Source organism: Antechinus flavipes, chromosome 5, assembly GCF_016432865.1.
Source record: "Antechinus flavipes isolate AdamAnt ecotype Samford, QLD, Australia chromosome 5, AdamAnt_v2, whole genome shotgun sequence".
NCBI lineage: Eukaryota > Metazoa > Chordata > Mammalia > Dasyuromorphia > Dasyuridae > Antechinus > Antechinus flavipes.
In genome coordinates, this window is record NC_067402.1 from 48,298,203 (window position 1) to 49,451,635 (window position 1,153,433).

Here is a 1,153,433-nt window from a genome sequence, read left to right on the forward strand (position 1 = left end):
ATAAAGTTTGAATTAACTTGTATGTTTATATACATTGTTTATAATATAAACATAGTTAGGCATACATATATAGATAGTAGAATATAAGTTGCCTTAGGGAAAGGATTATTGTATTTTTATTTTTAATTTGACCAGTTAGTATAATGCTTTTCAAAAGGTATCCACTTCAAGAAATTAATTGAATTATACTGAATTTATTTTTTTGATGAGTCTTATGACTGAGTAATTAAATCAATTCTTTATAATCATTAATGACTGTTAACTTCTGATTTTAATTTTCAAAGTGTTTCTTTATGTTTTTATTTTGAGATCACAGTTTTCTCCTTTTTTTCTCTTCCTTCCATTTGGAGTACAATTCACTAGATTTTCCTTTGTCTCTTTTGTATATATACGAATTAATTTATATAATTTTTCCTTTAAATTTCTCTTTTAACTGTATCACATAAATATTGATAAGATATCTCAATGTTATTTTTCTAAATATAATTTTGTATATTGTCCTTAATTTTTACTTAGGTTATTATTATTTGACTTCAGCTTAGTTTGACATGTTCTCATTCATATTTCTGTTGTTGATTATCAATAATCAACTGTCTATAAATATTATGTTTAGTAATTCAAACTTTTTCTACATATTGAAATCCCTTAGGCTTGAACATAAGATCAATTTTTCTACAGGTCATATAACTGAAAAGCATGTATAAATTTTAAAATTTCCATTAATGATGAACTGTGATATAAATGATTGATTCAAGGAAAGAGTATGGAAGAACATTTGTAAGGAGATTATCACAATAGTCCAGGAAATAAGAATTAGGGCCTATACAAGGGTTTCTTAAATTTTTTGTACTTGTGATCCCTTTTTGCTAGAGAAAATTTTATGTGACTCTGGGTATATAAGTATATAAAATGTACCAATCAAACATTTGCTCCTAATAAATCACAATTTTGTGACCCTGTATTAAGTTATAAAACCCCTTATAGGATTGTGAACCACAGTTTAAGAAGCTTTGGTCTATACTATGTTTTTTGGTGAGGAAATATAAAGAAGGGTAGGATTGTAAGATATGTTTTGGGTATGAAATTGGAAAGATTAGGTATCAATTCTATGTGACTGGTCATAGAGTCAGAAGATAAATGCTAGTTTATCTATCTAGGGGAGTTATGATTACAGGAAAAAAAAACATTGAAATCAAAAGAAGATGAGCTTAGCATGAAAGATAATCAGCTTGGTTTCATACATGTAATTTCTAGTTAGGTTATACTATCTTATAGGCTGTTGGAAATGTGTCTCTAGATCTTAGAAGAGAATTCAAGATGAGAATTATATAAGACTACTTAAAATATTTACTGTTTTTCTAGACTAAGTTTTTATAGAGGTTATAGGGTTCTATTTGAGGAAGGAAAACAAGTCAGACTAAAATCTTCCTAGGTCAGGGATTCCTCATCTTTCTATGTATCATGAACCACTTTGGCAACCTGGTGAAGTTTAATGTTACAATTTTCTCCTGACTCACTCTCTCCTTTGTAATTTGGACATTAGCTTAAAAAAGCCCAAGTCTGAACTCCTTAAAGCAATCAATGTCAGGTATTATTATCGTGGGTAGTCAATGCTGTTTAAAAATGAAAATAATTCAAGGAAGAGAAATAAAGAGAAACATCATTGGGTTTCATGATTAAAAATATCTTAGGAAAGAAATTTCATTGTTATTGAAGGGAAAAAATGTAATAAGAAAGTATTAAGAGACTGCATAGTGAAATTAAGGCACAAGAGATTGCTACCTTTTCCCAAAAGGTTTAGCAATGAAGATATAACAGCTCAAGTTTTGCTCCGATTTTTATGAGATATTAAAAGAATCAGATGAGATATTCCAATGTGTTGGGGAGATCTTGTTTAGAGGATTTGGAAATTAATAAGTATCAGGGTGAGATGGAATGTGATCTGAACTGGTTGGGTGAGTACTCATATGGCTGAGATCACAGTTCAATTCAAGTATAAGATTACTTTGCAAGTCCTGAATTAGACTTTTCCCCATTCTTAAGCCAATTCCAGATAGCACTTTTCAGAAGGGCAGACACATTTGCACATGGAATTTAATACATATTGGTTATCCCATCTCTAAAAGACTCAGACTGTGAATATGAATAAGAAACCTACCATCTGAAGGCAGATAAAAGGTTAGTTTATGATTTCACAAAGAAGAAAATGAGAAAGAGAACCTCTCTGAGATTAAAGTATTATTAAAATTAAATAAAATGACTATTTTAAGGACTTCTAAAAATCTCCTATATCTATTAGCTCTTAAGAAATTTTTAAATGCTATAACCCCAATTCTAACACAAGGATGAGTCATCTGATTTTAGGATACATTCTCACAAATTTATCTCGGTTTTTTTTTCCTTTGAAATATTTAGATCAGAGATTTTTAATCTTGGTGTCTATGAATTTGAATGAGAAAATAAATGTTGTCTTTTTTTTTTTTAATTTAAATTTTATTTTATTTAATAATAACTTTGTATTGACAGAATCCATGCCAGGGTAATTTTTTACAACATTATCCCTTGCACTCGCTTATGTTTTGTTTTTTTCCCCTCTCTCCCTCCACCCCCCCCCCAAGATGGCAAGCAGTCCTATATATGTTAAATATGTTGCAGTATATCCTAGATACAATACATATTTGCAGAACCGAACAGTTCTCCTGTTGCACAGGGAGAATTGGATTCAGAAGGTAAAAATAACTCGGGAAGAAAATCAAAAATGCAAATAGTTCACATTCGTTTCCCAGTGTTCCTTCTTTGGGTGTAGCTGTTTCTGTCCATCATTTATCCATTGAAACTCAGTTAGGTCTCTTTGTCATAGAAATCCACTTCCATCAGAATACATCCTCATACAATATCGTTGTCAAAGTGTATAATGATCTCCTGGTTCTGCTCATCTCATTTAGTATCAGTCCATGTAGGTCTCTCCAAGCCTCTCTGTATTCATCCTGCTGGTCATTCCTTACAGAGCAATAATATTCCATAACATTCATATACTACAATTTACCCAGCCATTCTCCAATTGATGGGCATCCATTCAACTTCCAGTTTCTAGCCACTACAAACAGGGCTACTACAAACATTTTGGCACATACAGGTCCCTTTCCCTTCTTTAGTATTTCTTTGGGGTATAAGCCCAATAGAAATACTGCTGGATCAAAGGGTATGCACAGTTTGGTAACTTTTTGAGCATAGTTCCAAACTGCTCTCCAGAATGGTTGGATGTGTTCACAATTCCACCAACAATGCATCAGTGTCCCCGTTTTCCCGCATCCCCTCCAACATTCATCTAAATGTTGTCTTTTATTTTCACTGATCTCAAACTGAAATTTAGCATTTCCTTCAGTTATGAATGTAGACAAGAAACCACAGTAGTATGATACTTACCTAGGCTAACAAAGTAATCCATGATACATAAAAAGATTAAGAACTCCTTATCTAGGGAGACTTTAATTTGGGGTTTATTTTTCTTCCTCAAATCAGCCCATATATCCCCTCTATATCTACCAAGGTATTAAACATAAAAAGGTTTTATTTACATAATAAAAATGTAGAAAAGATTCATGCTGAAACGTACATAATTAAGAAAACATCTTCACTCATCCTTCCTACAAGGTGTGATTCAGAATTGCATGATCATCAATATCTGCCTTGAACCTACAATATCTATATGACTCATAGTATCACTGAGAAATAAGTTCAAAAGTTGGCTAATTTAAATCATGTTTTGTTGCCACTAATCTCTTGTTTTTTATTCTTGATCAAGCCACTTGAGATTCCCCATTTCACCCCACTTTTAGGGCTATATCACTTAGAAATAACATGATTTCATTTGCCAATATCCTGTTCTGTTTGCATGAATAGAGCAGTCATCATCAAGCTTTCTCTCCAGTTTGGACTGCTCCATTGACAAAAGTATTGGTGCAAATCAGAAGTAGAACAATATCTCCCCAAAAAGCCAACCCCCAAATTCAATGCCATAAATTTAGAAACCATTAAAAGTTTGACTTCACAGTAAGGGAGTAAAGGAGCCCCCCTTGCTACATACACTCCTTGAAGGAAAAAAAAAAGACAAAAAAGTTTCAAGTTAAGCAGGAGGTGAATTGGGTATAGGGTATATTAAAACTGGACAGGCCTGTAACTGGGGGCAACTAATAGGAAAAGCTCTTCAGGTTAGTGATCTATTTTTTATTGTTGTTTAGTCTTTTCAGTCACGTCTGACACTTCATGACCCCATTTGGGGTTTTCTTGGAAAATAATGCAGTGTTCTGCCAATTTCTTTTTCAGTTCATTTTATAGATGAGGAAACTGAGGTAAATGAGGTTAAGTGGCTTTCCCAGAATTACACAACTAATAAGTGTCTGAGACTGCATTTAAACTCGGGTCATCTGATGGAGCTTTAGCTTTCTCTGCCTCCCCTACTTTTCAGCATAGTAAACTTATTTTCTCTAGCTCTTCTCGGTAGCATAATCCAGGATACTAGTGTCTTGTTATATGACAGCAATTCCCTTTTTTGGATGAAGTGTTCTAAGAGTCATCTTGGTACAGGTCTGCTACTTATGTTTTTTTTACTTATATCATTTTTGTAAATACTGATTCCCTTTCCTAATCGCTGGATAGATTCTAATCTGATTTACAATTGTATCAATGCCTTAACATGAACCTCAGTGTTCTCCAGAAGCTCTGGGTTAAGTGGGGATGGATTATCACTTCTGTATAGATAAGATTTTGAGATGTAAATAGTCACACTTTTTTTTTCAGTTACTTACTCTTCATAGAAAGACAATGCTGGAGAGTATATAGGAAGTCAATTTTGAAATCGTGAGTATTCAGGTTCTCTTCTCACCTATGACACTGACTAGTGGGTTCAGCCTATACAACCTAACTTCTCCATGTTTGACAGCTCACTAAGATTACAAGTGTAGGGAAGGTGACAATCTGTCCTCCAAAAATGAGATTTACTCACCGGGGCTTTTCCTTTTCCAAGTAATTTGCTGGTTCAGTAACCTTATTTTACAATTATATATACACACATTTATTTTGCTCCTTTGTTGTTTCCTCTGAGTTCAGATCCTCTAACAATTTATAAGTCACTTTGGGGTTTTCTGAACACTGTATATATTGAGATTCACAATAATCTTAAGAGGCAAGTACTATTAGTATTATATCTGTTTACTGAAGTGAAATTTGAGGCTGAGTGGTTAAGTGACCGTCCCATTATTGTGTAGCCAAAAAATGTTGATAGGGTTTAAATCCACATCTCACTGGAGGCCCAACATTCTTCCCACTTTGCCATTCTCTCTCCAGCTATATTTGAAGATATATTCTAAAGACATATCATGTCTTTGTCATCATAAAGACATATCACAAAGCATGTGATAGTTTTTAGTTTATTTTATTTGAACTAAGGTACTATATTAAAGGACTTTACTTTTCTCTCTTTGTGTGTGTGTGCGCATGTGCTACAGGGCATTCTTAAAGCCAACCATTTTCTTATAGAGATTATTTCAAAATTGGATTCAATTATTTATGAAGAAATCATGTACTCTAAGGGTAGAAAAACCCATCTGATTTTCTAGCTAGCATCTTTCTGATAAAAGTATCCATTTACCCATCCCAGGAAATAGAAAATTAAAGCTTAATCTGACCTCTATTTGCAAGCAAGGACTTTCTTATTTCAGAGAATATGGTACATTTCAGTCTTCATGAAGTTGGAAAAAAATATGAATGTTCTCAAGTATAGTATTTCTCAGGAAGATTTCAAAAACCTACAAATAGAACATGGTTTTCCCCCTGCTTCAGGATGCTGTTCCTAGGCTGAGTGACTTGCAAGCGCCTACTCTCATTGTGAGTACTTTGAGTTCTTTTGGATTTTCTGATGATAATAGGGATATAAAACTGCCAAAATGTGTGATCACAGTAGCACTTATCCCACCATATTCTGAAATCGTTGTTAACCTTTTCCTCTTTTTTTCCCCTTCTTTTGAAAAGTTCCCCCATTTCTTCGAAAGGAGAAGGTGGCTCTCTCTCTCCCCATTCGATAAGGAGGTTCCGCTCAAAGCCTTGCTCGGAGAATTTCACAGCAGGAAAGAGAAACAGTTTTATTGCCCCTATTTTCAAAATCACTTTTCGAATTACAGTAATATAGCCAAGAAGCAAATACGAAATGCAATCTTTGTGGGCAATAACAGAACATTTATTCCTTAACCTGTAACACAGGTAACATATTCACTTTGCCCCTTACAAGTTTGTTTTTTAAACCCTCTGATTTCTCCCCCCCAAAAAATTTTTTTTAATTCTGTGGGGATTCTAGACTTTTCTAGAAGTAGAGAAAAATTGGAATTAAATTAGTAATAATATAAGACAAGCATTTCCAACCAGCAGTAGTTACTGCTATCCTACCAAAATATGAGGAACAAAAATTGCTGTCACCTGACATGTCCTATTCAGTAGGAAAGTCGTGTCCAGAATCTGTTGTAAAATTTGGGTAACTACCAATGTACAAGCTACATTAGTTTAATCATCATAATCCTTTGCTAACAATTAAAGATTATTATGCTTATGCTCATGCAGAAGGAAAGAAACAATAGTGAACTTGGTCCATCACCCAAGTTCCTTCTCCAAATTTCCTAATATTAGTTATAAAAATTATAGTTGTAATCACACATTAATTAAGAACTGACTAACTCTGTGAAGGATGAGAAGCAATATTTTGGCTACTCCATGGAAGATCTAATATGAAATTCATGTTTGCCTTTAGTACAAAATGGTGGAAGGTAGGTGGTGCGATGGAGTGCATGGAGCACTGGACTTGGAGTTGGGAAGACTTCTCTTTTTTCTGAGTTCAAATTTGTCCTCAGACATTTCCTCACTATGTGACTTTAGACAAGCCACTTAACCTCGTTTGCCTCAGTTTCCTTATCTGTAAAATTGTTTTTTCTTATTATAATAAGTTTATTGGTTGGGTTTTCCAAGATATTTTTTTAATAAAGCTTTTTATTTACAAAACATATGCATGGGTAATTTTTTCAACATTTACTCTTGCAAAGCTTTCTGTTCCAAATTATCCCCTACTTCCCCCCTCTCCTCCCCTAGATGGCAGGTAATCCAATTCTGTAAAATTATTTGGAGAGGGAAATGACAAACCATTCCAGTATCTCTGCCAAGAAAATCCCAAATGGGATCATGAAAAGTCAGACATGATTGAAAGGACTGAATAGCAAAATTAGTATACAATACTGAAATTTTGTCCATGGTTTTACATGACATGAACTTTTCCTTAACTATCAATTAAAATCTACTGTCATTTATAATATATCTTCCCAACAACATCTAGGATACACACACACACACACACACACACACACACACACACACGTACATATTATCCTTACAAATGTATGCACAAATGCAAAAATATAATCACCTTACCTCCTAGGACCCAAATTTCTTCTTTTGGGATTTGGAATAGATCACTTGCAAGATTCATTTTATCTTGAAATCTGGGAACCTATAATACTGCACTTTTTATTCAGAAAGCCAATAATTGATGAGCTATATAAACTATGTATGCAAAATTAGAATTTTAATATGTGGTTAGGCATAGTATGTTAGGAAGTTGAAGTCAGGATTTGGATTCTAGCTTTGGCATTTGTTCTGCATCACTTTAAGCAAATTATTTAACTTCTCTGGGTCTCAAGTTTACTCTTCTTTACAATGAACCATATGGCCTCTGAGAACATTATAAACACCAAATCTTTATTCCTATGAGTAAACTACATTCTGCTCTCTTCTTACTGGTCACAGCTATTTGAAGATCTTAGAATGCTCTTTAATAATAAGTTGGATGGCTAAGAATGCAGCTCTAATGTCCAAGGCCTTGTGAGCAATTGTGGAGCTGGTAATGGACTCCACATTTGCTTGCACAGTCAATGGTCCACTTGCACCAAACTCATTTCTGTAATGCTCTGCAGGGTACTTTGAATCTGAAAGTCACTATCTAAAACACAAGTCAATTCACTGCTGTTCTGCTAAAACTCTCTAATATTTCTCTCTTAAATAATTTCTCAACCGTGTATGGGATGAATGGGGCACAATTATTTTCTGCTTCAGTGACTACTCTTGCCATTTGGAATAATAAAAACAGTCATATTGTAATAGCAAAAAAAAAAGAGGGAGAAGAAATCATTTTCACATGCTAGAGATAGAATTAGAATAAAAAGACCTTCAGGCTTTTCGGAGAAGAAAAAAAGAAAAAAAACCAACTCTTTGAATGAGCTGTGAATATTTCTTTGCTACAAGACAGTAATAGTGTCTAAATATAGAAGGATTCCCACTTTTTCAAAGGTAGGACATCCAATAACCTCGGTTGTCTTGAGGATACCTGCTACCCATTTCATTTAAGAAGAAAACGTTTCTGAGATACTAAAACAGATGTCTATTTGCAAAAACCTGCCTTTTTTTTTAAACCACAAAAGATTCTTTAGTCAGAGCCTTACATTGTGATTCTAAGAGACTTCAAAATCCTCCTCTTATGTTTCATGGCAGCATAGAGTTGAATCTATATTCCTGAAGTAAGTAACAGCAGAATACAAACTCTGGTAGGTCTCACCATATTTAAAAGATAGTAGATTTGATAATAGACATATTTTTATTATCCAATGGCCAGACTATCTGAACTGAAGAAACTAATCATTAAATTGACCCATGGAGAGATTGATTATTTGTTTTTGGTCACAGAAACTCAGCAAGAGCCCCCAAAATTACTGAGAAGTAACAATCTACATTTCCATGGGGAGAATGACCATGTAGGTCAAATCATAGACACATTGAATTCAAAGTTATGTACAAGTTTTTGAAGCAAAAATATTTGCAAGGGACAAGGACAAGAGATAGACTGAGAGCAGGGAGAGAAATAGTCACCAGGAAAAGAAAAAAAAAGAAAATTTAAAAATAGATGAGATCAGAACAACTTGTACCAATTTATGTAGAGGCCAACAATTCTGCATACCCATGGAATGCTTGATAGTTTCCCTGTATTACACCGTATTACATTTCCTGTAGTTTTATGTTATGTTGGGGGTTTTCACATTTTTACTTGTTATGACTATTAGTCTGAACTTTGTGGGTAGATTATTTAATTTTTTAACATCAGGTTTTTCCTTATTAATAAGCAATTGAATAAAGAAGCACTACAAGTAAGATTATTTTAACATGATGTCAGAGAAACCTACCTACCTAATAATTGGAATGCTCTGAAACTGGAATGATCATAGATATCATCAACAAGTAAACATTTATCAAATGCCTACTACATGTCAGGCAACATACCAAATTATGGAGATACCAAGAGACAAAACCAAACCAAACCAAAAATGGTTTCTGATTGCAAAGATTCAGTCTGAGACAATGTGCACACAACTATGTACATACAGAATATATATATATATACACACACACATATATGTATATATATATACACATATATCTATAATTGGAGATAAACTCAGAAAAAAGCATGAAAATTAGAGAACTAAACTTGCTTTAAAAACTTTGTAGAAGTTAAGACATTAAGGAAAAAAAAGAAGGAGATGACGGAGAAATTTTCAGAAAAAGAGAACAGCAAAAATGTCAACAGTGGAAGTACTGATGCTGTGTGTTCCATTTTACTGAGAATCATCAGTTAAACCATCAGATAGCCACTTATTCAGTTTGCCCTTTTTCAATTATGGCTGTGATTTTGAAATTTCCCCTTACTCTAAGATTCAATGACGCTGAATCTTTGATCAGCTTTATATTATCTGGTTTCTTTTCCCTCTATGCTGTTCAGTTCCACTACATGGTTCCTAAAATGCCATGACCAGAATTGAATATAGTGTTGCCAATGTGAGGGATGAAGGTGTGTTTTAGTGGAATTATCTTTGCTATTCAGGACATTATATTTTTCTTAATGTTTTATTTTTTTGATTTTTTTTTTGTTTGTTTTTTAGTTATGTCCACCTCTTTGTAACCCCATTTTGAAGTTTTCTTCACAAAGATATTGGAATGGTTTCTTGTATCCTTTTCCAGCTAATTTTAGAGATTAAAAAAACTAGGCAAACAGTTAAGTGACTTTTCCAAGGTCACACAGCTAGAAAGTGTCTAAGGCCAAATTTGAACTCATGAAGATTAGCCTTCTTGAATGTAGGCAAGAGCTCTATCCACTGCACAATCTAACTGCTTTGTTTGGCTTGTTTAATGCATGCCTTGTGTCCAAAGCCAAGAAAGAATTTTAAGATAGTGATAAAAGACAAATAGGATACTTTTCTCCTAATTGACAAGTTGGGACTAATTAAATTATCAGGACCAGAGGGCATCCCACTGGTTTTAAGGAACCTTAAGGTGAAATTACTACATAAATGACAATAACCTACTACTACAAAATGACTAGATATGCCTTGCATTTTTTTCCATAGCAATTAAGTGAAAGTATGGTCATATATCAGCACAAGGACATTAGTAGGCTTCAGAAGTAATCTTCAATATTTTTTCCAGAAAAAAATCTTTTGAGTCAGTGTTATCATTAAATGTTATTGCAAAGGGATTTTTGTAAATTAAATTTACCCACGTTTATCTGTCTAGGTTGCACGAGTTCTATCTCCCTAAATGTCTGTCTCTTTAGTTATTAATGAACTAGAATAAGACTCTTTAATATCATTTTTGTTTTAGGTAATAACTTACCTGCCTTCCATTTTTTACTCTATAATGGAAAAACTTTTTTTCCTGTCATTGGAAATTAAATTTGATTTCTTTATAGAACACTGTATTGATATTAGAATGTCAACATGATATTAACTGTACTATCTCACAGTTTTAGTTTATGAAATTACTGTAATTTCTTTATCTTTTTCCACTGAACCACTTTTGCTGTTACTTTCCTTTTCATTTAAGTTTGAAAAATGCTGAGCTGTCTTCCTTTCAAGTGTTGCTCCCAATTTTTCACTATTATAATGTTTCAATATTAGAGTGACTGTTAGGTTTCAGTGTTAGGTTACCATTATAAAACATTTCTTGGTCCACAGTCCTAAGGGTCACTAATCAAAATAATGATATATTAAGTAATAAGTCAGTCTGGGCAACTTAGATTAATTGATCCAAGTAGAACAGAGGCACCTTAAAATCAGGGACCATTGGCATCTAACATGACTTTGGCATAAAATAGGCACTTAATAAAGGATTGTGGAGTTGGATACTTTAATATGTATTTGTCTCAGATTTACAAAGAGTATATCACTATTACCAGGAGTAATTATCAAATCACTGAAGTTGAAGAAATGATTCTCTGAGATCAATGACTCATGAAGTGATGGGAGTGACTTGGGTTCTTCAAGACTACATCAATAGAACACAAGCTCTGCTGAGTTCTATCTTTTAGAAATACTCAGAAGACTGAAAATCAGGTATGTGGGAAAATTTTATTAAAGAAGAATCTTAAGGAATTGTCTTAACGTTTCTGGCCAGAAATGAGCCCCATTCCTCTTCAGGAAGAGGGAGACCGAAACACAGAAGTGTAAGAATCTTTACATTTGCTAGTTTGGTACAGTTCCTCCCTTCAGAGAATGGATTGGTATGTTTCTTCCAGATTACAATCTTTCTGATACGCCCACTACATGTTTCCCCTAACTGTGTATAAACATATTCCCCTTCCCTCATCATACATCCCATCTTCAAAAATGGCGGAAAACTCCTCCTTTGAGGTGTGTTGTTTAATATTCAATTAGCTTATTAAGCAGGCTCAATAGTGATTTGGTCAAGTCAGGTCATTGACCCCCAACTAATATGGACAGGATGAGCTATTATGTTAAGTCTGTGATTTTTCTTAAAACCACAAAACTCTTTCTGATTGGCTGAATCCCCCTGTGCCTTCCTGGCCCCCCAATTTCTTGTTTACTCAAGGTTTCTATTAAGCACTGAATTGTTCCATGGAATCTTAACTTTTTTCAACCTCTCATATTCTGAAAACCTCTTGGTCAGTGGTACCCAGTATTCCATACTACCTCAAAGCTTTCAACACTGTGGAAACCCAACTTTTCAGCATTTCCCACATACCTATGATAGAAAGACTTTAGGCATGAATGTCATGATTAATAATATAGAATGTGGATTCAGAGACCTGTATTTGAGTCTTGGCTCTGTCACTCATTATACTTGGGAATTTTTTTTGGCTTAATAAATGTTTCTTTTTTATTAAAGTTTTTAATTTTTAAAATTTTTGTATGGATAATTTTTCAACATTGACCCTTTCAAAACCTTGTGTTTCAAATTTTCTGTCCCCTTCCTCCCATTCCCTCATTCAGATGACAAATAATCCAATATATGTTAAACATGTTAAAATATATATTAAATCCAATATGTGTACACATATTTATGCAATTATTATGCTGCACAAGAAAAATCAGATCAAAAAGGAAAAAAAATGAAAAAGAAAACACTTAGGAATCATTTTTGCAAGTCATTTACTCTTGGATAAACTTGGAGGTTAGACAATATGACATCCAAATTTCCTTCCAATCCTAAATTGATGATTCTAGAATGCTAGAACCAGTCTAAGTTAGAGCCTGGCCACAAGCTGCTGAGTTTTGGGCCACAGCAAAATAATAGATTGTAGGAGGGTTGTGATTTGCACTGGTAGAGGAATTGCTAATGTTGAGCAAAACAGAAAACAAACAAAAGCAACTATGCATCCTTGAAAACTTGAATTTTAGTAGCCATCATTATCCTCATAATTGTCATCATGATAATTAATATTTAGATAATTTTAAGTTTTAAAAAAACCTCTAAATATTTTTTATATCACAACAACAATGTGGAGTAGGTGCTATCATTATTCCTATTTTACAGATGAATTGGTAGCTAAGATTTCTCCACATGTATAGTTTTAATTAGCTATGGTTATTACTCAAACTCAAATCTCCTTGACTTCAATTGTAAATTATTATAAATCAATCCACTTTTCCTACTACTCAAATCCTTCCCCCAATCAAAATTCAAGTCCTATAATGTGTCATAGAAAAAATTAGAGTACCTAGAAATATAGGTATTAGAATCATATAATCATTCTATTTCTATGAATGAAAAAACAATTTCATCCAGCCCACACATCAAATTTTAAGAGATGAAGCAAGTATTAAGAAAATTGAAGTAATTTGCCCAGGGCTACACAATGAGATGGTAATAGAGCTGGAGTTAGAATCTAGGTATCCTGATATCCTATTTTATGCCACAAAAACTCATTCACTCTTCTTTGTGGAATCAAAGATTTAGGAGGTAGAAAGAATCTATAGATTATTTAATCAAGTACCCCAATTTTCAGGTTAGACACCATCTACTTTTCCCCAAATCTCACCTTATTTGGTTAAATGAAAATTTCTTATATTCATATTTTGCTTTTTTTGCCATCTATATATACATTCATTTGTCTACTATCAGTATCTGACCAAAACCAACAGTGTATATACAGCTAGAATTTTGTCTTCCAGAAATTTTCCTTGAAGTTCCCAGGAACACTTTGTGTCTGAAAGAAGGGAAAACTTTCAACATTTTCCTCATTATATAGATAAAATAATTGCAGTGAAGAGAGTTTTGAGGATTTGTCAAAGGATATTCCAGTCTGTCTGATTTCAGACCAGTATGTAGTGACCTAAAAAGTAAAACATTGCTTTTACCCAGAACATCTCCCATTTGGTTAAACATGTACCATTTGCAAAAGAAGAGCACAGTAATGAATTTATCATAAAAACCTTAGATTAGATGCTGGAGTAGATCAGAAACCTTCCTGTTTCTAAGTTTTCTCCACAGAAAAAGACAGAAAATTGCCTTAAAGGAAATGTAGAGCAGAAGAAAGTAAAAGTCAGGATAAGACAACCTAAGAAGACCCCAGGAAAGACCCTCCTCTAGGGGCAGAGGTTCAGCAGAGTGAATTGCAAACATCTCCAGGCCAACTCTGCTGAATCATCAAATAACAAATTCTGAGGGCAGTAGGGGCTCAAATAGTGTGAGGGTTCAGTGGCAAACCAGGAAAAAGATTGAAGGACTTTCCACTGTCAAGGGATGCTAACCATACTTGTACTGATAAGATGCATCCCACACTGAGCTGCTGCTGCTAGGGAAAGTGTAGTTAACAAAGGGGATTAGGTCTTGGGTGGAATTTAGGAATGGAGAAAAGAAGCCAAGTGTTGGGACAGACTTCAAAAAATAAGTGAGAAGAACCTGAGAATTAGGTCATTATTCCTTATACTTTGGAATAATGTATAGTTACTAAATACTAATAGCTACTTTAAAAAAATCAAACAAAAATGAACAAGAAAAGGAAAAGGACCCCAACCATAAATTGCTACTAGAGAGATAGAGAAGATCAAGATTCATATTCAGAGGAATAGAAAATCGAGCTAAGAAAACCACTTCTTTTCTTTTTTTTTTTTTTTTTTTTTTTTTTTTTTGTGTGTTGCATGTTTTTTTTTTTTTTTTTTTTTATAATAAATTTTATTTTATTTAATAATAACTTCGCATTGACAGAATCCATGCCAGGATAATTTCTACACGACATTATCCCTTGCAATCACTTATGTTTCGTTTTTTCCCCCTCCCTCCCTCCTCCCCCCCCCCAGGATGGCAAGCAGTCCTATATATGCTAAACATGTTGCAGTATATCCTAGATACAATACATATTTGCAGAACCAAACAGTTCTCTTGTTGCACAGGGAGAATTGGATTCAGAAGGTAAAAATAACTCGGGAAGAAAATCAAAAATGCAAATAGTTCACATTCATTTCCCAGTATTCCTTCTTTGGGTGTAGCTGTTTCTGTCCATCATTTCTCCAATGAAACTCAGTTAAGTCTCTTTGTCAGAGAAATCCACTTCCATCAGAATACATCCTCATACAATATCGTTGTCGAAGTGTATAATGATCTCCTGGTTCTGCTCATCTCACTTAGCATCAGTCCATGTAGGTCTCTCCAAGCCTCTCTGTATTCATCCTGCTGGTCATTCCTTACAGAGCAATAATATTCCATAACATTCATATACCACAATTTACCCAGCCATTCTCCAATTGATGGGCATCCATTCATTTTCCAGTTTCTAGCCACTACAAACAGGGCTGCTACAAACATTTTGGCACATACAGGTCCCCTTCCCTTTTTTAGTATCTCTTTGGGGTATAAGCCCAATAGAAACACTGTTGGATCAAAGGGTATGCACAGTTTGATAACTTTTTGGGCATAATTCCAGATCGCTCTCCAGAATGGCTGGATTCGTTCACAACTCCACCAACAATGCATCAATGTCCCCGTTTTCCCGCATCCCTCCAACATTCATCATTAAAACCACTTCTTTTCAATGAAATACATCAAGTGGTCCTAATTTCAAAAAAAAAAAAATTTCTTAAAAGAACTTAAAGGATTTTAAAAATAAGTAAGAGAGGAAAAATTAGGGAAAAAAGGGGAATCTAAAGAAAATCATGAAAAGAAAGTTAACCAACTTGAAATAGAAAACCAAAAAATTAAGGAAGAAAATAATTCTTTGAAAACTCGAATTGGCCAAAGGAAAATTAATGGTATTTTTAAATTATTATAGCTTTTTATTTACACTAAATATGCATAGGTAATTTTTCAACATTGACAGTTGCAAATCCTTTTATTCTAACTTTTTCTCTCCTTCCCCCTACCCCTTTCCCCAGATAGCAGGTTGACTAATACATGTTAAATATGTTAAAGTATAAATTAAATATAATATATGTATAGGTGTCCATACAGTTATTTTGCTATATAAAAAGAGTCAGACTTTGAAGTAGTGTACAATTAGCCTGTGAAGGAAATAAAAAATGCAGGTGGACAAAAACAGAGGGATCGGGAATTCTATGTAGTGATTCATAGTCACCTCCCAGAGTTCTTTCACTGGGTGTAGCTGGTTCAATTCATTTCTGCTCTATTGGAACTGGTTTGGTTCATCTCATTGTTGTACGTCCATCAGAATTGATCATCACACAGTATTGTTGTTGAAATATATAATGATTTCCTGGTCCTGCTCATTTCACTTGGCATCAGTTCATGTAAGTCACTCCAGGCTTTTCTGAAATCATCCTGCTGGTCATTCCTTACAGAACAATAATATTCCATAACATTCATATACCACAATTTATTCAGCCATTCTCCAATTGATGGGCATCCACTCAGTTTCCAGTTTCTGGCCACTACAAGCAGGGCTGCCACAAACATTTTGGCACATACAGGTCCCCTTCCCTTTTTTAGTATCTCTTTGGGGTATAAGCCCAATAGAAACACTGTTGGATCAAAGGGTATGCACAGTTTGATAACTTTTTGGGCATAATTCCAGATCGCTCTCCAGAATGGCTGGATTCGTTCACAACTCCACCAACAATGCATCAATGTCCCCGTTTTCCCGCATCCCTCCAACATTCATCATTAAAACCACTTCTTTTCAATGAAATACATCAAGTGGTCCTAATTTCAAAAAAAAAAAAATTTCTTAAAAGAACTTAAAGGATTTTAAAAATAAGTAAGAGAGGAAAAATTAGGGAAAAAAGGGGAATCTAAAGAAAATCATGAAAAGAAAGTTAACCAACTTGAAATAGAAAACCAAAAAATTAAGGAAGAAAATAATTCTTTGAAAACTCGAATTGGCCAAAGGAAAATTAATGGTATTTTTAAATTATTATAGCTTTTTATTTACACTAAATATGCATAGGTAATTTTTCAACATTGACAGTTGCAAATCCTTTTATTCTAACTTTTTCTCTCCTTCCCCCTACCCCTTTCCCCAGATAGCAGGTTGACTAATACATGTTAAATATGTTAAAGTATAAATTAAATATAATATATGTATAGGTGTCCATACAGTTATTTTGCTATATAAAAAGAGTCAGACTTTGAAGTAGTGTACAATTAGCCTGTGAAGGAAATAAAAAATGCAGGTGGACAAAAACAGAGGGATCGGGAATTCTATGTAGTGATTCATAGTCACCTCCCAGAGTTCTTTCACTGGGTGTAGCTGGTTCAATTCATTTCTGCTCTATTGGAACTGGTTTGGTTCATCTCATTGTTGAAAATAGCTACGTCCATCAGAATTGATCATCACACAGTATTGTTGTTGAAATATATAATGATTTCCTGGTCCTGCTCATTTCACTTGGCATCAGTTCATGTAAGTCACTCCAGGCTTTTCTGAAATCATCCTGCTGGTCATTCCTTACAGAACAATAATATTCCATAACATTCATATACCACAATTTATTCAGCCATTCTCCAATTGATGGGCATCCACTCAGTTTCCAGTTTCTGGCCACTACAAGCAGGGCTGCCACAAACATTTTGGCACATACAAGTCCCTTTCCCTTCTCTAGTATCTCTTTGGGGTATAAGCCCAATAGAAACACTGTTGGATCAAAGGGTATGCACAGTTTGATAACTTTTTGGGCATAATTCCAGATCGCTCTCCAGAATGGCTGGATTCGTTCACAACTCCACCAACAATGCATCAATGTCCCCGTTTTCCCGCATCCCTCCAACATTCATCATTAAAACCACTTCTTTTCAATGAAATACATCAAGTGGTCCTAATTTCAAAAAAAAATTTCTTAAAAGAACTTAAAGGATTTTAAAAATAAGTAAGAGAGGAAAAATTAGGGAAAAAAGGGGAATCTAAAGAAAATCATGAAAAGAAAGTTAACCAACTTGAAATAGAGAACCAAAAAATTAAGGAAGAAAATAATTCTTTGAAAACTCGAATTGGCCAAAGGAAAATTAATGGTATTTTTAAATTATTATAGCTTTTTATTTACACTAAATATGCATAGGTAATTTTTCAACATTGACAGTTGCAAATCCTTTTATTCTAACTTTTTCTCTCCTTCCCCCTACCCCTTTCCCCAGATAGCAGGTTGACTAATACATGTTAAATATGTTAAAGTATAAATTAAATATAATATATGTATAGGTGTCCATACAGTTATTTTGCTATATAAAAAGAGTCAGACTTTGAAGTAGTGTACAATTAGCCTGTGAAGGAAATAAAAAATGCAGGTGGACAAAAACAGAGGGATCGGGAATTCTATGTAGTGATTCATAGTCACCTCCCAGAGTTCTTTCACTGGGTGTAGCTGGTTCAATTCATTTCTGCTCTATTGGAACTGGTTTGGTTCATCTCATTGTTGTACGTCCATCAGAATTGATCATCACACAGTATTGTTGTTGAAATATATAATGATTTCCTGGTCCTGCTCATTTCACTTGGCATCAGTTCATGTAAGTCACTCCAGGCTTTTCTGAAATCATCCTGCTGGTCATTCCTTACAGAACAATAATATTCCATAACATTCATATACCACAATTTATTCAGCCATTCTCCAATTGATGGGCATCCACTCAGTTTCCAGTTTCTGGCCACTACAAGCAGGGCTGCCACAAACATTTTGGCACATACAAGTCCCTTTCCCTTCTCTAGTATCTCTTTGAATATAAGCCCAGTAGAACCACTGCTTTATCACAGGGTATGCACAGTTTGATAACTTTTTGAGCATAGTTCCAAATTGCTCTCCAGAATGGTTGGATGTATTCACAATTCCACCAACAATGTATCAGTGTCCCTGTTTTCCCACATTCCCTCCAATATTCCTCATCTTTCCCTGTCATTCTAGCCAATCTGACAGGTGTGTAGTGATGTCTCAGAGTTGTCTTAATTTGCATTTCTCTGATTAATAATGACTTGGAGCATTTTTTCATATAGCTAGAAATAAACTAATGGTATTGTAAGACACAAAAAATAATAAAATAAAATAAAAGGAATAAAAAATAGAAGAGAATGTGAAACATTTCTTCAGGAAAAAAAAAACCACACTGATCTGGTATCATAAGAATAGTTGAACTGCTTGAAAATTATGATTAAAAAAAGAATCCCAATACAACAAATTATCAAGAAAAATTTCCCTGAATTTCTAGAAGAAAAAGATAAAACAACAATAGAAAAAAATCTACTACTGATCATCACTTGAAAGATATTCCAAGAGAAAAACTTATAGAAATATCATAGCCAAGTTTCAAGATTTCCAGGTTAAGGAGAAAATATTGGTACCAACAACGCCAAAAAAGCAATTTAAATATGGAACTATAATAAGGATTACACAAGACCTGGTAGCTATACTATTGAAGAATCATTAAGTGTCAGAATAGTATACTTCATAGAGCAAAAGAGCTGGGGTTACAACTGAGGATAGCTTACTCTGCAAAGTTGAGTAAAATTCTGAAAGAAAATAAAAAAGATCTTTAATGAACTGAAAGAATTTCAGGAGAAATATAAAGGACCAGCTATAAGGGACTTGATATGGTTAAATCATTTACTTCTTATTTATGAAAATAATAATTTTTTATGCCTGTCATTTATTTACACAGTTGAAAAAGTCTTGGGCTGAGCTTAAAAAGATAACTTAGTAGGGAGAAATATAAATGAGTAACTATTTCTTTTTTTTTTTTATTTTTTTATTTTTTTAATTTTTTTTCTATTTTTTTTATTTAATGATTACTTTATAATGACAACATTATTCCTTGCACTCGTTTCTTTTCCGATTTTTTTCCCCTCCCTCCCTCCACCCCCCCCCCTAGATGGCAAGCAGTCCTTTATATGTTGGATATGTTGCAGTATATCCTAGATACAATATATGTTTGCAGAACCGAACAGTTCTCTTGTTGCATAGGGAGAATTGGATTCAGAAGGTATAAATAACCCGGGAAGAAAAACTAAAATGCAGATAGTTCACATTTGTTTCCCAGTGTTCGTTCTTTGGGTGTAGCTGCTTATGTCCGTCATTTATCAATTGAAACTTAGGTCTCTTTGTCAAAGAAATCCACTTCCATCAAAATATGTCCTCATACAATATCGTTGTCGAAGTGTATAATGATCTCCTGGTTCTGCTCATCTCACTTAGCATCAGTCCATGTAGGTCTCTCCAAGCCTCTCTGTATTCATCCTGCTGGTCATTCCTTACAGAGCAATAATATTCCATAACATTCATATACCACAATTTACCCAGCCATTCTCCAATTGATGGGCATCCATTCATTTTCCAGTTTCTAGCCACTACAAACAGGGCTGCTACAAACATTTTGGCACATACAGGTCCCCTTCCCTTTTTTAGTATCTCTTTGGGGTATAAGCCCAATAGAAACACTGTTGGATCAAAGGGTATGCACAGTTTGATAACTTTTTGGGCATAATTCCAGATCGCTCTCCAGAATGGCTGGATTCGTTCACAACTCCACCAACAATGCATCAATGTCCCCGTTTTCCCGCATCCCCTCCAACATTCATCATTAAAACCACTTCTTTTCAATGAAATACATCAAGTGGTCCTAATTTCAAAAAAAAAAAAATTTCTTAAAAGAACTTAAAGGATTTTAAAAATAAGTAAGAGAGGAAAAATTAGGGAAAAAAGGGGAATCTAAAGAAAATCATGAAAAGAAAGTTAACCAACTTGAAATAGAAAACCAAAAAATTAAGGAAGAAAATAATTCTTTGAAAACTCGAATTGGCCAAAGGAAAATTAATGGTATTTTTAAATTATTATAGCTTTTTATTTACACTAAATATGCATAGGTAATTTTTCAACATTGACAGTTGCAAATCCTTTTATTCTAACTTTTTCTCTCCTTCCCCCTACCCCTTTCCCCAGATAGCAGGTTGACTAATACATGTTAAATATGTTAAAGTATAAATTAAATATAATATATGTATAGGTGTCCATACAGTTATTTTGCTATATAAAAAGAGTCAGACTTTGAAGTAGTGTACAATTAGCCTGTGAAGGAAATAAAAAATGCAGGTGGACAAAAACAGAGGGATCGGGAATTCTATGTAGTGATTCATAGTCACCTCCCAGAGTTCTTTCACTGGGTGTAGCTGGTTCAATTCATTTCTGCTCTATTGGAACTGGTTTGGTTCATCTCATTGTTGTACGTCCATCAGAATTGATCATCACACAGTATTGTTGTTGAAATATATAATGATTTCCTGGTCCTGCTCATTTCACTTGGCATCAGTTCATGTAAGTCACTCCAGGCTTTTCTGAAATCATCCTGCTGGTCATTCCTTACAGAACAATAATATTCCATAACATTCATATACCACAATTTATTCAGCCATTCTCCAATTGATGGGCATCCACTCAGTTTCCAGTTTCTGGCCACTACAAGCAGGGCTGCCACAAACATTTTGGCACATACAAGTCCCTTTCCCTTCTCTAGTATCTCTTTGGAATATAAGCCCAGTAGAACCACTGCTTTATCACAGGGTATGCACAGTTTGATAACTTTTTGAGCATAGTTCCAAATTGCTCTCCAGAATGGTTGGATGTATTCACAATTCCACCAACAATGTATCAGTGTCCCTGTTTTCCCACATTCCCTCCAATATTCCTCATCTTTCCCTGTCATTCTAGCCAATCTGACAGGTGTGTAGTGATGTCTCAGAGTTGTCTTAATTTGCATTTCTCTGATTAATAATGACTTGGAGCATTTTTTCATATAGCTAGAAATAAACTAATGGTATTGTAAGACACAAAAAATAATAAAATAAAATAAAAGGAATAAAAAATAGAAGAGAATGTGAAACATTTCTTCAGGAAAAAAAAAACCACACTGATCTGGTATCATAAGAATAGTTGAACTGCTTGAAAATTATGATTAAAAAAAGAATCCCAATACAACAAATTATCAAGAAAAATTTCCCTGAATTTCTAGAAGAAAAAGATAAAACAACAATAGAAAAAAATCTACTACTGATCATCACTTGAAAGATATTCCAAGAGAAAAACTTATAGAAATATCATAGCCAAGTTTCAAGATTTCCAGGTTAAGGAGAAAATATTGGTACCAACAACGCCAAAAAAGCAATTTATATATGGAACTATAATAAGGATTACACAAGACCTGGTAGCTATACTATTGAAGAATCATTAAGTGTCAGAATAGTATACTTCATAGAGCAAAAGAGCTGGGGTTACAACTGAGGATAGCTTACTCTGCAAAGTTGAGTAAAATTCTGAAAGAAAATAAAAAAGATCTTTAACGAACTGAAAGAATTTCAGGAGAAATATAAAGGACCAGCTATAAGGGACTTGATATGGTTAAATCATTTACTTCTTATTTATGAAAATAATAATTTTTTATGCCTGTCATTTATTTACACAGTTGAAAAAGTCTTGGGCTGAGCTTAAAAAGATAACTTAGTAGGGAGAAATATAAATGAGTAACTATTTCATACAAATGAGGCAAAGAAGGAAAATTGATACCAAAAAAGTTAGTAGGGGCAGTGTGGGTAGTATGGAAATCTTACTCTCATCAGGAATGGGTTAAAGAGGAAAATATATACATATATGTATACTTATATGTTATATATTTTTCTTCTAAATTGATAAATAATAGAGCATGGGGAGAGAAAAGGGTAGTGGAGGGCATTTTGGAAGGATGGATAGGTTAAAGGATAGGAGGGCAAGTTAGGTAGAAGTAAAGCAGAGGAGTGAGAAAGGTTGGGCATAAAGTGATGAAAATATATAATGAGTAATTATAGCTTAGAATGTGAGTGGGATGAAATTATCCACAAAATGCAAATATTTTATTTTATTTTTGTTTTGCTAAATATTTATCAATTATTTTTAAAATTGGTTTAGACAACATTTGAGAATATTGTGTACTGCATGTAGCTCATAGCCCCCTATTGACACCTTTCATCTATAACGGTTGAAAGAATAAACACTGATAAGATCAAAGATATCATAATATCTCAAAAGTAATATTGGGAATTCTTCAAAATAACAGTTCTCATTTTGGCTCTGCTGCTTACTTATGCTCACTTTCATCTACAGACTTGTTTCCTGGTCCTGAAAAGTAGGCTTTGAATTCCTGATTCATATTATGCTATCCTAATTTTTGAATTATTGTCTGGCTTGAACATTTGGTATTAGCCTATAATTATTGCTTCTAAACCCGCTCAATCTTGTGCCTCTATTACTACTGTTACAGTCTGCTCACCACTATCCTGGTCTGAACTACAAACTTTCTGATCTGAGTTTGAGTCTAAGCAATATATCTTTGGGCTTATTTTAATTTGTAATTCTAGGATACTAGAGTTATACTCAATTACTCTCAGCCAAGTGCAAAGTTCTCCTGGTTCAGAGTAACAGAACTGATAATTCCCCTTTGGTCTGATCATCTTGACTTGCTTATTTTTTCTGCAGGCTTCAGTGTAAGATGGAAAATGATGAATGTGAAGAGAATTTGCTCCATTACTGGGGATGGGAGCTAAATAGCTATTTGCTTCTGAATTTTTACCTTGATCCATGTCTTCATGTTATTCTATTATTTTGGTATCCCTTCCACTAATTTAATTCACAAAGAAAGATAGCTTTTATCTATCAAGAGAAGGCAGTTTAAAAAAATTAAAATTTATTTTTAATACACATTGATTTTACTCCCAACATGATTCATAAAGCAGAGCAAAAGGGAAAAACCATGGGAGCGGTTTTTAAAAAAAAAAAAAAAACAGAAAAAAGAAGTGAACATAGCATGTGTTGATTTACCTTCAGTCTTCTTAGTTCTTTTTCTGGATGCAGATTTCATTTTCTATCTATTGGGATTGATTTGTATAACTGAACCACTGAGAAGAACCAAGTCTTTCATATTGATAAGCTCATAGTCTTGCTATTATTATGTACAATGTATTCCTGGTTCTGCTTGTTTCATTCAGCATCAGTTCATGTAAATCTTTCCAGGCTTTTCTAAAATAACTTGTTCATCACTTTTTATAGGACAATAATATTCTATTACCCTCATAGAGCACAATTCATTCAGCCATTTCTCAATTGATGATCATCTACTCATTTTCCAATTTTTTATTGCCATAGAAAGGACTGCTACAAACATTTTTGTGCATGTGTCTTTGTTTGGGATACTGACCCAGTAACAGCACTGCTGAATCAAAGGGTATGCACAATTTTATAGCCCTTTAGGTATAATTCCAAACTGCTCTCCAGAATGATTGGATCAATTTACAACTCCACCAAAAATGAATTAGTGATTGTTTTCCCACATCCCCTCCAATGTTTAACATTATCTTTTCTTGTCATCTTCGCCAATCTGAGAGCTATAAGATAGTGCCTCAGAGTTGTTTTAATTTGCATTTCTCTGAACAATAATGGTTTAGAACATTTTTTTCATATAATTATCGATGGCTTTAATTTGTCATCTGAGAATTGTCTGTTCATATCCCTTGCCCATTTTTCAGTTGAGGAATAACTTGTGTTCTTATAAATTTAACACAACTCTTTAAGTTTTAGAAATGAGACTTTTGTAAAGATTTTCCCCCAGTTTTATACTTCCCTTTTGATCTTTTTTCTGTTAGTTTTGTTTGTGCAAAAATTTGTTTATTTAATGTAATCAAAGTTGTCCATTTTACCTTTCATAATGTTCTCTACTTCTTCTTTAGTTATAAATTCTTTTCTTATCCAAAAATCTGATAAACGGATTAGGAGAACAAGGGATAATTTGCTTATGGTGTCATCTTTTATGCTCAAATCATGTAATCATTTTGACCTTATTTTGGTATGGGGTATGAGATGTAGGTCTATGCCGAGTTTCTGACATTATTTTCCCATTTTTCCAACAATTTTTGTCAAATAGTGAGTTCTAATTCCAGAAGCTGGAGTTTGGATTCTATTTGGAACCTATACTATTTATAAAATGGTAGATTACTATTAGACTTGATTATTGTGTCATGTGTATCTAATCTGTTCCATTGATTCACCATTCTATTTCTTAGCCAGTACTAAGTGGTTTTAATGACTTCTGCTTTATAATATAATTTTAGGTTTGGTACTGCTAAGCCATCCTCCTTTGTATTTTTTTCCATTAATTCCTTGATATTCTTGATCTTTAGTTCTCCCATAAGAATTTTGTTATTATTTTTTCTAGTTCTATAAAATGTTTTGGCAGTTTATTTAGTGTGGCACTGAACAAGTAGACCAATTTAGGCAGAATTATCATTTTTATTACATTGGTTTGGGCCTAGCCACGAATAATTTATATTTTCCCAATTGTTTAGCTCTGAGTTTATTTGTGTGAGAAGGGTTTTGTAATTGTGTTAAGATAGTTCTTGAGTCTGTCTTGGCAGGTAGAACCCGAAGTAGCTTATTTTGTCTACATTAATGTTAAATGGAATTTCTCTCTTTGAAATGCTGATGATTTGTGTGGGTTTATTTTATATCTGACAACTTTGCTAAAGCTGTTAATTGTTTTGAGAAGGTCTTTGGATGATTTCCTAGGATTCTCTAAGTGTATCATGATATAATTTGCAAAGAGTGACTTCATTGCCTATTCTAATTAATTTATTTCTTTTTTTCTTTTCTTATTGCTAAAGCCAACATTTCTAATACAATCTTCCATAATAGTGGTGATAATGGCCATCTTTGTTTCACCCCGATCTTACTGGGAATGCATCTAGCTCCTCTCCATTACAAATAATGCTTGCTGTTGGTTTTAGATAGATACTACTTATTATTTTAAGTAAAACTCCTGTTATCCCTATGTTCTGTACTGTTTTTTTGCAGGAATGGGTGCTATATTTGGTGAAAAGCTTTTTCTGCCACTATTGAGATTCATATGATTTCTGTTGGATTTGTTATTGATATGGTTGATTATGGTAATAGTTTTCCTGATATGAAACCAGCATTGCATTCCTGGTATAAATCCCACTTGGTCATAATTTATCTTGTTGATAAATTTCTGTAATCTCTTTGCTAATAATTTATTTAAATTAAATTAACTTTAAATTAATGTATTTAAAACTTTTGCATCAATTCTTATTAGGGAGATTGGCCTGTTATTTTCTTTCTCTGTTTTGCCTCCTCCTGGTTTAGGTATTCCATAGGTCCTCCCATATTTGTGTTATGAAAGGAATGTGGCAATATTCTTTCTTTACCTATTTTAGAAATAGTTTACATAGGATTGGAATTAGTTGTTCTTTACATGTTTGGTAGAATTCACTTGTGAATTCTGGAGGTCTTTTCTTAGGGAGTTCATTAATTACTTGTTCAATTTCTAATCCCAAAAAAGAAGGTGATCACGTCTTCCCTGACTGCTAAAAAAAAGGGGGGGGGGGTGAAAACACCATAAAAGGATCATGCCCTTCCTGACTTCTCAGGAAGAGAGATGAAAACACCACTGGAAATGGGAAATCAAATCAGATTAGTGGGTTTCTGAAGGGGCTTACTCTTAAAACAGGTATACACAAATCCATCAATATGGGAGGTATTACACATAATTATATAAATTACATAAGCACATAGTAACATAGGCTAGTAGTGATGTAACAAATAACATGAATCAACATGAGGAATTATACATTCCATAAGTCCTAGAAATAGTCCAAGACCAATATATTGTCCATTAGTCCATGTGCCAGGAATCCAATAATTCCTGCAATCTTTGAAGTCCTTCAATTGTCTCATCTTGTGTTAAGGAATCCAATGGTTCTTAGGTCTTCTCCTTTGTTTACAGATTTTTCTCTTTTTCTGTCTCTCTTCAGCTGCTCACTGGCACCCATCTGATTTCTTCTCCATCTGTAGAAATATAAGCAAACCCTCTCTCCCAGGCAGTTAACCTATCTAGTCCCTTCCATTTACCACTTTTGGGATTTCTCCTTATCTGTCAATTATCTGTCAATTATATTGAAGCTATTTGCCCTATTGGTTTAAAAAACCTGTATTCTGACCAATTGTAATCCCTTTTCTGCTATCTGATTGCTTTTCTGCTGATTGATCATGTAATCCCTTTCTGCCATCATGCCCCACCTGTCTTTTGTATGATATCTTGGAGCTGGGCCCCACCTCTCATTTCCCTGGGTCAATCTACATGCTGAGGCCCAGTGGAAGCCCTTGTGGCATTGTAGACATGGAGTTTTGGGTTTTATTCTCTCAGCCTGTCTTCTCACTCTATCTCTATATCTACACTGGGCTCTCAGATGTCCTATTTTCCCACACTGAAGACATTGACGATTTTCACTACAAGTTCCTTGCCAAGAGGGACCCTGTCTTCCCAAGTTCATCATAGTCTGGATATAATAAGCATTTGTGCCCATTGTGGCACAGCATCTTATGATCTCCCCTAAGGAGCATCTTTGTGTATTCCCCATATAATTCTTCTGCAAATTTCATTAGCATTTTCTTTAACTACATGTCTGATCATTATTTCTGTAGCTACATTTTCTCCAATAGTTCTTGTTACAGCTGTTTGCAGACATCCCACAAAATCCACAAAGGGTTCATTGGGACCTTGCCCTATTTTTGTGAAGGCTTTACCTTCATCTTTCCCTGGGAGGGAACCCCAAGCTTTTATAGCAGCAGTAACAATTTGTTCATAAGCTGTTATGGGGTAATTAATCTGTGCTTAATTCTTTGCACACTGACTTTCACCTGCTAGTTGGTCCAAAGTGATTTGTATGTTAACTCCAGTTTGCCTATTGTGGTGGGCTTGAATCCTATGTAATTCATGATACTCTGAAAGCCACAACGAATTTTGTCCAGGTTCTAAATATGTCCTAGATATGGATTTCCAATCACTAGATGTTAAGATTTCATAAGACAAATTATCTAGTAACATCTTAACATAAGATGATGTAGCCCCATAAAGAGTATAATCCTTTTTCAAATGCTTATTTTTTTCATATCAAAAGGAATGTATCTTCTCCTTTTTTGACCTAAAGAGTCAAGCTCTTCAATCACAGAGTATGCATTTATTTTTAAATCAGATATATCCTGTCCTTTTCTATTAGCCTTAACCAATGCCTTTTGTAATCTTGTCAAAGGCTGCTTCACAGGAGGTCCTGATTGTGTCACTGCTCTCTCTCTCTCTTCCTTCTCCCTCCACCCATGAAGGGTTAATTGAGAGAAGTAGGTCAGGAAATGGGAAATGCTCCTCCTGTGAAGTGCCATACTCAGAATTGTACTTAACTCCATTCTTATCTGATTCTTCATCCTTTTTACCTTGTTTACTTGGCTCCTCCCCCTCCTGCTCTTTCTTCTTATAACTTATACTAACACTTATATAATTTCTTAAAGCCAGTTGTATTAAATTATATGTATTAAGTGTATTTTTGGAAATTGAGTTTGGATTGGAATTGTAGTATTCACCTACTTGCTCTCCTACTAATTTCCACTTGTCTGGATCCAATTCTTTTTCCTTAGAGGACCAAGGAGATATGTACTGTACAGTTTCTAAAAGTTCAGTGATCTGCTCCCAGGTTACAATTAAACTTTGATTTTTTATCAGTCTAACCAAGCTTTCAACATATTTTCCTTGAAGAGGAAAAGCAGGCTGTTTCCTAAACATCTATCCCATTTTAGATGAAATACTATTTTAGCCCTTTAACAAAGTTTCCTTGTTGTACTCACCCTAATTTCTGGGTCACAAATGAAGGTTCTTGGTCCCACATTCTGGCGCCAAAATGTAATGGTCTTCTCTAAAATATAGTGTTCTCTGGGAGCAGATTTCCTGGGGGACTTCTGGAGCAGCCTTTGTTTCAGTTCAGTGTAATCACCCCAAATGCAGCCAGGAGTTAAAGTCCAAATCCTTTATTGTCTCTTTCAAATTCTTATCTCTTTCACTTGGGGCTCGGCTAGTTTTTCTGGAGGCCTTCTGTAGTCTTGGTTCCCAGAGCTCCTGCTGCTCGTCCTTTGCCTCTGCCAGCTTCTGCTTCTAGCTCCCTCCAAATGTCTCCAGCCAGCACAAAGGTGGAAGATGGACTGAATCTGTCTCCTTCAAGAGCTTCTAATAGGCTTCTCTTCTAGTGGGCTTAGTGGGCTTGTCCTCTTTGGCCCTGAGAGCTCCTCCTTATATATGCTCTCACTTATATATGTGAATCTTGTGGAATTATACTAAGTACCAAGTACATGTAAATTAGAGCATCATTATCTCATCAGTTCCACTGACTTGACACCTTGTAAGAATCCTAAAAGTTTTTAGTCAACATTTCCCAACCCCTGTATTGAATATAATGTTTATTGCATTGTAGTCTGAAAAGGAAGCATTTACTATTTTTGTGGGTTTTTTTGCATTTGATTGTGAAGTTTTTATGTCCTAATACATGATCAGTTGAAGGTGCCATGTACTGCTGAGAAAAAGGTATATTCCCTTCTTTCCCTATTTAATTTTCTCCAGAGATCTATCATGTCCAGGTTTTCTAGAATCCTATTAACCTCCCTAGTTTCTTTCTCGTTTATTTTGTGGTTAGATTTGTCTGATTCTGATGGGGCAGATTGAAGTACTCCACTAGAATAGTCTTGTAATCTACTTCTTACTGTAACTGGCCTAAAATCATCTCTAGGAATTTGGCTGCTCTACCATTTGTGCACTCATATTTAGTATCATTAACATTTCATTTTTAGGGTACCCTTTATCAAGATGTACTTTGTTTCCTTATCTCTTAATGATAAGATCTAATTTTACTTTTGCTTTATCTGAGATCAGAATTGCTACCCCTGTTTTTTTTTTTTTTTTTTAATTTTAGGTGAAGCATAATAAATTCTGTTCCAGCCTTTTACTTTTACTCTGTCTGTGTCTCTGTCAAATGTGTTTCTTGTAAACAGCGTATTGTAATATTCTGTTTTTCAATCTACTTTGGTATTCATTTCAGTTTTATAGGATTCATCTCATTCATAGTCACAGTTATGATTACCAGCTCTGTATTTCCCAGCATCCTATTTTCTTTTCTGTTACATTTTCTACCCTGTCCTTAGTCTTGTGTTATTTTTACCCAACCCACCCACTAGGTGATCTCCTACTAACCCTTCCCCTTCTCTTAGTAGTGTTTTTTTAACCCACTCTAACCATTACTTTATTTTCTACCAATCCTTTCCCACTTCTCTTATCTTTTCCCCTACTATTTTGACTTTCCTTTCTATCCTGTCCCACCCCTTTCTTTCCTCTTTCTACTCCAACTTCTTTATAGGGTTAGATAAATTTCTATACCTACCTGAGTGCTTGTTATTCCCTCTTAGAGCCAAAACTGATGAGATCTAACTTCAGACAATGCTCATCCCCCTCCATTTTTTCCAAGTTGTAATAGGTTTTTTACACCTCTTCATGTGAACTAAATTTCCCATTATATCTCCACTTTTCTCTTTCAGGACAGACTTTTTCACCCCTTAATGTCCTTTTTTTTTTTTGATTTCATCACATCAGAGTTCATTCACAACCACAACCTTAGTCCATGACATGTCCTCTTCCGTCCTCCCCAGTAATAAGTACAGTAATCTAGAGTTACAGAATTGTTTTCTCATCTAGGGATGTAAATAGTTTAACCTTTAATCAATATATTTCCCCCTGTTTACCTTATTATGCTTTCTTGAGTTTTGTGTTTATAGATTACATTTTCTGTTTAGTTTTTTTTTTCAATAGAAATATTTGAAAGTCATTTACTTCATTGAAGCTTCATCACTTCTCCTGAAAGATGGTGTTGAATCTCACTGTTAAGGTAATTCTGGTTGTAAACTCTAGTCCTTTGCCTTCTGGAATTTGGTATTCCCAGCCCTCTGATCCTTTATTGTGGAAGCTGCCAGATCTTAGATAATCCTGACTGTTGTTCCTTGATATTTGAATTTTTTTGTCTGACAACTTGCAGTATTTTTCCTTGATATTGTAGTTCTGGAGTTTCACAAGAATGTTTCTTGGGGGTTTCTTTGTGGGATGTCTTTCTAAAGATCATCAATGATTTCTTTCAATCACTATTTCCCCCTGTTTCTAGAATATTGGGGCAGTTTTCTTCATTGACCTCTTGAAGAATGCTATCCAGATTCTTTTTTTGGTCATGGCCTTCAGGTAGGCCAATGATTTTTAAATTGTTGTTAAAATTTAAATTGTCTCTTAAATCTACTTTCCAGGTCGACTGTTTTTCTAATGAGGTATTTCACTTCTACTTCTTCTTCTTCCTCCTCCTCCTCCTCCTCCTCCTCCTCTTCCTCTTCCTCTTCTTCTTCTCCTTCCCCTCCTCCCCCTCCTCCTCCTCCTCTTCTTCCCCTTCTTCCCCTTTCCCTCCTCCTCCCTTCCTTCCTCCTCCTCCCTTCCTTCCTCCTCCTCCCTCTTCTTCTCATAGAGTTATTAGGTTCCATTTGCCCTGTTCCACTTTTAATGTGTGATTTTCTTCGATTAGCTTTTGTATCTCTTTTTCCTTTTAGTTAATTCTACTGTTTAAGGTATTTTCTTCAGACATTTTTTCTTTTCTTTTCCAAGCTATTGAGTCTCTCATACATTCCTCTCATTTCCTTTCTCATTTTTCTTCTACCTTTCTCATTTGTCTTTTAAAGTCTTTTAAAGGAGCATTTCCAAGAAGTCTATTCAGGCTGGAGACCAATTTATCGCATTCTTTGAGATTTCTTCTGTAGACATTCTGCCTTCATCTGACTTTGTGTTTTGGTCTACTCTATCACTAGAGTAGCTTTCTATTGTCAAGGTTCTTTTCTGTTTCCTCTTTTTTTATTTTGATGATTGAGCTCTGCTTCTAGGGTAAAGGGGCATTGTCCAAAGCTGCTGTGTAGCTCTGGGTCTTTGAGACAGGGGTCCCTTGTGTTTGCAGGGGTATAGCTTTGCCTGCTCTTTTCAGGAAACAGTCTGGTTTCCCAGAGTTTGCCTTCTGAGCTGAGACTGGAAGGTACCCTACTGATTTGCTCCTCTACTGAGCCACGACTCTGAGAGTCTTAGTTGTTGATTTGCTGTGATTAAGACCCTCTCCTTGGCTTTCTCAGACTTATTTTGAGACTGGCTGAACACCTTTTTCACCCCAGTGAGACTGACATTTCCTGAAGTTTTTTCATTCTACCTTGAGCTGGAGAGTGATTTCATTCCATCAAACTCTGTTCAGAGGCTCAGTTTCATGTGGTTTTTGAGGGAAATTGGGAGAACTCGAGCAGCTTCCTGACTTTACTCCGCCATTTTGGCTCTACCCCTGAAGTCCTCCCAGAGAATGCAATTGTGTTTGAAAAAATTTGCCAATTTTCATAAAATATTGAAAACATGACATTGAATCTGAATATAATTTAGGAATAAGCATTTCTATTCATAATCTAGTTTTCCCTTAAAAAAGCATTTTGGAAAGTTTTTATTTAGTGTAAATGGACCTAAAATGGAAATAATCTATTAGCCTTTTTTTTGGCCTTTGCATGAACTAAGATCATTTTTTGTCAGTGGAAAAGCTGATCTGACCACTTTTAAAAATGTCTGGATGTGCTTTTCAGCCTCAAGGCTTAAAGAGAGTGTAAATATAAACTTCAGAGGTTATGTGGAGGTTGCAAGTGAGTGTAGATGGTACAAAAACATATTTTAATCACTGTCTTTGAAATAAGCTTTGATCCAAATGAAGGAATCTAGGTCTCTCATGATGCCTGTAACTATGACCTTAAAGCAGAAATGCTCCTTCTGAAGAAAAGCTTTTGCTTTTCTTATGACATGCTGTATGATCAATGAATGACACTGAACAAAAAAAAATTCTCAGATCAAAGAAGACTGTATCAGTCTGAATTGGGAATATGAGAAATAATCATGTTCTGGAATCCTCAAAATGGTAAACTTATAAGAGTGGTACCTCAACACTCTACCCATGACTGCTCAGCTTGCTGACTGCTATTGTAAGCAGGAAATCTCTCTTCCTTTCTTCCTCTCTCCCCACAAATATACAAATAAATACACAATACATGTATATATATATGTATATATGTATATGTGTATGCATATATATACACAATATATATATATGTATATACATACAAGTATATAACATACATACAAATATATAATATATATACATATATACTATATAAATATATAAATATTTAATTTATGTTGTTTATATATTTATTTTATATATTTATATATAATATACCTTTATATATAAATATATGATATATTTATATATTATAAATAAATGATATAAATATAAATAAATTTAAATTTATAAAGATGTAAATATTAATATATATAAATATAAATATATATGTATATATTAGTAATTATTCAATAATAAGAAGTATTTGATTTTGGTCATTTTTTTTTAAGTATGTATGTATGTATGTTGGCTTCCTTGGCAATCTGTTTAGACTCTTAACAACCATATTTTAAATGCATACAATAAAATATATAATATTACCAAGGCAATTAATTATATTGAATGTAGTTATCAATTTTTTTAAAAGCTCATGGACTCCATCTGAAGAGTTTGTGATTCAGGTGGTAAATGCTGTAATCTTGCTGCATTGAATAGCATTGTGATATCTGATAAAACTATTGGTAGAAGATCCATGGCCAATTGGACATAGAGATTTAGTATTGTCAGAAGTCACCTTCCATTTGGAGGAAACAATGCAAAATAAATCAAGAGAATAAATTATATATTGTCTTAATATAAAGGAATGTAATGTCACTGAAAAATATAAGAACTCCAGTCAATGCTATGACTAGCTTCAATGGGCTTAGGAGGAATCATACCTTCCTCTATTTGGCAGAAAGATGGCACATCAGAGGAACAGAAATAGCATACTTTGTTGGATGTGGTTAATATATCAAGTTGTTTTCCTTAACTTGTATGTATAAACACACGTGTGTATATATGTATATATAGTATATATACACAATATAGACATATATAGCATATATGTATATGCATATGTGTATACACACACAAACACACACACACTGAGATGGAGACAGAGACAAGGGAGGATTTTGTGCTAGTGTGTAGTGAGATTATTTTTATATGCAATGATGATGTAAAATTAATACACTTAAATTTTAGTAATATATATCCCTTTAAGACCTTTAATACTAGGTCATTCAATAACTGGTGGTGAAATATTTGCTGAAGTCAGATTGTATCATGATTATTTTCATTCTTTACCTAGGTAGCACAAAATTCTCAAGAAATATGTGGTCATTGAAAAATTTGAAAGATTCTGGCTTATTGGGCTGTTTTGTAGACAAAGTTTTTTTCTTAAAAACATCAGATTGGATAGAAAATTGTTGGCCATGATTGTGATGATGTCTAACTCAAAAACCAGATGGTAATAGTAGCAGATTCAGAGGTCGCAGACAGAGAAGCAAGCTTGAATTTGATGGATCCCGCTATGAATGACTGCTCATTCTCTCTCACTATTGTTTCAGCTTTGTCCAGATTGCTGATATGTCAAGGGTTATAACAACACACTTACCCTGCAGAGTCAATTGTCCAGAGGGAATGGAAGAGGCCAGAGCGATTATGGGTAGCAATTCAAGTCATTAAAACAGTTGACCCCTAATGTTTCCATCAACCAATGAGTTAAAATGTCATCTCTAAACTATTTGGTTATATTGTGCTAAGGGCAAAAGGGAAATGAGGATTCAGATCCTATGTTTTAATTATAGGATGTCTTCATAGCCTTCACAAATGGTCCACAAGTGGAAAGATGCTTTTTCAGCAATCTCCTCCAAATTGTGTGCTCTCCCAAGGAAGACAAATGAAAGACATGTTTTCTTAACCAGCACATGCTGCTCTAAGCACCACCATTTGTGAATTTTTAAATGAAAATGGAAATTGTTTTTATTTCTCTGACTTTTATTTGCCAGTTGTGCACAGAAAACCTGTGTGCCTCCTGATCAAAAGTGACAGCTCGAAGTAGCAACCCGTTTAAGAGTGACATATTGTATTATACTCAGCCCATCACCAGTGCAGAGAATTACAGAACAAAAATATGCAAATAGAGAATGGCAGGCACCCACTTAGCTTGTCTTTTTTTCCCAAAGCTATGTTAAATAAAAATTAAAAACCAAAAGAGCTGCTTCCTATAGCTCAAAAGTGCTTCCTTGACATAGCAAATAAATGACTCGATAGTGTAACTTTCTACCCTTTCCCCACCACAAAAACAAAAACAAAAAAATAAACTTTAAAAGACAACCAAAAAAATCAGGATATTGGAAGTAGAAGTCATATGAAAATGAACATGTCTGATTAAATTTTCATCTATAAAATAAAATTGCCTTTTTGGATCAATTTCCTTCCCACAGTTACAGTGGCCTCATTTAATCAATTCACAATGGACCAAATCCTGCTGACCAGCTCAGTTTGCAGCCTAGTTTGATTACAATTGACTGCTGAAATCTATATTCAAGTATAGCTTTCCCTAACCTCTTCTTTATATGAGTAAAAAAGAAGTTTTGTCTTTTCATTTATTGAAAGAAGTTGTTGTTGTTTTTGGCTTAGTGGTGGGAGAATTCTGTTTCTCAGAAATTAATCCATGTATGGATAAAGGGGGGAAAACTTTATTTTTCTTGATTGGAAAAATGCAATTTAGCATCATGATTTTGAAGAAAGTATTAAATGGGTACACTGGTTCATTGGTACATGAGTCTCAGAATTGAAAGGAAAATCTTGGGTCATTCAGTACAGTTCATAACTGAATAAAAATCCTTTTATAACCTGACAAATGATACGTTAGTTTTTTCTTGAAGTTCTCTCATGAGAGGGGATACAAGCTAGCCCATCACACATTTGAGACAGTTCTAATTTTTACTGATTTCTTTCTTATATCAAGCCTAAATAATCTGCTTTCTAAAAGTCCTCCTTACTCTTAATTCTGACCTGTAGAACAAATACATACAACAAAATAAATGTCATCTCCCTTTTTATTATATGAAAGACCTTTATGTTCTTGAAACTGTTTTCCTTTATACTGTTCCCCCTACTTTGTCACTATCCACTGCCAATGTTTTACTCTCCAGACCAAATACCTTCAATTTCCTCAACACATCATCAAGGTCTTTCATTATTTTGGTTGCTTTCTAGCAATCAGGGTGGTAACCCTTAATAATGAGTTTGTCTTTCTGTAGCAAATATGATGCCTCCATAGATGATTATTGGATTATTTATAAATCAAAAGATGTCTTAATTTTGATTGTATGTGATAATCAACTGCATAATTATTTTCATATTCTTTGTTTTTTGTTTTTACCTTGGATGACTTTTTCCCATTTTTTTCCCAAGGAAAATATCATTCTTTATATTTATACTTTTCTCCTATATGATAGAGATGATCTAACATCTGGTACTTATGTAGTTACTACTTGGTATCAGCAGAGACACAAATAGTATATATATCCAGAAATAAAATACTCCTTTTTTATGGTAGCTTGATATGAGATCCACAATCCTTTGCCATATCTTGTTATCTCTGTTGGCTTACCCTTATATTTGGGATAAAATGACTATCATCTTTAAAAACTTTTTATTCCTACCTTTCATTAGTCCTCCAGAGAGTATAAAACCTGACCATGGAAGGCTTGTCTTTGATCATTTCAATACCTCTGGATATCAATATACTACCTATACTATGTAAATTTTTACTCCTATTTTCACTTCATGATCATAGCATATGTAATTCCTATCATCTAACGTGGATGAAATATTATATATCCCTTTTGTGTGTTGATCTAAAAGACTTTTTTATCTTTAATATTTAATTTAATATTTACATGGAAATTACATATTACAATTATATGTAAAAACAATTTTCAACATTCATTTTATTTTAAATTGAGTTTCCAATTCTCTCTCCCTACCTATCCCCTTCATTGAGAAAGCAAGCAATTTGAAGAAAACATAGACCAAAATTTAAAAAAAAAGAAAAAGAAAAATTTTAAAGTATGCTTTAATCTGTATTGACATTCCATCAGTTTCTTTCCTGGAGATAAAAGGCATTTTTTCAAGAAAATTCCTTCAGAATCATTTGGATCATTGTGTGGCTTAAACTAGCTATTGATATTGTAATACTATAGAATAGTATCAATATTGTAAGATGATCAATTGTAAATGACTTTGAATAGCTATGTCATTCACAATTGATCATCTTACAATATTGATACTACTGTGCACTCTCCTGGCTCTATTCACCTAATTCTGCATCAGTTCATATAAATCTCTCTGGGTTCTTTCCAAGATCATCTTGCTCATTATTTCTCACATTACAGTAGTAGTCTGTCACAATATGACACAATTTGTTCAATCATTACTCAGTTGAAGAGCACCCCCCCTAAATTTCTGCTTTTTTGTTACCACAAAAGAGCTGCTATAAATGATTGGGCATTGTTCCAAATGTTTCTACATAAAAATGTACATCAGTTGACAATGTCACCAATGATGAATTAATGTCTCAATTTTCCCATATTCCTTCCAACATTTACTGTTTTCCTTTTCTATTCTATTAGCCAATCTAATAGATGTGTAATGTTACCTCAGAATTGTTTTAATTTGTATTTCTTCAATCAGTAGTGATTTAGAGCATTTTTCATACAAGTATAGATAATTTTGATTACTTCTGAAAACTTACTGTTCTTAATTTTTGATCATTTGTCAATTGGGGAATGACTTTTATTTTTATAAATGAGAGATGAGGCCCTTGTCAGAGAAACTTGCTTTAAAACTTTTTGCACATTTATAATTACAAACTATATTTCCCTCCATTATATTCACTCCATTTTTATGCTGTTCTTTCTCTTTTTAACCCTGTCTCTATTCAAAAGTCTTTTTCTTCTGATTATTGTTTCTTCCAACTTATCCTCCCTTCTGGGAGCCCATCCTCTTATTCTCTTCCTCTTTTACTCTCGTTAAGGGTAAGATAGTTTTCTTCACCCAAGTGAGTGTGTATGTTATTCCTTTTTTGAGCCAATTTCTGTAAGAGTGAGATTCAGGTGTTCCCTGACTCTTCCCCCATCTTATCCTCCATTGTGATAGTTTTCTTGGCTTTTTTATGTCACCTCTTAATTTTATTTTTAAAGATATCATCCCATCATAGTCAACTCACATCTGTGTGTCCCTCTCCCTCTCTCTCCCTCCCTCTTTCCTTCTCCTCCTCCTCCTTCTTCTTCTCCCTCTTCTTCTTCTTCCTCTCTCCCTCCCCCTTCCCCTTCTCTCCCTTTCCCCCCATCTCTCTCTCTCTCTCTCTCTCTCTCTCTCTCTCTCTCTCTCTCTCTCTCTCTCTCTCTCTCTCTCTCTCTCTATATATATATATATATATATGTATGTATATATATATATATAAACATGTGTATTCCTCCTGACTGTTTTAATAGTAAAACGGTCCTTATGAAGTTACATGTATCATCTTCTGATACATGAATATCAATTGTTTAACCTGAAGTTATTTATGATTTTCCTTTCTTGTTTACCTTTTATGTTTCTCTTAAGTCTTGTATTTTTTAAAAAAATCTAATTTTCTATTCCTCCCTGGTCTTTAAGAATGTTTGAAATCCCTTTATTTCATTAAAAATATATTTTTTTTCTCCCCGAAGGATTATATTTAGTTTGCTGAATAAGTGTTATAACCCTAGCTCCTTTGTCCCCTGAATATTGTATTCCAAATCCTGTGATCCTTTAATATAGAAACTGTTAAATCTTGCGTTATTCTGACTGGCTCCATATACTTGTACTATTTCTTTCTGGCTGCTTGCAATATTTTCTCCTTAACCTGGAAGCTCTGGCATTTGGCTATATTTCTGGGAGTTTTCATTTTTGGATCTCTTTCAAGAAGTGATTGGAGGATTCTTTCAATTTCTATTTTACCCTCTAGTTCTAGAATATCAGGACAGTTTCCCATGTTGGTGTCTAAAAAATGCTGTCTATGCTTTTTTAATTAAAATAATTCCTAATAAATTTATGTATTTTTAATACACATTGCCTTATGACTGATGTTGGTAGAGAAAAATCAGAGCAAAAATGACAAACTATGGGCAAGATGGAAGAAAAAAAAAACAGAAAAAAGAAGTGAACATAGCATGTGTTGATTTACATTCAGTCTCCTTAGTTCTTTCTTTATCTGGATTTAGATGACATTTCCTATTCAAAGTCTATTGGAATTGTTTTAGATCACTGAATCACTGAGAAGAACCAGGTCTTTCATAGTTGATTATTATATGTTCTTGCTATTGAGTATAAGGTATTCCTGGTTCTGCTTGTTTGTTCAGCATCAGTTTATATAAATCCTTCCAGGCCTTTCTATAATAAGTTTGTTCATCATTTTAATAGAATAATAATAAATACATAATTTTTATATACCACAATATGCTCAGCCATTCCCCAATTGATGGACATCTACTAGTTTTCCAGTTCTTTTCTACCACAAGAGGACCTGCTACATATGTTTTTGCACACATAGGTTCTTTACCCTCCTTCAAAATTTCCTTGGGACTCAGTCTCAATAATGGAACTGCTGAGTCAAAGAGTATGCATAGTTTTGTAGCCCTTTGAGCATAATTTCAAATTGCTATTCAGAATTGTTGGAACATTGCATTAGTGTCCCAGTTTTCCCACATTATCCCACATTATCTTTTCCTGTCATTTTAGCCAATCTGAGAGATGTGAGGTGTGGTATCTTAGAGTCGTTTTAATTTTCATTTCTCTAGTCAATAGTGATTTAGAGTATTCTTTTCATATAACTATAGATGACTTTAATTTTATCATCTGAAAATTGTCTGTTCATATCATTTGACCATTTATCAGTTGGGAAATGACTGGTATTTTTACAAATTTGACACTTTTTTATATATTTTAGAAATGAGAACTTTATCAGAAATAGTGGCTGTGAGGATTTTTCCCCAGCTTTTTAAATCTTGTTCTATTGGATTTGTTTGTGCAAAAACATTTAATTTAATGTAATCAAAGTTGTCCATTTTGCCTTTCATGCTGTTCTGTAGTTTTTCTTTGTTCATAAATTCTTCCCTTTTACAAAGAAATGATAGGTAAATTATTCCTTGCTCTCTTAATTTGTTTATGGTATCATCATCCTTATGCTAAAATTATGTACCAATTTTGACCTTGTTTTGGTATGAGGTATGAAATGTTGGTATATGCCATTTCCAGTTTTCTCAGCAACTTTTGTCAAATAATGAGTTTTTATTTTAGAAGCTGGCATTTGAACTTTTATTAAATATGGGATTATTATAGGTCTTGATTGTTATCTTGTGTACACCTAATTTATTCCCTTGATCACCACTTTATTTCCTAGCTAGTACCAAATGGTTTTGATGACTGCTGCTTTATAATATAGTTTTAGTTTAGGTACTGCTAAGTACCTTTGTATTTTTTTCATTAATTCCCTTGATAGTCTTCATCTTTTGTTCTTCCAGATGAATTTTGTTTTTATTTTTTCTAATTGTAGAAAATATTATTTGGCAGTTTGAATATTATGGCATTGAACAAATAGACCAATTTAGGCAGAATTTTCATTTTTATTAGATTTTAGGTTTTAGGTAGATAATGGAATTTAGATAGATACTGCTTATTATTTTAAGAAAAGCTCATGTTAGTTCTTTTTGTTTTTGGCCAATTGAATTTTCTGATGAGTTGTTTTGTTCTGTGATTTTTTTTTTCCATTTCACAAATTCTGTTTTTCAGGGAGTTGTTTTCTTTTTCCATTTCCATTTTCCAATAGTCAAATCTGTTTTGTAAATGTTATATGCTTTTTGTTCAAAAAATCAAACTGTGCCTACTTTTTGACCCAGCAATATTTCTCCTGGGCTTACATCCTAAAGAGAGCTTAAAGGTGGGAAAGGGATCCACATGTGGTAGTCTTCTTTGTAGTGGCAAGAAACTGGAAATTGAGTGGATGCCCATCAATTGGAGAATGGCTGAATAGCTTATGGTATATGAATGCTGTGGAATAAGCAGGATATTTTCAGAGAGGCCTGGAGAGACTTGCATGAACTGATGCTGAGTGAAATGAGCAGAATTATAAGATTATTATACATGGCAACATCAATATTATACGATGATCAATTCTGATGAATGTGGCTCTTTCCAACAATGAGATGATCCAGGCCAATTCCAATGATTTTGTGATGGAGAGAGCCGTCTGCACCCAGAGAGAGGATGTGGGGACTGAGTGTGGATCACAACATAATATTTTCACTCTTTTTGTTGTTGTTTGCTTGGATTTTGTTTTCTTACTCATTTACTTTCTCTTTTTGATCTGATTTTCCTTAAATAAGAGAATTGTATAAATGTTTATACATATTGGATTTAACATATATTTTAACATGTTTAACATATATTGAATTGCTTGTCATCTAAGGGGGAGAGTGGGGAGAAGGAGGAGAAAATCTGAAACACAAAGCTATGCAAGGTTCAATGTTGTCAAATTCTCCATGCATGTGTTTTGAAAATATAAAGCTTTTTTAAGAAAACAAATACACAAAAAAAAATTATTGCTAATTTATTATACTCCCAATATTTGTGGATTCTGTCAGGCCAGAGACAAGTCTGAGTCTGGATTTGCTATTTAGTCTGAGGGTCATGGGAAGAGCTCAGAAAAAAGACGTATCTTCTCCACCATTTTTACCCCTTCCTTGTAGTTTCTTGCTATCTGTTTCTTCTTGTAACTGGCTTAAAATCTTCTCTTGGAATTTGACTTCTCCATCACTTGATGCACACACATTTAGTATCATTACTACTTCATTGATACTCTATCAGTAAGTACTTTCCTTCCTTATCTCTTTTAATAAAATCTATTTTTTTGCTTCTGTTCTGAGATCAGAATTGCTATTCCTACATTTTAAAAATTCAAATAAATTTTGTTACACCCTTTTATCTTTCCTCTGTGTGTCTCTGTGTCAAATATGTTTCCTACAAACAACATATTGTAGGATTGTTTTTTTTTTTAATTTCACTCTGCTATTCCTTTCCATTTTATTGAAGAATTAATCCCAATCAATTATGATTACTAGCTCTGTATTTCCCATCATCCTATTTTCTCCCTGTTTATACTTTTGTTCTCTTTCCATTATGTCCTTGCTTTGTCTTTTACTCACCCCAACCACTACCTTATCTCCTATCACCCTTTTCCCTTTCTCTTAGTAGTGTTTTTTTTTTTAAACCCACTCCACCAACTACTTTGTTTTCTGTCACTCATTCCCCCCTTCTCTTATCTTTTTCCCCTAGTGTTTTTGCCCTTCCTTCTATTTTGCCCCTCTCTTTTTTTCTCTTTCTCCTCCTCCTACTTTATAGGGTTAGATAAATTTCTCTACCCAGCTGAGTGATTGCCATTTTCTCTTGCAATCAAAACTGATGAGATCAAGCTTCAGGCAATGCTCACTGCCTTTTCTTTCCTCCTTCAATTGTGATAGGTTTTTTTGTGCCTCTTAAGGAAAACAAATTGTCCTGTTATAACTCTCCTTCCTGCTTTTTTAAGTATGAACCTTTATTTTCACTTCTTAATATATTTTTCTTTGATGTCATCACATCTGAGTCCTCAAAACCACATCCTCAGTCCATGTGATGCCCCCTCTTCCCCTGTGACAGATACAATACTCAATATTTACAGATAGCATTTTCCCATCTAGGGTTATTAACAATTTCTCCTTTAAATAATATATATTTCCCCTTGTTTACCTTTCCCCGTTTCTCTTTTGAATTCTTTGTTTGTAGATTACATTCTCTGTTTAGTTCTGGTTTTTTAAATAGAAATGATTGAAAGTCTCTTACTTCATTGAAGCTCCATCAACTCCTCTGAAAGATGGTGCTGAATCTCACTTCTGTAGTTAATTCTTGGTTATAACCTCAGGTCCTTTGCCTTCTGGAATTTGGTGTTCGCAGCCATCTAATGCTGGGTAATCCTGACTGTTGCTCCTTGATATTTGAATTGTTTTTTGTCTTACAGTTTGCAGTACTTTTGTGAAGTTGTAGTTCTGCAGTTTCACAACAATGTTTCTTGGCATTTTCCTTGTGGATATTTCTCCAAAGGTGAAAGAATCAGTGCATTCTTTCAATAAGTACTTCCCCCTTTGTTTCTAGAATATTGAGGCAGTTTTCCTTAATTATCTCTTGAAGAATGCTATCCAGGCTCTTTTTTTTTTTATTCATGACTTTCAGGTAGGCCAATAATTTTTAAATTGTCTCTTTTGGATCTATTTTCCAGGTTGACTGTTTTTTCCAATGGCACTTCACATTTTCTTCCAGTTTTTCATTGTTTTAGTTCATTTGACTGATTCTTGCTGTCTCACAGAATCATTAGCTTCCATTTACCCCATTCTACTTTTTAATGTGTGATTTTCTTTAGTTAGCTAATATATCTCTTTTTCCTTTGGTTAATTCTACTTTTTAAGGAGTTGTTTTCTTCACACAATTTTTTTCCTTCCTTTTCTAAACCGTTGACTCTCTCATAGATATTGCTCATTTCCTTTTTCATTTTTTTCTTCTACTTCTCTTATTTTTCTTTTAAAGAAGCATTTCCAAGAAGCCTCATTGGGCTTGAGACCAATTTATGTCATTCTTTGAGATTTCTTCTGTGGACATTCTGTCCTCATATGTGTTAGAATTCTTACAAGGTGCTAAGTCAGTGGAATTGATAGAGACAATGGTTGTTTAGCAGGGTGCTTAACAGTTCTCTAGATGTACTTAGTGCTTACTACAGTTCCACAAGATTCACACCTTTAAGAGAGCATATATAAGCTAGGAGCCCCGTCCAGGAGATTCACAAGACAGAAGCCCACAAGACCACTCTCAGAGGCGGAGTCAGATTTATTCCATTTTCCACCTTTGTGCTGGCTGGAGATTTGGAGGAAGAGAGGCTGAAGCTGAAAGAGACAAAGGACTAGTGGCAAGAACTCTGGGAACCAAGGAGAAAGATAGGCCTCCAAGAAAGCTAACCAGGCCCAAGGAAGGAGACTAGACTTGGAAAGAGACATTAAAGGATTTGGATTTTAACTCCCGGCTGCATTTGAGGTGATTATTACACTGAACTGAAACAAAGGCTGCCTCCAGAAGCCCCCCAAGAAATCTGCTCCCACAGAACAATATATCTTAGAGAAGAACTTTATATATCTGAGTTTTTTTTTTTTTTTTTTTTGGTCTGCTCTGTCACTCTAGTAGCTTTTTCTTGTCAAGGTTCTTTTCTGTTTCCTCTTTTTTATTTTTATGGTTGAGCTCTGCTCCCAAGGTAAAGGACATTGTCCAAAGCTGCCTGTGTAGCTCTGGGTCTTTGAGCACAGGGGTCCCTTGTGTTTGCAGGGGCAGCTTTGCCTGATCTTTTCAGGAAACAGCCTGGTTTCCCAGACTTTGCCTTCTGAGCTGGGACTGGAATATAACCCACTGGTCTGCTCTTCTACTGAACCAGGACTGAGGCTCTTATTGGCTGATTTGCTGTGATTAAGACCTTCTCCTTGGCTTTCCCAGACTTATTCTGAGACTGGCTAAACAACCTTTTCACCCCAGTGAGACTGACCTTTCCTGAGGTTTTTTTTCAGTCTACCTTGAGCTGGAGAGTGATTTCATTCCATCAGACCCTGTTTAGAGGCTCAGTATCATGTAGTTTTTGAGGGAAATTGGGAGAGCTCAAGCAGCTTCCTGACTTTATTCCATCATCTATGCTCCACTTCTGATATGAAGATAATTCAGTTGATAAGAGTTGATAAAGTCACCAAAGGAAAGTGTAGGCAGAGGAGAGAACATATTACAGAATATTACATAATACAGAATATTAAGAATATTAAGCATCCATATTTAGTGATTGTGCTGTGCTCTATTATCAGTATGGTTTTGTGAAAAGAATGTTGACTTTGGAGTCATGGGATTCGAGTATGAATTATGCTTCTCTCATTAGATTCTGAGATCCTTGTTAAAATAACTGTCTTTTGCCTATTTTTTATCTTCACAACTTTAGCACAATCATTGACATTTAGTAATTGTTTATTGTAATGAAATCTTTATTGACAGTCTTATTTATTTCCTGCAATCGCTTTGGTAAATTATAACTTCTCTAGTCCTTGGTTTCTAAAATAGTAAAAGAAAAATGAACTAGGATTCATTTGTTCTCAGCTAAAGGAAACTGAGGTGGTCTTGCTAAAAAGATAGAAGGTACACTAAGAAGAACATTGGCACAAGAACCCAAAGCATAGTTTCCAGGAGTTTCCAATGTCAAAGAGATCATGAAACATAAAGGCTAAGAAAAAGCCTTTTGTTTGGACAATTAGGAGATCATTGATAACTTTAGGGGAAAAAAAGTCAATTCATTAAAGAAGTCAGATGTCAGATAGCAAGAGACTGAGAAGTATGAGAAAACAGGTGATGAATATAATGTATATAAACAGGTTTCAAGCTGAGAAGGGAGGAGAGATTTAGTATGAATGTGAAAGAATGACAGAATCACATGAAGTTTTGTTTTCCCTCAGGACATTGTAGACAGCAAGAAAGTAAATCAAGATTTGATATTTGAGTGTGAGAGGAAGTGATGGAAGGGATGAGATGAAACTAAGAGAATGAGTAAAAGGTATGACTTTATCCATGAAAATTTTTATAAGCAACAAGGATAAAGGAGAGAATGAGGATGATGATGTCAAAATGTTTTAGGTTGAGTGGGAGAGAAGTGAAATTTCAGGGGGTTTGGCCTTTAATTTCTCAATAAATATGAGGTTTTATCCTCTGTTAAGCAAAAGAGGGGAGAGCATCATTTGACATGCTCAAAAAGAAGTTTATGAAAAAGTTTTGCTATGCATACTTCTGTGTTTGATGATCATGAAAATATATACTTCCTCATCTGTTATTTGTCTTTCCAGTTTATATTAACTCTACTAATATAATAATAAAATATCTTAGATTTCATTAAATACCTTGAACTTTACTGATGATGTATGTGATTAACATAATGTTTTCTTTCAATTGGAATTTTGGAGAGCCTTGTCACTCATAAGAAATCCTTCTTTTCTTTGTGGGGTGGGTAAGAAGGAAGCTTCCAGATCACTGATAAAGATTGTGAGCACGTATTTTTCATTTATATTTCTCATCAATGCTAAGAAAATAATAGAGCAAAATATTTCTCTGGTTCCACCTCTCAGAATTGTGTACAATTTCAAAGTCTATATTAAAGATACCTTGTCTGAGGAGAGCTTTGAAGATTGTATCTTGTTTTACTAGTTCAGATGCGGCTTTAGTTAATCAATAAAGAATAACTACAGAAGAATCTTATGTTCCCCATATATGGACATGTGAGTGAATACAAATACTTGTTCAACTATATAAAATTGTCTACAAATGGATGCCTTTTGTCTTTATTGTTTTTTCTAAAAAGATAATTTTGTTCTATTATATAGACCATGCTGATAAAGTATTTATAAAGTTGCTGATGCCATCTCCAATACTGTTCTTCTACCTCATCATTCCTAATGACTATACTAAAGCATTTCTTTGGAATCCTTTCCTCTTTCAGATAGCTTAAAACCAATTTCAGAGTAGCTTTAAAATATTGTCATCCTGAATATGGAGTCATTTGTATGTATTTGGTCAGGCTCAAATACTTTTTCTGAACTTATTTTCTTAATTGTTATATTATATTCTTAATTGCTTCCTTAAATTATACATTAAGTTTCTATATTATATAATTCAAATGTACATGTTTCAATTTCATTGCTACTAATAATGGATCATGATAAAAATGGCATGAGATCTGTTTGTATCCTTATGGTTTTCTTGCTATATACTATAATTCACATCAAATTCAGTAGACTTATCTTTCATGTCCACATCAGACACTTAAATATGTATGTGGTGATAAGAAAGACACATGACTGCTCTGGGAGGCAACTTCCTTGTCTGTAAAATGGAAGAATCAAACTATATGATTTTTAAATATTTTTTACCCTCAAGTAATGATCCAAAATTTCTATATTTTACTTCCTTTACATTTTTATTTTAAGACATCTTTGGTATCTATGTTTTCTATCTTCTTGATATTCATAATAAATATCACTGCACACAGTTGCCTCTGTTATTATTTATTTCAATGAGTCTATTATTATTTTGACACATACATGAATAACTTATTAAAAGTATGCTTTATCTGCATTAATTGGCTTTGTTGACTCAGTTATTCTTTAATAAGATGTGGTAACAACATAGCATTCTCACTCTCTGTTGTTGTTTGCTTGCATTTTGCTTTATTAGTTTTTTTCTTCCTTCTTGATTTGATTTTTCTTGTGCAGCATGAAAGATAACTGCATAAATATGTATGCATATATTGGATTTAACATATATTTTAACATATTTAACATGTATTGGACTACCTGCTAGCTAGGGAGAGGGTGGGAGAAGGAGGGGAAAATTTGGAAGAGGAGGTTTTGCAAGGGTCAATGTTGAAAAATTATATATAAAAAGCTCTAACATAAATATTTATATATTAAAAGTATATAAAAAGCTTTAATAAAAAAAGAAAATAAAAAAATGGTAATCCTAGTGGGATTTCATATTTTCTGTACCTTTCAGTTTAATTATTTGATTATGAAGACATCATATATAGGGTATCATTTAAAAAACCTTATCCTCCCTTCTCCCACACTCATCAAGGATATGTGTAAGATGATTTTCACATGCTTTTGAAGAGAAGCAACAGCCATGTTGGCTAGGTGTTACTATTCTTTCAGTTGCTTTCTTTAGTTAATAATAATAGCACTGATACTAGTTGGTATTTACATAATGTATAAAGTTTGGTAAAGAATGTTTCAAATATTGCCTATCTCTAACTTAACCATACTGAAATAGGTGCTTTTAATATGTCCATTTTGCAAATGAGGAAACTGAGGCAAATGAGGTTGAATGATTTGCCCCAAGGTTATATACTTAGTAAATGTTTGAATTAAACTATTCCTGATTCCAGGTCCAGAGTTCAATCCACTGTGCTACTTCGCTATTAATGAGATGCAATTCTTTTCCTCAGACATTTAATATTCTCCTGCATTTTAATCTATCTTGAGAACTGATTGCACAATATCCTTGACATTATGAAATTCAGAATGAATCTGATTGGTCTAGCCTATCTATTGTTCCCATCTTTCTTTCTTTTTTGTAAATTCTATTTTCTCATACAGCTCTTTCAAGACTGAGATATTAAAGTCCCCATATATAAGCTTATTATTTATGGAGGAAAGTTTTCTGGTAGAAATATTCACAGATCTTTTCCATTTTTCAAATTTGTTGCCTTCCTTTCAGTTTCATCTTTAAACTCAGCATGATTCCTTAATTGAGTCTTTCACTAGGTATTTGCTAAACTTGTTTTTCTGTCTTTTGGTATTTGTTGCTTTTTGAGATGATATAATCATAATCCTCTTCAATTATACTTTTAAAGATTTTACAGATAAGTTTATTTTCTACACTGATGTTGCAGTTAAAAACCTGCATTTTCATGTACACAAGGAACACAAGTGTTTTCCTCATAACACTTGTAAAAAAACAAGTATTTTGGATCTCCTTGTATCGCAAATCATTGAATTAGCATATTACAAAATTGTAATAATCTGTTTGAATGTACTATTTCTCATTTTTTATAAATTAACTATTTAAGTCAAACTGGAGGATGGCTCAGTTGTATTTCATTATTCTTATTTTTAATCCTTCTAGTTTGGTACTTATTTTTATCATTTCTTTAATAAGTTGATGGATTGACTATGCAAAGATCTAATTGGAAAATGATCTCCACTGGTATAGACTTGTTATTTCTTAGTTTATAATCAGCTTGATGTTTTGTGCCATTAATTGGTTTACCCACAACTTGATATTCTTTTTATAAAAAAAGTATTAATAAGTATGAGATTTCTGTATAGCCTATAAATTTTTGCCTTTTTCTCATTTCTTTTTTCTGAACATGTCACCAATATATTTTGTCACATTTTCAGATATATATTTGCATTGAAATCACCAAATATTAAAGCATATTTTGACTTAATCTGAAGGTCCTAATTATAAATTTCTTTACTTCCTCATCTACTACACTAAACATAAGTATGACTACAATATTTTTTGTGATAATATTTTTTGCAAATGCTTCTCATGAGCCCTGGGATATAAGCGGACCACATATTCCATGAAATTACTCAGTGCTTTCTTAGGATGGTAGAATGTGTCAGAATTTGTAGTCTATTAGTATAGTCTTTATTAATTACCCTGGATACTACTATGCTTTCACACAGTGATACCCTTAGTCTTTACCAAGACTAACCCTCTTCTTGTTCCATTGACAAAATATAGAAACCTCTGTTTAACATTAAAAGTCTTTTGTAATCTCCCCTATTCCTACCTTTCCAGCTTTCTTAAACCTTACTGCTGAACAAGTATTCTTTGATCCAGTGACATTGATCTCCTCGCTATTCTGTAAAAAGACATTTCATTTCTTGATTCCAAGCACTTTCTCTGGCTGTCCCTCAACCCTGTAAAGCCTTCTCTCTTCCACCATGTCCACTGACCTGACTTCCTTAGAGTCCCTTAAATCTTAGCTAAAAATCCATTTTTTTAAACTGGAAGCATTCCCCTAATACATCTTAATTTTAATGCTTTTCTTCTGTTAATTATTTTCTATTCATTCTGTATATAACTTGCTTTGAATATTTGTTTGCATGTTGTCTTTGCATTAAATTATAAGCCCCTTCAGAACTGGAACTATCTCTTGATACTTTGAATAATATTGATCACTTACTCTGTACCAGGTATTTGCTAAGTGTTCAAAATATACAATCTGTGACTTCATTGCTTCATTGGTCTAGGGAACTTTCAGTGTAAATATTTCTTCTGCCAATCCTTATCAGTACCTTCTCTGCAACTTTTAGTCTTAGCATTAATAGAATTTGGAAATGTGAATTACTTATTCAAGGTAACACGATTATTTAAAACTTAATTATCATTCTAAAATCTGTGAATTTCTGTAAGCCCTATTGAAAATGAACAAAAGTTAAACTATGCAAATATGCATATATACAGAATATATTTCTCCTCCAATCTTAAATGTCCTATTCTGGCTTCAAAAAATGTCCCCCAAGCCCTGATGTCCTGGGGGAATTGAGGAAGATTACATTAATTTTAGTTATATAACTAATTTACCTTACATCTCTCCTAAAGTCCTAACTTTCAATGGAAAGTACTTGCTCCTCTTTATTATTTTGGTTGCCTCCTATGGGCCTATTTTAAGTAAGTTTGAAGGGACAAACGTTGTTAGTCACAAACCCATCATTTTTGACAATCCTGTTTGTGTTAGATAATGGTAATTGAATGTTTATAAGAGATAGAAACTGAGAGGTAGCTTTTTGACATAGTTTAGTCTTATTGGATAAAATAATTTCCCTTCTTCACAGCTATTGATCATTAATAACCCTTCATCTAGATGTGCTCAGAACTAAATTCATGGTGAATAGAGGTAATTGGACATACCAAAATAACTCTCTATGGGTCTTTAAATTGGTTGAAGAGTAAATAATGATATAAAGACAAATGAATTCTTTCATATAAACTCTTCCTCAATATCTTTTCTATAAATTTTTAAGAATCTAAAGTGTAAACATGTATTGATTTTTCTCCATCCAAGATGGATTTCCATATAGATGTGTGTAGAGTATAACTGTGTTTCAAAAGAATAACATGAGCCACTAAATGCTAAGCCTAAATTCTATAACTTTCAAGACAGATATTTCATTTGGGGACAAAGAGGAAGACTTTTTGGAGAGGCTTTTAACAAGGAGGACATTCCTGATAGTACTCCTTTGGAGCAAAACAAGTCTGACCATATTGTCACCCAATTTAATAGTGTGTGACACTGAACACCACTTAACCTTTCTCAGCCTTAATTTGCTCATCTATAAAATAAATAGTTCTTAGCACAAAAAGTTTTTTATGAGAGTTAAAAGAGATGGCACATGTAAAGTGGTTTGCAAACCTTAAAGTACTATATAAATGATAGTTATTATGGAAGCAATATGGGCTACAATAAATAGTTTAATTAATCCTTTTAGGCACTAAAGATGTTAATTCTCTAACATTTTCCTCTCTCCACACACAAATTTTCATTTTTAGGTTCTCTTGTTCAGTCACTTTTAGTAGTGTCTGACTCTTCTTAATGCCATTTGGGGTTTTCTTGGCAAAGACACTGGAGTGGTTTACCATTTTCTTCCCTAGAACATTTTATAGATGAGGAAACTGAAGCAAACAGGATTAAGTGAAGAAATGTCTGAGGCCATATTTGAATTCCTGATATGTAAATGGGGTGGGGTGGGTGAGCAATTGAATGCAAGAAGACTTTTAGTTGAGGAGACCTCAGGTCCATGGGATAAACAGTATAAAAATCCCAATAACTCATTGGGATATGAATTCAGGTTCTCCTTTAAAGATATTTTGAAAAGTATAATTCAAATACAATTGTTCTTCAATATATCCTTATAAAAATTAAATAACCAATTTTAGTCAAAGAATGTATGTGACAATCATTTTGGGGATAATTTAAAAAAACTGAATTAATATAGGTAATCTTAAAGGCAATAGAAAATATGCAGAGTTCATAAATCAATTTCATCATCTTAGTAACAACTTCAATTCACCAAATGGCATAGAAGACATCATAAATACAGCAAAAGTGGACCAGGCATATAATGAGAATTGCAGACAGTAGAGAGACAAGCTGATTGGTAAATTGCCATTACTGTTTTAGCCATAAATGGCTTTGTTGGTGTCAGGAATCTTTGGTAGAGCAAATGCCTTTCCCCATGCAGATCTTTAAATCTTGCAATCTAGATTAAAAAGTTGTTTGCTGGACTTGAAAGATTCCCAGTCAATCAAAATGTATCTGAAGTAAGATTTGAAAATAATTATTTCCATATTCAGGATTACTGCAGAAAACTTCTGCAGACATATTGGGTGGGTCTCCTATGATGATCTGTCAACAGACAAAGACAGTAATTTCATAGGAGAAGAACATGTGGAATTTTTCTGATCTATATTATTATTAGAAGTACTTCACCAATGAAATATGGATCCATCAAAGTATTGTTACACAGGAAGAAGCCTAGCACAGATTTTGCAGCTAATGATGAAGATGACAAGCAAGTTCTTTTTTCCTTGAATGTAGCCCACTTGTGGAAAGCGGATTCTCCTGATTGATGATTCATTATCTTCCACATATTTCTATCTTGAAAAGCTGTCAAACCATGTTAGATAAATACACAATGGTATATCTGATTTCCATATGCCATTTCTACTGGGATGTGTGGCCCACATTTCTACATGTGGGAAAAGAACTATGATTTTAGTTACAAAAACTTTTGATATTCCAGACCATTACATGCAAATGTATTTTTTAGATGCCCACAAAAAAAGGATGCTGACTAGTAAACACACCTCCCAGGCATGTTATCCAAAAAAAATGACCTGAAATAATCTTTTATGTAACTGAGTTTAAGGGTCAGATTATGCAGTAATATGAACATTTCTTCAATGGTGTAATAAAATTCCTGATTATCCTGAAGTCAATTACGTTGTACTTGATCATTCTGGCATTAATATTTCAAGGAAGTATTTGTAGAGCACATCTAAGGATATATACTATTGCTTACTTTTTATAAGAAACATGTAAAAATAGACGTGAAATTATAAATATTTAACAATAAAATTCTGGTACAAAGCTTCAAAACAGATAAAGAAAACTTTAGCACCAGACTATTGGAGTTCCTTTCTTTTCGATATGTTTTTCTAGTCTTTATGTTTAAGTAAATGTTAGCTACCTATGCTATTACAAATGAATAAAATGAAGAGGCTTAGAAAGAAACCTCTTTTATATAAGACGTGCTTTTTCTTCCCATTTGCTTCTACTTTTTACATAATGTGTGAGGGAGGGGAAGCAGAGGAAGATGTAGGGAAAGGACCTAGCCATTGAAGCTTGAGGTAAATTCAAGTGGGAAACTTTTATGTTATCATTAGTCCATTGGATGAATGGTTAGTATTGTATTTATTAGAGTTGTTAAGTCTTTCAAAATTGTTTTTTTATAATGTTATATAAATTGTTCTTGTTCTACTCCTTTGTATCAACTCATGTAAGCCCTTCCATTTCTCTCCAAAACCATTCTCATCATCATTTCCTATAGTCTCATAATATTCCATTATATTCGTGTACCATGACTTGTTCAATCATCTCACAGTAGATGCTATTCTTTTATTTCTACTCCTTTGATATCATAAAAGGAGCTGCTATAAATATTTTTATACATGTAGATCCTTTTCCTCTTTTTTGATCTCTTTGGAGATAAAGACTGAATAGCTGTTGTATTCTTCTTACAATCAATTAATATTACCAATATTTCCGATTCTTTAGTGTCTTAGGGTGGATATATAGAAATAAAAGTTAATACTCAATATAATTTCCAGAAAGATAGCCCTGAACAATAACAATATTTCCTTTAAGCATTTCAACCCTTTATATTCTTCTGGCATCATGATTTCTCTTAAGTCCCTATTTATGATCTTAAAAGTTTCATTTTTCCCTCTTAGCCTTCAAAATAATTTAGTCCTATGTAAATTACTACAGTGTCTGGATGATGTATTGTATTTATAATTTATGATAAGTTTTTTCCAAATGAGTTAAGAAGCTTTGAAGACACAAAATCTTTAATTCTCAAAGTCTTTTAATATAATTATAAAATTGTACATTGCTGTTAGGTTAAAAAAAAAAAACTAAGGATAGTCATATTTTAAACAAATACTTTCCCCAATATATTCCATTTGTAGTTCTTATAACTGTCAAAGGAGAAAAATTAAATCAACTCATCAGCAAGTTAATAGAGCAATAGCAAACCTGAGAAATATTAAAATCTTAAGTTAGTAAATTTCTTGATATAAAGAATCATACTCATAGTCTAGATTAAATTGCTGTCATTTCCCTACCATTGCTCTTCCTCTATTCCATTCTACCATTATCTGTTTCTTAACTCTCCACTGACTTATAGAAAACACACCCACTTGTATACACTTATGCAGAGCTATAAAGGACTTTAGAGATCATCCCTATTTTATAATTTTAGATAAGGGGATTTTATTTCATCAAACTTCATCTCACCTATATTATTTCCTCCCATCTTATCCTACCAAATGGTGTTTTCTGTAGTCAGTGTGGAACAGTAGAAAAAAAACATCTTACCTCTGAAGTCAAAGGAACTATGTTCAAATCTTGCTCTGATATAATCTTGAACAAGTCATTTACTTTTCCTAGGCCTTAGTTTCCTAATCTCTAAAATGAGAAATTAGATTAGACGGATACTCTGTCACTAGGAATAAAAAGAGAAATATGATTTTGTGAGGCTGCATGTGTGCAGATGAACATGTGTGTGTAACCCAGAGACATTCCAAATTGAATATTGGCTTTTTATCATTCTTACCTTTGGTTATTCTGTACCATTTGACACTGTTGATTACTCTGTATTAATCTTTTTTTTTCCCCTTGACTTCCACTGCATTCTTGCCCTATCTCTTTTACTGTATTTTCTATATGATTAGCTCTTCTTTATTCTCCTACCCTTAAAGATGAATATCTACCAATGTTTTAGACTTGACTCTCTTCTTTTTGTCCCCACTCCTCTTTTTCCCCTCCTTTCCTTTTTGTTTTCCTCTCCCTTTTCCTGTTTCCCCTTCCCTCTATCTCTCCCTCACTATATAATTCACAACGATGGGTTTAATGATAAGTTTCTTCACTTTTACCTGAAATTATATAAATATACATATATTCATACATATGTAAATGTGTATACATATATATGTACACAACTGTATATACATACACACACACACACACACATATATATATATATATACACACACATATATACATACACACGTGTACAGAAATATGTGTGTATATCAACATATTTTAACCTGTCTGTAGAGCTTATAGCCTATGTTTTAAACTTTTTGGCTTTATTCATGTGATATCATTAGAACCTTAAACTTTTTATGTCCAAAATTGAAGTCATCTCATCAAAAAACAAACAAAAATATTCCTTTAAAACTTGTCCACTGATTGACTTTGCTATTCATATAGAAATCATTAGTCTGCCAATTACCCTAGCTTGACATCTCAAAGTTTGTGTCTTCTTTCTTTTTCTTCATTCTATCTCTGCAATATTCTTATGTTATAATATTGTGTATTATAGGCCAGTGTGTTCATGCCTTTCCACCCAGCTAAATTGTAAGCACTATGAGGGCAGAAATCAGGCCTTTATTTAAACTTTAAATTTCCTTTACCAGTCAGCATAGTCAATTTTGCATGGAGAATTGGTGCTTAATAATATCTGAATGAATACATCTATCAATCTAGTCAATTGTCAATTTCTCCTGATGTTAATTTTTGCATATATTTGCTCATCTTTTTCTTTCAACTTCAGAAGCAACCCCATCCAGTTTGGGTCCTCATTGTTTCTTTCCTGGACTTCTGAAAAACCTTCTAAGGGGTCTATTTCTCTCAAACTTCACCCTAATTTATTATTTCTTTACAATGCTTCCTGGATAATTTTCTAAAGCAGTACTATGATTATTTAGAAAAGTTCTATACTGTTCTCCATGAGTTACTAAAGCAAATTAAAAGTCCTTATTCTGAAATTCAATACCAGTAAAAAAAAATCTGACTTCCCCATCCCTTTTTAGTTTTATTTCATACTACTCGGGCCTATTAGACTACTTAATCTTCCCACATTTGGTCAGACCCTCTTCTATCTCTATGCCTTTGGTTATAACATCAGCTGTTCAATTAGATACTTTTAGAATGAAATAACTTATTTCTGCCTATTAAAATCGATTTCTTTGTATGCCTGCTCAGATATCCCCTATACCCTACATCGAACTTTCACTTAAAAATATTTGTTGAATTGAATTAAATTGAATCCTTCTTGAAGATGATGTCACTAGCTTTAATATCCTCATAGCACTTTTCTTGGATCACTCTATTTATTGTGTTTACCTCACACTGACTTGAATTAGAATTTCAGCGTACATCTTATTTCCTATTCCAGGCCATTAGGGGAGACTGTATCTGTATCTTGTTTTATCTTTATGTCCACGATATCTAAACAGTGCCTTGGACACAGTAGGGCTAAATAAATCTTTTCTGAATCAAATAAAATGGAATCCATCAACTAATGTAGTTAGCAAAGATTTATCAAATGTCTTTTATGTGTTGTATTTTGCAGAAACGAGTCCATTATTTATATGCTGAATACTGATTTCCTCCATGTTGGATGTTAAAGTATCGTCGTTGCATTTGAATTGAAGCAACTTATCCAAGAACCATTTTTTTTTTTTTTTGGTCTGAAACTGACAAGATAATGCAACCCATAAATTAGCTATGATTATACATTTTTACTACTGTAGTCAATTTGTACATGTCATATTTCTGCAGTTAAAAGTTTCTGAGCTGGGTTTTGCTGTCAGCTTCACATCTAAGAGGACTCTCTTTAACCATGCAAGCATATATTCCTTTGATGTGTGATGATGGGAATGTGTATCAAGGGGAAAATGGACTCATCAATTTTAGTTCAATTACAAGTAGGTTTTTTTAAAGTGAGTAACAAATGAGTAGAGACAAATATTGCTTTGACTAACATAAAAACCATATGACTACAATTATTTCCATTAAAGCACTTAGACTCTTTGTGCATTCTCTCTATCCCTTCATTAATCAGAACATGTCAGTACCTCTCATATATAATCCATGGCTATAAAATTCCTATTCTCTAAATTACCCCCCCCTTTTTATTCTTATATGATCCAAATGATTTTATAATATCATTATATATAATTTAATTTGGTAGTAAATCAGAAATATAGAGATATGAGAATATTTTATGTTAATGTCACATGCACAAATATGGAATAATATTCTAACTTTCCTTTTTTGAACAAAGATTAGTAAAATTTATTAAACCCACATGGGGCAAGTATTACCAGTCATATTATCAATTTATTTCTTTTGCTGTAAATTACTTTGCTCATGGTAGATTGTGGAGCAATACATATTAGTATATGTCCAAAATGTCATGCTATTTCTAATAAATTTTCTGGGTTATAAATCCAGCAGTTCCTTTCAGCTTCTGGGGACAGGACTTTTAATGAAGGTGGGAAGTATCTTGTATTGGAAACTGCATTCTGTATATAATCAGCTGATCATTATCCAAGTGATCTTGAATTAGCCCTTTTATTCCCTATGTCTCAGTCTTTTCATTGGTAAAATAAAGGGATGAAGTAGATCAGGAGTATAGATCTGGGATCCACAAATCCCCAGGAGGTCCAGGGATAGATATCATTGGTTCTATATATTTGTTTTATTAAATTTTGATAACTGTATATTTTGAAATATTTTTAAAAATCTTGTAAATTTTCTCTTAAAATCTTTAAAAAATCTTTTCAAAATTCTATAGATTATATTTTCTGCATTTAGAAACTTTTTTCTTTTTTAAAAATATTTTTAGTTTAAAGGATAATACAAGCTTTTCCATATCTTAGTGCAATAAAAAAGATGTTTATATGTGAAATGGAACTCTACTATAACAACTTGCTATTCATTTCAAAATTCTTATGTAAATTTCTTTTTTTTCCCCTTTTCTCCCTCCCACTTTAGAGATGGGTACCATGAAATACAAATAGGTGTGTTTGTGTGTGTGTGTGTGTATGTAATTATTCTATTCTATACATATTTCTGTGTATCAGCTCTTTCTCTAGATACATACAACATCTCTCTTCATATTTCTTTATTAGTTAATTTAGGTATTTATAATACTCAAAATAACTTATCTGCTCAAAGCCACTCTTAAAACAATTTTGCTGTCATGGTATACAGCGTTCTCTTTGTTCTGCTAATTTCAATCTTCATTTTTTTTTCATGCAAGTCCTTCTGTTTTTTTTTCTAAAATTAATCATTATTTCTTATAGTATAGTAGTATCACATCACAATCATATTTATATAACTTGATTAGCCATTCCCCATCTGATGGGCATCTCTGTAATTTCCAGTTCTTTATCACCACCAAGGGAGCTGCTTTAAACATTTTAGACATAAAGATTGTTTTTCTGTTCCCTTAATCAACTTTGGAAATAGACCTAATACTGATATTCCATGGCCAAAGGTAGTTTAAAAGTCTTTAGGCATAATTCCAGTGTGTTCTCCACAATTCTGCTAACAATTAATTAGTATCCCAATTTTTCCACGTCCCCTCCAACATTTGTTACTTCTTTCTATCATTTTAACCAACTTGGTAGGTGTAAAGTGATATCTCAAAGTTGTTTTAATGTTCATTTATCTAATTAATAATAATTTAGGGAATTTTTTTCAAAAAACTATAATTTTTTTTATTTCTTCTTTGGAAAATTGTTCATATCCATTAACCATATATCAATGGGGAATGATCATATTTTTATAGATTTGACAAAATTCTTTATATATTTTAGATATGACTTTCATCTGATAAACTGTTTATAAAAAATCCCCCAATTTTGTACTTTCCTTCTAATCTTAACTACATTTATTTGTACAAAAAGTTTTAATGTCATTGAATGTATCCATTTTGAACCTAACTTTGCTATCTCTTATTTATTCATAAATTGTTTCCCTATTCATACAACTGATATGTAGTGTCTTCTTTTTGAAATAATGGGGCTGTGACTTGCCCTGGATCACATAGCCATGTTTCATGGGGAGTTTAATATAAGGAAAGATGGGAAAAAAATCAAAATTTATCTTGTCACTGTAAGAAAAACTGCTTTTAAGATATTCTAATTGAGGTAAAGTTTAAAAAAAACAAATAAACAAACAAAAAAACACAAAACCCTTAATGATGATGCTTCCCAAAGAAGGGAAATGCTAAATGCCTGAGATTGAATTTGAACTCAGGTCCTTCTGACTCTAGGGCCAGTGCTATTATTCACTGTCCCATCTAGCTGCCCTGTGCCTTCCCTCTGCTAATTAATTCCAATTTGTGCTGCATGTAGTTTGTCTATGTATTTATTTGCAAGTTGTGTTCTCCTGTTAGCCTATGGCCTCATGGAGCTCAAAATTTACCTTTTGCCATTTTTTATAACCCCAGCACTTAGTATAGTGCCTGGCACATAGTAGGCATTTAATAAATGCTATTGATTGATTGTGGAATAGAGTGGGGAAAAAAGGAAATAAGGAATAAATGAGCCATATTTCATGGAGACCTTAATATAAGGAAAGATGGAAGGAAAAATCTAGATTTATCTCATTACTATAAGAAACACTGAATTTAAGTGATTTTAATAGAGATGAACTTAAAAAAATAACCCCAACTAGAATGGTGCTGCTTCCAACCAAAATCTTGCAGCCATGATCTGAGGAATCACCCTCTGTGATGCTATGAATTAGCATCATTTTCCCTATTGAATTATGAGCTCCTTCAGAGTAGTATTATCTTTTATTCTTCCTTATATATACAGCACTAAGTGCAGTGTAGGACAAGGTGCTTAATAAATATTTATTGATTGACTGGATGCAGTTCCTACTTTTTTAGTATTACTATTTACAGAAGATCAAAAAAGAAAGTTCTTATCCTTGAAGTAATTTATTAAATGGGTTGGTATCAGAAATGGTCATGCTTTTAGCCTTTAGAGATACATTGCCACCTACTTTACTTCTTCACTCTAAAGATCATATGGTCTTTTCATCTGCCTTGTAGCTGAAATCCCCTATATCTTTCTTTTTAGAAAGTGACCTCCTTGAAAATATTCTTTTTGAGTCTATCTATTTAGTATAGCTTCTTGATAGTGTTTAATTAATGCTCGAACTCCTTGAAAACACTTTTTAGAGTATTTTCAGTACTTAGTATAGTTATTGGAACATATTATTTAATTAATGCTTTTTGGTAGACTGAATGTTTTTTTTTTTTTTCAGAAAGGATGTAGATGTATAAATTTGTAGAACACATACTATATATCTGATATATAGCTCCATCTGGAACTTTTGAAAGATTTCCTTCAAATCCAGGTGTAAAAAAAAAAAAATAGATCCAAATACAAACACTAAATGGAGTTTGAACAGACTAATGTGAGTGCTGCAAATTTGTTTCATATATTTCTGAGTGCACATCAGGCATTTAAAATAAAATTATTTAGCTTGGCCATGTTTCTGTGTAAATTACATGGTGTTTTTATTATTTTTGATATTGCCTCAAATGAGCATTTTATTGTTAATTTTGCTAGAGGTCTATGATAAAATGAATTTGATAATTTTTGATGTGTCTTACTGAAAATGTTATTGCTTGGAAGTCTGAAGAAGCATTATAAAGAAGCTATAATTTGAATTGAATTCTGAGAAAAACAAGAATTGATTGATATAGTAACTTTAAATAAAAATTTAGGGGAATGATTCAGTTGATTGAGAGGAAAAAAGAACAGAATCAAACATATTAACTCTTAATTATCTTTGACTAATGATATACAATGGGGAATATATTTTAAAAATTGGTAAAAATATTTTTATTTCATTAAATGTTTCTTAATTGTATATAAACTTTTTAAAACAAGCTTTTAAAAGTGAATTCCAAATTATTTCCCTTACTCTAATATGAATTATACATGTGAAATCATGTAAAACTATATTTTATTTAGCCACATTGTAAAAGAATACATGTACATGAAAATAAGGAAAAATATGCTTCAATTTGCACTCAGGGTTCATCAGTTTTCTTCTTGAAGGTGAATTTCCTTTTCCTCCTCCCCTTCCTCCCCTCCCTTTCCTTCCCTCTTTCTTCCTCTCTTCCTCCCTTCCTCTTTCCCTTTCTTCCTTCTTTCTTGTTTTTTTTTTTTTTTTTTTTTTAAATCTCTTTTGGTATTCATGCCTAATAGTGGTGTTGTTAAGTCAAATGATATGCATGAAGTTACTGCCCTTTGGGCACAGATGATATGTTTTAATCATTTATCAACTAGGCCATGGATCTTTTTTTGTAAATTTGACTCAGTTCTCCTTTTTTGAGAAATAAGGGCTTATCAGAGAAATTTACTTTAATTTTTTTTTAATAATTACTATCATTAACTATTTCCTTCCATTTATTGTCTTTACTTTCATCCTGTCCCTCCTCAAAAGTGGTCCCTGACTACTCCCTCCCCCAATATGCCTTCTCTTTTATCATCTTCCTCCCCTTCTCATATTCCATTCCCCTCCTCGTAAGACAGACTTCTATACTCCTATTCTGTATGTATGCTATTTCCTATTTCGGACAATTCTGATGAGAGTAATGTTCACTCTGTCCCCCTCTCTTTCCCTCCATTGTAAAAGTTTTTTCTTGTCTCTCTGTCTCTCTCTCTCTTTTTTTTATGACAGACAGCTCAAACCATTCCGCTTCTCCTTTTCCCTTTCTCCCAGTACAATGAATGGCATTTTTCTTCATGTGTCTTTTGGTATTATCTTGGGTCATTGTCTTGATCAGAGCAGCTAAGCTTTTCACAATTGTTCATTGTTACATTATTTCATTTACTGTGTACAATGTTCTCCTGGTTCTATTCACTTCATTTTGCATGAAATCATTTTAAGTCTTTCCAGGTTTTTATGGAACCATCCTGCTCATTTATAACAAAGTAATATTTAATCACAATCTTGTGCTACAACTTGTTCAGTCATTCGCCAATTGAGTCTTGATGTCCATTTTTTTGTCACCACAAAAAGAGCAGTTACCAATACTTTTATAGGAATAAATCTCCCCCCACCCTTTCTTGATATCTATGACATATAGACAAAATGCTGGGGAAATCAGAAAGCAATTTTTCTACAATGATTGTTTTTAAAAGTTAGTAAGTTAAATTAACAAATATTAAAAAGTAACAGTAAATAAATATTTAACAGTCATCAAACTACTTCTACATTATAGCAAAATGAATCAGGAAAAGGTAGAAATATAAATTCCATATAAAATTATATCAAAATACATAAAGAAATGGGAGAAAGCTAATCTATCAAGATCCACACATGGGACTTGTCTAAATAAAATAATGAAACATTTTTTATAGAAATAAAAGAGGAAAGAAATTCATTTTTTATGACGGGCTTATAGTATTACATAAAAAAGCACACTATTTACATAAACCATGACAGGGCAATATAAATAAATAGAATGGATCTCATCGTGAGAAAGGTTACAGAGTTATGGATGCAGAGGGAAGGGCATGTATGTGGCATTGGTAAGGATCCATCATTCTCACTCCTTGTCTAGGCCTAATGTCTCTGCTACACACACACACACACACACACACACACACACATACATATATGGGCCAACAAATAGAGGGAAAGATAACTACAGATGAGGTATATGTGAGAAATTTAATTTTTGACTGAGTAGAAACCTTCTAGAATGAAAGGAATTTGTGTTGCCTAGGCATAGTGGAAGGGAGAGAAGGATGGTCTCTTGGCAAGATTGTGCTGAACTACATGAATAGGAGAGTAGAGTAAAAAGCAGGAGAAGGAAAATTTTGTTTCAACAAATGGTGCCTCAGCTTTTCATGGATTTGAGGACATGAGAGTTTGCTATTTATATTTTTTTAAAGTGTCTGTTGAAAGGATATCCAGGATACCAAAGCTTCAATGATGATTGTTGTGATCCATAGATAGCAGCTGAAGAGGGGGAAGGATGATCAGTGCTACGAAGATCCCTTATGTTTACTCTTTCAAAATGCTGGGAAGGTAAGTCATGGAAATGACACTTATTGAATTTGCTACCCTTAGGCACTGCAGCCAAAATGCAGATCTAATGGGGAGCATATTGATCACCACTCACATTACTCAGTGTGAGTAGCTACTTGATTTTTCAGCTCAATTATAATCACTTTCCAATATATCTTCTTTCCACTATAACCATTTTCTTAGCTACTATCATCCTCCAAAACACACATTCTTTGTCATTGCTAAGCTTTAGGAGAATAGTTTTCCATGGCCTGAGAATTATTTAGGGCTTGTGTCCATTTTGTCCTGCTTAGTTTATTTTTCTTTTTCTCTTTTGTATTTCTTTTATTACAGATTGATTTATTTAGATTCAGTTTATAAAAGTTAATTTATTTTTCAAAAATTGTCTTGAGTGTTGCCTATTTCAGCTTTTCCTGAAAAAAATAATTAAAATTATGTATTTATTTTTCTTTATTAAACTTTTTATTTTTCAAAACATATGAATGGGCAATTCTTTAACATTAGCCCTTGCAAAACCTTGTGTTCCAATTCCCCTGACTTCCCCTTTCCTAGATAGTAAGTAGTCCAATATATGTTAAATATGGTAGAAATATATGTTAAATATAATATACGCATACATATTTATACAATTATCACACCACAGAAGAAAAATCAAATCAAACCAGTAAAAAAAGAGAAGCAAAATAAAATGCAAGCAAACAACAAAAAAGTGAAAATGCTATGTTGTGAACAACTCTCAGTTCCTACAGTCCTCTCTCTGGGTGTAGATGATTCTCTTTATCACTGAACAATTGGAACTGGTTTGGATCCTCTCATTGTTGAAGAGAGCCACATCCATCAGAATTAATCATCACATGATCTTGTTGTTGCCATGTATAATGATCTCCTGGTTCTGCTCATTTCACTTAGCATTGGTTCCTGTAAGTCTCTTCAAGCTTCTCTGAAATCATGCTGCTGGTCGCTTCTTACGAAACAATAATATTCCATAACATTCATATGCCATAACTTATTCATCCATTCTCCAATTGGATATACATTCAGTTAGGAGTTTCTTGCCACTACAAAAAAAAAAGGGCTGCTACAAACATTTTTGCACATGTGGGTCCCTTTCCCTCCTTTAAGATCTCTGGGATATAAGCCCAGTAAAAACACTGCTGACTCAAAGGGTATGCACAGTTTGATAACTTTTTGAGCATAGTTCCAAATTGCTGTCCCGAATGGTTGGATCCATTTACAATTCCACCAACAATATATCAGTATCCCAGTTTTCCCACATCCCCTCCAACATTCATCATTATCTTTTCCTATCATCTTAGCCAATCTGACAGGTGCATAGTGGTATCTCAGAGTTGTCTTAATTTGCATTTCTCTAATCAATAGTGATTTGGAGCACCTTTTCATATGACTACAAATAATTTCAATTTCTTCAACTGAAAATTGACTGTTTATATCCGTTGACCATTTATCAGGTGGAGAATGGCTTGAATTCTTATAAATTTGAGTTAATTCTCTATGTATTTCTGAAAGGTAAACTATGCTATGTTTTTCTGATTTATTTATAATGTCTTTATGTCTAGATCATGAAGCTATTTTGACCTTTAAGTGGTATATGGTGTTAGGTGTGGGTCGATGCCTAGTAACTGCCATCCTAGTTTCCAGTTTTCTCAGCAGTTTTTGTCAAATAGTGAATTCTTATCCCAAAAGCTGAGGCCTTTGGGTTTGTCAAACACTACGTTGCTATGATCATTGATCATTTTGTCCAAACCTATTCCACTGATCAATTATTCTATTTCTTAGCCGGTACCAAATGGTTTTGATGATCTCTGCTTTATAATATAGTTTTAGATCTGGTATAGCTAAGCCACCTTCATTTACATTTTTTCATTAATTCCCTTGAAATTCTTGACCTTTTGTTCTTCCAAATTAATTTTGTTGTTATTTTTTCTAGATCAGTAAAATAGTCTCTTGGGAGTTTGATTGGTATAGAACTAAATAAATAGATCAGTTTAGGTAATATTGTCATTTTTATTATATTCCCTAATAGACCTATCCAAAAGCACTTTATATTTTTCTAATTGTTTGGATCTGACTTTATTTCTGTGGAAAGTGTTCTGTAGTTTTGCTCATATAGTTTCTGATTTTCCCTTGACAGATAGATTCCTAAATATTTTATCCTATTGACAGGTATTTTAAATGGAATTTCTCTTTGAATCTCTTGCTGTTGGATTTTATTAGTGATGTATAAAGATGCTGATGATTTATGTGGGTTTATTTGTATCCTGCAACTTTGCTAAAGTTGTGGATTATTTCTAATAGTTTTTTAGTTGATTCTCTAGGGTTCTCTAAATATACTATCATATCATCTGCAAAAATGTGATTATTTGCTTTCCTCATTACCTACTCAAATTCTTTAATCTCTTTTATTTCTCTTATTGCTAAAGTTAGCATTTCTATCACAATATTCCATAGTAATGGTGATAGTGGACAACATTGTTTCACTCCTGAACATATTGGGAATAATTCTAGTTTATCCCCATTACTATGATGCTTGCTGATGTTTTAAAATAGATGCTACTGACAATTTTAAGGAAAAGTCCATTTATTCCTATGCTCTGCAGTGTTTTAATAGGAATGGATCATGTACTTATCAAATCTATTGAGACAATCATATGGTTTTTGTTAGTTTGGTTATTGATACAATCAATTATGCTAATGATTTTCTTAATATTGAACCAACCCTGCATTCCTGGTATAAATCCTACTTGGTCATAGTGTACTATCCTGGGGATGACTTTCTTTAATCTCTTTGCTAATATTTTATCTAAGTTTTTGCATCAATATTCATTAGGAAAATTGATCTATATTTTCTTTCTCCATTTTTAATCTTATCTGGTTTAGGTATCAGTATCATGTCTGTATCATAAAAGGAATTATTTAGAAGTTCTTCATTCCCTATTTTTCCAAATAGTTTATATAGTATTGGAGCTAATTATTCTTTAAATGTTTGGTAGAATTCACATGTAAATCCATCTGGCCATGGAGATTTTTTCTTAAGGAGTTGATTAATAGCTTGTTCTATTTCTTTTTCTAAAATGGGACTATTTAAGTAATTTACTTCCTCCTCTGTTAATCTGGACAATCTGTATTTTTTGTAGGTATTAGGGTAAGGAAGATTGTCCAAGCTTCCTCCACAAGCACAGAGCCTCAGCTGGGCAGTGCTGACTGACTTCAGGTGCAGGCTGGGTGTGGCCAGGTCCCATGAGATTCTGGCTTTTCAGGGTTCACTATTTATCTTTGTGTTTGTGTTGGATGTTTTCTAACTTCTCTATGATCTGCTGGCTTGCAGCCAGGAAGAGTGGCCACCCCTGTTCTGTAGATTTCTCCTGGTAGATTCTCTTGTGCCTAGAGCCCATACTGCCCTGTGGCTCTGTACTGCTTGGCTCTCCTCCCTCTAGGCCTGATTGAAACAGACCTTTTCTGGAGATCTTCAAATTTATCTTCTGCTGGTAATTTGTTACTCTCCCAATATTTGTGGGTTCTGCCGGTCCAGAGCTAATTCAGAGGCTGGATTTGCTAATTTGTTTGAAGGTTGTGGGACAAAGTCAGAAAGGAAGGTGTGTTCTTCCCGCCATCTTGGCTTCATCCTCCCTAAAAATTGTCCTGCTTAGTTTATGACCCCCCTCAACTAGGGGAGTATTTCTGGGAAAATTTACCCTGTCACTGAGGAACATCATTTTCTAACCTGCCTTCTATCTGTGCCATTGGACTAGGTCGGGCCTCTTCATTGGAAACATCAATCCTGAGATTGCTGGTATTGTGGAAATTTGGGAGAGAGGTTTTTATCCAGTCTCTTTTTGACTAGTCTTAGAAATGTTCATATAATTTGCCTACACTGAAAGCCCAACATATGGCAATTCCAATACTTTTATTCCTTCAATAATTGTAGCCTGTGCTTGACCCCTCCCTTCATGGACAGTTTCCTAATGCCCTTTGATCCCATCAATTTGATTAATTTTCTTTTGCTTTTGCTCACCTCTTCTTCCTAATGTAGACCTCGGCATTTTTACATGCATACACTGGTTCAACTGAAAACTCTTTTCCTGTGCAATGCTCATTACTTTGTCATTCAGAATACTTGATCGGCTAGAGCTCTCTCTTTATTATTCTTCTCCAAATGTGGTTATTTCTTGGGGACCTGAACTGCCATGTGGCAATCATAAACTGTAGAGAAGGTGAAAATTGGGAATTCCTTGCCCTTCTCTGGTCTTAGTAACCATTTCCCCTTTCCCTAATTTGGAATTTGCTTCAAGGACCAGCACTTAATGCTTTTCCTTCTTTATTTTATTTCTCAGTATTCTACTTCCACTCAGTACAAACTAATCCATACTACACTTTATTCATTTCTCTCACATCCCACTTGAGCTCATTTATTCAGTAATAATTTCGTGCTCCATTACAATCATGTTTACAGGCCAGATCTGTCAACCAAACAACAACCAACCATCATGAATCACCTTAAGATCTGCAAGACATTTTGTATGTTTTACATCTTTTTGTAATGGGCTGAGGCTTGAGTTGATGCACTGAGGTCCCAAGCACATGAGGCTAAATAGTAATTGGACCATACTCTATTAATATATAAGCTTGGAGAAAGAATGGCCCCCGCCCACTCTTTGTGCAAGTCCTGATGTGTTGTATAGGAAATGATGATTTTGGTGGGTGGAGGTAGGGGAGTGGAAAAACCAAAATCATCATTTCCTATACAACACATCAGGACTTGCACAAAGAGTGGTCGGGGGCCATTCTTTCTCCAAGCTTATATATTAATAGAGTATGGTCCAATTACTATTTAGCCTCATGTGCTTGGGACCTCAGTGCATCAACTCAAGCCTCAGCCCATTACACTTTTGATACTTAAACGATCCTGGGAAGTGGGTGTTCTTCATATTGCAATATGACAAATGTAGAAATTGAGTTTTAGAGAAGTTAAAGGACTAGACATGAGTTATATAAATAGTTGTGTCTGAAATGGGTGTTAGCTTTTCCTGACTCTTAATTCAACACTAAAGACTAAACTAAGCTGGTTACCATGTTGTGAATGAGAGGCAGAAAAAAATAAACAAGTTCTTGATTAATACATTATTGCCTAGGCACTTAACATGTCAATACTCTTATATAAGTCTCTAAGTATAAGATGCCGAGGAGAAGAAATTTACTGAATGGGAGCTGCCCCATCCATAAAATTACAGGTTTGGTTTCCCTTCTGTCTCAAAAGATTAAAAAATATTTTTAAATCATTATTTTATAACAAAAAGAACTTATTATTTTATATAATTTATGAGATAATCTTTTATTAAGTATATATGTTGATATAAAAGGCACTCTGCTTTTTATGAGAAATAGGAAAAACTTGTCTTTAGATTTGAATTATTTTATTTTTCACCAGTGAAAATTCATAAAGAAGCTTACATGTCTAACAATGCTAGCTTTCTAGATAATGCCACAGTGTGGGACATGGTTGTGGGATTATGCTAAGTCCATCAAACATTTCAATACACAATTAAAAACTAAGATGGTATGATAGTAGATATACAGAATTCTAAGCATTCTATTGCTCTAGTTAGAACTAGAGCTAGCATTTCCTTCTGTGTTCTGCAGGAGTCACTTAGAAGCAGTAGGAAGTAGAAGTCTGATCATCCCATGAGATATGACATAAAGGAGAAGTTAGCATTTAATGCTACTTTGTTCACTGGAGATTATGTAAGCTATAGCCCATGTAGTAAAACCATTTGATTTGGGCATTTCCATGAAGACGCTGCTGGAGCCAGGGAGATAATCTCTTTAATCTATCTATTGAGACTCCTTTGGACCACAGCTTTAAAGCCTTGTATTCTTTGGACTTGGGATAAATCACTTAGAAGATTAGAAAATCTGGCAAAAAAAACTTGTGGAGGCAAAATAGATTGTGGACTGTTTAATTTGAAATAATAAAAATAATACTTGCCATCAGGCAGATATGATGAAAATCAATATTTTTCTTATAATTCTTTTATCTTGCATCAGGTGAAGTTACCTATGAGATTTCTTCTGTTTCTCTGAAGTTCATTCAGTATATAGTATATAGTATATACTGTGTATATATATATATGTAATATAATATAATATATTAATTGTAAATAAATTTTCAAACACATTCCATACCTAGTGATATTTATAATATTCTTATGACTTTGTCTCTCATACACAGGTCCTGGGCCATCACATAACTTTGTTCTGACTACATGGTGGTGTTGATGGGTAAGTCATTATTATTTGGCACTTTTTGTTTTATCTCAGAGAAAGAAAACAGAAGGCAGATCATATTATTTCTGAGTTGAGGGAAGTAAACTAATAATATAATGGATGGGTTACCAAATTCAGAAATCAGAGAATTGGATAGTAGTTCTGGTATTTACACTAAGAAACTTTGTGTTGCCAGGTAAGTCATTTAATTTCTCTGGGTCTCAATTTATCCACCTAAAAAAAAAACTCCAAGGTGATTAACTCTAATTATTTCTTAGCACCCATCTAGCTCTAATGATCTAGGGTCATATCCCTTGTGATATATGTGATTACAACCAGGATTCCAGGTAGCGAGATAAATTTATTCTAATTTATCTTGTTCAAGTTTTATGGCTTATAGTATAACAAAAAAGTTGAAATGCTCATCTGAGCTTAAGTATATAGAAGCTTCAGTCTAGCCTTTTGCTGCATTGATTACATTGACCTTAGTAAAAGAAACAATGATGATGAATAATACAAAATTTGCCCATTCATAACTAGAGGTAGCATTTCAGAATAAATTAACTAGTGTCTTTTAAAGTCTGGGATATGTTCTGTCATTCAGGATTCTGAATTTTATTTCTGAATCTATTTTAATGTAATGCAATAAGAAGGATTGATTTGGGATAAAACATATACAACATCTAACATGGTATTTATTCATGAAAAAAATTTTTGGTTGAAACAGTTTGAAGATAGGAGTCTGACATTTACAAATGGTTTACAAATTTAATATTATTAGATACACAGGCAGCATCATCTATGCAGAGGGAACCATCTGGGGCATCACATATAGGTTAATTTACAGCTGAAAGGTTTCCTAGAGGTAGTCAAAACCAGTTCTTTACTTTTTAATAGATAAAGGAAATTGAGCTACAGAATGGCTCAGAGATTTCCTGAAGGTTAAATATGTAGTACACATTTAGGATTTGGACTGTAGACTTTGACTCTTAACTTCAATCATCTTTTTATACCATTCAAACATTCAACTCTCAGTATATGAATAAAATCTGAATTTAACTACATCTCCCCATGATCTTCTTTCTTAGACTGTTATCCATAGGCCAGTTTTCATTATAACTTATTTTAATTGTCCATGAAATTGCTTTATATAGTCCCTAGATACAGATCCTGGCTTATATGTGGCTTTTGTGCATTTGTTGATGGTTCAGTAAGATGTACATTTCAATTAAATTTTGTGCATATTTTGTAGTATTTCATTTTTTCAAATACAGGTAAAGATAGTTTTCAACATTCAATTTTATAAGAATTTGTATTCCAAATTTTTCTGTCTCTCTCCCTAAACCACTGCCCCCCGCCCAAAGACAGCATGCGATCTGATAGAAGTTAAAAATGTGCAAATCTTTCAAATGTATTCTGTATCTGTCATGGTGTGCAAGAAAAGTCATACCAAAAAGGAACAACATGAGAAAGAAAGAAATAGAGGCAAAAATACTGTACTTTGATCCATATCTAGTCTCTATAGTTTTTTGTCGTGATGTGAATGGCATTTCATTCATATACCACAACTTATTCAGTCATATCCTAGCTAATGAGCAGCAACTCATTTTCTATTTCTTTGACATTACAAAAAGAACTGCTACAAATATTTTTGCAACTCAAACCAGATTAAAATGTAACTAAAAATTAACAAAATGCATCTAAACTAAAAAAGGTAATATTAATACGTGACTTTTAAAAAAATAAACATAAACTCACAGGGATACTTATGTGTGATGGGAACTACCTGCTAGTGGTTGTTGGGGATCTAATTCTGATCAGCAGAATAGATCCCTTGTTGTGAGAGGATGATAACCATACAAGGAGATTGAGAGGCAATTGCATTCTCTGACCTTTCTCCTCTTCCCTCTTCCCTTTGATTGATTTCATTCCCAATTCAAAAGTAACTTCTGCCTCAGTAAAAGCTGATTTGCGATTCCTTCAAGTATGTTATGATTCACAGCTGTGGAGGTTTTTTGGAGAACCAACCTGCTCCTTAATGGTATAGTCCCCTTTAAGCCTATTCAGGCTTTCTGGGTTTCACACTTAGGTGTGGTCCTTAACACTTATATATGATTTAGTATTTCTGTTTGAGTTTGATATCATTGAGTAGAGGTTTGAGATATATCTAATAAGATGAAATTTAGTGGGAACAAATGTAATATCATATATATATATGTATGCATACATATATATATATATATGGTTCAAAAAATCAATATCATGATTAATTATGAAAGCATGAATATGCTAGATTTTTCTTTGAAAAAAAACCTGGCGGTTAAGATGGCGGAGAGGAGGCTCACAGTTGCATAAGCTCCGCGCTTTTTCTCACTATCCACTTCATTACAAGCCTCTGAATCAATGCTTGACTGAAAAAAACCCACAAATAGTTACCAAGAGAAGCCATCCTTGAGATCCGCCAAGAAAGGTCTGTCTTTACTGGAGGGCTGGGGCGGTTTTAGATCGGGCGCAGGCTGAGGGCAGCGGCAGTGAGAGCACGGGAGCAGACTGGAGAGGGGGTGGGGAGTGATCGCAGCTGTCTCCGCGGGGAGAGCTTCGCTACAGGTTTGGAACCTGCAGCAAGTCAACAGCCCAGCAGAGAAGCTAAAAACACTGGGGCTGAAGAATACAACCGCAAACAGCTGGAGTCTCTCAGGACCTGGCCGCCCCCCCCTTCCCCCCCCTCAGTGACTCAGCACGCTCTGGGATCTCAGAGCGCAGGCGCAGCACAGTCCTGCTAGTGCCTCACTGCTGCCCCCTGCAGTCTGTAGAGGAAGCTCGATAACACACCCAGCCCCCCCCCCCCAAAGAAAGACTCCAGTTTTTTCTGTTTTTCTTTGGTAGTTTATCTCTGATTAATAGACAGAATGAGCAAGAAGCTGAAGAGGACTTTAACCCTTGACAGCTTCTATACAGATAGAGAGCAGACTCTAAATCCTGAGGAGACTAAAAACAGGCAGTCCCCAGGTGATTCCCCAAAGGAGGAGATTGTCTGTTCCTCAGCACAGATGAACCTCATAGAAGTGATTAAAAAGGCTCTCACAAGGAGCTAGAAGAAAAATGGGAAAGCAGAGTGAGGCTTGGGAAAAGGAGAGGGAGGCTTGGCAAAAGAGCCTGGAGAAAGTTAAAGAGAGAGTGGATAAAGAAGTAAAATCCTTGAAAAATAGGATTAGTGAACTGGAAACAGAAAACAGCTCTCTAAAAAACAAAATTGGCGAAATGGAAAAAAATTCCACAGAACAAAAGAACTCAATTGGACAATTAGAGAAAGATTTTAAAAAAGTGAGTGAAGAGAATACTTCACTGAAAATCAGAATTGAACAAGTGGAATTGAATGACTCGAGGAGACAAGAAGAATCAGTCAAGCAAATCCAAAAAAATCAAACAATGGAGAAAAATGTGAAATACCTTCTGGGGAAGACAACAGACCTGGAAAACAGATCCAGGAGAGACAATCTGAGAATCATTGGACTCCCAGAAAAACATGATGAAAAAAAGAGCCTGGACACTGTCTTCCAGGAAATTATCAAAGAGAACTGCCCAGAAGTCATAGGAACAGAGGAAAAAATAAACATTGAAAGGATTCATCGATCACCCACTGAAAGGGATCCTAAAATCAAAACACCAAGGAATATAGTGGCCAAATGCCAGAACCCTCAGGTGAAAGAAAAAATATTGCAAGCGGCTAGAAAAACCCAATTCAAGTATCAAGGAGCCACAATAAGGATCACCCAGGATCTGGCAGCATCCACATTAAAAGATCGAAGGGCCTGGAATATGATATTCCGAAAGGCTAAGGAACTTGGTATGCAACCAAAAATAACTTACCCAGCGAGAATGAGCATCTTTTTCCAGGGAAGAAGATGGACATTCAACGAAGTAAGCGAATTTCATCTATTTCTGATGAAAAAACCAGAACTTAACAAAAAGTTTGATCTACAAATATAGAACTCAAGAGAAATCTAAAAAGGTAAAGATTAATCTTGGGAACTATATTTTGACTATATAGATGTATAAAGAATACATGTATACCTTGTTCTAGAAATTGATGTGGAAAGGACATTGTACCAGAAAAAGGGTAAAGTGGGGGTAGTACATCTCATGAAGAGGCATAGGAAACCTATTATATCTGAGAGAAAGAATGGAGGGGGATGAATATAGTGGGTATCTTACTGCCTTCAGAATTGGCTTTAAGTGAAAAATCTTAAGACATATTCAATCTATGGTGAAACTTCTCCCATCTCATTGAAAAGTGAGAAGGGAAAAGTGGAAAGGGAAGGAATAAGCTAAGCGGAAGGGAATACGGGAACTGGGAGGGAAAGGGGTAAGATAGGGGGAGGAACTCTAAGGCGGGGGAGGGACACTAAAAAGGGAGGGCTGTGAGAAGCAAGGGTGCTCACAAGCTTAATACTTGGAAGGGGGGGAAAGGGGAAAGAAGGGAGGAAAGCATAAACCGGGGTTAACAAGATGGCAAGTAATACAGAATTGGTCATTCTAACCATAAACGTGAACGGGGTAAACTCCCCCATAAAGAGGAAGCGGTTAGCAGAATGGATTAAAAGCCAGAATCCTACAATATGTTGTTTACAGGAAACACACCTGAAGCGGGGAGATACATGCAGGTTAAAGGTAAAAGGTTGGAGCAAAATCTACTATGCTTCAGGTGAAGTCAAAAAAGCAGGGGTAGCCATCCTGATCTCAGATCAAGCTAAAGCAAAAATTGACCTAATTAAAAGAGATAAGGAAGGACACTATATCTTGCTAAAGGGTAGCATGGATAATGAAGCACTATCTATATTAAACATATATGCACCAAGTGGGGTAGCATCTAAATTCTTAAAAGAGAAACTAAGAGAGCTGCAAGAAGAAATAGACAGTAAAACTATAATAGTGGGAGATCTTAACCTTGCACTCTCAGAATTAGATAAATCAAACCAGAAAATAAATAAGAAAGAAGTCAAAGAGGTAAACAGAATACTAGAAAAGCTAGATATGATAGATCTCTGGAGAAAATGTAATGGAGACAGAAAGGAATACACTTTCTTTTCAGCAGTTCATGGAACCTATACAAAAATTGACCATATATTAGGACATAAAAACCTCAAACTCAAATGTAGTAAGGCAGAAATAGTAAATGCATCCTTTTCAGACCACGATGCAATGAAAATTACATTCAACAAAAAAGCAGGGGGAAGTAGACCAAAAAATAATTGGAAACTAAATAATCTCATACTAAAGAATGATTGGGTAAAACAGCAAATCATAGACATAATTAATAACTTCACCCAAGAAAACGATAATAATGAGACATCATACCAAAATGTATGGGATGCAGCCAAAGCGGTAATAAGGGGAAATTTCATATCTCTAGAGGCCTATTTGTATAAAATAGAGAAAGAGAAGGTCAATGAATTGGGTTTGCAATTAAAAAGGCTAGAAAAGGAACAAATTAAAAACCCCCAGTCAAACACTAAACTTGAAATTCTAAAAGTAAAAGGTGAGATCAATAAAATTGAAAGTAAAAAAACTATTGAATTGATTAATAAAACTAAGAGTTGGTTCTATGAAAAAACCAACAAAATAGACAAACCCTTAGTAAATCTGATTAAAAAAAGGAAAGAGGAAAATCAAATTGTTAGTCTTAAAAATGAAAAGGGAGAATTCACCACTAACGAAGAGGAAATTAGAGCAATAATTAGGAGTTACTTTGCCCAACTTTATGCCAATAAATTCGACAACTTAAATGAAATAGAAAAATACCTCCAAAAATACAGCTTGCCCAAACTAACAGAGGAAGAAGTAAATATCCTAAACAGTCCCATCTCAGAAAAAGAAATAGAACAAACTATCAATCAACTCCCTAAGAAAAAATCCCCAGGACCAGATGGATTTACATGTGAATTCTACCAAACATTTAAAGAACAATTAACTCCAATGTTATATAAACTATTTGAAAAAATAGGGATTGAAGGAGTCCTACCAAACTCCTTTTATGACACAGATATGGTACTGATACCTAAACCAGGTAGGCTGAAAACAGAGAAAGAAAATTATAGACCAATCTCCCTAATGAACATTGATGCTAAAATCTTAAATAAAATATTAGCAAAAAGATTACAGAAAATTGTCACCAGGATAATACACTATGACCAAGTAGGATTTATACCAGGAATGCAGGGCTGGTTCAATATTAGGAAAACTATTAGCATAATTGACTATATCAATAACCAAACAAACAAAAACCACATGATCATCTCAATAGATGCAGAAAAAGCATTTGATAAAATCCAACATCCATTCCTAATAAAAACACTTGAGAGCATAGGAATAAATGGACTTTTCCTTAAAATAGTCAGGAGCATATATTTAAAACCATCAGTAAGCATCATATGCAATGGGGAAAAACTGGAACCTTTCCCAGTAAGATCTGGAGTGAAGCAAGGTTGCCCACTATCACCATTATTATTTAATATCGTATTAGAAACACTAGCCTCGGCAATAAGAGTCGAGAAAGATATAAAAGGAATTAGAGTAGGCAATGAGGAAACCAAACTATCACTCTTTGCAGATGATATGATGGTATACCTAGAGAACCCCAGAGATTCTACCAAAAAGCTATTGGAAATAATTCATAATTTTAGCAAAGTAGCTGGCTACAAAATAAATCCCCATAAATCCTCAGCATTTTTATACATCACCAACAAAACCCAACAGCAAGAGATACAAAGAGAAATTCCATTCAGAATAACTGTTGATACCATAAAATATTTGGGAATCTATCTACCAAAGGAAAGTCAGGAATTATATGAGCAAAATTATAAAAAAGTCTCCACACAAATAAAGTCAGACTTAAATAATTGGAAAAATATTAAGTGCTCTTGGATTGGCCGAGCGAACATAATAAAGATGACAATACTCCCTAAACTAATCTATTTATTTAGTGCTATACCAATCAGACTTCCAAGAAAATATTTTATTGATCTAGAAAAAATAACAACAAAATTCATATGGAACAATAAAAAGTCGAGAATCTCAAGGGAACTAATGAAAAAAAAATCAAATGAAGGTGGCCTAGCTGTACCTGATCTAAAATTATATTATAAAGCAGCAGTCACCAAAACCATTTGGTATTGGCTAAGAAATAGATTAGTGGATCAGTGGAAAAGGCTAGGCTCACAAGACAGAATAGTCAATTATAGCAATCTAGTGTTTGACAAACCCAAAGCCCCTAACTTCTGGGAAAAGAATTCAATATTTGATAAAAACTGCTGGGATAATTGGAAATTAGTATGGCAGAAATTAGGCATGGACCCACACTTAACACCATATACCAAGATAAGATCAAAATGGGTCTATGACCTAGGCATAAAGAACGAGACTATAAATAAATTAGAGGAACATAGAATAGTTTACCTCTCAGACTTGTGGAGGAGAAAGAAATTTGTGACCAAAGATGAACTAGAGACCATTACTGATCACAGAATAGAAAATTTCGATTACATCAAATTAAAAAGCCTTTGTACAAATAAAACTAATGCAAACAAGATTAGAAGGGAAGCAACAAACTGGGAAAACATTTTCACAGTTAAAGGTTCTGATAAAGGCCTCATTTCCAAAATATATAGAGAACTGACTCAAATTTATAAGAAATCAAGCCATTCTCCAATTGATAAATGGTCAAAGGATATGAACAGACAATTTTCAGAGGATGAGATTGAAACTATTACCACTCATATGAAAGAGTGTTCCAAATCATTATTGATCAGAGAAATGCAAATTAAGACAACTCTGAGATACCACTACACACCTGTCAGATTGGCTAAGATGACAGGAAAAAATAATGATGAATGTTGGAGGGGATGCGGGAAAACTGGACACTAATGCATTGTTGGTGGAGTTGTGAACGAATCCAACCATTCTGGAGAGCAATCTGGAATTATGCCCAAAAAATTATCAAAATGTGCATATCCTTTGATCCAGCAGTGTTTCTATTGGGCTTATATCCCAAAGAAATACTAAAGAAGGGAAAGGGACCTGTATGTGCCAAAATGTTTGTAGCAGCCCTGTTTGTAGTGGCTAGAAACTGGAAAATGAATGGATGCCCATCAATTGGAGAATGGCTGGGTAAATTGTGGTATATGAATGTTATGGAATATTATTGTTCTGTAAGAAATGACCAGCAGGATGAATACAGAGAGGCTTGGAGAGACCTACATGAACTGATGCTAAGTGAAATGAGCAGAACCAGGAGATCATTATACACTTCGACAACGATATTGTATGAGGACATATTTTGATGGAAGTGGATTTCTTTGACAAAGAGACCTGAGTTTCAATTGATAAATGACGGACAAAAGCAGCTACACCCAAAGAAAGAACACTGGGAAACGAATGTGAACTATCTGCATTTTTGTTTCTCTTCCCGGATTATTTATACCTTCTGAATCCAATTCTCCCTACGCAACAAGAGAACTGTTCGGTTCTGCAAACATATATTGTATCTAGGATATACTGCAACATATCCAACATATAAAGGACTGCTTGCCATCTAGGGGAGGGGGTGGAGGGAGGGAGGGGGAAAAAAAATCGGAACAGAAATGAGTGTAAATATAATGTAATTATTAAATAAAAAAATTTAAAAAAAAAAAAAGAAGGAAGACAAAAAAAAAAAAAAAAGAAAAAAAACCTGGCATTTTTAGTGAATTTATTGCTAAAGATAAGTTAAATAAGTAATATGGCAACTAAGAAAACTTATGCAATATTAATCTATTTTAAACAAGAATTAGAAGTGACACAATGGAAGATTAGAGATAGCAACTCAGCCCAGTTGGATTTAATCCAGGTAAAGAATGACACGAGTGATTAGTGAACATATGGTAAAGGAAATGAGTGATGCAAAAAAAAAAAAAAAAGAGAGAGAGAGAAAATAATTAGCAACTTGGTAAAAGAGAAACAAAAAATATTGAAGAAATAATTTCTTGATTTTGTTATCCTTTAGTCATTTTGGTAGTGTCCAACTCTTTATGACCCCTTTTTGGTGTTTTCTTGGCAGAAATACTGAGTGGTTTGCCATTTCCTTCTCCAATTCATTTTACAGATGAGGAAACTGATGCAAGTAGGATTAAATGTTTTCCTCAGGATTACACAGCTAATAAGTATCTGAGGCCAGATTTGAATTCACTTTTTCATGACTCCAGGTCCAGTGTTCTAAACATCACATCACTTAGAATTGGCCAAATGGTAAAAGCAAAACAAAAATACATGAAGACAATCCCTTTAAAACAGAATTGGCCAAATGAAAAAAGAAATACAAAAGGTCACTAAAAAAAGATTTCTTGAAATTTATAAACTAATGACTCCCTGAGACCTCAAGAAACAATAAAACAAGGTTAAAAGAATGGAAAAAATGGGAAAAAATGTTAAATATTTCATCAGAAAAATAACTGATCTGGAAAATCAAGAAGAGATAACTTAAACATTTTTAGACTATATGGAAGCCATGATCAATAAAAGAATCCAGACATCATATTTCTTTTGTTTTGTATTTGATAATATTTTTCTCATGTATAGATATTTTCCACTATTCATTTTTGTAAAATTTTGAATTTCAAATTTTTCTCCCTTCTTCCTTTCCAAGAAAGCAAACAATCTGCTATGGGTTATATGTAGACATCTTATTTCATGAAATTGTAACATAAAATTGCCTTGATACCTTAAATCCAAAGAGTGAAATAAAAATCAAAAGAAGCTATTGAGCATATACAGAAAGAAATCTCAAAATGAAAACTCCCAGGAACATTATAGCAAAATTCTAGAGCTCTTAGGTCAAAAAGTAAATATTGTAAACATCCAGGAAAAAAACTCCAATAAAAAATATCATAAAAAAAATATCATAAAATATCATAGAGTCAAAGTCAGGATCTAAAAGCTTCCATAGCATTCCATAGTGATTGTAATATATTTCAGAAGGCAAAAGAATTAGGATTATAACCAGCAAAGCTGAATAAATTTATTTAAGAGAAGAATGTATATTTATGAAATAGTGGACTTTCTAGCTTTCTTGTTGAAAAAATCATAACTAATTAGAAAATTTGACATTCAAACATAAGATTAAAAAAAAAGGTGATCATTTGAGTGGGATTTCACCAATTCCCAGTGTATTCTGCTAACCTTTTCAGCTTCAAATAAGTTCTCCCCTTCCCAGATGAAGTAATGTTTATTTATTAGAAAAGTTATATCATCTTACAATCTTTTTACCCCTCCCCCCAATTTAGGAGCCAAGGAGAGTGAAAGGAAGAGAGTGCTAGTGATAGAATTCTTCCCCCCCTCCAAAAAAAAGAAAGTGAAAAAGAAAACAAAGGAGCATTATTAAAGCATTTTTTTGGAAAATAAAAAGGCTAAAAGGAAACATAGATAATTAGGTAAGCTTTGAAAGTCATAGGTTGAATTCATTATGTATTTAAAAGGAAAAAGCAAACTATACAATAGGCTGTTTATGGAAAATCATTTTTTCTACTTTGTATATGAAAATGCTTATTTTGCTTGGTATTAAGTTCAGAAAAATATTTTAAAATAAAAATTAAAAATAAAGAATAAACAATGTTTAGCTCTGAAATATAACACTTGTACTTTTCTTCAGTTAAAAAGCTATCACCTGGGAAAAGGGTGGACAACTGGCAGAATCTGCAAAGAAACAGACGTAAACTTAGTGTAGAGGAGAAAAACAACTTTCTAAAAATTAGGTTTATACAAAAAATGTATTTTCTCACTTTTCTGACATAGTAGGTTCATGCAAAACTGCTTATTAAAGAGGGCATTTATTTCTTGGTGCAATTGTTGAAAGCATCCTGGACTCAGAGGCAAGAAGACTTGAATTCAAACCCTGTCTCTGCCATTTACTAGCTACAACTCTGGGCATGTCATGGAACCCGCCTTTTAAATTTAATTTAAGCTTGCCTTTTAAATATCTTTTTAACCACATTTAAAATGCAAATAAGATAAGGTAGTGCCTACCTTACAAGGCTGTTGTGACAATTAAATGAAACAATATAAATAAGTTGTATAGCATCCTATATAAAGATTAATTCTCACTCCTACTAGTATTACCAAATAGTACTACTACTAAATACTAGTGCTACTATTATAATGATGATACCTACTACTACTACTAGTAAATACTATTGCTATTATACCGACACCTCCTGCTTTTCCTCTTCTTCCTCCTCCTCCTATTATCACTGCCACCATTACCACCATCCATTCTGAGAGAACCAGATTTTTAATGCTTTCAAGTTATCTTTTTCTCATTTGTACAAACTGTGTGAACTAATTATAGCCTATCTGGATTACTTAGATTTTTTTTACTAGTTTCTATACATGTTCTGCTCTGATGTCTCATCATAGTATGAAAATGGCCAAGAATTATTTTTCCCCCCACAATGATAAATTTATATTTTTTAATCTTTAAAAGTTCTTATTTTAGACAAATTTTTGAACTGATAGTTTATAGCCATCACACTTTTTTTTTTTTTGTATCTCATTCATCTCCTGAAAGTTTTCCAGAGCAACCACCTTCACCATGCAGTGCTACTAGTTTTCCCCAATTCAAATCTGAGCTTCTGGATAATTTTAACTTTTCAAATAAATACAGCATCAAGAATGTAAAGGGATTGCAAAGCCTTTTCTATGTCTTCTCCAATGCAGTCTGGAATTAGTTTATTGACAACTTTTTTAGTAGTTCTTTCAAGTTATTAATCTGTTACAATTTCCATCATTTTCTTATTAATTTGATGAACCTGTTGGTGCTGGGCATAAGAGGTCTCATAAATTTGCTTGTTGTGCATTTTGGTAAAACCAAACACAAAAGAGTTGGAGCAAGTAGCCACGGGTGTTTTTTATATCCACATGAGCTTCAATGATGATCTTCCACTTTTTGCCCATGGAGCATATCTTGTTCTGAATAAGATCTATTCCATGGAAAACAATCAAACAATTTTTACTCTGAACAACTTCAGTAATTAACTTGAACTTAATATTATCATTCTGCAAATCAATAAGCCTCACTTCTAAGATTTGATCTTCAGACCATCAAAGGCAATCCTTGTAAGGAATGTCTTTCCATTATTGTAAATATTGAACACAGCTGGTAGTTTTACATCATTCCAGTCCTTCAATAATAGATCAATCACTTTCTTTTTGGCTCCTTTTTTTTGCCATCTTTAATGAGGCATTTATTCTAGCCCATCCCCATGATCCCCTCTGAAAGCCAAAAGGGATTCTTATTTTTTAATTAACAAACACAGAAGAGTTTCCCATATTCCTTCTTGATGTGGAAGACTTAGGGCTGAACTTAGTTCAACAAGTTTGAAAGTACTATATTGTGCTAAAAAACTAGTTTGGCAATGGGAAAGACAGGTTTCTGTTTTCAGTTGTGATCTGCTAGATCTGTGTTAGCCCAAATCCTTACCACTATATCTTGGGTCCTTGCATAAGAAACTGTCATGAACTTCTAATACTCCCTTTTGCCGTCGGCTTGCACTTCACCCAGAACTCTACTCAGATTCTGTTAAACTCTTAGTTGATAACTCAGTAGAAAGAAGGGCTAGAAGAAGCCCTCTTCTAAAAAATAATCACTGTCTGGGATTCCATGATTCAGAATAGCACAAGGTGCTTTTTCTCTGGCTTTCTAGTCACAGACTGCTCAAAGATATAGTTAAAACCTTAGCAAGTAGAATCCAATTCCATAATCACATTTTGTCATTTGAGTGAATTGAGAATGGATATAAAGCAGTTTGATATACTGCTAAGGGTACTGAATTTGCAATCAAAGGATCTGGATTCAAATCTCATTTTGCAACTTATATCCTATGTGGTCTTGGACAAGTTTTAGAGCCTCCAATTCCTCTACTATTGGATAAGGAATTGAACAGTGAAATTTCCTTGGATTAAGTCCTAAAAGCCTGCCAGAAGAGGAGTCTGCCATCAACATCTCATCTTGTAGCCAAACTCCTATTTAATATTGTTGTACTTGCCTAGAACAAGTGAAAGAATGACACAGGCTAAATTTTTAGTGTTTATACTCAATTTCTTCCAGCTACATAGAACCTAGAAGAATCAGTTATACACTAGCATGGCTTAGCTTCCAATCTAACACTCTATCTACCATATCAGCTAAGTGCCTTTTAAAAAAAATTAGATATATAAACACAAAGGAAACTATCAAAGTAATTGATGTTGAATTTAAAGTTGAAAGGCTTATGTCATTTTCTCAATTGGACTAATAAAGAATTCACATATTTCTTAGCACTAAGTACTACCTTTTCAAACACTGACCATTTGCTAACATACAGAGAATTTTAAACTAAAACTATTCGATATTATTATGCTGAAATAAAAAATAAAAGACTACATAATATCTTGAACATGAATATGAAGTGGGAGCAGTCTGGGATGCAGGGATCTGAATCAGTCATGGTGTTTAAAGATAATTCCTGGATTCTGTGTATATGTGTGTGTATAAAGTTTTAAAAAAAGGGTGATGGAAAAAACACTATAAGTTGATACTTAAATGGAGCTTTAAAGGAAAGCCGGGTTCTCAGAGATGAAAGTGTGGATAAATTGTATTCCAGGCAAAAGGGGACAGACTATTCAGAAGTATGAAGCCAAGAAATAAGACATGATGTGTATATCAAGACTACTTTGGCCGGATTGTAGAGCACAAAAAGAGGAATTATATTTATAACAAATTGGACTCTGGTTGTAGAAGGCTTTTGATGATAAAGAGGGAAGTTTATATTTAATCCTAGATATATTAGGAAGCTATTGCAATGACTGCATTTAGCAGGTGAGTGATGGGGTCAGAACTATATCTTAGGAAAATCAGCTTGGCAGCTGTACAGTGAATGGATTGGAGAGAAGATAGAGACCATATGACCAATTTGAAGTTTATTACAACAATCTAGCTAATAAGGAATGAGATCCTGAAATAAGATTGTGGCTGTATAAACAGTGAGGAAGTGAGAATGTCAAGATCTATTTTGGTGAAATTTGGCAACTTCTTTATTGGATTTTTGAGGTGAGAATAAATAATTGAAAATCATTTATTGAACACTTTGTGCTAAACAGTGTGGTAAAACAATTAGGAGTATACATTAAAATAATCTCTTCTCTCAAGAAGTTAATGGTCTAATGGAGAAGATACAAATGGAGGGTCACTTAGATCAGAAAATGTACAAGGATAACGAATGGAATATAAAGGAAGAAATTATTCCCCATCTAGGAATTGTAGCAACATTGTTCTGATTATAGTTCATGATTCTAGGATTCTGAAGAGGGAAGGAAGGTTATTCTTAATATTAGACAAGGTAGTTGCCTGGTAAGGTTATAGAGGGAAAAAACGGAACAATTGGGCATGAAGTGAATTAGTAGCTTGGAAAAGTCAGTCACCAACCAGAAGAGGCCCCAGGGCAGAATATTCTCCAGGGTGGGAACTCTAGCAAAGGATGAAAAGCTTTCTCATCAACTCTAGGCTTTAGATAGTAGAATTAAAGTTTAAAAAATGGATAAACAGTACAGACATCAGTTGACAGAATCTACTATTCCTGGGTAAACTGGATTAGCAAGGCCATTATTCTTGAGCTTCCTGAAGGTTTAATAAGTTTCTCATTAAAAGCTATTTCCAAAGGACAAGAGGATGACAAACAAAATCCTCCCTAGTAGAATGTGTCTTGAAAATATTTCCTTTGGCCTTTTTATCACAAGCACTTAAATAGTCATGGCACTGAACTAGTTGCTTAATGGATGCTCATTAAATTGAATGGCATACTTCTGGAAAATGTTTGGAAAAAAAAAGTTTTATGGTCTTGTAGGCATTTTGATCTGTTTGCCTTTGCCTGCAAATATTCCAGAAGGGAGGAGATTGAACCTTAAGGAAATGTAAAGGTAGAAAATTACATGAGATCTGGCTATGAAATGTGATCCTATTCAATAAATTATTTACTCTCCTTTTATGTCAGTTTTGATTTTTCCATTTTTGGCTTCTCAGCACTCAGCACTTAGCCCCTTACTTTTGGGCTTTATTTACCTGAAGAAAAATAACTGGACAAGTTACAACGTTTCCAAAGGCTGTAACCTTTAGGATTATCCACATAGCATCAGAAAATCGATCAAAAGGGTATAAATGAAGTTTTTTTCCAAAGTGGTAAAGTAGGAAAACCTTGGTTTGAAATCAGTGTACCTGAGTTTGAATCCTGGCTCTGCCACTTATTATCTGTATGACTGAAAGAAATCATTTAATCTCTCTTCCCTGAGATTCCTTATATATAAAATAGGAAGATTGGATTCTATAACCATGAAAGTCCCTTCCAGGGTTAAGTCAATGCTCTTATAAGTCTGAATTTTCATTACTTAAAAAACCCCCAAATCCCTGGATCCTTATGCATCCATTTGTGTATTTAGCTTTAACTTTGTAAAATACTTAATAATAATAATAATAATAATTTTTTTTTTCAGTTCAAACTACCAACATTCTAATAAAAATTTACATTTCATTCCCTCAAATGCAAATACTATTCATAGGCATTAGGGGATTCATCTACCACCAACTATTTTTTCCCTTCTAATTAAAAGGGATGTTTTTGCCCCTTTAAATATATCTATTTGGGTAAAAATAAGAGATTCAGTGAGATACATATCTTATTCCAATTTTATTTGCATGGGATTAATATTTAAATATATGTCTAGTTAGAGCAGTAAGATAGGAAAACTGGATTTTCCTCTGAGATTTCTTTCTTTCTTCTTTTTTTTTTTTAACTTGAACAGTTTATGGGCCTTTAGGGCAATGCTTAAATAATACACAAATGCTGGACTTCATCCAAAATAAAATGCCAAATTATGATGTGTTTTACATTTCCCTCAAATGCTCAAAGAGATGAAATCATAAATTTGTTAGCCCAGAATTCTACTGGCATGACCAATCAAGAATGATTGATTGCTGATGTCAGAATGAGTGGCAGCTGACAATCCTTCAATTGACCAATGGGTTTTGAAAAACAGATTATATCACAAAAGACATTAGTACATTCAGTAGGGTTTTTTCTTTTAATCTATATACCTTGCATCATCCATTTCTGGGTTTGATTTTATTGATCCATTGAATTGTTAGTGAAATTGAGCAACCAAAGTCTACATAAATGACTACTTGTATTCTATTCTTATTCCAAAGGTAACAGTCAATTTTAATCTCTAAAAAAGAACAATTTAATAAATAAACAGATAAAGAGTAGACTTTAATTCAATAATAGAAAAAACAACAATCTTGCAGCAATCCCAGCCAAATCCCTTAAATTAATGGTCATCAATAATCAGTATTTGAGCTGCATGAATAGTTATTACCTTCATCAGTATGCAAGACATATTTATCAAGAATTTCTTTCAATACTTAATCTGAATGAGGGATGCAAGTAGGCAATACTGTAAACAGAAGCCCAGTAATGAGACAGGACATAAAGGGAGTAATACGTCTTTATTAAAATAATGAAGCTGCTTGACAGTTCAAATTAAATGAAACCATTTCATATCCCTGCAATTTTTAATTCATTCATAGCCTCACATTTCATGACAAACATTAATTTCTGAAATGTTTGGAGGTGGGCATGTGCAGGCAACATCCCGTGATCAAACATGTGCCAGTGTGCTGTTCTGGCGTGTGCGTTTTATTTTCAGCAAATTGAAATCACTCAGTAACCTTGCATCCAATTAGGCTTTATTGGAGAAATTTACAAGGACAATTTGGATTTTCTTGCTTGAAGAAAAAGGAGTGAGCTGTCACTTGATGGATTGATGATCTAAGGCTTAACTGACTAACCCTGGATTGTAAAAGGGTTTTAAATCTTCCAAGATTTCAATGTTTGCCCTAATGTTTGCCATTGCACCTTAATCTCTCTCCTTATTTTGGGGCAGCTTAAGTCTTATAGTAGTTGCCTTAATTATTATCTACTTCTCCGGCTTCCTGTAGTGCTGTTTTGTACACAGGATAGTCACTCATTAGATCAGTGTTGATTGATGGATATTTTATATTTAGAAACTACTTTCACTCCTATTTGATCCCTAAGCATCTTTTTTCAAAAGGATGCTGAAGTGCATTTATGGTGGATACAACAAGTGAGTCTGTTAACAACTTCATTGAGCATAAATTGTGGGGACAGTTGAAAACAACGGTAGAGAGGACCATACAAGTAGTCTGACAATACTTACCAGGCAAGCAGTACACAGAGGAAAGCTGGGAGTTGACCTGTAAAAAGAAATAGCTGCTACTGCTGCATGTTGTGTGAATAGCAAAAAAAAAAAAAAAAAAGATTTTTTAACATTGCACTATTTATTGTATATTGAGTGTGCAAGAAAGAACATAGGGAAAGTGTCAGAAGAGAACATTTAACATTGAGCTGGAAAACCTGCATTTGAATCCAGACTACCTGTATGAATTTAGGATTATATTTTTGTTTCTCTGAGCATCAATTTCCCTATGTGAAGATGGAGACAAAGCTTGTATTCATTATTTCTCAGTATTGTTGTGAAGCTAGTGCTTTTATATGTAAAGCTTGAAATAAGTGAAAGGAGTGAATTGGACTCACCATATAAGGAAATGGGGAAACATGGAGCAACAAACATTTATTAAAACCTCATCAGGCGTTTAGTGCTAAGAATACAAATGAAAAAATAAAAATTGTAATTTTCCTCTAATTCTAATGGAGGTTGATAATACAGAAAAGGGGGCTGAAAAATAAGGTGATGGTGGAAGGAAAGGTGAGGTTGTAGTTCTTGATATGTAGTTTGCAGCTTGGAAGTTCTAGCTAGAACTCACCAATGGGAGAAGGGATGGGAGAAACTTGCTGTTCTAGTGTGAGGAGGAGATAAAGGTGGATGGATGTTTCAGGCTAAGGAAGTTCTAGAACTAGGAGATTCCAGGATGAAAAATCAGCTGAGACATGGTTTTCAAATCTGGGAAATCAGAGGCAGGCTGATGACAAAAATGGTGATGGTGAAGGTATTGAAATTGTTTCCAGGTAGTCATTTCTGACAATTATTTTTAAATAGAGAAATGTCTCATTTTCTTAAGCATTTCTTCATCTTCACAGCTGATCTGGACCCAAAGTTCAAGGTTTATATAATTCCTCTAATGTGTATAGAGACAAGTAAAATCAACAAAAAAAGTGTTGAATACATGCCTGCCATTTAGTCATTTTTTTAAAGTAACAGAAAGAGGTGGTAATTCAAGACGAGGCCATTGGTTCAAGGTTTTATAGAAAGGTTATACTTAATTAACTGGAGATATTGATTGTTTGCAGATAATATAATGAAATTCATAGAAAGGGTGTAACATCACCACAGATTGCAAAAATTTAACATGAACATTTAACATTAACTAGTGAAGTTTGATATAATTAAGTGACCAAAATTAATTAGAAGCTTTTCTTTCTTCATTGACTAACAGATTCCAAATTTTCATAATATAAATATAGATCCCAGCTTGAAAATCCAATAACTATATTTTACTGGAATGGTAACCTTATTGTGAACAAATTTATTCCCCACACTCATGTGGATATAATAATGATTTATTTTAAAAAGTCAAGTATGCTACTTTTGATATTGTCTCCATACCAAATTCCCAAAGTGGAGTAAAATGTTTTCACCCTGTAGAAATAAAGGAGAAGTCATAACCATGTGAAAAAAGGATGAAGTACATTTCATCTCCATCATTCTATCTGCTACCAGATTGTCCCAAATGTGCTTTTAGTGAAGCTATTGCTTTATATAATTACAAAAATATACAGCCACATACATAATAATCCACAGAACATTGAATGTAAAAGAATAATAATGAGAGAGTAACTTATCCTCCTATATTTCCATCCAAACCTTTGAGTTATCTCTAGTTTGATTCTCACGAGATGATGGTGTTTAGTGATTATTATATTTGTACTCTCCATATAGTGGGAAACTCATTGTAGCTTCCAAAGTCCTTTCACCTTTTTCAACAAATAGATTGCTGTCATTATGAGTATGCAGTTTCATAGGTTTAATATAGATGTATCTTTTCCTCTTTTTTTTTTAACTCTAGACCAAATTCATTTTGCAGCCCTAGTGCTCATTAAAATGACAGGTAATTATGAACTTAACAATAACTGCCTGTAGAGTTGTATGTTTAATACATTTTAAGCATAATATGTCCTCCATCTACCTTGTTTCCTCTTTATTTGAAGTCATTATCTTGTAGCACCCTTAGAAATCATCTAGTTCATTTGTGCATGATGGGTTTTGAACAACAATGGACTTAAAACATGAATGTTCTAATTGATTACTGTGATGAACATTACAACCTGTCCAATGTCATTCATGGTGTCATGTGAACAATTAATGAAACTGTCTTTGTGGAAGAGCCAGCTATCAGCATAATTGATATAGCATGATTTCTACATAAAACCTCTCCCTTTTGGTGAAAGGAAATAGAAAGATTAATGATGAATATGGGTACACTGTAACACTTTACCAAGGAAGAATTGCAATGAATCTCCATAATGGATATGGCAGGAGATTTTAAGAACAGAAAAGGAAACAGGTTGCTTATAACGCACAGGAGACAGATAATCAATAGAAAACTTACTTCCACTTCTCCTTTATGCAATAACAAAAGTTCTAACCTTGCCCTCTACACACACACACACACACACACACACACACAGAGAGAGAGAGAGAGAGAGAGAGAGAGAGAGAGAGAGAGAGAGAAAGAGAGAGAGAGAATGAGAACTTTCTTGGAAACTTAAATAGAAAGAGATTAAAAACTTGTGCAGAAATCATAGAGAATGAGAAGGAATGAATATATTAATAGATTGTCCTTAGTATCACTGGTACTGTTGTGTAATGGATGAGATCACATATGTCCATAAAAATTCTGAAGTAGCATCATAAATATATATAATTGTTCCATTCCTATTTATGAGTTTACAGATTGCTTGGATGTCTAAGAACTCTGTATTCTACTCTCTGCTCTACCTCCAAGATTATATCTGTGCTGGAGAACATGGCAGGTACTCTAAAATACTTGTTCATTAACTCATATGCTCTCTACTAGAGAGACTAGCTAGAGAAACATGGTATTCACTCATTAGATTCTCTTACTGGATACTCTTTTGCCATAATTTTCTGGAAAACATTATCAAGGTTTAGTAGCAGACAGGATAACAGAAGAGAGAGAGAGAGTAGGATAGAAAATAGGATGGGAATACAGCAATCCTTGCTGTAAAAATTTTACTGAATTTCTCTAATAAGGGTTTCATTTCTTAAACATATAGAAAATATAGTCAAATTTATAGAAATAAGAACCATTTATCAAATGATAGTGAAAAGATATGAATAGGCAGTTTTCAGACAAAGTAATCAAAGGTATCTATAGTCATATTAAAATGTTCTAAGTCATCATTGCTGAGATAAATGCTTCTGCCTTGAACTTGTAAAATTGACAAGCATTACAAAAAGAAGTTGGAATTGATGTGGGAAAATTAAAAATGCTAATTTACCATTGGTGAATGTGTGATTCATTCATTCTGAAGAGCAATTTGGAACTATGCCCAAAAGACTCTGAATACCCTTTATCAAACAATACCACTTCTAGACCTATATGCCAAAGAATTAAAAAAAATAAAAAATAAAAGAAACTATGTGTACAAAAATATTGATAACAGCTCTTTTTATGATGGCAGAAAATTGGAAACTCTGGGGATGACCATCAATTGGGGAGCAGTTGAACAAGTTGTTCTTTATAGTTGTGATGGAATACTATAGTGCTTTAAGAAATGATTAGCTCTGTTTGTAGTGGCTGGAAGCTGGAAAATGAATGGATGCCCATCAATTGGAGAATGGTTGAGTAAATTGTGGTATTTAAACGTTATGGAATATTATTGTTCTGTAAGGAATGACCAGCAGGATGAATACAGAGAGGACTGGTGAGACTTACATGAACTGATGCTAAGTGAAATGAGCAGAACCAGGAGATCATTATATACCTCAACAACGATACTGTTTGAGGATGTATTCTGATGGAAGTGGATCTCTTCGAAAAAGAGAGCTAATTCAGTTTCAATTGATCAAGGATGGACAGAAGCAGCTACACCCAAAGAAAGAACACTAGGGAATGAATATAAACTGCTTGCATTTTTGTTTTTCTTCCCGGGTTATTTATACCTTCTGAATTCAATTCTCCCTGTGCATCAAGAAAACTGTTCAGTTCTGCACACATATATTGTATCTAGGATATACTGTAACCTATTCAACATGTAAAGGACTGCTTGCTATCTGGAGGAGGGGGTAGAGAGAGGGAAGGGAAAAATCGGAACAGAAGAGAGTACAAGGGATAATGTTGTAAAAAATTACCCTGGCATGGGTTCTATCAATAAAAAGTTATTTTAAAAAAATGATGAGTAGGATGCTCTCAGAAAAGCATGAAAAAATGTGTGTGAACTGATTCAAATTTTAATGAGAACCAGGAGAACACTGTACATTATAACAGCAATATTGTATGATGTTCTTCCATGAAGAACTTATTCTCAGCAGTGCAATAACACATTTATGTAAGACTTATAATGAAAGAATTGGTGGAATCTGAAAGCAGATCAAAGCTACTTTCTGTTTATTTTTATTTGTTTTTTGGTCTGTGTTTTCTTTCACTTAATGCCGATGTGGAAATGTATTTTTCAAGACTACACATAGATAATCTATGTTAAATTGTTTGCCTTCTCAATGAAGGAGAGAAGAGAATTTGAAATTCAAAATTTGAAGAAAGAGAATATAAAAATTGTTCTTACATGTAATAGGGAAAAGTAAAATGTTAAATAGATTAAAACTATCACATATCCAAGGAACATAGCTATACAATCTCTGTTAAAACCAGCTCACAGTGTTTTGAAAGGTTGGCATGAAACCATACCTATCTAAGGAGCAGCTGCTGCTTCCCTCATCACTGTCTGACTTTTATTCTGGTAAACCGAAGAATAACCATTATTGCTGACATTCATCACAGAGCTCTCTTGGTCAAGTCTTATATTGAGGCAGTCAGTGAAATCTGTCTCCTTAGGGCAAAGCAACATCTGTCATCTTGAAAGCAGTACTTGTGAGTTGTAGTGCTCTGAAGGGGTTTCTTTTGCATGAAATATTTATGTGAAAAAGGGGATTGAATGTGACTTTGGGGGATGAGCAGCAAGTTTCATACTATTTTTAACCAAGAGCCAGAGTGGTCTAGAAGGAGATGGAGTGGTCTAGAATTACTACTCTCTTCCAGACCTCTTTCTTTTTAACCTCATAATTGTCACCTTTACCTTTTTGTGTCTCCTTTTTCTTTGTTACCCTTCTCTACTTCTGATTAACACTTAAAAATACAGTCTTCAATTATGCAAGTGAAAATCGTATTCTTTTACCAGGGCCTTGATTGTTATTCTTTGTTCTTGAAAGGAACAAAAATGACATCACTATGTTGTATGATAAAACAAAATGGAGTCAGAAGGCTCTACCATGGGTCAGCACAAAAATATATGGAATGGAGAAGGATTTAAATGTTCACATCTCACATTTTTCTGAGCTACTGCGATTCTGTTTTGTTCATAGAGTACGGCATTTTCTTGCATGTGGGCATCGGATTCTTGATAGGTCCTGTGATGGTGTCTCCCTTGTCCCACAACTGATTCTAGTTGTGATTCTAAGCAGCTGATTCGCATCCATGTAAGCACTTGTCTTGTGTGAGTTCTCAGTAAAATGATCTTTCAGGCAAATGTGCTTCCTCGGACTATGTGGCCAGCCCGTTGGAGTTGCATTCTTTGCAGTGGAATGTGAATCCCTGAGTGTCCGGTGCCTTATTTTGCTAGGAGGTCTTCAGAATTTTTGTAAGACTATTCAGATACAAGCACTTCAGTGTCCTGGTTTGGCACTGATATACTCTCCAGGAATATAGCAATGAGGTCACTGTAATGGCTCTTGACCTCCAGTTTGGTAGACAATCTAATACCTATTCTCTCCCACATTTTCCTTTGGATCCTCCTAAACACTGAGCTAGCTCTGGCAATAAACCTCTTTATATGGACATCCATGAAAAACATTCTGCTAACATGAATCAACATATCCACAGCATTCAGAAGTTCTCCATTTGCTGTAAGGGATGGTTCCACATGAGGATGGTGTGGTAATGGTTGGTGGAGAATCTCTGTTTCCTTGGCATTAGCACAAGTGGCAGATAATCAATCAATACTTTGTTGCATCTGGGCTTCAGAGGCTGTAGTGGGGGCACAACCATCTGCGGACAAAAAGCCTTGCACCAGCTCTCCTTCTGCTTTAGTTCTGGTTTGTAGCCTTTTCAGGTTAGATAATTTACATTCAATGTGGTGGCTGACGTGGGTACTTTTTTGTTCTCGTTGAAGGCGTCTGAAAACATTGCTGAAGATTTCATGTTAAAAAGCTTGGGAATGAGCACACAACCCTGCTTCACTCCATTGGAGATTGGGAAAGTGTGAGAGCATTGGGCATTACTGAGAATTTGTGCCAACATGCTGTCATGGACTAACACACAGTACTGATAAACTTCTCAGGAAACCAGTGTTTTCCATTATTTCCCACAAGCCCTAAGGACCCTGTATACCTTGACCCCAATTCCAACTCTTTCCCTCATTCCACATGTAGGAGGGGAAATTTCCCAGATTGGGGAAAGTCAATCTTAGTATTCAAGGAAAGGCAAGATTTTCTCAGCAAAGAAAAAGCTTTGAGAGTGACGGGAATGGATTGAGCAATGACTGATCCTAGAACTGGAAAGGGGCAAGGCAATCTGGTGGAATGATGTGAGTACCCTATTTTGACTGTGGGATCAAATAGCAGAAAAGTAGTAAACAAAGACTGGAGAAGTATCTTGGAGTCAAATTGTAAATGACATTAAATGTCAGACTAAGGAAGTGGGACTTCTTTTGTTAGACATTTAGCATATATGGAAAATTTTGGTTCTGATGCTTGATATGAGCATGGCTATGTTACCCTTACATGAAATGTAAGACAGAATGGAAGGAGAATGATGAGAGGAATGAGGCAAGTTAGGAGGATGTTGTAGTACACCAGGGAAAAACAGCATGATGGCAGATGAGGGATTCCAACTAATCTTTGATTGCTAAGTACGATTTGGTAGCAAGGTAATTACATCATGTTAACAAGCTTGAAGGGACATGTTGCCCACATGACTATTAAAATAACATTAGGAAAAAGATTAAGGGAGCAAATAAATGGCCATAGACTCCTTACAAATTATCTGTCATCAAGAAAAATGGATTGAGGATTGCTAGGTAAGTATCCTTGCATCTGAATGTCTTTTTGCTTTTCTGACTGTTATATAAAGTTTACTACTCAAACAGATTTGTGTTTCTTTTCCCCTAAATGTTATTGTTGACTAGCAGGCTAAGGTCATCAATTAGAAGCCAGGAATCAACATGGAGAAGTTTAAAACATCCTTGAATCATAAGACATGAGTTTCTATCCTAAATCTTCTTTGTACTGGTTCTAAATCCTGAGAAGATAATTAAAGCATACTGCCCCCCCCCCAGTCTTCCCATAACCTAAGCAAGAAAAATAATAGGATGTATTATTGGGGAAATATCAGTTATGCTACCTAGAGTCAAATAGGATAAAGAGATAATGACCAATAAGGTTAAAAAGACTGCATTGGCTATTAAAATTGACAATATCTAGTCTGTAGCATAAAATTAAAGGAGGACGTGATCTTCCAGTATTTGAAGGGCTGTTATGTGAAAGAGGAAATGGATTTATTTTGCTTGGCCCTGGGGAACAGAACATGAAGAAATAAATGGAAATTAAAAAAAAAAAATCAGATTTTTTACAACATGAGGAAGTCCTTTCCAATAATTAGAAATGGTGTAGAGCACCTTATTGAAATGGATGCTGTCTCTCCCTGGAGGTTAGGAACCAGAGAAACATTCATAGAGGATATTGTAGAAGTAACTTCTTTCTATCTAGGTAAAGATTGGATTAGATGAGGTCTAGTTCAAGGTGTTCAATAAGTAATTAGAAATACAAGGTTGAAGTTTAAGAGAGAGGTTAGGGCTAGATAAATAGTTCTTATAATCATTTGTGTGATGTGATAATTAAATCCATGGGAGTTGATGAAATCAGAAGAACTAGGAGAATAGTGTCTTAAAAACCAAGAAAGAAAGGAACGATTAACAGAGACAGAAGCTACTTAAGTATTACATAACTAGTGTTTTTTGATATCTAAAAAAATAACTCACATAAAATGGGAAAAAATCCTATTAGATGAAGAGAATTCTTAAAGTACAGGCTTTTGTGGAGAAGGCTGAATTAATGGACACTTCTTCAACCTAAATGGATCTGCCATTAGGTTTAAATCAGAGAGATCACTTATTCTCAGTGGCAGACTGTTAACTAGAAAATTAGCTTATTTTCCTAGCTTTCTTGTGACGAGAAGTTTGAAGTGATATTGGTATAGAGATAAAATACCAGTCTATGAATGGTATTTAAACTCTATATTTAGAACTATTAAAATATGTTTATTCTGAGACCTCAATTGTTCTCAGAACCAATGCTGGCTTCTCTAGAGCTATATATTTAACTGAGAAAGTAGGGGTTGAGAATTTGAACAGAGTATAATGTTATTAAGCAAGAGCCTAGTTAATAAATAGGGTTAGTAAATAGGGAAAAGGAGCAACTTCTATTCTTGGAAGAATTTCCAAGCACATGCCTAGGTTGCCCATGTCTATTGTTATAGTAAGTGCATGTATGTGAAATAACTAGAAGAGAGAAATACATAAAAAGTCATTTTTCTTTTCTTTTTCAATTATTATTTTTATTATAAATTTATTTATTTTTAATGTGCATTGCTTTATGAATCATGTTGGGAGAGAGAAATAAGAGCAAAAGGGAAAAACCATGGGAGAGATTTAAAAAATTAGAAAAAAGAAGTGAACTTAGCATGTGTTGATTTACATTCCATCTTCTTAGTCCTTTTTCTGGATGCAGATGGTATTTTCTGTCCAAAGTCTATTTGGATTGCTTTGGATCACTTAACTACTGAGTAGAACCAAGCCTTTGTAGTTGATCTTGATGTTACTGTGTACAATGTGTTCCTGGTTCTGCTTTTTTCTTGCAGCATCAGTTCATATAAATCTTTCCAGGCCTTTATATAATTAGCTTGTTCATCATTTTTATAGAACAATAATATCTCATTACTTCAGGTACCACAGCTTGTTTAGCCATTCTCCAATTGATGGGCATCCACTGCTTTTCCAGTTCTTGGCTATCACAAAAAGAGCTGCTACAAAGATATTTGCACATGTGGGACCCAGTAATGGTACTGCTAGGTCAAAGGATAAAATGTTTTAATTTTCTTTAAAAACAATGACTTTTTGTATATTCACTTATACCAGAGCATTATGAGTTGTGAATAAATGAATGCATTCTTAATCCCACAAATGATGACCTGTGAAACTTTGGATATTTTCTAGTCATATTAATTTCCTGTAATAGGATTTAAAGTTCTTAGCCTCCCAGTGTTGTCTTTCATATATAAATATATTGATTTTGGCCTACATTCAGTAGAATCTGCTTTGAGTTGTTTTTCTAGGAATGGGAATGCATTTTCTATGATCTATGCTAAAGGGAGGCTGCAGTTGAACTATAGTAAATGTGTTGTTTGCAAAATATGTTTTAATGTTTAAAATTGTTCAAAAGAGAAATGTTTCTTAAGAAATAAGCTTAGTTGAGCATTTTTTTAGTAAAAAGCCAAACCAGTGAAATCCATAAACTGCATGGTTTCCAAATAAACAAACAGACTTATCAGAGTACTAAGCAGCTCTAAGAGAGCTAGGGAAAATTGGCAGAAGTAGAATCCTAGGAATACTGGGAAAGACCCGATATTGTAGAAAGGACAGTGTCTAGAGAAGGGCACATTCAATTTAGTGTCTTTTTTTCTGATTGGAAACTGAAACAGAGATAAAAGGGTGAGGCTGTTTTTCAACCACATTTTTGCCTTTGAAACTTTAGTTTGGGTTTAAAACAAATGAAGCAATTTCTTTTTTAGCTGTTCATGTTTTAGAATGAATAGTCAATGTTTGAAAAATCAAAGTGAATCAAAAATAATTCAAAGACTTAAACATCTACTTACATCCTTATAGGCTAACGCACTGTCAAAGTGGTAGAAATGGGACGAAGGAAGGAGAGGAGCATGTGCTCAAAGAAGATTTTTGATCAAAAGAAGCTAATTTATATGTCTTGGTGATAGGAAAAGAGATGTTTAGTTCAGAGACAGTAGAGTGACAGAAAGCTCTCAAGGTTAAAATTATTTTGAAAAATTTTTCTTTGAATTGGAATGACACCATGTAGTTTTTTTTTTTTAATTTAAAGCAAAGATACAAATTAAGCCATAGGTTTTGTTTTTAATAAATACTCTGAATCAGACATCTCTATCAGGGAATTTATGAGATACTTTCTTGAATTAAACTGTCAAGCATTCAAACTCTACTGCAGAGAGCGCAACTCCATTTGGTACCATCAGACAAATTGCACTACTTATTGGGGGCTTAACCTGGACAATGGATATAAATATATTCTGTATTTCAGCCTCCAGAGAGTGTGAGTGAAGACACAATATTTAGTTTCAATTATATGCATACCTATATGTTGATACATATGTGTACATATACATCTTTGTAAAATGTCCAGGTGTGTGTGTATGCATATTTCTAATATTTAAGTACATGCATGTGTGTGCACTTGTAAATATTTCTAATATCATTCTAATATCATTTTTACATAATTTCTAGAGCATATCTAATATATACACATACACCAACATATATTCCTATGTTTTTGTTTGTGATTAATAGTATGTATTTGTAGAACTAACTGGAATTAGCAACATAATTGAATCTGATTTTAAAAGATCTAGTAATTTTAGATAATATAATTGTATAAAAGTTAATTTTATTGTAGAAAATTATAGAACTATTTGGGAAGTTGTTAATTATTAAAATAATTTATTATCAAATATAACTTGAAATTCAGTAACTAACATAGGGAGTGGTAGTCATATGTAAAGCACAAATGATTTATTAATGAAAACAGCACAAGAGGTATCTCTAACTAGACTGAAATGTAAGAACAGGGTATCACAATTGAATTCATACATGCATGAAAGTTTTCCCCCAAAGGGAAATGAAATGAATTCTTGTCTTTAGCAGTAGAGGAAAATTATATTTATATTGGTTAAAAATATGAATTGACTATTTTAAAAGAATACTGGTTTCATATTGAAACTGAGAATAGAAAGAACATAGTCTTTTTTCCTTTTTGGAAAAAATTCTTCCTATAAATTCTGTAAACTAATTTATGGGCTAGTAGGTATATATCTAATTTTTCACAGAGAAATAAAGCACTACTTTTCATGTTTTCCTATGAAGGAAAAATCCATCAATACTCATTTTTAATGTCTACCATGTGTAGGAAACTGTATTAAGCACTGGGAAGAAAGTTTGGTTATGACATAGTTCTTATCTATATGCAGCTTAGGGCATCTAGATGGATGTGGATAGAGTACTGAGTCAGGAGTCTGGAAGACTCATTTTCTTTAGTTTAAATCTAGTCTCAAAAATTAAGTGTGATCCTGGGTAAGTCACATAGCTTTCTTTTCCCAGTTCCTCATTTGGAGAAAGAAATGGAAAACTACTCCAGGATCTTTGCCAAAAGAAACAAGCAAACAAACAAAGCTAATGGGAAACAAAGTCAGATGTGACAGAAAAAGGAGTGGACAATAAAAGAAGTGTCAACTTAATGTAGGACTCGGATAATACATTGGACAGAGATACAATGTGTGAGGTTGGAGGGGAAGTTAGTTACCAACTGGGGAAATCTAAAAAGGCTTTCTAAAGGAGAAGGTATTAATAATGGGTTTTAAAAGATGGGCAAGAATTAAAAAAGAGAACAAGGATATTCTAAGAACTGCCTGAAAAAAGGCAGAGGTGTGAGTGTACAATGCAGATTTTGAGGCAAAGGAGTTGTACTATTCAGTTGAATCTGAACATGTGATCATTGAGTTAAGGCTGGAAAGAATGGGTAATATCAGGTAGTAGATGATCTGGATTACCTGGAAATTCAAGTCTCTAAATTTACTCTTATGTTCAAAAATCTTCAGTGACACCATATTGTCTTTTAGGTGAAATGATCAAATCTGCATGAGAAAGTTTTTTTTTTTTTTTTCCTGGTAGCAGACTGAAGAATGGATTGGAGAAGGGAGACAGGATAAGTACAAAGATCTCTAAAGATGTTGCTATAGTAGTCTATCTTTCTGGTAATTAGGTTTTAAACTAGTGTGATGAGAGAGGATAGATTTAAGAGACATTGCCAAAGAGACTAAGACTTAACAATTTATTGGATTTGAGAGTTGAGGGAATAGCAAAAGTCCTAACCCTGAGATAATAAACATGGCCAATGAGGTGATTGATGATGACATAGAAAGAGTGAAGTCAAAAAGAGAAAAGCAGGTTTAGTGGGAAAGCAAATGAGTTCAGTTTGAGTGGGTATTTCATGTTAAAGTTGTCCTGAACATAGGTGAAGGTATGGCTTTGGAACTCAAGAATGGTTGGAATAGCAGAAATTTAGGAATCCTCTGCTTAGAGGTGCTGATAATGTATGAAGAAAAAAATTGTCACAGGAAGATGTTAGAAATTGTTGAAAAGAAAGACAGATCCAGGTCACTGGGGAGCAACTCCATTAGGGGTCTGTCAATGAAGGAAAAAAAAGAAAGAATGGTCAAAGAGACTAGAGCTGAGGGAAGAGTATGAAAGAACCACTCCCAGATTTTCAGGAGACCCACTGCCTGTTTAGTTATTTTCTGGGTTAATATGAGTTTGGCACCTATATTTTATCAGTGTCCTAGGCAGATTTTCCACATGACACTTTTATCACCCACCATGTTTCTATCCTTTCCTGTATTACCTGCAAATAAGAGCAAAAATCAGTTTATATTCCACTCAGGCTGACTAAGCTGAGAAATCTTGTAGGGGATGGGCTGATGAGCAAGATTGATGGTTACTGCCTTCCCTTACTGAAGATTAAGTGTATTGTGCCTGCAATTGTCTCAATTCCCCAGCGACCCGGGCAAGGGGCTTCAGGTTGAACAAACCTCCTTTTAATTTCTGGCAGTAAAAGCAACCCTTATTCTAAACTGTCAGAATCTGTTTGCTATTGGAGGAAATGGAGCTATACATGTCAAAAAACTGAACTAAAAGGAATTCTTCTTCTACCTTCGGAGCCCCTATATCTTTTCAACTTTCAATTTAGATCTCATTTATTTTAATGGAACCACAATTTAGAGCTCAAGGGACTCTTAGTGTCCATGGTATCCAACCCCCTCATTTTGCCAATGGGAAAGTAAATACTCAGGGGTTTAAGTGACTTATTAAAAGTCACACAATTAATAAATATATGAAGAAGAATCTGACCTGAGGTAAGTCCAGTGCTTTAGCCATCAAAACTGCTGCTCTTGTATCCTTGAAGAGGTTTATCTTAATCACTCTGCTTGTTAGCTGTGCCCTTTCTCATTGAATAGTTCTTGGATTTACTTATCTGAGAACATGTAAGTTCCTTGAGTGTAGGGACTTTTTTTTTTTTTTTTTTTTACTTTGTAACTCATATACTAGGCAGATGAAAAAGTATTGTCATTTTTGTGAAAATTTGTTTTAGAAATCAAATTTGTAAATGCTTTAATGTTTAGAATTCCAGAATTTTAAAGTTAGTAGGAACCCCAGATTTATTTCATTTAGTTCAATTCTTACATTTTTTTTTAACAAGCTTTATTAAATACTTACTATGTGCAGGCATTGTGCTAAGCACTGGGAACACAAATATAAATATAAAGAAAATAATCTCTCTCCTGAAGGAGATCAAGTTCTAATCGAGGAAGATCACAAATAAAAGAAAGCTAGAAACGGGAGGATGAGATCAATATTGTTAAAGGTACCAGATATGAGGGGATATGAAACCTGGACAAGCATTAGTATAACTCGCTTGGGTGATGTCCTTAAATGGAGATTATGGGATGTGTATCTAGTCAGAGGAGGAAGCCTCAGGGCTGGAGGATGCTTGAAATAGGTGAATTACAGGATTTAAGTGGGCATTCAAGCTGAACTGGGGCATGGTCAAGAAAGTCTAGAGTAAAGTTTAGAGAGGAATGAGACTGATTATAGCTCCAATAAGTATTCATTTAGTCTCTCCTTGACTATGGCCAGTAAAGTGGAACTTATAGCCTCCTGATGTAGCACTACGAGATTAGTGCTATGAGATCCTACATAGTGGATTCCAGCCTCCAAGGAAGACCTTAGTTTAAGACCCACTTCTGACATGTATAAGCCTTTTGAGCTTTTGCCAACTTTTTGGTGTGCTGGGAAACTTTTTAAGGTTTAAACTGTAGAAGCATTATTTAGTAGCATTATCATAGAAGGAGTTCTCTGGTGCAAAATTCCTTACACTGATGAAAAAACAAAAACCAGTCTGGACTTCTACTTTAAGAAAATCTAAAATCTGTTAGGAAAACACTTGATGTTGAGTTAATATCTACTGTGTAACTTTCATGAACTAACCCATTTCTCCAGAACTAAAAGCAGAAGGAATTCTATCAAATAATTGAAAATAATCACTAAATACCCTGGTCTTCTCTTTTTCAGATTTCATCATCATCAGATTGATAATCACGAAATGGTGTAAAGTCTCTTTACTCTTTTGCGCTCTACTTGACAAACCCATAATGGTTAAGGTTCATCTACATGTGGGATGTGAAGTTGAAAACACTACTATATGTATGATCTGATCATGAAACATCAGCCTACTATAATACTATAGTAGCTACTATAATAGCTCACTAGACTAGATGAGGTTCAAATTCTTCTTCAGTTCTTATAGCTTATAGAGAAGCAGTGACCTGAAGAAGAATTAAATCTTGTAGGAATTGAAGAAGCAGTGACTCTCCTCAAAGTTCCAGAACAGAATAATCCTATTATTGTATAGACCAGAGCAGACCAGGATAGTATTAAACATACTTTTCTTTAAATCATACTACTTTGGAAGAACTGAAATTTTACAGGTCCTGGAAAACAGCTGCACAAAACCCCTAAAGCTTGGGACAGTGTGCACCCTTTACTCTATAAGCAGAGCTCTATTTTAACAGAGGTTAAAAAAAAGAAGAAGAAATAAGCTGGGAAAATGAGCAAAAAATAAAAGGAAAAAACCTTTTATCAATAGAAAGTTAGTATGGTTAAAAGGAAGATTAAAATACACATTTATAAGAAGATAAAAATCTTAAAATTCCTACATGGAATGTGAGAAAAATGAGACATTAACTCACTGTTGGTAGAGCTGTGAATTAATTCAACCATTTGGTAGAGCAATTTGGAACTATGCCCCAAAGGCTATCCAAACATGCATATTCTTTGATACTACTACTAGTTCTGTATCCCAAAGGAGATAAAAACAAAATAAAACAAAAAGGAAAAGGACCTATGTGTACAAAGATATTTATAGCAGCTCTTTTCTGTTGGCAAAGAATTGGAAATTGCTGGGATGCTCATCAATTGGGGAATGAAGAAACAAATTATGATATGGTATTGTGATGAAATATTCTTTTTTATTTAGTATTTTATTTTTCCCATGTTATCCATAAAATATTTTTCACAATAATTTTTTTAAACTTTGAGTTCTACATTCTCTCTCTTTCTACCTCCCCCCTTCTCTTATTAAGAAGACAAGTGATTTGATATATGTAAGAAATGTGCAGTTATACAAAACATTTCCATGATAGTCATGTTGTGAAAGAAAATATAGACAAACAAAAATCTTTCAAAAAAAAAGTTAAATTATGCTTTACTTTGTATTCAGATACCACCAGTTCTTTCTCTTGAATAACATTTTTCATCATTAGCTCTTCAAAGTTGTGCTGAGAATACGCAAGTCAATAATAATCAATCATCTTACAATATTGCTATTATTTTGAACATAGGGTATTTCACTTTGCATCAGCTAATACAAGTCTTCCTGTGTCTTTCTGAGAGAATTCTGCTCATTATTTCTTATAGCACAACAGTATTCCATCACAATCACATACCATAAAATTTTCAGCTATTTTCTACCTGATGGGTATCTCCTCATACTAAACATACCTCTATTTATTATCACTTCTTTGGATGCAGATAGTGTCTTCCTCATATTTCCTTTGTAGGCAATTTGAATACTTATAGTATTAGCGTCCTGAAATTTTAATTCTTTTAAGACTATTGAATTCTATTACTCACAACACAACTGTAGTATTAAAAATATTGATGGTGAAAAGACAGGCTTTTATGTCTGTGAGAAACAAGGTCATTTAAAGCACTGTACAACCTCACAAGAGAAATCCTGCCCAACTTCTTTTTCTCGTCATTTCTAGGACTTCTTCAGTGATCATGTAAATCTATCTAAGGTTTTTGGAGTGATGGGCCAATTCTATGGACTGGCTATCAAATTGCCTATTATATTCTGAATGATGGACATCTTTTATATACTTCATTTTCTTTGTGTAAAAAAAAAGACCAGAATATTTTGAATGACTGTGATTCTCATTTAGAAATCTCTGCAGTGTTCCATCCTAGAAAGAAATCAGTTACAAATAAGAGTATCTGGAGGGTCCCCAAAATCTATAGGGAATCCTTCCATTTGTACTCTTATTTAGACATTCTTTATAACAGTAGTGAAAGACTCAGTGACAATATATCTCCCTGTTCTATGTCTTATTTATTATTAATTCTCACAGTGCTTTCTAACAAAGTTATCCATGTTGTTTTATCTTTCAAGAAACCTTTTGCGATATTAATGCAAACTATTAAAATTTAAAGCTGCACTAAAATTTAGCAGACATTCTTTATGTATGAGAGATAGAATCTAAAGAAAAGTTAAAGTGCTTTTTAAAAACATTCGATTATATTCTATATAAAATCTTGTATTCTCTATACATTTCAGGCAATTGTGTAAGAGTAGAGATGTTAGATACTGTCAAATATCATTAGAATGTCCTCAATACAAATGTAGGTTATTCCCTAAAATATTTTTAATGGAAAGGCAGGCATATGGTTAAATATTACTGTTATTTTACAATTTACTTCCATCTATTGGAAATAATAAGACCATCATTTCAGCTGTTTGGCAACCCCCTCTTTAATGCCCCTTTTATGTTTGATTTTTATGTCATTTCTACTTTTTCATATAATATACTGAGTACAGAGATCTTACTAGTTTATTCTGTACATTTTGACAGATTGTTTCCATTTTTCATATTTGCTGTCCTAGTTTCAATTTTCAGTGTTCTTGATATAATAGTTCAATTGAGTACCTTGCCAAGTTTTTTGTAAACAAACTTTCCTTATACTGTATTTTCCTGTTTGTGAAGTGATTGTTTATGCAAATTTCTATCCTTATCTTCTATAAGATTTTCCAGAAAAAATTCCATTCTAAACTGGTGGTGTCCTAGGCTGCCATATTTTTTCACATGGCTATGATAGGAAATATATATTCAATGTGGTTGTTACTAGTCTACTTCAGTCTCTCTTATAATGAATGACATTAGTAAAACATTCTTAGGAAATTATAATTGTTGGTGTCAAGTTCTGTTCTTGTATTCATTTCCTACTTTATATGTAATGAGTTAAATAGCATGCTTAATTTTCTTATTTTTTAATTCTAATTTATTATCAGTTTTGATCTTTGTATCTAGCAAATTGATGGTCTCATAGTGCAGATTCAGAAATTATTTCTCCATCATTAAACAATCATTTCTTGTTCATTAAAATATCTTAGTTATAGTTTTATGATTTTATTAATTGATCATCATTTCTTGAAGATGTTGACTCTTCTAGAAAAATGAGTTCAGTATATCTTGGAGCGTTATGCAATGGGAAGAGATCTTTCCAAGAATTCTTTTTACTTCTTTTTTCCAATATGAATCCAAGTTTTAAGAATGTCTAATAATGAGAATGTAAGTGTATTGAAGTCAGGGATTATTTACTTTTTTCCCTTTGTATCATCAACCCTTAGCACCATGCGTGACATAGTAACCACCTGATTGATTCATTGATGTTTCTCAATCAGTGAATATAAAGTCCCTAATGCTGGTTACCATGCTTTTCCTATAGATATTAAATAGCTGATGAGATCCAGTCACAGTTTTCAGTGCAGCAATATCACTACCAATGAGTATATAGATAACCCACACAATAATTGATTTCTCAAGCAACACACATTTATTAAGTGCCTACTATATGCAAAGTACTGTAGATATAAATACAAAAACTTCCTGAATCCAATTTCCCTTTATTGTTTTTTTTCTTATCTTTTAATTATTAAATTTTATTAACTTTAGTCACTAACAGCATAAGTACCAATTGATTGGGTTTAGGCTATTCAAAAACAAAACATTTTTAAATATCCATGAGGAAGGCACAATACCCATGTCAACTAATATTTATGGGTTATGTCAATACATATTTCAGTAGCGACTTTGGAAAATCACAAGCATTTAAAATAATAACTTTAGTTGTTAAAGTATACAAGAGGGAAAATGAGCTTTAATTAAATATGCATCGTTCTGGTGATGATGGCAAAGGTAAAGATTATATCCAATGTTAGCTTTGAACCCCAAGAACATTCATTTTGAGGGGTTTGAGGGAGTGAACTCATTTCCTGCAGTCTGACAAAATCTGGGGAGGTATGGGGATGATCATCAGAGCTCCTTCGGATCAGGGCTGGAGGAAGGGAAAAAAAGCTACTAATTCTTCTGAATAAACCCATCTTTCTGGATCACCCAGGGTTTATATTCTGTCTATGTAATCTGGTGATTTAGTTCTATACAAGCCTGTGGTTTAAGGTGCTTTGTGACAGGCGGGGAGAATAAAACAGTTGCATATGTTGGAAAGGAGGCAGCCCAGATTATAAATGGGAACTGTGCATTTACCTGCCTTTGCAAGAAACAACATTGTCCTGGGACTGGCACGGAGAGAGATAAGCTTGGCCACCCCAGAAGTCTAATCACATAACTGACTCAGAAGCAACTTCAAAGCTGCCAAAGGAGCCGTTTGAAAAGCCTGCCAGGGCAGCAGATCCTGCTGCTAGGGAAATGTCTTTCAAAGACTGGCATCTGGGTCCTGTAATTGGGATTCAAGGAGGGTTGTGGCGACTTTGTAGTTTATCTCTGGTGATCAGGAGCTTGGGCCATTACTGGGCTATTTGGACGATGAGGTCTTTATTGTCTTCATTCACTATAAAAAGATATCTTATGGTTTCATTTCTGAATGAGCTTCTGGAGAATTGCTTTCCCCACTACCCACAGACTGCACTGGCTTCTCTGTGTCTGTACGAATATGTGTGCATGTGTGTGGACACGTGCTGTAGCCAGCAGTCTCCCTCTTTTCAGAGGGCACACATTATAGAGCTTGTACGCAGCTATGTGCATATATATATATACATTATATATATGTGTGTGTGTATATGTACATACATATATAAAGCATATAAATGATATAAAATAAATTTATTTTAATATATAAAACATATATTTATGTATAAACATCACAAACACACACATATATAAATACATATATATGCATATTCACATTTTGTTGTTCAGTCATTTCACTCTGTGGATTCAGCTCGGTGATCCCATTTGGAGTTTTCTTGGCAAAGATATGGAAGTGATTTGCCATTTTCTTTCTAGCTCATTTTACAGATGAGGAAACTGAGGCAACAGGATTAAGTGATTTACCTACAGCTAATAATTATCTGAAGCTGAGTTAGAACTCAGGTCTTCCTGACTACTGAATAACACTCTATCCACGGTGCCATTTAGAATATATATATATATATATATGACTACTGAATAACACTCTATCCACAGTGCCATTTAGAATATATATATATATATGTGTATATATATATGTATATATATACACACACATATAGATAAACTTCCAAATCTTGTTAATTTGTTCCCTTATAGCTAATTAATTAATAATATACCTTTCTCTTTACACACACAGAGAGTATAGAAAAGGGGCTGTTGCCTTTGACAGGGAAGGCAATAGCTTTTTAATACAGCAAGTCAAACACATAAAAGAGGGAGTCTTGGAACAGTTAGAGAATGGAAAGAAAGTCCTTTCCCTGAGCACAACAAAATTATGCTTCCAGCTTACTGAATAATGCCATCCACACGTGCCCAAATAGTTCTCATTTTTTCTGGCTCTGGCTGGGTCTCTACCCTGGATACCATGGATAATTATTGCAATAGATTTGAGGGCCATTAAAATTCTCTGAGAAGATTTCTGCTGCCTTGTCTTATTCCACATACATTTCTTCAAGTTGAAGTCACTTTTTAAAGTTTGATCTGTAGATCATGGAGCCGGCTAAAGTTTTCTGGCACTCCGAAGATGCTGGAAATAGAGGGATGGAAGTTGGAGAATAAGTGCAGATTTAAACAGGTTTTCATTTTTGTACAAACACTTCCTCAAAACAAAGGCAAAATCTACCCTAACCTATGACCTGAAAATGTAAAATAGGCAGCTAAATTTGAACTGATTTATATTTTTACCTTCTCCTCTAAGAGGAAAGAGGAAGAGCTGAATCATGTCAATAAGTCTTGTGTTCTCTTTTTTCTATATTGGAAAACCATGTTTAGTATTTATTTTAAGGAACTGAATTGAGAAACACATAATCTCTCTGCTGCCACTCTCTTTTTATCCATAGAATGTAAACTCTTTGAGGGCAAAGACTGTATTTGTTTTCTTTTTTTGCTGAGGCAATTGGGTTAAAGTGACTTGCCCAGGGCCACACAGCTAGGAAATGTTAAGTGTCTGAGGTTAGATTTGAACTCGGGTCCTCTTGACTTCAGGGCTGGTGTGTATCCACTATACTATCTAGCTGCCTTGAGACTATTTTTTTTTATCTATTTTTTAATCCCCACCTGGTACAGGAACTTGTACATGTACGCATTTAACAAATACTTAGTTGAATTTGATTGGAAGACAGTGATATAGCTAAAGTTGATTGTTTTAGGATGTAATGTTCTTCCCAGTTTGGAAGCTGGAAACATTCTGATTCTTGCTATTTTATACTGAGATATAAAAAAATCATAAATATTTTGATCATCTACCAATATCTCTTAATATATGCTACTTTCTAGTTGCTCAAAGTTATTTTTGCTATTGCATATCAAAGCTACTATACTATTTCATATAAGTATTTTTCCAGCAACGATTCCTCTCCCATCCCCAGATTTTCTTGTTGAGATTCATTTGATTAAGGGAAACAGTTCTTGTGTTACTCAACACACCTCCTTCTCCCTCCCTGCATTCTGACTCCTAGCAGGTGAACGTTTCAAATAAAATCTTTTTGATTAGGAAAGTTTCAGAGATATATTATTTTCCCATCTGTACACAATCTTCCCATTAGAGTTTTAGTGAGTGGGAACAAGTAATTCTCTTTTGGATAATCATTGTGTGTCTACAGTGTGGATTCCAGAAGGAAACTGATTGGAATTCACAAATGAACTGCTCTGATTGAGAAAACTAACAGAAAAGGGAGCAGCTGTTCTTTGCTCCCTACATCTGGAAATATGTTCCCATATGCCTGATTGTCTATGGCAGGCTGCAGTTACTTAGCATTTCCCACTTTCTCTTGTGTATGTTCATTTTGCATTATTCAGTTTTTTATAGTATAAGAAGGGATAAAACAAAGGATTGTAAAAGAAATGAAGAATGATTTAAAACGGGAGCATTTAATCAAGACTTGAAATCAGGAAAACTAGAGTTCCAATCCTGTTTCAGGCTCTTCCTAGCTAGGTGGTCTTGAATATATCACTTAGTTACTCTATGACTTAGTTTCCTCATCTGTGAAATGGGAATAATGATAGCATCTACTTCCCAGGATTGTTATGAGCATCAGTGAGTTAGATAAGAAAGAGGCTTTACAAATGTTAAAGAGCTATACATATTAGTTTTAATAATTATTCTAGCCAGATCAGAGTATGTATCATTCTCTCTGATCTTGCCATGTGATCTTTCCGCATCCCTCCACTGCTAGTATTGTATATATCATGTGATGTGTGTATACACTTAGGTTGTAATTATATGCTATATATTGACTTTTTATTTTTGCTTTTACATATTTTATACACTTACCTCCATAATTAAAATATAAATTCCTTAATAGTAGGCATTGTTTTATCCTGTGAACTTATATCCCCAGTGCCTGGCTTAATAAGTACTTACTCCTTGACTGATTGCCTCCCCATAAAAACTCAGATGCATTCTAATCTGTTGCTCTCTCTCTCTCAGCTAAGCCAGTACAGATCAGAATCTTAACCTCCTCTCCATTCTGTATTCTACCACTATGGAGTCTCTTTGCAAGTATATAGCAGAGAAGGCCATATATTTATCTTACTTTCCTTTTCCCTTTCTTCTCTTTCATCTTAAAAATTGCTTTTTCATTCTAGCATAAATTTCCCAAATAAAGAATTGTTTTAGCATATGTTTACCAAGACAATATTTTACAATCTTCTCAAATTGCTAAGTCCCTAAGGAATGGGAAGTCTCATTTTTTTGGTGTATGAAGGTTTTTTTTTTTTACTCTGAAGAAATCATGGGTCATTAAAAGATGAATCACAATACTGCAACAGTTCCAGAAAACCTAAAATTTTATTAATGGAAGCATCATTGAATTAATCAACAGCCAATCAAAAAGTATTTACCAATCCCTTACAATGTACCAAAAATCCTTATTTTTCATGTTAATAATTGGAGCTCAGAAAAACTTAGTGAGTTATTCAGTTTAGTCAGTAGCTAAGATTGAAACTAAAATGGGTTGTCCAATTTTGAATTCAGTTGTCTTCATATTTCATCTGCCAATAGCTGACAGATCAGACAAAGAAAATCACATTTCATTTATTCCTTTCAGTCATGTATCTTGGTCTCTTTGCTCCCACATCTACATTTCTATCTGATGTTACCTTTTCTAGAGATAGATATAGACTAGTTGAGGCATGAAACCAAATACTTTATAAGTAAATTTGGATATTTATAAGTCAGAATGACTTATTCACTCAAAGTTGTTCTTAAAACAATATTGTTGTCACTTTTTATTTTGCTCTTCAATATTTCGTACAGCTCTTTCCATGTTTTCTAAGCAAAGTGAACTCATGATTTCTTATATAACCACAGTATTTCATCAGTTATGGATCACAATTGGATTTCAATCTGGTTCAAGCCTTCCTGGGCAGTGAGTATTGCTAGAGATATGCAACTTTTCTGCACTTATTAGACTTGTAACCTCTTATGTCTCTGAACCTTAGCTTTCATCATAAAGTAGGCACATTTGTCCCACCTATTTCCAAGGATTAGTGAAAAACTGTGCTTTGTGCAGTTCTGTAGAAGGAGGTACAGATCTGCTTTGGAAAAATATATCATCCAGAAGTTTTCCATACCATTGAAATTACAAATCTAGTCCCTATTTCTATCCTTTGTTTTATTAGTTATTTCCCTCTGACCCCTGTAGGCTTGGTACCTTGAGATAACTGATCCCACTGCCTTGAATGACCCACTGATTGCTGCCGTGTGTTCGTTTCTAAAAGTATTATCTCTGCTGACATCCTAGATAACTCCCTCAGTATTAGGCTCTAATATGAATTGTTCTGTTATCCATCCTCACTTCTACCCCCAGGCTTGACCAGAGGGAACACTATAGTTCTAGCAATTTAAGAAGTCATAGAATCATAGAATTTGAGAATTGAGAGGGATTTCAACAAACATCTATTGAAACTAATACACAAAAATAATTTCTAGTATAACACATTAAACAAGTAGTTTTCCAGCTACTCTCTTTAGATCTCTTTAGAATATCTATTTTACTTTTGGACAAGTCATTTCAAATCTGGCCTTAGTTTATCCAAATGAATAGAATACAGTTCGTTGCACAAAAATAGTTGGTTACTTTTATATAGCTTTACAAATGTTTTCAAGCTTATAAATGTTTTACATGAAATATCTCATTTGATCCTTTGAATGGTGCTGTGAGGGAGGTGCCATTATTACTACCATTTTATAAATGAAACAAATGAGATTTAAGAAAGATTAAAACTTCCCCATGGTTATACAGCTAATAAATGTCTGAGGTGAGACCTTGGTCTTATCAATTAAATTCTGATACTACATTCCCTGTACCATAATTCATCTTTACATAACTTAAGAAAATAATTTTGGATGATAAGTAAATCTTGGGGAAAAAACTAGGTATTTATTAGTTTTGATTTCTGTTCTCAAGACTCTAAAAACAACCAAAACTAACTCTAGAGGAAGCTAAGAAGCAGAGGATATAAAACACTGGACTGGAATCAATAAAAGCTGAGTTCAAAAATAGTCTCAGACATGAGGCTTGTGAGTCTTGGTAAGTCATTTAACATTTATCTGCCTCAGTTTCCTCAAATGTAAAATAGGGGCAATAATAATGCCTACCTAACCACAGTTCTTATGATAATAAAATGAGAAAAAAATATTTAAAGCACCTGCCACAGTCCTTGGCAGATAGTAGATACATAGTAGATGAGACATATATAGATTTTTAGCTTAATATCTGAATACATGATGTAAAACCTAACTTTTAAAGTCATTGTATTCAAGTGGTAGGAGAAAATGTCCTTTTTAAATCCAGTTTTATTCTCCTGGATGGGCATTTTAAAAACCATTAGTTCTGCTAAAGGTTTTCTTTTCTCTAACTAAATGTTCAATGAAATGACAAATGTGATTTGTGTCCTTAGTCTTTCTACAACCACCCTGTCTCTTCACCCATCACAGTAAATGGACCTTGCACATCTGGTTTTGCTGTAATCTCTTTTAATTCTGAGTTCTAAGGCACATCTACCACTATAGACTTTTAATTTAATCTAATCCATACTTTGAAAAATTTCACTTGTTTTGATTTTTTTGGGAAAGAAATACTGCTCTAAGCTCATATCTTCTATGAAATGCAGCTTAATCAGAACTTTGAAACTTCAATCAGAAGAGCTGGGTTCAGATTTTGTTTCTGCACTTATTAGACTTGTAACTTCTTATGTCTCTGAACCTTAGCTTTCATCATAAAGTAGGCACATTTGTCCCACCTATTTCCAACGATTAGTATAAAAGTAAAAAGTGATCCTGTAAGCTTCTTTATAAATCTTAAGTACTGTATTGTTATTGAGACCTAATTTCAATGGACCAGGTACTTGGAATAGTTCATAGCTACTCCATAAGCATTTATTAAGCACTTAGCATCTACTAGGTTCTGAGATATTATGATGGAAATATGAATCAAAGAATTAGAAGGATATGATATCATTAAAAAACATACATAATTGAAACTGGGTGAAATGGAAATTTGTAGAGGGCTAGAACTCTGGAAAAGTACACTTGAAACAAGGATGCTTAAAAGTATCTTTGCAAAGAAATTCACAGCTTATCTCTAGACCTAATACATTCTCAATCCCATATTCAGAATACCCCATCACTTTTTCTCTTTTCAACATATTTATCATTTTCTAGGATGTTTTGTAATGGAGTTTTCTTGAGGGATTTGGGGATTATCCATTTCCAGTGCCTTCATAATCCTCTAGAAATATATTTTGCTTCTCCTGTTTATGTTTCAGGAAAGTTCATCACTCTTACACTGCTTAATCTGATCTTATTACCTCCTCCTCAATTTGGATTTTCAGCATCTAGAACCTGATTGTTTTTAAATAATGTCATGTCCATAAATTGTTATCTGTACTTCTGTCCTAAACATCCTTTTAGGCCCTAGGGATTTGAACCCTTGGAACGGAGACAACATATGATGTTTTATATTCATACATAATTAAATACAAAACAGACACAAAATAAACTCAAAATAATTTACAGGGTCAGGATATCTTATACTGATGAGAAGTAGTATAACCTAGTAACACACAACTAGTATGTAGCACAACCAAGATTAAAATCTGGGTTTTCTTCCCTTGACCACTGATATTCTTTCCATTTTACGTCATAAAGTAGGAGCTTAAATTGTTTGTTGAATTATTCAATTCAATTCTTATTATTTAATACTTTATAAAAACACCCAGATAACATGAATTTCAAGTAATAACCTGAAAAAAGTAAGTTCTTGGGATGATCTAGTTAACTAATTTTCAGCAGGCATGGGCTGAAAATGTACAAGAAACACATAGATGTTAAACATATATATGTACACTTTTTTTGTCAGGGAATATGTCATCCTCAGATGGCGAAAAGTAGAGAGTGTCTAGCAGTTAAACTTCCTACTACAGATATTTTGTAGTTTCTTAGAATGCCTGTTGAAGAAATGTATCTTTTCTCTAAAAAACCATTTTATTTCTGAAGAAAAGTAAAACTTTGCCTCTGTAGCCTGTTGCACTTTGGGAGAATATATCCTATCAGAAGATTGGATGAATTTCTGTAATGTCCAAGATAGCTTTCTCTGGAATCTGGAGTATAAGTGGAGTCTTTCTCCAGTTTACTTATTTCAAGTTCTCTCCTACCTTATATACCTTAGTACAATTACATCACTACAGCACAGAACCATTAGATCATATTAAGTATATGTGAATTAGAGAACCATTATCTCATTAATCACACTAAGTAAACACCCTGTTGTAAGTATTCTTGTTTCAAATATACTTTTCCAGAGTTCCAGCCCTCTACAAATTTCTATTTCATCCAGTTTCAATTGTGTGTTTTTTAATGATATCATATCCTTCTAATTCTTTGAATCATATTTCCATCATAATATCTCAGAACTTAGTAGATGCTAAGTGCTTAATAAATGCTTATGGAGTAGCTATGAACTATTCTAAGTACCTGGTCCATTGAACTTAGGTCTTAATACTTAAGTACTTAGGATTTATAATGAAGCTTTCAGGATCACTTTTGACTTTTACATTAATCCTTGGAAGTAGGTGGGACAAATGTGCCTACTTTATGATGAAAACTAAGGTTCAGGAAATTAAGATGACTACCTTGTTAAGGTTACAAATCTATTAAGTGCGGAAACAAAATCTGAACCCAGCTCTTCTGATTGAAGTTTCAAAGTTCTGATTAAGCTGCACTTCATAGAAGATACAAGCTTAGAGCTTTGATTTAATGAGGTTTAAATTTAATAAATTATGCTTGTTTACCTGGATTGAACTATGAAATTATAATCTCTTTGAAGTAGCTAAAGAAAATAAACCTTTAGTACATTTCAGAGTTGGCCAGAAACCTGAAACAGAATGAAAGAATAACCTTAATGGCAATCAATAGAATAACCAAAGAAAATATTTTGCCCATGTGTGCAGCCAAACAGAATATACAATTGTGCTCTATAGTGTATCAAAAAAAAAGTCTTGATAGAAATTCTTGTTCTGATGGTATTTCAACTGCAGAAATTGCTTCTGAGTGGAATTGGTGAAGTGATGAATTTGCAAAAACAATATGGACTTTAATGTCTTTGTAACAGTTCTTGGTAAAGTTCTTTTTCTTCTAAATCACCGCCATATTCTATGTTATTAACAGTTTCTGATTTTAGCCGATTTGCAAGTGTTTACAATGTATGCACCATGATGATATGTGTATACAAAAGAAGCGTAAGAAGGAAGAGCAGAGAGTACAGGAAGAGAAATATCCCTCCATGCAAGGACACAAAATATGGGAAACTTTGAATTGCAGTCAGTTGAACAGTATATTGTTAATTCCTATTCCTCTACATCAAGAAGTTCAAAGATAGAGGAAAAAGTTTCATTTACTGAAATATTCATAATAACATTTTTATAGTAGCAAAAACTGGAAATAATATGGTTTTTCATGGAACAGAAGCAACAATAAATAAGGTGAGGTATTCTCTCACCCAAGGAAATAATGAATATGAGGAGATCAGATATACTTGGGAAGATTTCTTTGAATTGAATCTGAATGAAGATAATAGACTCAGGACAACAACAGATAAATAACTAAGTTTTAAGGAAAACAATGTTAAATATTGAAATTCTAAAATGACATCAGTATTCCTACTAAGGTAATACCAATTCTTGACTTTCTATAGTTGTTGACGAAACAACCTGCCTTCATTTTAATAGAGAGACCTGATTCTGAATGTATCCAACATAATGTGCCTGTTTGATTTTCTTAATATATATCTTGGTTACATTGATGGTGAAGATATTAAGAAATCTAAGTAATATATAAAACAAAAACAAAGCACTAGCTACATATTTTAAATACACGCATTACAGATAAATTTAAGGCACTGTGAAACCAATTTGGAATATTACTCTTTGATAATTCAGGGAAGGCTATACTGTTAGTTTTCATGGAATTAAGGAAGTTTAAAGTTGGATATAATGGCCTTCCCTACATCCTCCAATTATCTCTCTCATCTGATCTTATAGAACTTTATGCATCCTTTATACTTGTATAGGAAAGTCTGGTTCATAATTCTGAGTATACATATGTGTATAGTATTCCCCTGCTAGCCTACATGCTCTAGGAGGTCAAATACTAAGTTGTAATTATATTTATATCTCCCAATCTTCTGCATAGAGGTTGGCGCATTGCTATTACTGTATATTGTTATTCAGTGATTTCAGTTGTATATGACTCTTCTTAACACTATTTGGGATTTTCTTGGAAAAGTTACTAGAGTGGTTCGCTATTCCCTTCTCTAGCTCATTTTTACAGATAAGGAGGTTGAGGTAAATTGGATTAAGTGACTTGCTCAGGGTTACATAGCTAGTAAGTGTCAGAGGTCTGAACTCAGAAAAAATGAGTCTCGTTGACTCCAGGCCCAGGGGCACTGTGCTACCTGGTTACTCTTGGATGGCAGTTACTACTTCAATATTGCCATGGTGTATTGGAACAAATAGTAATTTTAGAGTCAGAGATTGCAGTTTCCAATCCTACCTCTATAATTACCTGTACCACTCAAGGATATCAAAACTCCCTCCCCTCTCCCAGGTCTTAGTTTCCTCATTTAAAAATTGAAAGAATTGGACAAGATGGTCTCTGAGACACCTTCTAGTTCTAGCTCTGTGGGTCAGTTATTTTCAGTTTGATTTTTTTTTCCTGAGGCAATTGGGGCTAAGTGACTTGCCCAGAGTCACACAGCTAGAAAGTGTTAAGTGTCTGAGACCAGATTTGAACTCGGGTCCTCCTGATGTCAAGGCTGGTACTCTATCCACTGCATCACCTAGCTACCCTGTATGTCTGACTCTTTATGACTTCATCTGAAGTTATCTTGGCAAAGATACTAAAATAATTTGCTATTTCATTCTCCTTTTGCTATTTTCTTCTCTATCTATGAATCTATAAATGCATCATTTCAATATTTCAAGGACTTCTGAGATTTAACAGTATGGATATCCCCTCAATGGAAGCTTCATTTGGTGAGAGGGTATCCTTGCCAAGAGCACAATTTCACTTTAACTTGTTAGAAATACTTTCTTCCCTTGGTCTTCAACGCAATGATTCTAATTTTACCACTCTATCACTTCTTGTCATTGCTTCCAGTTTTTCTCTTTGGGGACAAGTAGAACATTTCAATCCCTTTTTTTGACTTCCATTCAAATAATGAAGATAGCTTTGGTGTCCAATATAAGGTGAACTGACTCCTTGAATTCTGAAAGAACAGAGGTTAATCTTGACCTTTATTTCTTTTTTATGTTAAACATGTGCAATTCTTCTATACTTATTTCCATATTTATCATGCTGTACAATAAAAATTAGATCAAAAAGGGAAAAACGAGAAAGGAAAAAAAAAGCAAATAAACAACAAAAAAAGTGAAAACACTAAGTTGTGATCCACACTCAGTCTTAGTCTTCTATATGGATGCAGGTGGCTCTCTCCATAACAAGTCTGTCGTAATTGGTCTGAATCATATCTTTGTTGAAAAACACCACATCCCTCAGAGTTGATTATTACATAATCTTTTTGTTGCTGTATACAATAATCTCCTGGTTCTGCTCATTTCACTCAGCTTCAGTTCACGTAAGACTCTCCAGGCTTCTCTGCAATCATCCTGCTGGTCATTTCTTACAGAACAATAATATCTATAACATTCATTTACCATAGCTTATTCAGCCATTCCCTAACTGATGGTCATCCATTCAGTTTCCAATCCTTGCCACTACAAAGTAGGCTGCTACAATCATTTTTGAACATGTGTTGACTTCTACTTCTGGAAAAAATCTGGCATATAGTGTTAAAGAAGGGATTGGTAAAGTAGCATTAGCAATGTTTTAGAGAAAAAAGGAGGAAACTCCAAGCTCCAGGATGGTTTCATTAAGAAGAATTCATGCCAGATTAGTTGTATTCCTTTTATGACAACTTATTAAAATAGTTCCTAGGATCTTAGAGAGCTATGAACCAGTGGGATGAATATGAGAATTTATTAAATTCAACATATCAATTTGCTGATCAGAAAACTGAGACTCAGATTAAGTAGCTTATTTTGGGTCACACATTAAGTGTCTGACACAGGATTTGAATCAAAATCTCTGACTCAGGGAAATGCTGTAAATATAATTATTTAGATTCTAGCAACATAGTTGAAAAAGTCTTTTGTGTTATTTAAGTTGAAGAATTGATACCACAATTAGCTAGATTTACAATTGTTTCAATGGCTGAATAAAGAGAGTATTTATAAATTGGTTCATGTGATCATGAAAACAGGGATCTGGTGGAGTGACTTTGAGATTTATACTTAGTTTTTGGATGCTTAATATTTTAACCAATCACTTAGATGAAAGGTTATATGGCATGGAGAACAAATCTGTAGAAGACAAAAGCTGATATTGCATGACATTCTGGACCACATAAATATTTACATGTTAGAATATTTGACTAAATGTACAAAACCAAAATTTCTCATGGATCAATGCAAAGTTTTTATTTGAATTCAAGATGTCAACTTCTCAAGTAGAGTATGGAGTTCATGGCAAGGCAGTTGTTTGAGGTACACTTTTAGAGAAGACCAGCTCATTATGAGTCAAAAGTACAGTATGATGGTCAGGAATGCTAATGTAATCTTAGGCCACAGTAAGAGAGATATAAATCCTGGGAATGTGGATGTGAGTGCCACTGAATTCTTCTTTAAGAAGTCCCTTATGTGAAATATTGAGTTCAATTCTGAATGCCACAATTAAGGAAAGACAATTACAAAGTGTAGAGCAATCACTCCAAAAGAATGAAGGATCTTAAGCTCTTGCCATGTGAAAATTATGTGAAGGATGTGAGATATTCAGCATAGAAATGAAAAGATTTACAAGGGATGGAAGAATGGATGGATGATACATCTCTCTAAATATCTGAAAAACATTTATTTAGAGTTTAATTTGTTCCATATGGTAGAAATTGTAAAGGGGCAAATTTAGACTTCATGCAAGTAAAACCTTAAAATGTGGAGCTGTCCAAAAGTGAAATGGCCTTCCATTAGAAGCAGTATGTTCCCCAACACAAAAGATTTTCTTGAAAAAACTGGATATAGTCAATATTTAGATTATAGTGGTAATTCATTTTCAAGAATGAGTCAAATTTGATTAATAATGATGTCCCTTCCAGTGCTGAAATTCTGTGACAATTTAAAGACTTTCAAATAAGAAGGAATATAGAAATTTCAAAACAGAGAACAAAAATGCACATTGGTTTATAAATTTAATGATTCTTGTGACTGTAAACTTTCTCAGTTGTGTTTGCCATCTTAGATTTTATATTTCTTTGGCATTTTTAGTACCATGAGTTTCTGTTTGGGAGAATTCAGAGCTGTGCTCCAGTGTGAGGAAGACACATCAGTAAACTCTAAGAATAAGTAACACAGCTACAGGGATGATTTAACCAAAGAAAGCCCATGTATCAGGGAGGATTAAGCTGGCATTTGTTTATCAAAAGAAACATTATTGAACAAGAGTGTGAAATACAAAGATGTTTCTGACCAAAGAAAATGGTATATGGAGGGAAAGACTTGGGCAAGAGTAATTGCTGTCTCTAAACCATTTAGTACATTTGTCACAGGACTGTAGCTGTAGAAGATTACTCTTATGGAGTTATTTTCCACTCTGTAAGCACCCAAATTTTCCACATGAGAAATGTTTGTTTGGTATGTCCTGCTTTTAATCTGGTTTGTTGTCCTATGGACTCTTAGTTCTAGGAAAGATTTCTTCTTTGGGTGTAGACCAAGTTTTGGAGTAAAGGTGATGCAAGTTGCCAGAGGGATCAAGGAAAAAAATATTTCTGGAATGTCCTTTGTTATTTTCCCTGGTCCTATAATTCTTTATGACAGGAAAATATAAAAATTTCTGGACCTGTTAGGGGAGCAAAACAATGTTTATGAGTCTTCAGTGGAAGGGGGCACAATGTTAAAAAAAAGGAATGTAATAACTCAGCAGAAATTACATGAAAAAATATTGGTTTGGCAAAAAGAGGAATTATTGACTTGAATCAAGAGAATGAATTAAACTGTTGGCACTCCCACTGACTCACATCACTTAAGGCAATTGCTGAAATTCCCTATTTCAATTCTTCTGTCTTAAGGGAAGTTTAAGTAATAAGATGTTGGTCCAATCATTTAAGTTTATAAGGAGACTTATAGACTCAATATATCAACAATATTTATTGAAATACTATTACCAGATAAAGTAAATACAAGGTAATATTACAGAATTCTGTCACTGACACCATTGACTTTTCTTTTTTCTATTGACATAATGGCAAATATACTTGGTGGGTTATGTGCTTTTATTGCATTTCATCTTTATTTTTAATATTCTTGTTTTTACTATATCTTGTACTATTGTTAGAAATAAGAATAAAAATAGAAATTATTATCAATATTAATGCAGGTAATTAAGATGAATTTTAATTTATTAAATTAAATTTTAATTTAGGCAATGCTTGAAGACTTGATTCATTTAATTCAGTGTCATATGTAATCAAAGTCTGGTCCCTTTTCACCATCAGTCTCTCTTTGAATAGGCCTATATGCAGAACATTTTTCCAAAAAGGCGATAAATATCTTAAGGAACCTACCACATCTCTGTTTCTAGTTTGCCAACTATTAATAGCCAAAGGGTTGTAGAAAATAGCAGTGAAGTACTTATTGAAGCACCCAAATATCAATATTGGAGCTTTCTTGATTTGCTTCCTCAATTTTCTTCCATGAGACTTTAACTTCTATACTTTTCTTCTTACCTTTGAAAATATATTTGTCCTATGGAAGGGAGAAGGAGAGTCAAGATGGCAGAGCAGTGCCAAGGATTCACCTGAGCTCTCTTCCACTCTTCCAGATGCTTATAAATAATGATTTTAAACAAATTATAAGGGGGTAGAACCCATGAAAAAATGGGGTGAAATAATTTTCTAGTCTAAGACAACTTAGAAGGTTGGCAGGAAAGTTCTGTTACAACAGATTGGGAATGGAGAGCATTTCATATAGACCAGGACCCAGAAAACCAGAAGCAGACCTCTAGGTGACTGAATTGATGGTGGAAATGGCATCTTTCTGACTTCTCAGCCCACCAAAGCCAAACTTGGTGAGAGTGGAGCACAAGCCAAGCCATCACAGACCAGACCACCAGTCATCATTATCACCACCATCATCATCATTAGCAGCAGCAGCAAAATAGGTTGAACACGGGTAATCCTTTTAAATATATTTCCATATTTGTCATGTTGTACAAGAAAAATCAAACTAAAAGGAAAAAAATGAGAAAGAAAAACAAGGAAATGAAGGTGAAAATATCCTTCAATCCACATTCTGTCTCTGTAATTCTTTCTCTAGTCATGGATGGCCTTTTTTATCCCATCTATTGGAATTGTCTTGAATGATCGCATTGCTGAGAGGAACCAAGTTCTTCACTGTTGATCATCACATAATTTTGCTGTTACTATGTATGATTTTTACTGGTTCTGTTAGCTTCATTCATTATCAGTTCATGTAAGTCTTTCCAGGCTTTCCTGAAATTAGCCTGTTCATCATTTTTTAGAGAACAGTAACATTCCATTATGTTCATATACCACAACTCATTCAGCCCAACTGATGGGCATCCATTCAATTTCCAATTCTTTGCCACTACAAAAAGGGCTGCTATAAACATTTTGCAGATGTGGGTCCTTTCCCCTCTTTTGTGATCTCTTTGGAATAGAAACGCTGTAGTGACACTTCTGGAAATGTTCAAACATCTGATGAAAAGACCAGAGTTGAATAAAAAGATGACTTTTAAATACAAGACTCAAAAGAAGTATAAACAGGTAAACAGGAAAGGAAAGTCATAAGGGACTTAATAAGATTAAATTGTTGACATTCCTATATGGGGATATGATACTTTCACTGTTATGAAAGTATGTGAATATGTATGTGTGTGGGGGGAGAGAGGAAGGGAAGAAGGAAAGAGGAAAAGAGAGAGAAGAAATGGAGAGGGAGAAAGAACAAGTATGAGTTTAATATGAAGGAATAATGTCTAAATGGTTGAAAGAGAAATGTACTTAAAGAAAGGAAAAAGGAGGGGTAGAATAGTAAATTATCTCACATAAAAAGAGACAAAAACAAGTTTTTACAATAGAGAGAAAGAAGGGGGAAACAAGAAAGAGTAAGTGAGCTTTTAATATACACTCTCAGTTGGGTATAGAATTCTTTCTTACTAGGAGGAGAAGGGAGGGCAGATTGAGGAAGGGGATAGTAAGAAGCAAAACACTTTAGAGGAAGGTGAAGAGAGAGAACAAATAGTCTGAGGGGGAGAATAGTCTGGGGAGGAAATACAATTAGCAATAACAATACAATAACCATGAAAAAAATTGAAGCAAGTTTCTCTGACAAAGGCTTCTTTTCTAAAATATAAAGTGAAATGAATTAGATTTATAAGGATAAGAGTCATTTCCCAATTGATAAAGGATAAAAAAGATATGAAGTGTTCAGATGAAGTAATTAAAGCTAGCTATAGTCACATGAAAAAATGCTCTAACTATTGATTAGAGAAATGCAAATTAAAACAATTCTAATACTACCTCATACCTATTAGATACACTAATAGGACAGAAAAGAAAAAAAAAGGACGAATGTTGGAGGGGATGTAGTAAAATGAGACATTAATGCAATGTACTATTGTGGAGTTGTGAACTAATTCAACCATTCTTTAGAGCAATTTGGAACTATGCATAAAGGAGCTATCAATCATGTATACACTTTGACCTAGTAATACCACTAATGGATCTATATCCCCAAAGAGATAAAAAAGCAAACAAAAAAGGAGAAGGACTTAAAATTTTCAATGATATTTATAGCATCAATTTCCTGGGCCAAAGAATTAGAATGAAGGGGAAATTGGGGAATGGCTGAATAAATCTTATGTGATTGTGATGGAATATTATTATGAGAGTGACATAAATGATGAGCAGAATGCTCTCAAATCTAGAAAGACTTACATGAGCTGATGCAGCAATATTTTGGAATGATCAGCTGTTAATGACTTAGTTGTTCTCAGTAATACACTGATCCAAGACAGCTCTGGAGGATTTAGGATGAAAAAGGCTATCCAACCACAGAGAAAGAACTGATGCTGTATGAATATAGACGGAAGTCTCTTTTTACTTTCTTTATCTTCAAGTTATTCTTTTGGACTATGTTTTCTTTTACAACTATAATGGACATGTTTTGCATGACTGTGAAATTGTTTGCCTTCTCATTGAGGAGGGGAGAATGAGGAAGAGAATTTGAAACTCATTTAAAAAGAAAGGTTAAAGATAGTTTTTTTTTTTTACTTATACCTGGAGAAACATTTTTTAACTAAATTTAAAACAGAATAAATAAAAAAGAAAAATGGTTGTTTTATTTGTTACTTCTTTTTGTTTACCCTTTTTTATCATTAGAAGTCTCTAGGTTACTTTCACCTTCTGATCTTCTCTCTCTCCATTCTCTCTCTCAGTTAATGCATTCATGCTCATAATTTTAATTTTCCACTTCTGATGATGATTTATAAGTCTGTATCTTATTTTGCCACTGAATTGTAACCCTGTATTTTAACTTTATGTGGGATATCTTCATGTGAATGTCTTTCCATAACTTCAAGATAAATATATATAAATTTGAATTTACTATCCCTTGCGCCCCATAACCAAATGAATTCTCCTTTCCATTTCATTCCTATTGACTTTTTATTATTTTTATCTTTCAATATAGACATATGAGCATAGTTTTAATTCTTCCCCAAATTGCATTATCCATATCCAATCTACCATGAAGTCATATCATATCACATCTTTTGAAATATATCCAAGTGTTGCCTTCTGTTCCCTGTCCCTAGTGCCACAATAGTAGTCTTACCCTTCTCTCCCAGATTATTTCAACAGCTGGCCTTTTGCTTTCTGTTTCTTTCTTCTAAGCTATTCTAAATTCAACATAATGAGGCCGGAATAATATGCTGGATTTAGATTAGAAAACTTAAAAAACTAAACAGAAGAATTTATATTTAACTCGAGAGGCAATAGGAAGCAATTTGGGTTCATTGAATAGGGGAATGACACATATGTAGATGCTTCTATGATAGCTAAATAAAACTGTTATGCAAAAGTGATTTTTGAAAAATAAGGGAATCACTGGTTTGGGTATTTTGTTTGTTTCTTTAAGTTTGGTAGAGATGAGGTGTCATTCCTGAGACACTGTAAGAGGATCATGCACTCAGTAAGTTTGAAAAAATCCAATAGAAAGAAAGAATCTTTGATGAATTATTTAATTGAGTTTAAAAATTCTAGAGTAACATCAGCAAAGAGCTAGATTTTTTGTTTCTTTACTTTTTAATATTGATGTGATAATGTACTTAATCCCAAAGAACCAGCTAAAATTAATCAAAAGGATTAATAACTTTATCAAGGGTGCATGATATAATACAAATTTACAGTAAACCTTTTACTGATAGGTAAAGTAATGGGAAAGATGAGAATGAAGAATCAAGAGTTGAAGACCTGATTTCTACTGGAAACTGTCAAAAATTAGATGTTATGACTGGACAAATCATTTAACCAATATGTAGTTTTGATATTACATTAAGATACTTGAATATATTACCATATTCCATTTCAGATTTGCAAGTTCTATGATACTATGACAGTTCTATGATACTATGACAGTTCTTTTGTGCTTCAGTTCTTGTGAGATTTCATTGTGATTTTCTTGGCAGAGGTAGCTTCCACGTGAGAAAATTCCTTCTACTAATGCAGATTAGCACCTTCTCTGTAAATTAAAGGTTTAGTGACCTAGAATACTGACAAGTTATATGACTCAAAGACTATGTGTTGGAGGCAGAATTCAAAACTAGATTCTCCTGACTTCAAAATTAGCTCTTTATACACTATATCATACTGTCTAACTTTCTTTTTTCTGTAAAATAATATCCATATTGAGAAAAAAATTATTCTCAGTATTATTAATTAAATTTTTGTGACTGAGGACTTCAGAGTTATGCATTTTGTACAATGCTGTGTAGTGACAGGTTTAGTATACATAAAAAGAGAATGCAAAGTTTGACTTGATAGTAATTTCAAATGTAAATAAACCTATTTTTGGAGATTGGTAAATGGTCATTTATAAACAATCTTTCTTAAGTCCTGCATCTAGAATAGGAAGAGATTTTATAGACCTTTTAGTCTAATCTACTCATTTAGCTAAGAAAACTGTGGAGCTAAAGACATTGTTACTTGACCAAGGTCATATAGCATCAGATATGGAATTTAAGCCCAACTTCCTTGACTCTAGAGGCATAATTCTTGCCATTGTAGCATGCTTAGTGTGCTTTGTAGTCCACAGTCTTCAAAGTGCTGCAGACTATAATATTGTTCAAATGAGATAAAAAATTCTTAATAGTTATAATCATTTTCTTTATTGTATACTGTCTTTATACTCCTAAACAATTCTGTCATCAGCACTGGTCTCTTTAATTCTACTTCTTAACCTCAAGAAGATTCCAGAGACTAGCTTTGGCTAAGAGAATAATTTCCTTGAAATGACCAATATATTATAGCAATAATACTTCAGTGCAAAGATATATCCACCAAAAAAGACTTTAAAATTTGTAAGTAACAGTGTGTCAGAGAATTCTGGGTAGGAGTGAGTTGTGATTGATTTTTCTCAAATCATCAGAAAGCACAGTTCTGTAGTTAGGATTGATGTCTACAAGATCAATCCCATAATTCTTTAGTAAAGGCTGGCAAACCCATTTGCAAGTCCATTGTACTTCAGACAAATTCAAGGAAAAAATTTTTTGCTATGTGAGCAAGAATTATAAAAGCATTACAATTCCTTTTTCCTATGTATCACTATAGAAATGGAATCATTAACAAATAGAGGATTACCCCTTTGTTAGAAAGCAAATTATAATTGTGTTTCATAAAGATGGCTTAACATAAAATTGTTCTTTTGTTTCAATTTTCCTTTGAGACTTAGAGATGTTATTTCATGTGGGTATTCAGAGACAGAATATTCCTGTCCTTAGGCAACTTGAATACCAAATTTATTGTGAGGAATTAATTTTGCAAAAGAATGGGGTTTTTTATAATGGAAAACTGAGGCACATCACAACTTCTTGATGACTACAGATGAGAGTAATGCAGGAAAAAAAAATGTAAATTCCATTGCAGTTGGTACTTTTCCCCTTTCTTACATTTATTTGTATGGCAGAAGTCCAACTAATCTTAAGAAGAAACACCAAAATTTGCCATTATCATCTTGGGAGTGAGTAAAATTTAAAACTAAGCAGCTGGATCATCTCTGAAATTTGATGATTCTATAATTTGAGCCCAGTTTTGTCAATGAATGCTTCTACCTATCCAAAAAATATATTCCTCATGTTCCAGTTGAGGTGCTTTAAATTCCCACCCTTAGAATCATGTTGTTTTCCCATCATTTTTTAGTCATGTCCAGTTCTTGTGATCTAATTTGGGGTTTTCTTGGCAAAGATTCTGGAATGGTTTGCAATTTCCTTTTTTAAACTTTTTTGAGTTTGGTAAAAATGGTCATTTATAAAATATTTTTCACAGATCTTAAATCTAGGGAGTGACCTCTGGAATTATAAAATAATAGCAGAGTTAGAAGTGAGAAGATAACCTTAGTAGATTATCTCATCTACGTTTCATTTTTCAGGTTATTACATCATAGTTTTAGAGTTCATCATAGTTTTAGAGTTGAATGAGACCTCAGGGATCTTCTATTCCAGGACCCTCATTTTATAGATGTACGTGTAAATATAGGGGTTTGTGTGTATATGCATGTGTATGTGTGTCTGAGTATGTACTGCCATTGTATTTTTTATTAGTGGATGTGGAACTATTTAGATATGGTTTCCCTACAGAGGTTTCATAACTTGTTTAGGGTCATACAGGTAGTAGATGGAAAAGCCAGGATTTGATCCCAAGGCCAAAAACTCTAAATCTATTGATTTCTCATTTCTATTGCTATTGTGTTCCCAAAAGACTTCTAAAGTATATGAAACCATGCATGCTCATTCACACAAATTAATCAATTGTCACTTAGCAATGAGCTGAGGCATCTAAGGGGACAAGAAAAGGTAGCTCTTAAGTATGGAACATTGAGTCTCAGAGAGGCAATCAGAGGTAAACAGGTAATCTCTGTGGAGGTACTATAGCGGAGGAATGGAAACAATTGGAGGGATGTAGGACGTACAAAGGATTGGAAAAAGCATGAAAAAAATTGTGAAAGGCAAATTCTTCATTTGGGCTTTCATCCTAAAAGAGGCAAAATTCAGCATAGAGAATGAAAAGATTTTTATTCTAAGTATGTCAAGACACCTTGATTAGCCCCTCAGTGAAGATCAGCAATGGCTTCAAGGTGGGGAAAACTCTCTTAGGTAATATTAAGAAAGGGTGACCTCAGCAGAAGAAGTGGGGTCCTTGAATCTCAGTCCATCCCCAAAGTAGCAAGAATTTGACAATTTGAAGGGAAGAATCTATGACAAAGGGCAGGTGATTCAAAAACTGTAGGCTTGGTGTCTGCTTCCCCACTAGAATATCTTCTAACAATGATTGAAAAGTAGAGGATGGAAAACCCAATCAACAAGACTTTCAACAGGAGCGCAGGGTTGGTGCTCTCCATAAATGTCACCTCCTCAGAAAATGTTAGATGACTGATTATAAGCAACATGGAACATCAGTGCATTCAATTAAACTTGCTTTGCTGTTATTTGCCTTTATATACTTGAAATTCAACTGATTAACTGTCATAACAACTTTTTATCCTCTCCCTCTCATTTACCTTCAGGATTCTTTGTCCATTCTTTGAGATATCTGACTGTATAATTTTAGGAGAAACAACACAATTTTCTTACTGTTTGCTATTTGATTGCTTGCAAATACCCCAGATCTTATAAAGTTTAGCAATAGGCTCATTACACACACAATGCTTAAAAATGGGGGTGGTGGAGAAGAGCCAAAAAGCTCATCAAAATACATGCAGTTTGGGACTTTACTGAAAGAAAAAATCTGGCATCAAATGTTTCTAAAGAGAGATTAAACTGAAGTCTTTTACATTTGAACAATCACAAATTTTATTAACTTAAATAGACTCATTAAAGAAATTCAACTTGAAGTAAGACTTCTGGCAAATTTAAGTTGCAATCTAAAGCACTTCAAGCTTTCTCCAGTGAAATCATAAAATTTAAAAATATGTATTTTTGAAATTCATGAAAATACAGAGAACTTGTAATTTCATCAACATGGAGAAGTCCCTTTCACTAATGTGGATTACAGCCAATTTATGACTCAGATAGATGTTAGGTATCTGTTTGAGAAATATACAATCTAACTTCTAGTTGAGGAACCTGAATCCAAGAGAGGTAAAGGAAAGATCCCTGAAATAATGGCAGAAGCAAGATTTGACCTGACTACTTTGATACCAAATCTAGTACTTTTTCCACTGTGGCATGCAAGAATTGTGATTTTTTTTTTAAATGGTTCGCTAAATTTCCTTCCAGAAGGCACCTTAGACCTCAACAAGTCAAATGTCCTGCTTTAACAGTGTGTGTGTGAGGTTTGAAGGGAAACAACAAAGAAGTTAAATGATTTGCCTAAAATCACACAAGCAGGAGGTCACAAAATTGGAAATTGAATGAAGATCTTCTAATGCTTAGTCTCATACTCTTTCTATTAGTCCTTGAAACAGCCATTTTAAACTTTTATTTAAAAGAATGTTTGTGACAGACAACTGACAAAAATGAAGGGTAGACATTAAATGACTGAGAGTACTAGATAAAGGGGAATAAACCCTACCATTTCAAGACAATCACAACCTGCCCCCAGCCTAACTTTTGAACTTCATTATACTTATTTACTTTTTTCACATTACAATCCAGCCAAAACAGATTTCTTATTGTTTTCCATATGAGATACACCATTTAGTATCTTTTTTTCAAGAGCTGTTCCTCATATTTCAGTTTAGAAGTGTTGAGTGAATGTATCTCCAAAAAGAAAAATAGTATCTGTGGCCGCAATTTTAAGTTTATTTAATCTGCATTGCTAACATATCCTCCTTTACTTTCTTAATTAAGATATTTAAAAAATCATGAAAACAACAGACAATTAAGAAAACAATTAAACAAATTGGTTGTAGTGTTTGCAAATTTCTAAGGTATAAATGCTCATATTGAAATTTTAACCACTAGCTGTCTCCAACAAACCAAGCCACTTTTACAGGGAATGTACTTCTTATTACTCTCTGCCTTTTAGGGTTTCCTAGGTTCCTTTCTTACTCAATCTAAGCAACACTTAGATAAAAGGTTCTATTTTTTTTTAATGTATCTTACTCACTTTCTTATCCATACTCATTGCATTGCTGTATACATTTGAATTAATGACTATCGTTTCTTTCTTTTTTTTCTCTCACTGTGACCAGATAAAAACCTGCTGAAACTCTTGTTTTGTTGTTTTGTTATTGTTTTATAATATAAAAAAAACTTTGATACTTTCAATCATATTTTTCTACATTTAATGTTTCTGGATATAGGTTATCAGTGAAGAAATGAAACATTCCTTCTAAATCATGAAAAACAAACTGGTCACTGGTTTATCAAAATTATTTCTCGATAATTGTGTACTTTTGATTAAAGTCTTTAAGACTTCAATAGCATTTATGACTTTCAACATGTTACATACTAAAATTACCTCCTTTATGTAGTACATACACATACATCTAAATACATGCATATATTTATATACATGCACACATATGTGTATTTGTATGCTCTTTATTCTTTGTTTTTGTTTTTTCCTAGTAAATTTGTTTTTAATCTGCATTGCTTTGTGAATCATGTTAGGAGAGAAAAATCAGAGCAAATGGGGAAAATCATAGGAGACAGAGGGGAGTACCACAAGGGTGTGGTTGTGAATGGACTCTGATGAGATGACATCAAAGAAAAAGACATTAAGGAGTAGAAAAAAGTCTGTACTGAAAAAAAGAGGAAAGGGGAGGTATGATTGAATATTTAATTCACATGAAAAGGTACAAAAGACCTATTATAATCCATAAAAGAAGGAAAGGAGATGAACATTGTCTGAAGTTTGATCACATCAGTTTTGGAGCTAAGAGGAAATAATTTAATCATTTGGTTGGATATGGAAATTTATCTAACCTTATAAAGAAGTAGGAGGAAAAAGAGGAAAGAAAAGGGAGGGACAGGCTAGGAGGAGGAAGGGATGATAGAAAATAAGAGTGATTTGGTGGATTTGATGGGTTAAAAAGGCACTAGGAAGAGAAGGGGAAGGAGTGATAGGAGATATTGTATTGGGTGGGGTGGGTAAAAACACATGACTAAGGATGGGAAAAAGAGAGAATAAAAGTATATACAGGGGAGAAGATAGAATGGAGGGAAAAACTGAGCTAGTAATCATCATCGTGAAAGTAAATGGGATAAACTCTCCCATAAAATGGAAATGAATATCAGAGTGGATTAGAAAACATAATCCTATAATATGTTGTTTACCAAAAACACATTTGACACAGAGACACATGCAAAGTAAAGATAAAAAAGTGGAACAGAATTTATTTTACTTCAGCTGAAGTTAAAAAAAAAAAAAAGCTGAGGTAGTAGTTCTGATCTCAAAGCAAAAATTAAAAAAAGATCTTATTTAAAGAGATAAGGAAGGAAAGTACAATTTGATAAAATGGTATCCTAAACAATAAAGTAGTAACAATTTTAAGTGTGTGTACCAAGTGGTAGAGCATACAAATTCCTACAGAAGATTTTAAGCCAGTTACAGAAAGTAATAGACAACAAAACTATTCTAGTGGGGGACCTCTACCTTCCTCTCACAGAATAAGACAAATCTAACCATAGAAGAAACAGGAAAGAAACTAGGAAGCTTAATAGAATATTAGAAAACCTAGCTATACTAGACCAGATAGACTAGAAAATTGAATAAGAACAGAAAGTAATGCACCCTTTTCTCACAGTACATGGCACCTTTAGAAAAATTGACCATGTATTAAGATATAAAATCCTCATGATCAAATAGAAAAAGGCAGGAATAGTAAATGCTAACTTTTTAGACTACAATGAAATACAAATTATATTCAATAAAGAGCCAAGGAAAGATAAACAAAAAACCAATGAGAATCTAATTCTGAAGAAAGAGTAGGTCAAATAATAAATCATAGAAACGATCCATAATCTCATCCAAGAGAATGACAACAATGAGACAACATACCAAAACTATGGGATGTGGCCAAAGTTTGTAGGAGAAATTTTATATTTCTAAATAGTTACATAAATAAAATAGAGAAAAAAGAGATCAATGAATTAGGCATGTAACTAAAAAGCTAGAAAAATAACAAATTTAAAGCTCCCAACTAAATACTAAATTAAAAATTCTGAAACTCAAAGGATAGATTAGTAAAATTTAAACTAAGAAAGCTCTTGAATTAATAAATAAAACTAAGACTTGATATGAAAAAATTAATAAAATAGATGAACCTTTGGTTAATTAATCAGAAACGGGAAAGAAAAAAAAAACAAATCACCAGCATCAAAAATAAAAAGGGCAATCTTACCACCAATGAAAAATAAAATTAAAGCAATAATTAGGAGCTACTTTGCCAACTGTATAGCAGGAAGTCTGATAATCTAACTGAAATGGATGAATATTTATTAAAAAATAAACTGCCTATATTAATGAAAATGGAAATAACTTGTTTAACAACAAATCATTAATGAACTCCTAAGAAAAAATGTCCAGGAGCAGATGGATTCATAAGTGAATACTATCAAACATTTAAAGAACAATTAATTCTAATACTATGAAAACTATTTGGAAAATAGTTGAAAGAGTAATGCCAAATTCCTTCTTTGACACAAATATTGCACTGAAGCAGCCAAAGCAGAGAAAAGAAATAACAGACCTACCTCCTTAAGGAATATTGATGCAGAGATTTTAAATAAAATTTAGCAAAGAGATTATAGCAACTTACCAGCAGGATACACTATGACCAAATGGGGTTTATACCAGGAATCCAGGGCTGGTTCAATATCAGGAAAACAATTACCAAAATTGACCAAATTAGTAACAAAACTAACAGAAATCAGATGATAATTTCAATATGTGCAGAAAAAGCTTTTGAGAAAATATAATATTTATTGCTATTAAAAAATACTAGAGATCATAAGGATAAAGGATGCTTTCCTTAAAATAATAAGCAGTATCTATCTAAAACCTACAACAAGCATTATTTGTAAGAGAGAAGCTGGCCACATTCCCAATAAGATCAGGGGGTGAAACAGGAATGTCCTTTTCACCATTATAATTTAACATTGTCCTAGAAATGTTGACTTTATCAATAAGAAAATAAAAAAAAATAAAGTAGAATAGGCAACAAAGGAAAAAAACATAACTCTTTGCAGATGATATCATCTTATACTTAGAGAACCCTAGAAAACCATGCAAAAACCTAGTCAAAACCATTCATAGCTTTCACAAAATTACAAGATATAAAATAAACACACACAAATCATCAGCATTTCTATTTATTACCGACAAAGTCCATCAGGAAGGGACTTCCGGCCAAGATGGCGGAGAGGAGGCACACAACTGTGTAAGCTCTGCGTTTTTCTCTCAGAATCCATTTCATTATAAGCCTCTGAATTAATGCTTGACTGAAAAACAACCCCACATATAGTTACCAAGAGAAGGCATCCTTGAAATTCGCCAGGAAAGTTTGTCTTTGATTCTTCTCTGACAAAATGAGCAAAAAATTGAAAAGGACCTTAACCCTTGACAGCTTCTATACAGATAGAGAGCAGACTCTAAACCATGAGGAGACTAAAAACAGACTGTCTCCAGGTGAATCCCCAAAGGAGGAGATCATCTGTTCCTCAGCACAGATGAACCTCATAGAAGAAATTAAAAAGGCTCTCACAAGGAAGCTAGAAGAAAAATGGGAAAAGGAGAGGGAGGCTTGGCAAGAGAGTCTGGAGAAGTCATCCCACTCATTTAAAGACAGAGTGGATAAAGAAATAAAATCCTTGAAAAATAGGATTAGTGAACTGGAAATCAAAAATAGCTCTCTAAAAAACAAAATTGGTGAAATGGAAAAAAAATTCCATAGAACAAAAGAACTCAATGGGACAATTAGAAAAAGATTTTAAAAGAGTGAGTGAAGAAAATACTTCATTGAAAATCAGGATTGAACAAATGGAATTGAATGACTCGAGGAGACAAGAAGAATCAGTCAAGCAAATCCAAAAAAATCAAACAATGGAAAAGAATGTGAAATACCTTCTGGGGAAAACAACAGACCTGGAAAACAGATCCAGGAGAGACAATCTGAGAATCATTGGACTCCCAGAAAAGCATGATGAAAAAAAAGAGCCTGGACACTATTTTCCAGGAAATTATCAAAGAGAACTGCCCAGAAGTCATAGAAACAGAGGGTAAAATAGACGTTGAAAGAATTCATCGATCACCTACTGAAAGGGATCCTAAAATCAAAACACCAAGAAATATAGTGGCCAAATGCCAGAACCCTCAGACGGAGGAAAAAATACTGCAAGCGGCTAGAAAAACCCAATTCAAGTATCGAGGAGCCACAATAAGAATCACCCAGGATCTAGCAGCATCCACATTAAAGGATCGAAGGGTCTGGAATATGATATTCTGAAATGCTAAGGAACTTGGTATGCAACCAAAAATAACTTATCCAGCTAGAATGAGCATATTTTTCCAGGGAAGAAGATGGACATTAAACGAAGTAAGCGAATTTCACCAATTTTTGATGAAAAAGCCAGAACTTAACAAAAAGTTTGATCTACAAATATAGAACTCAAGAGAAATCTAAAAAGATAAAGATTAATCTTGGGAACTATATTTCTGCTATAAAGATGTATAAAGAATACATGTATACCTTGTTCTAGAAACTAGATGTGGAAAAGACATTGTACCAGAAAAAGGGTAAAGTGGGGATACTACATCTCATGAAGAGGCAAAGGAAACCTATTATATCTGAGAGAAAGAATGGAGGGGGATGAATATAGTGGGTATCTTACTGCCTTCAGAATTGGCTTTAAGTGAAAAATCTTAAGACATATTCAATCTATGGTGAAACTTCTCCCACCTCATTGAAAAGTGAGAAGGGAAAAGTGAAAAGGGAAGGAATAAGTTAAACGGAAGGGAATACAGAAACTGGGAGGGAGAGGGGTAAGATAAGGGGAGGAACTCTAAGGTGGAGGGAGAGATACTAAAAAGGGAGGGCTGTGAGAAGCAAGTGGTGCTCACAAGCTTAATACTGGGAAGGGGGGTAAGGGGAAAAGAAGGGAGAAAAGCATAAACAGGGATTAACAAGATGGCAAGTAATACAGAATTGGTCATTTTAACCATAAATGTGAAAGGGGTAAACTCCCCCATAAAGAGGAAGCGGTTAGCAGAATGGATTAAAAGCCAGAATCCTACAATATGTTGTTTACAGGAAACACACCTCAAGCAGGGAGATATATGCAGGTTAAAGGTAAAAGGTTGGAACAAAATCTACTATGCTTCAGGTGAAGTGAAAAAAGCAGGGGTAGCTATCCTGATCTCAGATCAAGCTAAAGCAAAAATTGATCTAATTAAAAGAGATAAGGAAGGGCACTATATCTTACTAAAGGGTAGCATGGATAATGAAGCAATATCAATATTAAACATATATGCACCAAGTGGGGTAGCATCTAAATTCTTAAAAGAGAAATTAAGAGAGCTGCAAGAAGAAATAGACAGCAAAACTATAATAGTGGGAGATTTCAACCTTGCACTCTCAGAATTAGATAAATCAAACCACAAAATAAATAAGAAAGAAGTCAAAGAGGTAAATAGAATACTAGAAAAGTTAGATATGATAGATCTCTGGAGAAAATGTAATGGAGACAGAAAGGAATACACTTTCTTTTCAGTAGTTCATGGAACCTATACAAAAATTGACCATATATTAGGACATAAAAACCTCAAACTCAAATGCAGTAAGGCAGAAATAGTAAATGCATCCTTTTCAGACCACGATGCAGTGAAAATTATATTCAACAAAAGCCAGGGGAAAGTAAACCAAAAATAATTGGAAACTAAATAATTTCGTACTAAAGAATGATTGGGTGAAACAGCAAATCATAGACATAATTAATAACTTCACCCAAGAAAACGATAATAATGAGACATCATACCAAAATGTATGGGATGCAGCCAAAGTGGTAATAAGGAGAAATTTCATATCTCTAGAGGCCTATTTGTATAAAATAGAGAAAGAGAAGGTCACTGAATTGGGCTTGCAACTAAAAATGCTAGAAAAGGAACAAATTAAAAACCCCCAGTCAAACACTAAACTTGAAGTTCTAAAAATAAAAGGAGAGATCAATAAAATTGAAAGTAAAAAAAAAACTATTGAATTAATTAACAAAACTAAGAGTTGGTTCTATGAAAAAACCAACAAAATAGACAAACCCTTAGTAAATCTGATTAAAAAAAGGAAAGAGGAAAATCAAATTGTTAGTCTTAAAAATGAAAAGGGAGAACTCACCACTAACGAAGAGGAAATTAGAGCAATAATTAGGAGTTACTTTGCCCAACTTTATGCCAATAAATTTGACAACTTAAATGAAATAGAAGAATACCTCCAAAAATATAGCTTGCCCAAACTAACAGAGGAAGAAGTAAATATCCTAAACAATCCCATCTCAGAAAAAGAAATAGAACAAACTATCAATCAATTCCCTAAGAAAAAATCCCCAGGACCAGATGGATTTACATGTGAATTCTATCAAACATTTAAAGAACAATTAACTCTAATGCTAAATAAACTATTTGAAAAAATAGGGATTGAAGGAGTCCTACCAAACTCCTTTTATGACACAGACATGGTACTGATACCTAAACCAGGTAGGTTGAAAACAGAGAAAGAAAATTATAGACCAATCTCCCTAATGAATATTGATGCTAAAATCTTAACTAAAATTTTAGCAAAAAGATTACAGAAAATCATCCCCACGATAATACACTATGAGGCAAATAGGATTTATACAGGAATATAGGGTTGGTTCAATATTAGGAAAACTATTAGCATAATTGACTATATCAATAACCAAACAAAAACTATATGATCATCTCAATAGATACAGAAAAAGCATTTGATAAAATCCAACAGCCATTCCTAATAAAAACACTTGAGAGTATAGGAATAAATGGACTTTTCCTTAAAATAGTCAGGAGCATATATTTAAAACCATTAGTAAGCATCATATGCAATGGGGAAAAACTGGAACCTTTCCCAGTAAGATCTGGAGTGAAGCAAGGTTGCCCACTATCACCATTATTATTCAATATTGTATTAGAAACACTAGCCTCTGCAGAGTCAAGAAAGAGATTAAAGGAATTAGAGTAGGCAATGAGGAAACCAAACTATCACTCTTTGCAGATGGTATGATGGTATACCTAGAGAACCTCAGAGATTCTACTAAAAAACTATTAGAAATAATTCATAATTTTAGCAAAGTAGCAGGATACAAAATAAATCCCCATAAATCCTCAGTATTTTTATGTATCACCAACAAAATCCAACAGCAAGAGATACAAAGAGAAATTCCATTCAAAATAACTGTTGATACCATAAAATATTTGGGAATCTATTTACCAAAGGAAAGTCAGGAATTATATGAGCAAAATTACAAAAAAGTTTCCACACAAATAAAGTCAAACTTAAATAATTGGAAAAATATTAAGTGCTCTTGGATAGGCCGAGCGAATATAATAAAGATGACAATACTCCCTAAATGAATCTATTTATTTAGCGCTATACCAATCAGACTTCCAAGAAGATATTTTAATGATCTAGAAAAAACAACAACAAAATTCATATGGAACAATAAAAAGTCAAAAATCTCAAGGGAATTAATGAAAAAAAAATCAAATGAAGGTGGCCTAGCTGTACCTGATCTAAAATTATATTATAAAGCAGCAGTCACCAAAACCATTTGGTATTGGCTAAGAAATAGATTAGTGGATCAGTGGAAAAGGTTAGGTTCACAAGACAGAATAGTCAACTATAGCAATCTAGTGTTTGACAAACCCAAAGATCCCAACTTTTGGGATAAGAATTCATTATTTGATAAAACTGCTGGGATAACTGGAAATTAGTATGGCAGAAATTAGGCATGGACCCACACTTAACACCCTATACCAAGATAAGATCAAAATGGTTCCATGACCTAGGCATAAAGAACGAGATTATAAATAAATTAGAGGAACATAGGATAGTTTATCTCTCAGACTTGTGGAGGAGAAAGAAATTTGTGACCAAAGATGAACTAGAGACCATTACTGATCACAAAATAGAAAATTTTGATTACATCAAATTAAAAAGCCTTTGTACAAACAAAACTAATGCAAACAAGATTAGAAGGGAAGCAACAAACTGGGAAAACATCTTCACAGTTAAAGGTTCTGATAAAGGCCTCATTTCCAAAATATATAGAGAACTGACTCAAATTTATAAGAAATCAAGCCATTCTCCAATTGATAAATGGTCAAAGGATATGAACAGACAATTTTCAGATGATGAATTGAAACTATTATCACTCATATGAAAGAGTGTTCCAAATCACTATTGATCAGAGAAATGTAAATTAAGACAACTCTGAGATACCACTACACACCTGTCAGATTGGCTAAGATGAAAGGAAAAAATAATGATGAATGTTGGAGGGGATGCGGGAAAACTGGGACACTGATGCATTGTTGGTAGAGTTGTGAACGAATCCAACCATTCTGGAGAGCAATCTGGAATTATGCCCAAAAAGTTATAAAACTGTGCATACCCTTTGATCTAGCAGTGTTACTTCTGGGCTTATACCCCAAAGAGATACTAAAGAAGGGAAAGGGACCTGTATGTGCCAAAATGTTTGTGGCAGCCCTGTTTGTAGTGTCTAGAAGCTGGAAAATGAATGGATGCCCATCAATTGGAGAATGGCTGGGTAAATTGTGGTATATGAATGTTATGGAATGTTATTGTTCTGTAAGAAATGACCAGCAGGATGAATACAGAGAGGCTTGGAGAGACTTATGTGAACTGATACTAAGTGAAATGAGCAGAACCAGGAGATCATTATGCACTTCGACAACGATATTGTATGAGGATGTATTCTGATGGAAGTGGATTTCTTTGACAAAGAGACCTAACTGAGTTTCAATTGATAAATGATGGACAGAAGCAGCTACACCCAAAGAAAGAACACTGGGAAATGAATGTAAACGGTTTGCATTTTTGTTGTTCTTCCCGGATAATTTTTACCTGCTGAATCCAATTCTCACTGTGCAACAAGAGAACTGTTCGGTTCTGCACACATATATTGTATCAAGGATATACTGTGGCATATTTAACATGTATAGGACTGCTTGCCATCTGGGGGAAGGGGTGGAGGGAGGGAGGAAAAATTGCAACAGAAGTGAGTGCAAGGAATAAGGTTGTAAAAAATTACCCAGGCATGGGTTCTGTCAATAAAAAGTTATAATTATGAAAAAAAAGAAATGCTTGGTGATTTGAACTGCATTACTATGTAGAAGACTTTAAGGGAGAGTACCATGAAGTGGCACTGGATAGAGAGGTTAGAATCTGGTTAATAAGAGCCTTAAATGTTTTATCCATGGTACAGAATCAAAAAGTTCCAATTGGCTGAAACAGTCACTCTAGAAACAAGTAATTGTTTCTTTCAATTCCTGAATCAAAGCCACTGTTTGAGAATTCTCCTTATCTAGACTAAAGTTATGGTAACTGCAAGGACAGGACTTGAAAAGTTGAATAAGCGCAAGATATTACTAAAGTTAGTCACCCATGAACATTGAGCAAATACCCATTTGTAAGGGGCAGGAACGCTGTAAGATTGATTCAGTGCTATGGCAAAGTGTTAACTCAGTGCAATTGAGATGATTCTCTAGTTTACAGATACTTAGTATAGATCTATGAGTTGACACCTATTCTACAAGCTTCACACCTCTGAAGACGTACTTATAAGAGAGTATATAAGACCTAATAGATCTTTGAGTTGACACCTATTCTACAAGCTTCACACCTCTGATGATGTACTTATAAGAGAGTATATAAGACCTAAGAGATCTATGAGTTGACACCTATTCTACAAGCTTCACACCTCTGATGATGTACTTATAAGAGAGTATATAAGACCTAAGAGATCTGGGAGGGAGCCAGACTCAGAGAAAGACTGAGGACTGGAGGCTGGAGGCTGGAGCTCACTCAAGCTCTCGAACAGAGACTGGAGAACAGACTCGATGACAAAGACCCACCTGGTGGCTGTCCTGTTTTCTATTAATCTGAGCTAAATCCTTGTTTGGAGTGTACGTCTTTCAAGCATACTTCTCCGAAGAACCTCTACATCCACTGTCTGCGTCTGGGAGGAGCAGTCACCCGCACCTGGGACCAGCAGTCACCCGCGCCTGGGAGGAGAAGTCAGCCGCACCTGGGAGGAGAAGTCAGCAGCGCCTGGGAACAGCAGTCACCCGCTCTTGGAGAAGCAGTCACCAGCGCCTGGGACTAGCAGTCACACAAGACCGGTCTTTATTTGTTCCTGAGAGGGCCCTGGGTCTTGCTTCTCCGTGTGTGGCTCTTCTTGACATTGAAGGGACGCCTGCTCACCTCTCCCACGCTCCGTGTCCCATCCCCTCTGAGTGTGGGGGAGAGTGGGTTGCAAAACCGCCGTTGCCATGGAGGACGAGATCCTTCGTCTAGCCAAGAAGATTGATAAGATGGTGCAGAAGAAAAACGCGGCTGGGGCACTGGACTTACTCAAAGAACTTCAAAACGTTCCCATGACTCTGGAATTATTGCAGTCCACAAAAATTGGAATCTCAGTAAATACCGTTCGCAAGCAGAGCACAGATAAAGAAGTCACCGCACTAGCCGCGTCTCTCGTCAAATGCTGGAAGAAGTTGGTATGTGAGCCCCCCAAGACCCCGATGAAACAAAAAAAGGAATCCGCTCCCTCTTGCCAAAGCAGCCCTAAGCCAGGACAAGCAAGTAGCGTCAGCAGCAAAGCGAACCAACGAAAGGAAGAGACAAATGCTTCTGATTCCCTCGTTAAATCTTTCCCCCGGGCACCAAGCACTTCAGATTCCGTCCGAATCAAGTGCCGAGAGATGCTTGCTGCCGCCCTCAGAACAGGAGACGACTACTTTGCTACTGGGGCCGATGTAGAAGACCTGGGAGCTCAGATTGAGGAAGCTGTGTATCAGGAGCTACGGAACAGGCATATGAAGTATAAAAATAGGATACGAAGTAGAATAGCAAATCTCAAGGATGCAAAGAATCCCAATTTAAGGAAAAACGTACTGTGTGGGAACATACCTCCGGATGTCTTTGCCAGAATGACTGCAGAGGAAATGGCTAGTGATGAACTGAAAGAGATGCGTAGAAACGTGACCCAAGAAGCAATTAGACAGCATCAAATGGCTCGGATCGGTGGGAACCCAACTGACCTATTCAAATGTGGCAAGTGTACAAAGAAGAATTGTACCTATAGCCAGATTCCAACCCTAAGTAGTGAGGAACCTATGACAATATATGTTTTCTGCAATGATTGTGGAAATAGATGCAAGTTTGTTTAGAAGAAGAAATTGGGGACATACCTGGACACTTACAAAAGAACATTTTGGAATTAGCTTTAAAAACTAGATCAAGAATCTGCAAATTACCTGCAAATAACATTTTGTAAAGCAGCACAAATCCTTGGGGGTCAGTTTTTGTTTTTTTTTGTTCTTTCCCTTGAAACCGTTCTTATAGTTAGTCAGTGCAAGATCAGATAGTCAGTTGTATAGTGTATCTTTAAAAATAATTTTTCTTTTTATTTTGATAAGGAAGTCAACAATAAACTTTTATCAATTTCAACTTTTGGTAATTGCTTGTTTTTCTTACAAATGCAAAATGAACTTTAACTTTTTTTTAAATCGGAAACACACTCAAAAATCTTTTTTACTTCTCTGTTAATGTGAAAGTGGAATTTGCATTTGTTTCTGTAGTGACATGTTCCTACTTTATTAAGGGAGATGAACAATTAGTATAATTTTAGGATTATCAAATGTAGTGTGATAATGAAATAATATTTGGACAGCTTATCTGGTTTGTAGATATTATTTTTCAATGAGTATCTCCCTTTAATCATAATGATTGTCAATAAGCCTTAATGATTAGATATCATTTTGCATCTGTGACTAGCTGTGACCAATTGCATTTGTTGTACTCAATTCTAAATGACTTACTCTTAATAGATCTTACTTTGGGGAAATTAACTTTAAATAAATAATTTGTTAAAACTTATCAGTGGTTCTTTTTTCATTTATTTGACATCCAATTTTACAATTTTGATGATGAACAAGGTCATTTTTTAATGATTGTTTTCAACTACACTTTAGATCAATTCTTCCCCTGAAGGTCGATTGAGAGAAATAATGTTCAACTTCACCAATTACTGTAAATTTCTCTGGATCGGGTTTCTTGGGTTCTCTGGGAGCAGCCTTTATTTCAGTTCAGTAATCACCACAAGAACAGGCAGATGTTCGAGTCCAAATCCTTGATGATCTCCTTCCTGGGGCTGGGCAGCTTTCTGCAGAGGCTTTTAGACAAGCCTTGGTCTGAGTGGGGGAAGTGCAGGAGGCCAGGCCAGCCACCAGGAGCCTGACTGAAAGTGAAATGAATTTCTGTCTCTCCTTGGCTCTGAGAGCTTCTAATGCCTAATCCTCTGTAACTCTCAATCCCTGCTTATGTGCTCCACCTTGAGTATACACCGATTATTATATCTCTAGGAAACCATTATTTGTTGTAAGATTAAATCAATCATACTGAACCATGCTAAACTAGATAACCATTGTATCGTCGGTTCCACTTAGTACATTGTAAAGCATCCTTGTTTCAAGTTCAGAGTTCTGACCCATAACATCTCCCTCTGACTTGTCAAGGAGGAAAGAACCCCCAAAAGAGGTGATCACACCTATGACTCCTCCAAAAAGTGGTGAAAACATCATAAAAGGAGGTGATCATGCCCTCTCTGATTTCTCAGGAAGGGTAATGAAAACACCAAAGGGAAATGGGAAATCAAATCAGATTAGTGGGTTTCTGAATGGTCTCACTTGAAACAGGTATACATAAATCTATCAACATGGGAGGTATTACACATAATTACAAAAAATTACATAAGCACATAGTAGTGATGTAATAAATAACAGGAATCAACATGAGGAATTCTCCATGTCCATAAGTCCTAGAAATAGTCCAAAACCAATCTATTGTCCATTATTCACATGTGTATAGGGAATTCAATGATTCCTGCAAGTTTTGAAATGCTGTCATAGTCTCTTCATGTATCAAGGAATCCAATGATTCCTGCTGCTTTTGAAGTTCTGCAACAGTCTTATCAACAATTTTTTTATCTCAGGAAATCCAAGGATTCCTGCTGTTTCTGAAGTTCTGTAACAGTCTCATTATCAGCCATGCTCTTTCAGTGTCAGAGGTTTCTTAGGTCTTTTCCTTTGTTTTGAGGTTTTTCTCTTTTTTCTGTCTCTCTCCAGGTGCTATTGGCACCCATCTGATTCCTTCTCCAACTGTAGAAATATGGGCAAATCCTTTCTGCCAAGCAGTTAATCTATCTAATCCCTTCTATTGATTACTTTCTAAATCTCTCCTCATCATCTGGAAATAACATTGTAGCTGCTAGCACTGGACACTGCCCTTCTGTTGGGTTAAAAAGCATATATTCTCTCTCCAATTGTAATCTCTTTCTCCCATCTGATTGCTTTTTGGTTGATTGATCATGTAATCCCTTTCTCCCATCTGATTGCTTCTTTGCTGATCGATCGTATCAGAATCCTGAACTTCTAAAGACTCTCTGGGTATAACCTTGGCTGCCATCATGCCCCACCAGTTTTTTGTTTGAGGTTTGGAATTACACCTTGCCTCTCATTTCCCTGGGTCAATCTACATTCTGAGGCCCAGTGGAAACCTTGGTTACATTTTGGACATAGTGTTTGTGTCTTATTCTTTTACTGTGTCCTCTCATTCTACATTGAGCTTTGAGATGCCCTATTTATCTACACTCAAAGCACTGATGAGTTTCTCTGGAAGTGCCTAGCCAAGAGGGACCTTGTCTTTCCATATTTTGCATCATAGCTTGGGTATAATAAGCATTTGTGCTCACTGTGGCACAGTGTCTTATGGTCTCCTCTAAAGGAACATCCTTGTGCAGTCCCCATATAATTCTTTTACAAACCCCATTAGCATTTTCTTTAGCTAGTTGTCTTATCAAAATTTTTATAGCTGTCTTTTGTCCAATAGTTCTTGTGACAGCTGTCTGCAGACACCCCCATAAATCAGCAAAGTTTCATTGGGACCTTGCTCTATTTTTGTGAAGGCTTTCCCTCCATCTTTTCCCGGGAGGGAGCCCCATGCTTCCATTGCAGCAACAGCAGCAGCAATTTGCTCATATGCTGCTATGGGGTAATTAATATGTGCTGAAGCATCTGAATACTGACCTTTACCTTCTAGTTGGTCAAAGGTGATTTGTAGGTAAACTCCAGTTTCCCTATTTCTTTAGGCTTGTATCCTCCATAGTTTACGATACTCCGAAAGCCACAACAAATTTTGTCTAGGTTCTAAACATGGCCTTGCTATAGATTTCCAATCACTAGGGGTTAAGATTTCATAAGCCAAATTCACATCTTAATATAAGATGATGTAGCCCCATAAAGAGTGCAACCCTTTTTTAATCATTGAATTTTCCAGATCAAAAGGAGTGTATCTTCTCCTCTTGTAACCTGAAGAGTCAAATTCTTCAATCACAGGGTATGCACTTTTTATACATCACCGACAAAATCCAACAGCAAGAGATACAAAGAGAAATTCCATTCAAAATAACTGTCATTAGCATAAAATATTAGGGAATCTATCTACCAAAGGAAAGTCAAAATTTCCTGAGCAAAATTACAAAAAAAAACTTTCCACACAAATAAAGTCAGATTTAAATAATTGGAAAAATACTAAGTGCTCGTGGATAGGCCGAGCTAATAAAATAAAGATGACAATACTCCCTAAACTTATCTGTTTATTTAGTGCTATACCAATCAGATTCCCAAGAAAATATTTTAATGATTTAGAAAAAATAACAACAAAATTCATAGGGAAAAACAAAAGGTTGAGAATCTCAAGGGAATTAACAAAAAAAATTAAATGGGTGGCCTATCTGTACCTGATCTAAAACTATATTATAAAGCAGCAGTCACCAAAACCATTTGGTATTGGCTAAGAAATAGATTAGTTGATCAGTGGAATAGGTTAAGTTCACAGGACAAAATAGTCAACTCTAGCCATCTAGCATTTGACAAGCCCAAAGACCCTAACTTTTGGGATGAGAATTAATTATTTGACAAAAACTGCTGAGAAAACTGGAAATTAGTATGGCAGAAATTAGGCATGGACCCACACTTAACACTGTATACCAAGATAAGGTCGAAATGGGTCCATGATGTAGGGATAAAGAATGAGATCATAAATAAATTAGAGGAACAGAGGATAGTTGACCTCTCAGACTTGTGGAGAAGGAAGAAATTTGTGACCAAAGATGAACTAGGGATCATTATTGATCACAAAATAGAAAATGTTGATTATATCAAATTAAAAAACCTTTGTACAAACAAAACTAATGCAAACAAGATTAGAAGGGAAGCAACACACTGGGAAAACATCTTCGCAGTTAAAGGTTCTGATAAAGGCCTCATTTCCAAAACATATAGAGAATTGATGCTAATTTATAAGAAATCAAGGCATTCTCCAATTGATAAATGGTCAAAGGATAGGAACAGACAATTTTCAGATGATGCAATTGAAGCTATTTCCACTCATATGAAAGTGTTCCAAATCACTGTTGATCAGAGAAATGCAAATTAAGACAACTTTGAGATCCCACTACACACCTGTCAGATGGGCTGACAGGAAAAAATAATGATGAATGTTGGAGGGGATGCGGGAAAACTGGGACACTGATGCATTGTTGGTAGAGTTGTGAACGAATCCAACCATTCTGGAGAGCAATCTGGAATTATGCCCAAAAAGTTATAAAACTGTGCATACCCTTTGATCTAGCAGTGTTACTTCTGGGCTTATACCCCAAAGAGATACTAAAGAAGGGAAAGGGACCTGTATGTGCCAAAATGTTTGTGGCAGCCCTGTTTGTAGTGTCTAGAAGCTGGAAAATGAATGGATGCCCATCAATTGGAGAATGGCTGGGTAAATTGTGGTATATGAATGTTATGGAATGTTATTGTTCTGTAAGAAATGACCAGCAGGATGAATACAGAGAGGCTTGGAGAGACTTATGTGAACTGATACTAAGTGAAATGAGCAGAACCAGGAGATCATTATGCACTTCGACAACGATATTGTATGAGGATGTATTCTGATGGAAGTGGATTTCTTTGACAAAGAGACCTAACTGAGTTTCAATTGATAAATGATGGACAGAAGCAGCTACACCCAAAGAAAGAACACTGGGAAACGAATGTGAACTATTTCCATTTTTTTTTCTTCCTGGGTTATTTTTACCTTCTGAATCCAATTCTCCCTATGCAACAGGAGAACTGTTTGGTTCTGCAAACATATATTGTATCTATGATATACTGCAACATATCTAACATATACAGGACTGCTTGCCATCTAGGGGAAAGGGTGGAGGGAGGGAGGGGAAAAATTGGAACAGAAGCGAGTGCAAGGGATAATGTTGTAAAAAAAATTACCCTGGCATGGATTCTGTCAGTATAAAGTTATTATAAAATAAAATTAATTTTTAAAAAAAGTCCATTAGGAAGAGATAAAGAGAGCTATTCCATTTAAAATTATTGTAGACAAAATAAAATACTTGGGGTTCTATCTGCCAAAGCAAACCCCAAAGCTAAGGAACATAATTATAAAACACTTCTCACACAAATAAAATCAGATCTAAACAAGTGGAAATATATCAATTGCTTTTGGGTAGACTGAGCTAATATAATAAAAATGACAATTCTGCCTAAATTATTTTCTACTTTTTTAGTGCCTTACCCATCAAATTGCCAAAGTATTATTGTAGAGAACTAGAAAAATAATAACAAAATCCAGCTGGAAGAATAAAAATTCAAAAATATCAAGGTAATTAAAGAGAAAAATTCAAAAGATGATGACTTAGCAGCACCAACTTAAAACTATAAGCAGGAGTCATCAAAACCATTTGGTAATGGATTCGTGGAATATATTAGAAAAACACAACACAATAATCGAAGCCTATAACAATCTAGTATTTGATAAACCCCCTGAACTCTAGCTTCAGAAATTTTAATGGACTATTTGACCAAAAATGCTGGGAAAACTGGAAACTGTCAAATTCAGCAAAAACCTACATCTCACACCCATGCCAAAATAAGCTCAAAATGGGTACATGCTTTAGGCATAAAGGATGATACCATAAACAAATTAGGAGAATAAGGGATAATTTATCTATCAGATTTCTGGAGTATGGAAGGATTTATGACCAAAGAAGAATTTGAAAACATTGTGAAAGATAACTTGGATTACATTAAATTAAAAAGTTTTTTTGCACAAACAAAACCAACAAAAATATTAAAAGAAAAGTACAACACTGAGAAAGAATCTTTACAGACTATATTTCTGATAAAGGTCTCATTTCTATGTATAAAGAATTGTGTCAAATTTATAAGATTACAAGTCATTCCCCATTGCTTAATAATCAAAAGATATGAACAATTTTCAGATGAAAAAATTAAAGCTATTTATAGTTACATAAGAAAAATTATCTAAATCACTATTGATTAGAGAAATGCAAATTAAAACAATTCTGAGGTATGATCTCACATCTCTCTGGTTGACTAACATAATTGTTGGAGGGGATGTTGAAAAACTGGGACACTGATGCATTATTGGTGGAGTTGTGAAATAATCCAACTATTCTGGAAAGCAATCTGGAACTATGCTCAATGTGCTATAAAACTGTTCATACCCTTTGACTTAGCAGTGCCATTACTGGGTCTGTATCCCAATAAAATCACAAAGGAGGGAAAATGTGCAAAAATATTTGTAGCAGCTTTTTTGTGGTAACAAAGAATTGAAAAAAGAGTGGATGCCCATCAAGTGGGGAATGGCTGAATAAGTTGTGGTACATAACAGAATATTATTGTTCTATAAAAATTTACGAATGAATGAGCTGGATGCAATAACAGCAAGAGTATTTGATGATCAACTATTAAAGGTTTGGGTCTTCTCAGTGGTTCAGTGATCCAAAGCAATTCCAGTAGATTTTGTACAGAAAATGCCATCTGTATCTAGCCCCAAAAAAATTAAGGAGACTGAATGTAAATCAACAGATGATAGGTTCACTTCTTTTAACTGTTTTTTTTTTTTTCACATAAAAGATTCTTAAAGTTTGTTGTTATTATGGATCTTTTCTGTAGTCTGGTGAAATCTATAATAAAAACCCTTCTTTGAAAAATGACTTGTGAAACTAATGAAAATAAAAATGCATAGTTCTTTTCTCCTACCAAATTTCATCTGCCCCCTGAAATCTATCCATAGCATCCATATATCCCATGTTAATTACTCCTATTCAACAGAAATAATTTCCCAGTCTTCCCATATGCTGGGGGTTTCTCCCTCCCCTAATAGTACCTTTTATAATTTTTTCAAGGTAAATCAATTTTACCAATTTATCAGAATATAACTATTTAATTTTCTATACCTATTATTTATTCCTATTTCTCTTTTCTATCTGTCTTTTTCTCTTTCTCTGCCTGCCTATGTATCCTTTCTACTTACTTACATGTTATATCCCCAACCAGATCATAAGGTCTACTAGGATAAAAACAATTTCACTTTTATCTTTGTATCCACAATGCATCGCATAGTGTTAGGTGCATAGTAAGCACTTAAAAATGACTGAAATGTTGATTGGTACCACTTGCTCTGTTAGAAATACAGGCGCAATTTAACAGAACATTGTTTTTTCCAATGTTTTTAAATAACGTCATATTATAAATGAAATGCATCATAGAATTATTACATTCTCACTGTAATATCATTGCAAAGTTCATCCATTCTTAATATTTTTCCTATAATAACATATGACCCTTGTATTATTGTTTTACCTAACAACACACTTTTTGTGGAGGTAGTTGATGACTTTAGGAATAAGAGTTCAGAATTAAATTATTAGATAAATTGCTTTTTTTTTAGATTATGAAGAAAACTGGGGACTGTTATCAGTTCTCCATCTAGCTAATTCCTTTGTCTCTGTCCCCTGTTGTAATTAAAGAACATATCAGAAGTTACTGTTTTTGAACTCTCCTGATATTGTACTTAAATTTCCTTGATTTCTATTGAGTATTACTTACAATAACAACGAAAGTAAATGAGCATCTGCAGACAGAAAGATTGCCCAGCCAAAAAAGGACATGTAATCCCACGGAATTTACTTTAAAGTTCAGTTGTAATTAATATTTATCCTTTTTGCCGTGTGTCCACCTGGATACCTGACCCAGTGAGGTTAAATTCCTGCAAACCTTGCCAAGCTCCTGGCTCAGTTTCATGCACCTGGCGGGTGTTAAATGAACAGAAATGATCGTGCCTGGCGTTATCTAATGATTATGGTTCAGTGACTCCGTTTCGGAAAGAACCCAGTATGAGGGAACTCTACAAGTGTACAGAAGAAAATTGAGGGTTGCTGACATTAAACATAAGTACAGGAAAACTAAATATTTGGTACAGAGGAAGAGTTAAGATGGAGAATAGTATGGAAGGCTGTGTTTGAGAAACAGAGAAAATGCAAGTTAGTGTGGGCTTGTGCCAAAGCTAGATTGGAAGCTCAATTGCTCCAAAAAGGGAAGAGGGAGTTGTAGGTGAGACTATGGTGATCATGCTGTTTAGTATTCATCAGGCCATCTCAGGCAAGCTTTGATTCAATTAGAGTTAAAATAAAGAGATTGAAATAATCATCCCTTCAGGAGGGTTTTTTAAAATCATATCAAGGACCTAATATTGAGGGTGAGAGGGCCGTCCATCAGCACAAGTAGCAGACTTACTTACAAAACATAATCCAAAATCTCAGTGGAAAGAAAAATTGTTGGAGAGTGTTAGTACCAGGCTGACCCATCCCATAATAGACAGCAGTAGCCCTGAGAACAAACTTGAGCAATAGTAGAAGTCTGCTCGCTGTACTTGGTAACAGGAACAGAGATGATAAGTTGAAATAACTATATTTTTTGATGCAAAATCAAGTACGTGTGTCCAATTGTAGAATTTTAGAATTGGAAGATGTTGGAATCCTTACTAACTGCTAAGTAGTTAGAGTTGATCTAATCTTACAAAAAGATGTTTTGGGCAGAACCTGAAACAAGGTACTAAGTAGAACTACCCATAATCCCTCTCTCTGGAAGGAGCATAAATAGGCCAATGGGCCAGTCGGAGAGCTCTGGAGAGTGAAGACGCTACAAGTCGAGATTTCACCGGAATGACATGAAGACTGGAGCTGGCTGGAGGCAGAAGAAAGCAGAGGCAGAGGCTGAAGGACCAGACCTTTGGATTTGGTGACATTCGGAGGGAGCTCTTGGAACCAAGCAGAGAGATAGGTCTCTAAGCTAACCGGGCTATATTGGAAATAATAAAAGATCTGAACTTTTATCACCTGGCTGTGTTTTGAGAAGAAAAAGCTCACAACATTTTGGCGCCCCACGTTGGGCGCCAAATGTTAAGAGTTCAAATGTTGGAGTTTGTTCTCAGAGGACAGCCGGTTTAGAGGCTTAGAGCCCTTCGGATGTCTCCAAATCCAAAGGTTCTGTCCTTCAGCCTCTGCCTCTGCTTTCTTCTGCCTCCAACAGAGATGGAAGATCTCTCTTATCTCCTAGGCACCTGTACAGGTCCTTATGCAGATGTCACAGCACAAATTAGTTATTCTGTAGCAGCATATCAGCAAATTGCTGATAATGCTATCAAAGCGTGGGCTTCTCTTCACAATAAAGACGACAAGGGGGGGGCCTTCACAAAAATAACACAAGAGCCAAATGAACCCTTCGCTGACTTTGTGGGACGCTTGCAGACAGCTATCATAAGAACAAATGGAGAAAATGCAATAACAGACATCTTGATAAGGCAACTTGCTAAGGAAAATGCTAATGAGGTTTGCAGAAGAATTATACTAGGACTGCGCAAGGATGCTCCTTTAGAGGAACTCATAAGACGCTGTGCCACAGTGGACACAGGTGCCTTTTATAGCCAGGCTATGATGCAGACTTCCCAAAATCCAAACATGAGAAGACAGAATCCCTCTTGGCAAGGGACTTCCAGAGAGACTCGTAGATGCTTTTAGTGTGGAAAAGTAGGACATCTGAAAGCTCAATGTTGGTATAGAGATAGAATGGGAAGACAAGGTGGGAGAACAAGACCCCAAACCCCATGTCCAAAATGCAACAGAGGCTTCCATTGGGCCTCAGAATGCAGACAGATTCAGGGAAACGGGATGAGGGGCCCAGCCCCAGGGCCCAAGGCAAAAAACACTTGGGGCATGATGGCAGCCAATGGTGCACCCAGAGAGTGCCTAGAAGTCCAGTACCCAGACATGACCAATCAACCAGAAAGCCATATGATAGGAGGTAAGAGAGATCTTCCATCTCTGTTGGAGGCAGAAGAAAGCAGAGGCAGAGGCTGAAGGACAGAACCTTTGGATTTGGAGACATCCGAAGGGCTCTAAGCCTCTAAACCGGCTGTCCTCTGAGAACAAACTCCAACATTTGAACTCTTAACATTTGGCGCCCCACGTTGGGCGCCAAAATGTTGTGAGCTTTTTCTTCTCAAAACACAGCCAGGTGATAAAAGTTCAGATCTTTTATTATTTCCAATATAGCCCGGTTAGCTTAGAGACCTATCTCTCTGCTTGGTTCCAAGAGCTCCCTCCGAATGTCACCAAATCCAAAGGTCTGGTCCTTCAGCCTCTGCCTCTGCTTTTTTCTGCCTCCAGCCAGCTCCAGTCTTCATGTCATTCCGGTGAAATCTCGACTTGTAGCGTCTTCACTCTCCAGAGCTCTCCGACTGGCCCATTGGCCTATTTATGCTCCTTCCAGAGAGAGGGATTATGGGTAGTTCTACTTAGTACCTTGTTTCAGGTTCTGCCCAAAACATCTTTTTGTAAGATTAGATCAACTCTAACTACTTAGCAGTTAGTAAGGATTCCAACAGGAAGAGATATCAACAGTGCAGTCATTTAGGCCAACCCACTCCTGAAAAAGAATCTCCCTTTTAACCTAAAAAACAAGAAGGTATTTAGCTTTTCCTTCAAGACCCCTAATAAAAGAGGGAAAAAACTTCCTTCTGCTAAAGATCATTTTATTTTAGGAGTCATCTAATTGAGGAAGAGAACAAGAATTAAAGTGTCTATTATACGGTAGAGTGCGACAGCTAGGGGGGGTTTAATGGACAGAGCTCTGGACCTGGAGTCAAAAAGCCCTTGCCTTAAATCTGGTCTGGACAGCTCGGACAGAATCCAGCTGTGTAACTCTGGATAAGTCACTTATCCCTGTGTCCTTCGATCTACAGAAGGAAATCCAAACCACTCCAGTATGTTTGTAAGGAAAACTTAATAGATTATATAGAGTTAGATATGGTTGACAATAGCAGCAACATCCTCAACATTACCACCAATAATAACATGTTCTAAGTGTTTTGCATATATTATTATAGATACTTATTACTTCTAGTTTTTCTGTGATCCGACAGTGTTATATAATCCTTGTTTTTTTTTTTATCAGCAGCACATTTTATTTTTTAAAGCTTTTTAATTTCAAAATATATGCATAGTTTTCAACATTCACCTTTGTAAATTCTTGTGTTCAAAATGTTTTTCTCTCTCCCTTTCCCCCACTCCCTCCCTTAGATGGCAAGTAATCCAATATATATTAAACATGTGTGATTGTTCTAAACATATTTCCATAATTATGTTGTACAAGAAAAATCAGCTGAAAAAGAAAAAAAAATGAATATTATCTTTATTTCACAAAACAGCTTTCAGATACTTGGAGACAATTTAACCAATAAGAAGGAAAGTTAAATATTTTATCTGATTCTCTGAAACTTGCAAAACTGCCCAAAATAAGCCTTACATACAACATGGAAGGTAATTTTACGGCCTAGGCAGCCCAAGACATAAGAACCTCAATAATGTACTACTGTGATGAATTAACATCACAGAAGGCTAATCCCTAATCTCTAATGCTCACTCAGCACCCACTTTCATGTCAATTCCTATGTTTTGGAGGGACAGCAAAACCCAATTCATGGGTTTATACCCTAAAATCTAGATACTCAACAATTTCCTTGTTATTATAACCTCTTCCAGTTGTTCCTCTCCCCACAATTCCTTTTTTTAATTGAAGCTTTTTATTTTCAAAACATATGCAAGTATAATTTTTTACCATTGACCCTTGCAAAACCTTGTGTTCCAGTTTCCCCTTTCTTCCCCTACCTCCTCCCCAGATGGGAAGTAATCCAACATATTTAACATGGTAAAATATACGTAAATACAATATAGGTATACATTATTATACAGTTACTTTGCTACACAAGAAAAATCAGATCAAAAAGAAAAAAAAATGAGAGAAAATAAATTCAAGCAAACAACAACAAAAGAAGTAAAAATGCTATGTTGTGATCCACATTCAGTTCCCATAGTCCTCTCTCTGAGTATAAATGACTATCATTATCATAAGATTATTGGAACTGGTCTCAGTCATCCCATTGTTGAGAAGAGCCACATCCATCAGAATTGATCTTTGTATAATCTTGTTATTGCCATGTACAATGATGTCCTGGTTCTGCTCACTTCATTTTGTATAAATTCATGTAAATCTCTCCAGATCTTCCTGAAATCATCCTACTGATCATTTCTTACAGATCAATAATATTCCATAATATTCATATGCCATAATTTATTCAACCATTCCCCAACTGATGGGCATCCACTATGTTCCAGTTTCTTGTCACTATAAAAAGGGCTGCCACAGACATTTTTGCACATCACCATTCCTGTCTTTACCCCATCATTCTGAAGCTTGCTGTTCTTGATACTGTAGGTACTTTATGAGAACAATATTCAGCTGGCCTGACAAAAAAGGGGACAGTCATTCAAGTATAGCCAGTTCTGTGTCTATAGAAGCCATCTGGGGAGAGGTCTGAGGCTCCTAAAAACTTCCAAAAGGAAGGAAATTGAAACAGTTTTCAAAATTGAACCTCAAAAGAACTATTATCAGCAAAGAAACCAGATAATGAGAGAGAGAGGAGGAAAAAAGATGGAAAATATCAAGTACTTGAAGATATCTATCATGTTCCCCTTCAGTATTCTCCTTGAAACTAAAAACCTCTAGTTCCTTCAACTAGCCATCACATGCCATAAGCACTCATCATTCTTAATGCTTTCTGTGGATATTCTCAACCTTATCAATATTCTTTCTAAACTGTGGCATTCAGAACTGAATACATTATTCCAATTTTGATCATGCTAGAACAGAGACAGCAGGGCTTTTATCTCACTATCCCCCGGAACCTATCCTTCTTTTAATGGCTTTTCAGCCTAGTTCCAAATTACTTTATACATTTATAAACAAATTCACATCTCCCCAACAGTACTTTAAAGTTATTTTTTTTCCTAACAGGTCCTCTGATAGTTGTAATTTTTCATTTCTTGTCAACTTTGCTAGCCTGATTTATGTGAAGTAATGTTTTAATTTTCATTTCTCTAATTAATCATTTGGAGAAATTTTCATATGGCTGTTGATATTTTGGATTTCTTCCTTTGAAAACCAACAATTCATATTTTTTTATCTTTTATCTCTTGAGGAATTGTTTATTCTTATAGATGTGAATCTGTTACTTAATTATCTTGGATATGGGATGTTTGTCACAGAAATATACGGCAAACATTTTTCTACTTTCCTTATTTCTTTATTATTTTAACTGCTTTGGTTTTGTTCAAAACCATAATTCTTCAAATGATCAAAAAATGTCCATTTCCTCTTCTATAATCTCCATCCTTTATTTGGTCATTCAAGAATACTTCCTTAATCTATGGTTGTGATATAAATTTTCATCTTTGCTCCTCTAATTAATTTATGATGTAAAGTTTTAGATCCAAGTCATGCATCCTTTTGGAGCTTAATTGGTATATATTTTAAAATGCTTTATACCAAAATTCTGTGAAACTGATTTCTAGTTCTTCCAACAATTTTGCTACATAATAAGTTCTTACTTCAAGAGTAAGAGCCTTTGTACATATCAAACCCCAGACTGCTAGATTTATTTATTTCCATATGCTGCATAGTTAATCTGTTATGTTGATTGACCTCTCTCAAAACTAAGTTTTAAGGATAACTACTTCATAGTGTAGTTTGAAAACTGTTGCTGTTATGCTTCCTTTCTTTCTAATTTTAAAATAATTTCCCCTGATGTTCTTGATCTTTTTGTTGCTTTTGTTACTGTGTATAGAATGTGTAATTATTTTTCCTTTCACTTTAATCTTTGGCATTTTGATTTTTAAAACACTGAATAAGTAATTTTGCCATTATTATATTATTTTGTTATATTGTCATGACTTACTAATGAGCAATTAATATACTGTCAATTATTTAACTCAATTTAGCTATTTGTATTTTTAAATAAATATTTATTAGGAATATTAGTAAATAGCTTTCTTTCTATGAATTGTGTCTCCCTGGATAACGACTCAACATCATATTTATATGTTAATAATTTGGAAGAATCTTTTTTCCTGTTTTTTCTAAATAATTTTTTTGTGAAATTAGACATTTTCCTATTTTAATAAAATAATATGTTCTTCTTTTCTTTTCTTTATGAATATGTGCAGACATGAATATACTTTCACTTAGAGATGCTTTATACGTATCCCAAAAGTGTTGGTATCTTGTCTCATTATTTTCATTTTCTTTGATGTCATGTCCTATGTTTTCTATGATTTATTCCTTAAATCAGCAATGCATTAGTTTTCAATTAATTTTAATTTTTCTTCAAAGACCCTTAATTAAATATAAATTTGGTCAGTAAAGATGTAGTTAATATTTCTGCTTTTATATATCTTGTGAGGTTTATATCTCTAAAATAATAGTAAAGTTTTGCAAAAAAAAAAAAAATCTTTTGTGTCCAGCTGAGAAGTAGCTAAGCTGCTTTCTGTTCCTATTTCATAGTCACAAAAATTTCATCTTATCTGAATTTCCAAAAATATTATTAAAGTCCTTGACTTCTTTCTTGTTTATATTTTTGCTAAATTTTTCCATACCTGAAAGATACATACATACATACATACATATATATATATGTATTACAAACTATTAGTTTTATTTCATTTATTATTATTATTAGTTTATTGTATATTTTTTCTTCTAATCACAGAAACTTTGTCTTTAAGTATTTCAACACTAGGCCATTCAGTGAATATTTCTTTGTTGCTTTCAAACAACTTTATTTCCTTGCTGTCTCTTTTTATCTAGTCTATTTGACTGCTGGCTTATTTGAAATAATGATTGATATCTCTGGGGTTTTTTTGTAATTCACAGATAGCATGATATATTTACTCTAGCTTCTTATTTTAACTCTGTATGAATCTATGTTTCAAGTATATTTCTTGTAAAAAAAACCAAACTTATTGTATTTTATGTTCTCTTTTATTCTACTAAATTTCCATTTTATTGATGTTTGTAACATTCAAGTTCATAGTTATAGATGTTAATTATGTAATCTATTCTCTCCTCTTATAATTTTAATCTAGTTCTTGGCCCTCTCTTAAAAAAAAAAAGGTGAAAAAGGAGTTTGCTTTAGAATAGTCATTTAGAATCAGTGATCTTTTCTACTTAATTGCTACTTTTTTCTTCTCCTTGACTTTTTTCCACTTTCTTTACTTTGACATCTCACTCTTCATTTTGTTATGATAGAATTTGTTTTGTTTGACTATTCCTTCAAGTATTGTACCCTTCCTCTAAACCCCACTCTTCCATTTCTTTGTTGAGTACAATGTATCTCTATACCAAATTCTCTTCCTCCCTCTCTCTTTTTCTCCTTCCCTTCTGCCCTGTCTTTCTCCCCTCTTCCTCTTTCCCCTTCTGAAAATTTGTATAAGCATATTCAGCCTTACATTGTGTCTGGTTCAAAACAAAATGAAATTCCTTAAATGCCCATGCCTTCCTGCTTTAGTCCATGGTTTTTATATTTTTCATCTCATACCTCTATTCATAACATAGTGATTTTTCACTTCATTTTACTTCTACCCTTCATTAAATTTACATTTCCTTTTAATTTTTTTCTTTACCTAACGCTATTAAAAAGAGCATAGTGATTCTGTGAGTCTCTGTTTATCTTTTAAAACTTAAGAAAAAAAAAGATGTTCTTCCCCTCTTATAACACAGAGTTCATTGTTGTATCAAACCCTCCAATGATCACTTGCCTTTATTTTTCTACATTTCTTTTGACTCCTTAATTTGTACTTCAAAATTTCTACTCATTTCTGACCTTATCAGGCAGCCAACTATTTCTTTAAAAATACATTTTTCCCATGTATGATTACATTTAATTTTAGCAAATAAATTATTCTTAGTTGTCAGTTATTTATTTATTTATTTTTGGCCTTTGTAATAAACCATCTAAATTTTATCTTTTTAAAAATAAGTATCAAGTCTTTCATTATGTAGTAGCTTTGCACTTGAATTCTTTGTTTTCATTTGGAGGCTTTTTATTAAATCTAAAAGCTTTAAGTTTTTGCTATGTGATTCCTTAGAATTTTTGTTTTGTTATTTACCTCAGGAGGTGACCAGAGGACTATTTCTGTTTTAACTTGAAGGTTCTTGTTTTAATATTCAAATTTTGTTAATGATGTTTTGAAATATGATATTTAAGCTTTATTTTTCTGGTCATGACTATAACCTAGTCTGATGATTCTTTTTTTTTCCTTAACCTGTAAACCACAACACTGTTTTTTGATAGAATATATTTTACATTTTTCTTTGTTTAAAAAAAAAGATAACACTTGATTTTCTTTTAATTGTCTCAATCATTGCTTTTTTTTTTTTTTGACTTATTCTTAATTTCAGATATCTCGTTTTTTGAATAAGTTATGACAATAAATATTCTTAGTTATTAGTTCTTCTTGTCAGTCTTTCCTCCTAGTTAGTATTTCTTTTAAAGATAATTTTTTAAATTTCTTAATTCATGTCCTTCTGGATGACCTTGTCATTCTTGTTACAAGGACATTCTCTTTAAACTTTTACTTGGGCTTGTTATAGAGTTGCTCTTTTTCTTCTCAATTGGCATCTTGGCATTTTCTCAGTCCTAGTTATTTTTATTTGTTCACTGTGTTTGGCATTTTCTTCTACTTGCTCATATCAACAACCTTCATTTATGGTTTGTGGATTTATATTTCAGTCAGATTCTGCTCCCTCTCATAAACTTTGATGGTATGTATAGACCTTGCTTGACCAAGAATATGATAGCTAACAGTGTTTTTCACCTTTTATAGCAATTTATGGCTTGAGGACATTCTCCCAGCAACTCAACTTTTATATGTTGTTGTCTTGATTCCTTTTTTGTCTTCTTTGTATATTTCTAAACCTAGAATTAGTGGCAACTATTACCTAAGAGGTCATAAGTAAATGTAGGTTGAATTATTAGCAAAACTCCTACAAGATCCCAAATGATTTACTTCCCAGGAATTATTAAAGACCTTTCTATCCCTGTGTCTCTGCTATATCTTAGGCACGTGATACAGAGCATTATTCTGCCTAGTCACTGGTCTTACTTTGTTTCCTACTATAATTCATGACTATCTACCTAGGCTTTCTATAAGGCATAAAATAACTGAATGTTAGGCTGGACACAGTGCCTATTGATATGATTCCCAGGCTAGTGACTATGGCCTTTTCAGCTGAAGAACCTGAAGATATAATTTTTTCCTGGATATTGTTCTATGCTTACCTCTTGCTGTGAGTCCAAGTTGCTGTCTACCCTAACTTGTCTCCCTTAAAAATTTTTGCAGAATTCCAATTATTTTTTCTTATGTAATTTTGAAGTAGATGGAGGAGTTTATAGGAGCTTATCTTTGGTTCTCACTATTATTTGTTATTGTGCATTTTTTAGAGCTTTACTGGCATATTGGTGGTAATCATGTGCTTCTCAAATTCCTAAAATACCACTATTTTTCAAGAGCTGAAGATTTAGTAAGTTTAGTAAAAATATCATCTGTGCTTTAACCTAAATGACTGTATCAGGGACAATGGTTTTATCTATGCTCAGGATTGCCTGATTCTCCTTTAGCTCTAATTTTAACTTCATTTTGTTGTGCTTAGTTTTCCTTGCCAGCTTGACTTATTATGAGCTTTAGGACTCCTGACACTATTCTTACCATCACAGTTTTATCTTAATCTTCTTTAAGCTCCTCTTATTTCTGTCTTCTGTACAATTTTGTTAAAAATTTAAGTCTTTGGTGATTTCTTTGTGCATATATATATATCAGTTTCTTTGGACAATTTGGATTTTTCTTCCTTGTTGCAATTCTTTCGCTTTGTGTCCAAAATTTCCTTCTTGAATGCTTCCCATTTCTTTTGAGCTGAGTCCCCCCATAGAATCTTAAGTCAAGGGAGTCCACTTACTCCTCCTCACAATGCAGTTTAATCCAATTCTCTATGTATATATGAAATTCCTCCTATGTGCAAGGCACTGTAACATGGCAAAGATACAAAATAAAGTCAACCCTAAATCACTATCTGTAGATATCATCTCTTCTCTGCTCTATTCCATTCCTTCATTTTTTTAACCCTCTCCCACTACACATACACTAATTTTAATGATAAATATTAGTTTACCCTCACATTTAAACATGAAAAGCAAAGAAATTCTATTTTCTACATAGCTCCTGGTTATTTATTAAAAAAGTAAAAACACATCATTATCTAATGCTTTATAAACAACCTCTGCAATAGAATACATATTTTTTTCTTTAAAGAGAAAGAAGGTCAAAATATTTTTCAAGAAAAGTTAAAGCCAGTCTTTCAGTGTTGATTTTTCAAATAATTCAAACAATAAAATATGCAATGAATCAGTATTAATTCAAAGAAAAGAGGATAACATTAATCAGATTTGATAGTCCTAAATGATGGTAAAGTTAAAGAAATATCTTATTTCTCTGCATCTGTGACCATGGCAGAATTTTTTTCAGGAAGACTTGTCATTTATAAATCTCCCTCCTTGGCAGTTTGTTTGGTCAGTTACCATTGTCTAATAAGGTTGAACCAATTACAGCATACAAACCATGTATTTGAAATTCTTTTTCCTGCCCCAAAGGTCAAATGTCTCAGCAATCTTGTGTTGAAACACATTGATTTTCCTCCTTTATCCTAATGAGCCTGCATGTCTGTTTTCCTTTGGAAGGCCTAATTTCCCAGGGATGGCTATTGTAGTTGAAGACATTAATCCCCCCTCCCCCATTTGACTGTTGTTCTAGAAGCAGGAGCATTGGATTGGTTGCAAAGATATTTCCTTTCCTAACCATGTTTTCCCCATTAAAGCGTACAGCAACAGGTAACCCTCTAAGTCACCTGATGCAAGCAAAAAGCATTTTCTAGCAAGAGGTGTTAGTCTTGCTTCAACTTGCAAATATAATTTAGGAGAAGCAGCATCTACTTAATATAGATCTCTTATCTTATTACAGAGCTGACACATTAATTTATATTAAGTTTCCTGCAATTTCATATTGAAGTATGTGACATGCTGTTTCATTTGACATCTCCTTGGCTCTAGTCATTCTGGCCCATCAAACATCCCAGCATTACTCTTATTGCTAAATTCATATGGTGACTTTGTGCATTTCAATTGAACCCTAAGGTTTATCCATTTGCAGTTTGAAAAGTTTCACTCAGAGATGACCAATGTCTCATAAGGGTCACATTTTAAAAACATCTCTCTGAGGAGAGACAAATGAAATTGGTTTGAAGAAATGGTTCAGCAGATTGGATGGGAAATTATTATTTCCTATTGTGACCCAGATCTCCAGAGGTTGGAAAGTGTCAAATAAAAAATTCAGAAAGGCTGTATATTCATTTGTTGCTATTGTTGCTTGCTGTTTACAGAAATGTTCTATTTTCTTTCTCATTTGTGTGCATATAGATTAATTGCTTTCGCCAGTAATGGATGGTTAGATGAGTAATTATTCAATACTGTAGCAAATTTGTGTGCAAACTGATATGGCTGCCAATTTCTCATGTTGCTTTATAGTGGTTCTTGGGAAATATGATTAAAATTATTCTCTCTTCTCAAAGAAAAGATATGATGAACATCTCTATTCTCTGCTAACAGTGGAGAGATGGCAAGAACCACTTGAATTAGTAGGAATAATCCCAAAGCCTTTAGAATCACTGAATGATGGAATATGAGGTTTTTGAGAGACCTCATAGAGTTTCTCTTTCAAAATCTTTGTTTTATAGATAGAGAAACTGAGACATAAAGAGAAGCTCCTGCCTGACATCCCATAGGCTGGTGAAAAATAATCCATCAGAAAAAAATTCACAATAGCTCATTCCCTATAAACATTTTTATTTTCTGCATTAGATTTAATAACTTAGTTATGTTTAACTTATGCTTATATTAAAATAAGGGAGGGTGCATAATTATATAGGGAACATAGTAAGGGTGTTTGAATAAAAAAATACAGGTTTCAGGTACTGACTTTCATAGATACCAACTAGTCTGATAGCCATGGATATATCGATTTGTGCCTCAGCCAGATCTCTCAAAGATCATAACTTGCAAATAAGTTATTTTGTAATTTCCATTAAAATCATAATTCTTTAGATGTGAATATATCATATAAATCAATACATGTGTTTGCATACATACATATAAACACACCTATCTCTACAGCCATTATCTATTATTGATATCTATGTGGCAAGCAGTGATATCTAAATAGAGGACAGAGTTAGCTTTCAGTAGAAAGCCCTACTTCGAAGTTATTAGATTTTTGCATTGATAGGTAATTGGTTTTTTTGAGATAGATAGCACCAGGGATACAATGCTGTATTTGGAGTCAGGAATTCCTGAATTCAAACCTCGTCTTATATCCTTACCATATATGATCCCAGAGAAGTCCTTTGAACTTCACCTCACTTTTCTCATCTGTAACATGAGAACAATAATAATAACACCTATGTTCAAGGATTGTTGTAGATAATATTTATAAAGCTCTTTGTAAATCTGAAATCACTACATAAATACTAACAACAATGGTAATGATATTAGCACAATAATATTTGAAAGGAGAAATATTTAAAATTAATAATGTAATTTATTGTATTAATTTAATTGTATTGAAATAATTGTTAACTGATCCAACCATTCCAGAGAGCAATTTGGAAAAATGCTCAAAGAACTACAAAACTGCCTATCCCCTTTTTTAATATGATATTTTACTTTTCTCAGTTACTGTTTTTTAACATTTGTTTTTAAAACTTTGAGTTCCAGCTTCTCTCTCTCCCTGCCTTTTTGCATTCTCTCCCTTTGAGAAGGCACATATGAAGTTTAAACTACATACCCTTTAATCCAGTAATACCACTGTTAGATTTATATCAAACGGACATTCAAAAAGAGGAAAGGGATCTATTTGTACAAAACTATTTGTAGCAGCCTTTTTTGTGGTGTCTAAGATTTGGAAGCCTAAGGGATATCAATTGGGGAATGGCTAAACAAGCTGTGGTATATGATTGTAATCTAATATTATTATGCTGTAAGAAATGACAAGCAGGATGATTTCAGAAAAATCTGGAAAGACTTTAATGAACTGATGCATAGTAAAATGAGTGTTGTACACAGTAATAGCAATATTGTTTAAAAAAAATTGTGAATGACTAATCTATTCTCATCAGTCCAATGATCCAATATAATCCCGAATGATTAATGATGGAGTATACTTTCTCTTTACAGAGAAAGAGCTGATATTGTTTGAGTACAGACATGTTATTTTTCTTTTCTCCCTTTATTCATTGCTTTGTATAAAATGACTAACATGGGGGTGTTTTACATCAAAAAATGTTGCTCTTGTGATTCTTGAGCACAAAATGCATCTTGGTGAAAGGAAAAAAGAATCATCCTACCTAGAAGTGAGGAGCTATCCACTATGTATTTCATTTTGAAGATGACAACATGATGACTGCATCAAGCCCAGAATACTACATTTAAGGGGTTGAGATCTAAATGAGATCTATAAGCATTTACAAGATTTTGGTCTACCATTCCACATTAAAAATAGCAATGAAAACAACAAGGTTAATGAAGAACTTCCTGTCTAGACTATAGGATGTATTAAAAGCAAGCAAGCCCATGAGTATGTAAGAGTAGAATTCCAATGCTACCTCTGATATACATTATGATGTTAGTCAAATCTATTAACCTCTCAGTTTCCCAGGGAATTTTCTCAGAATAAACATTATAGAGAAGGTGCTAGTCTGTTTTGTTGGAGAACATGTCTTTACTGAAAGTCCTTATACGGGTGAAATTTTAGAAGTAAAATATAATAGAGTAGAAGATGGGAATGTTCATGGGTACCAATATAAACACTGCAGACAGATAATGAACTGGACCAAGAAATGAACACTGGGGAAAATAGAAGACTTTATTACATGTGAGACAACATGCAATATTTTTATCTTTCTCAAGCTCTCTGAAGCAAAAGATCATCTATTAAAATACAATATTTCTCTAGTTAATTCATCTGATTACAAATGATGAAAAACCACAAATTCTGAGGAATGAAAATTGTGAGTGCCTCAAAAGATAAAGACACATATTGAGTTTGATGATGATGATTTGTGCACAAGAAGATACAAACCATCATTCTCAATGGGCAAATGAGTTGAACTTGGCATTTATCAAGAGGGAGGAATGGCAGATGATCAACATAAGTATTATATTGCTATCACACAATATGAAAAGGTCTAGAGCAGGTCTCAGTGGTTTTTTTCATATCATGAATTCCTCATCAGACTAATATTTTTAAATAAATGAAATAAAATACCCTGCAAAGTCAAACTATTTGGAAAATTATCAAAGTAGTCTAAATAAAACATTTAGAATATTTTTCATAACTTAAATATTTCAACTATTTGAATATTTAAATAGCTGATATTGTAGTTTTAATTAAATATTCAATAATTTAATATTTAAATAAAATTTTACGGCCCTAAAATATCAAATTCCCTGAGATTAATCCCTCCCAATTTATAGATATACATTAATAGCAATTATGGCAGGAGATGGACAAGATTTGTACAATGTAATATCAATAAGAGGAAAAAAGAATCAGTTTGCTTTGGGTTTCTAGTTTTATCAATAATACACATTTTGCACAGTTGTCTAAGGCATTTAAGGGATAATTGATTCATCAAAGAATATATAGTACTGGTATAAAACGTGGGACTTGAACTCATATCTTCTAATCTCTGTAAATAGTTCTCTATGCACACACATTATTCATACTCAGGTATACTTTAAAATTTTCAAATCCATTATTTCATAACATCACTATGATAGAGATGGTAAAAAAAATTATTACACTGATTTTATAGATGAAGAACCTAAGGCTCTGTGAGATTTAATATCATACAGCAAATAAGTATTTGAGGTCCTATTTGAATCCAGGATGGCTAACTCCATTTTCAGCATTCTTTCTTTTATGATACAATGGGGCTCATATTATTATATCAGTATACATACCACCATTAGGGTTAAAATACTGGTGCAAGCTCATATTCATATAGAATACTTGTATTAGTTAATTACTTTGAGCCTCATCACCATGTTGTAAATTTTAAAAAAATAGCAGAAGCCTTTCTTAGCAGAGGTATATGAAAATACAATTTTCTGAGCATTTTATGTCATTTTCAAGGACGTGTTCTTCCCAAATTCATAAATGAACATTCTTCTTACTAAAGATGAATCAAATTGTCTTTGCATTTTGATAAGCATCTTTAAAATAGAGACTATCTTTATCCTCACTTAACAAAAACAGCTTTGAAATGCTTTGAATATCTGAAATTTGAACAATAAAAAGACAAGACAAGTTTTTAGTCTAGCTTGTTAATTTTAAAAGACATTATAAAAATCCTTATGTGCTAGCATTCATGGTCTTGCCCAAATCCTCAAATATTCCACATTATTAAACTCGTTCTATGGAAACTTCTTCATTCACAGCATTAAAAATTATCAGGAATTATTGAGTTATTTTTAATTCCTATTTACTCTAGAGCATAGTTAGACCAGATTTTAATGCTATTGATGATTTGAAATCATATTTTTTCTTGAAATGTTTTCCTTTATATAAAAATAGTTTATAAAGTTATAAAATGTGTTTCATATTTGTTACAAGAAATTAAAGTTTCATTTAATCATGCATTTTTGTTTATTATGCATTTTTTAAAACAAGGAATAATTTACATGTTGTAAAGTTGATGGTATATTATTTCCACTTTCAAAATGATATAATAAGACTAAAAGACTTTAAGTCTAAGATCATTATGTTACAGAGCCTCCTAATTTCAGTGTCTCCTAATTCCTAAAGTTCTGTTCTTTTCTTGGCTTTAGTGTTTGTTTGATCTCATGATGTCCACATCCTCTCAATAGTCAATAAATTCCAGTGACTCTCTATTAGGTCCTAGATGAAATATAATGTCTTCTTCTCTGATATTTGAAGCTTTTCACATCCAGGTCCATCCTCCAAATTCAGTCTCCCTATTCTGATTATTCTCCACCCACATTACAGCCTACCACATTGACCCATGTGCCATTCTTCATACATGATACTCTCATTTCACATCTACATGCTTTAGCATTGACTGCCATCTATCCCTGAAATCTTTCCCCCAATTCACCTCCACTCTTTAATATCCTTGGTTTGCTTCAAGTCTTAATTAAAATGGCACATTCGTCATGATCTCAGCACTTCCAGTCCCACCACAGCTGCTAGGATCCTCCTCTCCAAGTAGATATCTTGTATATAACTATCTGTTCACATATTGCTCTTATTAAAATATGAATTCTTTGAAGACAGAGACCATTTTTGCCTTTCTTTGTATCTACATACAAGGTGCACAATAAATGCTTAATAAATAATTTAAAATCATCTATAAATAGTGTTGTTCTTGAAAACTCTATCCAGCAAGTTACATAAAGACTTTTGTTACAGTTGTTCATTACTCAAGAAATATTTGTTGCTGTTATTCAATTATTTTCAGTCAGACCAAGAATCAGTCCTGATTCTTTCTGATCCATTTGAGGTTTTCTTGGAAAAGACACTGGAGTGGTTTGTCATTTCCTTCTCCAGATTATTTCACAAATGAGGAAATTAAGGCAAATAAAGTTAAGTGAATTGTTCAGTCACACAGGTAGCAAGTGTTTAAGGCCAGATTTGACTTCAGGAAGAATCTTCCTAATAACTGTACTTATGTAGCTATCTTAGTCCAAACTAATAGTCTTTCCTAATGGAAAAATTCAAGAGCTTTATTCTTTTGCCTCTGTCCCCATTTTTCTTTTTCTACATAATGTTGTATTTTAATCTATACTTTTATGTTCTTTTTTCTTAACAAGTAAAAATAATGAAAATATTGGCAAAAAGAAGAGAAGCAAGAAGTAGAATCTTTTTTCCGCGATTTCTTGTAAGATATAGTGTAATTTCTACTTTATAGTGTAATTTCTACTTTCAGCTCATAAACTGGCATTTCCCTTTGAAATCATTTGTTCATTTTAAAAGTATGAATTACAAGATAAGGCATTTCTTCCATAAAGATAACATTCTTATATGAAGAATTTAAACAACAGTCTGGCAAATCCAGTTCTCTCTTGACTTCCAATTCTGTCTTCAATAAAAGTATACAGATAATTCAGGCAATTAAAAAAGACCAAATAGTAGTTGATAAAAAGAAATTGAGGTCATTTCAGGAGTCTTTCCAATGCCCTTTTAACAAAACATATTCATTTCAAATTCTTCCTTTTAACCTATTGAGCCAGAAGTACTTTGCAAAGAGATTATTTCAAATTTTTTTTCTAAAATATTGCATCACCTGCCATGGGAGAATAAGAAGAAATCTTTTCAAGCTATATTTCACTTAGTATTTGCCTAATACTTTCATTATACAGTCTTTGTTTAATGTGATTTTGGATAATAGGGTCCCCAAACAACACAAATCCAACATTATTAGTTTAAGGTAAGGTTTGGATTGATCTCCGTAGCTCCTGAGGAACCTTTAATATCTGAGATCCTGAGATTTAGTTTTTTGTTCATCTGCATACTGTTGCAATTAAATTTATTTTTTTTAAATTTGCTTAAATAGGAAAAGTCGGCATTTGTCCCCTGGAGAATGGATTGTTGCTTCTGAGGAGAATTTTTGGTACTTCAATGAATTGGTCATTTATCACTATCTGTACTCTCTCTTTGGTATAGATTGTGACTTATTCATGTGTTTTCAACCTCTGTTATTTGGATTCATGTTCTTTCTCAAATCCTTTTAGAATGTATCCTGCTATCATTTTGAGAATCAATAGATCTCTCTTTACCATTGTGTTATTTCTTTTCCCCAGTTATATCCTTATATCATTTCTTGAATGCTAGTCATGTTAAGAAATATTTATAGCCTTTTTGAATCCACCAAGAATTTCTCCATTGCTCTTTTGATTATCTAAGCTTTGATTCCTCAAAGTTTTATGGTTATATTGTCCTCATATCCACAGCCACATACAGAAGGAAAGGAAACATGCAGATTGGAAAAATAAATCTTTTCCCCAGGAAAATACACTATGACCAAATAGATTTATACTAGGAATACTGGCTAAATGTTAGGAAAATTATTAGCATAATAATTATATCAATAATCAAACTAATAAAAATCATGTGATTATCTCAACTGTTACAGAAAAAACATTTGACAAAATCCAGCAACCATATTCTAATCAACATCCATAACTCTATCAATTCAAAACTTTAGTAAAGTTGCAGGATACAAAATAAAACTATATAAATCATCAGCATTTTTATATATTACCAATAAATCCTAGCAGCAAGAGATACAAAGAAAACTTCCATTTAAAATAACAGTAGATAATATAAAATATTTGGATGTCTTCCTGACAAAGTCAGGAACTATACGAACACAATTACAAAACCCTTTCCACACAAATAAAGTCATATCTAATCAATTGGAAAAATAGCAAGTGCTCATGGGTAAGCCGAGCTAATATAATAAAAATGATAGTACTATTTAAATTAATCTACTTATTCAGTGCCATACCAAACTCCCAAAATACAGACCTAAAAAAAATAGTAACAAAGGTCATCTGGAAGAAAAAAAGGTCAAGAATTTCAAGGGAATTAATGAAAAAAATGCAAATGAAAGTGGCCTAGTGGTACCAGACCTAAAACTATATTATAAAGCATATAAAACAATAGAGAACTACATTATAATATAATATAAAATTATATTATAAATAGTTCAGAACCATTTGGTTCTGAATAAGAAATAAAGTTGTCAATGAGTGAAATAGGTTAGGTTGGCCAGAAATAATAGTCAATGACTATAGTGATTTAGTGTTTGATAAACTCAAAGACCCCAGTTTCTGGGATAAGAACTCACTATTAGACAAAAGTTGCTGGGAAAATTGGAAATTAATATGGCAGAAACTAGGCATTCACCCACACTTAACACCAATACTAAGATAAGGTTGAAAGGGGTTCATGATTTAGACATAAAAAGGGTGGTACTTTAAGCAAATTAGAAGAACAAAGGATAAGCTACCTCTCAGATCTGTGGAAAAGGAAGGAATTTGTGGTCAAAGAAAAAGTGAACTACATTATGGAATGCAAAATGGATGATTTTGATTATATTAAGTTATAAAGACTTTGTACAAACAAAACCAATGCAGACCAAATTTGCATTCAAGGGTTCTGATAAAGGCTACGTTTCTAAAATATATAGAGAATTGACCCAAATTTATAAGAATTAAGCCATCGTTAAATTGATAGTTAAAGGATATGAGTAATTTTCATATGAAGTAATTGAAACAATTTCTAGTTATGTGAAAAAATGCTCTAAATCATTATTGATTAGAGAAATGCAAATTAACACAACTCTGAGATACCACCACACACATCTCAGATTGACTAAGATAACAGGAAAAGATAATGATGAATGTAGGGGATGTGAAAAAACTGGGACACTAATACATTGTTGGTGGAGTTGTGAACAGATTCACCCATTCAACCAAGAGATGTACCCTTTGATCCAGCAGTGTCACTACTTGGCTTGTATCCCAAAGAAATGTAAAAGGAGGAAAGGAAACCTACATGTACAAAATGTTTGTGGCAGCCCTTTGTGTAGTGGCAAGAACTTGGAAACTAAGTGGATGCCCATCAATTGGAGAATGGCTGAATAAGTTATGATATATGATTGTTATGGAATATTATTGTTCTGTAAGAAATGATCAGGATGATTTCCGAGACTTACATGAACTGATAAGTGAAATGAGCAGAACCAGAAGATCATTGTGCAAGGCAAGTACAAAATTATACAATGATCAATTCTGATGGATGGGACTCTCTTCAACAATGAGATGATTCAGGCCAGTTTCAATAGTTTTGCAATGATGAGAACCATCTGCATCCAGAGAGAGGACTGTGGGAACTGAGAGTGGATTACAACAAAGTATTTTCACTCATTTTGTTGCTGTTTGCTTGCATTTTATTTTGTTTCTCATTATTTTTTCTTTTTGATCTGATTGTTCTTGTGCAGCATGATTATTGTGGAAATGTGTATAGAACAATCATACATGTTTAACATGTATTGGGTTACTTACTTTCTAGGGAAGGGGGTGGAGGAAAAAATTGGGACCTGAGGTTTTACAAGGGTGAATATTAAAAATTATCTATGCATATATTTTGAGAATAATTTTTAATAATAAAACATAAGCTAAAAAAGAAAACTAGATCTTTTGTCTGAAATATATTTTATTTCATTAAATATCTCTCGATTATATATAAATAATTTAAACATTCATTTAAAAATGTGTTCTAAATTCTCTCCCTCCTTCCCCAACCAATTGAGGAGGCAAGAAATATATAAATTACATATGTGAAGTCATGTGAAACATTTCTATATTAGCCATGTTGCAAAAGAAAACAGCCAAAACAAAAAGAAAAAATGTAAAAAAAAGCTTTAATATATATCAAAAGTTAAATTTTTTTTTTTAACGTGTATAGCATTTTGCATCATGGATCCCTTGGAATTATCTTGGATTATTGTTTTGATCAGAGAAAGTTTTTCCACAGTTGATCATCATTAAAATATTGCTGTTATTGTGTAGAATGTTTTCCTGGTTTTACTTGTTTCATTTTACATCAACTCACATAATCCTTCTGAAATCTTATCATCATTTCTTACAGCATAATAGTAATGCATCAAAACCATGTATTACAAATTGCTCAAACACTCCCCAGATTATGAGCATCCTCTCAATTTCCAATTCTTTGACACTAACATACATATGTTAGTGCTATTATAATATTATAGAGCTACTATAAATATTGTTGTACAAGTAGATCTTTCCTTCTTTTCTTTGATTTCTTTAGGATGCAGATTTAGTCATGCTATTTCTGGGTCAAATGATATGCATACTTTTATAGTTGTTTGGGCATAATTGGGCATAATTGTTCTCCAGAATGGTTTTATTACTTCATAATTCCATCATTATAGTTCCAATTTTATCACATCCCTCCTTGCATTTGTCATTTTCTTTTAGTTTGTTTGACCATTAATCTGAAGTCCTTTAATCAGGAGTGATTTAGAGCATATTTTCAAGTGAATATAAGTACTTTTGATTTTTTCTTCTGAAAAATGCCTATTTATATTCTTTCACTCTTTCTTCAGTTGAGAAATGTTATTTTTTAAAATAAATTTGGCTCATTTCCTTAATTGAGAAATGAAGCCTTTATCAGTGAAACTTATGTAATATTTCCTCCTTCCTAGTTTCCTGTCTTCCTTCTAATTTTGGTTACATTAGTTTCATTTGTGCAAAAGCTTTTTAATTTCATGAAATAAAAAAATCATCTTTTTTTTGTCTTTGGTCATAAACTTGTCCTTTATCCATAGATTTGACATATATATTCTATACTCAACTGATTAACTTATAGTATTAACCTTTACCTAAATCATTTATCCATTTTCATCTTTTCTTGTCATATAGTGCAGGATGCTGGTTTAGTTGTCAAATTACCATTCCAATGTTTGCAGAAGTTTTTGTCAAATTTTGAGTGCTTGACCCCAAAACTGGGATCAAGATTATTGGGGCCATTTACTATGGTTCACTGTGTAGTTATTCTATTCCACTGAATCACCACTCTATTTCTTCGATAGCAATGAATTGTTTTGATAAGATTACTATTTTGTAATATACTTTGAAATCATATACTACTAGTTCACTCATTTACATTTTTTTATTAATTCTCTTGATCTTTTTGATCTAAGGTCTTATGGGTGAATTTCATTTTATTTTTCCACATTTATAAAATAATTCTTTGGCGATTTGGTATGGCAGTGAATGAAGTTATAAGTAAATTAGCTAGAACTGTCATATTTATGATATTCACTCAGCCTACCTATGAACAGTTAATATTTTCTCAAAAGTTTATATCTTTCTTTGTTTGAAAATCATTTTGTAGCTTTATCTTATCTATTGAATTTTGATGGCATTATACAAAAATGCAAATAATTTGTGTGGGTTTATTTCATATCCTGCAACTTTTTCTAAACTTTGTTAATTGTTTCAATTTGTTGTTAATTATTTAATGTATAATATAATTGTTTAATTTATAATATAACAATATAAATTATTTAATGTCTAATATAATTATTTGTAATGTTTAATAATATTGAATAAGAATAGTAATGAGCAATCTGGCTTCACCATTGATCTTATTAGGAAGGCATCAAGTTTATTCTCATTATTTATAGTTTGTTCTTGGTTTTAGATAGATACTACTCTTCACTTTAAAAAAGGGTTCCAGTGATTCTTATGATTTCTAGTTTTTAAGTAGAAATATGTTTTGCATTTCATCAAATGTTTTTTCTGTATTTACTGATATAATCATATGATTTTTTGTTGTTTTTGGTCTTCCTGTGGATAGTCATGCTGATAGTTTTCTTAATATTGAACTGGTCCTGCATTTCTGGTTTAAATATCACCTGTCCATAATATATGATCTTTGTGAAATATTGCTATAATTTCCTTGCTAATATTTTACTTAAAAATTTTCATTGATTTTCAAGACTAATCTGTAGTTTTCTTTCTCTGTTTTTGCTCTCCTTATTTGTGTCATAAAAGGAATTAGCTAGGACTCCTTTACCTATTTTTTCAAATAGTTTATAAAGTACTGTTATTAATTTTGAAAGAAGTCATTCTCTGCCTCATTTCTTACCTAACCTTAATCACTTATTGGACATTGCTTTAGTCATATTGAGACCTGGGAAGACCTTAGCCAAATTGTTCATATCCTTTAATTCATAGGTTGCCCTATGACATAATCACCAAGAGATCGAATACAGAGAAGTCCCATGTGAGCTAAAAAAAAAAAAAAATTACAACCATAGAAAAAACTGAGGAGCAAAGCAACTGTCCATCAATTGGAATTTCCTCCATTGGCTAAACAAATTGGACTTTTTTAATTGGAAGGAATTTGTTTTTCTATAAGAAATTATAAAATTATAATTTGTAATTTGTAAGAAATTTGTAAGAAATTATAGGAAAGACTTGTTAATTAATGCAAAGAGAAGTAGATAAAAACCAGGAAAATCATTTACATAGTAGTATAAATGAAAAAAATACAATGAAGCTAGTAATCACTGATCTTGACTATTGAGATAAAGTAAGGAAATGTGCCCTTCATCTTCCATTAAACAGTTGCAGAATTCAAAGTATGGAATGATATCTAAGGTCCACTCCTCTTCACTTGTTTACTTGTTACAAGAGAAAACTGAAAAGGAATCTAGAAATGTCTATGATATATAAAACAAAGGGTGTGAATAACACTTAAAAAAGACTGCCTGTTCTCATTTTTTCCTACTGAAGACAGCTTATAGGCATGTAGAAAATTCTCATAAAAATTTTATAAAGATGAGAAGTTAGACATATGACTTGGTAGTCAGTGAGATTCTCTTAATTGTCTTTTGGGGAACATTAATATCATCTCTGATTTTCTCCCATTCTTTTCCTATCTTCTCCTCTCTGAAGGAAAAAAAAAAAACTTTAAAACTTTATGAAAAGCCTATAGAATATTAAAACAAATCGACCTCTGCGGGCTGCTGGAACCACCATTCGGAACAAAGACTGCTGTCTCAGCTTCCTTCAGTTACTAGACAACACATGAACAGTGGTTGCCTCTCATTTGTCACCAAGAGGGTAGGCGCAAAGAAGTCGCTTGGGTATGCAGCATTTACCATGCAATTAGGCGACAACTTCTCCCAAGTTAATGAAGTTTATCATGTCACCTGTCAAAACAAGAAAGAGGAAGCTAACTAGCAAAGAAGTCAGATGCACCTTGAATTCCAAGAATCACAGTTATTAGGATATCTCCAAGTGGGCAGTAATCTCAGAAGCTATCAAGTTAACCATTATCTGAACAAGAATCCCTATTAGAAGGTACTTCCCCAGTACTCGGTCTCTACTCAGTGTAAAAAGAATCACCAGCATCTTGTGCAACTCATTCCACTTGGGAAGTAAGAGTAATTTTTTCTCTTTCCCAATATTAAGTATAAATGAATAGTTATTGTATCAAGTTGATACACTTTGAGATGATGCAAAGGAAGTAGATTTCCTCTTCCACAGATACTTAAAGATTACTGTTTGTCTCTCTAGTCTCATAGTTTTATGGTACAAGAGATTATCTATAAGGTCATCTAATCCATCCCTCTCGTTTTACATATGAAAAAGCTAAGTTCTGTAGATGATTTGTTCAATGTCACACAATGTCCAATATGTAATAGAGTTGAAATTCCTATTTCTTTCAAATAATCCTCAAATTCCCTCATAATTATAATCATATTCTTTTTTTGAAATGCTTCAGCCTGTCAATATTCTTCCTAAAAATACCAAGAATTCTACATATTATTCTAGGTATGCTTTCAATACTAAAGTGGATCTATTACCTTCCTCTTTCTGGATATTCTCTCCCTTATTGTAGCCTAGCCTGCAATCATGTCTACTACTAGAGCTTCCAAGCTGTATCATTAACTCACATTGAGCTTGCATTCCATTCACCTCATCCCTTCTCTGTCATTTTATCAAGAAGAGCATTGAAATCCAATGAAGATAAAGTATGTTTTCTTAAGAAGTGACTCGCTGGTGTCTAGAAGGTGGTAATTGCCTGGCAGGAAGGACAAGAATAACTACTGAGGCAATTTGATATAGTATATCACAGACCTGGAGGCAAGAAAGCCCTGGTTTACATCCTACCTTTGACATGTGTTAGTTTTGTGATCATAACACATCATTTAACCTCTTTTCTCAAAGGCAAACTGTCGATAATAATACTTCAGGACTTCTTTCACAGTATTGCTGCAAATCTCCAATGAGAGAATGTATACAAAACACATTTAAATTACTATATAAGTGTCAGGTGCTGTGACTAAATGGAGATAGTGTTGACAAAAATAGGTCTTAAAAAAAAAAAGAGCTCAGCTTCTTTTTCAGTGGGTGCCCCAGAAAAAACTGAATATAGCCTCAGGGTCTGTCAAACCCAAAGTAACACATATGTAGTTGCTTTATCAGCAGAGTGAAGACAACATAAGTATTATAGATATGGGCTATTAGCAGAGCTCAGGAAAGAAACAGGTGTTTTACTTTTGGTCAGAGATCACAGAAAAGACAGAAGATCTTAAGTAGAAAAGATAGTTAAATATGGCCCATCATTGGGCTGAAGCTGAAATGGAACTAAGCAGTTATACATTCTCCTTAAGTGGACATTTTTTTGCTGTCCAGATGGCTAAATGGTAGCTTTCTAAGACAAAAAAAAATCTGTGGCACCAATGAAATACTTGTATAAAATATCTATGTTTTCTAAGTCAATTGAAATACTTATAAAATGACCTGTGTACAAGACATTTTCCTAGACACTGAGAAAGTTAGATCTCTACCTCAAGGATCTCATAATCTATCTGGAAAGATAAGAAATCACTTCATTTAAAATAAAATAATCGAAAAAAGGAATGTCACATGCTAACATATAATCAATTAGTAAAAGATTATTGTAAAAAGCATGATTATTATAAAAAGAACATAGGAAGAAAAGGCCATTTAGAGCATGTATATGCTTTTTTGAAGAAACTAGGTCTTGAGTTAAGACTTGGAAATGGATATAGTTTAGATAGTTGGGGAAATGGAAGTAAGAAACAACATGAGAGGAAGAGCTTGGACAAAACCATGAAAGTAAGAAGTAAGAATAGATATTCAGAAAAAATTGAATAGACTAACTTGTCTGGTAAAGAGGATTTATATAGAGAAATCATTTTCCTCAGGCTCTTTCTTTGTCCATTTTTATGCTCCTCAGTCTCACTTTGGCATAGACCCATTTATATTCCTCAAACTCACATCTTCAAATCCCATTTTATTTGTGCTTATGCTATTTGAGCTCTTTTCCCTTGCAGAGACTTCAGGATTGAGAACTGATATCTCAATGATGTCATGACAAATCTTATTGCCAGTATGCACAACATAGGAACTCCTGACTATATTTACTTAATTCTCATTCATTTTGGACTCTTTAAAAAAACTATAACCTTCAGATCACTTAGGGATACCCAGGCCAATGTCTCCACTCATCTGCAGAAAGTTGTATTCTTTGACACACTCTGACATCTCTCAAAAACAGGTTAAACCCTGAAACCAAACACTAACTCTTCACCCACACTGTATTCTCCATACTCTGTTCTCCATAGCTCTTGGTACTCAGTCATGAACACCTAGATTCTGGCTTCTACCCACATTTACTCTATCCGTTGCCAACATTGGGAAATCATTCTTATATTCCTTTAAAGACTAGGGAGCAATTAATTACTAGGACTGCTATGAGGCTTCTTCTAAAGTCCATACTTGCTATCTTTTCAGTATTTATTATGCTTGGCAAGCCCATCCATTTCCATAGCTCTGGTGATCATTTCTATGCAGATGATGGTCAACTCTAAATCACTTGTCTAGTTTTTCCCCAGTGCTCTACTTCCATATTTGAGATAATTCTGATACAGTTCCAAAGAATATTACACCAATACCTTCAACCAACCATTTTCAAATTGCACTCATCATCTTCCTTCATAAATTCATCTTATTTTTTTTCTTTCTTTAAGAGATAAACCACTATTCTCATAGTAACTCATGTTCAAAATTTGCAAGTTATCTTTCATCCTTAAATCTTTGATCTCCTATAAATTAATGGTCAAATCCTATAGATTAGGCCTTTTTAGTAGCACTCTTAACATGTTCTTTCATTTCTGCAGAACTTCTATTGCCTCTACTCTAATCTAATTTCTCATGAACTTTTCCATGGACTTTTGTAAAAGCTTCTTAACTGGTCAGCCTGCCTCTTGCCTTTCTCCTCTCCGATGTACTCTAATATATCCTTCATATTATTGCCAAAGTAATTTTCCTAATGGACTAGTCTCTCTTACTCAAAATCCTTCATCAGCTTCCTATTGCCAGGAATAGAAATGCCTTAGCTTAGCATTCAAAGAACTGTATAATCTGGATCCAATTTTCCATTTCAGATTTAACTTATCAAATTTGCTTTCACAATCGCTAAACTTCAATTACTTGCCATTCTGTGTTCTCTAACGCTCCTATATTTCTGGACATCCCTGTAGTTGACCATTGCTGAAATAGATTTCCCTTGCATCTTTACCTGATAAAATCTTTCATTATTTTTCAATTCTCATATTAGGTGCCACATCCTCCATGCAACTTTTCCTCCCCTCTACTGACAGAAGAAATTTCACTCTCTTTATGTTTTGTTATCTTCTTTTTCACCCTTTCTATAAATGAATGAGTGAAAATCATTTATTCCTATGTATTTTACCAGAATTATATTCCATTATAGATGTTTGACAATATATCTCCTTGTGCTGCTAGATTATAAGACTTTTGAGGATAGGAACTTTGCCATTTTAGATATATAAATAGATATTTGTGTACATCTAGCACGCAACACTGAAAGACGATGTTTGTTATATTAATTTAAAATAGTGAATGAAAGTGCTAGGGTAAAGCAATTGAATTTTTTGAGCATCCAGAGATTGTTAATATTAATTCTAGAAGAACTTAGATACCCACACCTTTGCAAATTATTTTTGCCTAAAACCTAGTAACTAGGAGAAGATCCAGCTGGAAGACTCAAAGAAGCAGTCTTTGAAAAATAAGAGGCCAGCCAGAGAGAAGGAAAAGAGGAAACATGGAAAATCTAGATCTGATTAGCTATGAATGTGCATGGGAGACAAGTATTAACTATGAAGATTTGTCATTTCTTTTTCTTTCAATAGTATTTTCTTTTCCAAATACATTTAAATATGGTTTTCAACATTCATTTGTGTAAAACTTTGTGTTCCAAACTTTTCTCTTTCCCTCTCTTACTTCCTCCCTAAGAAATCTGATATAGATTAAACTTGTGCAATTCTTTTAACCATATATTTCCATATTTGTCATATCGTGTAAGAAAAAAAGCTGTCATTTCAATATCTTTAGCCTGTGATGATCTTATAAATCCCAGTATGATTGCATCTAGTAATTGATAGAACCAATAAATTCTTTAATATGTCTATAATAATAAGACTAACAAGAAACAAACAAAAAAGTTATTGTTTTTGAATAGCAAGAACATTGAAGGTCCTGAATTTTCTATTGAAAGTTAAATTAAATGTAGGAGTCTAGCTGAAGAATGAATAGTATCTGGAAACCAGCTAAGGAGGTGTTATGAGGAATCCATGTTAGGAGTGTGCAAGGATATCCTTCTAGTTGATTAGATTTGACTTTTTTGTGTGGAAAGTGTTTTATAATTGCATTCAAATAGTTCCTAAATTTGTCTCGTCAGGTAGATTCTCAAGTACTTTATATTATCAACAATTATTTATAATGGAATTTCTCTTTGTATCTCTTAATGCATAAAAATACTGATAATTCCTGTGGATTTATTTTGTATCCTTCAACTTTGCTAAAGTTGTGAATTGTTTCTAGTAGTTTTTAAATTGATTCTCTAGGATTCTCTCAGTATGCCATTGTATTTTCTGCAAAGGGTAATAATTTGGTTTTCTCATTACCTACCCCAATTCCTTTTTTTTTTTTTTTTTGGTTTGTTTTCTTGTTACTAAATATAATATTAGAAATGTTTTATATTAGAAATGTTTCTGATAGAATATTGAATAGTAATGGTGGTGAGGGCAACCTTGTTTCACCCCTGATATTATTGGAAATTATTATCCCCTTTATAACTGATGTTTGCTGATGGTTTTAGGTAGCTACTACTGACCATTTTAAGGAAAGTTCATTTATTCCTATACTATCAAGTGTTTTTGATAGAAATGAGTCTTGGATTTTGTCAATTTTTTTTTCTGCATCTACTGAAATAATCATATGATTTCTATTAGTTTGGTTACTGATATAATAAACTATAATAATAGTTTTCCTAATATTGAACCAGTCATTTCTGTTATAAATCCTACATGGTCATGGTGTATTATCCTCATGATAACTTGCTGTCATCTCTTTGTTAATATTTTACAGAAGACATTTTTGCATCAATATTCATTAGGGAAATTGATCTATACTTTTATTTTTCTGTTTTGACCTTACCTGAGTTAGATATCAGAGCCATATCTGTGTCATAAAAGGAATTGGTAGGACTCATTCTTTCCCTATTTTTCCAGTTTGCATAATACTGGAAATAATTGTTTTTTGATAGCACACAAATTCAAATCCATCTGGTCCTGGAGATTTTTTCTTAGGAAGTTGATTAATAGCTTGTTCCATTTTTTCCAAAAAATGAGATTATTTAAGTAATTTATTTCCTCCTCTGTTAATCAATATATATTTTTATAAATATTTATCCTTTTCACTTAGATTATCAGGTTTATTGGCATATAGTTGGGCAAAACAGGTCCTAATTATTACCCTTCATTGGTGGAAAATTTATCCTTTTCATTTTTGATACTAACAATTTCATTTTCTTTTTCTAATCAAATTAACTAAATTTTATCTATTTTGTTGTTTTTTTTTCCCACAAAAACAGTTTTTACTTTTGTTTATTAGTTCAATCGTTTTCTTATTTTCAGTTTTATTAATTTCCCCTTTTATTGTCAGAATTTCAAATTTGGTATGTAATCGGGGGATTTTAATATGTTGTTTTCCTGGCTTTTTTAGTTGTATACTCAGTTCGTTAATTTAATCTTTTTCTATTGTATGCAGCTAAGCATCTAGAGCTATAAATCTTCCCCTAAGAACTACTTTGGCTGCATCTCATAAATTTTGGTATGTTTTCTCATTACTATCATTCTGTTGGATGAAATTATCAATTGTGTCTATGATTTGTTGTTTCACTCATTCTTAAGGATTTATCTAATCTAAGGATTAGATTATCTAGTTTCCAATTATTTTTTGTCTTTTTTCCCTGGCCTTTTATTACATGTAATTTTTATTGCATCATGATCTGAAAAAGATGCTACTATATTTGCCTTTCTGCATTTGATTTTGAGGTTTTTAATGCCCTATTATATGGTCAATTTTGTGAATATGCCATGTACTACCAAGAAAAAAGTATATTCTTTTGTCTCCATTCAATTTTTTCCAAAGGTCTATCATAATTAACTTGTCTAAAGTTCTATTTACCTCTTTAACTTCTTGTTGATTTTGTGATTTAATTTTTCTAGTTCTGAGCTGTTTGTTTCTTTTTGCAGCTCTCTTAAATTCACCTTTAGGAATGTGGATGCCACTTGGTGCATATATGTTTAGTATTGCTATTATTTCATTATCTTTGGTACCCTTTAGCAAGATGTAGTTTCCTTCTTTATCTCTTTTAATTAGATCAATTTTTGCTTTTGCTTCATTTGAGATCAGGATTATTATCCTCCTTTTTTTTTTTTACTTCAGCTTAAGCATAATAGATTCTGCTCTGGTCTTTTCCCTTTACCCTGTATGTATCTCTCTGCTTTAAATGCGTTTCTTGTAAACCACATATTGTAGGATTCCAGCTTTTAATCCAGTCTACTATCTGCTTCTGTTTTATGGGAGAGTTTATCCCATTCACATTCACAGATAAAATTACTAACTCGGTATTTCCCACCATCTTATTTTTCCCCAAGTTATACTTTTCTCTTTTCTTTCCCCTCTCCCCCATCCCCATTGTTTTGTTTCTGACCACTACCTCTCTCAAATAGCTTTCCCTTTTTATAGCTCCTGCCACTTTTCTTATCCCTTTCCCCTTCCACTTTTGCTCTCCCTTCTATTAGTCTCTTCCTTTGCTTTCCCCATTCCCCTCCTAATTCCCTATAAGGTGAAACAAACTAAATATACTCGTTATTCTCTCTTAGAACCAAATCCAGTGAGATTAAGGTTATTACAATGCTCATCTCCCTCCCTTCTTTACTTCAACTGTAATAAGTCTTTTTGCTTCTTCATAAGATGAAATTTCCCCCCATTTTACCTTGCCTTTTTTCTTCTTCCAGTAAAATCCATTTTCCACCCATAGCTTCTTTTATATTTCACCACAATTAATTCAAATTATACTTACACTCTCTAAGTACACCTCTAACAGAGATACATTTCTCAAGAGTTACACATATAATTTTTCTCATATAGCGATGTAAACTTTTTTTATTTTTTAACTTTTAAAAAGGTTTTTTTTTCTTTCCTTTTTACCTTTTTATGTTTCTTTTGAGTTCTGTATTTGAAGATCAAAATTTTCTGATCAGCTCTGGTCTTTTCATCAAAAATAAATGAAATTCACCTATTTCATTAAATTTCCATTTTTCCCTGAAAGATAATGCTTACTTTTGCTGGATGGTTGATTCTTGGTTGCAGTCCAAACTTCTTTGCCCTCTATAATATCATATTCTAGGCACTTCGATCCTTTAACATGCTAGGTCCTGGGAAATCCTAATTGTAGCTCCTTGATATTTGACATGTTTCCTTCTGGCTACTTGTAATATTTTCTTCTTTATCTGATAATTCTGAAATTCAACTTCTATATTCCTTGGAGTTTTAATTTTGGGGACTCTTTCAGGAGGTAATTGTTAATTCTTTTAATGGCTAGTTTTACCCTCTGGTTCTAGGACATCAGGGCAGTTTTCTTTAATGTTTTCTTGAAAGATGTTATCTAGGCTCTTTTTTTGTCATCATGGTTTTCAGGTAGTTCAGTAATTCTTAGATTGTCTCTCCTGAATCTGTTTTCTAGTGAAGTATTTTACATTTTATTCTATTTTTTCATATTTTTATGGTTTTGTTTGACTGATTCTTGATGTCTCATTGAGTTATTCACTTTCATTTGTTCAATTCTAATTTTTAGTGAATTATTTTCTTCAGTTACCTTTTAAGATCTCCTTTTGCATTTGGCCAATTGAACTTTTATTCATTGGATTTTTTTTTTCCATTTCACAAATTCTGTTTTTCAAGGAATTGTCTTTTTTTTTTTTCCATTTCACCAAATCTATTTTTAAGGATTTTTTTTTTCAGATAAGTTCTGTATTTCCAGACTCTTCTGCAAAGTTCTCAATTCCTTTCCCTATTTTTCTTCTAATAATCTTTTAAGATCCTTTTTGAATTCTTCCAAGAGAGCCTTGTGTGATGGAGACCAGCTCATATCATTCTTTGGGGCATTATCTAAAGATGTCTTTCCTTTAGCATCCTCAGCATTTGAGATCTCTACTTTCCTGTCTCCATAAAAATTATCTATTGTCAGAGATTTTTTTTCTTTTTTATTCATTTTCAAAGATTGAGATCTGTTTTTAGGGCAAAAAGGAGATTGTCCCAAGCTTCTTCTATAGGTAACAGTGGCTTCATGCTGCCCTGAGCTAGTGCTGCTGGTGGCTAAGTATTGTGTTTTTCTGGGATTTTAAGGCTCACTTTCTGCCTTTTGTAGTTGTATTGGATGTCTCACAGCTATTCTGCTGGTCCACTAGCTTTTGCACCAGGGCATAGTAGCAAAAACTGCTTTATTTTGGCTGAGTCCCCCAATAGATTCTCCTGGCATGGGCATAGGCCACTCTATCCTGGGTCCCTGTACTTTCTCTTGTGTTGGCCTACCTTTCCTGAAGTTCTCAATATTTTCTGCTGGAATTTTGTTATACTTCAAATATTTGTGGGTTCTGTCCTTTCAAAAACAGTTCGAAGACTTGATCTAGTGTTGACCTGAGGGAAGCCACAAAGTGCTCAAAGACCTGTCTACTCTTCACCTTCTTGATTCCATGCCCAGTATTTTGATTTTTTTAAAAGATGAATTTAAATTTCTTTCATCTGAAGCAAAAATCAAAAACAAAGCTAAAAAGCCCTTAAAAATTATAGATTTTTAAATTTCCTAAAAGTCATTTTGTACAATGCTGTAGTAATTAATTAAACCATTTCAGGGGGTAGTGAGTGGTTTTTTTGTTTTGTTTTGTTTTTCCCAGTTGAGGTGTCATATTTTAAATAAATTTTGTCTTTTGTACTATTGTCTTAAGGATGTTTTTTTGAGGGCAGTCAAGAAGTGGGAAGGGTGTGTTTACTCTCGTGTTCCCAGGAATAGACTTCTCAGTGACTCTGTTTTCTCCAACATTATCCTCTCCAGTGTGTGCTCTCATACCTGTAGTGAAAAATATTGTAAAACTCTCAAAGCTTGGGCATTCCTAGCATAGACCACAGAAAAGCAAATATTCTGCTAGCAATTTCCAATCTGCTTTTGCCATGTCAGTATTGAAAAGCTTGACATGTGAGAATAGCTTTGAAACTCAGAATTTGAATGTTCTTGCAATAGTAAAACCACAGTGTAACCATGTCCTGATATTCTTAAGATGCATTTATTTGAGGCTTCTTTTTTTTTTCTCTCCACACTGACAAATGACTTGGATTGGTTTGAAACCACTGTGTATGCTTTTAGGCTTTCCTGGAATAGTGATTTGTGGTTAAATAAGTTATCCTTTCTTTCTTCCTTTGATTTAACATTTCATTAGTCAGGTCATCCACTGTAGTACCCGCTAAACCTTTCATTTAAATTTACCAAAGGGCCAGGTTGTTATGAAAATATGAGATGCAATAAAGCATCCTCAGTGAGTGGGTAGCACTGTTTAATTGTGCAGAGCCTAGATCCAATCTCCTTGAATGTACTTCTGCACTGGCTGGGATAGCTTGCTATTATTGCCAAGTAAATTATGTCTGTGTCTCAAGCACATGAGAATGTAAGAATATAGCATATCTATTTTTTTACATTTAGTTTCTCATTGCTCATGACCTTGATTTGAGGACAAACTGATGGGCATAGAAAATAAATGTACTGTGCCTAAACCTAGTCATCCAAGCCTAACAGAAGAATCTAAGGGCTTCTTGGCTACCAACGATAACCTTAGATTTTCCCCTGCTGGCTTTTAGTTCTTTGCTGATTGATGACAAGATAACTAACCAGATTGTCTTGATGCATGAATAATGTGCTGGTAAACATTATATATATATATATACATATATATATATATATATATATATATATATATATACATATATATATATATATGTATATGTTGTGATCTAGTTCAGATGGATCTGAATCTGTTCTTGTTCTTCTCTAAACACAGCCGGTTTAGCTTAGAGCCCTCCGTATGTCTCCAAATCCAAAGGTTCTGGTCCTTCAGCCTCTGCCTCTGCTTTCTTCAGCCTCCAACCAACACAGAGATGGAATGAATCTCTTGTCTCCTTCACTTGGGGTTCGGCTAGCTTTCTGGTGAGTCTTTCAGACCAGCTTGGTCTCAGTGGGGGGCATACAGGAGCCCAGCCACCAACTCCTCTCCAATGCAGCTGAACTCTCTTCTGCGACCAGCCAGCCAAGTTATATATATATATATATATATATATATATATATATATATATATATATATATATATATATATATGGTTTAGACTACCAAAAAGTCATTTTGTATAATGCTATAGTAATTGATTAAACCTTTTCAGGAGGTGGTTAGTGATTTTTTTAGTTTAGTTTTGTTTTTACCAGTTGATGTGTCATATTTTAAATAAACTTTATCTTTTGTACTATTGTCTCAAAGATGTTTTTTTGAGGGCAATCCAAGGATTGCTTCAGGACACTTTAATGGGAAAGAAGCTTGATAGAGCAGGCCTCCATAAATGATGAACATGGGAAGGAAAGGTATAAATGAATTCATTTTTCTCTAGGGAATGATTTCACTTCTGTGTATGCAGTTGAATGTTTTGCCTTATGGTGATGGGAAATATTTTGAGGTATAAGGCAATTGATTTATGATAAAATAAAATAGTAAACACCAAGATAATTGTATCTCCTTGGTATTATGTTGTTATCATTCGATCATTTCAATTGGCTCTGACTCTTTATGACCCTGTTTGCTGTTTTCTCAGCAAAGGTAGTACTTCTCCATTTTCTTTATAGATGGGGAAACTGAGGCAAAGATTAACTGAATTGCCCTAGGTAACACAATTAATAAATGCCTGAGGCAAGATTTAAGCTCAGGAAGATGAATCTTCTTGATTTCAGGCTTGCTTCTCTAACCATTGCATTACTTAGCTGTCCCTGGTGTTATGTACATGCATTTAACTAAAATATGTATAAGTTTATTAATTGTAAAAATAGCTAATATTCATATAGAATTTTAAAATTTCTAAAGTTGTAAACTAAATATTCTCATTTGACCCTCACGACAAGCCTATGAGGCAGATGTCATTACTATGCCCACTTTACAGGTGAGATAAGCAAAGATTAAGTGAATTAGGGGCTTGATATGCCTAATATTTGAGATTGGATTTGAACTCAGGCCTCCCTAACTACAAGTCCATTGTGCTATTCACTGTCCCACATAACTTCCATCATTACCATGGAAAAATAAAAACAACTATAATACTAATTCACAAACTAAATAGGCCTACAGTTTACATATTGATAATCAATTATCACCTTCCCTTTCTGGAAGTATGACTTTTTTCATTGTTATACAGAAAAAGTATTACATTTTGGCGGTTAATTTCATATACAAAGCCAGATTCTTTCTATGGGGAATCTTTCCAAACAAAGAAGGGAAAAAACACATTTCAAACTGATTTGAGTATAACTTCTTTCTTGATTGACTATTAATAAACCAATGTAAAATAGCTTTCTCTAATCTTACCAAAAAAATCTATCAGGAGAAGAAAAATGACCTTCTTACTAGAAGTTTTGAAAAAAAATTTTTTCCTCTGTCAACATGGCATATAAAATATTTGCTGTAGGGTGGTCCTCAAATGCAGGCTTAATTTTCATTTTCATTTTTTAACCAGCATAATTTGAATCATTTTATTCACAGGTGGGGTTTAGTTTAGTTATCATTAAGCAAAATAATCTTTCTGGAGTCAAAATAATTGGAATCTAGAAAGCAAAACATAGCTTTGCCTCCCCTTGGACTAACTTCCTCATTTTGTTTTCAGGGAGATAAATCTCAAAGAGTTTGACAGTGACAACAGAGAAAAGAATTCTTCTCATGTTCTGGAGTTCTGTGTCAGAGTCCTCATCTAACCTATTGGAATAATTGATTAGAACAAGAAGTAATTTCTGACCCTGCTAGAGCAAAAATCATGTTTTAGGAAGAAGGGATCTCATGGTGGTTATTTCTTGCATTCAAAAAATTCTCTAAAGCATTAATCTGCCTCTGGTCTATCAATAAAAAAAAAAATCAGAGCCAGTACTAACAAGGTAAACATAAAATGCAGATGGGAGGAGATCTAAATACCAAGATAAATGCAATTTCTGATATTCTTTGAGTGGGATGCATTCAATATCTTGAAGTAGGGAATTACTTAGAATATATTAACAATGCCTTCCTACAAGGCACTTAATTAGTCCAAGCTTTTATCCTGAAAAAATTAAAGAGAAGTTACTAGTAAGCTTTTCTTGCATGTGATTTCAGCTGCATTTTGATAGAACTATTAGCTTTGTTCAGACTATTTATTTTGTTTTTGCAATATATTCACTCTTGTGGCCACATCTTCTCTTAGGAATACCACCTTCTGTATCCTTTCCTTTTATTTCATTTGGATTTAGAAAATCCAAATTTTCAATGTAGTTAGCAAAGTAATTGATCTTGATTCCAAATGCTTTCCTCATTTTGGTGAAAACATATAGGCATCAGAATGTGTGTCAGATGTAATGATTGCTTTAGTAGCTCAATCAGTTTTGAGGCAATTGCTAGTTATTTTGATTTCTTACCTTGCTCCTGGACTCACATAACTCATAGAAGAGAGTGATCACTTTGTGTAGCTTTACCTCACTTAAATTGAATTCATGTGAGAGTCAAAACATCATCCTTATGATGTCATTGGTGCTCTTTGAAAATGAAGAACAAATAACAATAACTTTATATATTTGAATTCAAAAAACATTTAAAAGCCTCTCATATCTCTACTAGAGATACAAATGCAAAAATAGTCCCTGTCCTCCACAAAGGAGAGGAAGAAGATATACAACTGATCAAATGGAAACCATCATAGGAACACAAACCAATTTCAAAAATATGAAAGAATGCTAGTGTTTTTAGCAACCAAATCTTGTATCTTCACTTTATTTAACTTCTCTCCAGATTTTGATATTGTCAATCCATCCCACCTTCCCCTAGAATAATCTCTCCTTTCTTGACTTTCCTCAGAATGTCTTTATTGGGTACCCCCCTTACACGAGTATCGGACCACGTGACATTTGGTCAAATGCCTTCTGTATCTATGAGATAAAATAAAAAGTTGTCATAAATAGGTGCTTCAGAAGGGTTTATTGAATTGGATGGAAAATGGTATTACCCTAACTTTCCACTCTTAATTCAGATGACTCTTCATTTATGCTGGCTCTAGCCAAATTAGATTGCAGTTATTCCGTAGATTCTACATTCTGTCTTCCTCCTTTGAGCATTTGCAAAAGTCATTCTCTTCCCTAGAGTGTTCTTCCTTCTTCTAGTCTCCTTTCAAAGGGAGCTATGAAAGTCTCCATAATTTAGCTCAGCTTCAATTTTGGCCATACAGCTAGAGAAAAGAACATTGGCTCAAAGTTAGAGGTTGAGTTCAAACCCCATCTCTGATATTTTTTGTGTGATTTTGCTCAAATCACTTAACTGTTCAGGTTTGAATTAAGTTTCTAGGAGTGTAAAATGATAGGATTGGATTAAATGGCTTGTGAATTCCATTCTAGCTTTTGATGTATAACTACAACTTTTAGGTCTCTCTCCCTTCTCAAGTTACTTTGTATTTACATAATCACAACCTTATGAGAACTCCCTTTAAGGGTTTTATTTTTATTTTGCACCAACAATAGCTGCTACAGAATCCCCCCCCCCCAAAAGTGAATGCTAAGTTAAGTAAAAATCGCACATAAATTTTTGTAGATCTCTATAATAAAGCTATCCATATCTTTTTCATAAAAGTGGCAGATTTATGCAGACACTGGCGATATCTTTATGATTTAAAAGAAATGATACCATCAAGGTGAAATTAAAACAAGGAGGTTCATTTGTACCCTTGCTGTTTCCTATGGCTCTAGAATCAAGTTAATAAAGAGAAAAAATGGAAAAAGTTGGCAAGCTGTGCATGATGGATGAACAGAGATCATCACTACTGACTTAGATTGATGGCACAGTGTTAATGAGTGATAAATGGGACAACATGAATGATAACATCAGTAAATTAGAAGTATTCTGTTGTCTGAGTAGAAGGAAATATAGACTTAAACTGGCAAATCCTTTATGATTCTCATAGAGTCAGGGATATAGAGGTGGAGGAGGAGGACCTTGGAGCCCATCTAGTCCAACTACCTTATTGTACAGATGATGGACTAAAATCTAGAAAGATTAACACGTAGGGTCATACAGCTAGTAAGTGATTGAAAAAGGATTTGAATCCATGCCTTCCTGACTTTAGGTCCTGAGCTCTATCCACTCCATCATATTCTGACATGCCACATATAAATGTCCTTCTGCCAAGTTATTGCAAGGAGGCCCAAAATGCAAAATTTCCTGGGGATTTTATTCCTTCTTGCCTTAGGAAGAAAGTAAGGTGGGCTACATAGCTAAGGCCTTGAAGAAACTCTTAGTAACCTACTCTTTGGAACAGAAGCTAGTCTTTGAAAGACATGCCTGTGATCCTAAATTCCAAGTAAAAAAAAAAACTAAACACTTGGTCACATGATGCTGGGATTTCGATTAGGGGAGATGCTAAGGCTGAGTATCTCAGATGGCACTCTGATAAGATTTTGTTAAAAACCATCAGAAGAACAAAATTAACTAAACTCTATAGTGTTATTTGGCTAAATATTAGTAGCATTTTTTCCTAAATTAGTAATATTTTAAAATATTTTTTCTAATATTTGGACTGGGGAGAAGTAATTTAGTATAATTCTTGGTTCTACTGAACATTCTCATTAACATGCTTTGCATTTCATTTTTATCAATATTCTGGAATAATAATGTTATATTTGCTAATGAAAGCAATTTCTTAACGAGGCTTAAGTGCATATGTGTCTGATAAATGCACAGTGAAGATATTCCCGATGCTGCCTGCTGCATACCGTGTGCTGGAGAAAAAAATGTACTTTAAAAAATTTTATTCCTAAGTATCTGGAGGTCTATAACTTACCTCAGAGCTATTTAGTTGGTGTTATCTTAAATGCATGATTAAACAAGTTCCTATTGTTTCATAAGGAAAATCTGGAAGATAAAGGCTTTTTCTTGTTGCTGGATGAGAAGTTTGACACAGAATAGCCAGTTTCAAGGGGAAAGAATTGCCCAGGGAAACTGGTATAAGAGAACAGCTCAGCTCCAACACCAAACCTTAAAGTTTTAGCAAAGCAAACTTTCATAGGTAGTTGGTCCCAGAGGACACTAAAGAAAGGTATGTGTGCTGGTTGTTTGTTCTTCACATAAAATCCAGTGTATACCTACGTGGAAGAGAGGGGGAAGAATTTAATTTGTTTCCACAGGGTCAAAGTCATATTCCCCTAGGTACTGAGCACAAGGCATTGCGTTTGTGTAGGCACTCAAAAAATATTTGTTGCCTTTATTTGTTTAGAATCTAGATTCTGGAACAAAAATTCCTTTAGAATCTCCTGATCATTTTAAGTGAAAAAGCTTGAGTGGGGAAGGAGAATCAAAAAGGTGTTATTGGGACCCTCTCCTAAGATGTCTTAATTGTCACATGAGGGTTAATCTTGTTCTCATGATAAAAGCTGTCAGATCCTATCAAACTTCAAAGGCTTCAGGTTTGAACTTTAAGTGTCTGTCCTGGGAGGATCTTGATGTTCTGCATTATGGTAGCAGAGGGAAGAAGAAAGAATATAATGAGGGAAGGACAGGAAGAAATGAAGAGAGAAAGAAAGGGAAGGGAAAAGAAAGTCAAGAAGGCAGAAAAGCAGGAAGTGAACATCCTCTGCCCTCAAGATAGTTACATATAAATGGGGGAGAAAATGGATAATAAAGATCTGATTATAGGAAAAGTCTGGGGGTTCAACCATAGGACATATGATCCAAACTATAATGGATTTAATTGCCTCCCATTTTCACATAGTAATGCTAGTATTGATTTGATTATTAATCATAGAATTAGAGATAGAAAAGAGCAGGGAAAGGAATAAGAAGGCGACACAAAGGGATTCTGGGTAAGTACACATGAGATGGCAGAACACCCAAGTCTTAGTTTCTTGGTGGATTGTTGCTGTATGGAAGGATCTTAGATCCATGAAGAAATGAAGCATGTTACTTTGCTAAAGAGCCCTAATCATTTCCCAGCTGTTCTGACTTCAATCTTGTTAGCATATTTACTGTGCCCTTTCTTTCACAAGCTCCCAACTTTACTGAGCCAGGTGTTAGGCCACCTGGTCTAGGTTTGATAGGGGAATTCAGAAACCAACATTATCTCTCTACTCTAATATTGAATGGTTTACGTTTTTCTGGTTTGTTGTTTTGCTTTTTTTTAAGTGACAATTATCCTAAATGTAAAGTACAAACTATAATGTACTAGGAAATCACTGTCTGATTAATTATAGAGCATCTATTGTTTGGGGCCCCATCTAACACAGAAATTATCACATGCTAACCCCTTAAGAAATCCTTGTTGACTGATTAATTAAAACCCATTTTGTTTATTTAATATTTGTTTTTATTTTTCCCTAGTAACAGATTACATTTGTTTTTAAAACTTTGAGTTCAAAATTCCCTCCCTGCCTCCCTACTTCAACCCCCATATTGAGAAGACTTGCAATTTGATATGTTATGTGTGTAGTAATGCAAAACATTTCCCTAATAGTTATCTTGTGAAAGAAAACAGACAAAAATAAAACAAGACCCTAAAAAGAAAAAACAAAGTAAAAAAAAAAATCCTCAATCTATATTCAGACATCATCAGTTTTTTCTCTGGGGATCTAAGGATGAATAGCATTTTTCATCCAAAGTCCTTTGGAGTTGTCTTTTCCTTGAAAGTTATATTTACTTTAAAAATTATTATTTAGTATTTTATTTTTCCCAGTTACATATATAATTTTAATATATATTTTTCAAATTGTGAGTTCTAAATTCTTTTCCTCCATTTCCCCACTAGGAAGGCAAGCAAGTTGACATGGTTTATACAAGAATAGTCATGAAAATCACATTTCATTATGTATAAGAAAATAGACAGCCCCCCCCCCACAAATGAAGAAAACAAAGTAAAGGAAAAATATCATTGATGTACATTCAGGCTTTACCAGTTCATTTCCTGGAAATGGACAGCACTTTCATCATAAGTCTTGCAGAATTATATTGAATCATTTTATTACTGAGGAAGACTAGGTTATTCATAGTCAATTATCATTACAATAGTCTTGCTATTGTCACAATGTTTTCCTGCTTTTATTCATTTCACTTTGTATACTTCTCTTAGTATTAGTTCAAGGAAGTTTTCCCTTGCTTTTCTGAAAGCATCCTGCTTATATTGTCTTGAAGCACAGTAATATTCCATCACAGTCACATACAAGCCATTCCACTCAAATTAAGTAGACATCCACTTAATTTCCAACTTTTTGACACCATTAAAAGAGCTACTAAGAACTTTTAAATCAAAGAAGTAGCCACAAGAAGTCCACGAAAGCTTGAGAAAATAGTCCAAAAGATGGAATTCTTGAAAGGCCTGTGAACTTGACAGAATAATACTCAGTTGAACCCTAGTGCTATAAACAAGGACAGAAAAAAAAAGCAGATTTTTTCCCCAAAGGTATGCTTAATTTCCAAAGTGATAAAAGTGTGATTTCACAATACTTTAAGAAATATGAGTAAGAGTTGTCTTGATCATTGTATTGCTGAGAATAGCTAACTTTTTCATAGCTGATCATTTTACAATATTGCTGTTACTTTGTACTACATTTCACTTTGGATCAGCCCATGCAAGTTTTTCCAGGTTTTTCTAGCAGCATCTGGCTCATCATTTTTTATACCATAATGATATTCTATCACAATCACTTAGTGAAACTCGTTTAGCCTTACCCCAATTGATGAGCTTCCCCTCAGTTTTCAATTCTTTGCTCCCAGAAAAGAGATATAGATATATTTGTACATAAAAGAGATACAAATATATTTGTACATATAGATTCTTTTCCTTTTTATTATTAATCTCTTTTATCATGCAAATCTAGTAGTGATACTGCTAGATCAAAGGGTCTGCGTGGTTAAATAGCCTTTTGGTCCTAGTTCCAAATTGTTCTACAGAATGGACAACAACAATGTTTTATTTTCCCCACATCCCTTCCACCATTTGTCATTTTTCCTTCTTACTTTCCTATATGATAAGAGATTTCTACACCCAAATGAATGTATACATTATTCCCGCTTTGAACAAACTCTGAGAATAATATTTATGTGTTTCTGTACCTGCTTCTTTCATTTTCCCCTATTCTCTAAAAACTTTTTCTTGCCTCTTTTATGTGAAATGATTTATCCCATTCTATCTCTCCCTTTACTTTTCTCCCAGTACATTCTTCTCTTACCCCTAATTATTTTAAGGGTAATTTATCATTAATTTTTTTTTTTTTAGCTATCATCCCTTAATATTCTCTCACAATCGTTACATTTTTTTTTACTGTTATAGTACATTAATTTATTTTTAATACACATTACTTTATTAACCATTTTGGAAGAGAAAAATCAGAGCAAAAGGGGAAAAACATGGAAGAGAGAAAAAACAAATAAAAAAGAAGTAAACATAGCATGTGTCAATTTATATTCAGTCTCCTTAGTTCTTTTTCTAGATGCATATGGCATTTCCTGTCTAAAGTCTATTGGGATTACTTTGGATCACTGAACCAATGAAAAGAACTAAACCTTTCATAGTTGATCATCACACATTCTTGTGGTAGTTGTGTGCAATGTATGCCTGATTCTGCTTGTTTCACTAGGCATCAGTTCATGTAATCTTTCCAGGCCTTTCTAATATCAGCTTGTTCATCATTTTTATAGAACAATAATATTCCATTACCTTCATGTACCACAACTTGTTCTGCTAGAACCCATCTGATAGACATCTACTCCTTTTCCAATTCTTTGCCACTACAAAAAGAGCTTCTACAAACATTTTTGCACATGTGGGTCCTTTTCCTTTATGATTTCCTTGGAATAAAGACTCAATAATAGCATTGCTGAGTCAAAGGGTTTTCACACTTTTATAGCCCTTTATGCATACTCCAGAATGCTCTCCAGAATGGTTGGATCCATACACAATTCTACCAACAATGTATTAATGTTCCAGTTTTCCAACATCCCTCCAACATTCCTCATTACCTTTTCCTGCCATCTTAGCCAAGCTGAGAGGTATGGTACCTCAGAATTTGCATTTCTCTAATCAGAGTTATTTAGAGCATTTTTTCATGTAACTTTAAATGGCTTTAATTTCATCATCTGAAAATTTTGATTCATTTATCCATTGGGGAGTGACTTGTATTCTTCTAAATTTGTCACAGTTCTTTATATATATATTAGGAATTAGATTTTTATCAGAAACACTGGCTGTAAAGATTTTCCCCTGCTTTGTACTTTCCTTTTAATGTTGTTTCTGTTGGTTTTATTTGTGCAAAACATTTTAGTTTAATGTAATCCAAATTGTCCATTTTGCCTTTCATAATGTTCTCCAGTTCTTTTTTGGTCATAAATTCCTCCCTTCTCCAAAGATCTGATAAGTAAATTATTCCTTGTTCTCCTAATTTGTTTATAATATTATCCTTTATGCCCAAATCATGTGCCCATTTTGATCTTATTTTGTATGGGATGTGAGGTATAGTTCTATGCTGAATTTCTGACATATTTTCCAGTTTTCCCAGCAATTTTTGTAAAATAGTGAATTCTTATTCCAGAAGGAGTTTGGGGGCTTATCAAATACTATATTGGTATAGGCCTTGATTATTGTGTCATGTGCATCTAATCTATTCCACTGATCCACTACCCTTTTTTTAGACAGTACCAAATGGTTTTGATGATTGCTACTTTAGAATATAGTTTTAAGTTTGATATTACTAAGCTTCCATCCTTTGGATTTTTTTCCCAATGATTCCTTTGATATTTTTGACCTTTTGATCTTCTAGATGAATTTAGTTATTATTTTTTTCTAATTCTATAAAATCATGTTTTGACGATTTGATTGGTAGCACATTGAACAAGTAGACTAATTTAGGCAGAATTGCCATTTTTATTATATTAGCTCAGCCTATGCATGAACAATTGATATTTTCCCATTCATTTAGATCTGATTTTATTTGTGTGAGCAGTGTTTTGTAATTGTGTTTATATAGTTCTTGGGTTTGTCTTGGCAGTTAGAACCCCAAGTATTTTATTTTGTCTCCAATAATTTTAAATGGAATTTCTTTTTCTATCTCTTGCTGATGGGCTTTTGTTAGTAATCTATAGAAATGCTGACGATTTGTGTGGGTTTATTTTATATCTTTCAACTTTGTGAAAGCTGTGAATGGTTTTGACACTAGGTTTTTGGATGATTTTCTAAGTATCTGCAAATAGTGATCGTTTTATTTCCTCATTACCTATTCTAATTCCATTAATTTCTTTTTTTCATTTTTATTGCTAAAGCCAACATTTCTAGTACAAAGTTGAATGATAGTGGTGAATAGTGGTATCCTTATTTCACCTCTGATCTTATTGGGAATGCATTCAGATTCAAGAATAATATAAAATATACATCAAAGACTAATTTCAAGGACAAACTGTTGGTTTTATATATGGGGATATAAACATATATCTAAAATTGTCATTAGTAATTGAGTAGTTCAAAATAATTTTGAGAAGTCAAGTGGCTAACCCAGGGTCACAGTTAGTACTTGAACCTAAGTTTTCTGGCTTCAAGGCTATCTCTTTCTCCATAATGCTTTTCTAAGATGATAAAATTTTTCCTAATTGTATTGTGCTTTCACTTTTAAAAAATCTGCTAATATTAGAAGTTCCAATGCTTCTATAGTAAGTTTCTCATTCTTTGTTAAAGTGTTTTTATTCCACCTGACATTGCATCCTTACATGCCATCTCCAATGGATTTAGTGCCACAATAAATATGTATAAATATATTTTTTACAATCCCTGCAGTCATATTCAACAATGGATATTTGTCAGTAGTAAAAAGCCATCTAATAACGCCTTCAGTGATTATTTTCCCTTATAATTGCAATATGCCTGTTGTGATCTGGCTGTATAATCAATTAATTATCCATTAAAATAGTGTTCGGAACTCCTTGATCTTGTTCTGAAGCTTTGCCATGTAGGTTTTCAAACAAGTCTCATCTCTGCCATAAAGCTCCAAGGATTGAACAATTTAGCCATAGGACAGACTTCTTTTAAAAAAGTGAAAATACCTTTTTGGTCCATCCCTGTGAACTAACATCAATAAAGAGAAGTGGATCTGGGTAGATATTCCTTAAGAATCACACAAAGCAAATCTGTAGGAGATTTTCTATCTACAGAAAGATGTTTAGAATGAGATTTTCTTAGCACACATTTCAGATAGCATTCATTTTCTGCCACTGCATCCAGTATTTAGAGATTTAGATGCATTACCAAATCAGATGACAGAAAGTCTTAGTTCTTCACACTCTTCGTACCTGGGAGAAAGATTAATCTAGAATTGCTTTCTCTTGAATGAAATTAATCCTAAGCATAAAACTTAATTGACTGCATTTATATTTTTACAAAAGTGTGTTCAGAAAGTTGTTTCACTTTTTTGCTCTCTTTCTCCAAGGCATTGAGGTTTAGAGCGGCTCATCCTCTCTCCTTTCTTCTTTCAAAATATCACTTCACTTAAAAATATCCAGATTTTTGGATTCCAGTGAGTTATTTAATTTTTTATTCTTCTGTGATTGTCTTGCCTAATATATAGCTTTTCCCTTTGTGTTTGTAGAATTTCGGAGATAAAAGTAACCTCAGAAATCATCTAGACAAATTATATTATTCTAAGCTTAAGGGAAATGACATTCAGTTAAATCACCAAAGTCACAAATCTATATTATAGCCTATATGAAATCAAGGAGGAGCTATCATAAGACCATTTGGAAGGAGCACAGACTCTGGGAATAAAAATGGGCTCAAATCTAGCCTCTGTTGCTAATTACCTTCATTACCATGGATAAGATATGTGACCTCCCTGACCTTTAGTTTCTTCTCCTGTAAAGTGAGGATATCAGACCAGTAGCCTTTGAAAACTCTTCCAATTCTATATCTATGACTGTATGCTATGTGATTCCAGATTTAATAGAGCAAACATTTATTAAATATACAAAGTATATTCAATAAACATATAACTGGCATGTGTGGTTCAAAGTGCTTTCCATATCACTAACTTTTCTGCCATTCCCTTTTCACTTATTTCTCATATTCTTCATTTTTGATTCCTCCCCAATAATACGCTTCTTTCTCCTAAATCACATCCAGTGAGAAGATGTTCACTAAATACAGAAGTTACATCCATTTTACTTTTGGACAGGTCTGCTTAATGAAAAGTTGTTTTTTTTCTTCTTTACATGATCTTATTCTCTCTCTGAATCTTCCTTTTGTTATTTGTTTCTGGTTTGGAGGTGGAGGACAGTAGTAAAAGTTATGCAAAATAACCAAAAAAAAAAAAAAAAGGAGAAAATACTCAAAACATTTTTAGAGTATACAGAGAACAGAATGAAATTCAGACTAGGACACAGACATGTTATTTTTAACATTCTTAAAAAACAATTTGTGTGCAATATATCTATAGTTTTATGCATAATTTCCACTTCCTGGTCTTTTTTTTTTTTTTTATATACAAATGTTCATGTTTATTGATGATTTTCTAGTGAAAAATAAAATAAATAAAATCACTTTCTGGAATGTTTTTAAATTTGAAATGAGGGCTTGAAACACATTAAGAATGTAATGTCATTCTTTTATAAAAGGGAAGAAAATATATTCTTCAAATTTTTATCTAATGATTTTTTCCTGTTAAGATTATAGAATGTTGCTAAAAAGAATCATTTGGTAGCATTTATAAAAAATGAGATGTAACTAAAAGGCAACATAGATCATATGACAATTAAATTGAAGGAAGTGAAGATTTTTAGCTTGATGAAGAGAAGACGGGGGAGATAGGAATAATGACTGTATTTAAGTCTTTGAAGGAGAGGTTAAATTTCTCATGGTTAATACTTTAGAGCAGGACAAAGCAATGGATGAACATTGCAAAAGAATTAGTTTCTTAGGCTTCAAATCAGGAAAATAAATAAACAAAAACAAAACAAATCAAAATAAAAAATAAACCAACAAAAAATCCCAACTTTCTAACAATTTGAGTAAAGGCCTGTCTCAGGAAGGAGAAGGTTTTGACTCCTTCCTTTCTTTAACAAAGACTGACTGACTGCTCACCAAGAATGTTATTGAAGGAATTCTTCTTGCATTTGAGATGGCCAATGAGGTCCTTTCTGACTCTTGAAATCTATGATTCTGTAACATGAGTTTATTAAGAACAAATCATTTCTATTAAACTAATTAGAGATTTTCTGAATCTACAAGTAGATCCAGAAAGATAGTTTATTTGCACATAAATCTGACTGAGTACCTCATGACATTGTTATGGACAAGAAGCCAATTGTACAATGAGAATACATTTGAGTATATTGAGAACTGGTTAAATGGCTAGACTAAGATAGTAGTGGTTAAAGTATTAATATTGGCTTGCTGTAAATGTCCAGAGGGCGGCTCCAGTGATCAGTTCCATCAATAAATATTTGTTAAGTGCCTACTGATGTACCAGAGTGCTGGGGATACAAAAAGAGGCGAAAGACAGTCTGTGTTCACTAGAAGTTTCCAATTTAATGGAGGATCTCTCCTTCCATCTTTATTGTTTCTTATTTTTAATAATAACTTTGATGTCATATTCATCAAGATTGTATATAATACAAAATTAGAAGAAACCAAAATGTTTGTCAACAAAATCAAGATATCAAAAGCTGTCAAATGACTAGATGAATAGATTGACTATAAAAAGATGAAATTTAACAGAGTTATGGCTAAAGCCCAAAATAGGCACAGAAATTAATTACCATACAATGGAAAGATGTGAGCACACAACTTAGTTATTTTTGTTTTTTTTTTATTTCTAAAGTTTTTTTTATTTTCAAAACATATGCACAAATGATTTTTCAACATTGACCTAGCCTTGTGCTTCAGATTTTTCCCTCCTTCACCCGACCTCCTCCCCAGATGGCAAGCAATCCAATATATGTTATACATGTTAAAAATATATGTTGTCCAATATGTGTAAACATATTTATACAATTATTGTGCTGCACAAAAAAATCAGATCAAAAAGGAAAGAAAACGAGTAAGAAAACAAAATGCAAGTGAACAACATCAAATAGAGTGAGAATGCTATGTTGTGATCCACATTCAGTTCCCACAGTCCTCTCTCTGGGTGTAAATAGTTCTCTTCATCACAAGATCATTGGAACTGGCATAAATCATCTCATTGTTGGAAAGAGTCATGTCCATCAGAATTGATCTTTGTATAATATTGATGTTTCCATGTACAGTGATCTCCTAATTCTGTTCATTTCACTTAGCATCAGGTCATGTAAGTCTCTCCAGGGCTCTCTGAAATCATCCTGTTGATCGTTTCTTATAGAACAATAATATTCCAAAACATTCACATGCCATAACTTATTCTGTCATTCTCCAACTCATGGGCATCCACTCAGTTTCCAATTTCTTGTCACTACAAAAAAGGCTGCCACAAACATTTTTGAACATGTGGGTCTCTTTCCTTGCTTTAAGATCTCTTATACAATTTGTATGAAAAAACTTGTGGGATCTGTGGTGGACTTTGAGGTCAGCATAAATCATTAGTTTACAATGGAAGCCTAAAAAGAGAACAAAAACAATTTAATCAAATTATATGCTCAAAATAATGTCCAGAATTAAGAAAATGATATTCTCTGTTCCTTATTCTCTGTCCTTATGAGATAACATTTGGATTTTTTTTTTCTGGATGTCACAGTTTTTTAAAAATTCTTTTAAGTTATACATGTATATTATTTTTACATATTTCCATATGAGTCATGTTGGGATAGATTAATTACAACAAAAGAGAAAAACCACAAAGAAAAAAAAATTTTTAAAAACTAAAAATATTACATATGACCCACATTCAGTCTCCATGCTTCTCTCTCTGAATGCGGATGGAATTTTCCATCCAAAGTTTATTGAAATTGCCTTGGATCATGAACTCTGCTAAGAAGAACTAAGCCTTTCATAGTTGGTCAATAATCCTGTTGTTGCTGTATACTATGTTTTCCTGATTCTTCTTGCTTCATTCAGCATCAGTTCATACAAACCTTTTCAGGCTTTTCTAAAGTCAAACCTGTTTATCATTTTTATACAAAAAGAATGTTCCATTACTTTTATATACCATAACTTATTCAACCATTCCCTGATTAATAGGCATTCATTCATTTTCCAATTCTTTCACCAAAAAAAAAGCTGCTATAAATATTTTTGCACATGTGGGCCCTTTTCTGTCTTTTATAATTCTTTGGGGGCCAAAGTATTACAAATTTATAAGAGAATGAATTGTATTCAGAGGAGGATTGACAGCGTGAGAGGACAGATCTCTAAGGCAGATCCTTACTAGGACCGATTCAAAAGACTGGGTATGTCAGCTTAGAAAAGAGAGTGCTTGGGAAGAAGGGAAATTATTAATCTTAATGTTTTTGCAGCTAACATGTAAAAGGGGCTTAAACTTTGTTTATTTGCTTGCCAAATTAAGAGAAATATATGAAGTAGACGCAAGACAGATGTAAGATTCTTGAAATGAAAATCTTTCTTAGTCATCCAAAATTGAAATGGGTTGCCCAGAAATAGAGAATTCCCTCTTGTTAGAAATCTTCTGGGGGGCTGGGGGGAGGGAGAGTAAATGATACCTTGTTAGAGATGCTTGTGTATACATGCAAGTACAAGTAGTTTCCCTTATTGCAAAAGCACTTATCTGTAAACCAGCATCAGGATGAGGAAAACCGAACCCTTTTCCCTTCCAGAGCGCAATATATGCATGAGACACTAGGTGGCTCTCTGACCTCCCAGCCCAGGATCCTTAGTACACGTGAAGAGAGGTGGATGGATGGCTGCACAGGACCAGTAAAGTGCTCCTTCTGGATCTGAGCAGCATAGAGTGGGATTCATTCTTTTGTCACTGGTCCAGAAGGAACAAAGTGGGCTCCGCTCTCCATGATCCCAACCTCCTAGAGCCTGCCTCTTTTCTACCTCATTTATTCTAGGGTTTAAAATTTAAAATAGATTATTATACAGTACTTGAAAGATTTATCTCTCTTCCAGTTTCAGGTAATGGAAAAGAATCAATTAGCCTTTCTGAGCCTCATCTATTAAATGAGAAATTTGAACCAAGTGATCTCAAGGTCTCATCAGTGTCTAAATCTATGATTATATGAAGATTATATATGTTTATAGATTAAAGCTCATATAAATAAAAATAAAACACATTTTAACCTAACTCACATGGGCAGATGGAAGGGCAGCATTGTATTGTTAACTAAATATACAAAGTGAGACATGACTCAAGATTGGTAGAGAGAATGATTAGCTCTATTCCATATATCTGCTGTAAGAGACTAAATTTAATATATATCTATATATCTATCTAGATAGATATATAGATATCTATCAAATATATTCTGCAGTAGATAAGTGAGGAGAAAGAAGCTCCAGGGAGGATTTTGTGAGAGTTCACATGTAGACCTCTAAACTATTGACTATAGGACATTTATTTCCTCTAAGATCTAAAAGTCTAGTTTTACTGAAAAGGGACTATTATTTTCCTTATCCTTACTATAGGTAAGATCATTTATTTTTTCCCTAAAAATTTAATTTATCTGACATTTTCTGTATTTTATAATCTACATAATTTTACTTAGTTAAATGATTTTAGTCACTGTACATAATTTGTAATTTTGTGTGTGTGTGTGTGTGTGTGTGTGTCTTTGTAATTAGAGTGTAGCTGGAAAGGGTTAAGCCAGACAGTATAACTTAAAGGCTTTCTTTCCTCTTAAGAGAAATCTAGAAAGTAGATTTTCTTCTGAAGGCATACTCCTACCTCTAGATTAGAGATATCAATTCTCCTGTTGAAATAGAAACAATCCTCTATTTCTCTTTCTGTTGAGAACATTCCTTTTTTTTTAGTAAAACAGGTTCTAAAATTCAGTATCATCCCCAACTCTTCCTTCTTCATTCTACATATCTAGTCAGTTTTCAATTCTGGTCATTTTCAACATAATCCCTTTTATATTTGTCTCTCCTTCATGTATCCTACCATCATGCTAGTTCAGGCCCTAATTAGCTCTCCCTTGGATTATTGAAAAAGCCTTATAAATAGTTTCCATGTTTTCCCACTCCAATCTACCTTCCACATAGCTGTCAAAGCAGTTTTCCTAAGTACCCTGTCATTGCCTTATTCAATAAACTCCAGAGGCCCCCTATTGCCTCTAGGAACAAATATAAACTTCTATGGCATTTAAAGCCCTTCACAAACTGGCCATAGCCTACATTTTACATCCTTATTATAGGTTACTTCTATGTACACTATGGTTTAGTTAAATTGGCCTTTCTGCCATTTCTCAAACAAGACGTTCCATTTCTTCTCTTCATTACTTTTCATTACTTTTCCCTCACTTCTGTCTTTTGGAATTCCTAGTTTCCTTCAATGCTCAGTCTTTCTTTTCTATATTTCTGTTATTGTCATCTCTCCAAAAACATCTTGTAAATTATTTCTATCTATTTTGTATACACATATATATATGTGTATGTGTATGCCTATTATATCTCCCTGTGGAGAGTATAGGCAGTGAGATGGCTAGCTGGATAAAGTGTTGGGTCTGGAGTCAGAAGAATTCATCTTCCTCAGTTTAAATCCAGCCTCAGGCATTTCCTAGCTGTGTGATTCTGGGTAAATCATTTAATTCTGTTTGCCTCAGCTGTAAAATTAGCTGGAAAAGGAAATGGCAAACCATTCTTCTATCTTTGCCAAGAAAACCTTACAAACTTAGAATGTGATATCCTTCATAGGCAATTTTAACTTTTCTAAAAAAAAAAAAAAGTTGGTATCTAAATACCTCACCCAATATCAGGCAAGATAGACCCCTAATAAATGTTTGTTGATTGATTGATGAGTCCTAAACAATTGGCAGCAATTATTATTGACCTTTAACAGTACCCTAATTCTTTTTTCTCTTTCTTTGTGCTCATTACCTTTCTCTCACTTCACCTCTGGAACTTCCTTATCTCACTCAGTATGGTGCCATACTTTACTTTACAAAATGTTTGATTCCCATTTGTAAAATTTACTTGAGGGTATCCAAAGGGTCCTCTTTCTAGGACTTGGTGGGATTTCTACTGTAAGAGTATTAGAATGGATTGCAACTTTAATGTAGACCCCTGCAGAGAAGGACTAGCCAAGTATCTCAGTACAATCTAATATTAATACAGAATATTGGTGAGAGCAGGAGTCCTACAGCTCACATCAAAAGTCTCCTGCGTACAATCCCGAATGGAGACTTTCAGCAGGTTGCCATTGCCAGCTAAGCCACAGAAAATGGAAATAAACCCAGTCTTGAGAATGCACTTCCTCTTTTAATAACCTCCCTATTTCTACCATCAGACATTTTTATTTTTTTTATTTTTCAGACGGCTTTTGTTGCCTGAACAATTCTTCATGTCTCCATACAATTGCCCTAAATCTTTCTTGGCCAATTGTTAAAAGTAAATTATCATTCCAGCGTTGTCAGATCCTGCCTTCCCTCCTTCAAAAAAATTCAAACAAACAACAACAACAAAAACCCAGCTGTATTTAGCTGGAGACAGTTCATTAAAAGGTATCTTTTTCTAAATGGTATTTTCTAGAAAAATAGTATTTTTCTAAATTTAACCTTGCACTTATCTGGGAAATTTCTCTCATTTGAATTCAAACTATTACAGTTTCTGATTAATTTGAGATATTATTCATCTACCTATCTACATATATCTCTATCTGACTGCCTGTCTGTCCATCCCATCCATTCATCCACCCTCTCCATCCATCCAGTCGTCTGTCCATTCATCCATTCATTTATAAACAAGCAGATTTTGAGCTGAAGGGACCACTGGACTCTTTGTTTTATAAATGAGGAAATAGTCCCTGAGAAGTTAAGTCACTTGTCTCAAGTCACACAGGTACTGTGACAGAAATGGAAGTTAAATGCAGGTCTTAGTGTCCTAATCCAGAACTCTTTCCACTGTACACTTCTTATTCCAAATGGGAGTAAACATTCACTCCAACTAAATTCATCCCAAGGTCAGAAGGTATTAATGGAGATTTAAGTGGCTAGCCATTGAGATAAAAAAAAAAAAAAGAAACATTGTCAAGCCTGCTATTAAGAGAACTAGACAAGGAGCAAAATAAGGAGCAATATTCATCTTTCTTTTCCTCATCATGACAACTAGCATGTATATAGCATTTTAATGTTTACAAAATATTTGATAAATATCTTATAGTCCCCTCATACTGCCTGTGGAGATAGGTTTTATCCTCATTTTACAGCTAAGGAAACGGAGGCAAAAAGAGATTTAAGTGATTTTTCTGGAGTCACAACTAGTAAGCATCTGAATTGAATCTGAATTTGTCTTCCTGGCTCTATTTCTAAGGTTTCATTCATTTAGTTGACTCGTACTCACTTCACTGAGCTTCCCCTCAAGTTCTTGCTTCCACAATTAAAAAAAAAGTCTCAATTTGAACAATAAAAAGATCTACCATCATTTGATTATTGTCAACAATTTATTTAATCATATACTCTCTTAAATCCTCATGACGTAACATGGCTTCTATAACTTTTGTAACAATCTTCTTCAAAATTAGTATTGTACCCATACCAAAGTCCTCTTCAGATATCAGATATCTGATTGATTATAGCTATTATTTATCTACCTACCTATCTCTCTATCCATCTATCTGTCTATCCCTTCCATTTAATCACCTACCCATCCACCCACTTAACCATCCATCCATCCATCCATCTACATACAAGCACGTGACATACATAGTAGTAGTTATTGTTATTGTTGACTCATTTCAGTCATGTTTGATTTTTTGGGACGCCTTTTTGGGTTTTCTTGGCAAAGACACTGGAATGATTTACCATGTCCTTTTCTAGTTTTTTTTTTTTTTTACAAATGAAGAAACTTGAAACAGACAGGAACAAGTTACTTACCCAGGATCACACAGCTAGTCTGATATCAGATTTGAACTTGGGAAGATGAGTCTTCCTGACTCCACGCCTGGAACTACCCAGTTTTGTGCCACCCAGATGCTTCCTCACTGTGTCATAGTTTTTCCCATATCCTGCATCTGTAGTCCAACTTTTCACTGAGAAATAAGAGGCATTTTCCTTGTCACCTGATGCTTTGATTGCTTGTTTTGCATTGTAATATAATGTAAACAAACAATATCTATGATATACTGATTTGCAAAAATTATCTTATTTTACCTTTATATAAACTTAGGCAAGGAATTAACCTTTGTGTGCCTCAGTTTCCTCATCTATAAAATGGTAATAATAATAGCACCTATCCTTTCTTTTTGCTTGTTTTTATATCCTTAGTGCTTGGAACATAGTAAATATTCGTTGCCTAACTCAATTAGGAATCACAGAATTCCACTGTTCACCTCTTCTTTCTATTTTCTTTTCAAGTTGATGCTTATGGATTCTCATCTTGATTTCCTAGATCCTGAAAAGTTTTTTTTTTTTTTAAATGTCACAGCTTTCAGCTCTGTCCCAATATGTGCGTAAGTTCTTCCATATTTCCTCTTTTTCTTTATCACGTCCTTCTACCTTTTAACTCCTTATTACAGATTTGGAGTGTCTTTTGCTTCTTAAGATTCTTTAGTTTCTTCCCTGCTCCCTCATTCACTTACTTCAATTCTCCGCTTAAAGCATCTCTGGTCTAATTTCATGATATCTTTCATTTGTTTTGATAATCTAGAAATTTGAAAGATAGTATGGCACAGAACAGAAGAAATACTAATGAATTTAGAATCAGAGGAAATGGATTTAAATACCACCTCTGCCAATTATTCCCTGTGTAATCCTCAGGAAAATACTTCCTTTGCCTGGGCCTCAGATTCCTGTTCTTTAAAATTAAGATATTAGTCTTGACAGATTTCTAAGGCTTTTTCTAACACTAAACTTTTAATCTTATAATTCACAGGTCCTGTTCTCTCTTCTCATGAAGAGAATAACCAATTGAAATGAATTTCTAGTCTGAGGATTGTGTTTGAATACTGATTCTGCCATTAACTACCTGTGTAATGTTGGGTAACTTATGTAATTGCTCTAGCCTCAACTACCTGATCTATAAAACAAGAAAGTTTAGAGTAGGGAAAGTGTGAGGTCTTTTCCAGCTTTAAATAGAGTTAAAGATACAATATGTTGTAATGGATAGACCTGACCTGTTTAGAACTTACTAGCTGTGTGAACTATGGGCAGTCATTTGGATGTTCTGACCCTTAGTTTTCTGGGAGGAAAAAAGAGAGAGATTGGATGAAATAATGTCCAAGCTCTAAATCTATATTCTTATGTTAAATTATGACCCTTCAAAACCTACGTTGTCTACACAGTCATTATATGGAGCAAAGAGAAACAAGGTATATTCTCTGTAGATCACTAAAAAGAAATTGCTGTTGTCAATCATGCTTATAAGAATGAGAATAATAAATAATATAATAATAGTTAACCCTGTACCTTTATTACTACATTCCAGAGACTAGGTGAAGTACAATATTTACAACTATCTCATTTGCTCTTTAAAACAATCCAGGGAGGGAGGCACTCCTATTATCCCTATTTTGCAGGTGAGGAAACTGAGGCAAACAGAGGTTGAATGATGTGTCCAGGATCACATGATACATGTCTGCAGCTGGATTTGGATTCAGTTCTTCTTGACTCCAGGCTTGACACTTTAGGCACCTAACATTTCGAACTTAGAGCTGAGAACTTGTTCTCTATCATTTTTGTTGCTAGCCCTTGTCTTGTAGGAACTGTCTGTTGTAGCCTGCTGGGGAATCCCAAGCAAAGATTTATTAGTAGACTCCATTCCTGATCCAACATTACTCCATCACTTCCTCAGCCATTTTTGACTCATTGTTAACAAATGCTGGTCAACCCTATTGTCCAGGGCAACTGCCTTTGAGATCTTATATAGAAATCAAACTTTGAGCTGCTTCTTAACTTCTCATTCCTCTTTACCAAACTCTTTGTCATCAAAGAGAGATGATAAAATAAGTTTGGTCAAATACTGGAGTAGATATAAAGCATTTTCTTCTGTCTCTCCCCACACACACTTCTCTCCTACCAATGTATCAAATAGGGGAAGTCCTCCCTGGACAGAGGCTGTCTGAAAACCACCTTTCCCTCTCTCCCACCCTTCTATCCAGCACAACAAAGGCTAATCTCACAGGGTGGGAAGAGGACAGAAAGGAGGGATGCTATCCTCATTTCCCAATCTTACATGTTGAAAACAGCCAATCCAGCACTCTATGTCGACTTCTGTTTATGTGAGTGATAGTTTCCTGGGGAGGATTAACAAGATGAGTGTTGCTGAACATTTTTACATTTACTAAGTCCACATTTACATTTTAAAAGGTGAGGAAGAGGAGAAAGATGAAAATTTCTGGGGAGAGAATTTATAGGTGAGTCAATCAATAATCTATTTGTATGAGGCTGATAGGAAAACTAAAGAGGTCTGCACTAAAGTCTGAATATAGAGAAAATAATTAAAAAGACATGATAGTAGTCACCTAGCATTCTCAGACTTCATAAATATCAGCTATATAGAGGATTTTTTTATATCAGTTATAAAGCCTGATTATAATAATAATTATTATGGTTAGGGATAAATACTGTATTTATAAATTCATTGGATTATAGGGGTCTGAGTAATAAGTGTCCTTTATCATTAGTTTCCCTACAATTTATAGAAAGGAAATTGCCCACAAAACAGGTGATTTGCCCAAGATCATACAGTTTTTATTTGGCAGATTTCCTGGCTTCAAGGTCACCTCTTTCTCCAATATGGCATGCTATCTCTATTTAAAAAATCATTTTGAATATTATTATTAGTTAGAAAATTGCTTTAATTAAAGAATACTTTAGGAAGAAAGTCCTATATATTTTATATGGCAACAAATCTGCAACTCAAAGTGGTATGCCATTCATTCCTTATATGATTTAGCTTCCACATCAATGAAATTGAATTTATAAGAGGTCCAATTCATTTATGTTCTTTTGCATTGATTGTAAAGGCATTTTGTTAAGTTATTTCACTTGTGTCTGATCCTTGTTTGTGTTGTCTTGACAAAGATACTGAAATGGTGTGCCATTCCCCTGTCTAACTCATTTTATAGCTAAGCAAACTGAGGCAAACGGTTAAATGGCTTGCTTAGGATCATACATCTAGTACATGTCTTGGACTAGTTTTGAACTCAGACAAGATTTGAACTTGGATGTTTCTTACTTCAGTTTTGGTATTCTATCCACTGTCTTACCTAGCTGACCAACATTGCATGAGATCATACCATTAATAGATAATAGACAAATTATTATCTCACCCTTCCCACTGTTGTATTCACACTTTCTCATTTTCAATGTCTCCTAATGTAATTACAGTGATTTTTGTTCATTATTTTCTAAACTGACTCCTTTTCCCATTGTACTTTTATTAGAATACTTGGAAAAGTAACTTCACCTCAGTTTTCTCATCTGTAAAATAAGTTCAATTTTCAGTTAAACTTAAACTAACCTCTTGTTTCTGCTCCTGAATTTTATCTGTAATGTACCTCATCTACAACATAAGCCTTGAACTTCCATCAGTCCCTGAGACCTCCTCATCCTGGAACATTCTTCTCCCTCAAGAATTTCATATTCTCATTTCTTTTCCTTCTCCCATTGATGGTTCCTTCCAGGACCACCATTTTGTGAAAGTGTACAGGTCTGCCAATCTTCACTCACCTGTTATCATTAATTCTGACTCTTCTGACTTCGCTGACACCATTTCCTTGGTTTGTCATCATAGCTAAAGTTCTTTTAGCATTTCCATTATGAAAGTTTCAGGATTCATGAATTTAGAATCTATCCAGGTAGAGAGCTAGAATCTTCAAGGAGACAACAGTGATGTTCCTTGGTTGTTTGCAGCTGGTTCTGCACTGTTCAGTGCTAAACACAGTAAATATTCTATAATCATGTGTTATGCACAACTCATTATACATTCTCCTTTTGAATCATTAAAGTAACAAAGCAATGAACTTTCTCAAAGGAAATCGCCAGCTGTATTTTGTACCTTGAAATGAAGAAATTTGAATGTGAAAGGCAATAGAAAAGATAATGAAAATCAGTAATGGAATAGACCTGATAAATTCCCCCCAATTTACCCCTCTGCTAAAATTGCATTAATGCCTACTTGTAGCACTTTAAAATGGGTGCTGTGATTAAAAGCAGAGGAGAAACTCTAAATGAGGAGGGAGATTGGGCTTACAGAAATCAACTTTCTTCAGCCCTTTGCCTGATCATCTTACTTCTCCCTCTTCCTGTTTGCCCCCTTTCCCATTTCTCTTTCTCCTGATTCTTCCTTTGTTTTTCTTTTTTGATTTACCATTAAAAAAAATGGATGGACATCCCTATACTTGTATTAAAAATTGTAGCAGGCCAATGAATCCAAGTTACAATGTGTCAAATTTATGTTTAAGGAACCTAAGAAAACATTTCTCACTGATGAGTTCTCCAAAAGCAAGGGAGATTCCTTCAGGAATGGAAACTCCTTCAGGAATGGTTCCTATCCCCTTCTTGAATCTCTGGGGATAAATATAGAAAGTCGGTTTAATAGGAAAGCAAGTTCTCCTCTATTTCACTGGTCAAACCAAGTTTCCAATTCCTCCTTCATTGAATCACAAAACATTTGTTATTCCCCTAACCTGGAAGCCCTAAAGGCATCTTTCAGTCTTTCCTGTATTATGTGTCCTCTATATAACTTAGTTAACTTTGTTCTGGAAAAAAAAATTAAGATGAGTATTCCCTTCTAATCCTTGTACCACTACCCTCCTCTATGTCTCCCCCATCTCTCTCTCTCTCTTTTCTCTCTCTCTCTTTCTTTCCCTTTTTCTTTCTCTCTCTCTCTTTTCTCTCTCTCTCCTCTCTCTCTCTCTCTCTCTCTCTCTCTCTCTCTCTCTCTCTCTCTCTCTCTCTCTTTCCCCCTCTCTCTCTCTCTTTCCCTCTCTCTCTCTCTCTCTCTCTCTCTCTCTTCTCTCTCTCTCTCTCTCTCTCTCTCTCTCTCTCTCTCTCTCTCTCTCACACACACACACACACAGAGCCACCATAGCTTTTTCCAGTTCCATATTTTTATTCGCATTGTTCTTTCAACATGGGATTCTTACTTGTGTTTTTATATCCTTTCCATGATTCAAAGCTTAATTCTTATTTTACTTTCACTATTAAGTCTTCTCTGGGTTCTCCAAGAACTAATGGTTCCTTTTTTAAAGTTTCCATTGCTCTGAAAGTCAGTTCCTCACAGGCCAGAGTTGATATTCTTCCTCTAATTTCCATGTGTTTAGGCTTCAATTACATTGCATGTTCTTCTTTTAAAACCCATGGTTAGACTCAGTCCTCAGAACCTCTCAAACATCTTTTTAGATCATTTTGTCTTCACCAAGGATTTCTTTTGAGAGCATCCAATTTTGATTGATTTTTTTTTTCCTAAGGATCCTCAGTGCCCATATAAGCATCAAAGTGAACAAAATATTAATATGGCATATAATGATAATGATAACAAAGTTAGCATTAACATAGCATTTGAAGGCTTTCAAAGTCCTTTTCACAAGTTATATCATTTGATTTTTACAATTTTTTTTACAAAATTTTTACAATAATCCTGTGAAATAGATATTGTTATTATCTATATTTTACGGATCAGGAAACCAACTGAGGCTGAGAGAGACTTGCTCGGCATCCCATAGTTTCAAGTGACTGATTTAACCCAATGGAAAATGCAATGTCCAGGTACCTTTAAAAAGTCAATAAAACTTACACTCCTCTGATTGGCTGACCTTCCCCAGGGGATATCCCCACAGAGTGCACTAACTTGGGGATGCTACAGGGTCAAGCAAGTGGGTCCAGCCTTCTATTGCTATTTGTACAGTCATAATGGTAACAATAAGAACAGCAACAATTCAGTGCTATCTTCTAGGCACTATGATAAGTGCTTTATTATTATCTCATTTGATTCTCACTATGGCTCTGGGAAGATGTACTATTATTATGCCCATTTTTGCAGATGATCAAACTAAAGTAAATAGAGACCCTGGGTTACATAACTAGAAAGTGTAAAAGGCCATCTTTGAGCTCAGGACTTCCCGAGATCTGGTACTATGATGGGACTGGTGCAGTTGATTCCCCGGCTGTCATTCCTGTTGACATTTCTATCGGGTGAGAATACCACCTTTCCTTTATTATTTCCACAGGGCTTTTGATCTGTGTCTCGTCATTGGCTTATATTTCCATTTGGTTTCAGTCCCTATACTCCTGGGATTGCTAAGTGTGGAACCCAAATATGAGGTCCAGTTTTGAGGCAGGAACCTCCCAAGAGGGTCAGTGAGGCAGCAGGGCACTTGGCTTAAGTAATTCACACCTTGTCAATGTGCTAGAAAAGGGAGGAAGGCCTACATGGTCACTACAGGACATAAGTGACTTGCCCTCCACAGCTTCTTTCCTATTTCTCACAGTCACTAACACAGTGTGAAGGAACTTAATTAGGTGCCAAAAAAAAGAAAAAAAATATATTGCAGGTGAAATGATAGCTCAAAATTTGCTACAAATAATCAACATGAAGACAGATGAGATTATTATAATTGTTTATTCTTAAATGTCAAAGGAGGAATGAAAACTTTCAGGTTTTGAGATTACTGTGTATATATGATTTAAAGACAAGAATATATCCCCTTTGGTGACAATTCTCTTTAAAGTTACAGCTCATCAAGTTTCTCTGATGGAATATTATTGTTCTCTGGTAAATGATGGGCAGGGCATTTTCAGGAGAAAAAAAAAAAACAGAAACAAAAACCTAAAAAATCCTCCATAAGTAAACTGAAATATACTGTATACAAATTAATAACAATGTTTTGGGATGACCAGCTGTAAATGACTTTGTTATTCTCAGTAGTATAATTATCCGTCCTACTCTGAAGGACTTATGATGAAAAATCCTATCCATACCCCAGAGAAAGAACTGATTGATTCTGAATATAGATCAGAACATTCTCTATTATTTTGTCTATCTTTTTCTTTATTTTTAACCTAATTTTTCTTGAGGGTATTTATTTTCTTTAGGTTGGGAGGATCTATGTTTTCTTTCACAATTTGACTGTTATGGAAATGTTTGATATAACTTCACATGTGGTTTCTTAATTGGGTGGGTGGGAATGAGGGAGAGAACCTAGAACTCAAAAATTAAAAAAAAAAAAAAACCAAATGTGAAAAAAATGTTTTGAATGTAACTGGGGAAAATATTAAACTAATTAAAGTTACAACTAATTGATGTTTCTACTTGCTGCTAAGAGTTTTTCATGCTAGACATGGCTTCCTTTCCACAAGACATCAAAAGAATATACATTTGTCAGATGGGGTAGAGAAGTTTATTTATATGATTTCAGTGTGAAGTGTCAAGTTCATTTAGTTGCAAGTCTACCATTAGAATTATTAGAACTCCATGCATCAGATACATATACACACATGTATAATGTGTATATAAATATACATGTATTTCTACATATATGCATGTGTGTATATACATATATATATATATATTTATATGTATGTGTATACACACACACATACCATGATGATGTGCCAGATATGGCCTTTGGGGGAGGGTTTTCTTATTTGTAATAACTAATTCCCTGTTAAACTTTACCAGAAAAGAATCCTACTAAGAGGAATTGAGACCATTAAGATAAATTTGTGAAAGATCCATAGAGGCTTTGTGCCACAGTGGATAGAAAGCTGGTTTTAAAATCAGGAAGACTTGGATTGAAATCTTACTTTTAATATGTACTTGCAATGTAACCCTGGGTCATCCATTTAACTTCTTAGAGCCTTAAGTGATATCTACAATTATAAAATGAAAAGAAGGTGCCAATTTTCTTTCATAGATGGAATTCCTCACCAGGAGTTCTACTTGGACTATTACAATCACCTCATAATTAGTTTTTCTGCCTCAAATCTCTGTCCACAACAGTCTATTCTTTATACAGCTGCCAAAGTTCGTTTCATAATGAGCAGTCTAACAATGTACCTTTTTCTCTTTCATTTCTCAGTAACCTTCAGTGTTGTTATATTACCTTCAGAATCAAATATTTATTAATTGTGCTATTTGGATTTCAGTGTTCTTCACAAACTAGTCCCATTTCACCTAGCTAGTCTTTGTATATTTTTCTCCCCTCCAAATAGATTTTTTTCCAGCCAAACTGGCCTCCTTTTCTCACACATATAACATCCCATCTCCTTTCTTCATACCTTTGAACTGGCTGCTTGGGATATACTTTCTCCTAACTTCTGACTTAGAATATTCAAGTTCTTTTAAGATTCAGCTTAAGACTGACCTTTACAAGGAAACATTTTGTTGTTTTTGTTATTTTCAGCTGTTATTGTCATTGTTTTCATTTGCATTTCAATAAATTCCAGAGGCTTTCTATTATGCCTATGGTCAAATGTAAAATCTTCTGGCTTTTAAAGTTCTTCATTAGTTGGCCCCTTCCTACCAAGTCAGCAAGGCTTTGACCATGCTTTTGATAGTTCACAAGTCTGCAAAAGAGCCTAGCTAAATTTAGAGTCAAATTTTCCTTATACATTATTCCCTACTGCAAATACTTGCAATTCAGTGACAAATGCTTCCTTGTTGTTCCTTATATAAGATACTCCATACTCCAATTATATGTATTTTCTTTTTTAAATTAATTTTCTTTCCAAAAGATCTATCTTTTCTCTCTCTCCCATCCACCCAGTTGAGAAAGCAAGAAAGACAATATCCCTGTTACAAAGAAAAATAATCCTGAATTGAAGGATATCCCCTCATTTTCCTATTCTTTGGCATCACAAATAGAGCTTTAAATGGATGGATCTTTTTCTTTTTTGTTGATCTTTGTGATGTAGTCTTAGAAGTAGTATCAATAGATCAAGGGATATAAATAGTATAATAACTGTACTTGCTTTTCCACAGCCCCTCCATCATTTCTCAATTTTTTTTGGTCACCTTTGCCAATCTGAAGGGTGTGAAGAAAAACCTCAGTGTTGTTATGATTTTCATTTTCTCAGTATTAATTAGAACATTTTCTTATATTTCTTTTGATAACTTGAATTCTTTCCAATGAAAATTGCCTGTTCACTTCCTTTGACACTTTTAGAATTGTCATTCTTAATGGTGACTCATACCCATTAATGAATCTAAAGGTATTTAAATGAAGTCAGTTTAATAACCTGGTATCTCACAGTGTGTAAATTCATATTTGCTTGAGATCTCTCTCACTCTCAATTTTCACTTGTTGATACTTGTGTATCAACCTGTGTATTAACCTCCCGACTCTAAGTAATGCTCAAGATCCTTTCTGCTTCCTTCAAGTCCTCCTATAACTGAATGTACTAACCATTATGCCTAACTATCACAAATTTACTTATTCTCCTGGGATACTGTTTGGCTTCTGATTCCTGAAGTGTATTAAGAAACATAATTCATTTTCTCTATCCTATGTTATAGGAATGGTAGTGTGATGGGCATCTAATTCTGGAGGATGATTTTTAGAAAATCTGAGTTCTTCCCTCTCCCTCCTAATCCATTTCTAATTTAAATAATGCCATATTTCCAAAGATTAATAATGACACATCAACATTTTATTAATAGTTATATATTTCTGGGTGACAAATAAACAATTATTTGTTTTTAACAGTCTCAAATCATTTTTATGGCATTCTCTACTAAAAAACATAAATTCTACATAGTGACTCTCCTAATGAATAGGTTGAAAAAGTTATGTACATATCATATCTCTTTTAGAGTATCTAAAGTCCAGCAATCTTAATGATGTGATGTAAGCTGAAGTGAATTATAAATCTAAATTAAATATGCCTTTGATAAGTTCTACATGTTACAATTTAATTTTTTAAATTACCTGTAGAAAAGTAGTTCATTATATATCTGAAAATGACTTAAGGCCCAAGTAATTTTGCTTTTCAGTGACCCAAAGAGAGGCAACCTAGAATAATAGATAGAGAACTGGGCCTGGAATTGAGGAGGAGAGAGTTCTAATTTTATCTATGTTTCTTCTTAACCGTGTGACCCTGGAAAAGAAACACAAGTTTTTTGATTCTTAAGAATGTCACTGGGATCAAATGCTAGAGATAAATTAGAGTTTATACCAAAGGAAAGAACTGCCATACAATGGAGAAATCATAGGATGTAGGTGTATTGACCTAAAAATTCTCATGAAAGCATATGTAATCAGATATTTTTTCACTTGGCGAAAATCTGACATTAAAAAAAAAAAAAAAACTATACACTTATCAAATAGATCAATTTTGGTGAGTAATTATATCATAAGATATTTTTTACTTTATGTAATATTTAATCAAAAGGTAAACAGGAAAGAATTTAGGATATGCATTTATTAATGGATAATTTATTGGAATAAAGTTCTACTGTGATAGCTAAGCGGTAGTGGAGCTCAACAGCTATGACAGAGGAATATAAACACTGGCAAGTCTGAGCAAGTCAGCAAGGCTTTGACCATTCTTGTGATGGTTCACAGGTCTGCAGAAGAGTCTAGCTAAGTTGAAAGAGACAAATCGCCCAGTTGGAGAGCAAGTTATGAATTTTTCATCTATTGTAACTCTAAAACCACGTATGCAGTTTCAGAGGGATTATGTGTCAGTGGATTAAGTCTCAGAGTGGACCCAAAATCACAGTCCCGGGTAGTGTGTAAATAGCTATTTCACAAAGAAGCTGCAAAACAGCAGAGTTTAAGTTGTAGTAGCACCTGCAAATAACAACTCGCATTTCTTTAAGGCTCTAAGGGCTGGGCTATGAAGTGCTTTCTTCAGGACAATCCCATGAGATAGCTAGTAGAGGGACCATGATTCCCATTTCACAGATGAGGAACACGCTTAGAACTTTTATCATGTCTCCATCACTCCCTTTCTTGTAACTACTTTTACCTGTGTGCATACACACACCTGTGTCTATTATTAAGTAATTATTATCATATTGTTAAGCTATTAAGTAAAAGAGGCCATTGGTTGCCTAATTTCTGACCTAGCATTAAGCACTGAGTGGACATTGCCTCAGCCTAACTGAGATCCATTAAAGATCTTAGCTTAAAAGGGCCCAGGTCCCCACTGCACCCAGCTCACCTCCAGTGGCCCTGACCTGGCCCCTGGCCCAGAAAGTTCTAGAGGGGAAGATGAGGGCAGGTGACCTGGCCCAGCCTCCCTCACTGACATCCTATCCATGGCATCCCCTCCTGAGTCACGGTCCTCTCTGAGAATGAAGGACAAATAGCAGCGCAGGAAGCGGGGGAGGTCAGTTCGGGAGTGGAGGAGGGAGAAGGCTCCGGGGGTGGAGGCAGCCAGAGAAAGAGCTCAGAGGTGGAGGGCCTGGCTCACTGAGCACGATGTCAATAAGGATGTTGGAATAGAAGGTGCAAGCAGAGTATAATTGGAGGAGGGGGTTTGCATGCCCGGCGGAGTGGGCTGGATTTGCTCCTGGAGTTTTGAGTCAGTGGGTGTAGTGGCCAGATCTGGAATTGGAAAGATCACTTTAGTAGCTGAGTGGAGGAGGAGGAATTGGAGTGGGGGAAATTTGAGGCAGTCAGACGCACCACAGGTTATCACAGCAAGTAAAGGGGAAGTGGTGAGGGCTTGGACTGGGGGCAGTCAGAGGAGAGAAGGGGCGATATTCAGGAGAGGCTGCAGGGCAGGCGACAGCTTGGATACGGCCGGGGAGAGGTAGCGGAGGAGTCCGGGGGCTCCTGAGCCAGGGGGGACTGAGAGGAGCCTCTGTATATATACATATCATATATTTGTATAATACGACATGCAGAAAACAATGATACACCACAGTGCATGATTCCGTGTAATATGCATCAAGTTAATACCCAATCATTAAATTTTTTAAAATAACTTTTTATTGATAGAACCCATGCCAGGGTAATTTTTTACAACATTATCCCTTGCATTCACTTCTGTTCCGATTTTTCCCCTCCCTCCCTCCACCCCCTCCCCCAGATGGCAAGCAGTCCTATACATGTTAAATAGGTTACAGTATATCCTAGATACAATATATGTGTGTAGAACCAAACAGTTCTCTTGTTGCACAGAGAGAATTGGATTCAGAAGGTAGAAATAACCTGGGAAGAAAAACAAAAATGCAAGCAGTTTATATTCATTTCCCAGTGCTCTTTCTTTGGGTGTAGCTGCTTCTGTCCATCTTTGATCAACTGAAACTGAATTAGCTCTCTTTATTGAAGAGATCCACTTCCATCAGAATACATCCTCATACAGTATCGTTGTTGAGGTATATAATGATCTCCTGGTTCTTCTCATTTCACTTAGCATCAGTTCATGTAAGTCTCCCAGTCCTCACTGTATTCATCCTGCTGGTCATTCCTTACAGTACAATAATATTCCATAACATTCATATACCACAATTTACCCAGCCATTCTCCAATTGATGGGCATCCATTCATTTTCCAGCTTCTAGCCACTACAAACAGAGCTGCCACAAACATTTTGGCACATACAGGTCCCTTTCCTTTCTTTAGTATCTCTTTGGGGTATAAGCCCAGTAGAAACACTGCTGGATCAAAGGGTACGCACAGTTTGATCACTTTTTGAGCATAGTTCCAAATTGCTCTCCAGAATGGCTGGATGTGTTCACAATTCCACCAACAATGTATCAGTGTCCCAGTTTTCCCACATTCCCTCCAACATTCCGCATTATCTTTCCCTGTCACTCTAGCCAATCTGACAGGTGTGTAGTGGTATCTCAGAGTTGTCTTAATTTGCATTTCTCTGATTAATAATGATTGGGAGCATATTTTCATTTGTCTATAAATAATTTCAATTTCTTTGTCTGAGAATTGTCTGTTTATATCCTTTGACCATTTATCAATTGGAGAATGGTTTGATTTCCTATAAATTAGAGTCAATTCTCTATATATTTTGGAAATGAGGCCTTTATCAGAACCTTTGATTGTAAAAATGTTTTCCCACTTTGTTGCTTCCCTTCTAATCTTCTCTGCATTTGTTTTGTTTGTACAAAAACTTTTCAATTTGATGTAATTAAAATTTTCTATTTTATGGTCAATAGTGATCTCTAGTTCTTCTTTGGTCATAAATTCCTTCCTCTTCCACAGGTCTGAGAGGTAAACTATCCTATGCTCTTCCAATTTATTTATAATCTCATTCTTTATGCCTAGGTCATAAACCCATTTTGGCTTTATCTTGGTGTACGGTGTTAAGTGTGGGTCAATGCCTAGTTTCTGCCACACTAATTTCCAATTTTCCCAGCAATTTTTGTCAAATAATGTGTTCTTATCCCAAAAACTGGGATCTTTGCATTTGTCAAACACTATATTATTAAAGTTATTGGCTGTTTTGTCCTTTGAACCTAACCTATTCCATTGAACAACTAGTCTATTTCTTAGCCAATACCAAATGGTTTTGGTAACTGCTGCTTTATAATATAATTTTAGATCTGATACAGCTAGGCCACCTTCATTTGATTTTTTTTTCATTAATTCCCTTGAAATTCTTGACTTTTTGTTTTTCCATATGAACTTTGTTGTTATTTTTTCTAGTTCATCAAAGTAGTTTTTTGGGAATCTGATTGGTATAGCGCTAAATAAATAGATTAATTTAGGGAGTACACCCAATCATTAAATAAAACAAATAATTTGTACAATATCTACAGCTATGTGTATTTGTACGTGTGTGTGTGTGTATATATATGTGTGTGTGTGTGTGTGTGTGTACATATATATATGTATATACTCATATAGTACACACATATATAACAGATGGATAGATGCATATAAATATATGGGAAGAGAGACACAGAGATGCACACACATATATACACATACATATGCAAACATAAATGCATATATATACACATATATATCAGATGCATATAAATATAAAGGAAAAGAGAGGCAGATACACATATATACATATATACACATACACATAATTACATGTACATGTGTATGCATAAATATAAATATATATATATATCAGATAGATGCATATGCATATAGAGGAAGAGAGAGACAGACACAGAGATGCACAATACATGCAGACACACATATATGCACATGTATACATAAATATATATTATATATATATACATATACATATATAAACATAAATACATACACACACACACATACACACACATATATATATATGGTGCCTATAAATATAGAGGAAGAGAGACAGAGGAGACAGATACACAAACATACACAGACACATATACATATATATCAGATGTATATAAATACAGAGGAAGAGACAGACACAGATATATACATAAATGTACAAACTCACATATATGTTTACACACATATATAAGTACATACACATGTGTAGACATATGTCACATATACACATGTATATCAGATAGATGCATATAGATATAGAGGAAAAGAGACAGATATAGAAATAGAGATGCACACATATATACTTATACACAAATACATATATACATACATATACACACAAATGCATATATATATATATCAGATAGATGCATATAAATATAGAGGAAGAGAGATGGATATAGACATAGAGATACATGTACATACATATAAATACCTATATACACACATATATCAGATAGATATAACAGATACATCAGATATAAATATAGAGGAAGAGAGAGACAAACAGATATATACATAAAGATGCACACTCATGCGTATATACTCATATATACATACATACACATAAATACATATATATCAAATAAATGCATATAAACAGAGGAAGAGAGATATAAACGTAGAGATGCACACACATAAATATACATATATACACATTATATATATTATATATGTGTGTGTACACATACACATGTAAACACACACATATATAAAATATTTATAATCATTCAATCCTCACCGGTCAAATGTAAGGATTTTGAGGGAAAGGGCTATTTAAATTCAATACACTTTCCAGAGAACCCTTAAGTGCCTACATTGTATGAAACAGTATATATATAGAATGAAATAGGGGCTCCAAGAGATGACGATATATCTAAAGCCCCAAAGCTATTAAGTAAGAGAGCCAGAACAGAGGCCCAGGTTTCTGGCCTAATTGTATCTCTCTGAGAAGGAGAAAATGCCATCAGAAGTGAATTTGATTTAGAGAAAAGTAAGATATTTTCTATGTGATTTTTATAGATACATTTATTGTGCTTCATAGAAACATTTAGAGAGAGCAAAGTGGCCATTTTTCGGTATTGGGGCTGAGTATTTGGTCCCCAGGACGTCAGGATGGCCTCCTGCAGATGTTCAGCCAGAGCCTGGGGCTGGTATGTACTCAGAGAAATGTAAGTGAATTCTAATATTAGCTTAAAGAAAATGAAAACAACCCCAAATAGAATCCTACTGCAGAACATCAGAGGATAACTTCCAGAGTTGGAACAGATGTCTTGGGGGCCTGTCCTCTTCTATTTCACTGATAACCAAAATTGATGGAACTAAGTTTTTCAGTAGATTTCTTGCTATGCACCATTCTTTCCAATTGGAACGTTTACATCCTCTCTTCCTATGAAGTCCGGGGAAAGAAGGCCTTATTTTCTCTGAATGTTTCTGAACAGTCTGGTTTTGAATCTCTCAATTTCAATTTAAGGGAATTTGATCCCTGTCACTTCCCACTGAGATGCTCTGTTGCTGTTCAAAAACACTTATTCCTGCCCCCACTTGTACCCATCAGGTCCAATGTTACAATTGCTAAAGAAAGAAAAGGACTGTCTTTTTTATTTTAAACTCCTGATGGGGTTATCTGAGAAGATCAGGCAATTTGGAGAGTCTTATTTTTAGAATCCAGAGACCTAGTAGAGAGACCTGTATTTGTGGCACGGAATGTATGAAAGCAGTGGTTTCCGAAAGTTTTAATCTTTCACCTCTATTACTGATTTTTTAAAATTAAAGATACGTTGGGTAAGGGAGGGAGGATGATTTTCCCAGTGGCATTAACTATAGCCTCTGTTATGGATGCCAGTGTTGGGATTGGGTTAATTCTACCCAGAGAACTTGACAAACCTTTGCAAAAGGAAAGTTAAGTGCTGGCAAATATGGGGAGTTGGGGAGTGTTGAACTGTAATGGGTGTAATGGAAGTGATTGTGTTTAATATTAGTCCCTTGGCTGTCTATTTTGAAAAGGGTAGAATGCCACCCATTTTCTCACCCTTCAATAGGTTGATTATATGGCATTTGGGGTCAAGTCAGGGCTCATTTCATGTAACTGTGTTTCAATTTTCACTCAATTTAGAGTTAGAAGGGATTTTCAACATATAGACCACATTATTTAATGTACTAATGAGGAAATTAAAGCAGAGAGTAATCTGCCAAGTGACAAAGGAGTAGCAAGTATTTAAAATAAAATCTGACCCTGGACTTTCCTGATCCCATACTGAACATTCTTCTTCATTACATTTAAAAACCTTTCTCTCACACCATTCACACTCCCCAGAGAGTTTTGATCTCAACTTTTGGAGACTGCTGTCTTATAGGGATTTGAAAACACATTTCAGTGCTAGATTTCAGGTTTGTTACCATTTTCCCATTCTCCTCTGCAGTTATTTTAAATTGCTTTGCACTTGATTCTTGGATTAAATAATAATTTTTCCCTTATCTTAGTAGTTGATTGCCTTGTTCAGAGCCCAGTTGTGGAATCTTCTTTCCATTTTTCCTCATCTAAAGGTCTGTTAAGTGTTTATATTACTCTTTAGATTTTTATCTGTTCTTTTGGGAATGTAAATCAAAGTTTTCAAAGTTGGGTCTTGAAACTTACATGGACATTCTTATTCAGTTTTTATAGGATTTTGTGTGTGTGTGTGTTTTGTGTGTCCAGTATTTGTACCTTTGTTTGTATGGATATACATATAAACGGTTGTAGCCTGATATGTTTATGATTTTTCCTGCTGGCTGTTTGATATTTATTAGAATAACAAATTCATTTTAAGCTTTTTAAACAATCAAAAAATTGTTGTCCACTTATGAAGTAAACAAACTGGGGGGAAGAAGCCTTTCTGATCTTCTCCCATGGAGCTCTCTAAATCTAGCTGTGAATTCTTGGGTTTATGAGAAAGAAGGCTGAGACAAACAGGACACCCTCCTGTGTTACCAAATGTATGGCCACCCAAGTTACCTTTATTTCTGTACCCCCTGTTGAGTTCTAGTTGTTTCCAAATGGAGCACCATGGGAGGTAGAAAGCTGGAGGAGAACTAAGTAATGTTTATGAGTAGGGCAAATGAAATTAGAGCAGAATGATCTAGTAGGGGTTTTTCATCGGGAGGCTCTGTAACATCCAGCTTCTACCCACTCAGAAGTTGGGGAATAAAAGACAAGGTTGTGCTTATGGGATACCAGAGCACTGGGGCATCAATAAGACCAACTTCAAGTATTTTGTAGTATTGGTCAGAAGTCTTGTCACCCTTCCCATAGGTTCAAGTTTTATCTCTAATGATTATTATATGTGTGACTTTAGATAATTAACATAACCTCTTAGAGTTCCAGTTTCTTCAACTATGGCTAGATGGCTTCTGAGGTAACTCCCAAGTTAAATACATTATTCTAAGTCAGTAAATCAACAAGAATTTATTAAGCATCTACTATTTAACAAAGTTCTGGGTATGTGAAAACAGAAGAAAAGGGGAAAAAACAATCTCACATAGAATATATAGGCAAACTTGCTCATATATAGATCTTGCATAAAACAGATACATAGAAATTTTGCATAGGGAAAGGAACTAGTAGTTGAGAATAATCAGGAAAAAATCTCATTCAGGATTTTGCATAATCTAAGTCTTGAAAGAATTTAAAGGATTCTAAGTGTTTGAAATAAGAAGAAAGAGAGAATATTCCAGGAGATCCTTCAGAAAGATCAGCTAGTTTGTTGATACTAGGTGGTGCCATAGTGCATAGAACATTGAGCTTGGAATTAAGAAGACTCCTCTTCATGTGTTCAAATCCAGCCTCAGATGCTTACTAGCAGTATGATCTTGGACAAGTCACTGAAACCTGTTGGTCTCAGTTTCCTTATCTGTAAAATAAGCTGGAAATGAACATGGTAAATTGTTCTACTATCTTTGCTAAGAAAACCTCAAATGGGGTTGCACCTGAACATGGCCCAAATAAGCATTAATTTTTTTTATTGTTGTTCAATCATTTTTCATTTATGTCTGACTGTGTTACTATGTGAAATTTTCTTGGCAAAAATACTGCAGTGGTTCGCCATTTCCTTCTCCAGCTCATTTTTCAGATGAGGAAAGTGAGGCAAACAGGATGAAGTGGTTTGCTTAGGAAGTAAGAAGTATCCAGAGCCATATTTTAATCCATAAGGATGATGGGTTTTTATTAAAAACTTTTTTATTTACAAAACATATGCATGGGTAATTTTTCCTTGCAAAACCTTTTGTTCTAAAATTTTCCACTCCTTTCCCCTACCCCCTACCATAGGTGGCAGGTAGTTCAATATATGTTAAATATGTTGAAATACATGTTAAATCCAATATATGTATACATATTTATACAATTATCTTGACACATAAGAAAAATCAGATCAAGAAGGAAGGAAAAGAAAACCTGAGAAAGAAAACAAAATGCAAACAAATAATAACAGAGAGAGTGAGAATGCTATGTCCACACTCTGTTCCCACAGTTCTTTCTGTGGGTGTAGATGATTCTCTTCATCATTGAACAATTGGAATTGGTTTGAATCATCTCATTGTTGAAGAGAACCATCAGAATTGATCGTCATATAGTCTTGTTGTTGCCTTGTACAATGATCTCCTGGTTCTGTTAATTTCACTTAGCATCAGTTCATGTAGGTTCCTCCAGTCCTCTCTGAAATCATCCTGTTGGTCATATCTTACAGAACAATAGTATTCCATTGCATTCATATACCATAACTTATTCAGTCATTCTCCAACTGATGGGCATCCATTCAGTTTCCAGTTTCTAGCCAGTACAAAAAGGGCTGCCACAAATATTTTTGCACATGGGATCCCTTTCCCTCCTTTAAGAACTTGTTGGCATATAAGCCCAGTTGAAATACTGCTGGATCTGAGGGTGTGCACAGTTTGATAACTTTTGGAGCATAGTTCCAAATTGCGCTCCAGAATGGTTGGATCCATTCACAGTTCCACCAACAATGCATCAGTGTCCCACTGATTTTTTTTTCCCCACATCCCCTCCAAAATTCATCATTATTGTTTCCTATCATCATAACTAATCTGACAGGTATGTAGTGGTATCTGAGAGTTGTCTTAATTCATATTTCTCTGATCAATAGTAATTTGGAGCATCTTTTCATATGATTACAAATAGTTTCAATTTCTTCATCTGAAAATTGTTCATATCCTTTGACCATTTATGAATTGAAGAATGGCTTGAATTATTATAAATTTGAGTCAATTCTCTATATATTTTAGAAATGAGGCTTTTATCAGATCTTTTGGATAGAAAAATGTTTTCTTACTTTATTGCTTCCCTTCTAATCTTGAGTGCATTAGTTTTGTTTATACAAAAACATTTTAACTTAATATAATAAAATTATCAATTTTGTGATCAATAATGATCTTCAGTTCTTCTTTGATCACAAATTCTTTCCTCCTCCACATATCTGAGAGGTAAATTATCCTATGTTCTTTTAATTAGTTTACAATATCATTCTTTATGTCTAGATCATGAACCCATTTCGATCTTATCTTGGTATACAATGTTAGGTGTGAGTCTATGCCTACTTTCTGCCAGACCAGTTTTCTCCCAGCAGTTTTTGTCAAATAGTGAAACTTTATCCCCAAAGCTGGGGCCTTTAGGTTTGTCAAATACTAGATTGTTATAGTTATTGATTATTTTATTCTGTGAACTTAACCTATTCTACTGATCAACTTCTGTTTCTTAGCCAGTACCAAATGGTTATGATGACCACTGCTTTATAATATATTTTTAGATGTGGTACAGCTAGGCCACCTTCATTTGCTTTTCTCTTCATTAATTCCTTTGAAATTCTTTATCTTTTCTTCTTCCAGATGAATTTTGTTGTTATTTTTTCTAGTTCATAAAATAGTTTCTTGGGAGTCTGATTGGTATAGCACTAAATAAATAGAGTAGTTTAGGGACTATTGTCATCTTTATTATATTCACTTGACCTTTCTAAGAGCATGATATTTTTCCAATTACTTAGATCTGACTTTATTTGTGTGGAAAGTATTTTGTAGTTTTGTTCATATAATTTATGATTTTCCCTTGGCAGATAGATTCCCAAATTATTGACAGTTATTTTAAATGGAATTTCTCTTTGTATCTCTTGCTGTTGGATTTTGTTAGTGATATATGAGAATGCTTATGATTTGTATGGATTTAGTTTGTATCCTGCAACCTTACTAAAGTTGTGGATTATTTCTAATAGTTTTTTTTTTAGTTCATTCTCTAGGGTTCTCTAACAATACCATCATATCACCTACAAAGAGTGATATTTTGGTTTCTTCCTTACCTACTCTAATCCCTTTAATCCCTTTTTCTTCTCTTATTGCCAAAGCTAGTATTTCTAATACAATATTGAATAATAATGGTGATAGTGGGCAACCTTGTTTCACCACTGATCTTATTGGGAATGGTTCCATTTAACCCTATTACATATGATGCTTTGATACTTTTAAATAAATGCTATTGACTAATTTAAGGAAAAGTCTATTTATTCCTATATTCTCTAGTGTTTTTAATAGGAATGGGTATTGGATTTTATCAAATGCTTTTTCTGTATCTATTGAAATAATCATATGGTTTTTGTTAATTTGGTTATGGATATAGTCAATTATGCTAATACTTTTCCTAATATTGAATTAGCCCTGCATTCCTGATATAAATCCTACTTGGTTGAAGTGTATTATCCTGGGGATGATTTTCTGTCATCTCTTTGCTAATATATTGTTTTTTTCAATGTCTAATTTTATTTTATTTAATAATAACTTTATATTGACAGAATCCATGCCAGGGTAATTTTTTTTTACATTATCCCTTGCACTTGCTTCTGTTCCGATTTTTCCCCTCCCTCCCTCCACCCCCTGCCCCAGATGGCAAGCAGTCCTATATGTGTTAGATATGTTGCAGTATATCCTAGATACAATATATGTTTGCAGAACCAAACAGTTCTCTTGTTGCACAGGGAGAATTGGATTCAAAAAGTAAAAGTAACCCGGGAAGAAAAACAAAAATGCAAATAGTTCACATTCGTTTCCCAGTGTCCTTTCTTTGGGTGTAGCTGCTTCCGTCCATCATTTATCAATAGAAACTCAGGTCTCTTTGTCAAAGAAATCCACTTCCATAGAATACATCCTCATACAATATCTTTGTCGAAGTGTATAATGATCTCCTGGTTCTGCTCATTTCACTTAGCATCAGTTCATGTAAGTCTCTCCAAGCCTCTCTGTATTCAACCTGCTGGTCATTTCTTACAGAACAATAATATTCCATAACATTCATATACCACAATTTACCCAGCCATTCTCCAATTGATGGGCATCCATTCATTTTCCAGCTTCTAGCCACTACACACAGGGCTGCCACAAACATTTTGGCACATACAAGTCCCTTTCCCTTCTTTAGTATCTCTTTGGGGTATAAGCCCAGTAGTAGCACTGCTGGATCAAAGGGTATGCACAGTTTGATAACTTTTGGGGCATAATTCCAGATTGCTCTCCAGAATGATTGGATTCGTTCACAACTCCAACAATACATCAGTATCCCAGTTTTCCCGCATCCCCTCCAACATTCATCATTATTTTTTCCTGTCATCTTAGCCAATCTGACAGGTGTGTAGTGGTATCTCAGAGTTGTCTTAATTTGCATTTCTCTGATCAATAGTGATTTGGAACACTCTTTCATATGAGTGGTAATAGTTTCAATTTCATCATCTGAAAATTGTCTGTTCATATCCTTTGACCATTTATCAATTGGAGAATGGCTTGATTTCTTATAAATTTGAGTCAGTTCTCTATATATTTTGGAAATGAGGCCTTTATCAGAACCTTTAACTGTGAAGATGTTTTCCCAGTTTGTTGCTTCCCTTCTAATCTTGTTTGCATTAGTTTTGTTTGTACAAAGGATTTTTAATTTGATATAATCAAAATTTTCTATTTTGTGTTCAGTAATGGTCTCTAGTTCATCTTTGGTCACAAATTTCTTTCTCCTCCACAAGTCTGAGAGATAAACTATCCTATGTTCTAATTTATTTATAATCTCGTTCTTTATGCCTAGGTCATGGACCCATTTTGAGCTTATCTTGGTATATGGTGTTAAGTGTGGGTCCATGCTTAATTTCTGCCATACTAATTTCCAGTTATCCCAGCAGTTTTTATCAAATAATGAATTCTTATCCCAAAAGTTAGGATCTTTGGGTTTGTCAAACACTAGATTGCTATAGTTAACTATTCTGTCTTGTGAACCTAACCTTTTCCACTGATCCACTAATCTATTTCTTAGCCAATACCAAATGGTTTTGGTGACTGCTGCTTTATAATATAATTTTAGATCAGGTACAGCTAGGCCACCATCATTTGATTTTTTTTCATTAATTCCCTTGAGATTCTCGACTTTTTATTGTTCCATATGAATTTTGTTGTTATTTTTTCTAGATCATTAAAATATTTTCTTGGAAGTCTGATTGGTATAGCACTAAATAAATAGATTAGTTTAGGGAGTATTGTCATCTTTATTATATTCGCTCGGCCTATCCAAGAGCACTTAATATTTTTCCAATTATTTAAGTCTGACTTTATTTGTGTGGAAACTTTTTTGTAATTTTGCTCATATAATTCCTGACTTTCCTTTGGTAGATAGATTCCCAAATATTTTTTGCTATCAACAGTTATTTTGAGTGGAATTTCTCTTTGTATCTCTTGCTATTGGATTTTGTTGGTGATGTATAGAAATGCTGAGGATTTATGGGGATTTATTTTGTATCCTGCTACTTTGCTAAGATTATGAATTATTTCTAATAGCTTTTTAGTAGAATCTCTGGGGTTCTCTAGGTATACCATCATATCATCTACAAAGAGTGATAGTTTGGTTTCCTCATTGCCTACTCTAATTCCTTTAATCTCTTTCTCAACTCTTATTGCAGAGGCTAGTGTTTCTAATACAATATTGAATAATAATGGTGATAGTGGGCAACCTTGCTTCACTCCAGATCTTACTGGGAAAGGTTCCAGTTTTTCCCCATTGCATATGATGCTTACTAATGGTTTTAAATATATGCTTCTGACTACTTTAAGGAAAAGTCCATTTATTCCTATGCTCTCACGTGTTTTTATTAGGAATGGATGTTGGATTTTATCAAATGCTTTTTCTGCATCTATTGAGATGATCATATGGTTTCTGTTTGGTTGGTTATTGATATAGTCAATTATGCTAATAGTTTTCCTAATATTGAACCAGCCCTGCATTCCTGGTATAAATCCTACTTGGTCATAGTGTATTATCCTGGGGATGATTTTCTGTAATCTTTTTGCTAATATTTTATTTAAGATTTTAGCATCAATATTCATTAGGGAGATTGGTCTATAATTTTCTTTCTCTGTTTTCAGCCTACCTGGTTTAGGTATCAGTACCATGTTTGTGTCATAAAAGGAGTTTGGTAGGACTCCTTCAATCCCTATTTTTTCAAATAGTTTATTTAGCATTGGAGTTAATTGTTCTTTAAATGTTTGATAGAATTCACATGTAAATCCATCTGGTCCTGGGGATTTTTTCTTAGGGAGTTGATTGATAGTTTGTTCTATTTCTTTTTCTGAGATGGGACTGTTTAGGATATTTACTTCTTCCTCTGTTAGTTTGGGCAAGCTATATTTTGGGAGGTATTCTTCTATTTCATTTAAGTTTCTGATTGAAATAGACCTTTTCTGGTGATTTTCAAATTTATCTTCTACTGGTAATTTGTTGCACCCCCAATATTTGTGGGTTCTGCTGGTCCAGAGCTAATTTAGAGGCTGGATTTTGTAATTAGTGTGAAGGTAATAGGAGAGGGTTCGAGAAAAAAGTCTGTTATCTCCACCATCTTGGCTTTGCCCCCTAGAAGTCCATAAAGGTGACTTTTTTTTCTGATTTCAGACCTGGCACTCTACTGTACCACCTAACTAATAGTTTTAATTCCTTGTATATTTAAAATTGCACAATAGGAAGAATGATGGACATAAAGGATAGACCTTTTTCTAGGAGTGTAATGACTGCATTAGCACCCTGGATACTTTAGAATAGGCAGGAGTCAGGATCAACAAAAATCCTTGATCTTTATTCTTTGTGGACGTGAACGGAATGGTGATACAAAGTGAGAGAGATGGTGACATGAAGCAACCCAGGAGTCACTCTGGCTTTCTCACCCCACTCTTTTTTCCTTCCTCCAAATCTCTCTATAGGCCAACTGATTGAGCCACCCAATGGTAGGGTGGGCCATTTTCCAAGCAAATGCTAATAGAGTATTATCCAATTGGTAATTAGCCTTACATGCTTGAACCTCAGTGCCTTTGCTTAGTTTCAGCCCATTACATTGCAGTCAGGAAGACCTGTATTCAAGTCTTGTTCGACATATAATGGCTTTGTGACCATGGAGGAAGCCCTTTGAGTGGTCAGCTCTAAATTTTCAATTAAAAATCAGTCTGCCACAGTGGAGAGTTTTACTATACGGACCAAATCACAGATGTAGATAAAAATAGACAAACAAATAAAAAAAATGGGAGTATACAATGATTACCATTGGGAGGAAAGACAATTTGAGGAAGGAGAAAAAACTAAACTCCTTTTATAAAGTTTCATAAAGTTCTAAATTGTAAATGTATTTTCAGTCCACATTTTGGTTGAAATTTTGCTCTATCACTATGTTGAGCTTAATGTGGCCAAATGGATACACCTGAAAAATCTCTATCCATTGGCTTTATTGTATTTTAATGTTCATGATCAAATTTTAGCCTTTAGTGTTATTAGAAATGGTATATCAAATGACATATGTGATATGGATCGAAGAAACTGAGCCTACCAGCACATTATGGAATACTTAAATTGGATTGTAGAAGCAATGAGAAAATATTTAACTTAAGAGGGTTTTCTAGTTAGACCAGGTGGTGTGTGAAACTTGCTAAAGAGATGAATAATGAGCTCTTTCTCCATCTGTCTATATTTAAACTAACTCACTTTTCTGAGTCTAACATTTTCCCTTTCATCTGGCCAGCTTTAGCTTTCTAAAATACAAATGATTGATCTCATAACCATTTACACTGCTTCCAGTTTTCTCACTCATTACCAGAAGGGATTCAGAAAGTCTCACAGCATTTTAGTTGAATCCAAAAGAAAGAAAAAGAAAATATATTTCATTCATTAAAGTTTTAGTTTCTTTTTGGGTCTCTGGACTCTTGGGAAGGCTCTAGGCATATTCTTTTGCTAATTCGTTTTAGAGCTTGTTGACACCCAGGGAAAATCTTATTGCCCTATTCTACCCTAGGTATTAGGAAATTCACATGGTCAGCACTGAAAAACAAGAGTAAGTTTTGTTTTTAAAGCCAGAATTATGTTCAATTTCAATTTTTCCTTGGAGTAGGTTTTGAGCAGAATCATTATTAATTGGCCATTGCTCTATTTCCAAAATTATTGAAAAGAAGAACTTCAGATACAAACATATTTTGATTAATTAGTCACTTACCATTGTCTAGATAGCCACAAGTATAGTTCAAATACCCATTTCTCCCTAAAAATCTATGAAATTCAATTCCAACTGCTGCAGAGAAGCTGCCAGAAGGAAATTTTGACTGGAATAAAAAAATGGTCATATATCTTATTTCAAGCTGTCTTTATGAAGATGCTATATGTAAAGAATAAAAAACTAGTCAAATGCAAAGTGTTATTATTGTGCAATATTAAAATATATCTGTCAGGGTGACGATAGAATAAAGGCTAATGTCCTTGGGGAAATCAAATGAATAAATAGGGCACTGTTTGGACCTCTTTCAGCAAAATTATGATCAATAAATCAAAGTTTTACATAGGCATTTTTGACTTAACTTCACGTAACTTTTCTAACAAATAACATGATCCTATAGTAGAATGCATGTTCTTATGTATATCAATTAAAAATATAATTCATTTACATTATACTTTGCTCACAGCAACCTCATTAGATATTATTATTATTCCTGTTTGGCAAAGGAGGAAACAAAGTCAAGAACAGCAAGTTCCCAGAGTTACAGAATTTAAAAGTGCTATGGCTAGAGTGTAAGACAAAGTTTTTTCAGATTTCAAGTCAAAAGTCTTTCTCTAGTACCATGCTGCTCCCGACAGATAAAAATCCAAATATTAAAAGACATACAAATGTCCTATGTTTCTTAGTTGTACTTTTTGCAAGAAACTAAGACATGTGTTTATAAATAGGCATTTATACCTATACTACATATTATCCTTATGGTGTGTATGATACACAAATATGGCACATGTAGATAAGATTATGCATCAAATTATATATAGATACATGCATACATATCTATAAATGTACATACATATGTGTGTATACATGGCACATATGAATATATACATATATACATGTAGGTAAATATGCATATATATTATCCCTGACATAGAATACAATAATATTTGCCATGCTGAGCTAAGCACATTCATTTCTTCTTTGCCATTGTATAGCTAGCCAAAGAAGTAATTATTTAGATAAAAAATAATTGAACTGTATGCTAATAGTTTGCTTTCTGCTGAGATACTATGAAACAAAATGATATTTTAAACCAGCTTTTTAAAAAATTTTATGTTCTACCTAAAATTATCCTTTATTGGAAGACCATGTGAGAAAAGATCAAAAATTATAGTTGTATTTTTAAAAATTAGACCCATGATTTCCTCATTGGTGGTGAAGAGCTCTGAGTAGAGAACTTCCTATGTAAATGCAGATTAGATCATTTTTGCAATTCATTGTCTGAGGGAGTCCTAGAACATTGAAATATTAAATGACTTTCCCAGGAAATCATTACTGTTATGTTTCAGAGTCATTATTGTCATCATCATCATCATTATTATTATCATCGTTATCATTTATTAAGCACTTACTAGTCAGGCATTGTGTTTTTAAGTGCTCTTACAAATATTATTGCAATTGATCCTTATAATAACTCTGAGGAGAAGGCATCATTACTATACCCGTTGAGCAGTGGTGAAAACAGAGGCAAACAAATATTAAATTATCATAAAGATCATAAAACTCAGTAAGTATCTGAGGCTTTGAACTTAAGTCTTCCTGAAACCTATCCAAGAATGTTACCTATTGCTCCAACTTGACCATAGGATATCTTGGGTTCCAAAGCTAGCTATCCATCCACTATGCTAAGTCACCTTTCAATGAATCATTCAGTGAATCATTCTAGCACTGATAGTTTCAGATGATGATAATATGATTCCTGTCCCCTTGTCCTAAATTTTGTCCATCATTGTTTTCTGCCACTTTTTGGTTAGCAGAATATGAAGATAAGCTTATCAACCTCATCATCTATTTTCAGAAAAAAGATCAGTTCTTCAACTTAATTCTACTTGATAAACTTTTTTAAAGCACTATGCACAAGTTTGAATCTGGGGATCAAATTTTAGCCTTTAATTTTATTATCATATCAAATGATATATGTGATAGGGATCAAGAAATCAAAACCTACTAGATCATCATGACATGGAAGCACAAATTGAGGGGAGGAAAGCATATTTTAAAATTTTAACAATTTTAACATTTTATAAATTCTCAGATGTTATAAATGGAAGGTGCTTCAGAGGTCACCTAGTACAATAACCCTATTTCGCAAGTAAAGTGAGGAATAGTGAATTTTAAAATTATCTGCTCAACTTCTGGCAGCTAGAAAAGCAACATTAACAAAATCACATATGGTAAGTATATGTCATATCACAAACTTGCTGATCTCATTCTCCCTGATTTTCTGATTCATTTATGTATACCCCACCATGTTTACTTGATCTCATTATAGAAGATAGTAATTGGCAAATCAAAAAGTTTTTGTTTTTGTTTTAAGTTTTTTGTAGGACTTTCCAAGGGTGTAAAGCACAGGCCTGTAGTGCATTGTATGTTTATTGTCTGAGTGCAATAATGGTAGTACATCTTTAATGAATTTTTTATTGACTTGAATAGAAGATTTAGTCATATCTCAGAAAGCAGAGTAGTGAAAATCAGTGGCTCATTCCACAAAAGATGGTAAGTGCATGTTGTAATATTTTTCTCCCTAGCCACACTAAATTATAAAGATGGCTTCTTACAGTGTAGAAATATTGAGGAAGGAAATATCCACAGTACAAAACCATGAGATTCTTTAAGTTTTGTAGCCTTCTGTTCATGTAGCATGTCCCTTTTACTCAAAATTCTATAAGTGTAGGAGACAACATCTGACCTAAATATTGCATCTTCCCCAGCACTAACCCAGTGATATCTTGTCCATAGTGACTGTTCAAGGATTATGTGTTTTATTTAATGGATAGAAGGTAGTGTCTTCCTTTAAAATATTTAGGTTGCTCAGTGGAAAGAGTATCGGGCATGGAGTCAGAAACCATTCTCTTCCTAAGTTCAAATCTTGCCTCATATGATAGCTGTGTGATCTGGGCAAATCACTTAAGCCTTTTTGCCTTAATTTCCTCATATAGAAAAGGAGTTGGAGAAGGAAATGGCAAATCATTTTTAAAAACCCCAAATGGTGTCATGAAGAATTGGACAAAATTAAAAAACAAATGACCAACAGAATATCTTCCTTCAACTCTTTTTACGCCATAAAGCTAAAACATGCCAGTCCCCACTCACTAGAAAAATCCAATTTTGCTCCAAGGACAACCATCAAAACTGCCTACATGCATGTGCATATACACAGAGAGCACATGTGAATATAATATATAATATACACATATATACATGTTCATATATATGTACATATACACACACACACACACTCAAATACACATACATACACATAGGAATAGGACTTGAAAGAAGGAAGATGTGTGTACATGTTATTTTCAAAACACTCTTTATACTTACTACATCTCATCACATCAGAAGCCCAGAGAAAATTGTATGAGACCTGTTATGTCTCCATTTCCCACATACTCTGGAAATGAATTCATTTCAGTAATTATGCTGCCATAACATTGTGGCTGTCTTGTAGTGTGGCCTCTGTATGTTAATTTTTTACCCCCAGTTCTTCTGTGTTGTTAAGAAACAGCATCAATTGTTGAGAGTAGCTGATAAAAACTATAATTCTCGTAGAAAGAATCTTAGGTGCAACTAAAAGCTTCATTTCTTGAATAGTGTAACACTAGGCTGATGAGTTGTAGCAATGTCATTTTTAGCAGCAAGATCTCCCTATATAGGAAGATGTTTCCCACTCTATAGAAACATAGTAAGGGAAGAAAGAAGTATGAAAGTATGTGGGAATAGATTAAAGTCATTTAGGTGACTGTAAGGATTACAATTACCCTGTAAGGATCAAGTATTGGAATAATAAAAAAAAGGGTCATGGATTTAGACCCACAAATCTTTCTCTCAGATGAATTATTTATGTTGATCACTTCCTACAATCTAACTTTCAAAATCTATGTAAAAATAAAAAAAAAAAAACACACACACACACACACACATGGGAACAGTTTGGACATTTAGGAATGATGGAGTTTTTCCTGCTGAGTAAATGAAGACATAAACAGTAAATAATGCACTCTGTTTTTGTTTTTCATATTCATCAGCATTACTGTAGTTAACTCTCATTTGATATTATCTCTTCATCACATGGTTATTTCCTGAGTATTTGATTTGTAAATAGCTTAATTGCTGGGATATTTATGACAAACCTTGTCAACATTCCTGTGTGTATATGTGCATGTAGTTTTAAATTAAATTATTACTGGGAATATATACTTCTATCTTTTATATAGAAAGAGAAATGATAGTGTTACACATTACCTTTCATTATGATTTTTCTTTCCTCCTCCCACAAGAAAATGAGTATTTTAAGTAAAACAGATGTATTGGTTAGTTACTCTATATGTCATCTCCCATCCTTATCCCCTTGCATAACCTCCTAAAATCCTGAAATAACTTGTCTCACATGTCACCTCCTGCAACTTATCTCCAGCTGTTTGTTCTCTTAAAATCTTCTTGTAGTTATTATATATTTGACATTGTAGTGTCCCTTAGCATAAAATAAGTTCCTTGAGGGCTGGAGCTTTTATTCAATTTCCATCTTTGTCCCTTTAGAACCAAACATAAGATGGGTTTAAAATGTTAAATTTGGTAAATTGACTTGCCTGAAATTATAGGGAATAAAGAAGGTTCCTATTTATTATTTTGGCACTACGAAGTCTATATAATTTATTATTAATTTACTCTCACGGAAATGCTTCATAATTGTCTCCTGCATACATTGCATCATTTTTGGATCTAGATATTGACATGATGAAAGGTCAAATAATTGGACTTATTCCACACCAAAACTTAAGGAATAGTATGGGGATGTTTTGTTTTTCATTTATATAAAAGACTATTAATGATTGTCTCTCAGGACAGTTTGAGGACATTTTGAATAATTAACTTGAAAATTGAAAGAAAGCAAATTTGAATCCAGACGTTTTTGGAAACTTAAAAATTTTGAGATAGGTACATATTCCTAATGGAATGGAGTTATGCTATACATAATAACAAAGAGCCAAATGTCATCTAGGATTCTCAGGGAGAGAAATAGAGACAGAGGCAGAAATAGACAGAGAGAAAGGGGAAGAAGGGAAAGAAGGAGAGGAACAGAGGGGGAGAAAGAAGAGTGGAGGAAAATTCACAGAGAGACAGAGACAGAGAGAGTCACAGACAGAAATAGAGAGAATCTTAAAATTGGAAACTGAAATATGAAAATCATTTTTAAAAAATCATAGTATGTTAGAGCAGGGACCTTAAAAGTCATCTTTTTTTACCTATTCACTCTAAAGTTAAATAAAGCAAGACTACATGATAAATTAATAGATAAATAGCCAGAATGCTTGCTGGTATCCCTATGTAATCAGGTCAATTCAAGGCAGACCACCACCATATTGGGCAAATTATTCATAGAGAATCTATGGGAGTATATGGTTAATTAAATAAGTAAACATGTTTGGATCTGTGCCACAGGCGAAAATGCTTACATTAATAAAATCTTAGATACATCTGTGTAAACTGAGTCCCAAATTTATTCAAGATCATAGAAGCAGTGAGCCTTTGTAGTTTTTGTAGTCAGTGGCTAATTGGGATGAGCTCTATAGCTGATCTTGGAAATCCCAATAACCAGTTTCATAGTCTGTTGAAGAATGATGCATTTGGAGACAAAGTGTGTTGTGGCTGTTTTCTAACAAGCTCTTTCTTTATTTTTGTATTTGGTTCTAACCTTTAAGGAAGAATGGAAGTGATATAATGAATTAACAAAGCTATAATCCTCTAATCCTTATTACTAGGAGAAACAATGCAATATGGTAGTATCTGTGATATTGTTTACTCAGGGGTTGCTGTCTGATTATTTTGAATGGGATGTGTGGGAGATTTTTAGATTCTTAGCATAACTTCTTTAGTTTAATTACTCAAGCTGTACCCATTGCTGCCTTAAAATTTGCAATTTCAGTCTCTCTTGGCCATGAAGCTTAAATAACTGCCAACTTTTCTTCCTGATTTAGACTCCATGTAGGGTACACTGTGAAGAGAGCTCATGTCTGCAGTTCTTAAAATTTGAAGGTCAAGAGAAATTTAATTTTATAGAGTTGACCTTTAGAGAGTAGTGTGAAGTTTACAAAAAGCTGTCCATAAATTGTCCCTGACAGATAAGGAGCATTAATATTATTAGTATACCCATTTTGCAGGCAAAGAAACTCATAGGAGTTAAATAATTTGCCCTAGATGAGCGTGGTCAAGAAACTGAGATTTGAAGTTGTCATCTGACATGAAGTCCATTTATATTATCTATTTTAGGCTCAAAAACAAATGATGAATTTGAAAAAAAAAGTATTTACAAGATAAAACACTTCTGTTACATTAATCTGGTATTTTGGTTTAAGTTTGCAGCAAAAGTCATAATTTCTTATTTTTTAAAGAATAGGAGGAATTGAGACAATTGTTCATTTTTTTCATTCAAAACTTTAAAAATTCCTCTCAAACTGATCAGCTTTTCCACAAACACTACTTATGTATTATTGACACTAAACATGGAGACTTTGAAGCTTTATAACTGTTGTTACCAGATCAATTCTCTTTCTAGCTGAGTCTCCAAGATCCAGTTGTGGGTCTTGAGTGAACGGAGGTAATCCTTTTAGAACTAATACTAAAAATAATAATACTAACACTAATAATAATGGCAAATATTTATATAGCACCATAAGACATGTAGAATTCTTTATGATCTCATTATATTCTCACAACAATCCTCTGATGTACATATTATTAATTTCTCCAATTTACAGATTGACAAAGAACTAGTGGTTTTCCCAGAGTCATATAACAACTAAGATCCTGAGGAAGAATTCAAACTCATTTCTCTCTGAATTCAAGTCTAACATTATTAGCCACAAAACATAGTTTCTCCCTCACCCCAATGTCCTTCATTTAATTCTAAAACTGCCTGCCATCTATTTATTGTAGGTGGTTACAAATTGAATATGCTGATTTTTCATTTCCCAGCAAACAGACAATGATTTCAATGAGTGACTTTGGTTTGGGAAGTAAAGAGTATCAGGTTATTATTATTTTTAATTAGAGAATTCAGTTCAAAATCAGGGATCATGAATGAAGTTCTCTCTAAAGTGGTCCAAGGATGATGATGCTGAAAAATGCAGTTTCTTATAAGACAATTTGCCTCTGAACTTTTCATTTCCTTCCTAGATATAGGAAGCAACACATTTTGTTTTGTTTTGTTCTGTTTATTATCTCCAATCCTGAATACTCCTTAATTAGTATTGTTAGTCTTGTTTGGGATCCCTCAAACACCCTATGATTTATTGGGCAGTCCAATTGATGAGAATAGGAAGTCTTTGTTGGTTGTGATGGAACATTTTAAGCATCTGTGGTTTCTGAATATTTGCTCCTGGACTAGCTGAGGCTTTACCTCAGGAGAAGGAAAGAGGATATTCGGTGACAACCACTGGCATCTCCTATTGATAGTGGAAATTCAGAGGAGCACTATACAGCCATTGATCAGGATGGGTACCTAACCTGACATTCCTGAACTTGTTTGTTTTAATATTTTGATAATTAAATTTCCATATAATTGGCTGCCTTGACAGTTATGTGTACTTTATTTTATGTATTTAAAAACAGTACTCTGAGAAGGGGTCTTTCTATAGACTTAACCAGACTGTCAAACAGGTCAATGACACATAAAGGGTTAATAGCCCCCAATTAAGGTACAGTTGTGTTCTACTCAAGCAACCAACATTTCCAAACATATTCCATGTTTGTAATCTGCCTCTGTTATTTCTCAGTAACTAGGTAAGAAGGAATAATGCTTCAGCAAAAGCTGTGTGATCCTGGACAAATCACTTACTGCTATTTGCTTCAGTTTTATCATCTGTAAAAAGGGAATAATATTACTTACTTTACAAGGTTATTGGAAGAATCAGATGAAATAATCTGTATACATGGTTTACAAATCTCGAAACACTATATAAATGCTAGCTGTCAGAGGAAAAAATGTAGCAAGGAATGGAAAGAATAGGCAATCTAGACTTGTGATTTCATTATTTTAAGACATTCTTAGTATGAAAACTCTTTATACTAGTGAAGAATAGTAACTGCTCAACTTTTAATTTTAGAGAGTTGTCTGTGGTCCTGAGAAGTTAAAATTCAGACAGCAATTATAGGTCATGTCAGAAGCAAGACTTCAGGTTACTTGTTCCTGACACTAGGGCTGGTTACCTCAGTTTTGTTTTAACCTAACCATCTGAAATAAAATGGGCACAGGTCATTGAATGTCAAAAAATACACATTCCTTTCACTTTTAGAAGAGATCTGCTTTTGTAGTTGGTATAGTTTAGTATAAGAAGGAAGCTTGATTGTGTACCTCATTGGAATAACTCTATCCTACATAAAGTAAGCTATAAGAAGCAATGCTTTCATGTATTTATCAGGAGAGAACCTATATTGGGGGTTCACAAGGTATAAATATAGGCTAGATCTCTCCCTTGGGGTGACAGGAAGTTGGTTTGAATTGTCTGAGGAGTTCCCATTCTCTGGGGTTTGTATGAAACCTTCAAGTTAGTTGGAATTGGGATTTCCATGCAAAGAAGCACAAATGTTCCAGTAAGCTCCTAAGAGAGGATGGATTTCTCAGAGTTCAGTTTCTCAAGGTTCTCAGATATTCTCAGAATGTCAGCCTCTTCTTCCACCCCTCCTGCACTTTGAAAGATCTAGAGGATTTGGGCTTTTTCCTCTAAGATTATCCCCAGAATGGTTGTTGGCAGTGTCTACATTGGGAGCCAGTGACAGATTGGACAACATGAAGAAAGAAGATTTGAGGATCCTCCCATAAGGAACTTAGCAGGAATGCTGTCTACAATGCATCTGGGGGAAATGTCTTAAGGACTCCAGCAAAAGAACTTCGGGGAGCTGTGAATTATTATCTTAGCACATTTGCTTTCCAAATGTGAGCCTGCTTTCCCCTGGGCTCTGTAATATGCATGTGTGAGAGTGTCACAGCCTTGTGGGGGAATCTTTTGTACAGATGATACTGATATGCTAAAATACCTCTTTCTAAAAACTAATTAAAGTCTGTCTTGCTGGTGGATATCAGCTGATAATCATAGTGGGAACTAAAGAGGTGGGACCTTGTGAGCTACAGCATAGGCGCACACACAAAAAAACTCTATTCAACTTCTCAAGGTACTTCTTTCTCTGAGGGGACAAATAGCACCCATGTCCTGAGGACAGAGCCTGCCAGGAGGAGTGGGAGTTGGAAGAGGATGTTCAGAACTTGTTCTACATTAAGCTAGCTATTTTCAGGGTGCTGTTGCTTCTATATTGAAATTGGGAATGAAAAATAAACTGTCAATCAGAAAAAATTGGGTGTTTTGAGCATTTTTGTTCCATGTTCTCTTTTATAAAATGAAAAGTAGCAAAATATAAAATACTGAACTGGAAAACAATGAGATCCAACATGGTGATTCCATCAAACATGATAAAAGTTATGAAATGAAGTGAATCATGTAACATTGCTCCTTCAAAAGATAATATAGAAAAAAAGCAGATTTTAGTAATTAGTTAAAAGCAATTAGTTTCTGTTTAATATGTTAAATTTGAGATGTTCAAAAGACACCTAGAAATATATCTACTTTTGCTCAGATATTCCCCAATTGTTGGGCATATAAAATCTAGTGATAAATACACATTTTAGTGAGTATGTTTATGTTTGTATAAGTGTTTATATATGTTTATATGCAGCTATAAAACTTTTGAACAAAAATAACTTTATTAGATAATGTTTTAGTTTGTATTCTACTATCAATATATTAAATCAGCTATTAAAATTTTTAAATATTTAATTTTGAAAATAATAAAAATGATTCCTATAGTTCAATATGATTCCACTCTAAAAGTATTCCTCTAATTTGTAATGCATGAGCAAACTCATATAACTTCAGCTGCATTTGGAGGTTTAGCATTAAAAGTCACTTTATTTTCCAGTTTGAGTGTCAGATAAGACTTAAGAATTTTCTTTAATGTCTGTTTTATTAATTATCAGAAAAATGGGGCACTTCTCCAAATCACCACTTTTAAATTTATATGAATTATTTAATAAATTTCTTGTTCATACTTTGGCCATTTACTTAAAAAAGAAATATATATATATATATATATATATATATACACATACACACACATACATATATATGCTTTGAATGTTTTATCAATTCTTTAGGTATGTTCAATATAATATTTTTATTTGTCTCAGGTATTTTGCTAATCCCTTTTTTTATATATATTTTATCCTTTTTTATTCATAGTTTATTGTAGTACAGAATTTTAAAAAGGTTTTATGCAATCCAATCCATTTACCATTTGCCCTAAAATTTCTTACTTTTATTCAATAGGTGATGATACCTTACTCCTCCACACTTGAGATAAATACTATTGCCTTTTTCTGAGAAAATAACCTTTTTAAATGTGATTTAGATAAAATTGAAACTGCTGCATGTTCAATCCAATTAAATAACAAGTAAAAATTTCATTAATTCACTTAAATAATATAGCATGTTAAGAATAGATCTAGATTTGTTTTTGCCAGTGTAGGTACAATACTTTCTAGACAATATTTATTGAAAGAAAAATTCTTTCAACAGGTCTAAAAATATTCACTTTTAAATATAGATTTGCATCTAATTCTGATATTCTGTTTTATGCATTATATTCTACTTACAATAATTGATGCTCTGATAATAATAGCCATTTCAAAATCCTTGGGGTCAAGAATACATCCATTTCTTCTTCACATCCTTTTAAAATGCCTTCCTTCCCAAATTTTTCTTTTTCTTCATAGACCTTTTGTTATGTTTTGAACTAGTTCTACTTAAAAGCATAAACACATGTTTTGAGTAGATTGTTTTAAATCTGTAAATTTCATTTATTTATTTATTATTTAAATCTGTAAATATTATCTTTTAACTATGCTGTTCTATTTGATCCATTAACATTTAAAAATAAATTTTATTGATTTTTATTATCATAATTTCTCATATTGCCACTCCCCAAATCCTAGTCAGTCATCCCAGATTACAAATGATGTTTTAAGACAAAAAAGAAGAAAAAATCTAATATTACTAGCTAATAAAGAAATTTTTTTCTCAAAACATATGTAATATATAACATATGGTCCTCTCACCCTTGCAGAAAGGTGAAATCAAGGCAAAGAAAGGATTGTTATATTTTCAGTTTAATGATATTCACTATGGCAATGGATAAACTATACATATCAGGGTTTGATTTATTGTTTTGTTGATTTCTAGACTTAAGAAAGCAATGGAGAGGGAATGCTAATAAATCATATTAAATGTAAAAGTGTGCTGTGCATTTGTGTGTGTGTGTGTGTGTATACAGAGAAATATATATATATATATATACACACACACACACACACACACACACACACACACCTATATATGTAATTTGTAATTTTGCAACATCAAATTTGAGTAATTTTTTTTGAAAAGTAGTTCTTTCAACTTATATTTCATCTTATCTTTGTTGAATAGATTTTTTTCTTGGTTCTTCTGACTTCATGCCTACATCATTTCATGTAAATCTTTTCATGATTATACTGACCACATTCATCATTTCTTATAGCACAGTAATCATCTATTTCATTTATCTATCACAATTTGTTTAGACATCCAAATTCTTTGGATTTCTTAGGTAAATTATCATGCCAGCTTCAAATAATAGAAGCTTGGCCTGTTTATTTCCAATGTTAACTTCCTTCCATCTCATTTATTGCATTTATTACAAATTGAAATAGAGAACACACTTGTTTTTCACTTGATTTTTGTATCAAGTGTATGCAATTTTGTTTAAATTTTCATTTCATTATTTCCAATTATATTGACATTTAAAAATCACTGTGTTACTTTCTTTTCAATTTCTATATTTTACCTTCTGGTTCTAGAATATCAGGGTAGTTTTCCTTGAAAATTTCTTGAAAGATGATGTCCAGACTCTTTTTTTTGATTATGGCTTTCAGTAGACCAATAATTTTTTGTCATTTTTTAAATTATTATAGCTTTTTATTTACAAGATATATACATGGATAATTTTTCAGTATTAACAATTGCAAAACCTTTTGTTCCAATTTTTCTCCTCCTTCCTCCTGCTTCCTCCCCCAGATGATAGGTAGACCAATATCTGTTAAATATGTTAAAATATATGCTAAATATAACCTATGTATACATATCCATACAGCTATTTTGCTGCACAAGAAGAATCGGACTTTGAAATAACATACAATTAACCTGTGAAGGAAATCAAAAGTGTAGGTGGACAAAAATAAAAGGATTGGGAATGCTATGTAGTACTTCCCACTCATTTCCCAAAGTTCTTTCGCTGAGTGTAGCTGATTCTATTCATTACTGAACAATTGGAACTGATTTCGTTCATCTCATTGTTGAAGAGAGTCACGTCCATCAGAATTGATCATCATATAGTATTGCTGTTGAAGTATATAATGATCTCCTGTGGACGACTAATTTTAAAATGATCTCTCCTGGATCTATTTTCCAATGAGATATTTCATATATTTTTTCTATTTTTTCATTTTTTGCTTTTGTTTTATTATATCTTGATTTCTCAATTATCATTTTTATGAAATTATTTTCCTCAGTGGGCTTTTGAACTTCCTTTCCCAAATGGCCACTTTTGCTTTGTAAGGCATTCTTTTCCTCATTAGCTTTTTATATTTCCTGTTATACTACTCTAAATTCTTTTTCTATTTTTCCCCTCTCTCTCACTTAATTTTTAAAATCCTTTTTGAACTCTTCTATGGTTTGATTCCAATTCTTATTTTCCTTGTAGGATTTGAATGTAGGAGCTTTGATTTTATCTAGTTCTGAGTGTGTTTTGATTTTTCTTGTCACTACAGTAACTTTCTATGGTCAGAATCTTTTTCCGTTGTTTGTTCATTTTCCTAGCCTATAACTTTGTTTAAATGGGACAATGTTTCCAGGGTTCACTGTCCCTAGCTCCAGGAATTTTATGCAGGTATTTTCAAAGATTCTTCTAAGGACATGACCACAAGCCTTCCTTTCTGCCCAGGAACTATTAGGAGTGCCTTTGCCCCATTTTAGCTTTAAGATCTAGTGTGCTAAAGCAATGGAGTCCTGCTTTGCTCACACTAGGGCCAAGGTTAGGGCTGGGGTTGTGTTGTTGTTCCTGTGCTGGGACTGCAGTCCAGACTCCCACTCTATTGCTAGAGACCCTCTCTGATGACCTTCTAAGTCCTTGCTGGGGTCCCAAGGAAGAGGTCCAGAAGTCATGAGCAGCACTGCAGATTCAAATTCAGAGGTCCCACCTTGCTGACCCTAGGTCTGGGTCTGGGTCTGGGGCCAAAGCTAGGGCTGTACTCTCATGGCCTGCACCAGAACTCCCATTTTGCACACTGGAGTCCCCCGTAGTATCAGAGGCCTTCTAAGTTGACTTTAGCTGGAAAATGTTCTAGTCCATCCTTTTGGGTACTATGATGCTCTAAAATTTGTTTAGTCATTAATGATTTAAAGGAATTTGGAGCACTTTGGAAGAGAGGTTGGGAGAGTTCCTGACTTTGCGCCACCATCTTGGTTCTACCTTCTCACTGTATTATTTTTCTAAAAATAAATTAGCAACAAATTGTTATGGAATTTTATTAAATATATTTTTCTGTAACTAATATATTATGTTGACATTTAAAATATTAAACTAGTCTTACCCACTTGGTTTAAATTCAGAAGGAATTGTGGCATATGGTTGTAATGGAATGCTATGCTGCTGTGAGAAGTAACAAGCAAGTTGATTTTTTTTTTTCATTATAGCTTTAAATTTACATGATATATGCATGGGTAATTTTTCAGCATAAAACCTTCTGTTCAACCTTTCCCCTCCTTCCCCCCACCCCACCTCGATGGCAGGTAATCCAATACATGTTAAATATGGTAAAGTATATGTTACATCCAATATATGTATGCATATTTATGTAGTTATTTTTCTATACAAGAAAAATTGGATCTAGAAGGAAAAAAAATCTGAGAAGGAAAACAAGAATGTAAGTAAACATAGTAGAAAGAGTGGAAAGCTATATTGTGCTTCATATTCATTTTCCACAGTTCTCTCTCTGGGTGTAGCTAATTCTCTTCATTACTGAAGAATTGGAACTGGTCTGAATCATCTCATTGTTGAACAGATCCACATCCATCAGAATTGATCATTATATAATCTTGTTGTTGCCGTGTATAATAATCTCCTGGTTTTGCTCATTTCACTTAGTATCAGTTCATATAAGTTTCTACAGGCCTCTCTGAAATCATCCTGCTGGTCATTTCTTACAGAACAATAATATTCTATAACATTCATATACCACATTTTACCCAACCATTCTCCAATTGATGGGCATTCATTCATTTTCCAGTTTCTAGCCACTACAAACAGGGCTGCCACAAACATTTTGGCACATACAGGTCCCTTTCCCTTCTTTAGTATCTCTTTGGGATATAAACCTGATAGAAGCATTGTTGGATCAAAGGGTGTGCACAGTTTGATAACTTTTTGAGCATAGTTCAAATTGCTCTCCAGAATGGTTTGATTTGTTCACAGTTGCACCAACAATGTATCAGTGTCCCAGTTTTCCCACATCCCCTCCAACATTCATCATTGTCTTTTTCTGTCATCTTAGCCAACCTGATAGGTGTGTAGTGGTATCTCAGAGTTGTCTTAATTGAGCAAGTTGATTTTAGAAAAATATAGGATACTTTCATGAAATAATGAAGAATTAAACATGTAGAAAAAAGCAAACACTATATATATATATAGTAACCACAATATTGTCTGAAGATTAACTGTACCACACTATTGTCAGCATTATGAATATTTAAATAGACTAGAAAGTACCTATGAATATTATTGTTCTGTAAGAAATGACCAGCAGGAGGAATACAGAGAGGGTTGGAGAGACTTACATGAACTGATGCTGAGTGAAATGAGCAGAACCAGGAGGTCATTATATACCTCAACAATGATACCGTTTGAGGATGTATTCTGATGGAAGTGGATCTCTTCGACAAAGAGAAGATCTAACTCAGTTTCAATTGATCAATGATGGACAGAAGCAGCTACACCCAAAGAAAGAACACTGGGAAATGAATATAAACTGCTTGCATTTTTGTTTTTCTTCCCAGGTTATTTATACCTTCTGAATCCAGTTCTCCCTGTGCAATAAGAAAACTGTTTGGTTCTGCACACATAAATTGTATCTAGGATATACTATAATCTATTTAACATGTAAAGGACTGCTTGCCATCTGGGGGAGGGAGTGAGGGGAGGGAGGGGAAAAGTCGGAATAGAAGAGAGTGCAAGGGATATGCTGTAAAAAATTACCCTGGCATGGATTCTGTCAATATGAAGTTATAATAATTTAAAAAAAAAAGAAAGTATCTATGAAGAGAGATGCTTTCCACCTCTAGAGAAATAATAATGTATATGTGTACATATATATTTATTATATGGGTTTTGCAAACATATAAATACACATGTGCACACACATTTTGTGTATATATATATATATATATATATATTTACATACATATGTACAGACACATATCTGGGTTAAATGGTGGTCTTTTATATTGTGGCGTGATGAGGCAAAAAGTTTGAAACTTAAAATGTTACAAAAAAAGGAATTAAATTAAAATTTAAAACCTTCTACTTGGACATGATGAATAGATTTTATTAGGTTGCCATATTCTGTTACTTCATTTTTCATTTAATACATTTACATCTATGTTCATTAAGAGGATTGATTTATAGTTTTCTTTCTCCAGAATTGTCTTTCAACCAGTCAATTGTGAAGACTTTATTAAGTGCCTATTTTTTTCCAGGCATTGTACTAAGTGCCAGAGATAAAAAGACAAAGATGAAACAATTTCTATGTATAAGAAGTTTTTATTCTATTGTAGGGAAAAAGAATATAGACATGTAAGAATATCAAGTACCTGTATATATAAGTACAAGATTATTTCAGGGGCAAGATTTGGAAGAGAAGTTTTATCAGGGCCCTTTTCATATTTAATAAACTCACTGTTTCTATCTTTATGTGTAGGAATTTTCCCTATTAAAAGTAAAATAAGCCTAATAGCCTTGTTTTTCTTTGTTTTCTTGTTTTTGTTATCTAGATTAATGGGTCTTATTATTGGTGTTTTAAGGTGACAAAAGACAGTTGCACTCTGTTGTGGCCCTTCATTCAGTAAGGATTAGAAAAGACCTGGAGAATTGGAATTTATCCTTGAAAGATACTAAGAATTAGAAGGTGCTTTAATAAATTGTGGGGTTCAGGGGAATATAGGATTATTTCATCTGTATGTTGAGCTCTCTCTATGGAAACCATCTCCACCAATACAAATCAGAAAATCTCATTAGTTTTAAATTGAGCTACAACTAGTTTGAAGTCACAAGGATATTTCCCCAGGGTGCAAACCTGAGGTAGGGAGTTCCTTTCCCATCTCCATGTTTTCAGTTTCTCTGTTGTTATTAGTACAGGAATTCTGTCCTCCTTCCATGTTGATGTCATGCTTATACTTGCAGCTGAAGGGTTTGGCCCCTCTCCTGGAATTCCATCTTCTTCTATCCCCTTAGTCTCTTATTTTCTGGCAGGATCTTTTTTTTCCCACTTTCTCTCAATGGGTTGCTCCATTCCAGTGCATCATGATGGTCTTTTTAAAAAGATGTTTAGGGGTAGCTAGGTGTACCTATTCAACATGTAAAGGATTGCTTGCCATCTGGGGGAGGGGGTGGAGGGAGGGAGGGGAAAAATTGGAACAGAAGTGAATGCAAGGGATAATGCTGTAAAAAATTACCTTGGCATGGGTTCTATCAATAAAAAGTTATTTTAAAAAAGGGAGGGTAGCTAGATGGATAGAGTACCAGCCCTTAAGTCAGAAGGATCTGAGTTCAAATCTGACCTCAGACACTTAACACTTTCTAGCTGTATAACGCTGGACTAGTCACTTAAACTCAAATGCCTCAGCAAAAAATAAAAAAATAAAAAATAAATAAAAAATAAATAAAAAAAAAAAAAAAAGATGTTTAATTTATTGGCTATAACTAGCATTTCCATAATACAGTATAATTAAAAAGATTGCACATGAAACTCCAAATCTACTATATGTAACTTGCTATTTAAAAAAAAAAAACATACAACAAAGTTGTCATTTACATTTTTCTTTTCTTTCTTTTTTTTTTTTTGTTTCCTCCTTCCTGCTGTAGAGAAAGCTACAATTAGAAACAAATAAGTATAAATGTAAAATTATCCTATACACACTTCTAGTTACCATTTCATTTTCTGGTTACAGTCTTCACATGTCTTTGTAACTAATTTGGGTATTTAAAACAGTTGCTCAAGTCCTTAAAACAATATTGCTGTCACTGGATATAATGTTCACTTGGTTCTATTCACTTTACTCTTCATTATTTCAAGTAAATCTTTTTCATATTTTTCTAAGATAACTGACCTTTTCATCATTTCTTATAGGACAGTTGGTCTTATCTGTATTTTTTGTTCAGCTTTCCACAAAGAAGGACCCTTTTGCTTCTCACGGCCTTCATTCTACTCTACACAATATTTTTCAAGAATATTTCCCCAACAGGAGCAGACTATAGTCTGTTTTCTAGGCTCTATAATGATAATTTCTTCAAAAGGTGATCTGATTTGGCTGTAGCCATTTGGCTATGTTCCCTCTCTGAGCCACAACCATTTTCTTCCTCCCTCTTTTTCTTTTCCCAGAGACTGTCTGTAGATATTTCCCCAGAAGCAGGCCATCTTTGAGCCCTTATTCCTTTCCCACACTCCAGTATTGTTTGGTTCGCCTACCCCTGCAGGTCCCATCGTTTTTATGGGGCTCACCTTCTCCAAAAGTGTTTTTACCTCCCACCCCAACAATGATTCTTACCTGCAGTCCTTCCTCTTCTCCCTTAATGTTCTTTACAGTGTTGCCCATCAGGACTGGGATGAGCGAACTGTTTTTTATGCTTTTCACGCTTTCCTCTGACTTCTTCCTAGGGACTGCAGCATGTGGGAAAGGTTATTTTCTGTGCTCCCTTTTCCCCTTTGACTTTTAGGGTAGAGTCCTAGTGTGGCCAAGCTGCAACTATATAGAATTACTCTTTTACATCAATTCCCTTCTGCCGATCCATGACACAGTCCTAGACTAGAGAAGGCTTGTTATTCTTTGTTCTTCATTCTCAGAAAAGATCGTGACATCAGGGAAGCAATGCCATGACATGCAAGTAAATAGGACTTAAGTGAGAGAGGGCTGTGCAAAATTACCTGCCTCACTTTCCCCTCCAAAATTATCTGGGTCCAGTGGCCAGAAATAGATAGATCAGGACGACTGGAGATGGTCCTGGATGCAGTGGGAAACCTTGGACTTCTTAAGATAAGGTCTTTGATGGGTCTCAGTCTGGGGCAACCATTCAGTGATTAAGGCTAAGTAAGAAATTACTATCCTTTGCATCAATTCCCTTCTCCCAACCCATGACACCGTCCTAGACTAGAGAAGGCTTAGTTTTAGAGCAATGTCTGGGGAACTGAGAAGTTACATGGATTGTCCTTGATAGAATGCTTGTTGATTGATTACTCTAGTTATTGATTGTTACACAGCTAGAACATACCAGAAATAGCAATCGGAACCAAGTTCTTATGACTCCAAAGCTGTGCTTCTATCCATTACTCTCAAGTACCTCCTATGAGTGTACATACATCCATTAAAAATTATTGAGTACATTTTACACAGTATTACTAATGTTATATAATATTTAATGGCAAACCTTAGTTTGCTTCTTTCTTAATTTCTCTTTAAAAACACATTTTACTTTGTAATTTCCACTTTGGTTAATGATAGGCTGCCAAAAGCTTTTTTATTGCTTTTATTTTTGTTGGGTACTTAATTTTATTGATTTGAAATTCCCCAATTTCTTTTTTTTTTCCTTCTTTTTTTTCTTAAAAGACTTGTTCTTTCTCTCTTAGCTAAATTATTTACAGCCCAGTCTAAAGCCCTGATAAGTCTAAGAGTTCAATTTCTATCTGACCTAGATCATTTTACAGTCTAGTAGCCTCATTCCTGGAGCCATAGGAGGAAATCCAAAGAATATTCCAGCATCAGGTTCTCTATCAGATGGATTACAAATGAATACCACCACACCTGCCCCTCTGAGTTTGTAAGGTCTTTTTATGTTATTAATTTGAACTTTATCTAAAAAAATTTAAGTCTTTTAAAAAATATTTGAATGACATTATTCTGCCTTGAAGCAAAGTGCGCATCACTAGGTATTCCACTCTTATTTCTGAACTATGATTATTACATTCTTTTTTCACAGATTTTTAAAATCAGTTCTATAGTCCTTATCATACTTTTGCTAAAAAATTCATAGTAGTTTTTGAGAAATAATTTCTTTGTTTTTATCTTAACGCTTGAAAAAATTTCTGTCCTTGAAGTTTTATTTTTAATAATTAGGTGTCTTAGAGATTTTGCTTTTGCCTTCCTGTGAACTTTTTCCAATTGTGAATTATTACCTGTTGACCACTCACAGAAATTGCATGTGATTATTTTTTCATATATGACACCTAATTTTATTTTTCTTTTCCTGTACTTTCTAAGAACTTTAATAATCTAAAATTTTAGTATCTTAATTTTCTTTTTGCAAATCTCTCACTTTATCCTGCATTGACATTTATTTTTTTTAAGTCTGGTGATATTCAAAATTTTATCTATTTCATTCTCATTAACTATTGAGTTTTTTAAATACTTTTATGTTTTTTCTGCTCTCATTAATATTATAATTCTCTGGTATTTTTCATTTCATAAATTGCTTCTTTGTCTCTAGCTTGGATTCCATTGTTGAATTAAAATATTCCTCTAATTCAATGTACTCAGTTTTAAATTCTTTTATAAAAGCTTTTGACATTTATTACATCTTTTAGAATAATTTAGTCTTTTAAAAGACATTTCTTTTCCTAATATCAATAACAGTGTTAAAAAGGATGGTAGTGTGATAGAGCTTGAAGGGGCTCAGAGATGATGGCAATGATGACAATGAAGTTAATATAAATTAGAATGTAAATAACACCTTAGTTCTACAAAGCAATTTACATGTTATCTCATTTATCCTCACCAAACCCTGGGGAAAATGGTCCCTCCTTCATATGACATAATGAGCCAAAAGCAAAAGCTGGAAATTAAGCTCAATGGTTCTGTTTTGTGATCAATAATTCTTTATGCTATCTGTTATTCTGTCCAACTTTATGACCCCATTTGGAGTTTTCTTGGCAAAGATACTGCAATATCTTTCATTTCATTCTCCAGTGAATGCAATTTATGGGAAAAGTGAGGCAATTAGGGTTAATTGACTTGACCAGGGTCACATATCTAGTATGTGTGTCAGACTAGATTTGAACTTGAGGCTTCCTGACTGCATGTTGGGTACTCTGTCCATTGGACCACTTCATTCTACTATTAGCATGCTATTTCAGAATTTCTCCATAATTTTCATTTATTTAGTTTAGTTTATATTTTTCATCACTTTTATTTTACTATTAAATATGAAATTCACAATTTAAAGGTCAAATTAAACTTTGTACATGATTGTATTAAGGAATAGATGGTTTAGTAGGCAGCCAGTTGAACCTGGTATCAGGAAGACCTGAGTTCAAAGTTAGATTCAAATACTTAGTAACCTAAGACTTTAGCTGAATCACGTAACTTTTTCTGCCTCAATTTTCTCATCTGTAAAATGCAGGTAAATAGCACCTACCTTCTGGGGTGATTATGAGCATAAGATTAGATATTATTTGTAAAATACTTTGCAGACCTTACAATGTTATTTAGATGCTATAACCTCTTATTAGCTAAATGTTACTTATTAAAAGAGGGACATATGATAGAAGGATATATTCAGACATCAACTATGAAAAAAGTAATAATTGTAAAATATTATCTAGACTTGTATGCTATTGTAAATTATCTGATAACATTCAAGAGTGGGACTCATTATGTGACTAGTCATGAGGACAGGAGTTTAAGGACAGTTACATTGAAGGCTAAGACTTCTCTGAAATAATGAGAGCATTAGCTATATTTTCCTGGGAAATGAACTCTACACTCATACTTAGACATCTGTGTTTTTCTATTGATCCTGGAGTTCTGATTCCATAATATTCTAGGCCGGGATTTGGGGAAGACAAAAAGAGAATATGGTATGGTGCAGTATAGAAGGAGTTTATGATCTTAAAGCTGGGAGACAGCTTGAAAGTCATTTATTTCAAGTTATTCCTTAAGTAGGAGAATAGCAACCTCCCTCCCCTTGAAGATATACAAGATTGTGTCCTTTACTACTTTACAAAGAGGTCGGAGAGAGAGAAACATTTACATAGTGAGTGTAATGTGCTGGGCACTATGCTGAGTGCTGCATGAATATTATTTTGTTATTCATTATATTAATCAATATACATTAATTAATATTAAATAAATATATTAATTATATTACTATATTTGAAGTAGGTACTCTTATTCTCATTTTACAGTTGAGGGAACTGAGGCAAGCAGTGGTTAAATGACTTGCCAAAGATCATTCAGAAAATATATGTCTGAGGTCATATTTGAATATATGTCTTCTTGATTCCAGGCTCAATTCTCTAATCACTGAGCTGCCAAGTTGTGAGAAAGTCTACTTTGGAATGTCTCTAACTTTAAATTATCTCTTTAACCTCAGTCTGCAAAAAGAAATCCACTCAGAAACTCCCAGCTTCTGAGGTTTTTTCCTACTCCATCAGTAGGACTTTTATATGTACTCACACATCATCATCTGCCCTCTCCCATTTTTCGGTTCTATTTATATTTTGTCTTCTCTCATTAGATTAGATTAGAATTCCTTGATGGTAAATATAATCTTTTATTTTAAAATCTTTTTAAATTTTTTTGTTGATGGAATAAAATAAGCATTTCTAAAATTAATAATTATAATTATGATGAAACTGCAAGTCCAATCTTAAACCTTTCTTTATACCTCCAGAGTTTAGCACAATGGTTGACACATAGTAGGTACTTCATCAACGTGTAACTCTGGCTGTGAAATGAAAGGTTGAATTATATAGTCTCTAATGTCTCTTCCAGATCTAAATCTATGATCCTATAATAAGTGCAAATTGAATGCCACATTTTAATTTACATAATAAAGTTAAACGTAATAAACACATGTAATGTAACCCCCCCATACAAGTTTGTATCTAGTTCTTCAAACTTTAGCATTTTCAGCTAAAAACAAATGAGTGGGAAAGAGGCAACTCAGATGTTCAATGTCTTTTAATAAACCTTCCATCCCCCAATAAATCAGAAATGAGATGCAAGCTATTAATTCACTAGTGGTTTTTTTTTTTCCAGCAAATTGTGGGACAGACTGTAGAAACATCAATGATTGTTATGTTTATAGCTGTATAGACAAAAAGAATAGAAATTACTCTATTGCAGAGTATCTGACATAATACATTCAAATATCTATTTGTTTTTTAAAGCCCACACTTTTTCTCTTCAATGGAAAAGGCCTTTTTTTGAAGCTTAAGGCCACAGCCACTCAGAGCTCACTGGCAGGGGACCAGTATGGCTGTATCATTATCTTAACCTTCTTTTCCTCTATGCCTTTATCTTTAAAAATCTCAAAGTCAGTCCTGTATTCAAAAAAAATGTCCTGTATCCCTCTCTTCACAGAGTCAGTGTCCACAAAAAATTGTACATCTCAGGATGCAAAAAAGGAAATGATTCTCTGCTAAGCTATCACTATGCTGACTCATGTTTTTCTTTTAAAATACTTTTGCCTTGTCATATACTGAGCTTTTAAGGATAACGCTACTTGGAAATTTTGGTTTATGATTGTATTAGTCTTATTTGATAAATTGGATATTCTTTCTTGCCTCTCATCACTAAGACATTTTTTCTTGTTGAAACATTTAGGATATTCAGCTTGACAACAATAATAATTACTTACATTTCCACAGTGTCTAATGATTAAAAGCCCCATTTCATCTACATTTGCTTATTTGACATTTATATTTTTATTCTCATTCCTTTTAACAGACAGGAAACAGGCTCAGTGATCTTAAGCAGGTCTCTAGTGTCAGAGGCTCGCTCAGAACCTATCACCTCTTTCTTTCCTGCTCTACACCATGCTGCACTTAACATTTTAAACAAGACTTCCCATGGAGCTTCTTTTTAAAGTCATTTAGTCTTTTCAGCTTCTGCATCTGAGTTCAACCAAGGATAGGCTCAGGACAAAGGGAAAGTAGCCCGTCGTTTCTGATGAAGCCCACATTCAAGTACTTTTTTTTCCCTCTTCATAAACATTGTGATGCTTAGAATCGTCTGTTTCTTCTCCATGGAAATAGCACATCAACTAACTAAAAACCATTTCTTTGATGATACATCTTTTTATCTCCAGTTTTTTTCCAGATTATAATAATTTAGAACTGAGATGATCTTTTGTTTCCTGTCACTCATTTTAAAGGTACTCATGAAACAAGGGGGCTTTTTATTTGGACTGGAATCTGGGAACCCTAAAAAGGAATGAACACTCTATTTAGAGCATTGGCAAAGCTAGCTTCCCATCAGGTTGATTATCCCTTTACAATGCTGCCTAACAGTTTCTTTTTTCCCTTCCTCTTTTCTGTGTGAGTAAATGTTTCATTTCTCTTCTAGTAAAAAGGAAGAAATAATGCTCCAGGGATGCATTTACTTCTTAACATTTATGAAATAAAAATGTATTTTCTAATTCCATTGGCCTGGCTCTGAAAACTTCCCAACTCAAAAGCATTTTTTCAGTGGAGAGCTCACCAGTCAATAGTCTCCAGCTGGAATCAATTTGTTTTTCCTTTCATTTTTTTTCATTTTTCATTTGTTTTTCTTTCTCTATATAAGGCTATTACTTTTTTTCATAAATATCTACCTTTCTGCTTCTAGTAAAACTCAGTGATGTGAAAATGATAGCTTTTCTGAATTTATTTGAAAATCCAAAGGCACTTAATATGATTTGCCATTACAGAGGAACCCATGTACAACTCACTCTGAGGAGCTGCATGCTTCTGAAGAGGCCATTGTTATGAATATATGAAAGGAAGAGAACGAGAATTGGATTCATGCTCCTACCCTTTTTTAAAGTTAAATTTTATTTTTTTCAATTTTTTCTCCTTCTCCCTGGAGGACAAAGAAACAAAAATACCAAGTCAAGCAAACTCTATTCCCATATTAGCCATGTATGCCTTATTCACCATGTTCATTCCTTCTCCAGTCTCTCAAATGGGTGGTTAGACAGCTCATGGTTCTCAGAGAACTGGGCCTGGAGTTAAGAAGACCTGAATTCAAATGTGGCCGCAAATATTTATCAGATGTTTGTGCCTGGGCAGGTCACTGAACTCTGTTTGTCTCAGTTTCCTCATTTGTAAAATGAGCAGCAGAAGAAAATGACAAATCCTCCAATATCTTTGTTAAGAAAAGCCCAAATGGGGTCACGAAAAGTTGGACATGACCGAGCAACAATGAAAGCCTTTGAAGAGATAACTATCCTTTATCATCAGTCTTCTAAAATCAGCTTAGTCATTTAATTGATCAAAATTCTCAAATCTTAAAATAGTTTTTTAGAAATATTGTTATTATAGTATCACTTGCTCTCAGATTCTGCTCCCTTTACTTTGCATCAGTTCATATAAGTCTTCCCAGGTTTCTCTATTTCTTTCACCATAATTATATGTCTTTACATTCATATATAACAATTTATTCTGACATAAGCAGAAATCTGATTCTGATTATCTCTATTTAGTTTCTCATCTGAGACCCAAGAAGCTCACACCAAGTACCTTTTATTCTAAGTCTGACACACTAAAATAATCCTCCAGATATCAAACCTAGTGTAATAAAATGGAGTAAATAATAACTGAATGCTAAACTGAGGAATCCACGGAATACTCTACATATGGAAAGAACTTGCAATAGAAAGAGACATTTGATAATATTGGCAATGAATCATCATAATCAGGCTTTCCAGGTATTTAAAAATGAGAATATAGATTTCAAGGAAGGAAAAAGATAGATGATAGAATTGACTTGTATTTTTTATAATTCAGGAAACTGAGGTAAAGTTACACAAGCAGTAAATGTTAGAACTAGAACTTGAGCTCAGGCCTTTTGACTCCACATAAGTGTGTTTTTCCTGTGACACAAAATAAAAGTATTTTCTCACTCCTTAAAAATCTCCCCTTGAAATATCAACGAAGTGAAGAGAAAAGTGAAGAGAGAAGGTAACAAGAGGCATAAGGTAGTTTCTCTGTATACCATTCAAAACAGGCAATGGATTTATATTTGTGATAGTTTCCCTTATTTTGGCCTTAACTCCACAAAGTAGGTGACATCCCGACAGCAAGTAATCATTGAAGAACATCCACAGTCAAGAAGAGCTGACCAACTGCTGAGCAATAATAAGGCTTTCACAGGAGTCAATCTCTGACTGCTGCTCTCAGCTGTTGTGCCAATTATGTAGGTATATGTAGCCATGAGCTTTTCTATTGCTGTTCCTCAAGGGACTCTGTCATCTCTGTTACCACTGAAAGGAGCTGTATGAAATCAATAGATATAGGAGACTAACAGGGATGGGAAATCATATTAAAAAGTCTGCCTTTCTTTTTTTTTCTTTGTTGGAGGTAACCATGCTGACCCCCTAGTCCAAGCCTTAGTGGAAGATAAATTTACTCTATAATACAACAAATAAGCAGTTACCAGCCATTCTTTGAAGACTCTTCAAAGAGGAGAAATGATTGCCTCCTAAAGCAGCCCATTTCTCTTTTGATTGCTTTAATTCTTAAGAAATTTGTTTGCTTAAAATAAGACTAAATTTGCCTTTTTGGGATCTTGACCTATTGCTTTGATGTTAACTGGAACACATCTAAGCTACTCATATATGGAACTCCATGCCCTTCAAATCCTTGAAATGTAGTTATCATGTACCCTCCCAATATCAGTTTTCTCTTCAGCAGACTCTCTCTACTGCCTTAACAGATTTTCATGTGACATGAATTTGTGTCCTTTCAATATTCTGGTCACCTTCAACTTGATGATCTTCACTTAAACAAATCAATAACTAAAACTAACACTTTGGTTATGACCTGCCCTGGGAAGAATACAGTCAGGCAAGAACCTCCTTTTTTCCAAAAAGTTATGAGTCTCTTAACATAACCTGACATCACATTATCTTCTGGGATTCCTGTATCATGCTGTGGACTTCTTTTGGGTATAGATCTCTAATCTCCAATTGCTTTGAAATATTTTTTGTCCAATTGTATATTCCTCATTTAATTTTTAATGGTACCGTAAGATTAATTATATATATATATATATTTGCAATTTTATCTTTTCATTTGGCCCAGTGTTCTAACTTGTCAAGATCTTTTTGAATAGTTACTATAATCTACTACACTGGCTATCCCTACCAACTTTGTGTGTTCTACAAATGCCATAAGCTTGACATGGATTGATGACATTCATATATCCATCCAAGTCACTGATAGAACTATTGGCATAGGGCTAAATCCCTATCACTAGAAACTTTCTTCCAAGTTGAAATCCAAGTTGGCTGGTGAACTGGTCAAGTATACTTTGAGTACTTAAGACAACAAAACATAGATCTCCAATAATCAGACAAACAAGGAAAAAATTCCTAGAGGTCGAAAGGATCATGGGATATTGTCTAGCCTACTTTAGGATGATGTCCTTGCTAGTGGCATCACATTTCACTTCTCTGAAACTCAATTTCCTCATCTTTAAGATGCTCCCGGATTCACATGGTTATTGTGAAGTTAGAACTGTTAAACTCTTATTGACATACAATATAAAAGTAAGCTCTAGATGAGAATGGGGTGAAGTAAACTATCTTGCCAAAAGCATGGCAACAACTAAGAGAATAGTGAATTTGTCTCTGCATTAAAAAAATATTTTTACATAATTTTTGACAAGATGTTTTTCCAGAAAAATAAAGCCACAGAGAGTAATATCCCTCTGCGAATAATAATGTTTGCATATATGTGTCTTATTTCAACACAGAAATCTTTTAAAAGAAGGAAAACCAATAGCCAAATTATTTTGAAGGACATGCAAAAATATCTTTTTTGCTATTTACCTTAATGACATTTTTTATTTGTTTTTAGAAAATGCTTGATTCTTCCAGCAAGTCCAGCAAGTACTTTTCTTGATCCTGGGAAATAGTATAAAATCTCTGACCTCATGTCTGATAGGCCATTTGAGTTAGAGATGCTAATGTCCAATGAGCTGAAGACCATATTACACAAATATTTACACAATTGAATTGATTTAAACATTGGAGTTGAAATCAAGCTATAATCAACTTTCTTTACTATCATTAGCAATTATGTCAAGGGACTGAATAATCTGCCTTTCTGGGACATTGTCTCCAGAGGTTTCTGTTCTAGGAAAATAGTTACATATCATATCAACCTTTAGCCTTTGGCAAAACCTCCAGAGAAATTTAATTTCATTGAGAAAAAGACTCTCTCAGGTATTGTTCCATTGAATTTAACTTGTTGCTGTTTTGATTAAAGGAGAGGATATTGCTTATGCCTTTGATACTAGGGGAGTCTCATGCCCTTTTGCCAGCTACCCTACTCATAGTTTGTTGTCTGTTTGCCCAACTATTTTATTATTTCTTTCCAGTTTACAGCCTAGATGGTTGTCTCATGTTTCAAAGCCACAGAGCAATATAGAACATCCTATGAATACCCAGCCTATCTGGAAAAGGTCACCATTGGTTATTGCTGGGTTGTCCTTTGCTGGGACAGAGTGACTCATTCTCAGCTAGGATCTGGCTAATCAATATGTAACTCTGCATCCCTGTCATGCTGATTGTATGGAAAGTCTTGTCTAAGGTTAATGCAGAACTTATTCTGATTTGCAGTGCTGAGCCTTCTTTTGGCCTTGGTTCCTTAACTTTTAGTGTCTTATGGATCCCTTCGGCAGTTTGGTAAAACCTATGGACCCATTCTTGAAATTTTATATTGAAATGCACAAAATAAAATACATAGGATTACAGATAAAGCCAATTTTTTCTTTGAAGTACAGTTATCTATATGTATGTATACACATACATACATATATATGTATGTATACATATATGTTATATTATATTATATATATATATATGTTTTATATATATATATATATATACATATATTTAAAATTTCGTGAACCCCAAATAAGTAATCACATAAAAATGAAGTTAAGAATCATCCAATGGATAGTGGAGAAGAATAGATTTTAATGTTTATAGAGATTTCCACAGGGACTAAAGATGAAGTACGTAGTCAGAACCAGGGGATAAAAAGATGGACTTTTAAAACCTGGCCAGAATGAAGGATAGCCAATGGACAGCCTGTGGGTTACATTGGTATGTCAAAAAACCATGACTAAATCCCTTTGCATAATCTGTAGTATAGGCTTAGCAAGGCACGCTGGAGTTGCAATCTACATTTTAAGAAGGGTTCCACATTGATGAGAACATAGATCTATTAGAGTATTAGGAGTATATTGATAATAGTGTTCAGTCTTTTAAAGACTTGGTCTTAGATATTTCACTACCTTTCTAAAACATTCATTGAAAATATGAGTGGCAAATATCCTCAGAATTTGGAATTTAGGGAATTAGTCATTTTTTAAATCCTGGGAAACTATGTAACCTTACCTCCAGCCCCTCTATAACATCCTTGACAAGTGATTATACATGGTCAAGCAAAAATATTGATGCTTAATTACCACTTCTCTTTTGTTCATAGGTAAGACTGAATAACAGAAAAATGCTAAGATAATTGATGGTCAAAAAAAAAAAAAAAAGGAGACTTTGGAAAAATGCCAGAATCACATTTGATTCGCATATACATCATGTTATGAGTATTGCATTAACAATATCCCTAACAGTCCCTTATAACCCCAGGCATGTTTAAAAATTAGAAATGAGATCTTTTACTCTATCAATATCGATGGAGTATTTTAATATTACACCAAATAAAATGGGCACAGATTATTTATGGAAAATGTAATAATGTATTATTAAAATACATCCAAATTTTTTTTAAGTAGATGAAAAGCCTATTACTTATCTTGTGTATATATATGTGTATGTGTTCATTTGTGAGTCTCTGTATATACATGTGTCCATGTTTTAACACTCATTCCAAAGATGGAGATGCAGGCCTTCATTCATGTGTATATGAGGATGGCATTGTATTTTGCTTCATCAGCCTTTCAAGGCCAGGTACCTAACCTGGAAGCTGCTAGTCATGTTATGATAAGTTTCTCTGCACACAAAAACAAGAATTGAAGAGTCTGAAGCCAGAGGTTGGGCTGGGTAGCTGTTATAATTTCTATATTACTTGCCCTGCACAGATAGCAAGAGCAAATGAAGCTAAATCTGAAATCACAAACCAAGGAACAGTAAAAGCAATTGTGGGAAAAGGAGGATAGGAAAAAGGAGAAAGGAAAGGGAAAAAGGAAGGATGTGGGAGAGGGGAAGAAAAAGAGAATTCCAAGGCTCCAGGATTATTAGTCTGTGGAGAACAACGTTTTGCTTAGTCCATCTGGAGAGGAGAAAGATCCTTGTGAGCTTATCTTTGAGTCTTGGAAATTCCATGAAAAGTTTATGCATACTTTCAGATCCATATTTTCTCTCCATGAGACACTGACAGTACAGCCAGCTCTTATGCCCGCTTTTTTGAATGAATTTGACTAACAAAGTACTCTTTCCTTTTGGAAACTTTTCTATAGCATCCTGTCTTTGACCTCCTCTTGGTGGCCATGATGAGAAACTGCCTCTTGCATATCCCAAATTCCATGCTATATCAAATTGCTTCATTTAGAGAATGTCCTTTCTGCAACATGGCTAATTGGTGTCTAATGGTTCCTCTTTATCATCAGTAGAAAGCCGAACTTTTATTGACCCTTTTATATGGAGTACCAAAGCTGCCCTTTTGATTTTGGTCCAGATGACTGTTTAGTGAGATCTCCATTATCAGTAAAGAAACAAGAACCGATCAGCATGTTCAAAGGCACTGACCTCTTTTTAAATCTGAAACAGCAGTTTCCTACCAACCCTGAGAGACACACAAAGATAGTTGTGTCTATTCTATAAAGAAAGAATTTGAGTCGTAGGCAAAGGTAGAGTGATTTGCAAACTGTATGTGGCTGTAAGCATTATGAGCCAGGGCTTCTAACTCCAGGACTAATGTTCCCTTCTGTCCTTCCACTCTGCCTATGGGAATGAGAAGAGAATTTTGATAAAATAGGTCAATAAGAAAAGTGGGGTAGGACATGGCGATATCACTTGTTAGATATAAAGTTGGGGGTCAGAGAGGTGGCAAATGGATAGAGCATCAGCCCTGAAGTCAGGAAGACCCAAGTTCAAATCTGGATTCAGACACTTAACACTTCCTAATGTGTGACTCTGAGCAAGTCACTTAACCCCAATTGCCTCAGCAAAAATAAAGGAAGAAAGAAATGAAATAAAGAAATAAAATTGTATGATGAGGTGATTCAGGCTAATTCCAACAAGCTTGCGATGGAGAGAACCATCTGCACCCAGAGAGAGGACCATGAGATGTGAATGTGGATCACAACATACTATTTTCACTTTTTGGTATTGTTGGCTTGCTTTTTGTTTTCTTTCCCATTTTTTCCCTCTTTTTTGACGTGATTTTTTTTTTTTTGTGCAGCAAAATAATTGTGGAAAATACATAGAAGGATTGCACATTTAACATATATTGGATTCCTTGTTATTTAGAGGAGGAGGTGGGTGAAAAGGAAGGAAAAAATTCAGAATGCAAGGTTTTGCAAGGGTAAATATTGAAAGCTATCTTTGCACATATTTTGAAAATAAAAACTATTATTTAAAAAATAAATAAAGTTGTACAAATTCATAGTACTTTTAATTAGTACCAAAAGAATGTTGGTAAAGAGAAGAACACATGCTAGGAAACTCTCTAAGGCTATTTTGCAGAATTTTTTAAAACTTTTTTTAATAGCTTTTTATTTACAAGTTATATGCATGGGTAATTTTACAGCATTGACAATTGCCAAACCTTTTGTTCCAATTTTTCCTTTCCTTCCCTCCATCCCTCTCCTAGATGGCAGGATGACAAGTACATGTTAAATATGTTAAAGTATAAATTAAATACAAAATACGTATACATGTCCAAACTGTTATTTTGCTGTACAAAAAGAATCAGACTCTAAAATAGTATACAATTAGCCTGTGAAGGAAATCAAAAATGCAGGTGGACAAAAATAGAGGGATTGGGAATTCTATATAATGGTTCTTAGTCATCTCCCAGAGTTCTTTCACTGGGTGTAGCTGGTTCAGTTCATTACTGCTCCATTGGAACTGATTTGGTTCATCTCATTGCTGGAGAGGGCCAGGTCCATCAGAATTGATCATCATATACTATGGTTATTGAAATATATAATGATGTCCTGGTCCTGCTCATTTCACTCAACATCAGTTCATATAATTCTCGCCAAGCCTGTTGGTCATTTCTTACCAAACGATAATATTCCATAATATTCATATACCACAATTTATTCAGCCATTCTCCAATTGATGGGCACCTACTCAGTTTCTAGTTTCTGGCCACTACAAAGAGGGTTGCCACAAACATTCTTATTTTGCAGAATTTTTTTTAAATGGCATCTCTCACAGTCATATTTTTGTCAGTGAGTGGTACAAAATAAACTATTTAGGACTAGGAACTTTAAATTTTGGTAGAATTCACATGTAAATCCATCTAATTCCAGAGATTTTTTCTTATAAAGTTGATTAATAGCTTGTTCAATTTCCTTTCTATAAATGCAACTGTTTAAGTAATTTATTTCCTCTTCTGTTAATATGGGCAATCTATATTTTTGTAAGTATTCATCAATTTCACTTAGATTATCAGATTTATTGACATACACTTGGACAAAATAGCTCTTAATTGTTTCTTTAATTTCCTCTTCATTGGTAGAAAGTTTTCCCTTTTTATTTTTGATACTAACAATTTTATTTTCTTCTTTCCTTTTTCTATTCAAATTCACTTAAAGTTTATGTAGTTTTTTCATAAAACCAATTTTTATTTTTATTTATTAATTCAAAAATTTTCTTACTTTCAATTTTATTAATCTCCCCTTTTATTTTCAGAATTTCAAATTTGCTATTTAATTGGGTTTTTAATTTGTTCTTTTTATAGCTTTTTTAGTTCCATGTGCAATTCATTGATTTTCTTTTTCTCTATTTTATGCAAGTGAGCATCTAGAGAGATAAAACTTCCCTTAACAACTGCTTTGACTGCATCCCATAAATTTTGGTATGTTGTCTTTGCATCCCTTAAATTTTGGTATGTTGTCTCTTCTCTCGTCATTTTCTTGGATGAAATTATTGATTGTGTCTATGATTTGTTGTTTCACCTACTCTTTCTTTAGGATTAGATTATTTGGTATCCAATTAATTTTTGGTCTATTTTTTCCTATCCCTTTATTACATGTAATTTTTATTGCATCATGATTTGAAACAACTTAGTTTACCATTTCTGCCTTTCTGAATTTGATTTTGAGGTTTTTATGTCCTAATACACAGTCAATTTTTGTGAATATTCCATATATCATCAAGAAAAAACAATATTCCTTTCTGTGTCCATTTAATTTTCTCCAAAGGTCTATCATACATAATGTTTCTAAAATTATATTTACCTTCTTAACTTCTTATTTATTTTGTGGTTCGATTTAGCTAGTTCTGAGAAAGCAAGTTTGAGATCCTCCACTAGTATTGTTTTTGCTCTCTAATTCTTCTTGCAGCTCTATCTTTTATGAATTTGGATCCTATACTATTTGTTCCATATATGTTTATTGATTGAAGTATTGATATTACTTCATTATCTATGGTATCCTTTAGCAAGATGTAGTTTCTTTCCTTCTCTCTTTTAATTAGACCTATTTTTGCTTTTGCTTGAATTGAGATCAGGATTGCTACCCCTGCTCTTTTTTTTTTTTTTTTTTTAAACTTCAGCTGAAGCTGGATAGTTAATTCTTGTTTGTAGTCCAAGCTCCTTTTCCTATGGAATATCATGTTCTAATTCCTCTGATCCTTTAATGTAAAAGCTGTTAAATTCTGTGTAATCCTGATTGTGATTCCACAATATTTGAATTATTTCTTTCTGGCTGTTTGCAGTATTTTCTCCTTGACCTAATAATTCTGGAATCTGGATACAATATTCCATTGAGTTTTCATTTTGGGATCTTTTAGGAGGTGACTGCTGAAATGACTATTTTCCCTCAGTTCTTTCAAGCAATTTGATGTCCAGGCTCTTTTTTTTTATCATGGCTTTAAGTAGTCTAATAATTCAAGAATTATCTTTCTTGCATCTGTTTTCCTAGTTGTTTATTTTTCCAATGAGGTATTTTACATTTTCTTTTAGTTTTTTTTTTCATTCTTTTGATTATGTTTGCCTGATTCTTCAATGAGCTTTCATATCTTCTTTTCCATTTGGCCATTTCTACTTTTATAAGGAGTTGTTTGTTTCTGTGAATGTTTTTTTTTATTATTTTGACTAATTGTGTTTTTAAAGGAATATTTTTCTTCAGTCAGTTTTTGTTTTTCTTTTTCTGAGTTGCTGACATTCTCTTGTATATTTTTCATATCTCTTGCAAAAATTTTACCTTTTATTTGACTCTTAAAATCCCTTTGGAGCTCTTCTAAGAAGGCTTTTGAAATTTTAAATCAAATCTCATTCCCTGATGAGGTTTTGCATGTAGATGTTTTGACAACATTATCTTCTGAATTTATGTTTTTATCTTCCCTGTCACCATACTAGTTTTTATGGTTAAGGTTCTTTTTTTGTATATTGCTAAGTTTTTGGCTTATTTCCTGACTTTTAAAGTCTAGTCCTACCTCTGGGCCATATGGGGCACTGTCCCAAACATCTTGTGCTGGGGACCAGGAGTCTGGTCACTAACTTTATTCACTGGAACTCCAGATGCTAGTGACTCTCCCACTGAGATGGGGTGGCCCACTCTAGTCCTGCCCATTGTTGACTAGTTTCTTGGGCTGACAATTGCCTTCCAGTCTGTGCCTGGGGGACTCATACTTGACCTACTCTACCAGTCTCCTGCTGTGCTAGGATGAAAGGGTCTTGGCTGCTGATCTGTGCTGTGAGTAAGAGCCACCTGTTGTTCAGAAAGCATTTGTGCTGTGCTGTGCTGCGCTTTTTTTTTTTTTAATCCAAGTGAGCCAGACCTTAACTGAAGTTCTAAGTTATCTTAAACTGGAAAATTGGTTCACTCTGTTTTTTTGTAGATTATATTGCTCCAGAATACATTTAAAGACTTTATTTAACATTGTTTCTGAGGGAAACTGGGGTGAGCTCAGGAAACTTCCTGGCTTTTCTCCAACATCTCCAGTAATGCTTTAAAAACATTTTTTTTATTGATGACTCCTGTTCCCACACCCCCTACTGCAGTACTTTCCCCACATATTCCATTCCTTATGGGATAGAATCTTCCCTTTTGAAAAAGAAAAACTAGTAAGAAAGTTAACTTAAATAGCAAGGGTATCCATCAACATGGACATCTTCCAGAACCCCCTAATCTTTCTTACCTCATAGCAGATGTGAATTTTATCATCTCTCCTCTGGAACCAACATTGACCATTGTATTTAACTAGGGAGTTATAAAGGCCTTTATTAATACATATTTGAAGGAATGTTGTACAATTTTAGTATGCGCATGGGAGATACTTTGTTGGAAGAGAGACTTTAAGAAAGCATTTTTCTGTAAAACAGACACACATATTCTTCTATTGCCAATAAAAATATTTACAATAGGGTTTTGTATTTTTTGCCTGTTTAAGTCAACTAGGTCACTGTAAAAATGTGAAATGTAACCTGCTGTAGATTATCATTTGTGAAGACCAGATTGCTTCTTATCAGAATTTCATCAATGATATCATCAAAGTATATATATATATATATATATATATATATATATATATATGTGTGTGTGTGTGTGTGTGTGTGTGTGTGTGTGTGTGTGTGTGTGTTTATATACACACACAAGCACAGTGGGTATGTGAATATATGTATATGTGTATATATACAAACATACACATAATACATACACACATATATATGTGTTTCTATGTATGGACATGTAAATATATAGATAGATATATATGATTTTTCGCCCCTGAAATTTTTCTTAAAATAGAAAAGTGGGTATATGGCATATAATTTCCCAATTATCTTTAAATAAATTAATATTTCACTTAATTTGGAAAAATATTTTTACCATCAACCATCGGTGCAAATAGGGCATTAGACCTACCAAATTTGCCCACAAATGGGAAATGAATGAAATAACAAACATCAGCATAGAGTAACATCATTTCCTAATGAAGCATAAGAGATTTAAATCAGTTGCTGCTTCATCCAGCAAATATTTGATTTTCCTGCCAAATGAAGAGATGTAGCAGTCAAGAGTAACCCTAGTTTTAAATATAACCTCATTTAAAAGATCTTGTGGAAGATGATAGAAAATTGTGATCAGTGATTTTTTTTTGTAATAAACAATAGGAAGCACTAAGGGGAAGAGGTAAGCTTGTAGAAATCTGCATATTTATTGACAAAATTGTAAGAAACACAATTAAGCAATAAATGAGAAATACATTGAAAGATTACATCACAAACTCTTCTCAGTGACAGTGGAACCATCATATTTGAAATCTAGTAACTTAGTTCTTTAGGCGTTTTACAAGAAAAAGTATGTATGTATGTGTATATGTGTGTATGTATGTGTGTATATATATATAATATATATATATATATTGTATATATATACATATACATATTACGTACACATATGCATATATATGCATATGCATATATATATCTGTCGGAGAGAGCGATTTTTCCTGAATCAGTTTTCCCTCTCTGAAATATGTTGAGAATTTTTCCAAATGTATTCTTGGAACTTTTCAGCTGACAGCAAGAATGCCCTCTGTGTATTTTTGACCCAGATTATGTGTTGTTTTCATATTTATCTCTAATGCTTTTTCTACTTTCTTACAGAGCATATAAAATTTTGAGATGTTCCATTCCAAATGTGATGGCATAATTAAGATTCTTTAGAAGATGCAGAAGCAGAAATAATTCCAAAAAACTCTGATAATAAACTTCTAGTAACCCATAAACAAAAATACATTGAGTATGACAATTGTATTCACCATCCTGATTGAAATACAGATTGTAAAGTCCTTCAGATGCTCTTACTTTCAGATGATATTGTCCTGATTGCAATAACCCTTAATTACTGAAGAGCAAATAGCTTTTCACTAAATTTCAACATATATTTGATTGTACATATTATAGAATTCTTCCAGTAGTATGCATATCTGGAATAGACAGGACAAATTTATAATCAGGAAGGCATGAAGTTGAGTAAGAGAAGAAGAATGAGCTGTATTGCTCTTGGGATGTTATAAAACTCTTTTATTGATTAGTTTTTTTTTTTGATTCCTAGTTTTCTATGAAAGCAAAAGCCTATATTAATATTTCTGGATAGAAGCGAGATATAGAATATCACTTTAGTTTCAAAGAACTAAAAAAGAGGTTTCATATGGAAGGCAATGCAGAAGCATAGGTTAGATATCTAAAGTCTGAAATATATGATGAATAAAGAATTCTGAAGAAGATAAGGTTGTCCTGAACATCATCAAGGAATTGTATGGTGGGAAGTGACAAAGGACTGGTAGGGTGAAAAGAGTGAGAGATGATCTGTGGGATCACCAGACTGCTTCACTCATATCCATGAAATACCTGGAGAAAGTAAGGGTGACCTCTGGAATAGTAGGATGATCCCAATTCTGAATTTTTTGGAGAATATGGACAAGAGTAGCATGAAATGGGCAGGCATGGATGAGGTACAGTTTATTTTGTGGAAAAGAACTGAAAAAATAGAGATAACAAGGATCCTTTTGAGTGTTTAGTGTGTGTATGTATGTATGTGTCTGTATGCATGTATGTGTGGTATGATATTTATGTTGATTCCAATTTTTTTTATTTTCTTCTTTCCTTTTTCTATTCAAATTAAATAAAGGCATCTATTCAATTATTTTTTCATAAAACCAACTTTTTAGTTTTTATTAGTTCAATAGTTTTCTTATTTTCAATTTTGTTAATCTCTCTTTTTATTTTCAAAATTTCAAATTTGCTATTTAATTGGGGGTTTTAATTTATTCTTTTTCTAGCTTTTTTAATTGCATGCCCAATTTATTGATCTTCTTTTTCTCTCTTTTTTGCAAGTAAGTATCTAGAGATATAAAACTTCCCTTAAAAACTGCTTTAGCTGCATCCCATAAACTTTGGTATGTTGTCTCATTATTGTCATTCTCTCAGATGAAATTATTGATTGTGTCTAAAATTTGCTATTTCACCTACCCTTTCTTTAGGATTAGATTATTTAGTTTCCAATTAATTTTTGATCCATTTTCCCTGTCTCTTTAATAATTGTAATTTTTATTGCATCATGATCTAAAGATGCATTTACTGTTTCTGCTTTTCTTCATTTTATTTTGACATTTTTATACCATAATACATGATCAATTTTTTGTAGGTTCCATGTACCACAGAGAAAAAAGTATATTCCTTTCTATATTCATTCAATTTACCTAACTTTTTCTAAAATTCTATTTACCTCCTTAACTTCTTTCTTATTTTATTTTGTGGTTTGATTTATCTAGTTCTGAGAGAGCAAGGTTGAGATCCCCTACATGTAGAGCTGTCTATTTCTTTTTGTAGCTCTCTTAACTTCTCCTCTAAGAACTTGGATACTATATCACTTGGTACATATTGATATTACTTTATTATTTATGGTCCCCTTTAGCAAGATGTAGTTTCCTTCTTTATCTCTTTTCATTAGATCTATTTTTGCTTTGGCTTGATCTGAGATAAGGATTGCTACCTCTACTTTTTAAAATTCTTATTTATTTATTTGCTTACTTACTTACTTACTTACCTCAGCCTCTCCACCCTGGGTCTCCTAGAACCGCACTGCACTTGTGCTGGCCTAGAAACCCTCCTCACTGTCTAACTGAGACAAAGCTTTCTAAAGTTCTTCCAAAATGTCATCTGCTCGAAATTTGTTACACTCCAAATATTTGTGTATTCTGTCACACCAAAACCTGTTTAGAGGCTTGATCTGCTGTTTATTTGAGGGAAACCAGGAAGAGGTTAAAGACCAAGATGTTTCTCCACCATCTTGGATCCATCTTAATTCACTTTTTAAAAGTACTTTCCACTGCTTTTGTTTAAGAAAGTATTTTTCGAATATACATCTGAGGCTTCCATAGAATGTATGAGCCTTTGATTTTTTTCTTATTCTCCTTCCAAGTTTCCCAGAATAATTTTCATTCCCTTTTCATGTGATTATCTTTGCATTTAAGTGATCAAGTTTTAATATATATGAGGATTTACTTTAAAAGATCCTATTAAGTTTGTCATAAGGTATCTTTTCTTCCTCATCCTGGGATAGCATATGTTGACACATAAGTAATAGTCATCTTCAAAGTGATCTCTTTGAAAATATTTACCATGAACACTGTGGCATAAAATGATCAAAAGTACCAAAAATATATATTTTTTCTTTTGTTTTAATATATTTTTGTTTATATCTTTTACATTCCCTTTATTTTTTCTTCTCCTTTCTTCTTCAGAGATTTCTTAACAAAACATTTTTTAAGAGAGGGAAAAACATGTTAAAAAGCCAATTAATATGTTAAAAAATATGATGACATTATTTACAATATTCTTCATCCATAGAGCCTCATTTCCTCCTACTTCTGTAGATAAATGGGGAAGGAGGCTTCTTACATTTTTGTTGGGGGCGGGGCTCATACATAGTTATTATAGTTTCGTAGCATACATTTTAAAATTTTTGTTATTATTCTTCCCATGTGTGTATATGTGTATATATGCACACACATATGTGTATGCATACATATATACATATATTTATACACAAATACACATTTTGTATATTGCATTTCCATTCAATTTTCCTATGGTTCTTTGTACTCACTATTTCAGGAAAACCACATCTTGTTTCTCTTTGTTCCCTTCTCCACAACCATCTCATTCTTATGACTAATCATATTCTCATAGCCATCTTCAGTTCTGCACTATAAACTGTGATCAAAGAATCTATGCCATTGTGCCTTTTTTTTTTCATTTTCTGTTAAGTTAAAAAAAAACAGAATAGGAAAAAAGAATAGACAGAAAAGAAAAACAAAAACAAAAAAGAAAAAACAGAACAGAACAGAACATTGTTATGTACCCAACTTAACTTCAGGGAGGACTCAAAATCTGTAACAATAAATTTCTAGTTCAATAAAAGATATATAATAGTAGAAAAATTATATTCATGAGTATCCATCTTTTCTTTGCTTCCTTGTAGGTGGTTCTTTTGTTTTCTGCAGTGAGCTTTTAAAACTTTATTCTTTTTTTTATTTTACTCTTTCTTCCCCTCTCCCACATCCTCTAAGCAAATTATAGTTAAGCAAAGTTATAATTTATACATCTGGAAAGCAATTTGAAACTATAAAAAATAAATAACTAAATTTTCCTCACTCTTTGACCCAAAGATTCCTTTATTAGGCATATATACTCCAAGAAATCCAATGATTAAAATAAAAGTCTTAATTATACCTAACTGTTTATAGCAGTACCTCCTTTTTGTAATGACAGAGAAGTGGAAATAAGTAAATGCTCATAAAATAGAGAATGATTAAACAAATTGTCATACATGAATATAATGCAATATCACTTTAATATAATAATCAATGTGTATGAATGACTGAAAAAGGAAAATACAATAATTTCTTAAACAACTACTGTACTAAGCACCAGAAAAACAAATATAGAAGCAAAGGCAGTCCTCCTCTTTCAAATAAGTTACATTAAAATGAAGGGTAGATATGAAGGAACACTTGTTCCTTCAATAAAATTACAGCAGTGATGGTGAATAGCACTATAGAGTTATAAATGTATGCTGTTAAGGAACAGTGGCAGAGGTAGGACTCTGGGAAGATGTCAAAGTAAGTCAGTAAATTTCAAAGATCTTCGGATTTCCCCACAAATAGAATAAATTTGCACCTCAGGGTGAACATAGACTGGTAAAAAAATCAAGAGAGTTTGAGGTAGAACAAGGATCCTCCTGGTACTACTTGAGAAGATCCTAAAAAAGCCCCCAGGCCAGGGATTAACCTGTGTGAAGTGCAAACACCTCCCTCCAGCTATGCAGAAACACCAGTGGGACAGTTGAGGTAGGTTGGGTATGACTGGAGCCTCAGGAGGAACCACAGAAGCTTTCATTTCCTAAACTGTTTGTGGAGTTGGGTTTTGAGTCCAAGAAGACTAAGGGAACCTCCAGTGATTAGGAATGCCAGACCCAGCTGTGCTGCCCACACAGTGGGAATGCAGAAGGAGTGGGACAGGAATGCAGCTAACTACAGGCACTTGAGGAAGTGGGAGTTTTACTTTGGTGTTCCACATCAGAGGGGAGAACTAAAGTGAAGCTAGAGGCATTCCCCTACCTCTCCTAGGATTAGAATGGTTACTCTAACACTGTATATATATGTATAAATTATAACTGTGCTTAACTATAATTTGCTTAGGGGATGTGGCAGAGGGGAAGAAATAATAAAAAAAGAATAAAGTTTCAAAAGCTCACTGCAGAGAACAAAAGAACAACCTACAAGGAAGCAAAGAAAAGATGGATATTCATGAATATAATTTTTCTACTATTATATATCTTTTCTTGAACAAGAAATTTATTGTTACAGATTTTGAGTCTTTCCTGAAGTTCAGTTGGGTATGTAACAATGTTCTGTTCTGTTTTGTTTTTCTTTTTTGTTTTTGTTTTTCTTTTCTATCTATTCTTTTTTCTATTTTTTTTTTAATTAACAGAAAATGAAAAAAAATTAAAAGGCACAATGGCATAGATTCTTTGACAACAATTTATAGTACAGAACTGAAGATGGCTATAGGAATATGATTGGTCATAAGAATGAGATGGTTGTGGAATAGGGAACAAAGAGAATAATAGTATTAATTCAGATCTTCATTAGCAATCCATTAATAAACTCATCTTTTAAAAGCTTCTCCAACAATGACTATTTCTATTTTGTCATCTTTTCTAATTTGCTAAGAATGTTTGCTTTAGAATATTCTTTCATTTGGTTATAATATTTTCATTTCTTTTTTTGAACACTTCTGTAAATAATTGGGGAACGGGCTTTTTACATTTATTACTTGGAACCAAATGTTCTCAGTATAATTTCATGGAATCCATTTAAAAACTGTTTTGTTCATATCTGGGATTTTACTCCTTTTTGACATGCAGTAATATGAATTATCTATCTCTCAGAAAGAATCTGTGAGCTGTCCTTCCTTTTAGTTACAACTTCCTTCTGTATTTTGATTTCATTTACGGCAGAATGAAAAATTAATTATATGTCAGAAAGAAGAGGTCAATGGAAGAGTGTTGGGGGAGGAGTGCTTTATTTAAGAAAAGCTTCATAATTTGCTACCCTCGAGAATGGGATCTAACCTGTCTATCCATACTCTGATTGATTGATCACTGACTCTATGGAGTCATGTCAAACCCCTTTTAGAATTGTGCCCCTGCTCCCTACTTTAGAGCTTTCTACACTGATAAAATCACAGATCCAGACCAAACAAACATATTCTCAGAACCTATACTTTGTAGCAGCTTAATGAATATCTATGGAATTGAAATATGATAGTATATAAAAATTATAAACCATGAAATTTCACTTAATGTCATCTGTTATTCTTAATTTCTTGGTCTCCCCCCACCAAAACACACACACACACACACACACACACACACACACACACACACAAACACACAAACATTTAGTTCTGTCTACTATAGGATAATAGCCAGTGCTAAAATGATCTTTTTATTTTCCTGCTTCCTTCTTTGGGGCTTCTACATGCAATGTACAAAATGTACAAATAAAAAAGTCACAAGATAGAATGCAATGCAGCATATAATTACCTAACAATGTTCCCTGATGATTTTCACAAACTACTTTGTACAAATGACCTTTGTGGGGCCCAGTCAAGCCATCAAAGTTGATGATTTGTAGATTATAGCATTTTTAAACTGAATTATGTTGTCTTGAAACAGTAAATTCGTAGAAAAAGAAATGAGGCACAATGATTGAATGACATATATGACTTGAAGGAGCAGTAATGCTCTATGCAAAACTCAGCTGCATCCATTTGGTACACTCACATTTAATTCTAAGTTTCCAAAGCCACCGGGCCAATAGCTAGATTTGGGCATTTACTTTATAGAATTTGGATGATGATTGTGATTGCCTTCTTTTTAACAGCATCAAGATTTCATCTGGAATGGTTTGTAGGGGTAACTTAAGATTTTTTGGTACTCCTTTTTCTTTATTATTCCAATTTTTTTGCCTTTAAACTTATGAAAAAACCATCTGATTAATCAAATGACCAAGAAATGAAATTGAAAAGGCTGACATCTGTAGTTTTCATCTTACACTTTTTTGCCAAATAATGTTCCACATCATTCCAAGCCTAGGGGGAGGGGAGGAGGGATAAAACAAACAAAAAACCCACTACCCCCCCAAACAAAAAAAGCAAACAAATGTATGCTATATATGTTGTTTGTATAGTTGAGAATCAAAGGGAAGGGGCTATTTTAGTTTTGTCTTTTTATGTCTAGCATCTCGCACAGAGCCTGCCATATTGCAATTGCTTAATTCATGTTTTTAGAATTAATTCCAACACTCCTACTTATTGTATGACCTTGGAGAAAGTCACAACCTAATTGGGGCTCAGATTCTTCATTTGTTTTTATTTTTAAAAAGATATTGAACTGAATGATTTTTGACATTTCTTCTAGCACTAATCCTTTGGTGTACTATATTTCTTTCTTTGGTAACTTTAATCATTTTCCCTGATTGCAATGGAGAATTTTCCTGGAAAATCCTTCATTTTTTCTCACATTTTCTCCTTTCCTTGTCTTCCATCCCTACTTCTCTCTCCTACATGTTTTTCTTTTTTCTCTACTCCTCTTGTTTTTTTTTTTTTTTTTTTTTTTTACTTATCTCCAACTTTCCCCCTCCCTTTTCTTTCTTTCACAGTTCCAAAGTAAAGAAAGGGAAGAGATGTACAAGTTTGGAGACAACGGTACATTTTTTCATAAAACTGTAATAATAATTCTCACCACTAGAAGAAAACCTGAAAGATCATCAAGGTGAGGAAATTTCTTTTTTTGTTTTTCAGGAACCTATCAAAATTCTTTATAACTCCTGCTTTATTTTCTAACTGCTTTAACGTGGTTTTCAAACTTTTGTTCTCATCTTTATACCATGCAAAATTATTGTTTCTTTCTAAACAGTTGTAGATATTTACCATATTAGAAATAAAAATTCATTTGGAATATGTAGCTCCTTTGAAGGGTTTTCAGAAATTCCCAGGATTCTCTTGATGTCACTGATCTAGAAGCCAAAGCTTTAAAGACACTTCAAGTGGCAAGATTGGAGAACAGATCTCCTTGAGTCTGGATTTCACAGTGCCTACTGAATATCAGGTACTAAATGCTGTATAAATAGTATTTCATTTGTTCTTCACAATCATCCCAGGAGGTAAATGTTGTTATTCCTATTTTATTTTTGGAGAAACTGAAGTGATCAGGGTCAAATGACTTGCCCAAGAATACACAGCTAGTATTAATAAGGGCTAATTTGTATAGTGTTTACTCTTTACCAGGCACTATTCAAAGTGCTTTACAAATATCTTGTTTGATTCTCAAAACAACCCTGGGAAGTATCATTATTATCTCGAGTTTACAGCTAAGGTAACAAAGCAAATAGATTTTAGTGACTTGCCTAGTCTCTGGTGAACTTGGGTCTTCCTGATTCAGGCCCCTGTGTTCTGTCTCTGCAAAGCTACAAGCTTCATATTCCTAGAGACAACACAGTTGACTCTAGAAGAGTTCAAGCATATGAATAAAGTCCCTGGGCCTCAGTTTCCCTTTTATAAAATGGGGGACTTTGAAGAGATCTCTAAGGTCTCTTCTAGATGGAAGTCTATAACTGATAATGTGTTTAGTCCTTCTTATGTGGGAAGTTTAGGCATTTCTATGATCTTACCAGAACCAGCTTTAAACAGTTCCAGGGATTCACTTAGAAGACAGTTGCAAGAAAAAAACAAAGAAAGACAAAAAAACAGATGGTGAAAACTTGATGGTAGAAACATTTTATTCCAGTGATTCACATATGGAGCATTTCCCATTTAAGTTTCTATATCCATCACAGTCTTTTCTGGGCTAGTCTCAAAATGATTCCTTCCATTCTTTTTGTGTTTCTCTTGCTCTCTGACTTCAAAATGTTATCATCTTTATGATTCATAAAGATAGACTGGAGAGTTTCTATTTCTTTTGCAAGAGAAACCCATTTTTAAAATATAGGAATAGAGAGAGAGAGGACCAAAAGCAGAAAGATTTTTGTTAAGAACTTCAACTTATCAGGAATCTGAAAACATTCTGATTTTCTGGTTTTGTTTTAGTTTAGTATTTAGTTTAAGAAGAAACTCTTTTTTTATTTCATCCAGACTTTGGAGTAAGGAGTATATGGATGAGGAAACTTCCTATACAGATAGTCCTATTGTTCTGCAAACCTTAGTCTTAAACCCATGGGTTAAGATCAAATATCTGCATATTGATTTCATTGTAAAATGTAATATTATCTATGTTTTGTTGTATTTTTATTTATTTTGTTAAATATTTTTCAATTACATTTTAATCTGATTCACCTACAGTTAAAAGTATTGCAGAGGGACAAGATATCTTTACCTTAGAACATTTTCCAAAGCATTAAGAGGCTAAATGATATGTCCAGAGTCCCACAGGCAAAATGTCTAATGAGCCAGAGGCTTGACTAGAACCCAGTTCTGATTGTGGAATTAGTCCTCTGCCCCTACCACATTTCATCTCTCTTGAGAAAATGAGCTGGTTTGATTTTAGCTGGTGGTGAGTTACTGCTTGCATGCTTTGCTGTTTGTTTGTCTTAATTATAGTTCATGGTTGAAGAAAATAAATGAAACACTTGGGTTCCATTGAGGATTCCAAAATTTATTTAATTAATTACTAGTTTCTATTCCTGTCAAGTTTCTTCCTGTTGCAGAAAGCAATGCTCTTCATAGTGAGAATGGTGGAAGGGACAGGGAATTGATGACTCCATCAGTGTTGTTCAGTCTCGAATTTTTGATTCAGCTACTTTGATAGCCACATAAGTAGTGTTAGATTATAAAATAAAGGAAATTGGGGAAAGAGAATGGCTTATTCTTTGGGAGTCATGATTCAGTATAAATAACAGGGCTTGGGAGGGAAAGAGGTTGGGTGAATATTTAGGTCCTTCCTCCTGCTTGGTTAAATGATGATGTGGTGGATGTCTTAACTCCAGTTCATGGCATCTTGCCTAAACCAATGGTCAATATTCTAGGCAGGAGTTTTCACCCTCTGTCAGAGAAAAAAAGCAGGGGAAGGAGAATGGGAGCAAAGAGAATAAGTTCTGTGTTTAAGAACAGGGAGCTGTCGTATACATCTGGTGATCTCAGTGGGGGACAATTGTTGCACCCCATGATGGAATGGTACTTCTTTTGCTTCCAGTTGTTTGCTACCATAAAAATGTAGCTATAACCCATACTTAACACTGCATACCAAGATAAGAGCAAAATTAGTCCATGATTTAGGCATAAAGAATGAGATTGTAAATAAATTAGAGGAACATAGGATAGTTGATCTCTCAGACTTGTGGAGGAGGAAGAAATTTGTGACCAAAGATGAACTAGAAACCATTATTAATTACAAAATAGAACATTTTGATTATATCAAATTAAAAAGCCTTTGTACAAACAAAACTAATGCAAACAAGATTAGAAGGGAAGCAACAAACTGGGAAAACATCTTCACAATTAAAGGTTCTGATAAAGGCCTCATTTCTAAAATATATAAAGAATTGACTTTAATTTATGAGAAATCAAGCCATTCTCCAATTGATAAATGGTCAAAGGATATGAACAGACAATTCTCAGATGATGAAATTGAAACTATTTCCACTTATATGAAAGAGTGTTCCAAATCACTATTGATCAGAGAAAGGCAAATTAAGGCAACTCTGAGATACCATTACATACCTGTCAGATTGACTAGAATGACAGGGAAAGATAATGCGGAATGTTGAAGGGGATGTGGGAAAATAGGGACACTGATACATTGTTGGTGGAATTGTGAACATATCCAGCCATTCTGGAGAGCAATTTGGAACTATGCTCAAAAAGTTATCAAACTGTTCATACCCTTTGATCCAGCAGTATTTCTACTGGGCTTATACCCCAAAGAGATACTAAAGAAGGAAAAGGGACCTGTATGTGCCAAAATGTTTGTGGCAGCCCTGTTTGTAGTGGCCAGAAGCTGGATAATGAATGGATGCCCATCAATCAGAGAGTGGCTGGGTAAACTGTGGTATATGAACGTTATGGAATATTATTGTTCTGTAAGAAATGACCAGCAGGATGAATACAGAGAGGAGTGGCGAGACTTACATGAACTGATGCTGAATGAAATGTGCAGAACCAGGAGATCATTATACCTCAACAACGATACTGTATGAGGATGTATTCTGATGGAAGTGGATTTCTTTGACAAAGAGAAGATCTAACTCAGTTTCAAGTGATCAAGGATGGACAGAAGCAGCTACACCCAAAGAAAGAACACTGGGAAATGAATGTAAACTATTTGCATTTTTGTTTTTCTTCCCAGGTTATTTCTATCTTCTGAATCTGAATTGTAGGGTTATTAATTGACCTCATTTTAATGTTGTGTCTCAGGAAATAGAGAGAACAGAAGAGAGGGAAGAGCCAGGGAATAGTAGGTCTATAGAGTAATATGAATACTCAATTTATCACTTAAGTTTGCTGCTTTTTTCTTTGGGTTTGTGACTCTACAAAATAATTACAACAGTAACATCAAAGATCACTGATCATCTATCACAATTACAAATGTAATAATAATGATAAAGTTTGGAATATTGCTAGAATTAGCAAAAGGTAACACAGAAGTATGATGTGAGGTCATGCTATTACAAAAAAAAGGCACCAATAGATTTGCTTGATGCAGAGTTGTCAAAAGCTTTCAATTTGTAAACAAAAAGAAAACAAAAAATGCTGTATATGTGAAGTATAATAAAACACACCACAATAAAAAAGATGTGCTTGAATTTGAAGTAAAAAAGACTTGAGTTTGTCTTGCCTAAAAATACCTATGTATTTTTAACTAAATCACCATTTCTTCATCTGTAAAATGGGGGTAGTAATAGGATATCCTAATAGATAATTTGTAATAAATGGATTTTGATTAACATATTATATAGAAAGAGCTTGGCACATTATCATATCCTATAACATTAATGTAAGGATCAAATGAGATAATGGATGTAAAACACTATTCATACTTTAAAAACCATAGATATTAATTATTTTTTTTAGGAATGAAGATATGGACTAGACCTTTGATTTTACTAGTATTAAAAACTCCTGAATGAATAAACTATTCCTACTCAAGTAGGTTAGCACATTCCTCATAACTTATACTCTTAGTTGTCAAGAGAACTAAGAAGTTAAGCAAATTGACCAATATCTATGTCTCAAGTGAAAGATTTAAAATTGTCTTTCTAGCACTCTATTTATATAATGCTATCTCTCACTTTTCTTATTAATTATACTTTTGTTTTTCTGTTAACCTACCTTGTCATAATGAATTGTTTTCTGGATATATTTCTACAGTCTTTGAAAATTTTCTCTTTAAAATATTTTCATAAATATTCTTTAGTGAAACAAGTCTATAGTTTTCAGTCTCTACTTGTTTTCTCCATAGTCTAGATATCAGAAGTATATTTCCCATGAAAAAAAGAACTTGATTGAGTGCCTTCTATGCTTGTGAATAATTTTTATATCATGGGTTTTAATTTTACTTTAAATATGTTTATAGAATTCACTTGTCTATTCATATGTCCTGGAGGGTTTTCTTCTCTTTGACAATTTATTTATAGCTTCCACAATGTCTTTGTCTGATATTCTGTTGTTTGAGATCCTGCCTTGCACGATGTTGTCATATAATCAGTAGACATTCTTTTCATTTATCTATTCATTATATTTCTTGTTTTGTTGTTTTCCCAATTTGGGATTTTTAGATACTCTTCCACTTCCTTTCATTTCTCAGAGTTGTGGCAAGTAATTATGTATAGTCATTTCTGATAATTATTTTTATTTCCCTTGTTGTGAACCCATATGGTTCTTTTTTTTTTTTTTTTTTTTTTTGGTAATTTGACTTCTCTCTCCTTTTGCTTAATCAGGCTAGCCAATCATTTACATTTACTTCCTAATTTTTTAGTCTTTTATTTTTCAAAACACAGGCAAACATAATTTTCAACATTCACCCTTGCAAAACCTTGTGTTCCTTATTTTTCTTCCTCCCTCCACATCTACCCCCTCCCCTAGACAGAAAGCAATCCAACATTATATATATATATATATATATATATATATATATATATATATATATATATATATATATACACACACACACACATACACACACACACACACACATCGGTAATTTAAATCAAAAAGGAAAAAAATGAGGGCGGGAAAAAAGCAAACAACAGCAAAAAGAAGAAAATACCACATTCAGTCCCCATAGTCCTCTCACTAGATGTGGCATTCTCCATCACAAGTCTATTAGAATTGCTCTGAATCACCTCATTTATATTTCTTATTTTTAATAAATAAATTATGTAGTTTTATATGTTTGTATTTCTCATCAAATTTCTTTATTTCTTCTTTCTGTATTTAATCAAATACTCAATGTTTCTTCTTTTGCACTTGTTTTAGTGTTGTTGAATTACTTTCTCAACTCATCTAATTATGTTTGATCAGCTCACCGATAACTATTATTTTGCAAACTTTGTTGACTCACAATATATTATTTCACTGTTATCATCATCTTTTATATGAGATAGCTCATACTACAGTTAATAGAACTGAGTTCAAATTTGGCTTCAGACATTTTGTTAGCTATGTGACCTTAGACAAGTCACTGAGCCTTATTTTTCTGTTTCCTTCTACAAAATGAGCTGTAGGAAAAAAGACAATCTATTACAGTATCTTTGCCAAGAAAACCTCAAATAGTCTCATGAAGAGTAAGGCAAGACTAAAGCATTGGTTTATTTATTATCTCATGATATGTCTATCTGTCTATCTGTCTGTCCCTGTATCTCTCCCCCTCTCCACTCCCTCCTCTTCTTTTTTTCATCTCCTTTTGCCCCTCCTTCTCCTGTCTCCCTCTTCTTCTCTCTCTGTTTCTGCTGTCTCTCTCTATCAGTTGTTGTTCCGTTGCTTTAGTCTTGTCTAGGCTACGGAGAGAAAGTATATATAGAGAGGAGTGGAAGACTTAAGAAAGACTAATGCTATGAGATGTGATTAGAAACTTGAGAACGAGTGATCTGGTATATAACAAGAGAATCAGGATAGAAACATCACAAAACCCAAGAGAGGAAAAAGTATTCAGTAGATAAAGGGATTGAAAAAGATCATCAGATATGATATTAACAACTAGATAAATAAAGCACAAAGCCATTTCTATGATGAGATTTTTAAAAAATCTTACATGTATGAATGAGATATGTCTTGTTAGAAGAGAGTATTTAAGGTTACATTTTGCTCTACCAAATTATGTGCTATTCTATGTGTTATCTTAATTTAATATTTAACCTTGACCAAGATTACTAAGTTAAGGAAGAGATTGGCTGACAAGAAACTGCTGATTGAGAAATATTAGTCTTAGCAGGAGCAGGCTGTGAGCAATACACTCTCTTATGAATTGGCTAGATTCAGTGAGGCTGCTTTGTGCTGGTGAAATTCTATCAGCATTCAAATGCCCTTGATTGCCATTGAAAACCCAAAGAGAACTATTTTCCTTGAATTTTGTTTTCTCTTTTCATTTGGTGTTTACTAATTTAAAGTTACATGACCTGTCTGACAGAATGGGGTGATGAAAATGAAATTAGTGACAGTCCTCCATGTGCACAACTCCCAAATGTACATAGCTTAGGACTTTCTCATTAACTTTTCAAAGCCTACCAACTTTTGTGGAATCATTGCAGTGAGTTGTAAATGATGTATGAAATGAAAGCTCCCACACAGTCAAAGGCTGGAGAAAAAGAGAATAAGAGTCAGAGAGATGGGAGTGAAAACAAAGACATAGCACATGAAAACAATGCTTATGGGAACTTCTTACAATTTCCATTTGCTCTCAATATATTAGGAACTTTAAAGGTTTTGTTTGCTTGCTTTGCTTATTTACATATCACTTTCAGCATCAAGAAGAAACTTTCCATTATTTTAGTTAAATATTTTACTGACATTAAGTGACAATTCAATTAAACTTAACAAATATTAAGTGCTTACCTACTATGTGCAAGATATTTGAGATACAAATAAAAATTAAATTGTTTCTGACCACATAGACTTCACATTATATTGTAAAGAGATGAGGGAGATGATCAAGATGTCCCCAACAAAATGTACTAGAAAGCATAGAATGATGGGGGTAAAAGAGAGATCTAGACAAAACAGTCTAGGCCATTTTGAAGGAGAAAACATTTCCCAGGTATTAGGAAGAGGATAACCAGGGAAACCTACTCCATAGTAGACTGATAGCCTAGAGATTGACAGCTGAGATCTCAAAGGATATTTAAGCAGGAAAAATCATCACCAGCTGCTCTCTATTTTGCCAGTGCAGAATTTAGTCCTCAGGTTGGGATTAGACTGGAATTAGGGATAGGGGCAGCTACATGGCATAGTAGAGAGAGCACTGGACCTTAAGTAAAGAAGACTTAACTTCCTAAGTTCAATTATGATCTCAGACACATACTAGCTGTGTGAACCTGAGAAAATCACTTAACGCTGTCATATGTAAAATGAGCTGGGAAAGGAAATGGCAAACCACTCAAGCATCTTTGCCAAGAAAAACCCAATAGGGTCATAAAGAGTTAGACACAACTAAACAAGAGTTGTTGGGAACTACTTGGTGATACAATTCTTTCTGCTAATTCAGTTAGGAAGCAACCTTCTCTGTAACCTTGTAGTCTTAGCAAATCAGTTGCCTAGCAGTAGTGTTAAACTCAGAAAAAGAAATATAACCCAATAAATCATATGTTGCTGGATATTGACTTAGGAAGCCACATATTACCATCATCTGTGTTCTATTTTATTTTTATTTCTTTTGTTAAATACTTCCCAGTTATAATTTCATCTGATTCCATTCCCACCAGCCCCATGTTTGATATGCCTGCCTTGGTACAGCAGAAGTTAACTTGATCACTCAGTTATCTTGTATAACACATGGGACTTTCACCCAAGAAGTTTTGATCCTGAAGCAGGGTTTCTATCCATTATATCATACTACTTTTCATAATACCTTCTGTAAGCAATAAGATCATCAATTCTATAATTATGGTGACAATTATGGGAATAACAGTAGTGATTATTATGCCACATTTTAAAAATTTACACAATATTTTCCTCTTGATAATTTAGAATCCTGGATTGGGATGTAAAGGATCTTAATTTGGATTTCAGTTCTTTTCCTTTCTGCCTGGGTGGCCATGGGAAAGTCCTGCAATCAACCTCATTTGTCTCATATACAAAATGAAGGAGAAACAGACTAGAAATCCTCTGAAGTCTGTTCTACCTATTGATCTATAATTCTACACAAGAGCAGGTTTCCCCACTGCACAAAACAATTTTAGGGATGGTTGGTTCTTTATGTCTCCATTACTTGAGCCCTTCTTACAGTGTTCTCATGCAGAATAATGGAATCACCTAAAGTATGGTCAGAAAGAGACCGGGTGGATTATTCAATCCAACACTCCTGATTTTAAGGGTGAGAAAACTGACATGCTAAGAGGTGAAATCATTGGTCTGATGTTTCACAGTCAATTAATGTCAAATCTAAGACTAGACTACTGATCCCTTTATTTCTAGACACAGGATTAGGTCTGAAAGGGACTAATATTTCAACCGTCCCATTTTACAGAAAACAGATCCAGATGGCTTCAGTGTTTTGCCCAAGGTCACTCAAGTCATTTACCTCTTCTGTTTTTAATCTACTTTTATTTCCCTAAAAGAAAAATAGCAAACTGTTATGTGGGTGTGGCTCTATTAACAAAAGTCTGTATGACTTTGTAGATATGTGGTACTTATAGTCAGAAACAAAGCCAAGATGGCAGAGACAAAGCAGGCTGTTTCCTGAATTCTCCCCAGTTTCCCTAAAAAACAACATTAAATCAAGCATCTAAATAGATTCTGGAGTGACAAAACTCAAAAAAAAATATATGGATTGAAACAGTTTTACAGCTGGAAGAAAAGTCTGACTCATTCGGGTAAAAAGGTCAGTCCCAGGTATCCAAAATCCAGCCAGTAGCAGGCTCTTAGCCTTAGCATACATCAACAACCAAAGCCCCTCAGTCTTGCCTCAGCAGACTAGTGACACAGCAAGCCAGTTGTAAAGCCTTTCCTCCCATCACAGAAGGCAAATTGCCAGCCCCAGAACCCTGGCACAACAGCACAACTAAACTAGGCCACTCTAGTTCAGTTGGCAGGCCCTACCCAAGGTCCTGGTGCAGAAAGCCAGTGACTAGGCTCCTAGTACCCAGCCAAGGATTTTGAGGCAGGGCACCCTGTGCTCCAGAAACTGAGTTTGGCTTTAAAACAAAGAGGAAACATAAAAGTGCCTTGACCACAGAAAGTTGTTATGGTGACAGACAAGATCTAAATACAAATTCAGAAGAGGGGAACACTGCAAAAATGTATATATGTGAAGCCTCAGAAAAGAATATGAAGTGGTCTCACACTCAAAAAATTCTCTTGGACAAACTAAAAAAGAATTTTAAAAATTAAGTAAGAAAATATGAGAAGAGAAATGAAAGTTATGTAGGAAAAAGTATTTTTTTTAATAAAAAGAGTCAACAGCTTGGAAAAGGAAAAAAAAAATGATTGAATAAACCATCACAAAAAATATAATTGTCCAAATGGAAAAAATCCACTAAAGAAAACAACTCTTAAAGGTTGAATTGATGAGATAGAAAAGGAAATACAAAAGCTAACTGAAGAAAATAATTCTTTCAAAATTAGAATTGGGCAAGTAGAAGCTAATGATTCAATGGGACAGCAAGAATCAGTACAACAAAATCAAAAGAATGAAAAAATAAGAGAAAATGTAAAATAGCTCATTGGAAAAACAACTGACCTGGAAAATAGATCCAGGAGAGAGAGTTTAAGAATTATACCCAAAAGCATGATTAAAATAGAAAGCTTAAACAGCATGTTTCAAGAACTTACTAAGGAAAACAGCCCTGATATTCTAGAACCAGGGAATAAAGTAGTCATTGGAAGAATCTACCAACCATCTCCTGAAAAAGATCTCAAAATTAATACTGCAATATGTTTTTTCAAATATTTTTCAAATTATTATTTTTATTTTATTCAATTTTTTCAACATTTTCTTTAGATAGCTAAAATTATCAGATCAAACAAAAAATACTGCAAGCAGCCAGAAAAGAAACAATTTAAATATTGTGAGACCACAGTCAAGATTATACAGGATTTAGCAGCTCTACATGAAAGGCTCACAGGGCTTGGAATATGATAATCCAGAAGGTAAATCGACTACCTAGGAAAATTGAGTATAATATTTCAGGAAAGAAGATAAGCATTCATTGCAATAGGGAACTTTCAAACTTTCTTGATGAAAGACCAAGCCAAACAGATCTTCAAATACAAGACTCAAGAAAAGCATAAATGGTCAATGGGGAAAAAAATTATTCAGTAAGATGATTCTATTTGCATCCATTATTCTGGACCATACCAATCAAACTATCAAAAATTATCGAGCTAAAAGAATAATAAAATTTCCCTGGAAGAACAAAAGTTCAAGTATATCAAAGAAATTAATTAAAAAATGTAATGAAAATTGGCCTACTTGTATCAGACTTAAAACTATACCAAAAAAGTAGCAATTATCAAAATTAGTTGTTACTGGCTACGAAATAGAGTGGTGGTAGATCAGTGGAAATTGTTGGATACACAAGACATAGTTAATGACTCTAATAATATACTGGTTGATAAAATGCAAAACACCAGTATCTGGGATAAGAACTCACTATTTGACCAAAACTGAGAGGAAAACTGAAAAATAGTGTGGCAGAGACTAGGAAAAGACCAACATCTCACACATTGCACCTAACTTAGCTTGAAATGGATACATGGTTTAGACATGAAAAGTGGTATGGCATAAGCAAATTAGGAGAGCAAGGACTAGTTTAACTTTCATATCTATGGATGAGGGAAGAATTTGTGGACAAACAAGAGCTAGAGAACAATAAAATGCAAAATAGATCATCTAGATTACATTAAATTAAAAAGGTTTTGCACAAAGCCAATGCAAAAAAAAAAAAAATGGAAGGAAAGTAGAAAGCTGAAAAATAATTTGTACAGTTAATAATTCTGATTTTTCTCAATTTCTCAAAAAAAAAGAGGAACTAAGTCAAATTTACATGAATTCAAGCCATTACCCAGCTGAAAAATAGTTAAAGGATATGAAAAGACAGATTTCAGATGAAAAAATTACAGTTCTCTCTAGTTATTTAGGAAAAAAAACTCTTATATAAGACCTAAAAAGTCACATCCTGGGTAGTCAGGTCCTGAAATTGCCACTACTTCTCCTTTGAGAGATTCCCCATAGAAGTATCATGGTACAAGGGAAAAAAGCACTAGTTCAAGTTGTGAAGTGATGAGTAAGGGATTGGTCTAGATAAACTTTGACATTTCTACTAGCTCCAGAATAGTGTTTGTTACCTGATAATTCTGTAAAACATATAATGGTGGGGGAAGGAAAATGCATTTAGGCTTATTGAATTAAATTCTATAATCAATATGCATACCTTCTAGTATGGGGAAATTTCCTTTCATTAGTTTATGTGTCAGTATATCAATAAGTGAATCTCAAGGCAAATAATCCAGTGGGACGGAAACAACATTTAGTCCATCTGATTTCAACCGCAAATGCTAACAGCTTAAAAATTTTTTAAAGTAAAAAAACCTCTCTAATGGCATTCATGCCTCTCTGGAATAACATCACTGTTCACTATAGCAATGAATTGCCAGCTGGCCTGACTCACACTACTATAATAGCAAAAGCCTTCCAAAATGATGAGAAACAATAGAAATGGCCACAGTGCCAGCTGATAAAATCCCTCTATTCACAGAGTTAGGTCAGAAACAGGTGGTCAAAGGAAGCCATCTGTGTTGTGGACCTTAAAAGAGAAGATGTACTTACATAAAAATAAGTCTCAGGAAAAATAAAAAGCCCAGGTAACTAGAAGTTCTGGAGAGCTGGCTATGTTAATCTCTGGAACAAGTCTCAATCCTGGAGTCTATTTCCCCAACATATTCTATCTCCATTGGAAATTGACAAGAAAGAGAATCGTCTTTGTGTTTTCTGGGATCAACAAAACAAAACAATTCCTAAAACCTTTTTGCTAAATTGGAGGTCCTCAAGTACCTATTTCTTACAACAAAGTCATCCATTGAATTTAATGTTTGTAATTAATAGAATATATTACTAAAACTAATGAAAGTAGACATAAAAATTATAATATTTGAAATCCTGTGGGGAATAATTTGATTGTATATCTAGCATGTGACACAATAGAATATTCTTCTCAATGATTTGTGGAGGAGGAAGGAATTTGTGACCAAAGAATTAGAGAACATTTTTGATCACAAAATAGATAATTTTGATTATATTAAGTTAAAAATTTTTGTATGAATAAAATGAATGCAGACAAGATTAGAAGAGAAGCAATAAACTGGGGAAAAAAATTTACATCCAAAGGATCTGATAAAGGCCTCATTTCTAAAATATTTGTAAATTTCTAAAATTTTCTAATATATTTCTAAAATATATTAAAATAATTGACTCAAATTTATAATAGTTCAAGTCATTCTCCAATTGATAAATGGTCAAAGGATATGAACAATTTTCAGATGAAGAAATTGAAACTATATGTAGTAACATGTAAAGGTGCTCTAAATCACTATTGATCAGAGAAATGCAAATTAAGACAATTCTGAGATACCACTACATATCTCTCAGATTGGCTAAGATGACAGGAAAAGTTAATGGCAAATGTTGGAGGGAATGTGGGATAACTGGGACACTGATACATTGTTGGTGGAACTGTGAATGGATCCAACCATTCTGGTGAAGTTTGGAACTATGCTAAAAAAACTGTCAAACTATGCATACTCTTTGATAAAGCAATGTTTCTATTGGGCCTGTATCCCAAAGAGATCTTAAAGGAAGCAAAGGGACCCACATGTGCAAGAATGTTTGTGGCAGCCCTTTTTATAGTGGCAAGAAACTAGAAACTGAGTGGATACCCATCAGTTAGAGAATGGCTGGATAAGTTACGGTATATGACTGTTATGGAATATTATTGTTCTGTAAGAAACGATGAGCAGGACGATTTCAGAGAGGCCTGGAGAGACTTACATGAACTGATGCTGAGTGAAATGAGCAAAACCAGGAGATCATTATACATGGCAACAACAAGACTATATGATGATAAATTCTTATGGACGTGACTCTTTTTAATAAAATGATTCAAACCAGTTCCAAATGTTCAGTAATGAAGAGAGCCATCCACACCCAGAGAGAAAACCATGGGAACAGAGTGTGGAACACAACATAGCATTATCACTCCTTCTGTTGCTGTTTGGTTGCATTTTATTTTCTTTCTCAGTTTTTCTTTTTCTTCGACCTTGATCTGATTTTTTCTTGTGCAGTAAGATAGCTGTATAAATGTATATACATATATTGTATTTAACATGTATTTCAACATATGTAACATGTATTAGACTACCTGCCAGCTAGGGGAGGGGGTGGGGGGAAGGAGGGGAAAATTTGGAACTAAAGGTTTTGCAAGGGTCAATGCTGGAAAAATGACCCATGCATATGCTTTGTAAATAAAAAATAAATTTAAAAAAGACTATCCTAGTGAGGGTCTCAACCTTGCTCTCTCAGAACTCGATAAATTGAATCACAAAATAAATAAGAAAGAAGTTAAGGAGATAAATAGAATTCTAGAAAAGTTAGTTATGATAGACCTTTAGAGAAAATTGAATGGAGACAGAAAGGAATTTACTTTTTCTAAATAGTGCATGGAACCTATACAAAAACTGAACGTGTATTAGGGCATGAAAACCTCAAAATGAAATGCAGAAAGGCAGAAATAATAAATGTATTTTTTTTCAGATCATGATGCAATAAAAATTACATGTAATAAAAGGGGAAAATAGACCAAAAATTACTTGGAAACTATATCATCTAATCCTAAAGAATGAATGAGTGAAACAACAAATCATGTGCTTTCTACCTATGTTCTGCTTCCAAATACAGAAAAGACAGAAGATTTAGATGATCAAGCTACTTGAGGAGGAAAAAGAAGATCAAAAAGGAAATAAGACTTTTGGTTGGGCTGGATGGGACCATGACTAGAGAGGACAGAGAGAAGGCAGAGCAATTGAATCCAATTTTGTTTGTTTTCTTTGCAAAAAAAAAAAAAAAAAAACGACTGCCCTTTATATTGCAAATTGCAGAACAAAAATAACTAAAACAGTTGATACCCAAGACAAATAAAGAAATAGTAAGGCAATAAAAGAGCACTTGATGAATGCAAAATGCCTGGTTGAAGATCTGAAGGACCTGGAAGACCAGCAGGAAGATATGATCAAGGAATCATTGTCAGGGATGTTAACAAGATCACAGAAAATGAGAGAGGTAGAAGATTAGAAAAGGGATCCTGACAGTAGAGAAAATAAGTAACTATGGATTCAAAGCAGAATTGATTCTGTTAATTGAGAGTTTAGCTTTCCCTCAGCTCAAGATTTAATTATTGGTAAGGAGAGTAAAGGAAAGGGAATAAGTATTTATATAGCACATATTGTGTATCCTAGGCACAATTACTTTACAAATACCATATTGTTTGATCTTCATAATAATTCATAGAGATAATTGATGATATCTCACACTTACAGTTGGGAAAACTAACACAGAAATTAAATAACTTGAATTATTCAGCTAGTAAAAGATAAAGGATATATTAAAGATATTACATAAGAAGTCTTTAATTGTAAAGAGGAATAGAATGATAGAAAGTAAAAGAGAATGTACAGGAATAGGGAATGGTATTAATAATGTATTTAAAAAGGTATTCTTTTTACTCTATATTTAGCTTTATAAAATTTTCTTGGAAGGAGTTTTTGGAGCAGATTACTATTGATTGATGGATTGGCCACACTCTTAGATACTTTTACAAAGCAAGCTTTCTAAAATCTGTACCCAGTCCAGGAAAGTGACAAAACTGAAGAATAACAAAGGCCCTGAAAGAAAATTCCTCTTCACATCTTTGGGGAAGTTGATTTCTCTTTTCTCCTTCACCCTTATTGGCTGTGACATCTTTAAACAGTGCTTCAAAAGGAGGTTACAGTTGAAGCACAAATAAGGTGCTAAGAAACAATATCAATGTTGTTGATCAGACAGAGAGGAAGCAACTTCAGAGGATGAGATCTCTGGCAGTAGAAAGGATAGCTAACCATGGAATCGAGAAACCATCAGCTCTTGAGAGTTGAATTGTGAAGAAGAGAGAAATGGACCTTACATGGTCAGCAGAAATACAGACATTGGGCAACAGCATGTGGACCTCATAGGGAGAGAAAGAACATCAAGATCCTGTAGTAGCAGGCTTTGGTCATAAAAGTACCTTTAACAGTATCCTTTCCAAATCATGGTGATTAGGGGCATAGGCTCCCATGATACTGAAAAATCTATATAAAAATTTTTGGCTCTATAGTGCCAGAAAAGAAGTCTGAATTTTTTCTTTTTCTTTCATAGAGAGTTTGCAGTAAAGGATAATACATGTTGATATTATACAACACTATACACATATCCCATGCATCTCTGAGTTTCTAAACTTTTTCTTTATCATCTGATAGCCTTCATATGTTGAATTCAGTTTTTTGGAATCTCCCCCGAAATTCCCATTTAATTTCTTATGCCAACCCACAATATATCAAAACCATAATTGGGAAAATCACAATATGGAAGGAATACTTTATAGATAATGTGTATTACTCTGAGTTTACTCTAAATTTGCAGCCATTCTTACCACAGGTGCTCTCTTTATTAATGCCCTAATACTCTACCCTAAGTTTATAGAAGAGAATATTTGTAATCACTGTACTTAGCAAATGTTTAGAAATCTTAGTTTTAAATGACCCACTGGATGACTTAGAACCTGGGAATTGCAACCATCACATAAGTATCAATGCAAATTGTAGGAGTAGCCCTATTCAGGAATAATTCATGAATAATCATAATAGTAAAATATTAGTCCTTAATGAAATTTTTAAAAATAGTAACATTTATGGTATCAGGTGCTTTAAAGTAAGAAGTGTGAAACACATGATCCACTGTCATATTGGTTGTTGTCCTTTATTCTCGAAGAGGACCAAAATAACATCACTATGTTAGAGTAATAGTTTATCCAACTGAGATTAATCAGACCAACACAGGCTTGGAATGCTCTACTACAGGTCAGACAAAAATAGTCCCTAAGAGTAATCCTAAGATTGTTGTGTAATTTTGTACATCTCATGTTTCTTCTGGGCCAAGTCAATTCTGCTTTGCTCAAAATGCACAGCACCTTCTCTGATGAGGGTACACTATTCAGGGTAGTCTTGTGCCAGGGTCTTCCATGTTATACAATTGAGAGTGTCCTTGTATCACTTTCTGACCACCTAATGAGCAGTTACCCTATGTGAGTTCTCCATAAAATCATTTTTGGGGCAAATGTATATTTGGCATTTGAACAATGTGGCCGGCTCAGCAGATTTGCATTTTCTGCAGTTTGAATGCTTGATCGTTTAGTGCAAGAAAGGATCTCAGTGTTTGGTATATTATCCTGTCATGTGATCTTCAGAGTCTTCCTCAGACAATTCAAATGAAAGTTATTGAGTTTTCTGGCATGGTACTGGTATACTGTCCAGGTTTCATAAGCATACAACAATGAGGTGAGCATAATGGCTCTGTAGCCTTTAGTTTGGTAGTCCAAAGTTCCACACTTTTTAATACTACCAATTAATTTAGGACTTTGAGAGACTAGCAATAGCCATATTATCCAACCAATATTCCAAGAGAGACTCTAAGATAAACCACATAACTTAGAAATAGTTGTCTAATTATTTGTTGGGATGTCTCCATTTTCTTTCTCATTTTCCATTTTATATTACACTAATATGTGTACATGTTTCAGTTGATATAATAGATTGTAGACTTCTGAGAGCAAAGACTGTCATAATCCATATCTTTATGTAGCATCTAAGACAAATATGTATAATAGCATAAGAAATCTCTGTTCAGTGGAATTGGTTGGCTCTAGAAGGGATGTTGGACAAAAGATGAGATGCTACAAAGAGACAGATTTCAGCTAATTATAAAAATATCTTGTAATAATTAAATTTCTCTTCAAATAGATTAGATTGTCTTAGGAGTCAGTGAATTTTGTAGCCCGAGAGTTCCTGGAACAGAAATTGGATGTCTATTTGTCAGGAATATTTTAAAGTGGTTTCATGCCTCAAGTTGGGCTGGCTAACCTATGATATCCTTTTTAACTGTACAATTTCTCTGCATCTCACCTAAAAGGAGCTCCAGATGCTATTAGGGAAAATTATTTGCTCAGGAAAAAAATGAGAAAAAGAAAAATTGCCCCCTTCATTGGTTTGAGACATCTTTCAGTAATACTTTGCAGGCATAATTAAGTGCCTCTTTTTGATCCTCTCTGAATGGATGCATCTTTTATAAGCATTCTCTAAATAATATGCATCTCTTGAATTACCAACAGTGAGCCAAAGGCCAGAAAACCTAGAATTATTTTAGATGATGTGATATTTTCTTAAAAGAACAGCCTACTAATATAAAATATATAAAAGTTTAGTTTACATTTATATATATATTTGTAATATTGTAGTTAAATGTTTAAAATAATCAATCATTTTAGTGCCATGTTATATGATCTAAAATGTTGCTTTGGTTTAGTTCATGTTCTTTTTCTCTCTCAATCTCTCTGACTCATCTCAGAGTATTTTTTCCAGCTGCATTATTCCACTCTGCATATTAGCTTTAAAAAACAAATAAAGTATAAGGGTCACCAAAATGGATAGTGATAAAAAATGGCTATAATGATCATGGATAAACTCAGAAGATTTGGGGGAAATGAGAAATTCAATTAAGATCAATGACTTCTAAGTGCTTCTTGATGTATAATACAAGGCAGTGGGCTAGCTGTTGAAGGTACAAACAAAAAAAGGAAAAAAAACCTAATGATACAGGGCAGCTAGGTGGTACAGTGGATAGAGCAACAGCTCTGAAGTTAGGAGGACCTGAGTTCAAATATGACCTCAAAAACTTCCTACCTCTGTGACCCTGAACAATCACTTAACTCCAATTACTTCAGCAAAAACAAAACAAAACAAAACAAAACATAATAACAACAAAATAAACAAACAAAACTAATGATAAACAATAACTGCCTTCAAAGAACTTTTGCAATCTACTGGAAGAAATCTTTACCAAGGACATATTATAGTTATATCTAGCGTAAGTAATTAGTTGAAGAGATAAAAGCTAATTTTGGTTCCAATGAATGAATGAGTCCAGATAAAATAATTTTTAAGAGGGGATTTTTCAATAAGAAATACTCAGGAAAATTTTAGTAATGTTAATTTTGATGGGAAATACTTGTCATCCAATAAATTGAGCCTGTGATTTCCTGTAGCAATGCCTGTGATCACTGGATTCCCTAAGGGTATGTTTCCTTCCTTCACTCCAGCTATTGAAACCATCTTTCCAGAAACAGCTCAATTGCAACCCCCTCAATAAATCTTTTAGAACTGTCCTTGTTGAAAAGTATTTCTCCTTCTTTTTACATCGTCATCACATATTTAAATTGTGCTTATTGGAATTCACGTTGTATCTTCTGCTAGACTACAAGTTTCTTGAGGGCAAGAAATTTATCTTTTTTTCTCATTTAGTACCTAGAATATTGTTTCGAACAAAGCAAAAATTGGATAAATGTTGGTATAATCACTCAGGAGAATGAATGTTGATTTTTCAGGGATAACTTCGGAGTCACTTTTAACCTTTATGTAAACTCTTTTTAGTTGAGATTCAATTTCTCACTGAGAACTGCTTCTAAATTTTTAAAGCATAAATTTTTAAAAATACATTTTACTTTTGAATAAGAACATCATGAATTCAAAGGAAATTCATAAAATGCTCAATAAGACACTACTAAATTCAAGATTGCTTTTATTGTTCTATTTCTCCTTGATTAGCTCTCTGCAATCTACATTCAGTTCTTTAGCCAGAATTCAAAGAGAAAGGGATAAAATGAACTTTTAATTACCCCTCAAACATGATCATTAAGAGGGACTGGCAAGTTAAATTTGTACTTTTGCAATGTGCTTTGCATAAGCTAGCAAGAATTTTGTTTGGGAACAAATCTGAACCTTACAATTTTGTATGCATGTGTGTGTGTATCATATCACTAGCACATCACCTTATTTCTTCATCCTTTATCAATGTGTAAAGAGAACAATAACAATTGAGTGAATAGAAAAGATAGTTTATAAGAGTACATTGACTGGGACTTTTGTTGAAAGAAGAAACCTATGTCTTTCTGTCAATGACTTCTTTTTTTGAGTGCTAATAATGTCAAGGTTTATTATTAACTATTTTTATTATAGATTTTTATTTACAAGATTTATGCATGGGTGATTTTTCAGCATTGACAATTGCCAAACCTTTTGTTCCAACTTTTCCACTTCTTTCCCCCACCCCTTCTCTCAAATAGCAGGTTGACCAATACATGTTAAATATGTTGAAGTATAAGTTAAATATAATATATGTACACATTTCCAAACAGTTATTTTGCTGTTTAAAAAGAATTGCACTTTGAAATAGTATGCAATTAGCCTGTGAAGGAAATCAAAAATGCAGGCGGACAAAAATAAAGGGATTGGGAATTCTATGTAGTAGTTCATAGTCATCTCCTAAAGTTGTTTCGCTGGGTGTAGCTGGTTCAGTTCATTAGTGCTTTATTGGAGCTGATTTGGTTCATCTCATTGTTGAAGAGGGCCACGTCCATCAGAATTGACCATCATATAATATTGTTGTTGAAGTATATAATGATCTCCTGGTCCTGCTCATTTCACTCAGCATCAGTTCATGTAAGTCTCTCCAAGCCTTTCTGAAATCATTGTCAATCATTTCTTGATGGGGGAGGGACAGAATGGATAGGGAAGCAGGAATTTTTTGAGAAATTAATAGATTACATGTTACACAACTTAAAAAATCCATCACTAAAAAGTGATCTATGGATTTCAATGAACATTAAGTATTTTTTTTTCATTTTTTTCCCTGTAAATTAAAACAGAAACAGTAATCCTACAGCTAGGAAAACTGTCAGGATGTTTACTTATACACCTCCTACTTCTTCAGTTGTAGGGAACCAACGTAGTATATTGAAAAAATTTCAAAAATCAAAAAAACCTGAGTGATAATATCCACTGCCCATTTCCACTTCTAGATTCTGCCTCTATTACCCCAATTCAACAATGTTTTGGGTTTTGTTCAATCCAAATTAATCTCCCAGTCAGGTTTCTGGTAACTGATATCTACCAATTTACTTAGATCCTAACTCTAAGGATATTATCCTTCCTTTCTGAAATGAATTAATTGCCTGTCTCACTGCCTTTCTTATCACTTCAATTTAAATATTCATATTCCTTCAAATATTTTGACATCTTAACTTTCTTAATCTACTCAATTCCATGAACTCTTCTTCCTTAGATCTTGCCATCACCCTCAAGTATTATACCTCTAAGTTTGGGAACTCTAATATTCCTTTACCTGTTCATACTATTTCTTCATTCCATCTTTCTCTCTGCCTTGGGACCCTAAATCCTATTCATTCTCAATTTGATATACAATTCTTATACCTTTCATTTCTTTGATAATCATCACTCCAACATTAGTACACTGTCCACCAATTACTACCTCAACCTTTTGGTAAATCAATTAAGTCCTGCACTATCCACTGAAGTCTAAATCTTGATCTATTTGCAACATTTGACACCAGTGTTCACCTTCATCTACTTTATACTCTAGTTCCTCTAGATTTTTATGCACTATCCTTTTCTGGTTCCCATGTGACTACTTCTCAATATTCTTCCTTAGATATTCTTCTAGGGTGTGACTTCTAACTGTGAGTGTCCCCCAAAGATCTGTCCTGGGGCCTTCCTCTCTTTTCCATTTATCTGTTTTATTTCATCATCTTTATGTGTTCAATCACATACATATATGTATGTATATATATGTGTGTATATGTACATAAAAGTATATGTCTATATGTATATATGGGTATATATATGTATCTCCCTCTAACCTCTCTGTTGAATTCCAGTTCCACACTATCAGTTATTTCTCAACATTTTGAACCATCTTAATTCAACATGCCCAAATAGAATGTATTAGTTTCCCCTCATATCCCCCTTCTTTCTAACTCCTGTATTATTGTCAAAGACATTACCACGCGTCTAATCATTGATATTTGCAATCTCAATATCATTTTCAACTCCTCACCTTCACTCATCCTACATTATCCAATCTGTTGTGGAGTTTTGCCATTTCTACCTTCACAACATATTTCATATGTGTTCCCTTAATTTCATTTATATAATTGCCACCCTGATGCACGTCCTTATCACTTTACATCTAGATTGTTTCAATGTTTTGACAGATAATATTCCTACCTCAGGTCTTTCCCCATTACAATCTATCTTCCTCTCATTTGCCAAAATAATTTTCACCTAGAACCATATTATGCGATTAGTAAACACCAGTGGTTCTTTACTACCTCCAAGTTCAAACTAAAGATCTTTTAGAGATTTAAAGTCCTATACAACCTGGCTCCTTCCTGTCTTTGAGTATATTCTGTGTATTTTAGGCTCCAATGGTAGTCAGCATTCCACCTACTAATTCTTTTCCTTTTCCTAAGCTTGACGTGTTCTCCCTCCTTGCCTCAGTTCTCTAGCTTTTTATCTTGTTATTACTGCATTGATCTTGTAAGTCCATACAATCTTTTCTTTTTTGCATTCTATCTCTGCCATTAGAATGTGACTTTATATACTTAGGATTTAATTTCTGCCACATTGCAGGCACTTAATGCCTACTGAGTCTTTGAATTTTATTTTAAAAGAAATCATATCTTAATCCAAATATAGGAATGAAGATTTAATCATGGAATTTCAGGAATTCTGAGTCTCAGTTTTTTTTATCTGTTCAATGAGAGATTTGGACCAAATGATTTTTAAGATCCCCAATACTTGTACTTCTATAGTATGTACAGTAAGAAAATATATTGTTCTGAAAACAGGGAGAGACTGAGTTTCTACTGCATTCAGCAATTATGAACTGTGTAACTAGAAGCAAGTCAGGTTCTCTGATTCTCAGATTCCTCATCTGTAAACTGTGGATGATAATATTTACTTCAAAACCTTATTACAGCAAATTAAGTCAACTCATATACCACTGCACACCTCTCAGATTGGTTAAGATAATAGAAAAAGTTAATGATGACTGTTGGAAGAGATGTGGGAAAACTGAGACACTAATATTTTGTTGGTGGAGTTGTGAACTGATCCATTCTGGAAAGCAATTTGGAACTATTCCCAAAGGGCTATCAAACTGTGCATACCCTTTGATCCAGAAGTATTTTTACTCTATTTGTATCCCAAAGAGATCATAAATGAGGGAAAGGGACCTACATGTGAAAAATGGCTGTGGCAGTCCTTCCTTCTTCCTTCCTTCTTTTCTTCCTTCCTTCCTGCCTTCCTTCCCTCCTGCCATATCTCCCTCCCTTTTTTCTTCCTATTTCCCTCTTTCCCTTCTCCCTTCCTTCCTCCTCTTTCTTCCTTCTCTTCTCCATCCTTCTTCCTTCCTTCTTTCCTCCCCTTCATTTCTTCCTTCCAGTTGTAATTCTTCTTTTACTATTTTTATCAGATTAGAAAGACACTTAGAGAATTCTTCCTAGTGCCCATAAATTCATTACATAGATGAACACTTATTCTGCCTACTCATGTCTATCTTTGACCTTATTCCATATTGTGTTCTCATAGCTGCTATGTTCTTAGTCATGAACTCATACTGGAAAGGAAAGTGATCTTAGATATAATTTAGTTTGGTTTCTTTATTTTGCAGTAAAAAAAAAAAAAGTGACCCACGAAGGGACTTCCTGAAGATAATACTAACCAGTAGAACATATGATTCAGCTCTCCTATTTGGCTTTCTTCCTGTTTGCCCCCATAGTCCTGAATCTTGAGAAATAATCTCGACCTCTTCTAGATCTTCTAATATGCATAAAGTTGCATTGAACAGAACATTACTAGGGGCTTGAGCTGGATATTTTAGAAGAAAATGTGACGTTAGAATAAGCCTAGAGGCCACTCAGTTATTTCATAGATTATGATGCTTTAGAAATTTTTATTTGAAACAAGTGATAAAGGGGTATCTGTTGTTTATATACAGACCACACTGACTTTGTAGTGGTTTTCATCATAAAGTTGATATTTATCTTGTGGCAATATTTACCTTATTGTAGCAAGTGGCTGTTTTTGTCTTATTCCTGCAGTGAGATATTACAGCAAGATAAAGTAGCTAAGACAATTAGATGCCAGATTTTAAATGGAACTCACCAGTATATAACATGCACACCTCATGTGTACTAACACTCACCCCCACAGAAAATTTAGAAGGTAGTACAAATATTTATGATTATAAAATAAGCTATAATTTTAAGGCACAGGTGAAGTTCAAAGGAACCTTGCTGAAAAAAAAAAGTCCATTCTTATTTAATGATTTCATAAGTGTTAGAACTATCCCTGCACTTGGTGGCAAAACACCATGTTTGAATTGGATTCTTATTTTGTGGCCTGAATTTCTAGGTTTCTGTTTCTTCATTGTAAAATTAGAGATGGTGAAGTAGAGTTGAGAAGAAACTCAGAGATTATCTAATTCAACAATAATATTTTATAGATGAGCAAAATGAGACCTAAATAGGCTAAATGAATTGACCAAACTCATAAAGCCAAAAGTCATGGTTTAAACCCCAGTTCTCTAATTGCCCATCTAGTAGGGTTCTCGTTGTACCAAACAGGCTCTCAGAGGCCCTTAAAGAGTTTTTCCTCAAAGCTAACTTCTTGCAACCCAACTTTTACAAGTAATGTTTATCTGTCAATGTTGTGCAATGAAAACAGGGTGTGAGATTCCATGATCATTTAATTAAAAATATCTAGAAGTTCTTGCTCAGTGCCTGATTTTGTTACTAGGTGCTTGGTAATTAAATCCAAAATGCATTAGTCCAGGATTTCAATTTATATTGAATTAGTGAAGTAGTTTCTAAAAGGTGAGGATTTTAGAGCAGATTATATAATTTTTGTATAATATAGAGTAGAATTAGACCTTTAGCCAGTGAGATTATGAGATAATCAAGTGTGAGGGACCTGGTTCTTTTCAACAATGAAGTGATTCAGGCCAATGCTAATAGACTTGTGAGGAGAGAGAGAGGATTATGGTAATTTAATGTATATTACCACATAGTATTCTCACCTTTGTTGTTGCTGTTGTTATTTAGTTGCTGTTGTTTCTTGTTTCTTTCTTGTTTCTTTTTCATTTTTTTCCTTCTTGTCTGATTTTTCTTAATAATAATAATATAAATAATAAATATGAAAATATGATTAGAAGAATTGCACATTTTACCTATATTGGATTGCTTGCTGTCTAGGGTAGGGGGAAAGTGGGAAGGGGGGCAGAAAAAAAGGGGAGGAACAAAGTTTTGCAGGGGTGAATATTGAAAACTACTTTTGCATCTATTTTGAATAGTGCTACATTATTTTTCCATCTTTTTTCCAAAGCAGCTCTGACCAACTATGTTCAATTAAGGAATAATTTTTCATTTTTCACAAGTTTACTAGTCTTTTATTTCTTTTCATTAAAACAATAACCTTTTATTGATTTCTAATATGACCCTTATTGAGTCTTTCTCCAAATCTTCTTTAGACAGATTTCCTAGTAATTTTTTTTAGAATTAGAATACGATAATATCATCCTTGGTGGCTCCTTATTGCCTATTGCATAACTATAAACTCCTGATTTTGAGATTTAAGACCTTCTTAAGCTAATTCTAACCTACTTCTCCAGTGTAATATATTTTTCCTAACTTGGAGGTCTATGAACTTGTTTTAAAAAAATATTTTGATGACAACGAGATGATTCAAACCAGTTCCAATTGCTCAGTAATGAAGAGAATCAGCTACGCCCTGAAAGAGAACTATGAGAAATGAATTCCCACAACATAGCATTTCCACTCTTTCTGTTATTGTTTGCTTGCATTTTTGTTTTCCTTCTCAGGTTTTTTTTCTTTCTTTCTAGATTTGATTGTTCTTGTGCAACAAGATAACTGTATAAATATGCATACATATGTTGGGTTTACTTTAACATAGTTAACATGTATTGGACTACTTGCCATCTAAAGGAGGGAATAGAGGGAAAGAGGGAAAAGTTGGGACACAAAGTTTTTCAAGGGTCAATGCTGAAAAATTACCCACACAGATGTTTTATAAATTAAAAGCTATAATAAAAAAATTGATGACTATTTCAATAGAATTGTTTTCCTTAGTGATCTGTGTATTTTATGTTATATATTTGAAATAAACTGAGAAGCGGTCTATTGGCTCTACCACCTAAGAGATTTAAGAAATGCCAATAGACAATAATATTCTTCCCCTTTACATTCTAGCTAAAATGTGAAAACAGCTATTTCCTCTTCTCCCCCTGCCTTATTATCTCTCACCTTAGCTTATGATATACTCCATGACTACAATGCAATTGCTTCAATCTTGCACTTCAACTTCCATCTCCATAAATGAAACCCAAGTGTTCCTTCTGTGAATTCTTCCTTGTCACTTCCAACTGGAAATATATAGGCAATTTGCCAAGACCTGGCCTTTGGATTTAATTCGTCATTCCTCATTTAATAATTGTTTTCATATGTTATTTGTTCATTAGATTGCAAGCTCCATGAAAACAGAGCATATGCTTTGTCTATCTTTTAATTTTCATTGCCTAGCATAGTGCCCTGCCTAAAGCATATGCTTAATAAAATGGATGAAAATCTGGGTATGAATGCCAGCTTTCTTAGTCTATTACTGTGGGACCTTGGGTAAATTTCTTTTCTTTTCTGAGATGTGGATTCCTAAACAATGAAACAATAGATAGGTCTATCTACAAGATCTGTTCTTGCTCATAAAAATATGATCCTATGATATTTTTAAAATTAATGTAATTATATGAAGTATTTAAAAGATGGAATAAGAATAATTTTAAACAGATGTATTAATCATATTCCATAAACAAAATTCTTGTCATTAGTCATTCTCAAAATTGGAAAATAGAGTAGTTTTAAATTTTTTAACAATTATATTAATCATAATGTGCACTGTTGGAGGGGATGTGGGAAAACAGGGACACTGATACATTGTTGGTGGAATTGTGAACACATCCAGCCATTCTGGAGAGCAATTTGGAACTATGCTCAAAAAGTTATGAAACTGTGCATACCCTTTGACCCAGCAGTGTCACTACTGGGCTTATATCCCAAAGAGATCTTGAAGAAGGGAAAGAGACCTGTATATGCAAGAATGTTTGTAGCAGCCCTTTTTGTAGTGGCCAGAAACTGGAAACTGAGTGGATGTCCATCAATTGGAGAATGACTTAATAAATTGTGGTATGAATATTATGGAATATTATTGTTCTGTAAGAAATGACCAGCAGGATGATTTCAGAAAGACCTGAAGAGACTTATATAAACTGATGCTGAGTGAAATGAACAGGACCAGGAGATCATTATATACTATATGATGATCAGTTCTGATGGATGTGGCCCTCTTAAACAGTGAGATGAACCAAATCAGCTCCAATAGAGCAGTAATGAATTGAACCAGCTATACCCAGCGAAAGAACTCTAGGAGATGACTATGAACCACTACATAGAATTCCCAATCCCTCTACCTTTGTCCACCTGCATTTTTGATTTCCTTCACAGGCTAATGGTACACTATTTCAAAGTCTGATTCTCTTTGAACAGCAAAATAACTGTTTGGACATGTATACTAATATTGTATTTAATTTATACTTTAACATATTTAACATGTATTGGTCAACCTGCCATCTGGGGGAGGAGGTGGGAGGAAGGAGGGGAAAAATTGGAACAAAAGATTTGGCAGTTGTCAATGCTGTAAAATTATTCATGCAGATAATTTGTAAATAAAAAGCTATAATAAATTAAAAAAAGAAAAAAATCAATTACATTAATCATATTTCTACATTAGTCATGTTTTAAAAGAAGAATCAGAACAACACAAAAACATGAGAAAGGGGGAAAAAAATGAAAATAGCATGCTTCAATGTGCATTAAAGCTCCCTAGTTATTTCTCTGGACATGGATAGCATTTTCCACCACAAATCTTTTTGATTGTCTTACAATGTTCTCCTGGTTCACTTACTTCACTCAGCATCTTTCCTGGTTTTTCTGAAATTCACATGCTTATCATTTCCCATAGCTCAGTGGTATTCCATTATATTCACACACCACAACTTGTTCAACTATTTCCCAATTGATGGACATACCCTCAATTTCCAATTTTTTGCCATCACCAAAAAAACTGCTATAAATATTTTTGTACATGTGTATCCTTTTTCCCTTTTTATGTACCCTTTGGGATACTGACATAGTAGTGATATTGATGGATCAAAGGGTCTGCAGTTTTATAGCTCTTTGGGCATACTTCCAAATTACTCTCTAGAATGGTTGGATTCATTTACAACTCGGCCAATACATTAGTGTTCCAGTTTTCCCACATCTCCAATATTTATCATTTTCTGGGGTTTTTTGGTCATATTAGACAATCTGATAGGTATGAGGTGATACCTCAGAGCTATTTTAAGTTGCATTTCTTTAATCAATACTGATATAAAGCATTTTTTCCCATATGGCTATGGACAGCTTTAATTTGATTATCTGCAACCTACCTATTCATATCCTTTGATCATTGTCAATTAGGAAATGCCATATTCTAATAAATTTGAATAAGTTCTGTAGAGTAGTTTTTAATGTTTCCATTTATAGGGGAAGAAATAGGAGCCTAAAAATTTTAGACAACTTGCCCTAAAATATTATCACTAAAGTATTGGAGTATTTTTTCTGCTCCATTTCCTGGTGGTTTGCAAAAGAAAGATAACTTAATACCAAAGTTTTTTCTCAACAAGCATGTTTTCCTGGAGACAACAATATAATTTAAAAGTTAAACAAGAGGGAAAAAATCCAAAGCTTTATTTTTCAATGAGAAATAGAAATAGGATCAGTAAACATTCTTGGTATTTCAGCTCTAAATGATGCCAATGAAGACAGCTGAATTGCCAGAATCTTCCTAGAAGTGACAGATAAATTAACTGGGCTGGATGAGCTAAACTCCCACAATTGCCTCTGATCTTCATTTCAGGCAGGTTATTGCATTTCTCAAAACTATGAACTTAAGTCATATCTTTTGAAAGTTAGAAAAATATTACACACATATCCCTGTTTACCATGGGCTAAGATAAATATTCCTTCTCATCCTCATCCTTCATCTCAACTTCAAGTTTTTCCACAGTCTGGAAATTGCCTAGGCAATGTCCTTTTTCCTTACCTTTAGGGGAGGATCAATCTCCCTGAGCTACATATATGTTTGCATATATGTAATCAACACTGATTTTGGAACTGTCAAAACTTCATGGTCATAGGTTGCAGGAGTTTAGTATATTTTTGTTAATTGTTTGATTGATGGGCAATATGTTGAGCAGGTCATATTTGAAACATAACTCTTTTAAGTTCTACTATAGACACAGTTTCTAAAATTTCAGCTTGACTTTATTTTCCCTTCTTTAGCTACAGTATGTAATTAAAATTACTTGTTAAAATATTCTGCTGACATTAAAACTAACCCTTTAGAATTTTTGCAGCCATAATTCCTAATAGCATCAGGAAATGCAATAGAAGCAGGGCAGGAAAGCAAAAATAAGGTTGGCTTTTTCCCCCACTCCTCTCTTCCCTTTCCATTTATTCTTTCTTCCCTTTCCCTCTCTTTCCCCTCCTCTCCCTTACTTTCTTTATCCTTTATCCTCTTTTCTCTCCTCTTCTTCCCTTTCTTCTCTCCCTTCTTTCCTTTTTTTCAATACTTTCCTTATAGCCCTTTTCTTGTTCTCTCATTCTTTCCCTATTCTTTTCCCTCCTCATTCTCTTCTTTCTCTCCTTCCCCTCTCCTCAGTCCTCTCTCTATCCCTCCTCTACCTTTCTTTCCACTCTTCCTCTTTTCTTCCTTCTTTTCCCTCTCTCCATCTCTACATATATCGTACCAGAAGGACATCAAAAGATTGGGTAGAATGATATTAAAGGAATTTAGGCAGCAAACAAGGAGCTTTAAGGAATACCGTAACCAGCAGCCTGTGAAACTTGGTTTCCTACTACAAGAAGACCTGAGTAGTAAAGTAGATTTTCAGACATAAGGGGCACAACGAGCACTAATCAGAGATGAGTGATTGCTCAAAATCATATTTCCAAAATATGGATGCACTTCTATTTCTCCTCCAGCTGAGCCAAGAGAGCAAATCTCATCCCAAATATTTATTCTACATTGCAAAATTTTAAAATTCAAAGGGTCTTTTAAATAATAAGACAAGGAGGATTCTGGGAACATGCTGGAATAGGTTGGTAAATTTCAAGCTTTCCTGATTTCTCTCACAAAGAAATTTGTGCTTCAGGGCAAACATAGAGTGGTGAAAAACTAAGAGGACTTGGAGCAAGGGTTCTCTTGATACAAGCTGGCAAGATCTGAAGAAAGACCCCAGGCCAGGATCATCCTGTCTGAAACACAAACACCTTCTGGCTAGCTCCCCAGAGGCATCAAGTGGGGATCCCTTGGGCTAACTAATAGGAGCTGAAGCTTAAGCAGGAGTCAGAAAGACTTTCACCTCCCTGGCTGTTTGTCATGTGCAGATGGGTTGGAGGGAAGGTTGAATTTGGGAAGACAATGAACTTTGCCTGGTTGGGAAAGCCAGATCAAATTGTGCAGTTGAGATGGGGTCCTGGGTGAGGAAGAACCAGCACCTGGTGAATGCAGAATCAGGGGACAGGGGCATTGCTGGCTGTGGGCACTTGCAGGAAGGTGGAGCTCTTGGTTTGGGGTTCCCTGTCAGAGTGGAAAGCTGAGATACAATCCCCACACATCATGATTAAATGTGCTTTCACTAATACCTCCTGTTAAAAAAAAATGAATCAGTAAAGAAGAAAGAACCCCACCACTGAAACCTATCACAGGAACATGGAAGACCAGGATTCATCTTAAGAGGAGAACACTTCAGTAAAAAAAAAAAAAAAAAAAAAAAAAAAAAAAACTTCTCCCCCAAAGAGTAACATAAAATGGCTCCTTGGGCAGAAAGAACTTATAGAAGAATTCAAAAGTCAAAATCAAATGAGAAACACTGAGGGAAAACTAAAGAAAAAAATAAAAACCATCCAAGAAAAATAAGAAGATTATTAAAAAGGTTATCCAATTACAAAAAGAGATACAGAGCCTCAAAGATGAAAATAACTCTTTGAAAATTAGAATTGAGCAAGAGGAAGCCAGTAAAGCTATAAGAGACCAAGAAATAATAGAACAGATTATAAAAGATGAGAAAAGACAAAAAAATGTGAAGCATCTCATAAGAAAAACAACAGATCTGGAGAATAGATCAGGAAGAGAAAATATAAGAATATTTTCCAGAAAACTGACACAATGATGCAGGAAATAATTGTCTTGGAGTGATAGAACATGAAGGGAAAATAGAAATAGAAAAAAATCCACAATCACTACCTCAAAGAGATCCTTTGTGGAAAACACATAGGAATCATGTCGCCAAATTTCCAGATCCCCAGATCAAAGAGAAAATTTTGCAAGAAACAAGAAAAAAACAATTCAAAGACACTGGGGTTACAATCAGAATCGTATAAGATTTGGCAATAATTACAATAAAAGACTTCATGTCTTAGAATCATGTCTACAGATAAGCAAAAGAACTAGGCCTATGGCCAAAAATATCACATCCAGCAAAATAATTTATAATTTTCATTGAAAAAAAAATGGACATGCAATGAACTTGAAGATTTTCAAGACTTTCTATCTATCAACCTGAACTTAACAAAAATTTTAACATATAAGAAGCAATATCAAAGAGCAATTTTAAGGAATTCAACATGGACAAACTATTTAAATATGGACAAATTGTGGGTTTTTTTCTTAACATGGGAAATATATACTCTATGTTTAATATTTACATCAACAATAGGGTAAGCTCAAAAGAAAGATTGGCAGAGTCAAGGTAAAAATAGTAAGCATTGTTATACAAACGAGGTGCAGAGGAAGAATAGACACAGAGGCATTAGAGGGGAGAGGAGGGCTAGCAATATTGGAAAACTACTCACACCAGGAATGGTTTCAATAGGCAACACTACATACACACACACACACACACACACACACACACACACACACACACACACACATATACCCTGCAGATATAACACCCTCCAAAATCTATAAAGAAATAACAGGGAAGGATGAGTGGATGGGTAAGCAAAGGGTAAGGGAAGAAAACAAGGGAGAGATCTCTGGGTGGGAAGAGGTAAAGTAATAGTAAGCCAAGTTATGGAGCAGAATTTAATGAAAGAGTCTGCAGATATAGGAAAGATATGCATGTATCTGGTGTGTATGTGTGTGTGTGTGTGTGTGTGTGTGTGTGTGTGTGTATCCTTTCTTAACTATAGCCTGATTAGGGATCAGGGAGAGAACAAAAGGGGGTGCAAAGAATAAAGTAAATAAGGTGCACAACTGAGAGCAAAAGAACAATTTATATATATATCTATGTGTATATACATATATATTGTTCTTAAATTGCTATATTTTTGAATCCTCCCTCATATTCTGCTGGGCACATGGCAACGTTCTCTTTTGTTTCATTTTATTTTATATTGTTTTTCTATTTGTCTTTTTGTCTATTATGGTCTTCAAACAAAATAAAAATTTTTTGATGTAATATGTTTATTTTTTATTTTTTGTTATTATAGCTTTTTATTTACAAGACATATGCATGGGTAATTTTTCAACATTGACCCTTGCAAACACTTCTGTTCCAACTTTTCCCCTCTATCTCCTACCTAAATGGCAGGCAGTCCCATACATTTTAAACATGTTAAAGTATATGTTAAATACAATATATGTATATATATTTATACAATCATCTTGTTGCACATGAAAAATTTGATTTAGGAAGAAGAAACAAAATAAATTTTGAAAAATAAATAAATAACAAGAAGACTATTAATACTGGAAAAGTCCATAATTATGCAGTTTACCATAAGAACCATCTATATGATGAAATGAAAAGAACATTGGAAATAGAAAAGACCTGAGTTTTCAATCCTAACTCTGACAATATATTGTATACAGTATTTTACCAAATATAAAAATTCTAGATAATGCTAACTGTTGTATTATTATTTTTAATTATTGCTACAACTATTGCTACTACAGTGCCTGGCCATGTGACTTTGCTCAAGTTATTTGATTTCTCTGAATGTCAGTAAAATAGTAATAAAAAAAAATTCTCCCATTCACCTCATAAGGGTTTTTATGAAGATAGACAAAGTTTTTGAATTCTGAAGGGCTAGAGAATTCTTGGTTGCTAGTACAATAGTTTTAAAAACCTGATATAATACACTTAGACTACTTTACAAGTGTCTACTATATTTAATTTTATAGATGAAACCAGATTTTATACATAGCCCAAGATCATTGTTGCTATTTTTGTAGAACAAAAGGAAAATAAAATGTCATTAAGCATAAAGACTTACATTCTTTCTAAACAAAGGGTGATGATTTGTGCCTTAAACTGGAATAAATAAGAAAACTTCCAGAAGTGGAACTGCAGTGATCCAGGGATAGCTTCAATAATGATTTATTTCAAGGTTTGCCCCCATAATTATCTGCTCATACCACAAACTTCTGGAACCCCTATGGCAGGAAGAAGGAAAGTAGTCATTTACTAAAGACTCTTTATAGAACAAGCATGTTCTAAGCACTAGAGATATTTCTAAAAATATCTACGATTGGAAATAGTAATAAACATTGAGAGTCAGTGATGCAACATCAGAAGATATTTCATCAAATATCAGAATTATCTTGGCTCAATCTCTTAAAATCTGTGTCCAAGATAATTTGCATCACTAAAGGAAGTTGTCACACTGGGAATAATCCCTTGAAATTGCAGATTTGGGGGCTTGACAGAAAAAATAAACAATCAAAGTATAAAAAATATAATTGGTAGTTATGAGTTTAGTCAAAAGAGTGATTTTTCATTGTTTTTAAATTTATTTTATTTGAAAAAAGCAGTCAGAACAAAAGAAAAACAGAAAAGAAAAAAAAAAGCAAAATAAAAGACAACACTGTCATGTGTCCAGCGGAATATCAGGGAGGATTCAAAATATATAGCAACAAATTACCAGATCAAGAAAGTGTGTGTATGTGTATATATATATATATATGTATATATCTAACAGAAGAAATTTTTTTATGAATGTCCATTTTTCTTCTTTAAAATTGTTCCTTAGTTCTCTGCTACAAACCTTATTTACTTTATTCTTTTCCCCCCTTTCAGTTCCCCATCACCAAGTAAGTAACAGTTAAGATTCATTTGTATATACTTATGTAGATATATGTAGAGATATGAAGATATATACATTCGCAACCACACATACCCCACATACACACATACATGTATTTCCTTTTCCTGCTGCCTCTTTAAATTCTGCTTCATAACTTGCCTTGCTATTATTTAATCGCTCCCCACTTAAGGATCTCTCTCTTGTCTTCTTCCATCACCCTTTGCTTATCCATCCATCTCTCCCCTCTTATTTCTTTATAGATTTTGGATGGCACTGTATCCTTCATGGTACATAAATATGTACTGTTGCCTATTGAACTCATTCCCAAGGTGAGTAGATTTACAGAACTATGAGCCTTCCTCCCTCCTTTAATGCTTCTGCATCTATTTTTACACACCTAATTTGTATAACATTATTACTATTTTTTACCTCAACTCTACCAACCATTCTTTTGATCTACCCTATTGTTGAAGTGAATCTTAAACATATAGTATACATTTTCCCATGGAAAAAAATAAACTGTTTTTAAACAGTTTGTCCATGTTAAGTTTCTTAAAATTGACCTTTCATATTGATGCTTATATGTTAAATTTTCTGCAAGTTCAGGTTTGGTTTATAGAAAGTCCTGAAAATCTGCAAGTTCATTGAATGTTTATTGTTTCTCATTCAAAATTACAGATAATTTTGCTGGATATGATATTTTTGACCACAGGCCTAGTTCTTTTGCTTGTTTGTAGATATGATTCAAGGATGTGTGAAATATTTTATTGTAGCTACTGATAAGTCTTATACAATTCTAATTGTAGCTCCAGCATATTTGAATTTTTTCCTTGTTTCTTGAAAAATTTTCTCTTTGATCTGGGGGCAATAATGTCCCTGTGTGTTTTCCTCAAAGAATCTCTTTGAAATGGTGCTTGGTGGATTTTTTCTATTTCTATTTTCCCCTCATATTTTATCACTCCAAGACAATTTTCTAGGATTATTTCTTGAATTATTGTATCAAGGTTCTCTTTTTAGTCATACTTTTCTGGAAGTCCAATTATTGTTATGTTTTTTTTTTTCTGATCTGTTCTCTAGATCTGTTGTGTTTCTTATGAGATGTTTCACATTCTTTATGATTTGTTTTGTTCTTTCTTGGTGCTTCACAGCTTCACTGGCTTCTCCTTGCTCAATTCTAATTTTCAAAGAATTATTTTCATCTTTGAGGCTCTGTACCTCCTTTTCTAATTGTTAACTTTTTTTTCATAAGCTTCTTGTTTTTCTTGGATAGTTTTTATTTATTTTGGTTTTTTGTTTGTTTTTGTTTTTTTAGTTTTTCTTCAGTGTCTTTCATTTGATTTTTGAATTCTTTTTTGACTTCTATAAATTTTCTCTGTGCAGGGAGTCATTTCATGTTACTCTTTGGGGTAGAAGTTTTTTTTTTTTCCAAAATGTACTTTTAAAACGAACCCTGGTCTTCTGTATTCCCATAATATGTTTCAATGGTGGGGTTCTTTCTTCTTTGCTGATTCATTTAAAAAAAAACAGGAGATATTAGTGAAAGCATATTTCATCATGGTGGGGGGGGGTTGTGCCTCAGGTCTTTCCTCTCACCAGGAACCCCAAATGAAGAGTTCTACCCTCCTGCAAGTGCCCACAGTCAGCAGTGTCCTTGCCCACTGCCTCTGCATGCAGCAGGTACTGGTTCCTTCTTGGACAGAGTGTGCCTTCCCCCATGTCACCTGCACAGCTGGGTGTGACATACCCAATCAGTCGATATTCAATCAATCTTTCCAGACTTGAACCCTCACTCAACAATCTGAGAAGTAAAAGTCTCTATGATTCTGCTGAGGCTCATCCACAACTAGCCTGAGAGGTCACCACTTAATGTTTCTTTGGAGCTAGCCTGAAGGTATTTGCGCTTCAAACAGGTTAATCCCCCACCTCCAGTCTTTCTTCCCATCTTCTTGGGTTGTATCAGGAAGACTCCTGTTCTGCCCCAAATCTTCTTGATTTTTCACCAGTCTATGCTGGCTCTTAGATGCAAATTTGTTCTATTTGGATGTTGCGGGGCAAATCAGGAAAACTTAAAAGTTATCATCTTATCCTATCATCTTCCCAGAATCCTCCCCAAAAGAGTGGTTTTTGATAATGGCATCAACCTAAAGAGTTGGAAAAGAATAGGAAGTCATACAACGACAAAGTTTTATTTTGTGTATTGTGGAGGGGAAGAGCAATATGTGCTTTTGTCAGTCTGGAGAATTCCTGGTGTTGAAACTCCATCCACCATTCAATAGGACTTGGCAACAGATTGGGTGGTTCCCTTGACAATCATAAAAACATTAGGACTAGAGGAAGATTTGAGGAAGAAAGATACTGAGTTGAGTTTTAGATATGTTATGTTTAAGATGACCAGAAGACAGGTAGGTTGAAATAGCCAATAAGCAGTTGGAGATAGATATATTTAAAATCTATCACCATAAAAAAAATTAGTAGCAGATTTGAGGATTATCATCATATAAATGATAAGTGAATCATAAGATTACCAAATGAGAAAATTTGAAGGAGAAAGAGGTCCCAGGACAGGACTACCAGGACACTCACCATTACTGGATGTGATTTGGAAAAAGATTCTATTTTTGCCACATCTCCGGTACATTTCTTCTTCCCTCCTGAGGCATTACCATCACTCTGATGTAGGCTTTTATCACTTCACATCTAAACTAATAAAATGTTTTCAATAAATTCCAGTAGTTCCTTTTCACTTCAGGATCAAATATGAAATATTCCGACCTTTGAAGCTCTTTATAACCTGGTCTTTTCTTACCTTTTCAGTCTTCTTAAACTTGATGCTTCTTTCTTACATATTCCATGACATTGGAATTGGTGGTTTCTTGGGGAAAATATTCCTAATTTTTTTACAATGCACATTTTCACTGATCATTCCCCATGCCTGTAATTTTTTTCTTTCCTTGTGTCCCAGATTCCTTTTAGTTCCAGGTGAAATCTTAACTTCTAAAATGTCTTTCTGATCCTCTTTAATTATGGTTTCTTCTATCTATTAAATAATCTCAACTTTTTCCTATCTCTACCTTGTTTGTATATGGTTGTTTATATGTTGTCTTCCAAATTGTACAGTAAGTTTCTAGAATGAGAGTTGCAACTTCCTTTGGCCTTTCTTTGTACTGTAGGTGCTTAACACAGTGCCTAGCATATAGAGTGAACTTAACAAATGGATAATTGAATGACTGACTGGCCAGAGTCCAAAAGTTCCTCAACAGATTGTTAAATAATGACAGAATCTTAAAAATATAAGGAAAATAGTCAAGGTATCAATCTTACAATTTAAATTCATTCTGTGGCATTTTATGTAGAGAATAGCAATGTGGTACCCTGGAAAACAGGGAATTTGGCTTTAAAGAGCTTGATATTGATTGTTGGCTTTGCTACTTATTTATCTGTATGAATTTGAACAAGTCATTTACCTTCTCTGGGTCTCAGTTTCTTCACCTGTAAAATGAAGGATTTGGCCTAGATGATTTCTAAGTACTCTCCCAGATCTAAATCTACAATCAATGATCTAGGGGCTTATGTCATCAGAGAAGCCATATATCACCAAGAATATGCTTGATTATAAGAATTAGATGACATTTTTGATTTCTTTTAGTTGTAGATATATGCTTCTATGGTTTTAACCTTCAAAATTATTGTCTAATCTTGACATGTATACTTTACATGAGTGGAACTCCTATCTTGTGACTTTGGGGTAATATATTTTTATCTAAAGCTTCAAGTTTCCTCTCTGAAGTTTCCATCTAATCCATCTTCCAATTTTATCCCTTCAAGTATTTAAGGAAAGCTATCATATACTCATAAAATATTCTCTTCTCCCAGATAAATCATCACAATTATTTCAACTGATCTTTATATGCTATAATCTTGTCACCATTCACCTTCCTGGTTGCTTTCCAGAAGCCTGGCAACTTGCCAATGGTCTTTACTAAAATGTACTACAAAACACCACAATCCAGATGTGGGTCAAACTTGGAAAACAGCAAGGTAATCCTCTGCTTTAATCTGGGAACTCTGTTATCAATGTAGCTACTTGGGTGGCAATATTAAGTTTGGGGCTCAAATTGAGGTGACAATACACAAAACCTCCAGATCTCTTTCATGTGTATTGTTGGCTAGCCAGGTCTTGCTGCCTTCTAGATATGCATTTATCTTTTAACCCAAATATAAAAATCACAAAGATATTCTAGAAAAAAAGACTATCTTATGTACATCATTGCAATGAGAAAATAAGAATGTCAATAATACTAAGGGTTTTAAAGTTTGAATGCATAAGTATCTGTATGTGTACATACACACATAAATATACATATAGAATATGTATGTATATGTATATAATGTATATTTTATGTTTATATACATACACATACATATCCACCTTTTCCCCACCCCCCAAATAACCCAGAGAATAAAGGCAAGATTTTTGTTTGAGAAGGATGCTTTATAGCATTATGTCTTGGGGATGTGCTCAGAAAAAAGATCAATGGAACTTACATTCTCTGAAAATGTTTGGCTTGCTTGCTCACTGTTTCTGAGAATTGGAAGATTTAGCAATTCTCTTATTCTTCAGCATAGCAAAGAATTTCAATATATACCAGTGAGAAAAATCCAACAAGAGTTTAGGGAAGGTGATTTTATTGTTCTGCTCTGCCTCCTAAGAAATTTGTTTGGTGAAAGTTGAAACATGCACATCTGTCACCAATGCTCTTTCTCTGTGTATGAACCTCTTTTACCTCTTATCTTTAGTCCTGTTTATTTCTGTCCTACTCAATCCACTCTGCCTTACTCTAGTATTTTCAAGTCACTATTAAATTATTAAAGTTAAATTTCTCTCAGAAAGTAGCTGTCCAATTGAGCCAAATATCTAGTGGAGAGCTGACAATGAATGATTCTAAATCTATCACTCTGCTTTATCAGTGTTTGAATTTCTTACTCTATCCTCCAAGACAATTATGCAAACAATGGCTGATTTTTAAGCAAAAAATATATTTCATTTTTCTCCACACAAAGTATGTATAAATATTTGACTTTTATCACTTTGATTTCTAAGAAAATACTGAGAGAACTGACAGAGTAGAACAGATGGGGAAAAGAATAATGAATGGAATTCCTAAAATTTCTCTGTAGTGAGTAAAGAAGATAATTAATTAATGAGATGGTAGAATTTTTTTTCTCAATTCTGAAGCTTCAGTACTACAACCAAGGGTAAAGAACTTAACCTTGCACTCTTTAAATCTTCCTTTCAGAAAAATGGAGGCTATGAGACAATGCTTAATTTGTTTGTGAGATGCGCCCATGAGGATCCTATAAAAAGCCCAGCCTTATTATTAATGTGCCAGTTCTGCTGAGTGGCTCTGGTTTATTTATTGCTATGTAACTGCAATAAGTGCTGCTGTCTTTCTTCTCAATGAATCAAAGCATAAACAAGTCACATTTGTGAATTCAATTAATCCTTCCATGAATAAAAGGGTTTCACTGCAATAGTATGGGACTACCATTTATTTTTCCAGTCTGTTCAGAAGTCATTCTGTCTTTCTATCCTATCATTCTTAATTTCAGATGGTAACTCGGTGAGTTGATTACTTCCAGGAGCAGTAGTTCCTGGGTGTATGGTTCACTCGAGTATTTAAAAAGTTGTATTTAGTTTAAAAACAAATAAATGAAAGAAAGAAAGAAAAAACTGTGAGGATATTGAAATCTTCCATGTCTACTACATTAGAGTTGGAAAAAAAATTATTCTGAATGATTTAGAGGACACAGTTAGGAGTGATTTTAAAGCAATTGATCATGTGTTATGGAAAAATCAGCAAGTCTATACACATGTGCACAAAATGTCTCATTAAGGAAAACATCCATAGAATTTTTAAGTAAATTTTTTTTATTTTTGATCCCATGAAACAACCCAATTTTAACACTAAAATTTTAAGAAATAGTCTAAGAAAATTCAATTTTAATATTATATATATAATATAAATATATACAGTAATAAATTAAATGAATTTTCAATTCTGCAGATTAAAATACAGAATACTTCCACACCATTTTGCATTTGACTTTGTGTTTATATTTTGGTATGCTTTACATTAAAAATACGTGACTGACACTCATACCATTAAGCTTTTTATTGAAAAAAATATTATTGCATTTAACTACATTCCCAAGATTTTCTTGAATAACCTAAAAAAAGCTGCATTGCATATACAATAGTGCAATTTACTTAGCTACTATAGAATATAAAACACTTTGTACAGAATACAAAACAGAATTACTAGTTTATATATTATACTATCCAGAGTATTATCCAGTTCATATACAAAATAAACATTTTAAAATCAATTGAGTCATATGGAAATTAATGGGGGGGGGAGGCACAAAACAAATTTACATATTAAGTATTTTACAGCAATCCCTTCTCCCAGTGAAAAAATGGGCACTTCAGCACCATGGACAGGGACCCCTCGTATTAAAAATGAGGTGAATTGTACCACTATGTGGCTATGGTTTGAAGAACATTTCAAAATTAATGTCAAAGTATATAAGTAAAACTGAAAGTAAGAGTCATGGAGGTAAGGGAAGGGAAGAAGAAGAGGGTGAGGCATAAGGGAAGAAAGAATTAGGTATCTCTCAAGTTAGGTACAGAGCATTATTTTAGCTACTCCAATACAGAAATGGATAGGGAAGGGAGAAAAGCCCTTTGGCTTAACCCTTAATATTTGTGCACTCTGAACTCAAACCAATTTAGTCACAGAATCCATTTTTAACATAGCTACTTCAATACAGTATACAAAATATCCTTCAAGTTTTTCACCAATAAAAGTAGTTGTTATCAATTCTGTTAGACAACAATTATAACCTTTTGAAATTCTCTAGATACAAATGATGGAGGCAAAATTCATATTCTACTCTGGGGGGGGATCCATATTGTGAAGAAGTTGCAACGAGAGCATCAAATTCCAATTAACCATTTCTACTTGCATTGGGATTGCTTTTTAAATTATATTCATGTTTTCTAATGAAGGCAAATTTCACTTTGAATGGCTCATCCAATTCGAAGAGTCGGTATTAAAACTCATCAAGAAGACTGCAAGACTATCCATAAATTCTGAACTTCATCAGGTCAATTTCACACATAGCTACTTCAGCTGCATATACTGATGTTGAAGATTTGGTCCCTTATATTGGACTTTCAAAAAATTAAAATCAATGCTATGTTTTCCTTCTGAATATCAATTAGAACTTGTGTTAGGAAGCCAAGAGCATTATAGAGATTTAAAATCATTTTGAATCTAATTTCACCCATTAGTAAGATGTCAATTATAGTATTAGGAGGGGGTAGGTGTAGTGTTAAGGATCACGCCTAAAGTGAAGGGACAGGTCAATTCTCTGAAAGCTCTCACAACTGTGACTCATAACACCCTTGAAGGAATTGCAAATCAGTCTTTACTTACTTAGATGTTACTTGTGGATTGGGAATGAAATAAATTGGAGGCAGAGAGGAGAGAGCTCAGAAAATACAACTGCCTCTCAATCACCTTATACCATCCTCCTCTCATATGAAGGGATCTATTCTGCTGGTCAGAATTGGATCCCCAGAAGCCATTAGTAGGTGGCTCCCGTAATACTCAGCAGCCATTAGCACATTGTGCCCATAACAGTGTAGTATACAGTTTTATTTTGAAAGAGGTTATACTTAAGTGATACTTTAAATGATACAAGTAACACCCAGGAGATATCCCATGAACAGATGATATGATAGATCATTTTTGTTTAATGTTTTATTATTGAGGGTGTTTTACAATATTAATCTCTTTAGAAAAGTTTTACTGTGAGATTATAAAACAGACCCTATTCAGTCCTGGAAAAGACTGAGGGGATGGAGAGACTTCTTAAATCTTTAGATGATAGTGAGATTATAGGTGCATAAAATGTCTGCTTTGCAACCAAACCCAGTAAAGGGAAATCTTGTGTGTGTGTGTGTGTGTGTATACACACATACATAGACACATATGCATAATATACAAATATATATGTAATATATATATTTTTACACATACAAGTATCTATGTATTCACATACATTACTGTGTGTATGTATATACACATACCTGTGTTTTGTTTTAAAATACTTTATTTTTACCGTTTCCACATATGCATAGGAATTACTTCAACAAATAATCTAGTCTATCCCTGTGAATCCAAACAAATCTATAACTGAAGAAATGCTGTTGATCCTATACATTATCACAAAGAAAAAAAAAAAATCTCACTTTTCCTCAGTAACTATTTCAGTTTTGTACTCTCTGCAGATATTGATTGTTGGTAGAAGATAGAGAAGGATGGCTTAAAAATATTCTATGTGAGTTGTCAAATCCTATTTGTGATTAAACATTTTTGGTCTAAAATTTGTAAATAAAATTACATCAATTCAAATTATAGCTCATTCTCAACTTGACGATAAAACTATTCATATGAATATACGTAACATTTACATTTGTTCTTAATATATTTTTATCTTTTGTACTATTTAAAAGCTGAGCATTTTTATGTGCACTTAAATACCTTGTCCCTTTTATCTCTTTGCTGGGTTCTTTTATGATTCTGAGATCACTACTGCTGTTTAGAATTTTCAATCAATTACAAGCTATCTTCTGCTTTTAGAGACATTGTCCAATGAATCATGATTATATTTTCTCTGAACTTTTTGGAATTTAATTTCCTAATTCCCTAAGTTTTGATTTGGATATTTGATTATGTCTGTTCTTCCCTTCTTGTACTCTCATGACCTCTGAGATGACATAGCCATTTTCCCTTAAAGTTCTCATGACTTTCATTTCATTAAATTGTTCTTCCACATTAGTCATGATGTCTTCAGAAGAAGTTCCACTAATTAATCCTTGAAAGAGATGAGTTACAGAGAGGAAAATATTTAACTTGTAAAAGTACTATTTGAGAACATGTAAAATTTTTAATTCATGTCCAAATAATTAAAATCCCACCCATCATGTCTATTACAACTCTTTTATCTGTGCTAGGTTTATGACATTGCAAGTTATTTTATATAACCTAAGCATGTCTACTTTGTTTTGTTGTTGAGGCAATTGGGGTTAAGTGACTTGCCCAGAGTCACACAGCTAGGAAGTGTGAAGTATCTAAGGCCATATTTGAGCTCAAGTCCTCCTGACTTCAGGGCTGGTGCTCTATCCACTGTGCCACCTAGCTGCCCCTGCTTCTACTTTCTTAACCCTCCATTTATTATCCTACCATTATTCTACCAAATTTTATAGTGAACTGAAATGTATCTCAGAATTCCAGTATCTTAAAGTATCAGTGACCTCATTTTCCAAATTAATTATTTTCCCTTAATGTTCTTTCTCCTTGACCCTTCTTCAATACTTCCTTACTGATAGTCTTTTTTCTTAACTTTTTTGATGCTATATTTTCCTTATATTCATCCTAACTTTGAGTTTCTCCTTTTTCTTCTTAATGTAATTATTTCACAATATTCCATCTTTAACTAACTTCTGTTCTCTACTTTCTTTTTATTTAGTATATCATCTATTTTCACAGTTTACCTGTTATCTCTATGCAAAAGATAGCAAGTATATATTTCTAACCTAAATCTCTTTCTTCTGCACTTTAAACTCAAATTATCAAATAGCTAGTAAGTATTTCTATTTGAAATCAGTTCTTTAAAGTTAACCTTTCCAAAATGAATTCACCATCTTTCTCCTCCAAACCTATTAATTCACCTGATTTTTCTATTTAACTACATTCTCACAAGCGATAAAGCTAATACAATCAGTCTTTTTTGAGCTGTCCCTTCTTCTGGTTCTATAAACATTACCTGTCATTCTATACTGCCTCCTGTATACCTCTAAAATATTTGAAACATTTATTATATATGCCTCCTCCTTTTGAATTTCACTACTACCATTTTATTGTAAATTCTCATTATTTCTTGTATGAAATATTGTAATTATCTCCTAATTAGTTTCCCTAGACTTTTGTTCCTTTGTCCGTATAACATACCAATGACCAATTAAACACCATAATTCCCAGGACTGATAATTAAACATAATATTTATTAAGTGATTGTAATGTTCATAAGCATTGAAAATATAAAAGTAAAACAATAAATACTCTTCTTTTAGGAGGTTTAATTCCTAATGGGGGTATAAGATAAACAAAAAGATACCATAAAATATGTTTTTTTAAAAGCATAGGAAAAGTCAGAATGGTCTGAAAGATTCCAGAAAGGAAAGATTACTCATGATATTGGGATAAAGAAAGGCATCTATGGAGAATGTAGCACCTGAGCTGGGACATGAAGGAAGAAAAGGATTTCATAAGGCAGAGAAAAGGACACCATTCCAGGCATGGAAGATAGCTTGTGCAAAGGCACAGAGGCAAATGTGAGATATATAGCAGAGGTAGCATTGACAGGATGTCTACTGAGTGGATATGAAAGGAAAGAGGAGTCTAAAATGACTCTGAGGTTTTGAGGCTGGGTGAGTGGGAAAAAGATGGTTTGATGAATAAAAATAGAGAAGAACTAGGTTTGGAAGGATAGAGGATATCAAAGTAAAGTTTGGATTTCTTATTTTTATTTTAAATTTAATCAAGTCCTATCCCACTTAGCCCTCTAGAATTTACTTCTAATCTCCCATTTCAGACTTAACTCAGAGTACATTAAGTGGATAAACTAGAAGTCCTTTCTCCCCTTGCAAACTATATAGTCTCCTCTGTTTTACTCATGTCTCCAGTGACTAGAGTGTTTGCTCTCATTATTGTGAATTAAAATCTTATCTATGCTTTGAGTTCAAAACACAAAGATGATTTCTTCAACCCAACCTTTCTTATTCACCCTAGACCAGGGATGGGAAACCTTTTATTCTGCCAAGGGCCATTTGAATATTTATAACATCATTTGTAGGCCATTCAAAATTATCAACTTAACTCAAGCAGTAGGAAATCGTTGTCAACTGTGGTTGCCTTAGCAAGGTCATTCCATATTATTTTGTAGGCTTTATATAGACCACAGGTCATATGTTCCCTACCCCTGACCCAGGAAAAAGTGATGCCTTTCCATTGTAAAGTATCATGTAAATAAATATCACTCGTGTGTTTCTGTGATTCTTCATATATTATTAGTGTATGTTTTCCTCTCTTATAGATTACTCTGCACATAGCAGGTGCTCAGTGTTTGTGTATGTAGGTGTACGTGTGTGTGTATGTGTGTTGAACTGAACTGAACCCAAAGAATTGTATCACTTATAATTTTCACTCAAGTTATACATGTTCATAGAGGAATACACCCTTTTAACAATGCTTTCCTCCCATTTCTTAGATTTTTCTGGACATTTCTTTTTGTTCCAATCATAAATTTCATCTTAAAAAGTCTTTGTGAGCAGCTAGATAGTTCAGTGGAAAGAGCGATGGCCATAGAACAGGAGAACATGAGTTCAAATCCAGCCTGAAACACTAGATACTTACTAGCTATGTGATTTTGAGCAAATCACTTAATTCCAATTGTCTAAAGAAAAAACAAAACAAAACAAAAACACACAAAAAAAGACCTTGTGATATATATGGAATTCTACTGACTGAATTTTCTTTTAAGAAAGTCAATTCAGAGGGAAGAGGGATTTTAAGAATAACATTTTTAAGATTAAAAAAAGGAAATAATCATTTTGGAGAAGAAATCATGGAAGTTGTTGCATGAAGATTTTAAAACAACTGAAATTTTTAAAAGTTATACACAAAAGAACCCAGAAAAAGAGAATTACATGGCATAGTCTGATAAAAATAACACCAGGGTTAGTAATGTTCAGACTAGTGAGGAAAGTAAAAGTTCAGAAAGGTGGGGTCAATCATATTGTGGAAAATACAAAAAGTAAAGGAGGCATGTGATCACTGGTTGGTGTGAATGTGATGATAATACTGCTAAATTACCATTTTGTTTCTTTTCCTCAGACCAAGAGAATGAATGTGGGATGGCAAAGGACAAAACAAAATGACTACTACAAAGCTGATAACCAAGAGAACACGGAAATAGTAATGATGTTCCTGACCAGATCAATTATACTCTCAAGGAACTAAAAGAAATGGTAAATGTGATTACCTGAGTCACTGTCCCTCATGATTGAAAGAGTGAGGAATTACCTCGTTACCACAGAAGTGGGGGAGAATATAGGTTTTTAGAAGGGGGAGGAAAGAATCTGCAGACTATAGACTAGTGATCTTAACTTTGATCCTGGGGAAAAGGGCTAGAATTCATTATTAGAGATGCAGTCTAGAAAAAGAAGTAGAGGTTATAAAAAAGTCATATAAAAGTGACACTAAACTAAACTAATTTTGTTTTATGTCAGTGTTTTATGGATATGTGATATAAAAATTGTAAAATATATAAGATATATACACACTATATATACCCCAAAACATGTATATATACTCATTTATACATATGTACATTCATATACACATATTTAAGCAAATTTGATAAAGTATCTCAAATTATTCTTATAAAAAAAGAAAATAGACTGGATGGTAATACTATTGGATTTGAAAATGGATGAATATCTGTACTCAAACATTACTCATTAATGGCTTAAACATTAACTAGGCAGGAGGTATCCAGTGAACATCCCTTAACATCTGTGCATATCCCTGTGTTGAAACTATTTTAGTTAATGACTTGGATGACAGTGTACATCCCTTTGATTATCATATTTGCAGATGAATCAAAGTTGAGAACGATAATTAATATACTCTGTCACACAGTCTGGAGGCCAAAAATTGATGGGCTGAATATTAAAAAATCTGATAGAGAACAATAAAAAAGTTTTATACTAGAGTTCAAAAAATCAATTTCACATGTATTAAATGAAGTAAATATGATTGTTGGGGTTTTTTTTGTTTAGCTATTTGTCAAGCTTGTCTGACCATCCATGTATTCATTTGGAGTTATCTTGGCAAAGATATTGGGATAGTTTGCTATTTTCATCTTCAATTCATTTTACAGATAAAGAAACTGAGACAAAGAGGTTAAATGGCTTGTCCCAAATCACAGAGGTGGTGTCTGAGGCCAGATTTGAACTCAGGGCTTCCTGACTCCAAGCCCAGCACTCAATATATTGACTTGTTCTCCTAACTGCCCTTTATGGAATGTTTAAAGATATTTTTTTCTGGGAAAAATCTGGGGGCTTTAATGGATTGCAAGCTCAATACAAATTAGTGACGGGGCAGCCAAAATTATTAATTCATTTTTAACTACATTAAGGAAAATATATTTTTATGAAGGTTATAATTCCCTTTTTCTCTGCCTTGGTCAGACTACATCTAGAATACAGTTAGTTCTGGGTGCCACAGTTTAGAAAGCACATTGATTAACAAGTACAGTGGCCAGTAAAGACTTGGCAGAATGGTAAAGAGCCTTCAATTTATATCATTTGAATATCAGTCAAAGAACTTAAGAATATTTAGCCTGGAAAAGAAAAGACTTGAGTGGGAGTGGAGACACAGATATGATTACTGGGTCTGAGTATTTAAAGAAGAACCATGTAGAAGAAGAAAAAAGAAAATTTTCTCCTTTGATCCTAGAGAGTAGAATCTAGAACAATAGGTAGAAGTACAACTTTAGACTTGACAGCAGAAAAATTTCCCTAATAAATGGAGCTGTTGGTGAGTAGAATAGACTCTCTTGAAATTGGGTGGATTACTCATCTTTCTTATTGCTAATTTTCAAGGAGAAAATTGACAATTAGTGATTGAATACAATATAGTGGTTCTTTTCTGAGTATAATAGGGATTAGATAGGTTTGAAAGTTTCTCCTGTGTTTTAAATTCTGGGATTTATGATCATTTTAGTGAATTTCTACCCAAAAACATTCTTCCTGAAGTGAGTCATCCATTTTACAGATGTCTTAAGATATGGGTACCAAAATATACCATATTCTTTAAAATATTCTATGTAGGCAACTGTTGACATTCTAATACAGCCATTCTTCCAGATTTACCAGCAACCATTCATCCCCCCACAAAAAAAAGTGGTCTAGCAGCTTTAACTGGGGACAGATTCTAATTAAAGGTTTCGATGCTTCCAAAAGGAACAATACAATCTCCTAGTGCTGGGAGGAGTGAAACTTCACATCCTTTTAGACTGCAGAAAAACTAGTCATTTTTGGTAGTAAAATGAATTCTTAAGCTTCTTTCAAAGATTTCTGGTTTCAGTTTTTATATCTGCTGACATATACAGGGACACAGGTGGTAAATGTTCCCTAAAGAGACTTAATTTTGAATCCTACATAAAAGCACAACTTTATAATAATGTGCTTTGTCAATTATATAATCTACTTTTGTCAAACCTGTCAAATTGGAAACAATAAAATATATATGGGGGAAAATCCTCATTCAACTCAAACTTATAAATTCTTCTAACTGAACCTTAGATGACATACTTTCTTCAAGGTAAGAAAACTGAAGAGGAAAAAGTCCTAGATTTGGAGGAAGAAAATCTGGGATTCAAATCCCAATTTTTACGCTTACTCTTTGTATGACCTTGGATGACTGATTTAACTCTTCTCAGAATAAATTTCCTCAACTGTTTAATATAATTGATAGAGTATATGACCTCTAATAATTTTCCTATCTTTTAATCTAGCATCTAGAAAGTGAAATGTAGGTTAATTGAAATCTAACTATTAGGAAAATTTGCCTAACAGTTTTCAGGAGATATGCTTTAGGATTTTTCTAGTTGTGCTCATATCTGTGGTTTCAAAACAATGTAAAACTGTATTTTCAAGGTGAACAGTTGACTCCATATACAATGTTGAGGAACACAATGTGTTTTTTTATGGTTGATGGCTTATGAAAATAGAAATATATTAGAGAACAAGTTGCTTTATCTTTCTAAACTTCAATTTTCTTGTCTATAAAATGAAAAAAGAGAATATTGGACCAAGTGATCACTAAAGTCTTTTCTACTTCACAAGTTCTAAAATTCTTTAAGTGTCCCAGAGACATAGCTTTGAAAGGAAGAAGAGACACTTTACATAAGTATAAGCCCTTTAAAATCACTGGCAGTTCATCTGAGACTTCTTTTGACTATGTTATCTATTTCTACATGAATCAATATAAGTGGGTGGTGGTGGTGTGTTGCTAGAATAAATTGAGGATCTCCATCCAATTGCAGATGATTATATATGTTCCCACAGTAAGTCAAGTTTACACATGAAACCACTTCTGTATCTCTCATTATGAAATGAACAAGGACCATTACATGTCTCTTTTAATTAATATCAATAATATCATAATGCACTAGAATTGATGAATTTTTCCCCCTCTCTGGAACATGGGATGCAACTGCTTTTTCCAGTTTCACTTTCTACTGGAAGAGTGTCCTGTTGTAAAACTAATGATATATACTGCCCTTTTTTTCTTCGTCTATGTCACCTTCATGTATTCTTCCCAATTCCCAATTCCTATATGGAGAAAACTTAGATTTTGTGGACTAAAAACAATTATTTTTGAAAACCATATGTAAAGTCTGCTTTATACTTACGCCATTCTGAGACACATGTCCAGATTCTGAGAAATTTTCTGTTTACTGTGAAACAGTGAAATAGAATTTTAATGGTTTACCTCCACAAATGCTTTATTTTGACACTATATTAAGTTTTTGTTTCTTTAAACTATTTTTTCTTTGTGTTTGAAAACACTTGATGGTAATTTTATAAGTGCTGCTGGCATTCTAGATAGAAGAAAGATTTTTATCCCAATTTTAATTTATTTTGTATAACTCATTTGTGAGTACTTGGTTTCTTAAGAAAATGGTAAATAGTAGGGCATCTAAAATTACCTTGACTGAACTTTTTGCAGTTGCATATGGTCTTTTTCTACCTAGGCATAAGATGGTAACAGTCAATGCAGACAATCAATTGTTCAAAAGATGCATGCCTTGATCTGAATTAATTGCCTTTAAATTTTACCACTTCCCTTTGCCTTTATAGACAGATCTTCAGTCTATTTGAATTTGAGACCTATCAACTCTTAGCATTTTAGTCAAAGAATCATTTAGTCAAAGAACTGATTTGACTGATTATTCTATTCAATTAAAACAATCAAATTGCTTGTGCATGTCAAATATGTCGTTTGTTATTTGCCAGCTGCCGTATTTTCCCTTAAATGTTAATACCATGTCTATCCAAAATGTAACATTGCCTCCTCATTTGTACCTCCTCTTTTGAAGAAATTATTTTAAAGTTAATGATATTGTTTTTTCAAGTGAAAAAACTAATTTTTAAAAAATTGTGTGGATCAAATGCTTAGTAATTTTACATGAAGCCCGATCTTGCTAGAATGCAAGTTCCAACAACTTTGGATTCTGATCACAATCACATACCTCATTTTCAAAACACCTTTTAGTAGGGAGACACAATCTCTTCTTAAGACACACCCTCTTCCCCCCGCAAAAGAGAGGTAACTGTTAGTTCAAGTGTGCAGAAACATTCAACACTTCTTTTACTCTATTGAACTGCTGTATTTGACCAGAGCAAGAATGATGACAAAAGTCTTGCCCTTGAAACACAGGTTGAATTAAAGGATTCAGATGAATGATTGAAGCTGTCACTGGATTCAAGTGGGGCCTGAACAAAGTTGGAATAAAGGCAGCGTGAGGCAATGGCTGGAGGGCTAAGTGGGACGGGTGAATGTGGGTAGCAGGGACTAGATGGAGGGGGTGCCCAGTCAAGAACGTGGGGTGTGTAGGGATGACGGCGGGAGTCAGAGGTGAAAATGAGAGAGGGGTAAAGTGTGCTTGAGAGAGGGGATGCAGGTGAGCTATAGGGAGGTGACCTCCATGAGGACTCATGGAAGCAGAGACAGCAAAGTGTTGCAAAAGAGTATGATGGATGGTTGTAATGGACGTGTGCTGATGGACTGGCACTGATGGCATCGCAGTGGCAGAGGAGAAGGCAGGGGGGCCTGTGGCTTTAAGATGTTTGGACAGGTACTGCTTTTGCATATGCTGCTGGGCTTGCAGCTGAAGTAGCCTGTATTTGTCTATTTCATCAGGTGTAAAGGTGATGGGCTGCTGTGTTAAAGGTGGGGAGATGGATTTGTGGTAGGCTTCCCGTTCTGGTTCACCATACTTCTGCATAGTACTGTCAAAGTAAGAGCTGATGTTCCCTTCTACTTCATTCATGTCCATGCTTACATCATGTCGCTCTAAATTTTTTTGTTCCTCTTTGGTCTCTGTTGAATTAACAACACTAGAATACCTAATAGATGGTGGAGCACCAGGGAAATTATTTGGTACTGGGTCAGAGCTTTGTATAAAAGATTGAGTTCCACTAATTAAGCAGCTCAATTGTTCTTTTGGAGCAGTGTTCGTTTTGATGTTTGGGGACCGATAATCTGTTCCTATTTGAATTATACCTTTTAAAACATTATTCTCATCACCAATGTCTGACAAAGCAACATCGTTCTTTGTCTGTGATCCTTCATCCTTGTCTCTCTCAGCACTTCTTTGAATCAAACTGCCTTTATTCTTGGCAACTTTATTTATGTTCTGCGTTTCTTCAAACAAAGGGAACACTGGTGGGCTATGTACGGGAGCTGGGAACTTAATTGCAAAGTGACTTTGTGAGGGATCCTCCACTTCCATCTGGCAGCCATCCGAAAAGACCTCACCCTTGTTAGTTTGTTCCTGATATTTCTCTGGGCGCTCTCCATCTGAACGTCTTAGGGCTGTCGATGATGTTTTCTCTCCTTCTGAAATGTGCGGCTCTGGGATCATTGAAGTTCCACTGTCGCCATCTCGCTGTGGCCAGTTGATCAGGTCAGAGGTATATGGTACAAGATTTACTTTTCCCAGGTTGGAACCATAATGGTTTACTATGTCCCCATGAATCTCACTGTCTTTGTTTGGATAATCAGTCTTCTCCCTTAAGAAAGAGCCTGAATTTCTATCCCAGATTCCTGAATTTTCAGGGGATCTGTCACTATGCCTAGAATGTCTTGTGAAACAACTGTGGGTGCTGGGGTCCTCCATAAGTTTGCTGGCTTTTGGGCCTAGACATAAGTGTCTAGTCTTGCCCTGCCTTGACTTATCCCTGTTGTGAGTATACCTATATTTTGATTGTTTTTCATTTCTAAATCCACTCCAGAGTTTGCAGTTTTCCCCTCTCTGACTTTTTGATGGGGAATGGCTACTCCTTTCATCCTCATTGGAACAAGACAGAAAGTTGTGCTTACTTGACCATTCTTTGTGCCATTCCTTGGGATGGCATTCCTTTCTACACACATAAGACAAACCGTCTCTGCCACTTTCACTGGATCTTTGACTTGAGCAAGTGCTCCTGTGGCTGCTTGTGCTATAAAGAGAGATGTCAGAAGAGCTAGACTGTCTGTCCAGTGATGACTTTGGAGAGGAGGATTTCCAACATCTATCAGAACTTCCATTCCTTTTGCATTCTGACGACTCTCGGACTACTTGAAGGTGATTTTCATTCATATTTCCATGGAAGTCCTTCCCACCATCACTTGCAGCAGTAGTGATGCATTCTGCTAGACTGGAACTGAATGTCCAAGAGTCTTGGTTTTGACATTTGTACCTCAAACGAGTATCCCATGTAGCAGATTTATGTTTTTTAGTCCTAGAGACATAGGCTGAAAAGCACTTGACCTCACTGGTATCACTCAGAGTTACCCTTTGGCAACCATGCAAATGGTCCTTCAAAGGTCCCATGGATTCTGTTTCACATGGATGCCTCTCGACTACACAATCCTTTTTAGAGGCATCAAGATGAGCAGGCACTTTAGGATTTTTTCCACTATCTCCCTGTTCATTCACATTTGGCTCAGAGTTATTGAGGCCTGATTGATACTTTTTCAGGGAACATTTCTCATCAAGATTACATTTCATTTTCTTTGGTTTCAGTGACTGATTATCTTCTTGTATCACTATCCGTTTGTCTTTGATTAATCCCGAGGCTTGACTCTCCTGTTCTGTATTAGTCCCAGAAGCCTCCATACAACATTCTGTGTTCTCTTCATTCTGTTTATTAGCTCCTTTTGTGTTTTGAGAATGTTTGAAGTCAAAATACAATGGGTTGCAGCCATAAGAGAGGCAAGGTTTTGTCTTTGTAAATAACAGAAGCTCTGTGGGCCACTGGAGGTTGGTGCTGCCATCTTTACTGAGCACATGGAGGAAAGGCAATGCTTTGGAATCTTCTCCATGCATTAATGTATCTTTTACCAGTGTTTCCACATTTCTTTTAGCTGTCCCTGCTTCTTCGATAGATTTTATTCTGTTGTCCATTTTGGAGCTAGGATTTAGCTTAATTGAATGTTCTTTTCCCGTTGATGGTGAGAACTCATTCAGACACTCAAATAACCTATATTCACTGTGCTTATATGTGTTCGGTGGTGTGCAAAAGGTATTTGTTTGATACAGATGATAGCTATGGCCTTTTGGAGAGTCTTCAACCTCATTCATTTCTTCTCCATGATCTTTTTCTTTAAATGAAGAATTAAAATCTATACCTGAAAGATGAATATGGGATTTGGACATGGAAGAATGGACGTTGATGGAGTCCTGTAGTATCCTATCATGAGTGTCATTTTTGTCCTTTAAAACTTTAGTTCTTAGAGGAACAGTGTTGGAGATTATTTTTTCAATATGATTTCGGGGATTATTTATTACTTTCCCTCCAGTGTGTGGCTTCTCTCCATCTGAAAAAGTATAACCCTTCCAGCTCACCGTTGTTTGTTTTATTTTGTGGGTGGGTGATTTGGTGCACTCGCATGTTTCTTCTGTGTTTTCATTGAAAACTGATGCAGAGGACTCCAATTTTAGATGAGTTTTTTTGGAGAAGGAGAAAGAGACCCCAGTCCTGTGACAGGGATTGCTGCCATCAGAAAGTGGTTGTAGGACCCGACTTCCAAACAAAAAATGTCTTTCAGTTTGACGTGAGCGCTGATTTTGTGTAAGTTGACGTTTGCTAGAAATGCTTCTGGGGACGTTTTTACCTTTAAGGAGAACAGAGCTCTTCATATATCCTGCATTTCTGCCTTCCTTAAATGGGATAACTTCTTGTTGGAACTGCTTCTCTGGAGCCACTCTTGGTGCCTTAAATACTGGTCCACTTCCAGAAACACTGAAAATGTAACAAATATGGTTTCAATGACTTGGGAATTGAGTTCAACACCACCCAAATTTGAACAGTGCCAGAGTCATCTTGGGGAAATTTTGTACTGCTCATATTTCAGTTAACCAAACTGTTCTAACAGATCCCTTGCTCAGTTTAACAGAAGGCATGACTTTCCTGCTTTGTAATGGCAACTTCTAAGCTAACATCAGGCCATTACTCTTATCTTTAAAAGCTTTTTTTAAATGATAACCAACTACACAAAAGATAACCATATCTCTACCCTATATTTTCTTAATGTTCCAAGGAAAAACTAAAATATTTCCATTTTTTTCATAGAATATCTCCTTCAAAATTACAAGAAGGTCTTTGAAAAGAGCTCTTAATTAAGTCATGTCCTGGGAACTGGAAAAAGTTATCTTTGGAGGAACTTTAAAAAAAAATTGCATCTAAAGGATGTAAGGGTTATTGATTTTTCTTTTCTACTTATTTCATTAACTTGAAGTTTGGGGGCATCTCAGTTCTATTCTCCCCCCTTTTTTTGATTCATTTTTGATGATGTTTTTCTTTTCTTTTTACATGCCAGGGAATCAAATTATAGAAATTATATTGTCCATCTAGTAGTGGTAAAATCCAATAAGGACCTGAGAATACAAAGATCACAAATATAACCTTCAATATATACAAATATACAATACAAATATAACAAAGCCTTGCCTTCAAGAAGTTTATATTTTACTGGAGGGAATCTCAGTATCTGAAATATCTCTTTCTGGAATATTTCTTCTTGTTAGATGTTCATTCCAGTGTTCTTTTTCTTGAAATGTTGCACTGTTTAAATGTACCTTGGCCTTTACATCTCCAGACATTAGCATAGTGCCTGGAGTATATTATGTACTCCAGTGTATGTCTTACCTTCCTAATCATTTCTTTAGTTCACTTGATTCAAAATTATTTAATTCATGATTTCCTTTCTAGGTGTACTGAACATAATCCTTCACATACTTCTCCATACTCTCCAAGGCAGTTAAGTGGCTCAGTGGATAGAGTATTGAACCTGGAATCAGGAAAAACTGAGTTCAAATTACCCCTGAGACACTTAGAAATTATTTGTGCAATTCTGAGTAAGCCATTTAATGTCAGAATGCTCTCTTTCTCCTAGAGTTGTTGTAAAAATGGAATGAGATGACATTTGTAAAGTATGTTGCAGATCTTAAATTGATATAAATGCTGCTACTACTATTACTACTACTACTACAACTATTACTACTACTATTGTCATTGTTATTGCTATTGTCTTTTGTCTCTTTTTGTATCCCTAGCTCTTAGCACAGTGTCCATCCCACAGTTGGTACTTAAATATTTATTGACTATAACTATTATTATAATCTTTCCAAATTTGCAGGCTTGCTATTCCCTTCAAAACTTTCAATTTTCTTTTTATAAGTTTTTGTATATGCTGTCCTCCTAGGTAGCCCTATAAAGTACTCCCTCCTAAACTTTGCTGTTTAGAATTTCTATCACTCAAATCTCAGTTCAAATTTTACTTCTTCTAGAAACATTGGACTTGAGGAATTTATAATCTAATGGGAGAAAACAATGTAAACAAAAGTTAAATATGAACATAAATATAAATAAATAAAATATATGCAGAATAGTTATAAAATAATTTCTAGAGGGATGGTATTAGCACTAAAATACTATCTTGTGTTTTGTTTTGTTTTTAGCTTTGTACCTGGAGCCTAGAATGGTTCCTGGAACACAATTGGTAGTTAATAAATGCTTATTGAAAGAAAAATGAATTTAAAAACATGAACCACAATAAATGAAATATTAGCTTGAAAAAACTAAGTGATCTGGTCATATAACTGTTACATATATAATCATCATAGAAGCAATCATAGTTTTTGGTTTTTGTTTTATAATTGTTTCAATTGATTCAATCTCTGTAATTCTATTTTTTGGTCTGAGGGGGAAATGTTTCTCAAGAAAGATACCAGCAGGATTTGCAAATATCTTCTCCAGTTCATTTGGCAAATAAGAAAATTGAGGCAAGCACAATTAAGTGACTTGCTCAGAAGTCACAAGCTAATAAGTGTCTGAGACTATATTTGAACTCATAAAGATGAGCACTCCTGATTCCAAGCTCAAGGCTCTCTATCCACCATCATTCTTCTTAGATACCCAGAAACAACCATATTACTGCTTTTATACATTCTTACAAATGGACATTTCTCTCAAACCCCCAGTTGTTTTTATTGGGTGTTTGGTCTCGTTTAAGCTTTTATCATGTTGAAAAGAAATGTATCTGTTTAAGGACAATGAAACAAGGCATGGGTAATAAAAATTTGAACAAAATCCATTAATGATATTGGTTGAAAATTGGTATGCAGGCTAGACCCATTTAAATATGTGGCAATAGAAATGAACACCTGTGTATAAAAAGTTGACTAAAAATTCCAGATTGTGTTGACACATTGCAATAAGCTAACTACAATTTCACATAGAATGAGTGCTTCAAAACAGAGATATTTTTCCTATGAAAGAAATCTGACTACTCATTAGTGGTGATGTAATTAAGTCACTTACTACAAAGATTGCCTACCATTCATTTAAGCAACTAATGCTTTTTACTGGGAAAGCGCCATACATTTTATAATTTATCAGGTTGATAGCAGTAAATTAATTAGCTGCATTAGTGTTCTGCATAATGATTTATAGGTACACACATATCAGCTTGTAAATTAAAATGGGTTTGGAGAAACAACTTCCTCTTCTGAAATATTCAGTATGTGTCATAAAATCTCTATTTCTTAGTAGCAACGTTTTATTAGTATAACTCTTGTTTCCTTATAATTATTAATTTAGCCAGCACTAAGAAGAAAATGTAAATGAAGTAATTACATATCTGTTTGTCATCCAGCTATTGATAATGACATTTACTCAAGGGTTTGAATGAATACAAAGTGATGTTAAAGAATTTACAGAGTAATCAAAGAGATATTACCATTCAATTTTCTTCTGATGACATAAAATAAACCAAGTAAATTATAGTATTCAATTTATAATAAGAAAATATAAATTTAGGTCAGATTAATAAGCTAAATGCTGTTATTTCACAATCATTCTTTGGTTCCTTCTTAAAGGATGGATCAAATGAATAATTTTAGAAGAGAAAAACCTAAATTGACAAGCAATTAATTTAGGGACTTTAAATATTAGAAGTATTTATTATTCTTCCCTATCTTCTTTGCAAGGCTAGTGGTCTGTGAGCATAAGACACTTCACATACTGTTGAGATCTCTAAAGAAGGGAATAGGAACGATCTAATTGGAAATGAAGGTGAGGTGACCTCAGACACTTCTTAGCTGTGTGACCCTGGGCAAGACACTTAACCCCATTGCCTTAACAAAAAAAAAAAAATGAAGGTGACACACACAGATGTTTACATGTATGTGTGTATGTGTGTATGGATAGATGTATATGTATGACTGAATTGAGATGGCTAAAAGATATAGTGAATATAACCCCTGGAATCAGGAAAATCTGAATTAAATCTAGCCTCAGATACTTACCCGCTATTTTATCCTGAGAAAGTCACCTCTCCACTATCTACCTCAGTTTACCCATCTATAAATGGGGATAATACATCTCTCAGGGTTGTTTTGAAGGGGAAATTATATTTGAAAAGCACTGTAAACCTGTAAGCATAGCAATAATACATAAATATTGACTATTACACATACACATACATACACACGAAGCATTCATTATTTGGTATTATTTCATATGGGTTTGATGTACATGGCTTTGAGCTGGTTGAATAATGTTGTCATTAAGGAAAACCAAAGCTCTAAAGTATCATCTGAGCTTCTCATTCTCACCATTCAGACTGCTGTCTTAATTCAGCCAGCTGGTGTAGCCGCTTGAGGGCTTTTTCTTGTTTCTTCTCATCTTTCCATGACTTAGAAGCTACATTTCGAGCAAATTCCCGTTGTTTCAATTCTTTCAGTCTCTGGGAAGAAAAGTTAAAATGAAAGGAGTAAATATTTAGGACCATAATGTGTGTTCTTCAACCTGAAAGTCTTGTTCTCCTTCATTTTGACCCGAATGTGTTGTAGCCTTCTTGGAATGAAGAGGATGAAAGTCTTTCTTTTGTCCTTTCTTCTCACTGTTTTTCTTCCTATTTCCAGTAGAAAGTATCTCTCTCACAAGTACAGACAGAGGTTAATGGACCAATCTCCCTAGCTCTAGTGAGTCCTTCCTCACTTAAATCCAATTCACTTGCATATCATGTTATCATCTTCCTGATGTCATGGTCCTCTTGGAGAACAAAAGACAAACAACCACTTGTGTGGGCCTGGAACTAGTCAGTTGGAAGACTCTTCCCTCCCTCCCTTCTTCCTTCCCTTCTTCCTTTCTTGCCTCTTTCCCTCCTTCTGTCCAGATAGGGTATCATACCCTGACCTACAGATGCTCTTAAGAGCATGTATTACTTTTTTGCATGTCTGAACCCTCTTAATTTATCTTGGACTTTACTGGCTAGATTTCTTTTATAAGGGGGGCACTAGGTGGCACAGTGGATAGAGCACCAGTCCTGAAATCAGGAGGACCTGAGTTCAAATCTACCCCCAGACACTTAACACTTCCTACTGTATGACCCAGGGCAAGTCACTTACCCCCAATTGCCTCAGCCAAAAAAAAAAAAGAAAGAAAGAAAGAAAAGAAAAATAAAAGATTTCTTTCATAAGGACCAGGCCTTAAATCAAAACCAATCTGATTCTAATTGATCACCTATAGGTCCTAGGTCAAGCTAGAGTCAGATTGAATGTAAATAGCAGTCATTTCTGCTTTGGCCAGAAACCCAGAAGATCTTTCCCTATAAAGAGCTCAGGGATCTGTCTTCCTCCTTCTCCTTCCTTCATTTTGGCCTTCTTTCACATGAATCCTCTCATGTGAAAGGATTAAAGATAGCAACCATCATTTTCTAATAAAATATGCAATTTCATACAAGCCCTCATTCCTCAGTAGGTAGCAATCCAAAAAAGCATATATATATATATATATATATATATATATAGTGCCTTTGGTGTTCAAGGTACTATATGAGGGTTGGTGTGTGGAACAATGGATAGAAAGCTGATCAGCTCCAGGGCCAGGAAGGCCCAGGCTCACATTGCACTTCTGACAGTTAGCTGTATTATCCTGAACAAGTCATTTAACTTCTCAAGGCCTCAGGAAACTAAGAGTAGAGTCTGGACTAATTTCCATTTTTAGAAGAAATTTGTTCACAGTTATTTCCCTGAGTAATAAAATCACAAGTCCAGATGAAGCACAAATATATACACATACATGTAAAAGCATAGATTTTGTATGTAGATAGAGTTATGTCTACGTCTATATCTATTATATAAGCTACATAATCTATATACACACATGTATTTTCACATGCATATATGTATAATTATATATATAGTGTATTGTTCTATATGAACTCTCAGTAAATGCTAAGGATATTAACAGTAAAAACAAAAATAATTCTTGCCTTCAATGAACTCATATTTTCCTACTTCCTTCTACTCCTTTTTGCCAAAGGAAGAAACATAAATTGCTAGATTTAAGAAAGGAAAAAATGTAGAGCTGAGTGGCAGAACCCAGGTAGCAAGCCTTTGTACAGTGCTCAAGTTAAAACAGCCCCCAAAGTATTTAAGTGATTTGTTTACTCTGTAATGCTAAGATGGCTTGGTATTTACATTCCAGGGCACTCCTTGCCTGCTCAGCTCTCCACCTTTTGGTCCTCTACTAAGCAAAGATAATCATGTTTAACCCCAAATGTCACCAGGTTTCCATCAAAGATCAAATGAACATCCCCTGAGCTCTGAGCTCAGGCCTAGATTTGTAGCTCATTTGAAGGTCAGTCGATCTTAACCCAAACAGAGAGGTTTCAAACTCTCACTGCAATCTGTAAGCATTTACTCTGTCTTCATTTCCAAGGGCAAATTTAAAGAAAATAGACAGCATCCAGATATAGCAGAATCCCCTGGCTGTCAAGTGAAATAATCATGCTATACCTTTTTCCCTACCTGGAGGACAAAGGTCAAAACCTTTAAAGAACATTAGCTTCTTCCTTGAGAGAGAGTTAACTCATAGAGAATTGTTGTCAAATGATTATGCCCCGAATCCCAGACTGCTACTAAAGCAGCGGAAAGAATAAGGTATAAATATGAACCTTTTAAAGTGAGAAGGGTAGTAGGAATTCATGACAAGAGGGTTTACAGAGAACAGAAAGTAGCCACAGGGGAAATAGTGGTGTCAACCTAATGGTATAATATAAACACAAAATATACTAGCACCTCCTTCAGGAAAAAGAGAACTTGTAGAAATAAAAAGTTTGCCTGCGCATATGATCTAAAGCTTAAAAAGCATATTTCATTATTCTATTATCTGTAGGTGGACCTAGAGCTATGTAGTGGACCACTAAGAGGACCCCCCTGCTCTCCATTGCTACCAACATGAAGAGCTGGTGTTCTTCTGGGATAGGCCCAGAGGAATTATTCCCTTGCTGAGTGTCAGTTCTGCCTCAGGGTAACATCCCTCACCCAATCATTGATGATAATTAAAGATTATCATCTTTATTAATAATTAAAGATTATTGATTATTGATGATGACCACTTAATCTAAGGCAACTGTACTCATAATCTGATATTCTCTGCTTCCTATCCCTTAGTCCCAAATTCTGAATCTGGAATTGAAAAACCTATATTCAAAACTATATAACTAAGCAAGCCACTTAACTTTTCTGCTTTTCATTTTTGTCATCTATAAAACGAAGATATTAGAACAGATGGCCTGTAAGGTCCCTTTCAACTCTAAGCCTAAATTTAAAAACCTTTTTAATTGAATTTTTCAAGGTCACATAAATAGGAAGTAGGAGAACTCGGACCTGAGCCCAGAAACAGGACTCTTTCTGTAAAACTCCATTGCTTAATAATATTATGATGATAGCAACCACTTTCCCATTAGAAGAAGATTTAATTTTTTTGCAAAAACATTCAACTTAAAAAAATACATAGACTTAAAAAATGTAATTTATTAACACTTATAATAGATCAGTAATCACCAGAAAGTACTATGGGGTATACATTCATTAGGGAAAACCATTTCTACTTATTGTGGAGAGCAGGGTAGAAAGTAAGCAGGGTATTGGGGGAAGCAGGGCATGAAGAAGTATGCCATTTCTTCTTTTGGCAGTTTGAATGGTAATCAACAAAGCAAAGGGAACTGTTTTAATAATAGAAAGAAGAAAAAAAAAGCCTAGCTGATAAAGGAGTAAATGGAACCAAAAAGCACATAATTATCATACTCCGAAGTTCACAAACAGATACTGGTGGACTTGAAACTGAAAAGAACATGACCACTAAACAGTTGTGTGACTTAGGGCAAGACTGTAAATTTACTGGGTCTTAATTTTCTTATCTGTTAAATAAGACTAGATATCCTCTAGAATCCTTCAATCTATGACCTTGTAAAACATGTAAGAAACAAAGAAAAGCATGCTTCTGTCTTCCAGGCTTGACTTGATCTGTAAGAGTGTCAGAAAACAGTTGGTGTCTTCACACAGGTTGATAGATATAGTTATGGAAGAGACCCTCAGATCATACAGCCAATGGTGTCAAATTCATATAGAAACAAAATCCTTTAGGGAGATCACTAATGTAGAAAATCACAAATCCACATTAGCTATATCATATTGTATAGATATTTTTTAATTTTGTTAAGCATTTTCCAATTATGTTTTAATCTGGTTCAGGCTGCTCTCTTGAGTTTTGCCAGTGATAACAACAAGGAGTTTGATAACTGACAGTCCCATTTTATCATTTTAGGGTTGAGAAAAATAGAATACCCAGAAAAATGGGATGATTTGCTGAGGATCACCCAGGTTGACCGTGTATTGTTCCTCTTGTTCTCTGCCAGCTGCCCCTCCCAGAGTCCAAACAGTGGGATGGGACTGACCCAAATATATAGAGATCTAGATCTATGTAGATATAGATACAGAATTTGAACCTAACTCCAATGGCTTTATATCCAGCATTCTTTCATTGAATCCTCTTTTCTTGGCCCCAAGACTACTTCTGTGTGACCTTAATACTTTCTTGAAATAGACAAACTGTCAAAGGACTCCTCACCAGTTTGGTTCTAATTATCTAATGGGGGAGAAAAGGAGGAAGCAGGCTCTTCTTTAACAATTGGCAGCTATGAGCAGGCCAAGAAACTAAATGCTTTCTTCAAAAATAGCTTTCCAGAGGGCAGACCTTACCTAGGATCTTTCTGAAGCATTTTTCATTTTGACACCTCATGCATTTTTTTCTAAGAGGAATGGAAACATCAATTATATCTTTGGAAACTTTGTTTAGGTTTCCTTCTAAGAACAAAGGCTAATCTATATAAAGATCTTCTCCTCTACCTCAGTCCCCTCCTTTTCCAGTATAATGCCGTGCACAATAATTACTATTAATAAAAGTAATGAAAAAAAAAAAACCTATGAGAAGTTAAATGCTAACTAAATGTGTTTTTTTATTTTAATTCTCTTATTTTAGAAAAATAAAAATACATCTGACACACTACTGAATGAAGAGTCAAAAATTTAAATTAATAAAAGGACTAGGCAAGGCATTTTCTCTCTCCCATCTTAACTGTTTTTCATCTATAAAATTAGTGGGTTTGGAATAGTAATATTAATAAATAATAACACTTACATGTCATTTTAAGATTTTTCAGTACATTTTTACATACATGACCTCATTTTATGATAATACTCTGTGAATAGGTGCTAATATTATCTCTATTTTACTGATAAGGAAACTGAATATGAAAGAGATTTGCTTGAGGTCAGATAGCTAAGTAAATATCTGAGATTAGACTCCATTCTAGTACTGTACCAGTGAGCTGTTTTATGAAGTCTCAAGGGCTTGAGGGATTGCTTTCAGCCCTAAATGCATGATACTATGATCTGATATTATGAGATCTATGATGCTATCACAGCATCATTTGATTTGACCGCACAAGGCAGAACTATAAGCAAACAAAATGAAAGTTTAAAAGATGGTAGGAGAGTAAACACCAAACTTCTTCACAATTGTTCAGAATTAAAAGGTGCCATGTTAGAGAGGGGTGGGAAGGGTAGTGAGTATTAGAGGTCTTTGAGTAAAAGTGAGATGAGACTTAGCAGGCATTTTGTGGAGAGAGTTTTTTGACTAAATGGTCATGGCAATTCCCTCCAGTTCAGAAATTGTGATCCCAGTTGTGACTACATTAGGCCCAAATCCCAGCCTTTGGTCAGCTTTGTCTCTATTCTGGTCTATGTCTGCCTTTTCCTCCTACAGGGCAATTGACTACTTCTTCTACTTCATGGTCCTCTATGCCTTTCTCTCTCTTTGAACAGTTACTAAAACTTTTGGTGATTTTGATATCATCTATCCTTGTTTTGTTGAGAAGCTTCAGTTCCTCTTCAACTATCCCCCATGAAAAATAAATAAATTTCCTGCCAGCTCCAATTTCTCCTTCTAAAACATCCCATTGGCAGCTCTGCTTTCTCCACATTTCCTCACAAGCTAAAAATACCTAACTAATAAATAATAAGTCTGTTGGCAAGCCCAATTTCTCCCCATGTCTTTACAAATTAACACCAATTTCACATCTTACTTTCATGGAAATACACCAATCAACTAGAAAAAAACAATGAACACAATGTACCAGGAAAAAATGGAAAAGTCAAATTCATTCTTTCTATGAGTTTAAAAACAGATCTACATGCTTATCCTCATCATTCATTCTAGGAATATGGTTTTTGAATTGGAAAAAGCAATAGGCACAATGTACCAGGAAAAGATGAAAAAGTCAAATTCATTCTGTGAGGCTAGAAACAGATCTATGTGTTTAAGCTCATCATCCATTCTGTGAATTTTTATATTGCTTCAGAATCCAGGATCTCAGAAATGGAAGGTTTACCACAAGCCAGAATCATAGCCTCTCAGAATCATAAGAGCTTTTAGTGTTCATTTAGTCAACCCCTTTTATATTCCAAGTGAGAAAATGCTAGATCTAGTAGTGATAGAGTTAAAATTAGAATCCAGACTTTGAATCAATTACTTAACTTTGATGAGTCTCAGTTTTCTCACATGACTATAAAATTAAATTAGAGTAGATGGTCTTGAATATTCCTTTTACCTCTAAATCTATAATCCATTGTAGTACTGACTCAAGGCCAGATCCTGGACTCCAAAGTCTGGGCTTTTTTCACTCTATCATGATAACCATTGAAAATAATATTGTCTAGTCTGAGTTAAAAACTTAGTAACCAAGGACCAACTATACCTGAAATAGCTAAATGTTTCTTTATGCTATCGCCATGGTTATGGGAAGCCACAAATAATCTATGTGTATACTTTTGTTTTGTTATATATTTTGTTTGTTTGTATGAGAACTCCCCCAAGTCATTCCCAACTCTAACCAAAAGTAATTCTTGAAAGTGTCTAGTTTCTAGTATATATATATTCCCTCTTGTGGATTTTCAATAGCTGACAGAATAACTTTATGTAAAATTTACCATTCCTTACTTTCCCAATCAAAGCCTGTCTAAATGTCAATCAAATATTTAATTAAATGTCTACTATGTGCCACTTGGATACAAAGTAAAAAGCAAAATAATCCTTGCTCTCAAGAAACATTCTATTCAAGGAAGAAACACGAACGCATATAAGTACAAAGATAATACAAAGTAAAATAGATATATTTTGGGAGAGACACAAATAATAGAGAAGGTTAAGAAAGACCTCATGTAGGAGGTGACATTGAACTGATCTTTAAAGGGAACCAAGGATTTTACGTGATAAAGATAAGAAGGGAGTATATTTCAGGCAGAAAAAAAAAAGGTAGAGAGGTGGATCAAGTAATATGAAGATGCAAAGGCATGGAGATTGGAAATTATAAGCCAAGTGATATAAAATTGTATCCTTTTCTTTTAAATATAAAGATGATGTATTCTAACCTCCTGGAATAAGGTTAGTAGAACAAACATTGAGAGATGATTCTATTAAAATTGTATTAGTGTTGAAATATGCTGTTATGGAATACAGCTTTTACATTTTAATAGCTGTCTCCAGCCATGAATCTTACAGTGCCCTCTCCATAACCACCTTGGTCACACTGGGACCATCTATCGTCAGTGACTCAAAAGGTAAATGATGACAAACAACAGAGATTAATTTTATAGGACTGATTTATAGGTTCACATCATACTTAGTTTTGTTTGGCAGGCACACAAATGTGTGGGAGTTTTAAAAAAGCTGTTTTAAAAGAAATAAACAAAAACCTTTAGGCTAAATCCCTTCTCCATCTTTGTTTATACACAGTCTCAAATACCAAAGGTCTAAATGCTAAATATAATTTAGCCAGCTCTCTCAGGAATCTTATTGCTTGCCCCAAGCACAAAGAAACTGTGGAGAGAGGTAATGAGTTGATAAAGTTTTTCTTATACAGGGCCTATTATTGGCAATAAAGGTTGGGCCAGGGACGATTGCCCCATCTGACACAACTCCACTAATGTCCAGCTTACAGGAAAGTTCCTTGGCTTTTATTGACTTAACACTGGACCTTATGGTAGTGTTTCATTAGTGGATGCAACAACTGAATTTTGACATCTTACCAAATTCATTTAGAAATTACCACCCTTTTTAGGAGAGTTGTTATTTTCATCAGCATAAAGAAAATTACAATTATTTTATTGTAATGTAGAAAGTTAGAGGAAGCTTTTAGAAGCTATAGGATTTCTCCTTAAGATGAATGAGAGATAGATACTGAACAATGGAGAGAAGGCCCAACTTTTTTACTTTTATTTCCCTTCTGTTATCCAGATTTCAAACTCAAAACCATCTTCAATTGCCTCAACCTACATATCACATCCAATATGTTGATAACATGTTGTCAAGATTTGTCAGTTCAAATTCCATTCTATTTCTCATATTCCATCCTTCATTACTTCTCTCCTAGAATATTGCAATTGCCTCCTAATTAATCTGCCTACCCACCTCATGTTTCTCCATGTCCAATTTATTCCCCCAAAAGACAATTTCTAAATATTTTGTCCAATCACATTACTTCCCCTAAGTTCCACTTCTTCTAGATTAGCTATAAATTCTGCAGTTTAAAATATAAAATCCACATAAGGTGTCCCCAGCATGCCCCAGGCTTAAAATGCCTTCTCACTTTTTTATCTCAATATCTTTCTTTTCTCAAAGCTCAATTCATCTGCCATTTCTTATATAGGGCAAGTATAAATCTCTATGTAATAAAAAGAAATGTAATATTTTATGCATGGGTTAAAAAAAATCTCTCCAATACAAATATGAGGGAGGAATAATTAGATAGTATTCCTTACATAAAACACACACACACACACACACACACACACACATGCACACACACACATACACACACACACACAATAACACACACATTAAAAAAAAAAAAACCTCATGATTTTAGTAGATTGCAATCAGTCAAAGTCATCACATGGGAATCACAAAAAGTTTCTATAATCTTACAAGGGATATTGTGCATGAAAAAGAAAATAATTGCCTGGTTGTCCTGTTCCCTGGTCAGAACCCATATGAGACATGGTTTTGAAATTGGAGGGCCATGTTTTAGGGAGAACATTGAAATAACATGTTCACAGCAAAATTATCAGGTTGCTAAGGGGCCTTGGTACCATGACAAATTTAAGGATATTTAACATACAAAAGAGAGGAAGGTCAATGGCATCTGCCTTTAGGATTCAGAAGAGCTATTATATAGAAACAAGATTAACCATTCTTCCTTGTCCAAGAAGATAAGCCTAGGAGCAAGGAGAAATTGCATAGCAGTGAAGAAACATCTGTTCAAATGCAGATTGATTAGTAGACTTGGTTAAATGAATGACCCCAGTGGGTTCTTATAAGAGCCATCCTTCAAGCCTATGAAATGGGGGAGTTAAATTACAGACTGGCTCCCTTAAGATATGATACATAACTAACTTGTATGGCATAATATGAGTTGGGAGAGGGAACTTGGAAATCTAGTCCTACTTGGTGACCAATATTTTTACATGAGTCAGCTAAGTTGCATAGTGGTAGAGTAACAAGTTTGGAGTCAGGAAGACTTATTTTCCTGGGTTCAAATGTGGCCTCAGACACTTACTGGCTGTTTGACCTTGGGCAAATTTCCTCAGTTTCCTCATCTATAATATGAACTGGAGAAGGAAATGACAAACTACTTTACTATCTTTGTCAAGAAAACCTTAAATGGTGTCACAAAGAGTTGGATACAACTAAAAATAACAATAATTTCTTGCTCCTTTTTCATGGCATCTTTTAAAAGCAATACTTGGAAACTTTTGCCTTGAAGTTTCCACTACAAGCATATTGATCAGGATCCAGAGGGCATGATGGAATGTGAAACAGTGTGGTCCAATGATCACTAGCCTTGAACTCTAAAGTTGATATTGATACTATTTGTTGGGCATGAATTGGATGGGATTAATTTCTTCATCAATAAAATGTGATAACCTAAATAATTTCTTAGGTCCTTCCAACTTTAGATTCTAAAATCCTGTGACATGTAGGGATTCTTTGCAGATGGAAACTTGGAATATAGTGTGATATAATTACATTGGGGGAAAGACTATCAAGAGTATGGGCAAAAACAAAAACAGGGATCTGGAAAGTTTTTTCTGACTTCAGGTTTTGAATTTGTCAAATGCAGCTCAAATTTCACATTATAATCAATAAAACTCTAGATTACGCACTAGAAACATAAGATCTGGATTTGTATGGTCATATTTGTGTCCTCAACTATTTTTATTGCAATATAGTAGAAGAGAAATCTTTAACATTTCTTTATTGGTAGGGTAGTTGAAATAGGGTAGATTTGAAGTCAGGAAGACTTGAGTTGAAATCTCAAACACTTGAAATCTCAAACACTTTATTAGCTGCATGACCCTGGGAAAGTCACTTTACATATGCCTGACTCAGTTTCCTCACCTTTAAAATGAGGAAAATAAAAACATCTATCTCCCAGGATTGTTATGAGGGCATAATGAACAATTTGTAAAGTACTGTGTAAATGTAAGATATAATTATTAATAAATAATTCCAATATTTTCTTTAATAGCTTTGTGAAAACTTTTCCATATATTTCCTGTGATAATGACAAGAACCAATTTCAAGCATGGACATTATGTAGATCATAAGTAATCCCAAGAAAAAATAGTTATACCTGATTGAAATGGAATACCAGAATAGGATACCAGAAAATGGAATAGAATACCAGAAAAACAAAGACTTTACGTTGGGGAGTAATAGGAGAAGTTTGTAAGACTAAGGTAAAGTTATGTTATAAAGGCCTTTTTTGTCAGAAAGACAATTGATTTTTATACAATTGATATCATAGGGTCTTTTTTTTTCCCCAGGGGTTTAAGACTGGAGTAGTCAGTATCAGAGATGTTTTGTGGAAACTGAGATCATATGATAATAAAGAGCTAAAAGAGACCTTATATACCATTGAATCCAGACCCTTCCTCTAACACATACAGTAATTGAAGGCTAGGAAGGTTAAGTGACTCTTTAATTCAGAGAGTCGGCATCAGAGCTGGTTTTGGAACCCAGAACCTTTGATTCAAAAGTCAATGATATTTTTATTGAGAATAAAGCAGTAAGGAAAGGCATAAAAGGTTCATTCTTTTCCTGAAGGTAATACAGGGGCTGAAGGTTCCAAGATTGCATTGTGAAGACTAATCCAGGATAGCTGGAGATCAGGTAGAAATTCAATAAAAAGAGACTATAAATGAAGAAAGAGTTTCTATACCCAGCAAATTTACTATGCTCCACTTTTGCTATTTTCCAATAGCAGAAGCTATTTCTTGAGGGGCAGAATATAAGTTTTGCTGCCTATGAATCATAATAATAACTATTAGAAGAAGATTATTGATTATGATTGTGATCATGCTTTTTACTAGTTTTTTGTTTGATGATCTTATTATCAGAAGGCATGCTGGATAGTACTTATTTTGTGATAGATGAAAACAGTTATTGATAGAGAGTTGAATAATGGATGAATAAATAATAATTATTTATACAGAGCTTTATAATTACTATCTTGGTTTATGCTCATAATGGTCCTAGGAGACTCTGGTAAACAGAGATTGAGGGTTTTGCCTAGGTCATACAACTTCTAAGTGTCAGAGGCTGAATTTCAACTTATGGCTTCCAAGTTCAGAATTCTATCTATGGATTGATCATTTATTAAGTGCTTACTATTTACTAAGCACTAGGAATGCATACATAAACAAGAGAGGCCTTACACATGTTTTAAATGGTTCCATAGCCAAGAAATAAAGCAGTATGCAATGAGATACTAGGAATATAGGTTCAAAGCTTTATACTCTTTTTCTGTTGGGATATAAATCATATGAAGACATGGCCAGTTCTGGCATGTTAATTCAAGTAATTAAGTAGCTATTTCCCATTGTTTTTTCAAGTAAACTCAAAGAAAGCAGCAAGATAGATGAATGGAATATAAGTCTTTTAAGGGTAGAGGCCATTAAATTTTGTTTCTTTGTAGACCCCAAACCAAGCACTATGGCAGACATAATAGGTGTTTAACAAACAGTTGAACACTAAAAGATGGATAAAATTGGCAAAGACAAGAGGCAAAACATTTGTTCTATATGTGGAAAAGTCAATACAGCGAAAGATCAATGTAGTGATAAGGTAAGAAATGAGAAGATATTCCTTAACTGTTTCTAATATATAATTTCTTCACTATCCACTTTTCCTCTTACAATGTGTTAAAATTTAGCATTATTAAGGAATAGAGGGAAGGATTTAGAGTTAGTGTTGTGAGCTTTTTCTTCTCAAAAAGCAGCCAGGTGATAAAAGTTCAGATCTTTTATTATTTCCAATATAGCCCGGTTAGCTTAGAGGCCTATCTCTCTGCTTGGTTCCAAGAGCTCTCTCCAAATGTCTTTAAATCCAAAGGTCTGGTCCTTCAGCCTTTGCCTCTGCTTTCTTCAGCCTCCAGCCAGCTCCAGTCTTCATGTCATTCCGGTGAAAATCCCGACTTGTAGTGTCTTCCTCTCTAGAACTTCGACTGGCCCATTGGCCTATTTATGCTCCTTCCAGAGAGAGGGATTATGGGTTTTCTCCCATAGTGCTCTCTGGCCCAATGACTTCAAGGGAGGTGTGAACTCATTGAACTCCAATGAGTAAAGGTGTGAACACAAGCCTTGTATTGATTAGTTCTACTTAGTACCTTGTTTCAGGTTCTGCCCAAAACATCTTCTTGTAAGATTAGATCAACTCTAATTAGTTAGCAGTTAGTAAGGATTCCAACATCTCCCCCTTTCTTTTGTTTTAAAACATAGGGGGTTTCTGAGGGGGTACACATAAATCCATCAATATGGGCCAGAACTTTGTAACAGATATACATGGTATACATAAATCCATCAATATGGGAGGCATTATACATAATTTACAAAAGCACACAGCAATATAACACAGGCTAGTGGTAATGTAACAAATAACATGAATCAACATGAAAATTTAACTACTGCAAAAAGTCTCATCAACAATCTTTCATCTCAAGAAATCCAATGATTCTTGCAATTGCTTAAAATACATAAGCACATAGCAATATAACACAGGCTAGTAGTAATGTAACAACATAAATCGACCTGAAAATTTACAAATGTCCATAAGTCCTAGAAATAGTACATAAGGAATCCATTGTCCATTAGTTCATGCGCCAGGAATCTAATAATTCCTGTAAGCTCTGAAGTACTGCAAAAAGTCTCATCAACAATTTTTCATCTCAGGGAACCCAATGATTCTTGCTGGTTTTTCAAGAAGTAAAACAGTTTCATCTTGTGTTAGGAAATCCAATGATTCCTGAAGCTTTTAAAAGTCTTTTTAACAGTTTCATAGTCAGCCATCTGATTCTTTCTCCATCTGTGGAAATATAAGCAGATCCTCTTCCCCAAGCAGTTAATCTAATTCCCTTCTATTTACCAAATTTGGGATTTCTCCTCATCATCTGGTAATTACATTGGAGTTGTTTGCATTGGATATTGTCTTGTTGTCTTAAAAGGCCTGTATTCTTCCCAACTGTAATCCTGATTGCTTTTCTGTTGGTTGATGACATCAGAGTTCTGAATTTCTAAAGTCTCTCTGGGTATAACCTCAGCTGCTATCATGCCCCACCTGTCCTTTGATTGATACTTTAGAGCTGGGCCCTGCCTCTCATTCCTCTGGGTCAATATACATTTAGAGGCCCAGTGAAAGCCTCGGTTACATTTTGGACATGGGGTTTTGGGTTTTCTCTCACCCTGTCTTCTCACTCTATCTCCATATCTACAATGAGCTCTCAAATGTCCAATTTTTCCGCACTGAAAACATCGACGAGTTTCTCTAGAATTCCTCTGCCAAGAAGGACCTTGTCTTTCCATGTTCATCATAGTCTGGGCATAATAAGCATTTGTGCCCACTGTGGCACAGCGTCTTATGATTTCTTCTAAAGGAGCATTTTTGTCTAGCCCCCATATAATTCTCTTGCAAATCTCATTGGCATTTTCCTTAGCCAAATGTCTAGTCATTATTTCTGTTGCTGCATTATCTCCAATGGTTCTTATTACAGCTGTTTGCAGACGTCCCACAAAATCTGCAAAAGGTTCATTGGGACCTTGCTCTATTTTTGTGAAAGCATTATTTCCATCTTTCTGTCCAGGGAGAGAATTCCAAGCTTTTATTGCAGCCTTAAAAATTTGCTCATACACTGTTATGGGATAATAAATCTGTTCTGAACTCTCTGCATACTGACCTTCACCAGCTAGTTGGTCAAAAGCAACTTGTACAATAGCTCCTGTTATAAAATCAGATATATCTTCTCCTTCATTTTTTGCTTTAATTAATGCTTTTTCTAATCTTGTCAAATTCTGCTTTACAGGAGAAGCTGACTGTGTTTCTGTCTCTCTCCCTCCCCCTTGTTCCACCCATGAAGGGTTAATTGCGGGGGGAGGGTCATGAGATGTGGAATCACCTAATTCCTCCTGCTGTGAAGTATCATACTCAGAATTGTAATTAACTCCATTCTCATCTGATTTGTCCTCCTTTTCACCTAGTAAAGTTGGCACTTCCTCCTGTACTTTCCTTTTCATCATTCTATCACTTAAATAACTTCTTATAGCCAATTGTATTACATTATATGTATTAATTATTGAGTTAGGCCCATTTTTATCATAGAATTGACAAAGATCCTCTCCAACCAATTTCCATTCATTTAAATCTAATTCCTTATCAAGAGAGAAACAAGGACATATGTCCTTTACAGTTTGTAAAAATTCAGTGATTTGCTGTAAACTTATAATTAAACCTTGGCTTTCCATAACTTTGACAATGCTCTCTAAACATTTTCCTTGAACAGAAACAGGCTGTTTTCTAAATATCTGTCCCATCTTAGATGAAATTCTACTTTAACTCTTCTAACAAAATTTCTTTGTTGTACTCGCCTTAATTTCTGGGTTGAAGAGTCTTTTCCACTGGATCAGGATCAGAGGCTTTTCCACTTGAATCAGGATCGTAGCTTTTCCACTGAAATCCACTGAGGGGGTCTGTTAGCCCCACGTTCAGGGCGCCAAAATGTTGTGAGCTTTTTCTTCTCAAAAAGCAGCCAGGTGATAAAAGTTCAGATCTTTTATTATTTCCAATATAGCCCGGTTAGCTTAGAGGCCTATCTCTCTGCTTGGTTCCAAGAGCTCTCTCCAAATGTCTTTAAATCCAAAGGTCTGGTCCTTCAGCCTTTGCCTCTGCTTTCTTCAGCCTCCAGCCAGCTCCAGTCTTCATGTCATTCCGGTGAAAATCCCGACTTGTAGTGTCTTCCTCTCTAGAACTTCGACTGGCCCATTGGCCTATTTATGCTCCTTCCAGAGAGAGGGATTATGGGTTTTCTCCCATAGTGCTCTCTGGCCCAATGACTTCAAGGGAGGTGTGAACTCATTGAACTCCAATGAGTAAAGGTGTGAACACAAGCCTTGTATTGATTAGTTCTACTTAGTACCTTGTTTCAGGTTCTGGCCAAAACATCTTCTTGTAAGATTAGATCAACTCTAATTAGTTAGCAGTTAGTAAGGATTCCAACAAGTTAGCAAGAGTTTGAATATTGCTCTAGTGTTAGCTATGTGACTTTTAGAGGGATTTAGTTATCTCACTGTAATATAAGGTTGGACTCCTTGATCTCCAAGATTCCTTCTAGTTCCAAATCTATGATCTTCTGATCCTATTAATTCCTCTTAGTTCAGGATAGTGTTAGTCTTTGTTATGATGAGATTCCTGACCTAGGACAGACCTTGGCGAAGATCTTCTCTGACTTTTCCTGGACTGGTCCCTCTGACATCAGATATGGAATCTACCACAAAGCCCCAAATCTGACTCATTAGCAAGATCAACAATTGTGTCTTGCTGATATTTCCCTTTGAGAAAGCAGAATCATACCTCTACGTCACAAAGCCAAAAAACCTCACCAAATCAATTTTTTTAAATTAAATTTTAAAAGCAAAACTATTTGATCTCAGACATTTGTAAAATATGTCTAAACAGTCTGGGTAGTCTTAAGTTACATGATAAATTGCTGATTTTTTTTCAGAATTGTTCATGCAGAATTATTACCTTGCCCATGTTTCTGATCAGAAAGGTAAAGCTACACTAAAATTTTATTTTAAAGAAAAAATATATTACCTTCAAGTAAGAAAGTATGACATGTATTTTGCAAGTCTGATCCAACTCAGAATAAATAAAAAAGGAAACTGAGCAGATCACTCAGTCTCTATGTGTTTAGAATAGCAGCATTCCTGATATTTTTATTACTAGGAACAAGGAAGTGCTTGAACTGCTTTCCAGCCCACATACTGTCTTCTCTGCTTGGTATCACTGAAGCTGAAAGCACACATGGAAAAGGTTTCCTCCACCTGATCCATTTCTTACCTTTTAAAATTAATCACTGTTCCCATCTCTATCTTTTCTTCAAAGGTCTCAAGTTGCTTTGCAGGCATTAATTGATTCTCATACCAAAAAAGGGCACTGATGGGGAGGTGGGCCAGTATTATTAACCCTATTTTATAGATGAGGAAATAAACATGTAAAAGTTAAATGATTTGTCCACTGTCACATGGCAGATCTCCAAAGGAGCTGATAGGAAATCAGGAACCTAATCCTGAAACAGGGGAAAGAAAGAGTTGGAGGGCACAAACATTGAAAAGACTTTTATTTGCTGAATCAAAAATGTCTTGCCTAATATATATACCTCGAAATGACTTCTAAAAATTATATTTATAAATCAATAAGTCATCATTCTCAAATTTTACAAATTATGCTTTAACAAGTACAGTTTGTCATCCAACTCTTAGAAATGTTTGAGTATATATAAATACATCATTATTTTTAAGGCCTCAGGGGGAAAAAAAAACATTCACTTCCTGTTGTCATTGAATTCTTGTCTTTAGGAAAACTAGATTCTAAGAATCATAGTGCTGCAGATTTAGGAGGAATCTGAGCAATCCCCTAAACTTAAATCTATATAAGGATGAATCCTGTCATTAGCACCCTTTGCATATGATCATTTACTAACCTATGCTTGAAGATTTCCATTGACAGGGATGTTATTCCTTTCACAAGTAGACCATTCCTTTTTGGAGAAGCTTTTTAGACACTCTCTACATGACAGTTTCTTCCCAAAGGCTTTCTTACTTTTATTCTTTCTAGAGATTCTTTTCTGAGAACCTGAATTTACATGTGTCTTCTCTTGAACACAAAACTCTGACGTGGCAGTTAGGTGGTGCAGTGGATAGAGCACTAGCCCTGAAGTCAGTAGGACCATTCTAGCTGTATGACCCTGGACAAGTCACTTAACCCTATTTGCCTCGGGGGGGGGGGTGGGAAACTAGAAGAAAAAGACTCTCCTCTTTCAAGCTTTTACTAGATTCACCATAAAGCACTGAATAATCATTCTCTTTATTAAAGAGGAGAGTTTTATGCAAATGTCTTGGCTGGAACTTTTGGTTACACTCTTATTGTTTGGAAGTTCATCTTTATATTGAATCTAAATTTATCTCCATTCACTAAGATTTCTTCTCCTGAGTTCTAAGTCTCTCTAAGCAGACCTCATTTGTTTTACATTAAAAAGACAACTCTCAGAACCCCAAAAAAGTCTAGAACTAACAGGTTTTTTTCTAGGATTCTCTAAGTCACTGTTGTTGTCTCATTTAAATCCAATTCATTTGCAAGTCAAGACATCACTATCACACAAATGGTTATGTGTACAAAAGATATATAGAGTATAAATGAGAATAATCTCCCCAAATCTTTTATGAAAAAAGTCATAGGAAAAATGTGATCACTAAGAACAAAAATTTAAGAGAAAGAAAGAACAAAAAAAATCTAGAAAAAAATCTCTCTTGCTCCCAGGAGATTTTGTAGCTCTTGTCATGATGCTATCTATATTTAGAAGGTTATTATCTGCTCTGCAACTTTTCTTGCTAGGCTAAGGGATCTTGATAGACACACCCTCCACATTCAGTCCATAAAACAGAACTCGACCTCCTACACCCTTGACCCAGCTATCCAACTGTTTCTTTAAGAGCAATTTCTTGTATTTCAGTTTCTCACACAGTCTAATATTATATTGATTTTTAAAAGCTCTTTCAATTTCTACTTCATCCTCCCAGTCTTTCATGCCCTAGTTTAGGGTCAGTATTACCTGCTGAGAATATCACAGGCAAAGGTATTTAATCTGAACCATGCCTACTAATGAAGACTCAATGCCGAAGCGAAAGCGTTCTTGGCATTTCATCAATTTCTCCCTGGATGGGAAACCCAATTTAAAAAAAAAAATCACATTCTCTGAGAGATAAGTATTACGATCCTAGCATAGCAATGGGACTTGGAATTAATGAAATGGTTATAATAAGAAAAAAAAAATCTGATACAGTTAAGAGATAAAATTTAAAAACAAACATAAAACTTGCTTAGTCTTGCCAGTAGTGAAAGGCAGGCATTGCTACTCCCCCCAAATTCATGGTTTTCTCCAGAGATGAAAACTCCTCTCCACAATCACTGAATCATTGAGTTGTAAAATAGAAAGCAACTATTTGGCCCAACATAGGGGAGGTTCCAGATGGTTTCTAGCTGTACCTTCATGGATGGTTTAATTAAAATCCTTTCTCTCAGACAATCAATGAAGACAGACAATTTGCTGAAAAACAAAGTGTCAGAGAACAGTTCCTGTCCTCCCTGGGGTGGGCACTTCATTTGGTGTTTGTTCACCTAATGGCTCCTTTCCCTTGAAGAGTCAAAAAAAAATCATCAGAGATAACAGATTGGGGAGGAGCAGTGAGTGGAAAAAAGTATGCCTTTGTGTGTGTGTGTGTGTGTGTGTGTGTGTGTGTGTGTGTGTGTGTGTGTGTGTGTAGAGGAGACATGAAGATAAAATAAACCTTTTATCTACTTACTAGAAACCACTTTTCTGACACTTGTTTTTCTTCTTAGATTATTAATGCTTGAAGGACAACAATAATGGGAAAAATTATAATAATATTAGAATGTTCAGTTAAGTTACAGGATTGTCATTGAGTCAGATTTTTTTTCATTGAATGAAACAGAACACTAAATATCCATAAAAACAAGAAGTTACAAAAATTTATTGAATGCAGAATTAGATCTAGCTGATACACAAAACTGAATGATAGAGACAGGAAGAACTGGCTTCAAATTCTGCTCTGTCATTAATAGCCTGCATGATCAGGAGCAAATCACAAGCTCTGACTTGCAACTCCTTAGTACAATCAATTACAATCAAGTTGAGTTGCTGACACATGTCAGTGGATGGATTTTCTATACTAGGAATACAATACCAATAAAATGTAAATCCAGACCAAAATAAGTAAATAAATACGATGCAAGACTAAATTTGTAAATCATAATTGGAACAGAATGAGATAGATTTTTACTTTTATGGCATCTTCTTTCCATGTCCAAAATGTCTGCTGAACAAAGAACCAAAAGATGGAGATAAGACAAAGGGCTTGGGAAGTCTGAGAACTTATTAAGAGTAGCTGAATGATCTTATCATCCCATAAAGCTAACTGTAAAATTTATCTGTTGAATGTAATGCCAGAGAAACTGAAGAAGATAGAGATTAGAGAACAATTTAATACTTTATTTGAAAGGGAGCAATTCACTGGGACCAAATGGATCCATGGTTTGGTCCTAAGACTGAATGAGACTATCTTCTCAAAGAATCCAGTAATGAATGTTGGATGCAAGATTGTTTTATAGGGTAACAAGAACAATGGCATAATGGAGGAGATACCTGAATAAGAATGACCTAATGGCGGGGAGGCACCTAGGATGACATAATGGAGGGAGGTACGGGAGGGGCTCCTGATATTCTAATAATGTCTAAAATGGATAAAGACCTTTATCCCATCGAACATTAAGAGGGAATGATTATAGCCTAAGGCCTAAGATATAAGACCTTTATCCTATCAAACATTAAGAGGGAATGGTTATAACCTGAGGCAGGATAACTAAATAGGACAATTAGGGAAACTAGGTCAGGACATCAAAAGGGAACTGTGGCACAACATTCCACACTCTCTCTTTTCCAACTATTCAAATCATTGAATTATTCTTATGACTTTATTGGTTTTGGTTTTCAGAAACAATGTTTTAAATATCCCCTTTCTCAATGATATAAAGGTGTCATGGTTCTCTCTTGCAATAGAAGGAAGAACACACAAGGAAATCAGAAAGGGGAGAAAACATGTCTTCCTTTCATCTTCATGGCCCTCTCCTCAAGGGGGGCTTCTTGGTTTAAGTGGAAAATTTTTCTGCATGAAGCAATAGTCTTTGGTACTCTGAGTTCTGGTTGAATTTTTAAAAAATGTTTTATTGATTTGTGTGTGTGTGTGTGTGTGTGTGTTTAACATTACAAACATTCATAGAACACTTGAACTTCAGTCATCAGTTTCTTGTAATAAGATAAAAGTAATAATTCAGTGACTTTGATAAGGTCTAGATTTAGGGAACCAAAATGAAATTAGGGTTTCTGGTGGTCAAGGAGTAAGTGATAAGGTCTATTGGCAGATTCGGGGTTCAGGCAACCAAATGGAGAGGTTTGGCTCCCCTGCAACCCCTTGGGATTCGGCATAAGGGTAGCAAGTTTTGGGAACTCCCTTCTGGCGGCACAGAGGTTCTCTGTAAAGGAATTTACAGACCCGAAAACCTAGATTGATAAAAGAGATTTATTATGGGGATTGGGAAGTAAGTTAGAAATCCTGACAGAGAGGCATAAAGTCTCATTAGGGAAATAGGTGAGGATACAAAGAAGATAACAGTAGAAAAGAATATTCCAGTGGGCAGAGGCCCTTGGCATAGCAAGCATGTCATAGCTGGCATGTTTGGAACCTCTGCCAAGAAAGGACGTTAGTTTGGCTCTTTTATAAGCCTTGCCTACAAGCTGGGGGTTATTCTTGATGGGGCTGGGTACAGCTTTGGTTGAATTGAATAGAAGATCTTCATTTGAATAGGGTTGGAATTCATTAGCTCAGGACTGAACCACCCCCACCTAGATGAAGCACTTTATCTGATTTCCTGGAGCAGTTTCTCCCTGAGGCAGGGTTGAAGGAGATTTTCTCCTTTAGGGATTTTCAGAGTTTCAGGGCCCCCTCTTCAACTTCATTTGATAGTGTATTCAACATGTAAGAATAAAGTGGAAAAAATGTGCATTGATCTGTATTCAGTCTTTATTTGATCATGGATGGAATTTTCCTTTTTAAGTCCTTTGTACTTGTCTTGGATCATTTCATTTTGCATCAGTTCACACAATTCTTTCCAGGTTTTTGTTTTTGTTTTTCTGGTCTGACTGTTCATCATTTTTTATTGCATAATAGTATTCCATTAAATTCACACACAGCTTATTCAACCACTCCCCAGTTGACAGCATTTCCTCAATTTCCAATATTTTGCTACCAAGAAAAATACTACTATAAATGTTTTTTTTTTCAAATGTAGGTCTTTTTCTATTTTTTAGGATCTCTCTTTAAGATACAGACCTACTAGTGGTATTGTTGTGCCACAGTTCTCTTTTAATGTCCTAACCCAGTTTCTTTAATTGTCCTATTCAGGTACTCTGCCTCAGGTTATAACCATTCTCTGTTAATGTTTGATGGGATAAAGATCTTTATCCATTTTAGACATCATTAGGATATCAAGAGCTTCTCCAGTACCTCTCATTATGTCATCCTAGGTGCCTCCCCCCATTAGGTTATCCCCATCCAGGTACCTTCCCCATTATGTCATTGTTCTTGTTACCCTATAAAAGAATCTTGTATTTGAAATTCACAGCTGGATTCTTTGAGACAATAGTCTCATTCAGCCCTGGGACCAAGATTTACTTGGTATTAAATCTCTCCCATTTAATAAATTCTCTAATTCTCTATCTTGCTCAGTTTCTCTGGCATTACAGTATTACTAGGTTAAAGGACATGCACAGTTTAGTCACTCTTTGGGTATGGCTTTAACTGCTTTCTATAAGGGTTGGTTCCATTCACAATTCCACCAACAATGCATTAGTGCCCCCATTTTTCTACATTCTCTCCAACATTTATCACTTTCCTTTTCTGTCATATTGTGAGGTGACATCTCAGAGTTATTTTAGTTTGAATTTCTCTAACCAAAAGTGATTTGGATAACTTCTTCATATGTCTATAGATAGCTTTCATTTCTTCATCTGAAAACTGCATGTTCATATCCTTTGACTTTTAACTATTGAGAATGACTAATATTCTTATAAATTTACAAGTTCTCTATATTTGAGAAATGAGATACTTGCTATAAAGATTGTTTTCCAGCTTTCTGCTTTCCTTCAAATTTTGGTTGCATTGATTTTCATTTATACAAAAGTTTTTTTTTTTTTTAATTATTATTTAATATAACCAAAATTATTTATTTTGAATTTCATAATGTTTTCTATTTTTTGTTTGATCAAGAATTTTTCCCATTTTCATAGGTCAGATATATAATATTATTTCTTGCTCTTCTAATTTTCTTATGGTGTCCTCCTTTACATTTAAATTATGCATTCATTTACTGTCTGATAAGAGATGTTGATCTATACCTAGTTTGTATCCTATTGTTTTCCTGGTTCCCCAGTTTTTTTTTTTTTTATAACTAAATAATGAATTTTTATCCAAAAGCTGTAATTTTTGGATTTATCAAACACTAGATTATTTTTGTCATTGCCTACTCTGCCTTGTATACCTGATTTATTCCATTGATCCAGCCTTACTATTTCTTAGCCAGTACCAGATAGTTTTGATGGTTACTGCTTTATTAAATAGTTTGAAATCTGGTATTGCTAATTCATCTTCCTTTGTATTTTTTTCCCATTAGTTCCTTTGGTATTTTTGATCTTTTGCTCTTCCAGATGGGTTTTTTTTTTGTTATTATTTTAGCTCAAATAGTTTTTTTTAAATTATTATTATTATTATTATTATTTTTTTTTTTTTTTTTTTTTGCAATTTCATTGGTATGTCACTGAATAAGTAAATTAGTTTAGGTAGAATCAGCAGTTTTATTGGTTCAATCTACCCATGAACAATTGAATTTACAATTGTCTAGTTCTGATTTTATTTATGTTAAAAGTGTCTATTCATATAGTTTCATATAGTTTCTGAATTTGTCTTGACAGGTAGACTTAAATATTTTATATTGCTTGAAGTTGTTTTAAAAGGAATTTATCTTTCCATTTCTTCCTCCTGACCTTTGTTGGTCAAATAAAAAAATGCTGATTATTTATGTGGGCTTATTTTATATCCTGCAACTTTGCTAAAATTGTTTACTTTTAAAAATACTTTTTAGTTGATGTTTTGGAGTTCTCTAAGTATACCATTATATCATCTGCAAATTTTTATAGTTTTGTTTCTTCTTATCCATTCTTATTTGAACAATTTCATTTTCTTCTCTTAATGTTAAAGCTAATATTTTTAATACAATATTGAATAATAGTAGTAATGATAATTATCACCCTTATTTCACTCCTGATCTTATAGAGGTTTCTATCATTATAGATAATGCTTGTTAGTGGTATTAGATAGATAATATCTTATCTTTTTTATCATTTTAAGTAATATTTCCTTTATTCCCAAGCTTTCCAGTGTTGTTGTTGTTGTTGTTAATAAAAATGGGTGTTGCAGCAATAACAGTAGTTTCTTTTTTTTTTTTTTTAGCAATTATAGTACAGATAATCATATGATTTCTATTTTTTATTTATATGGTCAATTGTGTTGATGGTTTTCCTAATATTGAACCAACCCTGCATTCCTGGTATAAATCTCACCTGGTCATGGTATATAATCTTTGTGACATATTGCTGTAATCACCTTGCTGATATTTTGTTTGAAATTTTTGCGTTAATATTCACTGATGGAATAAAAGTATAATTTTCTCTGTGTTTTAGCTGCTACCATTTTGGATAATATCACCATATTATAAAAGGACTTTGGTAGGACTTATTCACCTATTTTTTCAAATAATCATATAGTGTTGGAATAAATTGATCTATAAATGTTTGATAAAATTCACTCATGAACCTATCTGGCTCTGGGGGATTCATTAATGGCTTGTTCAATTTCATTTTCCAAGATGGGGTTATTTAGGCTATTTCTTGATCTGCTAAATTATTAATTTATAGTTTTGTAAATATTCATTGATTTTGCTCAGATTGTCAGATTTATTAGCATGTAATTGGACAAAATATTTCCTAATGATTGCTTCAATTTTTTCTTCATTGGTAGAGATTTCAACCTTTTTATTTTTGATACTGGATATTTTTTTTTCTTTTAAATGAAATTAGTCAATGATTTATGTATCTTATTTGCTTTTTCATAAAATTAAGTCCTAGATTCATTTATTAGCTCAATAGATTTTTGTTGTTTTTTTAAACTTTCAATCTTATTAATCTCATCTTTCATTTTCAGAATTTCTAATTTGGTTCTCAGTTGGGGATTATGTATGCTTAATTTATTGATCTGTTCTTTTCCCATTTTGTTATATAAGGATTCAGAGTAATAAACTTTTTTCTAAATATTGCTTTGCCTACGTCCCATACATTTTCGGTTATTGTTTCATGTTGTCATTATCAGCTGTTATTTCATGTCATTATCTTTAATTACATTATTGATTATTTCTATGATTTGTTCAATTTTAATCCATTTATTCTTTATGTTTTTTATGATAGTTTCAGATTAGTTTTAAATCTATCCTTTCACTTCCTTTTGATAAATATAAATTTTGTTGCATTATGATCCGAAAGGAATATGTTTAATATTTCTGCCTTTTTACATCTGATTTTGAAGTTTCTGTGTGCTATTAGATGGTCAGTTTTTGTGTAGGTACTATCTGCTGTTGACAAAAAGATATATTTCTTTTGGTTTCCATTCAATTTCTTCCAAAAGTCTATCATATCTATCTTTTCTAAAATTTTATTTACCTCTTTAGTTTTTTTCCTGTTTATTTTTTGGTTTGATTTATTGAGTTTTGAGAACGCACAGTTGAGGTATCCCACTAGTATTGTTTAGCTATCAATTTCTTCCTATAATTCACTTAATTTCTCTTTTAGGAATTTGGATGTTGTACTACTTGGCGCATATATGTTTAGTATTGATATCACTTCAGTGTCTATGGTACATTTTAATAAGATGTAGTTTCCTTCTTTATCTGTTTGGTCAGGTCTATTTTTGCTTTTTCTTTGTTTGAGATCAAGATTCCTATTCTTGCTTTAAAAAAAAAAAAACTTCAGTTGAATCATAAGATATTCTGCTCTGGCTCTTTATTTTTATTCAGTGTTTCAGCTTCAAGAGTATTTCTTATAAACCTAATATGTTGTAGGATTCTGTTTTTTGATCCACTATGCTGTCCACTTCCATTTTATGTTTGTCTCCTTCACTTTCACTTGTTATAAATGCTACCTGTGTATTTCCCTCTGCCCTATTCTTCTTCCTGTTTCTCCTTTTACCCTTTCCATCTTCATCAGCATTATTTTTTTTCCCTATCTGCCACCTCCCTTCTTACTTCTCTCTTGAGTAAGGTAGATTTTTACATTCAACTAATTTACATTCAACTGATTACACCCTCTGTGAACCAATGCAGATGAAAATAAAGTTCAACTGATACCCATTGTCCATTGTCCCATCTTTCCTTCCACTATAAAAAGTTTTTTTTACAAATCTACATGTGAAATATTTTGTATCATTCTACCTCTCCCTTCCTTCTGCAACCAGTGTACTCCTCTTTCTCATCACTTAACTTTTATGTCATTCCCTCATATTCACATTTTACTCTCAGTGTGTATTTCTTCTAGTTGTACTAATAGTGATACAATTATTAAGGATTAAAAGGGTCATTTTCTTCTGTAGGGATATAAACAGTTGAGCTCTGTTGATTCTCTTACTTATTCCTTTCCCTTTTTACCTGTTTATGCTTCTTTTGGTTCAAATTTTTAGAGGTCAGGTTTTTTTAAATCTATTTACTTCTAGTTTTCTTATGAAACTTAGAAATCCTTCTATTTCATTGAATGATCATTTTCCCCCTTAATATATTATGCTTATTTTCACTAGGTGGGTGATGGTTGATTGTAGTTCTATTCCTCCTTTGCCTTCTGAAATACCATGTTCCATGGTTTCCTGTCCTTTAATATTATGACTGTCAGATGATCTTATGTAATTCCTGACTATAATTCTACAATACGTGAATTCTTTCTAACCACTTGTATTTTTTTCCTTTGACCTAATAGTTCTGAAATTTGGCCATTATGTTCTTTGGAGTCGTCCTTTTGGGATTTCTTTCCTGAGGTGATAGATGGATTCTTTTATTGCCTATTTTCCCTTCCAGTTCCAGGAAATCAAGGCAGTTTCTCTGATAATTTCTTGGAAGATATTGCTAATGCCCTCCTATGATTATGGTTTTCAGACTGTTCAATTATTCTGATATTGTTTCTCCAAGATCTCTTTTCCAGGCTGATTGTTTTTCTTGTGAGGTACATTGTATTTGCTTCTATTTTTCAATCTTCTGAATTTGTTTGATTAATTCTTGATGTCTCATAGAGTCATTAACTTCCACTTGACCGATTCTAGCTTTTCAGTTGTTTTCTTCAATTAGCTTTTTTTTTTTTTTTTTTTTTTTTTAAATTTTTTATTTAATAATTACATTATATTGACACTCATTTCTGTTCCGATTTTTTTTTCCCCTCCCTCCCTCCACCCCCTCCCCTAGATGGCAAGCAGTCCTTTATATGTTGGATATGTTGCAGTATATCCTAGATACAATATATGTTTGCAGAACCGAACAGTTCTCTTGTTGCGTAGGGAGAATTGGATTCAGATGGTATAAATAATCCGGGAAGAAAAACAAAAATGCAGATAGTTCACATTCGTTTCCCAGTGTTCTTTCTTTGGGTGTAGCTGCTTTTGTCCATCATTTATCAGTTGAAACTCAGGTCTCTTTGTCAAAGAAATCCACTTCCATCAAAATATGTCCTCATACAATATCGTTGTCGAAGTGTATAATGATCTCCTGGTTCTGCTCATTTCACTTAGCATCAGTTCATGTAGGTCTCTCCAAGCCTCTCTGTATTCATCCTGCTGGTCATTTCTTACAGAACAATAATATTCCATAACATTCATATACCACAATTTACCCAGCCATTCTCCAATTGATGGGCATCCATTCATTTTCCAGTTTCTAGCCACTACAAACAGGGCTGCTACAAACATTTTGGCACATACAGGTCCCTTTCCCTTCTTTAGTATTTCTTTGGGATATAAGCCCAATAGAAACACTGCTGGATCAAAGGATATGCACATTTTGATAATTTTTTGGGCATAATTCCAGATTGCTCTCCAGAATGGTTGGATTCGTTCACAACTCCACCAACAATGCATTAGTGTCCCAGTTTTCCCGCATCCCCTCCAACATTCATCATTATTTTTTCCTGTCATCTTAGCCAATCTGACAGGTGTGTAGTGATATCTCAGAGTTGTCTTAATTTGCATTTCTCTGATCAATAATGATTTGGAACACTCTTTCATATGAGTGGTAATAGTTTCAATCTCATCCTCTGAAAATTGTCTGTTCATATCCTTTGACCATTTATCAATTGGAGAATGGCTTGATTTCTTATAAATTTGAGTCAGTTCTCTATATATTTTGGAAATGAGGCCTTTATCAGAACCTTTAACTGTGAAAATGTTTTCCCAGTTTGTTGCTTCCCTTCTAATCTTGTTTGCATTAGTTTTATTTGTACAAAGGCTTTTTAATTTGATGTAATCGAAATTTTCTATTCTGTGATCAGTAATGGTCTCTAGTTCATCTTTGGTCACAAATTTCTTTCTCCTCCACAAGTCTGAGAGATAAACTATTCTATGTTCCTCTAATTTATTTATAATCTCGTTCTTTATGCCTAGGTCATAGACCCATTTTGATCTTATCTTGGTATATGGTGTTAAGTGTGGGTCCATGCCTAATTTCTGCCATACTAATTTCCAATTATCCCAGCAGTTTTTATCAAATAATGAATTCTTTTCCCAGAAGTTAGGGGCTTTGGGTTTGTCAAACACTAGATTGCTATAATTGACTATTCTGTCTTGTGAGCCTAGCCTTTTCCACTGATCCACTAATCTATTTCTTAGCCAATACCAAATGGTTTTGGTGACTGCTGCTTTATAATATAATTTTAGATCAGGTACAGCTAGGCCACCTTCATTTGATTTTTTTTTCATTAGTTCCCTTGAGATTCTCGACTTTTTATTGTTCCATATGAATTTTGTTGTTATTTTTTCTAGATCAATAAAATATTTTCTTGGAAGTCTGATTGGTATAGCACTAAATAAATAGATTAGTTTAGGGAGTATTGTCATCTTTATTATGTTCGCTCGGCCAATCCAAGAGCACTTAATATTTTTCCAATTATTTAAGTCTGACTTTATTTGTGTGGAGACTTTTTTATAATTTTGCTCATATAATTCCTGACTTTCCTTTGGTAGATAGATTCCCAAATATTTTATGGTATCAACAGTTATTCTGAATGGAATTTCTCTTTGTATCTCTTGCTGTTGGGTTTTGTTGGTGATGTATAAAAATGCTGAGGATTTATGGGGATTTATTTTGTAGCCAGCTACTTTGCTAAAATTATGAATTATTTCCAATAGCTTTTTGGTAGAATCTCTGGGGTTCTCTAGGTATACCATCATATCATCTGCAAAGAGTGATAGTTTGGTTTCCTCATTGCCTACTCTAATTCCTTTTATATCTTTCTCGACTCTTATTGCTGAGGCTAGTGTTTCTAATACGATATTAAATAATAATGGTGATAGTGGGCAACCTTGCTTCACTCCAGATCTTACTGGGAAAGGTTCCAGTTTTTCCCCATTGCATATGATGCTTACTGATGGTTTTAAATATATGCTCCTGACTATTTTAAGGAAAAGTCCATTTATTCCTATGCTCTCAAGTGTTTTTATTAGGAATGGATGTTGGATTTTATCAAATGCTTTTTCTGCATCTATTGAGATGATCATGTGGTTTTTGTTTGTTTGGTTATTGATATAGTCAATTATGCTAATAGTTTTCCTAATATTGAACCAGCCCTGCATTCCTGGTATAAATCCTACTTGGTCATAGTGTATTATCCTGGTGACAATTTTCTGTAATCTTTTTGCTAATATTTTATTTAAGATTTTAGCATCAATATTCATTAGGGAGATTGGTCTATAATTTTCTTTCTCTGTTTTCAGCCTACCTGGTTTAGGTATCAGTACCATATCTGTGTCATAAAAGGAGTTTGGTAGGACTCCTTCAATCCCTATTTTTTCAAATAGTTTATATAACATTGGAGTTAATTGTTCTTTAAATGTTTGGTAGAATTCACATGTAAATCCATCTGGTCCTGGGGATTTTTTCTTAGGGAGTTGATTGATAGTTTGTTCTATTTCTTTTTCTGAGATGGGACTGTTTAGGATATTTACTTCTTCCTCTGTTAGTTTGGGCAAGCTGTATTTTTGGAGGTATTTTTCTATTTCATTTAAGTTGTCGAATTTATTGGCATAAAGTTGGGCAAAGTAACTCCTAATTATTGCTCTAATTTCCTCTTCGTTAGTGGTGAGTTCTCCCTTTTCATTTTTAAGACTAACAATTTGATTTTCCTCTTTCCTTTTTTTAATCAGATTTACTAAGGGTTTGTCTATTTTGTTGGTTTTTTCATAGAACCAACTCTTAGTTTTATTAATCAATTCAATAGTTTTTTTACTTTCAATTTTATTGATCTCACCTTTTACTTTTAGAATTTCAAGTTTAGTGTTTGACTGGGGGTTTTTAATTTGTTCCTTTTCTAGCCTTTTTAATTGCAAACCCAATTCATTGACCTTCTCTTTCTCTATTTTATACAAATAGGCCTCTAGAGATATGAAATTTCCCCTTATTACTGCTTTGGCTGCATCCCATACATTTTGGTATGATGTCTCATTATTATCGTTTTCTTGGGTGAAGTTATTAATTATGTCTATGATTTGCTGTTTTACCCAATCATTCTTTAGTATGAGATTATTTAGTTTCCAATTATTTTTTGGTCTACTTCCCCCTGGTTTTTTGTTGAATGTAATTTTCATTGCATCGTGGTCTGAAAAGGATGCATTTACTATTTCTGCCTTACTGCATTTGAGTTTGAGGTTTTTATGCCCTAATATATGGTCAATTTTTGTATAGGTTCCATGAACTGCTGAAAAGAAAGTGTATTCCTTTCTGTCTCCATTACATTTTCTCCAGAGATCTATCATATCTAGCTTTTCTAGTATTCTGTTTACCTCTTTGACTTCTTTCTTATTTATTTTCTGGTTTGATTTATCTAATTCTGAGAGTGCAAGGTTAAGATCTCCCACTATTATAGTTTTACTGTCTATTTCTTCTTGCAGCTCTCTTAGTTTCTCTTTTAAGAATTTAGATGCTACCCCACTTGGTGCATATATGTTTAATATAGATAGTGCTTCATTATCCATGCTACCCTTTAGCAAGATGTAGTGTCCTTCCTTATCTCTTTTAATTAGGTCAATTTTTGCTTTAGCTTGATCTGAGATCAGGATGGCTACCCCTGCTTTTTTGACTTCACCTGAAGCATAGTAAATTTTGCTCCAACCTTTTACCTTTAACCTGCATGTATCTCCCCGTTTCAGGTGTGTTTCCTGTAAACAACATATTGTAGGATTCTGGCTTTTAATCCATTCTGCTAACCGCTTCCTCTTTATGGGGGAGTTTACCCCGTTCACATTTATGGTTAGAATGACCAATTCTGTATTACTTGCCATCTTGTTAACCCCGATTTATGCTTTCCTCCCTTCTTTCCCCTTTCCCCCCTTCCAAGTATTAAGCTTGTGAGCACCCCTTGCTTCTCACAGCCCTCCCTTTTTAGTGTCCCTCCCCCCGCCTTAGAGTTCCTCCCCCTATCTTACCCCTTTCCCTCCCAGTTCCCGTATTCCCTTCCGCTTAGTTTATTCCTTCCCTTTCCACTTTTCCCTTCTCACTTTTCAATGAGATGGGAGAAGTTTCACCATAGATTGAATATGTCTTAAGATTTTTCACTTAAAGCCAATTCTGAAGGCAGTAAGATACCCACTATATTCATCCCCCTCCATTCTTTCTCTCAGATATAATAGGTTTCCTATGCCTCTTCATGTGATGTACTACCCCCACTTTACCCTTTTTCTGGTACAGTGTCCTTTCCACATCAATTTCTAGAACAAGGTATACATGTATTCTTTATACATCTATATAGTCAAAACATAGTTCCCAAGATTAATCTTTACCTTTTTAGATTTCTCTTGAGTTCTATATTTGTAGATCAAACTTTTTGTTAAGTTCTGGTTTTTTCATCAGAAATAGATGAAATTCGCTTACTTCGTTGAATGTCCATCTTCTTCCCTGGAAAAAGATGCTCATTCTCGCTGGGTAAGTTATTTTTGGTTGCATACCAAGTTCCTTAGCCTTTCGGAATATCATATTCCAGGCCCTTCGATCTTTTAATGTGGATGCTGCCAGATCCTGGGTGATCCTTATTGTGGCTCCTTGATACTTGAATTGGGTTTTTCTAGCCGCTTGCAATATTTTTTCTTTCATCTGAGGGTTCTGGCATTTGGCCACTATATTCCTTGGTGTTTTGATTTTAGGATCCCTTTCAGTGGGTGATCGATGAATCCTTTCAATGTTTATTTTTTCCTCTGTTCCTATGACTTCTGGGCAGTTCTCTTTGATAATTTCCTGGAAGACAATGTCCAGGCTCTTTTTTTCATCATGTTTTTCTGGGAGTCCAATGATTCTCAGATTGTCTCTCCTGGATCTGTTTTCCAGGTCTGTTGTCTTCCCCAGAAGGTATTTCACATTTTTCTCCATTGTTTGATTTTTTTGGATTTGCTTGACTGATTCTTCTTGTCTCCTCGAGTCATTCAATTCCACCTGTTCAATTCTGATTTTCAGTGAAGTATTCTCTTCACTCACTTTTTTAAAATCTTTCTCTAATTGTCCAATTGAGTTCTTTTGTTCTGTGGAATTTTTTTCCATTTCGCCAATTTTGTTTTTTAGAGAGCTGTTTTCTGTTTCCAGTTCACTAATCCTATTTTTCAAGGATTTTACTTCTTTATCCACTCTCTCTTTAACTGACTTCTCCAGGCTCTTTTCCCACTTTTCTTCTAGCTCCCTTGTGAGAGCCTTTTTAATCACTTCTATGAGGTTCATCTGTGCTGAGGAACAGACGCTCTCCTCCTTTGGGGAATCACCTGGGGACTGCCTGTTTTTAGTCTCCTCAGGATTTAGAGTCTGCTCTCTATCTGTGTAGAAGCTGTCAAGGGTTAAAGTCCTCTTCAGCTTCTTGCTCATTCTGTCTATTAATCAGAGACAAACTAGCAAAGAAAAACAGAAAAAACTGGAGTCTTTCTTTGGGGGGGGCTGGGTGTGTTATCGAGCTTCCTCTACAGACTGCAGGTGGCAGCAGTGAGGCACTAGCAGGACTGTGCTGCGCCTGCGCTCTGAGATCCCAGAGCGTGCTGAGTCACTGAGGGGGGGGAAGGGGGGGGCGGCCAGGTCCTGAGAGACTCCAGCTGTTTGCGGTTGTGTTCTTCAGCCCCGGTGTTTTTAGCTTCTCTGCTGGGCTGTTGACTTGCTGCAGGTTCCAAACCTGTAGCGAAGCTCTCCCCGCAGAGACGGCTACGATCACTCCCCACCCCCTCTCCAGTCTGCTCCCGTGCTCTCACTGCCGCTGCCCGCCGCCTGCGCCCGATCTAAAACCGCCCCAGCCCTCCAGTAAAGACAGACCTTTCGTGGCGGATCTCAAGGATGGCTTCTCTTGGTAACTATTTGTGGGTTTTTTTCAGTCAAGCATTGATTCAGAGGCTTGTAATGAAGTGGATAGTGAGAGAAAGCGCGGAGCTTATGCAACTGTGAGCCTCCTCTCCGCCATCTTCTTCAATTAGCTTTTGCACTTTCTTTTTCATTTGGCCAATTACATCTTTTTTAAGAAGTTGTTTTCTTCAGTGTATTTTTGTAACTCTTTTCCATCTGACCAATCTTTTGTTTGTGATTCTTTTTGCGATGTTCTCATTTCTCTTCCCAATATTTCTTCTACATCTCTTCCATGACTTTTTAGCTCTATTTTGAATTCTTCCATGAGTTCTTTCTGGGTTTGAGATCCCTTTCCATTTATTTTTAGGTTTTTGCCCATAGGTGTTTTGACATTATTGTCTTCTTCTGAGTTTGTGTCTTGGTCCTCTTTGTCACCATAATAATTTTCTATGGTCAAACTTTTTATGTTGTGGTTTTTGTTTGTTTTTCTTTCCCCTCTCTGTCCGCTAAGCGCCTCATGCTTTTCTTTTAAATTTGGCTCTGTTCCCCAGCTAGAAGGTAAACTCTCACAGGCTTCTTACTCCAATGCCTGGAGGTCCTGACTATTGGGTACTACACTGATGTTGCCTGAGACCCATAAGGGACCCTCGGGTTTGGTGCTGCCTAAGGGAGTAGGGTGGGATGTGGCTGACACTGCTGGAGTCTGTAGGCCTTTGGCAGCCAGCCTCATGTTGAGCTAGGGTACTAATGGTGCTATCTGGCATGTGCTGAAGCTAAGTGGGGTGTTTCTGAGTTTCTTCAGTGCTATATTGAAGCACATGCTATTATGGCCACTGGAGGATACCTACTTGCCCATGACTGCTGAGTCTCCTGTAGGTCTGGCTGCTGGAGGATGCCTTATTGCCTCAGGCTAGTGATTTCAGGGCACATGGTGATTCTGGGATCTGGATTCTGCTGGCTTTTCTTGTTTTTTCAAGGCAAGTGGCAGGTCCTAGTGTTGGTGTTCATCAGCTCCACCACCCTGGGATTCAGGATCTCCTCCTGATTTGTTGCAATTGTGCTTCCCGGTGGCTCACTGGGGAGCTTCCTGTCTTGGAACTAAATCCCACCCTTCACCCCTTACCAGGGTGAAAGAGACTCCTCTTACTGATCCACCAAATTTCTGGGTTTGCTGGTTCCATTACGTCAGGACTTGTCTTAGAGGACTGTTTTACGGTTGTCCAGAGGTGAACATGCTTACTCTGCCATCTTGGTTCCCAGAAATCTCTTTCCACTCTATTTTTTTTAGTTAATAGAATTATTTGTTCTCTTTATCCATTTTCATAAAAAAAAAAAACCCACAGAAAAATTGTAATAAACGTGCATTGTAATTAAGGGGAAAAAAATCCCTCAATGGAAGACTATGTATATGTGTATATATGTGTGTGTGTGTGTGTGTGTGTGTGTGTGTGTATATATATATATATATGTTTGTATATGTACATGCTCATATAAATACACACATGTATGTATAGGTTTTATGCATTGTGTAGTTTTGTTTACACATTTGTATGTGTGATTATCTATGTCTATTTTCTTTGCATTGTAAGTTCATCATTAGTCCTCTGGAATCACAAATGATCATTATATTGATTATATTTCATACTTCTTTCACAGACCATTTTTATTTCGTTTTTATGATATAGTTGTTATTGTATAAGTAATTCAATTTCTGTTCCCTTCTCTCTACTAAGCTCATATACATTTTTCCACCTCTTTGACACTGTCTTTTTTCTTAAAGCATAATAGTATTACATAATCTCTTCCATATACCACAATTTATTTAGCTATTCCTCAGTTGATTGGTATCTTTTATTTTCTAGTTTTCACCAGCACAAAAACAGCTACTATAAATGTTTGTACAGATAGAACCTTTTTTCTCTTTCTTTGATCTCTTTTGAGAAGAAGCCTGACAGTGGTTATATGATGAAATCATTTTAGAGATTGTTAGTGAACAATTAGATATCTACCTGCAGAAATGTATCATATAATGATTCTAGAGGGCCGATGATGAAGAGAGACAGGGAGGCGATGGACTCAAAATGAAATTAATTTTTTGACCTTTGACCTGACCAAAATAGGAATTTCTTTTATTTGACTATGTATGTCTGACAGAAAGATTTGGTTTTTCTCCCTCTTCTCACACTGCTTTGCACTGCAGCAGAGGAATGGGAGTTGTGAACAAGTTCTTTTCAGTGCTTATTAACTGAAAACAAGGATATCCAGGTTTATATTGTGAAAAGCTATACTATTGAGCTCTTCCTACACTAAAAGAAATCTATCAGAGTCACTACAGAAACTTCTCCTACAGCCTAGAATACAATAAAGGCTTAATAAGTGCTTGTTGATTGACTATACTACATTTTACACATAAGCAAAATGAATTTCAAGGAGCTCAAATGATAATGCTACTTAGTAAATGTCAGAAGGAAGATTCCATCTCAAGACTCTTCACTAGTCCCAATAAGCACTTAGATTTCTATGTAGCTTGGATCTGTTGTAGTCCCTTATTTCCTGTGGCCCAAAGAAGATGATCCATATATTGTGTTATTTAATTTAAAATTTTAATTATCAAGCAGTCCATCTACTTTTATAAGTTGTCTTTTTTTTTTCCCTTTTCATCATCATTATTCCCTTTACCTCAATTCTTCCCTCTTCCTAAAATGAACCTTGTCTTAAATCAGAAGTAGAATAATCTTGGAAACTTGTTTCTACACCCTTATTTCCTTTCCTTTCCTCTCTCTCTCTCCTTCTCTTTTTCAACCAAGCATATTTCAATACATTGCACAACAGATTTCCTTTGAACTCAAAATCAGCAATGCCATTATTTCTTTTTTCTCAGGGCCAGATTTGCTTAATATTGCTGCTGTGGACCTAATAAAACAGGAAAAAAAAGTTAGGAAATATGTAAATCAGTGAAATATTATACCTGATCTGGGACTTTTTAAGGACTTGTTAAAAAATCCATCTCTCACTTAGAGTGAATGATGTTCCTGCAATGCCACTGAGTCACAAAAATGTTCCTTTGCCCTAGTCTACAGATCAGAGCCAAATAAATGCCAAAGTATCAGCTCCATCTTGAGAAAGGGCATAGAAACTGAAGGTTAGAAAACTAAACAGGAATCAATCCATTGTCAAATACAAATCCATCAGTATTAGGGGAATGTTTCAGATGCACATGGAATATGCAGACACACACACACACACACACACACACACACACACACACACACACATAGGCACAGATATATACACATGCATTTTTTTTTTAATTTTTCATCATCCAAATGAGCTTGGAGCTGTCAGAGCAAGTGGGGACTGAAGAAGCCTTATCAGTATAATCTCTTCATCCCAATACTCTCTGAATACTACAGTTTGACTTTTTGCATTAATAATGTACATATCCTACTATAATTTCAAGGGAAAGCAAACGGATGCCTCAATTTAGCCAGAAAAAAAAAAAAAACATAAGAGATTTCTTCTCAAGTCCATGTTTACCAGCTTGTTACCACTCTGTTCACCAGAGTCAAACATTAATCTCCCTTTCATCCTCTGATTTAATCATAAGACTGTTCTGTAGAAAAGATACAGAATTTTTCTTCTAATTGGAGACTTTGCCCCCTTTTTTCTATGTCTCTGAAATGCTGTTTTTAAAATATTTGTCAAAAAATGATTTTTCCTTCATTTTGCAAACTGGAAAATGAGACCCAAGGAAGAGCATGCCTTTTGTCAAATGTCACACTAAGAGTCAATAGTTGATGAGAATTGGGATCTGGACTCTGTGGGCTGTGCTTCAAATATTAGATCTCTCTGTAGCACTATCAAACCCAAAGCCATCAGCTGGAAAGTCTTCCAGGACCAATATTCCAATACATTCTTATTGTTGAGTGTCTGAGAGTGACAGGCACTGCTGAAATATGATCATCTTAAACCATTAAGAAAAAAGATATAAATGTAAAGCCTTTAAAAGAACTGAATCTTAACTCCCCTTTAGCCCATTTTCACTTACAGTATCCTACTTTTCATCATAGCTAAATATCTTGAAAAAGTTGTTTATACCCATTGCCTCTACTTTCTCATTGCCTACTTTTTCTTCATTATCTTTAGTCCCCTCATTTGGGGAAAAAACAACATTCAATGAACATTGATATCTATCTATCCATCTATCTATCCTGTTTATTATCTGTCTGTCTATCCTATCATTCATCCATCCATCTATCTATCCTGTCTATCATCTATCTATTTATCAATTATCTATCTATACCTATAATGTGCAGGGCACTGTGTTAAATGCTGAATATGCATAGATAAAAGAAAATGAGCCATGGCTTCCATGGACTTACATTTTAAAGATGAGAAGGGTAAGGGGAAAAAAATGTGTATAAAATGTGAGAAAGAGGAAGGATTAATAATTAAAAAGATCACGAAAAACTTCCTGGATCAGATGTTATATGGGCTAATCCTTGAAGGAAGCTAGAGCCACATACTTCTATAAGAATAGAGATAAAAAAAATTATTTTTGGCATCAAGAACAATGGAAAGCTTGTAGATGGGAGATGGCATACTGGAATTAGGCCAGTATAGCTAGAGTTCATAGTGCATATAGACATAAATAGTTTGAAATGTTTTTTGGTTTGTTTTTTTCAGTCCTCATCCTCCTAGACCACTATTTGATGCTGTTGACTTTTTCTTTTCTTTCTTTCTTTCTTTTTCTTTTTTGTTTTTTTTTAATGAAATACTTTATCTCTGGACTTCAGAAAGAGCATACTCTTGTGGTTCTCTCCCTACCAAATTCCTCCTCCTTTTTCAAAGAATAGCTGAATCAGAGAAATTCAGATGTGAAAGAGATGGCAGTGACTATTTAGACTAAATATTCTTCAAATAATCACTCAGTAGTATATCCAACGCCAATAATCTAGCCTTCAAAAAGGAGGTATCCACCTTCCTCTAGGAAAGTGCGTCCCAATTATTGACAAATTTAATGGTTAAGAAATATTTCTTAACATCAAGTCTAATTTTTTTATGAATTCTGCCTTTAGGTTCACAAGTTTAATCCCTCTTCCAAATGCCAAATGGCTGGCTTCTTGTCTCTTCCCTTACTCTTTTGATTGCTTAATATCTACTCCTGACTTGAGTTTTTCTTCACTTCCTAGGAAATATCATTGTCTTATAGCTTCAACTCCTACTTCACAGTAGATGACTTCCAAATCTCTCCTATCTAGCCTTCACTTCTGTTCTATCTTCTACTTATTTCTTGAACTTCTACTTTCTTCTTCACAACACATGGCTACTTAGCTGAGGCAGCCATGACTTTTCTGGACCACAAGTTCTGGGATCACCTGAACCTACAATTCTCACATAAGTATTTCCTCACTGCTAGCCAATCCATCCTTTCTTGAGTTTACACAACTTCCACCTTGAGTTTACAAATATGTAGATATGTCCTTGCTATTCCTGGTCAATAACAATAAGGAATCACATGATCAATGGCTTAGAGATGAAAGGGACTTTAAAGGTCATTTAGTCTAAATCCTTTATTTTAAAAATAAGGAAGCTAATCCAGATATTTGAAATTACTTATTGAAGGCCATGTAGCTGGTAAGTGTTAAAGCCACTCATATCTTCTCAATCTATTTAATTTTTTTGACATGGTCTCAAACAAATTTTGCATATGGGCAGCCTCTAAATATATTAATGCCTATACAGACAGTTTCTCCATCATCTATCTTTCTGATTGCGTGACTGGCCCCTTTCCTTTTTCAAGAAGTAGTATAGTGGATGCAGGAAAACTGGGACACTTACATTGTTGGTGGAGTTGTGAAAGAATCCAGCCATTCTGGAGAGCAATTTGGAACTATGTTCAAAAAGTTATCAAACTGTGCATACCCTTTGATCCAGCAGTGTTTCTATTGGGGTTATATCCCAAAGAGATACTAAAGAAGGGAAAGGGACCTGTATGTGCCAAAATGTTTGTGGCAGCTCTGTTTGTAGTGGCTAAAAACTGGAAAATGAATGGATGCCCATCAATTGGAGAATGGTTGGGTAAATTGTGGTATATGAATGTTATGGAATATTATTGTTCTGTAAGAAATGGCCAGCAGGATGAATACAGAGAGGCTTGGAGAGACTTACATGAACTGATGCTGAGTGAAATGAGCAGAACCAGGAGATCATTATACACTTCAACAACGATACTGTATGAAGATGTATTCTGATGGAAGTAGATTTCTTTGACAAAGAGACCTAACTCAGTTTCAATTGATAAATGATGGACAGAAGTAGCTACACTCAAAGAAAGAACACTGGGAAATGAATGCAAACTGTTTGCATTTTTGTTTTTCTTCCCGGGTTATTTATACCTTCTGAATCCAATTCCTCCTGTGCAACAAGAGAACTGTTCGGTTCTGCAAACATATATTGTATTTAGGATATACTGTAACATATCTAACATATATAGGGCTGCTTGCCATCTAGGGTGGAGAGAGTGAGGGGAAAAATCGGAACAGAAGCGAGCGCAAGGGATAATGTTGTAAAAAAATTACCTGGCATGGATTCTGTCAATATAAAGTTATTATAAAATAAAATAAAATACATAATAATAAAAAAAAGAAGTAGTACAGTAGGCAGAGTAGCAGCGAGTTCAAATTCAGTCACAGAAACTTATTAACTATGTAATTATGGGCAAGTCATTTAATGGCTGTATGCCTCAATTTCCTCAACTGTGAACTGGAGATATTAATAGCATCTACTTCTCAGAGTTGTCATGAGAATCAAATGATATAATATTTGTAAACCTGTTTAGCAGCACAGTGCCTGACACAGGGTAAACGCTTAATTATCACTTGTTTTCATCCTTTTTTGTACATTCATAATTCACAATATACTGTAACATATTTGGATCCACAATACTACTTTTTACTGCTTTGGAAGTGAATCACATTTTTATTTTTTTATGTTTTGAAGTTGTGATGTTCTACGGTCCACATCCATAGAATTTTGTTATAAAAATATCTGTGCTATTGTTTTTGTGATAACAGGCTCTATGTTAAGATCACTGAAAGTGCTAGAAAAAATGCCCCAAACCATCTATCATATTCACTTTCTCCTATTAAATTTTAGTTCCAATTCATTTTCTATCCAAGACATATGTAATAATGGTCCAATTTTAAGTGCTATCCATCTAGCTGCAATAAAAAAATATTTTTATCTACTTATTTCTATTTTTTTCCCCTCTGTGGATAGTTAACTCTTGAGTGATTGTGAATCTCATTTAGGAGACTCCCAGGCATAATGCAATCAGTACAATAGTATCCTCAGGCACATATCATATTGCCTGGTATATATGCTTAATAAATCCTTGACTGATTACTTGTGAATGTCATTATTTACAAATGATTGGAGGTACCATGAAAATGTCAGGAGTCTAGAAACAATAATTTTTTTTTTTAAATGTCACATACATATTTGACCCAATCAATAGCAAAAGGCAAAATTAGAACTTGGAATTCCTGACTGGTTGCTAAGCAAAACGTTGGTTCTTTCTGTTTCTACTGCTTCTCCATATATAGAAAATGCATCTTCTCTCCCATTGGGCCCCATGTTGGAGGAATCATGTCAGACAAAGATATGCTGATTAACTTAACCTGTGTCAAAGCAGTTTGAAGAAGAAATAGAGTGGAAAAGAACATTAGTCTGGGGAAGAGTTTCACTTAACTAAGAAGCTCTAGTGCAAGCCATGATGGATTCAAAAAGGAAATTATGCTCCTATCTCTCCACGTGGAACAACTAGATAACATAGCAGGTACAATTCTGGGCCTGGAATTAGGAGGACCTGAGTTCAAATTTGACATTTAATAGCTGTGTAACTCTTAGCAAGCCATTTCCTCATCTGTAAAATGAGCTGGAGAAGGAAATGACAAAATACTTCAGTATCTTTGCCAAGAAAACCCCAAATGGGATCATGAAGACTCATACAGGACTGAAATGAAGAAAATTTATTTCTAGCCCATTTTCAGGCTTCAAGGAGAGAGTCAATGCCTGTGACAAGTATTAGAAACACACATTTTATTACTAATAGTACAAAGACACATGGAAATGTCCTTTTCTTGGCTTCAGCAATAGTGGAAGGTGCAGAAAGAAAGCAAGGGGATAGGAATTAACTTGAAATTTCTCATATATCTTCCTTGCAGCCCTCTAATTGTAGTATTCATCCCAAATAAAATCCCTGTAATATCACAAAAAGGGTAAAATAGTCATGACCAGAGCAGAATACCATACAATGTCTTAATATCTTTACAGTAACTCAATTAGTACAGCTGTATTTCTCACCATGGTATAAAATTTTTGATGGTCTGCTAAAAGGGGAGGGGAGGGGAAGAGGCACATTAACAAGTGAAGTCTCTTCATTACATATTCATCTTCTATCCACCAAAACAGTCTTGGCTGTAATGAAATCATTGGGTATTGCTATAGATGGTGCCTAGATTTCCTTAGGTGTTCCTACTGTTGTTTGGGATTAGTTTGGGAACAACATAATGAGTTATCAGCTGATTTGAAATAAGAATTGTTGAGATTCTATTCTTCAGAAATTGCTAGTGTGGTAAAATAAAAATTAATCCTACGTTGTCTTGCTATTCCTGGGAGGCAAATAAATGATTATTAACATTTGCAAACAACTTTTAAAACTCTAACCAAGCCAATAGTTAATAGTCACCTTGATAAGACAGATGGAGGGGTGGGGCAATGATGAGGGACCCTTCTTACAAGAAATATTGCAGGGAGAGCATTTTTCCAAGAACTGGATTTATGATCAGCATTACTTGAAAGCTCCATAGGACTCAATTATGCAGCTTTTCAACATTAATCACTAGATGAAAGATGCATCTGGACATGGTTTATTTCAAGTTAATAACAAAACACCAATAGTTGCAGGGGGCAAATTAGCTATATCACATATAGTCAAAGGTAGCCTGTGACTCTAAAGTTGGCCCTATTAGAAGTCTAGGACAGAAAATGCTGATGCAAACAAATAGTAATGACTGGAATTTGATGTACTTAGATTCATTCATAAATTGTCCCTAAGAAATACAAAACCAAAGTCACCAATGACTTTAACAAATGAACTTGGGTACTTGTGTTTGCAATCATGTACTTATGTAAACTTTGAACAAGGAAAAAAATAAACACTTCAGTTCAGCATAGAATCAGTCCATTTCCCTAAAAATAACCATGATGAACTGATGTAGCTCCAGAAAGGGAAAAGCAGGAACTTATGTCTGAACCTAAAGAGTTGAAGAACAAAATACTGAAATCAAAACTTTGTCCTTAGGATAATATCTGCCTTTGCATACCAAAACTATTTTGGGATCTGAAATCCTAAAGCATTTAAATAATGATCAGATGACCAGTGGAATATTACTTATGATTATTTTTGCAAGGTTAATGTTCTAGAAATTTATTTATTTATTTAAAATTAGGGTGCTGTGATTTCATTTGCAAAACCATTTGCGGGTCTTTTTAATGTCTATTCTTTTTCTTCTTTCCAATTTCTCTCCCTTCTTCCCTCTTTCCCTCCTTCCTTCCTTCCTTCTTTCCTTACTCTCTCCCTTTTTCTTTCTCTTTCTTTGTCAAGCTTTTCTTTCCTTTCTCCTTTCTTTTCTCTATTCTTTTTCATTATTTCATTTATTTCATGAGTAAGATGAAACAATGCTTGAAAAAAGAGAAATACTTTAAATAACTCACAAAGAAAGCACATACTTTCATAACAACTGAAGACAATTAACTATATATGCACTATACATGATTTTATAAAAGCTTATAGGAATCCAAAATTTAAGGTGTTTGTGTTGTGCTCTTTCTCTATGAAACATGAACACAATACAATTCCTGTTCTCTGGGAACTAGCATTTGAAAACAGTTTTATACACACACACAGAGGACTATAGGATGGTCTTACTTGTCTACTTATACTCGGCTCTCACTTTCTCCCTCCCAAAATGTTATTTTTCTATAAAATCAACTCAGACAACAAAGACTGTCTAGGTTCCAGGCATTGGACAAAGTGCGCCAAGGTTATAAAGACAAAAACGAGGCACTTCTTGCTCTTAAGGACCTTATATTCCATGAGAGGAAATAACATGTACATATAGAAATAAATGCAAAGTGCGGTCAAGTAATTTGGAAGATAGCAGCAGCATTGGGAGTGATGAGAGAAGGCCTCATGCTGGACATGGTGTTTGAGCTGAGCTTTGGAGGGAAAAGACATGTTTACCAGATAAAGTTGGAGTGTGTTTTAGGACTGCAGTATGGCCTGCATGAATAGACGAAAACCAGCATTTATGTAAAACAGCAAGAGAACCATTTTGATCGCAATTGCAAGAGTTTATGAAGTAGGGTGAGATAAGGAATTTAAGTGCTAAACATTAGTGTATGTATTTGATCCTAGAGACAAAAGTGAATTTGCAACTTTTAGTGACATGAATAGTGATTAGGATTTGGAGAGGGGAACTATTTGAAACAGGAAAACCAGTTAGAGAACTACTACAGTTCTATAGATGAGGAGAGTTGAGGGCCTAAACTAAGGTTGTCTAGGTGAGTAAAGAGAATGGGACCAATGTGAGAGATTTATGGAGGTAATATCTATAAGGCTTGAAATTGATTGGATATGAAATAAAGCTCAATCAGAACAGGTAGAAACTTGAAGATGACACTGAGGTTGCAAAGTAGGTAATTGAAAGGATGGCGATTGTCTTAATAGAAAAATCAAAGATAGGTAAAAGGGTGAGTTTTAGTGGAATAATTTATACAATTTTGAACATCCTGAGTTTGAGATATATATGTGATATTCAGTTGCAAATGACCAACTGGCAGTTGGTGATAAATTGAGTAAATAATAGGGTCAAGTGAAAGTTTCTTAGGAATGGAAAATAACTGGACATGAAGATAGGCAGCATGGATACAGCCAGCAGTTAGAGGGAAAGTTGAAAATAACAGAGAAAGAAATGATTATATGGGCAATTTCTCATTGGAATGGGAAAAGAGGAAATCATGAGATTGACCTTGATGAGGAAAAAAGTCATTTTTTCATTTTTGACATAGAGTAGGGAATTAGAGATGTTGATTATGTATTTTGAAATGTTAAGTTAGAGAGAAAAGGGAATTCAAGGCAAATGGCCTCTATTTTCTCAGTTAAGTATGGAATGAAGTCCTTGGCAGAGAAAAGCAGAGATGAGGTCTTGTACAAACTTTGAGAAGGAAAGTTTTTTAAAAGCTTATATATTCAGCAGAAAATAAGATAAAGAAAGTCAAATAGGGACCAGTAAAAAGACTGTCTCAAAGTAAGTGAAATTGAAATTGTATAATCAATAACTAAATTAAGAAATGAACCTAATCAACACTATTGTTTGATTTTCTCCAGGGTTTGAATTTTATCAAATCATGATCAGAATTAGGACAACAGAGCAAAGGATTGGAGAATTTAAGGCAGTGTAAAGTTGAAGTGGTTAGAATATAGTTAAGATAGATAAGATAAGAAATTAAAGGCAAAGTAAGGGTGATTGAAGTCTTGGAGGCCATGGTGGGACTGAGGAATTAGAATTAAGATGATTGGGCCATGGGGAGAGGGGGAATGAGGGGAGATTTGTGTTGGCAGAGGAATATCAAAATTCATGATCAAGGAAGTAGAACACTTGCAAGTAATGGTGAGACCAAGAATGTAACTATCCTTCTTGGTGGCTGAAGTGAAATGAAAGAGGAAGTCAGAGGAGTCATTGAAATTCATGACCTGGGTGTCCAGAATACTGAAGAGAAGTTCAGTATGTATACCGAACACCAATAACATAAGGGGTGGGCTTGAACTGTTTAATAAAAAAAACAAAAAACTACATACTAGGTATCAGACTATCTAGCAAAGGAGGAAGAATAACTTAGGCTCCACAGATAACTACCCGGCTCTTGATAGATGATATATTTGTTAACTAAGTAACAGCTTAGCAAAGTAGAGAGATAATCATCATGGAAGACTAGTACCTAGAATGAAGTTTCAGGATTCAGAAACTTGTGATGACTACTTACTAAAGCATAGAAGACACTTGTATTGGTAGAGAAAGTGCCCAGAAATAGATAGAAAAATAGATAGGTGGTAGTTTGAGAGAATTAAGAGATATAAACATACCTGATGGCAATACATTTCTCTATCCTCATATATATCATATTGTAAATTTTATACATGAGTATGTACATGTATAGAGGGATTTTTTTTTTAAATTGATGACAACATCGAGCTATCATTACCTGGTCATCAGAGTGGTAATATATGCATGCAATGAGTCATCCATGATCTCCTGACAAGTCTTAGTGATGCTCAGTCTGTGACATCTGGAAAATACCTCTCCATTATAAGGGTAATAGAATCTTTGTTCAAAATACAGAATAACTCACCTACCTACACATTGACAGAATCCATGACTTACTAAGGGTAGGACTCTAGCCAGGACTGAATTAAGTAGTTATAGATAAGTCATGCATTGAGTTTCATTCTGGCAATAGAGCACACTGGGTAGAGGAATGGACTTGGATTCAAAAAGATCTAATTTAAAATACCAACATCTATATAGTTGAATGATCCTAAAGAAGTCACTAAAACTCTGCCTCTCAAGCAACTTTGTAGGACAAAACTACTTAGTCTTAGATGGATTGAGGGAATGTGTATGAGTTGAGGGAGTTTCTACTCTGAGGGTTTCCTATAGGGATGAACTCATCACATGCACAGGGATTTTCATGGTACATACTTGAAATATCTTGACAAACTATAATTGATATAAATTGTACTTAATGCAACTTTATCATTCTCTGTATACACAATGGTATTTTCAAATGGGACTTATTTTATGATATGAATATCCAACAATCAAGAATTGACAATATAAAAGCTTTCAAATTATCTTACTGCTCTGACAGGTAGAACCAATTAGTATTTTTCTTCCCTCTTTTTGTAAATGAACAACATTGTCTTTAATGTTACTGATATTTAAAAAAGAAAAAAGAAAAAAAAAGTTCCCATATTGAATAAAGAGAAAATGTACCTTCTTACTTCATAGAATTATGATCACCACCAACAATCATTGTCCCCAAAGCTAGCAATTGTATAGTACTTTATGATTTGCAAAGCACCTTCTTTCTTATCTGATTTGATCCTCACAACTCTGAAAAGTGTTATTACTGTCCTTATTTTATAATGATTGGAAATATCAAGGGACTTATTCAAGGTCATCAAATGGTCTTCAAACTATTAAATGTCTGAGGCAAAATTTTGATTCTGATATTCCTCTGTCCTCAGAATCATGGAAGGTGAGAGCTGAAAGGAACCCTAAACATACGTAGTTCAAAAGCCTTAATTTCCAGAGGAGTAAATTGAGATTTAACCAAGATCACACTGTTAATTAAGAGCAAAGTCCTAACTGAAACCCTTTACAGTGGTTCCAACTCTAACACACTGTGTAGTCAACATTATTATTCAGTCACCTTAAATAATTTTAAGCTAGCTTGAAAACTCCTTGCTGTTCGAATGGAGATCTTTGGTTATAGCAAAGAAAAGCCTTTAACCACTCACTCCACCTAGCTGATTATATTTGGCTTTCATCTGTAACCCAGGAGATGTCATTAAAAATCCAGATGAAAGCATTCTTTGACCAAGAGAGAAGAGACTTCGTACTTTCCTTTCATTAGTCATGGCATGATTTGCTCTGTGATGGCTTGCTTGTGAAACAGCACTGATTTGTAATTGTGTAGCTCAGGGTCACTGCTTTAGTGTGTGCCCTTTGAAGCTGACATTTTCTTTTTAAACTCTATTTTCAATCAAAACTTCTCCCTAAACTGAACTAGGAATAGAAAAGCTTGTGTTTACTCTTGGCTTCAGGATTGTAATGAAATGTGATGAACATCTTTGCCATTATCTACATGGAAGAGGTCTATTTAACCATTAAACCATTTTCCAAACTCACATGAGATTAGCAGAGAGTTGAAAAGCTGCAGAATGTATAAACCTTTGGGAATCAACTAAAAGCATTCGTTTCCTTTATTAATGTTATCAGAATTTCATTTAAAACATGATCAGAAAATATGCCAGAGAAATTTGTCAAAAAAAGAAAAAAAAAAAAGAGGCAGCATATTTCAGAATATCAAAATTAGTCCTAATATTAGAGAGGCTTAAGTAGAGTCTAAGTTGATTATATCATAGGTTCTACTTATTAGTTCTTTCTGATGATAGTTTGGGCTATTTGCCTTCAACTCTCCTACATACAAACAATTCTTTTTCTTATATAAAAAAAAAAATGCAGAGGTTATAGAAAGAGTAAGTAGGCTTCTTTTCCCTTTCCCTTAACTATTGAATGGTGAAAATAATTCAGTTAAAGAATCATTTCCAAAATTAATGAGTATATTGAATACTAACTTAAAAATTCAACCAGATTATTTGTACTTTGGGCAAAAGCCAGACTGTTGGAATAATTAGTTTGGTGCTTCAAAGACCTGAGATTTAATAAAAAAATGTAAGTATCCTATTACTGTTATGTATTATAAGCCCTCTACATTGGCTATCCCAAACAGAGATTCTTGTCCTTACTTTTCCATAATTTTTTCACTTGACATATTGCACTAGAAACCATCTACTACTTTCAATTTGGGGATACCAATGAGATGTTGGGGCTTTCCTGCTAGTCCCCCTTGTTCTTAGCAGGTGATCAGCCCATTCTCTATTTTATGTATCAATATCCTAAAAAGTGTCTTATCATTATCCTTAAGTAAGCCATCATTGGTACTATGCTTAAAATTATGTGTTGGAATTGCATTGACCATTAGGATGTCAGAACTTTTGATTCTTCTAAGATAAATATTGTTGCCTGACTGTAACCATATAAAATTATCCGGGGATTACCAATATTAAAAAGATGGGATTTTATAGTAGAGAGCACCTTTAAAAAAATCATTGAAAGTATTGCAAAAATTCCCAAACAATAATCTATCCTGAATGTTTTCTTTTATCCAGTCCTCTTTTTTACATACTCGTGAATTTCTTTTTAAATATTAAATTCTATTAATATTTTTTCATAATTTTCATTTCCAAATATGTGCTTCATCCTCCTACCTGAGAGCTATACCTTGCAACAAAAAGGAGAGGGAGTAAAGGAGAAAGGAAGAGAGAGAAAAAGATACATAGACATACACACATACAGAAACTTGAATAAAAGCAGTTCAGCACAACTTAGCCAACACATCAACCAACTCTTGAGAGAATATACAGGTTAAAAGCACTGTCCAATTTCTACAAAGAATAGACTTTTTCTAAACTCTTCTCTAGTGCCAAACTTGTTCATTATACTTATACATTATTTTGGGGGAGATGGCTTCCATTTATGTTATTATAGTCAACATTTATGTTGTTTTCCTGGTTCTTTAGTTTTCATCACTTTGTGAAAATTACCTATATTTTACTGTATTCTTCAATTCATCATTCTTCTAGAACAGTAATCCATTACATAATGAACCCCAACTTCTTTAGTCATTCTCCCAATTGATGGACATATTCTTTGTTTTCAATTCTTTGCTATAACCAATGTATCTTCATCAGTATTTTGGTGTAAATGGAGTACAAACGAACTTTTTGTCATTGACCTCCTTTGGGAATATATCTAATATGGATATCTTTGGGTCAAAGTCATGGATATCTTAGTTACTTTCTTTACAAAATCACAATTGGAGTTCAGAATAGTGGAACCAACTCTCAAGTCCACTCTTAGGTCCTATTTCCTAATTTGATACATATGTTATCTAAACCTTAGCATTGTTTTGTCTATCTTACCTTTATTATTAATGACAAGGAGCATTTTCCATTTGATTGTTGATATATATCATTTTTTAAATATAAATCTTCTTCTGAAAACTTTATTTATTTGCATTCAGAATCCCTCTCTACTTTCAAGGCATAACCCAATCAACATCTTCTATACAAAACTTTTCCTGATCCTTATTAGTGCTAGTACCTGCTCTTCCAAACTATTTTGAATTTATCTGTATTTATTCTCTTTATAGTTGATCTTTATACACTCACCTATGCTTTGTTGTCTTCCCTTTTACAATGTAATCTATTGTATAGAGATTTTCTTTCATTCATTATATTTGTATCTCTGGCCCTTGACTACAATGTCTATATAAGTGTTTGAAATATACACACACACACACGTATATATGTGTGTCTGTGTGTGTGTGTGTGTATGTAATTGATTGATATCTATTAAGAGCTGACACTTGGACTTATATGTTTCTGTAAATTCACTATAGATCTTAGATATCAGGACCTTATTAGAAGTAATTTGTACAAAGATGCCTCCACTACTTAACAATAGCTTCTCTTCTCATCAATTTTGTATATTAATTTTGCTCATGCAAAAATTTTTGATTTCATTAATCCAAAATGATTACTTCTATGCCTTCTTTGATTAAGAACTGCCTTCCCAGTTCAAGCTGCAAAAAGTACCTGATCAAATTCTCTACTATGAATTTAAGATATGACCTTTTTATATTCTTGTTACTTACACACATAAATTGATGGTTTAAACCAGGGATCAGTAAACTATTATCCATGGAAAAAATCAGGCCACCTTCCACATTTATATTTATCAGCACACACACACACACACACACACACACACACACACACACACACTCACAAACTTTCTTAGTTTCCAAGCAATGCAAAAACAGTGGGCCATTTTTTGCCAAATCTCAGTTTAAACTAATTTTCGCCAAACTGCTTTTCCTCCAAATTCATTCCTTAATCAATACAGTATATATATATATTTTTTGATCTTATATCTGGCCTCTTTTTCCTTTTTCATAGTCAACAACACTGAGGTTGGGTTCCTCATCACCACTTGCCTACACAACTGCAAAGCCTTTTAATTGGACTTTCTTCCTTCTTGAATCTATCTTACACACATTTCCAAATAATCTTCTTATTCACATATTCCACTATGCCCCTTTTGCCTCTGAGATAAAATAGTCAGGTTCAATGACTTTAATTTTGCCATTTGCCATTTTCTTGAAGTCAGTAACTTTTGTAACAGATCAGTTTGGGGCTGCAATAATTGCATAAAATGTTTTTCCTCATCTTTATCTTTTCTTCAAGTTTTATATTAGTTTTGACCTTTGCTCTAAATAGTCAATGATCTGATTGTCAATAGATTCTAAGATATTTCTCACATCAGTAACCAGCCATTTTCTAAGAGATTGTTTATATTATTTTTATAATGTTGTTTTGTCCTTTTTATATCTAACACATTCTGAATCTCTCCCTGAAGCAAGAATGCATGAAATAAAAGTGTGAAATTTTTATTCAAACAATCAACAAGTATCTATTAGGTGCTTACTATGAATTCATTATATTAGGCATTAGGTATGTAAGTACTAAAATCAAATACCTGCCCTTATAATCTAGCCAGATGAGCCAATGTATATATAAGTTACATATTATCAGTTAGAGAGGAGACACCAGAAAAGACTTCATAAAGAGGATGGTGATTGCTTGCACTGATTCTTGAAGGAAGCTAGAGATTCTAAAACAAAGAGGTGAGGAGAAAATACATTCTAGAATGGAGCATAAACAATTAAAAGGTATGGCTATGGGATGAAAAATAGCATGAAGATCAATTTAACTGGATCATATCATACATGGATGGTAATCAGCCTGGCTAAGTAGATTATGTAATAGCATATAACAAGATTTAATTTTTAAATTTTTAATAATGGCTTTTAATTTTGAAAATATATGCAAAGATAGCTTTCAACATTCACCCTTGCAAAACCTTGAGTTCCAAATTTTTCTACCTCCTCCCCCCCACCTTATAAAGCACATAATACAATATAGGTTAAACACGTGAAATTCTCCTAAACATAATTCTTCATGTATCAGGCTGCACAAGAAAAAACATCTTAAAATGTAATGACCGCGTATTTAGAATCAGCCGGAGTCAGGAATTCAGGTTAAGGGAAAAATCTTCAATATTTATTGAAGTGAAGAGGTGAATAAAGATTGCAATAGCAAATAGGCAAGAAAGATTGCGATAGCAAATATAGGCAGCTGCGACAGGAAGCCAGCTAAGAGAGAGAGACGCGAGCCGAGCCAACCGTGGCAATGGCAATCCCAAAAGCCTCTCCTCCCCTTCCTTTTCCACTCCCCTGCCTCCACCCACCAAAATCGTCATTTCCTATACAACACATCAGGACTTGCACAAAGAGTGGGTGGGGGCCATTCTTTCTCCAAGCTTATCTATTAATAGAGTATGGTCCAATTACTATTTAGCTTGGGACCTCAGTGCATCAACTCAAGCCTCAGCCCATTACATTAAAAGGAGAAAAATGAGGGAAAAAAAAGAATCAAGCAAACAATAATGAAAAGGGTGAAAAGACTATGTTGTGATCCACATTCAGTCCCCATCGGTTTCCCTCTGGATGCAGATAGCTTTCTTCATCATAAGTCTATTGGAATTGGCCTAAATCACCCCATTGTTGCAAAGAGCCAAGTTCATCAGAATTGATTATTGCATAATCTTGCTGTTGCTATACAATACTTTCTTGGCTTTATTTGTTTCACTCAGCATCAGTTCATGTAAGTCTCCCCAGGCCTATCTAAAATCATCTTACTGATTGTTTCTTATAGAACAATAATATTCCATTACATTCCTATGAGGAATCCAGTTTGAAATGTCAAATAGGCAGTGAGTGATCTGGAATTATGGCTCAGCAGAAAGGCGAGGATTGGCTATATTGTCCGCATAAAGATGATAAGGAAACCCATGGTGGCTGATGACTCAGTGAGAATATATATACAGAGGAAAAAATCTGTAAGTCAATCAAAGGACTCTTTGATTCCTTAATACATGTGTACATGTACACACACACACACACACACATACATATATGTGTGTGTGTGTGTGAATATATATATGAGAAAGATCCATGTTCTCAAATAGTTTACCAACTCATTGGCTATTGGTCAAATATTCTACACTAAAATGCTTACAATAAAATGAATGTTACAAATTCTAAGAATTTGATGATCTTACATCACAAAACCCCACTTTAACAATCACTTCCTCTATCACTTAAAAGACAGGAAAGGGGCCAAAAAATTGGGCCAAACAAAGTTGATCAATAAATGATCAACTGAAGGCTATTTATATTTTTTATTATTCCATGCACACAATTCTGGTGACCTACTATTGGATAATGTTTGAGTGATGAGCCCCTCCATACTGAATAGATTGGCTCTCATCAACAGATTTCTTCTGTCATAGGATCCCTACTGTAAGCTTTTTGAGTTCAGTAGAATTTATCAGGGCTACAAGTCCACAAGCGTATCTTTCAAGGATGCATGTCACAGTGAGACATTGGTGGAGTCATATTTTGTAAAGATAATAGCAACAATAAAAGCTTAAATATACATGTGGCTTTATGGTTACAAAGTAGTTTGCAAATGCCAATTCACTGGAGAACATGAGTGGGAAATGGGAGCATAATTTCCAGTTGAAGAAGCTGAGATTCATAAGAATTAAGTAACTTTCTTGTGGACAGATAGCTAACAAGCACCAGAATTAGAACTCATATTGAGGTTTTATCTAACAAATCTGTGTTGTTTTTTTTTTTTTTTACCACACTGTGTTCCCAGAGAATATATAGATTTTTATATATTCTATAAACAGCTTTTAGTACCTGGATTCATAAATATTAAATCAAATTTACTTCTACCAATAGGCTATGATTGCTTATTGCTAATGTGTGCATAGATGTGGGGAGGTTTCATATTTGCAGTTAATGCCAATTCTTTTTAACCAATACCTTTGGAATCAGTACAGTGAATTTTATTAATAAACTAAATAATACCAACAGCCAGCAGTGATTAAAAAAAGCCATTGAAATAAAATTACAAAGTATAGCGGCTTGGAAAATTATTTTTCATGAAAAAAAATTGTCAACAAATCTTGACAGAGTCCCGAGTAAGACAGTGAGGGAATTAGATGGCACAGTGGTGAGAGCATGGGGCCCAGAGGCAAAAAGCATGGATCTTAAATCTAGTTTCAAATACTTACTAGCTGTTTGACCCTTGGCAAGTCACTTTACTTTTGTCTGCCTCAGTTTCCTTATCTGTACAATGGAAGTACAAACATTACCTATCTCCCAGGGTTGTCAGGATCAAACGAAATAATTGCAAAGTGTTTAGCATAATACAAGGCACTTATTATAAGTGCCATAGCTATGTTAGTTATTAATATAATTCTATTTAGGATTATAGAAGTGTAGGAGGGCTAGCTATATGGCCAAGTGGATAGAGTACCAACCCTCAAGTCAGGAGGACCTGAGATCAAATCTGGCCTCAGACACTTAATGCTTCCTAGCTGTGTGACCCTAGGCAAATCACTTAACCCCAATTGCCTCAGCAAAAAGCAAAAAAAAAAAAAAAAAAAAAGTTAGCTATAAAAAAAAAAAAAAGTGAAGGAACTGGTGTGGTAGATCACATTTATCATTTTCCCTCAATAGATTTCTCTGCACTCCCAATACATAAAAATACATATACACAGACTGATTTATTTTAATTCCTATCACCTATCTTTGGAGTCTTTGACCAATAGTTCTATGGCAACTTACAAAATAAGTATTTTGCAACTATTTTTGATACTTGACATCCCTGTGCTTTTTCAAAAGTGAATATATGACCATGTTAGTATGTAGCTCACATAACTGCTGGTTCAATCCTGTCATGTAAGAACCAAGGGAACTTCTACATTTTAGTGTATCCTGGTACTGTAGTTTCTCCCATAAGGCTTGTATAATGCTGATGCAAATGAGCAAAGAATTTACTTGATTTGCTCACATCACACAGAGAGTCACTCTTATGACAGGCAAAATAGGAATAATGCAAATTGAACTCTTTGGGGGGAAAAAAAAAGCTTAAATACAAATTTGAATTCAGATAGAAGATGCCATTTTTTAAAATTTTTTTCCCAGGACTACCACAGGATAAGGTGTAGTGATTACATCAAGTCTGGGGCTAGCAGGAAGCACAAAAGTCACTGACAGCTTGTTAGATTGACACTCCTGAAGGATAATTTTCAGGGAATAGCTGAAGGTATCATGGAAGCTGGAAAAGGTTGAAAGGAATTTTCTTATTCTATCTTTACTGAATTCAAGGATTAGAAACCAGACTCTATGAAAACCAGCTCTGATTCTCAAAGGGCTTTTCTGACTGGATTACTTTTGGGGGGGCTGAATGACAAAAGTGCTGAGATAGTCTCTGGAGCTATTTTTTTTTAAAAAAAGAACCTTTTTTTAGAGTCTATAAGACAGATAGACAAGAGTCCTAAGCTTGGAGTCAGGAAAACCTGAGCTCAATCTGACCTCAAGCGCTTTATTGTTGTGTGACTTTGGGCAAATCACTTAACATTATTTCCTCAACTGTAAAATGGGATATTAAAAGCACCTGTCTCAAAGGATTGTTGAGAGAACAAAATGAAGTAATATTTTTATAAACTGATACATAGAAGGTGTTATTAGCATGCTAATTATTACTGCTATCTATTCAGGGGAGGACTAGAAGAAGGCAGAAGAGAAACATACAAAAGGACAGGTTATTCCCAGTGCCAGCAGATGGAAATGCAGAGTAGAGGATAGACTAGCAGAGAATCTGCATTGTGCAACAATGGAAAAAGCAACTTGCATCCCAGAAGAGCAGATGACATCAGCGTCAGCTTTAAAAGCACTGAAGTGTTCCAGGGGTGATACTTCCCTTGGAATATGTGTTGCTCTTGCCATACAGTTTTTATTCTTAAAAAATGTTCCTTTCCTACCAGTAGTGTGATTATCTCTAGAGATAGTAGATCCACTAGTTCAATGAAAGGAATGTTCCTTTTCATTTATTTTATTATGATAACTTCTAAGCTATTATATGTCTTTTGCTTTGAACAGCTGAATCCTCTGGTTGGTTTGGTAAAAGAAATAGTGATAGGGGTTCTGAGTTAAAAAAAAAAAATCATTGGTGACAAATGTTTTAATATAAAGTTTCCCATCCCCCAACTACATTAGCTTCAACTATAAGTCCTCCTTTGGAAAAAAGAAAAAAAGAAAAAAAAGAAAAACAGATAAACCAACCATCAATAGTTGTGGCCATAATTACTATAGTTTTTAACCTATCTATAGAAAGGGGAGATTTACTGAATAATTTTAGTAGGGAGAAAGTCTGAAAGTTGCAGTGGGGAGCAAAGAGTATTCCAATTTCTCCCACTATGACAACATAGAGATATGAGTAGAATTACAGTTGACATTAGAAAGGCGTTCCAGAGGTTTTTGTTCTCTTGTGGGTTTTTTCCTTTTCTTTACTACAATCACTTTGATTATGGAATTCTGTGGTCCTATAGATCCATTTTCGTTATTATTCAGCTTTGTTTCTTTACAAAGGTGGCAGTCAAAATCATTCATACTGATGAGGTTCTTTATGATGGAAGGAGATCATAGACTTCTGGTTTCCAGAGCCTTCTAAAAAGTGCCAATTCACATGGCCATAGAATTCCCCACACTGTATTTTTCCTACATATCATGAGAGATTGTAAATAAAGTGTCTCACAAACCTTTAAATTCCATGTAAAAATGAGCCACAATTACATGACTGGCTGCAACAGAAGGAACAACATCTTCTGACTTGGTCTGTATTTACCAATGTTTCTGACCTTAGCCTACTCTTGGGTTCATGATTCTACTTGTTCTTTCTTATTTTTTTTTTCTTTTCCACCTGGGAATTCTATTTCCTTATTGCAACATCTGCTGACATTAGGCAGTCAATAAATGTTCCTAGACTTATAAATAACCTTATCAGAGAGAATAATCATAACTGTGTTTGTTATTGAAAGATGAGCAATGGTAAGAAACAGGAAGTGTTGATTTCTGAACTAGGTATAATTCAATCAAAATTTTAATTTTTAAAATATAACTAACTAATTGATTAAATTGAAATCTAATAAAAAATTGATTAAACACCTATCAAGTATAAAGTACTGTGAATCATATGGCAGACCAAAAGATGAAAAATTATGCAGCCAATGCCCTCAAATCATTTTCAATTCATTGGGTAGAACTATAACATAGGTACAAGTAAGTTTGGTAGAAGGTAGAATGAGATTCAATTTCAAAATCTTTCTATGAAAAATTAAGGAAAGACAGAACTTTTTGCCAGAAGAATAGAAAGCCTCATTGAGGATGGATATTGTACTGAATATTGATGGATAAAATAAATTGCAACAGACACGGATGTGAATGGGACATATCCTAGCCTAAGTGACTATCTGTAAACATGTCCTGTGGTGAGAGAGTATAGAATCACTTCCACAAGGAGTGTGAGATAATATTAGCAATGTAAGTTGGCGCCAAACTGCAGAGAACTCCAAGTGCTAGGCTGAAGATTTTGTATTTTTTTTTCTACAAGAGTCAATGAATGTTTTTGAGCAGAAGAATATGTTCACACCTGTGCACCAGGTAAATTTATTGAGGGGTTCTGTGAAGAATGGAATAGAAAGCCTGGGGACAAGGAGACTTGGTGGGGATACAGGTAAGAGGTGATGAGGGCTTGAGGTCAGCTGGAAACCTTGTGAGTAAAGGATAGAAGAGATGTGAAGTAAGTATTAACATAAGATTAATAGGACTGGGCATAGATGGCAGGAAGGAGAAGGAAGAATTAAAGATGACTCCTTTGAAAACCAAGGAGATTGATAAGAGGATATTAAGTACTATAGATGTTCATCTATCTAACAGTAAAAGTTGGGAAGTCAGGAGTAGAAGGTTTGTTTCTGGATGGGGAAAGAGGGAATGGGGAAGTTAGTTTTTGTGTTTGAAGTTCAATAAGACATTTAATACTAATACATGAGTGATGAATTTGAAGGCAGAGAACCTAACCTTTTCATGAATCCTGACTCTCTTGCTTTCTATCTATATGACATTGGACAAGTAATTTTACTTTTCTAAGCTACAACTTTCTCATCTGTTAAATGAGAACTTTAAAGTGCTGAAGTCTCCTATATCTCTAAGCATTTGCTCCTATGTCCAGCAGGTAATAGGAGACATAAAATTGGGACTCAGGAGCAAGCTTGGAGCTGAATATTTAGATTTGGAAGAAATGTACATAGAAGTAATCATTAAAAGCACAGGCATAAAAAAGATAGCCAAAGCAAAGATTATACTAAGAAGAAATGAAGGAAATCTTTAAAAAGTACTTAACATGTATCAGGAACTTTACAAATATCTCATAAGATCCAAACAACTTCTTTTTTTAAAATCTAATGAAAATTTCCTTTTATTATGATTAACAAATGTACAGAGTCAGCAATATTACCTCATTTTTCATCAAACAACTCTTGAAGGTAAGCACTGTTACTATCTTCATTTTACAATTGAAGAAACTGAGGCAGAAATTAAGCAATTTGTCTAGGGTTACATAGCTAGTAAGTGTTTGGAGTGGAATTTGAACTCGGATCTTCCTATTAGCATCTGTGACACTTAGCTGAAGAATGGGAAAGAGAAGAGGGCAAGATAAAGGTTTGGAGAACAACTAGTGCCAGAAGATGTTAGATTACTAACATTAAATATATATATATATATATGCATATATATATATATATATATATATATATATATATATGTATGTATATCAGTGAGTGCAAGGGATAATGTTGTAAGAAATTACCCTGGCATGGGTTCTATCAATAAAAAGTTATTTAAAAAATAAATTAATTAATTAATAAACTAATCACAATGAAAAAAATATATCAAGAATCAAATGATAATTCAAAAATCCAACTGGACTCAAGCTCAGAGACAGCCCAAATAAGTCGATTGTGTTACTTTTGAACTGTGGGACTTTGAGGAGGACATTTAACTGTTCTGCATCTTAACTTTCCTCCTCTTCAGAAGAAAAGTGAATGCAAAGGTCCCAATTTAGGTGTGGAAAATCCTTTTCTTCCCTGCTATTTCCTTTCCCTACCTTATGGAAAAATGTCAATAGCAGCTCCCCGGAATAACAACAACTACAAAAGCAGCAGCAAGTCCCCAGAATCTCAGTCCTCTTCAAGACATTTGGAGACTGACAGATATGGTGCATAATTCATACTGGTCCAGAAATCAATTGATGCTATGGTGGACACTACCAAGAAGCTATTTTAAAAATTCAAATCTCTAATAAATAGCTAGATGAGTAAAACAAACCAATGGTGAAAATGTCTAAATTATCTCCTGTTAGGAATGATTTTTGGTGGCTTCCCTTCCTCGATTCACAATCTCCTGTGCAGGATGTGACCAGAAACAAAGCCAGTGTTCGCCTAAAAGCATCTTAAGGGAAGAACTTGGTTTTCGGCACTACTGAGAATTCACTGCGTCTGTTCCCACTTCGGGGCTGACTTCTCAGTTTTTGCCAGTAGCCATTGCCAGAGGTCAACGTACAAACAGATGGTGGATGGCACTGCAGACAGAAGATGCATCGCTGCTTCTACGACAATTTCATAATTAAGGCTGAGGGATGCTAGACCAACCGCAGTTTCCAAAAGCAGCATTTTTCCCCCAGCAGCAGCAGCGATTATGGGAATGAGTTATAGGGAGATACTGCAGAGAGCAATCAGATCTGAGATGCTGCCATTTCCCCCCACTCCATCACTGCCATTTCTTTTTCCTTAGCAGTGATGAAATGGAAGAGATTATGCCATTGTGATGGAAGGCAGTTTTCAGGAACTCTTGTTCTTGGAGTGGTAACAAGTGTATTGGACTAAGCCTTCCAGTGTGTATTCTATTCCCCGTGGTGCCGCCTACAAGTTGTATGGCAAGTAACCACCTGAACCAACTCCAACTTGCTTATCCTTAGTAGGAATAGGAACATGTTCCCTGGGTACTTCACTAGTTTGTAATTTTTAAGTATTTCTTTGAATATCATTTCTTCACCATAAGCTTTATTTTTCTTATTTATTTATTTTATAATGGCTCTTATATTTATACTGTATAAATAGACAATCTCTCTTCCCTCCCTTTTCTCACAATACATACAAACACACAATTCTCTCTTTTAACAAAGAAAATAGTTAAAACCACTAGAAACAGAAAGGGCATTCAACAGCATCACACACTTTCCTTCCCCACCCCCACCCCCAAAGACTGGATGTATATTTATGAAGCAGATTGACTTTCCCCAATAACTTTATTATAGAAAATATAATATCCTTCAATTAAATTATCAATTCTTAACTTGTGGTCCATAGGACTCCCCAGGGCTCTTTGGATAGATTTGGGAGAGCCCATGAATTAAAACTAGAAGAAATAATTACATCTTTATACCAGTATAATTGATTTCCTTTGTAATCTGATATATTATATTTTTGCATATAATAACATTATTCCAAGGAGTAAGTGAAGTAAGTGAAGTCAGTCAGTTGAGGAGATTGAAGAGCCAGAAGACCCAGGACTGACCAGATCACCAAAGGGGTAGATACATTTCTCTTTTTTATCACACATACATAAAGATTCAGAAAATTCATTTAGATGTTACATTTCACAGGACTGAAATTTCAAATTGCTTTTTAAAAGTTTGGTGAAGTATGAAAGAGACTAGTCCCTATAAAGGACTAGAGAGAAGTATTTAGAACCCTTTTTATTTTATAAGCTCAAGTTTTCATAAAATCTTTTTATACATACAGCTATTATCACTTAGTATTTAATGCATTTTAATCCTCCCTTTTACTCTATAAGAATCATTGTGAAAAGCTGACAGTAATTTATGCAAAAGAAGTTTAGAAGTTCGAACCTGACTTTCCAGTTTGACCTAGAGAGAAAAACAAAACAACAACAACAACAACAAAAAAAAAAAAATCAGAAAATAAAAAGTATATAAATCTGCATGGGAATTCCAAGAAAAAAAAAAAAAGACAAAGATTAGGAATCAGAGGAGTTGTATTTGAATCTCATCTACTCTGCTTACTACTTATGTGATCTTCAAGGACTTAATCTTTCTGGGTCTCAGTTTTTCCAGCTGTAAAATGATCTTTAATATTGCTTCAAACCCTAACTCCATTGTCTTAGCCCAAAATTCAGCATTCTATTAATTTTTAAAAAGCTGAATTTCTCTTCCTTTCCCTCTTACTACTTAGCAATGAAAAATGGGAAAACATTTAGGAAATGTGCTGTGTCATATACCAAGAAGGGGGCTAATTCCTAGGAATGACACAAAGAAAAGTAATCCCATTCTTTCTCTCAAAGAGCTTGCATTCTAATTAGGAGGAGCAATACAAAAAATCCACGCCATTTATCCCCATGGTATTTATCTGACTGATGAGATTTGACTGAATAGGACATAAACCTTTCCCCACCCCAACTTTCTATTAATTTCCTAGTCCAGGTAATGATGAAAAGGAAGAAGGGACACCATATGCTAATGGTTTAAATTTTATTTTAACTTGATTTAATACTTTCATTGCAGTTGTATTTTAAAATGCTCAATAGTTAGTAATTAAGTCCTACACCTATTTTTAAGGCAACTTTGTAGAAGCTCCTTGTGAGCAGGAAATTGTCATGCTTGGTTTTTGTATCCCCAGGACCTAGCACAAAGCCAAACAGCAAACATTTGCCAAATGAATCTATAGGCCTGGGAATAAGGGCAAGAACATTTGTAAAGAAACAGAGAATAGAGTTCAGAGAAAATCATCAATTAACCAACAAGCATTAAATGCCAACTATGTGCCAGCTACTGGAAACACAAATACAAAGAATGAAATTATCTCTATTCTCAAAATGCTTATGTTTTAATTGGGGAGGGAGGGAATAAGTCTATATCTAAGTACATAGAGAATAAATTTAAAGAAATACAATAACTAGAGAGTAAGACAGTAGCAGTTGTAAAAGTCAGGAACAGCTTCATGGAGGAGATGGTGTCTAAAATGAATCTTGAAGGAAGAGAAGTGTTCTATGGGATAGAGGTGAAAAAGTACATTTCAGGAATGATGGACATCCAGTGAAAAGTTCTAAAGACCAGAGAAAAAACACATTTAGCTTGATCATAGTATACATGAATGAGATCAATATATAATAAGATTGGGAAAAAAATTGGGGATGAGCTGTGAAAATCTATAAAAGGAACACAGAGACGTTTATATTTTATCTCCGAGGCAATTTGCTACTGAGATCTATCAGTAGCAGGTAAATAGAGAGGTGCTGTGTATGAAAATGTAATAGAAATCACAAGAGAGGGAATTTCTGACTATTCATGAGGCAAATTTTTTCCAAAGATACCAAGTGATTTGTCACTTCCTTCTTCAGCTTATTTTACAGAAAAGGAACTAAGATAAACAGGTTTAAGTGACTTGTCCAAGTCACCCAGTAAGTGTCAGAGGCCAGATTTGGATTCCTGAAGCTGAGTCTTCCTAATTCCAGCCTTGGCACTCTATCCCCTGTGTCATCTAGCTTCTTTAGAGGCAAGAGGGACCACAAGAATGTATTAACTACAGGAATGGCAGGGTCAGATCTGTGCATAAGGAAAATCTCACTGGAAGCTATGTGAAGGATGGGCTGGAATAGAGAGAGGTTAAAGCAAAGAGACCATTTTGGAGGTTATTATAAGAGATAAAAGGGCCAGGAGTCTGAACTGAGGTGGTAGCTAAGTATCTGAAAATTACCATTCACAGTAAGTTTGAAAGAATTCAAGGAGATTCTATTGTAGTCACAAAAGACATTATTAACATAAAAATCAATGGACTAGATTTCAAGAGAGTCTAGTAAGATATAGGAAAATTGGGAGAGCTTAAAGAGTGGAATCTGGGGTTTTTGTTGGAAAAATAATAGCATCTGTGGAAGCACAAGATTGTCAAGTACAGAAGAGAGATAGATACATCAGGGTGTAGTCTTCCAGATAGGATGTCATCAGGTAAAAGGTTCAGGATGTGGCCTTTACTGTAATGCCGGAGAAACTGAGGCAAGATAGAGATTAGAGAGTTTTTAATATTTTATTTGAGAGGGAGAAATTGTGCTGGGGGCAAAACCAGCCCCAGGACTGGATTGGACTCATGTCTCAAAGCAAACAGCAGCAAGTAATGGGTTCCAGGGAGTCTTAGAGAGCTCCAGCGATCAGGTAAACAAAGTATGGTGGGGTTAGAGCTCTGGTAAATGGGAACTTCCAGGAACAGACCATAATTCAGTCCTGCCAAGTTGGGGATAAGAAAGGATTATAAGTCCTGATAAGTTGGGAGGATAAGAGAAGCCACTCAGTCTGAGATTAACCATCTGCAATTTTATAACTCATGGAATGCTAATGGTCAGGCCTCCTAGCCATAATTTATATCAGTCTTAATAGTTAGGAAGGGGGGGTTGCAACCAGAGGGACTGAGGCAGAACAATTCAGGGAAACTGTGGCATAATATTACCAAGACCAATTAAGGAGTCAGGATGTTAACCAGGTAAAGAGACAGAATGAAGATTTTTTCAAGGTCCTGTATTTTAGTAACGTCCTGTCAACAAATTTTATTGCTCTACATTACTTAGCTAGATATGCAGTTTTGAGTAAATCCAGGGACCTATCATTGTCCTGCATCTGTCTTTTGGGGAGAGGAAATTTCAGGGAAAAGGATTGGAGACCTATGAGTAGCAGGGTAACTAGAAAGGTGCTGGATATGAGAATCTGGTAGAAGTCAAGAGAGGGAATCTAGTTGTTTTTCTGTTGCATTTTTATGCTCAATTATTGGACTTTACTTGAATTTTCTTTATCTCGGTGTTGGATATAAGGATTTAAATATAATCATAGATAATGCTTTTTTAAAAAAGTGACTCAAATATTTATATTTTATGACACAGAGAGCCCACTGTAACTTATAGGTTCTAAGGAGGTCAAATGCGGAAAACAAGGTACTACATATAACAAAATATTCATAGCAGGTCTTTTGGTAGTAACAACAACAAAAAAAAGAAAACAATATAGTTATGAATTAATCAAGAGATGGCTAAGTAAACTGTGACTTTTTAATATAACACAATAGCTTAGGAAGATCAATATAAACTAATACAGAATGAATTAAATGGAGACAGGAAAATAAAGCATGCAATGAATACAATAATGTAAATGGAAAGAATAACCACAAAAAAGAAAAAAAAACTGAAGGCTAGATAATTAAAAAGGCAAAGAACAGTTGAGAAAATAGGCTCTCTCCTATCACTATACAAGTATAGAACTATGGTTCCTTATGGTTGTGGAATACCAAATATTCTCTTAGATGCTGTTGATATGGTGACTAATCTTTGCTATGAGACAGCTCACTTGGGAGGAGACAGGGCAGAAATATATTCAAAAACAAAATACATCAATGAAAATAAGATAAAAATGTTTTTTTCCCCTCAAATCTAAGCTGAATATAATTATTGGACTCAAAAGAATCTCTAGAGATATTTTCCTTATCTTTTGCCATTCCTCCAGGGCTAGCCTACATGTTGTTACTGAAAAGAAACAAAAATTGTCTTTTTAGTACAGAAATCTATATGCCTACCCTCCTGTCTGAAATTTCCAGTATTAACTCCTAGAGGAAATTTGTAGGGAAAATATATTATATAGGGTTAGCATTCATTTGCATTTTAGCTTGAATTAGCATATCAGAATAGACACACTCTCCTCCCTTTTCCCTTCCCCACTCATTGAGATTTTCACATATTCATACAAAGAACTGTTTAATTGATAAGAGGAAAAGCTTGGAACTTGGTATTATCCAAAGTAGATAAACTTTGTTAGAATACTATAGCATAAAGATACCAGGTCCCTGGAATAGTTAACACAGAATAGAAAGAGAGAATAGGTACCACAAAGGGGCAGTGGTAAGAGACCACTTTCACTATGTTAGCCTTTCTTAAACTTTGTTAAATATTTTGTAAACTATGACTAATAGAACCATCAGGCTATTTCAATGTTCTTTTTCTCCCTAAAATGATATGGAATTATATATTAAAATAGTTATTACAAAATGCAGAATAAGCATCAAAAACTTGTATTTTGTGTAGCAAATTTCTGGCACAAAATAGTCATATTTTCTTCTATTTTATGCCAAAATTTTCTCAACTACCTATAATCCTAGGAGCATCTCCTAGCCTCAATTATCTAGAACTCTATTGTTTCTTGCACTGCATTGAAAGTCCAAAATTAATATTTTTAAATGGTACTTTGTTTTTTTAAACATCTTATCAACTTTGTAAGCTTCTATTATGGTAGGATTTGGGGGGCAAAAGACTTGGATTAGAATCTTGGTTCAGATACTTACTACATATGTGATTATAGGAAAGCTACTTTATGTCTACAGACTCATAGGCCTCTAAGTATTCCCTCAGTAGGAAAACAGGGTCAGAAGAAGCCAGAATTTGAATATTGCCTCTTGATAGTCACTAATCATAATAATATTTATATAGTATTTTTTAAGGTGCTTTGAATAGGTTATCTCATTAGATTCTGGTTCTGTGCTATCATTAGCAAATTGTTTAATTAAACTCTGTGGGCCTATTTTTCTCATTTGTTAAATGGGGACAGTAAATATTGGTAGTGCTTCTCTGAGAAGCTCATTGTGAGAATCTATGCAAATAACTTTGGAAACTTTAAAGTGTTATGCAAATGTTAACAATTACTTCAAATGTAATGGAAGTATTCTTTGACATTTACAAAGCATATTAAAGCCAGTGAAGATGGTGTGGGTCTCTACATGTCTCTGTGTGTAGATAACAGTTGGATCAAACTCAAGTACTCTAAAAAGAGATCCAGGATCACTCAAGAGAATTTGGCTAAACAGAGGAAAAATTCATTGGGTAAAGGCTCTTTATTATACAGACTATGACAGACCAGTCATTATTATTTGTAAATAGAGGCAGTTGGACTGGATCAGTGCTGGCAAACAGAAACTGTGCCATTATTCCATATGGAAGGATCCCTGAAGGCTGCATATTGACTTAGTTTTAACACACACTATTCATTTTATTGTATTTTTATTTGTTTTAGTCAATATTTCCCCATTACATCTGAATCCAGTTTGGGCCCAGGCAAGAACACAGGATGTGGAGCAATGTCTTTGATACCTTAGAACTATATGCTCTCTAAGGTTCCTCTGAAAGTAGCATTCTAACCATTGAAATCAATAGTCTATTGTTTGCTAGTAAGAAGAATAAAAACCTTTTAGAAGGAGGGTTTTGTTGACAAAGTGCTGGGAAATTTGTCAAAAGGAATATAGGAAGCTTCATACCCTTCTTTTCTGTCATGTGGGGAAACTTCTTAAGCAAAGGACAGAGTAAATTACAAAAGTTAAAATAGATCATTTCAATCACAAGAAGTTGAAAAGGATATTTTTTCACAAATAAAAGTGAAATATCTATGATAAGAAAATTGTCAAGTGCTGAAAAATCTTTGCATATATCCCAGATACAAATGGAATTTGAATGCCTATATGCATACATAGATACAATATGCATATATACATGTGTATATGTATGAACAAGAACCCTTCTCTATTACTTATCATAGAACTGTAATAGGCCCATTACAGTAGACAAAGGATTTGAATAAAGTACTCAGGAACAGTGGAGCATTACTAATCCTACCAAATCTCTATTAATAGGAAGAATGCTAATCAAAACAACAAATTGGCAAAGATGATGAGAGGGAAAGAGTCGATATAAAAGACATCAATTGAAAAACAATCTTATTTTAGGTGGATGGAATTTATAAATATATATGTATGTGTGTGTGTGTATATACATCCATCAGAACCGAGGTATTTAACTTGAGATCAGATACTCTCAAGAGTTTGGTGATGGATTTCAGGGGGTATATGAGGTCTGGAATCAGGAAGAATGGAGTTAAAATCCAGCCTCAGATACTTATTAGCTATGGTAAGTCCTTTAACCTTTTTGCCTCAGTTTCCTCATCTGTAAAATGAGCTAGAGATAGAAATGGAAAATCACTCCAGTACCATTACCAAGAAAATCCTATTATTTTAGATATTAGATAGTTTGCCATTTTCTTCTCCAGCTCATTTTACAGTTGAGAAAACTGAGCAAACAAGAGTAAGGGATTTGTCCAGGTCACACAGCTAGCAAGTATTTAAGGTCAGATTTAAACTCAGGGAGATGTCTTCCTGACTCTAGACTTGGAACTCTATCCACCCTACCCCCTAGCTGCCCAAATGTTGTTAAGCTATGCATAGCAATGACTTCTTAAACAGATTTACCTGGCCATCAGTGACATTTTTGGTTGATATCAACGTGACTTTTTATTAAAAAAAAAAAAAAATTATTTCATGGAATAAAAGAAGTATCTCTATAGCAGTATAATAAAAATAAATAAATAATCAAATAAATAAATAAATTTAAATTAAAAACAAAATCACGTGTGCAAAATAAACTGTGTAATGATCCAAGGCATGATGTTGTACATTATGGGATATGGCTGTGTATTGGGGCTCCAACCTTCCCAAATATGGTAGGTTATTTAGTTATCTGGGAGTGTTATGTTACAGATTTCCAATCAGATTTAAATGATTTGATTAGACATCATTGTCAATACATTTTTTTCCTTTTCTGATTTCAAATACATTTTAAAAAATGCACTGAGGCAATTAAAAAAAAGTACAAGAGATGTTGCCACATAAAGAAATTACATACTAGGATCTGATTAAAATGAAAAATTTTCTAAATTATTTCTCCTAAACTCAATGGTATGAAAAGCCATAACACTTTACACTGAATAAACTTGACCTTGAACTCTTAAAACTTAGTTTACAAACACAGAAGGGAAGGGTTGCTCTATGAATTTAGGGTACTCAAGTCAAGTACATTATATTTTTAATTTTGAAGGCATTAAGTACTGATTTGCTTAACCCATTGACCAGTACTGAGCCCAGACCCCAGGCAAGCATTATCAGAAAGACTTCTCCTCCCTCCACTTCAGCCCCTTGTCTTTGACTGTAGGAAAATGGGAGATCAACAGAAAGAGTCCCTATATTTTCATTTCACATTGCCTCCCCATTAATAATTCTTCCCTCCCTCCCACCCCCCACTTTTTTTTTTCCTATAGGGAGGAGAGAGATTAGATTTGTGCTTTAATCAATATGAGGAACTCCAGCTATGGAGACTCCATCAATGCATATTCTAGTATCCTAGATCCACCATGGAAAAGACCCAAGAGTTTACCTCATCTAACTCCTCATTTTATGAAAAAGGAAATGAAGGACTGGTAACTGATTTCCCAAGGTCAGACAGATAGGTAGCATCAAAGGCAGGTTTTGAATACCCTTTCCCTTGTGTTCCATTTCCTCCTACTAAGTCATCACACATAATCTTAAAAAGTTGCCTGGGGATATTGAGGGACAACTAGATAGCTCAATGATAAGAGCACAATTGTGTGATCCTGGCTAAGTCCCTGATCCTGTTTGCCTCAGTTGCCATCTGTAAAATAAGCTGGAGAAAGAAAGGATGAGCCGCTCCAGTGCTTTTGCCAAGAAAACCCCAAGTGGGCATCATGAAGCGTCAGACACGACTGAAAAAATGACTAACAACAAGGGGCATTGAGAAACTATTTGTGACTTGCTTGTACCCAGTCTGCACCACAACCAGGATTTGAACTCAGACTTTCCTCCTGGTTCTCTTTCTCCAAAATTGACCCTCTGTCCTGTACCACTCTGCTTCTCACCATTCTGTATTCACTTACAAATTTTAATTTTTGTTGTTGTTTCTTAATTGCCTGATAAACCTAGATATTTAAAGCACCCAACATATTCTAGAAAAATCTACAAAGCAGTCACTAGTAAATTTTAGTGTTTCCTAACTTAAATTTATCTTGTAGCAATCAATTAAGTTTCATAGTGAATATTTTTATTCTTGTGTTACCAATCTCTACTTTATTATAAGTAATGAGATAAAATGCCCTAATTAGTTAACACAGGATTTTGTGAAAGAGCAGGTGTTTACATAAGGGGATTAATGATGAGGGGAATAATTACTAGACTTCCCTCTGCCATGCCAGATGAAAATACAATTCTCACACTTTTTTCTGTTCATTCACAAGAAGGGTAGGGAGGAAATGGTCCCAGATCTGAGATGCCATGGGACTCTGGCCAATTTAATTTCTCTCTATATTAATGTAAAGGGATTCTGTCAATATATTAGAGGGCTTCCTCCAAGGACAGTTCTAAGTGAGGGGTACATTATCTCCTCATCACCCAAAGTGCATGCTGGTCTGTGGGACTGTGTCTATACAGAACCACACAAATGTTATGTGTATCCTCTCCCAGGAGCTATGCACTTGCCAAATATCTGTTCCCTCCTGACCTTGAACTTCAGAAACATTTTTTTCCTTCAAAGATTAATTCAAGTTTCAACTCCTAATGTCCCATCCCCCAATCATTAGTGTTCTTTCCCAATCACCATTTTCCACGTATTATGGTTTTTTTGGTGAAAATAGCCAGGTTGTGCAGTGGAAAGAGCATCAGGCCGAGGAATAAGGAAGTTTAAATTCAGCCTCAGATACTTACTTGTTATATGACTGTTCAAGCCACTTGACCCTATTTCTCCATTCTTATCTATAAAATAAATAAATAAAACTGAGCCGGAGAAGGAAACCATTCTAGTATCTCTGCTAAAAAAAGCACCAATGGGGTCAGGAAGAATCTAACATTACTGAATAGCAACAATAACAAATGCTTTTTTGTGTATATGTCATATTCTCTGGGTAGAATATAACATCCTTAAAGCAGGCAATTATTATATCTTCAACACTTTAAACCTAGGGCCTCATGTAATACAGTATTATACTGTTTTTTTACATCTGTCAATATTGCTAATATAGAAATATATTTTGCATGATTGCACATGTATAACCTATATCAAAATTGTTACTGTTTCAGAAAACTTAAGGTTTTTTTTTTTAATGGATGGTAAAACAAAAAAATTGTCTTTTCGTGTAATGTTATGCCATAGCTTCCAAAATGTAATGCCAGAGAAACTGAGACAGGATAGGGATTAGAGAACAACTTAATTATTAATTTATTGGAGAGTAAATCAATCGACTGGATTGAACTCTTGACTCAAAGTATCCAGCATCGAATGTCTGATACAAGACTTTTTTATAGGGTAACAAGAATAATGACATAATGGGGAAGGTACTTCTAAATCGAGGATGACCTAATGGGGGAGGCACTTAGGATGACATAATAGAGGGAGGTACAGGAGAGGCTCCTGTTATTTTAATGATGTCTAAAATAGATAGACCTTTATCCCGTCAAACATTAAGAAGGAATGATTATAGCCTGGGGGTTTTGAGGCAGAGTAACTGAGGTAGGACGATTTCAAGGAGGCTATAGCATACAGTAATTGAGAAAAATAAAATATTATTATAAAAAACTGTGATTTCAGTGGAATAGGGAATTCCCAGTGAGGAAATTCTCTCTACCCTTCCAATTCAGTACTTTTTCTAAAACATGTAATATTATAGCATCATCTGGGTGTACTGAGGATTCAACCAACTTATCAGTCACAAAATAATTGTCTCAGAGACTTCCTTTATCCTGATTCTGAGGTCAACTGTCTTTCTTCTACGTCAGAATATCTTACATAGATATAATCAACATAATGTAATATCAAAAATTCTAATTAGTTGTAATTATTATATATTATTATAATTATCTATACATTATATAATTAATATAATGTATAGATACTTAATATAATATATAGATAATTATTATAACTATGTAAATTACATATTCATAGATGATCTGTATAGATTATATATTCACCTACAAAATGTAATCATATATTTTAATAATATAATTTTGGTTAAATGATTGTTGGTTTGAATTGAATCAAGGGCCCTTCCAGGTTTAAATCCTAGGACTTATAATCACTGGAACAGGGCCAAGGCAAGAGGGAAACGGGATCTGAAACAGGAATTAACTGGTCCAGTATATAGAACACCAGACAGGATCTTTATCTGCCTTTCCACCTAACAAAGAGATCAAAATTATAATCTGTGACCAGGCCCAACCTGCCAGCAGGATCTTATGATATATCCATGATGTAGAAATTCACCAGCTTAACCTAGCCCTTAGTGGGCTCTGAGCAGAACAGAAAGTTGTTGCAGAAAAAAACTAACAGAAAATATTCTTTCTTCTGACAGAACTGTCTGATTGAGGCTCTATTTTAAATGCTCCAATCTGATCCTACATTTCTGTAATTTCTTGCATAATGAAATGGTAAGAATTGTCTTACAATCATTTGGCCATCATTAACAACTATGAAATTAAGTGTCCCCTGGGTTTTTCCAATTTAAAGGGGGTTAAATTGCTCATTTGCATGTTAATTATCATTCACTTTAAAGAATAGCAAGTGTAAGTCTTTTGCGACTAACATTTAATGACAAATTTAGCTTATCTCACCATTAAATTTAAAGGAATCTCCACATTATTTCCTAGAGATTTCTTAAGTACTAATGATTAAAGGAATCTCATTATTCTAAACAACATGCAATTTCTAAAGATGAATACTGCTAATTTATCTTCTTTGCTTAGATCAGAAAGTAAGAATGCAGTGGGGCACCTGGTCTATCAGTTTTTAATGAAGCCCACTGGACTTCATAGACTTATGGCATTAAAATAAAGAATTGTTTGGGTTGACATTTAAAATTGGAATTTGTTGCCTTAAGACATAAGCCTATGTTCAATGGCATTTGATAATTCAGTTTCTCCTACTGAAACATGGCTATATTACATACAATTATTTCATGGGAAAGCAAAGAAAATCATCAAGTAACCATGTCAAACTAATAAGCTCCAGTTCAAAGATTTAGAAAATTAGTACCTTATATTAGAAAACTATCAAACATTTTATAATTTGGGAAGAGAAAAAGAATGACAAAATTTCTATCATTGGTGCTATGGCAAGAACATATATAGTGATTTTTCCTCTAATATGGTGATTTGGGGCCTTTTCCTTCAACAGAGATACAATCTAATTTCAAGACTGAATTATTTTAAAATTGAATTTGTTATAATTTCATGGATAGTACTACCATTGACGATCACCCAAAGGGTGAAGACAAAGGCATATAAATAAGCATAAGTAGACTATATCACAAAGAAAAGAATTACTCCAGAAAAGTATTATAAAAAGATGTCATCAAAGAAATTTATGATTGAAAAAGATGATGATCCAGTCACGTTGAGAGAGGAAGAGAATGTATAGCATTCGTATTTTATTGCTATCTTTTTGATGGAGGAGAATTCAAGGAAGCTCTACAGCACATTGGACAGAGCCCTGTGGAGAAGACATGGGTGATTACAGAGAGTTCATAGGGAAAAAATGGTTGGATTAAAATTGGTATCACTCAAAGGAATACTCACACTGATGAAACCACATATGCATCGGATTATTGGGCTAGGAAAAGGAAGGGGAATAAGTTTTTGTACCTTGTCTCATATGTGCTAGAACTCTTACTATCTCATTTAATCCTCATAACAATCTTGTGAGGTAAGAGTTATTATCTCTATTTTATAGATAAGGAGACTGAAGCAAAAGGAGGTCAATGACCTGTCACACAATTAGTAAGTGTCTGAGGCTAGATTTTCACTCAGATGTTCCTGATTCTAGGTCCAGTGTTCTAAATATTGCACCATCTAATTACCTCAAAATATTGGAACATTTGCACTACAGTGTGTTTATGTTTGGGTAATTTAAGATAAGTGAAAGACTCTACCCACAATTCTGGTCAAAAGAAGTCAGAAATTGTCTTGCATTGGAAATACTTTCTCTTTGCAACCAGGGTAAGTGTAATATTAGCAATGTGTAGCTGCAGGTTAAATATTATCATCCTATCTCACATTTGCATGTCACTTAAATGGTGATGATGATAATAATGGAAACTTTGAGATTATCCTGATTTTCATAAGGGGAAACAGAGACAGAATTTAAGTGAATTGCCCATAGCTATGCTACTAGTAAATGTCAAAGCCAAAATTCAGGCCAGGCCTCCTGACTCTGGAGTCTGTGCTTTATTCATTAAGGCAATGATTTTGTCAGTGTTTTATATAGTCCCTTTCTACACTGTGCTTATATGAATATTATTTGGTTTTACTTGCAAACCATATAGGGCTATGAGAAGACCAGTCATTCATACTGATGCTTCAACTATAGGAAAAACTGAACTTGGTAACAGAAAAAACTTCCTAATAATTAAATGTTGTCCCAGAGTAGGATTTGGGCAGCCAGACTGCACAGGGCATGAGGTGCCAGGTCTGAAGACCTAAATCCAAATCTGGTTTCAGAAATTTAATTGCCAGGCAAGTCATTTATCTCTGCTTGCCTCAGTTTCTTAGGTGAAAAATGAGCAGGAGAAGGAAATGGCAAACCACTGCAATATTGTTGCCAAGAAAACCCCAAAGGGGGATCAACAGGGTGTGCAGTCTGGAAGGGAGCAGTCAACTCACTATGGGACAGGTGGTGACTTTGTTCTCATGGGAAGTCTTCAGGCAAAGACTGGTCAAATAGATCATGAACAAGACTCTTGTTCATGTAGAGATTGAACAACACAGATCTAGAGGGTGGCGAGGTGGCTAGAAAACCAGGGCTGGAGTCAGCAATACATGAGTTCAAACCTGCCTTCAACGCTCACTTGCTGAATGGCCCAGACAAGTCACTTAATCTATGCTTTAATTTTCTCAATCATAAAATGGATATCATAATGGCATCTACATCCCAAGGTTATTGTGAGGATCAAAAGAAACAATATTGGTAAAGTACTTGGCAGAATGACCGGCATATACTAGGTGCCATATACATACTAATTATGACATTATTATTAAGTCGTTTTCAATTTTTAAGAGGTTGTCTGATCAACTACATATGATAATATAATAATATATGTATATTAATAATGCTTCAGTTTCCTTTTCTGTAAATCGGAGTAATACCTCAAAGTTTCTATCATTATATTTCATCTCACAAGGAAACCACTTAAGTGACATACAAATGTGAGATAGGATGATAATAGTTAATCTGCAGTTGATGTCTTCTGGTTTCCTATGTATTGATAATTGCAAAGAGAAAATGTTTCCAAAGTTGGACAATTTCTGATGTCCTTTGACCAGAATTGTCTTTCATTATCTAAAATATCCCTAATATAAACATATTGTGGTGTAATTGTTCCAATAATCTGAGGTGGTTAGATGGTAGAGTATTTTAAACTTAATATATGTACATTAATAGAATTAATCAATAGGTATTAATTTATGTGTATTATATATGTATATATGTAAATGTAGCATGTATTTGTTAATATATAATTTATAATATTGCAAAAATTATCAGCATTACACTTTTTAAAAGCTTTGTATGGGAAAAGACATCTAAACTCCAACTGATCACCCCCTTAAGTGAATATTATATGTCTAGAGTAAATGTTCATTCTATTACAGAAGCTGGAAAATGCCTTGGAATTCATTGCAATAGGACTATATTACACACAAAGAGATATATGACTCTGGGCATTTGCATATGTGTCTGAGAATTATTTTACAATGGGCTAATGTCTAATTATCACTCAAACATTAAGTGTCAAGAACACAGGAAAATTTCCTTTGAAATGCAAACAGTTTAAAAATTGATCAAAGCCATGGTTCTAGAGACAATAAAAAAATCAATTAAGATATTTGGAGGTGGATGTTTTCTCACATGTTTCTTCTCATTGAACATTACAATTTTTGGGGAGGAATGGTTAATTCTGATCATTAGTCAATGAATTGACATTAATTGGAGCATAGGCTCCTATTCTTCATTTTCAGAGATAAAACTACCAAAGCTTTTGTGCACAGGCTACTAAAACTAGAGCATCATCAACAGTGTTTTTTTTTTTTTTTTTTTCCCCTTCCTTGTCCATATACGAACATAGTTATTGGATTTATATCAGCGAGCAACATAGGGCTATGAAAAGATAAAAAATTTATATGGTTCCCCTCAGCTATCACAAAAGTTGTATAGATGACAATATTTTTTACAGTGGCTATCACTGTGTCATTCAACAATGACAATCGTTGTATGAAGGCTCAGAAGGGGTTGTTGCTGAGGAAACTGCACACTCTATTTCCCAACCATATACTGCACACTTACTTCTCTTTATAATAGAAAGCATCAGTCATTAAGGATATGGGTGGGAAAAAGACTGATGCAGCATAATTCATCCTCACTATTAAAAAATTAACTAAAGTTTGTCTTTCTAACAGTAGAATATCCTAATCTATACTTATATTCTCTAACTGTAATAAACCTTATTTGCCTTCTTTATTTGGGTGAATGGAGTAAAGTTGATAACATATTCTGAGGATAAAAAGTTATAGAAAGTTATTTCTAGCTGAGGCTCAAGTTTCACTGATAGTACTGAGAATCTTCCCCATAGGAAAATGGAATAAAGCTAAGAGTAAATGGGGATAAAAGGGAAAACAATGGCCTTGGAAGTAATCCTAATTTACATGAACACAAAATATATATTTTTAAATATAACATGGAAATATCCCTTCTTCTCTTTGTCTTTTTTGGAATATGACCTCTTGATTCTGTCTGATCCCTTGAAGATGACTCATCAATTACAGCTGCCATTTTATTTCAGTCTACAAAGATGCACTGAATCAGGGTCTGGAAATATTTGACTGTCCCAGTGTAATGGAGTCAGGAAGAGGATGAATTATAAAAGGTGACACTAAAAGAGGGAGTTCAAATAACAGGAGGAAAATCAGGAGAATGTGATGTCTCAGAAGCCAGTAGAGGAAGGAATGGGAACAGGGCTATTTAAAAGAACTTTGTAGAAAGGTTGACCACCAAAAAATGGATCTTTGATTGTGGAATTTCAGGAATCAGTGAATAAGATATATTTTGGGTGTGCAAGAATCCCTAAAGGAACTTAGAATCTTAGGATCAGATAATCAGAACTAAAAGTAGCATTAAAGGTCAGTGAATTCAGATCCCTCATATTACATATGAGGAAATGATGCAAGGAGAAGTTAAATTACTTTCTTGAACTCACATAGTTATCAAACATCTGAGGTGAGACTAAAACCCATACCTTCTTGCCTCCAGATCCAACACTTTTTCCTCTATGCTGTCAAAAAATGCTTAATTTTTTAGTGCTAAAAGATGAAAATCCTCCCTAGAGAAAACTACTTACCCTTAAAAGATAATTTCTCCTTTCCCTCACCTGGCACTGAATGATTAGCTTGGTAAAGTTAATTTATCTCAGAAATGAATCCTTAGCAGAAGGGAATGCACAGCACTTTATTTCCTTTTTCTCATCAAAGAATCAAATATAAACTAAGGAATGTTTTTTAATTTAGTATTGTCTTCTCAGATAAGGGCAATTGATGAAAAGGAAAAAAAAAAGATGACATTCTGGATCAGGAATGGCAATTTAAGTAAATTTGTCATCAAGATAAAGCTACTAATCTAAATGGACAAAACAAAGGAAAACCCATTATTTGCTATAAAGCAATTCTGTCAAGTACGTTTCAGAAGACTGAAAGCTTATCCTCCTGAAATCCAGTGGGATAAAACTATCCACAGTGAGGGACAAAGTACAGAAATTTAAAGATTCAAGCAAGAAATCACTTTTTTTTTTTTTTTTGGCCACTGCCCTCTATCTCCCAAGAGTATCATATAGAAAGAAATTAGAGGGAGGACAAAGCAGGTGAATCTATACTAAAGTTGAAAGAAAATGAATCTGAGTTCAGAAAAACTAGTAGAAATGTACCTACTATAAAAGCAAGTCAAAATCAGAACCTAAAGTGTATTCATTTACAGCGGAAGCAACAGGAGAACAAAGTGAGTATGACTACAAAATTAGGAATAGATGATCAAATGTAAAATACTATTAATAGTCCACTGATGATTTATTTCTTTATCCTTAGAGATATGCTTATAATATTGAAGCTAGAAGCATGTTCATTTTGCTTTCTGTCTGGAATTCTTTCCCAAATCTTCAACAATACACATCATGCTCATCCTTTAAAGTTGAGTTCAACTTCTAGCTTTTCCGTGAAGTTATCCAATGCTACTTCAGCCAACAATGATCTTTTATTTCTCTCAACTAAGGTCACTCATTAATTTTCTTACTAACTTGGAAATAACATATAAATGGCCTCAGTGTATTGCTATCTTACTATTCAGTGAAATTCTACTATTTTTCAACCTAAATTAGAAGATAGCTTGTTGAAGATATTGGAGAAAGGATTCTATGTCAGTCATAGGCTAAATGGTCTCTCTGAATCTGAGATTCTGTGATTCAGTGTTAATATATTAACTGTTACCTCATCCACTTTTATCACCAAAGCATATCATTGAAGAGCTTATGCAAAGTCCATGGCTTTTAATATATGGGCTCTGTTCATTCCATTGTTATAAAATTATTACCCTAATTAACTTTGTCATGGGCCTTTTCCAGATCCTTACACCTAGAGGTACTCAAAAAATTTAAATGTTAAAAACCAAGATCTTAGAAGTATAATACAAAAGTAACTAATCTTAAATAATGGTAGGAGAAATACTATTGTTATATGGCAAAGGATTGGTATAATATTCAATTCAGGCGTTGTGGAACTATAACAAAACACAAATCATTATGGTATGAGAACTGGGCATGGGTTAAAAACAATGGTGAATGGAATAGAGAAAGAAAAAAAAACATAGGCAAAGATCTTTTTTTAACATCTTCAGAATACAAGAAAAGAGAAGAATGTATTCAAAATGTTGTATAAATAAGTCAATAGGGTCACTAACTGATATTATACAATATTTTCAGGGAAAAATTAAAATAAGTGTTTAATTATATAACAGATATTAATGATGGAATTGGGCTACTAAAAGAAGAAATCTTATAAAATACATAGATAGTTCTATGGCAATATTGACCCTTCATCTTTTATACTTAGAAAAATATAAGGAATTTTTTTTTAAAGAAACTGAACTTATGTGAAACTGTCTATGTACAAGAATAAATAGTTCAGGGCATAAGCAAATATAACAGATCTAATTAGAATTTTTATAACTAGATTGGGCAATTTCTCAGGGATCATAAAGAAGAAACTAAAATGAACAAATCCAAATTGTTAGGAAATAGAACCATGTTCATAGACTCTGGGCCAAATTTCAGTAGCAGATTCTTATTTCCACTGCTTTTAAATCATAGTATTTAGTATGGCTAAATCTAGTCTAAGGCTAAGTAGACATGTTGATAACTAATATTGTGATTCATTCATTTATTCATCAATAACTTTGTATAAGTTTTTTGCAAGACAGTAAGCTAAGTAAATTAAAAACTTCACAACTTCTTTAAGCTTTCCAGACTATTTTATCTATGTTGCTGTTCAGTTGTGTTTCAGTTATGTTTGACTCTTTTTGACCCTCATTGTGGAGAAGATACTAGAGTAGTTTGTCATTTCCTTCTCTAGCTCATTTTACAGATGAGGAAACTGAGGTAAACAGGGTGAAGTGACTTTCTCAGTAAGCTAGTAAGTATCTGAGATTGGTTTTGAATGGAGGAAGAAGAGTCTTCCTAACTCCAGACCTAACACTTTATCCACTCAACCACCTAAATCCCTTTATTTGCAGTCAGGACACCTGCTTTAGAATCTAAGCTCTGACACTTAGAAACCCTGTAACCCTGAAAAAATCATTTCATCTCTTGAAATCTCCATTGTCATAACTACAAAATGGTGCCACTAATATTTGCACCATCTATCTCCATCCTACTGTCATATATCTTTTATAAATCTTAAAACACAGTACAAAATAAGTTATTACTTTTGTTATCTGTCATTTCATTGCTGTTCCAGGTTGCTGTCTGAGAGAACATTTTGGTTGGGTTGATCTGCTATTTAACAACTGGCTTTAAAAATCAGCAAATGAAGTTCAACTGGTTACCTATTTAAAGTAATAAAAATAAAGAACTTTATATCTTTCTCCCTTCTCGCTTTCCTCATTCCTTCCTTCCCTTTTTCTTCCTCATTCCTTCTGTTTGTATTTCTTGTAGTTACAAATTATTCCCTATATTGCTTAGAGCATTCCAGTAATGAGATGGAGTAGGCTTTCAAATGATAAGGTGCCCATTGCTAGAAGTTATTCAAGCAGAATTAAATGATGTACAGGAAATCCCTGTATCAGGTGAGAGTTTATCTCCTACAACCAGAAGGATCATCTTTAATGTCAAAATCCCATTGATTGGTTTTCACCCAATTAGTACAAATAATAATTCAACTCATGTTATCAGCTTGAACTACATAAAAGTCAATACAACTCAACAAATGTGAAAGTACAGGAGAAGCCAAATGTAAGAAGATATTTTTACCTTGCTTATTATAGTGCCTTGATCTCAGTAGCCAATCAATAAATATTTGTTGAATGAATAAAAACAAGAATCACAGTACCAGGTAGAGATACTTCCTTTATGAAATTCCATTCTAAACTTAGACAGAAGATCATTTGTGTTCTTATTCCTTCTAGGATGAAGCTTTCTATCCTTTCACTCTGAGAGGCCATAGAGACACAGGACCAGAAAAATTCCACAAATTGAGGCATCCCAGAGTAGAGTTAAGGAATATGGCTCCATCACTTCTGATTTGTTAGAGTCCTGTGTTTCTCATGCCATTGAACGTGAGTTTCTGATGTGGAGCCAGGAAGCAGGTTAGAAGCAGAACCATTATCTGGCACCTGGGTATTAGTGGGCATTGTTCATCTAATGTTTTAAATGGAAATTCAAAGACAAGAGAGTCCAGCCTGTTCATATCATTTTTTTTTCATATTTCTCTCTGATTCAAACACTCAATCAGACACCAACCCATGGCCATATGTGGCCATGACTGGAACAGGAGAAATTATAATAAATAATAACAGAAAGCATGATCTGAAACAAGCCCACCCAAGCTTATCCCTATTAGTGGAACTGAATTCCTTCTATATATCACAGGTCACTGCCCCCTAGATTCAGTACATTGAAACAAGACCCAATCGTCCCAAGCAGACCAGCATGGGGAGTACACAATCACATATTTTTAAGAATGGACCTGTTTGAATTCTGAGAGAGTCCTGACACAGAAATGAACTACTTGAGGGGAAAAACAAATCCTTTTGTGAGACAAATGGAGATTATAGGGATTAGCCTCATATGTGGAGAAGCTGAAAGCAAATGGCTTTTGTATTATGACAGACAGTTTTATATACTAATTGAATGGGGAGCTGAGACAGTTGTTTTTCTAATTTGAGATGAACCAGGCTTTGTACAGGCAATGAAGGACTTCTGCCCCTCTTGAGTATAGTAGTATAAGTGCTATCCTTAAAATTGTGTGAGGTAGGTAGCATAATATTATTTTCTCAAATATGCTCCTTCCTTTTCTCCTCTGACACTTCCACACCTTTAATACAGACCCTCATCATCTCATGTATCAATTACCACAAGAATCTGATAATGGGTTTGCCTGCCTCAAATCTCTCCCCATTCTAATTCTTCCTCTATTCACTGGATAAAGTGATTTCCCTAAAACACAGACCTGATCATATCATCCCCTACTCAATAAACTCAATAAAATAAATATTGCCTCCAGGAGCAAATAAATGCTCCTGGAATGTCTGCTTGAACTTCAAAGGCTTTTATAACCTAGTCCCCTCCTACCTTTCTAGACCTCTGATCCCACTCCCTCACATCCCAGACAAATACATACTCTTTAATCCAGTGACAAAAACTACTCCATGAACAAGACTCTCCATCTCTCAGCTCTGGGCATTCTCTCTGGCTGTTTCCCATGCTTTGAATGTTTTCTCTCCTCCATTCCACTCCTTCCTAGCTTCCTTAAAATCTCAACTAAAATCCCACCTTCAATAGGAAACTTTCCCTAAATACTCTTAATTCTAGTGCTTTCCCTGTTTATCCCACTTATAGCTTGCTTTGTATACATTTGTTTGTTGTAAGCCCCTTGAGGTCAGAGACTAATTTTCATTATTTTTTTTCTTCAGTTCAGGCACAGTGTCTGGCATATAGTAGGTACTTAATAAATATTTATTGAATTGAAGTGGCAGAACTGGGATATAAACTCATATTAAACACAAGGGTTCCAAGGATTTTCCTTCAAATATGCTGTTTTATACATATATTTATATTTATAATAATTTTATATTATATATTTTGCATTATATTATATAGGATTATATATATTACATATCACATATGTATTTATTATACATAATATATATTTATAATAATTATGGAGAGGTTACAAAGAAACCATTTTTATTTTTGGAAGGTCTAGCTTTTGCTTTAAGCAATTAGCATATTGAATAATTTGATAATAACATTTGATTTAGTTTTATATTTTATATTTCATTTTTTCTTATATTTATTTCTTATATTTTATAGATATGATGTGGCTATGAACCCAGGTTATAAAGCTTCCCAAGATTTAAAGAAGAGTTCTAAAATATAATCCTACTTCCCTTAAACTTTTAAACTTCTTTAGTAGAGTCTGTTGAGTTATTATGCACATCATACCTTATCTCAAAAGCACCTATTTGAAAACATTTGACATGCGATTTGAAAAATCAAACCCAAAGACAGTATTTTCTTCACAGATTTTCAAGTAATTAAAAAGTTAGGCGGCTTTTTTGGTGGCCTGACCTGGTCAGTAAAACATGGCAGTTATACTCCATTTCAATTTACCTGCTTGTGGGCGTGGTCGTAAGAATTAATGTGATTATCAAACTCCTGGTGCTTGTGGTATTGCTTGTCACACAGCTCACAGTAGAAGTTGGCTTTGACATCTTCCAGAGCTTTGGCTGTGGTCTTCTCCTTTTCTGCATCATCCTGCAAAGACAGAGGTTCTGCTTAGAGTTCTCGATAGAGTTTTACACAAGCCCCATCTCAGATGAATTAGCTGAATGGGTAACTCAGCTGTAATAAGGATTTGTACAGTGGTGAGAAACAACGGATCCTGAGAATCACCTTCTCGAGTTCACTTTTCTGGAAACCCAGGACGATGGGGAAATGGGTCAGATCGCATCACCACCTTAATCAGCTACCTCACATCACTTGGTCCCACTGTTTCTGTGAGCCCCTTTCTCTTCTCTGGCATGGCTCTACCTTCAGGCAGGGTCTCATCCCCTCACAGGTGGAATAACCTAAAGTCTCCATCCACTCCACTCCGTCTTCCACTTAGCAATCAAATCGATAATCCTAAAGCACAAATCTAAACACATTACCTTCCTATTGAACAAAATCCTTCTCCCAACCATCTCCAGGATCAAATATAAAGTTCTTTATAAATTTTTCCTTAATTTGGTTCTCTCTATCTTTTCAATCTCCTTACACTTTACTTGCCTATGATCCAGTCAGTAACACTGATCCACTTGCTCTTCCTCTCCCAGGATATTTTTTCTTCTGTCACTGTGTATATTTATTGGTTATCCATCATTCCTGGAACTTTCTCCCTTCTCATGTCTGCCTCCTGGCTTTCTTAAGTCTCAGATAAGTTCCACCTTCTGCAAGATGTCTTTTTACTTTTTTTTTTAATCTAAGTATCTTTTCTCTGAGATTATCAAAAACATAATTTGTTGTTGAGTTGTTTTTCAGTTGTGCCCAATTAATCATGATCCCATTTGAGGTTTTCCTTGCACAGATCCTGGCCATTTCCTTCTCCAGCTCATTTTACAGATGAGGAAACTGAGACACAGAGGACTAGACTTGCCCAGGATCACAAAGCTAGTTAGTGTCTGAGGCCAGATATGAACATAGGAAGGTGGGTCCCCAGATCTGGCCACTCTATGCACTATGTCACTACCTGGCTGCCCACTTTATTCTGCGTCAGTCTTATTTGCACATGATTATTTAAAGGGAGTCTTCTTTGTTAGATTGTGAGCTTCTTGGGAGCAGGGATTGGGTGTTTGCCTTTGTATTCCCAACGACAGTATTTCACAGGTAAAAACACTTAATGATGCTTCTTTACTTGACTTGTACTTTCCAGGATATATATGCTTTCATCAGTCTTTACCTGATTTACCACCCTCACCCCTATATTTTCCTTCTTACATGCATTTTTAACAAGTCAATTCAATATAGAAAACTGTAATATAAAGAACCTCTCTCTACCAATACAGATCAGAGGTACTAGAACAAATAGAAAATATTGACCAGGCTCACATAGTCAGTATTTAATAAGGGTGATTCTTGAATCCAGGCTTAGGTTCAAGGCTAATTTTTAAATTAAATTAAATTTAATTAAATTTAATTTTTTTTTGCTGCGGCAATTGGGATTAAGTGACTTGCCCAGAGTCACACAGCTAGATCAAGCCTAATTTTTGATGTTTTATACCATACTGCCTTTTTGGAATACAGATTCTAATAGACTATCTATATTTATTAAGTACCTACTTTCTTCCAGACAGTGTGTTAGGGACTGGAAATTAAAAAGGGGGGAGGGTGGGTCGGGGAACTGTTCCTGCCCCCAATGAGCACATATTCTATTGGGAGACAAACATTTTCATGTAGCAGAATATTAGAAATATATACAAGATACAAGGATTTGATGTTATATGATAAAGATTTTAAGAAAAACAAAGGAAAAAAGTATATTCTGGCCTTACAAGATAACCAGGGCAAGGAAACATCCATTAATCTGTCCAGGTCCATATCTGTTTAACTTTCTATCTACCCATCTATTTAATGTTTCTATCTAATCTGTCTATCTATCCATTTATTTACCTACTTTAATTTGTATCTATGATTTTATCAACATGGAAAACTCTGTGTTGAGAATCATTTCTCCGATGAATATTGCCAATTCATCTAAAACTTAGACTTATAGAGAATGTTTTTTGGCCATTGAGAGGTCATTGTAAAGCTGACATGTGATCACCTTGTTCTGCCTCAGTTCCCTGAATTGTTCTGCCTCAATCTTCCTTATGGCAACCCCCCTTCCTGGCCATTAGAACTGATATAATTAGGGCTGGGAATCCTGATCATTAACATTCCATAGAGCCATAAAATGCAGATGGTTAATGTCAGATTTGGGGGCATATTTTCTATCTCAGACTCAGTGGTTCCTAGCCTCCCAACTTATCAGAACTTATGATCCTTCCTTTCCCCCAACCTGTCAGAACTGAATTTATGGTCTGTTCTTGGAAGTTCCCGCTCACCAGTGCTCAACCTGTCTGTGTCTTTATTCTCCTGATCGTTGGAGCCCTATAAGAATCCCTGGAATTCTTCGCTCCCTGCTGAATACTTTGAGACACGAGTTCAATTTAGCCACTGGTGGTAACATGGATCCTGTTTTGCCCCCAGTCCAATCTCTCCCTCTAAATAAAATATTACAAACTCTCTAATCTCTATCTTGATTCAGTTTCTCTGGCATTGTAACATGACCAGTATATATTTGATGAATCAAGTTTTTCTCATTCCTAGGGTACCCATCTTAGAAAAATTAAAAGAATATTTCTTCTGTGGACAAATTCCTACTCTGATATTCAATCTTTAATAGACTATCCAAGGTGATAAAAATAGAGAGAATTTCATATTCCCAAATAAAATGTAAGTCTTTGACTTTTTCTTTACCAGCAGAATGAAGGCAAGGGTGACCACTATGGGTTGGACAAAATGTTCCCTTTAATTCTCTCATAAATATATGATTTTATCATTTTATTTTTGCCTCTATATGTCTAATATCTAGTACTGTGCCTTGACCATGATGTGGGTATGATAATTTTTTGGCTGTATCATTCATTTGAAAAATATAAAAGAAAGTGATAAAATAATGCTTTCCAAATATGAGATTTTTACATGTATTCCTCTGATATTTTAATAACCTATGGGTTGTTTTCAATCTAGTCTTTTCAGATAATTCTTCTCACTAATTACTAAAAAAGAGCAATTTTAGTAGCTAATATTAATATAAGTAAATCATTTAAAATTAAAATTTCTTGTTAACCATTCTCAATGACTCATAAAATGATTGAAAAAATGGATTATTCAATTTTCTTAATAAAATTAATTTTAAATGATTTGGTAATAGTGATTCTTTTTCATTATTGCAATTTTGTGTCAATTCTCTAGTCATTATATTTTACAATTAATGTTTGGGAGAGTAGGGTTAGAGAAAAAGTATGTTTTTCTATGCAGGGGTTTTGATATTTATACAGTCATACATTTGGAAAGAGGAAGAATCTTAGAAGACATCTAGTATAATCCTATCAATTAATGGATAAAGAAATTGAGACAAATATCACACACAGCGGAGTTAGGATTTAGTCTTTTGTCCCACAGTCTTACAGAAGCAAAAGACTGTTGCCAGAAATTCATGTTGATTGAGTAAACAGAACTATAGGATCTTTGACTGAATTATTCACTTTTTCTTCAAAATATCAAGTCACATAGACAAAGAAAAAATTTCTGACAGTCTTGATACTGCTCTGAGTATCAGATTTTAGTCTGGGATTGTTCCATCTACTCATTGAATGACCTCCGGAAGCCCCTTTGCAATGCTGTTTTTCAGCCTCTTCAGTACATAACAGGATAAATACTATTCAACCCTTCTCTTTACTCAGAGAAAAAGTAAGAGGAGTAATCACATTGTTCTAAAACAATTATGAAATCTATAAAACTCCTGAGTCCCTTGGAGCCTTCAGAGATAGAAGGTGGAGTTATCATTTCCAGTGATACTGAATATGTGCTTAGATTATGAAACTGAAGTAACTGGAAATCAATTTCTGTACTTCATATTTCTTTGATAATAATACCAGCTCAGAGCTTTGAGAATTGAATTCATATTTCTTACATAAAAGCCCAAATTTGACCTTTTACTCTTATATTCAAGGGACTGCTTCAAGAATTCGAGCATAATCTAACTTGGTCTATTATCTTGGCTCTCCAATAAAACTGCTTGATCTTATACACACAGAGTAGGGGGGAAAGAAGGGGAGGAGAGAGAGAGAGAGAGAGAGAGAGAGAGAGAGAGAGAGAGAGAGAGAGAGAGAGAGAGAGAGAGAGAGAGAGAGAGAGATTTAAAACTAGAACCAATTTCTCTTCTGCAACATTTTACTCTGGGAAAGGACTAGCTCAAGAAGGCTAAGGAAGTCTAGGGAGCTCAGTGCAACAATGAACAGAGGGGAGGGGTCAAAAATTTTAAAGGAAACTTAGAGAAAAGCAATGGAAATTGGGAAAAGGTTCTAAAGATCAAGCAAAAAAAAAAAAGCAAAATGCTAGCTCATCAGAAGATAAATTGAGAAATTCATTAATCTAGAAGGAAAAAAAGGAGGAAAATGAACCCAAATATCCTGATCAAATAGATAATTCTAAGGAATCTAAGGCTTGTAGGACAGCAGCAGCAAGTAACTCCAGAAGAAAGAAGGAAAGAAGGAGAATAAGAGTAAGGAAAGGAGAAAAAAATGAGGAAGAAAGGGAAGGAGAAAAAAAGAACAAAGAAAGGAATCAAAAGAAGATACAAGAAAGCAAATAAATTGGAAATTAGAGCTCTCAATCAATGTATTATTTAAGAAAAAAATAAAGACCATAGAAGGCAGAACTTAGAATTTATGATATTTTCACCAAGTTTTTAAATTGGAAATAACATTTGGAACATAAAAATACAGACATTGAAGAAAATTTGGCATAAAAGAAGCAAAATGCAACAATGTTCAAAGAATTCAAGAAAAATTGTCATGATTTTCATGTGTTTTGAAATAAAAATATTATATTCATAGCTAAGTAATAGTGCATTTCTAAGGAGATATATCTAAGTTGGTGAGAGGGAGGATGAAAAGAACTAGGTTAAAATCTACAACTAATTACCTTTGTGACCTAAAGCAACAGGATACTGGAGCTAGGTCAGAAAACCCATTGTTAAATTTTTAGCGTAAGCATTTATACCATAGAAATTTGGCAAGCACTACAAATTGGGGCTGATTTATTGCTTTGTTGGGTTCTTAGACTTAAAAAAAAATCTTAGACTTATGAAAATGTTAATAATTCAAATTAAATTTTAAATTGTTTGTTTGAACTTTTTTTCCCCCAGAGAGTCACTTGTTAAACATTTACTGTCCCACCCCTGCTGCACAGTCTCAATATCACTGTCTCTGTCGATTGGAAGGGGTGAACTCCATGATTGCTCCTTCTACCTCTGACTCTGATGTGATGGAGCCCAAGTTACCATGACTGTAGTTGCCATCCATCATCCAAGGTAGAAGGTGAACCTCTGTTCAGATGAGGAGCTTTCCCCTCAAACCAACAGAACCATAAAACTTTAGATCCAGAAGGGGTCTTAAAAAACATCTGACCAACCCTCTTATTTTGTAGATAAGGAACATCAGAACTTGAGATTTAAAGGGTTTTGGCCATTAGAATACAGCTAGTAAATAATAAGGTCAAGGTTAGACTTCAGATGTTCTAGTTTAGCATTCTTTCTCTAACCACACATTCCTTGCTTTGCTTGTGCTTTGAGTTGAGGACGCAGAACTGGAAACTACTCATTAATTTTCTAACTTACTCCAGGTCTACCTTTTGCCCCTAGTGACTAGACTTTCTAGCCTTGAAAGGGACAAATCCTTTGCCCTGGCAATAATGATTTTCTAAATGGCAGGGAAAATCATGATACCTAAATCTGTATCTACATACATACAATTATATACACACACACACTTGCATGCTATACACATATATGTATATATATATAATATATACACACATACATACATATATGTATATATATGTTCTTATACACACATACTATATATATATACATATATATTATATATATACATGTACATACACACATAATGAATAGGTGAAGATTTCTGTGGATAGCAGGATTTGGTGGCAGTTTATTTTTCCTTCTGAGACTGAAAGTGCAATTGCTGACTTTTCGGCAAGTTTCCAGGGTTTTGCTTTTTTAACCCCCTGCCCATGAACTGACAATTAAATGCTTAACATTTGCTTATGTAACCACATAAATCAGAGGCACTCTCTAATTGGTGGAGGGTGAGCACAGGAGATTATTTTTGATAAATATACATTGCTCTGAAACCGCTGTTCATCAGCATTCTCTCCTACCAACATCATCTTCCTCGGCATAAATTAATATGCAGCTCCTGCACCAGAAAGACACTTTAGAAAAGGCGTGAGGCAGTTCCCAGGTGTACCTTAAGATAATCACAGAAGCGGCTATTGCTTTATTGCTTAATTATGCTTGTCTGCCATGGTGGATGTGGGGTGGGGAGAAAGATATAATTTCCTGCTTGCTTATCGATCAAATACAGATGCTGCATCATACAAGTTTATCAAGTCAAGGATTGCTTCCCGGAGTTGTTTAACAGGCAATGTAACAATAAATTGTAGATAGGCAAATGAACTCCCATGTCCATGGCACTAGGACCATCTCCTTTGAGCTGCAAAGAATAACTGAGATCTCTGTTAAAAGCTGTTAGACTCACTCCATTGGAGCTGCTCTTGGAAGGTTTGAAATACACACTTTGTCGTGAAAGAGCAGAAGTGCTTTGAGCTGGTTGACAATTTTACTTTTTAATCAGGAGAGAGACTTCACCTATCAGAGGACAGCTTCTATTCTCTTTCATTAGTAGCAAGGGGGTAAAGAACATCTCAGGCTTGGGAAAATATGTTCCTATTAGAGTACTCTTAGGAGCTGGAGTACAGGCAGGCTAAAGGAAAAGCCTGAACCTGTAGGCAGTGGATGGAATGAATGGAAGACTCTCGGTAACAGAGCAGTAACTAGGGTGGGACAATCAGAACTTTGATTATGCAGATAATTTCAGGTTCATTGATAGCATCCCTCTAGTAACATTTCCTATCTTACCCACTCTTTAGTTATGGCAAGAGCTTCAACAAGTGTCTCAGGACTCCTTTCCTTGCCCACCATAGCAGTTTCATCCCAGAAATACTTCCTACGTCTTCCTCTTCAACAATCCATAAATATTTATTTATTGATTACTATGTACAAGTTACTGTGTTAGGAATTATCTGCTCCTTGCCCTTGGCAAAGAAAATATTGGTTATGGAACTATTCAGCCTCTCTCCTTTTACTTTCTCTCTGGCCTCAAGAAGCAAATTGCTGTTCAAAATTGTGCACCCAGTATATTGGGCTGGTGAAGAGATGCTCTCCTCAGTGCTTTGGCCAATAAGAAATTAAAGGTAAATGTCTGTGCAAAGAAAGAGAGCTTATAGAATATGCTACTGTGTGGGAGTGAGAGATGTGAAACCAAAATGGGTTTTCTTCCGGAAACCTGCAATACTGTCTCATTTATAAAGATGGCAATTACCACCCCATCAATTCAGCCTACAGATCTGTATAATGGTAATGAATATAGACATGTTACATTCATCTAAATTGAATACATTTAAATGAATACATCCATTGTGCATTAGACAGGAAGTGCTTTCATTTAGCTGTTACTCCTGCTGTAACTGCTTATTGTGAAAATGCAATTAATAGTACCTGACATTTCATTTTCTAATATAAGGAAAATCAATGAAAAATGTCATGCAGCTAAGTTTTCAAGAAACTTACTGATGACACTTACTCAATTAGGAGCCATTTATTATATCCAACATTTGTAAGAGTTATCTAATAGAGTAGGTGGCCATTAGGGAAGCTGACCTACACATTGTTCAATTTTTGTCTGAAAAAAGTGACTGAAAATATATTCTCCACTTATGTCCGTTATGTGTATTTTCTTATTTTTTATAGAGTTATATTTCCAGTGTCAAACATGCAAAGCATGAGCTGTAGATCCCTATGGTGACGGATGAGTTAAAATAGTTAAAAGCCAATGATTTTACTTTTAGAGAAGGGCAAGACAGATAAAGGCCAAATAGGGCGGGCATTCCCTCTTTCCTCCTGAATGCTGGTTATCAGACCTGAGAATAAAGACACTATATTTGGTCTGCTTGTTCTATAACAAGGGATGTTTAAAAAGTTATTGTGCTCACAAAGGCACCCCATTATTTCTAATTGGCTGTTCCAGGCTTCTATCAATTGAAATTCTAATAGGTAATTTACTTTCAGACTTAGAGAAAACTAGCAATTGTTGAAGAAATGTGTTCTATGCAAGTGCTATGGTTCAGATCTTGAAATATTAACTTCATGCTGAGAAAATGGGTCCAAATAGGGTAAGCCTATTTAAAGTAGGAGCTTTATTTGTTCAGAAAGGCATTCCTAGGGGCAAAAATGAAAACTATCAATTCCATGATCTCCATTTCAAGGTCTTGACCCCATTTTGATGTTACCTAATGAAAACATGTATTACCTATCCTTCATCCATAAGCTATTCAATTGCTAGTAGGTCCTTTAAAAGCTTGTTACTATAATAGGAGGACCTCTCAGAAAGCATGTCGGTCTTGAAGATTTATAAGTATCTCTTATGGAGGAAAAAAGGTGGAGACTTATGTCAGACCAACTGCTTTAGTAGTGGAAAGAGAGACAAGACCAAGTCCACAAGCCTGCTGTAAAGAGAAAATATCCAAAATAATCCCCATGGATGGCTGCTTCAAATCTATAAGGGAAATATGTTTCTATAGCTATTGCAACAGTTTATATCAACACCTAAAAATCAGTTCAATCTACTCATTAAGTAAGGTATGTTTTTTTTTTTCTCTTTCTTCCCACATACTAGCTATAAGCTATATATCTTAATATCCAAGTCTAGAGCAATTAGAGAGAAGTTATTGGGACATTAGAGAATAATGCCAGGGGAAATCCTAGAGACCATATAAGTTATTCCCCTGTTCCCATTCTACAACTGAGAATACTGGAGTTAAGAGAAAATCAATTACACATCAAAATCCACTACAGTCATGTAGGCTTTGATATCAGTAATTATTAGTAAGTACATCCAACTTGAAGCTGTAGTTCATCTCTTTAAAATTTAAATTTAAAAATTCCATTCATAATTCAGCAATATAAAGATTTAGAGAAAAATAGATCATCCTTAAATTTATAAAACCCAGCTTACCATCTTGTCCAGCTTAAATAACTGAGCTCTCTTCAACTTGTTTCCAAGATGGAATTAATACCTCAACTATAGTTGATTTTTTTTTTTTTTGCTGAGGAATTTAGGTTAAGTGACTTGCCTAAAAAGTGTTGTGTCTGAGGTCAGATTTGAACTTGGATCCTCCTGACCCTGAGGTCACTGTATCCACTGTGCCATCTAGCTACCCCATAGTTTAATGCTTTTAAAAGCATTATTCTGAGAAAAGGTCCTGAAACCTCCATCAGACAACACAAGGGACTGAGGTTAAAAAACCCTACTCAGTCATATTTATGGAAACATGTACATATTCAGAGAAATATAATTAGCTAAAGGTTACATAAATACAAGACATTAATGTGCTTTTTATTTGATGACTATGAAAAACATTTGAAATATTATTTATTAATATTGCTTATTATGTTGAAGTAGAAATCTTAAGAACTGTCCTCTACCAAAATGTCTTCCATGCTTATGATAAAATCAAAAATAATTCCTCAAAAACTTAAATTTAAGCTTTTTCTTCAATTACCTCAATTACCAATATGATTCTTATTACACAAAGAGAATGATATTCAACATAGACATTTTCTGTTCTCGAATAGAATGTGCAGGACAGAAAATGTCCGAGAGAGATCCCCTATAGGTGGTGAGGTTCCCCATATGCTCCTCTTAATATTGTGCTGCTTGCATCAAGCCCAAGAACACTACAGAGTTTTTTATTACTCCAAAAGTCCAGTCTAACTTATGAGAAAAGCCAAACAAGTCCTCCTTTTCATAAATAACTTACAGAACTAGTCCATTTGTGCATGTCAACACTAGGTATGGACAATGAATTGGAATGAATAAAAAACCAAGATGGATTGCCTTTTGGAAGGAATATGCTGCTTATAATTTTAAGAAATAGCATATTGACAATGAAGGGGATTAGACCTATCATTTTATAGATATAAGCAATTCAATGTTACAGAAATTCTCTCTACCCATATGAGTTGTCAACTTCTCTATAACTTGTAGTTTCAAAGAGTTGTATGACCTGCCAAGAAAGGTAGGGGTCTTTTTCAAGATGACATATCCACCTTTTTCAGGTCTTCCTGGCTTCAAGACCAACTCATAAAAATGCCAAGTTCCCTAAAAATAAAAAGCTAATCTTAATTGCATTTACAATTTTCCAATGATCATAGAGCTACAAATCATGGAATTCCATCGTCTCTGAAAAATTGAAATTGTGGATGAGAATTTGTGAAGGTTAATAACATGATGAACATGACTAGGATGCATCATGTTTCTAATGAAAAAGTTTCTAGATGATATAGCTTAAAAGTATTTGGTCACAAATATAAATGGAATGGAAAAAGCAAAAAGAATTCATATAAAAAAATGACAGATAAAAGACAGATCTCCACTGTATTTTTCAGTATCCCAGAGAAGTGGAGGATGGTCCTCAGCATGGTTGGTGGATCCCCAGTGGAGGAGGATGTGAACAAGAGTCTTACAGGAAGAAAAGATATGGATGAGTGACTATCTGTATTGCTGGGGAGAGGACAGTTCCATTGAAGTCATTGAAATATCACCTCAATGACTTTTACTGAACTTACAATCAATCAAATCCTTCAAACTTCATTTAGACGAATAGCCATTTACTCAACTTTCTCTTCTATTCTATGCTTGTATAGAGTTTTAAGAACCAAAATCATTTTTAAAGTGTATCTTTTTATATATGACCCAACATTTCAACCAATTCTGGTTTTAGCTATAGAAATCTATTAACTATTCTTCCTTGCTTCAAACCATCCACAAATATAATGATCATTTTCCATTTAAGTCATTGTTTTATTGTTTGTTTTTGAGAGGAAGTTGATATTGAATCTTTCTAACTAATCCAGGAAGGAACGGAAGTGGCCTCTCATAAACCCAACCTAATTATTGATCATCATGGACCTAGGCTGCTTTGTATCCATAAGATCCCTTTTCCCTGGGATCACCCAAAGTGGTGCCAGATTTAGTGCAGATACCTGCCTGGCTTTAATCCAGTGCATCTTAGAATTCCTGAGCTCCAGTGATTCACCTTCATCAGCATCACTGATTATATCTGTATATCAGAATACTTGGATAAAACTTTCAAGGAGGATAGAACCATGAGAGGAATCTTATAAATTTTTATCATTACTACTACTACTATTAATAATAATGAATATTTATATCATAGGACTTTAATGGAAACAAAGCACTTTTGTGTATATCAATTAAGTTTCTCAACAACCACATAATGTAAGTTTTATAAATATCTTATGTTCATTTTATAGATGAGTAAACGGCACTTGTTATGCAGCTAATAAGTTTCAAAATCAGGATCTCAATTTACATTTCCCTGATTCTGTTTTTAACACTCTTCTCACTATCCTTCAGAAGCCCACTTCACAGTGGATGGTGGTTCATGAACCATTACTCTTTTTATAATAACTTTTCAACCATCTGTTATTTCATCTACATTTCTGAACTTTTTACATAAGGATATAATGAAAGATTTTATCTAACGCCTTGCTAAAATCCATATAGGCATTCCTCTGGTGGCAATCTAAGAATCTCATCTAAAAGAGAAAATAAGGTTAATCAATCGATTTATAAATATTTATTAAATTCCTCTTATATTACGGGGACTGTGCTAAGTGCTAGAATAGGTTTGGTCAGACTTAATTGTTGCTAAATGAATCCAGTCTCTCTCAGTGATTAAGATAACTAGACTAATACAGGCTAATTTATCTCCACTTCAGCCAGTCCTCAGGCAGTATCTTTAGTTCCTCTGGATCTGTCTCAAAGTATAACCTAAAACAGCACCACAATCGAGTACAAAGCTCCAAATATTTATGGCTAGGACTGAGTCCCATGGGACTATCACTATGCTTCTCTGAAAGCCATAACTTAAAGCCACAACCATAGCATAAGGAGTCTTGTCTTTGGAAGGAAAATTCCCTCAGGGACAGGACATTTGGGAGATATTAAGAGATAATCAGAAACCAACGTTATTCTTCTGAGTAGAATATGATGGTTCTGGATCTGTCTTGGGAGTTGAGGTAGTCCTGTGTCACTAGTAAAAAGATGGGAGTAGAAAAACCAGGAGCAGATTATGACTGAAGAAGAAGCTTGATGATCTTGTAGGGCTTCTCTGAGACAGGTAGAAGTTGGCTGGTAGGAACCTGTCAGAAGTGAAGAAGGAAGGAAGCCCAGCCCTGCTCACGGCTAACTCACCCAGTTAGCCCTACGCTATGGTACCAAAATGAGATCAAAGGCTGTCCCCCAACCTTGATTAGGAAGAGGGAACACTCCAGGGACCATGAGCAGTTGCTAACGCATCTCCCTTTCCCACATATGACTATCATGACACAGGGAGTCTGGCAAATAACCAACACTTAATAAATACTTTTTTGACTGATGAAAAGATTGTGGCCGCAAACAGCAAGCTACTCAGATGGTCACGACGATATTGGGAAAGGGAAATAGAGCCTCCATTCCTGCTGGAGAGTCATGCCCTCCTGGAGAAACAGAAGCTATCTCTACCCTTTTAAATGTTTGTAATTAATTAATTGATAAAGCTTTTTGTTTTCAAAACACACATAGTTTTCAGCATTCACTCTTGCAAAACCTTGTGTTCCAAAATTTTTTTCTCCCTCCCTTTCCCCCAGGTTCCCCCCTAGATGGCAAATAATTCAATAAATATTAAACGTATTAGCCTACCTTATTATTTGGAGATTATGTATCTTAAAAATATCTCTGGGTTCCCACTGGTTTTTGCAATCTCTGTCATGCTGATTTTTTTTAACTGTCATGAGGCACACCATACATTTTACCTGGGTTATTTACTCTTCTTTTTTGTGTGTTTATTTTAAATTTGAGCCCATTAAAAGTCCCCTGTACAAACATGGCACTATTTTCTTGACCTTGACTTTTCATAGTCATTTGCCTTTTGGCCTTTATTGTCATTCCCTGGCTTTCTTCTAGGCTTAACTCAAATGCCACTTTCTAGAGAAACTAATCATCTAAGGCTATCTTCCATCTGCTTTCTGTGTTTCTTACATATAGATATTTATTTGCATGTTCCCTTCCCCATTAAAATGTCAATTCCTTGAGTTAATTGCTAACTGATTATGCTTTTTCTTTGTACACCTGCTCTAAACACACAGTAAATGCTTAGCAAATATTTGTTAATTGATTGATTGATTCTTATTTTTCTATAACCATCTCTTGGCCTTTTTTGTTGTTTTTAGTGACATCATGTCCATCACAGTCAGAAAATCTTGCAAGATATCTTCCAACTCAGTAATTATTTATTAAATATTTACTATATACTATAAATAAGGCACTGTATTAATTCTTGGAGGTACAAAAGTAAACATGAAAAAATAACAAAAGCTATTGGGAAGCTTATATTTTATAACACAATTTAATATTACATGGCCAAATCCTTCACCCTTCTTAAAGTCACCTTTAAAATTTTTCCATTATCATAAGGAAATTCTTTTTTTTTATCTTATTCTTGCCCTCAAGATAATTTAAAATATACATTTATCAAATTATGCCATTCATCTAGGCACAAGTCAAAGAGAGATTTTTGAGAGACTGAACCCAAGCAGGAACAGCAGAGCTGTATTTCGGGACAAAGTATTACTTATGACAACTGGATATGTGAGTAGCAGCTATAGTACCATTCCTTGTGAAAATGTAAACTCCTTCATAATAAGGTAATATTATTTTTTATTTTTATTCCCAGTGCCTGGCACATAACAGACACTCTATAAATGCTTATTGTATTTTTTTTTGCCAGGCTTAAAAATCTCTCCAAACTCAATCAACAAGCATTTTGTTAATTATTGACTGTCAGAAATTTTTGCTAAACATTGAGGATACAAAAAGGTTAAAATTAACCTAGATTGGCAAAGCCATACCCACATATACATACACACATTTTATATATATATATGTATAGTGTGTGTATACATATATATGTAGTGTATGTATGTATGTATGCATATGTATACATAAACACATGTACACATGGCAGTGACTGTTACCTTCTGGGAGAACTTTAAGAATGTGGACATGCTATGATTTTTGCAGAATTCAAAAATGCTTATCCTTCAATGAATAGAAGTTCTTGAAATTCATTCCTTTTAATTTTATTTTATAAGATTTATTTCATTGTTTTGGTAAATCAGATTTCTAGATGTAAATTCTATCACTTACTTTATAGCTTCCATTTTCAGTTTCTTGCAGATCCAAAATTTGGTAACACCACAATGCCTTCATCAGAAAATGTCACGCAAAACAAGTTCATAAACCTGGGACATGGCTCCCATTTTATATTAATTCTTTAATCAAAATTATTTGAATCTAGCCAGTTGGTCAATTCATAAATCCCTTATGAATGTTCTCATTCCATCCATACCTTTCAATATCGTCAACAGAATTATCAGGAATGATATCAGCAAGTGGATACTGAAAAAAGCATGGATGAGTACGTTGTGTATTCTTGTTGTTGTTGATTGTTTTTGTTTTGTTTTAATTTTGCTTTTCTTCATATTCTGAACACTTTGTACAGTGTCTGATACACAATAGTTGCCCAATAAATGCTTGTTGACTAAAGATAGATTATGAATGTTTACTGGAATACCAAGACAATGTTCAAGATATATTTAGCAACATGAGCAAAAGTAAACTAAAAGTGTAAAGGGCATATAAAAATCGGCCAGGTTAAGACAGAAGGGCCACATGGAGAATATCTAATAATATATTTGCATTAGGAAAGAAGGGAAGGGGAAAATGAAGGAGAAGGGAACATTTGAAAAATTAAAAAAGGACCTTAAATACCAGGCATTTGAATTTAAATTTCATCTGATCATCATCAAAAAAAAACAAATTTTTCTCCATACATGCAAACATGCACTACGAGCAAAAAAAAAAAAAAAAAAAAAAAAAAAAAAAAAAAAAAAAAAAAAAAAAAAAAAAGAAAAAAAAAGAAAAGAAAAAAGAAAAAAAAGATAACTAGAAAAAGTCACATACTATTAGATTTCTCCCCACAGGGAAGAGATGTAGTTTTCTGCGTCCAACTGAGTGATACACTAGGCAGCTGACAAGATTTTATTCTTGTGGGACCAGTCTTTGTGTTGCAAACTGAATCAAAAAAAAAAAAAAAATCCAACTACAGAAACAAGTGGAAGCCTCAGCCAGGCACTTAATCACAGCGCTAGGAGGGCACCAATGCCCTTTACTGCTGACTCCTTTATTTTCCAACTCTCCATGGTGCCATACACGGTATAAGTATGCTTGTTAGAAATAATGCCCCTTATGTTACACATACATTTCCACTTTTATAAACAGGCTCTGCTTTCTAACACAGAGAATGAATCTACTACTTTCTGACATGCCTTTTCCCAGCTTAATGCCTTAAGTCACCCTACCCAAGAATTAATGTCAAAATGACACTTTCATTATCAGAAATAAACTTTTCCTCTTTTACTTTTTTCTCAAATTAACAATTAATAGCTATTGATGAAAGCATATCCTTCTCTCTTACAATTTGCAATGTCTAGCTGCTTGATGAAAATGTTTGCTCAACACACAACATGATTTCCAGCAATAAATTAAGTTGTACATTATAACCATTCTTTGAGTAATTGCTGAATGGATCTAAAAATCTCATTTCTCTGCCATGGCTCAGAGGAGAGTCATGTTCTCGAGAGTTACAAAATACAGCAAATATATAATGTTTCCATAAAACATTAAAAAAAAACTATTTTGTGTATATCATTGTTCATCTTATTGTATTAGTCCTGAAACTGATGCAATCAATCTATTCTAAAAATATCTATTTATTTATTTATTAAAGCTTTTTAATTTTTAAAACATATGCATGGATAATTTTTCAAATTAACCCCTGCAAAACCTTATGTTCCAATTCCCTTCCCCCTTCCTTTTCCCCCCTCCCCTAGATGGCAAGTAATACAATATATGTTAAACATGGTAAAAATATATGTTAAATCTAATATATGCATACATGTTTATATAATTATCTTGATACACACAAAAAATCAAATCAAAAAGGAAAAAAAATGAGAAAAAAACAAAATTCAAGCAAACAACAACAAAAAGAGTGAAACTGCTATGTTGTGATCCACCCTCAGTTCCTACAGTCATCTCTCTTTGTACAGATGGCTCTCTTCATCATAAGATCATTGGAAATGGCTGAATCACCTCATTGTTGAAGAGAGCCCTGTCCATCAGAACTGATCATTTTATAGTCTTCTTGTTGCTGTGTATAGTCATCTCCTGGTTCTGTTCATTTCACTTGGCATCAGTTCCTGTTGGTTATTTGTTGCAGAGCAATAATATTCCATACCATTCATATACTGTAATTTATTTAGCCATTCTCCAATTGATGGACATCCACTCAGTTCTTTGCCACTACACAAAGAACTGCCACAAACATTTTTGCACATGGGGGTCCCTTTCCCTCCTTTAAGATCTCTTTGGAATATAAGCCCAGTAAAGACACTGCTCAGTTTGATAGTCCTTTGGGTATAATTCTAAATTGTTCTCCAAAATGGTTGGATCACTTCACAAGTCCACCAACAATGTATTAGTGTCTTGCATTTCCCACATCCCTTCCAACATTCATTATTTTTTCTATCCTCTTAGCCAATCTGAGAGGTGTGTAGTGGTACCTCAGAGTTGTCTTATTTTGCATTTCTCTGATCAATAGTGATTTAAAGCTCCTTTTTTTTTTTTTTTTTTTTTGCCATTGTTCAACTGCCATGACTTGGCTCACATTGTTGGGATCACAGGATCGTATTTTAAAGATGAGGAAACTGAGACATAGAGAAATTAAGTAACTTGCCAGAGCAAGAGCTCTAGTAAATATTTGAAGTGGAATTTAATGCTATATCCACTGGGCCATTCTGCCTCATATGTTTATGCACAAGATACATAAACTTTCTCTCTGTGGAAATTCCCTTTTCTACTATGATCTTAAAAATCAATTAATATGAACATTTCAATTTACAAAGAATATGTGAAATGGAACTTATATATAGTTTTCAAAGTGTATATTACAATTACAACAACAATAATAAAGCTATCTTGAATGTTTGTGTCTTCTGAATTTACTTCTACTTTCTGGGTATTTGTAATGTTTCACTGATATTCTTTTTTAAATTCTTTCTTTGTGTGTCTTTGTGCATGTGCCTCTCGGTGTGTATCACCATCATTCTTTAATTATTCCCACCTTCTGCTAAAATTCCCTGTCCTTCAGCAGAAACTCTGCCTTGGAACAAATAGTGTAGTCAGTCCTAGAAATCACACATTGGCTATGTCCAAAAATGTTTATTTCATTCTATAATTCTATCCAGCCCCTATCTGTTAAGAAGAAATAGACATAGTTTACCACTGGTCTTCTTAACTTACTAATAGTACTTGATCAGTTTTTAATTTTTTCATGGCTGTTTCCCTGTCTATGTATACATTATTCTGGTTTCTTCCCTTTCTTCAGTAACTTTTTATATATTCATATATATGTGTATATATATATATTCTTTTTTTCAAGCTCCATATTTTTCTTTCCTTCCTTCTTTATCTCCTTATTTGCAAAGGTATACAATTTGATATAGATTATACACATGGCATTGTGTAAAACATTTCTATATTAGCCACATTACAAAATGAAACTCAGATTAAAAAAAAAACAATAATTGAGTTAAAAATATATATGCTTCTGTGGTCAGATTCCATCAGTACTTTTTCTAGAGGTATTTTTCTTTGTAAGTTCTTATCAATTGTTTTGAATCTTTGTATTTCTGAGAACAGTTAAGTTATTCACAGTTGATACAATATTGTTGTTACTCTGGACAAGTTTTTCTGGTTCAATTCAATTTAGTTTGTGTTAGGACTTCCCAAGTTTTTCTGGAGCCATGCCCCTCATCATTTCTTATACTAATAGTATATCATCACAACCTATTCTGGTTATTATTACTTCACTCTTCATACAAATCTTCCCAGGATTCACTAAATCTGCCTGATCATTTTCTACAGTGTAATAATATCACATTACATCTATAAGCCTTAATTTGTTCAATTATTCATGTAGGACAATTTGTTCAACAATTGCCTGATAGATGCCCACTTTATTTCCAGTTTTCTGCTAAAAAACAAAAAAAAAATGGTGGCTGCTATAAATATTTGTAGGTATGGATCTTTCCCTTTATTTGACTACTTTTGGTGCCATCACTGGCTCAAAGGATATACATTATTTAGTGACTTCTGGTATATTTTTCCAAACTGCTTTTCAAAACTTTTGGACAAATTCACAGTTGCACCAGTTCCGTCAGAGTGTCTGACACTCATCAGTTCTTCAACAATTATTTATTTCCATTTTCTTGCCAACCGTACTCAAACATGATGTTGTAATAAGGAATTATCTACCCCAAGAATGTGAAGATTTCCCCCAGCAGAATGAGTAAATGAGATCAATTTGTACTAAATATTTTCAACGTTATAAAATCAAGATTGTCCAATTATCTTTTACAACTGGATGATTTTTGTTCAAGAACTCTATACTTATGCATAATTGTGAAGTGTATCTCCTTTCTTCATTAATTAATACTTTATCTTTAAGTCATGTGGGAAATGGAAGGTAATAAACATTTATTGCCTACTGTGTGCTAGGCAATGAACTAAGTACTTTAAAATGTTTAAATTGATCTTCACAATAGGCATAGAAGGCAGGATAAAAATTATTATTTTCATTTTTCAGATTAGGAAACTGAGGCATATAGAAATCTAAGTGACTTCCCACTAAGAAGTATTTAATGTCATTTTGAACTTTTTTTTTTTTTACTCCAGGTCCAATGCTCTATCTACTCACTATAGTTCTCAGCTGTCAAGTTCTATTAGGTGTAATAGGTGTAAGTTGTTGGGATAAAGTCTAATTTCTGTCAAACTGATCTTCAGTTTTCCCAGCAATTTTTGTTGAATAGATTTTACCCCTAAACCTAATATCACTTACTTTTATTGTACCTTATGCTATTATGTTTATTTGCTTCTGGGACTTAAATCACCAACTCTTCTATTTAACCAGTATTCAACATTTTGGATGATTACAACTTTGCAGTAAAGTCTAATATGTCATATTGTTGGAGATCTTCACCTTTTGATGATGGTGATAATGATGTACCCTGGTGGCTTGATCCTCCATTTGAATTTTGTATAGTGCTAAAAAATAACACTTTGTGGTTTGATAAAAATGTTATTCAATCTATAAATTAATTTAGGTAGAATTTTCATTTTTATGACATTAGACTTAATACAACTATACACAGATATATCTTAAATCATCTTAGTATGTATAAAAAGAATTTTGCAATTGTATTTGTATACTTTCTGTTTCTGTCTTGGTAGGTGAACTTTCATATATATTCTGCAGTTGTTTTGCATATAATCTTTCCTTCCTTCCTTCCTTCCTTCCCTCCTTCCTTCCTTCCTTCCTTCCTTCCTTCCTTCCTTCCTTTTTTCTTCTTTCTTTCTTTTTTTTCCCCTGAGGCAATTGGGATTAAGTGACTTGCCCAGGGTCACACAGCCAAGAGCTGTTAAGTGATTGAGGCCAGATTTGAACTCAGATTCTCTTGACTTCAGGGGCTGATGCTCTATCCACTACACTAACTCCCCCTATAGTAAAAATTGTTTTACTGACTTATTACAGTTTTAATCATCCTTCAAAACTTAAGCAAAATATAATTTATTTCTTGAAGTGTTCTGCCATTCCCCTTCCTGGAAATTATTTTCTATTCTCTAAATTCCCATAAAACTTACATCCTTATATTCTTAATTACTTCAAGATTTCAAGAACCTGATTTTTTGTTTTTGGTGTATATGTTCTTTTTATTGGAGCGCAATGCAATTCTTCTCTGCTTTGGCCTTCTAACCTAGAATACACCCCCCCCTTCCTTTTTTTTTTTTTTTTTTACAAATTGTATTTTAACCTGCTTTATTTCTTTTAATTTTTATATGTTTTAGGCATTTACAAGTGTTATTTTATACATTTAAGAGTGATATACACGATTGCACGAGTATAACCTATATTATTGCTTGCTTTTTTGGGTAGAGAAAGAAGAGAGGGAGGAAAATTTGGAATTCAAAATCTTACAAAAATTATGTTGAAAATTATCTTTACATGTATTGAAAAAATACTATTAAAGAAAAAAAAAAAGGATTATTTGAGAAGCAGTTCACAAGCTTCCCCAAACATACAAAGAGGCCCATAATCTTCTATGGAGCTATAGTATAGGAGAGCTTCTATGGACAAAATCTTGTTCTCAACCTGGTATCAAATCTTTAATATCTTATCCAAGCTAGTTCTTAGATAGGAGACAAAAAGTCAATCAGTAGGTCCATCCTGAAAATGCTTTATTATATTCACTATCATACCCTTCAAGAACTAATGGGTACAATGATTCCATGAAAAATTAAAACTTAATGCAAACCAGAATCCAAATAAAAATGTATTTATGTATTGTACAGAAACTCATAAATAGGACAAGCTCATGAATTTTCTCTCTTTATTCCTCTGTCAGTCCTTAGCCCAGAATAGAGAGAAAGCACTAAATAATTCTTTCCTGAATTTTTTTAAATATATTTTTATTTTTTATTTAATGATTACTTTATATTGACAACATTATCCCTTGCACTCGTTTCTTTTCCGATTTTTTTTCCCCTCCCTCCCTCCACCCCCTCCCTTAGATGGCAAGCAGTCCTTTATATGTTGGATATGTTGCAGTATATCCTAGATACAATATATGTTTGCAGAACCGAACAGTTCTCTTATTGCATAGGGAGAATTGGATTCAGAAGGTATAAATAACCCGGGAAAAAAAACAAAAATGCAGATAGTTCACATTCGTTTCCCAGTGTTCGTTCTTTGGGTGTAGCTGCTTTTGTCCGTCATTTATCAATTGAAACTTAGTTAGGTCTCTTTGTCAAAGAAATCCACTTCCATCAAAATATGTCCTCATACAATATCGTTGTTGAAGTGTATAATGATCTCCTGGTTCTGCTCATTTCACTTATTTCCTGAATTTTTGAAGTGAATCAGATATGTCTGTTTTCCCATTCAGGACTGGCAAATTGCAAAAGATGGTAAATGATTAGCAAGGGTATTGACCACTTCCAATTATGATCTATAACAAGTAAATTTGCAATCCTACACCAAAAAAATGAGAAATTTCTACATAAACAAAATGATACTGAGATAAATTAAGATACTTAGCTAGAGTCACACAGCCAACAATTATAAGAGATAGGATAGAAACTCACATTTCCTTGGTAGTATTTCAAACAGCACTGTTTTCATTAACACTGTTGAATGATCTTTACTATAAGTGTAATAAAGAATTTACATATTTTCATGGAACTGAAATACTACTTTAGGTATCAGTATGGGTTATACCTCTAATTGTTAATTCTTTCTCTAAAAACTAGTTTGAAATTAAACACTTGGTACTTTTTATATTTATATATGTTTGTTGTATCAAACTTAGAATGTAAGTAGAAATTGTTTTATTCATTGCAGGCAATGCTAGGCAAGATGTCTGGCACACAGTAGGATCTTAATAAATATTGATTGATTGAACCCCTGTAAAATAAGGGTTCCTCATTATTTTTCCTCAATATTTAGTACTATTGTTAAAAACAATTCTAATTATCTCTGCTTTCATTTAGTTAAATTAAAGCCAGTTTCAATATATTCAGAAACAGGTCTATTGAACAAAATACCAAAGTTCTAAGCTAATGCCTCTTTGAATGCCTTTATGAATACAAATGAATGTGCAAGTGATCAAATACACTGGATTGAAGAAGATGACTTCAGATTTCCATTTCTTTGCAATTAAAACTCTAAATGCTTTTGGAGTATTCTTTTTAGTCTTTGTGAGAGTTATATAAAATAGAAAACTCTTGAAAATGTGGCTGTTCACAGAGAGTAAACAGAAGGTAATAGGAAAAGGGAGAGAAAAAAAGATGATTATTCAGATTTTTGTTCATGATGTGAGTAGACCTATAGAGAGGGACCAATAACTAGTTACTAATTCCTTCAAATGTAAATGACCTTGGATTTTCATCTAACAGAAAACCATACCAAGCAGCTCAAATACATGGAATAAACCCTTAAAATGCTCTATTATGGCAGCAAACCAGATGTAGAGCCAGTCTAGCCTGTCCTTTTCTATAGTCTAAATTTATTTGCATGACTTCAACAAGAGAAAGTGATACCATGGACACGCTAAAAAAAATAGCCATCTGTGTCCAGAACCATTTACAAAATTGAGAATAAATGCCATTTTTAAATGCCTTTGACTTTCTTTTAAAAATCTATTATGGAGTTTCACACAATCCTGTGGGAAACTGTCCATTTGTGAGCTGCCTTTGAGTAAATTTGAATTAAGTTTCACTGATACTAAATTAAAGCTAAACTGAGAAAGACAATGAATAGTAGCATGGTATAGAATAGCAGTTTTCAAATTTTTGGTCTCAAGACAGGATCCCCTTAAATTTTTGGAAAATTATTAACGACCCTTCTAAAACATTTTTGTGGGTTTTATCAAATTGTCATTTATATTTATCATATTATCAATATTTATCATAAATGCATCATATTAAAAACTTAAAATTTTGATATTTTTATGAAAAACATTTTGATCTTGAAGACCCTTAGTACTATCCTTGTATCACACATTGAGAACAACTTTTATATTGAAAAGAGCTCTAGGAGCCAAGATGGAATATTAGGAAAAGCCAACCAGGCTGAACTCTTTTAATATCTCTCTCCAAACAATTTTAAAATACAATTTTGGAGTGACAGAGCCAATAAAAGATCAGGGAGGGACATTTTTTCTGATTCAAGAAAAGTTAAGAGATTAACAGGTGACACCTGTTTTCCATGAAATAGCAGATATGATAATGGGTGGTATTCTCTTTTTCTTTTTCTTTCCCCTGAGGCAATGAGGTTAAGTGACTTGCCCAGAGTCACACAGCTAGGAAGTGTTATATTCCTGAGAATAGATTTGAACTCAGGTCCTCCTGACTTCAGTGCTGGTGTTCTGTTGTGCACCTAGCTGCCCCTTCCTTCCTTCTCTCTTTCTCTTTCTCTCTCTCTCTCTCTCTTCTCTCTCTCTCTCTCTCTCTCTCTCTCTCTCTCTCTTCCTTCCTTCCTTCTTCCTTCCTTCCATCCTTCCTTCCTTCCTTCCTTCCTTCCTTCCTTCCTTCCTTCCTGCCTTCCTTCCTTCCTTCCTTCCTTCCTTCCTTCCTTCCTTCCTTCCTCTCTCTCTCTCTCTCTCTCTCTCTCTCTCTCTCTCTCTCTCTCTCTCTCTCTCTCTCTTCCTTCCTTCCTTCTCTCTCTCTCTCTCTCTCTCTCTCTCTCTCTCTCTCTCTCTCTCTCTCTTCCTTCCTTCCTCTCTCTCTCTCTCTCTCTCTCTCTCTCTCTCTCTCTCTCTCTCTCTCTCCTTCCTTCCTTCCTTCTTTTTTTTTTTTTGTGTGTGTGTGTGTGATGGCTGGTATCCTACCCATATGATAAAGAACTTCACTGAGAGCTATCTTGAAGGGATACTAAGCTTAAAAGCAAGGGGCATTCCAGATCTCAGAAAGGAGGAGGCAGGCAACTATCACTTCAATGATTCCTGGTTTATAACTAAGGACTTGATTAGCTGTTACCTTGAATTTGATGGCAAGTATAATGGAACCTCTCAAGGCAAGGGGAAAAAAAAAGGAAAATGCATTCAAGAATGCATTAAAGAAGAAAGTCTATAACTATTCCCTGGCTAGCAAACTCAAATTTGCATCTCATTTCTGTCCTTTATGTTTTAATAAACCTGTTCTGTATTTAAATACTTCCTGTTAGAGTAGTACTTGAACTGGAACTGAGTACTCTTTGCAGTGAAGTAGAAGTGACCTAAGTTCACATAATACAAACATACGAATTCAGAACTGGTTGTATTCCTGCAATTAAAGGGTCACTGACAATAGTTTAGTGTTAACATGGTGAGATGTCTCCCGTGGAATACCTCAGGGATCAATCATTTTAATCAGTGACTTGGATAAAATCAAATCAGCAGATTTGAATAGGAATTAAAATGGATAGATAGTTGATGAGATCTTACAACTTTTTAGTTTTGTGATTTTTTTTTTCTTTTGAACTCTGGGTGAGGAAAGGACTACCCCTCTCTTAGAGGAGACCTATTCTTTACTGAGTCTTTACTGAGAGACTTCAGGATTAAAACGATTATGTGAATAAAGAATTGTGGTTCTGTGTCAAGAGTTACCTTCACATAGGTAGGCTCAATTCCTCACAGTATATTATAATAACTAAGGAATTTGATGTGGTTAGTAAAATTTAATCAATTGTCCTATTTCTCACAACTGGAAACATTCAAACTGCTTTTTTACATGAACAATTTGTTATTGTAAAATAATCTAATCAGACTTTAATGTTTGAGACTTTCTAATCTATATTCTCTTCTTATAATGATTGTATTTTTTGAAACAAACCTTGGGACATGTAGTTTCACAAAGGATTTGTCATAATCATTATTAACTCCTGGTGTGATCAATCACCTTTCTAATTGGAATTGTCTTTAATATTCCACCCTTTTCTTCTAATGAACACCTTAACTCTCTCATCTTTTTGGAGAGGTCTCTGGACAGGCATTAGAGTCACACATAATACCATTCCTATTTCCTTCAAGTAGATTCATTTTCCACTCCAGCTGATGAATCTCTTCTGCATAACTTTATGGAAACTCAAGATAATAATTTTGTAGATAAAGTTTCAATCACATCAGGAAAAGCTTTTCCAAGAGGGAGGTAAGATTTCATACAGAAAACATGCTGTGTTCTTTCCCCTGGTTGTTATGTGCAATCCTTAGAACACTTATTTCAGAATTTTTCTCCTGCCACCTTGTTACAATTCTTTGAATTTCTGCCATCTGCATAATGTCCTCAAGCACTTTCTTCTCTTGTACCATGCAGGGCTGTTTATGCTGCCTGTTCATTTCAATCTATCTTTCTGGAGATAGTGGAAAATGTTTAAATGGTTGATGTTAATGCCACTTAATTTTATTCATGTAACTGAGTGGAAGTTGCTGGGAGTGTGTGTGTGTGTGTGTGTGTGTGTGTGTGTGTGTGTGTGTTTCTTCTGGTAAACGTGTGTGTGTGTGTTTTTCTTCTGGTAAACAATTTCATTCATTCCCTACATCCCACTTTAGAATCTTCCCAAAGAGCCCAAAAAGCTTTGCTGTTGATGAGATAGTTAATTTATACCCTGCAGGCATTGTTCTGACACCTGATGAGGTGCTCTGCATTCAGGTGAAACTCTCCTAATTTGGAGGACAATTGCTTCTACTTTATCAGCATTGATGAGGCACTAACCATGTTCAGGTGACATTCCTGTGAGAGAAGAGGTAATTATTTGTGCCCTATACCCTCTTCAAAGTGGACCCTTTGCAACCTGGATAATCAAAAATGATTTACAAAATGGTTTAATAACAAAGCAGTCTCTTTTACTGATTGATAATGAATATATCAGGGCATTAAAAAAAAAAAAAAACCCTTTTGCTTTCCTAACAGCTTTCACTGACAAATCATTGCAATATTTTACTTTTTTTTTTTTTTTCCGTTATGGGTTTTCCTCTGTTTTTCAGTTCTTTGAGTATCCCCTGAGATTCCCTTATTCTGTTCTATGTTCTATCTTCCCTTGGTCTCTCTGTAGCCTTTGCCATTGATGGTGACTCTCTCTTCCTTCTCTTCATGTTTTTAGGACATTGTTCTCCCCTGGTTCCCTTCCTACCTGCCTGCTTCTGCTCTTCCTGGACCTTCTATTCTTCTCCTTTCTAAACTACTTCACCTCATCAGCACTCAAGGATTTAATTACCAAGATGATAACTGCCAAAAATACTTGTATCCTGCTCCAACTTCTCCACTGACCTGCAATCTCATATCTGCAATTGCCATTTAAAAATCTGGAGCTATATCTGCATCCAGAAAAAAAAAAATCTAAGGAAATACATACTATGTTCACTTCTTTTTTCTGTTGTTGTTGTTTTTTAATCTCGCCCGTATTTTTTTTTCTTCCTTTTCACTATGATTTTTCTCTCCCAACATGATTCCTAAAGCAATGTGTATTAAATAAACTTACTATAATTAAAATAAAATCTGGAGATGAAAGTCTTAAATTCAGTATACCCAACATGAAACTCGTTATCTTTATGTAACTTCCTCCCTTCTCCTCCCTTTCTTTATTGTAGAATACAGTACTATTCTCTCAGTCCCTCAGGTTCACATAGTAGGTCTCATCCTGGATTCTTCACCATCTCCAGCACCCCCATATTCAAGCTGCTACCCAGCATTTCAATTTTACTTTTGCAACATCTCTCAAATATGAGTCCCTCTCTCCTCTGAGATTACTAGCTTCCTGATGCAAGCCGATTCACACCTGGACTAGGGCAAAAATCTAGGGGTGAGGGAGGGAGCTCTGTCCGGCTCCAGTCTCTCCCCACTGCCTCTATCCCTCATTCAGCTACTCATGTGATTTTCTTTAGGCTAGATCTGATCATGAGACACATTCAATAAACTCCAGTGGATTTTTATTGCTTCTAGGTCGAAATGCAAAACCATTTGGCATTCAAAATTCTTCCTAGCCTGGACTCCTTGTACTTTCTCCTGTCTTCTGACACACTTTACCCTTCCAACCCATATTCTTTTATCCTGATTACCAGTCTCCCGCCTTTTCCACGAATAAGAACCCTCTACCTCTCAGCTTTGGGCAATTTTTCTGGTAGTCTACCTCTGGAATGCTATAGCTCCTTTACTCTGACTACTCACCTCCCAGGCTTCCCTTAAAGTTCCCTCAAAAATCCCTCTTCTCTAGAAAGTCTTTCCCAGCCTCTCTTAATTCCAGCGTTTTCCCTTTATTAATTATCTTCTATTTATCCACAGATGTTTCACTTTGTATGTATTGGTTTGCATGTCATATCCCACAGTAGATTATAAATTGAGAAAAAGGATTATCTTTTGCCTCTTTTTTTTTTTTTTTTTATCCCCAGTGCTCAGCACAGGGCCTGGTATACAGTAAGTGCATAATATAAGTTTATTTATTGATTTGTAGAAGTGAATGCCTGATGTAGAAATCAGGTGGGTGAAAAGGAGGCTCAATGGCCCACCAGTTCAAAGAAATAATAAAAAAATCATATGGTGCTCACCACCATCATTCAGGATTCTGTTTTTGTCCAAGACTCAACCAGTATCAATTACATCAATAATAAAATATTTACTAAGTGCTTCCTATGTGTGAGTTACCATTGAGATACAAAAATAAGCAAGTAAACAATCACTGCCTTCAAAGACATATATTCTAAAGGTGAAAGTCAATAAATAAGGAAGACTTGACATAGATAACCAAAAAGCCTTTTTTTTGAGAAAGATGAGGTTAAAAATATCCTACCAAAGGCCAAAGTACCAAGGGAAGAGTCCAAGCTTTCAGTGGCAGATGGAGGAAGAAGATGACCCCTATTGTATCTGCCATCTTGTTAAAATAACCTGGAAGTCTTTTATTGTCTCTCAGCAGCTTGATCCTTCCCCCACCCCATCCCTATACCCTCCTATTTGTTTTATATGTGTAACACTTATTCCCATTATGGATATATGGTCTTCTTTGATAGTATATAAGCTTGTTGAGGGTGGGGACTTTTTGTCTTTGCATCCCTGACAATTAGCTCAGTACTTAGAACAAGTGGGTGCTGAAAAAAATGCTTATGAAATGATAGGTTCGTAAACTACAGATTAGGCACTTTTATTAAGATTACAGAGATAAAGACCATCACTGAAGTTGTAGTCAAAGCCTTCCCATTGTGGCAAGCCCTGCAGTATTTTTGCTGCACTTGGCATAGACTTAAAAGGTCAAGATTCCCTTTGTGCCATAGCAAAGCATCAAACTATGGCTTTGGCGTGGAACACATTTTGAACATAACCCTTTTAGTGAATGTATTCATAACCACCAAAGAAGTAAGCATCTCTTGCAGAGTGAATGAATCAGACTACTGGATATCATTTTAAGTGTCTGAAAATGAGTCTGTCTAGTCTTCCTTGCTTCCTTCTCAGCCCAGAGCATCTCCAAAGTAAAGAAAAGCAATAACTGAGATAATGCACTGTCACACTTGCAATCTGCTGGTGAGATGCACATGATCCTTTGGAAAACTTAAGGTAGAAAATAGATTCTTTTTCTGGTTTGTGAAAACCTATGTTCCCTAAATTAGGACTTTTTTTTTTTTTTTTTGTAAAAGAATTGGAAATTGAGAAGATCAATTCTAAACACTTAGAGGTGAGGTTAATTCCCTGTCAAGCTCCCATCGAATGTGGTGATTGGAGATTCTACACCTTTGCATTTCATATGGGGATCCCAACCACACCACAACAAAGTCAAGCACAGAGTTCATGGCTATTTGGTTTTGGTTTTGGTTTTGTTTTGTTTTTTAATCAAAGGACTTTGGGATTTGTGCTTGTGCAAATAAAATGCTACAAGTGACTTTGGAATTACATTCTGAGACAGTCATCAAGGTTGACAGAATCTATCAGATCTTTACTAAAAGACCTAAATAAGAAAGGCAATGGGTTGCAGGGTTTGCTTACCTATCAAGGTTCTTAGGCTGATTGATTCCTTAGAGATCATTTTGCAAAGAGTTCTGGTTATTTTCAAAATGCAATTTTTAAAAAGGGATTTTCTGAGTTCTCAAAAGATATGTTTATTGGTGAAATAAAACAATCCAGTTACCTCACTGGTGGTTCTGGTTGCATTAGTCTACATTAAACACCTTTCTGTTTTAACTAGAGAGTACTAATTATGAGAAATGGATAAGAAAGCTGTATGTTCCAAGATAGGATAACTAGCATATGATTTACATGAATTCTTCCCAAAAGCAAATGATGCAATTTATCTTAGCAAATAACACAGAAATAAATGAACCAAGTCTTTTAAAACTCAAAAATTCAAAGGAAAAGAGAAAGTTGGTCAGTATTTGTTACAAGGTATTTGACTTTGGGCATTTTCTTTTATAATACAAAGATTTTTTTCCTGCACAAACTTTCAGTTCCTACTTTGAGATAAGTATGTTTGGAAGGAAGAGAACCAGACAGATTTTATGATATATGTTCTTAAAGATATTAGCTAAGGTAATGAAAAGCCCAATTCTTACACCAGGTGTCTTCTTCCTTAAACCCAAACAAAAACTCAGAATCCTCAAAGGAAATTCACTTTCAAAAGAAAAGTCATTTGATAGCAAAGTAAATCTGACATTTTTTTTTCCCTTTAAAAAAAGAAAGACACACAGAATCCAAAAGGCACACACACATGTATGTGTGCATACATGTACAGATAGTCAGAAAGGCACAAAGACACAGAGATAGAGAGAAGGACCAACTAAGTAATTCAGTGTCTGCCCCAATAATGTCTGCTTTCACTCGTGGAAGCGATATTTTATTCTACAAATAAAATATCTTTTATTCACACACTCACGGAGACATTTGTTTCTGTTAGTTGTTTAATTGTCCTATATATTTGTACCAAAATACTTGACACTGATTAAGAACTTGGTACAAAAGTAGCATTTATGGTCATAATGTTATCTAGATGCATTATTCGAATGAACAATTCCATGTCCCATTCTATTCCAATAGGGTTCAATTCAACATTTTCTAAGAAAATAATTGTGTATTCAATATGTTACAGGTATTGTGCTGAGTCATAAGAATAAAAGAAAGGCAAAAATAGCCCTTGTTATCATAGAAATTTATATACTCAGTACCAGATCAATCAAACTATCAGAAAATTATTTTATAGAGTAAGAAAAAAATAATGACATAATTCGTCTGGATGAAGACAAGATAAAAAATAACGAGAGAATTATTGGGAGGAAAAAAGGAGAAGAGCAGGAAGAAGGCTCAGCAGTACTAGATTCCAAATTATACTGGGTTTAAGAAACAGGGGTGTTGATCATTGCAACAGATTAGGTATAATACATTCCTGGTTTGAAAAAAAAAATCACACAATCCCCCAAACTACCAAACAACAACAAATTCTAGTGTTCAACTGTGGGAATAAAAAAGTTTTGCTTTCTTTCATCTCATTAGTATCTTAACCTTGCGAGATTTAGGACCATCTTTTCTAGCTCTAAAATTCAAAATTCTAACTCAAATGTTCAAAAAACTAAAAAAGCAAGCTTATTCAGAAATATAAAAGATCAGGGACAATTTAATCATCCCTCAGGTTTTAAACCTGGAAGTTATATCCTAATTTTTTCTATCCATCATCCTCCATGTTTAAGTACTCTCTAGGTTTTGTTGACTTTGCCTTCATGACAAACCGCATATCTGTCCCATTCTCTCCACTCTGATGGCTTCCTTCCTTGTTCATGATCCCATAACCTCTCTTGGACTACTTCAATAGCCTTCAGTTTTCCTCCTTTCCAATCTGTCCTCCACCTAGCTGCTAAATCATTTTTTTTAATTTTCAAAAAATGTATTTTGTTTTTAATCTATGGAATAAAAAAGTATTTCCACAGTATAATAAAAAGATGATTGTGCATGAAACTACAAATCAATTTTGTACAACTTGCCATCTCTCTACATGATAACTTGATTCTTTTTTCTTCCCTCCCCAACTTAGAGATGGCTACCATTAGACACAAGTGGGTAAATATATGTAAAATCATTTCATACATAATTCTATTTATCAATTCTTTCTCTGGATGCAATAGTATCTTTCTTCATATATCCTTTATACTTTGTGTGTTTATAATAGTCAAAATTAGTCACTCAAAGTAATTCTTAAAACAATATTGCTGTTATTCTATACAGTATTCTCTTGGTTTTGCTCATTTTACTCTTCACCATTTCATGCACGCCCTTCCATACCTAAGATCTTTGAGCTCATCATTTCGTACAGCACAGTAATATTCCATTACAACCATATACCACAACTTCTTCAGCCATTCCCCAGTTGATGGGCATCCCTGAAATTTCTAGTTCTTTGCCACAAAAAAGACAGTGCTATAAACATCCCATTCACATTCAAAGTTAGAATTACTCTTTTGAGTTTCCCTTCATAGTATTTTTACTCACTATTTTTTTTCTCAACCTTTTTAAAAAAAAATCAATTTCATAAAATATATGTTCACTTTATAGTGCAAAATGCTTCATGGGATCCCTCTCACCTTTACAACAACATACAAACTCTGGCATTTGAAATTTTTCAAAATCTATCTCTAATCTATCTTTTTAACTTACTTCAAATTACCCCTCTCTACGATTCTCACCATGTTTCGCTTAATTTGCCTATTTGTTGATCCTGGTACGTGAGAGTTCATCACCCACATCAGTGCCTCTGCAGAGACTATCACACTTCATGCCCACCCCAGTGCTCTCCCTCCTCAACACCACTTCTCAGAATCCTTCAATTCAAGTGCCAGCTCATTAACGAAGCCTTTCATAGTCCCCCTAGTAATAGCAACTTTGTGTGTTTATAAAAGTCAAAATTAGTCACTCAAAGTACACTCATTTTGTACTCACTCAACTACACACATTTTGTATTTTCTTTTTATTGCTCACTTTTTTACGCTTTGTATATGTTTCATCCTCCCTACCAACACAATACATGCTTCTTGATTGCAGGAACTTTTTTTTTATTCATTTTTGTATTCCTAATGCTTAACATAATGGCAGGTATGCAGTAGGGCCTTAATAAATGCTTATTAAGTTGAATTTTATTTTTCAATTACATAGTATTGAAATTAAAAAAAAAAAACAATCTCTTGCTATCCAACATTTCAGGGTGGGAAAGGTCTTCAAAGGCTTATCATATATAATTCAATAGTTGATTATTCACAAAAGTATTTAATAACCATGATTCTACTATCTGAGTTGTCCAAGACTAAGGATTTTTGTTTTCCAAGTATATATACATCCAGCCTATGATAATATTGACAATATTATTAATACTACTATTTACAACACATTCCCACAATATCCAATTTTTTATCCCCGAATGAAAATGGGAGATTGTGACCTTTTTAAGATAAGATATTCAATAGCTCCCACACCAATTCAGTGGAATTTAGATTAAATATCCCTGATATAGTCTCAATACTCTGATTTTGAAGATGAGAAAATGGAGGTCCCATTACAATGCCATTATTTGGTTGGGTGCATCTATTCAATCAATCATTTCCTTTGATGACCTTGTAAAAATTATAATTCCTTAACACTGCATTTAGAATTAGGAGAACAGGATTTGAATTCTCCATCAAACACTAAGCAGCTGAATAATCATTAGGAAGGTGCTTAAATTCTTTGAATTCATTTTTCTCATTTTTAAAATGGGGTTATTCACAATTGCTAAGTTGTTAAAGAAACTTTTTCATAAGGCTTAAAGCTTGTCTAAATAGGAGTAATTTAATTATTATTAAATGAAAGCATTTGATCAAATAGCTTATTTAGTGTTTCTTAAAAGACAGCTCTTAAGGAGCCAGTCTTCCTGAGTTTTCATCTTTTTACCCACTCAGTATTAATTCAGGCTCAGGACTGCAGGAAGAAGGATTTTTGCTGAACCCCATATTTCCTAGCTATCCAAGAGAATATATCTGAAGTAAAGTCGCAGATAGCCAAAAATGCAAAGGAAAAAAAAAAAAAACCTACATCCTCAAAATGTCTTAGCCTGAAGGCGAGTCATTTGGAGGTAGGACCCCATTGGGCACAGTTTGACTGTATGACTCCCCAAGGAAGAAGCTCTTTTCAGATTCTGTACCCCTCAAGGCAAGGGGCAGAGATATATAGTCCAAGAGCAAGCAGTTGAACTTGAAAAGTGCCAGAGTAGCAAGAGAGATAAGGAAAGGTGAAGGGCATTAAGGGATGCTTCACAAACATGAATCACATTTGCCCTGTCTTCCCAGGCTATTTCAGGTTCAAAACCAGCGTCAAAATTAATGTTCTCCTACCTTTCCAAAACTTCCTGCTCTTAGTTGTGCTTCCTTATGAGAACAGTGGTACGTAAAGTCATCAAGAGGAATTCAACTTCATCAGGAGCCCAAATTAAAAGCTGATTTATCAATTTGGAGATTTTAAGAGTAATAGTTTCAATTAACATTTGGTGGAGCCAATAAACATAGAGGAAAAATATATTCTATTCTCATTTGTTCTCAAAAGTGAATAAGCTATAAAATGTGCGAAATATTTGCAAAGGGATAATGGGAATCAGAAGAAAATTGGTAGCAAGTAATCAGGCAATATCTATAGAGTAATTAAAAGTTTAAAGGATTTTGGAGTTGGAAGAAGCCACAGAGGTCATGTAGGGTATGGGGTTCTTAAATAGTGAGTGTGTGTATGTGTGAAAGAGATAGTTTCTTCTCTGGAACTAGTGAAACCTTTGAGTCCATTCTCATAATAAAATATATATATTTTTAAATTGAATGAAACACTAAAATTTAATTAAAGGTTAATGGAATTAAAGATGTAATTTTTCCCCTATTCAGGCTCACAGATCTCAGTTGTTATTGTTTGTTCTTCCTTCTCCAAGGGGGTTATGACATCAGGAAGGTAATGCTATGACATGAAAGTAAATTGGATTTAAGTGAGGGAGGGCGGGGCAAGGTTGCCTGCCTCATTTTCCCCTCCAGAGCCATCTGGGTACAGTAGCAAAATATAGATCAGGGGTATTGGAGATAGTCACGAAGGAAATTAGAGACTGTGGGCTTTTTAAGCTAAGATATTGGACAGATCCCATACCCATTCAGTGGAATTTAGGTTAAATCCCCTGATATAGTCTCAATACTCTGATGAGGAAATGGAGGCCCCGAGAACGAGAGTCTTGGCCAAAGTGGACAGAGATCAAATGTGAAAGAGCTGAGAGTTGATGCTAAAATTTTTGCTCAGAATGCAGTATTCTATCCACTGTAAACCGAATTACCAAAAACTCAAAGAAAGAGTTCAGAAACTGACTCCTGGATGTTCCAAAGTGTCAGATCTTAGGCAAAAGATGAGATATTGCAACCATACCAACTGATCACTCATGTACTTTTTTGTATCTAAGTCATTAACCCAAAAGTTGTATTTTCCTGTCTCCAATGATCTACAGAGAAGCCAGCTGTGATTCACACTGCCTCATCCCCAACTCTAAGATGGCAATGTTCTATCCTTCCATAAATGTGCCTTGAGTTTATTATCTGCATCTATCCTTTTTCTTCATCACATTCTATCTTTGATCACACAGATTTATGTGCAGGCTACTAAACTTTTTTTGCCAGTAGGATAGGCTTTTATTTATTTATTCTTTTTGTTCTTGTATTCCCATTATTCATCACAGCACACTGTAAACAGTAGATAATGAATTTTTCATGTATGTGAACAATTTATGCCTATTTTTATTGCAGTTGTTCAGTCATTTTCAGTCACATCATGGGCTCATTTGGGGTTTTCTTGGCAAAGATATCGGAGTAGTTTGGCATTTCCTTCTCTGGGTCATTTTATAGTTGAGGAAACCAAGAATAAGTTACTTGCCTAGTCACACAACCATGTGTGTGAGGCTGGATTTGAACTCAGGAAGATGAGTTCCTTGACTTCAGGCTCTACCTACCTGCCATTTTACTTGTGATAACTGTGGTGTAGTGGATGGGTGAACATTTTTAATATTATAAAGATGGGTTCAATTTCTGTCTCTGATACATCTTAGTTGTGTAATTTGTATGGCTAAATCAAATTCAATGTCCTCTGCAAGCACATTTCTAAGAAAAAAAAAAAAAAAACTTGTGGAGGGCATACATTGGTAAAGGGAATTCACTCATCAGGAATTTCTTACATCCTTATATCATTGATGTAGAGCTAGAAGATTGCTCCAGGATCATTTCATCTGACCTCTTCATTTTACAGATGAGGAAATGATGGCCCAAAGAAGTAATGTGAAGTGCCTAAGAATTGTTCAAGTAATGTCAGAGGCTGGATCCAAATTCAGGTACTCAAACTGGAGAATCAATGTTCTATTTTCTGGTTCTATATCAATGCAATAAAATCTCAGAGGAAGAATTCTGGGAAGATGGGGGAGTAGGGTGGTAAATTTCAAGGTCTCCAGATTTTCCCCACAAATAGAACAGATTTGTGCCTCAGGGAGACAATAAACTGGTGAAAAATCAAGAAGACTTGGGGCAAAACAGGAATCCTGATACAATCCAAGAAGATCTGGGATTAATCCAGGTGAAGTGCAAACATTTCCAAGCTAGCTTCTCAGAAATACCAAGTGGGGAGCCCTGGGGTGAGCTGGGTATGGCCAGAACCTCAGTAAGAACCACAGAACCTTTTACCTCCTGGACTCTTTGTGCAGTCAGGGAGGACTAAGGGAACCTCTGCTGACTAGGAATGCCAGGCTGGGCTGGGCCCTGGGGGAGAAGGAACCAGCACACTAGAAGTGCAAAGGCAGGGGGCAGGGATGCTGCTGGCTATGGGCACTTGCTAACGGGGGGAGTTCTTATTTTGGGGGTCCTGGTCAGAGAGAAGAGCTGAGGAGAAGCTTGAGGCACCATGCCTCCACCCCAGGATTAGAGGTACTTACACTAATACCTCTTAAAAATTAACCAACTAAGAAGAATTCTACCATGGAAATATATTAAGGGAACAAGGAAGACTAGGGTTCATAGTAGTACAAAAAGCTTCTACTCCAAAGAGTAATGTGAACTGGCTCTCTGCCCAGAGAGAATTTATAGAGGAAGTCAAGAAAGAATTTTAAAATCAAACGAGAGACATTGATGAAAATCTTAAAATATAAAAATCATCCAAGAAAAACAAGATTATGAAAAAATGTTAATCAATTAGAAAAGGAGATAGAGAGTCTCAAAGATGAAAATAACTCCTTAAAAATTAGAATTGGGCAAGGGGAAGCCAGTGAAGCGATGAGAGACCAAGAAATTACAAAACATTACAAAAAAATGAAAAAAGTAGAACAGAATATGAAACATCTTATAAGAAAAACAACAGATCTGGAGAACAGATCAAGAAGAGAAAATATAAGAATAATTGGACTGCCCAAAAGTTGTGACCAAAAAAAAAAAAAAGGTCCTTGACACAATAATGTAAGAAATAATGCAAAATTGTTCTAGAATGATAGAACAGGGGGAAAGCAGAAATAGAAAAAAAAATCTACCAACCACTACCTCAATAAGATCCTTTGGGGAAAACACAAAGGAATATTATTGTTAAATTTTGAAACCCCCCAGAATAAAGAGAAAATTTTGCAAGAAACAAGAAAAAAAATTCAAATACACTGAGCTACAATTAGAATTGTACAGGACTTAGCAGCAGCCACAATAAAAGACTGCAGTTCCTGGAATCATATTGACTGTCAATGTGGCCAGTGGCCAAAAACATCATATCCAGCAAAATTATCTATAATATTGAATGAGAAAAAATGGACATTCAGGGTACTTGCAGATTTTCAGGACTTTCTATCAATCAAACCCAAACTTAATAGAAAATTTAATATATGAATCAATATCAAAGATCAATTTCAAGAAACTCAGCACAGGCAAATTGTTTATTTTTTTTAATAAATGGGAAATGAATACCCTCATCAACAAGCGGGCAGCTTAAAAGAAAGACTGGGGTAGTCCAAATGAGATGCAGAGGAAAAATAGTCACAGAAGCATTAGAGAGGGGAAAAAGGGAAGACAGCTTGTAATTCTGAAAACCTACTCACATCCAGAATAGGTTAAATAGGCAACACTACATGTAGAAGTGTATAGTATCCTCCAAAAACTATATAGAAAAAAGGGAGAAGGGATGGACTGACCTGGAAGCTAAGGGTATATGGGAAGAAGACAAGAGAGAGATCCATGGGTGGGAGGAGGTTAAGTAATAGCAAGGCAAGGTAGAAGCAGATTTAAAGAAAAAGGGTTTGGGTTAGGGTTAGGATAGGAAAGACATGTGTGGGAGTGTGTGTGTATGTGTATGCATATATCTGTCTATGTAAACATTTATTCTTTCTTAACTAGTATACCTGCTGGGGGTGGGGGGGGATAAAAGAGGGGAAAAGGAATAAAATTTAAAAGATACATAGAAGTGAATAAAATAATAATTTACAAGGAAGTAAAGAAAAGATGGATACTCATGAATATAATTTCTTCTAATATATACACACACATATACTTTCTTGAATTGATAATTTGTTGTTATATATTTTGAATCCTCCCTGAAGTTGTGCTGGGCACATGACAATATTTTTTTTTGTTCTGTTTCATTTTGTTTTGTATTCAAAAGAATACAATAATACAATATTTTCTATTTTCTTTTTTTATTCTGTTTTGTTAAAGTAAAATAAATAAAACAAATAAAATATCAGGTCATGTCAATTTAAATAAATAATCATTTAGTAAGTACTTGTTACTTTCCAAGCTCTATGCTAAGTGCTAGGGATAGAGGAAAAGCAACAGTCTGTTCTCTAGGAGCATATAACTGTGAGACAACAAACACAAACTCTGCACAAATAAGATACTTATATGTTAACTTGGACATTATCTCAGGGAAGGCACTTTCATTGAAGGGGATAAGGAAGGGCTTCTTGTAGAAGGTGTGATTTTAGTTGCAACTTGAAGGAAGCCAGAAGTGAAGAGGGAGAAGGAGAACAGGGAGAGCATTCAATATAGATAATCTCACATTCTACACCAGCTCTTACATACAGAGATGTATGGTATGAGACTAATTACAAGAGTATTGCAGTATCCCAGGTAAATAGTGATGGGGTCAGCATCAAGGTGTTGGCTAGTAAAAGTGGAGAAGAGCAGATTTAAAGGAAATTTGTTGTGAAGGCAGAAACAACAAAATCTGATAACATATTACATATGTTGGATAACAGAGAGTGAGATGTCAAGGAGGACACTGTCATTGTTTGCCAGGGTGATTATTAATAATATCATCCTGTAAACTGGCAAGGCAACAAAAGTTGTCAGAAAAATAGAGGGTGGTTCAAGGCCCACCCAAACCCCCAAATATATCAGGTACTCTGACACAAGACAAAGATAAAGATCCTCAAGGAGTTCACATTCTTTTAGGTGGGAATCTGTATTATTGATCAGTAAATGCAAAGTAAAATTTAAAACTACATACAAAGACATATGGAAGTAGCGCTCTTGTTGTTCTTTTTGTTTTGTTTCGTTTTCAAAGGGGATCAGGGACATGCCAATGTGATGGCTTGACTCATGTATGAATTGGTTTAAATAAGACAAAGTTGTGCAAAGTTGTCAGCCCCACTGTCTCTTCTAGTCACTGAAATTCAGTAGCAAAGACAAAGTCAAGAGGTTCTAAGCATTCCACAGCACCACGGCCAGCTGCCATCAGAGCAGTTAGAACAGTAGTCTTCATCCGCCCATTCCCCCAAAGGAGGAAGGAAGATCTAGAGAGAGAAGGGAAATCCTAGTGTAGAATGTAACTTGAGCTCAGTTTTGAAGAAAACTAGAGATCTTGTGAGCAAAGGGTAAAGAGGAAGCCTATTCCGGGCATGAAAGGGAAGAAGAGGCTGTACAGAATATCGAAGATGGAAGTTCAGTGTGTAAGCCAGCGTGTCTGGAAAATTGACTGTGCCAAGGAGAATAATGTATAATAAGTCTCTAGGCAGTAAATTACATAAGAGTTGATGATCTGCTTCTTAGAAGAAGCTTGAATACCAGGAAGTGGTCACTGAATTAATTAAATCATTGCCTTTATAAGAACTGCCCATTTTAAGTTAGATTTGATGTAGTGGAAAGAGATTTGGACTTGGGCAGATATACATTCCGATCACACTCAGACAGTAGCTGTGGAACATGGGCAAATCTGTCTCAGTTTCCTCATCTGTTAAATAAGAGGTTTGGGCTCAGAGGTCTTTTCCAGCTCTAATTCTGTGATCTAGTGATTCCATGGCAATGTCCAATAAATTCAAAATGATCACTGGAGCTCACCAAGAAGTATATCTCAATAGTTACTTAAAATTTAAACCATGGATATTTGTCCTCCCCTTCAATATTCTAAAATGCAACTTTAATGTCTGAATTGCCTCTGATTGGAGTACCTCAGACCAAGAGTTTAAATAAACATGTTGTTCAGCCAATAAAATATATTCCATCCCCAACTGCCCTCCAATGAATAACCTATAAAATGTAGAGCTAATTCTATTATAGCTACTTGGTGAGAATACATTACCCAGACAGTAATGAGCACTTCTACAGGAGCCGCAGAGACCCGGGGCTTCCTGAAACAACAATTCCAAGAGCTGATTACAGTTTGATGCTGCTTCATGAGCCCTCCCGGGGCGGCAATTAATCCCTTGAACTCATCCTGTTTCACATTTATTTACCAAAAGGACCTGAAATTAATGACAAAAATGTCTCCACCTCAGAAAGATGATCCCTGTCTATCAGAAATAAGTATCTGTGGCTCCACCAGCAGCTTGCATCAGTACATTAACAAGTCTTTGATTCAAGGTTAAAAGTACTTAACTTTTTTTTTTCTTTCGAAAATTCCATAGTGGCCTTTATTTCCATGAAGGTATTAATTTAAAAAGATCTGATGCTACAGAAATATCTAGGTCATTTCTAGGCTTCACCTGAGATTTTAAATACGTCATTTCAAAATGTCTAAAAAGGAATTATAAACTATTGAAGATAGCATCAGTGTTAAATATAGTTTATCTAAAGTCTTTGCACCACATGCAACCTACTGGAAGACCTGTTATACGCTAGTTTACTCCCTATTAGCTACCCAATTGATAGCATGTTTCTTTAATGATTAAATCTGTAGACTCTCTAAGTAGAGAATTAATTGAAGGAGAAGCTACAATGAATTAACTTTGAGCAGATGACATTTAATTCAAATAGAACCATATAGGAAATTAACCATTCTGGAAGATGACACTATGGTGAGCATTTTCTAATTGTGAATGGAGCTATTAATCACTAGTTTATTCATTCTTTTATTTTTTTGTTTTGATTTTCTTTTAAGAAGCACTGTTTTGTGGCTCAAATCAAGGTTACAGATAGTCAAGATCATAAAGGGAGGGCTCATATATGTTCCTCCAAGTAAAAATAAAATAGCTAGAATTGATTCTTATTGGAAATTCAGATTCAAGAAGTCCAACTTATATTCTGTTCTTGGGAATAGTAATGGGGATGTTGTTGTTTAGTTTTTTCAATCAAGTCTGACTCTTCATGACCTCACTTTGTTGTTGTTGTTGTTGTTGTTTTTTTTTTTTTTTGCAAAGATACTGGAGTCCTTGCCATTTCCTTCTTCAGCTCATTTTACAGATGAGGAAACTGAGGTAAACAGGGTTGAGTGACTTGCCCAGGATCACACAGCCAGTAAGTGTCTGTGGCTAGACTTGAACTCAGGGTGTTGAGTCTTCCTGACTCTAAGCCAGAATTCTATCTCCTGAGTTTAGCTCATCAGATGCCATGATACTGTATTCTTAGCCTGCTAGTGGAATACATACTATTAATGATAAGAATGTGTATGTATACATTTATATATACTTATTCATAAATGCATACATATAGGTATGCTACCCAAACTACCTCAAAGTAAGTCTCTTAATTCCACATTCAGTGTCCTTTCTACTACATAATATTCTTCCTGCTTTCTCATTCCCCCAAACTTACTATCTCAGTGTCATTATTGACTACCCAGTCTTACCGCCATGTATTCACCAAATGCTTTTATTTTGCTATGGTTATATCTGTGATAATTATGTCTACAGCTATATATAGCTATCAGTTTACTAACTGAATGACAGCATCTGGTGGATATGAGGAGTAAGAAGAGTGAGGAATCAATGATGACATGAAGATAGTAAGTTTGCATGACTAAGAAGCCAGGAAGATTTTTCTTTACTGGAAAGAATGCCAGATATGGAATTAAGCTCCATCCTTCTCCAATCAATCTCCATCAATAATTACTTAAAGAATTTGGGAAATTTATCTCAGTAGGACTCAGTTTCTTATTTGTAAAGAAAGTCTGGGGGAAATGGCTCCTAAAATCACTTCCATCGTTAACATTCCACTATCTAGAAAGACCATAGGTCATTTTTCTCTACTCATGTACAAAAAGCAAACATCCTCCTCACCTAATATCTCAGAAAACCGCTGAACCACCTTTCTGATAGCCATACTCTGCCTTTCTTCTGGAACCATTAAGAATGACATTATTGACAATCAGTGTCTTCCTTGACTTGTCACTCTCTCCCATTCCACATATCTAATCCGATCTCACTAACTCTGCCTTCACGACCCATCTCCTACATGTACCACCAGCCTGTCATCTATAATATGGACCATTGTGATAGTCTATCGGTGGGTTTCCTTGCCACAACAAGTCTCTCTCTCTGCTCTGACTCATTTTCCATTCAACTATCAGATTGATCTTCCTAATCTTCCTAAATAGCAGGTCAGACTATGTCAGTTCCCTCTCAATAAACTCCAATGGCTCCTTATTATCTCTAGGTTGAAATATGAAATCTTCTCTCAGCATGTGACCAGTTATCCCTCTGTCTCAGGTTTATGAGTCTCCAGACTGCAGGCCCCGCTCTTGCTACTCCCCCCACATAATAAGAAATTAGTAAAATATTTGTTGATGTCAAAGTTTTTTTATAAATACACCAAAAAACAAAAACAAAAATCCCAAAACCAAAACCAACCAATCAACAAAAACCTTCAGCAATTAAGATGATTTTTAAACATGGCTTTTTTCAAAGAGATGATTTCTACTCTTATTTGGTTTCATTCAGAAGTTTCTTTCTAATAGCTTATTTAGGGAAACATACCCAAAAGACCAAGTATAGCAAATTCCACCTATGAATCCAATTTGGAATTCTCTTAATTTTGCAATAATGTATTCTTTGATAGAATAATAGTTGTAACAAAATCAGCTAGAATTATAGTATTCATTTTATGACACAAAATAAAAAATCAATAATAACCATTTTTATTTATGTTAACATCTGTACAATCTCTAAATCATTCTGTCATTTAAGGTCAGAATCATGCATTATGTGAATTCTAATTGTCAATATTCCTCCAATGATCCAATTAAGAACTGCCATCAACAGCAAGTTGAATGAACATAGGCAAATGTAGTATTAAACATTCTCTCATTGCTTCCATGGTTTAAATTATGGAATTTTGGAAGTAAGATGAAAGTAGACTTCCATCCATTAGTTCTTATTGTCTTCCAGAATGGCAGTGTCAAACTCAAATAGAAATGGGAGACCACTAATATGTACATAAAGATCTCTATGGCTTACACATTGATTTAGTTTTAAAATATGATGGCATCTATATTTTATTGCTTTTTTATTTTGTTACATATTTTCCAATTATATTTTAATATAACTTGATAAAGAATGGTCTATTGCCTATGATGTTAGTCAACTCGTAACTTCTCAGGAAATTTTCCAAAAGTTGTAGACATAATAGCTTTCTAAATTGATAAAGTGACTTTACTCTTCAGGGCTTTACTCTATCGATGGAATCAAAGTTTCGTTACAAGGCAATTAACAATGAAACTGTGTGACTATTATTCTCCATGACCAGAGCAGTTGATTTCTAAAAGTATAATAACATGATGAATAGCATGAGGAAGATCTCAGTTCAAATATTACCTCTTATGCTAGGTATATAACCATGGTAAATGCTCTTAACTTTTCTGAATCTCAATTTCCTTTATTGTAAAATAGGACATAAAAATACATATAAACATAGCTATCTTCTTAGGCTATTTAAGGCCTCAGTGAGATAATGCATATAAAGAACTTTACAAACTTTAACATACTATACAAATACCAGTTTTTAATATATTATTAATTCTTATTACATATATATGTGTATGTATATATATACTATATGTAGGTATAGTATATTTATATATATGCATGTATCTATATAAATACATATATATGTATATATTATTGACTTAGATCTATGTTTTGTATAAGAGCAACTATTTACCTCAGTGTGCACCTTCTTATGCTTAAACTTGATCTACTTTTATAGGCATCCAAAGGTTTTACTTTTGTTTAAGTTCAGACTTGGAATCCCAGGAATCTCCCATAAGAGGCTTCTAAACAACTTGAGCCAGTTTTAGTAAGAGCCTTCACTGCTAATTTTGGTGAGAAGTAAATCAGCCTCAGTCTATAAGTTTAGACATATATTTGCACAGTAATTGTTATTAAGCATTATAATTTCTAGTTTTATACAATTTTCTATTTTGTACTTGATATAGACAGTAACATTTAAAGAATGTTCTCAACATGCCAGGAGATGGGGAAGAGGGGTAGTAAAGTTTGAGCCACAAAATAGTTAAGCCCATTAAAATGAAGGGGAATAGAATGTTTAGACCTTGCTCTTCTCTTTTCATTTTTAATGTTACAAACACCATAAGGACTATCCATATGCCAAAGAATATAGGGAAAAAATTGCCTTCAGAATTTACTTACTAATAGAGTCAATAATATTATTGCTAAGATGACTGAGCAGTATATTCTTGCATTAATTTTGCTCGCTCTTTTTACAAAAGAAATTTACACAAAGAAATTTAAGTGAGCACAATTACCCTATAATCTTAATTAAAGAGAAAAGCAGTGTAGAATCCCATGAAAAGCTGGATATATAACAGTCCAAGTCCAGTAAATCTCTCTATAATTTCAACTGTACAAATATATTACAGTATATATGTATACATACATATATATAGACATATATATATATATATACATATATTTCACATCTTAAAAATTATAGGGTAAGAGGCTCATAGAATTAAGAGCTAGTAGGAATATTAGAGGCCATCAAATTGAATTTTATTTATTATCACAGAAAAATTACTTGATTTGCCTAAGGTCACAAATTTAGGAAGTTTCTAAAATGAGATTTAAAATTTTATCTTCCTTTCTCTAGAAGCAACCAGTATCTAGAGTGCCAGGCTTCGAGTCAAATGAGTTCAAATCTGGCCTCAGATACTTACTAGTGTGTGACTCTAGGGAAGTCACCTAACCCCCATTTAACTCCGTTTCATTATCTATAAAATAAGCTGGAGAAGGAAATGGCAAAATATTCCAGGATCTCTGCCAAGAAAATCCCAAATGAGATAATAAAGGGTCAGAGAGGATTGAAATGCTGAACAATAATTTCCTGACTCTAAGCCTAGCATTCTACTATTTTGCTAGGTCCAAATCATCCTGAATTTCAAATTGAGATTTTTATCTCCATGCAAAGCTTCTAACGGAAAATAATGCAATCTCTCACATTGGCTCTTCCCCAAGTTGGATCAGTGTGGGGCTTAGAAAGGAAAAAACTTGGAGAGGAAACATGTGTGAAAAGTCACAGAGAACTACTTTCTCACTTAACTTGGGGCTCTATGAATAAGATTCAGAAAGTCGAAAACAAATAGTACATGAGACACAGCACAGAGAAATGAGCTCCAAGTTTTCCTCTACAAACCCAAAATATAACAACTTAAAATATAGGCCACAATCCTGCTAAATCCAACAGCTTCTGAAACTGCTGAGAAGTTAGAAAAAGGAACAGCCCTGAGAATCTCATTCTGGATGAGAGGCTTCAGGTGTTCAGCTACTCATTTCAGTGGGTACCACCATTTAGGTTTTCTTAGCTGGAAGAATTTCTGTGTTACTGTCAAAAATTAGTATATAATAAGTATAAAAACAAATGAAAGGAAGAAATTCATCTCGAAAGAAAGACTGATGGTGCAGTTATTTTTCTCTGTGACCCAGGCTGACTCTACTAATGAAGATGTGAATTCTTCTAATCATTTCCCTGAAAATAAGGCTTAAATCCAGACCAGTATGCTTTGGAATTAACCACCAACTTTGATATTGCTTGAATGAGTGCTATATATTATTAAATGTTAAGATTTGTACCTAACGACTTAAAAAAACCTTTTATTATTATTGCTAGAAAAGGTGTCTTTTGGTAGCTTCTTTAGTTTGTATTTAAAGATGTAATAAAAAATGAGGCTACTTAGTATAATCAGTGAGTTTATGACAAGTTGTATAATTTAATGATCAGTACTTGTGTCCCTCATTTTCTTGCTGAGATCTTAACCCAGCTTAATAATGAACATCAGCGTTTGCCATCTTACCTAAGATAGAATGTGCATAGTTCAATGAACTCTAAAACAATTTTATGGTAGGATTTTTTTATTCTTCTCATAAAAAGCATACTTTAATTCTGGCAAACCTTATCCTAACTATCCAAAATCTCTTAAGAGAGCAGAAGTTCTAAAGTCTTAAAGATTCTAAACAATGAAGTAACCAGCTTGATTCCAGAGAAAAGAAAATAAGATGCTTCATCCTTATGGTTTCATGTACCCACCTCCTGACTGAAAAGTATACTCAGAATGAGACTTATGCTTTCAAACATGCTTGGTATCAGTGGGACTTTGTTTTGCTTGACTGATGATTTACAATCAATTTGCTTTTTTGTTTTGTTTGGCTTTTTTTGGGGGGGGTAGTAGAGAAGGAAGAAGGTGCATGTAAATTAAAAATAATTAAAAAGAGGGCTGTAAGAAGGTTCTGGACTCACATACATGATGAAGTCATGCTTTCTTTAGGATTTTGCTGCTTTTTCTCAAATTGCAAATAAACTCTATGTTTGTATGATGCAGAAAAGCACATTCTGAGTCAGAAAATACATATCCACCAGAAAAAAAAAGCAATATAAAAAGGAAAACAAGAATTCAACAAGAAATAAACAAAGAAATGAAGGAAGGAAGGAAGGAAGGAAGGAAGGAAGGAAGGAAGGAAGGAAGGAAGGAAGGAAGGAAGGAAGAAGGAAGGAAGGAAGGGAAGAAGGAAGGAAGAAGGAAGGAAGGAAGGAAGAAGGAAGGAAGGAAGAAAGGGAAGAAGGAAGGAAGGAAGGAAGGAAGGAAGGAAGGAAAGAAGGAAGGAAGGAAGGAAGAAGGGAGGAAGGAAGGGAGAGAAAAAGGAGGGAAGAAATGAGGGAGGCAGTGAGGAGGGAAGAAGGAAGGAAAAAAGAAAGAGGAAAGAAAAAGAAAGGAAAAAGAAACAAAGGAAGGAAGAATAAAAAAGAAAGAGAGAAAGAAAAGGAAAGGAAAGGAAGAAAGGAAGGAAGAAAAGAGGAAAGAAAGAAAAACATGCTGCCAGTGGGTACAGTTATAGATTCCAGTAATTTGCAGGGATACCACTTAAAGATTATTTTTCTACCCATGAAAATCTTCACAAAGTTCAACAAAAAAGTGAAGTGTATAGTTACTTCAGGTCTTAATAAATGCTCATTGATTGATTAACACACTGATTTCCTTAGCTTCCAGAGGAAGAAACTGCAAAGAAGCAAATTTAAGTTTAATGCAAGGAAAGCATTTCTACAAATTAGAACTATTCAGACCTGGAATGGAATGCTTGAAGATATTCTAGATTCCTTCTACTTACATCAGGAATTCTCCAGCTTTTTTTTTTTTTTTTTGTATTATGATCCCTAGAACAAAAAAAGATTGTTTTTGTCTCTGTCTCTCACTTTCTCTCTGTATGTATGTATGTCTCTCTCTTTCTTTCTCACATATATACATATAAATATATAGATATATACATATACAAGTGTATGTAAATATCTATATATGTACATATTCACATATACATATGATATACATATATACATATGTTTTGTATACATACATACATTTGTGCATGTACACATACAGAGATAACAAATCTTGCTGAAATTCAATGATCTTTTTTTTTTTTAAATGTGGGTACTCATATGCAAAAATGTTTGTGGCAGCCCTATTTGTAGTGGCAAGAAATTGAAAACTGAGTGGCTGCCCATCAGTTGGAGAATGGCTGAATAAGTTATGGTCTATGAATGTTATAGAATATTACTGTTCTGCAAGATATGATAAGCAGAATGATTTCAGAGAGTCCTGGAGAGACTGACATGAACTGATGCTGAGTGAAATGAGTAGAACAGCAAGATTATATATCATGATCAATACTGATAGATAGACATAGTTCTTTTCAACAATGAGATAGTTCAGGCCAAGTCCAATGATTTTGTGATGAAGAGAACCATCTACACCCAGAGAGAGCACTGTGGGAACTGAGTGTGGATCACAGAATATATTTTATTTATTTATGGGGTTTATTTTAAAGACCCAATGAAAGAAACCTTACCTTGGTGCCCACATTTTTAAAAAAAAAAATGATCATAAAATTTCAGCAAGATTTATTTTCTCTGTGTGTGTGTGTATGTATATATATATATTATATATATATATATATATATATATATATATATATATATATATGCAAGAAAGAAAGAGAAAGAAAGACAAAGAGAGTTACAATAAATGGTGAAGTTTTGAATGCTGTGGATAAATTCACTTACCTTAGGAGTACACATTCATAATGAGATTGACATACACATCGCCAGAGCTAGCTCAGTGTTTGAGAGGCTCCAAAGGAAAGTATGGAAGAGAAGAGGGATTATTAGTCTGGACTGAAGGTCTACAGAACCACTGTGCTCATCTTATTGTTGAGTACCTGTATGGTATATCAGCTCCATGCTGTTGTTACTAATGACAATGTTCTCTTGGTTCTGCTTACTTCACTTAGCATCAGTTTGTGAAAGTCTTTCCAGTCAATCACTTCCATTTAAATTGTCTTAGGGAGATTCTGAAGATCACCTGGCCAAATAAGACACTAGACACTGAGATTCTTTCTCAAAATAAACTGCTAAGCTTTCCAAATCTCCTGCAGAGAGCACCACTCCTGTTGGGCCGGCTACATTGTTCGAATGCCAAATATATGCTTACCAAAAAAAAAAAAATACTTTATGGAGAACTCACACAGGGCAAGCAATCAGAAGATGCTCAGGAAAAAAAAATACAAGGACACTCTCAAGGTCTCTCTTATGAACTTGAGAATTGATCTTATGAGATGGGAGACACTGGCACAGGACCGTCCAGCATGGCGTGCCCTCAGCAGAGAAGGTGCCCTTGCTCTAGAAGCAAAGCAGAATTGAATTAGCCCAAAGAAAACATGAGATGTGCAAAATTAGAGAAGCTACCCCAAATGTTCATAGAGACTATTTGTGTCCAGCCTGTCCTGCCATGTCTATCAGTACTGATCATCATATAATCTTGCTGTTGCCATGGACAATGATCTCCTGGTTCTACTCACTTCACTTAGCATCAGTTCATGTAGTCTCTGCAGGACCCATCAGCAGGATCCTGCTGATGATATTCCATAACATTCATGTGTCCATTCTGAGCTCGTATTGGTCTGATCGGCCACGCTCAGATACCCTGTAACTCGGGTCTAACATAGTGATGTCATTTTGGTCCTCTTGGAGGTCCAACAAGTCACCAAAATAAAAGCTGAAGAGTCTTGAAGAGTCCGTACTATGCAGGTTTAGGTATGTTTTGAGCTCCTGGATCTGGGTACATTGCTCTGCTTTTAGTAGTAAAGGACACATTTCAGCAAACTTTCGAAGAATGATGAAGTTGGATTCAGAGTAAGAGTGTCCAGCTCACGGACAGTGACAAATAAGGTTTGCTAACCTGACTTGAGAAATCCTGGTTCTAAAATCTAGTTTTACTACTTTGCTAGCAATGTGACCTTTGGAAATTTGACCATGTCACACATCTAGGTGACAGTTTCTTGGAAATAATTTTAGGTACTTCTAACTCTAAATCTATGATGTAATAAGCTAAATAACAAAGAAGATGGAATTTGATGGAAAATTACCCTGGGTCAAGTAAATGTTATATTAGGATGACATAGGACTTTATTTTCCAAGCTTAGAACCATATTTGTCATTTTTTAAATCAAGAATAGAATTGATTGGAAATTTGCTCAGAGAATTATTGCTTACTGGAAAGACTTACACAAACTGATGCTGATTGAAGTAAGCAGAACCAAGAAAACATTCTTATTAGTAACAACAAAATTACATGACAGATTTGGGTCTTTTCAACAATGAGATGATTTAAAACAATTACAATAGATTTGTGATGGGAAATGCCATCCACATCCAGAGAGAGAATTATGAAGACTGAATGTGTATCAAAGCATAATATTACTTTTTGTTGTTTGACTTCTTTTCTCATGTTTTTTCCCCTTTTAATCTGATTTTTTTTTTTGCACAACATGATAAATATGCAAATATGTTTAGAAGAATTGCACATGTTTAACCTTTATCAGATTGCTTGCTGTTTTAGAGAAGAGAGAAGGGGGAGAGAAGTAGAAAAAAAATGGAATACAAAATTTTACAAAGGTGAATGTTGAAAACTATCTTTGCCTATATTAGGAAAAATGAAACACTATTAAGAGTGAAAAAAAGAATTATTGCTTAACAATATAATTGATGTCAGATTACAGAGGGAAGAAGAAAAATTTAGAACCCAAAATCTTTTTTAAAAAGAATGTTGAAAAAGCACCTTTATATGTAATTGAAAAAACAATACTATTAAACAAAAAAAAATAATTATTGCTTGATCTCAAAGTTACTGGATCTAGGAAGTTTCAGTATTAGTAGTAATAATAAGCCTAGCTAAGCAAGAAGTTACTAGCAAACATAGCACTTTAATTGCATCTCACTTAATTTTTATTACATCCTCATTATTAGGAGCTATTATAATCATTTTATAGATAAAAAACCTGAGATAAAGGGCTAAGTGATTTACCTAGTGTCACATAGCAAGTGTCTGAAACAGGATTTGAACTCTTTCTACCACCAAGTCCAGCCCTCACTCCATTATACCACTAGGAGCCACTAGTAATATTTATTTTATAACTAATGAATCAATAAGGATTTATGAAGTACCTACTATGTTCCATGCTAAATGCTCCATATCAATACAAAGGAAAGTTTCTAAATTCAAAAAATGCAAATGCTACTCCAAATAAATCTGCTCCAAAAAAATTCTATCATTGGCGCCAAAATGCTTACTAAACAACAATGGATTACTCAGGTTCATGATTTAAGCTATTCTTTGTTAACAGAACTCCAAACAAAAATGTGTTTTTTGAATTTGATTATATCCTGAATTGTATTATACCACTCATCAAATAATCTTAGCTTGCAAGCCCAATGAAGAAATGGAAAGCCCTTGTCCCACATTTGGTCTCCATCAATTAATACAGTAAGTTAAATGCAGTAGAACAAAGGTTAACATGTTTTGAAATATTATTAAAGGTGGGTTACAGACTTTTATATGTCTGTATATATATGTCAAAAACTGGGAATTGTAACTCCTTTTCAGCATTTGCACAAGTGATGTTTGTTTTGGGGAAAGAAGAAGGAGAAACAAGGAAAACAGAATAGACTGAACTTTTTACTATTTGATAAATGGATTTCCCCTTGTTATCAGGGTCCCTTACAACTCTTGTCTGCTCATATAAAATACAGACACTCTCTAGAAATCCATCTGAACACAATGGTTGGGATGAAAAGCAATTAATTTTATAGGCTGGAGATAGAAGATTTGATTTCCAGGTTTTGGCCCTGTTGAAACCACAAACGTATTGAGATTTCCATGTAGCATCATTCCTAGAAATGTTCTGCCTTTTTCTTTCTATTTTATGTACTACTTTGGTTTCTATCTAAATCTAACTGTAAACCATTCTCAAAGATTCAGGGACTAAAGCCCTAAATCTTATTTTTTCTGAATCAAAAGTTTTGTTTCACATGCTTTATGGAAGCATGGCCAAAGCAACGAAAGCATCACAAACATCCCCTAGCACTGTTTATTTTATTAACAGGAAATAATAGAAGGTGGATAAAACTGACATCACTAAACCTCAATCCTGGCATGGAATAATAAAAAAGAAAACAATAAAGAAAAAATCCAAATTATTTTCCTTAAGAGAGCAGGAATCAAAATCACATTTTTCTTGGATTAAACAAAATCCCCCTTTAAAAGACTGATTATAAAGTCAGTGTCATCATCTGTAAAGTGATGGTATTAGAATGGTACTGACATTAAGGAGACTGTGCCGGATTTAGAATCCAAAAGATCTGTCCTGCCTCAGACACAGAGCTGTATGACTTTGGGCAAGTTAATAAACTTATCTTTGCCTCAGTTTCCTCATCTGTGAAGTCAAAGGATCGGTCTCTTCCTACTTTTAAATCTATTATTGTATGATTCTTTTTTCTCCCCATGAGACAATGGGGTTATAAGTGACTTGCTCAGAGTTACATAGCCAGGAAGCTTCCTGGCCATATTTGAGCTCAGGTCCTCCTGACTTCAGGGCTGGGGCTCTATCCACTGCCCCACTTAGCTCTCTGAAGAGTAGCATATTAAAGAGAAGTAGAGTGTATTCAGGCAAAATAACGTGTTTATTTGAGAGGGTTTGTACAAATTCTTTTGTATAAAGGCTTTAATTGAGTTAATTGACAGGTCCATTGGGATTTAGTGTGAGGGTAAGTTTGTAGCAGAAGGTTGGGATTTGTTCTATGTCCTAAGTTCTCCTTTCCCTTCCCAATGCAACTATATCAACATTGGGGAACTATGTTAATTCCTCCCACTAACAATGTTTTTTCTTGTCCTACTGACCTTAGAACATAGAACTAGGAATAATAATTGAAAATTGATATATAGTATATTGCAAAAGGGATACTAGGGTCGTTAAGATTCCTCTAGGTTCTAAGATTCCATAAATCTGTATAATATTCCATATCAACACACACACACACACACACACACACACACACACACACACACACACCCCAAGGTTCAATCTGATTCATTTGTCTGTGAGAAGATAGAGTTAGTAAAAACTTGTGAGAAGAGAAACCTTCTTGCTATCGGTGTCTGTGTTTCTGTCTCTGTTCTCTCCCTCTTATCTCCCTTTCTCTGTCTCTCTCTCTGTCTCTGTCTCTCTCTGGGTGTGTCTGTCTGTCTCTGTCTCTCTGTGTGTTTGTCTGTCTCTGTCTATCTCTGTCTCTGTGTGTCTGTTTCTCTCTCTCTCTGTCTTTCTTTGTCTGTCTCTGTCTGTGTCTCTCTGTCTCTGTCTCTGTCTCTCTCTGTCTCTGTGTGTGTCTCTCTCTGTTTCTGTTTCTGTCTTTCTGTCTCTTTGCCTCTCTGTCTGTATCTCTCTCTCTCTCTCTGTCTCTGTCTCTGTGTGTCTCTCTCTGTTTCTGTCTCTCTGCCTCTCTGTCTGTATCTCTCTCTCTCTCTCTGTTTCCCTCCGTCCCCCTCATTCTGTCTCTTAAAATGTGGGTAGAGAGTTAAGGGGAAATCAGAACAAAGTCAAAAGGTACAGTCATAGGCAGTGAGCAGTCCCTCCCTTTGGCTTGAGCACAGAGAGGACTTTCGGAGGAGAGCTATATTTGGAACAGCTCTGTGGGACAATGCAGGAATATAATTATTCCACAGTGATTAATGAAACCTTTTCAAAACTATGGAAAACAACACTTGAAGTGTGGTAATTTTCTGACATCAAAGAAGACTTATCAAGTGATTTTATTCATTATTGCTAGGTTTGGGGGAAAATGGTGAGTGTCATTACATCTTCCTAAGTGACACCGTGTTCATCCCAGCCTTGTTTTAGGAGTATGTTTTGTGTTTCAAATATGAAAGATGATAGCTAAAAACAATGAAAAGGCTTCGCTGTTTTGGATGGAAAGTGATAGTGCCAGGAGAGCCAAATCACTAATTAGCTTGGCAGATCTTGACATTTCCCTTTTATTAACTAGGATGTATTAATTTGTGCTTCAGGATTCAAGTTTTTGAATTAAAGAGATTTTAAAGTTGGATAGGCAATACTTAACGTCTACTCAATTTAGCTCTTCCCCTTCTATATGAAGTCACCCCTGCTGGGTTCATCAGAAAGGAAAGTTTCTTGTTGACATCACTGGGGGATCTCTCCCCTCCTTCTCCTTCTCCCCTTCCTTGTTTAACTGTCCTTGGCAATATCATAATTATCAACTGACACTGAACTGCTTTCTAGAACAACATCACTTTTCTCCCACTGGGATCCTGACAACTGTCGTTGACCCATTGGTCTCAACAAAGCGGACTAGAATGAACTATGTGGCTAGACTGAAGTGGCAGCTTTCGATTATGACAGACCCTCCTTGAAAAGGACACTGGACATTTACATCTGACCCAGAACTTTTATAGTTTCCCATCACCTCCAGTCATTATGAATAGGCTTAGATTCTTCCAAGAAGAAACCCTCTTTCCCTCCCCCCAAAAAAAGCAACAAAAAAGGAAAAACGTAACTAGATCACATATTACATGTGGCTTATTGATGTTCTTTATTCTTGAGAGAGAGAAAGCTACAAGCCAAGATCATTTGGTGAGCAAAAGAGAACTTCTCTCTCCTCCCAACTTTTCTTCTCCTTCTGCATCCTCTCTCTTCCCTCTTCTTGCTTTGGAATTAAAACTCTAGTCTTTTATCAAGTTGATCTCACTGGTTCCAGGAAAGGCAATTTAATTTCAAGAATTTTTCAGGGATTCCAATGCTTCATATCTTTGGAATTATTATTAAGAGTTTTCCTTTTAATTTAGAGGAATGGGATTATAAATTTATACTGAACTAGACATTTCTCCCAAGCTCCATATGTTTACTAGCCTTCATTAAACAGCTCTTGTCCCATCCTGAACACTCCTCTTCCTTTGTGCAATAGAGTTCAGGTTTCCAAGTATTCTAATATCACAAAACTACATTCCCATGCCCTTAACAAATATATACACCCTAGACAAGACTCAATCAAGCAAAATCACATAAAAGAGTGGTTGAGATTAACAATACATACTGCTTTACTCATTAGTAGTTTCTTTTCTTAAAAAGAGATGGGCTATAATCTAACAGTTTACAAATAAAGGTGCTCACTATATCAGACTTCTCTGGTTGTCTTTTATAACTATCTTTTTCATTTGTGGTCAGTTTGTGTATCATTTTTGATTCTGCCTTTTCACTCTGCATTGCTTCTTACAAGATAACTCATGTTTTCTTAAATTCTTAATCCTATCCCTGAAACAAACTTGGAAACTATTTCAGAATAAAGAAAGCAAAACTAAGAGAACAACTGATAAAATATCAACATTTAAGACAAAAACTTTAAAAGATTTAAGAATGCCGATAAACACAATGACCAATCATGATTTCCAAGTACTCATGATGAAACATGCGACCCAACTCCTGAGAGAATGGTGATGGATTCAGGCTACAGATTGAGACTTATATATATTTTTTTTGACATGACTAATACAGAAATTTGTTTTGCTTGACAGTACATATTTGTTACAACAGATTTGTTTTTCTTTCTTTTTAAATGGGAAGAAGAAAAAATAGATTTTTTGCTACCTAGGGAAAAATTAACTAAAAAAATAAACGGATTTGGAATTTTTCTTGGATAATTATAAATTTTTTTGAAAATTGTTGGGCAAATTCATACCCATATTAGCCATGAATCATAGTTTGTTTCCTATAGTCCAGCCAATATCTACTTTGATTTTCATTTTTTACCATTTTTTCCCATGTTAACATTTTACTTCAATTTTGTTATACTTTGCAATTATCAGATTACTTCAATTGTGAGCACTTTTTCCATATGATTGAACATTTTGTATTTCCTCTTTTGAGAATAATTCATTTCCATTAAAATTACTTTTCTTTTGGAGAATAATTATATTGATTTAGGTAAATAAATTGTATATTTTAGAAATCATACTTTGTCAAAAAGTATTAATGAAATCAATTTCCCTTTTCCATATTTTTTTATTCTAGATGAACTGGGTTTATTTGTTCAAAATATGTTATTATGTTAACATAATTGCCTATTCTTATTTGTATTTTTATTTTTTAAAAATTCATTCCATAGTCATTATTGGCAAAGATATAACAGTTTATTTTCCTCTAACTTTTATGGCACCTCCATTTCTATTTAGTTTATAATTTATTTTGTTTTTAGTTTAGAATGCTGAACTAAGTCTTTTCCCCCTAACAAATTTATAAACCTTTTTACTAATAACTTTTGTTAAATAAGGATTTCATTCCTGTATTCTTTGGTTTACTGGAGCACAGACTTTTGCATATTTGGCCTTTATCTGTTGTACTTAATGGCTTTTTGAAAAACTACTTTTTTTTTTTTATTACAGCACATTGATGATTTTTGCTTTATAACATAATAAGACTTACTATTATCAAACCCTGCTAATTCCTACTATACGCCTAAATATTATCCTTAATATTCTATTCTACAAATTGTATCTCCAAATAATTGTGATATTTGATTTTCCAAAGAATCTATTTGAAAATTTGATTGAAATAGCACTAAATATCTAAATTAATTTGGATATTATTAAAATTTCTACTACAATGGAATAACTCATTCATGAATATTGAATATTCAATTTTTTCATTTTCCTTTATTTCTATGGAGGAAATAAAATTGTATTAGTAACAAGAATATTAACATAATAGTAGCAACAGGAACAAAGATATCATATCCATTGTGTTAAGCATCTTACAGATATCATTTTGTCCTCACAATAAACTTGTGATGAAGGTGTGATTATCCCCATTCAACAGATAAGGAAACTGAGGCAAACCAGAAGTTAAGTAATTGGCTCAGTGTCCCATAACTAGTAAGGATCTGAGCCTGCAGGTGATATTAGGTCTTTTTGACTCCAAGTCAGATACTCTAGCCACTGTATCACACACCCGTTTATATAAAATCTCTGTGTACCTTGGCAGGATTACTTTCAGACTTTTATCTATGTTGTTGTTATTTAATAGGTATTTCCCTTTATTTCTTCTTTATGGCTTTTACTAATACTATACAGAAATGCTGATGATTTTTGTTGAATTGGATTTTATGAAGCTATTTAAAACCAAGGTCCAGTATTATGGATGAAACAGAACTTTGTGTGCCTGATCTCAACTTGATTATCATTTATAATATTGTTTCTATGGGAAAATATTTTCTGAATACCAATCAAATGAATTGCAAATGAACTTCACACATTGAAACTGTCTATGGTTGGGAAGTAGGAAAATGTGTTAAGATATTGAGGTGAGAAAAGCATACATTTCTTTACCTCTTATAAGTTATTTTTTTAAAATCATGGATAAAAGAAATAACCAATTTTGCTAACATCGGACAAATTTATGAGCATAAATTAATAGTATTCATTAGATTAAATGGTGCAACTGGAAACACTCAGCAGGAATATTCCTTTTTGTTTGTGTGTTTTTTGTTTTTTTTTTTTTTTTTGGATCCTTGTGTCTCTTTTATATAAAACATCCAATTAATTTCCATGTTCTGCTAATTCAACCTCAGTAGCCTATTATATATCTAGTCTCCTTTTTCCATTTCCTTTTCTATCACTTTAGTTTCAATCCTCATTAATACCCACATGAACCATTAAAATAGTCTTCTAAAATCTGTTTCCTCCTCAATACAGTCTCTCAAAAATAAAACTTAGAATAATCACTCTTACATATAGTTATGATTGAGTCATTTTTTTCTGTTTAAAAAATCTTAATGCTTTTCTCCTATATTTTTAGGAAAGTTCAGATTCATTTGCCTGGCATGCAATGATCTGGAGTCACCCAACATCTTACCTTCCATTAACCCTTTCAACATATTTAACCCTTGAAGCAAACTTGTTCAGTCTCTGTTTCCCCAAAGTATTATGATACTTTCCACCTCTGTGGGTTTTTTTTTTCAGGTTTTTCACTGTTTTTGGAGTTCCTTTCCTTCCCCAGGTGAGTTCTTCCATATATTTTAAAGCTCAATATATCTGTCACATCTTTGGGAAAACTTTCTTTGATCCCATTCATTCCTCAAAGCACTTCAAAAATATTCAATTCAGTATACCTCAGAAACGACACCTAGAAAAATGTTATATTCCTATCATGAAATCTATATTATAGTTGGCTGAATTTTATTTTCATCACTTTATTAGATTATAAGTTCAATCAGGACAGGAATTATTTTGTCTAAATTTTGTCAAATGAGAAAATATCAGTAAAACCCTTAGCAAATTTTAAAGCATCATGGATAGTTGTTGTTTTTGTTATTATTACTTCTATTTATTTCCCTAGCACTTTAGACTTTGTTTTAAACATAGTAGATGCTGATCTCACAGATACCTCAAAATCCAAAACAGAGGCCCTTCCTCTCCCTCCCCAAATCCATCTTACTTAGGAACTTTTTTATTTTCTTCAAGAATATGTAATATCATTTACTGCACTCATACTCATAGTGTCATTCTTCACACCTCATTCTCAATTTACAATCTTTTTTTTGTCTTAAACATTTTTCTTTTATTCATTAAGTACATTGACAATCTTCAAGGTAACATGGAGCCAATGTACTTAATGAGCATAAGAGGGACATAATCAGATATAAATTTTAGGAAAATCACCTTAACAACTGTGTGGAGGGCATATTAGAATGAGAAGAGGTAGGGAGATCAATTAGCAGGTTTTTATTGGTGTCGAAGTGAGAAATGATCAAAATCTGAATTAGGCTGATGAGCATGTGAATAGAAAGAAGAAGATGGTTAAGACAAATATTTTGAACATCTTAATTCTGAGATGTCTGTGGGACCCACATCGACCATGTAAAACAAAGTTTAAGGTGGTGAGGGGAATAAATAGCATTAATAATAACAAAAATAACAACTATCTATATATGATTCTGTTAAGCAGTTGAAGCCCTTCATAATCTGATCCCAATTTATTTTTAGCTTAATTATTCATTTTTATGAATTATTCACTCCTTGGTCCAAGTAGAGTAGCTTTCTTACTGTCCCCGATGAATAGCACTTCATCTCTCATTCCTTTGTATTTACATGTGGCTATTTCATATTTCATAGTCATGCATCTCCTCTTCCTTTATGATATTTAGTATTTCTATTTTTCTTCAAGGATTAGCTCAAGTACTGCTTGAGACATGTAAACCTTCCCTGATTTTCCAGGTTCTAGAATCTTTCTAATTCTTTACATATTAATTTTACAAATATCCAGATGTATATATTCTATCTTCTAATATCTAAATTGTAAAAGCCTTGAAGGCAGGAACTATTTCATGCTTGTCTTTGTGGTATGGTATCTGACAAGAGATAGATGCCTAAAACAAACACATTAATTGATTATAAATGAACAAAACATAATGGACAAAGGTAGACAAAAGTCAACAGTTGATGAAGGTGCCAAAAGGGCATTGTCTTCATTACTCAGAAGATCAGTTATACTATTCAAAGTCCAAAATATCTGGTTCTTCTTCATTGGATCTTGACCTTTAATTTCTTCTTTAAAGAATGAACCAACTAGAAAAGATTTCATTTTATTTCAACTGCTTTCTGGGTACTTAGGCTTAATTTTCTTTCCCAAAGATATGTAGCTCAAAGTTCTCTAAGGAGGGCTAGTTCTCATATATTGATTCAGATCATATTATTCAATTACACATCTATTCTCCTCTATCTTAATAAATATTAAGTAATGAATCAGAGTTTCTTAGAGCCTTAACTATATGCTGGGTATTGAAGCAGTAAGCGATTGAATAAATGCTTAAGGGTCAAAGAAAGTTAAAACAATTTTTCAAGGTGCATACCAGACTGTCAGGAAAAAGCTTTTTTTCCCCACAATGAGCTTTAGCAGAACTCAACAGACTGGTATCTCCAAACTCATCAAAGCCATTTCATTATTTTTTCCTTCTATGCTTTCTCAATATACCTTTGTTGGAATCATTTCAATTCCCAATTCTGTCCATTGAATTTTATAGCCATCCTTGGTGGAATCATAGACTTAACCTGAAGGTGCTTTAAACTCCAGAATTTCACAGATGAAATAATAGGCCAAAAGTTAAGTGTCTTGTCTAATAGAGCTTGATCTATAACCTAAGTCTTCTTGAGCCTCTTTACAGATGTAAATATGCTTTTTCTATGTTAAGTATCTTAAACTATTTCCACTTGCAACTCCTTTCCACCTAAGAAATTTTTACATGACCATAGTCATACAATCATACATAATAGATATAAAAATCAAATACTGATAATAAATCATAATTTTGTGATTCCCCTGTTTGAATATGCTACCCCATACTGGGTCATGACTCCCAGTTTAAAATGCCATTAATAGGAAATGAAATCACAGAATGAGGTTAAAATTTGTTTTTCCTTTTCTCAGTTTTAAATAATGCTCTTTCTTTTTATATTAACTTCTTTTTCAAATGTATTTCAAATCATCTTTACCCAGAAAGTCATCTTTTGAAATGAAAATTTAAGAAAGGGGGGAAAAACAAAACAAAACAAAACATAATTCAGCAAAACTAATCAACAAATGAGAGATAAATATTTTTAAGAGGAGAAATTCCCTGGGGCTGAGTAGATATACAAGCTAGTAAGAATAAGTTATAAGAACTTTCCAACAGATCACACATACCATTTTTACTTTATGAATGCAATGGTTAAAGCTTGAGATTCTCCTTTAATTTCAGTAATAAGTAACTTACCCTACCATCTCCACAATGTATTTTCCTGTATATCTGTCCTCTTTTTAACTGCTATATCATTAGAATTAATCTTACTATCTCCAACGTTAACAATCACTTCCTAAGTTTTTGTGAATTATTGATCCAAACTCTGAAGAATCTTTTCCCCAAAACATCAATGACATTTTAACTGAAAAATCCAATGGCCTTTTCTTAGTTCTCATCCTCTTTGACTTCTCTTAATATTAGATACCAACCATTTCTGCTGGATGCTCTCTGTACTCTCGGCTGCTTTCACACTGTGCTCTCTTACTTCTCCTCCTTAACTTGTTTCATCCTTTTCTATGTCTTTTGCTTAGTTATTCAATCCCCTGACGGCTTAGAATTTTTTTTTTAACCAAGACCCAGTCTGGGTTTTCATTTCTCTTTACAGGTATTCCCTTCTCTTTTCTTTCTGTATATAATCTCCCATAGGTTGACATATAATTTATATGAAGATAGTTCTGAAATCCATATATTTATGGATTCTTTATCTTTCCCATGAAGTCTTTAAGTATGATCATCTGCTAATTGGAAACTGCCTCCTGATCTTGAACTAAATCTATCCAAAACAGATCTCATTATCTCTCAACTAAATTTTCCATTCATATAAACTTGCCTATTAATTCCCATTTGTATTATGAATTCTAACTGTACAAGTCTCATATTCCATTCCTGTGTTCACAACTTTAATTTTTCCAAGGCAGAGAGTTATGACCATATCAATGGCCTCATATTCCTATAGGATGATTGATATTGAACTCCTTGGCATGTAGATCCATATTTTCCAACTTCACCTGGGCCCTCACTACAGCCAGGTAGTCTTTATTCCTCCCTAATTGAGTCTCTTTTTCATCTTCCCTTGGAAACCGCTTCTCAATGCAAACCTTTAGGAGCTAATTCAGCTCTCTCTCTTCTTCTTTTTCCCTCTCTACTTCTGCTAATTTTCTTTTGCAACAATTCAGGGGCTTTGTCTTCTTTTAACATCTTAAAACTTTAGATGGAGGGAGGGAGGGGGCTAGATCTGATGGCATCTAAAGCCCTTTCCAGGTCTAAATGTATGATCCTGCTATCCCATCAAAAGAAATCTGAGACAGAAGATATTGGCCATTGGGTGAAATAAGGGAAGTTTTGATGAAGGTGACAATATCTGAATTATACCTTGAAGTAATAAGGTACTTTATAAATTATTGGTTGCATTGAATTGAATTACATGTAGGTATGGAAGCAGCAAAGTATAAAGGTGCTAAGTAGCCAAGCTTAGCCAGAATGTAGTATGAGACAGGAAGGAAAGGGAGGGGAAGGAAATAAACATTTATTAAGTAATCATTATGGAGTACCAGGTCTGGACTCAGTTCAATCTAGCATTAGACACTTACTAATTATGTTATCCTGGACAAATCACACATTTTGCCTCAATTTTCTCATTTGTAAAATGAGCTGGGGAAGTCAATGACAAACCACTCCAGTATCTTTGCCAAGAAAACCCTAAATAAGATCACCAAGAGTTGGACACAAAGAATTGACTATAACTGAAAAATTACAGAACAACAATAAGCACCTACTATGAGACAAGCTCTGTGCCAAAAGTTGTACAAAAATTTCATGTAATCCTCACAACCACCCTGGGATGTAGGTGTTAATAGTATCCCCATTTTACAGATGAGGAAACTGAGGCAGGCAGAAATTAAGTGACTTATGTTGGATTGAACAGCTAATGTTAGAAGAGAAAGGCAAGTCATTGCTCAGGGGTGGAAGATCTTGGATTTTAAGGTGAATGGTAGAAAGGAGAAGCCATTCAAAGGTCAAGAGCAAGATGACATGATCGGAGCTACAGTTAGATTTATCAGGCAGTGATGTGAAACATAGTTCAGATGAGGGAGGGACATGAGGTAAAGAGACTGGTTAAAAGGCTAATACAGTAAGTAGTCTGAACAGGAAGTAATGGGGGCCTGAGGTCAATGTCTCTGGCACAGGTTTTAGCTTTCTTGCTACTGAATGATAAGCCCTTCCCTGGAATAACTGGGTGCTAAGCCAAAGGCAGAAAATTAGTCTGAATCCTATTAGGGGCAGGTACTTGGTGGTTCCCCTAAAGTGTTACCAGAAAATGATCTCACAGACCAAGTATTCCCTGTGCTTATCTTTTTAATTGATGGTTTGTGGTATAAATGTTCTCTTTGCAATATAGAGGGGGAGGTAAAGAGAGGGAAAGGAAGGATGCTGGAACAGAGGCTCTGTAACTAGGAGATCCATCAGAGAAAATAGAGCAGGACACTTAAGAGATTGAGGTGAATTCACTTAAGAAACAATTCATCAATAGATGCAGTCAGTACAATATAATTTATTAGATTCTTCTAGGTATTGTCTGTCTGAAGCAATGGTCTGTGGTGTGTGATTATTCTAAATTCTATTAGCAAATCCCTAAGTGCCTGCATTTCTGTTATAAACGTTTTCCTGTGTAAGCCAGGTCCTTTCTTTGTTCTTTAAAGGGATTATGGATCTAATTTTCATTTTATCTTAGGAACTACTGATCACAGCTCTCCAGGCACATAAATTTATTACAGAATCACTCAAACAGCCTCATCTAAACTTTATTTTTGTCTGTGGTGAGCAGGGTTAGGAGTAAGATAAAAATGAAGCTCTGAATTTTCTTAGGAGTAGCATTTTGACTTTTTCTCCAGCCAGTAGCCAGATTGATTGTTGTCTCTTGTTACTGACTCACTCTCTATTTCATTTTCTGGTGATACTCCAAGAAAAAGATCATTGGCCCAATAGCAGGGCTTTAGGTACAGTCCCCAGCTCTCCTTGACTTGCTTTCAGGTATCATTCAGCTGTGGAACCTTCATGCCACGCTCCCAGATACTCCTAAAGACAAAGATATCTTTAATCTGGACTGCACATTTCTGAATCAAAAAGCTTAAGTGCAGAGAAGTCTGTTCTGTTTTGTTGGAGCACAACATTTCTATCCACTTTTCTATCTAACCTTTATTTGTAAGACCTTCCTGTATTAATACCTTATTAAGGTTATTGGGGGGGTTAAGTTTAATTTCTGGTAAATGTAGATAGGTCTTTCCTGCTGACATTAATGATGTCCTCATCGATAAGGTAAAACTCACTTTGCCTGGGTACTCTTCCCCGCTTATAATTGCATATGATAGAAAATACTCGGGAGTCTGCCTACCAAGACAAACCCAGGAACTATGTGAAAAATATTATAACATTTTTCATACAGATAAAGACAGATCTAAATAATTGGAAAAATTTCAATTGGTTATGGGCATGCTGAGCCAATATTATAAAAAAGAAAATTCTTCCTAAATTAATTTTTTTAGTGCTATGCTAATCAAATTAACAAAAACTATTTTACAGAAATATAAAAATAATAAAATTTATCTAGACAAAGAAAAGGTCAAGAATATGAAGGGAATTCAATGAAAAAATAATTGAAAGAAGGTACTCTAGCATACTAGATCTCAAACTGTATTTCAAAGTGGTAACCATCCAAACAATATGGTACTGGAGAAGAAATAAAGGAGTGGATCAAGAGAATAGATTAGGTATATAGTACATAGTTGGAATCACTATAGCAATTTACTATTTGGTACACCCAAAGATTCAAGCTTTTGGGACAAAAATTCACTATTTGACAAAAATTGGTGAGAAAACTGAGGTGTATGATCCAGCAGTGTTACTACTGGGCTTATATCCCAAAGAGATCTTAAAGAAGGGAAAGGGACCTGTATGTACAAGAATGTTTGTGGCAGCCCTCTTTGTAGTGACCAGAAACTGGAAACTGAGTGGGTGCCCATCAATTGGAGAATGGCTGAATAAATTGTGATATATGAATGTTATGGAATATTATTGTTTGGTAAGAAATGACCAGCAGGATGATTTCAGAAAGTCCTGGAGAGACTTATATGAACTGATGCTGTGTGAAATGAGCAGGACCAGGAGATCATTATATACTTCAACAACAATACTATATGATGATCGATTCTGATGGACGTGGCCATCCTCAGCAATGAGATGAACCAAATCAGTTCTAATGGAGCAGTAATGAATTGAACCAGCTATGCGCAGTGAAAGAACTTTGGGAGATGACTAAGAACCATTACATTGAATTCCCAATCCCTATATTTTTGCCTGCCTGCATTTTTGGATTTCCTTCACGGCTAATTGTACACTATTTCAGAGTCCAATTCTTTTTGTACAGTAAAATAACAGTATGGTCATGTATACTCTAATTTATACTTTAATATATTTAACATCTACTGGTCATCCTGCCATCTAGGGGAGGGGGCGGGGGGGAAGGAGGGGAAAAATTGGAACAAAAGATTTGGCAATTGTCAATGCTGTAAAATTACCCATACATATAACTTGTAAATAAAAAGCTATTAAAAATTTTTAAAAAATTTTTTCATTGCAACATTTACACCTCAGAAATTGGCAAATGCTATAAATCAAGGCTTTATTTATTGGTTTGATGATTGTCTTGACTTGGGAAAGTGATGAAGAAAATATGAATAATGCAGATTAAACTTAAAAATGGAAAAAAAAAAGCTGAAAAGTAGTTTGGCAGAAATTAGGTATAGACCAACCTCTCGATACTGTGTGAGAAGATGAGATCAAAATGAATATACAATTAAGACATAAAAGACACTATCATAAATAAGCAAATTAAGGGCATATAAAAATTTTTATCCATCGAGATATGAAAACTGGAAAAATTTATGGCTAAGGAAGAAACCAAGAGGATCACAGAAGGTAAATGGACAATTTCAAATACATTAAATTTAAAAAGTTTTGTACAAACAAAGCAACACAGGAAATGGGGGGAAACATTTTGCCTTTCTCAAATATATAGAAAACTGAACTAATTTCATAACAATATAAGTCATTCTACAATTGATAAATGTTAAAGGATATGAACGGGCAGTTTTCAGAAGAAGAAATCAAAGCTATCACTTTTTGGTGTTGTTTAGTTAATTAATTATATCCCACTGATCATAACCATATTTAGAGTTTTCTTAGCAAAGATACTATAATGGTTTGCTATTTCCTTCTTTAGACCATTTTACAATTGAAAAAAAAAAAAAAACTGAGGCAGTTATTTGCTTGGCTTATACAGCTAGTTAAGTGTCTGAGGTCACATTTGAATTCAAATGCTCTTGATTCAATGGCTCACACTCTATTCACTGTACTACCTAGTTGCCCATAAGCTATCAGTAGTCAAACCCTTTGACATAGCAATATCACCACAGGGTCCAAAAGAGATCAAAAATCAAAAAAGAAAAAGCTCCTATATGTACAAAAATATTTGCATAAGCTCTTTTAGTGGCAGCAAAGAATTGGACATTGAAAGGATTTCCTTCAATTGCAGAATGGCTGAATAAGTTGTGATATGTGTCAGATGAGAATACTATTGCTCTATTGGAAATAATAAACATGATATTTTCAGAAAAAAAATCTGCAAAGACTTCCATAGACTGATGAAAAGTGAAATGAGCAGAACCAAAAGAACACCATACATAGTATAGTAACAACAATCTTGTACAATGATCATGTGAATTCACAGCTATTTTTAGCAAAACAATGATTCAAGACAATTCTGAAGGACTTAAGATAATGAAAAATTCTATCTACCTACAGAAAAAAAGATCTGATGGAGTCTAAATGCAGATTGAAATACTTTTTTCCACTTTCTTTTTTCTGTTTTTTATATGATTTCACATGTATAATTGATATCACATTTCTTGTCTTCCCAATGGATGGGAAAGAGGTAGGAGAAAGGGAGAGAACTGGAACTCGGTTTCTTTTTAAATGATCAATGTTAAAAATAAATGATTATTTAAAAATCACATTTGAGGATGATTATTGAGTCATAGACAGTTTTCTTCCACTTAAACTATACCAGTGGAAGGGGGAGGGAGGATGGGAGAAGGAGGAAAGAGAGGGAGGGGGAAAGGGTAAAGGAGAGGAAAGAGGGAGAGGGAGATGGGAGGGAGATGAGGGAGAAAGAAGGGGAAAGGGAGGGAGAAAGAGAGACAGGGAGAGAGGGGGAAGAAGGGGAAAGGGAGAGACAGGAATAATTGAGGGCTACAAAAGCAAGGTGATGGTATAATTGCCAAGAGTGAAGCTGAAAGATCAAAATTTGGGTTTTCCAGACACACAGGGTATTTCTTGGATCAAGGCTGCTGGAGTGAAGAGAAGGAGGTACAGACCAATAGCCTGCTCTGGGGAAAGAGACAAAGTACACTCAAACCATGCCCTTCATTAAACTCAAATTTTGCAGATTTCGGATAAAGGGAGAGGATTGATTTCTAAGTGAGTCAATGTTTTCTCTTCAAGGGATATCTTCAATCCTATAATCATACCACAGCACTATAGAATTACTATATTTTGTTTCTTGGCAAACTGCCTGGTGAAAGAAGATTTGGGGGGGGTGGGACTATGGGCAGGGGTGTTGTTGATTGCTTAAGGACTCTCTGGTCTTTTGAGTTTTTTTTTTTTTTTGAAGGCTCTGTCCTGGGACCAAATGTCTTTCAGGCAAGCTCCTGGAAGTGGGTTATAATGTGGATTAGAGGAGTCTCACTTTGTATATCAGAAATCACAAATAAACTTTAATTCTAGCTCACTTACCAGATGGAGTGAAGAAATAGGCTTTTGGTTGGCTGCTGGGTGGGAATTCAAAAGGTATGAAAGAGACAAATCAAGGTCATTCTGCCCCTACTTATCCTCATCTCCCTCCACCAAAAAAGCAAAAACTAATATAAGGCTCTAAGTATCAACTTTGGGTGGAATAGGCTGGCAAGTGACACAAGTAAGTCACTGTCTCCACTAATGTGATCTTTCTCCACCCAAAAGATTATAGTAGTCTTGTAATGAGAGAACATGTAGAAAAACAGATTTCATGAATGAAATGAAAATAATAATGGCATCTTCCTCACATGGTATTGTGGGATCAAATGAGATAATAAAATAAAGCATAGTTCCTGGCATGTAGTAAGTGCCACATAAATGTTAGTAGTGGTGATGGTGGTGAATTCATTAAAACTTATTGGGCATGAAAGTCATACAGAAAAATAACATCAGAGGGGGAAGTTAGACTCAGTTTCTTCTCACCCTAAATATAGCCTTTTCTAGTAAATAAAATGTTTTCTATAATTTATGTATTGTTATGCTTGCATAGATTCTCAGCATCTCTTCCTTTTTCTCATTGTTTCTCAGATGCATGTGCCAGAAGCAGATATTCATACATAAAAACCTTACTGAGAGATGTGGGAAAAAGAAGATTTATAACTAAGACAATTCCAAGATTGAACTCTGTCCATGAAAACATAAAGCCATGGCTCTGGTCCACAGATTTTACAAGTTTATCTAAATCTGACAGACTAATCCCAGATTAGGAAAATCAGGTAAGAATTGTTAGATACTAATGGAAAATTGTTGTGATTCTAAAGTAATGAAATTGGCATTCCTGGGTATCCAGCAAAGTCATTACTTTGACTTTATAGTCACAGAGTTTACAGATGGACAGAGGAGGAAGCGGGGAGGACTGAGTTAGAGTGTCCAACATGTCATAGCTGCCCCATGTAACTTACACATAGCCTTATTGATTTCTGAGCCAAGAAATAAACTATTTTTCTTTGTTGTCATGGTTTCCATAGTATCCAAAAATTACAAGTTTGACTGATTCTTTAGAATTCCATGGCTGCCCTTTCTGTAGATTATCCAAGTCTATGATTCTCATTTTTCTTTTTTGAAGAAGTATTATCTGTTAATTATTTAATGCTCTTTTAATAACTATAATTGAAATATAAAGAATATTTTAAATGTGTGAAGCTCTTTACACATATTGTTTCAGTTTTATCTCATAACTACACCATGAGGTAGACACTATTGTTGTTTTAGTTCCATTTTGTGGAACAGGAAACTGAGTCTTAGAAAGTTAAGAGAGATGTCTGTGGTCCCACAGCCTAGCTATTGGACATAAGATCTAAATCTAAATTTTTGCTTAGTACTAACACAAGCATTCTTGCCACTACTTTATCCTGCTTCTGTTATATTCTTTTGGATATATTTTTAAAGGTTTCTTAAAGGAAGTTATGGGCAATTTATGTAACCCATAACTTACTCTTTAGGAAGGCAAACTTGATTGAATTTAATGATTAATTATCTAGTAGAGTTCAGTTCCCTCTCATGGAGATTAGACTAGTTCTTTGTACAAAACTCTAAAAATTCTTTCTTTAAAACATTTTACTGTCCCAGAGGAACAAATCTCAATGTTGTCATGGCTTCATGCTAGATTAAGACCATGTTGAACAATTCCTAGTCATTGAAGGACTTAAAAAGACAAATCCATATAGAGAAGAAGAATGTCCAATTTGTCAGATGTCTCAAGGTTTTTTTTTAGAAATTTATATATCTTACTGCAACATATCCAACATATAAAGGACTGCTTGCCATCTAGGGGAGGGGGTGGAGGGAGGGAGGGAAAAAATATTGGAACAGAAACAAGTGTCAATATAAAGTAATTATTAAATAAAAATTAAAAAAAAAAGAAATTTATATATCTTATCCTAATGGTCAAACCTCTATGTACGGAAGCTATGGTGGTATAGGGGGTGATGTAAATTGTGTCCCCTTTAATCTGTGGGGGGAAGAGTGATTCCCAGGGTCTCAAACCCTCTCTGACCTCTAGAAGGAGCACATCCTTCTGTCCATAAGGGCAACACCCAGAGAAGAAATCTCATTGAATTGGAGATCTTGGCCTGGGGTATGGTCAGCATCGTTTTGAGTGGTTCAAACTCCCAATTAAGTAATCTCATTCAATTTTGAATTAAGTTGAAGCCCCAAACCTCAGAAAGCTGATAAAAGACAACTCTGAACCCCAAATCTTTGCAGAAGTTCTAACAGGATCTTACCCACTGCCAAAGATATTTTCTTTACAGTGTTATAACCTACCTTTGCTATATTCCTAACAGGATCTTGCCCACTAAGAAGGCTGTCTTCCTAGCAAGTTGTTTTCTTGGTGTAAAAAACATCCCATTCTTTGCCACAAAGTTCCTGCCTATGTTCATTGGAGTTTGGGAATTCTTTCACAAAACCTGCCATGGGCCAAGGGGATCCCATTGCTGTTAAGGGATCTTTTACCCTGAATTCTCACACTTCATCAGGGGGACCCCAAGGTTTTTTTTTTAACTTATTGAATCACCTATGCAATATTCCATTTATTTTCAGTACCAGGATCATGGACAAACCTAATACAAGTATAGCTCATGACTTCAAGTCTCAAATAAAGTTCCACCTTGTGTGAAAATGTCTTAATACCAGAGCTTCCTCTATTTTCATTATCTACAATTTATCTAGCATATACTTTATTTATAACTAATCTTTCACATGCAGTTTCCCTCATTATATTGTAAGCTCTTTGAAAACAGAGATAGCTTCTGGCCTTTCTTTGTAGCCCTAACACTTAGCATAGTGTCTACATAGTGCATGCATAATGTGTACTTCATAAATTCTAATTAAATGACCAGCTATTAATTCACTTTAATAGAATTTTTTTTAAAAGATAAAAACTGTTTTGGGGATTTCTCTCAACCAAAAAGATCATAACCCTTCTAAAAGAACTCATGAACTCATTCTGTTCCTATTTACTTTGGGAAAAAATAAATTCTTCACTTTAAGATAGAGAAGGAAGAGAGCCAAAAGGATCTCTTTCCACTAGGCGATTCTTTTGCTGTATTGTATTCCCTATCTGAGTATAACCTCCTTCAGGTCAGTAGCTTTTTCTCCCTGCTTGTTTTTGAATTCCCATCACTTGACTTATTCTTTGGCAAATGGACGACTTTAATAAATGATTGTGCTTGACTGATTTCCTAGGTTGCAATTTGCCTAAGAGTGCAATTTAAAAGAATTAAAATGGGGTTGATATTATGCAACAACCAATAGATGAAAGGAATTGACTTTTTTTTTTTTTTTTGGTTATTCTCTGTTGTTAGTCTTTTTTTTTTTTTTTTTTTTTTTAATATTAGTCTTTTTCTCGAAGCCTTTTTGTCTTCTTTTTGTCTGTTCCCAGAACTAGCACTTCAGAAAACCTGGGTTATCTCTCACCACAAGGAGGCAGTAGAACAAGACTTTAGTCAAGACTGTCAATATCTCGTAAAGATTCCAGATTGGGTTTTAATGATTTCAATTACTGTACGTCTTTTACGCACAGTTAGATAATCTCCATATCCTGATTCTCTCAGAAGCAATTCTGTAGTTCGACAGGTACATTATCACATCCCTCCAAGAGGGATTAGGTTATAAGACCTTCTTACATTCTCATTACTGACAAACACTCATTGATTTTCTTTTCTTGATCATCTTTTCGGCATGTTGAAATTCACAAAAAGTAGTTTCCATCAACATCTCTGACCACGTACTGATGTTTACAGATGTTCTATGGTAATAATGTTCCTAGGGGATGATGGTTTAATGTCTCTCTGTTGGAAGATAATGAGTTTAAACATCATTTGGAAGCTCAATGATCTCTTTATTTGGAGACTGATTCAGAGCATGTTGAGGATCCCAATTCATTCTGGTTGCCTGCCAAAAGCTTCATGAAAGGGACCAACGCAACATAGGATGCAGGAAATAAAAGGAAAATATGTTTCACTTTTGCAAGTTTAAGTTGGAAAATAAAAAGAAACATTCAAAACATGTCCTAACCTAAATGAAACTGAATAAATATTCTTGTAGATTGGAGATTTGACCTTATAAGTATTTAAATTAATTTCCTTATTGAAATTACTTTGTATCTGAATGCTTCTGGATTAAAGCCATCTTGTTTTGAAAGTACTATTAGTGTTAAGAAAATCACTTGTTTTTCTCAATCTTATAAAACTATTGGCTATTTATTTTAAAATATACTTAATTATTTTTATGGAAAGTAGAAATACATTGATCATATGATTGATTTTCTGAACTTTCATCAATTGGGTGGTCTTAGGCTAAGTAAAAGCCAATTTTAATCATCCAGTTTGCTGATATCAGAATTAAAATAATATGGCACAACATTTTCCCTTTATGTTCCCTAATTTATTTATGAATCTTTTATTCCACGTCTAAATAAAATATCACAAATCCTTTGGCTTATAAAAGATTGGTAAAATATTAAACACAAGAGTTCTAAATATTATTTACTTCTTAAAAAGTGTTATGTTATTTTGGACGTGAAATTCTTCTTAAAAATACACATAACAAAAAATCTGAAATATTGCACTTCTTACCAATAGAAGAAATGAAAATTCCTTTATCTATCTTTTAGTTTTAATCCAATTGTTCCTTTTCAAATAAAGCTAAGATCCTGTGGCTTAATTTATTATCATATATATAAAACTACATAACTATATAACTATATATATGTGTGTGTGTGTATATATATATACATATATTATATATATATGTATATATGTATATATATATATATGGGTGTGTGTGTGTGTGTTTGTTTATAGTTGTTAATCTGGCTAGGAGGAAAAATAATAGAGCAAGGCTAAGACCTCTTCTGAGTAGAACAATGAGGCACTGGGTAATTTCCCTTGTGTATTTATGTTTGAGGATATTTCCCAAGGGAAGTCTTATGCACTGAACTGTGTTGTAAGCTGGATGAAGTCTTGGACACAGAGAACACTAAAGACTTTGGGAAATGATGACTCTATGTCTAAAGGTCAGCAACCACTGTGCTCTTGACTGGACGTGGCTGTTTTAGAGATTTTGCACCATTGGTACAGGTCATGACACAGTTGAACTGAAAGTGGAAGAACTCGCCAACTCATTTCTAAGTAACTAGAGAAAGCTTCATTGAACCATGTCCCTAGTTCTTCACTGAGGAGTCTTCAACTACAAATTCAGATACAGAGCCTTGGGATGAATATAAGGCACAATTTATCACAGACATTACTTAGGTACAATGTACCCTAGCTAGGACAGCCCACAGTATGGTCACAGATAATAAGATGTTTATAGGTTTTAGCTGCCATAGACTCACAACTATGAAATGAGGTGATCAACAGATATAAATGAAAGCAACTAGACAGTTTGATACTTATTTTCAAGAGATGTGATAATGATGTTTGTAGCCCTATTTGGGGCATTTTTTTTTTTTTTAGTCTGAATTGTCAGCCATGAGTATTAAACTACACATAGGAAAATTTACATCTAAATCAGCTCTTATCAGATGCTACACTGGATTAGGATGAATGGATAGAGAGACAGACAGAAAGACAGACTGAGAGATATGCAGAGATGCACACACACACACACACACACACACACACACACACATCCCAGTTTCTCTTTCTATTCCTGATACAAAAAGCTTTTTCTGTCATCTTTCTCATTAGTGAGTACAACTAAGTAGGAGGAGAACCAATTCATGTTTTCTGTTAGATATGAATATACTGAATGATGCTTATAGCAGATAAAATATATTTTTCATAAGCAAAATATATTAAAAATGAAGTTAGATAGTGGAAAGAAAATGACTGCAAAGATAGAAGTTTCATGTTTATATCACATATTTCTGCATCAGATACCACACCTGTTTGTTTTTGAAGAGAACAAGAGAAAAATAAAGAAATGCCTTTCATATCCTTGGGGTAATGTAATTGAGCAAATATTAATCCAAGAAGAATTCTGAAAAATGAGTTTCTTTATACGTATAATAGCTACATGGGTAGTGGGCACAGAGGAAAAGTGTATGGGCTGGTGGAGGTACAGAGAATTCCTTTACTTTTTTCCACTGTTAAGTCATTTAAAATTTGAGAATATTTAGTAAATCACAGAAAAGTTTGACATATTCTAGCCTGCTAAGAAGGAAATTAGGAAGAAATGTCTACTACCAGTGGTTATCATGGAGAGAATAAGAGAACAAGAAAAAAAAAAGAGTCTAAGTAAATGGCACATTAGTTGCAGGGATGCACAGTCTTTGCAAAGTAGACTGAGAAGCTTCAAGCCAAGCTTCCATTATTGTCTTCCACTGAGATTTTACTGAGGCACAGAGACTCTCCTGGGCACTCTAGGATCATTTCAGTGGAACATGAGTTAAATAGACATTGAGTATGGGCCTGTTAGTGAATCAAATGCCAACAAACTAAGCACTACCCTTGCTAAAGTTCTTAATAAATACTTTAATACATTGGTGTTGATGAGGTTGGGAACATATTAATGTATTAAAGTACTTATGAAGAAGAGCAAGCCTAAATCAAGGTGGCAACTTGCTCATCTATTTTTAGATTTTTTTATGTCATTTAAAAAGTCAACCTTTGAGCCGAAAAGGGGCAGGTACTTTTTTGTGTTTCACATGTTACTCAGAAGGAATTAAAGAATAAATGTAGTGCATTTATCAAGCACTTGCTAAGAGCCTTCCTCTCTAAGTACTTAACAAAAAAGTTTTGGCTCATAATTCGGCAAGCATTTATTAATTACTTAGTAGGTGTCAGGCACTTGCTATGTGGTAGAGATACAAAGTCAAAAGTGAATCAGTATCTGCCCTGAAGAAGCTTGCGTTCTCCATTAGGAAATATATAAAGAGAACAAGGAAAGGGGATTGAGACAGGGAGTTATGGACTAGGAAATCCTTTTTCAGAGGTGGAAGTAGTAGTAGTAGTAGTAGTAGTAGTGATTTGATTACTGTTCTTTGAAAAGGAGATTGGACAGAATGAAGGCAGTGCAGAACTTATTTTATATCTCCTAAATTTCCTTAGATTTATTTTTGCATAATTTACATTTACAATTTATTTTATCCCTATTTTTCTAACTAGCCATGTCTTACAAGAACAAAAAGGGGGGGGCAATTTGATAAAAGTAACTAAGACTTTTATCTAGTCTGATATTTTAAATATTAGTGTACTCTTATTTTCTTCTATCTTAGCAAAGAATCATCACTCCTAATAATTTTTCATTATCAATCACCTTAGTGATAATAATGTGAGCTCTTTTCCATGTTAGAGATACAAAGCCAAAAGTGAAAAAACATCTTCCTTCAAGGAACTTACATTCTTCATTAGGAAGTATATAAAGAGAATTAAACTCAAATACATTAATCACCAGCATTTATATAAAACTTTATAAGGTATGCAAAGTACTTTATTTAAGTTAACTCATTTGATCCACAACAGTGGAAGCAGGTAATATTATCATTCCCATTTTACACATACACAAACTGAGGCTGAAAGAAATTAAGAGATTTGTCGCAGTAGTTCTCAAACTTTTGTTTTCAGTATCTTTATACTATTAAAAATTATTGAGGATCTCTCCAAAGAGTTTTTGTTTATCTGGATTATATTTATAGACATTTACTATATTGGAAATAAAAACTATTTTTGAATTTATAGACCCTCTACATAGCTAATAAGTGTCCAAGGCAAGAATTAAACTTGAGTCTTCCTGACTTGTAAATTCATTAAACAACCTACATAAGGCTATGCAAATGATCAAATAGTTTTAAAGTGTGTGTGTGTGTGTGTGTGTGTGTGTGTGTGTGTGTGTGTGTGTGTTTTGGGGGAGGAATCAGGCGGAAGCCTCAAGTTAGTTCCTCTAATTTATAAGTTGTTTTAGAGAATCAGACATTGATTTCCTGAATAAATCATTCACACTAGAGAAAAAAGATCAAAAAAGATGTATTTCTGTACATGCTACCAGCTCTATTCTGTGAAAGGGATAAGTCTAACAATCAGTGAATCTCAAGTTTCCTTGACTGGAAAACTGGAAAAAGCAGTCCCTACTTCTTCCTTCACATGGGTATTCAAAGGAGTAATGAGATAGTGTCTGTAGAACACTTGGAGTTCCCTAAGGAAAGGCACTATATAAACTCAAATTACCACATCATTATGATTTATCTTTCCTTTATATAACCAGATTACCATTCACTGCAGTTTCCTTTCCAAGACTCTTTTATGTTGCTAAAGTGCATTACCCAGGATGCCCATGCCTCCCTTGTTCTTATAAAGGCTCTGAGGCGATATAGCATGGAAATCACAAAAACTGCATTAGGAAAAATTGTTCTCTTGAAGGACTACTTTGGTTTTCTCCTCTAAGCAATTTCTGTTGGTTGAGACCAGCCAGAAAAGGTGAGTAGAAAGACCCAAAGGGCAGGCTGAAATACAACTTGTACTAGACATTCACTAATCACTGGAAAGCACCTGAGCAAATAAACCAAATAAGCAACTATAACAGGCAGTGCTTCATTTTGAATAAGAATAGCAGTCATTTATAGCACACCCCATTTCACAAAATACCCTTTGAGTATTGTCCTAATTTGATTTCCACAAAAACTAGGAAGGATAATCCTTCTGGTATTGTTATATGCATTATATAGATGGGAAAACAAAGGCTGAGTTTAAAAGGGACAAACTGACATAGTGAGGAATTGTCTTAAGGAGGGTTGCCAATCATCCATCTATCCATCCATCCATCCACTCCTCTCTATTCATCCATAATAGTGTAGAAAGAATCAGGAGATGCCCTCAAGTCAAGAAATCCTAAATTCAATCTTCACTCTGTCATTCACCAGCCATGTTACCATGGCTTAAATTTCCTCACCTTTAAAATGGATATGATGCACATATTACCTGCTTTAGAAGCTTGTTGAAGAAAAGCACTTTATAAATTCAGAATACTATATAAATATGAGTGATTATTATTAGAACTCCCAGTCTCATTGGTGAGAGTATGATGACTGTGGAATATAAAAAAGCTAAGGTGAACTCTGTCAGTAGGATTACTATTCCTTGAGCCATCAAGGCTCCAAGCCTTGGTATTATTGTTCATGTAGTCCTCTACTTTGTTATCTATAACTAAAACCTGTTGATTTATTCTTATAATTGACCCTTTTTTTCTCACGAATGCCAGCCTACTTCAAGTTTGGTCTTTTTATAAAAAGACATTTACTCTAACAGCCTCTTACTGAGTCATTGATCCAACTAAGTATCTCCTTTCTATTTTTTTATTTTTATTTTTTCTATTTTACAAATATTTTTACTTAAAGTTCTGAGTTCCAAATTCTAATTCTCCTTCTCTCTCTGATCCTAGAAAATGAAGAAAGAAATGGAAATAGCTGATAACTTCAATAAAATTGCAAACTTCAAAATAAACCCATAAAAATCAGTAGCATTTCTACAATTATAATGGAATCTAAGATGCAACAATAAAAGGAGAAATCCTATTCAAATTGCAAAATGAATAAAGTAAGATCAATCTACCAAATCTACGAAAACTCTCAATACTTGCTTAGTATTTTACACTATTTATACAATTACACAATTATATTACATTAATTGCATGATTACAAAACACTCCTTAAAGAAATTAGAACATTTATAGCTAGAGGAATAGTTGGTGCTCATGACTAGTCTCTGCTAATATAATTAAAAATAATAATGCTATAAAAAGTATTTTAATTATAGAGAGAAAGACAGAGAGAGAGAGAGAGAAGAGAGAGAGAGAGAGAAAGGAGAAAGACAGAGAGAGAGAGAAAGACAGAGAGAGAGAGAGAGAGAGAGAGAGAGAGAGAGAGGAGAGAGAGAGAGGAGAGAGAGAGGAAAGAAAGAAAGAGAGAGAGAGAGAGAAGAGAGAGAGACAGAAGAGAGAGAAGAGAGAGAGAGACAGAAGAGAGAGAGAGAAGAGAGAGAGGAGAGAGAGAGAGAAGAGAGAGAGAGACAGAAGAGAGAGAGAGGAGAGAGAGAGGAGAGAGAGAGAAGAAGAGAGAGAGAGAGAGAGAGAGAGAGAGAGAGAGAGGAGAAAGAGAGAGGAGAGAGAGAGAGAGAGAGAGGAGAGAGAGACAGAAGAGAGAGAGAGAGGAGAGAGAGAGAGAAGAGAGAGAGAGAGAAGAGAGAGAGAGAAGAGAGGAGAGAGAGAGGAGAGAGAAAGAGAGGAGAGAGAGAGAGAGAGAAGAGAGAGAGAGAAGAGAGAGAGAGGAGAGAGAGACAGAAGAGAGAGAGAGAAGAGAGAGAGAAGAGAGAGAGAGAGAAGAGAGAGAGAGAGAGAGAGAGAGAGAGAGAGAGAGAAGAGAGAGGAGAGAGAAAGAGAGGAGAGAGAGAGAGAAGAGAGAGAGAGAGAAGAGAGAGAGAAGAAGAGAGAGAAGAAGAGAGAGAAGAGAGAGATAGAAGAGAGAGAGAGAAGAGAGGAGAGAGAGAGAGAGAGAGAGAGAAGAGAAGAGAAGAGAAGAGAAGAGAAGAGAAGAGAAGAGAAGAGAAGAGAAGAGAAGAGAGAGAAGAGAAGAGAAGAGAAGAGACAGAGACAGAGACAGACAGACAGACACAGACACAGACAGAGTGGGGGAAGAAGGGAGGTGGGGAAGGGAAGGAGATGGAGAAATGAGGGAGAAGGAAGAAGGGAAATATACAGAGACAGAGAGAGTACTTCCTGTCCAAAGAAAAATAATATGGTGATAGGGAAAATCAAAACCAAAACTCAGAAGACAACAATGTCAAAATGTCTACATACAAATCCTCAAGGAGGAAAGGAATTTAAAAATCAAATAAGGGAGGTAGAAGAAAAAACAAATGGCTCAAACAACAATTCATAGAAACAATCAATAATTTCATCAATGAGAATAACAATAATGAGACAACACACCAAAATTTTTATGAGATTCAGACAAAGCAATATGCAGGGGAAATCTTTTTATCTCTAAATCCTTATGTGAATAAAATAGAGCAAAAGCAGATAAATTAATTGGGCATGCAATTTTTTAAAAAGCTACATAAAAAATAAAGTTAGAATCCCCAATTAAACACCACTAGAAATTCTGAAAATCAAAGGAGATATTAATAAAATTGAAAAAACTGTTGAACAAATAAATGAAAATAAAAGTTTTTTTTATGGAAAAAAACAATAAAATAAAAAAAAAAAACCTTTGGCCATTTTGATTTTAAAAAAGAAAGGAAAACCAAATTATAAATATGAAAAAGGAAAAGATTACAAAAATATTTGGGAGCTATTTTGCCCAACTCTATGCAATAAACTTTTTAATAAAATTTAAATGGATGAATATTTACAAAAAATTGATCAGATTAAAGAAGAGAAAATAAAATATTTAAATAATCCCATTAAAAAAAAAGAAATTGGAGAAGCCATCAATAAACTCCCTAAGAAAAAATTTCCAGTTCCAATGGATTTACAGGAAAATTCTACCAAACCTATACAATATCATTATTTCCAATACTACATAAATTTGAAAAAAGTTAGGCAAAGGATTACTTTTTTACTAAATTACTTTTTATGCCACAAATATCTTGCTGATACTTAAATTAGGAAGAACTAAAATAGATAAAGAAACATTATAGACCAATTTCCTTAAAAATATTGATGCATTTTTCATTTATTTATTATTTTATTTTTTCCAGTTGCATGTAAAAACAACTTTACATATTCATTTTTAAATGTTGAGTTCTAGATTCCCTCCTTCCCTACCTCCTTATAGACCCTCATTGAGAAGAATTCAATAAAGATTATTCAGTCATGCAAAACCTTTCATAATAGTTATTTTGTGAAAGAAAACTGACCAAAAAACCTCCCAAATAAAATAAAGAAAATTAAAATAAAGTATGCTTACATCTGTATTCAGGCATCCTTAATTCTTTGTCTAGGGGTGGACACACAGTATATTTCACTCTAAAACCTTCAGAGTTGTCTTAGATTATTGTATTTGTCATTTTCCTTTTCTGTCCTATTAGTCAACCTAATAGGTATGAGGTAATACTGATATTTCAAATTGATTTCCTTTGAATTTTTCCAATCAATAGTGAGTTAAAACATTTTTATATGGCTATAAGTATCTTTGATTACTTTATCTGAAAACTGTTCTATAAACTTCATATATTTTGTTCTTTATAAGTTGAGGAATGGCTCCCAATTTATAAATTTGACTTACTTCTCTATATGTTTGAGAAATGAGACATTTACCAGAAAAATTTTCTTCAAATTTTTTCTCACAGTTACTTTTCCTAACTCTATTTTCTCTATATTATTAGCCCCCCCCATTTATTCTATACTTTCTCTCCTTTTAACCTGTCCCTCCCCAAAAGTTTTGTGCTTCTGACTGCCCTCTCTCCCATCTTCTCTTCCGCTATCACTCCCTCCCTTTTCTTATACTCTTCCCCTCCTACTTTTCGGTGGGGTAAAATAAATTTTTATATCGACTGAATATTGTGTTGTTCCCTTTTTGAGTTAAGGCTGATTTATGAAAAGTTCACTCACTCCCCTTTAACTCCTTGTTCTTCTCCATTGCAAAAATTTTTCTAGGCCTCTTATAAGTGAGCTAATTTTCCCAGTTCTACTGGCTCCTTTACCTTCCTTCCAGAATATTCCTATCACACCTTTTAATTTTTATATTTTTGAAATACCATCCTCAAACTCAACTACATTCAACCCTCACTTATGCCCTTTGTACGTACACACACACACACATCTACACACCCACACACACTTTCTGACTGCCCAATATTTAGAAAGTTCTTATCATTTAAATATCCCCCAATACTGGGATATAAATAATTCATTAAGTCCCTTAAGATTTCCCTTTCTGTTTTACTTTTTTTATGCTTCTCTTGGGTTTGTACTTGAAAGTCAAAATTTCAATTCAGCTTTGGCTTTTTTTTCAAGAATATTTGAAAGTATTCAGTTTCATTAAATGACCAATTTCTCCCTGAAGAACTGCATTCACTTTTGCTGGGAAGGTGATTCTTAATTGTAATCTTCCCTCCTTTGCTCTTCAAAATATCTTTCAAGCACCCTAATCATCTAGAAGCTACTAGATCTTGTGTTACCCTGACTATGACTTGGTGATACTTGAATTGTTTCATTTTAGGAGCTTGCAATATTTTCTCCTTCTATTGGGAGCTCTGGAATTTTGCTTTAATATTTCTGGAAGTTTTCATTTTTGGGATCTCTATCAATAGGTGATCAATGGATTCCTTCAATTTCTATTTTGCCCTCTGCTTCTAGAATATCATGGAAATTTTCCCTGATAATCTCTCTCTCTCTCTCTGAAAATACTCTGCTTTAATCCAATTTCAGTCTCCACAGTTCTTTCTCTGGATATAGATGGCATTTTCCATCACCAGTCTATTATTGGAAATGCTGTGAATCAAAAAGCCAAGTCCATCAAAGTTAATCATCACATAATATTGTTACTATGTGCAATATTCTTTTGGTTCTGCTCATTTCACTATTAATCATTTTGAATACTTCTTGAAAGATGATGTCTAGACATTTTTGGGGGGTCACAACTTTCAGGTAGTACACTAATTTTAAACATTATTTCTCCTCGATCTATTTTCTGGGTCAGTTATTTTTCCAAAGAGATATTTCACAATGTCTTTTATGTTTTTCTTTTTTTGTTGTGGTTTATTATTTCTTCATTTCTCATAAAGTTATAAGCTTCCATTTGCTCAATTCTAAATTATAAGGAATTATTTCCTTCTGTGAGCTTTTGTATTACCTTTGTTATTTGGCAGATTTTACTTTTTAAAGATATTTTTTCTTCAGGGAAATTTTGTGTCTATCTTTTCATTTGGCCAATTTTTTAAGGCATTCTTTTCTTATTGTTTTTTGTACTTTATCATTTGGCCTAATCTGTTTTTAAGGTGTTATTTTCTTCAGTAATTTTTTTGTATCTTCTTTACCAAGCTGTTGACTTGTTTTTCATGAGTTTTTTCTATCACTCACATGTCTCTTCTCAATTTTGTCTCTCTAACTTGATTTTCAAAATCATGAGTTCCTCCATGGTCTGAGATTAACTCATATTTTTCTTGGAAGCTTTGGATGTAGGAGCTTTGGCTTTGTTATCTTCTTCTGAGTGTATGCTTAAACTTCCTTGTAACCATAATAACTTTTTGTAGTCATTTTTTTTCCTGTTGTTTGCTCATTTTCCCTAGCTTATTACTTTTACCTTTTTGTTAAAGTATGGCTCTCTGTTTCTGGGGTCAGGGATGCATTGTCTCAAACTTCAATGATTTCGTGCAGCTGTTTTCAGAAATCCTTTGAGGGACCTGTAAGTCTGCAGTTCCTAGCATGATTTAAGGAGAAGTGTTTACTCCTCTCCCAACCTATGTTCAGACCTCTGAGCAATTAGAAGCATTATTTTCTGTCCTGAAACTGTAGAACATTTATGATCCACTGTGACCACAAGTTCTCTTCTGTGCTAGTATTCTTCCTTACCTTGGAACTGAGAACCAAAATTCTGACCTGTATCCAATATGGGCAGATCAACAGACTTCTGCCTCAGTGTTAGCAAAAGTTTAATCTCCTGACTTGTTGTTGGATTCCCTTACTATTTATGGGCTGACAACTTCAGAAACAGTTGCTGCTACTGCTGATTCAGTGACTCCCAAGGTCTGCTTTTGGTTTTCTGATACCAGGGTTATGTTGGCATGGACTGTGTAGGGCTGTGTTCTACTTTTACCTTGGTGCAATAGACTTTTCCTGCTGACTTTCTAAGTTGTCTTGGGCTAGAAAATTGTTTCATTCCATCTTTTTGTGGATTCTGCTGTTGTAGAACTTGCTTAGAGTCCTTATTTAAAGGTATTTAGGGAAAGTAGTTAATTCCTAGCCTTTACTGTACGATCTTGGCTCTGCCTTTAAAAACATATTTAAAAAAATAACAAATTGTAGCACATGAATATGGTATAAAATTTTTCTGTACTGTTGTAATTAATGGCAAATATAAAAATATAATGAAGCATGTAACAATTTATATGAAGTGATGTTAAATCAAATAAACCAGGTTAGAAAATAATTATGTACAATAACTACAATATAAAAAGAAACAGCAATCATAAAACAATTTCACATGAATATTGCAGAATTACAATAGACAAGCATGTCTTCAAAGAATGGGTATTAGAAAATATCTTCCTCATCTCTCTTCAGAGTTATGAAGTTTACAGTTATATAACATTGCATATTTTGTCAAATTTTTTCCCAAAACATTGCTAAGCTTTGATGATTTTTTCTATCCTCTCTAATTTCTTTTTATTTTTCTGGGAGAGGGGAGAGAGAAGGATATAGTGAGAAATGTAAGCTACTTTAAAAAATAAACCAACAAAAATCAATTAAAAATAAAAGAAACTATACTGAAATTTTGATTAGCCCTGTGGACTAATGCTCCATCTAAATGTGGTTTCCTAAACTCATGCATGTGGGCTACAGATTCGGTGAATGGCTTACAGCCAAGTGACATACCACAGTTTCCTCTGCTAAGCAGAGTATAATCAAACCATATCTACTAAAGATATTTGTTACATTGGTTTTTGAGTATTCTTCAAGTAAAGTTAACTATTGTATGACCAAAAATGTTTTGTTTCATTTCGCCTCAAGTACCAGAAGATCAGACTGAATCAGGCCCAGCTCATAAAAAAATTGGATTTTTCCAAACAATTTTGCACGCATGGTCATTTATGGTCGTATGACCATTGCTGCCTAGAATCCTAGCAAAATGTTTGATCCAGAAATGCTAATTGACTGATGGATTAATTTATGTGTATTAATTCTGTCTATTCATTTAGATTGTAAATTCCTTGATGGCAAAGATTATTAAACAAAATTCCTTTTTTTATTTCCAGAGAAATTAATTCAGGTCTACATTGTTTTTGTTTGTTTCATTCTTCTTTAGCATTTAGGACAGTTGGTCTCATTGATTCTTAATGTATTTTAATCCCTGAGATTTCAGAAAATTAATTATAGCCAATCTTCAGACAAGGGAAGAAGTCTTCCTTTACCCTGTTTCCTCTTTTTAACCCATTCATTTATGGAAATAGTCATCAGAATGCAAAAACAGTTAGCTTATCTCTATCTGGAGATAAAATACATTATAAATGTACACAGTAATTAAACAAACTTTAAAACAGAAGAAAATGGAGACCAGTTCACCAAGTAGCAATTAGGCAAGCAGGAGCAGGAGCTGGACTAGGTCCTAGTACTTTGAAGTAGGTACAGTTAACTAAATACCAAGTTCTATTCCAATATGTCTCAAGTAAGTGAAACACGTTTCCAATTACTCATAATAAAAGTAGCACTAGCAGTATCCTAATTTTGTGATTAACTTCATACTAGCATGCAATTCTACTCAGTATCATGTAACTTATTTCTTTCCCTACATTCCATCCCATCTCAGTTACACTCTGGGAACTCTCCTAAACTACTATTCATTTTTTAAATATGCACACACACATATAATTTATTTTAATACAAACCATGTCTTCATAATTTTTCTTTATAAAATTTTAATTTTGTTATACATGTATATTTCAGCACTATAATGATTTAAAAATGCAAATGATTCTATGTCTTTAAGCCCAAGAAATGCCTAACTAGGGTTTAAATCCTTTGTTCTTTGTGGTTAAGAGCTCCTCAACTTTCAGTTACATATATTTTCTACCATATCCAAGAGAATACTCAGCACAAAGTAGGTGCTGAATAATAGTGACTAATTTGTGTTGAACATGTAAGGTTTATCTTTGCTGGAAAAGTTCTGACCTTGGTGTTAAAAAGACTAGATGATAGATTATTTACTGAATTCCCAGAAAAAAAATACACTGGATATATTATGGAAAACTGGAGTTATTTTGGAAAAGATAAATTTCTTAAGAGAAGAAATTATTTTTTTTTAACATATCTTAGTATCCTAGTGTTTGACTCTTGGTATCATAGAACTAGAGCTAAAAGAGACCTCGTACCTCATCTAGTCAAGCCTTCTCATGTTCCAGAGGAAGAAATTAAAATCAAGAGAGACTAAGTAATCTGTTTAAAGTAAAACAGATAAAAATCTAGAGGATTTTAGATCATAGATAAATGGAAGGGATAGCCTATCCCCTCATTTTACAACAAAGGAAACTGAGACACAAAGAAATGACACAACGTCACATTCAGGCCCTTTGACACCAGATTCACTAGTACACACCATACTGATCTTTAATAATCGGCTATTGAATTGAACTAAACTTTCCTCTAGGAGAATTGAAGGATTGGTGGCAAGTAGAGACAGCCATCAGCAAAGTCATCTTTGAATACAAAGTATGACCCACAAAATACTTAGCTTTTTTCAAATTTAATGCGATCTAAGAACTTCCCATTCCCTGGGGAGACAATTTCCTCTGGGAGTCTGGCATTAGCAAAGTTCTGACCACTGAGTAATTTCCCCTGTCATTCATTTGAGTTTCACCCTATTCCCCTTTATCAGATGGCTCCCATTTGTAGCATTCCGTGCCATGCTCAGGGCTTCCTGTCCCCTCCTCTGTGATTACAGCCTTCAAGCATTTGCAGACTGTTATGAAGTCTACCCTTTAATCAACATTTGTCCAGTGTATGCATATCTGCTTCCTTTAATCTCCACAAACATATGTTAGGGACACTGAGCTGGCCACGCCGACTAAAACCATTTTATTACTTCTGACTCATCTCAAGATGTCTACCCCATTCAAGATTTCACTTGTAGAGTGGGGCTGGCCGCCTTTCCGGTTTCCAAGTAAATTGAGCTAAATCCAAAGCCATATTTATGATAGATTTCCCACTGTGTTTCAGACATTTTGATTATCTTTTAAATTAGTAAGGAGGGAGTGGTGGTGTTTAGATGTCTTGACTTGTTCATCCCTCTCTGCACAAGAGCTATAGAAAACCAATTTCAATTCTATGTTGACTCAGATCAAGAAGATCTTCACAGCTGGATGAACTTCCTTTTATCCTGTGAGGGGAAAGCAGATTTAATCCCAAATGCTTAATACCTGGATGACAATAGCCCAAAAGACAAGCAATTTATAGAAAGTGTAGGCAGTCATAACAAAGCAGAATAACCAGGACTTTGCCTCAAGGGGCTAGATTTAGAAGGGGCTGACAGTATTTGCCCATCCTTTAACAGAATCAACATTCAGAGATTAGTATATAGGAGTTGGGGTTTTTCTTTTCCTTTGATTTCATCATTATAGAAGAATTTCCTCTATTAATACTGAATGACATTTTCCCCCTGCATTTTATGATCTGTAATCTTAGAGCTAACTAGAATACTAAGAGATTAAGTAATTACTTGAGGGTCCCAAAGCCAGTATTAGTTAAAGGCAAGATTTGAACTTAGTACTAGGTCAGCATTCTATCTACCATAGCAGGCTTTATCTTTCCTGCTGGGGATATAATGTAGGAAGAAGGAGACAGAAGTATTAAAAACAAATAATTCCAATATATTGGAACAGATTTGTATAAGACTAAGACAGACCACATACTATTCAGAGCTCACATGAAGCAGCCAGCTGGCACACTATTGTGTGTCTTAACTATTCAACTACTAACTGTAATATTCTAGTGAGTTTACATTTTCTCTGTTTTGCTATTTCTCGAGATTTCCAGATGCTATGAAAACTTTTGGGAATTAGATGGAGAACACAACCTGGTCCAAAGGAATATTCTGCTCTGTACTTTTTAAAGAGTTTTTTTTTTCTCCCTCTCTCCCTTCAGAATGACAGGAAGCATTCAGAACCACAATAGAAAAACTTTTCTTACATGTTTGTTGCACTGCCTCAGAGATTTTTCACTCTAAACAACTCTAACTTGGACAACAAAACAACTGGAAAAATTGTTTTGGGAGCTGTATTTCGTGAATGTTCTAGGACAAAAAAATTAGTAAAACAACTTTTAAAAAACCCCCACTATTCACCCTACTTCATGTCTCCACTGGGGTTTACATTAGTAGCTTTCTATAAGCGCTGATGTTTGAATTTTCGGGAGACCTCCATAGACACAATCACATCCTTATTTACCATGTCCTCACTATTATGTTTTCCAAAAGGGAATAATGTTTTCCTTCAATTTTCAGCCATGACACAATTTATATTTGAGCTCTTTTATACACACACACACACACACCACACACACACACACACACACACTTTTTTTTAACAAATGTTGCACAGTTGTTTCCTTGATGGTATCAAAGATGAAATGCATGACTTAAAATAAATCAGAGATTTCAAGGTTGGTCCTCTGTGAACAGACTACTTATTATTTCTTTCTTTTTTTTTTTTTTAATAAATTTTATTTTATTTAATAATAACTTCGCATTGACAGAATCCATGCCAGGATAATTTCTACACGACATTATCCCTTGCAATCACTTATGTTTCATTTTTTCCCCTCCCTCCCTCCTCCCCCCCCCCCCCCCGCCAGGATGGCAAGCAGTCCCATACATGCTAAACATGTTGCAGTATATCCTAGATACAATACATATTTGCAGAACCGAACAGTTCTCTTGTTGCACAGGGAGAATTGGATTCAGAAGGTAAAAATAACTCGGGAAGAAAATCAAAAATGCAAATAGTTCACATTCATTTCCCAGTATTCCTTCTTTGGGTGTAGCTGTTTCTGTCCATCATTTCTCCAATGAAACTCAGTTAAGTCTCTTTGTCAGAGAAATCCACTTCCATCAGAATACATCCTCATACAATATCGTTGTCGAAGTGTATAATGATCTCCTGGTTCTGCTCATCTCACTTAGCATCAGTCCATGTAGGTCTCTCCAAGCCTCTCTGTATTCATCCTGCTGGTCATTCCTTACAGAGCAATAATATTCCATAACATTCATATACCACAATTTACCCAGCCATTCTCCAAATGATGGGCATCCATTCATTTTCCAGTTTCTGGCCACTACAAACAGGGCTGCTACAAACATTTTGGCACATACAGGTCCCCTTCCCTTTTTTAGTATCTCTTTGGGGTATAAGCCCAATAGAAACACTGCTGGATCAAAGGGTATGCACAGTTTGATAACTTTTTGGGCATAATTCCAGATCGCTCTCCAGAATGGCTGGATTCGTTCACAACTCCACCAACAATGCATCAATGTCCCCGTTTTCCCGCATCTCCTCCAACATTCATCATTGTTTTTTCCTGTCATCTTAGCCAATCTGACAGGTGTGTAGTGATATCTCAGAGTTGTCTTAATTTGCATTTCTCTGATCAATAGTGATTTGGAACACTCTTTCATGTGAGTGGTAATAGTTTCAATTTCTTCATCTGAAAATTGTCTGTTCATATCCTTTGACCATTTATCAATTGGAGAATGGCTTGATTTTTTATAAATTTGAGTCAGTTCTCTATATATTTTGGAAATGAGGCCTTTATCAGAACCTTTAATTGTAAAGATGTTTTCCCAGTTTGTTACTTCCCTACTAATCTTGTTTGCATTCGTTCTGTTTGTACAAAGGCTTTTTAATTTGATATAATCAAAATTTTCTATTTTGTGATTGGTAATGGTCTCTAGTTCATCTTTGGTCACAAATTTCTTTCTCCTCCACAAGTCTGAGAGATAAACTATCCTATGTTCCTCTAATTTATTTATAATCTCGTTCTTTATGCCTAGGTCATGGACCCATTTTGATCTTATCTTGGTATGTGGTGTTAAGTGTGGGTCCTTGCCTAATTTCTGCCATACTAATTTCCAGTTATCCCAGCAGTTTTTATCAAAAAATGAAATCTTATCCCAAAATTTAGAATCTTTGGGTTTGTCAAACACTAGATTGCTATAGTTGACTATTCTGTCTTGTGAACCTAACCTTTTCCACTGATCAACTAATCTATTTCTAAGCCAATACCAGATGGTTTTGGTGACTGCTGCTTTATAATATAATTTTAGATCAGGTACAGCTAGACCACCTTCATTTGATTTTTTTTTCATTAATTCCCTTGAGATTCTCGACTTTTTATTGTTCCATATGAATTTTGTTGATATTTTTTCTAAATCATTAAAATATTTTCTTGGAAGTCTGATTGGTATAGCACTAAATAAATAGATTAGTTTAGGGAGTACTGTCATCTTTATTATATTCGCTCGGCCTATCCAAGAGCACTTAATATTTTTCCAATTATTTAAGTCTGACTTTATTTGTGTGAAAACTTTTTTGTAATTTTGCTCATATAATTCCTGACTTTCCTTTGGTAAGTAGATTCCCAAATATTTTATGCTATCAACAGTTATTTTGAATGGAATTTCTCTTTGTATCTCTTGCTCTTGGATTTTGTTGGTGGTGTATAAGAATGCTGAGGATTTATGGGGATTTATTTTGTATCCTGCTACTTTGCTAATTATGAATTATTTCTAATAGCTTTTTAGTAGAATCTCTGGGGTTTTCTAAGTATACCATCATATCATCTGCAAAGAGTGATAGTTTGGTTTCCTCATTGCCTACTCTAATTCCTTTAATCTCTTTCTCGACTCTTATTGCAGAGGCCAGTGTTTCTAATACAATATTGAATAATAATGGTGATAGTGGGCAACCTTGCTTCACTCCAGATCTTACCGGGAAAGGTTCCAGTTTTTCCCCATTGCATATGATGCTTACTGAAGGTTTAAAATATATGCTCCTAACTATTTTAAGGAAAAGTCCTTTTATTCCTATGCTCTCAAGTGTTTTTATTAGGAATGGCTGTTGGATTTTATCAAATGCTTTTTCTGCATCTATTGAAATGATCATATGGTTTTTGTTTGGTTGGTTGTTGATATAGTCAATTATGTTAATAGTTTTCCTAATATTGAACCAGCCCTGCATTCCTGGTATAAATCCTACTTGGTCATAGTGTATTATCCTGGGGATGATTTTCTGTAATCTTTTTGCTAATATTTTATTTAAGATTTTAGCATCAATATTCATTAGGGAGATTGGTCTATAATTTTCTTTCTCTGTTTTCAGCCTACCTGGTTTAGGTATCAGTACCTTATCTGTGTCATAAAAGGAGTTTGGTAGGACTCCTTCAATCCCTACTTCTTCAAATAGTTTATTTAGCATTGGAGTTAATTGATCTTTAAATGTTTGATAGAATTCAGATGTAAATCCATCTGGTCCTGGGGTTTTTTTCTTAGGGAGTTGATTGATAGTTTGTTCTATTTCTTTTTCTGAGATAGGAGTGTTTAGGATATTTACTTCTTCCTCTGTTAGTTTAGGTAAGCTATATTTTTGGAGGTATTCTTCTATTTCATTTAAGTTGTCGAATTTATTGGCGTAAAGTTGGGCAAAGTAACTCCTAATTATTGCTCTAATTTCCTCTTCGTTAGTGGTGAGTTCTCCCTTTTCATTTTTAAGACTAACAATTTGATTTTCCTCTTTCCTTTTTTTAATCAGATTTACTAAGGGTTTGTCTATTTTGTTGGTTTTTTCATAGAACCAACTCTTAGTTTTATTAATCAATTCAATAGTTTTTTTACTTTCAATTTTATTGATCTCTCCTTTTATTTTTTGAATTTCGAGTTTAGTGTTTGATTGCGGGTTTTTAATTTGTTCCTTTTCTAGCATTTTTAGTTGCAAGCCCAATTCATTGACCTTCTCTTTCTCTATTTTATACAAATAGGCCTCTAGAGATATGAGATTTCCCCTTATTACCGCTTTGGCTGCATCCCATACATTTTGGTATGATGTCTCATTATTATCATTTTCTTGGATGAAGTTATTAATTATGTCTATAATTTGTTGTTTCACCCAATCATTCTTTAGTATGAGATTATTTAGTTTCCAATTATTTTTTGGTCTACTTTCCTGTGGCTTTTTATTGAATGTAATTTTCAATGCATCATGGTCTGAAAAGGATGCATTCACTATTTCTGCCTTACTGCATTTGAGTTTGAGGTTTTTATGTCCTAATATATGATCAATTTTTGTATAAGTTCCATGAACTGCTGAAAAGAAGGTGTACTCCTTTCTGTCCCCATTTCATTTTCTCCAGAGATCTATCATATCTAATTTTTCTAGTATTCTATTTATCTCTTTGATTTCTTTCTTATTTATTTTGTGGTTTGATTTATCTAATTCTGAGAGTGCAAGGTTAAGATCTCCCACTATTATAGTTTTACTGTCTATTTCTTCTTGCAGCTCTCTTAATTTCTCTTTTAAGAATTTAGATGCTACACTACTTGGTGCATATATATTTAATATAGATACTTCTTCATTATTCATTCTACCCTTTAGCAAGATATAGTGCCCTTCCTTATCTCTTTTGATTAGATCAATTTTTGCTTTAGCTTGATCTGAGATCAGGATGGCTACCCCTGCTTTTTTGGCTTCACCTGAAGCATAGTAGATTTTGCTCCAACCTTTTACCTTTAACCTGCATGTATCACCCCGCTTCAGGTGTGTTTCCTGTATACAACATATTGTAGGATTCTGGCTTTTAATCCATTCTGCTAACCGCTTCCTCTTTATAGAGGAGTTTACCCCATTCACATTTATGGTTAAAATGACCAATTCTGTATTACTTGCCATCTTGTTAACCCCGGTTTATGCTTTTCTTCCTTCTTACTCCCTTACCCCCCTTCCCAGTATTAAGCTTGTGAGCTCCCCTTGCTTCTCACAGCCCTCCCTTTTTCAGTATCCCTCCCCCTTCCTTAGAGTCCCCCCCCCCAACTTGCCCCTTTCCCTCCCAGTTACCGTATTCCCTTCCACTTAGCTTATTCCTTCCTTTTTCACTTTTCCCTTCTCACTTTTCACTGAGGTGGGAGAAGTTTCACCATAGATTGAATATGTCTAAAATTCTTCTCTTAATGCCAATTCTGAAAGCAGTAAAATACTCACTATTTTCATCCCTCTCCATTCTTTCTCTCAGATATACTAGGTTTTCTTTGCCTCTTCATGAAATGTAGTACCCCCACTTTCCCTTTTTTCTAGTACAATGTCCTTTCCACAACTAGTTTCTAGAACAAGGTATACATGTATTCTTTATACATCTTTACAGCCGAAATATAGTTCCCAAGATTAATCTTTACCTTTTTAGATTTCTCTTGAGTTCTGTGCTTGTAGATCAAATTTTTTGTTAAGTTCTGGCTTTTTCATCAGAAATAGATGAAATTCGCTTATTTCGTTGAATGTCCATCTTCTTCCCTGGAAAAAGATGCTCAATCTTGCTGGGTAAGTTATTTTTGGTTGCATACCAAGTTCCTTAGCCTTTCGGAATATCATATTCCAGGCCCTTCGATCCTTTAATGTGGATGCTGCCAGATCCTGGGTGATCCTTATTGTGGCTCCTTGATACTTGAATTGGGTTTTTCTAGCCGCTTGCAATATTTTTTCTTTCATCTGAGGGTTCTGGCATTTGGCCACTATATTCCTTGGTGTTTTGATTTTAGGATCCCTTTCAGTAGGGGATCGATGAATTCTTTCAATGTCTATTTTACCTTCTGTTTCTATGACTTCTGGGCAATTCTCTTTGATAATTTCCTGGAAAATAGTGTCCAGGCTTTTTTTTTCATCATACTTTTCTGGAAGTCCGATGATTCTCAGGTTGTCTCTCCTGGATCTGTTTTCCAGGTCTGTTGTCTTCCCCAGAAGGTATTTCACATCCTTTTCCATTGTTTGATTTTTTTGGATTTGCTTGACTGATTCTTCTTGTCTCCTCGAGTCATTCAATTCCAATTGTTCGACCCTGATTTTCAGTGAGGTATTTTCTTCACTCACTTTTTAAAGATCTTTTTCTAATTGTCCAATTGAGTTCTTTTGTTCTGTGGAATTTTTTTCCATTTCGCCAATTTTGTTTTCCAGTTCACCAATCCTATTTTTCAAGGATTTGGTTTCTTTATCCACTCTCTCTTTAACTGACTTCTCCAGGCTCTTTTGCCAAGCCTCCCTCTCCTTTTCCCATTTTTCTTCTAGCTCCCTTGTGAGAGCCTTTTTAATTTCCTCCATGAGATTCATCTGTGCTGAGGGACATAAGGTCTCCTCCTTCGGGGATTCACCTGGGGACTGTTTGTTTTTAGTCTCCTCAGGGTTTGGAGTCTGCTCTTTATCTATATAAAAGCTGTCCAGGGTTAAATTCTTTTTCAGTTTCTTGCTCATTCTGTCTATTTATCAAAGACAAACTATCAAAGAAACAGAAGGAAAAAAACCCCTTGAATGGAGGCTGCTTTCTTTGGGGGAGGGGCAGGGTATTCGTGAGGCACGGGTCCTACTGTGCTATGGCGCCTGCGCTCTGAGACACTGTGGGGGAGGGGTGGCCAGGTCCCGAGAGACTCCAGCTGTTTGGGGTTGTATTCTTCACCCCCGGTGTTTTTAGCTTCTCTGCTGGGCTGCTGACTTGCTCCTATAGCAAAGCTCTCCCCGCAGAGACGGCTGCGATCGTGCCCCACCCCCTCTCCGCTCTACCCGGTTCTGAGCTGCTATCTGTGCTCTGGTTGCAGCTGCTGCCCGCAGACTGCTTCCAAATACCGTCCCCGCCCTCGCGCAAAAACAGACCTTTCTTGACGAGTCTCAAGGATGGTTTCTCTTGGTAAGTAATTGTATGGTTTTTTTTCAGTCGAGCATTAATTCAGAGGCATGAAATGAAATGAATAGTGAGAGAAAAACACGGAGGTTACACAGAAGTGTATTTCCTCTCCGCCATCTTGGCCGGAAGTCTACTTATTATTTCCATAGAGCTTTATTTAATTTTTAAGAGCAAAAATGATATAATATATATGACAAGGCAAAGTATGGCAGTATCCAATGTAATAAATAAGTAGATAAATTCATATATTGAGTATAATTTTTAGTATTTCATGAAGAAATGGAAAACCCTTCCTCCTAGATACCCCTACAACATGACAAATGCCCTTTAAAATTCACTAAGTCAGACATGTACCTGAAGCTTGAAACAACAGATAAGAACAATGAATATGACTTATTCAATTGGTTGTGATAGAGTAAGATGGCTGCCGGAGTGAGAAAATAGATGTTTCTGTGTTTTTATTAATCTCAGGGCCATGACCTGGTACTCCGATTACATTTCAATTTCCTAACCATAATGTTACTAAGTAAATCATGTTTTAATGAATAACACATGTATTTCTCATTGTTTTCAAAGATTATCAATTTCCTTCTATTCCCAAAGCCCACAGCTTTAACAATGATATTTGTTTGGGGATGGTATATGACTAAAATATATCATAAATTCAAAGGAACAAGTTTACAAACAAGCCAAAAAAAACCTTATAAAAATGTCTCATGGGGTGGGTGGTAGATGTCATGGTAAGCTGAGTTATTTCCTATCACTTGTATGTAAGAAGCCAAGAAAAAAAATCATAATGGAAGTTATGAGCAAGAAAGTTGTTTGTTCATTATTGAAAGTGAGAGATGATAGGTTTCCCATTGTGCTAGATTTGTACCTCACGAGATGTACATGACAATATATCTCTTAAGAATAAGACAATGGCTATAGAATGGAATAGAATTATGACAGATAATAAATGGGAAAACATGAACAAAAATGGAATATGATCAGAAGGCATGAAGGAGTCAAGAGTTACATTATTGGAAAAAGTACCACCCTAGTGAAATCACCAATCTATTTAGGCATCAAGATACTGAAAAAAAAATTAGATCTTAATCCAGTAAACTAAAAATTAGATAAAATAAACCATAAACAGAAAAAAAGAGATTGTGATAGTCACATATTTGAGAACACTATGATAAGGTGTCCTTACTTTGGGGGAAATAATAATTTATATTCCCTAATGCAGTCAAACAATTGTACCACCAACTTAAGCCCCATCAGAAAGTATTTATTAGCAGTAGCCACTACAGATTCTTTTAATTTATACCAACTACTTCATGGATAAGCAGGCCTTTCTTCCACCAGCATGAATGTAGAATATCAAAGTGCCAGATTAACAAGAGGAAATGAATCTAGTTGAAGATTTCCCAAAGTTGCCACTCAAAAAAAAGTATAGAATTATCTGCAGCCTTTTGTACTCTTGAAACCACAGAGACACAGCTAAAGGATATTTTAACTGTTACCAAATAGGTCAAAAAAAAAGCAAAACAACACAAAATTCTTAAAAATATCAGTGCTATAAATTTACAAGGAAAAGACCTCTGGGAATTTTATCTTTCAAAGCATTTGCAAAAAGCCTCTAGTGACTGATGTTCAGGATTAGGAAGTAAACTGTAAATAAACTTAGAAATCCATTATATGCATGGGCATTATGCAGTCTAATCCCATATTGTGGGACTACTGACATCTGTAGGACATGCTCAATGACTTCAGCATTTCTTATATACTTGATTGGAATCATGTTTAAATTTGCCAGATCAGAGGAGTAAACTGAGGACCTTGAGAAATATTGTGTTCAATGAAAATTTTGTCCTAGAGAGAAACTTTATCTGCTAATGTGCATAATTAATATAGTTGTGGAAAGTTATCTGGGGGCAGAGGTTAAATGACTTGTCAAAGTTCTCTACATATTAGACAAAGGACTTGAATCCAACTCTTAATGTCTTCCTATCAACTTTGCTATGCTTCTTCTTGCTAAATAATCCTTAGTCCACAGCTTTGAAAGTTACATGTGGAACTGGTATTAGACTGAATTTTTTGAGAAAAGATAAATTGTATCTTCAGGGCTTAGTACAGTGTCAGGCACATACCAGACTTGATAAATGCTAGTTGAATGATTGACTACATATAAGCAAAAAATGCTATACATGATCCCAGTTTTGTGGGCAATTGTCTCTCTTTGTTCTGCTTCATATATGAAAATTCCCATTTGCTTTAGGATTCTTGAAGTTAAAAAATTTTGAAAAATAACCTAAAATTGTTTCTCTTACTATGTTGAGCAAAAATCAATTAAAAAAAAGCTATGTACATTGCTTTAGTATCTTACTGCCAGCTTCTTACATCTGGATATCTGGGCTCAGTACCCTTGCTTTCTAAAAGCCTAAGGAGCTTTCTCTATTGGGTGGTACTATTTTCTGTGGTAAAGTGTTTGAAAGCAGTTTATACATTTTTATTTATATGTACACAGAACAAGATTGCAAAATTGTTTTCTACATGCATGAAATGATTTTGATTTTTGTTTTAATGGAAGTGAAAGCTTTGTACATGAGCCTTCAGGCAGAACTAGATTAAGGACAGATTATTCTGTGGGAGTAGGTCTTAAAAAAAAAAAATCTTGGACTGGCTGCACCTGTAGCTGGAACTCTGCCCCCAGCAGTATAGTCACTCTGCCCCTACCTTGGCCAGCTGTGCTAATCGCCCATTACAATAAAAGCTCCACCTCCCTCCCCACCAACTGCGCTGTATCATTTCAGGAGGTGAGTGTTTTTTGTTTGGGAAATGCCTGCTCTGCTTAGAAGCAAAGTTAATTGGTTTTCCCAGGCAGCTTCTACCTTCTAGGAATGTCTGTCAGGAGGAAAGAGGGAAAGAAGACAGGACTAAAGAACAAAGCCTATTTGTGAAGAGGTAGGTAGGAGTTTTGTTTAATTTTTTTTACAATGTAATTGAGCATATGGGTGGGAAAAAGCATAAAACATACATGTGTGTGTATATGAACACACATATATCTACATATTTTTATATGCATGTATGTATAAAGGTTGATGCTTTTCTTTCTTCAAAAAGAAATTGAGAGGAGCAGCTAAGTGGAACAGTGGATCAAGTGCCAGCCCTGGAGTCCAGAAGAACCGAGTTCAAATGTGGCCTCAGACACTTGACCTTAGCTGTGTGATCCTTAGAAAGTCACTTAATCGCAACTTTGAAGAAGAAGAGATGGAGGAATTGGAAATAATTGATTTTTCAACATTAGCAAGCTCTTACCAAAAAATATCAGATCTCCTACCTTAATCTAGTTAGTCACTCAGTCAAGGCAATTAGATTCCTGATTTCATGAAAACTGGGCTTCAAGAGGTATGGGGAGTAGGTGGACATCACCGAACCTTTGCCCCAGCAAGACATGTTTTCCTCTGCCCTGAACAGAACATAAGTTCATAAGGGCAAAGATTTTATCAATTGCTTTGGGTTCTCATAGACTAACTCCTGAATCTCAATGCATATTTGTTGGGTTTATTTAATCCTTAAGGCCTCTTCCAGGTACAAAATCTATGGTTAAGGAAAAAAAAAATCACAGAATGATAGAACTGGAAGGACTTCAGATGCCATCAAGTGAAGCCTCCTTGTTTTAAAATGAGGGAACTTGAAGCCAAGATGGCAGAGTGAAGCCAGGAAGCTGCTTGAGCTCCCCCAGTTTCCCTCAAAAGCCACATGGAACCAAACCTGTGAACACAGTCTAGAGCTACAGAGTCCAAGAAAAAATGAAATGAAACAATTTTTCAGGTCAACTTAGACTGGAACGATTTCAAGAATTGTCAATCTCACTGGGATAAAAGGAGACAAACAACCCAGTTCAAATGATGTATGGGAAAGCTAGTGGGAGGATCCTAATCACAGCAGATCAGCACCCAAGAGCCTGTCCTGACTCAATAAAACAGTAGCAAGACAGATCAATGGGGCAGTCTCCAGTTCCATTTCAGAAGATAAAGGGACAGCCTGGGAAACCAGACAACAACAGGCAGGATGTCTATTCCAGTGCTATGAATTAGACACCAAATAAGAGGGGTCTCTGTCCTCAAAGTCAAGGCTAAAACCTGCACAACAAGTTTAGAACAATGCCCCCTGTTTCCTAGGACCTGAACTCAACTTTAAAAGTAATGAAATAGTTAAAAAATAAAGGAAAGTAAAAAAATGAGCAAGAAAAATAAAAGAACCTTAATCACAGAAAGGTACAATCTACAAGTAGAAGAAAAATTGGGAAAAGAGATGAAAGGTATGCAAGAGAAAGTCAACAGCTTAGAAAAGGAAATCAAGTTCTTAAAAAAAAACAATTGGTCAAATAAAAAAAAATCTACTGAAGCCAATAACACCTTTAAAAGTAGAATTAATCAAATGGAAAAGGAGATACAAAGCTAACTGAAGAAAACTAGAACTGAGCAAATAGAACTAATGATTTTATGAGACATCAAGACTCAATCAAACTAAAAAGAAAGAAAAAATAGAAGACAATGTAAAATACCTCATTGGAAAAACAGCTGACCTGGAAAATAGATCCAGGAGAGACAATTTTAAAATTATTGAACTATCTGAAGACATAATCAAAAAAATATAGCATGCTTCCAGAGATCCTCAATGAAAACAGCCCTGATATACTACAGAGCAAAATAGTCATTGAAAGAATCAAATCTATAACTTCTGGAAAGAGATTCCATGAAGAAAACTCCAAGAAACATTGTTGCAAAACTCCAGATCTATAATGACAAGGAAAAATCCTGCAGGCTGCCAGAAAAAAAGTCAAGTATTGAGGAGCCACAGTCAGAATTATCCAGAATCTGGAAGCTTCCACAATAAAGGATTGGAGAGCCTGGAACATCATGTTTCCCTTCTTCCTTCTCCCTCATTTCTCCATCTCTTTCCCTTCCCCACCTCCCTTCTTCCCCCCCACTCCCCACTCCAACTGTATTCCAACAAATCTGTCAATCTATTTAAAATGGATGAATATCTGGACAGCTAGGTGGTACAACTGATAAAGCACTAGTCCTGAAGTCAGGAGGATCTGAATTCAAATTTGGACTCAGACACTTAACATTTCCTAGCTGCCTGAACCAGGGCAAGTCATTTAAACTCAATTGCCTCAGCCAAAAAAAAAAAAAAAAGAATATAAAAAATGTAAATTTAATTACTCAAATTAACCAAAGAGGAAATAAAAAGAAATTGAACAAGCCATAAATGAACTCCCTAAGAAAAAAATCTTCAGGGCCAGTTGGATTTAAAAATGACTTCTATGAAACATTTAAAGAAACAATTAATTTCAGTACTAGATAAACTATTTGGAAAAATAGGTGAAGACAGAGTCCTGCCAAATTCCTTTTATGACACAAATACTGTACTAATAGATTAAACGGAAGAGCCAAAACAGAGAAAGAAAATTACAGGCTAATCCCTAATGAATATTGATGCAAAATTTTTAAATAAAATATTAGCAAACAGCTTTCAGCAATTTATTGGCAGGATAATGCTCTATGGCCAATGGGATTTATACCAGGAATTCAGGCTGGTTCAGTATCAGGAAAACTATTACCATAATTGACCATATCAATAAGAAAACTAACAACAATCATATGATAATCTCAATAGATATAGAAAAAGCTTTGACAAAATACAGCACCCATTCTTATTAAAATACTACAGATCAAAGGATTCAATGGAATTTTCCTTAAAATCATTAGTAGCATCTATCTAAAACCATAAACAAGCATTATATATAGAAGCTAGATGCATTCTCAATAAGATTGGAGTGAAACAAAAGGATAAAGATTTGTCCTTTATCATGATTATTATTTAACCTTGTATTAGAAATGTTGATTTTAGCAATAAGAGAATAAAAAGAAATTGAAAATATTAGAAGTCAATGAAGAGATAAAACCATCACTATTTGCAGATATGCTCATATATTCAGAGAATTCTAGAAAACAACAAAAAACTATTTGAAACAAAAAATGTTTTGCAAAGTTGCAGAATATAAAACAACCCCCCACAACTCATCACCATTTCTATACATTACTTAACAAGTCCCGCAGCAAGAGATAGAAAGAGAAATTTCTTTTAAAACAACTCTAGACAAAAGAAAATATTTGAATATCTATTGCCAAGACAAATTCACGAACTATCTGAATACAATTACAAAACACTTTTGGATACACAAGACACAGGAGTCAATGACTAGGTTTTTACTGTTTGATAACGCCAAAGATTCCAACTTCTGGGATGAGAACTCTATATAACAAATATTGCTTGGAATACTGGAAAATAGTATGAAAGAAACTTATCATAGATTTACATCGCATACTCCATACCAAAATAAGATAAAAAAGGGAACATGAGTTAGGCAGAAAGGGTGATACTATAAGCAAATTAGCAGAACAAGAGACAGTTTACTTATCAGATTTTTGGAGAAGGGAGGAATTTATGGCCAAACAAGAAATAGAGAACATTATGAAATACAAAATGGAGAATTTTTATTACATTAAGTTTAAAAGTTTTTGATCACCAGCCCTGAAGTCAGGAGGACCTGAGTTCAAATCTATCCTCAGACACTTAACACTTCCTACCTGTATGACCCTGTGTGACCAATTTCCTGCAAAAAAAAAAAAAAAAACTGCACAAACAAAACCAATGCAGCCAAGATTAGAAGGGAAGCAGAAAGCTGGGGAACAATTTTTATAGTCAGTATTTCTGATAAAGACCTCATTTTTAAAATATATAAAGCTGACTCAAATTTCTAAGAAGAGAAATCATTCCTCAATTAATAGTCAAAGGATATTAACAGACAATTTTCAGATCTTTAGTCATATGAAAAATGCTCTAAATCACTGAGGTACCATCTCATACTTATAAGAATGGCTAAGATGACAGGAAAAAATGATAAATGTTGGAAGAGATGTTGGAAAACTGGGACACTGATGCATTGTTGGTGGAGTTTTGAACTGATCCAATCATTCAGGAGAGCAATTTGGAGTTATGTCCAAAGGACTATCAAACTGGGTATATGTTTTGATCCAGCAGTACCACTACTGGGCTTATGTCCTAAAGAGATCATAAAAGAGGAAACAGGACCCACATGCACAAAAATGTTTGGAGCAGATCTTTTAGTGGTGGAAAAGAGTTGGAAAATATATAGATACCCATCAGTTTGGGAATAAGTTATGGTATATAAAAGTAATAGAATATTATTGTTCTATAAAAATGATGAATAGACTGATTTTAGGAAAGCCTGGAGAGATTTATATGAACTAATGCTGAATGAAGCAAGGAGAAGCAGGAAAACATTGTACACAGAAATAACAAGATTTTATGATGATCAGCTATGATAATCTTGGATCTTCTTATCAATTCAGTGATCCAATACAATCTCAATTAACTTTGGATGCATCTAAAGAAAGATCTGGTGAATGTGGATCCACACATACCTTTTCCCTCATTTTTACTTCTTTTTTTTTCTCATAGTTTTTCCCTTTAGTTTTTATTTTCTTTCTCCCAACATGACTCATATGGAAATATGTAAAAAAAAAAAAAAAAGTGTAAATCTATAACCTAAAAAATAAATAAAATATTCTACTTTTAAAAAATGAAATGAGGAAACTGGGTCATAAAGTTGAAATGTCTTATTTAAGATCGCTTTAGAAATCAAAGTCAAAAGTCAAGCATATATTTTGTTCATATGTTCAAAGATGGATACTCTTTCCACTATACTCTAGATCATTCATTGTGACTGCTGATCTCAGAGATACATGCATTTTGACTATATGACTTTAAAATTTAATTTTTTTTCACAATTACATATAAAAACAATTTTAACCATTTTTTAAACTTTTGAGTTCTAATTATTCTCTCTTCTCTTCCCTCATCAAGAAAGTAAGCAATTTGACATAGTTTGCATATGTATAGTCATACAAAGTGTGTTTTTTAATAATAAATTCTATTCAGTACATCATATAAAATGCTAGTATAGTCACACTAGAAACTGCAACAATATACTATCTGAAAGTTTATAATTCATATGAAACCTTGTTTTTTAGTGGTTTGTTATTTGTTTAAAGATAGAATTTTTTATTATTAATACACATTTAGTGCCAATGTTGACCAATGTCTCTGATGAATTCAATTTCTGCTTAAAGTCAGCTTTGTTTATATGGTCAGAGAAATTGAAAATACTGTTCTTTCTGGACCACTTTTTTTTTTCTCACTGCATCATTCACATAAGTCTTTTCATGTTTGAATGGTTTCCTCATAGTCATCATTCCATCAATAATGCATCACAGTCATATGTTACACTTTTACATAATTTTTCAATCATTGAGCATATTCTCCCTTAAATCCTTGCCACTCTTACAAAAGGGCTGCTTTAAAAATATACATATTTTAATATATTTATTATTGCAAATTGCTCTCCTCAACATAGATAACACTGTCGTGCAATTATTGGATTGAAGACATGAAGACATGAAGAATTTCGTAACCTAGCATGTGGATTCTGGGCTATTATTGTCATTATCAGAGAATCCCAGAACCTCATAAAAATTAGAAACTTTAATCCAGCAGTTCCTAATTAATTTTGGCTTGTTTTTAGTCATTTTTTGTCACTCTGGTGAAACTTCTGGACCATTCTCAGAAATAAATGTGCAAAATAAAGTATATGGGTTTTATGTATATGTATGTGTGTGTATGTATACATACATACATATAATACACACACACACACACATATATATATATATATACACATACATATACATATGTATATGTATGTATATATGTATTTATATATTTAAAATTCTTTAATACAAACAAGGTCATGTATTCAGATTAAGAACTCATGCTCTAGTCCAATGTCTTTGTCTTAAAAACGGGAATGTGAGGACTATGTTCATGAGGTCACTCGCCTAAATTTTCATAAATACTTAGGTACCATTACCATTACAAAAATGCATGGGCCCATGCTTTACTTACTATGGGGCTATAAAGTACTTTATAAACAAGACATATGAGGGACACATTTTGCTGTTCCCTACAGAATCTCAGAATTCTATAATCTCTGGCAAAAGGGAATTTAAACACATTGGCATTTCAGCCAACTACTACAATCATCTGGAAATAATCCATAACTTTTGAGTAGCTTTGGGATAGAACTTTCTGGTTAAAGGCCTAAGGAACTTAATTTAATAGCATATTAAAAGTGAAAGGACCAGGGGCACATTATGCGGTGGCTATTTTTCCTGTGAGAAACTCATTACATTGCCTTTGAAAGCTCAGGAGATCACGAGTTGTTTTCGTTTAATCAACTTTGTGCCCTTGTTCCACTGTGCTGAATGTGGTGACTCTTTTCCTGTTGTTTCAAAAAGAAGGGAGTTTCACTGTACACAGGGAATTGAAATCCATTTTTTCCCATCCTGCATGTAAAATAAAAATTAAATAGTTTTAGAAGCGATGGGATAATAGTACCAGTTAAATAATGCCATAATATTTTATAGATATTTAGTCATATTAGAGTTATTTCATTGTTCCACATGTATCTCATCCCTTTTGAGAACTGTAACCTTTCTGATAGCAGTCTTACTCACTTTTTATCTGTGCATACTCATCAATTAGGACAGAGATTTGTATAAAGCATGTGCATAATAAAAGCGTTTTGAAATAGTATTTCCTTAAACTTTGCTAGCAACATTCAGCCTTTTGTAATACTTAAGGAGCATCATCATCATCATAGCTATAATAAGTATAAGGGCCAGCTTTTATATAGTGCCTTGAGGTTGGCAAAATGCTTTATGAATATTATCTCATTTTTGGTTATTGTTCGGTCATTTTTCAGTCCTATTTCTTTGTGACCCCATTTGAGGTTTTCTCAGTAGAGGTATTGAAGCAGTTTGTCATTTCCTTCTCCAGCTCGTTTTACAGGTTAGGAAATTAAGGCAAACAGGATTAAGTAACTTGAACAGGGTCACACAGCTAATAGGAGTTTGATTGAACTCAGTAAGATGTCTTCCTGACTCCTGGCCCAGCACTTTGCACACTATAGCTGAACCTAATTGCCCCTTCCCTCCCATCAACCCCTGTGAAGTTTTTTGGGTTTTATTTTGTTTTTCAACTGTATGATATTGCTTTCAAGTTGATCTTGGAATCAGCTAGATCTGAGAATATGATCAGGGACAAATCTACCCTCTAAGAATCTCAATTAAGATAAAGTATTAATCCTTATTTGTGAAAGAATTTTTTCACTCTGGGAGTTCCCCTACACTGGTGGAATACCAGGTATAAACAAACAAAATGTGAGTTCAATGCTGCGGCATGGAGAAGACACAGAAATAATTAAATCACAATCTCTATCCTCAAAGAAAAAGCCCTACTTTCAGTAGCAAGGATAGAATATGCAAACAGAATGTATGTGTATGTATATGTATATATGTGTGTATATATATATATATATATATATGTATATATGTATATATGTATATATATATGTATGTGTATATATATGTATATGTATATATGTATGCATATATATGTGTGTGTGTGTATACATATATATGTATTTTTTTTCTCATTAAAGTTTTGTGATGTAAAGTATCTCCATTTGAAAGATGAAGAAACTGAGGCTAAAAAAATGACTTGTCCATGACTGTATATATGATGTCAGAAGTGGGATTAGAAACAATTTTTTTTCTGATTTTCAAATTCAGGACTCTTTCCACTATGCCTCCCTTTGACTGAGAGTATTATAAGAACAATGCAAAATCGCTTTGATAGGGCAAAGGAGGAAAGTAGTCTAAGTGCTCTAAGAAACTTTATTAAGGGAGAGACTATTTTATCTGGTGGAATCAACATGAAAAAAACAGTCTTGAAGGAAAATGAAGTTTCTGAAAGTAGAAATAAAAAGTGAATGCATTCTACTCATAGAGTATGACCCGTATATATCCATGGCAAAGGGAGATGTTATCCAGTTTGGTTTAAATATGGAATACACAGAGGGATATAGTATGAAATAATTCTGGGAGAGTAGGTTTGAGAAAAGTTGCAGAAGAGAGAGGGAAGAGGAAGGGAAAATATATTAGGAAGCTAATAATAGCCAGGTAAGAGACAATGGGGACCTAAAATATATGGGGAAAATGGGAGGGTGAATGTTTTGTTATTCTGTGAACCTTGTCCCACAAATAAGTATTTTTTTATTTGCTATCAAGCCAATAACCAAATATAAAAGCATATTAAGCTTTCAATTTTAAAAAGGGTAAAGGAAAAGGGGAAAAAACAGATGATAAATCTTGAGAATATATCAAAAGCTTAACATTTTCAAAACCTGTGTCATTTTTAAAGTCTAATGGTATGACAAGCATTATGTTCTAAATATGAATTCAAATATAAAAGGTTTTAAAATCTCATCCTTTTTACTACATAGACATATGTCTATGTTTATGCATATATATGTGCTTATTTTTAAAATTTATATGGAATAGGAAATAAAAAATACCTGCATGGACAAAAGTTTCATAATTTCATAATGCCTATACCACTATCAATATTAAACTAGGGCATCAGTAGTAAAATTCAAAGAAATTGCAATTTGAGTATTTTTAACCTTAATTCTAACAAATGACTTGGACTTGACCAACCGAGTGTCTCTTTGAGTAATGGCTCCTTTTATGTTTCTGATTGAAAAGGTCTTTCATAAGGCAAAAATTTAATTTTTTAAAAAATACCTAAGAGTTGATCAATTACTACATTCGAAGAATGACAGCAGATAATACAGTTAAATTGGTAGGAAAAACTTCAGGACCTTCTCATCTATATGGCTTTAAATTCAAAAGAAATGCATGAGAACTGTAATAATGAACAATTTACTAATAGCCTGTGCCCTGAAAGTGTGATTTTTCTCCATGGTTGTTACATGAGCCTCATCCATTTAAAAACAGATTTCTGTAACAGGAGCTAATTACTCACTGGCTTGCCAAGCAGGAATTAAGATCAGCATCAGTGGTAGAACATTCTAACTTGCTTTACAATGGAGTAATCTCAACAAAATACATGATAATTGAAAGGGAATAAAATTATAGCCTTATAACTGGGACCCCATGGGGTCTACATTTCAAAGGGATGCTTTAAGTGCACTCTTTAGACCAATGTTTATTTAAGTATGCATATACCTTGTAAAAATGATGTGTTTGTAAATTATTTCACTTTCAAGAGTTTGTATATCATGTAACTATTCTAGAGATGTTTGATTTTGTGAATCAGAAAGTCAAAATCTGTTTTTCCCTTTTGCTTGGGGAAAGGAATGGATTGGGAAACATAAAAAGATGGGATGGCAAATGGGGGAGAGGTTGTAGGAAGATGAGAACACGAATCTGTTTATGGATCTATGGATTGGCTCAATCATTCAGAAAACCTTTTTAGAATTATATTAGAAAAGTCATTAAACTGTACATATCTATTGATCCAAAGATATTACTACTGAGACATTTAAGATAAAGGAAAAATAAAAATGTCCCCAAATAATTATAGCAGTACTTTTTTATAGCAGCTAAGAATTTGGAGGGAAAGTGAGCATTGATCAATTGAACCAGTTGTGGAAGATGAATGATTCAGAAAAGATCATTATTTGAGCTGCAAAAAAATGATGAGCATGAAGAATTCAGAGAAAAGCAGCAAGACTTACACAGGTTAATATAGAACAAAATAGGAAGAAAGAACATTTTATATAATGAATATAATAACGCTGAAATAAGAGTGAAAGATCAGAATTATGGTCAATGCAATGACCAATAATGATTTCAAAAGCAGTGAGGGCGAACTATGTCTCTTTCCCTTCAAGAAAAGAAATAAATGGGGAGCTCTCTGTGCAAAATGACACACACATTCTATGTTGAGTTCTTCAGTTCTTCACTGTTAAAAGGCAGGCAGATGTCACAGATAGAGAACGTCAATCTGGAGTTAGGAAAAGTCAATTTCCTGAGTCCAAACCTGACCTCAGACATTTATACCATGACCCTGATCAAGTCACTTAATTCACTCTGTTTGTCTCAGTTTCTTCATCTGTAAAATGAGCTGGAGAAGGCATCCTTGGCAGAGCCAAGGAAATCCCAAATGGGGTCACAATGGCTCAGCTGACTGAATACCAATAATCACTTCTAAAAAGGATGCCTTCCATTCTAGTGGAGATAGAGGTGTTGAAAAAGAATTCTTAAAAGAGCCTCAAGAAAAGATTAATCATAAAAAAAAAAAAGCATTAGATCTGGAAATACTGCTGCTAAAAGTCTCCAGGCCCTGACACAGCTGCTTCTACATACTCAGTTAGCCAAAATTAAATTAGCTTGTCTTTTGCCAATCCTTTTAATTAACACAGTAACCTAAGATTCTTAATAACTATGCATGTCACAACCCTTGTACATGTTGAGCCCCAGGAAGATCAAATATTTTATTCAATAAACATGTTCTTTCTCCCTTCAACCTTTTTTTAAAATTTTGACTATGGCCTTTGTACCTCTAATAACTGTTTCTCAGTAATATTAAATACTAATGATGACAGTAATAAGCCAAGTTTGACCCTATCTTTGGTCTATGGATATATTTATAGTCAAAACCTAAAATATGCGATAGATCTTTTTAAATTTGAGTTTGAGGGCTACTATCTAGAGTTTTACATTTATTTCAGTTTCTTTTCTGTAATAATAGTGAGTTTATGTTCAGGAAAATAGTAACAAAACAAAATTAGAGATATAGATGAAAGATTGTATGTATGAGAAATTGTTCCATTTGTCTTATTGAAAAATAAAATCTACAACTAGAGCAGCTGAAAGAAAGAAAGCTTTGATAGCTTAAGCAAGTAAAAACATTTGCTTTGGGAGGTTTCATACTTTGTCCTCAAGAAAAGGAAACCACACTACAACAAATTCAAAGATTCAAAGGGAATTTATTTTATTTTATTTTGATTAATTTATTATTATTATTATTATGTTTTTTTTTTTACCAAGAGTAGTATTATTCATTGTTGGTCAAAGCATGAATAAAACAGAAGTAAGCAAGCCTTAAGGAGAAAGGAAAGAAGAGAGAAAGTAAGAAAAAATTTGAATACAAAACTTTATAAAAATGAATGTTAAAAAACTATTTTATATATATTTGGAAAAATAAAATACTACTGACAAAAAAGAAAAAATAATCAACATATTTGCTAAATATGAAAGAAGCAAAATATCATCCTGAAATGGATTTTTACCATTTTCAAGAGAGTTGTAATATTGTTCTTGTCAGGGATGCTAAGATCCCACAAAAACACATTTCTTCTACATATATTTAAATGTATTTGAACACAAACATATGTATGTACAAATAGAGTGTACATGTGTACATCTATATGTTTGTGTATATAAGAGCAGCAAGCCTATTCTTATTACCTATTGCTATGTTCTAAATTCTAGAAGAACAATAATTAGGGTGAGACAATGTCCTATGTCCTAGATTTAATGACACTGACACTGACAATATTTACTGTCCTTCAGAAGTATTTGGAATAACAGGTTAGTATCTAGTTAACAAGAATAATTACATATATACACATGCATGGATGTGAATATGCATGTGTGTATAGGTATAAATGGATACATGTATGTGTATGTTTCTTAGCCTACTTCATTCTAAATAACATAAAGTAACATCTGTTAATACTGGAAAAAAACTATGATTTTAAGAAATTGCTCTTGAGTATTATAAATATGAAAATATCAAGATGGTTAAATTTGCATCATTTGTCTATTAACATCTGGACAAGCTATTGGATGCTCTTAAAGAGGTTATAAATGCATTGTAATTCCAATTTTAAAAGACCGTATAAATTAAGGAGAGGTAAGATTTTACTGTGACATAATGATATCAGTGAAATGTTTTGAAGATATAAAGGGCAACAAGAAAGTGCATGAAACCTACCCCACCAAGCATGTGCGCGCACACACACACACACACACACACACACACACACACACAAATGTTAGTGATGTCTTTGCTTTAACAAAGCAGTTTTTTTGAAGTATCCACTTATCCCTTTCACCATCTCCAATGAACCCTGCTTATTTTTTATTTGTATTTCCTCCCCAAAGAATTCTTTCTTTTAGAATTCCATACATTGCAAAATATGTTCTAAATAACAGGGTGTTTCCGCTTGAAACATTCTTATTCTAGAGTTGTTTTTTTATCAATACTTTATCTTTAAAACATATGCTGAATAATTTAGAAACTCAAAATTGCTACCATTATGTATCTATAAAATCACTCCTTCCTTAATTTATATACTTCTCCTGGATGCAAATAATAATACATTTACAGCATCTTTCAAAGCATCTGATTTTTTTATTTCTTACTCAGATGTTGGACTGAGCTGCTGATTAATGCAAATTTAACCATTTGACATTTTTATATCCATGATGCTCAATGACAATTTATTAATTCAATGTTTTTCTCCTGCACACCATGACCTACTTCAAGTTTACCTAAACTCCTTTCAAATAAACTGATGCAGTGAGGGAACTATGTCATATGAGAGCAAGCAAATATTTATGTCATATATGCAGCAAGATAATGCAAATTTAACCCTGTCATATTTTCATACCTATAAAATATAATCATAAGCTTTGGAGAGAAGCAGTTTAGTATATTCTGACTGGCCTAAGAATCAGGAAGAAGATGCTTCAACTCCTACCTTTAATGCATTCTAGTTCTATGATAAGTCACTTAAACTTGCAAGTATTTGGGATTATAAATTGCAGAGCAGCTGCCAGTCTCATGAAGGAAGTTTTTCAAACAGATGTTCCCTAAACTAATAAAATCATGTCTGATTAAAAACAAACAAGCAAACAAAAATCTTTGTATAAACTCAATCCTTACTTTTGTGTTATATGATTATATATCTTATTCAATTTAAATTAATATTCCCCAGTCTTGTCTTCACTCAAGTCCACTCCAGGACACTGGAGCAAAACTGGTCCCAAATAGTTGATCCGATGATTGGTGGTAATCAAAGAGTAAAGCAAGCCTCTTTCTTTCATATGCTTCAAATCTAGCCTAAGAAAGAACCAAAACTGAAAAGTATTCTCAGGGGATTTTTACATTGGTAGAAAGGTCTTCTGCCTCCTCCTAGTTCTTTGTCCCTAACCCAATGGAACTCCTATTCCAGCAATCGCTAACCAGTATTTTTATACCTGCTTTAAATTCTCCAGTCTTAGTTGGAGAACCAAAGAGATGATCAACAGGGCCTTGGAACTGGAAAAGTCCAGTTTGAAGGTAAGAAAAATATTTAATTCCACTATGATAAAGGAAAAATGTTGTGTTGAATTGGAACTCTGAATTCATTTTCCTCTAGAACTATGTTTCCATCCGAAGTTTAGTATGCAGACTTCTTAACATCCTTTCTACAGGATTATGTGTTTTATTATTATTATTATTATTATTTTTACATTGGAGGTAAGACTGAATTTGTGAACAAGCCTGGGAACATAATTGCCCATTAATCACTAAACCCCAAGGGCTTCCTTCTGGTTTTCATCTTCTTTAAATGGATGCTGTATTTAATTAATTTCTTTCTACATTTATGCATATAATCATACCATTAAAAAATTCTTTTCATTAATATGGTATTTTATGTTTGTTTTTTCTAGTTGCAACAACTTTGGATTTCTGGTATAAATGTAATCTGCTCATTGTATTTGATTTTTATGACAGAGAGAGTCAGGTCTATGCCAAACTTTCCAAAGACGCCCTCATGGAATTTATAAACAATATGGGAAGACAAGACTGCCACATACAAAGCAACAAAAGCATGAGAAAATTTTGACTTGTGTGGTGCTTACTTGCTTTAATAGGTTTGAAAATTATATGTCAGAATGGTGATTTAGCCAATTTTACTCAAAGCTATAATTAGCTACAGATTAAATACACATCCAGCAATTTAGGCAATCATCATTTGAAATTTTCTGTGACCTTTTTTGGGTCAACTCAATGACCCTCTGACTAATCCAGAAGAGAGATTTTCTTTATAGACAGTAATTTTGAAGGTAGTTGACAAGATGTTGCTGTGGATAAAGAAGGACTTAAATAAAGCAGGGAGATTAGAGTTTGAATCATATGTGTGCTTTTGAGTAAGTCACTTTATGTCTGTTTGCCTGGGTTTACCCATATGTCTAGTGGAAATAATAATAGCATATGTGAAGATCAAATGAGATATTTGTAAGATACACTTCAATACCTTAAACAGATATATTGCTGTTTATTCATTTCAATCATATGTGACTCTTTGCAGTATAGAATTTTCTTGGCAAAGCTATTAGATTTGTTTGCCATTTCCTTCTCTGGCTCATTTTACATATGAAGAAACTGAGTCAAATGGGGTTAAATAACTTGCCCAGAGTCACACAGCTGGTAAATATTTGAGGCCAAATTTGGACTCAGGAAAATGAGTATTCCTGATTGTAAGTGCATCTCTCTCTCTACTGATCTACCCAGATGCCCAAAGTAACAAAAAAAAATGCTAGTTGATATTGTTGCTGCTGTTATTTTCATTATTGTTATTGTGTGGAAAGATCATTAATCTTAGGTAAATTGTATTAATGTGATATATAAGGAGATTTTCTCTATTCATATTGATATGTAAAGAAAAAATCAGTCCATCGTTTCAAAAAGATCCTTCTCTCTGTCTCAGTCCTAAGAAGGCAACATGGCAGTGGAAAGGTGGCTGCAGAACCAGAATGTCATGAGTTCTAGTCCCATTTCTGGAGGGAAAAGAAAACCTATCAGTGGGACTTAGGCAAGACCCACAGCCTCTTAGGGAGTTCTAGGTATCACTCTAAGATTCTAAGAACTTGAGAAAGTATCAATATGCATTGGTAGAAGGGATTTCCTGATCATGGCATTCTCTATCCCAATGAAATCATAGAGCTAATTTCTATATCTTACCTCAATGGTATTCCAAACAGTAACATAAAATTCAAACTCTTAATTTATTTTTAAATTTAAAATAGCTAGCTAAATTAAATATATATATACATATATATATATACCTTCATCTCCTATGTAATAGTAGGAGATTCTGCCAGCCACTGCACCCCAATGCATGAAATATTTCAAGAGCTATTAGTAGATTAAAAATACTTCTTCTTGATCGATGCTCTTTTTTTAAATTAATTATATCCAATTGATTTATTTGACTTATTAATGTATCACAACTATTAAGTGAACACCTTTCATCTTTACCAATGCTATAATTCTACTTAGGTGTCATTTTATTTTTTCTCTTAAAAAATGCTAAGATATAAGGTAATTCTTCAACCCTCTAATCTCACAGCTCCTCATTTTCAGCCTCCTCCTCTCTACATATTTATTCCCTTTTAAAATTCAAAGATAAATAGGTTTCCTCAATTTTGTGTTCACCTTCCTTTATCTGATCCTGCTCTCTCTCTCTCTAGCATATTCTCTGGATGCTCTCCAAATTTCAATCAATCAATTAACCAATAAGCATTTCCTAAGCACCTACTACATGATAGGACCATACTAAGATCTGGGGATACAAAAAAAAGTTCAAAGGCAATTCCTGCCATCAAGGAACTTACAACCTAAGGGAGGACACAACATACAAACATAGAAAATCTCTGTCTACTCTATGCCAGAAATGGAAATGGGATTAGTTCAGCATACCCTGTTGTTGATTAAGTAATAAAAATTCTTCTTGGTTGCCACTTTTCTATATTCTTTGATTATAGCTTTTTTTAAGCTATATATTTTTTAAACTTTTGCTGCCATAATTCTTTATCTAAACTTACTGCCCTAATTTTCTTAGCACTTCTTCCCTATTTAGAACTCAGTATGATAGTTATCATCACTATTGAAACTGCTTTTCTAAAGGTAGTTCCAGATACTCTTCACCAATTATTCTCCTTAACCTTCTGTGGCATTAGACACAATGAGGGATTCCCTCATTGAAAACCTCTTTCTTGGGTTCCACTTTTCCACAGTATCCTTATTCTCCTACCTCTCCAATCACTTATCTATATGCCACTGAACATACAATTTTTCCTTTTTTCATCAACTGCATATTCCCAAGACTTCACAATTAAATGTTATCTATCATTGGAGATCTTAGTAATTCTCAATGAATCATCTTTTATCTATGCTAAGCACTCTTAAGATATGAAATTTTATTTCCTAGGAAAATCCTAAAATGGATATTCAAAGAATATAGAAAAGTAGCAACCAAGAAGAATCTTTATTACTTAATCAGCAACAGGGTATGCTGAACTAATCCCATTTCCATTTCTGACATAGAGTAGACAGAGATTTTCGATGTTTGTATGTTTTCTCCTCCCTTAGGTTGTAAGCTCCTTGATGGCAGGAATTGCCTTCGAACTTTTTTGTATCCCCAGATCTTAGTATGGTCCTATCATGTAGTAGGTGCTTAGGAAATGCTTATTGGTTAATTGATTGATTGAAATTTGGAGAGCCTCCAGAGAAATTCAAACAGCTGGTGTTTGTGCCAGATGAGGGTACCTTAAATCAAAAGAATACATTTATTTTTTGGGAAAAGTAACTATCTTCAAATATGCGAATATTGCCATGTAGAGTAGATATTAGAGCCTGAATAATGTAACTTTCAGGGAGATGGGATTGGATTTTTTTTTCATTTTCATCACCTAGCACGATAGTTCAATTTAACAAACATTTATTAAGCTAAGTTGAATTGTTTTTCTTGGCCCCAGAGAATGGGAATCAAATTATAAGTCACAGAAAAACTTTAGGTTGAGATTAAAACTAAAGAAAGGCTGTCTTCACACTAAAGCTGTTCAAAAATGTAATAGATCATCTTAGAAGATGTGGTATCCATCACTACACATCTTCAGGTAAAGGATGGCTGACAACTCAAAAGGGATTTTGTAGCATAGATTCTTGTTTTTCTATGAATTGGTGAACAGAACATTTAATGTTCTTTCTTACTTAATTTCTGTAATCATCATTCTGGGAATTTTTCTTGAGCTCAAAGCTTAATCTTCTTACAAATCAATCTACTCAACCTAATTACTACCAATGCCTCCATTATAACTTTAAACCTCATATATACCAAAACAAACATTTCTTCCCTCTTCCTTCTAAACAACCTCCTTTTCCAGTTTCTTCAGTTATACAAAAATTAACTACATTTCCAGTTTCCCCAGATTGAAACTTTGAAGTCTTTAGATTCTATCTACCTTTCCTACTTATGCATGTCTTCTATGAAATATCTGATAGCCACTCTTTTCTTTTTTTCTCCTAATTCCACTGCCAGAACCCTAGACAAAACTATTACTATTGTGATGATCCTACTTTCTGCTCTATTGTCTAGTCTACGTTGTAAGATATTAAGCCAAGATTAGTCTTAAAAAAAAAGTCTGCTTTCATAATGCCAGTGCCCTGTTCCTGAGGATGCAATATTTCCTCATTGTTTGTAGGCCAAATTCCAAATTCATCAGTCTAGTTTTCAGTAGGGAAGCCAAGTGGGCACAATAAATAGAGCAGGGATTCTTAAACTTTTCTTACTTGCAACTCCTTTCTGCCAGAGAAACTTTTATGTGATCCTGGATATACAGGTATATAAATAAAAAATTTACTGGTAATAAATCTCTACAACTGCCACTTTCAGTTATGAGACTTTATTTGGGGTCAAAAACCATAATTTAAGAAGGTGAGGGTTAAAGCACGGGGACTCGACTAGAAGACCTGAGTTCCAATCTGTCCCTGGGCACTACCTAGCTATATGATTCTGGGCAAGTAAGTCACTTAACACAATTTGCCTCAGTTTCCTCATTTATAAAAATGGACAGTAGAAAGAAATGGCAAACTAGTCCAGTATTTTTGCTGTGAAGACATGAAGATATGACAACAAAGATATGAACAACAAAGTATCCAAAGACTTGCACAATGTAACTCCTGTCCTTACCCCATTTTATCATCTTTCACAACAAGTAGTAGATATTAATTCTTTTCTTCAGTCAGGCTGGCCTTAACCTTCTCCCATGTACCTGTCACACTTATCCTTTCCACCATTCAACCCTGTTATTATCCCTGCTTGGAAAAATATACCTCATCCTCTCCTTCCTTTGAAATCATGAATTAGTTATAGTTCTAGGTCATTTATGAAGCTTTCAGTGAATATTGGAGCCCTCAGCTACAACTTCTATGGTTTTTAGCATCTAAATTAGGCACTAAAGTCAAGTCACTGTGGTACAGTATAAATTGTGCAGAATGGGAAAGGTTCCCAGCACTGGAGAATGACCAAAATTGTGCCCAAAGTCAAAAATCTCTCTAAAGCCCTGCTTTTTAAACTGTGGTTCATGAGCTCATAAGGTATCTTGTAACTGGATGTGGAGATCATTAAATTATTATTTCTTACCATTAAATGTTTGATTTTTATACCTATCTTATCAACTCCTATACCTGGGAACATCTAAAATTTTCTCAGGTAAAAAAAGAGTTGTGAATGGAAAAAGTTTAATGAGCCCTGTTCTTAAGTATATGCCAGTGCACTTTCTATTTCTGACAAAGTTGTAGAACTCACTGTTAAGTGATTATGAGTGATCACTAAAACTCAGAATAAGTTCAAAGCATTCATCATAGGATGCATGATCTTCACCTACTTTTTTCATTTTTTTGGTGGGATAGAAGATGGGGGAGGGAATGGATAAGGAATATTAGATCAGAGAAATGATGTGCTTTCCTTAGACTTTCAGCAAAGCACTGGACAGCATTTTTCTTTTTACACTAAAATGAATAGGGAACAGTGAAAACTTCTACACTAGAGTTCACAATATTAACCTCAAAAATGTGATTGGAGACATCTTGGATAGAAGAGAATCCCTGTGAAAAAAATATTTGTAAATTTTAATAGCTTTTAAGTGCATTCTTTGGAAAGCACTGAAAAGAATAATGTCCAGACAAATGTCATAAAACTACATCATTATTTGAATGTTCATTGCATATTTCCATTGGACTGGAACCAATTGCTATATTTTACATATTCTGATAACTTTGAATAGTGCAAATTTGAAGAATGCAAAGACTTCACAGGATTTGTCATTCGTCATTTGCACAAATCAAAACTTAGCTCTGGGGGCACCATATGTGGAATGCCACGTTCAATTCAGTGCACTACATTTTAATAGTGAACAAGGGGACAGAATGGTAAGAAAAGCTTGCCAGACAATGATTATTTGAAGGAATTAAGGACATTAAAACAAGAAAATAAGAGAACTAAAGGAGAACATATTATCGTCTTCAACTATTTTCGGGACAATAATAGTAGTTATTATTATTATACCTGACTTTTTTGTATCATTTACTATGTGTTAGACACTGTGCTAAATGTTTTATAATTAGAAAAGAGATATTAAGTCATATCTTCTGATTCTTTATTGAAAGTTCTTTCAACCATACAATATTAGTTGTCTTCTCTCTCTCTCCAATCCCCTAATATGTTCTTTGAAGGTATATATTGTACATTATTAATTTTACATCCTCCCAAAGGACTAGATAGAATATATCATTTGTTTATTTTGCCTCAAGCTGTGACCTCAACAGTGTTTGGAACTTCCAGCACGGGAAACTTCAACTTCAAGAGTTTCCTGGGAACACCAAGATCTTTAGTATCTTTTTTCATAGTTACAAATGAACATGCACCTGGGCTTGAACTCAGGTCTTGTTATTATAAAAAATGTAATGTAAAAGAAGCATATAATATGTAATGTATATTTCTGTGTGTACAATATAAATATATGATATATAAACAGAAAACCGTGTAATGAAAAAAAAATTTGTCAAAGTTAATGATTTGAAGCAGGTCTCAATGATATGTCCAGAAGAAAGAACACTTATTGCTTCTGGCGTCAGAGTTCTGGCTTAGAGTTCAAATTTCACTATTTGTCCCTAAAATGAATATGACTGAAGAAGTAATTTCATTTCCTGACAGCATATTTTCCTCATTTGTAAATTGATAGGGTTGGACTAAGATCCCTTCTGAGCTTTCAGACAGACTAAGTATATGATTTTTGGGAAGTCACCTAATATAACTAGGTTTCAATTGCTTCCTCTATAAAATGAGGGACTGCCTCTCCATTAAAAAGAATATACAGTTAATAAATATTCCTGATTGCTTGATAAATGCATAGAGCTGTGCAGGATAGTGGAAAGAGCTCTGATTGTAAAGACAGAGAATCTAGCATTGAGTCATCAGCCTGCCATTTGTTACCTGTTTGGCTTTGTACAAATTAATTAATGCCATGGAACCTCAGTTTACCCAGCTGAAAAATATTAGGATCAGATTAGAACACATTTGCGATACTTTTTAGCCCTAATCTTCTGATCCCATCTAGCACATTATTACTAGAATTAGGATACTACACATCTAATCATTTGCTACAAATTGGAGGAAGCACAGGCATGTGTTTTTTATTTCACCTCATTATGGTAGCATCAAGGTTGTCATTTTCTGCTTTTATAAGCAAAGATTATTGCCTCAATATCTAGTCCTTCTTTGGAAAACCAGTTTCTGGAAATGGGAATTCCTACTTCTCATAGGCATACATACATTTTTATAGTTTTAAAAGTAGAGAAGGATTAAGAAATTTAAAAGGTATAAAAAGTACTGACCATATAATTTAAAGGAGAAGGTAAGTGTATATAGGGCCACCATTAAAGCTATACCAAAAGCCCAGCTAGAGCAGACAGAACTTTATGTGGCGTGGTATTTCATATTAAGAGTTTCTAAGGAAAATTAATATGGTAATAAACTAAGCATATCTGATAAAAATGCAAAATCCTCACTTCCAATGCATCTGCTTTGAATACCAACTTCACCCAACTGGTGAAGTGCACACCATTAAAAGCCGTTTCTTGAGAGCTGAGTGTGCCTACCATCAGAGGCTGCTTGATGTAATGAATACAGATTATCATGATTTTCGGTAAGTGACTGTAAGCGAACACAGCATCTTTGAACGATCTCATGTACTTTAACAAAACTGCGACATTAAAGGAGTTCTTCCTAAAATTGCACTGCATTTTCTTATTCATTAATGAATTTTTTTGTTTGGTAAGAAAAAAGAGAAAAGACTGGATTCATGTGTCCCTGAACATTGACTGATCTGAATCCCAGGGGAAATTTCCTGGCAGAGCAAAAGCAAATCATGAATCTAGTTACTATATAAACTTGATATATAGATTGTATATGACAGCAGAATCACCCTGATAATAATATACTCTTGGGCTTTTTTGCAAAGTTAAAAAAGATAAATAATTCAAGAGTAAAATGCGTTTGTCTGGAAAACTTACTTTAATAAATGCCAAGTTGTTTAAATATAGCATATTGAACATGTAGTACACAAGAGAGAAATCTTAAAATCCAGGCATTAATCTTCTACTTTCTTTTATCCCATTTTTTCATGGTGGTTTTTAATGCCCTATTTTTCTTTTTTTTTAAAATCAATTTGTGTGTGTGTGTGTGGGGGGGGGTAATTGGGGTTACACAACTAGGAAATATTAAGAGTCTGAGGCCAAATTTGAATTCAAGATACTTCTATCTCCAGGGCTGATGCTCTATCCACTGTGCCATCTGGCTGCTCCCAATGCCCTATTTTTCAAGAAATTATAAGTTTTATAATGTGACCACATACTTTATTAGTTACTGACTGCTTAAATCTTGACCCTTCTTTAGCTTCCTACCAAACTCCAGAATCCTTTAGCCATATCATTCCTCTGGAGCCTTCCCACAAAGGTCAGAGGAAAGTAGTTTCCAACTTCTCCCACTTCTGTAGAATCCCCTTCCTAAGTGCCCACCACTCAGGGAGACAACTGAGATCAATGTAGGACCAATGCAAAAAACCAACCACCACTTCTTCTCCACTACTTGCCTCGTCTTCCCCCATTTATTATCTTCCATTGGTCTCTCTTTCTGAGTACCCAATGAGAGCCTTTCTTTTTTGTGGAGTGCAGTAAAAATCATTGATCTGCTCTATGGTTGTTTCCTACTCTATTATGGTCGTAGGATCCCAGATCTCTTGTTTTCAAGGTTCTTACATCTTCTGAGATAGACTGAGAGCTAACTTACTCTTAAAATGCCACATCTCCCGGCACCTTCTCCAGTGCTGGCTCCTCCTATTTTCCTCCTATCACTTGATCCACAGGGCCTCTCCAGTTGTCATGGTTCTTATAGTCTGTAACTACTATTTCATCATCATTTTTGTCTTTTCCAGATACTTGTTGCTATCATCTATGGAGCACTTGGCCAAAGTTTCTCCTCCCTAATAAGTTTGAGGTCTCTTGCCTCGTCATCTTGTAGGTTTTCTCCAGTCTAATTCTTTCTTTTCTATCTTTGGTTTTAAAATGCTTTTAGGTTTCATGAAGTCCAGGATCTAGTGTTTCCTTCCATCAATTATATTAAATGAGACCATATTGAAGAAATGAATTACACTAAAAGCAGTAGGCAGAGACCTAAGAATGCAAAGTTATTCATTCAGCTCTGTTGTATCTTGTTGAATAAATATGATATGCATTAACTTGAAATCTATAGCTCAATTTCCTTTCCTTATATGCTCTTCCCTGAAATCACTTATATCTCTCCCAAAAGGGAAGAAGGACCTACTTCAATCACACCCCTTCAATATTTTGTGCTAGTATCCCCATATTCCAGATTAAGTATGAGTAGAATTGTTATTTGCTTATATAAAGTGGCACTAAAATTTGATCTGTATTATTTTGGTTAAGAATTTTGGTTTGGTTCAATCATTAAAATGAAACTAGGCTCTTTTTAAGTTGGTGTTTTTCTGTCTTATAGATACAACTATAAATAGCTATTCTCTACTGAGAATAAACCAAATGTTCTTCTGATTTAGATATATTCCTGCACAATTTACAAAGTAATCTTAAAATAAAGGTAGTTACAGAAACAAGTAATTCTGTAACCCCTTACAGTTTTGTGGATGCTATTGAAAACTTTAAGACAGACTATGTCAGCCAGTTAGCCAATAAACATTTATTAAGTGCCTACTATGTACCAGGTAAGATGGGGATTCAAATAATGGCAAAGGACAGTACTTGTACTCAGGAGGCTTGCATTTATAATGAGAGAGGAAATATGAAAACATATATGCAGAAATGAGTTATATACAGAATATATTAGAGATAATCATAAGAAGAAGATATTAGAATTCAGGAAAATCATGAAAAGTTTCTTATAGAAAAAGGAGCGATTTTAGATGGAACTTGAAGGAAACCAGGGACACCAGGAGGCATAGATGAAGAAGAGGATTCTAGGAATGGAGAAGAGCAAGTGAAAATGCCCAGAGTTGGAAGAAGGCATATCATTTTCAAGGAAAAGCAAGGAGGGACATTATCAATGACTAGCAAAATATATAAAATATAAGAATGGGATAAGGATGGGTAGCTAAGAGATTATATTCTGGGAAGCCACCTGGATGAATTCTTCCAGTTTTAGAGCAGCACAATTCCCAAGTTTATATGGGACTTTTTCCAGCTTAAGAAAACTTCAATCTCAAGTTAAAAACTTGCCTTAAAAAGGCAAGAGTAGCAATCATGATCTTAGACAAAACAAAAACAAAAACAGATCTAATTAAAATTTTCTTAAAGATACTTAGATAATAAAGTAATATAAAAAATTTTACAAGTTTTTCTGATAAAGACTTCATTTCTCAAATGGGTACCAAATATGAAATTGAGTTAAATTAATAAACCTAAGAGGCATTCTCCAAGTGATAAATAATCAAAAGATATAAACAAGTAATTTTCAGAAGAAGAAATCAAAATTATTAATATTCATCAAAAATGTTCTAAATCACTATTCATTAAAAATTAAAAGAATTCTGAGGTACCACCTCAAAGCTATGAAAAATGACAAATGCTAGAAGGAATGAGGACAATAGGTACTCTGGAGTTTTGTACTTGTCCAATGATCGGAAGAATAGTTTAGAACCCTGTCCAAGGAGCTATAAAGACATACTCTTTGACGCATCTCTATTGGGTTTCTATCCCAAAGAGATCCAAAAAAAGAAAATGATTTATATGTATAGAAATATATGTAGGAGCTCTTTTGTATGGCAAAAAGTTGGAAGCCCAACTTATCAATGAAAGAGCAACTAAACAAGCTGTGGCATCAGATTGTGATGGGAATACTACTATACTCCAAGAAATGACAAGAGGTTGATTTCAGAGAAAATGTGGCAAAAAATTATGTGAACTGATGCAAAGTAAAGTCAGAAGAAATGGAAGATCATTGTGCAAAGTAACAGTAATTGTAATGATGATTAACTGTGAAAGATGAGCCTATTTTACAACGATTCAACACAATTCCAAAAGATTCATTTTGAAAAATACTATCCACCTCCAAAGAGAGAAGTGAAGAACTCTAAATACAAATTAAAGTATAATCTTACTTTCTTCATTTTTCTTGCTTTTTTGGGCAGGTTAATGTGGAAATTATGTTTTGCATGATTTCAAATGTGTAATTTATATCATATTGCTTCCTTTCCCAGAGAACTTGGGAGTGGAAGTAAGAGAAAGAATGTAAAACAATTTTAAAAAGAAAAGTGTTAAAATAAATTAATATGTTAAAAATATTAATCTAAAAAAAATAAAGGGATGGGATCAGATAGTGAAGGGTATGAATGCCAAAAAGACAGCTTTATATTTTACCCTATGAGTGATAGGAAACCATTTTTTTTCCATTTGAATTTTTTGAATAGGGGAATGATATGATTACCTGCACCTTAGAAAGATTAATTTGACAGATAAGTAGAAGATGCAATGGAATGGAGAAAGACCCGAAACATGGAGAACCACCAGCAGACTGTTTCAATAGTCCAGACATGAGGATGAGTTAGGATGGTTACTGTGTCATAATATATAAGTGGGTATAAACAAAAAAATTATTCAAAGGCAAAATCAATAGTACTGGACAACAAGTTATAAATATAGGATTTGAGAAAGTGAATACAAAGAGGATGACACTTGGCTTGCAAGCCTGAGTGATTAGGGGGTTAGTGGTACCTTCAACAGTAATAGGGGAAAGTTTGGAATGTAGGAGAATTGGGGGAAGGATAATGCACATTGAAGAGTCATTACCAAAGTTTATAATTTATTGTTTTATGTCTTTTTAGATCAAAACTCTAGTAAAATGCCTCACTGATCTGTACCTGTACTTGGTTATTTATCATTTTTGGGGGGAGTCAATAACTCAGATAAAGACATAGGACTCCTATCAAATTTTTAGATACAGTGCTATGAGATATAGTTAACATGATGGGTGACAGCAAATAAAATGATCTTGACAGCATAGGTGCTGTTCCTAAATCAAATAAGATACATTTTAACAAAGATAAATATAAAGTCATAATTCCTTTGTTCCAGAAATCTGAAAGTTCTCAATTAAATTCATCTATCATTCATTAAGATTTCATTATGTACAAGCTATTTTGTGAAGTGCTAGGAATACAAAGACAATGAGTCCAATGGAAAGGTTCCACTCTTTGGATGAGTAAGAGAGTTGGATTATATAGACAAGAAAGCAAATATAAGTAAATATGAGGCCACAGAACATTTGATGACTGGGGGAGAAGAGGAAAGAGGTGAAGAATTCATAGAAAGTCATTCTTGAGTAGAAAATTAAAGGAATGGAAGGATTTTGGAAAGCATGAATTTGGAGGAAAGCATTGTAGGCATGGGGAATTGCTTCTGTTGCTGCATGTGCATGAGACAAGGAGTAATGAGATCTGGAAACAGCTAAAGTTCAGTGAAATTAGTCTACTAGAATTAGTGAGGGATAATAAGAGAAAGTACAGCTAGAAAATTAGGTAGGAATCAGATTCTTCTTGGCTACCTTTAAAGGAACCATAAAGTTATAAAAGAATTTAACTCAATCTACTATTGATCTAATAAGCCTACTGATGATCTAGGATCTTAAGATATCAAGGAAGGAATAACACTGGAAGGTATACTCAAAACCTTTCCCAGATGGTCTGTGTAAGTGCAAAGAAAAGAAGCATCATTCATTCATGACAAAGTTTTACACAATCCATTTTCAGATTACCCTCTATTCACTTTGTTGAACATCTGATCACTACAAAATCCTCAGCTAGCCACATATATTGCTAACACTGTCTGTATATATGCATATTTGTGTGTATACATATATGTATATAACTTATGTATATTTGTTTAAGTATATATTTATTGTATAAATATGTATATATGTGTAAGTATATATTTAACCATAAATATATATAATTTATACATATATGTGTGTATACATATATGTATATACACATATGTGTGTGTTAAGTATATATTTATTGTATAAATATGTGTATATATATAATTATATATTTAACCATAAGTATACACACACACATACACACATTATACATTTTATACATACACACAAATATATATGTGTGTATGTGTGTGTGTGTGTATATATAATATATATATATTATATATACACACACACACACATATATATATATAAAGAGAGAGAGAGAAAGAGAGAGAGTTGTTCTGTCAATTCAGATGCATCTAGTCTAATCTTTGTGACTTCATTTGGAGTATTTTTGGCAAAAATATCGGAGTGCTTTGCTATTTCCTTCTCTAGATTATTTTATAAATGAGTAAAGTGAGGCAAACAAGGTTGAGTGACTTGCCAAGGATCAAAAAACTGGAAAGTATCTGAGGCTAGATGTGAATTCAGGTATCCTGACTCTAGACTTGACTTTTAACCCATTGTGCTACCTAGCTGCCCTATATATCTATATCTATCTATACATACATGCACATACATATTTGGAGACAGATGCATGTATAAGTAGTATATATGTATGCTTATGTATACATATGTGTGTCTCTGCATATATAAGTACATACATACATGTACACACACACACACTTTACCCATATTATGACATACAGTTATACTGACCACTTGTTGTTAGTTAAAATATGTAGATCTCTATGAATGTTAATACATGGATGATTAGCTTGGTCCAAAAATGAATAATTTGAAAGATAAAATTGGAATCCTGAAAAACAATTGGAAGTTTCACAAATTTGATCTGATCCTAATTTGGGAAACATCACAATGGTTTCAAGGATTCCCAAAATGCCTATTACTGCTAGACACTGTCCTTTTTTTTAAACACCAAGTTTTCCCAGTGACTACTTGACTCCCAACTATGAGAATACTAGTCTTAGAAGAAATTATGCTTTACTCAATTACTAAGGAAAGAAGACATAGGGTAGATATAATGTAGATTGTGATAAACTTGCAAAAATGATTTATTTTTGAGAAATGGCATAATAGACATCAATACCATGTATACCTAGAACAAAAGACATCTTGTTCATAAAGAAAGGAGAAATGAAAGATCAATAATCTGATTTTTTGGGAAACTCATTATTGTGAATACTTTCTCTACTTATGTGGCTCATAGATTTCCCAAAGAATCAAAAGAAAACAAGTTGAATATTGAACCAGGTACACTAAAAAATCAAGACCATAATGATGAAGATTATTCAGGAATCTAGGTGGGTCGGGGTGAAGAGAAACAGAGTAATGTATTATACTGAAGAATTATTCCTTTATAAGATTTCTCTTAACATCAATTCTATTTTGCCCCGTTGAATATACTTGCCAAAGTAATAAAAATCCTTCCAAGTTTTGTAAAGAACATTTTGGGAGAACTATAATCGGTATGGCATGTCATAATGATTTTCAGCTCTTTTGATTAGTATCTTCTCTTTCTCAAGCCACAAACTTTAATCATATTTATACTCAACATCAGCTGCTCTTTTTGTTGCCAATAGCTTTGGTGATATGCCAAAATAATTCAAACCTTTTACCTTTTCAGTATGCTAAATCATTGTTCCACTTAACAAACATTCGGTAGCTTGATTCTTTGCTCCCAGACAAATTATTTTCTGTGTGGCTCCATTTAAGTTGATTTGGTGTAAGCTGGCCCTGTCACCTAAACCCTCTTCTCCTTGAATCAGGTTTCATTGTCTCTCATTATTTTCTCTGCTTCCTTTTGGAGTCTAATTTGCAGTTTAAGAGATTTTGTTTCAAGACCTCATCTGGCTCATTTATGCATATTATAAACATCCATGATGTTAGATTTGATCTTTAATCCAAGTACAGAAAAGTCAGTCATCGAGTGACAAGAGGAGATAGAAAATAAAAAGGAAATGAAAGAAAATATGGAGCCTTTTTAAAAGCAATTGCAACAAACCTGTAGGGCTCAGCTGATAAATTGGGATAGCTTCAGGGAACACTAAGACTCAAGTTCCACCTGGAGATGCACCCTCACGTTTCCCATTAATTTGACTTGAAGATTCAGCTTCAATTCCAATATAGGATTTAGCCCAAGGCCATATTGGAGGCATTTGGACAGTTTGTCCTACAACTGAGATGATTTTTGCTTTATATACAGATTAAAGATCAGAAATGTTAAAGATGAATTATAGGAAACAAATATTTCAGCAACAGTGATATGAGAATGGTTGAGGTAAGGGAATATAAAAGGCAACAATTATAATCTAGTTGTTTAGGGTATACTAAATAATGTTCTGGATTTAAAAATGAAAATATAAGAGCAGTAACTAGCTGAAATTGCAGAATGGGATAGAATATCAGATTTGCAATCAGAAAGACCTGGACTTGAATCCTGTTTTTAATGCTGGTAAGATCACCTTCATTTGTCTCAGCCTCCATTTTCTCATTTTGTTGCTGGGACTTTGGGAAGACAGATAGTCTACCCCCTGTAACAGAGCTGGCAATTGCAATCATGATGAAAAAAATAATTTGAAGTCATTAGAAAATAGTGGCTGAACTGTTGATACCCTTTGGACCAGAGATCCCACTGCAGGGTTTCTGCCTAAAAGAGATCAAAGGTACAATATCTATCACTATATCACATTTTGTGCCAACAATGTTTATTATTTATCACTTATTACTATTACTACTATTGCTCTCAGGGATTGACTAAACAAAGCATTTTATATGAATGTAACATTGTGCTTTATGAAGTGGTTTCTATGCAGAATTCATACCAACATGGAAAACTGTACATGAAATGGCACAGAGTTAAATAAGCAGAAGAAAGAATAGGTACTTAAATAACATATGTTATAAAATAAGACTGGATGTCTTATGATAACAATGACAAAGTGTGATTATGGAGAAGATGTTTAAAATACCTTTATCCTTTAGATGGGTGTTTATGGGCATTTAGAGTTAATTAATTTTGCTTAATCTTTCCCTTTTTAAGTATCAAAATGAAGGAGAGAGGTATATCTGAGAATAGATAATATAAAAACAACCAAAAAAATCAGTAATACTTCTAAAATCCTGAAGATAAAACAAAAAGCTAGTATAGACTGAAAGCTCTCCTCCCCTTCCTACTCAAGATATGCTTTCAACCACTTGTCCCAAATACAAACATTCTTTGTTGCATTTCATTCCCAACACATTCTTTTCTACTTCTTTTCCCTCCTCATCTCTCTTAGGTACCCTGTGTTCTTTCTATATCTTCTGTCTGATACCCATTGCACCAGTTCATTCAAAACCACCCTCCAATATTTGCCATTGTCTCCTTTCTTTTAGATCATTAATGGAGGTATTTCTATCTGTCATTCCAAGATATCCTTATTGGCGGCAGATTCCATAGCCCTTTGTCCAAATTATTTTCTTATGATAGTGTTTTTAGGACACTGTGGGGAGTTGGGAAAATATGAAAACTTTTTAAATAACAGTATTTAAATAACAGTATTAAAAATAATTTTTGTCAAAGTATCTCATAGGCAAGGATGATTTACCTCCTACAGATACTACTACTGAAGCAATTGTCTTCTAGAGCAAAGCTGCTTAAACTGTGGGTCACTATCCATGTGGGGCTGTGCAAATGAATGTGGAAGTCATGAAATTATGATTTATTACCAGCAAATTTTTGATTTGTATACATATTTCAAATAAAAATTTCTCAAATGAGAAGGAATAGCGAGTTAAATAAAGAAGCACTATTCTAGAGCAAGTGTGTATGTACATAATCATGTATATATACATATATATGTATATTTGTAAATAAATACATATACATATATACCTACACATGCACATAAAGTTGCATACACATGTGGGTGGAGAGGGAATCACATTCTAGGATGATGCTGTGATGGAAAAATATGTACTTATACATTAATTATATGACTTTTTCCATTGACTTTATTCATTCTTTTAGAATTTATGGTGGTATATGCCATAAATTGCTAGTTTTGCAATAAACAAATTTTTAATATTCCCCTAGTTCCTCCAAACTCTAAATTGGGAATCCTTTCCCAAGTAACTTATATTTGTGGATTTATCTAACATAAAAGTATTGAGTTAATTTATTTCTGATTATTGCTTATGTTTATATGTTATACTATTTATAAATTAATGTCTAATATTTTTATCTGTACAGCTTGAAAATATAATCTTGAAATTTGAAAGTGCTGTCCTTCCATAATTCCATTCATCCATTTTCCCCATATTTCTATTGAGATTCTGAATCATTTCTTTTTTTAAATAAATTCTGTTGTCTCTCCTATTTTTGGTAAAAACTAAATCCACACAAATTATCAGCACTTCTATATGTCATTGACAAAGCCCATCAGTAAGAGATAAGAAAGAGAAATTCTATTTAAAATTACTGTAGACCAAAAAAAACTATAGACAAAAAGTAATTACTATCTGCCAAGATAAACCCAAGAACTACATGTACATATTACAAAACACTTCTTACACAAATAAAGTCAGATCTAAACAAATGGAAAAATATCAATTGCTCATGTGTCGGCCAAGTTAATATAATAATAATCAAAATTCTGCCTAAATTGGTCTACTTATTCAGTGCCATACTAATCAAACTGCCAAAAATTTATTTTATGGAACTAAAAAACTAATATCAATATTCATCTGGAAGAACAAAAGGTCAAGAATATCAAGGGACTTAATGGGAAAAAAATACAAAGAATGGTAGCTTAGCAGTACCAAACCTAAAACTATATTATAAAATAGCAATCATCAAAACCATTTGGTGCAGACTAAGAAATGGAGTGGTAGATCAGTGGAATAGATTAGATACACATGAAACAAAAATCAAGACCTATAGAAATCTAATATTTGATAAAACCCAAATTCCAGCTTCTAGAATAAGAACTCATTATTTGACAAAAATTGCTGGGAAAACTGGAAAATAATATGTCAGAAACTCAGCATAGACCTACATCTCACACTCTATACCAAAATAAGATCACAATGGGTACAAAAGATGATATCATAAACAAATTAGGAGAAAAGGGAATAATTTACCATAAGATCTTTGGATAAGGGAGAAATTTATTACCAAAGAAGAGCTAGAGAACATTATAAAAGGAAAAAATGGACAATTTTGATTAAATTAAATTAAAAATTTTTTGCACAAACATAACCAACACAAACAAGATTAAAAGTTAAGTACAAAGCTGGGAAAAATCTTTACAATCAGTGTTTCTGATAAAGGTCTCATTACTAAAATATCCAAAGAACTCTGTCAAATTTCTAAGAAGATAAATCATTCCTCATTTGATAGTCAAAAGATATCAACAGACAATTTTCATATGAAGAAATTAAAGCCATCTATAGTTATATGAAAAAATATTCTAAATAGCTATTGATTAGAAAATTCAAATTAAAACGATTCTGAGATACCATCTCATACTTCTCAGATTGGCTAAGATGATATGAAAAGAAAATGATTGAAGGGATTGTAGGAGAACTGGGACACTAATACATTGTTGGTGGAGTTATGAAATGTTCCATCTATTCTGGAGACTAATTTGATATTATGCCCAAAGGGCTATAAAACTGCATACACTTTGACCCAGTAGTGCAATTACTGGGTCTGTATCCCAAGGAAAAAATAAAAGAGGGAAAAGAACCCGCATGTGCAAAAATGTAATGGCTCTTTTTGTAGGAGCAAAGAATTGGAAAATGAGTAGATGCTATCAATTGGGGAATGGTTGAACAAGTTGTAGGTAATGGAATATTATTGTTCTATAAAAATGACAAACAAGTTGATTTTAGAAAGGACTGGAAGGATTTATAGTCTAAAGTGAAACAAGAAAACCAGGAATATATTGTACATGATAACAGCAAGAATACATGATAATCAACTATGAAAGACTTGATTCTCCTCAGTGGTTCAGTGATCCAAAGCCATCTCAATAGACTTTGGACAGAAAATGCCATTTGCACCTGGAAAAAGAATGAAGGACATTGAATGTAAATCAACACTTGCTATATTTACTTCTTTTTTGTTTTGTTTTTTTAATCTTTCCTATGGTTTTTCCCTTTTGCTCTGATTTTTCTCTCCCAACATGATTCATAAAGCAATGTGTCTTAAAAATAAATTTACTGAAAAAATAAACTAGTACCTTTGTTTTATATTATTATAATATTAAACTTATAAATTAATTTATGTAGTGCTAAATTTCCATTCTATTAAAGCTGAATAAAGACTGTCTCTCTCCAGTTATTGAAATCATCCTTTATTTCTAAAATATTTTGTAATTTTACTTATAATATTTTTGTCATGTCTCAGTAAAATCAAGCATTTTGTTCAGTTTGACAATTAGAAAAGGATTTATCTCAATCCTTATTTTCTCCTTTATTTGGTATTTGCTATGTAGAAATTCTTATGATTCCTACAAATTTATTTTGTAATATTTTACCTAATAAATCCATAAATTATTTCATCTGATTATTGTACATTTATTGAGGTCTTCTCAGTAAGCCATTGGGGGTCATATTCAAATAAGAGTATTCCTATTTTTTGTTTGCAAAGTCTGTTTTTTTAACTTTTTTTTCTTATAACTTGCATTTCTGGAATCACATTCAATAACAAGGGAAAGAGATAGCATCTTGGATCTCTGTTACTAAATGTAATTTTCTTTATTGTAATTAAAAATGGGTGATATTAGATACATAATATCAATATTTAATAATATTATAAATAGTCTCTCTAAATCTATATAAAATGAATGCTGAATTTTGTCAAATGCTTTTTTCTAAGTTCATTGAAATGATAATGGCATTTTAATTGGTTTTGCATTTAATGATATTTATTATTTTTCTAACATTCAATAAATTCTGCATTTTCTTTTAAAATCAATTTGGCAGCCTTTCTGGAGAGTGATTTGGAATTATGCTCAAAAAGTGTTCAAACTGTACATATCCTTTGATCCAGTAGTGTTACTCCTGGGCTATATCCCAAAGAGCCCTTAAAGAAGGGAAAGGGACCTGCATGTGCCAAAATTGTTTGTGGCAGCCCTGTTTGTAGTGGCCAGAAACTGGAAACAGAGTGGATGCCCATCAGTTGGGGAATGGTTGAATAAATTGTGATATATGAATGTTATGGAATATTATTGTTCTGTAAGAAATGACCAGCAGGACGATTTCAGAAAGACCTGGAGAGACTTACATGAACTGATGCTGAGTGAAATGAGCAGGACCAGGAGATCATTATATACTTCAACAACAATACTATATGATGATTAATTCTGATGGACGTGGCCATCTTCAGCAATGAGATGAACCAAATCAATTCCAATAGAGCAGTAATGAATTGAACCAGCTACGCCCAGTGAAAGAACTCTGGGAGATGACTATGAACCACTACATAGAATTCCCAGTCCCTCTATTTTTGTCCACCTGCATTTTTGATTTCCTTCACAGGTTAATTGTACACTATTTCAAAGTCCGATTCTTTTTGTTTGGCAAAATAACTGTATGGACATGTATACATATATTGTATTTAACTTATACTTTAGCATATTTAACATGTATTGGTCAATCTGCCATCTAGGGGAGGGGGTGGGGGGAAGGAGGGAAAAAATTGGAACAAAATGTTTTGCAATTATCAATGCTGAAAAATTACCCATGCATATATCGTGTAAATAAAAAGCTATAATAAAAAAATAATTTAAAAAAAGGATAAAAAAATCAATTTGGTCAGAGTAATGCTTTTTGAATATTTTCTAAAATTTCATTTAAAGACTGTTACATCAATATTCATTAATTATTCTACAATTCTGCTTTTCTTTTTCATACCACCTTAATTTAGGTATTAGATCATATTTATTTCAGAAAAGGAGTTTGAAAGTACATTCTTTCTCAGTTACAGAGATTAATTTGTGCAGCATAGGTATGAATTAGTCTTTTGAAACTTAGATTAATGTGTTAATTTGTTTAAAAGTTTCTGTTCTTTAGGAGTTACCTTACATGTTTAATTTCACTAGGAAATTGAGTTCAAAAAGAAAAAAACCTTTATGCCTTGCTTGATGGTTTGTTAAATAATTATTTTTTAGGCAATCACATATACATACACACACACACACACACACGCATATGCATGTCGCATATGTAAAACGAAGAATTGAATATACACATATATATTTTAATACACCCACACCTGCTCACCCCCCCACATATATATAATTACACCCATAATTGCATATAGAACTTATAATTCTTTTCATTTATCTTCTTAAGAATTCACTTTCCTGCTTGTAATAATTCAATTTCCTGCATTTTTCCTATAAATGAAATGAGTGAAGTAATTATCAATTTTATTAGCTCCCCCCCCCCAGGCAATTGGGGTTAAGTGACTTGCCCAGGGTCACACAGCTAGGAATTGTTAAGTGTCTGAGGTCAAATTTGAACTCAGGTCCTCCTGACTTCAGGGCTGGTGCTCTATCCACTGCACCACCTAGCTGCCCCAGTCAAATAAATTCTTACTGGAAATGACACACATATGTGTATGTATATGTTCTTTTTATTTATCTTATAGTATATTTTACACACAGAAATAATAACATATACAGGAGTTAGTGAAGTGTGGTGAGATTCATTTTGTATTTCCATCATAAAACCTGTCCCTATTCTTGTCTATTACATAATTACTCCCTTTCTTAAAACCAGTGTATACCATGACTATCCCATGTATGAATGTAGTTCTAATTCAAAACTAGCTTCAGGAAATGACTAAAGTATATGATCCTGGAAAATTCACCTAATTTATGTCTCACTTTCTTCATCTATAAAATTGAAATAATTATAGTACTTCCCTCTCTGAGTTACTATAAGATTAAATGAGATAATAGTTTCACTGCATTTTACCATACTTAAAGTGCTATCATTATCATCATTATTGTTGACTTCCCCTTATATTTATACATATTATACATATAATTATGTTTATATACACACAACACATGTATATTGGACATCAGAATACATACATGTATGGCACATATGTGTATATTGTACATTTTGGTATGTGTACATTAAGTTATAAGAGATTATGAAATTCAATGTGTACTATTAATTCAATTTTTCTCTTCTATCATCTATTTCATTTAGGTACCCTTAAATCTTTATCTCTCTTGATCTCCTTTATGATGTTTATTTGTGCTGTCACTTACCCTTCAATCCAAATGAAAAACAAATCAAAGGAAAAAATTCATGCTGGAGATGTGAAGAAAATTATTTTAATGCTTAATCGTTTCTTGATAATTACTTATGTTGCTTCTTTTTCTTTTCCTTTAAGGTATTTGCAATCTGAATGTTCTGCACAACTTTTTTTTGCTATTATTATTTTTGAAAGAATTCTTCAATATTTCATGTTGCTGTTGAATATTTTTGAAGATTCATCTTTCTCATTGATCATTAGGTAAATTTTTGCAGGATATACTATGTAGGATATACTATTTTGCAGGATATGCTATTCAGAAAGAGCTATTTGTCTTTTGAAATATCCTATTTCAATTTTTCTCTTGATTTTATAAGTTTGTGAAATAAACATTAATTGATGTTGTTTCACTTTTTTAAACTAGATGTCTGCAAATTTTGTCTTTTAGACCTGAAATTTTCAAATTCAACAGCCATTGGTTCAATTGTTATTATTGTATCTTGAGCCCATCTATCTATTTGTCCAATCTACACATTACCTCTTTAAAATTTCTGACTTATTTTCTTGTATTTTTCCCCAAGCACACAAATAAGAGTTTTGAAAATTAATTATATTGGGGGATACTTCTTATCATTAAACTTTAAACATGAATCTTGTTTTCAAGATCTTTCACTTTAGCTTATAGATAGAATTAATATTTTTTCCAATATTGTTTAAATTTGTCTTTTTTCCCCAAATTTCTTTTAGTTCACCATTTTTGAGTTCCAAGTTTATCAGTCACTTTTTCAGAGGTTTTCTTTTATTGAAGTCTCCATTTTGTTTTTTAAGTTATATAGGCTATTTTACGTTTTCCTTATTTATGCTTTGAGAACTATAATTTTAGGTAAAATATCTATCCTAATATCTTATTTTAATTGTGCTGTTATTCTTTTGAAATAGTCTGAAATTTCTTATTATTTCAAAACATCTTAGAAATCTGCAAAATTATCTTTGTTATTGAAGCTTGGGGGCAGTTTTTCTTTATTGTTTAATATTTGTAAATGTTTTATACATTTTAGATTTTTATTAATTCTCCTTTATTTGTGATTCTCTTTGTTTACCTTTTTACTTGAGATAAGGTCTTATGTTCAGTCTCTTTTACATTTTTCAACTTTCATCCTTTTCCTTATATTCTAGTAGCTTAGGGTTTTCTTTCTCACTTTCTTGCCTTTCTCCTTCCATTTCCATACTATGCCCATACTTTTTGTCCTATATAAACTCCTTGAGTTGTGAGTATCACCATATCTATAAGGTCTGTGTGTTTGCTGTTCATTTTCTTTACTCTTATCCTTCTTCTCAGAGAAGAAACTGGAAACTAATGAGTGTCCCAGTACATTTTCCAGACCTGCCCATGTTTCTGAATTTTGATGGACCACAACAGGTTTCTATTGGGAATAAATTATATGAGAAGAGAACTGATTTCAATTAAACTTTTCTTTTTTTGATATCTTTTACTTTACCATTATCTAAATTTCTCAAACCTCTACCTACTAATCTTATTTCCAGAAAGCCCATCTTTATAATAAATATTTTTAAAAGAAAGAAAAAGGGAAAGTAAAGAGAAAAAATTGAGAACAATGTAGTGAATTATTTATTTATTTATCTGTCTTTGTATATTTTTATATATCTATATACCGTGTTCTATATTTGTGGGTCCCTACTCTATCTCTGCAAAGGAATGAGGGAAAGTATTTTCTTTAATCTCTGTTTTGGAACCAAACTTGTTTTTTTGTAATTTTGCAATAATTATTTTCAATTTCTCTGTTTAGTCTTTTCATAAACATGTGTGCTTGCATGTTCTTACTTCATTTTGAATCAAGTCATGTATGTTTTTCCTTGCTTCTCTGTATAAATATTTATCATTTGTTTCACAACATTTCTATCCCTTTATGTCCATCTACCACTAGTTGTTTAGACATTCACTAGTTATTGGACACCTACTTTGTTTCCAGATCTTTGCTACCACAAAAAGTACTATTTTGAATATTTGATTCATATATATGGAGCTTTTCTTTTTATTAATTACCTCCTTATGGCATGGACTTCACAATGGAATCGCTCCATCAGAGATTATCAACATTTTAGCCACTATATTTGCATAATTTCAAATTTCTTTCCTGAATAGATATATTAAGACAATAAAATATTAGTACATTTTCCTTTCCACAATTTCATCAATATTACTTAATCTGGTATTTGATAATTTCTATCAACTTTCCAGATAAGTTTCTGATATCCTTTCTTTTAGGCACAGAAAGTCTCTTTCCATTTTCTAGCTAACTCTGCAATACCATATTATCTCCTTTCCTCACTAGCCCCTTTCCTTTGTGTGGCCAAGTAGAATGAATGTTTTCTTCTTCTTAAGAGGTATGATTAGTTCAGTCTAAGTTGCTATGAGGGAGAAAATGGGCCAGGGTCAAGCTAGCCAGATACTGAAACACACATTTATGACCTTGGGTATATTCGCTACACTAGGCACATGGAACACATCAGTCCTAGATCTAGGCTACATGTCTCTGATCTCTGAATTCCAGGGTCTTCTGCAGTGCTTTAAAGGTAAACTGTAGACCCACTTTCTAGCTGCCCAAACTTTCCAGACCAGGTTCTCTGTGCTATGAAGCAAAGAAAAAAAAAGAAAGAAAGAAAAACAATGATAAATTAAAAACAAAAAACAAACCAAAAAAAAAATCTTACAACTTCCATGAGGTCTCATAGACCTAGAGGAGCACTTTTAACAATCCACTCATTTGCCTCTCTCAGTAGATCTCCACCAAAATATGACTATTCTATTTGGACTCAATCCTCAATGGTTAGTCCTCATCCCAGAGATTCTAAATAACCAACTAGGGATGTAACAAATCCAAATTGTCATCATGAATTGCCCACGCTTATACTCCCAAACCTCCCATTCTGGAGCTTCTTGCCCTTTATACTATACTTTTTAGAATACCTATTGAATAATTAACAAACTTACTTTCAACTTAAACCTCTTTCTTCTTCATTCCTTTTATCTTCTTGGACTCTTGAGATTGGTTCCCTACTGCTGTATATTTGACTACTTTAAAAATAACTGATAGTACTTTTATTCTGACTTATTGACTGATCTTGGTGATACTTAAAATATTATCTGATTTTATTGCTAATTCTAGATCTTCCTTTTGTCAGAAACTTGCTCACTTTTGGCACATGTGCTATTCAAACTGATGACTTATTCCAGATCCTGGTGATTCTAAGGACATTCTCTTTCCTTCTTTAACGAGGACTCTCTTTGGCTCATTGTATCTCTCCATCTCTATCTCTGTCCTTATACTAGAGGACTTCAAGATACATACTGAACTATTCCTATAACCATTAACTCCCAAGTTCCTAAATCTAATAAATTTCTATGACCTACCCCCTACTCCACTTCAACCACACACAGAAATGGTCAAACCCTTTTATCTTGTAATTACCCAGAAGTATTTCTCTTCTATGTCATGAACTCTAAATTTTCTATATTACATTACAGAATTTTATCACTCCATGATTCTCTCTGCCTTATGACACTTAAGCATTTTATTTATCTTCACTGGGCCCTCTAATATCTTCAATACATCAGTTTTGTCCCAGGGCATTATCCCTGCATTGGCTGTGTTCTTAACTCCCTAATGTATCAGTTCAACTATATATTATTTTCTACTCTTGAATTCCCTGGTCTTGCTACTTTTGACAATCATGCCATTCCAAAACTTACCCTTAGCTTAGTTCCACCATTCAATCACTTTGCTCCTATTCATTTGCTGCTCATTTGAACTAGAGAAGACATAGAACCACAAGGACTAACTCCAATTTTTCTGTCTCTGTCTCTAGTACCTGAGCTGAGCTGTCTCTTGAAAACGAGTTTTTTTTTTTTTTTTTTTGAGAAACAGAGAGGGAGATGGAGTTCAAGTTCATTTCAGGCATAGGGAGTAGAATCTGTGCAAATGCACACATATGAGAAATTAGGAATACTATTTGCCTTTTTTGTGCCAGATTTCATTTGATTCATCTGATCTGACTTGGTTGTCTTCCCTATCAATTATTAGCACATATCTTTTCAAGTCTATCACTGAAATATATTTTTCCTATCATAAAATATATTTCATCTGTCTCACTTAGTAGAAGATAAGCTAAGGCTCAACACAGGTCTCCTGATAATTGAAGCCAAACATTCTTTCCATATTTCCTTTATTGGTGGATGTTAAAAGGTGAAGGATAAAAATGAAAGCAGAAGCAGTTGTTAGTGGCAAAAGGGAAAATTAGGCTTAATGCTTACCAGCCAGTCTTACATAGTAAGAAGGATAATAAAAAAGGAACATATGAGCATGAATATATTCATATACTATGCCAAACCTCTCAGTATAGTTAATTTTTCTTTTAGTTATAGTGTTGTGCTTAAAAAAAGACCACACAGAATATGATAGAATAATCAAATTATGTCATAAAAAAAGCTCTCAACTGAAACTTTTGGAGAAAAATGACAAGTTGGGATTATCCAAAATAAACCAGAATATAATCAACAACTTTCTCCATCATTATTTGCACATTCAAAAAATGTCTGTTCAGAAAACATATTTTGTAGATATAAAATTACATTCGATCTATATTTCTTTTTAATGTACTTTTCCACTGCTCATAAACAGAAAAGTTATAATAAGCAACATGCATATAAGATTACCAAATCTTTCCACTGAACTTTTAAATGAGAAACAATACTTCGAATGAAGACAAAGATTGCTCACCTCATTCACTTCAATATTTTACTAACAAGAGTTTCTATAATTTAAATCCTCTTAGTTGCATTCCTGAAAATGAAATCCATTTAATCTACCAAGTATATTTCAATAGGCCGTGCTACTTCCCTGGTAAAGACTAAAAATCAATAACACACCTACTTCTTTGAAAAGTTTGCCTCCTTTTACTTCTGAGGTTCTCTGCTGCGCACAGTAAAGAAATAATTTGGCGTGAATTCTATTTCATATGAAGATAAATGCCTTTTATAACTGCATAACAGAATTACTCATATACAAGCTTCCCAGCAAAATTAACTCATTGTAACAAACATGCAATAGATCATACTTTATAGAACTTGGAGGAAAGAGCCTTATAAAAAAGGTTGCATCCTGTAATTCTACCATCTGCTGGTAACACCTCAAGCATAAAAGCATTTCCAGATACCATTGTTAAATAGTTCAGCTGAACATGCATCCTAGATATTTGTTCCCAGGATGGATTAGACTGAACCCACAAAATTGACAATTACACTTGAAAAATCCAATTCTAGATCTCTCTTTCTTTACCTTGCAGCTACATGTCTTACTCCAATTTCTATTCATGTACTCTATAAAACAATCTTATGTTTAGCCCATGAGTAATGCAAAAATGCCAATTTGATTACAGGACATTCATTTGTATCCAAGTTCTTAGTTTCCTAAAATGATAGCTTTTGGGGATCTTATACTAATTCTTTATCGAAAAACAAGTGATACCTGAAGACTTGAACCTGACATTTCTATAGGATGGGAAAATAAAACAAACACACACCAATTTGGGTCTTGAAACAAAACACACCTGTACAGTAATACAACAGACCTTAATAAATTTTACAAATCTTTTCTTTCGGTACCTGAATCATCTGTTAGCTGAGTGGCACAGAGGGAACCTCTCACTTTTAAATAAAAAGTCAAACCACAGCAGACATGTAGAACAGGAAACGATAACAGGTTTCTCTGCTAGCTGTCTCTCCAACTGTCTTATATTTAGTAGGTAGATTAAGTCATGGAAGATTAGAATAGAAGCTTGCTCAGGGCATGTATGAAAGGAGAAAATGCAAACGCATTCCCTTCACATACACATGAATCTATAACATGAAAAACAGGAAAAGCTGATTGGAAAAGCAATCATCTTTAAAATGTCCCCAAAGACTATAAATATCCCTCGATTATATTTATGCAGGATCTCAATGGTATGAAGACAACCCATTAACTCAATCAGAATAACGACAGGAGGGCCATCAGAATGATAAAGCCGGTCTAATGAAATGCAGACAAAGATTAAAAAGAATTAAAAGTGACAAGTAAAATCCATTAGAGAACAGCCTTTAGCTACTGTAATCAAAGGATTATTACTTACCTTGTCAATTAGCAGCTGTGGGCCTCTTCTATTATTTCTCTCAATGGAGAAAAACAAGGCTTCTGCTAAGTGCCATAAAGGCATCGGGAAGTTGCTTTGTCTTGGAGCCTTGTACATGACATGGTCTATACTTCCACACATGTTTAGAAGCTACAGAAACACAATCAACTGGGATCCCCTGCATTCATATATATGGATTATAACAGAAGGAGACAATTATCTATCAGTAGATCCAATCGCAGCTTTATCAATCACTACTAAAAACTACCCTTCACCATCAATAAAAGCCTAATGATGCAAAAGTTTTATGTAGTGGAAAAGAGCCAGGCAAGAACTTTAAGCATACAACCCAAAGGAAACTGCAAGTTAATTTCCACTTGCTTTATGTTTGGAAAACAAAACCCTCATTCATTCATCCTTGCAAACACCATAGTAAATGTTGAAGAGAGTGAAAAACATGTAGTCAAAATTGAATGGCTTATGATAACTACTGGCCACAATGGTGAAAGCACTGATTCTTCAAATATGCTTTGATTTTGACAGTCATGTTCTAAATGCACAGGATGAATGTTGAACAAGTAATTTGATTTGTGAAGATTAGTAGAAGAAGAACACAAGGGAAAATGAAATTGTGCATGAAATCAATTCATTCCCTTGAAATGAAAAAGCCACATTACTTTTTCCCTCCAAAGTCAATATTTGTCTTTTTTAATCATTCTAATAAAATGATGATATGAATGACTATTTACAGAAATTGTCATGTTCTAAGCTTGCAGCATGTTATTTAGTATGATTAGAAATCAATAACATATTATGTTATACAAAGAAGGATTCTAGTTTGAATACTTTTGAAATTAATAGCCAATGGAAATATTAATCAATAGCAATTTATTATGTGTCTACTATGGACCAAAATCTCTGAAGAACACTGAGGACAAAGACCTAAAAAAATCTCCAAGATTTGTACATTCTACATGGGAGGAGATAAATAGATATAAGGAGATATAACACATATGTAGATAAACAAACACAAGGGTCTTAAGGGAATACAATCTCAGCATGAAGGATGGTCTATGAATTGACATCTTCTGTCTCTAAAGACAAAAGGTGGAAAATCACGAATGAAGAAGAGCACATTTCATTAGAATGTCAAGTAAGCAAAGAGGAGTAATGTGTACCATAAAAATATGCTGTAAAAGGTTATAAGGGACCTCAAACTCTAAACAAAGAATTCTGTATTTTATTACAGTGTTAATTAAATATTGGGGTAACAAAAAAGTATTCATTTAAATTATTCAGTTGTTAATAAACCTAATAAATTTCACAATATGAATGCAGGTCCTTTATTATCTATTTAATGAATCCATGATTTTTTCAACTGAGGAATTCCTGTCAGAAATACACATGGCAACCCCCACCATCCCTGCCCATCCTCAGAGACTAAGTCCTCAATCTTTCCAAAGTTCACTAGAGATGATTTGCTCAATGTGGTTTCATCTTCACTTTTCTTATCACTACAACTACTTCTTTACCCTCTGAATTCTTTACCTCTGTTCCTTGTAGTTCTTCAGTGATTATATGTTCAATATTATACATATCCCTACTTAAATTCCCCCCCACCACTCTCCTTTGTCTCTCCAGGCTAAAGAATGAATTTAGGGTCCTTCAAAATTTGGTTGTCTTCCTCTAGGCACTCTCCAGGTCATTGTTGTACTACCTAGAGTATAATGATCAGAATAGAACCTACTAGTCTAGATTTGGTTTGACCAAAAAAGAATACAGGAGAACTACTACTGCCTCTTGATTACTAAAAGTTCTCTCTCTTTCAATCTCTGATTAATAAGCCATGTACACAATTCTATGAAAAACAAAATTCAATTCTTGATGTTTCTTTCTATTTCATCTTGGATAAGCCTTTTAAACTCATCATCTGTAAGTTGAAGTTAGAGCCCTAATTTTGGTGGGATTGAGGATTGTAGATAACTTGAGTTTTGGAAAATAAAATCATTTTTCTGTCTGTGGTAAACCTTCAGAATGGAAAAAATGAACTGAGCCATGTGTGAAATGGAGCAACTTGGGCTCCTAAAAAATCTAGTAGTTCCTATGTACCAACACTATTTTACTACACATCTACAGTGTGATAGTGTACTCATTAATTCTTAGAACTTGCACAAACAAAATTTCTAAACTTCACCCCATGTAAAATTATCCAAGAACAATCTGCACTAGACTCAGAAAGGTTATGCAATTTATCTATTTGTCATATAGGGAGCAGAATTTGAACATAAATCTTCTGAATTTTCTCTTTTCAAAAAGCCAGTTTGTATGAGAAAGAGTGAATTATATACACTACATTATAATATATTATATTACATTATAATATATTATAATTCCTTGAGAGTAGGAACTGGTTGTATCTTACAGTATAAGAGCATAATAACTACTTAATAAATGTTAATTGATAAAATTCATATTAATTAACATTTATTAAGTAGTTGATTGAGAAAAATTTTTCGTCACTTTTGTTTATACATGTAATTATAAAAATGCGTTGGGAAGAATATTGAATATGGCCCATGATCAGTACTTCTATACCATAATTTCCAAAAGCTATTGCTTTTTCAGAATTATCACTGAAATGGTCAAGGTCACTTTATCTTTTTTTAAAAAAGTTATTTATTTTTAATTTTAATAGTTTTTTATTTATAAGTTATATGTATGGGTAATTTTACAGCATTGACAATTGCCAAATCTTTTGTTCCAATTTTTTCCCTTCCTTCTCCCCAACCCCTCCCCTAGATGGCAGGGTGACCAATACATGTTAAATATGTTCAAGTATAAATTAAATACAATATATGTATACATGTCCAAATCGTTATTTTGCAGCATAAAAAGAATTGGACTCTAAAATGGTATACAATTAGCTTGTGAAGGAAATCAAAAGTGCAGGCAGACAAAAATAGAGGGATTGGGATTTCTATGTAATGGTTCTTAGTCATTTCCCAGAGTTCTTTTGCTGGGCGAAAGCAGTTTATTATTGCTTCATTGGAACTGATTTGATTCATCTCATTGCTGAAGAGGGTCAAGTCCATCAGAATTGATCATCATATAGTATTGTTGTTGGGGTATATAATGATCTCCTGGTCCAGCTCATTTCACTCAGCATCAGTTAGTGTAAGTCTCTCCAGGCCTTTCTGAAATCATCCTGTTGGTCATTTCTTACGAACAATAATATTCCATAATTTTCATATACCACAATTTATTCAGCCATTCTCCAATCAATGGGCATCCACTCAGTTTCCAGTTTCTGGCCACTACAAACAGACCTGCCACAAACATTCATGTACATACAGATCCTTTTCCCTTCTTTAAAATCTCTTTGGGATATAAGCCCAGTAGTAACACTGCTGAGTCAAAGGGTGTGTACAGTTTGATAACATTTTGAGCATAGTTCCAAATTGCTCTCCAGAATGGCTGGATATATTCACAATTCCACCAACAATGTATTAGGGCCACTTTATCTTTTAATATCTTCATGGAGACACACCACCCTGCACAGAAGTATACCAGATGGCTTTAAAAGTTTTTAAAGCACTTTGCTTGGCATGTGCTATTATTATCCCAATTTTACAGATGTAGAAATTGAGGCTAACAGAGCTTAAAAATCTTGCACTCAATCACACAGCTGCTAGTATGTGTCCGAGGAACTATTTCAACTCTGATCTTTTTCACTTCAAGTTCAACATTCTATCCTTGTTGCCTAAAGAACAATTCTTTTTGACCTCATGAAACAAAATAATACAGTAAACAGCAGACCACCTTAAATTCTATTAAGATGGACATTTGAGGGGGTCAAAAAGGAAAGGAGCAACCTGAGAGGTGACAGGAAAAGGATAGAGTTAATTCCCAGGTCTATTTAAGATCATCAGGGTGAAGTATCATTTGTTCTGTGTAATAGTAAGAGACTGACCCAAGTATGGCGAAGATAGGAGCTTGGAGAGAAGATTATTCTTTGGAGTCATAATAATAGAGTTGATGCTCATAATGTGAATAATAATATTAGAGATTGAATTCAATGTGAAAGGACTCTGACAAGTACAAAGAGCATAGAGTAATCCAGGATTCTCCTGAGGCAGGACTGAAGGCAAGCAAGGAGGCAATCAAGGTACACATTGCTCAATACAGAGATGGAGCCCCATTGATGCATCACAACCCGCAAGGTGAGAAAGGCTATCTTTCCCTGAGTCCTAGTGCTCTGAACTCCAGAGCTTGCTAACACAAAAGTGACAAAAATCTACAAAATGAGATTTTCTCTTATAAAACCCAAGTGGTAAATTTATGAACTTCTAGTTTTGTTATATGAAGAACACATCTAAAAGGTAATTGGGGCAATTAGGGCATGATGCATTTGTGATAGTTCGTGACCATAACTGCCCACTTCTAAATGTGTTCCTGAGGATCTGAAAAATAGAGAGAAAGAATTGAGGCTACTTAGAATCCCTCCTCCCAATCCTCAATTATCATATCCCTGTCCAGCCATATCATTTGAGGAAGAACTAAGAGATACTTCTCAAAGCCGATTACTAGATGGTGACAAGGGTACAAAGAGTTAAGTATTGTCAAAAAGAAAAGAAAACGCAACTTTAGCTAAATAATAATATTCCTCCAATGTATATTAGCACTGCATTTCACTCGTTAATTTAACCAAGATTTTGCTGGTATTCCAATGGGATGAAAGTGGACTTCTAACCCAGTTCTCATTACATATGTTTCCCCAGTGTCAGAAATAATGGCATATCAGAATGTGTATAAAACAAGTTTAATGTAGTCAGCTCCCCAAAATCATAAACAATTTCATTTTCTCCCTAATATATTATTTCCAGTGACTGATACATATGTCCTCAGAGCATACAGCAAGTTAGCAGCAAGATCAACACATTCCAAGACTCTTAATTGAGCATTTCCATTGAGATCACAAAAGACCGAAGGGAATCCAAATGTAGTGTGTTCTTTTCTCCTTCCACATAATGCGCTGATTAAACTTTATTCTCTTCAGCGCCCAAGTTGCTGAAGCAATAATGTACTGAAGGGGGCCTTGGGGGCTTGAAAGAGTTAATATCCCTTGCTCAGTGTGTATCTAACTTACTATAGGCACCATGGAGACTCTCACTCATTCTGACCTTAATAGGATTGTAAACATTTGATGTTACTTGCTGAAATCATGCCCTGATGGCTTTCTGTGGCTGAAGGAGTATGGAAAGACTTTTAAAAAGGGTTCTTATTGATTATATTTACATAGGGATATATATAGGTAAAAATATAATTACATGCTCTTCCCCCCAAAAAAAATCCCTGCTATATACTTTTAAATTTAATCTACATTAATTTTCTCCATCCTTTTAGGTCAAGACAATCACCAAAGCAATAAATCAAGCCTTGACTTGTGGTGTGCAACAATTTCTGTGATATAAACATTCACATTGAAAATTTAACAATCTGCTATCCAGTAGGAGGTAGTTCTAGAACCCCACTATGGACTCTAATTATAACTGAGAATGTATGCAACATGCATGTATATATACATATATGTAGGTATACATACATGTAGATATAGATCAGGTAGATGAGATACAGATAGGTAAATAAAGATATAGAGCTATTTATCTATCTGTATCTATCTACCCGGTCATAAATCATTGTGGGCTGTGAGTTTTACTGGAATCCCGCAGTAAATCTTGTTGCTGACTCTTTCATGAAATATTCTTTTGCTGTGTGTTAGTTCTAAGTCTGTATACTAAAGAGATCATAAAAGAGGGGAAAGAACCCACATGTGCAAATGTGTTTAATGCAGCTTTATTTGTGGTGGTAAAGAATGGGAAAATGAGGGGATGCCCTTCAATGGGAGTGAATGACTAAGTTGTGGTATATGAAAGTAATGGAATATTATTGTTCTATAAGAAATGATGAAGAAGCTGATTTCAGAAAAACCTGGAAAGACTTTCACGGACTGATGCTCAGTAAAGTGATCAGAACCAGAAAAACATTGTGCATTGCAACAACAAGATTGTGTGATGATCAACTATGATAGACTTAGCTCTTTTCAGCAATTCAGTGATCCAAGACAATTCCAGTAAACTTGGGATGGAGCTCTCTGCATCCTGAGAGAGAACTATGGAAATTAAATGCAGATTGAAGCAGTGTTTACACCTTTTTTCTCAATCATATTTATTTCCTTTTGTTCTGATTTTTCTCTCCCAACATGATTCACATGGAAATATATAAAAAAAAATGAATGTACTTGTATAACCTACAAAATTAAAATTAATTAAAAACAAAAAGAAAATATTGTTTTACTGTAGCCACAGCCCCCTCAGCTCTTCTCTTTTAAATCTGGGAATAGAGTCAATCATTTTTTCTTCTATATAGCCATCTGATATTATCCAGAAAAAGAAGAGTTTGCAGAGGCATCATGTAGTGGAAAGAACATTAGCCATTCAAAGGGCCTGGTTTCAAATCTACCTCTAACACTACCTCTGTGTCCTATGACAGGACTTAGTTTCCTTATATGTAAAAGGAAGGGGTTGGAAAAGAGCATATAATATCTCAATAATATCTCTTCCATTTCTAGATTAGAAATCTTCATTTTCTACCCTTAAAGTTATAAATAGAGAAACTGAGACTCAAAGAGATCAAACTTCTTCAAGCTCACACAGAAATACTATCTCCAGTATTAGGAATTAAAGGAAGGAACAAGGGAAGATGAATGGAAGGGGAAGAAAAGAAAGAAGGTAGAAAGGGATGAAGAAGGGAGATGACTATTAAGCATTTACTGTGTGCCAAACACTGTGATAAAACTTTAGAAATAGAAATATAAAAGCAAGACAATCCTTGTACTCTAGGAACAGATACATCCTTCTTTTATTTTAAAAATTAAATGGATTTACTTCATATTTTCCTAAATTAAACTTTTTTTTTTATATTTGCTTTTAAAACTTTTGAGTTCAAGACTCTCTCCCTTATCTCCACCCCAGCTTCTATAAGAAACGATGTGTAAAGTTATGTAAAATATTTCATAAAAGTCATGCTGTAAAAGAAAGCCTATGCTAACAAAAAAAAAAAAAAACCTCAAGAAAAATTAAGTTGAATGGGGAAGGAAGGAAGGGAGAGAGAGGGGGGGGGTAGGATATATGCTTCAATCTCTATTCAGATACAATCAGTTTTTTCTCTGGTATAGATAAGATTTTTCATCATAAGTCCTTCAGAGTAGTCGTGGATTACTGAGAAGAGCAAAGACATTTACAGTTTGTCATCAAAGAACTTTGCTATTACTTTGTATATGGTGCATTTCACTTTACTTGAGTTCATGGAAGACTTTTCAGATTGTTGTTGTTTTTCTGAAAGTATCCTGCTCATCATTTCCCATAGAACAATGATATTCCATGACAATCACATACCACAATTTATTCAGTCATCCCCCTAATTGGGGAATGGAATTCCTTCAGTTTCCATTTTTTTTTTTTTTTTTTTTTGCCCTGGAAATAGAAGTGTTACAAATATTTTGGTACATATAGGTCTTCTATCTTTTTTCTTTTAAATCTCTTTTGGTATTCATACCAAGTAGTGTTATTGTTATATTAAAGAATATGCATGAATTTATAGTCCTTTGGGCACAGATTATATCTTTTGGTCATTTGTCAATCAGAGCAGGGACATATCCATTCTAATGGAGGAAACAATACATAAGGGAGAATAGGGCAGTTGAAGGGTGCTTTCACTTAGAGGCACTTTTTTCCAGTAGTAATGGCCATCCTGATTTCTTTGATTATCAGTGCAGAGATCACTATGATAGAAACATCATATGATCAAATGGAAGTTCAATCTGGTTGCCAGATGTTTGATAATTTCTTTTGAAGCTGTCTTAAAGTTGTAGTAGTTTCTTTGTAGTATCAAAAACATCCTTCTAGTCTTTCTCCATCTATTTCTTTCTGTCTCTTATCCCCTGCCATTTACTTTAATTATACTTTTCAATAATTTGACTTCTTTCTTTTCTCTGAGTTCATCTCTTCCACTTTGCAATCCCTTGAATCTATGCTTAGCTGCAAATTATGAAACAAATTTTATGATTTACTACCCAAGACACCGGACACCTAAAGTTTCCGCTATTGCCTATTCTGGTCACTTTCATATTTAGGTATCTATTCTACATGCACCACCATAACAACTCATCATCTCTACTCCTGCTTTTGGATTGCTGAATGTTGCTAGAGAAATTAATGAAATCAGGCTAATTTCATGCATGAAAAAAACATGGTACATAAATAACCTTATAGACCACAGGCATATTGTGAATTCCCAAGAATACCAGATTGACCACTTTATCCATGAAGGGACTAAAGCTCAAATAATTGTAGAGACCTGGTCAGAGTTACACAGGTAGGCCATAGCAGAGGTGAAATGTGAACCCAGATCCTCAAATTCTAACTCTAGTGTTCTTTTTACTTTACTACATATTGTAAAATTAAAATGAAGAAGGAGCAAAGGATGACCTCAAGAATATTGGTGAGGAAGACTCGCCTATTCAAAAGGAAGCCAACCTTTGAGAGTAGAGGAAATAAGGGTAGATCAAATATAGACATTGAAAAAGGATAGGTGGGAGCCACAATGGTAGAGAAAAGGCAAAAGAAAGGTCGAAGAGAAGTAGAGAGATTTCACACAGAATGGCATTAATATTATTACTAGAGTAATAAGGAATGAGACGAGGACTGTGATTTCACTGGTAGAGGAAATCTTAGGAAACTCTCTTAAAGAAAGCTACCAACTTACCTTCTACAGGCAATTTTTGAGGTTAAATGACTTCCCAAGGGTCTCAATGGAGAAAGGGCAAAGGTGAGATTCACATCCAGATCGTTCTAATTTTATCTCCTATACTATATTGCTTTTCCATTGCTGGAATATTAATAGTCTGCAATTCTATGGTACTTGAAAATTTACAGAAAGACTTTTATATTATCTCATTAGATATCTTTACCATTCTGTAAATGAAGAAATGGGAGCTCAGAGTTAAAGGGAGTGAATGTTCAGATTTGAATGTAGATTTTTCCTGATCGCAAGCCACTGTCTTTTTCATTATACACATAATTGCTCCTTAGAAAATAGTTATCTCTTGAGAGTTCCAAGGCTTTCTATGGGGAGAGAAAAGAGCAGATTCAGAAATATTATTGGAAAGTGTGTGATAAAGCATTACAGGGAGGGAAAAAAGAATCACTTCATTCTATTTTGTACAATATAAAAATGTTTACAAGTGTTTTAAGAAAACAAGTGGTAAAGCAAGGAGAGAATAGATATCCTTAGAGTTTAGGGAAGGGGGCAACTCTAGCCTCAAAGGAACATTGGACTCGGGCACTGCCATACCTTAAATATGACACTTTAACAACTCAAGCCTCTTATACATGAAGACTGAAAGAAAAAGCCTTTTATGAAAGAAGTGCTTTGCTTGTTTGTTTTTTTCCTTCCCCAAGCACAGTGCTGCTCATTATAGACCTATCCCATTTTATGGATGATCCCTGAGGAATTTGAATTCTTTATCTTTTGTCTTATTGGACATGCTATAGTTTTGCTTCTTTTGCACCATTAGGAAAATGTCCAGCTTACCATTTTTGGTCCAGTTCATCCAAAACAACAACATTAAGAGTTTCCCACCAGGACAGATATTTCACTTTTCTTTATTTTAGAGGAAGCTTAGTTCTCTGTAAAATGCCTAGATTTCATCAAGACTTGATTTTTATTTTTTCCCTTAGAACTCAATTTTTACAATAGACTTCCAGAGGCCTGTTTGCAGACTTCTAAGAGTTCTTAAAATGTCTGGTTCTTCCCATTTAAAGTCTCTGTAGACTAACTAGCTACACCTCTAGCATATTTCTAAATCATATATCCTTGGGCTATCTGTAGAAATTTTTAGAAGTGATAAAGTCAAGAATTATTAGGAAATCTCACAGACAATGCTATGGCTGCCTTGTGTTTGAGATTTGGCAATGTATAGTATGTGAGACACACACACAGATGCACACACATGACACAGACCTTGATTTTTAAGAGTTTCATCATGAATATCTGTTATTGTTCCTTTGTGGAAAGGTAGTAGATAGAATTTTGCTATTGGAATTCTGAAAGAAAATCAATCTTGTTATCAGAATAGGCTATGTGAAATGTGTCTCCCATTCTACTATAAGCTGAATACACAAAACTGCCATTTTGCTCAACTGAAAACAGAAAGCTGCGCTTCATATAATACTGTTTGGTGAAACACAACCCCACAAATGTTCTGCCCAATACACAACTAGGAACATCCCAAATCAACTATTTTATAGGGATGGATTGCATCCTATTAGTCCATTCAAATTATGAGTGCTGCTTATTGGCTGTGAACTTTGAGCAGGGTTGGGAAAAAAGTATAGTGCAAAAAAAATTTGCACATTAACTAATATTCCTTCAGTTTGACATTAACTTTATTTGAATTTCTGTCTTACAGCCTCACTTCTGGATGAGATTCTCCCTGGATTTTCTAGAAATCCAATCTCAAAAATTCTCCAACAAAGTCAGAATGATCTGGGTTCAAATACTCTCTCTGATAATTACAAGCTTAGTGGCCATATGCAACATCTAACAATTCTCTGATTCAATTTATTCACCTACAAAAGGAAGACCTAGAAGTCCTGTTGATCCTGGTAACACAAAATATTTTTGATTTGTTTATGACTTAGACATGATGGTATTATAATTAGAATTTGTAAAGAAAAATAAGCACTGATTTTAATGAAATTATAGGTTGTATAGAAATATGTGGAAAGCAGTGGCTATCATTTCTTCTTCAGGAAGATGCGAACTTTTGAGAAGAAAATTGCGTTCTTTTTGTATTTGTCTTTCCAGAAAATAACCCCTGTCTCTTCCTCCTTCTCCTGCTCTTTCTCCTCCTCCTATTACTACTACTACTACTACTACTACTACCACCACCACCACTATCAATAACAACAGTTGAGTAGTTATTATTTTGCCAGGCACTTTGCTATTTGCTTCAGAGTTATCTCCTTTGGTGTTCATAACAACCCTGAGAAGTAGGTATTATTATTATTATTACCTTTATGTTATAGATGAGGAAATTGAGGCAAGCAACTATTAAATGACTTGTCCAGAATCAGACAACTAGTAAGTATCTGAGACCAAATTTGAACTCAGGTCCTCCTGATGCCAGACACAATGTTCTATCCACTGAACCACCTAGCTATCCAATTAATAAGCTGTATAAATAAGCTCTTAATATTTGGGTGCTGAACTGAAGAGAATTATATAAAACTGGAATGTAGGAAAAACTGATTATCATATTATAAAATACATCTGTCAGTGTGGGATTTCTGCAGATTCCCATTACATATTAAAACAGTTGTTCAGACTTTGGCGAATTAGAAAGAATGAAGAATAGACACTGAGAGTAAAATAACTTAAAATCTTAGAATACTTTCAGGTTTGCAAAGATCTGTCCTCACAGCAACCTTGGAAAGTATCTATGGCAAAATTATTATGCCCATTTTATGAATGGGGAACCTAAGGCACAGAAAACTTAAAAGACAACCTCAGAATTATAGTGATAGAATCAGTGCTGGGTCTCTTCTTATGCCCTATTCAGCACTCTTTCTGCTATAGCACAGCCTTCAACACCAATGAGGCTTTTATCATTCATTTATTGTTCTTTAGTCTCATTTATACCAAAACAAGCCATGAAAGGATTTATATCTTCACATCTTTAACACTACTTTGCTACTCAAAAAAAAAAAAAAAAAAGAGGAGGAGATCTACAATTTTTAAAATCCCAAATAATACATTCCTGCAAAGCATAGAGAAATATTCTTTTCTCCTCACCTTTTCATTTTTCTCTAATCAATTTTCTAAATAAATAATTCCTTGAGGACACATGCCAGATGAGCTGCAAAAGACAGACTGGGGAAGAAAAGTTGATGAAGAAAACTGATAAGATGGATAATCAATCAAAGGTCTTTCAGAGTGGGCTCTGTTGTCAGTGAATGGATACTGTCACTTTAATTTAACCTCAAGTATTTTAAAGTTCATTAAATGCAACTAATTTTTGTTACCAAATCGAAGAAAATGAAGTCTGACCATCAATCTTTTCCTTAGGAACTAGTTTGAGAACTGAACAAAGCTTCTGTAAGAAGCTATGGGATATTATAACTTATTTTAATTCAGCAAATGGTTTCTGAGCACCTACTTGTCAAATGTAAGAGGGAATATGGCTTTGGAGAGAGAGAGTCTGCCTTAAAGCCAGGAAGATGCAGGTTACAGTTCTGTCACTTATACATCTCACTGGCCCTGTCACTCTGAGCCAAATCTCATTTCTCACTGTCCTAGGCCATTCTCTAAGAATGTAAAATTACAGTAAAAATGTCACATGGCAGTGGTCAAGGAAATTTCTTCCACAGGGAGTTCTACATGCCAGTGAAATCATAGGGAATTCTTTATCCTTCTCATGTATTAGGGATAAGTCACTGGGCCAAGTTCTGGGGCTACAGACACAAAACTCGATAGTCCTTCCCATGAAAAGCATTCCTGGGGGAGCATATATAATTCAAGACTACATTGTGTTTTATCATAGCATGATATATATATGTGTATATATATATATATATATATGTATATATAATTATTATTATTACATTATACATTATTTTTACATTATACATTATTTTTACATTATACATATTTTAATCATACCATACCAAATTAGAATAACACTAGCATTTGGGAAAAACAGCAATCTACTTCAGCTAAATCTGGATGAAAAGAGAGTCTAAAAGGCAAAAAAACTGCTGAAGAAGTCTTTTTTAGGCATGAGGGATAGACAGTCTTTGTAAACACACAGATATAGTAGAACGAATATTAATTTCAGGGAATTTACTTTATACTAAAATGTAAGACATAAACAAGAAGTAATATGAAATAAGACTGAAGAAAGTAAATTGAGTCCAGAATGGCAGGTTAAAGACTTTTTTTTTTCTGTAAAAGCAATAGGAAGCCATTGAAAGGTTTTAAGCAGAGGATGTATAAAATAAGTACAAATATTCTAGGACCACCAGGAATCTACAACCTATTTGATGGAAGTAGAGAAGGCAGAGTAAGATATATATGTGTATATGTATTTTATTATTTCTATATGTATATATACACAGATATAAATATATACATACACAAAACAATTAGTAGATAAGACAGTATTTATGTGTGTATATGTATGTGTGTATATATATATATATATATATATGGATGTGTGTGTATAAAGGTGTGTGTGTATATATACACACAGACATCCACATTATAGACTGATAGAAATGGATACATTATATGCTAGGCAGCATGAAAGAATACAAAGTATTAAAGGAATTAATTATATGGTATAGGCAATAAATATAAAAAGAACAAAATTGAAAGCTACAAAAGCATTATGATAATATTTGGATCCAAAGAAAAGATATGAGAGGGCAACGTTCTCTGATTTTTGTAGGAGAGAGACTAAAGGTAAGCAACACTGGGCATAATATAAAAGGTTTTTGATTTATTGGTTAATTTACTAAACTTTCTTTTCTTCAATTATCTGTTATAAAAGGTGGTTCTTTGGGAAAAAAAGGGGATGGAGGGAAGCTATATTGGGAAATGTAAATGATATAAAATCAAAGCATATCAGTAAAATTTAATTTTAAAAAAGTACACAAATAGGGGCAGTTAAATGGCCAATACATAGAACATTGACCCTGGAATCAGCAGGACCTGAGTTCAAATCCAGTCTCAGATGCATACTAGTTGTGTGACATTGGGCAACTTACTTAACTCCCACTGCCTCTCTCCCCAAAAAAAGTAGACATTTAATCAGACTAGTAAAAAATCAGTATGTACTACAATTTTCCTAGGAAACTGGAATGATTCTTGAATTTGAGCTAATTTACAATGGATAGGAAATAAATGGGCTGGAGAACAACATAATCCAAGGAGAAGGAATAGCATGAGCAAAGAATAAGGGGTCTTCCCTGAGGAAAGATCTGTGTTTAGAGATGATGAAAAACAAATTTAAATAATGAGGAAAAACTCTATTATGAAAGGTCTTGAAAGGCAGAGAAGTGTAAATTAGACAATAAAGGGAAGGAGATCAATAAAAGTTTATGAGAATGAAGAGCATCTCATTGTCCTCATTTGTAAAACCAGAAAATAACCTTCTGAATCTAGTTTTAATCTAGTATTCCCATGAGAACAGTGCTTTCTACAACTTAATACATTTGAGTTGCTGTGATTATTGTCAGTATTAGTGAATGAAGAGAGGATTTTATGAAATTGAACTGTTGATATGTTCTATAGGTAAAGTTGAAAAGAGAAAGGGAGAAGGCAAAAAGAATTCTCTGATAAGGGAAATCTTGGTATGAATGGAATATGCTAACTGCCTTCAAGTAGCTGCTAGGCTCTCATATGGAAGAGGATCAGGTTGTTCCTGAGCACAAGTTGGAGCAGTGGCTAGAAATTGGAAGAAGCCCAAGTTCTAAGATAGGCAGCAGTGGAATGGGTGACCTCAGGAAGAAGCGAGATCCCTTCCCAACAGAAGCTGGCCAGTTATCTCTCTGACTTCCTTATTTCATCCCCAATGACATTTACAGGAACACAACATTCTAGCTCTAGACCTAGAAGTCTTTCCAACACTTCATTTTACAAGTGAGGAAACTGGGGGTTAGAAACATTGGATGAATTCTCCAAGGTCACACACTCAAGTCCTCCAGCTCCATTGTCAGTGTTTTTGAAAGGTAGTATGGCCAAATGGATAAACACCTAACCTTGCAATTAAAAGCTGGGTTCCATTTTTGAATGGTCTCTACTTTCTATGACAAGTGCTACTCTCAGCTCAAATTAAGGCTGTGAGATAAGTCATATAGATAACAATATTTGCATTTCAGGGATGAAAAAACTAAGACTCAGAAACTTGAGTTTCTTGCTCATCACCACTTAGTAAATTGAAGGAATGGATAGAATTTGAACCCAAGGCTACAATTCTAGTGCTTTGTCTCATGTATAGGATACAGGTTCCTTGGTTCTGTATGGCCATAGGCCATTCCCAGGAAGAAAAATCTCTCCACTCAAGTAAAGCATGACCTTTTCTTCAATTTAGTTTTAGAAAGTTATCTAGAACATTGAAGGGTTAACTTATTTCTCTAAAGTCACAAAACGAGTATGTATCAGAGAAAATACTCCCTGATTTAGAAAATAGGATGATTTAGGGTCATCCTAAATCTAAGATCAGCTTTCTATTCAATTATATATAATATATAAACAGGCACATATAAACATTGTCATATGTGTATCACAATGTACATATCTGCATTGACATACACATATATATGTACATGGGCATGTTTCTCATGCTTATACATGTAACTGTATGTATATATACATGCATATTATATATATATATATACATTATATATGTGTGTGTAGGTATAGATATGTATGTGTGTATGTACATGTATACTTACCATATAAGAAGGCAAAACACGTTTTCTAAAATTCACTACAAAATTTGATGTGTTATTTTGCATTCCCCTTGCCTCCCCTCCACCTACCCACATATCTAATGTATGTTGCAGAGTTCACAGAATTCTAGATTTAGAGCTAGAGGAGATTTACATGATAATTGTACTTTCATCCAGAAATATGGTGACAGTAGGCAATGGGTTATTTTATCGGATTTTAATTATCACTACAGAGCTCCCCCTGAGTTCCTCATGGCTACCTAGTGTTTAAAAACATCTAATTTGCATCTTTCTACTTGCCCCCTTCACCTTGCAAACCTATAGAGTGGCTGCTAAAGTAGCTTCATGAATATTGGTTCCTTTTCAACATAACTCAAGGGGAATGAGCATCTGGTCACCAGAGAGCAATTTGGTCATGAGAGAACAATTCTGGGAGGTTGTTAAAGTACATCATGTTGTCTTATACCAATGGAGTGTAGCCATTCTTTGTTAAACCGTACCCTATGACCAGCCTTCCCTCCTCCCTTATAGAGATAGTATCATAAAAGCCGAGGTAGTGGGAATTTTAAGAATCCTCAATATCTCTTTGGAAATCAGGGTTAAGTTTGCCCAGCAGGAGTATCAAAAGATTGACCCAATTCCCAGATATAACAACAATAAAGGATAATGATCAAATATGTGTGCAGGTTAAAAAAAAAAAAAAAGGAAATCCATTAAAATGTTTCTGCATATCATTTTTATGGTGATAGTATCAATATAAAATTATGTTATATCATAAAAGCTCCTTTTCAAGCTTGTACTAAATTTTCTGTTTTATGATCTTTTAACAATTAAAAAAACATAAAGGTAGAAACTGGATGACAGTAATTATGAAGACGTCACTGGAACCGTTAACCTTTACTCTACCTAAACCATTTTGAAAGTTCACTGTACTTTCTCATGCCTGGGGCAACAGAATGTATTATGTGCAGGCTTATTCCTTTATCAGAGCCTTTTCTAATGAAAACAAGAATTCCTTCTCACTGCCAATCAAACCCCAGTCAGCAAGGAGTGTAAAGACAGAAATCAAAACATAAGGCTACTGTACTATTGCTTTGGCTTTTTATTATCAGCCACGTTGACAAATGGAGCCCCCTGAGAGCACTATAATATCTCCTGATGTCCTTCATGATAAATGTCAAGATAAATGCCTAAATTTCCCCCTATACTCTATGTGCACAGACTCATAATCTCAATTAATTATTTCAAATAATGATCTCCTTGAATCTTTGCTCTGATAGTCCTTTATTTTTCACAGTGGTGCCCACTTAACTTTCACCTATGCTTTTATCTTGCTCTTAGGCAGAGGGTATTAATAGGAGAAGGGATAAATTATTGGCATACACTGCAGGGGATCACAGGCTCAAGGATTGAAAGTTGAAAGGATTGAAAATCCTCCATTTTAGAGATAAGAAAACTGAGATTTAGAAAAATGAAATGGTCACAAAATTGACAATGAGGTCAAGATTTGACTTCAGGTTCTATAACTCCAAATACACATCTAATTAAGCTATAGAATACTGGAGGACATTCTCACTAGCCCAAAAAGCAAAGATCAGAGTTGGAACCAATATCATAGTGGAAGTGGAGGTACTTTAAGAGGCTAGACAGGGTAAGTGCATTTAATAAAATTAGAGCCAGCTTTCCAACAACCTTTTATCCCATTTAGAACAATAACTTAGTTCTTCCAAAATAAGAATTCATCCTCCAATTGGTTCCAATCTGACAATCTCATTATGGGAAAGAGATGGATGCTTTCATCAAATTTACATGTAAATACTGCTCTCTTCCTGCCCCACTACTTAAATACTTGTCTTCCACATTATGATAGTCTTGACTATTAACCCAAGAACAATTTATCCAGACCCAACTTTTAGGCATGTAAGAAATTAATTCTGATTAGAAAGAGTATAGGCTGGAAACAAACATTTAGGAACTAATTAGTACAAATAATGAATTCCATAAAGTGGTCACCTTATTTGAATTGAACCATTTGAAAATAAATTATTAGTAAGATATTTTAATTGGTTTCAGCCCAATGGATATATGCAATCAAATTCAGAATAATATGACCAATTTAACATATTCATATTCACACTAGCTGTTTTAAAAATATTTAAATGTTGCTTAAATGTTTAAAAACTGTTTAAAAACAAAACAAATGTCTATTTTTCTTTGCATTCTGTTGCCATTAGTAAAATGGACTTAGAAATGCCTCTTTATGTAGATATTGTGGTAGGACATTTTGCCTAGAGAGTAGAGTACTGATTCTAGTCAGAAGTCCTGAATTTTGATTCAATCCTAGATATTTTTTATGATTAAATCATTTCATTGCTGAAAACCTTAGTTTCTTCATCTGCAAAAAAATGGGGATAAAATACTTATTTTGCTTCAAGGGGTTGTGATGAGGAAAACACTTTGCTAACAACTGCAAACTAAGCTCATGAAGGCATGTTTATTTCAGCCCAGTTTCTAGCACATAGTAAAAACACTTAGTAAATGTGATACTTTGCCATTGATGGTACCATGGACAGAATTCTAGCCCTCATTTGATCTTTACAACAACTCTGGGAGGTGAGTATTATTATTATCCCCATTTTACAGATGAGGAAACTGGGGCAAACAATGGCCAAGTAACTTGCCCAAGAGCACATGGTTAGTTAATATTTTAGGTGATACATACATGTGTATGTATGCATATATATAATACATATAGCATGTATACATATCCATACATGATAAATGTATAATTTCATGCACACAGTATGTTTGTATGTGTATATATGTGAGTATATACATGCCTACTTGATATGTATATACTTATATCTGCAAATAAGTTTATCAATCTATTTTAATATCTATCTTTCAAATTTAACATGGTCATTCTAAATACTGCTCTGTTTGCCTTTATCTCCAGCATGGGGAAGTAAGAGATCAGCCATACATATACTCAACAGCAGTTCTGTGTTGATGTTGCCTCTCTGTCACTTTCTAGGGCTCTATTATTAGAAACTTTACTCCTGCCTTATCCTTTCCTAAATGAAAATGTTTTCCCTTTCTAGAGCTTCCATTTGCTGACAGGGAAAACATTGCCTCTAAAGTTTTCTTTTTATAAGATTTTACATTTTATAAAATTATTCTAGATTAGAAGTACATAGTAATGTTGAAAACTATCTTTGCACGTATTTTGAAAAATAAAAAGCTATTATCATAAAAAGATCTTAAAAATAAAAGAAGTGCATAGAGCTGTACTGATATATTATTATTATTACAATTATAGACTATTAAAAGTGCCTCTTTTTGTCTCTCCTAGGACGGAAGGTTTCTCATGGAATCAATCCACTATTCACCAACATAGAAACCTTATATTCTTTTCTTTCTAGCCTAGAGCAGTTCACTCATCCTCAGGTAGCCTGGTGGGCCTTGATTCCAGGAGGGGCTCATGATATTAGAGACATATTAATGCACACATATGATGAGCTTAGCCCACCGCAGCTCAGAACTCCGTCAGCCTCAGCTTCCCAGGTAGCAGAGTCTCTAGGCATTTGCCACCAAGCCAGGCCTAAGTATTCTGATCTATGCAATTAAACAAAAATCAACTTTGTTGCAATATGGGGTGCTAGTTTGAGAAGACATTTGAAGAACAAACCCTTTAGAGTTCAAACTGAAAATTAGGAAGGCAAAGACAATACTGTAATGTCATCAGTATCTCCTGTTCCATGATCCCCCCTCTTCATCTAATTAGAAAAATTCCTGTTCTCCATTTAACTACTACTAATTATGAAGCATGGTATCCTTCAAAAATTCTTAACTGTTTTTGTGCTTATGGACTCCTTTGGCATTCTGGTGAAACCTACAAAATTCTCACAGTTATAGTTTTTAAGCACATTAAATATTTAAAAATATGAAATAAATCAATTACATTGAAATGTAAGTTATACAATATTTTATTTTAATATTTTCTTTCATAGATCCCAGACTAAGAATTACTGTCATGATGTAATGATGACTGGGTTCTAAGTACTTCCAACTACTTGTGACTTCTCTGGCCCTCAATCACCTCATCTATAAAATGAGATGGTTGGGCTAAGCATGCACACATACATGCATTTATACCTCTGTATATGTGAGTGTAACATACTTACATAAATAAATTATAAATATGTACAGATACATATATGCATAAAATTATAGGGTTGCCAGGAAGATAATGGTATTAAATATAGGCTTTGGAGACAGAAGAAAAAAAACAACCAAAAATAATTAAAAGCACTACATTCTTAACCTGTAAATAAAAAGCATGATTCAAAGAACAGATATGAGAACACAATCCTACCCATTTACAGAGGCAGAAGGTTCACAAATGTATGCTGTTTTATTTTGTCTTTCAGACTTTTGTCTTAATTACTTATGTTAATTCCCACCCCATCCTTTTCTCCCTTTCTTTGTCAATAAAATATGCTATTTTTAATAGGGCCTGGGTCTCTGGGAATGGAAGTGAAATAGGTATTGAGAAAACTTATTGAGATGTAAAGACAAAAAAACCCAAAAGACATCAATAGAAATGTGTTAAAAACAAAACAAATAAAAATGTATTATTTACTTTTACTTTATTATCTACTAGAATTTGACCTGACCTCTCATTTCTGTTGCCCAGTCTGGTATCCATTAAAAGACACCGACTATGAAACCAAACTGAGGCACATATTTGTAGTTTAGGCTAGGTGCATTTTACAACTGCTTTGTTGGTAGTGGCTGCAGTTGGGGCGACTGCGCTGTTTTCTTAGTGTGGAAAGTTAGCCCAATATGTTTCCAGTGACTCTGGATCTCACTGAAGAAAGGCCTTCTAGGGTTCTGGAGGCGATAACAGCTGTCAACAGCAGCTTCTGAACAATTACAACTCCTATAGGGAATCCTCCTTCCATCTGAACTCTTCACACGATCTTTTACCTGACAGTGGTGAATATATTAGATGAACATATGTCTTTCCCTTTCATACCTCACTTGATTTTGATACTCGGTGGATTGCTGAACAAAGTTATCTCTCTGGTTACATCTGTCATAAGCTCTCATAAGACTTTAATATATGCAGAGAATGTACATTGTTGGAGGAGAGCCTGTAATGTGCATTTTTTTCTTCCAAGTCAAATGGATTTTTTTTTTTTGTTCAGATCAACAAAAATAACATGGTTAAGGGAAAGGATTCTGTCTTTAGTATCAGATTTGGGTTTACACCCTGGATCTGCCACTTGCTAACTACGTGACACTGGGTTAGTCACACAAATATTTCTGGATCTCAGTATCTTTATCTGTAAAGTGAAAGAATGGGCCAAATGAAGGTCTATACCTTTTCCCAGTTATCAGTAGCCTTTTCCTCTTGAAATTACTTTCTTCCCACTTAATTTTTTTAACCATTCATTCTCCTGTAGAATGTAAATTACTTAAAGACAAGAATTGTTTTTTTGTTTCTCTTTGAACTCTCAGTGCTTTATGAAACATGCATTTATTTTTAAATCCAGAGACACTAAATTCTTGCTGTTCATGAATAAACTAGTTGTTCTATCTCTGAGTTCCCAGCTAACTTTCTAGCTGTCCTCTATCTCCCTCCTCAACTGTTTCCATGATTTCCTTTAAGTTCCAATTAAAATCCCATGTTCTTCAGAAAGTTTTTTTTTCCAACTGCTCTTAATACTAGTATTTTCTCTAAGGGTATTATACCAGGGGGAGAGATGCTATCACACTTGGAAAATCACTCAGGTTTACTTGCCCCCTAATACATTCATCTTTGCTTCTCCTCAGCACTTGGACTATGCATTCTACATAATAGTGATGCAGCAAACATTTCTGAACTGGAACCAATGTTAACTCTGACTGAAAGCATCATATGTTTTCATTAAGCCATTTTAAATGCATGATGGCATACCTAGTATGCTTCCTATGTCACTTCCTAGAAGAAGGAAAAATCAGTCCTTTTTTTCAGTTCTTCTTAAACTTTTTCCACCCCTGAACTCTTTTTGCCCAAGAAATGTTTATGTGACCCTGAGTATATAAGTATATAAAATAGATATACAAATCAAACATTTACTGCTAATAAATCATAATTTCATGACCCCCACATTCAGTTACATGACCTCTATATGGGGTTCACAACCTACAATTTAAGAAGCTTTGCTCTATTTAAGGAGATTATAATCTTCCTCTCTTATAAATCTGCTTTTTATATGTCTGCTTTTCTTTCCTATAATTTGAGATTTTCTTTTATCTCTGCCTCAGTTTTTTTTCCATCTATGAAATAGGAATAATAATAGTACCTACATCATGACATTTTTTGTAATGATCAAAAACTTAATTATCTCAAGTTCATAATTATATAACTTATAATATATAATTACATAAAACTATATAATTAAATATAGCTAAGAATTCAACAGATATAAAAAGTCAGGCCATATTCCATTTCAAAAAGTATATTTTATATATATATATATATGTATATATGTATATATATATGTGTGTATATATATATGTATATATATATATGCAAATATATATATGTCATTAGGCCAAATAATAATGCATGTGTACCTAAAGAACTATTTAACAGGGAAATCAGGGCAAACTCTCAGAAGTTGTAGAAGGACACTCTCAATGTCTCTCTGAAGAACTTTAATATTGAGTGTGAGACACGGTTGATGCTGGCACAGGACCACCAGCATGGCAAGTCACTGAGCTCTATGAGAAAAGCAGAGTTATAGTAGCACAAAGGAAATGTGAGATGCACAGATATAGAGACAGCTCCATCCCAAATGCTCAAATGCACTATTTGTGCTCAGCCGTGGTAGAGCCTTCCAAGCTCATAATGAACAGATCAGCCATAGTGCAACACATTGTACCCTGATGGCAACATTGTGATATCATTGGTCCCCTTTGAATATGAAAAGCAAACAACAACAAGTTGGTACTATATAGCTGTTAGATTATATTATTCAGTCTTAATAAATTTAAAATTATACTTTTGATTGTTTTTCCCCCTAGGTTTGTGATGTTTACTAAAAGAATACAATGTAACAAAGGTATTTATCTCTTTTCTACCTCATATAATTTTATCTTTATAAAAATATTTAATGTAATTTATTTAAATAAATTTAATGTCACTAAATCTTGTTTTAAATGCTTTTCTGTTCCCTTTCTCCCAACCCATATATTTCTCAAGTCTTGTTTTAAAAGTCCACTCAATTTTTAAAACTTCCACATTTCTCCTATGTTCTTTTTTGTATCATGCAATTCTTTCTAGTTACTAGCCTGTCTTCTGACCTATATTGGCATTTTCAAACCTGACAAATGACACTCACTAGATCTTAGGTACTTTCTGGTCTTAGCATTATTCATCATACATGGCTCATTTCCAGTTATTAGATCGAGAATAATCTATGCCCTTCTAGACCATATGACTTATAACATAATGAAATAATTCTCTCCTTTCTCAAAGAATAAGTATCCTTTTACTAGTAAATATCTAGACGGTTAACATCCCATATAACTGCCTCTCTGACATTTTTACAGCCTTCCTTATTTCCCAGCCCAACTTTTTTCATTCCATTGAAAAGATTTATGGCAACATCCAAGTATCCCCCTTTTATTCTTTATATTCATCTAAGTAGTCTCTGCTGTGTTACACGAGACAGCAATACCATAGCCTTCATTTAAAATTGTTAATTCTACTGCTTATTTTCCCTCAAACACTTACTGCATGTCCTCCTTCTTGGCTTATTTTGGATGAAACTTTTGCAAATGTTACCTTTAAACATAAGATCCTAGTTTTAATGCACTAATTGTAGAAAATGCACATTTTTCAACATTATTGAATAAAATTGAATAAAAATTTTGTACTTGCAACCTCTTCTCTCTGTATACATGCACACCTACATAAGCATGTGTGTGTAGATAGATGTGTACACACATATATGGATACACATACATGTATATGTACACACACATATACACATATTAAACTATATTATATAACTGCACCAATAAAGAAATATTAATTTGACACCAATTTTTCCCTAATTCTATAACAATTCTGCATTAGGAAAAAAAGTGCCTGACTTTCTAATTTAGATTTAGATATTTTGGTATACTGGCACCTGAAGAACAGAAGACTTCATGCTGAGTGATATTAATAAGATTTGAAGCCAGGAAGACGAGTTCAAATTCTACCTTAGAACCTCCCTCACTGTATGACCCTGGACAATAAATCTCTCTCTGATTCATATTCTTCAACTATAATATGGACATAATAAAAGCATTTAGAGTCAAATGACACTCTCATATAAATCATTTTGAAAATCTTAAAGTCCTACATAAAAGCTAATGATAATAATAATAATAACATTTTTTATTATCATTGTCATTCTATCTTGGAAGGCATAGGGAACCATTAGATCAGTGGAGGGACACAGTTAGACCTATGTTTTAGGAAAATCACTTTGGCAGCTTAATAAAGGATGAATTGGATGGAGATTAAATGTGATGCAGGGAGTCAATTAGAAGTCCATTATGTGGCCAGGTGATGCATGTTGAAGGCCTGCACCAGGATAGTTGAGTTTCTTTTTTAATTTTAATTTTTGCCTCTCTCTTCTTTCTCCCTCCTCCTCACAGAAGTCAAATGGATATTCCTAAGGTATTGATTGGTCTGATCCTTCCCCTACCTTGTTTAGGAAGCTTCAGTGGTTCCATATTGCCTTAAAATAATTATAAACTTCCTGTTTTGCATTTAAAGATTTTTACAATCTGGCTTCAATCAATCTTTCTAGATTTATTTTCCATTTATTCTTCTCACACACAACGTTTAACGAAACTGGACTCTGCTTTTCTCCCTATGATATTGCATTTGCCACCCACCCATCAATTGCAATGTCCTTCCTATTTACCTCTTATTTTTGGACAATTTCTATTTTTATTTTAGGATTAGCTACAGTCACACTTTTTTAGACCCAGTTGTAATATATGTGTGTTTTGTATGCACATATATATGCATGCATTATAATTTATCATGAATTACATTATCTTATATATTATCATAAATTATATCTCTCTCTCAAAAATACCAATAATTAAATGAAAACATAATTTTACTATGAAATAAATTTTTATCCCACTATTCCTATTTTTTTCCATTAAAGCTTTTTATTTACAAAACAAATGCATGGGTAATTTTTCAATATTGACCCTTGCAAAACCTTCGTCCAAATTATGCCCTTCTTCCCCCCACCTCCTCTCCTAGATGGCACATAGTCCCATACATGTTAAATATGTTAAAATATATATTAAATCCTATATGTGTGTATATATATATATATATATACACACACACATACATACACACACATATTTATACAGTTATCTTGCTGCACAAGAAAAATCAGATCAAGAAGGGGAAAAAAACGGAAAACAAAATGCAAACAAACAACAGAAAGAGTGGGCTATTCCTATTTTCTTTGCCTTATTTGAGAAAAAAATAAATGCCCTATATCAATTAACTTAGCTTTGTCCTTCCACATGTTATTTCTTCATATTTTTCCAATCATATAAAATAATTTTTAACATTTATTATAAAAAAATTGTTACAATTTTCTTTCAACTCTTCCTTCTCCCTCTCCTTAAAATTGGCAAGCAATTTGATATGGGTTATACATGTTCAGTCATGAAAAACATATTTCCACAGTAATAGGATTATGAAAAAAAACACAAACAAAAAAATCCCGAAAAATAAAGGGTTTTTTAAATTTTATTTTAAAGAGTGCTTCATTCTATATTTTTACTTCATCAGTTCTTGTCTTAGAACATTATATTGCTGCGAATAGCCAAGTCATTCACAGTTAATCATTGTACAATATTGCTATTATTGTGCACAATGTTCTGCTGCCTTCACTCTACATCAGTTCATATAAACCTTTACCAGTTTTTCTGAAACCATTCTTCTCATTTCTCACAGCATAATAGTATTTTATCACAATCATGTAGCACAACTAGTTCAGTCACTTCCCAGTTGATGAGCATACCCATGATTTCCAATTTTTCACTATCACAAAAATAGCTGATATATTTTTGTATATATAAGTTCTTTTCCATTTTCTAAAATCTCTTTGGAATATGGGCCTATTCTAAGTCAAAGGATATGTGCAGTTTTATATTGTTCCAAATTATTCTCCAGAATAGTTGAATTAGATTATAACTCTACCAATAATGCATTAGTCTCCCAATTTTCTCATATTCCCTGCAATATTTGTCATTTTTCTTTTCTGTCATTTTAGCCAATGTGATAAAAGTAACATAGTATGTCACAATTGTTTTAATCTGGATTTCTCTAATCAATGGTGATTTAATTTTTACATTACTATAGTTTCAGTTACTTCATCTGAAAACTGCTCATTCATATTTTTTTTATCTTTTATCAACTGGGGATAAAGTATTTTTAAACTTGAACATTTCCCTCTGTCAATCCCAGGACACTAAGCTTCTATCTTCTTCATAGTTAAAAAAAAAAAACCCAAACCATTCATTCAAGTAATAAATATCTTCATGACTGTTAGCTCTATTGCTTCTTTCATGCCTTTCTTAGCATGAAAAGTTAAATTACAGGCTCTGGGGTTTTGTCTAAATAAGAACAGATATTTCACACCTTTACAACCGTAGGAAATAATAGTAAATAAAACAAATAAATGAGTAGGAATGAAGGGGGAGGGGGAATTGACAAGGAATTGCCTAAAGTAATAAGATTTATATTGAGTTCCTTTGGTCCTTGGAACAAATGGGTCTGCAGCTGATTATATTACTCTTAATCTTAACTGCTGTAGAGGTTGAATATGAATATTTTATGTCTGAATTTCCTCTCACCAACTTTCTAATATAGGATAAACTATTTTATGCATGCTTTCTATGTTACTAGATTAACTATAGAGCAAAAAAGTTTTGACATAAGAAATAAAACGACCAGAGAACACCTCCAAGTTCAGCCACAAGATATCAAATGTCTATCAAATCAAAAATTATGCAGAATAGCTACAAAAAAGATGAGAGGTTAATATAGTATGGGGGCATGTTTTGGATGTATATACTAGAATTTCTTCATTTTCTTATCAGAGGGAGCTCCTGACATGTTGTTCATTGCTATTAAAAATTCAAACCCAAACATCTTGGGCAAAATTCTTGCATAAGAATCAGAATCCATTTAATTTAAAATAATATATAAGGGAAAGCCAACAGCTTTGTAACTAAAATTAATGGAAAATAGCAACAGCAAATATTTGAACCATTTTGGAAGAGATAGAGGTAGATTTAATGAAAAATAGTATTGTTATAATATCTATGTTCCATAAGAATAAAAATTCATAGTACTTAATAATGTTTTCAAAGGACTATGCTTGTTACCTCATTTGGGCTTACAATAATTTGGTGGGGTAGATGCTACAGTTATCATCCCAACTTTATACAAGAAGAATCTGAGACACAAAGAGTCTCAAAGCTAGTGACTGTGACTTAAATTTTCTGGACTCCAAGTTTAGATCTCTTTATTCACTAGGACCCCTAGCTCATCACATGTTATTTAAATAAAGAACTAGTAACTAGTATTTTCTTTCAGGACCCCTAACTATAAAGTGAGCATTACAAGTTGAATCTGCTTTATCTTCAATTAATTTACTATGGAAAGTTTGTGAATTACCATGCTATACTCTTGGCCATGGTATTAATTATGCTGATTTAGGTGGCTACATATTAGAGCAAGACACTTTAAGAGTTACTCCATTCCGAGGTATGGAAGCAATTCTCTTTCCTTCTCAACCATCACCACGAACCCATAGCAACAGAAATAAAGCCTACATATCCTAATTTTCATCTCTTGATAGAGGTTGTAGCATGAGATGGATAAGCTAGAATAAAGCCCATTGAGAGTTAAAAGAATCTGTAAGGAAAAGTAACTATGAGGGCTTTTGCTTGATTTTTCAAGTTTACCTATTTTATTTAGGTAATCTAAGTTGGCTTTAATGTTCCTATTTATGGGTCATTATTTACTGTGCTAAATAATTCATATAATTGGAAAAATAGAAGAAGCCTCTCAAATTGTACTCAACTCTGTCTCCTCTTTCATTCCCCATATAGAATAACACCCTCAGGTTATAAATGGAATCCTTGGTAAACAGAATACTTATTTTTTCTTTTTTTTCTTTAAGAAGTATCTTACTAATCAGTGTCTTGGTGGATAGAGTATTAATGTACTTTTACAAATCAGTATTCTACTCCAGAGTTACCATTAGCAACTTTAAAATACCTTAAAGGAGAATGAGGTCTTATAAATATAGGTCTTAATGGAAAAGTGAACTAATAAAGTGACTCTCTGATCATCAGTGAAATGAATCTGGGGATCAGGTTTGTGTGGAGCAAAGAATTAGTTGAAAAACTGCTAACTCCAAAGCAAGCATTGGAACCTTGCCAGCCTCTGATTTGAATTTTATTACAGACGGAAAATGGTGTGGCTTTGTTTTACAGGCAGCAATTATTTCAGACCACATGAATATTGATTAGTTTGAAGATTTTGATTCTATGCTTTCTTATGTGGCAATAAACCATAATCCCCTCCCCCTTTTTTTTTTTTATCTAGGACTGGAAAGGAAGTCTTATGGGAAGTTCATGATGCTGCATTAATGGATAAAACTTTGCTATCTAAGTCCCTTGCTAATAACACTAAAGTCTTTTTCTCTGCATTAAAACTATGGTTCTAGTTTCTAAAAGTCTAACTTCTTCCAAATATAACTCTAGATAGGCAGAAATATAGTTTCTGGGCAACACTATGGAGTAGACAGAGCAACCAAGTAAAAGAGTTGTTAATGTTCCACTGTTTTCAGTTTTGTGTAATTTTTCATGATCTTATTTTGGATTTTCTTAGCAAAGATACCCAAGTGGTTTACCATTTCCTCCTTCAGCTTATTTTACAAATGGGGAAACTGAGGCAATGAAGGTAAACTGACATACCTAGGGTCTCACAGATAGCATCTGAGACCAGATTTGTCCTGCCTTCATGTTCAGCACTCTGTGCAATAGGACACCATCTACCTGCTCCATAGTAATGCTAATTCTGTGCAATTCTGGAAATTGTTCATTCTATAAGAATGTTTCCATTTCAGTACAATTCAGTGGTTGACTTCTCAAGGATATTTAAAGAGTGTACTTGTAGAAACTTAGCGAATATGTCAACAAAGAAGTAATTGCAAAGAAATGGCTGTCATACAGATTTGTTTGTTAAAATGGAGCTGTTTATGATAGCAATTCAGGACCAGGTCATTACTTGCTAAAATCACAAACAATTGTTTCAGAGGAAATAGGACTTTGTGGTGAACACAGAATCTGCAAAGAAATGATATAAACTATGTAACACATAACCACAGGCTGCAAAAATTGACTGTGTACCAAATGCCTACATAACCTGGTAGTTAGAATTATACACAAGAAACTATTTTTGGTGAAGTGAGATCTGCTTGCTTCAAAAAATATTTGTTTTATTTATTTAGTATATGTTTACAGAGTATCTATTGATTCTCTTTTCTAATTTTTGGTGACAAAGTTTTAATCTTTCTATAATTCCCTTAGGTGATGGGCCCTGATATTGTCTGAGTTTTGATTAGAATACTTTCAAAATCTGCTGTGTTTTCATTTTGCAAAGACTTTTTTTTAAACTAATAACATTTTACAATGACTTGCCTAAAGGGGACCAAGGTATTTGTAAAGGTTGCCTTCATCTACTGGTTAAATTTGACCTCTAAGTTCAGGCCCAAAGCTTCCGTATCTATTTTTCCTTGTCTATGTTAAAAATGTTAACACTTATAGAATCCAACTGTAGTGTTAATAGCTCATTGAGGAAAATTCTATGAGGTGATGGAATTCTTTAATTTGTTTCTCAGTAGAGATACTTGATGTTATCCATATGCATGAAATGATTAATAAGATGTTTTGATTCAACTCTCTTAATTTGTAAGTCATATTTGGTTCTATTTGAAAAAGATAATGGATCTAAGACTGGGAAGAACTATAATTGGTTTAAATTATCTCTATGAAAATGCAATTTTTTTTACCAATTGTTCTCAACTTTTTTGTTGGGGACAGGTTGATAAAAAGAGATCAATTTTTCATAATGATATCATATTTTTTATCAAATATTCTAGTATTCCTACTTTTAATTATTTGAAGATCATAAACCAAGAGTTTGTGATAATCAATAACGTGAAAGTAGATGTTAAGGCTTTTAGCAAGGTGAGGAAACCAGGACTTTGTCCCAGATCCCAGCATTTCTATAGCACTTTAAGGTTTGCAAAGAAGTAACATATACTATGTTGTTTGGTACAACAATCTTGTGAGATAAATGCTTTTATTACCCCATTTTACAGATGAGAACACTGGGGCTGAAGGCAGTTAAGTGACTTGCCCAGAATCACACAGATAGTAAGTGTCTGATGAAAGATTTGAATTCAGGCCTTCTTGATTCCAAATTTAAAATTCAATTCACTGTACCATCTAGCTTCCTCAAGGCTTAATCTTTCTTTCATGTATTTTCACATGAGCTACAATTGAGATTTAGCATTCTTTTGTCCAACCACTATTAATGATAAGAATACCAGAGTTATTCACTGATAATCCAGTTTGAGTTATTAAAAAAAAAATCACTGTGTATGGTTTTCCCAGTTAGTAGAATCCTGAATTGGGCTAGCCTTGGTGTATGTTATTGATTTGTTTTGAATAATCCTGGGTACTGTTAAATCACTTTACAACTTTAATAACTATAATAGGTAAGCACCTATTATATACTATGCACTGGGGATACAAAAAGGGGGGAAAGACAGTACCTGCCTTCAAAGAACTTACAGTCTAATGGGGAGAACAAGCAAGCAAAAACATACAAACAAGTTATATGTGAGATAAAGAGGAAATATTTAAAAGAGGGGTAAGATTGATAATAGACAGATTGGCAAAGCTTCCTATAGAAAATTGTCTTATAGTTGGGACTTAACGGGAGCTAGTGGGGAGAGATGAGGAGAAAAGGGGTTTTAGGCATAGAGGACAAATAGAGAAAATGCACAGTATTAAAAAATGGGGTGTCTTGATCATGGAATTCTCAAGAGCCAGTTCCACTGGATTGAAGATTGAAGAGTTTTGAGGAGTAAGGTACAAGAAGACTGGAAAGGTAGGAAGGAATTAGGCTAGGAAGGAATCTGAACATCAAGCAAGGGAATTTGCATTCAATTCTGAGTGATAGGGAGGCATTGGAATTTTGGGAATGGGAGGAAGGGAATGTGACATGGCCAGACCTAGGAATATCACTAAAGTGACTGAATGGAAGATGAAAACCAATGGGAAGAGACTCAAATCTGTGAAATTCACCAGCACCCATTGAAACCCTCTGAAAGTGAGGTGATGAGGGCTTACAAAATGGGGACAGTGTCAGAGGAGAGAAGGGAATATGTTTGAGAGATGTTGTAAAGGTAAAATCAACAGAACTTGGAAACATCTTGGATATGGGATAGTGATGAAAGAGAGTCAGGAATCTTGGATAACAACTAAGTTGCAAGTCTTAGGAACTGGGAGGATGATGATACTTTTTACAGTAATAGAGAAAGTAGGAGAGTGGGGAGGGGGGACAAGATTGTGGCAAGTTAGTTAAATCTGGTAATCATCAGCATGGAGATATGAATTAAATCCATGAGAATTGACAAGATCTTACCAGGTGAAATAGTATAGCCAGAGAAGAGAAGATGGCATAGGACTGAACTGAGACACTTAAAGAACATGATCTGGATGAGGATTCAGCAAAAGAAACTGAGGGAAGAGAAGTCAGATAGGTAGGAGGAAAACCAGGTGACAATGGTATTCTGCAAACCTGTGGGGAAGACAGATTGTTGTAACTCAAATCATGCTGTATCTCTGTAGGGTACAGCATGATTTGAGCTTCTGCAATCTTACAATACATAATTGCCTATTTTCTGATTTAAAAAAACACATTCAATTCTGTGTTACCTGCAATGATTTTGTATAATAGTTTGCCACCGAAAGCATAACAGAAGGCACGTCAATGTCTCTGTAGTGTTCATATTGAAGAATGAACTGTACCCAGTACAGTGAGTAAAGCAGTGGATTTGTCATCAGAAGGCTTGGGTTCCAATCTCAGATATGCTGTTTTCTATGTATGTGGCTGTGGGTGACTTAATGAATCTTTAGAGTCATTTTCTGAAAATAAAGTAGAATTTAAGTAACCTCTAACTTCTCTTCCAATCCTAAATCTTGAAATATCTTGTATAACTGTTACTATCTCACCACTCACTCAGACACTATCCTAATTCATACTCATCACCTCTCCCTTAGACTATTGCTATTGCCTCCTACTCAGCCTTCCTGCCTCCAGTTATCATCTCCCTCCCATTCATCCTCCACTCAGATGCCAAAGGGATCTGTCTAAGATGCAGATCTGACAACACCATTCCCTAATCAGTAAACATCAGGGTTCCCAGTTACATAAGTAAATATAAAGTCTTCTGTAAAGAGTATTTAAACTCTTCACAACTTGAACTCTTTTCATGTTCCAGTCTTCTTCCAATTTACATTCTTTCATGAACTTTGATGAATTGACACTGGTCTTTTTATAGTTCCTTTCATATAACAATTTATCTCCTATTTCTAGACTTTTGCTCTGTCTCCCCTCTAACCCTGTCTCTTCACTTTCCTTGTACCTCTCAGTATTGTTTTTGGGGCCCACTTTTCTTAGAAAAGTCTTTCCTGGTCTCCCCAACTGCCAGTATCTTCCACCTTTGAGATTGCCTTCCTTTTAATCTGTTCATATCTTACAGATACATATATACACACTAATTCATGATTTCTCCCCTGACTGAACTCTTGGTTTGAATTGCATCTTCCTGCAAAATCATGTCAACTCTGAAATTTTCTCTTCCTGTATCTGTGGTGTTTCTTTCTCTCTCCCCATCTCCCTCTGATTGGAAAGAACAAAAAGTTGTCAACGGGCAATTTCTTCCAGCCAGATTCTTCATTTAAGGAGAATGACTGGTGCAGGTCTTTCAATATTACCCAGGAGGCTAAACTCCTTTGACTTCATCATGTCTTCCCCCACCAGGGAATCCCCTTAACTCCAAACCCTTTTTAACTTCTTTTTAATCTGTCCTCTCTCCCATTAGATCGGGTGAGTTTCTTAAAGTCAGGAATAATCTGTTCTTTTCTGTATCTCAACACTTTGCATAGTGCCTGACACATAATAGCCATTTAATAAATGTTTTATTTTGTTTTTACTATTATTGACTATTATCCTTGTCTCCTCCATTAATTTGTGAATTCCTTTAGGACAGGAACTAAAGTTCTGCCTTTCCTTGTATCCCTAGTGCTTAACACAATGGCTGGCCCATAGCATTCCTTTTAAAAAAAAAAAAGAAAGAAAGAAGGAAAGAAAGAGAGAAAGAAAGAAAATGGAAAAAAAAAACACTTATTGACTAGCTGAACAACTATCATTTTATAAGGGTAAAGAATCCCTAATTGAATGACTTTCTGTTATGATCTCATAAGGCTAAGCAGGCAAATGAGAAAGTGAGTCTGGAATCAGAGAGCTTGGCTTTAAATCCTTACTCCGGCATTTTCCATGGGACCTTTGAGAAAACATTTAATTTCTCTAGACTGTTTCCTCACTTCTAAAATGAAAGTATTGAATAATCAGATTGCTAAGGTCTTCTCTGTCTCTAAATCAACAATCTCACAATTTCTTTCTTTCTTTATTTAAAATCTTAAGATGTAGGCAAATTTAATGTCATGCTGAGGGGAAATAAGAAAGTGATTGTCCACTCAGAAAAGAGGTAATGATTGGGGAATAGCTTATTGGTTATCATAAATAAAATCCAGGAGGTAATATTGGAATTTTATCATATCAAAGAAGAATGGCTTCAAATAATTTAGATCATTGTATATCAGTGTTAAATCATTCTGTGCTGGAAGATGTTTCCCTTACTTTCCACATACTAGTGGTTGCATTTCCCACTGAAAATGCTTTCTTAAAGCATTTGTACATAAAAAACTGAGTTTGCTGCATTACAGAGATTGACCTTTATTGATAAGGCACTTACTCAGGTTTGTTGGCTGTTTCATATATTTTATGAGATATTATGAGGGATATATGAGTATAATCCACTTTATACTTTCATGGAGATCCTTGAATTCAGTTACTACCTGCCATTACTTTGTGGGGGTAAATTCATATGGTGAAGTATATTGCTCTTATTGAAATTTCTATGAATGCTGATAAGTGGCAGTATGTTCCTTTTTTTATAATCAATATTAAACAAAAGTTAAAGATTTTTAGTAGATCTATTAATTACTCCTATAAATAGAAATCTAATCTCTTTTGTTTCTTTTCAATCAACAAGGTAGATATAGTAGTTTTTTTTTTCCAGCTGAAAAGGATCTTGAAACAAAATGGAATCTTAAAAAGACACTAATTTAAATACCACATATCTTGGTCATCTTGAAATGAAAAGAATGTTAGAAAATTTTGTACTAATTCATATGAAGTCTTTAACAGAGACTGTTTTTGATGTGATTTGATGACTTCTATATGGAGTAAAATTTTTGTCTTTTTGTTCTGGTTAACAAATGATTGTTAATTACTTTATCTGAATTAAAATTTAGAGATTTTTAAAAACTTTACAAATTGAAAAAATTAATGTTACATATACCAGTGTTTGTGAACAGAATCTATGATGTATTACAATTAACTTGGAATATGTACAAACCCATCAAAATAGATGCTTTCAACAATCCTAAGGAAAGTCACTAGAATTATCATTTCAACAGAAGACATTTTTTATTTCAATTTTCCATGAATAGTTACTCTTTTTTTTTCTCTACCTTCATTTTCCAACAAATAGGAAAATACAATTACTTAACAAAGTTCTCAAAAAAGTCATCAATTGGAAATATCAACTTATTTAAAAATTAAATATTTGTCACAAGTAAGAAATGGTAACAAGAATTTGGAACAAAAACAGTATGATTATAATGATTCAATGGTCTGGCCAATAAGATTGCAACATATCTACCCTTGACCATCCTATGTGATTCTGATTCTTGTCATCTTGTAAATTTAATAATCTGCTAGAGGCTCCCTCCCTTTCTCTTAATACATCACAAGGATTGGAGAACTTGAGCTGTCTATATCTATATCTATATCTACACACACACACACACACACAACACACACACACACAGAGTTCTTGAACCTATAACTTTTTATTAGAATGTTATTATATGGATACTGATAAACTATATGGTTTTCTCAATTGAATGGTTTCTAACAAACTTTGAATATTCATATTCCTGTAGAAAAAGCAATAGAGATACTTATAATCAGCTCAGGTAAATTAAACAGTCTTCAAAAAGCAAATAGAAATGCATCTTTAATTAAGGGAAGATAATTTCATTAAAATTTTTGAAGGCCCTATTGTCTTAATATAGCAACTTAAAAATCCAAAGAAATGGAGTAGCATTTAATTTTAATCTTTATTGTTTAGAGCAGCTGAGAAGCACAATAGTGTTACTTACAATAGTGGATTTTTTAAAGAGCTAAAGCAAAATAATTTATTTAAATTATTTATGCTTTTCAAAGCACCAATCTTACTTTCTCAGAAAAAAAAATGATTAAAAACTGATTTAAATTGATCAAAAGCAATATATAATAAACTGCAATATATTGGCATCCCTGGGTAAACTGTTTCTTTAAGTTATAAGTTTGGAATAATAAAATGAAACTCTATAGAATGAAACATTTTCTAGGTCTGGGATCTAGATTCAAATCTTAATGTTGTCATATATTACTGGCAAATCAATTAAAGTTACAAGTTGTCAGTTTATACTATATAAACTAAGGGAACTAGATTAGATAGTCAAGAAAGGCCCTTTTATCTCAATATCTATAATCCTATTATCCTAAAAAGTAGAAACAACAGATTATTTAAAATATCTGATTAATAAACACTTCCTACCCTTCATCAACCTTCAATTAATTTCTTTGTACATATATACCACTATATAAATCAACTATGTATGTATGGATGTGATTGGATTGATGAATGGATGATGTCCATATTATCTGATATTTTATTTTATTTTATTTTATTTTTTTATTTTAACATTTTATTTTAATTTTTCCCTTTTTTTGAAGATCTTTTTGGGATACAGTCCTAGTAGTAGTATTGCTATATCAAAAGATATGCATAGTTTGATTACCTTCTGCGTAAAGTTCCAAATTGCTCTTCAGAATAGTTGCATCAGTTTACAACTGCCCCAATAATACATTAGTATTCTACTTTTCTTGCATCTTTTCCAACACTTATTTTCCTTTTCTATGATATTAGCCAATCTAATATGTTGAGGTGATATCTCAAAGTTGCTTATAATTTGTCACTCTCTTATCAATAGTAAATCACTATGCATTTTATGTGACTAGAGATACTTTTAATATCTTCACCTGAAAACTGAGTGTTCATATCCTTTTGACCTTTTGTTTATTCAGATGGATTTTGCTGTTATTTTTTCTAAATCTATAAAACAACTGATTTTTTTCTCCAAATGTAATTAATGTTCAAAGTATTAAGAATGACTTTATCCAGTCATTTAGAAGTTGTCTTTTTTTCTTCCCAGTTTTTGTTCAGTTTTCTCTTTTTGGTACATTTTTTAAAAAATATGTTTTATTTCTATGCTTACTTTATAAAAAATACAGGCATATGCATTAATGACCTTTAGCAACAAAACCTTGGAATGTTTTATGGTGATGGATGAATTGTTACAAGATAATGTCCTTCTACTTTGTCAGGGATGTCATCCTTGTCCAATTTACAGATGACCCAAAGCTAGGAGGAAAAGTGTATGAGGTGGATGACAGAGTCAGGTTACCAAAAACTTCTGACAGATTGAAACACTGGGGCAAAACTTTATGTATGGGTTATTAAAAATAACTGCACAAATACAATATGGAAGAAATATATCTAGATAATAATTGTTTGTGTAAGAAAATGGGAGGTTTTAGTGAACTGTAAGTTCAATATAAGTTGACAGTGAGAGAAAGTAATAAAAAAAAAGCTAACGTGATCTCAGATTGAACAGAGAGACATACTGATGAGAAGGGAAATAGAAGGGAAATAGTGGTTTTGCTTGATTCTTTCTTATTAATACAATAGTAATACAGTATTAAGTTACAGGCAACCCATTGTTTGAAAGACACCAATAAATAAGTATTCAAAACAAGATGAGCAATATGGTGTAGTTTCTAGAGGGCCATGGGGATATGTAGGCTGGAAAAGAAAAGACCTAGCAGAATATGGTAATCTTCAAATATTTGAAAATTCCTCACATGAAAAAGAAATAGATTTGTTCAGTTTGACCCCAAGGTCAAGTATAAGATGTAGATGTAATATAATGATACTAATACTCTAAGCAACCTTAAAATAAGTTTTCAAAATGTTTTACAGATATAATCTCATTTGTTGTAAGAAAAAAAAATTCCTAAGCATTAAAGCTATTTTGTATGAAATATAACAAAAAAGTAAACTGAGGCAATTCTCCAAACAAGATAACACTTTATTAAAAGGATACCACATCTATTAATAAAAAGAGCTAATGGCTTGTCTTCTACTCTTTTTTATAAGTACAGAAGAAAGAAGAGTCCATGTTAAATAGAGTTAAGAAACTATTATTGATTATGTTAAGAAATAAAGTAGAATAGCTCCTATATGGAATCAGACCACTTCTTTCTATCTCTAGGAAATGCTCTTCTAAGATTATGGTTTCCAGTTGAATCCTGGGGTCACTGATAGGAACATGGGTATATTGGATGACTAGGGGATTAGATAAGACCACCTTTTAATTGCCAATTAGTCCAGCTTTTCAGATTAATCTTGCAAGAAAAGTTTAGATAATGCTTTATTAGGGTTTTGAGAACAGACCTATTTTCTTGACCTATTACTCACTGTGGGACAGCTTAACCCTTTAGTATCTAAGGAAACTGAGCTTTTGTACACATAAGCTTCCTCACTGAGATATAGAGATTTTAAGTTTGTTTCTTAGAATAGAGAATGTGGTTACAAAATAAAAATTCTTGCAGAGTAAAATCAAAGCTAAAATACAGTATCAAGAATTAATGTTTTCAAAGCCCACCAAAAAAGGAATGGGGTATCTTTGGAGGTAGTGAATTCCAAGCTATCGGTTATTCAAGTGAAAGCTGGGTTACTCATTATTAAAAGAGTTCTCAATTGATTACAGTTTGCACTGGATAGTTAATCTCTAAGGTCTATTCCTACCTTGAGACTATTAAAAACTGAGATTATCTGAGAAATTTCCCACAGTTACTGTGGCTTAATAACAAAGGGACCATCCATGTTATTCAATTGAATGTCTTCTGATTATCATCTTGTATGAACACCTAAGGAACAGTGCACACTATGTCAAGGATTCTATTTGGTTATGAGAACAAACTGAAGAGATTCATCAAATAAAATGGTACTTGTGTTCCAATATATTAACCTCAGAAGATAAGATAATATGCATTAAATATGATCGGTTTCCCTAGCAATTCTTTCTGAAGCCAGCATATTACTTAGAGCTTCCTTTTTGACATTGCTCTAGTTGGAATCAAAAGACCCGCTTCAAGTCATAAGCCCACTACTTACTACCTATGATATGATGGGAAAATCACTACATCTCTGTAGGTCATTTTCCTCAGTTATTCCTTCTGGAAACCATTAGCTCTTTCCTGAGGTATATAAAAGAATGATAAGATTAATATACTCAATTAAAGGCAGAAAAAGGTAGCCATCAATCAAATGTTTAGAGATTATAAAAGCCAAAAAAAAAAAAAAAAAAGAGTGGGAGAAAAATAAAGGAAGAGAGAAAAAGGAGAAAAGGAGAGACACAGGGAGAGAAAGAAGGAAGCAGGAAAGTTACAGACAAAAGTCATCTTTCCAGAAGGAAAGAAATGCATAGAATAATTGAAATCTCCATCACTGAAGGGGGGGGGGTCTCCCTCCCTTTCTCCATATATCTGTTTTGATCTACTTCTGTCCTCCTGGTCACTATGACCTACTCAAATTCTTGCTATTCTCTTCAAACAACTACATATATATACACACACACCCTCCCTCATTCTATTTCCATTACAGTGACCCAGGTTGTAATGTAGAAGGTCTTTGAATAAGACAGAGGGTCACCAAGCCCTCTGAATGTGAAAATCAGCAATTATTTAACCCTCTTGAATATTCTAGTTGCTATAGTTCACTGGAGATCTTCCCATTAGCCAGATCAGCAGATGCATCGAATTGTAATTGCTTTTATAAATAAAAGCACAGCGTAATTGTTAGTGTGTGTCCCCATAAAGATCTATGAAGACAAAGTATTCATTTCCCAAGAGCTGGTAATGGGGTCCTTTGTATGGTTTCCAATGCATTTACTTTAAACTGTTACTCTTTATAGTGGGCGCTATACCACAAATAGTTTCAGGCTCTTTCTTAACTAATTTTAGTCAACAACCCACAACTGGAAATATAATTCAATTTAATTAAACATAAAAATAATTAGTTGTTTGTAATTAAATCTGGAAGTTAGTTTTATTTAGCCATATTTGAATCAATGAAGGTTGATGATGTGTGATAATATGAAAAGTGCTCTGCCTAATGATATAAAAACCACAATGAAGCAATTTGCAGGACAGGTTGTATATATTTGTGATTAAAAGGAAAAACTGCTGTCTGTGTATCATTAAAGTGGTCCTCATTTTCCTTCAAGAACTGTAGTTGTTACTTGTTTACACTGCTTTCATAGCCCCTCAGAGAATCTTGATCTTAAGCAGTAGAAACATCAGGTAAGTGCAAATCCAATGACCATTTACCATGATTTTTTTCATTTGTTAACATTATTCTGTCTCACTCTTACAACTTTTCCAATGACTTTAGCACATGATAGAGATGTGGCTCTCTACCCTATTCTCTCTCTTCATCATAAAGCAATACGGTACAGGGGAAAGAACATTGACTCTAGAGCCAGAGATCCTAGATTCTAATTCAGCTACTGATACTTGTTACCTTGAGCAAGTTGCTTAACCTCTCTCGGTCTCAATTTCTTTCATATATAAAATGAAATGATTGGACTAGATGGCTGCCATGGTTGTTCCAATTCTTGACCTATGATCCTCAGAGACTCAAGACTTATGTAATCCATACCTCTAAAAGTCTGGCCTTGTTTCAGCCTAAGTAACTTCAAGGACTTCCTCCTCTACCCCAGTTCAACCATACCAGATAAATCACTTCTTAGCATCTCACAGAATGGGTTCACCTCTGATATTATAGCCTATAGAAGAGAGCCTTCTAGCTCTCTTACTTTCTCAATCATACTAAAGTTTGTATCTTGATCTCATTTTCCAAGCACTTAAGTCCTTCCTATTCTCTCAGATATCTTCCCCATTCTGCCTTTTTTGTCACCATATTTTTAATTTTTTCCTATAATTTTAATGATTCACTAATCCTTATATTGGAATCCCTTTGTCCACTCTTGTTTCTAATTTTCATTGCTGGATCACCATGATAAAATCACTCCTGCCAATTCTGTTCTTGGGCATCCCTGGAGAAAGAAAATATTGAGCTTTCACTCACTAAAATTTTATGTAGTGTAACATCAGCAGGACCTTCCTTGCTGCTCAGCAATCCTCCCACTACTCCCTTATTGACTCCCTATCTAATTAACCATAGCAGCAGGTCCAGATCCTTTCTTCTCTCAAACCCTTCAATCACCCCATGCCCCTCATTCTTGAAGCTTAATACTATTTCACAGAAAAGATTCAAACTATCTGAACAGATTCCTCAATCTCTTTCTGTACTCATCAAAATTCCTTAGCTGCATCCCTGAGTTTTGTATCCTTGATCCCAAAACATTTGCATTTCAATCAAGAAACGTTTATTAAACATCTATTATGTACCAGACACTATATATACTAAGTATTGGGCCTCCATCCAGTGTCTTATTCCAAAAACCTTTCTTAGGCACTATTAATCTCTCCTTATCCACTGGCTCTTGATGACCACCGTATAAATGTTCATATATCATTTTAAAAATGTAAATTCTTTCTACTCAAGCCACTTAAAATTTGTCTATAACCTATTCCTCCATTTCTTCATCATCCATTTTCCCCTATCTACTCCCATCTGCTACTGAATCCTTTCCCCCCAAACACCAATGATTTCCTTATGAGAGAAATTATTGTTAATAACCAAAGATTTGAGAAGATTCAGCACCTCCCTTTTCTTTAGTCCTGATTTCAAAGTTCAGTCTCTTGAAGGACATTACCAATAATGAGATTAAATTAACTTTCTACAATCTTGATCAGACTCTACCCAAGTTCTTCTACTCAGGTTTGGGTGGAGACAAATTCCTTGAATAGATTGTTCAAGGCTAGGGGTAACTTAGAAGTAAATGAGGTGATCAAAATTCATTAATGTTGCTGTTCTGTTCTTGAAGAAGACCATGACATCAGGGAGATGATCCCATATCACGAAAGTATACTGGATTTAAGTGAGGGAGAGCTGTGCAAAGTCATCAGCCTAGATTTAGTAAAAGTTCACTCGAATTTAATATTCTTTCTCCTATTAATTACTAGCCAATCAGAATTAATTGCCACCTACAGGAACACGGTTGGACACAAGGGTATGTGAGCTGTGAGCCCACTGCCATCATTGTCTTTGGCATTCAAGACTGCTACTGACCTTTTATTAAAAAGCTAGCATTATTAACAAAATGACTAATCACCTAGAAATTATGTCTTGAACTTTTTAAACACCACACTTACCTCCAAATCTAATTCAGATTTCCGTCCCTCTCCCCTCCTCCCCCCCCATTTCTCAAACCTAATGACCCTTTTTGCAGGATTTCACACTTTTAATCTTCCCTCTTCATTTCATATTATCTTCTCTCTTATATTCAAAAACATACTCCTTTCCTCATTCTAAACCACCCTAAGCATTCTGACTGACATTATGCAATAGCTAGAATGGTAAGTTTAGAGCTAAAAAGATCTGACTTCAAATCTTCCCTAATATCAAACGGCTGAAAGTCTGCTTTTCTTCTCTTAAAGTCTTATTAGGACCATAATACCTATAGCACTAGCCTTACAGGATTATTATGAGAATCAAATATGATAATACATTTAAATTGGTTTGCACTTTAAAGTACCATAAGAATACTAGTTCTTGCTGGCCATCAGTCAACAGACATTTATTAAGCTCTTATTATACTCATAGAGGTAATGTGTGAATATCTGGTGATTCACAAAAAAGGCAAAAAACTTTCATTCCAATGGGGAAGACAATATATAAAAGGCTAATTACATTCCAGATATATTTGGTATAAGTCCCAGGCACTGTGAAGACAGAGAAAACTTTTTCTATGTAAAGTAAAGATTCAAGTGAGTCTGAAAAAGACAAAATTATTGGACAGGGTAAGAGGGAATGATAGAAATTAAGGCTGACTTCACGCTGAATGTTAGGTGTCCATGTTAAACATCATCACTTACCTCTTCTTGTAAATTAAAATTTTAGATCATCTAGGATTCTTTCTTTGTACTAGTATCTCATACCCAATGGGTGACCCAGTTTTCTCAATTCTGTCTTTGTAATATCTTTTGAATAGGTTCTGTCCTTTTAATTCCAATGCTACCAATCAAGTATAGTACAAGAGACTTAGAACAATAAAATAGCCTCATGAGAATATTTCCCTTGATTATTTCCATACCACCATCATTGCCCTTGAGTATGACCTTCATACTAGTGCCAGATAATTTTTACTAATATTCTAACCAGCATGCTATAATACATGTGATGATAAGTTTTGATTAAGAGAGATCCACATTGTTTCCCACATTCACCTAGCTACATGTCTATAAATAAGTGACTTAATCCCTCTGAAACTCATTTTTTTTCATCTATAAAATGGGGATAATAATAAGTGTAGAACTCATTTCATAGTATTGTTGTAGGGAACAAAATCAAGACAGCTTAATGGCACATTGCATGGAATATTGGGCCTAAAATCAGAAAAGAATGAATACAAAACTAATGTCAAATACTTTCTTTGTGCCCATGGACCAAAGAAAACACTTAACCTCTGTTTGCCTCAGTTTTCTAACCAGCAAAATAAAGATACTAATAGCCCCTACATTACAAGGTTATAGAGACAATAATGAGATCATTTTGCTAAGTGCTTTGAAACTCTTAAAAAGATTTTATAAATGCTACTCAATATTTATCATCATCATCACCATCATTATGAAATTTTGGATGAAAGATTATAAAATCACTTTGTTGTAGGAAGGAACCACTGATCCTAAATCCAGCAGTCTTTCCAATAAATCCTAATACTAATAATTCTTATCATCTTCCTAACTTTGGAGTTGAACAGTTTCCCAGTTCAAAATATGAAGAACCTTTTGTATCTGAAATTTTATTATCAAAGATTTTAGTTTATCTTCCCAATGCTTCTTCACATGTTATTTAGACTTTTATAAACAAGTGAAGAAAGACTATAAAATGTCCAGAACCCTAATGCTGGTTAGAGATCAAAAAAGTACTCAAAGTGAAAAAAATGAAGTGTGTCACTCTAACCTAGTTCTGTTACATATTTTTTTTGTTCTCAAATTTTGATTCCAAAGATTTATATCTTACTCAGTTTATTCTTTTCATGGCATATGAGATGACTATATATAACTCCTGAGCTATAATCATAATAAAAAGCCAGAGCAGCTAATAAAATAAAACAAAAACAATACATACTTTTGTTCTGCTAATAGTACAATGGACTCCTGTGGCAAGAAATCAGAAAATGCACCCTGGGGAGGCTTCTGAACATAATGAAATGAAATTAAACTCTTTTCATTGTTATTGACAGAATCTATCCAAAGTGTTTCTAACATAATTACCTTTGCATCCTGACTTAGAACATCCTATCTGCATAGATAATTAAAGCAGTAATTAGGGTTTGCTCCTTTTGAGCAGGTAAGAATTTTCTAAATAGATTGATTTTAAAATGTTATTTTTACTTAAGAAAATTACTAAAAATTTAAGCTCAACCCTACCAAGCTACCAATATAAAAAGCAGTTTTTCTGATGAATGTCTTCAAAAAGAAAATATACCTTAATTCCCATAAAAGAAAAATACTACAGTTACAAAACTATATCTTTTACTAACCCATCTAGAGAAAATGTAAGTTTGAGGTGGTATTAGATATGTAGCTTCCTTTAGTTTTCATATCAGATCAAGGCAAAGGAGGTGGCTAAAATCAGTCCCAAATTATAAGGGTTCCTTAACTTTTTCTTTAATGTAGTATATGAAAAGCAGCAAGTGGGAGACTTGGGTAGAAGTCCCATAATCAGACTGAAAGGTTGTGAGAACCTGTGCAAGCCATTTACCCTCTCAATACTTTAGATCAGGGGCATCAAAATAAAAGTAGAAATAGAAGTCACTAACCATTACATAAGGGTCTCTGTGGGCTGCATATTAATTTATAAAGCCACTTGTGTCCTATTGTTCCATTTTTATTTATTCTGTTAAGTATTTACAAATTACATTTTAAACTAGTTGGGCCACACTAAGTGTTGCAGACTGGCAGGCACATTTGACACTTGTGTTCTAGGGAACTCTCTAAGCTTGTTCATTTCAGAGATGCTGCTGGTCTGAATGGAAAGAAGGTATTCTTTCTACTAATAAATCACTGGTCCAGAGCTTATCTTTCCCCTTTAAAATGTGTGTGTGTGTGTGTGTGTGTGTGTGTGTGTGTGTGTATGTTTTAGGGAAAACCATGGGATTGAAGCTAAGAAGACCTGAGTTTGAAAATGGCACTTCTGCTGCTTGGTAGCTATTTAGCTATGGGACAATCACTTAAGTGTCGAGAGAGGCAAGCTTTCTAATCCATAAAAGGAGAATTAGAATACTTGAAGGATCCACTTCACATGATAGTTGTGAGACTCATAGATTTCAAGCTGGTTGGAACTTTTCCAGATTTCTTATCCAGTCCTTTTATCTTAAAGGCAAGGAAATTGAGAGAAGCAACTTGGTCAAGCCACACATGTAATAGCAGATAAGGTCAGTTATATAAGAGCATTTTGAAAATCAAAAAATACTAAATAAAGATAGGTATCTAGGTGGCACAGTGGCTAGAATACTGGCTCTGGAATCATGCAGACCTGAAGGTCAAATTCAGACACCTACTAGCTGCTTAAACTTGGACAAGTCACTGAATTGATGTCTGCCTTGGTTTCCTCATCTGTAAAAAGGCAAATAACACCTACATTTCATGACTATTGTGAGAATCAAATGAGGCAATGTGTGTGTAGCATTTCACAAATCTTGAAGTAATTTGTAAATACTAATCATTATTCTTTTTATTATCACATCTTTATCATCAATATTATAAGATATTATGTAACACGAATTAAAGGAAAATTTTGTGATAGCTATCCTTTTTTTCCATATAAGGGGACTAAAATCATGCTCATGTTCCATAACCAGAAAAATTTTCAGGTGGACAACAGGATGGTATAACTCATATTGGATGGAGTATATAAATTGGAAGGGGAAAAGTTTGTACCTGGAAACCCTGAAGTTTCTACATTGCTCAAGTATTATCAGTAAGATAACAAACATGCTATACTACCAGGGCTAAGAGTTGGGCTAGAAAGAAAGTTTGCTCTCGGGAGCACAAACTCAGGAGTTTGAGGGAGAAGGGAAATATATTGAGCTATAACAGGTGAGATTGGGTAGAGGAAAAAAATAACAAAAGTAGATGAGAGCTGTGACCGACTCCCAGATGTGCCATTGCTGAAGACAGGACTGGACATAGAAAGTAAAAGGTTACCAGACCAGGTTAATAATGAGAAAGACAAAAAAGGAAGCATTCCCAGGTGCTAACAACTTCTGTTAGCATTTTCTAAATTTACCACCTTGAGGCAAATACAAAGCTTTCCCATCCTAGTTAAGGCACTGATGATGACTTTCTTCAGCACTACTGTACCCAAAGAATACTATTCATGAAAAAGAAATGAATGGATGAAAAGAAAAAAAAAAGATTTTACCCAGAATTAAAGTCATTTTCTGCACCAAATCTCCTTTTACATGTTTAAATAAAAGGATAAGAATTTTTTCCAGTTAAAGGCTAATGTGAAAATGTCTCAACAAAGAATTTAAATGGATATAAAAATATTTCTGACATTAATTGATATTATCTGATATATTCTGATATAACCTGATAAATATTTGTAATTATATGATTAAAAAAAACTATAGCAAAACAAAGGAGAGCAAGGTAGTGACTCAACAGTGAGACACTTTCCTACTGAATGCAGAATTATGGAATATAAAACCCAATCTTGTCTTCCTCACAGCTCTTCTGTAAGCTTGGGAAAGTTAGCTAAACTCTCTGGGTCTCAGTTTTCTCATTTGTAAAATGAGATGTTTGGACTAGCTGTCCTTTGAAGTTTTCTTCTGCTCTAAATCTATGAGCCCTCAAGCTCCTCATAGAAATAGTCAAATTCCTTATCCCTCCTAAAACTTCGTTGATCCCTGGAACAGTGAGTTTTTCCTTCATTCTTTAAATGATTTTATTCCTACAGAGAAATAAAAAGGTTGTTTTTCCCTCCATTGGGCAAAAGAAAAATCTTTCAAACTCATTTTTCACAAGTCTATTAAAATTTTTATTTTAAATCAGAAATTAAATATATTACATCATTTCCTAAAGTGTTGAGAAATATATCTCATATTTCCAGATGTGTCCTGATTTCTACATCCCAGCCTTTTTTAGAAAGTCCTGCTTACATGGCATTTCATTCAGTTTGGAAACTGACTTTCACTCATGTTAAGCCTGTGAGACAATTAAGGCTTTCTCTTTAGAGAGGTATAAATTCACTTTTCTTTATACACATAACTTTGCCTTATAACTATCATATTCTGAAGAGATTCATCTGGAAGTGACTACATTTTCATTCTTTTTGACTAAAGAATTATAGAAAAGAAGATGAAAACATGTTATTTTTATTTATGTGTGTGTCTGGGTATGTTTGTGTGTAAATGGAGGAAGGGAAGGAAGGAGAGAAGGTGAGAGAGACAGACACACACATAGAAAGACAGAGACCAAGAGAGAAAGATATACAGACAGAAAGACAGAGACATGGAAAAGAGATTTTTTTTTTTTTGTAAATCACTTATGCAGCCAAGGGCACAGTATATAGAACATTGGATCTGAAGGCAGAAAGATCCAAGTTCAAATATTGCTTTACATATCTACTAGCTCTGTGACCTTTTGCACTTCACTTAACCTCCCTCATTGTTAGTTTTTCCATTTGTAAAATGAAGAAAAATTTTTTAATTGTCATAGAGGATTTTTGAAAAACCAAATGGAATAATACATGTAAAATGATTTGCAAATCTTAGAGTACTATATAAATGCAAGGTATTGCTTTTATTATTGTTGAAATTATGTACAAGTATCATCCTTATATATGTGAATGATATAATGATATCCTAACTCCATTTAATATTTTTAGACGGAATTCTCTTTTGGGGGAAAAAAAAACAACTTTGTTAAAATCCATCTAGTCTGAGACTCATCATTTTCAAAAAAAAAAAATCAGTTCCTTGAAATGTATTGTATACAAAGAAGTTTCAGGGCATCATTTCCACATAGGAAGCCACAACATTTTGACAACATTTTTGTCCTTCTTTGAAATATTCATATCACTATGAAATGAAAAGTATTTTCCTTTAAATTGAAGGGAAAAAAATGAGTTTCCTGGAAATGTTGCAAAAGATAAGCTTAGTCCTACCATATCATGCAGCTTAGGGCTTATTTCAACAAAAGATATATTTTAGGTGATCAGGACTAGAAAGTTAGCTAATATATTATTCATGCTTCACAAAGAAAAGTTAGCAAGGAAAAAAGAAATTGCCGTGTCTGCCTTGGAGCCACTGAACAGGTTGCATGAGAGAAAGCTAGTATAGAAATATATTAAACAGAAGTCAAAATGAGGGTAAAGCTAGTGATACCCAACAAATACAATGTCTTTAGGGAAGTCAGTCACGTATCCTTCATAATATCAGGCTACCTCTTCTCCTGAGGTATGAGGTAACCTATATTCCAATGATTTTAGTAACATTTCATGACAGCAGAAACTATCTTATTTAATAACTTTGTAACAATCCCAGCATCCTTGATGCAATAGGCTGTTTTTGAAAACAAAATCCTCCTTTTGTAGACGCTTAAAAAAAACAATTTAAATACATAATAGTTTTATATTTTTTTATCCAACTCTTTACTCCCCCATCACCATGACTTTTTGCCTAATAGAAAAAAAAGCTGATTTATCTCAACAGGATGTCCATTTGGACATCTCCCTACCCTTTATGCATCTCTGCCTATAGAGTTTAAATTTTCACTTTTGTTGTTGTTTGTGTACTTGGTTTTTTCTCTTATTTTTTTCTCCTTTTGATTTGGTTTTTCTTGTGCAGCATGACACATGTGAAAAAATATGTTTAGAGGAATTGCACATATTTAACCAATATTGGATTACATGCTGTCTAGGGGAGGGGGAAGGAATGAAGGGAGGGAGAAAATTTTGAAACACAAGGTTTTGCAAGGGTGAAGTTGAAAACTCTCTTTGCATGTATTTTTTTTTAAATAAAAGCTATAATTATAAAAAAAAAGTTGCAAAAAAAAAAATCCTGAAGCTTAGAACATTGCACCTTTCATCTTGGAAACAGAGCCCTACTTTAACAAAGATTTAAACATCAAGTAATAGGTTGGGAAAAAAGCAAACAATAGAAAACGATTCTGAAAATAAAAAGTTACTATGGTGACAAGAAATATCGAAACACATTCAGAAGATTACAAAATCAAAGGTCCTACATCCAAAGTCTCCAAGCCAAGTAAGACCTGACTTCATGCCATGGAAAGGCTTAGATAGTATTTTGAAAATCAAGAAAAGCAGAGGAAAAATTGGGAAAAGAAATGAGAGGGGGTACAAGAAAATAATGAAAAAGTCAATAGATTAGTAAAAGAAATATACACTCACAAGAATGTAAAGAGTCAATAAAAAGTTTTTAAGGATGATAAACAATCTAGCAATTGTCTGAGAAAAACCTACAAGTAAATAGAATAGGTAGAAGACTACCAACCAACCCATCAAGTGCTTTCCCTTTCTCCTTCCTCTCACAAAATTACTACTACATATGCCTTTTTATATCTAGGTATATAGATATTTTCCCCATAAAATATAAAATTTATCAAAGGAGAGCTCTGCATATAAAAATTTATCTTTGTATCTCCTGCTCTGACATATATTAGGTACTTAACAAATGGTTGCTGATGGAATGCATCCTTCCTTGCTTGCTTCCTTCATTCCTTTTTCCTTTATTTCTCTTTCTCCCTCTATCCTTGTCTCTTCTTCCTCTACTCCCTATTTCCCCCTTCTTCTTCCCCCCTTCTTTCTCTTCCTATCCCCCTCTTTCCTTTCCTTAATCCCTTCATCCCTTCCTTCCTTCTTTCTTTCTTACTTTTGTATATGATAAAACTCCATCAATTTAGAAATATTTCCCACACTGTCATTCTTATTCTTAGATTCATAGATTCTCTTCATTGAATGCTAATATTAGCTCTAAAAACTCCTCCCTATTAAAATGCATTTTACCAGTAAGGAGTAATGTTATTCAATTATTTTGAAGTCATGTCCATGTCCAACTCTTCATGATCTCATTTAGGATTTTCCATTTCCTTCTCTAGCTCCTTTTACAGATTGAGGAAACTGAGGCAAACAGCACTGAGTGACTTGTCTGGCATCACACAACTAGTAAAAGTGTGATCCTGTATTTGAATTAATGAATATGAGTCTTCCTAACTCAGAGCCTGGTACTTTATCCATTGTGCCACCTAGTTGCCATGAGGAGTAATATTTTAAATGATTAATTTATCTTATTGTCATTAAATAAAATATTTTATTTTAAATATGTATATACAGATACATCACATATTCTAGTTTTATATATATTTTATTAAGTATAGATTGGGGTACTATGACAATGAGACATAGGAAAGATAAATTGTAATTGTGAATGATAAGGTTGATATAGATTTCTAATCTTGCCTCATTCCATGAGTGATGCCAGGATGGGTTGTGGGATCCTGAAGAACCTTGAGAGAGTTAATTCAGTGTCTATCCTTTGGTACTGAATGTTTCCAGATCTAGAAATCACTACTTCATAAAGTCACTCATTCCTTTGACTTTAACTAGCAAGTTATTTAAATTGTATTTATTAATTGTTTACTTATTGAAGTTATCAAGTTATGTTTAATTTTTATTATTGTTATTTCTTACTTACAAAGTGGACTTTGCTTCCCTATGATGTTCACTTACTAGTTCTACCTGTCTCCTAGAATAACAAATTAAACTACTCCCTCTTCTCTATAACAGACTTTCAACTATTTAGAAATAACTATTATGGTTGTCTTATGTTTATACCTATATGAGGATATCTTATGTTTTAAAGCGTGACAACTCAAAGGATTGGAGAAGAGACACATTTGAGACACAGACTCTTAACTTTAGGTATAATGGGCTAAGACTTGAGTTGATGCACTGAGGGCGTGATTATCTCCTTTTTAGTGCTTTCACCTCCCTTGCTGAGAAGTCAGGGGGATCATGATCACCTCCTTTTCAGTGCTTTCACTTCCTTTCCTGAGAAGTCAGGGAGGGTATGATCACCTCCCCTTGGGGGCTCTGACCTCCCTGAGGAGTTAGGGATGGCTTGACCACCTGTGTTCTAAAACAAAAGGAAGAGGGAGATGTAATGGGCTGAGGCTTGAGTTGATGCACTGAGGTCCCAAGCACATGAGGCTAAATAGTAATTGGACCATGTTCTATTAATCTATATGCTTGGAGAAAGAATGGCCCCCGCCCCTCTTTATGCAAGTCCTGATGTGTTGTATAGAAAATGATGTTTTTGGTAGGTGGAGGCAGGGGAGAGGAAAGGGAAGCAGAAGGAGAGACTGCTGGCTGGTTTCTTGACATAGCTGTTTGCATTGCTATCGCGACCGCTCTTCACCTCCAATCCCCCTTTCACCTGCAATTCCCCTTCACCTCTGATAGCTGACTTCCTGTCTCAGCTGCCCATATTGCTATCGCAATCCTTCTTCACCTCTACTGAGAATAAAGATTGAAGATTTTTCCCTTAACCTGAATTCCTGACTCTGGCTGATTTTAAACATGTGGTCATCACATTTAGGTCCATGAAATTTTATGAAGATAATAGCTATGCCTTGGTATTTAGAGTTTCTCATATAATCCTGAATGTTTTATTTTGCTTTAAAATTTATTTTAGAAAAGGTAGACTTACTTCCCCAGACTTCTCAAAGGAGTCCACAACTCAAAGGATTAAGAACCCCTAAGCTTGAGGCAGAAAAAACTAATTAGGGGCCATTTTCAGGGTCTAGCTGAAATTTAATAAGAGCCTGAATTCAGATGGGTGTGTATAAGAATGGAGAGGACTTGGCCAAGAGAAATGCAAAGAAGGTAATAGCACTTGGAGAAGTGAGAGTCATCTACTTGGTGATGAATCATGAGATTAGGATAGTGAATGTTTCATGGCAAGAAATCCTAAGGAGACTCACTCTTATGGGCCAGGATGGGTAACAAGCTTCTAAAACTGGATTAATTGCAAGCATAAGGATGATTTTGATGGTAGAGCTGGTTATATAAAAGTTTAAGTGGCAAGGGTTATCTGTGGATTCTTTAGGCTGGCTGTGAGGAAAAAGCATTCTGTCCAGGTATTATCTGAGAAAGAAAAATGAAGCTCTTGACCATGTTAGAGCTCTGGTTAACAACTTATAAAGAATGTGTATATCTTGACTCCATTTGCTGGTTTTCTCAGCATATCCCGGGAAAGAAGCAGATGACTATCAGTGAGAAGAAAAGGCTAAGATTATTACAGAAGCAGGAAAAAAAGAAAGAAATCTCTACAATCATCCACTGGCAATAGCAAAGAAATGAAATATTCTGCTCTCTGCCCCCTATGTATTGGCTGGAAAAATAAACAGTTATCTGAGATTGGAAAGGAAAGTATGAGGTTGATTTTTTTTCCAAGAGAAAAAATGATGTGGATGTTGCTCTTTGGACAGATGAAAAGTTACTCATGGCTGGGTTTCATGAGATTTAGGCAGTAACCTATCCAGTCAACAGGCTATTATTAGGGGAGAACCTCACAAAACCTACAGCCACTGGCTATCGAAGAACTCACTGTTATGAATGGATCATTTGAAATGTGTAAAGATTCAGGCAATAGAGAGTGGTAAGAAGACCATATAGGGAGGGCTGAAGTCTAGCTCCAGACACTGTCGATTTGGCTGGGTGACTGGCCATTGTTTGGCAGGGCTGGGCATCTGACGTCAATGTGAGTGATGATTTCTTTACAATTTATTCTCAGACAAAACTTTCATATTCAAGGGAGAAAGTGAGAAAGATCAAGTGTAGTAGGAATGTTCTATATAAACTCTGGACCATATGCCAGGAAGGATTAGTGGAATTGATATTGAACATGAGGCTTATGAAAGGACCTAAAGAAACTTTAGTGTGTTATATGCCTTTTTACAGGATTATCATGTGAAACCAAGTATGAATCCATAGAGAAGCTCTCAATATTTTTGCAGTGGACATATTTATATGTATTTTATCTAGGGAATTAAGGACCAGTAGAGCTTAGCATGGTGATAATTGAATAGAAGATATTCATAAATAAAATAAAATAAATTAATTAACAATTCCTACAACATATCTCTTTAGTGTTCAAAGAACACAACTCTTCTTGGTGATGTATGAATTTTAAGTACCTAATACCCATATTACAGATGAAGAAACTGGGGCTCAAAGAAGTAAACAATGGTTGACATTTACACAGATTTAAGGATTTGTAAGTACTTGACACAGTATTTCAACTTCAATAAAAAAAGATACTATTATTATCTCCATTTTATAGATAAGGAAATAATTTTGGAAAAATAAAAAAAAAGTTTTGGGGAAAAATTCAGCTTATACAGAATACATTTGACACTCATGACAATTCTGTAAAACAAGTGTTATTATCATTTCCTGTTTTATAGATGAGAAACCTGACATTAATAGTTAAGTAACTTTCCTAGGTGCTCACAACTAGCTAGCTCATTTCCTAGGTAGAATTTAAATCCAAATTTTGCTAACATTAACATAGTACTCTATCCTTTATAAAACTGCCTCTCTAAATGAGTCCCAGGGCTCTACAAGAAAGATAAATTATTTTCTGACTTGATATGAAATAACTGGAAGGAGCATTAACAAATTTGGAACGGGGTGATACTCAATTTGCCAACATAGTATGATTTTTTTGTCATCTTTTATGCAACAGGATTAGTATTGAGGTTTCCACTAAGAAGCTAGAGATGACATGAAATAAGTCAGTATAACTTGGAACACAAAGATGGTGGTGATCTGATTAAAAGAGCCATTTTTCTATTGTTTGGTGACTTTAGTTGTGTTCAACTCTCCATGATCCCATTTGGGATTTTCTTGGCAGAGATGTTGTAGTTGTTTGTCATTCATTTCCTTCTCCAACTCTTTTTTACAGATAAAGAAACTGAGGCAGAATTAAGTGACTTGCACAGAGTTACAGAGCTAGTAAATATCTGGGGCCAAATTTGAACTCACAAAGATGAACTTTCTTGACTCCAAACCTTATACACACTCCACTGTACCACCCAGCTGTCCCTTTATAGCTAAGGTGCCTCATCCAATTTCAAATATGTTTAAGAGTAGGAAATATGAAAAATAGTCAATAAATAATATGAAACCTCAAGGGAAAATTATGAACATTCAACCTTGAAAGAGAAAGAGGAAAGTAAACTATCCACATTGTCACTCAAGATCAGAAGAGAAACCATTTTTTATGTAAAGCTGGTTCTTCAAATATATGTGACTACATAATTGAACCATGACATAAGGAAAATATTGGTGCTTCTGACAAAATTGATGTTTCAGTTTGAAACTTACCTATAGAGCAAAGCTGTTCATTGGTAACTAATCTTTTTCCAGGGAGCAGTAACCTTTTAATTCCCCAGACTTTTGAGTATTCAGTTGAACTCATTCATGAACATGGCTAAGTTAAAACTGTTTTTTCTGATAAAAACACAATTTCTTTTCTGAAAATTTTCAATAGTATTTTATTTTCAAAATACATGTAAAGATCGTTTTCAACATTCATTTTTGTCAGACACTGTTCCAGATTTTTCTCTCTTCTTCTCTTACCTCTTTCCCTCCAAAAACAGTAATCAATCTGATATAGGTTAAATATGTGCAATTGTATTAAACATATTTTTGTATCTGTTATATTGAAAGCTTATATTTCTTTGAATGGATGCCCATTAATTGGAGGATGATTGGGTAAATTGTGGTATATGAATGTTATGGAATATTATTGTTCTGTAAGAAATGACCAGCAGGATGAATACAGAGAGAGAGAGAGACTTACATGAACTGATGCTAAGTGAAATGAACAGAACCAGATCATTATATATTTCAACAACGATACTGTTTGAGGATGTATTCTGATGGAAGTGGATTTCTTTGACAAAGAGACCTAACTCAGTTTCAGTTGATCAATGATGGATAGAAGAAGCTACACCCAAAGAAAGAACACTGGGAAATGAATGTAAACTATTCGCATTTTTGTTTTTCTTCCTGGGTCATTTTTACCTTCTGAATCCAATTCTCCCTGTGCAACAAAAGAACTGTTCTGTTCTGCATACATATATGGTATCTAGAATATACTGCAACATATTTAACATATATAGGACTGCTTGCCATCTAGGGGAGGCCAGGAAGGGGAAAAATCGGAACAGAAGTGAGTGTAAGGGATAATGTTGTAAAAAAAATTATCCTGGCAAAGTTATTATAAAATAAAATTTAAAAAAAGAAAACATATATTTCTTGACACCATGTCCCGATGAAATTTCTTGGTTGAATTATTTTCCTTTCAACACAATAATCCAGTGAACATTCATTAATGCATGCAGAATACTATGTGAGACACAAAAGGACATAGAAAAATAAATATAATCCTGGGTCCTCATGTGAATTATACTCTAGTACAGAAGGATTAAATACTCCAACAAGTAACTTCACATAGTAACAACATTCCTGAGTATATTAAAATATAATTGAGGTAATCCTCAGAGATCCTTCTATGTGGTATAGGGACTATAGTTTTCTTTTAAATGTAAGAATAGTGGTCTATTATAAAATACTATTATGGAAGACTTCTGATCTATTATGAAATACAATGAATCAAAACTTTTTTTCACATTGCATTGCTAAAAGTATTGATTTAAGATGCTATTAACAACAAAATATAAAAGAAATGATAAACAAAAAACATTAAGATATTTTCGTTGTATGGCTCTTCTGGGGGAAATTGGTACAGCCACTGAAATCAAACATGTTTAGAAATACCACTACCCCATTTCCCCAAACTGGGTTAAGGTGAATATCAACTCTGACCTCAAAAGCACATTCCATTGCTGTTGTCTAAAGCAGGTAACAACTATAAATCCCTAAGAGTAGTAAGTATACAATCCATTAAAAACCAGTAGTTCTATAATATATCTCATCTATTCTTGCTGGATAAGTAATCATTACTTTGGAAACATAATTGTTTTCCTGAAGGTACAATGGACAGAAACAAAAGCAAGAGATTTTCCAGAAATGGAACCTTAAAGTGAAAAGGATTGATACTTAGACAACCTGTCAAGTGCAGTGAAGGTCCACCCTTGGTTTTCAAATGTGCTTTCCTTGTTTAATCTAAACATCCTTGTGTTTATTCAGCAATTCTCATGATATCCATAATCTTTAATGGTAGTTGACATTTACATAGCATTCTAGGTAGATCATACACTTGATATACATCATTCTATCTCATTTGAGAATTACAACCAATAGCAGAACTACTTAATATGTACCTCATCAAACTGGTTTTGCAGATGTGGAAACTGAGATTTGTGGATATTAGGTATTAAGCTCAGAATTTACAAATGTCATAGGCCTTCTTAATTTCAATTCTAAATCAGCCAATTGTTGTTGGATCCTTTCATTTGTGCCCAACTTTGTGTGATCTCAACTGGAATTTTCTTGGGAAAGCTATTGGAATAGTTTGACATTTTATTTTTCAAGATAAGCCTGCCTCAAAGCCAATGAAAGTAGAAAGAAAAGAAGAAGGGAAGAAGGGAGGGAGGGAGGAAGGAAGGAAAGAAGGAAGGAAGGAAAGGAGGAACGGAAGAAAAAGGAAGGGAGGGAGGGAGAGAAGGAGGAAGGAGAGAAGGAGGAAGGAAAGAAGGAAGAGAGGGAAGAAAAGAAGGAAGGAAGGGAAGGAGGGAAAGAGGGAGAGAGAAAGGAAGGAAGGGAAGAAGGGAGGAAAAAAGGGAGGGAGGGAGGGAGGAAAGAAGACAAGGAGAGAGGAAGCAATAGAAGGAGGGAGAGGGGGAAGAAGGAAAAAAGAAGAGAGAGGGAAGGAGAGAAGGAAGGATAAAAGGAGGAAAGAAGGGGTAAAGGGGGAAAGGAAGAAGGAAGGAAAGTGAGTGAAGGAAAGAGATAGGGAGGAAATGGACAGAGGATTTGGGGGAGGAAGAAGAAAAGATAGCCAGACTCCTGATCTTGCAAAAGGGAATAAATACTTAGTTATAGTCTTAACAGTCGGACATTCTAGATGAATATGTTCACTTTAAATTTGTCTCTGAAATAACCCATTCACAGCATTAACAAGAGCTTAGAGGGTGCCAAACTATGTGGACCGGTGTTATAAAAGACAGAGAACTGCAAGAGATAGACTGACCATAAAGAGCACATGATCTGGAGGCTCTGTGTCATTTTTGTGTCATGAAATCCTTTGGCAGTGTATAAAACCTGGGAACCCTTTAACAGAATAATGCCTTTATTTATTTATTTATTTATTTATTTATTCATTTATTCATTCATTCATTTATTCGTTTGTTTGTTTGTTTATTTATTTATTTATTCATTCTTTCCCCCACCACCCCTTTCCCTAGACAGCAAGTAATCCAATATGTTAAACATGTGCAACAGAATAATGCTTTTAAAGGGATGAAAAAATACATTGGATTATCAAGGAAACCAATTAGATTGAAATAGAGATTGATTTTTTAAAAAACGACTTCATGGACTCTGGGGTTATGAGCCTCAGACCCAGTCCATCCACTTTAAGTTTTACATTTGAAGAAACAAATACAGAGAGCTAAAAAGGACTTCAAAGATCATTTAATATAATCTCCTAATTCTATAAATGAAACAACAAAGGCTGAGGTAATTAAATGACCTTTTTTCTCAATCACAAATAAAAGGAAGAGCTATGATTCAAATTTGAGTCTTCTATCTCCAGACTTCTTTCTGAGTTCAAATCTGGCCTCAGACACTTATCAGCTGTGTGACCCTGGGTAAATCATTTAACCTTGTTTGCCTTAAGTTTCTTTAACTATAAAATGAGCTGGGGAAGGAAATGGCAAACCACTCTAATATCTTTGCCAAGAAAAACCCAGAAAAGATCACAAAAAGATGGACATGACTGAAAAATACTGAACCATTACTGTGTGGTAGGTACTGTGATAAGTACTAGGGCTAAAAATTAAGTGAAAACTTACACACTCTACCCTCAAAGAGAAGAGAAATATTTTTAAAGTGCTTGGAATAAAAATATCAGATTTTAAGGGTTAAGAAGGGGATTTGTGGACAGGAAGTGGTGATAGAATGCATCATATTTTAAATGGCAACATAGTGCTAGAGAAATTGTCAGATTTGGCATCAGAAGGCTAAGGTTCAAATCTGGGCTTTGCAATTTTTTACCTTTGTTATCTTGAATAAATCCCAGTTCATTAATATGTATATTGAAGATGTTGAACTACATGGTCCATAAGCTTTCTTCTAGTTATATAATCTGATGATCCTTAGAAGAACTTGTTATTGACTAGATGAAAAGAGATTAAATGTTAACAAGTTTTAGCAGGACCAAGAAAGAGATTTTGATAGTATTCTTTTCTCCCATGATAAAAAAAAGTCCTGAACATGTTTGCAATCTAAAGGTAAGGGGTCAATGGAAAGGAAAAGATAAATAGTGTTAGGAAATGGTTGATCATTGAAACAATGAAACAAAGTTCTGGAGAAGGTGGAAAAAGGAAAAATCCAGACTATAAGTAGAAATATTGCATTTAGAGAAGAAAAATTTCTTTCTCTTAGATCAGAATAAAAAGGGGGGAAATATAAGGAATGATATGTTAAAGTAAAGATGGAGGTATCCAAGGAGCTGATGTCAGGTGGTCTGCTTTGTACAGTACAAAGCAAGCCAGTAAAGATAAGGATATTTTAGTAGATAGAAAACATGGAGAGTACTAAAGACTAGCAGCAGCCTGTAGAAAAACCCCTATAAGTGTGTTACCATTAATACTGATTTTCCTCCCTTTATTCTCTCTGAATCTTGCTTCACCTGGAACTAATGTGTGATGACTAGAGTCAATGAGAGGTGAGGAAAAAAGGTGACAAGCAATTATACCCCAAGATAAAGTCACACAATATGAATTCCCAAGATCTCTTTTGTACTTTGTTTTTGGTTTTTGATTTTTTTCAATAGCACTTTTATCCATGTCATAAATTCCTGGAGGGGCAAGATTATGTTTGTTTCTTTCTGTGAATATCTGTATTCAGAGCTCAGAAATCTGACACATAATAAGATTTTATTTTATTTTATTTCTGTTCTTTGTTTTTTAATTAATAGAAATCTTACAAATGAATTCTAGTCATGAACTTTGAAGAAATCTATTTCTCTCTGAAGGCCTTTATTTCAACCTCTCTTAAATGAAAGGGGTAACTCTAGTTACCCTTAGAGTTTGAAAATTTTTAACTCTATAATTCTAAGATTTATCAATTCTTTTAACTTTCAATATATATTTTAAGAGAACATAAATTTCATGACCTTTTTCATCTCTTTCAGTCTTAAATATATGTATGTATTTTATATCAAATAATAAGAATGGACATTTTTTAAAGATTTGAATAACACTTCCCCAATATCAAACTGAGTCATTTATTTTTTAAAATATTTTTTATTTATAACATTGAATTTCAAATTTTTTCCTCCTCTCTCTCTCTTCTTTGCTCCTCCCCAAGTTATATGAACTATGCTTCAGTTCATGTAAATCTTTCTGGGTTCTTCTGAAATCATCCTACTTGTTATTTCTTGTAGCACAATAATATTACATTACAATTATATACCACAGATTATTTAGCCATTCCCAAATTGACTGGCATCCCTTTGATTTCCAATTCTTAGCCACTATCAAAAGGAGCTACTATAAATATTTTTGTACAAATAGATCATTTTTCTTCTTCTTCTTTTTTTTTTTTTTTTTTTTTTTTTTTTTGGTGGTGGTAGGGTGAACGTGTTTTTGGAATATGGACCTAGCAGTGGTATTTCTGGATCAAAAGGTGTGGGAGCAGAACCATTTTTCATTCAAATCTGGTAAAGTAATTATGCTTTGTTATGATTTGTTATTGGTTAAGAAGAAGCAGTCAACTAATGTTTTTCTAAGTGCTCACTATACATAGAACACTTTTAGATAGAAATATCATAAAAATCTTATGTTTTATGTAGGAATATTGAAAATGTATAAGTTAACAAAAATGACCTTGTTTATGAAGAGAGCAAATTAGTATATCAACAAGAGAGTACATGAATTAAGAGGCAACAAAAAAGGATTAAAGGAAATCATATTAAATGAGTCAGAGATGGCATCTAAATGGAAACACATTCCACATTGGATCTTCAAAGAATGGAGGGGCATGGATTCAGATATGGAATAGAGGGTATTTTTGGCCACGAGAGAAATACCAAAGTTAACGATGGGGAACCAGAAACTATTACACAGAATGGAAAATTCCTCTCCTGGTTCTTCTTTTAACTTTCTGAACTTGACCATCATATCTCAGCTGTCCTCTGGCCTTGAACTTTCATTATCATCTTTGGCTTATCACCCTAAAGTTCTATTTTTCCACTGGTGAGCCATGAACTCCATTTTGAAGAAGGGTCCCATGGCTGTCATCATTCTTCTCTAGGCTATGCTTCTGAGTGTCTGGATACCATGTTCATATTCAAGAAACTCCCTTCCTACCTCCATGACATTCCAGATATTTTTAAAACATTGTCATCTTCCCCATTCGAAAGTAAATTCCTTGAAGACTAGGACTGTGTTTCTATTTATTTGTATTTTCATCTCCAGTTCTTGGCTCTTTAATACTTTAAAAGTCTTTGTTGATTGTCTGATTTTGGTGGAATTGAAAATCAATAGCAGAGAGTGATGGGGATGAGATAGATAAGATGGGGGTGTCCAGTTAAGACAGCAAATTTACATTAGTTACAACAGAAGTATTTGACCTAGAGGGGAATACTATAAATGGATCACTGAAGAAAGTTTTAGACGTAAAAAAGCATAATGAATTGGTGAAAAAGGCTACTATGGTATAACAGGTTAGATTTACAGAATGAAAAAAAAAAAATCAGAGACCATCTATACCATTTTCCTTATTTTTCAGATGAAGAAACTGAATCCTATAGAGAACCTATATAGGTTCTCTGATTCTAAAGACCGTACCTCTTCCCACTATACCACTCTGACTCCTTAGTAGACTGAACAGAGCATTACCTCTGAAGACAGAGGACACGGGTTCAAATAACATCTTTATTGGTTCCTAACACTCTGACTTCAGGCTGGTTACTTTGATCTCCACAAGTTCTAATTTTCTTATTTGGAAAAATGAATAAATGGAATAGATGGCCTTTTTATCCCTTTCAGCTCTACACCTGGCAATAGCAAGATAAATTGGCAATAGCTACCGTGTCGATGATCCTGGACATTTTTGGGGAAAGAGAACTAAAGGGCAAGAAATAAGAAACACTTAAGAGGAAAACATTTGACAAAACTTGATTAATCAGAGAACATGAAGAAAAAAGAAGTTGAAGAATTCCAAAGTCCTGGAAAAATAGGAGGAAGATTAGGTCAATCACAGGCAATATTTTTCCCTGGAACAAAAAATTCAAGTTTCCTTTTTAGTATTCCAGACTCACACATTTAAAAATGGAAGCAATGCTACAAAATTATGCAAAGTTACTCCTTGAAAAAGACTTACAGTTTAGATTCTTTATTTAAAAAAAAAACAATCAAATAATAGGAACACTAAAAATATTCACAGCTGCATAAAAAAGCAAAATGGATAAAACAATAGTAGTTGTCATGGTAACCTGAATGCCATCATCACACTATGATTATACAATTCTTTCCAATGAATAACACAATTATAGACTAACATAATACACAACAATCTTGCACACATGAAAAAATAAGAAAAATCCCAGAAGCTATTTAAAACAACAAGGTTCCCAATTCCATAATATAAACTCACATTCCTTATATGAGTAATCCAAGGGTTCTGCAAGGGCTCCCTAATTTTAAGATCACATTTTATGTAATAAAGTGACTAAATTATTCATAGAGGTCCAAGGGTCATAAAATATTAAATAAAGCGAATGAAAGGATAAAGGAAGAAAAGAATGACCAAATTTAGAAGGAAATCTACAAATAAATGGAGTTGCTTGCATTAAAGATGATTAAATCTTCATTTATGGGTTTTATAGTTTGCATTGATTCATTTTTTTTTTACAATTACCTCTCAAAATCTACATCCAGAAAATACTCAAAGTGCTGCTATTTTGCTCTGACCATAGAGCTTCTAGCATTTCATTTCTAAATAAAATATAGATTTAAAAATATATTAAAAACACCTTTTGTGAAATGGTTACATGGAAAGTCAAGGGGTCTGGAACTTTCAGAGAAAGCTGAGGAGGAACGCGTTGGCCAACTATGGTGTCTGCTGCTTGATATTTACTAATGATATAATAAGTAATTCCTTAACTACTTTTCTCTATAAAATGACAGGTCTTCCTCCTATACAAAAAAAGACCTGATGACCATAGCCATGTGAAAGCAAAACAAGCCCTCTTGTCATCAACCTCTTATAAGATAATGAGTATCCAGTCCCAGGAAGTATTCCAATAGTGGTTTAGTGTCTACTTTGGGATTTTTGTTGACTTGATTTGTGTTTTTAATAGGACTGGGCAAGATAACTTTTGAGATCCTTTCTAAAGTATCTATAATTACCACTAGTCACACTAAACCAAGGTGTTAATAAAGCTTATGAATGAGGGTACAATGAAATGAGCGTTTGGTATGTATAAAGAAAACCTGGGTTCAAATCCTGGCTCCATCACTTACTGCTCATGTGACATTGGGCCATCACCCAACTCTTCTAGGTCAAAGTTTCATAAATGGTAGACTGTCACTATATCAGGTCCATATCAGGTCATGTACCTGAACCTGAGAATCATAAAATTATGATTTATTATCATTAAGTGTTTAATATATATACCTATTTTACATACCCTTATATCTGGAGTGATTTAAAAATTTCTCTGATGAATAGGGGACATGAATAGAAAAGTTTAAGAAGTCCTGCTCTAAGGCTCAGTTTCTTTATCAGTAAAATGCAGGGGTAGACTAGATCAGTGGTATTAAACTAAAATAGAAACAGACTTACTAAATCTTACATAGAGATAACTCATAGATGATATTACATTTTAAAAGGAAGTCACTAAGTAGCTCCTAGGGATCTCTATGTGACTTCATTTTAAAATGTAATATTATCTATGATTTATATTTGTTTCTGTTCAATCATTTTCAACTCTTTGTGACCCCATTTAGGGCTTTTTTGCTAAAGATATTAAAGTAGTTTTCCGTTTTCTTCTCCAGCTCATTTTACAGATGAGGAAACTGAAGCACACACAGGGTTAAGCTTAGGGCCACATAGCTAATAAGTGTCTGAAGCTTGATTTGAACTCAGATCTTCCTATCTCCAGACCTCTCTAGTCAATGCACTACCTAGTTGCTCTGTGATTTTTTATAGTTCCATTTTGCTAATTACATATTGATTTATTTGATTGTAGACTAAATACGGACTTGCAGACTGCACCTCTGAGCTAGATCACCTTTGAGATGCATTTCATTTTTAAATTTATGTTATAAATGTATGAAATAGGTAAAGTCAAAAATGAGAGGAACAGTATGATGGCACACTTAGGTGAAGAACTACTGGACTAATAGTTGGAAGACCGAGATTGCACTGTTGCTTTCAACATTAATCGAGTCTGACCTTGGGACAGTAAGATAACCTGGACAGATCTGAGTTTTCTCCTTTGCAAAAAGAACAGATTAATCTGGGAGATCATTACAGTGCCTTCTAGATCTGATATATTCTGATTAATTAAAAGGGTTCCTTACATAGGTAAAAGATACTTTTCTTCAAGGAATACAGTCTGTGAAATACTTCATAATATTTTCTGTTTATCAACTAATCTCAGCTCTTATATTACAATGGTCCATTCTGATCCTCCAAAAGTTAAGCAATATATACCAACAAATTGACAAAGTGTTCAAGAATATCAGCACTAAAAATGAATTTTGGACAATGTGTTTTAAAAACAGAGCATTCAAATAGGCTGTCATCTGCCCCCCATGTTCCCAAATGGATCAAACACAATAGAAATAGATAATGTTAATATGTAGTTTTCTAAATCAATCATTGGCTCCATAAGTATCCTTATATAGACTTTAGTGGGCTCTTTTCCTTATAAGTCTGATATCAATTCTTTGAGGGAAAAGAATAGGAGAGATAGAGCCGATCAAAATACCTAATTTTGCCGCTAAGAAGTGGGAGCCCCTGAGGACTAGAGAAGGGCTTCTTAAACTTCTCCCATTCCTGACTCCTTTTCACCAGAGACATTTTTACATGACCCCAAATATATAGATATATAAAATAGGTAATTTCTCTGAGTCTGTTTCCTGGGGGATAAAGTGGGGATGATAATGCTTTCATTATCTGTCACATTATGTGCTAAATGAAGATCAAATCAAATAACTTATTACATGTTAGGTGACAAGCCTTAAAACTGGTATTTAGAGATAGAAAGTACTTATATGCTGTGATTATTGTTACTGTTTCTGTTACTATCATTCCACATTGGAAGATCTTAGTCTGCTGGGAATGGTGTGGGGTGGCAAAGTCCCCAAGGTGTTCTGTCAAAGCCATTTTGAGGACTGGGGAATTGTATTAAATTTCCTTATAATAAAAGACACTAGTCAATGACATTCATCCCATACTTTCCTATTGAAGGAAACTTTTCTCAATAATGAAAATGTATTAGCTTTTATATGCACAGAACTAAAATGCATCTAATAATGTTTTCCCTCAACATTAATACAATGCAGCCATCACTGGATTTTATGCAGGAGGACCTGGGTCAAAGTCTTTTCTCTGCCATTTAAATTATGTGGTTGTGGGTGAGTCATTTAACTAATTTCTCTGGGTTTCAATTTTCTTTTCTATAAAATGAGGGATCTCTCAGCCATGCTGAACCTTTCATGTCTGTATGCACAGCTACAGAGAGGGCTGACCTCTTAAGCTTCTGAGTTGTAAATCAAGTCTAATTATACATTTTTGTTAAGTTAATCATTAATAGTCTGGAAGAGGAGCAAGAGGGGAAAGATACATTAGCATCTACCTCCCAGGATGGTTGCAGGGATCAAGTGAGATAATAAATTTAAGATCTCTTTTGTAAACTTAAAATTGCTACATAAATATAATATTTAAATATATGTTTATACATATATGTAATTTTAAAAGTTCTACTTTCTTCATCCATATATGTGTCTATGTCTATATATACATATGTACACACACATATAAGTCTATACACAGGTGTTTGAGTGAGCCTAAAGACCTGCTTACATACTTTTCTTAACTCTATAAATATTTTTGTCAAGATATATTTTAAATAGACATTTATTCTGCATCAATTCATAAAAGTCTTTACATGTTTCTCTGAATTTGTCCAATTCATCATTTCCTACTATGCAATAATATTATATTATATTCATGTAACATTCTCTCTTTTTTTCTTTTAGAAATGCCACAATGGGAAAAGGAACACATTTTGTTTCTGATTTATTGCATCTGCCAAAAAAGTCACTATGTATATTTTGGGATACGTGAAACGTGTATTTGTTTCTGTTTTTCACCTAAGGTTTATGCTTAGCCTGGAAAGCATTCCAGGCACAAGCCAAACTTAAGTATATTTTCATCTTTCTTTTAAATATAATTCATTTTTCCACCAACATTCTATCAAAGGACCTGCCCTCTGATTTTCCTTCTTACATTGACTTTTTACCCTTTTTGATCTTTTTCAATTTTCTGTGTATGGAGTAAACTTAAAAGTAGTTTTAATTTTCATTCTTCTTAGTATAAGTGATTTTGAAAAAAAAAATCTATCTATCTGTGTGTGTGTATGTGTGTGTGTGTGTGTGTGTATACACACACACACTCTCTCTCTATATATATATTTACATATATACACATGCATATATACACACATATACATTATATATATGTACACATGCATACATACATATTTATATATGTGTGTGTATATTTATATATATATATATATATAGTATGGTCACTAATAATTTATAATTTTTCTTTTGATTGCTCATCTATGAGTTTTATATATTTCTTATAAACACACACAAACATATACCATATATCAGAAATTTATCAGAGATGTTTGATGAAAGTTCTCCCCAAATTAATAGCTTTTATCTAAGTTTCAATGGTTTTTATTCATGTAAAAGTTTTATAACTTGCTATCATTAAAATTTTCTAAGAAAATAGGCAAAAAAAAATACAAATAAGGGACATAGGAAAAAGAGAATTCCAGGAATAGAGGACAACCAGTAAAAAACACTTGGAGTTGGGCAGTGGAGTAGCTTGTGCGAGGAAGAAATGATTTGACTAAGTGTCAAGAAGAAGAAGAGATATAGCCAATGACACAGAGGCAAAGGAGGCATTGTTACCTGAGCAAGGTGCAAGAGAAAGATTCAGACCTCTGTGAGTGGGAGTAGTTGGAAGGAAACTGATGAAAATGCATCCCCCTACCCAATTCAATACATAAGTGAATCAAATCACCATCCATTTATCAATACGGGTGCCAAGTAATTAATTTGAGAGGCTTCCCTCTTTGTCCCCTGCCTTCATGGCCATATTTTATTCATTAAAAATAAGCAACATCAAAGTTTCTTTAAAAGCAAGATGAGAAAATGATAGTTATTTTGAGTTCTTACAGGTTAATTTAGAGGAAATAAACAATGTTTAGGGGTGAGGTTGGGTGAGAAAATGAAAGCTTGGAAATGTTACATTCTGGATGTTATATTTAATAAAAGACTTATAAAAGAACATTCCATTAAAACTTAAAAAAACCTCTATGTTAACATTTTGGTTTAGCTAAATTCAGCACTGAGCTTAAACCTTAGGGTATACTCAACATAACACCCTCAGAGCCTTTCTTGTAACATTTCATTTGTAAATGCTTTGAATTTAAATACATTGTCAGATGAATCTTTGACATTTTCTGAAGCTGAATAAGTAAGTAGCAAGTTGTCGTCCATGCTCCACAGCATTGCCATGTGTTTGGGTAAATAACTCCAGCCCTTTCTTTGGACCCAAAAGAGGGAAAGTGGTCTGAAGCTTCCATTCATCTGATCCTGGGGTGAGAGGGTCTACCTTACTGTTTCACAATCACACACTAAAATTCTCTTGAATGAACTGTGATTTCTCAAAGGAAAAAACACCTAATAAGGGGGACTCACCTTGTATAGCATAGTTGCATAATTTCAATAATGTGCCATAATTTCAGATGAGACAGGGACCCTTGAGACCATCTAGTCCAGTCTCCTACTTTTACAGATGAAGAAACTAAGATTCAAGAAAATAAATAACTTAATTATAAGCACACATCAAGTGGGTGTCAGAGACAAATCTAAAGATCTATTGACCACTAGTTTGGCACTCTATGTAGTAAACAACCTACCCTTTTCAACAGTCAGGATCTTTTCCCCCTAAGTGCCAAGGTCTTGAATAATGATGTAGGTTTGTCTTCAACTTATCAACACTCTCCTCAGGGACCATGATGTGGCTTTCATTAGATGGAATGTGTTTCAAACTGCCAGGATAGACTTAATAAGTAAAAAGTGAGAAAATGTTGTTTAAATATGTGCTTAGCCACATGTTTAGTAGTAAGTCCTCAATTGCTGATAAATTTTTGCTATCATCAGCACAGCAAAACTAATAGATAAGGCTTAGTATAAACCTCCTGATCCAAGCCTTTCTCTTTAATGGAATCAAGAAAATTCCCAGTCAAGTTTCCATTAAAAGGATCTTATCATTTGGGATGTAGGAAACTGATGGTATATTTTGACTTGCTATGACTATTCTAAACTGAAATTAGAAGTAGTTGGGATAATTTAATTTCAATTTCTAGAAGGAAGAATTTTGGTAAGTTATTTACACTGAGAAGTGATGGAGATAAGCCCTTTGAAATGGTGATTACAAGGAAAAAATGTTCTTCTTTTAGAAAAATGGATTAGTAAAGGTATACAAAAGCCTAACTCTTGTCTAAAAAAGATTGTCTTTTCTAATCCAGTCAATGACCCACTCATAAGAACATCCTTTTTCTATTGAAAGGGAAGCACCCTCTCCACCTTGTATTCAGTTTTGATTTTCAGTGTAGATCACTGGAAGGAGTCTTATTGATTCCATGAAGGAAGTTATCCAAGAGAAATGGGATGGAATATTAACTCAGACCAAATTTTAAAGTACCTTTTCCTTTTTCAAGATTCCTATAAATGTTACCAGTAATCTTGGGATGAGAGAAACACGTTGGAGGGTAAGAGATTATAACAGTTTGGCCAAATCTTACTAAGCTAGAAGTGGCTGTGATACATAATAATGATTAAATGTTTATGGCAGGTGCCCAAATTACAGAATATAGTATTGGTATTAATATTTTTTTCTTTATAGAATCTCTGGTATAGGCTTTCATGATTAAGTTTTAGAAATGTCCATCTCATTTTCTATGGGTTCATGTTTTCTGATGTTCCTGACAGCTTCCAATGAGTTTTGCATAAAAACTCTATGTCATCCCAAGCCCCCATATACCTTTAAGCCTTATGCTAGAGAATATATCCCACTGTCTCTATCTATCCTATTACCAAGTATACTGCCTCATGAGCTGATGAGTAAGGGAGGCAACATTTGACTCCATCCCTGACAGCATCTGTCCCTATCCTCTACAAGAGTATCAATAAACCACAGGAACCAATGTGGCTAAACTATTCACCTGAACTGAACTCTCCTGAAGTTTTCATGGCAGTCAATTAAGTGAAATAAAGCATGAAAAGGAAAAGCTAAGCTTGGAAATCATTTCTGCAAATATATCTATAATCCTTTTCTGGCTCCCAAAGAGACATTTAGTCGTTCTAAACCACAAGCACCATGCCAATTATTGCTTAGGCAGTGGTACCTTACCTTTCATTTAACATTTCTTATTTTTGCTAACAGAAATGAGTCAAATATAGTTAAACTTATATAGAAATCTGGCATGGCTATCTTGTTGAAAGAACATTTTTTTTCTGCTGATCCATCACTAGCTCTTCACAATTTTGTCCCAACCTATCTTTTGAGTATCATTGAATATTATATTCCCCCTGAACTCTGCAATCTAGATAAACTGGCCATCTCTCCCTTCTTCATCCAAGATATTGCATCTCCTGACTCCTCATATATTGGACTCCATGTGCTAATTCTGTATCTTCACATTTGAGCTGTCCACTACTGACTCTCACCCCTTGCCTCATGCCTTGAATATTGTCCCTTTTCTTCTTCTTCTTCTTTTTTTAATAGCTTTTTATTTATAAGTTATATGCATGGGTGATTTTACAGCATTGACAATTGCCAAACCTTTTGTTCCAATTTTTCCCCTTCTTCCCCCGACCCCCTCCCCTAGATGGCAATACATGTTAAATATATTAGAGTATAAATTAAATACAAAATAAGTATACATGTCCAAACCATTATTTTGCTGTACAAAAAGTATCGGACTCCGAAATATTGTACAATTAGCAATATTGTCCCTTTTCAACCCCTCCTTTTCCCTCCAAAACAGATCATCTTCACGAATTTCCTAATTCCTAACAATTGCTAGCACTCTCCCTCTCAAACTACCTTGTACGCATAAGTCTCTAGCTAGCACCATGTATTGAATGGCTAGGGCTGGAATCAGGAAGACATCTTCCTGAGTTCAATTTGGCTTCAAACACTTAACTAGCTGTGTGACCTTGGACAAGTCACTTAACCCTATCTGCCTCAGTTTCTCCATATGGAAAAATAGCTAGAGAAGGAAAGACAAACCATTCCAGCATCTCTGCCAAGTAAACCCAAGTGGGTCATAAAGCATAGGACATGACTAAAATGAGTCAACAACAAAATTGTGCATACACTTATATTTTATATTATATTTATATTTTATTTAATTACATAAATATATTCATATTTTCTATTCTATACTTTGTTGTCTCCTTTGTTAGATTGTTAGATTTGAAGTTAGAAATTATTTCACTTTTTGTATTTATATTCTCAGTACTTAATGCATTATAAGTATTTAATAAATATCTTATTAGCAATGAAAAACACATATACTAAAATATCTTTATCTTTGGAGGCAGCTAGATGGTGAAGTGGATAGAGTACAGGCTCTGGAGTCAAGAAGAGTTGAGTTCAAATTCAGCCTCAGACACAACATCTACTAATTGTGTGACTCTGGACAAGTCACGTTACCCTAATTGCCTTGCAAAAAAAAAAAAAAAAAAAAAAAAAAAACCAGTAGCAGAGGAAAGAAAAGAAAAGACATATTTCTCACAGATTAAAGAGAATGTTAAATTATGCAGCAAAAGTTATAGAAATAATTTTTTTATTTAGTTAGTCTATATGTATACATTCATATATTTATAGACTGAGATGTATCCATACATGTAGCCAAATGTCTCTGTTAATTCTTGTCACATACTTTTCAAAAATATTTTAAACGGGCTTTTTTTTAAAGGAAAAAACTATCTTTTAATATCAATTCACAAAAATGTCATTTAAATTTCAAACACTCCTTCGTTTTTCCTTTCTGCAAGATTTTCAACTTGAGCTAGCATAAGGCAATAAAAACCCTTTGATTACAACCATCTTCTTTTTTTATTTAGAGAATTAAATGAGATACAGAATTCTCTAGCGGAGAAACAATACTCCAAGTGGCAATAATCACGGAGCAGCTGATAGGCACTCTCTCGCAAAAACTAATGTTCCCCTTTCCACCTATTCTTCTTTCTGCCACCCCATTTTTCATAATCACATTGCAAGAACTCAATCAGAGATGATGTATAACTGAACCACAAGACTCTTAGCTCATGTTTTGACAGCCACTTTGGGATATTCTATTCTATTCTAAAAGCTAAGGGAAGAACTGCAAATTTACTTAATGTTGATAAAACAAACAGAAAAGCTTACAGTAGGAAATGTACTCTTCCTTTCCTCCTGATAATCATTTGATTTGGTTCTGTTTGAATTTTTGCATCTCAGACAGCTCTCTAAGATTAGAGGTTGGAGATGCTTTCCTGAGATCAATGATGAAAGGAGTTTCTGTTTTGTGGGAAGCGCCTCACAAAAACAAAAACTAAAGTCCAGACTTAACACAAAACCGGAAAATTTTGACAGGTAAATTAAATAAGTAGTGCTCATAGTAAAGACTGAAATTTTGACTAGAATTCTTGGTCTCCTTTTATGAAACTGATCAAAGTCTTGGTCCTGTCCTGGCAGACAGGATTATATCTTACTGTACACTTGTCACTTTATCTTTGCCAAACCCTTCACAATTAGGGAATATATATATATTCCACAATACTCCTCATCTTGGAAGAAACTGTATTATTTTATTAATATTAATTTATGTTATATAATTATATACTTGCAACATGTAATTACATAATATGACAAAATATTAATTGTATAATTTATTATATTAGTATTAACAATAATAGTTAATATTTATATTACTTCAAGTTGAAAAACACACAATTTTTGCAAAAACTTCATGAAGTAGACAATTTAAGTACTATTATACAGATACAAAAACTAGGCTACCTCTCTATCATTTCTACCAACAGGATATTTCACTATACTATGCTGTACTGAAATAATTTTCCAAACAAAATGGCATGAGGAATGCAAGAAAGGATGAGATCATATATAGCTAAAGAAATCAGAGAAGTCTTCATGATTCAGTGATTTGATCAAGATCATGGAGCCATTATGTTAGAATTAAAAGTCAAAAAATCACAAATTTCAAGAGGTAGAGAGACCACCTGATCCAAACTATACCCAATGACAAACTGCTTCACAATATAAGACCCAGACTTTCCTTCAAGACTTCCTAAGGGGGCTTCCATTGCATTAATTTACATCCTAAAATGGTCCTTTCCATTTATGCACACATTTCTTTTTTAAATCAAAGTTGAATTTATAACTTCAACTATTTCATTAGGTTCTTTGCTTCTTCTTCTTTTTTTAAATTTAACTTGTGATTTCACTGGCATAAAAACACACTGGTAAAAGAACTCTGTCTACCAATGAAAATATTGAAAGGCTATGAAACTTTACAGTTAGCCTGGGCATTGAGAGTGTCACAGATTAGAGACAGAACCAAATCTTCCTGACTTGACAGAAATGTCTGACTTTCTATTGTCTCACACTGCTTCTCTTAATTAGTACTTGATAAATTAAAAGACAATCAAATAGATAGGTTACCATCCTTAAAGATCTATATAAATACTATTTTACATGTTAATTCAACAGCTCTGCTGTTGTCATTTCAATCGGATCCAACTCTTTGTAACTCCTTTTGGGGTTTTCTTGGCAAAGATCCTGGAACCGCTGACCACTTCCTTTCATTTTACATATGAAGAAACTAAGAAAATCAGGATTAAGTGACCTGCCCAGGTTCCCATGACGTGTAAGTAGCTGAGGTTAGATTTGAATACAAGATGTCTTGACTTCTGCCACAACATTCTATTCACTGTGATACCTAGCTACCTCACAACTCTTTTAAAGATGAGGAAATTGAGGCACATAAAGGTTAAGTATCTTTCCTTGAATCACTCACACAGCTAGCAAGATCATGAGGCTGGATTTGAATTCAGATCTTCTTGACTTTGCGTTCCATTCTTTGCCTACTCTGTTATTTAGAAGTTTTACTTTTTTAGAACAAATTCTAAATGCACTTCTGCAATTTATGTGTGTATATTTGTATGCACTAGAATTATGAAAAAATAGTTAATTATAATATATTTCACATATATTTTCTACCATATTCTTAACATACAAACATACATAGACACATATACACAATTCCCCACAGGCTGATATCACTGAGTTCTATCAATGGTTTCCTTCTTTCTACAATAGATCTTCAATAAGTTTTGTTCTTTCCTACACTTGTAAACAGCTTCCAGTGTACAGAAAGATTGGACTTCAAAAGTTTATTTCCTAGACAGTTGTTTGGAATGTGAAACATTTCACTATAGAAGTAATAAAGATTATGTCATATGCCAGCTGGAAATAAATGTCTGTCAACTCTAATGTTATTGAACTATTCAACATTTATAATGAAAGATGGTTGGAAAAAGCTGTTATAATATTAGCAATTAAAAATATAATTGAAAAATATTTATATTTTGTATTCTGATGCTGAGGAGAAAATAAATATGAAGAAAGAAAAGGAAATAGATGAAAAGTTTGTGGAGATTCTAAAGGAATCTCCTGAGTACATTCAAGAGCTTCAAGGGTGACTAGCATTCTTCCTTTATTATGAATCATTTAATTAAAAAAACATGGATATTCTGCTCTTTGATATAAGTATGCTATTAGCACAACACATACAAGTCTGTCATGATTCAAGTGTTTCTAGATTCAAAGAAGTAACAAAGAAAAGGACAGAAGAAAATAGGAGGGAGAAATAGACATTTTAATGAGGTTGTTTTTATTGAGGTAATTGAACAAAGGGTTGGAAAAGAGAAAAGTCTGAAATGAGTCATTAAGAATGATAACAATAATTCTTATTTATATAGGGCTTTAGGACTTCTGAAGCATTTTACACACATGAGCCCATGTAATGCTCTCAACAATCCTACGTGGTAAGTGCAATTATTATCCCTGTTTAATATATGAGGAAAATAAAGCTTGAAGATTCTAAGTGGCTTTCTCAGAGTCACATGACATGTGAATTTGAGAAAGAATTCAGATCTTGGCCTTTCTAACTGTAAATCCAGCAATCTTTCCCAGCTGTGTTGGGAATATGAGTCCAGATATAAGAGAGGTTGAATGACATGAAACTGATTGACTTATGAAAAGAGAGAACACTTGAGATGTGATTGAAAAAGAAGGGAAAATTATATGTATATAATCTACCTGAGAATAATAATAAAAAAAAGCAGGTTTTTGAGAAGAGACATTGGTTCAGAAGAGTTGGTCAATAAAAATGGCCACTCATTGCTATTAGGACAAAGCAGCTTGGTTTGCTATCTAGAGGCAACAAGAAAGAAATGAAAAGTAAAGGAGAGTAGATATGGGGAGAGTTGAGTAAGAAGAGGAAATAGACTGGTGGATAGATTGGTATATAGTAACAGATAGACAGAATAGTTAGATAGACAGATGGATAGACAGACAAACAGACAGAGAGGCATAGAAATATTACAAAAATATGCAAAATTGATAACTAAGAGAATGTCATTGTAAATCCTTTTGGAGGGACTTCATCATGTTAATTATTAAATAATATACATGGACAAATAAGTTAGTCTTCTTGGTTCCAAACAAAATGACTTTATGGGTTTTTTTCTATGTCTCATTGTATATAGGCCCACATGACTGTTCATTTCACAAATTCACAATCTACTTTTCATCTAATAAATCTAAAGCCATGATATCAATGACAAATCTCTCTTGTGATTTAAAAATAGGTGTCTACTCAATAAATACAATTATTTTAAAATTTTATTTATTTAATATTTTTCTACAGTTATATTCAAAACACTTGTTTTTACATTTGTTTTTAAAATTTTTGAGTTCTGTGCTCTTTCCCTTATCCCCACTCACAATTAAGAAACCACATGATAAGTTATGCAAAACATTTTAGAAATGTCAAGTTATGAAAGAAAACATCAATCTCCTACCCTAATGAAAATAAAAACCCTGAAGAAAATTTAAATTAAAAAGAGAGATAGAAAATGCTTCAATCTATAATTACATATAATCAATTCCTTCCCTGGGTATGGAATATAATTATTTTAATAATAAAATTATTCTCTATTATCTCCATATACTATTTCCTATTTACTTTCTATAATTTTACTTCTCACAAAACTTCTGAACTATTCAAAGTCTTCCATTGACTTTAACTTCATGTAAGCTTACTCAATCTCATTCATTTACTTTTCTTCCAATTCACTAAACCTATAATCAACTTCAATGCTATTTTGTTGGAATAGAAAATGAATCGATTAAATTATCTTGAAAGGCCCAATAATATTAACTACTATTATGTAGCATTTTAAAGTCTGTAATGTTCTTTGCATAACATTGCTTTCTCTAAATCTCAAAACAACCCTGTGGACCAGGCATATACAAAATCTCAATTTTATCTCAATTTTATATTTAAATAAGTTGAAACTTAGAGCAGGAGCGGGTCAATCAAGATAGCAGCTTTTATGCTAGGTTTACCAAAGCTTTTAGAACTTTTTAAAGTTACTTTGATTAATGCATGCTACATATTACAATTAAAATTCAAAACCAGATCTTCCTGATTGCAAATCCAAAACTCTATATACTGACTCACATGACCTCTAATGCCTATTTGAAGAAATCTCAGAAGGGGCAACCTTGTCCCTGTTACATAAAACAAATCAGCAAATACCCAGCTGGATCACTTGGATTGATCCAATTCCTAGGAGGTGATGTGATCTCAATTGATTTTCCCAATCTAGTTTCAGCTATCCACATGGGATGTCAGAATCAGAATTCGAGAAAATATTGACAAACTAGAGTAGTAGGCAAATCTTAAGATAAAACTTAATAGGGATAAATGTAGTCTCACACTTAGGTTCCAAAAAAATGAGTCTCAATACTATAATATAGGAAAGGTGTAGGAAGATAACATTTTGAGTGACAATTTTAATAATAGTTATCATTTATATAGTCCTTCAATGTGAGCAAAGCATTTTGCATCTCATTTAATTCTCACATCAATCTTCAGAAACAGGTATTATTATCTCCATTTTACAGATAAGGAAACTGAAGCTGAGAGAGGTTATATTGTCTACCCAGGGTATCATAGATTGCAAGTGTTCCTGATTGTACATTAAGTGATCTATCCCTTAACAATCCAATTGCATAGATAAAAAAGTATCTAGGGGTTCTAATGCACTGAAAAGTCAATATGAAACAAGATTATGACACCCAGGAAAGCTAAAGCCATGTTAGGATACATTAAGGAAAGTATAGACAGGATCTACCACAAGGAAGATGATAATTTCACTGAATTCTGCACTATTTGGAAAGAGTCTGGAAGAGGATATGGAGTTTGGGGAACTGATTTTGGGAAGGTGATTGAGAGAGTGTCCAGAGGAAAGTAATCAGGAGAGTGAAGGGTCTTAATATTATGCTATAAAGAGGAGCAGTGGAAGGGACTGTAGACATTTAAGAAAAAAAAATTAAGAAAAGTGTGACAGTTGTCTTTGAGTATTTGAAATACCAATGCTAGCTATAAAAAGTATGTTATTCTGCTGAGTACCAAAGGGAAGATCTGGAAGTAGGAATTACCAAGAGTCAAATGTAGGGTTTTTTGGAAGGAAAAAAAAAAACACCCTTCCTAATAATTAGTGCTTACTCAAATCTAAAAGAGGTTTCCTTGGGAGCAATAGGCGTTCCTTCATGGGATTTTTTTTTTCCTAAGTAGAAATCAGCTGCCAATTTCTCTGGTGGGAAGCCAGTGGGGATTTTGTCCAGGTATGGGGTATGCTAGACAGCATATTCTGAGATTTCATGATTCTATGATATGTGGAACTAATCTTCAGAAATTAGTGAACAGGATAAATATATATTATGAGAGATTTGTTTCTGTCCCAATTATGTTAATTAATGTGACTAAGATGAAATAATAACAAATGTGCAACATTTCCAAGGATCTCTAACTCCAAATAAGTGAATGACAAATTGATTAAAAATAAGTGTTAGAAAAATTACTGAACTATGAAGATTAAATATTAAGATGAGAATGCTGCTACAAAGGGATTAAGTGCCTAAATTACAGGATTAGGTCAGATATAATCTAGACTTAAATTACTAGTCATTTTTAAAGGCAGAGGGCTAAGTAAATGCATGGATTCTTAGTAATCATAGGCTGCATTAATAAACAATTTCAAATATCCAAATGAAAATTCAGCCTTTTAAATATTTTAAATTTTTAAATGTTGGACATTATTTATGCCATTTTTTTTTACTCTTTTCTATGCATGGCTTGGTGATATGTAACTATGGTCAAATACCCCTAGTAAAGATCATGGAAAAAAAAAAAAGATTTCTGTTTCTTGAGACTATTTCAACAATGATATCAGACTGGTGTATTTAACAACAAAGAAGCAGCTAGTAATGAGGTCCAACAAGTCACGAAGGTGGAGAGTTGTGCAGAATGATTTCAAAATTCAAACCATCTCTAGGTCAAGGAGCAAAGCTTTATAATAACTCCATGAGAAATAATAGGACAAAGTCCCTGATAAACTCACAACTAATAAGGAGAAAGGTGGGATCTTTTATAGGAAAGGGCCTAGAGAAATGTGTATAAACTAAGTTAATTGTATACATCAGCAAATCAACTGGTGGGCTTGGCCATTCGTTTATCCAAGATAGCCTCAGGAGCTGTCATATATAGTTTAATTTTCAAACTGTATAAGGTAACTGCGGGTGTCAGTACAGGATAGTTCTGTCCAAGATAACTCCACATGGTTAGCTTGTTCCACACAGATACTCAGATACTGGGTTGCTACCAGGGACATAGTATTTTGTTACCCCATCAGCTAATAAACAGTGACTTGGATGACTCTGAATACACATTAGGAGATTAAGTAAGGTCTATAGAGAGGAACAAGGTTTTAATCAGAATTAGAACAGGTAAAAAAAAGAACAGGTTATGGGAAACATCCAGTTTAGATCTTAAAAGAGCTCTGGAAAAGAATGTTATGATGTTCCAGGCATCCCTTCACCGAAGCTTTCTTGGAGACACCCTGGCTGATAGGTTGGTCACAGTGCTTTATTAGATAGAGATTATATAATCTTCCTCTATGGAGAAACCACTGGACTGTCATTAGGCTTTCTCAAGGTCCCCATCGTGGTTTGGGCACTGATTGTATTCATCTGTATAGATACTCTTATAGAAGTGTCATATGTGAAGGGCTCTATTTTGTTTTGTTTTTTTGTCTTTTTTTTTTTGAATATGTGCTGTCCCTAGGAAGGTGGAGATCTCCAAGGAATCCCTAAGGGAAATGGAACCTTGGAAAAAATACAACAGATATTTACCTCCAATTTCCTAATATTTATTTAGATGAAAGATGCTTAAAGTAGACCATAAAGACAGTTAAATATGGGAAATGTTGATGGCAGGCTTACTACTCTGCCTTAGTGACAATGGTTTCAGGCTAATTAAATGCTTACGATGTTAAGAATTTTGTTAATACTATTTAGGAAACTTTTCTTTTCTCCCTATCTGCTGCCTTCAGGAGCCAGACTAGCAATTTATGGAAAGAATAACAATACTAAGCAACTAACATTTGCAAATGACTTTATTATTATTAACTCATTGGATCCTCAGAACAACCCTAAAAGGTAGGTATTATTATTATCCATGTTTTATAGATGAGAATCTATTAAGTGAATTATGTTCAATCATAGAATTACTGTTTCTGAGGCTAATTTGAATCAGAGGAAGGAGAGGAAATTCTTAAAACTTGAAATTAGAGCATCCAATTCACCAAGCTAGGATCTAGTAGCTTAGGTCAAAATATATTGGGTTTTTTTTTTTTTAGAAGAATGGTTCTAAATACATTGTTCCTTCAGTGAACAAAACTCCCAAGGTAGAAATTTTTAGCTCATATACTACACTAACAAGTCAACAAGCATTTATTAAGTAGTTATTGCATGCCAGGCACTCTACTAAATTCTCTCCGCTTGGAGGCTTTGTAAATTGAGAATTTATGTACAATTAGATGTATAATAAATAAATATCATTATTTGTATTACTATCTCTTTAGATAGCTATATAGATATATGTATAAGTATATATATATGTATATATAATATTTTAAATATTAAAATCAAATATTTCAAAAAATATTTTGACTCTCATGCATTTATCTTGCTTGTATTTACAATATTTGCTTTTCATAGTTGTTTAAAGTCCACCAAGTGCATATATAAAACAAGTATTTCTGAAAACATGTTCATTCTCCTATTCATCTATTTAGTCATTTATGGCTTTCTTTTCTTGATTGTTCTAAATCTTCTACATCAGAATTTTAGTGAATGATCAAATAAACTGTGTGTTTGTGTGTGAATGCATATGTGTACACGCATTTGTATGTATTCTGATGGGGAAAAGCCCAGAGTCAGGAAAACCAGAATAAGTAGGAATCTTTATCAAGAGAATTTTATTAGATGGATTGTACTTATGATTTGATTTTATGAATAATTTGTACTTTCAGATTTATGGTTAGCCAAAGTGCATTGAGAAACTGTACATACAACTAAGAGCTTCACTTATCTAATGGGAATTTTATAAAGGAGCTTCTATAGAAATAAATAAATCAAAATGCTATATTTTCATTATAACATTGACATTAAATCTTTATACAAACATGGGTTCCAAACTGGGCTGGAAATAATTTCCATAATTAACTACATTAACTAGGAGGTGGCTAAAATTAAATGAATTAGGAATATAGATGTTTCATATGGTGAAAGAATTAAATCTCTCAGAAATAAAATTATTCACTCAAGCAGAGAGAACCCAAGATGAGGCAAACATGTCTTAAGGTGAAATTAAAGACAGAAAGAAAAAAATAGTCAAAAAGCACCTCTTCAAGATAAAACATATATGCCATGTACTAAATACCAGATGCTAGAAATTCCAGAGCAAAAATGAAAATCTCTACTTGCAAAAAAAGTGCTCCTTCTTTTGGAAAGGGAGGGAATAATGGCAAATATATCCAAAGTAAATACAGTGTATTTTCTTATTGATTGGAGAAGGTGCTGTTAGTTGATAGGCCTCAGAAAATAAGAGCTAATGGTTAATACATATACTCAAGTTTGCAAAGCATTTTTCATTCTCATTAGTTGATAATAAACAGGTGGCAGTAATGGTAGTGGTGGTGGCTGCCGTTGTTGCTGTCGTTTGTTGTTAATCCTGATTTTACTAACAAAAAAGGGGGCTAAATCATATAGCTAATAATTATGTGATTATTGCAACTCAGATTTTCCTTATTTGAAGTCTGTCATTCTTTCCATCATGTCACCTAGGGACAAATAGGTTCATTTACACTTTGGCTGAATAATATCCTCTGAAATCAAATATAAAGTCTTCCATTTCATGAATAAAGACCTTGATGATCTGGGTACTTCCTATCTCTCCAGTTTTCTCATGTTACTCATTCCTCCTAATTTCTCACCTGGCTACCCTACTGTGGAACAAATGACTTTTCTATCATGTCCCTGGAAGCTCATTATTGGAAAATCTCAACAACCTGAAAGATCCTTTCAGCCTTGATACTCTACTTTATCACTTTCTATGTCCTGATTGGAGGGTGAAGCCATGAACTACAAAACCTCCATTTAAGGATGAAGTTTAGCTCAGAACATGTCCTTGTTTCTCATCTGGATAATGGAATCGAAAGTTGCTTGTAAACTCTGAAATGCTACAGATATAAGAAGAGAAGATGGAAATTCAACTAACGAGGGACTTGATTTAGAATCAGGTCTCCTAAAATTATGAATCATTTGAACATGATCAAATCTCTTCATTCTTTCAGAATTTCCTTTTTCTCTAAGGAAGCGCTTACTTCATAGGCTTGTTATGAGACTCAAATAAGACAATGGCTATTGCTTTCCAGAAAGGGTTTCAAAAATGTGAGTAATGATGCTGGTGATGGTGGATTGAGAGGCAGAGTATTTAGAGAGGTGATCTCAGAGTTATAAGTCCTGGGATTAAGTGGAATGTCTAAAGCATATTGACTCTGTGACCTTGGCTGTCTGGTGGCAATGGTAGGTGGTACTTTTTGTTGGTGATGTATGAAGAAAAATAGCAAAAGTTTGCCCTGATTCAAAGTTTAAAGAATAGTTCTTTTCTTCTCCTAATGTTTGTTCACAAAAGTTACTTTATGTCATGATGATGATAATGATGATGATGATGATGATGATGATGATGAAGGTGGTGGTGGTTACTGATATGTTAATAATGATTAATGATCATAACAACAATAGCATTTTATTGTACTTTAAGGATTGTAAAGCACTTTATATGTCATATTATTTTATAAAAATAGAGACAGTTAATATCTAAGTGGATAGAATGCTAGACCTGAGGTCAAATCTAAGACTTCAGACAATTGTAAACTGTGTAATCCTGGATAAATCACTTGCTCTCTTCCTCAATTTCATCAAATGGGGGATAATAATAGCACTAGCCTTTCTGGAGTGTTGTAAAGATCAAGTTATTTATTAAATATAAAATACATGCTATATAAATACTAATTATTACTACTATTATTTTTTTGTCATCAGCATAGTCATTATTACCTTGCACAAATAGTGTCTCCCTTAACAATTTTAATAAATTCAAGAGCACCAGGGGCAGGAAATTATTCAGGCCATTTCTCAATTCTTTGCTAACTAAGGAAACAAGATGGGCCAGATTCATCAACAAAATAACCAAAAAAATTCAGTGCAAAATAAAATAGCTTTTTTCCATCATAACAATTTCTCAATGTTAATGAAAGTATTTGTAAATAAGAGTTCTAGTTGCAGAAATTTGAAAATTGACATCAGATTTCTCTACTGCAAAAACAGAACATATGTAAAGAATAGCTCAAATTAAATATTTATAAGCCACTATTTCCTCTAAAAGATCCAAGCATTTCTTCGTTTTTAGTCTCTTTTTAATCGATTAAATCATTTTCTTAAAGAAAAAAGAAATTCTGATTTTTAACAGGAAAACTTGAGAATCATAAAGCATTCCTGTAAGATAAAACTTTTCTATGTAAACAACAGTTAACAGTTATCATCTTAGAGAGTTGACTTGGACATGTTAAAGGAATTATGCACAGTCACTTAGCCAATATATGAGAAAAACAATCATGAAGTTATGCCTTCCTGATTCAAGGCTAGTTATCTTTTTGTTCTACTACGTAGCCTTTCATGGACAGGTGTAGATCATGAAAAGAACACCATTTAGAGAGTACTTTGTTTTGCACAGGGCTTTTCTATCTCCTATTTTATTTGATCTTCCCAATAATCACATAAGGCAAATACTAAAATTTGCCCCTATTACAGATGAAGATCTGAGGTTCAAAGAGGCCTTAGCTCTGAGGCAAGATAAGAATCCAACTCTTTTTTTTCTCCCAGATGCAGAAATCTACCCTCTATTCCACGTGCCATCTTCAATAACAAAACCCAGCTCTCTGCAATATACAGTTAAGTGTTTCTCAGAGATTGCCTAGATTAATCTCATAATTCTCATAGAACTCCAATGAAAATGTAGCCAGTGCATTTGAATTCAATCTGAGTATCAAAAACTCATGTGACCAGGATTCTCCAAACTTGTCTTCCATCCTGAAGCATTCATTTGAAAGAATTGGAGAAGACCAATAGTATCTTTCCAGTTATAACCATAAGAAAGACTATTATTTCCTCACTAGGACTCACTACATTCTGAAAATTCTGCTCAAGCTAGTTTTTGGTTAAGCTCTCCCCTAAGTAGAAAAAAAAAGCAAGTTACCTTAAAGCTCATTGGAATCACGGGAGTCTGATTGTGGTAAGACCGTAAAAGCAGGAGGGGAGGAGGTACATGGTTCTCCCTCTCCCACACTCTACAACTTAAGCAAATGCACAACTTTCCATCATTACAAAGGGCTTTGGAGAGAGATTTCAGAAAAAGAATCTAAACATACTTGCTGACTTCCCCATCAGCACTATTAAAAATGACCTACCATTTCTCCCTTTCCCATCAAGGAGAAATGGGATTGCTCACATTTCTAAGTTCAGAGGACGTGACTGAGCCACAGTTCTTTCTGCTGGTCCTTGGAGAAACCATCATCTGCAGGAAGACTGAATAAAGCTGGCTTTGAGACAATCCAACTAAGGAGGCCTATTGGAAATGATGTGTATCCACAATGAAAGCAAATTACATCCTTGCTGTATTATCTCCTTTGAAAAAGCTTTCTTCCTAGCTTCTAAATCTCGTTTTTACACAAAATTTTCATAGTTTCCTATAGAGGTAGCCATGCTCATTTTTTTTAATGTCCTCTATTTCCATAATTGCAAAAAATCATGCTTTTGCATAGAAAATAAAATATACAAATGGAGGCCCAAAGCCCAACAAGATTGCTTTGTGAAGGCATCAAAAGGCATCATGAAATAATATTTTGTATTATGTATAATTACCTCTTAATAAATACAAAGCACACTGTCTGCCTTTGCCTGATCCTCATCACTTTCCTGGGTTGTTTTGGTGGTTCTGTTATTGTAATTAAAGTGTTTATGCTGTGTACACAGCTCCACCATTATGTCCTCCCCCTCTTTGAGAATGGGCTATAAATTACACACACAGATGATAGCTAATGCCATTATATGCAAATGAAACAGTAAACATCTCCCTCGTTCACAAACATTAAGACCAGAGTCAGAACAGGCAGGAGTATTCACATTTCCTGAATAAGGTAAGCTTTAATCTATCCCCATGTGATTGCCATTTTTATTCCAAGTATGCTGTTTTAGACCATGCTTTTGTGTGTCATGTTCAGAAATATATACATGATGCTTTCATTCATTAAGATGCAAATATCCTGAGAGGGACAGATGTAGTATACTTTGTAATGGTGAGAATGAAGGCAAAAAAAAAAAAAAAAAAAGCCTGAAGGAATTGTTTGAATAAGGTCACATGGGCAATATGTCAAAAGTTGAATTTGAACTCAAGTATCTTGGTCAAGTCAAGTCAGCAATCATTTATTAAACACTTCTTATGTGTGCCCCTGAGAATCAGAAATGGAGAGGGAGGAAAGTGAACAGCACTGCTCTGGTCACTAATTCAAAATAAGGTTTCTGGAATAAACTCACCAATCAAGTAATATAATAATCAAAGTTATACTGCTTTTTTTTTAAAGAAGGAGGTAACAAAACAGTAAAAACAATTTATCATAGTTCTCATGTTAAAGCAAGTTATTCATTTCTAATTCTCTTTTACCAATATAACTGAATTTATGTCTGTAAGTAAATAATTATCTGTATGACCTTAGTACATCGAAGTCCTCCATTAAGGGAGTTGTATTTACTTCAAAATTAAGTACATGATTAGCAACATTTGGCATACAGGCCATATTGATATTGTTTTTCCTTTCATCAAAATACATCCTCGATATTTTAGAAAATCCTGTTAAAATATATAAGCAATGCAGGAGGATCAAGGCTGGCCAGTTTTCCTTGCGAACAATTATTGCTTCTGTGTCCCTTTATATTTAAGACATATTTCAAATTTGAGGATTCACAGTGCCTAGCTGAGGAGCTGTTTATATTTCAAGGACAAGTGAATCTGAAGAGATCCACTCTAATTCAAATCCACTCTAATTCAATGAACATTTAAAAGTGACACAATAGGAACTACTGAAGATAAGTGAATGAATAAAAAACATGAATGGAAAGCATTTGTTAAATGATTACTATATTCTAGGCACTGTGCTAAGTTCTGGGCTTAACAATACAAAAAAAAAAAAAATGACAGTCTCCGTCCTCAAGAAACTCATGTTCTAGTAAAACACATATAGGGAAAGAGTAGCCAATAAAAATAATTGTTTGAAAGATCATTGAGAGAGTGAGTGAATTGCCATATATCTATTCAGTAGCAAAAGCAGTAGCAATAATTATATTGCTACATTCAAATGAAAAATATATGGGGATATATGTGTGATGAGCAAAGGTTAGTAGGCAGGAAGATGGCTGCAATCAATGGTGATGGTTATATTTGCAAGTCAGAGTTTGGTGTAGGTGAAGAAGAAGAGAGCTTGAACTTCCCTGATGAGTGATGAATTTCCCTGTCATGCTTCTTTACATCTCAGCTATCTTCTTGCCCATCATCTCAATGTCCCCTGCATACATGGTTTTCAATTATAGGTCCTTTCCATGATCTCGGTTTATAACTAAATGAAATCTTTGAGTTCTTTAGAATCATAATTTAGAAGTACTCCCAAAGTATAATTAACAACAATAATCACAGGCTCCTTCAAATATATTCATCTCTCTGTTCTCTTTGATATTTTTCCTCTAAGAGGGAGGTTGCTTCTATTTGAATTTTCTTTGGAAGACTCTGAAGAACATCTGGTAGGATAAGGTACAGTAATGATGCTCTTTGTTGAATGTAACTGCCAAGCATCCAAATTCTACTGCAGAGAGCAAAACTCCAACTCCAAACCACATTGTTCAAATGTCAAAAGGCATATTTTGGAGAACTCATGCAAGAACAGTGGTCAGAAGAAGTGATACAAGAACACTCTCAAAGTCTCTCTGAAGAACTTTAAAACTGATTGCAGATAGGAGATGTTAACAAAGGAGTGTCCAACATAGTGTACCTGTATCAAAAAAGGCACTGTACTCTATGAGCAAAACAGCATTGCAGTAGGTTCAAAAGAAATGTGAGATCTGCAAATTTAGGGACTTCTCTCCCTCAAATATACATATGGATCATCTGTGCCTGACTTATGGCTGAGCAATCCTAGCTCCCAGTGATCTGATCACCCACAGTGGGACACCCTTTAATTTAATTTTAACATAGCTATGTCATTTTGGATGTCATTTTTGTCGTCTCTGAAAACAAAGGATAATAACCAATTAATGAATAAGGACAGAAATATGTTATCTGGGTCTAGGTTCGTTGTCAAGAGTGACAACCTTCATTCATTTTCATTGTGAATCAGAGAAATTTATTCATGGTAAATTTTATTATAATTTAGTTTTTCTAAAATGTTGTTCTTTAGCAACTCCCCATGTTCCTGAAAAGGACTGTTCAGAATAAAAGCTCCTAGCAAGACTTCTATGCAGAATATGTGTTTCTAAGATGATGACTGGGAAAAGGAAAAAAGATATCCAAGGGACAGAAAGACATTGTTAAATGCAGTCCAATTCAACTAACATTTATTATTTTCAAAGACTGGTGCAAGATCCTGTGGATACAGAGACAAATTTTCTACTAGAGCTGTAGCAGTAAGTACGGAGAAATCTAAATGTTCACAAGTGAATTAATCAAATAAGGAAGCAAAGAGATCTAATGATCCAGGGATAAAGAAAAGCTTCCCATTGATGAGTCATGAAAAAAGGTAAGTATTCTAAGAGGAAGGTGGTCAGATAAGGCTTCCCATTGCTATGACATAAAGGATGTGAAAGATCCCACAAAATCTATTCCAATAGGGGTGGGAGAAGACTGTGCAAAGTCAGTCAGTTACTATCTAACAATTAGGGTAGCTTTGATCCAATGACTCAATCAATCAATCAACAAACACTTATTAATTGCTTACTATATCAAGTATCATGTTTGTGGAGGGGATAGAGAAGTATATAAAAGAAAGTAATATGAAATAAATCTGGAAAAATAGGCTGAAGCTTGCCTTGTGAGCAGTTTTAAATACCAAAATGAGGTATATGAATTCTACTTGAGAGTCAACAGGAGCCATACAAGATCCTTGAACATTTAGAATTTCTTTTCCTCTTTAGGGTCATATTTTGAAAGGTAAAATTTTGTTAGAATAGCTTCAGGCATTGAATTGGTGTTTCATAAATAGATTAAGTGATTCTAAAGAAATGAGATTCAAGAAGCTACTGAAATTTTGCAGTCTTAAATTAACCACCAATCCCATAGCTTTCCCATTCCCATTTTTTGTTTACTTAATAGTAAGCTCCAGGGCTGTTTTTTTCTGAGGTTTCTCACTGTCACTGTTTCTTCTCTTCATGTTTGCTTTCCAAGTTTGCCTAAAGAAAAAAGGTGCAACTTTTACCAGGTATCCATTATAAATTCTGGAAGACTTTAACCGAGACAAGATATGAGTGATGGCAGGATTTTTAAAACTATAAATTAACTTTTTAAATTATCAAATTTTATTTTATTTTATTTTATTTTATTATTTTGATGAAGTAGGTAGCATTTTTTATTGTTTGCATTGTATGGGGAAAGCAAAAATATGAGTTTTCTTTTAATCAAATCATTTGTCATAATGTTCTACTCTGGTTCATTTGCAGGAAGTCATCTTGATTTCTTGAAGTTCCTGCTTACAGAATCTAATTTCTGGGAGGTTCTGCTACTCTGGAAAGGTTTTCATGTAGTGATCTGGCAACAAACTGCTTCTACTTTCTTTTTTTTAAATCAAATTTTATTTTAATAATTATATAACTATCTCATATAATTAATGCAGCATATTATAATATTTATTATGTTCACATAACTATTTAAACAATGTTCAATGTAACTGTTTTCTCTAGTAATCTTGTGTATCCTATCTTAGGCATTTATATACTAAGAAAGGGTTTCTAGACTTTCTCACATTGATTAAAGGAAATTTCTTCCAATATTTTAGGGGTTTTGGGACAGCAGGAATTTTCTTTGTTCTGCTTTTGCCTAGCCCCATCAAGAACTCAAGTATGAAGGATGATGAATTAGAGATAAAGGGAGACGGATTTCAGTTCAAAATATCCTGACAATTAGATCTGTCCAAAAAAAATGACTGCCTCAGTAGTAATGAGTTCCAAGTTACTGCAGATCTCTGGGCATGGGTTGGATAAGCACTTGTCAGGAATTCCAAGGCAGGATTTCATGATGTGGGTAAAGGTTGGACTCAGTAACATCTAAGGTCCTTTCCAATTTCAGCATTCTATGCTTCCTGTCTCTTTGGTTATGCCCTCTGAAAAGAACAAATGACCCTTTCAAGTTTTTGAAAGATTTCACTCTTAAATACTGCAGGGGTTTAAAATAATAAAGGAGAATGTTGACAAGTTCACATAACTTTAACAGATAATGTTGATGCTACATATAAAACATAGTTCCTGGTCTTACTTGGCTCACTATCATTTATTTAACCACCTGTTCTTATAAGTCTTGCCTTAGAACTTGGACGGTCAGAGTTGTCTGGATTGGATGTTATATCAAGTTTCAGATTTATAGTAAATAAATTTGATTTGGAAGAATGCTATGAGAACAATCCCTCTAGGATTTTTTTTTGTAATTTGGTAGAGAACTAGGCTTGAAATCAACACCTAAATCCAAATCCTACCTCAAACACATCCTTAACTGTGTGACTCTAGGCTAGTCAATTAATTCTGTGTCTCTTTTTCCTCATCTGTGAATGTTAAACTATAATAGCTCCAAGTTCCCTTCTACATGTAAATTTATGGTCCTGTGGTCCTATAGATGTAGAAGCCCTGGGCTTTTGGCAGATACCTGACCTTGGATCCTTAAATTAAGCTTTTCCTGGGATTTAAGTCTACAAGGAACTGACAATAGTTCCCTTCAACATTGTTAGTGCTAGTTACGTGTTTTTGTAAGCTCTTTCCCTGACTTTCCTCTTTGGTTTATAAGAAGAAAATCATTTCCTTGTTTAGCTTCCAAAGCATTCTCTATGTGAGCTTTAGGATATCCTGCATTAAATCCTGATTGCCACATACTTCATCCTCCTGAAAATCCTGTTTTTGGCTACCAAGAGCAGTTTCTTACATTTGGCCCAGCACCGCTCTCCTGATTGGTTTTCCTCAATGGTATTTGGTAGTCCAAAATAACATCAAAAGCTTCATGGGTGAAAGTTTATAGATTTACAAGACATTAAGTCTCACAAAACTCGAAATAGACAGGTACAGCAAATATCAGTGGAAGGCAGTGAATTTGGAATCAGGAGTGAGTTCAAATCTCAGTTCTCTTTTCTACTTCCTGGGTGATCATGGCCAGTCAATCGACCACTCTGGGCTTCAGTTTATCTACAAAGAATGAGGCTGCTGGCTTAGACTACCTCTGATGTCCCTTCCTGGGACTATGAAATTCTACAATCCCTGGTTAGGCTTCATAGAAAATACCAAATTGAAGAGGTACATTGAAGGATACTTAAGAACTGGCCAACAAGAATAGGACTAGGACAAAAAAAGGGAGGAAGAGCCAGGTGCAGCATATGATCTAAGCAAAGGAATAAAAATAAAGAAGGAATGTTTTTTTATTAAAAGATCAATTTTAAAGGGTTGACTGTAACAAAGAGTAAATAAAAGGAAATAATGAAAATAGTGAAATGGTGGCAGGATCCAAATTATAGAAGGTCTTTCATTGTCAATAGTTTAGATTTTATTTTATAATAAGATCCAAATTCTTCCATTATATAGATTATTGACTTTTAATTATTGCAGCTAGGTTGCATAACAAATAGAATACTGGGTCTGGAATCAGGAAGAGTCATCTTCCTGAGTTCAAAACTGGCCTCATACACTTGGCAAGCTGTGTGACTCTGGGCAAATCACTTAACCTTGTTTGCTCCAGTTTTCTCATCTATAAAATGAGCCGGAGAAAGAAATGCAAACCACGCCAATATTTTTGCCAAGAAACCTTCAAGAGGAGTCATGAAGAATTGGACATGACAGAAACAACTGAACAATATTATACAGCAGAGGCAAAATGTAGTAATGTAGAAAGTAATAATAGAGTGGAGATCTAAAAAATACAACACATCTTTTTCTTTTCTATATGCAACATCAAACATGAAGATAAAACTTTGAAGATTCACCCATTTTCTAAATTACATAAGGACCCAATGCTAACCCAATTTTGGCAATTCTAATGTCTGTGTGATTTAAAATGGAAGTTTTTCTCTTGTTTTAAAATTGGTAGAAAATAATGAATGGTCAATAAATTGTAATGAAACAATTATGTAATGAAACACAGTTCTTCAAAAATTGTCTCCCCTCTTGGCAAACATTCATGAGGATGACATGTAATTTTAACGAATGAAATGCAAAGTGTTCTGAGGCAAGGTATCATCTCTTTCAATTTATTGGTTTCCTAAACTATACAAGTAAAATGAGTTTGACTTATGCTCCACAGTGGAACATTCAGCATAATTGCCTATCCTCCTTTGCTATCTTCCTCTCATTTCCCCTATATCTGATTTAAAAGTGAAGGGGGAAGAAATGCCATATTAATGGTAGTAATTGTTGCCTAATGGCAAGCATGCTGTCAAATTAGCCGAAATGCCCATCGAACAAAAAACTTGTATATGGTTTGCCAAACTATTAAGGCCATTATGGGAAACATGAAATTGATTTATTTTGCTCATTGCATTAACCTCATCTTGCATACTCATCAGTTCTTCATACAGGGCAAAGTAAATGCACCTTGATGTTTTAAAAAATTAAATTGAACATAAAGTCATTCTCTTTTAAAAGCAAGACATTATTATAATAACAAGAGGGTGACTAAGCCTGCTGGAATCTCCATTACTCGTAACTAAATGAAGCTTTGGTAATAGAGTCCTCATGGAAAATAAATTTTGTGTCACTGTACACCAAATGTAATTAGTAGCAAGCAGGCTTTATTTTTCTATGTTACAGGCTCTTTGATCCAGAAAGCCAAGAGACAGACACTTTTTCACCTAACTACAGGCAATTTAGAGGGGAAGATCAGCTGTCTGAACAAAAACTCAATTTTAAATTGGCAATTGCAAAGTAAATGATGTGGTCTGGTAATTTTTGATGTAATATTGAGTCCATACACAAATGCCCATAAAATTAGAGACTCAAATTTAAAAAAAAAAAGTCTAAAAGATTTCTTTCTGGAAAACATATTTCATGTATCAGAACAATTCTGCTTTCTGAAGTAGTTAATCAATTCAAAGTGCATTTGTCAAGTATTCCATGGTTTAGTCCACTAATATGCTGTTACTGGACATACTCATAATATGCTGTTACTGGCCATACTCATTTATTGGACAGCTCCTCCAGATTTAATCTTCCACATGCTATCCTTTGGTTCCACAGACCAATGTAATTTTAAACATGCAAATATTAAGCAGTTTTGAATGAAAGTTTCTGGCTTGCATTTTTAAAATTATTTTATTTGTTTGATATTTTATAGGCCCCGAACACTTTAAAACTAATTTGCTTATTCAACTAAATTTATTTAGTGCCTTGACATATAATACATTGTGGGAGAATACCAAAATTTATAGAAAATACTGCCTATAATGCAAGACTTTGCAATCTCTAAAACTAAGGCATGTATAGAAATAAGCATGCTGAAAGACAGAATACGTAAAATTCCATATAAGTAGTACAATTCATAAATGATAAAGGAGATCAAAGGAAAGGGAGGTAACTTTTAGCAAATCTCATCAGGGGAGATTCACTAAAAGAGATATCATTTGCTTTAAGGATTAAAGTATATGATTTTCAAAAGATGGAAGAAGGGAAAATATAGAAATGAAGTGGAAAATTACTGACTTTGTTTATAAGATTGCAAACAGACGACTAGGATTACCTCACTGCAAGGATGTAGTAGGAGCCGTTGTGGGAAAGGGACATAGCAATGAGCCTGTGGAAGTTATAAATGCCAAGTCTAGCATTTGGACTTTGTTCATGAGGGAGTCACTGAAGACATCTGAGCAAAACACAGTTGTTGTCCAAATTGCATTTTGGAGAGATTAATTTGGCAGTAGAATGTAAACTTGATTAGAGGAAGGAGAGATAGGAGTCAAAGAGAATTTGGTCAAATCTAAAACATGATGGTAACTCAGAGGTCAGTTAGTCCAAGCAAAACCAGATGCACTACCAGGGGTCCTCAAACTATGGTCCATGGGCCAGATGCGGCAGCTGAGGACGATTATCCCCCTCATCCAGGGAGTGAAGTTTCTTTATTTAAAGGCCCACAAAACAAAGTTTTTGTTTTTACTATAGTCCGCCCCTCCAACAATCTGAGGGACAGTGAACTGGCCCCCTATTTAAAAAGTTTGAGGACCCCTGCACCCTCGGAAATATCTGATAAAGCTGTTGTGTAGTTATCCTTCGTTATCAAATTGAAACTAAAATGACATCACTATGTTAGGGTCAAGGGACAAAAGTGTCCAACTGTGGCTTATCAGACCAATAAGAACTAAGAAGGTTCTACCATACAGCTGACAAAGAGAGCCCATATAACATTTGGACTGGCGATATCTCTACATATCTCACATTCTTTTGAACCACTAGAATTCTGTTTTGCTCATAGAATACAGCACTTGCTTTAATGCAGGTATGCCATGCTGGGAGGACCTGTGCCAGTTTCTCCCACGTTGTACAACTGATAAAATTCTTCAGAAAGAATTTAAGAATGTCCTTGTATCACTTTTTCTGACCACTGTGAGTGTTCCTTGTGTAAGTTCCATGTAAAGTTTTTCAGAAAAATTTACATTTGACATTCAAACAATGTGTTTCTGAGTCATACTCTCTCTGGTTAAGACTGATAATTGGAAAATTAACTCAAAAAAGGGTCTCTGTGTCCAGTACCTTCTCTTACCAGGTAATCTTTCTAAGACAATTCAAATAAAAGCAATTCAATTTTGTGGCACGAGGCTAGAATATTGTTCAAGTTTCACAGACATATAACAATGAGGTCAGCACAGTGGCTCTGTAGACCTTCAATTTGGTAGGCAGTCTAATACTCCTGTTCTCCCACATTTGCCTTCAGAATTTTCCAAAAATTAAATTAGGTTTATCAGCGCATTCATTAACCTCATCAACTATGTGGACATCCCTGCCTGAAAAGTTCACTGTCAAAGTAAATGAACTTATTTACCATATTCAGCATCGTTGCATTTTCTGTAACTGATGGTTCCCATGTATGGAGGATGTGGTACTAGTTGGTGCAGAACCTGTGCTTTTTTGGTGTTCATCCTTAGACCAAAATTACCATAAACAACAGAGAATTGACCTATATTTTGTTTCATCTCACCCTTAGAGGTGATATAAACAATTATCCAAGAACACAAAAATCATGCATTAACTCTCCTTCCACTTTAGTTTTGGCTGTAGGTTTAACAAATTAAATAATTTACTGTCAGTGCAGTAGCTGACCTTGATACCATTTTTGTCCTCTTTGAATGTGTATGATAATATTGTTGAAAACACCACTCTAAAAAGCATGGGAGCAAGCACAGAAGCCATGTAAATATAGTTATGAAACTGATGTACAATATCTATGAACTGTGGACAACCAAATTTTGCCATAATTTCCTACAAGCTCTCATGACTGACAGTATCAAAGGCATTAGTCATGTTGATGAACAATGTGTACAGACTTTTGTTTTGCTCCTGGCATTTCTTCTGGAATTGTTGAGCGGCAAACACCATATCAACTATTCCTTGGCTCTTTCTGAAACCACATTGGCTCTAAGGTAGCTGGCCACCTTCCAGCCTATTAAGGAGGATTCTAAAAAGAATCTTGCCACCAATAATTAAAAGAGGGAAACTTGCACACACATACACACTCAACCTATGATTGTCACAGGACAATTTATTTCCTTTGCTTTTATAGAAAAGGTCAATGAAGGAACACTTGAAGTTATGGGAGAAAACCTCTGCTTGTCATGTAGCTCAAATTTCAGTCAGCTGTTTTATGAGCTGTGAGCCCTCTGCCTTGTAAATCTCAGCTGGAATAGAATCCACCCCAAGAATTTTATCACATGAGAGCAGTCTAATGACACTTAGAATCTCTTCTTCTACTGGAAATTTGGCTAGAGAGAAATTGACTTCGATTTCAATTGAAATGGTCATTGACTTCTGCATTGATTGATGATGGTTTGTTGAGAACACTATGGAAGTATTTAGTCCATTTCTCCATTATTATGTCTTTATAACCAATTAATGTGGCCCCATCAACACTATAGTTGAGATATATCATAGGTCTTTGATATATAAATAGCCTCCAGGGCATCATAAAAACATTTTGGACTATTATCATCAATGTAAAACTGAATTTCATTTACTCATTAGCCAAGAATTTTGCATCTCTCTAAGCTTCACTTGCATTTCACTTTTGATGGAGTTAAATGCTGTTCCTTGAGAAGGATGAACTATCCTATTGATAAATCCTGTAGTGTTCTCATTTTTCATTTAGCAGCTTCTGAATTTCCCCATTATTTTCTTCAGACTAATATTGATGTTTGTGAGTGTTGTGACCCAGCTTAGTAAATGTAAAATTTACTTAATACTTAGTAAAAGTAAAATACACCAAATCTCTAAAAGCTGCCCACTCCTTTTATGCTCTATTTTTTCCAATCATGTGTTGACTCAGCTTTCCCTCCAAATTTGCAATAAACTGTTCCCACATAGATGGGTGCTCTAATCTGTTGACTTTAAGTCTTCTGTTAGTCATTTTGCAGTGGAGCCACCCTATTTTTGCATGTAAATATTTGACTTAAAAAGGTTATAAGTCTGTGGTCAGCCCAGCACTCTGTATCATATATCACCTTCACATCCTGTCTGTCTCTTATAATTGTTGAATATGAACATTTGCTGCAAAGATGCATCAATGAAGTTTTATTGTGTTTGGGTAAATGGAAACCAATCTTGGTGATGAGAAGATTATAAGATGCAGAAGTCTTCAGAAGTAAATGTTTTCTTTGCTGTTTCTGACTCCATTCCTTCCAAGAACACCTTGCCACATCTGGAAGTCTGTGCCCACTCTTGCATTAAAGTCATCCAGAATAATAAACTTTTTCTTTTTTGGCACATTAATGATGAGGGTCTCCACATATTCATAATTTTTTCTTTGATCTCATCAAGGTCTATCAGGGTAATGATGGTGGTGTTATGCCTTCCTGCAAGACAGTCACACTATCATGAGCTGCCTGATCACTTTTTGGTAGAGATACAGATTTATTGAATAACCCATTAGTGATTTCCTTAATTGAAGCAACTCTGGGGTGGGAGTGGGGAGGGGAATGTGTACGCAGCTCTAACTTTGGCCTTCATTTCCCAGTTTTACTCAGGACTATTATTTGAATGTGATACCTTCTGAGTTCTCTCAAGACAAAAGCTATTCATCTTTGAGGTCTACTGGATTTTGTCTAGTCCATAAGTGTGCTCACATTCCACGTACCAAGAGTGAATAGAATCATCTTTGTAAAAGTTTTTGTATATTTTTGGTATTATCACCCCATGGTGGGATCCCTGTCAATGATAATAAACAAGCCAGGGTTGGATGAAGCAGCCAATTTTGGAGGCATCTTTTTCTAACTCCTTCACAATAGAAGGTGAGCAGTGTGGTCCTTTAAAAAAAAGCTACTCAGACACTCAAGACAAGACTAAGAAACCCCATTGCTACTTCAGTCTTCTGAGATGATGACTCTACACAGCATGAGCCATCATGCAAGGTGGTGATTATAGCTCCCAGTGTATCCATGTGATGCTTCATCTTTTCTCCATCACTGGAAGAGTTTAGGATTAAATAGTAGGACTGATGTCTTCTGATTCATGCATAAATTGGATTTAAGCAAGTAAAAGTTATGCAAAAATATCAGCCCCTGTTCTCTCTTCCAGAATCATCAAAGTCCAAAGGCAAGACAAAGTCAAGACAACTGATGATGGTTTAGGATGTACATGAACTTGGCATCTTTGAGGTCTAATCAAGGTCTAACTACTCCACAGTGCATGCTTCAGCTGCCTTTGAGGCTGTTAAAACAAATTATCCTAATTTGCTGATTTCCTTAGGGAGAGTCTTCCCATGCTTGGGGAAGACACCTCCCTAACTTACTGAAGGGTATGAGACTAATTTCTGACATATTGTAGGCATTTAATAAGTAGAAGTTGACTAATAATTGCTTGTTGTATAGGTTCTACTGAAAAATTCCAGGGATAGACAGTGTATTTCATTTTCTGATAATTATAAGGAATTTTCATCCTAAAGCAAACCAAAATGATTTAATTTCCACCATTTTTCTTTCTCCAGCTATTGAGGGCCAAAAAGGAAAAAAAAAACTAAATTTCCTCTAACGTGATAACCTTTAGAATTTTTGAGGGCACATATCATATCTGCCCTCCTCTTTCTTCCAATCTAAATGTCTCAAGTTCATGCAACCTTTCATTGGGCATATGACATGGTATCTACCTTTTCCCTGCTAATCTTTACTCAGCATACTTTAGTGTATCTGTGCCTTTTTAAAATTTGTTGCCAAGAACTAAGCATAATATAGGGCTAAAAAGGTAAAGGAATAACCCTGAGATGAAAAAAAAATTAGTAGAAGTGGTCAAAAAGGGACCTGTATGAGGAAGACTTTGAAAGAACAGAAAAACCTTGACAGCTGATTGTGTGAGTAGGATAATAGAAGGAGAGGGGGTAAAGATGACAGAATTTTTAAACCTACATGATTTGGGAAATGATTTAAACCTTAGTAAAACTAAGGAAATCAAGAGGAGGTGTTGCTTTGAAGGGTAAAAGTAAAGAAATAAAAAGTTCAAATTTATGTGTGCTGAGTTAGATGAAATACAAACATATCAAGGTCTGACTAATAGTTGGAATAAATTATTTCTAAAAATAATAACACTTAAAATTTGTAATATATTTTACACTTATAATATTATTGATTCTGTATAGAACTATGAAAATGTCAAGACTGATGTTAGTTTGAGGAATCATGGATTCAAATGAACACACTTTAGGAACTTTAGAAACTGGGATTTACTGTGCATACCGTTGATCCAGCAGTGTTTCTACTGAGCTTATATCCCAAAGAGATACTAAAGAAAGAAAAGGGACCTGTATGTGCCAAAATGTCTGTGGCAGCCCTGTTTGTAGTGGCTAGAAGCTGGAAAATGAAAGGATGCCCATCAATTGGAGAATGACTGGGTAAATTGTGGTATATGAAGGTTACGGAATATTATTGTTCTGTAAGGAATGACCTGCAGGATGAATACAGAGAGGACTGGTGAGACTTTCATGAACTGATGCTAAGTGAAACGAGCAGAACCAGGAGATCATTATATACCTCAACAACGATACTGTTTGAGGATGTATTCTGATGGAAGTGGATCTCTTCGATAAAGAGAGCTTTAATTGATCAAAGATGGACAGAAGCAGCTAGACCCAAAGAAAGAACACTGGGAAATGAATATAAACTGCTTGCATTTTTGTTTTTCTTCCCAGGTTATTTATACCTTCTGAATTAAATTCTCCCTGTGCAACAAGAAAACTGTTCAGTTCTGCACACATATATTGTATCTAGGATATACTGCAACCCATTCAACATGTAAAGGACTGCTTGCCATCTGGGGGAGGGGGGTGAAGGGAGGGAGGAGAAAAATCGGAACAGAAGTGAATGCAAGGGATAATGCTGTAAAAAATTACCCTGGCATGGGTTCTATCAATAAAAAGTTATTAAAAAAAATAAACTGGGATTCATTATTTGTTTCAGTGGATTCATGTATTTACAAGTAGAGCTGGGTTTATACTTTCATTGTCCTAATCACCCAAGCAAGTGCTCTTTCCAAAATACTACACAAGTAAGAGTTCTGGAAAGAGATGAGAAGAGTTTCAGGGGAAAGGAAATAGCAAGAAAACATATGTACAAGTTTTTTGTGAACTTTTCTTTAAATACCATATCAATGTCAAGTGTTATTTTATTCTTAAAATCCATAGTGAAAAAAATAAAGCAGACTCCCAGACAACTTTATGTAATTATGGGTATAATGAGAAGTGGACATCATTTATAACTGAAAATTATAGACATGAGCTTAAGAGGTTAAGGTAAACCCATGAATCAGTGAGGATTTTATTACTGAATGTAAGCTTCTTATAAAATATGTCTAATATTCTGGTTAGCTTTCTGGGTCTTGGGACAAGCCTTCTTTTCAGCTGAGTAATCACCAGGAAAATAGCCAGAGATAAAGTCCAAAAGTCTTTATGGTCTCCTTCAGTTTTGTCTCCTTGCCTGGGACCTGGGCTAGCTTTCTGGAGTCCCTTCAGCTGGGCCTTGGTCTCAATGGAGAAATGAAGGAGGACAGGCCAGCCACCACAGTGGTGGCAGAAGGAATGTCTTTCTCCCAGTGCTTGTTGGCTTTTATATACTCTATTGTAATTACATCATCATAGGTGTCAATCTTGTAGAACTATATTAAGTACTAAGTACATGTACTGAACTAGAAAACTATTAATCATCATGCTAAACTAGATAACCATTGTATTATCAATTCCTCTGAGTTAACACCTTGTTTCAAGTATGCTTCTCCAGAGTTCTGGCTCTCTATAAATATGAATAGAGTTTAATAAAAAAATAGAATAGAAAAGAGATAAAAAGTAAAAGAAGAGGGGAAAGAAAAGAAGAAAGGGGAGAAAGGAAAAAGGAGAAAAAGTGATAAGGGGAAAAGGGTAAGGAGAACACTGGTTGATTTCATGTGCTAGCTATGTGACCCTAGGCAAATAGTGAACTCTACCTATTCGGTTTTCTTATTTCTGAAACTGAAATAGTAATAGCACCTACTTCCCAGTTTTGAGGATAAAAAAAAATTTGTAAAGTGTTTTGCAGATCTTAAAGTATTATGGGTACATATTATTACTTTATTTTAAGGCTTGCAAGGTACTTTACATAGATTATCTCATTTAATCTTCATAATAACCCTGGGATATAGATATTCTTCTTATCTCCATTTTATATGAGGAAACTGAGGCTAAACTAGAATATGTGACTTTTTAAAAGTTATACAACTAATAATCGTCTGACACTGGAATTGAACTCAGTAGTTAACCTATCTCTAATTACAGCACTTTACTCAATATGAAGCAAAATGGGTACCATGAAATAATGTTATAGGAGTTCAAATGAAAGAGAGATTTTGTTTGTTTGCCCTTAGCTGGTTTGGATTTTGTCTAAACAAAGGGAATGGCAGAAGAAAAAGTATGGAGAACAGAGGTGGGAAATTACAAACTACAATCAGGTACTGTGAATAGGCCAGTTTCAATTTAGTGAAAAGTTTAGGTTGGAGAATATTAAGATAGCAAAGTCTGGAAAAGGTAAAATGTAGTCTGGTTAGAGAGTTTCTAGAAAGTCAGGTCAAAGAGATAGTGCTTTATCTATCAGTTCACTGGAACTAGTGATAGATTTTGATAGGTGATTTATATGTACAAAGATATTTATAGCATCTCTTTTCTGGTGGCAAAAAATTGGAAATTGAGGGATGCCCATGAATTGGGGAATGGATGAATAAACCATGGTATATAATTATGATGCTAATTTATAATAAGAAATTATGAGCAGGAGACTTTTAGAAAAAGGTGGGAGTTCCATGAGTTCACGTAAAGTAAAATGCACTATGTATAAAGTAAACACGATATTGTAAGATGGTGAACTGTGCTTGATTTAACTATTCTTAGCAGTACAATAATTCAATACTACTCTGAAGATGAGTTTTTTATGATCTTATTTACTTTAGGAATTTTTTGTGTTTCCTTTACCAAGCTGTTGACTCATTTTTCATGATTTTCTTGCATTTCTCTTCCTAATTCTTCCCCTCCCTCTCGCTTTTTGAGCTCTTTCATGGCCTCAGACCAATTCATTTTTTTTTCCCTTGGAGGCTTTGCATATAGGAGCTTTGACTTTGTTATCTTCTAAGTGTATGTTTTGATCTTCCTCATGATCATAGAAACTTTTTTTAATCAGAAATTTTTTTTTGCTTTCTACTACTTTCCCTAACTTATTATTCAGCTTTTAACTCTTTATTAAAGTAGTTTCTCCATGCTCTGAGACTGCCACCTAAGACTATGGGTTGCATCTTAGTATGGCCAAAGCAACAGAGTCCTACCTCAGACTGAGCAGAGTAACTCTTGTAACCTCCTTCTGATCAGTTTTTCTGACTCCTTTGACTCAGTATGTGGACTGAGAGCTCTAGAAGCAGCCACTGGTACTGTTTATTCAGTGACTCCCAAGGTCTGCTTCTAATTTAGTGGGGCTGGTCTACACTGGCGTGGCTTGTTCTGACTGGATTGTACTCTACTCTCACCCAGACATAACACACCTTTCCTAATGACCTTCTAAAGTGTCTTGGATGGAAAAATTGTTTCATTTCATCTTTTTGTGGCTTTTGCTGCTTTACAATTTGCTTAAAGTTATTATTGAAAAGTATTTGAAAGGATTTGGGTAAGAGCCCAGATGCCTTTATTCTGCTATCTTGATTTTGACTAATTATTGACTTTCTTTAAGGATAATTTCATTCTCACAAATGTGGCAAAAGAAAGGAGAGGGGAAAAAAAAGACTTTTGTCCTTGAATCTATAACCAGAAATAAGGAAATAATAATAATAATAAATAATGGGGGAAGAAATTCCAGATAAGGGACAGATAGTCAGATAAATTTTAGGGACAAATACTCAAATGTTTAATAAAGATTTAGGTTAGATTTCTGTGCTGAAATTCTAAAGTAGAATTCATTGTCCAAACCTTTTCTGCTAGTGTTTAATTGCCAAAACAAATGATATTGGCAAGGAAGATTCTGTCTGAACAGAATGATTGCTTTTCAGGGAATTGACTCAGAATTCTCAGGTAAATTATTTTAGACTTTTAAAGACAGTTCTAGAAGATATTTGCAAGGGCAGGTAAGTGATGAAGAATACAAGAAGCATCACCAACTTCTAAGAAATGGGTCAGTGTCAAGAGTGCTAGCTCACAGAATGAGTTCTTCATAGTGATGAATAGTAATAGTAGCAGCAACAACTTTTAAAATGATGACAAAATCAATAGTGAAAAATCTACTAGCCTATGGAAAGACTACAGAGGTAGAATAACTGCATTCGAAATCCAAATATGCAATTACTAAATATTTGATCACTGGGTAAGTCACTTAAAATCTCCAAACCTTAGTTTTCTCATCCATGTTGTGGGCAAAGTGCTTTATAAAAGCTAAAAGCCCCACATCATATATATATATGAGCTACCACCCTGCATGACAAATATGGCCGAGATTATTATATGAGTTCTGCAGATGAGATAATCTAGAGGCCAACAGGTCCCAAGACATTTCTTCAAACTCATAAAATTAGTAGCAAGTGCCATGCCAAAAACTTAAGCCTCTGGATTCCTAGTTTAGTGCCCCTTGCCTTGAAATACCTTACATATACAATCTGCTTATGTTTATTTTCGAGTCTATTGTTAACTTGTTGGTCATATACTAAGTAGTTGATTTCTGATATGAGTGCTAATACCACAAATGATGATTACTTTTTTTTTGCAATTGTCAATAAGATTTTCTTTTCCCTATTCTAAAGAATTTCCTTCTCTCCATGCCGGGGGATGCTCAATTGGTGCACATTCATTGGCTAGGATATGATGTTACCCTTAAAGTAGGGCACATATTTTAATATCGTGTATCTCCTTTATTTGAAGACAAGTAGTCTCTATGTAGTATAATAATAACTTTATCCCCTGGGAAGCATGTAGGAAGACCTTCACAAGTATCCTTGCACAACATGAAGAGTCATGAAATGACTCCCAGCCCTCCCCTTTATTCTATGTATAACTATCATCTGTATGCCATAACTAAAGTGTTAAATCTTAGGGGGATTTAGGAAAGATGAAATGATTCTTGGGGTATTGGCTATATCCAACCACTAGATCTGAGTTCCTTAAAGACAAATAGTGTCACATAGAAGGGAGCCATTAATCCTCATAATTATTAGATACTTTCAAAGCTTGGATCTAGTCCATAAAAATAATAGAGTAAAAAACAGCTAAGGTACCCAGTCACAAATGGCTCATAACCACAAAACTTATGGGATGATACAATGTTCTTGAATTTCAATTTACATGATTGACATTGCCTTCAAATGCTCAACAATTCACATAGTCAGAAACAGACGGGCCATCTGCTTTCAAGATTTGCATCTCTTTATAGCTCAGATGTACTAGCAATAGCCAAATAGAGAGGAAAATGACATCCTCTACATGTGATTTGTTACACTCTCAATTTTCTTTCTGCTAGACATTTTATGCTAATTCCATGAAGGGATATTGACTTATCCCACAGCAGAGAATTCTTTCTGCTTATGAGCATCACTAACACAAGGTGACCTCTCAGTAGACTAAATATAAAATCTTTTATCAGCAGCCAAATCAAATTCTCAAAATATCAGATCCTAAGTAGAACTTCTGATGGGGAACTTTTAGGGGATATATAATATCACTAGACCTAAATTCCTGAATGTTGTTCTTTAAGACCAAATGAATACAGAAGAATCTATACACATAATGATAAGGGAATATTAGGGAGAAAAGAATTTTCAAGAAACAAACTCAGAAGAGAATAGCTACATATTATAGACAAAAAGTCTGTAAACAATTTACAGAAGCACTATAGTATATATTAGAATTATTAGAAAAAATGATACAAGAATTTAAAAAAGTTTAAAAATGAGAGCTCTAAAGAAAAGAATGGGAAAGGAAATGAGAGTGTAGAAGCGAAACAATGCTATATAAGAAATACAACTCCTTGAAATGGATAAGATGAGAAAGATATAAATGTCTTTTTGAGACAAAAAATACTGGGGGAAAAAAAAGTTAAAAAAAAAACAGAAAAAGTATCACATCACTTATCAAAATAATTGAGTTTCAAAATAGATTAAAGAAACATAATGTAATAATCACCAAACTACCTAAAAATATATATCATTGAAAACCTAGATATCACATCTTAAGAAATCCTAAATAATAACTGCTCAGACCTATTAGGACTAAAAAGAATGATTAAAATAGAAAGAATGTGCAAGAATGCATCAGACATTCTTCTATTGAAAGAAGTCTCAAAATCAAAACTTCCTGGAATGTCATGCAAAAACCTAAAACTTTTAGATCAATGAAGGGAAAAAAAATTATTGTGAATAGCCAGGAAAAAAAAAAGAAAAAAAAAGCTTAAATATTAAAGAAACACAATCAGGATTGCAGGAAATCTAACAGCTATCACCATTAAGGAGAAAAAAAAATTTGAATATAATAATCTAGAAAGCAAAATATAAAAATTTATAACCAAGGATAAGTTATCTTTGGATAAGTTATCTTCCAAAGATAATTATAAATCTATAAGGGGGAAACAGGGCTTTAATTAAATAAAGGACTTTCAAGTATTCCCAGAGAAGACAAGAGTAGATGCATTGAAATGGATAAAGTGAAGTAAAAGAGACACAGAAAGGTAAACACATATATGCAATTAGAAGACACTATACATTGATGAATTTTTAGTGATTATATTCTAAAAAAGAAAGAAGAAATAAATGAACCTGTAGAGTTTAAAAAGTTACAATTGGAATAAATAAAGAAAAGAGCAGGAGTAATTTAGTATATTTTTATAATCTTAACAGAAAGTATCTTTTTAAATAGGAAAAAAAAGAATCAAGTAGGGAAGAAAGAGATAAGAAAGAGAGAAATATTACTCCCATAATTAGATGTGTGACAAAACAAACCAAGCATTGAGAAACTTAGGTTGGAATGAATACATTGTACATCAACTTCATTTTCATTGGAACCTGACTAAGGAGGATTAAATAGAGGAGAGGTAGAGAGAGAAAGAAAGGGAGAGAATTTAGTGTAGAAATGCAGACATATTGCACTAAACTCAGCAGGGAATTAGACAAGGACAAGAAGAAGGGGAAAAGGAAATGAAGACTGAAGTAATTTCAGGGAGAAATTATTTAAAGCAAACTAACATTGCAGAATAGAATATGAAGAGGAAATGAAAGAAAAAAATGAAAATAAAAGGTAATAATCTGTAATTGGGGCATAAGGGAAAGAAAAAAGAAATATAGTAACAGAAGCAGATCATACTACTGATTTTTAATGGTCTTTTTTAAAAAGAAAGGGTTAAGGAAACGTAAAAGAATAAGATGGAGGTAAATACGAAATTAATCATTTTAACTGAATGAATAATCATAACAGGTAAATTTACCTATAAAATAGAAGACAGTGGAAAAATAGGTTAAAAAGCAGAATTGGAAAATATGTATTTATAAAAATTATTTGAAACAGATTCACATAGAATTGAAATAAGGGGCCAAGGAAAAATCTATTATCCTTCAAGTGAACTCAAAAAAAGCAGTGGTAAATCAATTATAGATAGCATTCATAATCTCAGAATAGGCAACAATAAAAAAATAAGACAAGAGAAAGAGATAAATATAAAACTATATGATGCATAAAGACATCATAGACAATGAATTAATAACCATATTTTCATAAAAGTATATATATTGTATTTGCCAAATAAAATTGCATATAAATATTTATATTTTAATTCATTTTGTTGGAAGAAATGGACAATAAAGCTAATTATTTAAACCTTAGATGGAACAGGCCATACACATCGAGAGAGAACTGTGAAACTGAATGTGGATTACAGCAGAATATTTTTACCTTTTGTTGTTGTTGTTTGTTTATTTACTTTTTTTTCTTACTCACGGATTTTTTCCCTTTTCATATGATTCTTCTTGCATAATATGACAAATATGGAAATGTGTTTAAATGAATTATTTATTTAATTTAATTATCATATTTAACCTATATCATATTGATTGCTGTCTTGGGGAGAGGGGAGATAATTTTTATATATAATTCCTCAAATCAATATAGATTATCAATTGGTCTTAGAGGGCAGCTAGGTGGTACCATAGTGCATAGAGTGCTGGTCCTGGAGTCAGGAGGATTTGCCTAGATGTATCCAAATCTGGCCTCAGACTATTATGAGCTGTATCACTCTGAGTAACTCATTTAACTCCTTTTGCCTCAGTTTCCTTATCTATCAAAAAGATGGAGGAGGAAATAGCAAATCTTTGCATTTATCTTTGCCAAGAAAACCCCAATGGGGTCCCAAAGAATGAGACATGATTGAAAATTATTTAACAAAAACAAATGGTCTTAGAGAGTTCTTTGAAAACTGAAATGTCAGGTAACTTGTACATACTTATATAATTAGTTTGAGTTGGAAGTGAGAGATGAATACAAAATTTTCTAATATCCAAAACTAATCTTTTATCTACCGTGCCATATTGATAATTCATTAAATGAGCAGAAGAAACAACTGGGAATAAATAAGTTTATTTGATTGCATTAGATATTTTGAAATTTTTATGAGAAAAAAATCAAATTAAAAGAGACATAACAGAGAAAACTATGGTCAAAAAGACATAAAAATGTTAACATTTAAAATAAGAAACAGCTAAAGAAATTTTTCAAAAGCAATCCCAACTTCCTAATGAATAATGATCAGTGGGATGAAAACAAAATAGAAATTGTTAAAAAATATGCTTTTAAAACATGCTCAATCTCACTGGTAATGCAAAAAATACAAATTCAACAACTTTTACATATTAACTTACACCCATTACCTATAAAAATTAATTAAAAGTAAAAATATCATTGTAGCAAAACTGATGCATTCGTTCACTACTGGCAGAATTGTAGAATTTTTTCCAAAAAAATCTGGAAGTCTGCAGAAAAGTTACAAATATGTTATAAGTACTTAAATATTTCCTTTATTGGGAATATCCTGAAAAAGTTACCCCTCCCCCCAAAAAAATGAAAGTAGTATATTGAAAAGATATTTTTATTAGCAGTATCTGTAATTTAAAAAAATATTTGTGCAACCTACAAGTTAAATAATATGGTACATCACTCTCTGTTTTCCAGATATTTCCTCAATAGCCTTGTTGCCCAAAAAAATGTTCTGTCTTACATACCCTCCTTCCATAGGCTTCAGAAACTTCCCCTTCTGGACTGTTATATCAAAAATGTTACAGTAAGCATCCTTTATTTACTTAACACGATGTCCATTTTCTCCATAACTTGATTTTAAGATGCTTATATTCTATCCCACTTTAGTTCTATAATCATAAACTATAATAAAATCAACTTTCTCTTTTATTTTCACTATGTCAATTATTTCCCTATTGTCCCATTTGCCATCTTTGTAATCTTTAGTACCAAAGATTCTTCTTGACTACTACTTCCTATGTGTACTCTTTTTCCCATAAGAAAAGGTCCTTGAAACCAGGCAAAACAAGGAATTAATACATGCTTTTTATTATTCATATTCATTTAAGTAATATTAGAATGTATTCAGTTTATAAAATCATTTTATTGTTTGTATAATAAATGGGATAAACTTGAGAAATTTCTGAAAATAACTTTACAGAAGTATGCCAAATAAGAAAATCAAAACCAGAGCTAAGAACACACTAACTTTGATTATAAAAAATGAATGGGAATTAACAAGCAAGTAAGGGTAATGGAGACACAGAAGGTATGATTGACAAATTGCTTTGGACATTTTAAATGTTGAAATTCATTTCTTTAAACATGCATAGTTATAAACAAAGTTTATCCAATCATATGGACTTTTAATTGTTATAAATTATTTTTTGAACAAGGTAAAGTGATTAGATCTATTCTTTCATTTTTGCCCATAAAAAGTCAACTCGAGCAACATTTATGGAAATAATTTTGATTTTTATCTCTGTAGTTACTATTTGTGAAAATTTCACAATTCTAATTCTATTGTTTGAAATTATATTCTTTTGTACAGAAAAAGTCACATAATATTGCCCATAATATGTTTTTAATTCTATTGACACATTAACAATAAATAACCTTTGCACCATTATTTTACATCATTCTCTTTTATAAACTAAATTTAAGCAAAACTGAAGTAATGGGTATTTATTGATTTTAGGCTGTTCTAACTACCTACAATGTATTTCCTTCTTATCTTCACCACTCCAAATCCTTTTCTTCCATTGAAGCTCAATTTATATGCCATGGTTTCTAGGAGGTCTTTTTTGTATCCCTCATATGAACATCTCTCTTCCTCCTCAAATTTTCTGTTTGGGTTTCTCTCCTTTGCTTCCATCTTATTACCACCATTACCATTACTACCACCACCACCACCCCCATCACCATGTAGTACATTGTTTTTTGTAGAAGGCATATTACTTCCTTTAACTTATTGGCCATTTTAAAAATCTGTATCCCAGCAGCTCACGACTGCCTTGTACATAGTATGAGCTTAATAAATTAAGGGTTGTTAAATTGAAACTCTACTACAGCATGGCAAAATCCCTCCAAAGCATCATTTGGTTTATTTCTAAAGGGATAAATCTTTGCATAGTGACTGGGGCAGTATTAGATTCCCAGCAATATTACCTATGTCTACCTACTATTCCATATTTAATTGATCATGTTTCTATGGAGTGGCCCTCTTTAATGTCATCTCATCTCACTCTGGCTTCTCAGAAGTAAATGATTACTTAGATTAAATATGGACCATATGATCATAAGCACCTCTTTTAAAGGTAAGGATACATCACAATTCATGGGAATAATGGCCTGAAAGCCAGATGGGACCTTAGAAATTTCTCAAGTCTATCTTATTTATTATAAAAATGACAAAATTGAAGCTCCAAAGGATTAGATGATTTGTCCAAGGTTACAAAATACAAGCCCATATTCTCTGACTATATCTATTTGTGGACTGTCACGGTGGAATGCGGTTCATGAGTAAGAAAATTAACTCATTAATTACTCCTGATAATGCTTATATTGAATTAATGAGTCCAATTCTCTATATAGATAATTTGCATAGGATTGGTACACAAGGATAAGTAGCAATCTGCTTTGTTGAAGGAACTATCTGCACAGATGAGACTATAGATCCCTTTACATATTTAATACAGAAAATTAGTTGTTTGGACATATTTTGAATGCTAAAAGCACTGGCTGACATTCTTGGTACATTGCCACTGATACATTTGATTTCCTAAGTTGATCTTAAGGGATCTCATAAGTGGGCTTTCTGATCCTTCACCAGACTGATAGTGCTGTTCATTGGGTCCCCTCCTAAATCTTTTGAAACAATACCCCCATTCAACAGCTTTGGAAACTTAATGAAACTGGTGTTTCTTGAGAATTTGTTGAGAAATCTTATTGGCTAAGTAAAAAAAACAAAGGTCAAATATAGATTTTCCATGGACTAAGTTCTGTCTAATTGGACTGGGATCTGAACTATAAAGATGAAATTTCTACATGGACAAGTCTTCTAAGACTTCTGGAAGGCTTCTAAGATTCCATGCAGGATAAATTTATCAGAGTAAAACGTGAGATTTTGCCTTCCCTAATCCATCAAAGCCTTCATATCAAAGCTATCATATTGAGGAGTGGCAGAATTTTCCATCTGAAGCTCTCTGAGCAAGACTGGATTCTTCCTTCAGCTGTTTCCCAAAATAATGATAATAGGAGCAACAAGGTCATGCTCTTGCTCTTTCTCCTTCCTCATCCCCTCTTCCTTTTCATCCTTCCCCTACTTCCTCATTCTTTCTCCTTCCCTTCCACTCTTCTTTCTTTTTCTTCCCCCTTCCCTTCCTCCCTCATTCCCTCCTCACCCTCTCCAACTCCTACTCTTCCTTCTCTCTCTCTTCCTCTTCCTTTCTCTGTGTAAGAGAAACATCACCAAATAAGATCCAATATGTACTATTATTATGAACAAATGGGATCATGTACGTATCTGCCTTTTCTACTGCAAATGGAAGAACCTCACCAGGCATGTTTTATCGAAGAAGTAGCAAATGCCCACAATAATTCTAAATATGGCAGAATAAAATATTGGGAGATGCTTAACAAAACAAATTAAAGTATAATGTAGATAAGATAATTTATGGTTTTCTTAGTCAATAAGAGGTCCACCGGTGGGCATTTATATTTGAGTTTACTGCCATAAAGTACTAAGGTGACTAAGCTATTATGATTTCCATGTATAACACAAGGCTTTCCCCCTGTTCTTCTCTAGACAGAGGTAGCAGGTAGTATGGTAGATGGAGTACATGAATTCAAATCTGAATTCAGACACCTACTAGCTGGGCAGCACTGGGCAAGTTACAACCTCTGCTTATCCTCTCAGTTTCTTTACTGTAAAATAGAGACAACAATATCATGTACCTCGTAGGATAGTTTGTGTGGAAATGATATGACATTAGTAAAAAGTGCTTAGCAACTACTTGGCACTTTGTAGACATAATTTGAGCATCTTATAAAAGCTTACAAGTCAAAATGAGCTGTCATATTAGGTCTCAGAATATGATTATATATTTGTGTGTATACAAGTATATATGTACATGCACATATAATATCATCATATATCTACTATAGTATATATATATGTGCACAAACACTATCATCATTATTATTTGGAATTGAGATACAATAGCATTCATTGATCATCATAATATTGGTCTAGTTGGGTCTCAGAATATATTGAAGATGATTAATATATGTGTATAGCATTCATATGTAATCATTATATTGTATTAAATATGCACAATGTATAAACATTTATATACACAATTATTTTCATCATCATCCTGACTATATTGTATCCCAAGACTCAGTGAGATAGCCTATCTTGCCAAAAGATCAACATACTATGTTGATCAATGGATGCCATTATATTATAATTCCAAACAGTTAACATCCAAGCATTTCCACTTGAGTACTAGCTCTCAAGAAGAAAATACTATACTCAACAGATTGTTCTAACACCTTCCCATCAAGTGACTGGGACTATAAAACACAATTGTCATAAGGCACAGCAACAAGAGGGAGGATTTTCCCCTCTAAGCTTCCTGTGCTTTCCATAGATATGGCTAGCCTCTTTTGAACTGTGTAATCCATCCCCCAACTCTCATAGAAGTCCTACCCATACTAAGACGAACTTGTCAAAGTTTCATCAAAATTGAAACTTTATTTGGCAAAATGAAAAGGGAGAAAATAGATGATCATTTACAGACAATCATGATGTATGATATCAAGCCTACACTAGACAATTTCCTTATTCTAAAGGAAATGAGGTTTAAAAAAAAGACTATGAATTGAACCAGTTCTGAGAAACTATTTGATTATATATAGCATCTCAAGACATTAAGCATTACATCACGTTTCTCGGGCACAAAAATTACAGTCAGGTACTATTAACATTCCTGAATGCCCATCTGCTTGCCATTACATTCAAAATTCTATCTCTAGAATTAAATCTTGTGATTTTTTTTAAATTTCATCTAGCTTCATATATTCTCAGAATCAATAATGACTTTGATAGAATGTGTCTATATCATCAGAAACATCTGTAAAGCTTCTCTCTCATATATCACTATTTAGCTATTATTAGTTCTTTCTGCTCAACATTTAAATGGAATGCTCATATAACATATATAATGTTTCACAATCTTCGAAGAGCTATATCAATATTAGCTATTAATATTAGTTAAAATAAAGCTAATACATGAATACTGATAACACTTAGAGTTTAGTAATGATAAGTTCTCTACGAATTTTTAAATGTCAAGTTCTTAAAATATGGGGTTCTACTCTATCTGAAATATCTGCCCAAATATTTGCAGATACTCCCAGCCTATTTTAATAATATTCAAACATTTTCTTATACATGAAAGCAAACACTTCAATCACCTTTGTAAAAACACATCCACCAATGCATGAAACCAGGTTGTTTTTTTTTTTTTTTAAAGATGTTATTTCTTCTCAATTATTTCCAAACTTTCCATTACCAGGAAGAAAAGTATAAATCAACACATGGAAGAATATGCCCTTCCATAAGTGGACAATAAAACTGGGCAGCATGTACAAACGCAAGCTTTCCTAGTCAGCAGAGTATATTTTAATCAAATTTCACCTTAAGAGTTTATGCACTAGAGGGCAAAATCTGAAAGAAAATGTAAAAACAGTCCCCTTTTGAAAAATTTACTGCTTGGTATTCCCTAAGTGACTGTGAAGTCCCCCATTCACAGGAGATCTGGTTCCCGAAAGATTTATGAGATGTGGCAGGGCAGCATCAAGGCATGAGGGCCATTAATTTAAAAAGACTTTCGTCTTCTCATTCAGGCAGAAGTTGCTGAGTCATCACCACTTTTTCCCCTACCTTTAGCTTTTGGTGATATACTCTGTGTCAAGGCAGGATCACAGTTCCCTGACATTAATTATACACAACTAGAATAAACTTTTTTTTTTTAATCTTATGCCCACGAGAGAAAGTTTTTTGGGAGAGGACATTCAGGCTAAACTGACTGAGCAAGCTATTCTTGAAGAATCTCATTTATACCCTACACCTTGCACACTGCAGTTCAAGAATTCTTTCATTTTAAAGACCTTTAAAAAGGTCACTGTCATCCCAATACTACATATTGTAGAAAACCTAAAATAGTAACTGAACTGGTGTGAGAAACAGCACTGAGCCCAAATCCCTGGTGGATACCTGAGACTACAAACCTGAACATGGCTTCCCTCTTCCTCTCCTTGTCCAGTCGAATATCAAATCTTGTTCGTTTTACTTCCAAAATATCTGCAAAATGTGGTCCCTTCATTCTATCCATAAAACTACCAGCATAGTTCAGAGCACTGCCACCTTTCACCTGTTCGACCATTGTTGGTCTTCCCTTCTTTGACTCTAATCCTTTTTCCCAGAAGCAGCTTGAATCCTAAAGCCCGTGTATGACCATGTCACTGCCCATTTAACTATGTGATCTGAAGAGTCCATAGTCTTCAGCAAACCTAGTAAAAGATCCTTGACATATGAGATTATGAACCCCTGATCCAAGAACTTTCCCAAGAGTTACACACAAATAGCTTTTATATACATTAGGAAAAACATAAAAGAGAAACTTATGTATAATTGCACAAAAAGTTCCAAGAAGGGAAAAATCTCTATTTGAATTCATATTGTCTCCTTTACTAAATGAGCAACAACAAATATATGAGAAACCATGGTACAATCTAAGGGTAAAAAGAAAAAGTAAAAAGAGCACTTAGCCTTATAAAGCTTAAATTCTAATAAAGGAGGCAATATGAATTCAAATAGGTACATATAAGATATATATGCTGATGGAAAGCATTTTCAGTTGACTGGAGAAAGGAAAGTTTCCTGCAGAAATTGATATTTGAGCTGAGCCTTACCAAATGCCTTGGGAAGTGAGAAAAGAGAAATACAGACATGACTTTGAAGTGGCAGGTATAACCAGTCACAGAGATGGGAAATAGGGAGAAGGACATGGCACTGTAAAGTCCATTTGTTTGGAAAGTAGAAATAAGTTGAAAAGAACTATTGTGAAATGTGGCAGTATAAAAAAAAATTATAAATAACATCCTGGTTTCCAATTTTGAGATGCAAAGCTGCATCATGGGAGTTCTCCTCTTCTCTCTATGTATGTTTTTTTTTTTTTAGTAACATCAGCAGTTTCCTTGGGATTAATTGTCATTTCCATGAAGATGACTTCCAGATCTATAGTATATATATCCAACTTTCATCTCTTTTCTGATTTCCACTTTTATGTCACCAATTACCTGATGATGAGATGTCCCACAGACAGCTCAAATTTAACATGTCCAAAACCAGAACTAAATATTTTCCCCCATAAAACCTATTCTTTCTTCCAAACTTCTTTATTTCTACCTAGGGAATTACGATCTTTCAATTGCCACATCCTCTTGTGCTTTGGCACTTCAGTCATTCTGTAGTCATCATTAGGTCCTCAGCCTCCCTAATGCCATATACTTAGCCAATTCCCATGTCTGTTAGATTTTGTACCCAAGAATCTATCCCTTTCTTTTTCATCCTATGGTTGCCATTCCAGTTCAGACTTCTGTCTGTGCTATAAATTTGTCACTGAGCTGAGTACAATTCTGAATTCTTAGCAACACTGAAAGACTTTTAGAGTCATCAACCTAGTAACCAATCAACCTGATAGTGAATCATGCAACCTCTCTTTTGGCAGAGATGAGGGACAAGAAGTATAGAATGAAACATGCTCATACATGGATATTGTGTTCACCTAATTTGTTTGTTTCTACTTCTTTTGTGCAAGGAAAGATTTCTACATGGGGACAGTGTGCTAGGGACATCAATGCACAGACAGAAAAAAATATCCAGGGAAAAAACATACAAAATATTGTTACCTTCCTTTCAAATTTAATACCTTTCAAAAAAACTGTTCATAATAGAAATCTGTCATTTAATATGTGATCAACTTTTCTATTTTTTGAATATTGTTAGAACATATTTGGTTGCCAGTTTTTAAATTTATAATAAAAATTTTAATGCAATGGACACAATATAAAATGATTTTTCTTATTTGAATAAATTATATAGCATTGACACATCATTAAGTTAACATGGTATCAGTTCATAGAAAATGTGTAGTTTAGATATTGTTGGGTTATCTTCCTTTTTCCTCTAAAATTCTCACCTTTTCTCCTGAGATCATAGATTTGGAGATTAAAGGAATATTGATGCATTTTAAGTGAATTTTATAGATGAGGAAACTGAGGTAAAGAACAATTAAGCGACTTTCCAAGGTCAATCAGATGGCATGTTTCAGAGGCAATATTGAAAACAAGATGTTCTTAACTCCAAGCCCCGTTCTAATGCTTTATACCATGGTTAGCCAAAAACTATGCCAAAACATTTGAAATATAAAGGTCTTTAAAATATAATGCTGTATGATTACAAATTGCAGTGATCAAAGTTTATTTAAAATGTTTTCTTTTTCCTAGTTCCTTGACACTTGACTTTTTGGAAACTACTCAATGATTAAAAGTAAAAAGGAAGGAAGGCAGACATTCTCCAGGGTAATTAAAACTCAGGTCATGTAGGACTTTCCTATCAAGACTATCCCTAAGATTATGTATGTGAATGGTCTTTCTCTCCAAACACACCTCAAAGGGTAAACTTTCCATAAAACACTGTGACACGTAAAACATTTTCTTTGAGTTCACAACAAAAATCTATGAATCATACTCAGTCTGAAGGAAAATATTTCAAGGAGAATGATCTAGATATGCAAATGAGAAGTCAGGAACTAGATGAAAGCCTAGAATGATGGAAACCATATTATAGTAGGCTAAGCTGAAAATGCCCTGCATTTGAATGATTCACATTAGAAAAGAGATTGAAATCTCTTTTTTTTATTTTTCCCTCCAGTCATAGATGAAGGAAAGCAAGACTAGCCACTGCATTTCTATCTAGAAACTAAGATCCCATTTACAATGATCTCATTTGAATGCTAGTGCCCATCTCGCAAGCACCCAATCTAAAAAGGAAGAATCGCCACATCTCCACCATTTGGCAAATTAATGCAAAATACATTGGACATTCAATCAGGGAAACCACTCCTAATATCCACACTAAATAGATCTATGACTGGAGCAAGTCGCTTAAACTGACATTCAGTTCTTTTTTCTGTCTGGGACAAAGAATAATAATGGATCATAGACAAAAGAGACAGACGGGGCCATAGAGGTCATTGATCCCAATTTTCTCATTTTATATTTAAGGAAATGGAGTCAGAGGGGGATGAAATTACTTGCCAAATCAAACACTATAGTATAGGGCAGAACCCAAGGTGAAATCCAAAACTTCTGATTCCAATTCTACAATTATTTTTGCTTCTACTTTGCACAATTTTATAATAAGAATTGAGGCATGTCATGTAAAGAATGCTAGTAAATACTCCAGCACACAAAGTAGCAAATATTACCCCAAAAGTGATACAATATAAACCAGAATTTCAGTGTCAGATTTGCCACTTATAGGCTACCTTACCATGTCAAACTCCCTGGTATTTCTAGGTTTTAGTCCTCAAAGAAAAAATAAGGAGTTTAAATCTCTAATATCCTTTTAACTTCAGACATTTTTCATGACAGATCTAATACTACATTCCATACAGGAAAATTTAAGAGCATATGGCATCTATCTTTAAAAATGTGAGTTGATGGTGATAATGTGTTCACTGAGTGGTGTGTTCCATCATGTCACAACATGGCTTGCCATTTGAATACCTCCAAGTAAACACTGTGACATCCAAGAGAACAACATAAAACAGCCTAATGAACTCAAAAGTAACACCTTTGGATGGCTTTGTGACTCACACATCTGGCCAATTTCTCCCTCAAGGAGCCATTGAGTAGACCCATTGAACAACAGCCAATAATATACCATTTACTATAGAAGAGACCTTGGTCAAGTCACTTGAGCATTCAACATCAGTGCCCTTTTCTATAGGATGACCTTGTAGTAGGTTAATTTTAAGGTCTCGTCTACCCTAAATCTACTTTTTTTTTTTAACAAATCAATTGTGATGAAGATAAATCCAAAAGTAATAGACTGAACAGATAAAACATTAGCATTTAAAAAAAAAAAACATACAGTAGACAAATAGTGAATCATGAATGATTTAGTAATGATGATTATCTGTAATGAATAATTACACATTATTTAAACTTTTATTTTATGATTACATGATTAAATAGTTATATATTGAATTTTTTTAAAAATTAAAAGAATAATTTACCACTTATTGCCATGAACTAAGTGCTCAAGTCAACTATCTTCCATATATTTTATTATTTTCTATTATTTTCTGTCACAGAATTCAACGTTTCAGTCACTGAGTTGGTTAGTAGAAATACTCAGACATGCCAGAAATCAATGATCTTGTATTAGTGTCACTGCTATGAGAAGTGATCTATCTATAAAAAAAAGGTGGGTCTGCTATTCAATAATATTTGTATAACTTTCTTTTTTTCTAAAACCAAAAATCAAATCAACACTAAAGAAAATTTGACTTATTAGGGCCAAATATATAGCCTACTTTTTCTTAAAATATGGTGTTACTTAGGTTATTGTATGCTAAGATCATTATGTCATTAAAAGTCCAAGCTACAAATGGAATGATTTATTACCTATACAACTATGAGCAAATCATGTAAGCTCTTTGGGCCTCAGTTCTTACTGGTGAAATGATTAAGCTTTACTTTGTGAAGTATGAGGTCTCCTCTTTAGCTGCTAATCTATGATCCTTTCAGGATAAAGCATGAATAAGAGATATAAATTAATTAACAGTTTCATAGGATTTAAAACAAGAAGAGACCTTAACAACCATTTAGTTAAATTCTTTCATTCTCAAATGAACAGACACAGAGAATCCAGGTGACTCAACTACATTTTTAACAATTATACTATATACAGAATCAGTATTTGAACACAGATCTTTATACTTCACATCCAGTACTTTCATGATTTGGGTTTGAATGTATCACCCCTGATACTGCCAAAATTTTTATCTGAATTTCTTTTTTTTTTCCTTTTTTGGTGAAATTTTAGTTTCCTTTGGAATCACATTCTTATAATAAACCTTAGTTAAAAAATGAAAGTGATTTAATTTTCTTTCATAAATAATTCAAAAAACTCTGCAAAATGGATTTTCATCTACTGAGTTGTTCCAAAACTTGGACATTTTACCTTTTTCAAGTCTTATATCTTAGATGAAGAAAAACTTCATTTCTCTTGTACTGACAATATTTACAAGGTAATATAGTATCAGGGTATAAGTGTATTTGAGTGCAGAAGGCAAGTTATGTAGACAAAGGCATTTTAGACTCCTTATTGTGTGGAGAAATAATGTGTTCATTTATACAAAGAGACTGATTCCCATAGAAAATTTAATGTGATAGTTTTTTCTTTAAGATTTCTTAAGAACTAAAAGGGAAACGGAGCTAAATTTATGATGGCCCATTTAATACCAGGACTGAATCTCAATTTCCTTATCAGACTCCTTAAGATGAAGAGATAGTAAATAGACAGTATCTCAATTGTTATTTCCATATAGAGAAAAAATAATAATAAAGCACAAGAGATATACTTATAACCTTCCCAGTTTAAATGGACCACTTAGTTTAAACACTTAAGACTGGTATTAAAATACTAACTGAAAAAAACCCACCAAGGTAATGCATGCAAATGCTCATTAAGAAAGTTTTAGTCTTTTACAAAGCATAGTGTTTCAAGGGGAAATTGCCATTAATTTAGGGAATTACAGGAAATACTGAATACATTTGTTTCCAAGGATAATTCTTGACCTGTGACAGGAGAATGAGATGATCAGTATTGGCTATTATAAGATATATGAGACACTGAAAAAACTGTAATCATGTATTCATGTCAAAAAAAACAAACAGAGATGCAATACAGCAAACACAATGCAGTTAGAATATATAAAGTCTTTTAGGAAAATGCTGAATAACTTCATGTTTTGTAAAGGCAACTTCCAAACATAAACCTTCTTTCCCCCCTCTTATAATGAATCTCCAAGGGAAAATATAAGCTGAAGTTTGCTTACTACAAATTTCTCATTTCTACATTCTTCTGATCTACTTTCCTATTTGCACCTGTATTTAGGGAAAAATTAGAGAGAAATTCTCAAGAAAAATTATTGAGAGCTAGTTTTGCTTTTGTAGTACTTTGCCATCAAACAATCATCAAGCAAATTAGTCTACTCTCAGGGAAGATTACTATACATATAAAAGTTTATATAAACTATCCATAAAATAAATGAAAATCAATAGGGTGATATACTAATAAGTGGGGTGGAGGGGCAGTAAGAAACTGATGATGTAAGATATGGCTTTTGATTGGAGATTTGAAGCAATCTTGGAATTTTAAGAGACAGAGGATCCCTTAATGTATCTAAATGAAACAGCAGTTGCTAGACTATATAGCCAGAAACAAAATCCATAGTCCCTTCGGCAGTTAATAAACCAATTAGGATAGAGGTGTCTTGATTTGTTAGAAAGTATGTAGCATCTCCCTTTCTCCATTATATCTAACTAGCTGCAGATTAGGCTATGCTTCAACTCCCATCCATCAGTTGACTCCAGACATCCTTTCCAGTCTTTTTTTTTTTTTCTCACAGTAATTAAATATACTATTATTTGGGGAAATTGTGTGCCATTCTCTTGCAATTATGAGACCAATTCATCATCCCTGTGATCATGAAAACAAAACTCCTGTCCTTTGCCATCATATCCTTCTTATGTGTTGTCTTCCATCATTAGACTGTTAATTTCATGAAAGCAGAAATTGTCTTGCTATTAATATTGTTATCTCAGCATTTACCATGCGTTACCTCAGAACTTAACCTGGAATATATGATAAAATGATTTTCTTTCCTTTATTCATTCATTCTTTGGCTTATGTTTTTGTAAATCCTTATAAAAATCAGAGATAGGAGATCCTTATCCTTGTTGTGTTCCTGAGGAAGAAAAGAAGAATTTGGCTCATTTTAGGTTAAATGAAGCAGTCATATGTAATATTACCTAGACAGATAGCTGAGGGTAAAATATTTAAGAACATTAAATTTCAAGTTGGGTGGTTTGTGTTTGATCCTAGTGATAAGAAGGAACCCCTAGAGTTTAAGAAAATAATGGTATATTCACATCTATATTTGAGAAATATCACTTTGGAAGCTATGTAGATGAATAAGAAAAGAAAAGATCAAATTTCAATTCAATAATTCTGGACTATTATAATAATAAGTAATCATATGGCCATAAATTAGGGAAATAGCTGTGTGAGTAGAGAAAAAGACAAATGAAGGAAATCTTGAAAAGATACAAACATTACAATTTGACAACTAGTTGGTTACTAGTTGTAAGAAAGAATGAAGAATTAGGTATAATTTCAATGTTATAAACCTGGGTAACTAGAAGGATGAGGGAGGTTTTGTTTGAAATACTGAAATTTTTAAGAAGAGTGAGCAAGAGTTGAGGAATAGAGTATTCTGTTTTGGACATGTTAAGTGTAATGTGCCTACTGGATATCCAATTGGAAAGCTAATAGTAGGATATGGAATAAAATATATGGAATAAGTAACATTCATATTAAAACCTATGGGAGGTGATAAGGTTATCAAGTGAACAAACGTAGAGAAAAAGAAGGTCAGGACACAATTTTATAATATAGTCACATTTAGGGTGAAGGATATTGTTATGGCATAAAGACTGCATACTGGTTGCCCGGGTGGGTTACTCAAAGCTTTATTGGAGACAAATGGCCTAAAAATAAATAAATAAGCATCACTAAATTGTGAAATGCCCTTTAGGAAATTGTTGCAACCAACTTAATAATTTGTTGGTCAATAAATGAGGATAAAACCAACCAATCATTCAACAAGCTTTCAATAAGGGTTTATTAAGTGCCAAGGACTGTGCAAAATTTGGAGAGTCAAAAGAATAAGAAGCTCCTGAAATCATTTAAATGAAATGTATAAATAAGCAAAATGCCTGTCAAGTTCAAAATTTCCTTAATACCAGAATCTGGATATCCTGCACTTATTGGGGTATCAATGGATCATATAGATTGAACTGGCTTCTGAGGCTGGGGAAGATCTTCCTGGGCACTAAAAAGTATAAATGTTTATTTAAATGGAGAAACATTTAAATAGTCCTATGTTCTCCCTATGTATAAATTTAATGGAAGGAAATTTTAAAATGGATAAGATGGTATCTACTATGTGGATCATGCAATAAAGAAAAAGGAGACAGAGTTGTCAGAGATGATGAAAAATAGAACAGAGTGTTGTTAAAATACAGAATGGTGAGGGTGAAAAAATGAACTATGCAATTAGGAATTGTAATGGGAAAAGTCACACTTTCCCTCTACCTTCTATTCCTCACCAAAAAAAAATAAACCTTAAGAAATATAATCATGTCTTTGAATATGAAGCTATACTTTATGATTAATATAGGTTTAAGAACTGAAATGGACAAGATTCTGAATGTTCCTTTAAACAGTAAAAGAGAATTCATTGAATTCTCAAAGCATGGAACTATGGGAATAATGGATACTAATTTTCCCATTGGAATGTAAACTCCATGAGGATAAGAGATTATATGTCTTCCTATTCTTTCTGTCTTGCTCAGTGTCTAATATAACAGCTTACACAGAAGTGATACACAATTAGTTTATGTTGAATCTCAGTAGGGAGACCAATCACTGGGAAATATGTCTCAGGAAAATAGTCAATTATATGAGGTTTACTATCATTTATACATCCTTAAATAATTTAAAAGATAAAGGAAATTCTTTCAAAAGCTTTTTTTTTTATCCTCCAGGACACATGATCTAGCATCTTTCTTTTTGTTGATTTATCTTTGAAGGCAAGCGTATACAAGCCTGAGTATAAAAGGGAAAAAAATCACTTTGTTAAAAAAGGATAGCTAACAGTCGATGATTAAGTTTGATTCAGACAAATGAGTTTGCAAATCGTACTTCAAGGTTTCAGAAAGCAGAAATAGAAGTGGGAGATGGAGATAATGACTGATGGGCTCAGTCTTCTAATTGGGAAGAGTCAAGCAAGTAATGCTTGTGAAAATCGCCTTGATGAAACTGCTCTGCCTGAAAAACAAAATTAGATGAGGATCAGTCTGTCACTAGAAATTCTTGTAGGATGAGGAGAAGAAAATAACAATACCCAAATCAGCAGTTCTATCCCTGTTGTCATTACACTAAGTTTATAGTTCACATGAAATCAAAAAGTGTAAAATTGTTTTAAGGAAAAACAAAAATTTAAACTGCTATGTAAATTAGGTTAGAAATCACAGCCATCATTTGATTGAATATAGGCATTTCTAGTGAAATAAAACTCTTTCTATCTCAATTAAATAAATATTTGTTTAGTATTTATTTAGAGAAGGTAATGTTATAGGATAACATTTAGCTAAACCTCCTTGCCCTCAAGAAACTTACAGTCTAGAACAAGCAATGAGACATTGTAATACCTGAGCCTCATTTTTTCATATCTAAAATGAAAATAATAACTACCCTGGCTATCTTGATGGTTTGCTAAGAAATTCGAGGGAGATAATATCCTTGAAAATTATTTGTAAATTGTGAATTTCAAAAGGTAAAGAGCAAATAACTATTCTATCCATGCAGACATTTCAACTTAGTTTTACACAGAGTTGTCTTAGGGTTAAATCACTTGTCCAGGGTTTTCTGCCAAAATGTATCAAAGGCAGGACTTGGGAACAAAGGCGAAAGGGGGGATTAATTGAGTAGATCATGAACCCCACTTAAAGAATTGACCTTAATCAGATGGGAACACCTCCACTGAATCAAAGAAATACTTCTATTGAATCAATCAATCAAGGGCTCAAACTACAAGTGAAAGGTTTAATTAATTTGGAAGGAATTAAATCCAATCGGTGAAATTAATTGATGCTACACAAAATTTATATTAAGATTGGTTGAAGAAATTCAATCATATCTTATGGGATTTTTTGAATAAAATAATGAACCAGGTGTGAACATAATGTTTGAGGGCAGACCAGCTCAGTGGTAGAAGTATTTCCAGGGAGCCACTGAAATTGAAATGTTTGTGAGAGAGAAATCCTCCATTTCTTTCTCTTTCCTTCCCTACCTTTAATTAGAGAATGACTTGGTGAACTTCAAAAGGTGGAAGATTTGGGATTTCTCCTGAATTCCCTAAGACAGTAGAGGCAAAGACAATGTTTGCATCAGGAGTTAGGGTTAATAAACCAGGTATCTTGAGGAAAGAAAGCTACAGGACTCTAGAAGCCTAGCAGAAAATTACATCATATCTAGGGGATTTCATGAGATCCCTATAAAGAGGAAGAGTAGGAGTTTCAGCAAAAGAACTCCTTGGAGCTGTGAATTCTGCCTTCTGCCACTCTAAACAAGTCCACTTTTCCCTGGGGAGTATCTTTATGGGACAGGAGGCTCTCTGTCCGGGGGATGCTTTATACCTTAGTAAAGCCTCCTAACTAATCCTTTTCATTGTATCAGGACAGAACTTAGGCAATATGTTGAAACTTTACATACATAAAGAAAATAACTACATCCACTGAAATTGATAATATAAAATAGCCATAAATATAATGAATTATAGTTATTAAATATCTTTAAACAATAAATTCACAGGTCTCGGGCTCTAGTCTAATCTCCTACTCGACAGTAAATCTATCTACATCATTCCTGGTGAGAAACTGGAAGTCTCACAAGTCAACATGTCATTTGGAGAGATGCTACTCATTTGGAAAGTTTTATGTTGATCAGCCATAGTGCTAACTATAACTCCACCCACAAATCTCAGATTCTTACTCTTAAGCCATTCAGATGTAGTCTGAATCTTTTTTTTTTTTTTTTTGAGATGGGAGCACTTGAAATAGCTATCATGATATTCCCCATCATGGTAAACATTCCCAAAGTAAATGACGCCCAGGATTGACCGAAACATACTGTAAAATGAGTATGGTGGGACAATTCTCTTCTTTGTTCTGTATGTAAAGTTTAAAAAGCTAATCTGATGGGATATAATTCCAGCAAAGTGAACACTATTAGCAAAAAAGAAATTAGTTTAACATTGTACAAGAGTGTTTAAGGAGAGGGAGATAGAATCCAGCAATTAACCATCTTCTTCTGTCACTTTAGAGATTTGAGTGATTCAACTGATCCTTTTCCAACCCACATTCATAACTGAATAATTTTTAACTACCACATCAAAATGCTGACTTCTATAAAAGTTGCAACCAATGAAAAACTTAATTATTTTGTAATCTAAATTAAGTCTTGTTGTTGCCATATACAATGATCTAGTTCTGCTCATTTCACTCAGCATCAATTCATGTAAGTCTCTCCAGACCTCTCTATGTTCATCCTGATGATTGTTTCTTACAGAACAATAATATTCCAAAACATTCATTTACCATAACTTATTTAACCATTCCACAACTGATGGGCATCCACTCAGTTTCCAGTTTCTAGCCACCAAAAAAAGGGCTGCCACAAACATTTTGGCACATGTGGGTCTCTTTCCCTCATTTAAGATCTCTTTGGAATATAAGCCCAATAGAAACACTACTGGATCAAAGGGTATGCACAGTTTGAGAATTCTGTGGGCATAGTTCCAAATTGCTCTCCAGAATGGTTGGAACAAGTCACAATTCCATCAACAATTGATAGCCCAAAGGATTATCAAACTGTGCACACAACTTTGATCAGCAGGATCAAAGAAAAGGATCAGCAGGATGATTTCAGAGACACGTGAAGAGACTTACATGAACTGATGCTGAGTGAAATGAGCAGAACCAGGAGATCATTATACATGAAAACAAGAAGACTATAGGATGGATCAATTCTGATGAATGTGACTCTTTCCAACAAGGGGATGATTGAGGTCAGTTCCAATGATCTTGTGATGAAGAGAGTTATCTACACCTAGAGAGATGACTATAGGAACTCAGGGTAGATCACAACAGAGCAACTTTCACTCTTTAAGTTGTTATTCACTTGCATTTTGTTATTCATTTTCTTTCCTTTTTGATCTGACTTTTCCTGTGCACCAAGAGAATTGTATAAATATGTTTACACATATTGGATTTAACATGTTTTAACATGTATAACATATTTTGGATTACTTGCCATCTAGGAATGGGGTGTGGAGAAGGAGGGATAAATTTGGAACACAAGGCTATGCAAGGATCAATATTGAAAAATTATCCGTGTATACGTTTTGAAAAGAAAAAGCTTTAATAATAATAAAAAAAGAACTTTAGAATTGAATACATGATAATCAGAGACAATGGCAGAGGACTACCCAGCATGGCATGCCCTCATCAGAGAGGCTGCTGTGCTTAGGAGAAAGTAGAATTGAAGTAATTCAAAAGAAATGCAAAATGCAAGGGGAAAGGATCCATACACGCAAAAATGTTTGTTGCAGCTCTTTTTATGATGGCAAGGAATTGGAAATTGAGAGGATATCCATCAATTGGGGAATGGTTGAATAAGCTGTAGTAAATGTAAGTAATGGAATACTATTTTTCTTTAAGAAATGATGAACAGGCAGATTTCAGAAAAACCTGGAAAATTTGGAACTCAAAATCTCACAAAAATGAATATTGAAAACTCTCTTTAAGTGTAAATGGAAAAAATAAAATATCCTTAAGTGAGAAAAAGAAATAAAAACTTCAGATTTCAGATGTATTAGTGTGTGACATATATTTTAAAAAATTCTTCATAAAATCAAAGTTTTATTATTCTGGATATTAAGTGTGCTTTTGATGAACAGTCCAATCTATCTTTCAAAATATTTAACTCAGGCTAATTCTCAGATGACTGAAGTATGTTTAGTCCTTGGAAAATATTCCTTATTCTATCATGACATGTAAGAAGGTACAAAGTCATGAGAAACTAACTGGGAGATCAACCAAGATCTTAATATAGGAGCAAACTCAGCTCCTCCTGTAATTATTCCAACAATGACCTAAGATGTGAGTCAAATAGTGATCAGGGAAGAGAGATAAAAAACACAGGATATCAAATTCCCTGCATAACACCACAAATTCAACCCACAAGCAAGTGTCCAAATCAGGAACTATTGAACAATCGTAAACCAAAATCAGGCACTGAGGTCCAGGAACTCTGAATAGGGCCAACTATCAGTGATAATGGTGGATCTTGAACTCATACTTAGGCCCAGAGAAGAGACAGTTAACAGGACTTCCAGAGTGTATCACATTTTCATCAGTGAGCTTTGAAGGGGCTAAACTATCACTGTTAACTCTCTTAACCTGTTTATCCTTCACTTCATCATTTGGGGAAGATTCCAAGATCTTATTGGCTCACGTGATATTTTTCAGACAATGGCTTTAGAATAGATTGGAACTAGGAAGTAGATTGTATCAGTAAAATCCTGTGTAGTGTTTCCCCTCCCTCCCCGCCCCCCCATCTCTACCAATCTAGTCACTGTATAATCTCTCCCAGTGACAAATCATTTTCTACTTAGCAATAGTTAGTTACCTGCTGTTTTTGTGTTGTCCCTACCAATTTGTTACCAGGAACCCACTTAGTACAGTGACAATGCATATTTTGGGTTGGTTGATTACACTAGGGAAATAAGGAAATAAAATATATTACCTTTTCAGAAGGAGAACTCTGCTGATCTGCAGGTTTATTCCTTGAGCAAAATACAGACAACCACTGTTTATAGAAAACAACTATAGCTATCTTTTAAGGGGAAAAATGAATTTTTAAAATAAGCTTACAGAGCTTCTCCATGAAGGTGGGGAGGGGTAGGCAAATATAACTTCTGTCTGATGTGTTTCAAATCTAGTTTCCTATACTCCTATTAGTTTAATAGCAATGCACTAAGCAAGAGTGAAGGAGGATGATCATCTGAAACAATCCACATTCCCATTTTGCTTGAAATGGCTATTGAGACAGACAAATTACCTTTGTCTGGCCCTTCTGGAAAAAAAATCAATTCTTATTCATTTTAATAAAGCAGTTAGATTGAAATTAAAACCAGATCTTTAAACAATTAAATTCCAAAACACATTCTGGACTTTTCAAAAGAGACAGCATTTTTCTTGTTAGATTTGTACTTTAAATACTCTTGTACTCAGAATTCTAAAAATAAATTGATTCATTTCCCCATCCATTACTTTATCTCAATCATTAGCTAAAATGATTTTCTTTCAATTATTAAGCATTTTTTGTTTTGTTTCCTATGTCCTTCCAAAATCTTTATGGAAAGAGAGACAGAGGAAGAAAGGAAGGAAAGAAGATAAGGAGTGGGAGAGAGTCTTATATCATCTAAGAAGAGTCTAGTGAAATACCCATCAGATTGTCAAAAAATGACAAATGTTGGAAAGCTATAGGAAAACTGGCACTTGTAAGTGGACCTGTAAGTGGGTCCAACCATTCTGGAAAGCAATTTAGAATTATGCACAATATGCTCCTAACTAGTGAGCCAACTTTGCTACTACCCAAATGAGATCAAAGAAAGATGAAAAGATTCTATAAGTACAAAATATTTATAGTAGAACTTTCTGTTGTAGCCGAAAAAGGAAACTAAAGGGATGCCATTTAACTGAGGAATAGATGAACAAATTGTGGGATATGAATGTGATGAGATAACACCATGTTATAAGAAATGGGGAAACTGTTTCAGAAACATGGAAAGATATATGAACTGCTGCAAAATGAAGAGAGCTGAATAATTTCAAATTTTAATTATAAAATGAATAATTTTAAGAGATAATAATTATGATTTAATAATCAACCATGATTCCAGAGAACTGATACTGACAAATGTGGCCAACCTCATGACAGAGAAGTAATAATCTAATATACAATTTAAGTTCAACAATACTTATTGGACATTCTCCATCACCCACCAAATCTAAATAAGCAGAATAACAACTATGACTTTTTCTATAAAAATTATCTTCCATGACATATATTTATGTGTACTCATTTATTTATATGTTGTTTCCCTCATTAAACTGTAAGCTCTTTGACAACAGAGACTGTTTTTGCCTTTCTTTGTATTTCCTAGCATTTAGAGCAATGCCTGGAACAAAGGAAATCTTAATAAATGCTTGCTGAAAAAATATGGTTTAGTTAATCAATACTAGTCAGTTCCCTTGCATTTATTAAATGCCACTACGTGCCACGCACAAAATACTGTTGCTACATACTAAAGATACAAACTTCAGAAATATGAAAAATATATTCTGTTGCTTCTGAACTACAATCTTTTCTCTTCTGCTCTTTGCCTTCCTAACTTTACTGCAAAATTGCTATTATCCAAATATGTTTTCTCTTTAAAATTACAGCTAAGTAGTGTTTCAGCCTGGACCCTTGCCAGTAATTTGTTGTGTGAGGAGCTCTAGAAGAGAATGAATATATATCAATGATATCAATAAAAATAATTTTATTAGAAAAGACATGGCATTTTGCCAAAACCATCATGATTCCACCTGCAAAACTCATGCTAAAGTCATTGGAAATTCCAAGAACCAATCAATTTGAGAATTGGGCTTTATGCAGCCCTGCCAAGCTATGGTAATATTTCTAGCCTCTGCACTCAGTTACTTCTCCAAATGACATTTCAGAGCTGGAAACACCGTGGCTGTAGAGCTAAATGATAATTCCCCAAAGCATTGCTTTTCAGGACATGAATTTCCAGGAATGAGATTCCGCCCACAGCCAGCTGGGTACCGAAGTAAATAATGAGAAATCTACACAAAGATCAAAGATAATCAGTCTTAATGTTTAGAGATTTTGAACTTGTAATAGTGGACAGTTTGTTGAAGATTCAGTCATTTAAAAAGTTATTTTGAAATATGTTAAAGAGAGTAGGAATTGCTTACATTTGCATTAATTGGCATTTATAAAAATCTTTGAGCTAAGTGCAGCTGGTGAATACCTGATGGCCATTTTGTTTATCTACATATGCCATTCCACCATGGCCATATAAATTGTCTTTCAGAAACATTTTGCAGTACAAATTAGGCTGCATATCATTTGAATGTAAAAACCATTCCTTTCATAAGAAATGAGTACAGTAGAATAAGCCTTCAAAATATTTTCTAAAATCTATAAAAGGGATCTTAAAAGAAAGGCAAAATAAATATTCTAACATAGTAATATGAACTAAAAAAGCAAAAATTATCACATCCAAACTCATTTTCTTAGTGGAAAACATTGATCATCATTAGCTTCCATACATAGTAAACCTAGGGAATATTTGAACAAAAAGACAGAAATTGAATATATTTACCAAAATTGTAAACTTGTGCCATAAGATCAGTCTAATCTTAACTTTTTATAATTAAAAGGTTGTGTACAAAATATAAAGGGATAGACTGAAGTTAGGGTTAATGAAAGACCTGAGTAGCAACAAAGCATTGCTATTTCCAAATATCTTTATGTTATACTCTCCAAGGTCCTTTCTGACATGGTTCAAAAGGGTAGATGTGTCTTTTTGATTTTTTTTTTAATATACTCCCTCTCCCTCCCCCCCCTCTCCATACTCCCAAAGGCAGAATGCAATCTGATATAAGTTAAACATATGCAATTCTTCTAAACATGTTTTCATATTTGTCATGCTGCATAAAATAAAAGTGGATGAAAAGGGGAAAAATGAAAACCTGAAAGAAAAAAAAAAACAAGGAAACAAACATCAACAACAAAAAAGTGAAAATACTATACTTTGTAGATGACCTTTTTCTTTCATTTGGTGAAATATATACTTCATTACCAATGAAATTTGGTGTGCGTGTGTGTGTGTGTGTATGTGTGTGTATTTTCTGAATTAGGCCCAGAATCTTGGATTCTTTCTGCCATTTCCTCAGGATTACTATGGTCACATACTAATGTCTTGAAATTATAGAAAATACTGATAACTCTACTGTGACTCAATGGAGAAAAAAAATAAAGTCATGGATAGTCTATTTTTTCATTATATGGACATATGCATGGCTATTTCATGATGGATTTTTTTTGTAGTAAATTCACTTATTTTTAATACATATTGCTTTTTGAGTCATATTGGAAGAGAAAAATCAGAACAAAAAGGAAAACCATAAGTGAGATAAAAAAAAAAAAACAGAAAAGAGAAGTGAATATAACATGTATTGATTTACATTCAGTCTTCTTAGTTCTTTTTCTGGATGCAATTGTCATTTTCTGTCCAAAGTCTATTGGGATCCCTTTGGATCACTAAACTACTGAGAAGAACCAAGTCTCTCAGAGTTGATCATCACATATCCTTGCTATTACTATATAAAATGTATTCCTGATTCTGATTGTTTAGCCCAGCATCAGTTCATGAGGTATTATAGTTAAAATACTTTATGAAAGGTATCAAGGGCAGACTAAGGAAACTAGAGATGGAAAGATGATTTTTTTTAACTTCTAGAAACAGGAAATAGCTTTTAAAATGTCAATTTTGGGGTTACCTAGATAGCACAGTGAATGGAGCATAAGTCCTGAAGTCAGGAGAATCTGAGTTCAAATCTGATCTCAGACACTTAACACTTCTTAGCTGTGTGACCCTAGGCAAGTCACTTAACTCCAATTGCCTCGGCAAAAAAGAAAATGTCAATTTTTGGAAAGCTACTTGTTTTACTATCAAGGCAAAGTGTATCAGGGGATGGAACTACAGTTAAAAAAGACTTGGGCTATGAATTTTGTCTCTGACATTTAATATCTTTATGACCACTTGACCTTTTGGATCTTATTTGGAAGGAAAAAAAAAGGATCTTGAAATTTATTCATCATCCATATCCACTGTTTTCAATAAAACAAGTAGTTGATAATTTGTCATGTTTATGGTATTATATGAGACTCAAGAACAATAATGAAAAGGACCAAGTAGAGAACAGTTATTTCTTCTCCCCTGAAACCTTATAAAACAATTTTAAATAAAAACACAAAAGAAGATAACCTAGCAATACCAGATATCAAACAATATTATAAAGTTGTAATCATCAAAATTATCTGATCCTGGTTAAGAATAGAATAGTGGATCAGTAGAATAGTCTTGGTACACAAGATCATAGTAACCTAATATTTGAAAAACCCAATGATCCTGGCTTATGGGATAAAGACTCATTATTTGATTAAAAATGAAGGGGAAAACGGAAAAACAACAAGTCACAAATATGGTACAAACCAGCATCTCATATTGTATTCCAAGATAAAGTCAAAATAGATACATGATTTAGACATAAAAATTGATGGCATACCCAAATTAGAGGAGTAAGAAATACCTATCTGTTAAATCTATAGGAAGGTGGAAAATTCATAACCAAGTAAGATACAGAGGGGATTATAAAATGCAAAATAGATAATTATTATTACATTCAATTAAAAGGCTTTTGGACAAACCAAATCAATGCAGCCAAAAGTAGGAAGAAAGAAAACTGGGACACAATCTTTACAGGAAGCACTTCTGATATAGGTCTCATTTCCCAAATATATAAAGAACAGAGTCAAATTTATAAGACTACAAGCCATTTCCCAATTAAAAAATGATCACAGCATATGAACAGGTAATTTCAGAAGAAGAAATCATAACTATTTATAGATATATGAAGAAGTGCTCCAAATCATTTTGAGAGAAATGCAAAACAACTCAGATGATAACTCTCACATATCAGATTAATCAATATTAACAAAAAAGGAAAATCATAAATATTGGAATATTTGCTCTCCCCTTTTATAGTCCTTTCCCCTTCTACTTATATTCTCCCTTCTATTAGCTTCCCTCATTCCTTTTCCCTTTCTTCTCCTATTTCCCTATAAGATGAGACAAGTTTCTCTATGAAACTAAATATGTATGATATTCTCTATTTGAGCCAAATCTAATGAAATTAAGGTTCACGCAATGCTCATTTCCCTCCCTTTTTTCCCTCCATTGTAATAAATCTTTTTTGCCTCTTCATGTTATATAATTTATCCCATCTTACTTTCCCTTTCCTCTTCTTCCAGATAATTCCAAACCCTCTTTTGCTCCATTTCTTTTTTATATCATTGAAATAAAGTCACATTGTATTTACACTGTCTAAATAAATCTCTAAGAAAGATATAATTCTCAAGAGTTAAACATATCTTCCTATGTATGGAGGTAAATATTTTAACCTTTTAAAAGACATAGGTTTTTTCCTTCTCTTTTTATCTTTTTATGTTTCTCTTGAGAAGATTTTGAAGATTAAATTTTCTTGTATTTTCATCAAAAATAAATGAAAATTCCCCTATTTCATGGAATGTCCATCTTTTCCCCTAAAATACAATGCTTAATTTTGATGTAGTTGATTCTTGGCTGTAGTTCAAGTTCCTTTGATCTCCAATCAAGTTCCAGGACCTTCAATTCTTTAAAGTGGAAGCTGCTAAGTCCTGGGTAATCCTGATTGTGGCTCCTCAATATTTGAATTGTTTCTTTCTGTATGCTTTCAGTATTTTTTCCTTGATCTGATAATTCTGGAGTTCAGCTACAATATTCCTTGGAGTTTTCATCTTGTGGTCTTGTTTGGGAGGTAATCAATGGATTCTTTTAATGGCTATTTTACCTTCTGGTTCTAGGACATCAGGGCAATTTTCTTTGATTATTTCTGGAAAGATGTTGTTTAGGATCTGTTTTTCATCAGGGCTTTCAGGTAGTTCAATAATTCTTAGATTGCCTCTCCTAGATCTATTTTTCAGTTCAGTTGTTTTCTAATGAGGTATTTTACATTTTCTTTTATTTTTTTAAATTTTTTTTGTTTTGGCTGACTGATCCTTAATATCTCACTGAGTCATTCACTTCCATTTGTTCAATTCTAATTTTTAGTGAATTGTTTTCTTCAGTTCTCTCTCTCTCTCTCTCTCTCTCTCTCTCTCTCTCTTTCTCTCTCTCTCTCTCTCTTATACCTCTTTTTGTATTTAGCCAACTGAACTTTAGTATGAGTTATATATTGGATTTTTTTTTTCATTTCACCAATTGTATTTTTTAAGGAGTTGTTCTCAATTTCCATTTCACCCATTCTGTTTTTCAAAAAGTTGTTTTTTTTTCCCATTTCACCAAATCTATTTTAAGGATGATTTCTTCAGACAATTTCTGTGTTATCTTTTTCAATGCTCTCAATTCCTTTCTCTATTTTTCTTGTAACTCTCTTTTAAGATCATTGACTGTTCATATCCTTTGATCTAGCAGTGTCTCTATTGGGCCTGTATCTCAAAGAGATCATAAAAAAGGAAAAAGGACCCACATGGGGCAGCCCTTTTTGAAGTAGCAAGAAACTAGAAACTGAGTGGGTGCCCATCAGTTGGAGAATGGCTGAATAAGTTATGGCAAGTTATAGAATATTATTGTTCTCTAACAAATGATGAGAAGGATGATTTCAGAAAGACCTGGAGATATTTACATGAACTGATGTTAACTGAAGTGGGTAGAATCAAGAAAAACATTTTATAGAGCAACAACAAGATTATGTAATGATCAATTCAGATGGACGTGACTCTTTTCAACAATGAGGTGATTCACACCAATTCCAACAGACTTGTGGTGGAGCCTTCTACATCTAGAGAGAGAACTACATAAACTGATGTGAATCACAACATAGTATTTTCACTTTTTTGTTATTGTTTGCTTGCTTTTTGTTTTCTTTCTCAATTTTTTCCTTTTTGATCTAATTTTCTTATGCAGCATGATAAATGTGGAAATATGCATAGAAGAATTACACATGTTTAACATATTTAACATGCAGAGAGCAAGAGATTGCTTGCTCTCTAGGAGAGGTGGTAGGAGGAAGGGAGGGAGAAAAATTTGAAACACAAGGTTTTGTAAATGGGGAATGCTAAAAATTGTTTTTGCATATATATGATATATATATATGATATTACTGTATCTGTGTATATATATGATATTACTGTATATGTATACACACACACACACACACACACAATAATTAGAAGCTATTATTTTAAAAAGATCCTTTTTTGAATTCTTCCAAGAAAACCTTTTGCCTTGGAGAGCAATTCCTATCACCCCTTGAGGCTTCATTTTGAGATATTTTGCCTGTAGTGTCCTCAGGGTTGGAGATCAATTTTTCCATGTCTCCACAATAGCTATCTATCTATTATCTATGATCAGAGCCTTTTTTTTTTTTAACTTTTTGGGAGATTGTCCTAAGCTCCCTCTACAAGTGACAGTGGCTTCATGTTGCCCAGGACTGGTGTTATAGGTTTCCTTCTCATGCTGAGCAGGTGTGGCCAAGTCCAGTTTGTTATTTTGGGTTCAGGGGCTCACACCCTTTTGTAGTTTCATTGGAAGTCTCACAGCTAGTCTGCTGATCCTCTGGCTCCTGAAGCAGGACAGAGTAGCCAATTCTGCTGTACTTTGGCTAAGAGTCTCCCACTAGATTTCCCCAGGCTGGAGACCTCTCTGCCCTGCCCCTGTCCTGGGCATCACCCCCCTTCCACTCTGCCTGATTGAGACAGACTTTTTCTCAAGTTCTTCCAAAATATCTTCTGCTGGAAATTTGTTATATTCCGAATATTTGTGAGTTCTCTTCCTCCAAAATCTATTCAGAGGCTTGATGTGGTATTGATTCTGAGGGAAGCCAGGAAGAGCTCAGAAAAAAGCCTGTCTACTCTCTATCACCTTGATTCTGCTACTGATCCAACCATTCCTGGACAACAATTTGGAACCAAACCTAAAGGGCAACCAAACTGTGCATGCCCTTTGATTAAGCAATAACACTATTAGGTCTGTGTTTCAAAGAGATGATAAAAAGGGAAAGGATCTACATGTACAAAAATACTTATAGCAGCCCTTTTCGTGGTGGCAAAATATTGGAAATTGAGGAGTTATCAGTTAGGGAATAGCTGAAGAAACTATGGTATATGAATTTAATGGAATACAACAAATAGAACAAAAAATAATTAGCAGGCAGATTTCTGGAATAACAACTGGAAAGACTTGTATAAACTGATGCTAGCTATTCTACAATTGATGGGCATCCACTCAATTTACAATTCCTTACCACTATAAAAAGTGCTGTTACATACATTTTTGCCCACATGGATCCTCTCTTCTCTTATGATCAATGAGTTTAATATTCAAATGGAGGGAAGGTACATTGCAACAAGCAAATAATATACACACATATAATATGTTAATATATATATAACTACATATATTCAAATAAAATCTACACATGTATAATATACCCAAATATATACTAAATAAATATATATAACAGAAATATAAAATTAAAACTATATTGTTGGAATTTTTACAAACTGTTAACTCATTAGAGTTGATAGATTATTGCTCTGATCTTACAAGGAGATGTTTTGGGCCAGAACCTGAAACAAGGTACTCTTGATACAATTGCTTGTGTTCACATCTTTACTCATTGGAGTTCACATGTTTGGGAGATTTCAGGGTTTAGTATGAGATATCTAAATTCACACCTCCCTTGAAGCTCTTGGGGCCAGAGAGCTCGCTGGGAGATATCCCACAATCCCACTCTCTCATATATAAGAAACAGACAGAGGCTCTTGGAGAGAGTTCAGCTGAATTAGATTGAGAGGGGAGCGTCAAGTGAGGTCAGCCAGAAGCCCTCTCTCGAAAGAGAGTTACTTTGGAACATTGACTGGGGTCAGAGAGGAGCACTCTGGGAGGAAGCCCACAAGCCCTCTCTCAGAGGCAAGACAGATTCACCTTTGTGCTGGCTGGGCTGAAGGACAAACCTTTGGATTTGGAGACATTCAGAGGGAGCTCTTGGAACCAAGCAGAGAGATAGGCCTCTAAGCTAACCGTGCTATATTGGAGATAATAAAAGATCTGAACTTTTATCACCTGACTACATTTGGGTGATTATTTACTTTTAACTGAAAACTAAAGCTGCCCCCAGAAAACCTCCCCAAGAAACCTTCTCGCTTCCAGAAAGAACCATTCTTATTATATTTTAAAGAAAAGAAAAACACAATATATGTTATACATAGACAAAGTAGTTACAAGGTATTATGGAAAGTAGGAGCATAGTTGGAAAAACTAGAATATACTTTTTGTATTTAATCTGATTAATCACCAGTTTATCATTTTCTTAAGATTAAAACTGATAGCTCAATCATAGGCAGGCATCCTTTATATGGCCCATAATACACCCCACTGCAACAGATAGAAATCAAAATGAAATTGGGAAATGTTTATCAAAGTAGATAGAAATAAAATAAAACAAAGATAATGTAAATATGTGGTTGTCTAAGTCAGTGTGCGGTCTACAAGGATCCTGATGTACTACTGTTTATATTTGTTTTAAACTATTAGTCCAGACAATAAATAATAATAATAATTATTTTATTTATAGATTTTCTAGACGTTAATGTTCATACTAAAAATTGACCTATCAGAAGACAGTATGAATTGGCTCCAACACACATCAAGAGGGAAGAAACCAGTAGTTCCTGCAGAAAATGGATTCTGAGTTACATCTTGAAGGAAAATAGAAACTCAAAAGTGGAGGAAAGGAAGAAATGCAACCTGTATTGCAGATGATCATTAAAAAGGTATGGAGAAAACAGACAGGTTCCTGAATAAGGAAGGAGAGAAAACCAGTTTGGCTGAATTGAAGAAGACTAAAGAAGACATATTGAATAATGAGACTGGAATATACTAAGTGTTTAATAAATGCTTACTGACTGAGCCATTTAAGATATCATACATCAGAAAATTCTGAATCTCATCCAAGTCACTGATGACTAAAAATCATATTTGATAATTGCTTGGTGAACAATGAGAAATGAGACTGCAGACACCGAGTCTCATCAGAAACCTTTTCACCACTGACCCTCATTGGCAGTACTTTGGGTTCTTGCAGAAGTGACAGGTGTTAAGGCATCAACATCCTACTGAGAACAAGGTAATAGAGCATGCAGCATGCAGGTAAGGTTTCAGAGAGCTGAGAAGACAGGAAGCCAATGGGATTTTTTAAAATCAATAGTAAGGAAGCCTTGATTGAATTTTCTTAAACTATAAAAACTTAAAGGATATCATTTTTATGTATTTTTAGAGGATGTTCATCAACTTCAGGAACATTCCCTGAAACAGTGAATATAACACAAGAAACCTTTCTTTTTGTTCATCTCAAGAAGCATTTATTAAGTGCCTACAATATACAAATAGTATAGAGACAAAATCAAATAATCTCTGTCCTAAAATACTATACATTTTACTATAATATTTTTTCTGTTAAATCTCCCAGGTCCTTCCACCTCTGGCTGTGTTTTTTCAGTCAGGAAAGTATAATAGCCAGAGATTACATCAGTATTCATGGCAAATCAGACCCATGAATTTACTTATGAAACTGTCATTCTGATCCTCAGGAGAGGATGCCATTAATGAACATTATTGCCTTTTAAATGTTACATGACTCTGGATCAATGCAGGTTAATATTGTCCCTATAAATGAGCTTGGCTGGAGTCAATGTCGCAGAAGATTCCAGGGTGAATATAAAAAGGCACAAAATAATGAAGAAACTTAAAAGAGAATGAAAATAATTTTGTAAATAAAAATATAGATAATATAATAAACATCTCTGTACCTACAACTGGAACCATAGCCAACTATTATTTCCTTGGCTTACCATGAGGATAGACTGGACTATTTTAAAAGTCCATCATCTTTTCAACCAAAGGCTTTTCTTTGCCCTGAACAATACACATGTAATATATAGTTAAATGTAAAATAAAACATGTTAATGGATTCAAGGGGGACCGGATTCAAGGGGGACTTTAAATACAAAGAAGACCTAAAGGAGAAATATGATCACCAGAGAGCAAGAATGGAGCAATGATTAGTGTTGAATTGGCATGATTAAAATTAAATGTAGTAGGGAATTGATAAGGAGGTTCATGGGGAACAGAGTGATTAATTGATTGCCCCCAGTTCATCGGACTGGAGTAGGTGACAATGGCTATCAAAGATAAGGGTAATCTTTTCATTTTTGTGAGTGATCTGCTCTTGCAGTTTATAAAAGGAGGAAAAGTCTGATTGGTCCAAATGCACCTTTTACATACCCTTCAAGCTTTGATTGGGACATTCACAATTTAAATCTGGAGAAGTCTTAGGGAAACTCAACCTGCCTGGGCAAATTAGTAAAATAGCCCATGAAAAAGTAATCTAACAAAGTGTTATAAGAAAAGAAACTACGTACTATTACGTAACTTCTTATTTTTGTTGAGGCAATTGGGACTAAGTGACTTGCCCAGGGTCACACAGCTAGGAATTGTTAAGTGTGTGAGACCAGATTTGAACTCAGATCCTCCTGACTTCAGGGATTCACTGTACCACCTAGCTGTACCTTCTTAATTTATAATTTAAAAATATTCTTATGCTTATAAATTTTTCTCTCTTTCTTTCCTACCAGATAAAATGGATTCCAATAATTTAATTAAATATACATTCAAAGAGAATGAACAAAATGAAATATATATTCATTCTAAAATATAATTTTCAAATAAAAAATACTCAATCTTGATTTTTATTTATTGTATATCAAAATGGGAGGAAAGGAAAAAGAAAAAAAAGTTTCTTGATGATTTTTCCTTCTCTACCCTTCTAGGAAAACTTTTCTCAAAGGTTACTAGTAATCTCTTAATCACCAATTCTATTTCAGTTCACATCCTCTCTGATCCATCAATAGAACGTGATGTTATTAATGGCCTGATTTTTCTCAAGTCTCTCTTCTTCCTTAGCTTTCATGCAGCTATGTGTCCTCCCTCTCTGACTACTCCTCTTTGTTCTTTCTGATAGTTCTTCATTCTACTCCAGATCCTTTAAGCCCAGCTTTTTAAACTGTGGGTTACAACCCCACCTAGTCTCATATCTGAAGATGGGAAGGTTGTAAAATTATAATTTATTATCATTAAATATTTTATTTCTATACCTATTTTACATTCCTGGGGACACATAAAATTTTCTCAGATGAAAAAGGGTAACAAGTGGAAAAATTAAAGAAGTCTTTCTGTAAAGTACAAGTGTCATATATCTTTGTTTTTAGCTCTCTTCTCCTTTGTATTTACTCTCTTGTCAATCTCTATACTCTCCATAGTTTTAATTTCTGCTTCTTTTTTTTTAATGATAATGCAAATACATGCAAAGATAGTTTTCAACATTCACCTTTGCAAAACCCTGTGTTCTGGATTTTTCTCCCTCTCCTCTTCTTCAAGATAGCAGGCAATATGATATAGGTTAAGTGTTTTAATTTTTCTAAATATTTTTCCATATTTGTCATACTGAGTAAAAAAAAATCAGATCAAAAGGTTAAAAAAATGAGAAAAGAAAAAGAAGCAAGCAAATAAACATCAACAACACGAAAAAGTGAAAACACTATTTTTTGATTCACATTCAGTCTTCATAGTTTTCTCTCTGGATGTGGATGGATTAAGTGATTTCTGAAGTCCCTTCCCACTATAGATTTATTATCCAGTGATCTTCTGATTGTTATCCAGTTCAGTGATCCAGCTAGTTAGGTAGCAATTGTTTTTGTAGGGAATTACTCAAGCCAACAACAACAAAAAAAAAAAATATATATATATATATATATATTTACTAATTGACACTTTTTTCCCAAGATTCCATGAGCAGAAAATGACAAAACCAGTATTCAAGCCCAGGTATTATATTAAGTCTAATTTTTTTTCTACTTCCTAGAAAGTTGCCTAAAAATCTGCTAATAGATTAAGTGATATAGCACCTAGATATCAGAGGCAGGAGACAACTAGATGATTCAATAGGTAGAACATCACACCTAGAGTCAGAAGATCTGAGTTCCAATTTAATATGAGACATTTACTACCTATTTGAGCCTGGATAAGCCATTTAACTTGCCTCAACTCCCCATCTGAAAAATCAGGACCCACTGAAGAAGAAAGTGGCAAACAACTCCAGTTTCTTTGTCAAGAAAATCCCATGACAAAATATATGGGGTCCTATCAAGTCAGATATGACTGATTAACTGAACAACAATCATAGTCAGGGTTTAAATCCATGCCATCTTATTTTAATTCCAACACTCAATCTAGCACTCTACTACCTTCTTAATTAGCATGCACAGAGTAATATTCTCAGTCTTTATTTCTCGGTTTTTTTCATTCTGGATGAAAGGATTCTTTTTTCCAGAAAAGTAAACCCCAAAGGCAAGGAAACATCCTGCACAAGCATGATTTATACTCTACATGTATTTCTCACTATGGAGGATAATAGAACTGATTTGCTGAGGCAAAGTGTGCCAATAAAACACTCAATCCAGTGACAAAACTAACAGATGACATAGAATCTCTTAAATTAGTAATTGTTGAATTCCTAAATTAGTGATCAAAAATAAAAGAAGTGACTGGCATTGGGTAGAAGTGGTTATTGATATGTCTCCAAATCAATGTCATTGCCTTGCTGAGATTAAAAAAAACCTACAATATGTTACTAGAATGTACAATATTATGTTATTTAATCAACCGAAAGCCTTATTGTTAGGTGTGTAATATTATGCACATATGGTGAATGCAGGGACCTTTCTGTAATGCTGAGAGGTCAGGTGACAACTTTGTGCCTTTCATGTTGAATGCTCTAGTGAATATTCCATAAAAGGTCATGAAATCCAGGGCATTTACCTCTCCCTCTCCGCCTCAGCCCACCATAAAATAAAGTTACCTATCATCCATGCATACACATGCAATAATTCTCATTAGTGTTAATGGAAGTTCAATGCATGCATCATAAAGATAATTCACAAGAAATAATTTGAAGGCTGTTTCAAGTATAGTCAGGGGTATTTTCTGGGAGTCATAAGCTTAGATTTATATCTAAATGCCATTTCAGCTAGAAAGAAAGTAGTCCTGATTTTTAAAGGTATATTTCTCCCCAACTATCCATCTATCTTAGAGATGAACAAGTTCAGTCATTTTTAACACTGTCAAAGATTTAACTATCTACCTTAATGAAGTCAGACATTGGGACATACATACATTTCAAGTAGAAGACATTACAGATCATAATATAACTGTTCAATTATCTTCAGATCACTTAATTGTTTCACTGCTTCCCAAGAAGACAATCCAATCAAGCTTCTTTTCCAGGAGAACTTTTCCAAAGTAATCTAAGAACTTGTGTTCTTTGTGGTATGACAGGAGAAAAAAAATCTGAAAAATTTAAGACATTGCTCAATTTTATTACAAACTGAATTCATCCCCCAGTGGATACTGAATCTCAGACACTAGGTTTACTGAGTTGCCCAAGAAATCCTGTAAAGAATAACAAGTGAAAGAAATTCATACTTTGAAAAAAACCATTATATGTACACTCCAAGCTTCACTGAATTTAACTTAAAAACGCTATCCATGTCTAATGCATCTAATGCAAAGTCTCTTTACAAAAGCCCATAGAAATGATAGCTGGTATTATTTCCAACTGAAAAATTCCTAGTCATCAAAAAGTTATAGTCTACTTTGGAGCTATATGTTTTCCTGGTTCTGAGACCAAGAAATAATTTTTCCTGAAATAAATATGATAAATTACAAAGAATATCTCAAACACATTTCCTTACAATATAGAGTAATGCATTATTTTATAGGGAATATATATACATAAATTATATTTGAATATATTAAATATGGAATATGTTATATATAATATATATGTATGTGTATATAAATACACACACACACACATATTGAGAGAGACCTCAATTGGATAAATCACTTAATTATTCTGGATCTCAGTTTCCACTTCTTTAAAATGAGGAGGCTAGATCAGATTGCATTTAAGATAGCTTCCACCTTTGAGTACATGATCTTTATCAACCCAATCTTCTAATGTTTTGTTCTTTGTTTCAAACTATAAATTATTTCAGGAAGCATGTTTGTTGAAAAATCAATAGCATTTATGTTCTCAGAACATTGCATATATTCTTTGATATGGTTCATGTTCTGATTAGTTTTGCTGACCTTCCTCAAAATACACACATACACAGAGAGAGAGCTTTAATTCTTTGCTATAAAAGATGGCTCTCTAGATAGGGAAAAGGATATGCTGGAAAATGACAGTGATATAAAAGGAAATGATATAAAATAAAGAAATTAAAATCTCAGCAAAACTTTCTAACTCTAAGTGAACATCAAAGCGGGTCATATCAAGAAGAGATTAATAAAATCTCTTCTGAGAATTTATAATATCAGAAAAATTTCTACATCTGCAAGGGAATGCATAGCCTTCAAATTTGTTTTTTTTCCAATTATTAGTCCAAGAAAAATTATCATCAGTTGGCTCAATCTTTTTTAATCAAAATTCTTTATGTCTTACAATAAGTTACATTGATAAATAATTTCCTCTTCCTGTCCAGAAATTTTATTATTCCTCCTTTTTCTCCCTAGCCCTGAGATTCTACTCCATAAGCTGCTAAACAAGCTGAGATTGGTCCATAAGAATTTGTATGTCTAAAATAGACTGGGAGTAAAATACACTAATTTACTCAAATCCCTTGTTTCATAGGTAAAGAAACTAAGACACAGAGAACAAATTACCTGCGCAATTACATTAAAATGGAGAGAAGGAAGGGGGAGAAAACTCAAAATATTTTCAGTTCTGAAAATTAAATGTCTTTGCCCAGGAAATCAATGATTTTTAAAGCCCTTATGTCACAAGGTAAGGATGTGAGATGGAACAGTCAGCAAAAGTTTTGTGACTCAAGGCACTTGTGGAAGATGAAGGTGAGAAGCATCAATTTTTCAAATGATCACCTCCAAGTTTTCAACTGGCACTAAATGTCTATTAATTAACAGACCTCAGTTAAATGCATAGTTTAAAGGCCTTAGTCTATTAGCTTTTCTCTTAGTTTTCAGAGCTTACTAGAAACACAGGAGAAAAGCAATAATGATTTTCCTCCAAAGTTCTTAAATTTGGTTAAGAATTTTCTGTGGTGTTATTGACCTTGGGCCAGAATAAGCCTACATAGTGAAAAAATGCTGCCCCAGCTCAAATTTTATTTGGAACAAAGGTAGAAACCAGACATAATGATGCTAAAAAGAATCATTGTAATCTGAGTAATTATGATAGTTGAGCAGGAAATAGAAAGAATGCTATATAAAATTATGTAGAATGAAATGAACCAAACTTGGAAAACAAGTCCTACAATTATAACATTTTAGAGAAAAACAACACTGAAAGACTAAAGAACTTTGATGAATGCTGTATCATCTCTTGCCAGAGATGTGATTGCCTTAAAACATAAAACAAGGTATACATTGTTTGGATATGGACAGTGTGGGAATGCATTTTGCTTGATAATATATTTTGTCTCCTGAAGAAACAGAATTTCCTAGAATTTGCTTTCTGACTGGAGGTTGTCCCACTGGTCTGCTTCACTATTGAGCCAGGACCAAGGATCCCAGTTGCTGATCTGCTGTGTTTAATTAAGATCCTGTCTCTGACTTTCCCAGATTCTGTCTGAGAAGAGCTAAACACCACTTTCATCTCAGTGAGACTGCCCTTTCTTGAAGTCTAATATTAATTGCTCATAGGGAGGATGAAATAAAATTTTTAAAATGACAATTCTACCTAAATTGGTCTACTTATACCATACCAATCAAACTACCAAAAATATTTTCTAGAACTAGAAAAAATAATAACAAAATTCATCTGTAAGAACAAAAGGGAAAGAATATCAAGGGAATTAATGAAGAAAAAAATACAAAGGATCATAGCCTAGCAGTACCAGACCTAAAACTATTATTAAGCAGCAGTCATCAAAACCATTTGGTACTGGCTAAAAAAATAGAGTGGTGGATCATTGAAATAAGTTAGATACACATGATACAATAATTAATGACTATAGTAATCTAGTATTTGATAAATCCCCAAACTCCAGCTTCTGGTTAAGAACTCATTATTTCACAAAAAATGCTGGGAGAAATGGAAAATAATGAGTCAGAAATTCAGCATAGACCTACATGTCACACCCCATACGAAAATAAGGTCAAAATAGATATATGATCTAGGTATAAAAAGCGATACCATATGCAAATTAAGAGAGCAAGGGATAATTTACCTATTAGATCTTTGGAGAACAAACTTTGATATATTAAATTAAAAAGGGTTTGCACAAACAAAATCAACACAAATAAGATTAAAAGGGAAGTATAAGTCTGGGAAAAAATTTTTTTACAGACAGTATTTCTGATAAAGCCTCATTTCTAAAATATATAAAGAACTGTCTCAAACATATATAATACAAGTTATTTCCCAACTGATAAATGGTCAAGAGATATGGACAGACAATTTTTAGGTGATGAAATTAAAGCCAAATATAGTCATATGAAAAAATGCTCTAAATCATTATTGATTGGAGAAATGCAAATTAAAATAAATCTGAGGTACCACCTCAGACTGGATAAGATGACAGAAAAAAAAAAATGACCAAAATTGGAGGAGATGTAGGAAAATGAGGACACTAATACATTGTTGATATAGTTGAGAAATGATCCAACTGTTCCAGTGAGCAATATGGAACTATGCCCATAGGGCTATCAAATTTTTTATACCATTTTTTTTTCCAGAAATAATACTACTGGGACTATATCTCAAAGAAATCATAAAAGAGGGAAAAGGACTTACATGTGGAAAAATGTTTGTAGCAATTCTTTTTGTGATGGCAAAGAATTGGAATCCCCAAATGGGACTGGATTCCATCATCTAGGGAATGGCTGAATAAGTTATGGTATGTAAAAGTAATGGAAAATATTTTTTCCTATTAAAAATGATAAACAGGCCTGGAAAGATTTACATGAACTGATGTTGAGAGAAACAAGTAGAACCAAGAATACATTTTACACAGTAATAGCAAGAATGTGTGATGGTCAACTATGAAAGCTTGTTTTTTCTCAGCAGTTCAGTAAACCAAGACAATCCCATAAATTCTATGATACAAAATGCCATCTATATCCAGAAAAAGAACTGTGAAAATTGAATGTAAATCAACACACGCTATCTATTGTCACTATTTTGTCTTTTTTTCTCTCATGTTTTTTCCCTTTTGTTATTGATTTTTCTTTCCCAATATTATTCATGAAGAAATCTGTATTTAAAAGTCGAATACACTGCATAACCATAAAAATAAAGCAATTAATTAAAAATATAACATATATTTGTTATAAGGATTTATATTTAATTATTTGTTGTTGCTGTCCAATAAGCATAGGGAAGGAGCCCTTATAATTGCAAAAATAAATATATGTATGTGTGTACACACATACATAATATATTTTGTTATCGTTCAATTGTTATCAGTCACATCCAACTCTTTGTGACTCCATTTGAAGTTTTTTATGGCAAAGATTAGTATAGAGTGATTTGCCATTTCCTTCTCCAACTCATTTTATAAATGAAAAAAATGAGGCAAATAGGGTTCAGTGACTTGCTCAGGGTCATAGTTAGGTTTCTGACACCAGATTTGAACTTAGAAACATGATTCTTCCTGAGCCCAAGGCTGGCTCTCTATTCACTGAATCACCTAAATTCCCCTATACAGATATATGTATGTATAAACAAGTATACACATACTTCTTTTTAAAGAGAATTAGAAACAGAATTGATTAGCAACAAGCAGACTAAGGAGTTAATATTTGATTTTTTTTTCCTGTTTAAGTTGTTTGAGCATCTATTCAATTACTTAGTCTGGGAATAGGATGTCCCTAGTTTGAGGTATAAAATGTCCATCAGCTAGAAACTGACCACTTAGAAGCAGCCAGATCTTAACGTTTTATAAAGAAAAGCCAATAAGTAATCCTATCTTGATATCAAGGAGAAGGAGGAAGCTCCATGGGAAACCAAATGAAGGAAAAGCTGAATTCTGAAGCACATTTCCAGATTCATATGTGGACCCCCATATTTATCCTCCAGGCAAACTGAGGCTAAGCTGTGGTTCACAAATTAAACTACTTAGAAGATGCTAGTCTCCATTTGAGGGGAAAAAAGCTTTAGAGAAAGATTAGACTTTTAGAATCAACTTGTTCTAGCAAACCCTTCCTTCTCCTTTTCTGGGAAATACCTGTAGATCACCAGTGGTATCAAAGCATAACCTAAAAATAGCATCCCTTAAAATGTGGTCCAGATGTAGCCGATCTGGAGCTTTTCTCACCCTAGGGTATTTGCCAGCTCCCACTTGACACATCCCAAACATTTTTAGCTCCCCAAAGTCCTTTACTTATTGCTTGCACAGCTGGTAGCTAAAAATACCTTCACTTGGTTCAGTGTGTATCATGTTATATTATAAATCAGAGATTTTTTTTGTGTCTGTACAATTTTTACAGGATTTGCTGTCATAACCAGGGCAGAAGCTGCTTCCAAATATTCAAAGAAGGTATATTCTCAGAGCTGGACATAGGACATGTATATACACATGGGACCAAAGCCAGATCTAGGGACAGGGCTCTAGCACAGGAGCCTAAAGAGAGTTCCCAGGAAGAAGGAAAATTCCGTGAAGGCAAAAACTGTTTTTTTAAATTTTCTCTTTTGTATCTTTGCCCCTAAAGACAATACCTTACATACAACAATTACCTTGTAAATTGTGATTGGATTGGGAAGGCCAGGTGGGAAGTGGAAAATCATTCATAAAAAAAGATTCAAGCAAAATCTGAAATTCATGGTTTCGATTAAGTGAAGAGTTGAGACGAAGCTTCCATCAAATGAATGGATGAAGACTGAGGAAAAAACATCTGGTGGGTGTCATCAAAGAATTCCTGAAACATGCATAGAGGCCCAGCAACGTTCAAGAGAGTTGGAAGGAATACTAAGGATAAGAAAGTAAAGGAGCACTGAATAAAACAAGTAGCAGAAGCAGGGTGAAGTTTAAAAGTCAAAAAAAAAAAAAAAAAAGGGGGGGGGGGGCCTAGAAAGAGAAGGAACTCTTCCCTGTCTCCAAACTCATAGAAAAAATTTTACTCTTTTGAGAATTACTTTTGTAATAAAGTATTATCTAATAAAAAGAAGCAATTGCTTCTTATTTTTATTTTTTTTGTTTGTATGCTGGAATAAATCAGACCTTAGTTTGTACTTTATTATTATCTTAGAAATAAATGTATAGTAGTCTTACAGAAAGAAATAGTCATTCCATGGAAAGTACTACAAAAAGGGGCTCTCTAATATAGCTAAGGCCATTGTCATTGGTTTATTGCTATTGAAAAGAGTGGGAACCAAAGTATGTCTTACAATCTCAGAACCTGTACTTTTTAATTTGTGAGTAAGGGCTAAGAGAGAGAAAATTTTGACATTATTCTCCACCATCATGGTCCCCCTTATTTATTTAGAGCTCTGAAAAATACTACAATGGGCAAGTCATGTACTTTCACTCCATTGCCCCTGTCAAAAGTATAGGCAGAGGCTGATATAAAAAAGCATGGGCATTTTCCAAGCCACAAATGGGTTGTGTTGCAAGAGTTCATTTTAGAGTCAGTTGTTTGAAAGTAAGTACACATTTTTCCCATAGAAACTGTGTGATAAATGGTGGTTAGAGTTCCAGCCATTTATCCCATAAGGTATATTACTAATAAGATTATTTTCCCCATTACTTCTGTCAACTTTCCTCTATTGTAGATCTAGTCTCCTTTCTCCTTCTCTTCACTACCCTGCTGATGGGAAGAAATTCCTTCTGATCCAGCAACAAGTTAAAAAGTAAAGACTCCAGGGGCAGCTACAATAAGGTTTATGGTGGAAACAGAGAACAGTGGTTATGGCATAGAAATGGAAGGGATTTGGGAAATAGTCTAGGAAATAAATCTGAGGAAATTGAGGATACAAAAGAGATTAAGTGATCTGCCCAAAATTGCATGGGAAGTAAATAAAAGAGACAAAAGCTTTGAAAGCATTTTATCAACCTGCCCTTTGACTCCACCAGGTTCATACACCTAGTTAATAGCAAGAAAGTGGACTAGCCTCCAAGCCTTTTGATTTCCAATATTGTGTTCCCTTTATCTCATAAATCAGGACAAGTAAGATTCTGGTAAGAGAGGCATTGGCCAGGTAAAGCAGAAAGAGCCACCACTGAAAAGGAATCAGCTCTAAAACCTCCAAAATATGTTTTTAAACACACAATCAAGCCAGACACCCATCTCCTATATCAGAAATTATTGTATCTTGATGGCAGAAACTCACCATCTATGCAAGTGATGGACAGTTATTAAACAATATACAGCACTCTCCTTTTCCAAGAATGGATAAAGAAAAAACTTTAAAACTTCTGCACCGCCATACCAATTATAAGATTCTTCCTCCAAACCAAGAGAAATGATTATCCACATGCAGCCATTTTTTGGCAAACCAAAACATTAATTTCTTTAATGTAACAACAAATTTGGCAAGAAAAACCCTAGCATGTGGTAGTTTTTGCACATGGGGAAAAATTATTTGCATACATATGTATGTAAATAAGCATAATTTGTGTGTACACATATATATGTGTATACGTATTGTAAACACAATATATATATATATAAAACTGTATGAATATCCATATAAGCACTGTGTTTATGCATGTGTGTACAAATACATATGTGTATACATATATAATTACAAATATGCTCATTTATGTTTAATATAATGCATGTATAGTGTGTCTATATGTAGGGCTGGTACACAGCATTCCATACATATATGTATATTTATATGTGTGTTTGTGTGTATTTATATCTATATATATGCATACACACATGTGCATATATGTATGAACATGAAACTTTTAGCCTTAGTGGATAAATTCAATATATATTTCAAGGTGCACTCATTTCAGTGTTTTCCCTGCCATTCTGTGAACTCCAGAAATCATGCTGGAGAGGAGCTATTCAGCTTTGTGGCAATGAAAGCATATTTCTTCCCTTTGGGTATTTTCCTCCCTACAGTTGACCTTGGACCTATTACCACCAAATTAACCTTATTCTTATTTAAGTTCTTGGAGGGCAGAGCCTATCATTTGCCTCATTTTTTATCCCCGATGCTTAGTATAAAACCAGCACATCGAAGTCAACTGATAATGTTTATTGATTAATTCCTTGGCCTCTGGGAAGGGCATGTCAAATGACTTCCCTCTTGTTTAACTTGTGACTTCCAGTGTAAAACACTGTTCTCAGCCACAGAGGTCCCGTGGGGATTGTTTCTCTTTTTAGATTGCAAACGATTTGAGGATCAGAAGGACTTCGCTTTCTATAACCACAGTTTAGCACACTGCATGTTTAAGTGTTTAAAAAATGTGATTTTTTTCATGTGTACATCCTCCACTGAGTCCTCACTACAGCAAGGTAGCATTTTATTCTTCTCTAATTGGTTCTTCATCTCACTCCCCACAAAAACTATGTGATTTCTTATTTTTTTCCCCCACTTCTGACTTCTGCTCTTCACACCACGCCACAACATCAGGCAGTCCACTGTAACCTCTTGTCCAAATTCCTGCAACAACCTCTCACTTGGCCTCCTGCTTAAAAATCATGAATCCAGGCCATTCTATGCACTTGCTGACAAAGCAATTTTCCCTAAAACAGATTTGGCCATGTGACTCAACTACTTAATAAAATCAAATGGCTTCCTATTCCATCTAGGATAAGACATAGTCTCTGAAGCCCCTGAAGATCTGACCCTAATCTATCTATTCAGCTTCCTTTCATTATCAGACTCCATCCTGTATTTCCATCCAACCAAAAGTTCCATTTCCCATCTCTATGTCTTTGTAATTGCTGTTATCCATGTGTGGAAAGTAATCTGTCCCTACTTCCACCTCATGGAAGCTCTTTTTTAAAAGAAAGCTCAAACACCATTTTCTGCATGAAATTTTCTCTGATTCCCCCCAACTTCTTAGTGCCCTTCCTCCTAATCCACTTTGTATTTAATTATTCTGAATACTATATATGTATATATGCATGCATTCATTTAATATTTATGCTGTATATATTTTAATATGCACTGCAGTCTCTCCCATTAAAAGCTAAACTCACTGAGAATAGAGATTATGCTATTCTTTGTTCAACAGAACCTATCATAGTATTTGGCATATAATGGGTATTTAATACTTGTTAACTGATTGAGTGATTAATAAATGTTTTGTTTTGTTTTGATTCCTTCTTTCACATTGACGATGGTAAATAAAAATGGGTAAACAATGACTGAGCCAATTGGAATAATAATGCTTCAAGGAACTATAATTTTGTCCCTATGATTGGCAGGCCCTCTTTTATCAGTCTCCAAATTAATGTGAGAGAGACTGTGAATTCAACTGAAGTCAACACTGATTTGCAAAATGAGCTAGAAAGAGGAAAAATTTTAAAGGTCCCTGCCCTCTGAGAGTTTATGTTCTCTTTCAATTCAGTTCAAGAATACAATCTGCACAGAACTCAGTAAATATAAAATTATATATGAATGACAAACTACTCATAATGGAAGGGATATAGTAATGGGGATTGTTGTCCATTCTCCAAGAAGATCATCATGATATCCCTATGTTAGAATCAAGTTACAGTGTGTCTGACTATGGCTAATCAGACAAATACAAGCTTGGAATGCTCTACCACAGGAAATAATAATCTCTATGAATATTTGGGGTGGATTCTCTAAATTTGTGCATCTAGCTCACATTTGCTTTCTGAGCAAAACAGAGCTTTCCAGGTGTGTACATAGAGATAATGAAGTCTGACTCCCCACACACACTGGTAGAATTAACTCAGTGTTTGGGATGCTCTAAAGGAAAGTGTAGGAGAGGAGAGGTATTAGACTGACTACCAGACTGGAGGACTACAGAGCACTTGTGATGACTTCGTTGTTGTACACCTGTGTAACCTGTGCAATCCACCAGGACCACATCAGGAAAAGTGAATCGCTTCCATTTGAATCATTTTAGGAAAACTCTGAAGATCACTTGGCCAGATAAGATACAAGCTACTAAGGTACTTTATTGAACCAAACTGCCAAATATTCAAATTGTACTGCAGAGAGCGCAACTCTGTTGGGCTGGCCACATTGTTTGAGCGTCAAATGTACGCTTGCCAAAAAAAGACTATTTTGTGAAGAACTCACACAGGGCAAGTGCTCATAAGGTGGTCAGAAAAAGAGGTGCTAAGACATTTTCAAGGGCTCCTAAGAATTTTGACATTGGTTGTGCTACATGGGAAATACTGACACAGGAGTTCCCAGAATGGTGGACCCTCATGAGGGTTGGAGGGAGGGAACAGAAGGAAAAGGGGATCAAGGAAGGACCTCAGTGATAAAGTGATCTCCAAGTTCTCTTTGAAAAAAGCTAGGAATTCTTACAAAGCAATGATGAGGAAGTAAATTCTGCATGAATGACTTGGGAGGAATGCACTTGTACATAAGGAACTTTGTGTAATATAAAATAAAATTGTAGAGAGCTATATATTTTGAAACCCATTGCAAAATTGTTTCAGACTATTTCAAATTGGGCAGTTTGTACCAATTGGCCCACATAAAAAAAAGTTCAAAGAATAAAGAAAAAGCTATACATAGTACTGAAGTGGTATTCACATCAATAGGTAAATAAATGGGAAAGGAATTGAGATTTGTTCATCCCTTGAAACAAACATCTGCATAGTCCTCAACATTATATAATGATTCCCCCTTTCCTTTTTTGACATTAACCACTCAGGAAGAATGAAGTTAAGTAAATGGCAAAAAGAAGAAACATTATGATGAAGTCTATTTTTCTTTCATAAAAAATTGGCAGAAACTTTGGTAGAGATAATTTGTCAGACTATTTGGTAAATTACTTCCTACTTTTCTAGTGGTTGTACTTTTAAGTAAGTATCTGACCTTATTTTTTAAAACATGTGTTACTGCTGAATGAATTGAGCTCACTCAATAAAGTTTATCAAAGAACTGGATGTTAAAAAGTACCTGTCATCTGGATGGCAAGAATCATATCATTGATTAAATTTGAATTAGTTGATGATAAAGAAGCTTACATTTCCCCCTATTGATTGCTGTGCAAAACAGGGAGTTTGATTTATGCTGTTTTTCTTCTTGAAGTTAATTGAATAATAGTTTATTTTCAGTATTTTCTATTATGCACAGGTTGGTTTGGGGTAGCTGAAACTGTTTAGCCAATAGAAAAAGCAAGTTCCTTGATTATGAATCCCTGGTTTTCTCAAAATTCTGAAATGCAGTGTTTAGATCCTTCACATCTTTATCTTTTTACAAGTTATACTCTTATCTTTCTCTTTTAAAATTCAATTCACTGGTACATGAAAATAATAGAATAATACTATACCATAAGAAATAATGAATATGAAAAATGCAGAGAAGTAAAGAGAGATTTAATATTAAGTACCAGAGTATCAAATCAAAATGATCAAGATAATATAAAGAGAATAAAAGCAATAGAAATTGAAATTGATACTATGAAATTGTGTGTGTGGTATACAGTATATACCTTTTTTTTTAATTCTTTGTTATAAAGAGTGATTCTCTAGAAGGGCTAGAAGAGGAAAGATACTCAGAAATTTAAAATGAAAAATATATTTTTATTCTAATTCTCTTCAGCAAACATTTTCAATCCTACTATATAGATAGGACCCATAGGAGTACTCATGATCAGAAATCACAAAATGCTCATAGCACAAAAGGACACTTCTGGACAATCACAGAAGTAGGAACAAGCAATCGTTTTGCTGATTCTAGAATGGAAAGATTTTCCTGTATTTGAACACATTTTAACACGAGATTCCTTGAGATACTGCTCATCACAATCACAAAATCTATTCACTACACACCTTCCAGATGCAGTACCACATTAGAGGGAGAGTTACACCATCATCATTTGTGCGGGGCTATCTATTATTAATTTAGTGATACAAGATTATCCTTCAGACAAGATGGATGCTATTATCCACAGTTGCAAAGAGTCACACACAGCTGGACAATTCAGCAACAATGACAGGAGAAGGCATATTGACTTAGAAAACCATATTAATTTTATTTATGTTTATTGTATTTTTATTTATTTTGTTAAATATCTCCCAATTATGTTTTAATCCAATGGTTCTCAGTGGGACAATTATACCTCATAATTTATTTGATATCTAGTCTAGGATATAAAGTGCCAAACCACAAAGAATCAGTACTTCTCAACCTTACAAGAGTTTTCACTGATTTTTAAGTTACCATATCTAATGTATCCCAGGGACCAATAAGATTTCTCAATGGGACAAATGACAGTAAGTCTACACCAATGCTTAGATCTTGCTGAGTTTCCTTGTTATGCCATGGCTACATAAAGCTCTTTCCATGAACTATTAGATCATCTATGATTATATCATTCCATTTCAACATTAAATATGAAGCATCAGGATACTTTGAATGAAAAACCAACACACTAGATAAATATGACTTATGAAGATCATTTAATGTTTTTTTGTGATTTCCTGAGTTAGTACGAGTCACCACAGTGAAGGAGGAAAGAACACTGGAATGGATTCTGGAAATACTGGTTTCAATGTCATTTCTATTACTTATTAACCATGTGACTAGACAAGTCCCTTAATCTTTATAGACCTCGGTTGTCTTGTTTGTAAAATGTAGATAATATCACATCTACCTCATTTAGGCTTTGTGAGGAAAGCAATTTTTAACCCTTAAAGTATTAAATAAATTTGGTGAACCATATTTCCCTTATTGGTGATATACTGTCAATATATAAAGGATGCTTCATCAGGAGAATCATGGGGGATGTCTTTTATTTACTGTCATATTTGAAAAAACTATATAAAATCAAAACAATCCTGGGTAACATATCTCATAATGATATATTATCCATCAACTTACATAATATATATGGGAATAATAATTCTGAATCTAGCAATTTACAAGTTTTATACATTTGTTATCTAATTTATAAAATAGCATGCATTTTTCTTCCACATATGCATCACTGAAATTGTTTTGTAACAGATGAAACAATACAAATATGTTAACATAGGTTGATAGCTATGTGGAACAAAGGGAAAATATTTAATATCTATATTTCAATCAACAGTCAGTTCTTCATCCACACTAATAAAAGGGAAAACAAAAGATGAGACAAACCATAATTGTTTACACTCATCTACGATTTGAAATTCAGACTTCAAAAAAAATGAAACTGCTGCTTTGGATTTTTAGCCTCATTTATTTTTTCCACAAACGTTTGATGATCACTTGAAAGCTTCTTACAAAACTGCCTCCTTCATTTCCCGGGTCAATTTTTTCCTTAGCTGTCAGAACTATAACCTGCAGACCAATTTCATCTGATGCCCTTCACTTCAGCAGGGAGGACAGCTTAATTAGCAGAGGAGGACAGTTAGAAGGGGGTGGGGGGAGAGCATTCCCTTCCACTATGAAAGTAGTGGAACATAGGAACATAGGAAACATGTTTAAAGCATTCTGCATATAGACAAAGAGGTCAAACCCAGGAAGAAGAAATTTCTTTGGCAAAAATTGGCTTCTTCAGGACTTCCTTCTTGCATTTTGATGGCCTCTTCATATATATGTACAAATATATGTATTCACATATACATATATATTATATATACATATATACATATATATGACCAGAGCTAAATAAATCTCAACCTTTTTTTCTCTTCTGTTATTATGGGATCCAACAGGACAAGATTCTGGATGGTTCAAACAGAAAATAGTCTTCCAAAATATCCATGAAGTCCAAGACAAAGTTGATTTGTGTCAAAAGATGATGGTTATAATAGATACCCTACTTTTTCCTCTCTGGTCTTTCCATCCATAGTCTGCCTCCATACACTGTCACTTCTAAACCTAAATTGTTTACAAGAACTACCCTAAAGATTTTCTTTGAAAGAACATTTTTAGATTACTTTATTTGGCAAAGTGTCCTGAGGCTCTAGATAAAAGGTGCCCTTTCTTTTTTTTTAAAGCTTTTTATTTTCAAAGCATATGCATATACCCTTTGATCCAGTAGTGTTTCTACTAGGCTTGTATCTCAAAGAGATCATAAAAGAGGGAAAGGGACCCCCATGTACAAAAATATTTGTGGTGGCCCTTTTTGTACTGGCAAGGAACTGGAAACTGAGTGGAGAATGGCTGAATAAATTATGGTGTATGAATTTTATGGAATATTATTGTTCTATAAGAAACGATTAGCAGGATGATTTTAGAAAGGCCTAGAGGGACTTATATGAACTGATGCCAAGTGAAATGAGCAGAACCAGATTATTGTACATAGCAACAAGATTATATGATCGATTCTAATGGATATGGCTCTTTTCAATAACCTGATGACAAGATCCTGTTTGAGAACTAAGTACAAACAACAAGAATTGGAGGAACATACTGGGGAAATCGAAAGTTTTACTGAGCTAAATTGAATCAGGAGTCCCCAGATATTATCCATATTGAAGATCCTTCTCCTGTTATTACTAGTTTATTCTCTTTTGTTAATTGATAAATGACTTACAAATGTTTATTCTGTTTCAATATCAAACACAATATGTCAAAGAATTTTCCCAAGTCAGACCCAGCCCATAAAAATGTTGGTAAAGCAAAAACTTACTAATCATATTAAAGGATATTAGGTAAGAGATATTGACAGTTTGAGCTACTTATTAGTAATTTTCTATCTCAAAGTTCCAAATGTACTTATTTTAATTACATCAATTCTAATTGAAAATTACTCAAATCTAACTTAATTCCACTTTTTCAGAATAATAACTAATATATATTTTAATGTTTTCAAAGTACTTTATATCCATTATACTCTTGTCTACATTTTACAGTTAAGAAAACAAAAGTCAGACAAGTTGAGTCCTTTATTCACCATGGATCATTCACCATTATGTGCAAAAAGTTCTAGGATAGTTAACATTACACCACCAAAGACAATAATTTAGCAGGTGCTACCAAGTTGTATAGCTTTTGACTAAGAGCTATTTCAAGAAGTTGTCTAAGGATTCATTTATATAAGTGTGAATATATACGCCACTGGAAGGTGGTAAATATCTCTGGCCACAGAGATACATCAAAGAGCCTACTGAGACTTAGATATTTCAGTCTATTTTGGTAGAAGAAGCACATAATCTCTGAGGCCCCAGCTTTCTCTACTATTGAATTATGTTATTTTAAAACCAAAAATTGTAATAGTTTCATCTTATTGATGAAAGCCAATATTACCTCCTTACCCTGACTGAACAGACTTTTTTTTTTAATGTTCCCATTTTCTACATCAAAGACCAAATCATAACATGGAAAACTTGATGTCTTTAGATGTGTTTTTCTCTTTTGAACTTCTTTGAAGGTGATGCCTTCACTTCAAGTAGGTTACTGCACTTAACACATCAGAATACAAATAAATGCAACCATTTTTCTTCTCTAGTGATCTGGGTAATGGTTAGGCTGTAGGAGGTACAAGATTGACTTTTAGAATTACAAATAGCTTGGGAGTTGAGTTGCTAATCAGACTTATTATACCAAGGAAAAACTTTTCATTTTTGACGCTTAGAAATGTATAATTGTCACCATGTCTATGGATCATAGCATCAATGTCAAAATGACAGCTGCATCTCTGTGACCACAAGCCAAGGAGAAGAGGTGACAAAAGTGTTTTAACTCAGTCACCGTATGGGGATAAAGAGAGGTGCCAGACTTCCCCTATTTTCTGTATGGACTAAAATAATTCTTGAAAAATTAGCTCCATTCTCCTAAAACACATATGTATAGCATAAAAACCAATCAGATTTCTCTTTGTAAGTTGGAAACATTGTAAAAGTTGTTAAGCATAAGAATTTTAAGAATAAGCTCTGTCCTTCAGAAGGAAAATCATGAAGAAAGAAAGAAGGAAAGGAAAAAAGGATGGAAAGGAGGGAAGGATGGAAGAAGAGATGAAGGGAAGGAGTGAAGGAAGAGGGGAGGGAGAAAGCAAAGGAAAGAGATGAGAGAAGGTACATCCTTTGCCTAGTTACACAGCTTATAAGTTTCTTGAGATGAGATTTGAACTGGGGTCTTCTGACTTCAAATTTGTTACTGTATAGGAACATATGTCTACATAAAAACTGAACAAGATGGGAAGATATCAGAGACAGAGAATAGCACAAATTTGCTTTAGGACTTCCTTCAAATTATTTACACAGTTAAACCTCCCTAAAACAAACTGCTTTCCTCCAGGGTCTGAGAACACATATCCTGGCTTTTTCCTTTAATCGACATACCTATTTCTTACTATTGTTACTTATAATTTTTGCTAGATCTACCTCTCCTATCCCCAATACACTATAAGATGCATGAAGATAGATGTAGGTTATTTTACATTAATATCCCCAGAGTCTTGTATAAAATAAGTGCTTGATAAATATTTTCTGAATTGTATTAAATTTAATGAAACAATACACTATCAATTTTAAGGTCAGCTTCTGTCCTGATTATTTTATTTTTTGAAATAATTGCTTTTTATTTCCAAAATATATGCAAAGATACTTTTCAACATTCACCCTTACAAAAACTTGTGTTCCAAATTTTTCTCTCTTTCTTTCCATACTTCTTTCCCCAGACAGCAAGCAATCTAATATATGTTAAATATGTATAATTCTTCTAAACATATTTCCACATTTATCATGCTGCACAAGAAAAATCAAATCAAAAAGGGGGAAAATGAGAAAGAAAACAAAAGGCAAGCCACAGCAAAAAAAGATGAAAATATTATGTTAAGATCATTGCAACTGGCCTAACTCCTCTCATTTTGAAAAGAGTCATGTCCATCAGAATTGATCATCACATAATCTTCTTGGTCCTGTTGAACTGATTATTTACACACATACACACACACACACACACACACACACACACACACACACACATATACATACATACATACACCCCAGTATAATCCTTTCTATAAACACGCTTCTTCCATTCTAAGTTTATTTATGCTTTGTTACTCTCTTAAATTTACAGGCAACTCATAGACAAATCTCGCCTTACTGTACAAACCTATATATGTCAGAAATGAACTCTATAAAAAACATGAAAATCGAAGTTGACCATTTTATTATTTTTGGCCTAGCGCTGTGATTTATCATAAATCTAGGCAACTCCTACCTAATCAAAGAAATTTCATCTAGTTATGAGGTTGGGGAGAGACTGAGAGGTTCCATGTCTTGGGCACAAGATCCCCCAGGTAATCTTCGTCACAAGGAGGACTGAAATGTTCTTTCTTAGACTTAATGGTCAGCTCTCGTCTTATTCCACAACATTGTCTCTCTAACTGTTATTGATTACATTGGATTAAGTGACATAATCATAAAGTATTAAATATAGTGTCTAGCATATAGTAAGTTGCTTATAAAAGTTATTATTACTACTGTTGACATCATCTCTTGAGTATTGAGTTCATTATAAAGCTGTCACTAGTACTTGCTGACATTTTTAGTCAGATTTTTTTAAACCTGAATTTAATTTTAATTACTTAATCACTTAATTAACATTGTTCTGACATATCCATTTTAGATGCCTGCTCAAAATTCCAAGTGTAACCCTAGTGAAAAAAGATACCCTTATTTCTTAACTCAGTTTAGTACCAGACAACACAATAGAGACACTGTCAAATTTAGTACAACAGCCGTCACACGAATGAATCAGCAGAGAAACTGAATTCTGACTTCACAGCATGAGAAATCCAAAAGCACCTAATCATATTGCAACTGAACAAAAATGTCAAGACAAAAATGTTTTCTTTTTTTCCAATCTAGATCTTACCAAAAGAAAAGCAATTCTCAGAAGCTGAACTAGATGACCTCAAAGGTCCTTTCCAACTTTGAGATGCCAAGATAATTCTATTATTTTTGTATTCTATCATTTTCCTTTCTGTTCAAATTGTTAGCCGATTTTTATGTTTCTTTCTCTGAAAATATTTATAGAACAGTGAAACTCGAAAAAAGGAAGCTCCAGTTGCTTATCTGGTCCTTCCTATAGAGATATAGGAAGACTTTGGGAAGTTTATCCAGCTGAGTTTTAAAGTGTCTTAAATGAAGAAAAATTCTGTTATCTTTCCATAAGTTATTTTTCTTCTTTAGTGCTGAAGTTTCATAGAAACTTTTATCAGAAACATTTCCTACATCTTCCTCATTGTTACTTCCTACTATTATTCTGGATAAATCTCAGGCTAATAATTCCTTTCTCTAATTGGTGCTTTCTCTTTAAAATAATAAGAACAATTTCCAATCCCCTCTTAGTCATTACTTTGAATAGCTGTATATTCCCAGCTGTTCCAATCTTTATTGCCTCTGGATTTCTTCCAAGTCACTCACATTTTTCTCTTCATGGAGAAATTTTTAAAAAGTGAACTGAAGTCTATAAGCAATTTTACCAATATCACAACCAGCAAGGTTATCACTTATCTTTTTTTGGAAGCTTTTTATTTTCAAAACATATGCATGGATAATTTTTCAACATCGAATTTTGCATAGCCTGTGTTATCTACCACTTTTCAACAATGTATTTATATTAATAATATAATTATCACCTTTCTCTGATTCTGTTGATTCTTTGTGCATCATAAGAACGTATATGTGAGTTTTAATAATTCACTTAAAAGATGGTATCAAATATTACAATTGTCCTTTTATGGATAAAGCAGTTGAGAGAGTAAGATCATGGAATTGGTGCAGGAAAGACCCTCTGAAGATGACATCAGGGAGGCCACATAACTTGCCTGAGTTTATACAGATAGTAAATACTAAAAGGAGGGGGATCTTTCTAATGTACTACTGGTCAAATAAATTAGAAAGTCAGGTGGGAATTTTCTGCCAATATAAGAATAGGATTGGACTTCTGTCTGGAAAGCCACACTAAATAGGACAAATTATGCTTTGAAAGTAGAACATTCTGGTGTCAATATAATCACTTATCCTAAAAAAAAAAAATCAATCTCTGATTGTGTTAGAATATTACCAGTTAGCTCATAGCTGCAATTACCTTTGCCACCATCTTTATCAGTTTCTATGATAGTTTTACAGAAAATGAGATTTAGAGGTGGAATGGACCTCAAAAGTAATCTCAGCCAAACCCCCTCATGTTATAGTTGAGAAAATAGAGGTCTAGAAATGTTAAGTGACTTCTCCAAGGTCACACAGACAATAAGCAGAGAATTTTAACCCACTTCCTCTTAGAATTGAGGCTATTAACCTAGATTATATGAGCTTTAAGCCGTTGTAATTATCAAATTCCTTTATAGTCCTAAGTGATTTAATTTTATTTAACATTTAACACTTTTAACAATATTATTTGACAAAAGAATCCACAGACTTCATGAAATGACTAAAGGAATGTCCAGATTAAAAACTTCAGTTTCAGAGTTAGTATGCTTGGAACCACATTGACTCTTGATTTTCACTGATTTCTCCAAGCAAGGATAAATACCATCCAGATGTTTCTGAAAACAGCATCTCCAGCAAATACTCAATTAGATTTATGCTCTGGACAATAAGTCCACTATTATCCAACATTAACCCTTACAAAATCCAGTTTTCCCCTCCTTCCCCTCTCCTAGATGGTAAGTTATCCAATACATTTTAAAGATGGTAAAAATATGTGTTAAATCCAATATGAAGAGTTTTTAGAATCACATAGCACAAGTTCATCACTTTACAGCTGGGGAAAAGGAAGCCCGGGAAGGTATTGTGATTTCTCCTAGATGATATAGAAAATAATTAAACAGAACTGGTATTGATTTGTGATTTTAAACCCAGGATGTTGACCTTGATGTATATGGTTAAATTAATCAAATTTACAGAGAAAGTTAAACTGTCTCCATCCCACTTGCCATATCTTTATCCTATCTTCAGGAGAATTTAAATGATATAAGGCTGTACTGTTACATCTACTGTTGAAAGTCCAGCCATATTTCATGCCAGCTTAATGAGATGACAAGTCCAAGAAACCATTTGGAGTCTGAGTAGCTCATCTATTCCACCAATGAATAGATTCTTGGCTTTGGTTTTTACATTTGTTTTTTTAAAAAAACAGCTTTTTGGCTCATTGTACCTCATGGAATCATTTTTTGTCAACACTTTGGAAAGCCTTTAAGTTCAACACAAAATCTCAAACACATATACAAAAAAAACTTAAGCTAGTCAAACTATTTTGAGTCAGTCAGTCAACAAACATTTATTAATTGACCATGGGATACAGAAAAATATCTTAGATGTTCAGAGAAATACAAAGCTCAAATACCCTAAGACATAGACATTGCCCCTCAAGGTTTATAGTCTGGGGGAAGATAAGTCACAAACACAAATAATCTTAATAAACAGTAATAGATAAGTACACTTTTAGAGCTGGACCAGTAGATACCTTAAGAAAGTGATTATTTCTCTTATCTATATTAATTCCCACTATTGTGTTATAGGGTACATGTACCTATATTTGATGCTTTGGCCACAATACTGCTGAAAATAATAGTTATCACGTTATCACTCCTCTATAATGTATGTTTATATCTGATAAAATTTTAGGATTTGTTAAATAATTAAACAGTTCATTACTACACAGGTAAGAAGGGACAGAGATGGAATCTGAATCCAGCTCATCCCAAACCAAAGACTATATTCATTCTACTACACTGCAATACCACCCTGCTTTTACGTAAATATGTGAATACGTAAATCTCTCTCTCTCTCTCCTCTTGGCACTCTCAACCTTCTGCTCTGTTTATGAATGTTCCAATGTTTCATTACTGAGTGCTACTACTGAAAAAAATTATTTTCACCCCTTTCCTTCAGTTAATATTTAAGGATATAATTTCTTCATGTGACAAGACATGCAAAAGTAGAACTCTCCAAAAAATGAAATTTTGAAATTTAATTACTTTTCAATAAATCCATAGCACAATTTGCTGGATACATGGGACATTTCCTTCCATTAGGGTTCCTTCCATTTTGTAAAAGCACAGCTGCCTCAGCCATTAAATTCAAACATATGTAATTTGGTCTTAATGTGTGCTCATTATTTGCTGGCTGGATGTGAAGTAGAATTTCTGTCCAGAGTTTTTGTCTAAGTTCATTTAGCATATCTTTAAAGAGGCTTTTTTAAAAATAGCACTTTCTCTGTGCTTGAAATATGCATCCTGTGCACTCAGGTTTCAGGTACCAGCACTGATAGCCCAAAAAGACAAAATGATTAGCTATTCTTAATTACAGAGACACCTTCACGGGTGATATAACCCATACTGCCAAACAATGATGTGATATTATAAGAACTATCTGGGTAAAAGTTGCCAAGCTAAATCTAAGTACCTTCTTATTTTTCTAATTGTTTGAATGTCCAAATCTACAAAGTTTAAAAATAACTAATTTATAGACATACCTCCCCCAAATTGTTTTCTTGCTTCTAAAAAGGAACACTAGAATTGCTGCAAATACAGAATGTTTGAATTGTGGCGTCCTTGTGGAAGTCAGATAGAAGCTAGTAGAATCAGCATATGTACCTAGTATAAATGCCAAAATAAAATATATATGAATATGAGTTCCCTTTGGAATTCTTTTGGAACAAACAATTCAACTAATGGTTAACTAAGTATGCAGCTTCCCTGCTTGACATAGTCATTGCAAATAACATAAATGTCAACAAAAATAAAATATGGTTAGTATCCACTAATCAATAATGATATAAAGGAATTGAGCAAAAGTACCAAAGTGAGGGCCACAAGAGTATGATACTACTATGACTGAAGGTATTATTGTGTCTCTGGCTTGAATATTTCCAAGGACAGAAGGCTAATATTTTGAAGTAACCCTTCTGTGAATGAGCAGTTCTGATTGTTAGATTATTTTTCTTTAAAATGACAAAATTCTAGACATGAAGTCAAAATAATTTGAGTTTGAATTCTGCTCCTGAAACTTACCAATTGTGTGTGTCTGGTCAAATTATTTAACCTCTCTCAAAATTCTGTTTCCTCATCTGTTGAAAAGAGATAATACAATGAAGGAAATAATAATTTCCTCATATTATTGATGAGAGAATCAAATGATATAGATGACACTTAAAATACTCTCCAAATCTTGATCTGCCATGTTAATGATAGCTATTACTATTAATTTAAACCTGATCTGCCATCCTATCACATTTCTTCTGCAAGCTTGGAGCTATTTCAAAATACTGCCTCTCTTTTTCAGATTTCAGTCTTTCATGGGAAGGAGAGTGCAGTTAGGTGAATTTAGAACTGATCCAATGACCAAGTAACTACTGGGATAGCAATACAAAGAAAAGTATTTAATGGGATTCCCCAGGGTTCTTTGTCCTTGATTCTGATCCTGTCAACATGGTAAATTAATAGCCTATGAAGACATTACACATGGTTGTCAAATTTGTAAATCCACAAAGGAGAAGAGAGAAAGATTATGTGTTGAATAATCTAATGAAAATTTTAAAAACTTTCTGACAGAATGGCACAAAGAAAATAAGATATATTTAATGGTCTTTTTAAAGGATTTTTTAAAGTCCTATAAATGAGTTATAAATACATCAACTGCACAAGTACAAAATTGGTAAGATAGCTAAATAACGGTTCATTGTAAAATATCAAAAGGTTTCAGTGATTTGATTCTGGTCCTTTTGTAGCATCTGTACAGATAATAGAATTTGTTTTGTCAGGTCTGGTCTCCTGATAATATAATTGAAATAGCTAATGGCTAATATTTATAAAGCACATACTATGTGCTATAAATCTTATCTCATGAGATCCTTGTAATAAACCTAAGAGTAGACGCTAGTATTATCCTCATATTAATCCTATTTTACAGATGAAGAAACCACATCAAACAGTTTGAAAACTCAATTTTTCTTAACTCCAGGCCCAGGACTCCATCTACTGTACCACCAAGATTCCTCTCATGCATTTATAAAATCAAGAGTGACAGGTTGAATGGATAGATGTCTTGATTCTTCCTTTTAACAATAATTGACTAGTTTGCCAAGTCAACACTTTAAAAAAATCTAATTCTATACTGAAATATAGTCTGTGGCCATGTATGGTAGCATCAATATGTAATCCTTACTTCTTGGGGAGACTGAGGTCAATAGAATACTTAAGCTCAGGAATCCTGAAGTTAAGGTGAGCTAAAGATTATGATTTTTCTGTACTACCTCTAGTGGCAATATAATAAGCTTCATGGAAAGGAGCAATAGTCTCACTAAGAAGGAACAAACTAGACCAAACTAGAAAAGGAAGAGCTCAAAGTTTCCCTGCCAGTCAGCAGTAGGGAATACTGCATTTTCTAGCCTGAATCAGATAGAAAGATTTAGTCTCAAAAACAAACAAGAAAAAAGATATAATGTACTATAACCATAATCGAAATAATTTTAGTTCTTAACAAAATATATGATGGTCAGGAGTCATTCCACTTTTCATATTCTAAAATTTACAATTTTGTATGTAGTTACTGTATCTTGTATCTATCTGAATATGAATGAACTACTTTCATGGTAAGCATAACATCTATCTGATAAAAATAAATTTCATTAAATAAATATATATAATACATAAATACATAACACTATTCAGTTAAAAACATTATAAAATTATTATAAAAATATTATGTTACTAAACTGAAAGTTTGTTCTCAAAAGCATTTAATTATCCAAACACATAACCTAAGTTCTATTATGCAATTTTTTTGGTCCTGTCACTTTCATCAATAATCTATTCAGCCATCAAAGAGAAAATGACAAGCAAAATGGTAAATAACCCATATGAATATTGAAACTTGTAGCAGTCATTCCAAAATACACTTAATCTTTTTGTGTCTCTCTTTAAAAAATGTGCAACTTTTTTGTAATTAGATAATTTTTCTATAATTCCTTCTAAGGTTACTACTGCAACTTTATCAAAACAATGAAAGAGAGAGTTAATTTTTTGCACTTAAATGAAATTAATGAGAAATTTATGAAACTAATTTTTGCTTGACATTTTTATTATTAAGATTTTATAAAGGCCCATATAATTGAAAAATTAGTTACCAATATGATTCTATATATCAATATTTGCATAGCTCAAGATTTAGGAAATTAGCAACTTTTGACTTCATAGACTTTAATGATTCAAAATCATTAACAAAATGATGGATTAAGTGTAAAGGTGAAAGATGTTCAAAGATTGGTGAAGAGTGATCTCTTTTGGGGAAAAAATGGCGCCATAGTCACCTTCCTTTCTTCCTTTCCTCCTTCTTTCCTTCCTTCCTTCCTTCTTTCATTACTTCCTTCCTTCCTTCTTTCTTTTTCTGATGAGGAAATTGAGCTTGAATGACTTGCCCAGGATCACACAGCTAGGAAGTGTTAAGTATCTGAAGCCATATTTGAACTCAGGTCCTTCTAACTCCGGGGTTGGTGCTCTCTCCATTTAGTTGCCCTATCATCTTTGTGTTTGATTGTGATACATGTTGAGATCAATTCTGCACCTGACTTTGCAACTTTGTTTAGGAAAATTTATTAATTGTAGAATCAATAATTGATGCTAAGTACTGCTATTGTATTAATATGGGGTTGTATGAAGGATGTATGGCTATTTCAGTGGGAGGAAGACTGAATTGGGAATTTAACAATATTCTAAAGGTTAAGTGACTTAACAGCATATATTATAAATGTTACACCAGACAGGAGGTCCACCTAGTTCAGTCCTTTCATTTTATAGTATTCAAGTTCAGAGATTAAGTTAATTGCTTAAGATAAGACAAGTAATAGGTGTAAAACCTAAAATTAGAACTAAGATCAACTTGACTCAAAATCCAACATTCTTTCAGTGATATCCTGATGTTTCCCATATGATTAGTGTTAGATGTGGGTTCAGAACTTCAGGTCCAGTATTCAATCCACTATGAGAGACTGTGCCCATTTCAAACAAAGTGAAACATGATTTCTACTCCACTGGTCACAAATTCTCAATAATAAAAATGTTAAAAATAAAGAGGGGGACAGGAAGCCATAGTAATATTGTAGATGCTGATTATAGATGCTAACTGTAGATGCTGAAGACAACTTATAAAGTCTACAGGGAACTCTGTCACGCTGAGCTGAGAGTGGAACATAGGACACCACAGCACAGGCCTGGTCACAGTGAATCGGGAGCAGGTCTTGAGAGCCCCTGAATCATCCATGCAGCTTGTGGAGCATTCAGCCCACAGATGAAAAGGAGACTGAACAACTGGTAAGAAGGAGACCAGTCAGCAGAGACAGGGCTCTGTTGCTTTGCCCATACTCTGATCCAGGCCACAGGCCAAATGAGCAGTCCCAGAGTGAGGAGCATTAGCACAACAGAGCTTGCAACCACAGTACACTGGGGACCCTCCTCACAATTCCAGGTCATAATAAAGTGCTTGTGGTCACTCAAAGCCAAGAGAATAAGCCAGGATAATAGTAAACACCTCATCTTAGATCATACCACCTTGGAAAAATGGAAAATATACAGGGATTTAGAAATATCTATGAAACAAAGACTGCCAAAAAACCTGAAGCTTGGTACAGTGAACCCTCCACACTGGAAGCAGAATACTTTTTAACAAAGAATTAAAAGCCAAAGGCTGGGGAAATAAACAAACAATGGGAAAAAAAAAAGATTCTGGCATAAATGTTACTATGGTGACAAGGAAAATCAAAACATACATTTATAAGAAAATGACAAAGTCAAAGTTCCTACATCCATGAGTTCCCCAAAAATACGAATTGGTCTTGAGTCATAGAAGAGCAGAAGAAGGATTCTGAAAATCAAATAAGAAAGGCAGAGGAAAAATTTGCAAGAGCAATGAGAGTGAAACAAGAAAATCATAAATTCAACAGCTAGGTAAAGGACACACATATACCTAAATAAAATAATATTTAAAAATAAGACTAGACCAAATTGTAAAAGTGTCACCCAAAGTCAATGAGGAGAAGAATGTCTTTAAAAAGCGGAAGTGGCCAAATAGAGTGACACAAAAATTCACTGAAGAAAAAATAAAAACTCCTTAAAAAGTAAATTTGATCAAATAAAAGGAGGTAGAGAAGATCACTGAATAAAAGAATTCCTTAACAGTTAGAATTGAGGACATGAAAGCTAATAACTTTATGGGAAATCAAGAAACAATGAAACAAAATCAAAATAACAAAAAAGATAATTTTATTGATTAAAAAAAATTTACCTGGAGATTAGATACAAGAGAGCTGATTTAAAAATTAACAGACTACCTGAAAGCCATGATCAAAAGAAAAATCTAGACATCATCTTTTAAGAAATTATCAAAAACATTTGCTCTAGTATTTTAGAACCAGAATCAAATAGAAATCAAAAGAATCTACCAATTACTCCTGAAAAAGATTCCCAAATAAAAAGTCCCAGGAATATTATTGCCAAATTGCAGAACTTCCAGGTCAAAGAGAAAATATTGGAAGCTGCCAGAATGAACCAATTCAAGTTTCATTGAACCACAGTCAGGATAACACAATATCTAAAAGCATCAATATTAAAGGATCACAGGGCTTGGAATATAATATTCTGGGGAGCAAAGGAGATAGGATTACAACCAAGAATAACTTCCCCAGCAAAAATGAATATTGGTATTTAGTGAAACAGAGGACTTTCAGGCATTCTTGATGAAAAGGTCAATGTTGAATATAACATTCAACTTGCAAACATAAGCCTCAAGCATAAAAAGGTAAACAGAAAAGGGAAAACATAAGGGACTTAATAAGGTTAAAATTATTACATCATATTACATTCTTATATAGGTAAATTATACTTGTAACTCACAAGAACTTCTCATCAATTGGAAGGAGAATAAATAGACAGAAGGCTTGAGTATAAGTTGAATATGAAGGGATGATATCTAAAAATAAAATTAAGGCATTATGAAAGAAAAATATACTAAGAGAAAAGAAAGGGGGAGATAGAATGAGAAAAACTGTCAAAAAAGAGGTAAAGTTTTTACAGTTCAGAGGAAGAGAGTGAAGATAAGGTTTAGAAGTAGTGGATCTTACTGTCTTCAGAAGTGGCTCAAATATGGAATAACACAATTGGGTATAGTAATCTTTATCCAACAAGAAAGAAGAGCAGAAGGGCATAGGAAAAACAGAAGGGGTGATACAGGAGAGGACAGATTCAGGAAAGGGATCATCAGAAGCAAAACACTTTTGAAAGGAAACAGGATAAAACCAGAGAGAAAATAGGAAAAAAATGGAGGGAATGGAGTTTTGAGAAATATAGAAATATAGTTAACTATAGTAACTGGAAAAATGAAGCGCATTTCTCTGATAAATGCATAATTTCTTAAACACATAGATAATTGAGTTATATTTACAAAAAAATAAGAGTAATTCTATAACTGATAAATGATTAAAAGATATGAACAGTTTTCAGATAAAGCAATTAACTAACTATAACAATATGAAAAAAATGTTCTAACTCCTTAATTAGAGAAATGCAAATTAAAACAAAACTGAGGTACATCTTCATACCTATTAAGTTGGCTAGTAGGAAAGAAAATGAAAATGACAATTGTTATAGAAGATGTGGGAGGGGAATGAGACATGGTTTTGTTGGTGGAATTGTGACTTGATTCCAGCATTCTATAGAGCAATTTGAAACTGTATCTAAAGGGGTGTAAAACTATACATACTCTTTGATCTAATAATATCACTACTAGGTCTATATCAGAAAAGAGTTTTAAAACAAAAAAGGAAAAGGACATATCTGTACAGAAATATTGCAGAGATACTGAAGTGGTGTGCCATTTCCTCTTTCAGCTCATTTTTTTTTAACAAACAGGGTGAAGGGCTTGCTCAGGATCCTTTTCTGGGGCCAAAGAATTGGAAATTGAGGGGATGCCCATCAACTGGAGAATGGCTGAACAAATTGTGATATATGACTGATATAATATTACTATGCTATAAGAAATGATGAGCAGGATGCTTTCAGAAAAAGCTGGAAAGACTTACATGAGTTGACACAATGTGAAATGTATTGTACATAACAGTGATATTATAAAATAATCAGTTGTTAATGACTTTATTATCTTTAATAAAATGATCCAAGACAACTCTGAATGATTTATTATTTATCATGAAAAATAATGATAATTATTCCCAGAGAATTTCCAGAGAAAGAATTGATGGTATCTGGATACAGATTGAAGCATACTTTAAATTTTTTTTTCTTGTGGTTTTTCAGTTTGTTTGTTTTTTTTCTCTCATAACATGACTACTTTGGAAATACTGGGCATGATTACACATGTATAACCTATATCAAATCACTTGCTTTTTCAATATACTTCCTCAAGGGAAGAAGATAAATTGGCAAAGTTTTAAAAGTGAATGTAAAAATAATTTTTACATGTAACTCGGGGAAATAAAAACTAAATAAATTTAATTTTTAAAAGACAAAATAATACTTTTGTGACCAAGGGCAAAAAATCAACTTTACTATATAAAACTATGAAAATTATTATGGAGTATAATTCCATTGAAAAACCAAATGTTATTTGCTAGTGTGGGGAATAGAAAAGGTGAAGAACTTACAGGAATGTATGAATTCTTTTTCTGTATTTTATTATTTCTGTGTTTCCCCTATGACCTGTATATGTGCAGGCTCATATCTACTTGAGCCTTGGCCAGCTAGAAACATATTTACTTAACCTGAACTGATGACATTTATTGGTATTTGACATTTATCAATATTTAGTCTATTAGCTGGACCACTGTCTGCTTGATTAAGCCTGAAGGCCTGACTTTGTTTCCCAGAAATCAGGAGATTTCAGGGAAACAGAAACCTTCCATTCCAATCTCCCCAAATAGCAACAACCAATTAGATGCCTCCCCCTCCCTTTCAATGCTCTCTTACTTGTGATGTAATTTCTTGTATAAAGCTATGTATCTTTACTACTTCTTTAGCCTCCTACCGCGAGCTTATCTTGCGATGGGACGGCTCATCCTCCGGAGGTTTTTCAATAAACAACTTTTCTGCCTTCTACTGAGGGATCTCTGAGTAGTCATTTTGGGTAAGGGTCTTCTACATCCCTCACACTAGTGTGACTATTTGCTGTTGCATCTCCCTTGAATGAACTAGCTTAGTTTTCTCTGGAAAAAGAGGACTGAACTGTCATGAATAGAATTTTAGGTTTGGAATTAGGAAGACCTAAATTCATATCCTGCCTCAGACATTTACTAGGTGTATAACTCTGTTTGCCTCAGTTTCCATATCTGTAAAATGGAATAACAGCAATGTTTATTTCACCAAGAGGTTGAGAGAATCAAATTAAATAATATTTATAAAGGACTTGGCACAGTTCCCAGCCCATTGTAAATATTATGTAAATGCTTATTTCCTTCCTCCTTCCCTGGAGAGTCAAATCAAGAAAAATTAATGCCTGCTATGTTCCAGGAATTATACTAAATGCTAGAGATAGGAGGGGAAAAACAGCAAAAAAAAAAACCTCTTTATTCTCAAGGATGATAAACAGCTAAGTACAAATAAAGTACATGCATAATGAACTGTTGATAAACTCAGAAGGAAGACACTCAGGCTTAGGAGGATGAGAAAAGTTTTATGGAAGAGAAAGGATTTGAGACAGATTTTGAAAAACAGAAGAGCATTCAACTAACTCTATGAGTACAAAATGAAGCTGATGGAAAATTTAGCATGTCACTTTCTCCCACAAAAATCTTTGGTGTCTATCTGTTTATTGCCTTTAGGAGGAAATTATATTCAAGCTGGTGGTCAATCATCACATCTTTACAGGCATCTAACCTCATCTCTTGATATTTCTAAAAATAGCTTCCCTATGTTTATAAGAACCCATTCTCATTTTTCCCATTCATGTCTGGCTTATTCTCACTTATTATCCTTTTATTATGGTGGATTTTCCCCATTTCCCTTCCATCATTTTCACTGTGTTAGGGATTCCTCTCCTGTTTAGGTCTCCACACCCTGTGACCTTTAATTCAACAATCTTGTAACCCCTAAGGAAATAAAAATCTAGAGTTTCCAGTGCACATGCACTTAAGAAATAGATTTATTAATTTCAAGGAAAATGTCACAAGAATCACAAGATTCCCTGGGGTATGCAAAGTCCTGAGTTGGGAATTTCTACTCCACTCCAATCTATTTCCATTAATTCCTATTAGACATAGATTAAATTTATCCCATCTGGGAAGTTTTAAATGACAAATCCTGAGAAACAAGAGAGCATTTGAAGATAATAGAGATATAAATAAGCTCCTTGAGGGCAGATACTTTTTTTTTCTTTTCTTTGTATACTGAAGTTCTGGTATAGTACTTGACACAAAGCTAGTGCATAAAACCTCTCATTTATTGGTCAATATCACTCCCATACCAAATATTCCATTATTCCACATTCCTTCAAAATTTGTAAGTTTTGGTGTTCATTTTTGAACTTTTTTCTTTGTAATAATAGGTCAGATAGGCATTGAATTTTACAAAAGCAAAGTCTAAATAAGTCTAGCAATCCCAGGACTTGAAATGAACCTCATAGACCATTTAATCCAAGAACCTCCTTTTACAGATGGGGAAACTAGGTCTAAGGCAACTTCAGTAACATTCCCAATAACTCACAAAGAACAATAACTCAGAAGTCAGATGCTGTCTTTTCTCTTCTTCATCTAATCCCTGTAGAAACTAATGTATGCACAATAAAAATTCAAGAAAGGCTTACTGTATGAACATTTTTAATTTCACAACCACAACAGCTGAGTTCTTGATAAAATTTCCACATGGCAAGACACAGAGCTCTCAGAGTTGATGAAATGACTCTCACCATTCAATCACATCTGGATTATATCTGTCAGAGGGGAGATCTATACTGCAGGCAGGCTGTGGGGGGAACCACACTGATGGAACCAACTGCAAGGATACATGAATATATACAATGATACATAAATGAGAGTCATTATAGTTTCATACACAGCATTCTTGTCTTGCAGTCAAAAAGACCTGGATTTTAATATTACCTTTGTCATTTATAATGTGAGTGACCACAAGAAAGTCTCTTAATCTTTATGATCCTCAATCTTTTCATCTGTAAGTTATAGTCCCATTATATTATTTCTCAAATGGGACAAAACCAACTCCAGTATTTATTTTATACAATTGTGAGCTTAAATGAGCTAACAAAGTTTTTTTTTTTTTAAATTTTAAAGCACTCTATAAATGTTAATTTTTATTATTATGAGTTGAATTTTCTGTGCTGCAATGCAGGCCACAGCATGTGTTCTGAGCTATTGGAGGCTGAGACTAAAAATACCTGTTCATCTTTTTTTGTTGTTTTTTATTCAACTGCAATAATAATTTTCAGAAATATTTATTATAAATGCTGTTTTTGGAAAACTGCATTTCCATCTTTCCTGGTTATTGTCAGGAGTTGTCTCCATGCTTAAACATGTATTACAATGAAATGTGACAGTTCAATGGGATAAACATAGCATTTATCTCATCTAAGAGACAGGGAAACATTCTCTCAAATACCTCTGAGAGTTATTAAAAGTACAATGTTTTAAAGACACGCATTTTCTCTTCATCTCCAAACATTCTGAACTTAGGGGCACATGCCACAAACTCAGAAATTTGGAAGCGATTACCCAGTTTATTGCCAGTGATGGAAATTACTTTCCGAAACAGAGAATGTCTTTAGTGACCTAGTTTTAGGAAGAAAAAAAAATCCACATTGGTGAGAGATAAACTTGATGTTCAGGTTAAATCTTCTCTATGCTGAGATAGCCTTGGGCTGTATTTGTGCTTTATCTATTTCTACCAACTCAGTAGATTCTCTCCTCTACTTTTTATCTGGTTTAAGATTTTTTTTTTCTTCCTCTTACCAGTCACTGTGGTGTTCTTGCGATAAAGCAAACCTCTTGTCAATATATAAATTTCTTCTCCACCATGGGAACCTAAAGACAGCATGATTGGGGAGGTGCTATCACGTGCCGATGGATTAAGTAGGCAGTTATCCACATGAAGCCACCTAAAGACAACCCCATCAAATGTGCCAGTAGAACAAAAGCCACATATTGACACATGGCAGGTAATTAGTCCCATTAAGCAAACCTGCTCTCTCAACAGGTCAGGAAGTAAATAGCGATCAGGGCCAAATTGATTGCAGAGGAAATAAAGAGGAGAAAAATGCAAATGGAAACTCAAATGAAGGGAACTTACTAGGTCACATGACAAATATCAATCAAAGTAAATTGATTGCCAGGGAATAAGGACATTAACGAGGCAATCAAGCAGACTCTGAGTCTTTGAAACATAAAATCTTCTGAATTAAAGTAACTTGAATTCAACAGATGAATGAAAGCCCTGTGATATTTACAAAATGTGAGATAACTACAGTGTTAGAGTACTCCACAGAAAACTATGGAGCTTGATATGGAGAAATGGAAAGCACAAAACAGAGAAACATTCTCAAATAAAGATGATCATTTAACATTGAGGGACAGTCTGTATATTCTTCTGACATAGCATTTTGTATGAAGAATAAGAATTAAATACACAAACGTTATTGTTCTTACCCAGTCATGTCCAACTCTTCATAACCCCATTTGGGATTGTCAAAGATACTGTACTGGTATGTCATTTCGTTTTCTGACTTATTTTACAGATGGGGAAACTTAGGCAAACAGGGTTATGTAACTTGCCTAGAATCATCCAGTTAATACATGTCCAAGGCCCAATTTTAGTTTACAGGTCCAGCACTCTATCCATTGTATCACCTAACAGCACTCCCCAAAATTCCAATCCCATATTGATTGACTCTCCTTCTGGGAAAACAGATGTGTATCACTAATAGAAAGATAAAGGAAGCTATAGATGGATTCTTTTCCTAGAAAAGTCAGGACAGTTTCTGTTGCCAAACTCCCACCATTTCTATATTGCTATATAACAATAAACAATATTCGCAATGATGACTCCAAGTTAAAGCAATATTCTCAACTGCTATTTAGATCATCCAAAGAAGACTGCTTTTTGTTTACTAGAGTTGTGATATTAAATGTGTTTTTATTATATTATGACATAAAAACTGGTCATCTACATATATAGTATATGTGAACAAATACAAATATACATATGTATATGCAGGTTATCCCAAAAGTCTTAGTGGCTTTGCGCACTGCAATAGATCAAAACTGCACCAAGCTTTTGGGGACATCTTTTATATATCACACGCTAGAAGATTCACTTAAGATAACCAAAAAGTGATTTAATTCATCAGAAATTCACTTGGGAAGAATATCTTATTCAACATTTCTTGATAAATTGGAATTTATCTTGTATAGTTGAGATATTTATTATATTTCAATTATATCTTTTTTTACAGAGATTATATTTTCATTAAAAATGGGATGTAACAATAATTAGAAAGTGCTGATTTTAATATCCATACTAACAGAGAGATAAAAAAGCAAAAAGATATTTAGATTTCTTTTATTCTATCCTCAACAATTAGAAATGATTCCCCCTTTTCTAAGGCATTCAAATGGTCATTTTTCTTTTTAAAAGTAACTTTCTGGATGATACTATGAGCAAATCAGTACCCAAAGGAGATGGGAGAAAGCTGCTCAGATCAGTAGGAAACTTGAAAATTTCCCCTGGATTTTTCAAGATATTTAATACTTGTATATGATGGATGGAAAAATGAACAAATAGGGAAGTTTTCATAGTCTCTTGAATTTAAAACACAATTTCACCCTTATTCAATCAGACAATAAAAGATATGCTTGCCAAAATTTAAGATCATTGTTTTCAGTCATCTGCGAAATCAAAGATGCAGTATTTATTATTTTCTCCCATTTATAAAATGCACACATGAATTATGTTTTCCAGAAGAGTTATATTGCACAGCAACAAAAGTATCAGAAAAGGTAACATCCTGGAAACATAAGCCAGAAACAACCTCTACTTTTACATATTTCCAGTGTGTTTCTACCACATCAAATGGCTTTAAGAAGGAGAGATTTAGAAACAGGAGAACAGAGGCAGAGGCTGTGCATTATACCCTGAAGATCACTGAATATTATTCTTGGGTCCTTAAATTTTAAAATTTCAGGAAAAAGATAAGCTTTCTAAGCACTTTATATAGGAGGACTGAGATCACCTCTGTTGTACTCCCCCAATTTCTCAATACACCTTCAGTGGGACAGTTAGATGGTAGTGACTAGAGCATTGACTCTGGAATCAGAAGGACCTGAGTTCAAATCTTAACATTTACTTAACACTTAGATTACACTTACTAGCTTAATACTTCTTAGCTGTGTGATCCTAGGCAAGTCACTTAACTTCATTTGCCTCTCAAAAAAATCTAAAGGGTTGTGTACTAAGGAATAGAAATTGGCTTTATTCAATTTGGTCACAGAAGTTAGAAGTAATAATAATATATAAATTATAGAAAAAAATTTACTCAGATTGGCTAAGATGACAGGAAAAGATAATGATAAACGTTAGATGGGATGTGGGAAAGTTGGACACTAATACATTGTTGGTGGAACTGTGAACGGATCCAACCATTCTGGAAAGCAATTTGTAACTATACCCAAAGGACTATCAATTAGTATCAGTAAACCTTCAAAAATGTTATTAACTGACTGACTAACCAAAGAGTTTTATCAAAATTGTTTGTCACAAACTCTTAATTTACAAGGCTATCTCTGCATTTTGCTTCAGTCACTTCAGTGTAAGACTCTAATACTTTCTAAGAGGTATGATTTCGTGAGTGGATACTTCTTTCACTAATGCAGAGTCCAGTCTTTCCACATCTCATCCCTACAAACTCCATCTCAATGTTTTCCCATACTTTCCCATAAAGTATCAACCCCACCTACTAGGGGCTTTTCTCCTACTTTTTTTAGTATCTTGGAAATATCTAGATAATACTCAGAATGACCTAATGTTTTGAGGACTCATTATATGCAGGCAGACTTTTGTTTTCTGGTCCTACATATTTTAATCAGTGTTTTAATTTCACTATAAAATCTGATGCTTAAAATTGTAGATGAGACCAAACAATGGAGTAGATGAATAAAGTATTTTTAACTTGGGATCCTATCACGTTTAATATACTTTGAAAATTGTCTTTTAATATAAATTTTAATATAATTTGATTTTAATATAAATTGATTCCTTTGTAACACTAGGTATTTTCTTTGATACAATTTTTTTTAATATCTCAGTAGGTGTCCATAAACCTAACCAGATTGTTAAAGGGGTTCATGTAACCAAAAAAGCTTAGGCATCTTTTCAATAAAAAGCCAATCCTATAGTACAGAACATAAATCCTCAAGCAGCCACTGACCCATAATGGCATTGTGTTATGGGCCAGAAATTGAAACAAGGTGTTAACTCATTAGAGTTGATGGAAACAATGCTTGTATGTTTAGGATTTACACCTTTAGGATAATTCACACATTAGAGCTCACACCTTTGAGAGTTCACACATTGGCTCACACGTTGGAGTTCACAAATTCGGGAGATTCACAAGTCAGAATCCCACAATCCCACTCTCTCAGAGGAGGAGTCAACCTTTGGGTTCACACCTTTAAGAGGTCATATATAAGAAGCTCTTAGAGCTTCAGTCAGTCAGTCAGTTCAGGAGATTGACAAGCTAGAGATTGCAGTCAGGCAGAACAAAGGCTTGGGAGGAGTAGAAGCAGAGGGAGCTGGAGGCAACAAAGGACAAGCTGCAAGAACTCTTGGAACCAAGGTAGAAGCTAAACCTCTAAGAAAATTAACCGGACTATTTTGGAAGAGACAATAAAAGACTGTACTTTAATCTCTGGCTGCATTTGGGGTGATTATGGATATGAACTGAAACTAAGGCTGCCTCCAGAAAACCTCCCCAAGAAATCTGCTCCCAGAGGGAACCATCATATATTTTAGACACTACAGCATTGTAATCTTCGACAAGTCCAGACTTCCAGGCAACTCCCCAGGATCATAAATATACTGAGAGATTTCAATACTGAGAAAAAATCACATTTAGGACAAAAACAAAAATAAAGCACTACTTAATCTGCTCATGATTGTCATAAATTTTTCTATTTTCCTTTGGTTTAATGGTTATTGTAATTCTTCAGACATCATGATGTTCTATTATTCAAAGTCATATAGTATCATCAGAAGATTATGCAAAAACAGTCAAGTCAAAAATAAATTTTATATGTAGAAATCAAAACAGTGGTAAATGAATAAATTAATCTTTTATTATATTCACTGCTTAATCTAAATAGTGAAATGGTCATGTCATTGGCTAATGAGAGCTAGTTGAAAAGGTACAAATTGTGCTCTTTCTCTGTCCCTATCACTGTCTTTCTGTCTCTCTCTGTGTGTGTATATTATATATATGTATATATAATATGCATGTATATATATATAACATATATATTTTAATGTGACTAAAAGGACTACAAAGAAGAGGCTAAGACATTATCAACCAAATTTACAGATGAGAAAACTGAAGCACAGAGCACTTGAATGAATTGTCTATGATCACACAACTAGTAAATGTTATATGCAGAAGATAAATTCAAGCCCTTTTCCCACCATATCACATACACTAAACCAACAAAAATTGGATTTTAGCTTAGACTAAGCAATTAAAAAAAATAAGTAAAACACTTGGTAAAGGATGCTTTATTGAGTGATACATAAAAAGAAAAAAGAAAGAAAACAGTTTCAGATTTATTCTCAAAAGGCAAATATGTTTCTTAAAACCACAAACCCACCCCCCCATTTGCATCATGGGAGGAAATGCTGAAACGAACCAGAAAAAAAATTATATAGAATAGCCACAACAATGTATATGAAAAGAACAGCAATGAAACAAATATGCATCATGTTTTGTAATTATAATGGAGAAACCTGGCTCTGGAAAAGAATTGCAAAAATGCACCCACCCACCCATCCCATTTATGCTTTGCAGAGGTAGGCAATTATATGTATACATATAATATCAGACATTGTTGTTCTTTTGCTGGGTTTTGTGGAAATTTTTTTCTTTTCTTTTTCTTTTTCTTATTCTTTTTTTTTTTTTTGAGATGGGATTGTTCATTAGGTAGGAGGAGAAGAGATATAATCAGAAGGGAAAATAATGAATGTGAAGACAAAAAACATGAATGAAAATAAAACATTTTTTAAAAAAAGGAAAAGAGGGTTTTTCTTTCTTTTTTAAAAAAAGTAAAGTATATTGGTATAATCTGCTTGTACATCAAAGTAATTTCCAGATATTTCCCTTCTTTTGGCTTCTCTCTTTCCTAAGAACATTCTCCTTTGTAACACAGCAAACAAAACAAACAAACAACAACAGTAACAAAAAAACCTACCACCAACAAGAAGAACAAAAACCCAATTAAAAAAACCAACAGACACAATAATTTTTCTCTGATGTTATATATAACTACTTATATCCATACTCCTTCACTTGTCAAAGGAATATAAGAAGGTGAAAAGAAAGCATTTATTGCAAGATTCCCAATGCCTTTATCTTTGGTATCAATGAAAACAATATAAAACAATATCATTCTATTTCTGGTCTTAGCCCCCAAATAATAAACCTATAATGAATAATCTTTATACAAATGCAATATTTTTATAAATTTTATATAAATACGAAAAATAAAAAGAAGAAATACTTCCTCCCTCCAATTGAACATATTATTCTAAGTTTAGCTATTCAGAGGAAAAAAATAGAGAAAATAAATGAAAAATAACTACAAAAGAGAAAACAATTTGTTTTTTTTAATGATTTCTTTGCATTATCAATTGGAATGAATAGAAAAAAATAGGACCTTCAATTTTTTTTTTACTTCTTGCTCAGAGTTCATATTCTTTTTTATAAGAAACTACCATTTTAAACATGGCATTAGTTTGAGATTTTGTTGATGTATACAGATCCTCCAATAATGGAGATCACAATCCCACAACAAAGCTATCAAAATCACATTCATCTTTTCTACCATTATTAATTTCAATGCCAGGTGCTACAGATATAGATTGAAAGAGATGATACACATATACACACACACACACATACAGAGAAAACACATGTTCTGAGAACTGTATGAATTCAGAGAATATTTTCATCATTTTCTGTAGATTCAAAACCTCTAGAGACTTTGCCTTCTGTCATAAGTTGGTCTCTTCTCAAATATATCTATTTGCATGCTCTAGGAACAAGGCGATTGTTCGGCTGGTTAATAATAAAGTTTAAGAATTTTTTAGTCTAGAAAACTGCTTATGGAGAAAAGACTATCAAATTCAGCAATGAATAGATCATTCATAACTTTGGAAAGAACAGTTTTAAATATATACTGAAATTCCATCCATCTAAATACATCTATGGAAAAATCTGAATGATAGTATGTTATATGCTCAAATGGAGACAAGTTGTTACTGAGAAACTACCATTTTAAACATGGCAATAGTTTGAGATTTTGTTGATGTATATAGTTCTTCCAACAATGGAGATCACAATTCCACAATAATTTGGTAGAGTCTTCCAAGAGTTCCAGGCAGGGAGAATTGAGTTCAACTCTTGCCTGAAATACAACACTGTCCATCTGTCTCAGTTTTATTTATCAGTGAAATGGAGATATTAATATAAACCCAGAGTTGTTGTGAGGATAAAATGACCTTTCTAAAGCAGTAAACAAAACTCCAAGTGTATATAAATGTTATTATCTATTATTTTTGAGCTGCTGAACTACAATACTTTACTACTGCTCCCAATGCATCTACCCCATCAAAAACATTCCTTTGCATATTTTTGTATATGCTTATAAACATACAAAACTAGCCTTTCCCAACAAAATACAAACTGCAAAATATCTGAATTTTATGTCCTATACATTTTTATAGATGTTTTCTGTCATTTCAGTACAGTGATTTATAAGAATATCCTCCCCTTAAGATAAAGAATTCTTTTGTAAGAAATTAAAACCACTATGAAAAAACATTTGATAGAATAACAACATCTGATGGGAATTAGAATATTCTGTTTATTATCCACTCTATTAGCAAGACAGAGTGTTTTAGCTGGTTTTCAGGATTTTTTAATAGGACCTTCAATTTTTTTTTTTTACTTCTTGCTCAAGGTTCATATTCTTTTTTTATAATTATCTTAATTTTAACACAATTTTAGTCATTTTCTCTATTATTCATTTGGTTCTGTTTATCTCATTCCATATTAAATCATATATACCTTCTCGTATTTCCTGAAATCTTCATAGCCATAATTTTTATTGCCCATTGTATTCTATTATACTGATTTCCCATAGTTCTTTCTACCATTCCTCTCGTTATTCATGGTAATAAGCCAGTATAAATCATTTGGAACATATAGACCTTTCAGTTCTATATTTTGTCTCCTTGAGATCTATGTCTAGCAATGTGATAAATGGATCAAAGAGAATAAGCAGTTCAATTCTCATTTTTGCATGACTCCAAATCAATAGACAGAATGGCTGAATAAATTTATAGCCCCAAACACAGTATTAACATATCTCTCTTTTCTCTAATATTGATTGTTTTCTCTTTTTATAATCTTTCCTTATTTGCAAGATATCATTGAAACCTAAGAATTGTTTTATTTTTCATTTTTTCTTCTTAGTAGAATTAAAAATTTCCAAATATTCATGTATAATTTAAAATTCTTTTCTTTTTTTCCCTTTCAATTCTTTTTTAAAAATAACTTTTTATTGACACAACCCATGCCAGGGTAATTTTGAAATTCTTTTCTTAAGAAACCATTTGTTATGTCTATTGATGACATGTCTATGGGAGAATAGACCTTGGTGACATATGTTTACTTCACTTATTACATAGCTTGAATAGCAATCTTTCATCTCTAATATTTTATCTCTTCATAGTTTCTCTACTTGTTCTAACATTATTGATTTTATTCATACAAAAGTTTTTGAACTGTATTTAACTGAAATTATCCATTTTTCCTTCTCTGACCTCTAATGCCTATTTGGCAAATTCTCATCCCAGCTAAAATTGTGAAATGTACCTTCTCTCAATCAACAAGCTTTTATTAAATATCTAACTGTGAGTCAAGAACTACTCAAATCTCAAAAATGCAAGAATAAAATAGTCCCTATTAGGTAAGAATGAGAACTGAGCTTATATCCCAAAGAGATCATAAAAAAGGAAAAAGGACCTACATGTGCAAAAAATGTGGCAGCCTTTTTTGTAGTGGCAAGGAACTGGAAACTGAATGGATGCCCATCAATTGAAGAATGGCTGAATAAGTTATGGTACATGAATGTTATGGAATATTATTGTTCTCTAAGAAACAATCAGCAGGATGATTTCAGAAAGGCCTGGAGATGCTGAGTAAAGTGAGTAGAACCAGGAGATCATTATATACAGTAACAACAAGATTATATGATGATCAACTGTGATGTGGACTTGTGTTATGGGCCAGAACTCTTGTACTTAAAACAAGGATTCTTACAAGATGTTAAGTCAGTGGAATTGGTAAGGCAATGGTTATTTAGTTTAGCATGGTGCTTAATAGTTCTCTAGTTCAGCATGATTGATTTAATCTTACAACAAATAATGGTTTCCTAGTGATGGGATTGGTTTATACTCAATGTAGAGCATATAAACTGGGACAAACTCAGCCAGGGGCAGAGCCAGATTCATTCACTTCATCTCACACCACTGTGGTGGCTGGTCTCCTGCACTTTCCCCACTGAGACCAAGGCCAGTCTGAAAGGCTCTCCAGAAAGCTGCCCAGCCCCAAGCAAGGAGATAATAAAGAATTTGGACTTTAACACCTGGCAGTTCTTGGGATGATTACTAAACTGAAACCAAGGCTACTCCAAGACCTCCAGAAAACCAACAAGAACATTACAGAGTTTGCTCTTTACAACAGTGGGGTGATTCAGGCCAATTCCAATAGACTGGTGATGGAGAGAGTCAACTGCATGCATAGAACACTGTGGGGATTAAGTGTGGATGGACAACACAGTATTTTCACCTTTTTTGTTGTTTGCTTGCTCTTTGTTTTCTTTCACATTTTTTTCTTTTGATCTGATTTTTTTGTGCAGCACATTAATTGTGGAAATATGTATAGAAGAATTGTACATGTTTAACATATATCAGATTATTTGCTGTCTAGGGGAGGGGATGGGGCAAGAAGGAAGAAAAAGTGTGGAACACAAGTTCTTCTAAGGATGAATGTTGAAAATCATTTATGCATATATTTTGAAAATAAAAAGCTTTATAAATAAAGAAGACAAAAGACAGAGAGTCAGAGAGACAGACTGAGATAGAGGCAGACACACAAAGAGAGATTGGGGGTGGGGGAGAAGAGAAGAAGAGGGAAGAGGGGGAAAGAGTACACAAAACAGATATACTATAATTTGGAGGGGAAATCACTATCTGGAGGTTCAGAAGATCTTTTAGAAAGTATCTTTTAAATTTGTCTTCAAGGAAACTAAAGATTCTAAGAAAAGAACATAAGGAGCATTTCAAACCATGAAGGATAGTCAGTGTTTCAAAGGATGGATATGGGAGGCAAAAACCTACAGATGAAAAAGTCTTAAGATTATTTTGACTATGCCATGGATTATATGCAGAGGTATAATACGTAATAAAGTTAGACATATTTTTGGTTTATGGTGGATTATGGTGAGCTTTGTTAGCAATTACATGATTTAGTAGTTAATTGGATATGTGAGTTAAGTATGAGAAGCTGAGAATGGCACCTAAATTAATTGAAAGATAACAATGCCCTAAATGGAAATAGGGGAGTTCAGAAAAGAAATGGGTTTGGGAGAAGAGGCAAGTCAAGTTCTTAGAAAACCTCCATTTTCTCATTTTTTCTAGTATGGTGACTCTTTATGTTGAGTTTGCATAATTTTTTTTTATTTTATTGCTATATACAGCATTAGTTTCTTGACTTTATTGTGTCATAAACCAATTTTACAGTTCAATGAAGGCTTTGGACTCTTCAGAATAATGTTTTTAAAGATCTGATCTAAAATATATAGTTTTGTCAAAGGGAACCAATCACTTTAAAATACAGCATTAAAAAATTATTCACAAGCCCTCTGAAAGATATTTATTTTTCTGTGTTAACAGCCTCAGGTTTTATACCCATTTTACCAGCAGTTCTCAAAAAGTCATTCCTTTTCCTAGCTTTTTGATTGCTTAAGTTTCTCACTTCACTAGTTTGCTGTAGTAATGTTCTCATCTCTATATTTCAACAGATACCAAATAATTTTCTTTTCTATTGATTTATAAAGCTCTGGTTATGCTTGGTCTTCATTCACACTTTCTTTCTTATCATGCCTTTGAGTTCCAGATCTTTCTTCCTCCAAATGAATCATGCAATTTTAAATCTAGTTCAATAAACTATCTATATCATAATTTGATATTTATATGTCTGAATCTGAAAATAAATTTGGGTAGTATAATTATTTTTTATTACATTGCCAGTCCCAACTAGGAGTAGTTAGTAACTCCCCAATTATTTTTTTTGCTTTATTTCTGAAATGATTGGCGTACAGTCAGTCTATATGACTATTATATGAATTGCATTTTGTAACATTTGAAAAGAATTTGTTCTTATAATTTTCTCTCAGTATAGTTGAGGCTCTGGACTCACCCTCTCAACTCTCATTCAACTAAATTTTGTTTAAATTATTCAGAAATGTTGATGAATTTATGGATAGGCATTTTACATAACAATTTTTGCTAAAACTATTAATTATGTCACTTTGTTTCTTCACTAATTTTCTGGCAAGTACAACATTGTGTCAGCAGTAAATAATAATTTTATTGTCTTTTTTTCTATGATTATAGCTTTAATTTTTCCTATTATTATGGCTAGGATTTTGACTATTTTGTCAGATAATATTCAGAGAAGGGACAATGTAATAGACATGCTAGTTTTTGGTTGTAAATTTACATGATGCTTACTTTAAATGTTGACTTTCAATGACAAGTTTTATGTTTTTAAAGACAAATCATTTTATTTTTATGTTACTGAAGGATTTGTAATAGTATTGAAGGATTTTTTTACATTTATTTAAGTAATTTTGCATTGTTATTTTTATTGCTTATATGATTAAATCTACTATTTTCATAATATTAAAACATCCTTCAATTAATCTGGTCATAGTATATTATATTCAAGAAATACTTCTGTGGTCCATTTCTAGCAAATTTATTTTAAAATTGGGCATTATTCAATAGTGAAATTGGTCTTAGTTTTATTTTTCCCAACTTCGCATGTTAGAACCATATTTGTCTTTTATATGTACAGAATCCAGTTGCATTTTAGCCTTTTATTATGATGTTATAGCATTGCTATTAATTGCTCTTTAAATACTTGATATAATTAATATAAATATGTAATAACCAGAGTTATTGTTCTTGCTGTGACAATTTATTTTTCTTTAACTACCCTTTATGTGAATGCTATTATTTATTCGTGTATTTTGTACTTTTGCATATATTTATCTAATTTTTACTTTGAGTTTTAGATTTTGCCAGCATATAATTTTGATGAACAATCTCTGATAATTTCCATCTACTCTAAAACTACCTCAATCAATGCTTTTTATTTTAACATTTTATATTTATTTCTTATTTCTTGATAATTCTAACTGGTCAGTTCTATAGTTTTCTTGTTTTTGAGTTCTTCTCCAATTCCTAAAATTTTTACTTTGTATATGTTAAGATTACATGAGAGCTACTTAGATTCACTTAAATTCACCTAAATTTGACTCTATATTTTAAATGCATTTTCAGATAAAGCATTGTTTTTTGCTGTTTTAGTTTTTCCTTTAGGCTCTTTAATTTTATAGGGAAATTTAATCTATTTACATTTAGGTTTATCATGGTTAGTATTGTGCCTTTTTTCTTTAAAATCACATAAATCTGTTTGTTTTTTGTGTATCAACATCTTTTAAAATTAGTATTCCATTTCTGCTTTGTTTAAATTAAATTTGATTTTAGGCACTCCCTACTTCACCTCTCAACTGTTATCTTGAGTTTTCTTTTACTGATGGTTTATATCTATATTTTTTACTATTTATCTTGTTCATCTTGTTTTACTATTACCTTTCTTAACTCAAAAAAGATGTAATACTCAATCTCCTTTGTTCCCCTACCCCAGATATCTTTCTTTATTTTTATGTTGTATCCATTTCCCATCCAAAAATCATAAAGAAACAAAGGAAAATAGGCTGCATAAGTCCAGAGTTACCACTCTAAATGTTCTGATGGACTATGTGTGCACAATCTGTCCCTGTACCTTCCAAATTCATATTGGACTAATTTACCACAGGTGAACACATTGGACACTTATTAAAATATTCTGGTATTTTTTTCATCATCAATATTCTTCAAAAATGAAGGATGAAAAACAATAAAGTTTTAGAATTAGTTCCCACTAATGTTACTATTTAATAGAGATAGCAGACTGAAGTGGTTGGTAAGAGGTTTTTAACCTGGATGCCCTGGACTAAAGGATAAGCTAATTTTTCAACCAGATTTTTTTCTCAAGGACTCTGTCTTTTACAAACATCCTAAAATGATTTTGTCAAATACTTTGTCACTTAGATTTCACAGCCTTTGAAAAAGCGAGAGAAATGCAATCTCTATATTTCTGATTCATTTACATTTAAATATGGTTTTTAAGATATCTTGATTTGCTCATCATATGTTACTATTGCTGATTTTTTTTAACCTAGCAGAAAATAAAATGAGATTTTGGGAAAATGAATTAAATGTTTGTAAGAAAAGTTGTTAAATTACTCAAACTTCACCTTTAAATAGGTTTGAAAATAAATCGCTTTGATATGTTCTGAATTACTCCTAGCTTGAATACTAAGGTTTTTTTTTAAAAAATAACTTCTTTAAGAAACCCTTGTTTATTTTTGACATGATTTTACATTTGTCAAAATGCTAATGAAAAAAAATACATTCCCTTTATCATTGAAAATTATAAAGCAGACTTTATCAGACTTCACCATTGCTTTGGAAGAAACTGCATGATAAATAATATAGCAATAATCTTTCCAATGCATGCAAATAACATTTCCTTCAAATGATATTTTCCAAGGCTGGAACAAAGCATCTGCATACTCTTGGCAAGGTTTGAAATTGTCCCCCTCCCTTTCACCTTAAGTGACAGCAGTTAAATAATTTTACATCCTAAAAGAGTTTCCTTATTTCAATCTCCAAAATGAATTTGCTATTGGTACTTCAAGTACAGGGTCCCAGAAGATCAATGTTTGGCTTTGTGCTGCCTCTCAATGACCTGGATAAAAACATAGATGGAATGCTTATTGAATTTGCAGATGACACAACCCTGAAATAGAATGTTGATTAACAGAACTGAAATCCAAAATTCTAGAAAATGGAAACTGGAACAAACCGAATAAGATAAAATTTAATAAAGATAAATATAAAGTCTAGCACTTTGGTTCAAAAAGTCGCCTCCACAAATACAAGATGGGTCAAGTATAGGAACACAGTAGTTAGTCTGATAAAGCACTAGGGGGTTCAGTGGGGGGGGAGGTTTGGACAGCTAGCGAGCTAGATAGAATGCTGGACCTAAATGTAGGAAGAAATAAGTGCAAATTTAGCTCCAGACATTTGACAGTTGTGCAACTCTTGACAAGTCATTCAACCTTTGCCTCAGTTTGCTCATCTGTAAAACAGGTGTTATTAATAACATCTACATTTCTAACTGTGTGATCCTGAACATGTCACTTGACTGCACTTGCCTCAGCAAAAGCAAACAAACACCCAAAGTGACACAGTAGGGCATTTTCCAGTCAAAGGCAACTTAGAAGCTCAGCAGAAAAGGTCTGTGACACACAAGGTGAGAATTTCAGGGCAGAACTCATTGGTGCAGGCCCAAATCCAGCCCTACTCGGGCCTGGGCCTGACCTGTGAATCAGTACTGGTGGCTTCCAGATGTCTTATCCCAGAGACATCAAAGAAGACCTGGAAGGTCAGAAAAAAAAGATTTGTGAAAACAGATTCTAGGAGGCAATCCCAGCACAGCCCCAGCCCCAATTCTGGTCCAGACCCCAGCATCAGCTAGGCAGGACCTGTGAATTAGCAGCAATGCTGGAGACTTCTGGATTTCTCAACTAGGGGACACAGGGAGACCCCAGAAGGTCAGTGAAGAGGGTCTGTGGCAATAGGGTGGGAGTCTGGTGTGCAATCCCAGCACAGGCCCCCTCAGCAGAGCCCTGGCCATCTCACTAGATCTTACAGTTAAAGTGGGTCAGGGACACAACTAACAGCTACAGGGCAAAAAAGAATGCTTGTGGTCATATTCCCAGATGGATTTCTGACACAGCAGCACAAACCCCCTGAAAGTAGGGGCTACCCTGTTTCTTTACCCTGGAAACAGAGTCCTACTTTAACAAAGAGTTAAAACTCCTACATCCAAAGCCTCCAAGAAAAATATGAATTGGGCTCAGGCTATGGAAGAGCTAAAAAGGGACTTTGAAAATCAAGTAAAATAGATAGGAGAAAATTAGGAAAAGAATTGAAAGAGAGACAAAAGGAAATACAGAAAACTAATGAAGAGAAAAATGCTTTAAAAAGCAAAATTGGCCAATTGGGAAAGGAGACACAAAAGCTCACTTAGCAAAATAATTCCTTACAAAATAGAAGTGAGCAAATGGAAATTATTGACCTTATGAGAAATCAAGATACCATAAAGAAAAATCAAAAATGAGAAAATAGAAAAAAATGTAAAGTATCCCACTGAAAAAACACCTGACCTGGAAAATAGATCTAGGACAGATGATTTTAAAATCATTGATCCATCTGAAAGTCATGATCAAAAAAAGAGCCTGGAAGCATCTTTCAAGATATTATCAAGGAAAATTCTCTTGATATTCTAGAATCAGAGGGTAAAATAGAAACTGAAAGAATCTACCAATCACCTCCTAAAATAGATCCCAAAATGAAAACTCCTAGAAATATTGCAGCCAAATTCCAGAACACCCAGATCAAGGAAAAAAATATCACAAGCTTCCAGAAAGAAACAATTCAAGTATAGTGGAGCCACAGTCAGGATAGCACAAGATTTAGCAGCTTCTACATTAAAGGACTGGAGGTCTTGGAATATGATATTCCATAGAAGAATAGAGCTAAGATTCAGCCTAGAAAAACCTACTCAGCAAAACTGAGTATAATCTGTCACAGGAAAAGGTGTTCATTTAACGAAACAGAGGATTTTCAAGCATTTGTGACGAAAAAACCAGAATTGAATGGAAAATCTGATTTTCAAATTCAGGACTCTGGAGAAGCTTAAGGAAGTTATCAGGAAAGTGATATCATAAGGGACTTATTAATAAGATTTATCTGTTTATATTCTTTCATGGAAGAATGATACATATAACTCATTAGAATGCTTTCATTATTATGGCAGTTAGAAGAAGTATATATAGACAGAGAGGATGGGTGTGAGTTGAATATGAAGGGATATTATCTTTTTTTAAAAAAATGATGAAATTAAGGGGTGAGAGAGGAATGTTCTGGGAGAAAGGAAAAAGGAGAAGCAGAATGCGGCAAATTATCTGCCATAAAAAAGAGACAAGAAAAAGCTTTTACAGTAGAGGGAAAGAAAGAAAGGAAAAGGCAAGTGAGGAAACCTTACTCTTATCAGAATTTTCTCAAATAGGAAACAATATACATATCAATAATGGTACAGAAACCTATGTTATCCTGTAAGAAAATAGGAGGGGAATGGGATATGAGAAGGGGTGGGAGGGTGATAGAGGAGAGGGCATATTGGGGGATGGAGTGGTCAGTAGTGAAACAATTTGAGGAGGGACAATGTGAAAGGAGAGAGAGAATTAATAAGGGGAAACACAATTAGCAATAATAATTGTAAAAAAAAATTGAAGCAAGTTTACCTGATGGAATACTATTGTTCTCTGAAAAATGATGAGCAGAATGCTCTCAGAAACAAAACAAAAAAGTTCTCTATGAGCAAAGTAAATTATACTGTATACAAAGTAATAACAATGTTCCACCATGACCAGCTTTAAATGACTTTGTTGTTTTCAGTATTATAATCATCCACATCTACTCTGAAGGACTTATGATAAAAATCCTATCCATACCTAGAGAAGGAACTGATTTGAGTCTGTTAGTTATATAGATTGAAACATTCTATGTTTCTCTGTCTTTATTTTTAACTTAATTTTCCTTGAGGGTTTTTATTTTCATTAGGGTGGAAGATCTATGTTTTCTTTCACAACTTGACTTTTATGGAAATTCTTTGCATAACTTCACATGTGGTTTCTTACTTGTTGGTGGGGATAAGGGAAAGAACCTAGAACTCAAAAATCTTAAAAACAAATGTAAAAAAAAATTATTTTGAATGTAACTGGAGAAAATTATTAAATAAATGCTTAAATAAATAAAACCAAAAAGCATAAAATATTGGTTTTATTTATTCCCAATAAAAAAGAAATATTTGTTAAGCTCTTATTTGCTAGCCCCTGTAGTAATTATTGAGGGCACAAATAAAGGCAAAGACAGTTCCTGCCCTAAAGGAAACTGCATTCAAATATGAGAGACAAGATTTTAATACAGACTATATCAAAGCTAACCTTAAAAGGAAGGTTCTAGCTGTCACAAAGCCCCTTTTGATCAAGAAGCAACCAAAAGACTTAAGGATGAGTTTGAATTCCTAGGTTCCAACAATCCTTTCTGATTTCCAATGTTCCTTATTCACTACTTTCTTCATTTCAGTTGAAGTGACTAAGGCACAAAGGGGTTAAATGACTTGTTCATGGTTATACTACTGAAGGGTCTGAGGATGGCTTTGAAGTCAAATCTTTTTTCCAAGTCCAATATCTTGTTCACTGTGCCACACAGTTCCTTGAGACAGACTTTTCTCATTTGAAACATGGACTTTCTACCTTTTCCACATGTATTTTTACATGAGCTTAGAGCTTAGAGCTTAGCATACAGAGCTTAGCCTATAGTACGTGTTAGTAAATTCCATTCTACTCATTCAGGCAAATATATTCTTTTAAGTAAAACCCTTTGCCTTAGATCTTATGAAAGCATTAAAGAAGCCTTGATCTTTGATGTAAAAGGATTCATTCATTCAACAAAATGATTGGATATTCATATCTGTAGGGCATTGTAGAAGATACAAAAAAGAATAAAACAATATCTACTCATATTAAATATATTATCCAGTAAACAAGTATATAAATAACTGAAATACAAGAAAGAATATGACAATACATGAATGAAATAGCATTTAAATTAGAAAAATTAAAGGAAACCAGGTAGAAAGAATTAAAGAAGAAAGTCACTGTGGGTGAATAGAACAGTGCATGAGTCAACAACAACAAGGAAGGCAAGTGAGGGATCAACTAAAGCCACAAGTAGAATATGGGTGTATAAAAGGGAAGAAAAATAAGATTATACAAAGGCAAGTTGGGGCCAAATAGTAAAGGGATCTAGGGAGTTCAACATTTATGCATCAAATAATAGGGTGGAGACTAAGGACATAAAGCAGCATTGGAGTCAGAAAATAGGACCTTAAATCTTGCCTCTGTACATAGTAGATATGTACTTGTGGACAAGTTGCACAGCTACCCAGAGTTTCAAGTATTTCTCTAAGATTACAAGTCACGGAGTTGCCAACAAAAATTGGCAGAAGGAATTTCTATCCTGGAGACTCCTTATACCAATGAAATCATCCCTCAATATATCAAGTATTGTTAACTTGTCCAATATCACACAGAAAGTAAATGGTTGAGAATTTGAATCCAATATTCTTTGATCCCTCGGAGCAGGGAGGTATCGGAAGCAAAGGAAACACCTCAAATAGTTAACTGTGATCATCTTAAAGAATAAGAATATGGCCTAATAGGGTAGAAGTGGGAGCAAAGTGAAGTAGAAGGTGTGAATGATAAAAAGTTGTAAAATTTAAACAATTTCATTTACTCATGAGAATTGATGGCTTTAATGAAGCTTTAATGTAACTAACTAGATTCATTCAGACTAGATAATGATTAACCCTGACAATAGATGTATAAGCAGGCCCTCAATTAATTAAAAATCCTAATTGTTTTTCCCGGTTGACATTAGCCCCTTTCAATCTGTAGCTACAACAAATACACACTCCAATGCCACTGTCAACTATTGGTCAATATCATTTAATAGCTTTCATTTTATTTTATAGTTAAATTAGCATGTTACTTTTGTCAGGGATAAATCTCTTTCAGAATATTGTTTCAAAACTAATATTATTCTTGTCTGTTTATTATGTGAGTAACCCAATCTGTAACCTCACTGTACTCTCCCATCACCTGTAAAATTTTCTCTAGGGATGAACAGTGCATGAATTCAGTTGCAGATGCTTTCTGAACAAATGAACTGTTTTGCTTCTTTCCTTATTAGAGCTCATTTTATTCACCTCTGCACATCCCCTGAGCTTTGTCAGATCTTCTATAACATTACTTACTGCTTGAAACTTGGTCTCTTAAATAAACTTGAATAATCTACAACTTTATTTCTATTTAGAATGTTAGGTATTAATACTGAATAATTATAGATTATGTCAAATTTCTAGGAAGATCTGTTCAAAGCCCTTTTGCATTTAGTCAAAGGACCATATATAATTATATTCTCTGCCTGACAATCAAGCCCTTCTCCAGCTATCTCATAGGTCTAGTGAGTTTAGAAAACATCTCTATTCATTTTTTCTCCAAGAATATCAAGAGGAACTTTTATAAATGGAACATGAAAATCAGGGTGGGGGAAAATAACATTGGTGACTGGATGTGCTATTTTTCAAGTTCATTTCTTTTATAATTATAATAAATTCATGCTGCTCACAAAAAGTTCAATGGAGAAGTTCCTATATTCCCCAAACAATATAAAAGTCCAGACTCTACCTTGTTCTTGAAACCACTCCATTTCTATGTGCAATGATAAAACATTTTTCATAAAATCTATTTTTGTGGGGTTTTTAGGCAATTATACTCTAATAGGCATGGATACATAATATAAAGGTACAAACTAAAGTCACATTTTCAAAGCCTGATTAGAATATATGTATACATATCTAAATGATAGCTGTACTTCCTATTTTATTTCATTGTAATTCAACAGTCTTTATTAAGTATCAATCCAGTACAAGGGATTCTTTAGTCTCTCATTTACTTCTCATAAAATACATCAGCTAATTTTAACATAATGTTTTGGATTATTTGATCCTTTAAAATTACAACAGAGGAAAGCATGGGGAAGTGGGGGGGGGGAATAGACATAAAATCAGGAAAACATGGGTTGGGATCTTATACCTGTGTGGCCCACATTCCCTTTTTTTTTCTTCTGTAAGTTTCAGATTTTTCATCTATAAAACAAGGATAGTAGTTGTCTCTAACTTGTAGGGTTGAATAGATGAAATGAGATAATAGATATCAAGTGTTTTGCACACTCTTCAAAAGAATCATATAAACATACTATATTCATCATCAGTAAATGAAAATAAAATTATCTTAATGCCTTATGTCTTTAAGCAAGAGCTAGAGAATTATTTCCTATCCATTGCTAAATGATTGTAACTTACTCTCATCTTTTCATAGAACAGTGATTTCCACATTTGTGCTCTTAGATTGTAAAGACAGAGTATTCATCTTACTTTTCCTTGTCTCAGGTCTCCCACTTAACTAAATATCTTGCTGCCATTTCACAGTGTGCATAACACTTATCCCCTTTCAAATTTTAGCTCAGAACAGTAATCAAATCAACATCATCATTCTTGGAAAGGACATGTTAAATATTTCCTAGGACTCCAATCACTATTCCCTTTGACTTTTCTATCCAAAATATTCCTCTCTCCATTTAACTTTCTCCTATAGTTCATTTTATTACAAGAATGTAAGCTCCTTGAGGGCAGGGATTGTCTTCTTTGTAATAAAATACAGCATATGGTCATACCTTAATAATTTTTTTCATTCCTTTGTTCACTCATTCATTTGAGTGAATGTTATGTCTGTGATATCTGTCCCAGTCAATAGTTGAAATATGCTTTTAAAGTCCCATCTAATTCTAAGAATATATCATTCTAAAAATATTTTCTAATATAAAAAATATTGAAACTAATTTTAAAAGACTATCTTCATTCTTCTTACCAGTAACATCATAAACTTTAATTTCCACACATAGAGCTTTTAAGCTTTCAATTATGATAAAGAAAATCAATGTCTAGTGCAAAATCCTTTATTAATAATGTAATGTATAAATTAGCCAAAATGACAGTATTTGCAATTGCACTGTTTTTCAAAGGACAGATGAATAAGAACTTTCCACATCTTCAATCTATTCTATTGAAATCTTTAATTTTAATGGAGCTAGAAACTAAAGCTCAAAGGAGGGAGTATCTACAGTTTCATTTTTATATATGCAGGTGCTATGATAGCCACCATAATTGGTACTTAAAATAAATTTTTGTTGAGTGAAGTGATTGAAGTGACTTGCCTATACAGTAATTACAGAGGTATAGCTAGCACTTAATCAAATCTCTGGGTCAATGAAGTCAGGTAGCATAGTGGAAGGAATGAGAGATATGAAGTCAAATCTGGGTTCAAATACTATATCTGCTTTGTAGTAAATCTTATTTTGTAGCAAAAATATCAGATTACTACTCACAGTCTCAGTTTCTCCATCTATAAAATGGGATGTTATACTTGTATTAGCTACCTCAAATGGTTACAGGAAAATATTTTGCAACACTTAATTTGATGGAGCTCTTAATTTATATCAGTGTGGATATTTGCCAACCATCCATTTCTCTTTCATACACTGATTAGATATCAAATAACTCTAAGAGTCTCTAGGCAATGGACTTCAGGTTCTGAATTTGTCATATTAGAAAGGATTTGTATGTATGTAGTCTCTATCAAAAATTGACCATATTCAGATAATTAAGCCCAGATAAGTACAGAGAAGTTCATCACCAAGAGGTGTAATAATTAATTATTTAGCTATTGAAAACCAAAATAAAGACAAACAAATAATAATTATTTAAGTGTGAACTACACTTAAAACTTTTTTGTTCTGAAGATTTGTGAACATTTGCTATTTCTACCGCTCCAGAATATGTTGGACTATCTTGGTTCTTTAATTTTTTTGCCTCTAACAGCAAAAAGAACTTTCATTTTCCATTAGCAACCAACATAAGGAACTTAGGTCCAGGAAACGAAATTCACATACTACTTTTTGTTGTCTGCTGATACGTCAGATAAAACAACAACAACAACAACAATAATAATAATTGGTAATGAAAAAATATACTTGAAGCCTTTGACTAAAATGGTTTCATGAACCATTTATAAATTTTACTTCTTTATCAATAAACCACCATTTATAAAAAGTCATCACCACAAATTATGTAGACATTGTGCTAGGTGCATGATACAAAGAACAAAAATGTTCAGATGCTGGTATCAAGGAGATTACATTGTATGAAAGACAAAGCAATGATCTTCATTGATAAAGATAGAAATATTAATTTCCTTAAGTTACCACTACTTGGAATCAGAGAATCTTAGAGTTAGTAGAAAGCTCAGAGTTCATCCAATCCAAAAATGACATAATTAAATTTTGGAAGCCTTCTTTACCCTTCTTTTCACTCTCAAAGGATACTGACTGGACATTTACTAGATTTACTGTGAATGACTGTTTTAACCTAGTTATTAAAAGATATACCACTATAAAATAAGAAATTGTTTGAATCAATTATAATTTATTGGATAACATTCTTAACTGATCCTGAAATTTATGTTAATTTCTATTATAATAAAATTCACATGGGGACAGATCCAAGGTGGTAGAGAGTAGACAGGTCTTTGCCTGAGCTCTTGCTAATTTCCTTCAGATCAGCACATCAAACCACTGAAAGTTTTGGAATGACAGAAACTACAAATACTTGGAGTATAACAAATTTTCCAGCAAAAGGTATTTTGGAATAATTTCAGGAAAGGTCTGTCTCAATTGGGCAACAGGGAAGCAGCCTAGTGTAGGCCCATTGCAGGGACCCAAGGTGAAGAGACCTCCAGGGTCAGGGTAATCTGTTGAGGGACTTAGCCAAAATACAGCAGCATTGGCTATTCTGTCCTGGTTCAGAAGCCAGTGGATCAGCAGACTTGCTGTGAGATCTCCAACACAACTACAGAAGACAAATAGTGAGCCCCTTGAACCCCAGAATTACAAGTTGGAATTGGCCACAACCACCCAGCATAGGACGGAAGACTGCAACCCCAGCCTCTGGGCAGCAGGAAGCCACTGTCACCTGTAGATGAAGCTTGGGGCAATCTCTTTTCCCTAAGAGCAGATCTCAGCCTTTAAAAAATGAGCAATAAAAGGAAAAAGAGCTCTGACCACAGATAGCTTTTATGGAGACAGGGAAAAACAGACCTAAACCCTGAGGACACTAAAGGCACAAAGTCTCTAGATGAAGCCTCAAAGGCTGATATGAGTTGGTCTCCAACTCAAAAGGCTCTCTTGGCAGAATACAAAAAAAATCTTAAAAGAGAAAAGAAAAAAAAGGGGAAAGGAAATGAGAGCTTTGCAGGAGAAATTTGGAGAAGGAAAGATAGAACTTATCTGAAGAAAATTCCATAAAAATAGAAAAAGAATACAACTCTAAAAAAATAGATTTTGGCAAAATAGAAAAAAGAAAACAAATCCTTGAAAAACAGAATTTGTGAAATGGAAAAAGAGAACAACTTCCTAAAAAAATAGAATTGATGAAATGGGGAAAAAATCCAGTAACAAAACAACAAAACGAAACAATTAAAAGTTCAATTGGCCAAATGTAAGTGGAGGTAAAAAAAAAAACTAACTGAAGAAAATAATTCACTAAAAATTAGAATTTAATAAATGGAAGTGAATGACTCAGTGATACATCAAGAATCAGTTAAACAAAATTTTAAAAAATGAAACAATACAGGAGAACATAAAATACCTCATCAGAATACAACTGACCTTGAAAATAGGTCCAGGAGAAACAATCTAAGAACTATTGTACTGGTAGAAAAATTTGATGAAAAATAAAAGAACCTAGAAAAGAACTTTCAAGAAATCATCAAGCAAAACTGCCCTGATATCTTAGAAACAGAGAATAAAGAAACATTGAAAGAATTCATTGATACCAAAATGAAAACTCCAAGGAATATCATAGCTAAATTTCAGAATTTTCAGAATAAAGAGAAAATACTGCAAGCAGTCAGAAAGAAACAATTCAAATATTCAGAAGCCACAATCAGGGTTACACAGGACCTAGTAGCTTTCACTTAAAGGACTGAAGGGCCTTGAATATGATATTCCAGAGGGAAAAGGAACTTAGACTGTAGTCAAGAATCAACGAACCAGCAAAATTAAGCATTATTTTTCAAGAAAAAAAGATCAACATTCAATGATGTAGGGAAATTTCACATGTTTTTGATGAACAGAAAATCTGACCTTCAAATATGGAATTCAAGAGAAGCATATGGGAAGATGATATGTTTAATTCTTGAGAACTGTATCTTTGTTAGGGGTATTTATAGGGTGTAGCTATAATTTGACTTCATTGTGCAGTAGAAAAGGGATTATACTAGAAAAAGAGGAAAGGAGATGTAAAGTAGAGTAAATTACATCACCTAAAGAGGCAAAAAAAAAAAATCCTATTACAATTGAAGAAGAGAGGAGGATGAGCATTGTGAGAACCTTAATCTCATCAAATCTGACTCAAAGATAGAATATCAGGCATATTTTGTTTGATCGAGAAATGTGTCTCACTGTATAGGAAAGTAGAAATAGAGGAAAGGAAAGAAGAGAAAAGAAAACAGAAATAGAAGGGGAGGGTGGAGGAGCTACATAACGGGAGAGTGATTGAGGAGGTAGTTGTCAGAAGTAAAAGGAAGAGCAGAGAAAGGGAAAAGAAAATATAACTTGGGAAAAATAAGATGTAGAAAAATATAGTGTCAGTAACTATATCTCTGAATGTGAATGGGATGACCACTCCCATAAAATGGAAATAAGTAGCAGACTGGATTGAAAGCCAGAATTCTATAATATGATGTTTATAAGAACTACAGGTAGAGCAGAATGATACATCCAGAGGAAAGATAAAAGGCTGGAGTAGAATCTATTATGCTTCAGCTAAAGTAAAAAAAAAAGCAGGGGGTTGATTGCATATCAGGCAAAAGCAAAAATAAATCTAATTAAGAGAGATAAGAAGATCAACTATCTTGTTAAAGGGTACCATAGATAATGAAGTAATATTAATACTAAACACATATGTACTGAGTGGTATAGCATCCAAATACCTAGAGGAGAAGTTAAGAGCTACAAGAAGAAATAGACAGCAAAACTATACTATTGGGTGATCTCAACCTTACTCTATAAGAACTAGATAAATCAAACCAAAATATAAATACGAAGTTTAAAGAGGTAAATAGAATTTTAGATGAATTAAGTATGATAGACTTTTGAAGAAAACTGAACAGAGACAGAAAGGAATATATGTTTTCTCAGCAGTACATGGAAATTACACAAAAATTAATCATGTATTAGGGCATAAGGACCTCAAAATCAAATGAAGAAAAACAGAAAAAGTAAATGCATCTTTTTTCAGATTATGACACAATAAAAGGGTCAGAGAAAATGATACAAAAATTAAATGGAAATTAAATAATCTAATTTTAAAGAAAGAATGGGTGAAACAATAAATCACAGGTTCAAGTGATAATTTCATCCAAGAGAATGACAATAATAAAACAATATGCCAAAATTTATGGGATGTAACCAAAGCAGTTCTTAAGAGAAATGTTATATCTGTAGATGCTTACTTCAATAAAATTGAGAAAGAGAAGATCAATGAATTGTGCATACAACTAAAAAAATTTAGAAAAAGAACAAATCAAAAATTCCCAATTAAACAAAAAGGAAGATTAATAAAATTGAAAGTAAGAAAGCTATAGAACTAATAAACAAAAGAGTTGGTTTATGAAAAAATAAACAAAATAGATAAATTTTAAGTTAATTTCATTAGAAAAAAAGGAAAAAAGAAAATCAAATTGTTAGTATCAAAAATGAAAAAGGTGAACTTTCCACCAATGAAGAGGAAATCAGAGCAATAATTCAAAACTATTTTGCCCAAATGTTTGCCAATAAATCTGATAATCTAAATGAAATGGATGAATACTTACAAAAATATAGATTTCCCAGATTAACAGAGGAGGAAATAAATTATCTAAATGGTCCCATTTTGGAAGATGAAATTGAATATTAATCAGCTATTTAAGAAAACCATCAGTAAGTATCATATATAATGGGGATAAACTAAAACCATTTCCAATAAGATCAGGAGTGAAACCAAGTTGCCCATTATCACAATTACTATTCAATAGTGTATTAGAAATGCTAACTTTAGTAATAAGAGAAGAAAAATAAATGAAAGGAATTAGAATAGGAAATGAGGACACAAAATTATCACTCTATGAAGATGATATGATAGTACACTTAGAGAATCCTAGAGAATCAATGAAAAAAGTACTAGAAACAATTCACAACTTTAGCAAAGTTGTAATATACAAAATAAATCCACATAAATCATCAGTATTTTTATATGTTACTAACAAAATCCATCAGCAAGAGATACAAAAAGAAATTTCATCTAATTGTAGATAATATAAAATATTTGGAACTCTAGCTAGTCAGGAACTATAATACCAAAATTACAAAAACACTTTCCACACAAATAAAGTCAGATCTAAACAATTAGAAAAATAGCAAGTACTAATGGATAGGCCAAGCTTATATAATAAAAATGACAATTCTACTTAAATTAATGTACTTATTCAGTACCATAGCAATCAAACTGCCAAGAAATTGCTTTACAGAACTAGAAAAAAATTAAGTTCATCTGGAAGAACAAAAGTCAACAATTTCAAGGGAAAACTATACTATAAAGCAGCAGTCATCAAAACCATTTTGTACTGGCCAAGAAATAGAAAAGTTCATCAGTGGAATAGGTAAGTTCATAAAACAATAGTCAATAACTATAGTAATCTAGTGCTTGATAAACCCAAAGACTCCAGCTTCTGGGATAAGAACTCACTATTTGACAAAAATTGCTGGGAAAATTGGAAAATAGTGTTGCAGAAACTAGGCACTGACCAACACCCACCATCTTATACACCAAGATAAGATGGAAATGAGTTCCTGATTTAGACATGAAGAGTGATACTATAAGCAAATTATAAAAACCAAGGATAGTCTACCTCTCAGATCAGTGGGAGAAGAAAGGAATTTGCAGCCAAAGAAAAACTGGAGTGAATTATGAAATGCAAAATAGATCATTTTGATTATATAAAGTTTAAAAGCTTTTGTACGAGCAAAACCAATGCAGACAAGATTAGAAGGGAAACAGTGGGAAAATATTTTCCATCCAAGGATACTGTTAAAGGTCTCATTTCTAAAATATATAGAGAACTGACTCAAATTTATAAGAATCAAGCTATTTTCCTATTGAAAAATCATCAAAGGATATTAACAATTTTCAGATGAAGAAATTAAAACCATTTCTAGTCATGTGAAATTAGAGAAGAGTCATGTGATTAGAGAAATGCAAAATAAAACATCTCTAAAGTCCCACTGCATACCTCTCAGATTGGCCAAGATGACAGGAAAAGATAATAATAAATGTTGCAGGGGATGAGGGAAAACTGGGACATACACTGTTGGTAGATTTGTGACCTGATTAGGAAAGCAAAAGGAGAGCATTCTGGAGAGTAATATGGAATTATGCCCAAAGGACTATCAAACTGTGCATACCTTTTGATCCAGCAGTGTCTCTACTGGACCTGTGCAAAAATGTTTATGGCGCCCTTTTTGTAGTGGCAAGAAACTAGAAACAGAACGGATGTCCATTAGTTGGAGAATGACTGAATATGTTTTAGTATATGAATGTTATAGAATATTATTGTTCTATGAGATCATCAGGATGATTCATCCTGTATACTATTGGGGAGACCTTCATAAACTGATGCTAAGCAAAGTGAGTAGAACCAAGATAACATTGTACATAGCAACAACGAGATCATGAGATGATGAACTGTTAAGGACTTGGCTCTTTTCAACAATTTGGTGTTTCAGGCCATTTCCAACAGACTTGTGATGAAGAAAGCCATCTGCACCCAGAAAGAGGAGTGTGGAGACTGAATATAGATCACAATACAGTATTTTCACCTTTTTAATTGTTTTTTTTTTTTTTTGCTTGCCTTTTGTTTTCTTTCTCATTTTTTCCTTTTTGGCCTGATTTTTTTTTTTTTTTGCAGCATGATAAATGTGGAAATATGCTTTTAAAAATTGTACATGTTTAACCTATATTGCATTCTAGTGGAGGGGATGAAAGGGAAGGGAGGAAGAAAAAAATCTAAGCAGAAGTTTTGGCAAGGGTGTTTGCTGAAAACTATGCATATATTTTGAAAATAAAATGCTAAAAATTGGAAGAAATGCTAATAATGAAGATTAATCTTTTAAATTGGAAAAAATAATAAATTCACATGCATTAGTGCTAACCTTCATTTGGAAGCCAAGTTCAATCTTGATTTTATTTCAAATTTTGTTTTTGTTTTATTTTATTTTTTAAGAAACTGATAATGTAAACTGTGATGAACTTGGATCTTTTTAAGGCAGTTCCAAAAGATTTGTGATGGAAAGTGCCATCTGCATCCAGAGAGAGAACGATAGAGACTGAATATGCATCAAAGTACAGTATTTTTACTTCTTGTTGTTATGTTTGCTTTTTTTGTTGTTGTTTTTTTCTCTCTGTTTTTTCCTCCTTTGATCTGATTTTTCTTGTGCACCATGAATAATATGGAAATATGTTTAGAATAATTGCATACTTGCTGCCTAAATTGGGGAGGGGGGGAAGAGGGAAGAAAATACCTCACACAAAGTTTTGCAAAAGTGAATGTTGAAAGCTATCTGTGCATGTATTTGGAAAAATAAAACACTATAAAAGAAAAAAAACATCATATTGATCAAGATCCATTTTCTTTGAAGATTCTAGTTTCTGTTTCCCATAAATTCTTTTTATTAACAATTTTAATGAAGCAATAACTTCGCTGGCAGGCTCTACTCAGTTTATTCCCTAATGTGTCAAGTATAACACATCAATTGCAGCCAAACTGTATTTGTGTTTGTTCCCTCTTCAACTAACTCAGATCAACAGACCAAACAGATCAAAGATAAAGGATTCATCTCTAGACTGAAAGCAGGTTTTCAGTCTGATCTTATTGTTCTGAAATGAACTTTTAAGAATGTTTACATCTGGTTATTTATCAAAAAAAAAATATACTAGAAACCACAAAGTATTCCATTAATCTTTTCTTTTAAAATGTTTATTAGTTTTTATTTAGAGATGTTTTAAAATCTGAGATTCATCACATTCTTATTTTTTATTCTAAAAATTTGAGTGACTTATCATGTGCATGTTTCTCCCATATTTATAATGTATGATTTATTTTGTAAACCTGAAAAAGTACTATATGTACACTAGCATTTTACCTTTTTCTCTCATTTTATGAAAATTTATAGACTAGAAAAATGATTTTTACAGAAACATACACAGAATTAAGTTATCAAGTCAAATTGTAACAATAATTTTGATAATGTGATGTCTGCATTCCTTTTAAAATACATTGTCCAAAGACAAGAAACCCAGCAGAATAAAATTGTAATTGAGTTTCCTATACCAAAACCAAATCACAAAAGTGGAGAAAATCTATAACTTTCTGAATCAACTGTGTTTTGAGGTTAACAAAAATCCTTTGTTTTTTATTATAAATTTGACAAAAAGGAGCATTTCATAAAAGAAGTGAAAAAAAGAAAACTACACATGACACTATTAATCTCTATCATCTATTAAATATAATATAATAATTTTAATACTGCCCTTCTTTTTTCTCAAAAGTATTTTATTTGTTTCCTAATATATGTAAAGATAATTTTCAACATTAAATTTTGTAAGACTCTGTGTTCCAAATTTTCTCTCTCTTCTTTACCTCCTCCCCTCTCCAAGACAGCAAGCAATCTGATATAGCTTAAATATGTACAATCCTTTTAAATATATTTTCATATCTGTCATGTTGTACTAAAAAAATACTCAAAGGGAAAAAACTCAAGAAAGAAACCAAAGTAAAAATGAATATAGTATGCTTCAATTCACATTCAGTCTCCATAATTCTCTTTCTGGATATAATTGCCATTTTCCATCCCCAAAACTATTGGAATCACTGAATCATCACATTGTTGAGAAGAGACAAGTCCATCACAGTCAATCATCATATTATCTTGTAGTTACTGGTTACAATGCTTATTTGGTTTTGCTCATTTCATTCAGCATCAGTTCATATATGTCTTTCTAGAACTATTCTTTTTGTCCATATAACTGACATTTCACAATAAGTTCTTTGATCTAGGACTTATGATTTCATAGGTTCAAAGAGCAGTTGTTGTGAATACTATCTCCATGGATATAGATCAACAATTCTTCCATAGTATATAATTTCAGGGAGCTACAGGAGCTAAGAGGTGACTATGACTTGTCCACACTCACACAAATAATATGGATCAGAGTCTGGATTTGAATCCAGATCTTCCTGGCCCGATGCCCAATATTCTACCAATCATGGCATGGGAAGGGCAAGCTAAGATGACAGAGATAAGGCAGTGACTTTGATGAGTTCTGGACACCTTTCAATAATACCATAAAATACGAGCAACAGAACCTAGAAAAAGATAGGGTAAAATAACTTTGTAGCCAAAGACAATTTAGAAAATCAACTTAGGAAAAGTCTATCTTACTAAAGTGAGGATGGATCACAGTCCAGCACATGCATCCATCAGCATAGATTCAGCACCAGCAAACTAAAAGAGGCAGCTTGGCTGCTTCTGGAGCTTTTGCAGCCCACAGAAGATAAGAGATCGAGCATCTGGCCAGAAGGAGATTACAGAGGTCTCTTTGCTAGCACGGAAGCAGAACTCAGTGGCTTTGCCCATACTCAGACATGGGTTCTGGGTAGCAGTCCCGAAGAAAGGAGGAACGCTAAGACTCTAGGCCACAGTAGAGTGATTGCTTTTCTCAAAATACCAAATCAAAAAGAGTACTTGTTATTGTTCACAGACAGAACACCTTCCCTTACATCATATTGACCTGGAATTATTGAAAATATAAAGGTTGCTAGAAATATCTCTGAAAACTCTGCACAAAACTCCTGGAAGCAGAGCCCTATTTTAACAAAGAGAAAAAAGGTCAAGAAAGAGACTAGGAAAATGAGTTAACAACAGAAAAACTCTGACCATTAAAAGTTACTGTGATGACAAGGAAATCAAAACATACACACACACAGAAGAATGTGGTGAGCTTTTTCCCAAAACGCAGCCAGGTGATAAAAGTTCAGATCTTTTATTATCTCCAAAATAGCCCGGTTAGCTTAGAGGCCTATCTCTCTGCTTGGTTCCAAGAGCTCTTGCCACTTTGTCCTTTGCTTCTGCCTCTGCTTTCTTCAGCCTCCAGAGCCAGTACCAAGTTGAATCTGTCTTGCCTTGAAGAGAGGGCTTCTGGCGTAATTCTGCTGAAATCCCGACTTGTAGCTTCTTCACTCTGAAGAACTTCCTCGACTGGCCCATTGAAGCTCTATTTATGCTCAAGAGAGGGATTGTGGGTTTTCTCCCATAGTGCTCTCTGGCCCAAAAAGCTTCAAGGGAGGTGTGAACTCATTGAACTCCAATGAGTAAAGGTGTGAACACAAGCCTTGTATTAATTAGTTCTACTTAGTACCTTGTTTCAGGTTCTACCCAAAACATCTTCTTGTAAGATTAGATCAACTCTAATTAGTTAGCAGTTAGTAAGGATTCCAACAGAAGAAGGTAACAAAGTTAAAGCTCCAATTTCCAAAGATGCCAAGAAAAATATGAAATGGCCTCAAACAATGGAAGACTTCAAAAAGGATTTTGAAAATCAGGAAAGATAGCTAGAAGAAAAAGTGAGAAGAGCAATGAGAGTGATACAAGAAAATCATGAAAAATGAGTCAACAGCTTAGTAAAAAAGACACGCCAAAATATTAAAGAATCATACCTTAAAAATAGACTAGGCAAATGGTAAAGAGGCATAAAAATCCAAAGAGAAAAACAATATGTTGAACAACAGAATTGTTCAAATGGGAAAAGGTACAAACATTTGTTCAAGAAAAAAAAATCTTAAAAATAGATTTAGCCAAATGGGAGAGTTAGTATAAAAGCTCACTGAAGAAATTAATTCCTTAAAATAGACTTTCTGAGAAATATAAAAACAATAAAGCAAAGCCAAAAGAATGTAAGACAATGTGAAATACTGACCTGAAAAATACATCTAGGAGAATCATTTAAATATTATTGGACTATGTGAAAGAATGATTAAAAAGGAGCCTACACATCAACTTTCAAGAAATTATCAAACAACACTGCCCTGCTATTCCACAACCATAGGGTAAAATAGAAATTCAAATTATCTATCAAATCACTTCCCAAATGTGATCCCAAAACAAAAAGTAGGAATATTAAAGTAAAATTCCATAGTTCTAGATCAAGGAGAAAATATTGGGCATAATTCCAGATTGCCCTCCAGAATGGTTGGATTGTTTCACACCACCAACAATGCATTAGTGTTCCAGTTTTTCCACATTCCCTCCAATTTTTATCATTATCTTTTCGTGTCATTTTAGCCAATCTGAGATGTGTAAAGTGGTACCTCAGAGTTGTTTTAATTTGAATTTCTCCAATCAATAGTGAGAGAATTTTTTCATATGACTAGAGATGGCTTTAATTTTTTCATCTGAAAATTATCTGTTCATATCCTTTGACCATTTATCAATTGGAGAATGACTTATATTCATATAAATTTGACACAGTTCTTTATATACTTTAGAAATGAGACTTTTATCAGAAACATTGGCTGTAATGATTTTTCCCAACTTTGTATTTCCCTTTTAATCTTGTTTCTGTTGATTTTGTTTGTGCAAAAACTTTTTAATGTAATCTAATCAAAATTGTTCATTTTGCCTTTCATAATGTTCTCTAGTTCTTCTTTGGTTATAAATTCCTCCCTTCTCCAAAGATCTGATAGGTAAGTTATCCCTTGATCTCCTAATTTATTTAATTTATTTATGGTACCATAAATGCAGAAATCATGCACTCATTTTGACCTTATTTTGGTATAGAATATGAGATGTAAATCTATGCTGAGTTTCTAAGATATCATTTTCCAGTTTTCCCAGAAATTTTGTCAAATAATGAGGTTTTATTGCAGAAGCTGGAATTGGGGGGGGAGGTTAATCAAATACTAGCTGACTATAAGCCTTGATTATTGTATTGTGTGTCTCTCCCCCATTTCAGTGATCCACCACTCTACTTATTATCTAGTATCAAATGGTTCTGATGATGGTTGTTTTATAATATAGCTTTAGGTTTGGCACTGGTAAGCCACCATACTTTATATTTTTTAGTTGTTTCCCTTGATATTCTTGACTTTTAGTTATTCCAGATGAATTTTGTTATTATTTTTTCTAGCCCCATAAAACAATTTTTGGCAGTTTGATTGATTTGGCTGTGAGTAAGTAGACCAATTTATACAGAATTGTCATATCATATTAGGCTTGACCTAGCCATGAACAATTGATATATTTCTCACTGTTTAGATCTGATCTTATTTGTGTGAGAAGTGTTTTGTAATTGTGTTCATATAATTCTTGGGGTTTTGGCAGTTAGTCACCCAAATATTTTATTTTGTTTATAGTTATTTTAAATGGAATTTCTCTTTCTATCATTTATTACTGGCCTTTTTCAGTAATATATAGAAATGCTGATGATTTGTGTGGTTTATTTTATATCCTGCAACTTTGCTAAAGCTGTTAATTGTTTCCAGTAGGTTTTTGGATGATTTTTTAGGATTCACTAAGTATATCATCATATCATCTGCATGATAGTTTTATTCTTCCTTCCCTATTCTAGTTCCTTTCATTTCTTTCTCTTTTTTTATTGAATTCTTAATGAAAAGACCAGAATTGAAGGGCTGAATAGAATGTTTGACTTTTAAATACAAACTTCAAAGCATAAAAAAGTAAAGAGGAAAGCGAAATTGTAAGGGACTTAATAAGGTTAAACATTTTTATGTGAAGATGATACCTGTAACTCATAATGATTTTTAATTAATGACTATTAATTAATAGGGCAGTAAGAAAAAGTGTGTGTGTGTGTGTGTGTGTGTGTGTGTGTGTGTGTGTATGTGTGTGTACACAAAGGACAGAGATAGTTGAATAATAAGGAATAAAATCTAAAAATAAAATTCCTTGTATTAATTTTAATAAAGGAATATACTAGAGAAGAGGGAAAGGGAAAGATAGAATGAGGTAAATTATCTCCCATAAAAGAAGCAAATAAAAGCTTTTACAGCAAAAAGGAAGGAAAAAAGTGAGTAAACTTTATTCTCATTAGAATTGGCTCAAAGGGGGAATAATATAATACACTCAATTGTGTATAGAAATCTACTTTACCCTACAGAAAATAGGAGGGAAAAGAAATAAGAGAATGGGGTTGTGATAGAAGGAAGGGAAAATTGGAGAATGGATAATCAGAAGCAAAATATTTCTGAGGAGGGACAGCATGAAAAGAGAGAGAAAATCAAAGAGAGGAAGCAGGCAGGAAATAGGACAGAAAGAAATATAGTTAGTAATAGTAACTGGGAAAAATTTGAACCAAGTTTCTGTAATAATAAGCTTCTTTTTTCAAGAAAAATGAATCAAATTTGTAAAAATAAATATTATATGCCAATTGCTAAATGATTAAAAGATGGGGATAGTTTTCAGATGAAGTAATCAAAGCTATCTATAACAATATGAGAAGGTGTTCTAAATCACTATTAACTGAAGAAAGGTGAGTTGAAATAATTCTGAAATACTACCCCATCCCTATATGATTGGCTAATAGGACAAAAAATGAAAATGGCAACTGTTAAAACAATTGTGAGAAAAAAAACAAGATGTTACTAGAATTGTGACCTGATTCATCCATTCTGTAAAGCAATTTGCAACTATGCTCAAAGCACTATCAAATCATTTGACTTAGTAATACCGCTACTAGGTCTGTATCCAAAAAAAAAGATAAAAAAACACAGAAGAAAAGGAAATATAGATTATATTATGGAAATATTTAGAGCATCTCTTTTTTGATGGCAAAGAATTAGATATTGAGGGGATACTAGTCAATTGGGGAATAGCTGAACAAATTATGGTTCATTATTATGATAAAATACTATAGTGCTATTAGAATTGATGAGCAGAATACTCTCAGAAAAACTTGGACAAATTTCCATGAGCTCAGGCAAAATAAAATGTTCTATGTACAAAGTAATGGCAATATTTAGGATGATCAACTGTGAATAACTTAGCTATTCTCAGCAATACAATGATCCAATAAAACTTTGAAGGAATTATGATAAAAATGCTATCCATCCCCAGAGAAAGAACTGATTGATGTCTGAATATAGATTGAAGCACACTTTTATGCCTTACGTTTTTTGAGAGGTTTTTTTGGTATGTTTTATTTCACAACACAATGATTATGGAAATATTTTTGCACAAGTACACATGTATAACCTATAGCAAATTGCTTGCCTTCTCAATGGGAGAGAGTTGGGAAGAAGTCAGGAAGAGAAATTGGATTCAGATTTAAAATGAGTGTAAACTATTGAATAGAGAAATTCAAATTAAGACATCATTTCATACCTCCCATTTTGGCTAAAATTATGGGAAAAAATAATGATAGATGTTAGAAGAGATGTGAGAAAACTCTTATACTAAAACATTTTGGTGGAGTTGTGAACTAACCCAATCATTCTGAAAAGCAATTTGAAACTATTCCCAAAAGGCTAACAAACTGTATATATTCTTTGATCCAGCAGTGTCTTTACTGGGTCTATATCCTAAAAAGATCATTCATAAAAAAGGGAAAATGATCTACATGTGCTAAATAGTTGTAGCAACTCTTTTTTGTAATAGCAAGAAACTAGATACTGTGTAGAAGCCCATTATCTGGGGAATAGCTGAATAAGTTATGCTATATGAAGGTAATAGAATAATATTGTTCTATAAGAAATGATCAGTAGGATCACTTCAGAAAGGCCTGTAGAGACTTACATGAACTTCTGTTAAGTGAAGTAAGTAGAACCAAGAGAACATTTTTTTTATACACAGCAACAACAAAATTATGTGATGATCAACTATGAAAGACCCTTCAACAATGAGCTAATTCAGGCCAATTGCAATAGACTTGTGATGGAGAGAGTCATCTGCATCCAGAGAGAGGACTATGGGGATTGAATGTGGATCATAATATAGACTTTTCACCTTTTCTGTTGTTATTTGCTTTTTTCCTCTCATTTTTTTCTTTCAATCTTATTTTTCTTGTGCATCACAATAAAATGTGGAAATATGTTTAGAAAACTTGTACAAGTTTAATCTATATTGGGGAAAGGGAAGACAGAAGAAGGGAGAAAAATGTGCAACGATGTTTTGCAAAGGTGAATGTGAAAAACTATCTGTGAATTTATTACAAAAAATCAGTCACTATATAAATCAATGTCACAAAATCCCAGAAATATACCTGTATTGAAGATCATACAAAAAATAAAAATAAATTTAAAACAAAAATGTTTTTTAAAAAACAGAATAGATATGGTAAATAAGAATGGATTAAAACAAAGTATCAAAAATTAGTATTTGCTTGCCATCCGGGGGAGGGAGTGGAGTGAGGGAGGGAAAAAATCGGAATAGTAGTGAGTGCAAGGGATAATGTTGTAAAGAATTTTTTTTCAAAAATAAAAAAATGGAAAAAAAAATTAGTGTTAAAATGTTTTACATATAATTATAGAAAAATAAAATAGTAAATAAAAAGGAGAAAATGGTGAAACTCATATATTTTGATTTTTAAAATTACTATGTTCATTTTTACCTTAGCAAAACATAAAAATCAGATACAAAATAGTTCATAAACTTCCAACACATAAATAAGAGCACTGAGTTTACTAAGTATTTACTAAGTATTTACTGAGTATTTAGTGTATACTAAGCTACAAGTATCATTTTCTAGAAGTTAAGGATAGAAAGACAAAACTTAAATAATTCTGATTTAAATATATGTGCATTCCATTATTGGCAAGAGAGGCTTTGAATGCACATTAAAAACTAAAAGTATATATCAAATTAGCACAAGATCATTTGGGAAGGGAAACAGGAATACCACCAGAACCTGGAGAGCTCAGAAAACATAGAAAATTGCATCTGAAGTAAGTTTTGGAAGAAGCTAGGACAGAGACCATGTTTTTTAAAAAATCTATTAATGGAAAAAGTTATGCACTTTAAAAATATTTTTTTTTGGTCAGTGGGTTTTCCTTAATAAATTTTAATAGATGTTTGTTATATTGAATTGAAGCCTACATTCCCTCATTTGAGGTCTACTTTCAGTGTAGAGACTCTTCTTTGAAGACTATGCTTAAAGAAGAACCTGAATTAAATACCCAGGGATGCAACAGCTAATGAAAAATCTCAACAAGAAGAAAATGAAATCTACTTTTCAGTCTATTTCCACATAGGAAGTCACCACAGAATCATAAATATAGAACATATACATAGAACTAGAAGTGATACCAATTTAGATATCAACTAATCCAATTCTCATTTATCTTGCAGATGAAACTGTGGAACAGAGGATCTGTTAAGTATGTTGCCCAAATTCTAACTGGGAAAGTTCATTTTTCATAAAAAAAAAAATTTATGTTTTTGAATCAAAATCTAGTGGTTTTTCCACTGTATCCCATCAATTAATATGTAATACAATATATTCTAAGTTAAAAACAATATTGGACAACCTTGTGAAGTCAACAATGGCATAGTAAATAGGGAATTGAACTAAGACTAACAAAGAATTCACTTCAAATCTTGCCTCAGGCAATTTTTAGCTAAGCAAGTCAAGACCTCCCTGATCCTCAGTTTCCTCATATAAAATGACAATAATATTAGCACTTATCATGATTAATTTAAGAAATAGGGGTTAATTTATGCAAAGAGTTTTACAAACTTTAAAATGTCCTATAAATGGGAATATATAATGTTATAAACACTTAGAATAGCAAAGTAAAAAAACAATTGCAAAGCATTAACTCACAAGGATGTCCAGATAGTATAATATACAGATTTGTCCTCCTACCTAGAATGTAATGAAGTATCAGGAAATAAAATAAACAAACAAAAAACCTCAGTCTGTCTTTATATTACCAATTGAATCCCAGCAGGAGGACCTAAGAAAAAAGCCCATTTAAATAGCTACAGGATATACAAAATATTTGAGAGTATATCTTACAAAGACATAGAAATTATATAAATAGAAGTAGTCTTCAGAAATATAAAAAAGAAATTACATAAAGCCAAGCAGACTTCATAATTATAAAAAAGACAAATAGACAAGAATTAATTGTTTGTGGTTGGGAAACATAAATACTACATTTATTTACAGATTGTATGCTCTATGAAACTACCAAAAGAAGGCTTTGCAGAACTAGAAAAAATAATAACAATTCATGTGGAGGTACAAAAGGTCAAAAATCTCAAGGAAATAATGAAAAAAAATATGGGAAGAAAGAAGGATCTTATTCTACTATCTTTTATATAACATGCAATAAAACTGTAATTATCCAAACAATTTGGTGCTAGTTTAAATATTGAAGAGTTCATCAATGTAACACATTAGGCACACAGGATCTATAAGGCAATGAACATAATGGCCCAGTGTTCAATAAATTCAAGGACATCAACTTTTGGGGTAAGGACTTACTATTTGACTAAAACTGTCAGGAGAATTGAAAAGCAGTCTGGGATATATTAAAAACAATATACTAAAATAATCTCCAAGTGCATAACAACCTACATACAAAAAGTCACATTATATACAAATTAGTAGGGGAGGGAAGGAAATATATTTCACAATTATGGATAGAGGAAGAGTTCTTGACCAAATAAGAGATAAAAAGGACTACCAGAAAAAAAAAAAGCAATATTGGTCAGATAGAATTTCTAAACTTTAGCATAAAATAATCAATAAAGTCAGAATTAGCAGGGAAACAGTTGACTGGAAACATTTTTTGTAGAAATTATACTGATAAAAGGCTGATGTTCAGAATATACAAGGGGTTGACATGAATGTGGGGAGGAGAGGAAGACATTCTATTAAAAACAATTTGTGAAAGAATAAGAAAAAATATTTTTTCAAGAAAAGAATGACAAACTATCAGCAGTTGCATGGAAAAAATGCTCAATATCACCAGTAATGAAATAAATTCCATTTCAACAACTCTGAAGTTAAACCTCTTACTAAGCATATTGGCAAAGATGACTAAAAAATTAGAGGCACTATGTGAGAAAAGCTGGCTTATGCATATTATTGATAGACCTTTGAAATAAAATGACCATCCAAGTTGGAATTACACCCCCAAAAGTAGATGCCATTTGATCCTGTAAGACACTATTGAAATTATATATCTATTTCCCAAAGAGATTTTTTAAATAGTAGAAGGATTTATATATTCAAACATATCTATGGAGTTCTGTTTATTTTAACAAAGAACTGGAAATAAAATGTGAACCCATAAGGTTAGAAATAGTTGAATAAATTATGGCATATGAAAGTAATGAAATATCAGTTCACAGTAAGAAATTAGAAAAGGTTTCTAATAAACTTGATAATAATTGTATGAACTGATATGGAATGAAGTGAGCAGAACCTGGAGAACAGTCTATACAATGACTACATTTTAAAAGCCAATACTTTTAAAAGAGCTAATTATTTAGATCAATGCAATGACTGATCAAGATTCTGGAATATTACTAGTAATGCATGCTTTCCCCCATCAGTAGAAAGGTGATGAATGGTAGGTACAGAATGAGATATATTTTCAGATATAACCACCACATAAATTTGTTTTCTTTGACTAAAATTTGATACACTGAAAGCTTTTTATTGAAGGAAGAGGGAATGTTGTGAGGGGAGGAATGGATATGTGATGATAGTAAAAAAAGGAAAATAAAGGAAGGAAGGAGAAAAGGAAGAGTAGGAGAAAGAAAGGGAGGAAGCGAGCATGCAAGATAGGAAACCTCAGGTAATGAAAAATCAAATGGATTACTATTAAATCTAAAATACAAAATAAATTTGTTCGCAGAGTAGAGGAAGTTCATTTTATGGGCATTAACAACTTTGAGTTAATAAACAGTTGTGCCAATATACATATTTCTAAAGTCGTATTTTTTAAAATTAGACTTACAATCTCCAAATTTTATGGACTTAAAAATATCCTTGTAAATATTTCAAAAGCTTGAATTCCTATTCATTTAGTCAGCTTCTACTTTAGATGGGTTGTTATTTAAAAAAAAATCCAAATGTACTATTTTTCTATAATAATATTCATTTTAGTAGGAAAAATACTGATATAATTTGCAATCTAAAAGCATCTTCTATTATATAAAATTAGATAATGGTTGAGTAAAAATCATTTTCTTCTATAGCTATGTGAATTGCTTTTCCATACACATTTCATTTTGAAATAATATTTTTATTAAGGGAAGAAATACTTGTTAGTTGCATAAAAGAAACACCATGCTTCATTAGAGTTTTACCACATCAAGGACTACCTTCTTCAATTTATTTTGAATAAAAACTATTGCTATATGAACCAAACACAAACGTGGATGAAGTGGTCAATGTGGTTTCCTAAATTCTAGAGTCTCTATAACAATTTCTCTATATAACATCCCAAATCATAATATTTTCAAAAGTAAACAAAATATCTGAATTATATTATTGAGTCAATCTAATCTACTAATGTAGTTTCCAGAATATTTATTTTCCTAATTGGTTCCTCTCTTCCCCAAAATATAACTGAGATATAATTTTTTTCTTTTTTAAAATATCTTCATTTTTTCATTTTCAATTTTATTTATTAAATATTTCCCCAGTTATATTCAAAACAATTCTTTCATTTGTTTTTAAGGTTTTTGAGTTCTCAGTTCTCTCCCTTCTCCCCATTCACAATTAAGAAACCACATGTAAAGTTATGTAAAATATTTCCATAAGTCAAATTGTAAAAGAAAATATCAATCTCCCACCCTAATTAAAATAAAAACCCTCAAGAAAAACTAACTTGAAATCTCTAAAGAGAGAAATGGAGAGAGAAATAGAAATATTTTGATCTTTATAAGGATTCAATTAGTTTCTTCTCTAGGTATGAATAGGATTTTTCATCTTAAGTCCTTCAGAGTAGTTGGGGATGAGTGTACTATTGAGAATAACAATGTAATTTACAGCTGGTCATTCCAGAACATTGCCTTTGCTTTGTATACAGCATATTTCACTTTGTCCATGGAGAAATTTTCAGATTTTTTTTTTCTGATAGTTTCCTGCACATCATTTTCAAGAGAAGAATAATATTACATCAGAGAAATTTGCTTTGAAATTTTTTACAATTACTATTGCTAATTGTGTTTCTTCCTACTTATTCTCTCTCCTTTCACCCTATCCCTCCTCAACAGTGCTTTGCTACTGATACTTCCATCCTCCAATATGCCCTTTATGAGATATAAATTGAGAGAATTTAATAAAACGAGAGAATTTAATATCAATGACCAGTCTCAAAGAGAAAGTAAAAATTTGCTTTAAAAACATATGTAACCTTGATGTGAAAGAAAATGTCCTAATGATAAAACTATTCAAATTTATAGCAGGTTGTTTGGGGAGCTATGGGATTCTCCCACCCTTGAAGACTTCAAAGGAAGGCTAAATGACAAATTATGTGGTATTCTTGTTAGATACAGCTTGGAAAAATGCTTTTTATGTCTCTATACAACTCTATAATCCTGTGATTCAATGGAAGGTACTTAGAAAGCGAGAAGTAATCCCTGAAATGAACCTGAAAAACAGAACACTATATAGTTGTTGTCATTGCTTTTCTTAATTTTGAAATGTTCTTCATAAACATTGTTAGATTTTCCTGGAGATGGAAAGTCCACTGTCAAGGAGAGGCAGAAAAATTTTTTACTTTAGTTTGTTTGAGTATGCATATTTGTTACAATTTTTTCCCAATAGGGTGGGGGTGGGAAGGAGAAAAAAGTTTTTTTTTTCAATTTTGAAAAATAGAGATGGGGATGTTACAGATGTAGAATGTTACATACAATTTCAGATGAAGTCCCTGTATGCTAATTTTACTTAACTACAAGAAAATATTTACAAAGTGAGAGTGATCTGCAAATGTTTTTTACTGTAGAAAGAGAATACATCAGTGGAACTTTAAAAAAAATTCTCTACTTTTATCACTTCTATCACTAGTTTTTCTTGAGAGTTTTTATTTTCATTAGGGTGGGAGATTGATATTTTCTTTCACAATTTGACTTATGGAAATATTTTACATAATTTTACATGTGGTTTCTTAATTGTGACTGGGGAGAAGGGAGAGAACCAAGAACCCAAAAACCTTAAAAACAAATGAAAGAATTGTTTTGAATGTAACTGGGGAAAATATTTAATAAATAAAATTGAAAATGAAAAAATGAAGGAAGATATTTAAAGTGATAAAGTGATCACTTATTATGGACTTTTGTCCATAGACAAGATAGTTAGGAAGCAAAGTGAAGCCTAAATTTTTTTCTAATTTGCATTCCAACTCCCATCTTTCCAATCTTTCAATAACTTTTTTAAAAATAATTATATAAATTAACACACTCCCCTTGATTTCTCTGACCATAACAGAACATAAACACCTTGAGGGTAGATTGTTATTTTTTGTTTCTGTATCCGCTATGCTTAGCATACTGTTCAATACAATAGCTACTTAATAAACATTTGCTGAAGTTGCCCAGAGAAGAATTATATTATTTAAGCCAAGATATACATAAATAAGTGCCTTAGGAACAATGCAACAATTGTCTATCATCACACAATAAGGCAGATACAGATATAATTTTTGCCTTTAGAATTGCTACAGCAAAGGAAAGAATGAAAATGAAGATAATTTTGGATGTATTTAATAAACTCTTATCTCTAATAACAAGACAGTGCAATATTTGCGTGGTATGCCTTTGTAAATATGAAAACTAAGCTTTTGTGACTTCTTTCCCCTCTAACAATCACCTCTATAAAAATCAAAATTTGTGTGATGGCTTTTAAATCAATATTTTCTCATAAATTCAAGCACAATTTGTTTTGTAAACCCCTATTAAACTGAACTGAATCAACCGCCAACCAGAGCACCACACAATTGGAGAGCTGCCCACATCATATAACACATTCTATGTATAAAGGTTGGTCATATCCATCATCTGACCAATGAGCTACCAAGAGAAGTAAGCAGCTAGGTGGTGCAATGGACAGCACTGGACTTGGAATCAGAAAGAAAAATTCAAATCCAGGTGCAGATGTTTACTAGCTATATAACCCTTGGCAAGTAACAGGCCATCTCCTCAATTTCCTTATCTATAGTATGGGGATAATAATAGAATCTACTTGTTAAAATATCAAGACTACTAAATGAGATAATAAATGTAAAAACAGGACCTGAAATCTGGGAGCATGTTAAGTATTTTGCTAACTGCACTTCAATATCATTGGCTTTCTTTTTGATCCTTTTCCTTTCTTAAAAAGCAATATAAATGATAGCTCATAGTACAATTATCAGCCTATAGTCAAGAACTACATGAGATATCCTATATGGACACTGTGCTGAGTTCTAGATATTACTTTATTGGAAAGATATTGATAATCACGAGTTTTCCAGAGGGAGAAACCAGGAGGGTGAGGGCACTTCCAATCTTTCTATATAAATATCTGCTGAAGAAACTGGGGACACTGAGCTTAGAAAAGTAAAGATACATAAAATAGAAAATCATTATTTTCTGCAATTTGAAGAGCTATCATGGAGAATAGGGATCAGGTTTGTTTTGCTCACACATGAGAACAGAAGTAGATGAAGAGGGCAGAAGTTTCCAAGCTGTGAATTTTAACTTTTGACTTAAGAGAAATTGTCCTAGCCATTAGAGCCATCTAGAAAGTAATGAATAATAAGGTAATGTGTTTTTAATCACCAGACGGCTTCAAACAGAATCATCTAGACATTTTGGTTCTTTATATATAAGATCCCTATTTAGATTCTTAGGGGACAAGATGGTCTTGAGGTCCCTTCAAACCCTGTGATTTTATCATTCTTTAACAGAACTTTGGTGCATGTTTCTGAATATTTACTGTGGTATCTCCACACTGAAAATCAACTTATTTTGCAGAGTAAACCTTTGTTTATTTTTCTCTCAAAAGTGATTTTTGAAAAAAACATTCATTTTATATTCTCAAATTTCATATCCAAATCAATTAAAGTTAAAAAAATACTTCAATTAATTAATTTGCCAAATAAGTAATAAATAGGACCTTTTTGTAATTCAATTCACTCAACTCCAACTTATTATGTGACTATGATCTTCATTCTTTTTTTTCAGTATTTATCTTTTTTTTATTATTATTTAATAATAACTTTGTATTGACAGAATCCATGCCAGGGTAATTTTTTTACAACATTATCCCTTGCACTCGTTTCTGTTCCGATTTTTACCCTCCCTCCCTCCACCACCCCCCAAGATGGCAAGCAGTCCTATATATGTTAAATATGTTGCAGTATATCCTAGATACAATACATATTTGCAGAACCGAACAGTTCTCCTGTTGCACAGGGAGAATTGGATTCAGAAGGTAAAAATAACTCGGGAAGAAAATCAAAAATGCAAATAGTTCACATTCGTTTCCCAGTGTTCCTTCTTTGGGTGTAGCTGTTTCTGTCCATCATTTATCCATTGAAACTCAGTTAGGTCTCTTTGTCATAGAAATCAACTTCCATCAGAATATGTCCTCATACAATATCGTTGTCGAAGTGTATAATGATCTCCTGGTTCTGCTCATCTCACTTAGCATCAGTCCATGTAGGTCTCTCCAAGACTCTCTGTATTCATTCTGCTGGTCATTCCTTACAGAGCAATAATATTCCATAACATTCATATACCACAATTTACCCAGCCATTCTCCAATTGATGGGCATCCATTCATTTTCCAGTTTCTAGCCACTACAAACAGGGCTGCTACAAACATTTTGGCACATACAGGTCCCTTTCCCTTTTTTTAGTATCTCTTTGGGGTATAAGCCCAGTAGAAACACTGCTGGATATGATCTTCATTCTTGATGAGGACCAAAATGGCATGATTATGTCAGACTCAAGGTACAATGTGTATGATTGTGACCGATTAGACCAATATGATCATGGTACACTCTACCACAAGTCAGACACAAATAGTCTGCAAAAACTTTTAGAGTAGAGATGGCCCTAAATTAGTGTATCTCACATTTCTTTTGACCTACTGAAATTCTTCTTTGTTCTTAGCAGTACTTTCTTTAATGTAGGCATACCATTCTAAACAGTCCTGTGCTAGTGTCTCCCATGTTTCAATTGATCCCCATGTTCTTTAGAGAGACTTTGTGAGTGTGTGGGCATTTTAGTACTAAAAAAAGAGTCTATTTTCTGTTATTCAGCCAAAGCTCTTCTAGCTCATATAAACAATTATATCCATACTTATGCTGACTCTTCATACTAGCTTATAAATGACAATTAATATTTTACTTTTTAATGGGAAGAGCCAAAAAGCATAGGATTAGCTAAATATCCACCAGGGCTTAAAATCCACCAAAATGACATTAGAGAATTCACTCACTTCCATAACACAATTAGGGATATTTGATTGGACAGAATGGAAATATATTTGTAAATGTAAATTTAATTCAGTGAGAAGATATGATGCAAACATCAATTAAAAGAATTAAAGTTGTGTATTTTACAAAAAAAAGAATAGCTAGGTGGTACAATAGGGCATTGGGTTTGGAGTCAGGAAGACTAGAATTCAAATCTAGCTTCATAAATTTCCTAACTATTTATCCTAAGGCGAGACACTTAACTTCTGCTTACTACTGGAGAAGGAAATAACAAATTATTCTAGTATCTTTTCCAAGAAAATCTCATGGACCACTGTCTTAGGGAAGATGGATAGAATAGTTATCTTCAAGTACTTGAAGAGTCACTATGTAGAGGAGGTATTGGATTTACTCTTCTTGGCTACAGATAAAACAGCTGCAAAGAGAGATTTACCCTCATTTAATTAAAAAAAAAAAACCCTAATAATTAGAACTATATCAAGCTGAAATGGACTGCTAATGGGTTTTCCTTCACTACATGTTTTCAAAAGGAGCCTTGATAATGAGTTATTGGGAATGTTAGAATGGAAGTTCCTTGCCCAAAGGGATTGTTTTATTCACTAGATTGGTATTCTCAGCCCCTAGCACATGCTTGATGTATAGTAAATGACTTAAGAAGTACTTCTTGATGGATTATGTGGAAAGCATTCTTGTTCAGGTTCTGGTTAACTGCAGGTATCTGGGGTCCTTTAGAACTTTGAGATACTATTAAAATTTTCAGGTATCATTTAAATATATATAACATATGTAGATGGGCACATAAAATTAAAATCTTTTTCTATATGACATAAATATAGAAATAGTTGTTGTCTTTTTTCCCCCCTTTGGCTCACCAAGATTACCTAGCATAGAAAGATAAATTGATTGCCTTTAAAAAAATCTTTTTGAAGAATTTTAAATTTTGTGCTTGATGACTGATACTCTAACAGGGGTTCTCAAACTTTTAAAATAGGGGGCCAGTTTACTGTCCCTCAGACTGTTGGAGGGCCGGACTATAGTAAAAACAAAAACTTTGTTTTGGGGGCCTTTAAATAAAAATCTTCATAGCCCGGGGTGAGGGGGAATAATCGTTCTCAGCTGCTGCATCTGGCCCACAGGCTGTAGTTTGAGGACCCCTGCAAAGGTTAATGATTTAATGTTATATATATAATATTGAAAATATATTATAGAGTATTATATAATTTACATATATATATACACATATATATATGTATGTATAAATATATAGATATCATAATATGGCAGAATACCAAAGACTATATTGCAATTTTAGGTACGAAACTTAAATGTTAATTTCAGGTAACTTTATCTTAGAAGAGAAAGAAGAGAAAAAAGAGACTTTGAGAAGTTAAGTGAATTGCTGGTAAGAGTCATATGCAGAAATTAACCCAGGCCTTCCTGATTTTGAGATTGTTTTGGTATTGAAAATCGGAATGCCAATTTTGTGGTAATCTTTTGATTATAAGATTATTAATCAGATAATAATTTAGTTCATGTTCTCAGGAACTGGATAATTTCTACAGATACAACTAATTTGGTATAATTTTATTCTTTTTACATGCATCTCCCCACACATAGTAGGAGTTTAAATTCCTGTTGATTGATTAGTTGATCAAAACAACAATTATCTCAAATCGCTGATGAAAAAAAAATACATGCTGAATTCAGTTAATAAAAATTCAATCACCTTTTTTAATGCAAATGGAACTTTTGGATAAAGTAGCTTAAAAAAAGTTATTGCAGTCAGTATTGCCAAGAAAAAAAAAACAAAAAAAAAAACATGGCTTCACATCCTCTAAAGATTTTTCTGTAATTACTTAAAAAATCAAACAGGATTACCTAAATAGGAAACTGGCCTGATGTAAGTTTATATATATATTTTCAATTCTCAATAGGAAAGAATAACGAATAGCTTACATTTTATTTTAAGTACTAGTTGCTCTGTATACTATCTAACACATGAGTCTGGGATCAATAACAACTCCCCATGATGCTATAAATGATAATGAGAATAGCTTTGCATAGTCAGAACAAAGGATTTTAACACATTCTTCTCAATTCCAAGAAAATCTAAGCAATAATTAAATAATCATGACAAAGATTTCATTCTTCATATCTCATAGTACATAGTTGATATTATTAATTATCTAACATTATTCATTTATATTATAAAATATATTTCATGTGTATTAAATTTAAAAAATATATTATTCAGTATAGTTTTAAGAAACAATGTGCTTATAGATTGAAAATACTGTCAAGCTTCATACCTTTGACATTCAATTTGTTGAAAAAATCAGTATTGATTTCAACAATTAATAAAATGATGTGTTCAGGCTACTTTTTAAAAAGCAAGTAATGTTTTTGGCTGAAAGGCACATTATAAAACTTCCCCGAACACTGGGTCTTTAATCATCCACAAATTAAATATTTTTGACCAAACTAATATGCAGATTTCCACTTTCAATTTTACTTTAAGGTTAAAATCAAAGCCTCACTTATTTGAAAACATTGTCTAGATAAAATTATCATAAAGATAAGAAAAATAGAGATAATCTAATTAGAATTATTAGATAATTTATTATTAAATTCTTACTATCCAATATAGTACTTGTTTAATTACTATAAAACAAATATCCATTAAATAATGAAAATTTCATTCTTAAAAGTTTAGCCTTCTCTTTTTATTTAATATTTTATTTCCCTCTAATTATATAAAACACTTTAAACACTTAAAAAATCCCTCTTATTTCCAAATTCTTTCCCTCACAGTCTGTCTTCCTCTTTTCCCTCTGGATCGAGAAGATAAGCAATGTGCCATGCATGTGTCATGCAAAAATATTTCCATCACAAAACAAACAAAAAAAATAAAGAAAAATAAAGAAAGTTTAAAAAATATCTGACAATATGCATTCAAACTCTATTGGTTCCTTTTCTGGAGGTAGATAATATTTTCCATCTCAAGTCCTTTGAAAATTGTCTTGTGTCACTGTCTTGCTGATAATAATTTAATCATTCACAGTTGATCATTGCACAATATTTCTGTTATGTACTAGGTACAATGTTCTCCTGCTCCTGCTCATTTCACTTTGCATACGTTCATGTAAGTTTTTCTATGCTTTTGAGAGCATCCTGATTATTATTTCTTATAGCACAATAATAATCCATCACAATCATATACCACAATTTGTTCAGCCATTCCTCAATTGATAGACACCCTCTCAATTTCCAATTCTTTACCACCACTAAAGTAACCGCTATAAATATTTTTGTAAATATAAATACTTCTTTCATTTAAGCATTTCTCTTTTTAAAAAACTTTCTCCTGTGTTTATTTATTTCCTGGAAAATTTTGACTTGGAAATTCAATAGAGGCAGTTATCTGAGGGTCCACTACAAGCAACAGGATATCATTCTTTGCTCCTTATAATGTGTTGGGATTAAACACCCATTTCATTATGAAGTTAGAGAGGTATAAATAATAGATTGATACATCATGACTTTAAGAATTTAGCATGCAAAACTCATTAGAATTTCTCTTGAAAAATCATTCACAGAAAAAGGTATAAATTAAAATTCTAATTTTCCTTTTTAAAAAACACATAGAAGTATATACGTGTATGTGTGTAGAAAGACAGAACAGACACAGATAGAAAAAATCGCTGATTATAAAAGCCATTCCTGAGATCTTACACTATACATTCATTTTCTTTTCCTCCTTCTGCATTTGTATACATTCCAGAAAAGGGATGGGCTGCTGAATATTCAACTCTATAAAGTTTAATTATCTTATAAGAAAATATATATTGAAGGGCTGAGTTATTTTCAGAATTCTCTATTTCTACCAAACTTTGGTGGAACAAGTGAAATCCCAAAGTCAAATTGGTAATTTTTTTTAAATGGCAGCTTTAATGAAAACACGAAAAAGAATGAATGGTTAAATGTAAGTCAAATATAGTCAATGACAACATTTAAATATTCATGCTGCAAAAACTGAAGGATTTTATCCTCTCCCCCCAAAAAAAAATGTATAGGAAAACTAGATGCATATTTAGAGCTGTAACAACAGCCTTACCATCTCAATCTCTAAGCCATTATACTCTGGATTGTATCCCCAATACATCTTCTTTTGTGTCACACTCATCCCTTCCTTCATTTTACAAGGTGGAGATTGTTCATTCTTTCTGAAAAATGGGCCTTCTCTCCCTCTAAATTGGCTCTAAATTTAAATTGTCTTATATATAAGAATTCCTATATATTCAAACACAACTATTCCCTAAACAGAGTATGTGTGCTTTCATGATCTTTACTTTCATGATAAAATTCCAGTCATTCAGAAAATTCTTCCCTTAATATATAAACAAATTTCCCCAAAGAATTACCAAAGAGCAGTGAGTGGAAAGTTAATGCTGCCATCCTAGTGATAAGCATTCTTTCTGGTTCCTGTACTGAATTGATGTGTTCCTGGCATTTGTTGACAGGAAGATTTGGAGTGGCCATGCATTCTGGAGCCCAGAGTGGAAAACCATTAAGGACAAATTATTGGGAGCAGCTCCCTAGGAAGGAAAGATAAACTAGCTAAAGCTAATAAAAATAATAAAAAGTTTATGTCCACAGGATTTTCACTCAATGGATGTTTGGTGTCCACATTCTGAGGAAAATTTTTTTTCCATAATAAGATGTGAAAGGTTTATGTAATTCTGATCATTATTAAAAAATGTTCTCAAGAGACCTCATATTTTGTATGATAAAGGGGATGAAAGAAATGAAAAGAGCAGTATTTCAAATTCCTATCTGGTATTCTTGATATATCTTATTTAATTACTACACGTGCTTAGCCTCTATGGGTAACAGTTCAATGTTCAGAATATGCATCTTTTTAATCATCAAAACAGCATTCTATCACCAATTATGTGGAGAATTTTTCAAAGGTCAGTATAAAGCATTTTTCATAAAGAAACCATTTATATTTTCATCTACTATATAAGTCAAGAAACTCAGGAAAGAACTTACTGCAAAATGGGAAGAAAATAAATAACTTTCATTTCCCAGATTTAAAATTATACCCCAGACTTCTACCCAGACACATCCTTCTATCACTAATTCAGTGAGACAACCTATTATTACTTGACGTTAGCTCTAAAGACTTGTGATCTGTAATGAAGCAAATGCAATCAGAATATATATATGATTTAGATATAGATATAAATATAAAAATACATACATAGTTGTTATCTACATCTATATTCAAAGTCCATCTTTCTGTCTTTTCTGTATTGATTGGACCCTTTAAAGATAAGATTGTTTGGGTTGCTCACTGTTAAAGGTGTAACAGAGTTCAGAAAACAGAGGAAAATATGATTATATGGATGGAAATAGTGTGAGTAAAGTTATAAGAATTGAGAGTGATTAGAGATGATGTCACTGGTGGCTTAATACATCTAACCACTTAAAATCATATAGGCTGGGTTAGAGATTTTTTGAAACTGCTTCCAGCCCTTTTATTGGAGAATTTGAAAATTATATTCCCTTCGTTAATTATTGAACTCACATGATAATGTTGGGAAGAAACGTGTTTAATTATTTCAGTTGTGTTTGATTCTTTATGACCTTACTTGGGATTTTCTGAACAAAGACACTGGAATTGTTTTCCTTCTCCTTCTCTAGTTCATTTTACAGATAAGAAAACTGAGTCTAATATGGTTAAATCATTTTCTCAAGGTGATATAACTAGTAAGTACCAGATTTGAACTTATAAAGATAAACCTTCCTCACTCCAGACCCTGCTCTCTACTCACTCTACCATCTAGATGCCTAATAAATATTATTCATTTTTTTAAAAAGAAAAGCCTGAATTTAGGTACCTATGTATGCAATTCTCTAACTTAGAGTACAATGTTTTCCATTTTGTTTATCACAACTATATTTATAAATATATTGTTGTATTTATCTTGTAAAAAAAAAAAAGCTAACATCACAAAAAAATGCCTTTTTTGAAAAATGTGACCCTCTATATCTGGGAAGATAGTGACCTCTTCCAGGAAACATCCCAATAGTACTAGGGAATTCCAAAAAAAAAATTCTTCCTCCCAAAAGCTTTTTTTTTTTAAATTCCAGAATCAAAAAAAAGTATAATTCTCAATACAGAATATAATAGCAAATATTAATTATTTCAGTATACAGAACACAATTTTTTAAAACCATCAATTATCTCCTTTTAATGCGATAATCAACCTTCTCCATTTGATTTGTTCTTTCATATTTCTTGGGTTTTGCTATCGCTGCTGTTATCTTCCATGTACAACTTTATTTCTTACATCATAAAGTACTTTATATCTCTTGGCTTCCCTGAAGGATGATATTAGCCTCAATAAAGGATCAATATCTCTAACAAGTTCAGAAGGAAAAATACTACCTTTGGAAAGGAGTTACCAAGCAAACTCCTGTAAGATAATTTATCTTGTTTTAGATTACTTCAGAACTAAAAACAAATATAAAAACAACTACTTGAAAACTCTAGAAGCTTATGCCCTACCCAGCAGTATAGTGTCATAAAAAGGGCATTATTCCATAAATCATTTTAAACAACATTTCCCAAAATTCCATGAGTTTCACCTTTTGGTACACTGCCCAATGTCTTCTGGTTCAATTTCCTTTAGAAAGCAGAAGATGTTCCCTAGAGATGAAGAACAAAAACGAGAAAAATAGGCACTAGTCCTTGCACTCTCCTGCAAAGGGAAACTTATTGTTTCCAGATTTCTTCAGATGATCCCAGTATTTTACTGTTTATCCCAAAGCATTTTAACAGGAAAAGGTGATTTACAAAATAATTTCTTAACTTATAAATTTTACCCTAAAACATTAGCCATAATTTTGTTTGAATAAGTGGTTTTCATTTTGCATACTATTTTAAGCTTCCTAATAAGTTTTATAAAATATCCTCTTTTGTACTGTGATATATTTTAATTACATACCACATTTTATTTTCACAATATCTTTCTGAGTACAATTTGTATAATTGTACAATTTGAATACAATTGAGTATAATGATTGAGTACAATCATCTCCATTTTATGTGAGAAACTAAAGTACAGAAATCCTAAGTGGCTGCCTGAGGTTATTCCTCACAAGACTATGATGAATCTAAAATTCTCAGCCCAATAGCCTCATGACTCTCTGATGCTATTCCACTGTTGATCTAAGTGACTGATAGTTTTTCAATTAAAATGGTACTGGCTGACCATTCTTCTACTTTAAGAAACAAAAAGTCAACCAGTACAAAGAAATTACGTTTTTCTGTCCCTTTAAAAATGCAAAACAATAACTTCATTATTAACCATGTTGTTCCAACTTCAGTTCACAAATTTTTACCTTAAAAAATGTGTTCCCTTTGGTTTGATTGACAACTCATAAAAAGTTTCTATCTAGATTCCCTCATGTTATTCTAGCAAATTTTAATCTTCTAGCTGTAATTTCTATAATTGTAATAGTTTTCATCAGAGACATCTCCCCCGATGTAGCTTTACACAGTAAAGCACCAATAATCTGCAAATCTGGACTTCCTCATTATCAAGTTAATATTTCTAAAACATAGATCTGAGTGTATCAGTTCTCAAGTCAAAAATCATCATTAGTTCCCTATTGCTTCTAAAGTAAAACACAAACTCCTCGTAGGACAAAGCCCTATAAAGTTGACAAGTGACCTTCCATGACACGCAAGTCAAATGGTTTCAGAAGCAAGCCTCAAACACAAATCCTGTCTCTGAGGTGCTTCTATATCCACTCTACATACTTCAGGCTCTATTGTATTTGACACCTCCCTACTCTGCTAAAATAACTTTCTCCTGTGAGATCAGCTAAGAAAGTACAGCCATTAACATCTAGAAAAACCATTCAAATATGTTTTTTAATACAGAATTCAATTTTCATCTATTTCAAAGTACATTTGAAAATCTTCATTATAACAAAATGTTTATTATAAAAAATTTTTCCAAATCCACCTCTGGTCCAGATATTCCTATATTCATTTTCTGGTTCCTTTTTTTTTTTTTTTTTTTTTGGTGGAATTGGAGTAATTAGACCCGTGAATTCATTAGGATGAAAAATTCCTCTGCAGATACAGTGATAATTCATCTGTAATTTATTTTGGAGAGCTGTTCAAGATTCTCAGAGCTTAACTTGTCCATGGAGTGCTGGAACTAATACTTGTCCATGGGGTACTGGAACTAATAGGTATCAGAGAGAATTTTGATTATGGATCTTACTAATTCAAAAGTAGGCTTGTCTATGAATACCATACTTGAATCTGTGGATTATATAAAACAATAGTATGTCAATCTGTTTGCAATAAAATTCATTTAATTAGTATTTATCACATTTTGAGAAAGCTCACATTAACATATTTGGCATTCTGGAAGACATAAAATATAAAATATGGTCTCTGATCTCAATACCTTAGAATCTAGTTGGAAGGACAAGAAATAAGCACATGAAAAGTTAATAATAGATGAGTTAATTAATAATAGAATACAACAATACTAGAACTATGATAGAGTTCTCACCTAAGTCAAGGTTTGACAATATTATTTATGATCTGTTTGACCTCAACCAATAAATTTACTTGTCTCAAGCTCAGTCTCATCATTTGGAAAATGAAGAGATTTTACCAAATGACTGCAGGTTCTTCCCTGCTCTAAATCATATATTTATTAAGCTCATTTAACATCTCAGCCTTATGTTAAGTACTGATAATAGCTAACATCTAGATAGCATTTTTAAGATTTATAAATATGTGTATATCTCTATGTTATAGATGAGGAAACAGACGCATAGGGAGATTATGTGACTTTCCCACCTAATAAGATTCTGAAGTAAAATCAGATCTTTGCTGAAGGACCTAAGGATGGTATTTTAAATGCAGCCATTCAGATGAACTTTTCCAATATTTCTCTCAAAATAACTGCTTAAATAAAATTTAGGAGGGGCTGATTTAACAAAAATTCACAGTGAGATATTTTCTCCCCTAAGATAACTTAGGAAATCTAAAGGATAGATCTGTGATACAGGGATGGATGTCAACTAGTACATTCTGTGAAAGAACCAGCAATACAGCTTAGAGACAGCAGCAGCAGCAACTTCAAGAGATCACAGCCCAGAGATGATAAGAAGATCAGACAACTAGTCAGAAAAATCATAGGGAATCTTTTGCTGGCACACCTGCACACCTGGTGCTGATTGGTAACTCTATGGACCACAAGCAATTCTGGGTCCCACTTCCAAAATGGAAAGAAGCCAGTTCCAGGGCAAAGGAGAATGTCTGTGATTGGTCACAAAGAGGCAACAGCTCTGGTCACAGTCCCATGGCATAGAGAAACATCAACAATTGCAGTTGAAGGACACTGGCACCCTTCATGAGGAAAGCCCAAAATACAGATAAGGAGAGTAATGATAACACTTCTCAACAAATTATATTATTTTTAAAGCACTAAAAACTTAGAAAAGCTTAGAAGTAGCTCAGAAAACAACAGCATAAGAGTCAGAAGCTTGGGGCAGTACTTTTTCACTCCCAGGAAATCAGAGGCAAACTTTAACATAAAGTTCAAAGTAAAAAAAAAAAGATTAGGGAATGGGTAAACAACAAAAAAGAACATGACCATGAAATGCTACTATGGGGGCAGGAAAGACAAAGATATAAATGTAAAAGAAAATAGTATAAAAATAGTTACAACCAAACCTCCAAAGAAAAATCACAAGTGGACATAAGCCAAAAAAGAATTCCTGGAAGAGTTAAGAAAAAAAATCAGAATAATGAAGGAAAATTTGGGTAAAGAAATGAGAATGATGCAAGAAAATTATTTTTAAAAGACTGTTAAGAGTTGGGGGTTTTCACTACATAGCATTTCCAATCCCTCTGTTTTTGTCTGCCTGCATTTTTTATTTCCTTCACAGGTTAATTGTACATTATTTCAAAGTCCAATTCTTCTTGTGCAGCAAAATAACTATGGATATGTACACATATGTTATATTTAACACATACTTTAACATATTTAACATGTATTGTTCTACCTGCCATCTGGGGAGGGGGTGGGAAGAAGGAGGGAAAAAATTGGAACAAAAGGTTTTTCAATTGTCAATGCTGAAAAATTACCCATGCATATATCTTGTAAATAAAAAGCTATGATAATTAAAAAAAAAAGGAGTTGAGGGTCTTTAAAGTACAAAAAGCCATTGAAGAAAGGTTTTAAAAAAAAAGAACAAAAATTCACTGAAGAAAAGAACTCTTTAAAAAGCAGAATTATCCAAATGGTAAAAGGTATGAAAGTTCACTGAAAAAAATAATTCCTTAAAAATAGAATTTTTCAAGTGGAAATTAATGATTCCAGAGGACATCAGAATAATATAAAATCAAAATTATGAAAAATAGAAAAAAAAAAGGTGATATATCATAAAAACTGACCTGGAAAATATATCAAGGAGAAATTACCTAAAACTTATTGGATTATTTTTAAATCCTGATCAAACAAAAAAGCTTAAACATCATATTTCAAGAAATTATCCAAGAAAACTTCCCTGAGTCATTCAATCCAAAGGATAAAGTAGAAATGGAAAGAATCCACTAATCATCTCTGAGAGAGATCCCAAAATGAAAACTCACAGGAATATTATAATCCAATTCCTGAGTTCCCAGGGAAAAAAGAAAAAATATATTTCAAGAAGCCAGAAAGGAACAATTCAAATATCATGGAGCCAGTCAGAATCCCACAAAATTTAATAGCTTCCATGATAAAGGGGATATATAGAAAAATAAAAACAAAATATGCATATGTCAGTTACAGCACTGAAATGTGTTGTGCTTCTCTAACCTGATCAAGATTTCATTAATTTGACTAGCCTAAATGTTTGTTTTAATGAAAAACTTTCAACTAGAGTTGTCTTCTTTGTGGGAAATTTCTATATTTCCAGGCTCAATGCAAGTTGCATTCTCCCTCAGAAACCAAATCATTTCTCTCAATTAAAATCCACTCAATTAACAAGTTGAAGGTTGTAACAGTCCTAATTCATCTCTTATGACATCCCTTCAGGGCCCACAAACCTTCAAGTGTTCCATTTCCTATTAAAGGCCAGACTCTTTATGCTACGTTCAAGGTCATTTATTTTTAGAGTTCAAACTAGTTTCTCAATTCATACTTCCTAAATCAGGAACTTGATACTATTCTGTATATTCTATATGTACATATTCTGCAGGCACTATTGTGTAACAATGTCAAAAGGTGAGAGTTGCATTGGAACAATGATATAATTACAGCTGTGCTCACAATAGACACTTCAAAAATACTTTTTGCATTGAGTTAAATAAACTGACATTTCTTGAGAGTAAAATGCTTCTTGGTCTCAAGTGCTAGCTCAGATTGCAACCCATCTTCCAATTTCCTTCACAGTTGATTGTCTTAATGATATCACACAAGGTGTGAATTATAATGCATTAATGATTGTAATACAAAATAATAAGGCCAAAATATGTAGATTATCATCTTCCTCACATATTCTATGCTTTTGTTTAAATTTGACATTTAGAGCCCATCGTAATCCAGTTTCCTCCTTATTAAAACTGGTTTCATATTCATTTTGCTTCCTTTATTCTATTTTCCTGTTAAACTGACCTCTCCATACAAGTCATCTTCTGAATAAAGCTTTTCTTAAACCTTCTCCTTTTCTAAGAGTAATTCATTCACCAAAATGAACGCTTCTATATTTTGTACATGTTGATAGACATGCTGTTTTACCTTAGTAGATTACAAACACCAAGGCAGGACTATGTCCTCTATCTCATTATATTCTCAGCATCTATCACAGTGAATGGTATATAGTATAAAAAAAAAAAAGGAGGGGGGAGGAGAGGGGTAATGTGATTTCATTTTTATAGAAAACCCACTGGTAAGAATATTCCTCCTACTGATCCAGATCACTACCTCCTCTTAAATTCTGTCAGTCAGTCAATAAACATTTATGCCATTGTACTAAAATTTGGGGGACACACAAAGAGGTGAAAGGCAGATCTTGATCTCAATGAGCTTGCAATCTAACGATTTCATAGTTTTAGAAATTTGCCCCGAGGATTAAGATGAGTCTTTTGAGCAAGGACACAGAACCAGTTTGTGTTAGAAACATATTTTGAACCCAATCATCTTGGCTCCAAGGAGCCCTTTATCCACTACACCAGGGATTTCACATAGCCAACTTTCAGTCCAGAACAAATTAAAAGATAATTGGGAAATGTTTAGCAAAATAAAAAAATATAACACACCACAGATAATGTTAATTTGTGGTTTTCTAAGTCAATACCTTTATTGGATTTACTTGAATTGAAACTGAACTATTGATCATCACTGAACATGTCCCTAACTTTCTTATCTTTATATAGCTAAAATGACTAGACTGACATGCTTTCATCCATCTCTAACTCTTAATATTCTGTCAAACCTTGGAGGTCAACTCAAATCCCACCTTTCACGAAGACTTTCTTGATTCCATCATTAAGAAATGATGTCTTCCTCCTATGAAGGACCTTAATCTTAGCTCTTAGAAGCACTTCTTATATTCTACTTGGTACTATAGATATTTGGGGATGTTCCCTAAGACCTTAGAGAATTATAAAACTTCATAAGGACAGATGCTGCATCCTTGTATCTCATTGGTCACTTAAATAAAGTAAGTATACATAGTATTTAACAAAGGTCAGTTGGTTGATAATAAATCAAAGCAGAAAGGTGAAGTAAAATAAGTTAGAATATTATGAACCAAATATAATTAAGTTCATGCAAAATAGTCATGGATATTTTATAAGAATAATTATGTATTCTAAATTAAGAGCATGTTCATTTCACACATACTATCATAGGTATCATAAGACTTCTTTCATCGTACATTTTTTTCTTAAATGAAAGGAGCAGCAGATCTCTGACTTATCATTATTGGCCAAGAGCTAAAGATTCAGTTCCCATTCTCCTTTTTCAATTGATCTTTCTCCCCTTTAACAATTTTGGTGCTCTTCACTAAGTACCCCTCCAATTTTTCTAGTTTTATTAATGAGTGACCCAATATTGATCTCACGCTTCTTCTGTCAAGCTAAAACAAGAGATAGAGGGAATGTTACTTTCCACTTTATGCTCAATCAATACCTTGAGCCACTCAAAGCAGCCTTAGTCCTTTTGTTCCTGTTTAGCCATAACTATTTCCCAAATTTACCTCAAATAATCAATTGCATGCTTCAGGCAATGATTCCAAGTTACATCTCATTTTGATGCTTTCTGTCTATACTTTTTTCCTCCTATTAGCTATCTATTCTTGATGTGCTTCTCTTGTCATCTACCATTTCTCTTTTTTCAATATTTAATGATGGTAACTTTCATCTCTCCTTACAGATCAGTTTGTGCTGCTGTCAAAATTTTAACTGGGGGTGGACCCTGAGTAATTCAGTCTCTTTATATTACAGCAAAAACAAGCATTTATTCAACTGTGTGGTTGTTGTTGTTTTAGATTAGGCACTAGGTATATACAGAATAATTAGAGAATTGCAAGACATATCCTTAAAGAGTCTGCAGTTTTTTATGATGATTTATCCCCTCAAATCCTAGGCTGGCCTAGGAATAGGGCTGGTAGTCTGGGGAGACCAGATAATGAAGCATATTCTTCCAGGGAAAGCAATCTTTCTGTGATTCAGCATTGGTACTCTCACTTAATCAGAAACCACAGTAGCTTCTGCCCTCTGATTGGCGTGCTGGAACAAGTATCTCCTCCCAAAGTTTCCATATAAAGAAGGCTTAAATGGCCAGCTAACTCTTCATTTCTCATTAACTTCATTCTTTTTATCCCACTTCATCACCATCATGCCCGTAGGCTGGGCACTTTCTCTGGGACCCTTTTCAGCTTTATTATGTACTGGCTTTCCCAATTAGATTGTAAACTCCATTAGGGCAGGGACTTTCCTTTTCTTCTTTGTAAACACAGTATTTTTTGTACAGTATCATTCAGTCTTTTTTTTTTTTTTTTTTTGGCTTGGTTGTTTTGTTTTTTTCCGTATTGTCTGATTCATCATGATTCCATTTGGTATTTCCTTGGCAAAGATACTAGAATGATTTGCTATTTCCTTCTCCAACTCATTTTACAAAATTTTGTCCTGAGACAAACAGGATTAAGTTACTTGCTCAGGGTCATGCAGCTAGTAAGAATCTGAGGCCAGATTTCAACTTAGAAATAAGAGTCTTCCTGACTCCAGGTCCATCATTCTATTTATTACATCACCTAGCTACCCATATTAAGCGCAATAATAAGCACTTAAATAGGTACTGTCTTGAAAACTATCCTCCTCCAACTATCTCCTTCAGAGCAATCAGAGAGGCAAAATCCTACCAAGATGTTGTTTTTGTATTAGGTAATTTTTTACATTATTGTTTTACTTTTATCAGAATGGTTGGGTAATTACAGAATTAACTATGATTTAAAAGCAAAAGGCACCAGTACAACATTCTGGTACCAAAAAGTAACTAAGCATATCACTATATTTCACTTTTATTGTTATATTTTAAAGTTCTAAGGTATTTCCCTCCATCTCTTCCAACCTCACACTAGAGGTCAATATTTGACATAGATATATATGTGAAACCATATAGTGCACATAGTTCTTCCTCTGGAAGTGGACAGCCATGTTCCTTCACAGGTTCTTTTTATTGATTTAAATATTTGTAATATTCAGAACAACTTAGTCATTTATAATTAGTTGAACTGTATTGTAGTTATTGTATTTAACATCCTCTTGGCTCTGCTCGTTTCACTTAGTTATTTAATGCATTTTTCCTAAAATTAACCTGCTCATTTCTTCCATCACAATCTTATATGACAACTTGTTTGGCCATTGTCCAACTGATGGGCTTACCTTCAATCTCTAGTTCTTTGATATTGCAAAGAAAGCTCCTATACATATTTTAGAATGTATATGCTTTCTCCTTAATCATCATGGGAAACATATACTTGTATTGCAAGGGCAAAAGGCACACACAGTTTTATAACTCTTTAGGCAGAATTCCCAGAATATTCTCCAAAGCAGTTGGATAAATTCACAAGTTTTACTATATCTCCTAAAGACTTCCACTTATATCTCATCCTGATGCTTCATTGTGGTTTGGAGATAACCTGAGGCTTCTGACTACATGCTATTCAACAAGTACAATCTCTGGCATTTACTACCAAATGGAAAGGTTCCAAGCTCATGGCCATTGATAAATAAGATATCTGTTATACAAGAGTCAGCCTCAGTAATTTCAGAGAAGCTTAGTTTTATCCTAGGGTGAAAAAGAGAACAAACCCTTTTGACCACATATGATGTCAGAGACTATTCACTGAAAAAAGATGAGAACATTCTGAATGGAGGGAGGAGCCGCAGCCATAAAATCACAGATCCTTGAGATATTAATTGATACTACAAAATATAACACACTTTAACTCTTCCTTATCTTCTGTTTATTAAAGAGATAAATGTGTCTCTAATGCTACTAATGATAATAATGTCTAACAATTGTATAGCCCCGTGCTATGCTAAGCATTTTACAATATTTACAAATTTTACCTCATTTGATCCTCACAACAATTCTGAGAGGTGGGTATTCTTATTATCCCCATTTATAGGTGAGGAAACTGAGGCAGACAAAGTTAAAATGACTTGTCCAAAGTCATACAGCAAGTAAATATCCTAGGTCACATTTGAACTAGCTTCCAATAATTGCCTTTGATTTAAACAGAGCCTTTCATGCTAGTTTTACTCTCTATATTGTCCTTTCATAGAACCATTCTGGTTTGGTTGCAGTCTAACTGCATGGTGGATTATTATAAATTACCAAAATCCTGCTAGGACAATGGCAGCAGGGAGTATACTGAAAAATTCTGGAAGATGGGCATTCAAACTCCCAGTGGGTCCCAAAGGAGCCTTGTCAAGGTGATGTATGTGTATTTTAGAAATCCAGGTCAAGAACTCGGTAGTTGTCATGTATGATTAGGACCATCAAGCATTGAGTAAGTGCTATCCATTATCTGGTACTTTGCTAGCTGCTATGGATCCAAGGGCAAAAAAAGAAAATCCCTTCCTTTAAGTTTTCGAGAAAGCAAGGAGAGTGATAGAAAAACATAAGTAAATACACCATACACTCATACACATATACATATGTATATATTTACTTATATATACACATACATATATATTTACTTATATATACACATCCATATATATTTACTTATATGTTATTATATATGTGTGTATGCATGAAGGTATGAATGAATTGCTATGAAGGAAGGTACAATAACTGAGGAAATTAGGATAATCCAGATTGGTAAAACTTGGGCTAAACTTGGAAGAACACTAGGGATATTACAAGGCTGAGGCTAAAAGAAGTTGGTTGCATTGTAGGTGTGAGTATCAGGGAGTGCAAAGTTATAGAGATAGGGAAGAAGGGAAAGTTTTGCTGGACAATAAAGTATATAAAGGAGAGAATCATGGAAGCCTAAGTGGGATTTTGATTGTTTAAGTCTATAAAAGCCAAAGCAGATTGCTTCCCAAGAGCAAAAAGGAGCCACTAAGGCTTTTTCAATGGAGGAAAAGCATGGTTAGTCCCAAGCCTTAAAAATATCATTTTGGACTGCTTGCCATCTTGGGGGGGGGGTGGAGGGAGGGAGGGGAAAAAACGAAACATAAGCGAGTGCAAGGGATAATGTTGTAAAAAAAAATTATCCTGGCATGGATTCTGTCAATACAAAGTTATTATTAAATAAAATAAAATTTTAAAAAAATATATCATTTTGGCAACTGTGGGCAGGATTGATTGGAATCAGGAAACAGGGATGGAGGGGAAAAAAGTGGACTCAATGAAGAGTCTATTGCAACAGTCTACAATGAAGTGGATAAAGACTAGATCTTGGGTAATCAACAAGTGAGTAGAGAGAAGAAGATGAATGTAAAAGAGATGACAGTAGAATATATAGGACTTGGCAAATGATTTGGATCCTAGAAGTAAGGGAGAGAACAGATGACTCAAAGACCACGTACTGGTAGCCTGGACAAGAGCAGTTCAGGCCACATGCTGAGGTAGAAGCTAGTTTGTACTCCTTTACTCTTAGGCTACAGTCATTTCCATAAAAATTTCATTAATTCCCAATTGGTTAAATCAACTTTGTCTTTATTTTTCTGTTATGGCTATGTTTAGGAAATTAGCTCATTATCCAAGTAATTTAAATTTATCATTAATTTCATGTTCCTCTTCATTTATTAAATAGCCTATTTTCTCTCTTATATCTTCTTTTTCCCCTGTTAAATTTGTAAGAATTCCCATTTTTTGTTTTAAATCATTCTAATGGATATTTTCTTTCTGCTCTCTTCTTTGGCATTTCACTAGAGATTTCAATAAAGAAATTTTGTCAGTTTTTTTTTTCTTGTTAGTACTGTTCAGATCACGAAGATATAAGAAAACATGGTAGAAGTCCTGTTGTGGGATTGCAACCTTTCTATAACTTGAAAGATGAGTCCTAGAAAATTGTCTTAACTAAAAACTATGGACTTTTCCTATCCCCCAACTCAGAATTTAAATGGGGAAAAATGTATCTTTATTTTCACTTACCTCCAACTGAAGTATAGCATTTCCTTCCATTATGATTTGTAAAATTTATTCTAAAAGTATTCATAGAAATAATCAGACTATTTAAAGGTTCTATCACACACACACACACACACACACACACACACACACACACACTTCATGTTATAGAAGCTAAAGAACTTACCCAGAGTCAAGAGTACTTGATATTTGAATATTCCAGTCCTCCCCATTCTAAGTCCAGACGTTATAAATTGATAAATCATTCAAGACATAGTTGTACTAATTATCTAACTCTTTTGTCAGTAGGAAAACCCTATAATTATACCATCAACTTTCTGTAATGTTTCCTTTACTCTTAACTGTTTTCACATAATCACAAATATTACTTGTGTGGAGATTTTGGAGGGTTCATGTGAAATGTGAACTGGATTAACTGCCCTGAAAAAAAGTCTCATTTTAGTTTGCATTGTAATGGTGGGTAATAACTCAGACTCTCAGTTGCACAGCAGTAAGTAATCTGATTTGGTAAAGGAAGCGTTCTCACCAGGAATACTCTACAGGCCAATGCCAATGAAATAACATTTTCTGTCCAAAACAAAAACAATTAAAGTAGTGAAATTCCAAATGTTTCTGGACACAGCTCCAAAGGGCTTCCTAGTGGTACCCTCCCCCTAAACTCACTTATTCCTTCATTACTTGCTGGATGAATCAAATAATTAATTAACATTACAGTCATGCTCTCAATGCATCCCCATTGCAACCTCTGCTTGCAGTGAAATTTCCCCAAATGCCAGAGTTGAGTTCCTTCTGCCAGAAAGGCCAATCTGTCATCTTGAGGCTATTTTTAACTCTGCCTACAACCCAAGTAACCAGTTATTGCAATTAACTTTCAGAGACCATTCTGGCTGTTAAAAGGCTGATGGAAATGCTTGCTGTCCAGCTTTGCAGTGACACCATTGGAGAAGGCTCACAGCCAGCAGGTGGGAAGCATTATGGCATATCACTAGGGGAGCCACTGGAGAAGTCAGGCTTTGGACGTGGAACCCTTCAAATTTCTATCAAAAAATTAAGTATCTAATAAATATAACTTTAAATGACATCATTACCAGGGCCTGGGGTCTGATTCCCAGTTATATATGCATATAATGAACATGTCCCTCATAGTACCATCTTTGCATTATTTTTTCCTACAAATAAAAGCTTATCCTTCTTTACTGTTTTTCAGCAATTTTTCCTACTGTTGACTAAAGATACCAAATAAATGGAATGTTCAAAGTTCATTATATTCACTACAATGGCTTCAAGTTTACATTTTGATGTAGAAATTTGGTTGCCACTCTCTCACATTTACAAATGAATGAAAGAAATTGCAAAAACATGACCTAGATAATATTTCTGTGAAACTTGGTCCCTGCTTTGATGGCTCTGGGACATTGCTTTTCTCATATTTGAAGTTCTAGTATGCTGAGCAACCATCTAGCTTTTGTCATTTTTAGCATCTTTATGGTACTAAAGCTAGGGAGAAAAATCACCCATGTGCAAAATTCCCTGATTCACAAAACCAGTATTGCCAATTTGAAATTCTCTTTATGTAGCATCTGAGAGGTATTTTTTTTTTCATCTCAAGTCACCTAACAAGAGAACAAGACTGAACATTAATGGAAAGAATGAAAAAGCCAACTCACCGAGAATGCACATTTGTAACTGGTAACCTGTTCTCCTGCCACCTAGTTAGGTAGAGGATATTAAAGAAATATTAAAATTGAAGAGGTAATGTTCTCTCTCCACAGGAAAGGCTTATGACTTTTAGACATTGTAAATCATAGCTTACCCTAGGTACAGGTGAAATTGATCTTTGTAAGAAATGGAGATACAATTATTTAAAATGATTTTAGTGCTGTCAGAGTTTTACTACTATGATAAAAAGAACTTAAAGACATGCTTATGTATAAATGAAAGCTCAAAGACATTTATTAGGGGATTTTGGAAACTTTTTTTCTAACAATAGAGAAATAAATTAACAATAACCATGAAGTCAATAAGCGTTTATTAAATTCCTACTATATGTTACACATACTGGGTATACAAAGAAAAGTTCTTCCTCAAGAAAGAGTTCATAGTTTAATGACACTAAAGAAGGAGCCTTACCATTTGTTTTGCTACTGAATCCTGAAATCATGGGACTCTTCCATCTAACTGGTCGATAAAATTTTTCATTATGTACTTCCTCTAACATTAGAATGAACATGATTCAACAACAAGAACTGTCTTACTTTTTCCTTTGTATCAGCACTTTGTACAGTGTTTGTGCTTGCAAAGAGTTGGTGCTTAAAGAATGCTTTTATTCATTCAGATATTTCATTCATAGTTGAATTAATTTTAGGTTAAGAGGTTACAAAAAAGAACATTCTTGTGGGATAATTCAGAATTTAATTCAGATTTCCTTTAAACCACACAGAAATGACTAGGTAATACAGTTATGCAACTATGTGATAATCAGTAGAGAGTGTTGAGCCAGAAATTCAAATTCAGCTTAAGACAAATGTGACCCTGAGCAAGTCATTTGTTTGCCTCAGTTTCCCCATCTGTAAATTGAGCTGAAGAAGGAAATGGCAAATCACTGCAGTATCTTTGCCAATAAAACCTTAAATGGGGTCCACAAAAAATCAGACAAGACTGAAAAACAAAAACAACTTTGTGATGACACTTGTGATTCAGCCCCTATGGGAAGCTCCCAGTGCAGAAAGTCCTTCTACATATTTCAATTACAACTTTTTTTATAACTTAGTAATGAATCCTCAGTAGTTTTCTGGGGTATTCAAAGCATAAGTGACTTGTCTAGGTTCACACAACCAGGCAGGATTAGATTCCATTTCTTTTCAACTCCAAATCCATCTTTTAGTGCTGTTGGCTAGAAATGTCCTACTCAGCTAGAAATGGTGCCTACCAAGCAATGACTGTGGACCATATATTGACAGTATTAAAATGCAAGTTTATCCATGTTTTTATATTTTTCTTTATTTTATTAAATATTTCCCAATTATTAATGCTGCATTTGACACCTCTGCTCTAGAGAGTTCTCTAAATCTGTAAATTGGAAAGAAAATGCTGACCTGCATTGATGGAGATAATTTCTGCACCTAAAATTTCCTTAGACAAAAGAAATAATCAAAGGTTCAGTTCCTGTCCTTTTTATCTTTGTAACAGGAGTTTTTAATTTGTTCTAAGGACTTATTTTTTTAAAGATTTTGACAACTGTGTCAATAAAATCAGTTTCTTTAGTAATCTTAAGTATTTTATTTTATGCACTTAAAAATATAATTCTGAAAAGGGACCCATAGCCTTCACCAGATTGCCAAAGAAATCCATGGCACAAAAATGTTAGGAACTCCTCATCAGGATAATCAAGTGATATATTTTGTAATTTATATTATAGCACAGATAATCATTTATAATCCTTGGTCGTTATACTTGCATCAATACAGAGAGATAGTATAGGTTCAGAAAGGCTCTGGATTCAAGAAGCTCTAAGTTGAGTCCTGACACTTACCATCACTGTGATCATAATTAAGTTGTTTTTTTTTATTCAGTATCTATAAGCAATTCTATTTAACTTCTTTTAAAATTTTATTTTTTACTTAACAGAAATCTATTTCTCTCCTTTATATGCCCTGTTCTATTTAAAAATATATTATAAACTACAGGGAAAAATTGAAGGTACTACCAATTTGTTTTTCATGTACCTAGCTAATATAGATTCTTATCAGCATTCTACCTAGGAGAAACACATCATTTCTGTCCTTCAATTGTATGTGAAGGGATTAAATTAGGAAAAAAAAGCATCAAATATTTAGAGATAGGTAGTACCTTCAGACCACTATTCTTGTTATTTACCTTTAAAACCTTATTTTTGTATACTTGGCTTAAATATTTAAAGGAATGTGCACAAGTGCACATACACATACACACAGAAACAAGCACACTTACATTTTTATTAGCAAGAACTGACATCTGAAGAGACTTTTGTATCTTTTCAAACCAGTATTTCAAAGGTTTATTTTATTTCTCCCCTGATATCTAGATTTAGCTCATCACTTTCTACTCCTGAGTTCAAAAGTACGCCTAAATGACCCACCATATTTGCCTGCTTTTAGATATGTGGTACAGAATCAGAGATCAATAGAGAACAAGAATAAGAAGGTCTTTTAGGGTCATGTAGACATCAATAACAGTAAACCAACCAATCAAAGTTGGTGATCAAAGCCTGCCATGATTCAGATGAACAGTCAACAGACAGGATTGTGCTACTAGGTGGTGATCTTAAAAAATATATCTATATTCACAATCTCTTCCATTCTGCTCACATCATATACAGTAAAAAAGGGATAAAGTAAAAGTAAAGGAAGTATTTTACTAAGGGACCAACATTAGTGTCTATAAAATTAACAAACTATAAATAATAAGCTTCTTTATGTATTTGTGCCTGCCTAAGACTGCCAAAATCTTATCTTCTCAATAACAGGACATTCAGACTTTCCTTGGATACCTGGATTAGGAGGTAGCAAGTTTGGGGATGGAAAATGCTTAGCGATTCATTCTCATTGGGTTTAAGTACCTATAGGTTGGGGGTTAAGACATATTTAGAATAGATTGATTTATATGATGTCCCTGAACACATCCTGCTTCTTAATTCAGTGCTGGAGTACTTAACATTGTTTTGTAATATCAGGGTTGAAATAGGAAGAGAGACTGGGACCATCTAATCCAATCCTTTCATTTTAAATATATAAATATTAAGACTCAAGAGTATTAAATGACTGATCCAAGATAATCTAGGTAAGGACTGTCAGAGACAGTATTTGAACAGTAATTCTCAGATGCATGAGACAGCTCTATATGGCACAATCTATTAGTGAAAAATAAAATGTGTTGAAATACCTTCTGAATCATCAAGATTAAATTGAACTCCTTGAAAATTGGCACTTGAAACACACTTAAATTTATTCTATTTTTAAATGTCATATAATAGTATGATGTTTTGATTAATCTCTATTAACCAGAGGATTTGATTCATTATTCCCCAACCATCTTGGTAACTGAGTTTACTATATTACTATATTTACTACATTACTTACTACATTAGTATTGTTCTATATATACTCAGGAGGGGCAAGGATTCATACCTTAAACTATTAAATATTAAAGGAGCCAATGTGACCTCATAATGTGAATATCATTATGATAGCATTATATGACATAATATGCATAATTATCTATAACATATGATATTATACATGTTATATGACTAATAAATTATGAGTGTACAATTATATATGTGTAATATAGTATGCACATATATAGGCTTTATATATTGTACATGTATATATAATATTCATGTGTATATAGTATCATACAACATATACACACAAATATTTTATGTACATGTGTTTGTATAACACATGTATAAGTGCATGTGTATAGATCCATACATGTGTATAAATATAAGTATTTAATTATATAAATACTCAACTCATTCTTTGTATTCCCAATTCTCAGCATTGTGCCTAGATTATAATACATGCTTAATGCTGGTTGCTTTTTTTTCCCCCTGCGGTAATCGGAGTTAAATGACTTACCCTGGGTCACACAGCTAGGAAGTATTAAGTGTCTGAGGCCAGATTTGAACTCAGAGCACCATCCCTGAAGTCAGGAGGACCTATCTACTGCGCTACCTAGCTGCCCCTTGCTGGTTGCTTTTTGACTTCGAAAAATTGGGGATGATGTTGAAGTAGACATTTTTCTCACTAATGCTGGGGAGATGGAAAGTAAAGGGGAGCATTATTCTCACTGAAAACTTTCACAAACTGAAAGAGTTCCAGACTCAAAAATCACACCTGTGAATAAATCCTCACAATAAGTACTTTAACAATCTTTATTCCATTCGTTTCATATTTAGTATCCTTGTTGATATTCAAATTTCATTGTTTTTTTCTTTTTCTGAGAAGCAAAAAGTATACTGCATGATAATTATAATGCTATCTTAGACACAGGTATATAAATATACTACCATAAATGTTAGGCAAGAAACATCTTACATGTACTACCTGGAATTTTAATTTTGCTTCATTTCTTTTTTGTGAGCTATAGAAGAGAATTTCCCTCTAGAAATACCAAATAACCAGATTAGCAAGTGAGTAATTCCAGAAAGGATTCTTGGCACTCTAGGGTAGCATATCTCAAACTTTTTTTGGTTTTAGGTCCTCTTACTGAGTAGACACATACTCCACTCCATCTGCAAAGAACTTTGGTTCAAATTTTATATCTACTAATATGTATTATATTAGAGATTTAAACACCTCAGCATTATTCAAGTAATATTTTATTTTCCTCAATGGCATGTAAAAACAAATTTTGACATTTGTTGGTTTTGTTTTTAACTTTTGAGTTCCAAATTATAATCCTTCATCTCTCCTTTTCCCCTTTCCTGAGATGGTAAGGAATAAGATAGAGCTTATACATCTACAATCATATTAAACATTTTTATACTGGTTATTTTATTCAAGAAATCTCATAGAAAAAGAGGGAGGAAGGAAGGAGGGAAGATAATAAGGAAGGAAAGAAGGGAGAAAGGGAGGAAGAGAAGGAAGGAGGGAAGGAGGGAAGAAGAAATAATTTGCAGTAACATTTTTCATCATAAATTCTTCGAGATTGTCTTAAATCATTCATAAGTTGGTCATTTTGACTTTCCAGTCTTCTTACACCTTACTTTTCTGCCCATATAATCTGTGATCTAAAGATACTGGTCTCCTTCATATTTCTAGGATACTAAACTCCTTCTCCCTATTCTTTGTTTGTCCTCCATGTCTGTAATATCCTCCTTCCTCAACTCTGCCTCCCACTTCTTTCAACTCTCAACTAACATTCCACCTTCTGAAAAAAGATTTTTCCATCCCTCTTAATTTTAGTGTCCATCCTCTAAGATTTTATCTAATTTATCGTCTATTTCTTATTTGTATATAATTGTTTACATGTTGTCTACCCTGAGTGTGAAGTTCTTTTATTTTGCATCCCCCCCTTTATTTGTATCTGCAGAGATCATCATAGTATATATTAAGTAATAGGCACATAAGAAAAACTTTCTGACTTGATTTGATTTAAGATTCATTAATAGATAGGAAAAGGAAATGGACAAATTATAAAGTGAGAAGTTAAGAAGAAAGACAGGTAACCTAATTGATACCTTCATAACTTCGACAAATTTTTTTAAAATGAAAGAAATAAAGAAAATTGATGCATTCTTTCTGAAGGTTTTTAGTTTATGAGGGGGAAATGGACAAGACACGTGGGATGAGAAGATATAGAGGGAGTATAGTCCACATCAACAGGATTGTAGTAAAGAAGGCTCAGGAGGTAAAATCTCCAATATAATAATCAAATATACTACTGACTCTTAGTGCCATCAGTGGAGAGGAAGACGTGTTCACATTCATTATCACTGTCTTCTTAAATTATGACTGCCAAAATTCAAAAGCACTTTGACATTGCCTTTAATAATATCAGTCATTGCAGTACCAAAAACCCAAGCTTTTTATGTTTGTTTTGTTTTGTTTTAATTCTTGGTTTTAGGTAAGCATGATCTATTGGCAATTATGCCTCTTATGGCCATTTTCAAAGAAGTATCATTTGCAAATGGGCAGATTATTCCAGTCCAAATTCAATCTAGTTCCTCCTGTCTCCTTCCCATTAATGTTACTGTCTCTGCACTAAAGTGGAATTAAAAAGAGGAAATAGCCTATGCATATTTGCTTGATATGCATCTTGTGAGCAAATGGATGATTCTGGAAACTATTCTTGTTTAGGAAGGAGGAAGATTTCTGTACATTTTGTAAATTGTCATGTCTAAACTATATTATCTTCAAATCCACTGCCCAATTAGTTATTCTACCCATAAGCCGGAAGTACATGGAGCTCCAAACTCCAAGTTATCAGATATGAAATTAGTGAGGTACTAAACTTCCTTGATTTTTTTTATTCTTTTAACTGTTTTTTTTCAGTTGCCCCAAATAGAATTTCACTCTGTTGCATCTGGACACCAAAAGTCAGTTATGTCAGGTTTTCTCAAATAAAATAGGTTTTTAAAAACTACCTTTCAAAACCTGTTTAAGACTGCAAGTAAAGATAAAGATCTTTTTTAGACAAAAGCTTACAATTTATTAGTCAGATAGGCGGAGAGATGGCCAAACCTGATGTTTAGAAGCTTGTCTGGTAAAATTCTTAGCAATGGAATCATTTTGAGGGTGGGGGGTTGCTTAGATTTATTTTTATTTTTGCACCACTTTCAATACTTTTCCTAATTTATCCTCTCTTGATTTTCAAAATCCCTTTTGAGCTCTTCCATAGATTGAGCCTAATTCGTATTTTTCTTGGAGGCTTTGGATAAAGCACCTCTGACTTTGTTATCATCTTCTGAATATGTACACACACTTGTTACCACAGTAACTTTCTATGGTCAGAAACTTTTTCTGTTGTCTGCTTATTTTTCTAGCCTATTAGTTGGCCTTTAACTCTTTGTTAAATTAGGGCTCCATTTTCAGGGTGGATGTTGCATTGTCCCAAGCTTCAGAGACAGCTGTTTTCAGAGAGCCTTCTAGGGGTCTGACCACAAGCATTCATTGACAAATATTTCCTTCCAGCTCGTCTTTGGTGTCTCTGGATCGAGAAGTCTAGAAACCATTAGTGCTGCTGCTGATTCAAAGGTCCCTATGCCCTTACCTGCTTTATTAGCAATAGGTCTGTGCTGGTGTAACCTGTACCAGGACTGTCTACTGAACTTCTACCCAGATGCCATAAACCTTTTCTCCTGAACTTCTAAGTTGTCATTGGCTGGGAAATTGTTCTACTCCATTTTTTTGTGTGTTCTGACTCTCTAAAATTTGTTTAGAGGCATTATTTAAAAGGATTTGGTGCATTTGGGGAAGAAATTGGGCAAGTTCTTGCCTTTACTCTGCCATCTTGACTCCATCTCAGATTTTGTGTAATTGAATAAAATACTTTAACAAATATTTTTAGACATGTTCTCATTAAAATGCTAGTTCTTCCTTTTTATAGGAAGGAGAAGAAATGGTAGGGTAGTAGAAAGGGAATGGAATTATCCAGGTGTGCATAAGTGCATGTATACATGCTGAGATATATTTATATGCATATATTATATATGTATATATGCACACATATGTGTATTAATGCATTGTACAAATATAGATACATACATTCTTCCAATTTATGTTTCTATGAATCTGCAATTTCATTTTTGCAGATATTCCCTTTAACAATAGAGGTGTAACTCACACATTCCTTCTCATCTTCTGTGATAATTATCTATGTCCTCTAATAAATGCAACCTAAAATTTCTATTCAACATATTTGAGGGCTTCCCCTAGGACCTTTTAGCATCTCATGGTTGTCAATGTATCACTAGAGCTGAGCCTCAATGTATTTCTTTTTCTGCTCATGTATTTCCTGAATATTTTCCGTGTCACTTTTTATACACACTAATCATCATGACATATTGTCAATACCCTAATGGTAAAAATAAACAAACAAAAAAGTCATTTACCCTATATACATATGAATACATCCATGTCATAAAATGGCCAAAAAGAAACAAAGGCAATCTTTTTTTCCCCTTTGCTTTTAATTAAATTTTAACTAATGATAAGAAGCTAGAACTAGATTTCTGGAATTCATTTAATCTCTCTATGGACAGAGTCAGAATATTTGTAAATGGAGATTTCTATGTCAACAGACCATAAATCTAACAACTCCTTCTTACTCTTTCCCCAGATTACTTTCTCTTACTATTTACATGTGTGTCTTTGTCTCATTTTCCATTCTTTTTTTTTAAACTCTATATTTGAATATACTTCAGTTTTTGTACTATCAAAGAATTAGAATCAAATTCCCATTAATTGAAGAATGATTGAATATATTATATATAAGTGGAATGGAAAATGTATATGTAATATAAAATAGAAATGAAATATCATTATTCCATAAGGATGAATATGAAGAATTCAGAGCAACTTTAAAAGATGTACTAAGTGACACATAATGGATTGTGCAAAGAAAAAAAAGTAATACCAAGATCACAAAAAATTTTAAAGGAAAACATTATTAATAGAGAGACGCCAAAATGCTAATTAGTGAAATGATTAAATCTTGACTTCAAAGGAGAGATAATGAAGATTATCTCTCTCCCCTTTGCTGAGGGAAGATGAACTGTAAGGTGAAAAACAAAGAGGTTGAAAATCATAGTCCACATACTAGATTCCTTTCTTTTACCATGCTTCTTTGTTCCAAGGGACAATTTTGGAATTGGGGGTGGGGGTTAGTGATTGAAAAATGATAATGGGGGTCCATTAAATCATAAATAAAACATGTATTTAAAAAACATTATCCAAATCATATTTTAGCCAACATGACTAAACATGAGGCAAAAAATTATCAGTTTCCTCAACAAAAGGTCATCATCCTAATATACCATACAGCAAGGGCAGCCCTAATGTAAAAAATTGAAAGTAAGACCTGGCTTTAAATACTATCTCTAAAATATACACTAGGCAATTCAATATGACTAGAATTTTTTTCCTCAGCTGAAAGTTCTAGTCCCTGTGATAATTAATCATCTCCAAATTTTCCTGTGTCTTTTTGTACTTGTTTTCATATGACCTATCCCACAAAACATTGAGATCCTCGAGATACAAGATTTGGTATTTTATTTTGTAACCTCAAGCTTACTATAGTACCTAGCACATAGTAGGTATCAAATAAATATTCAACAGTGAATATATTTTTGGTACATGTTAAGAACTAAAACCTACATGTGTTCTTTCTGTTATAGTTAATTCATGCCTGCTTTAATATAATCTACTGAAAATTATAATACATTTAATCATATCACTTCCACATTCCTGCACACACTATTCACAAACCCTATAATTGTCTCTTCCCACACTTCTGCCTACTGAAATCAACTCCTTTCTTCAATAGCCAGGTCAGACGCTACTCTTCCATTAAGCCCTTTCCTGATTTCAACTCATTTATTTTACACATGACATATTTTCCACAGATTTTCCTCCATAATTTCTTGTTTGTAAAGTATTGCAGCCTATTCACACCCCCATACCCCTCTGCTTTGCCCTTTCCATCATATTCATTTTCAATATTTTGGAGACTATAATGTTCCATGACTCAGAAATACAGCAAATCTCTCCCAAGTCTTTCTGTTCCTCTCTACCTCTTCTGCTCTCAAAAGTTCAAAAAGCAGTCAGTCTTGGTACCATGTTATTAGCCCACAGTGGGAACACTGAGATAATTTAAATGATGGAATATGAGCCATCCACATCTCAAAAGCACCAATTCTGCAGACAATGAAATCTTAAACATGAGTCAGAGCATCCTGCCATCATTTTCAGACTCTGAGAACAACATTCCTAATGAAAAAACCCAGCTATTTTTTAATCAATTCTCCCTTTCTTGATAACTGACATGAAATTGCTATCAGCAAGAATTCTAGCATGGAAAGCAGAATCTAGAGCTGATCCCGAGTCCAAGAGCCCACCCATCTGCTATGCCATGTTTCCTCTTCATTTATAAACATTTTCACCTATTCCATTCTTCTCATTCCCAGAATGTAATTTTCTATTTGTTTTCTCTCATCTATAAAAGAGTTCCTAAAGTAATCTCAATTATAATTTCATATTATTCTCTTTTGAATTTATCCATTCAATTTTATGACTTCAATATCAAATTTCCCATTCTTTTCTCATCTTTAAGAGTTTTTGTTATATATCTCCCCTACATGTCTTTCCTTTCTTTACACTCACAAATAAAATCTGCACATACGCTCTCTCTACTGACCTTTCTCTACTGTCCCTTCCATTGCTCTTTTCCCAAACAACCTCCCGCCTTTATTGTAAGAGTCCTAAGCATCCTAAACATAGCTATTGATGGACAAGGAGGAGTGAACTTGACTTTGGGACTAAAACTAACATTTTATTTATGGGATCTAAGAGTGAAAGAATTATCACAATAGTGATATGCACAGTAATCACAAGAAAAATGCATTTCCATATTCTGCATAAATCATGCTAGTCTTGTTGAACGATTACTTGCTATGTTTCTGCTACCTCACTAAAACATCAGCCAGGAAATATTCATTAAGCCTGCCTGGAACTGTGCTAAGTGCTGGGAATACAAAGAAAGACAAAAGCTAGCCTCTGCTTTCAAGGAGCTCATAGGCTCATGAAGGAGGCAATTGGAAAACAAATCTCTAAAAAGCTACATACAGAATACACTAGGGATAATCAACAAAGGAGAGACACTAGAATTAAGGAGGAGCCATACCATGTCATGCTGTTCTATGGAAGCGCATTTTTTATAAGTGACAAATAACTTCCAACCAAAAAGTTTGAGAACCTATATACTGGATTTAGTTTTGATAATAAGAATTGATACAAGACTTAGTTATAGAAAAGACATTGTATAAAAGGATAAGAGATCACAGTATGATAAAAACTCAACATTCTAGCTGCAGAAGGAATCTCCAAACACATGTCTTATACTCTCCCACCCCAAGATAAATGTTTTTACTCAATTTAAAGATACGAAAATGGTAGGTGACACTATGGAAAAACCACTGGCACTGGAGCCAGGAAAATCTGTTTGAATTCAGTCTCAGATACTTTTTAATTGTGTAACTCTAAACAAGCTGCTCAATTTCTCTTTGTGTAACCTTCTTTATAATAACAGCATAATAATATATGATGTAATATTATATGATATATAACATAATATTATACATATAATAATATATAATACAACAACATAATATAATATAATAATAGGACCTATTTCCAGGGTTGCTGTGAGGATCAGATGAGATAATATTTCAAAGTGCTTAGCAAAATGCATTCCACATAGCACTTGCTACATAAATATTAGCTTTTATGATGATGATGATGAAATTTACTATGAAAGAAATTGAAAAGATAAATTTTAAAGATTAAATTATGTCCCTCTTCAAGATCTGAACAATGAATATCTTTAATTAAAGGATGTACTACTGTGGGAAAATTATGTGTGTATAGATACATACATATACACTCATGGAGACAGACATATGACATATATATGATATTCACTTACTTATGTATATGATATTTTCCTCCAATGGAATGTAAGTTTCCTGAAAGTAAGAACTACTTTATTTTTGTCTTTATACTTCCAAGGCATACCTAAGTAATTATTAATCCTTGTCTCCTAATTCTAAATAAAATGTTCTCTTTTCTATTCTGAGCTTCCTGATTTATAATCTTAGATTTTCTTTTGCCATGGTAGTATCACATCAGTTCCCAAACATCTCTAATCACACCATCTGGACTCCATTCAGGCCATCATCTCCACTCCATGAGATTGGAACTACAATCCTAGACCAACACCATAGTTGATAGTTGTTCTTTTTCTTGGTTCCAGGCTCCCACCTTCTTTCTGCACATCTCAAGTTATGTCATTACTACCTTCTCATCACTTCCCTACCTCACCTTCAATTCCCCCTTATAAGTTTTCTTTTTCTGTTAGAATGAAAGCTTCCTGCGAGCAAAAATTAAGTTGTTTTTATTTGCATCTTTAGCACGGAGCTTGACACGAGAAAAAATCCTTTAATTATCTCCTTCTCCATCTGTCTATGCAACAGAGACATCCAAGAGCAAATCAAACACTCCCAAACATAATTCCGAAGAAAATGCCTCAAATTCATTAATGATAGTCTAGTTTCTAATTCTCTCAGGAGTCAAAGATTGAAATCAAAATATTTAATGTTTAAAGGTGATTGTAAAAAAAAAAAAAAGAATGAAGCATCAAGACTACTTTACAAAATATTATCTTTTTAGTTCTTCCATGAATATGCAAACACACAAACTACTCAACTTTTTGTGGGGGGATATTTTTCAGTACTTATGTTTTGATTTTACCTCATGGATTTTTTTTCCTACTCCCTACCATTTTTCTACAAGATCAAAAGAACCTCAAAAGGATCCTGTTGAATTGACAACACCCTTCTTTTCTTCTCAGCTTTAGCCAAGCTTTTATCAGACCACTATGGTCATTTTAGGTGTCTGTGGATGAGGTGAGATAAGAAAAATCTGGACAAAGTTCAAAGAAGAATAATTCAAATGGCTGAGGATGGTCCCAAGGACGAAAGGCCAAAGAGAAAAATGTAAATGAAGTTAATACCATATTTCATGTATATGAAGAAACATTTTTAAAGTATCAGTGATTAGCTATTCTGAATGTAAATTAAGTATTGGTTCCTGGCTTATCTATCTCATAACTTATTCTCTCTTTGCCCCAATTCACATAAAACACAGCTACTAAAATAATGACCCTCAAAAGCCAGTTTCATACATTTTTCTTCTACATAAGAATCACAAAATGGCTTTCTATATCCTATAGCATCAACTCTCAACTCCCATGCCTAAGATTTAAATATCCTTATTAACTTTTTCATTAATCTTCCAGCCTCCTGGCTCATGAATTCTCAAGTTTGCCATGACATCACTTGCTGCATAAATTTATCTATTGTCTTCCACATTGGCCCATTTCTCATTATTGACCATTTTTCCCAACTGGAATGCTCTTTTTGCTAAATATTGACTATTACCTCCTTCAAAAAGTAACAGATAACACAAAAAGTTCCAAAGTTAAATTTAAGAAACTTTTCAAGGTTCTTTAAATTTATAACAATATGAGACTTGTTATTTAAAAAAAAAAAAACCCAAAAAAACAAAAAAACTTTTTCAATTATTTCTTTCTCTCCTACTTCCCCTTTTAAACAAATTTTAAAAAAACATGAAAAATCAAGCCAAAATAAAAATCTTTTATGGGAATTGACCATAAGAATGTATTTTTCTTTCCATATCTTGAATTGGTTACCTGTTGGTCATTGGATTCACCATAGTTAAGTCTTTCACTGTTATTTGTCTATAATATTGTTATAGAAATTGTTCTCCTGAGTCTGCTTATTTCAGTTTATGCAAACTATTCTGCTTCCCCTAAAACCATCCATTTTGTTATTTTTTGCACACTTATATTTCCTTTTGTTGCTGTTTGTCCTTCCTTCTCCAAGAGGACCATGACAACAGGGAGGAAATGCCTTGACATACAAGTGAGTTGGATTTAAGTGTGGGAGGACTGTACAAGATCACCAGTATCATTTTCCCCTTCCAGAGCCTTCTGGATTTAGTGGCCAGATATAGATCGGGAAGACATGACCCTGGATGTAATGGGAAACCTTGGCCTTTTAAAGCAATGGTCTACAACCATCTCAGTTTGAGGCAACATCCATTCGGTGATTAGGTACCAATTGAGGCAAAGGATCTCCTCTTTCACCAGTCCAAAAAAATCTAAATAAATAAATGTATCTGGGAGTGGGAGTCTCTCAGAGTTTCTGGCTAAAACAGAAATTATTGCTATTTACATTCAGAGTCAATCAGAACTCAAACAATGACCTAATGGGGCTTGGCCTGGGATCTGTGGGTGGGTAATTAGAATCATATTGGTTTTGGTTTAAGGCATGGTCCTTAAGAAAGAAAAGTAGCCAATAAACCCCAAGATATTTTGGGAGGGTTCAAAGGTGCAAAAGAGGAAAAATGCTTTTAAGAGCATCTGTAAGTAAGGGTATTACACCATATTGGACAGAGGTAGGAAAGGAAGAAGAAAAGGAGGGAAGGAAGAAGGAAAGGAAGGAGAGAGGGAGGGAAAGAGGGAAAAAGGAAGGAAAGAAGGAAGAGAGGAAGGGAGGGAAGTCTTCCAACTGACCAATTCCAGTTTGTGGGGCCAATTTTACTCACAGAGGTTGTTGTTTGTCCTTCATTCTTAAAGAGGACCATGACATCAGGGTGATGATACTATGACATGCAAGTAAATTGGATTTATGTGAGAGAAGGTTGTGAAAAGTTATGTGCTTTACTTTCCCCTCCAGAGCTAACTGGGTCCAGCAGAAAGATATAGATCAAGACAACTGGTGATTGCCCTAAATGAAATGGGAGACCTTGGCCTTTATTATAATTTAATAATATAAATCTTCATTTATTCTTTATCCTTATGCCATAACTCATATGCCATAATTTATATATCACGTTAGAGAATTTTAATCAAATCTACCATTCTCTTTGGAAAGAAATGGCAATGGATTGTTCTACTGTTTGCTTACCATCTTTTTTCATTTCCAAGACCACAACTGGCATCTCTGATCACCACTCTCCTACATAAATTGCCTTTCCATTTGAATTTAAGTCCCCTTGTGGGCAAGTGAATCATTTTGTATTTGTATTCCCAGTGTTTAGCACACTGGTCTACAGTAAACATAAGATAAATTCTTTATTCATTCAACTTGAGGGATTTATTAGAAAGTTATTAGAAAGAATCTTCTTTCAAAATTTCTAGAGGCTCTCGGGATTATAATTAAACACATCCTCCTTATCTGTCCTTAATTTTATCCCTACTTACTGTTGAAACTTTTCCTAATCCTGCCAAATGCTATTATTCTGCTACACTAAACTTAAACTAAACTTTAACACATTAAACTACATTTTAACATATTCATATGATATAATATAATATGTGAATTATATTTAACTTTTAAGAGACAGACTGTATTTTTATTCATACTTGCGTGCACTCATATACACCCCCCCATGAAAGTATAAATTCATTATGAATATAGATTAGTTCATTTTAAAATATTTATGTCCCTAGTATATAGCACTATATCTGGAAATAATTAGTAATTAACAAATACTTGTTCATTAATTGAATAGTGACTGTTTCCGTGGTAAAATTCCCATGCCCTATTCTTGTATCATTCTTTCTCAGAATGTGGGTCATTTATATAAGCAGTGGATTCTAGCAAGTGAGGAGTCTGTCCTTTTCTAAAGTGTTCAGCCCTGTTTTCCAGAGATGTCCCTTTTGGAATAAAACATCAGTTTCTCAAAAGTAAGGGTTCCTTTCATATAAGCACAAGCTAAAAATCATGATTAGATTACTAAGGACTTGTATGATATTTCCCCAATGGACATCATTTGAAAAAAATAACTTTAGACTTGTTCTGTTTTTGTTTTTCTATATCTGTTAGAGAAACCTTTCAACCTTATGAATGCATGATTCATTATACCCATTATTCAGGATACCCAGGAAGAGAAAACCTGATTGTTCTCTTCACCCTTAACCCAATGAAGAAAGGTTTCTCAATTTCCCAAACCCAAAGTGAAAGCTGCTCATGTGGAGCTGACCCTTTTGCCACCATTTACACAAATCTTTGTCCCTTTGTCTGAACAGCTATTCTCATTTGAAAGTCTTTTCTTGTCCGTAACCTTATCATATATAAGCCATTGACATCTGCAACCTTTCTGAAATCTCGTACCATCAATTTGCCCTCTTCCCTCTGGCAGAAAACTTTCCCCTAGGATGTCTGATATTTGAATAGTTTATCACTCAAACATCCTAAAGAATCAGAGGTACTCACTTATCCTGGGCTAAATTAAAATTTGCCTTTTTTCCAGTTGAGATCTTTAGATAGTAGTATTCACCAGTTCTATTCCTACCAACCTCAATGCTTTTAAGATCTCTTTCAGGATTTATCATGCATTCATTTTTTCCCCTCTTTTTCATTGTGGATGACATGTTTCAGGAGGATTTAAATGCATTGCTTCATAGTTTAGAGCTGCCAAGGTCACTCAGCCATGTCCCTCATTTTATAAAGGACCAATATATTCATAGAGGTGAACAAATCTGCCCTAGGTTTCATGCATTACAAGCAACAGAGATGAAATTTGAACTCAGGACCTTTGATTTCAAATTCTGTACTCTTTCCACTACATCATAATCTTTTTACTGGCTCTCTCTATCTTTTCCTGCCACCTCCATTCCAATGACCAATGTTATACACAAGGTTTTATCAGAAGTGTATGCTTTTTTCAAAAAGTTTTTATTGTTCACGCACACACATTTTTCAAATGCCTTATTTTTTTATTAAAGCTTTTTTATTTACAAAGCATATGCATGGGTAATTTTTCAACATTGACTTTTGAAAAACCTTTTGTTCCAAATTTTCCCCTCCTCCCCTCTACCCCCTCCACTAGTTGGCTGGTAGTCCAATACATGTTAAATATGTTGAAATACACATTAAATCCAATATATGTATACATATTTATACATTTATCTTGTTGCACAAGAAAAATCAGATCAAGAAGGAAAATAAAAAAAACTGAGAAAGAAAACAAAATGCAAACAAATAGAAAGAATTGAGAATATTATTGTGTAGTCCACACTTACTCCCCACAGTCTCTATCTGGGTGTAGATGATTCTCTTCATCACTGAACAAGCGGAACTGGTTTGAAGCATCTCATTATTAAAAAAGAGCCAAGTTCATCAGAACTGAGTTTCATATAGTCTTGTTGTTGCCATGTATACTGATCTCCTAGTTCTGCTCATTTCACTCAGCATCAGTTCATGTAAGTCTCTCCAGGCCTTTCTGAAATCATCCTGCTGGTCATTTCTTACAGAACAATAATATTCCATAACATGCATATACCATAATTTATTCAGCCATTCTCCAATTAATGGGCATCCACTCAGTTTCCAGTTTCTTGTCACTATAAATAGGGCCGCCACAAACATTCTTGCACATACAGGTCTCTTTTCCTTCTTTAAGATTTCTTTGGGATATAAGCCCAATAGAAACACTGCTGGATCAAAGGGTATGTACAGTTTGATAACTTTTGGGGCATAATTCCAGATTGCTCTCCAGAATGGTTGGATTCATTCACAACTCCACCAACAATGCATTAGTGTCCCAGTTTTCCCGCATCCCCTCCAACATTCATCATTATTTTTTCCTGTCATCTTAGTCAATCTGACAGGTGTGTAGTGGTATCTCAGAGTTGTCTTAATTTGCATTTCTCTGATCAATAAGTGATTTGGAACACCTTTTCATATGTAATGCCTTACTTATTGCCCCACAGCAATCTATGCAATACAACCAGCACTCCTAATTTTTCTATATCATAGATCCCTGGTAAGCCTGGCAGGCCAAAGGAACTCTTCTCAGAAGAACTTAATATAAGACACACAGGATTGCAAAGAAAACAGATTTAATTGTCATGTAGTAATAATCAAAAAGACATTTTTCAACAAATTTGATGGAACCCAAGTTAAGAACCTATGATCTAGAATCATCTGGTTCTGTTCCCTACACTGTAAGATGGAACAGCCACATTAAGAGTAGGGAAAGGTAGAAGATGAAAAAATAAGGGACAAAGGGGAAAAGGAAATATTAGTTACTGTGTCTACACCTTTATGCTGATTTGTGTTAAGATACAGAAGTCTCATTTTCCTCCTACCCTTTCCCTCCTCTTCCCAACTCATCCCCCACCCTCCATCTATTCCCACTATTGATAATTGGGCAAATCCAGTAATCTTTCACTCTGACAATATTACTATTAACAGCTGACATTTATACTCTGAAGACATCACAGTATATAGAAAGCAGTCAGGAAGATCCAAGTTCCAATTCTACCTGAATTACTAAATCCATGTGATTATGGGCAAATCACAAACTCTCCCACTACAATTTTCTCATCTGTAAAATAGAGATAATAATAGCATGTACCTCACAGAGTTGTTGTGACGATCAAAGGAGAAATATGTTTAAAACTAATTTGCCAACTTTGAAATATTATGTAAATGATATTATTATTAATAGTAAAACTTGGCAAAATGTTTTAATGCATCTTACATGTTTTATTACTGAGAAAAACAAGACATGTTTTCTTCTGTTCTTTTCTTTTGATTTCCCTTTTTGTTTTCCTCTAGATGGAGAGTGCCCTATTCAAATGGCAAAACACAAAAGAATATGGAAGGGCTAGCCAGTGCACACAATTAAATTTTCTAGCCAGATTTATGTGTTCCCTGGAGACCATCTGCTGTCTTTTTTAAAAGTATATACAAAGAGTCCTACGGCCATTGCATAAACCCACGCAAATGAAAGTGAGACTCAAAGAGGAAAAGAAAAAATTAAATGAGAAATCAAAATGAGAAAAAGAAAAGGCAGTGAAAATGGGGTAACAGGTTATTTCTGGTTGTGATGCTATCTAGCCTTAAAATATCTCAACTATATATTCTCAACTCAGGTATCTTATCTTAAAACAAAATTAAAACTCATAAAAAAAATCAACTATTTTCAACACTACACATATTCTAAGTATAGGTTTAAAGTCAGAAATTACATCCCTAGAGATTTGTTTCTTTGCCATATGCCATTGCCTTTCCAGGAATCTTTTTAATATGTGTTAGTTTGAATGAGGTTGACATAGTATTGTCTAGTTCCCTTGAACACTGGGTAAGAATAACTTGTAATAGGCATGTGAATTGAATATTTGTGACAGAATAACTCTAAAATGCTTGAAAACAGTTTGTTTCCATCTTTTTTTTCACAAATTCTCGAAAGTATAATGCTTCTGAATTTTATAAGCATGAAGTAATTGCATGATCTTGCTTCTAGTAAGGTCCAAGCCCAAGTCAACATTTTCCTGGAAAACCATCAATAATTTGACAAATGTAAATTAAAGCAATTCTGAGATTCCACCTCACATCCATTAAAAGGGGAAAGATGACAAATACTTGAAGGACTATAGGAAAACAAATATGTTAGTGCATTAATATTGATGTAGTTGTGAAGGGATACAAACATTATAAATACGCAATTTGGACATATGACCAAAAAAATCACTGAATTATGCATATCTTTTGACACAACTATAAGACTATTCGACATCTGCCCCAAAAATATCAAATAAAAAGAAAAATACCCATATGAACAAAGTTGTTTATGGTATCTCTTTTTATAGTAGCAACAAATTAGAATTTGAAAAACTGCTCATCACTTGGAGAATGGCTAAAAAAAAATTTATATGTAAATGTTAGGGGATAGATTTGTGCCATTTTTTTAATGGCAAAAAAGGATAGTTTCAGAAAAACCTAGAAAAAAATATATGAACTAATGCAGAATAAATTGTCCAGAGAGGCAAAATCAAGATGGCAGAAAATAAAGACAGCAACTCATCTGCTTTTCCCAAACCCGTCTAAACACCTTAAAATAATGACGTAAAACAATTCTTGGACAGCAGAACCAACACAAGGATGGAATGAAATAATTTTCCAGCCAAAGACAAGTTGGACGGTCAGTGTAACTGTCTGTCATGACTGGGTGAGAGTGGAGCCCAGTCCAGATCAGCACAGCCTTAGCTCCCACAAACCGAGAGCAGATCTTCCAAGTCATTGAATTTGCAGCGGCAGCTGTGGCTTCCAGAGCTCACAACCCACAAACAGTAAGGGTTTGAACAGCTGGTCAGAAGGAGATTACAGGGGTCTCTTTACTGGCACTAGGGACAAGATTCTGGTGCTTTGCCCATACATATATATGGGTCATAGATTTGGGTGGTAGTCCCAGGGCAAAGAGAAGCTCACTAGAGCAGGGACCCTCCTCACAATTCCAGGGCACAAAATAATGTTTGTGGTCATTCACAAGCCATAATACAAACTGGGTGAGTAATAAACACACCTTTCTTTAGATCATACCACCTTGGAAAAACTGAAAATTTACAAGTATCTAGAATTATCTTTGAAAACAACTACACAAAACCCCTGAAACTTGAGACAGTGTACCTTCTACCTGAAGCAGAGCTTTATTTTGTTAATAGAGTTAAAAGTAGAGAAATTGACTGGGAAAATGAGCAAATAACTGAAAAATAATTCTGTTCAGAGAAAGTTACTATGATGTCAAAAAAGATCAAAATGCACACTTGGAAAATAACACAATCAAAGCTCCTACTTCCAAAGCCTCCAAGAAAAATATAAATTGGTCTCAGGCCATGCAAGAACTCAAATAGGATTTTGAACATCCAATAAGAGAAATAGAAGAAATATTGGAAAGAGCAATGAGAGGGATAAAAAAAAAATCATGAAAAAAGAGTCAACAGTTTGGTAAAGAACACACACACACATCTACCTAAAGAAAATGAAAATGGAAAAAGAAGTACAAAAATTCACTGAAGAAAAAAATCTTAGTGCTAGTTAAGAAAAAGAGGGGTAGATCAGTTGGAAAAGTTAAGCATACAAGACAGGATAGTCAGTGACTAGACTACATTTTTTGATAAATCCAAATACTCCACTTTCTTGGATAAGAGCTCATTATTTGACAAAAACTGTTAGAAAAACTATAAAATAGCAGGATAGAAACTAGGCATTGGCCAATGTCTATACCAAGATAAGGGCAAAATGGGCACATGATATAGACATAAGCAAATTAGAAGAGCAAGGAATAATGTAGCTGTATCCTTATGGAGAAGAGAAGAATTTATGACCAAACTGAATATAGAAGACATTATAAAATGCAAAATGGTTAATTTTGATTACATTAAATGTAAAAGTTTTTTTTTTCATAAAATCAATGAAATCAAGATTCAAAGGGTAGCAGAAGGGTAGGAAAACAATTATTACAAGCAGTGTTTCTGATAAAAGCCTCATTTCTAAAATATATAGAGAACTGACTGAAATTTATAAGAATACAAGCCCTTCCCCAATTGATAAATGGTCAAAGAAAAAGAACAGGCAGTTTTCAGATGAAGTTAAAGCGATCTCTAGCTATATTTTTAAATGCTCTAAATCACTATTAATTAGAGAAATCAAATTAAAATAACTCTGAGCTACCATCTCACAAATATCAAATTGGCCAAGGTGACAGAAAAGAATTATTATAAATGTTGGAAAAGATATGGGAAAATTGGAACAATATTGTACTATTGGTGGAGTTATAAACACTGATCCAACCATTCTGGAGAGCAATTTGAAACATACCCAAAAGGCAACCAAACAATATATAGCCTTTGATCCAGCAATATCATTACTAGGTCTGTATCCCAAAGAAATCATAAAAAGGAAGAAGGACCCACATATACAAAAAATGTTTATAGCGGTTCTTTTCTGTGGTGACAAAGAATTGGAAAGTGAAGGGATGACATCAATTGGACAATGGCTGAACAAATTGCAATACATGAATGTAATGGAATAGTATTGTATTATAAGAAATAATGAGCAGGCACATTTCAGAAAAAGCTGGATAGACTTATATGAACTCATGCTGAGTAAGGTGAGCAGAATCAGGACATTGTACAAAGTAATAGCAATATTGTGTGATGATCAGCAATACAATGATCTAAGACAGTTCCAAAAGATTCCTCATAAAAATGCTATCCACATACAAAGGAAGAACTATAGAATCTGAATGCAGAACAAAGAATACTATTTTTACTTTTTGGTTGTTATTTCTGTTTTTTCCCTTTTGTTCTGATTCTTCTTTCACAAGATGACTAATATGTGTTTTAAATGTACATTATTAACCTATATCAGATTGCTTGCTATCTTTGGGAGGGAGGAAGTGGAAAATGAAGGGGAAAATTTTTGGAACTTAAAATCTTATATAAATATGAATGTTGAAGATTATCTTTACATGGAATTGGGAAAAAATAAAACTATTAAATGGGAAAGAAAAAAGGAGGAAAACTCCTTTAAAAGGGGAATTGGCCAAATGGAAAAGAAAATACAAATGCTCACTGAAGAAAATAATTCCTTAAAAATTAGAATTGAGCAAATGGAAACTAAAGACTTTATGAAAAATCAAGAAGCAATAAAACAAACCAAAGAATTTTTAACAAAATATCTCTCTGGAAAAACAATTGATCTGGAAAGTAGATCTACAAGAGATCATTTAAAAATCATTGGACTGTGTGACTATCATGATCAAAAAAGAGCCTATATATTATCTTTCAAAAATTATCAAGGAAAACTTCTCTTTGTTTTAAAACCAAAAAGTCAAATGGAAATTGAAAGAATCCGCTGATCACCTCCTGATAGAAATACCAAAATGAAAACTCTCAGGACTACTATTACAGCCAAATTTCTAGGTCAAGTAGAAAATATTACAAGCAATCAGAAAGAAATAATTTAAGGACAGTCAGGATATCACAAGATTTAGCAGCTTTTACATTAAAGGATGGAAGGCAGAGATTCCAGAGGACAAGTAAGTTAGGATTAAAACCAAGAATAACCTCCCCAGGAAAAAGGAAAAATTAATATAATTCTTTGAGGGAAGAGGGAGAAATGACTTGTCAATGAAATAAAGGATTTTCAAGCATGAAAACACCAGAGCTGAACAGGAATTTTGACTTACAAATACCAGACTCAAAAGAAGCATCAAAAGGTAAATAGACAAAGGAAACCAAAATGGACTTAATAAAGTCAAACATGGAAAGATGATGGTTTATGAGTTAAACATTTTCTTATTATTAGGGCAGTTAGTAATAAATAAAGACAAAGGCATAGGTGTGAATTGAATATGATGAGATGATAGCCCCAAAATTTTAAATTAAATTAAGGGATAAGAAAGAGGAATGCACTGGGAGGAGTAGACTGGGGGTGAATTGTCTCACATAAAAGAAGCAAGAAAAAGCTATTACTATGGAGGAAAAGATGAGGGAAGTAGAAGCAAGGGAGTGAACCTTAATCCCATCAGAACTGGCTCAAAGAGGGAATAACATACACATTCAATTGGACGTAGATATCTATTTTATCCTATAGGAAAGTAGGAGGGGATGGGGAAAGAGAAGGTACTAGTAACAGAAGGAAGGGAAGATTGGGGAAGGTGGTAGTGAGAATTAAAACATTTTTTGAGGAGGAAAGGATGAAAGAAGAATAAGAATAATAGAGCAAACAATGGATTGGAGTGGAATAAAATAGAGAGAAATATAGTTAGCAATTGTAATTGTGAAAAAAAATTGAAGAGATTTTTCTCTGATACACAACTCATTTCTCAAATACATAGAGAACCGAGTCAAATTTATAAAACTAGGAGCCATTCCCTAATTGATGGATGATCAAAAAATACGAACAGTTTTCAGATGAAGTAATTAAAGCTAACCATAACCTTAGAGAAGGTGCTTTAAATCATCATTGATTGGAAGAATGCAAATTGAAACAATTGTGAGGTTCTACCTCATAACTACTAGATTGGCTAATAGGGCAGAAAAAGAAAATGACAAATGGTGGAGGGGATATGGAAAAAATTATACATTAATGCACTGTTGGGAGAGATTTGAATTGATTCAGCCATTTTGTAAAGCAATTTGGAGCTATGCCCAGAGGGCTATAGAACTGTGCATACCTTTTGACCTAGCAATGCCATTAACTAGGTCTGTATCCAAAAAGACATAAAAAACACAGGAGCAAAGGCATTAGATGGTTGGACATATTTACGGCAACTATGTTCTGTTGGTAAGGAATCAAAAATTGGGGGATGCCCATCAATTAGGGAATGACTGAATAAATTGTGCTGTGTAGTTGTGATGGAATACTATTATGCTATAAGAAATGATGAGCAGGATGTTCTCAGAAAAATCTGCAAAGACTTTCACGAGCTGATGCCAAGTAAAATGTATTGTGTACACAGAAACAGCAATATTGCACAATAATTAGCTATGACTGACTTAGCTATTCTCAGCCATGCAGTGATCCAAGACAACTCTGAAGGACTTAGGTTGAAAAATGGTATCCATCCCCAGATACACAACTGATAGTATCTTTTTCTTTCTTTTTTTTAATTTTAGTTACTTAATATTTTTCTCCAGTTACATTCAAAACAAACTTTTTTTACATTTTTTTTTTAATTTTTGAGTTCTAGGTTCTTTCCTATATCCCCACCCACAATTAAGAAACCACATGTGAAGTTAGGCAAAACATTTCCATAAAAGTCAAGCTGTGAAAGCAAACATAGATCTCCCACACTAATGAAAATAAAAATCCTCAAGAAAAATTAAGTTAGAGAAAGAGAGAAACAGAGAGAGAAGAGAGAGAAGAGAAGTGGAGAAAAGAGAGAGAGGAAAGGAGAGGAGAGGAGAGAAAGGGAAGGAGAGAGAGGGAAGGAAGAAGGAAAGGAGGGAGGGAGGGAGAGAAGGAAAAAAGAAGAGAAAAGGAGAGAGGGAAAGGGAGAGGAGAGAGGGAGAGAGAATACTTCAATCTGTATTCAGACACAATCAATTTCTTTTAGGGATATGGGTAAGATTGATAATATCTCAATACAGATTGAAGCATATTTTTTTAATTTTATTTTTTTCTTAAGGGTTTTTCTGGTCTATTTTTTTCTTTCACAACATGACTAATATGAAAATATGTTTTGCATGACTATACATGTATAATGTATATGGAATTTCTTGCCTTTTCAATGAAAGGGAGAGACTTTGGAACTCAGCATTTTATAAACAAATGTTAAAATTATTTTTACTTGAAAAGAATAAAAATCTAAGAATTCAAAAAAAGAATAAATTGAAAATATATATATATAATAACATTATAAAGCCAAATAACTGAAAGATTTAAGAATTCTGATGAATGAATTGACAATGCATGATTGTAGAGTACTGATGATAAAGTAGGCTACCTACCTCCTAACAGAGAGGTAATGGATTCAAAATATAGATTGAGAGAAGCATTTTTGGACATGGCTAATGCCCAAGGCAGCAATTTATTTTGATTGACTATGCATATTTGCTACAAGAGTTCCCTTTTTATTTTTCCATAAGGAGAGAGGTAATAGACAAAAAGTAATGCTAGTTAATTGAAAAGAAAAAAAAATCAGGAAACATATCAGCTAGGTTCAGGGTATTACTTAAATTACTACATCTTTCCACTATAACTACACATTGGCTATTAATTCAGCAATTCACCAAATAGCTAACTAATAGCAATTCACCAAATAGCTAGAGATTTCTAGAATTTTTAAAAAAACTCTATATGATTCCCCCTTTGTTAAACAAATCTTCATTATGCACCATGAAACATGTCATTTCTTCAAAGGTGGCATAAAAATTCTAAACTTGTCCCCCACCATAAAGACCAGGTCATCCATGGATCTTTAAAATGTTGTGAAGAATTTCTCTTTGGCATTTCTGCTGGTAAATCTACATAATTAAAGTGGCAAGATGCTCAAAAAATAATACGCTAACACTGTATAAAAATTTGAAAAGGTACCAAGCAAGTTTTCCCAACAGATTTAGGTTAGAAATTATACTATTGTGCAAGGCAGCGCAATTATTTCTGATATATTTTCTTGGGAAACAGCAGGCCCCAACAAATCTCTGTACTATCCCTGCTAGAGAACACAGCATGTTGTTTGAAAGTCTCAGTTTCCACAAACAGCTGATTTTCTTAGCTGACTGCCTAAATGGGCAGATTATATGCAGGAAGCTTCTGTACTGACCTTCTTTAATTGATGTTAAGCCACTCTATTATTATCTAACTGCCATATTAGCATTCGTGCAACTGTAATTAAAGTCCCAGGATTCCCATTTCCACCCCCAGGTTTTTAGGGCTTTTGACCTGTTTGTAAATGTCTGCTCCAGGCTGAAACCCATATTACAAGGTTGTATTAATAATAGATTTGGGATATAATTGTGATAGAGGCTTGATGGTCCTACAAAAGTTGGCAGCTTTCCCTTCATAGGAATCAGCTTTCCTCCTAAAGGTAAAGTCTGGGTCTAGATGTTGAATCAACCTGTTTTGGCTGATGTCATTCAACTTTATGATCGACCCTAGTAAGAATGTGAGAAAGCACTGTCACTCAAGAGAATCCCAAGAAGATGAAACAGTGAAAAATCTGAAATCCTGCCTCAGGATGATCTGAACAATTTGCCCAACTAATCAATATTCATTTACTAAGCACCTACTGTGTACCAGGTCCAGTATTAAGTATTCTGGGTACAAGACAAAAACGAAGCAATCCTTGCTTCCAAAAAAGTATATTCTTGCCAAAAATGGACACAATCTGCACTTACATACACAAAATAAATACAAGATAATTTTGGGGAGATTGGTGCTAGTAATTGGGAGGGATTATTTCCTTCAAAGACACACTCTAACATGATCTTCTACAGGAAGCACAAAAGACAAATACTGCAAGCACTCAGTAATTATTGTGAATGGACTGATTAATATTTTCCAAGAATTAAAATATGATAAAATACTCAATATTAAAATTACACCCAAAGATGTGCAAAATTATCCACATGCACATAGGGTATCCTGGATGAGATGTGAGGAAGGAACAGCTGGGTATCTATAAGCAATATATTATAGTCAACCACATCGCTTCAATCACAAAACTGAGCAAAAGCTATAAAGCTTTTGTGTTCATAGATTCTTGATTATTTAAATAAAACAAATAAAAAAATAGTCAAGCAAAATGCTGGTTCTCCTCCAAGAAGCAGATTCTTCTTATGGCAATCATCTAAGAGACTGCCTAAAAGATCTCACAAGAGAAATAATCTGAACATTCTTCTAATGCTTTACATGAAGAAAAGGAAAACATGCAAAAGACATCGGTTAATGCTTATTAATGGTATTTTCTCCCATCGTGGAATATAAGAGTAACATCTTCATAGAAGACGCCCATGACATTTAGGAAAATCCTATATATGGTGATATTCTCCATGTTTTCTACTTTTTGAAGATGGCATTGCATTCAATTCATCAAGCCCAGAAACATGGCAGGCTCATTAAATAACATCCATAATTGATGGATATCCACAGAAGAAAAACATGCAGATGAAGAAAATGCATTGTCCAGACTATGGCATAAAATCATACACACTAATCATAGAGTCAATCCTTGATCAACTTGAGCATCCACTGCAAATGGGGAATGAAGTAGGATCAGAGTTGAAAAGAAAGAGCAAAGTAGACTAGAATGATTTTTGGAAATTGTGCATTTTTTAAATGATCTCAAGTATTTCTCTGAAATATACACACACACACACACACACACACACACACACATAGATATATTTTTAAATATTCTCTTAAAAATCTGTTTGGCTGTAAGTCAGGGAATACCCTAGTCTCTGAAAAACTAAAGCTGATGGCTGCCCAAAGGGCAATGGAAAGGATCCCGATGGGGTGAGCAGGTTGTAATATTACAAATGAAGAATTACACAGCAAGTATGGCATGAAGAAAGTCACTGGAAAGATTTATGATGGAGGTGGGGAGGTAGAAAATATTGGCCAAGCACACAGCGAGAGTGGGGGATAACTGATGAACTACTTATGTGATTCATAGGTATCCATATAAGTTAAGAGATCTTAAAGAAAGACCTTCAACATGCTAAGTTGGATCCCCGGGAAGGATTTATGGGACAACACTAATAAAAGCCATACAAGTTCAATAGGCATGAATCCATTGCAATCTGCATTGCTAAAAGAAAAGCCTGTATTGATTAAATCACAGATCTATCAAAGTATAGAAATTAATAACAAGAAAACTATCCTGAATTTACTTGAAGTGTCTAGTGATTCAAAAATACTTTAGGATAGGTCTGGAAGCCAATGCCTTGGATTTTATTATATCAACTCTCTCTGTATTTCTTAGTTTGGAAGTACAGTTAAGACAGAGGTCTAAGAAAAGTGTCAAATGTCAGAAAGTTTACTATACTATATAATTTCCAAATGAAGGCACTGTGATAGACTCTTTCTGTAGTATAAGATTATCAAGTAAAATAATATCTCAATAATTACTCTATTCCCTGATTATCATTAAGTATTTTATCTAATTTGATTAATAAATCATCCACATTTGAAGCTTTTGAATATATTTACAACCTAAACTGACCATATTTTGACTCAAAGATTTTATAGGTGTGACCTATATTGTTGTTCATAAATGATTGTTTGAAATTAGAAATATAGTTAAAGTTTCCAATGGTGGGAGATTTTAGTAATTAAATCCCTCCTTTTAAAAAAAATGCTCATTGATCAATTCTTATTCTGAATCATTTACTGACATTCATTAAGATCCTTTAGTTTCCTATTCTTGAGAAGATATTTCATTCTAAAATAAAACTAATATTTAGTGAACTATAGACAGACAAATGTTTTAGCATTATGGATTGTTGCATCTGATGAGATCCAATACTTGTCCCAGTGTCTCTCCACCCCCATCACGCTTAAAAATTCTTCCCCAATAGTATTAATGTTTGTGCATAAGTAACATAATTACATGATGGAACTCTGATGAGAAACAGAATACAAAGCATTTTTGTTTAACAAGAAAAAATTGTGACGGGATATTATTCCTGTTTCAAGAAAGATTCCATTTAGAGAACATTCATCCAGATGGGAAATACTCATTAGTAAAAGACCACATAATAGAAGTGAACAGGATGCCAATCAAGGGAATGACTACCATGATAATGTTAATTAGGAAAGGAAATACTATAGATGAATAGTTAATTGTGAAGTCATGCAGCCAGAACACAGCTTTTCAAGTGAATATAAATGAACGGTAATATTAGAAATTCTCTGGAAAGGCAGTTTGGCAGAGTGGATGGAGGGCTGCCTTCAAAGTGAAGAAGACCTGCCCCTGAGACACGCTCATTGTATGATAATATAACCAAGTCCCTCATTTTCTCAGGGCCCCAAGAAACATCTAAAACCAAGATGCAGAATAAGTGCCAACCTGCACAGGTGGAGAGGATTTTCTCACTAGGAGTTGCTCATATCAAGGAAATTTTGTACAGATTCCCCAAAATTGAGCGAGATAGAGGACCAGGAACCTTATTCTACCTTTCTGATTTCAGGATACTAATGATGTTGCAGGAATGGTGATTCCATCCCTGGTACCTTTTACTTTGTACAATATTTTACATCCTTGATAACATGTAGGAATTTACCTCATAGGTGGTCAACATGCCAGAGATTCCAGTTAGCATCATTACATAATTGACACAAATAACTTGAGAAAATAATTGCTAATTTCTGAATATTCATGGGGGAAAAAGGCTTATAAATACAATTAACATAATTAATATGTATTAGGTAGATCTATAAATAGATAACATGGATCTATTAAAGAAGAATCAAAGTAATTTTTGAATGAAATTTTGAATTTGAATGAAAAAAATTGAAAATAGTATGCTTTAGTCTCCATAATTCTTTCTCTGAGTGACAGTATTTTCTATCATGAATCTTTTGGAGTTGTCCGGGTTCATTATATTTTTTGTATGTCATCAATTTAACAACAGCTACTATAGTAGAGTGAAGTAGAGTGCCTTGAACCTGAATGCTACGTCTGCAATTCCTGACTTCTCAACTGCGCGTGTCATTTAAAGTCTATAAATCTCAGTCTCCTCATCTATAAAACAGAGTTAATAGTGTACCATTCACCTTATAGGGTCGTTATTAGGAAAAATAAATTTATAGATATCAAAGTTCCATAGAAATGTAACATTAATATTCTAAACAACTTTCCCTGCCCTGTCATTTCATGTTCCATGTGATAATCCCCCATTAGAACATCAGTTTCTTGAGGATAGAGCCTGTTTTTTGCCTCTTTTTGCAACCACAGGTACTTAATAAATGTTTACTGATTGAGTGACTGAGTACACTCCTGAATCCGACCTTCTTGTCTCCATTGAAGCTGGAAGGAGGGCAGCTACAGCAGATCTGGATCTCAGATCAGCAGAGAGAGCAGAACCAGACATATCTAGGTGGATATATCTAATATCAGGATTGGAGAGACACTTTACAAAACTTAGCATTGTCTAAAGTTTGGAGCCATCTTGTTGAAAATCCTGTTTTAAATGATTTATTTTATTCAATGCAGGAGAATGCTAGTGCTGAAGCTCCCTTTACCAAATCAATCACAATCTCTCTATAAATTTAAGAGATACATCCTAGAGAACTATATAAGGAGCAGAGAAAAATTAAATGATGTATCCACAGCTACAAAGATAATGTGTCTGGATTCGGAGATGAGTTTTGATGGGGAAAGCTCTGGATTTGAAAGAAAACCTAAGTTCATATTCTGATTCTGTCACTTACTGACTATATGACCTTGGACTTCACTTCAGTATTTATAAATTGAAGGAATTTAACTCAATGAAAGCTAAGAAGCATTCCAGCTCTAAGTAGATAGCCTCTCTCATAAATCTGAGACCCCAACTGAGATCTGATCATCCCATTATCTGAATGACAACCCAATCAGATCGATTGGGTCCAAGGGCAAAGCTACCCAGCCTAGAATATTCACAATAATCACAACTCACAGAAGAAACTATATTCTTATCTATTACTTCCATATTATCATAAGCAAATTTTGTTCTAATATTAGTGATTTGGAAGGAGTGACTGCTTCTTCACACACACACACACACACACACACACACACACACACACACACACCCCTTCAGTTTAAACAAAAATAACCTAATTTTTTATATAACAATCAGCACTGACACTCAAGGTAACTCATTCTCTGAACTTTAAATTTTCCCTGCTTTTGGTTTCCCTTGTGGAACAATGCTTCAAAGCCCAGCAGGCTAGAGATAACTGACATATTATTAATAAATAAAAAAACAAAGGCTGTAAAAATGAGTCACATTTCCATAGCTCTGTGAGCTTCCCCCCCCCATTAATATCTCCTGCAATCTTTACCTGAAAAGTAACTCTTCTCATGCTTACAATGGCATTTCTCTAAATGACAATAAGAAAACATAAGCAGCCAGGTAGAAATGCTCAGAGAAGGCTTTCAAAAAATGTCACACCCATAAAACTGCTGAGCCAATACCCGTTCCCAAAGGTAATAGTTTTTTTGTGTGTTGTTTCTTTTTTAAGATGTGGAATTCTTTACTGAAACCTTATTGTGAGTACTCAATATATCTGGGGATGAGCCTGCATGCTTGAAGGCCATGCCATGGAACACAAACTTAGAAATACTCTCCCAAACCAAAAAGGCTTTGTGACCAGACCTGGCCATGGGCCATTTTTATTTCTGCTCTAGGGCTCATGCTCGGGCTATGGTTCCTCTATAAGATATATCATGAACATATAAGATATATCAAAAGACTTGTCTTTTCTCTCTCACAACAATCTTAAATCTTGATCTAATGCCAAATCATTGGATTTGAAGATTTCCACTAGGTTAGCAATCAAAGAGAATCAATGGAGTGTAAGAAGCTTGCTTCAAAGTCAAGAAGACTTGGATTCAAGTTTTACCTTAAACATATAAGTTGTAGGACCCCAGGAGAGTTATATAAACTCTTATTGCCTTAAGGCAACATTCATCAAAATGCAATCTGGGTCCTGATCTAGCTTGCCATTTGTTTTGGTACTGACATCCAACTACGAATGATTTTTATATTTTTTAAATAATGTTTAAGTAAAATTTTATTGTATTTTAAAAACGGCAACATCATTCTTAACTCATGGCAGCTAAGTAGCACAATGCCTGGAGCCAGGTAGTGACCCTGGGCAAAGCACTTAGCCTAGATTGCCCCAGTTTCTTTATCTATAAAATGTTTTTGTGTGTGTGTGTGTGTGTGTGTGTGTGTGTGTAAATTTATAAAATGAACTGGAGAAGAATAGGGCAAACTACACCAGTATCTTTGCCAAGAAAACCCCAAATGGGGTCACCAAAAGTCAAACACAACTGAGTAGCCCAGTGTGTACAAAAAGAGGAGAGGACTGAATTTCTACCTTTCACAAGAGTTTGCATATCCCTGACTCGAATAATTCTTTAAGACTATAAATTTGTGGAGGGGGAAAGAAATAGAAAGAAAAATAGACAAATCTATATTATTAGAACCTATATTATAGATCAGAATCTGTATTATAATATTATTATTAGCTCATTTTATCAAGAGTTTTCTGGACCACAATCTAATCCCTTTCCCTAGTGATAAAAAAATTAGTATTTCTTGTGCTTCCTCAATTTTAATACCTTCCCTCTATCAGACATCCCCAATTTAGTCTATTTATGTCTTGCATGCACATAGTTGTTTAAATGTTGTTTCTCCCACTAGACTAGGAGCTCCTTGAGAGTAAGAACTGTCTCTTGCTTTTCTTTATATTCCGCAACTGATTAATTTTTCACAGCATTTTTATAGGAGCATCCATAAGAAAACAATAAATTCATATTGTCTCTGAACCAGGCTAAATACATTTCCATAGGATCCAAATGTTAGCATTATTTTGCAAGTTTCTTGAACCATTAGAAGCATGGAAAGCCCTCAATATAATTAATAAAATTCAAATTCAACCATTTTTAACAGTTTCTCTCATTTGGGCATTCATGCCTCTAAAAGGATCAGGAAGAGAGTTACAAATGTCTAACTACAGGATTTTTAGAGCAGGAATGAATGTCAAAGGGCATTTAGTCATAAACTTATATTTTACAAATAAGGAAATTGAGGCCCAGAGAAGCTGTCACTTACCTAAGGTGACAAAGATGCCAAGTTAGCAGAGTTAATCATTCAGTTTTATTGGCCTCCATATCAGAAATATAATTGAGATTATAATTTACTAATATAAACTAGTCTTTATTTTTCAGATGAACTACTATTTAGTCATCTTTCCATCATTTGTGATATGAACTTGATTTGTTGAACTCAAATTTAAAACTTTCTATTTTTTTCCTCCAACAAAATTTATTTTAGATTTAGCCTAATAGTCTAGCCTAGTGAAAACACTTAATATTCAGAATCAGTTATTCTTTGTGTTAGCTATACCTCCTGGATTTCATGAAAACTTGGTTAAAGTATTTCTTTGCATTTATTTAACTTATTGATAAAAATCTTAAACAGCACAAAGTCAAAGAGAGACCCTTAGGATACTTCACAAGAATATTCTTTCCTCTATTTAAGAACTCTTTCTATATTTAGAATTCACAGCTTATTTTTTTTTTGCATTTCTTACCCAAGTCTTTCCATAAGTAGTCCAAAAAGTATCTACCCAATAATATGGAAACCTTATCCTTATTTCTTTATACCAGTACAAAAGCTGGGCTGGTCTTCTGTCATTTGTTATTCTCTTTTATATGACTAGTCACCTTCCTTTTCTGATTATATAAGTCCTCAATGAGATGCTCCTTTTTTATTTTCAATAGTATTTTACTTTTCCAAATACAAGTAAAGACAGTTTTCAAAATTCATTTTTATAAGACTGTGTTCCAAATTTTTCTCCCTTCCTCCATTACTTCTCCCCCTCTCCAAGACAAGTTAAATATGTGTAATTCTTTTAAACATATTTATATGTTTGTCATGTCGTACAAGAAAAATCAGACCAAAAGGGGGAAAATCATGAGAAGGAGAAAAAAACAAAAAAGGTGAAAATGCTATTTTTTTGATCCATGTTTAGTCTCCATAGTCTCTCTGATACGGATGGCATTTTCCATCCCAAGTATAATGAAATTGCCTTGAATCACTGCGTTGTTGGGAAAATAAAGTCTATCACAGTTGATGGAGATGTTACTTTCTGCACACAAATCATCACTGTCAATCCACAAAGCTTTGTACTTTCTGTGACTTTTTTTGAGACTAGTCTCGATATTTCATCCAAATTGGAATTATAAACTTCATTTCTTATCACTTCTTCATATACTCCATTGGGTAGCAAGATGGAGAAGTTCTATTGTGGTGGTCCAACTACCACTAAAGATAAAAAAGGATGGCTATAGAAACATTGATCAATCTGTTTCTTTTTTGCAACTTTTTGTTCCTCTTCTACTTTCATTGATAAATTATCTTGAGATTATCTGCCTCATGCTAAATTTTCATTTGTGTTTTTTTATATACCTTCTAATTGTTATGATTAGTGTGAAGGCATATTATAATCTTCTAATATACTTTGGTGTAACATTTTGTAGATAAGCTCATATATGAATTATGTATTACTTTAGATTGCTCTTCTCTCTGCTTTACAAGATTAAAAGTTTGCTAAAATATATATATGTATATATGCATGTGTATATGCATATATATGCATATATATGTGACTATATTGTGTATAAGTATATAAAATTTGGGGGACTTTTGCTCACTAGTTGTATTGATTTATATAGATATATATTCATTATTTTTTCTAAGAAATATTATTAATCAATAATTTATATTTCCCACATTTCAGAATAGGTTGTTAAAATAGATTACATAGAAGCTGTTCTAATCTTCTACAACATTTCATCTTTTATCTTTTATTCTTTTCTAATTTTGATTTGGATTTTTGTCCAAAGCAGACAATTATCTGAGTACATTTAGATCTCTGATTCCAAAATAACCACCACTTGGCAAGTATAAGTTTATCTTTTAATATATAATTCCAATATATTTTGTGTGTGTGTTAATCAGTATATTTCGTGAAAAACTTTTCCTGACTTTCTTCTTGAAAAAATTCAATGTTAGAAGAATTGTAATTGTTTAACCTACGTTGGATTGTTTGCTGTCTTGGGGAGGGTGCTGGAAGGGGGGGAATGAAAAATTTGGAACACAAGGCTTTGCAAAGGTGAGTATTGAAAATTATCTTTGCATGTATTTGGAAAAATAAAATATTATTAAAAGAAAAAAGTTATTCAAATTTTGTATTTTTCTCCCCAGCATGTAAGCATAATATCTGACATATAATTGGCACTTAATAAATGCTTGGTGAGTGACTGGCATAAAAGTTTAAGGTTACTCATGGTCTATGAATTTTTTATTGTTTTTCATCTCATAATACCCAGAAACATTCTTCCTGCATATTTTCTATCACTCTTTCTTTTTTGCTTGAGTATCAAGATGGAAGATTTTACTCAGTTTTTTCATAGACTGAAATAGAAGAATTTCTAAATGTCCATGAATGCATGTAATAAACACTCATCAATCATTATCTTTAAAACAAAAACCCAAACCAGGGGAAACATTGATAAAATTTTGACTAGACTGATCTTTTAAAATACTTCTTCCTGATCATTGTGAAGCCCAAAGCAAAGAGATCTGAAAATGTCATCACTGTAGACAGCTGAACTGAGCAATTCAGTATATAAAATATATTCTCGATATAAATTGAGTATTCTGTAACACCCAATTTAATTTGTTTTATAGAAGTCCTATAAAAATAAGTAATTATTTTATTTTTCTGCCTATCTCTATCTGAGCAAAATGATTAAAGCAAATCATATGAATTAATTACTAGAAATGTCAGTGAGCATAATAGAGGTTGTCTAACCATTTCATTTAATGAAATATCAGATGAACCTTCCCTAAACAGCAGGGGCATATTAGTTAAGAATGACTTTAATGGGCATGATCAAAAACTCCAACTGAATTAAAATGATTGCCATCAATAGCATAACTGAATATTTTATTAAGCTAATAGTTATATGAATTTTGAGATATATTTTACTACAATACAATAACTAAACTGTTGGAATCCTTACTAACTGCTAAGTAATTAGAGTTGATCTAATCTTACAAGAAGATGTTTTGGGCAGAACCTGAAACAAGGTACTAAGTAGAACTACCCATAATCCCTCTCTCTGGAAGGAGCATAAATAGGCCAATGGGCCAGTCGGAGAGTTCTTCAGAGAGTGAAGACGCTGCAAGTCGAGATTTCACCGGAATGACATGAAGACTGGAGCTGGCTGGAGGCAGAAGAAAGCAGAGGCAGAGGCTGAAGGACCAGACCTTTGGATTTGGTGACATTCGGAGGGAGCTCTTGGAACCAAGCAGAGAGATAGGCCTCTAAGCTAACCGGGCTATATTGGAAATAATAAAAGATCTGAACTTTTATCACCTGGCAGCGTTTTGAGAAGAAAAAGCTCACAACATTTTGGCGCCCAACGTGGGGCAAACAGACCCCCTCAGTGGATTTCAGTGGAAAAGCTCCGATCCTGATTCAAGTGGAAAAGCCTCTGATCCTGATCCAGTGGAAAAAACTTCAACCCAGAAATTAGGGTGAGTGCAACAAAGAAATTTTGTTAGAAGAGTTAAAGTAGAATTTCAGCTAAGATGGGACAGATATTTAGAAAACAGTCTGTTTCTGTTCAAGGAAAATGTTTAGAGAGCATTGTCAAAATTATGGAAAGCCAAGGTTTAATTATAAGTTTACAGCAAATCACTGAACTTTTACAAACTGTAAAGGACATATGTCCTTGTTTCTCTCTTGATAAGGAATTAGATCTAAATGAATGGAAATTGGTTGGAGAGGATCTTTGTCAATTCTATGATAAAAATGGGCCTAACTCAATAATTAATACATATAATGTAATACAATTGGCTATAAGAAGTTATTTAAGTGATAGAATGATGAAAAGGAAAGTACAGGAGGAAGTGCCAACTTTACTAGGTGAAAAGGAGGACAAATCAGATGAGAATGGAGTTAATTACAATTCTGAGTATGATACTTCACAGAAGGAGGAATTAGGTGATTCCACATCTCATGACCCTCCCCCCGCAATTAACCCTTCATGGGTAGAAGAAGGGGGAGGGAGAGAGACAGAAACACAGTCAGCTTCTCTTGTAAAGCAGAATTTGACAAGATTAGAAAAAGCATTAATTAAAGCAAAAAATGAAGGAGAAGATATATCTGATTTTATAAATGCATATCCTGTGATTGAAGAGCTCAACTCCTCAGGTCAAAAAGAGAGAAAATACACTCCTTTTAATTTGGGACGCAATAGGCAAAAAGGAGCTGTTGTACAAATCACTTTTGACCAACTAGCTGGTGAAGGTCAGTATGCAGAGAGTTCAGAACAGATTTATTATCCCATAACAGTCTATGAGCAAATTTCTAAGGCTGCAATAAAAGCTTGGAATTCTCTCCCTGGACAGAAAGATGGAAATAATGCTTTCACAAAAATAGAGCAAGGTCCCAATGAACCTTTTGCAGATTTTGTGGGACGTCTGCAAACAGCTGTAATAAGAACCATTGGAGACAATGCAGCAACAGAAATAATGACTAAACATTTGGCTAAGGAAAATGCCAATGAGGTTTGCAAAAGAATTATATGGGGGCTAGACAAAGATGCTCCTTTAGAGGAAATCATAAGACGCTGTGCCACAGTGGGCACAAATGCTTATTATGCCCAGACTATGATGAACATGGAAAGACAAGGTCTTTCTTGGCAGAGGAATTCTAGAGAAACTCGTCGATGTTTTAAGTGCGGAAAAGTTGGCCATTTGAGAGCTCATTGTAGATACAGAGACACAATGAGAAGACAGGGTGAGAGAAAACCCAAAACCCCATGTCCAAAATGTAACCGAGGCTTTCACTGGGCCTCTAAATGTATATTGACCCAGAGGAAGGAGAGGCAAGGCCCAGCTCCAAAGTATCAATCAAAGGACAGATGGGGCATGATAGCAGCTGAGGTTACACCCAGAAAGACTTTAGAAATTCAGGACTCTGATGTCATCAACCAACAGAAAAGCAATCAGGATTACAGTTGGGAAGAATACAGGCCTTTTAAGACAACAAGACAATATCCAATGCAAACAACTCCAATGTAATTACCAGATGATGAGGAGAAATCCCAAATTTGGTAAATAGAAGGGAATTAGATTAACTGCTTGGGGAAGAGGATCTGCTTATATTTCCACAGATGGAGAAAGAATCAAATGGCTGACAATGAGGCTGTCAAAAGGACTCTTAAAATCTTCAGAAATCAATGATTTCCTAACACAAGATGAAACTATTTCAGTTCCTGAAAAACCAGCAAGAATCATTGGGTTCCCTGAGATGAAAAATTGTTGATGAGACTTTTTGCAGTACTTTAGAGCTTACAGGAATTATTAGATTCCTGGCATGTGAACTAATGGACAATGGAATCCTATTGGACTGTTTCTAGGACTTATGGGCATGTGTAAATCTTCAGGTTGATTCATGTTGTTACATTACTACTAGCCTGTGTTATATTGCTATGTACTTATGTAAATTATGTATGATGCCTCCCATATTGATGGATTTATGTATACCATGTATATCTGTTACAAAGTTCTGGCCCATATTGATGGATTTATGTGTACCCCCTCAGAAACCCCCTATGTTTTAAAACAAAAGAAAGGGGGAGATGTTGGAATCCTTACTAACTGCTAAGTAATTAGAGTTGATTTAATCTTACAAGAAGATGTTTTGGGCAGAACCTGAAACAAGGTACTAAGTAGAACTACCCATAATCCCTCTCTCTGGAAGGAGCATAAATAGGCCAATGGGCCAGTCGGAGAGGCTGGAGAGTGAAGACGCTACAAGTCGAGATTTCACCGGAATGACATGAAGACTGGAGCTGGCTGGAGGCAGAAGAAAGCAGAGGCAGAGGCTGAAGGACCAGACCTTTGGATTTGGTGACATTCGGAGGGAGCTCTTGGAACCAAGCAGAGAGATAGGTCTCTAAGCTAACCGGGCTATATTGGAAATAATAAAAGATCTGAACTTTTATCACCTGGCAGCGTTTTGAGAAGAAAAAGCTCACAACACTAAACTATTTTATTCTCTGTCACATAAGAATACTCTAAGCGTCTATAACTAGATATTGAGAGGCTATGGTGATTAATTAAATACAAATTTTTATATACTCAAAAAGTATAGGAAACAATGAACCAGAGTTCAATTTATAATCCTGAGCATTATTCTGAAATATTTTACAAAAGCAAATCAATACTTGAAAATCAAAAGATATCCCTTAGAACCATATACTCAAAGGTCTAGATCTGGAAGAGTCTTGAAGTTCATGTAGTCCAAACCCATCATTTTATCAAAGTAGAAACTTGGCCTTAGAGATAGTAAGTATTATATGTTTCCACTGGGCTCCATTGACTTTGGAGGAGAGAATGGGGCTGATGACTGCTTAGTTCTGCCTCATTTAAATCCAGTTCACTCACAAGTCAAGATGTCACCCTTCTGATGTCACTAGTGCTCTTGGAGAATGAAGAATCAATAATGTGCCCAAGGGAGATGGTTAGTTTGTATTATAGTTCATATTTGAATTCAGGGTCTCTATCTCCAAATGATAAAGTTCTATTTCTTGTCATTGAGCATTTATTAAGTACTATGATATGGTTATTATGGGAATTTATGTTTTTTCATATTTTTTTTCCTTGAAGATCTTGCTTATACCTTGTATCACTGTAGGATAATGTGACCCTTTTATATTTATTGACTTTTAAAACTGCCATAAGTAAGCTGTTGGGATGTTAGAAGAGAACCTTTTATCACAGAACAGAGCTCAGCAGATTCAAAAATGGTTTTTAAATATTTTAAAATTTATGGATTTTAAATTACAAATATGATCTGAGTAGAAATTATTTTTAATATGGTAGCAGGACTTAGTTCCTAGATTTTGTTTTCTTTTAAATTTTTTTCTTTTTCTTTTTCTTCTTCTTTTTTTTTTTTTTTTTTTTTTTTGTTTTTTGCAGAGGCAATTGGGGTTAAGTGACTTGCCCAAGGTCACACAGCTGAAAGTGTTAAGTGTCTGAGATCAAATTTGAACTCAGGTCCTCCTGACTTCAGGACTGGCGCTCTATCCACTATACCACCTGGCTGCCACTAGATTGTGTTTTCATTGATTTTCTGAACTTATGAGAAAATGGATAGTCATTGTAAAGAAACTCAAACCTACCTTTCCATTCATACTATATATCGTAAGACTTTGTGCACTTCTTGGCCCTCCATGACAACAAGTCTCCTCCTATCTCCAGAACTTTGCCCCAGCTGTCCCCCACTCCTTAGAACTTCCAGTGGCTTTTAAGGTTCAGCTTAAGTGTCCCCCTCTGCATGGAGTCTTTCCTACTCTCCTCCCCCAGGTGCTAGTACCTTTTAATACCATCTCCTTTGCTCCCCTCCGTCTAAGAAATTATTATTGAATTATGTTTAAGTTCTAAAGTATGACATAAAGATACCTGGCCACTAGGTAACACAAGTTTGAAAAATAATCCTGTGAAAGAAAATTTTAAAAAACCTGACCTTCTAAGGTATGTAGGGCTCACAGTGAAGAAAGCACTATTATATATGGAAATAAGAAACATAAGTTCAAATCTGACACTTGCTAGTTGGGTGACCTTGGCAAGGTGCTTACCATTTTAGCCTTCGTTGTGCCATTTTTGAATTCATGATGGGATTTATAGCACTTTACCACAATGTGGCTGTGAGGCTCAAATGAGATAATACATACTATACAGCATATCCCAAACCTTAGAGCAGTTTTAAATATATTGATATTGTGTTAAGATTTTCTGAGATACCCTGTATTCTCTATAAATGGTTGAAGCCAAATTAAATCTTAATTTTTTTGTTGTTCGGTCATGTCCACTCCATTTGAGGTTTTCTTGGCAGAGATGCTGGAATAGTTTGGCATTTCCTTCTCCAGCTCACCTTGTAGATGAGGAAGCTGAGGCAAACAAGATTATGGGACTTTTCCAAGGTCACCCAGCTAGTAAGTGTCTGAGGCTGGATTTAAAAATCAGATATTCCTGACTTCAAGCCCAGCACTATACACCATTGTGCCTTAAGGGAAACCTCAAAACCAAGGGTTGCTTAAAGATTCATATTCAGTGAAGTATTTTCTAAATTAAAAAGAATTATATGGATAAAAGTCAACTCTTAATATTGAATGTAAACAAAATTAAGGAAAGATGGATTAACCTTCATGGTTTTTCATGATAGTACATATAGGTATCACAATAGAATTAAAAGAAACAGAATTTAGAGGCATCAGTCAGTATTTATGTTGGAAATTTCGAGAATTTCCTTGATCGTCGAGATTGCAAAAATTCACATCAGGCTCCTAAAAACAGTGATGGAGTACATTGGAGATTTTATGGAATCAAATAGAACATGGCATTTAACAGATAGAAGAAATCTCATCTACAGCAGAGCTTCTTAACCTTGAGTCAGGGATCCCTTCCTTCTCAGAATGTTCTTAAGTGCAGAAAAGGCATAGGAATAAAAAAGAAACCAATCATATTGAAATGTATTTGTTAAAATGTTAGATGCAAGTTCACAGTATCTAGAACAAGAACTGCAGGTCAAGGCCAATTCACTCAGAATAACAGATAAGAATGTTTTAGAAATGTTTAAGTGAAAATAAAGAAACTAGGTGATATCACAGTGCATAAGAGTGAAAGCCTGAAGTCAGGAAGACTCCTCTTCCTGGGTTCAAAACTGGCCCTTGACAAGTTACTTAACCCTGTTTGCCTCAGTTTCTTCATCTGTAAAATGAGGAGAAATAAAAAAGAAAATAGCAAACCACTCTAGTAGCTTTGCTAAAAGAGTTGAACAGTTCAAAAAAAAAGCTAAATGAAATTTACCTAGAAATATTAGCTTATAATTTTACTTTTGGTTTTTTTCATTTCCCTTTTGCAAATAATTTTGGATTAGGAAGGTGAAATTGGAAAGAAGAGGACTGGATTCTGCCATTAAAGAGGAGTTTAGATATCTAACACCTGGAAAAGTAAATTGGATTCCTCAATCCTCCATAAAAATAATTCAGATAATACCAAGGAGCCATAGAGCTAAAATCTCTAATCAGATCTATTTCAAAGTAGAGTAAAAAAATTGTGATTAGGTTTTCTCTATTCTTGGAACCCAAAGTCTTCAGTTTATACTATTGCCTACTAGGGAGGATTTTATTCTCCAGGAATTCTTTATACAATGACCATCAACAAGTAGGGAAAGTTTTTTTTTTTAAATTAAAGCTTTCTATTTTTCAAAACACATGCATGGACAATTCTTTAACATTAGCCCTTGCAAAACCCTGTATCCTAATTTTTTCCCTTTTCCCCCATACCTTCCCCTAGATGGCAGGTAGCCCAATATAAGTTAAACATGGTAGAAATATATGTTAAATCCAATATATTCATACATATTTATAAGTTATTATGCTGCATAAGAAAAAAGGACAAAAAATAAAATGCAAGCAAATGACAAAAAGAGTGAGGATGCTATGTTGTGTTCCACACTCAGTTCCCATTCCTCTCTGGGCGTAGATGGTTCTCTTCATTGCTGAACAATTGGAACTGGTTTGAATCATCTCATTGTTGAAAAGAGCCACGTCCATCAGAATTGATCATTTTGTAGTCTTGCTGTTACCATGTACAATACCTCTCTCTGGGTGCAGATGGCTCTCTCCATCACAAGACCATTGGAACTGGCAGCAGACATCTCATTGTTGAAAAGGGCCACGTCCATCAGGATCATCATATAATCTTGCCATGTATAATGATCTCCTAGTCCTGCTCATTTCACTCAGCATCAGTTCACGTAAGTCTCTCCAGGCCTTTCTGAAATCATCCTGTTGTTCATTTCTCATAGAACAATAATTTTCCATAACAATCATATACCATAACTATTTCTTAAGTATCCTACATGTTTACCCTTTTTGCTCTCTGCTGCAGCACTCACTGACTTTTTAATCTTATGTAATGTGGTGTCCACTCAAAATGTGGTAAGTTAAAGATGAAATGGAGAAAATCCCCACTTAGGGGTAAAATGACTCCATGCATAATGATCAGGGCAATATGAATGAACAAGAGTTTATTATCTAACTGGGATTTTTTTGTACCACATACTCAGAATTTCCAGCATGCTGGAGAAAGCACACATATGGACATATATGGCAGAAGACATGGAAACAGAAAATAAGTGCTTAACAATCATTTTTTCCAAATCTGAAGATGTTTAATTCTATTTCATTAACCCTTATTCAATTCATTTCCTGAGTCTTGACCATCAAGTCAGAAATAAATCAAGCCCCATAGCCTTTGCTATAATTTTTTGAGGTATCAATACTTACAATGAATATTTTATGGTCCAGTAATTCTACTTTGCCCCTGATCAGACCATTGTATATCTGAAGGCAAGAGAGAGGAAAAGAAAATAATACTTTTTCTCTTCGTGTTTTCCCCATTCCTTTAACTTAGTTTCTACTTGCTAACTAGCGAAAAGAAGCGAAGCAAACAATGAGCTTGAATTCTACTAAAATAAAATATTAGGGTTGTGTAAATGACTTTAGAAATCACTTCCCCCAACTTCTTCATTCTAAAGAGAAGGAACCTGAAGCCTGGTCTTCTTAAATACAAGAACTCTGGAGTTAAGAATCAAAGATCCTAGGTTCGAATTTTAGTTCTAACACAGAAAAAATGTGTGATGTTGGATGACTCAATTAGTGCTTCCAGAGCTAAGTTTCCTTATGCAAAAATGACCAGATGAAATATCGAGAAAAAACAAAGCTTACTAATAATAATAATACAGAAAGCTCCACTTATAGCAAACCTTTTGATTTGCAAAGCACTTTATAAATATTATCTTATTTAATTCTCACAACTACTCTGGATGGTGGCTGCTATCTTAATCCCTGTTTCACAAATGAGAAAACTGGCTTTAAAAGAAGTTAAGTGATTTATCCAAGATCTCAAAGCTAGTAATAATTCAAGGCAGGATTTGAAGTGAGATGTTCCTGATTCTAACTCAAAAGCTTTATCTACCATGTTACTTAACTAATATATTATCAGGCTTTGAATCTAGAGGGACTAATTTCAAATCTTGGTTTATGACACTAATCCTGTGACCATGATTCATTTAAACTCCATAAGATTATGAGCTTCAATTTTCTCATCTATAGAATGGGAATATTTTTCACAAGATTATTATATGGTTCATAATGAGAATACAGCAAAAGTACTCTATAAATTGTTTGATAAATGTCAGCCACATGGAAAGTTGGTGGAAGAGCCAGAAACTGGATTTTTATCTCCCAAGCGCACTTCAAACCTAATATACTGTTTGCTACACCAAGGAATGGGATAATCAAGTCAGTCAATAAAGGTGTATTAGATGCCTACTATGTACCAGGCACTGGTCTAAGCTCTGGGAATACAAAAAGAAGTAAAGAAAGGCCAGATTCTCAAGCATAGTGATATCTGTGTGATTTCATTGGAATAATGAATTCCCAAGTGAGGAAAGCCTTTCCACCCATGTAGGTCAATAGATTCTTTGCAACCTATAGTATTAGAGGAGGGCTTCTTAACCTTTTTATATAATGGACCTCTTTAGTAGTCTGGTGATATCTATCTACCCCTTCTCAGACTCATGTTTTTAAAGGTATAAGATAATACTAAATATTACAAAGGAAAACAATTATATTAAAATATCATTACCTATTATCTATGAATGTGTGTGTATATTTGTCTCAGGAAAACAAGGAGACTAGTTTCACTGGGTTGAAGAGCAATGGAAAAAAAATTATAAGAAAACTGCAAAGGTAATGGATGGGAGGCAGCTAGGTTATTGAGACCTAATAGAGAATTTTGTATTTCATCCCGGATTTTGTTGAGGGATTGTGTGTGTATGTATGGACACACACAATCCCTCTCTCAGCAAAATATGTACAAATATATGTACATATATATGTACAAATAATTGTATAAAGATACATGTATGCACACATCTGTGTATACGTGTACATATATGCATCTGAGTGTGCATATATATAGACACAGAGACATATATCATAGATAATAACAATATGGCAAATACATATATATAAGCCACAAACTCAGTTTGCTCATTTTTTTAAGGGCAAGACTTCATATTTCATTATCCAAATGTGACCTAACTCTAAAAGAAAATGGCAAAATTCTACTACTTAAGGCAAATTAATAAGTGAAATAATAATCACAGCTTCTAGTAGTTGTTTAAAGCAAGACCTAGAGAATATACTGATGCCACAGATATACTGAATAGAAATTTTATAGAAAAATATGTATATATCTGTGTATATACTTGTATGGAATAAATTTATATATATAAATATATACTTGTATAGAATAAATTTATGTATATGTATGCATGTTTGTGCATACATATGCACATATATAAATATACATTTATGTAGAACAAATATATGTGTATACATTATATATAAATATGTATGTGCATCTATATTACACACACACACATACAGATGAATGTGTCTGTATTTTTACATACACATAATTCACAGATTCCAGGTTAGTAACTCTGTCTTGCTCAAGACTGACTCCCAATCCCCTGCATCATGCTGCCCTCTGTCTCATAATAACACTGTCACTTCCCTCTCACCAATCAGCCCTGGACTCCTTATAACCCTATATAAACCTTATAACCTGGACATAAGAGGAGAAAAGGATGTATTTGGGTACAAAGCTCCAGCAAAGGCTGGGACTGGTGACATCCATGGCCAGTCACTGCCCCAAGCCTGCAGCTGATTCTAAGAATAAACAGACTCTGCAGAGCAGATAGGAGGGTGAGTTCTGACTTCAGGGGTACATCTCTCCCTTGTAATTTCCATGAGCTTCTGTAAAGGCTCAGAAAGGAGGAGGAAAAAGAGAGTTTCTCCTTCATTTGGGAGGAAACATTTCCTTACTGCCTTCCTCAGGGCTGAAGAGCAAAGTGACCTCTGTGGTCCTGATGCTTTTACCCTGAACCCAATCATTAGCCAACTTCAGGATCTTACAGGATGTAGAACAGGTAGAAAAAGCAGTTAATTTTCCACCAAGATTTAGACTGTGCATCCCCCTATATTTTACAGCTCTCACTAACACAAGAGAACTCCAGTTTTATCTACAGCACGAATACAAAGGCAGTGGCATCCAGCACCAGGATATCATCTGCCTACTCAGAAAATGATTAATTTAAGATAAATAGGCGCTGGTTTCAGACACCCTGATTGTATTCCCCATCCTGCTGCCGCAGCAACAGTATTTCCAACACGATGTTATAAAACATATGCAGAAATCATTCTTTCCCACTCACACACCACAATGCATCACAGATTTAATCTAACTCCAGCACTCTATATTGGGACTTAATTTTACTTTGCCATCTCCCTAGTATACAAAACACTTCCTATTTAATTTTAACACATAAGCCATAAACTTAGCTTGCTCTTTTTTTATTGCCCAACTTTATATTTTATTATCCAAACACGGTCTAATTCTAAAAGAGGGTAGCAAAATTCTACCACTTAAGACAAATTAATAAGTGAAACAAAGAATAGCAATCATAGCTTCCAAGAGTTGTTAAAAAAAAAAAAAAACAGGATGGGAGAACATGGTATTGTAATTCTGATGAACAGAAACTACAGAAAATGATATTTTTCTCCTTGAAGATCAAAATTCTAGCAAGATAAGGGGAGGGGGAAGAATAAATTGATGGCTCTTTTAAGTCTAAAAGATCATTGATTTTGTGTTTTTAACTCACAAAGAAATTGAGAAGCAAAAGAAGCAGACAAACATGGATCAGAATGGAAATGTTCACTTTATATATCTACATCATAAAACAAAACAAAAAAAAATGACCAAGGAGAATTTTTTCCCCTCCTTTTACAAGGCATAGAGGATCTTATAAAATATTTATGAATGACCCTGCTCTCAAATAGATCACTAGAGGTAAATTTCTAACAACTAGGAATGAGTCTGGAACAAGTCTTACACCGTTGACCTCTCTCTAGAAATTTCAAAGGTCTTGCCTTCTGAAACACTTCAACTAAGGAACTGAAATTGAGCTCTCAGATTGGTTAAGAAAAAGGCAAGATATGCAATGGATACAGAGCTGACCCCACAGGCAGGAAAATCTGTGTTCAAATTCTGCCTCAGACAATCACTGATTAATTAATTAGCTATTTAATTAATACTGATTAATTAGCTGTTTGAGTCACTTCATCTTCATTCATTTCCTAGTCAAATTGGGATAACGATACCTACTTAATTAGAAGGCACTAGAATGAAGAGGAGTCTGGAAGGCTTTGTATAGAGCAAAGTTTCTTAAACTGTAGGTCATGACATCATATGGGATCTCGTAACTGAATACGATGGGGTGCAAAATTATGGTGTATTATTAGTAAATGTTTGATTTGTATATCTATTTTATATACCTTTATATCTATATTTTATATATTTGGGGTCATGTAAATGTTTCTCTGGCAAAAAAGGAATCATAAGTGGAAAAAATTTTAAAACCCTGAGCTATAGTAAAAGGGTGAGGGGTGCAGAGGCTTGAGGAGAGAAAAATGGGTCCGTTTTGGATATGTTGATTTTAAGATGTTTAATAGACATTCAATGACCTATATGGACATGTCTTATATTTCCCATCCAAAACCATATCCTCTCTGAAATTCTGCCCTCTGATCACAATTTCCAGTTCTTTTTTCTTGCTCTCCTCTTTCAATATACCGGAACCTGTTTTTTACATACTGACCTTTGCTGCTTCAGCCTCTCTTTATTCTACCAGTCTTTTTGTTCAGTTATTCACTTATATCCGATTCTTTGTGACTGCATGGTCATTTGACCATGAGATTTCTCTTAGAAAAGATACTAAAATGGTTTGCCATTTCCTTTTCCACTGGATCACCTTTTTATCAAAATGATCCATGAGCCATAGATAAAGTGACTTTCCTGGAGTCACACAGTTAGGTCTTCACAGTCTGAAGCTGGATTTGAACTCAGGTTCAAATGGTCTATCCATTGTCCTACTTAGCTTCCTTTTATAACTTTATTTATCTCCTTGTGTAGTGTGAATCCATGATCAACTTCTTTAATGATTTAATTGCTGCCATCTTCAAACTCATTAGTTGGAGCCTTCTGTTATATTTGCTCTCAAACCAAATCATTAAATTGATCTGCCCCCGTTGCCAAACTGCTGGAGGAAATCACTAACCATGGCCAATTGGCCCATTACAAATCTGTATCATGCACCCTCTGTTCTTTCTAGCCTGTTTTATCTAACCTCTCAGTAATTGATATCCTATTATATTCTACCACACTGGAGGTTTCAAACATTCTCTTTCCTCAAGCCCCAATACCATAAGTACTCAATAGATGAATCATCATCCTAAATTTCTTTTAAAATAATAATAATAATAGGTAAAAATAATAATTTAACTTCTTTGCAATTGAATCTTGTATTTCCATCTCTAATTCCCTCTACTCTCCTTGGATTCAAGTCTACCTTTTCAACTCTCCATCAGATAGCAAACATCCCTACCTAATTATACTATCACCACTTCAAATGTAAAAGATCTTTCAAATATGAATTCATCTTCCTCTTCAAATCTATTTTGTTGATTCCTCTCATTATTTTAAAAGCATCGCTATTCTCCCTTGTGCTTGAAGATTCAGGGGTATTAATTTCTTATCAAGTTCCTATACATATGACATGCTGCTAGCCCCATTAATGTCTCTTTCAAGTGTCCTTTACTGTCTATCTCTGTTTCCATCTAGTCTAAGCTTTTCATTTTCTCTTGCCAAAATTCTAGCAATAATTTTTATTTTTGCTTATATTTTTAAAAGAACCTCTGATCCAGGGATTCTTAGGTAGAATCCAACCAAACTCTATTCTCTTCTACCATGGGTGTCTGTACATTGATTTTATAGGTTCATGAAACTGGGTGTTTAAAAAAATGACAACTTTACTTTCATTAACTTTGAGATGCTATTGCCTTGTTTTACCTATTAGACTGTAAGCACTTTGTGGGCAAGAATTATATTCTGGCTACTTTGCATCTCAATATTTCATTTGCATATAGCAAATATTTATTCAATCAATGATTTTGTTAACTTCTGAACAATAGATGTATTTAGGTTTTTTCTCTCAATATTTCACTATCCATATTCTTAGAAAATTCTCAAAATAGCTAACCTCCAAGACTACTTTGACATTGCCATCTATGTTAAAAGTCCAAGCTGATATGGTTTTATTCATTAATGTTTCCAATACAATTCCTCCAATCAATGATTCTACTGATAATCATTGTGCTTACATCATAAAGAAATATATGGTGAGATATGAAAGAAGTTTAAATTTAAGGGATGCTAAACTGGTATAAATATGAATGAAATAGACAATCCCAATAAAGATTTTCACATGTAGATAATTTGGATTCTCTTGTTAAGATTTTTGGGGAATGGGAAGGCCTTACTGTCCATATGCCTCTTTACTCAAAATTCAATCATAATAAGAAATGTCAAAGTCATAATTTGTTTTATCTAAAAGAAAGTTTATATTTGAGCAAAATCTGAAGCTTTAATGTGTTTGGGGGAAGAAAGGGTGAGGACCTATTTCTTCACATGTCTCTGGGTATCTTAATGATTTTCTCATCAATGATCTGACAGGATAAATGAGGAGAATTTACTTCCAGGAAGAAAAAGTTGTCATTTTCTTTGGGGGTTGAACAAGGGATATTTTTTTTTTATTTTGTAAAAAGACTTTAATTTTTTTTAAATTTATTTTTATTAAACCTTGTTATTTTCAAAACATATGCATGGATAATTTTTCAACATTAACCCTTGCAAAACCTTTATTCCAATTTTCTTCCCCTCCCCTAGATAGCAAGAAATCCAATATATACTTAAACATGGTAAAATCATATGTTAAATCCAATATATGCATACATATTTATACAATTATTTTGCTGCACAAGAAAAATCAGACCAAAAAGGAAAAAATGAGAAAGAAAATAAAATGCAAGCAAACAACAACAAAAAGAGTGAAAATACTATGTTGTGGTGCACACTCAATTCCTACAAATCTCTCTCTCTGGGTGCAGATGGTTCTCTTCATCACGACCATTGGAACTGGCCTGAATTATCTCATTGTGGAAGAGAGCCATGTCTATCAGAACTGATCATCATGTAATCTTGTTTTTGCCATGTATAATGATCTCCTGGTGATTTCTTTGCACTTCATTTGTATCAGTTTCTGTTTCTCCAGGCTTTTCTGAAATCATCCTGCTGGTCATTTCTTACAGAACAATAATATTCCATAACATTCCTATACCATAACTTATTCAGCCATTCTCCAACTAATGGGCATCCACTCAGTTTCCAGTTTCTAGCCATTACAAAAAGGGTTCCCACAAACATTTTTGCAGATGTGGGTCCCTTTCCCTCCTTTAAGATCTCTTTGGGATATAATCCTAGTAGAAACATTGCTGGATCAAAGGATATGCACAGTTTGACAACTCTTTGGGTATTGTTCCAAATTGTTCCAGAATGGTTGAATCAGTTCACAATTCCACAAACAATGTACTAGTGTCCCACTTTTCTCATATCCCCTCCAACATTCATCATTATCTTTTCCTGTCATCTTAGCCAATCTCATAGGTGTATAGTGGTACCTCAGAGTTGTCTTAACTTGCATTTCTCTGATCAATAGTAATTTAGAGCCCCTTTTCATATGGCTAGAAATAGTTTCAATTTCTTCATCTGAAAATCATCTGTTCAGATCCTTTGACCATTTATCAATTCAAGAATGGCTTGAACTATTATAAATTTGAGTCAATTCTCTATATATTTTAGAAATGAGGCCTTTATCAGAACCCTTGAATATAAAAATATTTTCCTAGTTTATGGCTTCCCTTCTAATGTTGTCTGCTTTAGTTTTGTTTGTACCAAAACTTTTTAAGTTAATATAATCAAAATTATCTATTTTGTGTTCAATAATGAACTCCAGCACTTTTTTAGTCACAAATTCCTTCTTCCTCCACACATCTGAGAGGTAAACTATCCTATGTTCTTCTAATTTGCTTATCATATCACTCTTTATGTCTAAATCATGAACTCATTTTTGCTTTATCTTAATACACTATGTTAGGTGTGAGTCAGTCAATGATTAGTTTCTGCCATACTAATTTCCAATTTTCTCAGCAGTGTTTGTAAAATAGTGAGTTCTTATCCCAAAAGATGGGATCTTTGAGTTTGTCAAACACTAGATTACTAGAATTACTAGATTATTAGTCACTATTTTGTCCTGTGAACCTAACCTATTTCACTGATCAAACTCAATTTCTTAGCCAGTACTAAATGGTTTTGAAGACTACTGCTTTGTAATATAGTTTTAGGTCTGGCATAGCTAGCCACCTTAACTTGCATTTTTTTTCATTAATTTCCATGAAATTCTTGATCTTTTGTTCTTCCATATGAACTTTGTTATTATTTTTCCTAGATCTGTAAAATAATTTCCTGGGAGTTTGATTAGTATGGCACTAAATAAGTAGATTAATTTGGGTAGTATTGTCATTTTTATTATATTTTCATGGCCTACCCATGAGCACTTGAAATTTTTCCAAGTGAATTGATCTGATTTTATTTGTGTGGAAAGTGTTTTGTAGTTGTATTCATATAGTTTCTGACTTTGCCTTGACAGGTAGACTCCCAAATATTTTATATTATTGAATTATTTTAAATAGAATTTCTCTTTTATTTTTTGCTGTTGGATTTTTTTGGTAATAATGTAATGATTTCTGTGGATTTATTTTTTAACCTACAACTTTGCTAAAGTTGTGAATTGTTTCTATTAGTTTTTTAGTTGACTCTCTAGGGTTCTCTAAGTATATCATCATATCATCTGTAAAGAGTGATAATTTTATTTCCTCATTATTTACTCTAATTCCTTTAATCTCTTTTTCTTCTCTTATTGCCAAAATTAGTATTTCTAATACAATATTGAATAGTAATGGTCATAGTAGGCAACCTTGTTTCATCCCTGATCTTATTGGGAATGGTTCTACTTTGTCCCCATTATATATGATGCTTGCTAATCATTTTAAATAGATGCTACTGATCATTTAAAAAAAAAACTCCATTTCTTCATATATTCTCTAGTGTTTTTAATAGAAATGAGTGTTGGATTTTATCAAATGCTTTTTCTGCATCTCTTGAGATAAGCATATGATTTTTGTTAGTTTGGCTATTGATATAGTCAATTATGCTAATAGTTTTCCTAATATTGAACCCAGGGAAGTGTTCCTAGCAGTATCGTGAATTGCATTTCTATCACCATATAAACTTTATATTGACGTAAAGATATATAGATGAACATACACATATATATGAAGAGGCACATATAAGTACATTTTTTCTCAACATCATAGTTTTTCAAAATAACAAGAGGGGTCAAACTAAAATAAAAAGGAGGGCACTAAACCATACATCAAGATCTTATAGACCCCTTATTGACTTAGTTTTAAAATGTAATCAGTCATATTCTACTGTATTTTATTTATTCTGTTAAATATTTCTCAATTCCATTTGAATTTTGTTTCTTCTGCATTCAGGGGTATTGTGGAACACATACTTGATAGCTTTAGCATAAGGAAAAAGTGTCAGCTTGGAAGTTGAGAAAGCCAAGTCTGCATATTTCACTACTGAAACACACTGCCCATGTGACTATGGATACTTAAGCCCACTTAAATCCTACAAGACCTCATCTCCTTATCTGTGGGGGGAAAAGCAAGAATAAAGAGACTCATATCACAGGGAAGATAATAATAGAGAAGTGATCTTAAATATTTTAAAGTGCTAAAGAAATGTGAGTTCTATCCAACATTCAGGAAACAATTTGTTAAGTTTATTTATTGGGGATATGCTTTTAGAGTATTATTATTCAATGCAATAAAAGCAATGAGGCTGTATAACTGAACTAGACTGACTTGTCGACTATTGTTAATGTCAGAAAAATGAGCTAATTCTAGAAGTACGGAAAATTTGAGTGATACAAGGAATTGTGGCTCAAATCACAAATATCTGTGATCATTTAGAGCACAGATTCTTAACCCAGGGACCATGAACTTGGTTTTAAAAATAATTTGAGAACTATATTTCTTTATAATTGGTTTCCCCTGGAATCATATTTATTTTATTTTATTCATTTAAAAAGATTATTCTGAGAAGAGGTCTATGGGTCTCAGACTGCTAAAAAATAACTTCCATGGCAAAAGTAAAGGTTAAGAACCTCTGTCTTAAAAGAAGGTTGTTAGGAATGCTTTTAAAAATGTACAAGATTTTCCAACTTAAAAGTTTGCTTATCTTACTCTATTTCCCTCACCAGCTTCTGCCTTATTATTCTCCTTTTCACTGACACTACTTCATGAAAGAGTTTGGAACTAGAATAGAATTTGCTTCCATTTCTTCATGTGATCTTCTTTAATTCTTAAAAGTTCAACTCACACTTTTACTGAAAACATAATTTTAAAAATCATCAAAAATGCTCTCCTTCTTTCAAAAATTCAATGACCCAGGTAGCTAGGTGGTGCAATGAATAAAGCACCAGTCCTGAAGTCAGGAGGACCTGAATTCAAATCAAAGTTCTCAGACACTTAACATGTCCTGGCTGTGTGACTCTGGGCAAGTCACTTAACCCCAATTGCCTCAGGAAAAAAAAATCCAATAACTTTTTTCTCATTCTCATTTCTATTGATATCCCTATTTTAATTTAGAATATTCTTGAGCAGATGAGTCAGGCTCGGCCAAAAATCTTCCTTTACTTCACCTGGAAATGGGTATTATTGATACTGAAATGTTTCCAATAAGACATTTCTACTTTGATATTTTTCTGTCACCACAAACTCTTTATATCTAAAAGATGTCACAGCTTTGCTTTACAAAACAAGCCTTCCTCAATTATTTTCAGTCTATGCGTTAATAACACCATTCTCAAAACTTAACAGCTTATAATCATAATTAAGTATTTCTGATGTAACCCTCTCCTTCATTTCAGCCATAGCTCTTTAAGGGAACATGCCTTAAACCCAAAAGCTATGTTATCAACAGCTGGAGAGTATGAAGATGATTTGCATCTTACCCCACTCCCATAATAGTCAATCATGGGCTTGCACTGAAGAAAACTATTCCCTTTACTAATTTCTTGACTCCATCCATTTACAGCCCTTGTCTCTTTAGTAATCTAACTACAATCCAGGTAGCTGAAGCAGCTGCAGAAGCTAAACAGCTCTGAATACAACCATATTACTCCCTTTACTCATTCCTTCACTCCCTCCATTCACCGCCCTTGGCTCTTTAGTAATCTAACTATAATCCAGGTCCCTGAATCAGCTGCAAAATTCCTTACCGTTCTCCCAACATTCTAACTTCTTAACTCCCTTGCCTACATCACCCAGTGGATTCCACAGATGACCTTTAGCTAACTACCCTCTAGAATAATTTTAGGTAAGACACTGTCCCACATCTACCACTTTTCTTAGAAGGAATGTAGGCATTAGACATGGTAGATATTAGGTATGGATGGATTGTGCTCTCCATTATAACTATTCTAACAGGATTTCCCCCACAATTAATTCCTCTTCCTAACTTCCCTATTTGTCAAAGTATCACCAATCCTTCCAATTTCTCTAGTTCTCAACCTTTATTTTTAAGTCCTCTCTCAAGTGAAATTGCCTTCTTGACAGTTGCCAGTGATCTCCAAATTGTCAAATCTGATGGCCTTTTTTCAAAGCTCACTCTTCTTATCCTCTTTTCAAAAATTACACTATTGTTTATCCTCTCTCACCAGCTGCTCACTCTGTCTCTAAAAATGCTTCATACATTAATCCCTTCTCCAGTTTTGCTGTCACCTGCAGGCCCAGAACCTTATCACCTTATTCATGAACCAAAGAAATTCTTAGCCAGCATTCCATTTTCTAACTTTTCTCCATTCCAATCCTTTCCATTCTCTCTCATCAGGATAATTTTCCTGAAATATTATTTTTCTCATGTTATTCACAAATTTTCAAGGGCTCTCGATTGCCAAGAAGATATCTCAACCATTACAAGTGACTGTCTATGACCTCTATTATATACCCTCTTCTAACTCATTTAACCTCATTTCCTAACCCTTTACAATATAACTCTCGGTTTCAATGAGGATCATCTCTTTACTGTCCCTTTAGCAAAAAATATTGATTCTCTCCCTTCTGCTTTGATTCATTGAAATTCCCCTTCCTATAATATCAGTGTCCTATACCATCTATGCAAATTTTATGTTCCTTTCATGACACCGTCAAGTAAAAAAGTAAATAAATACCTAACAGTCACATTTGTATTCAGGGGATCTGAATGTCAAACATGTCTCTGATATTTTTTGTGTGACCTTGGTAAATCACAAGGACTCCCTAGCACTTATTTCCTCATCTACAAAATTAAAGAATTGAGTTAAGTGATCTCCAAGATTCCGACTATCCTGAGATCTCCACTAAATACTGCCTAATTACTCTAGCCTACATCAATTTTTCTTCTTTAAAGTTTTATTATACTTTCTATAGGAAACACTTAATAAAGAGCTTGATTAAATACCGATTTGTATTGTTATTTAGAGCAGCTAGGTGACTCAGTGAATTGAGCTCTGGGCCTAAGGGCCTGATTTTAAATCTGGCCTCAGATATATATGACTTGTGTGTGACTCTGGGAAAGTCATTTAATCCTATTTGTCTCAATTTTCTCATCTATAAAATGAACTGGAGAAGGAAATGGCAAACCACTTTAGTATCTCTGCCAAGAGAACCCCACATGAAATCACAAATAATCAGAAAAACCAAACAACAACAAAGTATTACTTATATCTGTATTTGATTTATCTAAATTCACATAAATCTTAACTGAAAATATATGTATATACATATAGTGTATATATTATATATGCCTGTGAATGTTTAAACATGCAGATATATGTGCATAGTATGTGCACACCTGTATACACATACAAGTGTACATATGTATTTTCAACTCATGTATTTGTATGTGTGCCTATACACAGATTATATATATACACACATACAGAACTAGAATATATTAAGGACTAAATCTCATAATTTTGCATTTCCCACAGTATTTAACCCAATGTTTTATTTCACCATAGTAGGATTTAGGCCATACTAAAATCTGTACATAAAAAAATCCAATAGCATTCCATCATGAGGTTACCAAGGGACTGCCATGTACAAAGAAGGAAAAGAGGGACCCAATAACCAGAGGGGTTAAAAGGCAAAGAGTCATCACTGAACCACAATTCAAAGATATCATCAACTAATTAAGAAAAATGAGGGCTCTCTAACCTTAGCCAAGAATCTAAATAGAAGCAATGAGTGTCAAAAGATATTAGCCAAGTGGGATGCGGGCAAATGTCTAGCAATAAACTTTCAGAGGAAAAAAATGTTTGTATGATAAATTTTTAATTTAACCTGAAATGGCAACATTTTCTTCATCACTGTCTTAAATCCAGACCATCAACAAAACAATAATAAATTAAGTCTCAAGTTGTAGCATTTGCCCATTTCTGAGGTCAAAATGTTCATACTGAAAATTTAAATCAATCAAATTCACAAAAGCCCATTAGAATTAATTCCAACACACTCCTGATTTAGGGCAAATCAAGGTCCATGTGCAAAGTCACAACATATCAACATCATGATGATCAGAGTCAAGGATTGAAGGGTATAAGACATTCATATATGTTTCCTTTATTTCCAAAAAGAAACGGGGACTTTTTCAGTCAGTGATAATGGCTGCAAGCTCCTTCCCGCTCAATTTAACAGCTAGTATCTGCAAGTGTAGACAGAGTTCTGAGCCCATACAGAGCAATATTCGATATGTATTTAATTGAATTTCATCTTAATAGAGTGGTGTCTTCCAATTACTTAGTGAACTTATCTCATATGGGGAACAATCTCCTCTAAAATTACCATATGATACATTTTTTTCCTTCAAGTAAATTAAACCTTACAGATATTATAAAAACTAAATTCAAGAATATCATTAATATAACAGTTTGTTGTGATATTTTTAAATTAAAGCAATATACTGGGAACAGGAGGAGGATAATTAAGATTATATATATATATATATATACATATATATATATGTATGTATATATGCTATATATGAATTAGCAATTTTCAAAGAGTGAGAAGACAATTTAAAAACTAAAATGGGGCAGCTAGATGGTGCAGCAGATAGAGGCCCTAAAGAAGGAGGACCTGAGTTCAAATACAGCCTCGGACACTTAATACTTCCTAACTGTGTGACACCAACAAGTCACTTAACACCAATTGCCTCACAAAACAAACCAACAAACAAAAAACCCTAAAACTACACTGGAAAAAAATAGGATTTTTCTTTTGAGGATTCAGAAGGCACTTCAGATTCTGGTACTGCCAAAGTTTGCTTGCTTGTTGACTGATTGAATGAAAGAGGAACGAAATGAGAAAAGTTCAAACTTAAGATTTCATTAGTATAGCTAATTCCTGGCCTGGAAACTTCCTACCACTGAGGCAGACCAACAACCCACTTATAACTTAAAGTCTTAAAGATTTGGCTGAAACACTGAAAGATTAAGTCATTTGCCCATAGTTCTACAACCAGTATATCTCAGAGATAAACCATGAACCTGATTATAGGGCTAGCTACATGTAATGAAAATGCTACTCTGCTTCTCAAAGTTTATACTCATTTTAAACATCCATCACTATATAGAAAATGGATGGGGAGAAAAGTAGTACAAAATATATGTGCTGGGCCTGAAGCCAAGAAGTCTCATGCTTAAATCAGGCCTTAGATACTTAGTAGTTGCAGGATCCTGGGCAAGTCACTTAACCCTGTTTGCCTCAGTTTCCTCATCTGTAAAATGAGTTGAAGAAGCATATGGCAAATCATTCACTTTCCTTACCAAGAAAACCCCAAATGGGATCACAAACAGTTGGAAACTACTGAAATGATTAAATAATCAGTAATATATGTAGCAAGTTTAAGAAATTAGGGATCCCTCTAAACTTATTTGAAATAAATCTTTAATTATTATCTGAAATATATTTGTTATTCAAATGTATCAGTTAAATACTATTCTCTTTTTAGTGAAGAAAAAGATTGCTGAAAGAAAAACAGCTATTTAAGCATTCTGATTATTTAGATTCTTAGTAACTGGGGGTTTACTTTGTAGATTTTCATGATCTGCCTTCCTTTGGAACTATGGGACCACTTAATGTATTATTTAGTAATAGGAACTCCCAAGCTTTCTAGGCACTGCTACTACTGACAACAGGTGACTAATACTAGCTTCCTTCAGGGTTCATAGAAAAAAGCAGAACATGTTTTCTTGAAGAATAGACAAGTATACAATGACATGAGTGGGTGATTTCTTATCTACAGAACAAGACTGTTGGAGGGGGGAAGGTTGAAACATGCATCAATGCCCTCATATAGCTTACAGGCAAGAAGGGAATTAAGACACTCCTAAATAGCTATGATATGATAGATGGTAAGTAAACAGGTGAAACGCAAACCCAGTTTTATGTAAGGTCTAATGAGGTAAAAGCCTGCTGGGATCGAAAATGGCTTCTTAGAAGAGGCAGAATTTGAGGGAATCTTTAAAGGTGGGTAAATATCCAATAGGAAAAAATGGATTGAGATGGGAAGGACAGGAATGTTCAGAACATCTGAGCCTAAAGGGACAAAGGCTGGAGTAACAAAAGACTTATCTATGGGAAGGGGGGGACATAGAATAATTTGGTTAGGACAGAGAGGATGAAATATAATCATATTACAGTTAAATAATCCACTGATATATCATTCAAATTTTTTCACCAAATGTTTATTAAGCACTCACTGTCTATGAAGATTAATGAACTAGACATAGAGAGATAAACAAATTTCAGTCACAGAATAGTCCCTTACTTAGAACTTTCAGTTTAAGGTGAGGATTAGATAAAAAAAAAATATATTCACCTTTAATCCCAATTTCCTTCAAAGCTTTTGTTTGAAACCTTTCCTAATCCTCTTAAATATGAGTTCCTATAACCACACTCTTCTCACTTTGTTTCATGGACGTATTTTTTTATAATATACACGTTGGGGCAGGAAGGGAACACTGAACTAGGAATCAAGAAGACTTCTCTTCCTGAGTTAAAATCTAACTTCAGACACTTAGTAGCTGGGTGGCCCTGGACAAGACACTTAACCCTGCTTACCTTAGTTCCTCCTCTGTAAAATGAGCTGGAAAAGGAAATGGCAAACCGCTCTAGTATCTTTGCCAAGAAATCCCAAAATGGCATCAAAAAAGTCGGACATCATTGAAATGATAGAAAAACAACATGGGATACACATTATCTCCCTTGGCTAGACTAATCTCCATGAGGACAGGGATTGTTTTACTTGGTATTCAATTATTTTTTTTTTCCCTCCAGCACTTAGTACAGTACCTGGCACATAGCAGCCATATTATTGTGAAGTAAATAGTGAGATACAAAATAAAGCACTACGCCAAAAGCACAAAGTCCGGAAGAGTTGTTCAGTTGGGTTTTATAGGATGAGCTGGAAATTAAGAGGCAAAGATAAAAATTAGGAAAGCAATTGCAAGGATAGAAAAGTATATGAATAATGTATTTGGGGAGTGAGGGAGAACAGAGAGCATTCTTCTTTGACTGGAGAATAGTATTCATGGAAGAAAATATATATGAATCAAAGTTGGAAAGAAATAGCAGCACAAGCTTATAAGGAACCTTGAATGCCTGGCTAAAAAAATTTATCACTTTATCACTTAGGCAGTAGAAAGCCATTAGAATATTCCATATTATCTGAATTTTGTTTAGAATTCTAGTTCATAAAAAGACTTAATCTCTTTTAGTGACAAGCTTATCCTTATGGAATAAGGATAAGTTTCTCTAGTTCCCCTTAAAGATTTGGGATTATATATTGTATTGGAGGACCATATATACTCATCTTTAAAACTTTAAAGTTCTTAGAAACTGAGTGGATGCCCATCAGTAGGAGAGTGGCTGAATAAGTGATGGTACATGAATGTTATGGAATATTATTGATCTATAAGAAGTGATCAGGAGGATGATTTCAGAAAGCCCTGGAGAGACTTTCATGAACTAATGCTGAGTGAAATGAGCAGGATCAGGAGATCATTGTACACAGCAACAACAAGATCAATTCTGATGGACGTGGCTCTTTTCAACAGCAAGGTGAATCCAGCCATTTCCAATGATCTTGTGATGAAGAGACCCATCTGCACACAGGGAAGACTGTGGGGACTGAGTGTGGATCACAATATAGTATTTTCACTATTTTTTATTGTTATTTTGTTTCTCATTTTTTTTTCTTTTTGGATCTGATTTTTCTTGTGCAGCATGGTAAATGTGGAAATATATATGGAATTATTGCTCATATTTAACATATATTAGATTACTTGTCTAGGGGAGAGAGTGAGTGGGACAGAGGGAGGGAGAAAACCGGAACACAAGATTTCACAAGGGTAAATGTTGAAAACTTTTTTGAATATGTTTTCAAAATAAAAAGCTATTATTAAAAAAATCTTTATGGGAAAAAAAGAACTAAAGTTTTTATGATGTCCAAGGAGACCCTACCCTTTTTCTTACTAAATTCATTCTCTGGAGTCCCACTTTGGTCAAAGAAAATTAGGGACTTTTTCCCTATCTTTATAAACTCAAGAATCTATAATCCCAAAATTCCAATGAGAAAGTTAGATAAAACAGAACTACTAATGATAATAGTTTGTAGTATGGATTCTATTTCCCTTCCTTTCTTTTTCGAAACAGAAAAACATTGGTGTAGTTTACTTTCCTTCTAGTTACTGACACTGATACTTTCTATAACTAAGAATGGAGGTTAGTAAATTTTAAAAAATATATTAGAGATCCTTTTGGCAGGTCAGTAGAGCCTAGGCACTCCTGTTTTGTTAATGTATAAAACAAAATACATAAGATTAAAAGGAAAATCAATTATACTGAAATTTAGTTATCAAAAAGTATTTTTTAAAAACAACCTCAAATGAGAATCTCTAAAGAAAATCTCATCACAATTTCCCAGGATTCAGAAAATGAAGGCACATTACAAACCCCTGAATATAGCCCTTTCATTTTATAGATGATGAAACTAAGATCCAGAGCAGTTAATTGACTTGATGTTCAAATGCAATAATATATAAAAATACTTCCCAAATCATAAAATATATATTTCTTTGTAGCCCCAAGTTTAAAAATGTTTGTTGATTTATTATCATCATTATCATTACAAGATACAGTTAATAAGTGTCTGGGGTAGGATTTGAACACATCTTTTTTAATTCCTGATCAAATTCCCTTTCCACAATTCTATATTCCTTTTTATTATCATTAGGCTAGGGAAAATATGCACTTAAATGTCCCACAAGCCAATTTCTTCCCTAATTTGAGGATTTATTTCAAAGCATGAGGTTTGTCCTAAATTTCATAAATTGGGTAAATACCTTCTCTTAATACAATTTTATGTAAGGAGAGAAAAGCTTAAATATTTACACTAAATATTATATGGCGTGTAGACATTCCCACATAGTACATTTACAATCTGAATGTGAAAAGATCAGGATGTAGTTTTCAAGGACAACAATCTTGAGAGTGTGGCAAAACTGCACTGTTTCTACTGTTAAAAAAAAAAATCAAGGTCATTTTAAAACAATCTGAGAGTCACTTTCCAGTCACCATCACTGCTTCATGCCTGGACCATAATAACAGGATCCTACCTCACATTCCAAATTCTAGGCTCTTTTGCTCAAACATGCAGAGAGACTCTTTCTTTTTTAAAAAACCAGGTCAATAAGCAAGTCAAAAATGTATGATTGCATAAACATAAATTTAGCATTGGATGAGACCATTAAGTTTATCCAGCCTAACTGCTTCATTTTTCCAATAGGGATACTGATGCAGAGAGATACTATAATTTGTCAACGTCACCTAGATATTAAGCAGGATAGCTAAAATGAGAATAATAAAATGGATTTATTTGATGAGAATCAATCCAATGAGAATAAATAAATAACAAAATGAGAATAAATGAATTAGATTTTCTAACTCCAAATCCAGTAACCTTTACTTTCTCCCATGCTACCTGCTACTCTTGTGCATGACTTTCTAAGACCTCCCAAAATGGCTTCATTCCTACTGTTTATTTTTATGTTGGTTCACTACATCTGGAATGTCCTCTTCTCTTTACTGAACCTAACCAAATGATATTCATCTTTCAAAGTCTGAATTAAGTCCTAACAGTTCCATGAAAGCTTCCCTAAGACTTTTGGCCCTCACTGATTCATTATATCAAAACCTGGTTTCCAGAGGTTCTCAGGGATCTTTGTTTTACCTATACTCTATACCATTTTAATCAAAAAAAAAAAAACATACCCCAACATCAAAGGAATTAGCAAGGTTTAGCCTAAATAATAGGAGACTTTCAAAAAAGGGTATGAAGATATTGAGAACTTTATGCTGATCAATAAAGAACTGCCATATACAAGAGTTTAAATTTGTTCTTCTTGCTCCCAATGATATTGAAAAAGAAGCAAGTTTAGCCAACTTAGCCAGGACCTAGAAACTCAAAGATATTCAAATGAGAAATAAGCTTTAGTCATAATAAGAAAAGAAGGAAATGGCCCCTCCAGTATCTTTGCCAAGAAAACCCCATGGATACTATGGTCCATGGGATCACAAGGAGTTAGACATAAATTCATGACTGAAGAACACAACAACAAAATTCTTCCTGCTGGATTTTTCTTTTTCACTATTTGAAAGCTCAAACCTTTGTCATTTAAGGTATAGCAGAAATACTTTCCTAGAATAATTTAGACTAAGTAGTTTCCAATTTGAAATCCTATAAAATATCTGTGATTCTCCCCCTTTATCCTTTTCTGAACTAGTTCAGCATTCATTGTTTGATCCACATAAGTTAGTCAATAATAATTATATAAGAAATAGAGACTTGAAAGGGACTTCGCAAATCATCTCTAGATCAACCCCTTTATTTTACATATGAGGAAACCAAGGCACAACTAAATTGGATAACTTCCTTGAAATCATGAAGATAATAAATCACAGATTTGCATGTCTAGAGTAAAGAATGACACGAGGCCATCTAGTTCAATACTCTTACAAATTTAGGAAAGAGTAGGGGCTATTAAGTGACTTGCCAAAGATCATGCAGGTAGTAAATATCAGAGAGAATCTGAATCATATCCCATAACAAAGTCAACTCTTTCCATTATACAATCCATTTGCTGTTCTTGTTCAGTCTGAGACTCCATTTGGGGGAGATTTTCTTAACAAAGAAAACTGGAGTGGATGGCCATTTCCTTCTCCAATTATACCATTCTACTTCTATAATTATAGAAAAATATTGTCATTTATATTTAAAGTTTCTAAGATATTATGAATATATATGTATATACATATACACACACATATATACATACATATATATATGTATATATAATCTTCTTTGCTCCTTCCAGCAATCTCTTATTACTGTGTAATAGGGATTATTCTTATCTTTCTTACTCTAATATAAGCCCCTTGAGGACAGAAAATCCATCTTTTCCAATTAACCTTCCTAGACCTCAGGAGAATGAAAAAAACTATGCTTATTAACCAACTGATTATATTACATAGCATCATAGATATAATCTGGACTATTTACATGCACTAATTGGAATTTTTAGAATAGTACATAATCTTATTTACATAGCATATTAAGTTTTAGCACTTTGCATTTACAGAGTGTTTTCCCCACACTGACCTTGTGAAGAAATTAGGATAAATATTATTTTTCCTATGTTACAGACCAGGAAACTGAGGCCTAGAGTAATGAAACTAATAGTCACATGGAAGATGGATTTTAAAGCTGTCTCAAAATTCAGCAATCTTATCAAGGATTTTTTACATGATAAAGATATTATACTGAGCTGATTTGTGTGTATAAGTATGTGCAGAAAGTATTTTCTCTATATATCAAGGAAAAGGAAAAAAAGCCATCCAAAATTAAATTAATGTGTGTGAATGTCACCTGACAGAGCACATGCCAAGTGTGTTAAGAAGTCATATCTCCTTATAGCAATGCCGTCTGTCCAAGAGGCAGAAAATAGACTTGGTAACAAAGTGAAAATAAACATAATTAGGAGCTCAGTGGTTATTTTGTATTTTTCAAAACTCCTTTTATACTTTTGCTGAAGCATTTGAAGTTTGCAAGGATTTGTTTTTTTTTTTTTTATTTTTTACAGAACACAATGAAAAATTCTAAAACTAGGCTTCAAACCAGCTACCCAGGGGAATCCAAATTCTTGGCAACAAAAGCAATTGAGAAAACAAACAGAAAAACATGATGTGTCCGTGTTCAAGTGGGGAAATTAAGATCCCTAGCTCAGCCCCCCATCACCTCCTGCCAATTGAGCTTCTGGCTTCCATACTGCCCCCTCTCCAATCCTCAGCTCAAGCACTTTAAATGCTCAGGTGGTTCCCAATTTTTTTCTAGGGTGAAAGACCAGACTTTTCTGCACATTGTGTTTGGCTCTAGAACCTTTCATAGCAAGGTCTTGATCCACCCCACCCCCCAACTCCCTCTAGAAACTGTTTTGCATTATTTTACATAGACTTTGTTTTTACCTGTGTCCATTTTAAAGGATGTTATACACATTATCTCAATATCCCACTTCAAACCTTATAGATAGGTTTCTTTACTCCCATTTTACAGATAAGAAAAAAAAGAGTATATTCAAGCAAGGGAGACATCTCCAATATATGGAGATATATCCATATTATATAGAGATATTTATCCATATTAATACTGCTTTAGATGTATTTGTAGATATGTGTGTATGTGTGTACACACACACACACACACACACATATATATACACACACACATAGATATATAGATATAGATACGTCTCTCTTTCTGTGGCTGTTTCTCTATCTGTCTTTCTCTATCTAGGTCTGGTCTATAGTAACCATAGATAACCAGATTGTTGAGCTTTTAGTTTCTCTTCTTTAAACTGAATTACTACCCAAATTAAGAGTGACTCAACCTCCTCTTAAGGATGTTTGCAAAGTTAATTTGTAAATCAGTGGTGCGCTTACAGATGAGGCTCTAATGTCATTACTGGGTCTGTATCCAAAAGAGATTACAAAAGAATGGAAAGAACCCACATGTACAAAAATGTTTATGGCAGGTTTGTTTTTTTGTTTTGTTTTGTTTTTTGGTGGCAAAGAATTGAAAACTGAGTGGATGCCCATCAGTTGAGGAATGGCTGAACATGTACAATCATTTTAAACATATTTCCATATTAGTCAAGTTGTGAAAGAAATTTTGTTTTTAATGTATTTTAAACATATTATCAATAAAATTACCCTCACACAAGAAATTTAGAGTAAACAGATTCATGAGATACAATAGCTAACTGGTAAAATAAGTTATTACTATTATTAAGCAAGAGAGAGAGGAGAGGGAGGGAAGGGGTAGGGAAAGGTAGGAAGAGAGGGAGAGAGAAAGGGGAAGGGTAAGTAATGCTATCTTATTTGCAGGGAAAACAATGGGGAAAATCTGCTTGTCTAGAAGTAATGATTCATACTTTCCTATAGTTCATTTTGCTGGCTCCAAACATACAAAGGTGCTAAGTGGTGCAATGGAGAGAAAACTAGCTTTGGAGTCAGGAAACTGACTCAGTCACTTATCAAGGTATGTGATTCTGAGCAAGTCACTTTATTTCTCTTGGACTCAGTTTTCTTATGTGTAAATAAAAATTACTGTCTTGGAATATTTTACATTTCCATTAGTCTTTCAAGTATGTATTTGCTATGATATTTCTTTTACAAATGTATAAAACCGATACTGTTTCAATTCTCCTCTCAGGAGAATTTTAGATCCAATTCTATGAATCTATTGAGTAAAGACTTACTTTGACATGGTAATGATAGATGGTGTATTAACCCTCGAAAGCTAGTGTAGCTTAACATAACTTTATTTACTCCCCCTTTTCCCAAAAAGCTGTTGTTTCTAAAGTTGTGTTTAGTCCTGAAGCAAAAGTCTTTCCTTTTAAAAATACCTAGACAGGTGGCTGAACATAAGGCAAACATAATGACCAAGCTTGCTTGGCAACTTAGAAGAGATGTGAGAATGTACCTTCCTCCCTTCTTTGAAGTTGCGACTATGGAAATGGAGCATAGTCTTAACTGATGTATTGGATAATTTTCTTACACAATTTTTCCTTCTTATTTTTCTTCTTTATTTAAAGAAATTAAGATGATATAAAAGCAAAAGACATGAATAAAAATCTTTCTAAAATCTACTAGAGAGACAGAGATACAGAGGAAGAGAGGAGAAAGGAAAGAGGAAAGAGGAGAGAGAAAGAGAGAGAGAGAGAGAGAGAGAGAGAGAGAGAGAGAGAGAGAGAGAAAGAGAGAGAGAGAGAGAGAAGAGAAGAGAAGAAAAAGAGAGAGAAGAGAAAGAGAGAGGGGCAGGGAGAGAAGTGAGGTTCTGTTGAGCTGAGAATAAAAGAAAACAAGCAGACAATCAGCAAGCCAATGAGGAGCTTTGTGTTATACAAATATTCCCAAATGGACCAATAATATTCAAGACTATTGTCCAAATATAAACAAAACACATGGGTTTTCCTCCTTTTGGGGCTTCTCTGTCAAATTTCTATGTGTGCCTATTTTTGCCCACACATACTAAGTGTATTCATCAGAGAGAGTGTAACTCTCTCCCCAGGGTTTTATATATAAATTTTAACACATTTATTATTCCTGAATTTACTTTAACATGGAAGTACTAGTGATGTTACTAGACTCTCAACTTGTTGCTAATTATATGATTATGTTTCAGATCTAAAAATGTAATCATTATGGATGGTTGATTTATGTAAATGGCAGCACACTGGGTCAGGGGTAGAGATGGTAGCAAATGGGTTGAGTCACAATAGTGAATAACAAGAGGTACATATATCTTCTACAACAGAGTTATTCTAAGGACCCTGAGACAATTTGAGTGTACCCTTCTCTGTTAATCTAGATTTAAGTGAAAGCATTTGAAGCAGAGGAGTCAGCCCAGAGAGTAAATAGGTAATGTACACATCCAGGTGAGAAACATGAAGAAATATAGTGTGGGCATAGACACACCATCCATGTGTTAAATTAAGTAGAATTTGAACATAGCATGCTGCCTATAGCACCACCTTCTTCATTTTGCTCTAAAACATATCTTAGATGATTGTGAAAAATAAATATTTTCTAAAGTCTTGTTTCTTTTTCATCATAACTGACAGTCTGTTTAAATCTATAATTTCCTTGTTTTTATCCTTTTGTGCATTTTGTCAAGTTCTAAAAGAAGAATATTAAATTCCCCTCCTATTAATATATTACTGTCTTGGAATATTTTACATTTCCATTAGTCTTTCAAGTATGTATTTGCTATGATATTTCTTTTACAAATGTATAAAACCGATACTGTTTCAATACTTGTGGGGCTTTTAGAAGAACATGATTTTCCCATTTGCCTTTTTTGATGTGGTTTGAACTTCTATTTTATCCAAAATTATGAATGAACTAATAATTTCTTAGATTCACTTCTAGGTCCTCACTTTAAGTCTACATATGTCCTTTGTGCATTCCATATCACTGGTTATGTTTTCTGATCCATCCCACAACATCCTTTGTTCTTTACAAGATAGCCTCAATTAACATCTGTAGTTATATTAAGCTTTGCTTTCATTTCAACATTATCATTTTGTTTTTGTCAGCATAAGGTACTGTAACTTCTACCAAACTAAATCTAGTCTCATAAATAGATATAATTTTTTTCTCTCTTACTCATATCACAGAGCTTCCAGGATTCTGCCTATTGATACATTTTCTAAACTTTCTTAGTTTTAACTTAACAGCAGATAGGGATATGGTCTAGGAACTACCTTATCTCTACTATACCCCAATCCCCACATCACTATTCTAAAGTTGTAGAACCTAAATTCTAAATATGATAATTCTTTCCACTCCCCAATCCCCACATCACTATTCTTCAGTTGTAGGACCTAAATTCCAAATATGATAATTCTTTCCACTTTCCATCTTTTCTACTTATATGAAATTTTACCTACTTAATGTTTCTTCAGTGTCTGTTTTAAAAAGTAGGAAGGACATTATAAATATTTTCATTCATTGTAGCATACAAAATACTTTGAATCATCATTGATTCCTGAATTTGGTCTTGCTTACCCTGTTATGCATCAGATTTTGGTCAGTTTACAAATCCAGAAGTACAATACTGAGTTTTAAAATTTATTTTTAATTTTGCTTTGGTGGGAAGCTGTTAATTATGTTTAAATTCTCCCACCTTTTTCTCATAGAATATTTTCAATTTTCTTGGAAAGGCAAATCTGGAGCGATGACCAATTTCCCTTGATTTTCTTAGTGTTTTTCAGGTCTTCCTTTTATTTCCAGTCATGAATGCGTAATCAAGGACAGCTTGAATTAACTCCTTTTGATGTGTAACTTGTATCTTCACGTCTGCTACTCCCTTTTTCACTGAAGCTCTGGAGATTGTCAACTATATTTTTCAGGATGTTATAGTAGGGTTTCTCTCTGAAGTTGCCTTGTGGATACTATTGATATCCAAGGTGCCCTCTGAATTCAATATTCCAGGGATATTTTTTTTGTGTGATTGCCTGAAATATTGCATTCATTTTATCTGATTTTTCATATTTATCTGAGGCAGCAATAGTGTTCAAATAATTCAGTCTTTGAGGTGTCTTCTTTTCCTCTATAGGAAATCTAAGCTTTTCATGTATATTTTTTTGGTCAACTTCATTTTCTTTTGCTATTTGATCTAGCACATTCTGATTTTCTATTTGGGAGAGTTTCTTCCTTAAAATAATTGATGACTTGTTCAAAAAAACCACTGATCGTGCCAAACTGCCAAGTCTCGTGTTCAACTTTTTCTGCTCTCCTTTCAATGTTTTTACATTCATTCTTATGCATATTAGTTGTTCTTTCATTTCAATTATTGGACTGAATAGCAAGTCAGAAGCTAATTGAGGTGGGCTCAGAATTGATTCAGAGCATCTTTTGGTAAATGGTGTTGGATGAACTTTTACTTCTGGAGACTCATTACTTTCCTTAATAGTAGCATGTTTATAGGATGCATTAAAGCTTTCCCTTTTCTTTAGCTTACTCATTTCTTCTTTTGCTTTCCCCCCCAATTTTCTAAGAGATGATTTTTATCAACTAGGATTTTGCTCCTTTCCTTCTTGTTTCTTTGTTGCACCCTTGTCTCATGTTGCCTTGGTTATGACTTTGAGGTGACAAAAGGGAGCTGAACTGTACATGATCACTCAGCCATTTGTCAAAATTTCCCCTTACTCTTGGGTTGTTTCTATGGGTACGTCATTCATTATTTTCCTAGGCCTTGGAATAGAGGGAACATAATAATGAGCCCCACCCTCTATTATGCTTTAGTCATAATAACCAGTCTTGAAAAAGGGAGTAGTTTGAGGTGTAGACTTTCTGTTAAAATGATTGAATCTCCTTGACTCAAACCTGGGGCTTTCCACACAACTGCAATGACCTTCAAATCTGGCACAGAAGTCAAAATTCAGAAGCAAACATTTTTTTAATTTAGCAGTCAGGAAACTTGAAAGTAGCTGACAAAGGCCTCGGAAAGAAAGAAAATGATAGGACCTGAAAAAATAGGAATGGCACAGAAAGGTTCTTGTGTCTACAGGGATTACTTTATTTTCCTTTCTGTCCTCTATCACTTCTTTTCTGGGTCTTACAATAAATGACCTTCTATTCCTCTCTTTAACTCTACAGAACAAAGAGACAATCTTCCAATCACAAAGGCTCACATCCCCAAGAAATTTGTCATCTCCTCAGTGTCATATTGTTAGTGCTATACAGTGTTAGTGGTTTTGTATGAAGTGCCATATAGACAATCCATTGTCAAATATTGTTTCTACCTTCAGATATGTTTCCTTCTCTACCACTAGCACAATTGCCATCTTTGCTAGATCTTCATAATCCTTTATCTGAATTATTGCAACCTCAAATCTCCTTCTCCATCTCTATTTGGGAAGAGTTTCTTCCTTAAAATAATTGATAACTTATTTAGAAAGATCACTGATTGTTCCAAACTCTCAAATGCAAAAGAAAAAAGATTTTTCTAAAGTTTAGATTTTCCCATATCATCCCAAAATTCTAGTCTCTCCCTATTATCTCTAGGATCAAATATAAAATCACCTGACATGTAAAGGAAACTCTTCTCTTTATACTCTTTGATATAGCTATAATGGCCTACCTGTTAATCCTTTCACATAACAGTACATGTCCTGAATCTGTACCTTTTTTTCTATCCCCCACATGTGGAATGTTCAATTCTGATTCTTGGCTTTGCTGCTTTCAAGACTCAAAACCTACCTTTCTTGCCTTTCTTGATTCTCCTAATTAGTAATACCTTTCTCAGATTGCTTCCCATCTACTCTTCATATATTTATATATAAAACAATGTTGTTTTCCCCATTAGAATCTGAGTTTCTAAGGACTATTAAACTGTGCATACCTCTTGATCCAGAAGTGTTGCTACTGGTCCTGTATCCCAAAAGGATCATAAAAAAGGAAAAGGACCCACATGTGCCAAAAATGTTTATAGCAACCCTTTCTGTGGTGGCAAAGAACTGGAAACTTAGTGGATACCCATCAGTTGGGGAATGGCTGAATAAGTTATAGTATATAAATGTTATGGAATATTATTGTTCTACAAGAAATTATCAGCAGGATGATTTCAGAAAGGCATGGAGAGACTTACATGAACTATGTTAGATGAAGTGAGCAGAACCAAGAGAATTGTATACACCAGCAACAAGAATACGTGATGATCAATTGTGATAGAGATAGCTGTTTTCAACAATGAAGTGATTCAGGCCAGTTCATGCTCTGTATACAGTGTTGTCTTCCAAATTTGTATCTTCTGCTATTTTGTGATAAGGAAAAGGGCATGGTACAAAATATGAGCTCTGAAAGAACTGGTAATCAGACCAATGGACAGTTATAGTCTGACATTCCTGACACAATCTCCCTTTTCTTCTAAAGTTTTAGAGAAAATAAGTAGGCTCCCTATCCTTTCATCATTACAGAACTCTTAAAAGAAGGAAGCGCCTGCTTCCAGATTAAATGAAATAATATTTGTAAAGTGCATAACACAGTGCTGGCATGCGGTAGTCACTATACAAATGCCTGTTCCCTTCCCTGCCTATCCCTTCTCCTTCAGCCATATTTCAGATTGGGGATATTTCCCATCTTATATCAAAAAGTTCCCTTCTCTTAAACCTCATTCACTCTTGCTTATCCCCTTCTCTTTTTTCCCCTTTTACTGTGCATAAACTCCTTCCCTAGGGTCTTCTAGGGAACTTCCCTTCCATTTCTTCACTTCTCCATATGCTTAAACACATGAAAATCTGGATCTCTTAAGAACACACCATCCCAAGTGAAACCTAGTTCGTAATTACTGTCCCTTCCTTAATGTCTCCTACACAACTGATCAGGAAAAAAAAAGGTTCTCCAACTTCCGCCATGACAATAGAACAGCTTCTCTTTTAAAATTCATGATAAATATCTCACTATCCTCGGTTTTCATTAAACATATCTACCAGACCTGAGAGAGGACATTCTTAACATTTCTCTTAAGACATTCAGTATTGGTCCTCAACTCATTGCTGGAAGTTAGGATATTAATATAATATGGTTAAGTCTGATCTAATCAATTGGAAAAATATTAAATGCTCTTGGATTGGGCAAGCAAATATAACAAAGATGACAATACTACTTAAACTAATCTATTTATTTAGCGCTATACCAATCAAACTACCAAAAAACTATTTTGATGACTTAGAAAAAATAACAAAGTTCATATGGAAAAACAAAAGGTCAAGAATTTCAAGGGAATTAATGAAAAAAAAAATCAAATGAAGGTGGCCTAGCTGTACCTGATCTAAAATTATATTATAAAGCAGCAGTTACCAAAACCATCTGGTATTGGCTAAGAAATAGACTAGTTGATCAATAGAATAGGTTAGGTTCAAAGGACAAAACAGCTAATAACTTTAATAATCTAGTGTTTGACAAACCCAAAGATGCCAATTTTGGGGATAAGAACTCATTATTTGATAAAAATTGTTGGGAAAATTGGAAATTAGTATGGCAGAAACTAGGCATTGACCCACACTTAACACCGAATACCAAGATAAGGTCAAAATGGGTTCATGACCTAGGCATAAAGAATGAGATTATAAATAAATTGGAAGAGCATAGGATAGTTTACCTCTCAGACCTGTGGAAGAGGAAGGAATTTATGACCAAAGAGGAACTAGAGATTATTATTGATTACAAAATAGAAATTTTTGATTATATCAAATTGAAAAGTTTCTATACAAACAAAACTAATGCAGACAAGATTAGAAGGGAAGCAATAAACTGGGAAAATATTTTTATAGTTAAAGGTTCTGATAAAGGCCTCATTTCCAAAATATGTAAAAAATTGACTCTAATTTATAAGAAATCAAACCATTCTCCAATTGATAAATGGTCAAAGGATATGAACAGACAATTCTCAGATGAAAAAATTGAAACTATTTCTAGCCATATGAAAATATGCTCCAAGTCATTATTAATCAGAGAAATGCAAATTAAGACAATTCTGAGATACCACTATACACTTGTCAGATTGGCTAGAATGACAGGGAAAGATAATGCGGAATGTTGGAGGGGATGTGGGAAAACAGGGACACTGATACATTGTTGGTGGAATTGTGAATATATCCAGCCATTCTGGAGAGCAATTTGGAACTGTGCTCAAAAAGTTATCAAACTGTGCATACCCTTTGATCCAGCAGTGTTTCTACTGGGCTTATATCCCAAAGAAATCTTAAAGAAGGGAAAGGGACCTGTATGTGCCAAAATGTTTGTGGCAGCCCTGTTTGTAGTGGCTAGAAGCTGGAAAATGAATGGATGCCCATCAATTGGAGAATGGTTGGGTAAATCGTAGTATATGAATGTTATGGAATATTATTGTTCTGAAAGAAATGACCAGCAGGATGAATACAGAGAGGCTTGGAGAGACTTACACGAACTTATGCTGAGTGAAATGAGCAGAACCAGGAGATTGATATACACCTCAACAATGATACTGTATGAGGATGTATGCTAATGGAAGTGGATTTCTTTGACAAAGAGATCTAACCCAGTTTCAATTGATCAAGGATGGACAGAAGAAGCAGCTACACCCAAAGAAAGAACACTGGGAAATGCATTTTTGTTTGCATTTTTGTTTTTCTTCCCAGGTAATTTTTACCTTCTGAATCGAATTCTTCCTGTGCAACAAGAGAACTGTTCGGTTCCACACACATATAATGTATCTAGGATATACTGTGACATATTTAACATGTATAGGACTGCTTGCCAGCTGGGGAAGGGGGTGAAGGGAGGGAGGGGAAAAGTTAGAACAGAAGTGAGTGCAAGGGATAATGTCGTAAAAAAATTACCCAGGCATGGATTCTGTCAATAAAAAGTTATAATAATAATAATAATAATAATAATAATAATAATAATAATAATAATAATAATAATAATAATATATACATACATATATATATATAATATGGACTAAATTACTTATCTGTTGACATGTTATATCTCCCACTTGAGCATCTTCAGGACAGGGGCTATTTTTCATCTTGTCTTTGTATTTTTAAGATTTGGCCCAAAGCTTCACACAATAGAAGATGATTAATAAATGCTTGTTGTTTAATTTAATGTAAATAACCTAGATAGCAGGAATCAAAAAAAAAAAATCAAACTAAAAAAATCCAGATACAAAAGAGGAAATTTTGACAATAATTGGGTTAAAGTATTTGATCAGAGTTCATCTAAGGAACAGAAATAAAATAAAAACTAATAATATAAGACATATAAATAACAATTTTAAACAAATGTGTAGTCAGAACGAGAGGAAAAATAAATGTTTTAGGAGTGTCTTTAACAATGGAAAAGTTATTGTAATCAGGATCTTGGATGAGGCAATAATAAAAAACTGATAATGTCAAAAAGATAAATGTGAAGTTTATATTATGCTCACAGACAACATAAACAATGAAAATATTAGCTGTACATACTTAATTTCATAAAACCTAGGTGAATTAAAAAAAAAAAACTACATAGCTACTAATTCAAAAGATAAGTTGGCAGACTTTAGTAATCCTATCTCAGAACTGGATAATTCCCCCAAAAAAGAGCTTAAAGAAAAGAAAATTTTGGAATTGAACAATTTGTTGAAAAAAATTGCATAGTCTGAACAGGAATCTTATTTTTCAGCATCATATTGTATTATTGCCAAAGCTGCTTCTGAGGCAAAGCATAAAGGCATCAAAAAAATGTAAAATGACAAATATGGTAAACATTTTTATAGAGCATAAAATAATATTAACAAAAAAAGTGAAATATGAGGAAAAGACAATTCTAAAAGAGATTACATGATGATTTTCTGAATGGGTGAGTTGAGGAAAATATCATAGAAATAATAAACAATTATATTAGATTTAATAATAACAATTAAAAAGAAAAGTAGACCAAATTTGGGGGAACTTAACTAAAGCAGTTTTCAGAAAATTTTCTAAATGTCTTAGAAAACATAAAATTTCAAAAGAACATCAGTGAACTGAGAATACAATTTAAAAGTCTAGAAAACAAATTAGTGACCCTAAACATCAGATATAAAAAATCTTGAAAATTAGTTCAGAAATAGACTATTAAATTAAAAATTAAAAAACTATTGAATTTAGAAATAAAATTGTTTTTCAAAGACTTTCAAAATTGATAAACCATCAGCCCATCTGATCATGGGAGGGGAAAGTAAAACTATAGAAATAAAAAATGAATAATAAAAATTCACAACAGAGAGGAAATAAAGAGAATCATCAGCAATTACAATTTTTCCCAAGAAAAACTGATCATTACAAAAAAATAAATGAATGAAACTTAAAAAAACAATACAACTCCCAAACAACCCAATAGATATCTTAAGCTACCTAATCTTAGAAGAAGAATGCAAAGCATAAATTAATTCTCAAAGAAAGCAACTGTGGAGTGCATGGATTTATTAAAGAGTGCCATATGAAACATTTAAAAAATAGTTAACTCCTGTTACAAAAACTATTTGTCAAAACACAAAGTACTCTGCACAAAAACTCTTTGTGAAAAAAAATATGCATTTGATACTCAAAAAAGATAAAAAGCACATAAGTCATTTTCAATAATGAATAGTGCAATAAAAACTTTAAATTCTCACAAAACTAAAAAGAAATATATACAAAAAAATAATACACAATGACAAAATTATAGCCATACTGGAAATGATAACTCAATATTAAGAAAATCATTAGCAGATTAATCATATACATTATAAGGATTACCAAAAAAAATCATAGTTTTATTTTTTAATAGGAGCAGTTATCCTAGAAAAAAAATACACTACTCATTTATCTTAACCAAATGACAACAACATTTAATGGTTTAAGCACTGAATTGTCCTTTGTGTTTTAAAACATTTTGCAATAAAGAGATACCAAAAACTTTCCCAGTACCATCACAAACAGAGAATATTACAAACCGTATCATGATGTTTAAGCCCTCAAAACTACTTTACCAAAGTCCACCATCAAGGAAAAGAAATTCTTGCTTCCCTAATCCAACTGAGCATGAAACTATGTTTGTATATTTGTGTGCACATGTGTACACATTCATGGAAAGACTGATACTGTCACTTCAGTACTAGCCCTTTAAAACTAGCTAGAATTTCTGATCAACTGAAGATCTATCTATATTTGGAATGGAATCTAAGATCAACCAACAATACTTTGAAATGTTGGCAGTTGGTGATTAGTGGAAGGGTAAGTTGAATCTAAGAAAAATATACAGAGGAAATGAAGAAGCCTGCCTGAAAGTATATGAGAACAAAGACAAGAAATGAAAGTATAAACAAGGGGAAGATGGGAAGTCTTTTTTTTTTTTTCAGAAGAACAAATAAGGATGTAACAAACACCCCTAGGTATTTAGAAAGGGAAAAATAGATGAAATTAATTACTTCAGGAATTACAGGGATAGTGACCAGTAACAAAAGTTAGTGTCTGAATTTTTCTATCATTCCATAATAAGAATTCAGTAATATAATTTAGTTTTTAATGTTCTAAACTAAAAATCAGACATCAGAGGGCATACTATCATCAGCAAAGATAGGTCTACTGAAAAGCATCTATTTGCAAAGGTATCTCTTTGAGATATAGTCTACAACTCACATTCTTCTTTATTTGATATCAAATTCTGAGAGAATTTTGAAAGTTTAACTAGGAAAGATGATTATAGAGGAAAAAGGAAAAAACTCAAGTTAATATTGCTCTTTATTGTGGCCATGTTTGCAGCTCTTTAATTCTTTCAATAACTTTTCCCTTCAACTTATTCCTGAACTCCTATACAGAGTAGAATAGTTTATCAAACTATTATTCTTTGTATTGATGAACTAGCATGTATTAAGTGCCTACTATGTGCCAGGCACTATTCTAAGCACTTAGCATACAAAGAAAGGCAAAGAAGAAAAAGAAAACCTAGGTGCAAGAAAGATATATGCAGGATAAATTGAGAGTTATCACAGAAGGAAGCCATTAAAATTGAAGAGGACTGAGCAAGGCTTTTTACAGAAATCACATCTATTTTAGTTTCCTCTCATTTATCAAGTAATCAATTGTCATTACAGTTAAAATTCTTACCGTGTAATGATTTTGATAAAACGTGGAGTTCTGTGATTCCTTATTTTTTGTCAGACCGTGACAAACTTGAGTTCTAACTGAGAAGGTAACCTGATGAGATGAATATTCAAAAGAAAAACTACCCAAGACCACAGCATGGACGCCGATGGGAATACAGTGATTCTTTAGGAACACCTCAAGACGACCCCCGACGACGGTCAACACATCCCCATGCAAAGCATGGAGGACGACAGGAGCAGAAAATAATAATTCCCCAAGTTCCACGAAAAAGTTTCCTACATATTCTGGAAGAGAAACGAAGACTACAATTTAAAAAATTCCTCCTCCACAGATTATTTCTTGTAGGCAAGATATCAGGAGAAGTGGATAAGAAAATGATTACTGAATACTATGAGCAGCTATATCAATGTATACTCAAGGTTCACCTGGGAGAAAACGTTACTGGGATCTTCCTTATATACCCTACCACCATTCTACACATCCTTGAAAGTTCCACTGGGACACTTTACCGAATTCTTCAAGACTATGTTTCTCATGAAGAAAATAAAGATGAGTTTTTTCTCCAAGATCTTAAAATTTTAGTTATGTCTCATAACATTCCAACGAGACTCTTCATGCAATGGTACACCTCTGTGGTCACTGTACCAGTGATGTATCTGGAAGATATCACACAATCACAATCTAAAACAGAGGTGATCACAGAATGCATCACTCTGGTGCTCAAACTGGGCATGTACCTTTTAAAGAATGTTAAAGTGGGCACTAAAGGACCAGGAGACAACCTTCACAATCTTGTGCCTGAACTTCTGCTTCCTGAAGAAATCATAAAGTATCTGTGCAAAGATGAAGACTTCTTGACTCCAGCAGAGTTTTTAAGAATGTATGACAAGCCTATTCATGTGACGCTAGATGCAGAAGTTGTGTGGCCTGCCCCCGTACCTCTTTAGGATGAAGATGGATTTCTTTAGATCATTTTATTCACATTGACATAGTAAAGTAATATAACCAGAGCATTTTTAATTATTTGAAATAGAATAATAATTTATAAGAGTCACTTGTTTGCTGATATGAGTAAATAAATTCATACAACACAGAAAATTATATTTATTTCCTTTTTTACTACCTGTATAATTGCTATAAAAATTTTTTTTCAAAATATGTTAAATCAGTAATTTTCCATTTATTCACAGCCTCAGATTTAGACAATAAAGATGAGACAGATTGTTATTGTTCAGATGTTTTGGTCTCTTGGTGACAGAGATACTGGAAGTGTTTGGCATTTCCTTTTCCAGATCATTTTACAGAGAAAGAACCTGAGACAGAGTGGATCAATGAACATGTCCAAGGTGACATAGCAAGGAAGTTTGAGAACAGATTTGAACTCACAAAGATTAATCTTTCTGACTCTAGACCTAATATTCTAACCATTGTATCACTTAAACTGCCCAAGAATTAGATTATGTCAGATTTAATGTTTGTTGAGTAAGGTTGTGAAGGAACAACGATACTTAGCCTATATTATAGGGGGTATTGTAAACTTTTGAAATTCCTTGGGAGGGCAATCTGGCAATACTTTATTGGAAATATGCTCAAATAGTTATGCATACAATGGGTTTTATAGTTTAAATTTACATAATCATCAAAAAATGCCAATAGCTTAAATGTCTAATAAAGATAATTGTTGAGTGAATCCAATAATTTGGAAATGTAATAGGATATTCTAAATTTCAAGGATTGTTAATGAGGAGTCCACAGACCCAGAAGGGGTCCATAGATAGATGTTAATAGGTCTCTAGCTATATTTCAATATAATTAATTTTCTTTGTAATCTTACATATTTTATTTTATGTATTTTAAAATATTATTCTGAGAAAGTTATCTTAGGCTTCAACAGCCTGCAAAAGGAATCTATAATACAAAAAGAACCCCTCTTCCAAATCAGTTAAAGCCAACAATTATAACTAATAAAAAAAGAGTTTAATGAAATAATGTAGTAATCAAAATGAAAAACCAGGGAAAAAATACATTAACTTGAAGTCAAGTACTCTCTGCCTCCTTTAGTATCCTTAGTATTTTATATAATGTCTGACATGTAGTAAAAATTTAAAGATGTTTGTTGTTTTGATTGAAGAGTGAATGAGAAATGAAGGAGAAATGAGAACTTAGAATACTCATGAGGACTTAGAATAGATATCATAAAAACCGCTGAGGTGCTTTTGAAAATAATTGAAATAGCAACAACAAAAGCTACTAAATTGGTATTATTGATGTTAAATGTTGATATAAAATATAAAAAATAAATCAATGACACTATAACTCAACAGATGCACAACTGATCCAGGATGTTTAGCTTTCAAAATTTAAACATTCTTTGGATGATGACAGTAGTCTGAGAATCATGAAATAGTACAGCTCTTGAAGAATTAAAGACATAGGAACTGGGAGAATAATTTACACAATATTTTTTAAAAGAAAATGAAACAAAGACTTCAGAACTGTTATCAATACAGTGACCATTACTTCAGTAGACTGTTGGTGAATTTTATCACCTCTTTGTAGAGAGGGGTACACCACAGACGTGGTAAAAGGCATATTTTTATAGTATGATCATTGTGTTCATTTCTTACCTTGTTACAATTATTTGATATAATGGGCTGAGGCTTGAGTTGATGCACTGAGGTCCCAAGCACATGAGGCTAAATAGTAATTGGACCATACTCTATTAATATATAAGCTTGGAGAAAGAATGGCCCCCACCCACTCTTTGTGCAAGTCCTGATGTGTTGTATAGGAAATGACGATTTTGGTGGGTGGAGGCAGGGGAGTGGAAAAGGGAAGGGGAGGAGAGACTTTTGGGATTGCCATTGCCACGGTTGGCTCGGGATTGCCATGGTTGGCTCGGCTCGCGTCGCTCTCTCTTAGCTGGTTTCCTGTCGCAACTGCCTATATTTGCTATCACAATCTTTCTTGCCTATATTTGCTATTGCAATCTTTATCACTTCTTCACTTCAATAAATATTGAAGATTTTTCCCTTAACCTGAATTCCTGACTCTGGCTGATTTTAAATACGCGGTCATTACATTTGGCGCCCAACGTGGGGCTTTTCCACTCCCCTGCCTCCACCCACCAAAATTGTCATTTCCTATACAACACATCAGGACTTGCACAAAGAGTGGGTGGGGGCCATTCTTTCTCCAAGCTTATATATTAATAGAGTATGGTCCAATTACTATTTAGCCTCATGTGCTTGGGACCTCAGTGCATCAACTCAAGCCTCAGCCCATTACAATTTGTATCAAGGTAAGATTCTTTTTTGTTGTTGTTGATGATAGTAACAGAAAAAAACAAAAAACAACAAAACATTTTTAAAGTTGTAGGTCACTCAAAGAATAACTGTCAGCACAGTTCATTACATTTCCAAGAAAGAATTGTACAATATAAAAAACAGAGATATATACCTGGAAAAGATGTACCCAAAACAGTCATGTAGGAAGAGTAAGGAAGAATGAAAGAAAAGCATTAGTCATCTTTCATCATCCATCTAATGTCAAGAGATCTAGAGTAAGGACCCCTCGCACTTTTTAGTATCATCAGCCTAGAAATAAATGATTGTGAAGAAATGCTCCAAAAGCAGGTTACATATTTCTTCATGCTTTGATTGGTTTGAATACCACATATGTAGTTACACTCTGATGATAGGGGTGACATTTTCCCCTTTATTTTATCTCTCACAGAGCCAAGCTAGTTTATTATTTTTACCCCTCACTTTCACTCCTCCTTCTTACAAGGCAGCTGAATAAAGCTGAAGAAAATATTCTAACTGTGCAGAATGAGGACAATACATTTTTTTAAATATTTAAAATTATTTTTAATGTAATAGGAAAAAAATTCATTAAGTTCTTCTATACTTTAAGAGGTACCATCTTCTATCTCTTCTTTCTTTCTCAACCACAGTACTTGAAGTGTATCTACACTCACTGCCTGAACTTTTTTTTCAAGGTTATCAGTGACTTCTTAAATTATAAATCTGATAGTTTTTTTTCTCAGTCCTAATCTTTTTCAACTTGATGCTGACTCTACTGACCATCCTCTGCACCTAGATACCCTTTCCTTTCTGTGTTTCTGTAACATAGTCTTCCAGTTCATCTTCGACCTTTAAAACTTCTAAAATGAAATAATGTAATTCTACCTTTAAAACCTTTAAAACTAAATCTTCTTTGTTGGATCATCCACATGATATCCCTTACTATGGGTAATCCTTATGGTCCTGTCCTATATTCTTTTTCTCACCTTCCCTTTACTTTATCTTAACCTCATCAGATTTCATTGGGTTAATTATCATCTCTGCGTAAATGACTCCCCAATTTATATACCCAATTCCCAGTGTCTCTAACCATGTTTCAGTCTTTTACCACCAAATACCTCCTGGACATTTCAAACTCAATGTTGTGGAGACAACTCACTTCAAAAATAGTGCTCATCTTTCCCCAAAATCCTTGCTTCTTACACACATATCCTTATTTCTATAGAAATAACATCATCCTTACATCACTCTAGGTGAGTATTTTTGTCATTATATTGGTCTCCTTTGTATGTTCTTCATTTCACATAGCCAATCATAGTTGCCAGATCTTGCTATTTTTAAGTTTAAGCCACCTCTCTTCTATCACCTCTCTAACTATACAAATAAAAACACATTTGTTCTGGCTTTCATCATTTCTCACCTAGAGTATTGCAATAGCCAATTGTTTGTCAGATTCATCATCCTGTTTGTTCTACACAATGCTTCCCAAGTACTTTTTCTTAAGCATATATCCAACCATATGAACTCTCTCACAGTGATTTCCTGTTGCTTCTAGAAAAGAATATAAATTTCTCTATTTAGCTTTCAAAACTATACAACCTAACCCCAACCTATTCTTCTAATCTCACTAGATACTACTTTCTGAACTCTGTGATCCAGCCATATCTATATTTCACAGAAGAAATCCCAACTCTCATTTCTAAATCTTTGCATCCTGCATATCTATTATGTACTCCTTCCTTCCTTCCACCTCATAGTCTCTCTCTTCCTTAAAATGAAGCCAAAGTACCATTTTCTCCATGTTTACCAATTCACCCATCTATGTATCTGTGTCTACATATATGCATGTACATATATATATACATTATACATGAGTATATGATGTGTGTAATTTTTGTCTCTCTTATTAGAATGTAAGCTCATTGTAAGTATGGATTGTTATTATTAAGCTTTTAATAAATATGAATTGATTTATTACACATAGAAGATGCTTAATAATTGATCATTTATGAAAATGATCATTGAAAGGTAGAAGATCATGAAAAACAATCATTGATCGCTAAAATCAGATTAATTAGCAAGAAAATGATAGGATAATTTCTTTGTCAGCAAGGTCAGTAAGATTCTGTTGTCAAAAGCCTATTTAATGATGGACAGAAGCAGCTACACCCAAAGAAAGAACACTGGGAAACGAATGTGAACTATTTGCATTTTTGTTTTTCTTCCCAGGTTATTTTTACCTTCTGAATCCAATTCTCCCTGTGCAACAAGAGAACTGTTCGGTTCTGCAAACATATATTGTATCTAGGATATACTGCAACATATCTAACATATATAGGACTGCTTGCCATCTAGGGGAGGGGCTGGAGGGAGGGAGGGGAAAAATTCAGAACAGAAGCGAGTGCAAAGGATAATGTTGTAAAAAAAAATTACCCTGGCATGGATTCTGTCAATATAAAGTTATTATAAAATAAAATAAAATATTTTTTAAAATAATAATAAAATAAAATAATAATTTAAAAAGCCTATTTAAAGTAGATGTGATGTGGTCTAAATAACCTCTGTATTAACATTTCTAAAGCTATTCACTCTCAAAATCTAATGAACTGAAGACATTTTTATTTAACTGATTAATCGTACACAAAATGCAACCTATAAAATAAAATACTGCCTACATGGTCAATTATCAATACTACAATTATATAACTCATCATGTAAGGAAAAATTCATTGTTGGAGCAAAACTGGACAAATGTGGATTTTGCTGTCATTTGTTAGGAAAATCTTAAGTGTGAAAGAAAAAACCAGGAAGCCAAGGATAGGAAACCAAGACAAAAATAATTGAGACATGAGAGAAAAAGTACAAGTCTTTTGAAGAAATATACTATGATTAAAGATAATGGATCTTGAAAGGAAAAATAGATAAAATAATGAGTATAACTTTGAAGACAGAATCAAGCTATGTTTTAAAATTTGTTTTGCTTGGTTTGTTAATTAAATCCTAATTTCCCTGGGACGTAAATAAAATAATTGAGAAAATAATTCTTTTATTTATCTGATTTTTATAGACTTAGTAATGAGTGTCTTTTCTCTATCCTAGTCAAAATATTTCAGAAAATATCTTCTCTTATATTTTAGGATATAAAGAAGGAAAAGGAAATTTCTCAATTTTTTTTTTATTCATTGCTTGCTTTTTATTAACTTGAATTAAAAAGAGAAATTAAATTTTTTAATGAGGTTTGTTGCCTTCTTGACATTCCCAAAATTGATTCACATAAGTATATTCTGTATTCATCAACCAAAGAGTTGGGAGGGGGAAGCTTGCTTTTATGTACTCATTTCATTTCTATCACAATTCTTCACCAATTTCCATGGAGACTTGAATGTGAAAAATCCATACTAAGTTCCCTGCATTCAGACCACAACCATATAACCTTTGCAAATAAGTCTCAAGACTGCATAAATAAGCATTATTTGGGAATGTTTATCTAGAAATGTAATGAGATAAATGGTTTATTGCAAAGCCAAGGGACACAATAGCTCATTGAAAGCTACCAGAAGGTAGGCTGTCAGCTAGTTATTTAGTTTCTTGCTGAAGTTATTTCTAACTGGACATAGTCAAATAATATGGAAATTAGTCATTGTTTACCAGCTTCCATTTACTACTTTTTGAAGCAATTAATCAAATATTGGTTCTGCCTGACCACTTTTCAAACCCGAACTTTTCTTTAACAAAGGTTGACATTTATTTGCAAATTTTATCATATTTCTCAGATCTGCTTATATAATTTTAATGAAAGCAGCACTTTTGTCAACTTCAATGATTATCTCTAAAAGCACCTGAATAGCTTGCTGGATAAAATTAGTTCTTAATGGAAACATATTATTTTTCCTTTGACACTAATTTCTGTAGAAAGGCATCATTGAGCATTAATACTTGGGGGTCAGCATACCTAGAGCTTCAAGTCTCCACATTGATACTTTCAGGTAAATAACCATGGAAAAAAATTTACTTTCTTTGATCTTGTTTCATCATCCTTGAGAATAATATTTTACTACAAATAAGTGAAAATTATTTAATACACATCTATATCAGTTAAAATAATTTCTTTGCCCATTAGTTGCTTAATTTACTTCCAAATCTCAGGAAAAGTTACCAGTTTGCATCTAAATTTCTTCACCTGCCCTTAGTTCTCTATTATTCTGTGTTAAAATGATTCTTTTTAATAAAAAAAAAACTTACTTTTCTTTTCTGCAATATCATAACCTACTGTCTTGCGAGTATCTAGGGATCATGCAGAGATTTCTTTCCACCTCTTTTGTGAGAACATCAACAAGATAAAGACAGAATATTTCTCAACGTCCTACATACAATGAAGGAGAGGAGTAACAACTCATCTTTTATTTCATCAACATCTTCAGTGGAACTCAGAAAGAGTACTGGTACTATTCTTTCATGTTTAGTATTCATTGCACAGAAAGATAGATATATTGATTGATCTTTTGTAAATAAATGAAAATCCTGACATTCAAACTCATTGAGTAGAAAAATACTCGAAGCATGTTTGTGACAACTGCAATAATAGACTCAACAGTGAGGATCAGGCTGATAATTTATTACTTGTAGGATGATGGAGATGAGAAAGGAAATGATGAGCAAAAGTCTGGACTTGGGACTTTATCAGGATAGAGATCTTCTGGCCTTGTTACAGAGAAAAAACTTCCTTGGAACATAATAAGTTTATATATTTTCCTGGGACATTAATTTTAGTAATTTATCCAGAGTCACACTGCTAGTATTTGTCACAGATAACATTAGAATCCCATTCTTCTTGACCCCTAAGACTTGACCTTATCAACTCTCAATTCAACTCTAACTCCTATACCATTATGTAACTCATGCAGCATATTACCCATAATCGAGTGGAGCAGAAAAGATGTTATCCAGGAAAAGGAGTTTGACTGGTTGTGTAGGATAACAATTTATACTGGTACCCACAGAAAGTTAAGACATAGAAGTGGGATTCTAGATAATTCATACTGTTATCCAAAGAAAATTAAGACATAGAAATGGGATAATAAATCACTTTGTAGAGTTTCTATACAGAATTTATTAGTCAAGGGGGAAAGACAAGTTATACTGGTACCCACAAATTTAAGATATAGAAATGGGGTCCTAAATAACCCTGTAGACTTTCTATACAGAATTTATTAAGGGGAAATCACATAGACAATCACATAGGATGAGAATGAATGACAACTACCATCTGTTTAAAAAAAAAAAAACTTTGAGGTTTACAAAGTGCTTTAAAGATATCTCATTTTTCCTCATAGCACCCTGGGAAGTTGGCACTATTATATTTCCATTTTACAGATGAAGAAATTGAGACATAAAGAGGTTAAATAACTGGCTCAGAGACATATAACTAATACAAGTGTTATGCCAGATTTCATTTGGATGCTTAAAGTAAATTTTTAATCAGTCATATAATTATTTCAGTATAATAGAATAGAAAATGACATGTCAGAAAACCTTGGTTGAAGTTCTGGTTATACAATAGTCAAAAGTGATGTTAAGAAACACTTCCAAGTCCAAACATGAGATGGGCCATCTCAAAGATGAGTTTCTCTTCCTTGGAGGTCTTTAAGCAGAAGCTATGCAAACTCTATATTTGGTTATGCTATAGTGGGGATTCCTTTCATATATAGATTGGACTGTGTAACCACTGAGGTCCTTCCTCCAATTCAGGGGTTCTGAAACCTTTCTCAGCAATTCACTGCTTGTATAAGTCTTGCTAAGTCTCAACTTTTCTCCATCCCATTTCCCCATTAACAAATTTGAGAGTATTGGTAAGGGTCAGATGAGGAACACGAGAGCTTTTTGTAGAGCCTAAAGAACTATACAAATCCATAATATTATTGGTATTAATGTTAATACTATTGTGTAGCATAACAGAGAACTTGCTCCCTATTCAGCAAGATTTGGGGTTCAAGTCCTCCATCTGAAACATATGAAGACAAGTCATTTAATCTCTCAGTGTCCCAGGTAATTCTTACCATTGCAGAGGAGACTCTGACTTTAATTGGTAGAGTTTTCTATAGCTGTGAGGTCATCAATGCCCCTATAATTGTGGCATAGCCAAATGTAAGCAAGTTCTGGAATAAGAATTTGAGTTCAAATCTCATCTCTTTTGCTTTGTACTCCATGGCCATGAACAAGCAACTTTTCTTCTATTTCTCAGATTGTTTGTAGAACAAAAGGGTCAGACCACATGATCTCCCATTTCTCTTTCCATTCTATGAGTATGATCCTCATTTAGCATTTCACATGACATAAGAATGAAATACCAAGAAATATTAAAATTCAGAAAGTTTCATGTAAAAATTTTAGAGGCACATTATGTCTATAAAGACTGTTACCAGAACCCAAGTACTAGAGCAAATAATGGTCAAGTCAAAAAAAAAAAAAAAAAAAAACAACAACAACAACCACAACCAAAAAAGCCCAACTTTTTAGCATTATGAATATATATTATTGATGTTCATTGTCATCATTAAAAATTGGAATCAAACAAAAAATATGGAATTTCTACTTAATAAAATTGATTTTGGTATTGAAAAACATTTATTTGATTCAAGGAAGGTCGAAGTGATTTATTTTTATCTCACATTCAAGAAAGTTTTAGAAGTGTTTTAGTTTTTTTCTGTAAATGACATATTAATTTTCTTTGAAAGGGGAAAAGATACCTTGTTGAATCAAAAAATCCTGTTGTCTTCACTGGTATGACATCAATATCCTTCCATGAACATGACATAACAGATGTAATTTTTATTTCCGTGGAATCACAAGAACTTCCCAGCATTTCTACTCAAATAGTTAAGTCTGTTTTCATCAGTAAGATCTGCCTGTCTTCCATAAGGAAAGGGAAATAAAGCAGCATATTACAAAATTCAAACTTACTCATTCCTTTCAGGTTTTACACATGGTATTAAAAGTGTGCATGGAGAATTAGAGTTCTCCCCCTTGTGGTCAATTATGAAAAACTTGCAATTCCCAGATTCAGGTTCTGGCCAAGATAATAAAATTCACATATTATTAAAATTTTCAACCTCCTCCATTCGGACAATTTTTGGACAATTGCTTCATTAAATGATTGTGTCCCTCATTCATGATTTGTGGACTTATAGTCCACAATGCATTTTACCTGCACATATAGAAACCACCTAGGGAAAGCTGAGATTGGCCTTTTTCTTTTCTCTGTTGCTACAATTTCTTTTGCTCACTAAGATGTCAAGCTGAATGACTGTGGCTATTTAGGTTAATACACTCTCTAACAGAAGGACAAGGCAAGCTAAAATTCTGTTCTGTATGCCTGCATGGGTAGTACGGCAAGACACTACTATACAGTTTAAAAAAAACAAAAAAAAAAAAAACATACCTAGACCATAAGACAATTTCAACAAAAGACCCTGTTTGGACGGCACTTTCCTATTTAATATCCTTTATTCTCTCTTATTAAACTACTTCCTGAAGAAGGAAGGAAGGGAGGAAGATGGGATAGAGGGAAGGAGGGAGGGAAGGAAAAGAAAGGAGGGAAGGGAAGGGAGGGAGGGAGGGAAAGAAGGAAGGAAAGGAAAGGAGGGAAGGAAAGGAGGAAAAGGAAGGAAAGGAAAGGAGGGAAGGGAAGGAGGGAGGGAGGGAGGAAAAGAAGAGAAAGGAAGGGAGGGAGGGAAGGAGGAGGAAGGAAGGGAAGAAGGAAGGAGAGAAGAAAGGAAGAAGGGGGAAAGAGGGACGGAAGGGAGGGAAAGAAAGAAAGGAGGGAGGGAAAGAAAGGAGGGAAGGGAAGGAAGGAAGGGAAGAGAGGGAGGGAGGAAAAGAAGGGAGAAAGGGAATGAAGGAAGGGAAGGAGTGAAGGGAAGAGGAAGGAAAAAAATAAAAGGAAGAATGACAGGAAGGAGACGGGGGGGGGGGGAAGGGAAAGAGGGAAGAAAAGAGAAACTGTTGAATCCATAGTTTCCTCCAAGACACATATCAAGTATTGTTGGGTATATAAGGCTTTTCTTGATATACTTAGATTCCACTCCATTCCTTCCTAAAACCCCTTTGTATTCATGTTTGAATCTAATTTCAAAAACATACTTATATGAACAAGCTATCTTCACCAGAAAAATATGATTTCCAATAGAATAGGGATTGTTTCATTTTTATATATTTTTTAAAAAATCTTCCATGTTTATGATAGTTCTAGGTATATAGTAAATGTTTACTAAAAGCTTGTCAACTGATGACACAGTGGATAAAGGGATATCCTCAGAGTCAAGTCCTGGGATAGGCACATACTTGCTGTATAGCAGTAAACCAAGCAATGAATTTCTCAGTCTTTAATTCCTTAAGGAAAAATTTACAGTGATTTGGAAGGGGTTTCTATACCAGAAGTTCCCCATACTAGTAAAATCATGGGTCCGGAACAAAGGTCATCTATGTCTGGGGGTGTAATTTCCCTCTTATGGGAAACTTCTGGTAGAGAAGACCTCTCTATTGGTACAAACTGATCACCTGGGTCAGAGGCAGGAGTGACACATTCTGGACATATGTGTATGTGTGTAACTGCAAAGTATAGCATGCAGGGGATACCGGAACTGAAGTCAGAAAGACCCAAGTTTGAAATCTGAGACATTTTAAAAAATCTCTGCCTGAAACTCTGTGTGATCTAGCCTTGGTATAATGGGGATAATACCACTTACCTCTCATAGCTTTTATAAGGATTAAATGAAACAATTTGTGTATTGATGCATATGTGCATTCATGCATATATATTGTCTATCTGTGAATGTGTATATAAATATAATGTGTATGTATACCTGTCCTATATTGTGTCTATATGTATGCATATGTGTGCATACATATACATATGCATTTGTATATGTGTTTAGTGTGTGTATACATACATTTATGTATGCATATGTGTATACATACAGTGTTTTGCAAACCTTAAAGTACTATACAAATGCTAGTTAGCTATTATATATACCTATGCCCAGAAGGGTTTATTACTTATTCCCTCTGTATTCCCTTCAACTCTATTTCACAAACATTTTTTTTTCCTCCTTTTTAGTCAATATAGACACATTTTGTTATAGGTAGTGCTTGTATTCCTAAAGTCTGGAAGTATTTCTCTATAAGGCATATTTTACCTTACAATTCCTTAATGTGGGTGTGAGTATATAGAGGCAGCTGGATGGCTCCACAAGGCATAGAGTGATGGCCTGGGGTTAGGAAGATTCAACTTCCCGAGTTCAAACCCAGTTTCAGACACTTACTAGCTGTGTGACAGTGGACAAATCATAACCCTGATTGTCTCAGTTTCCTCATCTGTAAAATTAGATAAGGAAATGGTAAATTACTCCAAGATCTTTGCCAACACAATCACCCAAATGAGATTACAAATTGCTGAATGCAGCTGAATTGTTTGGAAATGGGATACCTCTGGCACCCACATCTCAGGTGATAAACCAGGTGCATAAAGATGAAACCAGAGGACTGAACATTTATATGACATTGAGCAAGTAAATTTACCTTTCTGTAACTCAGTTTCCTTATTTATAAAATGAGGAGTTTAGATAAAAAGTTACATAATGTTCCAGATATAAATCTATCATTAAGTAACTAAAAAGCTTAATCAACAGCAAGGCAGTGTGTGTGGGAAATGTTTATGATCAAAAGAAGAATCAGCTTCTGGCTTAGAAGTATATATAAGCCATGAGGCCATGAGCAGAAAATTAAATGGGGCCATATTTGCTCATTGCAATACTGGAGGCACTCGCTAGCTCCCCACGGAAGTGACCACAGGCAGTAAGTTTGGAAGATAGAGCCTATGAATACTCAAATTGTGTTCATTCCTAAACTCCTTGTTTGGGGCCACGTCTGTAGACTGATAGGAACTGCCTACATTTAATGGAGAGGAGCTACAGTCAGTCAGTCTGTGTAACAATCGTATATCTGATTTATTACTTTTGTTTCTGTGGTCACAAATTAAAAACTACAGACAGTCCACATTTGTGTGAGTGACTATATGATACAATGTGTCCTATGCTGCTTGATTAGTGTCAATTAAAAAACAGCAAATGAGTGTAGGGTAAGTTTCCCTGTGGGTAGAAACCTTGGTCAGACCAGACTAATTAGACCAATTCACATAGATCATGTCCTTAGTATAATGAAGCCAGTATTATCATGGGGAAAGAATAAAGATAAGGGATAGAGGTCACCTCCTCTATGCTAATCACAGAAGGATGAGGATTTTCCCAGTGCTCTCTGGGATCAGGGAAATGTTCATCAGAGTGAGCATGAGAAATGTTCTAATACTTATTGCTGAGTGGGATCACGCTAGTAGCTAACAGTAGTCCCTAGTGGTTTTTTATTTAGCGTGATTCCCTTCACATTTGAATGTGGCCATATGAAAAGTTGATCATTTTTAAATAGATTTTTTACTGTGAACTTTTGTTTTTCTGTCACTTGAATCTTTCTGTCCCTCTTCTCCTTCAGAGAGAGCTATTTATTTATTTTTAAGTCAATTAATCAATAAACATTTATTAAGTTCCTACTGTGTCAGGCACTATGCTAAGCTTAGTGGGGGGATACAAAGAGAGATTTTTTAAAAAGAGTCTTTAAATAAAAAAAGTTTACATTCTAATGGGGGAGACAACATACAAACAAATATAAGCAAAAAAAAAATTATTTACAAAGTAAATAGGAAATAACAGAATTAAGAATTCAGAGGAGTTGGGAAAGACTTCCTGTAAAAGATCACAGAACTGAGAAGGGAGAATGTTCCAGATATGAGGGAAAGCTAACTAAAGAAAATGTTATTTAGTATGCTTTAGTCCAGAGGTGTCAAAAACATAGCCCAAGGCCAAAAATACTCTGGAGTACATCATTTTAAAAAAGAAAGGAAGAAGAGGAGGAGGAGGAGGAGGAGAATGTAGAGGAAAAGGAAGAGAAGGGAGAAAAGAAGAAATTAACGAAAATCAATACATCAAAAATGGAAATTTAAAAAGAATATCAAACTAAGACTTTAACATTCATGGCCATGTAATTAAAATCCTAAAAGTAATATACTCAGAACTAACCATTCTACAACTACTCGGGCCATTTTTGTTGTATAATTTCTTGTAAATACTATTTATAATAAAGCACAGTACAATACAATTCAGTAAAAAAATCTGTTGCAATAATGTTGTATAAAATAGATTATGAAATATTTCTAGTAAAAAAAACAGCCTTTTAAGTTGGATAAAAATCCAAGTTAAATTTTCATGTATTTGTTTATTTCTTACCAAATCCCATACTCTGGCGTTATTCCAGCATACAATCAATACTAAAATGTTCCAAGATCACTACCCAGATTGTGTGAATCTTGTTTGTGTCCTCTGATAAATTACTAAGGGGATCCACCCATCATCCAGGTACTCTTCCTTACTTTCTCTTAGCATTGTGAGAATGAATACTACATGTTCTATCCATTGCTTAAACCTTGTTCATGATCAACCACCTTTATTTTTCAAAATCTTTTTTTTAACATTCTTTACTCTGATTCTTTTTCATAGTTCCTGATCTGTTTTCTGTTGCCACTTACCCATTCCCTCCATTGCCCTCCAAGTGATACTTATTTTAATTTTTTGGAGTCAGGCATATTCCATAACTAATTGGTATTCAAAATATGGGCCTTTGTTTTAGAGAAAATATGGAGATATTTACAAGCAAATATTTATTTTCCGATTCTTAATTATATTTTATCAAAAGGAAAATTCTTAAATAAAAACAAAATAAGCTAAAATAAACCAAATTTAAAGGTGAGTAAAATAAATTAATAAAAATGATACAAATTCTCATCTTCATTTTTTCATTCAGTGGAAACTAAAACTCAAGTCAATAGCATCTGGTAGATAGAATAACCCTATGCATTTAAGCCAAATTCTCCTTGGCTATAAATTTTTAAATTCCCTCATTATGTCAACTGACTAGCTAATGAGCCAAAATAACCATTCGTCAGCATATTATAACATGCCCTGGAAGTTTAAATGAAAAGGTATCAATCTCTTGGAACCAAAACACACTTGCTCATCCAATGGTTCTTCCAAACAGTAATCGGGAAGATTTCTAGTGTAAGTCATTGTGTCAATCCCTTAATGTGGGCAATTAGTGGTGATACAAGAACATTGAGCAGGATGAGCAGATTTGGAAGTGATTTTTTTATAATCATTTATTTAAATGCTATCAAATCCTTAATCATGTGCTCCATTCAGCACAATTCAACATTTATTAGGCTTCTACTCAATTGCAAAGCACATACTGAAAGACATACAAAATTTAGATGAGATGAAGACACTGGCCTAAGGATATAAGGTCACTTTCTAAGTCACATGATAAATCAATGATTGAGCCATGAAGAAACCCTAAGTTTTTTGACTCCTAATATAACATTCTTTCCATTACAATGCTCCCCCAAATATGTGGTATTCTTCATTACATAAGGAAGCTCTTTCAAGGCAAGGATTGTGTTTGCTTTTGTTTTTGCATCCTAGCACCTAGCTTTGAGAGGGTTTCGAATATAGTAAGGAATCCATAAACACTTTTTCATTCAAGCATTCATTCATAAAATCAAAAATGAGAGTCTGTTGACTTAACAAATAAAGAACCAGTCTCACCATCAGCTCGAACTGAGTTCTGAAGTCTTAGCTCTGATACATATTGTGTGATGTTGGATCAGTCACTTAAACTGTCCAGACTCCAGGCAATATAACTCTTAGATGTGAGAGAAGAGAAGATTTACATGGCAAGAGTTAATTTTCTCCATGGGATTTCCTCTGTACTAGTGAAATCATAAGTGTAGCCCATCCTAACACCATTACCCCTAAAATCCTTTATGACAAGATTTCTATTTTCTATTTGTTTCTATTGTCCCTGTCCATTACATTGCTGCAGTTAAATACTCAGAAAATGTGTCTTCATTGTGTTCAAGGTTCAAAAGCTCTTTATTTCATTGTCAAAGTACAAAGATCTCCTCTGAAGTTTTTCTTAAATTTTCACACCATATCACAGTTCCTAGGCAAAGTCAATGCATAAAGTTCCTATACCATCTAGTGCCAATCAAATGATTAAATTTGATTGCTGGAATAAAAATGGACTCTTGAGAAATAATAAGGACCAATGCTTTCCTTGCCCACCAAATAATGAACTATGTTTATATCACCAATCAAGTGTCTTAATGATTACTGTTTAGTGCCATAAGCCCAGTACAATAACACTTTCCAATTTTCTTTTGCCAGGTCAGCCTGTGTGGTTAACATCATGCAAATATGAGTGCAAATGAAAAAGAGAAATCATATTTAGCATAAAACCTTTGTAACCAAAAAAGTGTTGGAAACTGTCATCAAAATTCAATGTAGAAGGGAATATGTATTTTTGCTTCACTATTTCCTTCCATTCAAAAACTTCCACATGGGGCTTCTAGGAAGGTCTTTCATCCTACCTTCCCTGCTCTCAAATGTCAATATAGATCTAAAACCAAGCCTGACAATATTAAAGCTTCTTAATTTTATATATAGGAGTAGTTGATGGATAACAGCTCTCTTATTTCTAGAGGTAATTTGTTCCTTGCCTCCTTTATTAGCTTGATGCTGGAGAATGATGATGATTCTCATTAACAAAATGAGAAGAGTTTACAAGAAATGCAAACAATAAAGGCACTTCCTCCTACTTCTATATGACCTGAGAAACCTAGGACTATTTCTTTGCCTGAGGACAGCTATCCATGAATTAACATGTTTAAAATGCCCATGTGTAGGACTATAATTGCTTAAGTAGTTATCACTCAACTCACTGCTAGAGAAACCAATTAAGATTCATACGCCTGTCCCCAGTCAAGTGGAATGACAAGGGTTTTAATGGTCAAGAACATAAAAAAAAAAAAAAGGCCATCACATCCCTATTTTTCTTTTGCTAAGCTTCTTAATCTAAGCTGATTAGAATACTTTGAAAGAGAACCATTCAATTAAAAGAAATGTGTGGACAACATTTTTAATGTATCCTGTTCAGAATATCAAAATGTAAAAAGTAAAGTGAACAACTTTAAACTTTTTTGGCCTTAAACTAACAGCAAATGACTATACATTATAGATAACTTTCCTTCACACCAGAGATACAACTAAGGATTCTTTCAACTAGGTCAAAAGTAGTTGGAATATAAAACACAATTTACTTGTTGGCACTGAGAGACATATCAGTTTGGACCCAAGAGAGTGTTGACTGTACCCCTATAAGAGTTGGGGGGAATTAATCAATCATTAAACATTTAGTAAGCAACTACTATGTGACAGGCACTATACTAAGCATTGGGGATTTTTAAAAAGAGGCAAAGGATAATCTCTACCCTCAAAGAGTTTATAGTCAAATGGGAGAAGAGACATGTTGATTTAGGAGCAACAAGATGACTGGATCCTGGGAGTGATGGCCCATGGATATGAATGATAGAGTCAAAATGATATTCAGGGACCAAAGGGAGAAAGTTTACCCCCAAAGGATGAAATCTTGTCCCCTTGGATGATGACATTCTTTTGCCAAGGCTTTATTCCTACCATACTAATTCTGCTTAATATACAAGGAATGCCACTAAATATACACATATTAATCAAAATATAAGCAAACTTTGGTATGACTTTATGTGAGTCATAAAAATTGTTCCTAATCATACTAATTTTCCAGCCCATTATGTCTAAATTATTATCTAGATATTACCTTCACAACACCAGTAAATATTTCTTTTATTGTCAGATATTCATTATTCACAAAAGAGTATGAACATAATAAATAATTTGTGAATTTCAGACAAGAAAGAATAATAATTTAGCTTCTCTTGCTAAGTTTTTCTCCTCTATTTTCTAACCAGTAAGACCCTGAGTCTCCCTTCTACCTTGAATCCATCCTTATCACCAAAAAGACTGCTTGACACATTATTAGTGCTTAATAAATGCTTAATAAATTGCTTTGTTTTTACAATTATGGAAAACATTTCCATATTAGTCATTTTGTACATTAAGGCTTAGGGGGAAAAAAAGTGAAAAATGGCATGCTTCAGTCTATATTCAATCAATATTAGTTTAAAGATTAGTTTCTTAAATGAGCCAATCCTCTAATCTCAAAGGCCAACATAGCACAAAATCAAAAGTCTCTCCAAAGTCAAAAAGTCTTCAAGTATGGCCCAAGGAGTATGTCTGGTACCTGAGGGCCAGCCCAGCTATGTCAAGAGAGAAGTCAATGTCCAGAATATCTATTGGGAAATAAATTTTTGAGATACAAAAGTTTTTTCAGCATCTACTAAGGTCTACATAGAGTAACCTATCTAATGAAGGAAGCACCAGACTAACAAAATTACAAATCCTCTAAACATTCTAAAATTCAATCATTTCTGACTCTTTGTAACGCCACATATCATATTGTCCATGAGGTTTTCTTGGCAAAGACATAAAATGATTAGCCATTTCCTTCTCCAGTGGATTAAGGCAATCAGAGATTAAGTGACTAGCTCAGGGTCACACAGTAAGCATCCAGCATTAAACTGATTTGAGTTTAGGTCTTTATATCTCTAGGCTCAGCATTCTATCCACTTTGCCACCATTTTAGCTTGGCATTTTTCTTCAGGTTCATATGATTAAGTATACTTTTTTTACCAGAAAAAAATAGTACAGATAAAAAGTCTACTATTGTACTTTTAGAATTCTTGATTTTTCTTAACTAAAACAAAAACTCAATTCCTTTCCAAGTAGAAGAAGCAAAATAATCACAATGGTAAGGTCAATCTCTTAATCAGCTGAATTAGTAATGAACGTATGGACAATTTGCTATAGATGTTTAAAAACTACACACATTAAAAAATGCTGGCTCAGGGTTAAATGACCTAAACTAGCATTAAATAAATGACATATTTAATCTGAGTGTCCTGAAAGATTACCCATATTCTATCAGGATAGAAAACAGTAGCAGTAGTCAAATGACAAATCAGCAAGCTTTCTGCATAGAATAATTGTATCCAATTATGGAAGCCATGGAGGTTCTATCTCACTGAAATTCTATTTAATAACCAGCCCAAATTGAAATCTGTCTAGGTTGTTGGTCAGAATTCATGAAATCTAGTATACTATATACCAAAGGATGGTCATCTCTTTCCTTTGAAAGGAAGCCAGATTTAGTAGAAATCTGTGGTATCGGACAATCAAAAAGTGCTTTTTGCCTCTAATTGTTACTCATTGCATGAATTTAGATAAATCATTTAATACCTCTGAACTTCTGTTTCCTCATTTGCAAAAGGAAGCAGCATGATGTAGAAGCCAGAGCACTAGACCAAATCTAGACTTTAAATCCCAATATAAAAACTAATGGGACAGTTGGCGGTTACCATAGTGCATAGAGTGCTGAGCAGAATCAGGAAAGCTCATCTTGCTGAATTCAAAACTGACATCAGATACCTACTAGCTATGTGATCTTGGACAAGTCACTTAATCCTGTTTGCCTCAGTTTCCTCATTTGTAAAATAAGCTGGAGAAGGAAATGGCAACTACTCCAGTATCTCTGCCAATAAAACCCCAAATGGAGTCACAAAATGATTGAACAACAAAATAAACACTAATTAGCCATGTGACTCCAGGATAAATCTGTGCCTCAATTTTCTCATTTAAAAAGTGGTGGAGTTGAACCTGATGCTCTCCAAGGCCCCCTCCCAGCTCTAAATTCATCACCCTCTCCCTAATATCCAAAATTACCTTAACCTCAAAATTCTATTCTAAACTTAAAATTCAATTAAAAGGAAGAAAAGTTATCAGTTTTGTAAGCCAACTGCATAATCTCAGTTATATTATTTTAGCATTTGACCAGGGATAAGGGCATGGCAAATCAGGCTAAAAAATAAAGGGGAGAAATTATGCAAGACTATATAAATTGGACAGATAATCTGTGGCTTCTAACCAAGATTGTAAAAGATTGTAAAAGATCCATATTATTATGGGATCCCAACACATCATTGTTTTTTAATAGAAGAAATTTATAGGAGAAATTAAGAATAGAAGAGTTCCAGTATGTCTATCTTTTATAAAGGGAAAAGAAGTGAATCTAAAATTGGTTTTAGGTTTGACTTTTTAAAATTTATAATTAACTGAATTTGTAAAGCTTTTGAAAATTTTCTGGGATCTGGGTACCATTTAGTGTGAAGCAATACTGTTAATCATCCTCAAGGGCAGAGTGAAGATTTGGATTGGCAAGAAGTAATAGATATTATCCATTTTGACATTTTTCCAAGGTTTTTGATTCAGTCTCCCTTGGCATATTACTCAATAAACAAAGAAAACAGAGTCTAAAGGACAACTTAAGGGCGATACAACTGCTAAAATACAATGTTTCTCTGTGTCACTTGTTGATCTGACAAGCCTAAAGCATAAAAAGTTTCCACAACCTTAGAATTTCTCCCCATCTCACAGAGTGGCAAGCCATAGCCAACTTAAATGAAGAAAAAGACCTTGTCATACTGGGACTTTCAATCAAGTAGTCTATGTCCAACATCATTCCCCAAGGCCATGAAATAGAATTGTTGCCATGACAATCTTAAAAGTGAGGCAAATGCCATCTTTGGAACGTAAAATGAAGGAATAAAACGTGCACTCCTGTCATTCATAAACTTCAATGAACTCTTTTTTTTTTTAAAAGGCTTACTGCCTTTTCTGCATTTGAATAGTTTTCATTCTAAATTTTTTGTCATCTTGGTCAAGATTCTGGATGAAGTAAAAAGAAAAAAATACAGAAGTCCTATGCATTTGTGGAAGAATGAACTAAATAACATACTTTGTTTTGCAATTAACTTGTTTTAGAGAGAAATGCAACTGCAACTCACTAATGATTTCATGTTCTGCTATATTGAAACCAAAAAAAAAAAAAAATCTACCTTAAAGCACACAGAAGCACAGTAAAAATGTAAAGCAGAAGTTCATTAAAAAGTTAAATCTTGATATAAGAAAAAGTCTTATTCTGTTGATTTTACATTATAAAGATCTGTAAGTTATTTCCACTTTGTGAGAGGTCTAACGTGACAAAATAAATAAGTAAAATTAATAATATGCGGGGTAAATGCATTGTTCCATATTTGTGTATCCCAAATGTCTTTTTTTATTAACTTAAATCCTTTTCCTCCCACCCCTCATACCATTCCTTGGAAAAGAAAAACAAAAATTTATGGGAAACAATGTGCATAGTCAAGCAAAACAAATTCCTCCAATGGCTGTAGATGAGGATTGGGGGATGTGTGTGTGTGTGTGTGTGTGTGTGTGTGTGTGTGTAAATAAATATATAAATATATATTTACAGGTATATATATGTGCTCTACACATAGATACAGATACAGATACACACACACACACACACACACACACACATATATACATATATATATATATATATATTTCATTTTGTATGCTCCAAATTGTTATTACTTCTGAACTGAAAAAATGTTTTTTCAAAAGCATGTTAAGATGTATATAAAGTAATAGAGTAAAGGAAGCAGAAGTATAAAAGTTTATCCTACAGCATCAATATAAAAAAACACTTTAAAGACTTTGGTAAACTGGTGAAAAATGAATGTGAAGAAAAGGACTATGCATATTCATACACATATGTGCACAAACATATGTGTGTATATAAATATACACGTGCATATGTATACATTAACATACCTATGTGTGTATATAGAAAAATATGTAGCATATAGCAATGTATACATACATGCATACTGCACACAAACATGCATATGAAATTTCCCACAATCCTGCCTCCTCTGAACATCATCATCATCATGCTCCAGGACCTTGTTCATTCTGGAATATCACTTCAGCCCTGGAACTCACACCTCGTCAATAAATCTCTGACCTAAAGCCCTTCTCAGATCCTCCATTTAAGGAGCATGATCAGATCAGTCTTCCAGGCTGTAGTCCTCTGAACTTCTCATGTCTCCATCATATCTTCTCCTTCTGTGCTTCCTTTTGGACATTTTGTTCTCTATTCAAATATAGACTCTTAGGGCAAGAAATGCCGTTCCTTTTGCTTGTAATCATATTTCCAGCCTTTAGCATAGGGCCTGGCACTTAGTAAATGCTTAATAAACGCATGTTGATCAACTGACACCACCATTATAAAAACAAAAATTGCAAAAGAAACTGATCAATACAATGACTATTTGTGCTGATGATGTATGAACTTTTAAAAATAATAACTCTTTATTTCCAAAATATATGCAAAGATAGATTTACTTTTGCAAAACCTTGTATTCCAAATTTTTCTCCCTCCTCTACCCAGCAAACAAAACCCAATATATATTAAATGTACAATTCTATTGAACATATTTCCATATTTATCATGCTAGTCAAGAAAAATCAGATCAAAGAGGAAAATAAATGATAAACAAAAAGCAAGCAAACAACAAAAAAAAAAAGTGAAAATATGATTTGTGATCCACATTCAGTCCCAACAGTCCCCTTCTCTGGGGGCAGATGGCTCTGTTCAGCATAAATCATTTAGAATTAGTTGAATCACCTCATTGAAAAGAGCCACATCCATCAGAATTGATCATCTTATGATTTTGTTATTGCTGTGTATAATGTTCTCTTCGTTCTAATCACTTCACTTAGCATCAGTTCATGTAAGTCTTTCCAGATCTTCATGAACTCTTTTAGAACTGATCTCTATTTTCTGCTGGTATTGCCCTTGGAATAATAACTTCCATAAGTTTATTATCTGTTTGTATGAAATAATACTTCCTCTTATTTATATTAAAATTAACTTCAGTTTGCAAAAATATGTCTTTCCAAGGTATCTGTTAATAAGGCTCCATTCACCTCACTTTTGAGACTTAATTCAACTTCAGTCATGTCCCTACCTAAACTTCATCTCTTCAGGAGAAAGAATTTTTTTTAGCCCATTCACATATGCCTATAAATATTTTGGTAGTTAAATGTGCTAGAGAAATCCAGTTTTATTCAAATATTCAAGACACAACTATTTCCCCTTCTTATCTCATTCTCCCCAGTTCCCTTTCTTTCTCTCCTTCCCCTCTTTCTCAACACTTTCTCTCCTCCTTCCCATTTCTCTTCTCTCTTTTTTTCCATATCATTTCTTCCCCTCTTCTCTCAAATTTCTTTCTATATGTAGAAGGAATGTAGGAGCTGGAAAAATAAGTGGAATCATAGTGAGTGCTCATCACTTCAGAAATACCTGAAAGTAAGGTATGTATGAATCTAATAAGCTTATTGTTGTAAGAAATATTGAATATCAAGAATTTAGAGAAACTTATATGAACCTAAAGAAAAGTGATCAAAAATGTAAAATTAATGCAACAACATAAAAAAGGAATCAAAACACAAATCTATGCAGTAACCAATTCTATTATCAGATGACTGGTGGTCAAAGCTCTCCCCTCCTTCTTGACGAAGAGTTGATATACTGGAGAGATATAGAACAAGACAAGTGTCAACAATAGTCAATTTGTTTTGCTTAACTATGTTTTTGTGTTACAAATGAGGCTTCTGAGATAAGATTTGGGAGAAAAAGGAGAATCATTAGAAATTTATCATGTTGGAAAAATTATTTTAAAAGATTAGAGCTAGAAGAAATCACTTTCTGATCCATTCTTTCCTTTTACAAAAGAGGAAACCAATGAGGAAATCTTAAGATTAATGGCAAATTGAGAATTAAAATCCAGATTTTGACTAATGCCTAGCAAGGTATCATTACCATAATAAGTGCTCAATAAATATCTACTTGTTGATTTTTATACCCAGTCTTTTCAACTATATTACGCTGAACCTCCAAGATAAATTTTGGGCAAAAAAGAAGGAAAAGTATTTATTATATATGTTATTCTAATCAAAATTACAAGTTTAAACATTATGGATATTTTCTTCAACAACCTATAGATTTTTTTTAAAAAGTAAAATAATTCCCTTTTCCAAAACACTTAACAGGTATTTAATAAATACATATTTTAAATCAAGTATTTATTTGTCCACTTGAAACATAGGCTTTAAGAGACCTGAGTTTCAATTGATAAATGACGGACAAAAGCAGCTACACCCAAACAAAGAACACTGGGAAACGAATGTAAACTATCTGCATTTTTGTTTTTCTTCCCGGGTTATTTATACCTTCTGAATCCAATTCTCCCTAAGCAACAAGAGAACTGTTCGGTTCTGCAAACATATATTGTATCTAGGATATACTGCAACATATCCAACATATAAAGGACTGCTTGCCATCTAGGGGAGGGGGTGGAAGGAGGGAGGGGGAAAAAAAATCGGAACAGAAACGAGTGTCAATATAAAGTAATATAAAGTAATTATTAAATAAAAAATTAAAAAAAAAGTACTGAAAAAAAAAAGAAACATAGGCTTTAATAAAAAAACAAAGTTTTAAATTAGTCAAAACTTAAAATCCTAAGTCTTAAAGGTAGCTCTAGCTCCTTCTTTCTCTTTCTGCTTATAAATTTTTGTTTCAAAGAATCCAAGCTTTTATTTGTGAGGGTGAACTCATCAGCAAAGGAGATAACTCATGAAGCAAACTTTTTTTTTTTTTATCCTTGTTCTCCCAAAAATCCTCCATAAAAGATCTACTCAATGCGCTGAAGACCTTCCTCCCAATCTTTATTATACTTTATGGTTACCTGTACAGTACTTTCTATCCATGTACTCATCTCAACACATTACCACTTTTCTGATAATACATGTGACAGATAACATATTTTATACTACTTTTGCAATATCCTTGTCAGTTACATGCAAGTCTGTTTTTGCTAACTCTCTATCTCTCCCTTGCCATTTAGGTAACCTACAGTTTTGAGTCTTTAAAATATCCATGACTTGCATACATATAGAATATCAAGATATTGCTGGTGTTTAAAAAAAAAAAGATGCATTGTTTAAAGCCTAGCTTCTTAAATTGTAGAACATAATCCCATAACAGGTCTCATCATCGAATGTGGGAATCACGAAATTATGATTTATTATCAGTAAGTGTTGGATTTCTACAACTATATTTTGAGCTCATATAAAAATTTTTCAGGTAGAAAGGGGTCATAAGTAGAAAAAGTTTAAGAAGCCCTGGCTTAGAGGAGCAGTTTGGGATTACTGAATGGACCATATAGTTTCCCAAGTATAATCCAAACTACTCTCTTCTCTCTGTTAAGGTTTACATATTATTTCAGTGTCCAGCCTTAGTCTATATTTTTTAAGGATGACTTCAGTGGATAGGCAGTCCATCCAACTAGACACATACACACACAAGTTGTGAGCACATTACTGAGGTTCAATAATGTTCTGAGACTTCATCCAATCAACACAATGCCATTTACAAAAAGAAGAATCTCAATTCTGCAGGACAAACTCCATTACAAGGCCAGACACTTCTGACAAAGTATAAATCCTCATCTTATGCTTCACTTGATTTTTATAATCAGAGGATCATGGAACAAACTTCTCTGTTGAGGAACATCATATGACCTTAAAAAGAAGATATCTTGTAGAAGAAGAGCCCTTAAGGCTATGTTTTGCTCTAGTAAGTCAAATGAATTTTATAATCAAACAACAAACCCTGTGGGATCTTGTTTTCTTTTCATCTCTCAATCAACTGTGAAGACTATGAAGATATGGTTCCTGCTATAGAAAATAATGAATATTTCAAAGGTCTAAGAAACAGGTGGAATTGTTTTTGCATCTTCTTGCTCCTTTTGTGTTATTCCAGCACCAATTATCTTTACCTAATTGTTCAATTGCCTTTTGACTAAGCTCTTGGCTCCTATAGGTATATCTTAAAAGATGTATCTATGGATATAATCTTGGCTCATCTAATCTCTCCTTTTTCTTCCACAGGTATGCTACTGATAACTACAATTTTTGTTTTATAGTATGGAGAGGGAGGAAATTATAAAGCAATCTTGCTTTGGGAGTTTAAACTGTGGCAAATGTGACTAATGCAGGGAGGTGGAAGAGGACAGATTGAGATCAGTGGTTGTAACAGGTCCTCCAGAAAAGCAAGATAATCAAGCAGATGAACATCACCTGCATTTCCCTGGTTAATTAGAATTTCCAAAGACTGCAGCAGTCAGGCATACTTACTAGAATTACACCTGAAACTACTGTGTGAAGTATTTTTACCTTTTAATCCTTATAATAATTAGGGAAAAGGACTACACCTGTGATTTCATTTATACAGGGAACTCCCAGGTGATAAAAATCCTTCCCCCAATGTAGGTTACTACTTTCTTTTCAAGTCACAGTATGAAGCAAAAGTACTTAGGGTTGACTGGGGAAGATTTGAATCCAGATCTTCCTAGCTCTGATGCTAGCTCTTTTCCCATAGCCCAATAATTTCAATCTTATATCAAAGACAAACAATATTTTTAAGTTTAATTCTGAGGATGAAAGGAGAAGAGCAAAGAGAGGGGATAGATGGGAGGTGGGAAGGAGAGAATGAATTCTCTTCAGGCTGTATTAGGATCACAAAGGTTCCAACTGTTTGCTTCAATTATGTAAAGTGAAAAACTGAAGAAAGGAATTGTACAGGTGGAGAAAATATAAGTAAATATTTATTGAAACACCAGACATTGTATAGATTTTGTTTTACGTAAAAAAGTAGCCTTTTTGTTTTTGTCTAGATTGCTTAAACAAAGCCTCATTCATTAGTAAACATATGCACATATCTCTGAGAGCTTAAACAGCTTCTATTAACTGATTTGTCCTTGCCCTAGGTATCATTATTGATCTGATAATGTAACTGTCTTCACTTTTTAGAAATTAGACAATTATTCTCTAGAACCAGCATCATTTATCAAAATGAATTTTGTGATCTTTTTCCCTAAATGACATACTATGCAATTTCTCCTAAAAGTCTGTTATTTGTTCTTTATCTGAATGATTTTGAAAGTAAAAAACAAACAAAAAATAATTCTCCTTAAGTTTTCTATTCATAAGTTCAATCAAATGTGCATACCTTCCTTAGATTTTAAGTCTTTTGAGGGCAGGGACTGTTCCAAGTTTCTCCCCTCACCATCTTTGTATCCCAAGTTCCAAGCACCAAATAAATGGTACCTAATGAATGTGACTATATGACTTTTCAATACCTAAAAGATGAGTTTAATTTATTATAAACTCTAACATTCAACAATCAAGAGATTTACAGTTATTTTTTCTTACAGGGAAAAAAGCAAAAATGAGTACTGTAATCATTGCTCATATAATTGAGATTAATGATAATCTGACTATAGCACTTGTTTAATAGTGACATGCTTATGAATAATTTTCTGGTCTGTGTTTGTACTAGAAAAGTAATGGTTCCATGATTTTTCAATATGATTAACAGAAATTGACTAGGTGAACTTTCATCCTAAGCAAAGAGAAAAACTAGAGCAGGACAAAAACCAAATGTCTAAATATGGAATATTTAGCAAGTGTTTTTTTGTTTTTTTCTTTGTTTTACTAGACCTATGAGATTATCAGTTTAAAAAGCTCCCAGTGAAGAATTATTTGTTCCTATCCAGATTTGCTCCTCTTCAGCTATTTTTAGTCTTAAAGAGTTGCTTGTGGGACTGAGAGGTTAAGTGACTTGTTGGGGATCATCTAGCCAGTATGTCAGAAATGGGAATTAAATTTAGGGACCTTTTCCCAACTATATGGAACTCTATACTCCATCTCCAATGGACCGATACTAACACAAAAGACTTGTTTTGATGTATAATTGTGACATCTAAAAATTAGATGACCCTTGTCCTCAAAGCAGCATATATGGCTCTGTTTTATCTACAGATTTGGTCTCTGGTAAGTTTGTGACTGGGGACCAATCTAATTAAGGAGAGAAAAACATCACTAAGAAACTGATTTTTGAGTAATTCATTCTTTGGTCATGGCATCCCATAGAACAGGAAAAAAAAACTATCCTTATTCCTGTATTGCCATTTCCAATTTCTGCTGCAATAGTGCAAGAATGATGAAAACGAGTCTGGAAGATGACTGGAATCATAGTTTTTAGACATTAAATAAATAATCATTCATCTGTTGGTACCCTTACTAATCTTGAATGTCTCTGTATCTGCTGGCTGTTTCTCAACTCCCTAAAAACAGATTCATATCCTTTTTAAAAAATATTTATTTATTTATTTAGCTGAGGCAATTGAGATTAAGTGACTTGCCCAGGGTCACACAGCTGGAAGTGTTAAGGATCTGAGGCTAAATTTGAACTCAGAGCTCCTGACTTCCAGGCTGGTGCTCTATCCACGGAGTCACCTAGCTGCCATGTCTCTCCTTTAGAAAAAAAAGTCCCCTTTATTACCCCCCAATGACTACTATTCCATATTTCTTCTCCATTTCAAGAGTAAACTCCTTGAGAAAGCTATCTACTCTAGGTGTTTCTACTTTTCTTTTACTAATTTTTTTGCAGTTTATCAAATATTTCACATTAAATCAACATAAATATTGTGTCAATCAGACTCACCAAATTACATTAACACACACCTTAATTTGTGCATTACTTTGGTGCAAAAGAGGGGAAATGGAGGAGAGTAAAAAATATGGACTTTGACCAAAAAAATTAAACCTCATTCCTACACATCATACTTCTTGAAGTAGAGAATTAAGCAATAAACTTGCTATATCTTGTACTGCTATATGAAAATGAAAATAACTGTTTCAATAATAAGGAAATAATTAGTCATCCATTTTGGAATTATTTCCACATCAGCTGCTTCTCTCAAGGAAGACCATTGACACACAGAATCAACATCAAAAACACTACCAAATTATGAGGGAAAGGATGAAAAGATACAAAGTAAAACTAAAATAAAGCACAAGTTATTTCTTAAAGTTATTTGCACCCAAAATTATGGAATGTATAAAGGAGTAGACATGGACTTGATAACCAGTTTCTATAGAATTTAAATGATGTAAGGCAATTGCTACAACAATGAAAGCAAAAGAACCAAGAAATTGCTTCAGCCAATAAATATGTGATTTTGCCAAACAGAGAATTGTGACAGCCAAGAGAAATGCCATTAGAATATAAACTATTTAGTAAAAACTGAGAGAGGAGGATGACATTAGATTATGGACAGTGTTGCCTCATTAAAAATAACATAAAAAAACCAGAAGTGTTGCTAGCGCCTCTGCTGAAATACCTCCAGAGAGGGGGGCAAAGCTACAAATTCCTAAGTTAGTACATTCCACTTTTCTAATTCTCTAGTTGTTAAGTATTTTTTTATTATTTCAAAATTAAATTAGCCCCTTCTCCCCCTCCACACGACTTTTATCCATTGTTCCTAACTGTATTCTCTGAGGGCTAAGCAGAATGATTTATCTTTCTTATAGTCTTTCAAATTCTTCTTCTTCTTCTTTTTTTTTTTTTTTTTTTTTTTTTTTTTGCTGAGGCAATTGGGGTTAAGAGGCTTTCAAATTCTTGACAAGAACAATCAGGTTATCCTTAAATCTTCTCTTTAGAATAAACTTTCCCGATTCCTTCATTTAATCTAAGAGAAACCTGAAACCATTAACTAACTAGAGTGTTCTCATCTAGATGTTCTTCAGCTTGTCAATCCTATTCCTAAAACATAAAACTCAAACCTGAAATATGGTCCTATCAGAAAAAAAAAAATTATAGGGCTATCAACCTCCTTATGTAATTATCACCTGCACACTATTTATTGTAGCCCCAAATCGTATCAATTTCTCTGGCTGCCATATCTCTCAACTGACTCACTGAGTTTGCTGTACATTTAAGGTTACATTTATCCTAACAATTTTATATCATAAGATTCGTGTTTTGTTTTGTTTCTTTTAATGAAAGAATGATGAATTTGCAGAAAGCTTGGCTTGAGACCCAGTGAAGCCAGCTCATCCCAAAAGCACACAAAGATGAAACTTGAAGGATGGAAAAATGAAAAATATCTATGAATATTTCTAATCAATGGTAGTGAAGGTCCTGCATTTGGACTCTAACCTTCCAGTCCAAGATAGTTGAAGAAGTATAAATGACATCAATGAGAGCATGAAGAACAAATGAACCAGACAGAGAAGGTTCGTGTAATAGATGACAGAATTTCAAGGACATTAAGGAATTAATTCTCAAAATGTATGAAAGAGGCAAAGGTAATGAATAATAGGGTCAAATAATTGGTAATAAAAAACATATCACTGGGACAACAATAATAATTATTAATTTCCACATCCCTTTTCTTACCTTTACAAAATATAACATCTCTCTACAATGGGAATCCATAATAAAATATGAAGAAATAGGCTTGTTTTCACAGAAGATACAATATTCTAAAGAACTCCATCTTTAGAGTCACAAATCTGACTGAAAAGTGCAAAGAATATAAAATTCCACTGAGGTTTTTATTGACCAAAAATAACTTTTGGCTTGGTTAAGCAAAATTCAGCCTTCAAGTCTCTTCTTCAACCACCTCTGTTCCACACATGACACAAAAACTACATAAGATTTCTTAATGCAATAGTGTTAACTTTATTTAGCATGATTATCAATAATAAATAAAGCCCAAAATAGGACAAGTGTATCTTTGCCAGATGTTCATCACTTCCAAGAGTGGTTAATAAGCAGTGTAGAGTTCAAATAAAGGAATATTTCCTAGAGAAGAAAAGACCCTTTAAATGATCCTGTTTGCACATGACATTGTGCTAAGTGCATTAAACACAGGAATATTAATTATGAAGACTCCTAAATGATATTTACAAGCACTCAAGATTTCAGTTTAACATGGAAAAATCAAGTTGAAGAATGTCTGCATGCCAGATGGATTTGTGCTTGAATGGAGAGCCCACTGAATTGGTCACCAGCATAGATATACTGAACAGAAATACAAAATGAATAATGAGTTGGGCCCAGAATTGAATAAGAAGAAAAAAAACATATTTGAGATACTGTGGAGTGTTTTCTATAATCCTAAACTTCTCTCTCAAAACAAATTTCCTATTTTTCATGCCAATATCCTACAGGTTATGCTATGTGGCAAAAAATGACATCATTTCACAATCACTGAAAAATCAAAATTGCAGATTCCCAAAGGGGAATAGGTAGAAGTGGTAGGTAAAAATGGGCTTCAAATTATTACTAGTGATGTTACAAGTTGTAGAAATAAACAATATCATCAAATACACTCAATCACATCTACCTATAAACCATATATATATATATATGTGTGTATATATATGCATATATAATAATATGTGTATACATATGTATGTGTATAAAATGTATATATGTGTATATGATGTGTGTGTGTATATATGATTTACATATATATGTGTGTATATATATACAGATATAGATTTAAATATAGATATATCAGTCAGAAAAGAAGGTAAACTGGAGATAGATATAAAGATCTCAAGAGTAAGAGATAATTGATGGATAGATTTCATGCAGCACTAGTACCCAAGCAATGTTAGGATACCTAGACCAAGGCCTCTAGCATGTCAGACAGACTCAATGGAGATTTAAAGAACAGGAAAAGGAATTACTTAGCATAACAGGAGGGAAAAAAATGTGTATTATTATCTCCACCACCAGAGGGAGTACTCATGAGATCAGAAATCGATTAAAATACATGAAGCAGAAAGGAGCTCCCATTCAGCTTAAATTCATCTGCCTTCCACGTAGGATTTTATATTTTAAAATCAGCATAGCATAGTATGGAGTTATCATCTCACAGCTAGAGTAGACGGAAAAGGAATAGAAGCAGGAAATGCTTAACAAAATATAAATGCAACACACAATAATTGTTTTTGTGGGTTTTAGGGATCTGTTTCTATTTGAATTGAAAGCTAGCCTTGAAGCATGGAGGATCTGAGATATATATACATAGATACATACAGATATATGTAGCCTGAACTTGAAAAAATATGTCATTTCAATCTGATTTTAATTTTGATATATTAATAAAATGTATATATACATGTATACACATGCATATATATTTGTGCAGGTATATATGTATGTATGTATATATTTACATGTATATGTACACATATATAAACATGTGGTTTTCCAAGTCAATATATGGCCTGCAAAGATCCTTACATACAGTTTAGAGACCTCTTTCTCTTTTTTATGATTTTATACCATCACTCTAGGATAGGTTCTGACCAGCTCCCCAAAGGTTCCCTACACCAGTGAAATTGCAAGTCTAATCCCTATCTCTAGCTCTCTCAATTTCTCCCCATATTTAAAAGTATGTGTGTACATCTAAATCTCTATACACACATAAATGAACATACACTTCTTCAATCCAAGATCATTCCTAGGGAAATATGGAAGTGGTTACATTTTATCTTTATCAGCTTTTCCTTCCTTTTTCTGTTCCCTTTAAAGTCCTTCTCTTTTGATTAATTACCCCCAAGAAGTCCACTAGCCTGGGCCTACCCTCCAGGGCTGCCCATAAATATAACTGTAAAACAGACAAAATTTGTCTTGGGAGCTCCAATATTCCCCAATCTTCATCCTTTCCCTATGACTACTACCGCCATCCCCTCCAGACGTGAAGTGCCTTCGTGGTCTCTCTTTCCCTTATAAATGCTATCAGGTACTTCATTTCCATTTCCTGGGAGCTTCCTCCAAAACTGTCAGCCCCTGAGAATAGGGAAGTTGTTTTACTTGCCATTGTGTTATCCTGAATTTTGACAATATCTGCCTTAGTGATTCTCACAAGCCTTTGGAATTAGAATCCCTCAATATTTGTTCCATTTCCAGTAAATAAAATGATGGATAAAAATTTCAAATGGTACCTTTCTGGACTACCAAGAGCCAACAAATCGATAAAAAATACATAAAGATAATGGCATATCACTATATTATAAACAACAAGTAATATGATAAATATAGAGAAGGGTGGGGAAGAAATAAGAGCTGATGCAAAATGAAGTACACACATGTACCCGATGACTACAGACATGTAAATGGGAAAAAATTAGCCAAAATTAAATACTGCAAAATCAAAAACAACCAAGTTTATTCTTGAAGAATATATATGAAAAGGCCCCTCTTTCTAGTTTTGCAGAAGCAGGGAATTATGGGTGTGGAATATTGCAAAATAAAATTAGGCCTCGTTGCATATTGGAAAGTTTCATGGAACTGATTTTCCTCTATTTAAGAAACTCTTTATTACCCATCATCCTTGGTTGCAGTAGCAGGGAAAGAATATGTTGGGAAATTGAGATTATATTTTAAAAAAAAAAAGCTAGGATGGTTAGGTGGAACAGTGGATAATGTTTGGCCTGAAATCAAGAAGATTCATCTTCCTGAGTTCAAATAGGGCCTCAAATACCTATGGGCTGTGTGACTCTGCAAAGTCAATTAATCCTGTTTGCCTCAGTTTCCTCAAGTATTAAATAAGCTGGAGAGGAAAATGAAAAATCACTGCATATCTTTGCTACAGACAATCACAAAAATGTCACAAAGAGTCAGACACAACTGAAATAACTAAACAACAGCAAAAAGAAAAGATAACTTTTTTAAAATTTTAATTTAAACAAATATAAATTAAAGGGCTACTACTACATTTAATACTACCCTCAATAGTATTTGAATTATAATAGGGAAAACTATTTTAATTTGTGTTAAGATAGTTCCATCCCAAAGTTTCTCCTTACTTTAATCTCCTGCTATTATTCAATGAGGAATATGAGGGAAATGTGCAGAGAAATAACCACAGAATCTGATTGGAAGGAATCTCAGCAACTGTTGAGTCCAACTCATAGATGAAAAACAATTCTTTCTGCAAATATGTCTGACAAATCCCTTCAGCCTTTGTTTGAGACCTCAAAGTGAGGGAAAATCCACACATTTGAGAAGAAGCTCAAAATATTTTGGGACAAATCCTATTATTAAGAGATTTTCTCTTCTGTAAAGCTCAAATTGATTTTTGCAACTTCTACTCATTGCTACTATTTCTGTCATTCCTAGCCAAAGCAAGGAAAGCTGATCTTTTTTCTACACAATAGGTCTTCAAATATTCATAGGTTCAAAAAGCTAGAACTGCAAGGAAAGCAGAAACCCTCTTGTCCAAACTCCATTTTACAAATCAGAAAGTTGAAATGCAAGGATATTAATCGCTACACACATCTCCTCCCCCCACCAAAAAGAAGTAGTAATCAGCCATTTGAAGATAACTATATATGTTCCCCATCTAACTTTGTCTTCTCTAAACTAAACATCTAATGATAGTTCATTTCAAATGGTCTACTAGAACATGACTTTGAGGCTTTCTACCATCTTGGTAGCCCAGCTGTAGAAACCCTTCAACTTTTCAAATCCTTCCTCAAATGTGCTTGCAGAAAAGAACTCCTGATGATATCTGGTAGAGCAGAAGATATCAGGACTATTACTCCTTTATTCTAGTAATCATATGTCCCCCACACACTATGCTTACTTATAACCAAAACTTTTTTTTTTTTGCTATTTAGCCATTGTTCAATTGTGTCTGACTCTTTGTGATCCCTTTTGAAGTTTTCTTAGCAAAGATTCTGAACTCGCTTACCATTTCCCTCCAGCTCATTTTATAGATGAGGAAACTGAGGCAAATAGGAATAAGTGTCTTGCCCAGGATCTACACAGCTGATAATCATCTGAGGCAGATTTTGAATTTTAGTCTTTCTGCCAGATCTAGAGTTTTATGCACTAGGGTTTCACTTACCTACTTTTATAGAACTCGTTCATTATGCATTAATATAAAACTTTTATAGTCAAGTTTATATTTTGTTGAAACAAAGTTCACCTTTTTGTAAAAAGTCTAAATAACTAGTTTGGTATTGAAACTAGCAGACTATCTGCTCCTAAGTGTGGAACTTATTTCTCTTCTTAAGGAATGAAGATGCAACAGACTCACTCATTACTACTTGAGATCTGACTTCTTAATATACATAATTGTTGGATCTCTGAATTTCAACTACATATTGAAAAGAAGATAATGATAGAACCATGTGTCATATTAACATATTTACTCATTATCAACTTAGTTGGTATGATATTTTACATTTATTTCAAATGGTTAACAGCATAACTTAGACCAAATGAAATGGAATAGAAAGTTGAATGATTAGATAGAATCCAGTCCAAAAACTAATCTTAATTCAGATCTCCAGTTAAGAGGCAGATCTATGTCTTTGATTCAAAAGCACCATTAAACCTGAATGGGCAGAGATGGTAACAATAGAAATTTATTATGGAACTGAATACAAAATTGGCTGATTGTTCATATTGCTACCACACCTTTAAAAAAAATACTTCAAGTCCTCTTACCTGAGGATAATAAAGGAACTAAATCAAAATAAAATATCTTTCAGTCTAGGCCACATATCTTTTTAAACAATCAAGGGAGTTTTCTACCCTTTGGGGCATTTGTCTGAACTTCCCCATCTAAGGAGAATTTGTGAAAAATGTATATGATATTAAAAGAAGCTGAACTCTAATTGGAACAGGCAAAGATAATTACATAGATCTCCCTCCTCTGAGCAAAGGAAGGTGCAATTTCAGGGGTAGAATTCCCATATGCTGTCAAACAGTCACAGTATTGTTTTTAACAGCTTTTATTTATACTTTAAAAAAAAAAGTATTAGGATTGTACAATAGAATACTACAGGTTAGTATAGCAGGGGATCCCAAGGCTCTGACAAACTGGACAGTGTCTTTTCTCTCCCCTTACTTTCTCCTTCTCCATCACAACTGTTTGGAAGCAGCTTTAATGCCTTTGCTTTGGGAAAGCCATTGAGGCAGAGAGATATTCCTTTCTATTTGTGTACAAGGTCTCAAGCTGTGATAACCAAGGGATGTTTTTTCTGCCCTCCACGCCAACCAAGACAAGAAAAGGAAGAGCAGATTCAGTAATTCCTAATGTACATTTCCTGTCTTTGACAGTTATGAAATATGAGCTGGTGGGCAACACAATGGAACTAATCTGTGTGGGGACTTCATCAGCTTATGCACAACACATTTTCATTCTTTTCTGGTGTTTTCCACAAGATGTTCAGAAACAGTGAAATGCAATAAAATACATTGTGGTTTCGATTAGTAAGAGGCATTAAATTATACTCGAAGCAATTCACTAAATGAATCTTTGTAGGTATTAAAGTGAAGAACATAATCATGATGAAAGCACTGTTCCCCCCCCCATTCCTACCCTAGCTCCCACTCCACCAGACTTCAAGCGGCTGCACAAAATTACCCATGGAAAGTGTTTTCTTCATATACTATAGAAATGGAGCTGCCACAGGGGCAGAATAGAACATATTTGTAACAATCAACAGATGCACAGGAGAAATAGTTTGTCCTATTGAAACTATAGAGTTAATTTCATTAGACATAATGAAATTACCCAAATGGGAATCTAGCCAGAATGGTAAAACTCCCTTTCCCCCTCCCCTATATTCCATTAAGTAGAAAAATATATAGAAAGACAAACAATAGATTTATTGCTTTAGAACTGGAAGAGTCAACAGGGGTGGCCTCTTGGTTTTTAGATGAGAAAAGTGAGGCCCAAAGAAATTAGACAGTTTGCTCAAGGTTAGAGAGGTAATTGGGGATAGATCCAATTTGAGAGAAAGGAGAGAGCTTTGTAGGTATTAAAGCACTATATACCATCATTACTATATGAGCTTAAAAAAAATAAACCATCCTCCAAAAAGTGCCCTCTCTCTGAGAGTTTTCAAAATCACTCTCCTTTTAATTATGCATTTAATCCAAGGGTATTGTAAATTATGGGTAGTATAGTGATAGAAGGTCAGATTCTGAGTCAGGAATATCTATGTTCACATTCGGTCTCAGATGATTATGAGCTATGTTACTCTGAGCAAGTCATTTATCTTCTGTTTGCCTCAGTTTCCTCATCTGTAAAGTAAACCAAGAAGGAAATGGCAAACCATCAAGAAAATCCCAAATGGGGTTGCAAAGACATGTATGTGACTGGAATAGCTGTATAACAATAGTATATAAATATTATGTAAATAGCATATAAAGTGAATTATTCCTATCCTTCTAGCTATGAGCCCAACACCTTTAGCTAGCAGCCATTCATTCCATGGATAACACTAGTTAGGGTGAATTAACTGGAAGGGACTACTGAGTTCATTTATCAGCTCCTTCTTTATAGAAATGGGGCAACTGAAACCCAGGAAAGTTAAATAAATCTGTCACTTTTTAAAATGAAAGTCTCCTTTAATCCAGATGGATAAATAAGTAGATGATAGATGTGTATATAAAGCTTTGTAAACCTTAAAATTATATTTATATATTATACATAATATGTGTGCTTATTATCATTAATTTATTTTTATTGTTATCACATGGGGTAGTTAGGTGGTGAAATGGTTTGAGGGACAGGCCCAGATTTGATTTCAAATCTAGCCTCAGACATTTGCTAGCTGAATGATTCTGGACAAGTTACTTATACTCTGTTTGCCTCAATTTCTTCAACTGTTAAAATGGGAAAAGAAAAACACTGAGTTTCCAGGGTTGTTAAAAGGATCAAATGAGCTAATAATTTTAAAGTACTTAGCACAATGTTTGGCATATATTAAGTACTATAAATTATTAAATAGCATTATTGTTATCATTAGTCTTAGAATTTGGGTTAGAAAGGATCTTTGAGATCGTGTAATCCTACTCTATCACTTTACAAATGAGTAAAACAAGACTGAGAAGGTTTAAGTGATTTAGCTAAGCTCAAACGTGGAATAAGTAGAAAAACTCGGATGTCCACCCAGGTTCTTTGGCCCCAAATGCTCTTTCTGCAGGACGGAGAGAGGGACGAAGTGAGGGACAGAGTGAGGGATGGAGCTAGTCTTCCAACTTAGCAATTTCAGACCACTAAAGTCAGTTCTGGAAGAGGGCTATGGAATGTTGTGGCATGCAAGTGAATTGGATTTAAGTGAGGGAGGACTGAGCAAGGTCACCTGTCTCACTTTCCCCTCCAGAGCCCTTTGGGGTCCAGTGGCCAGACATAGATAAAGATAGCATGAGATGGCCCTGGATGCAGTGGGAGACCTTGGCCTTTTTAAATTAAGGTCTTAGGTCTCAATTTCACTTGAAGCAAAGTCTAATAATCAGTGATTAAGACAATTGAGACAAAGAATCTCCTTTGTGATAAAGAAATATTGTCATAAACATATGAGTAGCCAATGTTCTGCTATGTGAGGAGTCACAGAGCCAGTTTCTCTGGGGCTCTGAAACAAAGAATAAAGTCACTTAGGCTTAAGTGTGCAAACATAGACTCTATACAACAATAGAAGCTATACTTTTTTTATTACTTCTTATTCCAAGTATAATGATAACAAATCCTGAACCTTAGAAGGCAAAATGTGAGAAGGCAAAAAAAAAAAAAATCTCACTCCCTAATTTGGATGTTCTATAGACATTTCCTTCTTATGTGGTTCCTTTGATTCACTAGAGTTTGAGTGAAAGGAAGAAACTTTTGGTTAGTAAATCAAAGGGAAGGCAACGGAATCATTCACAAGACAGAAAGAAACTGAATAGTATGAGCATGTATATGCATTTCTTGGGGGGCAATTTGAGAGATATTTAGTAATACTTTTGGGGAAAGGAATGAGTGCAGCTGTGAAAGAAACTTTCTATGAATTTGGAAGAAGCTTTGTGGGTTTGGAGGGAATTCAGAGAGCATAGCTACAGTAACAGTGGGTATATAAGTTCTTTGAAGAGGATGTCTTTGGAAAGGGCCATGGACATAAATGTTAGCATTTCACCTACAAATTCATTTGCCTTAAGGGAAATTGGGATAAAGGTACAGAAGGTACAGGAAACAAGAGTGGAGGGATATGACTATTTAAAAAAAAAAAAGCCTGACAATTGCCATTTATAACTAAAGTATCTTTGAATTCCTTCACCCACACAGAAACGAAGTGGAATTTGCCCAAAAGAATTTGCCAATCTTCAAATAAAAAATTTGGCAGCCCTAATTATAACTGAACACAATGAATGTACAGCATAAATCATCTCAATGTTGTCCAGTATACCATTCCAGGTCAATGCCCCCATAGCCAAAGCTTGAATGTAGGTTTCCAAGCAATGAAGGATTGTCAGAGTTGAAACACTTAGAGGTCATTTGGTCTAATCATTTGCAGAAGCCCCTTTTAAGACATTTCTAACAGAAGGTCATTCTTTCACTACTTAAATATTTCCAGTAATATGGAAACTCATCACAGTTATTCTTTTCACATCACCAGGATTAGGGGCATGGAGCCCTCTCAATCTGGAAAATTTCCATGAAATGTTTTGGTCCTCCCTTTATACCAGAGAAAAAGTCTGTTTTTTTTTTCTTTTATGGTATGTTTAAAGCAGCTTATTATATAATTTGTGTTGATATCATACAATATTATGCACAAAATATATGTATTTTTGACTTTCTAAAATTTTATGTCATTTGCTAACCTTTCATTTGCAGCATTTATAAAGCTCCCCTAAAATTCCCATTTACTTTCTTATGCCTACCTGCCACACATGGAAACCATGATGAGGATTTGCAGCATCTACAAAACTCTCCTGAAATTCCCATTTAACTTCTTATGCCTACCTGTAATATATGGAAACCATGATGGGGAAAGTAGCAATGTGGAAGGGATAACTGTACTTTTTAAAGGAGCACATTCTGTTTCTGAACAGTTCTAATTATTAAAGACTTCTTCATATGGAGTTAAATCTATACCCCTGTTATTCCACCATCACCATCATCACTATCATTTGTCCCAGTTACATTATCTGAACAATAAAGACTAAGTCTAGTATTTCTTACAGATGCTACTCCTTCAGCAATCTGAAAATAATGATATAAACTGTAACACCCACTCTCCCCAAGCATTCTTTTTTTTTTTACTGGCTAAACATTCAAAGTTCCTTTAAACACTGTTCATAAGGCTTGATTTTCAGTGTCATCGACATCCTGGTAACTTTCTTTTAGAGCTATAAAGTTTTCAGTGTCACTCTAAAATGGGATGTCTAGAACAGAATATATTTATCTGACTAGGACTGAACATAGTGAGTTTCCTAGGTCCCTTCTTCTAGAATGAAAAGAAATGGTTTAAGATTTCCCTATCAATGATGCAATTTAGATGGCTCAAAATTGTTAGTGAGCACAGTAGGAATGAAATAAATGAGACTTTTCCATTGGAAAGTTTGACATAGATAATATCATACATATTGAATTTTTCCTTGAAGAGAACAACAAAACAAATGATTTAGTGAACACCCATTTTGCATTACATTATTCTTAAAAGTGCAACAAATCTTACTTTCCAAGATATTCTTAAAAGTGCAATAGACAATAGTATACTTCTAACATGAATAAAGCCTAAAATAACAATAGTTCACCACTTTTCTATTCCTGTCCTACTTTATGAAAATATCCCTCAGTTTAAAAAGATTTTCTTCCTAAACCCATCTACAACATCATTTGAGTAAAATTAGTTTAAAATGGAAGGCTAAGTGGTATCTAGTTCAACATGTGTCATTTTGTAACTTTTTTCTACAAAGAAATATGTTTTATTGGAAATCAAAAAAAATTAAAGCAAAGAAACATTTTATAACCCAAATTCAAGTCATTTTGTTTAACCTAAAACTCAATGAATATACAAATACAAAACAAATTCTACGAAAGAGGCTGCTCTGAATAAAACAGGCTCATACTGAATTAAATGTGATAACGTTATTTAAACATTCACTATTCTCCTTGTTCTTGACATAGCCTTAAGCCTACTGGCATTTCCAGCTCTGTTAATACAGAACACACATTATTCATCAAAGACTACATAGTCATTCATGAGACCATGCTATTTAAGGGTAGGATTGCTTAATGCTACAAATGATCAAATCCAACATTTAATGCTATTCCATATTTAGCATATAAATTAACTCAGCATGTGATTTTGTTAGTTTTATTTTATTTCCAAATTATAAGGGCAGAATCATAGAGCAGAGCACTTATTTTAATTGAGTACCTAAGAGTAACAAACCCAAGCACATTATTGCATCAGATTTCTTTGTCATAAGGAACAACACAGTGTAGTTCATTAAAAATTCACAAATTGCACCACTGAAACATAGTTTTCATTCTTTCTATAGCAAAAACTTCTTTAAACTAGCAGGATGCAAAGTCTGAAAGACAAGGAAATTCTTCGAGTAGACATTTAAATGCCTATTATGACTTTCCAAAAGTAGAAATATTTAAAAAGCAGGGTTCCATGGCTGGTCTGGAGGGCATGAAGAGGTTATCAGTGATGTGGTTGGAAAAAATAAACAGTATAATATTTATCATAAGGCAAAATAATAGACTTGTAATCAATTGCAACCATGTACACTGCATTGAAAATATAAGCTTACAGAGTTATTTAGAGATCTCAGAAGCCATCTAATCCAACACATTCATTTTACAAATTAGGAAATAAAAAGAAAAGGAGGTTAAATAATTTTGCGCAGGGTCACAAGGTAATAATGAATGGAGCAGGATTTGAATTAAGTCCTATAACTCTAGAAATAGTGATTATAGCTCTTCTATTGAAAGTATTGGTTAAAGAATACCTTGTTTATTCCTTTTTGTTGTTATTATTTTTTGAGGCAATTCGGGTTAAGTAATTTGCCCCAGAACTACACAGCTAGAAAGTGTTAAGTGTCTGAGATTGGCTTCAAACTAAGATACTCCTGAATTCAGGGCTGGTATTCTACATAGTGCACCATGTATCTCCCCCATTATTTATTCCTGTATCCAAATAAAGAAAAAGCACTAAAGCAGCTTGGCAGAGTGGATAGATCATTATGCTTAGAGTCATAAAAAGCTAGAGCCAAATCTTGCCTTCAGCACTTACCCTAGACAAGTCCCTATGCTGCTTCTAAGTTTCAGTTCCCTCTTTGTTCCAATATAAATAGAGAGAATAATAGTATCCACTTCAGATGATTGTCGTCATTCTCACGAAATAAAGACAAACTTCTTTGCAAATTTTAAAGTGCCATCTAAGAGTGAGATATTTTTATAATAATGACTGGTGTAGAGAAGTGTCTATCTTTAAAGTTACATTTAGCACATTCAAGTTTGTGTCAATTTGAGAACATTTTGAAAATGTCTTGATAAGATATTTGTTCACACTAAAGAACATGTCTGTAATTCAGACCAGGCATTAGAAATATGGAGAACATTGTCAAAGTCCACTATTTTGCTGACATAAAGGTATATATGTGAGATGGATGCAACCTCAAGTAATCATAATATTTTTATTCTATAATTTTACACATATTTGGTATTAAACATCTGAAGTATTCTGAAAAGATTTCGCATATTTACAAAAACTAAGGATATGCAACAATCAAAAGATGCTAAGTTTCTGATTTAAGAGAAAGAATTCCCTTTTAAGATAGAAACTGGGAATCTGAATTTGAAGATTACATTGAGAATCTCTCACATCTGGCTAAGAGAAGCCCAAAGTTGACAACAAGAGATGGAGGCTCCCCACTCGGGTTTAGAAGCACATCAAAGCTCCTGAAAATATGTCTCGATTTGTGTAGTGATTCAATACACACACATTTCATAAGCACTCACTATCTGCCAAATACTGTGCTGAGTCCTGGGAATAAAAATAAAGAGTAAAGTCTGTCTTCAAGAAGACCTCATTCTACTAAGTAAGAGACAGTACATCAGTTGAGAACACTTTCCGTGAAGATGTTCCTGTAAGGGCATGTGGAAGAGATGGCACTCAATGTGGGTCATCAGTACCTCTAAAAGGTGGTACTGATACCCAAACTCCATTAGTTCCAACTAGGAACTTAGGGATGCATGCTCCCAAAAGCCCCCTCTCTCAGTGTTGAGCCATGATGTTGTAGAATTCTTCAAATGAAGATACCCAATTTTACTTCCAAACTTAAAGTTAAAAAGCACAAAGAGATAGAATCAAGTTACAGTGGCAATTACATAACAGTTTGTCACGTACAGATTTTGTTTCAATAACATCACTCCTTTTAACTCTTCATGGATCAATTAAACTAAATCCAACCTCAATCTAGTAAATATAATATTTCACTTGACCTGTGACTTCATAGATTTAGAGAATTTCTCTCCTGTAAAAATGCAATTCATCATCTACTTAGCAATTTATAATATTAATGAATTACCTAGGAATATTGAGACTAGCCCAACATCTCTTAATCCTCCAAATCATTGCCTCTTGTTGATCATGAATTTGAAAATAAAGTTAGGTTTTTTCCACATCAAAAGATCACCATTACAAATTAACTGAAATAATGCATTTTTCTCTCTAAATTTCCTAAGGTAGAGAAAAGTGTTTGGTTTTCTGAATCCTGACATATTAGGGAAGGAATTTTCTTGGTCTGCAATGGTAGGTTTTATCTCAGAATGGATTATTTTCCTTAGAAATTATCTTTTGATGCCTTTCTAAAACTAAGAGGAGGATGTATTCTTAGTAAATATAATACTAAACAAACGATTTCCCTATACATATCTTTTGACAATTTTTAATAATAATACAACAAATGTATGTTTTGTTTCTTTTTAGGGTGTGTGAGTGCACATAACTTTAAAGATTGATAACAATTCTTGAGAATTTGTGGGAGTTTTCTCTTACTTGTTGATTCTTATAAGACAGTTATTTTTTCAGGTTTGTTGGCAATCAGAAATAAGAAATATATGTGAGCTAGTTGTTACTATAGTTGAGAGGGTGGATAGGTATCTACAAAGGAAGAAGGGAAGAGAGAATTCCAATTTTCTCTCAAAACAATGAAAAATTTTCATAGATAATATCCCCTAACTTTTTTCTTTTCCTTCTCTTTATATTATGGCAGAATTTCAAGCAGCATGTTTATATTAGAAATAAAGGGAATATGCCGTACTTTCTACACATACTTCCCAACAAGTAGTAAAGTTCAACCTTCAAAGAATATCTTTGCAGTTATACTTTAACTTTGGGAATATAGCTTGATAACTCCCAAATATTTTATTATCCCTGCAATTCTCACTAAAAATATAATGTAAATGTCCTCTGAAGTAAATACTCTGAAATAAACAGCATAGAAAGAAAAAATGCTGTGCACAGTAGTTTTGACTATAATAACCCACACTAGCAAACACTAGGGGCAAATGGAAAACTGTGAAAGTACATTTTTAAGAGAGCGACATTTTATACCTGGAGCATTTCCAGATATTTCTTTTTAAAATAACCATCCAAGAAACACATTTTTATGTCCACATTTGATTGTGGCTCTGTTATTCTCTCTGGTAAAGTAAGTTGGTATATATTTTAGTTCTGAGATTCTATTATAGGGGATTTTATAGGTATTTCCCTTTTTTATATCATCTCTAATTTTCAGGGAAACAAAGTTATGAATTTGAATAGGAATGGAAAGCACAAGTAGGATAGGGTGAGAAGCCAGTTGTGGCCATATAACCAGACTCTGTTGAACAGCCATGAAAAGAGGTTAATATTTACTGAGGTTAAAAGGTATAGCTGCCATTCCTGAGAATTTACTGAAGGTTAGAAAAGTACTTCAATTTGGAAAAAAATAAGAGCAGTACAGTGTTTATATTTTTTTGAAGAGAAAAAGGATGACATGACAATTCCAAATCTGAAAACTTAACATCTATCTCAAGAAAAACACTAGGGGGAGAAAGGGGAAAGACTTAAAGGAGGAGGAGGGGTTCATGAAATCAATATGAAAATACGTTTAAAAATGAGACACAGAAAAATAAAGTTTGACTTGAGGAAAACCTCTAATTCCATCTCTCACAATGAACTCACTAACAAACTGAAAAAATAATCTAGATCAGAAAATAATTGCACAAGGGGAACAAGGGGAGCTAGAAGACCAGTTTCAAAGTAAGGATACACACCATTATGTGATGATCTGTACAGGTCAATGCTGGACCACATGCTACATAATTTTTCCATCAATGACTTGAACCATAAAATGCATAATATACCCTTTACAACATTTTCAGATGCCATCCAGTTGAGGAGCAAATGTCCTGAACCTCCCAAGATCTGTTCAAATTAACAGTGACATTGACAAATTGGAGTGGTGGTCTATAGTAAGCAGAATAGAATCATTGTCATTAACTGAAGGATTGTGTCCTGGGGAATAAAAGTAAACTAAAAATAAGTTTGGGAAAGACTAATTTGTACAGCTGGGACAAAGAGGTCATAGCGTGATAGTCAATAGGATTATTAAACTAGCATTTTCAATTTAAAAACAAGCCAATAATGGATAAAACTATAATTCTTTATATGGGATATGCTATTTGGCCACCCACCATCAGTAGAGTTTCTATTTTGATGAGACATTGCCTCTTGCATCCTCCTGTCCAAGATTCCCCTTACTCAAAGATATGCATTTGAGAAATAACTTAGGCAAGGTTCAGAATTCAATCTGTGGCCAAAGACCAAGGTCCCCCCCCCACACACATCCTAGTCCAGACTCCAGGAACCCATAACTAATAGCATGTACCAACCCTCTGAGGGAACCCACTCAAGCTGAAACAGGATGTACCAGTGAGGTATCCCTGCCTCTTTCCCTACAAAGAACCACTCAGGGCTTTATTGGAATAGCATGTCCAGCTCAAGGTTCCCCCAATTAAAAGCAGTGTTTGGAAGAGAACCATTAGAATGGCTGAAGACAAGGAAAATCCCACAAATGGTCTTCATTTACAATATGACAGACTGGAGTTTAATACAAGAATGATTTTGCTGACACTGGAAATAGTTAAACATGTAAGCAGCTTACTAAGGAAGCTTATGGGATCTCTAATTCTCAAAGACTTTAAAAATGGGAGGAATTCAAAGAGTTTGAAAATAAAAACTCAAGTACCAATAGCGTCATTCAACCTTAAGATCCTGTGACTCAAAGCTTTGATTCATACCATGAGAGCCTATATCTAACTTCTCTTGTTCAAATGAATGAGGGGGCTTGCAAAATTAAACTTTTTATAGTGGATAAGCACCTTACAAGGCAATACTTTCCTTTATAACACGTTTCTGTTCTTTTTTTGCACAAATATATTTTAAGTTTCATGAGTATAGTCTATATCCAACATAATCACAGCTTTCTCAATATAACTTTACTAAAAATCAATTCACCCACACGAAGCATTAAAGTTCATACTGGAAATTGTCTACAAAGAAAAATGAGACTAATGTTGAAAACTATTTCTCTCTATTTCATTGTATATTAATTTGGCTTTCTCTCCCCTGAACCCAAAGTGTATTGTTACTTGAGTTCATTTACTTCCTAAGAATGCAGGTATAATATTTCTGCATGATTCATACTTACATTTTCTTGGAATATATTTGCAGCCTAAAATATCATTAGTGTATAGCATCTTCCAAGGATATAATTAGCATTTAAATCAGAGCCCCCAAGCAAGCTCAGTTTTAACTTAACCAGAAGCATAGTTTCTTAAATGTTCATTCCACTTACAAATTATTAAATCTCTATCATTGCAAGCTAAAAACATCAAACAAATGCATGTTTATCTTTCCACCCTTTAATGCTACCTCATGGTAAAACACTAGGTGAAATCAAGTTACAAGTCTCAGCACCTTTCACTGCCTGAGACCTGATGCATCCATACTCTTTCCAAAGCACCTTTTCTTTTTTTTCCTTCCCCATGGAGTAAATCTTCCCAAGGCACAACATGAAGTGTCACCCAAACTTTCCAAACTGGTCCAAACTGGCAGAATCCAAATCTGAGGCTCCAGTTAGAATGAATCCCAAGCAAATCTATACCTCCAGGTTCCTGCAGCTAACTGCATTCCGTTATTATTTACACATTGAGAAATCAAGCTCCTGACAACCATATGGTGCGAGTACAAATGTAAACAGTCGCATGCCCCTATCTGTGCGTGGCAGATTTCTAAACTCCATAAACAGACAGTATGGACTATTGTTAAGAGATGCTGGAGGTGCTCATCCCCCGAGTACCATGTTTGTATACACAGCCACCCACATTACACTCTTCCCCCTCTGTTTATTTTGACTGTGGGTATGAGTGTGTGCGTGTTAGGGGGGTTCGGGGGAGAGTTACCGGTGAGGGTGAGCCATTCTTGCACAGGGGTCCCCGGAAGACTCCTTTAATACCACGGTAATGGCCATTCCTGAGGTGTCTGGAACTGATGACCAGGTAACAAGCCATGTGTGTCCGAGCGTCCTGGAGGGAGGCGCAGAGTCTCAACTCCTTACTAGACTATGGGCTGGGGGAATGAATGCGGGCCAGCTCCAGAGGTAGCAGCAGCAGCAGCAGACGGAGAAGGAGGAGGAGGAGCAGCAGCAGCAGCGGCGGCGGCGACTGCTCCCCCCCCACCCAGAAGACACCATATAGCAGAGAAGGCGGCAGCGGTAGTCCGTCCCCTCTCTCCAGCCAGTGCCCGGGAGACGGCTGCCAACAGCAGGCTATACGGAAGGCGGCAGCGGCGGCGGCGGCGGCGGCGGACGCAGGAGCAGCAGCAGCGGACGCAGCTGCAAACACAGAGCATTGAAGAAACAGGGGAAGCCAGTCCACATGCTGTTCTGACTGTGTGCCTGCTAACCAGCCTCTCCGCTATTCCACCCCCACCTCCCCCCACCCCTTAAAGGACAACTTCCTGCAGCTGGGAGGAATTTGGTAATCCCCCCTCCACCCCTCTTTCCTCCAACCTTCCCACCAAGTGCCAACCCCAGGAGCTAAAGACAAGGATGCTCCGAGATCAGCGCAGGGTCCCCAGGACCAGGACGTTCTGGAAGGGTCGTCCCCTGCCCTTCGCTGCCTCTCTGTGCTGAGCTGGGCTGGGGGCAGTGGCGCCCCGGGAATCCAGCTGTGCTGGCAGCGGCAGCTGCCTGAGATGTGAGTAGTCAGGAGTCCTTGAGAGAGCCTTTTTTTTTTTTTTTTTTTTGGTCACATCCTGCAGACGGTCCCTGCCACCTTAGCTAATTTCAGGACCAGGGAGGAGGAGGGTTAGGGTGCAGGGAGGCGGCGGTTGGAAAGCAGTGAGAAGAGGAAGAAGGTGGAAGGGGAGAGCAGAATTAGGGCGGAGGGATAACGACTCCACTTGGGGTCGGGTACTACTCCCAAACTGGTTTGGTAAGTTCTCGTCGTAGCTGAATCCTAGTCGGCTGGAGCCCTGCGCGGGGCTCAGACTTGCCCACTGGACACGCCCGGGGGGAGTAGTTGGGGAGCTGGGGAGAGGCAGGAAAGGATCAGCTGCTGGCGAGACAGCGATTGCCCGAATGTATCCCGACTGCCAAAAGACTGGCTTTCGGGTCCTGGAAGCGGATGCGCGCTTCCCGGGAACCATCCTACCCTTCTGCCCTTCATTTTGGCCAACTTTCCACCTTTTTGTAACTAGGGGGGGCGGAGCGGGTGAAAGAGGGAAGACTGAGAGGAGGAGGAGTTCCCCCTTAACTCTGTCTCTTTCCTCCAGCATCGCTTCGAAGCATCAGCCAAAGGAAGCAACAGCTCCCCAGCTGGCTGCAAAAGTGAGCTATACAGTCCTAAATAGGGCAGATAGATGTGGTAGATGGGTAGCCTGTAGCCTGTGTGTGTATGTGTGTGTATACACAGAGCTAAGTAATTTTTTTTATTTGTTGTTTTATAAGAGAGTTACACACAGGATAGAGAATATACCTATGTACTATATTCTATATCTATGCAGATAGAGATCCTATATCCCCAAATATTTACAAAAAGCTGTAAAATTCTGTCTGTACGCATTTGCATACATCCTTCAGGTTGAATGTGTGCATTCATTCACACAGAGATATTTCTTCGCAGACAGCCTTAGCTTCTCTTTGCAATGGGCCCACAGTTAAGTGGCATTTAAGTGAGATTATCTCATTTACTGGAAAGAAAACCACTAGGGAGCAGACTGAGCTGAGAAAAGACTCTGAGAATAGATCTTCCCAGACAGGCGAGGAAAGCCTTTCCTTAGAGTTGTCCTGCTCCCCAACACCTCCTGTAGCCCAAGGCTGATTGGAGAGAGGAGGTACCTGTTCCACTTGACCCTGATTGTGCTGCTGGGAAAAAAGATGGAGGAATCCTATCATTTCTCCTCCTGCCTCAGCTCGAGGACTAATAGAAAAGAGATTCTTTTTAAGGTTCCCACTCCTCTTTTCCTGTCCTTTTCCTGATTCTTCCCTTTCTTTCCCTTCCCTTCCCTTTCTTTTCCTTCCCTTTCCTTCTCTCCCCTCCCCCCTTGTCATTGCTGCGTGAAAATCCTAGTTAAATTTCGAGCATAAAAATTGTCCCTCTTTATAATGCGCACCGGTCCTTTAAACCGTGTCTAAGAGAAAAAAATCAGGTGTAAATAAAATGACTTGCACGTTGAACCAAAAGCAAACAACAATGAAAAACAGGTGACAATTTAGATCCTCTAGCGCTTCAGAACTTACATGATTACACTCCGCCTCCTCCCCCTCCCCCATCGATTTCATTTGTCAGTTACTGTGACTTCTTCAATAATACTGTAAATACCATGTCTATTCCATTTTATGCTTTTAACTGTTTTCCCCAAAAGTGGTATCATAGATATTAACTGGATGCTTCTAGTTCAAACAACATTAGCAATTTACACTCTTTCTTACAAGCCGTAGGAGTCATTTCACAGCAGATAAACACCCAATAGACTGTCTGAACTCTAACAAATAAAAATTACTCAAACCTGAAACACTAATTGTAGGACTTTTGGAGTTTTAAATATTGTGAATCAAATATTTCAGCCCAAAACATTTTTTTACAAGAAAAAATAGAGTGGGTATTTATTTGAAAAATACTCTCTGATCTCTATTGAAATGTGTTTTGTTTTGTTTTTTTTTTTAATTCTGTTGCTATAGGGCTTGGAAATAAATAAGAATTAACTCATATAGGTACATTATATACTAGAGACAGTTCTTAAAAATGAATTGTCCGACTGTATTGGGAATATCCATACCGAGGAAATGAGATCACAATTCTTGAAAACCACACACAGCAATGTGAATGTATTGTAGGTTGAGAGCTACAAAAGAACTTAGAAGTCATCAGTCCAGTGTCTCATTTTGCAGAAAAAGAAAATGAGATGCTGAGACTTGGGATTGGTCCTCAGTCACTTATACAGCAAGTTCAGAATTTGAATCTAGAACCTTTGGATCCAAATCCAAAGTGCTGTTTTCCCTCCTATATTAAGATATTAAAAATCATTAAAACCAAGGATTTGTTAAATACTTATACAATCCCTAAGGTTTAAGAAACAATGCAAAACTATAGGTGGGGGAGGGAAGAAAGAGTGTAGTAAGGTTTAAAGACATATAGCATTGGGCTTTACTTGATTAACCATTATTCTGCCTTTGGGGAATCAAGAGAAGAGAGAACATTGTTCCTGGGTCTATTTTACAGGCAATGATCGGAGTCTAAAATTAAACAGTCCTCAACTCAAACAATTAGGAATATTAATTATATCACAACTTCTAATAGCATGTCAAAGATACAGTCCCTTTTCATTAATCAAAAATAACTCCAAATTAGGAAGCTGAATTATTTTTAAAGGTTACTTATATTGTCCTTTAAAAAAGTGTTGATATTCAAATATACAATCTTACTGTTCTGTATTTGGTCCCCCAAACCTGAAGACTTTGAAAGCTTCTACAGAATTCCTGTTGCTTTGTTCAATTAACCTCATATCGAGTACATTTAGATTTTCCACCATGGACAGTCATTTACCTTAAAATCCTTCTATAGATGAAAAGAGTTATTAAATCATTCCTTGATCACTTTTCTTGATAACCCAATAGCCTTTACTACTTTAACCTATTTTTGTACTATCTATCATTGTTAATCCTGACAGGGATTTCTCCTTTCGCAACTTTATCTGAAAATACTTCTTTCTTTTTATAGATCTCATATTTTATTCAATTTGGATATTCCCTGTTAGTGGGATCAATGAATCAGCAATCATTTACTAAACTCCTATTCTATGTCTGGCACTTTTAGGTGCTAGATATACAAATATAAAGAATTAGAGTTGTTTCCATTATGATGGGGATACAACAAGTATATATATTTTTATATACACAATACATATCAGAATAATAAATCCAAAGTAGATCTATAAAAGGCATTTAGGGAAAGAGAGCCCCAGTAAATGGGAGGACAGTTTAAGAAAGGTCTAGTCTAGAAGATGTTTTTCTCCAGCTGTCTTGAAGGAAGTGACTTCATGAAGTGGAAATCAAGAGACAGTATTTGAAGCATGGGGCAGTCAATATATTTTAGTATATCTTGGATCTTCAGTCGGACTATAAGCTTGTTAAGAGCAGCAAACTATTATTCCCCTTTCCATCCCCATGATCCAGCACAATGTCTCATGCTGTCTCTAGTTTTATGTGTTATGACAAATGAAAAGTCCAAGAGACACATTTTCTGGTTAATTAATAATTATATTATTATTTATGGCTAGCAAATAATAATGAGGTCAGTAGTATTCTTAGAAGCCAAAAACAAATCTTAAGAGTCCTCTGGATCTTTAAATACTCTTGGAAAAATAGGTGTTCCTGACAAGCAGAAATCAAGTCTGATTAATTAACAATTAATGAGAGGATGAATATTATAATAAGAAGTAAGCATATTCTAATGAGGAGCTGGAGAATGACTTTGATTGAAAGAGACTCACCTCTACCCAGAACATCCCTATCTCAGGCTAGAGAAAAGGAGTTATTTTCCACCCAGCCTGACCTAAGTAGAAAAATAGTAATATTACTAAGAATTTTCCTTAGATTTAATCAGAACTAAGTTTTCCCAGTTGGGTGGGAAAAATTGAACCCAATCTCATCATCAGTCCAGTCCTTCAAATGTTGCCTTGACCCAGTAGTTAAAAGAAGAAATAGAAAGGGTTGAAAGATCTGAATCCCCCGTGTTAGTAATTGGTTATTAATAATTATTTCTCTCAATGTATTTGTTGAAGATGGCTAATGATAACTCACATTCCTAGAGCATTTTACAGTTTATAAAACAGTATCCTCTTAGAACTCCTTTGAGTAAATCTAAATTTCATTGTTCCATTTTCATAGACAAAGAAATTAAAGCTCAGAGATGCCAAGGGATTTGCCCATAATTGACCAACTACTGTTAGAAGCAAAATTCAAACTCAAGGCTTTACTAGCTCTAACTCTAGAGCTTTCTCCTCCTTTCACCAACTACACAATACTACGTCACCAATGATGATACTTTTTAAGTGCCTACTATGTGTCAGGCACTGAGCTGTAGTTACTGTTGATGGTCTCCATGTGAATTCCTTAATATGCATCTTACAAGTTCACCTTATTGAATACTCTTGCTGAATCTCCTTCAGCCTTAATCTTTTTACTTATAAAATGTCTAATATCATCTCTGACTATGTAAATGTGCTTTAGAAAGTTGTATCATGTGACACATATAAAATATTTTTATTATATTCAAAAGACTCTAAAGTATTTCTGTGAAACCTTTGAATATGACCTACTGAATCATCCTAATGCACAAAATTGTCATAAACTCATCTTGGCCAACAATTTGGCCAACATTTAAGTATTTTTCCTCTTTTTGTCAGGTTCTATTTCAGTCTGAAACTGTCATAATGATGATTCTGTGTGGTTCGGAACCAGCTGCTTTAGGATATGTGTACAATTGTGCACTAAAATCTGGGTTATCTGATACAAAGAGGTCTGGCATCCAAGCTGTGACTTTTCGTGTCATTGAAATGTATTCACAGAATTAGAGTTGGATGAGATTCGGTTATGTGCCACAGTTGGAATGCCAGAAGGAAAATGTGAGCCAGACAGTCCCTCATCCCCAAGGTTGGGGTACTATCCCATTTCCTATTTGTATGAGTTGGTACTGCTCCCTGTAAGGCTGACCATTTGTATCTGGGTATAGGAAGCCACCATCTTAGCAATATTCTTGGGAGAATAAAGATTCTTTGGAATAGAATCAGCCTAATTTTTCTGTATGGATACAATAACAACAACAATAGTAGTGGGGATACTAGTAATAATAACAACAATAGTAGTAGTTGTAGTTGTTAGTAAAAGAAAGGGGAGGAGGAGGAGAAGGAGGAGGAGGGGGGGGAGGAGGAGGAGGAGGAGGAGGAGGAGGAGGAAGAGGAGAAGGAAAAGTAGTATCAATCAGGAATTATTTATTAAGTTCCTACCACGTGCTTGGCACCGTTAGGTGCTAACAAATATAAAGAAGTAGTAGAAGTAATACATGTGGTTGTTTTATTAGTAGCAGTTCTTGTAATATTAGTAGCAATTGTAATAATAGTAATAGTAGTACTAGTAATAGATTAGTAATAATAGCAGTAGCAGCTGTAGTAGTAGTAGTAGTAAAAGAAAGAGCAATACTAATAGTAGAAGTAGTATCAGTCCTATCAATCAAGAATCATTTATTAAGTTCCTACCATATACCTGGCACTGTTAGGTTCTAGATATAAAAATATAAAGAATTAAAGTAATCCTCTGATCTCAGCATGTTTACATTATGATAGTTGTAATAGTAGTAGTAGTCTTAATGGTAGTATTACTATAACTAGTTCATTCTTACAAATGCAGGACTGTGCTGGAACCAGTTCATACCGGGCTATTGAGAAATTATTAAATTTTCAATGATGGAACCAGTTCATATCTGGCTATTAAGAAATTATTGAATTTTCAATGTAAACATTTATACCTCAGAAATAGCCAGATGTTACAAGTCAGGGTTTGATTATTTTGTTGATTGTCTAAACTTAAAGTGATAGAGAAAATATTAATAATATAAATTAACTTAAACATGTGTTTGGAATACATTCCCTCCTGCCCTCCAGAGCCAAATATAAACATTTACCTGAAGATAGTAAAATTTCTGAATATAGCAGAAATCTTTTAAAGTTCATAGAGGGAAAAATAACCCAGAAGGAGCCTCCTCATGGCTTCTTTTTCTGATGGTTCCCTTTGTCTTGAAACCCCCACTTTTAGGAAAGTGCCCTGAGAACATGTTCATTCTTGTTTATTTCTAGGATTCTCTTTGGACTTCTCCAATAAGAAGGTAAGGCATCTTCCCTGGTACTTTTTCATCTCCTCCTCCTCACATTCAGACCTTTTAAAGCTCTTTTTTAGGTGTGTCTTCCCACTTTAGTATGTAAGTACTTGAAAGGAAGGAATTGTCTTTCTTTTTTGCTTGTGAGTTGTATTCTCAGCCCTTAACACAGTACTTGGCGCATTGTAAGTGTGTAAAAGCTTTTTTATGTGACCTGAAGGATCCTGAGAAGGCATCTCATCTCTTACAGATGAGGACACTGAGACCAAGGTAATGTAAGTGACTTGTTTACTGAAGATCACACACATCTTAACTGCCAAAGATAGACTTTGAAGTCACCTTCCTTCCTTCTTGAGTTTATGCTATTTCTACCAATCTGTGTTGCCTACATGTTGGAGCATTTCAGAATAAATAAAAAGATCACAATATAAAAATCCCATTTATATCTTTAGTTATTTAAAAAAAAAAGTCCATGGTTAAAAGTTCTCTATCAATATCCTAAGAAGCAAAAACAAACAAAAAAAACCCCAAAAAACACCACCAGCCAGGTCTCAGTTTACCATCTGTAAAATGAAAAGCTTAGATAAAGATGACCTTTATTTCAGTATTAAATCTGTGATCTTGTGATATAATCATGTTGTCCTGTGAAATTAATGCAAGTGATATTCAGAGTGTGTTGAAACTGACCTAAAGGTTGAAGTGACAACTGATGCTGAAATAATAGGATGCTTTGAATGCCACTGAAGTCAAAGGGACTACTAAAGACAATGCTGATAAGGGTATTTTTAAGGGCAAGAAAAGTTAGGAAAAGCCTTTTTGAACATCGCCTCAATAATTAATTTTGCAAAGAGGCATCTAAGGTCATGCTGCTGCACATTCTGTACTCCACTCTTATGAGAAAGAGATAAATAACAAAAATAAAACGTTTATTGGGGATTTATTGGAGAAATCGGTGCAGAGGTCAGTGCAGATTCAGCCCAATGTCCCAAATTGCCTACATCTTCCTCTCAGTAAAACCACTGGGGTTTTAAATTATGACCCTGAATCATCGTGAAAGGATTGAATTATGTTCCAAACGCTGTTTAAATCAAGCACAATGATTCACACAAAACCCAGGAGCCCCCAGGAAATGATAGAACCCAAAGCTTTGCCATGACACCACCCTGCCTCTCAGTCTGCTGTGCTCCCTCTCCCAGAAGCACAAACTCTTAGAGTTGGAAGAGGTCTCAGAGGCCTTATAATTCGACCTGTAATTAACTAAGAATCCCCTTTAAAATATCTATAACTAGTGGTCATCTAGCCTTAGCCAGAAGAGCTCTCATGAGGTCTCTCTAGAGGGAGCCCATTTCCCTTTTAGAGAGCTCTAGTTGTTTGAAAATCCATCTCCACATGGATCCAAAATCTGCCTCTCTGCAACTTTCACTTGTGGCTTTAGGTCTTAAATTAATTTATTCACTTCTTAGTTGGCTGAGGTTTCCATTAAGGAGGTAAGCACCAATAAATGTCTATTATGAAGCTGTGCTCTCATCAGCACTCATTCTAACCTAAAATTCAGGCTCAGTTCTTTACAAATGGAAAGTTATCATCCTTATCCCTAACCTACTTCCTCCCTATTTCTGTGGAAGGAACTCCTGTAGAATCAATTAGTTAGCTTTATGACCTGGGAATCATATTTGATGCTTCCCTCCTTCTCCTCTCCTGTCTTCGATCCGTCGCCAAGTCTTGTTGGTTCCATATACTTGCATTTCTGACATTTGTCACCCACTCCACCATCACTCTAATTTGTTCCTTCATTCCTTCTTGCTTGTTTGATTGTAACAGCCTCCTTGGTTGCTCTCCTTCTAGTATCTTCTCTTCTCTTATCAATCGTCCATGTAACTGCTAGAATGATCTTTCCAAGGCACAGGTTAGAGCACATTTCTCTGACCAAAAACTTCCAGCGGCTTTCTATAACATTAGGAAAATAACTATCTATATCTATATACAATCTATGTATCTATATCTATATAATATCTATATATAATATATAAAATATCTATAACAATCTAGGATAAGATTTGAACTACTTAGTCTGCTATTCAAAGTATTCCCTTCACTGAGGGCAGGGGAAAACAGCAGTAACCAAAAAGGGAAATGTGCCCTGTAGTTAATGAACATTCCAGGCTTAGTCCAGCTAACTGATTTACTACCTGTTCTAAAATATGTAATATTAAAACATTATATACACCCTACTTATTATTATTATTCCTTGAACTCAGCATTGTATCTCTCATCGCTCCTTTTGCACAAGACAATTCCCAAGCTTTGGAATACTCTTCCTCCTGAGATCAATTCCAGTAGGTCAGAAAAAAGTTTTGGAAGAATTTCACTGAAAAATGGCGGTCAAAATCTTCACCGTTCTGAAAAAGTTATTGCATTCTGATTTGGAGGAGAGAGCATTTGTTGTTGTTATTATTGTTTTGTTGGTCATTTGGTTTCGGTTTTGTTTTTACTATAATTCTTGTTGCTGTTTGTCCTTCTTTCTTGAAGCAGACCATGACATCAGGAGAGGATGTCATGACATGCAAGTGAATTGGATTTAAGGAAGGGAGGGCTGGGCAAGGGTCACCTGCCTTCCTTTTCCCTCCAGAGCCATCTGGGTACAGTGGCAAGATACAGATCAAGATGACTAAAGATGGCCCTGGTGAAGTGGGAATCTCTCAGGTAGAAATAGGGGAAAAAAATACAGAGGAAGACAAAAGTACTAAAGAGTAGGTGGGAATAGCAGTGGATATTCTCAGCACACAAATCCCTCCCCATCCCCACTGGGTGAGATCTTTCATTGACGGGGGAACAGATGGGACTGCTGTAATGAGAGAGTGAGTCAGGTCTGATGGTTGCTGAACTTTCCCCTGGCCATGGATTCAGGCAGCAGGAGAGTGCTTCTTTTCTGCAGTTTCTTTACCCCTACTTTCAGAAAGAGATATAAATCGGTAGTGTTTTTTGTTCTTTTTAGAAGTTGTTCATTTGCTATTTTCAATAGGACTTTGTAGCTGATTTTCTGTAAGTTAAAATAAGATTTCATACCTTTTGGCTCACATATTACCTCCATATAAAGTCTTTACTTATCTTCTTGCCCCTTCAGTTAACATACATGTGTGAGCATGTATATAAATATGTGTGTATAGATATATACACTACACATATATACATATATAGATATATGTACAGTTGTTCAGTCATTTTTAGTCATGTTCAATTCTTTGCAGTGCTATTTTCTTGACAGATCCTGGAGTACCTGCCATTTCCTTCTTTAGCTCATTTTACAGATGAGGAAACTGAGACAAACTGAGACAAACAGGGTTAAGTGACTTGTCCAGGATCACACAGCTAATTCGTGTCTGAAGCTGAATTTGAACTCAAGAAATGAGTCTTTTTGACTCCAGGTCTGGCTGGTTTATACACTGCACCATCTACCTGCACATACACACATACATATATATGCATGTATATGTGTGTATGTATACAACATATACATATGTGTGTATACTACCCATATATATGCATGTACACATATATATTCACATATATGTACACAGATATATATTCCTATATGCATATGTGTATATAGCCATGTATATGTTGGTGTACCTAGTAAAATATATGCTCCCTGAAGACAGAAATTGCTTCATTTTTGTATTTATAGCCACAGAAATCAGGGTATAATTGATCTGGCTTTATTTAATTGAACTCAATGATAAGAGGCTCTTCATAAAATTGTTAAGGATCCTTTAAGTAAGTACTCAACATATGGTCATTGAAGTTCATTCATTTGCCCAAAGTCACATAGAGTAAGTGTTAAATTTAAAACCTGATTCTCTGACTTGATCTTTCCAGTGTATCATGTTTTCAGCAAAATTATATATATACTAATCCTAGCACTTTACAGTTTACCAAAAAACTGTATAGAGATGTATATAGATATATATCTCATTTGATCCTCATAACAACCTTGTGAAGTAAGAGTTATTATCCCCATTATACAGATGAGGAAACAAGAGTTAAAAGAAAAGTTTTGGCTCTTCTGCTTTCTATATCCCCTCTTTCCTTGCCATATTGGATAATCAAGAAACCACCATGGGCAAAATTAGAGAATCAATGAGCCTTAAATGTTTGCAACTCTAAAAGTAAACACTACCTTAGAATGGAAACTAACTTAAATAGCTACAGTCATTTCAACGTTGTTCACCAGTCATAAATGCCCAAGAAACTCCCCAGCTGAGTATCTGAGGTTTTATTCAGTTGTCTATGACTAATAAATCCATATGGGGAAGGGGGAATGCTGCTCTCAGCTCTCATTCAACAGCATCTTTCTCCTGATCCCCATTTGGAGAGACTTTGCATGAGCAGAATTTGTTCAAGAGCTGTCTTTTTAGTGTGGATTTTTGATTTGACTATTCCAAAATCCAGATGCTAAGATTTAATGAAAAACAAAAAACAAAAACCATACACAGCAAGGATCTGAAAATGGAGTTGTCAGTGTCACTAGCAAAAGTATAGCATCCAATGAATCTCATAGCCCATTAGACCTAGCATACCCTAATCTTTTCTTTTCAGCTCTTCCTAGAGCACTGCATTGGTATGTTGGAGGGCAGGTACTGCTCTCACCTCATGAAAAGGTCTCTGCAGAACATTCTATGTCTCTTCTTCCACCTCCTCCACTCAATTTATTTCAATCTGGATGGGTTCGATTCCTCCCATAACACTGGGGAAGGCACTGGTCAGGTGAATGAAATAAAATATTGCTATTTCCCTAGGTTCAAAGTCATCCTACCCCACTGTAAGCACCAACATGCAAGATGGACAAACTATCAGGGAACAGTATTTGAGCATCCCCTTATGTTCAAGGTCCTGGGAGAGGTGGTGGGTATCACCTTCTCTACTTAAGTTGCTTATGAGCTAATTAGGAAAATAATAGTAATAATAATAACAATGGTAATAGCTAGTATTTGTATAGATCCTTAAGGTTTGCAAAACATTCAATATATATCTAATTATCTTTATGATATACCTGTGTGAGAGAGATAATGATTATCCCCATTTTATAATTGAGGCAAGTGAGGCAAACTGAAATTAAGTGACATGCCCCTGTTCATACAGTTAATAAGTGACTGAGGAAGAATTCAAATCCAGTACTTCTGAGTGCAAGTCAGATCGTGTGCCTAATCTGCCACCTGACTAATAAGGAAAAAGAAGAGAAGCATTTAAATTTTTTTTAAAAGATCATTCTTAATAGCAAGTAATGCTGTTTGTAGTAGGTAGCATCTGTGGCTGCTTCCATGGCCTTGAAAAGCATAATTTTTTCCCAAAAACTATTTCAGAAGCAATATAGAACACAGCTAGGTAGGGAGAACAAGGTCCCATGATGTGCCTGTATCCAGGAACATAATCCATTACACACACACACACACACACACACACACACACACACACACACACACACACGTCTCCTTTTAGACCCTTCATTCAGTCTGGGGCCCTCAAATATGGGAGAAGAAATATGGCCTCCCAGCTGTGTTAACAGAGAGATTTTCCTGCTTTGGGCTGAGAGCAGACAGATTTCTTTTGCTGAAGTGAGGGAAGAATCAATTGAACTATTAAATTTACTAATATAGTTCCTTTTTTATAGTCTGGCAGGATCATTTTGAATTACTACTGGAGACACTTTCAACTGCCTATTCCTTATGTTTCCATGCCATATACAAATTGATATTTCAATTATATTTATTACATGATCAGATCAGGTCATATTTTATTCTACATGCAAAGCATACGAAGGTCAATCAGTCACTGAAATGTAATTTGTGCATGTGATATAAATTGGAAAGATTAACAAATTTATCCTCATGTGCTATGCACATTCAGGTACAATTTCTGTTAGGCTGTCTTGTCATACTAAAATTATGTTTAACCAGCCCTAGGTACAGGTAGATAAATGAATGATTTTTAGATAGGGATATCATGACTGAATTCAGAATGTGATTTCCTGTTGAAGGCATTTGTATAGCCTTCTCCCTGATTCCCCCTGTCCCCCTTTTTCCCATGTAGCCATAAGATACTTTCTTTACCAGCCTGTCATGTTGGGAAGCTATGTATCTTGCTATGAAATAGTGATATTTCCTTAGGGACATACTTCAAGTTTATGGAAGGGAGGAAGGAAAGAAGGAAGGAAGGAGGGAAGAAAGGAAGGAAGGAAGGAAGGAAGGATAGATAAATGAATAACAAATAATAGATGAAAAAGCACTCAGTGTTTAGTATGTGTCAAGAACTGTGCTAAGCACTGAAAAAGGAAGGAAATAAGAATAAATAGAGAAAGTAGGAAACTGGCATTTATTAAAATCCTACAATGTGTCCTTACAATGATTCTGGGAAGTAGATTCTATTATTAGTCCTATTTTAGAGTTGAGGAAATTGAAGTAGATAGAGGTCAAATTATTTGCCCAGGATTACTCCGTCTGAGGGCAAGTTGGAATTCAGGTCTCTCTAACTCCAAATCCACAATACCTCCTTCCAAGGAATCGCTCTAATTGGGTGAGACAACACATAGAAGAAAATTCAGCTGTTGAATATATAGAAAAACCTAGAATTCTTAAGAATTAACCAAAGGTTACTAGGGTTTCTTAAGTTATATAATTAGATCTGAGACAAAGTCAGGGGTCATCAGGCTGTAGAGAAAATGAATATGGTTAATGCTTAGATGACCTTAGGAGGCAGTGGCAAGGAAAATGTTAAGTCCTGATGGTTCTGTATCTCACCAGAAGAAATAAAGATGGTGAATCCCACCCAATTCAAACCATATGAGTAATCTGGATTTAGAATAATGATATAAGAGAAGAAGGGAAAGGCAAGTTGAGAGAGAAGCCTCTGGAGATGATGGATTTTTCCCACCATGTGCTCTCCAGTATAGGTCTCTGGGACATCCCAGGGAAGGGAGTGAAAAGTAAAAGAAGAGGGAGATCACTCAGGCTTCTCTCCATCTAGTGAAGACTAGCTCTAAAGTATTTGCTGCATTACCAAATTTTATATTTAGTTTATGTTCCCAAATTTAATGACCAAAGCTCTTTTAAAATGTAGAAGTTGTTTGTATGTTTTAGCGTAGGATCATTTTTTATATCCTTCTAGCTGTAGGCCTCGTTCTTTAGTCACCATTCATTAATCATGCATGGGAAAATGGCCAGGAAAATATTCCTAATAAAAATAATAATAATTACTTGTTTAAAAAATGTTTGTAATACAGTAACTCACCTTGGGTAAAAGGCATAATATCAAATAAAGTCTTAGAATGTATAAAGATGTAGGGATATGTGTGTATAGGGAAGTTTGGGGGAGTATTGCATTTTCTCTTCTCAAAACGTCCAAAACTTTAATACCCATTTCTTTCAAACAAGAAAATGATGAACATCAAACCAATTAAATTATGAGTCAAGGATGTAAGTTTGATTTTACCCAGTGTTCTAGGACGAGTAATGCAATGTAAGGAACAGACATAAGCTTCCAATTCCAAGAACCCATGTTCACCCTGACACATAGTTGTGATATCCAGGACAAATCACTTCAACCCCAGTGCAGTCCATTGCCCATTGTTGACATTTTATCTTCACAATATGTCTCCTGACCTCTTCTCTCCACTCATACAGCCCCTACCTTAGTACATCCCTTTTTTATCTCCAAACTGGATGACTTCCATAGCTTTCTATTTGATCTTCCTACCTCAATTCTTTTTCCATTCCACTCCATCTTCCCTATTCCTGTCATGATGATTTTTTAAGCAAAGATTTCTTCATGTATTATATATACCCTTCAAACCAATGAATCCCAAGTATTTCCCTAATATCTTCAGGTTCCTATATAAGGAGAATCATTTAAAGCTCTTCACTACATGATCCCTTTTTACCCTCCCAATCTTTTCACATTCCTTCCCCTCCTCACTCTACAATCCAGCTACACAGGCCTCTCACATGACACTTCATCTCTGCTGGGTCTCCCCTAGCCCTAAAGTACTATGGCTCCCTCATTTTTTCCTCTTGGTTTCCTTTTATGACCCAAATCAAACCTTACCTTCTAAAGGAATCCTTTTGTAATCCCCATTTCTAGTCCCTTCTCTTCTCTGATTACCCCTCAATTATTTTGTATATATCTTTCCTATACCTAGTTATTTCATGGTTTTCTCCTCTACTAGAATGTGAATTCCTTGAATTTGCCTTTCTTTGTATCCCCAGCATTTAGGCCAATCCCTGGCACATTGTAAATGCTCAAATAAATGCTTATTCATTGACTAACTGTAACTAAGACAGCAATTCTAAAACTGGCATCCATGAACTATTTTTGTACTCAAAACATTTGGTTTCCTCTGTAATCATATGTACCTTATTTTGTTTTGTTCACCTTAAAACATTATGCTGAGAAGTAGTTCATGATGCAAAAATCATTAAAAACTCTGGCTGAAAGACTCTAAATTGCAGAGAAGGTGCTAACCTGCATCAGGACAGGGGATTTCCCCCTCCAGAAGTTTCTTGTACCAATAAAACCAAGACTTAGCTGCTATACCTTTCCAAATGTCCTAAACTCCATTATTAGACTCCTCAAAGTCAAGGGTCATAATTTTTTGGTTTTTCATTCCTAATGTACAGTACCTGGAACAAAGTAGATGCTTAATTCTTATTTGTTGAATTAAATTTCTTGGTTCAAAATAAGACAAAATGATTTGATATGAAGGAGTTAGAAGAGAAAAACAAACAAAAAAAATAACAAGGGAAACAAAAGAAATATGGAAAGAAAGGATAAATCATCCCCTCAATAAAATGTAAGTCCCCTAAGGGCAGGGATTCTTTCATTTCTTTTTGTCCCTGGGTTCTAGCTCAGTTTCTAATATGTAGTAAGTTCTTAATAAATACTCGGTGAATAGAACTTTTGAATCTACCTCAACCCCCTAATCTTATATAAACAAATTAAAAAACAAACCAGAAACTGAACTCAAGAAAGCACATTTGGTTTTTAAAATTGTAGTACTCTGGAGTTTCTTTTAAGCAAAAACAAAAACATTCAAAAGGAGCCAAAGGTTGTTTTTGGTTTTTGGTTTTAGTTTGATTTTTAGCAGCTCTATTTTGTCGAGAGTAAGATTCCAAGTTTTCTTTTATGCTTAAGTTGCCTGAAATGGACTTGTGATGGAGAGAACCATCTCCATTCAGGCCTGTGGGGACTGAATGTGGATCACAACAGAATATTTGCATCTTATTTGTTGTTTGCTTGCTTTTTTTTTTTCTTTCTCAGTTTTTCCTTTTGGACCTGCTTTTCTTGTGCAGCATGATAGATGTGGAAATATGTTTAGAAGAATTGCACATATTTAACACATATTGGATTATTTGCTTTCTAGAAAATGGGTCGGGAGAAGGGAAGGAGAAAAACTTGGAACACAGAGTGTTCCAGGGTGAATGTTGAAAACTATCTTTGCATGTGTTTTGAAAATTAAAAACTATTATTAAAAATAAAGTTGGAAACTAACAAACAAGACTATAGGGCATCTCATTTTCATCAGGTAAATATTTAAATGGTTGAAATAATACAAAAGGTAAAAAGGCAAGGAAAATAAAGAAAAAAGTTTAAACTTTACATTTATATAGCTTTTTGAAGTTTACATAGATGCTTGCTTATCACATTCCTTGTAAAGTAAAAAGGGCTATTATTCTCACTGTACAGAAAAGGAAACTGAGTTCTATAGAAAGTAAGTGATTTACTTACAGTGACAAATCCAAGTCTTATAACTACTGTTTACTGTTCTTTTTACCCCTGTATGTCTCAAATCTTTAAGAGGAAAGAGCGAAAGAGGGGTGGTCAAGGGATGAAACAGAAGGAAAATAAGAAAGAAAATAGGAGAAAACAAAAGTACTGTGGAAGCCATCCTACATCATACTCAGGTGGTCCTTGGGTCATTGGCCCCCATCTATAAAAGCCCATAGCTTGAGTCACCTTCCTTATTCCTACAGAAAGAGAGCATGTCATTGTATTAAGTATCATTTAAGGAAGTGCAAAATCTGAATTGCCCATGAATTGCACTCTATTTGAGTTATGAAACCACCTGACTTAATTATTTCATCTCTCCAATAAATCAGTGAAATAACCTTATTTTAAGAAGCTGCAGGATCACTATTGACCACAAGAGGGCACTAAGCCTGAAAATGTCTAGAGTGATGGAGACATCACCAGTGATACTAAACAGCTTCAATAATCCTTTCATTAGCCAAGCCTGAAATTAAGCTAGGAAATGAAACAATGTTACTCAAATTTTAAAGTATCAAATCTACTCTTAGCTCATGAGCCACCATCCTATCTGAGTTTCACTCTCAGTTTACTACTCAGTAATGGTACAGATCCCAACATTTAGCAAGATGCAATTGCAGTTTATTGTGCGTAGAAGAAAGTAAAAAGGGAAAGATCTCAACTACTCCTATATGGAGAAATTCAGCTCTAACCATCTCTTGGAACTCTTCCTGATTTCCTTCACAAATTCCAGGTATAGCTTCAAGGAATTCTAACCACAGCCCCTTTAGGATCCTGGGCAAACACAGAGGGAAATAAAAATAGAAATGATTGAGTGAGGAAACTCAACTCTCTTCTAGCTTACCATTCCAAGGGGAATTCACAAAAGCTTGCAGCCTTCAAAACTCCAAGTCTTTGCTTCATGTGGCTTCTAGGTCCTATTTCTACCCCAGGATAAGATCCTTTCTTCTTCTTCTTCTTCTTCTTCTTCTTTTTTAATAGCTTTTTATTTACAAGTTATATGCATGGGTAATTTTACAGCACTTTTTCCCTTCCTTCCCCCCATTCCCTCCCCCCACCCATGGCAGGCTGACCAATACATGTTTAAATATGTTAAAGTATAAATTAAATACCATATAACTATACATGTCTTAACAGTTATTTTGCTGTACAGAAAGAATTGGACTTTGAAATAGTATACAATTAACCTGTGAAGGAAATCAAAAATGCAGGCGGACAAAAATAGAGGGATTGGGAATTCTATGTAATGGTTCATAGTCATCTCCCAGAGTTCTTTCGCTGAGTGTAACTGGTTCAGTTCATTAATGCTTTATTGGAACTGATTTGGTTCATCTCATTGTTGAAAAGATCCTTTTTTATCATCTTGTTTTTCTTTCCTGTCTCAGAAATACTGGATTTTAGCCACTTCATTCTCCTGATGCTATATCTTCTGACTAGAAGTAGTCACATAAGCACATTTCTCCAGGAGCTCTTACCTCAAGCTACTCCCCTACTTTTGCTAGAAGTCAAAATGGAAAGGTCAACTAATATAGTTTTTCTATAAATTCTAAAATAGTGAGTCCTACCCTATCTGTGACTTCTGATTTCAGTTATGTTTAAAGCAGACTAATTTCTGGTTCAGAGGATTGTTGTCCCCAACTTTTACAGATATAGGAACTAAGGTTCAGAGAAATCACATATATTCCACATCAAAACTGATTTATTTCTAGGAAGTAACCTTTCTTTCTAATAGGATCTGGATTAATATTTATTTTGCATAGAATATTTTGGAGAGAGGCCAAACTGCTCTGTTTTTATTTTTGACAAATTATCTGTGTTTTCCATCACTATTAATTTTGTTTGTGTGAATTAAGAAAACCTACAAATATCTCTCCTTCTAATATGGGGGAAATTAGAGAGTGTGACTTTGTAAACCTTATAGCCATCCATTCTATTTTTAAGAAGAAGGATTTTTGTGTGGTTTTTTTTCTGGATGATGAGATGTGAAGGTGATGAATATGTAATAATGTTTTCATACACTTGCCAATTTAATGTGTTTGCATAAATATTTAATACATCAATCTTTTCATGAAGGAAAAAAAAAACCATGATCTGCATTTTAATTTTTAAGCACGTGTTCCTCTTGCTATATTCCCCTGAGGACACTGTACTACTTGATGCCCGTTGGAAAGACAGGTAATCCAGGTGCCCTCATTTGAATCTTTAAAGATGTGGTGAGAGGCCTCTTACCAGAGTGGAGAAATGGATGACCTTGGAATCAGTAAATCTTTGTTCAAGAGCTTTTTCTGCCACATACTAGTAAAGTGACCAATACAAGTCACACAATTTTTCAGGAATTTAAAATTCAAACAACACAGAAGAGTGGCTTGTAGGCATTTGGGGAAGGACTTTCCAGACTAGGAGTCCCCTACATTGATGATATCATAGATCTACATTCTTTCTTCCCTTCTATCAGAAAAGTTAGAGAGAGCAAAATATAATCTTCAATTGAATGGTATCATACATTTGTTCTGTATTCATCATCTATAACATTAGCATAAGAATCATGTTGTTTATTAATGCTCAAGTAAAAGAATAACTTTATCCAACTTCTAAATACAGGATGGGAAAACCTGATATAAACACAGGAAAACCTGAGGTAAAGATAGGTCAAACCTATCACTTCACCTCAACCATCACCTCCATTCAGACTCTGAGAAGGTTACCCATGGTCATCATTCCAAGAGCCTTGGAGTGTTCCATATGCCACTGGTTCTGCTTCCAATCCAGACCTACTCCTCATATATTATGCTGTTTCTTGCCATAGTTATTTGTGAACATACCATTCTCACTAGGTTTTAAGCTTCATGAGGATATGATTCATGCCTAATTAATAATTTTTTTAATCCCTCAGGACATACCCATTACCTTGTCCATAGTCACCATTGAAAAATGTTTGCTACTATCTTCACTCTTTCTGTTATTGTTTACTTGCATTTTTGTTTTCCTTCTCAGGTTTTTTCCTTTCTAGAGCTGATTTTTCTTATGCAGCAAGATAAATATAAATATGTATACATATATTGGATTTAACATATACTTTAACATATTTAACATGTATTGGACTATCTGCCATCTAGAGGAAGGGATGGGGGGAAGGAGGAGAAAATTTGAAAGAAAGATTTTGCAAGGGTCAATGTTGGAAAAATTACCTATGCATGTATTTTGTAAATAAAAAGCTATAATGATAATAATAATTAAAAAAATGTTGGCTACTATGAGCAGAAAAGGAATACTGCTTGTTAATTTTGCCACCATGTTTTAAACTAGGTGGAAAACTAGCAGACAACACATACAAACTTTTATTGAGAGATTTTAAATACCAAAAGACTCATGATGGAAAATGCTATCTATCTCTAGTGAAAGAGCTGATAGAGTCTGAATGCAGATCAAAGCATATTATGTTCAGTTTTTTATAGGTTTTTTCCTTTCATTTTGCTTCTTCTTTCGCAACATGACTAATATAGAACTATATTTTATGATTATACATATATAATCTATATAAAATCACTTACTGTCCTAGAGAGGAAGGAGGGAGGGAGAAAAATTTAAAACTCAAAATCCTATTTAAAAAGTTTAAAATTAATTAATTGGTTGGTTAATTTTTTAAAAAAGAAATTCTATAGTCTAGCCATAGTTTGAAGTTCTGATCAGCTTAACAATATTCCCCCTTGAGCTGCTTCATTTTAAACATAATTCAAATTCAATAACTATTCCACTGCTCAGAATGTCCCCTGACTAATCACAAGTCTGAACACTCCATTCATGCCAGCATCCCATCAGCACCATGTACACAGCTCCTTATAGAATTCACAAAAACACTGAACCACAGAATTTTAGAGTTTGAAGATATCTCAGTGGCTGTTGAGTTCAACACATACTCCCTCAAAAAAAATCCACACTACATATAGAATAATTAACAAGTCATCATTCAGAATTCACTTAAAAACTTCCAATAAAGAAGAAGTTGCTAATTCATTGGAAATTGCTGATAATTCTTTGAGATGATTCTTTTGATCTTTTTCTCAGGGATGATCTGGCCAGTTTCACATTCAACTGCAAGCTTTTTCCTTTGGCATGTTAATGTAATAATTTGGCATAATGATGTAAATGACATAAAAGTTACAAATCACTTTATGTACATAATCTCATTCACTGTCACAGGTTTATTTAGTAACAAGGCTAATAACTAGTGCATATTTATACTAATTGTATTTATATATACTTATAAAAATTAGTATTTATATTGCTCTTTAAAGTTTACAAAGCATTTTTATGTACATTATTTCTTTTGATCCTCAGAGCAACCCTATGGTGTTGGCCATCACCACTTTACAGATGAAGAAACTGAGATATAAAGATGTTAAGAAACTGGTAGCCCTGTTGGCTAAATGTCAGAATTTCTACCTTGATTCCTTCAGAAGTTCGATAAAGCTTCCTCCCCATTACATCAGACCCTTTTTAACGTTTTATAATTCCTCTTATAAGTCACTACTTGCCATATAGCTAATACTCAAGCAATCCCATTGATTATTGGATTCATGGATCCAATCTAGGCAGTTAGACAATGTAATGGATAAAATGGTAAAGTTGGAATCAGGAAGACCTGAATCCAAATCTTGCCTCAATTACTGGACAGATCACAATTTTTTTGATCCTCCTCTGTCCTCATCTGTAAAATGGAGATAATAACAGCACCTATCACAATGGAGTTGTTATGAGAATCAAAAGAAATAACATATATTTTTCTAACCTTAAAGTTCCATATAAATGCTAGTTGTTGTTGTGAGTCTAGCAACTTCTCTAGAACTTAACATAGAAGAAAAGAAAAAAGGAAGGCTCACCCTCTACCAAGTGTGTCACATCTTTCCCAATGGGGACCAAGTCCCTGACCTCTCTGGTTCTCAGTTTCCTCATTTCTAAAATGAAAGGAGTCACATGGTTGGTTAGTTGTTGTCTTTTGTTTGACTGGTTGATTGATAATTGTCTTTCATTCTCAAAAGAGGACCAAAATGTCATCACTAAGTTAGAGTAAAGTTATAGTCTGCCCCACTGTTCCTGATAAGCAACCTCTAAAGTCTAATCCAGTTCTAAATGTATAGTCTAAAATCTTTTCATTAAGACAGAGAAAATAGAAGTGCCAAGCATTTAAGTCCCCAAGGTCACACAATCTAGCCATCAACTAAACATGAATTACACACCTACTATGTTCCAGTTATAGATAATGCAAAGACAAATGTAAATAGTCCCTCCCTTCAAGGAGAACACATTTTAAGGAGAGAGATGATATATACAAATATAGGTATATATACAAAGAGAAGACATTTACTTCTGGAAAGCAGGAAAAGGCCTATGTAGCAGGTGACAAAAGAATTGAGTTTTGAAGGAAACCAGGGACTACAAGAGGTTGGGGAGAACTAAACAGTGAGGGTGAGTTTGTGCTAATTCCCCCACCAAGAAATGTATGGGGAAGATTTTCAAAAATGATTGGGTTAAAGCTTCCAGGGTCTGGATTTAGGAGCTCTGGTGGTATAGCATCAGTAAAACATATATATACACACACACATATATATACATATTCATATATATATATATATATATATATATATATGGCCATGGTAGAGAGCTTGCAACATTTCTAAAGCTCTAGTGCTGAGCCAAGTATCATTGGATATCAGAGCTTATACTCTCTGACTCATCTATCCCTGGTGAGTATTAATATATGGAAAGGGCTGGTCAAGAAGTCAAGCCCAAAGAGTTCTTTGCCAGCCATTCCAAAACCTAAAACCAAGAGAGCAAGCTATAAAGAGAAATTTCATTTGAAATACATTTAAAATCTGGGAGTTCCCTTATCAGGATACATACAAGGGGTTTTTATAAAGGTACAATCAAAATAATTTTTATATAAATAGAGGAATAACTAAAGAGACAGAGATATTCCACGTTTATAGATGGACCATACCAACATAGTAAAAATGGCATTGCTACATAAATTAATATGCACTCTTTTACTATAATAATAAAATTAATGATAGTGTTTTATTTTAAAATTATAAAACATATTTTTAATTCTAGAATTGCTTCTATAAGAAAGAAGCAATAAGGAATACTAGATAGAGAGTTTGAAGTCAAGAAAACCTGGGTTCGGTTCCTATCTTCTGACCCATACTGAATCAATGACCCTGGAGAAGACTGCCCCCAGACAACTCTCCAAGATGATGTCTTGGAGAAAATGTACTGATCTGTGTTGATGGAAGGAGTTTCTTCACAGGGCATTCCCTTTGCCAATGAAATAATAAGTTCAGTTTCTCACCTTTCCTCTTTCCACTGCTCTCCCAAGACAGATGTCCAAAAGGTCAAGAAGAGAAAGGAACCTATTTTTTTAAAGGAATAAAAAGGAGCTTAGTAAATCTCAAATTATATTACAAAGAAAGAATTGTCACATTTGGTACTAAATTTTAAGATAAATCATTAGATCAGTGAAGTAGATTACAAAAGCAAGATTTAAAAACAAATGTGTAGAGTGGTTTAGCATTCAATAAAATCAAGAATGCAATTCATTAGGGGAGGAATTCTTTCTTAAACAAGAATAGCTAAAAACAGTGGGAAATGGTTCAGTAGAAAACATGTTTTCTTAACACCATGTACTGCAAAAAAATTCCAAGTAGAAAATGAGCTAAATATAAAAGTCACACTATAGGTAAAGAGACATTATATATATATATACATACACATATATATATGCACATATACACATCATACATCAATATATATACATACAAATATATGTGTTTGCATTTATTTCTATATTATATATTGATATATACATACTATGAATGGAAAATAATTTCACAGCTATGGATATATGGGAAACTTATAAGCAGATACTTTTTTTTAAGATCATTAAAAAACAAAATAGACAATATAGATTATTTTTTTAATAGTTTTTACTTTTAAAAAAGTTTCACACAAACAAAATCAGTGCATATTGATTTAAAAGAAAAAATACAGATTGCATAAGCATAGCATATTATTTTATGGTCCAAATGAAACAGAACAAACTTCTGGAATTTTTCTTGATCATATTTGAATGAGAAATTGTTTTTCAATTAAAAATCTATAAGGATATATCTACTTCTTAGTTATTTTTTTGGTATAGAATTCATGGTGGGAAATCTTGCATTTGCTACTGTATTCAGTTAAAACTGTAACTATGATATGTGACCCCTTCATAGAAAATCATTTAAGAAAATCTGGTTAATTCCTTCTTATTTTTTGAATATTCTCTCCATTCTCTCCTCTCTCTCCCTTTCTCTCTTTCTCTCACACACAAATACATATATAGATTACATGTATGTATGTGTACATGTATATAGACTACATTGTGTATATATATATGTTGTACATGTTTTTATATATACATATACATGTTTTATATGTGTCTGTTGTATGTATATACTTGTTGGACTAGATGATGTCTAAAGTGCTTTGCATCTCTAAATTTTTTTAAGTAAAAGCCTGGAAAGATAGCTGTTAAGTGATTGATATCCACAACCACTGTCCTCTCTCTCGTCTCTTAATTCTGAACTTTACTTTCCCATATATTTTCTACCCTTCTCTGAACCCACTTTTGCCTCTAGTCATCAACTCTCAATGAATATGGTTTACTTGTTTTTGAGGATCTTGTTGGATTCTTGGTCACATCTCCATACAAACTTTAAGAGAGAGAAGCAAGAATAATGACTATCTCAGTACATTTTTCAGCCCTTCTGTTAGAAAGATCTTACCATAATATACTCTGTGTCGCCCTAGGACAATCTCAGGAGAGTAACAACTCTACCACCTATCCTGGGGGAGAAAAAACTCCTACAAAATCAGATGATTTTCCTTGCAGATGGCAGCATCAGGGATCACACCAAGGGATCTGTAATAATTAGAGCTGAAAATCAAAGGAAAACAGCTATTTCCTGAGTGACAGACCCATAAGAGATGGTTCAAGACATAATATTATTTTACATTCTAGAGAGCATTAGTTGGTTTGGAGGAACGTTTCCTTCTGTACTAGCATGGAAGTCCTTAGGAGATTATCCACCTTCATGTATTAGGGACTGGACAATACTATTGCTTGGCTTTCTCTGTTTACTTTTCTATTTTGCCTCAATTAAATGCTTTGCTATTGGACTTATAGATCTTGTTTGGTAGAGAATGTACTAAATGGGGTTAGAAACATAATACCTAAAACAACTCATAGAGAACCCGAGACAGTAAGGGTGTACTGATTCCCATGGTACCCATGGTATATATGTCATGGATTAAGCGGAAAAGAGATAGGAAAGAGTAGATCTGTGATTTCACTGGTCTATTAAATAAGATTTAATGGGCACACTTTCTTTTTCCAATGCAAATAACTAAGTCTTCAGCAATGCATAATCCCAGGGAATTGCCTAGACCACTAAGTGATACTTTGCCCAAGATCATACCATACAGGACAGAGGCACAATTTGAACCCAGGTTCCTAACGCTAAAAATGGCTTTCTATCCATTAAATTACCCAGCTTCCTGAGGGCCACATTCTACATATAAATTATTTCATTTAACCTCATAACTATCCTCCAGTGTAGATATGGAAAGTAATATTAGCCCCATTTGTCATAGGAGAAATTGATTAGCACATAGATAAAAAAGATTGCCAGACTCAAGTCTTCTGATTGCACTCTTTTTATGGTGCCATCCTGCCTCCCCAAAATCACTCCCTATCACTCCCCTACCATCCTTGATCAGCTCTTTATTAAACAGAACAAGAAACAGACCTTCTGTTTTGAAGCACTAAAAAGTCTGCCTTGACAAAAACCTCTTTCCTTCTAGTCGCACCAACTTGTCATTTAAAGCAAAAAGATATTTTAGTTTCATTAATACTTTGGGTCTTAGGCTAAAAATCCTACTCCCTTATCTCATCATGTCTTCTTGAAAGTGATACCTATAAGACATACACATTAGCAGGTTTTTCTACACTGAAAAGACTCCCAGACTATCTAAGTAAAGACTTTTTTCTATTAATTGGGGTCTGTCCTAAGTTCAAAGTTCATAATCCAAAGCTGACTAAAATAAAATGATTTATTTCTGCCACAGCAAATCCTGAAGACAATAAACTAAGGCACAGGAGGGCTGCAATCTGCAAAGGATGATGAACTTTTGTGTTAACTAGTAGAATTCGATTTTAACTTAAAGACAAACTTATTTAATCTTCTGATTTAACTTACTTTCTCTTCTAGCAAAATAAAAGGGCACTGGAGGAATTAAATTCAGGACAGGTAAGTTAGATATCTAGGAAGAAAGGGGAGAGCTGTGCTGCCCACTGAAAAGATGGGGTCAAGGAGGACAAGATAAGGCAGGGCAGCACACTTGACCATCCTGGGCAAGTGGGACACAACATGAAGCCCTGAGACCTTTCTTAGGTGGTAGAAGTATTAGAGGACTAAAACAAGCCAGTAGGTCCTCCTAAAGGAAGAATGCTGAAGATACAATGACAAATTTCATCATTCTAAATAACTTAGCAATTAGCCAAATCTCCGATACAGGAATGGGAATATTGAAGGATAAAAACTATTCTGGAGGCTCAGCCCCCTCCCAAGCTTTCTTTATATTGGATTGTTGAATAGAATAATATCTGAGGGCAGGAGACCAAATGAAGCATATAATCTTTCATTCATGTGTAAAAATGGTAGAATCAGAGGTTATTTCTTATCTTGTTCTGGGTACCACTTCTGCATACACACTGATATCAACCAAGCATCACTGAAAAATGTTTGAAAGGGTCTGTACAATTGTTTTGGCAATAAATCATATAGTGCCTCATGGCATTTCTTCCATTCTCACAGTCAGCTCTTATTTAAATCTTTTATTGTTAGTTAATTCATCATATTTTGTGTCTCTTATCCCCAGGGTACTTGTGGTAAGGACTGTATTACTTATTTGTATCCCATGCAAGACCAACACAGCAAAGAATCTTGAATATATCAGGCATTCAATAAATATTACATAAGGATAGAGAAGTTGGGGCTGGATAACTGAATCTGAGAATCTCCTACCTAGTGAGAGCTGATGGAATTGTCTTGGAGGATAGAAGAGGGACAAGGATGAGAACATCTCTGTTTAATGAGCAGCATTTGGATGAATATCCAGCAATAACTGAAAAGTGGTCCTAAAGCAAAGAAGAGGACCAGGAGAGAATAATATTAAGAAAACCTAGAAAGAAGAGCATAGGATGGAGAAGAGGGTGACAAATAATAACAAAGTTTGTAAAGAGGTTTGTTTCAAGGACATTGTTAGGATGTACATGGAAAGCCCAAATAGTCTGAACTTTGGAAGTTCACAAGGATGCTTTCTGGTTAAGGACTTAGGGGAAGGGAAGATTAAGGGGGAGGTTTGCCCTGCCCTGTCCTCCCCTCCATTCAGTGATTTCCTTTTGTAGCTACAGTTGAACTCAGAAAGATGTCTCCCTGATTCCAAGCCCATTGCTCTATCTACTATGCCACCTAGTCGCCTCCCTTCTTGTACTTAGTTTAATGGCTTTGATTAATTCAGTAAAGTTGTTCTTATCTCGTAAAAAGCATCAGAGTATAGAAAAGTTCTGTTAGTTATTTTAATAGGGTGAAATGATTTATTTATTGAATTGAATCCCATATCCTTCTCTCCATCTATCCCCATCTCCTCTATGTGTATACACACACACACACACACACACATATACACACAATATTTACACATACATACATATGTATATATTCTGAACTTATAATTTCATTGGAGTGCAAAATTCATGGAAACATTCTCTACTGATACATTTTCCAACTCATAGATACTATAGCCTAAGAGAGTACTGTGGACCACTTATAGGTTTTTTGTTTTTTGTTTTTGCTGAGGTAATTGGGGTTAAGTGACTTGCCCAGGGTCACACAGCTAGGAAGTATCTGAGAGTAGATTTGAACTCAGGTCCTCCTGAATTCAGGGCTGGTGCTCTATCCACTGCGCCACCTAGTTGCCCCTACACACACACATTTATAGGTTAATGAACTTTGCCAATGGTCATACAAAAAATGAGTATGAGGAGGACTTGAACTCAGGTCTTCCTAACTTCAAGACTGGCTCTCTATCCCTTACACTACATGATGTCATACAAATATATAAAAAGCAGAAAGTAGTGGTACAAGGAAAGAGCCTCCAATACCACATCAAATGTCTGACATGCAAATTCTGGCTTTCAAATTCAAGGAAAGTGTGACCTTGGGAAAATCATTTAATAATGTCTCTGAGTCTCAGTTTTTGTAAATCAGGGGGCTGGACCAAATGACCTCTCAGATTCCTCCCAGATCTAGATCTATGAATCTATAAATTTATACTTTTTCCTTCTATAACTCTATAACTCTCTATATATGAATGGGCTTCTGGGCACTTTGTATAAATAATAAATAAATAATACATTGTAACTATAAAATGATCAGAAGATGAAACTTCTGTTGCTCAAGTGGAACATTTTTTCTATGCTCAACTTCCTGAAGATGACAGGAAACTAGGGCTATTTTTGATTATGTAAAGGTTTTGAAAATATATGCTTTCATGAGCCACTACAGTGAAATCACGAGGCTTGCTATATTATGCCCATCAAAATTTTATTCAGAGACTATAAATTTCCTGCAAACTACACCCCATATTCAAATATGGAACTGTACTTCAAAATTAAATTTTGATATACACATGGCCATTACATCACATGTGCGTGAGCTAATATAATATTCTGTCTTCTACCTAGATACTGATTTGTTTGAATTCAGCCTTTATGTCATTATAGAAAGTGTGTTAAGGAGTCTATAAATTAACAGAATTTCTGACAGCTTATGTCATTTGAAATTCTAATATAAATTGTATGTGGAAGCTATTGTACTACGCTACATTTTCTTTCCTAAAACAATAGTTCCCAAAGCCAAATTTAAAATAATTTGTTTTTTTTAAAGTCTTATTGGTGCCTTTTATATACTATATTTATTTTCTAGTTCTATGCCACACCATATAACAACAAGTTAAGCAAAAATGGCACACAAGACGACTAGATTTGCATATACGACATTCTGTCCTTCTGGTTCTCCCAAATCTCTTATCAACCAACTTCTACATAAAGGGCAGGGAGAACAACTAGGAATGAGGTGGGGGAAGAGGGAAGGGGAGGAGGAGCAGCAGGTACCCTAAGGGAAGAGTATGAGGCAGCATGTGCCAGGCAAGCCTAATTACCATCACTATCAATGATCAAGAGATCATTATCTTTTCTCAGATTCTGAACCCAATTGCCTTGGGAAGAGTCACATCTTCAGCCATCATCCCAGGAAGCCTTCCCCTCTGGAGGCAGCCTGACAACTGCTCCTATAGGTGCAAAAGCCCCAACTCCTGAAGATCCAGAAAGGAAAGTTCTAGTCACCACACTCAACACTGTTAAGCAGTTCAACATCAGAAAGTGATATAATATGATATGATTACCACCTGCTTTGTCACTGCCTACTAAGGATCAGGAAATCTTTCCAATCGATTTGCAACTGAGAATGTCTTTATTTGCTTTCACCCTCATGAGACTAGGAGCTCCATAAGAGTAGGGACTGTCTTACATTTCTATTTATAATGCATGCAATTAGCACAATTTTTTGCACAAAGTAAATAGTAAAATGCCACTGAATCATGATTAATGCACATTCAAATGATGCAGAATTTCATTTAGTGCAAATAATAAAATAATACCAGATCACATTAAATTTGAGAAAAATTCAACAAACGCTTCATGCAACAGCCAGTCAAAAGTGTTATTGTGACATTAGGTCTTAAATCTGTACTTGCCTAATTGTTGTATTTGGATGTGATGTGCTACCATGTACCATATTATCAACAGTTGTGTTATTTTTTAAAGAGTCCTTAACAAGATGGACAAAAGGAAAAAAAATACTTCAAATAGAAATATTGCCAAAGAAAGAAGAAGAGAAAGAGAAGGAGGAGGTGGAAGGGAGATAGAGGAGGACAGAAGAAGGATAAGGAAGGAGAAGAGGAGGAAGAGGAGGAGGAGAGAGGGAATTTGGGGGGCAGAAAAGGGATAAGGAAGAAAAAGAAAAGGAGGAGGTGGAAAAGGAGGGGAAGGAGGGGAAGGAGAAGAAGGAGAAGAAGAAGGAGATGGAGGAAGAAGAGGAGGAGGAGGAGGAGGAGGAGGAAGAAAGAAGAAAGAAGAAGAAAGAAGCAGCAGCTTATCACTAAAACAAACATTTTATGTAATTGAAATAGCCTGAACAGTGGTCATAGTAAGTCAAAAATAAGATATGATATTGGTCTATCTAAGTCTAGGGTACAGGATGATATAAAACTCACAGAGCAATGATATAAACAGACTTTTTTTTTAGCTGTATGGCTTTGAACATATTTCTAGTAATCCCCTCAGACTAGGAGTTACTTTCTTTTTCTCCCCATGTCCAGACTGTTACCAAAGACCTACTGAATTCACCTTTGCAATATTCTCCAAATCTGCCCCCTTTTTCTCTTCCATGATTACCCTCTCCCCGCCTGGGCAGTTCTCATTACTGCACACCTGGATTGTTACAATAGCTGCTGATGTCTTTCTTTCTCATTTCTCCCCACTCCAAGCCATCCTCTAATCAGCCATTCAAATGATTTTCCTAAAGTGCAGATCACACCATTTCACATACATATGCCCGCTCAATAATCTCTGGTGACTTCTTATCATATCCAGAATAAAAAACAAAATCCTCTGTATGGTATTCAAAGCCCGTCCTAACCTACTCTTCCTTTCCAGTCTTCTTATATCTTACTCCCTGTCATGGAATCTTCAATCCAATGACAACATACTCTTTGTTGTTGCATGAAAAACTGTTGGAATCCTTACTAACTGCTAACTAATTAGAGTTGATCTAATCTTACAAGAAGATTTTGGCCAGAACCTGAAACAAGGTACTAAGTAGAACTAATTAATACAAGGCTTGTGTTCACACCTTTACTCATTGGAGTTCACAAGTATGCCAGCTTCACAAAGTAAACTTTCTAACTTCAAGGGAGTTCACACCTCCCTTGAAGCTCTTTGGGCCAGAGAGCACTATGGGAGAAAACCCATAATCCCTCTCTCTTGAATCCCACAATTCCTCCTTCTTGGATAAAAGAAACAGACAGAGGCTCTCTGTCAGATTTCAGCGGAATTACGCCAGAAGCCCTCTCTCCGAGGCAAGACAGAATACATTTTCCACTGGGCTGGCTGGTGGCAGACGAAGAGTTTTCAGAGGATAAAGCTACGAGTGGAGAGTTCAGTGGACAATCAGATTCATCTTCATCTCACACCACTGTAGCTGGTGGCTGGGCTTCTGCACGCCCCCCACTGAGACCAAGCTGGTCTGAAAGACTCACCAGAAAGCTAGCCGAGCCCCAAGTGAAGGAGACAAGAGATTCATTCCATCTCTGTGTTGGTTGGAGGCTGAAGAAAGCAGAGGCAGAGGCTGAAGGACAGAACCTTTGGATTTGGAGACATCCGGAGGGCTCTAAGCTAAACCGGCTGTGTTTTGAGAAGAACAAGAACTCCAACATTTGAACTCATAACAAAAAACCTCCATAACTGCTCTCAGCACTTTTTCTGACTGTCCCCAATTCTGGGAAAGTTCTTCTTGTTCATCTCCACCTCTGGGTTTTTCTATCTTTTTTCAAGTCTTAACTAAAATCTTACTTTCTACAAGAAACCTTTCTTAAGCCTGTTAATTCCAGTGCCTTCTTTTGGTTAATTATCGCCTATTTATCCTGCATACAGCTTATGTATACATATATTTAGTTTGGTGTCTCTTCCATTAGATGGTGACCTCCTCAAACTCAGTGTCTTTTGCCTCTTTTTTGTATCTTCAACACTTATCACAGTGCCTGGCACATAGTAGTCACTTATTAAAAAATGTTTATTGACTGGCCGACTGTGTTTAGAAAATCCATTCCTCTTAACAGAGTGGCCATGCGGACAAAATCTCCAAACTTATTTAAAGTAGTGAAAAAAGATGGAAATGAAATATAGAGTGAAGATACTCTTACTGGCAACAGAGAGGACCTCAGTTCAGAAGACTATGCCTGGGACAATTAAATATGTTGATGCTTTAAAGAAAATAAAAGAAGAAAAAGGATTAAGTTTATACACTGATCAAAACAAATTTTAACATAGATGAAATAGGCCTTCTCAAACTCCCAAATATGAGAAAGAAAAGCCTCAACTTCGATGTAAAATGTTTAAAGATCATTTAATATATTTATAGGAATGTAATGCAGAAGGTACCTCAAGGGCAGGGAGATGGCAGCCTCAAGTAAGGAAAACTCCTGAGTTCAAATCTGATTTCAGATACTTACTAGCTCTGTGATCTTGGACAAGTCAGTAAATCCTGTTTGCCTCACTTTCCTCATCTGTAAAGTGAATTGAAGAAGGAAATAGTAAACCACTCCCATGTCCCTTCCAAGAAAACCCCAAATGTAGTTATAAAGAGTCAGACAAAACTGAATGCAACTGAACAAACAACAATGCAAAAGAGAATTTTAAATAAAATCAAAATCTTGTTCTGAGAAACTACAACCATTCAGTTTTCAGTTCTTTGGTTGTCAAATAAGAAAGTGTCTGAAGACCAAGTTTTAAATTATTTTAGTCCAATTATTGAAAAATATTGTAAGAGTGTTTCTACTGGGCTTATACCCCAAAGAGATATTAAAGGAGGGAAAAGGACCCACATGTGCAAAAATGTTTGTAGCAGTCCTTTGTGTAGGAGCAAGGAATTAGAAATTGAGTGGATGCCCACGGTTGGAGAATGGTTGAATAAATTATGGTATATGAAGATTATGGAATACTATTGTTCTATAAGAAATGATCAGCAAGATGTTTTCAGAGAGGCCTGGAGAGATTTAAATGAACTCATACTAAGTGAAATGAGCAGGACCAGGAGATCATTGTACACAGCCACTGTAAGATTATGCAGTAGTCAATTCTGATGGATATGGATCTTTCCAATAATGAGATCATTAAGGCCATTTCCAATGATCTTGTGATGAAGAGAGCCATCTACACCCAGAGAGAACACTGTGGGAACTTAATATGGATCACAACATAGCATTTTCACACTTTTTGTTGTTGTTTGCTAGCATTTTATTTTCTTTCTCATTTTTTCCCTTTTTGATCTGGCTTTTCTTGTGCAGCAAAAAGTGATTTTTGGAAAAAGAATTACAACTTTTAAGATTCAATCATAAATACCCAATATGCTTCACAATAGCTAACTACAAGCAACACATATGTGACATGGAAGCATAGTTTGCCACATTGTGCAAATAGTAATTTTGAAAGTTTGACCTCTCAAAAGCAGATGATTGTAGGAGAAATAAGAAACCTTGTGGAAAAGCTTGGTTTTCATGACCAAGATTATTATATAAATATGTATACATATATTGGATTTAACATATATTTTAACATGTTTAACATATATTGGATTACTTGCCATCTAGGGGAGGGGGTCGGGGAAAAGAGGGGAAAATTTGGAACATAAGGTTTTGTAAGGGTCAATGTTGAAAAAATTATTCATGCTTATATTTTGAAAATAAAAAGCTTTAATAAAAATATTGCAAGAGCAACAATATCACATTAACAGCCTTACTGTTTTTTTTTTTTTAAGTGTCTTAAGTCATCTAACTACAACTAGGTCATCGCATGGGAATGTAAAAGTCTTATTTTTACCACCAAATGGCACAACATTATTGTTGCCCATAGACCAAGGAACCATTGCAACCTTTAAGACTTTCTATTAAAGAAAAACTTTTGAACAGTCATTTTCTAAAACTATAGGACATGATACAATTTTCTTAAATGATTTTTAGAAAAAGAATTACAACTTTTAAGATTCAATCATAAATACCCAATATGCTTCACAATAGCTAACTACAAGCAACACATATGTGACATGGAAGCAAGTTTACTACATTGTGCAAATAGTAATTTTGAAAGTTTGACCTCTCAAAAGCAGATGGTTGTAGGAGAAATAAGAAACCTTGTGGAAAAGCTTGGTTTTCATGACTTAGAAAAAAGACAACATCCAGGGTTTTCTCAATTCTCACTCCAAAAAAATAAATAACAATGACCCTCTTTATTTAAATCAACATTATAATACATGTTTGAAGAAATCAACAATGATACCAAAGAGGCAATAATGTACAGATATAAAGTGCTTCAGTTTCAAAAGGTTTGAAGATATCTTTTGTGGTATGGAAGACACGATGCAAAAAAATTATGGATGCTGAGCCTAAAACCTAATCCTTGCAAAGTTCATAAGATGTAGATAAAGCTCTCTATACCTATCAGCATATTTATGTAAGATTTAAAGAAAAACAGTCCAGGTTAATCTAACTACTAAAGTATTTTAAGCAATAGTAACAATGTTTTTATGATATCATCATTGTAGGCTTACAGAAAGAATATTCAGTAATTTTTACCTTCTAAAACTACTTTGTAATGTATCAGGAAAACATTTTTTCTATTATGTTTCATTAAGAAACAGATAAAACTTGTTTTATTTTTTCCATTTTTCATTTCCATTGGTTTGGAATCAATTACCATATTTTACAATGGTGGGGGCAGAATTGGGGACGGATTACCTGCTTCATGTAAATATTAAATTGTCTAATAAAATATTTCATGAAGAATATTTGTTACTACCTATTATAACTTCTTGCCAAACTGCTTAAGATCTAATCAAAATAGTCCAAATTATGAATAAAAATAGAATATATTTACAAAACACTCTATAGTTTAATAAAGTTACTGTCAAAAAATAACCTTGAGGTAGCTAGGACTTGGGTATTTAAGGATAGCAAGATGGCACAGTAGATAGAGCCTCAGCCTGGAATCAAGAACCTAAATTCAAATCCAGTCTCAGACTCTTATTGCCTATGTGATCCTGGGAAAATCGTTTAATCACTTTCTGCCTCAGTTTCCTCTTCTGTAAAATGAAGATAATAATACCACTTCCCTTCCAGACTTCTTGTAAAGATCAAATGAGATAATTGTTAAGTACTTAGACAATACTTTGCATATAGTAAGCGCTATATAAATTTTCCCTAGTAACTATAATTAATATTATCACTACCACTTTAGAAATAAAGGTACAAAAAACTTAAGTGTTTGTAGGTATAATAAGTACAGACTCTGGGATTCAAATATGGGTCTCCTGAAATCTCATTCTGTTTCTTCTACTATACTCTGCTTTCTCTAATAGTCACTGTTATTGGTGTGAACAGTTATGATGACTAAATCATGATAGATGTAGGAAGGATGAATTGTATTATACTGAGTATACTGAGAAGCATGGACAGAATATGAAAGTCCAGTTTCAGTAGAAAATACCAATAATGAGATCCAACCTCTGATGTTTCTAGTTGGGACTATGATCATAAGAAAGACAGCTGAAGGTATGATTACTATGGATGACAGTCCACATTCGTCTCAAAGAAAATACCCCCAAACTATCTTTTCATGGAAGTGGGAGGTCTTTAGGTGTTAAACACTGCACATGTTTTCATTGTTATAAATCAATTGTGCTGATACCTTTCTCTCTAAAAATCCTGTGTCCTATAGGATGACTCTCTGAATGGGATAGGGGAAGGGATGAAATAAGAATCTGGATTCACTGTAAATATATCATATCATACATAGTCTCTGGATGATTTGTTTGGTTGTAGGTTATTGTAAAACCTATAACTGATGTATAAAGCCAAATCTCCTATGCATAGATCCTTTAAAAAAAGGGCACATTATATACCGTGTTTCCCCGATAATAAGATCTATCCCGAAAATAAGCCCTCCCCTTACTGTGTAAGATTCCTCTAAAATAAGCCCTCCCCCGAAAATAAGCCCTATTGAGATTGCTAGTGTAGTGAAGGTGATCCCCTGCGCTACACGCTACATTACGGTACCCTCTGTATGCACCATCCCCTGTGTCTTCCCCCTCTCCCCCCCCCCGGGTGAAACACACGCCGAGCTCCGAGCTGCATCCAATCAGAGCTGCAGCAGTGAGCGTGTCATCCTGTTCTTCCCCAGTGATTTGCTTGCTGGCATCATTGAGAGCAGTGCTGCGGAGGAGAGCTGAGGCAGGACAACATAAAAACTCGGTATGTGAGCGAGAGTGAAGGGGCATGATGGAGGATAAAAGAAGAACTCAGGGGGGCATGATGGAGGATAAAAGAAGAACTCAGCCAGCACTCACCATGCTAAAGAAATGAAGAACTTCCTTGCAGAGAGAAGAATAGATCAAGTAATGATTCCTGCAGGGATGACTGCCTATCTCCAATCCCTTGATATTGCAATAAACAAGCCATTCAAGGACCATTTGCGCATGGAAGTCAATGACTACATTGAAAATCTAATGGAAAGAAATCAGCGTGGAAACTTTGTGAAGCCCTGTCTGCAAGAAGTCGTGACTTGGGTGAAGAAGTCATGGGATAAAATTACTGACAGCTGTGTCGCCAAGGCACTACAAGCAGGTTACCTGGACAAGAAATGTTCATTTAAAGAGAGCTATATTGCTGGACATGACAGATTGGGTCCACTTCTTCTGAAGGAAATAGAGGCGCAAGGAATCCAAGACGGAATTCAGGGGATGGACACTTATGACGATGTTTTTGAAGAAGATGACATGATCATTATTGAATAAAGGTGCTTTTTTTTTTTGTTCACATTTACCTGTTTATTAAAATTGCTGTCCATGTTCATTAAAATAAGCCCTCCCCTGAAAATAAGCCCTCTGGTGTTTTTTCTGTCCAAAAAAATTAATAAGACAGTGTCTTATTATCGGGGAAACACGGTATATAGGTATGTACATATGTTTATATATATATATATATATATATATATATATATATATATATATATATATATATATATATATATATATGCATGTCTGTATGTATAATAATATATATGGCAAATTGTATCACTGAGGAAAACAAAAAAATTATCTCCCCATACTAATTATTTATTCATTTTTTATCTCTTGCCCCCCACTTTTTTTTTTTTTTTGCTTTTTTGCTGTGTAGACAAGTGAGAATAAAGGAGCTCCCGATTATTTGAAAAAGAAATAAGAAAAGAGAGTAGAATATTTGAGCCTTCTGCAAATTGACAAAAAAATTACCCAAAATGGCAATAGTTAATGTCAGAGAGGTTGAGGAATGATAGGCATGTTAATATATTGTTTGTGGAGCTGTGAAATGGTACAACTATTTTGGGAAGCAATTTGGAATTGTGCAAATAAAGCTTACTAAAATGTCCATATTATTTGAGCCAGAGACTTCATTACTGGTCTTATACCACAAGAAAGCCATCAAAAAAAGACAGTTCCCAGAAATAGAGGGAGAGACAGAGACACACAGGGGGAGAGAGAAGAAGGGAGAGACAGAGATAGAGATAGAAAGAGACACAAAAGGAAGAGAGACAGACAAAGAGACATAGAGACACAGAGAGAGACACACACATACACACAAAGAAATATTAATATGTTTTGAGCTCACTCAGAATTGTAAGGAAAGTAGATGTCTCCCAATTGGTGAATGGCTAAACAAGTTGTATTACATGAATATAATGGCATATTAGTGAAAAGCAAGGAAAGAACTACCTGAACTAATGCAGAATGAAGTAAGCAGACACAAATAAACAATATACATAATATTTCCAATAATGAAAATGGAATGAACACTTACACCAAAAAATGTAAAATATAATAAAAGTATAGAGATCAAGCAGTACTCAAATGAAGAAATATGAGAAAATGCCTCCAAACTACTCTTTCATGGAAGTGGGAGGTCCTTGAGTATTAAACACTGCACATGTTTTCACTGTTATAAATCAGTTGGGCTGATACTTTCTCTCTAAAAATCCTGTTACCATATGGGATGGTTCTCTGAATAAGATAGGGGAAGGAATGAAATGAGAAACAAAAGATATTAATAAGAACATTTTAAAAGAAAAAAATTGTAGATAAACTATACATATTTTTACATACTTGCCATATAGAAAAATGGTCTTATACTAATATTTTGAAGGTGTCCACATTTGATATCAATTTTATTCACATTTCTTAATCATTCTGTAGCATTGGATGTTTCAGAAGAAAGGGATCATTTTTACAAAGACATAAACTTTTTTCAAAAGGAGCCATTTAAGTCTAAAATATGACCAGCAGTGAGATTCAAGTATGCCATTGAATAGCAGCAAACTGCTTTGTGGTTCGGATGTTATAGCAGTCATTTTTTATGAGCAGAAATAAAATATATGTTAGAATATAAATTCTGTCTGGCTTTCTGCAGTCATTGTGGGGTCTAATTATAACAATCTAATTTATAAACAACACATGCGAAGGTTCTGACAGTGAAATTCTGATGAAACCCAGGGTACAGATTTTAATTACATACAGTTCTAATACAGTGAACACTACAGCATTTCTGTCATCTTTGAAATGGTAACAAAATGAGGAAGAAAGTTTTTTGAAATATGAGCATGAAGGTAATGAGATCAATAAATGTCAACTAGAAAAAGTAATCACAACTCCTGAGACTCACTGACCTTTCCACAAATTCCAGAAATAATAGAGTAGCTCGGGATGAGGAATTCTTTAACAATGAGAAACTGATACAATTATAAGAGAAAAAAAGGTGGGAGGGGAACAAAAATTACCCCGTGACACCCAAAACATTGCCTTTCCAGGTAATTTTGACAAAATAATTTATTCCCTTGATTTTCCTTCGAAGGTCACTATCAATGGAGATTACAAATCTTCCAATACAGACAAAATTCCCATTGAAGTCTTTTGGGTATTGGCACGCCTGGGCCACACATTTTAATCCAAATCTGTGCTTTTTCAACATCCTAATAAGTTTTAATCACAAAGATGGAGAATTTAAATGTCAAAAGTGAAAAATGTGCTACATTTGCTCTTAAATCACTGAGTTTTTATGCAGTCACTCTACTGGAACCTGTGTATAATTTAAGCAAATTCAGCATTTGAAAGGGAATGGAATACAAACTCGAAAGTTGATACCATGTTTTACAGGCCTAAGGAAAGATTTTGTGGTTACCAAATATTTAATATGCAGAGCCTATAATTAAATTACATTATAATGGTCAGAGAAGCATCAAGGCATAATAGATAGATTAGATTGTGAAGTCAGGGAAACCAGGATGGAAGTTTCATTTCAGAGTGGAGACATAACTCTGGTCAAATAACACATATCTTTCTATGTGAGGAGAAAGAGGGAGAGAGAGAGAGAGAGGGGGGGGGGAAGAGAGAGAGAGAGAGAGAGAGAGAGAGAGAGAGAGAGAGAGAGAGAGAGAGAGAGAGAGAGAGAGAGAGAGAGAGAGAGAGAGAGAGAGAAGAGAGAGAGAGAGAGAGAGAGGAGAGAGAGAGAGAGAGAGAGAGAGAGAGAGAGAGAGGAGAGAGAGAGAGAGAGGAAGAGAGAGAGAGAACAGGAGGAAAGAAAGAGACAGAGCAATAAATATCTTTGTGATGTCTAGTACTAATAATATTACTTCTACTGCTATTAATACTGCTGCTACTAGTGCTGCTCCTGCTGCTGCTGCTGCTCCTATTGCTTCTACTGCTGCTGCTGCAGCTCCTCCTTCTGCTCCTGCTCCTGCTGCTACTACTGCTACTGTTGCCGCTGCTCCTGCTCCTGCTCCTGCTCCTGCTCCTGCTGCTGCTACTGCTACTGTTGCCGCTGCTCCTGCTCCTGCTCCTGCTCCTGCTCCTGCTGCTGCTACTGCTACTGTTGCTGCTGCTCCTGCTGCTGCTCCTGCTCCTGCTGCTACTACTGCTACTGCTACTGTTGCTGCTGCTCCTGCTGCTGCTCCTGCTCTTGCTGCTACTACTGCTACTATTGCTGCTGCTCCTGCTGCTACTTCTGCTCCTGCTTGCTGCTGCTGCTACTTCTACTAGTAGTACAATTACTATCATATATATAGCAACTACCAAGTTCCAGTCACTATGCTAATCACTTTACAAATATTATTTCATTTTATTCTGACAATAACCTGTAAGGTAGTTGCTATTTTTATCCTTATTCTACAGATCAGAAAATTGAAGGAAATAGAGATTAAGTGATTTGCCAGGGGTAACACAGCTAGTAAGTATTAGGCTGGATTTGAAATCAAGTCTTCCTGAGTTAGTTGTCTTACCTAACTTGTCGAATCTAATGTTAAAAACCCACCTTTGGATCCAGGAAGGCTGTAATAATCTCTCTCTACCTTTCTACTCATGTATATCTGGTCATAGAATATATTGTCAGAATTAGATGTATATTTAATCAGATTATTAATAATAATTAAAGAAATTTTCACTTGTCTATCACTCCATGCTCTCCTCAAAGCAGCTCTGTAAAGTAGACATTGTGAGGATTATCTTTATTTCACATAAGGAAACTGAGTCTCAAAGAGATTAGATGACTTGTTAAGATCATATATCTATTAATTGTTATTTGCAAGCTTAAAATCCCAATATTCTGCTTCAAATAGGTCTCATAGTGCTGTGGTGCACTGCTTCTTTAGCAGAGCTTCATTCAGTGGTGGCAGAAGCCATGTAGCCAAACACTTTCATTTTATAAATGAGAAAACTGAGACCCAAAGAAATTGTCACTTACCCAAGTCATGTGGCTACTTCCTGATTCTAAGTCCAATATGCCAGGCTACTCTTTCACCAAGATATCATTGTGTAGTGGTACTAGATAAATACCACGAGAAGAGAATTACTCTCTTTTGAGGATCTGACTATATCTTCTCCACTAAAATCCTGCTAGATTGTCTTATTTTGGTGTGGAGATTTATGAAAGTTATGCTAGGAGAATAAAACATCTATTGAGCCAAACTAAGGCATAGTGGCTTTTGACTATGGGCTCTGAATAAGCCAAGAATAAGCTTAGCTAAATTCACAAAGGCTCATTACCTGGTTGGATTCAGAGAGACTTCATTGATTTTATGGTCCAAATTTCCTTTGAAGAGGATAATAAAATTTGAAAATGAATGAGTAGGGGAAAAAACAATAAATGAAAAGAAGGAAGGAAGAAAAAAGAGATGGAAGAGAAAAGAAAAGAAAAAGGAGGAAGGAAGAAAAAGAAACAAAGAAAGAAAAAAGAAGGAAAGAAAGAAAAATGAAAGGAAGGAAGGAAGAGAAGGAGGGAGGAAGAAAAAGAGGGAAGGAGGGAGGAAGGAAAGAAAGAATAGAGGAAGAAAGGGAGGGAAGGAAGGAGGTGTTTTTGTTGTTATTGTTGCTAAAAAAAAGGCACTGTTGAAAATCAGAGACATGATATTATGTCCTGTTTCTCACACATATTGATATGTTAACAGGAACAAGTGACAACCTCCAAGTATCTCAAAAAATTAAGGATATAAATGATAGATAGTCTGTACTGAAAAAGGACTCATTCAAACTAAGAATTTCCCTACTGTTAGGAAATTATATCACCCTCCCTCCTTTCCTTCCCTTCCCCCCAAAATCCATTTAGATGAAAGATCAAATTTCTTCTATCACTGTGTACAAGTAACATGAAATAGAAAGGTTATCACTTAAATAATAACAATTTTTTTATTCAAAAGCTATTTCTGAGTTTTCACCAATGATGAAAATAAGTGCTCTTTCACAGTAATGATAGAATATCAAGGCTTGTATGTGTGCCAAGTTTGCCTGGGAATTCTGTTCATTTAAAATCCTACTTTGCTAAGTAGGGATAATTGCCTGACACACATACAACCTCTAAAGGACCTCTGGAAAGAACCACATACATCAATCTGTCACACTTTGGTTTCTTGATAGGTCAAACTTCACTCCCAATGGCTGGTGAAGTGCTGAGCATATCACCACCTGCTCTCTAAGTGTAAAATAATATTAACATTGATAATAATCCAGCCTCTGTCCTTCACTTGGAGAGATTTCATGGTAAATCACAAATTTTTTTTAATCTGTCTTGGTTTGTCCTTCTCCAAAGTGGTGACAGTGACTTATTTCCTATGATATCCATAATTAGCAAAGGTTTAGAGATGACTTCAAATTGACAAGCAATTGTGCCAAGAATGACCCAGCACTATGCTTTGTCCTTCCCTTGTGACCTCCACATACTGAATATCCTAAAATATACTGGGGTTATGTTTAGTGAATTTCCATCTACACTTATATCCAAGGCTATATTGAACTCAGTTCTTATAGGCTCCAGAGAGTTAATTGCTAAATTGTCAGAGTAATTATACTATGGAAATAGGTAAAAACTTTATACAAATCAAAGCTTGATCTATTATTCTATTGGTTGTCTAAATTTAAAATGATGAAGAAAATGTTATTAATGAAAATTATTAATTAAAAGTATGTTATGGGGCAGCTAGGTAGCACAGTGCATAGAGCACCAGCTCTGAAGTCAGGAGGACCTGAGTTCAAATCTGCCCTTAGACACCTAACACTTCTTAGCTGTGTGACCCTGGGCAAGTTACTTAATCCCAATTGCCTCAACAGCAAAAAAAGAAAAAAAAACACATAGATATTTATACATATACATATATATATGTAGAAAGAGAAACAGATAAAAAAGATATTAAGAGCCAGTTGTTAAATATTTACTAAAATAAGGATCTAAAATTGCAAGTCATCTTCTTTTGGATGATAAAATGTGCAGGGCAGAATTCAACATATGATTATATTACTAACAGATAATGAATAAAGTAGATCCACTAAAAATATCATGGATTCATGGAATGATTATACTGCTCAGTGGAGATTAATAAATATGTTTAGAGTCACAGTCACTAAACATATATTAAATTCCTACTATGTGGCCGGCTCTGTGCTAAGCTCTGAGAATATAAAGAAAAGCACAAAAAAATCCCTGTCTTTGAGGAACTCATAATCTAATAGAAGCTAATAGGTAAAGGAAACTGAAAAGTGGCAGGGAAAGAGGTTATGAAGATGATGAATCCTACATCCAAACCAGATCATGAGATCTCAATGACTTACTTAAATGTAGCAATGCTAGACCATGATAGTGCTCCATCATTAAAAATAGTAAGGCACAAACATGATAATTATGGAAATACGTATAGAAGAATTGTATATGTTTAACATATATTGGAATACCTGATGAATAGAGGAGGGAGTGGGGCAAGAGAGGTAAAAAATTTGGAATACAAGGTTTCATAAGACTGAATATTGAAAATTACCTATGCATATATTTTGAAAATAAAAAGCTTTAATAATATTAAAGAAATAGTAAGGCCCAGTGGACCTGTGAAACCAAGAAACAAACATGTAGTGATGACAGCCATTATAAGCATCTGCTAAAATGAGGGGGAGAAAAAGCAAAGAGGAGAGGGGATGACCATAAATAATATGTCATATAACTTAGCCATACCTAACAGTTTATAACACCATCAAAACTGACATTTTCAAATACAAATGGCAAGTTTTAAATACACACACACACACACACACACACACACACACACACACACACACACACAGCTAGAGCTGGAAGAGATCATAGAAATCACTCCTTCATTTTGCAGATGAAGAACTGATTCCCAGAAAGGTTGTTACCAATCCAAGATCACACAGCTCTTAACCCCTAACAACAAGATTTTAACAAACTAAAATGGGGCTCCCTGGTCAAACTAGTTTGTCTCTGTTTCAGATCATCAAAATGACTAAAATATTTTTATGATCTTTTTAAAGAAAAATGTAAAAAAATACATTATGTCTAATAATGTACGTATGTACATGTATACATAAATATGTATGTGTAAATATATACAGACATATATGCATATTGTATGTAAATATATACATAACATACTATTCAGTATATTTCTATTTTTACATGGAATAAGATAACATAGAGAAATTAAGAGGCTTATCTAGTTCACAAAGCAAGATAGTCATGCAGTTGAAACTGAAACTTATAGGACAAAGAATATATGCCTTTCTGATAACTGAAATGTGTCTATACAATGTATAATAATAATTTCATACTGAGCTACCATTTTATTCTCATTGTGGGACAGTAAAAAAATTCACATGCATTATAGCTTTACAATTTTCTCTAGTTTAGAACCATTGAAAATTTACACTAGGAAAGTTAATATGATACTTTACCCATTGTTTACCTTGCTTTAAAAAAAACCTGATTCTTTTGAATAGAAATGATCCCATAAATGATAGAAAATTCATATTTTAATACCTTAATTCAAATGGCAGATAATATGTAATTATTCCAAATATATTGGATGGTAGGAAGGAGGGAATTTAAATACTATACTCTCCTATGAATATTTGCCTAAAAGATTTTAAAAACCTAGAAGATCAAAATATATAAAAGCGTTTTATATTATAAAGCTTTTTATTTAGTTTTCAAGTACTCAAGTTTTTATAATACTGAATAAACCATGGCTGTTTCTTCCTTGTTATTATTAGACTTCTGTCTTAATTTATTTCTATAATATGAGAGACAATCTGGCACAGTATATATAGGAGCCAATCTTGAAGTCAGGAAGAATTAGTTTCAAATTTTCCTTTGGATATGATACACATTGTGTGTGATCTTGGCCAAGTCACTTAACTCTTCATACCTCAGGCTCTCTAAGACTTCAAGTTATAGAACAATTGCTAGTCCTCATGGACAGAGGGAATTTCTTCATTGGAAGATCCTTTCACCAGTGAAAATCACAGATCTAGATCTAAAACAAAACACAGATCTAGAGCTGCAAGAGATCTAAGAAGTCACTTAGTCCAACTCCTTAATTTTACAGATGAGGAAACTGAGTCCCTGAGAGGTTGTGACTGGCCCAAGATTACACAACTCATAATTCCCAATAGCAAAATTTTTAACAAACAAAAAAGGGGCTCTCTAGTCATACCAGTACATTGTCCCTGTTTCATGTCATCAAAATGACTACAATATTTTCAATTATCCTTTTTAAGAAAAAATGTTTAAAAAATGCTATTCCTTAAAAATACCTCCATTGTTCACACAAAAATTAGTATTTGAAATGACTTAGATTAGCTCAGTAATAGAGTCAGCACAACTCAGTCTTTCTTCCCCATCCCTTAAAAATACTGAAGAAATAATGATTTTCCGTGATCCCCTCACCTTCTTCTACCCTTCAGACCTGTAAGTGGAATAAAAGAGAAAGAGCACTGGGGAAATTGGAGCATGAAAAAGCCAGGGAGCTTGCTTTGGCCATTCTTGACTTATTCTCCTTCCATACAACTGTGATCCCCATACCAGGACACAAAGGTCTGAGCAATCCAGAGGAGGGAGAGAAAAGAGGCAGGAGGGGGACAAGGGGAAGAAAGGGGAAGGAAAAGAAAAAGTGTTGAAGAGGGGAGGAGGAGGGAAGAGAGGGAGAGGAAAGGGGTAAGAGGATGGGGAGGAGAGAAAGAAAGAGGAAAAGGGGGAATGAGTGGGGAAGAGGAAGAAGGATGGGAAGACAAGAAAGAGTCAGGGGAAAGAGGAAGGGAAAAAGGAAGGGAAAGAAGGGGGGAGGAAGAAGAGGAGGAGGAGAGGAAACGAAGGGGGAAGACTAAGCATCCTTAATAAAACCAAAAGCATTTACAAAGCATTTTAAGACTTTCTAAGTTTTTTATATATGTTAACTTATTTGATCCTTACTATGACAAAGAGGACTGTATAAGAAACTGTGAACTTCTGTTATATAAATATAAAACTCAACAAGATTTTAACTATATGGCTTTATTTGCTTGTTTCTCCTGAATTGTTTTTTTTTTTTTTCTGTGCCTCTTTCATAAAATATTTCATTGATGTTCTTTTTTGTATATCTGTCATGGCCCACACATGCAATTCACCCCTATGGAAGACTAACGGTAAAACAGGTATCTGTTCTATCTTTTCTCCAAAACTATTTTATGAAACATGAAAGGGAGTGTGTATTATTATAGAAAGAACCCCAGATTTTAGTTCAAAAGACTAGGTTTTGAACACTATACTCCCCCCCTTCCATCTCCCACCCAGGTTACTTTGAACAAATCATTTAACATGGCTGGACCTCGATTTCTTTACCTACAAAATAAATGAGTCGGGACTGGACCAGAAAGTTTCTGAGATCCCTTTCCACCTTTAAAACAACAAGCCTATAAAAAAACAGCATTATATCTTTGCCTGTGTAGACAATGTCACATACACCTTACTAAGTATATATTTCCCACAGTGATATAAAACCCTCATCACTAATACCCTCATGTGCTCCAAGGTCCCTTCCAGCTAGAAAATTCTATTAGCCTGGAATTCTGTGACATTTTTGCATTGTAGAGCCTCTATTACTATTTTAATAGGGATGTGTGGGAGACAGATCGAAGTCACACTAGGTCTAATGACTCATAGGTAACTTCCCCACTAGGTGACAGTATAGCAATACACTCAATTATACTTATTCATGTAAAAAGGATCTTTGGAGTACTTCCCAGGCATGTACATTTCTGAATGAATTATTTTTATTTGTATTTTATTTTATAATATAAACAACTTATTTTAAATAACATATGTATAACATAAGTAATTCATTTAAAATAATATATAATATAAATGATTGATTTTAAATAATATATATTATAAATAATTTATTTTATGATAGTAGAAAGAGTTCTAGATTTGGAGGATCTGAATTCCAATCCTGATTCTCTTACTCTCTGTGAGACTTCACATAAGTCACTTCATCTTTGTATTTTTTTCCCAATTTCTTCTTTTGTAAAATGAGGGGGTTGAACTGAATGGTCGCTAAGCTGACCATTGCAACTGGAAATTATGACTCTAGATAGTAAATGGCAGAGTCATGTGTAATTTGGACTAGCTCTAACCCCAACTCTAACATTAAATCCAAAGTTCTCTGAATCTCAGAACTCCATTAACAATAAAATATTGATTAGAATTATGAAGACTTTCCATGTTGTTTTTTCTTTATGTGATTTTGGTCATTATGCAAATTGCTTTCCTTGTTCTGATTACTTAGTTCTGCCTAAGTTCATATGAGCCTTTCTAAGTTTCTTTGAATTCTTGTTATTTGTCATTTCTTACTGTGCAATAACATTATTCTTTACAGAGCACTCTCATAAGCATTACCTCTTTTGATGTTCATAACAACCCAGGAGGTAAGTAGGGCAGCATTATTATTTGCATTTTATAGATGAAGAAACAGAGTTAGGAGGGATTTGCCAACCGTGTACAGCCAATTAATGATCATCACAGAATCACAGACTCTCAAGAGTGGGAAGAGCACTGAGTGGCCATCTATTCCAGTCCAAGGAAGAAAATCTCATCATCTTAAGCAGTTAATTCCATTAATTGTAAGGAAGATTTTCCTGATATTAAACTCATCTGGACTCTTTGTCTTTTCCACTTTTGGCTCCTACTACTGATTTCTAATGTCAAAGGGGAAAAGTCTAAAATCTCCCCTGTATGACAACATTCACATGTATTTGAACACAGTGATCCATATCCTTCAATTTTTTTGCAAGCAAAAAAAGCCTCTAGTTCCTTCAGTGCATCCAGTCAATGCACTCAAGGCCTGGCCTTTTACCATGCTAGCGGTCCTCTGGACACCAATGTCCTTAAAGAATAGCATCCAGGACTGAGCAGGATATTCCAGATGAATTCTGACAGGAGCAAAATAGAGTGCAACTAACACCTCTTTGTTTCCAGAAGCCAGGCCTTTCATAATACTGTCTAAAGTCCCATTAAGGTTTTTTGATTGCCACATAACATTGCTGAGTCATTTGAACTTGCAATCCATTTATACCCTTAGATCTTATTCAGACAATTTGCTTTCTTGCACGCCTCCCCCATCTTGTACCTGTGAAGTCAGTATTTTTTTTTAACTCTACTGAAAGACTTTATATTTATCTTGATAGATATCATATTTCTTGCTTCCTCAATGCCTGGGAGATGGGGGTGGAGAAAGAGAATCTGAAATTGAAAACAAAAATTTAAATATATATATATATATATATATATATATATATATATATTTGTATGTATTTGTGTGTATGTATATGTCTTTATTGAAATTCATCTTATTAAATTCAGCCAAGTACTCAAAAATGTTAAGATGTTTTTTAGATCCTAACATATCATCCAATATATTAATTATCTCTCACCTTTATTTCATCTACAAATTTGATGACTGTGCTAGTTATCCTTTTAAATAAGTGATAAATACAAATAAATGTAAAATGACACAGGGACAAGGGAAGAAGATTTCTAGCTACTCAAATAGAGATCTATAATTTTGACATAGGACTATTAACGACTGATTCCAGCCATTCAACTAGTTCTGAACCCATCAAAAAGGTTTTATTAGATCCATCTTCTGAACAAGAATAGTATAAAATACTTTATCAAGAGATTTGCTAATTCAATAGATTTGGGATGGAAGATGCTATCTGCACCCAGAAAGACAACTATGGAGAATGAATTTGTATCAAAGCACAGTATTTTCACCTCTTTTTTGTTCTTATTTGTTTGCTTGTGTTTTTTTTTTCCTTTCTCATGGTTTTTATCTTTTTGATCTGACTTTTGTTGTACAACATGACAAAAATGGGAATATGTTTAAAAGAATTGCTCATATTTAATCCATATTTATTGCTTACTGTCTTGGAGAAGGGAGAGATAAGAGGAGGGAGAAAAATTCGAAACACCAAAAATGAATGTTGAAAACTGTCTTTACATATACCTGGAAAAATAAATACTATTGCAAAAAAAAAAAAAAAGATATTAAAATAGAAAAAAAAAAAAAGAGAGATTTGTTAGCATCCTGGCAGATATATCTATAATTCACCATTTATTTACCAGTTTAAAACCCTGTTCAAAGAGAAAAAGGAAACAGCTTAATTTGGTATGTTTCATTCTCTTTCTGGATGTTTATCAACCATATTTTAAATCATCTATTCCAGAATGTTTCTCAGGTATCAAAGTCAAGCTCAATGGCTTCTAGTTTGCTTAGTCTGTTCTCTTTTTTGAAAAGTAAGATATTTTCCTTCTTCCACTCTCAAAGTTCCTCTTTCATTTTTCATGACTTTCCAAATATCATTTACAACAGCATAGCAATAACAGCAACCAGTCCTTCCAGTAGCTAAGTATAAGAGTTCATTTATACCAACTGGCTCTAATTCAGCATGGGCCAACTAGCTGCTCTCTATGATCTCTTTCCTTTTTTCAAGATAGTAACTCTCTTTTAACTACTTTTCATTTTCAATGCAAAGGCCATTCTCCTTCATAGAGAAAACAAATCAGATGTAATAGCAGCAAATACAAGTAACATTCAATAAGTGATTACTCTGTGCAAGGTACTGTGCTAAGCACTAAGAATACAAATACAAGTAGAATACAAGCAGAAATACATCCTGTTTCCCCCTCCCTCCAAGAAGCTTACAGTCTAACTAAGAAGGACAACACATAAAAAGAAGCTGAAAAGGTAAAGGTTGGACAGATTTACCTTTAGTTCTTTGCCATTTATTATCATTCCAATCAGTCACAGGGCAAAGATCCCACCCCTCTTTGAGCCTCTATTTTCTCTCAATATAGCTTAAAAACAAACTCATTTTGTTGTACTTAGATTCCTTCACAATCCTCAATTCATAGTGAGATTTAGCCACCTTTATAGGATTTTTTACAAGACTGAGCTACACTCATATTCAATTTCTTTTGGGATTAGGTAGGTGGGCTGACTCTTAGTTCAATGCTTCTTCTAATACTGAATTGATCTTACTTAAATCTGGCATGCAAACCGAAATGCAATCAATAATTGTACTTTTAATAAGGTAATTATCATAAAAGTGCCAAGGATGGAAGAGAGAATAATGATGATAAAAATGAATAAAACAGCTTTATGTGAATTTAAATGAATGTAAAGCATTATACATATATATTTATTTTCAGTGTATATATATATATATATATGATTTTTCAACATATACCCTTCCCCCCTTTCAAGCAGTGCTCATTTGAGAGAGAAGTCTATTCAAAAGAGTGCCATATCAAAAATACAGCACATGGGAGTTCTTGGAGCAAAGCCCTACCAAAAAATTCCCTCCTGAGAATAGAGCCGGAGTAAAGATTGGATAGAAAAGTCTGAGTCAGTAAGTACTGCAGGTTTACCCCTCAGGACACATACGTGCACAGATGATGTGGGGGAGTATGGAGGCTGGGGAGAATGGGTCACCACTGAGGGTGAAAACAGCAGCTTTCTACATCCTAGCAATGATGATAATAATACCGTATTTGTATAGCGCTTTTAGGTTCATAATACACTTTTCTCACAGTAATCCTATGAGGCTTGTGATATAATATAGTTATCTCTTATACAGACGAGGAAAACGATGATGATGAGGGTTTAAATGATTTCTCTAAGATCATTCAGCAAATACATTTGGGAGCTAAGACTCAGCCTCACTGGACTATAAATCCAGTGTGAGTTTCTTTTTCCCAGAAAACAAAGTGAAGTGACAAGAGCAGGGATAATCAATAATAGGCTGGGCACAATGAAAAGAAGGGTCTGATTAGAGCAGAAAGGTATGTGTTGGGAAGTAGTGGGGAATGTGCTCAAATTGGTAGTTGGGCCAGAATGGGGTTGAAGTCCTGAAAAGCATGGAAAAATTCAGACTTGATGGGGCAGTAAGCAGAAAATCACTGAAGGCTTCCAAGTTGAGGAGAGACATGATTATAGATATACATTCAGAAGATTAGTTTGGAAATAGGATGCAAATTGGCTTGACTGAGGAGAAACTGGCTTCACAGTGGCCAGTAGAAACAATTACCATGGTCCAAGCAAGAGTTGATGAAGACCTGGAATGAAGCGGTGACAGCAGGAAAAGAGATGCAGGGATAGAATGAGTGACATTTCAAAAGTAAAATCAAGAGAACCTGGTGACTGTCCCCACCCACTTCTGCTATCTTTGCCCAGAAAGGATTACTCATCTGTGACAGAAATGGCTTGGCAAGTTATGCCTGATTCATCTGGGTAAAATATGTATAAGTAAAAGTATCCTACTTCACATAAATCCACCAATGTTTTCCAGTTCACAGAATCCAGGTAGAAGCTATAACCAATAAGAGGATTTCATTTTGTTTCATTTATGAAAAAAAATGTTTAAGTTGCAGTCCTTATCATCAGAACCCTAAAATTTTCCCCAGTAGGAACTCCTGCAAGCCATGATTGAAATAGGAACTTATAAATTTTTGAAGATTCACTATAGCTGGTTATGAATCTGGAGGTAGGAATATCTGAGTTCTAATCCTGAATCAGTCACTTATTATCCCTGTGATGTTGGATGAAATATTTATTCTCATTAGAGAATCTAGAAAATCATCTAGAAAATGATACATAGCTTGTTCAGTAGAGTAAAACTCTAGAAAAGGCACTTAAGTTTCAGGTTCCTCAAGAAAATGTCTAAGATTATGAGTTGTAGAATGGTATCGTGTTGCACTGATATAGGGAATTTCTTACTGGGGGATTTCCTACAAGAAATTCATATATCTGATCCTTTCAAAAATCAGAGTTGGACTCATTGACCTGTAAAGTCCCTTTCTTCTCTAATTCCATCATAATATGAATTTTTATCTTAGCTAGTTCTAAATATTCTGGTCTCTCACATAGCTCAGAATCCCAAATCTGTCATCCTAGTACAGAATAATAGAAAAGATGCTTCCTTTATTCAGAATCAGGCTGTAAATCACACACAAAAAAAATGTTGGTCCTGTCTGGCTAATATAGTATTTTCCACAATCTTCCTACCACACTGCTGGTAAAAGCTGTGGTAGACCTATTCATGAAAGGAACTCAGGGAGTATTTACATACATAATGAGTTTCTTTTTAGCACAGAAAGGTGTTGAAGTTTGTTTTTCCCCCTGTAGTTTCAAAACTTGATGAAAATCAATTGTAGCCACAGCTACACACAGTTATAGAAGTCTATAGTAAAGATGAAAAGATTTTGTATTGTGATTATTAATAGTAATTATTATTATCAATATTAATATGCCCGAATACTTTGAAAATCATAGGGAAGCATTATCAATTTTCATCTTAATATTTAAGAGCTATTTCTTTTTAGAGCTATTTCCCCTTTAATTTTCAAAATCTTCCATTTCCAAAGAAAATAGGAACCTTGTGATTGTGATTCCATTACTTGTAACAATCTATTTTAAACTCAAATAAATGTCCCACAGCCATTTCATATAGGTCTTGGGAGTGGTGAGCAGTAGATGGTGAGAGGTGAAATAAGGTAGCAGGGGGTATTCTGATAGAACTTGAATATTTAAAGCCAGTTGAGAGGTAACTCTCAAAGCCAGGTCAATGAGGTAACATCTTGGGATGAGAGGGAAGATAAGATAGAACCTAGTATAATCCTGTGGTTTATCTTCTATTTGAATATTAACCAGTGACTGAAAAATATTATTGGTAGCAACGGCAATGGTATTAATCTCCAAGCCTGACTCAAATCTTTTTCTCTTATTTTCATGTTTGATGGTAACATAGCTACAAATTACCAGACATGCTGGTTTCACAAGCTGATACCCTATCATTAATAATTGAGTTTCAATTTGTCTGGTGAATATAGAACCAGGTACTCTTGACACGAAGGTGACAGATGTGTGACTGTGATGATAGTCAACATCAGATGCTAGTAAGAGAGTAGCTGGTGCCCCAGCCCGTTCTAACTTATCTAGGTTGTCAATAGTAGTTGACAATAGTAATAGTAGTGTAGAATAATAGAATAATAATAGTAGTGTGGAAATTGGCAATATCATGGCAAAGTCTTACTAAAATCCTAGAATAGTTGTAGTGGACATCAGACAATCAAACCCCCCAAGAGCCCAAGCCACCAGCATGCACTGTGATAAGAGGAAGTTTGAATGGTCAGCAAATTCTGATGGCAACATAGCCTGGTCTTCAAAAAACTTCAATTATCCTCTTTGCAGATTATATTCCCACTTTTTCTCATCCCACTTTTGTTGATCTATCTGGTTACTTTAGTACTACTTTGACTTTAGTCCCACCCAATACATGGAGCTGGTAGAATAGAACAAAATCAACCAAGTAAGGAAGGAGCTATACTGTAATGATAGGGGACTTTAATTATCCTGACTCCTATTCTATTGAAATGCACTATGAAAGGATATAGTTCTAAGATCTATATTGTAATTTAAAAAAATAAATAATATTAGAATGAAATACTGGTCCTTGAGGGTCGGTAATATCCTTTCTTATTGTTCACAGTCATGTGTAACTCTTCCTCATCCCATTTGAGGTTTCCTTGACAAAGATGCCGTTTCCTTCTCCAGCTAATTTTACAGGTGAGGAAAATGAGGTAAATGAGGTTATGTGACTTGCCTAAGATTACACAGCTAATAAGTATCTGAGACTGTATTTGATTCAGGAACTTGAGTCAATGACTTCAGGTCCAGTATCCATTCAGCCACCTGGTTGCTTTACATTATTCTTTGCTTTGTTTCAACTCAGCATTTGGAGACTTGATGAACCTGTTTAAAGTATGAGTAAATAAGGGCCTCCTACCTGAAATTCAGAGCATATGTAGGTAGCTTTTGGCTGTTTCCTTTCTGGAAATAACTGCTGAATCAGGACTGAACATACATAACTAATAGTTTGTTGATTATCCCTCATTCTCTCACCTGGCATTTTTTTTTTTTCATTGGGAGGATTGCTGAGAGCCTATAGATAAGGGGAGTGACCAGATCACCCTACCAGATTAGCTTGACTCCCTCAGCTTGTAGTGTTTGTTTTTTGTGTGTGTGGTAATTCTTTCTTGACCATAAGTGAACCAAAGGACCAGGTTATGATTCTGAAAATCTCTATAGGTTGGAGGAGCCCTTGGAACTCCACTCAACAAAAGCAAGTAAGCGAAGTCCAGTAAAGAGTCATCCCTAGGATGTGAACTATTCGGTCCAGCCAGAAATAGGATTGGCTGGACAGTTGAACTATCACTTCCTCCCAACCCTATAAAATAGGTTCTATTATTATTCAATTTTACAATTGAAGAAAGAGAGACTGGGGAAGATTAACTGGATTATCCACAATCCCACATCTATTAAGCTCTAAGGCAGAATTTGAATTCAGTCCTTTCTTTTGATCTCCCTGCCCCCTTTCCAGTTCTGTCTGCCTTCCAGATTTCTAGCTCATGCTGTCTCATCCTGGAACTTCTTTCAGCATCTGAAGTCTCCCCAAGTCATCCCCCATAGTCTTCTCAATTTGAAGTATCCTTCTATAAAACCTATCCCCCTCTCCCATTGTTGAGTTCCTTCTGGAGCCTCCTCCCTTTTGTGGAGGGTCCCAGAGCCGACTGCATTCCCCGCTTCACCTTCTTCCTGGTTTGGACTTCAGAATCAATTACTTCCCCCAGTATCTGCCTTTTTATCTCTTTTTTTCTGTGTTCTCTTTCCCCTTAAAACAAAATCTGCTTAAGAGCAGGAATTATTTTCTTTTTGCTTGTATTTGTATATCCAGCACCTATCACACAGTGGCTGGCACCTAATAAGTGCTTCATAAATGCTTGTTTCCCTCCTCCTGTCCTGACTCCAAGTCTAATTCCATCAGCGGTTCCACCTAATTGTCTCTAAAACATCAAACATGTGACCTAAACAATCTCCAGACCATGCTGCCTGCTCTCCAGCCCATCTCTAGCTCACATTGGAATTCAGATATTTACTTGCCCCTTAAACCTTTGGCTCTTCCAAGATAAGAGCATGCACCTTATCCTGCCCAGAACAAACCACCATGCTACTTCCTAGTCATCTTTAAACCTTGTTGGACAATCCTCCTCCCAATTTACCTTCGCCTAGTCAAATATAAGTTCTGTAAGGTCAAGGACTTATCTTGCTTTTCTATTTGTATCCCCAGCACTTAGCACAGTTCTGGACTCATAGTAAACACTTAGTAAATGCTTTTTCATTCATTTATTCATCCCAGGATGACAAATTAAGGAAGCTTTTTTAAATGCCCAGAGACAGACAGAATTAGAAGTTAATTATATCCTGCCTTTAAGGAGAATAATCTCTGTGCTGCATCTCCTATTTTTAAAAATAGAGAAAGAAAATGCTCATCTAAATTCCTCCTATAATTTTAACATGATACTAATTCTAAAGCCAGGTAAGGATAAGTCAGAGAAATAGAAACGCAGGCAAATATATTTGGAGGCAACATTAAATAAGTATTGAAAAAGAGATTACAACCAAAAAGACAAAATATATTTCTTATGATCAAGTTGGATGGAAGAAAGATTTCATATTGGGAAAATTATTGGCAAAATAAATCATAATAATTAGAAATAATGAAACAAATGATTATATAGATATAGAAAAAGCCTTTGATAAGATATAACACTCATTTATGTGTAAAAGAAAAACTAAAAAACAGGAGTGAAACTATCTTCCATTAATATGTTCAAAAATACTTATCTAACTTAAGAGCTAGTGCAGCTTAAAATGGAGAAATCCTAGAAACTTTCCCACTAAAATCAGGACTGAAGCAAGGCTTCAGTTACCTATTATGATTTGAAAGAATGGTGTAGGTGTAGTGGGTGTACATATTTATCCAATTTACATGCACAATTACAAAGATTGTTAAAAAACAAACAAACAAAAAAAAATGACATGCTTTGTTCCTGAATCATCCAAGACAAAATGTGAGTCAAGAAGGCTTCAATTTTTGCTTGTTTCCCATCTAGGGGAAAAAAAAAAAAAGAAAGAGTTCCTCCTGGTTACCAGTCCACCAGGGAAAGATAGAAGAATGAGAAAAAGAATGACTTTAGAAATTCTGTGTCTTTAAATCCTGTCTACTGACTCATGATCCTAGTGGGTTTTTTTTTTTTTTCCTTTATAAGATCTAGCCCTACTCAACTTTCCTCTTTTGAGGAGTGGAGGAAAGAGTATACCTTCTACTTTTCCATTTGACAGAGCGAAAGGTCACTGGAAAAGCATCTTTTCTAAGGAGTGAGTCAGTTTTGAATCAAAAGCATTTTGCCCTTTTTACAACAGAAAGTTGCTTCTTTATCTTCTGCAAATGGATGTTGACCAATTAAACTGGTAGAAATGGTCAGAGGAGGGAGGTGGATAAGGCCTTATACTTTGTACTCAAAACAGGTAAGAGACAATTGATGTCATTTGAAAACTACCCCTTAATCAAGGGTAATGAAGCAAGAAATTTTTTTAACTCTGGAAAGCTCCTGATGTATGATTGACATGATGACCTTGAACATGCAGCAGACTCCAAGTTGTTTTGTCTTAGGAATGATATATTTCTTTCTGCCTTTAGATTATCTCCTCCTAGTTTACATTTTATGGACAGGCTCCAAAAGAATACTGATTCTCCCCATCCTGTATTAACTTACATTTTATGGCCTGGAGTGAGATGCCTAACTTAACCACTTCCCAACTCTAACTCTAAAATCAATGAACTCCCTAGTTTTCTCTCACTTTTTTCCTATAAAAAATCTATTAAAATATTTTCTACTTTTTCATTAGTTCTATTTTGGAACTTAGCCCCACCACAATAGCATTATAATAATAAAATCTTTACCTCCTGATTTGGAGATGGACTGAGCCTACAAATTCTTTTGAGACACCTGTGACATCAGTCCAGAATTCCAATATTTTAAGAGTTCAACCCCTGAATCCCAACATGGTAACCATACTGATTACTAATACTTTCCTCAAGCCTGACACAAAATACCATTAATTCCATCTCTATTATCTCCAATTGCCACTTTAAGTGTAAACTCTTTCCTTTTTTTTTTCTGTTTCCCATTCTTATGCCTAATCAGATCAACTTTAATCTTTTTAGAGTTCATACTTCTCTAAACTATTCCTCCAATAGCTCTTGTTGCTATGTGCTCTGATGCCCTACAATCCACATTCCTACATACTCCATTCTTTCCACAAGTATTTGTTCCAGTTCCTTGACTTAACTGAATCCTACCTTTTCCCTGACCATGCCATTCCCTTAAAAAAAAACTTTTTCAAAGGTGGTCAGGACTTCTCCAACATTTCTCCTCATTTTCCATTGATATATCAAGACCATTTTCGATAACTATCTCTTCAAAAGGTTTCTTCTTTTGACCTTTCTGACATCCCTAGATAAATTCCAGTTTTATTTTTCATGCTATCTCAGTTTCTAATGGTCATAACTAACCCTTACAAGCGTCTGTTCACTTCCTTTACATTGACTCCCAAAGCCTTCTTTGAAGACAAAAACATGTCAATACCTACTCCCATATCCAACATCAAAGTCTCTACCTAAAATATAATAAACTCTGAAATTTCCCTCTCTGAACATGATCTATTTTCCTCCCACCTAATTCTCCTTATCATTCTTACTAATGCTTTTCTTTCTCATCACTGAGATCATGACCAATTAGGTCTACCTTTTGCTCTCTTGCTCTATCTCTGGCTTCACTTGCCTTCCCACATCCCATAATCAACCATTTCAAGTCTGCTCTGTAAAATCTCTTATCCTTTTTCTTTCCAATGTATCTGTTTTACCATTGCCTAACCCTGGATATATCCTCCTTCCTGTTTTCTGTTCTCTTGCTCCTAATCTGCAGTTTTGTTGGAGAAAAATCATGAAACAAGGCCAACTGGCTCCATGGCAAATCCATGCAATCTAACCTCAGCTGGTCTCTCAGAATTGTTTAGCAATGCTTTTATTCATCATAGGTTGACTCCCTATTCCAGTCCTTATAGCATCTGTTCTAAACTTTTTTTTTCATCCTCTTCAAATTCCTCACCAACATCACTGCCCACACTCTCAACAAAAGACTTTGATTCCTATTTTATTGGAGGGAGAGAGGGAGGAAGGGAAAGAGAGAGAGTGAGGGAGAAAGACAGAGACAGAAAGAGAGAGAGAAAGAAAGAGAGAGAGAGAGAGAGAGAGAGAGAGAGTTCTCTAACATGAGTTTCTTTTCCATTTAAATTTTTCTATCTTCAGTCATCCTCTCTTCTTCCCTCCTGTCTCACTGACTTATGGCTTGGAAAAGAGGAGGAAAGCATAAACTACTGGATTCCTAAGTGTCATTCTTTTCTACTTGTTTAAATATCATATTCTTTCAATTTCCCTTGTATTTTTCAGAATCTGTAATTCATTCTTCTCCACTTAATCTCTCCTCTCTGAATTACAAATGAGCAAAAGTTCACTAATATAAAAAGTAAAATCTTGATCCTGTTTTCTCCTTAAGAAGCTGAACCATCATACTCCTTTGTTTCACTATTAAACTTCTTTAAAAGTATCTACACTCCCTACCTCAATTTTCTCAAAACTTTTCAAATTGGAATCCCTTATATTCTACTAAAACTGTTCCCCCAAAGTCTACCAATTGTATACTATTTGACCTCTTCTAGCCAATGACCTTTTCTAAGTGCTCATTCACCTTCATAATTATGTTTCCTTTGGTATCATTGAATCCCCATGACTTCTTGAAATGCCTCACATGATTTTTTATAGAAGTGTTATCTTATGGTTCTTCTTTACATTTTTAACTATTCCTTCTGTCATCATTTTCATTGATTTTCTCTTTTCTTCCTATCTACTAAATTTGACCCTCCTTGTCTGTCTCTACACTTTTTCCCTTAAGGATTTAGATAAAATCTCCATCCCTGACCTCTGACTCACAAATCTTTACCTTCAGCATCTTTTTTTCTAAAAATTGGATTTATACTTATAATTATCTGCTAGACTTTTCCCCTTAGACTGTCCCGCAAGAACTTCAAACACAGACAAAAAATAACATTAGAAAAAGTAAGGGAAATACATTTTTGGTACAGTGGAAAGGATATCAAGTTTGGAGGTGAGAGCTGGGTTTGAATTCTGGCTTTATTCCCATTATCTGTGTCACACTTTGAGGAGGACTGTTTAAGGATCTGTGTAGGAGAACAAGGAAGCAAGTAATATCACTCAGTTGAAAAGAGTTTAGGAATCTAGATCAATATTCAGAGCCTGACTCTCCCACTTCCTAACTGTGTGAACTCCAACAAGTCACTCAAACTTTTCTGGATCTCATTTTCTTCACCAAAAAAATGAAAAGGTTGAACTAGATAACCTCTAAAATTCCACCCAAATCTAAATCTATGTTCCTATGATTTATCACAATAAAAGTGTTGGTCCCAACTTAAAAGACTGAATTTACTTTCCTCAGAAGGAAATTACCGCCCCCCCCAATATCTGTTTTTGGGTTTCCTACATCTGTTTATGGATTCTATGTATCCTTTGGGTACCTTTTATATTTCTGTAACTATTTGTGGACTTTTATGAATCTTTTGCATCTTTTGCCATTTCTGTGAGACAAATTTCTATGCTTAGTGCTCCATACATAATATATACCTCCCATACTAAATATGTAAATGTATATCATAGGTGCTTGTATGAAATATGAACCGCTTTGTGAAAATTTGTGGAATTATATATAATATACATATATATGTGTGTGTGTGTGCGTGTGTGTGTGTGTGTGGAGAGAGAGAGAGAGAGAGAGAGAGAGAGAGAGAGAAAGAGAGAGAGATTTTTAAGAGCAACTTTTAGCAGGTATACGATGATCCAAAAGGAATATGATCCTTTGGGGCTAATCAACCCAATCCAAAGCTGGGAATGTCCTGAGCCATGGGTTACATTTATTTTTGTTTTTAAAATGCACATAAACATAAATGTCAGATTGCTATATTTGTAATTGGCATTTGATGAATATCTACTACTACACATTGGCATATAACCATGGTTCATTCACCCACACTCTGCCCCTCTCCCACTTCTGTTACTATTTACTGCATGGAAGGCAGCCAAGAGTGTCATCCATTACTGTTTGAAAAAGCAGCTATCAGCAAGAAAGTTGACTACAAATTACTAAAATCAGATGTTAAAGAGAAGATATAAGAAGGCTGGTTATCAAAGAACTTCAAGAAATAGCTCTATTAGATGTCTTTAGTTAAATAGCAAAATGCTTCTTCCTCACCCACTTTTTCCATTTCTCTGACAACCATAGAATCATTAAACATTAGAAGTGAGAAGAACTCAGAGATCACAGCAGCTACATCCTTCTTCATTTCTTCTAGTTTACCTATGCAGACACTGATGCTCAAGGAATCATCAATTAACCAGAATCACACAGTTATTCAGTGGCACTTCCAGGGCTTTAGGGGTTGAACTCAAGTCTGTTGACTCCTATGTCAATGGTCTTTACATTGCACCATATTTGCTTTTCCTTATATTCCCTGTGGACACGTTGTCTTCTCCCAGATTAGCATCATGTTTCCCCCAGTAACATTGTGGCTTCGTCAAGTGATGAGGAGTCCCATAGACTATTTCTGTAACTCACAGCAGAAGCTGTGGTGATGTGGGGACCTACTGCCAAAGATAATTTCTTGGAGCAACTTCTCAGTCCTATACCAGATTTTTGTGCCAGCTCACTGGCATTTTGTCCCAACTTCATCTGTGTGGATTGCCTCCTGGGATTCATTTTAAAGGAGGGCAGATGGAAGGGTGGTTATCTTGATAGGAAAGCACAAGGGACTTTTGAAAGTGAAGAGGGGGAGAGCTAGAAAATGAGTCAGTCAAATGGTGCCCTCTAGCTGTTTACCCGTGTTAAGATTTTAATAGCAAAGACATACTAACTTTGGGACATGAATCTGTGTCATAAGCAAAGTGCAAGCCATGGCAGAAATAAAATGGACTCAGAGTTGTGTCACAAGAGTGGAACTCAGTGTGACACAAGCAGAGATGGAGCAGAGGCAGCGGCTGTCACACAGATTCCTGCTCTATCCACCCTATCTCTATACATGATCTAATTGGTTAGCATAAGAGCTGAGAAAGGGAAAAAACATAGTTAGGACTTGGGAGAATGACTTGATTCCCTTCACGGGAAAACAACATTTACATAGTAAGAGAAGCTATTTTGCTTTGTGGGAGGAACTTAAGGTAGGTGGATTAATTAGCAGACCTCTGGATTAATTGGCAGGCCATTAAAATAGTCCGGGTGAGGGGTGATGAGAACCTGGTGGTAACTGTATGAGTAGAAATTAGGGGTCAGATGGGAGAGATGTTGTAAAGATAGAAATGGCCAGATTTGCAATTAACTGGATATGTAGGATGAGGGAGAGTGAAAAGTCAATTATGGCATTTAGATTAAGAATCTAAGAAACAGGAAAAATGTTTCAGAAATGAGGCAGTCTGGAAGAGAACTGGGATCCAGGAGAAAGATAAGTTCTGTTTTGGACAAGCTAAATTTGAAATTTCCAATAGATATAGATACTGTGGAAAAACTGGAACTGCATAAATGTCTGATAGGAATAAATATGTCTGGATAGGGATTGTAATTAAATCATTGGGAGCTAATGAAGTCATCAAGAAAGAAAACATGCAGGGGGAAAAAAAGAAATGAAGGCTAAGACAGAGCTTAGGAAAACTTCTACTCCATGAGAGTTCAATTCAACAAATAATAGCTGTTCTTAAGGAATTTACAATTCCAGGTATATACATGCATGGAATTGCTGAATAAAAAGTATGACATATTTAAGGATGAGCTGAAACCACTAGAAACTGATTGTGAAAATTTCACTGTGAATATTTATATCTCAGAAATCATCAAAAGCTATACAAGTTATGGAGAAAATAATAATGTGGATCAAATCTACAAGGGTCCCATGTATGCATTTTTTTCAAAGAACCATGTGTAAAACATTTACACCCCTGACTATAATTAATAGTTGGAATCAAAAGTTAGGAGAGATTAATGCAGTTAAGAAAACTTTTTAATAGTGCTCTACCATTCATTGCTAGCCCTGACTTGGAAAGATTAGAGGAAATGTCTTGAATGATCCCAATTTTCTTGTGTTTGCTGCTCCCATTTTGTTGCGAATTCCATAGCTGTCCAAAAGAAAGTGGAGTTTTTGTTGTCACCATATACAGGGGCATCTAAAGAATATATAAGAAAGGAAAGGATGCTGCAAAGGCCAACAGGTGTACCTGCTCTATCTTTTTTTCCTTGTCCTCTGACTGCTCAACAATTCTCTCTCACCTCTTGCCTCCTTAACTCAAAACTGATCCACCTACAAAACTCTGAACAGTGTAGAAAATATGAATGGGTAGCTAGGGCTATGGAAAGGTATAAGTTGGAAAAGCTCATAAGCTGTCTGGATCTTAAATTGAGTCTGACTTAAAGCCCCAGGCATAATAAATGTGGAAGGTGACAGACATGGGACCGATAACAAAAAAGGCATCCCAAAGGAATTGGGAACTGCCGCACTTGGAAGAAAATGAAAGGGATCATTTTGATAGAATCATTTCATCTTGATGAAGAAATAGTGGCAGTGACAGATATACTGTAGGGAAAAGAAATAAAGGTTGAAAAATCCTGTTGAAATGTAGGGATTATTCAGTTATAAGATATTAATTTCTATTTTCTTATGACAGAAGACTTCTATTTTAGAGAGAGGAAAAGTTATAAGTCCTAAGGCTTTTAAATCCATTGTATCTGAAATTCAATCTCTCTGAAACTCCTTATTATCAAGATGTTCAATTCAGAATCAGAGAAGCTAGCCTCTAGTCCCATCTGCATTATTTAGTAAATGTGTATGGTCAAATCAATTAACCTGTTTACTTGGATTGTATTATCTCGAACATTTTTCTTTGCTCTAATTCCAATGACTTGATGATGAAGAGAAGAACTTTCCAGTCTAGGAAAAGAAAAACAAGTAATAAATTAAGAAGTATGAATGGTGCATGGTTCAGAACAGGGTTTGAGCCTAAAATGAGCATAAGCCACAGGGAAAGTCTGACTCACATATGTCTTCATGTTACATCCTTGATTGACACTCTTTGGGCTAATCCAAGATATCTATCACATCCCTCATGCCCTTCTGTCTTTCACTTTTACTGAAGGTTTTAGGAGCCCTAGGAGTATTGACAGTGAAAAAGTTTTTAATTGTACAAAATCAGTATGCTTTCATGGTACTACCTAGCTAACCACAAATTTCAGGTGACAGCTGGCACCAGCTTTCTTTACAAACCTTCAAGTTGGAGGAGAAACAAATGGAATTTGGTTTAAACACCATATTTTATTTTTAAAGATGCTGTACTATAATGTGTTGGGTTCCTGCTGTTTCTATTTTGTGAAGTGACTCTCTTCTAAAAAAACTATCTGCCATGCTGACTGGATTCCAAGATATCATTTTAAAAGTAGAGAAATCAGAATTACAGAATTATGATTTTTAGAGCTTGGAAAGGATTTAAATGGTCATCTCATTTCATCTGTACCTAAAAGAACTCCACTATAATTTATCACACTTCCACTTGAAGACCTTGAAAGACAGATTAAATACCACCCTGCCAAGGCAATCCATTCTTCTATCACGCAGGTTTAATTTTTTTCCCCAGTGTTTTATGGATGCATTATCTTTTTTATATTTTCTGAAATTTACAGATTTCCTCCATTCTGTGAGAGGTGTCTTGTAACAAATTAAACCCATTAGGTGATTTGTTGCTGTTTGTGGTTCAATCATTTCAGTCATGTCCAATTCTTCATGATCCCATTTGGGGTTTTCTTGGTAAAGATATATGGGTGCTTAGCTATTTCTTTCTCCAGCTCCTTTTTTATAAATAAGTAAACTGAGACAGAGTTCCATGATTTGCCTTGTGTCATCGTTAATAAGTATCTGAGTGAGGACAGATTTGAAATCAGAAAGATAAGTCTTCTAGACTCTAATTTCAGCATTTTATCCATTACACTATCCATTAAATAAGTTAAGAAATATAATAGTGACTTATATAGTACTGTAAGATTCATAAAGCACTTCACAAATATCTCATTTGATCCTCACAACAACCTGAGGATATAAGAGCTATAATTATCCCAGTTTTACAGATGAGGACACTGAGGCAAACAAAAGTTAAGTGATTTACTCAGAGTCACATAGTAATAATATAATGACCTTTTTCTTTGATTATTTTGGGATAGAGACCTAGCAGTGGTACAGTTCAATCAAAACAGTTGCACTGTTTTATATATAATTACAAATCACTTTCCAAAACGGTCACACCTACTTACAAATCCATCAAGAGTATATCAATGTGCCAATTTTCTCACAGGTTCTCAAAGATTCATAGTTTCCTCCTTTTTCATTTCTGCTAATTGATAATATGATGTCAAATCTTAAAAGTATTTTAATTTTAATTTCTCAAATTAGTAGTGATTTGGAGAATTTTTACCTATGGCTACAGATAGTGTCAGTTTCTTCCATTGAGAACTGCCCATTCAAATCCTTAGACCATTTTTTCAGTTCTTCTAAATCAGTTATATCAGATCTATCTTTGAAATAAGGCTTTTATCAGAGAAACTTGCTGGAAAGATTTTTCTCCAGTTGTTTCCCTTTCAATCATAGCATTCTTGAATTTTTGGTGCAAAACTTTTAAATTTTATGCGATAAAATCATCTATTTTATTTTCTGTGATCATCTCTATGTCCTATTTGGTCATGAACGTTTCTCCTATACAAAGACCTAAGAGGTCATTTTTGTTTGTGTTTCTCTAATTGGTTATGATGTGGCCTTTTACATCTAAATCACATATCTAATTGTAGCTTATTAAGGTATGAAGTATTGGTCTAAATATAATTTCTTTCATCATGCTGTCCAACTTTTTCCAACAAATTTTGTCAAATAGTCCTATCTAGTATCCTCAGTCTTTGTGTTTTTCACATAACAAAAGTATAAGATTTCATCTGTATGTTGTATGTTGCATAGCTAATCTGTTCCACTGAGTGATTTCTCTATTTTTAAACTATTGTCAAATTATTTTTAAAATTACTGTTTTATGGTATTGTCTAAGATCTGGCAACATTTGTTGCCACTTCTTTTCGTTTTTTTTCCTTGAGATTCTTATATATTTTTCTCTTAATATAATTTAGGATATAACTATATATAACTTATATATATATATATATATATGTAAACTATATAACATATCATATACAATTTTATATTATAATTATATACAATGTATAATTGGGTATAATAGTTATTTATGACATAATTGATATATTAATATAAAATAATTATTTTAGTTCTATAAGATAATCTCTTGGTAGTTTCATATGGCATTTAATAAATTAATTTATGAAGCAGTAATATATTTCTTATATTGCCTCATCCTATCCATAAGCAATTACTATGTCTCCAATTATTTAACTCTTCCTATAAAAAGTTGTTTGTATTTGTTATCATATAATTCTTATATGTGTGTTGGAAGATCAAATTTACAAGTATTTTATATATTCTGTATTAATTTTAGATGGAATTTTTTTCTATTCCTTTTTCTGGGTTTTATTGGTAATAAAGAGAAATGTTGATGATATATATATGGATTTATTTTATATGCTACAAGTTTGCTGAAGTTATTATTTCAATTAGTTTTAGTTAATTTTTAAGGGTCATTAGGTGAATAGGCCATTATGCCATATACTAAAAGTGATCATTTTGTTCCTTCTCTACTTATGCTTATTCCCTCAATTTCTTTAGTTTGTCCTATTACTATAGCCAACATTTCTGATATTATGTCAAATTTAAATGGTGACAATAAGTATTCTTGTTTCACTTTTAATTTTTTGGAAAGACTCTAGTTTATCTCTATCACACACACATATACACACATATATAAAATAGATGTTCTTGATTTTAAGTATGCTATTTACCATTTTAAAGAAAATTCCACTTATCCCTTCTTTCTAGTTTCTTAATAGAGACATATTTTATTAAAGCATTTTTCTACATTTATTAACATAATATTTTGTTTTTTGTTGAAATGTGGTAGTTTAAATTCTGTATTTCTTGTTCTGTTAAATTTATATTTCTGCAAATACCCCCTTTATTGCATTTCATTTCATTAATGCCTTTTTATTGTCATATAGCCATATAGTTTTGTTAGGATATAGTTAAACAAATTATTTTTAACAGTATCCTATATCCTATGTTGAAGATTCTTATTTTTCACCTTTTATATTGACTACAATTTTATTTTATTGGCTTTTTTAAAATAACTCAGTTTTACTTATTAAGTTAATAAGGTTTTGTTTTCAATTTTCTTATTCTCCTTTTTATTTTTAGAATTTTTATTTTGTTTTTAACTGAAATTTCTAAATTTAGGGGTTTTCTATATTTTAGTTTTGTCCTCTATTCAGTGATCTACTCTTTCTCTTTTAATTAATTAAAAGTATTAAAAGATACATATGTTTCCCTTAGGATTGTGTGAATCCAAAAAAAAATTTATACATTGCTTCAATGATGTTATTATTCTTAATAAAATTAATTATTATTTCTATTATTTGTTTTTAACCCTCCTCATAATTCCTTAAAATTAATTATAATTTTAAAGGGAGCTCTTAATATTTTATTGTATCTATTTCATTATGACAAGCAAGGACATGTGTGTACTTTTTTTTATTTCTACTCAATAATCACCAGAAGTATGGCATACATAAATTGTTTTTATTTAGTCAGGTTCTTACCTTTTAAAATTTTTAAAGGTCCTCTAAAAGGAAGAGTGCAATGTAACTTTAGAGAAGTCTTGATAGCAAAATCCAACATATCAGCTGAGATAATATGACTTTTATGTATTGTTTTTAGTCATCTGACTAAATTGTTAATGGGAAATACAAAAGATATTTAAGAGCCTCATTGTTAACAGGGAATAGCTATTCGCTAGAGCTTCCCCTTAGAACTTTTAGAGTAGTGAGTTGTAGCAACTATCCTTGGGAAATCTTGACCTGCCAGATTAGGTGCAATTTGAGGGGGGAAAGGGAGAGAGAGAGAAAGTGAGAGAGAGAGAGACAGAGAGACAGACAGAGAGACAGAGAGAGACAGAGAGAGAGAGAAAGAGAGAAAGAGAGAGAGAGAGAGAGAGACAGAGAGAGAGACAGAGAGAGAGACAGAGAAAGACAGAGACAGAGACAGAGACAGAGACACAGAGGGAGGGAAGGATTGAGGGAGGGAGGGAAAGAGAAGGAAGGAGAGAGGGGAGTAGGCAGGGAGAATGAGATGGAGGATAGGAGGAAGAGAGAGGGAAAAAGAGAGAGGGAGGGAAGAAGGAAGGGAAAGAAAGAGGGAGGGATAGAGAGAAAGGGAGGTATAGAGAACTCTGGAGAAGCCTACTTGAAACAAGGTGTTAACTAAATGGAATTGATAAGACAATGATTCTCTAGTTTACATGTACTTAGTACTTAAGTATCAAGTGCTTAGTACTTAAGTATTAAGTATGTAGTACTTAATATAGTTCTACAAGATTGACCTACGATGATGTAATTATAATAGAGTATATAAGAGCCAACAAGGACTGGAAGAGAGACATTCCATCACTGATCAGGCTCCTGGTGGCTCTTCTTCATTTCTCCACTGAAACCAAGTCCTGTCTGAAGACCCTCCAGAAAACTAGCCAGGCCCCAAGTGAAGGAGACAAACTGTGAAGGAGACAATAAAGAATTTGGATTTTATCTCTGGCTATTCTCATGGTGATTACTCTGCTGAAACAAAGGCTGGTTCCAAGACCTCCAGAAAACTAACCAGAACATTTCAGGTAGGGAGGAAGGGACAGAGATAGACAGACAGAAACAGAGACAGAGAGGAGGGAAATAGTAATGTTTCTTACCTATCAAGTTGTATGTACAACATCATTATTGATAAATAAATGGCATTATCTCAAATTATCACTAAGATCTTGGAAGATATTGATTTTTATCCATACATGAGAGATGAATTCCCATCATAGAAACTCCCTCAACTAATGTGGACCAGCAAATGATCTGTAACTTCTAATCTTAAAGAACATCCTAGGACCCTAATAGGGTCTGATAAGTAAATTTCTAGATGTTATATGAAACAGGCCTTGAAGCCAGGGCTTTTTTCCCTTGAAAGCCAGAACACTCTGCATGCAATACTGACTTTTTGGTATTATTATAAATGATTTATCCCAAATTCCAGATCCAGGGCATGGAATTAACTTCACAAACTAGAGACAATGCCCAGATCACCATATTTGTGTCAGTTTTTATTTGACAATTGCATAGAAAACTCTAGACGTCTCCCTAAGTATTGTTGTAGATTTTAGAGCAAGAGTTATTTAACTCATTTAAGGATGCTTAAGTATAAAACCCCTAACCTCAATTAGATTCTGAATAGACATTTTGACCCCTGAGAGGTCTAGGTCAGTAGTCAAAGTTCAACAGGATGGATGTCCAGTAGTGATTAAGTTGTTCTTATTGTTTTTTAATCAATACCTATATAAGTTCTCAATAAAGTCCCAATTCTTACAGCAGTCCAGTGGCTCATAGGAAGATCAGTAGTGAGAATCTCAGCTAATTTTTAGTTCATCTCCCACGTGTTGCAGACTGATCTGGTCTTGGGCTTATATAGAATAAGTAGGTGGTGTGATTTCATGGGTGCTGGCAAGACCTTCCTCCCACTCTAACCTCCCACCCCCATCTGCCTAACATTCCATCAAAATGGGACACTTGTCATTCTGCAAGTAGAGATTCTGTCCAGAAAGCAAAGATGCTTGTGTTTGAGATGATACACATTCCACCAGGGTCTACATGACAATAATAAGCATCTTGGAAATAAGTTTTGGAAGCAGGAAAATGTAGCCAAGAAAATAGAAGGGAAGATCTAAAGATAGGAAGGGGAAAAAGTCTACCTGCAAAGAAGAAAAGGGGTTTTTTTAATTGGGGAGAAGCATCAGAACACGTGTTCTTCCTTTATAATTGCCTCTAGGGTCAACCTTGACCAGAAACTCTACCAGAAAATACATAAGGAACTGATAATTTACTAATTATTTCTTAATACCTTTAGACATACTTTTATGTCTCAAAAGACAGGATGGATGGATAGGCTGGATTTGAGGAGTAATAAATTAGCTATATAAAATCATTTTGCTATCACAAATAAAATGTTGGGACCAAATTGGAGGCAAAAAGACCAGAGTCCAAAATCAGGTTCTGACACTTTGTGTGACTGAGGAAATCAGTTAAGTTTGCAGGTATTTGAAAATGACAGAAAAATTTGGGACTATAAAGGTATTGCCCCATTCCACCCAGATCCTGGTGTGAAAGTGATCCTGGCCTCCCGAAGACCACACAAGTGGAATACAAGGTCTGGCAAATAGTACTAGGCTAAAATGGGTCATTGTATGTGTTAACTGAGAATGAATTTAAGATTAGACTAATTTAATTAAGTTGGACAGCTTGGTAGTACAGTGGATAGAGTGCTAGGCCTGAAGTCAGAAAGATTCATTTTTCCAAGTTCAAATATGGCCTCAGACACATTCTAGATGTGTGATCCTGGGCAAGTCACTTACTCCTGTTTGACTCAGTTTCCTCACCTGTAAAAGGATCTAAAAAAGGAAATAGCAAACTATTCCAGTATCTTTGCCGAGAACATCTCAAATGGAGTCACAAAGAATCAGACAGAACTTAAGCAATTAAACACCAAAGTTTGGAGAGGCTTATCACCAAAGGGCAAGCCAACAAGTGGGGAGTTTCATTCTTGTTTTGTTTCTTTCTTTCTTTCTTTTTTTTTTAATCACAACGACTCACCCATCTATGAGAGCATGGAGACTTCATGGTCTGCTCAGATGGAAAGAGTACTCTTATCAATGAAATCACAGCTCCTCAAATTATTGAAAATACCTTCCTACCTGTTCACATTAATTGAAGACATCTAACATATATGTGGTTATTTAAAGTATTTTCCAAAGTGTCCAAATAAGGACTGCCAGTTAACAAAAAACACACACACACACACACACACACACAAATGGCTTCTGTCACTGATCAAGAGGACAGGAATAGGATATTTTTGAAGTTCCTTCTGCTCAAGGTAGAGAAAAGAAAGAATAAATTTTGAATTACTGATAAAATCTTCCTTACAAATGTTACATCCCATCCAAATTTTTAAAAATATAGAATCATAAATTTAGGACTAGAAACAACTTTTGAGAAATATTTCCTATCTGGTTAGATTATTCTATATTCCAAATTTTGAGAGAGAATATATAGCAAGGTTGTTTTTTGTTATTGTTTGTTTCGATTTTTGGAGGTTAGGTATTTTTGTTTATATTTCAATCATTTTATGGTTGTCTGCTACACATTTCAGTACAATATCCCAAATTATTAATCTATGAGGACAATGTCAAAATATTATTATTTTCCACCTTGAAGGCTTTCTGATTACTTCTAATTAAATGGAAGCAATTCTGAGGTCATATAATTTTTGGTTACAGTTTTCTAATATGTCCCACAAAGATGACCCCATTTAATTCTCATTTCTCTTTTTTATACAGTGCTGACTTGTGTTCATTATTAATCAATAGTGCTATGGCAACCAAAGAGTTAAATTGGATGGATGGTCGAAGAGAGGGGTAGACTTGAACCAGAATGGGGGCAGAACTGATATAGCACAACTGGTGAATTAGGGTGTGAAGGTTGTTCATCTCTCCCTTCACCAACCTTTGTTTAGTAGGAATTGTGTTCACATTGTAAGGTTTTATTCCTACTTACATGGCAACACTATAGGCTAGACTTGAGAAGGAAGGATAAAGGAGTCTTAGAAAACACTGGTGAGAAAGAAAAAATATTGAAACTGTATACTGAGAAATTATGAGCAAGTTGGACTGCAGAGAAGAGATATGAGAAGACACCTCTTCTATTTATTTAGAGAGAGATGAGAAACTATAGAGAGAGGTAGAGAACAGAATAGAATGTCAGGTTCTTTTGCTGTGTTCATTTTGTTGAACAGATTTTTGTGCTCTTTTTTATCCCTTGTTATAAAAGATAGCTCTCTGAGATGAGTAAGGGAATTGATACATTAGGTAGAGTAGGTAGTAGAAAAACAAAAGAACAACAAAAATTTATCTTAAAAAAAGACAAATTATAATTACTGGTGAGAGAGAGAAAAAGAGGACATGGAGAAAGAAATTTTTTTAAAATGAGAGAGGGGAATGGAGAGGGAGAGACAGAGACAGAGAGAGAAGAGAAAGGCAGAGACAGAGAGATACATACAGAGAGATAAAGAGACAGAGACAGACAGAGAGGGAGAGACAGAGAGAACTTGTCTCAGACACACTAGCTGTGTGACTTTGCTATTTGCCTCAGTTTCCTCAACTGTAAAATGGGGATAATAAATGCACCTGAGACCCAGTGTTGTTGTGAGGATCAAATGTAAAGTACTAAACACAGTGTCTGGAAAATAGTAGGTACTTAATAAATACTTGTTCCCCCACTCAAAGGTAGTAGAGATTTTAGGTATTATCTCATCCAACCTGTTCATTTTTAAAAACTGTATCACAGAGAGGAGAAACGACTTATCTGAGGTCAAACAGCTCTTTCAAGGTTGAGGGTCCAGCTCTTCTTTCCTTCAGTCTGTTTTTCCACTTTGCTACAGTTTCCTATGTGTGTATGTATGTGGTATTGTGTGTTTCAAAGTGTCTTATATCTCTTACTAGATTGGAAGCTCCCTGAAGGCAAGATCACCTATTTATATCAAATATAACTGATGCCTTATATATATATACAGCAATAGCCATATACCACACCTAGGTGGTTCCATAGATCACTAACTCTACAGCCAGGAAGACCTGAGTTCAAATGCAACCTCAGAAACTTCCTAGCTGTGTGATTCTGAGCAAGTTACTTACCTCTCTCAGATTCAGTTTCCTCATATGTAAAATGATAAGAAAAATTATAATAATAATATCTGTTTACCAGAATTGTGAGGATAAAATGAGATATTTGCAACAAATTTTGCAAACCTTTAAAGCAACATATAAATGCTAACTTATAATAAATACTTGTTGCATCATTGAGAAATAATCATAATAAATAAAAAAGAAGACTTCTTATCATCTTAACCTGAAATTCACACTAGCTAAAATTTGTGAGTTTCAATTAGTATAGCTAATTGCAATATTTTAATCTCCCCCTTAGCTCTACCTTTACTTATAAATTCTTCATTTATTACAGAAGCATGGCATTGAAATCAAATGATACATAGTTAGCTTTTTTGGTTATTTCTTCAAAGTAGATCTGTGTTATGCTATCCTTCGTTGAGCGTCTTTCAATTACTACATAAAATTTTCCCAGGATTCAACCTTCGCTTTTGCATTTTTCTGTTAAAAAATTAGATAGTATGAAATTGACTTTTGCTTGTCTAGTCTTTTGGGGTTTCACTTAACACTTTTCAAATCCAATATAATTTGAACCAGTTTTATTAGACTTAGTAAAATATCATATCAAATGTTTTACTAAAATCATAAACATAACATAAATTTCCTTTTTATGGATTAAATTAAAATCATCCATAAGAACTTTTTTGTTCTTCTTATACTGTTAAGCCTTGAGCAATTAGCCAATTTATGAAGGAGTCTCTCATAATATATTCATTGTTTGGCAGCCAATTATTTTCAAGAGTGGAAAATGTATAGGGCAGGGTAATACTTCAATGGATCCATGACCCACAAAATGGTAGAAAACATAGGCTGTAGTTTTTTTTTTTTTCAAAATCTGGCACGTATAAAATCTGAGGACAGCCTATAATTGGTATTATTTTTCAGTGTAAAACTATACATATTTGGACTAAGAAGGTAGATATTTTTCTGACAGTAAAGCAAGTAATCTCCAATTTCCTGAAGTGTATAAGACATCACCCTCTAACTGTTTTCTCAGGCAAGACTAGTAAAGTTTATTCTATGTTAAATTTCAAAGAAATTATCTAAACCGAATGAAATGCAATCTAATTTATTTTTCTCTTCTTTCTTTTCTTAATTCTTCCTTTCCTTCCTCCCCCTCTTCCTCTTCTTCTTCTTTCTTCCTTCTCCTCCTCCTTTTCCTCCTCCTCCTCCTTCTTCTTCTCTCTCTCTGTGTCTCTCTCTGTCCCTGTCTCTTTCTGTCTCTCTGTCTCTCTCTCTCTCTTCTCGCTCTCTTTCTCCCCCCCATCCCCATCTCTCCTTTTTCTGTCTGTCTTTCTCTCTCCCAATTTTCTCTTCCCTTCTCTCTTCTCTCTCTTTCTGACTGAATCTTATCTTATTCAGGATAAAAGTATAACAACCACGCACAGGCTACTCCTTGCTAACACATAAAAGTTTTCTGTCCATCTATTGTCCCCTCCTTAGGCATCCTGTTGCTCCCCACCCTACCTCCTTCTCTGCATTCAAGGGATCATGTTAAGTACTTCTGATACAAAATCAAAACTTATAGAGTCCTGCCCTCAGGGAGTTTATACTATAATTATAGGATAAATTTAATACCTGTAATTTAATTCAATTTCAATTCTACTGAAATGGGGTTCAGAGTCTCTTTTATTTCTAAATAAACAAATAATTCACCTATATTGTCAATAAATTCCCTCCTTTCTACTCTCACGGCATAAAGCCATCACTACTTTTAGCCTGTACTTGTATAATTTTTCATCATTATTTTTAGCTTCCTCTCAGTCTTCCCATTCATTCGTCATTCTACTTTTGTCTAAAAATCCTTCCTGTTGTCAACATTCTACACCAAAAAACCACCAGGAGCTCACTATTACATATCAAAATAATGTATAAACTGGAGTAGCTAGGCGGTGCAGTGGATAGAGCCCTAGCTCTGAAGTCAGAAGGACTTGAGTTCAAATCTGACCTTAGACACTTAACACTTCCTAGCTGTGTGACCCTGGACAAATCACTTAATCCCAATTGCTTCTGTAAAATAAGATAATAATAATAATAATGTATAAACTTATATTCATGGTAGCCAAAACCTTACACAATCTGCCTCCATATTACCTTTCCAGATTTATCTCCTACTTTTGAATATTCTGTTTCAACCTACTGGATTATTTGCCAGCTTTTTCCTATTTTCATTCTCCCATCTTATTTCTTAATCCCTTTGTTCTAAAATGGCACATCCTCAAATTCATTTCTGATGGCTAAAGTCAATCCCTTCCTTTACAAACCACTTTACTGCCTTTTGGTGGTACTGTGTCTAGGGCCTGGGCCTTTAGTCAAGCAATTCTGAGTTCAAATCTCACATCAGACACTTACTGTTGTTTTATTGGGGTTTTCTTGGCAAAATAATGGAGTGGTTTGCTACTTCCTTCTACAGATCTTTTTACAGGTGAGTAAACTGAGGCCAAAAGGCCCAAGTCATGTAACTCTATTTGTCTCAGTTTTCTTCTCTGTAGTATGAAAAGGAAATGACAAACCAATCTAGTATCTCCGCCAAGAAAACCACATATAGCACACAGAGTGAGACAAAATTAAGAAAGACTAGACAACAAAAAAGCCAAAGAGTTTTCATCTCTAGCACCAAGAAAAAAAAATGCAATTTGTAAACTGTTTGTCATTTGTCTCAGCACAGAAGGGTGGAAGGGGAGGGTGTGAGCTTTATTTTCCTGGCAAAACAGTTGGAAAATCAGTTTAAATGTTTTACCTTCAAAGTGAACACAGCAACATCGACTCACAAAGTGCTGAGACTCTAGGTGGTGAACTCTACAATAGCACTGATAATATATTAGCAGGCTGTCAACTCCGCCTCCTCCCTAAGTCACCCTTTATTCACAACTATCTAGTCCAGGAAATTCAAGAGCACGCCTGTAAACCTCTTTCCCCAAGGGAAGCATCTGCATTCTCTGTACTAACCACTCCATATTGTGTCCCCATAAAGAATTAAGCATTGCAATTTTTAGTGAATGAAATATATCCATTCGTATTTCTTATTTCCATTGTAATAGCACATTTTTGCTAAGTCAAGATAGATAAGGAAAGTAATTATGTCAGCCTGAACTGATAAAGGACATTTCCTTACTGGGAGTTTCCTAGATCAATGGAATAAGAGGTCTCAATAAAAAATGAAGGTATCAAAATATGAAGGTTGACATTATCATATTGTGGTTTTGAGTTACACTGTTTAATTTTGTAAAAATAACTTCAGAAAGGTTTTTAAGAGAAAATGGGCGGACTTCCGGCCAAGATGGCGGAGAGGAAATACACTTCTGTGTAATCTCCGTGTTTTTCTCTCACTATTCATTTCATTTCATGCCTCTGAATTAATGCTCGACTGAAAAAAAACCATACAATTACTTACCAAGAGAAACCATCCTTGAGACTCGTCAAGAAAGGTCTGTTTTTGCGCGAGGGCGGGGACGGTATTTGGAAGCAGTCTGCGGGCAGCAGCGGCAACCAGAGCACAGATAGCAGCTCAGAACCGGGTGGAGCGGAGAGGGGGTAGGACGCGATCGCAGCCGTCTCTGCGGTGAGAGCTTTGCTATAGGAGCAAGTCAGCAGCCCAGCAGAGAAGCTAAAAACACCGGGGGTGAAGAATACAATCCCAAACAGCTGGAGTTTCTCGGGACCGGGCCACCCCTCCCCCACAGTGTCTCAGCCCGCTCGGATCTCAGAGCGCTCGGATCTCAGTGCGCAGGCGCCATAGCACAGTAGGACCTGTGCCTCACGAATACCCTGCCCCTCCCCCAAAGAAAGCAGCCTCCATTCAAGGGGTTTTTTTTCCTTCTGTTTCTTTGATAGTTTGTCTTTGATAAATAGACAGAATGAGCAAGAAACTGAAAAAGAATTTAACCCTGGACAGCTTTTATACAGATAAAGAGCAGACTCCAAACCCTGAGGAGACTAAAAACAAACAGTCCCCAGGTGAATCCCCGAAGGAGGAGACCTTATGTCCCTCAGCACAGATGAATCTCATGGAGGAAATTAAAAAGGCTCTCACAAGGGAGCTAGAAGAAAAATGGGAAAAGGAGAGGGAGGCTCTGCAAAAGGAGAGGGAGGCTTGGCAAAAGAGCCTGGAGAAGTCAGTTAAAGAGAGAGTGGATAAAGAAACCAAATCCTTGAAAAATAGGATTAGTGAACTGGAAACAGAAAACAGCTCTCTAAAAAACAAAATTGGCGAAATGGAAAAAAATTCCACAGAACAAAAGAACTCAATTGGACAATTAGAAAAAGATCTTAAAAAAGTGAGTGAAGAAAATACCTCACTGAAAATCAGGGTCGAACAATTGGAATTGAATGACTCGAGGAGACAAGAAGAATCAGTCAAGCAAATCCAAAAAAATCAAACAATGGAAAAGGATGTGAAATACCTTCTGGGGAAGACAACAGACCTGGAAAACAGATCCAGGAGAGACAACCTGAGAATCATCGGACTTCCAGAAAAGTATGATGAAAAAAAAAGCCTGAACACTATCTTCCAGGAAATTATCAAAGAGAACTGCCCAGAAGTCATAGAAACAGAAGGTAAAATAGACATTGAAAGAATTCATCGATCCCCTACTGAAAGGGATCCTAAAATCAAAACACCAAGGAATATAGTGGCCAAATGCCAGAACCCTCAGGCAAAGGAAAAAATACTGCAAGCGGCTAGAAAAACCCAATTCAAGTATCAAGGAGCCACAATAAGGATCACCCAGGATCTGGCAGCATCCACATTAAAGGATCGAAGGGCCTGGAATATGATATTCCGAAAGGCTAAGGAACTTGGTATGCAACCAAAAATAACTTACCCAGCGAGATTGAGCATCTTTTTCCAGGGAAGAAGATGGACATTCAACGAAATAAGCGAATTTCATCTATTTCTGATGAAAAAGCCAGAACTTAACAAAAAATTTGATCTACAAGCACAGAACTCAAGAGAAATCTAAAAAGGTAAAGATTAATCTTGGGAACTATATTTCGGCTGTAAAGATGTATAAAGAATACATGTATACCTTGTTCTAGAAACTAGTTGTGGAAAGGACATTGTACTAGAAAAAAGGGAAAGTGGGGGTACTACATTTCATGAAGAGGCAAAGAAAACCTAGTATATCTGAGAGAAAGAATGGAGAGGAATGAAAATAGTGAATATTTTACTGCTTTCAGAATTGGCAGTAAGAGAAGAATTTTAGACATATTCAATCTATGGTGAAACTTCTCCCACCTCATTGAAAAGTGAGAAGGGAAAAGTGAAAAAGGAAGGAATAAGCTAAGTGGAAGGGAATACGGTAACTGGGAGGGAAAGGGGTAAGTTGGGGGGGGGAACTCTGAGGGGGGGGAGGGATACTGAAAAAGGGAGGGCTGTGAGAAGCAAGGGGAGCTCACAAGCTTAATACTGGGAAGGGGGGTAAGGGAGGGGGTAAGAGAGTAAGAAGGGAGAAAAGCATAAACCGGGGTTAACAAGATGGCAAGTAATACAGAATTGGTCATTTTAACCATAAATGTGAACGGGGTAAACTCCTCTATAAAGAGGAAGCGGTTAGCAGAATGGATTAAAAGCCAGAATCCTACAATATGTTGTATACAGGAAACACACCTGAAGCGGGGTGATACATGCAGGTTAAAGGTAAAAGGTTGGAGCAAAATCTACTATGCTTCAGGTGAAGCCAAAAAAGCAGGGGTAGCCATCCTGATCTCAGATCAAGCTAAAGCAAAAATTGATCTAATCAAAAGAGATAAGGAAGGGCACTATATCTTGCTAAAGGGTAGAATGAATAATGAAGAAGTATCTATATTAAATATATATGCACCAAGTAGTGTAGCATCTAAATTCCTAAAAGAGAAATTAAGAGAGCTGCAAGAAGAAATAGACAGTAAAACTATAATAGTGGGAGATCTCAACCTTGCACTCTCAGAATTAGATAAATCAAACCACAAAATAAATAAGAAAGAAGTCAAAGAGATAAATAGAATACTAGAAAAATTAGATATGATAGATCTCTGGAGAAAATGTAATGGGGACAGAAAGGAGTACACCTTCTTTTCAGCAGTTCATGGAACTTATACAAAAATTGATCATATATTAGGACATAAAAACCTCAAACTCAAATGCAGTAAGGCAGAAATAGTGAATGCATCCTTTTCAGACCATGATGCATTGAAAATTACATTCAATAAAAAGCCACAGGAAAGTAGACCAAAAAATAATTGGAAACTAAATAATCTCATACTAAAGAATGATTGGGTGAAACAGCAAATTATAGACATAATTAATAACTTCATCCAAGAAAATGATAATAATGAGACATCATACCAAAATGTATGGGATGCAGCCAAAGCGGTAATAAGGGGAAATCTCATATCTCTAGAGGCCTATTTGTATAAAATAGAGAAAGAGAAGGTCAATGAATTGGGCTTGCAACTAAAAATGCTAGAAAAGGAACAAATTAAAAACCCCCAATCAAACACTAAACTTGAAATTCAAAAAATAAAAGGAGAGATCAATAAAATTGAAAGTAAAAAAACTATTGAATTGATTAATAAAACTAAGAGTTGGTTCTATGAAAAAACCAACAAAATAGACAAACCCTTAGTAAATCTGATTAAAAAAAGGAAAGAGGAAAATCAAATTGTTAGTCTTAAAAATGAAAAGGGAGAACTCACCACTAATGAAGAGGAAATTAGAGCAATAATTAGGAGTTACTTTGCCCAACTTTACGCCAATAAATTCGACAACTTAAATGAAATAGAAGAATACCTCCAAAAATATAGCTTACCTAAACTAACAGAGGAAGAAGTAAATATCCTAAACACTCCTATCTCAGAAAAAGAAATAGAACAAACTATCAATCAACTCCCTAAGAAAAAAACCCCAGGACCAGATGGATTTACATCTGAATTCTATCAAACATTTAAAGATCAATTAACTCCAATGCTAAATAAACTATTTGAAGAAGTAGGGATTGAAGGAGTCCTACCAAACTCCTTTTATGACACAGATATGGTACTGATACCTAAACCAGGTAGGCTGAAAACAGAGAAAGAAAATTATAGACCAATCTCCCTAATGAATATTGATGCTAAAATCTTAAATAAAATATTAGCAAAAAGATTACAGAAAATCATCCCCAGGATAATACACTATGACCAAGTAGGATTTATACCAGGAATGCAGGGCTGGTTCAATATTAGGAAAACTATTAACATAATTGACTATATCAACAACCAACCAAACAAAAACCATATGATCATTTCAATAGATGCAGAAAAAGCATTTGATAAAATCCAACAGCCATTCCTAATAAAAACACTTGAGAGCATAGGAATAAAAGGACTTTTCCTTAAAATAGTTAGGAGCATATATTTTAAACCTTCAGTAAGCATCATATGCAATGGGGAAAAACTGGAACCTTTCCCGGTAAGATCTGGAGTGAAGCAAGGTTGCCCACTATCACCATTATTATTCAATATTGTATTAGAAACACTGGCCTCTGCAATAAGAGTCGAGAAAGAGATTAAAGGAATTAGAGTAGGCAATGAGGAAACCAAACTATCACTCTTTGCAGATGATATGATGGTATACCTAGAAAACCCCAGAGATTCTACTAAAAAGCTATTAGAAATAATTCATAATTTTAGCAAAGTAGCAGGATACAAAATAAATCCCCATAAATCCTCAGCATTCTTATACACCACCAACAAAATCCAAGAGCAAGAGATACAAAGAGAAATTCCATTCAAAATAACTGTTGATAGCATAAAATATTTGGGAATCTACCTACCAAAGGAAAGTCAGGAATTATATGAGCAAAATTACAAAAAAGTTTTCACACAAATAAAGTCAGACTTAAATAATTGGAAAAATATTAAGTGCTCTTGGATAGGCCGAGCAAATATAATAAAGATGACAATACTCCCTAAACTAATCTATTTATTTAGTGCTATACCAATCAGACTTCCAAGAAAATATTTTAATGATTTAGAAAAAATAACAACAAAATTCATATGGAACAATAAAAAGTCGAGAATCTCAAGGGAATTAATGAAAAAAAAATCAAATGAAGGTGGTCTAGTTGTACCTGATCTAAAATTATATTATAAAGCAGCAGTCACCAAAACCATCTGGTATTGGCTTAGAAATAGATTAGTTGATCAGTGGAAAAGGTTAGGTTCACAAGACAGAATAGTCAACTATAGCAATCTAGTGTTTGACAAACCCAAAGATTCTAAATTTTGGGATAAGATTTCATTATTTGATAAAAACTGCTGGGATAACTGGAAATTAGTATGGCAGAAATTAGGCAAGGACCCACACTTAACACCACATACCAAGATAAGATCAAAATGGGTCCATGACCTAGGCATAAAGAACGAGATTATAAATAAATTAGAGGAACATAGGATAGTTTATCTCTCAGACTTGTGGAGGAGAAAGAAATTTGTGACCAAAGATGAACTAGAGACCATTACCAATCACAAAATAGAAAATTTTGATTATATCAAATTAAAAAGCCTTTGTACAAACAGAACGAATGCAAACAAGATTAGTAGGGAAGTAACTAACTGGGAAAACATCTTTACAATTAAAGGTTCTGATAAAGGCCTCATTTCCAAAATATATAGAGAACTGACTCAAATTTATAAAAAATCAAGCCATTCTCCAATTGATAAATGGTCAAAGGATATGAACAGACAATTTTCAGATGAAGAAATTGAAACTATTACCACTCACATGAAAGAGTGTTCCAAATCACTATTGATCAGAGAAATGCAAATTAAGACAACTCTGAGATATCACTACACACCTGTCAGATTGGCTAAGATGACAGGAAAAAACAATGATGAATGTTGGAGGGGATGCGGGAAAACGGGGACATTGATGCATTGTTGGTGGAGTTGTGAACGAATCCAGCCATTCTGGAGAGCAATCTGGAATTATGCCCAAAAAGTTATCAAACTGTGCATACCCTTTGATCCAACAGTGTTTCTATTGGGCTTATACCCCAAAGAGATACTAAAAAAGGGAAGGGGACCTGTATGTGCCAAAATGTTTGTAGCAGCCCTGTTTGTAGTGGCTAGAAACTGGAAAATGAATGGATGCCCATCAATTGGAGAATGGCTGGGTAAATTGTGGTATATGAATGTTATGGAATATTATTGCTCTGTAAGGAATGACCAGCAGGATGAATACAGAGAGGCTTGGAGAGACCTACATGGACTGATGCTAAGTGAGATGAGCAGAACCAGGAGATCATTATACACTTCGACAACGATATTGTATGAGGATGTATTCTGATGGAAGTGGATTTCTCTGACAAAGAGACTTAACTGAGTTTCATTGGAGAAATGATGGACAGAAACAGCTACACCCAAAGAAGGAATACTGGGAAATGAATGTGAACTATTTGCATTTTTGATTTTCTTCCCGAGTTATTTTTACCTTCTGAATCCAATTCTCCCTGTGCAACAAGAGAACTGTTTGGTTCTGCAAATATGTATTGTATCTAGGATATACTGCAACATGTTTAGCATATATAGGACTGCTTGCCATCCTGGGGGGGGGGGAGGAGGGAGGGAGGGGGAAAAAACGAAACATAAGTGATTGCAAGGGATAATGTCGTGTAGAAATTATCCTGGCATGGATTCTGTCAATGCGAAGTTATTATTAAATAAAATAAAATTTATTATAAAAAAAAAAAAAAAAAAAAAAAAGAGAAAATGGGCTACAAATTCATTTGATTATGTTACAAACACTGATGAATTATCCAGTTTGTAATAATTTTCTGTATAGACATATTGCTGAGAAATGGAGTCCAAAACCTTTTATAATCTTCATAATATAAAATATGAAGAGCCTCTCAGATATTTTAGTTATTCAAAATGTAGGACTTATTAGATTTTTCTAAGACAAGAGACTTTAAGGACAACTGCAGTGATTTTGGTTAAAGGTGGGGGTGGATGGGATAGGGAAGTCTACCTCATTTAGAATAGCCTGTCTTTGAAATGGCAAATATCCTGTTAAGATCAAAATGTATTAATAGCTCCTTAGACCTTTTTCATTTGTTGCCCAGGAAAGAGCTATGAAGATAACTATAATCCACCAAGAGCCCTGTACAAGGTTAAGAAGAAAAATGCAGAAAAAAGATAAAACCTTTGTGTCACTAAGTTATATAGCTGATAGCAGCTAGAAAAATACAGTGCAGACCTTCCAGAACTGGCATCTCCAGGACCCTTTGTATATGACTAACTGCCTTGATAAATGGCAATTACATTTCCAGTGAAAGGTCCCGGGGAGGCAAGGTATTGACCCATCGAAATGAAAAATCCCAAAGCATTCTCTGAAGGCCATTTGTTGCTGTACTTAAATAATTTCAGCATGAGCCTAGTGCCTTTAACTGCATAGTGATTGTATTCATCTCAAAAGCAACAGGCCTGACTCTGGCATTATACTACTTAGCTAGAGGTTAATGGCTATTTAGGAATAAAACGTGCTTGAAGTGTTACACAGTACATTTATCACATCAGGGATATGAAGTAGACATGCATAGATGCATCATTATACCCCTTTTACAGATTTGAACACTGAGGTTCAGAAAAGATGAAGAGATTTTCCCATTTTTGTACAGTTTGTAGGAGCCACAAACAGGATTCAAATACCAATCTCCTGAGCTTGGAGTTTTGTTCACAACACCGAGTTGTCTTTCCTTCAGTAAAATTAATCAGTTTTTATAAGTCTTTTATTTGTATATTTTTAAGGCAAAGACGATCAATTCATGTAAAATTAATAAACTGTTCTTATTGTTGTTTCTCACAAATGAAACTCCATCTTCCATCTGGGCCCTTAGGGTTGCTCTAAGTAAACTAAAGAGAAAATATCTCTTCCTCAATTTCACCTCACAAAATCTCTAATTTCTTGCAAAGCTCAGCTCAAACAAACCCCCCCTACACAATTCTGTTCCTTCTCCCCTGAATTGCTAGACCTATTCTCTAAATTACTGACTCTTTATTTTGTATATATTTATATGCATACATGTTATTTTCCTCCTAGAGAATGTATAACTTCTATGAGGGTAGCAACTATTTAATATTTGTCATATATACCGTGCACTTAATCCAGTGCCTGCTACATTGTTCAGTCAAATCCAACTTGCATGAACATGTTTGGGGTTTTCTTGGCAAAATAGAGTGGTTTGCTATTTCCTTTTATGGATCTTTTTACAGATGAGTAAACTGAGGCCAACAGGGTGAACTTGCCCAAGATCACACAACTACTAAGTGTCTGTGGCCATATTTGAACTAGGGAAGATGAACCTTCCTGACTTCAAGCTCTATCCATTGCACCACCTACCTACCCACCTAGCACATGGTAGGTGCAAAATAAATGCTTGTTAACTGACTAATTGATAGAAACACTTCACTTTTCTTCATCTGTAAATGAAGCCTCATTTATAAGTGAACTCCCTAAATCACTACAGTTTATTCCTTGGACGTTTAACCATTAAGCATTAAATATTATTGATGGAAACTTTTCTAACCTTGATTTTTCTTTTAAACAGAGCATACTTAAAATCATTTCATCTTCTGAAATTCATCATGACTCAGAGTCATTAAGGATACCAGTTGCTGTACTAGGCTATTATAAACTGATGCCCTCAGGAGTTTTTGACTGTGCAAATTTATTCACTTTCACACCAAATGACCCCAAACACTTGTTCTTTTATAACTGATATAACCGCTTTTCACAGTTTTTCAGTATTGTTGCTTCATTGTCAGTTTTCATATGAAATATCCTTGCTGCTGCCTCCAATTAGTTCATGTCATACGTGTGTCTAGGTATAAAATAAGATTCTCAAGAAAGTTTTCTCCCCCCCCCCCCTAAGAAATAAAATGCATGATCTTTATGACCATTATGTCTATTAAAATTCAGGAGTCCTGCTATTGATTTCGAAGTTTATTCCCTGTGTTCCAGATAGTTGAAATTGATGTAAATTTCACTTTCAAATAACTGGGGTAGGGGAGACAGAATTTCCTACTATTTTTCAAATGCATAAAAACAATCTATATTACATGAAAAATATATTTTTGATTCAATTTTTAGGGTCTGATTTGCAAACCAGTCTGTTGGATGAGATTTGCATAAACTTGTGGAAGGAATCACAACTAGAATGTTAGAGCTTTTTAGAAATGAGGAACAGAAGCAAAGACATTGAAGGAGAAATGAGCCGGGGAAGACATTAAGGAGTCCACACTCCCTGAGACAAAATTTTAGTTTGTAGGAGTGTAATGACTATGGTCAAGTCTAATGTGTGTATTGAATCACTTTAACTCATGTCAAACTCTTATTGATCCCATTTGGAGCTTTCTTGACAAATATACTGGAGTGATTTGCCATTACCTTCTCCAGCTCATTTTACAGATGAGGAAACTAAGGCAAACAGTTAAGTGACTTGATCAGGGTTACACATTTGTAAGGGTCTGAGGCTAAATTTGAATTTAGGGAGATGAGTTTTCCAGCACTCTAAACACTATGCCCAAGTTTAATATGAAGAGAGCATATTATAGTGGGAAGAGTGATTCTGATTTATGTTTTCTGATTCTACAGCCAAGAGTTTCTCCATTGTCACCTAGATTTATAAACAGAAAAAAAAATTAAAAAAAGAAAATGTGTAAAGTCATTGAGTGATAGGTAACTTTAAGATTAAGAAATCAACCATTTCATATATCCCCTGAGGAGGGAAAGGAAGGAAGAGGCATATCAAGGCATATTTACTGGGACTCCAACTATTATTTGTACAGGGATTTTTCCCTATAAGAGCTAGTTCAGGTCCTGGGGGGAAGAAAGAATATTTCAAGATGAAGTAGAGAGGAACTACTGAGAGGTCAACTAGAAATCCTCCCCTGGGCAAAGTCCTACTTTCTACCTTGCTATTTCACTTCAAAAGAACTTAACACTCCACTGTCCTTCTGACAAGCTGTATCCACCAACTCTTGTTGAAAATGACTGAAGGATTATTCTCCCCTTCAACTAGGTCTGAATCTGGTTAATTAGACAAATGCAGTTAGGAACACAAGCCCAGGTCTTGGAGTCTGCATTTATAAATATAGGACTTTTATAAATCCATGATTGAACATCAGAGACCATTTGGCACAAACCCCTCAATTTTCACTAAAGAATCAAGGGAAATTATGTGGATTACCAAAGGTATGTGGATACCAAACTACCTTCCCAAAGTAGTAGAGGAAAAGATAGACATTTCACACTGAAACCTTGAAGCTGGCACTCCTCTGAGTCTAAAAGGGGAAATTTGAGCAGCATTAGTTAGTTAATCAAAGGACAGAACTACATGAGCATGATTATCTTCCTGCCAAAATGTAGCTAAGTCTCTTAAGATAATGTTTAGTAGAAGAAAAAGGATTTTAAGTAAAACAGATGAATTTAACTTAGGGACCAACTTGTGAGCACCATTTGCAGGGTTTGTTGTAAGAAAAAACACTTGTGTAATCCTAACAACCACACACAGCATCTATAATCATACAAAAGCCTTTTTACCCATCAGCCCACTCCAAACCAGCCAGCCAATAAATCTCATGATGAACAGTACAATTAGATGTATCTCAGAGGCAGCAAAATAACCGAAGGCTTCTAATTATGCTTCTATCCATTTGGGTTTGGTTTTTATGGTGGTTTTGAAAAGTTGTCTTATTAACTCAAGATAGAAAAGTTTCATTTCTAAAGGCAATGTGCAGTACATCTTGACCACAAACACTCAATTTCCTTAAACTTTGAGCCACCAAGGGGAATTTAACCACCATGTTCTGGACTTAGCCCATTAGCAGCATAGTTCACCTTATCGAAGTTCTTTGGCTATGAGGATCTTTTTCACTAGTCTGTCAATAAACATTTAATAAGGTCCTACTATGTGCCAGCATCTTTGCAAAAATTACCTTAATTATCTCCTATGTATTTGGCATATGCAGTACCAACTACATATATTATCTACTCTATACATATAGATGAACATGTCTCCCTAAAGAACAAAGATTATTTGAAGGCAGGACTGTTTCTTTTTTGTTTCTGAATACCCAGCTTCTGGCAGAGTGCTTTATATATAATAGGTACTTAGTAATCTGATGAATAGATTAGTGCATAATATAGAGATGAATAGATTAATGGAGAAATTAATACAATTAGCTGCTATATAGAATTCCCATAGTCTATTGAGCAAATGAATGAAGAAATGAATAAATACACGAAAAAACATTTATTAGTACTTACTATGCAGGTTCAGGGGACAATACATAAAGGACATTCTAGCTGAGTTAGACTGAAAGCCACTAGGATCCTTTCAGTGTAGTGTTAAAGCATGTCATTTCCACTGATGAAAACCATATCTATTTCTAAATTTGATACTATCAAATGTAATTGTGGAGATGAAATTACTTCAATTTTTCAGTGGTGCCAAATTTATTAAGTGCTTTAGAACATTGTTGTATAGATGTAATCTGATTTGTTAAATGTTTAATTATTAATAATACTGAAGAATAATTCTATCTAGTTCTAATCACTCAAGAATCAATCTAACCATTCCTTTATCTTTCCTTCTGTATTATATTTTTCCCTCTGTATTATTATCAATTTCATGGACTGAATATCCATATAATGTCAAGCATTTAGAGGGAGGATTCCAGTTTCTTTGAGAAGAACTATTTTAGATAATTTATAGGAAAATGTGGGAAAAATACACAAAAGATGGCAGACATGTATGGGTTGCAATCTGAACCATTGGAAAAACGAGCCACATAATGGATTTATTCATGGATCTATTGAAGAACTGATCTATAGTTGATTATATTTATATTTATCATATAATTGCAGTATCTATCAGCCATACGCTTCTACCTGGCTTTCCTCTTCTATCTAGATCTTTGAGAACTGGAACCATATATTACTCCCAGTACAATTCCTTGCACACAAAGGGTACATTTGTTTTTACCAGAAGAATCCTAAATGTGCCAGTATTAGCAGAGTATTCACAGGGCAGCCCACATGCCAAAAAAATGATATTTTTCTTCCCATAAGCAAGAACTGATTACCAAAGGAGTGATTTACTTTTCCAATTTACCATAGTATTATGCCCCATGGGAATATACACTAAAAAACTTAAGTTATGAGAATGATTTTTCCTATGAAAATATGTACTTAGATGGCATCCCTCAAATTTTGACATCTCTCAAATTCAACATAATATGTTCGTGTTCCTTTTCACAATAATATACTTAGAAAAATAAGTCAAAATTTCCTCATCCTTGTATGATGCTATTTATGTCAAGAGAAGGCTTACTAATTCCCTTAATGATTCATTCCATGCCCAACTTCCCAGACAGCAAGAGTTGAAGAGAAGGTATCATTCTGTAATAAATGTCAAAAGCATGTTTTATCTAAATAGCTCAACATACAAGACTGACAAAATTTAGTTACGGATAATTTATACCCTTCAGTGGCCAAAATAATCTATGGCTTTTCTCAAATTGCTTTTGTCTATAAAATAAACTCAATTTGCTTTAGCGCATGAAGCACAAGTTTAAAGCAATATTTCATAAATCTCTGTCACTGAAGATTAAAGTAATCTTTAATTTACAAATACGGCTACCGACCTATCAGACTTACATTGCTGCACTTTGAAAATTGAGTTAGACAAAATGAAGCTGATTTTCTACCTTACCTGTAACGGAAGGCAAAGTTTCTAATAAAATAAGATCACATAATTCATTATAAAGTGTCCTTGAAGTTCTCATATGTATACTAATGTGGTTCTTGTCCCTTCTAAAAAGTACAGAATTCTTTAAGGAGATCAGAAAATGAGTTATTCAAGTTATGGCTTTAGTCACTTGAACACTTGCTAAATACAAAGAAGCAGTGTGATATAATGACCAGAAGATTGACCTTGTAGTCACATGCTATTTGACAGCTAACCACTCTGCAATTACAGCTAAGAGACCATGTTAGTTCACCAACCATACCATGCCCACTAACTGTGAGTTTATGGACTGCAAGCACTTTAACTCAGCTTGTCCAAAATGGAACTCATTATCTATCCTTCCCAAACCCAGCTCTTTTCCTTGCTTTCCTATTTCTGTCAAGACTTTTGCAATCCTGTAGTTTACAATCCAGTCATTCTTAATCATTTCCCCTCTTCTTCTCCCTGTCTGACATGTTAAATCAGTTGCAAGTTTTATCATTTCTACTGCCATAATATTTCTTTCATTCATCCCCTTCTCTCCACATAAATAGTGACAATCCTCATTCAGATCCTCATCAGTTCTTCCATGGATTAATGCAATAACCTCCTACTTAGTCTCCCTGTCTCAAATCTCTTTCCTCCACATAGCTGCCAAATTGATGTATTCAAAGCACAAAACTGACCCATGTCTCATCTCCAGAAGTTTCATTGCCTCCTTCTTATAGATGGGATAAAATATAAACTCTTTTCTCTAAGATGTAAAACTCTTCAAAATCTGGCTTCAAACTAACTTTTCAAATTTATTTCACATTGATTCCCTATCACACATTCTAAATTCCTGTTAAACTGAACTTTCTTTCTAGATGATATTCCATTACATGGTCTCTTAGCTGTGCCTTTAAAGAAGCTGCCTCCCTTACCTGGTCCAATTCAAGTGCTATTTTCTATACAAGACCTTTTTATGGTCCCCTGAACTGTTAATGCTTTCCCGATAATTTATTTTAGTTTGTAGATCATTTAGATTTATTTATCTGTGGGTTTTGTGTTCTCTCTAGTAGAATACATACTTCTTGAGAACAAATCCGGGCTTTTTTTCTCTTGATATCCCAAGCTCCTAGTATGATGCCTGACACAAAACAGATGTCATAAATATTAGGTGAACTGAATTAAACTGGTAATTTTCTTTCAAGATTCAGTGATGGATCCAGTGATAAACTTGGACTTTGTATGATATCTGCTGTTCGAGAGTCAAACTAGCTAAGTGTATTCTTTATCAGTCACATCAACCAAATTACAGTTCCATTGACGTATTAATACTGAATAGAATAGATTCCCCCCCATAGGTATTATTTCTGTTGGTGACTGCTAAAGGAAAAACTAATAAATTCAATTTTCAACTTTAATAATGGATGTGAAAATATTAACAGATCATCAGACTTCGATGATGCATATTTTATAAGTGCATTTTAATCATCATTGTAAATATCAGGAGACAGATCGTTTAAAAAATGAATGCAAATATCATGTAACAGTTTCCACTTTACTGCATTAAACATTTAGACAGTGTCTTTTTAGATTAATTACAAAGTGATTCTCACAGAGTACAAAACCCTTTTCATTAATATACCTTTTCAATAATTTATTCATGAAAAAGCTGTCATGGATGAAATGACTGATGTCTTCATAGCTAAGGAACTTTAATACATTTTCTCATGCACCACCATCTGTGGTCCCAAGGTTACAAAATGTATATCTTGGTACCAGGGAGACACTCTGGGTAGTATCCCTTATAGGACCTCTCTTGTCTTGCTATAATTCCATAGATTGATGGAGGCCATATTGTCACAGAATATCTCAGAAAGGTTATTAGTCCATTCTCTAGAAAAAGTAAAGGAGGTTTTTCCAGTGAAACTTCTAGCCTGTCTTGCCACCATCTACATAATTTGAGTCAGATAATTAAGTAAATCATTCATCTTACTCAAATAGCATTTTAGACATTGAAATCGAATATGGGGAAGTGTATTATCTAAATATTAAGACTAGATTCAAATTTGGATTTATTCAGCACCTTACTTTTTCCATTTCTTCTCTTCTCCAATATCACCACCTGCTTTGTTCCCAGTGCAACCTATATGTCATCAATTATCTTACTATCCAATACCTTTATTCCTTCCTTCAACTTCAGAAACTATTAATGTTTGCACCAAAAGAAAGAAAAAGCATTATTTCTCCTACTAGACTCTCTCTTTAGGAATGATTGGATGATATATGATATAATGTTAAAGATCGGGAACCGGAGGTTTGAGTCCAAGCCCTGCCACTAACTACCAGGGAGACTTTGAGAAAGATGGTTATTTATTGCTTCAATTTCTTCTTTAAATGAGGACATTGGATGAGCTAACTAATTTCTAGTGTTCCATCCAGCTCTCATATATCACTAAATATATGAGTAAATGAATGAGTTTTCTGTGCAAATCTAGACACATATATTTGGATGTGGTGGTTAGTAAACATTTGGATGTTTAAAAATTCATTGTTGGTACATTGATGCCACTGATCTTGACTTATTGGAAATTACCTCTCTTCTTATGACAGTTACATTCACTTCAAAAATACTGCAAAGAAATGTATAGAACTTTTGAGAGATAATCCCTTTTGCCTTAGTCTGGCAGATAAGATCTAGCTGTAGAAGAAATTTGGATCAAATAATATATTAAACTACACACACACACACACACACACACACATACATATATACACGTATGTGTGTGTAAATCTCTATTCCGTATGATCTAATGTTTGAATAAAACATGATCTTCAGGAACAAGATTATCTATATCATGTATAGATCTGTATTTCAGAACTTAAAATTGTGGTACCATTTCACTGATTCCCAAACCAATTATTCCAAAGAGTAATTAATAATTTGCATATAAGACAATTATTTTCTAAAGGAAGATCTTTTAAAACTGTAATGTAGATTTATTATATCTTTTCTGAGCAAATGTATAAAATGGGCATAAAAAAATGTAGTGAATATCAACTAATCATTCTTTTGATAGCTATTACCACTCTCTATCAATGTCTCAAGAGAAAATGTCTCATTTATAGATGGGATAAAATATAAATTCTTTTCTCTAAGAAATGTTACAAAGAATTTAAAAATATAACATATGATTTTTGTTTTTTCTGAGGCAATTGAGGTTAAGTGACTTGCCCAGGGTCACACAGCTAGGAAGTATTAAGTGTCTGAGACCAGATTTGAACTCAGGTCCTCCTGATTTCAGGGCTGGTGCTCTAGCCACTGCACCACCTAGCTGCCCCCAAATGATTTTTTAATAAATTACTTATTTAGTGCTTTATTTTTTTAGTTACATGTAAAAAACAGTTTTAACATTTGTTTTTAAAACTTTGAGTTCCAAATTCTCTCCTTTCCTCCTTACTCATCCATTCTACTCACATTGAGAAGGCAAACAGTTCAATATAGTTATACATGTGTAATAATGCAAAAACATTTCAATTTCTAAAACACCTTAGACCAAAACACACCTCAAGAAAAAAAATAAACATAGTATGTTTTCAATCTATATTCAGACACCATTGCTTCTTTCTCTGAAGATGAATAGCATATTTTTATCATAAGTCTTGCAGAGTTGCCGCAGATTATTGTATGTCTGAGAAGAGTTGTTGTTGTCAGCTGATTGTCTTATAGTATTGCTCTCACTTTGTGGACGGTACATTTCACTTTGCATCAGCTCACATAAGTCTTTCCAGGTTTTTCTGAGAACATCCTGTTCATTTCTTATGGCACAAAAGTATTCCATCATAATCTCATAGCACAATTTGTTCACCCATTCCCCATTTGATAGGTATTTTTGCCCTGAGAAGAGAGCTGCTCTGAATATTTTTTTGTACATATAGGTCATTTTCTATTTGTTTGTTTGTTTGTTCGTTTATTTTTCTGAATCTCCTTTGGTATTCATGCCTAGTAGGGCTGCTGTTAGGTCAAAGGAAATGCATGAATTTATTGTCCTTTGGGCACAGATCATATCTCTTGATCATTTGTCAATTGAGACATGGTTCTTATTTTTTTTTTTAATAAATTTGACTTGGTTCCCTCTGTATAAGAAATGAGGACTTATCAGAAAAAAATTTGCTTCAAATTTTTTTTTACAATTATTATTGTAACTGTATTATCCCCTCATTAATTTCTCTTTCCTTTCACTCTGTCCCTCCTCAAAAGTGTTTTGGTATTGACCACTCCATCCCCCCAATATTTTCTCTCTTTTACTACTCTCCCTTTCCATATCCCATTCTTCTATTTTCCTGCAGAGTAAGATAGATTTCTGTTGAGTATATCCTTTCTAAGTTAATTCTGATGAGAATAAAGTTCACTCACACACCCTTACCCTTACTTTGACCCTCATCCTTCCCTTCCACTGTAAAAGCTTTTTCTTGCCTCTTTTTTATGACATAATTTATACTATTCCACTTCTCCCTTTCTCTTTCTTCCAAGGCATTTTTCTCTCACCCCTTAATTTCATCATTTTCCAAAAAGCTATTATTTCTTCATATTCAACTCACACCTGTACTTTCTGTCTACATATACTCCTTCTAACCACCATAATAATGAGAAAATTCTAATGAGTTACAAATATCTTTGGATATAGGAATGTATACAGATAAACCTTATTAAGTTCCTTATGATATCACTTTCCTGATTAGCTCCTTATGATTTTCCTGAGTTGTATATTTGAAAACCATATTTTCCATTCAGCTCTGGTCTTTTCATCATGAATGCTTGAAAATCCTCCATTTCATTGATTGACTACCTTTTCCTCTGAAAGATTATACTCAGTTTTGCTGAATAGGTGATTCTTGGTTAATCCTAACTCCATTGCTCTCCAGAATTTTATTTTCCAAACCCTCCAGTCCTTTCATGTAGAAGCTGCTAAATCTTGTGTTATCCTGCCTGTGGCCCACTATACTTGAATTGTTTCTTCTCAGATGCTTGCAATATTTTCTCCTTAATGTGGGAGTTCCAGAATTTAGCTATAATATTTCTGAGAGTTTTCATTTTGGGATCTTTTTCAGGAGGTGATTGGCATATTCTTTCCATTTTTATTTTGTCCCCTGGTTCTAGAATATTAGAACACTTTTCCTGGATAATTTTTTGAAAGATGATGCTGGGGTCTTTTTTTGATGATGGCTTTCAGGTGGACCAATAATTTTTAAGTTTTCTCTCCTAGCTCCATTTTCCGGATTAGTTGTTTTGCCAATGTGATAGTTCACATTTTTTTCTATTTTTTCATTTTTTTGTTTTGCTTTATTGTATCCTAATTTCTCATAAAATCATTAGATTCCATTTACTCGATTCTATTTTTTAAGGAAATATTCTCCTCAGTGACCTTTTCTATCTCCTTTCCCAATTGGCCAGTTTTGATTTTTAAGGCATTCTTCTCTTCATTAGTTTTTTTGTATTTCCTTTTATTTTTCTTGAAGGCTTTGGATGTTGAAGCTTTGACTTTGTTATCATCTTCTGAGTGTATGCTTTGATATTTCTTGTCACCATAATAACTTTCAATTGTCAAAAACTTTTTCTGTTGTCTGTTCATTTTCCTAGCCTATTACTCAGTGTTTAGCCTTTTACTAAAGCATTTGTTCAACTCTTTACTATTTGTGAGTTGAAAGCTCCAGAAGCACAACTGCTGTTTCTGATGCAATGACTCCTGAGATCTGCTTTTAGTTTACTGGTACTGAGGCTGTACTCTATTGTCACACAAGTGTGACAAACATTTCCTATTTACCCTCTAAGTTACTGTTATCTGGAAAATTATTTTGCCCCATACTTTTGTGGGTTCTGCTGCTTCTCAAATTGTTTTATGGCATTATTTAAGGTGTTTGGAGAGGTTTGGGAGAAAGCTCAGGTGAATAGTTGCCCTTTTTCCTGCTGTTTGACTCTGCTCCACCCCTCACAAATGATTTTCATCTGTCTTAAAATTATTAGTTAAAAAAGTAACTTTAAAAAAAATTTCTTTGCAGTGTTATTTGGAAATTAAGAAGAATATCTAAATAACTATTTGGGGGAGTCAAATATTTTGTTTGAAGGCAATACCATTCATAAATTGATTATGCTACTTCATTTTCATACAAATATTTGTCATGAACTCAATAGAAACTGTTCAAAAAAATTTAAAGAACATATTGAGAATTCCAAAAGATGTGAATTTCCTAGCATAGCAAATTTTAAAAGATAGATTTCAGAAAAGTATTTGGAAAAGTTGATGCAACACAATATGCCAAAACATCAAAAACCTGTGATTTCATCCCAGTGCAAACATACCGTGGGAATTCCCTCCCCAGAATAGATGCAACACAAATGTAACTAAATTTCAACTTGAAAAATAATCTTGAGATTCTTGGAGGACAGATTCAATTTAGCATCATATTAGTCTATGACCACCGCATACATGCATAAGCACACACATACACATGTACACCATATAAAAATAGTATTCCTATAATATGTTGCCCTAGGTACTTGTCCTTTGGGTTATTATGCTAAATAGTTTTTATCAGATGTTAGATAAAGCCTTATCAAATTTTCAGACAATTCAAAATGAGGAGAGACAGCTAATCCATTGAACAAAAGACTCCAGATACAAAAAGAAAACAATAGTCTGGAATGATTGGCTGGAAATAATCAGATACAATTTAGTAAGGATAAAAAAAAACCTGCTTGGTGGTTTAAAAAATCAGCTACAGATTTACAGGCCTCGTGAAGGCACGGCTAAACATAAAAGGATGGAAATTATCCAGAAGTTTTAGTGAACTTCCAGTCCACTTAAATCAACAGGGTAGAATGGCAGTTACCCATATGAATTTAAACTACATTCAAAAAGGCACAGCGTACAGAACATGGGATGTAGCAGCCAATCATAATAAATCTAAAATATAGAAGAAACCAAATATGCCAATGATGAAGAGCCAGAGAAAATAAAACTTGTGGGGATACAATAGTTATCTTTAAGTACTTGAAGGGCTGTCAAGTGAAGAAGAGAACAGATTTGTTTTGGTTGGTTCTAGAATGGATAGGAGAAGAAACAATGCTTAAAAGTTTCAGTGAGATGGATTCTAGCTGAACATGAGGGAAGAAAAAATGTCATAATAATTAAAGTTATTCAAAAATAGATTGGTTTTTTTTTTTTGTATTAAACTTGAATCTTTAAGAATGTGGAAGGATTGGGAAGGCACACAATAGACTAATAAGATTGTATATTCTTATAAGTGAAAGCATGGAGAAGACGTCTTGTCAGAAACAATTGGACTGACCAACTTCTTAAGTCCCTTACAGTTATGAGATTCTTTAATAGTCACATGTTCAATTTGGAGATATTTATTTATTGTTTATTTAAGGGCTCAGACAAAAGTATTTGAAGCAAAGCAATTCCTTTGATAATCTCCAATTTGAATAATTAGAAGACAGAAATTAGACTGGATTACAATTTATTCAAGGAAGAGAAGCCAATTTGGAAAGATAGGATGAAGACAAAACAACAAAACTTTTGCAGGACAAATGATTTTTTACAATAAATAATACCCTTTATGCATGCTGTACTTTTGCCAAATAGGACTATCCACCATTTCCCATACATTTTCTACATTCTCCTACCTCCATATTTTTTTTAATCAGTGTGCCATATATCTAAAAAATATTGTTCCCAGACTGACACCAACTAAAACATCATCTTTCTAACAGGTTTCCCCAATTTTGCCAGTGAATAATGTTAGTATAATTCTCAAAAGCCTCCTATAAAGCTGAACATCTCTTGTGATCTTATATAATCTCACTCAGAACAGATATTTGTTTGTTTGCTTATATATTCTATTAATATGCTAGAATATAAATTCCATGAAGTTAGGAGATATGTCTTACCTAAATGGGATACTGACTTATAATACCTCATGAAATGCTCTATAAATAATAATTCCTAATCAATTCTTGTTGAATAAAATTATTAGTCTCCATCCCTTGAACTGAATATTTCCAATGCCAAGAAACTCACTTCTTCCTAAAATAATCCCATTCTGTTCTTGCATATTCAAAAGCTTAAATAGATTTATGCTTTCAACTATATCAGGGTTCATTACTGTTTGGGTGATTATGGATTTTCGTGGGCAATCTGATGAAGCCTAAGGACCCTTTGATGGAATAATGTTTTTAAATGCATAAAATAAAATACCCAGGATTACAAAGAAAACCAGTTGTACAAAAATGTTTTCAATTTTTTAAAAATTCATATATTTCAGGTCAAAGAATCTCTGGAGCCAGCTAAGAAGCTCAGTAGAGAGAGCATGGTGCTTAGAGTCAGGAAAACCTGAGTTCAAATCTAGTCTAAGACACTTTATAGCTATGAGATCCTGGACAAATCACTTAATCTCTGATTGCCTCAGTTTCCTCATCCACAAAATGGGGATGAAAATAATAACATCTATCTCCCTGAGTTGTTATGAAGATCAAATGGGGTCAGAGTTGTAAAGCATCCTGTATAGTGCTTAGCTCTTGTGTGACTGCTGTCCATGTCCTCCCTTTAGTTCTCTAATGGGAGTGGAGAGGGGTTGTAATCACTCTATTGGAAAGTCTTCCCATCCATGGGCAGATGAGTTTACTCTCAAACTCTACAGAAGGTCTCTTTCACTCGCAAAGGCTTAGCCAGAATAATCAGCAAGCATCTGTATTCTATTCAGTAGTAGATTAAGAGAAAGAAAGGTGAAATCAAGACAATCCCAAAACTTTGTTTGGGTCTAATTGGGATAATCCATCTAGTCCTATCCAGTTCACAGTGGCTATATAGATACTCTGTTTACTTTCCCTGTACTTCACACATCAAAAGAGTAACATCAGCCCTCAGAGGGTTGTGGTGAACATCAAATTAAATGTTGTCTGACATCTCTGAAAGGTAAATCTTGTAAAAAAAAAAAAAAAAACAAGGCAGCCGATATTATCAGTGCTCTATCTTCATAAGCATCTTAAATGCATCAGGCTGGGCTTTCAGAGAATCAAAAGCTAGGACCTTGAGTGACTCTATGAGGAACACATCATAATTAAAATATGTCTATTTTGATGATAAAAATAACATTCCAAAATAATTTACATAATGGAGGGGCTTCAAACAGAGAAAAACAAATGACAGACTGAGAGTCTGAGGCTTCCTTCAGGCAATAGTATCTACTGTAGTTCTTTGATGCTAAGATAAGACAAAATTACTCATAAAGGACCATATAAAAACTCAGATGCACTTTCTGAAATGACTTATTATAACTATAATATTAGGCAGCAATATAACCAAGCTTGCTTTGTCATAATTTACATCCATCATTTTCATTATTCTCTTTATGTCTCCAGCAGAATTCTTTGTCCATTCCTTCTAGCCAATCAATAAGTATTTATTAAAGGGAAGGGGGAGGGAATAAGCATTTATTAAGCTCATTTACTATGTGCTTTACTAAGTGCTTTATAAATATTATTTCATTTGATCTTCACAACAATCATGAGAGGTAGGTGTTACAATTGAGGAAATTGAGGCAGATGGAGCTTAAGTGATTTACTTGGTCATAGAGCTAAATAAGTGTCTGAGAATATATCTGAACTCTGGTCTTCCTAATTCTCTGCCTCGTGCTCTAACTATTGCATCATCTAACTGCCAATTTATTAAGCACCTACTATGTGTTAGTAATCATGTTAAGCACTGGGGATGAAAAGAATGGCAAAGGAGAGTCCTTGCCTTCAAGAAGATCATGATCTAATGCATTCACTTTTCTTCCTGTTCAGGATAGCTTACTATCCATAGACCACAGTGATCTATAGACAGATTTCAGGTGGTTCATGAATTTGGATAGCAAAAAAAATAATAATAATAAATAATAATATTTTATTTTCACTAAAGGGGTGATAGAGCACTAGGCCTGTAGTCAGGAAGACTCATCTTCCTGAGTTCAAATCCACCCTCAGACACTTATTAGCTGTGTGACAGTGGGCAAGTCACTTAACACTCTTTATCTCAGTTTCCTCAACTGTAAAAGGAACTAGAAAAGGAAATAGCAAACCATTCCAATATATTTGCCAAGAAAATCCCAAATAGGCTTATAAAGAGGTGGTCACAACTGAATAGCAACAATAAGAAACTGTGGTTCACCTAAAAGAATTCCTTTAAAAAAAATGGCAATGTCTCTAGGAAGCTAAAAATAAGTCCAGTTACTTCTCTCCTATAAAAAGAGTAGAAGAGCAGGAAGAAAGTGAAGCTGATCAGAAGAAAGCATAGATTTTTGTAAGCATCCATTTCCCCAGTGATTAAGTGCTAATCTATGGAAACTGTGCTTTTGTGAGTAGAGAGGACATCTTTCTTATCACTTATGCTCTGATTCATTAATCCAATCAATCAATTAACATTTATTAGGGACCTACTTTGTGGTAGGCATTATAGTGTTCAGGAGACTAGGGTCTATGTAAACCTGGGGATTATTTGTTTTAAGATGATTTTTTTTGGTTATTTAATCATTTTTAAGTTTGTTGGACTCTTTTCTTGGCAAAAATATTATGAGTGCTTTGTCATTTTCATTGAGATGATAACTATACCAAGTTCGTCCTGACTCCAAAGCCTCTCTTCAACTTAAATTGTAATAAGAGAATTTCTGACTTAATTTTCTTACTGCTATATACATAAGATGAAAAAGCCTTATAAGTAGGTAGACCTATGAAATGAAGCTATAATATTAAACTATCCCCCTTGTATTAAATGGTTAATGTGCAAATCCCAGCTTGAGAAATCAGCTACAAATCCAATTAGTATCCTATTTTTCCTGATACACATTTTATCTTTTCTACATTCTGGTCTTTGATGTGCAAATCATTACCTTCTTCTGCTTTTTATAAGACTTCTTTGTGCAGATCCTGCCTGTAACCTACACAAGGTAGTTTAAGTTTCTGCTCAGGGCTTACTGATTTTTGTATACAGTGTGGTTATGCTCTGAGCATAATAAACTAGTTTTTAATCAGCTCTCTGCATCATTGATAATAAAATAGTTATCAGCAATTCCTCAGATAATTTTTTTCAAAATACAAGGAATTACTAAGGTAGATGTGCTTGATTTTATTAAATTTATGAATATAAACAAAATTTCAAGAAAATTACCAACCTAAGACAAAAATCTGTGGTAAATATGCAGATCAAAACTACGTATCTGATATGTAAGGAAATGTTTAAAATTTACAAAGGCAGTTAAAGATATAATTTTAGAAATTTTCTTGGATAAAATAAGAGAAAAGGATTATCTCATAACTTCTGATGTTATCTACTATACATTCTTCTTCTTGAAATGCACCAATAGGATCCAAGCCAAGAGAAAGACATAACTTCAAGTAAAGAGACAAGAACTAACAATATGACCAATTATTCAGAACAAGTAATGAAATGATGTCACATCTATGATACTTCACACTTTCTTCAATTTCAGTAGAGGGTCATAGAACTATAGAAACAAATTTCAAGTTTAGCCTTGGGCTTTTCAAATTTCTTTTGTGGATGTAATTATCACCATAATAACTCTGATTGGAATCAATAGGAGGAAATGAAATATTGCTGGCACTTTAGCCTTTGGTCACAGAATTCTAAATATATATCCTTGGAGACCATTCAGTAATAATAATTGCCTATATTGATGTATTGCTTTACACTAAAACCTCAGCTAAAATTCACCCTCTTAGAGAGAATTTAGTTACTGTTAATATACTTTTATGAAACATCATGAAACAAATATTGAGGAATTCCATCTATAATTATTCCTATCTTTCTTGCCTCTCTACATTATCAGGTGAGCTCCTTGTGAGTTGGGATTATTTATTCATTGCATTTCCCAATGTCAAAACAGCATCTGGAACATAGTAGATGCTTAAGAAATACTTATTGATTAATTGTTTGGTTGATTGTGAATGAATAACAGTTAATTTACCATCTTTGAAAGAGGTTCTTTGAAAGAATCTGTGAGAGGGACAGAAAGAAGACCAAGAGAAAGTCTTTCCTGAAGAGACATAATAATTTAACTGCCACTGATACATGAGAAAACTATAAGAGTTAACATTAATCTTCTAAGATGACTGAATTTAACCCTTATCCTATGGAGAAGACTTATTGAAAAAATTCCTAAGACCCTGATTGCAGTCCTAATGGAACTGAATTGTTGGCTCCATTATTTTTGAAGGAATAAGCAGCTGCACTTCATTGTTTAAAAGTCACCGGTGCTGATCTTTTTCACAACCAATTACATTATTTGTTATTGTTACTAAAGTAGGTAACCAGTGACAGGGGTCTTGGTCTAAGCCTGTAAGACCAGTTTTGAGACTGAGAGGAGAGATAATGCTAATGGATAAAGATATTCTCTAAGTTTTATAAATAGGGATGGGGACTTGAAGATAATTAATGAGAAAAATGCTCTGATAGATCAGTGCATATTCTTAAGATTGCCTTTGAAGCCAGGGTGAGAGATTTGATAATGTAATTTGATAATGTAGTGCCAGGGACTATGCCAAGGATACAAAGAAAGGAAAAAAAAAAAAAACAGTCACAGACTTTAAAAAGCACCCAATAATAAGTGAAGTATCAGGCTAAGGCATAGGGCTTTGATTTGATTTGTTCCTGAGAATACCTGAAAATGATTACTCTCACCTTGCAATATACCAACAAACCTATCCATGACTGCCACAATCTACAATACTATTACAAAATGTGTCCTGGTAACAGTTCTATGAGATAGGCAACATAATTATGCTTGTCTCCATTTTCAAATTGAGAAACTGAGGTTCACTGAGTTTGAAGGACTTACCATTCAAAAGAGAGTGAACAACCAGGTTTGCACTTCAGCCTGTCTTTGGATTTCAAAGTTCCCTGTATTTTCCAGTCATTTGGGTCCTTATCCTTAACTGATGGCATGTCTAACACAGTCTCCTAATTTATCCACAATTAAATAAATAAGTTTAGATGAAAACATTAGTACTATTGGTTGGCATTGACCAAAAAAAGATTAGAAGGAAAACTGTAATAAATAAAATATAATTTAATTTAATATAAAAACATAATACTAATGAAAGCTATTCCCTGGAAACCAGAAATATGAGCATGAACCATTCGGTCCAGTTCAGGAAACTAGGCAAAGTCAGGACAGGAAAGCATTTGTTCAATTACATTTTTTTTTAAATTAAGTGCCCTCCTTGGAGAGACTTACACGAACTGAAGCTGAGTGAAACGAGCAGGGCCAGGAGATCATTGTATACTTCAACAACAATACTATATGATGATCAATTCCAATGGACCTGGCCATCTTCAGCAGTGGGATGAACCAAATCAGTTCCAATGGAGCAATAATGAACTGAACCAGCTACACCCAGAAAAAGAACTCTGGGAGATGACTAAGAACCATTACGTTGAATTCCCAATCCCTATATTTTTGCCTGCCGCATTTTGGATTTCCTTCACAAGCTAATTGTACAATATTTCAGAGTCCGATTCTTTTTGTACAGCAAAATAATGGCTTGGTCATGTATACTTATGATGTATCTACTGGTCATCCTGCCATCTAGGGGAGGCGGTAGGCGGAAGGAGGGGAAAAATTGGAACAAAAGGTTTGGCAATTGTCAATGCTGTAAAATTACCCTTATATATGACTTGTAAATAAAAAGTTATTATTAAAAAATAATAATTAAGCGCCTCAGATAATGCTTTAATACTAAGTTGCAGCTGAGTTGGAAATTTGCATTAATGGAGGGACTTTCCACACTGGGATTTCTCTGCATGGATTAGATCACAGATCCATACTCTGCCACTACTCCCTTCCCCCATCCCACCAAAAAAGACTTTAAAATCAAGAGCTTATGACTGAGTCATTATCATTTTAAATAAAACTAAATTATGAAATACCAGACCGGTACTGTACTTTTCCAGGTTGCCAATGTTCTCTGGCAGATGTATGATCAGATACATAATGGCTGTGATTGTCAAGGAAAAATGTCACCATCTGGTAAAAATAAAATAAAATAAAAAGTGGTGGGCTGGTTGACTTATTCCAAAATTTTGGCAAGGCTGTCTTTGATAAGCAGACTGAGAGAAAGAGATCTAAATAGAACATGATCCTGTCTTCTCATTTGAGTAATTCTAAGAATGGGATAGGAGGTGAGGGTTGGAGAAGAAGGAATTTAAAAAAAAATAATTATTGTCTTACTCTCTTTTTAATAGTTCTATTGATTATATTTATTGATTACATTGGGTTTATTGCCTGTTTTTTTTTGGGGGGTGCTTTCTTTGTATTAGTCTAGTGCCTGGCACAAGGTAGGCACTTAATGCTTATTGGCTGATTACTTATATTGCATTATCAAATTTCTCACACTGGGTTCAAAGGCAATCTAAGAGTATGCTCTGATAGAGCATTTTTCTCCGTAATTAGCTTCAAGCCTTCACCCTCCCTCCCCCATTTATAAAACTTGGAGAAATATCTTTACCCATCAATTTTCTCTCCATGCTCAGTCTCAAACCTATTCTAATAGGTTTAGACAAAATCACTGGCTATCTATTTTACTAACAACAACAAACAATGTAATTGGTTGTCAGGAAGACCACCACCAGTGACTTTTTAAAAATGACTGCAACTGCTGACTCTCAAAAATAGTGAAAGCTACCATAATGGGAAGACACCTTCTGGAACACCCAACTCAAAGCCACAGTTTATATTAACCACCCCATAACTTTTCTTTTACCAGGAAAACTAGAAGACATTGTAGTTCACTGCCAAAGACATGGAACTAACTAGCCCAACAAAATAAATAACATAAGTTCCTTTCTTGCATACAGGTATACGATGCACAGAACCAGTGGGAGAAGCCAAGGAATTTCTACACAAAAGGGAAACTACAACACACATAAGAACAAGAACAATCATTGTAAATGTATAACCAAGCATCTCAGATTTTTAGGTTTTCAGGACAACTAGAACACCTACTTCCCTTTTATTCTGTTACTTACTTTTCCATAGAAACACTAATATCATCCAGTGATATCATGGGCTTCCATTTATATATTATTGCTGTCCTCCATCAGTCTGTTCTCTTGGTTGCACTGACAATCACTATTGCCCGGGCTGAGCAACTCTCTGCTGATTCTTCTCTGCTGTTTTCTCACTGAACATATGGCCTTTCCCCAGAGGGAATAAGATGCTATCACTTCCTTTATTCCATAGTCTCATCTTGTATTTTCAGTTCTTTTGTGAGTCATATTCACAGCAATAACCAGCCAGCCCCCCAACCAATTCAGAAAGAACTGAATAGGGCAAAAAATGAAGACTAGGTTGTTTGGGGGGATTGTAGGATTTATTCATTTAACCCAAGAGTCTTCCTGAAAAACAAACAAACTAAAAATTATTTTGACACCGATCGTTTCTAATGATATTATAAGGCTATGAGACTTTAAATGCAATAATCTTTGAGGAATCAATATTGGACATTACTTACATGGCAATAAAGAGAAAATGGGGAAGAAGTACGAATGAATTGGAGCATTTTACCAACAAGAAATTTCATGCAAAATGACCTGAAAAAGATACCATCAAAAGGATGTATAAATAGAAAAGTGAGTAATTAAATCAAACAGTGAGTTAAGGCAAAAGTGGAGGACCCACATCCTAAATTGGTGTCCATATAATATCAAGAGAACGCTAGCATACTTATTGAATTCTCTGAACAGGATTTTTGAAGGATAGGGGCAAAATTCACCCAGGATCAGAAATGTTGTTGGATTACATTGTGTACTATTGGAAAAAGCACTCACATCTATGAAATCACATTGCATCCAAGTTTGGTCGTGTACATATTCCAGATTATTTTAATACCTTTCACGTGGGAAGTATTTAATGAATGTTAGTTGAATTGTATTATTGAGCCAAAGGCAAGTTTCTATATGTAGGGCTTTGTATGTGTTACCATAATTTGAAAGCAATTCCTCTTCAATCTTATTGAACATTTGTTCATTTAAAAGTATTCTTTCCACTTGCTCTCATAATATTATATCTCCAAGAAATTTTAATTATTCCAAATAAAAATTTTAATGGTAGCTTTCTTTTAAATTTTGCATATATGTGCTTTTTCTCTCTTTTTGAAATCTACATTACACATATACTATGTTTATATATAATATATACATATATTTTTAGATTAAATTGCACAGTATAACATTCCAGTTCTAAATATTGGCATTTCATCTTGGTGGAAACCATTTCACTTTTCTTACTCTGCATTCATCATGTTTAACTGGTGGAGATAATCATATTTTGAAGTTAAATCATTAGAGGTGATTAATATCTATCATTACAGAATTGTGACTGAATTAAAATCAATAGCCTTTTTATTTGCTGTAGATATCTACTGTTATTTAATTGGTGATTTAGTAGTTAATTAAGGAAATCCTTGTTAATGATCTGATGAGGTTCTGGGGGATTGCTAATGATATTAGGGTTCTTCTCCAGCTGAAACATATTTCCAAATCACATATTTGCCTTTTCAAGTGAAATTTTGTTATAGAGAGTGATTGTTATGTAAAAAGATTACTTAGATAGTTGTTAACAAAAGTCTCTTTTACCTTAATATGCTATTCAAATTAATAAATTTTTAATAAGTGCTTACTATTTGCCAGGCACTATTATAATTGCAAAAAAAAAAAAAAAAAAACCCTCCTTTCTCTCAAGTTTACATCCAGCTGGTAGAATAGAGCATGCGCACTAGTAAATTAATACAATGCAAATAAATACAAGTTGGGGCATATGACACAATGGTTAGAGCTCTGGTGCCTGGACTCAGGAATGCCTGAGTTCAAATGTGACCTCAGACAATTACTAACCCTATGATTTTTGGGCAAGTCACTTCACCTTATTTGCCTCAGTTTCCTCATCTGTAAAAAAAAGTTGAAGAAGGAAATGTCAAGCCCACTTCAATATTCTTGCCAAGAAAACCCCAAATGGAGTCACAGAGAATTGGTTATAACTGAAACAACCCAACAACAATACATGCAAGGTAATACAAAGTAATTTGTAAGAGGAAGAGTATTGGGATTCAAGAAATGCCTTCTGTGGGTGGTATCATGTGAGATGTGCTCTGAAGGAAGCCAAAGTCAAGGTGAGAAAAGAGTACATCCTAGATTCATCTGACTTAGACAAATGCACGGAGGTGGGAAATGGAATGTCCTATACAGGAAACAGCTTGCAATAGTGGGTAAATTTCATCCTCCTACCCACCTCCCCAACACTTTTTTTAAAAAAAATATTTATTTTTAGGAGAAAGCAGGAAGAAAAAATTTCCCTGGAACAACTCTTGGAGGAGCATATGGAATATATCTTAGAAGAAGACATCTTTTCCAAAACCATCTGTCTCCTCCTTAGTTTTGCTTTGCTATTCTGCCTCTAAATGCTTACATTGCTGCTGGAATCATTGCTTCTGGTGAGGAGACTGTTAATATTTCTGGCAGCATAAATCTCCAGAATAAAACAGCTGATCTCATCTGTCTCAACCCCCTTTTACTAATTTGAGAATCATTGCCCTTCACAGCCTTTGGAGAAGGGTTTGTCATTTTTAATGTGTGTTATTTGCAATGGCAATATCATCAATTGCTATTTTCTACAACAAGCTCCAATTTCAGGGGACAAGTTAGAATAAAAATCTTACAAAAAATGGTCCAAGGCATCAGTCAGTTTCCCAATAGTCAAACTGGCAAGAGTCAAAAGAATTGCATACCAGAGGATTCCATATCTTTCTTTTCTATGAAGAAGGATCCAGGGCAATAGCTATAGCCTGGAAGGTGAGTACATCTGATGAAATTTGGAAAATATAAGAATCCTTCTCTTGTTATTCTTCACTCCTACCTGACTTTTTATGACCTTACTTGGGGTTTTCTTGGCAAAGAAATTAGAGTAGTTTGTCATTTTCTCCTCCCAATTATTTTATAGATAAGGAAATTGAGGCAAAGAGGGCTAAGGGACTTGCCCAGAATCATACAACTAGTAAGTTTCTAAGGCCAGATTTAAATTCAGGACTTGTTGACTCCAAGCCTGGTGCTCTATCCATTTTGCCATCTTCCTGCCCAGGAATCCTTCTAGTTGCATCAACTAAATGTATTGCTTCAATTAAAAATAAACATGATTAGATCATATTTTTGACACCAAAGACTCAGTCTGTCCCAGATAATACTTATTATCTTCTCACCAAAATCTGTTTTTGCCTTTACCATTTCAGCAAACAGCAATATCATTTCATGCAATTCATCATTTATAAGCACATGCTGCTTTGGTGTTGGGAACATGAAGACAAAAAACAATGTGAAGCAGCCCCTTTGTTCAAACAGCATACTTTCTACTGGAGGAAAACAACAGAGAAGTCAATATACTCTCTTAATTTGTATATATGTGTTTATGTAGATGACAAAGTAATTGCAATAAATGCATACTACCATACTACCAATGAGGTAGATCCAAAAGCCTTCCTTTAGTGAAGGTGCTTGAGTGAGTCTTGAAGGCAGCCAGGAAGTTTTATAGATTGAGATTGAGAAAGAGCCAATCTTAGGGACTTGGGACATTCTGTACAAGGGTTGGTAGGTGAGAAAATGGAATGCTATGCATTGTGACCCACAAATAGATCAGAGTGTCTAGGACAAATTATGAATGAGAGATGGGAACATGAAATCACCCCCTAAAGACGAGCTGAAATATAATAGGGAAAATTTTAAATACTAAACAGAGGGAGTTTTATTTTAACCTAAAAGTATTAGGAAGTCATTAAAACTAGAAAACCGCAATATTATCATTGATTATTCCCTCTGGCTCATCGATTCTCCATATAACAATTCCAAATGTGAAATTATGACAAAACAATTATTAAAAATATTTGATACTTTTTTTAATGTCAGTGGAACTGACTAGACAAGGTGTACAGGAAAGGAACAAACATTAATATAACAGCTTCTATGTGCCAGGTACTGTGCTAAGTACTTTCCATTAAAAAAAAATTTTAAAAAGCCAGAAAAAAGAACAAAGTTAAAACCCCCAATAAAATACTAAATTAGCAATTTTGAAAATCAAAAAAGATATTAATAAATTGAAACTAAGAAAACTATTGAACTAATTATTTAAACTAAGAGTTGCTTTCTGTTATTGTCTGCTTGCATTTTTGTTTTCCTTCTCAGGTTATTTTTACCTTCTTCCTAAATCCAATTTTTCTTGTGCAGCAAGATAACTATATAAATATGTATACATACATTGTATTTAACATATACTTTAACATATTTAATATGTATTGGACTATCTGCCATCTGGGGAGGGGGTGGGGGAAGAAGGGGGAAAATTTGGAATGAAGGTTTTGCAAGGGTCAATGTAGAAAAATTACCCATGCATATGTTTTGTAAATAAAAAGCTACAATAAAAAAAAAAACTGAGAGTTGGTTTTATGAAACAACAACAACAACAAAATAGATAAAACTTTGGTTTATTTGATTAGAAAAAGGAAAGAAAAAAATAAATTATCAGCATCAAAAATTAAAAGGGTGAACTTACCATCAATAAAAAATAAATTAAAGGAATAAATGGGAGCTATTTTTCCCAACTGTATGCCAACAAGTATGGCAATCTAATCAAAATGGATGAATATTTACAATAATATAAATTGCCTAAAAGAAGAAATAGTCCCATTTTAGAAAAAGAAATTGAACAAATCATCAATGAACTCCCTAAGAAAAATTCTCCAGGGCCAGATTGTTTTGTAGAGGGCCACAGATAGTGGGGAACCTGGGTGAGCTATAAGACCCTTTAATCAAGTAAAAGGAACCCTCTCTATCTCCTGTCAGCTTCTTGGCTTTCTGAGAAGGCAGTGGGCATGATAATCTGTATTGTAATTAAAGCAGTTATACTAAAGTGGCAAGGAAATATCGGCACACAATAGCAAGTTGCTTACGTAGTCCCATATGGGTAGTATCCTATAATAAGCACATGCACAGTGTGCTATAGTTATGTAAATGTATTAGGATATATAAGGCTGAGAAAAATTTTGAATAAATGGACCCCTACCTGACTATCTTTGTGAGTTCTGCTCCTTCACTCCTCACCCGTGATCAGAATTTGGGCTATTATCAAAATCCTTTAGAGAGCAGGTCTGGACAGATTTACAAATGAATTCTACCAAACACTGAAAGAACAATTAATGGAAATACCATATAAACTATTTGGAAAAATAAACCTATAGAGAGTCCTGCCAAATTCCTTCTGTGTCACAAATATGGTATCATACCTAAACCTGAAAGAACCAAAACAGAGAAAGAAAATTATTGCTCAATATCCCTAATGAATATTGATGCAAAAATTTTAAATAAAATATTACCAAAGACATTATAACAACATATCAGCAAGATAATACACTAAGACCAAGTGGGATTTATATTATCATTATCATTCATTCATTATCAGGAAAACAATTGCCATAATTGACCTTATCAATAACAAAATGAACAGAAATCATATGATAATCTCAATGGATGCAGAAAAAGCTTTTGACAAAACACAACACCAATTCTTATTAAAAACACTAGAGTACATAGGAATGAAAGGAGTTTTCCTTAAAATAAAAAGCTTTATGTATAAAAAACCCACAGCAAGCATTATTTATAATGGAGAAAAGCTGGATGCATTCCCAATAAAATCAGGGATGAAACAAAGATGCTCATTATCACTACTATTGTTCAACATTGTACTAGAAATATTGGTTTTAGCAAAAAAATTAAAGGAATTAGACTAGGCAATGAGGAGATAAACCTGTTACTCTTTGCAGATGATATGTTAAAATACTGAGAATCCTAGAAAATCATCCAAAAACCTACTTGAAGCAATTAACAATTAATTTAGCAAAGCTGCTTATAAATAGCAAAACTATAAAATAAACTCACAGAAATCATCAGCATTTCTATATATTACTGACCAAGACAATCAGAAAGAGATAGAAAGAGAAATTCCATTTAAAATAACTGTAGACAAAATAAAATATCTGGGTCTACCTGCCAAGAAAAACCCAGGAACTATATGAACACAAGTACAAAACACTTCTCACACAAATAAGGTCAGATCTCAACAATTGGAAAAATTCAATTATTCATGGACAGCCCAAGTTAATACAATAAAAATGACAATTCTACTTAAATTGGTTCACTTGTTCCATTCTATACCAATTAAACTGCCAAAAAATTATTTTAGGAAGCTAGAAAAAATAATAACAAAATTTATCTGGAAGAATGAAAGAGCAAGAATATCAAGGGAATTGATGGGAAAAAATACAAAGGATTGTGGCTTAGCAGTACTAGAGCTAAAATTCAATTATAAAACAGCAGTCACATGAACCACTACATAGAATTCCCAATCCCTCTATTTTGTTTACCTGCATTTCTGATTTCCTTCATAAGCTAACTGTACACTATTTCAAAGTCTGACTCTTTTTATACAGCAAAATAACTGTTTGGATATATATGTATATATATATATATTGTTTTTAACTTATACTTTAACGTATCTGGAGGAACAAGTGGAGGGAAGAAGGGAAAAAGTTGCGACAAAAGGATTTGCAACTATCAATACTGAAAAATTATCTATGTATATATCTTGTAAATAAAAAGCTATAATAAGAAAAAAAGCAGCAGTCATCAAACCATTTGGCACTAGCTAAGAAATAGAGTGATACATCACTGAAATAGGTTAGATACAAATGACACAACAATCAAAGACTTTTTTATGTGTTAAATAATCTTATTACATATGTTTTCCCTCATAAAACCAATTTTTCACTAAAAATAATATTTCATATGATCCTCACAATAATCTCCAGTGCCAGATATTAATATTATCCCCATTTTACAGTTATTTAAACTGAGACAAACAGAAGTTAAATGACTTGGTCTAAGTCATACAGCTGGTAAGTAATCTGAGGCTGGATTCAACTTTGGGTCTTCCTGACTCTTGACTCTATGTTTGCTGCACCATGAGATTCTGATTCCATTTGTGCATGTCTTCCTTTCTTCTGATACTCATTTATCTACCACTAGATTGTAAGTTAATCAAAGTCAGTCCCTCATTGGACATTCAAGAAATGTCAAATAAATACTTTCTTTTGTTTAAATTTTTATTGATGTGTAAATTTAAGTTTTATGTGTTTTGTCAACAAATTTTAATACTTAATATTATATGTTATACTTATATATTGCTTAATATTAAATGTCATTTAATATTATAATATATAAATATATATAACATTATATAATATATATAATAATGAAAACATTATAACTAAAAGAGTCAGAACAGAAAGAGCCTCAAAGATCAGGGTATCCACTATTTTAGAGATAAGAAGATTGAGGATCATTGAGGGTAAAAGTCACACAGGTAGGAAGTAGCAGAGCTAAAGTCCTTCATCCTAACTTCAGTGTACTTTTGCCTTCAGGATTGAAAACACCAGCACCAAAGAGAGGACAGCTTCTGGAAATAATAGACCAGTGGAAGTTTCTTTTGTTCCTATAATTTCTAATATTTAAGTACCCCAAGGGGAGCTTCCCTCTTGTTTTCCATTTACTATATTTTGTTCTTTGTCGCTTTCAAAATTTTCTTAATTTTAAGGTTAAAGCTTTTCCTCTTAATCTCATCTGATTATGCTAGTTAAACTTCTTTGTTGCTTTCTAAAGTCATACCAGAAAAAGAAGCAATGTAGGGATGCATTGTTGAGTTAGTGAATGAATGTTTAAAACTATTATATCCTTAAAGAGATTAGAGGGGGGCCAAATACAATGAGCATGCACTTTATTAGTATTATTGTGACAAGTATAATCATAAAAATTGCAATTCTAGGCCCAAATCACACTGATTGATTGTGTCTAAACACCTGTGAGTCAGGCACCCCAGCTAGCAATTTTGAAAGGTGCTTTCAAGAAAATTTGCCTTTTCATGGACATTCCAACCAGATATCTTGTTCTTTTCATTTTACCTGTAGGCCCTGTGTATCTTGGCCCATTACACAAAACGGCCAACACGTTATTGGATATGATTCAAGTTCCCAGAGGGACAGAGCTAGAGGTATTGGAGGAAACATGAACAATAACTTGGATGTAAAAATAGTACATTTTAAAATTAAACCTCGTGCATTTTAACAAAAGCAGGCAAGGCTTCTTGCCAAAGTGACATTAATTACAGTTTAAATAAATCCTTTCCCCCTCCAAAAGAAAAAAAAAAAAGACTCATAGAAAAAAGTTAAACACCTAATAAATGAACCAATGAGAAAGTTCTATGTGAAGTCTTTTGTCTAAGCCTTCGGCAGATGTCAGGGAAAGGAACTAGACTGAGGATGCTGTCATGCCAAAAAAGGAATGGATCCCTGAGGTGGTGACTATTTCAAATCAAGGCAAACTACATGTGAGACTCTTGTAGTGGAACTTCTTAACATGCTGTCAAATTCAAATGTATGTAGTACCTATTGGCATTCGACTTGCTTTATATTTTTGAAAAAAAATGTAGTTTCTGATATAGTAATGACAATTAAATTCAATGGTAGCTGTGAAGATATATCCTAAAATGCCATCCACACCCTGAGAGAACTATGGAGACTGAATGTGGAATGAAGCATAATATTTTCCCCATTTTTGGTTTGTTTTAGTTTCTCCTGAGATTTTCCCTTTTAGTCTGATTTTCCTTGCATATTATGACTATAGAAATATATTTAAAAGAATTGCACATATTTAACCTATATTAGATTGTTTGCTGTCTTTAGGGATAGTGGAGATAAGGAAGGAAGGGAGAAAAAGGTGGAACACAAAGTCTTACAAAAATGAAGGTTGAAAAATTACATATATTTGGAAAAATAAATTACTATTGAAAATTTTACATATATGCACATAATTTGATATATTATAATTATATATATATATATAAAACCTAGTTCTTCCCCATGTCAATACCTCTTTTCCTAGACATTCATTGCCAACTATCCACTCCTTAAATGACCTTTAATAAAATATCTTGCAATATCAAAAAACTTCTAAAGGAAATTACAAAAATGATTTAATTACAATATAGATTTTTGTGTATTGTCATTTAAAAATTTTTGAATTTCCTATATTCCAGCCATTTTGTCCCCAAACAATGCTTCTCCAAAGGTAAGTCAGGGAAGTAAGCGTCATTTGGTGAAAGTCCTTTGATTAGAAGGAGTCAAGAACTCTAGATAGGTTCCATTTCCCATTATGCTATCAACTTGATCTGTGTCCTTGAGCAATTAACTTCCTCTCTGTTCCTCGATGTCCTAATTTGCAAAGTACCCCTGCACAGAGGAAGTTTGATACATTGAAAAGAAGTTTTAGAGTCATGATCTGAGTTCAAATCTTGTCTGTGCTAATTACTATCTGTGTTACTTTGGACGAGTAATTTAACCCCTCTGGGTCTCAGTTTCTTCATCTGTAAAATGAGAAGCTTTGGGTTAAATGTTCTTTAAAGTCCCCTGAGAGCTGGTAAGGTTCAATTTTACCCAAAGTAGAATACCTTAGGACCACAGGACCATTTTATAGATGTCTAATTATCCATTTTATAGATGAGGAAATAAATATAAGGGAGATTAAACGGTTTGCTCAAGAACAAACAACTAGTAAGTATATGAACTTGGATTTAAATTCAGGTCTTCCTGACTCCAAGCCCAGTTCTCTGATCTACTACATACACTTCCTTCTCATTTCACAAACATTTGTGAAGTATTGACTATGTCTTAGGCACTGAGAATAATACAAAGACAAAACCAAAGTAATGTGTAGAGATTGTGTTAACTTGGGGTGGTGAGGAGAGGGGAGCAACTCTCACCAATGGGGGAAAATAAAGCTCATCGGGGGTGAATCAGTGGGTAACTGAAAACAAACGTGTCTTACTTTATGTTTTCTCTTGAGCCAGCCCTACTCATAACTTTATTATAAGGACCAAAGAAAAAGAATTCTTGAATCTTAGAGTAGAAAATAGCCTTAGGACTAGAGATTCTCTGGGGTCCCTCTAAATTCTGTCTCTGTGATTCTATGATCTAGTCCTATCCCTTCATTTTATAGGTGAGGAAAAAGGCAGATGTGTGACTTCTTCCAAGTCACACAGTTTTTGACTGAGCTGGTGACATCTAATTCTCGCTATTACAATGTACATGACTATGAAAAGACTCTGAAGCAAGAACAAATGTTAACATTTTTGATTCCTAGCCTGATTGTGTACTCCCATAGGAGCACAGGAAAGCACCCACACTATCCCATTGTCAATTCCCATGCTCTTCATTGAAATCAACCCAACAAAAGGAAAAAAAAAAGGATTACCCAGAGTTCTGGCTTCCCAAGAAACTGTGCTAAGTTGGGAAAATGATATTGACAGTTTTTATACTGGCAAAATCAATCTATAATTAACAAATACTCCAAATATCATTTTCTGCTTTCCATAAAAACATGATGAATTATTTGGGAAAGTATTTGAAGATTATTTTGACATTTTGTCTAGTAGCTACCACACCTGTGTTGAAAAATAGACAAGTTGCTGAAATTTAAGTAAACAAGAGACTCCACCTTGCCAGAATAGAATCTAATTCTGAGGTGCTTCTTTTTGGCTGTCTCTATGGTTGGCTTTTGTAATTTTTCTTTGGGAAGAAACAGATGGCCTCACTTTCTGATGGATTCCAGCTAACACTAGGATTACAGGGCTGTTCCAAAATGTCTGAGCTCTCTTGGTCTTATGTCATATTGACTATCTGCAGGTATTATAATCAAGCCCAAATGAAGCTATTGCTGATAAATTACTTAACATATATCATTATTCTTTAATGGATTTAGATTTTAGGGCTATTAAACCCAGCTCAATAAGCAAGTCAGCCCCCAAAACTTCTTGGAATAGATTGCTCGATCTAAACTTAACTACCCTTTCAAAACAGGTATTTACTATGGTGGTACAAAACATCCTTCACAATTACATATAGAATTCAGGTGAAAATATGGTCAAGTTTAAAGACTGCATATGGCAATGAGGTAATTCTGAGTTTCTTATTACATGATGTCCTTTTCTACCATTTGCTAGAAACTCGGAAAATTTCTTTTCAGAATGATACAGCTCTTCTGCTAGGCTCCTTGTAACCGTTTTTACATATCACATCCAATCTGTTTTTGGCTCCCAATGAAGACACTACTGGTGCTGTAGGGATGAGTTAAGATGCTTATGGAAAGATGGGAAGTCCAAATTCTTCCAGACCCACAAAAGCTCAAAAAATTCCTCACCCAGCTAGAAAAAATCAAAGCTACAACTCAGAATCTCTTCTCCTACCCCCACTTTAAGAGACACCTTTTCAGGGGCTTGGCTAGAATGTCTCTCTCTTGGCTTACCACTTGAATCTTGCTTTCTGAATTTGTCTTATTTTATACAAAACCCACAGCACTTGTCTAAACATCTCAACTAACCTGAACAGATTTCCCAACACTGCAGTTTATCCAATGGTTTTTCAAGGACTTTTTATTCATTGTCTAAAGTATTTGATTGGTGTATGTTCTCACTTGATTGAGGTTTCAGGGCATAGTATATAATCACTTATTGTAAAAGAAGTAGGATAAATTGATTGATCAGTTCAATGACCATCTTCTTCTGTACTCCATCCTTAGAACTTCTTGCAAATGCCTTTCATAATTGATTAAAATGGTTAAAATGTCCCAACTATAGGAACACTGAAAAAAAACTTCTTCCTTTTAAAAAAAAATGGCATCTTTTGTTTTCCTATCAGCTATTTTTCCCACAGTATCTGTCACTAACACTGATCTCTCAGAATGTAATCCTTTATGATTAAAAAAAATTAAAAAGAAAGAAAAAATTGGCAATAATGAAACATCCATATGGTACTGTATCCCGCATTCTATACTCATGATACTCCACCTCTGCAAAGATGTAAGGGAGATGTCTTCTTTTAGCTCATCTTTGGGGCCAAATTTGATCATTAAAATATTGTATCGTTCAGGTCCAGATGTAATTTTCCATTTTCCCTAAGCATCTCAGCTTGGTTTTGATGCCACAGAATATTATCCCTCTTTTATGATAAGCCAATCAGATGAAATCCCATCACTGTGCATTTTGATTCAGTTTTTGACACCCAACACCTTCTCAACTTTCCCAGTAGACTCTCTCTCCTTTGATTAAGAGCTGAAGGTTGGAACATCAATTCTCCCAAGTTTCCTTTACAGAGGGCTATGAAACTTCAGAACTTTCTAGGCAATTTTCCATTTTCTTTCAGTAGCTCAGCTTTCTTTTGACTTCATGGGACATCATGCCCCATGCTTGGTCTGCCCCTCACTGACTTTTCAGCTTCCTTTTATCTATTGTCTTCCCTAATTAGATTGTAAACTCCTCAAAAAACAAGGACTATTTTTTTATTTGTAATTCCAGTAATTAAAGGCACAGTGCCTGAAATATGTTTAGTCAAGTCCAAGTCATCATGACCCAAAGAACAATAGCACACCAGGCCTTTCTGTCCTCCACTATCTCTCAAATTCTGTCCAGCTTTATGTTCTTCTTTTCCATGATACAATCTATCCAATCCAATCCTCTGCCCTTCTCTTTTTCTTTTGCCTTCAATCTTTTCCAACCTCAGTATTTTCCCCATAACTTAGATCTTCTCATTTATAGTAGGTTCTTAATAAATATTTTTTAAATTACTGTTGTAGTGGTTTTCACTTTTCTTGTAGGAACTGTGTATGTATTTTTCCTACATTCTGCTTATTTCACTTTGCATCAACCTATGAATGAAGGAATGAAGCAGTTATTAAGTGTTTACTAAGTGTGCAGCTATGTGCTACAATGGATAGAGTGTGCAGTGAACTTAGAATTAGAAAGACTCATCTTCATAAGTTCAAATCCAGCTTCAATACTAGCTTTTTGACCCTGGGAAATTTGTTTAATATCATTTACCTCAGTTTCTTATCTAAAAACGAGATAAAGAATAGTATCTCTGCCAAGAAAACCCCAAATGAAGTCACAGAGACTCAGTTCTAGCTGAAAAACAGCTTAACAAAAAGTATGAAACACTATGCTAAGTGCTGAGGCTACAAACTGAAAATCAAGCCATCCTACTCTCAAAAAGCCCACATTTTAATAGGAGAAAATCTACTTTTTAATGCCATTCCCACTGATAAAATAACATTAGTTTCTAATATTGACCAAGTTGACACTGTCAAAGTCAGTGGAGGCAAGATTTTTCCTTTCTAAGTCTGAGGAAGCAGTTCCCTGGCTGCATCTCCCCAAGAGTTGCTTCCCAAGATGATGACTGAGGGCACTGGGTTGAAAATAATAAATTCCAAGACTTGAGTTCAGGATCCTGGACTGTCTCCATTAAGATGGTAGAAAAAATATGGTAATGGTAGTTTGACTTACTTGGTGCATTCTACTTCCTCTCACCCTCAGAAGCTTTGCTGCTTTAGCTAGGTAGGTTTCTCCACTCTGTGTGTGTGTGTGTGTGTGTGTGTGTGTGTGTGTGTGTGTGAAAGAGACAGAGAGAGAGAAAGAGAGACAGAGACACAGAGAGAGAGACAGAAAGAGAGAGAGAGAGAGAGAGAGAGAGAGAGAGAGAGGGAGGGAAGGGGGAGGGGGAGAGAGGGGGGAAGGAGAAGGGAGGGAGGAAGAAAGAAGGGGGAAAGAAGAGAGATGGGGAGGGAGAAAGAGGAAGGGAGAGAAGGTGAGACAAAGGGGGAAGGGAAAGAAAAGGGGGGAGGAAGGGAGAGAGAAGGGGGAAGGAGAGAGGGGGGAGGGAGAAAGAGAGGGGGAAGGAGGGAAGGGAGAAGGGAGGGAGGAAAAGAGAGAGGGAAAGAGTGGGGAGGGAAGGAGGGAGGGAGACAGAAACAGAGATAGAGAGAGTTGGTGGGAATAATTGGCCTCTTCTCAACAGGAGATGTTCCCTATTTCAGGGAACTGTGAGAGCTGGGTTAGAAGCAAGATTGTTTACCTGGATGGAAGATACTTTGATTTTCAGGGTTCCTGTATTAAATATCTATTGGTGACATTGTCAGCAGTTGTTGCTAGTGGTGATAGAAAATTGGGTTCCCTCTCTGCAATGATTTCTCTCTTCAATACTGATTATGGGTTCTGAGTGGAAAACAAGTATAGTGGTTTGGAGGCACTATTCCCAAAGCTCTTGGACTCAGGATCCTGATATGTCTCCTAAAGTTCTGAGAGGAGATAGTGATCAATGTAAAGATGGTGGTTTAACTTGCCTAGCATGTACTATTTCCCTCATATAAACATCCCCAAGCTTAATTTATATAGCACAATAATATTTCATTACATTCATTTTCATAACTTGTTTAACCAATTGCCAGTGGATGGATAACTTTGTTTCCTTTTTAACTGAAAAATGCACTGGAATAAATGTTTTGGTGTATATGAGACTTTTCTTTTTGTCAGTGACTTCTAGGTCAAAACATATGGACATTTTAGTTACATTTTTATATAATTCAAAACTGCATTACAAAATGGTTGAACCAATTTAAATCTCCATCAACCCTAGGTCAATCGAAGACAGACCTTTATGATTCAATTCAGTAAATACATTCCAAGGAACACTTTTTACTAACAATTCACTCATATACATTGATAACTCTTCTTTCACTTTTTATATATCAATTTAAAAGATCAATCTCATGAATGTACTACACAAGACAGAACTATTTTACTTGAAAAGCAGAAAAGATTCAACTTTCTTACCTCTCCATCATGAAATAAAGCCAGATTATGAATGCAGGGTCATATATCCAATTAAATCTGTCTGCATTTGGGGGAAAGGAGAAAGCTCCTATTCAGAACCACTAGAATACTAGTATTCCCTTCCTTCCAAAAGAGCACTGTGTTTTTTGTTTTTGTTTTTCAAACAGATTTTGTCAGGTAAAAATCTGACTATAACTTGGGAAAATAAGTATTTGGGAACAAACCTAATGAAAGGCTTTATAGAGCCTGGATATAAAGTTAAAGGATATTGGTTTAAATTCTACATTTGACCTTTAATATCTAGGCAAGTCATTGCCCTTCTCTGTTCTCCCTTTTCTTATTTGAAAAATGAGGTTATTTATATATTAGATTACTTGTCACCTAGGGGAGGAAATGGGGGAAAGGAGGGGGGGGAATTGGAACACAAGGTTTTGCAAGGGTTAATGTTGAAAAATTATCCATGCATATGTTTTGAAAATAAAAAGCTTTAATTAAAAAAAGAAAAATGAGGTTATTAAACTAGTTGATCTCTAAGATCCCTTGGCATTCTAAATCTATGGCACTATGAATCGATTGTTTTTGTTTTTTTTTTGTTTTTTTTTTGTTTTTGGTAATACACACATGCACGTACACACACATACAGACAGACATTACTTTACTAACATGCCTTTAAAAATATTAAGTAAAAGGTAGAGCATATCTCGATACTTACATATAGAGTAATAGGTGATAACGGGTAATAAGTGATAAAGAAACATGTGTCTATGCTTTAAGTTTGTCATAAATAATTTCCTGTGTTTCTTTTAAATATTCACAAAAATTGGGCTTTAGCTTACCTTTGCAATTTCTCCATAAGCACCTATTAGGCAATTAGTAAGTATAAGGTATGGTGCCTGGGCCATTATCATTACACTATGCAGATACTAAAGTCCAAATAGGTTACAAGGACTTGCCCAACATCACAGGAAAAATACCTTAAAGCATTTTTAAAATAAAATGAAAAATGTTTTTTTATTAAAGTTTTTCTTTTTATTTTCAAAACATATATATAGATAATTTTCAACATTCACTCTTGCAAAATCTTGTGTTGCAAAATTTTCCTTTCTCTTTTTCCACCCCCTCCTCTAGATGCCAAGCAATACAATATATGTTAAACATGGGCAATTCTTTTATTCATATTTCCACAATGATCATGCTGCACAAGAAAAATCAGATCAAAAAGGAAAAAAGAAAGAAAACAAAATGCAAGCAAAGAACAACAACAAAAAAATGAAAATACTATGCTCTGATCCATACTTACTCCCCACAGTCCTCTCTTTGAGGGCAGATGGATTTCTCCATCACAAGACTTGGAACTGGCCTGAATCACCTCACTGCTGAAAAGAGACATGTTCATCAGAGTTGATCATCAAATAATGTTCTTGTTGCCATGTACAATGTTCTCCTGGTTTTTTTCACTTCACTTATCATCAGTTCATGTAAGTCTCTCCAGGGCTTTCTGAAATACTCCTCCTCATCATTTCTTATAGAACAATAATATTCCATAGCATTCATATACCATAACTTATTCAACCATTCCCCAATTGATGGGCATCCACTCAGTTTCCAGTTACTTGCCACTACCAAGTTCTGCCACAAACATTTTTTCACATGTGGGTCTCTTTCCCTCCTTTAAGGTCTCTTTGGGATACAGACCCAGTAGAAACACTGCTGGATCAAAGGGTACACACAGTTTTATAGTCTTTTAGGCATAGTTCCAAATTGTTCTTCATAATGGTTGGATCAGTTCACAACTCTACCAACAATTTATTAGTGTCCCCATTTTTCTTAATTGAGACATTAAGCATTTCTCTGATCAATAGTGACTTAGAGCACCTATATGACTAAAAATGGTTTTAATTTCTTCATCTGAAAATTTTCTGCTTATATTCTTTAACCATTTATCAATTGGAGAATTGCATGATTCTTATAAATTTGAGTTGATTTTCTATATATTTTAGAAATGAGGCCTTTATCAGAACCCTTGGATGTAAACATTTTCCCCAGTTTATTGCTTCTCTTCTCATCTTGTCTGCATTGGTTTTGTTTGTACAAAAAAAATTAACTTAATATAATCAAAATTGTCCATTTTGCCTTGCATAATGTTCTCTAGTTCTTCTTTGGCCACAAATTCCTTCCTTCTACACAGATCTGAGAGTTAGACTATCTTTTGTTTTGTTTTTTTCCTAATTTGCTTATTTTACTTTTTATGTCTAAATCATGAACCATTTTGCCTTTATCTTGGTATGGGGTGTTAGGTGTCTAGTTTCTGCCATACTAGTTTTCATTGTCTAGTTTCTGCCATACTAGTTTTCAATTTTCCCAAAAACTTTTGTCAAATAGTGAGTTCTTATCCTAGAAACTGGGGCCTTTGGGTTTATCAAACACTAGTTTACTGAGTTAACATTAGGATTCCAACAATGTGGTGTTCTCTTCTTTAAAATAATATAATGGTTCTTTCTGGGAGCAGGTTTCTTGGGGAGGTTTTCTGGAGGCAGCCTTAGTTTCAGTTAAAAGTAATAATCACTCAAATGCAGCCAGGTGTTAAAAGTTCAGATCTTTTATTGCTTCCTCCAAAATAGCCCTGTTTGTTTTTCTTAGAGGCCTATCTTTCTGCTTGGTCCCAAGAGCTCTTACAGTTGTCCTTTGCCTCTGCTTTCTTCAGCCTCCATCCAGCACCAGGTGAAAGTTGGAATGAATCTGACTCCACCTCCGAGAGTGGGCTTGTGGGTTTCCTCCCAGAGTGCTCCTCTCTGACTCCTGGCAATGTTCCGAAGTGAACTAACTTGAAGCTCTAAGAGCTTCTGTATATATGATCTCCTAAAGGTTGATTCCTCCTTCTGGAGGCAGGGATTAAGGAGGTGTGAATTCACAAAGTTACAAAGTTAACTTTGTGAATCTCCCATACTTGTGAACTCCAATGAGTACTTAAATACTTCTTGATTATATGAGCTCTCTAAAGGTGTGAACACCAAGCATTGTATCAATTCCATTGAGCCAACACCAGGACTTTAACATCTCTCTTGAGTTATCACCTTGTTTCAAGTTGAGTAAACACTAGGATTCCAACAGTTTACTATAGTCATTGTGTCTTGTGAACCTAACCTATTCCAAAGATTGACTACTCTATTTCTTAGCCAGTACCAAATGGTTGTAATGACCCCTGCTTTATAGTATAGTTTTAGGTCTGGTACAACTAGGCCACATTCACTTGCATTTTTTTTTTCATTAATTCTCTTGAAATTCTTGATCTTTTGTTCTTCCAGATGAACTTTATTATTTTTTTCTAACTCTGTAAAATAATTTTTGGGCATTTGATTGGCATGTCACTGAGTAGATTACTTTAGGTAGTATTGCCATTTTTATTATATTCACTCCCATGAGCACTTCATATTTTTCCAATTGATTAGATCTGACTCTATTTGTGTGAAAAGTGTTCAGGTAGTTCCTGATTTTGCCTTGGCAGGTAGACTCCCAAATATCTTATATTAGCAATAGTTATTTTAAATGGAATTTCTCTTTGTATCTCTTGCTGCTGGACTTTGTTGGTAACATATAGACATTCCAATGATTTGTGTGTATTTATTTTTGTATCCTGCAACTTTGCTAAAGCTGTGAATTATTTCTGGTAGTTTTTTAGTTGATTTTCTAGGATTCTCTAAGTACATCATCAAATCATTTGCAAAGAGTAATGTTAGGGTCAAGGATGATGCTAAAGTTAGCTGAGTAATAATTTAATTTCCTCATTACCTACTCTAATTCCTTTAATCTCTTTCTCTTTTCTTATTGCCAAAGTTAACATTTCTAATACAATATTGAGTAGTAATGGTGATAATGGGCAACCTTGTTTCACCCCTGATCTTATTGGGAATGGTTCTAGTTTATCCCCAATACATCTGTTGCTTGCTGATGGTTTTAAAACAGATACTACTGATCATTTTAAGGAAAACTCCATATATTCCCATATCCTCTAGTGTTTTTCATAGGAAAGGGTGTTGGATTTTGTCAAATGATTTTTCTGCATCTATTGAGATGAGCATAAGATTTTTGTTAGTTTGGTTATTGAATAGTCAATTTTGCTTATATGAAAGCAGCCCTACACTGCTGGAATGAATTCTGCTTAGTCATAGCTGTGAATAACTTATTGTAATTTCTTTGTTAATGTTTTATTTAAGATCTTTGCATCAATATTCATTAGGGAAATTGGTCTATAATTTTCTTTTTCTTTTTTTCTTTTTCTTTCTTTCTTTCTTTTTTTTTTTTTTTTTTTTTGACCCTGTCTAGTTTAGGTATCAGCACCAAATCTGTGCCATAAAAAAGAATATGGTAGGACTCCTTCTTTCCCTATTTTTCTAAATAGTTTGCATAGTATTAGCATTAATTGTTCTTTAAATGTTTGGTAAAATTCATATTTAAGTTCATATGGCCCTGGAGAGTTTTCTTAGGGAATTGATTAATAGCTTGTTCAATTCCTTTTAGTATAATGGGATTAAGTAATTTATTTCCTTCTCTGTTAATCTAAGCAATCTATATTTTTTGTAAGTTTATTGGCATTACTAATTGGGTAAACTAGCTCCTAATCATTGCTCTAGTTTCCTCTTCATTGGTAAAATGAAGTTAATCCTTTTCATTTTTTATATGAACAATTTGATTTTCTTCTTTCCTTTTTCTAATCAAATTAACCTGAGGCTTATCTATTTTTTTTTTTTGGTTTTTGAAAAAAAACCATTCTTAGTTTTGTTTATTAGTTCAATAGTTTTCTTACTTTCAATTTTATTAATCTTCCCTTTTATTTTCAGAATTGCAAACGGTATTTAATTGGGGGATTTAAATTTGTTCTTTTTCTAGCTTTTGTAGTTGCATGCCCAATTCATTGATCTTCTCTTTTTCTATTTTATGCAAGTAAGCATCTTAGAGATGTAAAATTTCCCCTTATTACCTCTTTGGCTACATCCCATAAATTTTGATATGTTATCTCATTATTGTCATTCCCTCGTACGAAATTATTGATTGTGTCTATGATTTGATGTTTCACCCACTCATTCTTTAGGATTAGATTATTTAGTTTCCAATTAATTTTTGGTCTATTTTTCCCTGGCTCTTTATTATATGTAATTTTTATTCCATCATGATCTAAAAAAGATGCATTTACTATTTCTGCCTTTCTGCATGATTATGAGATTTTTATTTCCCAATACATGATCATTTTTTTGTGTAGGCTTCATATATTGCCAAGAATTTCCTTTCTGTATCTATTTGATCTTTTGCAAGGTCCTATCTTACCTACCTTTTCTAAAATTCTATTTACCTCTTTAACACCTTTCTTATTTATTTTTGTGGTTCAATTAATTTAGTTCTGGGAGAGCAAGGTTGAGATTCCCCCACCCCCGCCCCCCAGTATAGTTTTGCCATCTAATTCTTTTTTTAGCTCTCTTAACTTCTCCTCTAGGGATATAGATGCTATACCAATTGATGTATATATATATATAATATTGATATTGGATCATTATCCATGGTACCCTTTAGCATAATATAGTTTCTTTCCTTATCTCTTTTAATTAGGTCCATTTTTGCTTTTATTTGAGCTGAGATCAGGATTGCTACCTCTGCTTTTCTTTACCTCAGTTGAAACATAATAGATTCTGCTCTAGCCTTTTACCTTTATTCTATATGTATCACTATGCATTAAATGTGTTTCTTGTAAACAATGTATTGTAGGATTCTGATTTTTAATCTTTTCTGCTATCCACTTCTGTTTTATGTGAGAATTTATCCCATTCACATCCTCAGTTAAAATTAATAACTATTTCCTACCATCTTATTTTTTTCAAGTTATACTTTCTCTTTCCTTTTTTTCTTTCCCCCCTCCCCAGTGTTTTGCTTCTGATCATCACATACCTCAAACAGCCCTTCCCTTTTTACAACATCTCCCCCCTTTTTCTCCTTTTCCCCTCCTACTTCTTTCTTTTATTAGCTTTCCTCTTTCCTTTCCCCTTTCATCTTCTATTTCCTTATAGGGTGAAACAAATTTCTCTATGAAGCTAAATATGTCTAATATTCTCTCTTTGAGCCAAATCCAATTAGACTAAGGTTCACAAAATACTCATTCCCCTGGTTTCTTTCCCTCAATTGTAATAGGTATTTTTGCCTCTTCATGAGATGTAATTCATACCATTTTAACTCCATTATCCTCTTTTTCCAGTTCAGTCCCCTTTCCACCTCTAGATTCTTTTTTATAACCACAATAAAATCAAATTGTACCTACACCCTCTAAGTATATCTGTAACAGAGATACAATTCTCAAGAGTTACACATATCATCTTCTCATATAGGGTTATAAACTTTTTAACTTTTATATAGCTTTTTCTTTCCTTTTGTTACCTTTTTATGCTTCTCTTGAGTTTTGTATTTGAAGATCAACTTTTTTCTTTTATTATGGTCTTTTCATGATAAATAAATTAAATTCACTTGTTTCATTGAATGTCCATCATTTCCCCTGAAATAGAATGCTTAATTTTGCTAGATAGTTGACTTCTGGTTGCAATCCAAGTTCCTTTCTCCTTCAGAATATCATATTCAGGAGATAACAGGTGAATTCTTTCAATGGCTATTTTACTCTCTGGTTTTCCTTGATTATTTCCTGAATGGTGTTTTCTTGTTTTTTTTTTGTTGTTGTTGTTGTTGTTGTTTTTTTGTTTTTTTTTTCCCAGCATGGTTTTCAGGAGGTCAAATAATTTTAGATTATTTGTCCTGGATCTATTTTCCAGGTCAGATATTTTACATTTTCTTCTATTTTTTCATTTTGTTTTGTCTTTTTTGACTGCTTCTTGATATCCCATTGAGTCATTCATTTCCATTTGCTCAAGTCTAATTTTTAGTGAATTATTTTTTCAGTTAGCTTTTTTTATTTCCTTTTGCATTTGGCCAATTGAACTTTTAAATGAGTTGTTTTGTTCATTGGGGTTTTTCCCATTTCCTAAGTTCTGTTTTTCAAATAGTTGCTTTCTTTTTCCATTTTGTCAAATCTATTTTGTTAGAAGTTAGATTTTTTTTCTATTTTTCTAAATCTATTTTAAGGAGTTTTCTTCAGCTAATTTCTGTTTTTCTTTTCCAAACTCTCCTGCAAAGTTCTCATTTCCTTTCATCATTTTTCTTTTAACTTTCTTTTAAAATCCTTTTTGAATTCACTATTTGCCTTTCATAGTTGCTTTGGATGTCTCACAACTAGTCTGCTGATCCACTGGCTTCTGAACCAGGACAGAGTAGCCAATACTGCTGTATTTTGGCTTACAGCCTCCTGGTAGAATACTCCAGTGGGCAGACACTACATGTCCCTGAGTCCCTGAACTGTGTCTGTGCTTGGCTGACTCCCTTCTTCCTCCTGTTGCCTGATTGAAACAAATCTTTTCTAAAGTTCTTCCAAAATATCTTTTGCTGGAAATTTGTTACACTTCAAATATTTATCTTTTCTGTCACTCCAAAACCAGTTCAGAGGCTTGATCTGGTGTTGCTCTTAGGGAAACTAGGAAGAGCTCAAAGACCTGTCTACTATCTCCCATCTTGTCTCTGCCTTTTTCAAAAGTGTTACATAAATACTTAATCCTGGTTATCTTTCTCGTTATCTCCGCCTCTTACTATCTCTAGCTCCCTTCAAAGGCTTAGGCAAAGTGACATCTCCTACAAGACTCAAGTTGAGAACATCATCCCATTATTGTTTTGTTGTTCAATTATTTAAGTCATGTCCAACTCTTCATGACACCATTTGAGGTTTTCTTATCAAAGAAACAGGAGTGGTTTGCCATTTCCTTCTCCCAGATAATTTTACAGTTGAGGAAACTGAGGCAAATAGGATTAAGTGACAAGGTCACACAAATAGTAAGTATCTGAGGCCTTATTTGAACTCGTGAAGATGAATCTTTTGGATTCCACGCCCAGAGCTCTATCCAGGCTGTCCCTGAGCATTATCCCTTTCTACTCCACAAATGATTTTGCATGACTTAGTATTTTCAGTGCATATCTTGTTCTCCCTATTATAACAAAATTTAACAATAAAGCTTTTTTAATTTTTATCTTTATATTCTAAGCACCTAGCTTGTCTTAAGTACTTAGTAAATGTTTGTTGACTGAACAAACAATAATATTAATAGAGGTTTAAGATTAGAGAGGAATCCATTTGTCAAACTAATCAATGTTGTTGCAAATTCCTATTTTCATCTTTTCATCTTGGTGTTTGTTTTGTTTGAGTGTTTTCCTTGCTGGCCTGTTCATCCCTTGTTATAAATACTGTATCTTATTTCTCTTTATATAATGAATACTCAAAGGAAGAATGAGCAACATGTAAATTCAAAGCAGTCTAAAATTCTTGTTACCTAGAAGCCATTGTCCAAATCAATATGAAGAGTTTTTGTAAATTAACCCAGGGGCTCATTCTACTACTATATTGTAGTGATAAACAATGTGAATGATCTGATGAACCATTCATCAAATGTTACTGAATAAATTGCTAGGCAAACCAAACAGGCCATAGTGAACATGTGCTTGAGAAATGGAAATATAGATGCTATAGAAAGAAAACATTTTAAGAGCAAATATACATATTAATGCCTGTGGATATGGAACTATGCCCATGGAAGACATTGTGGGTTATCTGTTAATGACTAATACTGAAAATTTATTCTAATAAACCATGGGCCTGACTTTTCCTTTGAAGTGATATTTTGTCATTCTCAACCAAATGAACTAGACAGATCAATAAAAAGCAAAAAGTGGAAAGAATTCGATCAAATACAAATATAGAAAACAACACGTATTAAAATCCAGTTATCTTGGAATTTATATATTATCAACTGTGAAATAAGGCTCTTTGTTTTCCATAAATAATCTGCTGCTTTCTGCTTGTAATGTCAGGTCCTATATTTCTAAAAAAACTAAAATTAAATCTCTTCATGTATCCTGGGAAAAACAATCATAGAGCTTAGAATCATTTTTCACCTGCCAGAGGACAGCAGAAATCTTCCCCCTGAGTGGTAGGCTCAGCTGCTTTTGAAGAGGGAAGTATGACTTGTCTGACAGATCAGAAGAACTTCTAATGTTATCGCTTCCATTTACTATCCTAAGGTAATTTATATAAAGATGCATTTATGTCTGACTTAATTTCAATTTCAAGAAATATTAATTAAGCACTTTTAGATGTAAGATTAATATTTATTCAAGGACATACACAAGGTGGAGGATCAAGGACAAAAACTTTCACAGGTGTACTTGCTTTCAAGGATCTTATATCCTACTTGAGAAACAACATATCCTACTTGAGAAACAACACAATATATATACACATATAAGTAGCAACTGAGAGAAGTTGAAATCATACAAAGACTCAATAACTGAAATCAGATAATTAAAATTATTCAGACAATTTTCTTACATGCATGAGGACTATGGGTTGTCTGGGAAACCAGGATGCATCTCCATGATTCCTTTCATTCTAGATCAATCACCAGAGTCCTTGTCCCCTCAAAAATCACCCCTCCCTCTTATCCCACACCAATTCAGATAAGAACCCAGTAAGAATTTGCATAAGGGCCATGCCTTAGGGGCATAGATTTCCAACCTAGTTATAAGACAATTCATTATTACATAATTTGGTTAATTTGGGTCAAAAGATGTTCCCAGAACATGACAGATATGGTCAGATACTAACGCTCTCCTCAATATCCTCAGACAAATACTAATGCTCTCCTCAATATCAATGTTTCAAAGGCATTGTATGCTAATGACCAGTACAGGTATTTGCCTCATATTACAAAATTAAGAAGCAGAGTTTCATCAGATAATAAATATAATAAAAATTCAAAAATATGCTTTTAAAAGAGAGTTCTCTATTTAAAGGATTCTATTTTGAAAAGCAAATTACTAATCCATCTTTAGCAAAGCTGGGTCTAAGAGCACACAGTAGGCTTATCAGACCTGTTTGTTCAGTTAAATTGAATTGTTTGCTTTTTACAGATTATAAAAGCAGAGACTGTGTGTTATATTTCTATAACTTCTCCACCATGGAAAATGCTCCAAAAATATCTGTTAAACTAAACTCAATTGAATTAAAAACAACAACAACAACAACAAAAAAAAAAAAAACCAACTCAGAGGCATCCCTCTTCATCCTCCCAGTTTGCTACAATGTAATAATAATAGTTGACATGTATATGACTATAAATTACTTCATTTATGTTTTTTCATGGATCCTCATTACATCCTTGCAGGGCTAAGATCCCAGTATTATTGCCTCTATTTTATGGAAATGGAGCCTCTTTGAGGTTAAAAGACTTGTTATGGTCCCACAATTAGTGACTGAGAGAGGTGGGATTTGAAAGCAAATCTTCCTGACATTAAAACCTCTACCATGATGCTTCCTGAATAAGTTATAAGCAAAAGTATTTCTACTTATGCTCAAAGTATGTATCAAGTCTGGAAAAGGTCATGATATCCCATAACATGATGACAAAAAACCAACTCAGCTGCTTAAGCAATTTTCATTTTAGTACCTTGGGTATAAGAAAAGGCAAGTTTTAAGGGAGAAAGTGGGAAACTGGGATTACATAGCAAAATTCTCTTTTACCAAATAACCCAATGAATTATCAGCAAGAAACGGGAAATAATAATTCTCAAATTCAAGGATATTTTTCAATATGATAATACTGGAACTTTGGGGTGAATTTGAATTGTTTGCTTTTTGGGTTGGGGAAACTGCAGCTAATTCTCAGTTTTACAATATCTCTCCCATGAGGGGGACATCTCTATAATTGTCCTTCCTTTACTTTTTGGCCCTGGGCTATCACCATTCACAGAGGTCTTAAGGTTAGTAGGTTTTTCTCCCTTCTTCTATCACCTTACCTGACTGTAGCTTATCTGCATAACACTAGGAAGCCCAAATACTCTCTTTTAGGCACAAATGTCAGTAGATGAATCATTGAGGATGGTAGCCCATACTATCCTTCCCAGCCGTAGGGGTTTGGGGGGAGGAGCTTTGGGGGTAAGGGGTGGGGTTAGTCTTCACTCTTCACTATTAATTTGTCTTCAGTGCCAAACCTCCTATTTGCCCCAAATCCCAGATCCTCTGATATCTCCGTAAATTCCATGTGACACAGTTATGTTTCTGTCAATAATTTTTATCTATGGTCACTATTTTTTATCTCAGAACTTTGCTTTGAATATCCATAATTAGGGCTACTTCACATCACTCTAACTTTTCTTGGTCAAGTGTGCCACAGAGCATCTTCTGTATGCAAAACAAGAGATACTTTCAGAAGACATTTTATTAAATTAAGAAAGAAAGATCTTGTTGATCATCCAAAAAATCAGTAATTTATATTGTGTTCTCTTTAGTAGCACTTTGGCTTCCAATGGTAAAATTTAAATGGTAAAAAGACATATAGCTTTTATCAACAATATGGATATATGGACTACTTAACTAGAAGCCTATGCATGAGAAAATTTGGCAAATGATTTTAGAAGGGTTTCTATTTCTACTCTAGACATTGATATAATTGAAACTGTATACCCAGAAACTTATCTAGCAGTAGACTACAGTAATAATAGCAACTCACATTTATATTGCACATACCTCACAGGTCTGTGAGGTTTTTATAGAGGAAGAAACTCATGCTCAGGATGATTTAATAACTCACTCTTCATCACAAAACTAATGTGTTAGAGGTGGCACCTAAACCTACATCTCCCAACTCCTTATCTAGCATTCTTTTTACTATCATATTGTAAATGTATGGGAAAGAAAGAATCAAATGAAAAATAATTCCAATTGGTCAATGAGTAAAGAAAGTATTAAAATTGTCTTGAAGTGGAAAATGCACATTTTGATTGCTTTCTACATATAGCTTGTACCCAACCCATCTAGTTCTTCCTTCCTTTCTTTTTTTTCTCCCTTCCTTCTTTCCTTCTTCCTTCCTTCCTTCTTTCCTTCTTTCCTTTTTTGGAGGCAAACACAATTGACTTGCTTAGAGTCATACAAATATTCATTGTCTGAGTCTGGATTTGAACTCAGGTCCTCCCAATTCCAAGGCTGATATTATATCTTCCTAGCTGCTCCACCCTATAAACCTTCAATTTATACTGACAAGAAGGAGGTTGCAGCCAGATGGGGATGATACAGCAATCAGAAGGATTCCATTATGCCCATTTTAGTTGTTTTGCCCAACAAAGAAATGTGCAGAGTTGTGTAATGGCAATAGAGAGAAAATAATGAGTAGATCTTAATAAGAGTTCATGAGACACTTGAAAAGAAAGGTGAATGCAAAAATCATAGAGATCACATGGATATGGAGCAATATTCCTCTTCAAACCTAATTGTTCTAAATTGCCATTGATTCCAAAGCCTCCCACTTTTCTCATCACTTATCCTTCTTCCCTATCTCCATCCTTCCTGGCTGTTTCCATCTTCTTATAAACAGGCTTAGGATAAAAACCTCTTCGCTCTGCCTAAAGTTCCACCTCTCTTCTCCCTTGCACTAACAAATTTCACTGAACAGTATTCTAAAAACAGTAGGTACTGCATTGGCTAAAACTCTGGACCTGGAGTCAGGAAAACTCATCATCCTGACTTCAAATTTTAACCTCAGACCCTCACTAGCTCTGTGTCCCTGGGAAAGGCACTTAACACTGTTTTCCTCAGTTTCCTCATCAGTAAAAATAAGCTGAAGAAGGAACTAACAAACCACTCCTCTAACTTTGCCAAGATAACCCCAAAAGAGTTTGGATATAACTGAAACAACTAAACAATGACAAAATTAACATCTACTATCATCATTTCCTCACCAGAGATTTGTTTCTTAAATAAATTGTACCCAACAATTTATCACAGTTTCTTTCTCAAAAATCATCTATGAACTCATCACCAAATCTAAAGGCCTTTCTCAGTGTATCTCTTTATCTCCTCTGCATTTATACACTGTTATTACCTTCTTCCTTACTGGTAGATATCTTCCCCTATGGGTTTTGGGATAAATGCAATTTCCTGTTTTCCCTCCTTATTAATCATCACTTCTTGCCTGTCTTCATTGTCTCCTTTTAATACAACTTCTTACTGTTGATCCGATCTAAGTTTTCATTTTGAGATCTTTTTTTCTCTACAGTCTCTTGCTTGGTGATTTAATTCAATCCTATAACTTTGACTATCCTTTCAAATGCCGTAGACTTCCACATCTCTGAATTTTCCAAAGTGGATGATAAAATAGCCTCTCCAGGTAACTAACCAGCATCTCTCATCCAAACCCAAATGCTTTATCTTTCTTCCAAATCAAGATTTCCCCCTTTGCCTTCTTTCTGTCCTTTAGTAATCATTATCTGAGGTTGCATGTTTGAAACCCTAGAATAATTTTAAATGCTTTTCTTTTCCTTAATCCCACATGCACCAAAATTTAGTGTTCAATCCCTGTAAGATTTTTTTCATTTGTCTCTTCCCTTCAGTTTCCATTGCCTTCGATCTATACTCAGTTCTTATTTTTGTTCATCTAAATAATTGTAATGGATTCCTGATACATCATATCTACTCCATTCTCTCATCTTGCAAGCCATCCTCTATATGGTTGGCAAATTAATCTTTCTTTTTCATATGTATCCCATTACATCATAGTCTGTTCAAAACATTTTAATGACTTCTCCATCATCTATCAAACAAAATTCTAACTCCTTAGGATGGCATCATTTGACTCCTTCCTACCTTTCTCACACCAGGTTTCTCCATCTGCAATAACTACAACAAAACTGTATTACTTAGTATATTCTGTACATATTCCTTCTTTGTGCTTTTGCTCATGATGCACTTACCTTTCCACTTGTTAAAATGCTACAGTTCCTTTAAGATCAATCAGACATGCCATCTCCTCCATGAAGCCATCCCAAACACTTCATACTTTAGATTTCCCTTAGCATTTGGTTTGATGCTCTTTTAAGCCTTGTTCTAATTCATCATGTATAAATTTTGTTTTATTTTTATACAAAAAAAGCAATGTCACACTTCTTTACTAGAAATTAACTCTTTGAATATAACCACTATCTATTATTTAATTTTTGCACCTTTCTCAGAACTAAGTACATTATATGATAGATAAGTAATATTGGTAAGTTGCTTTGCAAATCATAAACTGCTATGTAACTATATACATCTATATGCATCTATATAACATACTCATGTATATGTGCATGTATAGATATGATATGTATATCTATATATAATGTATGTATATATGATATATAAATATATTTATGTGCATGTGTATATCTATATATTTATGTACTAAACTTCATTATTATTATGAATATAACAGGCCTTTCTCAGGCTTTCTTAAAGTCAAAATATAAACCATGATATTCACAAATGACAGTGGCAAGTTCAGAAATCCAAATAAAACCAATGAGAAATACAGTAATGATTAAGTTATTACTTTTTCTCTTGCACCAAAATTGATTTTAATGTTTTTTTAAAAATATCAAGAAAGGAAAATTGAAATGGTACCCAAAACATCAGACAATTATAGAAAAAAACTGACTTTTAAGAGATGCTGTGATTCTTCTCTCATTTTTCTCAACTACAATAAGCCCATCTTGATGCTATTTTATCCTTTCAGTCTTTGTAAAAACTGCTGTTTCTGGAACAAGATGAGAAAATTGAAGGAGACAGAGATTAAATGACTTGTCCAAGCTCACACATTTAGAACTGTTTGAATCCAAATTTGAACTTAGATCTTCCTGATTCTAGAGTCTAGCACTAGACTTATACTACCTGTGGTACTATTTCTAATGTGCCACCTTGATAAATTGTAGATAGTTTTATGTCTATAATCCTCACTGAGAGCTTGGATGATGTTATTTCTTATCCTTTCTTTGTATCCCCAGCACTCAGCATGGTGTCTGGCTCACAGTTGGCACTTAAATTCTTGTTGATTGATTGATTGGTTGATTGAATGAATAATTAATTGGCTTACTGAATAGGGATTGGTTGTGCAAGATCACAAACAGCTTATTTTCAATATGAAAAGTGGAGGGGAAATAGTTGCTTTTCACTTCAGTTGATTGTAAACACACAGCAATGAATCCAAATGATAAATTGGAGAATGTGTTGTATCATAGGTACAATCAAGTTAATTATCACTTCACATTGAAAATAAGAATGATGTTAGTAGCTTCATAGGATCCTCATTAAAAAGCACCTTGTCTGACTCCTGTGTGTGATAACCACAATAGGAGAATATTTCTTCAAGTTTCAGTTAAGGGTTATATAGGCTTAAATTAACAAAACTGTATGTTTTAATCATGCTGTCAGGAATTTATAAGGAATTAAATGAAGTGTGATAATGGATTTTAAATTAATTTGATATGTACCAATGAGGAATAATATTAATGACACAAGTCAACATTTATTGAATATCTTCTGTGTGTTAAAGATAGGGGAAGAGGGAGAAGATAAAAGAAGGAAGGAAGGAAGGAAGGAAGGAAGGAAGGAAGGAAGGAAGGAAGGAAGGAAGGAAGGAAGGAAGGAAGGAAGGAAGGAAAGGAGAGAGAGAGGAAGGAAAGGAAGGAAGGAAGGAAGAAAGGAGGGAGAGAGGAAGGAAAGAAAGGAAGGAGAGAGGAAGGAAAGGAAGGAAGGAAAGGAGGAAGGAAGGAAGGAAGGAAAATTAGTCCTGGTCATTCTTATGGCAACACAAAGGGAAGGCTTGCACAAGCTGAAAGATTATTTTGCTTCTCCTTACTTATTAAGTGGTCATTTAAGCCCTGCCTGAAGAACTCTTGTAAAGGAAACTCATTACCTCCTAAGGCAGCTAATTCCACTTTGGATAGCTCTAATTAGTGCTCCCTTATATCAAGACTAAATTTGTTCCTACAACGAAAGAAAGCCAAACCTTTCAGATGAAAACCTTTCAAAGACTTGAAGACATTTATCACTCCCTACTACTGACAAATATAAACACACACACACACACACACACACACACACACACACACAGGCTTATGCAAACTATCTCTTCAGGTTAACTTTCCAGTTTTTTCAACTGACACTAATAAAGCAACATGAATTTAAAACTCTTTACCAATTTGATTATCTTTTTCTGGGTACTTTCCAGTTTATCAATGGCCTTCCTAAAGTGTCATACCCTGAACTGAATACAATATTTCAAACATTGGATTCAGAGCCTAGCATACAAGACCATCACTCCTTGGCCACATATGTTTTCTTGACTGCCATGTCTCATGATTGACTCATGTTTTGCATCTAGAAACACTAAAACTCCTAGAAACTAACTCACCTTTTCTAGAATCATGATTTTATGATTCCATGAAAACATGTCTCCCCATAAGGAGGTTAGTTGCATTGTTAAACACATCTGAAAAAGAAAGGTAAAATATTGTGCATGAATATTTGATAAATTAACTTTAGCTCTGAAAAGAATCTCCTAATAATGAATATTGGCTTTGGTGGAACAATCATTGAGACTCAAGGCCACTAAAAAATAAGTAACCTGGTAGATGAGAGGGAAGGAATATGTTGCCCTTTTTTATTACCTAGATTTTAACAGAAAAAAAAAAATTGCTGAATGAAACATTTGCTGCTCTGGTGGGGAAAAAAATCCCACTAATTTCTAACAACACTGACCTGTCAGAGTATAAATTAGAAGTAATTTTGTAAATTTGCATTTTGCCAGATAGAGTCAACATAGCAAAAGAGCATTCTCTTGAACTATCCAACAATTATTTCATAATGTGTTTTGTCAGACTACTGAATTTGCCTCTGACATTCGGGGGCATGGTGCCATTCTGTGGAGGCAATGGTCTGTAGAAGGGAGAGCAAGGGTCTTCTGAAACATTACAGGGGGGAGAGAAGGAGGGGGAAAGGAAGGGAAAAAGGGACAGAAAAGAGTAGGGCTTACTGTGTACCAGGCACAAATCCTGGGAGATTACACAATCCTAGAAAAAAGTAACTATTATTATCACCATTTTATAAATGGGACTGTATAGACTGAGAGGCTTCCCTAGGAACATATAGCCAGCAAAGTAGCTTACCTTATTCTCACAGTTTATTTAAAATCCAGGATTTGAATAGAGATCTTCCTAATTTTAAGCCCTTCATATTCTTACCCATTATACCACCTAGCAACTATCTCCCAGAGTTGTGAGGATCAAAGAAAATAATATTTGTAAAGTGCTTTACAAAACTTAAAATCCTATACACATTCTAGTTATCCCCCATATCCAGAGCACTTCCATCTTAAAGAATACATTCACGATGTTTAATTGTGCATATTTCCCACTACTTTTTTTCTGTCCTTACCTGTAGCCCAATTTGTAATCTAATTACAGAGTATCACAACTCCTGTTGGTTAAGTCCTGAGGAACTTATCTGGTTCTTAAAAGAATCCCTCTCTACTTTTTTATTCTCTACAATGGATGTTGGACCATGAGCAGCAATCACCAACATGGAAGAAGTTTTGGCAATAGCAAATTAAGTATGGCTGATCCAAGACATTATCTCTCTAGTCGCCTTTGCATGCCCAATAAAATCTACCTATACCAATTCTTTTATTTGCCTCTCTGAGCTCTACTTCCATATTGATATATCTGTTTTAACTCTTCTGCTTTTATTTAAAATGAAAATTCTTATGTAACCATTGAGTAAATAAAGCTTTCTACATTGTGCACATGTGCCCTCTCCATTTAAATTTCTCATGGCAAGTGCTATGTTTTCTATTCCATCTGAAGGATCCAGAGTACATAGCACAATGCTGGGCACAGAACAAGAGAGTGATGAGTATCTGTTGAATCTAAACACACAACCAAAGAGGAGAAATCCAGGAACAATCACTTTGATTTTCTAAATAACTTTCCTGTGCCTTCACATACACACACAAACACACACACACACACACCCCGGAGATCCACATGTTTTCACCTAGGGAAAAAAACAAATCAGAAACTCTAGTAGCCCCCAGCTTTTCAATTATAAGAAAATAACTCAGTGGAAGATCATGGAGATGATTTTTTGATCATTTCTAAAAATGCCATTTATTATAACTACTGTCCAGGACTTTCTCTTGGGGAGGGTGATTTAGGATTAAGTACTGGGACTCTGGAATTTGAGCCGAATATTGATTGTTCTTTTGATAATATTAACACCACCTAGTAGGGCTGGTAATGTTATTATAAATAGTGAAAAGACTGGGAAGATGATTGTGGACTGTATTTGAAAGCCAAAGTGTGGCATATTGAAAAATCACCCAGATGTGCAATACCTTCAGCCCAATTTTGCCAACTGCATTTTGAAGGACAGGCTTTTACAAATTCATAGGTTACAGCACTTCATGGACACACAGGAGGGGCAAGGAGAAGGCAGAGAGATTTTTCTAAAGGACTGCTCTATTGTCATTTATCCCCACAAGGTGCTAAGTACAATGGGGGGCAACCCATAGGAGTAAATAACATTTTAAATTTTTCATTAAGGAGTTTTCTAAATATTTGCTGGCTGGTTTCAGCTCTGGGTATTTTTCCTGCCAGCAGTACCATGATGTTATATATTCCACAAAAGTATTCTTATTCTTTAGAATGAGATTCATAAAGGTGACTAATTCATCAACGAGAGTTTGGAATAAATCAATCTACAGTCATTCTAGGAATTAATTTGATTCAATTTAACAAGCAGTTATTTATTGGATTTCTTATAAATACAATATTTATTTAGAGGCAATTTTTCTTTTTCAAATACTGTGTATATATCCTATATATACTTGTCTCTCCTGAAAGAGTGGAAGTTTCTTAAGGCCAGAGGATGTTTCATCTTTGGCTTTGTCTCTACAATTCCTGCTACATAGTAGGTACTTAAAATACTTATTGATTGATTCATTGAGTGAGTGATTAAAAATGCTCTGGCTACAAAAACAAAACAATAACCATTCCCTGCTTTCAAGATGTTTATATTCTACTATATCATAGCCAACATCATGTTTATCTTTCAAGTCCACTTCTTTGCCCATCGTTAGGTATTGTAAAAGCCCACAACATCATTCTCTGTTTGGGAAGCATGGTTTCAGGCTAGAGATGAGGAGTCTTCAAAATGATTATTTAACCACTGTCAAAACTACTGTAGAAATCTCTGTAGCATACAGGTAAGGAACTTGAAAAGTACCAAATAACCAAGATCACAAAAGGAATAGCATCATTAAATTGCACCAACAATGCACACATTGTCTCATTTTAGACTCATAATCATCCTATGAGAAAATTACTATAGTAATTATTATCCCAATTTTACAAGTGATATAACTAAGGTATAGGGAAAGTAATTGCTTTAAAGGAATCCATAGTCACTTGTAAATGTCAGAAATAGAATTCAAAACCAGAGATTCTTTAATCTACTGTCCTATTCACTGTAAACACTTGGTCTGTCAGGACATAGAGGAAAATCTATAACTTCGGTTGCAAGAAAATATGTAAACCCTCTAGGAAGCCTAATGTGAATTCTCATGAAGAAAAGCCTTGGAGTCTTAGTTGCTATACAAGTCAAATGAAGAACTAACTCATTCATACCTTCAGAGCACCATTATTTCCTGGAGAAATCCAGCACCATCAACAAGAGGAAGATGCTATCAACTGTTCACTTGTTAGATGCCATCAACACAGTTCAGCCATTGTGAGGCTCTTTGGTTAAATTCACATTTTATAAATCACTTCTTCTATGTTTTCTTAAATGGCATCTTATATACCAAATGAGTCGACAGGCTCCCAGCAAGTGAACAGCTTTCTTCCCTTCAGATCAGTGGAATAAGCCACAATGTGACATCCAGGGAAAACAATGCATGCCACGTCTGGATATATGTAATGAATTCGATTATGCTAACATCAAATTAAACCCATTTTCATTTTTATATTATAAAAAACAGCAGGAGCCTTGATAAGATAACTTAGTTTTATTTTATTAAATTCTTTATGTTTCAGCTGGTTGGATTCAGTCCTCCCTAGGAATACATTAAGCACATTTGAGCCATGTCTTTACGTGCAAAACAATAGGTCTCTAATTTGAGGAGAAAGGGGGAGATTACTGGTTTATTTCTCTCTGGCCCAAAACTTTTCCACCAAAGAAAAGGGGAAAGGTCATTCAGCTTATTTTCTTCATTTGTCTTGTGGTTTTTCCCTCATCCTCCCAAAGTAGAACCCACAGCAATACAATACATTAGCAATAGGTACCAAAGGGCACGAAACATCACCCATTCTGGGCCATTCCCTCACTCAAAAAGCACTTATTAAACACCTACTGCTTTATACTGCCAAATGATATTATTAGCCAGCATTTTATAGGTCTCTAAAGCAAAACATTTTCCATTATCTTATTTCAGTATCACAACAACTCTGTGAGGTAGCTACTCCTACAAGATATTAACATCACCAATTTACAGGTGAGGAAATTGAGGTTGAAAAAAATCAAAATGACTTGCATCACCAAGGAACTATAAGTATGAAATGTAGGCATCCAATCAAGGTCTGCATCTAAGGCTTTTCTATTCACTCTGCTACACCATGTCTCACAACTGGAAACTGTCCAAAAAGCAGATTCCAATTATGTCAGCTACCAAGAATTTTGTCAGGAACCCTAGCTATTCTCTAGTTCAGGTGTTCTAAATCTGGGGTCCACTGATAGATTTAAGGAGCTGTGTAAACATGGAGAGGGAAAATTTACATTTTTCTCCATCCTTCAATTATTTAAAAATACTATTCTAAGAAAGGCTCTAAGGCATCTCACCAGAAGAGACTGGTAAACGAATAAAATTAAGAATCCCCTTTCTAAGATTACCAGTCCAAGTCCAGTTGCCAATCTGTACTGGTAGAAGGAGTTTCCTCGTTGAAAGTTCCCCTAAAACAACTTGTCACAGTTTACAGTTAGTTAGAGGCAGAGCTAGAATTCCAGTTAATGTTATTTGTCTCTCCATCCAGTGACCTAAGTCCACATTTCATCCCTTGGTCAGGAGTCGCCTGATTTCCCATTTCTCAGACTCTAATTGTCTGTGCAGGTCTAAAACTGAAAATAAAATATTGTTGTTTATGTTGTCATCTGGGATACTGAAAGATACCTGCCAGGGACACATGCTGCATCAAATTACAATTTTTACTCTGCCCGTTTGTTTCCAAATCTGCCATCAAGTTAATGGCATCGTTCATAAATATTAAGAAACAGAAAACTCAAGCAAAGCGGGAAAACTTCGACCAAAATTACAGCCCCTATGAGAGACCAGCTTTGTTATACCAACTCCTGCACAGCCTCGGGTCATAAAGAAAAGCACCAGGGAGTTGATTAACTAGGGCCATAGTGGCATGAAGCTTGGAAATACGTTTGCTCTTCAAAAGGAGAACTTTTGATAGCTCTGTGTGATACAGTGCCATACCATTTGCTTCATGGACACCAATTTAAATCCAAGCAGGGTCAGTTGTCAGAGCAGAAGTCATTGGTCCTCAATAGTTATTTATCAGCCCACACCGAAGGTTTTGATGTGCTAAGTCTAGCTCCAAGGGGAATAAATGGCTGCCTTACAAAGAACACCACCTGCCTCGCTCTTGCCTGGCTCGCAGAGTGAACATCCTCGCTAGGTCATCCCCAGAGAGCAGGGTGGGAAAGAAGAGGTAAGAGCAAAATTCTTTTTTTTCTGGGCTCAGTGTCACAGCTCAGTTCTCAAGGGGGAGAAAGGCACATCACCAGTCGGATAATTATGACAGAGTTGAATTCCCCACATATATTCCCCACTCTAGAAATGTACTATGCACACATAAAAGTATGAAGCTCTTTTGAGGGCAATATTTTGTAGAAGCTGGATCCACACTAAATAAAATGTCTGACTCAGTGCTAATGTGAAGATATGTTCTGACAAGAAATTATGTAGTTAAGGACAGAAACAGCATCATTCTCTCTCTCTCTCTCTCTCTCTCTCTCTCTCTCTCTCTCTCTCTTTCTCTCTCTCTCACAAACACACACACACACACACACACACACACACACACACACACACACACACACCCCAATAAAAAGAAAGACTTTAATTTTCATTCCTAAATTTCACTGCTTTTAAGAACATTTTAGTCATCTCAGAATTGACAATCTTTTACTCCCAAAATGGCTAAACTCTATAAGGAGATATGTTACAATAAAAGTTAAAATAAAAAAATTATATAGCATGAGATCAAAATTTGTGGAGGAGGGATAGATATGTTTCCAGATGTTTTCATCCTTCTCCTTCTGTGTCCAATGAATTGTGATAGTCCAAAAAAAAAATCCTCTAGGTTTTTGAGGATATCTCTGAGACCCAAAAGATTCACTTATGTACCAGTTATTTTTGTTCTGAACATACCTGCCTTTTCTAATAAATCCCATGCATTGTGCTTGTTCACCTTATTTGATTTGTCAGCTGTCAGATACCTAACAACTCATTGCTTGTAGCATCAGAGGTAGGAAGACAATCAAACATTAAGTGAGAACTGGTTCTTCCTAGTCAAACCCATGGTTCTTTCTTGCCTGGGTGAGTTTCCCCTAAGGAGACAATGAACCCAGAAGAGCTTCATACATAAGACGTTTACAAGCTGTGTGACTTTAAGCAAGTCATTTAACATTTGTGCCTCAGTTAACCTGTTAAATGAAGGAGATGAGCTATATGTCTCTAGGGCAGCCAAATGACATCATAGTACATAGAGCACCAATCCTAGAATCAGGGAGACTAATCTTCATGAGTTCAAATCTGATCTCAGATACTTACTAGTTATGTGACTCTGGATTGGTCACTTAACCCTATTTGCTTCAGTATTCTTATCTATAAAAATGAGCTAGAGAAGGAAATGGCAAATCATTCCAGTATCTTTGTGAAGAATATCCCAAATGGGGTCACGAGGAGTCAAACATGATTGAAAAACAAGTTCCCAACAATAACAATGCCCTCTAGGGCCATTCCCAGCTCAAAATCTATAATAACGACATGAGCTAGGAAGAAAGGTATAGGTTCTGAATAATTATAATTTGGCAAGTTCAAAGGTGGTTCTCCTGAAGGGCATTGAGGCTCTTCCTGTTGTGATCTGCAAACCATCAGACTCAATACTCTAGCAACCTCCACGGTTCTATTTTTGAACAGTTAGTGAAAGAGATCCTGATTTCTTCCTAAAGCTGATCCCTCTACCTGTGTACCCTTGTTTCCATTTCTTCCCACCTCCTTCCAGACACTGTTCTTTAAATGACCAGATTCATCTCTGCTTTTTACAACTTAAAACTCCCTCTTTCTCTCAGTTTTGTCCTTGCTCCCTATAATTATACTCAGGTATCCTTTAATTATCCTAAAATAACTTTCTCTTGACACCAGTGTCTTTCTGAATGCCAGTATTCTCTCTCCTCTTTCTTTAACAAATTCTTTAACAAACTTTTTAATAGAGCAGTTAACACACACTGTCTCCAGTTTCTCACCACCCACTCTCTCCACAGCCCCTGGCAATCTATCTCCCCCATACTCTGCTCCATTGGAAGCGCCCTCTCAAAGATCACTCATTGACAAATGGGGTGGCCTTTTCTCAGCCTTCATCCTCATTGACCTCGCTGGAACTGTCTCATTCTATTTATTACTTTTTCCTTTTTGAGAACTCTATGAGCTTCACATAGCATTGTCATGGCTCTTTTTCTATCCCTCTGTCGGCTACTTCTGTGTCTCTCTCGTTGATTCCTCTTCCTCCTCCAATATTGTGAAAGTCCCTCTCTTCTCTCTCTGCAGTGACTTCCTTGATGAGTTCATCCATTTCCATAGCTTCAGCTGTCACATTAGAAAGATGATCCTTAAATCTCTCTGTACATCTATTTCTCTGTCTCTCTTTCTCTCTCACTCCCTCTGTCTCTCTGTCTGCCTTTCTCTCTGTCTCTGCCTTTCTGCATCTCTCCCTCTGCTTCTCTGTCTCTGTGTCTGTCTGTCCATCTCTTTCTTTCTTTCTCTGTCTCACTTTATTCCTCTGCCTCTGTCTCATATTCTGTCTCTCTCATTTGTCTTTATCTCCTTTTCTTTGTCGCTCTGTCCCTCTCTCGACTCTCTGTCTCTGTGTCTCTATCTCATTCTCTTTTGTTTCTCTCTGTGGGTCTCTCATTTTCTCATTTTCTCTCACTTTTCCTTTCTTCTCCTTTTCTTTTTCCTTCCCCCCATCTGTCTCTGCCTCTATTTCTGTCTTCTCTCACCTTCTCCCTCTCCTTCTTTCTCTTTTTTCCTTTATCACCTCCCTTCCAGCCTTCTCCCAACCTTCTATCACACTACTTCCCTTGGCATTTCTATGCATCATTCCCTCAAGAGACACTAATCATCAGTCCTTTAATTTTTCCTCTTCAATGCAATTCACTTATTAAAGTCTAAAATAACTTCTTTCTTGGCATCCTCATTTGTGGGAATCTCTATCCTTCAAGGCTCAGCTCAACTGTCACCTGCATGAAATCCTTCCAGAACTTCCCTGTAATGTCCGGGCTAGTTTTCTGGAGGATCTCTGGATGGGTCTTGGTCTTAGCAAGAGAGTCACCACGAAGATGGTCAGGGATAGAGTCTGGAGTTTGTGAGTCTGAGATGGAGCTGGAGCACACACCCACTCACTTATTTTTCTAATATTATTTTTTTTAGATACGTAACAAATTCTACTTCTTATATTTTTCTACATAATTTTTTCAAAAGCAGAGAAATATTTTATGTTGTTTAATACCTGGAATTCAACACACAAAACTGTATACCATATATAACAGTTATTCAATAAACATTTGCATGAATCAATGTATATATCAGAACAATCTATTATTATTTAAAAGATAATTTAACTTTTATTTCCATCTTTTTTTTTTTTTTTTTGGTAGGTAGAGCAAGACAATCAGAATTAATGACTCACACAGTAAGTGTTGAGTGAATGAGGCCATATTTGAACTCAGGTTCTCCTGACTCCAGGACTGGCACTCTATCCTCTGCACCCTCTAGCAGCCACCCATGCTACATCCTTATTAAACACCAATACTCTTCATAAATTCTACAGTATAAATAGTTTAGTTACAATTTCTCACATATGGCATTCTACCTCCTGTCAGGTGATTATGCAATGTCTATGTATCTAGAGGATATAGGTTGGGGAAGGGACTAGAGTCAGAAATCCCTGAGTTCAAATCTAAACTAACTAAATACTAACTATTGTGGGGACTTTAGCAAGTTATTTAACTTCTGTCTGCCTCAGTTTTCTCAAGTGTAAAATGGGGATAATCATAACATCTTCCTCCCAGGGTTGTTAGGAGAATCATATAAGATATAATATTTGTAAGCCACTTAGCACAGTATCTGGCACATCGTAGGTACTTAATAAAAGCTTATTTCCTTCCTTCCTTCCTCCCTCCCCACCTTCTACCTGAATCTCTCTCATGCTCACTTTCTTCCGCTCCACTCTTAGGATCCCTAGATTCCCTCAGGAATTAGTTCAATTACCCTTTTCAGCAAGAAAACTTTCCTCATCACTCTAGCTGCCAGTGCCTCCCATCAATTTTCATCTTTTTATATTGATATAAATGTTTTCCAAAGAATAATCTTTTTGAGAGTAGAGAATGTTTATTATTTTTTTTTTTGTATAGCCAGTGCCTACCACAGTGTTTGGCATATATTAGGAACTTAATAAATGATGATTGATTTTCCTCTTCTCTTTATTGGTTATTCTCTTTCCAGTGTCACCATTTTCTAAGAGACCCCAGTTACTCTCTTCATCTCATTTACATACCCTTATAGGTTGTGTTTCTCCATTAGAGACTAAACTTGTTGACAGGAATTGTCTTGCTCTCTTGTAGCATTTAGTAGACACAATAAATACTTTATTAATTCTATTGTTATACTAGTGATTTCCACAAGGACTCCAAATCTCTCCAGGAGACTCTCTGTATTTCTTTACCTGTATATATGTTATATCAAACCCCTTGAATGTCATGGTATCACCTTCCTGATAATTGTGTTTCTCTTTGAGAATAAAGACAAACAACCACCTCTGTGAATAGGAACAGGAGCTGTCCCATCAGAGACCCAACTGGAACTGTCCAGTTGAACAACAGCTCTCTCCTTTTCCTCTTCCTTTTTCTTTTTTCCCCTTTCCCTTTCCTTTTCTCTTTCCCTTTCTCTTTCCCTTTTCCTTTTTCCCTTCTTTTTTCTTTTCTTTTTTTCTTTCCCTTCCTTAGGTCCAGACAGAGTATCATAACCTTATCTGTGGCTGCCATGCCCAAAGAAATGTAAATTTTGATTCCTGAAATCTTGCAAGATATCTTACCAGTGTGCCTTCAACCCAAATCACTCTAACTTTTATTGAATGGATAATAGGTCTCAGGCCAAGACCCCACTCATTTCATTGCTTGGGCCCTGATTAGCTCAGAGTGAATCTAAATAACAATTGTTTCTGTTTTAGCCTAGGACCTGAGAATCTTCCCCTCTCAGATTGAAAGATACATAGATGAATAGATAGATAGGTAGATATGTAGGTAGGTAAAGAGGAAAATAGGGACAGACAGACAGACAAATAGATAGGTAGGAAGGGGGATGGGTAAGTAGGTGGGTGGATAGGTAAAGAGGGAGATATGGAGAGAGGGAGGGAGAGAGGGAAGGAAGGAGATAGATAAATATATACATATATACATAAATGGATGGATGGATGGATGGATGGATGGATGGGGAGATAGATAGACAGACAGAGATAGACTGGCTTCATTTCTTACCTAACCTTAATCACTGATCGGGTGTTTCCTCAGCTAAGCTGAGACCTATTAAAGACCTTACCCTTAAGAAGACTAAGGTTTCCCAGAGCATCTGGGGGCATCTCCAGTCATCCTGATCTATATATATCTGGCCACTACACCAGATGACTCCAGAGGAGAAAGTAAAGCTGATGACTTTATCCAGCTCTCTCTCACACCTATACAATTCACTTACCTGCTCTGGCAGGTGGCCTGCTGTGACCTGATATCATGGTTCTTTTCAAGAACAAAGAACAAACAGAAATAAAATACTATATGCTTCTCCAAAGAACGTAAGTTGAACTTAAGTTCCTTAAGGGCAGGGACTGCATTTTTCTTGATGTTTTCTCTGTAGTTCAAGCTTTAGGAACAATACCTTCCACATACATGTTTAATAAATAATTGGTTATTGAATGGGTGTTCAGGGAAGACTAGTATCACTGGTATAAGGACTTAGAGTCCTTTTCAGGGCTCCATTTTTGGTGTCCATTTTTAGTGGACTTTTCATCCAACTTTCCCCTGTGGTTCCAAGAAGCTATAGCACATGCAGTGGCCACAACCCTGTAAAACTGACCAGGCAAATGGGTAAATGATGTTGGGGGTAATTGATAAAATGTCCTAAATTCTTTGGGGAGTTAGGGGGATGCTTACCCTAGATATATGAAGACTTCCCAGGCAGAATTGGCAGATGAGAAAGATTTGTTCCAACAGTCACAAAGGTGACTGAAACAGGTGATATAGAGCTTGGGGGGACATCAAAGATGACAAGACTGTGTCTCTGGCCATCTCCAGTTCTCAAGACTTCTATCTTGCCACTGAATTTCAAGGACTAGAGAAGAGTGAGGTTGGTGACAGTTCAGCTGTGTTTCCATTAAACCTAATTTATACAGAACTTAAGACTTCCCTCTGTGATGCCATTGGCCCTCTTCTAAAGAAGGACAGACAGTGACTGAAGTGAAAGCATCACCTTGCGGGAGGGGTGGCTCACAGAGCTGAATGCTTCTAGAACATATTTTCCCACCTCCTCCAAGGAAACTCCACATCTAGTTCCATTCACTTCGACTTTGTCTCCCCCCATAGAAAACATTTTACCTTGGTACCGTACACCCTATGAGTGAACGATCACAATATGGAAAAGAGTCCCTGCAGGCAGGCAGGTAAAACTTTTCTTTATGGGTTGATTTTTGTAATGACTGCTATTATCCTATATTCCCCAAGAAATTCATCTCCCTCTCTTTTTCCTTTCCTTTCTCCTCTCAAGGGAAAAAGTACACGGTGGAAAAAAATAAAAAGAGGCAATTGAGAGAGTATTTTTAACCATGTGCCAACATCAGAATATAATCTAGGGAGTTGCATACAGACTCAAGAGACTGAGTTTATTCCCAGGTCTCCTATCACTGAAATCACATGCTTTTATAAAAGCTGTGCTCTGATTTCTGAATTTTCAAAATGGGGATGATAATACTAACTTCACAGGACTGTTGGGAAGCTTAATTAATGGTTGTAAATGATTTTGAGATCCTTGGTTGGGGTGGGGAGGAGGCATAAAATACTCTTTACTCTTCATTGAACTCTGAAATAAAAGTTAAAATAAGGAGACTCAGTCTAGCAAAAACCAACTTTCCATGAGGAATTTCTCAGCCAAGCAGCAATATATTATTGATTTTTCTGCACAGAGAATTTCTAGAATCTATTTATATTTGTCAACCATTTTAAAATATTTTCTTCTCATTTTTCTGGCTACATTTGTTTTGTAGATAGAGACAGAGAGGGGCGATAAAGTTTAAATCAAGTTTTAAAACTTCCTCCTCAGAAATTTGTGACCAGAGATGAACTAGAGATCATTATTGATCACAAAATAGAAAATTTTGATTATATCAAATTAAAAAACTTTTATACAAACAAAATTAATACAAACAAGATTATAAGGGAAGCAACAAACTGGGAAAACATTTTCACCATTAAAGGTTCTGATAAAGGTCTCATTTCCAAAATATATTGAGAATTGACTCTAATTTATAAGAAATCAACCCATTCTCCAATTGATAAATGGTCAAAGGATATGAACAGACAATTTTCAGATGATGAAATTGAAACTATTTCCACTCATATGAAAGAGTGCTCCAAATCACTATTGATCAGAGAAATGCAAATTAAGACAAACTCTGAGATACCACTACACACCTGTCAGATTGGCTCAGAGGACAGGAAAAAATAATGATGAATGTTGGAGGGGATGTGGGAAAACAGGGACACTGATGCATTGTTGGTGGAGTTGTGAACGAATCCAACCATTCTGGAAAGCAATCTGGAATTATGCCCGAAAAGTTATCAAACTGTGGATACCCTTTGATCCAGCAGTGTTACTACTGGGCTTATACCCCAGAGAGATACTAAAGAAGGGAAAAGGACCTGTATGTGCCAAAATGTTTGTGGCAGCTCTGTTTGTAATGGCCAGAAACTGGAAAATGAATGGATGCCCATCAATTGGAGAATGGTTGGGTAAATTGAGGTATATGAACATTATGGAATATTATTGTTCTGTAAAGAATGACCAGCAGGATGAATACAGAGAGGCTTGGAGAGACCTACATGGACTGATGCTAAGTGAGATGAGCAGAACCAGGAGATCATTATACACTTCAACAATGATACTGTATGAGGATGTATTCTGATGGAAGTGGATTTCTTTGACAAAGAGAAGATCTAACTCAGTTTCAATTGATCAATGATGGACAGAAGCAGCTACACCCAAGGAAAAAACACTGGGAAATGAATATAAACTGCTTGCATTTTTTTTTCTTCCCGGGTTATTTTACCTTCTGAATCCAATTCTTCCTGTGCAACAAGAGAACTATTCAGTTCTGCACACTTATATTGTCTAGGCTATACTGTGACATATTTAACATGTATAGGACTGTGTGCCATCTGGGGGAGGGGGTGGAGGAAGAGTGGGAAAAAGTTGGAACAGAAGTGAGTGCAAGGAATAATGTTGTAAAGAAATTTTTTTCAAAAAAAAAAGTTAAGTAAAAAAAAAAAAAAACTTCCTCCTCTAAGTCAAAACAAATTAGAAATTTGAACACTGGACCTGACTCAAGGCTCAGTGGGAGGCTTGACTAAATAGTCTGCACTCCTGTGTATTGAACATGTGAAGTTAGAGAATAAATTACATTGTCTCATTCTCTTAGAAAATGGAGCTATCTTTTTTTTTAAAAAACAAAATTTATAAAATGTCTAATACCAGTTCTTAAATTTTTCTTTTAATACGGCAGGGTTCAAAACCAGGAAGATGTAGATTTAGATTCCATCTTTCAAAAATACTTGGGCTATGGACAAATGAATTAACTTTGAAGTGACCCAGACAACTTTCTAATAAAGATTGTTTACCTGGGTTCCATTGACAAATGAGTCTGTGGATAGATTTCATGAGATCTGTTAACCTAGAAGGGGAAAAGATTACATTTTTATTTCACTGACCTCTGGCTGAATATGGTTCTGAGGAAGTCTACACACTTCACCAGATTTTTAGAGGGATCCTTGATACAAAGTTAAGAAAATTCTGTTCTAAGACTGTACATTGAAGATCAATAGTCAATTCAAATCTGCAGAAGGTGTTTCTTCATTGAAAGTTTGCCTAATCCTATAAAATCACAAGCCTAATTTATTTAAAATATGATATGTCTATTAAAGAAAGTCAAGACTCTATAGCATCTTCAAAATTCCTTCCTTCCTATTTTCCTTCTTGTCTTCCTACTTTTTGTGTCTTTCCAGTCTCAGCTAGTATAACATTATCTGTATTTTAATAATTAAAACAATAATAATGACTAAAATGATAGTAAAAATAATAAATTTAAAACAAAAAAATTAACATTTAAAAATGCTTTAAGGTTTACAAAGCATACTATATGTACAGTTATAATATGCGCATATGTATATATATCTTTATATATGTGTATATTTATTTATGTACATATATTCTTATATGATATTTGTGTATAGGTAAATATATAAATACATATATACACACATACACCATCTCATTTGATCCTCACAACAATCATTAGGGCATTATTTATTTTTTCTCTTTTGGAGATAAAGAAACCGAGGCTGAGATTATCCTTAAAGATTCAGTGACTGATTCAAGTCCACACAGATAATAAGTAGATGAAGCAGGATTTTAACTTGTGCCTTCCTGATTCTAAGTCTAGTGCTCTGGTAAAGCAAATCTGTCTTCTCAGAAAATCTTGAACCCTTTGCTTTTGTCCTGCTGTATTCTCTCTTTAAAGAAGCACATACAGTTTCACTTACTACCTATATACAAATAACTTACAAATGTATTATTCTTTTGTGTTTCCCTGGCCAAAGTATACTTGCCCTGAAATGGCCATTCAACCTTGAAAGAAGTGCTTGAAAAATGAGACAAATTGTCCTTTGTAATCCATTGTAGTTTCTACTCTATCAGATTATGAGGTATCAGTGCACCCTTGCTATATTTCTTTATTAATTATTCAGAAATATTCAGGAATTATACAGTTTATTTTACAGAACTCCATTTTCTTTCTGTTGTGTATCTGGTTTGTTTTCTTATATATTTTTTTTTGCCTAACTGTTCTGTTACAACTTCCACAGTTCTCTGAGAAATTTTTTTAAATACATTCAATCAAGTTTGTTGATCTAGGCAACATAAATTATAAACCACTCACATTTTGTCTTCTGCTTTTCCATCTGCTGCATTGCTCACACTCCTTTAATGATTTTTTTGGGGAGAATATTTGTTTGTTTGTTTAGGAGAATATTGCTTTCTCCTCTATTGGAAAAATGCCTCTGTTTTGTTGAGAAGATCATAAATGTATTCTTAAAAGTTCATTGTGTCAGGAGTTTTGATTAACCTGGATTCTAGGCCTCTTATAACTTATTAGCAAAATAGCCTATAATGATAGCTTCCTTATACAGTTCTTCAAAGTAGTAGACATACATTATTTTACTCATCTTTATATAAAGGCTGTCATATAAATTTTTCCCCCTGGTATAGTTACAAAAATTTATTTCTTCCTTGTATCACTTTCATGAAGCATATATTTTGTTCTTTTTTGTGTGTATGTGAAATGTGTGTATGTATATGAATGTATGTGGGTATTTATTTGTGTATATACATATATACAAATATAAATTTTCATGTATATATATGAGTATATGCCTACAGATGTGACTATAGATAAACAGACAGACTGATTTTCTTCAAACTTTCCACGGCTTGGTTATATTTAAATATGCTTAATCATGTCTGCTTTGGATAGGAAGAAAAGGAAATAAATTGTATAACTCTTAAAATAGTAAGATAGCTTTCAATTTTATTTTTCTATCATTGCCAGACACTAAAAATCCTTTTGTTTGTTTTTTTTAAAAAACATTTTCTAAGAGGCTTATTCATATCTCTTCATTGTATTACTCATAGTCTAACCTAAAATTCTTCATTTTAAGCAAGTCTGTTCAAGATACTTGGTCATTGAAAATGGGCAAGACTCAGTAGAGAACTGAAAATTGCCTATAATTTCCAAATACCACATATAAAAGTTTTATATTGTGTTGGTCAAAAATAAACCTTACGATACCACTGAAACTTTCCTCTATTTCCTGATGAGCCCTCACAACCACTTAGAAATCAGTCAGTATTAGTCAAGTATCATTATTGATAAGTCACAGCACTGAGCACTGCAGGAAATATGAAGTCAAAGTCCTATCAGTTTTACCTCCATAGCATCTCTAGTATCCCTCTCCTTCATATCATTGATATGAGCACAACACTAGTTCATGCTCCTGTTATTGCTGTTCTATTATCATTGATTCCTAAATGAACCCCCAGCTTTTTATTTCTCCTCTTTCCAATCCATCCTTTCTACAGCTTCCACAATCATCTTCCTAAAATATATGCCAGACAAATTTGTAAAGCCATTTGTAATATAGCTTCAATCTACCTTTCCAGCTTTATTTCACATTCCTCTCTTTGAATACTCTGCTCCAACCAAACTGACCTATTTTCCTTTTTCTGGATTCTAACTAGACATACTATAAGTTCTGTGTCATTATACAACTTATTTCCCACACTAGCAATGCAATTCATTCTTGCCTCCATCTCTTCAAATCTCTAACTTATTTCAAGACAGCTCATTTTCCATATCCTACAATATTTATTCCTGATCTCCGTCAATTTTAGTGGGTTTTTTGATATTCTCATATCATCATATGTACATCTAGTTCTTCATTAGTACAAATGATAAATCACACTGAAATTCTCAAATTTAAACTATATATTTCCAGTGGGCTGGAACCAATGATCATATTTTATATAATTATAGCTTGGAATAGTACAGAGTCTAATAGAAAGAACTGCTTCAATTATTTACCCAAAAAGGAATGTAGCTATACACTTATCTGTATTTCTGTTCTACCAAAAGAAGACTTTTTTTGTATTCTGAGCCCATACCATAGTACTTCTCATGTAGTTGACATTTAATAAATGCTTGCTAAATTAGATTAGATTGGGAAGGAAAGCACAAGAAACCATCAATGTTCCCAAGGAGCTAGTAGAGAGTAGGAGCTAGTGAGAGATAATGGGACACTCAAGCACACAAAACTCATTAGTAAAAAACAAAACAAACAAAAAATCAGAAACATACAAAGAAATTTCCAACCAAGAAGATAGGAATATTTGGAAAATATATGTTATTTCTTCCATTAGGTAAAGGCTTGTGTTTCATTGAGTGCATTATAAATCTATATTATATAATATTCTCATTGAGATACAAACCAGAACAGAAATGAGAAAATACAGCAGAGTTTAGACTGAAATCAGAAAAAAGAAGTCTTCATGGCCCTTGCCCTCAAAAAAAAAAACCTTATCTCTGTGAAAAACAACATCATCTTCCCAGTCACCCAGGCTTGAAACTTAAATTCATTTTTTAAAATAAGATTTTATTTGTAGACATCTACGTGTATATATGTTTATACATGTGCTTGTATGTATATATGTATGTATATATATATATGAATAAAGTAAAAAGAGCATAGAAGAGAACAAAAGAAAATATACAAAGAAGCAAAGATGGACAGCTCTGAACAGAATATGTAGTATTTATTATGTAGGCTTTCTAGAAATGTATATTTATTGCTTTATATTTTAAATCCTCTCTCGTGTTCTATATGCACATGGGAATTTTTTCTTTTTTTATTTTGTATATAAGTTTGAATAAGGGAAAAAATCTGAATAGGCTAGAACTTTGGATTGAATCAAAAGAGAAACTCACTTTACAAAATCAAGTGTGGGGGAAACACGGGTAAATAGCAATTGTGTGAAATGTCTACAAGTCTCAGTGGACTTAACTGCTGTAATTTGTTAGTAAAAGTTAGAAAAATCTATCACATAGACAATATTCCACCTATTCACATTGGAGCAGGAGTTCTTAAACTGGTGGCCCTGACTATTTTCAATTACATAACTATATTTAGTTCTATTGTTTTATACATTTAAAAATATTATTCTGAGATGATAACCATAGGACTTCCAAGAAAGTCTAACACACACACACACACACACACACACACACACACACTTCAGAAAAATCTGCAGTTGACTGATATAGGCTAGACCCAAGAAATTCTCTGGCTTGATGTACGTTCAAGATGTTTCTTCATTTGTCAACTAGTTAGTCCATTAATATTTATTAAATAGCTACTATGTTAGCCAAAAAAAAAATCCTACCCATATTTTATTTTCTTATTCACCCAAGAAAATATATTGGGTGCTTACTGTGTATAAAGCATTGTTCTAAGGGCTGAAGCAGAAATCTCTTTGGGGGCTGCAGTTAGTCAGAGGATATGGAATAAAATCTTCAAGGCCTCTCACAATAACAGACTTAATGAATGTTTGCTGAATGAACAAAAGTGACTTTCTGATCCACTAGTGAGTAGTACAAAGGCTTAAGCTTACCTGCTAATTCCTCCTAATTTGTATATGCACTATGTAATCACCACACATTGTTGTTAGGCTATGATGCATATGCTAATTACCAGGGTTAGCCCATGGAGTCCAGACCCAGTACAGCATCTAACTCCAGAGAAAACCATGTATTGTACATCAGGCCTTTGTTTTTTCTATAGTCAGACTGGCCTTGGAACAAATAAAATTACAGATAAATGCAGCCCTGAGTTTTATTTCCCCTACAGGTTCTCAATAATTTGGCTCTAACTCTTTGGGGATGACGTTCATGAAAAACCCTATAATCTGCCTTATTGTATTTCTCAGCTGCAGGTATTCCAAAGCTGTGATTTATCTAAATTGTATTTTTGTCAAAAGGTTATAAAAGGTATAATGTGGGAAGTCGAATGAGATGTTGTTAGGGAATTTATCAAATTACTTTGGGTTTCCAGTTAGACTAAATGATTCCCTCACGTATCCTCTGCTCTTGGATTTTGGCAGGGTGGGGTTGCATTGAGGACTGAAGGAATTAAAGGTGATCAGAAAAATGAAAATTTGGTGTTTGCTTGGATAAGGTCATCTAACAGGAACTCTCAGGGTATACAAGAAGGATCGACCCTCCACTCTTCACCAAAAAAACAAAATTGAATCTACAAAATACAGGCAGATGTCTCTCAAGTTCACTCATTGTCCCTAAACTTCATGTTTTCATCAGGAGTTTTATACACTCTTCAAATAAAAGGATCACTCTGTAGTTTGTGACATACCACGTGGAATACATTCTGGTAACTGGAATCAGATGATCCAGATGTTGTATAAGCAATAAGATGATGATGATGATGATGATAATGATGATGATGATGATGATGATGATGATAACTAGAATTTATCTAGTGCTTTAAAGTTTCCAAGATGCTCTCCAAATGTCATTACATTGTATTGTCACAACAACTCAGGAAGTTAATCTATGCCTCTTTTACAAATGAGGAAACTGAGACAGAAGTTAGATGATTTAAGAGCCATCACTAATAATTGTCTAAATCTGAATTTAAATTCAGATTTTCCTGAGTTAGCATTCTATCCACCAAGCCACTTAAATTCACTTTAGGGACTCTGTATTCATTAATGGCATAGTCATTTTCTGCCTCAGGAATGGCTACAAAATTCTATTCTGCTTTGGGGACAGTTAGATGGTACAGTATATACAGTACCAGGCATGGAGTAAGAAAGACTCATATCCCTGGGTTCAGATTTGGAATAAGACACTGAGTAACTGTGTGATCCTGGGTGAGGAGAAGGAGAAAGAAGAGAAGAAGAAAAAGGATGAGAAAGAAGAGAAAGAGGAGAAGGAGAAGGAGGAGGAGGAGGAAAAGGAGAAAGAAGGAGAAGGAGAAAGAGAAGGAGGAGGAGAACAAGAACAAGAACAAGAACAGGTAGTACTAGTAATGGTTTTAATAATAGTAGTATAACATATATTTTAACATATTTAATGTATTGGATTACCTGCCATCTAGGGGAAAGGGTAGGGGAGAAGGAGAGGAAAATTTGGAACACAAGGATTTGCAAAGATCAATGTTGAAAAATTATCCATGTATATGTTTTATAAATAAAAAGCATTAGTAAAAAAAAATAATAGTAGTAGCAGTATTAGGAATGTTGGTAATAGTAGTATTAGTACTAATACAAGTAATAATAATTGCTCAGCTAACAGCAAGAGGAAAAAAGGAAATATTCTTTTGACTGTTTTCTAATTCTTCATCACCACAGTCTGGGAAATTTCATTTAGGGGCAAACGACCTTTTGCATCTCTGAGAACAAATTAATTAACACATATTACATTAACTTGAATCCTGCCTCAAGTGCCAACAAAATAAGATCCTAGTTTATGCTCTGAGAACGGTTCCAAGTTCATATTTCATCAGGCTAAGTAGGAATGACCATGCCATGACACTTGTTTATGGGATGCTACTGATTGTAACTCTAGAATCTATCGTTGGTACTTTGTCAACTGGTACATTATGAAGACATTAGTTATTATAATAATCTTATGTCTTTGGGAAAATTCAGGGAGTTCTTTCTAGTGATTCTCTTTATCCCGGCACAGTTTGTGGGCATACACTGTCGGTGCTTAATAAATGCCTATTGAATTAACTTGAATCCTGCCACAATGACATCAAAACTGGACTTTACACTATGACTATGGTTCCAAGTCCATGTCTCAAAGCCATAGCGAGACCACTATGACATTTGTTTATGGCATGCTATTGATTATAACTCAACTCTTTCACCAATGCTTAGTCAACTATCCATATAGCACCTATTTTCACCTGCTCAATAGCTTTTAGGTTTTTTTTTTTTAACTTCATGGGTGTTCTTACCAGGAGCAATCCTACTGCCCCCCCCCCAAAAAAAAATAGATGGTTTTATGGCTGTCCATTTAGCAGGGTAACAACTGTGGTATTTGGGTGATCTTGGTGGCAGAATAACAGACAAAAATACAGCTGAGAATCAGAAAAATGACCCAGTGGTCATGTGCACTTAAAGTTCACATGGAAAATTGTGTTTTCATTAAGTCTTTGATGTGTAGCTCTCAATTTATAGGAGACCATGGCTACTCACCATTAGATGTCTTTGTTTGGTATTAAAACCTTAAGAAATTAACACATTTCTGGCTTCTCTGGACTATCTCAGTCACCATCTTGTAAAGTATTATAGACTTTTGCTGGTGAAGAGTAGATTTAAAGAGTAAGAATGAAGGAATTCAACCTTATCTGATGCGATTGGTCATGAACTGGAGCTCTGTCTCTATGTCTAGAATCACCATTCTTTCCCAGTATGACTTTTTAGGTTCACCAGAGAGTTGGGGGACTTTTGAAATTTGTCACAAATATTAAGTCCACAAACACAAAACAGCATAGGATCATGGCATTCTTGGCACTTCTAAAGCTACTTAAGGGTCATGAGTCATCAAACTCATCCCATAAATGGATGGGAGTTAACCTTAGCTTTTGTGCAAATTATTTATGTTCAACTAATTGGCTAAGTGTGTTTCATGGAAAAGACTTCCCAATAATGAATGGATAAAATATAGTTACTTTTGGTTTTTGGCTGACACCTGTGATTTCATTCATCCTGGAGCTCCCGTAAGGAAATACTTATCTACAAACTTAGAAAACGCTCTAGTGATTTGCCCAGAATTATAGAGAGGCAAGACCTAATCCAAGTTTATTTCTAGGCGGCTGTCTCTTCACAGGCCAAACTGCCTATAAATGACAGTTATCATAATGGATTTGCCTAATGTTTTTACACTTCATGCATCATTAAAATTTAGTGGATTACAGTCTTCCTACCATGTGGTTTAAAAGTTATGACTGATCACTGTAGGAAATTATTGGTTCTCATAACATTTGTGGATTTCTATTTTAGGACACAGTATTTATGAAAAATTGATACTAGGTATTTGGCATAAAATATTTTAAACCTTATCAGTAGTAATAAATTTGAATGTTAGGCTCATACTTCAGAATCACAGAGATACTGATGGTACTACAGATGCCCTTTGTTCTTCCCTCTTCAATATCTTCTGGAGATTTCATCTGCTCTCCTAGCTCCAACAACAAAAAATATAAAATTCTCTCTACAACTCTTAAAGCCCTTCATAACTTGATTCCTTCCTAGCTTTCCAGTCTTTTTATACTTTATTCTACTTTGACACCTATATTCCACAACCCAGTGACACTGGCCTTTTTATTGTTCCTCAAACAATGATACTACATTTCTTGACTCCAAATATTTTCTTTTCTTAAAGAAATCTATTTTATTTTTAATTTATGGGATTTAAAACAAGCATTTTCAAAACAGAATAAAAGAAATTGCATGTGAAACTGCAAATCTATTATATACAACTTGCTATTCCTTTTAAATATATAATAAAGTTAACATGTAAATGCCTTTTTTCTTCCCTAATCCTCACCTTAGAGATGGCTACCGTTAATCACAAGTGTGTGTGTATGTGTACACACAATATGTCTCAGCCTACATCACACTTTCTTCAAGAAGCTTTTTCCAGTACTTAACATTAGCACCTTTCCTCTAAAATTCTATCCATTTTTGTCCTTCATCTAGCTTGTTTTTGTACAGTTGTTTGCATTTTTTCTCTCCCATTGGACTGCAAGCTCCTTGAGAACAGATTGTTTTTTGGCTTTTCTTTATATCCTCAGCACTTAGCATACCTAGCAGTTTATTAAGTATCTATTGGTACTTAATAAATGTTTGTTAATGACTAAAAACTTGCTCCAAACATCACTTCTATGGAGATTATTACTAAATCTCTAGCTTTGATCTCTCCCTCCTTTCCTCCTTCTCTCCCTTCCTCTCTCTCCTTTTTTTCCTCCTTCCCTCCCTCCCCCCCCTTTCTCTCTTTCTCTGTGTGTGTCTCTCTCTGGGTGTCTTTCTCTCTGTCTCTGTCTCTGTCTCTGTCTCTCTCTCTTTCTCTCTCTCTCTCTCACACACACACACACACACACACACACACACACACATGTCTGTTCCATATATCTAGTTACTGGCTGAATGGATCAGTTGTGAACACTTCAAAATCAATATTGTTAAAATTTTATGTTGATTCAGTTATTATTCCCTTCTTATCAACCAAGGTAGGAGGAGAGTCTGGTGATACAAGAGATACCAAGTTAACAGTTTTTCCATTACTTGCTCATGTAGCCCTACCAGCAAATTATCCAGTTCTTGATACCTTGTGGAAGAAGATGCAAGGGCCAAATCTCTTTTGTTGAGGTTATTGGTATTGTCTTAAAGTTACCTACAAAAGCTATCCTCATCTTGAAGCCATTGCTAATTTTCAGTGATAAGTTCATCAACATATTGCTATCTTGACATATTTGTAACAATGTCCTTTTCATTCTCTTTGTCTGAGTTTTCCCTCATTAATCTGGGTTGAAAACTCAAATGAAGAATATTTTTATTATATTTTACTATATTTCAATAATGTGTCCAGATCTATCTTTGGACTGTGACCTTCGGTTTGGGGGCTTGTCAGAAATGTACTTATCAAAAAAAAATGAAACCATGAGAAAAAAGGAAATATACACATTAAGGAATGCACCCATTAAAAAATAATTAAACTATGAGAAGAAAGAAATATGCACAGCAAGCCTTGACTTCCAGAGGTCAATACCTTCCCAACAGCATTGACCATCAATGACAGTCTATCCAGATCTCTCTACCACTGATTTGAAGGTAGGATTGTAATAGATCTGAATTGTGTGGCTGATTTTCTTTTTTATTCATGGGTAAACAATTCTTGAAATAAGATTTGGATATCTATATTTATTTATTTTATTGCAAAATAGAATTTCTAACTTTTCAAATCCTGCTGATTTATCATGTATTATGGATACTTCATTTTCTGATTTGTAAATTTTCTATTCAAAATGGTTTAGTTTTTATATATAAAGAGTCAGATATTACTAAAGATGTAGATATTTATCAACAGTAGAGATGAAAAGATGTGTATGAAGGTGTAAGTTGTATAGAAATGATTTGATATGGAAAGGAGGGAATATGAGTAGATATAGGAAGGAAAAAAGGGGGAGAAGGTGAAAGAATATGGGTGTAATCTGAAAGGGTAAGTATGGCTATGCATGTAGATGTTGGTATATAATAGGTATAAGTAGATGTTTGAATGTCTAGATAGATACAGAGATATTGGTATAAAAATGGATGTAGATAAGGGTACAGCTAGAGAGTCGTACAATAAGCTGATATTCACAATCTACTAATTTATAAGATACCATTAGTTATTCAGAGATAGATTTTTTTGTTTTTGTTTTTCAAGGGAAATGTCCTTCAGAAATCTAAATTTTAGTTGAATTAGTTTATTTTCAGCATCCTATTTCCATTAACTTTGGTTTAGGCCTATTGAGTTATAATATCTTAGCAGTCTTAAGCTTTAATAACTTAAAGCTTCACTAAGAATTTTGTGACATCTTGAATTACATAAATCAGGATATAGAATCTCTAGCTCTCAATTTCATGATCTTGCATATTACTTTTGGTCTTCTGCCCCCAAAACTCTATCTTCATAAAACCATTCTCCAATCAACACATTGTTCCATTCCTATTTTGAAAGAGGAAGCTAATAGAAATTATGTATATTTAACAGTATGTGTGCATATATAAAGAGAGATATGTGTGTGCTCAAATACATATCTGTATGTAAATGTGTGCTTACATGTCATGCATGTGTTCTTATTCACAGTATTTGTAAAACATGTATGTGGTATGTATGTACATGTATGTATGTGATTTTTATATGTACATGTATAAATGAGTTATGTGTATACATAGGGGAGAAAGAGACAAGACATGGGGTTTTTATAATTATAGGGAACTACTAGGTGAAGTAACTCCCTTTACTAAAGCAGGTCAACATTCTCTAAAACCTAAAACAAAGCACTAAGAAGTTAAATGACGTATCTATAAAAATATAACCAGTATGTCAGAAGTGAGACTTGAATTCAGGTCTTCCTGATTTTGAGGCAAGCTTTCTATCTACCAATTATTCTGCTTTATTTATGAGGAATTCATTATTCAAAATTTACTCATATATAAAGTTTCAGATATTACCAAATACATAAAGATATAGATATGAATGTGACTTGAGATGGATAGATGTGGTTAAAGATTTAAGTTTGGGTATAACTATAAAATGGTTTGATATGGACAAAAATTAATGTGAGTAGATACTAGTAGCAAGAAAGGAAAAGGGAAAAAAAATATGAGTGTAATGTGAGAGCATGGATGTGGATGTTCTTGTAGCTATAGATATAGAAATAGGTGGAGGTAGATGAAGTGGAAGCTAATGTTACCACACAATGGATTCTAGAAATCTGTCCTGCAGGCCTCCCTGCTGCTAATTCTAGTTGAACAATATCTGTGACTAAAGCATCTCAGGATTTCAGAAGTGCCATGGGTCAGGATGAGTTCCCAGAACCTCTTCTGTTCCCTGCCATTTATGTGCATTTGATAAAGCTTCAAATCTACTCACCTGGGGCCCCTTTGGCTGCAATGCCTTTGGGGGAGGGAGGAAAGGAAATAAAGCCACCTGTAAAGCTATCCCTCTGATTTCTGCAGTCTCCCCTTCCCTGCTAGGTCTCAGAAGGGAGCTAGCCCAAAACTTTGCTCTCTAAGAGCAAAGTCAACATGTTTCCATTGTACTTTCAGGACTGTGAAATAGGATGTCTGTGTTGCCCTCGTGACTTTTTGAACAAAAAATAAATAATCCTGGTCTCATTTGCCTCTCTCTCAAGAGCCTGAAATCTCTAACATTCCTTCCTGTTGGAACTGACTTTGTTTCTTCATTTTTTTTCTTAGTTCTTTGCATAACTTTACACCTAATTGCTGGTCCACTCAAAATATCGACATTACAAAAGCTCCTTCTTTCCCAGCCAACACCATAATGTTTCTCTGTCATTGATGGTCAATGCTGTTGGGAAGGTATTGACCTCTGGAAGTCAAGGCTTGCTGTGCATATTTCTTTCTTCTCGTAGTTTAATTATTTTTTAATGGGTGCATTCCTTAATGTGTATATTTCCTTTTTTCTCATGGTTTCATTTTTTTTTTGATAAGTACATTTCTGACAAGCCCCCAAACCCAAGGTCAGCTTTAAAAGAGGCCGTTTTTGGAGTTGCCCCATTTCAGCAAGCCTGCTAACTTCTGTGGTGGTAGTTGACCCCCTCCTTGTATCTTTCTCAGCCATTTTTCTCTTTTATTCCCTACCTCTGGGTAGTTTTGGTCTAAGCCTTTTCACTTCCTTGACATTCCATTCCACAAATGGCTGCAATTTAATGAGTTCCTGATAAAAAATATTACTGTCTCTGCTAAGGCTCATTAAGCACTTGGAGGCTGGAAGAGATCCACCCATTATTATTTTGCCGGAGAAAGCAGCTTGATAATGCCTGTTATTTATGAAATGTTTATGATGTCACCCATATATCACCACCATCTCAGTCTTGCACAACTACTCTGAACCTGCCAGATGTTTCACCACTCAGCTATTTAGCTTACAGATAACTCATATTTTCATCATTTCCTTCACTAACCTCCACTGATCCTTGTTGCCCCCCACCCCCATTCATTCATCGATCTTCAAAGCACAATCCTATTACATCACTGGTCAAATACAGTACCAAATGTACAGTGAGAGACTGCATTACAGAATCAGGTATCTGGCAAGCAGGCTACTTTCATAAGCAGGTTCTCTTGGTCAGCAAAAATCACACTGGAATCAATGCTTTAGACTCTGAGAACAAAAGTGAAAGAGTTTAATTGAAGTTTTCTTTGAACTGGTCACTTTGGATCTGTTTGAACACTCCTGGTACAAAGCCAGGTCTTTGCTAGACCAGAGATGAGATAGCTCTTCCTTGGAAGTCATTTCCAAGGGGTGTCCTTGATGAATGCCTTTCAAGAATGATAAAGAGCTGGCACTGTTTCAGACAATGCTCTTGGAGAGAGCTCCGGGTCTTCTTTTGTGATTTAGGGTCAGACCAGAGGTATTGTACACAGACTTAGATATGAAACTAAGTCCACCAAGGAAGAGCTCAGTAGGTAGTCTCTCAGCTCTGGTGTTCAGACTGACACAGTAGAAGCTTTGGGGGGTATATGTGTGTATGTGGCATATGGATGTGTGTGTATGTTATGGCTGGATTGGAGTCAGGGATAAAGAATAAAGGGAAAAAAAGCAGAAGAATGGTGCTCAAGGAAAATTATGTGCTTTTTAAATTAAATGACTAGCTTATAACTGATATTCAAAAACACAAAAATGTGAATTTATTATACCAAGAACCCAAAGAGTGGATGTGTATATGCATGTGGTATATGTATAAGTATGTATGTATTTGTATGTGTATGTATATTTTGGTTAGATTGGAGTCAAGGATAAAGAATAAAAGAAAAAAGGAGAATGAAACTTGAGGATAATTCTGTGCTTTTAAAATTAAATGACTAGCTTATAACTGCTATTCAAAAACACAAAAATGTGAACTTATTAGATCAAGAAGAACTTAAACAGTGTATTGTATGTGAATTTATTATATCAAGAACTCAAAGGGTGTATGTATGTGTGTGCATTGGGTACATGCATAAGTATGTATGTATTTGTATGTGTATGTTTAGATATTTTGGATGGGTCAGAGTGGGGGATAAAGAATAAAGGAAAAAAGCAGGAGAATGAAACTCAAGGATGATTATGTGCTTTTTAAATTAAATGACTAGCCAGATTTAAACAATTGGAAAAATATTAAGTGTTCTTGGATAGGCCGAGCGAATATAATAAAGATGACAATACTGCCTAAACCAATCTATTCATTTAGGCTATACCAATCAGATTCCCAAGAAATTATTTTAATGATCTAGAAAAAATAACAACAAAATTCATATAGAAGAACAAAAGGTCAAGAATTTCAAGGTAACTAATGATAAAAAAAAATCAAATGAAGGTGGCCTAGCTCTACCTGATCTAAAACTATATTATAAAGCAGCAGTTACCAAAACCATTTGGTATTGGCTAAGAAATAGATTAGTGGATCAGTGGAAAAGGATAGGTTCACAGGATAAAATAGTCAATAACTATAATAATCTAATGTTTGACAAACCAAAAGATCCCAACTTTTGGGATAAGAATTCACTATTTGACAAAAACTGCTGGGAAAATTGGAATTAGTATGGCAAAAATTAGGCATGGACCCACATTTAACATCATACACCAAGATAAGATCAAAATGGGTTCATGATTTAGGCATAAAGAACGAGATTATAAATGAATTAGAAGAACATAGGATAGTTTACCTCTCAGACTTGTGGAGGAGGAAGGAATTTGTGACCAAAGAAGAACTAGAGATCATCATTGATCACAAAATAGAAAATTTTGATTATATCAAATTAAAAGGTTTTTGTACAAACAAAACTAATGCAAACAAGATTAGAAGGGAAGGAACAAACTGGGGAAACATTTTTTACAGTTAAAGGTTCTGATAAAGGCCTCATTTCCAAAATATATAGAGAATTAACTCTAATTTATAAGAAATCAAGCCATTCTCCAATTGATAAATGGTCAAAGAATATGAACAGACAATTTTCGGAGGATGAAATTGAAACTATTTCTACTCATGTGAAAGGGTTATCCAAATCACAATTGAACAGAGAAATGCAAAGTAAGACAACTCTGAGATTCCACTACACACCTGTCAGATTAGCTAAGATGACAGGAAAAGATAGTGACAAATGTTGGAGGGGAGCAGAAAAACTGGGACACTAATGCATTGTTGGTGGAACTGTGAATGGATCCAGCCATTCTGGAGAGCAATCTGAAACTATGCCCAAAAAGTTATCAAACTGTGCATATCCTTTGATCCAGCAGCATTACTACTGGGCTTATATCCCAAAGAGATACTAAAGAAGGGAAAGGGACCTGAATGTGCCAAAATGTTTGTGGCAGCCCTGTTTGTACTAACCAGAAACTGGAAATGAAGGGATGCCCATCAATTGGAGAATACAGAGAGGCTTGGAGAGACTTACATGAACTGATGCTGAGTGAAATGAGCAGAACCGGGAGATCATTATACACTTCAACAACAATACTGTCTGAGGAGGTATTCTGATGGAAGTGGATATCTTCAACAAAAAGAAGATCCAATTCAGTTCCAATTGATCAATGATGGACAGAACTAGCTACACCCAGAGAAGGAACATTGGGAAATGAATGTGGACTACTTGCATTTTTGTTTGTTCTGTCAATAAAAAGCTTTAATTAAAAAATAATAGTAATAATAACAAATACAGTAAGTTAAAAGCTACCAAATATACATATGTGTGTGTATATATATTCCTTACAGGAACACTACAAAATAATTTGTTATTATCTCCAGAGTACACATGAGGAAATTGAGACTCAAATAAATTAAATGCTTCACCTGTTTTTACTCAAAAAAAAATTAAATGACTAGCTTATAACTGATTTTCATAAAGACAAAAATGTGAACTTATTATACCAAGAACTCAAAGGGTATATGTATGTGTGCATTGGGTATATGTATAAGTATGTATGTATTTGTATATGTGTGTATATTTTAGTTGGATTGGAGTCAGTGATAAAGAATAAAGGAAAAAAGAATAATGAAGCTTGAAGATAATTTTGTGCTTTTTAAATTAAATTACTAGCTTATAACTGCTATTCAAAAGCAAAAAAATGTGAACTTATTAGATCAAGAAGAACTCAGTGTATTGTATGTGTGTGTGTTTTAAGGTGGGATTGTCTTCCTGAGTAAATTAATTTGTATCCCTTTTAAAAACTAGAACTTTAGGTCTTATAAGCATGCCTGGTCAAGGAGTAGGAGACAAAAGTTCCAGATCATATTCATCATTTTTAGCTATGTGGCCTTGGACAAGTCATTTAATTCCATTAACCTTATAGATGAATTCACTCATCTATATATGGGAATAATAATACTGATGCTATCAATCTCACTAAGTCAAATATATGGAAGGTACTTTATGAAGTATATCACTACCTATAATTGGTATTATTTTTATTTTTAACAATGACATTAATTATCACATAACTCAAATAGACCAAAAAGTAATTGGAAACTAAATAATCTCATCTTAAAGAATGATTGGACGAAACAGAAAATTATAGACATAATTAATAATTTCATTTAAGATAATGACAACGATGAGACATCATACCAAAATTTGTGGGATGCAGCCAAAGCGGTAATAAGGGGAAAATTTATATCCTTAGAGGCTTACTTGAATAAAATAGAGAAAGAAAAGATCAATGAAGTGGACTTGCAACTTTAAAAGCTAGAAAAAGACCAAATTAAAAAACCCCAATCAATTACTAAACTTAAAATTCTAAAATTAAAAGGAGAAATTAATAATATTGAAAGTAAAAAAAAAACTATTGAACTAATAAATAAAACTAAGAGTTGGTTTTATGAAAAAAAACAATAAAATTGATAAACCTTTGGTAAACCTGATTAGAAAAAGGAGAGAGGAAAATCAAATTAGTAGTCTTAAAAATGAAAAGGGAGAACTTTCCACCAATGAAGAAGAAATTAAAGAAATAATAAGGGGTTACTTTACCCAACTTTATGCCAATAAATTTGATAACCTAAATGAAATGGATGACTACCTCCAAAAATATAGGCTTCCCAGATTAACAGAGGAGGAAGTAAATTGCTTAAATAGTCCCATTTCAGAAAAAGAAATAGAACAAGTTATTAATCAATTCCCTAAAAAGAAATCCCCAGGACCAGATGGCTTTACATGTGAATTCTACCAAATATTTAAAGAACAATTAGCCCCAATGCTATATAAACTATTTGAAAAAATAGGGAATGAAGGAGTCCTACCAAATTCCTTTTATGACACAGACATGGTACTGATACCTAAACCAGGTAGGTTGAAAACAGAGAAAGAAAATTATAGACCAATCTCCCTAATGAATATTGATGCTAAAATCTTAAATAAGATATAAGCAAAAAGATTATAGAAAATCATCCCCAGGATAATGCACCATGATCAAGTAGGATTTATACCAGGAATACAAGACTGGTTCAATAATAGGAAAACTATCAGTATAATTGGCCATATTAATAACCAAATTAACAAAAACCATATGATCATCTCAATAGATGCAGAAAAAGCATTTGATATAATCCAATATCCATTCCTATTAAAAATACTTGAGAGTATAGGAATAAATGGACTTTTAAAAAAAATAATCAGTAGCATCTATTTAAAACCATCAGTAAGCATCATATGTAATGGGGACAAACTGCAACCATTCCCAATAAGATCAGGAGTGAAACAAGGTTGCCCACTATCACCATTACTATTCAATATTGTATTAGAAATGCTAGCTTTGGCAATAAGAGTTGAGAAATAGATTAAAGGAATTAGAGTAGGCAATGAGGAAACCAAATTATCACTCTTTGTTGATGATATTATGGTATCCCAGAGATTCTACTAAAAAGTTATTACAAATAATCCACACCTTTAGCAAAGTTTCAGGATACAAAATAAACCCACATAAGACATCAGCATTGTTATATATCACTAACAAAATCCAACAGTTAGAGTTACAAAGAGAAATTCTATTTAAAGTAACTACTGATAGTATAAAATATTTAGGAATCTATCTGCTAAAGGAAAATCAGAAACTTTATGAGCATAACTACAAAACACTTTCCACACAAATTAAGTCTGATCTAACCAACTGGAAAAAATATTAAATGCTCTTGGATTGGGCGAGGAAATATAATAAAGATGACAATACTACCTAAACTAATCTGTTTATTTAGCATTATACCAATCAGATTCCCCCAAAAAATATTTTAATGACCTAGAAAAAATAACAACAAAGTTCATATGGAAAAACAAAAGGTCAAGAATTTCAAGGAAATTAATGAAAAAAAAAAATCAAATGAAGGTGGCCTGGCTGTACCAGATCTAACATTATATTATAAAGCAGAGGTTATCAAAACCATTTGGTATTGGTTAAGAAATAAACTAGCTGATCAATGGAATAGGCTAGGTTCAAAGGACAAAACAGCCAATAACTTTAATAATCTAGTGTTTGACAAACCCAAAGAGTCCAGTTTCTGGGATAAGAACTCACTATTTGACAAAAATTGCAGGGAAAATTGGAAATTAGTATGACAGAAACTAGGCATTGACCTACACTTAACACCATACACCAAGATAAGGTCAAAATGGGTTCATGCCCTTGGCATAAAGAATGAGATTATAAATAAATTGGAAGAGCATAGGATAGTTTATCTCTCAGACTTGTGGAAGAGGAAGGAATTTATGACCAAAGAAGAACTAGAGATCATTATTGATTACAAAATAGGAAATTTTGATTATATCAAATTGAAAAGTTTTTGTACAAATGAAACTAATGCAGACAAGATTAGAAGGGAAGCAATAAACTGGGGAAACATTTTTACAGTCAAAGGTTCTGATAAGAGCCTCATTTCCAAAATATAAAGAGAATTGACTCTAATTTATAAATCAAGCCATTCTCCAATTGATAAATAGTCGAAAGATATGAACAGACAATTCTCAGATGAAGACTTAAAACTATTTCTAGCCATATGAAAAAATGCTCCAAGTCATTATTAATCAGAGAAATGCAAATTAAGACAACTCTGAGATACCACTACATCCCTGTCAGATTGGCTAGAATGACAGGGAAAGATAACGCAGAATCTTGGAGGGGATGTGGGAAAATAGGGACACTGATACACTGTTGGTGGAATTGTGAATACATGCAGCCGTTCTGGAGAGCGATTTGGAACTGTGCTCAAAAAGTTATCAAACTGTGCATACCCTTTGATCCAGCAATGTTACTACTGGGCTTATATCCCAAAGAGATACTAAAGAAGGGAAAAGGACCTGTATGTGCCAAAATGTTTGTGGCAGCCCTGTTTGTAGTGGACAGAAACTGGTAAATTATGGTATATGAATGTTATAGAATATTATTGTTCCATAAGAAATGACCAGCAGGATGAATACAGAGAGGCTTGAAGAGACTTGCATGAACTGATGCTAAGTGAAATGAGCAGAACCAGGAGGTCATTATATACTTCAACAATAATGTTGTATGAGGATGTATTCTGATGGAAGTGGATTTCTTCAACAAAGAGAAGATCTACAAGGATGGACAGAAGCAGCTACACTCAAAGAAAGAACACTGGGAAATGAATATAAACTGCTTGCATTTTTGTTTTCCTTCCCGGGTTATTTCTACCTTCTGAATCCAATTCTCCCTGTGCAACAAGAGAACTGTTCGATTCTGCACACATATATTGTATCTAGGATATACTGTGACATATTTAACATGTATAGGACTGCTTGCCATCTGGGGGAGGGGTTGGAGGGAGGGAGGGGAAAAGTCAGAACAGAAGTGAGTGCAAGGGATAATGTTGTAAAAAATTACCCAGGCATAGGTTCTGTCAATAAAAAGTTATAATTATGAAAAAAAGTAAAAAAAAAATTATCATATAACTCAGGAATCCAGCTTATTTGCATAAAACTCTCCTCATTTATAGACAATGATTGCTTTGTGCCTGTCACTTCACCCAGTTTCACTTGTATTAACCAGAATTAATTTAGGGTTTTTATTTTGTTGCTCTATGTTCATTGTTTGTTAAGAATAGAGAGAATGATGATATAGAAATATTTTGTGTGTGTTTTTAACCGCTTTCAAGAATCTAGAAGTTCCCAGATGTGGAAAGAATTGTCCAGATGAAGCCTATTATAATTAAAAGAAATGTTATTAGCTCAATGGCAAAATCAGGAAAATTTGCTTTAACCACTCATTTGTTTAGAAACCAAGGAATTGGTTTTTTTTTTTCTGTAAATTTCTATCTACTTTAGAAAATCAAAGCTCCCAGGTAGAATTTATGGAACCAATTACCTAGCTTATCTTCTTTCAAAATGTATATTTTGATAAGTCTGATCTGGCCAAACTTGGTTCAAGTTTTATTTTGTTTGTTTTATTTTTAATCTACCATTGCAACTTACAAAGATTACCTTCAGATCATGGAGGGAGTTAGATTACATACTGATGAAATTTTGCAATGCTTAAAGCAATAAAGTAAGACTTAGAATATGAGGAGGGAAGAAAGACTAATATCTCAGTCATAATACTTGTATTCTTCTGAATCCTCCACGTCAAATCTGAAAGCATAGTAAATTTATTCTGGCATGGAAGTGAGATGTTCTTTTGAATTTATTGCTTCTTAGTGGGATGTACCTGTAAGGGTGGAGTTGATTGATTTATTCCATCAAATTATCCCACCCCACTTAGGGGATAAGATGTCCAAATAATCTATATCAATCATGGGCTGATATGTCACTAAGTATGAAAAGTCCTTGGAACTAGAGTGACTTTTACAGTTCAGGAAACCTGGTTATGCCTCAGAGGCCATCCATAAATTATTGAGTCAGTTAGAAATAAAATCATTAAGGAAGTAGAAGCAAATACAGAATTGCAGTAACCCTAACCCCTAGAAGCAATGTCTTGATGGGGGAAGAAGAATCTTCAGTCCCAGCTTTGGCATATATCCCTTGATATCTCCCCCACACTTTTTTAGCTAGAAGTTGGTTTTGTGAGCCTTAAAAGGTCCAAAGGATTTGGAATTTCCCATCTATCTGACAATGGCCCAGCACTGTCACCCTAAGACAGCAGAGACTGTTGGTTGTGTTTGCATTGGGAACCAGTGATTGACTGGATACAGATATACCAAGATTAAGGGGGACTTTTTGACTCCAGGAATGAAAGGAAATGACTTATGATACTTAGATCTGAGGAGTTAGCTTTTTGCCATATAATTTTCTCTCAGTTTGAGCTTGCTTTCATTTGGACTTTATGGAGTGGGGTCAAACTGATGTGTGATAGGATTTCAACCAATTGTTCCTAGTAAATATCTCTTTTTGAAAGTTAGCAAATTGGTTCCCAACAGGTTATATTAGCTAGGGGAAACCCACTGGTGGGAGGTTTGAACTGATGGCATAACACTCCAGCTCCTCAGAGTTATGTCTTAGAATCCTGATAGGGAAGTGTATCCTTGCTCTGGGACTCAAAACTTGTGTGAGACTGTGAAAGTTAAAATAAGGATCCTCAGAATTTGTAAACACTACACGTCACAAGAGGAATACTTGAATAAACTACATGTGATACATTGGAAAGTATATGAGACCTGGAATCAAATTCACCTCTGAAACTTAACTGTGTGATCACAGGCAAGTGTTTGAACTTGTCTGTGCTCAGTTTCTTTACTTATAAAATAAGAGATTTATATTTGATAGTCTCCAAAATCACAAATAGGATACTAGTCATTTTGCCAAGGAGAATCATTTATTAGATTAAGAAAGGACCCATTCATAGGATCATTTATTTTGAGCAGAAAGAATCTTCTGAGATTTCTAGTCCAAACCTCTCATTTTACAGATGAGGAAATGAAAGCAGTATAAAGTATGTTGGACCAGTAGTCAGGAAGATTTTAGTTTAAATCCAGCCTTAAACATTTACTAGCTGTGTGGATGTCACTTAACCGCTGTTTGCCTCAGCTTCCCCATTTGTAAAATGGGGATAATAATAACATCCACCTCCCAGTACTATTATAAGGATCAAATGAGATAATTTTTGTAAAGCCCTTTGCAACCCTTAAAGTGTTATATAAATGCTAGCTATTATGGTTGTTATTGCTGTTATTATTAATTATTATTATTTACCCAAAGTCTAACAGATGGTAAGTATCTAAATTAATATTTGAACTCAGGTTGCCTGATTCAAAGTCCAGTGCTTCTTCAATAATACCACACTGCCCGAACTGCCCCTTCTGTGAAAATAAGAATGAATAACCATAAAATGTAAAATGGTTCACTCAGCTCATCTATACTTATGAAATCCCAATTGACTTTTGCTTCTTGAGACAGAAAGGGCTGTAATAAACTGAAGAGAATTCAGTTTAGACAAACAAAAAAAATGCTTTAGTTGATGATAGAAATATAAATATGACCCCAATTAATGAATCTGTCAATGTGCCCTGTTTCTGGAATTAGCCCTAAAAGGGCTAATTTATGTTGTTCAGAAAGAACTCATAAAGAGAAGGTTTGGGGGTGCTGATGGCAGAGTGAGAAGAGATTATATTTTCTGTTTTAATGACTCATCATTAACTTTAGAATTTTTACTTTATTTTTCTTTTTATATTCATCTTCGATTCCATTTTCCTATGAAAATTTACCCTCCACTTCTTTCTGAACCAAGACTTTGGGCCTTTACTGTCTCCAATCCTGTACCTACAGTGTTATAGCACCAGTAATTGGTTGCTTATCTCACTTTTCCACCCCTGCCATAGATTTTTTCTACCCACGAGTGTCAATTGCAGAATGTGACCTTTGTGCAGCTTTCTTTTATTGGAGGTTTTTTATTTTTCCCCAGTTTGGTTTAGAATTAAAACTAATAGGAAAATTCTCATAATCATCAGAATAGATTCTAGCTACCAACAGCATCAATCTAATGACAAAAACAGCTAGGCAGTTCTGCCTGGGTTCATTCCTTTTTCCAACATTGGTGTCCCTACAGCTGACGGGAATTGATAAGCATATTCAAATCCTGTAAGGGAGTGAAGGAAAGAGAGACTACAATTAAAGCCAGGAATATTCAACCCCATCAAAGTTGTCAAACATCAACCCTCTGTACTGCTGGAAATTTTCCCACATTCACTCCCAAATTACCATATGATTTGCTAATCCAGAATCCATCCCTCCAATCCCATTCAGATTGCCACAATATGCAAATTCATATGTAAATTATATTATTATTATTATTATTATTAAAGGTATCCTGCAGGAGATGGTGACTGAGCTGAGTCTTAATGAAAGGCAGGAATATTCTAGACATGAGAAGTAGCCAGTTCAAGGAGTACTAATGGGAGAAGGAATTTTATTTACGAGAAACAACAAATGGACTATTGTGATTAAATTGTAGAGTAGTTGGTGGGGAGCAGAATATAAGAACAATAGAAAGTCAAAAGAGGGTCAAGTTATGAAGAAATTTCAAAGGGCTTTATATTTGATTCTGTTTATTGAGTAGGGAAATTATATTGTCAGATTTATGCTTTAGGAAAATCACTTTGACAGCTGAATGGGTGGTATAGTGAAATAGAGATAGACCTGAGTCAAAGAAATCCATTTTAAAGCTATTTTAATAATACAGGTGAGAGATTATGAGGACTTGAACAAGACTGTGGTTTTGTGTATAGAAAGAAGAGAATATATATGAGACATGTTGTAGAGAAATGCATTACAAGTGCTGGCAATCGATTGGATATAATTGGGTGAGTGAGAATAAAAAATAGAATATAACACCCAGGTTGTGAGTCTGGGTAACTAGAAAGATAGTGGTAGCCTTACCAATACTAGAAAAGTTAGGGAGAAGGGAGAATTTTGGGCGAAAGAGAATGAGTTCTCTCATGTTTGAGATGTCCATTGTACATCCAATTTGAAATGTTTAACAGGCAATTGGCAATTGGGGACTAGAGCTCAGTAGAGAGACTAGGGCTTGAGTGATAGATCTGGGCATATCAATATGATAATAGAACCCATGGAAGATGATGAGATCACTAAGAGAATGAATATATAAAGAAAAGAGGGCATGAGCTATAGCTGTGAGGGACATTCACAGCTAGTTGGCATTCCACTAATGAAGATGCAGAAAAGAAATAGGTCTAAGTAGTCTAGGAAGAAAAATGCAAAAGTAGAGTTGGGAAAAACCTAGAGAGAGAAAATTCAGGAAGAGAGAGTGGTCAACAGTGTTAGATGCTGCATTAATCATAAAATCTTGGCTCCTTAAAGATAACTTTTTTTACCATTATTAGAGGCAGTATCCTAGTCCCGAATCCAGAAACAAATCTCTGTGATTTAATCATTTGCTCAATGCTTTGTGGATATATTCTTGACATATTTTTGGTGTAGTTTATGAAATGTCACCTATGGAAAACCTTGTGAATCCATTCTTGGCTATGATCCATTTTATAAGTTCCATCCATAGAAAAACAGTTGTTTTTGGTTAAATTCAACACAGAGATACTACAGACTCCAAAGACAAACAAAATCATGACCACAAGTCAAGAACATTCATTATCCTTTGACACATTAGCCAAAAGTTCATGTCCATCCAATTTGGGGGAAGAACTACTCCGACCTAGCTTAGACTCTTACTTCCTTTGTCATTCTGTGTTATTCTTTATTCCTCTAAAATTCTACATTTCTCTAGTTCTTTGCAAAGACTTAAGCATGGGAGATGGCAGGGGATGAAGTATGGGAGCAGCTGAAAAGGGAAGTTGCTGAGTAAGGTGCTAGGGGTATTTTATAAACTGCTCAGAAATTGTGGACTTCAGCTTGAATCATCATCATTTTATCATTATTAATATTACATATTAGTATTGTTAGTATTACTATATTATTAGTATTATGGTAGAAATAGTCTGGAGAAAGAGAAACACTTAACTAGTGATCAGTTTTTTACAACTTCATTGCTCAGATGATTTTCTTGGGCAAACATCAAAGACTCTGCTCACACAGTGTCTCCTCCTTGTAATCTGATCCCTTCCCACAAGAAGGATCCTCTCTTCTTCAAACACTTGTGGTACTTATCCAAATGCTTCTCTTGTACACTTTTAAATCTTGCTCCATATTTGTTTAATTTATAAACTATATAAATATAGTTTATTTAATTTAATCATATACTGTTAGAGCTAGAAAGGGCCTTCTTCCTACTATTGCATGTATCATTCTATATTCTTCTCTTTTCTTCCCTCCTCAGAGGGAAAATAATTAGATTGCTAATTCCTTGAAAATTGAGATGATGAGATAATACCTATAAAACACTTTGCCAACTTTAAAGCACTGCATAAATGTCCATTATTAATTTTTTTCAGATCAGCCATGTGGTTTCCTTCATAAAGGGCACTCTCAGTAAGGAAATTCTTTCTGCCCATGGAGACTGATCCCTCTCCTGTACATTTTAGTTTTAGAGAGATGCCTAGAAATGTTCATTTATTATGTTTGTTGAATTGTATTGAGTGTGAACTAACTTAGAAGAGGGTCATCCATATTGTTCTTTAAGAAATGATAAGCAGGTTGATTTCAGAAAAGGTTGGAGAGACTTACATGAACTTATGTTAAATAAAGTGAGCAGAACCAAGAGAAGAACATTGTACACAGTAACAACAAGATTATGAGAAGATCAAGTATGATGGATATGGCTTTTTATAACAATATATTCCAATAGACTTGAGATGGAAAGAAGCATTTGCACCCAGAAAGAGAACTATGGAGATTGAATGTTAATCAAATTCTGGTATTTTCTTTTTCTTTTTTTTTTTTTGGGGGGGGTTGTTGTTTGCTTGTTTTTTTTCCTCTTTTGATCTGATTTTTCTTGAGCCGCATGATAAATAAGAAAATATGTTTAGGAAAATTGCACATATTTAGTCTATGTTGAATTGATTGCTGTCTTAGGGAGGGGGATAAATTTGGAACCCATGGTTTTGCAAAGGTGAATGTTGAAAACTATATTTTCATGTATTTAGAAAAAATAAAATGCTACTAGAATGTAAAAAAAAATTAAAAGAAGAAAAGGGTTATCTTGGCATTTGGGATAATCAAGAGAGAGACCATTGAGGAGATGCTAACACTTTGGGAACACAGGTTTCAAAAAAGCTCAGAGGAATGATGGGTAGGATCAGACAGCAACTAAAAGAGAACAAATGGGCTGACCCAAGAAATATTAGACACAAATGCAGCTTGCCAGGGGGAGAACCTCTAAACTTGGGCTCAAGTACAATAAAATTGGACCTGAAGCAATCTGAACAGCTGTCATTTCAGGGGCACACTAGGGATCCTGTAGATAACTGATTGACTTATTTCTTTTCATAAATCAATTCCAACTGGTTAACTATGTAAGGGAGAATTCTCTAGGTCTCATACTGGTCTTTAAAAAAAAAGGCATCCTGTTAGACTTTTAAAGAGGTTTGCTGCAGTATCCAGGCAGTGTGCCCAAAGTCTCAGGTAATAATTCTCCATTGACAATATTTATATGATTTAAATAAACATCTATCTCACGTAAGGAATGTATCTTCATTAATACTTATGATTGGAAAATAAATACTATTTAGATAATAAAAAGCCATCAACTGGGGTCTTAAAACACCACCACCACCCACACACACACTTTGCCTATTATTTATGTCCTTCCTTTTCCAATAAACCTTGCTGTTGAGGTGAAAGAGGCTACCCTTTACAGTGGCTGGAGAACATATCAAAGTTGACTAAGATATTATATTTGCTGTTTAGTTGTTTTACAACTCTTTGTAGCCCCATTTGGTGTTTTCTTAGCAAAGATATTGAAGTTGTTTGCCATTTTCCTTCTCCAACTCATTTTACAGAAACTGAAGCAAACATGGTTAAGTGATTTGCCTGAGGTCATATAGCTAGCAAATTTCTACAGTCAAATTTGAGCTCAGCTCTTCCTGACTCCAGGTTTGACACTCTATCTACTATACCAACTAGCTGCCCAAACGATATTGCTACATTATAAAACTTCCCCAAAACATGCTTTTGATGGCTGAGAACTAATATCCTCAATGGTGAGCCAGTAAATATTTAACAAGTGGCTCTCAAAGAAAGGTAGGGTAGAGTACAAAGAGGACACTTTTAAGTTTAATTTGTATTAAAATCATTTACTTCATCACTATATAATGAGCAAAATATTAAATCAAGTCATGATTTGCAGCATAAGTTATAAATGCTCACATGGGAAATTGAGCATTAACTTCCATAAATGAGCTAATACAAGCTGACTCCAGCACACTCCTGAATTTCTCATTTAGTTAGGCATTGAAGAGGCTCACAAAGACCATCTTACTCATATATTCCTTCTTCCAAGATCAATGGGGAGATCTTAAGAAGAAAAATGAGTCCTAAGTACAAAGCCAATAGACACTATGACTATACCCATACTAGAAACAATGTCAGTGTTTTCTTTAAATTCTATTATGGTGCAAGTCAACATCAAATCACTTGCATTAACATTCACTCATAGACTCTACATCTCCAAGATTTTGGAATGTTTGCTTACCAAAGATGACAAATCCCCAAAAAGATTTTATTTCAACTAGAGAAAAAAAAATTCTTGAGTTATATTCATCGTGATTCCCATGATATGTCCTAGTACCTTAAGATCTTTGAAAGCTTATATAAATTATTAGGCCTAATTAATGCACCTCCACACAGTCATGGTCAAGTCCATTTAGCCAGCATATGCTGTCCCTGCTTGGTTTCATAGTGAGTGAAACATAAAATTAACTAGAGTGAATATTCCACTTTCCTATGGCAGCAGGGCCAATTTCCCTAAATCTCCACATAGGACTCTCTCTTTAACTTGATGGAGAATTGGATATTTAGCCTTCCTCCTGTTTATATTGCTCTTTTACAATACTTCCCCCTTGAATGCTCTAGCTAAAATTATGTTTTCTGCCTAATTTTTGAAATCAAAATGTCTTATTATAAACTATACAAAAGCCAACCTATTAAGTCATTGTTGATTGCATTCATCCTCTTAAGAGTAGAGACTATCTTTTGACTTATTCTATATCCACAATGCTTGACACATTGTCAAGTACACATAAAAGGTGCACAATAAATGTCTGTTGATTGACTGATGTATGACTTCTCCCACTGTTCTGTCCACAAGCTTTCTTTTCCATTGTGCCAAGTGAGTTATTAGTATCTCAACTCTGCACTAATAGAGGGAATTTCATCAAGGAATTCCTTCTCTGTATCAGTGAAATCACAGCTGCAGCCGCTCTTCCCTATGTACAAAACACTGTGCCAAGTACTGGAGATAGAGAGAGACAAATAAGGCAGTTCTTGCTCTCAAGAAATTAACATTCTAAAGGAAGAAGTGAACACATGGAGACTTCAGCTGCAAATCAAATGGAAAGTCCCAATGATCCTTAGAGGTCAGTGGCTTTAGTTATTTCCATTAATAAAATGGTATCAGTTTCTAATATTGAACTGTGATGGGATCAAGGACTTCAACAAATAGAATCTTCTTTTCTGAGTTTTTAGTACCTTTGACTACATAATGATGATGATTGAGGATAATAACAATGGTGTAGGTAGGTAGTGAAGTGGACAGAATGCTACCTGGAAAGGATTTGAGTTCAAATCGGACTTTAGACCTTTACTACCTGTGTTTTAGTTAGGCTAAACAAATCACTTAACTATGTTTTCTTTCATTTCCAAAAAAAACCCAAATGTAGTCAAGAAAAGTCAAAGATGACTGAATTGATTGAATGGCAACAACAAAAATAATAACAATAAAGTCTGGCTTTTTTATAAGGTTTATAAAGCACATTATATATGTTATCTCAAAACAATCCTGTAAGAGAGGTACTATTATTATTCCCATTTTACAGATGAGTAAACTAAAGCTGAGAAAAGTTAAGTGATTTGTTCAATTTGCCTCACATGGCTAGTAAGTGTCTGAATGAGGATTTGAACTTAGTTCTCCCTTTAGGTGATCATCAGTTTCACTTCTTCAGAATTCGTAGTGTTTTTTTTTCCACTTGTTTCACATTACCCAACAGAAAAACCATAATATTTAAAAGAGATATCTTCCCTTCAAAACGCAGGTTGAGGTAGAGATGTGCAGATAGTCTATCATTTAGATTTCAATATTTCATTAACAACTTGGGAATCAGCAAGTGCTAAAAATCAGGGCTTTATTTATTGTTCCTTTTTAATTTCTGGATTTTAAAAAAAGATAGAAAAAATGTTAACAATGAAAAGTAAGCTTTAAAATGTCTCGTGTGTCCTTTTTCCCCCAGAAAGCCATTGTCAAACATTTTCCAGCATCTCTTCCCATCAAACTGAAGAGAAAAGGCCATTAAAAACTTTGTAGCTTCCCTAAAACAATCTAAAATCCAGCTCTCTTTTATTTATTCAAATTAAGATATAGGTACTGATGAAGCAACTCTATAGATTTTCCTTCCATATTTTACTTTGGGCAGGAGATGTCCTCATCCATTTTGCTTTTCCTATGATCCAAAACTCTTCTGAATAAATCTCATTCTGAGAGATTTTATGGTATTCTATGGATTGATGGAACAAGAACTCAACTATCCATGATTAAGAGTATCTGGAAGATATGAATTCCTTCTCAAATTGACTCTGCTAGATCTCCTCCATGACAATGGTAAATGTCTTAGGCACATGGACAGGTGCCTATTGTTTGCTTCAGTCAGTATCTAGTTTTCAGAGCATCATCCAATTAGATTATCTGTGTTGTTACATCTTTAGAGGAATCTTTGGATGTGTGCATGGGAGTCACTTTATTGGGAAAGATCCTCTAAAGGCATGCTTTATTCTATTCAATAAATTGTTTGCTGTTAATCATCAATAAACAGTGAGTACAATGATTCTTATAATCCCTACATCAATCATCACTTTATAATGGCACAAATGTGATATATTGTGGAGCATCGTTTACAGAATCCCCTGCCTCTTTCCTATCAATATCCATGTCCAAGATGACCCAATGGTTATGTAAATGACACTCCTAAAAGTATGTATTAATGAGAAAGCAGGAATATGAGTTACTTATCTGTGATGTCTTGGTGATAATAAACTCTAAGATTTTTTCTGCACATTTCGTAACTTTCTATCCCTCAGATAATTTGAAAATATTCAGTGAATTCCAGAATTGAGTTCCCTCATCCAGTTGCTTTTTCTCCTTTTTTTTCCCCTATGTTTTCTTCATAATTATTCCTACTTCTTACAAAAAAAGCATCATCCAAGACATTTAAAATCCAGCTCTCTTGCCTTTGTTCAAGAGTTCATTTTGAAAGTGTCTGCATATTTCTTCTATTTTCCATCTGTTTCTTGATCCTTCAATTTCATCTTCAAATGCTCTTGGAATGACTTTGCTTAGGTCTGTCAACACACTTTCTTTAAACTCATTTTCCCCTTTCTGATTTTGCTGTCTACTGTTTTATTATAAGATCCTGTCCTAAATCTTTTGCCTCTTTTTTCCATAAAATTTTGCAAGGAATTTTATATTCTAACCTGGTGTTACCCTTGAGTGACATGCTTTCTGCTTTGAAGATAGTTCAAATGTATGCTGATTAAGTCACTTAGAAAACTCCTTTAGTCTCCTCATTATTAGAATTGATTTATTCAGTTAAACTTCTATACAAAATCGTTAGAGCTGATGTCAATGTCCTCTACTCCATCCATTTCCTATTTTTAGTGTTAACTTACTTAAATAGGTCAGGTTTGGGCTTTATTTTGTTAGCATAATTTGTTTCTATTTTATCCTTTCTTCTAGTTTTATGTTAATTTGGTCATTATTGTTCTAACACCAAAGGTCTACCTATATGAAGACATGAATGAACCCTCCATGGATCAAATTAATCATTTCCCAACTGCCAATATATTGTAATATTCTCTTCTCTAAATTATAATGTTCTCTGGGTGTAGATTTCTTGGGGGACTTCTGGAAGCAGCCTTCATTTCAGTTTCAGTAATCACCACAAATGCAGCCAGGAGTTAAAGTCCAAATCCTTTATTGTCTCCTTCAAAATAGCCCGGTTAGCTTTCTTATAGGCCTATCTCTCTCCTTGGTTCCCAGAGCTCTTGCCACTAGTCCTTTGTCTCTGCCAGCTTCAGCCTCTCTTCCTCCAAATCTCCAGCCAGCACAAAGGTGGTAATTGGAATGAATCTGACTCTGCCTCCAAGAATAGGCTTGTGGGTTAGTGGGCTTCCCAAAGTGCATCCTGGTTGAGGCTCCTACCTTATATATGCTCTCTTAAAGATGTGAATCTTGTGGAACTCTTAATAAGTACTAAGTACATTTAGAGAACTGTTAAGCACCCTGCTGAATAATCATTGTCTCTCTCAATTCCACTGACTTAGCATCTTGTAAGAATCATAACAGTTTTTCATTTTAATGTTATTTGGTGCTTATCATGTTTTCCACCTTTTGATTATTTTCTCAAATAGAATATTCTTCGATATATAAGTGTGACACCTCATTGCAAAGTCACAAGATCATCAGCTTAGAACTAGAAAAAGCCTTGAAAGTCATCAATTTAATATGAAGTGTCCTGACTGAGTTTGTCCTACAGTCTTATAGAATTCTTCATCTGTGGCAATATATGTTGTCCTATGAGCTGCAAATATTTTCCTGGTTGTCCTTTTTGGAAACTATTTATTATGATCTCCATAAGAGATGCCTCAAGGAAATGTTTCTTGCTGTCTTTGAATGTACCACAAAACCAATGCCAGGAAGTACTTAATAACACTCTCAAGGAGAATCTAGGAACCATCCTGAGTCCCAATTTTCAATATTAGTAGTTTTCAAATGTATGCACAAACATTATCTAAAATTGACTTGCTCCTCTTTGTTCTCCCATTCTATTCCCTCAGACTGCAGAAACATACCATCACCACCAATTCTGTGAGATTGTTGGGAACATGGGACTTGTGGGGGAAAATTTTCTTATAAAACATTGTCCGAATCTCATCTCTATGAATTGATGTTTTCCTTCTTCCTCCCTCTCTCTCTTCCTCCCTCTCTCCCTGCCCCTTCTTCTTTTCCTCCTTCTCTCTTTCTTCTCCCTCCCCCCCTCTCTCTCATCATTATGCAATAAATTAACCTCACACTCAGAGGACTGAGAATGATGATTGTTTAGGTGATTATGATTACATTCTTCATTAACACTAGGAACTTGTCAGCATTTCTATAATTCCAAAGATCCTAGCTATGAAGAGAATATTTTCATACTAAATGTTTAGGATTGTAATTGACAATTTTACATCTATTTACATGATGAGTTGTTATTTTTTTTTAACCACAAAGATGATAAACCATTAAGTAATATGCAAAAAGAATTAGATGTATTTGACTGCCTATGATTCTAAGAATCAGGATAAATTTCATAGAAAGGATAACTCCAGAAAAGCATAAGTATTCATTGCAAAGCATCCCCATAAAAATTCCCACAAGTATATTTCTTCAACTCAGTTCTATTACTTTTTTATTTGGGCCAGACATAATATGAGAATTAATATTCATACCTTGTTGCTGCCCAGCAAGGCAGAGGGATTTCATTCACTCTATGATCTTTTTCAGCAGTTCAGCAGTTCTTATGTTTCAGTGAAGATAAAGAAGCAGAAGTCAGATCACTGTCTTTCCTAAAAATGGCATAATTCATGGAGGTTGTCCTTTGTTATCCTTTTACCTTTCATTCTGGGTGGGACAATATCTATCTCCTTCTTCAAGTCATTGGGCATCATGAGTACTCTCCAAGTTTTCATTCATCTGACTTCCTCTGCCTCTAATTCTGCAGGGGGTCATAGATCCAACTAACAGAAAACTGTACATAAAACATATATGCAGAGTTTGTTTATAAACAGTGTTTAAAATACAGAATTGTACAATTTATATCACAACTACAAAGCATACCAGAAAAATGGTTGAGGGAATGAAGAAAAATGTAGCATGACTATGTAATACCAGGATTATGTAAGAACCAGGATTTGTAATCCACACAATGGACAATTTCTAGCAGAATGTTATTCTTACCCTTAAAGAGCGAAATTGATTCAAAATATTAAAAAGAAAGGTTCATATGCTATTAATTTAATGCATTTTAAATCTGTGGCTCAATCATAAACCTGCCTATCAGTTTTTAAGATTTTTTTTCATCAAGCAATCTATAGATAAACAAGTAACTTGTTAAACACTTCCTATTTATTATACTATATACTACATACTTTATGCTACATATACTATACTATATATGTGTGTGTGTGTGTGTGTATACATATAATATATATTCCATATACTTTACAATAGAGGAGAGAAGGGAGGCAGAATAAACAAAGACAAAGAACAAGAATAAAGTAGCTTTTTTTCAAGTAGCTATTATCCCAAGAGAAAAAAAAATAGTACATATATATAAGCCTACACAAAAGAGATGTAAGGTTACATTAATGAAGAGAAGCCATTGGCAGCTGGGACCAGGAAAGGTTTCATGTGAAAGGTATCATTGGATTGAATTTTGAAGAAAGCTGGGAGTACTAAAAGATGGAGATGAAGGAAAAAAATGTATTCTAGGCAAAACTAGTGAAAGAAGAAAGGAAATGGATCCTTTTTATTTCTTGAAAATAGTAGGAAAGTACATTTGATTGGATATTAGGACATGTGAAGGCATAATAGTCCTAAAAAGATATGCTGGGGCCAAGTTATGAAGTGACTTAAATTTAAGAGAAGTTTGTGCTTGCTCCTGAATGTACTAGGGAGCCATTGGAGTTATTTGAGTAGGAGAGAATTATAATCAGACCTGCATTTTTTTGGAAATTTGTTTTGGCAGTATTGTGGAGGATAAAGTGGGAATGAGGAGGGACTTAAGAGTTGAGAAGGATAACAACGTGGTTTTTGGAACAATCTTAGCAATCACTGATAACAGTGAGAACTATGGTGGTAGCAATGTTATTTGGGAGTTTTGTAGAGGTAAAAATGACAAAATCTGGCACTTGACTAGATAAGAGAGAAAAAGAAGGGAAGGATAAAACCAAGGTTGTAGACCTGAGTTACTAGACCTGCGATTTGATCAACAAGTCTCCTGATTAGATATTTTCATTGGAATAGACAAATCCACACCAAAGCTCTTCAGCATCTTGTCTCACCAGTACTCTTAGAAGGTTCATTTGGGCACTGAAAGGTTATGTGTGGTCCTGTATGTGTCAGAAGAAGGATTTGAAATTAGATCCTTGTGACTTCTGTCCACTGTGTCATAGTCACTTTAATATTGATCATTCCTTTAAATACTGTTCCTTTGTAACACAAAAGTACTGTGAGTACAGTATCTAAAGTACTGTATTGATCTATTAACATACTCTGATTATTATCAGATCTCAAAATTCAATGCCTTAATATATGCCTTGGCAAAAATTTAAGTTCCACAAACAAACAAAAGCAAATTAAAAAGTAGTATACTCTATAAGTAACATCTTTGTACCATATCAGTACATCTTTTTCTTCTTATGAAACCATGTTTTAAATTCTGCAAAGACTTACATGAACTGACACTGGGTGAAGTAAACAAAGCCAAGAAAACATTGTACACAGTAACAAGATTATGTGAAAATCAACTGTGATGGACTTGGCTCTTCTCAACAATGCCATAATTCAAGATAATTCCCAATAGACTTGGGATGTAAAATGCTATTTGCATCCAGAGAAATAACTATGGTGACTGAATGTGGATCAAAGCCTAGTATTTTCATTTTTTTTGTTTGTTCATTTTCTTTCTCATGATTTTTTCCTCTTCTGGTCTGATTTTTCTTGCCGAGAATGATGAATATGGAAATGTTTAGAAGAATTGCATATATTTGACCTATATTGGATTGGGAAGGAGGGGGGAAGAGAGAGAGAAAAATGTGGAACATAAAGTTTTGCAAAGGTGTATATTGAAAACTTTGAATGTATTTAGAAAAATAAAATAATATATATTTTTTGAAAATCACATACTTTGCTTTTTAAAAAAAGCAAACTCAATGTATCTTCTTCCCTGGAGAAAGAAGTAGAAAACCACTCCAGTATTTTGCCAAGAAAAGCTCAAAAGTGTCACAATGAATTGGACATGACTAAAATATCTAAACAATAGCAAAATATTCTTCCCAGGAAATTTCCCTTGCTCATCTACACTCATGCTTCAAATTTTTCCTCAATGTCTTTGTAAAACCCATGACTTATATCCATTTCCTCTCATGGATTATTACCAAAATTGGATTCATTTCTCTGAATTTGTATTGCTTATTGTGGGGTTTGCACTGGATTGTAAGATTCTTGGTTAGAAGAATCATGTCTAATTATAAATTTGTAACTCAAGAAACAGTTTTGTGGAACAGAGACTATCATCTCTCAGGCAGTCATCTGGAAAACTGAAGATCCACATTAGAATTCTAGTTCTTATTAGAGATGATATTCTGGATAAATCATATTATGCAGTTTCCTCAACTGAAAAATGGGGACAAAAATGCGTGTCCTAATTCCATTCTTAAAGACTTATTGTAAGGAAAGAGTTTTGCAAACTTTAAGGTAAGTTGTTATTTTTAGTTCAAGTGTCTAATATTATGATGACATTGAAATATGACAACAGTGTCTGTAAGGATAGAACTGATTTGTCATTCCACCAATTAAAGTACACAATAATCCTATAATGAGGTGAAACAAGTCCCTATCAACGAATCTATCAAAGATTTTAGAGTGTACTAAAGTGTACTAAATGTTGTACTTGAATGTACTAAAGTGATGTTGACAAGAACTGTGTTCTGATAAGCTAAAGAAAGTTAATCACATTCTATTGGACATCCTTAAAATTGAAGACCAATTCAGGACCTAAGTTTTGGGAACTTCTGGCAGAGATAAGAGTCTAACAAGTGGTGAATAAGAATCAAGTATTTCATTTATCTCCTCCCCTGAGTAACTTACTTGGGAGGAATAGGATGCTCTTTGGATTTGAATTCCTTCTCTCCTCCCCGGTCTATAATTCACTAGATTAGGACATTATAAATATCAGAGATTTGGAGTATATCCCATCTTCATCACTGTGAGTAGCATTTGGGTTAGTAGTTTCAGAGTACTGCTAGATTATTATATAAAACTATTTATTATCCAAGTTAGAAAAATAAGCATAACATTATGCTCAGTATGTTATTATTATTATTCAACTATTTCAATTATGTTCAGTTCTTCATGACCTCATGTTTTCTCACCAAAGATACTGGGATAGTTTGCTATTTCTTCAATATCTCAAAATTTGCTAAAACAGCAGTTATGACAGTATGAGGAGCTAAGAATTTTCTAGCTCCAACAGGATTCCAGAAAACAAACTATATTGTGCCCAAGAGAAACTTCTTTGGTATTCTACAAATGGAACTGTTCTTTTACTCCTTTTGTTCTCTACACTTGAGTCCACTTTTTCACACACTCATTATGTACCTGTGGTAAATGTCATAGACTTTGTGAGGAGAGTTCCAGGGAATAGTTTCTATTTAATGTTGCTACTATTCGACTATAATAAATACTAATTTCCAAAAGCTACAGCTCTTAAGTTGGCTGGCTATAATGATTTGCAATGACATTTATGGTGGGACACACTAGTGGGATTCATTACCAATATAACTTAATAAAAGATGCCCCTAAATCCCATAGAGGTATTCCTAGAATGAAAGTACAACATATTAGCCACATATGACGCTCTACTCATCAGTCTGAGTGGCAGTTGGGATAGAAGTTACAGAGTACAATTATATATAATATTACTATACATTTATATTTATGATCAAAGTTAGAGAAATAACCAACCCATATGTTGCTATTATTGTTGTTCATTTCAATCATGCTCAACTCTTCATAACCGCATTTAGGGGTTTCTTGGTACAAAAATACTAAAGTGTTTGCCATTTCTTTCTCTAACCTCAATAAACCTTAAAAGTATTACCAAAAACAAAGAAACTATCTGTTAAAATGTTTTCATTAATGTATCATATGTTATTACAAAAAATAGAAATAATGTAGTGTCTTACTATAATAGATCATATTGCAAAGACTAATATCTATAAGAAATAAAGAAAACACTTGTAGAAATAAATAATAGAGACAGGAATAGGGACTAGATTTCTTGATATAAGGAACTCCTATACAAGCAGTTCTCCCCACTCAGACTGTGTTTAGTCTTGGAAAGCTAAGTCAAAGGGTTTAAAGAACTTACCAGAATCACATAATCAATAAGGGTCAGAGGTAGGTGGACATCCAGATCGCCTATTGTTGAAGCCAGCTCTATTCCCTTTGCCATTACTTATGGAAATGTTGCAGAGCAAAAAATAGCAAAACCACAAAAGTACATGCTAATACAATAATATGAGGGGAAATGGGAATGAATAGGAATGGGAATGAAGTCAAAAAGAATTCTAATGGGATCTTGGAAGGAGTGACTGAATAGTATAGTTATACTTTTTGTTGTTGTTTTAGTCAATTAGTCAAATCTGACTCTTGGTGACCCCATTTGGAGTTTTCTTGGCAAAGATAATAGTTTGCCATTTCTTTCCCCTTCTCATTTTACTATTGTAGAACTGAGGCAAACAGAGCTAAAAATAATTTGCCAAGGGTTACACAACTACTAAGTATCTGAGGCCAGACACTTAGAGATGAGTCTTTTTTTAAATCAATTTATTGCTTTATTTTAACATTCATAAAATCAAGTTTGGAGAGAAAAATCAGAGAAAAAGGAAAAAAATCATGGGAGAAAGAAAAAAACAGAAAAAAGAAATGAACATATCACGTCTTGATTTACATTCAGTCTCCTTAGATCTTTTTCTGGATACAGATGGTATTTTTTGTCCCAAGTCTATTGGATTACTTTGACTCACTGAACCACTGAGAAGAATCAAGTTTTTCACAGTCTATTGGATTACTTTGACTCACTGAACCACTGAGAAGAATCAAGTTTTTCACAGTTGATGGGATCACACATTCTTGCTGTTATTATGTACAATTTATTTCTGGTTCTGCTTGTTTCACTCAGCATCAGTTTATGTAAATCTTTGCAGGCCTTTCTAAAATCAGCTTGTTCATTATTTTTTTATAGAACAATAATATTCCATTATCTTCATATACCACAACTTGTTAAGCCATTCCCCAATTGATAGGCATCTACTCATTTTCCAATTTTTGTTACCACAAAAAGAACTGTTACAAACATTTTTGCATGTGTGGGTCCTTTTCTCTCCTTTGTGATTTCTTTGAGATACAGACCCAATAATGACATTGCTGGGTCAAAGGATATGCACAGTTTTATATCCCTTTGGATACAGTTCCAAGTTGTTCTCCAGAATAGTTGGATCATTTCACAACTCCACCAACAATGTATTAGGGTTCCAATTTTCCCACATTCCCTTCAACATTTATTATCTCTTCTGGTCATCTTAGCCAATCTGAGATGTGTGAGGTGGCAAGATGATTCTTCTTGACTCCAAAGCTGGTACTCTTATCTACTGCATCTTATGCATTGAAATTAACTAATGCAAATAAAACTATTTTGCTAAGCAAGCTAAGTTATCTTCATTCATATTAAATGTATAATAAAGCATCAAGCACATTTATTATGGAGGTATCTTTTTATATATTGTCATTCATATATGGATATTTAATTGTTCTCAATTCTGTTTTTACTTCTATTCTTTTGTTGTTGTTGTTGTTGTTCTACCAAAAAAGAACATAACTATAGGCAACAAATAAGTTTTGTATAAATCAGATTTGAGTGGGAAAAGGGCAGCATGTGGCCTATATAGCAATCACTATGGTAAATAAATACCCTCTGAACAAAAACTATGAGGCATCCAGCAATTGTGTTTTGTTTTGTTGCTTTTTTTCAAACAAGTTTGTTTCTGTGGAATCCACAGACCTTGCTATCTCTTCCTTTGCACAATGCTGTTTCTCACAAAATACCTTTTATCAAGGTGAATGACGTATTACAAGTTGAGTGTTTAGGAGAAAACAGGATGACATATTACCAATAAAGCAAGATGATTGTCAAAAAGACTGAGGTCCAAATTTATTTCTCACTTTCCTCCTGCTGGTTCTGTCACAAAATACTGAAGTCTAAGAATACATTTTGTCAAGTTCTATATGTGTATGAATAGATTCTGCCTCAATGTGTTGTAATCTAAGAATTAAATAGATTGCCAAACTCACATTGGCCATTCTTATGTTCATAAAAGATCCATACATTAATTTAATTTAACTTCTATAATTTGTACATATACAAATGTGTATATTTTGTATAAACATATATATTTATGTATATTTACTTATATATACATACATGTGTATGTATAAATATTTTAACATTTTATCATAATTAGATGAAAGAATAGTCTGCTTAGTTCAAAATGGAGAGAAATCCATTTTTAACTAAGTATTCATCCAATCTAACAAGGAATATAAAAGGAATCTCCAGCATAATATATACCGCTTTATGAGAATTTGTAGATGACTCAGGAGAAAGGGCCAACCTATTGGTCTACAGAATCACGATCCACAAAAGTCTTAAAAGATAAGATTTATGAAATCTAAGAGGGATGAAATTTAATGGGGATAAATGTAAAATCTCGCTCTTGGCACTCAAAAAAATCAATTTCACAAACATAGAATGTGAGATGTAGCTAGACAGCTGAAAAATATTTTACTGGACATGTTATGAGACTCAACACTGTGTTGTCAGGTCAAGAAGTCATGAAGAGGCAAAATGTCTAGGACTAGATATTTAGTGTTGCTAGATGTTACCTTGGTCAAAAATTACTATAGTTATAAAGTTCACATCTGGGTTTCACATTTTATTTCATTTTTGGTTAGTAGACTAGAGCAGGTTCCAAGGAGAGCATCTAGAATAATGAGATTGATGGAGACCATGCCATACATATATTGGTAAAATAAGAATGTTTAGCCTGGAAAAGAAAAGAAGATTTGGGGAGGTCTGCCAGTATTTTTCCAGTAGTTAAAGAAATATAACCCTAAAAAAGGATTGATCTATTTCTTGAATATCAGGGATTTAGGAGATAGAGAATTGAACTTGGAGTTGGGAAAAACTGAGTTCAAATCTTGCCTCAGAGAGTTATTGACTATGTGATCCTGCATAAGGTATTTTAATCTCTTTCTGCCTCAGTTTCCTCACCTGTAAAATGAGGATGAAAATAATGTTTATCTCAGACCCTATGAATTAGGTAACCAATGTAAAACACTTTGTAATCCATAAATCTCTATATCAATGATTACCTTTCCTCTTCCTTCTTCACTCCCACTCCACAGAGAACAGAAGTAGAGCAGCAGTAGTTAGAGTTTGAAAAAAAAAAAAAAGGTCAAATTTATGTACTCTAACAATTAAAACTCTTGAAAAATAGCATGAAACTGTGGGGGAGATAGAAGACATTTTCACTCACATAAAGGTAGAAAAATCACTCCTTTAATAGATGGAGGATAGGATGGAGACAAAGAGGAGAGGAATAGAGAACAGGATGGAGACAGGATTCCCTAACTTGGGGATTCCAGGATTGTAATCCAGTTTCTCCTCCTACTCCCCTACAAAGAGCAAGAGCATATGAGAACCTAAAAGAAGTAGAAGGGAAATTAGGGGCAGAGTATGTTACATTTCATTTGGCTTCACTGACAGATTGTTATTAGGCTTGTCATCCTATTCTTTATAAGCACTGGGCATGAGGACAGCATCTTAGTCTCATGGCTAGATTAGCCTGTCACAGATTCCATCTCCTGGGACACGCATGAAGGCAGGCATTTGTATAAATCTATATGAACATTTGATTACAGCCAAGCTCCCTTTCCTGTCCTCTGGAATCTGCTTTATGAGACAATGAAGAAAAATGAGAACGGGAGCCTGCATGTGTGATTATTAATCAACATTGATTCTGTAAGGCTCCTCACATATTATTCATTTCACAGTTTTCTGGCTGAGATAGGAACACTTTCAGAAGATAAGCTGTTTTCTAAAATTTCACTGTTAGGTTCCCAAGAAATCTTAAGAAATGACTATTTAAATTTTACAAGAAATGTATCTCATAATGCTTTTAGAGGCTTCTGAACTGGACAGAATGACTCAAATGAAGGGATAGAGAGCCTACTAAGTAAAAATAGAGCATAAAGGTCTTAGTGGCCATTCAATCCAAGTTTTATACAAAAAAGAATCTGCACCATAACATATACAGGAAAGGGTTGTCTAAGGTCATCTAAAAGAAGAAGAAGGCTTATAGAAAGCAGCTGTATCTTAAAATGGCTCTGATGTAAAAACAAAAGGCATTAATTAAACTTATTTTTAAAAGAAAACATTGCCTAAATTTTATCCTAGCCATGACCCAAATACCAAGAATATCTGATCTTTGTTTAAATGAAGCTTCTTAATCCATAGATGAATGACTAATGTGGACATGAATTATTCTTATATAAACATTCAATTTTAACAAAAAAAACAGCATGGCATAGTGGATAATTTGCTAGAATTGAAGTCAAGAAAACTTGAGTTCAAATCTTGCTTTACTATTACCCTGGATAAGTTACTCAATAGCTGTTTGCCTCAGTTTCCTCATTTGTAAAATAGGGATAATAATTGACTCTCCCCTTTGGGGTGGTTATAAGGATCAAATGAGATATGCAAAGCTTGTTGTAAAAGTGTTATGTTAGCTACTATTACTGCTGCTGCTGCTACTACTACAAATTATTATTATTAAAACCCATTTTCATGGATAGTATCAGAGGAGCAAGGCCATTTTGATGGACTATAGACAAGACAAGTAAACTAAAGGAGTCCAGTTAGGAATAACCATCTTGTCAGATATGAGACCACCATGTCAAAGATCTAATCTTCTTTAATAGTCTTCTCTTTCTAATCCATCCTCAACTAGTGACCAAAGTCTTCTTCTTGAAGCAAAAGTATTTCACACCCCTGCTCATGAGTCTTCAGCGAATCCCTTTTGTCTCTATAAGAGAAGAATTTACATGAAGTTCAGACAAAAAAAATCATACAAGGATAATATCAAGGTCTCTCTGAAGAACTTTGGAATGGACTGTGAGAAATGGGAGATACTGTCATAGGACTGCCCAACATGGCATATCCATAACAAAAAGATCACTGTGTTCTATGAGCAAATCAGAATTTCAGTAGCTCAAAAGAAACATGGGATGTGCAAAATTTAGAGACATTCCCACTCTAAACATTCATGTGGATTATTTACACCCCACCTATGGTAGAACCTTCCGAATTCATATTGGTCTGATCAGTCACAGTTGGGTACAATGTACATTTGTGCTGGCATGGTAATAGCATTTTGCTCCTCTGTGAACATGAAGGACAACATTCAATTAGCAATTGAAGATGGCCCTTCATACTCTTGACAGTATGAATACATTCTTGTTTTCAAAGCTAATTCACTTTACTCACATACATTTGCTCTATTCTAGCTGAAATGGCCACTCACCATTCCCAGAAGTCAACATTTCATCCCTTTGCCTAGGCTCTCCCTCACTACTGAAATATCTTCTTATATCACCTCAACTTCTTATAATTCATAACTTAAAGGATTGGCTCATGAACCACCTTATATTAAAGTCTTTCCTAGTCCTCCTAAGCATGAATATTCTTTCTCCTTAAAGTTATAGGCAGACAAATATGTGTGTGTGTGTGTGTGTGTGTGTGTGTGTGTGTGTGTGTAGAGAGAGAGACAGAGAGAGAGAGAGAGAGAGAGAGACAGAGACAGAGAGAGAGAGAGCCTGAAATGATTTTGTTCTAGCATTCAATCACTTTGCACATGCTAGTTTTTTAACAATGTTTATTGAATTAGATGGGATGGAATTGATGGATATTCCATCTGACTAATCAGAAGACGAGCATTTTAAGATACTAAAGTTGGCCAATTCAAATCCAAGTGGAGGAATGTGCAAGACTTGAATGGAAAATTTCCCTTCAAATCAAAATTATGTACAATATTTCTGAAATTCAAAGCTTTCCACCTCTAAATCTGCCTTTATTTATTTCAATTCCCTCATCTGTAAAATGCGGATAATAATGTCACCTACCTCCTAAGGTTGTTGTAAAGATCAAGTGAGATAATAATTGTAAAGTGCTTAGCACAGTGCTTACATACATGGTAAGCACTATATACATGTTAGCTATAATGATAATGATAATGATAATGATAATGATGATAATGATCCCATAAATTCCTAAAGAATATTATAAAATTCTAAAGAATTAACCATTTAAAATCTAAAAACTTAATGATTTTCAAAGTGTAGATGAGCTTTCCTTGGTAATAAAGAGAAAATATAAAGAAAGCTTCTTTGGGTTCTTTTTATTGTTCAATTATTTCAGTTATGTCTGATTCTTTGTGACCCCAGTTGGAGTTTTCTTGCCAAAAATAATGGAGTGGTTTGCCATTTCCTTATCCAGCTCATTTTTACAGATAAGGAACTGAGGCAAATAGGATTAAGGAATTTGCCCAGGGTTGCAAATCTATTAAGTGTCTAAGGCCAGGTGTGAACTCAGAAAGATGAATTTAGGTTTAATCTTGTCTAAATTTCTGTGCCTCAGTTTTCTCATTTGCAAAATGGAGAGAAAATTTAGATCAAATGGCCTCTAAGGCTCTTTTATGATCTGATGAAGTAGGCAAAATTGTATGTGGACTAACTTAATCCCATCCATATAATTATCATTTGTCCCTAAAGAAACTCTAATAAAATTAAGCCAATGGGCATTTGGTCTGGCACTGCTGATTTCATTAGCAGGAGGAATTGTCTATCAGTAATCTAGCTCTTTCCAAGTTATTGCTTTTTATACCCTACAGGTTTCTTCAGGTTAAAAAAGTCACACCTACAAAAACACCTCCTCCTAATGAATTCCAATGAAAAAATCAAGGTAGGTATGTGATTTCAAGACAGTTAAAGAAACCAGCAGAATAAATATTAACTTAATGAATCAATTATACTGTATGGTGGCAAGGGGGAGGGGTGGGAAGGAAAATCTTTGCTAAAAAGAGAGAGAATACTAGCTATTAAAACCTACACTTAGATTTCTTACTTTCTAATTTCTTAATCTTCTAATTGTGGGTAGTAAACAGAGTGCTTTGGAGTCAGGTTAGTTACTTTCCATGCATTATCATGGGGTCTGTCAGATATGCAGGTGTAAGGAAAGCATATGAACTACTCAGGGGTCATCTGACAGTAATTACACCTCTGGGGAGAGAGAAACAGTGATAGGCAATTACCAACAACATATAAAAAGGCAGTGTTAGCAGACCAGTATCACTAGTGACTTGTAAACCAGATGTGTTCATTCTGCTGGGCCCCATGAGGATATCAGTCCAACCAAATGCTTTTAGGAACAACACCTCAGCAGCTAAATATGGGATATGGATTTGCAACTACAGTACAAGATAGTCTCAGGTTGTGTACCTTCAGTACAAGTCTGTATGACTTGTATGACTCAATTGTGGGATCTGTCTAGAAGATTGAATACTCAGGGGAGTATTGTACCTGTGTGTATCTCTGTAGTTCCCTAGGCACCCCAATTCAACTGCTTTCATCCATCTTATAGAAAGAGAATAGATGAGTTCCTTATTGGAATTAATCTCAACTAAAATAATCATCTTCTTCATCCCAGTAAAATGGAACTTTCTTGAGTACAAAGGACATTTTATCCTTGCTTTCCTAGGGCTGATACTGGTCCCTTTTTTTTAATAGACTTATGTTGGATTAGATTGGAACTTCCTTTTCTCAATCTAATCCAACAAGGATGAAGTAGAAAGAGCCTGCATGAAATGTAGACTATAGAGGGAAACAGGAATGAAATAAGTTGTAGAACATTCAGAATTAAAATGAATCACCAAGGCTTTTCAGACTATGTCTGACAGCATGCGCCTCATTCCACCCCTGTAGTTTACCATCTCTCTACTGCGAAGAGAGAGGTATGTTTCTGCTATCCTTTAGTGTTGTTTTCCTTACTATTCATGTTGTTACTATGTTAATTGTTCTCTTGATTTTATTTACCTCCCAGCAACTCCTCTAGTAGCAAAAATTATCTTTTTGAGCTGTTTGGATTAAAACTTCATTTTTTACTTAGGCATTTTCAGTCATGTTTAACTCTTCATGATCCCATTTGGCAAAATAATAAAAATAATAATAATAATGGAGTGGTTTGCCCATTCCTTTTCCTGATTATTTTATAGATGAGGAACCTGAGGCAAACATTGTTAAGAGACTTGTCCAGGGTCACCTAGCTAGTGACTGTCTAAGAACAGATTTGAATTCAAGATGTCTTCTTGACTTCAAGCTCAATTCTCTAATCACCATACCACCTAGCTGCCAAAACTGTAAGACTGACCTAATGAAAATTATTGGCCAATAATATGCCAAGCACCACACAGAGAACTATCCAACTATATATATATATTGGACATAATGTTTGTACTTTGTTCTCAAAGTAAACCATAACATCAGGAAAGTGATCCATGACATGCATGAAAATAGGAGCCATGTTGGTCCAGTGGCAAGATATAGATCAAAATGGCTAAAGATGGTCCTGGATGCAATGAGAGACCTTGGCCTTTTTAAGCTAAAATCTTTAAGAGATCCCAATTTGACTGAGGCAATCCCAATCAATGACTAAGACTAGGTTTAAAATGAAGTCTCTATTACCTAGTCAAAAAAAATCTAGGCGGGAAAGACTCTAAGGGTTTCAAGTCAAAACAGAAATAATTCTATTTACATTCACTCTGAGTCAATCTGGGTCTAAACAAAACCCAATGGGACTTGGCCTGGGACCTACTGTTGGTCAATCAAGAAGAGCTAGAACGATTTGGGTTTAAGGCATAAGCCTAACCTATAAACACTAAGGTATCTTGGGAGGTTCAGTGATCAAAATTTACATTTTTTTGGGCAGATCACCTGCAAGTAACTTAAGGTATCTTCATTTAGAGAAAAGAAAAAAGAATAAATAGCAAAGTCCTAAGTTGTGAACTTAGGACCTTATGTCCATGATTTGCTACATAACATTTTTAATTCCTGATAGACAACCAGCACTTTGCAAACAATAAAGTCTTTGAAGCAAAACAGGAGAGAGATGGGATCCTAAGCGGGATGACTGTGTTCACACTGTTACTCTACATGTATTAAGCACTTCTTTGCCAAATTACATACAGGAAGAGATATATAATAGCAATTACCAAGCCTGAACTCAAGCTCCATTTAACCATCACCATTGTGACAGATGAACAAGGCAAAAAGCTATAAAGGGGGAAGGTTAGGAGGAGGCATTCTTCTGTTTTCCAGTTAACTGGCAAGAAATATGCCATTCATAAGACAATGAAAAAGACATGAGGACCCTTATTTAAAGTACTGGATGCTTATAGAATCTTGTAGGTCAGACAGCTGATATCAGCCAGCTAGGTTACTACAGACATATTCTAAACAGTGAGAAAAATTCCCCCAGATGAAGCTCTTAACTTACTCAGATGCTTCATGCTCACAAGGTACAGGTATCTATATTAACACCACTAAATAACAGACATACATGGAGAAAACAGATCTTAATTTTCTAGGTGTCATCTTGATTCTATTAAAAAAATCACCATCTTCCCCTTGGCAAGTGGAACAAGCAAGAGACACAACAAGGTACTCAAACAATTTATTATCAAAGGAAATATTACTTTTCTAATGTACTAGTCTTGTTTTCCTGTTGATGCTTTCCAAATTCAGGTGCCTTTGTAATAATAGTAATGATTTTTATATCACGTTTCATAGAGGACTTACCTCAAAACAATTCAGTGAAGTAAGTAAAAAAAATTTATCACCATCTATAGATGTCAGAATAGAAGAGAATAGAAGTAAAATAACTTGTCCAATAATTATACATAACTGGCAAGAGTTTGGTCTCACCATCAAATTTAGGTTGTCTTGTCTTTCTGAAGGCTATAGGAACAGAAGAGTTGAAGGAAGCAGAGACAGGTAATTCAACTTGAGTTGTAAAAGCAAGCAGGAAAGGTAAAGTTGATTTAGAGAAATTTGGAATTGCGAACTTCAGGGACTTGAATTTGAATTATATTCTGGCTGTAACACTTTAGGAAGAATATTGATAAGGTGGGGAGTTTCTAGAACCCAAGAGGTAACTATAATGATCAAAGCTCTTCAGTTCAAACCCTGAGACACAGGGATTTTTAGCCTAGGAAAGAGAAAAGGGCTTGATAGCTCTTTCAAGAATTAGAAGAATCATAGTGTCATAGATATATGAAGGATCTCTATGTCTTTGAACTGGACGTCACTCATATTTGGAATGCTCTCCTTTCTAAAGTATATCATTTAGAATCTTCAGTTTCCTTTAAAACTCTGATCACTTGCTATCTCCTGAGGATTTTTTTTAACCCCTCTAACTGCTACTACCTTCTCTTCTAAGACTTTCCAGATACCTTTTATTTATCATGTATATACTGATTTATATAGGATCATGTATTTATCTTGCTCTCCCAATTTAAATGTAACAATCTTGTATTATATTTTTAGTTTTCTTTGGAACCCTAGCACTTAGTATAGAACATGATAAACACTAAAAATGCTTATTGGGGGATTTATTTAAGATTGAATCTTTTACAGAAGAAAAAAGTGAGACCCAGAGAGATAAATGACTTGCCCATACCAAGTATCTGAAGAAGGGCCAGAGTATATAGAAGGGAAATTGTACTTGTTCTTCTAGATCCCTGAAGGTAAAACCAGAGGAAAGGGAGGGAAAGGAAAACTTGGGTTTCACATAAGGAATACCTTTCAAAAGATGGGTGCTAAATAAACTTGGAAATAAACTTGGATGTAGAAAGTAGTAGGATCAGACAAGCACATGCACACATGTGTGTAATGGGCTGAGGCTTGAGTTGATGCACCAAGGTCCCAAGCACATGAGGCTAAATAGTAATTGGACCATAATCTATTAATATATAAGCTTGGAGAAAGAATGGCCCCCACCCACTCTTTGTGCAAATCCTGATGTGTTGTATAGGAAATGACGATTTTGGTGGGTGGAGGCAGGGGAGTGGAAAAGGAAGGGGAGGAGAGACTGTTTGATTTTGCCATTGCAACGACCTTTTCTGTTTGTTTCTCTTCTTCTTTTTGCTTTTGTTGATTGGGGGAGAGGGTTTGCTTATATCTCTACAGGTGGAGAAGGAATCAGATGGGTGCCAACGAGCCATATTCGCCTTGTCCATCGCAGAGAGATGGAGCAGACCCTTGAAATGAAGGAGAAGACCCAAGAAACATCAGGTGGTTCTGTTGCTGATTGTGCTCACCATTGAAAGAGCGTGGCAGTTATGGCGTTTGACTCATGGACATAGAAAATCGTTGGACTTCAAAACCCTCAGAAATCATTGGATTCTCTGAGACATTAGATTGTTGTAGGACTTTAAATCCCTCAGGAATCATCGGATTCTTTGAGACATAAGACTTGAAACCCCTCAGGAATCATTGGATTTTCTGAGAAATGATAAGACTGTTACAGGACTTCAAAATCTGCTGGAATCATTGGATTCCCTAAGACATAAAAAGACTTTTGCTGGACTTCAAAAACTTGGAGGGATCATTGGATTCCCTGATATGTGAAGCAATGGACAATAGATTGGTTTTGGACTATCTCTTGGCTTCTGAAGAAGGTGTATGTGTGACTGCTGTTTACATACTCTCCTTCTAAGACTTCTGGCAATCTTTTACAACAGCAAAAAAAAAAACAAAAAAAAAAACAAAAACAAAAAACAAACACAAAGAGTGGGTGGGAGCCATTCTTTCTCCAAGCTTATATATTAATATATACATAATTACTATTTAGCCTCATGTGCTTGGGACCTCGATGTATCAACTCAAGCCTCAGCCCATTACACATGTGTACCTATACATACAATATATTTAAGAACTATAGGGGCAGTTAGGTGGCACAGTGCATAGAGCACCAGCCTTGAAGTCAGGAGGACCTGAGTTCAAATGTGGTCTCAGGTACTTAACGCTTCCTAGCTGTATGACCCTGGGCAAGTCACTTAACCCCAAGCCTCAGGAAAAAAAAAAACCTAAGAAAAAGTCAGAAGACCACTTATTAGGGATGCTCTAGAAGGAATTCCTATTTTTGATATAGTTTGAATGTTATACCCACTGAAGTCATCTTCTAAGAAACATTCTACCATTCTAAGAAATCCCATTTTCCTTCTGCTTTCTTACTTTGTCTTAAGGTATCTTAAGATATATGAGGCCCTGCAACATATCCAACATATAAAGGACTGCTTGCCATCTAGGGGAGGGGGTGGAGGGAGGGAGGGAAAACAAAAAATTGGAACAGAAACGAGTGTCAATATAAAGTAATTATTAAATTAAAAAAAAAAAAGATATATGAGGCCAGAGGAGTTAAACCCTTTTAAAACATTCTGATTCATAGAACAATTATTTGGAGAATCACTAAGGGTCAGATCTGTTTTCCAAAGTCAAGTAGAGAAAAGTACCACTGGCAGAAAGAAGTTGGTAAGCAAAAAGAAGGAGGAGGAGGAGAAAAAAAAGAGGAGAAGAAGAAAAAGAAAGAAAAAAATTGTCTATTCCACAACTTCTTAACCTGGCATCCACAATTTTCACTTTAAAAATGTTTAAACAGCATCATGTCAAAATACTTTGTTTACCTTGGAATTTTATACATTTTTATTTATGTTTTTTAAAACATCCTTTTGAGAAGGTATCTATGGACTTTACCCAACTAGACTATCAGAGGAATCAATGTTACACAATAAAGGTTAAGAACACATCTAATCTGGCTGTTTGTATAATACAGAAGGTTATTATGACAATATTTTGGTTTCTGCTTCTAATTAGATGGTTACAATTAACAATTTCAGATAAGTTACTTTAATGATGTTCTAACGATACTGAAAATGGTACTGAAAATGGTGGCCACTACTGTGATCCTAACCAAGATCCATTAGGACCACAAGAGTATAGAGTTCATAATTAGAAGCTACAGTAGTTTCTACTAGATTGGTGCTTGGTGCTTTAATCTACAACCAGGAAACTTCGTTTCCCATTGGTTTATTTCTCCTATATAATTCTCCCTTTTGATTATCTCTTTCTTTTTTCACTTCACTAGTAGTAAGATTCCTGAGATGACCACCAAAGGAAGTATACCTCATTGCTTGCCTTTAATCTGCCATCCTCCAACTCCAGAAAAGCAGAGAAGCAGTGTCTTTCCAAAAGAAATGATGTAACAGTACCAATCTTGAATCTGTTCCATCTTAGTTATAATCTTCTTTGTTCTCAAGAAATCAGACATGCTCGGGCTCTGTAAAGACAAGCAGGATCACAGTGTGTGTATATGTGTGTGTGCCTGTGGATCACATATTACATTCAAACACATATGTCTCTGTGTGTATTTCATAGAAAGGAGCAAGGAAGATTATTCACTTTCCCTAGATTAATATGGTGGTTGTTCCAATTAATTATTGTAATAGATTATGAGGGCAGATTATTTCTGGATTTTTAATGCTATTTTTTTGTTTTTATATCACTTATGTGATGTGTTTGAATCACCTTTTGCTCTCCCAGAAATCTATTCTTTATAAAATAGAAAATTGAAAAGTCAGTTGAATAAAACTAAGCAACATATTTTAATCTGACATTACACACCAAAATATTCATATGCAGCAAGCCTCTATTAATTGCCTACTGTGTTTTAGTCAATGTATTGGGTGCTGAGCACCCTACTCTCAAGAAGCTCACAGTCTAAAAGAGGACATCACCTACCAACAACTGTGTGCACACAAGACATATACAAGATAAATCAAAGGCCATCCAAAGAGAAAAAGTGCTCAAATTAAAGGATATTATGAGAGGCTTCTTGTAGAAGGTTACATTTTATCTGGTATTTAAAGGACACTAGAGAATTCAGAAAGCAGAAACAAGTATAGAGAACATTTCAAAAATAGGAAACAAGTGAAAATGCACAAAATAGGAAAATATAGTATCATATTTGAGAAGCAGCAGGCAAGTCAATGAATTGTAGACTATATGGGATCATGGAGAAAGGTAAGAAAACTAGAAAGTTAAGAAATGGGTTAAAAACCATAGGATTTTCTATTTTATCTTGGAGACATAGGGAGCTTACTGGAATTTTTTGAATAGGGTACATAGTGGAAGAACTGGTAGAAAGAATGTGATAGGGTGACACATATCCTTTAGTAAGATGCTAATAACTGAGTAGAAAATGGGTTGCATTGAAGAGAAAATTGAGGCAGGAAAACCAACCAGAATGTTATGGTACTAGTTCAGATGAAAGGTGATAAAGGTCCACTCCAATTGTGGCAGTGTCAGAGGAGAGAAGTTAAATAGATAGAATCAACAGATTAAAGGTGAAGGTGGTGAAAGAATAAGTAAATGGGATCTAGTTTTCAAAACTAAATGACTAATGCAGAGCAGTACCCTTAATCATCCCACCCAGCTTAAGATGATAAAAAGAGAGGGTTTGAGAAGAAAGCTAATGAATTCAGTGGATTTAAGAGTCATCAGCATAGAAATGATCATTTAATTCCATGGTACATGATGAAAACACCAAATGAAATAGAGGGAGGAAAGAAAAGAAATTTCGGAATAGAGCCTTGTTGGACAATTATCATTAGTAGACATAAACTGGTAAAAAAAAATCTCACACAGTAGACTGAAAAGATAAAAAGATATAGTTGGATAAAACCAGAATAGAGTAGTATCACAAAAACCTAAAGAGAAGAGATTATCAAGAAGGAAGCATGAACAATAGTATCTAAGGCTACAGAGAATCAAGGAGAATGAGGAGTAAGAGTAGAGATTATCTTTTGATTGTATTTGTATTTCAAGAGCTTAGAAACATGACATTATATTCTCTTAATTATGCATTTTCACTGGCTGATACCCAAGCCTGAAATGGTCTCCTTCCTCATCTGTGTCTTGGCTACACAATGTCAAATCCTTTATCAAGTCTAATTTTTATCTTTAAGATGAAAAATGATTAGAACAACTTAAATTTAAATGACAAAATATAAAGAACTCCAAAACAATTAGAAGTGAATGTTGTGAAATTGCAAAGAATAAGCATGGCCCTAAAGTAAAACTATAAGAAGATACTTCCCACCCCTTCTTCTTTTTTAAAGAAGGGACAGAGCTTAGCAGTCTAGAACATTTCATATATGTTCATACTTTTAAAATGTAATTATTGGTTTGCTGGGGGGGGAGGAGAGACAGAGTTCCTATTCATTCAATGTTTCTTTTTCTTTAAAAAAAAAAACAAGTTATGTGGTATATTTTAACATATTTAATGTATTGGACTACCTGTCCTCAAAGGGAGGGGGTGGAGAGAAGAAGGGAAAAATTTGGAATAGAAGGTTTTGAAAGGGTCAATGTTGAAAAATTACCCATGCATATGTTTTGTAAATAAAAAGCTTTAATTAAACTAAAGTTATATGGGGTGGTTTTCTGGAAGGGAATAAGTAAGATTACAAGGAGAAATTTAGATGATAATAAAAAAATCATTAAAATTTATTTTTTTAAAAAATAAAACAAAGTCAGATATCATATGCAGTGTTTCACACTCATAATCCTCCCTCCCTCAACCCCACCTTTACAAAAAAGGAGAGTAGGTATCAGCAAATGTGTAATGCCTGCCTTTTTTCTTCCAGCACCTAGGACAGCACCTGGTACAAAGCAGACATTTAACAAATGCTTGTTAAATTAAATTGCATTCCAAGTGACCTTTATACTGGCCCATTCAATAAACTTTTCTCCATGCCTCCTTTCATGCCACCCTACCCTCAATTTTACAGGGTAGGGAGGCTCAGATTCATTAAGTGCTATGATGCCCTGAAAGTTCCAGTAAAATATATCATTATAAATTCATTTGCCAAGTTCTAAGTATAATTCACATCTACAGATGTCCTAGCTTTGCCCTGATCCACGGTTTTCCCAGAATGGTGGCTAAGTGGTTGGTAAATAGAATATTTCTATTCTGTTCATGTCACAATTTTTAACATTTTGAGATTTGGTGGGAATGTAAGTGAAGCCACAATAACCTGTCTTTATAACCTTGGCAGCAATCAGAGATGTTTACTCAGGGCACAGGCTTCCTCTAAAAGCATATATGGTCTCTACAGAAATAGGAATATCCCTCTGAAGTCATCTGAAGTCATCTGAAACATCGCCTGAACTTTTCAAATATCCCTGTGGATCTGGATTTGCCAGTGCAGCCACTGACCACATTTTTCTTTATGTTACTTAAGGCAATGATGGAGGAAAATGTTTCTATTTACTAAGGTGAGTAGTAGAAGCTTACTTCCCCATTCCCTGGACAGATAAGGTACCTGAAAGTATATTTCAGGAAATTTACCCAAAATTCATTCTTTGTGGTATAAACTTAAAATGAATCCATTTTCATGTAACTATGCAGAAAATTTATTGTCCAGAAACAAAGCAATTGAGGCTATACTGTCCATTTGTGATGGGAGCATTAATGGTAAGTGAAAAGGTTGCTATGGATATGTACAAGTGTACGTGCTATGAAGTTCTATGTACAAAGAGGGTAGATGGTGCCTTTGGGATGGGCTCCAGATGGAGCTGCTAGTCCCAGAACAATCACTTTTTATTGTTGTTCCTATCTGGCTCCTGGACCCCTAAGAAAGGACAATTTTGTCATTTTTACTAGCATGGTCTATTTATTTTTGCTGATTCAGAAATAGCAGTGGTGACACTACTGGTAAATAGACTAATGTAAAAGTCAAAAGGGTGGTTCCAGGCAGAACCTAGCCTAAGAATTATATCACCTTGTACAATAATTGGGTAAGACCCAGAGATGCTGGTCACTAAGAAGAGGAAGTGGGGCAGTCTCAAAATGTGAGCACCTCAGACAAAACTCCATTCCCTCCAGGCCAGTTAAACCTCAAGCCATGGGCCCCTGGGCTTCCTGCCAAAGTTTCATTTTATATCACATATCATATGCAAAGGGCCTCTGAAATGCAATTGATTGATTTTGCTCAGGTTTTCTGTCCACCATTACAAAGCCAATATCCTCTTCTTCATCTTGTATCCCAGGCTACATAGAAAATTTGCCCAAAACAATAGAAGTGTTTTCTACAAATTTTTTCCCCCGTTACCTAGGTATCACTTAAGCTCTCCATCTCACATTCTTGTGACTGGCTCACTCCAACCATATACAGGATCAGAGGACTAAGAGCTGTAAGTTACCATAGAAACCATCTAGAACAGCTCCTATCATTTTACAGATGAAGAAATTGAGGCTCAGAAGGATTAGATTTCTTTTTCAAAGTCCAAGAAACAAATAGATTAAAGAGAGAAGTCAGGATCCTCTGATTGTATGTTCTTGATAACAACTCTTACATTCTTGCATGTGAGATTGTGGAATTATGAAATGGGACCCATAAAATAATTATCAATGGAATAATTAGATCCGAGCTGTTCAGGTATACTCATGACTTGGATAATACAAAAAAAAAGTGAAGCTTTAATGAATGTGACTGTAGAATATATATATATATATATAAATAAAACCTTCTAGGTTCAATTTCTGGTGTTTCTGGTGAGATTTTTCTTTTATTTTTGCTTTAAAAAAATACTAAGTCTATCTCCAATCTACTGTAATTAGTTCTACAGATAAATGTGACATCTAAAACAGGGACATGTATCCTCATTACCAGGCACACTGAGTTATAGCTTTGTCAATCAGCCAATAAGCAGTTATTAAGTGTATTAATTAAGTACTAGTGACTGTGCTGTGTTGATACAGCTAAAAGCAGAAGACAGTTTCTCCTCTCAAGTAGCTCATACTCTAATGGGGGAAACTAAAAGCAAACATGTATATATAAACAAGATATAGATGAGATAAATTGGAAAAAGTTAATAGATAAAAGACAATAGCACTAAGGGGTCCATAAAAAATTTCTCATTGAAGATGGTATACTTATTAGCTGGGCTTAATGGAAACTTCAAGCTAGCAAACTAGAGAACCAAAATGAGGAGAGAGAAAATTTTAGGCATGGAAAACAGCCAATGAAAAGGCTCAGATTGTGTTTTTTGAAAGGAACAGCAAGGAAGATGATGTTGCTGAACTGCAGTATGTGGAGGGCAGTACGTGAAAGACTTTGAATGTCACACAAGATTTTATATTTCATGTTAAAGGTCATAGGGAGCCATTAGAGTTTACTGAATGTTGGTGGGGGAAGGAGGAGTTGGCATAGTCAAATATGCACTTTAAGAAGATTAATTTAACAACTGAATGGGGGATGGACAAGAATAGAGAAAGATGTGAGTCAGGGAATCTCTTTAACAAGGTATTGTCATACTCCAGTTATGAGGTGATGAGGGTCTGTATCAGGGTGATTACAGTGTCCAAAGAGAGAAGGGGGCATATACAAAAGTTGTTATAAAGGTAAATTCTAAAATTTTAACCTGGCCTAGGACCAGTATAACTTTCTAAGACCTGTTTTTTTTTGTTTGTTTGTTTTTATCATTTTTCAGTCATATCTGATTCTTCTTGACCCTTTTTGAAGTTTCCTTTGCAAAGATACTGGAATAGTTTGCCATTTCTTTTTCCAGCTCATTTTACATACAAGGAGATTGAGACAAACTGGATTAAATAACTCAAACAGTATCTGAGGCTGGATTTGAACTCAGGAAGAGGAATCTTTGTGACTACTTACCACTCAATCCATTGCACCATCTAAGTACCCAATCATTGTCTCCTTTCATGCTAATTAACCCAAACAATTCTGGCTGTAGTGTAGTAGTGCAGTAAGTCTTCAACCGCATGAAGGTTTTCAATTAGATATAATATGACCCATGCCACAAAGGATGGAAATCTATTGTATGTTAATGGGTTATTGTTGTTGTTTTCCTGGAAATTCTTTAATGAAACTAAAAATAAGCAAATAAATCACACAAACACACATGTATATGTGTGCGCGCACACATGTGTGTGTGCATATTGTACATGTGTTTATATGTATGTGTGTGCATATATGTATATAGATAACGTGTGTATGAAAAAACACCAAGGGACTTGTTTATTTCAAATTCCTATTCAGAAAAACTCAACTCAAAACCCAAATAAGTATGCAAAAGTCTCATATTTCCATATCATGTATACTTACTTCAACAAAAGAATTAGCAAGTTCTGGACACAGTAAGCACCAAATGCTTTATAAGCACCAAACAACATTATAAAGAAAGCTATTAACCATATTTTAATAGCAAGTTATTCATTATGATCACAATATCCCTGAGTCAGCCTGTGTTTGTTGTTAGAGCTTAAATAAAAATTTCTAACAAACAAGGAGGGTGATAAAACATTTTAATATACAATTAATAAGATTTAACTAAAAATTACATAAACAAACTACTGAAATAATTTAAAATAGGAAATGGACAAGAGAAATGACATTGGAATGGACTATAATAGTTCCAACCCAAAATTAAGCTAATTTTATGAGAATTACTACAAAGAGACTAAAAGCCCCAGAAAGTATCTTAGCAAATATTTGAGTTACTTCACAAATGAAAAGTGTCATAGGAAATTCTTATTTCTTTATTTTTATTTGGGACTTAAGCCATTCCTTCTGTAAATTTTGATTAATATTAACCTCATATAACCCAAATCTGTTCAATGGAATATAAAAATGTACTTAACTGTTCCTTAGATAAGAAGCCAGAAGAAGAATTAAAAATCTCAACATTCCCTGAAACTTTCATGACATGTAAATCATCTTCCTCAAACAGCTTAATTGTGAATCCTCTAAATGTAATTTAATATGTAACCTGTTAGTTTGCCTACTGTTTGACAAAGTTTATTTCCTCTGGGGAAATATGAGATCTAAATTAAGTTTGTCCAACTTTTATGACATTGAAGAAAGCATAGATTATGAATCCATTTTCTCTCTAACTTTTATGGCCTAAGAGCAATATACAAGACTGCAATATGTAAATGAACCATTTCTCTGTCATTCTGATGCAATTTTTTCTATAAGAAGTCTTGTCAGAATCCTCGTGATTGTTCAGATTTTCTATGAGGCTTGAACCTTTACTTAAGCATAATAATAAAATCTAAGCTTTTACTTCCATAATTTCTGACTTGTGATAAGTAGATATTTGACAGCAGTTACCTGTCATATGAAATCAGAGAAGAGATATTTCTCCCATAACAAGAGTGATGGATGCCAAAGGCAACACTGGATTACAATAACAACTCAAATGGAAAATTATAAAAGAAGGATACTAGATAATTATAAGCAGTATTGTCTCATAAAGCTGAGAGGAGCAGCGGATGGTAAAAGATATCCAAATAAAAGTTAGCAACACTTTAAAAAAAAACACTAAGTTTATGCATAATGGTACAGTGAATTTTAAGCATTTTGAAAACTATAGTCCATAATATGCTTAATCCCAGTGAAACAGAAAACATTTTTGGAAAATGATCTTTGGTTGTTTTTAGAAAAGGAAAATAAAACAAAACAGAACAGAACAGAACATTGTCATGTCCCCAGCATCATATCAGGAAAGATTTTTTTAAATTAACAATAAATTTCCAGTTCAAGAAATGATATATAAAATAGAAGAAATTATATTCATGACTGTCCATCTTTTCTTTGCTCTCTTGTAGGTTGTTCTTTTGTTCTTTGCTGCACAAATACTATACTTTACTCTTTTTTTCTCCTTTCATCCCCATCACGTTTTTTAATCAGGCTATAGTTAAGCATAAATATATTTAATGGATACACACACACACATGAATATACACACAAACATACATGAACATACACATACAAACATACACATACTCACCTGCACACATTCACATCCATCCATAGACCCACACACATATACATATATCTATATATACACATACATAGAACAATATGCATACTATCTACATGTAATCAGACATATATACATGCATTTACCCATATGGAAATATGCATACAAAATAATATTAGTATAGCTGACAAAATGTAGATTTCTCTTTTTATTGAATCTTTAAATCTGACTTTGTCTAAGATCAATGATTACATAATACTTTTTTTCCCCTAATAACTTCAACTCCTGATCAGGACTGTTTGTGTATTTTTCTTCTTTCCTATCCCCTCTAACTCCTCTATTCTTCTTTTGTTCCTTAACTTGCCTTCCAATTACTTACTTTGCCCCACATATAAATCCCTCCCTTATCTTCTTTTGCTTCTCCCTCCACCCATGAATTCCCATTTCTTTACAGATTTTGGAAGATGCTCATGATGGATGTGTAGTGTTGCCTAATTAACCCATTTCTGATGTGAATAGATTTTCAGAACTATGAGAACCCCCCCTCCTCTAATGTCTCTATGTTTATTTTTCCTCTGAACCTCATTTGTATAAATGTCTCTTTAGAGCTACCTAATTACTGATGTCAATCTTAAACATATGGTAAACATTCCATGTAAAAAAAACATGAACAATTTAAAATTAATCTTAGATATTGGTTTTAAAATGTTAAAAATTTCTATTGAGTTCAAGTTTGGTTGGTAGAAAGTCCTAAAAATCTTCAAGTTCACTTTTTTATTGAATGTTATGGATGATTTTGCTAGATATGATATTTGCGATCACAGGCCTAGCTCTTTGGATGGCTAATATAAATGATTCCAGGACCTGTGGTCTTTTATTATGACTGCTGATGAGTTCTATACAATTCTAATTGTAGTTCCAGCATATTTGAATTGGTTTTTTTTCCTTGTTTCTTACAAAATTTTCTCCTTGATCTGGGGTTTTGAAATTTGGTAAAAATGTTCTTATGTGTTCTCCACAAAGGATCTCTTTGAGGTGGTAGTTAGTGGATTTTTTTCCACTTTTACTTTCTTCTCATGTTTTATGACTCCGGGATTATTTTCTCAGATTATTTCTTGCATTATTGTTTCAAGGTACTTTTTTTGCAGCGGGAAGGAAGGGTCAGTTTTCAGGCAATCCAATTATTCTTATATTTTCTCTTCTTAAAATGTTTTCCAAATCCATTTTTCTTATAACCTGTTTCACATTCTGTTCTATTTTTTTCTTTTTTCTTTTTTATGTTTTGTTATTTCTTGGTTTCGTAGCATAACTAGCTTCCCCTTGCCTAATTCTAATTTTCAAAGAATTATTTTCACCTTTAAGACTCTGTATTTCCTTTTCTACTTGGATAATTTTTTTCATAATTTTATTGTTTTTCTTTAACTTTATTTCAGTTTTTAGTTTTCCCTCAGTGTTTCTCATTTGATTTTTAAATTTTTTTTTAGTACTTCTATAAATTCTCTCTAGGTAGGGAGCCATTAAACTTTACTCTTTGGGGTAGAAAAAGCTTTTTATTTTTACTTCAATGTCTTCTTCTGAAGATGAACCTTGGTCTTCTCTGAGCCCATACTAAGTTTCTATAGTTGGAGTCTTTCTTCTTTGCCAATTCATTTTTTAATGAGAAGTATTAGTGTAAGCCCCTCTAATCATGAGGTAGAGGAATAGTGTCTTTGGCTTTATTTGAGCTCTTCCTCTCTAACCTGGAACCTCAAATCAAGAGCTCCTCCCTCCTGCAAGTGCCCACAGCTAGCAGCTTCTCTGCCCCCAAACTGGATTCTCAGCTGAGGTTCCCTCAGTCTTTCTCAACTTCCCCCTGTTCAGGAAGTGAAAGTTCTGGTGATTCCTTCAGAGTCTCCAAGCAAGCCCAGCTCACCCCAAGGCTCCCACTTGGTGTTTCTGAGGAGTCAGCCTGTAAGTGTTTGTTCTTCACACTGTTTAATTTCTGGCCAGGGATCTTTTTTCAGATCTTCTCATGCTGTAACAGGAAGACCCCTATTTTTTCCCACATGTTCTTGATTTTTCACTAGTCTATGTTTACCCTGAGGCACAAGTTTGTTCTGTTTGTGAGAGAAATCTGGAGAGCTTGAAATTTACTAACCTACTCCACCATCTTTCCAAGAATCCTTCTGGCAACATTCTTAATATACAAAATGTAAAAGAAAGAAAGTAAAGGAGTTGAATAAAAATTAATTACTTTTATTTGAAATTGCAACAAAGTTGAAAACAAAGTTGAAAACAAAGTTGTCCTACAGGCAAAGATGAAAACAGAATAAATACAAACAGGAAAGAAAAAGAAAGAAAAGATTTTAAAAATTATTTCAACAAACTGTTTTCTCCAACAAAGATAATGGAACCATCATTCTTGGACCCTAACATCCCAGTCCCTGAAGGACTTACTGAAGAAGTAAAAATAGCTCTAAAAGAACAAAGATATAAAACATAGTCACATTTCATAAAGATTTGCTGTTAAAGTAATACACTTGGGAGGGTATTGTGGTAATGCATTAACAAGGTATTTAAAAGAAGGAATAAAACAAAAGGCATGGAGATAATTTATGATCTAATTCATCCTCAGAAAATGTGACTAAGAAAACATCAAGAACTGGCAAATAATATAATTTCTATTCTATCTAAACAAAACTATTAGAATTAAAAACATTCTCAGTGAGGTTATTACAAAGGAATAGAATAGAAAGCCTTTCAACAATGGACCACATCTTGACCATCTCACAACTGACTAAAAAGTGTAATTAAATATGAATGTATAAATGAGTATATGTGTACACGTATATATATATATGCATATATAAATATATGTGTGTATATGTACATTTTTATATGTATGTATATTTAATATATGCTCCCACTTCACTAACTGCAGAATAGTACACAGATTCATTATTGGGAACAACAGAAAACCTGGAAATAAGCAATTGGGATTTGATCAAATAAACTGTGAGTGGAAGGGAATATTATTTTGACAAATGTGAAGGCTACAAAAAAAAAGCATGGAAAAATAAAAAGAGGTATAATAAGAAGGTAAAATTAAGAAAATGTATACACTGATGAGAATTAAAATGAAGACAGTATTAAGCAGAATTTTGTTTCAAATAGCAAAAATAAACCAGGAATGTCAATGCCTTTGCTTTTCATAATACTCAATAAATAACAGATATTTGGTTGCATGCCAATCATTTGCAACTCATTTTATTCAGTACAAAGTATCTTCCTTAAGGGCAAGGACTATGTTGATTTTGTCTTTTCCACACTTGTGCTATTTGTTAATTATTTTCCTTGCATTTGTTGTTGTAATCAATTGTTGGTTTTTTGCTTTTTGTTTTACTTGCTCTGCTTTTTTTGCTCCTTTTTATATATTAAAATGAGTCTCATGACAGCAATTAAAACAAAATTTTTTCAAATTTTTTTCCAAAAGAAAACAAATGACTTAATGTCATTAATTCTGACAGGTCATTTTTTTTAATTCTAAGAATGCACTTTATACAAATAACTAATTTACATCAAAATAACTCTGCAGTCTGCCATGGATCAGAAGCTTTTAAAAATTCTTTAAAGAATTTATTCAAAATGAGTTAGATGTCCATTAGCTGGAGAATGGCTGAGTAAGTTATGGTATATGAATGTAATAGAATATTATTGTTCTATAAGAAATGGTCAGCAGGCTGATTTCAGAAAAGCCTGGAAAGACTTACGTGAACTGATGCTGAGTGATATGAGTAGAACCAAGAGAACATTGTACACACCAACAACAAGATTATGTGATAATCAATTCTGATGGATGTGGCTTTTTTCAATAAGGAGGTGATTCATGTCAATTCCAATGGTCTGGTGATGAAGGGGACTAAGGGGACTGACTGTGGATCACAACATAGTATTTTCACCTTTTTGTTGTTTGCTTTCTCATTTTTCCCCCTTTTTGATGTGATTTTTTTCTTGTGGAGCAGAAAAAAGTGAAAATATGTTTAGAATCACACATGTTAGTCAATATTGGATTACTTGTTGTCTGAGGGAGGGGAAGGGAGAAAATTTTGGAACAAAAGATTTCACAAGGGTGAATGTTGAAAATCATTTTTGCATGTATTTTGAAAAATAAAAAGCTATGATTATTTTTTAAAGAATTTGGTCAACACACTCTTGAACTAACTATTGAGGTAATTGTCACTCAGGGAAAAAAGGGAATCAGCAGAATTATTTTATTAGATACCCATATGGGTTTTTTTTTTTAATCAATCAAAAAATTCATTTAAGAATTATGATTTTTTTCCTTCAAATCTCACCACTTTGTAGATTGGCCAATTAGGTAGCTCAGTGACTAGAGTTCCCAGTCTAAAATCAAGAAGACTTGAATTCATAGCCAGCCTCAAATATGTACTAGCTCTGTGATGCTAGATAAGTCACTTCACCATGTCTATCTCAGTTTCTTCACTGATAAAATGAGTTGGAGAAGGAAATAGCAAATTATTTAAGTATCTTTGCTAAGAAAACTTTAAATGGGACCCTGAAAAGTCTGAACAACATCTTGTAGATTGGAGCAACATTAGGGTAATTGGTGAGAATGAAAGAAATCTAAATTTTAAAGGAACCTTCCAATCACATAAAACTTTATCCAGAAGCCTTTAGGTGCAAAAAAATGAGAATCAGGAATTCCTGGTTTTAAATTTGTGTGACCTTGGGTAGTCACTTGCCTGCTCTTTGCCTCCGTTTTTTCGTTTATAAAGTTGAAATAATAACATCTTTCTCTCAGTGTTCTTGTGAGATTAAATCAGATAACATATATAAAGCATTTTTGCAAAATTACTATATATATACTAAGTACTATATAAATATGTATTGTCATTACTATCAATATTAAAATTAATCTAGGGTGACTACCTGAGATAAATACATATGTATGTACATATATGTAATTAAAGGCTACATGTTATCAACTGAATTCTTTTTTTCATTAATAAGCTATAGTCAGAGTAGAATTTTTTAGTTTCTCCATCCTTCAACTAGACTGTAAAAATGGACTCTTCCCTGTTAATCAACTACCAAAGGTTGCTTGCTTTCTTTTTATGTTTTTATCAAGGATACCTTCAATAATTGCATATATCATTATAATAAAGATTTTTACCATGACGCAAAGCAGACTCTAAAAGCTACTAAGCCTGATTAATAAGTAGGGCTGTATTCAAGGTCCTCGTTTTCAATTCTATCCTGAACATGAGTGCAGAATAGAGAGCAAATGCTGGCCACAGGACATAAAAAGTAAGGTAGTGGGCAAGGTCCACTTTGAGAGGGTCAGATATCCCCAACTAAGAAATATCCCTTTGCCCAAGATTCATGTCTGATTGTCCCATATTGGGTTTTCTTTAAAAGACAGAAAAGGAGCAATTAGAGGAAAAGACATGAAATTCCATAGGATGCAAATGGTCAAAGTTTGGGAATTCCAATCTTTTTCTATTTCTGGATGCTACTATTGTCTAAAAATGGAAGAATCCTTGTCACAGGCTTTCAAGATGGAGGAATAAGAACTCCAACACACGATGTTTCTGAAGAAATGAAATCATAAGGAATAGAATTGGAAAGGTTCATGGGAGATTATGCCCAGAGGCCTTAGTTTTGAGAAGATTGCTTATTGGAGATCAGGATATAGAGATGTCAGGCAAGCTTCCCAGAGCACAAACTATGAAAAGGAAGAGAGACCAGGAATGCAACATTTAAAAAAATTAAATATGCTTTCAAATTCTCTCATATAGTTTAGAGATCCTATAGGTAAAATGCTCATCAATATGATCGATGTGACAAATGTTTCAGACAGAATTTAGAACTAATTAAACATGAGAAAATCCAAACCAAAGAGAGAAAACCTACCAAAGTAATATATTTGGAAAAGCCTTTAGGCAGACCTCTGCCAGTACTGCAATCAATGGAATTCACACTAGAAAGAAATGGTGTGAATGTAAACATGGGAAATCCTTTGTGTTGGGGGAAAAAAAATACACATATGATACATGCAGAAATGCCTTTAGTCATAACTCAGTTTTTAACCTTCAAAAAATCTATACTTGGCAAAAATGCTATAAATGCAGGACATTTAGAAAAATCTTCAGGATAAACTGGTAATTCATTAAAGCAATAAAGACTAAGAGATACTAAATGCAAAATTCTTTTTAATCATTAAATGACAGTAATTATCATTGTGGTGGTGGTGAAGGTAAAGAATATGAAAAAAAAACTTTTTTTTTATAATAACTTTTTATTGACAGAATCCATGCCAGGGTAATTTTTTTTACAATATTATCCCTTGTACTCGCTTCTGTTCTGATTTTTCCCCTCCCTCCCTCCACCCCCTCCCCTAGATGGCAAGCAGTACTATATATGTTAAATATGTTGCAGTATATCCTAGATACAATATATGCATGCAGAACCAAACAGTTCTCTTGTTGCACAGGGAGAATTGGATTCAGAAGGTAAAAATAACCTGGGAAGAAAAACAAAAATGCAAATAGTTCACATTCATTTCCCAGTATTCTTTCTTTGGATGTAGCTGCTTCTGTTCATCATTTATCAATTGAAACTGAGTTAGATCTCCTTGTCAAAGAAATCCAGAATACATCCTCATACAATATCATTGTTGAAGTGTATAATGATCTCCTGGTTCTGCTCATTTCACTTAGCATCAGTTCATGTAAGTCTCTCCAAGCCTCTCTGTATTCATCCTGCTGGTCATTTCTTACAGAACAATAATATTCCATAACATGGAAAAAACCTTTAACAAAAACCTGTGCCATACAGAACTCCAAGTAGGTTATAATGAAGAAATCATTTAAAACTAAAGGAAGGTTTTTTTGTTTCTTCAACACTCTCAGGTTTATATTGGAGGGAAATCCTTTTGAATATAAGAAATAAGAAATAGCCTAATACAGAAAAAAAAAACCTGATAAATGTAAAACTATGGGAAAGTCTTCAGCTAGAATTGAACATTTATTTGAGATGAAGTTATTCAAATAGGCGATATGAACTGTGTCAGATAATACTGCTCAACCTTTTATCATCCTTTACTATAGTATGATTTATAATTAGTTTTGTTATATATATATTTCAATTAGTGTGATTTATATTTTAAACCATTATTGACCTCGACTCCCATGGTTTTCTTCTAGATAAGAAGAGCAAATATTTCCTAGTTGATATAGTTCTCAGACTGCTTTGCATTTCCCTTTGTGGTAACTATGTTGAATCAGTTCAGTTTCCCTAAAAACAATAAAAGAATCTTAGCTTTGAAATTTTTGCACAATTTTTACTTTTCAGTCAATAGGTGATTTATTAAATATTAATGAAATAATGTGCTAGACAGAAAGGATAAGAACAAAATTAATATAATTCTATATAATTTTCTTGTTTTCTTCCATTTATTGAAGATAATTTTTAACAAATTTGAACCTAAACTTGCTTGTGACTTTAATTAACCCCAGCATTTAATATTGTGTCTTCTGTTCATATGCCAATATCATTAAATTTTAGAAAAATACTTTCTTTGCTTCCATAGAAATGTTTTTGTTTTCAACAAGAACCTGACTTTTAATTAGGTTATCTTCAAGTACTCCTAGTAATTAAAACATGGATAATTACATATTCCTGTCAAAGTTGGATTAATTTTTCACTTGGCATATTACAGAAATGTAGAAGTTATTTTTATATATTTGTAGCTGAGTGAAACTTGTGTTTTGTGGATTATGAACTAAGATACGCTTTTCTGGTTTTGTTATATAATCCCAGGATTTGCATTTTCATTATGAAAAGTAGGGTCTCTCTTTTTGTTCTCTCTCATTAGCTGTGATAAATATTATATAAATAAATTTAATCTTTCACCTCAAAAGTAAAAAGCTCTTGCAGTTATACTAATTAAGTATAATTTCCATTATGTTGTGCATATAGTTACCTATGGCCTATCAGCATTTCTAGGGCTTTGAGAAGAGTGCCTCTAGCTTTAAAATCCATTTTCAATTTCTCTTCCCAATGAATGGGAAGGGAAAAGGGGGATCTAAAGCCATATCTAAATTCACCACTATTTTCATACACAAAAAATGGAGCAAAAACTAAAACTTTATGGACATTTTCCCCCTTCCTATCATATTCAAAAAATCTTCTTAAAATGAATTTCATTGTCTTAGGGTCACGATGGCCAGAGTATCTGGTAAACTGTTTCTATTGAGAAAATAGAAAACTGTCAAAATATTTTTAGTAAGCTAACCAGTAAATCAAGTAACCACTAACATCCTAGAAGAGAATTTTTATCAACCAAGGTGGAAGACATCCCCATGGATTCAGAGTTTATAAGGTCATTAAATTCCATTTGCTCTTTCCATCAAAGTACTTACATCACCTCACATGTCCACTGCCCTTTTCAGTGAGTGAGTTGTATATAGGGCAAAGTGGGTGATAATAAACCTTACCTCTTTCCCCTTTGGCATGCCAAAACCCCATGACGAAGATTATCAAGATAGAAGATTGACCTTTAGTTCAAAAGTCTAGCGCTCATCATGGCTGGTAGAAAGTGTCCACATTTATGTAGTACTGTCCCATACATGATTTCATTGGATCCTGTCAAAAGCAAGTCAAGACATTACCCTTAGAGGATAAATAACAAGAGCCTGTCAATAAATGCAAAGTGTAGTCAGAAATGCAATTATTAATTCTAATTTGCATGATTAACATGGCCCAGAGAAATTAAGTGACCTCTTCCAGATCTCATAACTGGCAAATGAAAGGATAAAGTTCTCCTGACAATTCATGGAAAGCTCTTTCTTTTGCCCCTAGCTGTGTACCACAAAATCCATGAACCTGAAAGAATACTTTTAAACATTTTGCCTCAAGAATTCCTGACTTTGTTATTAAGAAACTTTCTAGTCTAAATTTGTATTATATGATGTTTACACTTTAAAATCTATCACCTTCCAAATAGATCTCAGGTTTAAATCCTGATTCAGACATTTACCTCTCTGAGAGCTTGGGCAAACTGCTTCCATTTTCTGGGTCTCAGTTATCTCATCTGAAAAAGTCAAGAGGTTGGGCCAAATATATCCTCCAACTCAGAATCCAGCTACTATCTGTGTTGACAAAATCATAGTATCCTAGGTGTTCAGATCAGTTTACTAAGGCAAAAAATTTTTAAGAGATGTTAATTTCATTAACATGTCATATGGGGGGGGGAAGTTTTTCTGTTTTTCCTTTTAAAAATCTAATTTCTCCTGGGATTAAATTCTCCCTACAACTTCTCAAATTCATTTTAGTATAAAACCATTTTTGAGCCCCATTGTGTATAATTACTATTGTGTTCAAAATGTGTGTGGCCGTTTCTAGGACTAGAAGAAAACGATGAAGCACAATAGGAAGAAAAAAAGTCTTTTTATAATTAGACCCTTGTGAAACATTTTCGCTAAAATTCAAAATGCTTCAAGAGATCTTCTCTTTGGCTTTATACCTGAATTTGAAATCAGGAAGGCTTTGTCTGATTAGTTTTAAAATAGAACTCAGGATTAATTGCTATTCTCAGAAGTTTGCAAGTGGGGAAAATTCGGGTGATACATTTGAAGATTCAAAAGAAGCTGATCAAACTTACAATCTATAGGGAATCTCTACCATTGGTCAATAGGGAAATAAAAATGATTGCTGGGCAGCTGTGTCAGTTGCAAATATGAAAAAGAATGATGTAATGAAAAAAATCAAAGTCAACTTTTCTCCTTCTGAGTCATTTACAAGAAAGTAAATTGCATAGTTAATGATGTGTGAACTTCACTGGCCAAATTCACAGTTCTCTACACATCATATTAGGTTGCATGCCAGAGAAAAGTAATGTGTTGAACAGAATTTCATAAACTAACTTTTATTTGGCATTTTGAAAGCATTTTCTGAGGTTTGAAGCACTCTGCAACATTTTCCTTTGGTTATTCCTCAGAATCACGCTGTTTTCTTAATCCCATTGGATGCAGTTTTATTAACTATAGATGGAACTAGGTTAATGACAGAGTGGGTTTAAAAAGTATTCTGGTATTAGAAGTTAATACTCTAACTTCACAGATGTGTCACAAGACCAAAATAAGAAAAGTATGAAGTCCTCTGAAAAATCCAATGGCCTAAACCAAAGCTTTTTAACCTGAAGCTCATGGTCCTCTGAGGATTATAGAGATAGAAAGGACATGCAAGAACTTGTATGGGAAAAACACTCCACCTATATTTCTCTAATTTTTTTTTACTAGAATTTAGCATTTCTTTCAATTATGTTAAAAAAATTATTCTGAGAAGGGGTCAATAGGTTTCACTAGACTACACATACACATAAAGTTAATAAATCCTGGGTTAGATCAATATAAGTTGTTATTACTTTTTGTGACTTAATCATTTCAGTAATACATCACCCTCTGTGACCCCATTTGGGGTTTTCTTTGCAAAGATACTGAAGTTGTTTGCCATTTCCTTCCCAGTTCATTTTACAGAAGAGGAAACTGAAACAAATATGAGTGAATGATTTGCCCAGGGTCACAGCTAGTTATTACAGGTATATAATATAATGAGGCTGCATTGTATGGTGGACAGAAACTGTCTTTGAAGGCAGGAAGACCTAAATTCAAGTCTTTCCATTACCACATACTGATTATGTGACCCTGGGCAAATCACTCTCTCACTGAGAAAACAGTTGTTGATCAGCTTTGGTAAAGGATTTGAAATCAATAAAATCACGAGTTTTTCCCTTTTCTCCCTTAAAATGATTTATGAAGAGGTATAGTTAGGAATGCATTTATTAAAATGGAAAGATGTGTTTTAATACAATATTAATATTTATATTTATATAGTATATATTTACATCATATATAATGTACATTTATATTCTTTATATTTAATACAATACTAATAGTTATATAGCTCTTGTCTTATCTGAGTCTTTCATCCATCCATCATTCAGTATTTCTTAAACTCAGACTAACTGCGAGTACTCTGTCTGATGCTTCCAACTGATCTTAGGACTAGTAGAACCTGAGTTCAAGAGCCACTTCTGATTAGCTATGTGAGCACATACAAGTTACTTAAACTTTCTCAATTCCAGGCAACTCTTCAAGACTAAGTGACTAAAATAAGATAACAAAGACTAAGTGGCTGAGTGTATTGAACTGCCTTGGTCAAAAGAGCTTCAACTGCCAGTTGTTGTCTATGCCAATGAACCCCAAGACAAGTCCTTATGTCTATAGCTTATTATGTGCCAGACAAGAAGGAAAACTGTGAAATAGGAATTAAAGGTGTTACCATTTTTGCAGGTAAGGAAACATTCAAAGAGACTAAAGGGTTTCCTGACAGCCACACTGCAAGATATGGTAGAAATGTTGGTATTCAAAACAAGTTCTTTCTGACTTCAGTTCCAAATTTCTTCATTTTTTTCTTTGTGATTTTTGTTTAGTGCTTACTATTTCTTTTACCCAAAATTCTTTGCCTAACAATCAATTAATAATCATTTATTAAGTACTTACTCTATCCCAAGGACTGTGCAATAAAGCATCCATGATGTTTTGGTACAAGGATTTTTTTTTTTTTTTGGCATCTCTGAATTTCTATATTTCTGAATCATAATATCCAATGTGGTTTTCTCATTATCCTTGCCTATACCCAGCTTATCAATGAACTTATCTAATAAAAATAAATTATCTTAAAATAAATCATTTTGAATGATGAACAAGAATTTAGACACTATATCATTCTCCTCCTTTTTTTTTTTTTTTTTTTTTTTTTTTTTTTTTTTTTTTAGCAAGTCTGCCTCTTTCCCCAAGATCTGCCATCTGCCTTTTTAGAGGTCCAGCCAAATAAATGTGTTATCTGGTCATTTTTCCCTATCAGTGTCAGTTGTGTGCATACCCTCTGCAATGTGAGAAATGTCCTGCTGCTTGTCCTTCCAAAAGGCTGGATTCCTAGTTAGGAAATCCTGGTATTTGTCACTAACAGCTCTATATCTCATTCATCTACAGTAAGGGTCTAGCTCTAGGATCTAAGAAAAATGCTTTTCACACTCATGCCAAAAAGGAGAGTAGATCATCCATAAAACACCTAAGTCAGTGTTTGAGAGATGATAGGTTTCAAAAAGAGAGAGAAGTTCCCGCCATCTCTATGACTTATTCACATCTGGCCTTCACATATCTGGGAACCAATGCCTGCTTCACAAAAATAAGATGAACTTTCCAAAAATGGGGCATCCTTACTTTCCCAGATGTATAGTCAATCCGCTCCCTGCCTTCTCAAGATTTTACATATTTTCAGAACTTGGAGATAGAGATATAAGATGCAGCCAGATATGTCACCTGGATTTATGACCTCCTCTGGAGTATTGCGCATCTGAGGCCCTGTGCAAGTATTATACTCATCCATATATGTAGTTTTCTCGTCTGTGGCAGATGTAATATTGATGGCTTATTCAGCAAGTCACTCAAACATAATTCAAGTTCCAGATATAAATGTGAAGCATGTTTAACTGTTTCATGTGCTGAATATGAAAGAACCCAACTAAACTAAATGCAAAACACTAGGTAGCTTTTTATAACTGTGAGTATTGTTTTTCAAGGAAATGTCCATTTTGCTATGGGTTTTTTTCTATTGGTTTAGGAAAATATAACACACACTCATGCCAAGTCCATAGCATAGCCCCAAATCAAAAGAGTTGGGAAATTCAATAGCACTCACAAGAGAGCAGCAGACATTAATCTGAAGCCAGTGCTGCCCAAGAAAATGCTCCATGAATCCATATACACTGAATCATTCCCTGGAGTAAAAGTGTCTTGAGGTACCCACATGCTTATTTTAAAGTAGGACCATAAACTCCGAGCTGCACTGCATTTTTCACCCCAAATCACATTCCCTTGCTTGCATCATAAGGCAAATAGAATGAGAGAGAAAAAAGAATTGAGTCTCATTAATATAATAGATTTAGGATAAATATGACTCATGGAAGTTGATAGCACCAGCCCTTAATATTAGCAAACACTGAAGTACCCAGATGTGTGCATTCTCTCTCTAGACTTAACATAGTAGCCTGTGCACATCTGGGTACTTCTGAATTGTTGTTCCTGCCTGCATGAAACTTACATTTCATTATAGAGGTAAGACACAAGCATACAATTAATATCTTTAGAAAAGGGTGTCTCAGGTCCCTTCAGTGTTTCAATGGATTTAAAATGTGACTATACAAGAGATCATCAAGGAAAATTGCCCCAATATTTTAGAAACAGAGGGGGAAATATCCATCGAAAAGATCTATCAATCACCTTTGGAAAGAGATCCCACAAGGAAAACCACAAGGAACATTGTCATGAAACTCCAGAACCACAGTCTCAAGGAAAAAAATACTACAAGCAGCCAGACAAAAACAATTCAAATATCAAGGAGTGACAGTCAGGATTACCCAGGATCTGGCAGCTTCTACAATGAAGGATCAGAGGGCCTGGAATAACATATTCAGGAAGGCAAAGAACCTAGGATTACAACCAAGAATTAACGACCCAGTATGACTCTGCATCATCCTTCAGGGGAGCTGATGAATCTTCAATGAAATGAGAGACTCTCAATCATTTCTATTGAAAAAAAAAAAAAACCCAGAACTAAACAGAAAATTTAATCTACAAAAACAGGACTCAAGAGAAGCATAGAAAGCTAAACAGCTAAGCATATAATTTAAAGATTAAATTGTTAACATTACTAGATGGGGAAATATCTGTAACTCTTAAGAACTATATCTGTTGAGACAGAGAGAGACACCACATGAACAGAAGATGTGGTTGCAAATGGACTTTGATGTGATGATTTCAAAGAAAAAGACATTAAGGGGTGGAAAAGGTCTATACTGGAAGAAGAGGAAAGGAGAGGTATAATGGAACAAATTAAATCCCATGAAGAGGCAAAAAAGACCTGTTGCAATGGAGGGAGAAAGGGAAGGGGATGGGCCCTGTCTGAAGCTTAATCTTATCAGTTCCAGCTCTTAGAAGGAATTACTTAATCATTCAGTTGGATATAGAAATTTATCTAACCCTATAAAGAAGTAGGAGGAGAAAGGGATGGGGGAAGGAGGGGCAAGATAGAAGGGAGGGCAGAAACACTAGAGAAAAAGATAAGAGAAAGGGGAAAGAGTTGATGGAAGACAAGGTAGTGGGTGGAATGGGTTAAAAAAAAACTACTAAGAGAAGGAGGAGGGATGATAGGAGGTAAGGTAGGAGGTGAGGTGAATAAAAAAATATTACTAAGAATAGGGGAAATGGTGATAAGAAATAAGGTAGTGGGTAGGGTGGATAAAAAACATAACTAAGGACCGGGTAGAAAGAGAAAACAAAAGTACATACAGGGAAAAATAGGATGGGGGGAAAAACAGAGCTCATAATCATAATTATTAATGTGTATGAGATGAACTCTCCCATAAAACGGAAGCAAATAGCATAGTGGATTAAAAAACAGAATCCTATAATATGTTGTTTACAAGAAACACATTTGACACAGAGAGACACATTCAAAGAGAGACAGGTAAAATAGAACAGAATTCATTATGCTTTAGCTGAAGTAAAAAAAAAAAAAAGCAAGGGTATCAATTCTGATCTCAGATAAAGTAAAAATAGATCTTATTAAAATAGATAAGGGAGGACAGTATATCTTGATTAAGGGTACCATAAAATATGAAGTAATAATGACACTAAATATATATATATATATACCAAATGGTAGAACAAGAAATGGACAGCAAAATTGTACTAGTAGAGGACCTCAACTTCTTCTCTCAGAATCAAAGAAGTCTAACCAAAATCAAACTACATAGGTTAATAAAATCCTAGCAAACTTAGATATGATAAACCTCTGAAGAAAACTGAATAGGGACAGAAAGGAATACACCTTTTTTCTTGACAGTACATGGCACCTACACAAAAACTGACCATGTATTAGGGCATAAAAACCTCACAATGAAATGCAGAAAGGAAGAAATAATTGCTTTCTTTTCAGACCACAATACAATAAAAAATTATATTCAATAAAGAATCAGGGAAAGATAGACAAAAAACAAATTGGAAATTAAATAATTTCATTCTAAAAAATGAGAAGGTCAAACAAATCACAGAGACAATCCATAATTTCATCCAAGAGAATGATAATAATGAGAAAATATATCAAAATCTATGGGAAGCAGCCAAAGTAGTCCGCAGGAGAAATTTTATTTCTTTAATTAGCTATATGGATGAAATAGAAAAAGAGGAGATCAATAAATTAGGCATGCAACCAAAAAAGCTAGAAAAAGAACAAATTAATTCCCCCCAATTAAATACCAAATTAGCACTTCTGAAACTGAAAGGAGAGATTAATAAAATTTAAACTAAAAAACTCTTGAACTAATTAATAAAACTAAGAGTTAGTTTTATGAAAAAATGAACAAAATAGACACACTTTTGGTTAATTTGATTAGAAAAAGGAAAGAAAAAATCAAATCACCAGCATCAAAAATGAAAAAGGTGCTTACCACCAATGAAAAAGAAATTAAAGAAATAATTAGGAGCTATTTTGCCCATCAGATAGCAGCAAGTCTGACAATCTAATTGAAATGAATGAATATTTACACAAATATAAATTGCTGAAATTAATGGAAGAGGAAATAAATTACTTAAATAGTCCTATTTTAGAAAAAAGAAATTGAACAAGCCATTAATCAACTCCCCAAGAAACAATCTCTAGGGCCAGATAGATTCACAAGTAAATTCTACCAAACATTTAAAGAACAATTAATTCCAACATTGTATAAATTATTGGGAAAAACAGGTAAAGAAATGGTACTGCTAAATTCCTTCCATGTCACAAATATGGTACTGACACCTAAACCAAGGAGAGACAAAACAGAGAAAGAAAATTACAGACCTATCTCCCTAATGAATATTGATGGAAAATATTTAAATAAAATGTTAGCAATTTAGTAACATGATAAAACACTATGATGAAATGGGATTTATATCAGGAATGCAGGGCTATTTCAATATCAGGAAAACTATTGCCACAATCGACCATATCAATAACAAAGCTAACAGAAATAATATGATAACCTCAATAGATTCATAAAAACTTTTGACAAAATATAGCACCCATTATTAAAAACACTAGAGAATGTAGGAATAAAGAAAACTTTCCTTAAAATAATAAAATGAAATAATAAGTATCTATCTAAAATCAACAGAAAGCATTATTTGTAATAGAAGGAAGCTGGATGCATTCCCAGGAAGATCAGGAGTAAAACAAGCATGCCCATTATCACCACCATTATTCAATATTGTATTTAAAATATTGTCTTTACAAGATTCTATGATGATAAATTCTGATAGAAATGTCTCCTTTGAACAATGAGATATTCAAACCAGTTCCAATGCTCTTGTGATGAAGACAGCCTTCTATACCCAAAGAGGAAACTGTGGGGACTGAGTGTGGATCACAACATACGATTTTCATTCTTCTTGTTGTTGTTTGCTTGCATTGTATTTTCTTTCTCATTGTTTTCCTTTTTGATCTGATTTTTCTTTTGCAACATGATAAGTGTAGAAATATGTATAGAAGAATTGCACATGTTTAACATATATTGGATTACCTGGTGTCTAGGGGAGGAGATTGAAGAAAGGGAGGAGAAAAATTTGGAAAACAAGGTGTTGTAAGGGAGAATGTTGAAACTTATCTATACATATGTTTTGAAAAGAAAAAGGAAAAAAAACAGATTGCTGAAGATAGCTGATCCTCATGATCAAGGCATATTTTCAGCAGAAGGAGCTGAAGACTTCTAGTCTACCTACTGATTTAAATGTCTTCTAGTTAAGGTCAATTTCTTCTGTTAGAAACATTCCCCTTAAAAGAAAAAAGAAAAGAAAACATTTAAAACATTCAGTGTCTCCATAGGGTATTTTGGTTACCTAAAGAAATCAATGATCACCAATTTATTGATTATTATATTAAATAATCTAATAAATAAATTGCTTATTAATTGCTTAGAAAAAAGAAATATTGGCTTTAACAATAAGAAAAGAAAAACAAATTAAAGGTATTAGAATAGGCAATGAGAAAATAAAATAATCACTCTTTACAGATGATATGATGATATATTTGGAAAATCCTAAAAAATCATCCAAAAACCTACTTGAAACAATTCACAGCTTTGGCAAAAATCCCAGGTATAAATCATCAGCATTTGTATGTATGTGTATATATATGGGATTTGTCAGTAATATATATATATTACTGACAAATCCCATCAGCAATAGATAGAGAAATTCCATTTAAAATTACTAAAGACAAAAGAAAATATTTTGTCTACTTGCTAAAACAAACCCAAGAACTATATGAACACAAATAAAGTCAGACCTAAACAATTAGAAAAATATCAATTGTTCATGGTAAGCCAAGCTAATATAATAAAAATGATAATTCTGCCTAAATTGGTCTACTTGTTCAGTGCCATACCAAACAAACTGCCAAAAAATTTTCAGATGATGAAATTAAAGACATCTACCGTCATATGAAAAAATGCTCTAAATCACTATTGACTGGAGAAATGCAAATTAAAACAATTCTGAGGTACCACCTCACATCTCTCAGATTGGCTAAGATGACAGGAAAAGATAACAATAAATGTCACAGGGGATATGGAAAAACTGGGACACTAATGCATTGTTGGTGGAGTTGTGAAATGATCTAACTATTCTGGAGAGTAATCTAGAACTATGGTATAAAACTGTGTGTACCCTTTGACCCAGCAGTGCCACTAGGATCTGTATCTCAAGGAAATCATAAAAATCCACATGCAAAATGTTTGTAGCAGCTCTTTTTGTGGTAGCAAAGAATTAGAAAATGAGTAGATGCCCATCAATTGGGTAATGGCTGAATAAATTGTGGTACATGAAGGTAATGGAATTTTATCCTATAAAAATGATGAACAAGCTGATTTTAGAAAGGCCTGGAAAGATTTACACAAACTGATTCTGAATGAAACAAGAAGAACCAGGAATATATTATACACAATAATAGTAAGAATATATGATGATCAATTATGAAAGACTTGGTTCTCAGTGATCCAAAGCAATCCCAATAGACTTTGGACAAAAAATGTCACCTGCTATCAGAAAAAGAACCAAGAAGACTGAATGTAGATTAACACATGCTATATTCACTTCTTTTTTGTTTGTTTGTTTGTTTTCTCATCCATGGCTTTCCTTTTTCTCTGATTTTTCTCTCCCAACATGATTCATAAAACAATATGTATTAAAAAGAATTACTTTTTTTAAAATGTGACTATAAATCTCTCTTCTTTCTCCATCCTGACCTTAACTTTGTAGAACCCACTACCTTCAAGGATCATTTCAAAATCTTAGGAGTCTAATCTTACTTAATCCTTTTTTAAGATGTTGCCAACCATTACTGCTCTCTCTTTCTCCCTCTTCCTGTGTCTCTGTGTCTCTGCACTCCCTCTTCCCCCACCCCCAAATCTCACTCTTAATTGAAATTAAATTGAGTCACAGGAAAGAATGTTAGAAAACTAACTGTTTATTAGTCTTATCAGAAGGCCCTTTGTTGAGTTAGCATTCAATTTAAAGTACCATTTGGGAGTATACTATGTATTAAAAATCCACTTTTATATAATTACATGGAAGTAGTTAATTAAGATTATTTGTTCAATTATTTTAGTTGACCCTTGGTGACCTCAATCTGGGGTTTTCTTGACAAAGACACTAAAACTATTTGTCATTTTCTTTTCCAGCTATTGATGGGGAAACTGATGCAAATAGAGGTAAGGGACTTGCCCAGGGTCACATAGATCATAAATATCTAATCAGGTGAGCTTTGAACTCAAGAGGATGAGTCTCCCTGATTCCAATCTTGGCATTCTAACCATTCTGCCACTTAGTTGCCCCAATTAAGATTTTTACAATCCAGGTTTCAAAGATAAGAAAATGGTCTCAGAAAAGTGAAGTATTTTAACTATAAGTCATACAGCTGGTAAATATGACTTAATCTCAGGCCTTTAGACTATGAAGTCCAGTTCTCATTACATAACTCTGTCCCTTTTCTCATCAATAAAACATAAAGACAATGAAAAATGTGTTTGGCTAAACATGATGTGACAAAATCCAAACTTCCCAAAAGATTCTGAGTTCCATTCCAATCAATAGTTCTTTTAAAATGACTCATCATGTACACAATCTTCATAACCCAATCAAGTAAATGATAATCAAATCCATGGATTTCTACTGTCTCATATGCCATCTAAGAACTAGTACTAATATATTCTATTGATACAAACAAATAAGGAATAAAATGACTCTCATGACATCAGATATAAAATTGAATTAGTTTAAACTATATCACTAAGACTGGACAATATTTGAGGAGTCCAGACTCTGTTAGTATTCCCACCAAATTCTATCTGAATTTTTAAAGTCCAGTATAAGATGGTTATATTGTTTAGATATATAGATAAAGGCACGGATATCCATAAAGATACATATATTTAATAGACTCCTCAGACACTGTTGTCACTAATATCTAACAATCATGAATTTATATTTGGAAGAGATCCTATAGTCATCTAGCCCCAAATCATTATTTTACAAATGAGGAAAAGCTGAGGTACAGGGAGGTCAACCTACTTTTCTAGGGTCACACAGGTAATAAACATAAAAGCAAGGAGTCAAAATCAGGTCTCTAACTGGATCCAGAACACATCCTCCTATACCATATGGCATTTTGGCTGTCAAGAGACAAATTTTTAGATTATCTTTATTAGTTTTATCAGAGGACTTCTAGTTGAGTTAGCATCCAATTTAAAGCACCATTTGTAGGCATGCCATATATTAATTATTCACATTTATGTAGATGGAAAGTAAGTAGTTAAGATTATTTGTTCAATTGTTTTAGTTGACTCTTAGTAACCCCAATTTAGAGTTTTCTTGACAAAGATTCTGAAATGGTTTATCATTTCCTTATTCACCTCATTTTACAGATGAGGAAACTGAGGAAAATAGAGTTAATCTGATCCATTCTAAGAAACTCATCACACCAGCTATTCAATATATATCAAGAAAGCATGAAATTTGAAATGGAAATTACCCTTTTGACCTTGAAGGAAGGGGAAATGAAAGGGGAAAAAAAGTAAGAGACTAAATCCCAGCACCATATTTGATTGCTGCCATTGCAGCCAAGGTTCAATAATAACATGCCAAGAAATAAAAGGACATTAAAAAATAAAAGTATTTGTTAAGTGAATAAATAATGCTAAATACACCATCATTCTATACATTGACTAAACCCCTCTGCTCATCTAATAGGAGATGAGGTTCAGAAGGTGACCAGCCTTATATTGAGTCATTCCTTACTCCATTGGGGTGTCTTGTTGATAAAAGAGTTTGTTTCCATGGGGCAGCCCTTTCAAATCTGGAGGTTGACTCCACTAACCTATATTTTGCAACACCAACTGTGGCACGAATATAAACAAGTATGTTAAGTGCATGAATCAATAGGAGCCACATGAATAAACATAGCCATGTGGCACTTGAAACAAGTACTGTTAAAAGGGAAAGAAAACGTAGTTAAAGAGAAAAACTCTACTTGGGGGGTGGGGGTGGGAGGTATTTATATTCAGCGATTTTTTTAATGAATTCAAAAGCTGCAAGCAATAACATACTTTATTGAAACGGTAAATGTTTCTGCACATTTTGTATTGATGTGAATATTCTCTTTACTAAAATCTTTCATAATTATGCACTAAAGGGCACAAGAATTCCATGAGCCCTTTTTATATGACTGTAATCGCTTGAATTTTCATTTCTCCCTCTGTCTTTCCTTACCCAATCCTACTCTTCATCCATATCATGATTTTCAGTTCCTGGAGGACAAAGTTCTCTCCCAGGCCATCTCCCTTCCATTTGTAACTTTGTCTCCTTCCCCCATTTTTATCCCTTTCTGTACCAGTTCAACTCTACAATGACCTCCACATTAAGTCTCTGGCCTCATATTGCTAACCATGCAATCGGATTTCTCATCCCCCCATATCCAAGCTGCTGCCAAGGTCTATCCACTTCACCTGCACAACATTCCTTGGATAATCCCATCTTTCTTCTGCCACTGCCCCACTCTAGTACAGATCCACATTAGCTCATACCTGGACTATTGCTATAGTGTATCGGTGGGTCTGCCTACCTCACGATTCTTGCTAAGTCCAAACTTGATTCAGCCACCAAAGTGATTTTCCTAAAGTGCAGGTTTGATAACATTACTCCCTGGCATAAAAGCATTCTATAAATACTTGCTACTACTGTTGTTTTAAAATGCTTAATAAATAATAAATAAAAATAATAAAGTATCTGGCACACAGTAGGCACTATATAAATGGTCATTCTCTTTCCCTTTCAACTTTGTTGCTGTTGTTGTTGTTGACCATTCTGTATATTTTTCTTGTTATAATTTTCTCTAACAATATCTTTTATACTTCTAAATAAAAAGAAGAATAATTGTATGTTAGGGTTGAAGGAACTTTGAATAATCATCTATTTCTACCTCATTTTGCTATTTGAGGAAAATTTAAGGCTTTGGAAAGGGAATTGCCCCTCTCCTCACAGGATTCCATCTTCTGCTCCTCCCCACATTTGTGGTATTATCTTTAGTGATGTAATCAGACTACTAATAGGTTTATGTGAAGGCTAACTTGAAATATGTTGTCCTCTCTGGGAGAGAAAAGGAAAATATTGACAATAGTTTAGTTTCATTTTTCTTTGCCATTCTCAATTTGATGTCTCTGGGGAGAAGAGGTAAGATAAAGGAGACATTGAAGCAGTTACTAGAATTCTTGCAACTCCTCATGGAAAACCAACTAAACTTCCCCTTCTATGAACAGAATGATTGAAAAAATTGAAGAAAAGAAACAGCTTACTTTGTCTTAAGGAATCTGGTTTTCTTGTTTCTTTGACTCTTATCACAGGCCAGAATAGGAAAATCAACTTTGTAGGGTCCCCTGGCTTTCTTCAAGTTTCAACTAATTTTCTACCCACAGCCCTTCCCAAGCCCTATTAATTCCAATGCCTTTCCTTCTTCATTATTCACATTTTTCCTGTGTATATCCTTTCCTTCTTCATTATTCCCATTTTTCCTGTATATATTTGTACATATTTGCTTACTAGTCACCTCCTTCATTTAGATTGTGAGATCTCTGAAGGCAAGAACTGCCTCTTTTGTATCTCTGCACTTAGCATAGTGCCTGGCACAGAATGATCACTTAATGTCTAATGACTGATTGAATGAGTAGCTTTAAGGAGATCCATCCAGATTTGTCAAAACATAATATCTCATGACTAAGATTTTGATAAGTTATTTTCTTTCCCTCTTTCCTTCTTCTCATCTGGCATTTAGCAGAGTATCTGGCACATAGTAGGTACTCAATAAATGCTTGTTAACTTGACTAATTTGAATTGTCACTTTGAGTTAATACATTCAAAGTAAAACTTCAAGCACTCAACAAAAAGAAGTAAGATGTGAATAACCAAAAAGCCTTAAAACCAAAGGCTATGAGGAAGGCTATTTTAAGAACTATTATATTTTAATGAAGCAAAGTATCTTAAAGATACAGGAAAGATTTTTGAAGAGGAAATTGACCTGCTCAGTTATAGGAAAGACATTTTCATAATTACATGATTTGTGGTTTCATTGGTATGAGTACTCTCTCCTCTATTGGAGATGGCAAATCTTCTTACACTCTCATAGACAGTCCTTCTGAGTGTCTTTGGCTGAATAATTCTTTATTCAGTGATCAACTCTCCAACAATTCCTCAAAAGGCCCTAACTCTATACCTTTCCTTTCTGACAGAACCAATAATAGCTTATATAACCCCATGTAAGTCTTTGAAAATGCAGGGTCATGTTCTCATAGAAGCAAGGATTACGCATTGGAGCAGGAACGACTTTATGGAGGAACTAAATATGGGAAGCATTTAAATATTTAGATGAAAGGAAATGTTCTTCTAACAAAAAGTGTTATTACTCCCAAAGAATGTCTACAAATTCTTTTTGAATTTGTATCGTTGGAACAAATACCAAACTGTTGTTATTGAGCGATACAGGGTTGATGGCATTATTCATTTTATATGTTACCATCTGGTCCTTCCATCATCTTGCTGTATACCTCATTTAATATGTTCATTTTAGTAAATAGGATTCACTTACGAACTTGTTCAGAGAAATATTTTTTCTTTCTTTTTACACAAACAGCTTCTTATTAAGGAAGAGACTTGGCGTGTTTTACTGATCTAAAAAGCCTGTGCATGATTCTCATTCTATATTCAGGTGATTAATCATTTTGGCCATCATTATAGTTTATTTAATCAATGTATTCATGATATAGACATTCCTTCCAAAGGTGCAGATTATATCCCCATTCATGCCTCCTTATCTTATGAAATTCCCATATCATCCATTGAGGATCTACTCAACATACTGGAAACTTTTTTCTAGATCTTCTGCCATTGTGTGGGAGCCAGTATAGTCCTCAGATTATTCATCTATTGGCCTTCCCTCTTCCTACAATTAGTTCAGTTCTTTCTTTAAAAATATGTTCCTTGAATAAAAATGTTTACTTCACTTCTTGAACTTAAACATAGCTAAAAAAGCCATAAGCTATTTACTTATCCCACATTTTATAAAGCATTTCCAAAAGGCTTAGGGATGCTTTAAGATTTAATTAGCTTTAAACTAGGACAACAAGGTGGCACAGTGGATAGAGTCCAGGCTCTGGAGTCAGAAGGGTCTCAGATATTTACTAGCTGTGTGACCATGTGCAAGTCACTTAATCTTCTTTGCCTTAGTTCTTCATTTGGAAAAATGATTTATAGAAGCAAATAGCAAACCACTCCAGTAATGTTGCCAAGAAAACCCCAAATGGGGGCATGGAGAGTCAGACATAACAAAAATAACAAAAAAGAAAGGCGAGGGAGGAAGGAAGGAAGGAAGGAAGGAAGGAAGGAAGGAAGGAAGGAAGGAAGGAAGGAAGGAAGGAAGGAAGGAAGGAAGGAAGAAAGAAAAGGAGGGAGGGAGAGATGGATGGAGAGAGGAAAGGAGGGAGGAAGGGAAGGAGAAAGAAAGGAAAGAATGAAAAACAAAGAAGAAAAGCTTTAAACTATTTAAGTTTTCATACCTTAAAGCTAAGACTTCTAGGACACATTGAACATGCAATTTATTTGCAATTCTGATTTTTCAAAAGAGTAGTACAGCTATGTGGATCCACAGAATTATATTTGTGTTTAAAAGATAGATTTTTGCTTCAGGAAACAATTTGAGAGTATTGAAATACTGTGCAATTTCCCAAACCCAATATGACCTTCACTTATGCCTATTCACTTCTGAGCTCAATTCACTGTGCATCTGCCATGTCAATCTGGTATATCAATAGGGATTTATGATTTGAGTACCTACTATGTGTTTGTTAGGCACTAGAGATAGAAATGCAAAGAAAAAAATAATCCCTTCTCTCAGGGAACTTCCTGATAGCCAGCTCAACACGTATGGTTTCCTATGCAAAACACAATCTAGGCAATGAGATCTTTTCAGTTTTCCCTGTGTGAGTAATATGGTTGATTCTTTGGACTGGTTGCAGATTTTCCATAGAAGGCTCCATAGTGTTTATTAGTGAATATCTGAACATTTGGAGAACCCTACCATCTAACCTCTTTATTATGTTCTATATGTTTTCTTTGATAGTGGCAAGCACACGCACACACATAAACACACACACACACAAACACACATATATAATATTATATATAACATAATACATGTTATATATAACATTTTAAATATATATATATACACATATATATCCCTATGTTTTGCTTTACTTGACTGTAATAGTGAAAATTTCACTAAACAAAGCTATCTACACCTATCAAAGAGTCTCTAATGGTCTTAATATATGCATGAAAAAAAATTTTTTGGAGGAGAAACTGTAATTTTCCTCTACCGAGTCATTTTTTTAAAATAATCAACAAATATTTAGTGGTATCTTATATTCTTTACACTCATTAATCTATTGTGTGGGATACTAATATATGAATATATTTTTATTTTACCCCTATACATATAATTTGCTTTAGAATATAATTTACAAAATACTGCCCATTCCTTTTATGTTTTAAGAATACTCTTTCTTGATATTTGTGTAAATCATTTTGATAAAAGTTTCATAGAAATGAAAAAGTTAATGTAGAATCACACATATGTTCCTTTTTATTTTTAATAGTAATAATGTTTATAATTTTTTCAACAACTTTTTTCTTTTCTTCTTTCACATATATTGAAACTCAATCCCTTGATGCCATCAAAACTGTCATTTCCAGTATGAGTTTCATATGATTTAAAAATTTAATGGATTTTGGAGATTATCTAATTCAGGACCTTTTTTAATTCTGAAACTCAGAAAGGGGAAGTGAATTACTTAATATGTTACAGGTTATTAACTACAGAACTTAGATCCCTCGGACACCAAATCTAAAACTCTTTACACTACATCACTCATCTGTTCCTTTGTGTATTCTTGATCTAATATAGCTGTTCTTCCCATTTGCATTTTTTTAAAGTCATTTTTATTTCCTCATATAGCACTTCAGAGCCAGATTTTAGAATTCATATAGCGGATCTGCTGGTACTAATAGTGTTTGGTGCTGAAGTGCAGAATGAACAGTTCCATTTGTATGTTTTACCCTCTCATCTTTATTTTTAAAATTCCTTGAAATAAACTAGTTCATGTAGACATGTTAAGCTTTTCACAAACTTGTTGCTCCTCTAACACTTCTCATTCTTATATGAAGGGATACTATTCATAATTTTCCACCATTCTCTGCAAGGTTTTGCAAATGAGACTGTTTTCTAAACTAGTGTTGCTCTCACTTGTCAATTTAGAAAGATCAAATGTTTGCTGACTGAGGTAGTTTCTGTGCTATTTTTGGTATTCTTTTTGGGAAATTAATTTGCACCTCTTGTTGGAAATTATAAAAGTTTGTATCATTGTCTTTTCCATTTTCTATTTTCCATTTTTCAGAACGAGTGTTTTATTTGTATTGGTCAAATTGGATTTATTTTAATTATACATCATTCCTTCTCATTTTTTATCTTTTTATTTAAATTGATTCCTATCTTTGCGCTATCCACATCAGTGGTCTAACTAAACATAAATGGCTGATTCACAAAAGATGTACACATTGTATCAGTTTCATTTTTGTGATGCTTTTCTGTGTTTTCCATGTCCAATGATTCTTGACTCTCTTCTTGAGGAAAATATTTATGACACTTACAATGTCTGTGCAGTCTATGAGCCTTTCTCATTTCTTAAGAATCATATATTCTAACTTTTTTTCCTTCTTTACTCTCATGGGTTCACTATTGCACTAAAGTCACTGAGCACTAAATTGATATAATTTGGAGGATCTTATCAACTTCTCTCAAGAATTTCTACCTCAGAATTCACTGTCATATTGATATATAAATGGCAATTCTTCTTTTTGTCCATGGTAACCAAATATCCTATGAGACAATTTATTGTTGTCTTTGAGTACATATTGAAACCAAATTCACCAAAGCTTTAACTTTCTTTTCCAAGTAAAACCATTCTACAGTTTAGTAGTAACTTTCTTTTATAAGATGTCACAAAAAACCTTAATGCAATTATAAGCTTTAAAAATTTAGACTCTGGGGACATCCTGTATAATATTGTTTTATTTATAGTGAAATTGTAAATATGACATGCTTTCATTCTTCTAGTAGTATGTTAACTCACTGAATAAGGCTTTCACATTTAGAACATCAGTGGTGAAATTAATGCCTCATGATGATCTAAATATCATGTTGTCATTAGAACTTTTTTCTACCACTTTATAACAGTCACTCAAAATCAGAAGAGGCTTGCAAAAGACAGAGACCCATGATAAGTTTTTCTTTGCTCTATGGACTGTGCTGGCCAACAAATTTATCACCTGGTTAGCAGCCTACTAGTGATGAGCCTTGTTGTACCAAAAGTCAACCATAGATAAATAAGATTCAGTGCTTTGCTGGATGTAATCCCTTTCCAGAATTTGATGGAATTAAACTCAATTTCTTCTAGTAGAATCTTCCATACTTTGCACTTGGTTAGTAAAGTCTTCAGAACTAGTATTACTTTCATGCCATCAAAGACCTCTGTGACAGTGACTTTTAAAATGTCCTTCTGAGACAAGCCAACCCCATGTCAATTCCATTGCTTCAAGACTGAGTCTAAACCTCAGAGTTCAATTTAGGTTTTCTAATGTCTTTATTAAATAACAGTTTATGTGAATTTGATTAAAGATTCTTTATTGTTGCTGTTTTTGTGGATGAGTCTTTAGACACTATTTTCCTTGAAATCAAGACCAAGAATCAAAAGATTAGGATAATTTCAAGTTTTTATAACAACTTCTAGCAATTTGGATCTAAGTTTTTTCCTATGAAGATGGGATAACATCCTAAAGTTTTTGAGAATGAATGTGTTACCACAGACATATAAGGAAGGGAAAATCAAAATTATTTTTGGAGGTACTTCTCTAAAGAAGTAGTTAAAATAAACATTTATAAAGGATATCTGCCATATCTAGTACTGGAAGAAAGTTAATAGCAATAATACCCTAAGGTTTTTCCAACTACTTTAATGTGCATACCTCATCTCACACAGTTTGGAGGGGTTGTAGAATTAATCCATCTAATCTAATACACACCTAAGAAGTAATCTCTCAACAACAAAAACAATTTGTACTAAAAGCCTCTAGTGTGGGAGAACATTATCCATTTCACTTGTGGACACCTCTTAATTGTTAGGAAGTTCCTCATTAACTGGGACCTAAATCTGCTTCTATAACTCCCATCCCTTCTTCTATCTTTAGTAGCCAAGAAAAACAATTCTCATCTCATTTTTGCATAATAGCCCTTCAAGTACCTGAGAATAGTGATTGTGTCTCCCTTAAAGCTAAATTCCACCATACAATCTCTAGGTGATATCACATTCCTCTGAGTGATCTTCAGTTCATTAATACCTCCCCTAAAATGTGGCACCGAGAACTAATATAGTTTGACCAAGATGGGGATATCCTGTGTTCCAGATGCCACCCTTTTCTCAGTGCAATATAGGATCACATTCACTTTTTTTGAGGGAAAAGAGGAGGTTGACACTTTAGACCATTAGATTAGTCACATTGGGCTTGCCATCCTGTAAAGTCCTTAAAGTCCCTTAAGCCTTTTCTATACAAAAATAAATGACATGGTCATTTCTCTTAAAAAACATAAATCATGAGTCTCATAAAAAATATTCAGATATTATGAATAAGAAAAAGACTCAAAGAATTAAATGATTTTTCCAAGGTCACACAGGAAATAGGGAGAACTGAAATAAAATCCAAGTCTTGGAATCCTAATACAATTCTATTGTTATACCTCTTTTGCCTTGTTGTTTTAATTCTTTGAAAATATATTTACTTACATTGTATATACTTATTAATATTAACATACCCATTTATTTTATACTATTTAAACTTATTTTTTTTTGTTTTTCAAAAGAAATCCTTTACAATAGGAAGGACTGGAGCTATCTCAGAAGAATAATTGTCTATCTGGGGCTCTGCTAAAAGCATGACCCTTTTTTATATAACCAAGTTCATGTTCAAGCTCTCACCTAAAGCTCAAATTAACTAATAATCATGCAGAGGAACAGACACTATTGATTAAATAATGAAGTCAAATGAAAGTACAAGGAGGCCATCAGAACCTTGGCCCCTACATTCATGTGATTGCTTTTAGCATTGGAGACAGTTCATGTCTAACTTGCTAATTGAGTTTAGAAATAAATTAATAAAACCTGAATCTCCAGAAGGAATTTGTGAATAATATTTATTACTGAATGACTTTACATAAAGCCAATCATTTTTAAATACCTTTTCTATAGTCCTCTATGACCATCTGAGGCAAAGCCAAGTTCCAAATATGGATTGATCTGAGGCGATAATTGCTATTTCTTCTATGCTTTCTATAAGATGAATGCCAACTAAAATAAAGTGTGTCATATCAGCAATAGCATAAACAGTATTCATTAGAATATAATACTTTGAACTTTTATCAAACATAGCACATAGAACCTTTATCAAAGTCTTATCCCTGGGTTTGCCACAGGTTTGTTTGTTGACTTTGGTTAAATTAATGAAGATATTTTTAAACTAATCCCCAGTTTTCCAACTGCAACATTGGCACAAACCCATTGCATTCATGTTGACTGAATAAAATCAGAACATTTGGGTCAATAAGTGGTATTTCAAATCAGGATCTGCCTTCTCTAGCTTTTCAGCACATGGAGATTTTACAATAAAGCGAATTTAAAGTAACTGATATTTATGCAAAGTGTCTCAAAAGTGCAGTTTTAAACTTTCATTTCATCTGCACTCAAACTTTTGGGACACTGTATAATGTTTTAAGATTTAGTCTTGGAATGAGAGTATCTGGCAATAGCTTTTACAGGGTAGTTTGTGTAATGGATAGAGCACTGACCTTGGAATCAAGAAAATCTGAGTTCAAACTCAATCTCAGACATTTACAAGTATCACCCCTTTGCCTCAGTTCCTTACTTGTAATGTGGATAACAGCACCCCTTCACAGGGTTTTGATGAGGGTCAAACAAATATTTATAAAGTGCATAGCACAGTCCCTAACACATAGTAACTACAATTGTTAAATAAATGTTAGTTACTATTACCATCAATGAAAGTAGAAATTATTCAGTTGTTTCAGTCTTGTTCGCTCTTTGTGACCCAATTTGGAGCTTTCTTGGCTGAGATTTTGAAATTTTTTGCCATTACCTTCTCCAGCTCATTTTGCAGATGAGGAAACTGTGGCAAAAAGGGTGACTTGCCCAGGGTCACCTGAGGTAAGATTTGAATTTCCGAAGATGAGTCTCCCTGACTCCAGGCTTCACACTCTATCCACTGCATCATCAACATATCCAAAAAGTAAAAGACCTGAGACTGAATCCTAACTCTGTTACTTGCTACTTATCTGACCCTGAGCACAAACCTTAAACTCTCTGGGGCTGGTCCCTCTTCTGTAAAGTGAAATATAGATGAGCTAGATGATTATTGAGTTTTCTTCTTCTAAGTTCTAAATATATGGTGCCAATTGACAGTGATGGCCATGGGGTTTTCACTTGCACTGTATCTGAAACAAGTTTGACTTTATATAGGTGAGTACCTGTAATTTGGCATTAATGATTAGGAACAGAACTCTAGAAATAGGGAGGACACAAGGTCTTCTAGCCTAAAATTTCCAAACCTCACCAACCTCCATAAGATATGGTCATCTTGCTTTCATTTGAATACATCTGATGATGGAAATCAGCCCAGGCTGGTGGTGCTTTCCACTGTGGAATATCTTTCATTGTTGGGAATTTCTTCCTTACACTGATTATTTCTGTTTGGCCTGTCTATAACTTCCATCTGCTGATCTTAGCTCTGCCCTTTGAGTTCTTATGGATTATTTCTAATCTTTTAAAGTACTTCTTAAAGAATAAAACAGAATTAAAGGATGATTGAAAAAGCAAGATAGAGATGATGAAGTCTAAAGCTGATTAGATTAGATTTTGGAAGACTGAATATGAGGGCCTAAAGGGACAAGAAAAGGGAGAACAAGAATCCAGGTTTTTTTTTTTTTTTTGGAAAGTTGTTCATTTTATTCCATTTAGGAAACTTCTACATTTCTCCCTATAGCCCCCACTCTGCCCCTGTTCCCTGCCACTTAGCTCTGGACTCAGAGGCAGTTAAATGGAGCAATGGATAGAGGATTGCACCTAAACCCAGGAAGATCTGAGTTCAAATCCCATTTCAGACATTTATTAACTCTTAATTCTGGCCAAGTTACTTAATCTCTGTCTGCTTCCATTTCTGCATCTGTAAAATGAGTACAATCATAACACCAATCTCCAAGAAGTGCTGTGAGGCTCAAATTAGATAATATTTTCAAAATGCTTTTTAAAAAACTAAAGCTCTATAGAAATGATAACTATTACTATTCAGAAGACTTGGGGTTTTAAGTTATCAGGCAACTGAGGAAGAGAGGGATCATTCCATTTCCTGTTCTCTTTATATCTGTCAAATCCCTCACCCTATCAGGTGAATAATGTTCACTTTTTAAAATTATTTATATTTACACATATATAAATATATAGATTTTTATATATTTTATATCTTCACCTATCTACATATACATATAGCTATCTACTAGCTACATGCATCTATATCTACAGTATCTGCCCATTCATCTGTAAGCTCGAAAGTAGGGACTTTCATCTTTCTATGCTGAATTTCTAGAACGTTGTCTTGCATATAATATGTATATTACTGTATGCTTGTAGAATTAATTGAATTGAGAAGTGAAAGATAGGGTTACTGATATTATATATGAAGATTACTGATTACTTGTTTCTCCTTAGCCAGTTCCATCATTTTAAGACATGTCTTCCAGGAAGAAGGCTATGATTTTCTATGTTGTAAAAAGGAATCTATTTTCTGATATGCATTTTTTCAATTAATCTAGATTTTATTTCCCCCAAATTTGATGGCATTACATAGTTGAGCTAAATTTCAGAAGAATTAGGATAGACAACTGAATATAAAACAAAGAGCTGCACTTCTTCCGGTAAGAGAATAATGGGACCTGAGTTTATATGAAAGCAAATGCCAAGTTTCCTAATATGAATTGATCAACCAAAAAAGACCAAGAGATTTTTCAATACACCAACAATCAATGTGTATGTGCTTCATTGTTACATTTCACATTTATGTTAAAATACTGAATCAAGTTCATTGCCAGAGACAGGAATACTTGTAATGGACTTTAATAAGGAAGGTGGAGGGTAATGGTGTCAGGAAAATGATTCCTCCTTGAAATACTCCAAACAAATGTTTCTAAAGATAACAAGAATGAACAGAACCCTTGAAAAGGGAAGTAGGAAATAGAGTGAATAAGATTCAGGCAGACTTGAGATCAAGTCTTTATAACTAGAGGTGAGGAAATGTAGTCAAGATTCAAGCAGTCAGATTCAGATTCTCAATTCTGACTTTCACTCCTGCTGTGTCCATGTCTAAGTATCTCATTCTCTCAGCCTCAGGTTCCTCATTTGTAAAATGGGGCTAAAAATATTATTTGTCTCTCTAATATTATTAGGATTATGACTATTGTAAGAGGTAAATAAGATAATATATGTAAAGAGAGAAGAATAAGGACCAACCTTCTGATTTCATTGATTCCCTGTTAGGAACCAATGCAATTCAGAAGCTTCTCTCAGTCTTATAATTTTAGGGAATTTTCTGGTACTCTAAAATATTATGTGACATGCCCAAAGCCATACAATCTATCCCAGTGGGAATATATAAATCCAATTCTTTCTGACTCAGCCTTCAATACTCTTCAGCACAGTATCCCAAAAACCTTAGTGCAGTTTTGAACTATTAACTCAATAACTTTTGTATGCTAAGACTTTTGTGCAGTTTTGAGCTTTAATAGCTGCACTATGACTTTTGACACATCCAATATGTAAGTATCAGTTGTTGAGTTTTTGTTTATTTCTTTATGTGAGAGAAAGCAGCACAATATATATAATGCCAAATCTGGAATCAGAAAAATGTGATTCATATTCTCCTTCTGACAGACTAGTTGTATTATCCCAAGCAAATAATTTAAGTTTTCCATGTCTAAAATGGGCATGATATTTATAGTGTCCATTGCACAAAGTTGTGAAGCAAAAGTGAGATTATGCAGATATAATACTTTCTCTGGGCTCATTCTACCAATTACAACTCCCATTGGCAGGTTGGGCTTCTAAAAGTCAGCTGACTACATCTGCTCTCCAAATACAAAAGAAAAGCATGAGAGACTGGAAGTTTACAATAGTAACATGCACCAGCCCCCATCCTCTGTCCACTTCAATATCAATTAATCATTTGCTATCTCCTTAATATCACACAATTGACACCAGTTAGCTTTTGCAAATGAGTATTTACTGAGGAGGTGTAACAGAGATTAAACCACAAAAACATCTCCCAAACCTACAGATCCACTTTTCCCTTGAGAAAGTGGGCTCAAACTTAAAATGGTAGATGCAAAATATTCCCTCTTCTATTTCTTCATTGTAAATGGTCCTTCCTAGGAGTCTTTTTTTGAGTTCCAACCAAATTCACTTACTGATGTTGCATAGCTGTTAGACGGATCACTCCCTTTCTCAGCTCTCTTGGTTTCCAGGGTGATTTATTGCTAGACAAGGTCAAGCACTACTGGATGCTGCTCACTAGTTTCAAGGCTTCAGTTGTCTGGATGGTTTTGATGAAGCTTCTGATATTAAGGGTCACCTGGACATTCCCATCTCAAAATCTTTATTCATCACAATCAGAAAATAATAGACATAATACTGGATCTCAAACTGTACTACAAAGCAGTAATCACACATAAACTGGTTTAAAAAATTGAGAGGTCAATCAGTGAAACATTTAGGAGCACAGCATGCAGAAGCAAACTAAGTAATCTTGTATTCAATAAATCCAAAGACCCCAAGTAGAGGAGTAAGGACACATTCAACAGAAATTGATGGGAAAACTAGCAAGTATATAACATATACAGAATATAACAGAAATACTTTCAAATGGAAACATGACTTAGGTCACATTATAAACAAATTGGAGGAATCAGGAAGAAATTTTCTTTCAGATCTGTGAATGGGGAGGAAAAGGTCATGACCAAACAAGGAACAGAGAAAATCACAGAAATAGAAGATGTAACTTCTATTGTATTTTTTAATTGAACAAACAAAAATCAAAACAGCTAAAATTAGAAGGAAAATAATCTTTTCAAGTTTCTCTGATAAAAGTTTTCTAAGATCTATAAGAAACTGTTTCAATTTATAACAATAAGAACCATTTGATAATTAATAAATGGTCAAAGGATATGAATAGGCAATTCTTAAAGGAAAGCATATAAGATAACAACTAGCATATAAAAATGTGCCAAATGACCAATAATTAGAGAAAGAAAATTAAAGCAACTCTCAGGTTCCACTTCAAATCTATCAGAATGGCAAAGATGACATAAAGGAAAATGACAAATGATGGAAGAACTCTGCCTATAAATATAATTGTATGGATGTTGATGGAACTATGAACTAATATTGTCATTTGGGAAAGCAATTTGAAATTATGCACCCAAAGTTACCAAATTTTGTATGCCCTTTGATACATCAATAGCTCTAGGACATATATAACCCCAAGAAATCAAAGAAAATGGATAAAGACCACCATGTAATTTATGTATATATGTATATATGTGTATGTTTCTCTTTCTCCCTCTCTGTTTCTGTCTGTTTCTCTCTCTTTCTTCTTGTCTTCCATCTCTTTCTCCCTCCCTCTCTCTTCATGTATTTGTGTATATATACATGTGTCCATAAATACATATTTTTCTATATTCTAATATGTTTATATGTATATGTATTTACATATGTATAAGATCTTTTTGTAGAGACAATAAATTGGAAACTAAGAAGATGCCTATCACTTGGGGGATGGATGAACAAATGTATATAATAATGAAAAATGTATATAATTACATAAATATAATGAAATACTATTGTACTCTGGATAATTACAAAAAGAATGGGTTTAGGGACTCTTAAGAAGACTTGCATGAATTTATGAAGTGAGGAAAAACCAAAAGAATACTTTTATAATAAAAAAAATCCTAAAAATCAAACAACTTTAGAATAAATAATATATCATTTGATCAGTTCAATGACCAGCCATGATACCAGAGACTAGATAATGATCTATGTAACGCACATTGATAGAAAGGAGACAGAATCAGTATGAAGAATGAGACATACATTTTTGGACATGGACAATATGGCTGTTTGGTTGATTGCATGGCTTCCTTATACTGCATCCTTGCTGTTCATGTCACTCTAACTTAATAGTCTAATGGCAAGAATTTTCAAAAAATGACTGAAACTATATATGGGACAGTATGAAAAATGATCTTGCTGAGTCACGATCAGAAATTATATTCATACACAGCTGATGCTTAATTCTGAAAGAGTGCAACACATAGTAAGAGGAGGAAAGGTCAGAAGTAAAGCTCTGCTTTGTGGGGGCTCTCTCTCTACAGGGATAGTAGCATATTGTTGTATTCAGTCAGCCCATCAATCAATAGGATTTATTAAGCACTTACTAATGTGCCAGGTGCTATGCTATGCTATGCTAAGCTCTGGGGGTACAAAGAAAGGCAAAAACACACCATCAACAAAATCAGACCCTGCTTTAAAAATGACAATAATAATAGCTAGGATTTGAGGAGCACATATTCTTTCAGGAGAGACCACATGTAAATAATTAAGTGCATCTAAGACATATACAAAGAAGATGGAAAGTATTCTCAGAGATGAAGGCACTAGTAGCAGGGGGTACTTGGGAAAGGTCTCCTGTAGAAAGTGGGATTTCAACTGACTCTTGGAAATTAGGGAGGGGAAAGGTATTTAGGGATAGGAAGGCTGTGAGCAGGGAAAGCCAGCAAAGAGGAATAGAGATGGGATGTGGAATGTTGGTTTTGGAAAGGCCAGCAGTGTAGCTGGTTGGCAGAGTGTGTAAAGGAGGATAAAGTATAAGAGGACTGGAAAAATAAGACCCGGATAAGAAATCTGATTCTTGTATGTTTTGAAGACGACTTTACCTGTTTTCCTATTGACAAGGCAGAATAAAAATTTTTCTTTCTCCCTGCCAAATCTCTGAAGTTTTTTAAAAGAATTGGGCCTGAAAGGTGTAGGAAGTGAAAGGGGAGTTCCTACTTTTGCTGTCTGTTAGCAATCTGCTAAAATGAGATTTCTAGGGCAAGAACTTCATCTACCTTAATTGCATCCTCCATGGAATCCTCCTTGCCCTGTTGTGGCAAAAACAAAATAAAAACCTTGCCTGCTCTATTCATGCCCTCACATAAAAAGGAACTCTCTGCAATAATTCAGGGTCACAAATAGCCCACACCACAGAAATCATACAAACGTTTCAAAGATTTTACACATGTAATGTATATGTAGCCAGGTCTTCAAAGGGGCAAATTGAACTTCAGTGAAAGCAATTTTTAAACAACAGCATATCCAAGAACTAATACATGAAAACAGACTTCTAATCATTCTCTCTCCTGGGTGATTTATGCCAGAACAACAATAATAAAATACCGATTCAAATTACCTTTTAACTGTGACTGTCTTACTCACCTTAAGGGTCAAATGAAATAATATTTTTAAGGTGCTTAACATTATGCCTAGTGCATAGGTATTAATACATTTTTATTCCATTATTCTTTCCCCCATGCACTTCTTTAGCTAAGCAACATTAATAGGTAATCAAAGAATCATAGACCTAAATCAAAAAGACCTCAAAAAACATCTATCTGAATCCCATATTATTTCAATTGAGGAAACTGAGGCTAAGAAAGATTAAAGTTATAATTAATTAGCAGCAGTGTTAGACTTGAATTGAGGTCACTAGCATTCTTTCCTCCATTTCCCCAGAAGCACTATTGGAATAGGAATACTATAGACTACACAGAAGCCTACTAGAATGATGTTCCACTGATTAAATCTAGATTTGGGTTATTGGGCAACTTGAGGAACTTAGGGTATTAATTTTTGAAATATAGTGCTTATCTGTGCCAGATGGCATAAGAAGACATAAAGGCATTCTATGTACTTAGGGGGTAAAGAGTAGTTCAAGTATGAAAAGAACTTAAAATATGTACAGATGAATGATATATAATAAAGCGAGATATATATAAAAGCATCAAATTATGGAAAGCCCTGAATCGGACCATGAAATTAAAATTTTATTCAGTAATAATAAAGTAAAAAAAAAAAAAGTAAAGTAAAGTAAAGAAAAGTAAATAAATAAAGAAAAAGTAAGAAAGGAAGAAAAGTAAAGTAAGAAAAGGTAAGAGGCAAGAAAAAAGTAAGTAAGAAAAATAAGAGGTAAGAAAAAGTAAAGTAAGAAAAAAAAAAAAAGACTTTGGAGCCAAAAAGCAACATGAACATATTAGCATATATGGGTAGTTATTCTGTCAAGACTGAAAAGGATAAATTAAAGCAAAGAGAACATGGAGGCAGGAAAACCTGTTCTATTATTGTAATAGCCTAAGTTTAAGGTGATAATAATGGCCTAGATTAGAAAGGTTATGACAGAAATTGAAAGGAATCAATTGTGGAAGAGGGCATCAACAGGACTTAATAATTAAATGGATATTATGAGAAATGGGGGAAGGGTTAAATAGTTTTCAAGTCACGAACAGGACAGGGGAGCGCATGGTGTTTGTACAGACTGAAGGAGTGACATTGGAGCAAGATTTAGGAAGAAAAATGATGATTTTTATTTGAGAGGTGTTGAGTTTGAGGTGAACATGGCACATCCAGGTGGAAGAGGGCAGTTGGGGATACTGGATTGCAGCTTTAAAGAGAGTTCTGGGCTAGAGATACTGATGTTGGAGAGGGAACATCTACAGAGAAGTGACAAAGCGTGTGATATATTCAGGGTGTCCCAAAAATCTCAATACAGCTTTCAGCTTTAATACCTAAACTAAATAAAGGAAAAGCAAAATAGATAAATAAAAAATCAAATGCAGAAAGTATCTGAAAATGTGGATGTTTGGAATAAGGTATAGAGATGGGGCCAGGGGGGAAGATGACAAAGTGAAAATTAAATTCCTCTTGAGGGTCTGTGCTCCCAGTAACACAGCATTGCAGCATTGCAAGGAGTTGCTAATTGTGTAACCCAGCAAAGAAAGCTGATTAAATTCAAGAAGTCAGCAATGAGATCTATGGCAGCGCCTGTTGTAATTCATGTCTTCTCCAGGTACTGGCCAGAAGGACTTTGACAGTTGATGTGTTCATTGGAGAGAAGACAACTCTCAACCTCAGACCCCTTCAGGTTCAATTCACTAACAATATTGATTTCCTGATGGAATTTAAGGCTGGAGGGGAATTTAATTGATTGACACCCAAACGGGGGGGACAATAATAATGACTGCCCTGACAATCAGAAGAATGCCCCCATTCTGACCCCAAAGACAAGTTCTTCTGCCTTAGAACTGTCCTGGGAACAAGCCCACAGATCGGCAGGAGATTTATGCCACTCAGATCCTACAATCATATTTTTCCTGATCTTAATATATGTATCTTCCTTCTTTCCGTTGTATTCATCACATTTGAGAAGGTGTCAGGAATTGCATTATCTCCAGATGAGGTTTAATGCTGACAGAAAGGTACAGAGCCATTGATTTCTTCCTTTTTCCAATTTTCTGAGAGAAGAATGTCAGCTCACTACCCAGCTAAGAAGTCCTCCAGTGGCTTTCTATTCTATTTAAAAGAGGATGCAGTCTTTCCTTATCATTCTATTTTCAATCTGTTATTGTGTAGGGATGAGGAAAAGGAGATTATTTCAGGGCATTTTCCTGTGTTTAAAGTCTTAATTAAGGAATTTTACCAAGTAAATTAGAAGTGATAGCTCACACTACAGAGCTATGAGTAAGTGGGGCAGGGGGAGAACTGAGCTAAAAAAGCTCCTCTCTTTCCACAGTAAGTGTTATCTTCCTGACAGGATGCCCTCGGGCTGCAGATCTCCCTGTGGTCACTAAGAAGCTTGACCAAGCATGTCATATTCCACTTAGGTTACTAAGGCAGTCAATGGTACTCTTCTTGGTGCTGTCAGAAACTTTTAGACTTCCCCTCCCAGATCTTTATTAGGAAGAAGTAACTAAGGCGGGGTGATGGGGGCTCTGCCCCATGGTATCCAATTAAAAGTACAGATTCTAAGGAATAAATAAAGCACTTACAATCTTTTTAAGACCCTAAAAACAGCACATCATATCACTTAATTAGCAAGAGAAATTGCTTAACAAAAGGAAACTACACCATCTCGTTTCTCTCCACCCTCCTCCAAGATTGCAACCTTCAGCCCCAGCCTCACAATCCCACTGCACTATATGGTCTTCATCACAATTCCAAAATTCCTAGTTGTAGCTTTGGCTGGAATAGTCATGGATCTATCCTCCTTGGAACTCATTTTCCTAATCTGTACCACTGGGGATAATGCTAGGGCATTGCTAAGGTCCCTCCCAGATTATCATCATGTAAGGGAGAATTAGAAAATTGACACATCTTCTACTTCCACAAATGTCCTTCACATTTGTCCCCTTTTCTCAAATCCTACTCACTTTTAGCTAGATTATTACAATAATGTCCTAGGCTCAAATATTTCTTTTTTCCAAACCATCCTTTACAGAGCTACCAATCATATTTTTAAAACACAAGAAACTTCATGGATCCCTACGGCTTTTAGGGGGAAAGAATTTAAAACTCCTCTGTTAGACCTTCAAAGCCCTTCACAGACTGGTTCCTCCATATTTTACTAGCCCTATCATATAACACTCCCCCTTTAGACACACTGTGTCCTGGTCAGGCTAACTTTTGGATGATTTTCACTCATGGCATTCCATTCACTATTTCTAAATCTTCTAAATCTTAGATTTAGATTTTTAAAATCTAAATCTAAATCTAAATCCCATCCCTGGGATACCCTTCTTCCTCATCTCTAATCTCATCAATTCCCTGTTTGAATTTTCTTCAAAGCCCATATCAACTATCACCTTCCACAGGAAACTGTTCTGGATAACCTTGACTGCCGGTTGCCTCCCCTCCCCCAAATAATTTTGCACTCATTTAATATACATTTATGTGTGTTCTTGCTTTCCCCACCTTGCTCCTTGACAGCAGGAACTGTCTCCTATTTGTCTTTATAGTATCTTCAGCACCCAGCACAATACCAAGCACAAAGGAATTGCTTAATAAATGCTTGTGGATTGATTGTATAACTCCCAAATGACTATTACTATTGCCAGTCCTTGACCCTTGTTTGTCATGACCATTGATTTAAAAGTAGGTCAACCTAAGCTATCTTATGTTTTTATGTCCATGATTTTAGGGGAGCCCCATAGTTTTCCCGTAATTCCCCCTCTCATAGAATCACCCACAGTCCAAGAATGGCCAGCCGATCTATTTTATTCTCTGGTCTTTTTTTTTTTTTTTAAATCTTTGACAGTCAATTTCATCTTTAAAAAATGGCAGTGAGAGAATCAGTCAACCCTATACTTACAAAGTGACACTGGATGAATCGTTGTCCCTCGTTCTTTCATTTCCCCTACCTACTTTCAACTCATAACTAAAAAAGTCACAATCAAACAAGGCTTCCTTTTCTTGTCACCTTTTTTTCAACATAAAACATTTCATGTTTTATTTATTAAGACCTTAAGTCCATTTGACAGATTGTGATGGTCTGTTTTTACAGTGCCAAAATGTATTATTTGATACATTTCAGAAAGATACAGCCTCTTCTAAACATGCACAATGGATTATTTGCAAAATACAGCTGTGTAACTCAACAACTACTTATTAAGTATCTACTAACTGCTAGGCACACAGTAAGTGCTATATAATACCAGTTATTATAATAATTATTATTACTATTTTATAATTGAGAAAAATGAGGCAAACAAAAGTTAAGTGACTTGCTTACAGCCACAGAGCTAATAAGTGTCTGAGTTCACATTTGAATTCAGATCTTCCTGACCCTGGGTCAGCCATTATACCAGCTGTCTCAGTTAAAGATTTGAGATGATTATCTAGATAATTTAGGCCAACCTCCCCACACATTTTTTGGGAAAAAACACAGAATAAAATAAAAAAAATTAGAAATGGAAAATACATTTAACAATCTGATGAACAAATAGAAATTCTTCTTGAATCATCTGCATAAATGCTTCAAATCTTTATTTCACTTATCCAACAAAGACCTTGGTGAATTACTAATATCACTATTTTCTGAATGATTGTTACTAATTTTGTTAATAATGACATTATTATAACATAATTTTTTTCAATATTGCTGTTCAATCATTTAGTCATATTTGATTCTTTATGATCCTCTTTGGGGCTTTCTTGGCAGAGATACTGGAGTGCCATTTCCTTCTCCAGATCATTTTATAGATGAGGAACTGAGGCAAACAGGGTTAAGTGACTTACTCAGGTCACACAGCATGTGAATGTCTGAGGCCGGATTTAAACTTAGAAAAAGAGTTTTTTTTTTTTTTTCCCTGACTCCAGGCTTGGCGTTCTATCCACTGTACCACCTAGTTGCTCAGATTACCCAGATGTTCATCTGAATACTGTCCAAGAATAAATGTGGAAACAAAAAGCCTCAATTTTAGGATTTGGAAATGACATAATGACCAATTCCTGCTAATTATGCAAGGGCTTTTTTTTTTTAAATCAAATTTATTTATCCATTGCATTTCAATAAGGAAACACCTGTTTTAATTGAAAGAAATTTGTGAATACTATTGAGGTATAGGAATCATTGCAATAGAATAAGAATTCTGGGATAATTCTGCAATTTAAAAAAAGCCCAAAGAAAACAACTTTTAAAAATTCAGTAAGCACCTAATCAGTATAAAACACTTCTTATTTTTCAGCTTTTTATGATGCAACATATTATATTCCTATCTTACCAAGCAAATGTTCTTTTGAGGAAACTAAGGACCATATCTCTACTATAATGCAGAATTAAATTAGATAGGTAGCAGCAACAGAGAAAAATGGGAGGGTGGCCAAGACAAATTGTGCATCTGGACAAGCTGCCAATAAATATTCCAGTCTAAGAAGATACTGGATAATGAAGTAATTTCCTACTGGAGCAAAATCTGGACCAAACTTTACTTAAATTCTGAAGTGAAAATAGAAAATAAATTTGGACTTGTGAATTCTGACAATTTTATTCTTTTTGTTACATGTATTTTTATTTTAATATTTGAAAAGTGTTCACAAAATTAATTTTCTTAGCTAGAAATCAGATTCTTTCTTCATAATCTTTTCTTTTTAATGAAGGCAGTAGACAATCAGTCCTGCCTTTAAAAAAAAAAAAAAACAACCAACAATTTCTTCTTTCTCCTAGCAGAACCTTCCTGATTTTTTTTAAAATTAACTTTTATTTATGTCTTTTATACTCCTATCATTTCAAATATGTTATGGCTCTTCCTAAACCATGAAACCAGAAAAGTAATTCAACAAAACTCATTAACTTACTAACCAAGTTTTACAACTTAACCAATGTTCTGCAACTTTGATCCTTACGTATTTACCAAAAGAAGAGAAGTGTGTTCTGTCAGCCCTTTACCAAAGACAGAACTGTTTGGAATCTGGTTGCTTGGTAAGAATTTCCATTGCATTATGGTAGTTATTTTTTATATTGTTCTCAAGGTGTTTTATTTTGATTTCTCTTTATATTAGACCTTAGAAGTGCTGTTTTGTTTCTTCAAAAGCCTTGTAGTCGTCATTTCTTATAGCATAGTACTATTATTCCACCACACTTATATGCCACAGTTTCCTACTTTACTTTTCAAAGAAGCTATTGAAAATAATCAAAGAACTTGAGGGATGGAAGGGAGCTTAGAGCTCATATAGTTCAACCTCCTGATTTTACAGATCAGGAAACTGAGGCTCAAAAGATTTCTCTTGAAAGAGTCTATTCACATATAGTTTGGGATGGAGCCAAGATGTTGGAGTAAAGTCAGAAAGCTGCTCAAGCTCTCCAAGTTTCCCTTGAAAACCACATGGAATCACATCTCTGAACAGAGTCTGATGAAGTAGAACCACTCTCCAGCTCAAGATAAACTGAAAAAACTTCAAGAAAGGTCAGTCTCACTGGGGTG

At 34.1% G+C, this 1,153,433-nt stretch overlaps 3 protein-coding genes and 1 pseudogene across 3 annotated transcripts; 2 read left to right on the plus strand and 2 right to left on the minus strand.

The window, feature by feature from the left end:
- Window positions 1-80,417: 80,417 nt before the first annotated feature.
- On the minus strand, window positions 80,418-81,189 carry LOC127538065 (40S ribosomal protein S3a-like; annotated as a pseudogene).
- Window positions 81,190-138,335: 57,146 nt separating this feature from the next.
- On the plus strand, window positions 138,336-139,235 carry LOC127538540 (transcription elongation factor A protein 1-like). Its single transcript, XM_051962354.1, has one exon. The coding sequence runs from the start codon at window positions 138,336-138,338 to the stop codon at window positions 139,233-139,235; it is 900 nt and encodes a 299-aa protein (XP_051818314.1).
- Window positions 139,236-321,441: 182,206 nt separating this feature from the next.
- ZNF804B (zinc finger protein 804B) lies at window positions 321,442-905,451 on the minus strand. Its single transcript, XM_051962355.1, has 4 exons — window positions 905,342-905,451; window positions 409,485-409,628; window positions 328,990-329,120; window positions 321,442-325,114 (listed from the first exon to the last, which is right to left on the minus strand). The coding sequence occupies exons 1-4, from the start codon at window positions 905,447-905,449 to the stop codon at window positions 321,442-321,444; spliced, it is 4,056 nt and encodes a 1,351-aa protein (XP_051818315.1). The 5' UTR covers window positions 905,450-905,451.
- Window positions 856,938-858,967, plus strand: TEX47 (testis expressed 47). The gene is made up of 2 exons (XM_051961555.1): window positions 856,938-856,996; window positions 857,924-858,967. The coding sequence occupies exon 2, from the start codon at window positions 857,968-857,970 to the stop codon at window positions 858,814-858,816; it is 849 nt and encodes a 282-aa protein (XP_051817515.1). The 5' UTR covers window positions 856,938-856,996; window positions 857,924-857,967; the 3' UTR covers window positions 858,817-858,967.
- Window positions 905,452-1,153,433: the final 247,982 nt, after the last annotated feature.

Bases quoted from the DNA above. Each gene is read 5' to 3' on its own strand.
- LOC127538540 (XM_051962354.1), top strand. From the start codon at position 138,336: ATGGAGGACGAGATCCTTCGTCTAGCCAAGAAGATTGATAAGATGGTG.
- TEX47 (XM_051961555.1), top strand. From the start codon at position 857,968: ATGAATATTCAAAAGAAAAACTACCCAAGACCACAGCATGGACGCCGA.
- ZNF804B (XM_051962355.1), bottom strand. From the start codon at position 905,449: ATGGCTTGTTACCTGGTCATCAGTTCCAGACACCTCAGGAATGGCCAT. The intron at 329,121-409,484 runs GTAAATTGAAAT...TTTTCTTCCCAG, and splicing joins ACGACCACGCCCACAAGCAG to AGACTGAAAGAATTGAAACA. The intron at 325,115-328,989 runs GTGAGAATGAGA...TTACATTTTCAG, and splicing joins TTAAGACAGCAGTCTGAATG to TGTTTCTGGAAGTGGACCAG.